Source organism: Copidosoma floridanum, unplaced genomic scaffold (genome assembly GCF_036245765.1).
Source record: "Copidosoma floridanum isolate Cflo_tuat_1 unplaced genomic scaffold, Cflo_Japanese_pri ptg000022l, whole genome shotgun sequence".
Classification (NCBI taxonomy): Eukaryota; Metazoa; Arthropoda; class Insecta; order Hymenoptera; family Encyrtidae; genus Copidosoma; species Copidosoma floridanum.
Window position 1 is genome coordinate 6,887,755 of NW_028321899.1, and position 857,246 is coordinate 7,745,000.

Consider the following 857,246-nt stretch of genomic DNA (forward strand, 5'->3'; position numbering starts at 1 on the left):
ACACATAATGTTTTTTTTTTTACAGTTGAAAAATAATAAAACTTCTTACTATACTTAAATATACTAAAATACTAAAAAGTATGGACAAATGGTTTTCAATACTTATTAAACTTGAAATCATAAAGTATGTATGCCATTACAAATAAATGAGCAAATTCTTGTAATTTTTTTATATTTTTTAAATCCATTATACTAATAAGAAATACAAATGATTGTTAATAATTTTAATAAACTCTGTATTCATGTTACGTACTTTGCAAGAATCAAAATACTTTTTGGAGTTTAATAAAGATTGAAAATACTAAAAAAATAATGTTTAGCAAACTAGTAAGTTTCATAATACAAATTGTACCCTACACCCATTTAAAATAATTTTTAAAACAAAAGTTTCTACAACAGCTTTAAATTCTCTTGCTTATTATGTATAATATACTATCTTTAATACTATTTCAAATTAGCGCTATTAACAATCTATATTTAAAACCTTTGTATTCTCAAAAATTTGTACTAGAGCAAATGAGTATCACAATAGCTTGTCGACGTAAATGTCATTAATTAATAACTTAGGTAACCATCTAAGTATTTGTACACAAAGTTTCAAAAGTATAGAAGTAATCAATGAATACAAGCAATGTATTGAGACCAAATAACTATTGTGAATACTTAGTTATTCACAAGTTAACTGAAGAGATTCACTTACGAATAGTAGTACTTATCCTAACTTTTTTAGATAAATTGTGTTGGAAATGAACCAGTGACTATGCAGCTATTGAGTCGAATAAAATACTAATTGTACTTTGAGTTTCATATTAATTAGATTAAATGGCTTTTTACTTTATGCAATTTTTATTTTTAATAATCCTTATATATATTCAAATATATCAAGTAAAACAAGTACTTGAAATCGTATAAACATTAAGAATCAGTGCTAATTTCAAAAATCTTATTAATTTAAGACGCTGCAACCTAATATGGTTGTTAGTTGATCGTTTTCTTTCTCTTGCACTGTAAAAATAGTTAAGAGCGATTCCATGTCCAGCACTCGTAGACAGCTTGACAGATCAAGTAATTCTAGAGCGAAAGTACCAAAACGTTCAAAATTGCAGTCTGGTAATGTTTTACTTTGGACGAGCTTCCAAAATTTTCATATAGAATAGCAAGTGGCAGCATTGGTGTATTTTGGCTCGTTAAAAGGTTTCTTGTCGTCTTATACAGTCTCATAGGTTTTATACAGTCTTCCGGAATCAAATCGTACAAAAGAGAGAACGTTGGGCTGCCATACTCGTCTAAAAACAAATATTCAATTCCTTTATATCTGTGATCCATAAAGTTCGCCACAAAACTTACTGGTTGTAAAAAATTTTTCATTTCTTTTTCAATTAACAAGTGTATGCTTTCCGACGTAATTGAATCTTGGAAGAGAATCATTAATTCATTTACAGCTTCACTTTAACGTTGTTTAGCACTCATGTTCGTTTGTAATGAATTAATTAACTCGATATACTTGTCGTAGTCTTCGTAGCTTGCATTTAATTTATGTTTTAAATTATCGATAGTTGTCTTGTAGGAGTTGTACAAATAAATCGTTAGTGTTTTTATTATTGTCTTCTCGTTTTCCTGGCAAACAATATCCACTGAAATAACATCGCCAACCACATGTTACTCTGAAGAATTAAGTATTTTATTGTCGCTTTATATTTGACAAAAATTTTTTTGATTGAATCCTTAAAAAATCTTTCCATTTCGGCTTTAACACTAGACCTGTATTGTAATATTACAGAGTTAACGTAAAAATACACATCATTTTTTATGACAAAAGCAACAGCATACAGTTTATCATGCACTTGTGTTGTAAGTGCACCCATAGCATAAGCGGTGTGTAACTTATATTGAGCACCCATGCAATTATTGTAAGTATTTTGCAATACAGATGATTTAAACTAATCTGCAGATGGTAGCTTGTAAGTTGCATCTACTGCTGCAAGAAATTGAGTTACAGCTGAGGTTTGAATGAGAGCCAAATCCAAGTTCAGCCTTGCAAACAAAACGAGTATACCTGAGTCTAGTTTTAAGTGGTGTTTCGGTCGAACTTCCAGTATCTCTTTCGGATTTTTCGGAGCGTCCTAAAAAGTAAAAAATGACTGAAATCTAGAATTACCTTTTTATAAACAGAAGCTTTAGACCAAAGGAATTATTTTATAAAATTTCTACTATATAAATAGTAGAGTGCAGTATTTACTTTTTCATAGACATTGAGTAATTATTCTTTTTACATTAATATACAAAACAATTAATTCGTAAAAAAGGTTATTTTTCCAATTAATCCGTTCGTTATGTTTGATATATTATTTAATTTTTTTTGTGTAAATTGTAAGTAATTTATTTGTCTTGTTGAGCAGCCAATATACGCGAGTCATCTTACCCAAAATGAATTGTTACTGCTAATTCATGGAGCTAGTACTCTTTTATTTACTTGAATATGCATTTTTTGTGTAAGACATTATGAAGTAGTGTTTACATCTAAGCGTAACCACATTGAAAATCAGAAAATTTTTAAAAGTATGCAAAGAAACATTTGCTGATTCGAAACACCAACAGTAATAAAAGTTGCTGTACCACTTCAATTGTGCAAGAGTGACACTACAACTTACACCTCAGTCAGAAACAATTAAAATTTATTAAATAATAGGTTTAATAAAATGTTGTAATACAAACACGTTAGTGTAACACATGACGCTTTTATCTCTACAGCACACTTGCTAATCTATTGCCATTGATTGATAAGGCTTAATTCCTTTTTGTAATATCATGTGCTCTTTATATGAGTCACTTCTTTTAACTTTATAAATGCAAATTGATAGGTAATGGAAATATATTTCTTCAACAAAAATGACATTTTTATCGAACCAATAAATGTTTGCAAGGGGAGGCAAAATCGTTGTCAGAGACCCCATTAATGTATGAGCTTACCTAATCCCTAGATTAACCAGCTGGCCAAGGGTGATTACGTAGTAACAAGCAGGCCCGTGGCATGAAATAAAATTAATTTGTAGGGCCCGCAGCCAATGAAAAACATCATTTAAAATATATACAAAGAAGGTGGCTTGGGCGATTTTTACAGGAATGATAAAAATCTTTGAAATTTCGAAATTACGTAAAGAAAGTGTGCCTTATTCATTTGCGGTAAAAAATACTAGGCTCAATTACTTTACTTTTCAGAAAATCGCCACTAAAAACTCACCAATTTAACACGCAGTCTTATGGGATGTAAGTCCTTAACGACAATAACTCCAGAAGTAAATGACAAACCTTTACAATTAAAAATTGTATTTGTACCTTTTTTATTACAAATCTATGAGAATTGTAAAAATTATGTGTTAACCACTTAAATTTTATGAAAATTAGGAGAAAAGTAAATCATTGTCTGCTTCGCATGCGCAGGTGAAATAATAAATTTTGATTATTCTTTTTATCGGTATTTGATAACTACTTAGGCCAATAAGACTCTTGAATTTGAACGTGATTTAGATATTCAATAATCATGACAATAAACAAAAAATATTTTTCGTAATGTATAAAACCTTCAAATGCCCTTCGCTTCGTACGGCACCAAATGCCCAAGCCTCCTTAAGTATATACGTAAACTTAATTCAACACTAAAATATCACGACTAACAAAGCTATAAACAAAATCAAACCAGATACAAGTATCAAGCTTAAGTAAAAAAATTTTCTGCCTGGGGCTACCATGATCTCAAAGCCCCAAAATTGTATGGATACTTTTACAGTACCTAAAAAAAATAAATAATTGTAACAGATATTAGCAAAATACACAGACAAAACATTGATTTTCTGTAATATGAAATCGTTTTTGACTTGATCTAGCATGATCCAAAATTAATGCATAATACTCTTTAAATGGTATAATATTAGGGCATATTGTTATCAATCGTAAAAAGTTATTAAAAAACTTGTATGTTTCATAGAAATAATATGTGACCATTATTAATTACTATCAAAGTATTTATGTAAAATTTGTAGGTCTCTGGCACCGTATTAAGATGGAAACGTTTTCAACAGAAAATCAATATTTTTTCCTGTTTAATATTGTTTATATTTTTATTATTTATAATATTTTGATGTTTGATTTAGTTTACAGACCCAATAAATATTCTAAATGATAGTTATTTATAGTAGCTGGTTCTGAAAATTGTTATTTTGCAAGTTCACCGGGCTTCTTGTCACCATCTATTCGCCCCTGGCCAGCCCATAATACAGCTGCCAATTAAAGGCTATTATTAATATAATACTACGAATATTTAAATTTCAGAAAGACGCTGTAATAAAACAATAACCCAAGAATACAATGGTAAAAGTTTTCGCTAATGGCTTAAAATATCATGACTCTGTAAGTGCATACAACAGAAGAATTGTTGTCATTATAAAGAAAAAATGAGCATGGGTAATAATTAGTATATTTTGGAGCCCACACGATGTACAGAGGGCTGCTGCAAGACTCAAAAAATTCGTGATCTTGTCTTGTCTTGTCGCGAATATTAAGACAAGAACAAGAAAAACATGCATAAATAGCACACAAGACAATAACAAGAAATGCTACTCAAGAAACTCATATTGTCAAGACGAATTACTCAAGATCTTAATTATATCTTGTTTTTGAATTAGTATCTCCGGCAACGGAAAAAAAAGCTTTCTCTAAGATCAAAAGTTTGCAAAATACCATTGCAAATGACTAATAGCACAGGCTTACGCTCCAGTGGCGTACATAGTTTTCTCTTTGATAGTGAAAAGTGAGGTTTAATTGAAGCATGTGAGACTTAAAGTATAATACATACTCATACATGTAATTTTCTTTTTGTATTTCAAGTAAAAAAAAAGTTGCAATCAATGCGCACAAGTGGTTGAAGTTGACGGGAAAAAGTGCCAGTCGATCACATTATTGTTTAGCTTTTTCGTAATATAAGTGACGAAAATTGATATAAATGTTGAAGTCATAATAAGTAAAAGAATACTACAAGACAAAAAATGTGATCGTTCACGAAAAAAAAAATTGTTTATATTCTTAAATAATTATAAATAAACCTTTCCATTAAAACTTAAGAATTTTTTTTTCTAATTCATTAGACAGTTCAAACGATTTGATTTTATTCAATTGTTATATAGCTTTGAATAACTAAAACTCGTGTTCTTCACTTGCATATGTTAGTAAATCTAGTTCTCTAACTGGCTGATTACATTATATTAAAAATATATAAATTGTAATTCACTAAAGTTTAAATAGTAAAAAATAGTCTCCATTAGTTATTTTTTAGGTTCATACATTCTTCTATGAGTATGAACGCTTGACTGACTAGTGTTAAAATAGTTGTGATTAAAAAAAAAATTTCCATTGTATAATACATCTATTATTAAACACCAAAAAAATTTTCCACACTTTTTGTGTGAAACAAATGGGAAAAATTTAACTTTTCTACTTACGAGGGATTTCTTACATTTGGACGTTTAGTGTGCCCTCAGTATGAAAATAGAGCTCGTACCGAGTGCACATCAAATCAGAGCAAGCACCTTGTGTTCGTGAGATGCACCATCAGATACGAAAATTACCATTTTCACAAAAAGAATAATATGGAAAGCACCCATTTGATATGCTACACAGTTATAAAAAAAAATTATTGAAATTTATATTATTTATTTTACTGTTTTTACATCACAAAAAAATAATTACTATGCTGAAGAAATCGTGATTAATTTGTACCCAGAGGGCAGAAAATCACTTTGCGCCCTAGAGTAGGAAAGTTTAACATTGTTGTGGTGAACATTTATTTTTCTAACAAGGGCCTACCTGACCATCAAAAACGCCAAACGTAGGAGAAATAATATTTCATCTAAATAAAAAATTTTTTTGTCATTACTTAAAAAATTTAGATAGTTGAGGGGTTTTTATACTTAATTTAATCTCATAATTATTCAAATCATCTAAAAATTTAATACAAAACAAAGATCATTGTGATATGAGATATTACAGACATAAGATGTTACAAAAATCATAAGAACCTACGATACGCTTTCCAAATGACATTAAAAATTTTTATAAAAATAAATTTATGTTTAAATTTATTTCAGAAATATTTTATTTATTTATTTATTCAATCAACACCATCTGTTTACCTTATCAAAGCATACTTTTTTTCATCTATGATTATTTAAATTTAAACAATATTAATACTATGGATATTTTAAGGCAAGATCAATATTTCTTGAACAAGATTGTAAAAAAAGACAAGACAATATCAAGATCATATGCACAAGAAAAAAACAAGAACAAGACAAGACTCGATTTAAGACATTTTATCGATGACAATAACGAGATTTTACAAATATCGTATTGCCTTGTCTTATAGCAGCCATAAATGATCTAGTACCTACAATGAATAAGCCCGTTGCGCATAATTATTTGATCGTGGTAACAGGGTGTCCGCTAATGTAACCAAGCATCTATGAATGCAGAGTTATGATGATAAGAATCTGCATTTAATTGGTCACATACTTTGAATACACAGGTAGGTGAAAACTTGTAAGGAAGCAAGTGTTATAGTTTGGTAAAAAATAGATTTAAAGTTATCCACCACTAAGTATGACTACTGCAAAAAAAAAATTTAGTAATTTCAAATAAATGCATTTATTTGAATGATGTTTATTTGAATTGAACAATCCGATTCTCCATTTAAAAAAAAGTTTATTAGAATGAAACAAAGGACTTATTACATGAACGATATATTTTATTCGAAAAAATGTTTATTTGAACTTTAGAAAATATTTAATTACATAAAGAAATATATGAATTATTCACAACAAATAAATCACTTATAAGAATACATCCAAAAAGTTAATTTATTTATTACGGGTAATTTGTTTTGTCTATCGTAGAGAAACATTCATTAAAAATTAACAAATATTTAGTCACACAGACGTCGTAAGATTTGCAGATAAATATTTATTCCAATGTAATAAAAATTTATTTGGAAAACAATAATAATTTAATCAGTTCATTCTAATAAATAAAAGCGTACTCTAATAAACGATTTATTCAATTGCATCAAAATAAAATATTTTTTTGGCTCAAATAAATCACATATAAGAATACAAACAAAAAAATGATTTATTTGTTTCGGGTAATTTGTTTGGTCAGTCGTAAAGAAACATTTATTATAAGTGAATAAATATTTATTCACACGGTGATCTTAAAATTTGCGGATAATAAATATTTATTCCAAGTTAATAAATATTTATTTGCAAGTAATATCATAATTTAATTGATTTATTCAGTTGATTGTAATAAATACAATCGTACTCTATTGAACGATTTATTCAATTGAAACGGAGTAAAATATTTCTTCAGTTCAAATAAATCACTTATAAGAATACATCCAAAAAATTTATTTATTTATTTCGGGTAATTTGTTTTGTCTACCGTAGAGTAACATTTATTAAAAATTAATAAATATTTATTCACACGGACGTCATAAAATTTGCAGATAATAATTATTTATTCCAATGTAATAAAAATTTATTTGGAAAACAATTATAATTTTATCAGTTCATTCTAATAAATCAAAACGTACTCTAATAAACGATTTATTCAATTGCATCAAAATACAATATTTTTTTGTCTCAAACAAATCACTGTTACGTGGGATTCTCGGTGCGGGAATAAATAGAAGCGTGACTTGTTGTTACTTATGCTTTATTAGAATTACTTATCATTGAGGGTAGTTGTGCATGTATTATCGTTTCGCGGACTTCGTCCTTACCCTCTCGCGTCTCTAGCTGATCTCCCTGTCCCTTCTCTCTACCTTTCCTATCACCTCTCTTCTCTATTCCCCTACCTTTCAGGCCCAAGCCAGCAGAGGCGCACGCACGCATAGCTATATGCTATCGTACGTAACACGTCCGAGGCCGCGACGCCGACGTCCTCGGCGGCGATTTTCTTTTCGATGTGTATGTCTGTGTTGTGTTGTTTGTGTTGTATAGCATTTTCCGGTTAGAGGAAAGAGGGTGGTTTGAAGCGCTCTATCCCTATTTCCTCTATTGGTTTAATTCGCTGTATTTTATGTGTATACATTTTTTTGTTGTTGTTTGCACGCTTCCCTTGTACAAAAAATTTATTCTAGAATTCGCTTAGTTACTTATATTATATAATCGCTTAATTACAGTTTCCTTGCTGAATATTTATGTACATATGTACCATACAGGGTTATTAAACAGTTTATTCTCGCATTGGATAAAAATTAATATAATTGTCAGTTTTATATATATATATATATATATATATATATATATATATCACTGGAAAAAAATTCCGTCAATTCAAGTAAACACATTTATTTGAAGTTATTTGAATCAAATAATTATTTATTTGATTTAATTATTGATTCTTTGTTTTAACTAAATGATTATTTAGTAAGATGAATGATTTACTTTTAATAAAATCAAAAAAGTATTTAATTGACACAAAACAATCATTCATGTAAAAACAAATAAATCATTTAGTTCAACCTGTAACTTCGTTATGCAAGTGAAGTAAGTATAATGCAGATAAATAAATGTTTGTTTGATTCAAGTTAGTCATTTATATGAATACAAACAAATCGTTTCGTCCATTCCATAATTTCGTTATGCGGTGAACTAAATGTATTCAAACTAAAGTAGTATTTTGTATAATCGATGAGATCCTCATAATTACGAAATATTTATAAATGAATATTATATTTAGTTTAGAAACAAAGAAATATTTACTCTGAATTGAAAAAATATTTAATAAAACATGATAAATATTTACTACTTCCACATAAACGCATATTAATCTTTAATATACGTTTTTTCGACAAAAATAAACTTTTATTGTGTCTAAACAAATATGTTTATTTTATTCAAATAAAACATGTATTTGAACATATACTAATAAATCATTTATTTGATTAGAAAAAAATTTGTTTGAACGAACGAAATTTTTTTTTCAATGTGGCAACCTTGTATGATGGGGTTTATTGGATTTTTCTGTTAAGGTGGCTCCAGTGGCCTCAATGTTAATATTATAAATAACCCAACCGAGGTTAATAAAATTGAATTATATTCTTTGAATTTCCATCTTTCTATTCGTACAAAAAAAATTAAGGTTGACGATGAAAATTGTAAGAAATCATGCTTACAAAATCGTAGTTTTGAGACGGGTTAGATAGGAAATGCAAGCTTACGCGAAATACAACCTTCTGCTGCACTTATATAAATAACCCGTAAGGTGTAAAAAATATACTATCTTGTATGTGTTATTACGTAGTTTTCGATGACATGAGAAAAGTGTCTTGTTATCGAACAAAATCTTTAAATAATCGGAGACTAAGTATACAGTTGCGAGTGCAAGTCAGCTCTCAGCTGTCTGCATTCTGCAGAGTACATATATATTTAGGTATGACTACAGCTGAGCAATGTTGCCACATTCTTGAACTTAGGAGCGTACCGTAACAGTTCATCAATTAGGGCACCATAAAACTTTTTTGTTTTTTTATATTTACTCACTAAAGTAACAGATAAAATGTAGAATATGGCTTACAACAGTCTCTACGATAATTATATACCATATTTTAAAGAAAATAATGATTAATTTTTAGTCTCCCCATTTTGATACGGCACTAGGCGCTGGAGCCACCTTAAAAATCCACTCCATAGGTGTACAGTTTTACCGGCTTTTTTGGACCTAATACCAAATAAAACTTTTTAAAACGTTTCAAAGGCGTTATTTTAGCAGCCTTTTGAAAATGTCTCTTACTAGGAAGGGCTCCTGCGTGGTTTATTTACTGTTTAAAACAATCAGCTAATAAATCAGCTGATTTCTGATACCAAAACGTCAGCTGATTTTTCAACCGAGCGGAAAAATACGAGTTGCACAAGCGTGAAAAAATACAAGTCCCAAAAAAAAATAGATTTTTTTTCAAAATAACAAATAGAAAAATTTCTTAATTTTTTACTTATTTAATTCCTCTTCAGATGTCTCGAAACGAATATTTGACATAATGCGAATTCCTTTTTTTGTGGTCTTCACATTTATCGCACTTGACGGAGTTGTATTTATTGCGAGTTAAAAACTTTGAAATTTTTCCATTAAAAATTTTCAGAAAATATTAAATGTCACTTAACTCATTATACTTAAAATGTCTTCGAATTCATAGGGTGTAATCCGCAATCGCCGCCAGCAGTTACATATGTAAGACGTGACAACGTTGCGTGGTTGGGGGCGCTACTGTTGATTTACTGGTGATGTGATCCGCAATCCCGCCAGCAGTAAAGCAGATAACGTCGGTCTACTTGCTCTTTTTCGTGACATTTTTGCTGTGATCCCGCGCAATCCCGCTAGCAGTAAAGCTGTTATTTCCATTTTTCTTTTTGGCACTTGAAACTATTTTTTTTGGTCTGCGTGTTTGTTTACGTCTAGCACAATATGCTTTGTTTACAATCAGAAAATGTAACGAAAAAGAGCAAGTAGACCAACGTCGTCTGCTTTACTGCTGGCGGGATTGCGGATCACATTACCAGTAAATCGACAGTAGCGCCCCCAACCATGCAACGTTGTCACGTCTTACATATGTAACTGCTGGCGGCGATTGCGGATTACACCCATAATTGAAATAGAAAAATTTTTTTTTCTATTGGGACTTGCATTTTTTACGAAAAAGAAACCTAGAAATTTTTAAGTTAAAAATTTTTGAATAATTTCAAGTTTTACTAATCTCATTGTACTTGAAACATCCCAAAACACATAATGTAAGTAATGTGGAAGAAACATTGTTTTTTCATCCGGACTTATTTTTATTTTTGCGAAAAAGAAACCTAGAAAATCTTCCAATCAAAATTTTCAAAATACAAGTTTTACTAATCTTATTACACTTAAAATATTTCAAAATGCATAATTTACATAACGGCAAAGAGATTTTTTTTTCTCGAGTCTTGTAATTTTTGCATCATTGGGTCTTGGTATTTTTTGTGCAGGAAAAAACCTATAAATTTGTTCAATCGTTATTTTGAAAAAACCTCTATTTGTATTCGTCTCATTGCTCTCAAAATGTTCCAAAATGCATAGTTAACATGATGAGAATTATCTTTTTATTCATCGGGAATTTTTTCACACTTGTGGGACTCGTATTTTTTCGCACGGTTGAAAAATCAGCTGACGTTGTAGCATCAGAAATCAACTGATTGATCAGCTGATTTTTTCAGCAGCGTTGTCTTAGAACCCTGGTTACTTAGTTATTCTGGTTAGAAACATGTTTAACTGACAACTGTATGTTTGCTCAGCAAACTTGCTTTGTCAAAAATTCACTTATTACATCTGCCCAAGTGTTAGTAGCTATTTTAAAAAATTTTTTTTTTATTTTTCATTTACTTAACACACAAATTCAATGGCATTCTGATAAACAGTGAACATTTATAACACACTGGAAGTTTTATTAAAGTGTAAATTTGATCATGAAGTATATTCATCTATTATATACCTTACTAGATAAGAACATAATACTTTACTTGACCTCTCAAGACTGCATTTATTATTTATACGTGAAAAAATTATGGTGATGAATAGATTTTAAAGTTTATTAGTATAATTTTCATAGTTTATTAGAGTAAATTATCCAAAACATCACACCTGGCTAAGTTGAACTGGCTGCTTTTGTTAATATTTTTTTCAATTTATTTAACATACAACTTTTTCATACAAATAACACACATTGTAGTGTACACGTGCAAATAAAAAACATTCTAGGGTACGTACAATAAGACATTTTAGTGTACGTACAATAGAATATCTGTTATTTGTATGAAAAAAATTGTGTGTCTTAAATAAATTTAAAAAAATTAAAAAAAACTGTAGCAGCTAGCTACATTTGGCTAAGTGTGATGTTTTGGAGAATTTTTTTGGGAGCAGTTATGCTGATGAGTAAGCATCACCAGTCAAGTATAGTAGTTAGCTAAAGTGAGCCTAAGTTTCTGACCAGATTAAATGGTTTGAGGAGAATAAATCTCACAGGAGTTCAGTCACCAAAAACTTTTAAAACTTGAAGCACACTATAAGAGTGGATTTGTAACAGAAAAGTCCAATGAATACTATGAAACAGGGTATCCAGTAGTCATACTTATTTGTGGTGGATGACTTTGAATTTATTTTTTATGAAATAATAAAACTTGCTTACGTCTAAGATATCAACTTTTTCTTTAACCAAAATAAGACCAATTAATTGCAAATTCTTATCATCATATTTTGAATTTAGAGATGCTCATGAGTTAACTTAACTCATGAGTTAACTTAACTCAACTGCAGTTAACCTTAACTGTTGCATATGCACACCAAACACTCTGTTACAAGAAATAAATAATTCTTATAAGCTCGTTCTTCCTTTGGGCCAAATAAATGTACGTAATATTATTTTAGTTATAAACATTTCAAGGAAACTGCACTGCTGAGTAATAAAATTGTTTAGTGATGAAACATGGGAAGGAAAGTAAATATAATTTTGATTCACACATTGATACTATCTGTAACTAGTGAAAATTAATATTAAAATCATTAATAAAACAAGTTTAAAAATACGTGTGAAGACAGATGTTTTTATCAATATGTATAACGTTTGGTATGTACCACCAGTGCATAAACGAAAACATCGGTCTCAACTTAATTGTAATACAGAACAATTTAAAAGTAAAGGGCAAATATATTTTACCAAGCAAACTACGTTCAATTATTGAACTCGTTATTACATGCCATAAACTGAAACTATATCAATACTTTACAATGATTCTATAAAAATACATGATTTTAAAAAATTTTCTTTGAATACTTTTGTATACGAACTAAGCTACTTGTTTCAATATTTTTATTGGTATAAGTGACGTCTTAGATTATACTCACAGTCTTGTTATCGTGAAGCCGATAAATTTTATTTGGTGAACATACATTTTCATCCGCGATGTTCGTCGAAGCCAAGTTTTCTTCGACAAGGCTTGATCGTTTTGGTGTATAGGAAGGTGAAGTTAAATCACATTTTTCATTTGACACATCTACTCCACAAATGCATCTAATTATAAATATAACAGACATGGAAAAAAAAATAAGTTCTGGGATTGACAAATTAAGCAACATTCAATAAAAAATTTTTACACATACTTATGTCTGCTGAGAAATGCTGAAGATGTGTTAAAAAAACATTTCTAACACTTATCACATTTGGCTTTTGCTCTCCCGTTGATTTCGACTCTTTCAAAACCATCCCATTTGCCATGTAATCTGTTCGGCATGACTACCAATTCAAAAAACTTATTAATAAAAAATAACTAAAATCGGATTCGATGATAGGATACAATCATCAGAGGCAATACAGGTGTTTGATCTGACTTCAAAGGCTCAAAATGATTGTGTGTGCAGTATACTGGTGTGAGCTGCTTAAAAATATTTTTATTGAAAAAGTAATAATCAATAATTGATCAATGACTTGCAAATGTAAGCATATATCTGTGTAGAGTGTTCTATTAAAAATAAATGTCATCAAGTAATATGCATACTAAATTGCATATTGCTAATAATCTGTACTTTGATAAATAAAAGAAACTCAGTGGCACCAACAATGACTAATGGTAATGTACATTGCTCTCCTGTTAAGAACTTACTGAGGAAAGGCAAAAGTTCTTATTGTAGCAAAAAAATCATGGGTAGCTTTTCAAAACATGACCCCTAACCTTATTTTACAATAAAATACTTGATTTATGTAGGTGACAATAACCAGTAAAAAAAACACTTACTACGCGTGCAAACATTATTTAAATAAAAGATATAACTACATTTTTGCAGTATTATGCACTAGTTTTGCCAGAAATCATATAAACAAAGTCCTCTATTGACATGTTTGACACACACTCACACTTTAAGGCTTCCTATATAGTATCATGCAAAACATATATTAACACTTACTTTCGCTTATGGTTTGTTTATGGCAGTTGTGATTCATATAAATCACAGTATTTATTTAAAAAACATGTTTTGTCCACAACAACAAGACGACGACAGCGAATGACGAAGTATATCTCAAGTATACATCATGTATACATCAGCCCAAACAAACATCTATACATAGATTTCCGGTGAGGGCGATAGCGCAGGTGGATACTTGTAGTGGAGAATCATCCTCAGAAATCTGAAGAACTTAATAATAGTGAAAGAATAAAGTTATTTCATTATTTAGTCGGCCTTCGCCGTTATGCTCCGTTTTGTAATACTTCATGTGTACGATTGACATTTTTTCTAACGGGAGCGGAACGCGTTACATGTAACGTAACCATAGAGGTATAAGAATAGAGGAGAAAAGGGGGCGTGAAATGCGACAGCAGAATTCGCTACGTAACGGGGCATCTGTCTTTATCTGGCAGTTATGTTATTGGTCGAGTCATACATGAGATTGAATCAACTGTAGGATTCAGGACGAAGAAGTAGCCAATAACGTGGCTTTGGCAACAAGGACAGATGCCCCGTTACACTTAGTTATGCTGTCGCTGCCGCTAATGGGCTAGTATAGCGCTTTTCCCCTCTATTCTTATACCTCTATGAACGTAACTCGTTAAAATGGTAGTGAAATAACTCTTTTCTCTTTCCGCTGTGCCGTTCCGCTGGCAACTTCCACCACGTATGTAATCTCGGCACAGTTTCCGTATAACTCTTTACCAGACTGAAATAGAGATGATAAAATATATTTCGGATTTCAACGAATCATAAAGTTATTTAAGTCTAGTAAAAGTAGCTGCTGGTATACATTTTTAATCGACATTGGGCCTTACCTCTTAGTCTTAGGTCTATCTGCATATCGAACTGAGAATGGGTGGAGGTGGAGGACTTTTCTTTGATGCTTTCGCAATCCGCACATTTTTCATGTGGACGTGTGTGTTCGCAGCCTTAGGCCACGGTTACATGGCTGCGAAAGCGGAACTAGCTAACAAGCCAACGGAACGTTACTGCGTCAGAAAAAAAGGTTCCCCCACCATCGGTTTAGCAAGTAACGCTTTTGTTTCCGTTATAAAAAAAGTTTATCGTGAACATGTACGCGGAACAATACGTTGCGTCAAAGAAACAGCCAATGGTCATGAAGAGTTCAAGTGGGAATAGTTTGATATTGTGTAATTGATAAGAAATTATTAGCAGATGACTGTCAATTTTTGTATACTGACAGCTAACGCTGCTATAAGTGTTAGGGCCCTACAATCCGACAGATGGCGTACTGTAGCTAAGAGAAAATCACCTACAAGTATGTATGTATACGACTAATATGCTACAGATAGACTTGTTGGAGATTTTCTCTTAGCTACAGTACGCCGTCTGTCGGATCGTAAGGCCCTCAGAATTACATGTGAAAGCATAAAAAAAGTATTGTAATTATTATGTCAAATTAATTTTTCGTTGACTTCCGTGGATACGTTACACTGAGTTCCGCATCCATGAGAATAATGCACTTTTTGTCTAACAAAAAGGGAAGCGTTACTTGCTAAACCGATAAAGAGGGAACCTTTTTTCTTCAGACGCAGTGACGTTCCATTGGCTCCTTTTCAGCGTTGGGTTTGGGTTAGGCGGATTCAATATTGGAACTTTTTCCCTAGATCGTATATATAGCTATATGATCTAGGGAGAATGTTCCGTCGAGCAGACAGCACAGCAGTGAAGGGGCAGTGCCAAAGACACGCAAAAATTAAAAATTGTAATATTATAACACAAGTGCCTATCACCCAATGACTCGGGGCGCTAACTGGCCTCTTTATTAAATAATAAAGTATTAATTAATAATACAAGCGCCTATCACCCGATGACCCGGGGCGCTAACTGGTCGCTTTATCAAACAATATATATTATTGATTAACAGCACAAGCACCTATCACTCGATGACCCGGGGCGCTTACTGGTCGCTTTATTAAACGATATGTATATTATGACGGAGTCATTTTTCTCTGACCCTATAGCATTAAGCGCCGAAACGCGTCATAAAGTTGGAATCTATTTTTTAATTACAAGAAGCTAATAAAGGTCCGGGTCTGTGTGTTTCTTGTTCTACGTGAGAGTAATCGGATACCAAGAGTAGCACCAAGGAGAGAAAAAAAGACATAGCGCCGAAGAAAAGCCCAAGAATGTGTAGTTCTAGTATATAAGGGTCTATCTGTGTGATTGCGTATTATAAAACATTTGTGATAACCGTGCCATTGTGCTAATCCAGTATTGCTTCATCGACGAAGATTGTATATATACCTATGTATCCGTATTAAGCGTATGTACTATGACTTGCGTCGCGTTCGAGTGTGTGTGAATGATGTCCTGGCGGTAAGACTGGTAAGAGTCAAAAGTATGTATGTAGATATAGTGCGGTAATGCGTGGGGCTGCACTGATTGGTGGGCCTAACGCGGCACTCTTGTAGTAGCATCCGAGCGAACCAGAGCTTCCAAGTTTTTCGCATTTTCGGTAGGAATCGAGAGAGAATCGAGAGAGAATCGAGAGAGAATCGGGAGAGAGAGAAAGAGAAGAGCGGAATCAGCTTTGCAAGCCAACCGGGAACGACCTTGCGACCGACGACCGAGGAGACGAGAACTATCGCCACCCCCAGCGGTCATCTGAGAGACCAGGTCATCGGCAGGCCCAATAGTTGATTTGACCCAGAATATGGTGAACCCGGAGGTAAGAGTAAAGTAGAGTGTGCGAGCGTGTGTGTATTTACGTGTGTGTCAGGAGATTGGGTAGTGCGGGACGCCCCCAGGAAGCGTGTAATGCGAGAACGTGAGAGTCCGGGGGAAAGTGTGATTGTCACGGATTGTTGCGATAGCGCTGGATTGCGCCAAGATTCGGGCCTAAAAGCCCACGTGTAAAAGTTCGCCAAAGTAAAGTGAAGTGTTCGTATGAATCATTTACCTCGTCTATTGTCGTGCGTGTGTTTTCCCTTCCTTCCGAATTTACAGGTCGCGCCTCCTTTCTCCTTGGGAGAGTAGTCTGATCCCGACGGACTACCGCCGGCGGGACCTCCTCAAGGACGAGTCTCCTGGGTCAAGCAGCGTACTCCATGAGCGTGGGGACAGGGGTTTTTTGCGTTTCAGGATACAGCGGACTTTGGTGAGAGGATCTTTGTAAGTGTCTTTGGACGTTGTTTCGAGACCGCCCTGGCTGTGACACCCTATAGTGTCTCAGGGCGCGAAAGTGCAACGTCACAAAGTGGCGCTCAACGTGGGGCAATTTAGCTGAGAAACGAGAATCAGGGTATAAGTGCGCGAATAGTGTCTCTGTTTATAAATTTTTTTTTTTTTTTTTTTTCCTTAAAATCGCCGTGAGCCGTGAGTAAATGTGTCGTGGGTAGGATAGTCGTTTTCGTGTGTTATTAGTGTCTTCGAGTATTTTATTTCATCTTAGCGAAGTGGCATCACGTTCGTAGTGCATGCGGGGGTATTTCCAGTGTTTACATAACTTTGCCGCGTTGATCGGAATTTTTTTTGGAAACTGCCAAAATTTACCGGTTTTTAGGAGTGTTTGGGTTAAGCGGCGCCGAGTACGAGCGTGAGTCGGTGGAGAGGGGAAAGAGACGTATTGTTGAAGAGTGAGAGAGTGAGACGCGGTTAAGCTTGGGAAAATTAAGCGTGTGCGTGAATCGGACGGACTTTTCGAAAGCACCAAATTTTCAGGTGAATGAGTGAGCGGCTCTTCTTGCGCGTTTTGTTTTTCTTGCGCGTGTGACTTTCGCTTTTCAGGTACTAGTAGCGTTCATCTTGGAGGCCGCTTGCGTTTTTTTTGCGTGCGTGATTTGTTTACAGGAGGAGAACAGGGCCTAACGTGCCTTCTCTTATATATATATATATTTTTAATGTTTTTTTGTATTACCATATAAATAATACTTTACTTATGTTTATTTTCTTTTCCTCTCTTCTTTCTGAGTGTTGCCTTTCTTTAGATTCTTTCGTGTTTTCGTCCGAGAGTTAAGAAGTGCGCGCCGCGTTGTGATAGTGCCGTTGCTGTGATATATATTTCGGGACAAGTGCCTGGTGTCGTGTGGATTTAAATTCGAGGAAGGGAATTGCGTGGATCTTTATTGTTTTTGTCGTGCGTGTAGGTGAATTAGAAATATAGATATAGATCGTTTGGGGAAAATTATTTTTTTTTGTTTTTGTTTGTTGCGTAGTGACAAGTCGGGCGAAGTTAGCGTCAAGCTCGCGCGTCATAAGTTGCGAGGATGAATCGTCCGCGTGCAATGGGGCCAGTGGAACCGCAGTTACATGACGAGATTATGCGCGACGTGGTGCACACCCGCGAGCAGAGAGCTTTTTGGCGGGAAATATTTATGCTCCCACTAGAAGTGGTGTTACCCCAGCTGGACGAGTGGGGACTGAGTTTAGAGGGGGACGAGTTTGCACTGCGAGACAGATTGTTGCGGTATCGAATGCTTGAGCTCGAACCGAACAACAAGCTTATTCCGCGTTACGAGAGTGACTTCGCGCGAGCGGAAAGGGAAGATAGCAACGGGTCCATCGCGGGAGCAGGGGTTGCCAATAATGCACGGATGTTGGGGCCGAGCGTGGAGTAGCAAGAGGTTAGCGCCATGAATATCACCAGCCGATGGGGGCAGAAGAAACCGTAGTGACTAGTAGGGGTGAAATGAGCAATTCCGCCTCCCGAGAGGGTAGCGTTCGGGAATCGGGGATGCGGAGCCATGATGGGAGTGATCGACTGTTGCTAGGAGCGCGGAAAGTAGAGTTATCGTTTAATCGTAACGAGCGAGATTTTAGCGCCCGGGATACGAGTTTTTCGCGCGTCGTGACGTTTCCAACCTCGGATTTCATTCAGCCAACGTGCCCCGTGACCGTACCCACTACCGTGACGATTACGACGATGTATACGTCACCGATCATGGCCGCGTCCGTCACGCTCTATCGACCGATTTTTGCGCTTTAAGGCCAAGCTAATATGCGAATCGTGGGCTCGTTGCCTTCCGGTGACCCCGGGAAAATCGGTCTTGGAGTTTTTGATATGTTTGATCGACTAAGGGAGATGCAGTCAGCGGGGGCAGGGGCGATCAGTAAAGTAACGGGAGGGAATTGTTTGGGGGCCGCTACGGGTGCACGGAGAGACTCCGTGGCCAACTAGCCGGTATCTCACGTGTCGAGCTCGGGTGTGCCGGCTTTATCATTCCCTCCCTTACCACAAAACCACGTCCCAGGACTCCATGCTCCGCTCGACCATGAGCTGGGTGCGCCTGCACCGCACCTGGCGACGACAGAGGAGAGCCGTCAGCTACATTAAACCGCGGCGGAATGGCGTAACCAATCTCCGGGGGAGGCCTCGTTAGGTGAGCATGCATCAAGTGATCAGCACCTCGACGAAACCTATGCGCGAGCGACAGCCGAATTACGAGGGCTCAATTCGCGTGGTGGTGAGTCCGGTAGCGATACTGAGGCCGACCGACTTGAGTGGCAGCGGCTATTGTCGAGGAAGCACCTGACACAACCGAGGGTGCCCGTAGCGACGGCCAAAGATGTCGCGGAACGTGCGTGTGAGAGAGATGACTTCTCTGACCGGTCGAGACAACTCGCGCCATCCGATAGCGAAGGCTGGACGCTTGCCTCTCCTCGACGTCGGAGGACAAGGGTTTTTGCCGCAGATTCAACGGGGACCCGAATTCCTGGCCCTCAAGGCCGACAGTTCGCACCGGGCTTGCACGGGGCCTGCCCATCTCCGGTCACCCATAATCCCGCTGCCACCCTGCGTCGGAGGACTCTGGACCGCAATCCACGAAGGGGGAATCTCCAGCCATCGAGCGTTAGAGATATGCGGGATAGCGATCAAACCAGGAGGAAGCGACAACGCGGGCCTACCAGGCCGGAAGAGATGCATGAGGATCAAAAGGAGGAATGGCACCCCCGAGCCAACGAGCAAGTGTCGAGCAACCAGTCGAGCTCAGGTAGCGAAAGTGAGGCAGAGTTTACCGGGCTGTGGGTCAACGACCGTAATCGGCGACGCGCTAATAGATCGGAACGTGGTCAAGCCGAGAGATCGGCTGAATCATGGGAGAATCGGGCCTCGAAAGCTCTTCAGAGCTGGAAGCTCCAATTCTCAGGGGAGGACAAGGGTGAAGACGCAGAGGATTTTCTTGAACGCTTGGAGGATTGCCGCGTAAGTATGGGCGCCAGCGTAAGTGAGTTTTACCGTGCCGTACCAGTGATTTTGTTCAAACGGGCGAGCCGTCGGTTGAGAGCCGTGAGAAGCGAGGTTGTGACATGGCAACAATGTAAGCGAGCGTTTAAACGGCAATTTATGGGTGAATATGACCAAGAAGATCTGCTAGACGACTTGCAACGCCGGACTCAAGGTAAAGGGTGTAAAGGTGAGCGATTACGTGACGAACGTTCGCTATATCGTGTCACGCTTCTCCAGGCCGCCGTCTCAACGGACGGTCACGGAAACTGTGTACCGCAACCTACTTCCGGAATATCGGAAAGCAATGAGTGGACAGCTCATAATGTCGCTCGACGACATCCAAGAGTGCGGGCGCCGTTGGAAGCGACAACGAGAATTAGACGGGAAATACGCTCCACCTCCACCACCGGAGAAAATGCATGTTCCTGGAGCCGCCTTTATTAGTTCCACGTCAAGGGCCAAGGTAGCGGGGGTTGTTGAGGAAAATCCCGAACAAGTCGCCGCTGCTGCCGTCGAGACGCCGAATAGTAAGGGGGCCAAAAAGAAGGGACCAGTGAAACCGCCTGCGAATTCGGACATTGTCGCGTGTGTGCCCCCCGCGCCTTTGTTGCCGGGACCGAGCTTTCAGTCGCCCGGTGCGGCGATTGTGGAGCAGAGCCCGTATCCGTCGTATGCGGCCGCCGTGCAAGTGACCCAACCGAGCGTCGCGAGAAACAGCGGAGTGCCGGCGTGGACTGGAGGCCAATGGGTATGGCCATCCGTACCCCGACCCGATGTAGGGGGGAACTTGGGGCCGCGACCTACGATCCCGCCTCCACCTGCTCCCGCTGCACAAGCCAACCCGTTCCGCATGCTGGGAGAGAATCCAGCTAGCGATCGTCAGCGCCCTGGGCCGTTTATGGGCGCCTGTTTTACGCGTAGTGGCGTAGGCCACTGCTCGGCACAATGCCCCGAGAGCTTATGTTATGCGTGCCAGCAAAAGGGCTATATGTCGCGCGGGTGCCCTAACCGCCCCCCTCGGGTCGAGGGCGCGGTCGGGGGCATGATGCCGCAGAATGTGTATTGCCAAGTATGCGGCCTTCGAGGTGTGACCTTCAAATCGTGTAGTGTATGCGAGAAATTACGTGAGAGTCTGGGAAACTGGCAACTGGGGGCCAGTAAAGAGCTTGCTCCCTGGACTCCCCAGGGCGGGATGTGAGACGACGGAGACAGCGAAAGAAGCGTGTGAAGCGATGAAGCGAGCCGAAGCGAATGCGAAAAATCGATCGAGTGACGAGAAGCGTAGTGACCTGATGAGCGATAGCGGTAGCGTTAAACTGTTCAAAAAATTCCGGATTAAACAAATAGGGAACGACGCGACGAGTGCCAAGTCCGATTCAGATACGGGGAGCGTGGGTCTGCAGGATGTTCGCGGTTTGTTCATAGGGGATGCTGAGACGCTAGAGACCAATCAAGCAATAGCAACAAGCGAGCGAGTGTCGACAGACAGAGTTTTACTGAGTGAAATTCAAGATAGGCGAGACTTGAGTTGGATTATAGCGCAGGGGAAAATCGTTGGCTGATGCCTCTCGGGGAGGGGAGGGCATCAGTAGAGGAGGATAGGCGAGTGGGAGCGGATGTGAGCGATCAACACTGAGAAAAAAATTCAGTAGCCATCACCGAAAACCCAAGCAGCCTATACTTTAGTAGTCAGGTAAGTATACATAAAGTAGCGTTAACTGTAGAACCTAAGCAATTTCTTCTTGGCAATAATAAGCCCACTTAGCTTGGCATCCAACAGGCGCTGTTTACTTGAGACTCGAGTATTGGTTACTTGAGTTTATATTATTTAGGTTTTATAAAAGAACTGACAAAACAATCAAATAACTATTATTTATTATAATCATTTAGATAAAAATGGTATAAAAAAATGTAAATTATTTTTTACAAAATATGGTTTGGTGATACATAAAAAGATTCATTTATTTTTGTAAGTACACAGGGGTGAATCTGGAGTAACTCACGAACATTTATTTGATCTAGCATATAAAATCATCGATTTCATCGAAAATCTCTTTGTCTATTCCAGCCCATGATAAAAATAGCCGCAAATAACATCCAACCGTTATGAAAACACTATTTTAAGATTTGAGGTTAGACTATACTCACCTTTGAATCTCTCAATGAAATTTATCATCTCCCACTACGTCAGTAGATCTCTATAACAAACTCATCCATCGTAAATCTGGAACTTTTAGAAATTTGAACGTTTCAATTTTCTTTGACGACACACATTATTGCACGTATAATACAAGGCAACGCAAAACAGATATATACACTTGCGTACTAGGAAATGTGTGTTTTCAAACATCTGTATACTTACATACTTATAAATATATTACTTTGCAACATACACAAAAGAACACAGCTACCGTTTGTCTGTCTTAAGACACTTTAGTTATACAATATACGTAAGTATTATTGTGCTTAATCCACAATATATATTCTCGACAAGTCGCTACTCACTATACTGCTTATAGAACATCAGCTGGCCCTACTGTGCATACAAAGCAGACGCTATACTCTTCGGAGACAAGTAACGTCTATACTTAAACTTAAGTAGCTACTACTTGGGTCCTTCGCAGTCATTACCAAACTGCAATAAGCTCTTGTCACCCGACTAAGTTTCGTAGGCTCTACCGAACTTTTTTCTCAGTGAAGAGGTCGAGAGCCAGTGGAAATGGCCCAAGCCGATGTCGTGGGACGCGTTGGATAGTGCGCTACCAAAGAGGTACAAGATTGTAGACGAGATGTTGCAGGAGAGCATCGAGGAGAAGACGACTAAGCCTACGAATGAGGGGTCGCTCCAACTTCTTTTCAACGACGCCTCACCTTCAACAACCGGGTTCCCAAAATTTTTGAGTGATGAGGACCGCGCCAAGTATGCAGGTGGGCTGCATGTGGGGCTTCGCGAAGAAATTGCCGGTGTGAGCGACGACAATCGTAGCTATATCCGCGTATCAATCGGAGGTCAGAGTTACAAGGCTTTATTAGACCCAGGAGCAACCTCCTCACTAATCGGGCCTAAGGTGGCCGAGAAATTCCGCGACGCGTAACGTAAATGGGGGAGTGACCAGCGTATTGGGGGTGCTAAAGGCGCAGATGGACGTCGGAACAAAGGGAGGCGTTTTATATTTGAAAGCGGTGCCAAACATCGATCAGGACGTTCTTCTGGGGATGGACTTCTGTCAGAACTTCGATATCGAGGCTAATTTCGGTAAGCGACTGTGGCGAGCGAGCGAAGGAACATGGGCTTCATTTGTAGGGGGGAGCGACGAACCCGAGAGAGTGATCCACTCGGAGTGTGCCGGTATTATGGAAGTGAATAACGATCAACGTGACCGAGTGAATCGATTAATTGAGCAAGTCTTATCATCGGCCACCGAAACGCCGGGGGTGACTAAGTTAACCGAGCATGTAATTCGTGTTACCGATCGTACACCGATCCGACACCGGTTGAGGCGTATGTCGCCGCGGATGCAGGAGATAGCGACGGAGGAAGTAGAACGGATGTTTAACAAGGGGGTAATCGAAAAATCGTCGAGCGATTATAGTAGCGCGCCGGTGATGATAAGGAAACCAGATGGGACTTACCGATTTTGCATCGAATTTCGCGAATTGAATAAGGTGACAACTCGCGATGCATACCCCCTTGCCGAGTATGGATTCGATTCTGGACTGACTCCGAAGTGCGTGGTATCTATCCAAAATCGACCTAAAACAGGCCTACTTCCAGATACCCATGGAAGCTTCGAGTAGAAAGTATACCGTGTTTTCAATGCCAGGTTAAGGGCTGTGGCATTTTCGACGGATGCCGTTCGGCTTAACTAATGCGCCGATGACGTTTCAGCGGCTCATCGACGCCTTATTTGGGCCGGACTTGCAGCCCAACGTTTTCGGGTATCTAGACGATATAATCGTAGCGACAGACGATTTTGACGAACACTTGCGGTATTTAGAAATCGTTTTGCGTCGAGTAACGGAAGCCGGGTTACAGATCAAATTTGAGAAGTGCAAGTTCTGCTTGTCGCAACTTACCTACCTGGGGTTTATCTTAGATAAGGACGGGTTGCGTCCCGATCCCGAGAAGATTGCGCCGGTATTGAAATATCCCGCCCCTAGGGATGTTAGGCAATTTCGCCGATTTTTAGGGATGGTCGGGTGGTATAGCCAATTTATCGAGCGAGATTCGGAAATAAAAATTCCTCTAGTTAAATTACTGCGTAAAAAGCAAGCGTGGACCTGGGGAGGGGAGCAGCAGGAAGCGTTTAATAAATTAAAGGAAGATTTGACGGATGCGCCAGTATTAGCGCGGCCGGACTTTGCCCAGCCGTTTACCGTGCAGACCGATGCGAGTAACTATGCGATCGGTGCGGTGCTATCCCAAGAGCATGAGGATGGCGAGCATCCAATCGTGTATGTGAGCCATGTGTTAACACCTGTGGAGAAGAATTACAGCTTCACGGAGAAGGAATGTCTCGCGGTAATTTGGGCACTTAAAAAACTGCGACCGTACGTGGAGGGGTATCGGTTCACTGTGATTACCGATCACAGCACCCTGAAGTGGATCAAAGATTTGCGCGAACCAGCGGGGCGATTCGCGAGGTGGGCGTTAGAGATGTCCCAATGGGACTTTGAGATCATGCATCGTAAGGGCGCCATGAACCACGTGCCGGACGCGCTATCTCGATTGTCGGGGGAGAGAAAGAAATTGCTGCGTTTGACGAGATTAGCGACGAGTGGTACGTTAAAATGGCAAATGAACTGGTCGAATATCCGCTCGAATATAAGGACTGGCGCGTAGAGGACGGGAGACTATATCGTCACCGGGTAGATTTGCTGTTAGATTCGATCACGCACCGAGAGGAAAGGTGGCGACTCGTAGTGCCGGATAATTATAAGAAGCGCGTCATGATCGATGCAAACAACGCGCCGTCTAGCGGGCATAGGGGATCGAGAAGACGTATGATCGCGTAGCTCGGGAGTATTACTGGCGGGGAATGTATTATGACGTCAAGAAGTTCGTAAAAGCGTGCGAATTGTGCCAGCAGTTTAAAGTGCCGCAGACAGCCCCGCAAGGGCTAATGGGTAAGTGAATCGTGGAGAGATCGTGGGCCGTCGTGGCCGCTGATCTGATGGAATTTCCACCGAGTAAGAGTGGCCATAAGTACTTGATTGTTTTCCAGGACTTATTCACGCGTGGGATCGAAGTTAAGCCGTTTCGTAAAGCCGATAGTAAAAGCGTAATGCGAGCGTTGGAGGAGCTAATTTTATTTCGATGGGAGATGCCGGAGTATTTCCTGACGGATAATGGCCACGAGTTTAGTAAGAAGTTGATCGCCGAGACAATAAAGGAGTACGGGGTCCAGCATGTTTTCACGCCTTCCTACCATGCCCAAGCCGATCCCGTGGAGCGAACTAATCGGACTTTAAAGCAATTGATAGCAATATTTGTGGGCGCCGATCATCGCAACTGGGACCTGCATGTGCATGAGTTTCGCCACACGGTTAACACTGCGACTCAAGCGACGTTGAAAGTTTCTCCGGCGTTCTTGAACTACGGCAGATCCGAAGCCAGTGAAGATTCTGCGCCGAGAGGTCGAATCTAAAGAAAAAATTGAGCGGATTTCTCCGGATACGTGGGGGGATCGGGTTAAGCGACTAGATACGCTGCGAGACTTAGTAGCTAAACCAGAGATTAGTAGGGAGATTGCTGACTGCCATGCTACGGAGTGTGCCCACTTTTTTCCAGTGGTTCGAGCGCCCCGCCGCGGCCAAGCGGCCGAACCAGGCACATATTTTTTTTTTATTTGCGAAGCACAGTAGGGGTATGAGAAGAGTGGATTCGCGTGGAAATGTCCATTAGGCGCACATTTTGGAGACGCGTGGAAGGGGTATACCGAATGTGCGCCTACGAGGAGAGGAGTGGAAATGTCGGCTATATAGCTGTATATATCTGAACGCACAGCCAAAGCAAGCGACGATACGAGTTTTTCTTTTTTGAGAGTCTTTTGACTCTGCAACCGAGTACTATGTATATATTTAACTGACTTGCTCTCGCTCTGGCTTCAATGTTATCTATAAATCTTATTTACTTAAATCGTGGAACTAAATGCTCATTAATTATGTACACAGAATTTTGATTTCAATACGTTATTTTTTAACTTTCCCGTACTCTTAAAATTCCCAAATCCATTTATGTTTTCAAAAAATTAACCACTAATTTATTAATTTCACACATCCTAACTGCTGTAAACTGTAGGACAAGCTCCGGAGGATATCCATGAACATATGTGACTTCGAAAGAGACACCTTCCTTTCTTCGGATAGCTAAGATGGTTAAGGCTTATGCTCCTTAACAGATTATTTGGCACTTAAGGGTTCAAATCTACTTCATGGTAGATTTTTTTTTTTTTTTTTTTATTCAATGTATCATTTTGTCTTCATTTCTTTTATTTACGTTTCGTTAAAAATATATATTTATATACATATATGTAGTCAACATTTTTTTTCGGATACATCAAAACAAATTAAATTAATATTGTTACTTTGATACAAGGCAATTCTATAATTTTATAATATTAAAATAACTTTTAAGGATTTTAACATAATTTGTGTATTCTAAAACTCCTAAGAAATTGTGAACATCCTATTTACGACAAAAAAAGCCGCCCGTTTACTGCTATTTACTTAATGTTGAAATTTTAATCAGTAATTAAATTTGATGAACACAATACAAAATAGTTTTGTAAATATTTTAAAATTGTTTGCAAATCTTTAATAAGGTGTATTTTTAGACAGCCAGAAGAACAATAATGATTGAAACAGTTTGATGAATAAGTAATAAAATTTATTTGGCAAGATTCTGAGACTAAACATTTTTATAATACCGCAGTATTTTGTTAAAAACAAAAAAAAAATGAATTACCTTTAAGGGTGATGATTGTAATAAACATATTTTTAGGCTGTAGATTATAAAGGAAGTTTAATTATTTATATTGAATGCAGGAAAAGCATCGTAATACTTTTAACAATGATACCATAACACTACAAACAATCGAATAAATACATGCGAATCATTGTGTGTTGCATACGATGTAAAATTAATTGATCGATTGCGATAGTTAAAAGAGCAATTTCAATTGTGAAATTTTAATATTTTGTAAAGTTATTCATCTATAAAAATATATATAGAGCCACCTTCCAAACAGAGGACAAAAAATTTTTGATAACTGTATATGATTTACGCACTGTCAAAAATTTTGGTAACTATTTCTGAAAAATTACAATAACAATTGATTATAGGTAAAAAGATTAATTGTTTACACAGAATACAAATTTTTTTTTTAAACCATACTCTGAGTTACAAGTGGTTGAAACTAGTATGTGTTGAATAAAAAAAGCTTCGTTCAGTCTCTGTAAGACTCTTTAATCTAAAATACGCACTATTTATAAAGACTTAAGAATCTACTTTCATGTTTGTACATATATATGTAGTACGAATTTTGTCAACGCAATAACCACAAGGCATTGATAAGGAATGTAAATATAAGCCCAAAAATATAATAAATGTACCTAGTTAAATATTCACGTATCATTGGATGTAAGTTGAACTTTACTGGTAATGATCATATTTGATATAATCGTAGTAAAAGTACGAGTTTTCTTCTGCCTTCGGCTTTTTTTTTGTCGTAAATAGGATGTTCACAATTTCTTAGGAGTTTTAGAATACACAAATTATGTTAAAATCCTTAAAAGTTATTTTAGTATTATAAAATTATAGAATTGCCTTGTATCAAAGTAACAATATTAATTTAATTTGTTTTGATGTATCCGAAAAAAAATGTTGACTACATATATATAAATATATATTTTTAACGAAACATAAATGAAAGAAATAAAGACAAAATGATACATTGAATAAAAAAAAAAAAGAAAAATCTACCATGAAGTAGATTTGAACCCTTAAGTGCCAAATAATCTGTAAAGGAGCATAAGCCTTAACCATCTTAGCTATCCGAAGAAAGGAAGGTGTCTCTTTCGAAGTTACATATGTTCATGGATATCCTCCGGAGCTTGTCCTACAGTTTACAGCAGTTAGGATGTGTGAAATTAATAAATTAGTGGTTAATTTTTTGAAAACATAAATGGATTTGGGAATTTTAAGAGTACGGGAAAGTTAAAAAATAACGTATTGAAATCAAAATTCTGTGTATATAATTAATGAGCATTTAGTTCCACGATTTAATTAAATAAGATTTATAGATAACATTGAAGCCAGAGCGAGAGCAAGTCAGTTAAATATATACATAGTACTCGGTTGCAGAGTCAAAAGACTCTCAAAAAAGAAAAACTCGTATCGTCGCTTGCTTTGGCTGTGCGTTCAGATATATACAGCTATATAGCCGACATTTCCACTCCTCTCCTCGTAGGCGCACATTCGGTATAACCCTTCCATGCGTCTCCAAAATGTACGCCTAATGGACATTTCCAGGCGAATCCACTCTTCTCATACCCCTACTGTGCTTCGCAAATAAAAAAAATGTGCGCCTGGTTCGGCCGCTTGGCCGCGGCGGGGCGCTCGAACCACTGGAAAAAAGTGGGCACACTCCGTAGCATGGCAGTCTGCAATCTCCCTACTAATCTCTGGCTAAACACATCGAAGACGCAAGAGCAAAACAAGAGAGGCATTATAACCGCGCACGTCGCGATGTGCGTTTTAGAGTGGATATGCAAGTGATGAAGCGTTACTCATTATCAGACTGATGCCGCGAATAAATTCTCAGCAAAACTAGCGCCAAAGTTCGAGGGACCGTACGAGATCGTCGCGGTAAAATCACCGGTTGTGTTTGTCCTTCGCGATGAAAATAAGGAGCGCGTTGCACACGTATTGGACATTAAGCGATATGTACCTCCGCGAGGGAAGCATAGCGCTTAGTGGAAATTTCACAAGTTTTTCTTTGTTGTGTTTGCGCCTATCGTCTTCTCTTTTACTTATCCTTCTCTAGGTGTAATATTGTATATATACCTATGTATCCGTATTAAGCGTATGTACTATGACTTGCGTCGCGTTCGAGTGCGTGTGAATGATGTCCTGGCGGTAAGAGTCAAAAGTATGTATGTAGATATAGTGCGGTAATGCGTGAGGCTGCACTAATTGGTGGGCCTAACGCGGCACTCTTGTAGTAGCATCCGAGCGAACCAGAGCTTCCAAGTTTTTCGCGTTTTCGGTAGGAATCGAGAGAGAATCGAGAGAGAATCGAGAGAGAATCGGGAGAGAGAGAAAGAGAAGAGTGGAATCAGCTTTCCAAGCCAACCGGGAACGACCTTGCGACCGACGACCGAGGAGACGAGAACTATCGCCACCCCCAGCGGTCATCTGAGAGACCAGGTCATCGGCAGGTCCAATAGTTGATTTGACCCAGAATATGGTGAACCCGGAGGTAAGAGTAAAGTAGAGTGTGCGAGCGTGTGTGTATTTACGTGTGTGTCAGGGGATTGGGTAGTGCGGGACGCCCCCAGGAAGCGTGGAATGCGAGAACGTGAGAGTCCGGGGGAAAGTGTGATTGTCACGGATTGTTGCGATAGCGCTGGATTGCGCTAAGATTCGGGCCTAAAAGCCCACGTGTAAAAGTTCGCCAAAGTAAAGTGAAGTGTTCGTATAAATCATTTACCTCGTCTATTGTCGTGCGTGTGTTTTTCCTTCCTTCCGAATTTACAGGTCGCGCCTCCTTTCTCCTTGGGAGAGTAGTCTGATCCCGACGGACTACCGCCGGCGGGACCTCCTCAGGGACGAGTCTCCTGGGCCAAGCAGCGTACACCATGAGCGTGGGGACAGGGGTTTTTCGCGTTTCAGGATACAGCGGACTTTGATGAGAGGATCTTTGTAAGTGTCTTTGGACGTTGTTTCGGGACCGCCCTGGCTGCGACACCCCATAGTGTCTCAGGGCGTGAAAGTGCAACGTCACAATATCATTAATTAATAGCACAACGGTCATCAGGAGATAGGTGCTTGTGCTGTTAATTATTATATTATATTATTTTATAGAAAGGCCAGTAAGCGCCCTGGGTCTTTGGGTGATAAGTGTTTGTGCTATTAATTAATATTTTATTTTATAATAGAGTAGCCAGCTAGCGCCCCGGGACATCGGGTGATAGGTGCTTGTGTTAATAATGAATACTATATTATTTAATAGAGAGGCCAGTTAGCAGTGTCTATTCGCACACGTTCCGTGTATATTCCGTGAAATGGTTCGTGTATAAGTACTCCGTGTAGACAACATCTAGATGGTGTGCCTTTCCGTTATCTTCCATAATCTTTCCGTAAAAATCGTTGTCTACTATACCTCACGTAGTTTCTAGTTGAAACAAAACTCCGTATACTTCCGTGAGGATAAAAAGATGTCCCTATCAATCCGTGAAGGCAATACCAAGTCCGTAACGATCCGTAAGAGAAAAAACAAAGTTCGTAACGATCCGTGAGTACAAAGCCAAGTTCGTAATGGTCCGTGACGACAAAGCCAAGTCCGTAACGGTCCGTAAAGGCCAAACCAAGTCCGTAACGATCCGTGAGTACAAAGCCAAGTTCGTAATGGTCCGTGAGGATAAAACCAAGTCCGTAACGGTCCGTGTGGACAAAACCAAGTCCGTAACGGTCTGTGTGGACAAAGCCAAGGTCGTAAGGGTCCGTGAGTATAAAACTAAGTCCGTAACGGAACGTAGCCGTCCGCCAGTAAGCGCCCTGGGTCACTAGGTGATAGGCGCTTGTGTTATAATATTACAATTTTTAATTTTCACGCGTCTTTGGCAATGCCCCCTCACTGCTGTGCTGTCTGCTCGACGGAACATTCTCCCTAGATCGTATAGCTATATATACGATCTAGGGAAAAAGTTCGCATATTGAATCCGCCTAACCCAACGCTGCTTCACTGCTGTGCTGTCTGCTCGACGGAACATTCTCCATAGATCGTATAGCTATATATACGATCTAGGGAAAAAGTTCCGAAATTGAATCCGCCTAATCCAACGCGCTGCCGCAGCCATGTAACCGCGGCCTAGAACTTTATCAAAAAATGTTTTTTTATGGTTCATATAAACTTGCAATCACCATTGCAATTGAGCTTTAAAAATAATTTTTTTTTGAGCAATCAGTTACAAGTATGCCTAAATTTTGTTGGAATAAGTTTTGTATCCAGCTTCTCTGTCTTTCGTCACCATTCAAGCAAGCGATAGTAAATTACAATACTCATGATTCGAAATAACCATTAACAGAAGTGTTAAAGTAACCGAAAAATAGTGATAAGATGAATAAACGTTATTATTAATAACCTGAATTATAAATAATTTATTGTCTTATTACATCCTGCCTTCTTGTTTTTAATATAACATAATTAAATAAAGTCATATTTTTCTTGTCATTTCTGAAGTTCATTAATTATTTCCATATTATATTAATTACAAAAAAAACTTGTGTTGAGTTTCATATTTGAGTATATTATATATGTACATACATATATACCTAAGTTTTATCATTTACATACGTTCTTGTTTTTCATTCTAAAAATTATTTAATGTGATAAGTTGCAATCAGACTGATGATTGATATTTAGGCAAACAGTTTTGAAATAATCCTACTCTAAACGATGTTAAGTTTTGTGAATATAACATTTATTATCTAAAAAGTAAGTTTACAAATCGTTTTGTGTATTGTAGGAATCACAAAGTTGCCATTGTTGAATGACACTATTGAGTTTACTATTCATACAACTTTTTACTGAAAAAAATCATCTGTGCTGTGTATTAAATTCATTTTACGTATTCAAGTACTATATCATTCTAAAATTCGGTAAAAGTTACTCATTAACAACAGTAAAAATCACACATTACTGAAAGTTGACAAGTTTTTGAATTCATCATTTCATTTACGTTTATTAGTTAATTGAGTGAAGGTCATATGATTTTTCTTTATGAGGAATATATATGTTGGAGAATGCAGCTGCATGGAATTAGAAAATATAAAGTGTCTTTAGTGTTTCTGAATATTTTTATCAGCTTATTATTCTAGTTATTTCTTAAGATTAAATAGTAATTCAACTTCTGTTACTTTTGCTTGAAACAATGCTTCTTACATACTTGAAAACTAACAGTCTTGGATAACTTAATTATAATCAATATCGTAAAGTCAAATCAAAAAATTAAAGGTAACTTTAGTTCACAGCTGAACTGATTGATAACGATGTCCATAACATCAGTCTTTCAAGGTCTATTCAAGTAACTAATAGTTGTGTAAACTAAGAACAGTCTAAAATAATTTTGTTTGATTTATAGATATCAAAATTTTACTGATACAACATAAATTAGAAAAATAGCTAGACTAAAGTTTTATATTCATAGTAATAGTTGGGAATTGTGGGTGTAGGGTAGGTAACCTCTTGCAGTATAAAATTGACAGTTATAATTACACCCATAAGCAGTAGCTTTAATCAATTAAAAGGTAGCTATAAATTATTTTGAGTAATATCTGTAGAATGTAGGTCATAGTAGCTAAAAATTTTGCACAAATTTTAAAGAAAAATTGTTTCTCAATCTCATTTCTTTTGAAGTTATAGCAGCAGTGAAGTATGTTATTATGTAAACGATTACATAAAAACTGCAGGGTTCATAAATTTTTAACCAGAATTCAAAAAGTTTATATTTAAACAAACGTTTTTTTTTGTTATTGTTTGAAAGTACCTAAAGCCCTCAGTTTATAAGTGTTATCATCCACATAATGACAGTACCATGATTGCAGGCTGTCATATCAACAAACCAAATCAGATTTTGACACAATTTTTCTTTCAAACTCGCGCAAAAATTTTAGCTATAAACACGTACTTTTAACAGGTATAATTAATAATTATTTATAGCTATTTTGTGGTTGATTATCGTTTTTTTTTTTTTTTTTTTTTTTTCTATCATCGCCCGTAGGCTCAGACATGGCATTTATTTACACAAGCATAGTGTTAATTAGCCATTGGTACACCTGAGTTATGACTAGATGTTTATATACGTATATAAACATCTGGACCAACTCAGTCACACCTATGATCACGTAGACGAAGCGTCAGAGAAACGCAGTTAATCGACCTTCGAGAATTAGTCCGGGTCGTAATCTGGAATTCGTGGGAGAAATTATTTGGATAGGATTTTTTTGCATGATCTTACGCAAAATGATCACCTAAAAACGAATTTGCATGTTGCCAGGCTTCAAAGTTGTAGGAAAAATGTTTAAACAAAATTTTTTAAACAAATTAAAAATATTGTTTATTTTGCCCTGGAAAAAGTTTTTTTAGCTTTTTTGGACAATTCTAAACAAAAAAGATGTCTTGCAAATTTTCTCTAAAATCGATACTTTTCGAGATATTAATTGTACAAAGTTTAAAAAACCGTGAAAATCGCCACTTTCAAGTATGAAAAACAACAATAAAGATTAAAAATATTGATGTTGCTAAAGTTCTCAAATATTCTTCAAACATCCCTTGACAAAATCCTAAGGTGTTTCCGGATGTTATTTTATTGCAAACCCTTCATTTTTAATTTACAATTAAGCGTGTGCAGGCTTAATTTAAAATAATTTTTTTTATTTAAATACATGTATGTTTATACAGCAACAGTGAGGTTAACCTCATTTTTCATCAATATGAAAGATTGTATAATTATTATTATTCCCACAATTACTGTAGAAGAATAATATACTTACCATTAAAATCAAATATGAGCGCCAGTAAATTCCGTGTACTCCTCGTAAGTGGGAAAGAGACGGAGCATGAGAGCCGCGGCCAGCAGCGGACGACCGTAACGATGCACACGCTTGATTGTAAATTAAAAATGAAGGGTTTGCAATAAAATAACGTCTGGAAACGCCTTAGGATTTTGTCAAGGGATGTTTGAAGAATATTTGAGAACATTGGCAACATCAAAATTTTTAATTTTTATTGTTGTTTTTCATACTTGAAAGTGGCGATTTTCACGGTTTTTTAAACTTTGTACAATTAATATCTCGAAAAGTATTGATTTTAGAGAAAATTTGCAAGACATCTTTTTTGTTTAGAATTGTCCAAAAAAGCTAAAAAATTATTTTCAGGGCAAAATAAACAATATTTTTAATTTGTTTAAAAAATTTTGTTTAAACATTTTTCCTACAACTTTAAAGCCTGGCAACATGCAAATTCGTTTTTAGGTGATCATTTTGCGTAAGATCATGCAAAAAAATCCTATCCAAATAATTTCTCCCACGAATTCCAGATTACGACCCGGACTAAATCAAGAGCACAGGCGAAAGGGCGAGACCTGAATGGTGACCAGACGATCACCCATCCAAGTACTATCCGCGCCAAATGCAGCTTAACCTCGGAGATCGACGAAACTGCAACTCTGCCGTTGTGCCACCGCGACCACTTGTTAATTATAGTTATAAGTATACGGGTCATTCTGCCGTAACTTGCTTAGATCGACATGAAAAATTTTTAAAAAGAAGTTGGTTAAAAAAATTTTTTTTCATGGTATTTCTACTGTACACAACATCAGTAACAAGTATCTAAATCGATGAAACTATAAAATTTGCTGGTCAAAAGTTATACAAAATCTTATAAAAGTCAGTTTACATCGATTTTCAAAAAATTGCAATGGAGTGTACTACTTGGCTACCAACGTTGGAAGCAGCACCACCGTTTTTGCATCTATATGTAGCGAAAAAGGGCCAATTGGACGAAACCCCGAGACATATATCTCGTCTTTTAGCCCAACAGTAATGAAAAAAAAGTTTGGCTGGGATTGATTGCTCTAAAACGAAAAAAACGGCACTTCGAGGAAAGGTAGGGTCGGAATGGATAAGTTCAGAATGGAATTTTTAAAGTTTGTAGTGCTCGTACGACTCATAGACGTATTAAAATCTCTCCTGACAAATCTCACCCGAGATCTCATCTGATTTCTCATGTGATTTCTCACCTGAGATCTCAAGTGAGATCTCATGCCAAATTCTCATCTGAGATATCAGGTGAGGTTTCTGAAAGAAAAGTAAATAAAAAATTTTGTGCAACGATTATAATTTATACATTAATAGAATGATTACCTAAAATATCAACAGTTACAGGAAAAAAGAAAAAAAAAAATTCGGTTAATATGGGACACGAAGTCGGGACCCCAGTTTATCAGGCAAGCATCTTACCGCTTGGCCAGAGTGGATGAGATAATAGTCGGACAAGTTACGTCTATATAAAATGTAAGTACCGTGTGTTATTGTTTTTCTTATTCACAACTGAATCATACAATAATTAATAGATATAATTTTTCCCAATCTTAATTCTGATAGTTAACCAACTAGATAATATTCATGAACATTATTTTCTTCACAAACAATATTTTCTCTCTTTAAAGTTACTCTTGAGGGAACTTTATATCCAAGTAAGGCATAAGTATTAAATAATTTTTATAAATTTTTATTTAAATGTATTAATAAAGAAAAACTACAATATAAAACAGGGGGACTTGATGTGTTGTGAATAAATTGTTTAAAAAAAATCTAAATTGCTTGCGTGTATATTATCTTATTTTGAAAAAACACTTATAAAAGTTGGAAATCCTTAAAGCAGTTCATTTTATTCCAACTTTTCAAACTTATTATACTCCTTGAAGAATTTCAGATGGAGTAATTACTGTAAATTTTTTGATAAAATACATGTGTTTAATTTAGGTGCAATTGTTTATACGAAACTGTAGGTTTTCACTCTTTTATAAGTGTTTTTTCAAAGTAAGATAATATACACGCAAGCAATTTGGATTTTTTGAAAATAGTTTATTTACAACACATCAAGTCCCCCTGTTTTATATTGTAGTTTTTCCTTATTTATACATTTAAAGAAACATTTATATTAATTATTAAAAACTTATGCCTCACTTGGATATAAAGCCCCCTCAATAGTAACTTTAAGAGAGAAAATATTGTTTGTGAAGAAAATAATGTTCCTGAATATTATCTAGATAGTTAACTATTAGAATTAGGATTGAGAAAAATTATATCTATTAATAATTGTATGGTTTAGTTGTGAATAAAAAAAACAATAACACACGGTACTTACACTTTACATAGACGTAAATTGTTGACCCTAGTATCTCCTCCACTCTGGCCAAGCGGTAAGATGCTTGCCTGATAAACTGGAGGCGCGATTTTATGTCCCATATTAGCCGAACTTTTTTTTTTCCCCTATAACTGTTGGTATTTTAGGTAATCATTATATTAATGTATAAATTATAATCATTGCACAACATTTTTTTATTTATTTTTCTTTCAGAAATCTCACCTGATATCTCAGATGAGAATTTGGCATGAGATTTCATCTGAGATCTCGGGTGAGATTTGTCAGGAGGGATGACTTGTCCACCCTTAATTTATTAACTAGCCTCAAATGCACTAAGAAACTGTAGTTTGCGTACCTGCACATGCACACCGAGTGGTTATTCCGTGGGGGTCGGAACGAAATGAAATGTTAGTACGCGCGAAGTACGCAAAAAGAAGAGCTTGACTATTCGAGAGGTAACAACTTCAGGTACTACTGTTGTAAGGACTTATTCATTTTAGTCGTATACTTTAAAAAGTGACTACTGGTTAGCATTTCCAATCCAAAAAGTTACCAGTTTAAACTGATTTTTGTTAAAACAACGGTTATGGTGCAAATATGAGGAAAAAATTTATGCAGTGAAAACTCGCTCGTCTTTGTCGATTTTTGGTGTGACTAAGGTACGAATCTAATTACCAATAGCTAAAGCATATAATGCTTACATGTCCAAGTGGCATATAAGCCTTATTGTTTACCGGTGAAAGCTTTCATGAGTGAAATTGAGTTGCGGACATGGGTCGGAATGGAAAATTTCACTCTAAATGATCGATTATCTCAATACAGGGATCAATATATTGGTATATAGATAATATGTCAAGTAAAGTCAACAACATATAACACAATTTGACGTTTTTAACGTTTTCGATTTTATTACGGCACGTTAGTATGAGTATCGGAGACGATCTCAGCAAGTAACAGCAGAATCACCCATATTTAGGTTATTACAGCTATTGCGCAGCTACGTGCATCAAGTTGGAGGAGAGAGCTGGCGCTGGCTGTGTTTTGAAATCGGAGTTCCATGGAAATGGGGGTGTGGTATCGCCGGTGGTTGCCACGGGTACTATTTGCTTTTAAAAGATTAAACATGCGTTGGGGGTATGAAATGAGGGCAGCACGGAGCCAATAACAGTGTTGGGTGAAGAGGATGCCCGCAGTAAAAATTGCAGTTAGTAACAGGAAAGTTACCATCGCTAACATACCAATCTATAGTGTTAGAGAAGTGAATAGGCCGTGAAAAAGAAGCATTCAAGAGGTTCTCATCGGTGCTCCAAAATGTAACCGGCAAACTTGCGAAAAATTTAAATTGGCTTTATGAAGCAAGATGCAAAACCCCAGATAACTCAACCAAATTTCATACACAACACCTTAATAAATTAATCCCGACATATTTTACCCCATAACCCAACGTGAAAATCAGCAGCCTCATGAGTTTCAATGATTAATAAATTACATTAAACAATAACCCGAGATCCAATCACTACACAAACCAAGGCGCTTACTGGTCGCTTACTTAAATTTAAATAAATGAAATCATAACGCAAGCACCAATCACCACACAACCCGGGGCACTTACTGGACGCTGTAATAATTGATATAATTTATTTAATATTAACGCAAGAGCCAATCACCACACAACCTGGGACGATTCCTGATCACTTTAATTATTTATATTAAATACAAGGATAACACAAGCGCCAATCACCACACAACCTGGGGTGCTTAATGGCCGCTTTATTGATTAATCGAATAAATGTAACATTGCAAGCGCCGATCATCTCACAACCTAGGGTGCTGACTCGTCGCTGTAGAAATTAATAGAATTTATTATTTAACAGCGCAAAAGCCAATTATCACACAACCTGGAGCGCTTACTGGCCGCTTTATTTAATTATAGAATAAATATTACCTTGCAAGCGCCAATCACCACACAACCCGAGGTGCTTACTGGCTGCTTTATTAAGTAATACAATGATATAATACTGTAACCGCCAATCACAGCACAACCTATGGCGCTTACTAGTCGCTGTTGTAATTAATAAAATTAGTTAATTAACAACGCAAGTGCCGATTACCACACAACCCGGGGCGCTTACTAGTCGATGTAATGATTAATAGAATCTATTGATGAACAACACAAGCGCTGATTTCCACACAACCCGGGGCGCTTATTGGTCGCTTCAATTATTTATAATACATAAAATAATAAAGCAAGTGCCAATCCCCACACAACCTGAGGAGCTTACCAGGCCACTTCATTTATTGATAAAATAAATATAGTTACGAAAGTGCAATAACCACGCAACCCAGGGCACTTATTAATCTCTGTATAAATTAATCGAATTTATTGATTAACAACGCAAGAGCCTATTATCACACAACCTAGGGTGCTAACTGCCTGCTTTATTTTATGATAGAATAAATATAACATTGCAAGCGGCTATCACCACCCAACCCGTGGTGCTTACTGGCTGCTTTATTAGTTAATAAAATGAATATAATACCGCAAGTGCCAATCACAACACAATCTGGAGCGCTTACTAGTCGCTGTAGCAATTAATAAAATTAATTGTTTAACAACGCAAGCGCCAATAACCACACAATCCGGTGCGCTTACTAGTCGATGTATTAATAAATAAAATGTATTGATTAACAACGCAAGTGCTGATCACCACTCAACCCTGGCCGCTTTATTTATCAATAAAATAAAAATATAATAACGCAAATGCCGATCACCACACAACCCCTGGAGCTTATAAGCTGCACTACTTATTGATAAAATAAATACAATAACGCAAGCGCCAACCATTACGCAACTCGGGGCGCTTCCTTGTTGCATTAATAATTGATAAAATTCATTAATTAATAATGCATGTGCCAGTGACCACACAACCTGGGGTGCTTACTTGCTGCTTTATTTATTGATAAAAAAAGTAAGTGACCTGAAAGCACCCCAGGTTGTGTAGTAATTGGCGCTTGCGTTGTTATTATAGTTATCATAAGCTAAGAAAGCGACCAGTGAGTGCTCAGAGTTGTAAGGTGATTTGAACTTGCGTTATCATATTTTTTTTATTAATAAAGAAAGTGTCCAGTAAGCGCTCTGGGATGAGTGGTGAATGGTGCAACATTTTATTTGTTATAGATAATTAAAGTTATCAAAAAGCGTCCCAGGTTGTTTAGTGATTGGCTTTAGCGTTAATATTAAAAAAATCATACCAATTATTACAGTGACCAGTAAGCGCCCCTGGTTGTGTGATGATTGGCGCTTGCGTTATTATTTTATTTATTATAAATTAAGGATGCGCCCAGCAAGCACCCTATGTTGTGTGGTGATTGGCGCTTGCGTTACTATATTTATTTTATCAATAAATAAAGTCGCCAGTAAGCATCCTGGGTTGTAAGGCGTTCGGGGCTTGCGTTATTATTCTATTTATTATTTATAATTAACGTGACCAGGCCTCGCCTCGGGATGATCGTCGAAAGGCGCTTGCTTTATCATTTTATTTATTATATATAATTTAATGTGACTATGAAGCGTTCTAGGTTGTTTGGTGATTGGCTTTTGCGTTAATATTGAATAAATTATATCAATTTTTTTGTAAATTTTGTGTTTTAGGTCATATGCAATCGTCTCTCACTTGAATAATTACTTAGGCTTTGCTTCTTTGATTTTTAATTGATTATACTAAGCAACTATTATTATACCCATAAATTATCTTTTAACAATTATTATTCACTGTTATTAGTAATTACGTGATATATTTATTTTATTTAGCAAGCAACCTGTACGTACATATACGGGTCTTTTCGCAGTTGCAGAGGCCTCGTGTTCAACAAAAAATTTACCCTCACACAATAACAATAAGCGTACTAAATCAACTGAAATTTACTGAAATATATAAAAATTTTCCGCGGGTCATTTGAGCAGGTGGACGTCCAAGTAGGTAGGTAAGAGCGGAGAGAAGCTCTCGCACTCTACAGAACCGCTGGCCAAGCGCGGTCGCAAGATTAATGGCGACGATGATGTGCCCACTCGGTGGTAATCGTGGCAAAGCGAAGTCACCGGACTTATGTGTGTGGTGCAATCCGCGGCATGCGGTGAGCCCACGTTCACGAACAATCTACACTCACTCTGCGTACACGACAAAACAGTTATTCACGGATCTAATATTAAGTATTAACCAAAAAATAATTAACGGAACAAACGAGAAAAGGTACTGAACTCACCAAGTGGCATCGGCAGAGGACTGTCGTCAGCTAGAATAGAGAACAGAGTGAACGAGTGCCCGTGGCACTTCCCGAAAATTCGGTAGCTCTCCTGCATTGTCCTTTTCTTTCTCCCCTCGATCCAGAAGCACATCAATTAGCAAGCGATTTGTAATAGACACGCCCGTGCGCGCGTGTCTGGTTTTTTCCGATGTGAACCGAATGGAGTATGCACGATCGAAAGAGACCAGCGTATTAGTGTATCGGATTTGAAACGGAACATAATCCATTGCTGTGATTACATAGGTACACTGGAAAATTTGTACAGCCGAAACGGCAGTGCTGGCCACAGCGATCTTTGTACGGCGCCATCCTGCAGCTATTGCAGGAGAGTCCAGAAGTTGTGGCAGTATGTACACAGCTAATCCCTCAATTCGGTACCACCGCTGAAACCGCTTTACTAACTTGCGTTACTATATTTATTTTATCAATAAACAAAGTCGCCAGTAAGCACCGTGGGTTGTAAGGCGTTTGGAGCTCGCGTTATTATTCTATTTATCATTTATAATTAAAGTGACCAGGAAGCGCCCCGGGATAATCGTCGAAAGGCGCTTGCTTCATCATTTTATTAATTATATATAGAAAGCGTCCCAGGTTGTTTGGTGATTGGCTACAATAACTCCTGCGCTATGTGCACTGCATACGTCTTACACGTTCAATGCAATGCTCTATGCGTATACATTTGATTGCTCAATTCAATCTGTAACATATAATGCGTATACATTTACCCTACAGAACACCAAAGTATTTATATATACAAGAGCATATTTACTTTGTAGCGTTTTTACATCTAACCATGCATGCAATAAAGTTTTGTCTATTATTTTTCATTATATTTAAAAAAAGACTATCGAATGAAATAAAAATGAATGGATGAATGTTAAATATCTAATTATATAAAAACATTAACCGACAGCTGGTGAAAGTACAAATTTTTGATAGGGCCTCTTTCTCTTTTTTATTAAAACTTATTTACACTATATCTGTATACATACTCTTGCTACATAATATTTAATCTAAATAGGTGTAAATGACCCAACTACTGCGCACCGTAATTTTCGACTCTGCTAAATTTCTCATTTTTCCATGTTTTTCGAAGTCAACTGAAGCAGTTTTATTATATCTTTATCTGCAGCATCTTATGGAATTGAAAGTACAAACGTTTTTCAGTTATGTTACTTATTTTTTTTTTAATAAATGTTTTAGTGCTGATATTATGTGTTTGTACTATTGTGCACGGTTATGAAATCAGCACCAACTACTGCGCCCTCATTACCGCCCAGGTATCTTCCATAGATTTTTTATTCCAAAGCCCAGACCCAACTGCTGCGCATGACTACAAAGCTTTGTAGGTTAGATTCGTTTAGAGTTTTTCAGTTAAACAATTATAATTGTCATGATGTTACATATGATTCTGGATTTAACGTTATTAATGTCCAAACGTGTTACAATATCTAAGCACACGAATTTTACAGTTTATTTTTCTTATTTTTTATCACCACCTAGTGCACAGTAATTGGTGACTGCGCAGTAATTGGATCATTTACCCCTATGTACTTCTGTGTTAGCTGTAAGCGCGAGATTGCGGGAGTAAGTGCAGTGGTTTCAGCGGTGGTACTGAATTGACGGATTAGCTGTGTACGTACTGCCGCAACTTCTAGACTCTCCTGCGATAACCGCAGGATGGCGCCGTATGAGTATCGCTGTGGCCAGCACTGCCATTTCGGCAGTGTTTTACTGCCGATATAAATATACAAATTTTTCAGCGTAAAGTCAAAGAAGGAACAATAAAAAAAGAGGACAGATAAATAACGTTTTTTATTTGAATTATTCTTTTTTTCTTTCTGTACTTACGTTCTCAATAAAAAAGAGCTATCCTGACTTATAAATAGTTATTATTATAGAAAAGTAACATTAAATTGTTCATCATTTACGCGTAACTGTGCCGTTTTTTCACATTTCCTACAACACCAGCTGTCGTATTAGTTAGTAATATTACTCTTAAGGAAAACAGGAGACAGTGTTTTGAGATACAACTTCTAACATGCAAAAGGTGTAAAATCGATTTTACAATGTCAAGTTATTACTATTACAGTAGGCTTTTACGTTCAAAAACTTGTGGAAAAACTTTAATTTCTCCAACTCATCGATTATACAACTACTTGAAAAAAAAAAAAGATCACTGCCAATAAATGTAATTAATATGAATACTAAAAATTGTTCTTGTACTATTAGGTCTATTTAAAAAAATCAATTCTATAATTTAAAATAAGTATACTGACAAATATTATGTACGGTGAATCAAATGATATGCGGTATAGAATGGTAGAATTAGCTAGAAATCATATTAACAGTCCAAAAATTCTGACTACATCGAAAAAAAATAGGGTAGTAGTTTTAATGCATGGTTATGTGTTGACACAGAATTAAAAAAGTAGAAATAACAGGAAAACCCCCAAAAAACGGCAATAATGGCTAAAACATGTTTTTCGCGTCTAGAGAGTAGAGTAGAGTGGATTTATTAGGCTAAGGACCAAAGGTCCATAGAAGCCTTAGCATTAAGTACATAAGATGAGTTTAGAGGACGCGCAGGTCCAAGATACAAGATAGTCGCAGATATTAGTACTGAAAGACATATATGTAAAAGTATAATAAACACAAAAAGTTAAATAAGTAAAATATAATAATAAACAAAGAAAGCTAATTTGTTATGAGTTCAGTATATAATCTTTTTCCTTGATTGCACGCAAAAGCCGACTTTTAGATCTAGCGAGCGGGGAGTCAATCCGCAAGTTAGCAGGAAGAGGGTTCCACTCCCTGGCAGCGCCAGTAGTAAACGAGTGTTTGTAAACGTCGAGCTTAGTATGAGCCAGTTGCAGTTCTAGAGCATCGGACTGCCTGAGTCGAGAGGATGTGGGTTTGAAGGTGAAGAGTTCCGCTAGATAACCAGGATACCCAGTTCTAAGGACAAGAGAAAAAGAGAGAATCATATATGAAAAAAAGTGTTTCATAAAAAAGATGTGCAATGTTCAAACAAGCAAAATGAGCTGCATTGTGTACGTCTTAGAGCCATATTGAAGTTTCTAAAATGAACTGCATTGGGTTCAAATCGATTCAGCCGTTTTTTCGTAAATCGCAAAAAATGCCATTTTTAGTCATTTTTTCGAAACTAGACAATATTAATAGCTAAAATTTAGTCACAAGACAGAAATTATAGCCCTAAACAGACACACGAAATTTCAGCTTGATTGGTTGTAAATGTTTCGTGAATCGCATCAAAAATCAAAAAAAGGTCCTCTAGAATAGTGTCCATAAAAAAGTCGTTAGCTAACATAGCTGGGTTTTTGAAATGTATTTTATCGCTTCGTCTGTATTTACCCTACAAATATCTAAAACACTGTTTGTTTTTACCAATTAGGAATAACTTAAAAATTGATGGCCAAAAAAGCCCCTTATTATTATAACCGTGTTCGCTCTAAACCTTTGGAGCATGCGTGCGGTTAGTGGGCGTGGCTTCCAACGGTGGTTAACAGAGCTGCCAATTCCGATGATCCAGGAGCAAAAAGCTGTTTATTGCAATCAATGTTCAAGATACTTCTAATTGGTAAAAACAAACGGCGTTTCAGGTAGATGTAGAGTAAATATAGACGAAGCAAATGTACATATCGACGCCCCGGGCGAAGACTATGCCCTGTTTCGAAGCCTGGACGAAGACTATGCCTTTTTCCGCAGTCCGGATGAAAACTATGCCCTTTTGTCTGTTCCAGACGAAAACTATGCCCTTTTGGAGTCCCGGACAAAGACTATGCCCTTTTCTCGCGCTCAGACGAAAACTATTCCCTTTTCTCGAGTCCGGACGAAAACTATGCCATTTTTTTCTAGTCTGTGTGAAGACTATTACATTTTTTCCGAGTCTGGACGAAGATATTGACTTTATCTGGAGCCTGGATGAAATACAATTCATTTAAGCTCACCTTACATTTGTGTTTGTAATTAGATATTTAGTCAAATATACTTATATAGTGGTTGTTGTTTACATTTATATAAATAATTGTAAATAATAATACACCATTATAAAATAATAATACATCTCAGGAATGTTTTTATAAGCATGGTAATTTGCAATTAATGAGTATGAAAGGCTCTTTTATGTTTTATTTCCAAATTTGTTATTTTTTCTACATTTTTGTTAATTTTAATAAGTAACTAATATAATTATTGTAACTTAAAGTTAAAAAATTAATACAATTTGTACAATTCGTGATGTAATATTATATGATATTCGTAAGAAAATTGAGAAAAAAGTAAACTTTTTTTATTAATTAATGTTTCTAAGACATGCATATTTGGATTACAAAGTATTTTTTAACACATGAATAAATTATCAAGTTTAAATTAATTACAGTTATTGTTATATACAATTTACGGAATCTTTAAAAAAAAAGCTCAAAAACCCCTTTTTTTCAAACACTTATCAAAACTCCAAATACTTACGCCGTTAGACCTGCTAAGAATAATCATTACATGTTGTTTTTTTACAAAGGCATCTGTAGATTCACGTACATGTGAATCTCGATGTGAAGATACAACTTGTATCGATATAAATGTATACACAAGTATCGAGAAATCTGAAAACGTTAAATCGTTTTCAGAAGCTTCGTATTCGTGAGCTTTTTCCAGCGTACTAGTAGCTAGTAGAGGGGTTAGTATAGAATATTGGGGTGTTTTTTAATTTAGTTTTCGTCTGGACGCGAGAAAAAGATATATTTTCAGCCCAGACTCAGAAAAAAGGGCATAGTTTTCGTCCGGACTAGAAAAAAGGGCATAGTTTTCGTCCGGGCTTGAGAAAAGGGCATAGTCTTCGCCCGGGCTCGAATAAAACGGGCATAGTCTTTGTCGGGGACCAAAAAAGGGCATAGTTTTCGTCCGAACTAGAAAAAAGGGCATAGTTTTCGTCCGGGCTTAAGAAAAGGGCATAGTCTTCGCCCGGGCTCGAATAAAACGGGCATAGTCTTCGTCGGGGACCAAAACAGGGCATAGTTTTCGTCCGGACTATGAAAAAGGGTATAGTCTTCGCCTGGGATGTCGAAAAGGCATAGTTTTCGTCCAGGGCCAATTAGGGCATAGTCTTCGCCCGGGGCGTCGATATGTTGGCTAATAACTTTAATATGGCCATTTTTTTAGAAGACCTTTTTTCGGCTTTTGCTGCAGTTCGCGAAAAGTTTAAAATCGATCAAACTAAAGTTTTGGGTGTAAATTGATAAAAATAATACATATTTTACGACAAAATTTGAGCTCCTTCTATTGTAAAGGAAGCTACTTATAAGGTTTCGAAAAAATGACTCAAAATGATGGTTTTTTGCGAATTGTAGAAAAACGTCTCAACAGGTTTGAACCCAAGGACTCATTTCGTTCGTTTTACAAAACACTCTTAGCTTTAATAGTTATTTATGACTTAACTTGTCACTCTATTTCTAATTTTCTAGTAAACCATTACTTTGAATTTTTACATGTGGTTGCAATTATATTTTGAAGTTGCAATCGAGATACCATTTATATTAAGATTTGAGCAGACAATCACACATAACATAAAATACTTTTTGTTTATTTTGATAGTGCCCGCATATATTAGGGAAAGTTTGTATGAGAGTTCGATGAAGTGTCGAGAGAGGGAGTTGGCATCTGCGTGCTGTGGGAATGAGTGTCCGAGGGGCAAGATCCGGTTGTCCGGGTCGATTTGGTAGTCCCACTTCTACCGTTAGCGTATCTTTTCGAGGAACGGAGGTTGAGAGAAAAGTCCTGTTTAATATAACAGAAAGAACTTTTTATTTAGGCGTACAGTGTGGTGTTTACTAAGACACCGGAGATCAATCTAGGTAGAGAGCCAAAACGCAACTGACTTGCGGCGCAGCGCAAGACGCCAGACCGGGACAAGAGAGAGAGGGGATAGCCCCCACACACTCCCCCCCAAGAAACGTAGTTAAATACAAATGAAAATTTCGTAGGTATTTTGACAAAGAACGTAAGCTTAGTGAAATAACATGTTTATGGCACACGTCAAAAAAACAGGCAAATCTGATTTTCGTTGATGGTTGAAAAGCGCCACAAATACGATAAGGAATGTAAGTTTAATACACATTAATAGGAAAAAATATTGCAAATGAACCGCTTAAAAAAATTGGCGTACTTAGAACCAAGACATTCAATAATTGGTATAAAATTAGTTTGTAAGCATCGATTAGCGTCACCGGTTACAGTGTCGGGTACGGAAAGCATAAGGCTTTGTGACTACAGACAGAGATAAGTAGGGAGATTGCCAGTGCCTATGTTAAAGAGTGTGCTGATGTTTCGGCGCCAATCCATCGTGACCAGCAGAGGAACCATGCACACGTTTTCTATTGGCTGGCGGCTTGTAGGCTCGGCTCGCGGGGAGAGGTAAGGGGAGATGAGTGGAGACATGAGAATCTAAATGTGTGCATCGGTGATGGAGAGAGGAGAAGCTAAGCCTACATGTATATGCATACAACAGGCTATAGTTGTACACTGCTCATACGGAAAAGAGCTGCGCGTAATACTTTTCTCGCTTTTCCTCCCTGAAAGAAAGATAAGATTTTTAAATGCAGTTGATCAATCGTTCAACTATAGAAACAATAACATAATTGTCAGGTTATTAACAATTTTTTTTTCATTTTTTAAAAAATGACAAGCTCAACGCAATTAGTATATTATTTGGCTTTATTAATAAACGAGCGCCTTTATCCTAATAATCCAGTGTGCTCAATTGTTCTTCACTTTTATGATAAGTGAAATTATTGAATAATAAATAAAGGCATTCACCACAATGACACAACACGCTCAAATATTTTTTGTACTAAGTAATATCATTTACTAATATACTGAACACCTTTACCCTAACGCCCCATCGCACTGACATCTTTATTTGTTAATTTATATTTTTTCACCATTAATACCTAGCTTAACGGCAATAATACGATAAAGCTTAAATTAAATCTCAAGCTTCGAAACTTTACGATAAACATATGTAACTTTTAGTCTCATTATACCCTAAGCGTTAATGTAAGTTTTAGTCATCCCATTAACCAAGCTTTGTTAGCTCAGATGGCTAGAGCAGGAGGGTTTATTTCAGTTTTGCGGCTCCGGGTTCTAATCTCACTTGAAGCAAATTTTTTTTTTTTTATTACAACATTACTTTCAATGTTCTATACTTTTTTTAATGATTACTCACGTATTTTGTTTTACCAGTGACTGAGAAAATTTTTTTTTTTTTCCAATATTGGTACACAATCCAAGAAAATTTGTTTCCATTCATGGCTAAAAAAATCATTCGACGCATCAAGTAACAGCTTTTTAAGTGCAGTTAATCATTTCAATTTCATATTTTAGTTTGCATTACAACTAATGACGTTAACGAATTCTTGAATTTCTCGAAGGTATTCCAAAAAGTAATTTTAAACTTTTTTTTAAAATTATAAACAAAATACTTTTTTTTTCATCTTTTGTACATTAAAAATGATTGATTAGTATGTCTTAGATAGTCATGTAGAAAAAATTACTTGTTTCATTGCCAAAGAAACAAGACTCTTTTTGTGTTGTCTAAAAAATTTACAAGACATTATTATTATTGTTATTATTATCATTATTATTATTATTAGCCGTAGTAAATTCAAATAATCTAAATGGGATGCAAACGAGATAGGATGCGCTACTGTGTGTGATAGGAGTCATGAATTTAAATTTCTGTAAAAATATTGTTTGCTACACGATATTTATTATTTTTATAATTATGTACATATTTTATGCGTCACTGAGAATTATATTATACTTTTTAATTCGAGTCGTAAAGTAATCGCTTAACGAAATAATTATAGTGCTTTCGGAAAACAACTCAACTTGCAAATCAGTACTTTAAATAATAACAGTTACGAAAGTTCGCAGTATTTATTAATTTGCTGTAGTACTTTATCACTAGTTTTCATTAAAAAATTTGTCTTGAAGTAGTATTTTCAATAAATTCGTCGAGCACTCAACAAATTAAAAACAAAAAAAAAAAAAAAAACGCGCGCATAATGTGGCCACATTTAGTGTGCTGGTCTCCAGCCCGGAAAAACTACAGAGAGAACGTGCATTTTTTCATAATAACCTGTTACAGGTATTACCACAAACAAAGCTGTAGTGACTTTATTTTTTGATAATTACTTCTTCATAAAAAGAAATTAAAAAAAATGTTTTTGGTCACTGTCAAATCAAAATACGTAAGTAATCGTAAAAAAGAAGTGTAAAACATTTAAAGTAGTGTTGTAATGATGAGAAAAAAAAAAATTTGCACCGAGTGAGATAAGAACCCGGAGCCGCAAAACTAAAATTCACCCTCCTGCTCTAGCCATCTGAGCTAACAAAGCTTGGTTAATGGAATGACTAAAACTTACATTAATGCTTAGGGTATAATGCGACTAAAAGTTACATACGTTTATCGCAAAGTTTTGAAGCTTGATATTTAATTTAAGCTTAATCGTATTATTGCCGTTAAGCTAGGTATTAATGGTGAAAAAATATAAATTAACAAATGAAGATGTCAGTGCAATGGGGCGTTCGGATAAAGGTGTTCAGTATATTAGTAAATGATATTACTTAGTACAAAAAATATTTGAGCGTATTGTGTCGTTGTGGTGAATGCCTTTATTAATTATTCAATAATTTCACTTATCATACAAGTGAAGAACAGTTGAGCACACTGGATTATTAGGATAAGGGCGCTCGTTTATTAATAAAGCCAAATAATATACTAATTGCGTTGAGCTTGTCATTTTTTGAAAAATGAAAAAAAAATTGTTAATAACCTGACAATTATGTTATTGTTTTTATAGTTGAACGAATGATCAACTGCATTTAAAAAGCTTATCTTTCTTTCAGGGAGGAATAGCGAGAAAAGTATTACGCGCAGCTCTTTTCCGTATGAGCAGTGTACAACTATAGCTATAGATATATAGCCCGTTGTGTGCATATACATATAGGTTTAGCTTCTTCTCTCTCTATCACCGATGCACACATTTAGATTCTCATGTCTCCCTCACTCATCTCCCCTTACCTCTCCCCGCGAGCCGAGCCTACAAGCCGCCAGCCAATAGAAAACGTGTGCATGGTTCCTCTGCTAACCACGATGGATTGGTGCTCAAATCAGTGCGGAAACATCGGCACACTCTTTAATATAGGCACTGGCAATCTCCCTACTTATCTCTGCTACAGAATAAGTGGCGTGAGTTAACGTTAACAGTTAATACTAACATCACAATCGCAGTATCTTAGGACTAACACGGGCTAAGTTATGATCCTACGTCTGCGTACGTCTATAATGAGACCGAAGAAATTCAGGAAGTTAGCGCCAAGACTTGGGCTAGGAACATCGGCTGTACGAAAACTAGATGGTTTAGCCCCAGCATTGGTATTAGGCAGTAACGAGATTTCCACCCCGGTGTCAAGTAAAAAAATTTTCTCTGTTTTAAGGTCATGGACATGGAAGCGTTTGGTTTTAGAAGAAACCTCACTCGAAGCCTCCACTCGAGAAGGAGAGATTAGTTTTCCGAAGTGGGCGACTTCCAGGAGCAAGTACCCCGGCAGTAATTAGCTTTGTTGCCGTATGTAGCATGTATTGAGCACGGCTTATCACCAGTGCTGGCCTTGGATTGGTCCGAAGGATTCTGGGGATTATTACCCGTCTGATTAGGATTGTGACTGCGGGAATTAGAACGACTGCGGTGACGGTTATTATTGCGCCCTGATTGTTTACCCATTTCCGAAATAAGTTGTTGAACATTGAGTGACAGTCGCTCGATCGCGTTAAGAATCGAGGCGTTCGACGACAGTTCCTGAGTTTTGACAGACGAAATTTGGGAACTGTCGGAAGCCAGGGATTCGACAAATCGATCGGCGGCTGACGCGAGATCGGTGAGCGAGGTTATATTGTGAATCGAGAGGGCCGCGCGGCAACCTGGTGTGAGCTGCTCTAAGAAAATAATTTTGAGAACCTCGTCCCCGCAGCCAGTTTCCAAAGCCCGCATGCGACTAAGTATTAAAGAGGGTTTACCTTCCAACGATACCTGATTACGTAATAGTTGGCGGAGACGCTCCTCCGAAGATCCACCGAAGGTTGACAAAATTCGCGATTTGATTCGTTCGTACAAATCCGTTGGCCTGGGACTTAAGTTAAGTAAATCTAAAACGCACAAGATTGCGTCCGAATCGAGTTTTTAAGCTATGTAATCGGCTTTGGTTGCAGACACTGTGATGCCAGCTTTCCTCAATGAAATTTCTGCAAGTGCGAACCACGCTTGAGGGTTAGAGCTGATAAAATTTGCAATTTTTGGTGCTCGTGCAGCAGCAACCTGTAAAGGGCGTTGACTGCCTCCTTCCGTACCTTGAGAATTATTTTGTAAGTCTACTATTTTGGCATTAGTGGATGCCAGCTCAGCGCGCAGCTGCTCAAGATCTTCCTTGGTGCACATATCTAACAAAATATTATGTCAGCGTGAACAAGAAAACAGTCTAGCTTGCACACGCAGGAGCAGTACGAAAATTTTCTAAAAAAATAACGGACCGACACTGACAAACTAAGTTAATTATGATTTGCAAAAGTTACGAATAGGCAAAAAAGGTAATGTGAATTAATTTTAAATAAAGGACTGTATATGAGCCCGAGAGATCTGGGGATAATTATTTTTGGGACACTCTACCTTGAGGAAGGAACGAAACCGAAAAGGGTGAATCACTTAGCCCTTTGGAAATGATACAGGCTTTATAAAAAGACTGGATTTCACACAGCACTTTTAATTATTAATCAACAAAATATAAAGATTTATTTCCTTCGTAACGATACACTTGATACTATCGAAAAATCGAGAAATATAGATATAGTCTTAATTACTTAAGTTAATTGACGATAAATCGCTCGTTAATGAGACTAAATCGTAAATGGTTACAACGTCGTTTAATTAGCTGAGCAAAAGGATTGAACTTAAGTTTAACAATTCGTAATATTACGACAAAAGAAAAGTTCAATAGTAAAAGAAAGCAACGAGACTGGTAAGTAGAGTACGACCAGCTCGTTGCGAGAGTTGAAGGAGAACTAGATATAGCAGCTCACTACACACGAGACACGCATCTATAGTCGCGCGCCAGCGACTCCTATAACACAAAAAGCTAACTGTACAAGCATACATACCATCTCTTTCTCTCCTGCATTCGCCTACTTATATATAACGTCAAATACATAAGGATGCATACTGATACGTAAGCTATAGTATACTACTTGTTCAGAATACATATATTTTAAGTACATTCAAAATAAATACATTTTAGTATTCAGTGAACTCAAAACTAAACATAATGCATAAACACTCGTGCATCAAAAGATGTTCAAAGAAAAAACGCGACTCGATTCGGAGAACGGAGTGATGAACAAACAATAAAAATAAGAAAGCAACAGAATTCTCAACAAACTTAAAAGCTGTAAACACAAGCGAGAACCACAGGCGATTCCGAGAAATGTACAACGGTTGCCTGACAAGTTCGCGCACGCAACTAAACGCTTGTATGTATATGTATACACCTATATAAACACAGTTTGTAGGTTAGGCGGAAGTTCGCCAAAAAGTTCAAAAAACTTTTTTGAGCTCCTTTGAGCTTTAGCGCGCACGCATACCTGGTGAGAAATGCTGGGATGCGATACAATGGCAGCAGCTGGGCGCACGAACAGCTGATCAGTGCCGAGGTTGATGAAATCGCGCGTGACTCTCGTACGCTGAGCAGCGACAGCTGCGATGATGGCGTCGAGAAGAGATCAGCCCGCACGGACCGTGGACAGAGTTGTGGAGGCTACCTGAACCACACACAAAGACACGAGCAAGAGAAGGGATCAGTGCAACAGGCGGAAAAGCAAGGACGAAAACCTGCCTGCTTTGTTGCTCGGAAGAATAGCCGCCTGAACGACCGTTGTGGCTGCAGTGCTTATGGTTGTGGTGCGTGCGTCTCCTCTCCTTCTTTGAAGTCGACAGGGGTCACCAATGTGGGGATGAGTGCCTGAGGGGCAAGATCCGGTTGTCCGGGTCGATTTGGCAGTCCCACTTCTGCCGTTAGCGTGTCTCTTCGAGGAAGGGAGGTTGAGAGAAAAGTCCTGTTTAATATAACAGAAAGAATTTTTTATTTAGGCGTACAGTGTGGTGTCTACTAAGACACCGGAGATTAATCTAGGCAGAGAGCCAAAACGCAACTGACTTGCGGCGCAGCGCAAGACACCAGACCGGGACGAGAGAGAGAGGGGATAGCCCCCACAGTGTGGAGGAAGAGATGGCAACAGAAAGTTGGCGGGATGACGAATTTTTAAGTCAGGTAATCGCAAGGGCCTTACACGAAGTAAAATAATTCGTACAAATTATGCTTCTAGTTTTGAAATGTTGTTGACATTTGCTTTCTATTTTAGATAGCAAGATTGTTTTTATAACCTTATCTTCTTACCCTTTCAAGTTTAAATAACTTAATAGAATATACAACTGTTATCAACTGCATACGAAGACTATCGATCATTTTATTTTTTTTACAGCTAACATTACTGCCACCTTTAAGGTATATGATCAGAACTCTACTCATAAGTCATAAGATTGTATTAAACTTTTGGATGGTACAGAAGCGTAGAAACGGTCAGCCACCACTGCTAATAGTGTCAACGAGGTAATGTTATGGACAGACGGGGTAGCGCGACAATTGAGGGTAAGCTGTTAATAAAAACTATTCTGACGATATTGTCTCCATACCCAGTCTCCAAGGCATGCGTACGATTCAAAATTAGGGAAGGTTTTCCCTCAAGTGAGACCTGACTATGAAATAGCTGCCGAAGAACCACCATAAGTATGTTAAACTCATTTTTTTAACAATTCACAAAGATCTTTCGGTTGAGGCTGTTAATCAAGTGAGTCGAATGCGCACAAAACTGAATCTCTAAGCTTCTCTGCGATAAAATCAGCTTTTGTAATAGAATTCGTGATTTTCGCATAGTTGGCGGTCTCACCGTAGAGCTCATAGCGTTTAATATTGACCAACTTCTAACTTGGAAGCAAAGCGCCACCAGAATCATTAAACTACTACGTTTCTACTATTGAACGAGGTACAGTCAAATATGGTAGTGAAAGAGTTCAATGGTTATCGTAAGATGAGAGTATCACGAGTTTGAAGTCTGATATTTCTAATTTTTTTAAAGTGTAGTCCTCCAGTCACGGAGTGCCCTAGACACCTGGACCCAAAAAAATTTAAGGCATCTGGAGAAGAATTTGAAAACCTTGTCTGACAGGGCACTTACAGGTACTCTAAAAGTGCTTGGGCTAGCCCAATTCACATGGTTAAAAAAAAGGATGGGTCATGGTTTATTTGTGGCAACTACCGCTGTCTCAATGCTCGCACTATTCTTGATACGTTTCCAATACTTTACTCAGCTCTTCTGCAAGAAAAAAAAAAGTTTTTTCCAAGCTCGACCTATACAAGGCGTATCACAAAACACCTGTTGTACCAACAGATATCATCAAGAGAGCGGTGACAACACCGTTTGGTCTTTTTGAGTATTTGTTTATGCCTTTCGGTCTTTGAAACGCCACATAATCTTTCCAAAGATATGTCAATCAGGCACCCGCCAATCTAGACTTTATCTTTATCTGTTTAGACGACATCTTGGTCTTTTCTAAATTCCAAAAGGAACACATCAAACATCTTTGGATCATTCTTGAACGTCTGGAAACTTTTGGTCTTTGTTTGAACGTTCCCAAATGTGAGTTTGGAAAATCAGATGTTGTTTTTCGTGGTCATCATCACGTCAGCCAAGACGGCTCCAAACCCTGCCTTAAGAAGGTCCACGTCATTTCAAACTATCTCAAGCCTGTAACAGTAGTTCAACTACGGAGCTTTCTGGGTTTAGTTAACTTCTACCGGTGCAGCTTACCTCATGCTGCTTCCGTGCAAGTGCAACTTAAAAAAGAATGATCAGACGGTCATCGACTGGTCTACTGAGGCCGTCCAAGCGTTTGAGAAGACCGAAAGTGATCTAGTCAGTGCTTGCACCCTCGCTTACCTTTCTACGAATTTTCCAATGCTTCTCATCATAGATGCGTAAGACTTCGCTATGGGTGCTTCCCTCGAGCAATTGATCAACGGAGTCTGAAAACCTTCAGGCTTTTTCTCTAAAAAGTTCTTATCCTCATAGCTCAAGTATAGTGCTTACGATCGAGAACTTACGGCCATTTATGAATCGATGAGACACTTCAAGTTCTTTTTAGAAGGCCCACACTTTAAGATCGTCACTGATCACAAACCACTGATTTTCGCTTTCCAGCCAGAAATTGACAAAGCTTTGCCTTGTCAATGTCGTCAACTGTGCTTTATTTCTCATTACTCAATTGACATTAAACACTTACCTGGTTCAATAAATGTTGCGGCAGATGCATTGTCTCAAATAGAGGCAACTACTCTTCCTGCTGACACTCAGCATCTTCCTGGCTTTACCAGCTCTACAGAAGCCGTTACCCGAGTCAACATGGTTTGTTTATCAACAGAAATTTAAATGCCTGAACTCATTCAGCATCAACAAGGTGATGCCATACTGAAATCACTTCTTGTGTCAACTAAATGCTTTCTGAACCGTAAAATCAATCTCATCAGTTCTTTTGAAGGCCACCTAAGTTTAAACTACCTTGCGGACAAATACATTTTTACTACCATTTCCGGAAGCGATTCGTCGACTAAAATACTATGTTAACTAAAGACGGCCACTATTAAACCAAGTCAGTCATTTACTGGCAATCGTCACGAGCGGAGTTGTTCTTTGCAAGGCTGGGAACCTTAGTGACCGATGACCCTACATTGCATTACTCTTCATGTAAGCATTCAACCAGGAATCACCGATCCTCTCCAAGGTCTGCGCTGAGTAAACCTAACAGCTATGAAGGGAAAAAAAACTTGAGCCAACGAGACAGTCTTCAACTGGCAAGCATCACGAATCAATCTCCCTATCTTAGATCACCAAAACAACTGAGTCTGCAAAAAAAGGTGCTTTAGACACCAAAGTCTTTGACGTTATACCAGGAGACGTTGGGAAAAAGCTCTACAACTAGCTCCAAAGCTTCGGACTATGCAATTTTTCTCTTGATCAGTCTGGGGCTTCGATAGCAAGCCAGAGAAGATCACCCTGAAGGGGTGATTATCCAGGAAGTCACAATTGCTGTAAACTTCAGTCAAGGAAGAGTTTATTCAAGAAGCTCACCGGTCTTTTTTAGGGCCATCGGACGTCGAACTACCTCGCCAACAAATATATTAGGACTTTAAAAAGTTGACAAAAAACAGCCTTTAGGGGTCACAAAAGTCTGAAGCATGCAAAAAGTCTTAAGAGGGCGAATTGGAAAAAAATCTTATATTTATCTAATGAATTTAATTTTAGGCGTCAAGAAACTGACGCAGAAAATTTATCAAGATTTGATCAGCAGCGTCTAAATCAACAAATGAGGAATCCATTACGTGAGAGATCAGCTTTTCATTGTACCCTCACAGTAACCTCTTAAATAATTCAGATTTTTAAATGAGTAGAAAATGTAATTGTATTTTTGTGGTGATAAAAAAATGTAGAGATTTAATGCCAGAACTTTGTTGCTCTGGTAATTAGTTTGTGACATAAGGGAAAAAAAAATTTTTTTTCAATATACATTTTTTGGAAGTCTTAAATCTTAACAGCTTCAAAAAATAGCCCTTTTTGTAAATTATACGGGAAAAACTGCAAATCAACGGCCCCTTATGGCCAACGATTATTTTATGGCATAAGGAACGCATGGTACTGTTTAGCATAATTATTTTTTTTTCTTAATTTTTAAAACTTATTATTTGACCAAATAAACTGTATGGATTTCGAACAAATATGTTTTTAATAAGAAGATTTTTTTTCTGAGAAGTGTCAGTAATAGATGTAAAATTTCTAACTAAAAACGTTTCAAATTACATGTTAACACCCTAAAATGTTCTATTTAGTAAGTCTCGGGCGAAGCCGAGACGGGGGTGCCGCTAGTAGTGTTGATATTCACTGATGATACCGTGTGGTGTTTCAGTAGCACGGTTGCTCAATCATTCTGGCAATCGTTGTTTTATTCTCACTGTGGATTCTTAAGAATTATATCGCAGGTATCTGCTTAAGATTTTCTGACTTCGTTTATGAGACTGATGACTCGTATTATTGTCTTGAGCAGAGTTTTTCTTGTATAAATACACATGTATGTACATATACAAAAAATTTTTTTTTTGATGTATATTTTACAGCCATTGTATTTTCTTCTGAGAACTGTGTCCTATAGGCTTTACAATGTTATGTTACTATGCATGAATATGCTGTTGTCCTTGGCATTGTGAAAAGCTGCCTTAGATTTCATTGTGATTTTAATCCCTTCTACAGTGGAGAAGACCTTATCTTAAATGTCTTCCAAATCAAATGTGTGTGAGTACTTCTCTTGTTTAGTTTCATTTTAGTCTCGTTGTGTAAAACGAAACTTCAGAATTTTGCAGTAGTTTTTATTGTCCTCTGATAACTGTTCAATCTGAATCTTATGATCAATTATGTAATCATAGTTTTTTTTTCTCTGTGATCTCCAATAGACGATTCTTAAAGTTGAACTAGGGTCTATCTATTTGGAAGTTTTAATAGTAAGGAATATCAGGAGTGACCATGAATAGAGTAATTGACGAATTATAGCTGAGGCACGTTTGGTAAAAATTTCCAATTGTAGCTGTATTTTTTGGTAATTAATATGTATTTTCTTGTACGTTGGAAGTTGTGCAGCCAAAAAAATTTTTTCATACATGTACTCTTCTCTTCCTTTTTTTTTTTTTTTTTGCTTTTACTCTGTACGTGCGTCCAAGGGCCGCGATAAGGGAAATTTTTTTTTTGTACGAATATTATTATGAATATTTCTTAAAAAAAGGGAGGTGTTGCTTGATTGAATGTCTGTTGGTTACGAAATTATTTGTTATTTTATATTTTCTTACCTCACAATTCGTTGTTCTCTTGTAGTTCGTCCGAGGGCCGCAAAATAAGAAGAGGTTCCTTTCTAATGAGTTCTTGTTGGCGTTATAAGGAGATGTTGTAAGGAGATGTTCCCGGAGAATTTATAAAACGTGTGTACGTTACGTTTATGTGTGCATTTTTCTGTATCCGCCTACATATTTAATTATTTATTCTCAGTGTTTCTGCACGTTCGTTTCTGTCCTTCCAAGGGCCGAAAAAAAACACGTGTTTATTTTGTAGTTTCTTGCTCCTTTACGTTGTCGTTTTCCGCTGGATGTAGGGATTTTAATATACATGCGTTTTGATTTCGTTTACATGTGCTACGCGAATTTTGTTGTCTCTTTGTAATTTTACGTTGTGATTTCTGTAATCTATGCCCGTCATTTCATATGCCCCCTCAAAATGGTCGCTTTACTTCCCTTTGGACGGTTCTTTTAATATGTACACCATTTCCCCTTTGATGAAGAACTTTGTATTCAGTTTCTTGTCGCAATAGTACTTTGATCTATAATTATTTTGCGTCTGTGTTATTGCTGCTAGCGTTCGTAATCGTGTAAGGTCCCCTGTTATTTGTTCTAGTAAGTCTGTGTATGCATGTCCTTTTTCTGGCTGCTTAAAGCTTGACGGAAGTTTTGCACGTTGGCCGAATACGAGCTCGTGTGGGGAGTAGTCTGTGCTCTCGTGCTCTGATGTATTGTATGCCAGTGCATGCAGTGGTAGTACCTCTTCCCATTTTTCAGTTTGGCTAATGTATGCGTTTAAATATTCTGTCAGGACGTGCTGCATACGCTTGATCGCACCGTTGCTTTGCAGGTGGTTAGCTGTACTCCTGATTTTGTCGATTTTAAATAGTTTGATGAATTCTTCCATAGTTCTGTTCATGAAGTGTGTCCCCCTATCCGATAACAATTTCTCTGGGGCTCCGAAGTATGCAATGAATCTGTCCGTTAAGGCTCTCACTGTTTCCTGTGCCGTTGCTTTCTGAACGGAGGCCAGCACTATATATTTGGTTAGCCAATCCTGTATTGATAAAATGTGTGTATTGTTGCGAGCTGATGGTTGGTTTATTGGTCCATAGATGTATATCGATATCTTTTCGATTGGTCTGTTCCGAGTGTCAGTGATCACCATAGCTTGTTTTGTTTTTACTCGCACTAGCTTTTTTGTTTGGCATGGCGAGCAGCCAAGTACGTATTGCCTTACGTTTGGCCTCATATTTTGCCAATAAAAATCTTTCACTATTTTGCTATACGACTCATTAATACCACGGTGTCCTCCTCCTACTGCCGACTTGTGATATTCTTTCATTAACTTATATCTCTGATCTACTGGTGGCACTATCAATGTATTTGTGAATAACATAGCGTTCATTTTTATACCTTTGAAGATTTCCTCAGACTGTTCGACTACGTACGTCCATTAGTTGAATTAAGTATTGCTAAGTCTCTTACCAGTCCTATCGTTTTTAATTTGTTTACCATTACGACTGATCTAAAGGCTATCACGCATATCTTTATGTCGGATTTCAGCGCTGAATCCTCGAAGTGAATTTTCGTGTACATTCGAATAACGCACACTTTCCTTATTTTAGATAGCATGACGTCGCTGACTGCCTTTGTCTCGTTATTCATGACTACCGGGTTTATATAGCCTTGCTCGTATAGGGCGTCGATAGTCTCTGTGCCCAGAATATCGTCTGTTATTGTGAAGAACGCTAGGTTATCGATATACCTAAATGGGTGATCTTCGACTTTTCTCATTTTTTGAAATGGGGTGGGGTCTGTGTTGCCTTGCGGGGCCCATGGAGGTTCGTCGCCTGGCAATCGTGTCCTACATACTCTATAATTTTCCATTGTGCTCGCTTTGTCGAAAATTTGTCTCTCTTCGCCGGAAGTATCGTCGCTTTCTTCTATTAAAGCTTTGTTTAGGCCCCGGTCGATATCCGGTGAGAGAGAGTCTCGTTTGGTGTTAGTGTTCTGTGGTGGTTGAGGTTTAGGTGGGGCATGATGCGCTCTTCATCAGCCTTCTCTCTTTCTTTCTCTCTCTCGCTTTCTTCGTTACTCTCCGTATCTCATGTGCTCTGTTCACCATTCTCTCCATCTTTTTTGTTTACATATTGTTCGTTGCTGTTTCCTTCAAGATTTTCCTCTGTGTTATCTTGAGATTCCTGGTTATCGGGGTCGTCCTCTTGATTTCTATTAGAATTTTTAGGTGAGGCGTTGCTATTAATTTCCTCTACAAGGGCTTGGTAGTGTTGGCTTTCAAGGTGTGTGTGCTTGAATTCTGCGTCTTTCCCCCCCATAAAGTGTTGGTATACTGTCTTACCAGTTGCTTCATACTGTTGTGAGAATATAAAAGTGCATTTCCCGTCGCCGAATTCATGGTTGTTATTGAGTATTGTTTTTGCTTTCTTTGAGTCTTTACATTTACTTATCCATTTTGACTCGCGTAGCGCTTTTCTAAGTTCGTCTGTTGATCCTGCCAACCCGTACAGGAGTATTAGGCAATGAAACAGACAGCTCCCATCTCTAGGGACGTCGATCGTTCTTAGCTGTTTGTAGGGTTCTGCGCATTGGGTCCCTGATATTTGAGTCTCCCCATCTTTCTCGTCCTTCATTACGATCGGTATATCATCGTTTTCCCATACGTCGATTCTTATGCCTTCTTTTCCCCTTATGCATTTCTGTTCAACGTCGATTGAGACCTTTGTTCGAAACGTATTTGTTGATTCATTAAGTATTGATTTTAAATCGGTAATTGGACCTCTGTTTTAATTACAATTTTTTTTTTCGCTGTCAGGTTTTTGTGCATCTGGCGGTCGTTAGCTCGCATGTTTGTTCGGTGCCGTTCGGCTTGGTTCGGTCATTTCCGTCCCTTGCTCGTCTACCTGCTGTCTACCTTTGGCTCTACTCTCCCTCTGCTGGTCCTGTACCCCTCTTTTATATTTCGATCTCTCTTTACCTTCTTTATCTCTGTCAGGTGTTGCTGTCGCTGCCGATTTCTCTATTGCCTCCCTAGCTTTCCACTCTCTCTCTTTTTCTGCTCTCTCCGCAGCCTCGCTATTCCACGCTAGTTAGAATCCCTAATGTTCTGCCAGCTTGGGTTTCCTTTGTGTTGCTACCGGTGAATTGCTATGTGCAATAATAATCTCTTCCGAGTTGTGCGAATGCTCGAAAGTATTAGAAAATTTTGGGATTTTCCTATGAAGTGTATCCAATTGACGTTTACGAGTTCTATGTTGTATTTTTTCTGCGGTACCTTCGTTTATGAATGGTGTGCTCGTTGTTTTTCACTTTTTTTCCACATTTATTTCTTTGCGTATGTACGCTAGTTTGTTGTCTGCTGGTTCTTGCGATAAAATTTTCTCTTTTATGCTTATCGTTGTAAGGTTGTCTTTTTTGTCTTATTTTTCGGTTTTTCCGTCATTTCCTATTCTAATCCTGTATCTTCATCACTGTGACTGCTAGTGCTTGATATGGGCTTGCTTCCTCTAAGTTTTCTAGGCTTTTTTTTAATTACTTTCTCGCCTGACTCCTCTGAGTCAGATGTTTCTATTTTGACTTTCTTATTCTTTCGTATTAGATTTCTCTGTCTCCTTTTTACGCATTTTATATAGTCGTGCCGGTGGCTCGTTTACGTCTTCGTGATTGTCCTTATTCTATTTTTCCGCAAGCTCATACAGCTCCCGGCGTGGTAGTTCTGGGTTGTTCTCCCCTTCTTTTATTATTGGATTACGAGACAGGGCATCCGATGATTTGTTTATTAGTCTAGGTCTGTAAACAACATCAAACTCGTATCCTCGAAGTTCTGCCTTCAACCTTGTAAATCTTAAGTCCAGCTTTTTTGAAAATGCTTGAGCGGTTCGTGGTCTGAACTGGAAAAATATGGCCTAAATTGCTGTTTGGCGTAAACTATCGCCAACAATTCGTTATCGTAGGTCGGGTATCGTTATTCACTGCCTTCCAAGTATCTGGACGCATATTCACAAGGGTGATCTTTATCTATCTCTCCCTGGCTTAAAAATTGCTTCGATGGCGTAGTTGGATGTGTCGGTTGTTACGATGAAGGGTTCGTTTATATCTGGGGCTATCAGTCTGGCTTACTGCACAAAGCGTTTTTAAGTTCTATAAACGCATGTTCTTGGTCTTTTACCCATTTAAATTCGGCTATTTATCTTGTAAGCTTTGAGAGAGGTTGGGCTATTTTTACGTAACCCTTGATGAAGCGTCGATAGTACCCTGATAGCCCAAGAAATTGTTTCATTTTTCTCGGTCGGTTTAGAAAAACTTCTTACTGCTTCAACTTTTTCTGCATTTGATTTGATTTGGCCATTGCCTACAACATGACTGAGCACTTTTGCTTCCTTCCTAAGAAATTGTCATTTTCTCGGTTCTATTTTGAGGTTTGCTTCGGCTAACCGTTTTAAGAGCCTTTTGAATCTTATTCCGTGTTGTTTCAAGTTTTCTGCGAATACCATGATGTCGTCCATATATCGATGGTTGAAAGGAAGAAAATTCTAGCGTGACGTCACTCCGTGTTATTTTAAATGGGGTGACGTCACGCTGGAATTGTCTTCCTCTCAACCATCGATATACCTCTATCTCACGTCTTTGTAGGACCGCTAGTGCTAGTGTTATCACTCGCATGAATGTACTTGGGGAGTCTATGCATCCTATCGGCATTCGTTTATATTGGTAATGTTCGTTTATATCAATAAGATCCTAAGAACGCAGTTCTATGAGCATCCTCTTCGTGAATTCCTACTTGGAAAAACCCGCTCTTCAAATCTACCATGGTTATATATTTTTCAGCTGCTGAATTTTCCAAGATTTCATTCTGGAATGGCATTGGGTAACACGTACCGACCGTTATTTCGTTTAATAGCCGGAAATCTGTTACGATCCTCCAGCGTTTTTCTCCGTTTGGTTCCATATTTTTCGGGACAATCCACATATTTGAATTATATTGGGATGTCAAAGGTTCAATTATTTGTTGTTGTAGTAGTTTGTCTATTTTTATTTGCATTAACTCCTTTAGTTTTATCAAATAACGTACCCTTTTGGCAACGATTGATTTCTCTGTTGATGTTGTTTTTTTATGTTCAAGTAAGTTTGTAGCCTTTAGTGGCTCGCTGTCGAGGCCAAATACGAAAGGATTATACTCTATAACGTTCTGGATGTGGTCTAGTTCCTCCATGTTGCACCCGGATGTATCAACAATTTCCATTATTTTGTTTATTTGAGCCACTATATCTGATTTCTTTTTATCTTCAGAATTTTTAATGTCGCTCTTTACATTGTAGTTATATTTATCGCTACTGGCCCTTTTTTCTTTTATAACCTTATTATCCTCTTTATTTTTATCTGAATTTTCAGTGTTAAAAAGCTCGATTATTGCTTCGTTTAACCCTTCAGCGTCGTCCCCAGCGATGCTGAATGTTTCCACCCCTTGTCTTGTTATACATTTGAAAATATCCTCCTCTGATACTGACACGTCAATTTGTTTGTCTGTTATGTTTATAATTTAACTTTTTATCTTCTCATATACAAATTCCAAATAAGATTCCCTCTTTTATGTTTTTTAGAGGGACCCACGTACGTGGCAGCTATCATCTTTTATACGCGCAAATATTATTTTTCTCGACTTTGCGGGGATTTTAAAATATTCTATTTCTAGTAATGGGATTCTAATGCCTTTTAATTCTAAATAATTTTCTTTGGCACTTATGAGGCCCCAATAATGCCTTCCATCTCTACCGGAAAGGTATCTGGGACTACATGCAGATTTATTATGATACTGTTAAGAAGTATTTTAGTGGTCCCTAACGTGCAGCGTACTCCATGTGTGACGCCAGTTATTAGGACTTTTTCTCTGCTCTCTATATGCGTGTTTGTAGTGAGACAGCATTCTTTTATAATTGATACCTTAGCACCAGTATCCGCGTAAAACTTTGCGCTGTATGATTGCAGTTGATTGCTGCTTAATATTACTGATGGTATTATGCTTCCAGTACTCGTAATATTTACCCTGCAGATAGGTAGGTTCATGTTTTCCTTGGTGTTTTCTCCGTCAGCTAAAGGGCTACTAGTCATGGGTTCTATTTTAACTCTTTTTTCTTCGTAAATATTTTCAGCTGTTCGAGGAGCCTGCTCAGGGCTGTTTCTCCAATGTGTATTTTGTCTGATTCTGTTGGCTCCTCCTCTCCCTTGGCTGCCTCTGTCTCATTCTTAAGCTCTATCTCTCTTTCTATTCTCGGGGCCCTCTCGGCACATGGGGAGCACGACGAGCGTCCAGCGAGTTTAAATGTTTCGTACTATACGTAAATATTTTTCCATCAGGTGCATCATTAATTGTATTCGGAGGTCCTCTGTCGTTACAATTTTCGTCCCTATTATAATTTTTGTTATAGTTATAATTTTCAAAAATTTTCCAAATCTCTCCATTTTTACCTGTCTTATTTTACTGTAAATGTCCCAAAACGCATAGTTTTGATAATGGTAGATAAAAATTCTCTCTCTAGACTTGTATTCTTCCGCACTAATGGGACTTTTCCAGCACACGGAACTTGTTATTTGTGCTGTCAAAAATTTTCCAAATCTCTCCATTTTTACCTGTCTTATTTTACTGTAAATGTCCCAAAACGCATAGTTTTGATGATGGCAAAAAAAAAAATTTCTCTTTTGGACTCGTATTTCTTGGCACTGATGGGACTTCAACTTTTGTCAGCTCACAGAACCTGTAATTTTTGCTAGTAAAAATTTTCCAAATCTTATCTCAATTTTCCTATCTCTTATTCCACCGTGAGAGTCCCAGAACACAGTTTTGATAATGGCAAAAAAAAATTTTTTTCTTCGAGATTTATATTTTTTGAACTGATGGAACTTGAATTTTTTCACACAGTCAAAAATCAGCTGACGATTTGGCATCAGAAATCAGTTGATTTATCATCTGACAAATCAGCTGCCTTTTTTTAGGCCGCTATGTTAGCTAACAACTTTTTTATGGACGTTATTTAGGAGAACCTTTTTTTGATTTCTGCTGTGGTTCGCGAAACGTTTAAAACCGATCAAGCTGAAATTTTGTGTGTATGTTAAGGGCTATAATTTCTATCTTGTGACCAAATTTTAGCCCCGAAATATATGTGGTGCCTGTTTGTTTTTAAAGTTTTGTTATCTAAGATGTACCTAGTCCTGCATTAGCACATTTTCTCAGCAAAATCATACTATTAGAGATACCTTATGCAACTATTGTATCAGTCAATTTAGATGGTTTGTCTGAATTTAGTTTGAAGATTAAATCTTCTTGACCGTCAATGATGATACTAGTAGAATCCTCTGTATATAGGTACATCTGATAAAGTCATTGTTGCAGCTTCTGAAATTTGTTAAAATTTTTCCTTTTCTTAACTGTGTGATGAGTTGCTTTGGAATCAGCATTAAAACTTAATCTAAGTTTGGAGAGCAGGATCAATTTCATGGTTACCTGTCAATATAGTCTTGAATTTTGCACCTTTTTGTTGTTTTACTTGTGCACTTGTGATTGTTAGATTTTTATTTACACGGCCATTACCTCTGAATTGATAATTACTTTTACCTCTGACTCTACCATTACCTCTGGGCAAGTTGGTATTTTTGCCTTTGTTATTATCATTAGCGTTATTAAAATCATACCCATCTCCTTGTTGGGACAACCAATTCCTTTATGGTACTCAAAGTCCTGACAATAGAAACAGTACCAGAGTCCATATGTAAAAAGTGGGCAAAACTTCATTTTATGACCAAATCTGTTGCACTTGTAGCACTTGGTGATAGCGTAAGTTCGGTCCATTGATCTTTAAATTCCAGCAGCCACATTTGCTATGGCTTTTGAATTGATCTCTGAAGAATTTCTCTTCTGTCTGTTATTGTATAATGCATATTTTTATATCTTTTAGGCTTATTTCTGTGTTTGTGGTCTGATGTTAAGCCATGTTAGTGGTACGCAGCTCTGAAAATATGTTTGCTACCGCTTAGTACAGTACCGACCTTTTTTCTGTCTTCTTCAGTTAAAGGTATTTTTGCTCTGACTGAAGAAGCCGTTATATTTGCTTCAGCCATTCTAGAAGTCTTAAGTTTATTTATAATTTCTCTAGGATGCTCCATACTTAGAGTTTTTTGGGATGATATTTTTCTAAGTTATTAATTATCATTTTTCTGGCTAAATTTTTCTTTGTTTTAATTTTAGCTGAGGTATGTGTTCCTTGTAAGTTTTTATTTTCAATGATATCTAAAAGGACATGCACTAGTCTACAACTCTGAGGTAAAGTGATCCAATAATTACGTAATTTTTGTTACATATTTGAGTACGTATCAAAATAAGTCATATCAATACGTATTGGTTTGGAACCTTTCGTTACCTCATTTTATCACGTATTTTGCAGTCATTAAGTATTCCCATGTTAAAATAGTTTTAAAATATAATTATGACGTGTATTAACATGAACATAATAGTGTCATCATCCGTATAGTAACACCAAAACGGGGGGTTCCAGTTTTTTTTCTTGAATTTGAAGAAAGTGGAGTCTTTTTCTTTTTTTAAGTTATCTCAACACTATTGAAATTCAAGAAAAAATACTTGAACCTCCCTGTTTTGGTGTTACTATATGGATGATAAAAGTTATTACGATCATGCTAATGCACGTCGTAATCATATTTTAGAACTATTTTAACATAGAATAACTTTATGACTGCCAAATATGTGATAAAATTAGGTGACGAAAGGTTCCAAACCAACACGTATTTCCACTTCGTATTGATATGATGTATTTTTGATACGTACTTAAATACGCCACAAAACTGTGGAATTATTTTTAATTGAGGATCAAACCCAACATTAAAGGACTTTTTCCAGGTAAGTACTGTTACGGGGTGCTGCCAACGCGGAGTAGCGAGGCGGACTTGACAACCTCGACCGGGCCTGTGTTGCCCGGGTACTCCCGGCGACACCTCCGATAAACTTTATACGCGGGTCTCACTCTCCGAGACACCGCAGGTGACGAGTATCGCATCGACCTTGCACGTCGTCACCTCTCGCGACGACTTTAGTACGACACACGGGAATCGGGCACACACAAAAGGAATCACTCACGACCAAGTTTAAAATAAAAAGATATATTCAATTAACAAATAAAAGATTACACTTCGTATTCGCGGGGGTCAGTGTGGTTCTCGCACGTCGAGCGCGCTTGCTTGACGTGCTCTCGGCGCGAAAACGGGAATCGGGCAGACCTACGCGGGCTAATCTAGGGCCACTGCCCTTTACAATAGACTGCCTGTTGGCAGGTACTTACGCGATGCGGGGAGGTCACTCCTCGTAGATGCCTTGGGTAGGCGGAACTAGGCGCTGTTGGTGTGAGTTCGCAAAGGCCAGTAGGCGTCCCTACTGGCTGCGTGTGGAGGTCAAGGTCGTCAGGCCTGGCCTTGGTTCGACCTTGTCGACGGGTTCAGGAGCCGGGTCATGGCACCAACACTTTCCGTGACATCGACTTAACTCCAAAACTTCACACACCAAAACAACGGAAAAACAAAAAGAGACGGCAAAGAAGGAAAAACTCGCTTCACGCGCGTTCGCTGGCCCAAGCTAATCTGCTCCTCTCTCGGCCCTTTCCCCCGTTCCCCTACTTTTCCTTCCCGCTTTCCCACTTAAGCCCTTTAACGCTTTTTCTCCCTTTCCCTGCTTCCCTACCTGCCCTAGCCTACTAATGTGGCCTAACGGTGGGGCACCGTTACAGTACATACTTTTTCATAAAAAACGGTTTAGAAGTAACTTGACTTGAGTTAATTTGAACGTCTAAGACTATCTAATGAATTATTCAAGTTTTTCAAAACTTCAAAGTTCTCTGGACTATCTTGATTGAGTAATCTTTGATTACGGTTTTTATAATAATAACCGTGCTAAGACCAGAAGTTGTAGTAGATTTATTGATTGTAATATTTCCGCCCATATTAGTACTTCTCTAAAACTTTTAGTTATTAATGGTAGACTGTATAAAAGGCCTGGATTTCTGCAAGTTCCCTAAATATTATTAACTGAGTCTGGGGCTTGTGTCAGGTTTTCAATTTTGGTTGACAGTGAGTTAAGTGCATTGGTCATCGAAGTTGTAGCCTCCACGAATTCCGAGATTATTTCTGTTGTGCTAGACATGGCAGCAGCAGATTTTTCGATTTTGTTAAATAAATCCAACAGCTTATCGACCAACGTATCTCAGGATTCTAGAACCTCTGACTGTTCCTCTCTAATATTGCGAGACTGTGTTATTTCGTTGTCTCGTTTGGTGCTTTTGGTCGGTAGAAAATGTTATGGAGAAGTTTCTGATACTGTGAATAGTAACTCTCTAACATATGATTACAGTCCAATTATCTGAAGAAAAAATGAAAGAAACAATTTTTTTTCTCACCTCTCTCCGTTTGTGGAACAGCTTGAGCATCTGAATTGCTGTACCTATAGGTGGTGTCCTAGTATTTACAGGCTCCGAATTCACAAGTGTGTTACTGTTCTATGTAATGACTGATGCTGTGCACCTTAAAAGAGTTGCACCACATACGAATTTGAATGTACCAAACAAAAGAAAAATTATCCATGCATGCATTTAATGTTTGGCCATGCTCACATACACAGATGGCACTGCCTGTCTGGTCAGAAGTGACACCTAGCTTGAAACCATTCACTTGCTTCCTCCTAACATGCATTACCGCACAGCGTGTAGTTAAAAAAAAGGGGAAAAGAGGTGCACCCGCGAAAAAAATTTCAGGAAGGCTTTGCAGAAAATCAACAGCGACTCTGTGTACTAACGAGGGAGAAACATTAAATAGTACGAGAGTAAGAACTAATAGCACCGTTTGCAAGTTATGTATCGCTCGAACTCATGCACGCGTGTGTGCGTTTCTCTGTACATGGCATTAAGACGGACGCCTTTTAGAGCCATGCCTAGGTACACGAGGTAATTGTAAACGCTTATTCTCTGAACGAAGGTACGTGCTCATCTCGTATACGACATCAAACGTGAGAGTAAAGAAAGTGGCATCTTGCTTTTTGCTAACACATGCGCACACTACCACTTTGACAACAAAATGAAACCAAATACTCTGAAGAAAAAAAGGCATGGATGATCACCATTCTTCTTCTCTGAAGCCTTTTATCATGCGACCACTTTGCCTCCTAGAAGGTGTGCTTAGTCCACAATCTGTTAGATGGTATGAATTAAGAGTAATGACAGCTTGGTTGATAATAACTCTGTGTGTTGGTAGATGGCACCTGTATATGCATAAAGTGGGTTTTGATATCTCAAAGCTTGACATGCTCGACACTTTTAATCATCTCATTTTTTTCTGAAAAAACATGTTCTATAGTATCAAAATGAGTTTCGCAGGTACCCAGGTCAGAGCTGACAGTATTTTGTCTTCAATACTGCTGTTTAATGACGTATGATTACTTCTCATCGTGTTAATAGATATAATTTCTCAACTAGAAAGCTGGAGACAAGAGAACTAAGACAGAGGTTTTACATAGAAATAGTTTCCGATTTAAATTTTTCCTTTATTTCAGCCTATCAGTTTTAATCTATCTACATTTTTTAGCTTATTCTATGTAAATTCTCCGATAAAATCGGAATGTGCGACTGCTATCTTATAAGAGAAGGGCACGCCATTGAGGGCTACCTATTTGGCAATTAAGGTGGCTCATCACCTTTTTGAAAGTCGCGCCATTACACCCATATTTAAATTGATGTACAATATCACTCAATGTATATAGTTAAAATTTCAGAGTATGTTGCCGACCAAAATTGAATGAAAAATACATTTAAAATTCGAAGTTTTAGCAGCGGTCTTATGGGACATTTTGATTTTTTTACCGAAAGTTATAGCTTTTTTAGGCTGAAAGTCGAATCACATGCTACAAAAACTGAGAGCAGGTTGTTTAAATAATCCTCTTTTTAATAAAATTGCGAAAGTTCAAGGTTGCTGAGCGGAAAAAATACATGACGTGTTGAAAGTCTGAAACCGGAGGGTAACCTTAGCAGGTAAACAAGCGGATTCATATCTATAGGTATACATATTGAGCCTGCTACTCAAAATTTTCAGGTGTGATAGTCTAATGTCACACTAATAGATAGTACATAGATAATGAGCCACTTTCAATTGGCTTTCTTATTTCCTTGAATACCCAGACGTGGAGAAGTCCACAGAATCTGAATCAGCTTGCCACTGACGTTTAGTTCGTATAGTAGTGCCTTTCTCCCTAGAATTATGAAAAAAAGCACCTTCAAGGGTACTTAAGAAGGCTCAGCAAATCAGAGAAAATTCTGAAGTTAGTATCAGGACATTGTGCTATAAATTAAAGCACGTATAAAATTGCCAAAACCTCACCAGTAAATATGAAACACGAGTGGTAAATTAAACAAAAAAATTTTCTATTAGACCAGGCTACGAAACCAACTCCGATATTTAGACTTGTCTTTTTTAAATCATTCATAAGTACATCAACACAAAATAAATGGGAACTTAAAAATGTATCAAATACGCCTGGGTTAAAAAAAAATGTATCAAATATTACTGAATTTTTAGATTTGGACGAATCGAAAAACGTGCATTCTATAGACGATACATATTAAAAATGTGTGGAAGAGGATATTATATACACTTGAAGAAGGCTGGCAGTTTCAAAACATTGTAGGATCAGGAACATTAAAAAATTATGGCTACATAGATTAGACAAAGTGAATAAATTTTTGATTGACTCAAGTAGTGGCGTAGTGTGGGTGGAGCGGAGGAAACAGCCCACCCCAAGTGGCAGTCCAAGGTGGAGGTGGCAAAATGTCGCCGGTGAAGCAGGTCGAGCAGAGGTCATGTCTTTCTTGACTGAACGTTTAAAAAGTCGAACAGCAATGACGTAAATTTAGAATTTGCCACTCTGCCTGTCATTCGTCGTTGACGCTCTCGGCTGATTCCCGTAAACTCGTAAACAGTGAATAAGGCCATAAGATTTACATTCTGTTATTGTTGCGCAATTCGCCAAACTAAAACGGAACATTCCAAAATCCTCGTGAAACTAAAAGGGCGTGCTCTAAAATATATTAGTGCGTTATCGCTGGCGGTTGTGCTGCGCACGAGCAGACTTTTGATCACGTATCTGTAGGTATAAAGAATAATTAGTAGTATAGTAGGTAACTGCCTGCGCTGCCAGCGGTCTCGCATATCATATGTTTTGAAACACTCCCTTTCAGTTTCACAAGAGTATCAAAACGTTCTGTTTTAGTTTCGCGACACGCGTGACAATAACATAATGCACCCTAAGATTCGTTAAATTCGGTAATTCGTTAAAACGTTATTCTAGTCTCAGCCAGCTCAAAATTTCTGCCCCCTGCCACATCACAGAAAGTCTTTTCAATTGTATTGTTTATCGTTTAAATAATATGAAATCTTTCAAAACTAAGCATTCAGTACTTCACTCTACCTTTGAACTAGTTTTTGAAAATAAAAAGAGTCAAAGAAAGCGGTATAAAATACCACAAGAAAAACGCTAAGAAACAAGCAGATGAAAGGAAGTCTTAAGGTACGTTACTTAAATATTTCAGTTCTAGTTTTGGTAAAAAAGCCACGTTAACGTTTTTATCAGGATTCAGCAGCAGTGGAAGTAATTCTTATGTAAGTATATAATTCCTCCATCTAGAATCGTGCATGGCCTAGAATTGTCCTCCAAGCATTATTAATAGAAATGCATAACTTATTTCACAGGCAGAAGAAGATATGCCTACCGTCGAAGTTGGAAGTCTTTCTGGTCCCACCACAGCGCAGGGTCAAGACGAAGTCGACTCATCAGAAGTTCCTCAATCATCTAGTCATAAGCCTGCAGAAAAAGTGAGCCTCGATATTGCTAAAGAAGACATGATTGAAATTGAGCCTTTTGCTCCTGCTGAAGCCAAAGATGTAAATCTCGACGATGTAGGTTGCTGGCCTTCCACTATGACCGATAAAGTTAGAATGCTTCTAGTACATCGTGAATCTGACTTAGTACAGCATACGATGTCAAGTTTGCCGATGTTGTTCGCTCAGGAACTTCACCAAAAGGCGGTAGCCAAGAACTAATCAGAGAGTGGTTCTACAAATCATTATTTAACGGTAAAAAACTTCTTCGAACACAGATGGTGTACTCGCCTTTGAAGCAATCCTTGTGTTGTTTCTACTGCAAGGTCGTTGTTGACTGGAAATACAGAATTTGAGAGGACAGGCTTCTAACAACACTGCCACTATGTCAGGGATCCACAATAAAATTCAAGCCCGAATTAAGGCAATGAATCTGAAAGCTACGTTCGTTGCATGCACAAACCACTTACTTAATTTGGCTGATTGAGCTTAAAAATGTTGTGTTTAATTTTATAAATGCGTTGAATAAATTATCATTTACTATTATTCACGTAATAAACAATGTGTATGTACAGATTTAAGTCCATAAATTACTTTTTTCCTTTTCTACAAGTGATTTAAAATGAAAAAACACGAAATAATCGATTAAAGCTCAAGAAAAATTTCGTATTCTTAAAAACTTTATTTGGGAGGCCCAGTATGTATAAGCATAAAAAAAACCGATATTTACTCGTTTGAATCTTTCTACGAAATATATCAAAGGTCGAATAGTTTTCCCTCAATGAAAAAAAAAAAAAAATACGTATTTTAGCAAGTGTAGACAACTTTAAAAAAAAATAATTTCAGTCTCTTCTTATGGACTTATAAGATGAGGCCCTTCAATAACGAGAAATTTTTTGTGTCTTATTGTCAAATACTTGAAAAAACAAAAATTTTAAGGCATGTCTCAATGATGTGCCCCAAATTTATAAAGAATATGAGCACTTTGAAGTTGTAATGAAAAACGAAACTAGTTTTAAAATCATACATTTTTTAATGGCACATCGAGGATTCTATGTGAAACAGGTCAACGTAAGTTGTTAGCAATGTATTTTGTCATGTTCAATTGGAATATAAATTAGACATCATCATATTTTTGTTGTTAAAAATTTTAACTTGATAAGAGGACTCATTTACTCCTCTTTAATTTATAGCCCCAGCGCACTGTGTGACTCAGCTCACTTTTTTGTTTTAAATAATATAATTCAACAAAAAAATGACTGATTACAATGATTTAAAATTCTGCTTGCTGTTGATGTACAATTTAGATGTAGTAGTGTAGATTATGAAGTAGCAAGTAGTGTAAATTATTAAAAAAATGGTCAAAGTAGGAAATAGATTTTCAATAGGTAAAAAAAAATTTCCTTATTTTTTTTTTTTAAATAGTGTGTCTTCCGAATGACTCCTGCCGAACTAGAGTGGTCGATATGGCTCTTAAACATCAGGCTATTGATTTTCGTAAGCATTCAGTCATTAAATTGGGTGCTTCTGTTAGCAAATGTGAGCAAAAAATCTTGCAAAAACGTGAAGCCCATGAGAAACCAATGAACCAAGTTGACAACCATAATATTCCTTAAAAAAGGGGAAGGTCAAACAGTCCTGGTGCCGCAAGTGTAAGACGACTTTCAAAGGTAATTTACCAATAAAGCGCTACGATGGTGTCACAAGAAAAAAAAAAAAAAAGAAATAAAAATAATTCTTTTAATGAGGTAAATGCTTCTTATAGGTTTCAATCAACTCTAGCCAATTATTCGAATGCATCTTTACAAGAATTTTTTGTTAATGATATACCTGTATTGACTCAAGAAAATGTAAATACAAAAGTACAATCAAACGATTCTAATATAAGTAAAAGAATTTTCCGTTTGGAAAAGATAATGATAAACTGTAAGCAAAGAGAGCTGACTTTACTACGCCAAGTAAAAAAATTGAAAAAAAATGAACTCAAAATATCGAAAATTGACAAAAAATTGAAAACAAAAATATTACAGAGCAAAGAAATTGAACAAAACGGAAATGAAAAAAAAATCGAAAAAAAAACTAACCAGGGTAAACCAGCTATTGAGGTGATTCGTCAGTAAACCCAAATGCCTCAAAAACCGGATGAAGTTATGAGAGGTTGTTTTAAAATCCCAATGTACCTACACTCAAAATTCCACACCCGCTCACCATAGAAAATTTGACGTAAGAGCTCCGTAAAAACTATGCTTACAGGCTGGTAGATATACGAATGGTAATTGATTTTTACCAAACCAGATAAATATAAATGTCAAAAACGCTCACGACAGTAAAATAAAAATGACAGATTTATAACTAAAATCACGAGCTTTCTCCTTGTACTTGAAAAATTTTGGGCTTAGCGTGAATTTTACAGAGAGATTTAACGGAGAAGTCGATTGTTTGTTGATTTGCCGTGTGCTCAGCTTAGAAAGTAAGCGACTTTTCACGTATGTAGTTTATATAACATATATAGCATAGCATACGTTAAATTTCTTGAGCATCCACACAACGAGAGCGCAAGGCCTCGATGTGTATGTATAAATTAAGTTGCTACTAGTGTGAACAAACCCACTGGTAAACCACCTTAAGAAAAAATTACTTTACGGAGAAGTACTTGAAAGTCAGCTTTTAAAAATGAAGAAAAAATAAGGTCCGACAGAGAAAAATCACTTTTTTCTCAAACTATCCCTGAAAGAACTATAAAACGATATAGTTGCATAAAAAAAACTTCTGGCCTTGTAAACACGTACTAACAAAGAAAAAGTGCTTCGACATCATAAAATTTTAATAGAAGTAAAAGTAAGAAAATTAGAATTCATTCGGAAGCCTGAAACGTAGTAAACGACTTTTTAGAAAAAACATTGAAAATTCTGCGCCTGAACAAAGTAAAAAAGATTTTATTATTATAGATGGAGTAGATGTACGGAAGAGATATTTACTCGACACATTAGATAATTTGTATTTGAAATTCAAAGCTTAAGATTTGTTCAAAATTTTACATTCTTTAATTAACAAACCATGTCCTCAGAGGATCGTCAGACGTAAAGTGATATAGAGAGAAACATGTATATGTGAAATTCATGTCAACATTGATTTGATGCGACAAAAGTTAGTGAAATTAAACGTATTGTCGACGGCTAGTAAAAAATCCTTTAGAGATTCAGTAAGATGTGACTCAATGTTTAAATCATGGATGTATCGTGAATGCAAAGCTTGTCCAGATAAGTGCGTTAATTTATCAAAAGATACTCAGCCAACATTTTGTTATCAGTGAAGTAGTAATTTCGTTAATCGATTTGGTGCCAAAGATAAAATGTATTACGTCAGGATCACGTCAAAACAGAAGATAAAGTGCAACACGAATGGTTTGATCAAAGAATTAAACTTTTGTACTCCAGACTACTAAAACACATGCATAATACTGGACATCAGTATACATTTATGAAGACTTTACGAAAGACCTTAGTAAGAATTATAATTGTAAATGTTCAGAAGTAATACAGAGTGTACATACTTTGAAGCTTCCGAAAAATAAATTTCTCTGTACGCGGGAGCCTTTTTAGCCTATCTTACAGAAACTTGACATTCAAAGTGATGGCCCATCAACCCAACATAAAAATAAAACAAATTTTTTTTTATTCACTTAACATTGCAAAACTTTGAAAGTCAATCAAGCATCCTGGAATTTTACGACAGCAGGTCATGAAAATAGTTGTGCTGATGGGACGGCTGATACAATCTAATTACTTTGTGATAGAGCATTATCTTTTGGAAGTGATGTTTGAACAGCCAGTAATATAATTTAAGTTGTTTAAGAAAGTAACTCAAAAGTACAAATGTTTCTAAATTTTGAAAATGACATGAAAAATATTGATAAATTATTGGAGAATACTAAATAATATGATACATTCATACTAGAGACTATGCATATATTGTACCAATTTTAAAGAGATAGACTATAGTAGCACCATCTCTAGGTAAATTTTAAATTAGAAAATCAAAAAGTTAGTAACATGATCGAAGAAATAAAAATGTTGGAAATTCAAACTACAACTGAAAATGCTAGTGTAAGCGTAAAATTAAATGCTTTCGCGTCAAAGTTGAAAGGTCACGAAAAAAAAACCAAGAAAAAGCGCTAAGGCTGTGGTAGAATCGGACATTTCAAGAAAAGTTGCCCAAATGTAAACAATGCTGGTTACGACAGTCAAGCACAAAGGGGTGGATGCTAAGGAATTCATGGAAACGGCGTGCATCGAGAAACTTTGAGAAGCAGAGGTAGAGGCTCGACTTGACAAAGAGGCAGAAGCCATGTGTCGCAACAAAAAACGTAACAACAAGGCAATAGCTCGTATGGTACCTTCACAGTAAAGATTGTCGAGTCTACTGCAATGCATATAGTAAAATACAAGGTAAATATATAGAGTGGCTTTTAAATAGCGGTTACACTGATCATGTCATAAATTGCTATGATATTTTTGTAAGGTGCATTAAATTAAAAAATCTTGTGAATGTGAATATAGGATATAGTAGAAGTTTAACAGCGACAAAAGTAGAACAAGTTTCAAGTTATTTTAAAGTTTTCGATAAGTATGTTAAAACTGATGTGTCGAATGTATTTGACGTAAAAAATTTAACAGAAAATTTAATTGGACTTGCTAAAATAATGGACAAAAAGAAAGCAGTTGCTCAAAATGGTACGGCTAAGATTTATAAAAGCTATGCGGCACACTCAGTTACAGCATGTACAGTAGGTAAATTGCATGAAATGCAAAGTAAAATGAAAAATATGAAGATTACTGATAATCCTCTGGAAGCCGAAAATAATGACAATGGGATCGTATTTTAGGGCATATTGTTTTTAAATATATAAACGTATTATATAAAAATAAATTTGTTGAAGGTTCACAAAAAAAAATTAAAAATGATTACATGAAATATGCTGTTTACATAAAAAATAAAATGCACAATTAACCATTTAAGAATAACAAATAAAGGGCAAAAGATACTTTACAAATAGTTTATATCTATTTAAATGACCCACACTATACTATAGGTTTGAATGAGAAAAAATATTTTTCAACGTTTATTGATGATTATAGTAAAATTGCTTGAGGTTATCCAATAAAGTCAAAAGATAAAGTTTATAATTTCTTTGCTTTGTATATCAATAAAGTTAAAAGTTAAACAGAAAAAAAATCATGGCGTATTGATAGTGAAGAGTATATAAACAAAAGAGTAGTTAATTTGGTAATAAAAGAAAGAACAAGTTTAGGTGCATGTCTACCGTATATACATGAGTTAAATGGTACTACTGTAAAAAGTAATAGAAGTATAATAATTTTTTCTAAATGGTTATTAAGTAAAGTTAGAGTAAATAAAACGTTTTGGCTAGAAGGAGTATGCATGACAGCCTATAATTAAGCAACAGGACACTTGCAAATACTGCTAAATTAAAGATCCCTTGTGAAATTTTTTTTTCATATTAATCCTAACGTTGAGCATTTACGAATGTATAAAAGCAGAGTATTTGCACGTGTACTCGAATAGACAAGAAGGTCAAAATGGGATAAGAAAGTAAACGTAGGAATTTTTGGTGCTGATGAAAATGTAGCGTACAAAATTTTGATGAATAACAGAGTTATATTGCTAGTCATGTTAATATCATTAATTAAGATGAAAATTATTGTATTGTTTAAAAGATTATGATGCAGTTTAAAATGAAAACGAAATTTTCCATACTAAGTCTGGTTTACGTAAAGAATTTGAAAATACTAAGTATAAAAATGATAATGATATAAGCGAGAGAACAAATAAATGTAAAAATCAAAATGAGAAGACTGTTAATCAAAGACCAGAAATAAGTGTAAAGCGTCCTAATAAATTTGATGATCGTTATGAGTGCAACACAATTACAATGAATTGTTGCAGTGCGGATAATCCTAAAAATTGCTATGAAGCAATGGAAAGATTTTGATCTAATCATTTGAGAAATATGATTTTTAAAAATTAATTGTTTAAATAAGAATAAGACTTGGATATTGGTAGGTAAACCAAAAGATAAGAAAGCTCAAGTGTAAAATGGGTTCGTTTAAAAGGATGAAAATAAATCCATCTTACATCTAAAACCTTCCTATCTTTTGCCTTATCTACTAATATCTCATAGTATATAGTAAACTAGCTTTGATTTTATTTTTATTTTTTTTTGAGCTAATTTATCCTAGATTTGAAACTTAGACCCCGTTTATAGTAAGCGCAGCAATCAAAAGCAATTGACAGCAAAAGTTGGTAAAGGTTAGAGAAAAGTAGGCAATCAGTATCACTAGCTATTGCTTACGTTTCCTGACTTGAGGTTTATGTTGCTAGCTGTAGTATGTAGTAAGCATACAGAATAGTATCAGCAAGAGATAACATTTGCTAAAAACATGAACTAAGAGCCAGGAAACGTAAGCAACAGCTAGTGGTGCTGATTGCCTACCTTCTATAACTTTTGCTGTCCATTGCTGCTCTGAATATAAATGGGGCCTTATATAATATCTATTAATATCCAAGTCTTATTTTAATATAAACAATCAATTTTTATTTCCCATTACAATCTTCCAGGTAATGAATCGAAAACTTTCCGTAGCTTCATAAAAAGTATTAGGACTTTTCGCACTATAATTATTAACATAAATCATATAATACAGTAAGAATCATCAAATTTATTTGCACGCTTTACATTTTTTTCAGTCTTTTATAGTCACTGCTTTAATTTTAATATTTACATTAATCATCTCTCTTAGTAAGGTCATAGTCGTTTTTATACTCAGCATCTTCAAATTCTTTACTTAAACCAAAAGATTTATTAAAAAATTAATTCTGTTATTTCCAATCATCTTCACTGATATCGAAAGGCTCGATATAACCAATAATTTCCTTGATGGATATGTTTTTTTCAGTTGTCTCGAAACTATCGTCAGTTAATTAACGGCTTTGCGAACGTCTTACAAATTTTTCCGTAGAATATTACACACTAATTTACAATTTTCGCATAGAACAATCTTTTGTATGATCATGGTCAACGCACAGCATGCCTCTTCACCTAACCTTTTTGAACAGTTTTTTGTAATAACATTTGTAACTCCACCTATAAACACACTTGCAAATACATTTGGAATTCCACTTGGAGTTCCATTTTGAATTATGTATGGGGTTTTGGTTTGGAGAAGCCATCAGTAATTCTAAGTGGAATTCAAAGTGGTATTACACAAAACAATTAAATTCAATCTTTTTTATCGGTAAAAAAGTTAAAAAATACAATTTCATGCAGTGTCATGACCTTGTTTAATGTTACCATGCGTATGGTCAAACTCAAACAGAGGGATTTAATTGATTTGAAAGAATATAAAAAAGCAAACTACAAAATGAATTATTCTAGAATTCGAGAAATAATACTTGAACCCCATTGATTTGGTGTTATCATACGCATGATAACAACCACCTAGGTCATAATACTGCATGAAATTGTTTTTTTTTGAAACTTGTTTGCTGACAAAAAAAAATTAAACTAAATTAATACTTGTAATACCACTTGGAAGTGGAATTCCAAATGTATTTACAAGAGTGCTTAAAGGTGGAGTTACAAATGAAATTACACAACTGCTCGAAAGGAAATGCTGTCACTCTTTCCAATTCTCACTTATCACTGTGAACACACACACGCACACACTCACATGTCTATGCATATATAGATATAGTATAGAAAAGGATCAAAAAATAAGTTGATAAAATTAGAGGTAACAAGCGTTGTGGTTCCCACTTTCTGACATTATAAAGGCACATTTATTAGCTTCGTGCAGCAATTTAAAACAACGCCACCTGCAGGGAAAAAGTTATCGATGCTAACTAACAAAAATACACAGAATCTTATGCAAAATGATCTGTTACATGAGTTTTTTTCAACAGTTATGTATACTCAACAACTGACGTAATTTTTTTTGGTGTTAAGTATACTTTTAAGCTGAGAAATATCTATTTAATAGTAACTTAGTAAAAAAATTTTTTCTCTTTTTAAGGTTGTGTTTTGTTAGTCAGTATTGCGATTTTTCTCGAATATCAATTCATTTCGTGAAGTACTTTTGAATCAGCACATTAAAAAGTCAAATTTATTGTGTTCAAACAATACATCCAACCATTGGACGTTGTTTTTAATTAAATATTTATTGTGCTCACTCATACATTATATATATTTTATACTATAAATTTACTTTTTCTTTATAAAATTAAATAAAGAAAGTATTATTTGCTATTAATATGCTGCTTGGGACTGAAAAAACTTATTTTAGTTGCTAAAAAGTGTTTATTATTGTTAAAATAAACACTTGTAATATATTGTTGTCTATTTAATGCTGTGTATTCTTGTTAGTTAGCATCGAAATTTTTTCCCCTGCAGGAGACGTTGTTTTAAATAGCTGCTCAAAGCAAATTCTAAAAAATGTCACAACTTTAATTCTGAGTGTGAATTATGAAATAACGGTGGATGAATTTATAATAGATTTTTTTGTAGGGGATTTTTTTGCAGTTGATTCTCGGGTTGCAGATCTTGCTGCAAGTGACACTTTATAATGGCAACTTTTTATTTCTTATTCATTGGTTGAGGTTGTGGCTGGAGTACAATATTGACATTATGGATTTTTTTATGTGTGACTTTATTCAACTATCAAAAAAACCAGGTGTTGCTCTCGGGACCCCCAGCAGAAGTGAAACTTCCAACTCATATATTATTAAATTTGGTACAACAGAAATTGAGAAAATTAGATCACACCTTATTTAATAGGTCTTTAAGAATCTGATATTAAAATAGTAAAAGTTTTATTATTACGTATTCGAGCACACGCGTGCATAAAACACATACATTTATGTTACATGTGACTCGCGAATTCTAAGTACTTCTATGTTTGCTATGATATGTGTATAAATATATGTACGAATTGTTAGTCATGTAATGCAGAAGGAAACAAAAATTTTCTCCGTAAAGCCCCGAAAACGTGCTTAGGTCCAGTTACGTGGGACAAAAATTCATTTTATTTGAAATTACTATTCGTGCATTTGATATGACATCATAAATGTACAATCAATTCTTGTTTAAATCATTGTGTGATGTCGGTAAACTAAAAATTACCAATAATTTTTCCCCTGTTCATTTCCTAGGAAAGTTGTTTTGAAAGCACTTAAGCAAGGACCAACGTGCAGATGCACGAGTAATTTGCAGATGATTCACCTCTTTTTATCTAAAAAGAGGTGAATCACCTGCAAATTACTCGTACCTGTAGTACAATGATGATTCATGTACATCCGCGCTGGCCTATGCTGACCGAAAATGAAAAACAAAATATTTTTTGACAACCGTAGATGCAAAAGTTTAACTGGGAACAGTTAAACTGAATTATTATAGGCAAGTATAACTTTATATTAACATAAAGTTAAACATTAGGATAGCTTAGAATTAATACATAAAAATAATCGAGAACATTAGTAAAAGCCAGAATCGTCACAAACTACCAGTACACACTACACCAATAGCAAACAACGACATTACATATTAACTATAACAAACCTGGTACACAAAATTAGTAACCTTCAAGGGATTACCCGATTTTTACCATTCAAGTTTGCAAGCTCATGATTTACAGAGTAACACTTTTTGCATCGCATTAATAATTTCATAAACATACTGCAACAGTCTTATTTGTAATCTAGTTGATTGCTAACACTTTTCCCCAAATGTAAAGGAAAAAGGAAAGTAACCCTTCCCCTTTTCTTGACTAGGAGAGAGAGTCCGTACGCCTGCTTCCAATAGGGGTAACAGGGTTTCTGATTCCCTAGGTTACCACGAGACGACTCCCTCTCCAACTACTAGCAGCAGAAGAACATAATGACTAAAATTCTACGTGAATTTCGTATTATTTTTGTAACATTATAAACATTCAAATAACCGGTAAAATAAATTATGTTAACTCACGACAGGCAAAGCACTACTATCCTCATTATTATTCTACCAACTGCTATTCTATTATCATTATTACAATTATTATTATTACTATTATTATAATTATTATTATTATTATTATTATTATTATTATTATTATTATTATAACTACCACCACTAATATTATAATTATAAGTTATTACGGCAGTAGCCACCGTTTTGGCGTTTAAGTAGTAGTATTAATTAATAAATCACCAATCGTTTATTCACCCGAGCATCAATCGAATTGTTAAGCGATTATCACCGCTCTTTTTGCAATGAGTTATGTTGAACAAACGACCGGTGTTTAGCATTAGTAAATATTACTCATATTTTGTCCTAATGTTAAGGTTAATCCTATTGAAATCCTGTCAACTTCGTATGTAAAAAGGAAAGAAAGGGCATGACAAGTGAATCTCCTTTTCTTCTCTTAGCGCAAAGATGAGAGTGAACCGGATGTGGAAAGTGCCAATTTCTGAGTGGCTAAACTAGAGCAGTTCTAGCCAACTGGATTTTCGTTTTTGCTTATATTGTTGTCTATGAGTTGTCTTTTGCTACTATTGTCATTTTTGCAAGATTTTCCCCTGGCAAGTTCTCCTGCGTTGTTATCGAACCAGCTTGTCACCGAAGTCCGCTACTCCTTATAAAAAGGCCCAGAGACTCTCTTAACTACTACCACTCGAACGGTAGACTGAGTAGTAAGAGTCCGCCTCTGCTACCTCCCAGTCTACCACGAGGTAAGGACACAGTTAATTTTTGTTTTTCACCCTTGAACGGTCGACTGAATAGTTAGAGTCCGCCTTTACTATCACTCAGTTCTCCGCGAGCGCGTAGCAAAAAATACTTTACTCACCTTGGCTCGTACTGGTTCGCCGTGTACTTTAGTTATATTTAAATAAAAGTTAGTGTGAAAGTTATAATTTTTTAGTATTCCTTCTTTTCCGTTTTTAATTTTTTTCGTCCGGGTCCATAACTAAGTTGTTTACGCGCGCACCAATATCCGCCACGGTGTTGGTACCTGTTGACCCTTGAAAATTGTTAAATTGTTTTACGTGCATGCCACTTTCCACCACGGTAGTGGTACTATCGGAGCAAGAACTAATAAAATTATAGGGAAAATCAGTACTCGCGACGGTATTAGTACATCCATGTCTGGTCGCGAGGCAAATTATCGTTTACCCCCACGTAACCTCTAGAAACGAAACTTTTTTCTGTAACGGTGCTGGCATCGTCTAGATCGTGGACGAAATACCCTTTGGTACGCCACTCCAGATAAAATCGACTAATTTTAGGCGTACCGCGCGCAAATTAAGTGCATCGGGATATTCCTTGCATAATAGTCGCTTCAAGTTGTGTTAAAACAATCGTAGCCCCTTTGCAAATATCGTGTCGTTAGTTAGAACTACCCCTTTAGCTCCGTGTCCCATTTACGTTCCCAGCGTCTGTCCTGAGTTATTAGTTATTAGGCGAAAGCTTAAACTCGGTGCCGACGTAACAATTGTATCCGAAAAATAAAATTTTTTTTTTTAATTTTGGGTACCATACATGTATAATAATCCACTTTATCTGATTGAGATTAAGAATAACAATATACATATAGCTATTTTTTTGTTTTCAAAGGTAAGATTGTCGTATTATTCATATTTTATACTTCATGCACGTTTTCTTACATTATTGTATACGTATAAACATGTACGTAAAGACCGAGACGTGCAACACGTATATATGTGTATGAAATACATACGTATACTTTGCCTCTTATATAGGTGCAGCTGTTGTTTTTCTCTTCTTTTCTCTTTTCTCCATACCTATACCTTAGCTTGAGCAAGCGCATTGGTTTAGAGTTAATTTAAAATCATACATACTAACATAGCTATGATATATGTATACATGTATAGGTATAGTACCAGTGTGAGGAGAAGGGATCAAGCGGCGTACATGCGAGAGAAAGAAAGATGGAGCAGTAGGCAGGATAGTGGCGCGCGCTGCGAAAGAGAGAGATGGAGCGGTAGGAAGTGTATAACAGAGGAGATTGAGGAGAGGGTTTTGGCCGCAGGGTGCGAAGCTATGTTTTTTTGAAACGCATTTCCCTTGACGTTGCTGTTCACGGCCCAACATAAGAAGTTTCACTTTAAAAATGTATCTCCAAAATACTTTGGATCTCAACGCATCACAAGGCTTCTCAACTTCTGAGAGATTTGCGACTGGTATTTCTTTTTACCACCTTTGGGTCTTAGATGTTATTCAAAGTATCTTGTAGTGCTCTAATGGTAGTTGCTCAAAAATAATGATATATGTATGTGGAGATACAAGCATAGAGTAAATAAAAAGTACTGCTGCCTGCTGTCTGTGTGTGAAAGCGATAGAAGTGATGACAAAGATGGATGCCCGATAGTTTCCTGTCTCTCTTCAGCTTTGCTTAAACTGTTATCATGGAATGCGCATAAAGGTTACAGTAAAGTATGTTATGTTAATCTTTTTTTTTAATGTCAATGGTGCGTTCAACAATATCATTCCTGCTACCATGATCTGGGACCTTATGGATCTGGGAAATTAAACTATAGTGTTCATTAAAAATACAATTTTTGAACGACATGTCATCCCAGTTAACATCCAAAGTATCTGACAATATACAGGATTATCTTATGGATCTCAAAACATTTCATCAAACTTTTTAATACTTGAAAGGATTGAATAATAAGAGAATATAGCTTAACATAACGATACACAATGTAACCAATAGCAAACAGCAGTTTGAATGTACGACTGCATGCTTCAACAGTCATATACACCAATAACCTAATACCTTATAACCCAATAACCTAAGTGCTTCGTCAGAATACCAGGCGTCCGCAAAACTCTATACATACAGTTTTCTCTATAATTGCCCACAGTTGGCGCCACTATACTAGTCCATTTCTCTTATAATGTCATAAACTGATAAGTTTGCTGAATCGCTGAAATTCTGGACGAGGGCACAATGCAATCAAGCAGCAAGCCTGTCTACAACAACAACAAAATATAAATATACTACTTGATCAGATGCAATCACAACATGATAAACAGAACCAAGGTGAGGATTTCCTATCTCTGCTCATACACGTCAATAAAAATGCCTGAACTAGTCACAAAAAGTCCATACTTTATCAAATAAAGGATCCTATGGCGTCACAATAAGGAGTTGTTCACAACCAAATAGCGGTTCGTGAAACAGAATATAACTCACTACTCAAAAGGAAAAATTTTGTGCAAAAAATACTTTAGTGTTTACAGGTTTATCTTAAATTATCTAGAAATTCAAAAGTAGTGTTGAGAAAAATGCAAGATACGAATAATGTGCTTAGTGACAGTGATTTTAAGGAATAGAAATGTGAAGCTTTTATTTTTACGTATGTATAAAAAGAAATGATCAGAGGTATTGATATTAATGTATCTAATGATAAAATTTTAGAAGAAATAAAATTCAGAACTGGTGTCTCTAGTGTACGAGTATACAGGTTGAAAAAGAGGAATAAGAAGGCAAATAAGGAAAATAATGATCCTGAATGAATTTATAGTGGATCAATTGTAAGGAGCTTTGAGAGAAAGGAGCCTAATAAGTATGAAGTATTTATTTTAAGGATTGCCTACGATGTTTAACCATTCGTTGCTTCTGCAAAGGTATGCTATTTTTGCTGTTCCACTGATTGTGTCTCAAAGTGTTGCAAAAATTATCCTAAATGCAATGAGTGTGTTAAATCAAGGCATGTAGGTGCATGTTTATCTGATATTTTGACGAGCTGTGGAGGCAATCATCACGCTCTACACAAAAATTATCTAATACTTGTTAGGGAACATTACATACAAAGAGTCATGGCAGAAATAAATAAATCATTTAAAGATGCAAAAAGAGTAGTTATACGTGAAAGTAGTCATAGTTATGTAAGGAAAGCCCCTATGGCTTTAAAGAAATCATTTTCTCATTTAAGGGATTCTTACAAGACTGGTCCTCCTCAAGATCAAAGCTCTCAATTAATCTCATATGCTAAGACAGTACAAACTGCTAAACAAGGTCAGGTTTAATCCCAACTTATTATTATTTTTCAGCCAAAGAATAGGGCGAGCCCTACAGTGTCCTACAATATATACCATAATAAAAAGTGGAAATTACAAATCCATATCAACACCTAACAGAGATAATACCAGAACAGAAACCTTCATAGAAATCAAAATCTTGTCGTTAATGTTTTCCACAAAAACTCAGGTATACAAAGTTTCATCTAGAAATGCTAGTAGCATTGGACAGGCTTCTTGAAATGTATAGTCAAGCTTCAGGTTTTTACTCCAGGTCTCGCTGATAGCCAAGATGGACGTCGTATGGAGGGATCAGATTAGAAGTCAAATCCGGATAAGGAAAAAGGATATTGATCCAGATCCAGAGGCCCATGCCGCTTATAATCAAGAAGAAGGTTTTAAGGAGAACTTGTCTAAGTAAAGTTCAAATTGAATTATTAATTTTTCTCTCTAAACATATTTATATATTTGTAAGTGTAGGTACTAATCAATGGCTTTGATTAAATTATTAACTTATGAAATTAATGAAGTAAAAGTAATTTGAAAGAATTTATTAAAGCTTGTAATGACGTGAACTTGAAGATTTTTCAGAGGAATTGTAAAAGTGCTAGAAGCAAAACTTTTGATTTAAAGAAATTCACCTCAGAGTGGGATGTCATAGTTCTTATCAAGTCTTGGTAAAACTAGATCAACTTTCCTTTTCAATTGATAGACTTGAAATTGTAAGGTTCGATAGAGTTAACGGAAATAAATCATTCGAAGATGTAAAAATGCTTGGATTTTAGATAAGTCTCTTGATGTGACTTTATCTGATTATCAGAAAACTGTATGGCCAAAATACTGTCATTTGATTTCATTGCATTATAAAGTTTCTTAACTTCTGTGAGATTTGCGGCTGGTAATTTTTTTTTTACCACCTTAGGGTCTCAGATGTTTATCAAGTTATTTTGTAGTCCTCTGATAGTAGTTGCTCAACTAAATAATATATGCATATTGGCTTTATGCAAGTAGTACGTGAGAGTAACAGAAAGAGATCGAAGAGCCCATGGTTGAAGAAAAGTGTCATTTCAGAAGTTTTGCTGACACAATACACGGTCAACAACACAATTTTTAGTGTTTTATTATGTTTGGATTGTCAAACGCAGATGTAATTAGATTTATCATTAGAGGATTTTTCACATTTACTGTGTTGATAATAAGACGAAGTCTGGATTGCAATAGTTAATTGAGAGCAAATGAAAAAACGTGAGTTACATGATCATTTGACTTCAACCGTCATTAACAGTTCCTTACATCATACTTGCGTCACTTTACGAAGTAATTTTGTTCTTCCTGCTTCGACACTACGCAAACAAGAGTATGTTACAAGCTTTTGAGTCGTATTTATTTTGTCATTAGAAATAATCGTGTAATATTTTGCTTCTTAATTTTGTTTTTGACCGTTACGATGTTCCCAGTTACTGCGATTTTCATAGTTTGTATGTTTAGCATTCTTCTGAGTTAGTGAGCTTGTATAATTTGACGTTTACTCTGCATTGAGTTCTGAAAAGTACGCACTCTTTTGGTATCAGATGGCGCTTATACAATTGCTTGAAGCGAATAGAAATATGAGCATAGAGCGAACCGGGGATACTGGTGCGTGCAGTAAAATATAAGCACACAGTGAACGAGGGGTACTGCTGTCTGTCATAGTTTCTTCTTTTAAAAAATGTATGACGGGTTACTGAATTCCTTAAACGTAAGATTAAATCTTCTTAAAGCTTAACATTTCTCTTTTTTAAAAGCAGCTTCAGTGAGGTCCTCAATTCGTTTATGCTCGTGGACTGCTTCTCTTAAAAGATTTAATTGAACATAGAAAAGCCTTCTTTATACGGATAGCTCTTTTACAATTACCATTTCGTACAGTAGGTTATCTTTTGTTAAAAAATTTACTAGTGGAGTTAGCACCATTACTCTTATTTCTTGTATTATTATCATTAAATGATAAATCAATAGAAGATTAAGACATGCCACTGTCACATAATATATGTGGGTTGGACTACCATCACTAAGTGAATAAAATTCCTCCAAATCCGCTTCTCCAAAAATAGGATTAACATTTGGGCAGTTCTGTTTACTATCCCAGACACGGTGGTAAGCATTGAAATCAGCACAAAATAAAATAAATTTACAGCATACATGTTTCATATAAACTGGGAAACTAGAAAAATCTTCAGCTTTTAAATTGTTACTTTTTTTCGGCTGCCCATAGCAGAATATAATAAATAATTTTCCTCTATTTTTACTCATTCAAATAAAATCCAAATCATAAGCAATAAGGCTAAACTAAAATATTGTAAACTTTAAAAATAATTTGATTCTCAATTAAAAAAGGCTGTTCTGCCACTTCCTCTGTTAACTCTATCAAACCTTACAATTTTGAATCCATTAATTAAAAAGGAAGTTGGTCTGGTTTAACAAAAACTTAATAAGAACTATCACATCCCACTCTGAGGCAAATCTCTTTTATTCAAAAGTTTTATTTCTACCACTTTTACAATTCCACTGAAAAATCTGTAAATTAACGTAATTACACATTTAAGTCAATTCTTATAAATTACGTTTACTGAATTAATTTATTAAGTTAATAACACCTATACTTACGAATACACAAACGTATTTAGGGAGAAAAATTAATGATTGAATTTAAACTTTTCTAAGATCACTTCTCCTTACAATTTTTTTCTTGACTATAAGCAGCGTCTGAATATCTGTTTTTCTCATCCAGTTTGACTTTCAATCTGACCTGCTTCTACGACATCCATCTTGGCTTTCAGTGAGACCCGAAGAAAAATCTGAAGCGTGACTATACATTTCTTGAGAAGGATCAGTCTGGTGTGGAGGATTTGGATCCCTCAAATGAGGAAAAGATACATTTGAAGCCATAGAAGCTTATCTTACATAACTATTACTACTTTTACCATTTTTTACAATATTTTGAGACATAATTCGTGGAATAGTAAGAATAGCATACCTTTGCTGAAGTAACAAATAGCCGAACATCATCGGAAATCTTAAAAATAAATACTTTATACTTATTAAGCTTCTTATTTGCTTGCTTGTTTTCTTTTTTAACTTATGTACACTAGAAACACCGATCCTGGATTCTATTTCTTCTAGAGTTCTATTATTGAAGATATTAATATTAACACCTCTGATTATTTTTTTTTATATATAGACGATGCATAGGAATTAAATTTCACATTTCTTTATCTTCAAATTACTGTCACTAAGTCTAGGTTTTTTTTTTACAATTAAAATTTTCTTTCGCACATCACATACATCTAGGTTATGATGCCGAGGCGTACTTTTTCCTTGTACATTTTTTACTTCTTAACAAAACCAATACTTCAAAACAAATTAGATAGTCAGTGCTTTTTAAAAATTTTTATTTTCACGGATGAGTAACTGACAAAATGTTTAATCAATCGAGTTAATCGAGTTTTCATTCGCATCCGAGCCTCAGTACCTTATTTTATACCAACTCATACTGATGTAAGAGTTTTAATTTTAAGTAGATTTTTATTGGCAAAGTAAAAGATACATATAGCCATACACAATACAAGTTTTAAGTAACTTTAAAAATTTTTTTCACATAAATATTAGGAAAAACTGTAAAATAAATTATAAATGAGTAATTTCTAAGGTTTAAAAAGATTTATGCCAGTAATAGAGCGTAGAGTATAGTACATACATTATATATGAATTTTTGTGTGTACGCAGTGTGCTGCCTGCCTACGCGTGCAGTCGTTTAGGTATTTCGCGTTCATATTAACTTACATAAGTTAAATGAGACAATTTTTGTATTAAGTTTTAAAGTCGATATTATTGATAAAAGTGGTCACGTATTTCATAACGGAAAGAGAACCATCATTAACTAATGAGGGGATGTTGTAAGGACTAAATAGTTTTAGCTGATGCAATCCCCTATACAGATTGTCCCGCTGAAGTGAGAAAAAGTCACATCCAAAAAAAATTTCAGCTGCCGTTTTTGAGTTCTTACCGCATTTACAAAGATCTGAGTCTACAATCTTTAATTAATAAAGGGAGCTTTTTAAGGAGCAGTGGTTGCTCCTAATTCTATTAAGACTTGTTATTATCTTACGTGGTAAGTCAACATTATGAAACCAAGGTTTCAAGCGATCTTGGTAGATGTTATTTAAGTAGAAGAAGCCTTTAGCTTTATTGGCTGCAATACTGAGAAGCTTATTTGTATTTTTCTTGTAGCTGACTAAGTTATAAAGTATGAAATAAGTCAGAGTGAGGAATCGTCACATTGTTCAGAGATCCATTTAAAGCAGCTTTACCATATTGGTCTGCTTTTTTGTTGCCAGCAATACTGACTTGAGTGGGTATGCAGTAAATTTTAACCCTGAAATTAAACTTGCTCAAGACACAAATTTTATGCCTAATTCGTGTCACTAATAAAGACTGGTTATTCAAGCCTTGAAATTGTCGTAGCAATTTAGTTATGCTTTGGGAATCTGTAAAGGTACGAAAAATTTTTCTAACAGACGAAGAAAAAGCGGAGCAGTGCCAGTTAATTTTGAAATGCTCTCAGTGCAGACAGTATAGCAAAACATTTTTCCAAGAAAACTGAGGTAATATCAGGGAGCTTTTTAGCAATGGTAACGAGATCACAGTTTGACCAAGTGACGTACCTCACAGAGTTATTTTTAGGGTATTATTAAAGAAGCGTTTGAATAAGTCCATTGAGAAAAGTTGACATTTCGTGGTTTATGTTGTAGATAGGGTGTTCAGCTCTTTTAAAGGTTTAATGAACTGTGTCCAAGACTAAATTCGGATCTACAGCTAAGGTCCTTAAAGGGTACCTGAAGGCTAGATAATGAAATCTGTATTCCAGATATATAAAACTTAACTCAGTTATCATGACACTTATAGGAGTAGAGTATCTGTATCCTAAGGTCATTCTTATTCCCATATTTTGAATTTTTGGAGAATGTCGAAATGGGTACTTCTGCATGGAGAAATAAGAAAACCGCTGAATTCTAAGTTTATCCTTACCAATGAATTAAAAAGCATGATAAGAGTTGAGGGGTTGTTGCCCCACCAAGCTCCTCTGAGACTTCTAATAATTGATGTAAGGTATTTGCATCAGATGTTAGTGTAATTTATAAGTGGGAGCCAAAACAATCTATTGTCTAAGATCATTTCCAGAAGTTCAACTGTCTTGATTGGATCTACATTAGATGTATTGATTTTTATTGATGTATTATTTATTCGGACTTTATTTTTGTTAAATAAAATAAGATTCATCAGGTGCTAAAATAAGATTTATATTATGTAGTGTGTAAAAGAGATAAATGATTTTACTTTTAAAATAAGCACAGCTGGTTGAGCATTTTTGTGTGTGTTGAAAACAACCATATCATCTGCAAACATTACGAATTTCAGAATGTTTGAGGTGAACTTAGAAAGACAGCTAGTGTATATAGAGAAGAGAATAGGACTGCGGCTATAGCCTTGAGGTAGGCCAATTTGAGCCTTAGGTAAGCATGAGTCATTAGTACTTATATTGACAGAAATGAGAGTCCTCTTGTAGATTAAACTATTAAAAAATTGTACATAGTTTTTGGGCAGGCTTAGATCAGCAAGATCTTTTAGAAACAAGTTAGGGATAACACTATCAAATGCGCCTTTAACATCTAGGAAAGCGGCAGCTAGTTTTTATTTTTTGAAAAATGCTTTGATGATGTCATTAGTAAGGATAGTTAGATTGTCTAAGTATGACTTGTTTTTACGAAGCCGAATTGGAAGTTTGTCAGCATTTTGTAGTGTTCGATAAACCAGGAATCTAGAGGAGTCTAAGGCCGACTAATTTTTCAAGGAGCTTAAGAGTACAAAAAGCTAGGGCAATGGGTGTTGGCTTACAAAACCTTGTTTAAGGATGAAAACTATAAGACGTCTGGTCCAGTTGTCTAAGAACAAGCCAGATTGCATTGTGTCATGGAAGATATCCAGAAGTTTGCGCTTAAAGAACTCCAAAAGAGCCTCTAAGATTTGAAAAATCCACCTTGTCAAAACCCAAAGCAGAGCTGTTCTTAGAAGAATTGATTGAATATTGAACTTCCTCAAAGAAGAACGGGAAATCGAAAAATACGTCATGATCGCTTGATAACTCGTGAGAATTGAAATAAAAGATTTCAAATTTTGAATTTTTGGGTTCACAAAGATGGTCCAGACATGTTTTTGCGTAATTGAGAAACTTGCAATTTTCTATGGAAGATGCTGATTTTTGGCATCGGTTTTCCAAGCATTGAATGGTTTTTCAAATCTTGAAAAGGGAAGGAGATGGATCTATAGTTTCAGCAAAGAAGTGGAAATCTTCGTTTTTTGTCTTTTTCAGAAGAAAGGTGGTTTCCGCAGACTTTTTTGTAATAAATGATTGACTTTATCGAGGCTCTATATTAAAGTGTTTTTAATAATTCTTTTCTGTGTTTATCAGCTTCTAAGCAAACGTCATTCCACTAAATCTGTTTCTTTAGCTTTGCGTTGAGTATTGGTTGGGTGAGTGTAGGTATGTCGCAGTTTGCTAAAAAAATATGAGTTTAAGACACATTTATTTATGTAATCAATAAGACATTCGTACCTAATGATAGTTCTGTAATCATTAAAGCTTATGTCGTTGAACTTGTCAGTCAGATCCATTAAGAAATTTTTGAGGCAGCCCTAGTTAATTTGCTTTATTTTATATTTATTTGGTTAGTCTGGTCATTTTCTCAACTGATACATTCAGCTCAATAGAGATAAAAATGTGATCACTACTCCCATGGATGTTCACCCACAAGCCAACTCAGTTAGGGTATGACTGTTTTTGCAAGTTTTGGAGCTGCCCGCTTGGGTAGTAACTGTTTACGTCTCCCACAAGTAGAAATTTAGAAAAGTTAAGTATTCTGTTGGAGACGAGCTTTAGATCTCTTCGTGACAGATCGTTTTTTCCAATTGGGAATCGGTAGCATGCAGCAATGCATAGCTCGTCACCGTTAGTTTGAATACAAATAATACCAACGTCAAGGCTGTCTATACTTAGGTTCCAGTCGTGGACATCAAAAATGATGCCAACATAACAATACCTCCTCTTATCTTGTCAGTGATCCTGTCTCCTGTTTGGTTTCAGCCAAGTTTTGAATATTACTACAATATCGTACTCGTCACTACTATTAATAATATCTAATCTATTTTTAATATTTCTTGCATTTCACTGCAAGATTTTTAATTTATTAGTGAGATTGTATCTCTTCATTGTAGGAGAAATTGTAATAAATATACTGGTTAATTAAATTGATTGAGTTATATATTCTGTAATGTGATGGAGAAAAAAAGTAAAGATATAAATAAGTAAATATATGTATAGACAGTTACAACTAAGCAAGTAATTAAGAATCAAAAAGTAGGGTATTGTTTACGTTTGAAGTACGTGGTGTGTAGCAAGTGGTGACAGTTCTGTAAATAAGAAGGTGTCCAAGCCTTGTGTAATAAGTCTTACGATTCCAGAGAATATTGAGAATGTTGTACTTCTTAACTAGAGTGTTATTTCTAGTTTCTCTAAGCCTGGAAATATTTTCTTTAGTTTTAGCTGGAATTTCTTTCGGTTTTTCTCCAAAAATTAGTTTTCTTGTTTCAGATAGTCACGTGTTATCGTAGGCGATATGAATGTTGACTTTGTAATGCTGTTGTAATAGGTGATATGAATGTTGACTTTTTAATGTTCGTGGACTGAGCAAGACGAGTCAAAATGCTCTTATGTGATTCATGGTAGTTGGAGCATAAGACTTGGTTAGTGCATAGAGAGCCTTCATGTTTTGCCCAGCCACAGTTGATACAGATGGGATTGCCCTTACAGAGAGAGGCAACATGCCCGAATTTAAAGCAGTTGTAGCACTGCGTCAGTCTCTACGTACGGTTCTACTGATACGAGGCAGTTGTAGAATATCACTTCATACGGGAGGACTTGACCTTCAAAGGTCAGTGGGACGGTTTTACTAGGGATCCATTTATTGTTATCGTTAGTGGATAAGAATCTGTTTCTTCACATAATTATCTTTACTTTAATAATGCACACGTCTGACTTGACAGAGCTAATGATATTTTTATCAGCTGAGAAGCGATCCAGAATTATCTTGTTAGCCGCTTCTGGAGTTTTTATATTTGACTTCTATGTTCTGAGGGCCTTTGTTCCTAACTTCTATGAGGCTGGTGTTATTAAATTTGATCTTAGTAAGCCAGGCAGCATAGAAACCTTTATCATTACTGTTATAAAGGTAAGGAGTGTGCTTCTAGTGTACAGTGAATGACTCATTATTTGACTTAAGCTGGCTTTCGGTAGCCTTGCTGTCCATTGATTCAGTAGTAAGAGAGGGCAAATTATCTTTCTTACGGGCTGTAGCTGTGGCCTTGATTTGCTGTTGGATCTTTTGGCCCCTTTTAGTTGCTATTTTTGAAATCTTTTCGTCATGGTGGAAGTCTTGATAAAAATTACTGTTGTAAGCATCCAGACCTTTTTTACAAAAAGGTTGTTGAGTATCCATCTGCTCATTAATGTTAGTCATTGAGATAAGAGACACACACAACCTTTTTTAAAGCATTCGCATATGATCGGGGTTTATGCTACCCACTAAGTGGGAGCTGAGCAGTAAGATTATAAGCATCAGTAAAACGGTTGGTACTGTCAGAACAAAATGAGAGTAGCTCACTCGAGAATATAAGCGTTAGAATATACCTAAAAAGCTTGGCAAAAAAGTGAATTTTTATCACTAATGTAAGAGAAATGGACTAATATGGTGGCGCCAACTATGGGCAACTGCATGTGTAGAGTGTTACGTCGTGACTCTTCGAGGTAAATTTAGCGTGCAAGTATTTGAATACAGCGTGCAGTGCGTGGAGAGTAAATGCGTTTGTGTTCAGCAGTGTCTGCAATGAAGTTAAATTATTAAATGTAATTTATCAGTACCCTTACGAGTAATGGATGATCAGAAGCTGACAGCTCTCTTGCGATGGCTGGTGAGGTAGATTGCGTGTTAAGCAGGTAATATTTTATAAGAAGTGAAAAGCTTAATTTAATAGTTAGCAAAACTTGCTTCATTGGTTCACACATATTATAACAACAATTTAAATAATCAGACAGACGTTTCATAATACAACTCGCTTTAGTTCATACTGGCTACTTGCTTGTTGGTTGGCGGTTTCTCCAGGAAAAAGGACGAGCTCGCAGGGCGCGGTTCGATTTCAACTCCAAATCGGATCGATAAACAGGGGTGGGACGTGTGGTGAGTCAAGGAATGGAGGTAAATTGAATGAATAAATAAAGGTAAATGATTAACATATTCTTGGAAAAGGGAAGCAGCTGCAGGCCTAGGCCAGATGTTGAATTTGGTGGAGATGAAATTAGGGAGCGGAAATTGATCCTTGATGGGTGCGGCCGTTCGATGAGAAACACCAAATCGTATTCGTAACTGTGGGTAGACGTCACTAGACGTGACACGCCCCCTCCAAGTTCTTATCCGCTGGAGGCAATAGTATAAATGGGGAATTCCTTCTACACGAACAACATCCGGTTCATTCAGGTATGGTACATACCAGCCCCATATTACACCAGCAAGTCGAATACATACAGCCCTTAAATACATACAACATACTAGCTCATGTAAATAGTGCATCGGGAGGCATCCCAATATTTAACAGGGACCTCATTAACTTTTCACTGTATAAAGAAATGGTACAGATAGCGAAAACAACAATTTCACGGCCATTTGAAAAATATTTTATAGGAACATTAGGGAATAAATTAAAGGGTGTAGCTGCAGATCAGTTTTGTGCACAGTTTTCACTATTTAATACGGTCTACGCATTTTTTCTAGCACTCTCAAGACGATTTAGGAGCATGAAGAGCGCAAAGATGCTATTAGCAGAGTTAAAAATGTTAACGCAGTAGCCAAGTTAATCCATTTCACAATACTGCAGCCGGGCGCAAAGATTATGTAATAGAATCATTATGACCCATAATTCAAATCCACACCAGGGGGAAATAGAGAAGACAATACTGAAGAAAAATTCAGATAGGGAAGCGGCTAAACAACTTGTGTACGGCTTCAGGGCACCATGGAGTTGGAATGTAGCTGGAGTTAGGCCGGTCACGATAAAGGAAAGGAAGCTATAGAAGCAGCCGCAAGCGTAGACAATGAAATGGGCTGGCGTAACATGGGACAAGAACGGTACAATTGCTATGCAACACAGGAAAGTTATCACAGAGATAAAAGGTACTTGAAAACAGGTGTATTGGTAATCAATGATGCATGAATGGAAAGCACAGACCGAGTACGTAGTGTACACTCTACTAAGGAATGCGAAAAGCTAATAGAGGATGCACTAACTGGAAAATTGCCACACCTCGATAAACAACCCGAGGTACAGTGCGAAGAATTTTCCGAAGGTGGGAACAAGAGAGGAACTGCGTACAATAACTTATTTCATGCTACGCGGCAAAATGGTTCCAATTTCAATGGTAATAATTATCATCAATAACAGCAAAAATATGAGAATGGTAATTACTGGCGCCACAATTACAATAACTATAATAATAAAAACAACTATTATAATAGTAACCATAATAGTAACAATAACTACTGCCCGTACATCAGCTAACTGCCATAAAATAGTTACACAGGTTATTATAATAGGTTGAACGCAGCAAATCAAAATTTTAATAATGGAAACAGATATAATAATGCAAATAGGGGTAATAGTTATAGAGAAAAATACCAATATCAAACGGATTATAATAACCAAGGCAAACAACGAGGAAACGAGGCTACCACGAATTTCAGGAAGGAGTCGCAAGATGCAAGAATTGAGGAGGGAATTTAAATACCAACGATGCTCAATGCGCTTCTCAAACATCAAGTATTCAGCAATAGGCAATAAAGTGATGAACGCACTCAGTGGTAGAAGGGCAGCAGGCACACGTGCACACAACGAAACGTACAAAGGTGCATGGCAGGTAAAGACAGAGGAGCTCAAAAACAGTACACTGAGCCTAACACAGCCTGCAAGAGAACTTATTAGTGAGCCGTGTGAGGTCAATATTCAGATAAAAAATTACTGACTACGAGCGTGTACGTCAATAAAATGACAAGCAAAAATGATTCGCTTCAAAATTTCAAAATAGCCCACGAACGGAAGAGACAGAACGAGGAAATAGTAGATACGAACTCTCTTATAGAACGATAAATATATTTAGAGCAGGTAAGACTACCCCCTGCATATGTATGAAAAGCTCTTGGCTATGAAATGGTAAAGTAAAATTCTATGCCAATACGGGCGCAGAGATATCAGTCGTAAAAGAAGATAGCCTTCTTCCAGATACTTTCGTTGACAAAGGGACCCGAGTTAAGATTATTGAAGTTACGCATAGTGAGTGTAGCACATTAGGTATAGTAGAAATATCACTAAATGGCCTCTTTTGCACATAACATGTGGTCCTACGTGACTTCCCAATGGATGTAGAAGGTATAATTGGTTGGGATATTTTTAAAATGTATAATGGCCGCATTTGCGCTCGGGAAAACTTTTTGCATTTGGGAGGCATGAAGATGAAATTAGAGCCAGAGATGCTCGAAATTCTTGCCAGAACAAGGCAGGTGGTATACGCTCATGTAAAAAAAACGAGCGAAAATGTTAATATTAGTTGGGTTCCTTTGCAGAAAATGGATAAAGAAGGCGAACTAATTGGAAATTTCGTAGCCACACAGAATGAGGGAAAGGTCTATGCAGAGTGCATCAATACAAGATTAGAGTGTGCGGTAGTACAAGAGGCTGAGCCGTTTAGCGGAGGGGACGACGCGAGGGGCTTCAATAAAGCAATGACAATCCTGTTTAAAACAAAAGGAGGAAAAGAAAATTTGAATGAAAATTTAGACAGCGAGTTAAATAAAAATAAAATTGCGAGAGTGGAAAAAATAATGGAAGTCGTGTCTCTGGGTCAGACGGGTATTATCAGTATAAGAGAATGCCAATGGAATGTACGGACTTGTCCAATACATTTTTAAGAGCGATGTCACTCGCTTTGGCAGGCCTACAAGGACACGAAATAAAGGTGTACTTGGATGATATGATGGTGTTTGCCGAACACCTTCAGGAATACGGAAGACGCTTTATTAGACTTTTAAATTGCTTGCCAGAGGCTTACTTGACCATCGAACCTAAGAAATGCCAATTTCTAAAACGGGAAGCGAAAGTGTTAGAGCATATTTTTGGGGATGGGCAAATAAAAACGGACCTAAAGAAGATCGAGGCAGCAAGAAAATACCCGAGATCTATTAATGCAAAAAAATTTAACAGTTTCTTGGATTTGTCGGCTACTACAGACGATTCATCCAGAATTGTGCAAAAATTGTTCAGCCGCTCTCCAAGCTCTTAAAAAAAGGAATAGAGTTTAAATAGGAAGAGCAGCAGGAGCAAGCCTTTACGACACTTGTAGAAGCATTATGTAGTAAGCCGGTACTCGTTTCACCTAATCTTGACAAGCCCTTTATAGTTACTACGAATGTGTCAGATTATGCAATAGGGGCAATATTAAGCCTAGGGGAATTGGGGTAAGATAAACCGTGTGAATATGCTTCACGATTCCTGACGCTACCCGACGTATGATAAGGAACTTTCGGCCCTATGGTTTGCAAAAGAACAGTTTCGGCCGTACTTATTTGGGCACAAATTTACAGTGGTCACAGATCATGAACCACTAAAACATTATCATACGTCAAAAAAGCCCGACATAAGATTTAACAGGCTGGAAGCGGAACTACGAGGCTACGAGTTTGACGAAGTATATCGGCCAGGCATTGCAAACAAAGCACCTGACGCACTCTTTCAAAATCTAGTAATAGAAGAGTGTTAAGGAAAAGGTATGAGTGGATGTGTGCCGTATGATTTTGCTGCTCTCCATTACTTGTATTCATACTACTACACAGATGACAGAACCTGTCTGCATGCGTGAGGCAGGCGCTGCCCATCACTGTATAAGCATACAGCGTGTAAAGAGGAGATAGAGGTGTGCGCGCGACTCTCTGCTGTCGAGGGTCAGATATTGCTCGGATGCTCTGCCGGTCGGTCGTGTGTGTATGTGCACGACTGCACCTAGTTGAACTTGCGTTATGTAGCTGTGTGCTTTGGTGAGTGAAATTGAATAAATTGTAATTGTGCTGTGTACTAACAGAATCTAAATTCACTACCACTATCCTTCATACCATCCCCTGAAGTTTCGGCGGCTGACCTGATACATCTCTCTGCGGTCCTACCGCAACAAAGAGGTAGAAATAAATACTGAGCAGCCACGCCAAGAACTGTATCAGCTAGCCGATAGTGATGGGCCTCCGGCGCGCATTTTTAAAATACGAGTGACCCGTAAACAGTGTATGCAGGGAAATACTAAAAAAGGAGAAATTATTTATTCTTATTCAAAAGATTCAAATAAGAGAATATAGAAGAAAAAACAAAATTTTTTATGGATGGGAAGGAAATGAACGTGATGTGAGAATAGATGGTCAAGCTGATGGAGAAGGAGACTCTAAATCTGAGAGAAAAGTTGAAATCAACAAAAAATCAAGCAAAAAAATAAGGATAATATTGAGAAAATAAGGTCACCCACGAAAGAAAATTATAGTTAGCAATTTAAAACTGGAAACAGATATGGAAGTAATGGATAAAATCATTTTACAGGCGCCCGTACACGATAGATTAGCCTATATACGAAGGGAAGACCGAATGCAACATGGTATACATTCAACAAGCACGCCAGCGATTGAGAAAAATGAGATCGTACCAAAGGGACGGAAAACTCGTAAGCGTCAGTTAGATACACTTACAAGAAAGCTAGCACCGTTCTCTGTTACGGAACGCAATGAGAGCCAATTAAAGGATATTAATGTTGCAAATTACGGAACACTAGTAATAATGAATAGTGATTCAGGAAATTACGGTACGGGACTTCATAGTTAGAGCTGGCAGCGGATACAAGCAAGCTTAGTGCCCGAAGAGGCGAAGAAAGTGAGAGGTAATGAAGAAATGAAGGATACCCTAGAGTTAACGGAAGCAGACGAGGTAGCAGAAGATACCGAGACCTCTGCAAAAAGGGGTTTTCAAAAGCAGAGGCGTCCAAGTATCAGGGAGAGCCGATCAAGCACGAGAGAGATTGAAGGAAGAAGAGAGTGAAGGAGAGCCAGTACAGTACGAGCATACAGCGAATAAGCCACTCACCGACAGTACTAATAAATATAATGAGAGGGTGCAGAGAAAAAAACAATTATGCGAGGGACAGAATGAAATTAAGTGCGACAGGGAAATTGAATGATTAGGTTCAAATACATCAGACGATGAAGCGAAAAAGTGGCGAGAAAAAATTGCGAGTCCGATCGCTACTGCAGAGGATGATCCTATTTCCCAAGAAATGACGGACGGAAAATAAGGTTATATTATGAAAGAACCAGGGTTTCGAAGGGGAGTAAAAATGACGAGTACACCTGCAGCAGTACTGATCGAGGAAAGAAAGCGAAAATAGCGCAAGAGACAGTTGGATACATTAAACAGACAAAAGCCGAATTTTTCGACTACGCTGACAACAATGATCCCTTCGAAGGAAATAGTAATAGCTAATTGTGACACGCCACAATCGTCAAATAGTACAATGACACAAAACGCGGAAGAAGGAGAAGGTAGGTCGGCAAAGCCTTCAGGGAGCACAGAAATAAACTTCGCTCCAACAACGGAGGTGGACAAGGAATCGGATGTATACGATATTTTGGAGGGAAGATCAGACGAACTACGGGTGCAAGTTATGGTCAACGTAAGAAGGCGAGATGTAGAGGGAAGGCCGGAAATGATGATTGACGTGTAGCAGCCCAACGAAAACATACTTCAGAAAAAAACGTCACAGGAGGAAGAGGAAAGAACAGATCCAACGTTGCGTAAAATTGATAAGCGAGTCCAGTTTGAAGAACCGGGGGATCAAACAGTAGAGGAGCCCAACTTACCATCAGACACAAATGCGCTGACAGATAAATGGCGAGAGTATCTTAACGATAATACACAAAGAGAAACGAATGAATACATTCAACTTCATAATGTTCTTTTTAAAGTACCAGGTCTATTTCATAGTCTCATATTTTTATTCAATATTAACCTCTCGATTGACGAGCTGAGAATGATATTGAAAAATTCAGAATACCTGCAAAAGTATGGAGAGCCAGAAGAAACGGAAAATGTACTAAAGTCGCGTACAGGACATGGAAATAAAGAATGTATATAGATACTTTCGCAAGAATCCAAGAAAAACGTGTGTGTACGCCTGAAATTAAACCGGGGAAATTATATTTTTACGCACTGTATTGCAACGGACAAAGAAGAAGTTGGCCTCTAACATTTATAAAGTAACAGCGAAAATGCTCATTACTTGCCCCTTATACAAAATTCTAACATCGAATCAAAAAGTGATTCACATAACAAAAAGCGCACAAGGCCCTCACCTAAGCCACCACCACCACCCGACCCTTAAAGCGACTGTAAGCCATTAACTGATGACAGTACAAAGACAATAGTTATAATAATAATAATAATAATAATAATAAAAATAAAAATAATAATAATAATGATGATAATAACAATAACAACAACAACAATAATAATAATAATAATAATAATAATAATGATAATGAAATTAATAATGATAATAATATTAAAAATGATAATAATATTAATAATGATAATGACAGAAGCAATATGGAATATTAAAATAATAAAGCTAGTATACCAATGCAGTATTGTATAGAAAGACAGGGTACACAGAAACATACGTGTATAAATATATAGGGAAAAGCGTTTTTTCTCATGAATTCGCGTCCCTTAGACGAGCCGCGAGTGAACAACAAATTATGCGAACAGAAAATTTTAAATAACTGATAACTGCGTAACTAATAAATATTATGACAATTAACCCACCCTCTTCTAAAGAAACAATATGGTCAAAATACGTATAAAAAATTTTTTTTTCTTTAATTTTCGTGGCCCCTAGACGCGGAAAAAAAATACATTGACGGAAGCAGAAATGCTTATTTATTTCTTAAGAAAATTTTCTTGAAAAAGAAACTATGTAGTTCACCCCCTTCGCACCCCTTCTCTGTCCAATCAGAAATAAGCCCCTCCTCTCTCCCTCCGCATTTTAAAAATTTTAGGATTCAAGGGGTTGTATTAGCTTGAGCAGCTCTTTTTTAAACAAACGTTACATTAGTAAACTTCCTCGCGAGAGTTTCAATATGGCTTCTATTCAATATTTTAAAGATGCGGCTCATTGCATTTGGCAATCGTATCAACAAATGATCAACAGTGAAGTTCATACATTTCACGTACAGAGACTATTGGGTGTTAGCCTTACAATTCTTAAAGATACTGATTTTTTTATTCAAAGAAATAATTTGACTTTAGAAAAACAAAAACTGCAATCTGTTATGGTTTGACTAAAAAGTCTTATACAGTTACTTTACCATTGTTTGGAAGTAGTAGAGGCAACAAAAATATTTAGGAATGAATCCTAAGTATTTATATCAGACAGTGAGAAAAAAGTGGCAGCGGCAGTCAATGCTTTTAAAAATGAATCAGAATTTTTTATACCAGCGAGTAATCAAAAAGTCGTTCTGAGTCAAGGTATAGCCACAGCAGCAGTAACAATAGCAGCAGCTGTAGTTCCAAATGTTGAGAACGTTAAATCTATAAATCTAGGTGATGTAAATACTGCATTTAAAAATCGTATTACATCGACTTTAATTATAAATTTAAAGCATTTGCATGTAAAAAAATTCTTCAAAGATGCTAAATAAAAATTTATTCAGCAAATTCAACAGTCCCTCAAGATTCATCAAGCACTGAAAGTAAATACAGTGTTATCAGCTAAATATTTAATGATTAATGATAATGTTGAGGATGCTAATTTAAAATATTTTAATACAAAGTCAGAGGCTATTTACCAAACTACTGATCTAAATGAGTGGTTCGAGGTAAATGTGCAACAGCCTATAGAAAAAAATTTAGTCGATTTTCAAGATAAAGAATCTGGGTAGTATCTGCGCTCGATTTCAAATTTAGTTGTAAACATAAATAAAGTAAGTCCTATGCAAGGCAGCTCTTTTATAGACCTACTAGATTACATAAAAAAAGCATGCTTGTGTCAATATAATGAATGCAGATAATTAATGCTTTAAATGGGCTTTTCTGTCAGGAATACACCCAGTAAAAAGAAATTCAAATCGTGTCTCTAATTATGTTTAATATAAAATGGAGTTGAATTTTAATAGTATTGAATTTCCTGTAAGCCCTAGAACAATTTTTTAATTTGAGAAGCAAAATAATATTTCAGTTAATTTATATTGCTTGAAAAAAAAGTAGCACTTATGACGTTTTTCCTAGTCACTTGACAATGAAGAAAAAAGAAAATCACGTCAATCTTTTACTTGTCGAAAATTTTTATCTAGATAGTGAAGAAGAAGATAATACGAATAAAATAATTGACAATGATGATATTGAGTACAAATATTATTACGTATCGATAAAAAATGTATCTCTTCTAGTACGCAAGCAGTTATCAGGACATGAACATTCAGCAAATATGTGTGATCACTGCCTTCACTATTTTGGGTCCAAGGAAAAGAAATAACAGAAATAATAATGAGCACATACTTAAGTTTAAAAATTTTACACACAAGAACCGTGTACCTTTTGTGGTATATGTAGACTTTGAATGCTTATTAGAACCTGTTGAAAGTAATCGAGCATATCAATTTCACAAAGCATTAAGTATTGGTTTTTTTATCAAGTGCTCGTATGACAATATTAAATCAGAATATAAAAGCTATAGACAAAATAAAGAAGACGAAAAGACACCTGTTCAGTGGTTTGTTCGATCCCTTCATTTTTTTGCTCTGAAGCTAGAAGAATCATATTTAAATCCACTAAAAATAATTGATTTAATTCTTGAAGAAAAAACTAAATACGGCAAAGCATTTTTTCATCATATATGAGGAAACCTCCTTCTATTTTTCACTTTTCGAGGGGCAAGAATCAGCCAAATTTTTTATGACGGCACAACTTAAAAATATATTTTTTTTTTCTAGAGACGTTAAATAACAAAATCGTGAACACGCGAATCAGATCTCGGCACACCGTTTTAATTGCATTGAAGATAAAAAATATCGCTAAGAATTGACGCTAAGATTCTTTTCTATCGGTCTAATTGATATTACAATATTCGTACAAACAATAAGTAAAGTATCTACTTTACCATTTTTGAGGTTGCTCCTTCCGTTGGTGCAATCTAAATTCTTTTATCGTCTTATTTTTTACCATATTTGTGTAAACTGAAAAAAAAAATTTTTTTTTATTTTTTTAGCATTGCATTTTCCTAAAACTTATCGTTATTTATCGGTATTATAGTACATAAATAAATTTTCTGGTAGTTTCTTAGGCAGCTAATAAAGTAACTAAGGAAGTTTACGTCACCATTGGTGAATTTTGCAAAGTTTGACGAAAATTAAGAAAGTCTACGTAAATTACTCGTTAAACGACTTTAATAAAAAAACGTATTAAAAGATACTATTTTTGCGTTCAATTTTTGACAATATTTTATACTTCTGTGTTTAATAATATTACAAATTATATGTCATACAAATTTCAGCTAATGAAAATTCATTTCTTATATTCTGATCGTTTATTTCAAATGCATTCTTGTTATTTTATTCGATTATAAAAATAGACTATTCTTAACTCGTGCGATTCTTACTGTATACAAAATTTTTTAGTACTGAGAGGCTAGACAGTATGACTATCAATGCTTAAACTATGTATGTATCATCTCATAAGAAGACATATTGAAGTGGCCGAAAAAATCTGATATTCAAACTGTTTTTTCGATATAGATAAGTACTGTGCGAAATCCAGCAATCAAAAAGAAATCTAAAAAAAATTGTATATTTGTACTGAACGATCAGGATATAAAAAATGTATGACACATTATGTGTAATCTTGTTGAACATAAAAGTATAAAATTTTTTCTAAAATTTAACGCAGAAAAAGGGTTTTTCAATACATTTTTTTATAACATCTATTAATGAGTAATTTACGTAGACTTTCTAATTTTTGTCAAATTTTGCATAATTCACCAATAGTTATGTAAACTTTCTTAGTTTCTTTATTAGCTGCCTTAAAACGTACCCAGAAATCTATTTATGCACTATAATATCGGTAAATAATAATAAGTTTACAGAAAATGCAATGTTAAGAAAAATTAAAAATTTTTTTTTTTTTTTTTACGCAAATTTGGTAAAAAATAAGATGTTAGAAAAATTTGGACTGAACCAACGGAAAGAGCGACGTCGAAAAAAGTGAAGTAGATTTTTTACTTATTGTTTGTACGAATATTGTAATGTCAATTAACCCGATAGAAAAGAATCTTAGCGTCAAATCTTAGCGAAAATATATTTATTTTTTCATCTTAAATGCAAATAAAACAGTGTTCCGGGATGTGAATTATGTGTTCACGATTTTATACTCATTCTTCAACGTCTCTAGAAGGTTAAAAACAATGTTTTTGAGTTGTGCTTTCATAAAAAAATTCGGCTGATTCTTGTCCCTTAAAAAGTGAGAAGTAAAAGAAGATTTCCTCGTACGTGACCAACCCATTAGCTTGAATGATATGAGTTCGAGATCATTGTCATTATACTGTTAAGTAAGTGTAATTTATTATGATAATAATTTTAGCTGGTCATGTATAATTTTTTGTTTTCAGATCTTGTGGTCCTGCCCACAAGTGCAATATTAGTTATCAGGACTCAAGAATGATACCTACAATTTCTCATAACTTGAGTGGTTATCATTCACATTTATTTAAAAAGAAACTAGCCAAATGTTTCCTCGGAAGAGTTCAGCCTTTACGGCAGACAAAAGAAAAATATATATATATATATATCGGTTACAAAATATGTAGAGGATACTGATATTATTCGTCAATTTATTGATTCCCTTAAATTTATGGCCTGGTCTCTTGAAAAATTTTCATGATATTTTGATGAACTAAAAATACAAGAAAAACTATTTTCTAGAGATGATTTGTATACAACAGTGCAGATTAACTTTATTAAAAAAAAGGGGTATATCGGTATGATTATACTTCTTCTCTTGAAAAGCTAAAAGAAAATGAACTTCCATCAAAACAAGATTTTTACTGCAGCTGATATAAAACCCATATAACTGACGAAGATTATGACCATGCTAAAAATATCTAGAATACTTTTAACGTTCATAATCTTGGGCAGTACTCTGATTTATATTTAAAGACTGACGTACTGCTTCTTGCTGAAATATTCGAAAATTTTCGTAGTAATTGTATTGAGACATAATAATTAGACCCAGCTGATTACTATACAACACCTGGCTTATCTTTGAACGCTATGCTAAAACATACAAAGGGGAGTAGTTGATACTTTCGTTAGTTATGATGTATTTCATCATCGTTATAAGTTTATTTTAAATAATAACATTTAAATTATTTGTTAAAATTATCATATTATTTTAATTATAGTTTAAACTAGAACTGACGTAGACAATGTTTTATTCATAGAGCGAGGCATACAAAGTAGAATAAGCCAATGCTGCAATCGATATGCCAAAGCTAATAACCCCTACATGAAAGAAGACTATCAGGCAAATAGGGATGAAAAATATTTTTTGTACTATGATGTTAATAATCTATATGGATGGGCCATAACTCAACCATTATTTTTCGGAGGTTTTAAATACATCGAAAATGTTAACCCATTTGGTACTTTAAATATGGCAGATGATGCTGAAATCGGCTATATACTCGAAGTTGGTCTTGAATATCCTGAAATTTTCCATAATGCTCATAAGAATTTACCGTTCTCTGCTGAGCATATATCACCTCTAGGTTCTAAACAAAAGAAATTAATGACTTTGCTGTACAATAAAAAACGTTATTTGATCCATTATCGTGTACTTTAGCAAGCTGTAAGTCAGGGGCTCTGTATAACAAAAATTCATAGAGCACTACAGTTGAATCAAAGTTAATGGTTGAAAAAATATACAGATTTAAATAGTGAAAAGCGTCAAAATGCGAGAAATGAGTGTGAGAAGATGCTACATAAGTTATTTAACAATGCTGTGTATGTGTATGAATAAACAGAAATAAACGAAAACGCATTGATGTTAAACTTGCCAATAAGTAGAATGGTAGATATGGTGCTTAGGCTCACATTGCACGACTGAATTTTCATAGTTGCGACATATTTGACGCAGATCTTGTAGCTATACAATTGTTGTGCTCTGGTTTATGTATCAAGAAACCGATAAATGTAGGATTGAGAGTATTACATTTGTCAAAAACACTGGTATCTAAATTTCATTATGATTTTATGAGACGTAAAACGAATGATGATTGTTAACTCTTGTACACAGACACTGATAGTTTTCTGTATGAAATAACTAACCGAAATATTTATTTATCATTGAGGAATTCGACATCTCAGACTATCTTTTGGAGAATGAATTTGATATACCACTCGTGAATAAAAAAATTGTTGGTTTAATGAAGGATGAATGTAGTGGGAAAGCCATGTTATAATTCGTAGGATTACGGAGCAAAATGTATGGTATAAAGATACAAGATGAAAATTCAGTGAAAAAAGCCAAAGGCTTGAAAAATTCCGTTGTGAAAGCTACGATAAGTTTTAATGACTTTATTACGTCCTTGTGTGAAAACATTAGTATGACGCATCAGCAAAAAAATATTAGATCACGCCATCATCAGCTTCTTACCGAAAGAGAAATAAAAACTGCGTTAAGTGCGCATGATGACAAACGGTATTTACAATTTGGTCATATAGATATCCTACCGTGGGGTCATTTTAGCATACTGGAGGTGAAAGCAACCAATGAGAGAAAAGGACCGCTAGAGGAGGGATCCAATCAAATAGTTCAGCCAACAATTGTAGAGCGATAGACGACAGACGGATCACATCTGGTAGAAGAGGGGAAAGCCCATTATAAGGAGCTTTCCAAACCAAGCGAGCTCATTTTAGCTGCAAGTAAAAGTTCAAATAGGATTAAACTTAGCAAATGGAAACTGACTTCATCTTCACTATATGTCTCTTCAAGTGAATCCGTGTGTAAAAAATCACGATATATCGAAGGTTAGTAAACAGATGCTTTCGCGAAAAATACTTGCATCATTATCTAAGCTAATCATTTTTTTTTCTTATTAATATATAACAGATAAATCTCACAGCATTGAACAGGATTGCCAGCAATAACTTCCTTCCAACAAGGAAAGTCACTGACATGATTCCAGAGCAGAATTACGTGGTGATTAAGCTTAAAAAAGTGAAAATAAAGTATGGATTGAAGATCGTCACTAAACTGGTGGATGAATTCCAAATTTTTCTACCCAACAAGGTACGTACTGTCTAGTTAGAATATGAAGAGGTTTTTAATGAGTTATTAGAAGCAGTAAATAAGTTTTAATTGTTCGTAACATACAATGGTGATATTTTCTAATGCGTAAGTTTGTAAATATTATGAAAAATAAATAAATATATATTTTACAACTAAAAATGTTTATTTATTAAAAATACATATCTTCTTCTTCTCATAATATTAAACAAAAAATTTCTCTACTTGAGTAATTTTTATTATTTATTTTTAATAATCCAACTGTTATGTTCATAGTCAAACCCCAACCATTTGACAACAACTTGATTTCCACGTCTTCGAAGAACCTTCTGCACGAGGTAAACATCGGGATGCTTTATTTTCTGCAGCTTCTCCTCGTAAAAACCTCCAGAAATAGGTTGATCTTGGTAATCTTTAAGGTAATACGTTGGTAGATTTGTTGCTTCTACTTGTGTAATTATGAATATTTCCGTCGACCAATTTTGCGTATACCCTTTTTCAAGTGCTTGTTTGGTTTTGCTCACTCGTATTTTATCACTCATCTAGAATGTAGGCTTAGACTTACTACTACTTTAACATTTTCTTTTCAACTTCTCTAAAATTTGAGCTTCATTTTGAGCTACAACATATTTTGGTTTCGAACCGATTGTTTGATATTTTTTATTGTTGTAAAATTTAATCGACATTTGTAACAAATTCAGCCATTTATAATTGCCTTGCAAACTAAATTTTTTCCACATAAAATCTTTTTAAGTACGATTAAATTGCTCGCATATTGACGCTTTGAGACTGCTATGCGTTAAGTACAAATTTATTTTATATTTCTGCACGAGATTTTGGAAGTTTGCATTATAGAATTCTATGCTACGATCAGTTAGCATGTTTACGGGCACACGTCCTTTTTTCAATATCAAATGCATTGCTACAGTTACTTCTTCACTAGTTTTTTTTTTTTTTTTTTTGACTGGTACAGCCCATTTGTACTTGGAGAAAACATCTATTACAGTAAGCATATACTGATAACCTTTGTTTTCATGAGCGTAAGGCTGCATCTCTACAAGGTTTGCTTGCCAAGTCTCGTTAAGCCGTGTATGTTGAGTTTTCGGCGAAGATAGTTACGCCTGGCTGCTTTATGGGGTTTCTTAACGATTTGTTCCATGTATTAATCTAGGTATAAGTTTTTTTAATCAGCTTAAATAAACGGAAATTTTTTTTGCAAGTTGTACATAAAAATTCGAAAGCTAAGTATTTCTTTTTCAAGCTTTTTAATTACTTTAATCAAGTAAGCATAATTTACTGCATCTTGTAGCTGTTTTGGTATTCTAACATTGTACAGTCTTTTATTATCTAAGTCAAACTGTCCATCTGTGGTAAGTTTGTATCCAATACTAGGAGGATCTCGGTTACTGCCTTCGGTCCTACCCAATTTTTGACACTTACTTTGATACTAAAACAATAATTACGTGCATCTATGTATATATTCTCCCTAACGATGCTCTTCGATGACTGATATAATTTTACTGTCAATACTGGTTTTTCCTGCTGACTGTTCAGCGATTAATAAGCGTAAACAATTTACTAATTCATTGGGATCATCCCAGTGTGTATAATCTACTTGTTGCATTATTCGAGCACTTTCGCAATGAAGTAGCAACGATTCACCTCTTTAACGAACCGTGAAATCGAACATTGGAGCAATAATTTTAATAAAATTTTTACTATAATGGGTTCTGTTAGAATGAGAGTTTATAAATAGCGCCATCTGTACACGTATATATGTACTATGCATACGCGAGCTCCGATGCTGCCCATCAGGCCAGTTCAGTTGATCGCTAGCCTCTAGCCAGTAAGACCTACTTGTAACAACAACAGCTTGTAAAGATGGTATAACGACAGTTTCATAGAAATAACAATAATTCTGATTTCTCTACAAGGTGTTTAGTGCTTTCCCTTTCTTGTTTAACATCCTGGCCTTTTTCCCGAATCCTGAGAGCCTCGCGCAGTGGACTTAAACGTCAATAGGTTCGTATAGCTCCGTTTTTTTAAACCCTTTTTTTTGAATACTTAAAAGTTCGTTATAATAAACAGTATTTTTCAAAATCCATCTGTGTCAACAAAGATTCATTAAAATGCTTTTTGATAAGATGCTTCATTATTCCAGAAGTCATTGGATAATTTAAATCGTGCATTTTAATATGATTATTTTCAAATTCTATTCGCGAGTTACCAAGTTTGTACAGCTCATTTTCTTTCCGCACTCCATTCTTTAAATCCAATAAATTTTTATGATTCTGATCAAGTATTCATAAGTAAAAATTATTTAATAAATTCTTACTGACTTGAACAGAATTAAGAGATTTATCTTGAATAGTGTCATTTAAATCGGTATCAGCATCATTACTTTTACTAATGGCTGAATCGAATGTTAAATCACCTTCACTGAATTTTTCTCTGTTTTTTTGTTGATTTACTTTATCAACTTTATTACGTTTTTTGTCATTTTTATTAGAAAAATAATTGTGAGACACAGAATTATTACCATTATTTTTGTATTTCTTGTTTCGTCAACAATTTCCACCAGAGGGTCTGTAACTGATTTAAAGATTGTACTAATCACTTTTTCAGCTACATTTTTTGAAAACTTTAACAGTCTATACTTTCCTTTAACTGCCTCTTGTGCCTTCACTAACTGACGTAGAACGTCTTTCTCTTGTTGATACATAATGATGCTCCTATATCTTACAACCGACTGTAATGATTGCGCTGGATATGTCCTAAATGTACAGCAAAATTATCAAAGCCTTTTCTATAGAGGCCAGTATTTATTTGCCTATCATTGTCCTTGTTTTTAACAACGAATCCATATTTATCATCATTCCAGCAATTAGAGCATAAATTTTTAAATTGAATGTAGGACATGTCTGAGTTTACATGATTATTGTACACATGCTTCAAGTTAACTTTATCTTGACAAAATAAAACTAAAAAGTTAACATTATGCCTAGCGAGATGTTTTGGTACTTGAGCCTATGACTGGAAAAGATAGAAGCAGTTCACTTTTTTGTGTCTACCCATGCAGAAAAAGGCCTTTACATTATCTTGTTTTTCACAAGCTATTTCATCAAAAATCATTATAGAATTTGGTAAAGCATCATCGGGTGAAACTACAGTCTCATGGGGTGTCTTGTCACAGTCCCTTGGGTGCATTATTGATCATATTCAAATACGCATAGTAGATCAGGATGGTGGTTTAGTCAACTTTCGTGGAGAAATCATAACTATAAAATTGCACATCCCTCTTTATAATGGGTATCATTTATAATCAAACAAATCATATAGGCAGTTCAATATGCACTCCAGCACTCAGTCAACAACGAGCTCTCAAATCGTTGAGACGTCAAAGAAAAAAGTCCATCAAAGCATTGAGACATTCGAGAAAACAGCTGACTCATCAAAAAATAACTCATCAAAACATACAGTTTATAAAAAGCCTCGGTCTAAAAAAAAAGCCCTAGTGGAAACTAAATTAGATACTTTTTTGTTGCATACAAAATGGACGAGATTCTGAGTATTCAGTCTCCAGTCGCATTTGACAAATCTATTGCGCACAATGAGATTCATGCTTATCAGCCGTTTGCATCATGAACATATGGCAACAGCGATGAAATTCGTATTTCATTTCAACATCAAGACTTGTGTCTTTTACCATCCAGAAGTTCTTTACATGTTTACGGAAGATTAGTCAAAGCAGACGAAAATACGGCAGTAACAAATACTGCATTGATAAACAACGCCATGTGCCACTCATTTGAAGAAACATGAGCTTATACTCACAAGATCAAGAAACGATATAAATGCCGTGTTGCGAGCTTAAGTACAAGCTAATGCTGCTGATTTCGTGGCAGTAGCAACTTGGAAAGACTTTAAAATAGTCATATTATAGCTTGAGTGGCTTATGCCCTATGTGGTAATGTCAAATTCTCATTAAATTCGTTTATTAAATTAACTACAAAAAGATATGCTTATAACTATGAGTTTTTGAACTTATGAATGATATGAGTATCCCATCTTACGAAGCAAATCAAAACATTTTTGGACAGTTAAGACATCTAATCAGTTGAAAAAGCCACGTTATGTTATTTTAGCCTTTCAAACTAACCAAAAAAGTCAGAAAAATGTAAGCGCTAGTATGTTTGATCACTGCAATATAAAAAATGTGAAACTCTATATAATTTCACAATATTATTCCTATGGTGATCTTAATCTTGATATAACGCATTATCAGTATGCATTGCTAAATTATATGTATGCTGATTTTTAAAATTTTTTCCAAGACAAAGATCGTACGCCTTTATCATGCAAACATTACTTTTTTAATCGAATACCTTTAATCGTCCTCGATTGTTCCAAATCAAATGAGTCATTTAAAAATGCTTTAGTACATGTGAGGCTAGAATTTGAGTTGCATAACAATTTGCTTAATAAGACTTTTTTCAATATGTCTCAGAAACTGAGTACAAGCAATTTTGCTACTAATGTTAAGTATCAAAAACTGTCAACTAAAGACGATGATGATAAAAACAATAAATCTTGGCTAAAAAATCTTACCGATAAGTATTAAACTAACAAAGAGTCTTGTCCTGAAAATGAAGGTTATGAAAAGATAAAAAAATTAATATTTTAATAGCAAGAAAATGGAGTATTTTGTGGACATGCAAGGTTTCAAAAAACTAGGTAATGATTATGTACTCAAAGAATCGGCTATTCTTCCGCTCAGTGCTAATGATGCAGATGCACAAATATTTCTTTTCAAATCACTTTTTACCTGGCGAGAATTACCACAAAAGTATAAACATAAAAATTTATACCTTGAACTTTACTACCACGGGCTAACCTGGGACTTAAAAAATTGAGTACACGGAGGTAGGAAATATTTTACGGGAGAATCTTGAGAATGCTGCGAAGATTCTTGTCATTGGAGATCTAAAACAAAAGTGGCTTGAAAGATTTGGCCTTAAAGTCTCTGATATGACAGACTATCCGCCGTTTGAACTACCAAGATTAGTTACTACTTGTGCTCACTAGAAGGGTGTGTACAGATCTATGTGTGCTATTCATAATGTTGAGCGAATTAAATAGTTCTACTTAAATATGGAACGGGTTGATGTTGATGACGACGATGACGATTATCAGAAAGACCTGTGAGAATGTATTTTAAGAACAAGATGTTTTACAAAATTATTTTGTACATTTTTTTCTTTTAGATATACTGATTAAGCAAAATAAAATAAAAATGTTGAACAATTTCTTTTCCTAAGCTCGATAATGTAGGCATGTGACTCTAATGCTTGTTGGTAAATTAGAATTCAATACGTCCAATAGGTATACAAGCGAACGTCGATACACTTTAATCATTGCATCAATAGGCGCATATGTATAGATGGCGGTACTCTTCATACAAGCACTCTCTATTACCATCCATACATGCCCTTTCTCAATATATAAGATATAGAAATAACTTGACAATACAAATCCACATAATTTCTTTTTCAAGAAATTTTCCTTTGGAGAAAATAATTCAGAACGAGAAAAAATCCTCCCCGGGTGCGGATCGAACACACAACCTCCTGTTTACTAGACAGTTGCTCTACCACTTGAGCTACCGAGGAGCTGTGTATTCACTCGCACCGTAAGTTTAGATAAGTTCTCGTTTTCAATTCTTAAGCTGTCTTTCACCTAAGCTCCTCGGTAGCTCAAGTGGTAGAGCAACTGTCTAGTAAACAGGAGGTTGTGTGTTCGATCCGCACCCGGGGAGGATTTTTTCTCGTTCTGAATTATTTTCTCCAAAGGAAAATTTCTTGAAAAAGAAATTATGTGGATTTGTATTGTCAAGTTATTTCTATATCTTATATATTGAGAAAGGGCATGTATGGATGGTAATAGAGAGTGCTTGTATGAAGAGTACCGCCATCTATACATATGCGCCTATTGATGCAATGATTAAAGTGTATCGACGTTCGCTTGTATACCTATTGGACGTATTGAATTCTAATTTACCAACAAGCATTAGAGTCACATGCCTACATTATCGAGCTTAGGTGAAAGACAGCTTAAGAATTGAAAACGAGAACTTATCTAAACTTACGGTGCGAGTGAATACACAGCTCCTCGGTAGCTCAAGTGGTAGAGCAACTGTCTAGTAAACAGGAGGTTGTGTGTTCGATCCGCACCCGGGGAGGATTTTTTCTCGTTCTGAATTATTTTCTCCAAAGGAAAATTTCTTGAAAAAGAAATTATGTGGATTTGTATTGTCAAGTTATTTCTATATCTTATATATTGAGAAAGGGCATGTATGGATGGTAATAGAGAGTGCTTGTATGAAGAGTACCGCCATCTATACATATGCGCCTATTGATGCAATGATTAAAGTGTATCGACGTTCGCTTGTATACCTATTGGACGTATTGAATTCTAATTTACCAACAAGCATTAGAGTCACATGCCTACATTATCGAGCTTAGGTGAAAGACAGCTTAAGAATTGAAAACGAGAACTTATCTAAACTTACGGTGCGAGTGAATACACAGCTCCTCGGTAGCTCAAGTGGTAGAGCAACTGTCTAGTAAACAGGAGGTTGTGTGTTCGATCCGCACCCGGGGAGGATTTTTTCTCGTTCTGAATTATTTTCTCCAAAGGAAAATTTCTTGAAAAAGAAATTATGTGGATTTGTATTGTCAAGTTATTTCTATATCTTATATATTGAGAAAGGGCATGTATGGATGGTAATAGAGAGTGCTTGTATGAAGAGTACCGCCATCTATACATATGCGCCTATTGATGCAATGATTAAAGTGTATCGACGTTCGCTTGTATACCTATTGGACGTATTGAATTCTAATTTCTTTTCCTACCACACCAAATCCCACATTATCATGCAATGCGAACTATTTACAGAAAAATGCATATATCCATCACGTGCTCATGCTGCGCAAGATTTTGCACATCAAAGTTGTGCACGAAAATCCAGTGCTAAAAATTTCTTCTATTAAATTTCTGCCGTTTAAACCTTAAATACTTATTTATTACATTATCATTTGCACTGATCTTTTAATATATAGTTCCACACCTGCAACATTTAGTAAGCTTTTGCAGTTGAAACTTTTAATATTCATTACATTATTATTTGCTCTTACATTTAGACTTGCTATTTCACATCAGAAAATTTTCAAATTCAGTGCGCTCACAGCGCTATGAGCGACAGACGCGAGTACGCGAATGATCAGGCCTCTATAGCAGCGAAGCGGGGGACGTGCTATCACCGCCTGGTGGTCCAAGTACAGTATTGCTTGAATTGCCATAGTTTATCTACTTTTATCAACCATTTTCTGATCACCAGATGACTCACAAACTTCTAAGATTAAACATGGCCTTAAGAGCTCTCAATTTTCTAAAATTTGTTTTGAACACTCGAACATTTCAAGCCATCTAGTTCCCCATAATTTCAGTATCTGATTTTTCTTGACTCCAGCATCTCTCTGAAATTCTTTAAAAATCGTACTTCGTTTGGGGCTATTTAACAAATAACCTGCTATTCTTTGTACAAATAATTTTACTTTTAACGAAATGTGTATAAAACTGTGTTTCACAACAATTACAAATGAATGGCAAATGAAATTTATTAGAATAAACTTAGGGCAAATTTTTTTTTAATTACTTGCAAAAGAATTTAAACGTCCTATTAGTAAGTTAGCATTGTCACTACAATTAACTGACAATATTACTACACGGTATTCCAAATTGTTTCAATTTAATTTTAAAGGACTCAATGATTTTTTCAGCAGAAGCCGAGGTCACATCTAATTTCACGACAGTTAGATGATGACTGATAATTTTATTACTTTCAAAAGCAAAATATTGCAGAGAAAGACAAAATTTTTTAATCTCTACGATCTGTGCTATCATCAATTAATAAAGAAAAAGGAACTTTTTAAAATTTTTCGACGATTTTCATTTTTATTTCACGTGCCGAAACATTGACGATAAGTCCCAAGCATCTTGTACTTTCGAGAGTCATTGATTGCGTAGTTTCCAGATTTAAAGATAACTTTTCTATTAAAGGGAGCAACTCATTGAAAAAATCAATACTGATATCATGCTGAGCCAAAAAAAAAACTTGAAGTCAACTCCGATTGTTGGCAAAGTTCTTTGTTGGACAGTGATTTCACCGTGAGTGGGATAAACGTCAAAATTGTTTTTACATGACATTGTGCATTGTGCATATATATAGTATTGTATAAGCTACTGAGTTTATGACTGGCAGTATATACACGTATACCATACATGTACACGCTTATCTGCAGGATCAGTACTCTAATATTGTGATATTATGTGAAAAATAGTAAATACAAACTGAATTGATTGGAGAAGAATGCTAGAAATTATTCTTTTGGGTTTTTTTGGCCAGTAATGATTGCATCAACTTATAGATTGCTTAGTAGATTATATCGTTCTTTTTACAAATCTGTTTTGAATAAATGTTTTTCTTTTTTTTATACTTAAACATTCAGTTAAATAATAAATTAATAAATACATGTATGATGTGTCCACCTTCGATACAAGGATCATTAGCCTGAAGAAACAAGGGAGAGAAAGAGAGAGCGTGTGTTCACAAAAATTGTCATTTTTTATGGGACTTGGATTTGTTACGAATTGAGTACTAATTAGAAATTTAAAGACGTGATTACCTGCATTTTCAGAAATAATTGTAAATTTTTCAATCATTGTTTATCAAGTGGTTTTTCAATTGACAAATCGATACTATTTTTTTTTCTACAAAGTAATATTCTCGAACAAAATAAAGAAAGTATAGTAACTCATAAAATTCTTTAGCTTCTAAACAATACTTTCGATTATATTTGACAAAAAATGATATATAAGAAAATAAAGGGGGCATTTGAAAATTATTTTCCACCGTCACTGGAATTGAGAAACTGTGAATACGCAAAAGGCAGTTTTTTGTCTTTTAATTTTTTGTTAACCTTAATTTTATAATTTATTCACCTTTTATATTTACTATTTTATAAAAAGTAACGAAAAAATTTCTGTTTGGATTTTAGTTTGTAAAAGTTTACTTGATAAATTGATAATTTTCCGTATACTTCGTGTGATATGTACAAACAAAATTACTCATGAGCATTAGCTTATGGGCTCTACATAATTTTTTATAGTTGTGTATAATACGTACATTAAATTAATAAAAACACTAAAATAAGAAAAAAAAAAAAAAATTGTCACCACCGAGATTCGATAGTCAGCCTATTTCGTCTAGCCAAAGCAAAAGATGTAGTCCACTTGACCATCACCGATGGTACCTGTAGTATACATAAAATCATGTTTAAGTTGTAGGAAAAGGCGGGGCTTAGGTTCAAGTGTAGGTAGGAGGAGCTCCCCAATCGGGCCTCTTGAGTACAGGAGAGAGTAATTGTGTACTGTACATGCAGCTAATTCCCGAAAATCTGGGAGCCTTTTTTGGAAGTTTAAGCTCAGCAGGTTTCTGAAACTAAAGTAAAGTTAATTGTAGTAAAAGTAGAGTCAGAGAAAAATGGAAAATTTCCATGGGAGGAACCTCTCTATGTTTGGGTGTACCTTACTCAATAATACTACTTCGAAGAAATTCTACTAAAAAGAAGTCTCTCTTATTAGTAGTTGTGATAGATCTATCCTCAAGCCCAAGCCTCTGTATCATCTTGATCCGTTGGTTAGTGAGGCACATAAATTGGTTAAAAAACTCTTTGCTGTCATTGGATGAGAAACACCTTTCAATTATACTGTCAGGTAGTCAAATCTCTAAATGGATTGGCAAAGATTGCTGCACTTGCTCTTTAAACAGCGGTTTACACTTAATTCTGGCTACATTGAGACTTCAATACTAGATAAATAGTTAGAGGTAGACAGAAAGCGAAGTCAACAATCTAAAACTACCGCCCGTCTATCCGTTATCGAGCGTCAGATTGCTATTGAAGGAGTAACCAGCCTAGGGAATAGATCAGACCAAATTGACCATTTTGCTATGGCGTTGACTATGTTAATCTAATTTGAGTTAGGATGGTTCCAGATAAAAGACAGATATTATAAAAGGGTTATATTTGCATATTCTTTGCCTTAGCACCAAAGCCGTTCGCTTAAAAGTAATCTTTGAGCTTACGTCTCAGGCTTTCGTCGCTGATTATGGATGTTTTACCAGTCAACCATGCAAGCTAATATGGAGTCATCAAGGTAGTAATTTTGTAAGAGTTGTACAAGAAGATAATTGTAAAGTTGTAAGAGTTGTGCACAAGGAAGTGTCCTAATACCGTGAAGACATCAAAAACGTTTTTCCACAGTGATATGGGGTAGCACTTTAATATACCTGATGCACCTCACTTAAAGGTATTTGGGAGGCAGTAGTTGCGTCAACTAATTGTAAGTATTATATGCGTAGAGTTTGTGAGTGAAGCTACTCTTACTTATAAACAGTAAGTTACGTTAATGTATCAGATTACAGCTTGCCTCAACTCTAGATCTATCGTGCCGTTGACTGATGATCCTGCAGATGTACAATCCCTTACTTCAGCCATTTTCTTTTATTCAGGTAGCATCGGTTATCATGCTAGAGCCTAACTACACGTTGGCGAAGATCCCAGCTTCTCGTCAATGGCAGATCATCTAGCAGATGATGCAGAATTTTTGATATCACTGGTCTCAAGTGTATCTTACAATTTGATAGAGATGTGAGAAGTAAATAATCGAGCAGAAGTCTTCACTGGTAAGCGATCTGGTTTTCATTAATGATAAAAATACGTCACTAGCTCGCCAGCCGCCGGTTTGAGCTCAGTATGTTCAACCTCATGCGCTTAGCGTAGTAAGGTCTGTAGCTTAGCGTAATTTAAAGTAATATACTAATTACAGTCATTAGCAAATTACTAAAAATTCAATAATGTTTAATATGGAACGACATAATATGCCATTGTTTACAGTAAAGATTCTTGTAAAAATGAAAAGCTTATACTTTCTTATAAACTATTGCATCTCACCTAATACATATCGAATACTGTCGAAAAATTTTAATGGTGACCGTATCTTAGAGTGTTCAAAGAATAAAAAAGCTCGAAAATATTTAAAACTGATTAAAAACTACAAAAATTCTTATTTTTAGTGAGTGTCATTTTAAAATTTAGGATTATAGTCGAATGCAATACAGTAAATTTTTTAAATTATTTTCTTCTACCTCATCAAGAACAGTACTAATATTAAATCAGGCAACTTTAGATGGTTGAAGTATTAAAAATTGCCTTTTTCTAAATATTCTCACAGCCTTCCACACATAGAGATACAAGCCATTAAGATAACAAGAGGGTATGGATGCCTGTAAGTAGAAGCAATAAACACATGAACAAAGATGATTACTCGATAGCTCCCTCTCTCTCTCTCTCTCTCTCTAGGCTGCCCTCTCACCTCACTCCTCTCTCATATAAACACTTGCAATATGCTCTATTCTTCAACTAATCAGAGAGCTCTGCAGGAAGCTGTATCTTTATGCTTCCTTGTAGTTATATGACTCTACTTACTACGACTCTACTGAACTATAGATTATTGATGACTATATGTACTACGCTATTTGTTAGTAGCCAGTATTTCTGAGAAAAACACAGTATTGCATGGCTACCCCACATACCAAAACTGAGAAATACTTTTACCGTGTCTTATGTGGTTCTTTTTATCAGCCAAACCACTTTTCTCAATTTATTATTAGTCAACAGTTGAAACGAATATATTTTGTATTTTTCTTTCAGTCATTACGGTAATAGGTTAAAAGCTCTGTGTGACGAAAATTATAAAGAATTTATATCTAATCCCTTTTTTTCGAAAGAATATACATCATTTAGGAATTAGCCCGTCTATGAAATGTCATTATATGTAATGCTATAAGTTACATAATTAAATATATTTTCTGCATTCATCTCAAGAAGAATTTGAGTAAAACTGTTTACAAGTTTCAATTCCGTAAGAATTCTCATTGTTTACCTACTTACTGTGCCACCTTTATTACAAAAATCCTGTGGTAGTCTAAACAACGTTCATTTTAATATTCTATAAAAATAAAATATTATTGTATTAAAAAATTTTGTACTATAACCTATTACTTTGTTACAGTTACAATGATGTCAAGCACGAACACAATGTGAAGTTAACTTTTCAAATTAAAAAAACATACACGCTGTCTATAAAATACGCTTTTTTTTAAATGAGATAAATTTCTTACTTACAATATAAAACGTTCTATAGCAATTTTTTCTTTTACTCCAGTAACTATGTATATGTTTTGCAGCGGTGCAATCACAAGCTGGTGAATTTTAACTTTGCTTGGCTAAAAAAAAAATAGAGAACGTCATGGCTTTCGCAGGTCTAAAAAAGCAACTCAATAAAGCAAATCAGGTAAAGTTTTTATTGCCCTCTAAAAATAAATTAATTTAATTGTATTTTTATAAAATTTTAGCATTCGTATTTTTTTTATGCATACGTGTATCAGAATTGATAAAACAACAAGTTATCTATTTTAATGGATGTTATTATCCTAACACTATTTTTCATCATCCACTATCATAAACAATTCCTAAATTTTTTAACAATGGTATAAAATCTAATTTGAACAAAAGAAAAAAGTCCAAGCCTTAATCACCTACGTGCTTTCAGACAAACTAGTGGAAGAGAAGTGTCATTATGGCAAAAACTTGAAAATACTAGAAAAAAAAGGATGTCTTCGTGTAGCCGAGATATAGACGATTAAAAAAACCGACTTTGGCAACAGCTACTTGTTCATGAAACGTTGTTAAAAACTGCTTAAATTTATTAAAAAAGTTTTCTAACAATAGCTTAGAAACTAGAATTTTTTTTTAAAAACAGTAAACGTATGAAAATGTAGCTTGTAGAAAGACATACAAAATGCTGCCAGAATTCTTAAAATTAGATAATTTGCTTGTCTAAAAAGTCCCAAACCCCCTTAAATAAGGCAACTTTTTCATTGTTAATAACTAATCGCCCTTTTGTTCAAATGTTACCAAATAATGCTTTAACTGTGTGTTTTCTTAGTGGTAATAAACGTGTAAAAATTTTTTTTTTAATCGCCTTTATAGTTTTAGCAGTAAAACAATAGCTTATTCAAAAGTCTACCGGTCCAAAGACTGTCATTTTTTGAACTTATACTTCTACAGGCGCGTTATGCGTGAGGGTGAATCAACGATCTCAGATTTTGACCTTGAGAAAAAGTGTGACGGAAATGGATTTCGCTTGATTCTCCCCCTTCACCTTGTCCCCCGTGACGTACTTCCGGTCACCCTACAGCACCCAACATAATTGTATTACACCACGCCACATAACATCATCTCACCATTCTACAGCACACATTTTTAATTTCACTTATTTTTTTTTTCAACCAATTTCTAAAAAAAAAAAAAAGTATATTTGAACCCTCGACCACCTTCAGATAATTTATTTAATGAAATATATTTTTTAGGTTCATGTTTAAAAAATTTATAAGTATATATTAGCAGAGCTGCTGTCATATTATGTTATGATAAACATTTACTCACTTATCATTATCTTATTACTTTTAAAATAAGTAAATAATTGTTTACACAATTTTTCATATCATTTCAAAATTTTCAAAAATTAAAAAAAACGTTTTTTTTTACTTTACAAATACAAGAATGAATGACTATTTTGTTTTATTACAGTTTTTCCATTAGTAATAAAAGTAATTTTTTGACTTAAGGACGTTCTTCACATAGTTACTGGGGAAAAAGTTCAGAAAAGTGAGAAGAACGTCCCTAATGTGTGCAGTAAAGCTAGCAATGGTTTTTCTCATGTGAATGTACTCACATTTATGTTTTTATGCACACTTCATCCACTTATTCTTAATTCATTTGAAAACCAACTTGTGGGTGTATTTGAAAATTCGATAGGTTAATGTAAAAGTAATCTTTTGTATCTAAAAAATTGGGAGATTCCTATAAGTCAAATAAATGCCATTTAACGTTATTTTTTTATAAGGTTACATGTTAAATATCGATTTTTTTAAATGTAATATATATAACGTAATGACACAGTTAAACGAGGTGTAATTTTTGTAGGTATTTTTTATACTATTTCAATATACGTTTGACGTTTGAGTAATATTTGTCAAAAAAACCTATGTCTGATTAACGTCCTGAAGGGAAATTTACTGGCATGTAATACTACTCTGTTAAAGAAAGCTATACCATAGGATGGTATTCCCTAATTTTCTTTATACAATTACATTTTTGGTTATTAAATATGGACGAGGACTTATTGTGGGATCGTATGTTAGAGATGTGAGCGGAACGTCACAGATGTCATCAGCGTAGGTCGAAGGAAGTTATTCTGAAATCACCGGTAAATTCGATAAAAGCGCACAGTTTTGTACTGTCCAGCCTATATATTATTTTTATTGTATTGCGCCATAATAAATTGTTTATAATCGTCAACTTATTAAATATTAATTAAAATCATACCCAATCAACTCAGATATAATTATTCCCACGATAATTGCACCAGCTTCATACACAGTATTGTTTCATAGAAGATATTTTTATACTCAAAATTATATTGTTTGTTAAATAATTTTATAGAAGTATATCTTCACACTTGGGTATCCAAGCACCCACTGTCCACTGATTTGTAAGCATCTTTGAAACATGATTTAAACAGGATTATGTTTTTTAGCAATCATATTATCAGATTTAATGTGTACCCCATCTGTTTTTACAAGTTCTATTGTTTAAAAATGCCTCTGACGAATGGGTACGTTTAAATATTATAAATTAATTAAATAACTTTCTCCTTCCTCATCGCATAGTTTTGTGACTAGGCTCATCGTTAAGCTACAATTTTTTTAAGAATTGAAAAAAAGTTTCTCCAGCTCACTTGGGAGTAAAAAATTTTTTTCAATTGACGATCGTTCTGTTAAGAAACAATGTTGTTCAACCAAATTTTCACAGCCAACCAATCTTTTATTTATCTAAAAAACGTAAAAGTCATAATGTTAACTTATCAAACCATTTTTGTATATTTGCTTGAAAAATAGCAACGTTTTTTTGCTCAAGATCAATAATTAATGTGTGATGGCGTCATCGGCCGTACCCAGCTGTCTGTTGGTTTCCGTCTCCGGTCCTTGAAATCATTGAAATCACATTGATCGAGAAAAATGCATCCTCTCAGCATTTTCTCGTTGTGGAACGACCATTTTTTCTACTTGGGGTAGCTTGCAAAAATAGTAAGATTGGACTTATTTTTTATTTTTTCCAAAGTAGACCAAGTAATTTATTTAACAACTAAGAATAATAACCATAAAAAAAGAAGTTTCTGAATTGGGCATGTAAAATATGTTTTCTTACGTATTTTTTTATGCTAAATTCGAATCCAAAGTCTGAATGAGGGGTATCGTGGAAAAAATTTAAGTAAATCGCCGTTTAGAGTAGGAAAATTCAGAAAATTAGTCGAAAACACCTTATTCATCATGTTCAAATGCTTAATGTGCAAGGATCATTAATATCTTATTTTTTAGTGTACAAAAGGAACAGACTTTAAGAGTTTCGACCAAACGAGTTGAAAAAAAAAATCAGAATTCTGATGACCACAATGCCCTAGTTGGCTGTAGGCTAATGCCTCAATATATCGTCACCAAGTTTTTTTGTTTATATAAACATATAAACAACTATATAATATACACACACACGCACATGTATTTGTTTCTGCAAAGCATTCTATACCAAGCCTCTGAATCCTCCCACCATCCCACGCAGATTTTTTTTACACCCTCCATCTACATCATCCTGACATCAGACCACACCATTTTTGTCGAATCTTACTGACACTCTTCTAACTTTTATGGACCTCCACACCTTCTCATTGACATACATGTACACATATTATGTTATTAACAAACTACGTTTAGACATAAACTTGAGCTAGTACATACATGTATACATGCAAGTGAATATGATTTTCTTGTAACATACATATTAATAACATTGTACGTATGTGTAAATGTAGTTTTCGTTATTCTGACTTATTTTTTTTTTTTACCAAAATACCCTACCAGCATTTACCGATCTTATTAATTTTTAGATTTAAAATTTTTAATTCAAGGTTTCATATATTTTTTCACATTACTCAGGATGCAAAAAGATGGACTTTATAAATAGAAAAAAATTTTTTTTTTTTTATTTTTAAACTGAGAATAAGATTATTAGTTGATTATTATTGATCTTATTTTAATTAATATTTTAGTATGTAGTTTTTGATGCGCTTATCTATTCTTTTATAGTATTGGTAATGAACTATGTAAGAAATTTTAATTTTTTATTTGTTTCGTATGCTATGGAACTGATGCATGCATGAATATGAACAACATTCAATTATACAACAATACACACTATGGAAGTATTGTTCCGTTTAGAAGGCCCATTGTTATAAGTCAACCTACAGAATCATTGAATTTATTCGATTACTATTGATTATGCTGTTTAATGTATATGTGTTTAAAGGAAAGCTGAAAGAAAAGATAAAAAAAATAGTATTCTCTTTTAGAGGTTAAAAAATTAAGAGTGTATATATAAAGCTTTTAGCAGTAGGTTAATTCGACATCTGTTCACTGATCCCCATAGGAATTTTAGTACAGGGAGAGAATTTTTAACGGTGGAGGGTCTGAACAAAAATTAAGCTAAGTCAAAGTAAGAGAGAAAACAACGGAATTCTACCTTATTTTGTGGGCGAGCATTGGGGGATAACGGGGGTTTGTGGGGGATCGCAGGGGAGGAGAGCTAACGGGGCAGTGTGGGGTTGTAGCAAGATTTGTGTAAAATGCCCTACACAAACAACTATTTAATACAGAAAGATACATATACATCAAGATATTGATATTGATCGAAGATTCATTCACCCAAGTATGGAGTTATACTTCTATCAAATTTTATGGCAGACCATATAATTATGATTATAAAAATACCTTCTATGAAACGATATTGTATACGAAGGTAGTGCAATTATCGTTGGAATGAGCATACCTACATTTATTGGCTATTGTTTTCATAACTATTGTGAAATTTAACAAATAAAGAATTATAAATGTTACATAACGTCACAATACAGTAGAAACAATATATAGACTGGCCAGTACAGGACTGTGCGCTTTCATCGAATTTCCAGATAATTTCAGAACAACTTATTACTACCTACTTTGATTACTTTTTCAACGTCACACTCACATCTGTCACATACGCTCACATACTTATTTTTTGTCCATATTTTTCTTTCAGGACGTTCATCACACAAGGGTTTTTTTGTCAGATATTATTTTAACATTTAATGTATACTTGGAATGGCATGAAAAAGAACCAATAATAATGTGCTGATCGTTTAATCGTACCCTTTTTTTTTATGTCTAATTTTTGAAATTTGTAATCTTACTTGGTAGCTTACAGAAAAATCATTTAAAATTGTATTTATATAATCAGTAGAAATCTCCCAATTTTTTTTTCGTATAAATGATTACTTTTAGAAAAATCTATTGAATTTTCAAATAGATCCACAAGTTGTTTTCTTTTGGTAACACGAAAAAGAAGGGGTCAAGTATGCGTAAAAGCGTGCAAGTACATACATTTCAGAAAAATAATTGCCAGCGTTGCTGCATATATTTGCGCTCCTATCACCTCTCTTAATTATTCCTTTTCTAACTATTTGATGAAAGTCCTTGAGTCAAAAAATCACCTCAATCACAAATAAAAAAATAGTGAAAGAATAAAATGCAATAAAAGTTAATTATTGTATTTGTTACATGACTGATAGCTTAATTGATAAGTTTTCTAAGTTCGGTCATTTTTTGACTGGCAAGCTGAAATTTTACAATAATTCACACTGTTATTATTCTTAATTGTTAGCTTTATTAAATTGTATTGAGAACTTTACATAATAGTTACACAAATATACAACTTCATAAATCTTACTTTTCTTCTAAGTGTTGCCAAGAGACCACACTCCCTCGAGGCTACGACGTGAATGCTTTGCTACCGAATTAGTTTTACCTGACTCTCTTTACTTTCAGCGAACGTGCGCAATAACCTCCAGTCTATTTCTTAGAATACCACATTTATGTGCATAACTTATAATTCAACACGTCCATCCGAGCGCATAGGTAGGCCTCGATTCCGCACGTCGTATTGAAAAACTCTGGTGATTTAAGCTCTCGCCTCGGCCTTTCCTGCTTTTCTTTAGCGCTGTTAACGCCGTTCTTGTCACTCAACTTGCATTCGTCCTTCAATCGTGCATCATAATCGTTGTGCTGAGGCTGCCAAACGCACATTCGCGTAATATGAGCAGTAGTAAAATAATGCCTTCCAATTTTATTTTCTAAACTTACAATTCGATACGTGCCTCTCGTTAGTATCCCAGCTACTACTAACAGCCGCTTTCTTTTAAGTTAAAGTTTTTTTGATTCTCCAGTTGAAATGGCTGCACTATTACAATAACCTAAATCTCCGACCTTTAGTCTTACATTTTGAACCATATTAATGTTATAACGTACACGCATCCGTTCTTGTTTTTCAGCTACATTTTCTTGAATCTTTCGGTAACATTACTTATAATTTGAGTCATATTCTTCCTTATCTGTTGTTAACACGCATAACCACCCTTCGTCATGACTAGGAATATACCCATACGAGGACTCAAAAGGGCTTGTTACGTAGGGAAGATATTGGTAAGGAGGTGCGTCGCGAGAATGACCAACACTTGTTATTTCGAAGACCTTTATTCAAGTTACTCTTGTTTATACAGTTTAGTATTTTATACTCATTCTTCCATTCAATTGTAAGGAACCGTAGTTCTCTTGACATTAATATTTTTGCTTTTCCAATTATTGAGTTTCCTCTCATCGTGTGTCAAGTGTATTGTTTGTGTGTGCGCTTTGCCTTGTATTACAATTATATACAAAATTGCCGTGAGGTGGGCGTTTGCTTAATACTACTTAACATTAAGTGTTGTTTTACAATGTAGTTTCCATTTTAACTTTCGCATGCACTTATTTACCAAAAAAAAACAAAAAAAATCCGTACAAACTTCTCATTATTAGTATTCAAGTGAGAAAAAGAAATCTTCTTGGGTTCGTCCTACGGACTGCGCCCCCTCATACAGTCGAGCGACTCCCGGTGCTCACTTTCGTCTGCTCATTCTTATCATTATTGTTATTGTTAGAGCTACAACTACCTTTTTTATTTTACTTTATTTTATTTTTTTCTTTTTTTACAATAGACCTTAACATAACTCTCTCGCTATTACAAATTTTGTAAGGAGAAAAAAAATTCTTTCTAAGTCTCGTCCTATGGACTGCGCCCCTGATACAGTTGAGCGACTCCCAGCGCTCATTCTCTTTTCCTTATTACTATTATTATTGTCATTATCATTCTTTTAATTATTGTATTTATATTTACAGTAGATAAGCTGTGGCGATTTCGGCCTAGGTGGGCTCGAGTCGCCAGGCGATTTCGGCCCACTCCCTCTCCGCGGCGAGCGGCCCCTCTTTTCGGGTGGAGTGGTCCCTGCTGCAGCCAATGGGCGAGCAGGAGCTGTGGCTTCCTCGCATTCCTTGTGCGTGCGCTGCTTGAGGTTGCGTGCGCCAGCTGCAGTGCTGCTTGAGTTTGCGCGCGCTGTTTAAATTTATGCGCAATGTGCATTAGCGCCTGTAGCGCCGCGTGCGCCAGCTGGTGACGTGCAACGCAGTTTGAGTTTGCGCGCGATGTAATGTGCGTAAGTCGTCTGCAGCGCTGATTTGCGCGCGCTGTTTGAATGTGCAAAACCGTGTGCAGCTTGTGCACGTGGTAGTTATATGCATACAAAACTTTTTTTGTGTTAGCGAGCGCGTTGCATGATAATATGGATGTGGAGTGGTAGGGAAATAATTGTTAAACATTTTTTGTTTTATTTTTAAAATCAGTTTATATTAAATGAAAAATGTACATGATTTACTACACGATTTTGTTAAACATGTTGTTCTTAAAATACATAAAAATTTGGCGGAAAAAATTTATCAGTATTATTTATATTATGTGCTTCGCTTAACCAACCACGTCGTAGCCGGTCATTCATGTAGGCTGTTGCTTTTGTCGTTTAAGGCGTTGATATGCTGCATAATATAAATCGCTGTCTTGCTTTGATGACTTAATTGATATGCTAGTCAGAAACCATTGTTTTAATAAATGTGCTTTATGTAGGTTACAAAATAGTTTTTTCTTTTCAAAATGGTTTTGTCCGTGTGTAAGGCATACTGGAGAAGAGACTTTGTCTTCAAAGTCTTTGAAAGTACGATGCATTTGGGACAAATCGTGAACTTCACGTGTCAGGATTGAACTTATGAACTTAGCTTGATCATTTCCGTAAGTATAAATTCTTTTCAGGTTCTTGGCAATAGTTATTAGATAATACTTTAAGTCATTTAAAGTAACATCACCCTCAAACCATTCAATTCCGTGGACTACTACCGTCTGGTGATTATTATGCTTTTTTATATCAGACGGTAAATCATTAAAATTGCAAGGTGGCTTGATTATCCAATGGCCAACAACGTTTCCTTGCAAGGAAACCACTGAAAATTCTTTCGGTATGAAGTGTTTATCAGCATTATAAAAGCCGTGGATACTAATGATGAAATCCATGATGTGTTTTGAAATTGTGAATATTTAAGTTAAAAATGATTTTTTCTAATATATTTTTTATTTGACAAGGCTCTCGTTTTCACCGTTGCTGTTACTACTTGTGTCACATGGATAAAACTGAGTGAATAATAATATACAACCTGTATTTATAACTTTTCTTTATCAGAGCTAGTGACATCTGCCCACCCAACAGCGCTGCGTAAAATTGCGCAATCTCTCTCCATGAGCAAGTATGAGATGTAGCTTTCCTTCTCTCCGAGTGTCTGAGCCGCTCTTGTGATTACAATCGGTCTGTTAAATAGCTTAGAAGCACAACTTTACTTTTAAAAATTATTTTTACATCTTATTCTCGAATTATAATTTACATATTCTAACAGTTTTTTTTTATTGGCAAACAAATTTTTAATGAGGAAAAACCACTTTATTCATCGAACTAAGCACATTTTTTTGATTTAATTTAAAATATATCCAATCCCTTATTGCAGAAACATTTCTGATAGCACATGAGGAGTTAATGTTAAAGGCATGGTATTTGCATGGCAAATAGGCTTCGTTAAGTTTTGCAAGCGCTGGGCATCCATACTTCTCAACATTAACGACTCTAAAAGTGTAGAAAACATGAATGACTTGCACCTTTATTATATTCTATCATGGGTGCATATATACATACTTGCATGTTAGTATTTCTTCCAGGTATTTTTTTTTCTTCAAGACCCTTGACGAAAACCGTTTCCGCGTCAACAAGTTCAGTTTTAAATATATTAAGCGCTCTTTCATAGGAAATGTTTCCAACATTCCAGCTTATACCATGGAAATTGGTTATCAACCAACGATTTTGTTTCTTGTCCGCATAAGATAAATTTTTCCACGTGAAAGGTGGCTTAAGCACTATTACAACTGCCATGAAATCCCTATTTTTCCCAAGTTCGACATATGAAATTTCTTTAAAAAGAAATTTATTATTTGTAGTCTTAAGACCCTGGATATTTACAATATACTCCATCACTAAAAGAGAAATATACCTTCTTCAGTCGAGGGTATACAAACAAATGAATATAGCAATAAAGTATATTACACTAAATACCCAATAAAGCATCCCGATCCTTTTATGTAAATTGAGCATAACTCTTTACCTCAATACATCTAAAATAGATTTTCACTGTATACATTTTATTGACGTGCGTATTATGCTTTGAAAACTTATGGTTATATGCACTTGGTCATAAAATGCAGGTAGAAAGTTTGTCGGACCTTGGGATATAGTGTGTAATAAATTTTAAGACTCTGTAATCTTTAAAATGCAGTTATGTTTATAATATTTCTTTATTTAAATACGATACATTTTACAATTAATTTACAATATATTTTACAATTTATTTACAATATATTTTACAATTTATTTACAATATATTTTACAATTTATTTACAATATATTTTACAATTTATTTACAATATATTTTACAATTTATTTACAATATTAAAATTTTAACTTGCGACACACTCTTTTTTTTAATCTATTTCATTTTCAACTTCTTCCTCAACCCTTTTTCTTTTTAATAAATTCTTAACTTCAACTATCTCCGGAGATGATTCGATTTTTAGCTGCGGAGAAATGGATATGACCGCAACTTCTGGCGAAGAGGTCAAATCGATAATTTGTGACCCCTGTGCTGACTGGAGTGATGTGCTTAAGTCTAGAGGTACTTTTTGCGGTGTGAAATACTTCCAATTTCTGTTTCAAGAGAGTAAGAACTCTCAGTGTATGAAAGACTTGGAGAGCCCGGTGATTCATCGCCTGAGGAATATGAATCTTCATAATCTGTTGAACAAAATAAAAAAAATTATGTTAAAAAGAAACAAAAGAAAAAATAAGAAGAAGAAACATTTAAAAAGATTAGAGAAAAAAAAATTAAAAGTAATTAAACTCACTTTTTGTCAGCTGTAAAACTACCGATAGATCAAGTGGAGCTGTTTGCTCCGTAATATGCTCTGCTGCTGTTGCTGCTCGAAGAGCATAAAAAGTCTCCGTGTACGATGGTGTTGGAGAGATCTGTGATTCTCGAACTATATCGGTTTCGCCACCTGAGGGACATGAATCCTCATAATCTGTTGAACAAAATAAAAAAATAATGTTCAAAAGAACAAAAAGAAAAAAAGTTAGAGGAAGAAACCTTTAGGAAAACTAGAGAGAGAATAATTAAAAGTAATTAAACTCACCTTCAAATTTAACATTTTCTACATTGACAATGGTGGTTTTAGTTTCTGCCGGCTGTAAGACTACCGACAGATCAAGTGGAGCTGTTTGCTCTGTAATATATTCTGCTGCTGTGGCTGCTCGAAGAGCATCAAAAGTCTCAGTGTATGAAGAAGTTGGTGAGGAGTTTTTTTATCATAAGTTGATGAAAGTATTGAGTCTGCCAAAAAATCGTCGTCTATCAGTTGTTCAGGAAATATTTCATCCAGGATATTAATAACACTAGGTGGTATCTCGTTTAAAAAATTCCAGAACTCCAAATCCTCTTCGAGTTCACTTTCACTTGTCGGATAAACTGGTCGCATTCTAGCCATTGCAATAATAATATCCTACTGTATGGTTCAAAGTGCTATTTCGAAATGATTGAAATCAAAGTGCTACTCTGCTTTTCTTAATTTTAGAGCAACTACTCCGATCCAATAAGAAAACAGCTGCGTCAGAAAAGGATGTAAGTGCAATACCAAAACAGCAGTTAGAAAAAGATACTAGTGCAACACCCGCCTCCGCAGTCCCCTCCATTCAAAAATGTGCAAAGCATGCGAAACTATGTTTTGTACCTATGGTATGCGCAAAAACCCTCTCCCTTGGTCTCACGCATACAGATAATTTTTCGCATGTATGAATTTTTCCTTCTACGATAGGTTTTTCAAATTTTCAAATAGCCAATCAGAAATAACTTACGCCCTCCTTCACCCTTCTACACACATTTTCATGCACTTTCCGGAGGGTTTAAGAACTGCTCTTGACCTTAATTTCAAATCACAGCTAGTGAATCACACAAGGAGCCAGCAACTTGGGGAGTACTCACATGACTAGGAATCATCATCCTTCAACAAAATAAGGTACTTTTGTTTCATAATTTATTTAGCGTTACTTTTTCTCACCCTCATCAGTTTTTTTTTTTTTTTTTTTTTACATCTTATCAATCGCTTTAGCCGCAGAAATGATTGGCAAAAGTTCTATTTTAACTCTCTCCGCAGCAATGATGTTGAGAGTTCTTTAAATTTTTTAAAATTTTTTTCATCAAAATAACACTTTTACCGCAGAAATGATGGTAAAGATCTGTTCTAACTCTCTCCGCAGAAATGATGTTGAGAGTTTTTAATTTCCTTCCTTCCTCTTGATTTAAATTCAAAAATCTTTTATTAAAATAATATAGGTCTTATGAACGTAATGTTTTTTTTCACACCACAAAAATGGTGAAAAAAACATCAACTGGTGACATCAGAAGGTACAACGAATGACTTTTTCGTCTTGCGATACATACTTTCGCAAGGGAGTATGAAGAAGAAGAAGAAGAGCAGGCGATTGTACCCCATGTGGACCTTGCGAGTCATGAGATATCCACGAAGGAGGATCCCTTAGCAGATGCTGTTTATCATGATCAAGATGCTGCTGCTGCTATGAATCATCTTGGAAACGTTGCCCAAGAAGCACTTCCCACATTAGATTTTTTTTTTGAAGAAGAAAAAAGTAAGAAAAAAATTATTATTTTTTACTGAATCTTTATATTTTGTAACATTTTCTTAATAAATATTTTGTTTCTTTTTTCTTAGAAGAAAACACCCTTACAGCGTCTGAAGCTGCATGGGTAGAGAAAGTGTTAGCTGTTGATACGCCCTTAATAGCTTTATCATCGTCGGTTTCGCGGTGGATGGAACAAAACTGGAGTTTTGAAACGGGACAACAACCAATAAAAGAAGAAGGAGAAGAAGGAGGAGAAGAAAACATCTCGCATACACTGAATCAAACAGTGCCGACAGTAGCAACAGTAGCAGCCGATTGGGAGAACATCCCAACAAATATACCAAGTATGACGATGAATATGGTAAAAGAAGAAGAAAAAGATATCCTATGGTACATTGAAAGTTTGAATATTATAACTATAGGAAAAAAAAAAAAAAAGAAAAATTTTCTATTTTTCAGTAAACAACCACCGCTTACACCACAGCATGAAGATTCTTTGCTTGTTGCAGCACGGGTAGTTCCGTTAGACAACGAGCTTCTGACAAACAATCTACAAGAATGGACCGACGAAGATTGGAATATTTTAACCTTGAGGGTGGAGACAGCTCTTCAAAACCAAAAGCCGAGGGTAATCCAACGAGAAATAAAGAAGATGATAAGTGAACGGATGAAAGAAGGTGAAAGAATTTTTAAAAAGGAAACCCGGCTTAAAAAAAAAATTGAAAAAGCTGAAGAAAAAAAGGAGAGGCTATAGAAAAGCTCAAGCAACGGAGTTTAGCTTTAGCCGCAAAAAATAGAGCAAGTTGATAGCGACCTATTAAAGAAAATTATGTAGATGATTTTTGTGAGAAAAAAAAAAAAAAAATGTTACAATACTAAATTCTTCAATTGGCGAATAAAAATCATCAAAGAAAAAGTATTAGTAGTAGTAGTAGTAGTAGTAGTAGTACAAGTAGTAGTAGTAGTAGTAGTAGTAGTAGTAGTAGTAGTAGTAGTTTTTTTTTTTTTTTTTTTTTTTGTGAAGGGAGGGGAAATGCATTGAGGCACACCGCAGGGACAGCGGTAGTGTGGGACTCGGTGGATTTTTTTTATTAGACCACCCATACCCACTAAAACCCCCCCCCATGCCGCGTGGCTTTTGATCCACCCCGGAACCGCGTTAGCATTACTTCAGGGTGGAGCCACCAGGGAGACCATCGCGTCTCACAGCATTAACGGGCTAACTCGCCACCATTTGCTAGAGGTGCTGATGCTCTCGAGTCCTGAAAAGGACTCGGGGTCCCTGAGGACCAGCACCTTGTCTAGCGCTTCATAGCAGGCCGCCCACTCAGCCAGCACCACTACAAGCTTAATGCTTTTCCTTGCTGATAGGTAGAAAGAACCGAGCGCAGCGTGGGTCCACAAAGCCTGTCTTTCAACTCAAGGCCTTTTTGCCTTATTTAATTCCTGCTTGGGCCTTATCCCTGGCCTCTTTCAGGGCTCTTCTGAATAAAAGGCAGCTTCCGCTGCCTGCTTCGTGCTTGTTGTCCGTTGTTGGGCAAAGGAAGCACCGTGCTGGGCCTGTACACTCTTTCTTCCGGTGGTTTGAGCTTCCACACCGAAAGCACAGCTTGGATCTGTTTTCGTTCTCACAGTTGCCCGAGACGTGTCCATATCCCAGGCACTTAAAACATCTTGTTACTTCGATTCTTCTTCGTATTCGGCAGCTTACGAAGCCAACTCGTAACCTGCCTTCCTCTTCTACTTGTCTGGCAGTTGTTTCGTGTACCTTGATTAAAGCCAGCCTCTGTCCTCTGGCATTTGGCTTTAAGAGAGTAACTTCTGGCTCCTGGCTCTTAAGTCCAAAGGTCTTAGCGAAAGCCTTTTTGACCTCGTCTTCCTCAACAATGGCATCCAGGTCTCGGACCTCTAACGTCACTCTTCTGCTGCTTATTTTGACAGTACCTTGTCCGGCTACCGACTTTTCAATTTGCTGTGAGAATGCAGTAGCATTCTCTACACCTTTGGCCTTAATAAGTATGTCTCCGTTTTTTGTAGTGACAACACTTTGGATTGACACGTCAGTCTTATCGGGGTCAAAATTCGCCTTCATCGTCTTCAGCACCGTTGCAAACGTTTGTCCTTTAGCCATCTTCACTACTACTGTTGTTGTGGCGTCTACTTTTTTCTTCTGGCTTGTTTTGTCATTCAGGGGAATTTCTTCTTGTTTGCCACTAACTGTTTTCTTTTTTTTTAAAGACGTAATATGCTGGCGTTTCTCAGGGCTGTCCGATGGGCTCCTGTTTCTTTTGCTACGTTCTATTTGTTTTAGGGCAGTATTCAAGGTCTTCTTCTGAACATGCCGTCGAAAATTATCTCGCCTTTTTTTCCTCCACTGCAGCGATTCAAATGACGACTTCCAAGCGTTTACGTACGTTTCTTCTTCGTAAAGAAAGCCTTTTCTTAGCACCTCTGCCTCTTGGAGGTCTTCTAGCGCGGCTTTTAGCCCATTCTTAACAGCGTTCGCTGTGTTGCCGTACTTATCGTTAATAATTTGTAGCGTCTCTGTTATGTCTTTCGTTGCTGATTGGACTTTATCAGCCAATTGCTGTCGCATAACTCTAAGCTTAGTACCATCTTCTTCAAAAGAGGCAAGCTCCTCCCTTGTCTGGTTGCTGAATACTGACACGTTGCTGTCCTCGGTGTCGTTAGTGCCTATACTCGACAGGCTTCCTCTTCGTCCTTTGTCCGTTAGAAAAGGCCATGGAACATTTAGCAGTCCCTGTTGGCCATGAGACACGTCTTTGTGGCCCCCCCCAGAATCCGTGGGGCCTGCGTCAGTCACCCGGGCTTTCACCGGATCGGAACTGACGGCGGATTCCCTCAGAGAGGTTACCGCCTGGGGTACCTGTTTTACATTGACGTTCTTCATTTTGGCATCTTTTTAGTTTCGTACTGACCCGCGAAGGCCAGAACTACCCTTTTTTTCCTAGAAATAAGCATTTGGAAAGGGTTAAAACCAGGGCAGCAGCCCTCTCTGTTACCAGAGAGAGATGCTACTTGCTCGGGCCGGCCGGGAGTTGCCACTCTCCCTCAGTCCCACCCGCGAAGACTGCCCTGGCGTTGAGTAACAAGTGTAAGAAGGGTGTTTGTGTGTAATGTATGTATTTGTTGGTACACAACGGTCATCCCAGGGAGACGAGCGGCAGGCGTACAGTCCCGAGACCACGCAGACAACCCAACAAAACGGGCTGGCGTAAGGCACTAAGGTGCCGCCATATAGCCTCCTCAGTGGTAGTAAGCCTAGATTAGTCGGCCCTCCACGTCTTTTTTGTTCATGAGGCGTACAGCCATATTAGATGTGGTTACCCAGACTTACGCGGGCCTCATTATCCGGCTTCACCCGTGGCCGGGCCCCCAACGCAAGCTCGGAAAAGGACCCGCCACACGCAACCCAGAACAATCCGTAAGTGTCCCTGTGTTTGTTTAGTAAGAGTGTGTGATGCATGTATCTGAAAAGAATGTTTTAACCGCCGCTTACTTATATACACGACGGGTGCTAGTTTTTGTTGGCCCGCATCAAGCAATGGAGTGCCACCCACGGAAGCAGCGAAAAGCGAAGAACACGGAGCACAAGTAGATCCGGCCCATACATCCACACCGATAGAGGCATGGGGCACTAGTCCCCCGTCCACATCGCCGCAGATACACACGCCAGCGCCACACACGCCCCCCGATCCACGCCCCCGACAACCACCATAGAGAGCCACCCCAGCTGCCCATCGTCACCTCTTATTTCAAGAGGATGCCCCTATCCGCCACCCGGGGAAGCGCCCGGTATGGAGAAACTAGCGAAAACCCCACCCGGGGGTAGTAGTAGTAGTAGAAGTAGTAGTAGTAGTAGTAGTAGTAGTAGTAGTAGTAGTAGTAGTAGTAGTAGTAGTAGTAGTAGTAGTAGTAGTAGTAGTAGTTTTTTTTTTTTTTTTTTTTTTTTTTTTTTTTTTTTTTTTTTTTTGTGGAGGGAGGGGAAATGCATTGAGGCACACCGCAGGGACAGCGGTAGTGTGGGACCCGGTGGATTTTTTTTATTAGACCACCCATACCCACTAAAACCCCCCCCATGCCGCGTGGCTTTTGATCCACCCCGGAACCGCGTTAGCATTACTTCGGGGTGGAGCCACCAGGGAGACCATCGCGTCTCACAGCATTAACGAGCTAACTCGCCACCATTTGCTAGAGGTGCTGATGCTCTCGAGTCCTGAAAAGGACTCGGGGTCCCTGAGGACCGGCACCCTGTCTAGCGCTTTATAGTAGGCCGCCTACTCAGCCAGCACCACTATAAGCTTAAGCTGAAAAGGACTCGGGGTCCCTGAGGACCAGCACCCTGTCTAGCGCTTCATAGTAGGCCGCCTACTCAGCCAGCACCACTATAAGCTTAATGCTTTCTCTTGCTGATAGGTAAAAAGTACCCAGCGCAGCGTGGGTCCACATAAGCCTGTCTTTCCACTGAAGGCCTTTCTGCCTTATTTTGACCCTGCTTGGGCCTTATCCCTGGCCTCTTTCAGGGCTCTTCTAAATAAAGGGCAGCTTCCGCTGCCTGCTTCGTGCTTGTTGTCCGTTGTTGGGCAAAGGAAGCACCGTGCTGGACCTAGGCACTCTTTCTTCTGGTGGTTTGAGCTTCCACACCGGAAGCAAAGCTTGGATCTGTTTTCTTCCCTACAGTTGCCCGAGACGTGTCCATATCCCAAGCATTTAAAACATCTTGTTACTTCGATTCTTCTTCGAATTCGGCAGCTTACAAAGCCAACTCGTAACCTGCCTTCCTTTTCTACTTGTCTGGCAGTTGTTTCGTCCACCTTGATTAAAGCCAGCCTCTGTCCTCTGGCATTTGGCTTTAAGAGAGCAACTTCTAGCTCCTGGCTCTGATGTCCAAAAGTCCTAGCGAAAGCCTCTTTGACCTCATCTTCCTCTACAATGGCATCCAAGTCTCGGACCTCTAATGTCACTTTTCTGTCGCTCATTTTCACGGTACCCTGTCCGGCTACCGACTTTTTAATTTGCTGTGAGAATGCAGTAGCATTCTCTACACCTTTGGCTTTAATAAGTATGTCTCCTTTTTTTGTAGTGACAACACTTTGGACTGCCACTTTAGCCTTATCGGGGTCAAAGTTCGCCTTCATAGTCTTCAGCACCGTTGCAAAGGTCTGCCCTTCAGCCATCTTTACTACTACTGTTGTTGTGGGGTCCACTTTTTTCTTCTGGCTTGTTTTGTCATTCAGGGGAATTTCCTCTTGTTTGCCACTACCTGTCTTCTTTTTCTTCAAAGACATAGTATGCTGGCGTTTTTCAGGGCTGTCCGATGGGCTCCTGTTTCTCTTACTTCGTTCTATTTCCTTTAAGGCAGTGTTCAGGGTTCGTTTCTGTACATGCCGACGGAAATTATCTCGCCTTTTTTCCCTCCACTGCCGGGATTCAAATGACGACTTCCAAGCGTTTATGTACAAATCTTCTTCAGTAAGACAGCGTTCTCTTAGCACCTCTGCCTCTTGAAGATGCTTAAGCGCCGCTTTGAGCCCATTTTTAACAGCGTTCGCTGTGTTGCCGTACTTATCATTAATCAGTTTTAGCGTCTCTGTAATGTCATTCGTTGCTGATTGGACTTTTTCAGCAACTTGCTGTCGCTTTTTTCCGAGCCTAGTGGCACTTTCTTCTAAAGAGGCAAGCTCTTCCTGGGTCTGGTTGCTAAATACCGACACCTTGCTAACCTCGGTGTCGTTAGTGCCTATACTCGACAGGCTTCCTCGTCGTCCTTTGTCTGAAAAGAAAGGCCATGGAACATTTAGCAGTCCCTGTTGGCCATGAGACACGTCTTCGTGGCCCCCCCCAGAATCCGTGGGGCCTGCGTCAGTCACCCGGGCTTTCACCGGATCGGAACTGACGGCGGATTCCCTCAGAGAGGTTACCGCCTGGGGTACCTGTTTTACATCGACGTTTTTCATTTTGGCATCTTTTTAGTTTCGTACTGACCCGCGAAGGCCAGCACTACCCTTTTTTTCCTAAAAATAAGCATTTGGAAAGAGTTAAAACCAGGGCAGCAGCCCTCTCTGTTACCAGAGAGAGATGCTACTTGCTCGGGCCGGCCGGGAGTCGCCACTCTCCCTCAGTCCCACCCGCGGAGACTGCCCTGGCGTTGAGTAACCAGTGTAAGAAGGATGTTCGTGTGTAATGTATGTATTTGTTGGTACACAACGATCATCCCAGCGAGACGAGCGGCAGGCGTACAGTCCCGAGACCACGCAGACAACCCAACAAAACGGGCTGGCGTAAGGCACTAAGGTGCCGCCATATAGCCGCCTCAGTGGTAGTAAGCCTAGATTAGTCGGCCCACCACGTCTTTTTTGTTCATGAGGCGTACAGCCATATCAGATGTGGTTACCCAGACTTACCCGGGCCTCATCATCCGGCTTCACCCGTGGCCGGGCCCCCAACGCAAGCCCGGAAAAGGACCCGCCACACGCAACCCAGAACAATCCGTAAGTGTCCCTGTGTTTGTTTAGTAAGAGTGTGTGATGCATGTATCTGAGAAGAATGTTTTAACCGCCGCTTACTTCTATACACGACGGGTGCTAGTTTTTGTTGGCCCGCATCAAGCAATGGAGTGCCACTCACGGAAGCAGCAAAAAGCGAAGAACAAGGAGCACAAGCAGAGCCGGCCCATACATCCACACCGATGGAGGCATGGGGCACTAGTCCCCCGCCCACACCGCCGCAGATACACACGCCAGCGCCACACACGCCCCCCGATCCACGCCCCCGACCACCACCATAGAGAGCCACCCCAGCTGCCCATCGTCACCTCTTATTTCAAGAGGATGCCCCTATCCGCCACCCGGGGAAGCGCCCGGTATGGAGAAACTAGCGAAAACCCCACCCGGGAGTAGTAGTAGTAGTAGTAAAAGTTTTTTTTTTTTTTTTTTTTTTTTTTGTGGAGGGAGGGGAAATGCATTGAGGCACACCGCAGGGACAGCGGTAGTGTGGGACTCGGTGGATTTTTTTTATTAGAACACCCATACCCACTAAAACCCCCCCCATGCCGCGTGGCTTTTGATCCACCCCGGAACCGCGTTAGCATTACTTCGGGGTGGAGCCACCAGGGAGACCATCGCGTCTCACAGCATTAACGAGCTAACTCGCCACTATTTGCTAGAGGTGCTGATGCTCTCGAGTTCTGAAAAGGACTCGGGGTCCCTGAGGACCAGCACCTTGTCTAGCGCTTTATAGTAGGCCGCCTACTCAGCCAGCACCACTATTAGCTTAATGCTTTCCCTTGCTGATAGGTAAGAAGTACCCAGTGCAGCGTGGGTCCACATAAGCCTGTCTTTTAACTTAAGGCCTTTCTGCCTTATTTTGATCCTGCTTGGGCCTTATCCCTGGCCTCTTTCAGGGCTCTTCTGAATAAAGGGCAGCTTCCGCTGCCTGCTTCGTGCTTGTTGTCCGTTGTTGGGCAAAGGAAGCACCGTGCTGGGCCTGTACACTCTTTCTTCCGGTGGTTTGAGCTTCCACACCGAAAGCACAGCTTGGATCTCTTTTCGTTCTCACAGTTGCCCGAGACGTGTCCATATCCCAGGCATTAGTAACATCTTATTACTTCAATTCTTTTTCGTATTCGGCAGCTTACGAAGCCAACTCGTAACCTGCCTTCCTCTTCTACTTGTCTGGCAGTTGTTTCGTCCACCTTGATTAAAGCCAGCCTCTGTCCTCTGGCATTTGGCTTTAAGAGAGTAACTTCTGGCTCCTGGCTCTTAAGTCCAAAAGTCTTAGCGAAAGCCTTTTTAACCTCGTCTTCCTCAACAATGGCATCCAGGTCTCGGACCTCTAAAGTCACTTTTCTGCTGCTTATTTTGACAGTACCTTGTCCGGCTACCGACTTTTCAATTTGCTGTGAGAATGCAGTAGCATTCTCTACACCTTTGGCCTTAATAAGTATGTCTCCTTTTTTTGTAGTGACAACACTTTAAATTGACACGTCAGTCTTATCGGGGTCAAAATTCGCCTTCATCGTCTTCAGCACCGTTGCAAAGGTTTGTCCTCTAGCCATCTTCACTACTACTGTTGTTGTGGCGTCTACTTTTTTCTTCTGGTTTGTTTTGTCATTCAGGGGAATTTCTTCTTGTTTGCCACTAACTGTTTTCTTTTTTTTCAAAGACATAATATGCTGGCGTTTCTCAGGGCTGTCCGATGGGCTCCTGTTTCTTTTACTACGTTCTATTTGTTTTAGGGCAGTGTTCAAGGTCTTTTTCTGAACATGCCGTCGAAAATTATCTCGCCTTTTTTCCCTCCACTGCAGCGATTCAAATGACGACTTCCAAGCGTTAACGTACGTTTCTTCTTCGTAAAGAAAGCCTTTTCTTAGCACCTCTGCCTCTTGGAGGTGTTCTAGCGCGGCTTTTAGCCCGTTCTTAACAGCGTTCGCTGTGTTGCCGTACTTATCGTTAATTAATTGTAGCGTCTCTGTTATATCTTTCGTTGCTGATTGAACTTTATCAGCCACTTGCTGTCGCTTAACACTTAGCTTAGCACCATCTTCTTCAAAAGAGGCAAGCTCCTCCCTTGTCTGGTTGCTGAATACTGACACGTTGCTGTCCTCGGTGTCGTTAGTGCCTATACTCGACAGGCTTCCTCTTCGTCCTTTGTCCGTTAGAAAAGGCCATGGAACATTTAGCAGTCCCTGTTGGCCATGAGACACGTCTTTGTGGCCCCCCCCAGAATCCGTGGGGCCTGCGTCAGTCACCCGGGCTTTCACCGGATCGGAACTGACGGCGGATTCCCTCAGAGAGGTTACCGCCTGGGGTACCTGTTTTACATTGACGTTCTTCATTTTGGCATCTTTTTAGTTTCGTACTGACCCGCGAAGGCCAGCACTACCCTTTTTTTCCTAGAAATAAGCATTAGGAAAGGGTTAAAACCAGGGCAGCAGCCCTCTCTGTTATCAGAGAGAGATGCTACTTGCTCGGGCCGGCCGGGAGTCGCCACTTTCCCTCAGTCCCACCCGCGGAGACTGCCCTGGCGTTGAGTAACAAGTGTAAGAAGGGTGTTCGTGTGTAATGTATGTATTTGTTGGTACACAACGGTCATCCCAGGGAGACGAGCGGCAGGCGTACAGTCCCGAGACCACGCAGACAACCCAACAAAACGGGCTGGCGTAAGGCACTAAGGTGCCGCCATATAGCCTCCTCAGTGGTAGTAAGCCTAGATTAGTCGGCCCACCACGTCTTTTTTGTTTATGAGGCGTACAGCCATATCAGATGTGGTTACCCAGACTTACCCGGGCCTCATCATCCGGCTTCACCCGTGGCCAGGCCCCCAACGCAAGCCCGGAAAAGGACCCGCCACACGCAACCCCGAACAATCCGTAAGTGTTCCTGTGTTTGTTAAGTAAGAGTGTGTGATGCATGTATCTGAGAAGAATGTTGTAACCGCCGCTTACTTCTATACACGACGGGTGCTAGTTTTTGTTGGCCCGCATCAAGCAATGGAGTGCCACTCACGGAAGCAGCAAAAAGCGAAGAACAAGGAGCACAAGCAGAGCCGGCCCATACATCCACACCGATGGAGGCATGGGGCACTAGTCCCCCGCCCACACCGCCGCAGATACACACGCCAGCGCCACACACGCCCCCCGATCCACGCCCCCGACCACCACCATAGAGAGCCACCCCAGCTGCCCATCGTCACCTCTTATTTCAAGAGGATGCCCCTATCCGCCACCCTGGGAAGCGCCCGGTATGGAGAAACTAGCGAAAACCCCACCCGGGAGTAGTAGTAGTAGTAGTAAAAGTTTTTTTTTTTTTTTTTTTTTTTTTTGTGGAGGGAGGGGAAATGCATTGAGGCACACCGCAGGGACAGCGGTAGTGTGGGACTCGGTGGATTTTTTTTATTAGAACACCCATACCCACTAAAACCCCCCCCATGCCGCGTGGCTTTTGATCCACCCCGGAACCGCGTTAGCATTACTTCGGGGTGGAGCCACCAGGGAGACCATCGCGTCTCACAGCATTAACGAGCTAACTCGCCACTATTTGCTAGAGGTGCTGATGCTCTCGAGTTCTGAAAAGGACTCGGGGTCCCTGAGGACCAGCACCTTGTCTAGCGCTTTATAGTAGGCCGCCTACTCAGCCAGCACCACTATTAGCTTAATGCTTTCCCTTGCTGATAGGTAAGAAGTACCCAATGCAGCGTGGGTCCACATAAGCCTGTCTTTTAACTTAAGGCCTTTCTGCCTTATTTTGATCCTGCTTGGGCCTTATCCCTGGCCTCTTTCAGGGCTCTTCTGAATAAAGGGCAGCTTCCGCTGCCTGCTTCGTGCTTGTTGTCCGTTGTTGGGCAAAGGAAGCACCGTGCTGGGCCTGTACACTCTTTCTTCCGGTGGTTTGAGCTTCCACACCGAAAGCACAGCTTGGATCTCTTTTCGTTCTCACAGTTGCCCGAGACGTGTCCATATCCCAGGCATTAGTAACATCTTATTACTTCAATTCTTTTTCGTATTCGGCAGCTTACGAAGCCAACTCGTAACCTGCCTTCCTCTTCTACTTGTCTGGCAGTTGTTTCGTCCACCTTGATTAAAGCCAGCCTCTGTCCTCTGGCATTTGGCTTTAAGAGAGTAACTTCTGGCTCCTGGCTCTTAAGTCCAAAAGTCTTAGCGAAAGCCTTTTTAACCTCGTCTTCCTCAACAATGGCATCCAGGTCTCGGACCTCTAAAGTCACTTTTCTGCTGCTTATTTTGACAGTACCTTGTCCGGCTACCGACTTTTCAATTTGCTGTGAGAATGCAGTAGCATTCTCTACACCTTTGGCCTTAATAAGTATGTCTCCTTTTTTTGTAGTGACAACACTTTAAATTGACACGTCAGTCTTATCGGGGTCAAAATTCGCCTTTATCGTCTTCAGCACCGTTGCAAAGGTTTGTCCTCTAGCCATCTTCACTACTACTGTTGTTGTGGCGTCTACTTTTTTCTTCTGGTTTGTTTTGTCATTCAGGGGAATTTCTTCTTGTTTGCCACTAACTGTTTTCTTTTTTTTCAAAGACATAATATGCTGGCGTTTCTCAGGGCTGTCCGATGGGCTCCTGTTTCTTTTACTACGTTCTATTTGTTTTAGGGCAGTGTTCAAGGTCTTTTTCTGAACATGCCGTCGAAAATTATCTCGCCTTTTTTCCCTCCACTGCAGCGATTCAAATGACGACTTCCAAGCGTTAACGTACGTTTCTTCTTCGTAAAGAAAGCCTTTTCTTAGCACCTCTGCCTCTTGGAGGTGTTCTAGCGCGGCTTTTAGCCCGTTCTTAACAGCGTTCGCTGTGTTGCCGTACTTATCGTTAATTAATTGTAGCGTCTCTGTTATATCTTTCGTTGCTGATTGAACTTTATCAGCCACTTGCTGTCGCTTAACACTTAGCTTAGCACCATCTTCTTCAAAAGAGGCAAGCTCCTCCCTTGTCTGGTTGCTGAATACTGACACGTTGCTGTCCTCGGTGTCGTTAGTGCCTATACTCGACAGGCTTCCTCTTCGTCCTTTGTCCGTTAGAAAAGGCCATGGAACATTTAGCAGTCCCTGTTGGCCATGAGACACGTCTTTGTGGCCCCCCCCAGAATCCGTGGGGCCTGCGTCAGTCACCCGGGCTTTCACCGGATCGGAACTGACGGCGGATTCCCTCAGAGAGGTTACCGCCTGGGGTACCTGTTTTACATTGACGTTCTTCATTTTGGCATCTTTTTAGTTTCGTACTGACCCGCGAAGGCCAGCACTACCCTTTTTTTCCTAGAAATAAGCATTTGGAAAGGGTTAAAACCAGGGCAGCAGCCCTCTCTGTTATCAGAGAGAGATGCTACTTGCTCGGGCCGGCCGGGAGTCGCCACTCTCCCTCAGTCCCACCCGCGGAGACTGCCCTGGCGTTGAGTAACAAGTGTAAGAAGGGTGTTCGTGTGTAATGTATGTATTTGTTGGTACACAACGGTCATCCCAGGGAGACGAGCGGCAGGCGTACAGTCCCGAGACCACGCAGACAACCCAACAAAACGGGCTGGCGTAAGGCACTAAGGTGCCGCCATATAGCCTCCTCAGTGGTAGTAAGCCTAGATTAGTCGGCCCACCACGTCTTTTTTGTTCATGAGGCGTACAGCCATATCAGATGTGGTTACCCAGACTTACCCGGGCCTCATCATCCGGCTTCACCCGTGGCCAGGCCCCCAACGCAAGCCCGGAAAAGGACCCGCCACACGCAACCCAGAACAATCCGTAAGTGTCCCTGTGTTTGTTTAGTAAGAGTGTGTGATGCATGTATCTGAGAAGAATGTTGTAACCGCCGCTTACTTCTATACACGACGGGTGCTAGTTTTTGTTGGCCCGCATCAAGCAATGGAGTGCCACTCACGGAAGCAGCAAAAAGCGAAGAACAAGGAGCACAAGCAGAGCCGGCCCATACATCCACACCGATGGAGGCATGGGGCACTAGTCCCCCGCCCACACCGCCGCAGATACACACGCCAGCGCCACACACGCCCCCCGATCCACGCCCCCGACCACCACCATAGAGAGCCACCCCAGCTGCCCATCGTCACCTCTTATTTCAAGAGGATGCCCCTATCCGCCACCCGGGGAAGCGCCCGGTATGGAGAAACTAGCGAAAACCCCACCCGGGAGTAGTAGTAGTAGTAGTAGTAGTAGTAGTAGTAGTAGTAGTAGTAGTAGTAGTAGTAGTAGTAGTAGTAGTAGTAGTAGTAGTAGTTTTTTTTTTTTTTTTTTTTTTTTTTTTTTTTTTTTTTTTTTTTTTTTTTTGTGGAGGGAGGGGAAATGCATTGAGGCACACCGCAGGGACAGCGGTAGTGTGGGACTCGGTGGATTTTTTTTATTAGACCACCCATACCCACTAAAACCCCCCCCATGCCGCGTGGCTTTTGATCCACCCCGGAACCGCGTTAGCATTACTTCGGGGTGGAGCCACCAGGGAGACCATCGCGTCTCACAGCATTAACGAGCTAACTCGCCACCATTTGCTAGAGGTGCTGATGCTCTCGAGTCCTGAAAAGGACTCGGGGTCCCTGAGGACCAGCACCTTGTCTAGCGCTTCATAGTAGGCCGCCTACTCAGCCAGCACCACTATTAGCTTAATGCTTTCCCTTGCTGATAGGTAAGAAGTACCCAGTGCAGCGTGGGTCCACATAAGCCTGTCTTTTAACTTAAGGCCTTTCTGCCTTATTTTGATCCTGCTTGGGCCTTATCCCTGGCCTCTTTCAGGGCTCTTCTAAATAAAGGGCAGCTTCCGCTGCCTGCTTCGTGCTTGTTGTCCGTTGTTGGGCAAAGGAAGCACCGTGCTGGACCTAGGCACTCTTTCTTCCGGTGGTTTGAGCTCCCACACCGGAAGCAAAGCTTGGATCTGTTTTCTTCCCTACAGTTGCCCGAGACGTGTCCATATCCCAGGCATTTGTAACATCTTATTACTTCAATTCTTCTTCGTATTCGGCAGCTTACGAAGCCAACTCGTAACCTGCCTTCCTCTTCTACTTGTCTGGCAGTTGTTTCGTCCACCTTGATTAAAGCCAGCCTCTGTCCTCTGGCATTTGGCTTTAAGAGAGTAACTTCTAGCTCCTGGCTCTGATGTCCAAAAGTCCTAGCGAAAGCCTCTTTGACCTCATCTTCCTCTACAATGGCATCCAGGTCTCGGACCTCTAATGTCACTTTTCTGTCGCTTATTTTCACGGTACCCTGTCTGGCTACCGACTTTTCAATTTGCTGTGAGAATGCAGTAGCATTCTCTACACCTTTGGCTTTAATAAGTATGTCTCCTTCTCCTTTTTTTGTAGTGACAACACTTTGGACTGCCACTTTAGCCTTATCGGGGTCAAAGTTCGCCTTCATAGTCTTCAGCACCGTTGCAAAGGTCTGCCCTTCAGCCATCTTTACTACTACTGTTGTTGTGGGGTCCACTTTTGTCTTCTGGCTTGTTTTGTCATTCAGGGGAATTTCCTCTTGTTTGCTACTATCTGTCTTCTTTTTCTTTAAAGACATAGTATGCTGGCGTTTTTCAGGGCTGTCCGATGGGCTCCTGTTTCTCTTACTTCGTTCTATTTCCTTTAAGGCAGTGTTCAGGGTTCGTTTTTGTACATGCCGACGGAAATTATCTCGCCTTTTTTCCCTCCACTGCAGGGATTCAAATGACGACTTCCAAGCGTTCATGTACAAATCTTCTTCAGTAAGACAGCGTTCTCTTAGCACCTCTGCCTCTTGAAGATGCTTAAGCGCCGCTTTGAGCCCATTTTTAACAGCGTTCGCTGTGTTGCCGTACTTATCATTAATCAGTTTTAGCGTCTCTGTAATGTCATTCGTTGCTGATTGGACTTTATCAGCAACTTGCTGTCGCTTTTTTCCGAGCCTAGTGGCACTTTCTTCTAAAGAGGCAAGCTCTTCCTGGGTCTGGTTGCTAAATACCGACACCTTGCTAACCTCGGTGTCGTTAGTGCCTATACTCGACAGGCTTCCTCGTCGTCCTTTGTCTGAAAAGAAAGGCCATGGAACATTTAGCAGTCCCTGTTGGCCATGAGACACGTCTTTGTGGCCCCCCCCAGAATCCGTGGGGCCTGCGTCAGTCACCCGGGCTTTCACCGGATCGGAACTGACGGCGGATTCCCTCAGAGAGGTTACCGCCTGGGGTACCTGTTTAACATCGACGTTTTTCATTTTGGCATCTTTTTAGTTTCGTACTGACCCGCGAAGGCCAGCACTACCCTTTTTTTCCTAAAAATAAGCATTTGGAAAGGGTTAAAACCAGGGCAGCAGCCCTCTCTGTTACCAGAGAGAGATGCTACTTGCTCGGGCCGGCCGGGAGTCGCCACTCTCCCTCAGTCCCACCCGCGGAGACTGCCCTGGCGTTGAGTAACCAGTGTAAGAAGGGTGTTCGTGTGTAATGTATGTATTTGTTGGTACACAACGATCATCCCAGCGAGACGAGTGGCAGGCGTACAGTCCCGAGACCACGCAGACAACCAACAAAACGGGCTGGCGTAAGGCACTAAGGTGCCGCCATATAGCCTCCTCAGTGGTAGTAAGCCTAGATTAGTCGGCCCACCACGTCTTTTTTGTTCATAAGGCGTACAGCCATATCAGATGTGGTTACCCAGACTTACCCGGGCCTCATCATCCGGCTTCACCCGTGGCCAGGCCCCCAACGCAAGCCCGGAAAAGGACCCGCCACACGCAACCCAGAACAATCCGTAAGTGTCCCTGTGTTTGTTTAGTAAGAGTGTGTGATGCATGTATCTGAGAAGAATGTTCTAACCGCCGCTTACTTCTATACACGACGGGTGCTAGTTTTTGTTGGCCCGCATCAAGCAATGAAGTGCCACCCACGGAAGCAGCAAAAAGCGAAGAACAAGGAGCACAAGCAGAGCCGGCCCATACATCCACACCGATGGAGGCATGGGGCACTAGTCCCCCGTCCACACCGCCGCAGATACACACGCCAGCGCCACACACGCCCCCTGATCCACGCCCCCGACCACCACCATAGAGAGCCACCCCAGCTGCCCATCGTCACCTCTTATTTCAAGAGGATGCCCCTATCCGCCACCCGGGGAAGCGCCCGGTATGGAGAAACTAGCGAAAACCCCACCCGGGAGTAGTAGTAGTAGTAGTAGTAGTAGTAGTAGTAGTAGTAGTAGTAGTAGTAGTAGTAGTAGTAGTAGTTTTTTTTTTTTTTTTTTTTTTGTGGAGGGAGGGGAAATGCATTGAGGCACACCGCAGGGACAGCGGTAGTGTGGGACTCGGTGGATTTTTTTTATTAGACCACCCATACCCACTAAAACCCCCCCCATGCCGCGTGGCTTTTGATCCACCCCGGAACCGCGTTAGCATTACTTCGGGGTGGAGCCACCAGGGAGACCATCGCGTCTCACAGCATTAACGAGCTAACTCGCCACCATTTGCTAGAGGTGCTGATGCTCTCGAGTCCTGAAAAGGACTCGGGGTCCCTGAGGACCAGCACCTTGTCTAGCGCTTCATAGTAGGCCGCCTACTCAGCCAGCACCACTATTAGCTTAATGCTTTCCCTTGCTGATAGGTAAGAAGTACCCAGTGCAGCGTGGGTCCACATAAGCCTGTCTTTCAACTTAAGGCCTTTCTGCCTTATTTTGATCCTGCTTGGGCCTTATCCCTGGCCTCTTTCAGGGCTCTTCTAAATAAAGGGCAGCTTCCGCTGCCTGCTTCGTGCTTGTTGTCCGTTGTTGGGCAAAGGAAGCACCGTGCTGGACCTAGGCACTCTTTCTTCCGGTGGTTTGAGCTCCCACACCGGAAGCAAAGCTTGGATCTGTTTTCTTCCCTACAGTTGCCCGAGACGTGTCCATATCCCAGGCATTTGTAACATCTTATTACTTCAATTCTTCTTCGTATTCGGCAGCTTACGAAGCCAACTCGTAACCTGCCTTCCTCTTCTACTTGTCTGGCAGTTGTTTCGTCCACCTTGATTAAAGCCAGCCTCTGTCCTCTGGCATTTGGCTTTAAGAGAGTAACTTCTAGCTCCTGGCTCTGATGTCCAAAAATCCTAGCGAAAGCCTCTTTGACCTCATCTTCCTCTACAATGGCATCCAGGTCTCGGACCTCTAAAGTCACTTTTCTGCTGCTTATTTTGACAGTACCTTGTCCGGCTACCGACTTTTCAATTTGCTGTGAGAATGCAGTAGCATTCTCTACACCTTTGGCCTTAATAAGTATGTCTCTTTTTTTTGTAGTGACAACACTTTGGATTGACACGTCAGTCTTATCGGGGTCAAAATTCGCTTTCATCGTCTTCAGCACCGTTGCAAAGGTTTGTCCTCCAGCCAACTTCACTACTACTGTTGTTGTGGCGTCTACTTTTTTCTTCTGGCTTGTTTTGTCATTCAGAGGAATTTCTTCTTGTTTGCCACTAACTATTGTCTCTTTTTTTGAAGACATAATATGCTGGCGTTTCTCAGGGCTGTCCGATGGGCTTCTGTTTCTTTTACTTCGTTCTATTTGTTTTAGAGCAGTGTTCAAGGTCTTCTTCTGAACATGCCGTCGAAAATTATCTTGCCTTTTTTCCCTCCACTGCAGCGATTCAAATGACGACTTCCAAGCGTTTACGTACGTTTCTTCTTCGTAAAGAAAGCCTTTTCTTAGCACCTCTGCCTCTTGAAGGTGTTCTAGCGCGGCTTTTAGCCCATTCTTAACAGCGTTCGCTGTGTTGCCGTACTTATCGTTAATTAATTGTAGCGTCTCTGTTATATCTTTCGTTGCTGATTGAACTCTATCAGCCCATTGCTGTCGCTCAACTCTAAGCTTAGCACCATCTTCTTCAAAAGAGGCAAGCTCCTCTCTTGTCTGGTTGCTGAATACTGACACGTTGCTGTCCTCGGTGTCGTTAGTGCCTATACTCGACAGGCTTTCTCTTCGTCCTTTGTCCGTTAGAAAAGGCCATGGAACATTTAGCAGTCCCTGTTGGCCATGAGACACGTCTTTGTGGCCCCCCCCAGAATCCGTGGGGCCTGCGTCAGTCACCCGGGCTTTCACCGGATCGGAACTGACGGCGGATTCCCTCAGAGAGGTTACCGCCTGGGGTACCTGTTTTACATTGACGTTCTTCATTTTGGCATCTTTTTAGTTTCGTACTGACCCGCGAAGGCCAGCACTACCCTTTTTTTCCTAGAAATAAGCATTTGGAAAGGGTTAAAACCAGGGCAGCAGCCCTCTCTGTTACCAGAGAGAGATGCTACTTGCTCGGGCCGGCCGGGAGTCGCCACTCTCCCTCAGTCCCACCCGCGGAGACTGCCCTGGCGTTGAGTAACAAGTGTAAGAAGGGTGTTCGTGTGTAATGTATGTATTTGTTGGTGCACAACGGTCATCCCAGGGAGACGAGCGGCAGGCGTACAGTCCCGAGACCACGCAGACAACCCAACAAAACGGGCTGGCGTAAGGCACTAAGGTGCCGCCATATAGCCTCCTCAGTGGTAGTAAGCCTAGATTAGTCGGCCCACCACGTCTTTTTTGTTCATGAGGCGTACAGCCATATCAGATGTGGTTACCCAGACTTACCCGGGCCTCATCATCCGGCTTCACCCGCGGCCGGGCCCCCAACGCAAGCCCGGAAAAGGACCCGCCACACGCAACCCAGAACAATCCGTAAGTGTCCCTGTGTTTGTTTAGTAAGAGTGTGTGATGCATGTATCTGAGAAGAATGTTTTAACCGCCGCTTACTTCTATACACGACGGGTGCTAGTTTTTGTTGGCCTGCATCAAGCAATGGAGTGCCACCCACGGAAGCAGCAAAAAGCAAAGAACAAGGAGCACAAGCAGAGCCGGCCTATACATCCACACCGATGGAGGCATGGGGCACTAGTCCCCCGCCCACACCGCCGCAGATACACACGCCAGCGCCACACACGCCTTCCGATCCACGCCCCCGACCACCACCATAGAGAGCCACCTCAGCTGCCCATCGTCACCTCTTATTTCAAGAGGATGCCCCTATCTGCCACCCGGGGAAGCGCCCGGTATGGAGAAACTAGCAAAAACCCCACCCGGAAGTAGTAGTAGTAGTAGTAGTAGTAGTAGTAGTAGTAGTAGTAGTAGTAGTAGTAGTAGTAGTAGTAGTAGTAGTAGTAGTAGTAGTAGTAGTAGTAGTAGTAGTAGTAGTAGTAGTAGTAGTAGTAGTAGTAGTAGTAGTAGTAGTAGTAGTAGTAGTAGTAGTAGTAGTAGTAGTAGTAGTAGTAGTAGTAGTAGTAGTAGTAGTAGTAGTAGTAGTAGTAGTAGTAGTAGTAGTAGTAGTAGTAGTAGTAGTAGTAGTAGTAGTAGTAGTAGTAGTAGTAGTAGTAGTAGTAGTAGTAGTAGTAGTAGTAGTAGTAGCAGTAGTAGTAGTAGTAGCAGTAGCAGTAGCAGTAGCAGTAGCAGTAGCAGTAGCAGTTTTTTTTTTTTTTTTTTTTTTTTTTTTTGTGGAGGGAGGGGAAATGCATTGAGGCACACCGCAGGGACAGCGGTAGTGTGGGACTCGGTGGATTTTTTTTATTAGACCACCCATACCCACTAAAACCCCCCCCATGCCGCGTGGCTTTTGATCCACCCCGGAACCGCGTTAGCATTACTTCGGGGTGGAGCCACCAGGGAGACCATCGCAGTAGTAGTTGTGACAGTAGTGATAGTATAAATCCTTAAAATTAAGTAAATTTAAATGTAAATTTAAAAAAAAAATAAAAATAAAATAAAATGAACTTATTCTAAAATGTTGTGATGAGTTTTGTATGAACAACTGTGTATCCCTCCCCCTTCCCCCTCTATTTGCCTACTATTTTCTAAAATTTATTTTATATTAAGATTGGAGCTGCTTCAACAGCTTATTTTCATGTTATCTGTGAGCAAGTAAACTTGCAGTTTTTAGTTAGCTATGGCAACAGTTCAATATTTCAAAGATGTGGCTCACCAGCTATGGAAAACATATCAGCAAACTATAAATAGATATGATGCTGCTTATATCCAAATTCAGTTAGATAACAGTCTTACAGTTCTAAAGGATAGTGATTTTTTTTTAGTAAAAAAAAAAAAAAAAAAAAAATGAGTTATCAACTTCCAAATTGCAAAAATTTCAATCAGCGATAGCTTTACTAAAAACTTTAATACAACTACTTTATGATCGCTTAGAAATAGTAGAAGCAGCAAAAATATTTATTAATGAGTCTGAAGTTTTTGTATCAGACAGTGGTCGAGAAGTTGAGGCAGCAGTTACAGCATTTGAAAATGAGCCCAAAGTGTTTGAACCAGAAAATAATATAGAATTTGCGTCATCTAGCAAGTTTGAAAATAACTTCATAAAATACGTTAAAGGTGAAGGTATAGCTGCAGGGGCATCTACATCAGCAGTAATACCGTCAACAACAACACTTCCAGTTGCTGAGAACAATAAAACAGTAAGTCTCGAAGATGTTAATAGTGCTTTCGAAAAACGAATCATGACAGCATTAATTGTTAATTTAAAACATTTAGATTTCAGAATTTTTTAAAAAAATGCAAAGAATCAGTTTTTTAACTGAATCCAACAGTCTCTAAGCAAACATGAAGCACTAAAAGTTAATACAGTGTTGTCATCTGAATATGTTATAGTAAAAGATAACATTAAAAGTGCTGATATAAAATTCTTTAACACAAAGTCACAATCCATTTATCAAACAACTGATTTAGACGATTGGTTTGATAAGAATGTGCAAAAACCAATTGAGCAAAGTATGGATGACTTTGAAGATGCTGGTTCTGGCTGGTTTTTACATTCAATATTAAATTTAGTCATCAACATCAATAAATTGAATCCTATGCGAGGTAGTTCATTTATAGATTTACCAGATTACATTAAAAAAAAAAATGCTTGTGTAAATATTGTTAACCCGGACAATCAATTCTTTAAACGGGCTATTTTCTAAGCATTGCATCCAGTAAATAAAAATGCAAATTGTGTCTCAAATTATAGAAGATACGAAAACGAGTTAAATTTTAATGATATTGAGTTCCTGGTTACCCCTAAAAAGATTTCTCAATTTGAAAAACAAAATAATGTTTCGGTTAATTTATATTTTTTTAAAAAGAAAGTTAATACTTATAATGTTTCTCCTAGTCATTTATCAGGAAACAAAAAAAATCACTTTTTACTTGTTTAAAGTTTTTATATTGATGATGAGGAGAATGATAATACAATCAATATTGAGAACGATTTAAATACCGAGTATAAATATCATTATGTTTGGATTAAAAATTCGTCACTTTTAATACGCAAAACAGTTGTCTGAACATCAACATACCGCAAACATATGTGACCGATACCTTCAATACTTTTGATAAATTGAAAGCCCATGGAGAAGATTGCAAAAATATGAATAGTTGCAAAATTATTCTACCTAAAAAAGAGAAGAATGAGCACATACTTGAATTTAAAAATTTTACATACAAGAACCGAGTACCTTTTGTTGTTTATGCCGACTTTGAATGTTTATTGAAATCTGTTGAAAATAAACGTGCGTATCAACATCATGTAGCATATAGTATTGGATGTTACATCAAATGCAGTTATGATGATAGTCAATCAGAATATAAAAGTCATAGACAAAATGATGTAAATAATGATGAGACACCTGCTAAATGGTTTGTCAATATTCTTTACCTTCTTGCTTGAAAACTGGAAGAATTGTATAAAAATCCGATCAAGATAATTGATTTGACAACAGCAGAAAAGGTCATGTATGATCAAGCTTGTTTATGTCATATATGTAACCAGCCCTTTAGTTTAGTTGATAAAAAAGTACGAGATCATTGTCATCTGACTGGAAAGTACGCATATTCTTATTTTTATTTTACGGTGACAATTATTATTATTTCATACACCAAACAAAAAAATATTTTTTCTATTGCAGGTTTCGAGGTCCTGCGCATAGCAAGTGTAATATTAATTATCATGATCCACGAATGATACCGATGATTTTTCATAACTTGAGCGGTTATGATTCTCATTTGTTTATAAAAGAACTCGCGATTAACTTCCCAGGAAGAGTTCAACTTTTACCTCAGACAAAAGAAAAGTTTATTTCTTTTACAAAATATGTTGAAGGAACTGATATTAATCTACGATTCATAGATACCTTCAAATTTATGCCGTCATCTCTCGACAAACTGTCATCATATTTAGATGAAATGAAAATTATCGAAAGTATATTCTTATTCTTATTAAGTATATTATTCTCAAATAAATTTATTAAAAAGGAAAGGCATATTCCCGTATGATTATGTATCCTCGTTTGAAAAACTAGAGGAAAAAAAGATACCAACAAAACAAGATTTTTATAGTAGCTTATACGAAGCTCATATTACTGATGAAGAGTATGAGCATGCTAAAAGTATCTGGAATACTTTTAACATTCAAACACTTACGCAGTATTCAGATTTATACTTAAAGACTGATGTGCGATTACTTGCCGAAGTTTTTGAAAATTTTCGAAACAATTGTCTCGAAGCATATGAATTAGATCCGGCTCATTATCATACAACACCTGGTTTAACTTGGGATGCCATGTTGAAGTATACAAAGGTTTGAAAATATTTTTTAAATTATAATTCATTATGAAATAATAATAATATTAATGATGATGATTGATTTAAGGTGAAACTTAAATTATTAACTGATGTTGACATGCTTATGTTTATTGAGCGCGGCATACGAGGTGGCATCAGTCAATGTTGTAATCGCTATGCTAAAGCAAATAATGCATACATGGAAGAAGGCAAACGCGATGATATGGATGAAAAATATCTAATGTATTATGATGTCAATAATTTGTATGGTTGGGCCATGATGCAACCATTGCCTTACGCTGGTTTCAAATGGATTGAAAATATTAAGCCAACAGATATTTTGAATGTAAAAGATAATGCTGAAATCGGGTATATACTCGAAGTAGATCTTACTTACCCTGAAACTCTCCATAACGCACACAAGGATTTGCCATTCTGTGCTGAGCACATGACACCTCCAGGATCCAAACAAAAAAAGTTATTGACTACTCTGTACGACAAAAAACGATATGTAATACACTATCGGGCACTCAAGCAAGCTGTGAGTCATGGTCTCCGTATAACAAAAATCTATAGAGCCATACAGTTTCATCAAAGTTCTTGGTTAAAAACATACATTAACTTAAACAGTCAAAAACGTCAAAATGCAAAAAATGACTTTAAGAAGATGTTGTACAAATTATTTAATAATGCAGTGTATGGAAAAACAATGGAAAATGAGCGCAAGCGAATTGATGTTAAGCTTATCAACAAGTGGGCAGGAAGATTTGGGGCGAAAGCATATATTTCACGTCCCAATTTTTATAGTTGTGACATTTGACGAGCAGCTTGTTGCTATATAATTAATGCGCACTGATATTTTTATTAAAAAACCAATATACATAGGATTAAGTGTCTTGAACTGTCCAAAACACTTGTGTATCAATTTGAGTATGATTTTATGAGAAATAAAATTGGGGATCAGTGCAAACTGTTGTATACCGACACTGATAGTCTTATATATGAAATAACGAATAAAAATATCTATAATATGATGCGTGAGAATATCAGAGAATTTGACACGTGGGACTATCCTATCAACAATGACTTTAATATGCCTTGTGGAAACAAAAAAATTGTTGGTCTTATGAAAGATGAATGCAATGGTAATATTATGTTGGAATTTGTAGGATTGCGAAGTAAAATGTATAGCGTGAAAATTCAAAATCAAAAACTATTAAAAAAAGCTAAAGGTGTGAAAAGCTCGATTGTAGGAGCTACGATAACCTTTGAAGATTACATCAAGTGTCTGACTGAAAATTCTAGCATCATCAAGAGCAGAAAATTATAAGATCGCGTCATCATCAACTATTCACTGGAAAAGAAACGAAAATTGCTTTAAGTGCACAAGACGACAAACGATTTTTGCAACCTGGTTTTACCGATACTCTACCATGGGGTCATTATAGCATAGTGGGAGATGAATCATTCAATACGAGGGAAGGATCGATAGAAGGGGTAGCCAATCAGGTAGGACAAGCTGCAAGGACTGTTCCTGTATTAGATCCCTCAAAAATAGACAGAACACTAGCAGATGAGCCTACAGTGGGAGGGTTGGTACCATATAAGAAGTCGTCTCAACCAGGCAAGCTCATTCTACACCCCAGCAGAGGTCCAAGTAAGGTTGAACTCAATCAACAGAAGCTGACATCACCTTTAAGTGAACCACCTCGTAAATAACCTAAATACAGTCAAGGTAACATATTTTTTTTTTTTTTTCATTTTTTTTTTTTTTTTTTCTTTTTCTTATAGTAAATGTTTGTGAATATTTACACAGCATATGTAATGTTTTAATAATTTATGCTAACTTTCATGTTTTTTTTTGTTTGTTAAAGATGGATCTTGCAACACTCAACAAAATCGCTGACAGTGATTTTCTCCCAACGAAAAAACTTTCCAAATTGATTCCTGACCAAAACTACATAGTGTCAAAACTAAGAAAAGCTTATACTAAATTTGGACCCAAGATAGTTGCAGAACTTGACGATGAATTTCAAATTTTTCTGCAGACTAGTATAAGTGCAGCTTTGTTTAAAAACGAAGAATTCGAGGTAAACATCGGGATGCTTTATTTTCTGCAGCTTCTCCTCGTAAAAACCTCCAGAAATAGATTGATCTTGCTAATCTTTAAGGTAATACGTTGGTAGATTTGTTGCTGCTACTTCTGTAATTATGAATATTTCCGTTGACCAATTTTGCGTATACCCTTTATCAAGTCCTTGTTTGGTTTTGCTCACTCGTATTTTATCACTCATCTTGAATGTAGGCTTAGACTTACTACTACTTTAACATTTTCTTTTCAACTTCTCTAAAATTTAAGCTTCATTTTGAGCTACAACATATTTTGGTTTCGAACCGATTGTTTGATATTTTTTATTGTTGTAAAATTTAATCGACATTTGTAACAAATTTAGCCATTTATAATTGCCTTGCAAACTAAATTTTTTCCACATAAAATCTTTTCAAGTACGATTAAATTGCTCGCATATTGACGCTTTGAGACTGCTATGCGTTAAGTACAAATTTATTTTATATTTTTGCACGAGATTTTGGAAGTTTGCATTATAGAATTCTATGCTACGATCAGTTAGCATGTTTACGGGCACACGTCCTTTTTTCAATATCAAATGCATTGCTACAGTTACTTCTTCACCAGTTTTTTTTTTTTTTTTTTTGACTGGTACAGCCCATTTGTACTTGGAGAAAACATCTATTACAGTAAGCATATACTGATAACCTTTGTTTTCATGAGCGTAAGGCTGCATCTCTACAAGGTCTGCTTGCCAAGTCTCGTTTAAGCCGTGTATGTTGAGTTTTCGGCGAAGATAGTTACGCCTGGCTGCTTTATGGGGTTTCTTAACGATTTGTTCCATGTATTAATCTAGGTATAAGTTTTTTAATCAGCTTAAATAAACGGAAATTTTTTTTGCAAGTTGTACATAAAAATTCGAAAGCTAAGTATTTCTTTTTCAAGCTTTTTAATTACTTTAATCAAGTAAGCATAATTTACTGCATCTTGTAGCTGTTTTAGTATTCTTACATTGCACAGTCTTTTATTATCTAAGTCAAACTGTCCATCTGTGGTAAGTTTGTATCCAATACCAGGAGGATCTCGGTTACTACCTTCGGTCCTACCCAATTTTCGACACTTACTTCGATACTAAAACAATAATTACATGCATCTATGTATATATTCTCCCTCACGATGCTCTTCGATGATTGATATAATTTTACTGTCAATACTGGTTTTTCCTGCTGACTGTTCAGCGATTAATAAGTGTAAACAATTTACTAATTCATTGGGATCATCCTAGTGTGTATAATCTACTTGCTGCATTATTCAAGCACTTTCGCAATGAAGTAGCAACGATTCACCTCTTTAACGAACCGTGAAATCGAACATTGGAGCAATAATTTTAATAAAATTTTTACTATAATGGGTTCTGTTAGAATGAGAGTTTATAAATAGCGCCATCTGTACACGTATATATGTACTATGCATACGCGAGCTCCGATACTGCGCATCAGGCCAGTTCAGTTGACCGCTAGCCTCTAACCAGTAAGACCTACTTGTAACAGCAACAGCTTGTAAAGATGGTATAACGACAGTTTCATAGAAATAACAATAATTCTGATTTCTCTACAAGGTGTTTAGTGCTTTCCCTTTCTTGTTTAACATCCTGGCCTTTTTCCCGAATCCTGAGAGCCTCGCGCAGTGGACTTAAACGTGAATAGGTTCGTATAGCTCCGTTTTTTTAAACCCTTTTTTTTGAATACTTAAAAGTTTTTTTCAAATCAAAATTTTTCAAAATCTATCTGTGTCAACAAAGATTCATTAAGACGCTTTTTGATAAGATGCTTCATTATTCCAGAAGTTATTGGATAATTTAAATCGTGCATTTTGATATGATTATTTTTTAATTCTATTCGCGAATCGCCAAGTTTGTACAACTCATTTTCTTTCCGCACTCCATACTTTAAATCTAATCAATCTTTCTGATTTTCATTAAGTATTTGTAAATAAAAATTATTCAATGAATTCTTACTAATTTGCACTGAATCAACTGATCGATTCTGAATAATATTATTTAAGTCAGTATCATCATCACTTTCACTAATGGCAGACTCGAATGCTATATCACTTTCACTAAACTTTTCTCTGTCTTTTGGATGCTTTTCTTTATCAACTTTGTTATCTTTTTCTTCGATTTTATTATAAAAATAATTATGAGTAACAGAATTATTACTATTATTTTTTCGTCTTTTTGTTTCGGCAACAATTTTCATTAGAGGGTCTGTAATTAATTCAAAAGTTTCACTAAGCACTTTTTCAGCCTCATTTTTTCCAAACTTCAATAGTCTGTACTTTTTTCTAACAGCCTCACGTGCTTTCACTAAATGATGTAGAACGTCTTTCTCTTGTTCATACATAATGATAATGATGCTGACGATGATGATGATGATGGTTGAATGTCTTGCGACTGACTGTAATGATTGCACTAGGTATGTCCTAAATGTACAGCAAAATTATTAAAACCTCTTCTGTAGCGACCATTATTCATTTGTTTATCTTTATTTATAACAACAAATCCATGTTTATCATCATTTCAGCAATTAGAGCATAAATTTTTGAATTGAATGTATGGCATGTCGGTGTTTACATGATCATTATACACATGCTTCAAATTAACTTTATCTTGACGGAATAAAACTAAAAAACTAACGTTATCCCTTACAAGATGCTTTGAGACTTGAGCATATGACTGACAAAGATAGAAGCAGTCAACATTTTTGTGTCTCCCCATGCAGAAAAAGGCCTTTACATTGTCTTGTTTTTCACAAGCTATTTCATCAAAAATCATTATAGAATTTGGTAAAGCATTATCGGGTGAAACTACAGTCTCATGTTCGCTGAAAGGTAAGTATTTCACACCCTCTATAGGCTCCAATAAATCTTTTAAAAACTTGTATGTAGGCTGATGCAGCGATTTAGAGTACACATACACATTTTCAAACTCAACACCATTGGGATGCACGATTAAAGCCAATAAGCTATTAGTTTTACCACAATTAGATGGACCGCAAAATACTGCGTGAATACTATCGGGGAGTAGTTCACCATGTTGATTTGAACGCTTTTCTTGTTTTACAATAGCGTCAAAATTCGGAACTTGTAATTTTATGGATTGTTCTTTGAATTCCATGTCTACTCGGTATGAAGGATGAGTGACAACTAATCTTTTAATTGAATAGTATAACGCTTTTATATTTTGAGGTCTTTATTGTTACGAATTCGTCTACTATAAATACATTATTTGTTTTCTCGAACGCTTAGTCATAATTCAACCTCTGAAGACTAATCATCATCATGTATCATCATGATCATGCATCGTAAGAGAGGACGAGGTCTTGTCAATAAAATCATAAATTCTTTACCAGTAGAGCTTCATTTGCCTGGATATCAGTATTGTGAGCCTGGTACTAAGCTTGCTAAGCGTCTTGCTAGAGCAGATCCAGGAGTTAATCCGCTGGACGCCGCGTGTGAAGAGCATCATTATATATATAGCATACGCAAAAAATCGACAAGATTTAAAAGCCAGACGCGAAGCAGATAAAATTTTAGCTGATAAGGCTTGGCAAAGAGTTAAAGCTTCAGATTCAAGTATTGGTGAAAAAGCAGCAGCTACCTTTGTGACTGGCGCTATGAAGCTTAAAAGTAAATTTGGTATGGGGCTAAAGAAGGAGAAGAAGAAGAAGAAGAAACATTGTATTAACAAAAGGAATTATAAAAGCTGAACAATTATAAAAGCTGCTTCACAAGACATAAATACCAATAGCAAAAAAGCTCAAGATGTTATTAGTAGTGCTTTGAAAGGTGCTCGTACTGCTGTTTAAAAATCTGGTGGTAAAAAGCACGTTAAAATTCCCCGCATCTTACGCCTTCCTACTCAAATTGGCTGAGCTCTACCTCTGATACCCTTGTTTGCTGGTTTGTGTGCAACAGGTGCTATAGCCAATGGAATAGCAGGAATTATTAAAAGCATCAATGCTACTAAGTCAGCCAAAAAGAAGCTAGCTGAGAGTCAGAGACATAATCAAACCATGGAAGCTATTGCCCTCGGGAAAGGTCTTTATCTCAGACCTCATAAAACTGGATTAGGAGTTTATTTAAAGCCTTACGTTGAAAAAGGTTTAAAGAAAAAAAAAAAAAACAAAAAAAAAAAAATCAAAAAAAGTTTAAAGCAGTAAAATTACCTGATCGAGCTCTGACCAACATAGATTTGATGAAATATTCTAAAATCTTAAAAATCCCACGTTTTCGTGGAGTATTCATGAGAAACAACTTACCTGCTGATGGCCCGCGGTTTCCTGAAACAGCTATAGTAAATCTTGATGATAAGAATGGACCTGGAACTCACTGGGTAGCTTATCGAGAACGTGGTGTTAATGTTGTATATTTTGACAGTTTTGGAGATCTTCAGCCACCTATCGACTAAATGTTGTATCTAAAAGTTAATAAGGTGAAATATAATCATAAGCGTTATCAAAAATTTAACTCTTACAACTGCGGTCATTTGTGCTTAAAGTTTATTTCAAAACAAATGTAATTTTCTTACATCAAGAGAAACCTCTTAGTTATACTTTGACAATGATGGAAGAAACATTAACATTAAGCCTTTCTGGTACTTCTTCTGTTTTAGAAGCACAGTATTTTCCACCTATGGAATTATCGCCAAAACACAGCTACGTTCTTGGCTTAGTAAAACTTTTGTCATTCAACTGAATTCCAAATATTGATAAAAATTGTAAAAAATTTTACGTTGACAATCAAGTTATTGTATTACTAATCGGTAGTTATGAGATCGAAGATATTAAGTCATTTTTAATTGAAGTATTACAACCTCGCAACATAACTCTTGATATTACGCTAAACAATAATACGCTTCGAAGTGTTATCAAGTGCAGCCATACCATTGACTTTAGACCTAAGGATTCTATAGGTCGTCTATTAGGTTTCACTCAGCAAGTTCTTAACAATAACACCACTCATATTTCAGACTTACCTGTAGCTATTCTCAAGATAAACGCATTAAGAGTTGAATGTAACATTACGAGAGGAGCTTACATAAATAGCAACAAAGTGCACACGATTCATGAATTTTTTCCAGCAGTACCACCAGGATATATAATTATTGAAGTTCCTTCACAAATAATTTATTCACCGATTATTGGACGTTTCATTAATCATATTTAAGTACGTATAGTAGATCAGGACGGTAATTTAGTCAATTTGAGTATCATTTATAATCAAAAAAATCATATAGGGAGCTCAATATGTACTCCAGCACTCAGTCAACGACGAGCTCTCAAACCGTTGAGACGCCAGAAAAAACAGTCCATGAAAGCATCGAGACATCTAAGAAGACAGCCAACACGTCAAAAATTAACTCATCAAAACATTCAGTTTATAAAAAGTCTCGGTTTAAAAATAAGAAACCCTGTTGAAAAATAAGTTGGTTACTTTTTTGTTGTATAAAAAATGTACGAGATTCTAAGTATGCAGTCTCCAGTCGCATTTGATGAATCTATTGCGCACGATGAGATTCATGCTCATCAGCCGTATGCATCTTCAACATATGGTAACAGCGATAAAATTCGAATTTCAATTCAACATCAAGATTTGTGTCTTTTACCATCCAGAAGTTCTTTACATGTTAATGGAAGATTGGTCAAAGCAGATCAAAATACAGCAGTAACAAATACTGCTTTGATAAACAACGCAATCTGCCACTTATTTGAAGAAATAAGATATGAGATAAATGCCATAGAGGTCAACTTGTGCAAAAATGTTGGATTAAGAGCCCTTATGAAAAATTCGGTTCTCACTTCGTCCTGATAAAAAATTTATGATAAATGCCGGTTGGCTTGGTGTTGGAGAAGAAGCTGATGATCTTACTAATGATAATGGCTACTTTGATATCATGCTTCCACTAAATATGATTTTGGATTTTGCTGAAGACTATCGTAAAATAGTTTTTAATGTAAAACATGAGCTTATACTTACGAGAGCAAGAAACGATATAAATGCCGTGTTGCAAACTCCAGTTAATGCTAATGCTGCTGATGCTGCGGCCGTAGAAACTTGGGAAGACTTTAAAATAGTAATATTGAAGCTCAAGTGGCTTATGCCATATGTCGTAATGTCAGATTCTCAAAAAATTCGTTTATTAAATTATCTGCAAAAAGACAAGTTTATACCTATGAGTTTTCGAACTTGGGAATTATATGAGTATCCCCTGTTACCTAGCACATCCAAACATATATGGACAGTTAAATCAATTGAAAAAGCCACGTTACGTTATTTTAGCCTTTCAAACTAACCGTAAAAATCAGAAAAATGTAAGTGCCAGTATGTTTGATCACTGCAACATAAGAAATGTGAAACTCTACTTAAATTCACAATATTATCCTTATGGTGATCTGAATCTTGATATAACGCGTAATCAGTATGCATTGCTATATTATATGTATGCTAATTTTTAAAATTCATACTATGGCAAAGATTGTACACCTTCACTAGGCAAACAGCACTTTCTCAATCAAATACCTTTAATCGTTCTCGATTGTTCGAAACAAAACGAGTCATTAAAAAATGCTCCAGTAGATGTGAGGCTAGAATTTGAGTCGCATACAAATTTTCCTGCCAATACGTCAGCTTATTGCTTAATTTTGCACGACCGGATAGTTCAACACAGTCCAATGAGTGGGGATGTCAAGAAACTTGTGTAGATATAAAGTTGATTCAGGGCTTTGCTAGCATCAGTTTATTTTCAACCATAATGGATAAAGGTCGGAGCAACAGCTGGAGTAAAGAAGAAGCAGAAAACAAACGACGACAAGAAGAGTGGAAAAAATTTATGAGAAGAAACGAGAAGAAAGACATAAAAGTTGGTGAAACAAAATCTGCAGAAAAATCGAAAGATAAAGACTGTAAAATTGTTTGAAAATTAATATGTTTAATAAGCTTTACTTTAATCAATATGTCACATTAACCGTGTAAAAGTAATTTTACAACTAATGTTAAGTATCAAAAAATCTCAACTAAGGATGATGATGATAGAAACAAGAAATCTGGGCTGAAAAACTTCATTCATAAATATTAAACCAACAAAGGATCTTGTCCTAAAAATCAAGGTTACGAAAAAATAAAAAAAGCAATAAAATTAAATACTATAATTGCGAAAGATGGAGTATTTTGTGGACATGCAAGGTTTCAAGAAACCGGGTAATGATTATGTGCTGAAAGAATTGGCTATCCTCCCGCTCAATACTAACGATGCAAAAGCCCAAGTATTTCTTTTTAAAGCACCCTTCAGCTGGCAAAAATTACCTCAAAAGTATAAACATGAAAATTTATACCTTGAACTTTGCTATCATGGACTAACCTGGAACTCGGGAAAAATTGAGTATACAGAGATAGGAAATATTTTACGGGAGAATCTTGAAAATGCTACAAAGATACAGGTCATTGGAGATTTAAAAAAAAAGTGGCTTGAAAGATTTGGCTTTAAGGTCACTGATATGACAGACTATCCACCGTTCGAACTCTCAAGATTGGTTACTACTTGCGTACATCACAACGGAGCCTACAAATCCATGTGTGCTTTTCATAATGTGAAGCGAATGAGAAAATTTTACATTAATATGGAATGGGTTGATGTTGATGATGATGATGACGATGATAATAATAATATAGAGCTATAAGAATGCATTGTATTGTATTTAAGAACAACATGTTTAACAAAATCGTTTTGTAAATCATGTACATTTTTCATTTAATATAAACTGATTTTAAAAATAAAACAAAAAATGTTTAACAATTATTTCCCTACCACTTCACATCCTACATTATCATGCAATGCGCTCGCTAACATAAAAAAAGTTTTGTATGCATATAACTACCACGTGCACAAGCTGCACACGGTTTCGCACATTCAAACAGCGCGCGCAAATCAGCGCTGCAGACGACTTACGCACATTGCATCGCGCGCAAACTCAAACTGCGTTGCACGTCACCAGCTGGTGCACGCGGCGCTACAGGCGCTAACGCACATTGCGCATAAATTTAAACAGCGTGCGCAAACTCAAGCAGCACTGCAGCTGGCGCACGCAACCTCAAGCAGCGCACGCACAAGGAATGCGAGGAAGCCACAGCTCCTGCTCGCCCATTGGCTGCAGCAGGGACCACTCCACCCGAAAAGAGGGACCGCTTGCCGTGGAGAGGGAGTGGGCCGAAATCGCCTGGTGACTCGAGCCCACCTGGGCCGGAATTACCATAGCTTATCTACTAGCTACGATCATTATACATGTACGTATCTTTTTTTTTTTAAACTTAAAATTTTATTCTCGTGTCACGGCCAACGGCAATTCCAGTATTTATCTAGAGGATTGCAGTCGCCTTTCTGCTCCAAGTTTTTGTCAGCACGGTTTGGATTACTGCCTGTTCTCGTGCTTCCTCTTGAGCTCTTTGTTGACCTGTGAATATTCTATAACATATTAGTAGTGGGGCCCCCTGATTGAAAAGGCACTTATACATCAGATAAAGAAATCCTATTCCCACGATTATCAGTCCTGTCATTAGGTAAACGAGTCATTTAAAACTTGTCATTTCTTTTCTTGTCTGTTGACTTTCGGCAAGCCCGTGGGCCTTTTTAATAATCTCTCCTAAAGGTGTCCCATCTTCTAGTGGGTTGGTCCTAAAGTGTCCTTGTTTATTAATTAACTTAAGCTCCCCTTGCTAATAGTGTGTTAACACCATCTGAAATTCCCTTATCTTCTAATGTTCCGTCCAGTTTTTCTAATATTTGGTTGATGTTCATGTTTGCCATCACAAAGTAGGTGGTATTTAGCCTTTCCTCTATATTTGGCGGAGCTGCTTCGTGTTATGACAACACAGCCTGTATTAAGCCATAGAATGCTTGTGCCTTTAAGTGAAATTTTTTTAGGGTTTGAGCCATAGCACCCTATAAACAGTGGCTTCTCTTGTACTGTTGTAAAAGCCCAAAAATTTGGTGCATGGAATCGGGCCCAGTACGTATCTTGCAGTTCAACAATTTTAACTAAACATTATTTTCAATCGCTTATGCTGGACTGTTTTATGAGCCGTACATCGAAAAAAAGATGTTGCCTTAACTCTCTTATCGGTTCCGTATGGTTGGAGATAAATAACTTGCGCAATTTCTTACAGCTGAAGACTTCGCCGTTATTGCCATGTATGTGTTGATTTTCTTATTTATGGCCATGTATTCGTGTTTTGGCCATGTATAGGCATAAGTATTTGAGCTGCTTAGGGCTTCCTGCTTCATTAGTAGGTGTAAAATTCTGTATAAATCGGCTAAGTCTTCTTCTAACAGTGGAGAGCTTATGTGGTATATTACCTGATTGTTCTGCATCAAAATTGTTGATCTAGATATGTCTATTATCTCAAGCGGTCTTATCTAAGATCCTGCTGCCGGAAAAATTAGCTCAGGTCTGGATAGTTTTGCCTGTATTTCGGAGTTATCAAAAATGGCAGACAAAATGAGCGTTGGATGTACTAGTCCTCTTGCCACAAAGAGGACTGTGTTTATTATAGAGTTACAGTCTGCCATGTTATACTTCACGCTTTCATCCAGTGTATTTACAGCTCCAATTGTTGAATTATCTATTTTCTGTAAGTCAATTATATTTTCCGTTTTCTTTATATCTGCTTTTATTTTTTCCACCCAGTCCTCTATAACGCTTACTCTGTTAGACATTACTTCTGTGTGTGTGGCCAGGAGTTTTGCTATGTTACGTGTACTATTTTTATTTGAGTCGAGCGCATCTGTTAGTGCTTTATGATCGTCACTGTTCAACGTTCCGAATAGAAATTTCAGAATCGTTCCCCCCCTGGCATCATTGCTCTTTTACAGCAGTTGTTTATTTTTTGTAGAAGGTTTGTTAACCGCTTGTAGGACTACATTGCTTGCGTTATTTTATCTCCTATTGTTTGTTGTCTAGACTTCTGAGCAGCCTTAGGCAGTAGTTGTACATTTTTTCCACAATTGTGTGCATATTGCTCTTAATTTGGGTCCCAGCGAGAGGTGGAATGATAAGTCTATTTTTTGTACGATTTTCTAATTTGTGCTGGTTGTAGCCAACGGAGAAATCTTTTCCGCGATTTATCCTGAGTTATTTTGTATTTGTGTGATCGACCGTTGTAGCTGCTCTGGTACCTCCAATTGTACCCTGCAATACATGAAGCTGTTAGCTTTACCTTGCACACCCTGGTTCCTGTCTAGGTGCCCGCGCTTTAATCTCTGTGATGAATACTTGTACTAACACTATTTATCCCCCATCGATAGCTATCTATTTCGGTGTATTACCATATGTATCTGATCCTTTCTCTTATATTTCCCCTCTATTTGGTTAGCGTTGAGCTGCGAATATGGCTCTTTCCTTACAAATAAAGTATATAATAATGAATATATCTTTCGATTATGTTGCTTTTCTTCTTGTACAAATATTAGTGCCTATTCATTATTTTTATTCATGTGAGTACTTTTCGTACGTTTTAAAATTTATTATCGTTAACATGTTTTTTTTTGTCATTACTTATTTCACATCGGTTCTACGTGTGCGTATGAGTTGGTTACTGAGTATGTGAATGGTCAGTCATAATATTGTGCACCCTATCTTGCCTACGGGATCATATAACATGTTCGAAAAGACTGTACAGTCAGATTGTTTGACGATCGGTTATCTCACATTTGACTTGTATAGATCTTGGAGGTATGAATGAAAAAAGGAATCATTTTATGACAGTGCATTCCGCATTTACGTTAAGACCTGTATGGTACATTTTTCTATTGTTTTTCATCCTTACATTTTTTGATATTATGTTTTTCTGCTACTTCCTCTCTCTCTTCTCTAACATGATGGGGCTTAGGATAGGGATTATGTGAATATTTCTTGTTTGCTTTTACTCTCATCGCCACGCCATAGACGCATTTGCTGATTTCGTTCGTTGCTCATTCGCTGTTTTTTCCCTCAATAACAAAACTTCTATTTTTTCTCTTTTTTTTTTCCTTTTGGTCTCTAGAAAAAGTGCGCTTTCTAAGGTGTTCGCGCCTTTGTATGAGTTTCCGAAGCTAAGCTTTAACACCGCTTATGTTACAACATGATTTTTCGCACCACAAGAATCTCTGTGCTGTCCTTATGGACGGAATTCTGCAGAAGCATCCCACGTGCACTGTTGCACAATGTCATTGTATAGGTAGTGGCTTTAATGATTACAAGCACTTTTCCTTTTTTTTTAGGCTTACTGAGTGTTGTAGATCTCTATGCCTTCTTTCCAGTATCGACGCCACTGTTTGAATGAGGTTGGGCTGGTAACGTGGTATTGTTGTCCCGGAGGTGTTCCAGGATTTCACGAGGGCTTTTTAGCTGTCCTTCGACGGCCAAGTTCTGAGGAAACACTGCCACACGCTGGGTTGGGTTGATTATCCCTTTTGAGGTGGACGGTCCGACGAACGGGCTGTTCGTTATTTTAGACATGGAAGTGAATTCTATATCTTGTGAAGATTATGTGTGACGTTACAGGTGTTATGGTTATCAGCATATCATGATGGTAGGAGTGGCATTGTTTCTGATGGAGAACGACAGAAGGGAGGAAGAAGAGATGGTTCAATCTCTCATACTTAACGTGGGCTCGTGGGCTTATTAAAAAAATAGATTTATTTTTCCTGCGCTTGCTTTATTTATTTTTCAACATTCCTCTATGCTCCTCGCTACCTAACAATAATCGCTAAAATGCCTTTTTTTAGCAATAATGAAGTCAATGGGATACTAAAAAAAATTGTTATTTGTTCATACTTACTTCCGTTTGTTAATTTCACATTAACTTTTCTTATTGTACTTCTAGCATAAAATTATTTTAATTTACATGTATATATCAGCCTATACGTATATTTTTTTGTTTTTATTTGTTTTCACCATCTATAATCTGTACATTTGGCCTGTGATCTATTCTACACCTATTGAGTACGTTTGAGTACGTCTAATCACTAGAGAGTGCTACACGCGCCCATAATTCACTTTGCTTTTTTTCATTCACGTTATATCAAATCTAATTATTGATTAATGTTATGAATACTTTTTTTATGGGTACCTCCCTTTTTTTTTTTTTTTTTTTGCTAGCTTGCTAATCTGAGTCTAATGTATCTGAATATCTTGTTTGCATCACGTCCAGAGGCCACAAAAAGAACTTTTATCGTAAACCTAATTAATCCTCCTCTTCTGTCATATTTTTGCACTGCGTCCGGGGGCCGCGAAAATTTTAAACGCAGTTAAATGTTTAAGGAGGTTCTTTCGTGTGCCTCACCCTGTTGGCTTTCTCTGCTCGTGCCTTTACCATACACGCTTTTCTGATATTATCTTTGTGGAATACTCTTATTTTGTCATCTCTCTATAGTTTTTTGTTAATACAATCAATACCTGTTATGCGGGCCCTCGTATTGCGAATCATATTAACCCTTTGATGGTTCTTTCAGCACACACACCATTTCTATCTTCAAGAAATATCCTGTATTCAGTTTGCGGTCATAGTAATACTTTGATCGATTTTTCGCCTGAACTTGGTTTATTCCTGCGATAGTTCTCATTTTTGTCAGAGTCTCAACTAGCTCTTTCAAATATTTATTCGAAGTTTTGCCCTTCGGTGTCAGTTTGATACTGGATGGTGTTCTTGCTCTTTGTCCAAAATCGATTTCGTGTGGTAAGTATCCCGTACTCTGGTGGTCAGTTGTGTTGTATGAGTGCATACACATCGGTAAATGTTCGTCCCAGTGGTCATTTTGTTCTACGTAGGTTTTGATGTACTTTGTAAGAGTATGATGCATACGTTCGATGGCGCCGTTTGTTTGTGGGTGGAATGCTGTTCTCACCATTGTGTCTATTTTAAACAACCTTGCGAGTTCGTCCATGCTTTTGTTCATAAAATGAGTGCCTTGGTCGAATAATAAATGTTCCGGTGGCCCCAAATACTCTATAAACTTATCTATTTTCGCTCTTACCGCTTCTTCAGCTGTTGCTCTTTTCACGAGTGCGAGAACGATAATCTTCGTCAGCCAGATTTGCATAGATAGTATGTGCGTGTACTGACTTGTTAAAGGTTTACTTATGGGCCCGTAGAAGTCTATAAAAATTTTTTTGAACGGCCTACTCGGACACGGTGTATCGGTGATGAGCATGGCTTATTTCATTTTAATTCGGACGAGTTTTTTTGTTTGGCACGGTGCGCATCCCAGAATGACTTGTCTGACATCTGGGTGAATGCTTCTCCAGAAGTAGTCTTTGGCGATCTTGTTATGTGTCTTATTTATTCCTCTATGTCCGCCTATTGCCGCCTCGTGGTATTCTCTGATAATTTTAAATCTTTGGTCTGTTAGTGAGATTACTAGGGTATTCGTGTAGAACACCTCTGCTAGTCTAATATATTTGAATATTTCCTCAAAAGTATCGACAAAATATTCCCACTGGGTTAGATTAAGGATCGCTAGGTCCCTCACAATTTCAATCGTTTTTATTTAATTTGCTACTATTACCTCTTTAAGTGCTTTAATACACTTTTTAATGTTCGATATAGGCACCGTTTCTTCAAAATGCTCTTTTGCATACATCTTCTTAGGTTCATTATTTTAGTTTCTCCTACGCTTTTCTCTTCGTTGATCATGTGTATTGAATTAATGTATCCTCTCTCATGCAGTGCGTCTATAACCTCTGTGTTAGGTACTGCCTCTGTTATTGTCATAAACGCTAGATTGTCTAAGTACTTAGATGTATGGCCCTCAATCCTATTTAATTTTTGTAGTAGGGGTATCTTCCCCTTCTGTTGGTACCTATGGTGGCCTTTCTGTTGGTAGGCGAGTTCTGTACACTCTATATTCTTACATTGATGGTGAGTGTATGATTGAGTTGGCTTTGTTTTCGTTTTCTGTTTCGCATAGCGCGTAATTCAACTCGTTGGCTTGCTCTATTTCTTCCTCTACTGTACTTTCGTCGCTGTCGTTATTGCTACTCGATTGTCCATTCTCTCCCAGTTTTTCCGTATGCTTACTTGTGTCCACTGCTCTTTCGGAAGTGCCTTGCTCTTTTTCTAAAGGACTTTCGTTCCCTTTTCCCTGCTTGTCTCTGTCTACTCTTTCGTCTAGCTCGAACTTATGCTGATTCTCCTTACTTTTCTCACTATTGCAATGGTCTTTCAGTGGCTCTGCCCCTGACTCATGTTCCCTATTTATCGCATTGGAGGCCTCTATTAGAGGCGTATAATGTGCATTTTCACCTACACCTTCTAGATGTGAATTGCAAAATTCACCGTATCTCGTAGCAATATAGGGAGTGTAAATATAACTTTCATTGGATGCAATATAACTTTCGCATTTAATGCGAAATACATGCAAATATGTCTCTTAAATTTTTGAGAGAACAGAAAAGTGCAATCGCTGTTACTGTACATTGTTTGTGACTTACAAATTTTTTTTGTTTCTTCCGGCTCTCTGCATTTTTGTAACAAATTAGAGTTGCACAGAATTGTTTGTAACTCTTTGGTAGAGATGTCGCGTTATTATCACCATATAAGACTGGGAAACAAAAAGTTTCCAGGTGGATTGAATGGTAGTTCCGATATTCTTGTCAGGGTGCTACCAGGTTGTGCACATTCGCAAGTTTTCCTTCGCGTTTTGTCCTTTAAATAACCTAGCCACTTATCTTGGGGTGCAACTTCTGAGTGCTCATTGCGTTCGTTTCGTGTCGTGTTCTCATTTTCCTTCCGTAATTTCTATTTTTGTTCTAATATGGCTAGTGTGCTTGTGGTGGTTATCCCTTTTCGAAAGCCTGGCTCTTTCTTAATAAAGCCTAATTTTCCGTCTGCTGTTCCCTGTAAAATTAATTCTCTTTGCTCTGCAACTTCTCGTACTTTCCACTCGTTTCGATCCTTTGGTGCTTGTAGCGGTGGCGAACTCTTTTCGTAGGGCTCCTCTGATTCAGAGTCCGCATCGCCGTTATCTTGACCTTCTGTGCTCATATCTTAACCTTTTTTACTATTTTTTCGTAATACCGTGTTTTTTTTCGTATTATACCATTCGAGTTTTCTGAGTCAATGCCATGGTTTTTTATTTTTTTCGAATTGTCTTGGATTCTCTTCTTACAAGTTACCTGTACTTTAAATATGCGTGCCAGTGGTCCGTTGCTATCGGCTAGTTCTTCATTTTGTTATTCGTCTGCAAGCTGATATAGCTCTTGGCGTGGCCGTTTGAGATTCACTTCCCTCTCTTGTAGTACTGGATTTCAGGATAATGCGTTGGGTGGTCTGTTGTTCACGCCCAGGTGGTTTTTAACTTTGCACTTATACCCTCTCAGTTCTGCTTTAAGTTTGTTAAAACGAATGTCTCGCTTTTCAGATGAATGAAAGTGCTTGAGTGACTCGTGGTCTGTAACCACCATGAACTTGCGTCTGTATAAATATGGTCTAAGCTTTTTTTGCAAATACAATTGCCAATAGTTCCTTGTCGTATATCGGGTAGCGGAGCTCGCTTTCTTTAAGACAGCGAGACGCGTACTCACTAGGTCTACCTTTTCCGATCTCCTTGGCTGAGAATCGCTCCAATTATGTAGTCTGATGCGTCTGTCGTGACGACAAAAGGTTTCTTCCAATCTGGGGCGATGAGTACAGGCCCACTGCACAGTGTGTCCACGAGAGTTTCAAACGTCTGCTCCTCTTGGTCGTCCCATTAAAATGTAGTGCCTGCTTTTAGAAGACTTGATATAGACTGGGAAATTTGTGCATAATTTTTGATGATTTGCCTATAGTAGCCAACGAATCCTAAAAACTGTTTTTCTTTTTTTGCGTTCGTCAGTCGAGGGTAATTTCTGGCCTCTTCAAGTTTCCTTGGGTCATTCATTATCTGTCCGTTGCCCATAATGTGACCTAGCACTTCTGCTCTTCGTTTCAAGATGTGAAATTTCTTAAGTTTAATCATTTGCTGCTGCCAGTCGTTTTAACAGTTTTGTGAATCGTCTTCCATGCTTCTCAAGGTCAGGAGCAAAGATTATTATATCGTCGAGATACACTTCTGTTTCATGGCCTCGTAATCCCACTTGTGGTAGTGCCATAGCCCTTAGAAATGTGTCAGGCGAGTCTTAGCAACCATTGGCTTCCTTCTATATTAGTAGTGCCCATCTGGGCCTGAAAATGCCGTCTTATGTGCATCATCTTCGTGTATTTTAACCCGAAAGAATCCTGATTTTAGGTCCACTACTGTGATGTACCGTGCTGACGCTAGATTCTCTAAGATGTCGCTCTGAAACGGTAGCAGGTAACATGAACCCATTGTCTCCTTGTTTAATAGTCGAAAATCTGTGACTACTCTTACCATTTTTTCGTTGTTTGGCCCTGGTTGTTTTGCCAGTATCCAGGTATCTGAGCTATACGCAGAGGTTAAGGGTTCAGTTATCCCTTGTCCAAGCATTTTCTTTATTTTAATTTTTATTTGATCTCTCATTGCTAGAGGATACCTGAATCTTTTTGCCTCGCGTCGTTTTAATTTGGTGCTTTATTACAAGTGTTTCTTTGAGAGGCTCACCGTTGAGGCCAAATGCATAAGCGTTTGACTCGATTAGATTTCTCACATGTTCTTTTCCTTCATGGTTGCAACCGGCTGTGTCTACGAGTTGCATTATCTTATTTACCCGTTTTTGTTTCGTCAACTCTTCTTCTTTTTTTGTAAATTTTTCTGTTTTTCCCTCATCATCACCTATTTCTTCATTAAATAACCTTATTACTGCTAACTCCAAGCTTCCAACATTGTCCCTTTCAACGTCTTCTGAGTGCTTCCGATAAATTTTTTTGTAATCTAGCAGCTCTACTTTCCGAACAGACACGCATTTTATCTAGTCACTCATTATTATGTATTCTGCGACCATTTTTTTGGTAATATTTCTGGCTATGAAGTTTCTAAATAATATTCCTTTTTGTATCCCTTGAAAGGGTATCCAGAAACATTTTGCATTGTTTCCACTCGTTTTTACTCTTGCATAAATGATTTGTTTCGATCTTGCAGGTATTCTAAAACACTCCGGCTTTAACAGTGGTATGTCTACGTCATTTAATTTAAGCATATTCTCGGTGGCAATTATCTGGACCTGGGACCGCTTCAAAGTATCCCACCCTACAATTCCTTCCGTTTGAATCGGGAAGTCATGGGGGACTTCATGTAATTTGCACTCTAATCCGTGCAACTGGGCCTGTACTGCGCCCAATGTTTCGCGTACTCCGTGAGTCACCCTGATCATAGCTACTCGATACCTACTGTCTATTAGCATGTCTCTGCTAAGAAAATTTTTCTTTATGATCAAAGTATCTGCGCTTGTATCCGCAAAAAAAGTCACCTTTCCGTTCTACATCTGTGTCCCTCTAACTATCTGACCCTTTCACTCTCCACTCTCTGAAAGCTTAAGTTCGTTATTCTCTATATGTGTGTCCAGCGCCCTTATCCGTTTACTTTTTTTGCAGGCCCTTCTACCTTTTCTTGTGCGTTTGTCTCTCGGCTGTGTAGGAGTATCTTTGCACTTTTCTTTGTTATGTTCTACTCTTTCCTGCCTTAAGTCAGTACTTAGGCTGTTGTGGTGCATTTCCGCCCCCACTATTTCTAGCTCCGCCTTCTGCGCCCTCTCTTGAACAATCTCCTGTGCCAGACACCATGTTTTCCATCTCTTTCTCTAGTTCATGTTTGACGTTTGGGAATCACGCCGAACATCTTGCCAGTTTAAAGCTGCAGGTGCATCTCTCCTGTTTTAGAGCCGCATGCGTCGTTTTCTTGCTTTTGTGAGCCCCTATTCTGTGCTGGCCTGTTCTTGACTGGATCTTTATTATAGTCGTCCCTGCTGTCTTAGTTTTTATAGTTGCTTCCACAATGGTTTAATGTTTCTCCATTGTTGTTATTATACTGGTCACTGTAGCCGCGGTTTTGTAGTAATTACTGCCTGTAGGGTTGTAGTTATTATACCTGTTATTGTAATTATTTCTGTCATTGTAGTTGTTATATCTGTTGTTGTAATTTTCATTTCTGTCATTTCCATTGTTGTGATTGTTGTTTTTATTATTGTAGTTGTTATTCCTGTTGTAGTAGTTATTATTCCTGTTGTAAGGGTCCATTGGGCCATTGTTACAGTCCCTGTCTTAATTATTATCATTATAGTTGTGAGGAGTATCATTTCCCGTAATAATAGCTGTTTCTGTTAGTACTGGTGTTATCTACGGGTTGGTTTTGCCCCTCGTGTCACTGTTTCTCCTCTTCCTCCCTGTCTTGCTTACGAGAGCGGCAGTCTCTTGCATAGTGTCCCGGTCTCTGACAATAATTGCAGTTTTCCTATGGTTCCCTTCCGTTAATTCTTGCCATTTTTCTGTCGTTTGTCACCATAAGCAGTTTTCGGCATTCCTCGACTGAGTGCCCGGTTCGGCTGTTGCAGTATTTACGGCGTTTTACGTTTGCTGCTGCTGTTTCTTGTGCCCCATTATTGATTTCTGTGATTTTTTTCCTATACTCGCCAGGCTTACTAGTAACTCATGATCGGTTGTTGCTTTATTATGTGTGGGCAGTGCACTTACTGGTATTGTATGCCGTAAGCTAAGTTTCGCTCTCTATTATCAGCGCTTGTATAATTGTTTTACAGAGGGTCCTTGGGTTTAAGAATGTGATTTTACATCTGTATGTTGGATGCAAGCCATATGCAAATTGCTTTACTGCCTCTGCCTCTGCGCTTTTTTCAGAACCCACGACTGATTCGAAAGTAGGCTTCGATTCGAATCATGCAGTATCGTCAGCCTGTTGTACAATCCTTGAACTCTTCCTTTGTAATCCTGTATTGATTCTTGGTTTTGCTGTCTTATTATCTTCAGCCGTGCCATCAGCGTGTCCGAATTATTTATGCTACCATATCTCCTCTGACATTCCTGAAAAAATTGCTGAACTGTCAAAAATTGAGCCAGTCTGGGCGCGAAACGTTCAGCCGCTTTTCCTCTTAGTCTGCTTGCAAGTGTGCCGAGAAAAAATAATTCGTTTTCTGGGCCCACCCTTTCCGCAGACATCTTTACCATCTTTTTGAATAGTAGCAGGTTGATTGAGTCTCCTTCAAAGAACGGAATGTTGCTTTTCACATAACTGAGCGTGGGCAGTATGTTTAGTTGCGCGTTTTGCGGTCTGCGTGGGTGGTTATGGTTGTTTGTAGCCTGTATGTATTCTATATGTTGTCGTCTGGTAGGTGCTAAATCATCCTATGTTCCTATCTATTCACCTCAGAATGGATTCGATTTGCGTAATTATTATTTGGCGATGGTACTGTTGCTATAAATGTGGCTTCCTTCATTCTGTCAAGTTCATCGCTCATATCTTTTCTTTTATTTTATTCCAGTAGCTGTTAATTATGCGAGTCTCTTATCCCGAGGTTTCCTGGTTTTTGATATTCGTAGCAGTTTGCAACGAAATTCGGCCGTTCTGATCTCTGTAATATTCCATTACGTCAGCGTAAAGTTTGTCCCTTCTATTCGGGCCCCATGTACTTCTGCCGCTCCTATGGTATTTTCCCCGATGACTCGTTCGCTGAAACTGCCAGGTTCTCTGTTTGTGAGACTTATGTTTCCCTGAGTGTCACGAAATTCGGCCTTGGGCTCTGTGCTTATTGGCAGCGAATCTCGAATAATTCCTGTAGCAGCATTACGCCACGTGTCAACTCTTTCTGCCTGTTTTAGCCTAGCTTTCATCGTAGAGATCAGACCCATCACCTTCGCTTTAGTATTTTCGTCTAGGGCGTTTGGTATCTTACACCCTTTCGCTTTTTTTTTGTTTTTTTGCTCTGTTCTTTCTCTGTTAAGCATATTGCTTATCTCAGTTGTGTCGTCGGTTATTTCTTATGCGTTATTCACAACTTTATAGTTAGTACCCCCAGAGAGTGGCATGCTTGCTGTAAGTGTAGATTGGATTCTCCTAAATGTCTTTCTTTACTCACACGACACACTCAGGCCCTATTTGAAAAATTCAGCTCGCCCTGAGTTAGTATATATTTACATGGTATAGTGTGAAGGCGTGGGTTTGTTGTATCGGAAAAGATAATGCTGAGGGTTCCTCTTACCAGCTCTTGATACGTTATATGTTATTCTCAGGTCCTAATATTTGGTCCCTTTCCCCTAGCTGCAGCAGCTTGAGAGAGAACAAACGGGCGAGAGAGTTCTCCTACTTTCCATACTTGATCTAATTCATGCCACTTATCGCCTCCTCAAGACGCTGTTTTCTTTTCCCTTTGGTCTCTGCTGTTTCCTGTTTTCGACTGACTCATTGAATTATTGTGTTATGAGTCACTTATTTTTCTCCCGATTCTAGAATCCTTTTGTAACGTGAATCATTTTTTCAACAAAATTTCACTAATCCAATGCGTTTTAAGTCTATTTCATCGCGTGATTTATGTTTTGCGTTTGAAGAAAAAACACACTAAAAGGGGGAGCAGACGAAATAGTGTATGTATATATCAAAAATAAAAAATCCAACGATCTTTTCTATACCTAATTAGTGCCTCTTCTATTTTGCTTTGAAAGTAAGTGATACAATTAATTTTATTAAATATGTTCTTATGTGCTAGTCGATATGCACACCCGTAGGAATACAATTTCTGGGACCATTTTCCTTGCCTCTTGTTACTTGATCTTGTGATTATCAGAAATTGTTACCCTAGTCCTAGTGCTTTCGCTGCTGTCGCCGCTGCTTGTAAACCGATACTGTTGCCTCTGATTGGATCCTCGGCTGCTTGATTTTAAATCGTCGTATTCTCGCGACACTGCACTATGTGTGCTTCTTGGCGGAATTTTTTTTTGAAACGAGTACAATCAAAGAAAAAAAAAATTCCGACTCTCACCGTACCCCACACTTAGCACCAAAACTGTTACGTAGGGAAGATATTGGTAAGGAGGTGTGTCGCGAGAATGACCAACACTTGTTACTTCGAAGACCTTTCTTCAAGTTATCGTTATTATAGGCAAAGTATCGCGTGTGTTACCCTCGAAAGCTTGTCGTATACTCCCCCGATAGACTTTGCCTTGCTCACGCTTTCCTTTTTTTGGCCCTAGGGCCCCTTGTTACGAGATTTTTTGTAGAGATAAGAAGTGTTCCTTAGCAGCTTTTCCAAAGACGACACAGTGATTTTATTCACAAGAGTTATGTTTTAAAAAATTCTTAACTCGTCCACTATAAAATCTTTGCACTTAATAACCAGTGTTGCTATATACTCGATATGTTGAAGTCTTTTTTCCACGCATACGGCAGCTTGAGTAAGTTCTCAAAAGGTACGGTGTTGCATAGTAATTGTTCAGCTGTGAGTTTTTTCTTCTTCCGCTCACCTTGCTCGTCACTGATTTAAGTCCTTAAGAATATGAACTTGATGCATCCACTTGCAGACATTCCCCTCCACTCATTTTTTCATCATTGAAATAATTATTTATAAAAGCAAAATGATATTTAAGTTAACTCCACACATACACATTCATAATTATTTCTCCTGTTAACTGACATTTTAAAAACTGTAGCGATGGCTCGAAACACTGGCGATGTGTATTGTAGTAAAGTTCCATAACAATTTTTTTTGTGGACATTGTGTTGAGTGAATACGCATAGAGCAATACGTTTGCAGTTAATATGATAGCTTTTCCATTAGGTGTTGTATTTTCTATAAAATGTATAATATCTAATGGAGGTTAAGCGCTATCAAGCGATAAAAAATTATTTTGTTTGTAATTAACTATATTTGTACCACACAGTAAATTAAAATTAAAAATTACTTTACTGACACAATCTTGCAGACAATGTAAAAATGATCTACGTCAGTTGTTATTTAAGATGTAGGGATGACTATTATGCCTATGGAAAAGTAAAATACTTGCGTTTAAAATTTTTACAGATTTTGCACTCTCTTCTCTCAAGTTTTCATATCTAGTGCACTCTTACACTTAAATTTTTTTTTTAATATGTTATTTATAAGAAAAGAGAGTGTACTCTTTATTTCATTATGTATAGAATACTATGAAAAAACTTGTATCGGACTACAGCAGGAGTAATCTCCTCGTCATTATGAGCAACATAGAAGAGGCGTTGCAAGTGTCGCTGTGCAGACCAATGATTGAACCAGACATATCAATAGGTTCAAAATGTATTCCTTTAGAAAGCTATAAAAAATACAATAAAATCTTATTAAACAACTTTTCGTGTGATTAAATTTAAAATTACAAACCGTATAGATACAGTGAATACTTTAGACTGGGTTAAGAACATTTTTCAAGAACTTATAACTTTTATTTTAAAAAATTACTCCTCTAGTAATTATTTTGTAGAGATAGACTTACACTTAGAGGCGTTGACTGAAGGATCGGTGGGTATCTATTACTAACTGATTAATCAAATAAATTTCAAGATATCTGGGGTCCATGCAAAAAATTTAAACAAAGCAACCAAATAATTGACATCACGAAAGCTTTAGTAGTGAAATTTACTTAGTCAAACTCCCGTAAGGATGGAATGTGCAGGAGGATGTATGAAGTAATTTAACTAGAAAAGGAATCTAATGTATTAACAATCAGAATAATCTTTACTCAGCTAGAACAGTTGTATGCGATAAAGGTTCGATAGAAATAGATTTATCGACTGCTTGGGGTAAGAAATTAGTGAAATTAAAAAAAAAAAAGTGAGACAGTTATATTAATGCAAGCATGTAAAATAGATTAAAATAACTTGAATGGGTTTGCTTCCTCTGAATTCTCAAAATCTTAGAGATATTACGAGTGACACGGTAATTGTATTCATACGTTTATATATAAGTCTTTTGGTGATGATGCAGCTCTTTTATACGACGGTGCTGACGATGGAGCAGAATATTGCACATAATTTATAAATATCGTGTATTATCATAACGTGCGGCATGACAATTTGATTAAAAATTTATAAGCTGTGAGATCAATGTATTTTTCCATGACGTATTATAAAAAATACAAACGCTCCGGTAAGCATAGTTATTCATCGGTTTGTACTGCTACAGTGGATCGCTGAATTTTAGTAACCGTGGAAATATGGGAAAAACATCATGTACGAATTGTAGGAGAAGATTTTGCGGAGATCAATGATTTAATATTTATAAGATAACAGGGTAATTTGCACGAACAAAAATTATTGAAGCAAAAAATGTAAAAATATACAAGAGTGTAACGCTCTGTGTAATATGCAACCAATTCCAGAAAAAAAGGAAATAAAAATTTAAAAAAAACTTTCAGTTTTTCTAATAGTGAAATAATACAAGATTGAACTTTACACTGTTCTTATACTACTTACTTACGTATGCCGGTGCTCTGCCTAATTCAAATACTTTGCGATGTACGGATAGAGGTACGGGTAATTTTTTTACAAACCGAACGCCTCTCTGACTGTCGCATTTTTTATTTGGCTGAAAATTTTTTTATGGGTTCTATATCAATAAAAAAATATACCTGTTGGAAGATTTTTTTCTTTTTTTTTTTTTTTTTTTAGAAAGAGAGGGGGTTGAAAATTTAAGAGTTTTCTGATTTTGGCCTTGGAGACTCATTTTCAAATACTTCTAACTCTGGTTATTTTTAAGCTAGAATAAAACTTTTCATTCATTTGGAAGAAAATGAAGTGAATTTTAAGAAAAAAATATTTACAACAAAGTTTATTAACAATTTCATACTGTTAGTAACAGTTTAAATGTTTAAATCAGTTTTTAACCATGGTCTCCAAAATTGAACGATTATTTAATACAACCATCGTATTCAATGTCAAATTTTCTATGAAAAATATGTTTTTAATTAAAAAAAAAATTATTATTACTGAAAGAGATACATTAAATTATGCAGCGTTGCACGGCGTATCGGCACGCGGGCACCTCTGCACGTTTTTCTTTCTGATCCTACATCGTTTTCCTCAATAACATGGTTATCAAACTATTAGTCTATTTTGTATTTTCATTATTCTCAACTTTCTATTTACTGTAAAGACAAAAAATATGAATTAGATGTCAAAAGATTTGTTTGCATTTCTGGATGCTTGCATCATAACACAGTTGCTGTTCATCTTTTTCAAAAACAACTTGTAGTATTTATTCAGACAAATTCAAAAGATATTGATAAATGAATATACTTTTCTTACGGTGCAAGCGTACAATACAAAAACAAAGAAAAACTTTATTAATCTTACTTATTGTGTTGAAGATTTTGGAATATCAACCGAATGGCATTTTTTTTCTACGTCTCATGGAAAGAAACCATGTGATGGAATAGGTGGAACGTTAGAACGACTTGCTGCCAAAGCTAGTCTTCAAAGGATAAATGATCCTATTCAAACATCCCACGAATTGTTCACTTGGGCAATATAAGCTTTGCAAAGAATAACATGTCGATATTAAACTAATAATGAGTACGATAAGGAAGAACAAATATTGTCAGAACGGTTTCAATAAATTTTTACAATAAAAGGCACTTTACTATTCCACTGCTTGATACCGATCTCTCTTCAGATACGAGAAGGAAAAATACTTTTAATTAATGAAAAAACAACAATTGTAAGAATCTTTAAATATACATGAAGATGATTATAAGTCATCTTAAGAAATTAAAAAAAATATGGTACTTCATTACCTAACATGTTATTATTTTGATATCCATTCATGTTATTGAGAAAAACGATGAAGGATCAGAAGGAGATGCATGCAGAGGTGGCTGCGTGCTGATACGAGGTGCCGTGCTACCTAAATTAATGTATCTCTCCTAGTAATAATAATATCTTTATTAATTAACAAACATGTTTCTTTTAGAAAATTCAAAGTAGAAAACGGTGGTTGTATTAAATAATCATTAAATTTTGGGAACCATAATTAAAAATCAATTAAAAAATTTAAATTGTTACTAACAATATGAAATCGCTTATAAATTTTGTTGCTAATATTTTTTCTTAAAATTTACCTTATTATCTTTTAAAGAAAAAAAAAATTTCTAGCTTTAAAAGAACCGGAGTTATGAGTGTTTAAAAATGAGTCTCTAAGGCCAAAGTCACGAAACTCTCGAATTTTCAGCCCCCTCCATCTAAAAAAAAAAATCCTCGAATGAGTTTGATTTTTTTTTAGTATTGAACCCATTAAAAAACTTTCAGCCAAATAAAAAATGTGTCAGTCAGATTTTGCCTTAATCTGTCCGGTTTGTAAAAGAATTATCTGTATACTAAGGTATAATGAGAAATGTACGGGGAAGAAGAAGACAATGGGAATTTATGTTTCCCATTTGCCATGTTAGAAAACTTATTTTTGATGGAAAGAAGTGTTTAAAAAATTTGTTGATTTCGTTGTAAGGTTTAGAGGTAAAACTTTTTTTGTTAATTTACATAGCGCGTAATGCAAAATTGTTTGACGCACGATTTATATTAAATTACTTAGTTGATGCTGACCATAAAATACCTTTCTATGTTATTCTTATCGGTTGACATATTATACGAATGTCTGTAGGGAAAACAACATCTATGGATGGCTCAAACTGTTTTTCTATTCAATTAATGAAACCCCCTAAAATATTTCATTAAGCTGGGAATGTAAGAAAAGATAATTTCTGCACGTATTTACAACAAAAGAAAACTTACAAGAGAGGATATTTTCCCATCGAATTTTATACACCAAATGCAATGAATCATAAAAACTTTATAAATATTTAGAATGGTACTCGGAAGTTACGAGGAAAAAGAATGTAGAGTTTGACTTGAAAAACAAATTTTCAGAATGAGGTTCTTCATGACTGGTTACAATGGGGTATATTCTTCCCGTGTATTTCCTGTTTATAAGGACGGTTCGAAACAAGGAACCATCAGCCAGAAAGTGTAAGAAAAATGCGTGCACTTTTAGAGAGAGGGGAGCACAGAGTAGCAGTGGCGACGCAGAGAGAAAAAGTGCCAGCTAGCGCGCACAGGGACCTATTAGCCAGAAAGCATAAGAAAAATTTTAGGGGGGGCATAGAGTAGTAGTAGTGGCGACAGAAAGAGAGAGAGAGCCTGCCAGCACAGGAACCTACCAGCAACAAAGTGTATAAAAAAAGCGTGTGTGACATCCTATGTCATAAACGCAATATTTATTACTTCGATACACAGAGTTTCGTTTCTAAATTAAAAACAGCAAACACTCAGCGATTTCCAAACATCGAGTGGTACACCTACTTCTGCTATCGCCTGAGATATTACTTACTCCTTTTGAAACGAGCTACTGCGCAAAATTTGAACTACGCGTACAACTTCCAACAATCTTATAAAGCGCTCATCTTACAACGTAAATTCGCAGTAGTACATCCGAGATTGTAAATAATCAACAATTTCAACATTCTTTACTGCGAATGTAAATAAGAAATTTCATAAGCGATTTTGACAGCAACTCATACTTTCTGTAAGATCTGAGAGATAAGCAGTTTTAACGACCAATTACTGTGTAATTATTGCACCACGACTATGCTTGTGTCAATCGAGAGTAATAAGGTTAAGCTTTGGTTAATTGTTCGAATCCCCTACCTGACGTATTCCCCTTACGTGCAAGAGTATAAGAACTCCTTGCACATAACAATATTCGCCTTTCCTCTTTTATTAAGTGCTCCAAAGTAACTATGACGGTTGGAGAGTGAGTTCTATTGTGTCGTTTAAGCAGATGTAAGACTTACAGTATTTAAGCTACGTGTTAGAAACGTGCATTTCAAGCAAATGAAAGACTTACAAGTTATTGCTTGTTAGTTCAGTGACTAAGCTGTGTGAGGAAAGCTTGAGAAATCAGACCACAAACAAATTGTCAAGAATTTATCAAATATGTGCTGATGTGACACACTTACGCCAAGGGTACTATTTTAATAATTTCTAACAAAGACAGTTTCAAATATCAAATGTTTCGTCTAGACTGAGTATTATCGCTTCTACGTTTGTTATGGGTTAGCTTTTTTTGAGTTGCATCATGTTCACTAATTAACTGTACTCAACTAATTAATAACAACTTTTTAAGATACGGGACTACTAAAAATAACAGAGAACAATACAGTGGTTAACCATTGCGGTAGTGCTTTTGCATATTTTTTATTAAAACCACTTAATGAATTAATCGTGGTTTCCACACTTTTGTTAGCAGAAACTGTAATCGATTTATCGCATTATTTTGTTATAATGTAAAAGCATTACTGTAATGGTTTACCACTGTATTGTTATCTTTATGGAAAATTGGTTCCCACAGTAAGAAAAAGTATAAATGAACGTCTTGTGAAATGCAGAGTTTAATTTAAAACTTTACTTGAATCACATAAATCACTGTATATATTTAATACGTTTAATGCATTTCATGTATAATTCATGTAAATGCACATTTTTTGAGATAAAATTTTTTAATATACTTGTATTCAAATCTCTCTTTTTTTACTTCACAAACAAAAAAACTGTGTCTTGAATAAGACTGTGCAATTTTTCACATTGAAATTTTCGAATGGTAAATCTGTTTTACTTATTATCACGATCATTTTTATGGTATTTCTGAGAGGGCTTGTTAAAGTAAAGAGGATAGAAAGAGGCAGAGTAGGACAGGGCTATGATAAACAAAAATTTGCGTACATAATATTCTAACTCAGTTAATCTTATATCTGTATTATTAATTATTTTTTAAGCATATAAGGGGAGATGTTGCTACCTTCAGAATAAAGATATTATAAATGCATGTTGCAACCTATTTTTTACTCAGTATTGGATGATGTGGACAAGTAGTATGAAGAAAAGTGTTCTATAGAAAAGAAGACCCCTCGTTAGCAAGGAGGATGAGGAGGAAAAAAAAACGCTTTTTTCGTCGGTTATAAAATTTACGACCGACCGATTTTCCAGTAACTAGAAGTCTTGCCCAGAGAATAAATATTAGAAAAGAGTGCAGTAGTTTACCATCATGGATTTTGTCATAGATATTGAAAGGTTTTTACGACTCTGACGGGCATTTCATATCAAAAGAAGTCACAGTGGTATTGATGCAAGCAAACAACATCGATCGTTGGTCAATTAAACCACCCTACTTATTTAAAGATTTACCTTACGGTGTAAAAAAACATAATAATCACTGCACGCTCAAAATTCACGGAATAAAGTAATTTGAAGGTGGTATCATTATAAATGACTCAAATTATTGCCTTACTAAAAACCTCAAGAGAATTTACATGTATGGTAGTAATGGAACCGAATTTATGAGTTCAATATTAAAATGTGAGGTGGATGATTTATCGCAAAGCCATACCTCGTTTACAATGCATGAAAATAAAAAAAAAGCTTTACCAACGTATCTAATGCATGCGCAAAAGCATTTCAAAGACAAACAGTTACTTAGTGCACAGCATTATATCATATTTTCATATTATCATATATTATATCATAACGCCTTGCAGAATCTTAAATGCGAAAGTTCACAACCACCATTTTCCAGCTGTCAAGTTGTTGTGAATAGTATTAGTGATAATAAAAAATCATCAATTATTTTTTACCGTACGCTTTAAAAAAACAAATTATTGCAAAAAAAATCGTCTAACTAACATTGTTTTTTTATAGTGGTCTCCCATCTGAAAATATGTTTAAAAAATTCAATGCTTATAAATTTTAGTAATAGTAGCAAATGGGAAAAAATATTTAATTTAAAAAAATGTAATAATATGCACGTCCCGAGGAGATCGAGTTAAATTATTGGTTTTATGCCAATAAAATCATTAATTAATTAAGCTATTTGGGACTTGTATCTTCCAAAATCTGAATAAGGTACTAAAACGACCTCGTAAATAATGAAGGAATACGAGTCGATCATCTGCGTTGTTAGATGCCAAGACGAGTAATATTTTTGCGCTGCTTGTTTGTCCCACTTACCCATAGTAGTAGCTGAAAAAAGGAGAGAGTGATGTTTGATGTGCATGCAAAGTTAAATCAGCTGACACTCACAGATCAAGCCAACCATGTGTAAATTTATATCTATTGTTACGGAACAAGCTTCGGAGATTCTCGTGTAGATGGGTAGCAGGTAATTCCAATTTATTAAATAAATAGGTGAGGAAGTCCAAAATATTGCAGTGAAATGCTCCGGCAACAAGATGGAGCAGGGGCTCGAACCTGTCAACTAAGAATTCGTGAAACTTAACGCTGACCGCTCAGCCACGACCGCCGCCGAGCGCGACTGTATTAATTGCGCTCTTTAATGCACTCTATTGTTTCGTCAGTTGTACGCCGGTGTGCCAATACACGGGCACTGCGCTGGCTTGACTAAGCCAAGGCACTTCCGTGACATCCCCCCAGTTTAATTCGTCATCGTCCCCGGTGACACCTCTTGATACGTCGCCTGCTGAGTATTGTTCTCTCTAAGTTCGGTAACTGCTTTATTAGTCCTTCTTCTAGTATGTCTTGGTATCCCTCTACACGCTACATCATATCTTAGTAGCATCGTTGTACTGTCTTCTCACTTCAGTATCATTTCGTGACGAAGTAGCTTTATAAGTGTATTTGACTAACCATAATACCTAGTTTTCACCGGAGGTAATGCAGATTTCTTCCAAGTTGGTGATGGATGTATTCAGCGCATATCCGAGTAAAATTTGGCGTAAATTACCAACTCAATTGCCTTAGGTAATATCTCAATCCCTCATCCTACTTCTGATACCAAATTACGCTTGTGACGGAGCAAGCTTTAGGCATTCTAGTGTAAATGAGGAGCAGGTAATTTCGGTTTTTTGAAATAAATGGATTCAAAAGTCCAAAGTATTGTAGTGAAATGTTTTGCCGAAAAATGGTTAGAAATCGTCCACAAAGAATTCGTGAAACTTTACGCTGACTACTCAGCCATGACCACCGCCCAGCGAAGCTGTATTAATTACACTCTTAAATGTACTCTATTGGATCGCCAGTTGCACGCCAGTGTGCCAATACATAAGCGCTGGCTTAAATAAACTGAGCCACGTCCATAACACAATATATGTAAGTATACGTGTATGCATAAAAGTTTTAGCTTCACCACCAATGCTCTCGACAGTAGCACCCAAAGAAGGGCGAAGTTCAAATTGGCAATATGGAGCAAGACGTAAAAACCCAGATAACACGACAATATTTCATACATGACAAATGAACAAAAAAAACCCAAGCTATTTGTCCCAATAACCCGGTGAGCCTACTGCTCGTTTTAATATTAGATAAATAAATTAAATAACACAAGCGACAATCGACTTACAACCCAGGGCGCTAACTGGTCGATTTAATAATAAATAAATTAATTTAGTAATACAAGCACCAATCACCAAACAACCCGGGGCACTTACTAATCGCTTTGTTTTAAAAAAATAAATTTAATGACACAAGCCCCTGTCACCACACAATCCAGATCGCATACTAGTCCCTTTATTATTAAATAAATAAATTGAATAAAACAAGCGCCAATGTCCACATGACCTGGGGCACTTACTAGTCGCTTTGTTATTAAATAACTAAATAAATAACACAAGCGCCAATCCCCACACGACCCAGGGCGCTAATTGGTCAATTTATTAAAAAATAAATTAATTTAGTAACACAAGAACTAATCCTCTCATAACCGAAGGCGCTGACTAGTCGCTTTGTTATAAAATAAATTAACGAAATAACACAGGCACCAATCACTACACAGCCCAGGACGCTTACTGGTCGCTTTGTTATTCAATAAATAAATTAAATAACACAAGCGCGTAACCCCACAAGACCCGAGGCGCTTACTGGTCGCTTTGTTAGTTAAAAAATTAAACAACTTAAGCGCAAATCCCTCTACAACCCAGGATGCTTACAGGTCGCTTTATTAATGAATAAATTAAATAACATGAGCGCCGATCTCCACACAACCCAGGGCACTCACGGCTCGCTTTATAAATAGATAAATTTAATAACACAAGCGCCAATTCTTACACAACCCGATACGCTTACTGGTGGCTTTGTTATTAAATAAATTTATTTAGTAACACAAGCTCTAATCCCCACAGGACCTAAGGCGCTACCTGGTCGCTTTGTTATTAAATAAATTAATTGGAGAACACTAGCGCTAATTAACGCGCAGCCTACGGCCCTTGCTGGTCGCTTTGTTACTAAATAAAAAAGTTAAATAACACAAGTGCCTATCCCCACACAACCTAGCGAGCTTACTGGTCGCTTTATTAATAAATAAATTGAAAAACATAAGTGCCGATCCCACACAACCTGGGGCGCTTACGAGTTGCCTTATTAAAAAACAAGTAAAATACTAAAGCACCAATTACCACACAACCTGGATTACTTACTGGTCGCTTTATTATTAAATAAATAAATTAAATTACACCAGCCCGAATCCCTACACGACCGGCATCGCTAACTGGTCTCTTTGCTATTAAATACCTAAAGGAATAACACAAGCACCAATCCCCACACGATCTAGGGCGCTGATTAGTTGATTTATTAATAAATAAATTAATTAGGTTACACGAGCACTAATCCTTACACAACATGAGGTGGTTACTGGTCGCTTTGTTATTGAATAAAATAAATAACAATATCGTCAATCTCCACACAATGTGAGGTGCCTACTAGTCGCTTTGATATTGAATAAATAATGAAAATAACAGAAATGTCAATCGACTCACAAGCCAGTGCGCTAACTGGTCAATTTAATAATAAATAAATTAAATTTTATAAGCACCAATTCCCACTTATTCTGCGGCGCTAACTGGTCGCTTCATTAGATTGACAAATTCAATGAAACAAGCGCCAATCTCTACACAATGGAAAACGCTTACTGCTCGCTTTGTTATACAATAAATAAAAATAAATAACACAAGCCCCTAACCCCACAAGACCTGGGGTTCTTACAGGTAGCTTTATTAATTAATAAATTAAATAACACAAGCGCCAATCCCCACGCAACCCAGGGTGCTTACAGGCTGCTTTATAAATGAATAAATTAAATAACATGAGCGCTGATCTTTACACAACCCAGGGCGCTTACGGGTCGCTGTATTGATAAATAAATTAAATAATACAAGCACCAATCATAACACGACAAAAAGTGCTAACTGGTCGCTTTGTTATTAAATATATTAAATAAATAACACAAGCGCCAAACCTTACACGACCAAGGGTGCTTACTTGTCGCTTTGTTATTTAATAAATAAAATAAATAACACAAGCACTAGTCCCTACACAACTCGGATCGCTTACTGGTCACTTTGTTATTGAATTATTAAATTATATAACACAAGCCCCAATTCCTACACGACCCAGGGCGCTTACTGGTCGCTTTGTTATTAAATAAATTAATTAATTGACACAAGCGCCAATTATCACACAACCCAGAGCTTCGATTGGTCAATTTATTATTAGAAAAATTATCTTAGTATCCTAAGCACCAATTTTCACACAACCCGTGGTGCTTACTGGTCACTTAGTTATTAAATAAATTAATTTGATAACACAATCGTCAATTTCAGCACAACCTGAGACGTTCAAAGGTCCCTTTGTTATTAAATAAATAAATTAGATAACACAAACACCGATTCTCATGATATTCAGGGCGCTTAGTGGTCGCTGAATTGAATAGATAAATTGGATGAAACATGGGCAAATTCCCACACTACCCGGGACGCTTACTGGTCGCTTTGTTATAAAATAAATAAATTAAATAACACAAGTGCCTAATCCCACAAGACCCGGGGCGCTTACCGGTCGATTTATTAATAAATGAATTAATTTAGTAACACAAGCACCAATCCTCACTTAGCCCGAAGCGCTTACTAGTCACTTTGTTATTGAATAGATAAATTTAACAAAACAAGTGCCAATCACCACACAACCCGGATTGCTTACTAGTCACTTCATTATTAAATAATTAAATTAAATAACAAAAGCCTAAATTCCCACACGACCTGGGGTGCTTACTGTTCACTTTGATATTAAATAACTAAATAAATAACACAAGCGCCAATTCTCACACGACCCAGGGCGCTAGTTAGTTGATTTAATCATAAATGAATTAATTAAGTAACGCAAGCACTAATTCTTACACAACCCAGGGCGCTTATTAGTTGCTTTCTTATTAAAAAAATAATTAAACAACACATGTGCCAATCACTACACAGCAGTAGGTAAACTATGGCGGTTCTGGCACCCCTTAAGCTCCCACTTTGAGGTAGTAGTGGGGGTAGAGGCTCTAGCTATAGCTGTGGGTTGAGAAGAGGTGGTGGTGGGGGGAGAGGCTTTTTGGATGGTAGAGGAGAGGCGGTGGTGGCGGTGAGGCCTATCGGGCGGCGGGAGGAGGGGCACGGGTGGTATAGGTAGTAGGGGCGGTGGGTGGTGTGGACTGCTCGGATGGGAACGCTAGGGGAAGGGCGCTTCTTCCGGATGCTGTGACGTGGGATGGTACTGACAGCTCCCTTCCTTTCCGACCGCGAATTAAGCTCCGACGTCATCAGGATGGGTCCGAAAGGTGTAGGTGACAAGCTTAACGTACAGCGCAAGAGGAAGATGATCAAGCATGAACGTGTATTTCTCATCAGTGGATGTAGTGGATCGCGTATCCTGTTTAGCTGTGACTAATGTTGGCTTACTCGACGTAGTACCTTGCCAAGTAATGGAGCTATTATTTCTCATCTATACAAGTCATGCTAGGAAACACGTATGTGTAAGCCGTGGCCGATAACTCTTCGCTTCTCATTTAGGCATATAATGTACCAGCATTACGTTTTCTTCTCAAGAGCGGGCGTATTGAGTGATGCGTGTTGCCAGAGATCATGTATACCATTTCATAACCGAAAGCGTATCCCAACATTGCTTGGCTTACTTCTATTCACCGCAGTACCTTGTCAACGAATAGAGTCAGTTAATACGATAAAGTAGTTTTAATCGGTGCAGTAATAAGGGGGCGTAAAGCGTGAAAGGAAGAAGATCAAGCATGACCGTGTATTTCTTATCAGTGGATGTAGCGGATCGTGTATCCCGTTCTAATCAGTGGATCGCGTATCCTGTTAAGCTGCGACTAACGTTGGCTTACTCAACGCAGTACCTTTTCAAGTAATGGAGCTATTATTTCTTATCTTTACGGATGTGTTAGTCGTGGCCGATGACTTTTGGCTTCTTATTTAGGCGTATTATGTACCAGTGTAATATTATTTCTTAGCAAGAGCGGGTGCAACAAGTCATGCTAGGAAACACGTATGTGTAAGCCGTGGCCGATAACTCTTCGCTTCTCATTTAGGCGTATAATGTACCAGCATTACATTTTCTACTCAAGAGCGGGCGTATCGAGTGATGCGTGTTGCCAGAGAGCATGTATACCATTTCATAACCGAAAGCGTATCCCGACATTGCTTGGCTTTCTTCTCTTCACCGCAGTACCTCGCCAACGAATAGAGTCAGTTAATACGATTAAGTAATTTTAATCAGCGCAGTAATAAGGAGGCGTGAATGAAAAAAATTTACATAGATTCATGAAGTACTAATTTATTGCATAAGTATTGTGTATCAGGTGTACATCTAATTAAAAAATATCGTTTTGTCGTTGCTGCTCTTTCAAAATCCATTTTTCTAAAGCTGTAGCATTCCTTACAGCACCATGAGCTGAATTAAATTGGTGATTCATGCATTTGATATCATCCATTTTAATTTTTTTTAAAGCTGGACATTGCTTAATATCATAAATGTACCTATAAAAATAATTATATTATGCAAATATTTAGTCAATCGTATACATATTCTTCGAGTAATGTACCTATTACATAGCACACGGCGCAACCATTCTATTTTTTTTAAGACCTTTTACGTAAAAAACATCATCTTCTTTAATAATGGTTCGAAAGGTTGTAGCTAGATCCTCGTAGGGAACTTCTCCTGAGCTCCAACGAAGACCGTGGTAAACTCCAACCATCGATTTTTACATTTGTTCTTATAGGTAAGAGCTGTGCCCAAGAATATGGGGGCTTAAAGACAAAAACTGACGGTGTAGCATTTTTTTGTAGAGGTATAATAGCGACCTCTTTAAAAATAAATTCTTTGTGCATGGTTTTAAAGCCTTGAACGTAAACCACGTACTTCGTTTTCTTAACGTTGTGACGATTATTAGTTAACTAACCCCTCTATCGATGTCTCATCTCTTTGTATACAACTGCTAGTCACCGCTAGTTATCACTCGTATCGCTTTCGCAGAGGCCAATCAGTATAAAAGAAAAGTTCAAGCAGCTTGTCATTCATTTGAGTACGTTAACGCGAGCTGTGAGTATAATGGAGCAACTCCGCGAGAATTTTGTTAACACCAACGCCGTGGAGCGTGACGTGATTTTCTGTGAAATAGCGCGAATAGAATATTAACGCTTGCTGCATAGTAATAATATGACCGAGATACGAGAGTTTATTGATAATAGTGAAATAGTGCTTAAAAGTATTTCCAACCATAAGCTGTCTGTAAAATTGTTATCGCCAGTGGAGAATAAGTTGTTGCATTTTGAGTGTCTTTTATCAACGTTTTTAGCAGCATTTTATAAAATTCTAGAAGTGCAAGGGTCAGGGCTCGATGAAAAATTAGACAATCAAGATGATTATAATTTTGTGACATGGAAAGATCTTAATAGTGCTTTTAAAAATCGCATAAGAACGGTTGTTATAACAAATAGTAGACATTTAGATATAATAAAATTCCTTAAGTCTGCGGAAAAAATATTCATTTTAAAAGTGCGAGAAATTCTCGACGAGCAAAATGCTTTAAAAATTAATACAGTATTAGTAGCAGAGTTTTTGACAGTAAAAAATGATACAGAGACTGATGAAGTAAAATATTTTATTACTAAATCTGATTCTATTTTTGATAGGACAGATCTACATGAATGGTTTAAAACGAATGTCCAGAAGCCTATTTCTACGGATATAGAAGAGTTTCAGGAGCGCGATTCTGGATGGACTTTACGCTTAATTTTAAATTTAGTAGTAAATGTAAATAAGTACAATGCAATGAGTGGTAGTTCTCACATAGAACTCACTACTACTATCGAGAAAAAAAAAGCTTGCGTGAATGTACAGGACGCAGATTAGCAATGCTTCAAATGGGCTATTTTGTCAGCTTTACATCCAGTGAATAAAAATGTACAACGAGTGTCAAATTATACTCAATACGAAACCAGTTATAGTTTCGAGGGGATCACCTTTCCAGTGCAGCCTAAGCAAGTTACAAAATTTGAAAAATAAAATAGTGTGTCTATTAACGTGTATTTTTTGGAAAAAAGTAAAAATAGTCATAAAACTTTACCCCTTCACTTAACAGCAGAAAAAAAGGACATATTTATTTGCTTCTTATACAAAATTATTATATTGATACGTATAGTGAGGGAAAATCAAAGAAACAAAAAAACATTGACGAAGAACGTGATGATTTCGTTAATGCTGAGGCAATGGATAAAGATGAGGTAGAAGAAGATGGAGAAGGTTTTTTTATGCCCGATATATTAAAATAAAAATGGAGTTTTACGAGGATTATGTTATTGAGATTAGAGGTTTTCTGGACGTGTCCCGACAGTTTTTACCAAAAGAAGTGGCTGTGGTGTCGCTTATGAAGCCAGCGATCAGTCATTGGATTGTGCGGCCCCCGTGCAATTTTTCCACCTTACCTATGGATGTGCGCCAAAACAACGACTTTCAGTCGAAGCGAGTGCATGGACTTCGCTGGTTCAAGGGTAATTGTTCCATTAGAAAGTTACAGCAACATTTGTACACTGTATCAAAAAATGCACATCAAATTTACGTTTCTAAAGATAATACAGCCATTTATTTGGAATCGACCATAGGGTGTACTGTGATTTACATTCAGCGGTATATGGTGCCATCCTGTCACATTCTTCATATGGGATATTCAACAAAGGACTTAATGTGTGGTACTCATGATGTACAAAAATTCTACGTAGAAAGCAATATTGCGCACTTAGTAAAGCTCATCAAATAAAATTGTGGCTTTGCTCTTTGGTAAAAAGTAGCATTGAACCAGACTCAGAATGTTTTTTAGACGCGCTTAATAGTTACAAGAAGAATATTTCTAAAACGCTTTCTAGTTGGGATACTGTTCATAAAATTAATGCTTATGATACTGATACTAATACTGATAGTGACTCTGAAACTGATACTACTGTTGGTGTCAAAAACGATGACTGTGTGTAGGCAAAAGAAAAAAAAATAAAGTAAGCATAAAATTTAATATCAAAAAATTAAAGTACATCTTGCCGTGTGGTAGTACAAAGAAATGAGCGCCGTCTTATAAGCTGATGTGAATTTGCGTATTGCTTTATTTATCCTGTGACGATAGGTCAGGCAACATGAACAACATGGGTCTGATCTTTAGCAAACCAAAACATGAGAGCCCCAGTATGGAGGAAAAGGAAGAAGATAAAAATTGCCGAAAACCTCTTTTAAAAAAGCACATTGAGGCATCTCAACCAAAAGTGAAGGGAAATTATTATTCTGAAAATATTCGCTCTTATCCAAATAACGATGGATATGATATATTAAAAAAAAAAATCAATAACCATACAATTCTTGTGTATTGTTTTTTTTAACCTACCAAAAATATATGTGTATTAAATTTAAAGTTTTGTTATAATTGAAACCCATTTACATACTATCCTAAAACTCTCAAACTTAAATTCAGAAGCTGGCTGAATTCCTTGGCAAGGTACTGCGTCGAGTAAGCCAACGTTGGTCGCAGCTAAACGGGATACGCGATCCGCTACATCCACTGATAAGAAATACACGGTCATGCTTGATCTTCTTCCTTTCACGTTTCACGCCTCCTTATTACTGCACCGATTAAAACTACTTTATCGTATTAACTGACTCTATTCGTTGACAAGGTACTGCGGTGAATAGAAGTAAGCCAAGCAATGTTGGGATACGCTTTCGGTTATGAAATGGTATACATGTTCTCTGGCAACACGCATCACTCAATACGCCCGCTCTTGAGAAGAAAACGTAATGCTGGTACATTATATGCCTAAATGAGAAGCGAAGAGTTATCGGCCACGGCTTACACATACGTGTTTCCTAGCATGACTTGTTGCACCCGCTCTTGCTAAGAAATAATATTACACTGGTAGATTATACGCCTGAATAAGAAGCGCAAAGTTATCGGCCACGGCTAACACATCCGTATAGATGAGAAATAATAGCTCCATTACTTGGCAAGGTACTACGTCGAGTAAGCCAACATTAGTCGCAGCTAAACAGGATACGCGATCCACTACATCCACTGATGAGAAATACACGTTCATGCTTGATCATCTTCCTCTTGCGCTGTACGTTAAGCTTGTCACCTACACCTTTCGGACCCATCCTGATGACGGTAGAGCTTGATTCGCGGTCGGAAAGGAAGCGAGCTGTCAGAACCATCCAACGTCAAGGCATCTGAAAAAGGCCCCCTTCCCCTGACGTTACCATCCGAGTAGTCCGCACCACCCACCGCCTCTACTACCTATACCACCAATGCCCCTTCTCCCACCACCCGATCAGCCTCTACCCCACCACTGCCTCTCCTCTACCGCCCGATCAGCCTATCCCCCCACTACCACATCTCCTTCATCGCCTCTTCTCCACCCACAGCTATAGCTAGGGCCTCTCCCCCCACCACTACCTCAGGGGGGAAACTGAAGGGGTGCCAGAACCGCCATGGTTTACCTACTTACGGCCCAGGGCCCTTGGTAGTGGCTTTGTTATTAAATAAACAAATTAAATAACACAAGCACCAATATCCACACAATTTGAAACACCTACTGGTCACTTTTTTGTCAAATCAATCATATGAAAAACAAAAGAGCCTATCTCCACACAACCAAAGGCACTTCCTGGTCGCTTTATTAATGAAGAAATTAGATCACAAAAGCCCTAATCCTCTCACAACCCGATGCGCTCCCTTGTCACTTTACTAAATCGATGAACTAAATTACACAAGCGCCAATCACCACACAACCCAAGGCGCTAATTCGTCGATTTATTAATAAATGAAGTAATTTAGTAACACAAGCACCAATCTTCGCACAACCCAGGGCGCTTACTAGTTGCTTTGTTATTAAATAAAAAAAATAACATTATCGCCCATCTCCACACAACATAGGGTGCCTACTGGTCACTTTGTTATTAAATAAATTAATTCCATAACATAAGCACCAATCCCGACTTAACCTGGGACCCTAACTAGTCGCTTTGTTATTGAATGAATAAATTTAATAACACATGCGCCAATCACTACAAACCTAAATTGCTGACTAAACACTTCATTATCAAATAAGTAAATTAAATAACACAAGCCTACATTCCCACACAACATAGGGTGCCTATTGGTCACTTTGTTATTAAATAAATTAATTCCATAACATAAGCACCAATCCCGACTTAACCTGGGACCCTAACTAGTCGCTTTGTTATTGAATGAATAAATTTAATAACACATGCGCCAATCACTACAAACCTAAATTGCTGACTAAACACTTCATTATCAAATAAGTAAATTAAATAACACAAGCCTACATTCCCACACGACCTAGGGCGCTTACTGGTCACTTTGTTGTTGAATAACTGAATAAATATTACAAGCGCAAGTCCCCACACGACTCAGGGTGCTAATTAAACAATTTATTAATCAATTAATTAATTAAGTAACACAAGCACTAATCCTCACATATCCCAGGGCACTTATTAGTCGTTTTGTTATTGTAAAAATAATTAAATAACTTAGGCGTTAATCACTACACAGCCTAGGGCCCTAACTGGTGGCTTTGTTATTAAATAAATAAATCAAATAACACAAGCGCTTATATCGACAAAACCTAGGACGCCTACTGGTCGCTTTTTTGTCAAACAAATAATATAATCAACACAAGTGCCTATCCCCAATTAACCAAGGGCGCTTCCTGGTTGCTTAGTTAATGAATGAATTAAATAACAAAAGCCCTAATCCTCTTACAACCCAAGGCACTCCCTTGTCACTTTAATAAATAAATAAACTAAATTACACCAGCGCCAATCACCACACAACCTACGGCGCTAATTCGTCGATTTATTAATAAATGAAGTAATTTAGTAACACAAGCACCAATCTTCACACAACCCAGGGCGCTTACTGGTTGCTTTGTTATTAAGCAAATAAATTAAATAACATAAGCACCAATTCCCACACAACTTGGTACGCTTACTGGATACTCTGTTATTAACTAAATTAATTAAATAACACAAGCGCCTAACCCTACAAGACCTGGGGCGCTTACTGGTCGCCTTATTAATTAATAAATTGAACAACGCGAGTGCGAATCCTAACATAACCCATAATGCTTACAGGTCGCTTTATCAAAAAATAAATTAAATAACTCAAACGCTGATTACGTCACAACCCTGGGCGCTAACGTATTGCTTTATTGATAAATAAATCAAATAACACAAGCGCCAATCCTTACGCAACCCAGGGTTTTTACTGGTTGCTTCATTAATACGTAAAATAAATAACACAAGCACCAATCCCCACAAAATCCAGGGCGCTTACGGGTCGCTTTATTAATGAATAAATTAAAAAACACGATCGCCAATCCTTACACAACCCGAAACGCTTACTACTTGCTTTGTTACTAAATGGATCAATTTCGTAACACAAGCTCTAATCCCCACTCGACCTGAGGTGCTACCTGGTTGCTTTGTTACTAAATTAATTAATTTAATAACACTAGCGCAAATCAACACGCAGCCCACGGCCCTTGCTGGTCACTTTGTTATTAAATAAGAAAGTTCAATAACTCAAGCGTCTATCCCCACACAATTTAGGGAGCTTACTGGTCACTTTTTTGATAAATAAATTGAAAAACATAAGCGCTGATCTCCATACAACCCGGGTGCTGACTGGTTTCTTTATTTATAAATAAATTAAATAACACAAGCACCAATCTCCACGCGGTCCAGAGCGCTAATTGGTCAATTTATTAATAAATAAATTAACTAAGTCACACAAGTACCAATCTTCATACAACATGAGGTGCTTACTTGTCGCTTTGTTATTGAATAAAATAAATAACAATATTGTCACTTTCTACACAACGTTAGGTGCCTACTAGTCGCTCTGTTATATAATAAATAAATAAAATAACACAAATGACAATTGACGCACAACTCAGGGCACTTACTAGTCAATTTATTAATAAATGAATTAAATGACATAAGCACCAATTCCCACACAACTTGGGGCGCTAACATGTTGTTTCATTAAAAAGACAAATTAAATGAAACAAGCACCAATCCTTACACAATTTGAAATGCTTACTGCTTGCTATGTTCTAAAATAAAAAAATAAATAACACAAGCGCCTACTCCCACAAAACCCGGGGCGCTTACTGGTCAATTTATAAATAAATGAATCAGATAACAAAAGCCCTAATTCTTTCACAACCTGGGACGCTTCCTTGTCACTTTATTAAATAGATAAACTAAATTATACAAACGCCAATCTCCACACAACCAAGGGCACTTACGCTTCATTAATAAATAAATTAAATTACACAAGCGCTAATCATAACATGACCAAGGGTGCTTACTTGTCGCTTTTTTGTCAAATAAATAATATAAATAACACAAGCGCCTATCCCCACACAACCAAGGGCGCTTCCTGGTCGCCTTATTAATTAATAAATTAGATAACAAAAGCCCTAATCCTCTCATAACCTGGGGCGCTCCCTTGTCACTTTATTAAATAGATAAACTTAATTACACAAGCGCCAATCATCACACAACCCACGGTTCTATTTTATTGATTTATCATTCGATAAATTACTTTAGTAACACAAGCGCCAATCTCTACACAAGCCAGAGTGCTTGTTGTCCGATTTATTGATGAATACATTAAATGATATGAGCGCCAATCTCCACACAACCTAGGGCGCTTATGCTTTATTAATAAATATATAAAATAATACAAGCTCCAATCATAATACGACCATAGGTGCTTTCTTGTCGCTTTGTTATTTAATAAATAAAATAAATAACACATGCATGAAACATACCACGACCAAGAGAGCTTACTTGTTGCTTCTTTGTCAAATAAATAATATAAATAACACAAGTGCCTATCCCCACACAACCAAGGGCGCTTCCTGGTCGCCTTATTAATTAATAAATTAGATAACAAAAGCCCTAATCCTCTCATAACCTGGGGCGCTCCCTTGTCACTTTATTAAATAGATAAACTTAATTACACAAGCGCCAATCATCACACAATCCACGGTTCTATTTTATCGATTTATCATTCGATAAATTACTTTAGTAACACAACCGCCAATCTCTACACAAGCCAGAGTGATTGTTGTCCGATTTATTGATGAATACATTAAATGATATGAGCGCCAATCTCCACACAACCTAGGGCGCTTATGCTTTATTAATAAATATATAAAATAATACAAGCTCCAATCATAATACGACCATAGGTGCTTTCTTGTCGCTTTGTTATTTAATAAATAATATAAATAACACATGCATGAAACATACCACGACCAAGAGAGCTTACTTGTTGCTTCTTTGTCAAATAAATAATATAAATAACACAAGTGCCTATCCCCACACAACCAAGGGCGCTTTCTGGTCGCCTTATTAATTAATAAATTAGATAACAAAAGCCCTAATCCTCTCATAACCTGGGGCGCTCCCTTGTCACTTTATTAAATAGATAAACTTAATTACACAAGCGCCAATCACTACAAACCTGGATCGCTTACTAGTCTCTTCATTATTGAATTAATAATAACACAAGCCTAAATTCTCACATGGCCTGGGGCGCTTACTGGTCACTTTGTTATTTAATAACTTAATAAATAACACAAGCGCCAATCCTCACACGACCATGGGCGCTAATCAAACGATTTATTAATAAATAAATTAACTAAGTAACGCAAGCAGTAATCCTCACACAACTCAGGGCGCTTATTAGTCGTTTTGTTTTTAAAAAAAATTAAATAACTTAGGCTTCAATCACTACACAGCCCAGGACCCTAACTGGTCGCTTTGTTATTAAATAAATGAAATAAATAACACAAGCGCTGAACATAACACGATCAAGGGTGCTTACTAGTCGCTTTTTTGTCGAATAAATAATATGAATAACACAAGCACCTATCCCCACACAACCAAGGGTGCCTCCTGGTCGCTTTATTAATAAATAAATAAGATAACAAAAGCCCTAGTCCTCTTACAACCCGGGGCACTTTCTTGTCACTTTATTATAAAAATAAAATAATTATACAAGCGCCATTTACCACACAACTCATGGCGCTAATTTATCGATTTAATAATAAATGCGTCAATTTAGTAACACAATCATCAATCTTCGCACAATCCAGGGTGCTTGCTGGTTGCTTTGTTATTAATGAAATTAAATAACAATATTGCTTCTCTCAACACAACATGGAATGCCTACTGGTCGCTTTTTTATTATATAAATAAATTAAATAACATAAGCACCCCACACAACCGGGGGCGCTAACTGGTTGCTTCTTTAGATAGACAAATTAAATGAAAAAAGTGCCAATTGCTACACAACTCGGGACGCTTACTGGTTGCTTAGTTATTAAATAAATAAATTGAATAACATATGTGCCTAACCCAACAAGGCCTGGAGCGTTTACTGGTCACCTTATTAGTTAATGAATTAAAGAACACAAGCGCTAATCCCCACACAGCCCAGGGTGCTGACAGGTCGCTTTATTCATAAATAAATCAAATTACATAAGCACAGATTCCCACATAACCTATGGCACTATCTGGTCTCTTTATTCGATAGACAAAACGAATGAAACAAGCGCAAATCCTTACTTAACCTGAAAGGATTACTGGTCATTTTGTTATTAAATAAAAAAATGTAATAACACAAGCGCCTAACCCAACAAGATCCGGGGCGCTTACTGGTCGATTTATTAATAAATAAATAAATTTAGTAACACAACTACCAATCCCTACATAACCCGGGGCGCTTACTAGTCGCTTTGTTATTAAATACCTAAATTCAATAACACAAGCACCAATCACCACAAACACGGATCGCTTACTAGTTTTTTGATTTATATATTAAAGTATGACTCCAACGGCAATGCTGTCCAATGGTCTTTATTTATTTATTAAAGCAACAAAAGTTTGGCTGTGCAATGGGTAATCCTCTTAGCCCCATACTTTCTTGATTGGTAATGAATGACTTAGAACTGTATTGTTGAAATAAATTACCCTTCAAACTATAATATTACGTAAAATATGTAGACGACTTACTTTTATGTTCTCTAGAGGATAATATAGATACAATACTACAAACGTTAAACAGTTTTGATCCATATATACAATTTACTTTGGAAAATCCAACACTTAGAATAATAAACTTTTTAGACATTACTATTTACTTAAATTCTGACAAAATCATAACTAACTGGTATAGAAAACTAAGTCATTCAGGACAATATCTTAATTTTGAATTACACAACCCCTTACAACAAAAAATTAGAATATTCAAATAAAACGTCCAATGACAGTTGGTAAATAATTAGAAACAACGTCCAATGGTGGTACTGTCAAATTTTGAATTTATTAAAAAACAAAACGACGTTTCGGCCGTTTGGACAACGTTCCGGCCCTCATCAGGTACAAAAATCTATGAGTAATAAAATTCTTTGCAATACAAATTTAAGTGAAATATAATAAACGCAAATTAAGTTACATGTATAACATACCTCTGACTCTTACGAAAGGGATGTAAAATCGTAATGTAGTCAGAGTTTTAAGCTAAGTTGCTTTTATACCCTGCACATACACAAATGACATGGTACACGCACGTAATACAATCGAATAAGAATCGCAAGCAGTTCCTTGAGACGCACATAAACAGTTCATGTTTTCTTAATACTATGAATGAAAGGGGTCCTCGAATCATGTATATAAAGTTAGTCACCTTTCTTAATTGACATAACGAGAGACCTATAACAATCTTTCAATTTTTCTGTATCTTGTTGTCTGTTAATATTATTATTAAAGTAATGTATATTTAGCATTTCGGAAAAAAGGCGCTTTTTGTAATTTTGTTCTATGTCTAAAATTTTAATATTATCAAAATTAAAATTATGTGTGAATTCAATGCTATGTTGTGATAGTACCGATGTATTCTTTTTTTTCTCGATGTCTCTTTTGTGTTCTGTCATTTTTAACTTTACAGCTCTCGATGTTTGACCAACATAACAGCAGTTGCAATTCGCACATGGTATGTGGTAAACAACATTTTTTTATCGAGTTGCTCAGTTACATCTTTCCCAAGTAAAAAGATCGATTTTAATTTATTGTTTAAACTGTCTATAAGACCAATGTGAAGCTTCTTACAATAATATTTAATATGACTATGCAAGTGGGGAATATACGGTAATGATAAGATTAATTTATAATTATTTTTATTTCTGTTGCTATTGTCAATCATATTCATGTTTTTCAAGGTATTTAATCTTTTATTCACAAATTTGTCAATAAATCTTTGAGGATAGTTGTTAGCTAATAAAAATTTATTAATCAATTTTAAATTATAATTATGAAATTGTGTGTCTGCTAATTTAATAGAAAAGTCTACTAGTGTGTAAATGATACCTATTTTATGTTGTATTGGATGGTGGGAAAGAAAATTCAAGTATCGGCCTGAGTGTGTGGGTTTTTGGTACCAATTAGTTAGTACTGTGTTATTTTTTTGAATAATAATCTTCAAATCTAAGAAACTGATGCTGTTATTATTGTTACATGTCTCAAAAGTGAATTGTAATTCAGGACAATAGCTATTAAAAATGTTTTTGGTATAGTAGATATATTTAGTAGGCACGCATATGAGGATATCATCCACATACCGTACGTACAATGGAACATCAAAACATAACTTATCTAAACATGAAATTTCAAGTAAACGCATTACGAGATCACACATTACTGGACTACAGGGACTGCCCATTGGAGAGCCGAAAACTTGTTTGTAAAATTTTTTGTTAAATTGAAAAAAAGTTGAATTTAAAACCAATGACACTCCTGCGCAAAATTCATTTAAATAAACATTGATCTTATTATTCAAGAATTTCCAAAAATGTTTTATTGCATTTGTGATTAAGGTTTCACTAGTATTAGTGAATAGACTAACTACATCTAGACTAATAAGAGTGTAACCAGGTGGAATGATAACTTCTTTTAATTTATTTTTTAATTCATAGCTATTTTTTATGTGTGATTTTGCCAGCGGAATATTCTTCATCAAAAAATCAGAAAGAAATTTAGAAAAACTATATGTGGGTGAATTCAATGTTGAGACAATGATACGGATAGGAAAGTCTTTTTTGTGTATTTTTATCAGTCCATAGCATTTAGATAAGTCTTTTTTATGAATATCTTTATCAAATTTACTTAATTCATCAAATTCATCAAAAACACCGTATTTATCCCACTTGCTTACAAAATTCTTAGTATCTTTTAGTAATTGGTATAAAGGATTTTTCTCTATTTGTAAATAATATTTATTATCACTTAACAATTCTTCTACTTTATTAATGTAAGTTTCTTTTTCAATGACAACAGTGGCATTACCTTTGTCTGCTTTAGTAATTAAAATGTGTTCATTATTTTTAAGGAAGGCTCGTGTTCGCTTTCAATTGTCTTGGAGAACTCCATCATTTAAAGAAAGACGAGTAGATACATTATGTTTATTGTTATTGATGATGTTAAGAAGTTCCTTTCTAACAGTCTCAAATTCTCCAGAATATTTAAGTGAATGTTCAACATTCTTAAAAAGATGAAAATAATCAGATTTTTTAATATTAGAAACAAAATTAAATTTATCGCCTAATTCTAATATGCTTGATACACAATCTGGCAGCGGTGTATTAGAAAGGTTACATAGCCAGTTTTCTTTTATTTCACTTGTGCCTTCATTGTTGACAATTTCAGGGCACCGAACCGGGCCAGGGTCACTGACACTTGTAGCTGGAAGTGTATCGTATACCCCTTCGTGCTCGGATTCTTCGTGTGACAAAAGGGCATCAAACTTTCTATCCAACTTACAACGATATTCGCGAAAAATGCTATTCAACTTTAATTCATAATAATCAATGAATAAATTTATTACAACAGATTTACAGCCATTACTTAAAATCTTATTTCGTATTAGTTGAATTTTATTTCTTAAATAATTAGTTTTTATGTAAGAGTCCGAAATTTCATTATTCAAAATTGATTTATGTAATTTAGATATAGTTGATTTATGTTTTATGTTCGATCGGAAGTTAAAGAAGGTAATATATTAAAGCTTGTTAGTACTTTGTGTAATATGTTTTGGAAAAACGCCATAAGCCCTACATTTAATTAAAAATTTGCACTTCAACTCACTGCTCTTCAATTCCCTCTGAACACAACTAAGCTTATGAAAAATAAAACTTACATTTCTACCAAAGCGTGTACTTATGGAGTCCAGCACCCTTGAAAGAGATTCGAACTTTCTACTCGTAAGGATATTTAGTAGTTGTTGCAGTCTGGTGTTCTCCATAGTAGCGTAGTGCAGATGCAGATGTAGATTGAAAGGACGTACAGCTTCCACCAGCGTCCAAAAATATTCAAATAAAACGTCCAATGACAGTTGGTAAATAATTAAAAACAACGTCCAATGGTGGTACTGTCAAATTTTGAATTTATTAAAAAACAAAACGACGTTTCGGCCGTTTGGACAACGTCCCGGCCATCATCAGGTACAAAAATCTATGAGTAATAAAATTCTTTGCAATACAAATTTAAGTAAAATATAATAAACGCAAATTAAGTTACATGTATAACATACCTCTGACTCTTACGAAAGGGATGTAAAATCGTAATGTAGTCAGAGTTTCAAGCTAAGTTGCTTTTATACCCTGCACATACACAAATGACATGGTACACGCACGTAATACAATCGAATAAGAATCGCAAGCAGTTCCTTGAGACGCACATAAACAGTTCATGTTTTCTTAATACTATGAATAAAAGGGGTCCTCGAATCATGTATATAAAGTTAGTCACCTTTCTCAATTGACATAACGAGAGACCTACAACAATCTTTCAATTTTTCTGTATCTTGTTGTCTGTTAATATCATTATTAAAGTAATGTATATTTAGCATTTCGGAAAAAAGGCGCTTTTTGTAATTTTGTTCTATGTCTAAAATTTTAATATTATCAAAATTAAAATTATGTGTAAATTCAATGCTATGTTGTGATAGTACCGATGTATTCTTTTTTTTCTCGATGTCTCTTTTGTGTTCTGTCATTCTTAACTTTACAGCTCTCGATGTTTGACCAACATAACAGCAGTTGCAATTCGAACATGGTATGTGGTAAACAACATTTTTTTATCGAGTGGCTCAGTTACATCTTTTCTAAGTGAAAAGATCGATTTTAATTTATTGTTTAAACTGTATATAAGACCAATGTGAAGCTTCTTACAATAATATTTAATATGACTATGCAAGACAACAAGATACAGACAAATTGAAAGATTGTTATAGGTCTCTCGTTATGTCAATTGAGAAAGGTGACTAACTTTATATACATGATTCGAGGACCCCTTTCATTCATAGTATTAAGAAAACATGAACTGTTTATGTGCGTCTCAAGGAACTGCTTGCGATTCTTATTCGATTGTATTACGTGCGTGTACCATGTCATTTGTGTATGTGCAGGGTATAAAAGCAACTTAGCTTGAAACTCTGACTACATTACCATTTTACATCCCTTTCGTAAGAGTCAGAGGTATGTTATACATGTAACTTAATTTGCGTTTATTATATTTTACTTAAATTTGTATTGCAAAGAATTTTATTACTCATAGATTTTTGTACCTGATGAGGGCCGGGACGTTGTCCAAACGGCCGAAACGTCGTTTTGTTTTTTAATAAATTCAAAATTTGACAGTACCACCATTGGACGTTGTTTTTAATTAAAAAATTAGAATAGTTTATAACTTAGTAGATAAAAATATAAAACTGTCTAATAATAAGTTCCATAAAGAAAATTTTGAGATAGTTAAAAAATTATTAAAAGCCAATAACTATCCATTAAAATTTATTGATACATACATTAAAAAAAGACTAAACATATTAAATAAAAAAGATAGTTATAAAAATCATAGTATAACCCCAAATAATGACTATATTGTCTTACCGTTTTCAAAAGACTATGAATATGAGATAAAGAAGATTTCAAAAAAGTACAATATTAACGTCATTTTTAAAAACATTAATAAGATTAACATAAATAATCAATTAGAAAAAGACAAAATAGAACCGCGTTACAAACTAAATATAGTGTATAAAATTAATTGTCTAGATTGTCATCGGTATTATATAGGTTAATCAAGTAGAACTCTGCAAACACGAGTTGGTGAACACATGAGAGATGTTAGGAAAAAAGATGACAGATCTGCATTGTATTACCATGTGAAAGATTCAGGACACAATATAGATTTTGAATATAGTAATGCACAGATTTTAGATGTTGAAAATGTTAGGAGTAGGCGTGAGGTATCAGAAATGATACACATAAGTAGAAATATCTATAACTTGAATAGAGATTTGATACACAAAATTTATTACCAATTTTTTAAGAATTTATCAAAAGTAATTTACACTAGTCGCAGACAACAACATAATAACTAAATAAATTTTATTCAAAGTGCTAATCTCCACACGATTCGGGACGCTTACTTTTCGCTTTGTTATTGAATTAATAAATTAAACAATACAAGCGCCAATCACTACACAGCCCAGGTTCCTTACCTGTGGCTTTGTTATTTAATTAATAAATTTAATAACACAAGCGCCAATATCCACACAACCTGGGATGCCTACTGGTCGCTTTTTTGTCTAATAAATAATGTAAATAACACAAGTACCAAACCCCACACAAGCCAGGGTGCTAATTAGTTGCTTTATCAAATAGATACATTAAATAACACAAGCACCAATCCCCACACAACCCGGGATGCTAACTGGTTGCTTTATCAGATAGACAAATTAAAAAAAACAAGCGCCGATCCTCACACAACCAAGGGCGCTAACTGTTCGGTTCGTTAAAAAAACAAATTAAATAAAACAATCGCGAATCTCCAAACAACCCGGTACGCTTACTGGTCCCTTTGTTATTAAATAAATAAATTAAATAACACAAGTGCCAATTGTAACACGACCAAAGGTGCTAACTATTCGCTTAGTAAATAAATAAATTAAATAATACAAGCACCACTTCCCACGCAAACCGAATCGCATATCAAGCACTTTGTTATTGAATAAATAAATAAATCAACTTAAGCGACAACGACAATCCTCACATTACCTGGGGCACTAACTGGTCGCTTTGTTATTAAATAGATAAATTAAATAACAAAAGCACAAATACCCACACAACTTAAAACTCCTAGTATTTGCTATGTTCTTAAAAAAATAAATTAAATAACGTAAGCGCTTATTACCACACAACTCAGATTTTTATGTGGTCGATTCATTATTGAAAAAACAAACCTAGTATCCTAAGCACGAATCCCCACACAACCCGGTCTGCTTACTGGTCGCTTTGTTATTGAAAAATTAATTTAATAACACAACCGCTAATTCCTACACAACCTAAGACGCTTAATGGTCGCTTTGATATTAAAAAATAAATTAGATAACCAAAGCGCCAATTCTCAAACAACCCAGGGCGCTAACTTGTCTATGAATTAAATAGATAAATGAAATGAACTATGCACAAATTCCCACTTAACCTAGGACGCTAACTGGTCGCTTTGTTATTAAATAAATAAAATAAATAACACAAGTGCCGATCCCCACACAAGCTAGTTCTCTAATTGGTTGATTTATTATGTAATAAATAAATAAAATAACACAATCACTAATTCCCTCACCCTAAGGCACTTACGGGTCACTTCATTAAATAGATAAATTTAATAAAACAAGCGCGAATCCTCCACATTCTGGGGCGCATACTGGTCGCTCAAGTATTTAATAAATGAATTAGATATCACAAGCGCCAATCCCCACGCAAGCCAGGGCGCTTATTGGTTGCTTCATTTAATAAAGAAATGAAACAAAACAAGCGCAAATGTCCGTACAACTTAGAATGCTTACTGCACGCTTTGATATTGAATCAAATAATTTAATAACATAACCGCTAATTTCTACACAACCTGGGACGCATAATGGTCGCTTTGTTATTCAAAAATAAATAAGATAACATAAGCGCCAATTACCACACAACCTTATGCGCTAATTGGTCAATTTATTAATAAATTCATTAATTTAGTAACACAAGCACCAATCTTTGAACAACCGAGAGTGCTTATTTGACAATCTATTAATCAATATATTGATAAAGTAACACAAGCACTAATTCTCACACAACACAGGGCTCTTACTTGTTGCTTTGTTATTAAATAAATGAAATAACAATATTGCCCATTCCTGCACAACCTAAGATGCCTACAGGTCACTTTTTTGTTAAATTAATAAATTAAATTGCATAAGCTTCTATCTTCACACAACCAAGAGCGCTAACTGGTCACTTTGGTAATGAATAAATTAAATAGCGTAAGCCTTAATTCCCTCACAACCTAGGGTGCTTACTTATTACATTTTTTAAAAAATTAACGAAATAACACAAATTCCAATCACCACACAACCTAGGGCGCTAATTGGTTAATTTATCAATAATTTAATCAATTTAGTACCACAAGGACCAATCTCCGCACAACCCAGAAAGCTAATTGGACGATTTATTAATAAATAAATTAATGAAGTAACACAAGCACTAATCCCCACACAACCCGTGGTGCGCACTGGTCACTTAGTTATTTAATGAATTAATTTGATAACACGAACGCCAATTTCTACACAACCTGAGATGTTCAAAGGTTGCTGAGTTATTTAATAAATAAATTAAATAACACACTCGTCAATTTCATAAAGACAAAGGGTGCTTACTGGTCGCTTTGTTGATAAATGAATTAAATAACACAAGCACCAATCCCCACACAACCTAAGAGGCTTACGGGTCGCTTTATTAATAAATAAAATAAATAACACAAGCGCAAATCTCCGTACAACCCGAAATGCTTGCTGGTCGCTTGGCTATTAGATAAATTAATTAAATAACACAAGCGCCAATTCTAGCACATCTCAGAGTGCTAACTTGTCGTTTAGTTATTAAATAAATTGAATAACACAAGCACCAATCCTCAAACAAACAGGATCGCTTATCAAGCGCTTTGTTATTAATTAAATAAATTAAACAACACAAGCCCCAATCTCCGTACAACCCAGTCTGCTTACTGGTCGCTTTGTTATTGGATCAATTAATTAAATACCGAAACCGCTAATTCCTACACAACCTGGGACGCTTAATGGTCGCTTTTTTATTTAAAAATAAATAAGATAACATAAGCGCCAATTACCAAACAACCCAGGGCGCTAACTGGTCACTAAATTAAAATGATAAATTAAATTAACTATGCGCAAATCCCCAGCTAATCCAGGTCGCTCACTGGTCCCTCCATTAAATAGATATATAAAATTAAACAAGCGCAAATCCCCACACAACTCAGGGCGTTTACTGGTTGCTTTATTATATAGATGAATTAAATAAAACAAGCGCATATCCCCACACAACTCAGAGCGCTTACTGGTCGCTTTGGTATTGAATAAATAAATTAGACATCACAAGTGCTGATCCCATCACACCAATGATGCTAACTGGTTGCTCCATTAAATAGATGAATTAAATAAAAAAAGCGCAAATCTCTGTACAACCCACGATGCTTACTGGTCACTTTGTTATTAAATAAATAGATTAAATAACACAAGCTCCAATCCCCATACGAACTGGGGCGCATACTGGTAGCTTTGTCATTAAATAACTAAACTAAATAACACAAGCGCTAATTACAACACAACCTAGGGCGCTTATTGGTCAATATATATATATTGGTATATTTATAGGCTCATTGGTATATATATATAAATAAATTAATTTAGTAACACAAGCACCAATCTTCGCACAACCCAGAGCGCTAATTTGACGATGTATTAATTAATGTATTAATAAAGTCACAAGCACTAATTCTCACACAACACTGGGCGCTTACTTGTTGCTTTGTTATTAAATAAATTAAATAACAATATGGCCGATCGCTACACAACTTGAGACGCCCACTGGCCACTTTTTTGTTAAATTAATAAATTTAATTGCATAAGCTTCTATCTTCACACAACCGAGAGCGCTAACTAGTCACTTTGTTAATGAATAAATTAAATAGCGTAAGCCTAAATTTCCTCACAACTTAGGGCGCTTTTTTGTTACATTATTAAAAAAATTAACCAAATAACACAAAAGCCAATCACCACACAACCTAGAGCGCTAATCGGTTAATTTATTAACAAATGATTTACTTCAGTAACACAAGGACCAATCTCCGCACAACCCAGAGCGCTAATTGGACGATCTATTAATAAATAAAACAGTTAAGTAACACAAGCACTAATCCCCACACAACCGGGGTGCTTACTGGTCGCTTTGTTATTAAATAAATTTATTTGATAACACGAACGCCATTTTCCACACAACCTGAAACGTTTAAAGGTTGCCTCGCTGTTGAATAAATAAATTAAATAACACACTCGTCAATTCCAAAATGACAAAGGGTGCTTACTGGTCTCTTTGTTAAAAAATAAATTGAATAACACAAGCACCAATCCCCACACAACATACGAGGCTTACGGGTCGATTTATTGATGAATAAAATAAATAACACGAACGCCAATCCTTACACAACTCGCAACGCTTACTGGTTTCTTTGTTAATAAATTAATTAATTTAGTAACACAAGCTCTAATCCCCACTGGACCTGATGCGCTACCTGGTCACTTTGTTATTAAATAAATTGATTAAATAACACTAGTGCTAATCAACACGCAGCTTACGGCCCTTGCTGGTCGCTTTGTTATTGAATAAAAAAGTTTAATAACCCAACTACCTATTCTCACACAATCCAGGGAGCTTACTGGTCGATTTATTGATAAATTAATTGAAAAACATAAGCGCTGATTTCCACACAATCTGGGGCACTTTCTGTTTGCTTTAATAATAAATAAATTAAATAACACAAGCACCAATTTTTACACAAATCAGAACGCCAACTGGTCGCTCTGTTATTAAATAAAAAAATTAAATAACACAAGCACCCATCCCCACACGAACTGGATCACTATTTAAGCGCTTTGTTATACAATAAGTAAATTTAACAACTCACGCCCCAATCCCAACATGACCTAAGGTGCTTTCTGGTTGTTTTATTTAATCGATAAATTAAATTGAACAAGCACATATTTCCACACCACTCGAGATGCTTACTGGTCACTTTGTTATCAAATTAACAAATTAAATAACACAAGCGCAAATCTTAACACGATCAAAAATGCTTACTAGTCACTTCGTTATCAAATAAATTAATTGAAATTACAAGCGCCCATCCCCACACAATTCAGGACGCTAACTGGGCGCTTTGGTGTATAATAAATGAATTATATATTACAAGTGCCGATCCCTACACAACCTAGAATGCTTACTGGTTGCTTTATTAAATCGATAAATATAATAAAATAAGCGCAAATCTCCAAACAACTTGAGATACTTACTGGTCCCTTTGTTATTAAGTAAATGAATTTAATAACACAAGCGCCAATTCTAACACATCCAAAAAAGCTAACTGGTCACTTTGTTATTAAATTAATTAGACAATACAAGCCCCAATCCCAACACGGCCTAAGGCGCTTAATAATTGCTTTATTTTATCGATAAATTTAATTAAACAAGCGCATATTTTTACACAACCCGGGATGCTCACTGGTCACTTTATCATTAAAATAATTAATTTAATTACACAACCGCCAATTCCTACACAACCTAAAACGCTTAATGGTCGCTTTGTTATTAAAAATAAATTAGATAACAAAAGCGCCAATTCCCAAACAACCCAGGGAGCTAACTGGTCACTGAATTAAATAGATAAATAAAATAAACTATGGGCAAATCCCCACTCATCCAGCGACGCTAACTGGTCGCTTTGTTATTAAATAAATAAATGAAATAACACAAATGCAAATCCCAACACTTTAAAGGGTGCTTACTGTTGCTTTGTTATTAAATAAATGAAATAAATAACACAAGTGCCGATCCACACACAACCTAGAGCTCCAATTGGTCGATTTATTTTTTAATAAATAAATAAAATAACAAAAAGCACTAATCCTTACACCCTAAGGCACTTACTGGTCACTTTATTAAATAGATGAATTTAATAAAACAAGCGTAAATCCTCCAAATCCTGAGGCGCATACTGGTCGCTTAAGTATTTAATAAATAAATTAGATATCACAAGTGCCAATCCTGACACAATACAGGGCGCTAATTGGTTGCTTTATAAAATGAATAAATTAAATAAAACAAGCGCAAATCTCCGTACAACCCGAAATGCTTACGGGTCACTTTGCAATTACATAAATGAATTAAATAACACAAGCGCCAATTTCAACATGACCAAGGGTGCTAACTTGTCACTTTGTAATTGAATGAATAAATAAAATAACACAAGCACTGATCCCTACACAACCTAGGGTGCTAACTGGTCCCTTTATTAAATAGATAAATTGAATAAAACAAGCGCAAATCCCCACACAACTCAGGGCGTTTACTGGTCGCTTTGGTATTAAATAAATAATTGAGATATCACAAGCGCAACTCCCTACACAACTCAGGGCCTTAACTGTTCGCTTTGGTGTTGACTGAATAAATCAGACATTACAAGTGCCGATTCCAATACAACCAAGGGTGCTAACTGTTTGCTTCATTAAATAGTTAAATTGAATAAAACATGCGCAAATACCTGTACAACACACGATGCTAACTGGTCACTTTGTTTTTAAATAAATAAATAAAATAACACAAGCTCCAATACCCATACGACCAGGGGCACATACTAGTTGCTTTGTCATTAAATAATTAAACTAAATAACACAAGCGCCAATCACCACATGACCTAGGGCGATTATTGGTCAATTTATTAATAAATAAAATTATTTAGTAACATAAGCACCAATCTCCGCACAACTAAGAGCGCTTATTCGACAATCTATTAATTAATTAATTTATAAAGTAACACAAGCACTAATTCCTACACAACACAGGGCGCTGACTTGTCGCTCTGTCATTAAATAAATTAAATAATAATATGGCCGATCCCTACACGACTTATGACGCCCACTGGTCACTTTTTTGTTAAATTAATGAATTAAATTGCATAAGCTTCCATCTTCACACTAAACTAACTGTTTGCTTTGTTAATGAATAAATTAAATAGCGTAAGCCTTAATTCCCTCACAACCTAGGGCGCTTACTTGTTACATTTTTAATAGAATTAACCAAATAACACAAGTGCCAATCACCACACAACTTAAGGCACTAATTGATTTATTTATTAATAAATTAATTAATTTAGTACCACAAGGACCAAACTCCGCACAACCCAGAGCGCTAATTGAACGAAGTATTAATAAATAAGTTGATAAAGTAACACAAGCACTAATCCCCACAGAACCCGAGGTTCTTACTGGTCACTAAGTTATAAAATTAATTAGTTTGATAACACGAACGCCAATTTACATATAACCTGAGATTTTCAAAGGTCGCTTAGTTATTTAATAAATAAATTAAAAAACACACTCGTCAATTTCAAAACGACAAAGGGTGCTTACTGGTCGCTTTGTTGATAAAAAAATTAAATAACACAAGCACCAATCCCCACACAACCCAGGAGGCTTACGGCTTGCTTTATTGAAAAATAAAATAAATAACACAATCGCAAATCTCTATACAATTTGAAATGCTTGCTGGTCACTTTGCTATTACAGAAATAAACTAAATAACACAAGCGCCAATCCTCGAACTGACCGGATCGCTTATCAAGCGCTTTGTTATTAAATAAATAAATTAAACAACACAAGCCCCAATCTTCGTACAACCCAGTCTGCTTACTGGTCGCTTTGTTAGTGAATCAATTATATTAATAACACAACTGCTAATTCCTACACAACCTGGGACGCTTAATGGTCACTTTCTTATTAAAAAATTAATTAGATAACATAAGCGCCAATTACCAAACGACCCAGGGCGCTAACTGGTCACTAAATTAAAAAGATAAATAAAACGAACTATGTGCAACCCACTCAACCCAGGACGCTAACTAGTCCCTTCCTTAAATAGATAAATGGAATAAAACAAGCGCAAATTCCCTCACAACTCAGGGCGTTTAATGGTTGTTTAATTAAATAGATAAATTAAATAAAACAAACGCATATCCCTACACAACGCAGGGCGCATACTGGTCGCTTTGGTATTAAATGAATGAATTAGACATTACAAGTGTCGATCTCAACACAACCAAGGATGCCAACTGGTTGCTTTATTAAATAGATAAATTAAGTAAAAAAAGCGCAAATCCCTGTACTACCCACAATGCTTACTGGTCACTTTGTTAAGAAACAATTAGAATAAATAACACAAGCACCAATTACCACACAACCTAGGGCGCTAATTGGTCAATATATAAATAAATTAATTAATTTAGTAACACAAGCACCAATCTGTAAACAACCCAGAGCGCTAATTCGAAGATCTATTAATTAATATATTATTGAAGTAACACAAGCACTAATTCTCACACAACACAGGGCGCTTACTTGTCGCTTTGTTATTAGATAAACTAAATAATAATATGGCCGATCCCTACACAACCTAAGACGCCCACTGGTCACTTTTATGTTAAATAAATAAATTAAATTGCATAAGCTTTTATCTCTACACAACCGAGAGCGCTAAAAAATCGCTTTGTTGGTTAATAAATTAAATAACAAAAGCCTTAATTTCCTCACAACCTAGGGCGCTTACTTGTTACATTATTAAAAAAATTAACTAAATAACACAAGTACCAATTATAACACAACCTAGAGGGCTTATAGGTTAATTTATTAATAAATAAATTAATTTAGTAACACAAGCACCAATCTTCGCACAACCTAGAGCGCTAATTCAACGATCCATTAATTGATGAATCAATAAACTAACACAAGCACTAATTCCCACAAAACACAGGGCGCTTACTTGTTGCTTCGTTATTACATACATTAAATAACAATATGGTCGATCCCTACACAACCTGAGGCCCCCAATGGTCTTTTTTTTGATAAATTGATAAAAATAAATTGCATAAGCGCCTATCCCAACACAACTAAGAGCGCTAACTGGTTGCTTTGTTAATAAATTAATTAAATAGCAAAAGCCTTAATTCCCTCACAACCTAGGGCGCTTACTTGTTACATTATTAAAAAAATTAACTAAATACAACAAGCGCCAATCACCACACGACCTAGGGCGCTAATTGGTTGATTTATTTATAAGTTAATTAATTTAGTACCACAAGGACCGATCCATTAATTGATGAATTAATAAACTAACACAAACACTAATTCCCACACAACACACCGTGCTTACTTGTTGCTTCGTTATTACATAAATTAAATAACCATAAGGCCGATCCCTACACGACCTAAGGCACCCAATGCCTACTAGTCACTTTGTTATTGAATGAATAAATAAAATAACACAAATGCTAATCGACACACAACCCAGGGCGATAACTGGTTAATTTATTAATAAATAAATTAAATTTTAAAGCACCAATTTTTACATAATCTGGGGCGCTAACTGGTCGCTTCATGAGATAGACAAAATAAATGAATCAAGCTCTAATCCCCACACAATGTGGGACGCTTACTGCTCGCTTTTTCATATAACAAATAAATTAAATAACACAATCGTCTAACTCCACAAGAACTCGGGCGCTTGCAGGTCGCTTTATTAATTAATAAATGAAATAACACAAGCGTCAATCCCCACACAACCCAGGTCGCTTAGGGATTTCTTTATTAATGAATAAATTAAATAACATTAGCGCCTATCTCCACAGAACCAAGGGCACTTACGGGTCGCTTTATTGATAAATAAATTAAATAACACAAGCACCAATCATAACATGACCAAGAGTGCTTACTGGTCCATTTGTTATTAAATGATTAAATTAAATAACACGATCCCCAATCCTCACACGAGCTAGAACGCTTATTGGACACTTTGTTATTAAATAACTCATTAAACTAACACAAGCGCCAATCTCCACACGACCCAAGGCGCCTACTGGTCACTTTTTTGTCAAATAAAGAATATAAATAGAACAAGCGCCTATTCTCACACGACCTGGGGCACTTACTAGTTGCTTTATTAAAAATATAAATTAAATAAAACAAGCGCAAATCCTTACACAACCCAGGATGCTTACTGGTCGCTTTGTTATCAAATAAATAAATTAAACAACACAAGTGCCAATTCCAACACGACCAAGGGTGCTAATTTGTCGCTCCGTTATGAAATAAATAAATCAAATAAAACAAGGGCCGATCCCCACTCAACTCAGGTTGCTAACTGGTTCCTTTATTAAATAAATAAATTGAACAAAACAAGCGCACATCCTCACACCACTGGTTAATTTTGTTTTGAATAAATAAATGAGATATCACAAGCGCTGATTTCTACACAACCCGGGATGCTTACTGGTCGCTTTGTTATTAAATGAATTAAATAACAATATAGCTGATCCCCAAACAACCTGAGACGCCCACTGGTCACTTTTTTGATAAATCAATAAATTAAATTGCATAAGCGCCTATCCCCACACAACCACGAGCGCTTACTGGTCGCTTTGTTATGAAATAAGATAAATAACAATATCGTCAATCTCCACACAACGTTAGGTGCCTACTGGTCGCTTTATTATTAAATAAATATATAAAATAACACAAATGCCAATCGACACAAAACCCAGGGCGCTAACTAATCGATTTATCAATAAATGAATTAAATTACCTAAGCACTAATTCCCACACAACTTGGGGCGCTAACATGTCGCTTCATTAGATAGACGAATTAAATGAAACAAGCATTAATCCCCACACAATATGGGACGCTTACTGCTTGCTTTGTTGTGTAAAAAATAAATTGAATAACATCCCCACAAGACCCAGGGCGCTCACAGGTCGCTTTATTAATTAATAAATTAAAAAACACTAGCGCCAATTCCACAGAACCTGGAGTGCTTACGGGTCAATTTATTAATGGATAAATTAATCAATAGAAGCGCCAATCATAACACGACTAAGGGTGCTTACTGGTCGTTTTGTTATTAAATAAATAAAATAAATAACACATGCAACAATTCCTACACATTCCGGATCGCTTACTGGTCCCTTAGTTATTAAATAAATAAGTCAAATAACACAAGCCCTAATCCTTACACGAGCTAGAAGGCTTACTGGTCACTTTGTTATTTAATAACTTAATCAACTAACTTAAGCGCCAATCCTTACATGACCCAGGGCGCTTACTAGTCGCTTTGTTGTAAAATAAATTAATTCAATGAAACATTCCCCAATCGCTATGATATTAAATAAAAAAGTTAAATCACACAAGCACCAATCCCCACCCAACCCGGATCGCTTACTAGTCGCTTTTTTATTGAATAAATATAGTTAATAACGCAAGCCCTAATTCCCACACGACTTGGGGTGCTCACTAGTTGCTTTATTAAATAGATAAATTAAATAACACAAGTGCAAATCCCACACAACCTGGAACGCTAACTATTCGCTTTGTTATCAAATAAATAAATTAAATAACACAAGCGCTAATCATCACGCAACCCAGAGCTTTGATTCATTAGTTTTTTATGAGATAAATTAACTTAGTAAACTAAGCACCCGTTCCCACACAACCCGTGGTGATTACTGGTCGGTTAGTTATTAAATAAATTAATTTGTTAACACGAACGCCAATTTCTACACATTCTGAGACGATCAAAGGTTGCTTTGTTATTAAACGAATAAATTAGATAATACAAGCACCGATTCCCACGATATTTAGGGAGCTTAGTGGTCGCTTAATGAAATAAATAAATTAAATCAAACATGCTTAAATCCCCACACAACCCGGGACGCTTACTGATTACTTTGTTATTGAATAAATAAATTCAATAACACACTCGTCAATCCTAACACGACCAAGGGCTTCTACTGGTCAGTTTGGTATTAAATAAATAAATTCAATAACCCAAGCACAAATCACCACACAACCCGGATCACTTACTAGTCACTTTATTATTAAATAAAAAATTTAATAACGCAAGCCTATATCTCCCAATGACCTGGGGCGTTTACTGATCACTTTGTAGTTAAATAACTAAATAAATAACACAAGCGCCTTACTTCACAAGATCCAGGGTGCTTACTGGTTGCTTTGTTATTAAATAAATTTATTTAGTAACACAAGCTCTAATCCCCACAGGACCTAAGGCGCTACCTGGTCAATTTGTGATTAAATAAATTAATTCAATAACACTAGCGCTAATCAATACGCAGCCCACGGCCCTTGCTAGTCGCTGTGTAAGTAAATGAAAATGTTGGAAATGAGAGCGACCGACAGTAGGCCCGGCTTTTGTGTACATTGTGTACATTTGTAGTCTCTGTCGGCTTAACGCTCTGTGCGTGTGCGCTTGGTTGACTTGGCGCGCTGCAGGTGTGTGTGTGCGTATTCACGCGGCAAGCTTTGTATACTGTAAGCGCTAGATTATACTTAGCTCTCGTCGAAGAAAGACTCTCTTAATTTACGTTGTCAAACTCTAGCATTTAAAGGTGCATACATCACCTTAAATGCTAGTGTAAATCTTCTGATTAACTCTAGCTATACAGTGGACAAAACTCAGTTGTGCAGTGCAGTGCACTTAGTGCTTTGTTTAAGTTGCTCATTGCATAATTTGCAGACCAGCTCAAATAGTTAATTTCATCGAACTACCAGTGATTATCAACAGCAAGACTCAGTGAAACTCTTGTGTATTTTCACAGACAGTAATTGTGCATTTTTTACAGACAGTGGTTTATAGTTAATCAATATTTCAATCAGTTATACTTTATCAGTGCTTTTATTTTCACATTTATTTCATGTAACTTCCAAACTCTCTTGCGAGCTCAAGGCCAGTGCGTGTTTACAGATTGTGTTATTCAACTTGACTCTTTTCTTTCTACATTCTTCACCTTTATATATTTCAATAGTTCGTTGCTTTAAGACTATAGACAGTATATATTTTCTCTGGTATAAGTTTGACCTTTACAATTGTTGTGAATATTAACTGTGTTTTCTTGGCCTGTGAGTACCATTAAAAGTTGTTATTTTTATGCTGTTTAATTATATTGTGTTTTATTGTGTCTTCCCAATCACCCTATCCGAGCCTAGTGTGTGCTAACGCACACGCCTCGTACAGAAAATGATAAATAACTCAAGCGCCTATCCCTACACAACCCAGGGGGCTTACTGGCCGCTTTATTAATAAATAAATTGAAAAACATAAGCACCAATCTCCACACAACGTGGAGCACTTAATGGTTGCTTTATTAATAAATAAATCAAATAACACAAATGCCAGTCAACACACAACCCAGGGCGCTAACTAGTCATTTTTTAAATAAATAAATTAAATTACATAAGCACTAATTCCCACACAATCTGGGGCCCTAACACGTCGCTCCATTAGATAGACAAATTCAATTAAACAAGCACCAATTCCCACACCAGTTGGGAAACTTACTGCTCGTTTTGTTATATAATAGATAAATTAAATAACACGAGCGTCTAACCCCAAAAGACCCGGGGCGATTACAGGATGCTTTATTAATTAATAAATTATATAACACAAGCGCCACTTCCCACACGATCCGGGCTGCTTACGGGCCGCTTTATTAATGGATAAATTTAATATTATAAGAGCCAATCTCCACACAACCCAGGGTTCTAACGAGTCACTTTACTGATAAAAAAACTAAATATTACAAGTGCCAATCATAACACGACCAAGGGTGCTTTTTAGTCATTTTGTTATTCAATTAATAAAATAAATATCACCAGCACCAAACATAACACGACAAAGGGTGCTTAGTTGTCGCTTTATTATTAAATAAATAAAATAAATAACACAAGCACCAATCCCCATACAATTCAGGACACATACTGTTCGCTTTGTTATATAATAAATAAATTAAATAACACAAGCGCTAATCCCCACACAACCCGAGACGCTTATTAGTCGCTTTGTTATAAAATAAATAAATTAAATAACACAAGCGCTATTCACCACACAACCAGGGGCGCTCACTGTACACTTTATTAATCAATTAGTAAAATAAATATTACGAGCACCACGTATGGGAAACATTGATTTGCTTACTGGCTACTATAACTGTAACAAAGCTTATCATTGAAATATAAGCAATAAGGCTATCACGTAACTGAAGGCACTTATTTGCTTTTTTATACATTTTATTAAAAAATCATTACTAAGTGACGCAAGTGCTAATACCATGTAAATATTACTGCGTTTACTGATATTTATAGCATTAATAATTAAAATAGTAACCAGTAAGCACCCGTGGTTGTGTAGGGATTGGCGCTGGTGTTATTAAATTTGTTTATAAATAAAGTGACCAGTCAGCGCCCCGGGTTGTCTAAGGATTGGCACTTGTGTTATTTAATTCATTTATGAATAAAGTGACCAGTGAGTACGCCGAATTGTAGGGAAATCAGCGCTTGCATTTTTTAATTCATTTAGTATTAAAGCGACCAGTTAGCGCCCCGGGTTGTGTGGGGATTGGCACTTGTGTTATTAAATTTCTCTATTTATTAAAGCGTTTAGTGAGCGCCCAGGGTTTTATAAGGATCGGCGCTTATGTTATCTAACTTGTTTATAAATAAAGTGACTAGAAAGTGCTCTGGGTAGTGTTGAGGTACGCTTGTGTTATTTAATATATTTATTTAACAAAAAACAGGATTTTTACTAGTCGCTTTGTTATTAAATGAATAAATTTAATCACACAAGCTCTAATCCCCACACGACCTGGGGCGATAACTCTTCGCTTTGTCATTGAATAAGTAAATTTAATAACACAAGCGCTAATTCTCACATGACTCAGGGCACTTTCTGGTCGCTTTATGAACGAATAAATTAAGTAAGGCAAGCACCAATCCCCACACAACCCGGGGTGCTTAGCGGTCACTTTAATACCAAATTAGTAAATTAAATTTTATGAGCGCCACGTATAAGACAACTCGAAGCACTAACTGGCCAGTATAAATATAATCAAGCTTTTCATTAATATAAAGCAATAAGGCTACCTAGCAACTGGAGGCACATATTTGCTTTCTTATAAATTTAATCAAAAAATTATAACTTAATGACGCAAGAGCTAATACCATGTAAATATTACTGCTTTGCTGTTATTCATAGCGTAAATAATTTAAAAAGGTACAAGTAAGCGCCCTTTGTGGTGTGGGAATTGGCGCTGGTGTTATTTGATTCATTTTTTGATATAGAGACCAGTAAGCACCCTGGATTGTGTGGGAATTAGCGCTTTTGTTATTTAACTTATCTATTCATCAAGGCAACCAGTAAACACCTCGGGTTGTGTGGGGATCGGTGCTAATATCATTTTATTGATTTATGAATAAAGTAACCAGAAAGCCTCCTGGGAATTGTGGGGATAGGCGCTTTTGTTATTTAATATATTTATTTAACAAAAAATTTTCCAGTAAGCGTCCCGGGTTGTGGGATTATTGGCGCTTGTGTTATTGAATTTATTTATTCAATACCAAAGCGACAGTTAAGGGCACAAGTTGTGTGGAAATTGGTGCTTTGTTATTTGATTAATTTGTTATTAAAGCAACCAGTAATGGCCCTGGGTTGTGTGGGAAATGGCGCTTGTGTTATTTGATTGATGTTTTAATATAGCAACCAGTAAGCGCCCTGGGTTGTGTCAGGATTGGCTCTTGTATTATTCAATTTATTCATTTGATGACAAAGCGACTAGTAAGCGCCTTGGGTTGCGTGAGAATTAGTGCTTGTGTTATTTAATTCATTTATTATTAAAGCGACATATAAGTACCCTAAATTTTGTGGGGATTGGCGCTTCTGTTATAGTTTTTTTTTTTTTTGATGAAAAAGTGACCTGTGAGGTTCCCGGGTTGTGTAACGATCGGCGACTATGGTATATAAATGGTTAAATAATAAAGTGACTAGAAAGTGCCCTGCGTTGTGTTAAGATAGGCGCTTGTGTTATTTAATATATTTATTTAATGAAAAAGGGGGTTCTTACTTGTTACTTTGTTATTAAATAAAAAAATTAAATTACACAAGTGCCAATTCTCACACAACCTGGAACTCTTACTGGTCGCTTTCTTATCAAAAAAATAAAAACTATAACAGAAGCGCCAATCCCCACACAACCCAGGGCACTTACATGTCGCTTTAATGATAAATGAATTAAATAACACAAGCTCAAATTCTCAAATAAATAAATTAAATGACACGAGCGCTGATTTCTACACAATCTAGGATGTTTACTGGTCGCTTTATTGATAAATAAATTTAATAACACAAGCGCCAATCCCCACACAACCTGGGGCGATTACTGTTTGCTTTGTCATTGACTAAGTTAATTAAGTAACACCAGCACCAATCCCTGAACGACTCAGCGCGCTTTCTGGTTGCTTTATGAATAAACAAATCAAGTAAGGTAAGCACTAATCCCCACACAACTTAGGGCGCTTACCGGCCTCTTTAATATCAAATTAGTCTAATAGAATCTACGAGTGCCACGTATAAAACAACTTGAAGCACTTACTGGCCACTGTAAATATAATTAAGCTTTTAATTAATACAAAGCAATAAGACTACCTGGCAACTGGAAGCACTTATTGGCTTTCTTATAAATTTTATTATGAAATCATTACTTACTGACGCAAAAGCTAATACTATGTAAATATTACTGCTTTGCTGTTATTTATATCGTAAATAATTAAAATAGGAACCAGTAAGCGCTTTTTAATGTTTGGGAATTGGCACTGGTGTTATATTTAATTTATTTTTTGATATAGAGACCAGTAAGCACCCTTGATTGTGTGGGAAATGGCACTTGTGTTATTTGATTGATATATTAGTATAGCAACCAGTAAGCACCCTGGGTTGTCTTAGGATTGGTGCTTCGGTTATTCAATTCATTTATTTGATACCAAATTGACAAGTAAGGGCCCTGGTTTGTGTGGGGATTGGCGCTTCTGTTATAGTATTTATTTTTTTTTATAACAAAGTGACCCGTTAGCATCCCGGGTTGTTGGGTGATTTGCGCTTGTGTGATTAAATCTATCTATTCATTAAAACGGCCAGTAATTTCCCCGGGTTGTGTTAGGATCTGCCCCTATGGTATTTAAATGTTTTATTAATAAAGTGACAAGAAAGTGCCCTGGGGTGTGTTGAGATAGGCGCTTATTACTTTATATATTTATTTAACAAAAAAAGGGGTTTTTACTAGTCGCTTTGTTATTAAATGAATAAATTGAATTACACAAGCGCCAATCCTCACACAACCTGATACTTTTACTGGTCGCTTTGTTATAAAATAAATAAATCAAATTACACAAGCACTGATTTCTATACCATCCGCAATGCTGACTGGTCCCTTTATGAGTACATAAATTTAATAACACAATCACCAATCCTCACATGACCCAGGGCGCTTTCTAGTCGCTTTATTAGTTTCTAAATTAAATAACGTGAACACCGATCCCCACACAACCCGGGGCGCTTACTGGTTACTTTAATAATAAATAAATAAACTAACACAAGCGCTAATCTTTACACAACCCGGGGCGCTTACTGGTCGCTTTGGTATTAGATGAATAAATCAAACAACACAAGCGCTCATTTCCACACAACTCGGGCGCTCACTGGTCGCTTAAATAATAAATAAATTAAATAACACAAGCGCCAATCCATACACAACCAGGGGCACTTTCTAGTTGCTATATTAATATATCAATTAGTCAATACAAGCGCAAATCCCCACACAACTCAGGGCTCTAACTGATCGCTTTAGCATTCAGAAAATAAATTTGTTATCACAAGCGTTGATCCCCACACAATCAGGGCGCTAACTGCTTGCTTCATTTAAAAGATAAATTAAACAAAACAAGCACAAATCTCCACACAACCCAGGAAGCTTACTGGTCGCTTTGTTATCAAATAAATAAATTAAATAACACAAGCGCCAATCCCCACACGACCCGGGGCGATAACTGTTTGCTTTGTCATTGAATAAGTAAATTTATTAACACAAGCGCCAATTCCTACTCGACTTAGGGCGCTTTCTAGTCGCTTTATGTATTAATAAATTACGTAAGGCAAGCACCAATCCCCACACAACCCGGGGTGTTTACCGGCCACTTTAATACCAAATTAGTAAAATAAATTCTGCGAGCACCACGTACGAGACAATTTTTATCAAGCTTTTTTATTAAGCTTGACAACAGATTTTATCAAGCTTTTGATTAAAATAAATCAACAAGGCTACCTGGCAACTCGAGGCACTTATTTGCTTTCTTATAAATTTTATCTAAAAATAATTACTCAATGACGCAAAAGCTAATACTAAGTAAATATTACTGCTTTGCTGATATTCATGGCGTTAATAATTGAAATAGGGACCAGTAAGCACCCTTCGTTGTGCGGGAATTGGCGCTGGTGTTATTTAATTCATTTTTTGATATAGAGACCAGTAAGCACCCTAGATTGTGTGGGAATTAGCGCTTGTGTTATTTAACTTATGTATTTATCAGAGCGACTAGTAAGCACCGTGGATTGTGTGAGAATTAGCGCTTTTGTTATAGAACTTTTCTATTCATCAAAGTAACCAGTAAGCACTCCGGGTTTTATGATAATTGTCGCTTGTGTTATTTAATTAAATTATTTAATAACAAAGTAAGATGTAAGCGCCTAAGTTGTGTGGAAATTGGCGCTTGTGTTATTTGAGTAATTTATTATTAAAGCGACCAGTCAGCGCCCTGGATGGTGTGGGAAATGGCACTTGTATTATTTGATTGATATATTAATACAGCAACCAGTAAGCGCCCAGGGTTGTCTCGAAATTGGTGCTCCGGTTATTTAATTCATTTATAAATAAAGCGACCAGTAGGCGCCCTGGATTTTTTAAAAATTAGCACTTGTGTTACTTATTTATTTAATTTTAAAGTGACCAGTCAGCGCTCTGGGTTGTTTGGGAAATGGCACTTGTGTTCTTTAATTGATATATTAATACAGCAACCAGTAAGTGCCCTGGGTTGTTTCGGGATTTGTGCTTCGGTTATTTAATTTATTCATTTGATAACAAAGTGACAAGTGAGCGTCTCAGGTTGCGTGGAGATTGGATCGTTTGTTATTTAATTGATTTATTCAATAACAAAGTGTTTGTTATTCAACTTATCTATTTATTAAAGCAAGAGTTAGCTTCTCAAGGTGTGTGGGGATCGGTGCTTATATTATTTTGTTTATTCATTAATAAAGTGACCGGAGAGCCCCCTGGGAAATGTGGGGATAGGCGCTTGTGTTATGTAATATATTTATTTAACAAAAAAATCTCCAGTAAGCGTCCTGGGTTGTGTGATTATTGGCGCTTGTGTTATTTAATTTATTTATTTAACAACACAGCAACATGTAAGTGCCCAAGTTTTGTGGAAATCGGCGCTTGTGTTATTTGATTGATATATTAATATAGCAACCAGTCAGCGCCCTGGGTTGTGTTGGAATTGGCGCTTTGGTTATTGAATTTATTTATTTTATGACAAAGCGACAAGTTAGCGTCTGAGTTGTGTGGGGATTGGCGCGTTTGTTATTTAATTAATTCTTTTAATAACAAAGCGACTAGTAAAAACCCTGAGTCGTAAAGGGATTGGCACTTGTGTTATTTAATTTTATTATTTGATAACAATGCGACTATTAAGTGCCCTGGATTGTGAGGGGATTAATGCTTCTGTTACAGTTTTCATTTTTTTGATAAGAGAGCGACTCGTAAGCGTCTCGGGGTGTGTGGTAATTTGCGCTTGCGTGATTAAATCTATCTTTTCATTAAAGCGGCCAGTAATTGCCCCGTGTTGTGTAAGGACTGGCCCCTTTGGTATTTAAATGTTTCTTAATAAAGTGACTAGAAAGTTTTCTGAGTTGTGTTGAGATTGGCGCTTATCATTTAATATATTTATTTAACAAAAAAAGGAGTGTTTACTAGTCACTTTGTTATTAAATTAATAAATTGAATTACACAAGCGCCAATTCTCACACAACTTGGGACTCTTACTGGTCGCTTTGTTATTAAGTAAATAAATCAAATTACACAAGTGCTAATTTCTACCCAATCTGGGATGCTTACTGGTCGCTTTATTAATAAATAAATTAAATAACACAAGCACTAATCCTTACACGACCTAGGGCATTTTTTGGTCGCTTTATTAAGACATAAATTAAATAACACAAAAACCGATCCCCACACAACCTAGGGAGCTTACTGGTCACTTTTTTAATATATAAATCGACTAACACAAGCGGTAATCTTTACACAACCCGTGGAGCTGACTGGTCGCTTTGGTATTCGATGAATAAATCAACCTTCACAAGCGCCAATTTCCACACGACCCGAAGCGCTTACTGGTTGCTTTAATAACAAGTAAATTAAACAACACAAGCACTGATTCCCACATAATTCAGGTCGCTTACTGGTCGCTTTATTCATAAATAAATTAAATTCAAAAAGAGCCAATCTTTACACAACCTGGGGTGCCAACTGGTTGCTTTGTAATGAATAAATCAAATGACACACGTGCTAATCCCCACACAACCCGTGGCCCTTACTAGTCACTTTGATATTAAATAAATAAATTAAATAACAGAAGCAACGATTCCCACACAACTTGGGGCGCTTGCTGGTCGCTTTGCTATCAAATAAATAAATTAAATAATACAAGTGCCAATCCTTACATGACTCAGGGTTTCCACTTGTCACTATGTTATCTTACTAATATATAAAGCAGAAGCGCTAAAACCGTTGTAATCGCTAACCGCGAAAACTACTAAACCGATTTTGTTGAAATTTTGCACACTGATTCATGATACTTCCTAGATGGTTTTAGTATAGTTTTTATCTTAAAAAATTTATTAATAATAGCAATAAATGAGCTCAAAGTTTTGCAAAATTATGCCAGCTTTTCACTTTAGTTCAGTAAAATCCGTTAGGTGGCGTCGACATAAAATCGAAGCTACCTGCAACGTAATTAAATAAGTGTGGTTATAAAACGCTGGAGCGTCTTCATAGTGTTGTAGTCGAGTTTCGTCAGTTCACTGAGCTGTGCAGAGAATGCTGATAATAGTCTTGCAGCTGGGTATCCCGGTTACGGACGACACTCTTCTCTAAGGGGGGAGGGACCTACGTGTCCATTCACCCTGAATCTCGACGAGTGCGATCAAAAAAAAAAAATTAATTCCAACCGATACCGTCTCTGCCACAATACCAGGAGACATATCTAGCCAGAGCACAATCTGCTCCAACTCATCAGAGTTGTAAGGGAGTTCCACCATCCCACCTGGTGCAGTTAGAGAATTTGTGACTACAAATGTAAGCAAGGGAAGAAAACAGCTCTGAGCTCTAAGGGGCATGGGCAGCCACAACGGCTACCTTCTTGGTCGTCGCGTCCCCAATGTGCTTACCCACATGTTCCCGTCTAACAATGAGCGGTTGGTTATCCGGGAAATGACCCGAGACGAGATATTCTTTGGTCAGCAGCGTACCTTCCTCCATCACAGTCTCCGTATATCGAGACTCCCAGGGTAAGAATCAAGCAACCGTATCCAGCTCTTCATCATCAGGAATGAGAATAGCCTGGAAGTTTCACCACTGGCGCTTTTTAGGGCCATTATAAGTATTTACGTTCTCTCTTTAACCATCAATTTCATCGGTTCTTTTTAGGATCCACCTAAGTGTAAACTACCTTGCCAACAAATACATTTTTATTACTATTTCCGAAAGCAAATCGTCGACTAAAAGACTATATTAACTAAAGACGGGCACTATTAAACCAAGTCAGCCATTCACTAGCAGACGTCACTTGCGGAGTTGTTCTTCGCAAGGCTGGAAAACCCGGTGACCGACGACCCTATATTACCCTGTCGACTCTGAGCATTCAACCAATAATCACTGATCCTCTCCAAAGTCTGCGTTGGGCAAACCTATAACAGCTATGTAGGAAAAAAAACTTGAGCCAACGGGACAGCCTCCACTGGACAAGTATCACTAACCAATCTCCCTATATAAGATCATCAAAACAACTGAATCTGCAAATAAAAAAGGTGCTTTAGACACTAACGTCTTTGACGTTATACCAGGAGACGTTGGAAAAGAGCACTACAGCTAGCCCCAAAGCTTCGGACTTTGTAATTTTTCTCCCAATCAGTCTGGGTCTTCAACAGTAAGCCAGAGAAGATCACCCTGAGGTATCCAGGTCACAATTGCTGTTAACTGCAGTAAAAAAAGAGTTAACTTAAAAAGCTCACCGGTCTTTCTGAGGGCCATCGGACGTCGAACTACCTTGCCAACAAATATATTAGAACTTAACAAAGTTGACAGAAAACACACTTTAGGAGTCACAAAAATTTTAAACATGCCAAAAGTCGCAAGAGGGTGAATCGGAAATAAAACTTCAAGTGTATCTAATCAATACAATTTTACTTAGGCATCAAGAGACTGACGCAGAAAATTTATCGAGATTGAAACAGCAGCGTCAAAATTGACAACTAAAGAGTCCATTACGTGAGAGATCAGCTTGTCATTGTACCCTCACAGCAATCTCTGAAATCTTTAAAGATTCTTCTTCAGATTTTTTAATGAGTACAAAATGTATTTGTGTTTTTGTGGCAATAAAAATGTAGGGTTTAAGGTCCAGGACTTTGTTGCCCTGGTAATAAAGTTGTGAGATATGAGAAAAAAAATTTTTTTTAATATAAATTTTTTGGGGGTTTAAAATCATAACAGTTATAAAAAATAGCTGTTTTCGTAAATTACACGGAAGAAACTGTAAATCAACGGCTTCTTATGGCCACCGATTATTTTATGGCATAAAGAACGCACGGTACTTTTCAGCATAAAAATTTTTTTGAATTCTTACACCTCATTATTTGACCAAATAAACTATATGGATTCCGAAAAAATATGTTTTTTTTTGTTCTGAGATGTTTCAGAAATATTTGTAAAATTCCTAACTGAAAACGTTTTACATTACATGTCAACACACTACGTTGTTTTATTTAGTAAGTCTCGGGTGAAGCCGAGACGGGGGGCTGCTAGTTGATTAAATAAATCGAATAACACAAGCGTAAATCCTCACACAACCTGAGACTCTTACTGGTCCCTTTGTTATTAAATAAATAAATTAAATTACACAAGTGCCGATTTCTACACAATCTGGGATGCTTACTGGTTGCTTTATTAATAAATAAATTAAATAACACAAGCACCAATTCTCACACAACCTGCTTTGCCTACTGGTCGATTTGTTATTTATTTCATAAATTAAACAAGACAAGTGCAAATCCTTACAAGGCCTGGGGCAGTTTTTCGTCTCTTTGTTATTAAATAAGTAAATTAAAAACACAAGCGCTAATCCCCACATGACCCAGGGTGCTTTCTGGTCGCTTTAATAATAAACAAATTGAATAACACAAGCACCGATCTCCACACAACCTGGGGCGTTTACTGGTCATTTTAATAATAATTAAATTTACTAACACAAGCGCTAATCTATACACATTCTGGGGCACTTATTGGTCGCTTTGGTATTAGATATATAAATCAAATAACACAAGCGCCGATTCCCACACTTTTACGGCGCTTACCGGTCGCTTTAATAATAAATAAAGTAAATAACACAAGCACCAACCCTACAAAACCTAGGGCACTTACTGGTCACTTTATCAATAAAGAAATTAAATAACAGAAGCGATAATTTATACACAACCCAGGGCACTTACTACTCGCTTTGTTATTAAATAAGTGAATTCAACAACACAAGCGCCAATCTATACACAACCCAGGGTGCTTACTGGTCGCTTTTATAATAAATAAAATAAATTACATAAGCGCTGATCCCTACACCTTCAGAGGCGCTGGCTGGTCACTTTACTAGTAAATGAATGAAATAACACAAGTGCCATAAATATTACTGCTTTGCTGTTATTTATAGCGTAAATAATTAAATTAGGGACCAGTAAGCGCTCTTTGTTGTGTGGGGATTGGCGCTGGTGCTATTTAATTTATTTTTTAATAAAGCTACCTTATATTATTCTATTTATTTATTAATAAAGTGACCAAAAAGCGCCCTAGGTTGTGTTGGGATAGGCGCTTGTGTTATTTAATATATTTATCTAACAAAAGAACGACTAGTAAGCGTCCCTGGTTGTGTGATTACTGGCGCTTGTGTTATTTAATTTATTTATTTAATAACTAAGCGACCAGTAAGCACCCGAGTTGTGTGGAAATTGGCGCTTGTGTTAATTAATGTTTTTATTATTAAAGCAACCAGTAAGTGCCCTGGGTTGTGTGGGGATCGGTGCTTGGGTAATTCAATTTATTTATTATTAAAGCGACCAGTAAGAGCCCCGGGTTGCGTGGAGATTGGCACTTCGGTTATTTAATTTATTTATTTGATAACAAATCGACTAGTAAGCGTCACAGATTATGTGGGGATTGGCGCATTTGTTATTGAATTTATTTATTCAATAACAAAGCGACTAGTAAAAACCCTGAGTTGTGAAGGGACTGGCACTTGTGTTATTTAATTTATTTATTCGATAACAAAGTGACCAGTAAGTGCCCTGGGTCGTGTGGGGATTGGCGCTTTTATTATTTAATTTATATATTAGAAGCAACCAGTAAGCGCCTTGGGCTGTATGGGGATTGGCGCTTCTGTTATTTGTTTGATTTATTTATTAACCAAGTGACCAGTAAGCGTCCCCCGTTGTGTGGGGATTGGCGCTTGTGTTATATGATTTATTTATTTAATAACAGAGCAACTAGTAAGCGCTCCAGGTTGTGTGGGGCTTGGCACTAGTGTTATTTTATCTATTTATCAGTGAAGCGACTAGTCAGTGCCCCAGGTTGTCAGGGGATCAGCGATTATGTTATTTAATTTGTTTATTATAAAAGCGACCTGTAAGCGCCCTGGGTTGTGTGGAGATATGCACTTGTGTTATTTAATTTATTGATTTAATAACAAACCAACCAGTAAGGGCCCCGGGTCGTGTATAGATTTGCGCTTGTGTTATTTATTTTATTTATTCATGAAGGGTCCAGTAAGCGCCCTGGGTTGTGTGGAGATTGGTGCTTGTGTTAGTTATTTTATTTATTATGAAAGCGACCAGTAAGCCCCCCGGTTTGTGTGGGAATTGGCGCTTGTGTTATTTAATTAATTTATTAATATAGCAAACAGTAAGCGCTTCGGGTTGTGTGGGGATTGGCGCTTATGTTATTTAATTCATTTGTTTAATAACAAAGCAACCAGTAAGCGTGTTTTGGTGTTATGAAATAAATTTATTTAATAACAATGCGATTATCATGCTCACTGGATTATTGGGTTAAATAGCTTAGGGTTTATTTATTGATTTCATTTCTTATGTACGAAATACTGTCATGTTATCTGATTTTTACTTCTTGCTCTATATAGCTAATTTGAACTTCGCGCTACTTTTGGGTTCCACGGTCAAGAGCACTGTTCGCTACCGTACCATAGAACCACTATCACCTAGTATTTGACGTACAAGCTTTTTGAAATATAGTTAGTACAAAAAATTATATCATTATGTTTACCTGGTGGCAACATTCGTAGACAAGCATAGTTTTGCGGTATTTTATTCTATTATGCAGTGTGGTAGAATGCTTAAAAAATTGAAAACTGTTTGAAAAATGTACGGCAAATTGAATTTCGTGGAGGGTTGCCAAAACTATCAGATTATTAAAGCGATACTGATCTTTAAAAACTCGTTAGCATCGACGATCTGATACGTGAGTACTTACAAGTCAACTCATTCAAGAGATATTAGTCTAAACGCGTCATATATTGACGTATTTTAAAGCCCTCACGAATACGCAAATACAGCACTTAGCGAGACAGATATATCCTGAAGATCTAAAATTTGTGCAAGAGGCCTATCGAGACACAACGGCTAAATTTCGTGAGTTAAGAATTTTGAAAGGAGCAGTGTTTATTTAAATCACGCGCACTTTTCTACAGTAGATAAGATAGCAGCACTACATGGCTCACAAATTACAAGCCTGACTAACTTTCAATGTTTTCTATTAGCGTGCCATTTTCTAACGCGATGGCGTATATGATTGGTCAGCTTTTGCTGTTCGCGTGTTTTTTCATTACCTACCGTTACATGTACTGATAATTTTTAGTTGGCAACTAGCTCTCAACAAGTTAAGCTCGAGTCTGTTTTTTTGGCTGGTAATCAAACAGTTAATATTTAAATTCACCAGTTATTATTTCAAGCTAGTTAATCATCGTATATATCATATCAGTATCAATAACCTACTGTTCAAGTTGATATGTTCAGAGAGTAAGTTTCATACAAAACTGCTCATTTAAAACACGTGTTGGCAGCTAAATATAACATAGCAATCACAGAAAGACTCATAATACAAGTACAGTGGATAAGACTCAAAGTAAACAGTTACATTTTACTTGTGCCTTTGTTAGAACAGTGTGTTAACAATGTGTTTTATTATTCATGAAGTGTGAATTCAGTGAAAGTCTTGCTTGGTGCAACCCTCTTACACAGATACACTCTCCACGAACACACACACACACAATCAAGTGCACACAGACAATTTCACTATTATGTTTGTACTAGTGTGTATAGATGTACAGAGTGTCCATGAACTCAGTAGTGATACTCAGTGACATTTGACATCTTATTAATATCTCATCATATTTTTTAGACACTATAAGTTATACTCCTATAGGCGGGTTATGTGGGAGGGTAAATCAACGATTTTAGAATTTGACCTTCAGAAAAAGTGTGACAGAAGTGGATTTTCCTTTATTCTCCCCCCTTTGCCCTACCCCCCCATGACAAACTTTCGGTCCCTTGTACACCACTGTACACCACACAACGCCACGGCATCATAATTTAGCACATATTTAAAATTTTTTTTTTTTTTTTCTTTTAACCAACCTAACCAATTTAACCGAATAAAACAATTTCCAAACAGATTTAAGCCCTCGATCTCTTGCATTATGACCAACATCCTTATCCACTCTGTTATGAAAGGTCCCCATAATAGAAATTCGATTACTGCATGTTATGGTGTAGTTTGTAACTAGATTTTTTTGTAAATTTTTATGGAATAATTCTTTTGCTTAAGTTATAAATTAAAATAATAAAGAATTTACTTAAATAAATAATTGTTTTTAAAATATTTTTTCAGAAAACTTGGAAATTAGTACATTTTCGCAGAGTACCTTTCCAATATATTAATTAATATTTATTCCTATGTATTTAATTTGTTACTTTTACACTAAATAAATAATTGTTCACGCAGTTTTTTACATTTTTTTTCGAAATTTTCAAAAATTGAAGAAAAATTTTTTTGTGTTGTATAAGTACAATAATTAATTTTTATTGTGTTTCATTTTTTTACAATCTCTTTATTCCTAGTTAATGTGATTTTTTGAATCAAGAACGTTCTTCACATAGTTAGTGGGATGAAAGTTCCGAGAAGTGAGAGGAACGCTAATGTGTGCAGTTTAGCTAGCAATTGTTTTTCTAATGTGGATGTACTCACTTACAAGCTGTGACGCGCACTTCATCCTCTCTTTCTGAATTTATTTTAAAACTAACTTGTGGGTTGATTTCAATATTCGATAGGCTTATCTAAAAGTAATCTTTTGCCCCCAAAGAATTAAGAGATTCCTACAAATTATATAAATGCCAGTTAACGTGATTTTTTCATAAGGTTACATGTTGAGTATCAATTTTTTTAAATGTAACAAATACAAAATACTAGTACAGTCAAACAAGTTGCAATTTTTGTGGGTACTTTTTATGCTATTTAAATATACGTTTGAAGTTTAAATAATATTTGTCAAAAAAACCCATGTGTGATGAGTGTCCTGAAGAGACATTCACTGGCATGTAATACTACCTTATTGAAGAAAGCTATACTACAGAATGGTTTTTCTTGATTTTCTGTATACAATTATATTTTACGCATTTAATATGGACTAGAAATAATATTTGGGATCGTTAATGATGGATGTGAACGTGATGTTACAGATGTAATCAGCGTACAGGTATAGTAGAAAGTTGTTTAGAAGATTTGATGAAATTGCAATCTTATACTGGCCAGCCTATATATCACTTTTATTGTATTGTGCCGTAATATATTTTTATAATCGTCAACTTATTAAATATAAATTGAAATCATACTCAATCAACATTGGTATACTTATTTCTTACGATAATTACACCACCTTCATACACAGTATTGTTTCATAGAAGATATTTTTATACTCAAAATTACATTGTTTGTTATATAGTTTTATTGAAGTACTAGCAGCCCCCCGTCTTGGCTTCGCCCGAGACTTACTAAGTAAATAAAACACCGTAGTGTGTTGACATGTAATGTGAAACGTTTTCAGTTAGAAATTTTACACATATTCCTGACACATCTCAGAACAAAAAAAACATTTTTTTTCGGAATCCACATAGTTTATTTGGTCAAATAATAAAAAGTAAAAATTCAAAAAAATAGTTATGCTGAAAAGTACCGTTGCGTTCTTTATGCCATAAAATAATCGGTGGCCATAAGAAGCCGTTGATTTACAGTTTCTTCCGTGTAATTCACGAAAAGGGCTATATTTTAAAGCTGTTAAGATTTTAAACCCCCAAAAAATGTATATAAAAAAAAAATTTTTTTCTCATATCTCACAACTTTATTACCAGAGCAACAAAGTCCTGGACCTTAAGCCCTACATTTTTATTGCCACAAAAACACAAATACATTTTTTACTTATTTAAAAAACTAAAGTAGGATCTTTAAAGATTTTAGAGATTGCTGTGAGGGTACAATAAAAAGCTGATCTCTCACGTAATGGATTCTTTATTTGTCGATTTTGACGCTGCTGTTCTAATCTCGATAAATTTTCTGCGTCAGTTTCTTGACGCCTAAGTAAAATTGTATTTATTAGATACATTTGAAATTTTTCTTCCAAATCAGCCTCTTGCGACTTTTAGCATGCTTAAAATTTTTGTGACCCCTCAAGGCTGTTTTCTGTCAACTTTGTTAAGTTCTAAAATATTTGTTGGCTAGGTAGTTCGACGTCCGATGGCCCTAAAAAAGACTGGTGAGCTTCTTAAGTTAACTCTTTCTTGACTGCAATTAATAGCAATTGTGACTGCCTGCATACCTCAGGGTGATCTTCTCTAGCCTGCTGTTGAAAACACAGACTGATCAAAAGAAAAATAACTAAGTCCGAAGCTTTGGGGCTAGTTGTAGTGCTCTTTCCCAACGTCTCCCGGTATAACGTTGAAGACGTTGGTGTCTAAAGCCCATTTTTTATTTGCAGATTCAGTTGTTTTGGTGATCTTAGATGGGGAAATTCGTTAGTGATACTTGTCTGGTGGAGGCTGTCCCGTTGGCTCAAGTTTTTTTTCCTTCATAGCTGTCATAGGTTTGCCCAGCGCAGACCTTGAAGAGGATCAGTGATTTCTGGTTGAATGCATAGAGTCAAGAGGGTAATATAGGGTCGTCGGTCACCGGGTTTTCCAGCCTTGCGAAGAACAACTCCGCAGGTGACGTCTGCTAGTAAATGGCTGACTTGGTTTAATAGTGCCCATCTTTAGTTAATATAGTCTTTTAGTCGACGAATCGCTTCCGGAAATGGTAGTAAAAATGTATTTGTTGGCAAGGTAGTTTACACTTAGGTGGCCCTTAAAAAGAACCGATGAAATTGATGGTTAAGTGTTCTCTAAAGGGAACGTAAATACTATACTTATAATGGCCCTAAAAAGCACCAGTGGTCAAACTTCCAGGCTATTCTTTATTATTAATCCTGATGATTAAGTGCTGGCTACGGGTAGCTTGATTCTTACCCTAGGAGTCTCGATGTACGGAGTCTGTGATGGAGGGAGGTACGCTGCTGACCAAAGAATATCTCGTCTTCGGGTCGTTCCCCGGATAACCAACCGCTCATTGTTAGTCGCGAACATGTGGGTAATCGCGTTGGGGACGCGATGACTAAGAAGGTAGCCGTTGTGGCTGCCCGTGCCCCTCAGAGCTGTTTTCCCTGGCTTACATTTGTAACCAAAAATTCTCTGACTGCACCAGGCGGGATGGTGGGACTGCCACACAACTCTGAAGAGTTGGGGCAGATTGTGTTCTGGCTAGATATGTCTCCTGGTATTATACCAGAGACGTCATCGATTGGAATGAATTTTTTTTTTATCGCACTCGTCGAGATTCAGGGTGAATAGAAATCTAGTTCCCTTCCCCCTTACAGAAGAGTGTCGTCCGTAACCGGGATATTCAGCTACAAGATTATCATCAGCATTCTCTATGCAGCTCGTTGAACTGCCGAAGCAAGACTGCGTCACTATCGTGACGCTACGGCGTATTATAACCACACTTATTTAATTCTGTTGCAGATGGCCTCGATTTTATGTCGATGCCACCTAGCGGATTTTACTGAACTAAAGTGAAAAGCTGGCGTTTTTTTGCAAAACTTTGAGCTCATTTATTGCTATTGTTATTAAATTTTTTAGGATAAAAACTATACTAAAACCATCTAGGAAGTATCATGAATCAGTGTGCAAGATTTCAGCAAAATCGGTTTAGTAGTTTTCGCGGTTAGCGATTACAACGGTTTTAGCGACTTTGCTTCATATATTAGTTAGATAACTTTCTACTTGGGTACCCAAGCATCCACTGTCCACTGGTTAATATATATGTTTTAATTAAAGCTTATGATTATTATATTTATATTCTTATGCGTTTGTGTTGTTTGCTCATATCCACCTTATCTGGCATCTCAGAAGTGCACTAACATCAGGACGCATTCATAAAACATCATGGTTATCTTATAATTGATTGCAAGCAAGACAATTTTGATACGTTAAGATTTAAAAGAGACAAAAGTTAAGCAATTGCTTGTGCAATGGTGTTTTAAATATTTTTAAAGGTGTTGTTACTCTGAAAGATGATAAAAAAATTTTTTTTAAGTTTAAAAGCGTTTTAAGACAATTGATAGTAAAAAGTAAAGGTAAAAATTTGTGAAAAGAAGAGAGAAAAGTCATAGTTTCAAGAAGCAACGGTGTTTTACTATTAATATTACAACTTTTTTTAACTAAAATATTATCAAGAATATAGTATAAAATGTACGAATGGAAAGAAGAAAAAAATGATTTTATTCCCAAAAGACTTGCTCTAAGGAATAAAAATAAAAAACACTAGCATGTGCGCAAATCCTGGTCCATGTACCCCTCCAGCTGCAAATAACTTTTTCACTCAACTTGTTTTACAAACCACGTAGACTGTCGGAGATAACTTGAGTCAGTTAGACAACTCGACGGAAAAAGTTCTGAATTCAAATTTGAATAGTAATGAATATGATTAATTGAAGGAAGACTTTCGGGTTTCACACAGATATTTATACTTAATTGGTGAAAAGCGCGAGCCAATAAATATTTCAGAAAATGAGGTTAAAAATATTACTACTACAGATGATTACAGAATGAATGATAAAACATTTGTCGGTACTGTACCTAAAGTGTACCAACAAAAATCTATGTTGCTCTTAAAACATTCAAAAGGATACAAAATAATATTAAGTGGAATGGTACAAGTACACCAATTAATAAAGGTAAAAAAATCCAAGATTTAATTTTTATCTTCTTAATTAATGACTCTACAAGGCAAAGGAATAATACTACATTGGTTAATAGAATAACATTTAGTAGAGTACTTCAAGAGATAAAAACTCCTCAAGAACTCGTTGGAAATACCGCCCTCTTAAAAATCGTGGACTGGAACAGTTAAAATTTGCTGTAGGATGGGACCAGTAGTATGAAGTCGCTTGATGAAGACAAAGAAACGTTTTAAAACGAGAGTTTTTCATCACCTTTGGAAAAAAATGTACTCAATAACAAATCTAATGATAATAAGCATGACAATCATCTCCTTCAAAATAAAGCGGTGATATAAATTGGCTACGCTTATTATCTAATAATAATGAATACAATAGAGAAAAAATATCTAACCCACACCACAAAGCAGCATTTTCTGATGCACGCAATTTTGTAAGAGAGAATAAGAACAAAATCTTTTCTAAGAAAATCAAAGAGTGGCTACAAAAACATGAGGCTTATACTTTACATAAAACTAATCGACGGAAGTTTCCATGACTATTTTACTATGTTAATACTGGAGATGAATTTTGGGAAGCCGATCTCTTTCAACTGACGTCATTAAAAAACTACAACGATTGAGTGTCTTTTAATTCAATTGTAATCGATTTACGAAGCAAGTTTGTATTAGTGCAACCTTTAAAAGTAAAAAACAAACTGATCAAGGGACTAAATTTTTAGGCAGTGAGTTTCAACGCTTCTTTAAAGACAATGCCATAAAATTTCAAGTTGCCAAAAATTCTGATGCTAAAGCTGCTATAGTAGAGCGCGTCATTCAAACGTTCAAAGAGCGTATGTACATATATTTTACTTACAAAAATACGTACCGCTATGTAGACATTTTACAAAATTTTTTGCTGAATACAATATACCCTGCACCTTACAACTAAGTAAGCACCAAGCAGAGTAGCAATATATAATGTACTTATAGCACGACAAAATTGAGTCAACTCGAGACACTCTTAAACAAAACAACGTCACAGTCAAAGTAAAGATAAATATAAAGTATAACATCACGCTCACATCTATCACATACGCTCCCACACTTATTCCTAGTCCATATTTAATACCTAAATAGCTTTCTTCAATAGGGTAGTATTATAGTAGTATACATATTACATGCCAGTGAATGTCCCTTCAGGACGTTCATCACACATAGGTTTTTTTTTAAAGATATTATTCAAACGTCAAACGTATATTGAAATAGTATAAAAAATACCAATAAAAATTGCAGCTTGTTTGACTGTACCATTATTATGTCTATGTTACATTCAAACAAATCAGTATTTAACATGTAACTTTATGAAAAAATCACGTTAAATGGCATTTATACGATTTGTAGGACTTTCCCAATTTTTGAGTACATAAGATTACTTTTACATAAACCTATCAAATTTTTAAAGACACCCAGAAGTTTATTTTATAAATAAATTTAGGAAAAGAGGATGAAGTGTGCGTTAAAACGTGTATGTGAGTACATCCGCATGAGAAAAATAATTGCTAGCTTTACTGCACACATGAGCGTTCCTCTCATTTCTCTGAACTTTTACCCCACTAACTATGTAAAGAGCATCCTTGAGTTAAAAAATCATTTTAACCACAGATGAAAAGATTGTAAGAAAATAAAATACTATAAAAATTAGTTATTGTATTTGTACAGTACAAGTACAGTAAAAAATTTTTTTAAATTTTTGTAAGCTTTGAAAAAATTTGAAAAATTGTATAAACATTTATTTATCGTGAAAGTAACAAATCAATGAAAAAGGAGTAAATACTTATGTATACATTGCAAAGCTGCTCTGTTTAAATACACTAATTCCTAAGTTTTCTGAAAAAACATTTTTTTTTAAATTACTCTAATGAATAAATTATTTATTGACTAAATTCAAAATTAAATCAAATAAATTAATATACATTAATTAAAAATTTACATAAAAAATAAGGTACAAACTACACCATAACATGCAGTAATCGACTTTCTCTTACGGGGACCTTTTATAGCAGAGTGGACAAGGACGTTGGTCATAATGCAAGAGGTCGAGGGCTCACATCTGTTTGGAAATTGTTTTTTTCAGATAAATTGGTTAAGTTGGTTAAAAGAAAAAGAACTGAAATTTAAAATGACATGGGGGGTGGGGCAAAGGGGGGAGAATAAAGCAAAATCTACTTTCGTCGCACTTTTGCTGAAGATCAGAATTTGAAGTCGTTAATTAACCGTTACGCATAACATGCTTACATAAGTATAACTTCAAAAAGTTGATCTAGGGTAGCCAGACGAAAAATTGGTGTGAGTAAGACAAATAAAAAAAATAGCAAGAAGAAGAAACCAAATAAAAAAGTTCAAGAAGTTGCTTGCAAAATAAAGAAAAAAGTGATAAAAAATAAAAAACAAAACCAGTAGATTTTTTGGAGAATCATGCTTTCATTACAAAGTCATAGGGAGCCTTGCCTGAAGAGCAAATTGGATTTATTTTTTGTTCATCTAACGCAGACCAATGGGTGCATTACCAACCTGTTTTATCGTAAAGCAACGATAGTCCCAAAGAATTCGTTATTCATTCTCAAACTGGGGATTCTATCGACTTAGCCCATACAATGGTCAGAGTAAATGTCAAATTGACACCACATGACAAGATGGAGGATACGCTTGTAGCTCCAGTGAATGATTTTTTACACTTAATATTTAACCACGTTGATGTATATTTCGATTAAAACTGGTGACTCCTTCAAATAATGCTTACCCATACAGAGCATACATTGACTCTTTTTTAAATTACAGCTCTGCGGCAAAATCATCGCATTTGTCAACAAATCTGTGGAAAACTGATGTCGCTGGTGAAATGGACGAATTACCCGGCTTAAAAAAAAATGTAGCTCTTACTAAGCGTCAAGAATATTTAAAAGACGGGAAGACCAGAGACTTAATGGATCATTCACAGTGTGACGTATTTAATCAGGATGAATTATTATTAAATGGCGTCAAAGTGCGTTTACGCCTAGTACACTTAAAAGATGTTCTTTGTACCATGAATGCTTCAGCGAAAAATTATTATGTCAGCATTACCGGTGCTACGATTCTTGTTCAGTGAGTGAAATTTAGCCGTATAATTTTGATCGTGCTCGCAAAAACTCTGGCAAACACTACGGCAAGTTGAGAAAAAAAATTTGTAGAGAATTTATGTATGGAAACAGTGTAGGGTAGATAATACATAATATTTGTGCTACAGTTACACATCTCTGTACTGCAGACATCTTTTATAGCTTAATTCTTATCTGAAAACACAAAAAAAAAAAAACAAGAAACTTCTTTTTTTCTTATTACCAAAAGGATACGATAAGGTTTCCGAGATAAACCGTGGCTTTTTAAAATCTATTTCACAGGTCTTATCATCAACACGTGTCACAATATTGTGAGCATCCGTTTTTTATGATAGTATTTCGCGTATTTATGACAATTTTTTATTGTTGTGAGCATTGTTATTAGTATTATTATCGACCATGGTAGATACTGAATTGAAATTTATTTTAAAAGAGTTTTCGTAACTAAAACTAATACCTTGAACTCTACAAGTCTCCTGTAATTTACTGGATAAGGATCGGACGTGGTCACAGTAAAATTTTGATTCCTTCTGAAACAAACTTTTCAATAAAAGGTCCTGACCCATACTCCTCTCATTCATCCCTTACTTCTTTAAAAACGATCCTGTGGGAGATAGATACTCATTAGGATCCCCAGTGCTTACAAATATTATAGATATTACAGACATTTCTACGATATTCCTGCTTATGTAATCTCTGTTTTTCTTATTTTTTTGTAGCTTCAATACCTGTCAATAAATTTTTCGAAAAATTGAACCGCACGAGTCTTCCCTGTTGTAATTATAATAAATACTAATTGTTTCTTGTATTAAAAAATTTCTCCTACATAATACTGGACAAATGCTAGCTATAGTGACGCTTACATCAAAAGGATCCACTTTTCCAACTTAAATAAAGAGTTTTCTGAAGTCCGTAAAAGCTTGACATAGTATTTTTACGTCTTGCGCGCAATAATCAATCAGTTCTTTATTCAAGACCAACTCTATACTCTCTTTCGCTGTAACTTATGAGTACTATTTTAAAAGTTTTTTACGTTCCTTAACATTCAATGCATTTGGTGCGTAAGATTCAATGGGAGGATATGTACTCTTGTAATTTGAGTATTTTGTTGTTGTAAAAAGGTGTGGAGAATATCCTTTTCTTATGTTTCCAGCTAAATTAAATGTTTTACGGAAGTCTGCTAATCGTATAGTTAAATAGTTTGAACTCTCTATAGATGTTGATTTTCCTACAGAAATACATATAACATTTTGATCTGTAAGAATATTATCGGGAGTTATTTTATTATTTTTATCAACTAAATATTCTTATGTCAGTTGTGTATCAAACGATTTGCATTATGCTTATTATAAATAAACAAAGAAACTGTTTTACATATAAACTATTTAACGAAATCAACACATTTTTCTAAACACTCTTCTCTCTTAATAATAAGTTGGTTAACTCCGCAATATGGGCAAAAAAATTTTTATTTTCCTCTTCTTTGTACACCTTCTTGATACATAGATTGCAGCATATTTGAATGACGCAGAGAATCGCTGCAAGTATGTAAATAGTATCAGAACCGTGTAAGGTTTCATCTTGTTTTATTTCAAAATCGTAAAAAATCAAACAATTTTTTTTAGAAATTTTTGTTTCTTTTTTTTCTAGAATCAATTGCATACTACAAAAAGTGTTATACTCGCGAACACTTCAACATTCTTTGCAGTATTTTTTCCCTCATTTGTGTTTACTTTTAGTTTAGTTCATCAGTTTATCACTTAGTTTGAACATTTTAATTTCATCAAATTTATTTCTTATCGCCGTTGTATGATTTTTTGTTCGTGCAAATGACCCTATTCTCTTATGGTTATTATAATATTAATATTTATCAAACTCTTTCCTAGAATCCGTACAGATAAAAATACATTGATCTAACTGCTAATAAGTTTTGAATCAAATTATACTGCTGCAAGTTATCATAATACATGATGTTTATAAATAATGTGCAATATTATGCTCTATCGTTAGCACCATCGTATATTAGAGCTGCATCATCGACAAAAGACTCATATTGAAATTTACAAATACAAATACCGTGCCACTCGTAATATCACTGAAATTTTGAAAATTCAGACGGACCGAGTCCATGCACGTTATTTAAATCTATTTTTCAGGCTTGCATTATTTCAACCATCCCATTTTTTTGTTTTTTTGTTAGTTTTCGTTTTACACAATTTCTTATGCTAAGCAATTGTGAAATCTTTTTCTGTCCAAACCTTATCACATACAAGTGCTCTAGCTAAACATAGATTATGCTGATTATTAATACATACGATCCATTTTTTACTTACATTATTTAATACATCTTCCTGCGCACTTCACGCTTGGGGGAGTTTTACGAATGTAATCTTAACTACTAAGGTTTTTGTGACGTCCATTATTATTTTCTCTGTTAGATTTTTTCGCGTAAATTCCAGGTATCGTCGAAACTTATTTGATTAATAAGTTTGTAATAAATACCCACTGATCCTCCGGTTAACTCGTCCGTGTACAAGTCCATCCCTACAAGACAATTATTAAAGAAGTCATTTTTTAAAATAACAGTTATAAGTTCACTCTTATGTGTTTGCCTTATCCATGAAGTTAGTAATTTTAAATTTTATAGTCCGTTAAGTTGTTTTAAATGATTTCATAAATTGTTTTTTATTGCGTTCGAAAGAGATATATTTTGTACCTCTTAATATGTCCAGTTCATTCTTGGTCTGCACAGTGATGTTTACCATACTTTTTTCATCTTGATACTCGTGATGACTAGGGGGATGCTCCTGTGGTTGTACGAGAGAAGCATTCTCAATACTATCGGCTCTATTTGTAAGATAAAAAATAGTTTTAATTAGAATGTAATGTAAGGCTTTTAAGGAATATAAATATCAAACTTATGAGAGACCTGTGGTGGTGTTACGCGTCATAGTTAATCCTGAAGGACCGGGCATCAGTTCAGATACTTCCTCCAGCTAGCAGTCAGGCTGATTTTCTACGCAATATTTTAAAATAAATATAATTCAAAAATTACAATAAATTATAGAAAAAAGACATGTATGTAAAGCTTTTAATTTTTCTGGAGATATTTTTTTTTCTTGTAAGAAAGTTCTACCCCTGAAGGCCCAAGTATACCATCATCCCAGGAATCCTTTAGCTTTTTCTTGAACGTACCATCAATATTTGGAAGATTCTCAGAATCTTCGAAACATATTCTAGCAACTAAAAAAGTATTTCGTTTAATTTTCATCCTATCATGCAAACTTTTGAAAGTATAAAAAATTTAAAAAACTATAACATATTACTTATCAATTTTATCGTATGCCTGGTGCATATCCTTCAGCATCTTCTTGTTCCTAGTGTTAGGCAGTGGGCACTCTACTACTGCTTGGATGACTATAGGACTACGAGTTAGATATAGAGGGAACAACGCGACTGCTAGCAATTTCCGCCAGGTTAATGACAAAGAGCTCCTGCAATATTCCTATCGATTCATTAACAGAGCATACCGGTAGCACGTCACTAAACCACTTGCGGTTGTACACTTTACACACATCTTCCAACACGATAGTCGCGTATCGTGCACCAGAACGGATGACCTCAAACAAAGCATTAACCATGGATGCTTCTATTTCTCCTTTCTTATTTACACGGTGAAAACTGAGAAAAAACGGTATGGCTAACAAAAATCTAATGCAACGCAACAGCAGAAACATGTTGTTACAGAATTTCAGCTAGTGTAAGTAAAACGCAAACAAATACACAAACTAAGAAAAAATAATGTAGCTAGCAAAAAGCTAATGCAACGCAACAGTAGAAACACACTGTTACAGAATCTAAACAAGCTTAAGTAAATGCAAAAAACATACTGTATTAACTTTTAAGTAAATTAAGAATGGAGAAGACTCTGAACGAGATCTAACACTGAAAGTTATTAGTCATAAGACGTGACTACTAGTGCCGAAGAGTTTTCTTCTTCTTACCTACTTCTATACTTTCCCCCGTTTGGCCAAATTTTTTGCCAATGAATAATAAAAGTTAAAACTATAAACAGTTACATAGATCCACTCTAGTCATAGTCTCGAAAAATCTACAGTTACAGTATGGTAGTTAAATATTGTACCTAAGGGGAAATTGCGCACTTCGTTTGTTGTAACTTGCTCTTCTTCATATTTTAAAAAAGATAAAAATTATTGCAGCTGAGTGACAATTGCACACTTTCGCTGTTGTCACTTACTTTTTTCTACAGCCGTTTGCAGATATTTTTCGGGTGACTAAACGAGAGATGTCTTTCAGATTTAAACATGTTTGACGAGTTTTTTGGCAGTATTTGATATGATAAAATAAAGGGTAAACCATCTCTCTTGATAAATTGTATATTAACAAAAAAATTTGAGTGGGAGAGTACACCAGATATAAAAGTTTTGAAAGGGGAGACTACAAAAGTTATACAAACTTTCAAACGCGAGGGTTTCTTTTTTTTATAGACCCTTTCGTCTTTCCTATCACTTAGATAACGACTGAAATGAATAACTTTCGCAGTGCCTAAAAAGTTTTGTTGGTAAAGTGATTTTTAATTTAAATTAATTGTGTTGTACAAATCTGTAAATAAAATGTTTCGTGTTGAATCAAGACACACGATTTTTTTATCACGTAATAGCGCTCAACATACATCAGATTTTAATAATTTTTTGGGAATTTACAAAGACAATGAAAGTGCCATAATATCCTCTGCAAAGATATTACTGCATTCGTATCTACTTAACAAGATGGCAACAAAAAAGAACTATCATATTTACAGCAAATTTATTGCTTTATGCGCATTCACTCAATAAAACCTTCACAAAAAAAAATCGTCATGGGACTTTACTACAATACACATCGCCAGTATTTCAAGCCTTCGCTACAGTTTTTAAAATGTCAGTTTACAGGACGTGTAATTATAAATGCACATATATGGATCGAGCTTAGAGATTATTTTGTTTTTGTATATGATTACTTTACTGATAAAAACATCAGTCAAATGAAACGCATGCAAGTGGGTGATATCAAGTTAATATTTACATAATCTTATGCAATGTAATCATTATTCTTTGATAAAAATAAAATTAGCGACGAACGAGACCGAAATAAGAAAAAAAAGAAAACGTGTGGTTCAACCATTATTATGCAACCCTGTACCTTTTTAGAACTCACTCAAGTTGTCATAGTGTGAATGAAAGACTTCGCCATACCAAGGTGCAGTAACGTTAATTGGTGCAAGGAATTTGTAATGAGAGAGTTAACTGTTTTATTAGAAAGTATGACTCTAGTAAACAAAATCGGTGTATTTAATTTGGAAAAGCTAAAGATAGAATATTATTCAACTCTACGGAAAATTGTTAATGGAAATCTCTATTCTGCAATTAACAATTTCTTTTTAGAACAAAATTTCGACGTTATATTTTTAGAGTTAACTACGTACTGTTTAGAAATACTTTTAAATGACATACTTTTTGAATTAAATTAAATTAATAATATCGGAGATTATCGAAACATTCTGTTCGACGTTTAATTTAAAAATATTTTATTTTTACGATAGAGTTTAATAATAATAATATTTTGCAAACTGTTTTCTTCATTTTTATATCACCTTCAAGACTAACGAATATTGTTAGGTAGTGTAAGTAATACCACTCCTTTTAACTACGTTTTAGTTTTGTGGATTAAAAGATGTAAGTTAAGAAATAGCTATAGAATGGTTTACTTTTAAAATTCATCTATAAGTTGAATTTTATAGCCTGCATGCTCTTTAAAACATACATATTAAATTGTGTGCTCGTATGTCAGTTTAATTCAAAGATGCGTATTTTTTATACAATACTAGCGGCTCCCTTGTCTTCGGCTTCGCCCGACACTCACTGAATGGAACACCGCAGTGTGTTGATACTTAGTGTAAAACGTTTTTGGTTTAAAACCTTACATCTGTTCACGACACTTCTCAAAGCAAAAATCTTCTTATTAGAAGCTTATTTGTTCGGAATCCGTGCAGTTCATCTTGTGAAATAATAAGCTGTAAAAAGTGAAAAAAATACATACAATTATGCTAAGAAGTATCGTGCGTTCCTTACACCGTAAAATAATTGCTGGTCCTAAAGGGCTGTTAATTTGTATTTTCTCATGTTATAATAAATGAGAAGGACTACTTGTTAGATCTATAAATATTTAAAACTGACAAAAAATGTATCATTGAAAAATTGTTTTTCCAATTTCACAACTTTGTTACCAGAGCAACAAAGTTCTGGAAAATAATTTCTTCATGTTTTATTGCCACAATAAATACAAATACACATTATTCTACCTATTTAACAATCTGGAAGATGAAAACGATTACTGTCAGGGTTATGATAGAAATCTGATCTCTCATGTAATGGATTTTTTATCTGTCGATTTTGATGCTGATGTTTCAATCTCGATAAATGTTCTACGTCAGTTTCGCAAAAAATTTTTAACATTTGGAGTTTTCTTTTTAACTCGTTCTCTTGTGACTATAGGCATCGTTAAAATTTTTGTGAGCCCTAAAAGCTGTTTTTTATCAACTTTGTTAAGTTGTAATGTATTTGTTGACAAGATGCTTTGACATCCAAAAAAAGATTTGGTGAGCTAAACTTTTTCTTGACTGAAATTTCCAGCAAACGTTACTGCCTGGATACCTTAGGGTGATCTTCTTTGGCCTGCTATTGTAGCACTGGACTGATTGGGAGGAAAACTACAACGTCTGAAGCGTTAGAGCTAGTTGCAGAGCTCTTTTCCAATGTCTCCTGATATTAGTCGGCAGACGTTGGTGTCTTAAGCACCTTCTTTTTTGCAGAGCTCAGTCGTATTGGTGATCTAAAATAATGAGATTGCTTCGTGATGCTTGCCCATTGGAGACTGTTGCGTTTGCTAAAGTTCTTTTTCCTTCATAGTTATTAGGTTCACCCAGTGCAGACGTTGGAGAGAATTGGTGATTCCTTGTTCCTCGAACAACTTTGCTGGTGATTTTTGCCAGTGAATGTCTGACTTGGTTTAAGGTGGCTCCAGTGGCCTCAATGTTAAAATTATAAATAACCCAACCGAGGTTAATAAAATTGAATTATATTCTTTGAATTACCATCTTTCGACTCGTATAAAAAAAAATTAAGGTTGACGATGAAAATTGTAAGAAATCATGCTTACAAAATCGTAGTTTTAAGACGGGTTGGATAGGAAATGCAAGCTAACGCGATATACAACGTACTGCTGCACTTATATAAATAACCCGTAAGGTGTAAAAAATATACTATCTTGTATATATTATTACGCAGTATCGATGATATGAGAAAAGTGTCTTGTTATCGAACAAAATCTTCAAATAATCGGAGACTAAGTGTACAGTTGCGAGTGCAAGTCAGCAATCAGCTGTCTGCATTCTGCAGAGTACATATATATAGGTATAACTACAGCTGAGCAATGTTGCCACATTCTTGAACTTAGGAGCGTACCGTAACAGTTCATCAATTAGGGCACCATAAAACTTTTTTGTTTTTTTATATTAACTCACTAAAGTAACAGATAAAATGTAGAATATAGCTTACAACAGTCTCTACGATAATTTTATACCATATTTTAAAGAAAATAATGATTAATTTTTAGTCTCCCCATTTTGATACGGCACTAGGCGCTGGAGCCACCTTAATAGTGGCCGGTTTTATAAAGTTTTTTAGTGGACGAATCGTTGCCGAAGATGGTGGTAAGAATGCATTTGTTGTCAAGGTAGTTTAACGTTAGGTGGCCCTAAAAAGAGCCGATGAGATGGATAGTTAAGTTCGGAACATAAATACATATAATAGCCCTTAAAAGGGCCGGTGGTAATACGTCACCTCGCTTCTTGGTGTTATTTTTGATGATGAAGAGCTGACTGTAGGTAGCTTGACTTACTTTTAGAGTCTCTGCGTGAACCAAAATTGCTAGAACAGATTGTGCTCTGGCTAGACATCTCTTACTTTTTCGCGGGACACGATTAGCGTTTATACCACTTTTGTATTGGTGGCAATAATGGCTTGTTAATCATGGTGATTCAGGATGAAGTTAGACATAAGTCGCTTGTCCATTAGATAAAAGTGTTGTCGGTAGCCGGGATATCTTGCTGCGTGACTCTTAACTCAATGCTTCACGCACTGCCAGTAATTTTCATGATTCTTTTCAGAGGCCGTAAACATCAAAGGAGACACTTGCATGGATGAAAAAGTTTGAGAAAATTGTGAAAAAGAGTGATCACTGATATATTGATAGTAAAAAGGCTTGTTTTTGTAGAAATAGAAAAATCTGGAAAAGAAAAAGAAGCCAAGATGGTAAAGATTACAGTATTTGGAAGTAAAGAATTTTGATATTTTTAAAGTTAAAAAAATGTGACAAGGTGGTAACGAGAGAAAAACAGACAACGGACAAAGAAGAAGAATGGTTAGAAAAAGACTTGAAAGCAATGAATTATGTATGTTGTGCAATCTCAAACGATCAATTTGAATTTACCAAGGACGAAGAAACGGCCACGAGCATAATGAACAACTTTGAAGAGATGTATCTGAGAGAATCTCCTTACACTGCAAATATGTGTAAGGAACAAATTGGAAAGATTAAGATTACAAAATTTTGAAGAATCAAGTATGTTTTTCACGGAGTTGGAAAGACTAATAAATGAGTTGAAAAGTGCAGGTGCAATGATTAGTGAAAAAGAAAAATTAAGTGATACGTTAAAAACTTTGCCAAGTTCATTAAGTTATATTCGTGATCTGATCGATGTTTTGAAAGAATCAGATGAGACAGTAGAATTTGTTAGAAGTAAAATTAAAATGATTGAAATTAAAAAGAGAGAAAAAAGAAGTAACAAAGATACAAGTGTGTTCAAGTTAAAGAGGAAGAAAGACAAAGCATGTTTTAAGTGCGGCAAGATGGGACACTTCTAGGCTTAGTGTACAAGCACAAACATGAGGTAAGATGAAAATTCAGGGAGACCTTGTGTCAGTACACAGCAGCGAGGAGGTGGGCGCTAACAGCAACAACAAAGGGGTGGCGTGCAGCAACAAGGAGGCGTGCATCTGCTGCAACATAATTGGCAGCACCGTGGCGGTGGCGGACGAGGAACTGAAAGAGGAAATGGCGGTGGTTAGCAGCGGCAACAGTGGCGTCAAGACCAGGATCAGCGCAACGAAAATACAGTTTATGGTCATTAAAATAGTTTTTGTACTGAAGTAACAGAAGATTTAATAGAAAATTTGAATGTTAAAGTCGATAATATTTGCGATGATGGTATTGAATGGCTATTAGACAGCGGTTGCTCTGATCATATAGTTTTATAATAAATGTATTGATTCAAAAGTACCGGATAGTCGATTTTTAAAAGCAACAAAAGTAGGAAATATCTTAGTAACTTTTAATGATTTAAATCAAGAAGTAAAATTTAATGATATTTTATACTTTAATGTACTGGATAGAAATTTGATAAGCTATGGTAAAGTTACAAATAATAATAAAGTTATTTTATTAGATATAATAAATTTGGAGATTTAATAGCAGTTGCATATAAGAAAAACTTTATTTATTTTCTAGATAGTTCTGTAATAAGAAAATAATTAAACTTAACAAATAAGTTTAAAAAATCAATGACAGAAGAAAAATGCTTGACAGAAAATTGGGTCACGTTAATTTTAACTATTTAAAAATAATGTGTGATAAAAAATTACTAGATAGATTACCGCAAAATATTGAGTCTGACTGTTTTAAATGTAAAATTTGTATTAAAAATAAGATACATAATTTGCCTTTGAAGGATAATAGAAAAAGGGGAAAGGAAAATTCGGAAATAATATATACTGATTTGAATTGGCCCCATAGTACAATGGTTTACAGTGGAGAAAAATATTTTCTGACTTTTATTGATGATCATAGCAAGACAATTAAAGTTTTTGTAATTAAATCAAAGAGTGACGTTCATAATTTTTTTCATTGGCTTTAACAATACAACGAAAAATATGACTGAAAAAAAGAGTTAAAATATTAGGGTGCAATAATGGTAAAAAATATTTAAATAAAGATGTTTATTAGCTACGTGCACAAGCTGAAAAAGCGATCGCAGCAATATCTGTGCTAATATGTGAAACTAAACGATATGTTTGTCTTCTACTAGCAGACTGCTAAGCATTACTCTCATCAGAAAGTTATGTGTTTATACATCGACAACCATTCTAAGGGTTAAATTTTTAATAAAATTACGATTAGTAGTACATATTTTACTCATGCATGTTCATTAAAAACGCAATGAAATACATCGTATACTGTGTATTTCTTAGAGTTTTTAGGTGGGGCCTAATCCTCTCAGCGTATCGTATGAATGTGTGTACATACTGTGTGAACACGCCGGTATAGGGCTAATGGAGCTCTCTGATTGGTCAGAAGAGGTCTGTGTTACCTACATTGCAAAATAATAAAACGTATCACGTATCACACAGTACACGGACTTGTGTTGAAGTAATACTCAAGCTCTTACAGTGTTTGTAGTACAAATTTTGTCTTTAGTTATTCACATAGGATTGTACCACTTGAGATATTGTATTAATTCGTGATATAATAAACACAGAACCTTTCGAGTATCCATCGAGGTGCTGTGCTCCTATAGGTATCAAGCACACATCGCGAATATTGCCTTCTGCTGTGCCATACCAATAGTTCTCGTTTTTCCCTTGGTGGTACTGCTTAAAATTGTGCACGTAGCGAATAATTTTGCGAGAGAAAAAGAAATTGTCATTGAACCATGCCCACCGTATGTTTATAAGTTAAATGGGACGGCAGAAAAATACAACAGGGATTGTATGAATATGTCACGATGTCTACTAGCACAGGTGCTAATGTACTGAGAATGTATTGGCCCGAAGTAGTTAAAACAGTTGCATATTGAAAAAATAAGATAATTTTGAATTCAGAAGAATAAAACTCCTTATGAGAGAATGTTTGGTGATAAACCTTGTAAAAAATTCAACGTTTGTATGGAAGTAAATTTTTTGTAAGAATACCAGAACAAAAGAGACAATCTAAATAGGATAATAGAGCTGAAATTGGAATTATATTAGATTATGAAAGAAAAGGGTAAAAAGTTTTATTAAATGGTAGGGTGATAGTAGCTAGACATGTTGACGTAGTTAAGGAAGATACTCCAATGGTTAGAAGTAAAATGAACCACAATAAAACTGAACATGCAAACGAATTCGAAAATCGAATTCAAAATGATGATGATAAAAGTAAACAAGGGTCTAAAAATGGACAGAATAAAAATAATCATGAAATTATTGAGTTGAGCCGTTCAAAAAGGAATGTATAAAAACCTGCGAAATATGAAGATAACAATTTTGTTTATAATGGCATTCTATATGTTAACTATGTGAATGCAAAAAGTTAAGTAAGTTTTGATGATGCAATAAATTTGTATGATTTCAAAAGTTGGAAAAATGCAATAAGTAGAGAAATGTCTTGTTCTATTTGAAATAATACTTGGGAGTTAGTTGAAAAACCATTTAATAAGAAAGTTTTAGACTTGAAATAGGTTTATAGAAGAAAATATGATGACATTGATAAAGTAAGATTATTAAAAAGAAGATTTCAACAGATTGAAGTTGTCGAAGATATTTATTCATCAGTTTCTAAAATGCAGACTTTGAAAAATTTATTTGCCTACGGTTGTCGCAATAAATTAATTATTAAACAGATTAATGTAGAAACGTCTTTTTCAAATGGTAAAGGAAAATCTGAGATTTGTGTTAAACAACCTAGAGGTTATGAAGAAAATACTGATAAAGTTTCAGAATTAAATAAGGCTCTATATGATTTCCGAAAAAGTCCAAGACTATGGTATGAATGATTTGATACATATATTAAAGAGTTAGGATTTGTAAGAAGCAAAAATGATAGTTGTCTTTATGTATAAACTAATGAATATGAAACTATTTATTTAATTTTGTTTGTTGATGATTGATTTGTGGTGAAAATAGAACTAACGTTAATTATTAAAGGCTTGTTGGCAAAAAAGTTTTAGATGAAAGATCTAGGAGAGATTAAAACTTATTGAGGTATGAATATTGATTATAATTATGAAAAAAAAGAAATGACACTTGATTAAAAAAAATACATAGTTAGCAAATTAATATAATATTAAAAATTCAAAATTGTAAGCGGTTTTGATGGAACAAAATTTAAATCCAGAACTAGCGCAATAAGCATGTAAAGGGATTGAATTGAGGAAATTAATTAGAGCTTTGTTGTATATAGGTTTAGGGACAAGACGCGATGTTTGTTTTTGTGTTAATTATTTCAGTGGATTCCACAACAGTTATGATAAGCCACATTTTAAATATGCGTTTAAAGTTTGGAAATATTTATTTTTGACAAAGGATTTAATATTACTTTATGAAAGGGATCATAGAGGTGATCATATTGATTGTTATGTTACTGCAGATTGTTGTGTAAAAAATTTAATTGATATCGTAAAAGTTTATTCGAATGAAAATGTCGCAGATATTGTGACAAAGCCATTAGGATGTTACATGTTTGAAAAATTCAAAGAAATGTTAAATGTTATATAATTTTAAGAAGGCGTGATAGAATAAAAGTAAATTTATTTTAATTATAGTTATCGACATCTCTTGTACGGCGTAGATACGACTCGTAGAGACACGACGAGAGCCAGAGTATATATATAGTAAGGAGGTGTTAGGCAGGTGGACTATGGCCGTTGCCAGGTTCGCACGCTCGCGTTGTGTCTTTTTTAGTGTCGTGAGGGTATTTGTAAGAATCGTTATTAATCTTTATTCGTTCTGTTAGATAAACTTATATACTAGTTAATCCGTTCTCTTTATTATGTTTGCTACCTCACCTTACATTTATTTTATCAACGATGCGTATAAGATTTTAGCCATTAATATTTATAAATAACCAGTTGGTGTGTTAAACAGTAAACAAAATTTTTTCAGCTTTTAAATGTTCTAGAGTAACCTTATTTTTTGTAAACTTGTAGAAAAATGCCACCACTTAAAAAAAACAGTTTTGTGACAGTAAATTTATTCGCTCTTGATTTTTAAAACAACGCAGCCCAAAAAAGTCGCAGTGTTGTTGATGCCATTTTGAACGTTAAAGTTAATGCTTTTTGATACGATGATAATATATTGAAAAGATTATGATTTCTGCGTAAAAAAAGCCTGGGATGAACAAAGTTTTGGTGATGGTAGTAGTTTAGTTTATCATTCATCATCACGGACTTTTTTAATAAACCATTAAATTTTCTTAAAAAGTAATGAATATTTTGTAACAAAATTTTTTTGTAAGTTAAGAGTAATAATACATAATGTGCTAAATTTTTAAGACTTTAAAGTTTATTATTTTAAAGTACAAAATTCTTAAATTTTTCGGATATTTTGGCAGTTTTTTGTGATTACTTAAATAAATGATGAATGAAATTCAACTAACTTGGACTCAAATAAACTTCCTATTAAATACTTATAAATTAGCATAGAAACAAACAATCTTTTGTTATCTGCCTGAATTTTCATGTTTTTTTAATAAAAATTGACTTTTACAAAATGTCCTGTTCATGCTACATTATAGATAATTTAGGGTCTTGTTTGTCGCGTCCCCTTGCATGCATGGTTTTCTGTATGGAATTAATTCCATTTTTCATGACGGATCGCCTTTTCCCTGCGGACTACCTGTCCTGTATAGAAGTAAGCGACGGTTACAACGTTCTCCTTACATACAGGCATACCACTTACACTAAACTGATACTGGTACACTTTTAAGCTGTCTCGAGTGTTGAGTGGCTGTCCCCTTCCTTGGTTGACATGGGGAATAAGGCGGTGGGTTAATCTGGACGATGTGATCTGAGCTGTAGTGGGTTACTGCATCTGATATAGCTTCGTTTTTTTTTCTTTAAGTACCTACTACCGAAGTGTATTTATTCTTAGGCTTTATTGTAAACGGGTACAAAATAATATAGCCTTGTTATAGTAAAGCACATTTTACATTACATTGGTTACAATATTTCAGTGTTGTTTACATGTTACATTATTGGTAATACATTATACGTTAGTGGATACAGTTTTCAATTCATTGGTGCGGTGATAATGACACATACACCACTTTAAGAGCGAAGGAGCAACGTGGTAGGCCACTTTGCTTCGAGAAAGTCACCCATCCCTTTCACAAGGAGCATTGCATGGTGGAAGAGCACATGTGAAAATTCACAGAGGTACTGGCTCGGGAGAGTTATACTGGCCAGGAATCAAACCGTGGTCTCCTGCGTGCTCATCCGCAGGCCAGTCAACCGAGCCACTGTGCGCTCATCTGATATAGCTGTACATATCATAAACAAAGAAACGTGATGGGCTAATTAATGTATGCTTACTACTACTCATAAGGCTAGCTTGTACTACTATTATTCATCAGCTAGGAAAAGCATCGAGCACATAAAGGAGCTTCCAAAGAATACACCCTAGAAAGGAGGGTACCACGCAATTTATCATATTTATACTTCTGTTGACACCTTTTGCATAATCAATCGCTTAAGTTTGTTAAAAAAAATAGCCTCAAGAGTAATTGTATCTATAAAAATTTATTGCCTCAAATAAATATTCCACGAAATTAAAAGCTTACCTTTTTAAAAATGAAAAATTCATTTAGTTCTATTGATAATTCTTTCACCTTATATTTTTTTTTAGTTTAATTTTACAAGGGCATCGCTTTGTTTTGTTACAGTATATGACGGAAAAGATGGGTGGTGCAGAAGGTACAAAACTAGATGTGGATTTTATGGATATGGAGAGGGTAAGTTCTCAATAGTATTTTGAATTCTAAGTTCTTGTTAGTCCTTTAGTATCATATTATAAAATTTAAATTAGATTTCTCTACGCTCATTTCTGATCTTTCACTAGTTTTATAAATCTACCGAAGATAGTTCTGAACAAATGTGATTGTTGAGATGAAAATCCTTAGAAAAAAGTGTTATTATGAGTAAGTATTTAATGAAGCTTTAAAAACGAATAATATTATGACTTTTTAAATTTATTTTATAACATTTTAACCAATGGGTGCGCTTACGATTAAGCTATCATATTTACTAAATAGAAATTTTTTTTACAATTTGTTTAGGTAGAAATGTTTTCTGTTTAAAGGACTTTTTTAAAGCTACGGCTTTTAGTGGCATTTAAGAAAATGAGATATTGCTTCCTATACTGTCTCGGCGTACATGCTTTTTACAATAATAATTTTCCTTCAGTACAAGAACACTTAACACGCTCTGGCAATGAAATTTTTATGTCATACTACTGTTATTAAGAATTATTTTTGTTACCAAAAATTTCTTTTTACACATTACAATTTTAGTCACATTATCGGTTACGTTCCTTAAAATGTAAATAACGATGCCAATAGAAACTGATACGTTGCATGGAAACAAATTGTATGGTAAACGAAATAATTTCTACTTAAAATTAAAAGCTTTTATAAAGTTTAACATTAAATAAATTAACTTTGCCTAGTTATCTATCAAAAGTTTTAAGACAATAAGTACAATGTAGTTAGATTAAATTGTTTACTTCAGATTCCAGAGAATATTGTTTATTTATATTATTTTCTGCATTCATGTTCAGGGTTCTGTCAATATTAGCTTTAACTTATTTTAGACTAGTGGCCCACCTGTCTCAGCTTTGCCTGATACTCACTGAATAGAACATCGTACATTTGAGCAATACAAAATTGAGCCTCGTTATTTTTTTAGCTCTTTAATCAGATATTTGTATACTTCAAAATCCGATATATTTATGTTCATGATCGGAGAAACATCGTTTTTAACCGTGAATCTACATTATTTCAAAATTTTACATGAGTACAAGTACCTTATGTTTCCTCTGTATATATTTTTACGCTCTTATGTAGAGTTATCACGTTGTTTTGATAAGTACTCAGATCAAACGTTGCATGTCATAGTGGCAGGTAAACGTAAGCGTTTTATAATACAGAGAAATCTTCAAGTCTCAGAATTAACGTACAGTCACGGTAAGAAAGCATGCACTCAGGGGATGGTGTTGTCAATCAGTAACTGCTTTTCAGCATGAGCTTATGACTTGGCTAATGTGAAATATAATACTACAAGAAAACAGGCCAAAAAATTATAAGTTTATGTAGATGGAGCCTTCTACAGCAGTAAAAATTGGTAAAAAAATTTGTGAAATAAAAGAGCAATACGCATAACTGAACAAATGTTGTTTTTGTTTTATCCGTTATAATTTTTTAAAAATTATTTCTAAAGTCATTTTACATTTACTACAGTTATTTATTTTTTCACCGTTTAATCCAATCATTTACTTTAAAATTCAGTTATTTTTGAAACTTTTGTAACCTAGTCATCAATACTTCATTTTAATTATTTTGAAAATTACTCACTCTTGTTATTCACTTTATATTTTTGTCATTTTTAGAAAGTTTTTGTAATGATTATTTGATGTGCAAAATCTGATCCTGCAAACTTTCCATGGTGTACATCCAGGAACACTATTATTGATGGTCCTACAAATTTTTAGGAACTTCATGAGCTTGAGAAAACTAATTTATGGGTTCAAGATATTTTGAACCCATGAAAAAGCTTACAGTAATGCGAATTTTTCCAATCCCCCCCTGTTCTTTACATTATGGAGTAATTAAGTTAAAAAGTTATGGTGGTGAGGGATAAAATAAAGAGTGAAAGGGTTATGGAGTTGTAGGGTTATGCTGTGAGGGAAGTCATAAGGATCATTTTCGTTGATATAAGGTATTTTTAATTTCTGCAATAACATGCAGTAGTAAAGATGACCTCTTTAAAAAACTTTGAGATGTAGGACAAGAGTGTAATAAGTTTATAAGCTTATGCGGTTTGGTGTTAGGAGGAGTAGGGAATTTAATTTCATGAGCTTAAATCATTCTTAATCTGTGTAACATCTCGCAGTTATGCAGAGTGATCGTCACATAGTCTTTTTCTCAAATAAAGAGTTGTAGAGATATAGGGTTATTGGGTTACGGTGTTAATAGTTGGGTGATTTTGTGTACGTGTTATATAATATTACGGTATTATTTGTCGTAACGTTATTGTTTTAAGTAATTATAGGTTCCAGTGTATCTAGTTCAATTTAACAGACCTAATCAGATGATAATCTGAGATTTTTTAGGAATGAGGTCTTGGCAGAGTTAATCTCACCCCAAATCCCTATTAAGCAACTCTAGAAACATTGTATTAATAGTCACATCCAAGGACTCGAAACCTAATGATGCTTGGGTGGCAGTGGTAATTAGTATTTGAATATAGATAAATATTCTCAATCAATCACAAGTTTGAATATTTTTTTTAAATATGGCATGTAAAAGCTTATTTATTTATCTTAATTTAAAAAATCAACCGTGAGTGGTAAATGCCACTTGAAAGAAATCCTTCGCCAAAACGAAGTTTATTTGGCTTTCTGGTAAACGTTTGCCGTTAGTTTTTATAATTTAAATTACACAACAAGCCAAGTGTGAAATACAATCACACGTATATGAATATAAAATGTAAAAAACTGGGTGTGGTGGCGCTTGAACGGCCTCTTTTGCAGTCACTGCAATGGCGCGTGGTGTGGATAGACTACCTAGTGAAATCAAACTATACCAAACTATACATGTACCTACGGCTGTTACTGTAAGTATTGTGCAGACGGTATGTAATGTGGGAGACAGAAGAAGCTACTGGCCGTGTATAACTGAAGGAAGCAAATTTAAATGAAAAAGGAAATAGAAAAGAAATTTATTTGGAACTACAAATTTTGAGCACTGACAGAAGTCAAGGTTAGTGATATGACAGATTGATCCAAAATTGAACAGAAAATTAGTGCATCAGGAGCTTAAAACAGCAGCTTCTTACTAAAGGCTGAGAGATCTTGCAAACATGAGGATGCAACAAGATAGTAAACTGCCAAAACAAGGGATCTATGGAGATTGGCAAAATATTGTCAAGTATATGAATTGGGATGTATGTATTGGTACAACTTTAATGTGTAAAATTTTCTTACTTCTTATATCCTTTCACTTTTAAAGACAAGTTAGAAAACAGGCATTCTTTTAGGTGTTTTGAAAATTTCAAATTAATTTGAAAAAAAAGTGTTATTTGTACCATTAACAAATATAGTAAGAACTTACATTTTAATTGAACCCATGCAAGATATTAAGCATATAAATGACATAAATACATACGAGACAACAGATAAATTTAAAAGTTTAACATTGAACTTATCCGGTATTAACTTCTAGGTCGGCTCAAACATCATGAGCAATCAAGTCAGTTAAAGGATAGAGAGGAGTAAAACCTAACCAAAAGAACTTTTTTCCTCACAACCGGAAGTACGTGTAATATACTTCACAAACGTCCATTTTAGTAGTAACATAACAGAAAATTTTCATATTAACCAAACCTAAAATTCAGGTTAGCACAAATAAATTGAATGACAAAATTTGTATAAAATACAAAAAATTGCAAAACATAAAATGAAATAATCCAAATAACAGCAGTGCATAAACGAGAGTTGTTGGTCAACTAGGAAAAGGCTGACAAAAAACTTTCAGTAAAACAATAGTACTGCTTTATTAGTATATTATATGCCAGTTAATGTCACTGCAAGATGTTCATCGCACATAGGTTTTTTTGATAGGTATTACTGAAATATGCAATGCACACTCGTACAAGCTTACCTACAGAAAATTGTGGATCGGTAAAATGTACCGTTTTTAACATTAATAGAACGAAAGAATCTTAATCTATTATAACAACTTATAAAATAATCACGTTAAATAGAATTTATAAGGAAAAAGGTGTGTAAAAATTTTCTAATTTTTTTGTATGATTGATAACTATGAGATAAACGTATAAGATTTTTAAGTAAATCAACAAGTTGTTTTTTTATTAAAATAAAAAAACAAGGGGTTGAGTATGCATAAGAGTGTATATATCTTCCTATATAACATAGTTGTTTTTCGGGGATTTAGCCTCTAACCCCCCTCCATCCCCCTCTATCCTTCACCCATCCCCTGCCCATTCCCCTCAAATTATCTTGTAATTGTTTTTTTCTGGCTGTTTCATTAATTTATTACATCCTCCTCCATCCCTCATGCATCCCCCACCCATCCCCCACCCTTCTCCGCAGTTAAAACACTTCTTGGGAGTTTACAACACATTTTTAAGAAGACTTTACATTGTGTGACAGTATATAAGATATATTTTTAAAAAGTCTTTAAATTGTATGACAGTAAAATTTTTTTTAATAATATTCTGTAGTAATAAAGAAAAATAAAGAAATTTATTTCGTAAAATTTATACGTTATAAATTTATAAATTATGATTTCTTATATGTCTTTTTAAATTTTCTAATCTTGAAAATCCTTTTCCACGTTTTGTACAAATTTGTTACATTTCACACTTACTGTGAATTTTTATATGTCTATTTAAATGTGTCGATCTTTTGAATTTTTCATTACAATGTATGCATGTGAATGTTTTTTCTAAATTATGTTCCTTTTGATGCCTGACAAAATTTTGTTTCAAAGCAAATACAATTTTACAAAAATCACAAACGTATAACAATTTTCGATGTGTCTTTTTATGATCCATTAATTTTTCAGGGTTCGAAAATTTTGTTTTGCATACATTGCAGATGAATAAATTTTTCAAACTGAAATATAAGTTTTTATTAAAAGTATTTGAGAAATTGTTTGAGATTCGTAATATATTTTTACCTCAACTGCATTGTGTGGCCTAATATATGTATCAAGTATATGTATTAATTTTTTAATTGATAATATCAATGAATTTAATTTTTTCCCCAATTTTTATTCCATTTGCGAGGAAATATCTGAAAAAAATTTTTAATACATATAAAAAACCGATATACATTTAAAAAACAGATAATTACGTATTTATTTTTTGAATTTCTTATTTTTATAAATATAACTTACAACATTTGCTAATTTACAAATTACGGATAACAACGTATAATATAAAACGTTTGTACGTACATAAAAATTTTTTCGAATTATTGAAATATTTCGGACCAAACGATATTGAAGTTCTTTAGTTATATTACTAAAAGGGATAACAAATCATAGAACATTTTCATTACCATTAGATTTAAATAATATTGAAAGTTTGTTTTAAGTACGAAACTGATCAAAAAAATTACTAAAAGTAAATGTAACTATTGAAGATGAAGCTTCAATGATCTCTAAAAAAGCTTCGAAAATAATGGATAAATGTGTGAAAAATTTATGTAATAATAATTTTTCCATTCAGTGGAAAATAGTTCATTTTAGGAGGCGATTTTAGACATATACTTGCACTAGTAAGGCATGGGTTTGAAAATTCTATAATTTTATTATATTGTTATTATGAAATAAGTGAAACTATACAGTATTAACTTCTATGGAAACAATTAAAAATTTTGAAATTGAAGAATAATATGCGGTGTACAGATACAAAATTTTCATTATTGTTAAAGGACACTAGAAACGGAATCATAAATTTTTTTTAAACTCCTCAGGGATGGAAAACTGATAACTTTTGTAAGTAAATGTATGGGGATGGTAGAAGTAGCTAATTAAAAAGAGTTATTTTGACAACACATAACGAATGCTCGTGTATTTTAAATAATTAAATTTTTAATTTTAATCAAGGAACAGTACATACTTATTACAGTATAGATTATGCACAATATAAAGGTAGTGATCGCACTGAAGATAATATAAACAAAGTTTCCAAAATAAATACTGAATTATATACATCAAGGATAACCCCTTTATGTTTACAATAAAAAAATATACGCTATTGTTATGTTGATAAGAAACTGGAGTATATTTGATGGTTTGTGCAATGGCACTAGACTACGAATAACAAAAATATTAAACTCTAATTTAAAGGCAGAAATAATAACTTGTTAAAATATAGTAAGAGAGATTTCAAACCCAGAATTACTTTAAATACCAGTAAAAATATTGTTACCGTTAATTATACACAGAAAACAGTTTTAATTAGTTCTAGCTTTTTGTACGAAACTCAAAAAATTCGAAGGGTCAAAGTTTCGACAGATTAGGATTTTGCTACAAAAGACCTTTGTTGGGACAACTGTACGTATTGGTATGAGGATGTAAGAATCCTAACAATATATTTATACAAAATGATTCGGAGAAGAAATCAAACATTGAAAATATTGTATAGCAAGAGATTTTTAATCGTTTCACGAATAAATTTTTTTTTTTCAAAGCTTATTCTTTATAATTTTTTATTTTTTCTGTAAAAAATTTAGTTTTGAAATAAACTTAAATTTATTTTAAAAGTTAGACTTAGAACAAGTAAAAACAAAAAAAATTACTCATTTATCATAAAATTTAAGTTCTTACTTAAAAAAAAATAGAAATACTCACACTACAAAACTTTTTACGTATATTATAACTTTGACCTTTATCTTGAAAATCTTAAAGTTTAGCTTAAAATTAATATTACTAAACTAAAGAATAGGATATCTTTTAGTTTCGGATTCGAAATCTTACTATCACAAAAATCGTAATAAATTTTCAATGCAAAATTTATAATAATAAAAATTTCATAATTTTATTTTCTGAGACAAACACAACATTGTTGCTATGAAATTGTTTCTATCTTTGTATAAATAAATTAAGACCTAGTCAATTGTGTAGATCGTGTGATTTTTAATACATACGTATTGTGAATCTTATTTTGAATTAATTTTTGTAATCACATTTACAAAAAAATTATTGCAATTGTAAATTTTAATATTGTATAATAATTTTTGATTTATATTTTCATACATACATGTACATTCTGCTATCACAAAAAAGTCTTTATAATAAATTTTCCATTTACGAATACTTTACCTCTAAGTCTATGTTGTATTGACCGTATGATAAAATATAGTACACGAAACTATATGTTGTATATATATTTGAAATTAAGTAAAAGATTAGTAACATTGTTAAAAGTGGCCGTTGGGGCTGGGCGACTTTGAATAGGGAAGTACGGTTGGAAGAGATCAGAGTCACTCTCGAGTGACTTGAGCCGTCCCTTTAAGTCGAACAACGATGGTAGCACTGCTTCCGATGTTGTTGGCGTTGTGGTTCCGTTTGATTCATCGGAATCCAACTCATCGGAGAGGTGCGGCGATTGAGCGGTAATTCGTAGAGGCCTCAACGAGTTGGTGGCCAGGTTGACTAGTGTGTGTCTAGTTTTTTTTTTATTTTTATTTTTTTTTTTATATTAGTACAATATTACAAGACACCATCTCTCCTACCCTTGCCGGGGTCTCTTGGACTCACCTCGATGATCTTCTCTATGTCGAGAGGTCTCGGGATCTTAAAGTGGGGGTAATACCTGGACTACACTCCGGATGAGCAGCTTGGGAGCCTCCAACACCTCTGGGCTCGTAGCAGGAGAGGGTGTAATAGGTAGAGGCGGCCGTTGGGGAACAAAAGTACTTGGTTTTAAAGGGATGGTCCGTACCCTCTGAGTGGGATCACTTCTAGTGTGACCAGTGGAAGGTTGGGTTATACCTTCGAAAAAATCTTCAGGGAATTTGATAGCCACGTCCCGAGTAGCCTTCCTTGGTCGGAGTTCTATGGAGGTGACTACCGCATATCCTTGAGTGATACAATCGTCTATCTGTTGGCCTGGGGTCAACCGTCTCCACTCCTGAGTTAAAGGGGGCGAGGTCATGAGCACCCAGATCCAAAGATAGGACTTAGGAAAAGGCTCGAGGGAAAAGAAGGTATAGACAAAAGTCTTGTATTGGTACAGAGATATTTATTAAATATCTACTTAACTATCACTGTTTTAAGTCAATTGAGTGGCTTAAGAGGTATGCATTACACGTATTTGCATATCTCGGATCGATCCCAATCAGTCGTCACACAGTCCGTCTTATATACTTTACGTCGCTTTCTTACTTGTGATTTTCGCTAAGGACTAGTCGTCGCCACCTGGCGAGCGATAGGTGGTACTATCAAGTACTGAGTTGGAAGTCAGAGCTGCGTGCGAAATTTCAAAATTCAAATTTATGTAGAAACGATCTTATTTAAGAAAAATGGTTATTTTAACATACAATAGTTAATAAAATAATGCCCCGGATGGTAACAACATCATTAAGAAAAGTAAGACAAACTAAGTAATAGAATTTTACAGAGATAAAGAGATAACTTCTTAGTTGTACTTGATTTGATAACAAGTCCATAATTTCGTAAATTAAGTTAATATAATGCTTGGGGGATTGTCCCGCAGAGGGCGCTGGGGGCAGAGCCCCACTGGTACATATATAGGTGTATAAACATGAGCTAAGTAATTGCCAGCGTTGCTGCACATTTTTACTTCTCTTTTCTCTCTGAAGTTTGACCCTGATGACCATGATGAACGTCGTGGTCGTCAAGTTAAAAAATTACCTGAGTTACGAATAGTAAAACTGCGATAGAATAACAAATAATATTGATCAAGTTATTTATTAATAGAATTTTGTGGGAATAAACCATTGATTAAAAAAAAAGAATAAATGCAAAACTATTTGATAAATTTTTGATAGTTAAAAAAAAAATTAAGAATCTGTTTGGACCAATTTATTTATTTTGATATAAATAAGTGAAATAAAATTAAATAGATGATAATTAAAGTATAGAAAAGCAGCTACTCAAAATATTTTTAACTATGTTTTGAGGAAAAAATTATTTTATTATGTAAAAAAAATTATTTAATCACGTAGATAATTTATAAATTTTTAATGTTTAATCAAACCAAATAAGCTTATAAATAGTGAATATATATTTTAATTTAAATTATAATTACGTTACGAACCATACTATAACAATGAGAAAGGAGTGTCTCATGATCAGGGTTACTTGTATGAAAGTGGAGAAGGTACTTGGTGATTGTGTAGAAGATTGCTGGTTTGATTCTAAATTTTTTTTTTTTTTAGAATTTGGTGTAGATTAGTGAATAAGACTTAAAAATTAAATAAAAATATTAATTAATTTTTTCTTTGCCTTTGCACTTTTATAATGGGGTATGGTGTTGTGTAGAGCTGCAAGATCAGCGGGACTGGGCAAAATGGGAAGATACCATGTAAAATTCAATTCCGTTATACATTTTCTTGAGGTTACCAATCTGCAATCATAGGTTTACTCCATAGCGTAGAACACACCTACACAAGTACAATTTCAAAAATCGTTCCTAGTAACAAGAAGTATACAATTCTTACATGCTAAAGACATCAGCAAAAATGGAATTCATAGGTACAAATTAAATGTGTCATTCACTACAGAATTACAGGGACCTTCATTATTTAAAAAAATTTCTTATATCACCAAACACAACTTATACCATCAACGTAAGCTGATCTTTTACTAACCGTTTCAATGACAAAGGAAAAGCCCAACAATACACAAATTAACATTGAACAAATAGAACAATTAAATAATCAACTACGCATGTTAATTTAATACAGACCACAGGAATATAATAAATAAACTGCAAAAAACTATGCAAAGTTTAAACGAGAGCTGATGAAGTCTGAGATGACCACACAAACAAGAATGCTGGAAAAAAAATAGTCATAAATCATAATTATACCTATATATAGAATTATACAGTGTCGTATCTTAGTATTATTGTTTTTTTTTTTCTTCATCTGAGAATGCCTTGATAAAAGAGGGTACAGGTTTCTTTCCCGTGTATGACTTGCAGTGAGACTAAGAATGCTGGTTTTTCGCTACAATGTTCTTAGCAATATTAACTGAACTGACCTACTAAACTGGCAATACCTATCTTTTGGGACACCTGGCTTTTTCCTTAGTGTCTTGGCCCACGGTAACTATTTTATTTTGTTCTAACCATCTACGTACATAAGCTCTAACCATCACAGCACTTTCGAACCAAACACCCACATACAGTTTTCTTTCATCCACCACACGGAGAAATGTAATTCATAGGCTAACTGACTTAGTATTATATGTAATTATTGACCCATTATTATTATAATTATTGTTATTATTATTATCTCATAATATTAGGTACAGGACATATATTGCTGTCAGCACTGCCTAATATCAATGTCTACAAAATGTAAGAAAGGAAATGTACCTTGGTAATTTAATAATCAAAAACTAAAATTTTAAGGTACTGGTAGAAATGTCCAGTACTGAAGAATGAGAGATAAGAATTCTTTTATCTAAGATAGATTTGCTTGATTGTGAAGCTAAAGAATCATTATAATTACTAAGAAATACTGAGGATGATTCAAATGGCTTTCACCAGGCTATAGTAAATCTAATTATCACAAAAATCTTAAGCAAAAACTCAAGCATTAATTAATAAACTAAAAAGATTGTCAAAAGAATAAATTAAGATGTACATTCACAAATTGGGACCAAAAATGTCATTAAAACAATATGAATAGTCTATATAATCACGCATTAAAAATACTACAGTCCATACATAAAAAAGACTGACAAACCCTAAATTTCTAATCTGACAGCTCATCCAAGCTGCATTAAAAAGTACACAAAGCATATAAGAGGACTAATATAAATCGTTCCTTTCAGCTTCGGCTTTGACAGGGAACTGCTAAGGACTAATTATGGACTTAATATAAAATAACAGTGACACTGGATGAACTAACTGTCAAGAATAGGGCAAGATAACGGACAATATTGAGAATACAAATAAAAATTGACATTGATAAGTTATTACAGCAGAGAAAAATAAAGTTTTCTATATCCCTATGCAATTTAACTACATGGATCGTTTTGCAACACGTAAGGCTGGACGGAAATAAATGCAGGAAAGTACTAAAGACTACTGATTGTTAACCTTGGTATCTAAAACTACTTGACATTTAAAATACTTCTAAACCTTTCAAATTTATTTCTCCCGAATTTTATGGTAACAATATTTGATACATTATTTTCTAAATCAACTTCTACAATATTAATTTCGTGTTTTGTATAACTTACGTTTAAGAAGTGATAATGAGTCTCTATGTACTTTAATTTTTTTGTAAAATTTCCAACCTTTGATATACCTATCGTTTTAGAATTATCTTACATATGTATTAATTGGATCATATACTTTAATCTTAAAATAAAAAAATTAATGTTATACAATCTTAAATTAACTTGCAAATTTAGATCTTCAAACTCAGCTGATGTCAAAGGCTTTTTTTCACTATAGATTTTTAGATTTCCAATAAATTACATTTTTATACATATGTATGACATAACCTATCGTTGATTTTCTATCATTTATATCTTCTGCCTAATTGACATCAAAATAGCAATCTATCCATTTATCATCAGTAAATTCCGATGTAAAAAATCATTTGAAATCTTTTTTAATTACCAATATTTTAAGATTCTCAAAGCATATTTGTAATAAACACTATCACAAGGAGCAGCGTTGGCTCAGTGGTAAGTGTGTTTGTGCCTTATACAACGTCGTTCTAGGGGTGATGGGCTCGGTTTCCGGTGAGTGCAGATTTTTTCAAAAACTGTTATCAACAGAAAAAGTTTCTATGCAGCCCTGTATATTTTGAGGCACGTTTTTCCGTAAAATTTTCCTTCAGAATAATTCTAGAGTTTTTTTCTTGCTCCATGGATCTTTGGGCTTGGGTGAATGTAAAACAGTGTTGAGGCTATAGGTAGGGATTAGTGGGCCAGGAGTGATCCCTGAAAGATGGGTCTTTTCCAGGGATTCTAATTAGCCTGGATCCAATGCTTCGGCAGAGAGCGCTGATCCATGGTATAGCATTGATTTGATATTAATTAAGGGAATGGTAAATGGATGCGGCAATGCACCCCCATACATAGGTAGTAAGGGTGATCTCAGCAACTAGGCCAATAGGCTGTTGCTGTAACCCGAAAAAAAATGAACACTATCATATCAATTTTAAAATCTACTCATATAATTTGTACAGAAGTTAATGTCAAGTCCAGTTCCCAAACTCATACAGAAGAACTCCAATTAAGTTTTTCAACTTAATTTCATCACGTGCTGATTGCGCAGGTACCAGTTTTAAATTTTGTTCTGCAGTAGTCACATACAATTAAGAACTTATAACTTATATCATATTTCTTTATTTATGTTTTAATGTAGTTTTTCTGATAAAGTGTCATTTTTTTAGTACTGGTTTTGAAAGCTATTTTACCAAAGCATGTAAGATCTTGGCTTCTATTGCTGAGTAAATGATTAATTTACAATAAACCTAAGGCAATTCTTTATTATACCAATAGCGATGGCATACGCATGCACACAGCAATGGAGAGCTAAATACTAATCATATGAAGACCCGGAATAGCTGTAAAATGAAAAAAATTTTACGAGCCACACATTACTATTGTAGTACAAAATGATAGTCGTTATACTTGTAATTGCTAGTTTGCAAAAATAAAAAGAGACGTTTACATAGATGACATCATGATATTTGTGGAAAACCTACAGCAATACGAAATAAGATTTAGAACGCTTCAAATGGTTAGCTGATGAAAATGTCAGAATAGCATAGAAAATGAGGTAGTTTCTCCAAAAAAAATAAGAAGTGTTTTAGTGAATAGTAAGTAACGTACAAACCAAATCAAAGATAATTTAATACAATAAAAAACTTTTAACTCTCTCGTTTAGAGCCGTTTGGAGTAGCTGAAGAACAAGAGGATGAGGGGTACAGTGATGCAGGGTCATTACTGACATGAATAAGTTATATTGCAAATGAGACAGAAAAATTTAAAAAATTAACAACAACAAAAACTTTGAAATGTAAAGATCTGATCTACATAGATATAATCAAATTTTAATAAAACAAGGTGCCGAAAGAAGATTATATATGGTGGGGATACACTAACTTATTCTAGTGACGTAGATACAAATTTAAAAGGCTCAAGGCGTATGAAAAACAACACTAAAGAGGATAAAATGATAAGAAAACATAGTAATCCGTGCAAAAATAGAGCTTGTAGCTCAGAAAAAAATAAGAAATAATTACTAGAATCCTTATATAGTTGATATAAGTAAACAGAACTAATTATAACAGGTAACTGTCTGTTTGACTAGCTTATTTATTTTTTAATGACTTGCGAGTAAGATACGCAAGCTTTGTAATAAACTACATTATTAAAGCCAGAAAAACTTGTGTAGTATAACAATACTACTATTTCAACAGGGTTAAAATAAAACCAAGATAAAGACACATACCAGTGAAGTCTAATTACCATGCAAAATTAAATGCTTATGGAAGCTCTAGGATTAAAACAAATAAAAATTTGTCGAAAAAAAGAAAAGGAATTGCAGATGCTGCCTTTAGCAAAAAAATGCCACAGAGTAACATATTCACAATGAAAAAAATATGCTTTCACCCGACTCACTATCACCCCAAGACTCTTTAAGAGACTCTTAGTTACTAACTAATGACAATAGAAAACAGGCCAGTTTAAACAAGATTAAATAAGGCCATGATAATATCAAGATGCGGCTCAAATAAAGTAGACGTGAAAGGAGTATTAAATCTATTTGCTCTCGGAAAATATATAGTGTATAAAAAACATGGATGCTTTATCAAAAACAACTGTGGGTATCAGAAGAAAATTTTGAACCATTACCGTCTCAAAGAATGTACTGCACAAAAAATCACTCTTTTTACTATTTGAATGATATATATATATATATGACCGTTGCTGCAGTAATAGAAAACATATTCGATCGTTTTAAAATAACATATCAAATAATGCTTTCACTTACAATTCTAGAAATCGTTGATAGCTTTATATCGATAGGAGTTAGACGTGGTCTAGCGATCTTCAACTTATCAGTGAACATACTTTAAGAATTATTTTGAGCAAATTTTAAAAGATTTGAAAATTACAGCCACCATTCACCTGAGCGCTCAAGCCATGTCGTCAGTCAATCAAAAGTGTAAAGTAATAAATATACCATGAGTGGGAAGTTTATAAGGATTAAGAAATGAATGACAGCGACAAAATGTTTAAAAAAAATTATTTTAGGGAAGTATCAAGCCAGACACAAGGTAGCTCATACTTGGCTCTACATTATGCCACATGAAAAAGTTAACATGTATTGTAGCAAAACAAGCTATGCTAGAGAAGGTGAGCCACTAAAAAGGCAGTGAGGGACCTAAAAAAATAATAGAATATTTTGAAGTACCAATAAAAATTTCTCATGATTGTCCGCACTTTTCATGAATAAAACTGTATAAAAATTCATGAGAGTATTAAAAAAAAAAACTGGAACTTACATTGAGCCAGTAAGTGAATATCCCATTAAGTTTTAAAGAGCTGGAAAGTGGTCAGACGTACGCGATTCGATTGAAGCAAATTACGATTGCCATTGCGATCGATAACTATCAAGTAAGTGGGTCAATTGACTTTCCGTAGATAAAACCATTTTAACTTTCACATAAATTAACAGTAAACATTTAGGGAGATACAGCAGAGAAGCAGGTCAGACAATGAACCAAGTAGCTGCTCAGAGAATGGATCCCTGCCAAGTTAAGCGTGTGTTAGTATTGGTTATTGACTGAAACTCTTCATGTTTTTACTTAATTATGGGAGATAAACATACATCCCAAACATAGTCAAGTGACTCATAAGGCAGGAGATCATAAATGGTCAGAGAAATCGTCTCTGTGTAAAGGTGAAGTTAAAAACTGAACTCTATATCTTTTAGTAAAAATACGGTTCTTCTTACTCAATGTTGTCTTGAAAAATCTTACTAAGTATATCATTAGTTGAGTCATTATCGTATGTTCAAGGTATAACTATTACATGTTAGGTATTTTGGGTACGATACACAATGCACATGTCTTTTTTTTTCTTCATCCTTAACGGCGTACTAAAAACATAGCTCTAATAACTTACAAAAATCAATAGTCAAGTTGTATAATTTGTTTTCTTATTGGAATATACGTTATAACTACTGAGAGTAAATGGTTTATTAATATGACAATAAAATTTATTATTGAATAAGTTTTACTTTCATCCAGCATTCTAAGCTGCATGAATTGATTAATGTATGTCAACCAAAATTTTGGTGTATTTGTCTTCTTAAGCCTCATTTTGCTTCTCTTCTTGAGCAGTTAGACCGGTATTAAGACAGACTTGATGGACATGAACATATAACACAAAAACGAGTGACATGTATTTATAGATGTACAGATTCTTACTATACCTAATAGCCGCTGTTTACTGTTCTCTGTCTTTTTCCACTACACAGACTTTCCTCCTTACTCCTACCTTAGTACTCAAATCTTCACTGGAGTACGGAAGCGCCTTAGCACCACCTCACCTGCTAGCGCAAAGCTAGCTTCATCAGTTTATATTTTCATAGTTAGAGCTTAACATGTTATGCGAGCATATGTGTACAAGTACATGTATAACATACAGACGAGCAGAATTTATCAATAGTTATTCAAGCAGACTACTCTTAAGGCTGTACATTGTTTCTGAGAGTCTGATAAATATATGCTTTTTTTCTGTATTAATGTAATTAATTTATAGCTCATCATTAATATCTTATACATAGAAATAAATAACCGAAGATCCATGTAAGGAAACTACAGGAGGAACATTTATTTAACATTGTTACTAATGTTACTGTACCACTGTACAAAAAAAAAAGACAATTTTAACAGTTGTCGTTTTACTTGACTTGCTTCAATCCAAATTTGTCTGATAGTAAAAATGGTAAAAATAGTACAAACAATACTATTATTTAAAATTAATTAGTTACGTGTTAGAAAAATGTGGAGTGAGCGCTTTTCTTCGTACTTTATGAAGATTTTCCATTGAACCTACATATTTAGACGTAATTATTAATTTCATTAAAAATTATTTTGTTTGCGTTCAAATTCTAGTAAATAAAAAAAACAAGGTGGCTGAAATGTCATAAATTAAAAAATACTCCTATCTTTCAAGGTTTATCAATTAGACGGATGTGTACTTAATGACTCCTTACGAGAAGTTTACTGCAGAACTCGTAATGCTGCCACATGACCATGCAGAAAATTCTAAATTATTAAGGCGATAAATTTGAATGTAAATATGCGGTCGGTAATTCTTCTGTTGGTACTTGTTTATTTTTAGGATTTGGGTTATTGGGTTAGTAGGATTTGTTTATTTTTAACACAGGTCTCAAGCAAGAGAAGCTCACGAAAGAGCCATTACCAAACTATTACTGTGGGTGAACCATGGGTGAACAAGAAAAAAAAGTTGTTTTACAGGTGGAGGTGGAGTTTTCTTTTGATTCATTATTAACATTGAAATTTGCCGCATTAGTGATTTTGAATTTTTCCGCGCTGGATTAGATTGGTAGCACTGCAAGTTCTGAAGCTAACTTCTCGTAAGGAATCGGAAAATACACTTTTACTATCAATAAACCCTTATGTAATTTAATGTGTATGCATATATATTTTATCTATTGCATCATAAATTAAAAATACTATGAAGAAAAAGACTGTAGAACTATTACTCAAATGTTTTTCGTCTCATGATAATGTAGTTTATTAAAAAAATCAACCTTAAATTTTAATTTAATCCAAGTTCAATTCTTTTTTATGAAAACGTTAAAGATCTGAGTCGGGGAAATTTTTTCATGGCAGTCAATTAACTTCTTCTTTTAGAAATAATCAATGTGTAAAGGTGTATAACTCATAGTGTTAACTATAAATACTTGTTTTTCAGCTTAGGATACAGTTTGAATTAATTTAAGGGTTTCTTGCGATCAAGAGCAATGCTTGATCGAAATAAAATATGGTCTCATGTAACAATCAATAAACTAAAAAAAATTATACAAGTTTTTTTAGTGTTATACTGCAGTTTTAAAAAGTTATTATAAATTTTCCCTCTTTTTCATGATAATGTAAACTGTATTACTCTGAAAATTCAAATAAGGTAGTAGTTAATATACTAGACTTATATTGAATAAAGAAAAATAAATGTGACATCTCATATCATATGCTGGATATTATTTATTTCAAAATACCTAACTGTAATTTAAAACTATAAAAAGCGAATGTTCAGCGATTTTTAAACATCGAGCTGCATATTTGCTTCTGCAATCGAGTGACACACAACTTACTTCTTTTAAAAAGAGCTACTATCGAAAATCTTGATCTACGTTTGCAATCTCCAACAATCTTATAAGCAGTTATTCACTGGTCTCACAACATCAATATGTACTACTACACATAAAAATTGTAACAGTCAGTAATGTCATTATTTATTACTGTGTATGATCTACAACAAATAACGCACACAATATTGACACCAATGTGTACCAAAATGTAAAATCTGAAAGATCAGCGTTCTAAACCATCAATTACTTAATAATTATTGCACCACAATTGTGCTTGCGTCAATCAAGAGTAACTAGGTCAAGATCTTACTGGATGTTTGAGTCCCCAATCAGACGTATCCTCAAGAAATGGAACAGTATAAAACTTTTCGCACGTACCAATATTCGCCTTTTCTCTTTTATCCAGTTGCTCAACAGTAACTATCAGTGTTAGAGAGTGAGTCAGATTGCTTCTTTAAAGTTAACATAACACAATTTGTTAATTAAGCTGCTTATTTTTTTATTTATTTTTTTATTTATTTATTTTTATTTATTTATTTATTTTTTTTATACTGGGTTACCACGACAGCCTACTTGGCCTAGTCACGGGGGCCACCCACTCACCACCTATGTGTGGGGGTAAATTGCCACACCCATCTCTAAACCTTTTCCCTCGCATCCTACCTGAATCCATGGGCACAGTGTAAGTATCTTCAGTGGAACACCTTGCCAGTTAAGCTGACACTCTCTGCACCGATGGTGCATTGGGTCCACTCACCGCTGTGTAGCCTTTCCCCGGAAAAGACTCCATTATTCCAGGACGTCCACTCCTCGCTGGTTAAGCTGGCGCTCTCTGCCGAAGCATCGGATCCAGGCTAATTAGCATCCCCGAAGGAGCCCCGTGTTTTAGGGGCCACTCCTCGCCGGTAAGGCCGGCGATCCCTGTCCAACGCCTGGCATTGGGTCCGCTAATCCCTACCTATAGCCCTAACACTGTTTCGCATTTACCCACGCCCGAAAACCTGTGGGGCAAGGAAGAAACCCTGGAATTACTCTGAAGGAAAATTCCACGGAGAAACTCGCCCCGAAACAGCCAGGGTTACATAGGGACTTTTACCGATGAAAACAGTTTTTGAAAAAATCTGCATTCACCGGGAATTGAACCCACGACCCCTAGAACTGCGTTGTATCAGTAACAAGCACGCTTACCACTGAGCCAACGCTGCTCTAATTAAGCTGCTTATTAAAAGCATGCATTTCAAACAAACGTAAGCTTTGGCTTGCTGACTAAGCTGTGTGAGAAAAGTTCGAGTAAACCAGGCCACTGTAAACTTACCTTAAAAGTGGAATAAAAAAAAAAAAACAAGACAAAGAGGACCGTCCACTTGAGTTCCGATATTTGAAGCAGCAGCCTCATAATAATCATCATTGCCACGAGTACTTTCGTGTTGAATTAGAATTATTGTTGCGGTAAGATCTTGGGACTCCGTGCCCGCAAGCAGCGGCAAATCAACGATGGTAGAAGTAAGTTAAATTGAGAGAAATTGAGACTTGTGAAGACATTGCAAATATGAATTAGAAAATTAATAATTTATATTCTTGTGAAGTCTAATATTATCTGCTACACTAAATTTACTCAATAATTAGATGACACATTACTTAGTTCTGGAATAAATTTTTTTTTTCATGTTCAAATACTTCTAGACTCAAAATTACAATGGATAAAAACAAAATATAAGTTTAGGTTATTTTAATAAATACAAAATAAAAATAATCTGACAACTTACGACAAAGACCTTTACAAAGACGTGTAATCTATTGCCGGGAGATAAAAAAATTGCAATTTAATGTGATGATTTCTCATAAAGAAACAATTGGTCACTGCCCTTCAAAATTTTTTCAGAAAAACGGAAAAATTAGTTCATCTAAATAAGAAGTTAGTTTCATTTATTTACTGAAGAAGTCATAAACAAATTACAATTTTTTTACTAAGTTATTTGCTTTTTTTTCCACTTCTGTTGCTCTTGAAGACATCTTACGATCGCTTTTTTTTTCATTATAAAATTTCCTACAAGAAATTTTTACGCCTACAAAACACTTTTACAAATCCATTATTTATTAATTAAAGTAACGTCCAATGGTGGTACTGTCAAATTTTGTGTTTATTAAAAAACAAAACGACGTTTCGGCCGTTTGAACAATGTCCCGGCCCTCGGCAGGTACAAAAATCAAAAATCTATGAGGAATAAAAATTTCTTACAATACAAATTTTAATAAATACAATAAACGCAAGTTAAGTAAAGTGTATAATATACCTATGACTTACGAAGGGGATGTAAAATCGTAACATAGTCAGAGTTTCAAATTTTGTTGCTTTTATACCCTGCACATATACAAATGACAAAATATACGCACACAATACAATCAAATAAGAATCGCAAGCAGTTCCTTGTGAGACATACGGAAACAGATCATGTTTTCCTAATACCATAAATGAAAGGGGCCCTCAAATCATGTATATCAAGTGAGCCTTCTTTCTTAATTGACTTAACTTGAGACTTGTCACAATTTTTTAATTTTTCCGTATTTTGTTGTCTATTAATATTTTTATTGAAATAATATATATTTAACATTTCGGAAAACAGGCATTTTTTATAATTTTGTTCGGTATCTAAAATTTTTATTTTATCAAACTTGAAGTTGTGTATAAATTTAATGCTATGTTGTGATAGTACATATGTATTCTTTTTTTTTCTCTATGTCACTTTTATGTTCTACCATTCTTAATTTTAAAGCTGTCGATGTTTGACCGACATAACAGCAGTTGCAATTCACACATGGTATGTGTTAAACGACATTATTTTTATCGAGTGGCTTGGTTACATCTTTTCCAAGCGAAAATATCGAATTCAATCTATTGTTTGAACTGTATACAAGACAAATGTGAAGCTTCTTACAAAAATATTCAATAGGACCATGCAAGTGGGAAATATACAGTAATGATAAGACTAGTTTATAATTATTAATTTTTCTATTGCAAATGTCAATAATGTTCATGTTTTTTAAGGTATTTATTCTTTTGTTACAAAATTTATTAATAAATCTTTGAGGATAGTTGGTAGCTAGTAAAAATTTATTGATTAGTTTTAAATTATCGTGATGGAATTGAGTGTCTGCTCAAGTGTCGTTTATCGAGCGTATTTATTTGTCTCTGTCACCATTGCTTATATTCGTAAGGCATCTTCGTTGTATCTTTGCTGGGTTAAGTGTCGTTTATCGAGTGTATTGATTCATCATATTTGTAAGGCATTTTAAAGTATTACAATGGCTGAGAAAGATATGACTAAGAAAGTAAAACGCGCCAACATGATAATTAACTTTTCACAAAATACATTTAAGAAAGCAAGTCTTTCAGAAAAAATGATAGATCATCTTGAATAGCGCGCTTACTTAGTATTGGTCAACATTTGTTGCCGAGCATTATGCTTTGTTGGAATACGAGTTAGAACTTGGTCAACATGATTATTTTGCTCGAGATGCTTACTTTCTTACGGAAAATGCGTATTTGGATACTCGCGCGCAGTTGGTTGTTAAAATTCAGGAATTAAAAGTTAAATCTCCGAATCTTACGACTGATCCAATTAATCTGCAGGAAAATCCCCCGTGTAATGGGTTAGTTCTTCTCTACCGACGCTGTCGTTACCCATGTTCTCCGGTCGACAGGAGGACTGGGAGAGCTTTAAGCAGCGATTTGAGGCTGTGATGAAGTCGCAGACGCGTCTCTCGGGCATGTAAAAATTGCAGCACTTGCTAAATTTGGTGCAAGAAGCAGGTGCACAAAGATTGAAAGGCTTAGCCGTCGTTGAATTCAATTATGAGATCGCGTGGGAGCGCTTGTTGAGACGGTACGATAATCGGTGTCTATGTCTTGCTACGCATTTGGAGAATTTGATGCAGTTACCTGTGGCAAGGGCGCGAAACGTTGAGGATCTTCCGGTAGTCGTTGATCCGGCTGAGGAAACTATTCAAGCATTTAATGATTTAGATTGACCAATCGAATAGTGCAATCATTTTATTGTTCATTGTATAGTTCGTAAACTTGATCTGAGTATAAAAGAGTAGTATAACGTGTCTCAAGAAAATAAGGACAAATTTTCTCAATACAAGGTATGTGATATCGTTTTGGGAGCGCCGAATCAGATCAATGAATCAAACTGAGTCAAATTCGCAAAGTGAGATTTATGCGCGAAATCAATCTAATGTAAAGCCATGTAATATGAGTAAAAATTAATATCGATTCATTGTCGCCAATGTAGCACAGGATGCTTCGAATTTGTCGTGCGTATTTTGCCAAAATAAACATAATTTGTATTTGTGCAAAAAGTTTAGGAAGTTAGATACTGCGTTGCATTTTTAATTTTGTAAGAAGGAACAGATCTATTTGAATTGTCTACGTAAGGGTCACCGTATGGCCAACTGCTCATCGAAGCGCAGTTGTCAGTTCTGCCGTAAGCGCCATCACTCGCTTCTCCATATGCAGCAGTCAGCGAGATCAAAGCAGACTGCTTCAGAGACAGCCACACACCAGGCACAAGCTACTGCATCCGATGGTTCCCATGCTGATAGCCAGGCTACTTCAGAAGGATCAGCTCTCGCCTTTGCAGTGTCCATCGGTAGTCAAGTTCTTCTGCCCACAGCGAGCGTTATAATTCGGAATCGAGCTGGTGAGTTGAGAACAATTCGAGTGCTGATTGATCCTGCCGCAGAGCGTTCTTTTATATCTGAGCACATTACGTCTTGTTTGCTGTTGCCTCACCGCAAGGTATCGATTGCTATATCGGGAGTTGGGTCATCAGTTTGTACTCGTGCTACTCGTGAAGTCACGGCTCTTTTGGCTTCAAAATTCGATACTGACTTTGTTCTTGAGAATCATTTTATTGCTCTTGGCGAGTTGTCTCGAGCGCTTCCTTCTCACATGGTCAAAGTTTCGGATTCTCGATAAATATCAGGTCTCTATTTGGCTAATGAGAGATATTCAGTACCTGGTCGTATTGATGCCATTCTCGGTGCTGACGTTTATGCTGAACTTGTTTGTAAAGGACTTAGACGAGGACCTCTTGTGGCACCAGTGACTCAGCTGACTGTATTTGGATGGATACTGACTGGTTCTGTCTCGGCTCAAACGAGGCAGGCAGTGGCAGTTAGAACTCATCATATTGGAGTGGTCGACAGTTCAGAGGGGCTTTTTTCCAACTTTTGGGAAATAGAGGAGGTTCCTGGTAGACTTACCTTGTCAGTAGAGGATGAGTATTGTGAGGGGTATTTTAAGAGGACTGCTTATCGTTATAGTTCTGGTCGTTTCGTCGTTCGTCTGCCTTTTTGATCTCGGAAACCTCTCTCAAGCTGTAAAGAGATTTCGTTGACTTGTTTGCTTCGTTCCGAAAAACGTCGATCAAAATCTAATGAGCTTGAAGTAGCCTACAATCAGTTTATGACTGATTATCAGGAATTGGGTCACATGAAAGTGACGCCTCAAGTTGAAATTAAGTTAGCGTCATGTTATCTGCCTCATCATGCCGTATTTCGTAATGATACCCCTCGAAAAATAAGAGTAGTTTTTAATGCCTCGCAGAAATGCACAAATCGTCAGGCTGTTAACAGCTTTCTGGACCAAAATTGCAGGTTGACATCTTAGCATTGAAAACACTGCTTCCTAGTCAGTACAGCATTTTCAGTTGCTGATTGTTACTTGCGGCACGGTTCCTACTATGTTTTACATTAAAATTCAACTTGATATTACACCACCTTTACGCAATCTATAACTAAAAAAATGCTATCCGTATGACCCACTGCCGCCCGCCAAGAGAAACCCACCCAGAAAGTTACGCCTTCGCCCGTGCAAATTTAGCTTTAACATCCTAATCGATAGGTAGCTTTACTCACTTAACTACCGGACGTTTGAACTCTGAACCAGCTGTCTTAACCCTCACAACTCTGACTCAATTATCTCGACCAGGAAAGGTCTCAACTACTCGTCCCAAGGGCCGTCGACCAGCAGGCAGCAATTCGTTGGAAAGAACCACCACATTACCTATTTTGAGATTATAACTCTGCTTTAGCCACTTATTACGTTGCTAAAGATGATGGATGACCTTCCTTTGCCAGCGTACCTAGAAAGAATTACGCATTGAGTAACCAAATTCCAGCAATGATAGAGATTCAGACTATCACCAACATCTTTACTAGGCTCCAAGATAGAAAGAGGAGAATATCTAATCAAAAAATGGCCAAAAGTAAGAGCGATACAATCATCACCTACTGAACTCATTGGACATAGAGGGCGGGAATTGAGACAAGTCCTAATTTGAGTAGTTACGATCGCAAGCTCTTCATACGTCATAGTGCTTTGACCTATAACACGCCGATGATGAAACTTAAAAACTTCGAACAGCTGCCTCCCAGACCGAATACACTCGCGAACAAACAAACCGTCGGAAAGTAAATCGGTGGAATGCCGCTCAAAAAGCTTTAGCAATCAAATCAGACAAAACTTCAATATGCACAGCCTTAATCACAATACAAACAAAAATCGTGACGTATCCCTTCACTGACCGTAATGGCAAAAGGTTGAACAGCCTGCAACCTGAAGGCCAGTAATAGTGCCATTTTTTGCTTGACAGATCAAGCAGCCCAACGGACACAAGTCACACAACGATGATAAACATTCTGAATTAATCTAAGTCCACCTATAATCCAACAAAATCGGTTTAGATAACTTCTCATTTCACTAGAGAAACATTGCCATGCATAGTAACGAGATGACAATGCTCTACCATTCTACGAATAAGCGGCTTCTTACTGGAAAGTAACCAGGTGCTTCTCCTCGAAGGACAAGGAAGAATTATAAAGCTGTCCACCTACTCTCATTAAACCATCCAAGTCCAGAAAGGGTGACAGACGCAACAAGCATGAACCTGAGTTCAGAGCACGCTCCTCCAATAAACAGTTGACTTCTCGAGTGAAATGACGCCTCTGAACCTTCCGAACAAATGCAATTTATGCCACTTGCCAAGCCAGAGCTCCCATCGAAAGAAGACTGTCAGCCTGATTAAGAGTTACACAAAATTTCCACCGAAACAACAATGCAACAAGCCTACGTATCGCCGAATAACTAGAAAATCGCCTCAGGACTTCCATCAACTCATTTTTCTGAATCTCAATGGACTCACTAACGACTTCCAAAGCTGCTAAGGCAGCGGCCTCCTGCAATTCTCTGACTGGCTATGCACTCGCACGATGAAGTGTGCCATTCCAAAGCAACGACGGACCATACCACCACAGCTCAGAGGAAGCCAGTTGAAACGGAGTGACGTCTCGCGTGGCAAAATCAGCTGGATTTTTATCTGATGGTACATGATTCCAAGGTACTGACGGAAAACAAGTCAGTATCTCACTAACTCTATTAGCAACAAATACATGCCAACGCGATGGGTGACCCTTGAGCCAATCTACACCACTCGTGAATCAGACCACAACTGGATGGTCGACGGTTTAACCTCTAAGTGCTCAATAAAAAATCTCACCAATCGAACTAAAAGAACGGCTCCACAGAGCTCTAGTCGTGAAAAAGATTTGGTCTTGACCGGAACAACCCTAGACTTAGCCATCAGCAAAGTTGACTTGCCATAACCCTCACACAATAGACTACAGCACAGTATGCTCTCTGAGAAGAATCACAAAAGCCATGCAAACTCCAAGAATTCGAGCCAGGCGCACTCACAAGACAGGTAATCCTGATTTCTCTCAAAGTCACTAATGAATTGCGAAAATTCAACTGCTCGATCTAAGATCTACGATGGCAGGTGCCAAAAATCCCAAAGGATCAAACAAACGAACTGTTTCCGATAAAACCAGTCGTTCTGTGACATGAATCGACGGAGCAGGAAGCTCCAGTACAAAAAAGATTCGTCTTTTCGAGGATGCCTCTTTAAACTTTACGTCGATACAATCTCGTCCTGCTCAACCAAAACCTCACTACTACATACGTCATTAATGCCCTTAAGTTACTCCTGAGCATTTGAAGCCTACTTGTTTAATTCCATCCCAGCACTAACAACCTTACTAACTCGTTGCAACGATGATGAGCCATCTCCAGTGTATCAGCTCCAGAAAAAATGTCATTGAAATAAACCTGTGAACGGAGAATGGCAGCCACCTCAGAATTGTACCTTCCTCAGCTTTCTAGAGTAAAGTGAGAATTGCCGAAAACGGAGCAGAAGCCATGCCGTAAGTAACAGTGAGCAACTGAAAATGCTGTACTGGCTGAGAAGCACTCAAACGCCAAAGAATGTGCTGCTAACTACGGTCCTTAGGATGCACAAGCACCTGCCGAAACATCTTTACAATGTCTATTGTAAACACGTACCTATAAGAACCCAAATGAGTTATCAATGCTGAGATGTCAATTTGCAATTTTGGTCCAGAATGCAGAAGGCTGTTGAGAGCCTGACCATTTGTGCATTTCTACGAGGCATTAAAAACTACTCTTATTTTTCGAGGGGTATCATTACAAAATACGGCATGATGAGGCAGATAACATGACGCTAACTTGATTTCAACTTGGGGCGTCACTTTCATGTGACCCAATTCCTCATAATTAGTCACAAACTGATTGTGGGCTACTTTAAGCTCATTAGATTTTGATCGACGTTTTTCGGAACGAAGCAAACAAGTCAACGAAATTTCTTTACAGCTTGAGAGAGGTTTCCGAGATCAAAAAGGCAGACGAACGACGAAACGACCAGAACTATAACGATAAGCAGTCCTCTTGAAATACCCCTCACAATACTCATCCTCTACTGACAAGGTAAGTCTACCAGGAACCCTCTCTATTTCCCAAAACTTGGAAAGAAGCCCCTCTAAACTGTCGATCACTCCAATATTATAAGCCCTAACTGAACCCTAACTGCCACTGCTTGCCCCGTTTTCAACACCCCCCCATATATTACGAACCCAAATCCGTAACCTTTGCCAGACAAAATTGTCTTCCTTACTGACTAAGCTTACAAACTACTTGAAAATGAAAATCAACAACGTAACGTTATTTACATTAGAATAGTCGGAATTTTATATTCAGAATGGGAAACAGTGAAATATAATCATGAATTCAAGACAGCCATAGATTTAAACAAAATAATGATACGCAAATTTAGAAGGCACTCGAGCTCAATTATCAAATTTTTTCTTCCTAAATCAAAGTTTCAAAATGAGAAAAAAAAAAAAAAATAAAAAAAATGGGTTCGTCATAGGACGTACCGCAAAAGTGAGAACTTTGAAAATAATCATAATATACATGAATTAACAGAGAAAGAGCAAGAACTTGTAGTTTAAACAGTGAGAGGTTGAAAGTTTTTAATTATCGGCACAAAAAAAAAAAACGAACCTGAAAACGAAATAAAATAATTTTTGTATAATCATGTTCACTGATGTGTGTTTCACAAAATGTATAGTACTTATACTGTTGCCATAATGGTCCAGTATTGTGATAAGCACATTAGCATAATGCTTATTGACAATAAAATTGCTTATTAAAATTTCACACACGCGCACACATGTAAGAAGTTATGTTTAGTCAATCTATCTTTTAGTTAGCGACTTTGCGTTCCTTAAATAATTTTTAAAGTTATTTTTTAGCAAACAAATGGAAAATATGGCCTACATATTTGTAAAATTTAATAAATATACTATAATTTTTCCTTGAATTTCGTACCTTAACATTATAAAGCTTTATCTAAAACACTAAAATTTTAGGTAATATCATCTTCTAACTGAACCCCTCTCTCTATTTATGTGCCACGATGTTTCTTTTTTTCCCTTAGGATGCCTACAGAAATCGTTATTTTTGGAGTATTTTGTTTTCTTTTGAAGATATGGCGTATTTTCCCACATTTACAAGTTATAAGGACGTATGACCATAGAAAATTATTTCTGCATTATCATAATTTTCTACTAAACTTAATATAGTTTTTCCTATGGTTTTTTCCTTTCTTTTATGAAGGTACTTCGAAAACATATAAAATTGAGGTGATGTTTTTATAGAATGCAAAGTCTTTTTTTTGTGCACCACGATGATCTTAATACCTTTAGAAAACATGTAAAATTATTTATTTTGTCTCTATCTTGCTTCCATCAAAAAATATGGCGTATTTATAATATTCAAAGATTATGTTATACTATAAAACCCGCTTAATCAGTACAGGCTATTTGCATTGACCAGCCATACATGCAATAATTACACAGGCCTGCAAGGTTTTTTTCTTTGCAGTCCAATAGTCATGTCCTAAGTATTTTTTTGCGCTGAATCCAAATCCGTTGGCCAAATTGCCCTATCACGTCAGGATTTTGAGCAATTTTAACCTAAAAGTGCCAAAAAGCGTGTTTCTTGCCCTTTTGCGCGTTGAATATCTCAAAACTATGGAATGATAGGAAAAATCGGACAACGGGATCGTTTTGAGCATGCCAAAATCTACAGAAAACCATACCGAAAGCGTGAAATTTAAAAAAACTTTTTTTGTAATACTGAAAAGAAAAACTTTTTGGCGTGAAATCGACAATTTTTATTAACACATGATATCATCGTTGCACCTCGTTTTTTAATAATTTAAATCAATAAAATTCATGTAATTGATGTTAATAAAGTCACCCATTATGAGCACATTAGGTTATGCTATAAAAATTCAAAATGGTGGACACAAAACGGCGTTTAATAACATCGGAAAGTGATTGTTTCTGACTGTAAGAAACACAGATATTATTCTTTTGTTAAAGTCATTTTTTAATAGGTGGCACCTCTGGCGAAATATTTGGATGCATTGATTTAAATGGCCCACCGTGTATATACACAATTCATTTTACAATTAGGCGGTATACCACAACAATTGTCATTTTCGTATGGTATTGTCAGATGACATCGCTGCTTTGATCAGAGTGAAAACTTATTTCGACTTATTTTGACTTATTTTATTTTACTGTCTTCTTTCGTAAATGTGTCTTAGCATATGTGTTGTTTAGCTCATGAAGTTGGCTACTAACGACGAAAAAACACAGCCCAATACTTGTTTTGTTACAAACCGGGTTACTGATGGAGTTCACATTACGTATACATCAATATACCACTGAATTTTTATCCATTGAGTAAATCGTGCTATGGTCTTATGAAAAAGACTAAGGGTTGTTAATATAAAATAGAAATGAAAGAAATAAGCGAAAGAGTAATATTGTTAATTGGGAACAGTAAGGCTCCGTTTCGGTGGAAGACTGTGACAGATGGTGAAGAAATGATGAAATTTGATGATTTTAACCAACCAAATCGCTATTATTATTATTATTATTATTATTATTATTATCATTATTATTATTATTATTATTACTATTATTATTATTATTATTATTGCAAATTGATCAGAAAGACGAAATGCATTTCAAGTGACAAGAAACAAATTTCAAAAGAATCGCCATTTTGTGTTCACCATTTTGAATTTTCATAGCATAACTTCGTGTGCTTATAATGGGTGACTTTATCAACATCAATTACATGAATTTCATTGATTTAAATTATTAAAAAACGAGGTGCAACGATGATATCATGTGTTAATAAAAATCATCAATTTCGAGCCAAGAATTTTTTCTTTTTAGTATTACAAAAAAAGTTTTTTCAAATGTCACGCTTTCGATATGGTTTTCTGTAAATTTTGGCATGTTGAAAACGATCTCGTTGTCCGATTTGCCCTATCAGTTTATAGTTTTGAGATATTCAACGCACAAAAGGGCAAAAAACAAGCTTTTTGGCACTTGTAGGTTAGAATTGCTCAAAATCCTGACGTGATAGGGCAATTTGGCCAACGGATTCGGATTCAGTGCGAAAAAATACTAAGGATACGACTATTAAATTGAAAAGAAAAAAAAATAACCCGTTCCTTGCAGGCCTGTGTTATTTGTTAATGTACTGAATTAAAATAATTATATTAACTAGGGTATATAGTATTAATATTAACTACTTTATTTTATACTCATGCGCGTAGGCAAATATAAACACACTTGTACAGTAGAAGTAGAAAGTACACACACACTCATCATACATGCACATTTCCATGGTTCTACCCATAATTCTATTCTGTACACAAGTTACGCACACACACGTACGTGCATGTATACGTGCACACTGCACACAGTAACACACTATGATACGGCAATAGGAGTGTACATAACATCACATGCTGATTATATGTATGCAGCCGAATCCAAAGGAAAATGGTGCAACTTAAGTGCCAGTGACACACACACAGTTGCAGACGCATAAAGAAAGAAAGAAAGAGAAAGTAGAAGTGAGAGAGAGTGAGAGAGGCAGTGGATATACGTGCACGCCAATCTGCCCCTCTTTCTCTTTCCCTTCGCGCTGCTTCCTCTTGAGCGCTGTTCTAACGTATGGACATACGTTCAACGAAATAGGTCCCCAGCCAAGCACGTGCAATAAAGTTCTTGCTTTCAAAAGGCATATATGTATCATATACGCACAGGCAGTACCGCTAAGCGTACAGCAACAAGAGAACATCGTATTCGAGATCAAAAATTCATTAGACGAAAAAATTCGCAAGAAAAAAGACCCCGGGCATGACGGAAAAAGTAGTTGGTGGACCATCTCTCGATTGACTAAACAGCCGGAGATTTTTATCCACCAACTAAATGATTTGTCATAAACCCTTGAATAAGAAGCGTAACAGCTACGACCACACTAAATTGAAATCAAGTTGAAAGCGCGATTCCAAAAGAAAAAGGACATCAGGAAACGCCAGAGAACTCCCTCCAAGCTCAACCACTACGCACCAAAAAAAGACTTAAGAATCGAAAAATAACACTCCTTTGCTACCGGTCACCAATTCAGGACTACTACTTAATTTTATCAATTAAGCAACCAGGGAAATTCGCGTCCCTTATTACGATAGTTAAGACTCATCAAACAAATAAATGAGAATACAATACCAGCACTCAAATAGAAAAACTTACTATTTTTCGACTGTTCAGCAGTGTGAAATGATGCAGCTAGCTCCGTCTGTATTTCTCACGTGGTAGGCAAGATGAACACTCCAGGCCTTTTTGCAGTGAGACCTTGAGTTGTTCTTTGAGAAGCGACTCTTTGAGACTAAACTCCTGAGCCCTTTGCTCCAAGCTTTCTCAAGTGAGTCCCCTCTTCTCGTCAACCACTAAACACTGCCACATGTGATGCGCGTCCATCGCCAAACCAAGGCTTCACGCATTCCCCAAACTAATTCGTCCCCCAACGCTCTCGTGCACATACACACACATAATGCACCCCCTATATGTGTACTTTCAATAGCTATTGGTACTATAGGATCGCAAGCAACAACGACATTTTCAAATAAGCATTCATAAATTGTACAATGCTCATTTCTAATAAATTTTGTAGCGTTAGCTTTCCCTAACATCCAAACTATCATGGTCACAGACATGTTGAAAAAACAGTTAATACCTTGTATAAAATGCCTGAAATAATACTCAGTGAGTTAGAATATGACTTATAGCGTACAGAGGTCGTGCTGGCGCAACAAATGAATATATATGAAGATAACTCTGGAGCGATAAGTATAGCAGAGTTTGGAAATTTTACTAAAAAGTCAAAATACATTGAAACTCATTATCATTTTGTTGATGAAAGTTAAGCGAAACATGACACTGATATTGCAAAAGTTGATTTAACTGGAAATATATCAAGTATTGTTACCAAAGCTTTAGGCAGAAAAAAGTTCGTTAGGTTTAGAATTATGTTGAATATGAAGTAGTTTTGGATACCAAAATTGGAATTGTAACATTAATTTAAGGAAGCGTGTTGAAATATGAGTAAATTTTTATTATGTTACTTTTTGGGGTATTATTTTATTAATTATTAATTATTAAAATAACTACTTTTCATTACACTCAATCGTTTTACATAAATTTAATTTTCAAATGTCGCGCGCAGCTCCTATTTTAAACTTTGTGCTTGATACTACCGCTTACCTCGCTAGATGGCAACCATTAGTTTCTGGTAAACATCGCAAGTAAGAAAGTAGCTAATGCACTCACACATTTTCACATACTCTTTGATGCATACAATCTGGGGAATTTTGTTGAAAAGAGTCGAGTCACTGGTTGTGTGATAGTTATGAACAATTTAATATCAAGAACACACTAGCTCAGTATTTATAGGTTATGTAAGTGATAAATTCCGTAACAGAAATTACCCCAAGGGTACCAAAAAATTTGTTGCAGAGTGGAAAAATAATCGTTGGTAAGGGATTTGCATTGATGTGTCGACGCGACGCCAGAGTACCGTCGCGTAAATTTCCGCAGCATTTATACGCAGCCTTAGGCATAAGATATTACTTTGTATGAATCAGTTTCCTACTCTACTGATCAACAAATATTTTACTTAGTTTTCAATAATCGATTGATTTGGAATATTTACATATCAGAACAAGAATAGACGCACATCATTAAATTCAGAAGGAATTATTATAGCTTAATTCTAGCGAGATGTATTAAAGTATGAAGAAGAAAAGTGAAAAATCAGATCACACCTTATCAACCTAATATCTGATTTTTCCCCTTTCACCTTGAATTCTTAATAAATCTTGCCAAATTTATGCTTGATTTATTTCTTTGAAGCGTCAAGAATGTGCGTCTACTCTTATTTTTTCAATAAAATAGCTAGCTGCCGCATAAATAATGTGATAAGTTTGTACAACCAAAGAAGCCTTATCGATAAAGTAGGAAACCGCAACTATCTCCGGACTGCCCTTAAAAAACTTCATGATTATGAATGATCGTTGGAAATAATATCTCATCAAATTTCCGGACACGTATCAAAAATTCTTTTGTTGCTCTCTGACTGTTTTCCGTTCATGCACCTTTTCCAAATACCCTGCTTATAAGTAATGTTCTTTGTTTTGTTAAGAAGAGTAACACATGAAATTACTGTCGAGAAAAGAACCTCGAGATACTTTATTAAATTCAGGAGGATCTACAACTTATCATACGGTGCGAAAGGCAAAGGTTGCTAAGCCAGAAGAAACGTCAAGCTCATTTCCGTCTGGCATGCTAGGGCCGGTTTCCACTCATACGACAGTCCGAAAAAAGGGACCTTACAATGGATTCTCAGGAAAAGCAGGGTTTATCTTGTTCAGCAACTAAGAAAATCGGGGTACAGACTATACCAACCCCTCTTTTTAACACTTGAGCCGTGGCAGTCCAAATGATCAAAACATTTCTAGACCACTGGGATTAGTACCCACAGTATACATTTAGCTTGCTGACGGGAGTATTAACGTTGTCGAGTTATTCTGGTAACTCCATACAGTCTATCCAGAGCATCCAATCAATGGACACAGAAGTTGAAGATTCTGGTTACGCAACTAAACTGTTTGATATTTAATTGCTTGCTTGTAATTTAGAAATATTTCATGTTCAGCAAATGCGCATTATTTTATAATTTGGGGAAGGGGAGGGTATGGGTGGGCCTCTAAATGAATTTGTCTCAAATCATGCTGCTGCGTGAAAAATTCCGTCGACAATCAATGGCATCTGGGGAGGAGGCATGATTATGTCACCGATTCCTCTATTAATGGGTGATTGGTTGCGTATCATGGTGGAATCGGCAATCACGGTTGCGTGGGTAAGGGATGGGGATAAGAGGCGGATGAGCCGAGATATGCTGCGAGAAAGAGAAAAGGAAGAAAGGCAGCTTTTGATTCAGGGTAATTGAGAAAAGGACTCAAAGGAAATTTGGGTGAGCAAATTCCTTTATGGCTTGAACCAATAACCTCAAACTTTCCCTCGCTGTTCAAAGCTGCCCACCCCAATTGGCCGCTTTTAACAATTATATGTATCTATCTGTTATAAGGCATAAACACTATGAGTGCAACATAATATGTATATGTTTTTTGTATAGCAATACAGTTAGAGAAGACAGAATATGGCCGTTGCCATGCACGCACGCTTTCGTTGGGTCTCTTGGTACTATGAAAGAGTATTTAGTATTCCAATTTAATTCCAGTAATAATTGTTAAATAAGCCTTTTCAAACATAAGAGAGTGTATATTTGTTGATCCACTACTTTGAAGTGAATATATTGAATACCATGATAGTAGACGAAGTTATGTAATTATATACTAACACGTTCAGCCAAAATTTTTGATTTCAACCTTTAGATCACTAGTTCATACCATCCCAAATGTAATGGCTCACTAAAACATAGCGATGCAATACTTGCAAGCTTCTTAAGAATAGAAGCTATAGCCAGACAAAATAACGATAGTCTATTACCTTTTTCCATACATTAGTACACTACATCATTATATACAGCTACGTGATTTACACCATATGAATCAGTACGTAGTAGAAAAGCTCATGCACAAAATCCATGTCCAAGCGAGCACCCAATGCAGTCTCATAATAATTATTTTATTGATTTTAGCCGTTTAAGAGACATAAATAAAAAAAAATTTATGAAAAGTTAAACATGCTAGACCTTAGAATTTTGAAGTTGGTATGATAATTTACGCAACAAAGGAACCTGAGAAAGGGACATAAGATAAATATAGCATTGGAATATTTTAGATCACCAATATAAATAAGTATAATAACAACGTAATACTAATAGTGGTGAGCGCTAGAAAATTATTAAAAGTGCTGTTACGAATACTACTTTCCTAACAAAACTTTCTTTTTTTTAGTACGCTGACAAACTAAAAAGAGATATTTCTTTTACTTCTTTACTTTTGCTATATCTAGCAGTAGATAAAAATGTTTCATTCTATTTATTTAATAGCTAAGTCATTGTCAATAATGAGCTTATTAATTTTACCCCGTGTGATCTTCGTTAAAAATGTATGTTCATCATAAATTTATACTTTTCAAATGATTAGAAATTAAATCCATACTAAGAATTAACCATATCAAGATGCACGGGAGCGCGACGAGATAAGTTTGAGAAATTAGACGGAGCCCTGGTGATCACGCTACTATTTACTTTAGATTTGCATAGTCGAATCTTCAAGTATCGAAAAATAAGTATTTTCAAGTTAGCTGCAAGCTGAGACGAAGCGTGTTCCTAAAATCAAGAAAAGCTACCAGCAGTGTGATATTGGCCACAGATATTTCCTAATTTCATAGTAAATAGCACTCAGTATTTGGAGTTCTCTGTGGCTAAGATAATAGAGCACTTGCTTTCCACCTGGAGGGCTCAGGTTCGAGACTCCACGGCGACACTGTCACGGGGTAACTAGGTTGTGTTTTTACATGAACTAATTATTAGGATATCATATAAGTCGGCAAGTGGTACAATGCTTTATACCATGGCAAGTAGATTTTCAGATAATAGTTAAGTATAAAGATTCCTTAGAAGGGGGGTGGATGACGCTCTCATAGTAAAATCGTCCCATTAATAATCAATAATACCAATAATAAAATATGTATGGTGAATTGAAGTCGTGTATGTATATGTGTGCTTCCTCAGTCATTAAACAAAGACAGACAAGACATGTTGTGGCTGAGGTAAGATACTCACTCAGCGGAAATTTTTAAATATGCATGAAAATATAAATATCTAAAATTCATTAATATCCTGTTATCCTAACCTTTAATTTCGTGAACACCTTAATTTCAGTATCTGGATTGAGATTTGTAATTGATAAATTAATTACCAGCGAAAAAAACTGTAATTATTTGTCAGAGTGCCCTGAACACCAAGCTGTGAACCTAAGCCTTATTTATCTCAGCGATTTGGGTAGGATACAATCATGCATTAATGATTAATTTTTTAAGTAGTAGTAAAATAAGAAATCATTAAATAAAAACAATCGTTCAAGTAAATTGTACATTGCTTTTACGATTTGTCCAACGTTCCGAATAGAAATTTTAAAATAGTCCCCCCCCCCCCTAGGTATCCTTGCTCTTATACGGCTGTTGTTTATTCCCTGTAGCAGGTTTGTCAATCGCTTGTAGGACTGAATTGCTTGCGTTATTTATTCTCCTATTGTTTGTTATCTTAATCTCTGAGCAGCTTTAGGCGCTAGTTGCTCACTTTTGTTTCACAATTGACTGCATACCAATCTTAATTTGGGTCCCAGTGAAAGGTGGAATGATAAGTCTATTTTTTGTACGATTTTCTAATTCGTGCTGGTTGTAGCCAACGGAGAAATCTTTTTTCGAGATTAATTCTAAATTATTTTGTATTTGTGTTATCGACCACTGCAGCTGTTCTGGTACCTTTAATTGTGCCCTGCAATACTTAAAGCTGTTAGCTATACATTGTGCACCCTGGTTCCTTCTACGGGCCCGTGCTTTAGTCTTTGTGGTAAATAATAGTCCTAACACTATTTATTCCCTATCGATAGCTATTTATTTAAGTGTATTCCCGTATGTCCTTTACCCTTTCTCTCGTATTTTCCCTTTATTTGGTCAGCGTTGAGCTGCTAGTGTGCTTCGCTCTTTACTTATAAAATATACAATGAACGTATCTTTTAATTATCTTGCTTTCCTTGTTGTACAAATAGTATTGCCTATTCATTATTTTTATTCATGTAGGGAATTTTCGTATGTTTTAAGATTTTCTATCGCAAATTTATTTCATTTTTATTTTTTTCATCATTACTTGTTTCACATTGACCTTACGTGCGCGTATGAGTTGGTTATTGGATATGTAAATGGTCGGTTATAATATTGTATGCGCCATCTTGCCTGTGGAGTCATATAACACATTTGAGAAGGCTGTATAGTCAGATAGTTTGACGATCGCTTATCTTATATTTGACTTATATGTTGGTAGAGACGAGCTTGGATGAATGAGTAAAAAAGAATCATTTTACGGCAGTGCATTCCGCATTTACGTTTAGATCTGTGCCGTACATTTTTCTAGTATTTTTCATCCTTATATTTTCTGATGCTATGGTTTTTCTGCTACCCCCCCTCTCTCATTTCAAACATGGTGATGTTTAGGATAGTGATTATATGGATATTTCTTGTTTGCTTTTATTCTCAACGCCGTAGACGCATTTGCTGATTTCATTTGCTGCCATTTCACTATTTTCCCCTCAACAAAAAAACTTCTATTTTTTCTTTTTTTTTTCTTTAGGTGTCTGAAGATAATTCGCTTTCTAAGGTGTTCGTGCTATTGTCTGAGTATCCGAAACTAAGCTTCGACGCTCCTCATTCGATAACATGATCTCTTGTGCCAGGAAAATCTCTGTGTGCTGTCCTCATAGACGCAATTCTGCAGCCCGCGTGCTCTATTGCACAATGTCGTTGTGTAAGTAGTGGCTTAAATGATAAAAATCACTCTTTTTTTTTTCATTGAAGCCTACTGGTTGTAGTAGATCTTTATGCCTTCTTTCCAGCACTGATGCCACTGTTTGAATGAGGGTGGGCTGGTAACGTGGTATTGTTGTCCCGGAGATGTTCCAGGATCTCACGAGGGCTTTCCGGCTGTCCTTCGATGGCCAAGTCCTGAGAAAACTCTGCCACACACTAGGTGGGGTTGATTATTCCTCTTGATAGTTAACAGGTGATTCAGGTGCATTATTATTAATTTTCCTTATAACAACGATTAAGTACTGGTCTATGTAGATTTTGCAAAATTATGCTTACTGTGAGGTCGACGATCCTATGAACGGTCTTCACGATATCGTAGATATGGCAGTCGATTCTATATCTCGTGACAATTATGTGTGACGTTTCAGGTGTTGTGGTTATCAGCATATTATGATGGGAGGAGTGGGATTGTTTGTGATGGAGGACGACAGAAGGGAGGAAAAAGAGAATGTTTGGTCTCTTATACTCGACTTGGTCTTGTGGGCTTCTTAAAAAATAAGTTTGTTTTTCCTGCGATTGCTTTATTTATTTTTCATCATTTCTCCATCCTTCTTTCTACCTAACAATAATTGCTGAAATGATTTTTTTCTTAAACAATAATAAAATCAATAGGGTACTAAAAAAAATTTGTTAGTTGTTCATACTCTTTTTCGTTTGCTTATTTCACATGAACTTTTCTTTGTGTACTTATTCTTATGAACAAGTTTGTGGGAGCCTATACGTATATTTTTTTCCTTTTTATTATTTTTTACCATGTAAAGCTTGTACATTTGGCCTGTGAGTTGATTCTATACCTATTAAGTACGTCTCGTCACTAGAAAGTGCCACATGCGCCCTTTATTCACTTAATTTTTTTCCGTTCACGTTATACCACTTTGACTATTGATTAATGTTATTAATGTTTTGTTGATGCGCATCTCCCCATTATAGTTTTTTTTTTTGTGTGAGCTTGTAAATCTGAGTCTGACATATATATATATATATATATATCTAGTTCACCGTACGTCAGGGGGCCGCGAAAATTTTAAGCGCAGTTAAATGTTTGAGGAGGTTTCTTTGTGTGCCTCACTCTGTTTGCATTTTCTGGTGGTGCCTTCACCGTACATGTTTTTTTGATCTTATCTACGTGCCACACTCTTATTTTGTCGCCTCTTTGTGATTTAACGTTTTTGTTTATAGAGTATATAGCTATTATTTCACACAGGCCCTCGTATTGCGAATCATATTAACCTTTCGATGGCTCTTTCAGCATGTAAACTATTTCTCCCTTTAAGAAATATCTTATATTCAGTTTGGTAAGTTTTGTAACAATCTTTGGTCTGTTGGTAAGATTACTAGGGTATTCGTGTAGAACACCGCTGCTAGTCTAATATCTTTGAATATTTCCTCAAAGGTATCGACAAAATATTCCCACTCAATTAGATTAAAGATCGCTAGGTCCCTTACAATTCCAATCGTTTTTATTTAATTTGCTACTATAACCTCTTTAACTGCTTTAATACACTTTTTGATGTTAGATATAAGCACCGTTTCTTCAAAATGCTCTTTCGTATACATCTTTTTTGGTCTATTATTTAAGTTTCTCCTACGCTTTTCTCTTCGTTGATCATGCGTGTTGAATTAATGCATCCTCTCTCATGCAGTGTGTATATAACCTCTGTGTTAGGTACTTCCTCTGTTATTGTCATAAACGCTAGATCGTCTAACTACTTAAATGTATGGCCCTTAATCCTATTCAATTTTTGTGGTAGGGGTATCTTTCCCTTCTGTTGGTACCTATGGTGGCCTTTCTGTTAGTAGGCGAGTGCTGTACACTCTATATTCTCACATTGATAGTGAGTGTATGATTGAGTTGGCTTTGTTTTCGTTTTCTGTTTCGCATAGCACGTAATTCAACTCCTTGGCTTGCTCTATTTCTTCCTCTACTGTACTTTCGTCGCTGTCGTCATTGCTACTCGATTGTCCATTCTCTCTCCGTTTTTCCGTATGCTTTCTTGTGTCCGCTGCTCTTCCGAAAGTATTAGAGGCGTTTAATGTGCATTCTGACCTACACCTTCTAGATGTGAATGGCAAAATTTACCGTATGTCGTAGCAATATAAAAGGTGTAAATATAACTTTCAATGGTTAATGCGAAATACACACAAATGTTTCTCTTAAATTCTTGAGAGAACAGAAAAGTGCAATTGCTGTTACTGTACATTGTCTATGACTCCAAAATTTCTTTTGTTTCTTTCGGCTCTCTGCATTTTTGCAACAAATTAGAGTTGCACAGAATTGTTTGTTACTCTTCGGTTGAGATGTCGAGTTCGTATCACCATATAAGGCTGAGAAACAAACAGTTTCCAGGTGGATCAGATGGTAGTTCTGATATTTTTGTCAGGATGCTACCAGGTTGTGCGCATTTGCAAGTTTTCCTTTTCGTTTTGTCCTTTAAATAATCTAGCTACTTATCTTCGGGTGCAACTTCTAAGTGCCCATTGCATTCGTTTCGTGTCGCGCTCTTATTTTTCGCAGACTGGATAATATTTCCCTCGTCATGGGTGTTTTTATTTACGCCTGCTGACGTGTTTCATGCTGTTTTGCCTGTCGTTCTTATTTTAGTTGGTTCCCACATATCCATCGTTATTCTCAGTCTGCCTTCTACATCTCACTTTTTAATTTCAATTATTACTGAAGCCCGTAACTCATTGGACCTTCCCTCTAATAAAGCATGTATGTTCGGCTGTTCTTGTTTATCTGTTAAAAATTCTTTTGCTTGTTTGATGATTCCATCCTTTCCTTCTGTATAAGTTTCCTGTTCTTCTGTAATTAATATTTCATTTTTACTTGTAGTGTTATGTAATGGTGTGTGACAGTTAGCTATTATTATTTACTCTGATGGGTTCGTTGTCAGTTGTGTAGTTGAAAAATACGGTTTCTGTCTATGCAGAATGTCAAGTTGTCGTTTGCGTGCCTTTCGTAATTTCTATTTTTGTTCTTATATTGCTAGTGTGCTTGTGGTGGTTATACCTTTTTGAAAGTCTGTCTCTTTCTTAATAAAGCCTAATTTTTCGTTTGCTGTTCCCTGTAATATTAATTCTCCTTGCTCTGCAACTTCTCGTACTTTCCACTCGTTTCGATCTTTTGGTGCTTGTAGCGGCGGTGAACTTTTTTTGTAAGGCTTCTCTGATTCAGAGTCTGCATTGCCGTTATCTTGACCTACTTTGCTCATATCTGAACCTTTTCTACTATTTTGACCGTGATACCGTGATTTCTTTCGTATTGTACCGTTCGAGTTTTCTGAGTCGATGCCATGGTTTTTTATTTTTTTCGGATTGCCTTGGATTCTCTCCTTACGAGTTACCTGTATTTTAAATATGGCTGTTCGAGATTCACTTTCCTCTTTTGTAGTACTGGGTTTCAGGATAATGCGTTGGGTGGTCTGTTGTTTACGCCTGGGAGGTATATAACTTTGGACCTATAGGCCCTTGGTTCCAATTTGCGTCGGTTATAATGAATGTCTGGTTTTTTAGATGAATGAAAGTGCTTGAGTGGCTCGTGGTCTGTAACCACCGTAAACTTGCGTCCGTATAAATACGGTCTAAATTACTCTCTTGTAAATACAATTGCTTATGGTTCCGTGTCGTATGTCGGGTAGCGAAATTCGCTTTCTTTAAGACAGCAAGACGCGTACTCGCACAATCTATCTTTTCCGATCTCTCCCTGACTAAGAATCGCTCTGATCTTGTAGTCTGATACGTCTGTCATGACGATTAAAGGTTCTTTCAAGTCTGGGACAATGAGTACAGGCCCACTTCACAGTGTGTCTACGAGATTTTTAAACCCCTGCTCCTCTTAGTCGCCTCATTCAAAGGAAGTGCTTGCTTTTAGGAGACTTAATATAGACTGGGAAATTCGTACATAATTTCTGATTAACCGCCTATAGTAACCATCGAATCTTAAAAAGTGTTTTTCTTTTTTTACGTTCGATGGTCGAGGGTAATTTCTAGCTGCCTTAAGTTTCTTTAGGTCAGTCATTATGTGTTTATTGCCGATAATATTGACCTAGCACTTTTGCTTCTTTTTTTAAAAATTGGCATTTCTTAGGTTTAATAGTCATTATGTCGTTGAGATACACGTCTATTTTATGGCCATGTAATCCCTCGAGTGCTAGTGCGATAGCCCTTACAAATAAATAGGGCGAGTCTTTGCACCCCATTGGCATCCTTTTCTATAGGTAGTGCTCATCTGGGCCCGAAAATGCCGTTTTATGTGCATCATCCTCGTTTATTTCTACTTGAAAGAATCTTGATTTGAGGTCCACTACCGTGATGTACCGTGCTAACGCTAGATTCTGTAATATTTCGCACTAAAATGGTAGTGGTTCATATGAACTCACTGTCACTTTGTTTAGTCGTCGAAAATATGTGACTACTCTCACCCTGTTTTCGTTTTTCGCCTCGGTTGTTTTGCCACTATCCAGTTATTTGAGCTATACGGGAAGGTGAAGGGTTTATTTATCCCTTGTTCAAGCATTTTCTCTATTTCGATTTTTATTTAATCTCCTTTTGCTGAAGAATATTTGAATCTTTTCGCCACGATGAGTTAATTCGAACTTGTTATATAATTCAATGCTCTATCAGGTGTGTTGTCTTGAGAGGCTCACTGCCGAGGCCAAATACATAAGGGTTTGACTTGATCAAATTTCTTACATGCTATTTATATTCATGGTTGCAACCGGCTGTTCCTACGGGTTGCATTATCTTATCTTTTCGTCGTTGTTTCTTTAACTCTTTTTCGTCTTTCGTAAAATTTTCAGTTTTTGCCTTATCATCACCTATTTTTTTATTAAATAACCTTATTACCGCTTTTCCCAAGCAAAGCTTTTGACATTTTTTCCAAATAATATTCCTTCTTTTAACCGTTTGATCTAGCCATTTTTTGCATCATTTCCACTTTTTTTACTCACGCATGAATGATTTGTTATAGTCTTGCAGGTATTCTCAAATACTCTGGCTTTAACAGTGGTATTGCTACATCATTTTTTTCAATCATATGTTCAGCGGCGCTTATCTGGCTCTGGTACCGCTTAAAAGTATCTTACCCTATGACTTCTTCCGCGCAAATTGGGAGGTCATGGGGGACTATATGTAATGTATACTCTAATCCGTGCAACCATGCCTGTACTATGCCCATTGTTTTGCGTGCTTCGTGAGTTACGCCAGTTATAGCTACTCGATATCTTCTGTCTATTAGCATGTCTGTGTTGAGAAAGTTTTCCTTCATAATCGAAATCTCTGTGCCTGTATTTGTATGAAAAGTCGCCTTTTCATTTTTTTTCAACTGTCCCCGTCACTGGACCGATGGTGGCATATGCTCCGTACCCGTGAGTTTTATAGTTATTTTGGAAAGCTGCTCTATTTATTTGTTATACTCTGGAAGCTTAAATTTGACCTCCTCTACACGTGTGTCTGGCGCTTTCATCTGATAACTCTTTTTGCGAGCCCACCTGCCTTTCGTCGTGCATCTGCCCCCCGTTGTGTAGGAGTATCGTCCTACTCTACTTTATTATGTTCTATTCTTCCCTGCCCTAAGTCAGTAATTGGGCTGTTGTAGAGCGTTTTGTTTTCTACTATTTCTAGTTCTGTTTTCTGCGGCCTCTTTCTCGCACATTCTTCTTCACCGTACCCGCTATTATCTGTTTTTTTCTCTAGTTCATGTTCGATGTTTGGGGACCACGCCAAACATCTTGCGAGTTTTAGGCTGTGCGTGCGTCTTTTCTGTTGTCAGGGTTGTTTGCGCCATTATCGTACTGCTGTGAGCCCCTATCCTGTGGTAGCCCATATCTAACTGAATCCCTATTATAGCCGTCCCTGCTGTCTTGATTTTTATAGTTGTTTTCATAACGGTTGAATGTTCACCCGTTATTGTTAAGATACGGGTCACTGTAGCCACGGTTTATGTTATAATTACTGCCTGTGAGATTGTAGTTATTATACCTGTTATTGTTATCTTTCTTGTCATTGTTATTGTTATTTTTATGAGTGTAATTGTTATTTCCACTTTTATAATTATCATTTTACTTATTGTAATTGTTGTTTCTATTGTTGTAATTGTTATTTCTGTTATTGTAGTGGTTATTCCTGTTGTAGTAGTTATTATTCCTGTTATGAGGCTTCTTTGGGCCATTGTTATAGCCCCTGTTATAATTATTATCATCATAGTTGTGAGGATTATCATTTCCGTTCCTGTAATTATAGGCGTTTTTATTGGTATTGGTGTTATCTGCAGGTTAGTTATGCTCCTCGTTTTGCTGTCGCTCCTCTTTCTCCCTGTCTTGCTTACGTAAGTGGCAGTCTTTTGCATAGTGTTACGGTCTCTGACAATAATTGCAGTTTCCCTTTGGTTCTCTACCATTATATCTTAGCGTTTTTCTGTCATTCATCACCACTAGCAGTTTTCGGCATTCTTTTACTGAATGTCCGGTTCGGCCGTTACACTATACACAGCGTTTTACGTTTGCTGACACTGCTTCTTGTGCCTCATTGGTGATTTCTGTTGTTTTTTCCTTTATACTGGATAGATTTACTAGTAGCCTTTATTTGGTTTCTGCTTTATGGTGTGTGGGCAGTACACTTACTGGTATTGCATGCCGTAAACTAAGGTTATTTTCTATTTTCAGCTCTTCTACAGTTGCGTCGCAGAGGGTCCTCGGGATTAAACATGTAATTTTACATTTTTTCGTTGGGTGCAAGCCATATGTATATTGTTTAACCACCTCTGCCTCTTTTTTTCAGAACCTGCTTCTGAATAAGGAGGAGGCTTGGATTCGAATTATGTAGCATCGTCAACCTGTTATAAACTACTTGTACTCTTCCACCGTAGTCCTTTATCGATTCCTGGTTTTGCTGTCTTATTATCTTCAGCTGTGCCATCAGTGTGTTTGAACTATTTATGCCACCATATCTTCTCGAAGTCTGGGCGCGAAATTTTCAGCCGGTTTTTGTTTTAGTCTGCTCACAAGTGTGCTAAGAAAAAATAATTTATTTTCTGGAGCAACCCTTTGCGCAGTCATCCTTACCATCCTTTCGAATAGTGCCAGATTGATTGGGTCTTCATTAAAGAACGGGATGTTGCTTGCCATATGACTGAGCGTGGGCAGTATGTTTAGTTGCGCGTTCTGCGGTATGCGTGGGTGGTTATGGTTGTTAGTAGCCTCCAAGTATTCTGTGTGTTGGGCCCTGGTTGGTGCTGTATCACCCCATTTTCTATCCCTATTCACCTCAGAATCGACTCGATTTGCGTGATTATTATTTGGCGTTGATACTGTTGCTGTAAACGCAACTTCCTTTATTCTTCGAATTTTATCGCTCATGTCTTTTATTTTGTCCAGTAGCTGTTGATTTCGCGAGTTTCTTCTTCCGGAGTTTTCTGGCTCTTTATATTTGTAGGAGTTTGCAACGAAATTCTGCCACTCTGGTCTCTCTGTCATGTTCCATTGTGTCAAGGGTAAGTTTGCCCCTTTTATTTCTGCAGCTCTTATGGTATTTTCCCTGATGACTCTTTTGCTGAAACCTCCCACTTCTTCGTTTGTAAGATCAATATTCCCCCAATTGTCACGAAATTCGTCCTGGGCTCTGTGCTCGTCAGTGGCGAATCTTAAACGATTCATGTAGCAACGTTACGTGACGTGTCCACTCTCTCTGCATGTTTTAGCCTAGCTTTCATCGTGGTGAACAGGCTTATTACTTTTGCTTTAGTATCCTTATCCAGGGTGTCAAGTATTCCACACCTTTTTGTTTCTATTTCTAGTTCCAGCATTTGTTGTCTTGTGTTTGTTTATTCTTCTCTGTTAACTATATTGCCTATGTCAGTTCTGTCGTCATTCATTATTTCCCCGTTATTCACGACGTTGCAGTTAGTTCCCTAGGAGAGTGGCATGTTTTCTGTATATGTAGCTTGGGCCTTGCTTAATGTCTCTCTCTACTTACATGACACACTCGGGCTCTATTTGAAAAATTTAGCTTGACCTGAGTCAGTATATATAGATCTAGTATAGTGTAAATGCGTATGTTTGTTGTATTGGAAAAGAAAATGCATAGGATCCCTCTTACTAGCTCTCACTACGTTATATGTTAGGCTTGGATCCTAATATTTGATCCCTTTCATTTCCACCTAGCTGTGGAGTTTGAGAGAGAACAAGCGAGTGAGAGAGTTTCCCTACTTTTCGTGCTTGATCCGATTTATGACACTTATCCTGTCTCTTAAGACGCTGTTCTCTCTACCCTCTGGTCTCTGCTGTTTCCTGTTCTTGACCGACTTGTTGAATCTTCATGTTTTGACTCACCTATATTATTCCTGGTTCTAGTATTCTTTACCACATTGATCGTCTTTTCAGCAGAAAGATTTACTAGCCCAATACGTCTAAGTCTATTCTTTTGCGTTATTCATTTACGTTTTAGGAAAAAAAAGACATACTAGAAGGGGAAGCGAACGGAATAACAGATCTATGTATGTATACATGTATATGTACATCAGAACTAAATATATATTCTCGCGGCATTGCTCTATGTGTGCTTCTCGGCGAAATTTTTTTTTCAATTGAGTGCAATGTAAGAAAAAAAAATTCCGACTCTTACCAAACCCCACACTTAGCACCAAAACTGTTACGTAGGGAAGATATTGGTAAGGAGGTGCGTCACGAGAATGACCAACACTTGTTATTTCAAAGACCTTTATTGAAGATACCATAAATATAGGCCAGGTAGTGCGTGTGTTTTCTTCGAAGGCTCATCGTGTGCTCCACCGATAGACTCTCTCCTTGCTCACGCTTTTCTTCTCTTGATCCTAAGGCCCCTCGTTATGAGATTTAAGGAGAGGGAGCGTGGAGACTCACTGATACTTCTATACGTTACAATATCTTTTTGTATGAAAATTTAAGTTAGTGACAAATGATATGTAACACGGTGCTCCCAATTATACTCCATGTTAAAAAAAAAGATAAGAAACTTTTCCAAAAAAAAAAAAAAACTTTTAAACCAGTTCTTGTAATGCAAGAAATGTTAAACTCAAATAGTTTTTCTTAGTATAGGAGAACTCATAATGTACCTGACAAAGATACATTCAAAATAAATAATTTAAAGCAAAAAAAATTGGAGTAGATAGTTGTATTGCTGTACCATACACTGAATTCCTTGTATTAAAGAGTAATGTTGAAGAGCACAAAAATTTTACATCACATATGATAAAATTGTGGTTCAGAAAAACATTGTCAAACATTTTCTTTTATATAACATTTTTAAGAATATGGAGGATGACTCGGAGAAGAGAGAATACTGATACTTAGCAAAATCAAAAATTTAAGATGACTATTTTAAAGCACTCCATGAATTTTTGTTGAGTGGCTTAAGAGTATACTTTTTATTTTTATTTCAAGAAAGTGACATAGCTTCCAGGTTAATAAGCCTCAACAAGTTAGTTATTATTGTTTACGACTTTTTTTAAGATGAACAATTACTTGTTTTATAAAAGTATTATAGGTTGCAGTTCTGCAAAATTTATACGATACTATCAGGTTTCCATGAAGGATCATAAGTAACCATAATGTTGTAATATTGAGAGACTTTTGGGGCTTATCTATTTGGTAGACCATTATTTTTTTTATTTCATTGTCTTTTTTTTTCTACCAGGTTACCACGACAGCCTATTGGCCTAGTCGTCGGGACCAGCCACTCAGCACCTATGTGTAGGGGTGTATTGCCACATCTATTTCCAACCCTTTTTACTGATATAATACCTGAATCCATGGGCACAGTGTGAGTATCTCCGGTGGAACACCTTGCCAGTTAAGCTGACACTCTCTGCACCAATAGTGCATCAGATCCACTTGCCACTGTGTAGCCTGTCCCCGGAGAGGACTCTAGATTCGAGGACGTTCACTCCTCGTTGGTTAAGCCGGCGCTCTCTGCTGAAGCATTGGATCTAGGCTTATCAGCATCCCAGGAGAAGCCCCATGTTTTAGGGACCACTCCTCGCCGGTAAGGCCAGCGACCCCGGCCCAACGCCTGGCATCAGATCCGCTAATCCCTACCTATAGCCCTAACACTGCTTCGCATTCACCAAAAACCTGTGGGGCAAGGAAAAAACCCTAAAATTACTCTGAAGGAAAATTCCTCGGAAAAATGTGCCTGGAAACAGCTGAGGTTACATGGACACTTTTCTCGATAAAAAGAGTTTTTGAAAAAATCTGCATTCACCGGGAATCGAGCCCATGACCCCTAGAACCGCGTTGTATCAGTAACAAGCACGCTTACCACTGAGCCAATGCCGCTCCCATGGTAGACCGTTATTATGAATATCTAAGGCTGAATTTATATAGGCAAGAATTAATGGAAGGACTAAAATAATAGTTTGCATATGGAGAAGTTTCGTCTTGTCATTCCTATGCTGATTCCATTGGGTTTTGTACCTACGCAAGACATTTTATGTCACTTATATGCATAAGTAGATACAATTTATAAGATTTCCACCTGTTTATGAATTCTTTAAAATAAGCCACATTGGTAGAGGAATCTGAAGACAAAGAGGGTCATGTCACACAATATTACTATTCTATAGCCCGACATTGTAGAATCAATGTAATGTCGTAATGCAGTGAACAGTAGGCAAGAACATTTAAAAAAAATTGCAAAACAGAGTACATATTGCCATAGGCAGAAATCTACCAACCTTTAACATGTTTTCGTGAACTTAAAAAAAAAATACGTAGAAGCGGAGATAATCATTGATTCTGTTTTAGAGGCTATCTAGTACAGTTGGGTTAAACAATGTGGAAGATCAAGACCCAAAGCCCATAAGAAAGGAATAGCGTATCTTCGCAGGAACGTCTGGATATAATGCATATATAATGCATATGCATAATGGAATAACAATAAAAATAAGCTGTAAATTGTTGAAGTAATTTTGCAAACTTGTTACAGACTGAATTCCATTATCAGTAGATGTTATCCCTATCATCACAGATGATACAAAAGTATGCGTCTAAAAGTAATTATGAAACATTGAAGCCTAACCTTTACTTCTCAATCTCCTGTCAGTTTAGTAAGGATTATGGACACTCTAACAACACTTAACTTTGGCCTCTTCTTAAAAATTAAAAATGCTTAATCCAAATTTAAGAAGTTTGGTGCTTCCAAGATAACGAGAGATCAACCTGTGTCCGGGCTTAAACAAGTTAAAAATGTTTTTGAGCGGGCTAAGGTAATAGATTTTAATAAATCATCCACATAACTTAGATGCCCACTACATCTGTTTTACTAACAAGATGTTTACAAATTGTAAGGATAAGTATAACTCTGTTGTCGGGGAGCTTCAGGATTATTTGTTCAATCTTTCTAGTATAAAAGTTAACTCTCCTGTATCTACGAACACATTACCTGCTCACAACACTTTTAAGAGTTACGTTTCGGTGCCTTCTATAGATCTTCGAGTTTTTAATGGTAAAGTCTGATTACGTTATTTGCCACAAAAAGCATCATACACTGATGCATTTAAGTGACTCTGATAAAACAGTTCAGAAACATAGTGGTTCTACTAAAGGAGCCAACTAAAGTTCTAACCGCTCTCAAGATTCCGTTGTCAAGGGTGGTTCGTGCCTTAATATTGATGTGATCAGTTTTCTCAGTCTTACTAAGACGCCTAAGGTCTCAATAGAACAGGCATGCTTCTTCATGCGTCAGCTCATTTCATCATTATTAATGATTCAATAAGAAAGGGTAAGGCCAGTCAACCAACGCTTCTTCTTCTAAGCTAGGTTGGCTTCTATCTGGTCCTGTTAGTGTGCCATTGATTTTTAAATCAAACAATCCAGTGACGTTGCATGTTTCTGCACAATCAGATCTATTCATAGTTCAGTGTATGTCACTGTTTTATGTCATGGCAAGATCAGTGCACTGATTTGTATTCAGAACAAGAGAGTGATTTGGATCGTGCTGATAAGGAGTTAAGAAAAATATGACAGGCCCAAGGCCAGTCTAGTACTTTTTCTGAAATCTTATTATTGTCAAGGACTTAATGGCTCTTTAATCCTCCGTCTGCACCATAGTTTTGGGGTGTAGGGGAGTCTGCTGTTAAGTCCACTAAGTTCCACCTAAGACACATTAGTGGTAACCAAGTTCTTACCTTTATTGAATTTTTGACTCTCTTCTGCCAAACAGAGTCCTGTCTGCATTACTGACCCTTGTGCTCTGTGACAGAATGTTCCTAATGATATGAACCTTCTCTCTCCTGCTCATTTATTAACATTGAGACCCTCTTACTGTATGCCAGAACTAGACGTTTCTTTGAATAAAATATCTCCCTTGCACCCTTGAAAAATTATTACACCGTTTGAGTAGTTTGAGTACACATGCAAGTAGGATATAGTGTTTTCATTCAGAATGAGTTGATAACACCTGGGACGTATAGCCATAGCTTCTTGGTGAGATATTTAAGATTTAAAAAGACCTAATACTTTTTGTTAGAGTAGTCAGCGTTAAAATAAGTACCTCTTCTCTAGCAAGACTTAGCAGTTTATCAAAATATTTTTTTTATCGAACAATAAGAATGTAAGTAGACAAATAATTTACATTGAAACCTACTACAATTTAATTACCAATGTTGTTGTTAAGGCACAATTATATAAACTGCACTTTATGTTCTACATAGTGACTTATAACCTATACATTTCTCTTTTTATTGATGTTTAAATACTCTTACTTCTGTCCATCAACTTGTGGGTTGTGTATAACATCACTATTTTTAGTTTCAAGTTATGAATATTGTGATTAGAACTTCACGCGTAGAACTGGAATGTAATTGGCACAAAGAGTCCTGCCTGACCATAAGTTACTTAGATCAAGACCTATATTATCTTAATTCCGTATCTACTGTGCAGTCAGTCTGCTCGCTCGCGCGTAAAAGTAAGCAGCGTTGTACTACTCTCACCCCTTTTTTGTATCTTTTACACATACTACTTATAACTATTGGGTTTCCTTTGACGTTGTTATTCAGTACCAATTTTATAACTCATAATCATTATCTAACCTATTTAGCTCTCTACATTATACCCCTGTGATTAAATCACTGTTTTTTGTTAAAAAGAAGACGTTAAGTCTCGGTGAGTGGTACTCATTTATTAAGTTAAGTTTTTGTATCCTCCTGCTCTCGTATTCATTCAGTCCCTGTCAGGCTACTTAACATATTCTTTAAATACAATCCATCGTTTAGCATTAAATAAATATAATTAAATCACTTATTCAACTGACACACAACTTTTATGGTCCATTAAATTATGTAATGTGAACAACGAAGTGACAAATAATAACAAAACGAGCAAAATTTTTTCAGATGAAAAAATAACTTTACAGAATCAAGACTTAAAAGCAATTTAAGCATAAATATGTGTGAAAGAGCCGCAAAATACATAATAACCTAATAAGAGTAATGCACTAAAATAATTTATAAGCAGACTTTCCTTACTTTTGTACACAAGGAAAAGGTACAATTTACTTATTCTACTTACTTTCGTTTTTTTTTTTTACAACGTTTTGCATTAAGGTGCCTTTTTAATAGGAGGTCCTTCTACTGACTTGCTCTGATGTCTTTATCGGTGGCAGATAGCAAGACAGCAACCGAACAGAGACATTATTAGAATGTAATATTGTATGGGAATCAATTATTACGCAGATGCAGGAACTCTTAACTCTTACACCACAAACTATCTATACCACCTAAAAATATTTTACCGTAGAGTAAATCAAGCGCTCAATGGTAGGCAATCAGACGGCAGACACCAACAGATACAACGAGACAGTAAAATTTGGAGACTCATTTGAATATACTAAAGTTTCAAGTAGCGAAGAAAAGTAAATAACAATAATAGAAATGTATTTAAAAAAATAATAATATCTATTAGAAATTTAGTGATCAGTCACTAATGTCACAATAAAATCCATCCACACGAAAACAGTATATGCATTATACTGTTATTTATTAATTGAACTTTGCATAAAATAATTACAAAAACACGAGTAACAATAATGACGTTGATAATAAGATTATCCGTTGGTTATAATATTAACAATAATTTCAATGATAAGTTAAATAATGGTAATACTTTAACCCTCAACATCATTACCAATAAATATAAAATTAAGAATTGTAATAATAGAAGGCTTAGGCGATAGAAATTATTTTTTTTTTGTAACTCGTCATCACCTGAAGGGCTCAGACATGGCCATTTTGATACTATATAATGTAATTAGCCATACTTTGGTTAGTTGACGGTAGGTGAAACAGTAAGTAAATTGGTGGATTTTTTAAAGCTAAAATCCCATTATAAAAAAAAACCTCTTTTTCCATAAAAATTTTTGTCCAGAGTAGGATTAAAATCCCTGCCATCAAAATCTGTAAGCAGACACACTACCGACAAAGCCATCATGTAACTAGAAATGATATTTATAAGTATGATAAGTATAATTTATACACAATGTAAGACCAAACAAACGCAGTTGCTCCAATGTAAGCTTATGTACCTTAAAACAAGCCTTATGTATTCATTGTTAACAGTAAAAAAAATTGTTCTATTATAATCACTTGAATAATCTTCTAATGTATAAATACGAAAAACAGAAAAAACTGTGCATAAAAATAAGTTATCTAATATTAGTAGCACTTAAGAAAATTTAAAAATTCACACAATACGTTGTTAACGTTATTACACGCATACTTCTCTAACGTAAAAGTACAAGCCAAGAAGGAAACCGTCATTGAGGGTAACGACGTTGCAGCTTTAGATGTGTTACATATAATATGCATGACGCATTTGTCACAGTTATAACACTACAAAAACTGCATCATAACAGGTAAGACTATAAAGAGAGGCCTCATGAGGTCAGCTGGGCAGCTACGTAACTGTCAGGAGAAGTTGCAGTTATGTTCTGCAGTTACATGTAAGTTTAGGAATCACGAGCAAAATTAGGCTTGACACGCATATTTGCGCTTTCCTCACTGAAATATAATAAATGAAAGTTGTAATTTAATCAAACATCTTCTATATTATAAACAACTTAAGTCACAGAAAGCTAATACTGGTTATGATTCTTTTATTCTTTCAAATTATACATCTCGAAGCAGCAATAAATGTATAGTTAAATTTGAGTAGTATAAGTACTGACTTTTAAATTTAAGAGTACTAATAAGTAGTTTTATGAATCATCATTCAATAATAACAACAATTGTTATACTTGTTCTTTACTCACATAACCCCACCATATTTTTCAAGGTAGATTCCACGAAAAAATGATAAAAATAAGAGTTAAAGTGGTTTATTCGTAGCTGATTAGTTGTATTTAAGAAATGTTTAATCATTATCTTTTTTCATAAGAATTGAATTATAGTTGAATGTTTTATTTTTGAGAAGGTAAGAGTCTGACTACAATTATATTATTAGTAATAGTGATAAAAGTAATGATAGTAATATAAGTAGAAGTAGCAATAGTGGTGACAGCATTAGTGATTTTAGTTAAGATGCGTATGTTGAGCCTCGAACAATGACATTTTTAAAGAAATTATTTAGAAATTACGAAGATTTCTGAACGATTATGTATTTTACAGAAAACTGATGTAACATTTGAACTTGTTGAAGAGCTACAAATGAAGACTAAAGAATTTTTACAACCAAACCCAACTGCAAGAGCAAAAATGGCTGCCGTTAAAGGAATAAGCAAACTAAGTGGTCAAGCTAAAGCTTCAACATATCCTCAACCAGAGGGTATCTTAGCTGATTGCATGTTACTGTATGGGAAAAAAATGGGAGATGACAGCGTTTTCGGTAATATTTAATGTACATCATACATAATTGATATTAATAATTGTAGTTTGTAGTAATGTTGTAACATAGTATTATTAATTTTACATAATAAAACTATATTTTAATTAGAAAAGTGGCAGACAAAATCCTCTTTTAGTAGGTTCAAAGCATATTTCGTTCGATTATAGATTCTGAAGCACGTAATGTACACTCAGTTGAACTCTGATCTGTCCCGGACCCTATTTCGGAGCTATGGATGAAGTACTGTTCAATAATAGGGTCCAGGACAGAACAAAGTTCCACTGACTGTACATCTACACTGTCAGTGTAATAGAAATTTATGAGTCTTCCTTTGTTTAAGGCTAAAGCAAATCAGCTGATCTTGAAAGCCTTTCATGCTTTGGTCCCATACTAAGCCAATGAAACTGCAACAAAAGTTTTCGAGATTGTTGATGTATAAGCTTATAACTACAACAGCTGAGTCATTGAGATCCTATCTCATGATAAAAAAAGCACTTGTTTGTTTTATATTATTTTGGATAAGAAACTACTTTTTCTTTTATATTTTGAATGACAAATTTCATATGTTATTTTTGTATATTATTTAAATACCGCAATTATTTAAAAAAAAGTAGAATACATTAGAAACTAAATTACTATTTTCCTCAAGAGAAATGACAAGATAAAAATATCATGCTGTCAAATATTTTACTGGGTGCTAATATTCATACAATTTTTTTTTTTTTTTTTTTGTAATCCATTTGTTTTATTTTTTTAGAGCTATTATGATTCAAAGCTTAAGTGTAACGTGGCTAAACTATCGTTGATAAAACTACTAATAATTTTTTCCCATTCCTTCAGAATTGCCCATGTTAATTTAAAAAACATTTAAAGCCGGGAACAACGTGCGTCTGAAAAGAAGTAAGTCATCTGTGAGGTCACTTGTAGCTGCTGTACTAAGACAGAACATGACTCATGAACATGCCAGCTGGTCAATAGATATATGGTCTATAGATAGAGATATATGCTGAATTAATAGCTAATAAAACAGTTTTTTTATCCAAGTTAATGAAATAAGCTTCAGAAACCAGTTAATGCAAAAATTTAGCTGGGAACAGTGATACTGATCAATAAGAATGAACTTTTAAATAATTTAGAACCAAACATGTAGACTAAGTTACAATGAAAATATAGTCAAGTTAAGTAATGAAAAAAAACACCTTCATTTTAACTTCATGAGACCTTTAATAGGCAAGAGCTACATCTGATTGTATTAACTATGGTAAATCCTGCAGAACAATATGATTATCTGGTTTGAACCCTTCATTTTTCAGAGGCACGATTTTCTGAGTTATTTCATTTATTACGCTATTGATTTCGTAAACCATCTGCTATAGCCTTATTATGAAACTTCATTATTTTGCTACTTTTTTAATGCGTAAAGGAGGAGGGGAATATCAAGCCAGCTATTGTTCTTTTCTCATCCTTGCTCAGAGACGTCTAGAGAGAGTCCGTACAGCTACCTCCAACATAGGTGACAGAATTTACTCTCTGATGACTAGCTATGAAAAATGAGTTGACCAAAAGTCTACTAAACATCCTGAGTTATTTTTGCAGCTGCATAATTATTTAAAACTGCCTGTAAATCAAATTATGTAAACAATTGAGACAAGCAGTTGGTTCATCAAAGGCGAAATACTGTTATTATTTTTATTATGAGTATAATCTTTATAATTATTTCTACTATTATTTCTGTTGTTATTGTTGTTATTATTATTACAATAAATTTTATTGCAATTGGAATTATTATTATAATTACTATAATTATTATTATTTATACTTTAAAATGTTGATTATTATAATAATTCTAACAAGTAATATCATTTTTAATAATACTATTATTACTATTATTACTAGGATTATTACTAATATTATTATTATTGTTATTATTATTATTATTATTTTTAGTATCATTGCTTTTATAACTATTACTAAAAATTTTGTTACACCATTAACAATGTGAGTGATGTAATCCAGCCACCAAGGTAGCTGTTAGTTAACCCAATTCATTAAATCTCATTAATGTGTCGTAACGCCTTGATAGCTTATTTAACCAAGCAATTACTGAAAATGTTAACCACTCTTTTTGCAAAAGGTTTTATCAAAAAAGTGAATGGCGCGCAGCCCTAGTAAATATTAGTAAAATTTTATCTCACTGTTGCTATCAAGTTATGATGAAAAATCTGTAAAATCTGAATGTAAAAGGAAAAGGAAGGATATGAGGAAATAAATTACCTTCGCTTCTCTTGACGCATATGGGAGAGCAACCCACCTGAGGAAATGCCAATTTTTGAGTGGCTAAACTAGAGCAGCACTATCCATTTAGATTTTTGGCTACTGTCTTTTACTCAAGCCAGTGCGTGATTCGCTACTCTTAATGAAAGGGCCTCGATGCCCCCCCCCCCAAAATAAAAACAGTTCACAGTCACCCCTCGAATGGTGGACTCGGTAGTTAGAGTCTGACTCTGCTACCTCATGGTTCACCACGAGGCAAGATTATCATTTTTTCTCAAATGGTACTGGTAACCTCTAGATCGTGAATTAAAGTACACTGCGATTTTTACGTAAACACGAGAGTGTACACCACGACTCTAAATAGTAATGGTAACTTCCGATGCGTCGCCAGTGTTTTTGTCTTTTCGTTAACACTAGAGTATGCACTACCGCTTTAAATAGTCATGGCAGCTCTAGGTAGAGAATTGAAATATACCGCATACACTACATAAGCACTAGAGTATGCACCACCACTTTGAATACAGTAGTAGTTTTAGATACAATACACTTGTTTAAATATAATTTTGGTTCCTATGTCGAACGCTGAGGAATGCACTGAAGCTCAAAAAGACAATAGTTACTTCTATGCAACTCCAAACGGTTGAAATCCCTGCTTCTCCGATTAAAAAGTATTTGTGCCCCCTTCGCTCTGATCTGTAAGGGCAGTATAACGGACAAGTCGAGAAACAAAGGAACAATTACTCTTCCACGAGACCTTCATAGTTCCTTAACCCCATGTGTTGTCAATACGCTTCGTCAATAAAGGCAATTTTGGTACTACTTTAAGTTTATTTTTATCATTTTATAACTTCAATTTGTTGTTTAGGAAAAGATCTGGTAATATTAAAATAGGATTCATTTTATTAGAGCGGCACTGTACGTGTTAACTTTCTTTTACCATTAATTAGTTTTTGCAATGTATGAAGTATAGAATAACTCTTACAAACAATTAACAATATGAGCCCTAAGGTGACCAGTTTTTTTTATTAAAAAAAATGTTACCCACGACCCCTATCATAAGGAAAGACTTCTACTTTTGTTATCTTAAAAGACTTTGTTTATTCACACAAACAGTAAGAATTTCACATGCTACTTTTAGATATCTTTACTTTAAGGAAACAACTATTAAATGATTTAATACTTCAGTCTTAAATAAATAAACCAGTGCACAAGTGTGGATTGCTAAAACGAGTGTAGGAAAGATAAATCACTGGCTTTATTTGCTTGTTTGTGGCTGGCGTAGAATCTGATTTATTAAAATCACTTATGGTCGAAAGTTATCAACATCTAGACTTCTTTGAGTCATGAGACCATTATTTTTTTTAAATGCTTTTGAACGTCAAAGGACACGTGGATTCATGCAACTTTTACATTCAGAAGTATAACTACAATAATTAAAGGAGCCTTTCCATGTTTTCAGTCCGAAGAAGAATGCTTTTTAGAAATGCAGAGATTCGTAAATAACTACTTTGTATGATAAAAATCATGTTACACTATCATAACATGAATTAAGTCTTTCTTAAAGAAGTATACAACTAAATTACGTTTCGATCTTTCAAATTCACCCTTATATAAAATAAAGGTACAGCTTAAAAAATCCGCTTACAATTGACCACCAAGTTAAACAATAGTGTAGAAACATGCTTGATCCTACGCTCTAGAGACAGATTTGAACAAATTTTTTTTTTTAAGATAATAAAATTGCAAGAAACTTAAATACCAAATTTTCAATTGAAACAAATTAGTGGCTATAATCATTGTAAATCCAAGATATTTAACTGCAATTGTGCTAAGCTAGAAAAAAAGCTTATAGAAGCAAAAATTTAATAGTAGAGAATTGGGAGGAGCTTATCACTTGATACCAATACGTAAGGTTGAATATGAAAAAACAAAGGTCTTTTGTAGTAAGATCCTCATTCATCAAATCTTTGACTTTGTGGCTTATTGACTGTCATGAAAAAGGTAAAATTAATAAAAACTGTTTTCTGTATATTATAAACGGTGAAGATGAATTGTTGCCGGTATTGAACGTGATTCTTGAAATGAAAACTTTATTACCAGATTTTTTACCAATTATTGTTTCTGCTTCTAAACTGTATTTAAATAATGTTATTGTACGTAGTCTAATGCCATTGCATAATCCATCAAAAATACTCAAGTTTCTTATCAACATAATAATAATAGCATCTACTTTTAAACTATAAAACATGCGGTGACAATCCTTTATGTGTATTATTTAGAATTTCTATAGGAAAATTGATATTTATGTTTCAATTAGTGCAATCACTACCTTTACATTTTGCACAATGTATACTGTAATAAGTATGTCCTTTTCCTTTAATAAAATTCAAAATTTTATAATTTCAAATCTACGAAATCGTTATGAGTTGTTAGAATAACTTTTTTTAGGCAGCTATTTATACGATCTCCATGAATTCACTTACAAACGTCATCAGTTTTCCATCTCTGTGGAATTTCAAAAGACTTTATGGTTCCATTTTCAATGTCCAAAATAAAAATGAAAATTTTAAATCTGTACTTTGCACATTCTTTTTAATTTCATGATTTTGAAGTGTTTCCATAAAAATTAATACTTTATACTTTTACTAATTATAGAACTTTTACACTTATGCTATATCACTGGAAGTATTTGACTAAAATTGCCTCTTAAAATAAATAATTTTCCACCAAATGAAATATTATTATTTCATAAATGTTTTAAAGTCTTATTCACTATTTCCAAATCTTTTTTAGGAATTGCTAAAGCTTTGTCTCGAATGATTACATTTACTTCTCATAAATTTTTTTATTAGTTTTGTATTCTAAAAAAGAACTTTCAATGTTATTTAAATCTACTGTCATAAGAATGTTCATCTGCAAACTTAACATTAAAGTCTTCGCTTAATATTACAGAAACATCTTTTAATGTTTTCACGTAATCTTTTGTCGAGTATTGTAGGAATATTTTTGGTGTTGGTCAATAATTTTGAAATATTTTAAACAATGCTCTGAAAGTTTTGTTACATAATCATATAATTGTTACGGTGGCGCACCATTAGAGTTGCAGCTTCATTAATTGATGAAGCTCAGCAGCGATTAGTACGATGAATACTTATGGTTGACCCTTTGAGGGTCTTGCCGTTTTCTTTTTTCTGTTGATTTTTGGAGGTTGATTAACTATTTCTTTAACACTTCGTTATCGTGATTAGAAAATGTGCAGAAGTTACTCCTGATAATTTTTTGTAGAGACTCATTAAGCACTCAGGCAATACATCAATTATTTGTATGATTTAGTTACCCCTACTCAAACGTATAGCACTATAATATAAAAGAAAAAAACTCTGTTTGCTACGCACATTAACTCTAGCACTCTCTTCTCCATCCTCTCTGCTACTGTTGTATACCTTCACCTTGCTTCCCATCTCATTAACGCCACACTAATGGCTTTTGCTCTCTTCTAACGATCCAGCGCCAGGTAACAGCAGCTAAGCTTCCAGCTTCCAGATTTCTCACTATCTGACAAAGAAGATCCTATATAGATGCAGGAAAATTTTTTTTTTTTTTATAAAAGCGAATATAATACTAATTGATGATTTTGTTTCCTTCGTAAAACCGTCTTATGCGCATAAAAGAGATTTTTCCTTAAAAATTGAGGTGTTATGATTCAATTTATATGAAGATTACTGTTCAATCACGTTCGTAATAGTAACTCAAGAGATGAGATACTTTTGTAATGAACGATATTGCTCACAATTATTGATGAGTGAGTGTTAATCAGATTACTAACTGGTGAAATATGCCAACAAAGAAATACATAATTAAAAGTGTGCTCTGATGTTGTATTAAAAAATCTTTTTTTTCAGAAGGCACCTAATTGTCTGTCAATGCCATTAAAACCATAAATATTTGCACAGAACGTAGTATCTTCGCATACTATATCAGATAAAAAACAAAAATATCATTCTACGATCCATAGACGCAAAGGTATCAGTGATTTTTCTACCTCAAGTAGTTTTCAGCTCGTGAAATCGGATTTCCTATGAGCCACATACAAGAAGCTACTGAGCTGAGTATCAATGCTTTTCACCATCGTTTTCACGAGTTGAGTAAGAATTTCATACCTTTTTACTGGGGTTTTCATTGAAAAGATCCTTTTTATAAGCGTAAATAAGAAATGTCGTAAGATCCAATACAAGCGAATAAATTATTTCTGCTTCTTGAAATCGTACGTCAACTTGCTTGTTTATTTAAAAAACAAACTCAAATTTTTTTCTAATGAAAAAAATCTAGTAAAAGTACTACCTACATTAGTGATGGCATTGAATTTGCTGTTATGTATTTTTTTAAAGCAAATTTTAGTTGAAATTGATTTCCTAGAAAAAAATATCTCACGCTTATTTCTTAAGAAACAAAACGAGCCTTTTTTCGATACCATCAGATCTCTCTCAAAGCAAATAGTTGTACTTTAATGATTAGTTTTTAGGCTATAATTGAATTTTGAAAATTAACTCTTACGTCTTAACACCAAAATATACAACTTAAGGCCTTTGAAAAAACAGATAAACTGACTCTTACATTAGTTTTTATGCTAATGGGCTTCTTTTTTTTGCAGTCTGTTACCAAATTTCCACGTACATAAAATAAGTTGTAAATCTATTGGTATAAGGTATTTTTTAAGGTTTAAGGTAATTTTACCTATCCATTTAATGTCATGTAATGGGGTGTAGAGTTCATTACCGTACGAAAGTTTGTATTCCAAGTAAATACTGCAAATCAAATTAAATTATTCCTTTCATAATATTTTTCTAGTTAAGTTTATACAAAGTTAGATGAAGCAGCATAACTTTTGTCCAACAATAAGTTCGTTTAAAGATTCTATGCTAAAGCACTAAAGTAGTTTATTATTAATAGCTTATTACGTCACAGTGAAAGAACGGCATTCCTTTCAAAATGTGTATTAGCCAAAAGAAGAAGAAGGTTTATATTTTACCTAGAAGTTGATGTCGTACTTTTATACCGCATTGCGTACACGCTTTTTCACCTTGTAGGTACTTTAAGTACCAAAATAAGGTGTAGTACTAATGCATTAGTAGTGATCATTAATCTAAGAAAGAGTTCAGGGACTCTTATTAGTATTTGTAAGATATCTTGTGTCAGCTTGTGTCAATTAATATATTTATGTGGTGTTTTTGACTGATCATACATAATTTAATATGGGTAATAGATGAAATTAGCTAAACTCTATCTAAAAATTGATTCAATTTTTTTTTATAATACATTATGCAAGCATGTTTACAATACTTTTTCGTACATGTATATTTAAAAGTTAGAAAAAAAAATTAAAGAAAAGGAATTCAGTATGTTTCGTTTTTGACCACTTGCTAAACTCTTCTGTACAGCGAATACGCTGTAATAATAATACTAATAAGTAAAATATTACTAAGTAGTAGTAGTGAAATATTACTAATAAGTTGAATACGAATACAACTGATAATGGTTTATCACGCACTTGCTCATTGTGCGTCTGCAAGATTGATACAGTGTGTCAAGATGAGTTATAGAGCAGAAGCATAATATTACCAGATAGCTTGTATCAGCTTACATGAATCAATACATGAATTTAGATTTTTGTTGATTGTTACCTGTAATTTTGTATAAGTTGTTATGTAAAACTACCTGATATCGATACTGATGAGTTCAGCTAGTGGCCAAGAACGAAACAATCTTAACTATTCGTCTCTTATTCTTTTTTTTTAAATAAACAGATTTTAATTCAAGAACACTAAATTAAAAATTGACATGATTTAATACTGTTTTTCTGGCAATAACTTACATTCTTTCTTTGTAACTACTCTCAACACACTGCATCAACTCCGCAGACGTACAATAAGCAAGCTCATGAAGAGCATCCGTCAATTGTGTTTGTCTGTAGCCAAGATCACTAGCGCGCCATACTGATGAGTTCAGCTAGTGGTTAAAAACAAAATGAGTTTAAACTCTTTTCTTAAATTTTTTTTTTCTAATTTAAAAATATATGTGAAGAAAAAGGTTTTGTACAGATGCATGCACTATGTATTACAATAATAAACTATTCAAGCAATTATGAAGTAAAACTTAGGTAGTTTCACTTCATAACTTGTGTTATTTCACAGATCATTATCAAGAGAATGTTAAATTAATGTATAAGTTAACACAATGCTGATACAAGCTTTCTGGCAATTACTTGTATTTTTTTCTTTAGCTTGTCCTAACATAGTGTATTAATCTTGCAGATACATAATCGGGAAGCATTTTTATACATAGTCAATTTTTGATAGCTAATACCAAAATATTACCTGGCATACCCAAATTTTTTTTCGATATTATTGAAAAGCTTATGATTTATTCTTTCAATTCCTAATTTAATACAAAGAGTTAAGGTATATTTTGGAAAATATTGCAATATTTTTTATTAATATTGTATGGCTTTCCTTAAGAGCCCAAGTTAAACATGAATTTTTAAGAGATCTGTTTTGCAAACATTGATTGGCAACACATCTTCCAATTTTTAGAGGTGATTCAGTTCATATTTAAGTATGATTCCTACAAGTTACGTTGATACTTAAGATATTTCAATTTCGTAATGAGCCACCTTAAGTGATTTAATATTAACAAAAAAATGTGCTTACTAATTAGCTTGTATACTTTCTTTTACTCATCCAAATTCAAACGACTGTGCATATAAGATCTTTTCGTTTATTCATTCCATCCAAAACTTTAACCTTCAATCTCAGTACCCTGGTAGAACAACGATTTCAGATATATTTGAATGGTTTCTATTAAGCATACTTTAATAGTAAAGCTCTCATTTGTAGTATTAATGACCATGACGTAACCATTGCTGTTTTAGCTTTGCATTTTATTTTCTTTTAAAGAAAAGTCATCATGCTTTATTTTTACACGTGTAAAATTATACTTGGCATGGTAAGTGTCAACTAAGGTAGAAAATGCGAGGACCGAATCATTCAAGCAAGCAGAGTGCGTCATTTAACATATTACGACAGTCTTATAGTTTATTGCCGTATACGTTTGTAATGGGAAAAAGATTGATCAATAAATTAATGTTTATTTTTACACACCATAATTTAAAAATACTAAAATAAAGTACAAATTTCAATGATGTGTACAGTATTTTTGTATAAAAATAGTTTGATTTGTAACGTATGTCTTTAAAACAGTTGTTATTATACCTTGTTACAGATCATGTTAAAAGATAGATTTGAAACTCAAATATTTCAAAAATGAGTACCAAAACGTCAACCTGAAAAATTGTTACGTTTTATAGAACCCAACTCTGAGGATATGTGACAGATGTCCAAATAAGTAAAATAACGTGAAAAAATCAACTACCAAATGGATACACCTACATTCAAGTTATATTATTCACTATACTGACGATTAAAAATAAAAAAAAGTCCATCAAAAAATTTTTCATACTTTTTTCACGAATGCAACTTTTGCGGAAAATTACTGCAAATTGTAAAATAATTGTTTTTGCATGACTCATCTAATATAGTCAACAACTCACAGTTTCGATTCTACTAACTTCACTAATAAAGAATATTCCAATTGTATACTATTTGCTAGAGCACTAATATTTTTACAAAATTTAAATATTTGAAGATTATTATATTAACTTTGACCTACATCTAATGGTATGTTTCTAGTTTAATAAATTTAATGAACTATAGCGTCTACTAATATTTTCATACGAATTGTCGATGCTCGGATGACTTGCATACGCTCTTAAAAAAACAGAATAAAATTGTGACCCATCATTTTCAGAATGTTACTTTTGTAACGAAATTCTATTTTGGCTCACGCATTTGAGTATGAAAATCATTTACTTATAAGTTTAGTAGACATCAGAAATTCCAGACGATTTCAGAAGGTACGTATTTATCGTATTGAATTGTAAAAATAAATTAACTAATAATTTTTCTTTTCTCCCCATTTCTTTGGAATTTTTTATGTGGATTCGAAAGCATTTAGAGCAAAACTAACGTGCATCTGAAAAGAGGTTAATTACCTGGAAGTTTGCTTGTAGCTGCAGCACAATGGTCAACTATAATTGATGCACATGCGCGCTAGCCTACAATAACCGGAAATAGGTTAATCATATTATTCTATACACAAATAACTGAAAACATTTTTGGAAAAAGCCAAAAAACGCAAAAGCTTAACTAGGAACAGCTGCACTGAAATGGAATATTAAATGCTAGAGTAACTTCAATACATACGGATTAAAATCAAGCGAAAATGATATTAAACGCTAGAATTGTTACACATATTTAAGATGCAGAAAACTCGTACATGCCGCACTAGTAGCAAACAACAGTATTACATAACCGATTAAAGTATTAACTACGAAAACTTAATGGAGCAACTTTATTAACTTTCAAAGGATTATCTGATTTTTACCGTTCATGTTCGCAGGCGCATGGCTTACTGAGTAACCCATTTTTATTGCGTTACCGATTTTATAAACCATATGTAAAAGCCTAATTTTTAATCTAGTTAAATTTTGTTACTTTTTCAAATGTAATGAAAAACGAGAAAGTCATAGCCCTTTCCCTTTTTTCTGACTCAGAGATGTCGAGAGAGAGTCTGTACTCCTGCTTCCAACATGGGTAAAAAAACTTCTGATTCGGCAGGGCACTACGAGCCGATTTCGTCTTTAACAACAAGCAGTGAAAAACATGTTGCCCACAATTCTACCCAAAATTCTAATTTATTTTTGCAACATTCTGATCAGTCAAAACTACTCCTTAACCTTATTACGTTAACTCGTGGCAGGTGAAGTACTTTTGTCCTCGTCATTATTGTTGCCATAATAACTATTATTTTTCTTATTATTCTTATATTACTATTATTATTATTATTATATTATAATTATTATTATGACTATTATTATATTATTATTATTATTATTGTATTATTATTATTGTTATTATTATTACTACTCCTACTACTACTACTACTACTACTACTACTACTACTACTACTACTACTACTACTACTACTACTACTACTACTACAGCTACTACTACTACTACTACTACTACTACTACTACTACTACTAATACTACTACTACTACTACTACAGCTACTACTACTACTACTACTACTACTACTACTACTACTCCCAGCGTGGCGGGAGTTTTGCTAGTTTCTCCATACCGGGCGCTTCCCCAGGTGGCGGATATGGGTACCATCTTAAGATCTGAGGTGACGACGGGCAGTTGGGGCGATTATTTGCGGTGGCGGTGGGGGGCGTGGATGGACAGGCATGGGTGGCGTTGGTGTGTGTGTCTGTATCTTTGTGGTCGTGAGCCTTGTGCTCTCTGTCTTCATTAATGTAGATGCATGGGCTGCTGCTGCTTGTGCTTTTTGCTCTTTGCTTTTTGCTGCCACCGTAGGTGACGCCTTAATGCTTTATGCGAACCAACAAAAACTAGCACTCCGTCGTGTATAGAAGTGAGCGGTGGTTATAACATTCTTCTCAGATACATGCATCACACTCTCACTAAACAAACACAGGTATACTCACTAGTTGTTTCGGTTTGCTTGCAGCGAGGTCTCTCTCTGGCTGGTGTGGGGGGCCTGGCAACGGGTGAAGCCAGACGATGAGAACCGGGTCAGTCTGGGTAACCGCATGTGATGTAGCTACACGCCTCATAAACGAAAAAGACGTGGTGGGCTGACTAATCTAAACTTACTACCACTGAGGAGGCTACGCGGCACTTTTAGTGTCTTGTATACTCTAGCTCGTTTTGTCGGGTTGTCTACTCTGGTTGTGAGATTGTGTGCCTGCTGCTTGTAACGCTATGACACTTTTGTTTTCTTACATAAACACTAACTACACACAATCATTCTTTTAACACTTTCTACACAACGCCAGGGTAATCTCTGTAGGAGAGACTTAGAAAGAGTGGTGACTCCTAGCCGGCCCGAGCAAGTAGCACCTATCTTTGGCTACGAAGTGGGCTGCTGCGCTGGTTTTCATCTTTTCCAGATGTTTATTCTTGGAAAAAAGGGGAGTGTTGCCTTTTACTGGTCAACACGATTTCTAGAAGAGCAAAAAATGAAGAACGTTAATGTTAAACTATTACCCCAGGCAGTAACCTCTTTGAGGAAATCTGCTGGCAGTTCCGATTTGGTGGGGCAAGCCCGAGTGACTGCCCCTGGCCCCATGTATCCTGGGGGGGGGGTACAAAGATGTTTCTTATAGCCAAGAAGGACTGTTAAATGTTCCATGGCCTGTTCTTACAGATACAGGTCAAAGAGGAAGCCTTTCAAGCATAGACAGTAACGTCAGTGAGGGCAGCAATGTGACAGTTCTTAGCAACCAGACCTAACAGGAGCTTACCTGTTTAAAAAACACTGGTGCTGAGCTTAGAGTAAGGCGATGGCAGCAAATTGAGCAAGTTCAATCGACAACGAGAGTGATTCAAGAGACGCTGAAAGCAATTAATGATAAGTATGGAAACACGGCTAACGCTGTCAAAAACGGTCTTGAAGCTGCGCTTAAACACCTTGAAGAAGCACAGGTGATTAGACAAACCTAATGGTTCTAAGAAGAAGTGTTTACAAAAAGTTAGGAGGAGTTCTTTGAATCTCTAAAGTACAGGGAACAAAGGCGAAATAATTTCTGATGGCATATTTAGAAAAGAACCCTGAACACTGCCCTTAAAGAAATAGAATAAGTGAAATGAAGCAGGAGCCCATCAGACAGCTCTGAAAACGCAAACAAGCCATACCTTCCCAGAAAAAGAAAACAGGCATAGGCCAACAAGATGAAAATCTCCTGAACGACAAAAAAGGTCAGAAGAAGAGATCAGATGCGACGACAACGGTATTAGTGAAGATGGCCGAAAGGCAGACCTTTGCTAACGTGCTGAAGTCAATGAAGGCGAACTTTGACCCTGACAAGGCCAATGCCGCAGTCCAAAGTGTTGTCACCATAAGAAAATAAGACATTCTTGTAAAAGTTGAATTTGTAGAGGATGCAATTGCATTCTCACAGCAAATTGAAAAGTCAGTTGCTGGGTAGGGAATAGTCAAACTGAGCACCAAAAGAGTGACACTAGAGGTTCATGACCTGAACGCTTTTGTCGAAAAAGAGAAGGTTAAAGAGGCTTTTGTTAAGACTTTCAAGCTAAATAGCCTGGCGCCTAAAGTAGCTCACTTTAAACCAAATACACGGAGACAGAGGCTCGTGTTGATAACAGTGGATGAAGAAACTTCTAGACAAGCAGAAAGTAAAGGCAGATTAAGAGTCTGCTTTATAAGCTGCCAAGTCTGACGAAGAATTAAAGTAACAAGATGTTACAAATGCCTGGGATATAGACATGTCTCAGGTAGCTGTAAAGAAGAAGATAGGTCCAAGCTTTGCTTCCAGTGTGGAAGCTGCAACCACCGGAAGAAAGAGTGTCTAGGCCCAGCATGGAGGTTCATTTGTCCAACGATGGACAACAAGCATGAAGCCATGATAGGACCGTACTCGCGCACGATCTGCTGGACCAGCTTGCACGTGCCATCCTAAGCCGCAGCGACAGGCTCTCTGTATCTGACACTGGAGGTGGAGACGGTTTCGTGTGGATCAGGTGTGGGAGTGTGTACTATGTGAGTTGCTATATTTCCCCTAACATTCCAATTGGCGTTTTTAGAGGGCGGCTTGCCGAACTCGAGGATGCTGTTCGCGTGTGTGGGGAAAATGGTAACGTGGTCCTGGCCGGCAACTTTAACTCCAAGGCCATCGCTTGGGGGGAGCCGAGAATTGACTCTAGGGGGCGGGTGGTGCTAGAGATGGCCGTAAGGCTAGATTTCATCGTCTAAACTCTGGTAGTTCAGCAACGTTCAGGCGGCCGGGTAACTGGGCACGATCATCGATCTTACGCTGGTATCGTCACAAATGGTGGCATGGGTGTCTGACTGGCAAGTCCTGGAGGACTACACGGCTAGTTATCACCAGTACGTCAGCTTTGTGTTAAACGAGAACTTTGGAGAAAGCTGGCGAGAAGTAATCCGAAGGCGCGTTACCGGGTGGAATGTGGCAAAACTTAATCGAGATTTGCTGCCGGAAGCCATGGTAAGTGCGCCCCCTCCTGTTGATTTGAACAAAATTATAAATACAGCAGAGGTCGAGGCACTCGTGAGTGGCACTATGAGACGGGTCAAGAAATGGTGTGATGCGTGTATGCCCAAAAGGTTTGCCAGAAAGGGTCGATGTTCGTGCTACTAGTGGACCGAAGAAATTGCAAACTTGCGCGGGAAGGTGCAGCACCTACGACGTCTTGCACAGTGACACAAAACTCGCGAAGACGTCGATGTAGCTGTTGCTGCGTACAGGAACGCAAAAAGGGCCTTGGTGGGGTCGATTAAGGTGAGCAAGAACCGATGCTGGCGCGAACCCATCGCTGAAGTGGACAAAGATACCTGGAGCCTCGGCTACCAAATCATGTTAAAAAGACCGTGCGGCTCCTACCTGGTGATGCCGATGGAACCTTCTTTCTTGGAGAGGGTGGTCTCCTACCACTTTCCGGAGCATCCCGATAAGAGGCGGGAGGATATAAGTATAGGCTAAGTGCCACTCTCTTTACCCTTGATGAATTGAGATTGGTGGCATTGAAGATGTTGGGGTGAAAGGCCCCTGGCCTGGACGGGGTGTCGTTCGAAGTCCTTAAGCTGTGAAGAAACCGAACGTTTTGCTAGACATGGTCAATGAGTGCCTGCGCGCTGGACTGTTCAGCGAGCGTTGGAAGATCCAAAGGCTTGTTCTTTTAGACAAGGGCGAACTACCTCCCCCCTGGTCCCATCGTCATTCTAACCCTTAGGTATGTTGGACAATTGTGGAAAAATGCTTGAGAGGCTGATAAGAACTCGCATAAGAAGAGAAATCAGCATCTCGGAAAATCATTATGGGTTCCGAAAGGGGCGTTTGACAGTTATGGCTGTGGCTGAGGTTCTTGAGTTAGTTAAGAAGGCATGAAAACCCTCTCATAAGACGAGGGCGTCTGTGTTTTGGCGACACTTGACGTCAAGAATGCCTTTAACTCGGCAAAATGGTCTGACACAATGAGGGCATTAAGGCACCAGAATGTACCAGTCTACCTGAGAAAGATCCTGGACAGTTATCTTAAGGACCGAGTACTTTGGTACGATACAAAAGATGGACCAAGAGAGAGGTGTCTGACATCGGGGGTCGCGCAGGTATCTGCCCTGGGACCTGACCTCTGGAACCTAGTCTACGGTGAACTTCTGTGCCTTGAAATGCCTCCAGGGGTCTAGCTGACGGGCTTTGCTGATAACATAGCACTGCATGTCATAGCGAGATCCCGAGAGAAGGCCGAGCGCAAAATACGATGGGTGGTCGCGACAAGTTTTCAACAAGTCATTATTTAACAAGTCGCGAGTATTCTAAAAATAACTCCTTTTGGTTTTGGATTAAGCATGAGTTGCGTTAAAATTTTAAATTAAGTATTGGATATGAGGCTATGCTTAAGAGTCTCATCAGCTTCTATAATAATGCACTCATACAGCCAATCGATACACCTGGTTTAAAGTATATTTTTTAAACGCGCTTTAACAGCTTCCTATCCTTATCAGAAACGGATACACTGCCAACGCAGTCTACGTTACGTAAAATTTTGTTGAAAATATTTAGAGATAACAAAGAGAAGAAAAAAAATTTAAGTTGTAACCAAACGTTAGAGCTTTTTTCAGCTTGGGCGCATTTTATCGGTAGACCAATATTTTACCAGATTTAGCATGTTAGTTGTTGCATACCATCCTTAAGTTCGATAAAGAGGTTAGTCTTTGATATCTTGTTATTAATAATAAAAGTTATGTGCCGTTTTGTTTAGCTTGAATCATTTTTAAAAAGTAGAAATTTACCTTTTAATGTTTCGCTCAGCATAGATGTTACAAGAATCAATAACACAATTCTATTTGATCTCCAGACTAATTAACTGATTGGTTTTGTCTTATCACTTGATAAAACAAGCATGCCTATTGTATATTCTTTTGTAGCATCGTTAGTTAAAGACATGAAAGATTTCTTTAGAAACAATGAGATATTGATACCGCTGTACGTATACATGGTGCATCCCCTATGCTTATTTTATAGTTTTTTCACCGTGACTCTAGGGGTTTACCCGTCCCCAATAATACTGATATATAGTGACGTTATAGTTTTAACGCCAGAGTTTGCTGCGTCAAATTCTAACTGCCAGACGATTAAGCAGTAAGGATTGTCGTTATTTATTTATTTTTTTTTTTTTGCTGCAACAGCCTATTGGCTACGTCATCAGGGCCACCCACTCACCACCTCTATGTGAAGGTGTATTTTCGCACCCATTATCTATTACCACTAATGTTGTATCGGGTCTCCCTACCCTATGTAGCCTATGCCAAAGCATCAGATTGAGGCTAATTAGCATCCATGGGTTATTCCCGTATTCCAGAAACTCATTAATATGTACCTAAGTTACGTAACCCAGTCTAGCATTCGTCCCATGTTCGAGCTTGTGGGGCAAGGGAAAATGTGTAACCATACTGAAGGTTGATTTTAGGAAAAAACTTAGCCCAGGACAGCCTGGGTTCTTGCTTTTTTTTATATCCAAAGATAAGATTTAATATTATTTTGAGATGAGACGTTCATCAGAGCTTATTTGATACAGGACCTTCTTTAATATTATTCCGAGATAAGACGGTTTTAGATACGATTTTGAGATAGGATATTCTGTTACTGAACGGACTTATTTATGTGTAGATTATACAAATTGTCTATGTGTTTATCATGTTTTTACATAAGTATATATGTATTCAAATTCCCTTAATTAGGCATGTATCAATAATTTTTTTGATATTTTTTAACAAAAAGTCTTATTTTTTAATACAAAATTCTTTTTCCAATAGAAAGTTTTGCAAAAATCAAAGCATTTTAAAATGTAATTTTCTAACTATCTTCAAATTATAAGTGTTGGAATAACATGAGTAGATCTTAAAATTAACTAAATTTTTCAGCAATGTATTTCTTCCTAAAAATAATCTACAAAATGAGTGATACTGAAGAGAGAGATAGTCCGAATAATTGGAGCAAGATCGAAGATGAGTTAGGAGTAAAAGTTTTACAATACTAGATGAACATTATTAAAGCTCTTTACTTGGAATATTAATAAAGCTCTCAATACGTGAATAAAAATTTAACAATTTAGTTAGAGAAATTTGTCTGCTCCGATATCCATACCTCGTTGAAACTTGAAGAGGCAGATGAAACTATTTTATTTGAATATTACGGTCCGTATTTTAAGTACCATAAAAAGTTCAAATTCGTCGTTGGTGACAAAAATCTGTTTCTAAAACTGAAATATTTTGTTTGTAAGCAGTCCATCAGATTTTGGTACAAGGTTTGAAAAAAAGGAATAAAAGTTTTGAAGTACAAAAATTAACATTCAAGAAAAATAAGGAAGAAAAGAAAGCGAAAATTTTAATTAATAAAATTAAAAAGTAAATTAAAAGACGAGAAGGTAATTAAAAAACTAGAGGGTATGAAAACAGACATATCTGTTGTTAAGAATAACATTCATTGTGAGACAGTTTGTCCTCAGCGTAGCTTGAAATGCAAATTGACAAAACCAAAAACTTTTTGGCATGCTTTTAACTTTAAAAGGCACTACCTTAGTCATGATAAGAGTCTTGAGAAAAAATGGAAAAGTGAAAAAGTTAATGCTGCTTAAAACAACAGGCGCTAAGACAAATAAGAGTCATCACTAAATGCCACTGACTTGGAAAAATCTTACAGCGAAGAAATTCCAGTCAAAACAAATTGTTACTAAGTCTGATGACAAATCAAAGTTAAAAAACGAGTATCTAATGGAAAATCTAACTATAAAAAATGTATCAGGAGAAATTATGAGCTTTACTTAATATTAATTACCTAAAAAAGTCCTTATAGTTTGAATAAGGTCCTTTTATTTTAGAGTTATAATTATTTTTTATACCACCCGTTTCAAGCGCGCAGGGATTTCAAGCCGTTCATCTTCTCATTTTGGGAATAATTCAATCCTATTGAGGTGCACACACCTGTTTCTTGCGCTAGTTTATCCTCTGTGGCTTTCTAATGTGTCTTATCCTATTAGTTCGGTTCTGCTTATCAGTAACTTCACAGTAACAATATGCATTTACAAACGAGGTTACCAAGTATCCTATCTGTTATCCCACGCATTTCTAGTACCTGATTTGTGTTTATTTCTGCTCCCGTGTTCAAACAATTCTTTTTATTATTGAATGATCTGCTTCTATTCATGAGGAATTATGCTGCTCCATCTTTTAAATTATAGCTCCTAAATTTGACAACTGGAGGTAATCTGCATGTTGGTGCAGGATTGATTTTTGCAACCTTAAGTTTTTTGGTCTCTAGCTTCATTTTTACTAGCTACTTGTTATCTAAAAATTGAGCCAAGTAACCTTTAATTCTAAATGCTCATCTTTTAACTCACAATCTTGATTCCTATTCAATCTCTTCATGTTAATCCTATTAATCTTATCATTGTTATCTCCTTCTCATCGTCCCATAATTCTATAGTTCTTTTGAGTCGTCCAAACTTTATATCATGGACCAATTTTTTGCACATTGATGCCATGTGATTTTCAATCCTACAGTAAGGGTCACTTACTTGTGAGTCTTGTGTTAGGGTTTTATCGGTTTTTACTCCTCTTGCGCTACTGTAGCAGCGTTTTCGATAATATCTTTGTATGTGATTGATTTCTCTGCAGCTACAGCATTTACCCATATTTATCGTGATAATATTAGTTAGTTTAAAGTTTTTCTGATGACTTTAATGAGGTAAAATAGTTTGGAGTAGGGTTACAAGCTGTAAGAGGTTTTGGCCCGGTCCTTCATTTGTGACTACGGTCTTATGCATTAAGGTTAATATCACTTTTCAATGCGTGTTTAGTCTTATTTTACACTCCATAACCAGTCTGACAGCTTTTCGGAAGCTTTTCGGTCTCTCGCTTCGTGTCTGCTTGTCTTCGCTGCATGTATAATTTTGCTTACAGTCCTAATATGAAGTGTTAAGAAGCGTCATTTGCAGCAGTATTTTTTAAGTGATATTTAATAGCTGTATTTACGTCTACAGCATCGTCAAAAATAGAAATTTTCTTTATTACAGATAGTTTGTATCCTATGTCTGTAATCCGTAACTAATTTTTTCGGTTTTTGATGTAATGCTTAAATTAAAGATTAAAAACTCTCAGCAGCCCCTGTGTTGTTGTATTGTGCTGCAACATCTGATAGAAAGTGGTCTCAAGCTGCTGTTGGATATTGGGATGGTATTCAACTTATTGTTTAAAGACAGTCAAATACTATTGTAAGTTGTATTGCTTGACAAGAGGAGTTAACTTCGTGCGTTATCGTGTACTCTTCATAATCTTTCTAATCTTGCTATCTCGGCCCTTTGACGCATGGTGCAGGGAGGGGATTGTGTAATAGATATATAGTCTGTTGTAAGTTCGTTCTAGTTCTGCCTAGAGAAGGAGTATTCCGTGGTGATTGTTATTTTTTTTGTTGCATGGAAGAAAGGATTATCGCCCTCTTTTTAGGTTGAGAGGCATTTTTTGTACGTGCACGTATTATAGAACATTTGATTTGGGTCTTATTGGTTTATTGAGAAATCTCATATACGCCGTTTCTCTTATTGCTGTATATGTTCTAACTATCTCGTATGTAATCGGGGTGCTTGTTTCGAATTTCTTACCAGGGTCTCCGTTTTTATCTGTGATTTTCTTACTTTGATACTTTTTACTCTCCCTTCCTACTACTTAATGACTAAATTTCTCTCTTTCCTTGTAGCGAGTACCTGTTTCTTAAAGATTTAATAGGGATAAGGGTGCATCCTATATTTTCGTATACCTTTCGCAAAGCTTCAAGGATTATTTTAAGGGGTACACTACTTTTGTTAATGTTGGGGCTCTGTGCAAAATACGTTACTGGATTTTTTTCATTTTTGATTTTACTCAATTCTTTCTTCTTTATTAAAAAAAAGGTTTGTCTGTCTCATTTTCTACCTTAGTGCCCGACTAATTTTCAATTCTGAATTATGCTCGTGGATATCAACGATTTCGCATCTTGGTTTGTACGGTGGGGTTGAGTTCCGTTCTCCGTTATGTGTTTTACGCAAAGTATTACCTCAGTCCATGAAATGTTGCGAGCTGTGCTCCGTGCAATTTTTCTGCAAGATATACTTAACCTCTGCAACGTCTACCGCTCGTTGTCACCGTTCTAACCATATCTCTTATTTCCTCGTAAGTAAGGAATCAAAACCAGTTCTGGATCAGGTCCAGTCCCTGCGCACCCAGATTGGGCCACCTTACCCGTACAGGTACTAGGCCACCCCCCTGGCCTTGCTCAGAGCCAACCCCACCTATATAGATACTAGGCCACCCCTCCTTTTGAGCATGTGCAGGTTGTGGCTATAAGCACAGTCCCACTTTCTTGCCTGTGCTCGGTCCCGCTTGGCTATAAGGACTTACTGTGTCCGTAGTAGCGCCCATGGCTGGCGTATCAGTATCGTATTTGTCCAGGTGCTCGCCCTGCTCTTATGCTCGTAGCCCCCATGGCTGCCATAAATACCCTGCTCTTGTGCCCATGGCTGCCGGATTAGTGTCCCTCTGCTCGTCCCGATTTTATGCTCATTTGCACCACCGAAATACCCCCCATGTTCATTCGAAACATGCGCTGCTAGTATTCCATTAAAACTATCAAGCACAGTGATAGCTCCAGGGAACGAGAACAGTCATGGACCAGACCCCTCGTAGGTACAACCTCACTCCCTATCTGTTGCCTATGCTTGTAAAGCACCACTTCTGACCAGTACTTTTTACTCTTACCCCTACTCCACCATTTTTCAATACAGAGCAGTCATAAGAGAGCTAGGACGCTCAGTCAGTGATTAGAATCGTAGATGGACACATCTACACTCAGCAGTGTCTAGCAACTGAGCTCTCCATCTCATACTTACTTCCTTTTTTTTATTGTCCCTACTCCCACTGTGCTTTGTAGCCGTAAGGATCCAAGGCAAACCCTCCCACCTATGTGGGTACTGGGCCATCCTTAACTTGCCGTTACGAGGCCACTTCAGACCTGGCACCTATATCTTAATCCATACCATTTGAATGAGCGTATGTTTTAATATGTATTTTTTGCTTCATTTTTAACGAGCGTGTATTTCGAAATGTGATAAAAATTATTTTTATTTTGTTTAGATATTTCGAAAAATAATTTTAAAAATAAAAATATTCGTGCCCTTGATCAGATTTAAAATTTAATCTTCAGAATGATAGTCAGGTACGCTACTGACCGTGCTGTTGGAGAGTTGGAAGGTAGCTGTACTAATACTGATATGTTTGGAAGATGGTATCGCACTATCTCATCGACACAAAGTGTACCACAAAATGTATTAAAGATAACTTGAAGATAATTTTAGGATTATCTGACATTTCCTTAAAGATGTATAAAAATGACTGAAAGATGACTTAAAGATATTTTAAAAGTGCGTTTTGTACTGTTTATACCCATAAAATCATTTTAAGAAATTGCTTTCGTTATGATATTTATTTTGTGGTAAGCTTGATAAGAGCCCCAAGCAAGCTCTTTCATCTGTGAGATACAACCATTGAATCTTACCTTTCTGAGCCAAACGTAGCTAAACACTTTAGTTTACCTGTGGATTGCTAGATAGCGTCAGTAATTTAAATTTACTAAATAGAATGATTAAGCACTAAAAGCAATGGTTACATCTATTTCGTGGACTCAGACAAATCTAGGAGCAACTTTTTTTACAGTCTATCGTTATGATGGACACAGTTGTCTTTGTGCGCCCAATTATGGTAAGGGCAAAAATTGGCCAGTTTTATTTTATCAGTCGGAGGATGGCCCAAATCTAAAATATCGTGAACGTAAAACTTGAATCTCTCTCACCATTGGTTTCTTAGTGATCCTAACATGTGCACTTTTCTTGCATTGTGTAGGTGATCTCAAATAATTGTTTTTATAGGATCCGTGTACAAAAACCCCCAGTGCCAACTTGTGGCTAAATGATGAGTCCGCATGGTTATGGGAATATAATACATGGAGTAGGATGGTTACCTAAAGTCAATAGTTTTTTCTCAAGATCCTTTCTAGAAGCCCGATCATCTAAATTAGAAGCTCTTACTCCTTAACTTTACGATGATATTTTTTTCAACGTAAGATTTTGCTTTATTAAGCTAAAAAAAGACATAAGTTTCTTTGTTGCTCGTATATGTTAGAAATATTGCATGTGCCAGTGATATGTGTGAAAGTGATAGAGAACACTTAGTAGTATGTGCAATACAGCTCACATGTACGAGCAACAAGAATTATGTTTTTTTTTACAACTTACTAGAGAAAGATCTTACGCTGAAAAAAATATCATCGTGAACTAAGGAGTTAGGAATTTTAATTGAGATGATCAAGCTATTAGAAAATATCTTGATTCTAATGAAAAAAGTTATTAACTTTAGGTAACCATTCTACTGCTTGTATTCTCATAACCACGCGGACTCTCCATGAAGCCACAAGTTGGTACTGGTGTCTTTGTGCACGAAGCCAATAGTATTATATATATTATATATATATTATATAATAGTATATTGTACGGAAAATTTCTTATCTCCCATTGTATACCGTAAAAACAGCAATCCAACCATAATTTTCTATTTTGTATTTGTCTGAGAGTCATTGCTATAGAAATGGCTCTTTGACAAAAAATACTATGGGCTTATCATCAGAATAGTGTAGTAGTACAGCTAATTTCTTAAGAACCAAATTGTTGACAAGCTGTTTAAGGCCTTGCACATTAACTATATAATTTATTCATTGCTTATAACTTTCCAACTATCTCATTTTTCGAAAGATTCCTTTCTAATAGAGTATTGTTTTTATTACTATTTGCTGATTTCTATTTTTTCCGCTTAGTCTCCTGACATACCTGTCAATTAACTTTTCACACTCTTTGTATTTTCTACCATACTCTTTTTTTGCTGCACTCTAACCTTGTCCCATGACGCTTAGTATATGAATGATGTTAGCATAGTTATCAGCCTTTATAGCTTAACACCTCACCATTATCATATCAACTATATCATCCGCTTATTACAATCGCTTAGAACATTCATAACACGAAAAGGAAACGATGCCTAATTAGCTCAATACTTTCCTGTTGAATTCTTCAATTAAGATTTTTTCTTATCATTACCCTTGATATAAATTTTGATACTTTACGTTGCCAGTAAATTTGCTTATCGTTGTTTAATGCCTTTAAAAGATAAAACAATTTTTTTCTTTTTTTTTAACAGTTTTTTTTTCCACAGATTTCTTTTGTTCTACCGACTCAGATTTTGGCCAAACTTTTTATTCCACTTTTCTTGTATCTGGGTGTTTTCGTCTTCTTCTTTGCTTTAGCTGCTGCTTTGACCGTTCTTTATAACAGTTAAAAGACGAATGATGTTGGTAGAGCCGTGGCTTTTCATGAGTTTTACTACGATCGTGTAGGATTAAGCAATAGGCTGATAGATTGGAGGAAAATGACTATGGGATTCTAACTCCAAACCCATATCTACTGGAGTATTTTTTAATGAGTCGTTTTGCTTGGAGCAATCAATCGCAATCAAAGGCGCGACGTTCAGAAAATCTCATCTGCTTAGCAAAGGTGTGAGATCTTAACTATAATATGAATTCTGAAAATGAACATACATGTCATACAGTAGTGCATACTAATTGTTCGTCATATTGAGATAGAGATGACCATAGGGATAGCATTAAAATCGATATTTTGAATTGTTTGCGCGAGAAAGTAATGCTGGGATGGCAATTGTCGCGAGTAGAAATCAGGATTAGTGAGTTAATAGGCCTTCACGTTCCTTAAAAACTATGTATAAATTTATTAACAGAAAATTACTTATAAATACTCGCTGTGAGAGAAGCATTCTTAACAGCGGCAGTGAGCTGACTGACTGTTGCGCAGAACAGTTAAATATAAATATCTAAAGCATTTTGGGTCCGTAAGTTAAAATAATACAGTTAAAATAGCTAGCGGTTAAAAAAAGGTAAACATAATCTTAATGCAGGTGAAAGTCTTTGTTTTGATTTTCCACGTAAAGAGATAGTAGACATAAGAAGAGCTTTACTATTGTAAGAGAGAGAATGTTGATGTAAATGTAGCGCAATAAATATAACTCGTAAACTGAACATAAATTACTCTCAGATAGTATTCGAGCCATTTTCTGTGGCCCATCCAACTATGGTAAAACAAACAGTCCACTAGCAGTTATTGTAGATTCCAATGGTCTAAGGTTTGAAAACGTCTATTTTTGCTTAAAAATGCTTAATCAGCCAAAGTACAAGTTTGAAAGAGTTGATAAAGCCCATAGATAACACACAATTTTTCACATTTAGTGAACATAAAGCAGTAGTATTTCTAGATGATGCAGTCCAACTGTGGGCTGATTGAAGAGACAGTTCCAGTAGTCTTTAAAGTCAATTTAAGTCTTTGCAACATCTGTTTTGACATCCTTTGCTGTCTATGTGAGCTTCTTATTTTGCATATGGGTGCAATACATCTGACTTCATAGTCCAATAAAGTCGGTCATAATATTTGCGCAAAACTCGCCCTTCACCAACCCTATGACTTTTTTATCAACCAAGGGTGGATCAAATTAATTATTCGATGGATAACTTGACGTTTTAAATCTATCGATATCTTGCTTCATAACTGCATAAATATTTTGGCTGCAAATGTCATTTATCAAGCTGTCAGTAACGATGAATAACAATTTACACTTGTTGAAACGTTTCTTTATGTATGAATAATGAATTCATTTATGAGTTTCTTTAATAAGTAAAGTACACTCAAACCAACAAATATCTGTTTTCTCACGCTAATTTCTGTACGTGCAAGCTGTAGAGCCAAAAGATTTTTCGCAAAAATAAAATGACTGTAAAAGTTTGGTCTTGATATGTGTGTTTCTGCGCTGTATCGTCCTTCCCACTTATTTATGAGTTCAACATCTACTCGCTTTTGCTCGTTCTCTATAGTCTTATCATACACAGCGTTGATCATGAGTTTGAAGAAGAGCTTTTCAAACTGATTTTTACTCTGCTTCCTCTTCTCCGTGTTGAGGTCAACGTATAGTTTGAGCTATGGACTTTCTCTAAAACGCAAGACCCTATAAACGTTTTTGAGTACTAGTCCAAATGTGAGAACCTGCTTCAGTGTCTTGTAATGTATAACGTAGCGCTCTTCATCATCATAAAAAGTCGTCATGAGTTTCTGCTGCTTGGAGTGAGGTGGAACCATATACTGTGGGCAGAGAGGCAAATCTTTGTGTTCATCATAAATATCTACTGGATACTTCAGATCTATCTCCAATGTGTAGCCATAACGGTCATCACCTTCACAAACATATCCATCATCTGATTTATGAAGAAAGTATGACTCTGTGACGTAGTCGACCCATCGGAAGTCTCCTCTCTGTAATGTCTTTAGCAATTTGCCTCGAAGTTTTTTGCAGAAAATTTACAGTGTACTGAAAGAACTAAACGTTCATGATATCTGATCTATGAATAAATGAAAAAATATATTATAGTAAGGACATTAGGAGAGAGACTGAGAGAGCGAGAGAGGAAGAGAGAGAAGATGGTGGCAGTGGGGAAACCTCCATTCAACCATCGTAATCTCTAATTGATAAGTTTTGTAAAAAAAATCTGTTTACCATATAAAAAATTTTGAGCTTGACCAAGAATAAATGTCGCTTTATCTATAGTTCTGACTCCCAATGTACTTCAATGGTATACCAAATGACTTTCAATGATCAAGTACGATAATGATTGTTAAACAGTGCTATTAGCTCTGCTTACATTGACCTCTTTGTACAGACTGAGCCTCTTTGCGTTTTCCTCCGACTTTTCATGCTTACTACTTATCTTCACTCCTCAAAGTTTTAGTGCAGGGGTGATATACGCAGCCCTGACTCACTTCTGAATCGGATTTATATAGTTAGTGGGTAAGGAGTAGGGATAATAAAAAACGGAAGTAAGTAAGAGTTTAGACTTGTCAATCCATGACTCTGAGCACTGAACCTCCTAGCTAACTTACTACTGCTCAGTGTTAAAAAGTCGTAGAAATAAGAAGTAGGAGGGGGAGAGTGAATATAAGAAGCTGGCTAGCGCTAGAGAGTTCAGTTGTTAACCAGCTAGTCAAGAGATCAGACCTCTTTGATCATGGACCAAGTTGTTGGTATTTAGTGCTTTAGAAGATCTTCTAACATTTTTATTTTTAAGGAGCTTGTTATTTTATCTTTAAAGAAAAATGCATAATCAATAGTTTTAGTCATATACGTCCTTCAGATCATCACTGAAGTGAACTGAACTAGCTTTATTTTTCTCGTTAAGCCAACGCCTTGATAATGATTTTCACCTTACTTAGCAAGTTTTTTTTGCAATACATTAAAAGAAATACATGGCTTGAATACAGAGTCTCGTATATTGCTATCAGACTGATAAAAATTGTGCACACGGACTGAGTGAAATGATTTGTGCCAACATACATGACAGAGTATTTGCAAAAGAATATATAGAGCATCTGAGGTCACACGCATTGCTCTGTTTATCTTTTGGTCAGAAATGCCTTTAAGCTATTTGTCACAGGATGCATTTAGCAGTAGAAGCAAAGAAAATGCGAGAAAGATTAGTTCCATACATTTACTATCAATTTTCAGTTTTGAAGCAATCACATCGTACACTAGAAAACGTCTGTGGAAATTTTAACAATACTCGTGGTCCTTGTCTGAGAGTCCACACACACGTGCACACACACACACACACACGCACACACATATACATCCACAAACATTTATAGAAATTATTAGAAATTTGGAAGTTGAACTTTTTGACGATTTTTTATTTTATAAGAATGGTAGTGACATAAATCTTTATTTATCTGGCAATACTGGTTGCTGCTCGATTTCAGTCAGATTTCGCTGATGCTAGCACGCTGGTAGCGAGAGTTGACGATAAATTTTAGGCATGAACGTTCATTAAGAATCAAAGTTAATCGACGAAGTCCAAGCTAAACGTATACTCTGTAACAAGGACCACAAATACTATAAAAATTCCCACAGACGAGTGGGGTGTTTCAAGAGTGGGGTGTGATCACTTAAAAACTGAAAATTGATAGTAAGTTTATGGAACTTATTTTTTCTTTCATTTTCTTTGCTTCTACTGCTAAGACCGTAATGTGACAAATCGCTAAGGCATATTTCTGACCAAGGGAGAAGATGGATTGTGCCAACCAGGAGAAATTTCTATCCACGGAGAGGGAATACTATGAATGTGGAATTTTTTTTTTGTGTGTATGTAAAATAGAATATTTAAAATTTACAATAATCTTTTATTTTCAAAAAAAATTTCTTAATAGTATAATATGGATCTAAAGACAAAGGAATACATTTTTCGTAACAATCTTGACATCAAACAATCTTCTTTAGCATAACACAGAGCAAGTACATTTTAGAACGTGATAGACAACTGTTTTGTATAAATTGTTTATTCTAAGAAAAAATATAGATTTTTGAAAACTGATATGAGCTTCTAACGTATAAATGTAATATATTTGTCTTTAATAAGAACAACACAACTTGAACCAAGTCTTAAAAGAAAAATCTACATTTGAAATAAAGCTTGGGTATACAAAAAAAATAAAAACTGTTTTACAATTTTAATCGTTATGAAACATATATTTAAGAAAACCGTGTAGTAAATTTTAAAATAAAAAGAACTGTTGGCATCAAATCATTATTAGAGTATATGGCGAAAATCATAAAAACAATTTTGGCTTATTTAGGAAATTAATAGCTGTGATTGAAATACTCGAAAGTTCATTCGAGATTCCGTTGGGTTGTCTCTTTCCAGGTCGACTAAAATATTTGGTAGTAGACACGTACATTTTTCTGTAAGTTTAATAATTTCCACGCATTGCTCTATTATTTTTCAAAAAAGTGCTACTTAGACAAGTTGGCCAAAAATATTGCTCTACGGTTACTCGAGCACGTGAAATTTTTCTGATATAAAATTTAGGTTTTTGAAGAAAATTTTTTCTATGAAAGGGCCTTACAATATCCTAATATCCACTGATCCCTAGATCAGTGGATAAGCCCTGTCTGCTATAAAGAACAAAGGGTATCGTATAGCTGAGCCGGGAAGCTCTTTTTGGTCTAGAATATTCAGTTCTTTGCCAATCAAGTATTTGTAAAGACTCGATGCTTGAAAAGTTTTGTTTTTGAATTGTGATATCATCCGTACCCACCAACATTTACAACGGTGTATCTATAACTTGAGTTGACAACAGCTTGAAGAACAATATAATGTAAGTGCTTGTAATTAAAATACATAGATCTTGAATAAGGAGGTTTTTTTCTACGTATATGGCGCCTATCTTAGGTGCCAATGCAATTCGAAAATTCATACTTCCTGTAAAATCCTTCTGAGATTTTAAGAAAATCAGACGCTGTAATAACACTCACGTGAAGGGGCTGTTTAGTTTTTCAAATTGTTTGCATGTTACAATTTCTATTAAAATTACGATGACAGTTGACAGATCCATCTCAAAGGCAAAAGGTAAGTCTTGATACGTAGAACCAGTAGCTAAAAATCTTTAAAAAAATTTTTCAAAAATTTTAATATTTTTTGTACTTAAAAGTGTATTATGTGTGGTTTTTACATAATGAGGAAAATATAAGAATAATTATAAAATAGCAAAATAATTATAAAAGAACAAAAAAAGCCAAACAAAATTTTTTCAGTAAATATTTGGTACCTAGAGGATTATCTAATCGTCAAAACAAGTCTCTCTTTTTTGCATAGAGGTCTAGTGTGTACCATGCACCACCCCTTAAAAGAGAACTCTGAACTGCAACCAGTATATAGTCAAAAGTCTCTCGATTTATGCACAAAAACTCCATGAATTTTTCAGGGTATTTCTTCAGTTCTATTAAGAGAGTTCAATATCCACTACAAATAGATCTCTCTTTTTTAAAAGAATAAGTTTTCGTGTTCCTTATTTGTTAGAGACATCTTAATCTTAAATCTGCTTGTAAAAAACTGCAGGAAAGTAATCATGATGAAATGTTGGAGAGGTATGAAGAAAGTAACACAAAAAACGTTTTAACCCAGATCCAGCTTTTGATTTGCACGATAAAATTTACCAAGTGTACCTTGATTACTTGATTCTATGATAAAGAATTTTACAAAGTGACATGATTGAATAACGTAAATAAATATTTCTGATCTTGAAAGCTATCGGTTTTTATTAAAAGTTAGTTTTTAACTCACACACACGTACACTTTAAAGTGAAGTGAACGGATTATCAGGGTAAGTTTGTAAACGTCAACAACAATTTCTCTCGTTATTTTGATGAACCATAATGTATCTACAGAGAATAAAATTGTCTGCTGTATTGGCTTATCAACCGCTGCATGGCAACACTTTTTTGAGTTTCATTCAAAAACTGCCATTTGGAAGCCGTATACGCTCGTGGTGCTCGAATTCTCAAATTATTTGTTCAGGACCCTGCTTTATCAATGAAATCATGTATTTAATAATATAAATTAAAGACAAATAAATTTTATACAACAAAAGTACAGAGGCATTCGATAAAAACAAAATATATAAACTAAATAATATACGAGCAACAATTTTAATGACATTTCCAAAAGTTTTAATTAAAATATTTGCTTAAAACTTTGTCAAGCAATTCTTTTTAATTTCGTCTAGTGCCTCTGTACTTTTTTGAAATTTTGTCTTAGTAAAAAGAATTGCATTTTTTTACCTTTAGTTTGGCGATAGGAAGAGTTATGTATGTATGTATATATATATATATATATATATATATATATATATATATACACATACTAGTGGGACTTACGCCCCCCTGCGCGCACTGCGCGCCAACCATCCAACTTTTGAACATTTTATAAGAAATACATTTTTATAATTTTTGTGTACTTATTCTTATTTATTTTTCTCTTTTTCAGTTACACAGTAAAGTAATTGTTGGAAAATTATATCACCACGTTAAATTTTACGGGATTACCAAAAAAATTTTGATCTTTGTGTTTACCCTAAGGAAGTACCAGACACATTTCCTACAGAAGCGATTTTGAATAAGCTTTCGCATTTCATAGATCCAATGGTTTTTCCCCTATTTTTTCCTTCAGGAGATTTAGGGTGGAGTACAGGTTACTTCAAAACTTATTCTAAATCAAACAAGAAACTTTCTATGTTGCAAAATTACGCAAATAGACTGTCCTACAGACCAGATGATGTAAATTTAAGTCCCATATTATACGGAGGAAGGTTAACTCAACATTTTTTTATACATTTATACATTATGATTGAGCATAATCGTTTAAATTATTTGAGATACAATCAATAAAATTTATGACTAGAGTGTTATCAAGGATTATTAGATGCGATAGCTAACAGTGCATCAAATTTATCTAAAAATTTTGAAACAGAGAAAAAAATAGAAAATCTTTATATACTACCTTATACGTATATAGGAAGTCCAAAATACATGCAGAAACATTATCAAGATGCAATGGCTATTATGAGAAAATGCGGTAGACCATACTTTTTTATTACAGTGACATGTAATCCTAAATGTAAAGAATTTAAGCTTTTATTATTTAAATTTCCAAAAAAAACAACACCAAATGATATTTCAACTATTACAGTTCGGTTATTCCACACAAAATTACAATCAATTTTAGATGACATTATTAAAGAAAATCTTTTTGATAAAGTATTAGCATACGTTTACACTATTGAATTTCAAAAAGTGTACAAAAAATTTTCCAAAAACTTTTACAAACCAAACTACATTTGAAAATAACGGTTACCCACAATAAATGAGAAGAAAAAATATGTCTAAAAAACATATTTACAAAAGTCTGAACATAGATAAGACTTATGTTGATAATTCAATGGTTGTTCCATACAATAAATTTTTGTTAACAAAGTATAAATGTCATTTAAACGTTAAATATGGTGCATCAATACAAAGCATAAAATATATTTATAACTACATACAGAAAGGTAGTGACAGAGCATACATTAAAATAGGAAAATCAAACGAACTAAATAAAGAAATAGTAGATGCAATTAGAAGTAACGTAGATGCTCGATATGTAAGTTCAATGGAAGCAGCTTGGAGACTTCAAGAATATCCAATTTGTGGTAAAAGTCATACAGTTGTAAATCTAGCTGTTTATCTTAAAAATAAACAAAAACTCATATTTGAAGAAAATAATATCAAAAATGTAATAAAAAAATTATCAAACATCCCTTACAGCTTAGTTTGAATTAAATAAGGTAAATGATTTCGCAAAATCACTAAAATATGTTAACATTCCAGAACATTATATTTTTGACAATAAACTTAAAATTTGGAAAAAAGAAAAATTATACTGAAAAATATTGCTATAGGTAGATTAAACATAGTATCTCCAGAAGATCATGAACGCTTTTTTTTAAAACTTATTTTAAATAAATTAATAGGGCTACATCGTTTGAAGACGTTCTAAAACATAATGTAATAACATATAAAAATTTCAGGGATACTGCGATTGCAATGGGTTTAATAGAACATGATTCTGAAATCGACAATATTTTTAAAGAAGCCATGACAATTATGTTTCCATACCAGTCAAGACAATTTTTAGCTTGGTTTTTGATTTCAGAAAACATTTAAGGAGATAAAACATGAAATCAATATAAGAAACATTTTACGGAAGACTTTAATAATGATAATAATAATTGTGCTTTTCTACATATTAATCAAATTTTGGTATCGGAAGGTAAATCATGGGAGTATTTTAGTTTACCGACACCAACCATTAGCAACTATATAAATAATTGCAATATTAAGGAAATATCTTTCAGTAAAAAAATATCCGATACAATGTACACAAATTTAAATGAAGATCAAAGAAAAATTTTTAAAACTATTTGTGAACAAGATAAAAAAGTATATTTCATAGATGGTCCTGGTGGATCCGGAAAAACTACTTATATAAGACACTTATTTATTACTTTATTTCTAGAGATAAAAATATTTTGTCAATGGCTTCGACAGGTATTGCATCTGTATAACTATCAAATGGTATGACCAGTCATAGAACTTTTCGTTTACCTCTAGATTTAGATAATATTAAAAGTGTATTTTTAGAATTTATAACTTAAAAAAAAAAATTAAGGGAAGTTGATTTAATTATATGGGACGAGGCTTCTATGATTCAAAAAAAAGCTCTAGAAATCGTTGATAGAACGTTAAGAGACTTGTGTAATACTAAACTTTGCTGTGGTAATAAATTAATAGTATTAGCAGAAGATTTTCGACAAATCTTTCTAGTTATAAGAAACGGTAAGATAACTATTACAATAGAAGAAACTATTGAATCATAATTTTTATGGAACTTCTTCAAAATTTTAAGATTTCAAAATAACATCCGTTCTAGTAATAACGAATTCTCAAAATTATTGTTAAGAATTGAAGAAGGGGACATAAAAATATTTATCATTCCTAAATCCTAGATAATAAAAATAAATCATGAAATTCATCATGGCGTTAAGACAGTTTTGTCTACAGATAGGTAAAGACGGTATGATTACAGTCAGGTTCCCAAAAAGTAGTGTGGGGAGACGGTGGGGGCCATGAAAAAATTTGTGGGGGTCGGTGGGAGGGCCGTGGGGGGTAGGTGGGGGGATGTGAGATGTTTTGAGAAAAAATACTATACAATATTTCCACGTGATTTGGTAAGAATTTGGTAATGGACTTTAACACATTGACAGGGCTGGCAAAATTCAACGTTACAAAATGCTAACAAAAAAAATCAGCCCACCAAAATTTTTATGCTTACAAAGAAACCAAGAGATCCAATAAATTGAAATACAATTGACTGTATTTAAGTTTAGCTGATTATAGTATTGTGCACTAATCTGTAACTATTCGATTAAATATTAAAACATTTATTGTTATTATCTCATGAAGCCATACGTGGTTGTACCCCCTGGCTTGAATGAAGACTTATTCCATACTTCTATACTATACAAATAATTTTTTGTGGGAGGTCGGTTAAGGGGTGGTGGGGGGCCATGGAAAAATGTGTAGGGGTCGGCGGGGGGCTTTGGGGGGGGGTTTGAGAAAAACTACGATATGTTAAAATAAGCAAGAAAATAACAGATTTTTACCTCATTTTGTGGGTGGGTGGTGGTGAAGTGGTGGGGGTTTGTGTGGAATGCCTCACCGTGTTTACTATATAATATAGAAATATATACTCATATAACTCAGTGGGGCATTCCACACTCACCCCCCACTGCCCCCCATCAACCCCCCACAAAATAAGGTAAAAATCCGTTATTATTTTTTTTATTTTGACTTATCGTAGTTTTTCTCAAAACCCCCCACCGCCCCCCACCGACCCCCCACAAAAAAATATTAGTATAGTATAGAAGTATGGAATAAGTCTTTGTTTAAGCCAGGGGGTACAACCACGTATGGCTTCATGGGATGATAACAATGAATGTTTTAATATTTAATCAAATAGTTACAGATTAGTGCACAATACTATAATCAGCTAAACTTAAATACAATCAATTGTATTTCGATTTATTGGATCTCTTGGTTTCTTTGTAAGCATAAAAATTTTGGTGGGCTGATTTTTTTTGTTAGCATTTTGTAACGTCGAATTTTGCCAGCCCTGTCAATGTGTTTAAGTCCATTACCACATTTTAACCAAATCACGTGGAAATATTGTATAGTATTTTTTCTCAAAACATTCCACATTCCCCCACCTACCCCCCACGGCCCTTTCATCGACCCCCACGAAATTTTTCATGGCCCCCACCGTTTCCCCACACTACTTTTGGGGAACCTGACCGTGATCATACCGTCTTTACCTATCTTTAGACAAAATTGTCTTATTGCCATGTTTTGTTTCATCGACAAGAAGGAATTTAAAGTCATATAATTGATTCATAGGAGGTTGTTGCTCAAAACATCATTATTTATACAACTTAGTCCGTTTGAAAACCAATTTATATGGAGTTTACAATATTTTGAAACGAAATAATATATACACATATATTGGTGCGCATAATTATTATATTATCATTACTTATATAGTCTTTTAATACATAATACATAAATTTTACCTACACATAAAAAAATAATAATTAAATCGTGTTATAAATATTTAATACTGCAAGGGGGCACTTCTATTACCTAGCATTTATAATATACGCTTTACATTTACATTTAAATTTTTGTATTTATTATTTTTTCTTGGAATTAAAAATCTATCTAAAAGACAATTTAAGGTTTAACATTTTTTTTAATACATACATATTCTTATTTTATAAAAAATTTCTATTTGAAAATTCAAATTTGAACGCCACGCGCGGGGAATGTGCGCCTAGTACGTTAAGAAAACGCTAGAGCGCGTTCACCCAAAGAAGGGAAAACCCGCTACTCAAAAGAAAACAACGTTAGCATAATAGGCACCAGCGCGCAGTGTAAAGGGGTCCTCTTTTAGCGAGCCTGGGACGCGGAAAATCCGTTGCTCACCCAGACCTGGAACTTTTCCGTGCACCAGTACATTACCGCGACGAGCACAAAAGGAGAGAAAGAGACGAAGTACAAAGGCCGAGAGCTGAAAAGTAAGTTTGTACACCACCTACAGGTAACACTTCCACCAACCGGTTTCTACTTGGACTTTCGGTGCTCAACCGCTTTAAGCGTGGAGACGACGCATCCCCAAGTAGTCAAGGCACTAGAGTTAGCGACCACGTTCTTAGGCGAAGCTCCTAAGTCGACGACTTTAGCAGTGCTTAAGACACCCAAGGGCCCTGAGAACGACCTAACCTTACTTGACTTGGTAGGATAGGTAGTTACCTAACATTAACCTTCCGTGGTTGTACTAAGAATTCGTGCTAGTCTAACTCAACGTGTCTAAGTGGAGGTATTAAGGAGGGAAAATTCAAATTGTCGTTTATGTAAAATTTTCTATTAAACAAAGGCGGATGAATTTTAAGTAAATTCTAAATTATCGAGTATATTATATATTTCCTTTCTTTAATATTAACGTAAATAATCGCGATTACTCAAATAAAATTGAAGATACAATTTCCTTGGAATTATATAATTGAATAAATATTAGATAATTAAGAATAAATTGATTGTACTTATTTAAGCAAACCTTTCCCTCCACGTATGATTGCGAGTTCCTTTTTTATAGTTTAAGATAAAAACTAGACTAATAGCTGTTAAGATATTTATGAAATTGTTTATATAAACTGAGAATATTGTCTGTACCAAAAAAAGGGCAGGAATAAATTAAAAAAGATATAAGATTAGAAAAATATTTAATAAGTTAAAAAAGATATTAAATTATTAAATTAATGAAATTAAGGGAATATTCAGGAGAATTCAATAAAGTAATAATCAAAAAACAATTGCTGTATATTGTGCAGGAATTAATAGATTATTTAACAGATAAATTTTGAAACTTGATAATAATTATTTTAAATATTTTATATAATTGGCAATCCGAGCAATTCCGCTCTTTTACACAGGGCAACGAACCCGCCCTCCGACGTATGAACACTAACGTTTTTTGTGTGTCGGTTCCTAATCTTAGAGTTTCCTCGGTACAGATAATATTCATAGCCGATTGTTACCAGCACCAATTAACTGGCGTTATACTCAAAGAAAGGGAAGTCGTAGATATATTATTATATTTAAAAATTTCTTTCCAAACTATATTTTTAATCTCTAAACTGTTTTCTCTATCGACTTGAACAAAAATTTCATTTTTATTTTTGCATCTTGATAAAGCCACGTATAATTGACCATAAGAAAATGAAGGTTTTTTAAAGTATAATCCCACATTAACAAAACTTTGACCTTGAGACTTATAAATAGTCATAGCAAATGCTACAACTAATGGGAATTGATTTCTATATAAAATAAAAGGTTATGATAAACTATTTCCAGTATTGAATGTAATTCTTAAAATGAAAACTGTATTACCAATTTTTTTTCCCGTTACTATTTCGCCTTCTACGTTGTACTTCAGTAATTTAGTAATTCGCAATCGTGTACCATTACATAATCCGTCTGATATACTCAAATTTAAAATCAACATTACTATTTTGCCTTTTTTTAATTTAAGTTCATGAGGTGGCAAGCCTTCACGAATGTTGTTTAACAATTCTACGGGAAAATTTATATTAATATTATCATCTGATCTATGAACACCTTTAAATGTTGCAGTCTATCGATGCTGTAATAAGTTTTAGCTTTTCCACGTAATTTACTTAAAATCTTATTGTTTAAAAAAAAAGTATATTCATTATGTGAAGTTAGTATCACGTTATTGTCAAAACAGTTGCTGTAATTACCAAAAATTTTGGTACAGACATCATCTGTTATCCAGGATTTAGGAATGTTAAATGTTTCTATGTCCCATTCTCCAATTCTTAACAACAATTTTAAAAATTCGTTATTACTAGAACGAAATATTATCTTGTAATCTTAAAATTTTTAAGGAGTCCCATAAAAATGATGACTCAACAGTTTATTCTATTATTGTAGTTCTATTACCGTTTTTTGTAACTAGAAAATTTGTCGAAAATCTCCATCGAATACTATTAATTTATCACCAAAGCAAAGTTTTCTATTATAACACAAGTCTCTTAACGTTCCATAACGATTTTTAGAGCTTTTTTCGGAATTATAGAAGCCTCGTCCCATATTATTAAATCAACTTCCCTTAATTTTTTCTTTCAGTTTAAAATTCTAAAAATACACTTTTAATATTATTTATGTCTAGAGGTAAACAAAGATTTCTATGACTGGTCATACCTTTTGGTAGTAATACAGATGCAATTCCTCTTTAAGCCATTGACAAAATATTTTTACCTCTAGATATAAAGTTATAAATAAGAGTCTTATATAAGTAGGTTTTTCCGGATCTACCAGGACCATTTGTGAAATTTTCTTTTTCATCTTGTTCACAAATAGTTTTAAAAATTTTTCTTTGATCTTTATTTAAATTTGTGTACATTATATCGAACATTCTTTTACTGAAAGATATTTCCTCAATATTGCAATTATTTATATAGTTGCTAATGGTTGGTATCGGTAAACTAAAAGACTCACATGATTTTCTTCCGATACCAAAATTTGATTAATATCTAGAAAAGCACAATTATTATCATTTTCGAAGTCTTCCGTTAAAAGTTTTTTACATTTATTCCATATTTTATCCCCTTGAATGTTTTCTGAAATTAAAAACCTAGCAAAAAATTGCCTTAACTGGTATGGAAACATAATTGTCATAGCTTCTTTAAAAATATTGTCGATTTTGGAATTATGTTCTATTAAACATATTGCAATTGCAGTATCCCTAAAATTTTTATATGGTATTTCATTACGTTTTTTAACGTCATCAAACGATGTAGCCCCATGCAATTTATGTATTCCTTATATAATATTTTAAAGTTGGGGGGTTGACGTGCAGTGCGCGCAGAGGGGCGTAAGCCCCACTAGTACATATATATATACACTAGTGAGGATTTGCTCCCCTGTGCGCTCCACGCCTCAATCCCCTCTTTTGTTGGGTTCTAAGTCGAATTTTTTTAAAATAAGGTTTGCATTAATATTTTATAAAGCCTCGGGAAATGATTAAATTGATTGTTAGTATGAAGATAACATGTTAAAGTATATTTTACAGAATTCTGAAGACTATGGCATTTTTCGAAAATACTCGAGGATAAATTTTCTACGCTGGGGAATGATTACTGGTCTGCTTCTAAGGAAATATGAATAACAAGCTGCTAATTCCAAATAAAAGTGGTAAAGTTTATGTACACAGAGATGTGCCCTTTACTTTTTGTTAGTAAGCTTTATTATTTTTTCTTGTGGCTCCCTTTTTTAAATGAGCAGTCTATCCTGTATGTGTCAATAGACATTTCTAAGCTCTTATAACTATATATGCCCCCTGCGTGCTTTGCGCACCAACCCCCGTAATTGCAAATTAGATTTACGAAGTATGGAAAAAACCCAAACTATATTAATTGTTACTTAAAATTTATATATGTAACAAATGTATATTGATCATAAATGATTACATGAATTTTCAACAATCACCTTTTATTTTCCCTGACTAATAACAGCTATTTCTATGGGATTAGTAAAACACGATTTTCAAATCGATATGATTTTTGAAGAAGCATGTAACGTTATGCTGCCTTTTCAACTACGAAAATTTTTCGCATGGTTTATTATGTCTGAAAATTTTTTTGGTAATATTATTTGGAACAAATACAAAAAATTATTTATTGAAGATTGTAAAGATAATCAAAATAAAGCTCTTTTACATTTAAACGAAATTTTTGATTCTGAAAATATGTCTTGTAAAGATTTCAGTTTACCAGAACCAACAGAAACGATAAAAAAAAATATTGATACTGACATTAATGAAAGAATATTTTGTAAATATAAATTTCATGAAATGTTTTCACAAGTCAGTCATAATCAACGTCGAATTTTTCAAGAAATAATAAAATTTAAAAAAAAAAATTTTTTTATCGATGGTCCTGGTAGATCTGGAAAAACTTTTCTATACAAAACATTAATTTATTTTTTCATATCCATTGAAAAAAATTCTTTCAATGGCTTGGATAGGTACTGCTTCTTTCCTGCTCCCAAAGGGAAGGACCACTTACAGAATTTTCAGACTTCCTTTAGTTTTAAGCACTATAGAAAGTGCATTCTTCCAGTTTGAGCCAGATAAATAAAAATTACGTAATGTAGAAGTAATTATTTAAGATGAAGCTTCTATGATACCGAAAAAAGTGTTAGAAATCCTTGATGGGACTTTAAAAGATTTATCTAGTAGTAATAAACCTTTTGGAAATAAAATAATAATTTTAGGTGGAGACTTTCGTCAAATCCCCCCAGTAATAAAAAACGGAAGCAAAATTACTGTTGTTTAAGAAACCATAAAATTTTCCAATTTTTGGCCTTTATTCAATATTTTTTATTTAAAAAATAATATACTTTCAATTTATAAAAAATTTTCTTCATTGATACTGGATATTGGAGAAGGCAAAATTTAAACTTGTAGAATTCCTGAGACATGGAAAACAAATGATGTTTGTTCTCAAATTTTTAATAATGTTGATGATTCTTTTATAAGTAAAGCTATATTAACATCTCACAATGAACACACTCATTCTTTGAACAGAAAAGTTTTAAATAATATGGTAGGAACATTAGTAACGTACTATAGTATTGATAAAGCAACTCACAAAGGAGTAGATAAATCAGACAATAACATTTATATTAATTTCCCTACAGAATATTTAAAGAGTATGAAAGAAAGTCTTTTTACACATAAATTAAATTTAAAATTTAACACTATTGTTATATGTAACGAAACTTAAACATATCTAAAGGACTTTGCAAGGGTACAAGATTACGAATTACAAAATTATTTGATACAACATCGAAGCTGAAATAATTACAGGTGAAGAAAAAGGAAATAAAGTCTTTATTCTAAGAATAACACTACAAAGAAACAATTTTCTTTCACTACTATTTTTATTGTACAAAAAACAATTTTCATTTACCTTAGCTTTTCTATGACTATCTATTAATCTGAAGGTCAAAGTTTTGATGCCCTAGGATTATACCTTAGAAAACTATTATTTTCTCATGGGCAATTATATGTTGCATTGTCTAGATGTAGAAACCCAAAAAAAACTTTTATCCAAATAGAATCAGAAAACAAATTTGAAATTAAAAATAATGTTTGAAATAAAATTTTAGAGTGACAAAAAAACTATTCTATAGTTCATTACTATTTTTATACTTTCTTGCAAATTTGCTCTTTCATCAAAAAAGCAAATTTCAGTACCGTCTAGTACCTAGATTTATGTAATCATAAACAATCCGTTTTTTGTAATATGTTTTCAGACACACCATCATGGATGCAAAATTTTATCAGTGTGACAAATGTAACTCAAAATTTTCAAATCAAGAGTGTCTATTATCGCACGAAAAAATTCACAAAAAAAGATTTTTCGTATGTTATCTGTGTAGCATTATAATATTAGACAAGAAAAACTATTTGCGTCACACAAAAGAATGCCAAAAATTAAAAAAAATTTTAAGTGTATTAAATGCGAAAAAAGTTTCGAAAGAATGCATCACTTACAGAGACATTTGAAAAGTCATAAAAAAACGTTCAAAAAAATGTTTGTCAAAATTGTGGAAAACGTTATGTAAAAGCAGAGCACCTAAAAAGAGTATGTAATCAAAATAAACATCGTAAGTAAGATAGTTGTAACAAAATTTTTTTTTATGGTCAAATGAAATTATATGTGAAAATTTGACCACTTGTAACAGTTAATATATAAGGCTTTACGAATATATTTCACATTATATATGGGGAAGCTGGGGGGGTGTTGGGAGGGGAGCTGGGGGGAGGTAGGGGGAGTGAGGGGGAGCTAGCAAAAAAGTAGGATCACTCGAAAAATGCAAGAAAATGAAAGAATAACTACCTTATTTAAGGGGAGCTGGGGGGATGTAGGGGGAGCAAAACTTTGCTCTAACTCTTACGACTATAAAATATAGGAAAATATATAAATACATATACATATATATATATATATATATATATATATATATATATATATATATATATATATATGTATATGTATGTGTGTGTGAATTTATGTATGTATGTATGTGTACATCACTTTTTTTTTTAGCTGCTATACAGCATGATATGTAACAGTGGCATTTCCCGAGAACTGCGTGTAGAGCGATTTTTTCTGACGCGAACCCCGTTGGAATAAATTTTTTAGGGCAAATAGCTTTTAAATAGAAGACGATTGAAAATACGTTCCAAACTACCCTAAATGGGGTTGGAAAGCTATAGCGCGCCCGCATGAACTCGCGACGTTGCCACATTGTTATTGAAGCTTAGTCGGTAAGCAGTAAGAACTATATCCATGTGCGCACGCAAGAGCGTCAGCTACTGCTGGTAACTTGAAAGTTTAATGTAAAAATTTTTACCTTAAGGTAAATATTGTCTGCTCCTTATGTTTTCAGTTGTTTATACACGCGCTTACTGTTTTTCTCACTCTCATGTTGGACAAAAACATCTTTAAATTTTTATTCTTAAGTAATGTTACCTCGAATGAAAGTAAAATACCATATCAGTAGGAATTTTTCCACTCTACACGATAGTATTTTTGCAAAAACAGTCGACCTCTCGGTCAAAAATATTGTTGTTAGGTATATCTTGCCTACGTTCCCGGGTATGTCGTCTGTGCACGATTTAGAACGAGTCCATTCATAAATTGCAATAATCAAGTACCCAGGAAGTACATGGCAAGTGCCCGGGAAGTACCCGCCAAGTACCCGAGGAAGTACCCGCCAAGTGCCAGGGAAGTACCCGCCAAGTACCCGAGGAAGTGCCCGGGAAGTACCCGCCAAGTGCCCACCAAGTACCTGGGAAGTGCTCGCCAAGTCCCCGGGAAGTACCTGCCAAGTACCCGAGAAAGTGCCCGGGAAGTAACCGCCAAGTGCCCTGGAAGTACCCAAGAAGTGCCCGGAAAGTACCCGGGAAGTGCCCAAGAAGTACGCGCCAAATACCCGAGGAAGTACCCGCCAAGTGCCAGGGAAGTACCCACCAAGTACCCGAGGAAGTGCCCGGGAAGTACCCGCCAAGTGCCTGGGTAGTACCCGGCAAGTGCCCGGAAAGTACCCTCCAAGTGACCGCCAAGTACCTGAGAAGTGCCCGGGAAGTACCCGAGAAAGTGCTGGCCAAGTCTCCGGGAAGTACCCGAGGAAGTTCCCGGGAAGTAACCGCCAAGTGTCCGGGAAGTACCCGAGGAAGTGCCCGGGAAGTACCAGCCAAGTGCCCACCAAGTACCTGGGAAGTGCTCGCCAAGTCCCTGGAAAGTGCCTGCCAAGTACCCGAGGAAGTGCCCGGGGAGTAACCGCCAAGTGCCCGGGAAGTACCCGAGGAAGTGCCCGGGAAGTACCCGGGAAGTGCCCAAGAAGTAACCGCCAAGTGCCCGGGAAGTACCCGAGAAAGTGCCCTGGAAGTACCCGAGAAATGCCCGGGAAGTACCTGGGAAGCGCCCAAGAAGTCCCCGCCAAGTGCCCTGGAAGTCCCCGCCAAGTGCCCGGGAAGTAACCAGAAAGTACCCGGGAAGTACCCGCCAAGTGCCCGGGAAGTACCCGCCAAGTACCCGAGAAAGTGCCCGGGAAGTACTTGCCAAGTGCCCGGGAAGTACCCGCCAAGTGCCCGCAAAGTACGTGGGAAGTGCCCGGGAAGTACCCGAGAAAGTGCCCGCCAAGTCCCCGGGAAGTACCCGCCAAGTACCCGGGAAGTACCCGACTGTATTGTACTAGGTGGGGACTTCCGGGGCACTTGGCGGGTACTTCCTGGGCACTTTCTGGGTACTTGGCGGGTACTTCCTCGGGTACTTTCCAGGCACGTGGCGGTTACTTCCCGGGCACTTCCTCGGGTACTTCCCGGGGACTTGGCGAGCACTTTCTCGGGGACTTCCCGGGCACTTCTAAGGTACTTGGCGGTCACTTGGCGGGTACTTCCCGGGCACTTCCTCGGGTACTTAGCGGGTACTTCCCGGGCACTTGCCGGGTACTTCCTGGGTATTTGATTATTGCAATTTATGAATGGACTTGTTCTAAATCGTGTACAGACGACATACCTGGGAACGTAAGCAAGACATACCTAACAACAATATTTTTGACCGAGAGGTCGACTATTTTTGCAAAAATACTATCGTGTAGAAAGGAAAAATTCCTACTGATATGGTATTTTACTTTCATTCGAGGTAACATTACTTAAGTATAAAAATTTAAAGATGTTTTTGTCCATCATGAGAGTGAGAAAGACAGTAAGCGCGTGGATAAACAACTGACAACATAAGGAGCAGACAATATTTACCTTAAGGAAAAAATTTTTACATTAATTTTTCAAGTTACCAGCAGTAGCTGACGCTCTTGCGTGCGCACATGGATATAGTTCTCACTGCTTACCGACTAAGCTTCAATAACAATGTGGCAACGTCGCGAGTTCATGCGGGCGCGCTATAGCTTTCCAACCCCATTTAGGGTAGTTTGGAATGTATTTTCAATCGGCTCCCATTTAAAAGCTATTTGCCCTAAAAAATTAATTCCAACGGGGTTCGCGTCAGAAAAAATCGCTCTACACGCAGTTTTCGGGAAATGCCACCGTTACATATCATGCTGTATATGTAATCACTTACAAACTGGGGTGATATTGATTAAATTTTTTGCGTCCTGCCAAAGATCTGGACAAACTTATATTTTTATATTTTGGATGTTGTAAGACTTGTTCCAGCTGCAAATGACTATGTCCAAATTAAATGTCAGTATATTTAGCACGCAAAAATTAGGTAGTACGGTCCCTGGTAATTTTACGCGCTCCCATTAATCTGGAGACCGAAAAATAAGAAATGTATGGTGAAAGCTTAACTTAGAGATCGCCAGGGCCACACGGTCCTGATTTATATATGTATTAGAGTATCCACGTGAGTGTATGTTCCTGTGTGTAGAGTGATACTGTCGATCGACTCGACGATCCATGTTACCATCTTACTAATGAATAGTATACATAGTATGAGACACTTACGGTACACTAATACATCCTTAAATCAGGACCGAGTGATCCTCTGCAGAAACGAAGTTTTTACTATACATTCCTCATTACTAAGGCTCTTGTTACTAAGTCTAAGCGTAGCCGCCTTTCTTCAACCTCAGCGTGGCGTCAGTCCAGCGTCTGTCTCTCATTGGCCCGGCGTCCATGTGACATCTGCATGGCATGACATCTGCCCAGCGTCTATGCGGTGTCTGTGCCACGTTAGAGCTCGTGTGATGCGTCTGTCCATTGTAGACCTAGCGTTTGCGTGGCGTCAGTCGATCAGACTCACGTCAGCGCACGTCTGTCCAGCGTTTATCTAGCGTAGCCCTGACGTATGTGTGGCGTTGCGCTAACGCCGCGTCATAGCTAGAGCATACGTTAGAGTACCAAGTACCTAGTTCTGCTTTTCCAAGACTGTGAATGTTCTCAGGATTCACTGTACGCTCTGGGTTAAGTGCTTTACTCGGAAAATACCACAATTTCAGTACAACTCTTTCGTTAGAGGCCTAATTCAAGTTTAACTAAGAGCCTCTTCCTCTTCATACACTTATTTTAACTTCTTATCCCAATCTACTGTGCTTGGCATGTTATCGTTTCTATTTGCGTGACCATTCGCGTGCTTCAGTGCATGTTATGAAAGCGAAGCCAAACGTTATTCCAAACTTTTTTTCGTGTAGGTATTCACTTGTACCGTATTAGTGGGTGTGGTAGTATTATAAATGGGAGTCAGTCATTAGAGCTGGGCTCCCATTAATGTATTAGAGTAAAAAGATTTAGAAGCTTAATCTCTTCTTTTTTAGAATGGTCTATTGTAATTGATTCGCTATAGTTTTTTCGTCGTAGTTTGGCACATGCACATATTTTTCTTCGCACTTTTCTGTTAGTGTCTGGAATACTCACCTCTATGAAAGTAGCTATCACAAAGACGGATCCAAACAGCCAATAGCGTATGCGTTAAAGAGAATCTCTGAAAAAGTAATCGATTGATAAATGATAAGGAGACAAGCTCAATTGTATTTGATTTCACCAAGTTTTACGACCTCATATATGGTTGAAAATTAGTTTTGAGAACAAATTATATGGCACTGGAGACGATATTTGGGCCAAAATCCTGCATATCACTGACAGCAGCGAGATGAATCCAACGATAAAATACTTTTAAATGTGATGAAATATTGTACCTTTGGGTAGCTTAATAACACGGCGAACATTCTGGTCGAAAAACAACAGTTCTACACAAAAAAAAAAACGAATTGTCGGTGTAAGGCAACTGCTTGTTTTGAGGAATCAGGGTAGTTGTACCAATGTCACTAAGAAACTATGTGATATGAAAACTTTCTGCCTTACACTTAGAAATTGTAAAAGTTAGTGCTTTGGCACGCTCACACGTCTGATGGCCCAGGCTACATGCAGGCATTAAGAACTTCGTAAAATCTTGCATAATTTGTATGGAAAACCAGAATTTGCCTCCAAACACACCATTTATGCCATGGCAATGGCTGGCTATATTCGGGCCAAAACATTTACATTACAACCCTTAACGTGCAATACGTATAGGCACAATAGAATGTATCGTACGGCTGCTTCTTTATAGTACGAGTATTATGCCAGGCCCTCCATGCTCCTCCACTCTCCCTTAAGTCCCTATAGCGCCTCATTATGTACTACGATTATTTCAAATCTGTACAACATCAAAAGTGAAATGTTATAATGACATTAAGAGACATGTTAGAGCTCACATGTAGAGTACAGATATCTTATTGTGTGCTCAGATAGACATAATAAAGATGAAAATTAATGGCTATCCAACCTTCCAAGGACATGCAAAGGGGAAGTTTTTTACATTTTCGTGAAAATTTAGTGTACAAGTACATGTGACAGTCAATCTTTAACCTGGTTGCATGAATTAAGGTTCGCAATTGAGCTCTTTTACTCTATAGCTAAGGTGTAATATATAGTAAATGTAAGTTTATTCATCATCTAGTGTACTTTATATAATAATGCAATAGAAGTAATAATTAGGCATTTATACATTCAATCAGTTATTTACACAGTATAAACTATTTGATTAACGATACAAAATCCAATGAACTTAGACTTCACAAGAACATTCTAGCTGAATCTACGTTTATAAATTTGTATTGAAGTATTATGAGCGATGAATATACTAGCAATGAACTAAGTTAAGCATTTTAAGTCACACCTAACGTTAGAGCATGGTCGAAAACGCAACTAAAACCTCCTGCAAAGTATGCTTTCAAAGTTTATCGTGGCGTGTAGGATCTTGCATTATTCCATAATACGAAACAAAAGTTTTTAAGAACTAATTACATAATTAGTAGATTGTAAAGGATAGAAATCTCGAGGAATGTCTAAACATGTTAAAGATGATCACATGGCTAATGACCAGCATCTTATTTATACGTACTATGAGATAGTACTAACAAGTAAATAACTGTTGCCCTGTAAGTTACTGTTGCCCTACATAAAATATAGTAAGCTTTTTGGAGCTTACATAAGTTGAGATAGTACTGTCTAAACCGCGATAATCATCTGAGAATTTCATCTTGATGGCAATGTATACGCATATATATGGGTGGTTCTGCTGTAACTTGCTCAGATTGTGTCCGGTACTCGCACTTGTATGCCATAATGAAATCCAAAACTTTAAGAACGCTAAATTGTGTTAAATGTTGTCAACTTCATTTGACATATTGTCCAATACCGATTTATTAATTTTTGTATTGAGATAATCGATCATTTATAGTCAAATTTTCTATTTTAACCCATGTCCACAACTCAATTTCACTTATAAAAACTTTCGCTGGTAAAAAATAAGGCTTATCTACCACTTGGGTGAGTAAGCATTATATACTTTAGCTATTGGGGATAGGATTTGTATCTTAGCTCCACCAAAACTTGACAAAGACGAGTGAGTCTTTACTGCATACATTTTGTCTGCATGTGTACACCATAATAACGGTTTTACCAAAAATCAGTTAAAACTAGTAACTTTTTAGATTAGAAATGCTAACCAATGGTCACTTTTCAAAATGTAGGACTAAAACTCACGAATTCTCATGATAGTGGTACCAAAAATTGTTACGTCTCAAATAGCCAAGCTCTTCTATTTGTGCATTTCTTGTGTACAAACATTTTATTCCATTCTGACCCCCCATGGAATTCAACCACTCAGTGTACGTGTGTAAGTACACAAACTACAGGTTTTTTATTGCATTTGAGGCTAGTAAGTTAAGTATGGGTGGATAAGTCATTGTAATACGTCTATGAGTCATGCAAGCACTATAAACTTAAAAAATTTTATTCCGAATTTTCCACTCCGACCGTACCTCACCTCAAAGTGCCGTTTTTTTTCGTTTTAGAGTAATCAATCTCAGCCAAACTTGTTTTTCATCACTGTTGGGCTAAAACACGTGTCTCAAGGTTTTGTCCAATTGGCCTCTTTTCGCTAATTGAATGCAAAAACGGTGGTGATACTTCCAACGTTGGTAGCCAAGTGGTGCACTTCATTAGGTGGCTGTATCTGGGCTTAAATGACAGTAAAAACATAGTCATAATGATTAAAAACAAATCTCTGAATTTTATGCTCCGAATGAGAAGTTGTAGTAATTTTATAAGAAATACTAAATTTTAGCCAAAATCACATAAGCGATATTTACGCTCTAATTGAAACAGCTGTAACTTTTGAATGGAGGCACAAAATCGAAAAAAATTTTTTTTAATCGATAGGTCTTGACCCCAACTTTCAGTTAAGCTCAATAAGAACACTCGAACTGTTGAAGGAGCTTAGCTACACGTGTTAGAAAGAAACACAAGTATTCAAAAATCGATGAAAACTGACTTTTATAAAATTTCGTATAACTTTTGACTAGTTAATCTTGTAGTTGCATCACTTTAGATATTTGTTACCGATGTTGTGTACAGTAGAAATACCATGAAAAAATTTTTTTTAACCCACTTTTTTTTGAATAATTTTTTAAGTCGATTTGGGCAAGTTACGACAGAATTACCTATATGTACTCTGTTTATAGACATAATACCCGTGCTTAACCTCTCAAATTTATTCATTCAACCGCTAAGTGAAGATCTCACTGGTATCTGATGAATATTTGGAAGTGCCAAAAATATTATGTACGTTTTTAGTTTCTTAATAAATTTTTAGAAACAAATTGGAGATTAATTTTTCGAAGTACAAAATAAACCACCATCTTCTGTAAGATAACGTGTAAAACTGATAAGGCGTAAAATACCTATGATTTTATTCCTATGCTCATTTGGTCCACAATTGTTTACCTTGATTATTTTCGGGGACTTGTTATCTAATATAGTTAAGTCTATTAAAATATTGTACTTCAATCAATATTTGACAGTGCTTCCTTAACAGTAAAAATACTTGAGTCTTATCCATGATACTATACAAATACTTTGAAAATATTCTTTTAAACCAGGGACAAGTAAACACTTCGAGGATGTTTTAACTACTCTTCTTAATTTTACTAATTATTGATAACAATATATGTAGCATACACTTAAATATATTGATGTTAAAACATTTTCATACAGATTTGAATATAAAAATAATCAAAAATAGAAATAGCTACTTGCAGTGATGTTGAGTAGAAATATGTGAAAAAAAAGAAGTCACATGAGAGTACTCCTTCTCTTTGATGAAAAGTGATCAAGTAATCTAACTTAGTAAAACTTTTATAATAGAACTCATAGATTAGTGTTATTCAGTGAGAGGTTGGCATATAATAGTTGTTTTATCTTGTTTACTTTTAGAAAAAACATTCTTTTGAAAACAAGGTCATTATTTCACAAATCCGTGCACTTGCCCAGTTTCTGTACTGTTGTCTTTCACAGGGCTATAGTATCACTGTGTTCACCACTTAGCTGCTACTCTGTTGCCACTGTGAAGGCACTGTATGAACACTATGGCAGCTGTGAATGTACGTTACATCAGTCGTAGCGCCTATAGTGCTGCAGCTCCTCGGCTTTTTTCTAAGACAGGAAAATTATACACTGTGAGTTATTTAAATGAGAAGCCTGTTATGTGTCTCATACGATGAATTCATGGTTTTTCAAAAACTTAAGTTCGATAAGTTGCTCGCTCTTATAACGTTTTTTTTCTGCCTAAAGAATAAAGATTGCTTTTATTCTACAACCAAATTTGACTCTCAAATAAATTATTTTTTGCAAAACTTATCTGCATATAAGTCGAATAAGGCTATACATTTTTGTAAAGTTAAACTGTCAGTATAAACCTAGATGCTATACTGTGTGTAAGTAACCTGCTTATCACAAAAAATCTTATGCAAATACTTGGCAAAAGCGTCTGTACGAAAACAATTGATACAGTCCTTAAGAGAACCCTGTCAACTTAGTACTTATTCCGAACTTAGTACGAATTCAGATAGGTAATAAACTAAAAACAATCTTTGTAGTGACATATAGGAACTTGAATGAAGAAGTTATTTTCATAACGTGAATTGCGTCGGGTATGAGCTTCACGTTTCGATGCATTATGCCGACGAATAAGCAGTAAGTCCTTTAAGCTCTTGAATGTATGTACTTTTTAGGAAATAATTGAGAAATCTTACTTTAATTTACGAAATTATTGTTCCCTAAAATTACATATCTCATTGAAGTACAAGTATGATGCTTGGTTGAATTTATCAGCATCATCCTTTTTGTCCTATTTATTTTTATCCAACATAACCCTACTATCAGAATCACTCTTAAAAAGTTCTTGTACTGCGTAACCGTATTTATTAAATACTGTTCCAGCATTTCAGCACATTTTTTTGTGGTTTATGCAAATATTTTACCGGATGTTATGTCTAAATCTTGAAATTTTTAGGCTACAGTTAAATTCTGGCTACTATAACGCATGACTAGGCTAGTGTGGCCTCATGGTATTGTAAGAGGTGAGTGCCCTCTTATAATATGCACATAGCCTATAGTTTCTGGCATACCGTTTTATCCCAGAATCCATTCCAGGCTAGTCGTGTTAGTCCTTAACGCAACGTAATGTTTCTTCCATCTCATAATGCCCAGTGTGGTAAGAGTCACGAAACTCATAAAGTACAGAGAGCACGATGGCCTGGGGCACATGTACCTTCCAAGGGCAGTCGTCCATTTGACGTTGCTACATCAAATTAAGCTGTCAACAAGCTCCTGATGGGCTAAAAACTGTGTTGCTAGTAGCGTAAGGTTTGCCGACTCTGCAGCTAGGGGTATCTTTTGACTGAGCTCAAGACACTGTGGGTCTTAAAGCTGATTTTTCTGAATTGCGTCAAGCAGAAATAACATCCTGATTATACAAAACACACGTGCAAGCAGTGTTTCTTGAGTATTCGTTAGTGGAAGTGTTGTCCCTACATCGTAAAAGTGAGACGAAGTCAGCCATCTAGTTATTTTGGGCTCTGCCGATGTTTGATGGTAGAATTATATTCTTGAAAAAGACTACACTGTCGCTTTTAGTTGTCCCGAGTCTCCTCGGCAGATCGTGATCAGGTAAGACCTTTGTCGTCAGTTAGTAAGTTGAATGGTTGATCTTCCAGGAAAATACTTTATTTCTTTTTAACCCAGACCACTACTAAGCACTCTGGTTTATTACTGCGATATTTGGCTTTGCATAAATTGAACTCAGCCCTAACATAGCTGACAATGCTGTGCTGCCGATCGAGCCTCATTTGATACTAGACGACCGTTATTCCGCGGGCCCTGGTATTGGTCTGGAGTGCGTACAATTAATTTGGGCGGGGTCAAGTCCATTGTAGAGGCTTAGATGGTTACACTTTAAAATCGCTTATTGCTTCCTGAGCTTTCAGTGCCCATTTATATAGTCATTCCTTGCTAATGAGATCCGTGAGAGGTGCGCTGATTTTCGAGTAGCAAGGTTCAAATTTTCAAAGCCATCCACTTGTCCAGAGAGAGGACTGTAGTTCTATACGAATCTTTGGGATTTGTGTGCTACATAATTTAACAACGTACTCAAGAAGATCTCTGTTTCCGTCGGTGGTAATTTGATGTCCAAGATACATCTATTGTGACACCATGAAGAAGCATTTATTAATAGCCACTGTCAGTCCATGGATTTGTCACCTTATCAAGATGAGGTCTATGTGTCGTAGGTGTTTCTCCTGTATGTGAGAGTATACGATGATATCGCTCAAGTAGACATGGCAAAAGCTTCCAAGATATCCCGTGAGGATCTCTTGACCCATCAGCCACTGAAATGTTCCTGCAGCTCCCTTTAGCCCAAAAGGCATGATTTGCAGTTGATAACAACATCTGTCAAAGGCGGCGTATTGAATTGAGTCAAGAGCCACGGTGATCTGTGAGTAGCCGGTTTTGAGGTTAATCTTGGATAAATAAACTGCAATGCTGATGTCCTTTACAATATAATGTACGTTGGTCACACACTGAGATGTATTTTTGGTGATTAAATTTAGTCAACCATACTCCACACAGAAACGAATCATGCCGTCTTTTTGGGAAGATAAGGCAATAAGAGAGCTGTATGGTGAGAATAATGGCTCCAAGATTTCGTCTGCTAGCATTGCTTGAACATGTACTTGATAACGTTTTTATGTATATCTGAACAAGGATATGGCGCTAGCTGGAAGGGTTTGTGTGGTTTGACTTAAATCTCGTACTGTATCGTGCGAGTTTGACATAATTCTCTAGTTAGTGGAACGAATACCTCAGGGTTCTGCTACATACACTTGACGAGGCTAGTGCTAGAGGTTTCCCAAGGGCCATACTAGACTTGATCTATGTTAAGTGCCACCTGTTGTCCTTCCAACCGTAACCCACTGCTTGTTCCTAAAATAGAACACCTCTTGTAATAAATCCAGGATGGAGTTTGCCGCACACACAGTCATTGAAACGAGTCTTAGAAATGTCATCCCTGTCCTTTTCTAGTTGGACATCCATCGTAAAGAGATCTGTGGCAACATTAGCTGGTCTAAGCTTAAATCAAGATTCGTGCAGCAAGCAACAGCTCATTCCACAAACGATATGGTAGCGCATGTAAAAGAAAAGGGAAGCCGGCCTCTTGAGCCCCCCGCTATTCTCGGTAGTCCCTACCTTTGATGTACGTGCCTCACGTGCCTCATCTATGACCGAATAGTACTAAATATTATTTTTTCGCTTGAACATAATAAATCAGAACTTTCTCCAAATTTTGCCTCATCTTTTCGTGACCTGTCTCGCACCTCTGATGTCCGTGAATACTGGAGAAAGACTCACTTCACAACATTCTGCAAAGATCTGCGTAAGTTTTAAACGTATGGCTCCATAGAACTTGGCGTAAGGATGGATGAATAAGCTCGATGACGGTGGTTACTATTACCTTCTACGTAGTGGAAGCACTGACCCTTTTAAACAGCAGGGAGTGCTTTGAAAGGAACTTAGTAACGGGCTACTTTTCGTTTTGGCGTTTGAAATGTAGCCCCGAATACAATTTTCCCTGTATCGTTGAAATGTCAGAGCATGCCTAAAGTATGTCTCTGAACTGCTGGACGATAAAGGATAGGTACCTGAATGTTTACGACCACTTCTCAGCGTCACTACGTAGCCCCCTTGCTACTGTCAAGATCTTCTAGGTTTTGAGGATGATGTGAGCAGACTTTTGTTGTAAGTAGACTTTACATTGTTAGAGAAAAACCTCTAGGTCCTTGTGTTTTTAAACACTGGAAGTAAGCAGCTCTGGTAGTTGCACTTGGGCCTTTAAGGCTAAAGTTAATGCACTGAAAAAAAATCACAACTGCAAGTAAAGTCATAAAAATTATAAGACAGATAATGAATAACAAAACCATTTTGAAAAATAGTTTGATCAAAATGTCAACGAACCGCTTAAGCTAATACGAACGAAACGAGTACATTGTAGTGTAACTACAATATCCTTCAATCGATAAAATACGAAACAAAATAACGACATGATTTAGCTGCTCATAGTTAACAAGTGCCAAACACAACAAACATAAATCAACAATTTATCTGATTATGCACAATGAGGTAGTACAATTCTCGGGTAGTTCTTTAGTAAAAAAGTAGATGCATAGCTGCTAGGTGCATGTGCAAACGCAAGAGAGTTTCTGTGCAAGTATTCATTTTTAGTACCCGTAAAAAAAAAAGTACAAAATGTGGGTAACCACGCATAACATGAATTTAGAACTTAGTTTTTGTTATTAAAAAGAATTTATAACGGTCCACTATATCCATTTGAAAATATCAATTTACTTCTGTCAGTTTCGTAACGTCGATACTGTCACAGTCTGAAGCGGTACTTGCCATATTTTTAACTAACAGTCATATTATTTGACAATGGAGACAATGTTGTAAGTATATCTTTTTTCGTAAGTATAAATGTTAAATAAGGCTGTAAAACCTTAATTCCAAAAATAATGTTTTATGATAAAAAATACTCATGCTCAATACATATTAAAAGTCATTAACAAATTGCACACATGTTCCTTAAAATTCATGGCAGCTCAATATTATAAAAAAAATTTTTATAAATATAAAAGCTGGCATGAAATCACAATGGGTTACTAGAATATTGTAGCTTGCTTATTAATTTATGCATAAAATAAAGAAAGGCGCTAGCAAGTAAGCGTGTAAGGTTATTGGGACTAAATAGAATGTTGGGTAACTAGTAATTATCATCTCAGAATCTACTTTATTCTGTTATACTGCAGAATCTATAATAATAATATTAAGAAACAAACTTGGTATTGTGGATCATGACTATATTAACATTTCATTTACATTTAATTAATATTTTGCTGTCTTGCTGACATTCTCTTCAAGATTTAAAGTATACAATTATAACAGAATAAAATTAAGTGAAAGTTTAGAAGAAATAAAACAATCAATTTATTATATTTATACATATTTATATACACAATAATACATCATGTAGGTGCCAAGACAACATCTAACATGGACTCTGATGGTGCCTATAATATCATCGCAATTTTGCAACAACTTAACTTGATTCCAATACGAGTCATGTTCTGAAAAATTTAATTGTATGACAGTTTTAAAAAACTTTTTTTCCTAAAAAATCAAACTTACGTTTAAAGACGCTTACTTTTGAAGGTAAAGAAAAGTAAGGATCGGAACACACATTAAATATACGTTGAGGAGAACAGTGGACATTAAAAGAGGCACAATACCTAGGATGTAGAACATTTATCGAGATACTATACCAAGGATCTAGAAGAATTGTAGAATTCAAAATACCTTCAAATGTAAGCATCAAATGTTAGTTTGACTTATTAGAGAAAAAAATTTTTCAAGACTATCATACAATTGAATTTTTAAGAACATGACTTTTATTGAAATCAAGTTAAGTTGTTGCAAAATGTCAACGAGATTATAGGCACCGTCGATGTCCATGTGACGTGTTGTCTTGGCACCTACATGGTATATCATCGTATTTATAAATATGTATAAATATAATAAATTAATTGTTACACTTCTTTTAAACTTTCACTAAATCTTATTCTGTTATAATTGTGGATTTTTCATCCTGAAGAGGCTGTCAGCAGAACAGGGAAGTATTGATTTAATGCAAATAAAATGTTAATAAATAGTCATGATCCACAATACCAAGTTTGTTTCTTGATATTAATTATGAAGAGTAAAGAGCAAGTGAATGGAGTACACAGTTGAGTATGCTTCATTTATAGCTTACATAAATGTTCGAGCAAGAAAATCTGTTGGGTTACTGGGTATGAGCATTTTTAAATCCCATTTATTTACTTCGGAAATAAATGCGCTGGCAATTAAGTGCGTCAGATTTCTGTACCTTAGTTGCTTTGGTTTTGAATGCTTAAAGGTAATAGAAATAGAACAGCAAGTTAATCCTTTGAATTATTGAGATTTTCCTGTTTTGGATTTGTGATCAAGCGTAATTCATACTTATTACCATGTAAGAGCTTCAGAGTATTTGTCTACTAAGAATTTAGTTTTTGGATATAATTTTGTTTAACTGGGTACTAGGTTATGAATTTTAAAAGTATCATAACGAAGTACATAAATTTTTAATCAAGTTGCATAAAAATAGCACAAAGTAAGTGCTTCCAAAACGAGTAATAAACCTAGAATAAAAGTACTTGGGTTGTAAGAAGGAAATAAAGCCTGATTCGAAATTACTTACTTTTATATGTCTTAGTTATGAAATATTTATTTAATATTCTGATAACGAAGTTATGGTTAGTAAATAGTTTTTATTAACAAAGAATCACAACTAAAATATAAAACTTTTTTTGACTCTTGTAGTTTTAGAGATTAACATAAAAAATTTACTAATACTGCTCAATTCACATCTAGTTATTCAAGGTCTCTTTCTTACTTGTATCGTAAAGTTATAGTGTATGAAAAAACTTAGTTTATATTATACTGTAATCATATGATTTTATAAGCCCAAATCTGTACAAAAATTATGACTTTAGTATTGTTCAAAAGAAACAATACAAGAAGCAGTTTGAAAAATTTAGTTAAAGTATTTTTAATCCAAAATATCGTGTTTCAAGGTCAAGCATTAATAGAAATGGGTGAATCTTTAAGGCAGATGGCTGATGTAAAATACTCATTAGATGATAACATTAAACAGAACTTCTTAGAGCCATTACACCATTTACAGACGAAAGACCTGAAAGAAGTAATGGTAAGTTATTTTAGAGAGTAGTACAATATTTATTTGTTTGTATTACATTCAATTTTACCTCCATTGTATATTAAAATGACATAATTAATTTCCGCAATAGCATCATCGTAAGAAATTACAAGGGCGGCGTTTGGACTTTGATTGTAAACGAAGACGACAAGCTAAAGGTAAGAGTAACATACTGTATACCAAAACTGTTTTAAGCCTAATTTATTCCATAATAAACAAAAATCATTACGATAATAGTTTATATTAAAACTTAGTATTTTACAGTATTTAAAAAAGGCATTCTAAGGTCAATGTATCTTGTTGCTCATTTTGGTGATTGAACTCCTTATTTTCTTAATTTTGAATAATTTAATCAGTATAGGATTGTCAGACTAATTTTTTGACATTCTAAGTCTAAGTTTTTGTTTCCATTTTTAGCACAATACTATTTCTTAAGAGTTATGAAAAGTTGTTATTTTTTGTTTAAAAGACGCATCTTGTGGAAAACTAGAGAACCTTGTTTTTCTGCATTCAAACTACAATAGGAGAATATTACAAATTAAAAGCTTGGAGCAAATCATTTGCAAAAAAAACTACAAAAATAGAAGCAAAAACATTACTCCGAAGAAGTAAATGATGCTTCAGGTAATGCCATTCAGATTTATTTAGCTAGAAACTGTGGATCGAAGTAATGGTTTTTTTCTCATTTTAATTCCTACAGTTTTCTTTTCTTTTTAAGTTCTTGTTACGTAGTAACTCTTCGTAATTTTTATCAAAAATATCCTACTTACAAAGCACACAAAAAACTTTATTATTAGAATATGCTTTACTGAAAATCACAAGACAGAATATAATGTACTGTTTTTTTATGATCGCAGCATCACAACGACATCCACTATTGCTTACCTTTCAGCACTCTTATAAACTAGTGGTGTACTGATCTGGCAGTAATACTAATAAACATATTTAAGTGGCATTGGTACACGACTTTTTTGTACCAAGAACAGCGAATTTTATTTGTAAACTGTACATGCACTATTACTATCCCATAAAAAACTAAGTTTTATCAAAAGTAAAAAGTCATGCAAGTTTAAGGTTATGGTGAAATATAATGTATCTAAGAGCTATAAAATCTATTGTTATAATCCAAATTTCGAACATTTTAAAATAAAAGTCCTAAATTAAAGCTCAACATTTATATTTTAAGAAGTACCCTTAAAAAAAATATCATACACAAAAACTAGCATACAAGGCAGAGTTTTTTGTTTACATATTTAATCAATAACACATCAGTCAATCATAAGGTTAAAGTCTTTGCCGTACATGTACGCTTGTAATTTTTACATTTAAGGGTAATTGTTATTAGTATTGAAGTTATTTACTATTAAAATTTTTTTCAAATTAAGTAATATTTTCAATTTTTATTATACCTATTGACTTCACTGCTTCTCACAGCTTTATACTTGCCCATAACCTAAAACTTGCACAATTTTGGGTTGCTTATTAAATGGCAGTTGTTTTGAGAGATTTCCTGACTTATAAGTAAAAAAGTTATGTTTAATTACTAACCTATGTACTTTATGTATGAAAATCTTGAATGTAAATAATCCATTAAAAATTAAAATAAATAGCCAAATGAAAAACAGTATGTATAATACATTAATGAAATACTCTTTCTTCAATTTTTTTTAAAATAATTTTCAAAGTGATGAAGTCTTTACGCAGATCTTAGGTTAGATCTAAGTAGATATTTTTTAGTAGGATATTTATGTCCTAATATAAGTCTCAAAGAACTAAGTACAAGTAATTTTTAAAATATACCAACATTTTGCAATGGAGATAATTTAATTAAAATGATATACATATGTCAACGAACAAACGTATACACGTCAATTAAAAATACTGCCTCTTTCGTCATAATAGTTAGTAAATGTATAAACTGCATGATGACAAATTAGTTTTGATATCATTAATAAATAATTTTTCTTAATATTTTTAACTATCTCTTGCAATCATTAATGTGATAAATAAAAAAATTACATACTAAGATAATATGCTACAATAGTATATTTTTTATTATAGGTGTGTGGCATACAATGTATACCCAGGTTATACGGTTTTCAAATGTTGTTTTCCAGAGTAAGAACGACAAATTTTTGAGCTTAATGCCCAGATTGTAGTCTTAGGCCTGTGGGCAGATTTTTCCGTCCTAGGGGTAAAAATGTATTTTTCCGCCATCGGATGGTTTTGGGAGGCTGGTACTTCCTCGGGTGAAAAAGAAGTTTTCCGGAACTCGTTCGAAAAGTCTCCTTTACGAACCTCGTTACATCCCTCGCCTTCGGCTCGGGCCGCAAACCTCTCGGTTCGCAAACAGAGACTTTTCAAACTCGTAGGAGAACTACTATTTCTTATATGTGGGCGTACTTTCCACCTTTGGGCCTCACTTTACGATGAAGTAATTTGCTACAATTTACTTTACTGCTTTAGGGTGCAAAGTGATCACTGGGACAAAATATGCCTACAAGCTTACAGTACGACTTTGCACCTTCGGAAAAAATGACGTACGTACCTTGAGCCAAAACATACAGATACCCTACCGTTCGGGTGAGATTAATTACTTTGCAGCCATAATATAAAAACTACGAATTTTGAACCTCAGAATCAAATCACATTAACTTGATAAAAAATGTAATAAGTAAATTACTTCTTGTGTTAAAAAAAGTTTTGTTTCTTTTTTTTTCTAAATTTTATTAATTTCTGAATATCGTTGATATTATACTATGATTAGTAGCTAGAAATTCTTATAGATCATAAAAATTATATCCAAAGTAATGCTATATATATATATATATATATATATTTGTAGGAATACTTCCTAATTTTGTAATTTTATATCAAGTAATAATATAGTATATGAGATAAAAATAAATGTAATTTGTACGTTGATGTACGTAGCTATGTCTGTAGGTATGTAACCAACATTTTATAGGACCACCCGAGAGGCTGTCAACATGATCCAAATGATTCTGAATTACGAATTAATTATTTCAAATTGTGAATCATTTTTGAATTATTACTATGAATTTCATAATTAAATTTTATGATGATTTTGTATTAAAGCATCGGTGATTGATAACCAAACTGTTATTTATTTATTTATTATTATTTATTAACAAGACGTGCCTCTAGGCGAGCAAGCATTGGTGATTAGAAGCCCAACAGTTTTTTTGTTGTTATTTATTAATAAATCGTGCCCTTATGCGAGCAAGCATCGGTTATTAGAAACCCATTTGTTTTTTAGTGTTATTAATGAAAAAATACTTTTTTAGGTTAGCAAGTATTGGTGATAATAACTTTGACTGTTTTTTTTTTATTTATTATGAAACTATGCTTTGGGAAAGCAAGTATTGTCAATCAGAAGCCCAAGTGTTTCCTATAATTATTTATTAATAAAATGTATTTTCAGGTGAGCAAACATTAGTAATTAGAAATCCAACAGTATTAAGTATTATAAATAAATAAAATATTCTCGTCAGAGAGGAAGTACCGGCGTTTTGAAATCACATTGTGTTTTATATTTTATTATTAATGAGACGTGCCTTTAGGCAAGCAAAGATCCGTTATTTCAAACCCATCCGTTTTTTCGATTGTTTTTAATAAATAAAATACGCTTACAGGCAAGCAAGCACCAGTGATTAGATATACAACTTTTTTTTAGTGATGTTGATGAATTAAATATGCTCTTAGGTGAGCAAGCATTGGGGACTAAAGATCGCCTAAAATAACATTTTTGAGATAAATTTATTTAAAAAACGGTTGGGTCCTAAATCACTAATGGTAGTTTGCCTAATATTTGATATTATATATTTATAATACTACAAAACTGTTGGATTTCCAATGGCTGATGCTTGCTCGCCTAAAAGCCTATTTCATTTATCGAAAAAACTAGAAAACAGTAGATTTCTTAATCACCGATGCTTGATCTCCTAAAAGCTTATTTTATCATTTAATAAACTTGTTCTGAAAGCAAATTAACAGTCAATGATTGTTAACCAATTTAAATAAATTTGTGAAATAGTTATATATTTACACTTAGATCTTACGAATAATTACAGGAGATCTCCAAAGCACACGCTTTAGGGTAGTAGAATTGTACTCAATAAGGATGTTATTGATAAACTTTTTTATGTATAAAAATACGTTCCTTCATAATAATTAACTGTTTTTTTGCTTTTCGAAACTGCTTACAAATGACATATTTTATTTTTAGATTTCATTCCAAAATCTTTAATTGTTAAATGATTTTTTTTTGTGTGCAATAGTAAAAGTGGGAAAAAAGAAAACAAATTTCAGTGATGCTGGGTTGAGCCTGCTACCTCTAAAACCGTAAGACATAGTTTTCATTATTACGCTGCCTAAGCCTATGCGAGGCATGTCAGTCCGGTACCATGTAGGCAGCTTGTAGGTAGCATACACTTAGTGCAAGGTGAGTATACATATTTATTTACTTAAGAATTCCTTGCCCATGTTTTTAGAAATAATAAGCAATGGATCGATTTATGGATAAAACCTATTAGAAAGACACTAGTCTTGCTTATATATAAAGAAATAAAACCGTTATAATCGCTAATCGCAACAACTACTAAGCCCATTTTGCTGAAATTTTGCACACTGATTCATTGTTATTCCAAGATGGTTTTCGCATAGTTTTTTTCTTAAAAAAGATAATAACAATAGCGTAAAGCAACAAAGTTTTGCTAAAATAAGGTAGCTTTGCACTTTCGTTCAGTAGGATCCGTTAGGTGGCGTCGAGATAAAATTGAAGCCACCCCCAATCAAAGATAATGAAAAGTGGTTCTAAGATGCCTCATCGAGTAGCCGATTGTCGAAGTAGTTCATTGGCAGCTCACCAAGCACAGAGGTGTTAGTCGTGCTGCTGGGCATCCTGGCTACCGATGACACTCTTTTTTCATAGGCTAGCGAAATAAATCGATTTTTACCCCGGATCGCTAAGATAACCGAGTGCCATGAGAAAATAGGCATTTGGATTGTTAACGTCAACGTCTCTGGCGAAACACTAGGAGACGCGTTTAACTAGAGCACAACCTGCTCCATGAATTCAGAGCTTTGTAGCCGTACAAACATCCGGCCTGGTGCCGTCAAAGAATTTTCTATTTTGAATGCAAGCCAGGAAACACAGCCCTGAAGAGTACGAGTAGCCACAACAGCTGCCTTCTTAGTGGTTATCCCGAAGGCATCCTACACGGAAGGTATTCTCCAGGCCCACTTTCCTGACTGATGATTAGTGGTTGGTTATCTGAGGAACGATCTGAAGACAAGATATTCTTTGGTCAGTGGCGTACCTCCCTCTGTCATGGTCTCCGTACATAAAGATTCCGAGGGTAAGAGTCAAGCTACCCGCAACCAGCTCTTCATCATCAAGAATAATGATAAGGAATAGCTAGAAGTTCCACTACTGGCTCTTTGCAGGGCTACTTCAAGTACTAACGTTCCCTACTTAACCATAAATCTCATAGATTCTTTGAAGGGCCACCTAAATTTAAACTACCTTGCCAACAAATATATTTTTACTACCATGTCCGAAAAAAATTTGTCGACTGAAAGACTATGTAAAGCCGGCCCCTATTAAACCAAGTCAGTCATTCACTGGCAGACGTCACGAGCGGATTTGTTCGTCGCAATGTTGGGAAACCAGGAATCACCGATCCCCTCGAAGGTCTGCACTGAAAGAAGCTAACAGCTATGAAGGAAAAATAAACTTGAGCCAACGAGACAGTCTCCAACAGGCAAGCATCACGAACTAGTCTCCCCACCTTAGATCACCTAAACAACTGAGTCTGCAAAAAAAAAGGTGCTTTACAAGCTTTAGATACCAACGTCTTTGACGTTATACCAGAAGACGTGGGAAAAGAGCGCTACAACCAGCTCTAAAGCTTCAAACATTGCAGTTTCCCTCTCGATGAGTGTAGTGCTACAATGACAGGTCACAGAAAATCACTCTGAGGTATACAGGTCATTGCATTTGCGGAGAACTTCAGTCAAGAAAGTGTTTACTTAAGAAGCTTACCAGTCCTTTTTAGGGTGCTTGGACTTCAAACTACCTTGCCAAAGAATATATTACAGCCTAATAAAGTTGAAAAAAACAGCCTTTAGGGCTCACAAAAGTCTTAACTATGCCAAAAGTTGCAAGGAGTCGAATTGAAAGGAAAACTTCAAATGCATCTAATGAATACATTTTTAGGCGTCAAGAAAATTACACTGAACATTTACCGAGATTAAGGCAGCATGAAAATTAATAAATAAAGAATTTATCAAGTGAGAGATCAGCTTTTTACTATAACGCTCATAGTTATCTATTAAATTTTTCAGATTTTTAAGTGGGTAGAATATATATATATATATATATTTTTGTGGCGATAAAAAATGTAGCGATTGAGCTGCAGGACTTTAATGCTGTGGTAATACAGTTGTAAGATAAAAAAAAAAATTTTTTTACTATATGTTTTTTGTGAATCTTAAATCTTTCCAGTTGTTAAATATAACCCTGCTTATAAATTGTACGGGAGAAACTGCAAATGAATGGCCTGTGAAGGCCAGCGATTATTTTATGGCTTAAGGAATGCACGGTACTTTTCAGCATGATTATATTTTTTACACTTTCCACAGCCTTTAACTTAATAAAATAAACTGTATGGATTCCTAACAAATATGTTTTTAATAAGATGATTTTTGTTCTGAGAAGTGTCATCAAAAGATGTAAAACTTTTAACTAAAAACGTTTGACATTACATGTCAACACACTACGGTGTTCCATTAAGTAATTCTCGGGCGAAGCCAAGGTGGAAGGCCGCTAGTAGTTCATAAACAACGTACATGGTAGCTTGTTATTTTTTATTTTACTGTAGTAAATTAAAGATAAATGAAGTTAAAAAATGAGATAATTAATTTTTCTTTACATCCGTACTCTGATTGTTGAAATTCACGCAGTATTTACAGAAGACTCTAAAACAATTCAATAGGTATTCACACGGTAACTAAACGTTGTATGAATTTTGAATCACAGTCAACAAAATAAATCTTTGTGCTTAGGTATGTATGAGCTAATTGATATCACTTACAGTGTTTGTGCACTACTGAATTACATAGTTATTAAATAGTACTGGAAACCAAAGACCGCAATCATTGTATCATGCATTTAACATAACAAGAAATAAATATACTACGTTTTTAAGTTTGATAAACTGATTTTTTTTCGGCCTTATTTATAAAAGATTTTTTTGTCATACGGGATGCAGTTCACAGTTTCTTTATAAATGGAAATTGATGTAAAGGACCCCGCGCAAAGCTTTAGGATATTCTCTCTCGGTTAAATTGGCTGAAAAATTTATTTATTACAGATTAAGTTATCCTGAATAAGATGCTACTATTTTTTTACCAAACAAATGGCTAGTTTTTTAGAAAAAAATTGTTGAGGATGGCGATTTGTCATGAGGTTAGTTTGACAGGTGGTATGAACAATTACAACCTTATAATGTATATATACACACACATATATGTATATTTATTGTTTTTGACTTTTGATCGCCGTTTGCACCTGCTAGAGAAGAGCGCGTGATAAATTCCTAATGAAGCAAGAGTCGACGGAGGGGTTACGCTAAGAGAGGGGTGAATAATCCCATAGCCTTAACGATGTGGTTTGAACGGTCGGATAGGCAGAACTAACTGTGCAATAGACGTTTATTATTTATGCGCTCATCTTCAATCGAATATGCTTGTTAAAACCATTTAAAATATCTTACAATTTCTCACTGTCTTATTCATCATGAAAACTATATTATTATTTTTTTTTCATTTAACTTTGATATGTAATACAATTATTCTTACATGTGATATTTTTCCTATTTTATTTAAGGCACTAATAAAGTTCCTTTCTGTTTCTGCTCTTTTACTGTAGTCTAAAGGTCTAATACAAGCCCAGAACATATTTTTTATTTAATAAGAGTCCCCGAATATTAAGTGCCCATTTTATTGTTCTTAATTGATTTAAAAAAATGTTATTAATAATCCCCTTCTCTGATAAGTTTCTATATATTACTCTTAAATAATTATTGTAGTAAGTACACTTTACTTTTACTTTGTATTATTAGATGAACCTGCACCGCCTCCCACTCCCAACCTCGTAGCTGTCTCTGATAAAAAGCCGTCACCACTGATCCGACCTATTTATCAACAACTGCAGTGTGATAAGCAGTCGTGCTCTTCTTCTTACCTGGGTGGCCGTTACTACAATCCCGCTCTAATGCTATTTACCGTTGGTCCGATCCAAGCCCTAAACTTAGTAGCGGTTGATGTCCTTAAGTTGCAATCCTTCCTATTAAATACTTAGATAAGTTCAATAAATAATAAATGTATAAATAATCGTTATAGTAACGCGTTCTTTCGTTTCCACCAACTCCTATTCCTTGCCTCGCAGCTGGCTTTGATGAGAAGCCATCACCTCTAATCCGACCTATTTGCTAACAACTGCAGGGCCGTTAACGATCGTGCTCTGCCTCTTGTTGAAGTGAAGAACCAGAGTAATACTGTCTTTGATACTCTAATACATTCTTTTAAGCAATTATTTTTGTGACGAACACTAGAATCTGATTAGCATTGAAAACTGTTTGGACTCTTGTTTTTCGAAACAAGTTAAAAGACGAGTATTGAGATCTATTTAAATATCTGTTGCTCCAATGACTGTAAACATTTTTTGGTTAGTTTTTTTTTTCGACTTAAATGAGGAAAAAAATATATTTTTAAATTTACAAAAGATTACACTGGAGAATTTAGCAGAACAAAAAAAAAGTTTTAGCAATACAACACAGCGAAAAAAAAGCATTAGACATTATTTTCAATTTTATTTCGATAAATGGCAGTGAAAAATTTTAATCACACGAAATGAATCATTTTCTATGGGTTTAGAAGGATTTTGATTTTTTAAAACTATACAATAAATAATTTCAGCATTATTTTAAATGCTTACATTAAATTCACATGTTTATTAATTCTGCTATTTACAAAATTCAACCACAAAAACTTAGAATAATAGAGGAAGTGAGATAGTAGTTTACGTCAAAAAATATGCATGTCTCCGAGTTGGTCCATGAACCCGTGGGCTCTTGCCTTCGGTGGGACGGTTCTTGACGTAAGTAAATCTCAAAACTGGTGGGAGAGGGGGTACTGTGCGGCTGACCACGTTCGAGCTGCAGGGCGTGCCATTGCCCACGCTCGACATCACCTATGCCTACAACCATCTGGGTATATACCCACAGGGTACCAGGTCCGACAAACTCCAGTGTCAACAAGATCGGCAACTCTTTGCTCCCCCCTTGGCTGAAGTTGGATGCGGTGGGCACGTTTCTGCTGCCATGCCTTGACTTCGTCATGCAGGGGGTGAGCATCGAGAAGGAATGCTTCACAGCGGCGGACAAGCAGGTCCAAGGGTTCGCCAAGAGCTGGTTGAGCCTCCCTCAGCCAGCGAGCACGGAGTTGGTACACGTACCACCGAAACAGGGCTTCAGTGGGCTGCTCTTGCTCACGGATTTATAGGACCTGCTCACGGTGGCTCATAGTTACATAATCCTGTACGCCAGAAATTCCGCCGTGAGCCAGTTGGTCATGGAACTGTTAAAGTCTGGCTGGAAGTCTGGCTCAAAGTCTGGCAGATAGAATGACCGAATGTATGTCTGGAAGTCTGGCTTAATGTCTGGCTGTAAGTCTGGCTGTATGTCTGGCTGAAAGTCTGGCAGATAAAATGACCAAGTGTATGTCTGGAAGTCTGGCTCAATGTCTGGCAGAAAGTCTGGCTGGAAGTCTGGCTGGATGTCTGGCTGGACGTCTGGCTCTAAGTCTTGTTGAATGTCTGGTAGAGAGTAAGGCTTGAAGTCTGGCTAAATGTCTTTTACGAAGTCTGGCTAAAAGTGTGGCTTTGATTTTTGTCTTATGTCTGGATAAAACTCTCAGATTTTATTAAAAAGACTTGAACATAATGTCAACATTTGTTTAGTAAAGACAAACTATAAATCTACAAAAAAGCCCATAATTGCATTGGGGTTATTCACTCCTCTCTTAGCCTAACCCCTCCGTCGACTCTTGCTTCATTAAGAATTTATCAAGCGCTCTTCTCCAACTGGTGCAAATGGCGATAAAGAGTAAAAAACAATAAATGTACATATATATGTGTGTAAATATACATTATAAGGTTGTAATAGTTCAGGCCGCCTGTCAAACTAATCTCATGACAAATTGCTATCCTCAATAAGTTTTTTTTAAAAAACTAGCCATTTGTTTGAAAAAAAATAGTTGCGTCTTATTCAGGATATTCTAATCTGTAATAAATAAAATTTTCAGCCAATTTAATCGAGAGAAAATATCCTAAGGGTTTGTGCGGGGTTCTTTATTGGTCCATAATTATTGACTTTTGGTCATAAAACAAAGCTTGACTAAACAAAGTCTTCTTGTACTACATAAAAAAAAGTTTTTAGAAGAAAAGTAAAAAGTCGGGCTTCATTACAAAAATTATATTTATTTAGTTTTTTTTTTTTGTGCAACGAAAGTTAAAAAAAAAAAGTGTGAATCTGACGCGAACGTGGTACCTTCGGGACTAAAAAAAATTAATGTACTAACTGTGCTAACGTAGATTTACAGGTCAATTGTTCAGATCTTGCACATGTTTATAGGAGATCTCTTAAGTATAAGCTGTAGAGTTAAATTTTATTCCATTTTAAAATAGTTGTCGAGGTTTTTATCTTGATTTTTATTAAACACTTTTCACAGCAGGTCATTTTAGTGTAATGCTAATATTAAAAAGTGTAATTACTTAATCTTACCTTAATAAACCATAGATATGTCTCCTTTCATTGAAATAGTAATTTGAAACAAAATTTTTGTGAATATTGTACATTAAAATAAAATTTTCTTATGTCATCTTATAAATATGCTTAAGATTCAAGGTTCACATGATATTTAAATTCCTTGTAAATACTTATTAAATTGTTTTTAAATCATGTGTGAATATTTTGTGAATTTTTACAATTAGAGTGTGGATGTAAAAAAAAAATTAATTATATCACTTTTAACCTTTTTTTGTATGAAATTTACAGTAGACTAAGAATTTGGAAGATACCATGTACGTCGTTGATTAAATTCTAGCGTCTTTCTTGTAGGTTTTGTCATTAAATCGACATATAGCTTATTATTTGTAAAAATATGGACAGAGCAATAGCTAGTGATTATACATGACAAAATCCACAAAAAAAAATACGCCGTTTTAGTTCCCAATTTTTATGAAAAAATTGTTTTGCGATACACCCTTATCACTGAACTCATTTTACTTGTGATGTCGTGTACTATGAGAAAATAATTTTGATCACAGGTTTCAGTGACACCCTTTCCTAGTAATTTACACGTTAAAGTAGTATACACATAATGAATATTCCACGTCAACCGGGACCTAAATATCCAAAAATCATAAAGACCTAGAAAATTATTTTTGGGCTGAAATTTATACATATAGATATACATATACTGAATATTTCACATCAACCGGGACCTAAATAACTAAAAATCATCAAGACCTAAAAAATTTTTTTTTGGTTTCAATTTTTGGTCCATCCATATGCTTCAAAATTTGATCTAGCGTTTGGAAAAATTTAAGATGGCAGATTGAATATGGCCACCAACTTGTTAAAAATGAACGAACTTTAAATAAATAAAAATGCAACAATATTCCACGAAGAATTTTAAGTGAAAAATGTCTCTTACAAATTTTTTTAGTAAAATGGCCACTTTTATGAAACAAATTCATGAATTTTTAAAAAATTTCTAGCTTGATGCAATTATAGATTTCAGTCTCATAAAGAAAGAAATTTTTAATTAGCATATGAGACAGACATTTGGAATACTGTGGTAAAAGGAGGTTGCTTGTAATTAATCCAGTACCAGATGTCAAGAAATATAAAATGGCAGATCCAATAATGTGGCCAATTTTTTTAAATAAACGAAATTTGAATGAAAAAAATACCATGATCTTCTGCATGAAATTCTAAGAATAAAATGTCTCTTGCTGCTTTTTACATAAAATCACTGTTTTTGAGACAACAATTTATGAATTATTAAAAATTTTCTTGCTTGATGAAATGTTAGATATTGGTCTTATGTAGGAAGAAATTTAAAATCGGCAAATCAGGCAAGTTTGTGAAATACTCAGGTATTGAAACGTTGCTAGTAACAAAAATAATGTCAGATGTTAAAAAATTTAGAATGTCGGTTCCAATTGTAACATTGGTAAACTAAAAATTACCAATAATTTTTCCCCTGCTCATTCCCTAGGAATGTTGTTTTGAAAGCACTAGAGCAAGGACCAACGTGCATCTAAAAAGAGGTGAATCACCTGCAAGTTACTGATACCTGCAGTACAATGATAATTTATGTACATGCACGCTGGCCTATGCTGACCGGATATGAGAAACAGAATATTTTTCGACAACCACGGATGCAAAAGTTGAACTGGAAACAGTTAAACTGATATACTAAATACAAATATATTTTTAGATTAACATAAAGTTAAACATTAGGATTGCTTAGAATTCATACATATAAATAAGTGAAAATATTATTACAAGCCAGAATCGTCACAAACAACCAGTACATACTAAACCATTAGCACTTAAATACATTACATATTAACTATAACAAACCTGGTACACAACATTAGTAACCTTCAAGAAATTATTCGATTTTTACCATTTAAGTTCGCAAGCTCATGATTTATAGAGTAACCCTTTCTGCATCGCAATAATAATTTCATAAACATACTGTAATAGTCTAATTAGTCATCTAGTTGATTGCTAACACTTTTTCCCAAATGTAAAGGAAAACGGAAAGTAACCCTTCTCCTTTTCGTGACTTGGAGAGAGAGTCCGTACACCTGCCTTTAATAGGGGCAACAGAGTTTCTGATTCCCTAGGGTACCATGAGATGACTTCCTCTCCAACTACTAGCAGCAGAAAAACATTTTGACTAAAATTCTACCATAATTCTGTATTCTTTTTGTAACATTATAAACTCTTAAACTACGGGTAAAACAAATTATGTTAACTCGGGACAGGCACTATTATTCTAACAACTGCCATTCTTATTATCATTAGTACAACCATTATTATTACAATTATTATCATTATTTTTATTATTATTATTATTATGATTACTATTATTATTATTATTATTATTTTTCTTTTTTATTATTATAAATAACACTACTTATATTATAATTTTAAGTTATTACGGCAGTAGCCACCGTTTTGGCGTTAAGTAGTAGTATTAACTAATAAACCACCAATTGTTTGTTCACCCGAGCATCAATAGAATCGTTAAGCAATTGTCACCTCTCTTTTTGCATTGAGTTTAGTTGAACAAACGACCGGCGTTTAGCATTAGTAAATATGAATAATATCCTGTCATAATGTTAAGGTTAAATTATATTAAAATCCTGTCAACTTCGTATGTAAAAGGGAAAGGAAGGGCATGAGCAAGTAAATCTCCTTCTCTTCTCTTAGTGCGAAGAGAAGAGTGAACTGGATGTGGGAAGTGCCAATTTCTGAGTGGCTATAATAGAGCAGTTCTAGCCAATGGGATTTTTGGCTATTGTCATTTTTGCAAGATTTTCCCCTGGCAAGCTCTCCTGCATTGTTATCGAACCTGCGCGTCACCGAGGTCCGCTACTCCTTATAAAAAGGCCCAGAGACTCTCTTAACTTAGACCCCTTGAACGGTCGACTGAATAGTTAGAGTCCGCCTCTGCTATCACTCAGTCCTCTACGAGCGCGTAGCAAAAACCACTTTACTCACCTTGGCTCGTACTGGTTTGCCGTGTACTCCAGTTGTATTTAAATAAAAGTAAGTGTGAAAGTCATAATTTTCTAGTACTTTTTCTTTTTCGTTTGTAATCTTTTTCGGCCAAGTCTATATTTAAAGTTGTTTACGAGTGCACCAATATCCGCCACGATATTGGTAACCAAGTATCCTTGAAAATTATTTAAAGTTGCTTGCACGTGCACCGATTTCCGCCGCGATATGGGTAACCAAGGATCCTTGAAAATTATTTAAAGTTGTTTGCGCGTGCACCAATATCCACCACGGCATTGGTACCCTTGGATTCTTGAAAATTGATAAGTTATTTTTTGTGCATGCCACTATCTGCCACAGTAGTGGTACTATCGGGGCAACAACTAACAAAATTAGAGCGAAAGTCGGTACTCGCAACGGTATTGATACATCCGAGTCCGGTCGCGAAAAACAAAACCCTTTTTCCGTAACGGCGCTGTCATCGTCTAGATTACGGACGAGACACCCTTTAGTACACCGCCCTGGATAAAACCGACTAATTTTAGGCGCACCGTGCGCAAGTTACAAGCATTGGAATATTCCTTGCATACTAATCGCTTCAAGTTGTGTTAAAACAGTCGTAGTCCCTTTGCAAATATCGCGTCGTTAGATAGAACTGTCCCTTTAGCTCCGTGTCCCACTAACATGCCCAGCGTGTGTCCCGAGTTATTAAGCGAAAGCTTAAATTCAAATAGTACGTTGCGCCAACGTAACACATCATAGCGGCCAACTTTGAAAAAAAACTTGAAATTTAAAAAAACAACGTATTCTTTTTCAAACTCTTTTATAATAAGCTTATCTTTTTGATCACAACGAGACCTTATAACTCCACAGCTAAAAACCTGATTAAATCCTTAGTAACTTGAAGTTTTTTTGGTATTTCAGATAAATTCTAATATTATAACAGTAATAAGATCAATGAATGAGGATTTACATGTCGACTTCAAAATAAATTATATCATATGAATTTTATTTTTATGGTTTTGTAAAAACTAACAAACCGAACGTGAAATATTATAGTGTTTGTATTTTTTACCACCAAAAATAATTAAACTTGTAATAGTACACACAAGCTCCCATAAAATACTGTACCATGTTAGTCAAGTAAGACAACAATCAATTATTTTGAGTATTGACTACGATACTCCCATTTTTAATATGTAAAAAATATAAGTAGTATCAAGTCATGCAAAATATTTATTATGTACGAATAATGTTACTATGTTATTATGTCTTGGTTAAAAGAAAAGAGTCAAATAACTTGTAATTTTGATAACCTTTAATGAAACATACTGCTCATTACTTCAGAGGCTGAAGAATACTTCCAAATTTTTAACTTTTTATCAGGAATCAAATCAAGTATTGTAAATACATGTGAGTTCAATATTTATTTCTTTTCGCTGGTTACGGCAGTATATTTCTGTTTTTCCTGTACATTTGTCATGTATAACATAATGGAAACTTTTTAAACTAATTTTTAAGGTTATTGTTAGCAGCATGGATGTGTGGGTATGTGATCGGGCAACAAAATGTACAACACTGTCGATTTTATTATAAAACACGGACACGTTTATTCTCATTATCTTCGGTGTGTGCTATCTTTAGTCTTTACAATGAAGGATGTAATCGTAAGCTGAACTGAAATAAAGCAAGATCAAATCAAAAAGGAAAATACGAAAAACAGGGAGTGCGTATCGACAGACTGACTGACCGCGCGAGAGTGGGTAAACTATAGGTATTAGACGCTGAAGTGCAGCGTCACGTCGTCTCGTCTTCTTGCTATTGCGCATGCGTTAGAATTCAGTTACGAGCGCCAAATATACATCTAACACTCCCTCTTGTTCGTATCTGAATTTAACAAAACAATATAAAATGAAAAAAGGAAAGACATATTGGATTATTAACACTAAGTAATCATATTTAGATGAATAAGTAATCAGCTAAAGATGTGGAACAGGTCGACTTCTTGATCACTCATTGGGGTTGGTTGTGACGAGCTAAAACATACACAGAGAGATACATTAATTGGCAGGTCTACTAACATTAGCTATCTATTATCAATTTATTAATTTTACTATCTCAAGTTCAAGTTTGATTATCATGCTATTTACACTGATTAACATTCAAAATTTCTTTCGTTAGTCTTTCATGCAGTTCAAACGGCAGAGGTTTTGTGAAAATGTCTGCTAGTTGTTCCTTAAATAGAATCCATTTAACGGTTATTTTTCCTCTGGATACACATTCCTTAACGTAGTGAGCATTGATCTTGGAATGTGTCTCAGTCTTTTGCCACCATCTATATCAGCACTTGCTCTGGTGGCTTTGTTGTCACACCAAAGGTCCACAGGCAACAGAATGTATGACAGTATTAAGGTGATTGTGTGTTCCAATTCTATTAGCTCCTGCCTTGCATCACACATCGCCACGTATTCTGCCTCGCAGGTTAAGATTGCAACGTAACTCTGTTTTCTCGTCTTCCAAGCAACTGGATTACAATACAATCTTATGACGAATCCACCTGTCGTAATTGAGCCTTTACAGTCTGCCAAACTCGCATCTGAAAATACTTCCAGCTTATTTTTTCGGCCTCTGTAGGTTAATCCCAGAGTTCTGGTGTGTTACAGATATCGAAGAACTTGTTTTACCATTCTCTAGTCATCAGTTAAGCAGATTTGGTGTCTGCTTAATACATTAACAGAGTGCGAGATGTCTGGTCTGACTGTGTTAGCCAGATACAGCAGGCTTCCAACTGCTTCTCTGTGAGGTACATTTTCTTCAGTTTTAGTTTTTTTCAGTTCTTCAGTTTCTTCCGATTCTTATTTGTCTTTTCTTTGCCGATTCAGGGCTTGATTTGTCACCATTGGTGTTCTTTGTGGTTTTGAGTCAGTAAATTCAAACCTTTCCTGAACTTTCTCGAAGTATGGTGTTTGCGTAAGTAAAATTGAATTTTGTTTTCTATCTCTTTTTACTGTGATAACTAGGAAAGTGCCAACCTCGCTAAGATCTGATATCTCAAAGTCAGTCTGCAGACCAATCTTAATTTCTTTTGGTTTACTTACCAATTTCTTGCTATCATGATATTATCTTCATATGGAATCAAGATAAAATGGCTAACTTTTTCTTTCCATGCGTAAAGGCAAGTTTCACTGATGTGCGTTTGTGATACTAGTTTCAGTGCAGCCACACGAAAACGCTTGTTCCATTCCTTCAAGCTGGTCTTGAGTCTATAAAGGGCTTTTTCTAGATTACATACTCTATTTTTCTTAAGTTAATCTTTGTCAAGCAGACTTTCAGGAAACTCTATATTTATTTCTTCCTTGATTAAAACATTCATGAATGCTGTCTTGACATCCAGCAGACAAGTTTCTAAGTTAAATTTATTAAAAGTTAATATTACCGATCTCACAAGAGCCAACCCAGATACAGGAGCATAAGTCTCTTGCAAGTCGTACTTATTCCTATCTTTAAACCCACAAATCACCAACCTCACTTTAATGTCGTGTCTTTAATGTGTTAAATGTCGTGGTTCCCATCTTCGTCTATCTTCTTTTTTAGGACTCGTCTGGATTCTATGATGTTTGGCTTGCTTCCTTCAACATTCATAGTTGGTCTATCTACAATTTTCCATACTTGATTTTATGCATCGATTCCAATTTTTCATAAATTGCTTTGAAGTTTTTTTGAACAAGCTCTTTATTCTTCTTCGGTTGTCCTAATTTTATTTGGACTCCTTGTTTTCCCTCTTTTTCTAATAATATTTCAAGACTATCTTTACTAAACTTAATGAACCATTCATCTTATTTAATGTCTGTCTTATGATTAATACAGTTTGCTATTTTATCATTTCCCCAGACATTTCTAAATACAAGTCTTTCATGAAATCTTACACCCAGAACCTCATAAAATTTCCATCCTCTGGTCTTAAAAAAATGTAGCCGGTAGTAGTATAGCCAACCAGTACTACTCGTATACCTTGTGCGCTGTATTTGGTTCCAGTGTTCCTATGTATCTTAATAAAGGTCACACGACCAAATCTTATTTGATTTATTTTTATCTTTGAATTAAGGGTAAAATTTCCTAAGGGAGCTGTTATTTTGTTGGACAGGTGTGGTGTGCGATTATATGTATATACTGCAGCACCTAAGGTTAGATCCAACATGTTCTCCCTAAACCTTGAGTCATACATGTAGGTTCACACTTTGTCCTGCAATGTGCGATTGATTCGTTCTGAAACCCCATTGTATTGAAAATTGTCTGGACAGACCAGTTGAGACTCAGATCCCAATCTTTGGAGAATTTTCACTGTTCGACCTCCTGCAAACTTTTTACCTTGGTCAGTTCTGTAATAGCACATCTTTGCATTAAAGTCCAGTAGATTTCGTGCGCTGGTCGCGAATTTGTCCATACAATTTCTTGCTTTACTTTTCACTTTCACAGGGTATGCCATCGTCAATATTAAGTAGTCGTCTGTGTATACTATCATGAATTTGTATCTTTTAAGATGAGTTGTTTCGATGCCCTCTCTCTTCTAGTGTTCAAATGCAATCTTTAAATTTTAGCAATATGACACACCTTGCATAATGCAATGAAGTGATCGAACACAGACTTATTCAAATCTTTATTGTCCAAAAACTTTCTTTTCAATCCTCAAGATATTCCAACGATAAATGCCCGAATCTTGCGTTTCAGAGCATGGCTCTGCTATTTCTTTTAAGTATTTTATACCTTCATATAAAAGGACTTTAAGCCTCTGAAATCTCACCGATCATTAGTTCTTTACTATCATTAATTTTTCTATCTTTAATAGTTTTCTCAAACTCATTTTGTTGAGCAGTATCTAAACAATCGTTTTCAGATCCATTGTTTGGGATTATAGGTCAGCTCTTACTATAATTGGCACTGACTTCCTGAACCATCTCAGCCATTGCCACAGAGGCACATTCTATCATTAAGCAATCTATAATTTCTTTACACTTCTTGTTGTTGCTTGTACTCTGACCATCTTGCACTAGTTCCAATATCCAGTGAAGACTCTGTGGGCATCGGAAATTAACGTCTCGTTAGAGCGTGGGTCAAATATATCTATCTTAAGGTCATCTAAATAGATACATATGCATCTATTAACAAGCTGACAAAGCGACATTAAGTTCTCAGCGAGCATATTGGTGCATATCACTCTATCTAGGACCATTTTGTTTTTGTTATTACTACCTGAAACCCACCTTTCTCCCTCTGCTCTCAAGTTTACGGAGGAATTTTTATTCGCGCATTCAACCAATTTTCTTTCATAAATTTTTGGTTCCCTCCATGCGCGTAGAGAGCAAAGTTTTGGGTCCAACAACAAACATACTACTCGATGCATTAGATTAAAGCAATTCTATAGTACTTTAACCTTCTTTATACTTGACTTAAATATTTATAGGACAAGCCATTCTCGCTTTTAAACAGCGTATTAGATCTGCAATTTTCACATCTAGTACTTTATTGACAATCTTATGGTAAAAGCCATCTCTTTTCTCATCTTCAAGAAAACTCTGAGTTTTACTGACAAGTTCGAAATCTATCAAAATCCATTCAAAATCCATCTTAGTCTATCGAGGAATTCGCAAAATTTAGTATCACTCTGCTTTGCAGGATCAAATCTAACGGTGTGAATTTTGTTGTATATTTGATACGCCTTCATCTGTATATCACTTCTTTTCATATCGTTAATTTTTGCACTATTACCGTAGGATAAGTAACAAAAATACTCTGTTTTCATAATCTAAGGATGATCTTTCTAGTATTAAATTTAAAGTCTGCTCTTTATCTTCAATCAACTTTTGAATCCCCTAAATATCTTTCTTGTAGGCTCCTGGCTTCTTTAGTCAATTGTATCTTTAGATCATTTTTTCTGCCTGCCATTTTCTTATGCAAATTATCCATCTGTTTCTTTAAATTATCTTTTCTATCGTTCAGATCCTTTAACATGCTATCTATAATTTATGTATTAATCGAATCTTTTTATTTATTAACTTATTTATTTTTTTATGTTTGTTATTTTCTATCACTTATTCAGGCTTATTAATCAAAATCAAATCCATCTTTATTTTTTTTTTTTAAATATTTAATGTGCTTTCTTGTTAGAATAATCTTGTATTAATTAAATCTATCTTTCTATTTTGCAAAGCTTTAATTTGCTTTCTTGATGAAATAATCTTGTATCAATCAAGTCCATCTTTCTATTTTTCAGAGCTTTAATTTCATTTCTTAATCAAATAATCTTGTATCAATCAAGTCTATCTTTCTATTTTCAAATCTTTACTATTTTAAGTTGAGGTATCATCAAAACTATCTTTCCATTTTTATATCATTGATTTGCTATTTTGATAAGGTATGAATCAAATTGATTTTTCTATTTCTCAAATCTTTATTCTTGTCTTTAGATGAGGTATCCATCAAATTTATTTCTCTATCTCTCAAATCTTTATTCTTGTCTTTAGACGAGGTAACAATCAATTTTATTTTTCTATCGCTCAAATCTTTATTCTTGTCTTTAGATGAGGTATCAATAAAATTTATTTCTCTATCTTTCAAATCTTTATTCTTGTCTTTAGAGGAGGTATCAATCAAATTTATTTCTCTATCTCTCAAATTTTTATTCTTGTCTTTAGATGAGGTATCAATCAAATTTATTTTTCTATCGCTCAAATCTTTATTCTTATCTTTACATGAGGTATTAATCAAATTTGTTTTTCTATCGCTCAAATCTTTATTCTTGTCTTTAGATGACGTGTCAATCAAATTTACTTTTTTATTTCTTAAATCTTTAATTTGCTATCTTGTTAAAGATTCCCTTTGTTTATGTCTATCTTAAATTTTGTTTGCACGTGACTTATTGTATTTAAATCTTCTATCTTTAATCTATCTAAAGAACCTTTAACTGAAATGTAATGCTTGTGTTAAGGAATAGTGTAAATTATACCTCCACGTTTTTCGATTAAGTTAAACTAATCTCCTGTATCGTAATCGTCACTTATATCTCCTATAATAACTCAGATCAAGTTATGTATATTACTTCCCAGTGACCAAATTAACTCCATTTGTGTCACCGGGAAACATGAGCGAGCACGCACACACGAACTCAATGCAGGCGCACTACTCATGGGACGAGATACATCAGATGACTTAAACATGCAAACGTAACATGTCTATAGTCATACACAATAGCACCACAATTCCAATGCGATTGAGCACAATCATATGCCTGTTATTACGATGTGCTGACGCGCATTACACCAAAATTAGAAATTTTAAATTTCTGCATTTTGGTTTGAGTCGGCATTTACCTCTAGTCTGAGCGTGAAAATCCACGGAGAGGATCGAGGCCACACTGTACGGGGACTTGGAAAAGTAAACAAGTCTATCAAAGATGGCTGCTCTGTATGCGCCATCAGCTACCAAGCCTACTGAAAGGAATACATACGCCCGGTCTGACTGAACGCAAGTCATGGCCGAAAAGAAAGTCCCTCTCCCCGCTTTGAGATGTCCCTCTCAGCAGTAGCTATAGCTGTAGCAGCTAAATGAAAATCCTTGTACCCCAATGCAAGCCTGCCTCACGCGAGGAAAAACACGTGCCGACTCTTGACCTTTGAGAATAACAGAGTACTAGCTTTATAAAACGCTTCACAAATCCTATCTACTGTCATGTTTATCATATATTATTACCACTCTTATACAACTTCGGTTTCGAACCATCGAAAAATAAAACACATTATGTCAACATAACGACCGATAAAGACATCATAAGTATCATTATCATTTCCTTACTTTCTTTCTTCTGTAAATTTTTTACAATCTTTCTCTCCCCGCCAGCTGTCACCTCCCCGATCTGCTCGGTCTCACTAGTGGCTGATGTCAATCTCTACGCCGCCTCGTCAATGGCCTGTAAGAAAAGGGGCGTTAGAAAGCGTGGAGGGCAAATAGAATGCGAGTAAACGCGAAATGGGCTTGATCACAGAGAAAAAAATGGCGGCTAGTAGAGGTCTTGAATACACAACCACACTACATTTTTTACGGCCCATAACTTGTTAGCAGTATGGATCTGTGGGTATGTGATTGGGCAATAAAATGTACAACACTGTCGATTTTATTATAAAACACGGACACGTTTATTCTCATCATCTTCGGTGTATGCTATCTTTAGTCTTTACAATCAAGGATACAATCGTAAGCTGAACTGAAATAAAGCAAGATCAAATCAAAAGGAAAATACGAAAAGCAGGGAGTGCGTATCGACAGACTCACTGACCACGCAAGAGTGGGTAAACTATAGGTATTAGACGCTGAAGTGCAGCGTCACGGTATCTCGTCTTCTTGCTATCGCGCATGCGTTAGAATTTAGTTACGAGTGCCTAATATACATCTAACAGTTATTGTTGGGCGAAAAACGAGACATATATACATATTAGCATTAATTTTACAAGTATGCATCAATTTTTCCAAAAATTTCCACTTTGATTTTATAGAGAAATATTAAAAATACTAAAATTTGAAGTTGTGTCTTTACATAACTAAACACCTTTCTTCTTGTGTGCCATGATGTTTTTGTTAAATTTAGGAAACCTGTTATACTTGTTATTTTTTGCTCCATTTTGCTCCCTTTTAAAGATATGGCGTATTTTTTAATATTTAAAGGTTATAAAATATTTTAAAAACCAGTTTAATCAATACTGGCTATCTGCATTGACCTGCTATACATGCAAAAATTATTTGTTAAAGTATTTTAGTAAAATAATAGTATTAACTAGTTTGTATAGTATTATCATTAACTACTGTGTTTTAAACACATTCGCATAGGGAAACATGTACACACTTGCACAGTAAAAGTAGAAAGTACACACACACAGACTTATCATACATGCACACTTTCATGGTTGCATTCATAATTCTGTGAACAAGTTACACTCACAAACATGTATACGTGCATGTATACATGGTTTACGAGGACACTGTATACAGTAACACACCATGACATGGCAATAGGAAAATGCCTAACACCTCATTTGGCATACTCGTACACGCTTGCTCTCTCTATTAATTTTATTAATTTTAATATTAAGATTTTCCACCAGTTTCCTACTGGTTATGTGATTGTGGTGCCTGAGTTTAGATGGGTTTGAGAGTCGTGTGTATGCATGTCGGTCAAAAAAGTGCTCCCATTTATTTAAATAACATTCGTTTGCAAAAATTCTTGTTGCATTCGATTCGTAAATTAAATCCTTTTAAGTTTGGGGGTTTTTTTTCTTTCTTGAAGAGTGTTTTTTTTTTTTAGCCAGCGACAATAGGGGTGCACGCTTTTTTCTTGCGCCTTCTGGCTGATAGGTCCCGAAGCTGGCTAGCTGGCTGTCTTTTCCTCTCTGTGCTGCCACTACTGCTCTGTCTTTCTTCTCCCTACAATTGCATGATTTTTCCTTACGCTTTTTGGCTGATAGGTCCCTGCGTTGACTGGCTGGCTTCCTCTGTCTCTGTGTTGCCACTGCTTCTCTGAACCCCCCGCCCCCCCTAAAAGTACACACTTTTTTCTTACACTTTCTGGCCGATGGGTCCCTGTTCTCGACCATCCTAATACACAGGAAATATATGGGGAGGGTATATCCCATCGTCACCTGCGATACAGAACTTCGTTCTAAAAAGGAAGTTATTCAACTATTTCTTCCTCTCCCTGCCTTACTTTCTACCTTCCAACGCAATCGTGCAGCCGGATACTAAACCGTAACCAATAACAGATACGTTGGACATCTTAATATATATAAACCATATATTAATATATGCAGATGTATATAAATATATGTATTGCGTTTTTTTTCTCAAGGTGGGGGGATTTTTGTTTGCTCTAGTAGGACACTTACTTATATTATAAAGGAACAGTGATGATTAACCAGGGATGTACTATGCGCACAAAAATAATACAAAATAATTATGAAACAAGTTTACTGTATACATAACTGAAAACATCATATAAAAATATACAGACTTCGAATTGATATACCCATGAAACTTTTAGCTTAATTATAACAAATGCCAGTTATGGAATTTCATTCAAACCCAATTAAAATGGCTACTAATGGAGTATTTACTAAAGACTGGTATTATAACTCACAACTTGCTAATTAACACAAAAGTATCATTTTTTTAAATGAAACCTTAATTAAATGTTAATTTATTACTAATGCTAAAACAATTATTCCTTTTTTGGTATCAATAAACGCATAAATTATAATAGAATAACCATTCTCTCGTGGGTTCCATACTAAATTTAAAAAATTAACATAGTTTAGCATACAAAACAAAAAATTGAAACTCTGGTAAGTTCAGCGAAACATAGAACAGATCTCAACACTAACTTCACTTTTGCTGTACCAAATGCGCAAAAAAAAAGTAAATATACTCGAATGCTCGATCTTTTGATTCAATGTCATGAGTTCCAAGAGGACTCATTCTCTTTGTCTTGACCAGGTGCATCCAAAATGGTCCAAGAAAAACACAAAATTCTCACTCTGAGAAAAGTTGCAGCACGGAAATTAGGATCACGCAAAAATTGAGTTTTTGTAAAAATCACACTTGTACTCCTTCAACTCTCACCTAGCTCTAGATAAAGAAACAGGATTGAGTCAAAAATCAATAGAAGGTGTGTGAAAAAATCTCCTATTTAAGACCTGGTTAATTCAAAAAAATTGACTGGGACGGTAATTACGGGTGATTTCATTTAAAGCCTTAACATAATAGAAATCTCAGTGTATTTTATAAGTCATAAATTTAAAAACTAACTTAAATTGCCCGTAACTGTTTGCTACTTTATTGTTTTGAGCCTAACCAGTGCTTAAATTAAAGGTCGTTACACGCGCTTTTGACTGTTTTGTAGGCCGATACTGTTACTTCATCAAGAACTCAGCACCAATCAAAATAGTGCAATGATTGTTACAAAAAATCGCTTTTTGAATATTGGCAACTCATTTTCTTGACGTACCTTTGCCCAGGGTAAAAAATAAGTTTAAAAATTGTAATCCTTCGAAAGCGCTTGTGATTTGAGTAGCATAATAAATGTAAAGAGAGTAGGTAGCTATTGTTCTAATGATTGTATATAATTCTCTCTCGCGTACCCAATACGTAATATTCTACCTTAGTATCTACCGTCATATGAATGGACTGAGTCAGCACTGTACAAGATAGTGACCGTGCGGGAGGCGTTATCGGATCTACCCAGCATCAAAAGTGTTACCAATAATGATGTTGGTAATTATACCAGAAGACTGGTATCGTACTTTCAACGAAAAATGCCCATATGTGTGCTTTATTACTCACAACTCAAATTTGTTACACCTGCTGAAACTGTTCCCTAATACTACGATAAGTCTTTATAATTAACAGATACGTATTGGCATTAAAGATACCATGCTATTGAACTACACTGTGCAGGGCTTTGAATCACTGATAGAAGCAAGAATTGCTTTCATTTCTACATGAGCCAGGTCTGACTGATGGGATCTAGCAAACATTGTTGTACCTTTAAGGGATAGATAACACACTAAAAAATTGTAGTCTTTGTGTTTGTAAGTAATTAAAATAAGCATATTAATTATTGATAAATTCGATGTATTTTAATGTTTACTTACAAAATTTACAAATACAATTACACAAAAATGCGGAAAAATTTAACGGAAAAATTAAGAGGAATTTTCAATTGTACCGCAAACAAAAATTGCTGTGGCAAGATACAAAAAAACCACGTGAGTGATCTCGGGATCCCTGATAGAAGCGAAGCTGCTTTATATACGTAGTAACGAAATGTTATCCGACATCAATGCTTCCAGTAAAGTGAGCGGACACATTTATGTACATGCCCATATGAATATATTGAATATCCAACAATTTATTGGTAAACATGTAAGTAAAGGTTATGTTCTGAAATAAAATTAATAATGTAATAAGAAGTATAAGACAATATACACGCTACATGCAAAAATTGTAAGTAGGCAATCAGTAGGCTCTACATAAGCTGCCTCTCTACGCCCTACTGATGTCCAACGTGGGCAGCGTTAGGGGGCGTTTGGTAGGCCCTCAGTAGGCTGCCTCAATCGACGTTACCTAACTACCTTCCAATTATAAATATGTATATGTCCACGTAACAATACACATTGTATTATAATTAAACAAAAGTCGTGCTTTATTTAAGCAAATTACATTTAAATTTCTTCATAAACCAATTTTTTTTTAAGTAAATATGTAAATGTAACCTTCAAAACGTTACTCACTGTTGATTACAAATTAACAATATGTGTATACAATTTGTGTGAGTTAACTTTCATGTACTTTTAAAAACTAATCAAGAAAGAAAAACAAATGAACTGCTCACACTGCACTTCACTTTTTTTCATGCGAAAACACATTAACTCAATTAAATGACAGAGGAACTAACAGAGAGGTAAATTACAGTGTACAAACTGTTGCACATGAAAATTTTATAATCTAAGTACGGTTTTTAAATAATTTTCATTGCAATTTCTGAAAGCAATAACAATTGATTTTAAAACTAGTACTTTGAGAAACTTTATTTAGTTGACAAGAAATTTAATGTCGACTGATTTTGTCAGCCTCATGTTTAAAGGATTACTCATTAATAACTTAAATGGGCCTAAATATAAGCACTTTTAACTTTCGTATCTATTTATAACCTTATGCTACAGTTAATACTGCAACTATAGCGGACACAACTGTATATGCAACTCGTAAAGTAGGATAAAGGTAGGTTATGTAGGCTGCCTAATAATTACCTAACACACGCTCCCTGAGGTGCCTACGTGTGCCAAAAGGCTGCTTCAGTATAGGGCCTTACTGCTGACGAAGTAGAGAGGCAACCAACTTTTATTTGTGTTAGGGTGCATGTATAAGTATAAATACAACGTTGTGTACGAGGTCGACTTAAGATCAGAAAGGCCTCTGAGACAGCAAAACTCGACTGCTTCTGAGCTCATATGACCAGCTCCAAATACAGTAGCAGCGCAGCAGCAGCAGCTCAACAGATATATACTTATACACACGTTCCACTGCTCATCCCGAGTCTTTGTACTTATATAACTGCAAGTTTTGTCAAATAATAGTCTTGTTATGTGGGACTAAGTTTCTGAGGTCATCGTCGTCATGGTTGTACACTATTATGTTGAAGAGAAAAACGGTTTTCTTTTGCTGTTGGTTCAATAAACTGCATAATTGTACCCAAAGCTCACATTAAAACTTGTAGTTTCTTCTTCTTTATTAAAGTTTGCATCTATTTTACTATCTTCGCTGTACATATTTAGTCATTACATAAAAGTAATTTTTATTCTGCACATATCTGCAGAATGCTTTGTATTAGTTTTAAATAGGCTCCTCCAACGCCTATTTCCGTGAGACGCAACCACATCGTAATATCTGTTCATCTCCCCGAATTGTGACAGTTTTTTATTCAATTAAGATATTTTTAATTTGTTTTTTTAAGCGATTATCAAAGAATTGTCTTGGTAACAAATGGTTTTTTAGAGTGCTTGACTTCTACATTCAATTAAATAGTTATTTATGCAATCCTATATGCTTGATGTAACTTTCAGATTGTGAGACGTACAGTTGGAAATTGTCGTATGTAAGATGTTGTTATAACAGATAAATTGTTATCTCATTCGTTGCAAATCTTGAGTAAAAGCTATTTTAGATGGATCATTGCCTAATAGTAGACTCGATTCAAATGCTGCAGCATAAAATCCACAACTTTTACTACCACGATCAGGTCGAATATTGATGATATTGATAAACCATCGTAAATGTTTATGCTTATCATAGTAAACTCTTCTCTAATGTCTGGTACAAGTTCCTCCTACAATTTGAATTGCTTGTTGATCCATTATTGGAGTAACAGCATCTCTCTGACTAATGTACTGAACATTTTGTATTGCTATGGAATTGTCATGCTTTTTTTAGTATTTCTAAAAATTAGTCTAGTGATTTATCTCATAACTCGTGGATGTTATACCGTCCAGTATTTCTTGCAACACAAATTCTCTGTAATCTAAATAAGTTTGTATTTGGTATACTTCTCTTTCTGTTCTAACGTTATCGTCTGTGCTTTTTAAGAAGATAACATCATTTTTTTGTAAGTAAAAGTATTTTTCTTTTGGTAATCGAACTTCTTCGTCTTGTTTTAATAAGCTTTGATCATCAGATTCTACTATACCTTGGCGTTAAATGACTTTGTTCTTATTTGTTCCAATGTTGTCTTTACAAATTTTAAATGTTCTCTTTCTTAAGTTTTTTTTTGGCATAAATAGTATATTGTGAATTTCTAATATTCATTTTTCTGTTCTGACGACTGTCAATGGTCTCGAGTAACAAACAATTTAGATAGAATTGGCGCAGTTGATCTTCTATTATCTGATTTCAAAACTCATCATCTCTGCCAATTTTAATTTTTTTCATACTAAATGGAGTATTTATTTCCAATATATAATACTATCTGTGTATTATATGCAATAGTCCTTGACTTTTATAGTAATAATCATGATTTTTATTAATTATTGAAATATCGAACTTAGTGAAAAAATTACGAATGTTTTAGATACTTTTAACTGTGTCTTCTGCTATTAAATGAGCAGCTTCGTACGGTGATATTATTTTCGTAATGCCATTGTCACCAAATGCATCTGAAGATCCGCATAAGTATTGATAGACAGGGTCAATGAACATTTCATACTCGGTAACTGTCTCTTTTAGTTCTGACGTCAGTTCTTCTACTGCTTTCTCTTTTTGAATCATACGATAAGTGATACTTGGATTTTCTTCTGGAATAGTCATCGATTGATACAATACTTCTCTTACTTTATTACTGCAAGATGTTCTGGGGCATCAGTGGTACGTAAAGACGAAATTTATTAAAGTGACCAAATTTTTCTCCAATAGCTTCCAGTGTAAAGATTTTTTTTGTTGAACTGATTCTTGTTGTATTTTTATTTTGTTTGTTTAATTTTCTGACAACTTCTAAAAAACAGGTTTTGGCAGTTTGCTTAGTATTTTTTAGCAAGTGTTTTCTTAATCTCCATGTTCCGATTTTCTATGTTTCTTTAATCTTTTAACTGTCTACGGTGTTCTGAGATTTTCTCAATAGACGAAATGGTATTGTCAGTGAATTTAAATATTTCTGTGATATTTTTCTGTACGTGGTGTTAAATAACTGCAAGAGCTATATTAGTAGTGTACTGACTCTTTTATCCCCAATTTATACTTTTTCTGCCTAATGTAACGTCTATCAATCAATTTAAAGATTCAACATCATCTGTTGTAACATTGTGTAATAGACTGTCGCTATGGGTAGTCAAATCATACAAAGCATTTTTGACTTTCTGATATAAAAGCACTTTTTTTAAATATGGCACAAAACGTTGATTTCATTGCTTTTCACACAATTATTATCAATTACATCGCAGTGTTTGTATTCACCAAGTACGTGACTTACAGTATTCAAAGTTTCAAAATTTAGGGCCCTAACTTTTTCATCTCATGAAGCAAATTTTTCATACTGTCGCAGAACAGCATCTTCGACACTTTTCATAAAGCCATTACTTTTAACCCAATTTTTTTTTACAAAGATACTAAATTTTTTATCTGTTTGGTACCTCTGGGTTGTTTGGTTTCAGCAGCAATTTGGAGTTGTTTACACAAGTTTCTTAACAAATGATTAATACATAAAATTCTTTTTGGAAAAGTCCCATGTTGTGCATATATGTTGCTATCTACAACAGTTTTATAAACGCTTTTGTCACTGTCAGTAATCATGGTCTTATAAATCAGTTAATGCATGTCCACACTGCGTTTTAATCCTTTTTATGTAACGTCTGACTTCATTGTAGCTAAGGAATCATACGAATTCCAATTTCTCTAACATTTATGCTCACTGATTTTTTTTCCAAGTGTTTCTGCTTTGACACGGAACACGCAATATTTATTTCTCACGTCACTAAACAAAACCTGTCCAGTGTACTGTGAGACAATAGTACACATTCCTAAAAGTGAATCATAGCTGCTACCGTACGATTTCTTTAACAAACTTCCTCACTGAGAAAATATTGGGGCATACTCTACCGATGCATGTGCATATAACGTACAAAGTGCCCTTATCGTTATTTCCTCAGTCACTTGTGCAGCAGCTGCACAAGTCAGGGAGACTCGCACTCTAGAGTTTGGTAGCAGTGACCTATTACGGGATAACTGATGCTATAGTTACTGATGTATCAGAATGTCTGTTTTAATGTGCATGTGAGTATATGTGTCAGTCATGACTTAATTACCTCTTATAATTTGTAGTTAAATCATACACTAATATGCAAGTGTTTATGACAGACAGATTTTTATCCAACCTCTATATGTTATGACTTGTGAAATACTTATGACAAATATTTAAAGTTTTTTGTTCTACAAATGTTTCATTCACGTACGTGATAATTGTTAATGGTCTCGTACGCAAAAATTTATCATATTTCCAGTGTAAATCATTTTGTGACGTGACATATTATTGCACCTGCTACGAGGCGTGAATAGCAAAATTTGGCTCAATAGAAGAGAAAGAGCTTATTAAAAAATGTTCGTATACGATCTACTGGGTGTATATATGGCCAATCTCTTTTCTTCATAAATAAGTACGACTTGCCTTATGAATTGCAGCATCGTTATGGTAATAAATTATGTTTTCAAAATACGTACCTGCAAACTGATAGTTTGTCGTTAATTCATCGTTTTTTCAAAGTAAAAAAATCGCTGTAGCTACAAGGATAGCTCTAAGGTAAAATCTGGCACCTTTTTATGCAGTACAAAATAAATTTTTTATTACTTATTAGTCTTAAGCTCAGTTATTAAATTAGTTTCGAGACCAGTTTTCGGATCTGCTTGGATTACAGTTTTTTCATATGCCTGCCCTGATAGTCATGTGAACTGTTATGGCGACCAAGTTGAGGTCTTTGCTGAAAGTTATAACAGTCAGTGAGACAGTAATATTTCACAGACAAGTTGAAAAACAGAATTTTCTGGACTACTCACAACCTCAGAAATCACCGTATAAGCGAGTTTTAAGCATTTGTATGAACATACTCAACTGGATCCTTGTGTAACATAAAACTGGATGCATCTTTTTTTCTAGGACTTTCTTTTGGAAAGCTATATTAAAGCATATTTAAAACATACCAACATTCCTGTTTGACCAATACAGCTAAATAAATAGTTGCTGTATCCAGTTTTCCATCGAAGACCTAAATTTAGTCACTGTGATAGTTTACTGGACTATCAGTGCAGGGACTTGAAAAAATATTAAAATTAAAGATTCGTCTTAACAACAGTTTTATAATAAGTTATGAGGTTAGTTTTAAAACCTGTTTTGGGACAAGTTGTGTACAATATGCTAAAAAATTTAAGTGGCATTAGAATAAAGGGCTTTAAATGTCACATAAGCTTTAGATTTTAGTCTATTTTGATCACAAAGTACAAAATGACGTAAGAGGTAAATACAAAAATGTCACTGTAAGCATAAGAGCTAGAGTCCAATGAGCTTATAGCAACATTAAAAAACTTAACGAAACAGTATGATAGTTACATGCTCACATGTTACGAAATAAACTTAGTAATACAAAGCTTTTTTAAATTGTAACTTTCATAATGAATAAAGCTTGTTAATTTCTGAGTATTGATACCAATAAATAACACAGTGTTTTAAATAAAAATTTTAGCAAAGAGGTTAAAGTTAAATTAATATTTTTCTTGAGCTAATAAACGGTGTCTTTCATTCAATACAGAGTACAGGAAATATTAAGGAGACTATAAAATTAGTAGTTACTGTACCATACCATGCCATATATGCATTACCTGATCAAATTTTCACTCATTCTTGTAAATAACTTATGAAATACTAACTTTCTAATGCACTAGTTGCAATAAAACTTATCAGCATAAAATAAAGTATAAAATTAACACTAAGAGCAGCTTCATGAATTACAACCCCATTAAAAAATATTCCAGTAAAAATAGGACTTATGCTTATTTAATAGAACAATATTTAACTACCCAATAAAAAGTGTGACTATTACACCATACTCTTGGCTAAACGTGCACATCAGGAGACTTGTGCAGCTGCTGCCCAAGTGCAGTACAGCTATCACACTATTCTCATGCGTCTTCTGCTTTAGTATGAATAAGGTAACGGCAGCCCTACCGGCCTACCACTTGTGCTGCGCAAGCCCCAATATGTTCTCAGTGCATTTGTACATACTTGCGTGTGTGGGATCTTATGTTTTGTCACGTGACCCCATTCTGTTGCCAGTCTTCTATCTTCGTTTCCCAATTTTTTCATACATATTAATGTAAGTTGTTCCACTTCGCTGAAAAAAGCATGTTGGTATCGTATAAGAATCTTATCTCTCATACAATGAACTTTTTAGGTAAGCAAGTATTTTTTAAATTTTATAGTAACCGATACGGTTGAGCATCATAGATAATACCAAGATTTATTAATATTTACAAGAGGCTTTTCTGGGGGCTGAGACAATAAAAATGATGTACTGTTTTATATTTTACATTTAAGGAAAAATTTCTTTAACAGTCCATATCATTTTGTTTTATTTTTCATGAAAGTCCACATTTCATCAGAACAATTTTAAGTTTCAGGGTGCTCACTGTAAGCTGTTATCATTTTTTAAAGAAAAAACTAACATCAACAATATCACAAAATAACTCGTCATCAAATGAGTTTTTATCATTGTCATTCGTTACATGTGTGATGTGATGAATACATTTGTTTAACAGCGCAACGTCTGATCTTGTAATGTTAAGATCTACTTTATTACAGTGAAAATAATAATAATTAAAACTATTATTGCTATATTCTTTTACATTGAATGGAAAATACGTATGTAAATCGTCATTGCCAATTTCATTAAATTAAAATTACCACCATATATTATTTCTTTAATCGCCTGTTCTTCCTCCTGAAATTTGGAAGTTACCAAATTCTTATCGCTACTGTTTGTGACAGTTTTCGTGTTATATTGTAGAAATGTAAATCATCAGCTGATGATATTGGAACTCAACCGTCACAACCATTCGAAGATTCTTGCAGGACTAGTATATGGACTAGTGAACTAGTGCATATTATCATGGTTTTCAATATAACCATTTAATTCTAGCATTGCACTATGATTTTCACAATAATGATTTGCAAAGCTAACGCTCGGTGCTTTATCCCCCATGTGTTTGTGCTTCGTAAAAATTCTTGCATTTCGGTGTTTTTTGTTCGTATCCTCATCAGGGTTCATAGAATGCATGATAAGAGAATTACTTGAACACAAATCTGTTGAAATATCAAAACCTTCCGAAGCAGTATCACCGTCTTTCTCACTACGTGACGAAGAGTTCTGCTTTGCAGGCCTGAAAAATAAATGTAAGAAATTAAATTATTGTATTGAGTTTGCAAAATGCTTTAACCTTTAAATAAGGATATAATAAAAAGCGACAAGTTGAATGTTTCAAGTACTTGCTGCAGAATCAAGCTACATGTTAGCAAAAACGTTGTAAACTAAATTATTATGATTGCACTGATAAGATTTTTTTTTCAAACCCTGTTAAATCAAATCAGTTGATATCAGGTATATACGATTTCTACCTGATTAACCTCATCTGAGATCTCACCGGAGATCTCATGTTATACGTCTCATCTAAGATCTCGGGTGAGATTTATTTTAAAAAATATGTTGAATTTTATCGTAAAAAATTATTTTTACTTATTTGGTAAAATTAGAAATGTATTAGAGAAATGTATTATAGTGGGCACATTAATAATAAATAAAACAACAAACCAGGGGGGACAAATGGGTCATGGGACCCACGGTAAGAACGAAGTTCTTTAAGCATGTCATGAGTATAAAAACACAATTTCTCAGGTAACGAGGGGGTCGCCAGACCCGTAGGAAGAACGAAGCTCTATAAACGTTAGTACTGCATTTATGTAGTTCACTAAACAAAAACTTGAAAAACGAATAAAAAAAGATTAAAAAAAATAGTTCAGTACTCACGATGGTTGAACAGTACTGTATTTATGCACGACGTTCTCACGAAGTTTAACCATCGTGAGTACTTAACTATTTTAAAAAATTTTTTATTTTATTCGTTTTTCAAGATTTTGCTTAGTGAACTACATGAATGCAGCACTAACGTTTATAGAGCTTCATTCTTCCTACGGGTCTGGTGACCCCCTTGTTACCTGAGAAATTGTCTTTTTATACTCATGACATGTTTAAAGAACTTCGTTCTTACCGTGGGTCCCATGACCCATTTATCCCCCCTGGTTTGTTGTTTTAATTCCCTTTGTATTTTAATCATTTATTTAATTTTTTGTTCTCATTTCTTGTTTAATTTTATTTCAATTAATTTCCTTTTTTTTTCATTTCTTTTTTTTACATATTTCATTTCTTTTTTTTGCATATTCAATTTCATTACTTTTTTTTTTTCATTCTTTTGTATTTTCTTTATTTCATTTCTTTGTTTATTTTTCTATTTAATCTTATATTTTTCATTTCCTTTTTTTGTTTTTGTCATTTCTCGTTTTTTTTCATATTTCATTGCATTATTTTTTAATAATACATTTTATTTGTTTATATTTCATTTTATTTCAATATTATTTTTTTTATATTTTATTTTTTCATATTTCATTTCTTTCTTTTTGTATTTAATTTCATTACTTTTATATTTTTTTTTATTTTTTTTAGATTTATTATTTAGAAAATAAATATATAATTTATAATGAATTAAATAAATTATCAGTGAATGCATATAAGAATAGAATATTATAGTTACGAACCACACGATAAGTACAAGAAATCGAGTTTCTATAGTCGGCAGCGCTCGTAGCAGAGTGGGTAAGGTACTGGACTAATAAGCAGGAGGTCAAGGGTTCAGATCTCTGAAGTGGAAAGTGTTTTTTTTTTTTTTTTTTTTTCTAAAGAAATGTTAAAGAAAAAATTTCTAAGTTAAAGAAAAATTACTGTAAGAAAGTAAAATTAAAATTTGTTTCAAAATTAATTGCTTGGGAGTGTGAGGGGGAATGGTGGGCAAAGGTGTGCAGAAGAGTAACATGGCATAGTTGGCAGATATACTTATATAGTTGGGGGAGGGGAAGTGTGTAGAGAACAGTAGGTGAGGGGGACGGGGTAAGGAGGAAAAATTGAGAGGAAGAGACTTCGGGTAAACCACTTCCGTTTCAAAAAATCTGTCGGTTTTAAAATTCCAGCCCCCCGAGTACGTGACATAAAGAACTTCGTTCTAAAAAGAAATAAACAAAGACAGAAAAGACTTGAATTTTGAACTCTCAGATCCGTAGGCAAGTATCATATCTAATAGGCCAGAGCGGATAAGAATACTATAGGTCTATAACTTCAGAGTATATACAGTATGAGTGCCGTGTGTTATCTAATTTCAATCGTAACTGGCTCATACAAATACTGACTATAAGTATTATGTCATAGTGTTTACAAATTAAGTATTGTATAATTTTATCATTATATCAAACATAAATACTTATTGGTATATAAGAATATTAGAAATCAATCTAATATTATCGATGAGTAAGTATTAATGCGAGTAATTCAATTTATCGACATTTCCCATCCATAACGAGATTCCCAAGGCAACTCGATTTTCTCAGTTGAAACTACGACTTGTAGAAGAATTGTTATACGTAGCATTTAAAAAACGTGCCACCTTGACCAGGATTTGAACCTGGAACTCTCTTCTTGCCGGGAAAGTGTGTTACTGATTTTGCCATCGAAGTCTCCGTGACTTCTCTTCTCAATTGCTATATTTTATATTCCCGGAAATTTTCCAGTTCATGCCTGCTCATGTAGTATATAAGAATATTAAAAATTAATCTAATTTCATCAATGGGTAAGTATTGATGCGAGTAATTAAATTAAAAATTAGATTAATTTATAATATTCTTTCAAAAATTTTACAGAACCACCCGTGATAGATATTTACAAAAAGAAACAATTAACTTGAAGCACACGTTAAAGAAAAATAAAGAGGTTATCCAAACAATCAACTTACTTTTTTCTTTTTTCTCTCTATCCTTTTTTTTGAGAACTTACGAAAAGAGTTTTTTTTTTTCTTATCAAATCTTCTATCAGTACCTATTAAATAGAGTAATTGGAATCAATAAAGTCGCAATATTTCAAAATGAAGCATGGAATAGCCCCTGTATTTCTTGTATGGCAGAAAGTAAAGGATTATGTGTATACCTTTATGATTATTTGCATTATATGGACTTATTATGCTGTAGTATTGGTTCTGTTTTTTACTATTGCTTCTATATCTTAAAATTTTGTTCTTCTACATGGAGTCTGGAACTTGCCAGATTTCCATAAGCCCATGTGAGTGTGAGAGAGAAATAACAACAAATGTGCTCTCTCTCACACTTACACGGGCTTACGGCCAGTTCAGCGAGTACCATAATCCATGTATACGCAGCCTAAAGTGTGTATATAGTGTAGCACAACCTCATTTGTGTATAAGTGTCGGGCTGGTATGTCCGGCAATGCACTACGTTTCGCATCCGGTTTCGCTCAAGTTTCATTTTTTTACTGACCATCAATACTGTAGTACAACATGAGGGAGTTTTTCAATAGTATCAATTTCAGACAAAGCTGAACGACGAAACCCAAAAGTAGTATTACTTTTAATTAGTTGATTTGCTATAAATTAAAACTAAAAACTTTAAAAATGCCCATCCAACTGTAATAATATGTGATAGATATACACATCATTCTGACTGAGGTTATGTAAGTGGATTAAATTGGTAGAGGTGTTACACGTGCAAAACTAAGCAAGCACTATCCCATTTTTTCAGTTTTAATTAATGAATAATATGAAGCAAAGTAGCAAAGTAACTTCACGCTTAGTGTTCACATAATTTAAGGTCCTTAGAAAGGTGGAAAGCCAGCCACTCATGTGACTGAACAGGCCACAAAGAAAAAGTTTAAATCAAAAGAGAATGATGGTCGGCTGCCCAGCAAGAAAATGTCCAGCTGCAGTAGAAAATAAGTAGAAACAACCACGGGCCAAGCTTCAGAGCATTTATGCTAATGATCCTTACGCAACGCAATTTCCTATAGTAGCTGATTCTTTAAATTGTTTCAACTACTTCCAACAAAATAACACGCTTATGCCACTATACAACGCAATGAAGGCAGGTAATGCATTAGGCTAACAGTGACATACTTATATCCATCTATTCTTTAAATTTTTACCAACTGTAAAAATTGTGTATCATAAAGTCCAAGTCATCTACCTAGCAATAAAGTGATCCGAGAATTAATCCACAGCAGCAAATAAATTTGAAGAGCCGTGCTGGCAGCACATAATGTGCTGAAAACTTATGAGCCGAAGAAGTTACAGGAATCACAAGCACTATTCAACCCTTGCAAGTATATACGCTAATAGCAAGAGCAGACGAACTCCAAGTACGAAGACCAACATGCATATCATCTAATTCAGTACTATGTCTTGAATTAAAATCATCAACTGTACGAGCACCAAGCTGCTTACTATAAAAAATCTTGAGGTCCATCCACAACTGTTATAAGTGGAGAGTATATATATATATATATATATATATATATATATATATATATATATATATATATATATAAAGCTCATGTATGCTGAGGGTTAATAGCTGGTACAGTTTTTTGGTTGTTTAATCTAATGCCCTGACGTCTTAAGCTGTGACCTTGTACTTTTTGGTGTATTTCATTGTAGCTAATGCCAATTAAAGAATGTACGTTTTAGCTATATTAATTTCTCATCTATGAATTATCATAAAACGTAGTAAGCTTGTCAATACAGGTTTTTTTAGTTATCAAATTGATAATAATAATAACATAAGCATAAAAGTAAAGCTGGCTGTAAAGAATAACGAAATCGATTGACTGTTGAAAGTCCTTGCAGAGGTAATATGTGAAATGGTTTTCTAAATAACCACGAAAAAAAAAATAACTCAATCTTCATAACATGTTTGGTTGGAAAAATCCGTGACTAGTGACCAATCTCAGTGGCGCTTTTTACGTCAAGAATCTAGGTATTATAAGAATGATCGTGATTATAATAAAAAGTATAAATTTTTTTTTTTTTTAAACTATGTTTTGAGTCACTGTAAGTACCAAAAAATCTTATATGGGAGCACTAAAGTTATTTGTTGTGCAATGAAATATAAAACCACCTTTAGTAAATTTTTTCGGTGGATTGTACCCGAACAACTTTCATGTCGATCCTTTCAGTGTTGTAAAGTAATTATTTCAAATTTAAGCTCACACTGAAAATAATGTAGCAGAAAGTCACTCGATCAACTATAGTATTTGATGGTCATGATAGCCGGATAGAAAGGTATACTTATTTGTCAATGCTTGATTTTTGTACGAAATAACCACCTCGTACATATGAAACAATCCTCATCGAATACTTCGATTGTTACCTTAGCACGTACTTCATCGGAAATCACATCAGAAACTGTCGTTTTATAACTCTACTTTTAGTGTTATATGCACACAAAATTATGTGAAGTGTAGAGATTAAGAATTGTTCAAAAACTTCTGATCTCTTCTGTCATGTACGTTAAAGGTTTTAAATTTCCTAATTTAATGTAATTATTTAAAAATTTAAATTTCTAGTTTTATCAAATAATTTATGAAACTTCAAATTTATAATTTAAAAGTTTAGACAGGTTTCTTAAAAGCTTTCAATCCTCGGCTGTATAGAAAATTTATTTGGTTTAAATAAAAATATTAAAATAGAAAAAATTCCGGACAACTGTTCAATGAGAATAAAAAAAAAAAAAAAAAAAAAAAAAAAAAATTTGTTGCAAATTATTGTGGTCCAAACATAATTTGATTTGTAAGTGTTAGAAATATTCTATCTGTAGTCATACCCACATGAGTTAACAAGCATTACTTAAACCACCATAGAAATGTTAATCATTGTAGATATTTTTACCCTAACTTAAACAATTCATGCAATATTTTTTCTCAACAATCGTCCAGACAGATGAAACCCATTGTCTTAAAATATTTACTTGATTGTACACATGAACAAATTCCACTGTCAATATGTACGTTTCCTAATCTGGGTACATCTATTATGAACACTGTATACATTATGGACTATCAACGTGTATTTCCTGACTAAAAACTTTTAAAGTTATCATTTAAGTATTTGCTTAAAACTTCGTCAAGTAAAAAATTTAAAATTCGTTTAGTGCCTCTGTATTTTCATTCTACGAAATTTAAGAAAAATGAATGCAGTTGTTTTACTATTATTTTGTCCCTAGGAAGGAGATGTATATATATATATATATATATATATATATATATATATAAATACTAGTGGAACTTACGCCCCCCTGCGCGCACTGCGCGCCAACCCCCCAACTTTTGAATATCTTATGAGAAATACATTTTTACAATTTTTGTGTATTTATTCTTATGTATTCTTAACTTTCTCATTTTTCAAATTTAAAAAACTTACTTAAAATAAATAATATGGGGCTACATCGTTTGAAGACGTTAAAAAACATAATGGAAAAATATTTAAAAATCTCAGGGATACTGCAATTGCAATGGGTTTGATAGAACATGATTCTGAAATCGATAATATTTTTAAAGAAGCCATAACAATTATGTTTCCATACCAGTTAAGACAATTTTTCGCTTGGTTTTTAATTTCAGAAAACATTCAAGGAGATAAAATATAAAATGAATATAAAAAATATTTTACGGACGACTTCGATAATGATAATAATAATTATGCTCTTCTACATATTAATCAAATTTTGGTATCGGAAGGTAAATCATGTGAGTTTTTTAGTTTACCGACACCAACCATTAGCAACTATATAAACAATTGCAATATTGAGGAAATATCTTTCAGTAAAAAAATGTTTGATATAATGTACACAAATTTAAATGAAGATCAAAGAAAAACTTTTAAAACTATTTGTGAACAAGATGAAAAAGTATATTTCATAGATGGTCCTGGTGGATCCGGAAAAACTTCTTATATAAGACACTCATTTATTACTATATTTCTAGAGGTAAAAATATTTTGTCAATGGCTTGGACAGGAATTGCATCTGTATTATTACCAAAAGGTATGACCAGTCATAGAACTTTTCGTTTACCTCTAGACTTAGATAATATTAAAAGTGTATTTTTAGTATTTAAAACTGAAAAAAAAAATTAAGGGAAGTTGATTTAATAATATGGAACGAGGCTTCTATAATTCCGAAAAAAGCTCTAGAAATCGTTGATAGAACGGTGAGAGACTTGTGTAGTACAAAACTTTGCTTTGGTGATAAATTAATAGTATTAGGAGGAGATTTTCGACAAATCCTTCCAGTTATAAAAAACGGTAATAGAACTATAATAATAGAGGAAACTATTAAATCATCATTTTTATGGAACTTCTTCAAAACTTTAAGATTACAAAATAATATCCGTCCTAGTAATAACGAATTTTCGAAATTATTGTTAAGAATTGGAGAAGGGGACATAGAAACATTTAACATTCCTAAATCCTGGATAACAGATGATGTCTGTACCAAAATTTTTGGTAATAACAGCAACTGTTTTGACAATAACGTGATACTAACTTCACATAATGAATATACTTTTTTTTTAAACAATAAGATTTTAAGTAAATTACATGGGAAAGCTAAAACTTATTACAGCATCGATAGACTGCAACATTTAAAGGTGTTGATAAATCAGATGATAATATTTATATAAATTTTTCCGTAGAAATGTTAAACAACATTCGTGAAGGCTTGCCACCTCATAAACTTAAATTAAAAATAGGTACAATAGTAATGTTAATTCGAAATTTGAGTATATCAGACGGATAATGTAACGGTAAACGATTGCGAATTAATAAATTACTGAAGTATAACGTAGAAGGCGAAATAGTAACGGGAGAAAAAATTGGTAATAAAGTTTTCATTTTAAGAATTACATTAAATACTGGAAATACTTCATCATTACCTTTTATTTTATGTAGAAAACAATTCCCATTAGTTGTAGCATTTGCTATGACTATATATAAGTCTCAAGGTCAAAGTTTTAATAATGTGGCATTATACTTGAAAAAACCCGTATTTTCTCATGGTCAATTATACGTGGCTTTATCAAGATGCAATAATAAAAATGGAATTTTTGTTCAAGTCGATAGAGAAAACAGTTTAGAGATTGAAAATATAGTTTGGAAAGAAATTTTGAATATAATAATGTATCTAATATTCATAACATAATTTCACTATTATTTTTTTATGTATAGGTAAAATTTATTAATTAATAATACATATTATGAATGTATATCATGTTCATCTATTGTACCAATTTCAGCATTAATTTAAAACAGAATAGAAATGGACGTAAGTCTTCGTGGTTTAATTAGGCTTTATAAGATGACTTATAAAGTGATGCGAAACTTTCATTGTTTATATTAATGATACTTTAAATTTAACTTAAGTTTATGTACGTAAAAAGAGGAATTGTGTATTAAAGGACTATATAAGTGATGATGATATAATAATCATGCGCACCAATATATGTGTATATATTATTTGGTTTCAAAATATTGTTAACTTCATATAAATTGGTTTTGAAACGTACTTAGCTGTATAAATAATAATGTTTTGCGCAACAACCCCCTATGAATTAATTACATGACCTTAAATTTCTTTTTGACGATGAAATAAATCATGGCGATAAGACAGTTTTGTCTAAAGATAGGTAAAGACGGTATGATCACGGTCAGGTTCCAAAAAAATAGTGTGGGGAGGCAGTAGGGGCCATGAAAAAATTCGTGGGGGTTAGTGGGAGGGCCATAGGGGGTAGGTGGGGGGATGTTGTGAGAAAAATACTATACAATCCTTCCATGTGATTTGGTAGGAATGTGGTAATAGACTTTAACACATTAACAGGGCTGGCAAAATGCAACGTTACAAAATGCTAACAAAAAAAGTCAGCCCACCAAAAACTTTATGCTTACAAAGAAACTAAGGGATCTAGTAAATCGAAATACAGTTGATTGTATTTAAGTTTAGCTGATTATAGTATTGTGCAGTAATCTGTAACTATTTGATCAAATATTAAAACATACATTGTTATTATCCCATGAAGTCATACGTGGTTGAACCCCCTGGCTTAAATAACGACTTATACTATACTTCTATACTATTCATATAATATTTTGTGGTGGGGCGGTGGGGGGCCATGAAAAAATGCGTGGGGGGCTGTGGGGGGTCGGTGGGGGGCTGTGGGGGGTTTTGAGAAAAACTACGATATGTCAAACTAAGCAAGAGAATAACGGATTTTTACCTTATTTTGTGGGGGGGGGCAAATGGGGGCAGAGGGGGGCGGTGGGGGGTTTGTGTGGAATGCTCCACTGAGTTAACTATATAATATAGAAAGATATATATATATTACTATAGTGCAGTGACCGATCATTTAGCGCATTGGCACTTATTTGATTGATTAACTGTCATTCTAAAATGATGATCACGTACTAATCAGTATTATTATTCATTCTTAGAGCGGTTTTTAGCTATATGTTTTAATGTAATTGCATATGTTCCGCAGTATAAATGCAGATACATGAAACACTTGTGTTCTTATTGTGTATACTTTCTCTTTCTTTTCTTTTAATAGTAGTTTACGTTAATCAATACGGTGTTGGCATTGGCAGGTAGTGTTAATCTCCTACTCACGTAGTCCTTGTAACCACTTTGCATTTTCCCAGGGTTTGAACTGTTGAAACCACCCAGTAGCCTGAATAGCCCGTCCAGCAGTCATTCAGTATTTTAGGCATGCCTGTTCCCAGACCGCCAGTGAAATACACTCAGTAGTCTGAGTACACCAGTGTCTTAAGAAGCCTTGTAAGCCAGTGGACTCCAGAAAAATCCTATTAGAGAACATTTTGAAGACCTGGCCCGATGTGGCCTGGTGTATTTTCCCTGAGTCCTGACCAAGTATCTGCGTATAAACACCAGGATTAACTCCTGCACACTTCCCGCTCACGTTGTTGAAACGAAGAAGAACCAGTTAACCGGTTCTCGAAATAAGCAGTTAAGCAGTAAAAAGGAAACAGTGAGACTCGAACGGTCGTCCATTTAAGTAATTTTTCCTCTGCTCTTAAGAGGTAGGTTAAGTGAACTATACATAGTCTGCCCCAGCCTCATCTGCTTGGCAATGGTGTCCAGATCTTAGTAGCTGAGGTTCTCACGCACCAGGTGTATAAAACTGACTCGTTATTTCTGTACCTTCATCCAGTATAACCAGTAGTCATTTCTAAGATCAAAATCAAAGTCTGAGTGTTCCTGAACTGAAACAGTTCGTTTATTTAGCAGCCATAGCTCGTATCAAGCAAACAGCTCTCAGGTTTAATGAAGGGAAAGCCCTGTGCAAGCAGCTGGCCACCAGCAATGCTGCACGCAAGAGTGCGCCTGCCACCAAAGGATTAAACAAGCCCCATTGCTACTGAATTTGTTACTGTAAAAATATAATGGAAATCAAAACAACAATTTTTGTTTTTCAGCTACCTTTAACAGGTAGGTTTAACAGGTGGCAAGTAACACACTCTACATCTCACACAGTGAGAGGTAAGCTATACAAGCTTTCGTACTACAGACAATTCAGTGTGTATATATGTGTCTATATATATATATATATATATATATATATATATATATATATACTTTTAAAATGTATGTTAACATCAAGTTTTTTTCATCATTTAGTGCAGGAGAGATCAAAACGTCCATTTCCAGCTCCCAGCCACCTCTAACATATAGCAAGTACAAAACAGCCATTTTGAGCAGGCAAGTGATACACTGCCAGCAGTAAATTTTAGAAATGGTAGCCCTGAGTGAGATCCGTCGTTATCCAAAGAGCACAGAACTTTTCACTCTCAACCTGCTTTTCCAGCACCTTATTAGTGAGATCGCCCAAAACTTTGGAACAGACTAACACTTCCAGACCTCCACAAGCATTTCTCTTTGAGACGTTGCATGATTTATAAAGAATTTTGAAGTGGTACAAATGTTTTGCAAAAAAGAACTTCAGTCAACGAAGCCATCAGCAATGTCTTAAAATTGTTTCCTGCATTTGGGTAATTCTTTTACAAACCGGACAGATTGAGGCAAAATCCGACCGATACGTTTTTTATTTAGCTGAAAATTTTTTATGGGTTCTACATCGAAAAAAAAATATACCTAATCCAGGATTTTTTTTTTTTCAAGATGGAGGGAGTTAACGATTTGAGAGTTTAGTGATTCTTGCCTTGGAGACTTATTTTGAAGCACTTATAACTCCGGTAGTTTTTGAGCTAAAGTAAATTTTTTTTGATTTCAATGATAATAAAGTAAGTTTTACGAACAATTTATTCACAACAAACTTAATAAATAGTTCCATATTGTTATTAACAATTCAAATGTTTAAACCCTTTTTTAACTATGGTTCCCAAAATTAACTGATGATTCCATACAACTATCGTATTCTACGTCAAACTCTCTATGAAAAACATGTTTCCAATTAATGGAGTAATTATTATTGCTCGGAAAAATACAATAATTTATGTAGTGTGGCACATCGAATCGGTGCGTGTACACCTGCACGCTTCTCCTCCTTACCCTACATCGTTTTTCTGAATAGTATTCATGGTTATCAAAATAATAACATGTTAGTAAATGAGAAAACACATTTATTTTTATTTTTAAACGTGTCTTATAATTAAGCTAATGTCTATTTGAAACTTTTTCGATTGTTGTTTTATCATTTATTGAAATTATTTTTGCTTTCAGTCCCGGTAGAGAGATCGGTATCATACACTGAAACTGTAAAGTAACTTTTACTGCTGAAGTTTTTTGAAAATCCTCTGACAATATTTGTTCTTCCATATCATACTCATTATTAGTTGAAGAACGACATGTTACACTTTGCAAAGCTTCTGTTTCCCGAGTGAATTATTCGTGGGTTGTTCGAATAGGATCATTTATCCTTTAAAGACTAGCTCTGGCAGTAAGTCGTTGGAATGTCCCACCTACTCTATCACATGGTCCCTTGCCACAAGACGTAGGAAAAAATGTGATTCGGCTGATATTCCAAAATCTTCTGCATGATGAGTAAGATTAATAAAAGTATTTTTTTTGTACTGTGCACTTACACCGTCCAAAAAATATAACAATTTATTAACATCTTTCAAATTCGGCTTAATAAAGTCTACAATTTGTTTTTGAAAAAAATGAATTGCAATTGTGTTATCTTGCAAGCATTCAGGAATGCAAACAAAATTTTTAACATTTAGCTTATCTTTTTTGTCTTTATAGTAAATTAAGAATAGGTGTAAAGGTGCTTGATCATTATTTCAGTTGACCCCTTGTATTGAATTTTGTAAAACGTATGCATAATTTTCACTGAAATCACATATAACAATACATTCATTTTTCGTTATTTTTTTTTTCTTTAAGTCCCAGAATTCCATTTGTTTTTTTACCAAAAAAAATGAATTAGCAATTCTTTCAAGCCACTGCTTAAAAGTTATAAAATTCATCTACACTAGATATCAAAGTTTGTAGTGAAGTTCTATCTATTTTCACCCACTGTTTGTATTGCACACTTTCGATGAATTTGTGATCAAAAACTTCGTTGAGATTCTTTAATAATATCATCCATACCGGAGCACTCATCACATAATCCCAAAAAACAATTAGTAGATTAAATATCACACGTCATACGGCCCATACGATCATGATAATTAGTTATTGGTCTTTTGGAGTCAACTGTGATACATTTTTAATTCGCTCTATCTATCATGAGTTTAATATTTTCATGTATCGGACACATACACACACACATGAATTATTGCCACTGGCTCCTGCCAGTACACAATGTTTTGGTCATATCCTAACAAAGTTTGAAAAATACACTTCATTGTCAGACACTCTTTTTTAAGTAGTTTATTTAATTCTTTTAAATAATGTAAAATTAGTCGTTTTTGACTTTCTTTTTGATTGTCTTAGTAATTTTTTTAACTTTCTCCTCAGAATAGCGTTTTGGTTTTAATTTGCGCATTTTAATAGGTGATGATTTCAGGAAACGCAATCCTTTATTCAAATGATCAATACTATAATTTAATAACTTTTTGTTTTCACCTAAAGATCTCGAAGTTCCATCACTACTCAATTGTACATCAGATACTTCCTTAGATGACTCTAGTTCATCTTCCTGATGTAAAGAATAAAACATGAATATGAGAAATTTATTAAAAATTAAGTATGCTTCATAGATTTCATGTCGTATAATTAATACCATCACAAGTTCTTTGTTGTAAAGATCGTGCTTATTGTTTTAGGTATTGTGCTGGTATACAACTTTTTTCGCTCGCACGCGTACACGTGTGTGTCAGCCAAAACAAACAAGATGACTGGTCGCTTTCCTAAAATATACACTTCAATGATAGTTTCGTAACCTATAAATTTAGACATGTAAGTCCAGATGAAACAGCAAATTTCAAGAAGTTTTCACAAAAGTTTTTATCAACTACTGAGCAGAGATCATAAAAACTATTAATTAAAAAAAAAAATTAGTAAACCAATTTTTATAACAGCTTTCAAATAAAACTTCCAACGCTTTCACGAAGAAAAAAAGTCGTAACTCTAACAATGTATTACATGTACTAGGAGTTGCAGGCCACCGAGTCAGCCAAGATGACCAGTATATTTTGAGCACGTGTTGCCATCTGTAGTTTATTCGTGACCAAAGTCCGCCAAATTCAAAAGTAGATCCCAATCATGAAACAACAAAATAGACTAGTAGTTTGATAACCATTAATGTTATTGAGAAAAACGATGTAGGATTAGAAGGACAGGCATGCAGAGGTGGCGCGCGCCTATATAACGTGCCGTGCTACATAAATTAATGTATCTCTCCCAGTAATAATAATTTCTCCATTTATTAAAAACATAGTTTTGTAAAAAAATTTGACGTAGAATACGACGGTTGTATTAAATGATTAGTTAATTTTGGGGACCATAGTTTTAAATAGATTCAAACATTTAATTGATAATACCAATATCAAATTGGTTATAAATTGTGTTTTAAATAAATTGTCTGTAAAACTTACTTTATTATCTTTAAAATCCAAAAAAAATTTACTTTAGCTCAAAAAACACCGGAGTTATGAGTGCTTCAAAATGTGTCTCTGAGGCAAAAATCACGAAACTCGCAAATTTTCAACCACCTGTATCTAAATTAAAAACAAAATCTTTGGTTAAGTTAATTTTTATCTTTTGATATAGAACCAATCATAAAATTTTCAGCAAAATAAAAAATTTGACAGTCATAAAAGTGTTTTGTTTGTAAAAGAATTATCTATTTACACCCTTGCATTTGGCTATAGAAAATGGTGATAAAAGTACGGTTCAACTAGAAAATGTTGCTGATTACAATTGTTCAAGTGGTATTAGAAAGAGTACAATGCATGTGCTAGTTAAAAGCAAATGTTTTTTCTTTGTATGTGGGGGAAAGTAGTGTTCGTGAATGAGATACTGTTTTAATTCAGCAATAATACTAATGTAAATATTGGGTTATCTCAGTTTTACGCCTATTGTACCAGAAGTGCTAACGTCAAAAAAGAAGATCGGTACAAGTTGTCAAAAAGTAATGTAGATATAAATGCTTCTTTTGTTTGCAGCTCTACAGTGTGAACAAATTATACACCGTTGAATTTTACTGCTCACTGCAATCTTAAAGTAGTGATACTGTTTTTGAGCAAGAGAGCAAACTGAAATGACTGATGACGTCAAAGATAAGACTCCACTACATGTATGTCTTGAAACATTCTACCCAGATGCTCTAGCACTGCTTTTAATTAGCCTTTAGCATGGAAAAACAGATACGTTTATATTTTGAATGTCTACAGTAAATTTTCTGTCAATCCAGTTGAAAATGAAAATGTGTTACATTTTCACATTTTTCTCTGGAGCTTATTAGCTTACAATGGATATAACAAAAAAATTATTCATACATGTATACAAATGACTCAGATATTAGTGACAAAATGCCAAGTGATAAATGATTCAGGTCTATTGTATCTCAGTCCATTGCAATACACTATAATATCAGCTGGTTCTAGACTTCTTCACATAGCCCAAGCTATCGAATATAAAGATTTGGTCAGATCACTTTTGGTGTATGGTGCAGACCCTTGGCTTATTGATGCTTAGGATTTTACTCGGTTGCATTGAGCATTTATGATCCTCGCTTTTCCATCTGAAGAAGAGTTTATGTGGTTCCATAACAAACTTCTGGTATCAAATCCCTTAGCTTCTGGTGGATTGTCCATTTTTGAATATTTTGTTACGCTGCATATTTAAAAGCTATCAAAAACCACTTCAAAGTAATATTATGAAACCTATAAGTAGTGGAATAAGAAAGCATTTCAAAAATTTTTATATTTACTTGGGAGACACCCCACTTAACTTAGTGATAAAATACTTATGCATTGACAACTCTGGAAAAATAATCGACTCTCTCGTGTCTAATGGTGTTGATGCAAGCGCCACCAACAAAAGAGCCTTTGTTTTTTTCACGTAGTTCTTCTAAGTGATTTCATGATTTGAATGACATAATAATGTAATGCCCAGCTTTGGAACTTCACAAAGAAGAAAACTGGATTGACATGACTACACGTCACACGGATTTTGAGGGATTGAATATCATCGATGATCTGGTTATTGGAAACCCAGAAAAAATGAGTAGCCAAATCTATTGGTATTCACCAATATGTATTAAAAGTTTCTTGTAGATAATAAAAAATTGTACATTAAGTCTTAAATATATATTTGACTGCTTTGATTTAATTTAAATTAAACTGTTGAGCGAGCATTATTTTTTAGTTCTTAATAAAATAATATTAAATGAAGTTTTAATAGATCAAAAAATATTTTGTAATTTTTTTTGTCATGTATGCCTGAAACTAAGAAAAAAGTGTTTGTTATGTTAACTGAAAAATTATTTAACACTGTTTACATTAACAATTAATCTTTGATTCTTGCTCTATTTAGAAATTAGAAACAGATCAGTGCCAAAGGACTAAATGAGCAGTGCAGATCCAAAATTTTCTTGCCAATTAAAAAGGACTGTTAGTTTTTAGTGTGAGGTGCATGGGAAAGAACTCAAGTTTTGACTTATGGATTAAATGTTGAATATTAAAAGAGAAATGAGCAACAAAGATTATAATGGCGAAAATAATGGAATGAGAAGTAGAAGGGTCCATATAAATCACTGTATGAATGTGTACAGTATTATATACACGTAGAAAATACTGTTTGATTAAAAACGTGACTGCAATAAACATCTAAAAAAGTTTGGCTCAAGAATACCTATTCGTATAAACCCAGGAGCGACTTTCTTCTATACAAACGTATAACAAAAGATTCACAAAAAAGTATGCACAAGACAAAGACATTTCTAAAAAAAGTATGTCTAAAATTAGGATGAACTGTAAGAGGTCAATGAAGGTATCGTTACATGTACTACCCAAATTAACTTGGGATGAAAAATGGCAGTCTTTCTAAGTTTTTAGTCTTTCTTTTTGTGACATTTTATCATTTTTCTTGAGTAACTGTCAGATAAGATGTGAGCATGTCCACGTAATAGAAGTATCCAAAATTGTGACCAGAGCTAATATCTTCTACCAGGAGAAAAATTGATTAATTTGTTAGAAATACATTAATAAAAAATAATAAGTACAATCCGAGCACTGCAGAATGTGTGGATAATCAACTCTGTAATCATCACTACTCTTAACTATTCTCATTTGATCAAGTACAAGTTGGGTCATAAATAAGTAGAGTATTGGGGATTGCAAGAACAGAGGACTTATCAACGACAATAAAATCTTTCCTGCTAATTTTGAATTTATTTTTTTAATTTGACTTCTCTCGCCTAGGTTTACAAAAATAGAATATAAATTTTAATTTAAAGATGTAAGTTTCGATTCAAAAACAACATTTATTTATTCTAGGCTTACATTGTTGTTCAACCATGGAATTGGTTAGGATAGGTAAAACTTGCTATGTATCAGCTGTTGGAGGCACTAATCAGACCAGAAGAAAGATTTGGTAAAATTTAAAATTTATTTAAAACATGTTAAATAAATTGAGTTGCAATAATGACACATGCTTGTAATCAAATGTAATGATGAACCAAGAAGTAAAGACATAATTTGTAAGAAAGAAATTCAAATGTCCATGCTGATCCGCAAAAATGTCTATCATAAAGATATATGCAGGCCTACGACGAAGGCAAACATTAATTAAAAGAAGATAAATATGTTGTTCATTTATAAATTTAAGTATCGCTGGCGAGTGTCTTTGCGTTGCTGCAAGTTTTCCTTTAATTTAACTCACGGATTTCGCTGTGCGAGAAATAGGGGGTCACACTCCCGCAAAGAGTGCGTATTTAATATACTTGTGCAAGTGTGTCTGTTCCCCCTTCCCGCGTATTGTATTAAACATTTGATGAGGCTTGCCGCGAGTAGGTCTGGCTCGGGCAGCACGCTTGCGGCACTCTCCCCGTTCAGACTTTGAGCGGAGTAGACGTACCTACGCAACAGCAATTATACTCGAGCAAGCAGTATAACGCAGCAAAGTCGTTTTTTGGGCTAAAGATGTGCCCAAGCAGCAGCAACACTGCAGAGATTTACTACTCCACGCTGGATTTGTAAATTTTAGTATCTTTTATCTTTTAAAGGCCTAAGCAATAGAGGCAGCATTTAAATAGATAAGAACTGTACGAACGGCTAGCTAATCGTTGTGTCGAGGCAGTGATTTTGTTGAAGCGTTGCCAGTTTTATCTGCACGATAGACTCGCTATTCGTCGTATCGGCAGAGAAATTTAAAGCGTAGACAGCTCGCTTTGTAAAGCTGATCTAGTCTGAAGTTTTAAATATTCTTTGATAGCGTCGCGATTTTCCATTATCTCAGAAATTGTTGTTAATCTATGTCTCTTTGGTAAATATATTCGGTGTTTGTTTAAAGTGAAACCATTTTTGTAAATTCTTTTACTACCCCTCGCAGAAGCTCGAATTTATTCCAGAAAATTAGACAACAAATTTCCACTTCCTTTAATTTGGCAGCAGTCCAAATTCGCCCTGGGTTTTTCCATTCAAGGCTTTCGAATCTTCTCGAGCCTCGAGAAAAGCCCAGCATATATACACACAAATATACAATTTGGTAGCAGAGCGTGGTTTGTCTTGTTTTTCTGGAAAACAAATCTATCGTTGGACGCAGCCGTCATCAAGGCTGCCATGACGTCATCGAGCACGCAATCGTCCAAAACGAATGGATACCATCGGAGGGAGAGAAAGAGAGAGAGGCATTTGGAGCACACAAGGATAGCTATCATCGTCTCCTGTTTGTGAGGATCTTCGCTTCGGTGACCAGGCTTTTATCCTTCTTCGCAACCTTCATAGCCCGAAGTCAAGCTTGATTCTCGCAGGCCTGTATTCTTCGGCGTTTGGACGAGACCAAGTAAAGGGGGAGAGGTGATAGGAATGGTAAGCCTGTGTATACATCGATTTTTTTAAAACAAATCAGCGATTGCTAACGCTACGTTGCTATACTACATAGTATTAAGTACCGTCCTATTCTCTTGAATTAGTCATTATGGAAGAGATTTCAAAATCTCAGCTCAGTGGGTACAAAAATATCGTGAATTTTTTTGTAAATTTAACGGAAAAGGCAGGTGCAGGGGCACAAACTGCAGATCATTTCAATACGCGTTTAGAGTTGCTCGAGAGATATTGGTCAAGGTTTGAGGAACGACACGATGATTTGCTTAAGTTCAAGGATCAATTGAAAAATAGAGAGTATTTTTGCGACGATCTTTATACTTCGGCCGAAGTTGAGTATTCAAGTGCGCGTGCTAGATTACGTGGTAAGCTAGCAGAGCTAAATCCGCAACCCCCTCAACAGAACCCACCAGCTTCACAGCATTTTGTACAAAATTTTAACGCGTCTTCTTCTCGTTTAACACTTCCAAGCATTTCCTTACCCACGTTCTCCGGCAGCTAAGGAGAATGGGAGAGCTTTAAACAGCGATTTTGCTCGCTTATTAAGGATAAAGTTGATATTCCACATGTAGGAAAACTACAACATTTGCTTAACGCAGTGCAAGGCCAAGCGGCGCAACGTTTAAAGGGTCTTGACGTGATTGAAACGGATTTTGATGTAGCGTGGGACAAGCTAGTACGGCGTTATGACAATCCGCAAATTCGGCTCTTTAATACTCTCGAGAACTTGATACAGCTACCGTTAGTCAAAGCTCGCAATGTTCAGGACTTGAATGATATAATAGATCAAGTCGAGGAAGCTGTTCGAGTGCTTCGTGATCTGACTTGCCCCATTGAGCACTATAATAACTGGTTCGTGCATTGCATTATTAGAAAGTTCGATTTAAACTTTCAAGAGGCGTGGGAGGTTTCGCACTACAACTGAAACCTGCGAATTGCGTGGCAAGAATCTCGTTTTTCCAATCGTGTGACAGCCAATAATGCCCAGACTGTTGAGTCAACAGACTTGAAGTCCGGCCCTTCATGCGATCTTTGTAGAAACAATCACTGGCTGCATTATTGTAGTCAGTTTAATGCTAAAACTCCTTCTTAACGTTAATAGTTCTGCTAAAAGGCTAAAGTTTGTCCTAATTGTTTTAAGAAAGGGCATTTCGCTGACAAATGCACCTCAAAGCATCGGTGTTTTACATGCCGGGTAGCGCATCATACTAAGCTTCATCTGGCTAATTTTCAAATTCAGGATTCAAGCAATCGTGGCTTTCCAAAATTGAATAATAATAATGCCACACAGGTCACTGGCGCTGCTGCTACTTCTGCTGATTCGGGCGGTGAAATCGCATCACATAGTGCCTCTGTAAGAGCAACGGTCCTTCTCGCAACAGTCCGCATTATGGTTGCCAATTCAGCTGGTAAATCTCTAGAAGTTTGCGTATTAATCGATCCCTGTGCAGAAAAATATTTCATTTCAAAGCGCACGGTGCATTTTCTCAAGCTTGATTCCGAGAAAACTTCGCTGTCGGTGATCGGTGTCGGAGCAGAGATTTCTTCGAGATGCTATTCTATTGCTCATGGTATCTTAAAGACGAACAAAAAACAAAATTTTGCAATGGGCTCTTCGGCTTTAGTTCTTAATGAGCTTACTAGGTGCTTGCCAAAGCAAAAGCTCACGCGAGGGAATTGGCCGCATCTCGAGGGCCTGGATCTAGCAGATCCAGACTATACTGATCCTGCAAAAATCGATGTAGTTTTAGGGGCTGATGTTTATCCAGCTTTAATTATGGAGGGTTTGGTCAGGGGTCAGGCAGGTACTCCATTGGCTCGGCAATCGGTAATCGGTTGGTTCCTAACTGGAGCTATCGGTTCTGGTAATCCGCAAAGCTCGTCGATTCGCGCGTTTCACACGCACACAGAACCTTCGCTATCTCAACTTGTCTCAAGATTTTGGGAGATAGAAGAAGTTCCTCGTAAGTCCTTGTTGACCGCTGACGAAGAAAAGTGTGAGGAGTTTCTCGCAAACTCGTATTCTCGCAATGAAAATGGTCGTTTTGTACTTCGTCTACCTTCCGTAGGAGACCCAATTTTCTTGGCTCTCGTGATATTGCTGCAGCGTGTCTGGCTCGCTCCGAGTGGCGACTGCAGCACAATTCTCAACTTGCTGAGCGCTACAAGGCTTTCATGTGCGAGTATATTGAGCTGCAGCACATGGAGTCTGTTTCAGTCTCGCAAATCAAAAGCCTAGTTCTTATATGCCTCATCATGCAGTAGTAAAGCCCAACAATATAGAAAAAATCCACGTAGTCTTTAACGCGTCGCAAAAATCTCGCAATAGGATCGCCCTTAATGATTTGCTCTTGCCTGGCCCAAAGTTGCAGACCGATATCGCAAGAGTCTTGACACTTTGGAGGCAATTTAGATATGTGTTTACTACTGACGTTATCCAGATGTTTAGGCAAATACTGGTACATCCCAAAGATGCTGATTGGCAGCAAATTCTATGGCGAGAGGATAGCAATCAGCCGTCGAAGGACTACAGATGCACCATGGTGACGTACGGCACTGCGTCTGCTTCATTTTTAGCTCTTCGCGTGATGAAGCAGCCGGCCATCGATGGAGCTGCCGACTATCCAGATGCTGCTGCAATCCTGCAACATACGCTCTATGTTGATGATCTCTTCGCCAGAGCAGACACGGTTAAAGAGGCGCTGCGTCGACGTGACCAGCTGATCGCTCTGTTAGGGACTCCTGGTATGGGCCTTAGAAAATGGGCAGCAAATGAACCACAGCTGCCATCAGGTTTGATTTCAACATCTACGGATGTGGTGAATGTAAGAGCAGACGAGGTAATATCTACTCTTGGCCTTAAGTGGCTCCCCCAAGAAGATAAATTCATATTTTCGGTCACCGAAACGCACTCACCATGCGAAGTAACAAAACGTTTAATCTTGTCTGATTTTGCTCGTTTGTTTGACCCTCTAGGTTAGCTAGCGCCAATGATTGTCGTTGCCAAAATCATTATGCAAGATTTGTGGATCGATAAGGTGGACTGGGACGCGCCCACAACGCAGTCTCTGCAAGCTCGATGGTTGCAATTCCGAGCCAATCTTTCAGACGTTCCTACGATCCGAATTCCAAGGTGGATAGACATAAAGGAGAATGACGACTGGCAGCTGCATGGATTCGCCAATGCCTCGCAAAGCGCTGCAAGCGCTCTTCGCCAAGTCATCACCCTTTATGGACAGCGTGGTATCAACTTTGGCTACCCAATGCACAAAATGGTCGTTCATTCCACCACATTCCCCTCATTTCGGCGGACTCTGGGAAGCGGTGGTGCGGAGTTTCAAGCACAACTTCCGCAGAGTTATCGGAGATCACTCACTTACCTTTAAGGAGCTGTCGACGTTGGCTGCGAAAATCGAGGCATGCCTTCATTCTAGGCCACTGTGCCCCCTTAGCACAGATCCCAAAAACGCAGTCACTCTCACTCCAGTGCATTTTTTGACGGGCTCATCTTTGCTGTCATCTCCGGAGCCGTACGACGAAGCAACTCAGCCCATTTCACTCAACGACAGGTGGAGGTTGCTGGGCAATCTTAGAGACTCCTTTCGGTCACGTTGGAGAAAGGAGGTCCTACATCTTTTGCAGCGTCGAAATAAATGGTTGGACCCAGAGCCAAACTTGCAAAAGGGGGACGTCGTTTTGTTGACGGACGAGATCTCGCCTTCAACTCAGTGGCGCCTTGGCTTGGTCATCGAAGCACATCTGGGGGCTGACGGGCTTGTGCGAGTTGTTACTGTAAAGACGGCCACATCCACGTTCACTCGTGCAGTAGTGAAGCTTGTGAAACTACTGACTGAGCCAGAGCTTGTCAACTTTTACCACCAACTGCCGATAAAATTCGCTTTGGCTACCGCAAAGAAAAACAAAAATGATTGTAAAAAATCCAAAGAAGTTAGGTAGCTTTCGCGGCTAGTGTAGTTACTTGAATCTTTTGTAATTTTGTTATTTCTCTATTTTTTTTTTTTTTTTTTCTTTCTTATTTACTATAATGTCTTCGTTTGTTTAGCTTTCATGCATTGTAATGCCGCTCAATCTCGATGAGTAGCATAGGGATAGCTTCTAATCCGCACATAGGCTTTCCTGTCCCATTAAATGAAAAGCATTTTCTAACTTCCCTTTTTGATTTATTTTGATTTTTTTTGACGCTTGGGCGATATGTTCATTTATAAATTTAAGTATCGCTGGCAACTGTCTTTGCACTGCTGCTGCAAGTTTTCCTTTAATTTAACTCGCGGATTTTGCTGTACGAGAGGTAGGGGGTCACACTCCCGCAAGGAGTGCGTATTTAATACACTTGTGCGAGTGTGTCTATTCCCCCTTCCCGCGTATTGTAGTAAACATTTGATGAGGCTTGCCGCGAGTAGGTCTGGCTCGGGCAGCACGCTTGTGGCACTCTACTCGTCCAGACTTCGAGCGAAGTAGACGTACCCACGCAACAGCAATTATACTGGAGCAAGCAGTATAACGCAGCGAAGTCGTTTTTCGGGCTAAAGATATGCACAAGCAGCAGAAACACTGCAGAGATTTACTACTCCATGCTGGATTTGTAAATTTTAGTATCTTTTATCTTTTAAAGGCCTAAGCAATAGAGGCAGCATTCAAATATATAAGAACTGCACGAACGGCTAGCTAATCGTTGTGTTGAGGCAGTGATTTTGTTGAAGCGTTGTCAATTTTATCTGCACGATCGACTCGCTATTCGTCGTATTGGCAGACAAATTTAAAGCGTAGACAGCTCGCTTTGTAAAGCTGATCTAGTCTGAAGTTTTGAATATTCTTTGATAGCGTCGCGATTTTCCATTATCTCAGAAATTATTGTTAATCTATGTCTCTTTGGTAAATATATTCGTTGGTTGTTTAAAGTGAAACCATTTTTGTAAATACTTTTATTACCCCTCACAGAAGCTCGAATTTATTCCAAAAAATTAGACAACGAATTTCCACTTTCTTTAATTCGGCAGCAATCCGAATTGGCCCTGGGTTTTTTCATTCAAGGCTTTCGAAGCTTCTCGAGCCTTGAGAAAAGCCCAGCATATATACACACAAATATACATATGTACACACAAGTTACTCAAAACTCAAGCAAAATTTCTACGTGAAAGGAAAAATCTTTTGTTATTTAGAAAAAACCTCTGCATTTAAACTTTATGCTTACATTGCAGGCCAAACTGAAAATGGACGTACAAGTTTGCAAAAGTATTAGAAGAAAAATATTTTTTTACCAGTAATATTTTAAAAACTAGTTATTTTTTCAGCAATTCGTGTGAGCCAAAAAACGTATCAGAGGGTGATGCTTTAGTAAGAGATAAAAAGAAGTATTGCATTATTTTTAATTTTTAATCGTCTTATAAACAGCACAAGATAATCTTTAAAGTTAGTGTCTTAATCTATGTAAATGTATGTGATATATAAATATAAACATGTAATTGCTGACACTGCTGACACGACTGCATTATAACATTGATTCACTGACAGCAAACGAGTAGAGTGCCTTATATCTAACTAGTCCTTTTAAAATAATTCTATTAAGGGCATAAAACAAAGTGTCTCTCACAAGGCATACGAATAGCTCTGTAAAAGGCATCCTTACTTTGAGCTGCATTCTTTGTGCCAGCTAACTTATGGATAAAGAGAAGTGAAAATATCCAATAGAAATTTATTTTAAAAATCATCACTAACACCGATAGTAGCGCCTCTTGCGACAACTTTGTAAAATATGAAATTACTTACCAAAAGTTTGTGAAGTAGCTCACTTTATTCGTGAAGTTTATCAGTATGGTATCCAGACTCGCCATAAAGGACACCTTACATTCCTTACATCATCAGCTAAATGTATTAAGCTGTGAATGTTTAAAACAAGTGACTATTTTTCATGAAATTTTTGGAAACTATTTACAAATGTTTTTAAGTACAAGTCTGCTTGATCTAGGTACTTCACACATTTTGTTTAACATGAAAACTTTCTTCATGCTGTATGGTGCAGTAAGAAATAATCGTACCTATACTGTAGCAGGATATTTTTTAAAACAAAAATTAATCTGTTTATATGAAAAAATCTATGCTTCGTTGCTTTTCATTTTTGAACATCACCTAAAGATCCAGCAGAACGTTAAAGCTCACAGGGAATTCGATCAGATAAGCTTACCATCCACTGTAATATCCTTAGTAAGTCTTCTATGGTCAGTTTACTGTCTTTTGGTGTTATCTAAGGCTCTCTTAGTAATTGTTTTGTTACTTGAAGGCATTCCAAGTGCATAAAATCAAGAACAAAGTGATCAACCATATCCATGTCTTATGTTTTAATGAAAAGTGAAATTTCTCAAAGGTGATGGTCTGAATCTTCGTACATCCTGCATGACGCATTCGTTATTTTGGGGAAATCTACTGGCTTTAATATATCACAAGTTTTTGGTAATTTTTACCTCACACTATACAACGTTTACGAGATAAATAACCAGTATGACCTTTAATACATTTGACAAATAATCTGGTCGGGCAATTAGACACAATATATTGGATATTCATCTTGTAATGTGCGTTGTGAATCTTTAGACCATCTTGCAACAACTTGTGTGATTCTTTAACAAAATATTTAAAACATCTATAAACAAATCATGACCTTTTCTCACTAAAATAAACAGCTACAATAATAGGTTTATATGTAGTTTAATTTTTAAAATAACTTTAAAGAAATATTGGCCAAAATCTTTTGGAATTAAATTCAAAAATAAATAGACAATTGAAATAGAACTGTAAGAGAATTTTTTCGGATGCAAACCATAATTTAACACTATTTTAAACCAATTACTAATATCAAGATAAATGAACTCTGATGTATAATTTTTATCGTTTTAATTAAATTTCAAAATTTTATGTTTAAAATCGTCAGTGATTTCTAATAATGTTGTTGCTGAAATTGGTATTTTTGGGTAAAATTTTTTTAAATGTTTCAACAACTTGTCTTACTAATATATAAAGCAGAAGCGCTAAAACTGTTGTAATCGCTAACCGCGAAAACTACTGAACCGATTTTGCTGAAATTTTGCACACTGATTCATGATACTCCCTAGATGGTTTTAGTTTAGTTTTTATCTTTAAAAATTTAATAACAATAGCAATAAATGAGCTCAAAGTTTCGCAAAAATACGCCAGCTTTTCACTTTAGTTCAGTTAAATCCGCTAGGTGGCGTCGACATAAAATCGAAGCTACCTGCAACATAATTAAATAAGTGTGGTTATAATAGGCCGGAGCGTATTGATTGTGGTATAGTCGAGCTTCGGCAGCTCATCAAGATGTACAGAGAATGCTGGTGATAGTCCTGCAGCTGGGTATTCCGGTTACGGACGACACTCTTCTCTAAAGGGGAAGGGACCTAGGTGTCCCTTCACCTTGAATCTCGACGAGTGCGATAAAAAAAAAAAAAAAATTATTTTCAACCAATGCCGTCTGCCAGAATACCAGGAGACATATCTAGCCAGAGCACAATCTGCACCAACTCTTCAGAGTTGTGTGGCAGTCCCACCATCCCACCTGGTATAGTTAGTAAATTTGTGGCTACAAATGTAAGCAAGGGAAAACAGCTCTGAGGGGCACGGGAAGCCACAACGGCTACCTTCTTGGTCGTCGCGTCCCCAACGCGCTTACCCACATGTTCCCGTCTAAAGATGAGCAGTTGGTTATCCGGGGAATGACCCGAGACGAGATATTCTTTGGTCAGCGGCGTGCCTCCCTTCATCACAGTCTCCGTACTTCAAGACTCCCACGGTAAGAATCAAGCAACCCGTAGCCAGCTCTTCATCATCAGGAATAATAATAAAGAATAGCCTGGAAGTTTTACCACTGGCGCTTTTTAGGGCCATTATTAGTATTTACGTTCCCTACTTAACCATCAATTTCATCGGTTTTTTTTAGGGGCCACCTAAGTGTAAACTACCTTGCCAACAAATACTTTTTTATTGCCATTTCCGGAAGTGATTCGTCGACTGAAAGACTATATTAACTAAAGACGGGCACTATTAAACCAAGTCAGCTATTCACTGGCAGACGTCACCTGCGGAGTTGTTCTTCGCAAGGCTAGAAAACCCGGTGACTGACGACTCTATATTAACCTCTTGACTCTAAGCATTTAACCAGGAATCACTAATCCTCTCCAAGGTCTGCGCTGGGCAAACCTACAACAGCTATGTAGGAAAAAAAAATTGAGCCAACGGGACAGCCTCCACTGGACAAGTATCACTAACCAATTTCCCCATCTAAGATCACCAAAACAACTGAATCTGCAAATAAAAAAGGTGCTTTAGACACCAACGTCTTCAACGTTTTACCGGGAAACGTTGGGAAAGAGCACTACAACTAGCCCCAAAGCTTCGGACTTTGTAATTTTTCTCCCAATCAGTCTGGGTCTTTAACAGTAAGCCAGAGAAGATCACCCTGAGGTATTCAGGCAGTCACAATTGCTGTTAACTGCAGTCAAGAAAGAGTTAACTTAAGAAGCTCACCGGTTTTTTTAGGGCCATCGGACGTCGAACTACTTTGCCAAAAAATGTATTAAAATTAACAAAGTTGACTGAAAATAGCCTTTAGGGGTCATAAAAGTCGTAAGCATGCCAATAGTCGCAAAAGGGTATATTGGAAAGAAAACTTTAAATGTATCTAATGAATACAATTTGAGGCGTCAAGAAACTGACGCAGAAAATTTATCGAATTGAAACAGCAGCGTCAAAATCGACAACTTAAGAGTCCATTACGTGAGAGATCAGCTTTTCATTGTACACTCACAGCAATCTCTGAAATCTTTAGAGATCCTACTTTAGATTTTCAAATTAGTAGAAAATGTATTTTTGTTCTTGTGGCAATAAAAATGTTGGGTTTTAGGTCCAGGACTTTGTTGCTCTGGTAATAAAATTGTGAGATATGAGAAAAAAAAATTTTTTTTCAGTATAAATTTTTTGGGGGTTTAAAATCTTAACAGCTTTGAAAAATAGCCCTTTTTGTGAATTACACAAAAGAAACTGTAAATCAACAACTTTTTATAGCTATCGATTATTTTATGGCATAAAAAACGCACGGTACTTTTCAGCATAATTATTTTTTGAATTTTTACACCTTATTATTTGACCAAATAAACTATATGGATTCCAAAAAAATATGTTTTTAGTAAGAAGATTTTTTTTCTGAGATGTATTGGGAATATGTGTAAAATTTTCTAACTAAAAATGTTTTACATTACATGTCAACACACTACGGTGTTTTATTTAGTAAGTCTCGGGCGAAGCCGTGACGGGGGGCTGCTAGTCTATTTATAAGTGTAGAACCTCACTCTCTGTAGAGTAGGCTGTAGCCAACTGTCTTTATTCTTTTGTTATGTTGAGGTTTTCTTTTTTAGATGCAAATGTATTGCATTGTTGAGAGTTTTTATCTCCAGGATCATGTGTACCACTTAGAACATTTGTTAAAACTTCATCATTCTCATGAAATTTTCTAATTCTTTAGGGAGTAAGAACTTTATTTGCACAGTCTTTATCAGGCTCACGATATATTTTGGAGGATAAATCGTTTCAAAAGACTGTGTTCTTTGGCTCTCTAATTACGTCATTGTATATATTGCTTAGTTTTATTAGCTGTTTTTAACGTAATAAAAATAATTTTATTCATACACTCGTACCAAAATACCTATATAAATAGAATTTCTAAACCATAGCTATAGCATCTGCTATATAGTTTACACACACACGCGCGCGTGCACGCATTCACGCACGCACATACATTGTTACTGACACGATAGCTCAGCGAAAGAGTCACAGTCCCGTCGATAACCGAGATTAAGCAGCATTTGGCATGGTTAGTATTTGGATGAGTGACCGTTCAAGTCCAGCCGCTTCGCCTCTGCTGTTCTTTTCTTGGATTGACTGACTTTTTCACTGTCTCTCCAATATCGTAAACAGGAGATGTGCACAATTGCTCCACACAGAAATTTTTACCCTGTTGTCTATTTCTGCTGCTTAGACACCAGGTCAGAAATAAGGTAGATACACTGAGCTACTCCGGATCAGGTTCTTCCTACGGGAGATTTTCCAAGGTTTTCCTCCTCCACACGGCAATCGTCATAGGCGAGTTTAAAGCCGTTGTTAGGGCCCTGTCCCCTTCAAATCCTATCTCAATTCTTTGGAAATTTCAAGTGCTAAGTGCCCTAAGTAGTGCCTCTAAAAGAGAGCTGGACGTAAAGTTTTATAATATTAAAAAAAATACATATAAACCTTATATGTATATATGTTACCTTTGGTTGGCGTAAGGCTAGGTTATTGAGGATACCTAAAGGGGGCCTTAAACACGATACATTATTTTGCTACAGTAAGTCCTCTTTAGGACACCTACTAGTGCCTCTCGAACAAAGAAGATTGTGCTTGTAAATTGTGAATGTGGAGGTATAAGCACAGCCTCTTCTCTCATAAACACCCTTTCTCCCACAAACTGTGCCTGCAGCGTCTATGACTGCCGTATCCACACGTGTGCTCACCTTGTTCTTGCGCCTATAGTGCCCATCTCTCCCAAGAGCTGATACAGTCATGGACCAATTCCTGCGAGGATAAAAATACACTCCCTCTTTGCTGCCTATGCTTGTAGACCTCCAATTTTCCGACTCCTAATCACCACTCCCAAATCCCCTTACACCATCTTACTATTTTTTAACAAAAAACAATAGTACGATAGCTAGTGCTCCACACAGAAAAAAATTTCGTACTTAAACAGCCTAGGTGGTTGGACTGTTTGAGTTCAACCACATCTTTGAGGTATAACAGTCCTGAGCTCGACTTTATACAAGCAGAGTTTGCACTGTATGCGTTCAATACAGCATTGAACGACGACGCGTCAACTGTTGGCGCCACCTAACTCTGACGATAGGCTCTCTACAGTTCAGTGGTAGCATTGAACGTTCAGAAGCTAAAGAGGGGGAGCACACGAGCTCGAGTCATGGGACCATTTCGGCGCATTGGAAGGGCTCGGCTTCTTTGCATATATATAGGTATACTTTGAGCTTTCAATCTGCTCGAGCCCTTCCAATGTGCCGAAATGGTCCCATGACTCGAGCTCGTGCGCTCCCCCTCTTTGGCTTCAGAACATTCAACGCTACCACTGAACTGTAGAGAGCCTACCGTCATAGTTAGGTGATGCCAACAATTGACGCGTTTCCATTTAATGCTGTATTGAACGCATACAGTGCAATATTCTGCCTGTATATAAAGTCGAGCTCAGGACTGTTATACCTCAAAAATGTGGTTGAACTCAAACAATCACCTAGGCTGTTCAAGTACCAAATTTTTTTCTGTGCAATTCAAAGATGAAAACGTATATCATCAGCAGCGTCTAGCAACTAACTGAGTTCTTCATCTTGTACTTGCTTTCCCTCTGTTTTCTCTTCTCCTTGACATTACTATATAGATCTTATTTATAAGTTGAATCATAGCTGCGTCAAGACTGCTTATACCACGCCCCCACGAACACTTTGAGAACTAGAAATTAGTAATAAGCATTAAAAGTCGGGAAAAAACACAGAAGGACTTAGTCTGTATAAAGAGATGAACTAGAGCAGAACTCTGAGCACTATCCAACGATCATCGTTGTATTTTGAAATTTTTAGTAGTAAAGTGAAAGTCAGAGCTATGTATAGAGCAACATTAATCCCAGCTGGAGATTATCCATATTGACCATCTGTAGTCAGTTTATAGACAACACCTATAAAATCAGGTGGACTTCGGCTATGGCCTTTATTCTTACGTTTAAACGCATCAACGCTCATTTTTCTACTAACGTTAATTTTCGCATGCTTCAGTATATATACACCCAGCTTCACGCAACCCTTCAATAATTGATATTATCTCATTGTCTTGGCTAGGATTCCCTGCACATCTTTTTGCTAAAAGTAATCAAAGACAATCGACTAAATCAGTAGCTAGATCATCTCAGTATATGCATTCTACTTGCTGCTTAATTGTTCTAGTAAGTTTTAAGTGAAGTTACAATGATTTGCCTTTTTTGTGAGCAATAAGATAAGGTATAAGATCTGTATTTTCATTAAATTTATTACTAATGTACATCTTAATGGACCTATTTTTGTAGTTTCTTCGATTCAAAAGTATGTTATATTTTTTTTAATTATCTTTAGTCATGCGAGATGTATCAGGACAATTTTTCACCAGTAGCTCTATTAATCCATCACTTATTGTAAAACTCAACTCGCACAACATAATTTGATCATTTCCAAGATTCAACGATGAATCATCAAGCTTGTATGATCCACCTTTTTTTAGCACTCCACAAAACAAGTCGAAACAATCTTCTCGATTTTCATTAACTCTTTGTGAATACACATTATCAAGATAATGAGGAAGAACGGTAACATTAATTTCATCATTATTCTCACTTTGACTGACAGCAGACCCAAACAGCGTATCGTCATCATCATCATCATCATCATCATCATTATCATCATCATCATCATCATCATCATCATCATCATCATCATCATCATCATCATCATCATCATCATCAGCATCATCATCATCATCATCATCATCATCATCATCATCATCATCATCATCATCATCATCATCATCATCATCATCATCATCATCATCATCATCATCATCATCATCATCATCGTCATTATCATGGTCATCGTCGTCATCATCGTCATCGTCATCATCATGGTCATCGTCGTCATCATCATCATTGTTATCATCCCTGTATTCCATTTTTCTATATATATATGTATATAAATAGCAAAATTGTCAAATCTTTTTTGATATAAACCACTATTAATTTTTCTATCCTTATCAATGACAATGAAGCCATATTCATCATCATTTTGACAGTTCGTGCAAAGATATTTGAACTAAGTATACAATATATTCAAGGTCACGTGAGCACTATACACGTGTTTTAAATTTAACTTATTTTGATGAAAATTATTTAAGTCAAAAATTATAATAGAATTAAGAATGCAAAAAATTGTATGTCATCTATGGGCACCAAAAACCTTTGCTTTGGCTGACCAAGTGAGTTTTAGTAAAAACAGACGTTTCTAAACCTCTGTCCATTTAAATCTACAGTTAGAGCTAGTAGATGGTTTGTCTTACCGTTATTATATGGAATACAGAATTCAGCGCGAATACTATCTGAGAGTCATTCACTATGTCGATTCAAAAGCTTTTCTTGTTTCTTATCAGTGTCAATGTTTTGGACTTGAAATCTTACAGTTTGGTTTTTGAACTGGATGTCGATGATTTACTAACTACTTATGTTGTGATTGAATGCGCAGTGCTTTCATACTCTACAAATTGAACGCTTCCAGACTTCGTATATCAGTAAGGATTGAACCATTAAAGAGTGATGATCAGTCATCGCACTAGAGGACGTGGTCTTCTAACTAGGATTATAAATACTCAACCTGGAGAACTACGCATACCAGGCCATCAGTACTATGTTTCTGGGACTAAACTTGCCAAACGTCTCGCTAAAGGTAATCAAGGAATAAATTCACTAGCCGCAGCACGCAAGGAACACGATGTTGCCTTTTTTTAGAATCGAGAAAACATTGAAACTAGAAATTCAGCAGAAAGAATTTTAGCCAAGAAAACTTGGCAAGAAGTCAAAGCTGAAGACTTTAGTTTTAGGAAAAAAGCAGCTATTTTAGCCATTGCAGGTACAGTAAATAATCTCAAAAGTAAATAAAGTAAGATATAGGTGTTAAAAATAAGAAGAGACTGTGCACTGCTTGGGGGAGTTAAGAAAGCAGGTGGTAAGAAAAATGTGAAAAAACTACGTATCTTACGTCTTTCTGCTTAAACTAGCGGTGCTCTACGTTTAATACCTTAATTTTCTGGCTTGATCACAACCAGTACACCATCTAATGGTGTAGCTTAAATATTAAAGAGTAATAATGCAAGTGAGGCTGATAAACAGCAGATACAAGAAAGCTAAAAACATATTAAAACTAAGGAGGCTATTGCTCTTATAAAAAGTCTCAAACTTTAACCATATAACTAGATTAGAAGTCTTTTTAAACCCCTATGCTAAAAAATGTTGAAGAGAGAAAAAGTTTAATAAAAAGTTACCCAAAAGAATTCTAATGAACATGGATTAAAGTATATCGAAAAGTTGAAAATCCCCGGTTCTCACGGGATATTCACGTGAAATGACTAACCTGTTGATTATCTTCATGATCGTTAAACTGCTTTAATTAATCTTGATGATAAAGATAGTCCTGGAACATACTGGGTGACAGACTAAAAATGTGGTCAGAATGTTCTCTATTTTGACAGTTTCGATGACCTACAACCACCCACCAATAAATGAAATATCAAATTTTTAATTCTCATGATTGTTGTCATTTATGCTTTAAATCTCTCCCAAAAAGTATATAAGGTAATGTCATAGCCCAAAATTATTTGCTTTCGAGCAGTTACGGGAGAAACATTGACACTAAGTTTATCTGAAATTATTTCTGTATTGCAAAACAATATTTTACATTTACTGAGTTATCTTTATGACATAATTACATTTTTGGCTTAAAAGAATTGTTATTATTCAGTTTGATTCCAACAATTGACGAAGGTCATAATAAATTTTACGTGGCTGATCAACTCGTTATTTTTCCAGCAGACAGCTACGAAATTCGAGATGTCGAGTCAATTTTAGTAGATATATAACAGTCTAATAATATGGCTATTGAAATAAAACCTGACAATAGTACATTTCCTTGTGTAATTACTTGTAGTTATAAAATTGATTTTAGATAACATGATTCTAGGGGTCGTCCCTTAGTTTTCACTGAACGTGTTCGTGAAGATATCACTACCCACAGCTCAGATTTACTTGTAACTATTCTCAAAGTTAACACACTCACGAGTAAGTGTAATATCACTACTGGAGCCTATAAACACAGAGAAAAAGTTTATATATTCCAGGAACTTTTCCCAGCTGTACCGCTAAATCATAAGATCGTTGAATTACCATCACAAATTAGCTACTTACCAATTGTTAGACGCATCATCGACTACATACAACTAAGCCTTGTCAATCAGGATGGTAATTTGGTTAGTTTTTGTGAAAAAGTCATTATCGTGAGGGGACTCATAAAACCTTCATCGTAATAGAGATCATATATATATATATATATATATATATATATATATATATATATTTATATACATACGACACTAAGATCAATGATGTTCAACATCCACTTTAGCAGTCAGTCGACAACAAAGAGTCAAACTGTCAGCACATTAGTAAAAAAGAAAACTTACACATCAAAACATTCAGTTTCTAAAAAGCTTAAAAGATGTTCTAAGCATTCAGTTGACTGTTACCTTTGATGAATCCATAGCGGACTGTGACAGTTATGCTCATCAGCCATATGCATTCGGGTCTTGCAGTAATAGCGATGGAATCCGTATATCAATTTAACATTACAACCTTTGTCTGCTTCCATCTCACAGTTTGTTGTATACTTACCAAAAATTAGGTAAAGCAAATGGAAATACAGCAACTATGAATACTAAGCTGTTAAATAATGCCATCTACTATCCACTTAAAGAAATTAGGTATGAGATAAATTCTTTTAGGATAGGCATGTGACTCTAATGCTTGTTGGTAAATTAGAATTCAATACGTCCAACAGGTATACAAGCGAGCGTCGATACGCTTTAATCATTGTATCAATAGGCGCATATGTATAGATGGCTGTACTCTTCATACAAGCACACTCTATTACCATCCATACATGCCCTTTCTCAATATATAAGATATAGAAATTACTTGACAATACAAATCCACATAATTTCTTTTTCAAGAAATTTTCCTTTGGAGAAAATAATTCAGAACGAGAAAAAATCCTCCCAGGGTGTGGATCGAACGCACAACCTCCTGTTTACTAGACAGTTGCTCTACCACTTGAGCTACCGAGGAGCTGTGCATTCACTCGCACCGTAAGTTTAGATAAGTTCTCGTTTTCAATTCTTAAGCTGTCTTTCACCTAAGCTCGATAATGTAGGCATGTGACTCTAATGCTTGTTGGTAAATTAGAATTCAATACGTCCAATAGGTATACAAGCGAACGTCAATACACTTTAATCATTGTATCAATAGGCGCATATGTATAGATGGCGGTACTCTTCATACAAGCACTCTCTATTACCATCCATACATGCCATTTCTCAATATATAAGATATAGAAGTTACTTGACAATACAAATCCACATAATTTCTTTTTCAAGAAATTTTTCTTTGGAGAAAATAATTCAGAATGCACAGCTCCTCGGTAGCTCAAGTGGTAGAGCAACTGTCTAGTAAACAGGAGGTTGTGTGTTCGATCCGCACCCGGGGAGGATTTTTTCTCGTTCTGAATTATTTTCTCCAAAGAAAAATTTCTTGAAAAAGAAATTATGTGGATTTTTATTGTCAAGTAATTTCTATATCTTATATATTGAGAAAGAGCATGTATGGATGGTAATAGAGAGTGCTTGTATGAAGAGTGCCACCATCTATACATATGCGCCTATTGATACAATGATTTAAGTGTATCGACGTTCGCTTGTATACCTATTGGACGTATTAAATTCTTTTAGGATAGATAAGTGTAAGAATGTGGGTCTACAACCCTCATGAAAAATTAGTTGACACTCAGTCCAGATCAAGACGCATTAAGTCAGAATTCAGGTTGCAAGGGAACTCATGCCTGAAGTCTAGCGGAAGGTAGCTATTTTGGTGTCTTGATTCCACTCAGCGTGATTTTTGATTTTGCTAAAGATGATGGTAACATTGTGGTTGATGTAAAACACGATCTCGTACTTACCAGATCTAGAAATGATTCAAATGCAGTTGTTTAAGGTTCTGTTTTTGCTGCTAATGCTAATGAATCACTTTCTTGAGAGGAATTCAAAATAGTAATACTAAAGCTCAAATGGCTCATGCCCTATGTAGTGATGTCAGATTCTCATGAAATTTGTCTCCTTGATTATTAGCAAAAACACAAATTAATATCTGTGAGTCTCCGTACGTGTGAGCTCTATGAATTTCCACTCTTGCCCACAACATTGAAGCACATTTGGACAGTCGAGACTTTCAATCAGTTAGAAAAACCACGTTACTTTATAGTGGCTTTCTACACAAAATAAGTCAATGAAAAATGCTTTAGTAGATGTACCTTTTAAACTTGAATATTACGCTAATTTTACCACCAACACAACAGCCTACTGCTTAATTCTACACAACTGCTTTGTTTAATACAGTCCAATGAGTGGAGATGCTAAGAAACTCATGTAAACTGAGGATAAAGCTATATAAAAGCCATGCGCATGGTTCTCCTAACATCACTTTCGACTGTCATGGAAAAAGGTTAGCAAAGTGAAGAAGTTAATAAATGACGACTTGAAGAGCGGGAAAAATGAGCAGAAAAAAATCAACGACAAAAAGATTAAAATGTGTGAATTATTTAAAAATTAATTTTTCAAAAAACATTGATCAGTATCCAACATAAGCTGAGCATAAGAAAATTAACCAAGTATAAAATGTTAAAAATTTCTATCAAGGATAATAATAAAAAAAATCAACAAAAAATTATTGTTTTCTCAACGTTACGGTTATAGGTAATTATAATCATTTGTCATTTATTATGGGACAAGATTAGATCGCACAGAAGAAGTAGTACGATAGAAAATACAAAAAGTGTGACAAGTTCCTTGACAGGTATGTTAAGTGGGCCAAATAAAAAAAAAATCAGAAGTAATCCATTATGAATGAGAACTGCAACTTTAAAAAATTTCATAGAGAAAATATTTATTTAAAATTCTGATTAACGGGTTACGTAGTTGATAAGCAAGGCTTCAAAAAGCCTGTCAGAAATTTAGTTCTGAAGGAATCAGCTATACTCCAACTTTATTCTGATAGCGGACCTATACTATTTCTTTTTCAAGAGAGTTTTCCATGACAAAGACTCTCAGACAAGTACAGAAGGGAATACCTGGTTGAAGCGCTGTTTTCGCAGTATACCATGAGAGTCAGAAAATTTTCTGTACAACACTATAAGAACAATTCTTCTTGCAAGAATACTTGCACAATACAAAGATAGTGCATGTATTCAGCTAACTGAGAAAACAGTGGTAAGAGAGATTCAAATTCAAGGTTAATAATATTACAGATTTGAGCTATCCTTCAACTTATAAAATAAAACTGACCATTGTTTGTCCTCATTACAATACGGCGTTTAAAGCCAACTGTGCACATCATAAACCTAAACTGTACACCAAGTTTTTTCCATACTTGCTTGAGCCCATGAAATAAGTGTCAATATTTTGTATGTCATTTTTTTTGTACGCCATCCAGCAGTAAATCGGTGAAATAAAGAAGTTCTGTTTGGCTACGCTTGTTTTGGAGAGGTAGGATTCAAAGGTTGTACCTCACAGATAAGAACGTTTGGTTGGGGCTTTTATCAAGCCTGCTACTAAATAAAGATTATGAATGATGTGAAGAATGATTTTAAACTATTTTATAAGTATACACAGCAATTAAGTCAAGTTTTTAAGTTGTCTTGAAGATATTGTCAAGTTATCTTTCAGTCACATTCAAGACACTAACAGATGATGCTAAGGTCATCTTTTTGTGATCTTTAAGACATTAACAAACGACTGCTAGACATATAGATAAAAGTACATACTAACTCTCTGATAGCGTTCCAACAATCTGTAGCGTTCTAGGCTATTACTCTCGAAACCGAGGTTTAAATGTAATAAAGGGCGATACAATTTTTATTTTAAAGTTTATTTTTGTATTCATTACAATGGACTTATAATTAATAATTTTAAAGCTGAAAAAAATTAATTTGAAAAATACAGTATAAAACGCGCGCTTACTTAAATAGGTTCCATCATTATATGTACGTATAAGGGCCCGGTTCAGATCTAAATGAGTCTTCCTTTAACTACGGTGGTCTTGCACTTCCAGGGGCTTGGGTAGCCCAATACCAGCATGGGTGGAGGTAGTCCCGGATCCGTGTGCAAACTATGGCTGTGAGGCATAGTGGGGTATAAAATAAAGGATAACAGAAAGGGAGCAAGTAGAACATGAAGAGCTTAGTCAGTTGCTAGACACTGCTAAGGATAGACGTGTCCGTCTATGACTTCAAGCACTGACTCAGACTCCTAGCTTTCTTACCATTGCTCTTTATTAAGAAGTGTTGAAATGCAGTTGGGGAATTAAGAGTGGTGATCAGGAGTAGAAAAGCTGGAGCTCTATAAACTTAGGCAGCAAAGAGTGGATGTGTTTGTAAACACACAGACTAGTCCATAATTGTACCAGCTCTCGGAAACTACCACTGTGCTTGATAGTATTAATGGGTTACTAGCAGTGCACGTTTTAAAAAGGAGCATGACGGCATTTAAGGTTAGCAAAAACGTGGCAAGAGCACAAGGGCACTCATCACGATACTGTGGGCACAACAGTGGGATGAGAATACCGGTGTTTATGGCAGCCATGGGCGCTTCATGTACAAAAGTGTGGCAAGCACACGGTTATATATGGCAGCCATGGGTACTACGGCCACAGCCTGTTGTCATAGCCACACGGAAACGAGCACAAGTATAAAAGGGGTGGACTTGTGGGAAGAGAGTTGTGCTCCTACCCCTCCATTAACAAGCACATATGCTGAAGAGGGGGATTGAAACAAGGCCAGGAGAGCTCATACATGTATAAGTGGGATAGCCCCATACCTTCATAACCGACCTACCATTTATCACCAGTGAATGTGTAAAGAAATGTGAAATGGTAGCAGCCATGATTCTTAATGTTAAATTGATGTACACCTTAATTCGATTGAATACAAATTTCATCACTATTATTATATATTTATGATACATATGGTTAACGAACAAAAATTTCATAGTGCACCATACATATATCCAACACAAATAAATAAGTGCTTAAAATGTTACTCACGTTATACAAAAAATCCGAATGTTAGATTACACATTTTACTTTGAAGCTGAGAAGTGTAACAAACTGTGTGTTTTCATTTTTTCATTTTTTATGCTTTGGTTGTACATTGAGACATCTCATTCATTTTAAAGCTTACTTTAGACTATACGCTAAAATACATGACAAGCTACTAACATACTTCTTGTGGTCATAAATAATACCTATTTTAATGAAGGTTAAGTATGTATTCTATTCATTTTAACTGAATGTAATGAACGAAAACTATTCGAATTAACACTTTAACTTACTACACGCAGTGGTAAGTGATTGATGACTCTGCCTTATCTATATACACACCTTACTAGCATTACTATCTGTAAAATATTACAACGTCCAAAATGTTCTAGCATTGGGTAAAGTAGTAGAATACTAAAAAACTATGACAAGGTAGCAGGTATCACGTGTAAGATCATACTCACTTTACTGTGATTTGTCAAATACACATCGCTATGTGTGGTGGATGTTTATGTTTTGTAAGAGTAATTCTAGTCCATGGTGAGGATATGGTTCGACCAGTAAAACGTACAATATGTCATGAGTGGTGATGGCTCTTGACTAGACATAGATGACAGAGTAATAGCTACTACTATGGTCCATAGTTTTTCCAGGGCAGGGACAAATCAACTTTATTTTTAGCATAGATCGCCTTTCTGCTAACTTTTCAAAGGTGCTTACGGTTTGTGAGAAATGCACGACTTGCTAAAATAAACTTATTAGTCGTACGATCTGCCACCACACCACTGCACTGGCTTTTCAAAACGCTTGTGATCACGAACAGGAAGAGAACATTCTAGCAACCGGTAAGATGGTCGAGACAGTCTGTATAGTAGTTTTCTACTGAAAAACCTACGGTTTAGTAGCATTTACTTTGATTAAGAACATACCCTGAAATGATTAATTGCATACACATAGCTTTGCATGGTACACATTTACGTTTTAAAATAGTAATTAAGGCAAGTGTATGGCTTAATTAGTAGAACGTACTATGCGTGGCAGTGCCTCTTAACCAAGAATATAAGACATAGTTGTGGCTGCTAATATGGTCTATTATTTTCTTACTGCAGTGGCAAATTAATTCGTGAGCAATACACGAATTGACAAACTAATCTAATTGGTCATATCATTTTCCTCCACGCTGTTGCGTTAGCTTTCCAAAACTACTCGCAATCACGTGTGTGGCGCGTGAATTGTCGGAACGAACTGTTTACATATTATAAAAGTAATTCTGGATCACGGTGAAGATGTGGCTTGATCTGTAAAATGTACTTTGTATCATGCGTGGCTCTTTTTCTTGACTAAGTATAGACGGCAGTATCATAGCTAATGTTATAGTCCTTAATTTTTTGGCTACAGTGGTAAATCAACTTTATTGTTCACGCAAATCGCCTTTGCACTAACTTTCCAAAGACACTTACAGATTCAGAAGCAATGCATGGATAGCCAAAATAAACTGATTAGTTATACAAACCACCACCATGCTGCTGCGCCAGCCCTCCAGAAATGTTTGCACTTACGTGGCTGGCATGCAGATCACTGAAACGAATTGAGTAATCGTGCAATTTGCCTCTTTGTACTAGCACACCGAAAGCCATTGTAGCCTCGCTAATGATACACGGAGATTTTACCACGGATATTCAGCTTTATTATTCGATTACCCTTTTTTTTAATGTCATATTATATTACATCTATATTAATGCTTGGCAAATTTGATAAATGGTACAATAATACAACAAACTGGGAGCAAACGCTCTAGTAATGGCTAAAACAGTAGAGACAGCACGTAGTAGTAGCACAGCAAAAAAACTGCTAGCAGCTATGTCATGATGACAAAAGAATTCCACGTAGTACAAAGTATATCGTCTTATAATTATTATTATTCGTTATTTAAGTGTATGTTACACGATAAATTTATTTGATCATGTATCTTGTTACATACAGTATCAATTTCTTGTTGATTTTGATGTTTGAATTTTCTTTTAACATTGCAGCAAACTTTTACTATTTTTTACATTTTTACTACAGCTTTAATCTACGGCCAATAATATTTTCATAATATTCTAATATAGTGAAATAAATATCTGCCCAAAGATACTTCTCAAAATAAACAAATAATAATTATGGGTCATTGCAAGATCTGGCCACAGCATAGTTGTTGTAAGTGTACTACGTCATACTATTCTGTATTAGTTTTCTTAGCCATATTCTTTGAAAATTTAGGAATGATGGGATATAGCTCTGATAAAAATGATAACGATCTTCGTACACTATCACTTTCATTAACACATTAACCACCAACGGTCAAGTGAATGGATATGCCCGTAAATGGCTTAAATTTTGTAAGAAAGAAAGTTCCCGTACTGTTGGTGGTACACAGGCTACTCATTGTCCACTGACTATGCATATGTATTATGCAGTACTGTTGCGCTAGCTCTCTGAAAATTAGCATACGGATCGCCAAAATGATCTGATTCGTCGGTTGACCAATTGCAGTGTCACTGTGTCTGCTCTCAGGATGCTGGCACTTTGAGCGCGTATTATTTGTACTATTAATTTATTACTTAACTTATTTAGTGTCATGAAACGCTGATCATATCTTGAATATTTTTTTACTTCTTTGTCCTTGTCAAAGTATAAAGTTATAAACCAGTCTCTCTATGTATTTATGGATACAATTGTATTTGATCTCTTGCACCGATAACTTACGAGAAAACTGATATACCTATGCGAAAATACTATTTCCTTTTCCCTCGATGGATACTGTCATGCGTGCACATACCACGAAGCTTCAAGTTTGGGAAAGTATTCTTACTAAGGGTAAAAATTTGTTATTTATTTATATTTGTTGATAATTTCAATAATGTTTGATGTCCCAAATAAAGTTTAAATGTACTGCCTCATTATGATGAATTTCATTTGTTAAGTATTTTTGTTGTATGTATTGTCTTTTTTTAGTTGTAAAGAAAATTTGGCTATGTCCTTCGAATTATTTTCATAATTCTGACTTTTCTAATAAAAGAACATTAAATTTTGAGAAATGTAAAGGAGCTTTTTAAATCACTTTTTCAATTAACATGTAAATATATACATATATACTTAATTTTTAATTCGTATATATATTCAATAGCGTGCAAACTTCCTATTGTATCTACATTTTTAATAGATACAATACTTCTTGTTCATCAAATTGTGTTATCGTCAGTATTATTGGAACTGGCAAACTATAGAACTCAATTAATAAAACTTCAAAACATTGTTAAATTTGGCAATGCCTAAAGCCTAATAAGTCATACTACGTATACAAGAATTTAACGGAGAAAAGAAAACATCTACGATGAAACAGTTACTTCTATTAACAAAATTTTTTATGGAAAAAAAAATTTCTTTTTACTGAAATATTTCAAATTTTAAAGCTGATTTGACAATGTTAAATGATGAATGAAACTTGTTAATGTCAGTCGTACATAGGTTGGTTGCTGTACAATTACTAGCTAAGTCATACAAACTTTTTGTAGCATATGCTAATTGATTACAGTAATACATGCCTTTTTTCCAAACTTTTCTTTAGCCTTTTCTTCGCATATTTCGTCAGTTTTGCATGTTCATTTGCAAAATATTGCTTTTTCTTCACCATAATGTTGACACTAAAGAACAAAATTAAAAAGCATTGTATTGTAGGTGAGCAAATTTTCATTACTTTATTGTATAATAAGAAAACAAATAGCAATAGCAGGAAAATCGTATTAGTTCAAGAATCACTACAGAAAGAATTGAAAAATATGAACACAAACATTAATTTACAAGATAATGTAGGGATTCAGGGTGAGGTATGTGACGCTGAAAAAAGAAAGCAAAGATTAACGTCAAGAATTCGTGTTGTTTGTAAGTGCTTAGAAACTAATACAGTGATAACAGAACGTGAAAGAAAGTAAGGGAGAATAATCCTTTTTTTAACACTTTCAATACTTAAAGAAATATTAACTTTCCTTTTTATTTTGACCAATAGTTTGATATAATAATTCTAATTGATAATACAATAAGCTTCAAACATGTAATAAAAAATTATGCTACTTAGAAAATGGGCAAAAATAATTGTCTCTTATCTTATATAATATTATCAAGTAAGAACAAATTGAAATGTTCTTATCGCACAAACAACGAACTTTGAAGATGATCAAAGACAACGGTTAAAAGGAGTATACAATTGAGCTACTTAATATTCGATTCTCACGATCTTACTAATAAAATCAAAATAAAATGGAATAATTGGTATGATTGGTAAAGAAATAATGTAACTTGTATTTAGCAATTCACACAAAGTTAGATCTTTTGAGATCTTGAAGTCTTGCATTGACTTCTACTCATCCCATGACATAAAGCAGCTATACAAGATATAATATAATGGCTTTATTACAATTTTATGCATGCCACAAATTCTCGCATGATATAAGCAAAGGAAAATGAAAGAGAAAGACCTCGTGCTTTACAAACTATCGCTTTGGATAGTGACTAATTGCCCGTTTGACCGAAACTTCAAACAAAAATTATCAAGTATGACGTAAATAATATTTTCTCATGTGTTAAATCAAGAAAGATATGCGTGGCATAATATAACGAAATTTATGGAAATCCAGAGTTACGAAGAACAACCGTATAATTCAAAAAATTATTGAACAAAGCGAAGCACCATGTAGTTCAGTAAATGTATGTCATTGAGACCACCACAGAGGTTTTACTGTCTTGGTGACAAGGAACTATCTTTTTAAGCAGTCCGTGAGCCAAAATGTTAATATCAAGATGCGACAAGTTTGTATTACTGACGACCCAACCTTGTGCAAGAAAAAAAAGAAAAAGTCGCACTGACTTTATCTCGTGGATTGAAAATTGCGTTACGCGGCAAAAGATTAAGTGCGAGTTCTTTGACCGTCAACCCTCTCACCATAGTTGTCCAAGAAAATCTAAAACTTTCTTGGCTTTTGGACACCTTTCCCCAACCGTGCAATTCCCCCGTCTATATGACTTAATATTTATCGCTTGATTCAGCTGCCCTACGCTTACAAAATACTGCATCTATGTAGTTGTACCTCGCATTGACCGAGGGTTAAGCGTCCAAGTAAGTGAAGGCCTCGGTTAGATCATCTTGGATCTCATCTAGTCGGATATCCACAGTATCGAAAGAGTCTAACTGTTAAAGAGGATATAATTGGAGACTCATGGCATGAGATTAAGATTCATTGTAGTACTGACTGAGTAAAAGCTTCTGAATTGCTCTCAGCCATAATCACAGGCTTGTCGAAAGTGCACTCTTCTCTATAGTCGCTAAAGCTTTCGGCGCTCTTTCTTAATAAGGGCTTCAGTGATCTTGTGCAATGCCCTAATTAAACCCTGTCGTGACCAACATTATTACCCGTTTGTATATAGAATTAGGATGCTATTATGTCTCCCTACATTATATAGTTGTATAGACAAAAGTAAGTCTCAGCCCCCCCCCGCTCCTCCCCGCTGCACGTCAGCACCCCCTTAGCTCCCCCTCGATTCACATAGTTATTAGCTTGTTTTTACGTCATTTTTGATCAAACTATAATTAAGTAAGCTTCCCCCCCGCTCCTCCTTAGTTGCCCCTCAGCTTCCCCTCGCTCTCCCTCCACCCCCCCCCCCCAAAATACTTATTTGTAGAATATTTTACCATCTGAAATGTTAAAAAGTATATGTAATTTAGTACCCAAGTCATACTCCGTTTTTAGGGTCTTCCAAGTCACTGATCATAGGTCCCCCTCTGTCTATTCTCTCCCCTTTACTCACTATATGTCTCTGAAGAACCATTATTTGTTTAACTTGATCGAACTTTTACATTTAGAAACTCTTTCTGGTCCATGTGTAGTTTACCCAATTATAAAATTTTTGATTAACTGAGGACTTTATTTACAAAAAGGCAGAATTTAGGAGCAGATATAAATAAATAGACAAACACAGTTAAGCGTTTAAAACAATAATTTATTCTGTTAATTTAAGGTTGTGACATTTCATGTGTCGTTTTAACCCATCTGTTCTTTCAAAACCCTTTTCAAATTTTTCACATACTTTTTTTTCATGTTTTTTATGAATTAACATATGTTTGTTTAAATGTGACAGTCTTAAAAGTTATATATTTTTGAATTACTAAAAAATTTTTTTCCAAGCAATGTTTTCAATTTCTGATTTATTCTCGGATTCAATTTGAATAAAAATTCTTTTTCGATTTTTACATCTTGATAAAGCAACGTATAAGTATCCGTGAGAGAATGAAGATTTTTAATTATACAATTCTAAGGATCAAAACTCTGTCCTTGTGATTTGTTGATAGTCATAGATACAAACTTTACTTCCTTTTTTTTTACCGTTATTATTTCTGCTCCTATATTATACTCAAATAATTTTGTTATTTTTAATATTGTACCATTACAAAGGCAATCGAAAATACTTTAGTTTTGTATTAACATCACTATAGCATTAATTTTTAAATTTAATTCGTGTGGTAAAAGTTTTTCTCAGATGTTATTTAAAGAATCTATTGGAAAGTTTATGTAAATATTATCGTCTGTTTTACCAACTCCTTTATGAGTAGCATGGTCTGTGCTGTCATAAGTCATTGTTTCTCCTTTCATATAAAATTTTATTGTTCAAAATTAAGTAGATTTATTATGAGACGTTACTATTTCATTATCTATTAAAGAACTATTAACATATTTTTCACATGTGCTTTTTCACCACGCAATGCTCCTCGAGGAGGGTTTAGGCGACCTCCTCGCAGCAAAAATTGCCTAATTTCCCCCTACCCCCCTTCCAGTAATGGGAGGCCTCCCATCCCTCTTCCCTTCCTTCTCCAAAGTGCTAAGTGCCCATAGTAGTGCCCTTATTAAAGGAGCCGGACGTAGAGCACTCTAATATAAAAAAAAAAAAAAAAAAAACTATTAACATTACTTGAAATTCTAGTACACACATTGTTTGTTTTTCATTGTTCAGGTATTTTTAAACAATCAATTTTATTCATTAACCATATCCAATTAAAACGAGAAAAATTTGTTGTCTTTTGATTTAATATTTGTTTTTGAACGTAAGATGTAAAATAATTTTCAAATTTTTGAGTATTTAATAGTCTCTTCTACTATGTTAATTTTAGTACCATATTTATTTACAGGTAGAATTTGACGAAAATCACCTCCTAAAATTATTAATTTGTTTTCAAACGGTGTATTTGTATGAATTTAAATCTAATGGTAATCTAAAAATTCTGTGGCTCGTCGTTCCTTCTGGTAATAAAATCAAGGATATACCTGTCCAAGCCATAGACATAACTTTTTTTTTTTTTGAAATATAATAATATATTAACGTTTTATACAAAAAAGTTTTACCAGAACCACCAGACCGTCAATCAGAAAAATTTTGTTTTCTTAACTGGTAACTTTTTCAAAAATAAGTTTTTGATCATTTTTTAACTTTGAAAACATTTCATCAAATTTTGTTTTGTAAATTTCATTTTGAATTTCGTCGTTAACAGTACTTTCTGATTTGTGTATAGATTGTTCTGGTCGACCACAATCGACACAAGATTTCTCATTCAATTAAAAATTTCATTTAAAAGTAAAAGAGCTGTGTTTTCGTTACCCTTACAATCTTCAACGAAAAATTTTTTTATATTTTAGCCAAATTGCATTTACTTGAAAGTTTTCGGATATCATAAACCATGCAAAAAATTTACGTAATTGTAATGGCAACATCACATTACTAGCTTGCTTGAAAATATTGTCAGCTTGTGAATCATTTTCTACTGATCCCATAGTCATAGCTGTTTCTTTAAATGTATCACAAAGAAAAAGAATAGTATCAAAAATTTTTAAATCGGAAAATGATGTTTCATCTTTAACTTTATTTGGTATTTATTTTAAGAAAAACCTTTATTGATCTTTTAAAGAATTAATATTAACTCTACGTACACTAATATTTTTTTGTAAATTTTTTTATCTTTTCTATTTTTTCATTTTATTGGTGAATACGTAATATTCTGGAATATTAACGTACTTTATAGATTTTGTTTTAATCATCTATTTCGTTTAAAATGAACCATGGTGTCAAAGAAGTTTTTCAATCGTCAATAGATTTCTCTACCTTATTTTCTTAAAAAAAATTTTTTCGTTTATTTTCCACATGAACTGGCAAATGGAATACTGAATGACTTCTACCACAAAGAGAAAATTTTTAAAGTCTCCATGTTGCTTCCATGGGACTTAAGTAACGTCCATCAACGTATTTACTTATTTCATCTTTTATTTAAGGATTTTCCGATTAATTTTCTTTTCCTTATTTACAAAAAGCCCTGTCACTACCTTTGTAAATCTTATTAAAAGGGTATTTAATACTTTAAATAGAAACACAACATTCTAAATTTATGTGACAATCTTCCTAAATTGTTTACTTGTTTTTAGGAGGTTCAGCCTCTAACCCCCCTTCATCCCCCTCTATCCCTCATCTATTACCCACCCATTCCGCTATATACGCTATTTTTTGTGTTTAAAAGAAACTTGAGTATATTCGATGGTTTGTGCAATGGCACTTGACTACGTACAAGAAAAATATTAAAATATAATTCAAAGGCAGAAATAATAACTTGTCAAAAATATAGTAAGAGGAATTTCAGATCCAGGATCACTTTAAATACCAGTAAAAATATTTTTACCGTTAATTATACACAGAAAACAGTTTCTATTAGTTTTAGCTTTTTCCATAAAAATCAATAAATTACAAAGTCAAAGTTTCAACCAATTATGATTTTTCTATGGAAGACCTTTGTTTTCTCTTGGACAGCTGTACGTATTCGTATCAAGATGTAAGAATCCTAAAAGTATATTTATACAATATGTTTCAAAAAATCAATCAAACATTGAAAATATTGTATGGCAAGAGATTTTTGATCGTTAATAAATTAATTATTATTTTGTCGAAGCTTATAGCTTATTTTTTTTTTTGTCTTTCTGTAATAAATTTAGTTTTAAATTAAATTTAAATTCATTTTAAAAATTAGACTTTGAACACGTATGAACAATAAAAAACTATTTATTCATCACGACACTGTATTTTTACGTTCTTACTTGAAAAAAATAGAAATACTCACACAACAATACTTTTTATACATATTTTAACTTTGACCTTCACCTTGAAAATCCTAAAGCTTAATTAAAAATTAATTTTATAATATTAAAGAATAAGACATCCTTAAATTTCGGATTCAAAATTTTACTTTTACAAAAACTGTCGTAACTTTCATACGCAAAAATTTATTATAATAAAAATTTTATAATTTTATTTTCTGAGACAAACACAACATTGTTGCTATGAAACTGTTTCTATCTTTGTATGAACATCTTAAAACTTAGTCAATTTTGTAGACCGTGTGACTTTTAATATGTGAATATGGTGAATTTTATTTTGAATTAATTTTTGTAATTTCGTTTCAAAAAAATTATTGTAATTGTAATTTGTTTTTAATATTGATTAAAAACTATTTTAATTAATATTCTCATACACACATATACATTTTGGTATCACAAAAAAGTCTTTGTAATAAAATTTTCATCTCCGAATACTTTAACTTCAAGTCTCTGTTGTATTGACCACATAATAAAATGTAGTTATACGAAACGATATGTTGTATGTATTATTTAAATTGATTAAAAGATTGGCAACATCATCAAATAAAGTAGAGCAAACTAAGTAAAAGAATTTTACAGAGATAAAGAGATAACTTGTCAGTTGAACTCAATTATACAATAAGTCCATCATTTCGTAAATTTAGTTAATATAATGCTTAGGGGGTTGGTGCACACAGCGCGCAGGGGGCAGAGCTCCATATATATATGAAATTGGACGTGTGACAAAAAAATTTGTTAAAAAAGTCGGTTTTAGTTAATTTATTTATAAAAAAAAGAATCAACAAAATATTGGATTAAGGTATTTCATAGTTTTTCCAGTGTTCTAATTATATTGAATCCAATCAAAGCTCTTCATGCGATCACTCAGACTCTTAATGCGCTAGGCCTTATTTGCGTTGATTTTTTGACACGTACCTCCTTTTGTCTCGGATGTTCATGTTGGCTCCGTAATCATGACTTATCCGTTTGGGTAAAGGCGTTCTTTTGTTTTGGGCGTGGTACTCAGTGAACCTGTAACCCTTGATATAATTGGCACAATAATTGTAAGTGGTAAGCCTGCCTTCTTTTGAACAACGAGAAATCGTTGTTCTCTTTCCAACAGGTTTAACTTGCTTACGGGCTTGCTAATGTCCACGCTGAACGTATTCAAAGGTACGTAAGGGCATCTTAATGACATGTACCAAACCTTTATTAAAAGAAAAAAAGAAAAATAATTGATAAGCTGTTGTATTGGGTGTAAGTCTTTAGAAGCATCCGCGATAGCGTGGTGTAGCTTCTGTCAAGGTTCGTTGAAGTGGAGGTTAATTTAATCATTATTTTCATCATCTCTTGGACGGTCAGTCTGAGCATCAGAATGAACGTTATCTTCCTATTGCTTCGAAAGCTTTTGCATCTTTTGTTGAATCTAACACAATCGTACTGTCAGGGGCACCAGCTTTTAATTCAACTGCTGTTGCTGGTGACAGTTACCCCACATCTATCTCTGAAGAAGGACACAGTTGAGAACAGTAAAACGTACCACCTGAATAAATGATTATGTAAAACGAATGTTTTATAGTTTTACAGGGTACATGTGCTGTTATTTATAATACGAGTAATTTAGTGTGGCCCTCGATAAATAGCCAAAAACTTTGCTGTAATTTCAAACATCTCCGTCAAGAAATTACAATTTTTACGAGCACTTTATCACTAATACTATTTGCTTGTATACTATGAACTGCATTACACCATTTTGTTTGCGTGGTCTCTCTTTTACAGATATTATTCACAATTATGGTTAAGTTTGGCTCATAACTCGATTCCATATTGAAATTCAATGGTAAACCAACACTCCTAAAATCGACTTGGTGCTTCCTTTAAATGGATTCCAATTTGAGTACATATGGTAGTACTATGTGTTTAATTTATTATATCCTAGACAAAAGTAACGTACGTTACCAAGGAGGAATGTTTATTGTTAACAATAGCTTTCAAGAAAACGCCAAGATCCTTCATAACACGTTCTGTTGTAGTACTTTTTGGGGAGCGTACAGATAAAAAAACCGTCTGAATATCATGTTCTGCAAATGTATCAGACCATTTTTCCGAAGTAAATTAAGTACCATGGTCACTCAAAATTATTTTTGGTTTTTCGTAGTCTTAAATATAATGTGATAGAATTTGATTTAATTTGATCGGGTTTGTAGCCTTTTTCAGTGGATATAAGGCAACAAATTCACGGAACATGTCATCCGTTGCCAACACGTATTTAAACCCACTCGAGAAACATGAAAATCAACCGCTCATGGAATTCGTGAGGTCTCTTTGAAAAAACGAATCGGGTCTTAAAACAGTTTGAGGGCGCATACAGCTTAATCTTTTAATAAATTTCGCAGGCTTCAACTTCCGTTACGATTGAATGCCTCATTTTAACACAAATAAATGTCTCATTAACTAAGTAATAATACGTATGGGTACCGACAGGGCCATAGTTTTAAAGAATCTTACATGTTAAAGGAATTAAAAAACTTCTTGTTACGATCATTTTCTAATTAACTCCTATTTTTTTATAAAGAATACCACAGATTAAATCATAATGTTGTGATCTGTATTTGTCATCAAAGATATCCTTGATCTTTTTGATCCTTTCCTCTTGATTTTGTAAATTTCTAGTATTTTTTAATTAATGAATGATGGTGCCAACCGAATGTTTAATCTAAGGAAACATAGCATGCCGCTTAGGTGTCTGAAAGTCCGGTAAGTCTTGGGAAGAAATGGTAACTTTTGTACCCAAAATGGATAATCGAAATTTCCTAAAGGCGAAGGTTATTGCGAATAATTCTTGTTCCGTTGTGAAATAATTGTGTTCCGATCTCTTTAAGGTGCAACTAGCGATATAAGCAACCCTTTCACGTTCAAATTTATCATTTTGATAAGGGATTGCGCCCCAGTTTTCGAAGTATCAGCGTAAATCACGAATGGAATATCCTGTGCGGATGAGCTACAATAGAATCTGTATCGACAAGATTTTCTTAGTGGTTTAAACCTAGGTCCTGTTCTGGATTCAAATTAACTAATGCCACTAAATACCATTTTTAAGAAGAAGAACGAAACTTTCGGGCAACTTAATGAAGAAATTAACAAGACCTCCAAGGAGCTTGTTGTTGTTTATTATTAGTTGGGGGTGTTAAATTTTTAATACAAGATACGTTCTTGGGATCTATTTGAAAATCCTCTCGGTTAACGATATGACCCAAATTTTTTATTTCTTCTTTACAAACATTATTTTTTGTGAATTAAATAGTTTTGCCCGCCTTAGTCAATAGGTGAAATAATTGATGTAAGTGGGATAAATGCTCATCGAAATTGCTTGACACACAAACCAAGTCATCCACAAAGATAGTCTTAGGTTACAACGCCTCCTAGTTTTTCGAAGATCCTGTTTCAGAATAGATACATTGAGTGTTAATCTCTTGTATACAGTTACGCTTACACTAATTTTCGACTACGGGATGTGTAGAATTTACTTGGGAATTGACGTACATATTTTGTCAATGTTAATTGTTTGTTTCATTGTAATTATCTAGAGAATTAGCATAATTATGGTTACAATTGTTGTTCCCATTACGGTACTTATTATCGTTGCGGAACATGAAACGATTCTACCAAGAGGCATACCATCAAGTCAAAAATGAAGGGTCATGAGAAAAAAGATTAGAATGTTGTAGTGCCTCATTTTCTAGAGAGATTTTGAATCCCTCTAACATTTCAAGTGAATCCAGCAGCTCGATCAAATCGGTAACGGTATGTGTATGGCGGATGAATATCGTCTGCTTTGCAGAGTTATCAAAGTGTTGAGAAAAATCTCTGACGATTTCATACTCTGTGGGTGGATGGGGTAATTGTTGTACCTTATTATAAAGTCGAAGAAAGTATTTACTCCACGATAAATTATGCTTTGCCGTATAGTACTCGAATGCAACCTCAGATTTTATAAGGTCTTGTACGTCTTTACTTAAATATTTCCCATAAAATTTTGTGCGAAATTACTCAAAGTTATTAACGTGTCTTAAGATAAAAAATCACCAGTCTGACGTGGATCCGTTTAAAGATTGTTCAATTATGTTCTTTCAAATAATGAGGATGAATTTACATACCTCTGATATAATTTTGCAAATCATATATATACTGTGAGGATTGATTATAAGATGACGCGTTGACTGTGATCAAACAACGTCAGCGTATTTAAGGTTTTACGCAATCATCAATTATACTGGAAAGCTTACGTTCATGCTAGTTATCGTTATCAGTATTTCTGACTACTCAAAGTGGTTGAAAAATTTAATAATGTTTGATAAATAGTGTATTGAGTCCTCGAAAATCTGGTGTGTCTGCAAGCATCTCTTGCCATGAGCAATTCAGTATATAGTCTGTTACTATTCAAAATGAAATTCTGTCTATACGCACCCTCGTGAGCAACATATTAAGCAATGAAAGTAGGCTCTTATCAAGTTCACTATTTAGTTAGGTGAATATTGCATAAAAATACTTGGTTTTGAAAAAGTAAATACAAAATATTATTACACAAAAAAATAAATGTTGAGCATGCTTAAAAATGAACATTTAACTAACGGAGGGATTTGTTATCACTGTCAACATAAGAAATGTATGGTATTATTAAGAGCATTCAGTATATCATCTAAAATTTCTACTTTACCGACTTTTCTATAATAAGAAATTGTTGTTAATAACTAATTATACAACTATTTAAACCCAAAATGATGAGAACAGCTCCCAAGCTGGTACTTTCAGGATTCAATCAAGCCCAAATTCCATGGAACCCGTTGCGAATTGAGAGAAAAAAGTTACATTTCAGATTGTGCACACTGACCCACTCTTTTATAATCACGAAATGTAACTTTTTTCTCTAAGTTCGCAACAAATTGTATTTAATTTAGGCTTGATTGTTTCTGCAAAGCACTAGCTTAGGGGCGCTTTTCATCGTTTTTGGTTTAAATAGTTAAATAATTAGTTATTAACAATAGTTTCTTATTATAGGGAAGTCAATAAGGTAAAAATTTTAGATAATATACGGAATGCCCTTAAATAGTGTTGTCTTTTATAGCTAAAGTAATTAAAAATATGTATTTAAAATTAGAGTAATTAAACAAGACTATGCAAAAGTTCTTACAGCCCTTATAATTAAAGTGAGTAACAATTTTATAGAATACATTTTTTGATCTCTGACAGAAATTTCAATGCAGTCAATCAATGCCCAAACGTTTTTAAAAATTTTAAAACATGATGGTATGTTCCGTAAGAAGGTTCTGACAAAAAATAAAAAATGTAAGGCAGCAACACTGAACAAAATTATCTTATTTTCAAGAACATTTTATGTGCACATGGATTTTATTTATACTATCACCAGACGGGTTTTCGAGAAAGAAATCATTTTATTTTATAATAAGCATAGGCTTTTATGGTGATCATTAGTTTAATCTCATTAAATTTAACTGTTTTAAAGGTACTTTTAAGGATTTTGTTTATTCGCTTATTCTTTTTTAATAAGCTTACTTTTAACTTCAAGATATTGATGAACTACTTTTTTAAAGTTTTGATTTTCTTAAATGGTAGCTTAAATACAATATTTCTGACCACTATAAGAGCCTACATTTAATAGTTAAATTAAATTAGTTTATTTTTTAAAATATGTTAGGAAAAAATTTTGAAAAAGTATACATGTTTATGAAAAGAACCTAGTATGTCACGTACATTTAATGATTATTCGGAGTATTGACATATTCTTTTCTGTAACAAAATATTAACCTTATTTAAATATTACAGCAATTGTAATTTATTTTTAAAATAATGTTTAAAACCTTAGCAATACCTTTACTTGTGTTTAAACACCACCCATGAGCACATAAATTAAGTAAATATGTTAATATGATAAAAGTAGATGATTTTTGTAATTACCTTGTTTATTTTCCATTAATATTTAAAATGTAGTATTTTAGTTGTTTTCGATGTTAATTTATATTTAACTAGTAAGTACTTTGTTCTTGGTGCATTTATCTTTTTCTCTATTTTTATAATCATCCAAGTATCTAAAATTCGAATTAGTTACATGTATTTTCATGACATGATGAAATTTAATGTGTACTTTTAAGTTATACACTATTGTTAAATAACAGATACCCTAAGAGCTTTGCTCTATGAACATGCCTCATGGTTTTGATACACCTAAAAGAGCCCTAATGAATAATGGAGACAATATTTTTTTTGTTCTACTTTAAAATATAAGATAACTTGTTTGACCCACCGTGTGTGGGGATTCGATTAAGAGACGACTGTTGTGGCTTTGCAAAAAACTCGACGTACACAAGCACTTTCTTAAGTGAGTAGCAATCTTTTTCCACGCCATTGCGTCAAAAATTTGTATACACTACACGTGCGACAAGTTATGCAACTGAAGGACGCGTGTTTTCACACACTTGCTGGTTCTCGTGGGCAAACTGACTGTTCCACGTGTGTCCATCGCATTTCCCTTGGACTAGAATCAAAATATACTATTATATTATCATTCACACATGGTAAATAAAATTTTAAGTTGATCCATCCCTTTTCCTTCTCAAGAAATACCTACAATCTTTTATTGCACCCTTTGCTGTACACGTGTTAAAAAATAATTATTTGATTACACATAACACATCATGAAAAATTTTTTTTATTATATTACTTACCTTGACTAAAAAAGTTGTTAACGTAGGCCATTTTTAGTAAAACGTTTAAATAATAAGAAATTATTGAGCTTGAGTTGATCAGTGGTCAATAGACAAGCCTCCATGTTGAAGAAACTTGAGGTGTCGTGGGTTTAAAAAATATTCCGATGCTTTTCGACCTTTCTTTGTTGGATGAGTAATAGCTGAGGGTAAGAGATGTTTTGGTTTCTTTAATAAAAGAATTAAGAAGCAATCATTTCGATAAAAATACTAATGTACAGTTTGCTGACAAATACCTAGAAGAGATAATTGAGACAAGCGTCATTACTACTACGACTGACTCGGAGCACTTATCAAATCAACTACTACAGAAACTATTAGAAAAAAAAAACTAACCCGAATAACAAAACTTAGAAAAACCTGTTTCCCATCAAATTTTTCAGTCGTAAATTCTACGGCTGAAAAATTTGATGGGAAAAATTCGAACGCTGATCAATCGATAACTTCATTCAAAAAAGAGTGTAAACGACTTAAGATTATTACAAATGAGAAAAATAGACGTTTTAAGGTCATAGATATGTTGAAATAGATTGGTACAGTCAAATTAGAATGGGAAAATTGCGAGGAGAATTTTCGTAACACATTTGTTAGTAAAGGCTAGGCCCCAATAAAATATGCAATGTAGTTGAAATGAAACAGGTTCATTACTTGAATACTTAAAAAAAAAAGAATCTTTTACTGCAAGTAGATAAAATCATTGACAGTAGAATATTTATATACCAAAAAGCTACAGGCCAGCCAAATTATGTATCTGATAAAACAGATAGAGAAAAACCAGTAAAAAGAAAATCATATGGACGTGGGAGAACTAGAACATCTATTGAGAAAAAATAGTAGGTTGTGAAGAGGTGTTGCGAGTGTTTCATGTTATTCTTGGAATAAGAACTTTGTGTTTAGTTTTTTCTCCAGTTATTTGTATATCATTATTATTAACGACTTATTTGAAATGTATCAGCATCCTCCAATGAATTTATATATTAAAAGTTATCAGTGATCCTTTGGGGGCGAGATATAACGAATAAATAAATACAATGTGTATTCATGTCTTCTTAAGCTGGCTTATTGTTGCAACGTTTCGCTGACCATTTATATCAGCTTTACCATGCTAAAATTTTGAAACACAATAAGACATTTAATAAAACACATACACAAAACAATAAAATTTTTGAGATACAAATTATATATCTGAGCCAAGATCGTTCCTTTACTCGACACAATTTGGATTATAATGAATGCACACTGAGCGTGCATACCAATAATCTTAATGAAGTTAGCATCAAAGCTGTTCGAAAGACGTCCACATACTTACAAGTTTTCAAGGATATAGTCATACAGTTAACCAAAAATTAATTACAAAAATTTACAGCTATTCTAATGCCAGATAAAATCAACAAAAAATCAACCAATGACTGAATATTTTGACACAAAACCGCTGTTTACTGAGAACTATTATATTGTATTTGTTCAGAGTAACTATGACTTAACTAACTATAATTAAGTTACTTTAAAGAACTGATATTTCTGAAGGGCGTTCTAAAATGTAATTAAAAGTGAATGTACTAGACCATACTATGTAACGTGTACTGCTATGTACAATCGCTGTTGTTATGTAAAATATAGTATAAGGCGTATTGGTTATGCAAGTAGATTTTTAATGTTATTTTATTATACAATATGAAAAAATTAACATGTGCTCTGTAATAATTTTTTTTTTCCTTAATCACTAACTTTTGTCAGTTATCACCATGTTTGGAATCTAAGAAAGAAATACGTTTTCTATGTAAAAAAAGTTTGTAATAAGATTTTTTCATAATTTAACTAGTTGTTAATTCTTTAAAATTAACTAAATGATCTTAGATAGTACACTCTTTACTTTGAATTCATAAATAGTGCTTTATCTCTTTACTCCTAACTGCAGGTAGCATACAAAATCTTGTTTTTTAACAGTACACATTGTCTCTCTCATAAAAAATAAAAAATACCAAAATTGTCACAACAAAGCCTTAAAAAAAGGATTTAAATACTAGACAAAAGTCTTATAGTTAGTTTTACTTCTATTGCATAACTTTTTTTATCCAAGGACTTTTATTATTTCATAAAATTAACTAAAAGCATATTCATTGTACAGTATCATGTATGTTTTTTTAGAAACAATAACGTGCTCAATCTAAATTTCAGATGATGAAGTCCGCCAAGCAGAAGAGAAATTTGCTGAAAGTCTTCACCTTGCACAAATGGGAATGTTTAATTTATTAGAAAACGATGTAAGTCAAACCGTGCATAATACTATTGAAAACTAGTCTGCATTAAAGTAGCAGTACCATTTTTTGTTCTTTGTATTAAAATTTTGATAATGAAAAAATCATTTTAGATTGAACAAGTAGCTCAACTAGCAACATTTAGTGAAGCCTTATTGGACTATCATCAGCAGTCTACAGAAATTCTTAAGGAACTTTGTGATAAGTTGATCGAAAAGTACGTAATCACAAGTATTTTACATATCATCTATCTATAGACAGAATAAATTGATGTTATTATGTTAAGGAACGGTTACATTTACGATTATAGTGTCAAAGATTATAGTGGCTGGTAAAATTGTGGCAACAAGATAATTAGAATAATACCGCTGCAAAAAGTTTAAAAAAATTTTTTTATATTGGGTACTTAAAAAAGTCGAGGCACAATACGGCATTTTCAATATTCTAATTAGGTACAATTTCTGTTGCACTTTTAAAAAAATTTGTCTTTAAATAGAAAATCGTTAGTAAGTTCCTTAATGATTTTTATTACTTAAAAATAATATTTGTTAATAATATAAAATTGCCTCACTTAATGTGTATCTACTTGTATATATATATATATATATATATATATATATATATATATATATATTATTGCATCAGTCCGATCTTAAGACATTTCCATTAAATTATAATTCAACTCATCTGTCTTTTTTTTTTGGAGGTTAATGTGATGAAAAAAATCTGCATTTGGTTTTTTGGAATTTTTTATCTACTCTTAGGAACTTAATAAAACAAGTTTTTCCAATTATCTTTAAAACGTAGAATCGTTTTTTTACATCTGTATGTAATATCGTATACACACCAAAACAGCAGATTTTTTTTCGCACTCAAACTTTTTTTATTGTTCTAGTCAAATGCATCAACTGTTGTCTGTCGAAGGGTCCTTTTATTGTATAGCCACTTCTTAACAGCAGATCGTATGTTATTCATTTCGGATCCTATTAAATTCACATAATGTCAATTGCACAAATATTTAACTTCGTAGTCAGTTCAGCTGATTAGCTGGGCTTATCATAACTTTTTAGTATTTAAAATTATCTTACAAGATTTCGTTTTGAGAGACAGTAACTATGCGATTAAAGATGGTATCGTTTATGTCTGGCAGTGCATATCATACTACTACTCTCCATCCTTTTCTAACGATCCACTAGATTTTAAACCATTAATAATTATTTTCTCGCAAGCGCCCGAGTTTTATGTTGGTTACTGTGTAAGGGCGTTTCAGATAAGCTCGGATATCCCCACTGATATAGGTATCTAAGGCAGGGAGCACGTCATCAGCCTCACTGATAAGTTCTGGCGTGTTCTCGGGACCAAATACTGAGTAATATTTTCTCTTTCTTTGTGGCATCACTAGATTGCCACACAGACTGTACAAGCAGTGTCATCTATCGAACAACGCTTAATCTACATAGTTTGAGATGTCTTCTATCGTCTACAATTGGTTCAATGACGATCACTTTACTAAACACTGTCAGCTGCTTTATATTGGCACGCATGTTTACACCGCTTGTCGATGTTACAAAAATGGAACAGCGTGGTGCGATCAAATTTTGTTATAAACTTAGTAAGACGGCTAAAGAAACCTTCGAAATGTTAAAAATTGCGTACGTGGATGACTGCTTGAGCAGAAGTAAGATGTTTGAGTCTTTGAATACTCAAGGTTTGAAAGTGGACGTAAATCCTTGGAAGATGATTCTCATAGCAGCTGACCCTCAACATGTCGTACCAAAGAAAACATTCCTCGTGTACGAGGTGTCCTGGAAAAACATCGAAGAATTAGTGTGAATGAAATTGCATACAAGTTAGATATTTCCATTGGATGTGTGTACTCGATATTGACCAAAGATTAAGGCATGTGAAAGGTGTGCGCTAAATTCATTCCACATTCGTTAACGTTTGAATATGGCTAATATGGATGCAAATGCAAATTTTCTTTCGAGTATCATTACTGATAATAATACGTGGTGCTTTCAATATGAATCGACGACCAAGTAACAGTCCGCTGAATGGTGGTAACCTAAGGAAGAACGTCCATCAAATGTACGTGCCACTATACTTCTTTTCCTTAGGAATACAGATGCTGATGTATTTTAAAAATACTTTTATTTTAAAAAAGATTTGCAGTGACCAGGACTCTAACGTCCGTCCTTTCAATTCCAAATCAGGCTCTGTAACCACTAGATCACGGTATGTTATGTCTGCTCTAGTATGGATAAAGTACATGTGAGAACGTGTACAGTTTGATACACACAAAAAAAGTAAAAATCAAAGGGTTTCCTGAAGACCACGGTGTTATCAACCAACAGTTAATGAATTCAAAATTAATTGTCTGCACGTACTAATTTTTAACGATTGCAAATGTGTTTATGTTTTCCAAGATAATTACATTAGTATAACCTCAAATTTTGAAACTCTGTTCGGCGTGTATACCTATAGACATCGTACGAAATTACTTTTGAGCATAGTTATTTTTACTAGACTGAATAGCAATGCAGTGGAATAAGAAATTTTACTATATCACACATCAAACTTTACTTTAGAATCCAAGACATTTTTAAATGATTAAAACAAACTTACTCTGCTGTATAGCAAAAATCACACTCTCACAATTTCTACCATGTTAGACATAGTATTTTTTTTACTACGTTGTGTATAATTTTTGTAGGGCTGCTACATAATAATAATAATAGTAATAATAATAATAATAATAATAATTACCCAGAAGAAGCTAGAGCTAGCAGCCGAATCGCTTAAAAACGGGAAAGCTTCCGGACCTGATGGTATACCGGCAGAAGTCATTAAGACAGTGGTGGCAAAAAACCCACAGCTGCTTTTAAACTTATACAATGCATGTTTGCGGAAGGGGTTGTTCCCAATCCCCTGGAAAAACGCACGGCTGGTACTGATTGATAAAGGCAAGGGGGAGCCTAACTCTCTGTCATCTTCCAGGCCGTTATGCATGCTGGATACGCCTGGAAAGTTATAGGAAAAGCTACTTAAGGCCCGTCTTCTACAGGCCATACAAAACGTGGGAGACTTATCTGACAGGCAGTAAGGATTCAGAAAAGGAAGGTCTACCATAGGGGCAGTAGAAAAAAAGTAAAAGCAGTTTAGAACACTCGAGACATATGCCATGAAGCGAGACCCCTTGTTCTTCTGGTGACCTTGGATGTGAAGAACGCTTTTAACTCAGCAAGATGAAAGGACATGCTTCACGCTCTGAAATACACGTTCAGAACACCAGACTATCTCTTGGGAGTATTAAGAGATTATCTCAAGGACCACTTCTTGACCTATATGACAACAGAAGGCGAAACAAAGAAGAAAATCACTGCAGGGACATTCCAGGGTTCCATACTTGGACCCAATCTCTGGAACGTATCATACGACGGACTACTCCGCCAGGAAATGCTAGAGGAGACGTTCTTGGTAGGATACGCGGACGATGCTGCTGTAGTGATCGTCGAACGCACGATGGAACTTATCCAGATACGATTTAACCAGGTTATGCGGAGAGTGGCTCTATGGATGGAGAACCATGGACTCGAAGTTGCAGCAGGGAAGACGGAGATGGTACTATTGACGAGAAAAGAGATAGATACCATCATCCCCCTTAAGGTACAAGAAGAAGAAGTTATGATGAAGGATGCTGTAAAATACTTAGGGGTGACGCTGGACAGAAAGCTCACGTTTTGAAGCCACCTTAGACAAGCAGTGGACAGAGAGGCGACAAGAGTAGCGGCATTAAGCCGAATCATGACGAACGTTAGAGGTCCAAAGCCTGCAAAACGCTGGCTCCTTATATTTACGGCCCAGTCTATTATTTTGTACGGGGTCGAGATATGGGGAGTTGAGATGAACGTCAAAAAAAAGAGAGTGAAAATTGGCCAAGTTCAAAGGATGGGAGCCTTGAGGATAGCCTGCGCCTATCGCACAGTCTCAGAGTCTGCGATAATGGTGATAGCGGGCGTAATCCCCATCGACCTCCTTGCAAGGGAAAGACGATTGAAGCACTGTATGGAGCAGGACCTTGGAAGAATGGAGGCCCGGGAAATCACCTGGGAACGCTGGCAACATAGATGGCAAGAGGAATCTAGAGGTAGATAGACGGCACGCCTGATAAAAGATGTCAAGGAATGGACAGAGCGGAAACATGGGGAAGTAAATTACTACCTTACCCAATTTCTCTCAAATCACGGGTATTTCCGCTCGTACCTCAACAAGGTATTTTTCACAAAGTATGGTGTGTCGTAATAAATTTGTGCTTTATGCACACTACTACTTTCTTCTAAAATAAAGTCTATAAATTCCTGTGTTACGATAGGCATATTATCTGATATTTCACTGAAGGTGTGTAAATGACAATTGACGCAACTCGTCGTAAACTTCAAGAATTACTTGGACCCGTAAATCTTGATATTTTGCAAGTTACTGTCAAGAGTCGTAAAGTATTTTTTAATGTCGGAAAAATCAATCTAAACTTGCTCCAACTAGAAACTGTGAAAAAAATCCCTTCGAAATTTACGCCTAATAGACGAACCATAGATTCCTAACCATTTTCCAGCGAGTTTTCGTATTTAAGCCCAACGATTATTTTTTTACCAAATGATTTGTTCAATCTGTGAAGTTGCAAATAATCTAAGGTAGGGATGACTGTTCATGCTGCTTTGAGGTGGACAAATCTAAAGCTTCTCTATCCAAGACTCTCTTTTTTACAGGCTTCATTTTCTCCTTATTACAATGTATTAACTGTTGGATGATCAATCAGAGACTGATAGCTGCTTTTTGTTGCAGCACACATGTATGCTACTCATTATTCGAAAGAGTGGAGCAATTAAAGACGCTTGGAGGTAGGAAATCACGTTTAAGATTGTCGACACTACAACACTAAACATTTTGTATGGTATCACTTGAAAAACAACTATGAACGCTAAAGTAAAATAATGCTGACTGTGACTTTTTTTCGAAGCATTTAGAGGTAGGTTTATAAAATGCTGACACTTTTATATCTTAGATCTTATAATAGTCCGTAGCTACATTTTTTGGAATGCACAGACTACAAATTATAAGCACAAAATTACAATGATACATCACAAGCGCTTAGAGTTAATTTTTATACAAAGGACATTTTACTATATCTACTTTGTAAGCATTTGATTGGATATCCCCTGATACCCATACATAGTTAATATTTTTTTGTTATATTTTAACTAACCAAAAAATCTAACAGTTTCGTCGTTTTTTGTCAAATCACCGGAAATATTGTCAAGAAATTTCGTGAAATCTTATCCATGACAGGTATGTTGTAAAAAAAAAAAACCACGTGAGGGGTCTTGAAACCCCTATTTCTCATATACATGCCAAAGGACATACAGATACGTATGTTTCGAATATCTAACAATTTATTGGCAAACATGTAAGAAATAATTATGTTCTAAAATAAAATGAATAATCTCAAAATAATACACACACATTTGTCTAAAACAATACACACGGTACACGCAAAAAAATGTAAGTCGGTAATAATTTACCTTTCTTCCTGCTAGGAACTCGAACACTGGCTTCAAATACTGGCAACTCTACTTTAATTATTAATTCAGATGACTGAAAATCCTTCTTTCCATTGAGCTTATATTTATTTATTCGATAATGACTTAAACTTTTTCTAGTAACTTTTATATCGATTTGTTTTATATTGGTTGTATACCAAAAACAGAGACAAGACGGAACGTCTGATCACTCTTCTAATTTTCGTTATTAGTGTCTGCACTCGATGAGCAGTAGCGGGCTACTAACTAAAACGCCGCGCAAACAAATGCACCTTGTACAAAGTTTTAGTTAAAACTTCTTTGTCTTACTTGCTATGGGGCCGGTTTTTGCTGACTTCATGTGTTTAGGCTTCGTAGCTCGCTTCAGATGTCACTTGACATTCTTGAGAGCCACGAAGTACACATTAAGCTTTGTTAGGTGACGGCTTTAGTTAAGTACAACTCTTCTAAAAGTCTTAAAACTTTATCATAGAGAGAATAAATATAATATGAAATAGATTAAAAATAGGAAATTCATTGATGCAAGTCGTCACCTAACAGTCACTGTTGATTACAAATTAACAATATGTGTATATGATTTGTGTGAGTCAACTCTAAAGTACTTTTAAGTGAGAATCAAGTAATAAAAACAAATGAATTGCTCACACTGCACTCCACTTCTTATCGTATAAAAACATATTTACTCAATTGAATGACAGATGAACTTGAACCAATACCAGACAGCTGAATTACAGTGTACAAACTGTTGCATATGAAAATTTTCTAACCTAAGTACAGTTTGTGAACAGTTTTTATAGCAATTTTTTAAAGCAATAACAAGCGATTCTAAAACTGGTACTTTAAGAAACTTTGTTTAGTTGACAATAAATTTGATGTCGTCTGATTTTGTCAGTCTCATGTTTATAAAAGTATTGACTAATGATTTCAATTGGACCAAATATAAACACTTTGAACTTGTGGATCTACACATAATTTTATGTTACAATTAATACTGCAACTATAACTGATATAACTATGTATACAGTTCGTAAGGTAAAATAAAGGTAGGTTATGTAGACTGCCTCATAAGTACCTCACGCACGTCCTCTGCTGTGCCTACGATTGCCAGGCTTACTAAGTAGGATCTCATAAACTCGAGAGACAACCAATGTTTATTTCTGCTCAGGTGTACGTGTATTAGTATATACTATTTTTTGTCTGAGAACCCAAAATCAAGTGGCAAAGGTGTTATTTTGAGGTTAGAAGGCAGAAAAAGTATATCACGATGTTGTACGTATACGAAGTTGGAAAAAGATCCAAGAGGCCTTTAAGACGGTGATGTTCGACCACTTCCAAGAAGGTACAACCAACTCCAAATACAGTTGCAGCGCAGCAGCAGCAGCTTAACAGATATATATGTATACGCAGGTCCCGCTGTTGCGGAAACTGAGTGGAGTGGGGAAAGCATGTTGAACTGTCTATGTTTCCCAGTTCACTTCCGGCCCCAGAACAGCGTAAAAGAAGCTTCAGTTCAAAAATTTTAAAGCACACATTTGAGGATAGGCTTTGAAGCTATTTATCATTCGAAGGCAGTTATTCACAACTTTTTCGTAAGTGATGAGCGTGATCCTGTATTTACGGTTGTGCATTATAGCTATTAAAATGAAAGCCATTACCTTGTTTATCAGTATATGTAGCAACTCGATGAGTACCTGGATTTGTATAGTTGTCGGTGTTTATGACAAGCGTTGCCGGTTTCGTCCTCATCCGTGGGATCTGATCTGTCAGGTATACACCCACAGTGTGTGAGGGAATCCATAAGAGGTTTTGAAGTAATTTGCAAACTGTCCATGGCTCATTTTTGTCGTTTTTTAAAATTTCTTGTCAGAATTGTTTTTTTTTTTTTTTTTTTTTTTATATATTATAGTGCTTTACGTCCGGCTCCTATGAAGGGCACTACACAGGGCACTTAGCACTTGGGAGAAGGAAGGGAAGAGGGATAGGAAGCCTCACATTACTGGGAGGGGGGTAGGGGGAGATTAGGCAATTTTACTGCGAGGAGGTTGCCTAAACCCTCCTCGAGGAGCATTGCGTGGTGAAAAAGCACTTGTGAAAATACACAGAGGTACTTGCCCGAAAAAGTCGCTCTGGCCGGGAATTGTCAGAATTGTGTTCACTAAGCCAAGACTTTAATTTGTAAACATAATTCAAAGCACATCGATATTTTCGATAATCTAGCTTGAATGCTTGATGTATGCAATACTTCTAATCTGATAAGGCGTTTAAAGGGAGACAGTCGATTGCGTATTCCAAATTTGTTACTTCAAAATTCGTAATTTAGTGCAAGCCATACCCCTTTTAAGAACCTGTGATGTTAATTTTGTGTATATTTCTTCTTATATCATTCAACATTTTAAAAATTTCTTTCAAAGGTGGTTTTTTCTCTTTGTAATAAAGGCCGTGATAATGTTGGGACAACCGAATATTTTGCCATTGCGACTTTTTATTTGATTTAAGTAAGTTATAAGGGAATGTTTCTACCCAATGTGCGGGAAAGTCATTGGTCAAAGCAACGATAACGATTTCTCCTGGTACCTTCACATCTTTTGATACCCTTAAAATACTCAATGTCTACTACGAGGTCCATTTCGTTGTATGGCTGGTTAAGCATACTAGCAGAAACTAAACCGAGAGACGATTGACATGTTTAAGCAGTAAGTGTATGTACATGAACGTAGTGGTGACATTTACCCACAAAAGTTGACCATTATTTGACGTACCGAATCGATTTTGAGAGTATTCTCGTACTCGACTTACACTATACAGTTAACAGTCGAAGTTAGAGCCTCGGCAAATCTAACGTTGGCAAATCTTATGCTACCGTGTTTAATCAGGGTCTAAGAGAAACATTCGTTGGCTGATGAATCTGATGTTTAGCTGAAAGCAATAAGGCAGTAACTGTTGGGATAAGACTCACAATCGATGTGATGTCCTTCGAAACTTGAATGCCATCAATGTATAAACAAAGAAAATTAATATCGAAATGATGAAAACTAACTGGAATCACAGTGCGATCACCATTATTAGCTTAATTTTTTATAAAACCGACGATTATTTGCTTAGGTAACGGGGCCAAAATGATATTATCCAAAGTTTCTTTATGAATACCACTGTGTATCATTATAGCTTCCACTTCAATATGCATAAGCGGATTTTTCACCTTGGTCTTTGATAGAGCTTTGGTATGGGCTTGTAAAATAGATTGGCTTATTGCAAAGCGTCTCACTAAAATATTTGTTTCTTTGATGCGAATGAAAACCCAGCTTGAAGTGTCTGTAAAACAAAAGGCATCGCGAGATCTTACTAATCGCATTCTCACCACAACGCTATTGATAAGTAATTTTTTCTAATTACATAAATTGCAATGAAAATGACCAATCAGAACAAACGATCTTTTTGTGGGTAGTTAGGTACGTCACTTGACAAACCCCACATTGGTATTTAACACATCGTCTATCTTTCTCGACGTATCGTCGCATCATGGAGCACTAGTTAAGTGTGATAGTTTTTCCGCAGGTTCATAACTAATTAAAGTTTCCCACCACGCTTTATAAGCTTACGCATTATTAATAGGTGATACAAGTTTCTGATTGAACAATACCTCGACTTAATTGAACAACGAATGCATAAAATTATTTGTTGGCCACACTTTTGTGATTTTGGATGCTATGTCAGCATTCAGTTCTTTACTTTCATTGACGGCCAACTTGACACAAATACTGAGCATCGTTTCGGTAAGATCAATGGATCTGTCACCATTACCTGATACGACAAATTCCGTTAATTATCCGTGAGCAATGATATCGGATTGTATTAAATCCAGTGCGATCCCTTGATGACTGTTTTAGCCGGTGAAGTATCAAATAGAAGAAGCTTAGACTTTAAACTTTCGCATAAGTGACTGTGTAAATAAGCCATTTTTTTTTAAATTTAAATTTTAAAAATAATTATTGCTTTTCTCTTTTTCCTCTTCTCTCTTTTATTATTGCTCTCTTTTTCTTCTTTTTATCTCGTTTGCGCTCTTTCTCAATCTTTTTCTTTTCACTTTTATGACGTTTACGCCTTGGCTACACAGTTCTGCGAAACAATTGCAACTGAAACGGCTCGTCAAGTTGGACAACTTTGTATTCCAAACCTTCCATAAGTTTATCCAATTTTTCTTTGGCATTTTCCTTTAACGTATTACCAAATTTCTGCACGTGGATGCAAAATGCATCTTTAACAGGTATATTCCTAGTAGTGTCGTCAGACATACCTGCCCGAACAGCTTCTTTGACAACAACTTTAGCACCTCGTTTAATGAGTGATAAGACTCATCAAAATACTCTGGCAAAAAACGATCCAATACCTGCGTGTTTTCCTTTACAGGGAATTGCGGTCAGACTTTTATCTACACCACCATTTTATGCGATAAAGTCCTCGTAGAGAGTCATAATTTTCAATTGACTCGTTTAAAGTGAAGCATTACCATCAGCGTCCCAAAGTCGAACGGTAAAAGTCCACTAATGAGGTCCTTTATATAGATTTCTATATTGTGAAATGAGTTAAGTAACAATTGTCTACACATAGGAGGAGCGAAAATTTTAATCTTGATACAGTTGTACGTGTAACCTTTAAGCTCCTACGACAAAAGACGCAACAATCTCGATTGAACGTCTGCTACGGTGTATGGTTTACAGATGTCACTGTCAATCAAGAGCATAGACAGTAAATCCTTATCGAAATTTGCTGGATGCATAGGTCGAATTTAGTTATTTTCCAAGAAAAGACATATTGCACTCTTAAAGTCCAAGATCTTACGTAATTCTTTGGATAATAGTCAGTGGTACGTGTGTTTACTGCACTCTGATTTGGAACAGACTTACTTAGCCACTACATAATCACCTCTTTTTTAACTAAAAACCACGTAATATTGCGTTCTATTAAAACTATTGACTTTTTGTATCATTTCTTTGAGATTTGGGTACAGACCAGGGCGTATACAATAATCTACGTTAATCACAAGACGTTTTCTATATTTATGATTGTGTTGCCATGATATGCGTTCTACGTCATATTTTTATTCGCTATCTTTACTATATGTTGAAATGCAATACTTGTGCTTTTGACAAATTCTGTTCAGGAGGTTCTAATCTACAACATATCAAAATTAGAGCCAGATTTCCTAAGACTTGAAATACTATGGGTATCTGTGGGGTTCTTTGCTTTTCCCACGTAATCAAAGTTACTCACGTTATAGCTTCTTCTAGAAAAATGATCTCTTATAGGTCTGTGTTAATTATAGGCATCTTGACTCTCTAGCCAACTTATGACATTTGATCACAAAAAATTTATTTTTTACAGCACTTGCAAGTTTGTTACCATCCGCATATGCAGTTGGTCATACCGCTTTGTAGCAAGGGTTTTGCGAAGTATCGTTCGTTATTCTATTTCTTCTTTTTTTTTGAAACTTAGATCTCATGCCTTTCTTGATACGCGAAGAAACTTCTTCAACACAATCGCAAAAGAGCAAATTTAGCCAAAGCCCTATCAGCTTTCAGACGTTTGCATTACTTCTCCGTAACGTAGGCAAGACCGTGCTGACAAAATGCTTCCTCTAAGAGGCTTATACCCGTATTACCGTGCTTAATGCGCTTTGCTATCTTTGTTCCAGGACCGCAAAATTTGTATCCAAGTCCGTTAACTAAAGCTTTAAGAGCACAGTTTCTTCACTCTTCCTTGAGTTTCACTTATGTAACTTCGCTTTGGTCTTTTTTTTGCTCAGTCAACGCCATGTTCGTACTTTTTTCGTTGGAGGTGCAACTTTTTTTTTTTCTTTTTTGTTTTTCTGTTAAGCCGTTGATTAGGTACATTTTTCATCCAAAAAACTCCTACTATTAGACGTAGATTTTAAAGTCTTGTTTGGCGATCTTTGTTTATCGCCGTCATCGTCGATGGCAATCAGTGATTCTAATTATTTTTGTCCCTTAAGGCATCGCTTATCAGATCGACAATATTCAACTGTAGTACACGAACGCCACCTATGATAATGGAATGTTCATTGCTTTATTCAAAGTTACCAGTAGCGCGTAATCATCATACGGTAACTGCAACTTTTTGACAAACCTTTTTTGAACGCTTTCAATAACCTCGGCATCTTGTCTTTACTCCTGTATATATTTCTCTTTGTTCTTGTTGACATCATCGTCAGAGGGATCGTTATCCTGTGATGCCTTAGTGTTTACCGTGATCGTGTCAGCATGTCTTTTTCTTTCACTATCTGATTCCGTATGAATACCGTTGAAGAGTTTATTGATATTTTTTCCACTTTTTTGCTCATCGCTGTATGGTTAATTTAAGATGTCGTTCATTTCTACGTTCTGTCGAATTTTCAAAAAACGTTGGCGTGTCAACGCTAGCGATTTTCGTGCGACGCAGTAAGCAGAACGTTTCCTTTGAGAGTGTTCAATGCGTACTTGCAAATATACTTGATAAGCATTATATCGGCTTTGCACAACAGGGCCCTCTGTTGTTCGGTGTCGAAATAATATAGAGCTCTCAAGAAAGTGACCTGTTTTCGATGAAACAAGTAACGTGACTTTGATGCCATAACAACGATATGATTGCAACTTGGCTCGCCGTCTTACTTGCTTTCATCTTTTTTTGATCCACATATACGTAGAGATACTCGTCATCTGGAAAAATATAAGCTTAAAATCGTTAATTGTGTGATTTATTTTGCCTAAGATCCAAGAAAAGGTAACTAAACAGTTGTGAAGTATCATTCCAAAACGTTTCTGGCCAAAAATAAGAATTTTCCGAACACACTCGTCTCTAAAGATTGTGTGTTTGTGCGCGATCTCGTGAATTTATAATGATGTTAATCTATGTCAAGCTTAGCGATATATCGCGCTAGCGCTGACCTTGATAAATTAACTTTAATAAAAGAAAGATTACGCTTAAATTATCATAATGACCGCCTTTAGTAAGTAAGTCAACGATGCTGCCACTACTGAATGATTTGCGCATCAAATCGTCAATAATAACTAGTTTTGGTCTATGGTCACCCCCCAATTACTATTTTGTGGTAGTCTCCCATGAAACTCAATATCACTCCCAAGATCTGGGTAACCAGACAGCCACTCACCGTAACAAAATATGACCCAATTGAAATGAGTATTACTCATACGGTCAATGTAATGAAAAACTCGTCTGAAAAATAAAGTCTTGCTGCAACCAGTAGGCCTACTCAGTGTGCACGTCCATGGATGTTGCTATCGAGTATCCATACTATTAAACCGAACTCTGTCAAAAGGCTGAGTAACCGGGTCTGGAGCTACTACATATTGCTCGCGAGACCATGAGCGCTTTTGAAAAGCTAGCGCAAAGGCGGATTCCATGACCAATCAGCTTGCTTCGTCACGTAGACCTCCAATCTAGCTCTTTTCGCCAGCACCACTGCCACTGATAAGACTTAGAGCTAAGATAGCCTTCTGAATAATCTTTCCAGAAAATTTTGAAAATACAGTTACTCGTATAACTACTATTGAGACAGTTTCATTTTTCAAAGTGAAAAAATGTGCTGTTGTAAAATTTGTTGTGTTTTTTTTGGATATATTTTATCAAACAATTAAATATAAATACCTATTTCGATGTTTGTGCTGACCGCAATTATAAACCATCTGCCGTTACGATTTCAATACTGTGCTCACAGATAGTAATTACATACATTTATGTAACTAAAATCACAAAGCATTCTCGCTTGAAATTCCCTACTTTAAATGAGTAATGTATAAAAAAGGCTGTTGTTCTTCTTTCATTTATTTCAAGTTTGTATAATGTTTTCTTTTATAGTAATTTTAACCAACAAGACGCCTGATGGAGGTGGTAACAGCCACCAAAACGTTACGTATAGTTAATTATCAAAAACTATTGACTTGTATTATTGACTACCATTGCAGAATTACACTTATACAAGTGATCACAACAACATTATGTGTATCATTTTTTTTCGGGTCATAGAAAAAAATTTTGAAAAAAATGTTTTTTATTTTTTGTGTCATATGATTTTTTTAAAAATTGAATTCGACTATCATCATCATGATTCTTTGGCGGGGTTGCTATAATATTCGATTTACTTATTTTTGGACCCATCTTATCAGTTAGTTGTTGAAGCGTTCACCGATAAAAGAGTAATAATCGAACTAAAGGCCACGGTCGTACTCTAAGCCAGTGTCCATTTCCTCTTCCTCTACCGCATGATTAAATCCTACCGAATGCTTTTTACCGTAAATTAATTGAGTCATCGTAATAAAAAAGCATTCGTAGACTCACTGCTCTCTTCCATATACCGTATTACATGAGAAAAGACAGAGAAGGAGTAGTAACCTCAGTCATATGTTTATAACCGTATGGGTAACTCGTGAGTCTATAATCGTTTGAGGGTGTGCTGGTAAACAGAAAAACGGATCGTGCGGTTGGGCGACTCGTTTTGACGATATGCGCACCACCCACGTGATTGCGAGCACTTTAAAAAAAATCTAGCGCAACGACGTGGCAACATAACTATCGCAAGAGCTATCGCAAAGACGATCCATGCGAAAAATGAAATTGATTTTTTACTGTAGTGAGAAACTGTGGGCCACAGAAACAGCCATGATTGTCGTCTATATCGAGTCAAGAGGTTGAGTTCTTACACAAGGTAGCTGCTACGGTGCTGTAGTTTTATCGGTGTGCTATGACATCATTGCAGCTAGAAGTCAATTGCAACACTTCCAAGAATGTGTTGACATAAGGTAATCCAATATTACAACTATTCGTCCATGGTCAGATCTTTGTACACTGCCCGTGAGATCACCATCGTTTTGGGCAACCTAAGTTGTGTACAGAGAAGTGACTTGGTCAATTAGTCGATTCGCTTTGGTGATCTACCTGCCACTCACATGATCGTGAGCGTTTTTAAAAAGAGATAGCGCAAAGGCGTGATGGCGTGTCATACGACTAATCAGTGTACTTTGGCAGATTGTGTATTGGTTGCAAATTCGTGAGTGGCTTCGCGGAATCAGTGCTAAGACAATCCGTGCAAAGAGAAAAGAGCTTATTAGCCACTACAACGAGAAACTACGGCACATAACATCAGCCAGGACTCTGTCATCGGTGTCTGATCGAGAGGTAGTACCGCACATGTCATATTGTGTGTTCTGCTAGTGACGTCATATACTCTCCATGGACTAGAATCACTCTTACAAAACGTTAACATATTACACATTTGGCCGCGGTCAAGTCTTCGCGCATTACTCGCGAGCCTATAATCTTTTTGGAGTATGGTAGAATACAGAAAAGCGGATCGAGCTATCGAGTGATTCGTTTCGGTGGTACACGCGCCACCCACGTTATCACCAGCACTTTCGAAAAAAGCTATCGTAACGGCGAGGTAGCGGATCGTAAAATCATTTAATACATTTTTGTAATTAATGTATCGCTCACTAGTCCATGACAGTCTTTGGAGAGCTTGCGCAAATACGATCCGCGTGAGAAATACTGTAGCAAAAAACTGTAGGCCACAGAAATAACCATGACTGTCATCTGTATCGACTTGGGCAGCAGAGTCTTACACGTGGTAGCTGTTATGGAACCATAATTTTATGGGTGTGCTACTACTACATGCTGCATCCACCATTTTACCCATTAGTAGAACGTTAGCTCCCTGTTTGTGGTAGTCTCGTACCGTTGAAAAAATTTTCCAAGCATTGTAATACATGACATGTAATATTACACTGAAAAAAATTAGGTAATTGAATAATGAAGCTGAACGTTGACAGTAACTTAAGTTCGTAAACAAAATTTATTAACATAATTTTTCAAGAACACACTTTTTCTAAAGTAAATGTAATATTACACTGTAAAAGAAATTTGCAAAAATTGTAAAATCCAGAAACTGTTCCTCCTTTTCATTATTATTGCAGCTACAAGTCAATCGTAATACTTTCAAAAATCTGCTGATGTGAGCCAATCCAATATTACAACTAAACGTCCGTGCTCAAGTCTCTGCACACTACTCGTTAGATCACGATCGTTTTGGGTAAGCTAAGTAGTATACAGAGAAGTGGCTCGTACGCTTGACCAGTTTCTTTTGGCAATCTACAAGCCAATTACTTGACCGCAATCATTTTTGAAAAGACCTAGCACAACGGTGTGGTGGTGTTTCATACAACTAATCAGTATACTTTTGCACCCCCTGCATTTCTCAAAAATTTGTGAGTGGCATTGGAGAGTCAGCGCTAAGACAATTCTTCCGAAAAATAAAGTTAATTAGATTTAAAATTAATTAGGCTCATCAAAGAATAAGACACTCAAAATTGCTAGGACGAAAGTTTGAAAAGTAAAAATTTTGAGAAAATTTATTCAAATTGCTGAAAAGTCTATGGTTTAAAGTAAATGCGATCACAAAGTTGTAAATTCGGCTTCAAAGGGGGCTTGAGACGCTGTAAAAAAAAACTGGTGGTAAAAAAATATCATAACCCCTCGTGTACTACCTATACCTCTAAGAATTAGTGGTTTTTTACCTTTTGTTATCCCTGCGTTCGCAGATCTAAGCGCAATAGCTGCTTTTGCTTATGAAGCAAGTCGTATATATAAAGCAATTGATGAAGCCAAACAAGCTAAAAAATAGCTCGAAGAAAGTGTGAGGCATTATGAATTGTATTGAATTTTATATCTGGAAGTTAGACGTGTTATATTCTAGGTACAATTACGAACGAAATCGAGAGTTTAATACATATAACTGTAGTCACCTATATCACAGATTTTTATCTAAGTTTCTTAACCGCAAAGCTATATAAGCAATAAATGTACGTCAAGTTATAATTTGTTTAATAACCGTCATGGCGGAAACATTCACTTTGAGTTTGACTGGTACATCATCTATTCTCGAAGCACAATATCTCCCTCCAATTGAACTTTCACCGCATGGAAATTATGATCTTGGATGAGTAGAACTACTTACATTAAATAATATACCTAACATTCACGAGGGTAATAGTAAACTTTACGTGGGTGATGAGATAATTACTATACCAACAGATAGTTACAAAATCGAAGACATAGAAACTTACCTTATAAATGAACTAACATAAAAAAAATATCATCATAAGTTTAAAGCCAAACAATAATGCGCCTCGCAGCTTAATTAAGTGCAGTCATCCCATTAATTTTCGACCGCATGACTCATTGGGGTTAGTTTAGGCTTAACAAAACGTGTACTTAGATCAGATGTGACTCATGAGCCAGTTCAATCTGTAGCGATGCTTCAAATAAATGCACTTCGAGTTGAATGCAACATAATCACTGAAGCATACATAAATCAACAACAAGATTAAACGATTCATGAATTTTTCCCTGCAGTTCCACCAGGCTATAAAATTATTAAAGTTTCATCACAGATAATTAACTTATCTGTTTTCTCCGTTATTAATCTTCTTCTTTCTTCTCTTATGCCCTTTTGTCTTCTAAGGGAGTGGTTGTCACAGACCTGTTCCATGCGGGGAGGTTAGTTTTTAGTCGGTAGGCACACTAGGCATCAAAAAAATAAAAAAAATAAAAATACTTATCTGTTGCAGTTAAGACTATAGATTATCTTTAAGTGCGTATTTTTTATCAGGATGGAAGTTTAGTGAATTTTCAGGGAGGAATAATAACAATAAGACTTCAAATTCACACAAAACAATCAAATTAAGTATGGGTATTATTAATAATGTGCAAAACATTGATAGAGTGTATAGGAGCAAGCTTACATGAAGAAAGTCACTCAGTTATTAATGGACAAGCAAAGTTTTAACACATTAAAACGCCCAGTTCCTAAAAGGCGTAGGTTTTAAGGTAATCGTTGGCTAAAATATATCTGCATATTTTCGTGCTACTTTGAAAATGGAAGAAATTCTAAACATTCAGTCAAGTGTCGCATTTGATGAGTCATTTGCACACTATAAAATTCAGGCTCATCAGCCATACATTCCATCGGCATTTGATAATGGTGATAAAATTCGTATTTTAATTCAAGATCAAGATTTATGCCTGCTACCTTTGCACAGTGCTCTTCATATTTGTGGGAGGCTCCCATTGACCAATGATACTGTAGCTACGCGAACTGCATTAGTTAATCATGCTATTCGTCATTTGTTTCAAGAAATATACTATAAACTTAATGGTATTGGAATAGATAAGTGCAAGAATGTTGGCATAATAGTATTGACAAAGGAATGGATGTCACACTATCCCACTCAAAGTTCCATGCTTGAAAACGTGGGCTGGTTAGATATTGCAGATACAAGCAAGCTATTTAAATGATGCAGGTTATTTGAACGTTTCCATACCTTTAAACACGATACTCGGCTTTGCTAAAGACTATCGTAAAGTTATTGATAATTTACAGCATGAATTAATTCTCACAAGATCGGAAAATGACTTAAATGCAGTCACACAAACAGCTGCTGATGATGCTTGCGAGGTTTTTAAAATTTTTTTGATTCGTATAGAGTGCCTCAAGCCTTATGTCAATGCGTCAGATAAGCAAAAAATTCACCTGCTTGATGTTACTGCAAAAGACCGACTTATTTCTATGAGTTTTCGTAATTAGGAGCTGTATGAGTACCCTTTTATTCTGTCAACTCAAAACAAGTTTAGGCTGTCAAAACATCAAATCAGCTTGAAAAACCGCGCTCCGTCAATTTAAGGTTTTAAACAAACCATAAAGGCCAAAAAGCGATAAATGCTAGCCACTTTGATTAGTGTGATATGAGTAATGTTGAATTATTCCTCAACTCACAGCATTGTCCCTACCGTAATCTCAATCTCAATATTGACAAGAATCAGCTTGCATTATACTATAGTATGTATACAAATTGTCAAAATTCATACTATGGTAAAGAAGTAGAACTCATGCTCGGTAAAAAAGAATTTATTACACACATGTCTCTTCTCGTTATTGAGTGCTCAAAACAAAATGAAGCTTTGAAAAGCGCGCCAGTTGATGTGCGCTTAAAATTTAAGTTAAAAGATAATTTCCCACCCGATACAGCTGCCTGTTGTCTAATTTCACACGATCGTATAGTATAGTTGGATACAATCCTGTGAGTAAAGACATGAAAAAACTTGTTCAGACTTGTATGGAGATTAAAACACTTTAGCATCAGTCATTTAAGTGAGTCTTTATCATGATGAAGTACGTAGTAGACATGTAGGGCTTCAAGAAGCCTGGTAATGTTTGTGTGTTGAAAAAGTTGGCAATTTTTTTGCGTAATAAAAATGTTGAGCCATGTAGTTTTCTCTTTAAGCTACCATTTTCTCAGCATAAATTAAGTAATCAGAACAAACGATTGAATTTATGGCTTGAGCTCCACTATCATGGACAAGATTGACAACCAGATGATATAAGCTACCTTCGAAATTGGCAATGTGCTTCGAGAGAATCTTCAAGATGCTTCAAATATTTTTGTAATCGGTGAGATATAGAAAATATGGTTCAAGCAATTTAACTTTCAGGTTACTCATATGTCAGACTATCCACCATTTGTGCTACTATCTTCGGCATACGCAGGACCACATCATAATGGTTCGTACAAATATGTGTGTGCTATTCAAAATGTTAAGAGATTGAAAAAATAGCATTTTCAAATGGAATGAGAAGATCTTACTAGCTATGATAAAGAGAAGTTTTAAATAGTGGTTGCTCAACATATTTTCCTGAGTTCTTCGCTATGTGGAAAAGTGGTAAGAGTGACAGCAAAGAGGAGAAGTAGCCTCTAGTCAATAGTGAACATAAGGAGAAGAAAACCAAATCACTGTTCTAATTTTTGAAAAATCACAATCGATAGATACTTATGAAATAAAAAATCTTTTTCTGGAAATAAAGATCATAAGAGGGTAAAGTAGTTTTTAACATCATTAATTTCATCATAGATATCCAAAGTTTTCCGGTACAGATAAAAAGTACGTACGAATCAAAGTTGCACTGGTATTATTACAAGGAAGCATTTTTGGTCATTGAATAATCAAGCCACCTTGCGCTTACAATAAATTATTGTACAATGTAAAACTATATAATAATCATCAGATACGAAAAGTGCATGGCGATGGTGACATTATAATACATAATTCTTAATATCATCATGCTACTCTTGCTTAAAATCGCAAAAAAATTTATGTGCGTGGTAATGGTGAAGCCAAGTACATTAGCTCACTTTTAGCACGTCAAGTTTATTATTTGTCAACAATTTGTCCTTCTTTAGAAGGAATCGAGAATTACTTTGTACCCATATCCATTACACATGTTTGACAGCATTTCAAAAACAACCAGATATTTTGTGCAATACATAAAGCATACTTACTAAAAGAATGGTTTATAAAAACTTTATCTTTAAAAAGTTTGACGTAGGGGTAAAGAGTACAGTTGTTGACCCCCCGACAGTGATTGACCGCCACATGCATTTTTAAATGGAGCCTTTATATATAGATATACAAATTATACAGGGGTCAATCACTACCTTAAGGTGTCAATAACTGTACTGTTTACCCCTATGATAGTGATAAGTGTTATAGTGTATGCAAACATTATACGTTAAAAAAAGTCCAGACTGAATTACAGGTAGAGATGTCATCGATTGCGAAGCAAAATGTGAGGAATAATTTATAAAATTTTTACTTGTACTAGTTACGATAAGATTATCATCAATGTATATTATAAACTAACACATTATGTTTTCATTTGTATTACCTATACGTAACCTTTTCTTATTACTGCTCAATCAAAAAATTGCTAAAAAAAATAAAGTTAATTTAGAAGTTAAAGTATAAGAATTAAAAATTCAATTCCTTAACAGATTAATATTATTAATCATTTCATACCAATGAGATGCTTAACCAACTAAGCTGTTGAAGACACGTATATTACAGAGCACGAATAAAATCTATGTTCTGCAACAACATCATGCGTATATGCAGTTTTTTTTGAACGCTTAGCTATGTTGCTGTCTGTATAATAATTTTAATTCACAGATATACTAATCCAATCTCGTGGAAAAAGTCATGTGCTTGTTCGTGCATGCGTACGCTCGCCCGTAGTGCACGCGTACGCTCACGCGTGGTGCATGCGTACGATTGCGCGTGGGCATGAGAGGTCAAGCATTCATACATACATACACACACATACATAGAGCGCTTAAACCCTTGTCTAATAGCAGGAGAGGGGAAGAAAGAGCACTATGCGGAGTAAGAGATACATACATAACGCATCGACAGCATCTTACAGCACAAGGCTCCAGCACTGACGCAGTATTGCACTATCCCCACTACCATGCTGAAAGTGTTAGAAAGAGAGAGAATGAGAGAATGAAAAAAAAATAGTGATAACACATGTATGTATATGTATTGATACATGTATATATCACTCTCGTACCCCATGTAATAGCTCGTCTTACAGTAATTCCTTTCCCCTGGCGCAGTATCGCAATATCTCCACCAGTACCCTTTGCCACTACCATGCTGGCCGTAAAAGAGTGACAACGCACTTACCTTTTTCAAGGGGAGCTAACTCAAATACAATTTGATGAAAAATGACGTAAGAACAAGCAAATAATTATGTGAATCAAGGGGAAGTTTAGGGGGAACTAGGGAATAACGGGGGAGCCGGGGGAACTGAGACTCACTTTCGTCAATACAACTATATAATATAGAGAGATGAATATACTAGTGGGGTTCTACCCCCTGCGCACTCTGCACGCCAACCCCCCCGCATTATATTAACTAAATCTACGAAATAATGGACTTGTTATATAATCGAGTACAACTAACAAGTTATCTCTTTATCTCTGTAAACTTTTTTTACTTAATTTGTTCTACTTTTCTTGATAATGTTGCCGATCCTTTACTTAATTTAAATAATACATACAACATGTAGTTTTGTATAACTATATTTTATTGTATGGTCAATACAACATAGACTTAGGGTTGAAGTATTCGGAGATGGAAATTTTATTATAAAGACTTTTTTGCGATAGCAGAATGCACATGTGTGTATGAAAATATAAATCAAAATATTCTTGAATCAATATTAAAAATTGTAATTACAATAATTTTTTTGTCAATGAGATTACAAAAATTAATGCAAAATAAGGTTCTCAATATTCATGTATTGAAAATCAGATGGTCCTTTAAAAAAAATGGTTATCCCGAGTTTCAAAAAAAAGATAATACAAGTAATAAACATATTTATAAAATCAAAAATAGTAACATAAGTACTCCTGTTAATAATTCAATGGTTGTTCCTTATAATAAATACTTATTAAATAAATGTAATCGTCACATAAATGTAGAAAGTTGTGCTTCTATTCAAAGTATTAAATACCCTTTAAATAACAATTACAAAGGTAGTAATAGGGCTTTTTGTAAATTAAAAAGAGAAAAAAAATCTGAAAATCCTGGAATTAAAGATAAAATAAGTTAATACGTTGATAAACGTCTTATGTAAGCAGCATGGAGACTTTAAAAATTTCCTCTTTGTGTTACAAGTTATTCAGTATTCCATTAACTAGTTCATTTAGAAAATTAGCAGAAAATAATTTTTGAAAAAAATAAGGTAGAGAAATCTATTTACGAATATAACTTCTTTGACATTATGGTTCGATTTAAACAAAATAGATGATTTTGCATAATATATAAAATACGTTATATTCCAGAATATAACATGTTCGACAATAAACTAAAAAAATAGAAAATATGAAAAAATTTACAAAAAAATATTACCATACGTAGCATAAATATTGTTTCTTCAAAAGACCAAGAGAGGTTCTACTTAAAATAAATACTAAACAAAGTTAAAAGTAAAACGTTATGTTCCGATTTGAAAATTTTTGATAGTATTCTTTGTAAAACATTTAATGAAACAGCTATTACTATGAGATAAGTAGAAAATTATTTACAAGCTGACAATATTTTCGAAGAAGCAAGTAATGTGATGTTACCATTTTAATTTCGTAAATTTTTTGCATAGTTCATTACATCCTAAAACTTTCAAGGAAATACAATTTGGCAAAAATATAAAAAATTTTTCGTTGAAGATTGTAAAGGTAACGAAAACACAGCTCTTTTACATTTAAAAAAAATTTTTAATTCTAATGAGAAATCTTGTGTAGATTTAGGTTAACCAGAACGATCCAGACCCAAATCAGAAAGTACTGTTAACGACGAAATTAAAAGTGGAATGCACAAAACAAAATTTGATGAAATTTTTTTAAAGTTAAAAAAAGATCAAAAACTTATTTTTTTTTAAAGTTACCACACTGGAAAAAAAGTGGGCAGGCAGCGCCACCAAAAGTAGTTATAGCGGCTCCCCTATACTATTAGTGGCTCCACGTGACTACTCTAGGTGTGTGGCAGGACTACACTGGGCGCGCCGCGCGCCCACAACGCCTGGAGTACTGGCTTCCGACAATGTCGATTGGCGGTAGTACAAGATAGTGGTATGCCCGCACGTCGAATTATTCGTGCTAAAAATATAGTATACGTGAATTATCGAGTAACAGATTTTGTACTTTTTTTTTTCAATGAAGTGGATGAGTCTGTTAAGTCTGAGCGCTTAAAACTTTAAATGTTTATTAATCAATAAATCTACTGTGAAATAATTAATCAACATTGGTTTCAAATTATAGAACAATTTATAATTTTAATGTTAGTTGTAAATTACTGGCAGATAAATTTTTAATTTAAATTTTCAGCTACTAATTGATGCAAAAAAACATATACATCACGTGTAAGACGTGTATTTTTCAGAACTATTGTGTACTTGGAGTAAAAATAATAAATTACAAACTGTTAACTTACGTACAACGAATGAAAAATATACTTTTATTTATGAATTATTTAACGAGTAATATATGTCTTACATGTGATGTATAATTTTTTTTTCATTAATTAGTAGCTCAAAATTTTAATTAAAAATTAATCTACCAGTAATTTACAACTTAAATTAAAATTGTGAATTGCTCTATAATTTGAAACCAATGTTGATCAATTATTTTACAGTAAATTTATTGATTAATAAATATTTATTGTTTTAAGCGTTCAGACTTTACAGACTCATCCACTTCATTGAACAAAAAACGTACGAAATCTGTTACTCGATAATTCACGTATACTATATTTTTAGCACAAATAATTCGACGTGCAGGCATACCACTATCTTGTGCTACCGCCAATCGACATTGTCGGAAGCCAGCACTCCAGGCGTTGTGGGCAGTGTAGTCCTGCCACGCACCTAGAGTAGTCATGTGGAGCCACCAATAGTATAGACTTTTTTTTAAACTTTTAGATTACTTTTAGATTTAAATTTAATTGAAAGTCCTTTTTTAGAATTAGAATCCGATAAAAAAAAAAATTACGCAAAGTTGATGTCATAATTTGGGATGAAGCTTTTATGATACAAAAAAAACCTTAGTAATAGTTGAGAGAACTTTACAAGATTTGTGTCATGCAAACACACCGTTGGAAAACAAATTTATTATTTTAGGAGGTATTTTCGTCGAATTCTACCTGTAGTTAAATATGGTAATAAAATTAACATAATATAAGAGACTGTTAAATACTGAATAATTTGGAAATCGTTTCACATCTTACATTTGAAAACAAATATTAGATCAATAGACAGCAAATTTCCGTCGTTCTTGTTGGATATTGGTAATAGAAAAATTGATTGTATAAAAATACCTGAATAACGGAAAACCAACAGTGTGTTTAAGAATTTTGAGTAATGTTTGTAGTTCTTAAAATAAATAATATAATATTAACGTCACATAAGGAATACACTCATTTTTTGAACAATAAAATTTTATAGAAAAGGAGAAACAATGACTTATGACAGCATAGATCATGCTATTCATAAAGGAGTTGGTAAAACAGACGATAATATTAACATAAACTTTCCAATTTAGTTTTTAAATAACATCAGAGAAGGACTTTTACCACACGAATTGAATTTAAAAATTAATGCTTTAGTAATGTTAATACTAAACTTGAGCATTTCCGATGGCCCTTGTAATAGTACAAGGCTAGAAATAATAAAATTATTTAAATATAGCATAGAAGCTAAAATAATTACAGGTGACAAGAAAATGTAAGGTTTTTGTCTCAAAAATAAAATTAATTACAAGAAGTTCATCATCACTTTCTTCTATTTTATACAGAAAACAATTTGCCTTTGTGTTGGTTTTTTGATGACTATTAACAAATCTTGAGGTCAAAGTTTCGATATTTTAGAAAACCTGTATTTTCTCATGGACAGCTATATGTTGCCCTTTCGAGATGTAAAAATTTAAGTAACATTTTCATTTTTATCAAAGCTGAAAATAAATTTGAAATACTAAATATTTGTTTGCAATGTATGAGAAACAAAATTTTCGAGCCCTGAAAAATTAATAGATCATAAAAAGTCACATCGAAAATTGTTATAGATTTGTGATTTTAGTTAAATTGTATTTACTTTGAAACAAAATGGTGGTAGGCATCAGAAGAAACATAATTTAGAAAAAATATTCACATGCATACATTGTAATAAAAAATTCAAAAGATCTGGTGTGAGAGGCTAAATCCCCTAAAATTAACTATATAAAATAGGAAGATATATGTATGACTCATTAGATTGCTTCGCACACCTACATTCCAACTTTTAAAGATTAAGATAGAACAGCTCGTTCTGTAGAAACTTAGAATATAATTAATAAATGAAATGATTATTGTTATTCCATCGTAGAGAATAATTACTATAGAAATATCATAAACCATAGAGATTATTTTTATTTGATGTCAGAAACTGGTACGTATGTAACAAGTATTAAAATCAAAAGTTTTACAAAAATTTAAGAATAGAATGTTATGAAGGATTATTAACTGCAATAGCTAACAGTGCATCAGATTTATCTAAAAATTTAAAAATATGGGAAAAAAGTATTGAATCTTTATATACTACCTTCTACGTATATAGAAAGTTTGAGATACATCCAAGATCATTATCAAAATGCAGTGGCTATTATGAGAAAATGCCGTACACCAGACTTATTTATTACAGTTACATGTCATTCTTAATAAAAAGAAAAGCTTGTATTATCTAAATTTCCAAAAATATAACACCAAATGATATTTTAAACATTATAGTTTGGTTATTCCACACCAAGTAACAATCAATTTAAGATGATATTATTATAAAAAAACTTTTGGGTAAAGTATAAGCATTCTTTTACACTATTAAACATTAAAAACATTTTTTATCACATGCACCCTTAATAATAACATTACATCCTAATCAGAAAATCATGACACCTGAAAAAATTAGTAAATTTATTTCGGCTAAAATTCCTCCAAAAAATATAACACTCACAAAATTAGTGATTAAACACATGCTTCTGTTCCTCATACAGATTAAAGTCCATGTATTTTTACAACAAAGATACAAAAAATTTTCCAAAAACTTTTACAAACAATACTACGTTCAAAAATAACGGTTACCCATAATATATAAGTAAAAATAATATGCTGAAAAACATATTTACAAAAGTCTCAATAAAGATAAGACTGATGTTAATAATTTAAAGGTTGTTCCATATAATAAATTTTTCCTAATGAAGTATAAATATCATTTAAACGTTAAATATTGTGCATCAACCCAGAGCATAAAATGTATTTATAACTACATACATTAAGGTAAGGACAGAGCATACATTTGAATAGAAAAATAAAATGAACTAAATAAAGAAATACTAAATGAAATTAGTAGTTACGTAGATGCAAAATATGTAAGTTTGATAAAAGAAGCTTGGAGACTTCAAGAATATCCAATTTCTGGTAGGAGTCATACAGTTGTAAATCTAGCTGTTCATCTTGAAAATGAACTAACTCTCATATTTAAAGAAAATAACATTAGAAGCGTAATAAAAAATTATCAAACACCTCTCATAGCTTGGTTTGAAGGAAATAAAATAGGTAATTTTGCAAAATCATCAAGCTATGTCAACATTTCAGAACATTATATTTTTGACAATAAACTTAAAATTTGGAAAAAAAGGAAAATTATAATGAAAAATATTGCTATAGGTAGATTGAACATACCTCCAAAAGATCATGAGCGCTTTTTTAAAAAACTTATTTGAAATAAATTAAATGGGCTATATCATTTGAAAGCGTTAAAAAACATACTTAAGTATCATAAAAATTTCACGGATACTGCAACTGCAATGGGTTTAATTAAACATGATTCCGAAATTGATGATATTTTTAAAGAAGCAATAAAAATTATGTTTTCATACCAGTTAAGACAATGTTTTGCTTGTTTTTTAATTTCAGAAAACATTCAAGGAGATATAATATGGAATGTATATAAAAGATATTTTACGGAAAACTTTGATGATGATAATGATAATAGTACTCTTCTGCATATAAATCAAATTTTAGTATCAAAATATAAATCATGGGAGTCTTTTAGTTTACCAACACCAACCATTAGCAACTATATATAAAATTGTAATATTAAAGAAATATCTTTCAGTAAAAAAATGATTCAGAAAAATGATATATGTTTTGTGGAAAAATACTCTTTATTGATAGTGGAACGTACACAGGCTGCGAGGCAGCAAATAAACACATTAACGTCGCGTCGTAGTCTCCTTTGTTCTCCTCTTCTCTCTTCTTCTTCTTGTTGAGCAAGTGGCGGCTCACACGTCTTGCTTGGCGGTCGGCTCGAGCACGATTGATGGTAGCGCGCAGCACCGAGCGCCTTGGCAGAGAGAGCGATCGGGTCGCGGGGGGGGGGGACTCGGCAGGACACGACCACGCAGCCAGCGCCCTCGCGGCCGAAAAACTCACATACCGCCTACCTTGCTCCCGGAGCGACAATCAAACGCCGCCCGCCAAAGGAGTCTGGGCATCAGATGAAACAGTCGACGACGGCGGCGTCTCAGCGAGATCTGGGACCGGAAGCAATGCAAGCTTGGCGACGGGCCGCAGGTACTCCCCGGTGGCTGTTTTCAGAGTGGCCGCACAGACGAGACCATCGGGTCCTGTATGAACGTGGGTGATGCGGCCAAGAGGCCAGCGCCCATCCGTCCGAAGTAGAGTTGAGTCGAGAAGAACCACGGTGTCGCCCACGGCGAAGTTCCGGCGAGGGGTACGCCACTTCGGTCGCTGCTGGAGTGTGTTCAGGTACTCTCGACTCCAGCGAGACCAAAACTGAGTTCGAATCTCCCTGACGAGGTCCCAATGAGCGAGAGTGTCCAGCCTTTCCGATGGGGGCCCAGCCTGGATGACGGCATCAAGAGGGGCGCCGATGAGGAAATGGCCCGGAGTGAGCCTCCCCATGAGTCTCCCAAGTCGTTGGAGAGAGGAGTGAGCGGTCTACTGTTCAAGACCATCTCGATGCCAATGAGAACAGTCGAAAACTCCTCGTAGGTCAGGTGCCGAGAGCCCATGACGCGTCGGAGGTGGCCCTTGACCGACTTGACACCCGACTCCCAAAGACCACCAAAAAGAGGCGCCCCAGGCGGGATGAACTGCCACGAAACACCTTGATTGGCAAGCGTTCCAGCAACAAGCGCCCAGTCAATCTCCGCGTCCTGAAGAGCTTCGCGCAGCTCGAGGTCGGCCCGTCAGAAGCAAGTGGCGTTATCACTCCACAGCTCGGCCGGGCGTCCACGGCGACCGGAGAAACGGGTGAGAGCGCCGAGAAAAGAGGCCGTTGAGAGATTGCCAACGAGCTCGAGGTGCAACGCCTTCGTCGTCAAGCACACAAAGACCGCAATATATCCCTTGGTGGTCCGGACGCCTCGTCCGCGCGAAGCGAGCACGTGGAAAGGGCCCGCGTAATCAACCCCAGTGCGACCGAAGGCTCGACAAGGAGTGACCCGGGAGGCTGGTAGAGGGGCCATAAGCTGGGTGGATGCCCGCGCTTGCAGCCAGGCGCAGACGATGCAACGGCGCAGGTGGGCCTTGATTCGTGTCCTGCCACCGATAATCCATGCCTGCTGGTGCACATATGCGCTAGTAAGCCGGAAGCCACCGTGGAGGGCTCTGGAGTGCGCCCGGGCGATGATGAGTCGAGCCAGAGGAGAGGAACCGGGGACAATTGGCGGATGCTTCTCCTCATAGGTCAGCGACGAATGTGCGAGCCGCCCGCCGACGCGCAAGATCCCATCGGCATCCAAGAACGGAGAGAGGGCCGTGAGCGGGCTTGTTTTTGGTAACTGCTCACCCCTTTGCAGTCGAATAACCTCCGCCTCAAATGCTAGAGCTTGACTCAGACGGACACAAGCCAGGAAAGCGGCGTGGAGCTCGGTCGGCGTTGGTGGCGAGAGCACGGGAAGAGCGGGCTCGCGATGGAGACGGCGCCGAATCCACCGCCGCACACGAACGAGCAATTGCGTTAGGACGTGGAGACTGGAGAATTGCTCAAGCAGGTCGAAGCTGGACGGTTGAATGGTGCAGCAACTGATGAGAGCCGGCGCTGGTCGGGATACGGGCTCCGGGGGCCATAACCCGATGTCACGAACCAGCCAGGAGGGCCCGTGCCACCACAAAGGCTGATGGTGGAGACCTGACATGTCGGCGCTCCGAGTGGCCAGATCCGCCGGATTTGACGACGTCGGGACGTGCCGCCAGATGCTCGGAGAAAATATTTCTTGAAGCTGGGCTACGTAGTTGTCGACGAGCACATTATTGGTCGGCTGGGAGGAACGGAGCCACTGCAGAATAATCTGAGAGTCGCTCCAGGCGTGGCAGCGATCATCGGGGACACCCAGCTCATCCGCGGTTGATCGGAGCCGCTTTGCACCGAGTAGAGCGGCTCTGAGCTCAAGGCGAGGAATCGTCATCCGTGCGACAGGCCCGGAGACTGGCCTGAGTGAGTGGATGGGGGCAAGCTTTGAGCGAGCCATAAGGATGTAGCAGGAAGCCGGCTCGCCCGGGCGCTCCAACCGCGAGTACACTACGGCGGCCATCGCCCGCTGGCTGGCGTCAGCGAACAAGTGCAGATGAAGGTCGGACGCTGGCGAGACACCGATCCATCGGGGAAGAGAGAAGCCGGAGATGACTTGGAGCTCAGCCACAAAGTCCATCCAGCGCCGGACCATGGACGATGGTACTGTTTTGTCCCAGTCGAGGTGAGCCCGCCAAAGATCCTGCAGCAGCAATTTCGCGTTCAAAGTGATTGGCGCAAGCCAACCACATGGGTCGAAGATGCTTGCAAGCGCCGCAAGCATGGTCCTCTTCGTAGTCTGGCATTGCACGACGACCGGAGTCAGGCGAAGGCGATCGACCGGGGGATCCCAACCAACGCCCAGCTCGCTAACAAGGCCCTTAGCGCCGAGCTGATCCCAGGCAGGGCGCAAGCGAACATCGGGCGGAAGATCCTCGAGCAGCTCTGGTGTGCTCGCGACCCACTTCCGGAGCGGAAAACCGCCAGCTTGCATGAGGCCGATCAACTGATCACTGAGGTGTCGCGCAGTGTCGAGACTATCGGCTCCAGAGAGAATGTCATCGACGTAGCGGTCGTGCATAACAACGGGCACCGCATCGGGCCAACGGGAGTCCTCGTCCTCGCACAGCTGCTGGATGGTGCGTAGGGAAAGATACGGAGAGCACGACGCGCCGTATGTGACAGTGAGCAACTGGTAGTGCATGGGCGGCTCTCGAGGGTCCGCGCTCCAAACGATCCGCTGCAAGTCGACGTCTCGGTCATCGATCCAGATCTGGCGGAACATCATTTGAACGTCGCTGCAGAAGGCGATACGATGTCGGCGCCAGTGCAGTAACACGTGAGGTAAGGCCGTTTGAAGTCGGGGCCCGGCGTGGAGGACATCGTTTAGACTGCAGCCGCTCGAAGTTGGATGTGAAGCGTTAAAGACAACGCGCAGCTTTCGGCCCTGGTCACTATGCTGCCATATGCCATGATGCTGGATGTAATGAGTGGGGTGGGACGACCCGGCCAACTGAGCGCTAGTGAGAGGCCTCATGTGACCCAAAGCGAGATAATCGGCCATAAACTTGGTGTATTCGACGGCCATCTCGGGGGCTCTCTGTAGCTGGCGCTGCAGCGCAGTCAACGAAAGGCCAGGGCGCTCTGACAACTATCGTCGAGAAGCTGCAAGCCCCCTTGCTTTAGAGGCAGGCGCACGACGTAGCGCCCGTCCTCAGCCCGGCCATGATCAGCGAAGCTGCGTTCACATTCGACGTCGTCGGGGGCCTGCCGGTGGGCCTGTGGAACGTCCTCGAGTTCCCAGAAGCGCTGCAGCAGGGATGCCAGCTCAAGATGCCAAGGAGGAGGCGAGTCGGCCTGAGATGTTAGACAGACGTTCGGTGAGGCGTGCGGCATCTCTAGGCCGGCGGCCTGCCCAATAAAGACCCAACCAAAGACAGTGGCCTGAGCTACGAGGTCGTCACGCTGAATCTGGCCAGGCTCCAGCAAGCGATGGTAGACGTCCACACCGAGGAGGAGGTCGATCACGTGTGGCGTGTCGAATTTGGAGTCCGCCAGCGGCTCGAGGTTGAGCCAGCGCCGAGCGACAGCGGGGTGCAGGGGCGCGCGTGGGGAAACAATCCCGAGCCGCGGGAGGCAGAGAGCCATCAGCGTGGTCGGCGGCTCGCTCTCCCTGAGGTGAAGCCGAAGTCGAGCACGAGCCCTCGAGTGGACGCCCAGGTCGCCGCCGACGCCCGAAATGTTGAACTCGGCGAGTTCCATCGGAGCGTTGAATTGACGAGCGAGGCTGGCGGAAGCAATGGTGACCTCGGAGCACGAATCCAGGAGGGCCCGGACCGTCACAGTTCGGCCAAGAGGCCCGCTCAGGCGGACAAGCGCGGTCGGCAACACTGCCAGTCAGGACCGCGACGCCTCATCGGATGGCGGACCGGCAGTGGGCACGGCCGCTGGATCCGCTTTCGGAAGCTTCGGTGGCGTGGGTTCAACAGCGGGCTCTGACCCGCGGCGCCAGCTGCTGTCATGCAGAGAACTGTGGTGTGGCTCGCGGCAGTGCTGACAGACCGAGCGTGAGGGACAAGCCTTTACAGCATGGCCGGACCGAAGACAGTTGAAGCACAGTCTCGCCTGGTAAACCAGATCCCTCCGAGCGCGCGGCTCAAGACCGTGAAACTGTGCGCAGTGGCCCAGGTAGTGAGACCCCTGGCAAGCCGGGCAGGCCGACACCGTGCCACCCGTCGCAAGAGTACGATAGGTACGGCCGGCCGAGGCAGGGACCGCCGGACGCGCACCAGGCACGGCGGACTGGCGTGCAGGATGGGAGGCCTCCACGGAGCTCAGAGCCCGGCATCGCCGACGCAGGAAGCCGGCCAGGGTGTCGAAGGTTGCCAGGGTGCGCCCGGCGTCCGAATTTGCGACCTCGAGTCGCTCAAGCTCGTCCTCCCACGCTCGCCGCGTCGAGGAGTCCATCCCCGTCAGTGCACAGGAAACGAGCCAGTCGTCCCACTCCGCCACCGGACGGCCCAGAGTGCGCAGCTGATCTCGATGGCGGCCCAACGTGTCCAACAGACCCTGCAAACCTCGAGCCGACTCCTCTCGCAACGGTTTAATGCTGCGAAGCGCCGTGATGTGGTCGTGTACGAGAATGCGGCGGTGCTCGAACCGTGCCTCCAACAGGGCCCAAGCGGTCTCGTAGTTCGCGTCAGCGATCTGAATGGCCTCGAGCGTCGTTTTGGCGTCCCCCTGGACGAGTGATTTCAAGTAGAAGAGCCGTTCGACGTTCGTGAGATGGCTGTCCTCGTGGATGAGGGCGCGAAAGAGGTCTCGGAAGCTTTCCCAGTCCTCTCACTTGCCGGAAAAGTTGGGAATGCTGATCCGGGGCAGGCGAGGGCCACGAGCAGGCCCTGAGCTCGGTGAAGGAGCAGGATTACCGTCGGTGGGCAGCGGGAGGGGCGCCATTGACAGCCTCGCGTCGTAGAGGCGCGCCCTTGCGGTGATGTAGCTGGCCTCCACTCGCGGGTACAATCGATCCAGTAGGCCCCGCTTCTCCGGCGGCGGGCCGTCCAGCAACCTCACGTGGTTCGACTGGAAATCATGCCAGTAGCCCTGGAGAAGCTCTAGCCTCACGTCCACAAGCCCCAGGCTCCAGGCTTCGATCCGGTCCACGTCGAGCGCGAACTGCGTGACAACGTCTGCGAGGGCGCTCTGGGAGCCGTACAGGCTCGTCCAGCCGTTGTCTGACATTACGTTAAGAAGCTGGTCGTCCTGTCCTGCTGCGTCTCCGCTGGTCGTCGGTCGCCTCACTTCAACGGGATCTGGCTCGAAGGACCAATGTTTTGTGGAAAAATACTCTTTATTGATAGTGGAACGTACACAGGCTGCGAGGCAGCAAATAAACACATTAACGTCGCGTCGTAGTCTCCTTTGTTCTCCTCTTCTCTCTTCTTCTTCTTGTTGAGCGAGTGGCAGCTCACACGTCTTGCTTGGCGGTCGGCTCGAGCACGATTGATGGTAGCGCGCAGCACCAAGCGCCTTGGCGGAGAGAGCGATCGGGGCGCGGGGGGGAGGACTCGGCAGGACACGACCGCGCAGCCAGCGCCCTCGCGGCCAAAAAACTCACAATATAATTACGTTTTTCCAGATCCTCCAGGACCATGTATGAAATATACTTTTTTATCTTGTTTACAAATAGTTTAAAAATTTTTTTTTTTATTCAATTTAAATTTATATACGTTATATCATACATGATCCTGGAGGATCTGGAAAAACGTATTTATATAAGACACTCATTCATTACTTTCTTTCTAGAGGTAAAAATATTTTGTCAGTGGCTTGGGCAGAAATTTCATCTGTATTACTACCAAAAGGTATGACCAGTCATTGAATTTTCCGTTTACTTCTAGACTTAGATAATATTAAGAGTGTATTTTGAGAATTTAAAACTATAAAAAAAAAAATTAGGGAAAGCTGACTTAATTATATGGGACGAGGCTTCTATGATTCTGAAAAAAGCTCTAGAAATCGTTGATAGTACGTTGAGAGACATGTGCAATGCAAAACTTCGCTTTGGTAATGAATTAATAGTATAAGGAGGAGATTTTCGAGAAATCCTTCCAGTTATAAAAGACGGTAATAGAACTATGAAAATACAAGAAACTATTAAATCATTATTTTCATGACATTGTTTCAAAGTTTCATGATAACAAAATAATATTTGTTGTAGTGATAAAGAATATTCTAAATTATTGATAAGAATTCGAGAAGGCGCCATACAAACATTTAAGATTCCTAAATTCTGGATAACATATGTTGTTTGTACCAAAATATTTGGTAATTACAGCAACTGTTTTGGTAATAATGTAATACTAACTTCACATAGTAAATATACTTTTTTTTCAAACAATGAGATTTCAAGTAAATTAAATAAAGAAAATAAAATTTATTACAGCATCGATACTACAACCTATAAGGGTGTTGATAAATCAGATGATAATATTTATATAAATTTTCCTATAGAAATGTTAAACAATATTCGTAAGGGCTTGCCACCTCATGAGCTTAAATTAAAAAAACGTATTATAGTAATGTTAATTTAAAATTTGAGTGCATTAGACCGATTATGTGACGGTATACGATTGCGAATTACTAAATTGTTGAAGTATAACGTAGAAGGCGAAATAGTAATGGGAGAAAAAATTGGTACTAAAGTTCTTATTCCAAGAATTACATTTAATACTGGAAATTCTTAATCATTACCTTTTATGTTCTATAGAAAAAAATTTCCATTAGTTGTAGCATTTGCTATGACTATAAACAAGTCTCAAACTCAAAGTTTTAATAATGTGGGATTATACTTGAAAAAACCTTTATTTTCTCATGGTTAATTGTACGTGGCTTAATCGAGATGCAAAAATAAGAATAGAATTTTTGTTCAAATCGATAAAAAAAAAACATTTTAGATATTGAATATATAGTTAAGAAAGAAACTTTTGATTATAAGTAATAATGTATCCAACAATAACAACATGATTAAAATATTTGTATAAGCATGGACAGATTTCAAAACTCAATGATACATCCCATGGACGTATATTGTGTTCCATTTCATTATTATTATATTAAAACAGAATAGGAATAGACCTAAGTCTTTGTGGTTTGATAGGGCTTTATAAGTTCACTCATAAAATAAGTCATCTTAACGCAAATCTCCCACGGTTTGTATTAATGATAAATTAAATTTAATCTAAATTTATGTATGTATTAGTGTTATAAACTTATATACAAAATAACATAATACATACACATAAAAATTTTACACATGGTTTATCATGAATGCCACCAAAAAAAAAAGGTTTACGCACCAAGAATTTCATACTTACAAATAAATTGAAATATAATTAATATAAATTGGTTTCTGGTCGTACTTAATCTTATAAATGAAATGGTTATGAATTATTCGTATGTATAAATTCCATCTATCTGTCCTCTGGGTGGTGTGGAAAAATAGATGAAAAAAAAAAAATTATTGTAAGAAAAAAAACATGTTCTCATTACTTACATTATAATTATTATTGAAATAACATGTTTATTCTTTACAAATGAGCATTTTTACAGTACAAAAATATGTATGACACATTATTTTTATGATGTATTTGATTATATTTTTATTGAAAGACTTTGAGTAAAACATAAATAAATAAATAATATTTTAATTCTCAAGATAAATAGTTTTATATGGGAGATCGTGCTTGGAATGCCCCACACAGTTAACTATGTAATGTAACAGTAAGTTTATAATTTATGATATAATAATGATAACGCTTTACACAAGGACCCCCTATGAATCAATTATGACTTTAAATTTCTTTTTAACGATGAGATAAATTATGGTGATAAGACAATTTTGTTTTAAAGTAATTTCATAGTAAAGCAGATTAAAAATAACAGATAAATCTAGGTACGAAACGTACACGTTTGTATACACATCAAGGTCCGAGAAAGACGGTATGATACCAGTCAGGCTTCCTAAAAGTAGTATAGTGGGTGGTGGGGGCGGGGTCACGAAAAAATGTGTGGGGACTATGGGAGATTTTGGGGAAAACGGCAATGTGTCAAAATAAGGGGAAAAAACGAGTTTTTACCTTATTTTGTGGGAGGATGTGTAGTGAATGGAGGTCAGTGGGGGGCTGTGATGGGTTGTGAGGAATGCCTTACCAAGATTAGTAAATAATATATATATATATATATATATATATATATATATATATATATATATATATATATATATATATATATATATATATATAACACTCGGACCCCGTCTAATAGCTCGTCTTGTAGTACCCTCTTCCCGCTGGCATAGTATCGCACTATCCCCACCATTCTCTGGTTTTCTCTACTCTAAATGATGCCTCATTGCATTACCACACATTTCGAATTTTATTTATATATTTTCAATCATGTCAAGAAAAAAACAAAAAAAAAAAAACCAGTTTCCCAAGAGATTTAAATCTTCGATAATGATAATGATAATTGTGCTCTTTTACATATCAATCAAATTTTAGTATCGGAAGGTTAATCATGTGAGTCTTTTAGTTTACCAACACGAACCATTAGGAACTATATACTAAATTGCAATATTGAGGAAATATCTTTCAGTAAATAAATGTTTGATGTAATGTACATGAATTCAAATTAGAATAAAAAAAAAAAATTTTTTACACTATTTTTTACCAAGATAAAAAAGTAGTAACAGTCCTAAAGAATCCGAAAAAACTGACGTATACAAAACACTCATTTATTACTTCCTTACTAGAGGTAAACATATTTTGTCAATGGCTTAAACAGTAATTGCATCTGTATAACTCTGTATAAATACAATAAATAATTTTTATTGTGTTTTATTCTTTTACAACTTTTTCATTTGTGATTAAAGTGATTTTTTTACTTCAGGACGTTTTTCACAAAGTTAGTGGGGGAACGGTTCAGAGACGAGAGAGGAACGCTAATGTGTGCAGTGAAGCTATCAACTATTTTTCTCATGTGCATGTATTTACAAACAGGCTTTTACGTACACTGTACTCCCTTTTTCTAAATTTATTTAAAAATTAACTTGTAAGTCTATTGGAAAATTTGTTAGGTTTATCTAAAATTAATGTTCTGTACCCGAAAAATTAGGAGATACCTACAAATCATATGAATATAATTAAACGTAATTTTTTTGTTAGGTGACATGTTGGATATCGACTTTTAAAAATATAACATACATAAACTAATGGTACAGTCAAACATAATGCAATTTTTGTGAGTATTTCTTATTTTATCTTTGTACAGGTTTGACGTTTGAATGATATCTGTCAAAAAAACCTATGTGTGATGAACGTCCTGAAGGGACATTCATTGGCATGTAATACTACCACATTGAAGAAAGCTATACTACATGATGGTTTTTCTAAATTTTTTATACACATTTAAATTCTGGATATTAAATATTGACTTGGAACAAGTATAGAATCGTGTGTGATAGATGTGAGCGTGATGTTACAGATGTCATCAGCGTGGGTAGTAGGAAGTTGTTCTGATTCACAGGAAGATTCCATGAAAGCGCAGTCTTGTACTGGCAGCCCATTTATTATTTTTATTGTATTGTTCCATAATACATGACATATAATCGTTAACTTATTAAATAATAATTGAAATCATACCCAACTAACGTATGTATACTCATTCCCATGGTAATTGCACCACCTTCGTTTACAACATTGTTTCATACAAGGTATTTTTATACTCAAAATTACATTGTTTGTTATATAATTCTATAGAAGTGTTACTTCATATTTGGGTACCTAAGCACTTACTGTCCACTGCTTTCTATATAAAAACTGAGCAGCAACCATTATTGAATTAAAAAAACAACTAGAATTCTTATTGAAGCTTATACTTTAGATAGGTATCAAAGAGCTTAGTATGCTAGATTTATGACAAACTATTGTTCTCCTTATCTAACTAGTGGTGTAAGAGTACTTTTATGGGAGTATTAAACAATTGTTTATAATTGTTTATTTTGCAGTTTAAAAGTGAAAATTTTTTAATATTTCAAGAATTAAAAGGCAGTCTTTAAAATTTTTCATGCAAAGTTATAAAAAAATTAGGATGTTGAAATCAACCTAGTTATAGGAAGCTTTCTAATAATTTTATAATAAGAATCAAAAAATCTAAGATTCTTGAACCTTCCTGCCAAAAAAATTAAAAGTACTTTGTACTTAAATCTAGTTACAAATTCATTCTGCATTTGTTACCACAAATGACTAAGTGACGCGTATAATTAAATTAGGTACCGACAACGTATTAAAAAAAAGCAAAAGATTACTTATTTTAATGTAATAGTTGTACTGTCTATTATGTTTATTAAACTGGTCGTAAAGCAGAAACTAAATTAAAAAAATTTTTGAAAACATAACATTAAAAAATAAAAGATGTGTTACATTAGAAAACTGTGAATCATTTTGATTGATGTAAATATTTTAGACTTTTAACTATTACATTTAAATCAACATTTTAGATCTTTTCGAACAATTATTAGGCTAATTAGACTATTTTTACTGCAAAGTTGCATTGACTGGTGTGCCGATCTCTTCAGGCTTTTTTAAACTTATAAATACATTAACAATGATTATCATATGGACTGTATTGTATTGTATTATACATAGCAATGAAATCAAAGAAAGTTTGGACGATTTCGTGAAACGTAGTTAACCTTGACAGAGTGCATGTATGCTCGTAATATATATTTTTAATTTTTATAACTTACATCAAATCACCTCTTATCATAAGCATTATCGAATGAATTTGGGTACTATCTAGTCATGAAGTGTGCAGTACGAGTGACAATCACAGGATACATGAACTGTCGTTAAGTTCTTTACTTTTTTAACTATTTTCATCAATATACTAAATCTTCAAGGTATAAAGTTGTGTGGGAGCTTTTATAGCTGTGCATAGGTCAGAATAACGGTATCAAAACGTTTTTTCGTTGCAAGTGGATAAATCCCTAAACAACTTTATTAATTTTAATTAAGTAGTGAAAAATAGTGCCTTCATATGCGTGACAACCATAATGATGAGAGTTTTTGTAAATTTATAAACTTTCCTTGCCTTAGTATGTTGTTCTTCTGTATGGTAAATTTTAATGATTTTCTTTGTTTTCTTTTTTTAAACTTTCTAAATTTTCACGTTTATCAGTGTGTCATGGAAAGGTATACACGAGATCGTTATAATAGCACTTTGTTTTGATCCATAGTCTGCTGAAACAAGATAAACTTAGCAATGAGTATTTTAAAATTCAATCTACTTATGAGTATTAACGAAGTTGGTAAGGATAACTATTCCGTGGCTTTGAATGGCTGATTTAAATCAATAAATCCAATATTAAATTGATTTTATATCACTCCCTAAAAAAAAGGTGACAAACTAAATAATTAATACTTCTGTATGTTCAAAGACTCAATAAGATCTTACAATCTGATTTTTTCTCGAGTCATGTTAGGCCTGCTGCACTTGGATTGGATCACCATAAACATGAGGAATTTGACTTTATTTTCGTTGTGTTCGTGCAAAAATTAACAATAACAGGGAAAAGGTAGCGTTTTGTAAGTGAACATCTATATTTGGATTAAAAAATAGATTTTTTTTGTTTTTTAGTGTGCCATCGATAGCACCTCACATTAACCTTTTCTTTAACAAATATTCGTTAATTAACTTCGAAATTTATTGAGCTTGTTACGAAGTGATAAATTATATTTTTATTTTTCTATAGTATATTTATTGCAAGAGGACGGTAACGACGACAACACATGAAATATTCTAAATCATATTTAACTAACTTACTTTGCTAGAAATGAGCAATGATTTTACTTTTTAAGCAACCGAACTATCTTAAATAATAAACTGAACATCATCTTCCTCGTTATTAGTTACGGTAAACATCAGTAATTTTTCGTTTATTTCTGTACCACTTAGATTCTGCTAAATGAGCTGCAAGTAAGTTATTGATTTAAAATAAACGGATTTAAAAGAACAAGTCAGAAGATTTCCACTTGGAAAAAAGGACTCCAACTCACACATTCTTAAAAGTAAGAATCGTTGTGTCAATTGTATTGTCTTGTTAGTTACACGACTTAATTTTTGCTGTTATTATCTTAATTCTTATTAAAGTTTTGTAAATGCTCAAGTTATCTACCTATGTTAAAAATAAATGAGCCTGAAAAAATGAAAAGTTGAATACACATATTTTATAATAGATTTAAATTTATGATAAGTATAAATAATATCTAATACCAAACATGAGGCATCTTGCCACAGCAATGGTTACCAATTTACTCCTCTATAAATACGCATCGTTTTCAAGTATACATCAATCACGCGAATTGAAAGCTACTACTCATACACTCACTCTTATCACACATGTACATGGTCCAGAGCTTTAGCGTCATGCGTCAAGGACTTTATTACGCTTCTTTGTTTCTTAGAATTTCAACAAGTTACATTTTTGAATTTTTTATAACGTAACCAGTTAATGATCTTCTATTAACTTCATCCCTTGCCCAGTCTGCACCAAGAAAATGAGTCAAGATATCTACGTCGACATTTTTTTCATACGTTAACTCCATATCTTTTGTTAAATACAAATACTTTGAAATTTTTACCACATAGTTGTTATAAGTTTGATTTAAACAACTTTAAAACCTACTTCAAAAGCTTATGCTATAACTGATGTCTGGTCTTAATCCTGAGCTTATGTATAGAGGTGCTCCAATCAAATTTCTATAATTGTTAAATTAAATGCCGACTGCGTGAGCTCATATTTTAAGTTTTACTCTATTGGAGTTTCATACAATTTTGCATTTATTATACAATCCTTTCTGCTAAAGATTTCTACATATCTTTCCTGATCTAATGTCATTATACCACTTTTGCGATTATGATCAACGCTTTTACCAAGATATGTATTAACTTCACCTGTGTCTTATATCTTAAATTTATTTCATAATACCTTTCAAGTTTTGTTAATTTTATTTACATTTTTACTGCATACCAATAAATCTTCTACAAAAATAGTTACATAAACTGAGTTATATTCATCGTGTAAATAATACAAACAATAATCATTCCCGTTTCCGTTACGTGAAGTATGGCCTCAAGATTCTCACAAAATAACTGTTAGGAGTTGAGATCGAGTATTTTATTAATATCCAAAACAAGAGAAGAAATGCGTTGTGCTCAAACGTTCAAGGTCAAGGACCTACTCCACATTATCGACCAACTCTCTTACTTGTTATTCCCTGACTGTCCTCAACTAGCTATCAGCTCATATCTTCTTAGCTTCCCTGCTCTTCTATCCTTTAGGGCCCAAGTAGGAAGGGTGCACGGATACATCGCTGTATGCTATCAAATGGAACACGTCTGAAGCAGTGACGTCACTATCCTTGAGGGTGATCATTTTTACCTTCCTGATAACGTCATGCATATATCATGCTGTTCATGTTGTGTTTGTGAGATCCATTTAGAAAAAAAAATTGTTTTTAATTTTCTTAGCTCTACTCTTTACATAATTAATTTTTTCTTACTTTTACATACATAAGGACATTATATAATTAATAACAAAACACGCTCTTTTTTTTATTTATCTTGTGTTGGTCCTACCATACGTAGTTTTTCGCTTATTATTTGCTTCTTTATTACATATTTTTTAAAATAAAAATAACGTCCAATGGTGGTACTATCAAATTTTGTGTCTATTAAAAAACAAAACTTCTTGTCGGCCTTTTGAACAATGTTCTGGCTCTTATCAGGTATAAAAATCTCTGACTCTTAAAAAAGGGATGTAAAATCGTAATGTAGTCAGAGTTTCAAGTTTAGTTGCTTTTATACCCTGCACATACACAAATGACATAGTATACGCACATAATACAATCAAATAAGAATCGCAAGCAGTTTCTTGTGAGACACACGTAAACAGATCATGTTTTCCTGATACTATAAATAAAAGGGGCCCTAAAATCATGTACATCAAGTGAGTCTCCCTCCTTAATTAACTTAACGAGAGATTTATAACAATTTTTCAATTTTTCTGTACCTTGTTGTCTATTAATATTATATTGAAATAATGTAAACTTATTATTTCGGAAAAAGGTGCTTTTCGTAATTTTTTTTTGTGTCTAAGATTTTCATTTCATCAAAATTTAAGTTGTGTGAAAATTCAACGCTCTGTTGCGCTAGTAGTGGCTCGATGGCATCTTTTCCGAGTGAAAAGATGGAATTCAATGTATTGTTTAAACTGTTTAGAAGACCAATGTGAAGCTTCTTACAAAAATATTTAGTAGGACCGTGCAAGTGGGGAATGTACGGTTATGATAAGATAGTTTCTATCGTTATTTTTACATCTGCATCTACACTGTTCTGCTATGGACAACACAAGATTGCAACAACTACTAAACATCCTTACCAGTAGAAAGTTTGAATCGCTTTCAAGGCTGCCTGACTCCATACGTGCATGGTTCAGTAGAAATGTAAATTTTAGTTTTTATAAGCTTAGTTGTGTGCAGAAGGAATTAAAGAGCGGTGAATTAAAGTGCACATTTTTAATTCAATGTAGGACTTATGACTTTTTTCTAAGACATATCACACAATGTACTAATAAACTTAAATATGTTACCTTTTTTAGTTTTTGATCAAACATAAAACATAAATAAGTTATATCTCAATTACATAAATTAATTTAAAATAATAAAATTTTTTGACTCGTACACAAAAACTAACGAAAAAAAAAAAAATAAAATAAAATAAACTAAGAAAAAAGTATTAAGTCATGGCTGTGAATCTTACATGATAAATTGAATTATTGGTTATTACGAATTAGAATTAAATAGCATTTTTCGCAAATATCTTTGTAAGTTAGATAAAAAGTTCGATACCCTTTTCTCACATGAAGAATTTGAGCGTAAAGGTGTATACGATACACTTCCAGTTTCTAGTATCAGTGACCCTGGCCCTGCTCAGTGCCCTGCATTTGTCAACAATGAAGGCATAACCTTTCTAACACACCGCTACCGGGTTGTGTCTTAAGCATATTAGTATTAGGTGATAAATTTAATTTTGTTTCCAATGTTCATAAATGTGATTATTTTCATTTTTTTTTAAATATTGAACATCCATTAAAAATATTCTAGAGAATTTGAGACTGTTAGAAAAATACCACTTACTGTTATTGGTAACTATAGACATAATGTATTTACTCGTCTTTCTTTAAGTGATGGAATTTTCCAAGATAATTTAAAGCGAACAAGATTCTTTCTTAAAAATAATGAACACATTTTAATTACTAAAGCAGACAAAGGAGATAATACTGTTGTCATTGACAAAGATAGTTACATTAATGAAGTAGAAGAATTATTAAGTGATGATAAATATTATTGATAGCTAGAAAATAGTCCTTTCAAGCAAGTAATTAAAGATACAAAAAGTTTTGTAAGTAAGTGGGATTAACACGGTATTTTTGATAAATTAAATAAGTTTGATAAAGACATTCATAAAGAAAACTTATTTAAATGCTACGGACTAATAAAAATACAAAAAAAGACTTTACTATCCGTATCATTGTCTCAACACTGAATTCACCTACTTATAGTTTTTCAAAATCTCTTTCTGATTTTTTGACTAACAATATTCAGCTGGTGAAAAAATCACACGTAAGAAATAGTTGTGGGTTAAAAAATAAATTAAAAGATATTATCATTTTACCTGGTTACACATTAGTCTAGATGTAGTTTGTTTATTTACTAGTACCAGTGGAGCCTTAATCATAAATGCAATAAAACATTGTTGGACATTCTTGAATTATAAAATCAATGATTTTCTCAATGAATTTTGTACAGGTGTATCTTTAATTTTGAATTCAACTTTTTCACATTTCAACAATAAATTTTATAAACAAGTTTTTGGCTCTCTAACGGGCAGTCCCTGTAGTCCAGCACTGTGTGATCTTGTAATGCGTTTGCTTGAAATTTCATGCTTAGAGAAGTTATGTTTTGATGTTCCACTGTATATGTAGTATGTGGATGATATTCTCATATGTGTGCCTACTAAATATATTAACTACAATACAAACATTTTTAATGGCTATTGTCCGGAATTACAATTCACTGTTGAGACATGCAATAACAGCAGCATTAGTTTCTTGGATTTAAAAATTATTATTCAACAAAATAACACAGTATTAACTAATTGGTACCAAAAACCCACACATTCAGGCTGATACTTGGACTTTTTCTCCCACCATCCAGTACAACATAAAAATTTTTTTTATCATTAAAACCTACTGATTAAACATTCTCTTCTGCGATATTAATGTGTGTAATTATGATTTCAATATAAATGAGTACTCTATAACCAAAATTTTTATATCCCAATAATATTTCTCTAGCTGTCTGTATATCACATTTAGTATTTTGTTTAACCTCCAGCACTCTTACAAATATATTACTTTTATACAATTTTATACTTTTTAGTTTGGCTTAACCCCCATCATAACTTCGTATAGAGTGCTTCTCTCAAAAGTATCTGGTAATGTTCTGTTATTCAAGTAAACTGCCGTTTCTACTACTTCTGGCCAAAATTTTTTATCTAGTCTCGCGTCAGATAACAAACACTTCTCTGTATCCACTATTGATCGAGTGCATCTTTCTTTATTATAACACCTTTACGCTTTGCAAACTCATAAATACTTTTGTTTAGGAATTTTTCCCCATTATTACATTTTAACATTTTCACTCTTCTCATCATCCAGTTTTCTCATTTATTCATATAATCTCTTAAGCAATCGTAAGTCTCATTTTTACACTTTATTATTTATGCTTTTCAGAAATTTTACTATTATCGTCATTAATAACTGAAAAAATTATTCTCCATAGTCTCCATAGTTTAAAATTTCTTTGAACTTATATCTCTCAAGTTTTTAAGATTCAAATACAAAACTATTTACAATCATAAAAGAACATGGATAGACTGAGAGTGCTTGAAACAAGCTCTTGGATGACTATTGCTAAGAGGGTCATGTAAGTCTATATGTAAGATTTTAAATATATCATTGGCTCTACGTCCATCATGATAAAATTTAATATCATACATTCTATTCTGAATACAAGTGCCTCATCATTAAAAATCATTCTTTATATAAGTAGGCAGATCTTCAACTAATTTTTCTCTCCATAGAATGTTTGGATAAACAAAATTAACGTAGCCCAGAGTTCTTGATATTTTTTTTAAATTATACTACAGGTTACACCATAAGCCTGTTTATCTTCTTCTACGCTGAAAATCTTGTATATGTCACTCCTTTATATGCTGTTTTAAACAATTTGTTTTTTTCATTAAATATTTTTGCAGTGTTTTATTTCCAATAATAATTTTATTATTATTTTTTGCTATTTCACCAACACTCATTACATTAATATCCATTTTTTTAACATAGTAAAGAAAAAATAGTAAATAGACTTCTTCTTTTACTTTATGATTTAGTTTGAACGATAGATTTACATGACCTATTTTTGTACTTTTAAAAACTTAACTTATTGCCTATTTTAACATTTACTAAATTTTGTAGGTTTATACATTCAGAAAAATAATATAATCAAGTTATTAATAATACGATTAGTACAACCACTATCCGTAATTCATCAAATTATATTACTACAATTATCTCTTCGCAATCGGCAATATTTTGTTTCTTATCAATACTTACATTGTTGTTCAAAATTATACAGTATAAGTGTTTGTTAGTACTTTGGTTTTTGCTATCGCTTTTACCATAATGAGTACTGTTATCTTGATAGTGTTGTTGTTGCCGACGTTAATTATGCCACTGTTGACATCTACCAAGACCACGCTGCGCTCTGCCATAGTCTCTGTTGTTGTTGTGATAGTTTTGCTGTTGTTGGTTGCCGAACTGACCTCGTCGGCCTCGTCACTGTTAATTACTTCTTTTTTTGTTTACATTTAAAACACCTGTTCACTATACTCTTGATGTTTTTGTCGTTCATAATAGTTGTTATTAAAACATTCATTTTCAAAATGTCCTGATTTATCACATTTACACCAGTTTTTCCTTTTTTTTACCCTGTAAATACACTAAAATCTTCTCTTTTATTTAAATTTGTTTTTGTATGTTTGTTCTTTCTCTAATTTTTGTTGACTTTGTTTTTAACACATTTAACTGTTTGTTTTTCTTCTTTCAAAATGTCTATTGAATCACGAATATCTTCTGGCGTGGCAGTTATGTTTTTCGTAAATAATTTCTTTTTTTTTTATTAACCGTTTTTCTAGCATTTTTTAATTTATTTCTTATCTTTTTAGACTTACAAAAAAATCACTTGATTTTTCGAAGTCTTTTAATTTGATTTTATCTAGTTTTTTCCTCACACATACTTGCAGTGCTGCTGATTCTCTTAAGTATAAATTATTTAATTCTTGAAATAATTTCACACGAGCTTGCTTCCACATGTATTTATTGAAATTAATATATAGTAATTACACTACATATGTAATTGATCACTTTCGAATCTTTTTCTTTCTAAGCTGATTATGTTTCTTGATTTCTTGTTTCGTGTTTATTTATATCTTCACAAATTCCAAACCCTAATTACATTGATATTCTCTCTTTCCACAAACTATAATAACTAACATACAATTCATTATTACATGCTTTTAAGAGACATGTAAGAAAAAAAAAATAAGAAGAAAGCAAGCAACTCAAACCACAGACTGCGACCGTATTAAAAAAAAATGAGCCAGGAAAAATTAAAAGTTAAAAACATATGCTTCACAATAGATTCAAATTTGTTATAAGTTTAATAAATATTTAATACCAAACATGAGGTATCTGGCCTTAATAATAGTCGTCTATTTACTCCCCTAAACATACGTATTATTTTCGAATATATATCAATTACATGACTCAAGAGCTCTAACGTATACACTTACTCTTATGACACATAAACATGGTCTAGCGCTCTAAAGCCCTAAATCACTAGTGCCGTGCGCGTTATTTCAAAATCAACATATATTCTAACAACACATTATAAATAAATCAAACAAAATTGATTAAACAAAAGCCAAAAATAGAGAGAAAATTGTGTGCACGTATTGTTGCTTCAGGCAAGCGGCAAAAGCAACATTGTTCTGGCAAAGATACAATACTTGTAGTCTATGGCTATCAACATGTAATTAGTACAGGCTTATAAAACTAACAAAACTAGCGGGTTTTTCAGCAAACGTCATTTCTATACCGACAGCATGCTAACAGTTGTATGCTATAAGCGTAGTTCCTATGTCAGGAGAAGTATGGTTTTGCATTTTTCTTTTTAATACTGAGCTTATAAAATATTACATGCTTTAAACCAGAAAAAAAACGTAATTCAAACCTAGAACAACTTATGGACCGATGTTCTTACAACGACATTCGGTAATTTGATACAAAATAATTAGAATACAGATCATGATCACCTTAAGAGCTTCTTAAGTTATATGGAGCAGGTAATAAAGCCTAAGTCTTCCTCATTTCCTTTTCTTATTTATTCTGTTTCGCCTGAAAAAATATCTTTAATGTGATAAGAAGACCACCTTAGCCATTATGCTTTTACATAATTGCTTGTATGCACTGTAAACAGGTTTGTTAGTAAGCTTACGAATAATCGAATAATCAAACTCTTTTAAAATTAAGGGTACTCATTAAAGTAGAATCGAATTGTTACAAATTAAAAGTTAAATTTTATTGAAGATTCTATTTCCACAAAAATAATGACTTTCGTCCAAACGGTTAATTATTATAAATCATTGGTTCTGGCATTTTAAAACGATTTTTTTTATATGCTTTAAAATTAAAAAAGTAGTTGTAAGCGTCACTTTTGTATGTATTAAATCACTATGAGAAACTAGCAGTTCCATATTGGCTTAGTTTGAAATTTACCGAGTAAAATGACTTAGTGTGTTTATTCGTGATGTAAAATATTGTCAGTCCATCATATATTTAAATAATGTGTTTATTCTTAACATTCGTCAAAATAAAAAGTTATTATAAAATAAATTTATGTTTAGAATCCATGAAGTTTTGATCTAACAACCAGGTGTGAGTCTGGGGACCACGGACAGAAGTGGAACTTCCAACTCGAATGTTTTTCAACTTGGTATAACAGAAACTAGAAAAACTAAAGTACACCTAATTTTGACAGGTCTTAAAGAATCTAATACTAAAATATTGAGAATTTTAAAATATTTACGTTATCGAGCACGTGCGTTCGTATAAGCCTTAGTTACGTGATGTTTTTTTTCGTTTTTAACAATATCTACAGCAGCTCTTATGACTTAGTCAGAACTTTGTTGAAGATGTACAACTTTAACCAAAAGATGAAGGTTGTGGGATAAGCATGTGTAAAAATAAGTATCTTTTTATTTATCTTTTAGAACAAATCAAGCAGCAACCATTTTTTTTGTTGTCCGTACAAACGTCCAACACTTTTTTGCTACCAAAAATCTTAATGACACAAAAAATTTAGTGCGCTATGTAAGTTGTTTACGTATATATAAACATGTTAAAGATCAAATAAGACGGGAGAACAATTACTACTATATTTTTTTTAAGACCTTGAAGAGATCATTTTTCGTCAGGCATTATTTACCAAATAGTACTTTAACTTATGTATACACAGAGCAACTGCAGTGCACTATTGTGTGAATGGGAGAGGGAGAGGGAGACAGAGGGAGAGAGAGAGAGAGAGAGATAGACAAACGTATCCTCTGTGTTACAGTTAGCTTTGACTGGTACGTAGATAATATCTATAAATATAAACACGCCTGCATTGGCTCGCTCGCTCGTTTCACGGGTTGATTCCCCATATAAGGCGTGCTTGAAGAAGTTTCATTTTAATAAGCAGTAAAAAGTAAAAAAAATAAAGTGATGCTGAAAAGTACCTTGCGTTCCTTACGCGATAAAAAGGTTGTAAAGGCTGTTAATTTGTTAACGCACTTTCTGTTGAGGAAGACGATTGGGAAGAGTCCAGACAAGTAATAACGCGTAGTAGATTTAAATAATCCTTGTTCTGGATCCATCAAAAAAAGCTTTATTTACGTAAGGTTTTTTTTTCGTTTTTTACAATATTAACAGCAGTTCTTCTGACGTAGTCATAGCTTTGTTAAAGATGTATATCTTTAACCAGAACATGAAGGTTGTGGGCTAAGCATGCGTAAAAATAAGTATCTTTTTATTTATCTTTCAAAACAAATCAAGTACCAACCATTTTTTTTTGTCCGTAAAAACGTCCAGTACTTTTTTGCTACCAACAATCTTAATGACACAAGAAGTTTAGTTCACTATGTAATCAGACACGTATTGATTTCATTCGCTCTCAAGTGACAAAAAAATAGGCTCTGGTGTTGACAAGATAAAACTATTTTTGCCTTTATTTTTTATGCTTAGCCATCCATCACGATGAGGATTAACTACAAAACCTTCGCTAACTTTCTGGTAAACTATATTTTCTACTTTATTACACTATGGTCTTCCTTTCTTTTAGTACAACTCTGACTAGTTGGCTGTAGTTAAAAGACGGCTAAGAATTTTACCTGTAGAAACCAATATGCAATTAATATGAGTAGTTATATGTTAGAAGACGGGTTCGTTGCCCAGTGTTAAAAAGCGAAGTCACATGGGTTTCTAATTTTATAAAAAAAAACGTCTTAAAGTAACTTTTACCTTAATTTTAATTAACAGTTAAACAATCGATAAGTTCCAGCAATATATACAGCAATTATTTTTGATTATTGCTTTATTGATTTTTTCTTTGGTAATTCCTTCTTATTCTGAGTAAATTCATTTATGTCTCTTTGGGCAAAGATAAAATTCTTATACGTTAAAACTTTCTTTTATTTTGTACAAATTAATTTCTTATTAACCTCTAAACTCAGCAACAGATAAGACAATAAAAATTTTTGATTAATTAGATTGTAGACTAAGCAATAAAATTAGCTCATAATTAAATTCTGGAATAAACTCAAAATAATATTAGGACTCACAATCACCTGTAGAGAGGTAGGTTTAAATAAATAAGTGTAATAAATGCTTGCACTTTTTATAATTGCTTTCTTTTTGAAATTTATTCATTTTAATTGTAATAAAAATATTAGGTTTTCAATTAGGCCTTTTACTTATATTGATTTTAATAATTACGGCCATCTTTAAATGAACGAACAAAAAATTTCTATTTTGTTTTAAAGAATGTGAATAACTTTAAAACAAATTAAACTCCACGCTTAAATAGAGAACAAATTATATTTTTAACTTTAAGCTTAGCCAAACTGTATTTCAAAGGAATTTACATTTTCCCGCACAAATTCTCTTCTACGTACACTTAGTTAGACTAGGGGCCATTTTTAGTACAGCCACGAAGTTTTAGTCCTGGGCTCTATGCCTCAGAAATTAGAAGGGAGATTGCCAGCGCCTACGGTAGAGAGTGTGTCGCTTTTTTTCCACTGATTTGAGCGCCCCGTCGTGGCAGACCAGTCGAACTATACGCACGTTTACAGCAGCGGAGGGGAAGACAAAAATGTGCGTACGATAGGTACCTAGTAGAAGGGGAAGGAATATGTGCGTACACATGGGTATAACTATATACGTTTTGGCTGCCTCCTGCCTGAGTTCTCGAGTCGAGTCCCTCGGCTCTCGGCTATCGCTGCAGCTCTCGCATGTACGTATATACCTATATATGTTTCCGATGCGCTGTATTCCCTCAAAAAAGATTTTGTTATGAATGTTGGACAGTTAAGTATGTTATTATGTCCGGTAATATATTACTCATTAAATAGTTAAGTATTAAAAATATTTGTACAGCTAAATGTCGCTTCATACTAAGTTTTTCTCGTTTAAAGTGACAAATCGAGTAATGATCACGTGAGTCCCGATATTTAATGTAAGTTCTCGGAACTTTTCAATAAAATTATTATTTTTACAACTCGCATAATGTATGTTATTATAGGTACACTAAAAAAAAAATTTTACATGATATATAAATACGACGTACCGTAACGTTGAAAATTATTAATTCTTTATAAAATATTTGCTTATTAAAATTTTTTCAATTAAATAAGAGCTCTTTGCTTTTATCTTGAAGTTTATTAAGCAATAAAAGACTTTTCTAGAATTAAAATGTCATTCTTCGATAGATGTAACATTTTTAATAAGAATAAGTATTTATAAAAATGTTCAGAAAAGTATTAGTTCTGCTTTAAAGTAGTTATATTTTAACTCAATTACCAATAGAGAAAAAAACTTCAACTCAAACCTTGGAGCTTTACTATAAACGTATGTCACTTTATGCACCCATGAGACCAATGTGCTAGTAGTCGAGGCAGCTAAGTACTATGCCATGTCTCTCTACTTTAATCACTCCCAGGTTCAAATCTCCGGCGAGGTAAGTTTTTTTTTTACATTTGATTTTTTTTCCCCCTTTTATTTCGATATTACTTAGCGTAAAATTTTTTAATAATTCTATTTTATTTTCATGTTTACGTTGCGTAACGAATACTCTAAGTTTATTCATTCGTGGACGGATTTTTTAAAATTTAAAGTATTTTTTGTAACAATATTATGCTAATGACGAAGCACATGTTTATTAACATTTCATCCTCGTTTAGATGGCTATGCAACTATTATTAGTATATTCAAAAGGTACTCAAATAACTCAAGTTATTTCACGCTGGATTAACAGTGCTATTATTAACACTTTAAAAGAGGATCACACCTTTTATAACCTAATTAACATTTATTTAAAATGTAGCTAAATAATTATAAGACTATTAAGAATCAGAGAAATTAAGCTAAACTTTTTTAATCAACAAATTGATAAAGTTGGATGTCGCAGCACAAGCTTTCGTCAAGAGCAGTGTTTCTCTGCTTTCCTTTTTCGAGAAACAATACGTAAATAAGACTAACACATAAACCAAAGATTACCTGCGACTCCTGTTATTTTTAACAGAATTTTATTGTAAACATTTTCATGGCCATTTCTGCTCACGCAGCTTGCATATCAAATACATGAATTTATTATGTATTTGTTCAATAATATATAATTGGTCAATAATATTTTCCCCTACGTACATATATTTATGAAAAGAAACAGAATCGTTTGCAACTGCGCAACGACAATTTTATTACCCAACCCCTTAAACATTTATGAATCAGCATAAAAACTTTAGCTTTTAAAAAAATACCTTTTATTCTTCGTTACTCCAACGTCAGCCAAGTTTTACTTTCACTTGAGCCTTGAAGCTTTGTTATTAACAGATGTTACATTTAATCACTACGTGGTCAGAGTTTCGGTAGCCTAGTTGGTTACGCCACTGAGCGAATTTTTTGCCTCGACAGTATTGGGGTTCAATTCCCACTCAAGGCATAACAACTGATTTTCTTTCGAAATTTTTTTATAATACAAGTATGTAATTTTTTGGACCATAGTATTTATTTACGTTTCATATATATGATCCGTTATAAATAATTACTTGTTCATTACATCTTTCATCAACTTACAAATATGCAAATGTTAAGTATGAGATTTATTTAAATATGGTATTTAATAGATGAAAATCGTTTTTACTGAGCGATTTTTGTAAGCAGATAACAATATATTGCATTGCAAGACAAATTTATTAAAATGTATACTCTGTAAGAATTAGTACAGCCGTTTCCGCCTAACGATACAGCTTTTGTTTTCGTCACAGGCACGTCGAGGCGTTGTTGTTTTGATTGTCTCTACGCGAGGCAGCGCTTTTAGCACGCTTCAAGCACGCGACATTCGTTGATACACGTCTGCTATTGATGCATCGTGTTTGTACACCGTAAATCTTTTATTGCTTTCAATAATTTCGAACTAGTATTGCGTGCAGTAAATACTTTTTAGTATTGTTACTTCATATATTAGCTTGCTTTTTTGAGTTTCTGTTCACTCGTTGGCATGTAAACAACGCAACGATGGTAAATGACAACGTATATTCACGGTGTTAATACATAAACTGTCATAATGGACCACACAACGGACACTCTCTGCGGCGATTTCCTGCAGATGAATTAAGACCAACTGAATGGACCACTAACTCAGGTATCTAAGTATCTAGTTACTTACTTTGCTTAAAATCTTGGAAGTTTTTTTTTTGTTTCCGCCGTACAATTATGATGAATAATTGTGTATTGGCATTTGATTACTATATTTTAGTATTGTGTGAATTTGAAAATGTATTATGTATTATTATTCTCTACTAGCAGCCCCCCGTCTTAGCTTCGCCCGAGATTTACTAAATAAAACACCGTAGTGTGTTGACATGTAATGTAAAACATTTTTAGTTAGAAAATTTTACACATATTCCCGATACATCTAAAAACAAAAATCTTCTTATTGAAAACATATTTTTTCGGAATCCATATAGTTTATTTGGTCAAATAATAAGGTGTAAAAATTAAAAAAAATATTTATGCTGAAAAGTACCGTGCGTTCTTTATGCCATAAAATAATCGATGGCTATAAAAAGTTGTTGATTTACAGTTTCTTCTGTGTAATTCACGGAAACGGCTATTTTTTAAAGCTGTTAAGATTTTAAACCTCCAAAAAATTTATATTGAAAAAACATTTTTTTTCTCATATCTCACAATTTTATTACCAGAGCAACAAAGTCCTGGACCTAAAACCCAACATTTTTACTGCCACAAAAACAGAAATACATTTTCTTCTTATTTAAAAATCTGAAGTAGGATCTTTAAAGATTTCACAGATTGCTGTGAGGGTACAATGAAAAGCTGATCTCTCACGTAATGGATTCTTTATTTGTCGATTTTGACGCTGCTGTTCCAATCTCGATAAATTTTCTGCGTCAGTTTCTTGACGCCTAAGTAAAATTGTATTCATTAGATACATTTGAAGTTTTCTTTCCAATATACCCTTTTGTGACTATTGGCATGCTTACGACTTTTATGACCCCTAAAGGCTATTTTCAGTCAACTTTGTTAATTTTAATACATTTGTTGGCTAAGTAGTTCGACGTCCGATGGCCCTAAAAAAAACCGGTGAGCTTCTTAAGTTAACTCTTTCTTGACTGCAGTTAACAGCAATTGTGACTGCCTGAATACCTCAGGGTGATCTTCTCTGGCTTACTGTTAAAGACCCAGACTGATTGGGAGAAAAATTACAAAGTCCGAAGCTTTGGGGCTAGTTGTAGTGCTCTTTCCCAACGTTTCCCGGTAAAACGTTGAAGACGTTGGTGTCTAAAGCACCTTTTTTATTTGCAGATTCAGTTGTTTTGGTGATCTTAGATGGGGAAATTGGTTAGTGATACTTGTCCAGTGGAGGCTGTCCCGTTGGCTCAAGTTTTTTTTCCTACATAGCTGTTGTAGGTTTGCCCAGCGCAGACCTTGGAGAGGATCAGTGATTCCTGGTTGAATGCTTAGAGTCGAGAGGGTAATATAGAGTCGTCGGTCACCGGGTTTTCCAGCCTTGCGAAGAACAACTCCGCAGGTGACGTCTGCCAGTGAATAGCTGACTTGGTTTAATAGTACCCGTCTTAAGTTAATATAGTCTTTTAGTCGACAAATCGCTTCCGGAAATGGTAATAAAAATGTATTTGTTGGCAAGGTAGTTTACACTTAGGTGGCCCCTAAACAGAACCGATGAAATTGATGGTTAAGTAGCGAACGTAAATACTTATAATGGCCCTAAAAAGCGCCAGTGGTGAAACTTCCAGGCTATTCTTTATTATTATTTCTGATGATGAAGAGCTGGCTACGGGTTGCTTGATTCTTACCCTGGGAGTCTCGATGTACGGAGACTGTGATGGAGGGAGGTACACCGCTGACCAAAGAATATCTCGTCTCGGGTCGTTCCCCGGATAACCAACTACTCATCTTTAGACGGGAACATGTGGTTAAGTGCGTTGGGGATGCGACGACCAAGAAGGTAGCCGTTGTGGCTTTCCGTGCCCCTCAGAGTTGTTTTCCCTTGCTTACATTTGTAACCACAAATTCTCTAACTACACCAGGTGGGATGGTGGGACTGCCTCACAACTCTGAAGAGTTGGTGCAGATTGTGCTCTGGCTAGATATGTCTCCTGGTATTCTGGCAGAGACGGCATCAGTTGGAATTAATTTTTTTATTTTTGATCGCACTCGTCGAGATTCAGGGTGAAGGTACACCTAGGTCCCTTCCCCTTTAGAGAAGAGTGTCGTCCGTAACCGGAATACCCAGCTGCAGGACTATCACCAGCATTCTCTGTACAGCTTGTTGAGCTGCCGAAGCTCGACTATTCCACTATTGATACGCTCTTGCCTATTATAACCACACTTATTTAATTATGTTGCAGGTAGCTTCGATTTTTTTTCAACGCCACCTAGTGGATTTTACTGAACTAAAGTGAAAAGCTGGCGTATTTTTGCAAAACTTTGAGCTCATTTATTGCTATTGTTATTAAATTTTTTAAGATAAAAACTATTCTAAAACCATCTAGAAAGTATCATGAGTCAGTGTGCAAAATTTCAGCAAAATCGGTTCAGTAGTTTTCGCGGTTAGCGATTACAACGGTTTTAGCGACTTTGCTTTATATATTAGTAAGATAAGGCGTGATAAGTTTTTTTCGGGATTTACATAAAAATGAGCGTTGCCCGTAAGCTGAAAAACTAAAGCTTGGCTGCTGCCTCTCCTCTTACCTCTCTCTCCACTACATAAATATATGGTCTAATCTGACCACAAGCTCTATTCCTCTTACTCTCATAGCATATTATGCAAATACCTGTTTTTTATTTTTATTTCGTTATTTTTACCGAGGCCTAAAAAAAATAAAAGACCTTATCGATAGGATATTTTCTGCTTTAAAAGTTTCATTGTTTTTAAAATATTAGCGTAACAATTTTTTAACGCTATGTGACGACAACAGACTCAGTTTTCAAAATTTTTAATATTTTTGCCGTAATCAGCGATGTTGATTACGTCTCACAAAAATACCCCCAACGGTAGAAATTTTGAGAGTCAGCAACTTACATTTCCTTGTCTACTAAGCTACGACCAGGTCCTGGCCAGGGTGTATGTATATGAGTCATTATACTGAATTAATCATGAACAAAATCACTGGGGATTGTCTTGGATAATGTACTATTGAATAATTTTTCCTCAGCTTCACAATGACACTATTTATTTTTGCGTGCGTCTTCTCTGAGACGCCGAAAAATGCATTTTTTCGAAAACATTTACCAACTATCAAGCTTCGGTGAGCTTTTATTATTATTCCCTTAATTTTCTGTACTGCTGCGTCAGTTTTAGCCCATTACCAGTATTGATCATCAATATACAAGAGACGTAATCGCTCAAAATTATATTTTTAATCCTTTTTGCAGATTGATTATACTCACATCATAATATAATTAGTATTTATGGTGTTCAAAGGATTGGATGTCAATAAATCGTTGTAGTCATATACATTTAAGGTGACTTAGGTATAGCATTACAATCAGACTTGGGCAAAGTCATATGTATTATTTGAAAAAAAAAAGATACTATATTATTTGGAAAAAAATAACTGTTTTAGTAATTAAATATAATTTTTTTTCAAAATAAAATAACAACTACTTGAAATTTTAATTACAGTATTTAAAATTGTTTTAACAAATACTGATGCTGTTTTAATTAAAATATTTCAAATACATTAAACAAAATATAAAAAATCTAAATATTTTATTTAAAATACATTTCAAATAAAATGTTTCAAATATAAAAAACTTGAAATACAATTATATGTGGTCAGTAGATTTGAAATAATGTATTTGAAATACAAATGGATTTGATGAAAGTATTTAAATGTATTTAATGAAATACATATAGATTCTAAATAATTCACTACAAATACAATTGTATTTAAAATTTTTTATTTGAAATACTTTATCAATTAAGTGTACTTCAAATATTTAAATAAAATACTTGACTACATACATTTGTATTTGATAAAGTCATTGAAATAAATGCATCAATTACAAAGTATAATTTTTCAACGTGTTTGAATTAAAAACAGAGTTGTCCACGACAAATTGCGTTACCATGAAATTCAAAGTTTAGATATTTTGTCTTATTCTGTGGCCGTACCTAAACGTAAAATATTATGATTCAAAGCAAAATCAACACTTTCATATTATGTCGATTAGTATTACCCAAATTAACCATATAAAATTTTTAAAAAAGAACCTCAGGAGAATTCATAGCAAGATATATTTTGTGTGCGTGTGCGGTGTGTAGTTTTTCTGTTCTCGTCATACTCACAATCATTGCATCTAAGATTAGCTCTTAAGTAATTATGAAAACACATACATGTACATCCACACATTAATTTTGTGTTTTAAGTCATGAGGATAAATATTTATAATTTTTTAATTTTGTATTAAATTTTTGTTTTGAAACCATCATAGAGCATTTTTAAGCCGAAAATTAGATAGTGCTACTTCTAGTACTGGAGCATTTGTGTTCTGTAAAAAAAATTCTGGTACCTGGTGAGACATCAATCAATTAAAAAATCTTTATCAGCCTCAGCGCTTGTACATACATACATTAGTGAAATTATATAGGGAGCCACTACGCATTTGTCAGGAGAATGTGTTGTAAGTGGGGAAATCATTCGGGAACAACCCATACTGGAGCGATCCCGCAACGCTTTGATTTCACACATTTATAATTGAAATACAATATTTAAATACATTTTGTAAGACAATGTATTTTGTACAATTTATTGAAAATAAAGTATTTGAACTCCTTTCTATTCAAATATTGTATTTAATATTTATTGTAGTTAAATACAAATTTATTTAAAATACAAACGTATCTGATGTTTTTATTTGAAATAAAATACTGTAAATACTATATTATAAATAAAAATAATATATTCTTTCCAACAATTTTTAATGATTGAAATATTTTATTTGAAATAAAATATTTATTCAAGTATTTTGTTTGAATTACTATTTTAAATGTTATTATAAATAGAGTATTTAGTTAAGATATTTTATTGAAATAAAGTTATTAAATTTTTGGGTAACTTGAATTAAAGCTGAAATAAAGTATTTCAGAGTATTTCAACTCTGTCAAATACTGACCATCTCTGATTACAATAATAAAAAAAATAGCTTACAAATTTGACATTGATCATATAATCAGTGGTTTTATTTACGATTAATTAATTTTGCAACTAAGAATCTCGCACAGTGTCGTGGCATTTACATAGTGGAGAGGGCGCTTCGGGTCGGCTCGGGCGTCATTGGTGCGCTCGGCTTGTAGCAGGCGGCGGCGGCAATTGATCTTTTGTTTACGGCAAAGGGGTTGATGAAATCAATCAGGAAAAAAATTTTCTCTTATTAAGTTTACATTCAAAAAGGGCGTGGGCATGGTCTGAAGTCAAAATAATAAGTAGGGTGGCCGTTACAGCGAAAAATTGAAAATACCGTATCTCGGCTCCTATTGGTCCCACAGAAATATTTTTGTTTAAATTCATTTAAAAATAAAAGCAACAATGTGCAGTTGGTTGCAAAACTCTAATATCAAAATTGACGAAAATAAGTGCCATAACAATAAGTTTATTTAATAACTTTTTTGTTTCTTATCTTAAAAATCTAAAATTTAAAAATATTGAAGGTATTATCTAAACCTATCGATTTCATTATGTTTCATCACGATATTTTTAGCAAGACAAATATTATAAGCAATTAAAATTTCAAATAAACAATTTTGCAATAGATTGTCAATTGCAAATTTTGCACTCGGACTTGCTGCATATTTTTTAGTATACCAAAGACTACAATATACTCGATTTTCTTTCAACTCCGAACAAGAGACGTTCTGTTTTTTAATACTTCAACTTTTTGGGCAGTCTTGGTCGTTTTCCTTAGTAGATTTTAATGCGATTGGCCCCACAGTAACTTATCTCATATTATTAGCTTATACAATATCCAGTTAACTTCTAAGGTTACCACTTCATAAACTCTTTTTAGCCACAGGCACGTCAAATTTTTGTTGCAAAAGCACCTTGAATTAGTAGGATGTGATTATTTTTTATTTTTATTTATTTTTTTTTTTTAATATTCCCACACAGAAAAAATATACAGGCTACAATTACTGTAAATTAAAAATAGGTGACAAAATCAATCATTGGGCAGCATTATCCAAGTGGTCAGCCGGAATATGTAATGGACATTTTAACGATGCTGATTTTGTGAAAAATTATCAAGGCCAAACAATACGCTTGCTACGAAATTCAACTCCCATTCACTGGCAGGCACCTGAAGCGAAAATCGTGTATGAAAATTACATGACACAACATCGAATCGAACGGGAGCGACAGTCACAGGAGAAACCATCATGCGAACAAACTGAAAACCAACATCAAGAATCAACCTTTACAGCAGTTAATGTGCCTACAGCATCCATGAACGATGCTGCTGCCACATTGAAGATTATTGATGTGCCTGTTGATTCTAGCGTTGATGTTATGGTTTGTGGACAAAATGATGTGGAATATAGTGACAATGTGTTATCTGAAGAGATCTCGAGTGTGACGAAACAAGCGAGTGATGTCATGTATCCTTCTGGAAAACAGATTTTTTTTAATTTTGGAGAAGTTGAAGTTGATGAACATTACTTAAGCTTTGAAAGAGTTGAACAACAAAGTAAAATCGTAAATTCCAGTAATGGCATAAACGCTAGTCATATTCTAGACACCAAAAAAGGACTAAATAATAGTAAAACTTCCTCAAGTTTAAAATCAAAGTCAGTTTTATGTAAAGCCCGACAAATGATTATTAATCTTAGGAAAAGAGTAGTAGATTTAGAAGTAGATAAAGCCAAAAATCATAGAGAAATAAAAACGTTAAAACAGCGAGTTCAACGGAAAAATCTGACTATTAAAAACCTGATTCAAATGGAAGTTCGCTCTATTGATGATATTATAGAAGGCAAAGGTCTTTCTAAAACTGCTGCTACTTTGGTAAGGATGCAATTCAAACGGGAAAACAGCGAATACAACGAAGATGAAAAAAACTTATGTAAAATAATATATTTTCATTCTGCGTCTTGCTATAGTCGGTTGCGAGATTTAAAAGTAAGATTAGCAGGGGAATCAACGGTCAGAGGGTGGGTTGCTGAGTACAATGTTTTACCGGGTTTGAATGATGTAGTTCTGCACTCGATTGAAAAAAAATTGATGTCATTACCACCAGAAGAACGCGTGTGTGCTTTGAAGTTTGATGAAATGTCGATTAAATCAAGTGAAGAATATTTGAAAGCGCAAGATCTTATTGAAGGTTTTTCAGATATGGGTGAAAATCGCAGGGGAGACAAATTAGCTCGTCATGCTTTGTTACTGTGTTTAGATAGTATAAATGCTAAAAATCCTTGGCGCCAGTTGCTTTCTTTTGGTTTTAATGAGCACGGTGCAACGCCTGAAGAGCTTTTTGAAATCATCAGAGAAACCCTAAGTGCGTTATTTAAAATTGGAGCAAATGTAAAAGTAATCGTTTGTGATCAAGGTCCAAACAATCAGACACTTATGTGGAAAGTGTTTAACGTAACTATTAAGGAACCTAATTTTTTTCTGGAAAATCGCAAAATTTAAGTAGTCTTTGATTGGCCTCATCTTATAAAACGATTGCTTGTCCAATTAAGATCCCACAGATACATTTACGTCGATAACAACGTTATAATGAATTTTTCTGACATAGTGAAGACTTGGGAACTTGACTCGAACAGTAGCATTTCAAATGTATTAGGTTATTTAAGTCAAAGTCACTTCACACCTAATAATTTTGAAGTTATGAATGTTAAAATAGCGATGCAACTTTTAAGCCGTCAAGTGGCAGCTGCGGTTCATGCAGCTTCGCAAGACTCTCATGGATTGGTATCTGATACTGCGGCAAATACTGTTAAATTTGTCGAGAAATTAGATGCTGTCATTGACGCTTGTAATGGTTATTCTTTAAGAACTGTAGATGAACAAAAACGCCCTCTTTCAAAACAAAATCCAGAGATCCTTGAGCTGTTGAATGAATTTACTGAATGGTCTGAGAAATGGTACACTGTAGTAATAACTAGAAGTTGTAAGGGTAAGCGATTTATTAAAAATTCGAGACCACCTTGTTTTAAAGGATTGCCTCAAACGGTAAGAGCTTTAGTTTCATTGTATAAAGATTTAAGCGAAGAATTCCTAGATTTTGAGTTGACGACAGGTCTTTGCAATCAAGACAGCGTTGAGCATACTCACTTGCGGTTCCGAGGGAGGTGTGGTTTTAATAATAATCCTACTTGTCGAATGTACCGTTTAAGTTTTGGACGCGTTTTGTCAACAGATGCTATTGGAGCCAGCAAACGAGGTAACGTCACGATCAATGAAGCACACTCCCTAATAAGCTCGAGTGAGAATTCTCTGGTTAAAGATATAACAGTTTCTAGTGGTTCAAAAGAAATTTCTCAAAATTCAAAGACTGATGAAGTAGTTATTCAAGAGAATGAAGAAAGTTTAGTTTTGCCTGAATACAATCATTCTGAAATTAAAGAAATTAATGAGCTTTTAAACATGGCTGAAATGATGCAATCATTTGTACTAATCAATTGTACAGAAATGCCTGATTTTGAAGCCAAACAACTATTATGAACATAATTCAATTGCTTTTCTGAGTGGTTACGTGTGCAAAGCATCGTTGATGAAAAATAAGTGTTGTGATTGCGAAAGAATGATGTCGAAACCAGTGACAGAAAACTTATGTAATACTGAAATGTATTTAGAAAAAAAAACGTATCCCCATTCAGATCCAAATTTACCAACAATTACTTATTTAACTAGACCCAGTGATTACTTTGTCAAAATTATTAGTTGTCAATCACATGCTTTTAACGATCATCGTGCAAGTGTTTGGCATCAAAGAAAACTGTTACTATCTTTGACTGAAATTATTGAAAAATTTACAAATGACGTATTTCCTGAATGGTTTGATAAAAAACATAAATGTTACGAACACAGAGTTTTTGCTTTACAGAAATTGTTATTAGTTAAAATTTAAAGAAAAACGAGCGATTATAATCATGGTAGACGAAATGAACAAAACAATACTTATGCTACTAAAAGTAGGAAATTAAAAATTGTTCTAAATAGTTAAAAAATTCTATAAGTATCTGTAGCTTTCTACACACACACACACACACACACACACACACACACACACACCCACACAAGCGCGCACACATGTGTATATATATATACACACACAAACACAATTTTTTTAATATCATGAGAACTTTTCAAGACTGATAAGTAGTTAAGTACTAATTTTTTAATTGTGTTTGACGTGTAACACTAATTTTCCTTTAAAAAAAACAAGTTTGTATAGCTAACAAAGTAAATATTAAAATGGCTTTACTGCGTACTACTTTGCTAAATTTGGATTATAGCTTTGTACTGTTAACTTTTCAATCCATCTCTAGTATTTGCATGATTATTTTGGAAATCTCCAGAAAAGTACGCAGTTATCTTCAAATCATTTAGATTCTGTTTTTTTGTTTTCTAAAAGGCTAGTGCGTACATTAGTTCACGTAAACAATAATTATAGCCTCATAATTTACAAAAAACTATTGATTTAATAGACAGAGGTGTGTAAAATTTTTTTAAAAATCTACAATTAGTGTTCAAGTACGTCTCAGAAACATCTACCCAACGTTTCATACTCAAGTATTAAGTACACAAGATTGTACAGATGATTTATCCAAAGTACGTTGGACCAGTGTGCCGAGATCGTGCTGAGAACTCGCGCACACTTGTGCGTAGCCGGCCTCCGATTGGCCGAGCGACTGCGCGTCGTTTGAACGTCCAAAACTCAAAGACACAGCGCTCAAAGCCCAAACACATGAAACCCGAATGCCTAATCCCCAACGACCCAGTGCGCTTACTTGGCCGCACTTTTATTTTATTTATTGGTAAGGAAAATCTCAAGCGGCTAATCCCCGACGACCCAGTGCGCTTACTTGGCCGCACTTTTATTTTATTTATTGGTAAGGAAAATCTCAAGCGGCTAATCCCCAACGACCCAGTGCGCTTACTTGGCCGCACTATCATTTTATTTATTAATAAGAAAAATCTCATGCGGCTAATCCCCGACGACTCAGTGCGCTTACTTGGCCGCACTATCATTTTATTTATTATTAAGAAAAATCTCAAGCGGCTAATCCCCAACGACCCAGTGCGCTTACTTGGCCGCACTATCATTTTATTTATTAATAAGAAAAATCTCATGCGGCTAATCTCCAACGACCCAGTGCGCTTACTTGGCCGCACTATCATTTTATTTATTAATAAGAAAAATCTCATGCGGCTAATCCCCAACGACCCAGTGCGCTTACTTGGCCGCACTATCATTTTATTTATTAATAAGAAAAATCTCATGCAGCTAATCCCCAACGACCCAGTGCGCTTACTTGGCCGCACTATCATTTTATTTATTGATAAGAAAAATCTCATGCGGCTAATCCCCAACGACCCAGTGCGCTTACTTGGCCGCACTATCATTTTATTTATTGGTAAGGAAAATCTCAAGCGGCTAATCCCCAACGACCCAGTGCGCTTACTTGGCCGCACTTTTATTTTATTTATTAATAAGAACAATCTCAAGCGGCTAATCCCCGACGACCCAGTGCGCTTACTTGGCCGCACTATCATTTTATTTATTCATAAGAACAATCTCAAGCGGCTAATCCCCAACGACCCAGTGCGCTTACTTGGCCGCACTATCATTTTATTTATTCATAAGAAAAATCTCATGCGGCTAATCCCCAACGACCCAGTGCGCTTACTTGGCCGCACTATCATTTTATTTATTAATAAGAAAAATCTCATGCGGCTAATCCCCAACGACCCAGTGCGCTTACTTGGCCGCACTATCATTTTATTTATTGGTAAGGAAAATCTCAAGCGGCTAATCCCCAACGACCCAGTGCGCTTACTTGGCCGCACTTTTATTTTATTTATTAATAAGAACAATCTCAAGCGGCTAATCCCCGACGACCCAGTGCGCTTACTTGGCCGCACTATCATTTTATTTATTCATAAGAACAATCTCAAGCGGCTAATCCCCAACGACCCAGTGCGCTTACTTGGCCGCACTATCATTTTATTTATTCATAAGAAAAATCTCATGCGGCTAATCCCCAACGACCCAGTGCGCTTACTTGGCCGCACTATCATTTTATTTATTAATAAGAAAAATCTCATGCGGCTAATCCCCAACGACCCAGTGCGCTTACTTGGCCGCACTATCATTTTATTTATTGGTAAGGAAAATCTCAAGCGGCTAATCCCCAACGACCCAGTGCGCTTACTTGGCCGCACTTTTATTTTATTTATTAATAAGAACAATCTCAAGCGGCTAATCCCCGACGACCCAGTGCGCTTACTTGGCCGCACTATCATTTTATTTATTGGTAAGGAAAATCTCAAGCGGCTAATCCCCAACGACCCAGTGCGCTTACTTGGCCGCACTTTTTTTTTATTTATTAATAAGAACAATCTCAAGAAGAAAAATAATTATTAAAAATCTTTAAAGACCTCTATTTTTAAAATCTTTTCTTTTAAAATCATCCTTTATACTTTGAGTTATTGTATTTCGCGCCGAAACAAACGAATTCGCGATGCACGTGCAAAAGCATGCTCGCGCTCGTGTCAACTGTCAACACACGTCAAAGCGTCGCAAACAGCTATCTATATATCTCTCTTTGGCCTGGATGTCTTCGTAAAGCAACTGCTTCTTCCAACTTCATGCGGATTTATAAGGTATTTTATTAATTTTTGTGTAAAAGTGTGTCAAAAACATACACATACGTGCGTGGTGTGAGTAGAAGTTGTACTGTGTTTCGTAAATAATTGTAGCAACATCTGTAGATTCTGCTTTTACGTGAATTTGTGTAACCTTTGTATTTTAGTTGTGACAGTCTTTGCACTTAACTTTACTTTTTTGTTGTTGTTAGCAGAAAGTCTATCATCATGAATATGTTGATGATTTTATTTTTTTCTTTTTTCACATTAGCTCTTGTTATCGCGATTTTTTTTAGTTCTTTTGTTTCTAACCTTGATGACATCACTAACAACAACAAGCGACTGAAGAAAAGCGCAACTGAAACACCGAAAAAAAGACGGTCGGCTATTTTGTTCCAGGAAGACTGGTTACGCGATCCGATATTAAAAGATTGGCTTGTAAAGCACGCGACCGATAAGCAAAAGGCTTACTGTAAAGCTTGTCAAAAAGATTTAAAGTTTTTTAGCAAAAGTGACTTGATTGCTCATAGCACAACTTTTACCCACGTCGATAATTTAAACGCCGCGATCGATTCAGGTACCATTGTAACAGTTGTTAATGAAGGACTATCTTTTCAAGATATAATTCATGCCTTGGAAATGCGCGTATCGATGTTTATTGCGCAAAACCCCGTCAGTGTTCGAATAGTAAACAATTTAATTCCTTTTATTAAAAATCTTGTCGAGGATTTTCAAGCCGTGAAAAATATTCGTATGAAAGAAGATAAATGTGCAAAAGTCATTAATAACGTTTTGTATAAAAATGAGTTTGAAAATTTAACAAGTATTTTAAATAATTCTTATTTCTCGGTTCTTATTGACGAAAGCACCGACATTAGTAATAAAAAATTGCTTTGTGTTTGTGTACAATATTTTTCACCGCAAAAAAATTCGGTTGTCCAACAACTTTTGCAAATTATTGAAATCGACGCTCAGAAAGGTAGTGCACAAGAGTTGTTTCGCGTGTTTAAAAAATTCCTTGACGATAATTCAATAAACATTAAAAATATAGTTGCTCTTTCGTGCGATAACGCTAGTGTAATGGTCGGCAAACATAACAGTTTTCAAAAATATCTTCGGGATTATGTTCCTAATTTAATTGTCCGGAATTGTATATGTCACTCGGCCGCGATCGTGGCAAAAAATTGTTGTAGTATGCTTCCTAAAGAAATAGAAGAACTTGCTCGCTCAGTGTACTCTTATTTATCCTCTAGTCCAAAACGCACCGCGGAATTGTCGGAAAATTTAGAATACTTGAATTTGCCTGATAACAAAGCGCTCAAATTTTCGGGAACGCGATGGCTCGAAGCTTTTAAATGTTATGATCGTCTTCTTTCTATGTGGCCAGCTTTAATTGCTTTTTTTTTTAATAGAAGTTTTTGAAAAAACATGCCTGTCGCGTGAAAAAAATGGGCCTGAATCGAACGCGGAAAAAATTTTAAATTTACTGCAAAATAATACTGTGAAAGCCTACGTAAGTTTTTTACATTTCAACCTAAATTTCTTTAACTCTTTTAATGCAGCCTTTCAATCGAAGGCTTATAAAACACACCAGATTAATGAATCCATCAAAAGATTATTAATGCAACTTGCAACAAATTTCATAAATGTAAACGTAAAAGAAGATATCTTTTTACCAAATTTTGATGTAATGGAAAATCTGATGTCCTTGGAAAAAATCTATACAGGACCCTTATGCTCGGAAATAGAAGAAAAATTAACAAAAGAGGAAGTCGAAAATTTACGGAGTAATTGCAAAAAATTTTACATTCGCGGTTTTCATGAGATCAAAAAGCGTTTTCTTCAAAACGACGATATTTTCAAACATTTAGATTTTCTTAATCCACAAGTAGTGTTAAATGAAACGAAACGACAACGATATCCAAATTTAAATATTATTTTAAAGTATTTTCCATTTTTAGATGCCGAAACTGTTGCTAATGAGTGGCAAGATATTCATACAAAGTTTAACGAGCAGGAAAAAAATTTATTAATGAATTTTGATACGGATACTTTTTGGAGTAAAATCATAAACTTAAAGAATCAGGCAAACGAATGTCTTTATCCCGCGTTAACATCTTTAGTTAAATTAATTTTCGCTATACCTCACTCAAACGCCGAACCTGAGCGAACTTTTTCTGCTGTAAATGAAATTAAGGATGACAAAAGTAATCAAACTAGTATCCCTTTACTTAATGCGCGATGCTTTTTAAAATCGTACGGAAAGGCGTATAATATTAATTGCGAAAACTTAGTATTAACGGAAAACCATTTTAATAAATTCAACAGTGCTAATATGTACTCCAAGTAAATTTTCGACTAACTTAGCTATATATTTTGTTTCAATAAATTCTGATTTGATACTAGAAACAGTATTCTTGCAGTAAGTTTAAGTGGTTTAGGGCTTAGAGATCTTTTTAATTAGAAAATTAATACTAGATCTTAAACTTTACTGACTAAGGATAAGAGTATTATTACCAAATTAAAGTAACATTACCAAAGAATTAGAAATAAGACGGATAAGTCAAAAAAAGGTCTCTTGGCGAAGGAAGTCCACAGTTGAAACTAATGCGTGAGTAAACTAAATTAAATTTTTTTTCAAACTAAAAATATGACATGTTAAAAATTCTCAAAAAATGTCAAAACATTATTATTCTTTAGACACTTTGGCAAAAAACACAATGGTTTCAATAAAAATTCCAACGCGCCATAGACAGTACCTCTTCGGTGGTGTGGAAACCTGTCTAATAATGAAGAAAATTAAATAAGTAGCAACCAAAAAGAAACATAAGCAAAAATAAGAACAGTTCTAAAATTATGTTATAATTATATAAGGCTTTTTATATTTAGTTATTATAATTGTTTAGTTCATTATATAAATAAGTGTATTTACTTAATAAATAAAAGCTAACACAATCGAGCAATTCAAATTTCTTAGGATAAGCCCCTGAAACGATCAATAATTAATAAATAACTAATACTGTGGCAAGGAAAGCACTTCAAATTACTTAACAGTAAAATACGCTCTCGAAATATAACATACTTCGCAAATAAATGAAAGCGCACACAAGCGAGCGCTTCAATTTACTTAGGCTGAGTAAGTAAATAAAAGTGCGGCCAAGTAAGCGCACTGGGTCGTTGGGGATTAGCCGCTTAAGATTGTTCTTATGAATAAATAAAATGATAGTGCGGCCAAGTAAGCGCACTAGGTCGTTGGGGATTAGCCGCATGAGATTTTTCTTATTAATAAATAAAATGATAGTGCGGCCAAGTAAGCGCACTGGGTCGTTAGGGATTAGCCGCTTGAGATTTTTCTTATTAATAAATAAAATGATAGTGCGGCCAAGTAAGCGCACTGGGTCGTTGGGGATTAGCCGCATGAGATTTTTCTTATTAATAAATAAAATGATAGTGCGGCCAAGTAAACGCACTGGGTCATTGGGGATTAGCCGCTTGAGATTTTCCTTACCAATAAATAAAATAAAAGTGCGGCAAAATAAGCGCACTGGGTCGTCGAGGATTAGCCGCTTGAGATTTTCCTTACCAATAAATAAAATAAAAGTGCGGCCAAGTAAGCGCACTGGGTCGTTGGGGATTAGCCGCTTGAGATTGTTCTTATCAATAAATAAAATGATAGTGCGGCCAAGTAAGCGCACTGGGTCGTTGGGGATTAGCCGCTTGAGATTGTTCTTATGAATAAATAAAATGATAGTGCGGCCAAGTAAGCGCACTGGGTCGTTGGGGATTAGCCGCATGAGATTTTTCTTATTAATAAATAAAATGATAGTGCGGCCAAGTAAGCGCACTGGGTCGTTGGGGATTAGCCGCTTGAGATTGTTCTTATGAATAAATAAAATGATAGTGCGGCCAAGTAAGCGCACTGGGTCGTTGGGGATTAGCCGCATGAGATTTTTCTTATTAATAAATAAAATGATAGTGCGGCCAAGTAAGCGCACTGGGTCGTTGGGGATTAGCCGCATGAGATATTTCTTATTAATAAATAAAATGATAGTGCGGCCAAGTAAGCGCACTGGGTCGTTGGGGATTAGCCGCATGAGATTTTTCTTATTAATAAATAAAATGATAGTGCGGCCAAGTAAGCGCACTGGGTCGTTGGGGATTAGCCGCTTGAAATTGTTCTTATGAATAAATAAAATGATAGTGCGGCCAAGTAAGCGCACTGGGTCGTTGGGAATTAGCCGCTTGAGATTGTTCTTATGAATAAATAAAATGATAGTGCGGCCAAGTAAGCGCACTGGGTCGTTGGGGATTAGCCGCATGAGATTTTTCTTATTAATAAATAAAATGATAGTGCGGCAAAGTAAGCGCACTGGGTCGTTGGGGATTAGCCGCATGAGATTTTTCTTATTAATGAATAAAATGATAGTGCGGCCAAGTAAGCGCACTGGGTCGTTGGGGATTAGCCGCTTGAGATTTTCCTTACCAATAAATAAAATAAAAGTGCGGCCAAGTAAGCGCACTGGGTCGTCGGGGATTAGCCGCTTGAGATTTTCCTTACCAATAAATACAATAAAAGTGCGGCCAAGTAAGCGCACTGGGTCGTTGGGGATTAGCCGCTTAAGATTGTTCTTATCAATAAATAAAATGATAGTGCGGCCAAGTAAGCGCACTGGGTCGTTGGGGATTAGCCGCTTGAGATTGTTCTTATGAATAAATAAAATGATAGTGCGGCCAAGTAAGCCCACTGGGTCGTTGGGGATTAGCCGCATGAGATTTTTCTTATTAATAAATAAAATGATAGTGCGGCCAAGTAAGCGCACTGGGTCGTTGGGGATTAGCCGCTTAAGATTGTTCTTATGAATAAATAAAATGATAGTGCGGCCAAGTAAGCGCACTAGGTCGTTGGGGATTAGCCGCATGAGATTTTTCTTATTAATAAATAAAATGATAGTGTGGCCAAGTAAGCGCACTGGGTCGTTAGGGATTAGCCGCTTGAGATTTTTCTTATTAATAAATAAAATGATAGTGCGGCCAAGTAAGCGCACTGGGTCGTTGGGGATTAGCCGCTTGAGATTTTCCTTACCAATAAATAAAATAAAAGTGCGGCCAAGTAAGCGCACTGGGTCGTTGGGGATTAGCCGCTTGAGATTGTTCTTATCAATAAATAAAATGATAGTAAGGCCAAGTAAGCGCACTGGGTCGTTAGGGATTAGCCGCTTGAGATTTTCCTTACCAATAAATAAAATAAAAGTGCGGCCAAGTAAGCGCACTGGGTCGTTGGGGATTAGCCGCTTGAGATTGTTCTTATCAATAAATAAAATGATAGTGCGGCCAAGTAAGCGCACTGGGTCGTTGGGGATTAGCCGCTTGAGATTGTTCTTATGAATAAATAAAATGATAGTGCGGCCAAGTAAGCGCACTAGGTCGTTGGGGATTAGCCGCATGAGATTTTTCTTAATAATAAATAAAATGATAGTTCGGCCAAGTAAGCGCACTGGGTCGTTGGGGATTAGCCGCTTGAGATTTTGCTTACCAATAAATAAAATAAAAGTGCGGCCAAGTAAGCGCACTGGGTCGTTGGGAATTAGCCCCTTGAGATTGTTCTTATGAATAAATAAAATGATAGTGCGGCCAAGTAAGCGCACTGGGTCGTTGGGAATTAGCCGCTTGAGATTGTTCTTATTAATAAATAAAATGATAGTGCGGCTAAGTAAGCGCACTGAGTCGTTGGGGATTAGCTGCTTGAGATTGTTCTTATCAATAAATAAAATGATAGTGCGGCCAAGTAAGCGCACTGAGTCGTTGGGGATTAGCCCCTTGAGATTGTTCTTATGAATAAATAAAATGATAGTGCGGCCAAGTAAGCGCACTGGGTCGTTGGGAATTAGCCGCTTGAGATTGTTCTTATGAATAAATAAAATGATAGTGCGGCCAAGTAAGCGCACTGGGTCGTTGGGGATTAGCCGCATGAGATTTTTCTTATTAATAAATAAAATGATAGTGCGGCCAAGTAAGCGCACTGGGTCGTTGGGGATTAGCCACTTGAGATTTTGCTTACCAATAAATAAAATGATAGTGCGGCCAAGTAAGCGCACTGGGTCGTTGGGGATTAGCCACTTGAGATTTTCCTTACCAATAAATAAAATAAAAGTGCGGCCAAGTAAGCGCACTGGGTCGTTGGGGATTAGCCGCTTGAGATTGTTCTTATCAATAAATAAAATGATAGTAAGGCCAAGTAAGCGCACTGGGTCGTTGGGGATTAGCCCCTTGAGATTGTTCTTATGAATAAATAAAATGATAGTGCGGCCAAGTAAGCGCACTGGGTCGTTGGGAATTAGCCGCTTGAGATTGTTCTTATGAATAAATTAAATGATAGTGCGGCCAAGTAAGCGCACTGGGTCGTTGGGAATTAGCCGCTTGAGATTGTTCTTATGAATAAATAAAATGATAGTGCGGCCAAGTAAGCGCACTGGGTCGTTGGAAATTAGCCGCATGAGATTTTTCTTATTAATAAATAAAATGATAGTGCGGCCAAGTAAGCGCACTGGGTCATTGGGGATTAGCCGCTTGAGATTGTTCTTATCAATAAATAAAATGATAGTGCGGCCAAGTAAGCGCACTGGGTCGTTGGGGATTAGCCGCTTGAGATTGTTCTTATGAATAAATAAAATGATAGTGCGGCCAAGTAAGCGCACTGGGTCGTTGGGGATTAGCCGCATGAGATTTTTCTTATTAATAAATAAAATAATAGTGCGGCCAAGTAAGCGCACTCGGTCGTTGGGGATTAGCCGCTTGAGATTGTTCTTATGAATAAATAAAATGATAGTGCGGCCAAGTAAGCGCACTGGGTCGTTGGGGATTAGCCGAATGAGATTTTTCTTATTAATAAATAAAATGATAGTGCGGCCAAGTAAGCGCACTGGGTCGTTGGGGATTAGCCGCATGAGATTTTTCTTATTAATAAATAAAATGATAGTGCGGCCAAGTAAGCGCACTGGGTCGTTGGGGATTAGCCGCATGAGATTTTTCTTATTAATAAATAAAATAATAGTGCGGCCAAGTAAGCGCACTGGGTCGTTGGGGATTAGCCGCTTGAAATTGTTCTTATGAATAAATAAAATGATAGTGCGGCCAAGTAAGCGCACTGGGTCGTTGGGAATTAGCCGCTTGAGATTGTTCTTATGAATAAATAAAATGATAGTGCGGCCAAGTAAGCGCACTGGGTCGTTGGGGATTAGCCGCATGAGATTTTTCTTATTAATAAATAAAATGATAGTGCGGCTAAGTAAGCGCACTGAGTCGTTGGGGATTAGCTGCTTGAGATTGTTCTTATCAATAAATAAAATGATAGTTCGGCCAAGTAAGCGCACTGGGACGTTGGGGATTAGCCGCTTGAGATTTTGCTTACCAATAATTAAAATAAAAGTGCGGCCAAGTAAGCGCACTGGGTCGTTGGGAATTAGCCCCTTGAGATTGTTCTTATGAATAAATAAAATGATAGTGCGGCCAAGTAAGCGCACTGAGTCGTTGGGGATTAGCCCCTTGAGATTGTTCTTATGAATAAATAAAATGATAGTGCGGCCAAGTAAGCGCACTGGGTCGTTGGGAATTAGCCGCTTGAGATTGTTCTTATTAATAAATAAAATGATAGTGCGGCTAAGTAAGCGCACTGAGTCGTTGGGGATTAGCTGCTTGAGATTGTTCTTATCAATAAATAAAATGATAGTGCGGCCAAGTAAGCGCACTGAGTCGTTGGGGATTAGCCCCTTGAGATTGTTCTTATGAATAAATAAAATGATAGTGCGGCCAAGTAAGCGCACTGGGTCGTTGGGAATTAGCCGCTTGAGATTGTTCTTATGAATAAATAAAATGATAGTGCGGCCAAGTAAGCGCACTGGGTCGTTGGGGATTAGCCGCATGAGATTTTTCTTATTAATAAATAAAATGATAGTGCGGCCAAGTAAGCGCACTGGGTCGTTGGGGATTAGCCACTTGAGATTTTGCTTACCAATAAATAAAATGATAGTTCGGCCAAGTAAGCGCACTGGGTCGTTGGGGATTAGCCGCTTGAGATTTTGCTTACCAATAAATAAAATAAAAGTGCGGCCAAGTAAGCGCACTGGGTCGTTGGGAATTAGCCCCTTGAGATTGTTCTTATGAATAAATAAAATGATAGTGCGGCCAAGTAAGCGCACTGGGTCGTTGGGAATTAGCCGCTTGAGATTGTTCTTATTAATAAATAAAATGATAGTGCGGCTAAGTAAGCGCACTGAGTCGTTGGGGATTAGCTGCTTGAGATTGTTCTTATCAATAAATAAAATGATAGTGCGGCCAAGTAAGCGCACTGAGTCGTTGGGGATTAGCCCCTTGAGATTGTTCTTATGAATAAATAAAATGATAGTGCGGCCAAGTAAGCGCACTGGGTCGTTGGGAATTAGCCGCTTGAGATTGTTCTTATGAATAAATAAAATGATAGTGCGGCCAAGTAAGCGCACTGGGTCGTTGGGGATTAGCCGCATGAGATTTTTCTTATTAATAAATAAAATGATAGTGCGGCCAAGTAAGCGCACTGGGTCGTTGGGGATTAGCCGCTTGAGATTGTTCTTATCAATAAATAAAATGATAGTGCGGCCAAGTAAGCGCACTGGGTCGTTGGGGATTAGCCGCTTGAGATTGTTCTTATGAATAAATAAAATGATAGTGCGGCCAAGTAAGCGCACTGGGTCGTTGGGGATTAGCCGCATGAGATTTTTCTTATTAATAAATAAAATAATAGTGCGGCCAAGTAAGCGCACTGGGTCGTTGGGGATTAGCCGCTTGAGATTGTTCTTATGAATAAATAAAATGATAGTGCGGCCAAGTAAGCGCACTGGGTCGTTGGGGATTAGCCGCATGAGATTTTTCTTATTAATAAATAAAATGATAGTGCGGCCAAGTAAGCGCACTGGGTCGTTGGGGATTAGCCGCATGAGATTTTTCTTATTAATAAATAAAATGATAGTGCGGCCAAGTAAGCGCACTGGGTCGTTGGGGATTAGCCGCATGAGATTTTTCTTATTAATAAATAAAATGATAGTGCGGCCAAGTAAGCGCACTGGGTCGTTGGGGATTAGCCGCTTGAAATTGTTCTTATGAATAAATAAAATGATAGTGCGGCCAAGTAAGCGCACTGGGTCGTTGGGAATTAGCCGCTTGAGATTGTTCTTATGAATAAATAAAATGATAGTGCGGCCAAGTAAGCGCACTGGGTCGTTGGGGATTAGCCGCATGAGATTTTTCTTATTAATAAATAAAATGATAGTGCGGCAAAGTAAGCGCACTGGGTCGTTGGGGATTAGCCGCATGAGATTTTTCTTATTAATAAATAAAATGATAGTGCGGCCAAGTAAGCGCACTGGGTCGTTGGGGATTAGCCGCTTGAGATTTTCCTTACCAATAAATAAAATAAAAGTGCGGCCAAGTAAGCGCACTGGGTCGTCGGGGATTAGCCGCTTGAGATTTTCCTTACCAATAAATACAATAAAAGTGCGGCCAAGTAAGCGCACTGGGTCGTTGGGGATTAGCCGCTTGAGATTGTTCTTATCAATAAATAAAATGATAGTGCGGCCAAGTAAGCGCACTGGGTCGTTGGGGATTAGCCGCTTGAGATTGTTCTTATGAATAAATAAAATGATAGTGCGGCCAAGTAAGCCCACTGGGTCGTTGGGGATTAGCCGCATGAGATTTTTCTTATTAATAAATAAAATGATAGTGCGGCCCAGTAAGCGCACTGGGTCGTTGGGGATTAGCCGCTTAAGATTGTTCTTATGAATAAATAAAATGATAGTGCGGCCAAGTAAGCGCACTAGGTCGTTGGGGATTAGCCGCATGAGATTTTTCTTATTAATAAATAAAATGATAGTGTGGCCAAGTAAGCGCACTGGGTCGTTAGGGATTAGCCGCTTGAGATTTTTTTTATTAATAAATAAAATGATAGTGCGGCCAAGTAAGCGCACTGGGTCGTTGGGGATTAGCCGCTTGAGATTTTCCTTACCAATAAATAAAATAAAAGTGCGGCCAAGTAAGCGCACTGGGTCGTTGGGGATTAGCCGCTTGAGATTGTTCTTATCAATAAATATAATGATAGTAAGGCCAAGTAAGCGCACTGGGTCGTTAGGGATTAGCCGCTTGAGATTTTCCTTACCAATAAATAAAATAAAAGTGCGGCCAAGTAAGCGCACTGGGTCGTTGGGGATTAGCCGCTTGAGATTGTTCTTATCAATAAATAAAATGATAGTGCGGCCAAGTAAGCGCACTGGGTCGTTGGGGATTAGCCGCTTGAGATTGTTCTTATGAATAAATAAAATGATAGTGCGGCCAAGTAAGCGCACTAGGTCGTTGGGGATTAGCCGCATGAGATTTTTCTTAATAATAAATAAAATGATAGTTCGGCCAAGTAAGCGCACTGGGTCGTTGGGGATTAGCCGCTTGAGATTTTGCTTACCAATAAATAATATAAAAGTGCGGCCAAGTAAGCGCACTGGGTCGTTGGGAATTAGCCCCTTGAGATTGTTCTTATGAATAAATAAAATGATAGTGCGGCCAAGTAAGCGCACTGGGTCGTTGGGAATTAGCCGCTTGAGATTGTTCTTATTAATAAATAAAATGATAGTGCGGCTAAGTAAGCGCACTGAGTCGTTGGGGATTAGCTGCTTGAGATTGTTCTTATCAATAAATAAAATGATAGTGCGGCCAAGTAAGCGCACTGAGTCGTTGGGGATTAGCCCCTTGAGATTGTTTTTATGAATAAATAAAATGATAGTGCGGCCAAGTAAGCGCACTGGGTCGTTGGGAATTAGCCGCTTGAGATTGTTCTTATGAATAAATAAAATGATAGTGCGGCCAAGTAAGCGCACTGGGTCGTTGGGGATTAGCCGCATGAGATTTTTCTTATTAATAAATAAAATGATAGTGCGGCCAAGTAAGCGCACTGGGTCGTTGGGGATTAGCCACTTGAGATTTTGCTTACCAATAAATAAAATGATAGTACGGCCAAGTAAGCGCACTGGGTCGTTGGGGATTAGCCACTTGAGATTTTCCTTACCAATAAATAAAATAAAAGTGCGGCCAAGTAAGCGCACTGGGTCGTTGGGGATTAGCCGCTTGAGATTGTTCTTATTAATAAATAAAATGATAGTAAGGCCAAGTAAGCGCACTGGGTCGTTGGGGATTAGCCCCTTGAGATTGTTCTTATGAATAAATAAAATGATAGTGCGGCCAAGTAAGCGCACTGGGTCGTTGGGAATTAGCCGCTTGAGATTGTTCTTATGAATAAATAAAATGATAGTGCAGCTAAGTAAGCGCACTAGGTCGTTGGGGATTAGCCGCATGAGATTTTTCTTAATAATAAATAAAATGATAGTTCGGCCAAGTAAGCGCACTGGGTCGTTGGGGATTAGCCGCTTGAGATTTTGCTTACCAATAAATAAAATAAAAGTGCGGCCAAGTAAGCGCACTGGGTCGTTGGGAATTAGCCACTTGAGATTTTCCTTACCAATAAATAAAATAAAAGTGCGGCCAAGTAAGCGCACTGGGTCGTTGGGGATTAGCCGCTTGAGATTGTTCTTATCAATAAATAAAATGATAGTAAGGCCAAGTAAGCGCACTGGGTCGTTGGGGATTAGCCCCTTGAGATTGTTCTTATGAATAAATAAAATGATAGTGCGGCCAAGTAAGCGCACTGGGTCGTTGGGAATTAGCCGCTTGAGATTGTTCTTATGAATAAATAAAATGATAGTGCGGCCAAGTAAGCGCACTGGGTCGTTGGGAATTAGCCGCTTGAGATTGTTCTTATGAATAAATAAAATAATAGTGCGGCCAAGTAAGCGCTCTGGGTCGTTTAGGATTAGCCGCATGAGATTTTTCTTATTAATAAATAAAATAATAGTGCGGCCAAGTAAGCGCACTGGGTCGTTAAGGATTAGCCGCTTGAGATTGTTCTTATGAATAAATAAAATATTAGTGCGGCCAAGTAAGCGCACTGGGTCGTTGGGGATTAGCCGCATGAGATTTTTCTTATTAATAAATAAAATGATAGTGCGGCCAAGTAAGCGCACTGGGTCGTTGGGGATTAGCCGCTTGAGATTGTTCTTATGAATAAATAAAATGATAGTGCGGCCAAGTAAGCGCACTGGGTCGTTGGGGATTAGCCGCATGAGATTTTTCTTATTAATAAATAAAATGATAGTGCGGCCAAGTAAGCGCACTGGGTCGTTGGGGATTAGCCGCATGAGATTTTTCTTATTAATAAATAAAATGATAGTGCGGCCAAGTAAGCGCACTGGGTCGTTGGAGATTAGCCACTTGAGATTTTGCTTACCAATAAATAAAATGATAGTGCGGCCAAGTAAGCGCACTGGGTCGTTGGGGATTAGCCGCATGAGATTTTTCTTATTAATAAATAAAATGATAGTGCGGCCAAGTAAGCGCACTGGGTCGTTGGAGATTAGCCACTTGAGATTTTGCTTACCAATAAATAAAATGATAGTGCGGCCAAGTAAGCGCACTGGGTCGTTGGGGATTAGCCACTTGAGATTTTCCTTACCAATAAATAAAATAAAAGTGCGGCCAAGTAAGCGCACTGGGTCGTTGGGGATTAGCCGCTTGAGATTGTTCTTATCAATAAATAAAATGATAGTAAGGCCAAGTAAGCGCACTGGGTCGTTGGGGATTAGCCGCTTGAGATTTTCCTTACCAATAAATAAAATAAAAGTGCGGCCAAGTAAGCGCACTGGGTCGTTGTAGATTAGCCGCTTGAGATTGTTCTTATCAATAAATAAAATGATAGTGCGGCCAAGTAAGCGCACTGGGTCGTTGGGGATTAGCCGCTTGAGATTGTTCTTATGAATAAATAAAATGATAGTGCGGCCAAGTAAGCGCACTGGGTCGTTGGGGATTAGCCGCATGAGATTTTTCTTAATAATAAATAAAATGATAGTTCGGCCAAGTAAGCGCACTGGGTCGTTGGGGATTAGCCGCTTGAGATTTTGCTTACCAATAAATAAAATAAAAGTGCGGCCAAGTAAGCGCACTGGGTCGTTGGGGATTAGCCGCTTGAGATTTTCCTTACCAATAAATAAAATAAAAGTGCGGCCAAGTAAGCGCACTGGGTCGTTGGGGATTAGCCGCATGAGATTTTTCTTATTAATAAATAAAATGATAGTGCGGCCAAGTAAGCGCACTGGGTCGTTGGGGATTAGCCGCTTGAGATTTTCCTTACCAGTAAATAAAATAAAAGTGCGGCCAAGTAAGCGCACTGGGTCGTCGGGGATTAGCCGCTTGAGATTTTCCTTACCAATAAATACAATAAAAGTGCGGCCAAGTAAGCGCACTGGGTCGTTGGGGATTAGCCGCTTGAGATTGTTCTTATCAATAAATAAAATGATAGTGCGGGCAAGTAAGCGCACTGGGTCGTTGGGGATTAGCCGCTTGAGATTGTTCTTATGAATAAATAAAATGATAGTGCGGCCAAGTAAGCCCACTGGGTCGTTGGGGATTAGCCGCATGAGATTTTTCTTATTAATAAATAAAATGATAGTGCGGCCAAGTAAGCGCACTGGGTCGTTGGGGATTAGCCGCTTAAGATTGTTCTTATGAATAAATAAAATGATAGTGCGGCCAAGTAAGCGCACTAGGTCGTTGGGGATTAGCCGCATGAGATTTTTCTTATTAATAAATGAAATGATAGTGTGGCCAAGTAAGCGCACTGGGTCGTTAGGGATTAGCCGCTTGAGATTTTTCTTATTAATAAATAAAATGATAGTGCGGCCAAGTAAGCGCACTGGGTCGTTGGGGATTAGCCGCTTGAGATTTTCCTTACCAATAAATAAAATAAAAGTGCGGCCAAGTAAGCGCACTGGGTCGTTGGGGATTAGCCGCTTGAGATTGTTCTTATCAATAAATAAAATGATAGTAAGGCCAAGTAAGCAAACTGGGTCGTTAGGGATTAGCCGCTTGAGATTTTTCTTACCAATAAATAAAATAAAAGTGCGGCCAAGTAAGCGCACTGGGTCGTTGGGGATTAGCCGCTTGAGATTGTTCTTATCAATAAATAAAATGATAGTGCGGCCAAGTAAGCGCACTGGGTCGTTGGGGATTAGCCGCTTGAGATTGTTCTTATGAATAAATAAAATGATAGTGCGGCCAAGTAAGCGCACTAGGTCGTTGGGGATTAGCCGCATGAGATTTTTCTTAATAATAAATAAAATGATAGTTCGGCCAAGTAAGCGCACTGGGTCGTTGGGGATTAGCCGCTTGAGATTTTGCTTACCAATAAATAAAATAAAAGTGCGGCCAAGTAAGCGCACTGGGTCGTTGGGAATTAGCCCCTTGAGATTGTTCTTATGAATAAATAAAATGATAGTGCGGCCAAGTAAGCGCACTGGGTCGTTGGGAATTAGCCGCTTGAGATTGTTCTTATTAATAAATAAAATGATAGTGCGGCTAAGTAAGCGCACTGAGTCGTTGGGGATTAGCTGCTTGAGATTGTTCTTATCAATAAATAAAATGATAGTGCGGCCAAGTAAGCGCACTGAGTCGTTGGGGATTAGCCCCTTGAGATTGTTCTTATGAATAAATAAAATGATAGTGCGGCCAAGTAAGCGCACTGGGTCGTTGGGAATTAGCCGCTTGAGATTGTTCTTATGAATAAATAAAATGATAGTGCGGCCAAGTAAGCGCACTGGGTCGTTGGGGATTAGCCGCATGAGATTTTTTTTATTAATAAATAAAATGATAGTGCGGCCAAGTAAGCGCACTGGGTCGTTGGGGATTAGCCACTTGAGATTTTGCTTACCAATAAATAAAATGATAGTGCGGCCAAGTAAGCGCACTGGGTCGTTGGGGATTAGCCACTTGAGATTTTCCTTACCAATAAATAAAATAAAAGTGCGGCCAAGTAAGCGCACTGGGTCGTTGGGGATTAGCCGCTTGAGATTGTTCTTATTAATAAATAAAATGATAGTAAGGCCAAGTAAGCGCACTGGGTCGTTGGGGATTAGCCCCTTGAGATTGTTCTTATGAATAAATAAAATGATAGTGCGGCCAAGTAAGCGCACTGGGTCGTTGGGAATTAGCCGCTTGAGATTGTTCTTATGAATAAATAAAATGATAGTGCGGCTAAGTGAGCGCACTAGGTCGTTGGGGATTAGCCGCATGAGATTTTTTTTAATAATAAATAAAATGATAGTTCGGCCAAGTAAGCGCACTGGGTCGTTGGGGATTAGCCGCTTGAGATTTTGCTTACCAATAAATAAAATAAAAGTGCGGCCAAGTAAGCGCACTGGGTCGTTGGGAATTAGCCACTTGAGATTTTCCTTACCAATAAATAAAATAAAAGTGCGGCCAAGTAAGCGCACTGGGTCGTTGGGGATTAGCCGCTTGAGATTGTTCTTATCAATAAATAAAATGATAGTAAGGCCAAGTAAGCGCACTGGGTCGTTGGGGATTAGCCCCTTGAGATTGTTCTTATGAATAAATAAAATGATAGTGCGGCCAAGTAAGCGCACTGGGTCGTTGGGAATTAGCCGCTTGAGATTGTTCTTATGAATAAATAAAATGATAGTGCGGCCAAGTAAGCGCACTGGGTCGTTGGGAATTAGCCGCTTGAGATTGTTCTTATGAATAAATAAAATGATAGTGCGGCCAAGTAAGCGCTCTGGGTCGTTTAGGATTAGCCGCATGAGATTTTTTTTATTAATAAATAAAATAATAGTGCGGCCAAGTAAGCGCACTGGGTCGTTAAGGATTAGCCGCTTGAGATTGTTCTTATGAATAAATAAAATATTAGTGCGGCCAAGTAAGCGCACTGGGTCGTTGGGGATTAGCCGCATGAGATTTTTCTTATTAATAAATAAAATGATAGTGCGGCCAAGTAAGCGCACTGGGTCGTTGGGGATTAGCCGCTTGAGATTGTTCTTATGAATAAATAAAATGATAGTGCGGCCAAGTAAGCGCACTGGGTCGTTGGGGATTAGCCGCATGAGATTTTTCTTATTAATAAATAAAATGATAGTGCGGCCAAGTAAGCGCACTGGGTCGTTGGGGATTAGCCGCATGAGATTTTTCTTATTAATAAATAAAATGATAGTGCGGCCAAGTAAGCGCACTGGGTCGTTGGGGATTAGCCACTTGAGATTTTGCTTACCAATAAATAAAATGATAGTGCGGCCAAGTAAGCGCACTGGGTCGTTGGGGATTAGCCACTTGAGATTTTCCTTACCAATAAATAAAATAAAAGTGCGGCCAAGTAAGCGCACTGGGTCGTTGGGGATTAGCAACTTGAGATTGTTCTTATCAATAAATAAAATGATAGTAAGGCCGAGTAAGCGCACTGGGTCGTTGGGGATTAGCCGCTTGAGATTTTCCTTACCAATAAATAAAATAAAAGTGCGGCCAAGTAAGCGCACTGGGTCGTTGGGGATTAGCCGCTTGAGATTGTTCTTATCAATAAATAAAATGATAGTGCGGCCAAGTAAGCGCACTGGGTCGTTGGGGATTAGCCGCTTGAGATTGTTCTTATGAATAAATAAAATGATAGTGCGGCCAAGTAAGCGCACTGGGTCGTTGGGGATTAGCCGCATGAGATTTTTCTTAATAATAAATAAAATGATAGTTCGGCCAAGTAAGCGCACTGGGTCGTTGGGGATTAGCCGCTTGAGATTTTGCTTACCAATAAATAAAATAAAAGTGCGGCCAAGTAAGCGCACTGGGTCGTTGGGGATTAGCCGCTTGAGATTTTCCTTACCAATAAATAAAATAAAAGTGCGGCCAAGTAAGCGCACTGGGTCGTTGGGAATTAGCCCCTTGAGATTGTTCTTATGAATAAATAAAATGATAGTGCGGCCAAGTAAGCGCACTGGGTCGTTGGGAATTAGCCGCTTGAGATTGTTCTTATCAATAAATAAAATGATAGTGCGGCCAAGTAAGCGCACTGAGTCGTTAGGGATTAGCCGCTTGAGATTGTTCTTATCAATAAATAAAATGATAGTGCGGCCAAGTAAGCGCACTGAGTCGTTGGGGATTAGCTTCTTGAGATTGTTCTTATGAATAAATAAAATGATAGTGCGGCCAAGTAAGCGAACTGGGTCGTTGGGAATTAGCCGCTTGAGATTGTTCTTATGAATAAATAAAATGATAGTGCGGCCAAGTAAGCGCACTGGGTCGTTGGGGATTAGCCGCATGAGATTTTTCTTATTAATAAATAAAATGATAGTGCGGCCAAGTAAGCGCACTGGGTCGTTGGGGATTAGCCACTTGAGATTTTGCTTACCAATAAATAAAATGATAGTGCGGCCAAGTAAGCGCACTGGGTCGTTGGGGATTAGCCACTTGAGATTTTCCTTACCAATAAATAAAATAAAAGTGCGGCCAAGTAAGCGCACTGGGTCGTTGGGGATTAGCCGCTTGAGATTGTTCTTATCAATAAATAAAATGATAGTAAGGCCAAGTAAGCGCACTGGGTCGTTGGGGATTAGCCGCTTGAGATTTTCCTTACCAATAAATAAAATAAAAGTGCGGCCAAGTAAGCGCACTGGGTCGTTGGGGATTAGCCGCTTGAGATTGTTCTTATCAATAAATAAAATGATAGTGCGGCCAAGTAAGCGCACTGGGTCGTTGGGGATTAGCCGCTTGAGATTGTTCTTATGAATAAATAAAATGATAGTGCGGCCAAGTAAGCGCACTGGGTCGTTGGGGATTAGCCGCATGAGATTTTTCTTAATAATAAATAAAATGATAGTGCGGCCAAGTAAGCGCACTGGGTCGTTGGGGATTAGCCACTTGAGATTTTGCTTACCAATAAATAAAATGATAGTGCGGCCAAGTAAGCGCACTGGGTCGTTGGGGATTAGCCACTTGAGATTTTCCTTACCAATAAATAAAATAAAAGTGCGGCCAAGTAAGCGCACTGGGTTGTTGGGGATTAGCCGCTTGAGATTGTTCTTATCAATAAATAAAATGATAGTAAGGCCAAGTAAGCGCACTGGGTCGTTGGGGATTAGCCGCTTGAGATTTTCCTTACCAATAAATAAAATAAAAGTGCGGCCAAGTAAGCGCACTGGGTCGTTGGGGATTAGCCGCTTGAGATTGTTCTTATCAATAAATAAAATGATAGTGCGGCCAAGTAAGCGCACTGGGTCGTTGGGGATTAGCCGCTTGAGATTGTTCTTATGAATAAATAAAATGATAGTGCGGCCAAGTAAGCGCACTGGGTCGTTGGGGATTAGCCGCATGAGATTTTTCTTATTAATAAATAAAATGATAGTGCGGCTAAGTAAGCGCACTGGGTCGTTGGGGATTAGCCGCAGGAGATTTTTCTTATTAATAAATAAAATGATAGTGCGGCCAAGTAAGCGCACTGGGTCGTTGGGGATTAGCCGCATGAGATTTTTCTTATCAATAAATAAAATGATAGTGCGGCCAAGTAAGCGCACTGGGTCGTTGGGGATTAGCCACTTGAGATTTTCCTTACCAATAAATAAAATAAAAGTGCGGCCAAGTAAGCGCACTGGGTCGTTGGGGATTAGCCGCTTGAGATTTTTCTTATTAATAAATAAAATGATAGTGCGGCCAAGTAAGCGCACTGGGTCGTTGGGGATTAGCCGCATGAGATTTTTCTTATCAATAAATAAAATGATAGTGCGGCCAAGTAAGCGCACTGGGTCGTTGGGGATTAGCCGCTTGAGATTTTCCTTACCAATAAATAAAATAAAAGTGCGGCCAAGTAAGCGCACTGGGTCGTCGGGGATTAGCCGCTTGAGATTTTCCTTACCAATAAATAAAATAATAGTGCGGCCAAGTAAGCGCACTGGGTCGTTGGGGATTAGCCGCTTGAGATTGTTCTTATTAATAAATAAAATGGTAGTGCAGCCAAGTAAGCGCACTGGGTCGTTGGGGATTAGCCGCATGAGATTTTTCTTATTAATAAATAAAATGATAGTGCGGCCAAGTAAGCGCACTGGGTCGTTGGGGATTAGCCGCTTGAGATTTTCCTTACCAATAAATAAAATGATAGTGCGGCCAAGTAAGCGCACTGGGTCGTTGGGGATTAGCCGCTTGAGATTGTTCTTACCAATAAATAAAATAAAAGTGCGGCCAAGTAAGCGCACTGGGTCGTTAGGGATTAGCCGCATGAGATTTTTCTTATTAATAAATAAAATGATAGTGCGGCCAAGTAAGCGCACTGGGTCGTCGGGGATTAGCCGCTTGAGATTTTCCTTACCAATAAATAAAATAAAAGTGCGGCCAAGTAAGCGCACTGGGTCGTTGGGGATTAGCCGCTTGAGATTGTTCTTATCAATAAATAAAATGATAGTAAGGCCAAGTAAGCGCACTGGGTCGTTGGGGATTAGCCGCTTGAGATTTTCCTTACCAATAAATAAAATAAAAGTGCGGCCAAGTAAGCGCACTGGGTCGTTGGGGATTAGCCGCTTGAGATTGTTCTTATCAATAAATAAAATGATAGTGCGGCCAAGTAAGCGCACTGGGTCGTTGGGGATTAGCCGCTTGAGATTGTTCTTATGAATAAATAAAATGATAGTGCGGCCAAGTAAGCGCACTTGGTCGTTGGGGATTAGCTGCATGAGATTTTTCTTATTAATAAATAAAATGATAGTGCGGCTAAGTAAGCGCACTGGGTCGTTGGGGATTAGCCGCTTGAGATTTTGCTTACCAATAAATAAAATAAAAGTGCGGCCAAGTAAGCGCACTGGGTCGTTGGGGATTAGCCGCTTGAGATTTTCCTTACCAATAAATAAAATAAAAGTGCGGCCAAGTAAGCGCACTGGGTCGTTGGGGATTAGCCGCTTGAGATTGTTCTTATCAATAAATAAAATGATAGTGCGGCCAAGTAAGCGCACTGGGTCGTTGGGGATTAGCCGCTTGAGATTGTTCTTATGAATAAATAAAATGATAGTGCGGCCAAGTAAGCGCACTGGGTCGTTAAGGATTAGCCGCTTGAGATTGTTCTTATGAATAAATAAAATGATAGTGCGGCCAAGTAAGCGCACTGGGTCGTTGGGGATTAGCCGCATGAGATTTTTCTTATTAATAAATAAAATGATAGTGCGGCCAAGTAAGCGCACTTGGTCGTTGGGGATTAGCTGCATGAGATTTTTCTTATTAATAAATAAAATGATAGTGCGGCTAAGTAAGCGCACTGGGTCGTTGGGGATTAGCCGCATGAGATTTTTCTTATTAATAAATAAAATGATAGTGCGGCCAAGTAAGCGCACTGGGTCGTTGGGGATTAGCCGCATGAGATTTTTCTTATCAATAAATAAAATAATAGTTCGGCCAAGTAAGCGCACTGGGTCGTTGGGGATTAGCCACTTGAGATTTTCCTTACCAATAAATAAAATAAAAGTGCGGCCAAGTAAGCGCACTGGGTCGTCGGGGATTAGCCGCTTGAGATTTTCCTTACCAATAATTAAAATAAAAGTGCGGCCAAGTAAGCGCACTGGGTCGTTGGGGATTAGCCGCTTGAGATTGTTCTTATCAATAAATGAAATGATAGTGCGGCCAAGTAAGCGCACTGGGTCGTTGGGGATTAGCCGCTTGAGATTGTTCTTATTAATAAATAAAATGGTAGTGCGGCCAAGTAAGCGCACTGGGTCGTTGGGGATTAGCCGCATGAGATTTTTCTTATTAATAAATAAAATGATAGTGCGGCCAAGTAAGCGCACTGGGTCGTTGGGGATTAGCCGCTTGAGATTTTCCTTACCAATAAATAAAATGATAGTGCGGCCAAGTAAGCGCACTGGGTCGTTGGGGATTAGCCGCTTGAGATTGTTCTTACCAATAAATAAAATAAAAGTGCGGCCAAGTAAGCGCACTAGGTCGTTGGGGATTAGCCGCATGAGATTTTTCTTATTAATAAATAAAATGATAGTGCGGCCAAGTAAGCGCACTGGGTCGTCGGGGATTAGCCGCTTGAGATTTTCCTTACCAATAAATAAAATAAAAGTGCGGCCAAGTAAGCGCACTGGGTCGTTGGGGATTAGCCGCTTGAGATTGTTCTTATCAATAAATAAAATGATAGTAAGGCCAAGTAAGCGCACTGGGTCGTTGGGGATTAGCCGCTTGAGATTTTCCTTACCAATAAATAAAATAAAAGTGCGGCCAAGTAAGCGCACTGGGTCGTTGGGGATTAGCCGCTTGAGATTGTTCTTATGAATAAATAAAATGATAGTGCGGCCAAGTAAGCGCACTGGGTCGTTGGGGATTAGCCGCATGAGATTTTTCTTATTAATAAATAAAATGATAGTGCGGCCAAGTAAGCGCACTGGGTCGTTGGGGATTAGCCGCTTGAGATTGTTCTTATGAATAAATAAAATGATAGTGCGGCCAAGTAAGCGCACTGGGTCGTTGGGGATTAGCCGCATGAGATTTTGCTTACCAATAAATAAAATAAAAGTGCGGCCAAGTAAGCGCACTGGGTCGTCGGGGATTAGCCGCTTGAGATTTTCCTTACCAATAAATAAAATAAAAGTGCGGCCAAGTAAGCGCACTGGGTCGTTGGGGATTAGCCGCTTGAGATTGTTCTTATCAATAAATAAAATGATAGTAAGGCCAAGTAAGCGCACTGGGTCGTTGGGGATTAGCCGCTTGAGATTTTCCTTACCAATAAATAAAATAATAGTGCGGCCAAGTAAGCGCACTGGGTCGTTAAGGATTAGCCGCTTGAGATTGTTCTTATGAATAAATAAAATGATAGTGCGGCCAAGTAAGCGCACTGGGTCGTTGGGGATTAGCCGCATGAGATTTTTCTTATTAATAAATAAAATGATAGTGCGGCCAAGTAAGCGCACTGGGTCGTTGGGGATTAGCCGCTTGAGATTGTTCTTATGAATAAATAAAATGATAGTGCGGCCAAGTAAGCGCACTGGGTCGTTGGGGATTAGCCGCATGAGATTTTTCTTATTAATAAATAAAATGATAGTGCGGCCAAGTAAGCGCACTGGGTCGTTGGGGATTAGCCGCTTGAGATTTTCCTTACCAATAAATAAAATGATAGTGCGGCCAAGTAAGCGCACTGGGTCGTTGGGGATTAGCCGCTTGAGATTGTTCTTACCAATAAATAAAATAAAAGTGCGGCCAAGTAAGCGCACTAGGTCGTTGGGGATTAGCCGCATGAGATTTTTCTTATTAATAAATAAAATGATAGTGCGGCCAAGTAAGCGCACTGGGTCGTCGGGGATTAGCCGCTTGAGATTTTCCTTACCAATAAATAAAATAAAAGTGCGGCCAAGTAAGCGCACTGGGTCGTTGGGGATTAGCCGCTTGAGATTGTTCTTATCAATAAATAAAATGATAGTAAGGCCAAGTAAGCGCACTGGGTCGTTGGGGATTAGCCGCTTGAGATTTTCCTTACCAATAAATAAAATAAAAGTGCGGCCAAGTAAGCGCACTGGGTCGTTGGGGATTAGCCGCTTGAGATTGTTCTTATCAATAAATAAAATGATAGTGCGGCCAAGTAAGCGCACTGGGTCGTTGGGGATTAGCCGCTTGAGATTGTTCTTATGAATAAATAAAATGATAGTGCGGCCAAGTAAGCGCACTGGGTCGTTGGGGATTAGCCGCATGAGATTTTTCTTAATAATAAATAAAATGATAGTTCGGCCAAGTAAGCGCACTGGGTCGTTGGGGATTAGCCGCTTGAGATTTTGCTTACCAATAAATAAAATAAAAGTGCGGCCAAGTAAGCGCACTGGGTCGTTGGGGATTAGCCGCTTGAGATTTTCCTTACCAATAAATAAAATAAAAGTGCGGCCAAGTAAGCGCACTGGGTCGTTGGGGATTAGCCGCTTGAGATTGTTCTTATCAATAAATAAAATGATAGTGCGGCCAAGTAAGCGCACTGGGTCGTTGGGGATTAGCCGCTTGAGATTGTTCTTATGAATAAATAAAATGATAGTGCGGCCAAGTAAGCGCACTGGGTCGTTAAGGATTAGCCGCTTGAGATTGTTCTTATGAATAAATAAAATGATAGTGCGGCCAAGTAAGCGCACTGGGTCGTTGGGGATTAGCCGCATGAGATTTTTCTTATTAATAAATAAAATGATAGTGCGGCCAAGTAAGCGCACTTGGTCGTTGGGGATTAGCTGCATGAGATTTTTCTTATTAATAAATAAAATGATAGTGCGGCTAAGTAAGCGCACTGGGTCGTTGGGGATTAGCCGCATGAGATTTTTCTTATTAATAAATAAAATGATAGTGCGGCCAAGTAAGCGCACTGGGTCGTTGGGGATTAGCCGCATGAGATTTTTCTTATCAATAAATAAAATAATAGTTCGGCCAAGTAAGCGCACTGGGTCGTTGGGGATTAGCCACTTGAGATTTTCCTTACCAATAAATAAAATAAAAGTGCGGCCAAGTAAGCGCACTGGGTCGTCGGGGATTAGCCGCTTGAGATTTTCCTTACCAATAAATAAAATAAAAGTGCGGCCAAGTAAGCGCACTGGGTCGTTGGGGATTAGCCGCTTGAGATTGTTCTTATCAATAAATGAAATGATAGTGCGGCCAAGTAAGCGCACTGGGTCGTTAAGGATTAGCCGCTTGAGATTGTTCTTATGAATAAATAAAATGATAGTGCGGCCAAGTAAGCGCACTGTGTCGTTTGGGATTAGCCGCATGAGATTTTTCTTATTAATAAATAAAATAATAGTGCGGCCAAGTAAGCGCACTGGGTCGTTAAGGATTAGCCGCTTGAGATTGTTCTTATGAATAAATAAAATGATAGTGCGGCCAAGTAAGCGCACTGGGTCGTTGGGGATTAGCCGCATGAGATTTTTCTTATTAATAAATAAAATGATAGTGCGGCCAAGTAAGCGCACTGGGTCGTTGGGGATTAGCCGCTTGAGATTTTTCTTATTAATAAATAAAATAATAGTGCGGCCAAGTAAGCGCACTGGGTCGTTAAGGATTAGCCGCTTGAGATTGTTCTTATGAATAAATAAAATGATAGTGCGGCCAAGTAAGCGCACTGGGTCGTTGGGGATTAGCCGCATGAGATTTTTCTTATTAATAAATAAAATGATAGTGCGGCCAAGTAAGCGCACTGGGTCGTTGGGGATTAGCCGCTTGAGATTGTTCTTATGAATAAATAAAATGATAGTGCGGCCAAGTAAGCGCACTGGGTCGTTGGGGATTAGCCGCATGAAATTTTTCTTATTAATAAATAAAATGATAGTGCGGCCAAGTAAGCGCACTGGGTCGTTGGGGATTAGCCGCTTGAGATTTTGCTTACCAATAAATAAAATAAAAGTGCGGCCAAGTAAGCGCACTGGGTCGTCGGGGATTAGCCGCTTGAGATTTTCCTTACCAATAAATAAAATAAAAGTGCGGCCAAGTAAGCGCACTGGGTCGTTGGGGATTAGCCGCCTGAGATTGTTCTTATCAATAAATAAAATGATAGTACGGCCAAGTAAGCGCACTTGGTCGTTGGGGATTAGCCGCATGAGATTTTTCTTATTAATAAATAAAATGATAGTGCGGCCAAGTAAGCGCACTGGGTCGTTGGGGATTAGCCGCTTGAGATTTTTCTTATTAATAAATAAAATAATAGTGCGGCCAAGTAAGCGCACTGGGTCGTTAAGGATTAGCCGCTTGAGATTGTTCTTATGAATAAATAAAATGATAGTGCGGCCAAGTAAGCGCACTGGGTCGTTGGGGATTAGCCGCATGAGATTTTTCTTATTAATAAATAAAATGATAGTGCGGCCAAGTAAGCGCACTGGGTCGTTGGGGATTAGCCGCTTGAGATTGTTCTTATGAATAAATAAAATGATAGTGCGGCCAAGTAAGCGCACTGGGTCGTTGGGGATTAGCCGCATGAAATTTTTCTTATTAATAAATAAAATGATAGTGCGGCCAAGTAAGCGCACTGGGTCGTTGGGGATTAGCCGCTTGAGATTTTGCTTACCAATAAATAAAATAAAAGTGCGGCCAAGTAAGCGCACTGGGTCGTCGGGGATTAGCCGCTTGAGATTTTCCTTACCAATAAATAAAATAAAAGTGCGGCCAAGTAAGCGCACTGGGTCGTTGGGGATTAGCCGCCTGAGATTGTTCTTATCAATAAATAAAATGATAGTACGGCCAAGTAAGCGCACTTGGTCGTTGGGGATTAGCCGCTTGAGATTTTCCTTACCAATAAATAAAATAAAAGTGCGGCCATGTAAGCGCACTGGGTCGTTAAGGATTAGCCGCTTGAGATTGTTCTTATGAATAAATAAAATGATAGTGCGGCCAAGTAAGCGCACTGGGTCGTTGGGGATTAGCCGCATGAGATTTTTCTTATTAATAAATAAAATGATAGTGCGGCCAAGTAAGCGCACTGGGTCGTCGGGGATTAGACGCTTGAGATTTTCCTTACCAATAAATAAAATAAAAGTGCGGCCAAGTAAGCGCACTGGGTCGTTAAGGATTAGCCGCTTGAGATTGTTCTTATGAATAAATAAAATGATAGTGCGGCCAAGTAAGCGCACTGGGTCGTTGGGGATTAGCCGCTTGAGATTTTGCTTACCAATAAATAAAATAAAAGTGCGGCCAAGTAAGCGCACTGGGTCGTCGGGGATTAGCCGCTTGAGATTTTCCTTACCAATAAATAAAATAAAAGTGCGGCCAAGTAAGCGCACTGGGTCGTTGGGGATTAGCCGCTTGAGATTTTGCTTACCAATAAATAAAATAAAAGTGCGGCCAAGTAAGCGCACTGGGTCGTCGGGGATTAGCCGCTTGAGATTTTCCTTACCAATAAATAAAATAAAAGTGCGGCCAAGTAAGCGCACTGGGTCGTTGGGGATTAGCCGCTTGAGATTTTGCTTACCAATAAATAAAATAAAAGTGCGGCCAAGTAAGCGCACTGGGTCGTCGGGGATTAGCCGCTTGAGATTTTCCTTACCAATAAATAAAATAAAAGTGCGGCCAAGTAAGCGCACTGGGTCGTTGGGGATTAGCCGCTTGAGATTGTTCTTATCAATAAATAAAATGATAGTGCGGCCAAGTAAGCGCACTGGGTCGTTGGGGATTAGCCGCTTGAGATTGTTCTTATGAATAAATAAAATGATAGTGCGGCCAAGTAAGCGCACTGGGTCGTTAAGGATTAGCCGCTTGAGATTGTTCTTATGAATAAATAAAATGATAGTGCGGCCAAGTAAGCGCACTGGGTCGTTGGGGATTAGCCGCATGAGATTTTTCTTATTAATAAATAAAATGATAGTGCGGCCAAGTAAGCGCACTTGGTCGTTGGGGATTAGCTGCATGAGATTTTTCTTATTAATAAATAAAATGATAGTGCGGCTAAGTAAGCGCACTGGGTCGTTGGGGATTAGCCGCATGAGATTTTTCTTATTAATAAATAAAATGATAGTGCGGCCAAGTAAGCGCACTGGGTCGTTGGGGATTAGCCGCATGAGATTTTTCTTATCAATAAATAAAATAATAGTTCGGCCAAGTAAGCGCACTGGGTCGTTGGGGATTAGCCACTTGAGATTTTCCTTACCAATAAATAAAATAAAAGTGCGGCCAAGTAAGCGCACTGGGTCGTCGGGGATTAGCCGCTTGAGATTTTCCTTACCAATAAATAAAATAAAAGTGCGGCCAAGTAAGCGCACTGGGTCGTTGGGGATTAGCCGCTTGAGATTGTTCTCATCAATAAATGAAATGATAGTGCGGCCAAGTAAGCGCACTGGGTCGTTAAGGATTAGCCGCTTGAGATTGTTCTTATGAATAAATAAAATGATAGTGCGGCCAAGTAAGCGCACTGGGTCGTTTGGGATTAGCCGCATGAGATTTTTCTTATTAATAAATAAAATAATAGTGCGGCCAAGTAAGCGCACTGGGTCGTTAAGGATTAGCCGCTTGAGATTGTTCTTATGAATAAATAAAATGATAGTGCGGCCAAGTAAGCGCACTGGGTCGTTGGGGATTAGCCGCATGAGATTTTTCTTATTAATAAATAAAATGATAGTGCGGCCAAGTAAGCGCACTGGGTCGTTGGGGATTAGCCGCTTGAGATTTTTCTTATTAATAAATAAAATAATAGTGCGGCCAAGTAAGCGCACTGGGTCGTTAAGGATTAGCCGCTTGAGATTGTTCTTATGAATAAATAAAATGATAGTGCGGCCAAGTAAGCGCACTGGGTCGTTGGGGATTAGCCGCATGAGATTTTTCTTATTAATAAATAAAATGATAGTGCGGCCAAGTAAGCGCACTGGGTCGTTGGGGATTAGCCGCTTGAGATTGTTCTTATGAATAAATAAAATGATAGTGCGGCCAAGTAAGCGCACTGGGTCGTTGGGGATTAGCCGCATGAAATTTTTCTTATTAATAAATAAAATGATAGTGCGGCCAAGTAAGCGCACTGGGTCGTTGGGGATTAGCCGCTTGAGATTTTGCTTACCAATAAATAAAATAAAAGTGCGGCCAAGTAAGCGCACTGGGTCGTCGGGGATTAGCCGCTTGAGATTTTCCTTACCAATAAATAAAATAAAAGTGCGGCCAAGTAAGCGCACTGGGTCGTTGGGGATTAGCCGCCTGAGATTGTTCTTATCAATAAATAAAATGATAGTACGGCCAAGTAAGCGCACTTGGTCGTTGGGGATTAGCCGCTTGAGATTTTCCTTACCAATAAATAAAATAAAAGTGCGGCCATGTAAGCGCACTGGGTCGTTAAGGATTAGCCGCTTGAGATTGTTCTTATGAATAAATAAAATGATAGTGCGGCCAAGTAAGCGCACTGGGTCGTTGGGGATTAGCCGCATGAGATTTTTCTTATTAATAAATAAAATGATAGTGCGGCCAAGTAAGCGCACTGGGTCGTCGGGGATTAGACGCTTGAGATTTTCCTTACCAATAAATAAAATAAAAGTGCGGCCAAGTAAGCGCACTGGGTCGTTAAGGATTAGCCGCTTGAGATTGTTCTTATGAATAAATAAAATGATAGTGCGGCCAAGTAAGCGCACTGGGTCGTTGGGGATTAGCCGCTTGAGATTTTGCTTACCAATAAATAAAATAAAAGTGCGGCCAAGTAAGCGCACTGGGTCGTCGGGGATTAGCCGCTTGAGATTTTCCTTACCAATAAATAAAATAAAAGTGCGGCCAAGTAAGCGCACTGGGTCGTTGGGGATTAGCCGCTTGAGATTGTTCTTATCAATAAATAAAATGATAGTGCGGCCAAGTAAGCGCACTGGGTCGTTGGGGATTAGCCGCTTGAGATTGTTCTTATTAATAAATAAAATGGTAGTGCGGCCAAGTAAGCGCACTGGGTCGTTGGGGATTAGCCGCATGAGATTTTTCTTATTAATAAATAAAATGATAGTGCGGCCAAGTAAGCGCACTGGGTCGTTGGGGATTAGCCGCTTGAGATTTTCCTTACCAATAAATAAAATGATAGTGCGGCCAAGTAAGCGCACTGGGTCGTTGGGGATTAGCCGCTTGAGATTGTTCTTATGAATAAATAAAATGATAGTGCGGCCAAGTAAGCGCACTGGGTCGTTGGGGATTAGCCGCATGAGATTTTTCTTATTAATAAATAAAATGATAGTGCGGCCAAGTAAGCGCACTGGGTCGTCGGGGATTAGCCGCTTGAGATTTTCCTTACCAATAAATAAAATAAAAGTGCGGCCAAGTAAGCGCACTGGGTCGTTGGGGATTAGCCGCTTGAGATTGTTCTTATCAATAAATAAAATGATAGTAAGGCCAAGTAAGCGCACTGGGTCGTTGGGGATTAGCCGCTTGAGATTTTCCTTACCAATAAATAAAATAAAAGTGCGGCCAAGTAAGCGCACTGGGTCGTTGGGGATTAGCCGCTTGAGATTGTTCTTATCAATAAATAAAATGATAGTGCGGCCAAGTAAGCGCACTGGGTCGTTGGGGATTAGCCACTTGAGATTGTTCTTATGAATAAATAAAATGATAGTGCGGCCAAGTAAGCGCACTGGGTCGTTGGGGATTAGCCGCATGAGATTTTTCTTAATAATAAATAAAATGATAGTTCGGCCAAGTAAGCGCACTGGGTCGTTGGGGATTAGCCGCTTGAGATTTTGCTTACCAATAAATAAAATAAAAGTGCGGCCAAGTAAGCGCACTGGGTCGTTGGGGATTAGCCGCTTGAGATTTTCCTTACCAATAAATAAAATAAAAGTGCGGCCAAGTAAGCGCACTGGGTCGTTGGGGATTAGCCGCTTGAGATTGTTCTTATCAATAAATAAAATGATAGTAAGGCCAAGTAAGCGCACTGGGTCGTTGGGGATTAGCCGCTTGAGATTGTTCTTATGAATAAATAAAATGATAGTGCGGCCAAGTAAGCGCACTGGGTCGTTAAGGATTAGCCGCTTGAGATTGTTCTTATGAATAAATAAAATGATAGTGCGGCCAAGTAAGCGCACTGGGTCGTTGGGGATTAGCCGCATGAGATTTTTCTTATTAATAAATAAAATGATAGTGCGGCCGAGTAAGCGCACTTGGTCGTTGGGGATTAGCTGCATGAGATTTTTCTTATTAATAAATAAAATGATAGTGCGGCTAAGTAAGCGCACTGGGTCGTTGGGGATTAGCCGCATGAGATTTTTCTTATTAATAAATAAAATGATAGTGCGGCCAAGTAAGCGCACTGGGTCGTTGGGGATTAGCCGCATGAGATTTTTCTTATCAATAAATAAAATAATAGTTCGGCCAAGTAAGCGCACTGGGTCGTCGGGGATTAGCCACTTGAGATTTTCCTTACCAATAAATAAAATAAAAGTGCGGCCAAGTAAGCGCACTGGGTCGTCGGGGATTAGCCGCTTGAGATTTTCCTTACCAATAAATAAAATAAAAGTGCGGCCAAGTAAGCGCACTGGGTCGTTGGGGATTAGCCGCTTGAGATTGTTCTTATCAATAAATGAAATGATAGTGCGGCCAAGTAAGCGCACTGGGTCGTTAAGGATTAGCCGCTTGAGATTGTTCTTATGAATAAATAAAATGATAGTGCGGCCAAGTAAGCGCACTGGGTCGTTTGGGATTAGCCGCATGAGATTTTTCTTATTAATAAATAAAATAATAGTGCGGCCAAGTAAGCGCACTGGGTCGTTAAGGATTAGCCGCTTGAGATTGTTCTTATGAATAAATAAAATGATAGTGCGGCCAAGTAAGCGCACTGGGTCGTTGGGGATTAGCCGCATGAGATTTTTCTTATTAATAAATAAAATGATAGTGCGGCCAAGTAAGCGCACTGGGTCGTTGGGGATTAGCCGCTTGAGATTGTTCTTATGAATAAATAAAATGATAGTGCGGCCAAGTAAGCGCACTGGGTCGTTGGGGATTAGCCGCATGAAATTTTTCTTATTAATAAATAAAATGATAGTGCGGCCAAGTAAGCGCACTGGGTCGTTGGGGATTAGCCGCTTGAGATTTTGCTTACCAATAAATAAAATAAAAGTGCGGCCAAGTAAGCGCACTGGGTCGTCGGGGATTAGCCGCTTGAGATTTTTCTTACCAATAAATAAAATAAAAGTGCGGCCAAGTAAGCGCACTGGGTCGTTGGGGATTAGCCGCCTGAGATTGTTCTTATCAATAAATAAAATGATAGTACGGCCAAGTAAGCGCACTTGGTCGTTGGGGATTAGCCGCTTGAGATTTTCCTTACCAATAAATAAAATAAAAGTGCGGCCATGTAAGCGCACTGGGTCGTTAAGGATTAGCCGCTTGAGATTGTTCTTATGAATAAATAAAATGATAGTGCGGCCAAGTAAGCGCACTGGGTCGTTGGGGATTAGCCGCATGAGATTTTTCTTATTAATAAATAAAATGATAGTGCGGCCAAGTAAGCGCACTGGGTCGTCGGGGATTAGCCGCTTGAGATTTTCCTTACCAATAAATAAAATAAAAGTGCGGCCAAGTAAGCGCACTGGGTCGTTAAGGATTAGCCGCTTGAGATTGTTCTTATGAATAAATAAAATGATAGTGCGGCCAAGTAAGCGCACTGGGTCGTTGGGGATTAGCCGCTTGAGATTTTGCTTACCAATAAATAAAATAAAAGTGCGGCCAAGTAAGCGCACTGGGTCGTCGGGGATTAGCCGCTTGAGATTTTCCTTACCAATAAATAAAATAAAAGTGCGGCCAAGTAAGCGCACTGGGTCGTTGGGGATTAGCCGCTTGAGATTGTTCTTATCAATAAATAAAATGATAGTGCGGCCAAGTAAGCGCACTGGGTCGTTGGGGATTAGCCGCTTGAGATTGTTCTTATGAATAAATAAAATGATAGTGCGGCCAAGTAAGCGCACTGGGTCGTTGGGGATTAGCCGCATGAGATTTTTCTTATTAATAAATAAAATGATAGTGCGGCCAAGTAAGCGCACTGGGTCGTTGGGGATTAGCCGCATGAGATTTTTCTTATTAATAAATAAAATGATAGTGCGGCTAAGTAAGCGCACTGGGTCGTTGGGGATTAGCCGCATGAGATTTTTCTTATTAATAAATAAAATGATAGTGCGGCCAAGTAAGCGCACTGGGTCGTTGGGGATTAGCCGCATGAGATTTTTCTTATCAATAAATAAAATAATAGTGCGGCCAAGTAAGCGCACTGGGTCGTTGGGGATTAGCCACTTGAGATTTTCCTTACCAATAAATAAAATAAAAGTGCGGCCAAGTAAGCGCACTGGGTCGTCGGGGATTAGCCACTTGAGATTTTCCTTACCAATAAATGAAATAAAAGTGCGGCCAAGTAAGCGCACTGGGTCGTTGGGGATTAGCCGCTTAAGATTGTTCTTATCAATAAATAAAATGATAGTGCGGCCAAGTAAGCGCACTGAGTCGTTGGGGATTAGCCCCTTGAGATTGTTCTTATGAATAAATAAAATGATAGTGCGGCCAAGTAAGCGCACTGGGTCGTTTGGGATTAGCCGCATGAGATTTTTCTTATTAATAAATAAAATAATAGTGCGGCCAAGTAAGCGCACTGGGTCGTTAAGGATTAGCCGCTTGAGATTGTTCTTATGAATAAATAAAATGATAGTGCGGCCAAGTAAGCGCACTGGGTCGTTGGGGATTAGCCGCATGAGATTTTTCTTATTAATAAATAAAATGATAGTGCGGCCAAGTAAGCGCACTGGGTCGTTGGGGATTAGTCGCTTGAGATTGTTCTTATGAATAAATAAAATGATAGTGCGGCCAAGTTAGCGCACTGGGTCGTTGGGGATTAGCCGCATGAGATTTTTCTTATTAATAAATAAAATGATAGTGCGGCCAAGTAAGCGCACTGGGTCGTTGGGGATTAGCCGCTTGAGATTTTGCTTACCAATAAATAAAATAAAAGTGCGGCCAAGTAAGCGCACTGGGTAGTCGGGGATTAGCCGCTTGAGATTTTCCCTACCAATAAATAAAATAAAAGTGCGGCCAAGTAAGCGCACTGGGTCGTTGGGGATTAGCCGCTTCAGATTGTTCTTATCAATAAATAAAATGATTGTGCGGCCAAGTAAGCGCACTGGGTCGTTGGGGATTAGCCGCTTGAGATTGTTCTTATGAATAAATAAAATGATAGTGCGGCCAAGTAAGCGCACTGGGTCGTTGGGGATTAGCCGCATGAGATTTTTCTTAATAATAAATAAAATGATAGTTCGGCCAAGTAAGCGCACTGGGTCGTTGGGGATTAGCCGCTTGAGATTTTGCTTACCAATAAATAAAATAAAAGTGCGGCCAAGTAAGCGCACTGGGTCGTCGGGGATTAGCCGCTTGAGATTTTCCTTACCAATAAATAAAATAAAAGTGCGGCCAAGTAAGCGCACTGGGTCGTTGGGGATTAGCCGCTTGAGATTGTTCTTATCAATAAATAAAATGATAGTGCGGCCAAGTAAGCGCACTGGGTCGTTGGGGATTAGCCGCTTGAGATTGTTCTTATGAATAAATAAAATGATAGTGCGGCCAAGTAAGCGCACTGGGTCGTTAAGGATTAGCCGCTTGAGATTGTTCTTATGAATAAATAAAATGATAGTGCGGCCAAGTAAGCGCACTGGGTCGTTGGGGATTAGCCGCATGAGATTTTTCTTATTAATAAATAAAATGATAGTGCGGCCAAGTAAGCGCACTGGGTCGTTAAGGATTAGCCGCTTGAGATTGTTCTTATGAATAAATAAACGATAGTGCGGCTAAGTAAGCGCACTGGGTCGTTAAGGATTAGCCGCTTGAGATTGTTCTTATGAATAAATAAAATGATAGTGCGGTCAAGTAAGCGCACTGGGTCGTTGGGGATTAGCCGCTTGAGATTTTTCTTAATAATAAATAAAATGATAGTGCGGCCAAGTAAGCGCACTGGGTCGTTGGGGATTAGCCGCATGAGATTTTTCTTATCAATAAATAAAATGATAGTGCGGCTAAGTAAGCGCACTGGGTTGTTGGGGATTAGCCGCTTGAGATTTTTCTTATTAATAAATAAAATGATAGTGCGGCCAAGTAAGCGCACTGGGTCGTTGGGGATTAGCCGCATGAGATTTTTATTATCAATAAATAAAATGATAGTGCGGCCAAGTAAGCGCACTGGGTCGTTGGGGATTAGCCGCTTGAGATTTTCCTTACCAATAAATAAAATAAAAGTGCGGCCAAGTAAGCGCACTGGGTCGTCGGGGATTAGCCGCTTGAGATTTTCCTTACCAATAAATAAAATAATAGTGCGGCCAAGTAATCGCACTGGGTCGTTGGGGATTAGCCGCTTGAGATTGTTCTTATTAATAAATAAAATGGTAGTGCGGCCAAGTAAGCGCACTGGGTCGTTGGGGATTAGCCGCATGAGATTTTTTTTATTAATAAATAAAATGATAGTGCGGCCAAGTAAGCGCACTGGGTCGTTGGGGATTAGCCGCATGAGATTTTCCTTACCAATAAATAAAATAATAGTGCGGCCAAGTAATCGCACTGGGTCGTTGGGGATTAGCCGCTTGAGATTGTTCTTATTAATAAATAAAATGGTAGTGCGGCCAAGTAAGCGCACTGGGTCGTTGGGGATTAGCCGCATGAGATTTTTCTTATTAATAAATAAAATGATAGTGCGGCCAAGTAAGCGCACTGGGTCGTTGGGGATTAGCCGCTTGAGATTTTCCTTACCAATAAATAAAATGATAGTGCGGCCAATTAAGCGCACTGGGTCGTTGGGGATTAGCCGCTTGAGATTGTTCTTATGAATAAATAAAATGATAGTGCGGCCAAGTAAGCGCACTGGGTCGTTGGGGATTAGCCGCATGAGATTTTTCTTATTAATAAATAAAATGATAGTGCGGCCAAGTAAGCGCACTGGGTCGTCGGGGATTAGCCGCTTGAGATTTTCCTTACCAATAAATAAAATAATAGTGCGGCCAAGTAATCGCACTGGGTCGTTGGGGATTAGCCGCTTGAGATTGTTCTTATTAATAAATAAAATGGTAGTGCGGCCAAGTAAGCGCACTGGGTCGTTGGGGATTAGCCGCATGAGATTTTTTTTATTAATAAATAAAATGATAGTGCGGCCAAGTAAGCGCACTGGGTCGTTGGGGATTAGCCGCATGAGATTTTCCTTACCAATAAATAAAATAATAGTGCGGCCAAGTAATCGCACTGGGTCGTTGGGGATTAGCCGCTTGAGATTGTTCTTATTAATAAATAAAATGGTAGTGCGGCCAAGTAAGCGCACTGGGTCGTTGGGGATTAGCCGCATGAGATTTTTCTTATTAATAAATAAAATGATAGTGCGGCCAAGTAAGCGCACTGGGTCGTTGGGGATTAGCCGCTTGAGATTTTCCTTACCAATAAATAAAATGATAGTGCGGCCAATTAAGCGCACTGGGTCGTTGGGGATTAGCCGCTTGAGATTGTTCTTATGAATAAATAAAATGATAGTGCGGCCAAGTAAGCGCACTGGGTCGTTGGGGATTAGCCGCATGAGATTTTTCTTATTAATAAATAAAATGATAGTGCGGCCAAGTAAGCGCACTGGGTCGTTGGGGATTAGCCGCATGAGATTTTTCTTATCAATAAATAAAATAATAGTGCGGCCAAGTAATCGCACTGGGTCGTTAGGGATTAGCCGCTTGAGATTGTTCTTATTAATAAATAAAATGGTAGTGCGGCCAAGTAAGCGCACTGGGTCGTTGGGGATTAGCCGCATGAGATTTTTCTTATTAATAAATAAAATGATAGTGCGGCCAAGTAAGCGCACTGGGTCGTTGGGGATTAGCCGCTTGAGATTTTCCTTACCAATAAATAAAATGATAGTGCGGCCAAGTAAGCGCACTGGGTCGTTGGGGATTAGCCGCTTGAGATTGTTCTTATGAATAAATAAAATGATAGTGCGGCCAAGTAAGCGCACTGGGTCGTTGGGGATTAGCCGCTTGAGTTTGTTCTTATTAATAAATAAAATAAAAGTGCGGCCAAGTAAGCGCACTGGGTCGTTGGGGATTAGGCATTTGGGTTTTATGTGTTCGGGCTTTGAGCGCTGTGTCTTTGAGTTCTGGACGTTTAAACGACGCGCAGTCGCTCGGCCAATCGGAGGCCGGCTGCGCACAAGTGTGCGCGAGTTCTCAGCACGATCTCGGCACACTGCGTTGGACCTCAGCGTGGCTTTCTTCTGTTATTTTTAAATATTATTTCTGACTATTAAAATAGTTCGATGACCTTCAAGTATCAAGGCTTCGTTGTATTCAAAATTAAATGAATTCTTGTATTATAAATTTAGAATCTAGCTTCCAGATACTTTTTAGTATTTATATATATAACAAAAAAATAAAACTATTTACTATGTGTCTTTCTTTATTATATTAATTTTAATACACTTTTTTTAACTATCTACGAAGGAAAAACATAGAGCCGTACTTTTTAGAAGTGATATAAAAGCTAGTTTTATTACAAATAGAACTATGCCTTAGGACTCTAAGGTTATCGAATTATGTTATTAATTAGTAGTGATCTTGACAAGAAACAACTGGAAGCCACCGTGTAGTGTAACGTACGGTGTCTTTGTATTTCATCTAAGAACTTATTATAAAATATTGTATTATGACATTTCGCATAAGCCTTATTGAAAAGTAAATCAAAAACATTGTCAATCAGTCGTCAAGCATATTAATTTGAATTAATAATAATTTGGTATTCAAATTACAATTTTTTTTCAATGGAAACAGAGTTTTGTATTCATTAAAAAACTAATTGTAACTTCCTAAATAGCAAATTGTCATTGATTTAAACAATTGTGCTCGACGATTCATTTAAAACGTTTATGAAATACCCTTCAAGAAGGAGCATACAAAATTTCATACTAAAATATTCAGTAAAATGGTGCTAAAGGCCATGCACAGATAAAGTACGTTACACTACATTGTGAATTTAAGCTGTTACTTCTTAACATAGATACTAGTGACTAAAACAATTCGATGATATGTGTCTCCTGAAGCATTTTTCTGTTTGTAATTTAACAATCTTTCATAGTATTTCTTAGAAGTAGGGTTCCATGTTTCGACTTCGTAGATTGTTAAACAAGAGTACAAAAATTGATAGTGTACTAAAATCGCACGTTAAATAGTGCTTCTGTATCCTTTTCTTACGTGCATACTGAACATTAACTTGAAGCTACGTTAAAATTTATGATACATGAGCTCATTGAATTTTGAATGCAACAAACTCTTGGGATTTAAAGGTCATCGAACTATTTCATGAGTCATAAATAATATTTAAAAATAACAGCTGAAAGCCTCGTTGAGGTCTAACGTACTTTAGATAAATCATCTATACAACCTTTTGTATTTAATACTTGAGTTCTAAACGTTGGATAGATATTTCTGAGACCTACTTGAAGACTACTACACTAAATTATAGATTTTCAAAAAAAATTTCCACCCCTCTGTCTATTGAATCAATACAGCTTTTTGTAAATTTTAAGGCTATAATTATTGTATACATGAAGTAATGTACGTACCGGCTTTTTATAGGAAAAAAAACAAAAAAAAAACAGAATCTCAATGACTTAAAGATTACTGCATACTATTCTGGTAATTTCAAAAATAATCATGCAAAAACTAGCGAGATGGATTTAAAAGTTAACAACGCAAAGCTATCTCAACTTAATACAAATCAACCGCAGAGGGCACGATAAAAAACTGATCATTTCCAATTAAGTATTGTCGTTCATAAATCCTATGATTGTAAATAAATGTATAGAGACTTATCAATTAGTTATTGTAATATAAACGTTTGTAAAATATTAGGTTCTAGCGCTAATGCCGAAAAAGTATTTTATTATAATTCATATCATAAATTTGGATAAAATCATCGTGGTCGCATATTATAAACACTTGAGTTGCATCGACTATCATCTAATTTATTTATGTATTTATTATATTCTATTACACTGGCGAGTAAATGTCAGGTAATTTGGCAAAAGAAAATAGTAAATATTGCAAAATAGTATTATAATCGCATGTTCATTCAACATTATTAATTATTTATGACTCTGAATCGAACGTTCCAGGAACAAAATTAGAAAATTGGAAAAACTACTTTTAAAGCAGCCAAACCTCTTATGAATACCTTAAAACAGCGTTGGTTGGTTGCATGCCAATGATATAACATAAGTCGCAAAACATGATGAGTATCTATTATTTTGGCTAATAGTATCTATTATTTTCAGTGGGACCATCGTTCTTGATATTTATAATGATAAACACCTAAAGTTAAAACTCTATTATTTTCGAGCACCGCGTATAATAAAAAATTTGTAAAAAATCACCGGCTCCGTCGGTTTTTCGAACTATATTTGTTTTATTAATTGGTTTTATAATAATTAACAATGTCTGCAATACACTGTGGAGTATTTTTAATTAAATAGAATTAGTGCCTACTTGAGTAAATGTAATTTTTTAAAAACGTTAGTATTCAAATTGCAGATTGTGGTTGAAACTTCATCATGTTTTGCGACGTATTTTATATCGTACGCAACCAACCAACGCTGTTTTAAGGTGTTAAATAAAAGATTTTGCTGCTTTATAAGTAGTTTTTCAGATTTTCTAATTTTATTCCTGAAATATTTCAAACTCAGGAGTCATCCTACAGCTGTACATATGTATGCGGGATTTGTAATTGTGTTAAGTACTAGCGTAGTTACAGTATGGCTACCGGCGAGGTGTTCCACGATTTTTACTTCAAACATTTATTTAGAAAGAAAAAGAACTACTTACTTTTATAAGTAGTATTCTGGCGCGTGGTAAATAAATAAATTTATATTTGTTATTTGTACATAGGTTTGAAGTAAGAAAAAAAAAAAAAAAACACAACGCACCGAGCAAGTTGTTTCAAAAAGAAAAAAGTCCCATTAGATAAGAATTTTCAAAAGTAAAATTATGTTAACGAACGTTATTATGTATTAGTTATCTTTTGTGTGATCTTCTATACAGGGCGTTCTGATTTTGAGCCCGGAAAACTATACCACGAGATAAAGCTCATCAAAAGCTCTCGAAAAGCTTTTTACAAAATTTGGATTCGATGGATAATTAACGAGATATTGTTGATTTAATAATCGATCAATTCCTCCAATCACAGAGCACTTAGCCTCAGGAGGCGGGGCCTAAGCATTGTGGAGGGGCGACTACGCACAGCTAAACTCTTTTACGGAGAAGGTGGTAATAGGTATGCCAGGAGACAAGGTTACCGACTGCAGAGATTTGATCAGTTACCGTACCAGCGCAAAATTCAAATAGCAAGGCCGAAGTATTTTAACCGGAGATCTGATTTTTGAGAAATGATTACGCACGTCCACTACGCTTATTCAGTGCATATTTTTTTCTCAGTAAATTTCACAGAGGAACAATTCAATTCAAATTTTTTTGAACATGCATCGCCTGATAAAAAAACCAGAATGTGAGAGGGTCTCATGCGTTGAGCTCGAATACTCAGTAAAACTCTTAATCTTTTAACGTTGAACTACTTGGAGATAAAATTTTAATTTTTTGTATGCTGTAGAAGAAGCTCATTTCACGCATTAACTTGGTCAAATTTTTTTATTTCATCAAACTTTTTAGTCTGATTTGCGAAAATAAAAAAAATAAAAAAATAATAAATGAAATTACGATTAAGCAAGACATGTGCGTTCATGGGGCACACCTCTCTAACGTGTAAGATGTTACTAAAAAAGGATCAGTATTTAATCCATACGAAGCTTTATCGTCTGAGAAATAACAGCTACATCTAGAAACTAGAGAAAATCTCACGCTTTCAGCGCGATGGCTCAGCGCGAATCAGAATGCTTATTTTTCCATCTACGTGTCGATAGGTCTTGAACCTTTTGGTCCCTGGAGTACAACATGACTATTAGAAAAAAGGCAAGAAAATTCCGCACATCGAGCTAGTTCATTTATCAAAAATCTTCTAAATCTAGAGCTTACATTATCTAATTTCAAAACATAACTATTCTTATGCCCTCCAACATCATAAGCACTAAAAGTTCAAGTAGGCGGAAAGGTCCAACATGGTGAGAGTAATTGACTAGCAGAAGCCACAATTTTTATTTTTGTTTCCTTTTTTTTTTTTTTTGTCTATGGAAAAAAATTTACAAAATTTTGAAACTACTTTAAGATAAAAAAAGTGTAAAAAAAGAAGAAGCCCATTTCACACTTTTAGTTGGTCAAATTTTATGCATTTTGTCAAACTTTATCGTCTAAAAAAGGATTAGTATTTATTCCATACAAAGCTCTATCGATAAAATATCTCTTTCTGCCAGTAAGTATTGGCGACTAAAAATCCAACTGTTTATTAGTAGATTCATCAATAAAATAATCTTACAAGCAAGTAAGCATTGGCATTAAAAAATCAAATAGGTATTCAGTAGATTTATCAATAATATATGCCTTTAGGCAGATAAGCATCGACGATAAGAAAAAACCCAACAGATTTTGAATGATTTTTTAAATAAAATAATCTCTTTGACGAGTAACCATCGGCGATTAGAATCCTAACAGTTCTTGAGTACATTTATCAATAAAATAATGTCTTAGGCAAGTAAGCATCGGTAAATAGAAACTCAACAATTTACTAGTGAATTTATTATTTAAATAACTTTTTAAGCAAATAAGCATTGGTGAATAGAATACTAACTATTTTTTACTGGATTTATTAAAAAAATAATCTTTTGGGCGAGTAAGCACGTTTGATTATTGGAACCCAACAGGTTTTCAGTAGATTTGTCAGTAATATCTGCCTTCAGGCGAGTAAGCATCAGTGATGGAAACCCAACAGATTTTGGGTGATTTTATTGATAAAATAATCTCTTTGACGAGTAACCATCGGCGATTAGAATCCTAAGAGATTTTTCGTGGATTTATTAATAAAATAATGCCTTAGGCAAGTAAGCATCGGTAAATAGAAACTCAACAATTTATTAGTGGATTTATTATTACAATAATTTTTTAGCGAGTAAGCATCGGTGATACGAAACCCAACAGATTTTGAGTGATTATATTAATAAAATAATCTCTTTGGCGAGTAAGCATCGGCGATTAAAATCCTAGTAGTTTTTAGTGGATTTATCAATAAAATAATCTTTTAAGCAATTGAGCATCAGGGATAAGAAACTTAATGGGTTTCCAGTGGATTTATTAACAATATCTGCCTTTGGGCGAGTAAGCGGTAGTGATACGGAGCCCAACATATTTTTTATGAATTTATTAGTGAAATAAGCTTTTACGCCAGTGAGCATCGGTGAAAAGAAATCATACAGTTTTTTAGTATATTTATTCATAAATCTTCAAAGAGATTAATTATGTAAATAAATTTCCTAAAAACCAGTTAGGTTTCTAATCCCCAAAGCCTACTCACCTCAAAGATTATTTTTTAATTTAATTCCCAAATAAACAGTTGACGTTCTAATTGCTTATGCCTACTCGCCTGAAAGATTAAAAAAAAAAAAAATTACCAAATAAACAGTTGGGTTTCTAATCGCCGATGCTTACTCGTTCGAAAGATTATTTTATTTATAAATCCAATGAAAATCACTTGGGTTTCTAATCGCCGATGCTTACTCGGTTAAATAATTAATTTAATAATAAAACCTGCAGTGAAAAACAGTCAATGTTCTAATCGGCGATGCTAACTCTTTTAAAAGATTATTTTATTAATAAATCCAGTGAAAAAAAGTTGGGTATTTAATCGCCCATACTTACTCGGTTAAAAGATTATTTTATTAAAAAGTCCAGTGAAAAATGGTTGGGTTTCTAATCACCAATTCCTACTCGCCTCAAGAATTATATTTTAATTTAATTCCCAAATAAACAGTTGACGTTCCAATCGCCAATGCCTACTCGCCTGAAAGATTTAAAAAAAATAAATTCCCAAATAAACAGTTGGGCTTCTAATCGCCGATGCTTACTCGTTTAAAAGATTATTTTATTAATAAATCCAGTGAAAAAAAGTTGGGTTTTTAATCGCCAATACTTACTCGGTTAAAAGATTATTTTATTAATAAATCCAGTGAAAAATGGTTGGGTTTCCAATCACCGATGCCTACTAGCCTCAAAAATTATTTTTTTATTTAATTCTCAAATAAACAGTTGGGCTTCTAATCGCGGATGCTTACTCACCTTAAAGATTATTTTAATATCTCATTTCCAAAAAAACAGTTGGGGTTGAATCACCGCTGCTTACTCACCAAGGCAGACATTGTTATTAAATATACTGATAAACTATTGGGTTTCTCATCGCCGATGCTTGATTGCTTAAAAGGTTATTTAATTAAATTAATTTTTTTTGTGATTTAAGATTTGAATCCTAATTTATTGAATCTAAATAATTAAATCCAAACGAAATTTTTCAAATAGTCATGTTGTACTCCAGGGACCAAAAGGTTCAAGACCTATCGACACGTAGATGAAAAAATAAGCATTCTGATTCGCGCTGAGCCATCGCGCTGAAAGCGTGAGATTTTCTCTAGTTTCTAGATGTAGCTGTTATTTCTCAGACGATAAAGCTTCGTATAGATTAAATACTGATCCTTTTTTAGTAACATCTTACACGTTAGAGAGGTGTGCCCCATGAACGCACATGTCTTGCTTAATCGTAATTTCATTTATTATTTTTTTATTTTTTTTATTTTCGCAAATCAGACTAAAAAGTTTGATGAAATAAAAAAATTTGACCAAGTTAATGCGTGAAATGAGCTTCTTCTACAGTATACAAAAAATTAAAATTTTATCTCCAAGTAGTTCAACGTTAAAAGATTAAGAGTTTTACTGAGTATTCGAGCTCAACGCATGAGACCCTCTCACATTCTGGTTTTTTTATCAGGCGATGCATGTTCAAAAAAATTTGAATTGAATTGTTCCTCTGTGAAATTTACTGAGAAAAAAATATGCACTGAATAAGCGTAGTGGACGTGCGTAATCATTTCTCAAAAATCAGATCTCCGGTTAAAATACTTCGGCCTTGCTATTTGAATTTTGCGCTGGTACGGTAACTGATCAAATCTCTGCAGTCAGTAACCTTGTCTCCTGGCATACCTATTACCACCTTCTCTGTAAAAGAGTTTAGCTGTGCGTAGTCGCCCCTCCACAATGCTTAGGCCCCGCCTCCTGAGGCTAAGTGCTCTGTGATTGGAGGAATTGATCGATTATCAAATCAACAATATCTCGTTAATTATCCATCGAATCCAAATTTCGTAAAAAGCTTTTCGAGAGCTTTTGATGAGCTTTATCTCGTGGTATAGTTTTCCGGGCTTAAAATCAGAACGCCCTGTATAAAAATAATATAATAAGTATCACTTCTTCAAACAACGCTTAATACCAGTACCTCCTGGGGGGTGTCGAAATCTGTTAAAAAAAAAAAAAAATTTATAAAACTAGTCTTTTGCCAAAATATTGTTTTCAACCACTATGCTTACAATAATCTTTATCAGCGGATGAACTTACATATAATTAACAAAAAAGTGTAATCTTTTAGTTCCAAGTGTCAGTTAAACACAGTAAAAAATTGATACGGTCAATAATGTTTTAATGCATAACTTTAACTGTAATTTGGTTCTTTACGTTGTTTATATTAATTGATATATTATGTATTATTTTATGCCTCTTTTTACAAAAATAAATCTCATACTTAACATTTTCATATTTGTAAGTTGATGAAAAATGTGATGAACAAGTAAGTATTTATTACGGATCGCATATATTAAACGTAAATAAACACTATAGTCCAAAAAATTACATACTTGTATGATAAAAAAATTTCGAAAGAAAAAAAAAGTTGTTATGCCTGAAGTGGGAATTGAACCCCAAGATTGTCGAGGCAAAAAATTCGCTCAGCGGCGTAACCAACTAGGCTACCGAAACTCTGACCACGTAGTGATTAAATGTAACATATGTTAAAAACAAAGCTTTAAGGCTTAAGTGAAAGTAAAACTTGGCTGACGTTGGAGTAACGAAGAATAAAAGGTATTTTTTTAAAAGCTAAAGTTTTTATGCTGATTCATAAATGTTTAAGGGGTTGGGTAATAAAATTGTCGTTGCGCAGTTGCAAACGATTCTGTTTCTTTTCATAAGTATATGTACGTAGGGGAAAATATTATTGACCAATTATATATTATTAAACAAATACATAATAAATTCATGTATTTGATATGCAAGCTGCGTGAGCAGAAATGGCCATGAAAATGTTTACAATAAAATTCTGTTAAAAATAACAGGAAACGCAGGTAATCTTTGGTGTATGTGTTAGTCTTATTTACGTATTGTTTTTCGAAAAAGAAAAGCAGAGAAACACTGGTCTTGACAAAAGCTTGTGCTGCGACATCCCACTTTATCAATTTGTTGATTAAAAAAGTTTCGCTTAATTCCTCTGATTCCTAATAGTCTTATAATTATTTAGCTACATTTTAAATACTGTTCATTAGGTTATAAAAGGTATGATCCTCTTTTAAAGTGTTAATAATAGCACTTTGTCAATCCAGCGTGAAATAACTTGAGTGATTTGAGTAACTTTTGAATATACCAATAATAGTTGCATAGCCATCTGAACGAGGATGAAATGTTAATAAGCATGTGCCTCGTTATAAGCATAATATTGTTACAAAAAATACTTTAAATTTAAAAAAATTCCTCCACGAATGAATAAACTAAAAGTATTCGTTACGCAACGTAAACATAAAAATAAAATAGAATTATTAAAGAATTTTACACTAAGTTATATCAAAATAAAAGAGGGAAAAAAAACCAGATGTAAAAAAAAACAACACATTGGTCTCATAGGTGCATAAAGTGACATACGTTTATAATGAAGCTCCAAGGTTTGAGTTGAAGTATTTTTCTCTATTGGTAATTGAGTTAAAATATAACTACTTTAAAGCAGAACTAATACTTTTCTGAACATTTTAATAAATACTTATTCTTATTGAAAATGTTACATCTATCGAAGAACGACATTTTAATTTTAGAAAAGTCTTTTATTGCTTAATAAACGTTAAGATAAAAGCAAAGAGCTTGTCTTTAATTGAAAAAATTTTAATAAGCAAATATTTATTAAAGAATTAATAATTTCCAACGCTACGGTACGTCTTATTTATATCTTATGTAAAATTATTTTTTTAGTGTACCTATAATAACATACATTATGCGAGTTGTAAAAATAATAATTTTATTGAGAAGTTCCGAGAACTTACATTAAATACCGGGACTCACGTAATCATTACTCGATTTGTTACTTTAAACGAGAAAAAACTTAGTATTAAGCGACATTTAGCTGTACAAATATTTTTAATACTTACCTATTTAATGAGTAATATATTACCGGACATAATAACGTACTTAACTGTCCAACATTCATAACAAAATCTTTTTTGAGGGAATACAGCGCATCGGAAACATATATAGGTATATACGTACATGCGAGAGCTGCAGCGATAGCCGAGAGCCGAGGGACTCGACTCGAGAACTCAGGCAGGAGGCAGCCAAAACGTATATAGTTATACCCATGTGTACGCACATATTCCTTCCCCTTCTACTAGGTACCTATCGTACGCACATTTTTGTCTTCCCCTCCGCTGCTGTAAACGTGCGTATAGTTCGACTGGTCTGCCACGACGGGGCGCTCAAATCAGTGGAAAAAAAGTGACACACTCTCTATTATAGGCGCTGGCAATCTCCCTTCTAATCTCTGCTATGCCTATCCTAAAGGAGCCACGTAGGGCTGAACCGTATTCGTGGGCCTTGAGTGTCTGCAGCAAAGCTTTAACAATCTACCCAGGTACTTCACCCAAGAAGCGCTGTTGCTATCTCTAGTATCTCTACTACGTGGTCACTCTCTCTCTCTCAGTTTGTGCTCGTCACGGTTAGTATTGTCGCACGGAAGAGTTCTAGATCTGGGTAGGCAGTGTATCTCTGCGTCCCAGGTTGGCTGGAGCAGGAACATGTTTCCTCGCACGTCAGCGTCTTTTATAGCCAACTTGCAGATAGTACGCCTCCGTTATCTGCGCTTTCTTACTGAACCCTATTGATTATACATATTTGCTAATAATTCTTGCACGTATCTTATTGAGCTTTAAGTGCGTACTTGATAGCGTACATAATATGCTTTGCACCGACTCTTTAAACTTTAACATGTCGAATTTAATTACTTTTATTAATTATTTTAAGAAAAAATAAAACAAATATTAGGATATAAATAGAAATAAAAACTGTATATTATAAATTTTTAGGTGATAAAAAATTCCCCCTTGTCACACGCAGAATTTGGAAAGGAATTCTATAACTGGTAATGCCATAGTAGTTGGAACCATGGTCTTAACTTGTGAAAGAAATCTTGTCAATACTTATTTTCTTTACAATTTGCAAGCTATTTACTCTAGCTTAAAATAAAAATCATTTTTATTCAGAAAAATTTACTTTTTTTTAAAAAAGACAAAGTAAAATACTTAGATTGTTACTATTTTCTCAGTTACAATCAAAAATTTCGTTTATTACTTTTATCCAGAGCTAGATAAAAGACATTTTCTTTGGCCCCTTTACTTGCTGCTTTTTAGTTTAATAATGATTATTTTTTATTCGGACACTTTTTGCAATCTTTAACTACATGCTCTTGGATTTTTGTCATATTTTCAGCGTAATGTTACGTGGAAAAAAGACTGGTAAAGAGCTGCATCACGAGAATGATTAATACTTAGTTCATCAAAGACCTTTATTCCAGATACCACATTTATAAGGCAAAGACTTGCATGTATTTCCGTTTAAGGCTTGTCGTGTCCTCCTTAATGATCACCTAGTCCCTTGCTTTGGTAACGCTCGACTCCCTTGATAGCGCTTGACTGCCCTGATTTTGGGCTTGTTGGCCCTTATATGCCCTTGTTCCTCTTCTTTAAGTGCCCTCTGCTAGAATAGCCTCTTTATTACCAGAGAAAGTCAGTAAGATATACCCAGCATATCGTACGTAATATGTCTGAGGCCACGACGTCGCCGCCCTCGATGACGCTGGCTTTTTGACTTATACGGTGTTGAACCTGTAGACTTGTTCGACAGTGTGCGTGTGTCTGCTGTGTTGTATTCTGTTACGCGTGTTTTTTATGTAGATAAGTATTTTACACTCATTCTTCCATTTAAGTGTAAGAAACCGCTGTTCTCTTTACATTAATATTTCTGCTCTTTCAATCATTCAGTTTCCTCTTATCGTGTGCTAAGTGTATAATAATATTGATTGTGTATGCGCTTCGCCCTATTTTACAATTGTATACGAAATAACCGTGAGGTGGGAATCTGCTTAAGACTTCTTTCATTAGGTGTTGTTTCACACACAAAATAATAAATTTACATTACGTTATTTTACATAGAGCTTCTATTTTATAATTGTATAAACGCATAATTATCCTTTGTTTAGTGCATTAAAAAAATTTTATACAAATTTTTCACCATCAGTATTGAAGGGAAAAGAAAATTCTTTTTTCTCTTTGTCCTACAGACTGCACCCCCCCCCTCCTATACAATCAGGCGACTCCCAGCACTTATTTTTGTCTACTTATTAATAATGTTATTGTTACGGTCATCCTCATTATTATTATTATTATTATTAAAACTGAAATTTTCCAAGTATTGTGATCAACGATAGGGTTTTTTTTACAATAAAACTCAACTGAACTTCCTCGCTATTACATATTTCGAAATAAAAATTCTTTATAAGTCTCGCCCTACGGACTGAACCCCCTGATACAGTCAAGTGGCTTCCGACGCTAATTCTTGTTGTCTTATTATTATTATTATTTTTGTTGTTGTTATTATTCTTGTAATACTACCACTAGCATTTTATTTATATAATTATTATACTACCTTTTTTGTTATTACATTATTATTATCATCAGTAGAGTAATATTTTTATTTTACCTCCATTTTACTTATTACTTCCTATTCCTTAGTTGTATTTATTATTTTCTAAGTGGTAAGAATCGCTTTGTTATGTTATGTGTTCTTCGCGGACTTTCACTCCTTGAAGCATGTTTTCGCGATGATTACCGGGATGTTAATTAGGTGTCTTGATGTCCTCCTCTGCATTTCAATGGATGTTGGCTGAGGCGCTGAGGGATTCGTTGCCATAGTCCCGTGTCCTTCCGTGTCGCTTCTACATTGTCTACCTGCAAACATTCTAGCCATATTTAGTATTAAGAGGCCCCCCCCATTTTAAGGAATCTGAACAACCCTGCCGCCATGCTCAGTGCAATCTCTGCCTTTATCCATGCGTATTCTTCCTAATCGGATAATTTTCCCTGTGTTTGCAAGAGTTCGTGCTTACGTTGGACTATGTCCATTAGCCTTGTGCCTGTTTTTAAGTTTTCTTCAGCCCCGTGCTCTTTGTTGCCGAGTTCCTGTAATCGATCTCTTTTTATTATTGTGTTCATAATCTCCTGTAATTTACACCCTGTATAATAATATTCCCTTCTTTCAAGTTTAAGTATTTAAATTTGACTATTTTGTTCTTGCCCTTCTCTGATCCAGGGCTTAATCTTGTTTCTGACGCTTGAGCCGTGCAATCTTCCGATAAATTTATTACCCCTGCGTCTACAACTTCTAATATTTTATGCTCTGTATGCCCGCATTGCACGTGTATTTTCTCCTCCTTCGTAGTGCTAAAAATATTTAAGCTATATTTAAAGATGAAGGGTTAAATAATCTCTTGTTCGAGTATCTTCTTTATTTCAATTTTCATTTGGACCCTTATCGCTGGTGGATATCTGAATCTTTTTTATGTCGTTTGTTGAACATGTCGTTCTGCTCTCAGTTGCTTCTATGATGACTTGAGGGTCAGTGCCTAAGCAGCTGGTTTCGGTAGAACGAATGAAAACTCCAAAAAGTAAGGTGTTAGTTTAAGCAACGTTTCATTGGTCTTAACGCCAACCTCATCAGGCTTACTTTATCAATAAAGAAAATCCAAATAAAAAAAAATAATTTTTGTACATTACATTGTAGGGCCACTGTTTATAAATAATAATAAGAGATAGTCACGTCTATATCGTTAAGACGATCGTTACAGACTGTTGGTCACCTTAAACGAATAACGCATGTGTCGAACATGTACGTATTTCTATATATACATGTAAAAAATAAATATACGTTTCTTGCGAATATAGATGACGTGTGTACATATTCAAAAGAGATCACTAATAAGAACTTTATATATGTTATTAAGCAATAAGGTATCTTCTTTTTCATTTACTGCTTGTTTAGTCGAGTGTATGTGTAGCATCTGTGATATTAATTTTTTTTGTCTATTTGGTTCATGATCTAGAATTTTGGTTTAAGAGAAATTAAAGTTATGATAGAATTCTTATGTGTGAAGCGACAACAAGTTTATCTTTCTTTGTACTTTTGTGTTCGTTCAGGCGTTTTTTCAATGCTCTTTTTGTCTCACCTACGTATGATGCAGAGCAAGAATCGCAAGAGAAATGATACACGACATTGGTTTGATCGAGTTTATCAACTGTATCCTTTCAAGAATGATAACACTGTCCAATTTATTTTAGTTTTTCTAAAGTTTTTGAACAAAATTTAAAAAATAACGGGTTGTAAGGGATAGAAATTTTTGTTTTAGCACTTAGATTTTCATTTAGTAAAAAGTTATAATCAGTACTCACATACAGTAAGGCAAAGAACGATTGAGGGCCACTAGTAAACCTGGCGAGAAAAAGAGAAACAACGACGGAAATAACAAATAAGGCAAAAAAAGCAGCAACAAACGAAAAATGCTGTATATACTGCAACGGCCCAACTAAGCATTTAGTCGAGGAATACCGGAAACTATTAGCAGTGATAAATGTCAGGAAGGCTTTAAGGTATGATGGAATAGAACTCAAGAAAAATTGCACTCATTGTCAAAAGCTGGGACACCATGTGAAAGATTGCTGCTCACGCAAGCAAAACAAGGAGGAAGAGAAGAGACGGCAAAGCGAGGAGTATAACTAACCCATAAATAATACCCACAATAACAAAAATGCCAATTATTGTGGGGCAGAAACGATAATTTTCATAACTATGATTACAATAATTATTCAAGGGAACATAACAATGGCCCAACGGAGCCTTATAACAGAAGTAACAATTATAATGTTAGGTATATTATATACAACCCCAGATGTAATACTTATTACGGCAAACATGACAGTGGAGATTCGTACAATAACAACAAAAAAAGCATATTTAGCCGTTATGACAATCGCTATAAGAATCAAAATAGCAGGGATGGCTATAATAGGGATTTAGTTAGGATCGGGCCACCACAGAATAGGGGCCCACAGCAGCAAGGACACGATGGATATGCCCCCAACACCCACCCGCAGCTTTAAACTCGTAAGATCTTCGGTGTAGTCCCCAAACGTTAAACATGAATTTGAGAGAGAGAGAGAGAGAGAGAGAGAGAGAGAGATGGAGAGAAGCATGTCTAGCGAGTGAGAATGTGGAAGAGGAGGCTGTAGAAGGCGGAGCAGAAAATCGTGGAGGCAGAAACGCACATTCACAGCCCGAGTACTTACGTAGTGCAGGAAAAAAACAGAACGTCTTACTGCAGAAAGCGAAGACGCTTCTACACAACGGGGGGGGGGGGGAGGGGGCCGACGCACGACAAAAGGCAGGAAGGCCCGCAAAAAAAGTTCTCGGATAAAGGCGCCAGACACGCTTGTAGAGAAGGTCGAACAAAAGCTTCTAAAGTGTGACAAAGAAGTAAAGCAGCTTTCCAAAATAACTATAAGACTCGTGGGAACAGAGCATATGCCACCATCGCGCCAGTTATGGGGACTACAGTTAAAAAATGGAAAGGCGACTTTTCATGCAAATACAGGCACAGAGATTTTGATTATGAAAGAAAATTTTTTGTGCACAGACATGCTAATAGACAGTAGTTATTAAGTAGCTATTATCGGCGTGACTCACGGAGCATGCAAAGCATTGGGCACAGTACAGTTTCAGTTGCACGATTGCAACTATAAAGAAAAAAAACATGTGAGAAGACTCAAATCCTTACGTATTTGGCCTTGATGGGGAACCTCTCAAGGCAACACACCTGTTAGAACATTAAATTATTACGACGTCAGATTAACCCATCGTGGCAAAAAGATTCAGATGACTTGAGGGTCAGTGCCTAAGCACACGATCAGTTATTTTGGGAGTACGAATGAAAACTCCAAAATATCAGGTGTTAGTTTGAGCAACGGTTGGAACAAGACCAACGAACCGTTGCTCAAACTAACACTTGATTTTTTATTATGATTATATTAATAACCCTTAATATCCGATAAATCCTTCCACAGGAAAAATATTCTCATTGCTAAAGTAATTTCACGCGATAATGACTATATTGAACTTTTTATACAAAAATACATCAAGAAGACTTCATCAAATAAAAAATACTAATAATGATAAAATTTAACTTTTTTGCAACCGGTGTGGTGACACACGAGTACAAGCTTGACTGGCCAAGCCAAGCCATGTCCATAACAATAGTATATAATTCTCTTAATGCTGTTAATACTTAATGAGCGCACTAAATAAAGTAACTTAAGACCAGCAGAGGAATCCTTTTGTATAAGTATCACAATGTTTTACATTAAACAAGTGCTTTTCACCACAGAACTGAATACACTAAATGCCTTTGATTTTAGTGAATAGTATTCTATAATGATTTACAAATACATTAAGTCACGTAACATCAAATGCTAGAAGCCAAAAATTGTCAGTGTATTCTGACGGACATTGAAATACAAGTGCCTTCCACCTTACAGCAAAGGCTCTTAGTTGAAATAAACAGTAATATTTATCAATTAACGACTCGCTTCCAGCGAATAACTCCAAATTCTAGAACACATCCATTGATTTATGAATCATTTTACCATCAAACAACCAAGCAGCTTTGACCACATAACTTAGCACGCTAAGGTCCCTCATGTTGATGTGGTAAACAAAAATAATGATTAACTAACAAGTAAATCTAAATCAATAAACTCTGAATACCAGAAAAAGTTGATTATTAAAAAAAAAAATCAATAATAAATGAACGAGCCCCTTAAACCACGTTACGTTGCACGCTAAAAGCCTTCGGTGTTAGTTGACAATGATATAAATGAATAGATAAGCGACTTTTATTACATTAATATAAATATAAGAGGCCCTTTACTTTAACTAATACCACTGTCAAATCATTAACAAAAAATACTCTATTGAAATAACTACGGATCCAGCAGACCTTTTGTAGTCGAAGAAATTTTATTCCTGGCACACAAATAATCATGTTTAACCAAATAACTAAGTACGATGCAGGTATCTTTTTAAATTGAATTCATTGATATTAATAAGAAAGTCATCCTTTTTTAATAAGTTAAATTATTGAGGACATTTGCACAAAATGCTAGGATGTGCGCAACAAATGGACTGCCAACAAAGATTTAATAGAAAACGAAGACTTCTACACAGAAATAAAATTTGTGTTAAAAACGTGCACGTACCTAGAATAGGAAGTCTAAGTAAGTACAGAACCCATAAAGTTTAACTATCTGTGTACCACCTAGCTCAAAACGCTGCACTTATATAGTTTAACGCAGTGGTAAACTGTATGAGTCCATGAAACGTGTATTCTACGAGTCCAATGGATTAAATTATTCGAATGCAACCTAAAGTTTTTGGCTTCATCCATACGTACTTAGATCATTCAAAGAAAACTGGAATATTTCAATGGACAGAATGGACAAACAATTTAAATGGCTTAATTGACAAAATTTTTTTTGTATTGTCCATTATCAAAATACCTTTCAAGGTCTTGCTAGATCTGGACGAGAAAAATTTTTACAATGACTTTCTTTATTTATTTTTAAAAAACCGAAGTTCTATGGGTTGGTATAAGAACCCATTATTATGAAGGTAACAGCACTGTCAATAAAATAACGACTTTTTCTTTGGATTTATGTTGTTCACTTACTTTTAACATTCATATAATTCATTATCCAAGTAAGCAATCCAATATAAAACAAAGATACAAAGCGTTAAAGGATACCGTTACGGGTTCTTAGCAAAAATCGAGCTCTTTGGACCATTATAAATTCGTTAAAAAATCAATACTGTGACTTAACAAAAAAAACTTTGTCTTTGAACTCAAATCATATGTAAAATATATATATTTTAACCCATTACCTACCGAGTTGATAATTAAACGATTAAAAAAGATACCCGAAATTCTTTTGCATTACAGGCTACGAGAAAAAAAAATTGTTACGGACTCTTATAAATACGTCGGAAGACCAAGATTGCAACGAACAAAATCAAAATTAATCTTCACCACTACACTAACGTCATATGCACAACAGCTATGTTTTAACCTACCATCTTCTGAGTCAATTGCCTAACGCTTTGGAAAGTTACATGACATTTTCTAGCATTATGGGCTCTTAGTTCTTATTGTAAAGAGACACAATCTTTAAATTCGCATACCTATAGCACTGACTCATTGTTATCTAATCCTTACAGTATGGTAGAATTAGTTTTTCGTCCCAGAAAATTCTGACAAGCTTAAAAAAAATAGGGTAGTACTTATAGGGTAGGCTGGTCAATATATAATAACAAATTAAAACATGATTTAACAAGTAGAAATGTCAGCAAGAGCCCTTAAAGAAATGGCAAAAAGGGCAAAAACATGTTTGTCGCGTCTAGAAGAAAGCTATAGAATCGTACATCAAAAAGTATTGCATGAAAAGGATGTGCAATTTTAAGGTGGCTCTTCACTATAAATCCCACAAGAAGAGTAAGCATACTGCAACACAGCTTTTCATTGGCTGTGGAGGTTCTTGACTAAAAATGGATAGGTACCTATAGTCCCTTCAAAAATAGTTTAGTCACATCTACACCGTTGACCTATATCGTACAATACAGTGACCCGAGCAGACGTATGTATACAAATCTGACAACATAACCCTTGTATTTAAATAATAATAAGCTGACGATAAGTACCTAATAATAAGCCACGAGTGACCAAAGACAAAAAAACTTTAGAAAAAATATAAAAGTTATTTATTAGTGACGAGTAAATACAACCGTGTCCTCACTTTATCGTGATATATTCTATTAATTTTATCTATTAGTCAAAAAAGTACATAAGTCAGCCCCGCACTAAATTATTTTCTTAGTTCAGCGTCTCATTTATTTTTATTATAATTACGATTCCCCACAACTCCTATTCATTTTACGTACAACTTTCTGACCAATTCAAACTACGCGGACTACCGCTCTTCGGTGTAGCAGACGCCCCACACTTTTCATCTGTTCCGTGACTTGCACAGTTATCTACTATTTTCACAAAATATCCTATAAAACCCATGGTAATGTCCAAGTACCTGAATGTCGTTGGAAATATTCTGATTTCTTTTATCTGCTACATAGTTTTCTATTAAGAACTACAGTATCTTTGCTGAGATATCATACAACCTGCGCCACCAATTTGACGACCCTCCATAAGAGGCTATGTTACAGAGTCTGTTTTCCAGTTAGTTTTTTTCAACAATTTTGGTGGTGACGAGGTCTAAAATTTTGGGAAAAGACTCCTTGCACCTTCAAGAATCATCCTTTAAAATATCATTTAATACTCCAGTGTTTTGATTTAGTGAGGAGCCACCTTAAGACGAACCAAATGAGTCGGGTTGAGTTCAGATCGGTTCAGCCAGTTTCTTGCAAATCGCAAAAAACTGCCATTTTGAGCCATTTTTGGGGAATTTAACAACTTTTATTCTATACAATATTTAAAGCTGAAATCTTAACACAAGACAGATATTATAGCCTTCATCATACACACAAAATTTCATTTTAATCGGTTTCAAACTTTTCACGAACCACAGAAAAAACTAAAAAAAGGTCCTCTTGAAAAATGGCCATAAAAGTTGTTAGCCAAAATAGGTACATTTTCAACACGCCGTTTGTTGAGACCTTGATTATGAGCCATTTTTTGTGGATCGAAAGACCTCGATTTAAACTCATGACTCACAAGTCGTGCTGTGCACTCGTGCGAGTGCGTGTGTACGTCGAGATCTTTAGAGCCACACTACATGGCTTATAATCTCGTTCCCCACGCACAATGTGTCAAAAAGTTGTATACACCACATGTGTGAGAGGTTAGGTGATTGATACATGCGTGTCAGTTCGCACACTCGCTAGCGCTAGCGTCAATCACCTTCCTCGCGCACTAGTATCGTAATGTACTGTTTTTAAATGTATTTCACTTCGTCTATATTCACTTTACAACTACCTAAATTGTCATTCGTTTTTACCAATTAAAAGTATCTTAAAAATTGATTGCAAAAAAAGTGCGTTTCGTTTTGAACGTGCTTGAGGAAAACATAAATGCGGAAAGTGGGCAAGGCCTCCAGCAGCGGCTAGTCGAGCCACTGATTCCACAGACCAGAGAGCACAGAGCCGTTTTTTGCTATTAATTTTTAAGATACTTTTAATTAGTTAAAACAAATAGTTTAAGGTTGTTGCAAAGTAATTATAGACGAAGCTAAACACCTTTGAAAAATATACCTACGTTGGGTATAAAAATTTTTGTGGCTATTTTTTCGAGAGGACGTTTTTTCGATTTTTGCTACGGTTTCAGAAAAGTTTGAAACCTATTAAGCTAAAATTTTATGTGTATGATAAGAGTTACGATATCCTTCTTGTATTTTAATTTTAGCTCTAAACATTGTATAGAATGCGAGTTATTGAATTTCGAAAAAATGGCTTAAAATAGCAGTTTTCTATTATTTGCAAAAAAATGGCTTAACTAATTTGAACTTAACAAGGCTAATTTGGTTTGTCTTATAATTGCATATCTTTTTTAAACAACTTTTCTTTTTTTACAATTCTTCAGTACTATTCTTGACGCGAAAAACATATTTTGGCCATTTTTGACATTTTTTAAGGCTCTTGCTGACATTTCTACATATTTAATTCTGTTTCAATTAGTTATCATACATTAAAACTACTACCGTATTTTTTTTTGAGCTAGTCAAAATTTTAGTGATATTGTTTTCATTTTTAGCTACCTCTACCTCATACTAGTATGATCATTAAGTACATCATTTAAAATTTCTAAGACGCTAACTTCTCTATTATAAGGAATTATTCTTAATAACTATACATCTATCTGTACGAATCTGAGACTATGAAAAGAGCCCATGAGCTGGTACTTTAAGGATTAAATCAAACCCACATTCAATGAAATTTATTGAAAATTGAGAGAGAAAAGTTACATTTTAGATTGTGCACACTGACATACTCTTGTATTATCATGGAATTAAACTTTTTTTTTTGTTAAAAAAAAATTAAATTAAATTTAGGCTTGATTGGTTCTTTGAAGTACCAGCTAAAGGGCTGTTTTCATTATTTTTAGTTTAACAAGTTGTATAATTAGTTATTATCAATGATTTCTTATTATAGGAAAGTCAGTAAAGTAGAAATTTCAGATGATGAACTGAATTCCTTAAGTAATCTGGAAGATGGAATTTCAAAGGACTATGTTAATTAGCCCTGGAAATGTTGCGCACCCTTAATCATCTAAAATATTTACTTGTATTGTTAACTACCATTAGAGTTATGTGTATAAAAGTGACTTTTTTATTATTTTTTAATGAAAATGAGTAAACAATAGACTATCTTGAGTCTACAAACTTTAACTTAATCCTAATATCAAGCAGTCTTTTACCATTTCATCTTTTAGATTAGTTAAACAATAGATAACAACACACAGAAAGATTCTGCAACATCAACGTAATATAGCAAAGTACATCTTCAATATTGATAAACCCCACCTGCATGACCTTCCATATGTAAAGTCAGTAGAATAAGACGCCTGGTAAAAGTGACAAAAACCCGCTAAAAATTTGTGCATCTTTGATTGTCTAAATGTGATTGTATTGACTTTTATTACACAGGAGCATAAAAGACAGGTCAGGGTACTTTTATCAAATCTAGCTCACTCTATGTTTTTCAGATTATTTAAATCAAATTAGGTGTCAGAATTACCCCAACATATCGAGGTATTGTAAAATCTAATAATAATATCATAAAAAATCAAATAATATAAGCTGTTCAACAAAATTCTATGAATTCATGCAACCCATGACCTATCTAACCCAGGACTTTTGGCAGACTAGCCTTAATACAACACTCAGCTGGCTAGACTAGACTTAATACACACTAAAATGGCTTTCTAAATCATTAAAGCTCATATAAGTTATCCTCAAACCTACAAAAAATCCAGTAAATTAAGATTTTACACAAAATCTCCGTAACTTTTGCCCTTATTAATACAATAACCAAACATCACTTACAGAGTTGAAATGAACATAAGGTCACAACCATAGGATCCCTTTCTAACACACTTAAGCTCAAATAACTTAACCCCAACTCGCCCAAAAATGTAATAATGTAAGTTTTTTAACAAAATTCTGTCAATTTATGCAACCCATCGCCCCTATAAATTAAGGTTTCCAGTCGACAAGCCTTAATGCAGAAGCTGACAACTCACTTATTGCTTACGAAACCCGCAAAGCGCTTACAACCTCACCTCAAAACACACACTGACCTGACACACCTAAGCTCAAATAACTTAATTTAAATTTCCCCAAAAATATAACAACATAAGTTTTTTGACAAAATTCTGTAAATTTATGTAATCCATGGCCCCTATAACAAAAGCCTTTTAGCAGGTAAGCCCTAATACAAGAACGGACAACATACAAATTGCTAACGAAATCATTAAATCACACACAACCTAATCTTAAATTCCTACAAATCCAGTAACTTGAGCTTTTTTGCAAAAATTCTGAAACTTATGTACCCATTGGGGCTTTACTTTCAGATTTTATTAACAAAGCAGCTTTAATCATAAGCTTACAATCATAGAATCACTTTCTAATACACCAAAGCTCAAGTAACTTAACCTCAAAGCCTAAAAAATTAAATAACATTTTTTTACATAGTTCTGTGAACTTATGCAACACATAACCTCCATAACAAAAGATTTTCAGCAGACTAGATAAAAAAAAACATTTGGCAATACAGAAATTGCTTTCTGAACCACCAAAGCTCGCATAACTTGGTCTCGAACCTACAAAAATTGAGTAAATTAAACTTTTACACGAAATCTTAGTAACTTTTGCCCTCATTAATACAATATTTAAGCATTACTCACTGAGTACCTATAAGCATAATTTATTAACCATATAACTACTTTCTGTCACACCTAAGCTCAAATCACCTAATCTCGATTCCCCAAAATGTAATAACGTAAGTTTTCTAACAGAATCCTGTAAATTTATGCAACCCATGGCCCCTATTACAAAAGATTATTAGCAGACAAGCCTTAATACAGAAGCCAACAATACACAAATTGTTATCGAATCATTAAAGTTTATACAACTGAACCTCAAGTCCAGAAAAATCCAGTATCAAGACTTTTACATGAAATAAGAGAAACGTTTGCCTTTATGAGTACTTTAACTGAAGATAACTTACAGAGTAGCTTCAAACATAAGGTTACAACCGTAGAATTACTTTCTCACAAACCTAATCTCAAATCCTTTAAAATCTAGTAACTTAAGCTTTTTTACGAAATTCTATAAGCTTATGCGTCTAATAGTGTTATAACTTCAGATTTTTAACAAAATAGCTTCAATTGTAAGCTTTTAGTTGTAGGATGACTTTCTTATACACGAAAGCTCAAGTAACTTACCCTTAAACCCTTAAAAGTTAAATAACGTAAATTTTTTTTACAACATTCTGTGAACTTATGCAACACATGTCCGCCATAACAAAATATTTTTAAGCAGACGAGCCTTGATACAGAAGCCAACAACACAGAAATCTCTTTCTGACATATTTAAGCTTGCACAACTTTACCTCAAACCGTCATCAATCCAGCAACCTAAGCTTTTTACGAAATTCTGTACACTTATGTACCTATTTATCCTATTACTCAAAATCTTCAGCAGAGTAGCTTTAAACATTAGCCAACAACCTTAGAAACGCTGTTGGAACTACGAAATCTCGAATAACTTAACCTCTTATCTTAAATACCCGAACCCGTGAGCTTTTTTTATTGAAGTCTGTAAACTTATACACCCAACAGCCTTATCTAATATTAACCTAGATTCCACGCAAAGTACAGGTGTTTAAGTTCATCCTTATTATACACAGGAAAACCGTGAGCTTAAATTAACCCTTTCTGACTAGACCGTTACAGCGGAGTTTCATGTAAATAGGCACTGTATTAACATCCATAGCTTGTACATCGAGGACAGGAGAACATATAAGGTCTTACATATAGACTGTAGGTGCATGTAAAAATATACACTGTAATATACAATGAACAAATGATAAATATTGATGGTGTGTACTTACATTTGTGTTGCCTCATAAACTTTAATCTATACTTCTTAGACTCTCACCTTAAATATTTTCCTAGAAACTTAAGAGACCTTAGCAAAGAATAAGAAGAACGATTTCATCAAAATCTTAAAAATTTTGAGAGTTGATATAAAGTAGTAATATATTGATAAAAATTATGTACATACATTTTTAATATTATTTGTCTTTTATTCCAATTAACATTTTATCTGTTACTAAAAGTATATCACCTCTTTCTTCGTTAGTCATTTTACTTTGACGTTTAGACTAAATAATCTACGTTATAGTTACAGAATAACAGAGACGTATTTATTTAGAATCTTTTGATCATAAAAAAATAATAATGTTATATTATATAAAAAACGCATTAAATTGTTCAAGGGCCAATTAAATGAAATTGTGCAATTTGTAAACAGTAAAACGTACATTGACTTTTGACATATTTTTCGTTGCTTAAACACTTTTTAGTTTCAATTTATGATCCAAACTAGTTTGTTAAAAATCTTGAGCTGTAGGACCAATGGGTACATAAGTATATAGGATTTCGTAAAAAAGCTTAGGTCACTGGATTTTAAGGAATCTAAGGTTAGGTTATGTGAGCTTTGATGATTCAGTAAGCAATTTGTGTGTCGTCTGATTATGTATCAATGCTTGTCTGCTAAAATATTTTATGGTAGGGGCCATGGGTTGCATAATTTTACAGAATGTGGTCGAAAAACTTACGTTAGTAGATTTTTAGGGAAATTGAGGTTAGATTATTTGAGCTGTGGTGTATTAGAAAGTCATTTCATAGTTTATATCTTATGTTTAAAGCTACTTTATTTGTGATCTGTGGTTATAGTAGTGATAAGGCGAAAAGGTTCCAAAATTTCTTGAAAAAGCTTCAGTTCTGAGTTTTTGGAGATTTGAGCTTAGGTTGTGCGAGCTTTGATGGTTCAGAAAGTGATTTTTGTATTGCTGGCTTATGTATTAAGGCTATTCTGCTGAAAATCCATGCATAGGGAAGCAATGGGTTGCATGAATTTATAGAAATTTGCCGAAAATCTTACATTATTCAATTGCTTGAGGTTTCGAGATAAGTCACAAAATTTGGCCATGCTGGGGTTATTCTGATTCCAAATTTCCATCTTAGGCACTTGATAAACACAAAATAAGCTGGGTTTGATAAGAGTACCCCGATTTTTTTTTCGTGGTCTTGTGTTATTGATTACCACTTCAATATTATGCAAGTGATTTTTATATTATTATTATATGATGCAACTATTTTTCCAGAACTTTTGATCAATATGTTTGCCGTTAGTGATTAGTTTTATAATTTTTTTTCGCTAGTTTTATAGGTATTCTACAACAAAATATTTGTGCCATGATATAAACTATACAGATGTAAGATCTGAAAGGCATTGAAGATAAATAACTACTGTTTTTCGTCATTTTATGTCTTCCTTGCCCTCTAGTGTAAACATTTTGAGTGCTTCATGACAGCCCATTTCATATACTGAATATGTATCATTATGAAATACACAGTTTTATTCTAAGATTATAAAAAGTGAGTGCTAAGCGATCTTTAAACATCGAGCTGTTTATTAGCTTTTACAATAGCGTGATGTATAACTAACTTCGTTCGAAACAAGCTATCGTCACAAACTGGAGTTATGCATGCATCTCCAAACAGTATTATAAAGTGCTTATACAACAACATTCATTTGCCCTACTATAACAAAGAATAAGAATAATCAACAACTTTAACTTAATTTACTGTGCATATCTATGAAAAACATCGTACAAAATTTCGTCAGCAACTTGTACGTACTGTAAAATTCGAGAGATCAGCAGTTTTAACTATCAGTCATAGCATATTTATTACGTCACGACTGCTTATGTATGCGCTGCGATTGTTTATTCAGTCCCTACCCCACCTGATGCTTCCTTGTTAAATGCAAGAATATAAAAACTCCTTGCAAGTACCAATATTCGCTTTTTCTGTTTTATCAAGTGCTCTGAAGTAACTATAAAGGTTAAAAGTGGTTTCTGTTGCATCTTTAAACAAAATAGTGGAATTAATTCGTTTATTAAGCTGCGTGTAAGTAGCATACATTTCAAAAAAATGTAAGACTTAGTTCTGTGACTTAGTTCAAGCAAACTAGGCCACTGTAGACTCGCCTAAAAAGTAAATCAAACAGAAACAAAGAAGAACGGATCGTCGACTTTAGTTCCGTCGTACCCATCCATGAGTACTCTGGTGTAGGACTAAAATCATCGCTGTGATCAACCTTGTAAGATCTTGGGACTGCGTGCTTGCATTCAGTGGCTCACCAACGATCATCCAAGTCAGTTAAGCTAAGAATCCTACAAATCGTTACAACACTGAAAATGTGAGCTTGAAACTTTATAATTTAAATTATGCGTAGAAATTAATTATTTCTGGATTTACTTAATGTAGTGAATTATTAGATAAGATTAAAAATAAAATCAACGATTTAGAACAAAAGTATACTGTTGGTTAGAGTAAATAAGGCCTTTAGGATAACGAATGATTCCTGACAAACAAAAATTAAATTTATTTGTTTATAGAACAAATTCACGAGTTTTGTTCTTTACTTAGAACTTTAGACATAACGTGGCATGTAGGGAATTAAGCTTTTCGTTTACTTCAAGTATGCTTTAACCAAATCTGAATTCTTAATTTTTTTTGTATCTCTTTATTAAACTTTTCATTTTTTTCAATATTATTTTCTTTACTATTTTGAAAATTTCTTTATAATAGATCATATAATGGAGCATACAAGAAAAGTAGCTGATGTTGCTACAAAGGTACATTTACTGGAACAATATCATAAGATAAGGAAAGCCAAAAAGTCGCTTGAATTCCTTAAGTTATCACGTGAGGTAGCTATTATTAATACAGGTTTACGTATTCATGAAGCTGCCCTGCATAAACCCATATATAGTGGCCAAAATACACTATTCAGAAATTTCTTGCAATATATAGAAAACGGTAGATCTCTTGTCTCTAACACCACAGAATCCATGTTTAAAAAACAGTCATTTAATTTTTGATTCTATTTTTTATGAACCATTTGAAACCATACTTTCTTCCTCAAAGCCTCACGCTTCATACATTACTGACATTAATAATTCTCAAATAAGACAGGCGGAAACTGTTAGCAATTTTTACAAAACCATCTCCAAACTTATTGTGTAAGGTGATAGAGCTGAAAAAATAGAAGCCACTTCCAATAATATTCCTGAAAATCAACAGCCTAAGTTAAAATTATATCTAGAAACGGCTGGCCATAAAGCATTTATGCAAGGCCCACTTCATGGATTGAAGGCTAATATAATGTCGAACGTACCAAAAACTTTTGCTGACGCTTTATGTAGCTTAAGAAGTCGAAGATGCTGGGAAGATATTATACCCCAATATTTACGCTATCATGGACCATCAAAATCCACATATGTACCTTGCTCATCACTGACACCCTACAGCAAGGCAATATGTATCAGTACACCAACAAAACAGTCCAGAATATTTCTCAAACTTTTAGCCCAATCAAGATAATACGCAGCAAGTTGAATGTAATAGTTCCAACACGTACAATCGCGATAATACATGTTATTATTATAATCCTAATAACCCAAAAATTTTCCTTACTACGTTTAATTCAAATGGAAAAATAGTATCAAGCAGCTCTTCAATATCGAAAAAATGACTTCACTGATTCACCTGTAAAATTGTTGCAAAGAGCGAACGGAACACAATTTCATCAATCTTTTAATGACTCGTGAAAAAATAATTAAAGTTTATTCCCTATACAGCTAATACATTACCAAAATTAATTTTTAGCCTATTTCAAGTGCCTCTTTAACACAAGCTTACTGTGGTGTGTATTTGACAACTATTTTACTTCTTTAATGGGAAATCATCCTTGCATTTGTAAAAACTTTCAGACACCACGATAATTGTGAAACAATACTAGCTTTTACTCGAGGTCGGATGTATAAAGCAAAGTTACTAAAACCGTTGTAATCGCTAACCGCAAAAACTACTGAACCAATTTTGCTGAAATTTTGCATACTAATTCTTGATAATTTCTAGATGGTTTTCGCATAGTTTTTTTTTTTTTGATAGTTAATAACAATAGTGATAAACAAGCTCGAAACTTTGCTAAAATTAGCAAGCTTTGCGTTTTAGTTCAGTAGGAAGCGCTAAGTAGCGTCGAGATAAAATTGAAGCCACCCACATTTAAAGATAGTGAAGAGTAGTTATAAGATGCCTCATCAAATTGCCGATTGTCGTAATCGGTCATCGGCAGTACACCAAGCACAGAGTTATTAGTTGGACTACTGGGCATCCTGGCTACTGATGACACTCTTCTTTCGTGGTCAAGCGAAATAAATCGGTTTGTACCCTGGATCGCCAAGATAACAACGGTAAAATAGGCGCTTAGAACGTCAACGTTTGCGGCGGAACACCAGGAGACGTATCTAGCCAGAGCACAACCTACTTCAACACTTCAGAGCTTCGTGGCCGTTCAACCATCCAGCCTGATGCTGTCAGAGAATTTTCTACTTCAAATGCAAGCCAGGAAAGATAGCTTTGAAAAGTACGGGCAGCCACAACGGCTTCCTTCTGAGTGGTCTTTTCGATGGCGAACCTTACAGAGATGGTATTCTTCAGGCCCACTCTTCCAACTAACGATGAGCAGTTGATTATCCGGGGAACGACCCGAAGACGAGATATTTTTTGGTCAGCGGCGTATCTCCCTCCATCATGGTCTCCATACACAGAGATTTCGAGAGCAAAAGTCAAGCTACCCGCAATCAGCTCTTTATCGTCAAGAATAATGATAAGGAATAGCTGGAAGTTCCACCAAGTATTAACGTTCCCTACTTAACCATCAATCTCATCGGTACTTTTAAGGGCCACCTAAATTTAAAACTGCCTTGCCTAAAAAAACGTTTTTACTACTATTTCCGAAAACGATTCGTCGACTAAAAGATTATGTAAGGCCAGCCACTATTAAACGAAGTCAGTCATTCACTGGCAGACGTCACGAGCGGAGTTGTTCGTTGCAAGGCTGCGAAACCAGAAATCACCGATCCTCTCCAAGGTCTGCACTAGAAGAACCTAACAGCTATGAAGGAAAAATAAACTCCACTCTCTAACAAGCAAGCATCACGAACCAATTTCTCCACCTTAGATCACCAAAACAGCTGAGTCTATAAAAAAATAAGGTGCTTTACAAGCTTAAGATACCAACGTCTTTGATGTTATAACCAGAAGACTTTAAAAAAAAGCTCTACAACCAGCTCTAAAGCTTGAAACATTACAGTTTTTCTCCCAATCAGTGTGGTGCTACGATAACAGGCCAGAAAAGATCACCCTAAGGTATACAGGCAATTACGTTTGCTGGAAACTTCAATCAAGAAAGAGTTTATTTAACAAGCTCACAAGTCCTTTTTAGGGTCATCAGAAGTCGAACTACCTTGCCAACAAATATATTACAACCTAATAAAGTTAAAAGAATCGGCTTCAGGGCTCACAAAAGTCTTAACAATGCCAAAAGTTGCAAGAAGTCGAATCGGAAGGAAAACTTCAAATGCATCTAATGAATAAAATTTTCGGCGTTAAGAAAATGACGCTGAACATTCATCGAGATTAAAGCAGCATCAAAATCGATAAGTAAAGAATTTGTTGAGTGAGAAATCAGTTTTTCATTAAAACCCTTATAGTAATCTGTTGAATCTTCTTGATTTTAAAAAAGGTTAGAATATGTATTTGTATGTTTGTGGCGATAAAAAATGTGGAGATTAAGCTCCAGGACTTTCATGCTGTAGTAATATAGTTGTAAAATAAGAGAAAAATGTTTTTTTTAATTATATATGTTTTGTGAGTCTTAAATCTTTACAGCTTAAAAAAATAGTCCTAATCATAGATTATACGGAAGAAATTGCAAATCAACGACCTACGATTGATTTATGACTGAAGAATTGCACGGTACTTTTTGGCATGATTTTCTTTCTACTTCTTACAGCTCTTTACTTGATGCAATAAACTGTATAAATTTCAAACAAATATCTTTCGATAAAAAGATTTTTGTTTTGAAAAGTGTCAGAAATAAATGTAAAATTTTTGACTGAAATTGTTTCACGTCACATGTCAACACACTACGTCGTTCCATTTAGTGATTCTATGGCGAAGCCGTGACGCGGTGACGGGGGGCTGTTAGTTCTTTCAATAATCAACAAAATTTCAGACCAAAGTGTGCTCGTCACCCAGACGTAGCTTTGAGCAAGGACCTCAATCAGCGTCCACTGACGAACCAATTTGTGCAATAGCCTGAGTGTCCATTCCAAGAAATATTGGCAATGTGCTGACAGTTGGGCTGAAAATCTCACAACTAAATAAGAGCGAAGACACATTTATCGTGGATACAAGAGCTGATGTCCATGTAAATAATATTTTCATTACTACTGGATGTTATGAATATGGACACAACAGTTTCCCTTATTGGGTTAGTTTTAATCAGCTTAGTCCCTTGGAATTACATTTTCCGAATTACTTTAGAATTGATTAACACACATACACACTTGGCAAACTAGACTTGTTAATGTAAGCTATATCATCAATGTCGACAAACACCATCTACATAACTTTTTTTTTATACAGTCTGAAAAATAAGACACCTGTTAAAGGTGATAAATAGCCACCGAAACGTTGCGTATCTCTTACTATCTAAAAAAATGATTTGTATTATTGACTACCGTCTTATAGTTATAGTATCATCACTTGATAGAATACTGTTATTCTCCAAAGATAGAGGTAAAAAAGTTCTAATTTTGACTCCGTTCACGTAGAATGCCCTATATTATGACCACCAGTATATATCACTACATAAGAAATTTACACTTTTCCTTAGAATTTCTTAAAATGAGGATTGAATTAAAAGAAGGTAGAGACTATCCTTCGCGCTGCAGTCTATGAATCTACTACTAGTATGCCTTGAGGCAAACACTAATAAGTTGGACTATTTAAGTAAAACCTTTTGAACTCTTGGCTTCAGCCATATGTATACATATAAACGTCTCGAGTGTCTCAACTTTGCAGTGATCCTCAGAACATGGGCCGAGTTTGAACTCATTGTTTCTTTACTAATAGTAAATAGTGGTTAGTTTTAGTCTCTGTTAAATTAATAATCAGCAGTGTAAAGTTACTTTTTCTATTATTTTATCAAGAATAATAAATAAAATAAAAATTATGACTTGTACTAATAAAAAAGTGGAAGTGCTTTATTTTCGTACTTACACTCTTCTATAGCATCTAATGTATTACTTTATTTTAAGCATTTGTACCTAGTTACCTGTAAATGTATATAAAATATAGACTAAGCTGCAGAACTATTGCTTACTAATACATAACTTCTTGATACATAAGACTTGCTACTTCGCTACATGGTATCTGTGTATGTATACAATGTATATAATAAAAAAATTTTTTATAACACACTCATTTTCCAAATGTCTAAATCTTTATTTTTACTTTATGCATATTTTTAGACGTTGATATGTATACATATCTGTCGTTCTGCTGGAAACGGCATATTTTGCGTCCTTATCAATGACAACGTCCTTCAAGAAAATGTCACTTCGGAAACTTTTTTAAATATAAGAAGGGATATTAACCGCTGAAGTAACAACAGAATTTAGATCTTGGAAAAGTGATCCTTTTGTTTTAGATGCAACAAAAGTACTAAACTGGTGTTACAGGGTCGTGTGTCACTCGTAAGTTCTCCAGTTTGACGACACTCGAGATCAAAGCATGGAGTTTTTAATTTTTTATCTACATAAGCCTTAGTAAGTTATTAACGTTTACAACATTTTGACGTATAAAGATAGTCTAAACAAACTGTATCCAAGACATACGTAAGCTTAGAGTTGCGTGACTAAAATCTTGTAAAATTAACATTTTAACAAAAAATGCTCTGACAACTACACGCAATTAAATTTGGACATTGCAATAAAAGTGTGTTGTATTCTGCAAATGTTAAAAATATTGCAGAAATTTTTTGAATTTTTTCATTTTTGTAAGCTAGTGCCATAGGCTTGTGAATTCAAAGGTGTGTCTCTCTAAAACAAAAACTTAGATCCCGTAATGCTATGAAACGTCATGTAACTTTTTGAAGCGTTAGGCAATTGACTCAGAAGATGGGAGGTTAAAATATAACTGTTATGCATATGACGTAAGTTCAGTGGCAAAATCACGTATGCAAAGTATCTACCAGCAGCTTTGGCAGCAAGATGAAGCAGGCCCAGCCACTTACATACAAACCAATGTACACAAGCCAACGTACGTTACTGATAACGGCGTTTTTGTTTCCTGCTATAACCAGCAAGCTACCCAACGACTTAATGGCAGCAGCTTTCGACCTGGTGCTTCACCTGTTTTCAAGTTTCGTAAGGTATGCGTGCGTAAAGTGAAGTTATTTATAGGAACTTTTATCAAAATTTTAATCTCTGCGATTTTGCGTCCAATCTATAAGTGTATATGTATGTGAGCATTTTTTGGCACCAATGCCATAAGCTCTTACGTTTTCTAAAAATTAGCACGCTATAGCACTAACGAACAACGTATTTTTGGTTTCAAGTTTTTTTTGATACGCGACATACATTAACCAATTTCGAGAGTCATTAACGTGATTAATAACAATCTTAATTTTTGCGTTTTCCTAGTAATTATAACACGTTTATATACTTATAAATTTTATAAGTAATTATTCACTGCGTGTAAAAAAAATTTTGTTTACTATTAGTAATTAATAATAGACACAATGAGTACCACCAAGATGCAATTAACCGAGCTTCGCGCTGCTTTATCAGCTGCCATGGTAAAAACCGAAGAGTTACAAAATCAGTCTCAGGCCTTGGCAAGTGCCCAAATAGGGACCCATGTTGCAGGAGAACGTGCACCTTAAATTTCGATTTTTGTTCGTTCTAACTCTGTCACGTGGTTCACACAGGCGGAAATTATTTTAGGAAATTCCGGGATCATTGTGTCAGCCACTAAGGCAGATTACATAGCAGAAAAACTTGACTCAGATGGCGTTCCTAGACCAACCGACTTGTATAAACAAGTAAAAAAGCGAATTTTAGACGCTTTTGACGGCACATCGGAGAAGTGGCTCCATCAGTTACTGCAAAATCAGGTTTCATCAGAGGGCAAACCCTCGTTAATTCTTCATCTTATGCGAGCCTTGGATACTGAATGCGGGGAAGAAGTTTTCAAAATGGTTTTTTTAGAACAGTTGTCACCCGGCTGTCGTGTGGCTCTGGCGATACACAACATATCCTCTCTAACACAGCTAGCTGAAGCTGCTGACAGGTATGTTAGTTTGTCAGCTCATGACGACCCTCATATTTCAGCCTTGACACCCAAAGCCCCCGCTGGCAACCCTCAGATTTCGGGAATGAGCGACCCAATTTTTACATATTTTGAAAAGCTTTCTAACCATATGGATTTACTCACTGATTAGCTAGATCAAATCATAGGTAAAAATTCCTTGCCTCGCCGAAACCGTTCACGCTCGCACAAAAGGAGCTCGAATGGTCCTCGGGATGAAAATGATAAAAATCAAGTTTCCCAGCAGGGCAAACTATGTTATCCGTACGCTAGATACGGTGCTAAAGCCTACAAGTGTAGAGGAAATTGCTCATGGAAGTCGCCCCAGGGAAACTAAAGAATCCTCCTCGTTTGGAAGCTTCGAGTGAGGAGATGAAGAAATCTCAGCACTACCACACTCGTGACGTAACTTCCAGGTTGACTTTCTTAGTTGATACGGGTGCAGAGATTTCTCTTTTACCCAATCTAGATCTTAAAGCCAAATCTGTCGATTTCAAACTTTTCGTGCTAAATAACTCGATGATTAAAACCTACGGCAAAGAAGATTTAGTTTTGAACCTCTGTCTCAAACGTAAATTCCCATGAAAATTTCACAGCACTGACATCCCTAGTCCTATCTTAGAAGCGGATATCTTGCACTTTTTCGGTTTGATTGTGGACGTGTCTCGACGCTGGTTGATTGACCCCCATTCTAATACGTTTTCCATCGGTTATTTTGAATTTTTGGACTCACTTGAAATCAGTCTTTTCAGCCCTGACTCTAATTTTTCTAAAATTATCGCTGATTTCCCTGAAGTCATGGGAGAAAAGCCTACCCTGCTGGTGACAGACAGAGATGTTTTTTATCACATCGAAACTAATGGCCCCCCGATCATGGAGAGCATCAGACGCCTCGATCCCGAGAAATACAAGGTAGTGCAAAAAGAGTTTAAGGATCTTGTTAGCCAGAAAATATGTAGGTATTCAAAAAGCCCCTGGGCAAGTCCGATGCACATGGTCCGAAAAAGAGACGGTTCTTGGCGTATATGTGGCAATTACCGCCATTTGAGCACCTGCACAGTTCCAGATCAATATCCTGTCCCTTACTTGCAAGATTACGCTTTTCGCTTGCAAGATAAAAACATTTCTTCCAAAATCGATATTTACAAGGCGTATTATCAGATCCCAGTGTCCCCCACCGATGTTTTCAAAACTGCAGTTACGACGCCGTTCCGCCTTTTTGAGTACGTGTTCATGCCTTTTGGACTTCCCAATGCAGCTCAGTTTTTTCAGCGGTGTATTAACAACAGTGCTTTGAATGAATTACATTTTGTTTTTATTTATCTCGACGATATATTGGTTTTCTCTTCCTCCACCGAGGAACATGAGAGGCACCTACGGAGCATTTTTAGGCGCTTCAAACACTTTGGTCTTCAGATTAATACCGTTAAGTGTGAATTTGGTAGAATAGAGTTGGTTTTTCTTGGTCACCTGATTGATCAAAATGGCTCCAAGCCTTGTCAAGAAAAGGTTCGGGCCATTGCTGACTACCCAAAACCAGCGACAGTTGCTCAACTGCGTAGGTTTTTGGGGCTCGTTAACTTTTACCAGCGTAGCCTCCCCAAGGACGCTTTTGTACAAGCTCCTCTCTTCATTTACACACAAAACTCTAAAAAAAATGACAAAAGAGCCATTGATTGGTCACCAGAAGCTGTTTAGGCCTTTGAAAAGACCAAAAGCGATCTGGTTAATGCTTGTCAGTTGATTCATCCCTCTCAGAATGCTCAAACTCGATTAGTGACAAACGCGTCAGATTTCGCTATGGGTGCTGCTCTCGAAAAACTCTTCGATGGTGATTAAAAACACCTTGCTTTCTTTTCGTATGAATGTAGCTCAGCGCAGAAAAATTCTCGTGCCTATGATGAAGAGTTAACAGCTGTTTTCGAGTCTATCAAGTATTTCAGGTACTTTTTAGAAGGTAAACATTTCACTGCGGCTACAGACCATAAAGCCTTGGTTTATGCTTTTAGGCAAAAAGCTGACAAAGCTTCGCTCCACCAGCAGCGTCAGCTAGGTTTATCTCTCAATTTACTACTCAAATTAAACATCTGCCGGGATTAGATACTGTAGCCGCTGGCACCCTCTCTAGAATCGAACTTATTCATCTTCCTCTAGAACTCGAGATGCCTGATCTCGTGCAATATCAGCATCACGATGATGAGCTGAAACAATTCCTGGATTTATCTGATCATTCGCTAAATCTCAAAAGCGTCGAACTCAGCCGTAATCACAGTCACCTATACTGTGATTTGACAGGCAAAATCCTCCGTCCATATGTACCTAAAACGTTGCGAAAACGAGTTTTTGACCTTATCCACTCGTCTTCCCATTCAGGCTCTAAGGTTACTGATTAGCTACTCAAACAGAGATATGTCTGGCCTGACATGCATAGAGACTTCAAGGAATGGTGCAAAGGTTGCCTAGACTGTCAACAGACAAAGGTTTTACACCATGTGAAAAACGAGCCCAGCCAACTCGTAGCACCCAATGATAGGTTTCGTCATGTTAATATGGACATTGTAGGTTCTCTTAAATCCTACGAAGGTTTTACCTATTTGCTCACCATCATCGATCGTTTTTCTTGTTGAGCTCAGGCTATAATCTCCCAAGTATAGAAGCTTTACCGTGCTTCGAGCATTCTAGGACCACTGGATGGCTCGTTACGGTGCTCCGAGATTTTTGACTCCAGACCAAGGATCATAGTTTGAGTCAAAAATTTTTAATGCTTAGCTGTTATTCATTGGATGCTAAAGAAAAAAAACAGTAGCCCTTAATCCAGCGGCTAACGGTCTAATCGAACGCTGGCATCGCAGTTTTAAAGCTGCCCTAATGTGCCATGACAACCCTTATTGGGTAAAGATGCTTTCAACAGTCCTTCTAGGCTTTTGAACTGAAGTCCAAAGTGACACTAAAGGCTCACCAGCTGAGTTCTTATATGGAACCACTCTTCGCATTCCTGGTGAGTTTTTCATCCCAGATGACTCCGTCACAAATCCTTAAACATTCATAGAGGACTATCGTGAACACATGCGAGAGCTGAAACCAGTTTCAGTAGCATACCAACGTAAGCCTAGAACTTTCTTTTTTAAGGATCTACGTACATACTCTCATGTCTTTCGTTGTAATCCAGAAGCCAAAACGCTCGAACGACCGTACTCAGGCCCACACAAGATGATCGAACGAATCTGATCTCAATTATAAAATCGATATTAAAGGATGTCCTAAAGTCGCTTCTACCGAGCAGCTTAAGCCCGCTCATTTTGTCCCAAAAGATCTTGAGACCCCCGTTCTCGATTTGACAGCTCCTTGCATTCATCCTCCAAGGCCCATACCGATTTTAAAAAGCAGATACTTTGACGTTGGACCCTCGGTCTACATAACCCCAAAAAATGTATGGGTTGTGTACTAACTCGGACTTCCTGTTCTAAGTACGTGTATCTTTTTAACACGAGTTTTTTTTCCGTGTAAGAAGCCTTCGTTTCCTATTTAATCTTAGTTGGCAATCCATATGTTGCGCACACCCAAGCATTTTGTGTAAATGTCCTTAAATATCTAAATTATTAGAAGAAAATGTCTTTGTTGTTAAAATGAATGGATTTATTTAAGCCAAAATACCTGCATTGCACTTAGTTATTTAGAAGTAGCACTCATAATATGCTTATTAATAAACGAGCAATAAAGTTTTTTAGATAACAAATATCCTTTTAAAAATATAGTCGTTTGAATAGAAGTGTTTGTTTCTTAATAAGCTGTGGTATTTCTTAAAGTAACCGCCCTCTTGCATTTGTACTTATGTAAGAAAAGTTGCTGGTTTATTTATTCATATCATTATTAACTAACACCAAAGGCCTTTCGCGTGCAAAGTTACGTTTCTCAAGATTCTTATTCATTGATTTCATAAAAATAATAATGATAGCATACCACAATCATTAAGAACTTTAGGATTTAGTATAATTTTAAATATGCACTGAAACGTTCCAGTAGAACCTTGATCCTTTACTTACAATACCATATAATATGATTAAAAATAGAGTGTTTAAAAATAGATAAAATTTTTCTTATTAGTAGTTATTCTTTACTTCAACTGTCTTATTTTTCAGGAAAAATGAAGCAGCAAATCGCCCTAAATTAGAGTTCATTCCAAAAACGTTGGCTGATTTAACAATGGACATGTTAACAGCTGTAGATTCCATGAATGGTAAGCAGAAAATAGAACCTAACTAATTAATAACTTTTGTTCATTATACGTATTGGCAGATATTGTTAGTACATACTAAAAAAATTAGGAGTCATGGCACTCCAACCTGCCAAATGTCTAGTCTCATACGCCACTATACGTGACCACTATTCGCACGCTAGCAAAAACTCATTACTTGAGGGGTGCTGCTTTTAGAGTAAGAATATCAATTTAGGAAAAAACAGTTTAAGGACTTTTAATGAAGTTATACGTCTTTTTATACATCTTATGGTTTTGTTGCAAAATGGTTCCAAGCATATCTATTCCTAATTTTGAACGAAAAATTAATAAACAGTTGCTTTTGTTACTAAAAGTACTCCACATAATTTGTATTAAAAATTTGTATAAAAATGTTGGATGTTGAACTTTACAGTAACGACCTTCTTGTTTAGAATGCACCAAAGTTTTTGTGTGGTTTTAATAAATTCTGTATATTTTATGAACCAACAATTATAAAAAATATATGACGTAGGTGAAAAAAGTACAGTGTATAGGCACTCCACAACATGCTGCCAGGCTGGTACGTAGAAGTCTACTCGCTTTCATTTAATTTAAGGATTAATTTAAAACATCTTCCTACGTGCATAAGTCTTCACATATCACTTGTATCTATTTCATACGCTGATATATTTATTTTTACAACTAGTCGTGTGTGTTTTGAACGAAGTGTTTTATCATGATATTATATTGTTACGTCAAGGTATAAAACTTTTTTTCTTTTTTCTAATATATTTAGTTTTTTTTAGTTTCAATTATTCCATAATTCCTTTTATGATATAGACTTATCTCAAAACAGTCTAAGGTTTAACAGATTTCTCTTATCGGCTTTTCACAACTGATTTTCTTCATCTTCGTCCGCTATTTTACAATTTGACTCAAAGTTTCCTCTAGGCCATCCCCCCCATTGCGAACTCTGGTTGTGATATGCTTCTAGCACACGTACAGCCTAATCTATCTTAAGATCGTATGATGCAACCGTTATTTTCTTTGTATTAAAATAAACCTTTCTCTTAAAACTTTTATCTAAATGATACAGCTGTAGCAAAGAGACTTTATAAATCAAAAAAATTATTTTTCCTTTGATTAAATCATTGTCGTCTTCAATAGAACCTTTTAACATAATTTTTATCAACCAAATTGACATAAGCTACTGCATGCCTTACTGTTTTTCTAATACAGATCTCGTACATTGCAGTTGTATAATTTTTATACAGATAAAGAAAGAGAAATTGTTTGTATTAAATAAACTATATCACTAGCAATTTATAATTCAATTCTAAGAATTACAACTATTGTACTCATTATTATATGTAATATTTTACTGATGTGTGCCACTTGTCACTAAATATATTGTAACGTGGGAACACGCTATACACACTTTTTCCTTAAGCCACCTTTCCTTTAAACTTTGACACGCGTGGTCACACATAAATAATTTATAGAACCCGAAAACCTTATCCCTAAGCAGCAAAATTTTTCATGGTTAACGTTCAATTAACAATGTTGTCCTTTTACCTGCATACAAGCAGCCATCTTTCCTGAACGTCATAATTTCAAGTCTCACAAAAACCACTACGGAGTACTACTATCGGCTCATTGGCACCTCACTCAAACAGAAAGACCCATCAGCACCCGAACTGACTAGAATACCTTTTTCTCTTCGAATTTATCCTACTCATCACCTTTACAACGATACACACACACGGACGCAAAGATCTTGAGATAGCAGTTGGGTAGTGCAATCCAAAGCATCCAAGGCAACCGAGGCATTCGAATCCATCGTCCCACATCACCCGTAGTTCGGGTTATTGTCAGCATGGATATTATATATACAGCCTAATTACATCAAAAATTTTTTTGAAAGAGGACTAATTATACATAATTTATTAACTCATTTCAATCTGAGTAATCAATAGTTAACTTTCTTATAAAAAGTAGTAGTTCAAACAAAATTTGGCACATAAATATTAAAACATCTTTAGTGTTATTAACAAAGTTTTTTAGCAAAAACGATGATAAAAGAATTAAAAAAGCTTAATAACAACATGTGTAGTTTTTATTTTTAAATAAAAATTTACACACACACACACACACCCACGTTTGTTGTAAAATCATGTTTTTTATAAGTATGTTATACACACGTGTGTGTGTGTGTGTGTGTGTGTGTGTGTGTGTGTGTGTGTGTAACATACGTATAAAAAACATGATTTTACAACAAACATTATTTAAACACAAACTATTTTACGAATCTTTACTTTTCCAAAGTTGTAAGATCAATCAAAAATGTTTTGGTTTTTTAATTTATTTACTGAGAATCTATATTAGTTCTAAAAAAACTACTTTTTTAGAAAATACGGAGTCCAACAAAACATGTGATCTAATTTTTCTGCTATTCTATGTATTGGCTACTACAACTACACCTTGAATTGGAACTTATTAACCTGAGCATAATGCCAAGTTACCAATTGAGCAAGTCTGAAAGCGATTTCAGGCATGGCAAATTTATGTGATATGTTTTATATGATTTAATATCACATTCCTGAATCATGATGTTAGCGAAAAAACGTTTTACATAAATTATGTATTTTGCCAAATTAAACTTCAATACTTTATTGAATATAGGTATGAAAAAAAAGAAGCACTTTTGTCAAATGAAGACTAATAATGAATTTACCTTTGCCAAACTCTGTGTTTTCTTAAAAATAAGTTGTTTTATAATTGATATGGATTCTCAGTAAATGAATTCAGAAAAATTAAACACTTTTCATTGATTTCATAACTTCAGAAGAGTAACAATTGGTCAAGTAGTTAAGGTATGAATAAAAGTTTTTAATGTAGAATCATGTTTCTTTTGTAAGTATGGTATTGTATGTATACATGTATGTATGTAATTTATTATTTAAAAGCGACAAAACTAAGTGTGATGTTAAATTACTTTCAGTCTTCTATCATATTTTTGATAACAATTTTTTTTAATAACACTCAAAGTTTTTTTATAATCATACATTACATTATTTTTGAATTTCTCACTTGAATAGTAGCTAATAATTTCACTTCTTCATGAATCCAAAATTTGGTGTTAACATATAATAGAGAAAATACTTAAATTAAATATTTAAAGTACTGATGAGGGCCAAAACAGTGTACAACTGGCAAAAATGTTGTTTTGTTTTTTTAATAAATACAAAATATGATAGTTCTACCATTGGACGTTGTTTTCAATCAGTTACCAACTATCATTGGACGTATTTTTTAATAATTTTTGGACGCTTGTGGAAGCTGCACGTCCTTTTATTTCTACATCTGCATTGCACCGTTATGGATAACACAACATTGCAACTGCTAACTATCCATCCTGGAGAAAGTTTGAATCTCTTTTTGAGGTTCTTAACTGCATGCAGTCATTTAAGTAGAAATGTTAGTTCTGTTTTTTATAAGCTTAGCTGTGTTCAGAAGGAACTAGAAAGCAGAGGATTAAAGTACAAATTTTTGATATGAATGTAGAACTTATGGCACTTTTCCGAGACATATCCTATAAAGTACTAACAAACTTAAATATATTACCTTTTTTTGCTCCCGATCGAGCATTAAACATAAATTATTCATAACTAAATTACATAAGTTAATTTTAAATAATAGAATCTCGGACTCTAACTCAAAAACCAATTCTTTAAGAAATGAAATTACATCAATCACGAATAAAATGATAAGCAAAGGCTGTGAATCTTATATAATACATTTATTTATTGATTATTACGAATTAAAGTTGAATAACACTTTTCGCAAATATTGTTATAAGTTAGATAGTAAGTTTGATGCCATTTTCTGACATGAAGTATTCGAGCACGAAGGTTTACGCGATACACTTTTAGCTTCAAATATCAGTGACTTAAAGACATAAGTAAAATAAAAGAAAACTGGCTATGGAACCTTTCTGATACACTGCTACTGGATTGTATCACAAGTATATTAGACTGTTAATAAATGTGATTATTTTCATCTTTTTAAGAATGTTGAACATTCACTTAAATATTCGGGAGAATTTGCGACTGTTAAAAAAGAACTACTTAAGAGTATTAGAAACAACAGACGTAATATATCTTTTCGTCTTTTTTTAAATGTTTGAGTTCTCCAAGATAGTTAAAAGCGAACACGAGCTTTTCTTAAAAATAATAAAGACATTTTAGTTATTAAAGCAGAGAAAGATAATGTCACCATTGTCATTGACAAAGAAATTTTCATTAATAGAGAAGAGGAAGTATGAAGTGATAAAATATCATATGCAGTTAGAAAATAATCCTTTAAGGTAATAAATTGAAGATACCAAAAGTTTTGTAAGCAAGTGGAATCAATACGGTATTTTAAATGAAGTGCATAAGTTTGATAAGGGTTATCACAAAAAAGACTTATCTAAGTGCTACTGACTGATAAAAATACACAAAAAAGCCTTTTCCATCCGTATCATTGTTTCAACATTGAATTAACCTACTTATAGTTTTCCTAAATTTCCTTTTGATTTTTTGATTAATAATATTCTGTTCACCCACTTATTACGTTGCTGTTCATGCACTCATTAAATTGCTTCTTTACTAGCTATTGTCCTGAATTACAATTCACTGCTGAGACATGTTATAACAACAAAATTAGTTTTCTAGATTTAGAAATTATTATTCAAGAAAATAATAATACAGTTCTAATCAATGCAGGAGCTGGATTGAATAACTTGATTTGCGCAAATGAAATTTCTAAATCTTTTTATTTTTAACTAAAAATTCATGCATTTAACAAAGAAACTGCAAATACAAAAAAGTTGCGTTTTTCGATTCTCTATAAGCTACTTTTTTTCTAAAACGATTTGTTAAGTTTTATAATTTGTTTCATGACAGAAATTTTTAGGGCCTCCGAGAGCAGATCAAGTTATTGAATCTGACTCCTCAATTGGTACCAAAAATTCACACACTCTGGCCAATGCCTAAATTTTCTTTCTAATACAACATAAAATAGGTATCATCACACACTTGTAGACTTTTTCATCAAATTAGCAGACACTCAATTTTACAACGATAATTTAAAATTGATTTATAAATTCTTACTAGCTGACAACTATCCTCAAAAATTTATTGACACACTTGTAAAAAAAAGAATAAATACCTTTAAAAACCTAAATATAATTGACAATCGCAATAGAAATGATAATAACTATAAGCTCATTTTATCGTTACCGTATTTCCTCCACTTACACAGTCATATTAAATATTATTGTAAAAAGCTTCACATTGGTCTTGCATACAGTTTAAATAATAAGTTGAACTCGATTTTTTCTGTTGGAAAGGATACAACTAAACCACTTGATAAAAAAAGCGTTGTTCATACCATGTACAAATCACTGCTATAACGTCGATCAAACATTGAGAGCTCTAAAATTAAGTATGGCAGAACACAAAAGAGGCATGAGGAAAAATAGGGTAGATCTTTACTATCACAACACAGCATTGAATTTATACATAACTTTAATTTTGATGAAATACATATTCAAGACATAAAACAAAATTACAGAAAATGCTTTTTTCGGGAATGTTAAATATACATTACTTTAATAATAATAATACTAATACAAAAAGATACAGAGGAATTTAAAAATTATTATAAGTATCTCGTTAAGTTAATTAGAAAAGAGGATTAACTTGATGTTTATGATTTGTGGAGCCTCTTCTGTTTATAATATTAGGAACACATGTACTGTTTATGTGTTTCTCACAAGAAACTTCCTGTGATTTTTATTTAATTGTATTGCGTTCGTGTATTATGTCATTTGTGTATAAGCAGAGTAAAAAAGCTGCTTAACTTGAAACTCTGACTACACAACGATCTTACATCCCTTTCGTAAGAGTCTGTATTTATATGAAAATAAAATGTGTAAAAAAGAAACTACAAGATTAGAATTGTTATGTATAGAAAAAAAAAAAATATAAATGTATAAATATATAAAAAATATATAAAATATAAAAAAAAAAACTAAAACCTCGCTTTTGAAACAGTGCTTAGAGATAATAAACACCCAGTTAAATTTAATAATTATATTTACAGAAAAATTTGATAAAATAAAGATCTCAGACATGGAACAAAATTACAGAAAATGCTTCTTTTGGAAATATTAAATATATATTACTTAGATAATAAAAATATTCATACACAAAGATACAGAGAAATTGAAAAATTGTTATAAGTATCTTGGTAAGTCAATTAGAAAGAAGGATCAATTTGATGTACATAATTTGTGGAGCCTCTTCCATTTATGACAGTAGAAACACATGTACTGTTTATGGAGGGTGTGGACCTCCGTTAAGCAGAGTGGACGGATTTTCTTGGTGCTCCTGTCCTTCCCGAAATTTAAATCCTGCTGTAGCCTCTTGGCTAAGTCCATATTATTGGAGAGCCTCTCACGGAGTCAAGTAGCCCTACGTCATTCTAGCCAAACAGTTTGAGACCCCTGGAATTCGGTAAAGTCACATTTATTTTAAAAGCCCTAATCTAACCTTAATTGTGCACACGAGCACACTGCCGTGGAGTGTTGTGTCCTACTGCCTCGTCATTTAGAAGTCGTGGTATATCGTCATGATTTGTGTGGACAATCGTGTTCACTGCTCCCTTGACATCACACGAGACCTATTTGCTCGTCCCAAAGTGCTAGGAACAACTTTTCTTGGGTGTCACGTGGTGGGCAGCTAAAATTCACAGATTTACTGACTACAGCTGGCCACAACCTTATCGATGGCCACTGATGTCACAACACCACTTAAACAACTGGCTAGACTTTTAAATTTATCGGCCCAGTAACTAACTCTGTCCATCACGGGATCTGCTATTTCAATACGTTATGCTGCGGCAGCTCACCACTTAAAGACCGACGTTATCGAAGGACGTTAGTTTTCGTACCAGCTCTTTTAAGTGACGGCACTGGAGAACACGTACTAAATTTTCTGGCTCTCTGGAACAATGGCACCGTGGAATGACAACTTATGCACCCGATTCTACTGAGCGATGGCACCGTGGAACATGGATTATACTTTTCCAGTTCGAGAGAGCAATGACAACGAAGAAAGAGAACTTATATATCCAGCTCTTTTGAGCGACGGCACCGTAAGACAAAAGCTTATGTACTAATAAATTCTAAGCATCGGCATTGAGGGTTACGAATTGTGTCCTCGTGTTTTCTAAGCGGTAGCATAGAGGAACATAAACCTTATTCTCAATTGTCCAAGTGACAGCACAGTGTTTTGGAGTCCATACTTATGCCCGAAGACAGTCAACAGCACCATGTTTATGTTTCTCAACGGTCCAGGAGTAGACTCTGTTGTAAGGACATACTCAGCAACATCACCTAAGCAAAATACTAAAACAGCATATCAACAGACAAATAGATGGATCTGTCTTCTTCATTTTTTTGAACCTGCAAGGTTTCCCGAACTTGATGAAATTTCCATCAGACGAATTGACTCATTTAAATAGCTGCGCATTTTCCGGAGTATCTGAGACCTAGCTTTCGGACAGCCTGCCAGACACAGTTCATTTACTACCCAATTTTACGGTCTACAACCACTCAGCGTTAAAAAGCAAAGTATTGGGCAGAGCAAGTGGAGACCTCTGTGTTTTTGTAAACAAAAATCTGGTAAAAGCGCTAACCATTTGCGAATCAAACGATCTTTTCATTGCACTGACTAGCTTTCTCAGGCATCATAAAATCTTATTTGTAAGCATCTTCATCAAACCCAAGCACCGAGACAACTTTGAGCATAATCTTGATATCTTGGTTAACTTTTTTAAAGTTTAATTGAATCGCTTTAACGGCATTATATTGCTGGGAGCCGAGTTAAATTCTCGTGTAGGTTGTCTCAATGTGGCAGAGAAAGAGTTGATAGAGGACTCAAATTTATACAGCTTAAGTAAAGCAATGAACGGGGTAATAAATAACTAAGGTAGAACTTTGGTACAAGAATTATAAAATCCAGGCTTTACAGCACGCAACGAAATAAACACGTCAGACGCCATGGGAAGTTTCACGTTCTTTGGAACTAGTGGCTGTAGTACGATTGATTTTATCTGGACCAACTTTATAGGCATATTTTAGCTTCAGGACTTTGATATCCCGAACATAGGTCACTTCAAATATCTACCTGTAAGAGCCTAACTTCAAAGCAAACTTGAAAACCACCCCTACAAGCTCACAAGTACTAGCGTCAAACTCAAACTGGTATCAGACAACCTCAAACAAAACGAATACTGCAAGAAGATAACTGAAATAGCTTTAAATTTATTTAATTTATTTAGAAAATTCTAAAGAAAAAGAATCATAAAATAAAATAAGGTACATTATGTAAGATTTAAAAAAAACGTATTTATAGATACTTTAGTATGAAAGAAAGATTCCCAACAACAAAAATCATGACTTGCCAGGCATTGTTCAAAAACATAACCAATTACAGTTGTACAGATTTAAGTTTGTCAAGTGCAAGAGGAGGTGCGCGGTAAAGGTGGTACATCTGCGTGAGTCGGGGGGAATCCCCATTCTCTGCCTCTCTGAATGATATTACCAATTCACTTTAACTGAAATTATAATATTCAAGTTACAATCTAACTCTCTATTCAAGCATCACACAAGACAGTTTAATTACACTCTGTCTAATGTAATTGAGTACTTGGTTTTTTACTTTTGTTATTGACCTCTTACTAGAGATTTAATGATTGCTGCAGGTCAAAAATTATTATTTTAAATTTGATCAAGTTTTGAAATAAAAGAAAGCAAGACTTTGTTTGAAATGAGATAATTTCAATAAATCTGATAACTCTATGTTCAGACTTGCTGAAGCTCCCAGTACAGAATTTTGTAGTTTCTCCAATTTAAATAGTTGCGTATTAGCAATTTTTTTGGAGTCACAACTCGGTCATTTTCCATCTTATACTCAGCTGTAGAGAAAATTTTTTTTTCCTAAGTATACATCTATACTACTTTTATCGTTTTATTTTTGTACTTATTACTATATCTTTTCTAAAAGTAATAGAATTTATTATAAGATGTAGTGTTAACTAAAAAATAACTTAGTAACAATGAAAAACTGTAAATTTAAACAAAATTTCCCATACGTGACTATTCAGGTTAAAGGCAATTTTTACCAAAAACTCTTGGAGGTGTTAACATCGACTGACCAGGTGTGTTCAAATCTCTCTCTCATGTATTCTCTGTTATAGGTAATCTTGCCATTGATATTAAGGGTGACTGTAGCTGGATTTTACATTGAAAAGTTGAATGGAACTTGCTAACATTAGTCATTAAATCATTAGGTAGAAAATTAAGCTACCCCGCAAAACGGAAATGAACTTCATTTGTGTGGATCTATAGTTCACTTAGAATTAAAAGTAAACCTAAGATGTGGCTTAGGACTTAGATTAAAAAATCACGATGACCACAACGTCCAGAGTACTCCAGAAATTCAGAACAATGCATTTTGACACCTGCCAAAGCCCAGAGTTAAACATACAAAGTTGTTGGTGATCTTGCTTTTTTATCTTAAGAGTAGGTTACATTTAAGATCAACTTTTACTCTGCATTTATTATTAGATCACCAGTAATAAACTGATTTACTTTTTTCGGTTATAGATTTATTTTACACTTTAGGATTAAAGGAAACTTGCAAAACTCAGTTTTAAAAAATTATGATTTATTTTAAGTTATTTAATAATTTTTAAATATGTATTACAATACTTTTTGTTTTCTTTCTCATAGTGTGTATTAAGCCTTATAAAAAAAAATTGTATAAAATAGTTTGAAACAATTCACAAGAAATATATGATAGAAAAAATGGCGTGCATCACATGTAACATACCGTAGAAATGTAAACTTCTAACATAATCGAAATATGTATGAATTAATAAATACAGTAAGATTTTGTGTATGAAAAAGTAAGGAATAAGAAGTTATGGATGTTTATAAACATATTTATTGATGTGTGTTCTAAAAAGTGTGAAGTTCTTATACTGTGTCCACGAAAGTCCAATATTGTGCAAAGTGCACTAAAATTATGCTCATTCAAAAAAAACTCCTAATTAAAATTTTACATACGTAAGCTCATATGAAAATTGTTAATTTTGGTTTATCCCTCTATTATCCTGATAGCACATTTGCATTTTAAAAATAGTTTTTAAGGTTATGTATGAGCAAAAATGGAATATATATTCCTTACATTTGTAGTAACTTAACAAATATGCTACAGGTTTTTCTCAAATTTTTAACCGTAATATCTTAGAGAAATATCCAAAATATAAAAATCTTAGATTATGTTTTCTCATGACAGAGTACCCCTCTATTCGTGCACTGCGATGTTCTTTTCGTTAGGATACCCGTTTAAATCGTTATTTGCGTCCTTTACAAGAAATGACGTCTTTTCTATAAGTTGGAGGTTACGTCAAATTATAAAAGCCTATCAAATCAATATCAGCTGTCTGCATTGATTTTCTATGAATGCAAATTTCTCTTGGGAATTTACTTAATTAAAATAATAAAATTAACTAGTCTATGTGTGTATTATATACGCACATGTGCGCTCATGTACACAGTAGAAACTGTAGAGGCTACAGAATTATAGAAATATACTGTACACACATACATATATACTTCTACACACAAGTTAAACACATATCTTTACGTGTATGCGTGAATACGTGGAAACAATACGTACTCGGCAATATGCATACATTGAGAGCAAACTACAAAGCGTCCTAGTTCTAATAGTTGATTTCAGTCTGTCTTGTTCTTTTTTTGAGTGTTGTGTCTGCTACCGATGACTCTCTGCATGCATATATAAAAATACTCATTCACTGGTGGCTAATCTTGGAGTCAGAAAGTTTTAGCCAGTCGGGAAAAAGTATTGGAGAATCTTGAAAATAAGTATATAACTACAACGTATCTCTAGATAACGATACAAAAAAACTTTTCTTGTCGGGATATCTTTTGAAGTCATTGTTTTACGCTAATAAGGCCTAATAATTGAAAAAGATCAACGTTACAGCGATCTTGAATATTTTTATCAAATTTAAAAACTTGAAGACCCTAATTTAGACGTAGGAAATACCACGGTCACATGCGTTGTCTGCATAAACTTGCACGTAGTGTGATCGCTCTACATGATAACATTCTCTGCAACACTTAAACAAGATAAATTCTTACAGCCAGAGCAAAACATGTGTATGTTTAAAAAAATTATTAACTGTGGTATCTTTAACTTTCCTAGCTAGTTTTACACTACTTTTTAGCTAACAGTTGACGTAAACTAAAAGAAAACCAAGTATAATTCAACTGTTTCAGTAAAATTCATCAAAAATTGATTTGCGAGAAAATACTTGTATTTTCTTACTTAGTTTTCTGGTACAAATAATTTTTACAGTTTCTTGTATTTCTTACGTCTTTTCAGAGAATTTATGTTTTATGCAATTAAAACTACCACTGATTACTATAAAAAACAAATACTTTAAATACTTTAGTTTAAACACTTAATAAACTTTTCCTCAAACCAGTCAGGGTATTTGCAGTTTGCTATACGCAACACAAACAATATAAAACCAGCCTGGCGAGAAATTTGAAATAGATTTTTTAATCTTAGAAAATATCAACACGTTTTACTAAGTCATAAAATATTAGCCCTAATAATTAAAATTTTTGTTTATCATCTTACTTTATAAATTCTCAATTACATTTTGTAGAGTTTTTGAGTTACTTAAACAGTTTAATTAAGATAGTAATGTTATTGTTCCATCATGTAAAGTTAAGAAGAACCCTATAACATTTCGACAAATTTAAAAAAATTTAACCATTGATCTTATAACTATGACCTTTTATTCTATAAGGAGATTCCTAGTAAGTGGTTGGCAATTGAAAACTTGAACGGATCTTATTCGCTTCGAGAACACCACCAGACCAGAGCCCAATACACAATAAATATTTATGACTTTATGTTGGAAAGTGGGCTCGTTGCCTAGCTTACACAAGCGAGCTTGCTTCTATGGCCAATTTTATAAGATTCAATCAAAATAGACTAACATAATATACGTATACACATATAAAAGTTACTTTTGTTAGTGTATATAAATATATATATATATATACACATATATACATACACACTCACAAAAGTAACTTTTTTGAAAGTTTTCATTTTTTGTTGAATAATCTACTAATTTCTGCAATACCAACAATGATAGTTTTAGATAAATACATCATTGATTTTCAAACAAATTAAATATGACTTTTTCTTTTGAATGCAATTGCATTAAGATTTACTTTTTCTTCTATCGTTATTAAACTAAAGGTTCTTACGTTCTGTTAGAGAGAGATGAGATTTGTATTTAATAAAAATAAAAGTTTTGAATAGACAAATTTTCTTAACTCAATACACAATAAGTACTAGACAGAAATTTTTAATAATTCAAAATTAAAACTCTAAATACACTTATTGTTAAACTCTTAGTAAAATTGAAAACTCAAAATAACCTATAGAAGAATAGTTACAAATACACAAGCAATCTTAAAAATTATAGTGATACTTTTTTTCTAGGTTCATTTAATTTATGCTCGTTCTTACAGTAAGAAAATTTTTTATTTGATCACTATATGAATAACTCATAACTGTTAGAATTATTATCTTAATTATTAAATAGCCAGTAATTTTTTTAGTACATTGAAGTACTCAATAAACTAAAGACAGTTTGAAATAAAGTCACGAATACGAAAAAAAGTTTTTGATTGAAACTCCTTATTTTCCATACTAACTGCTTTTACTTTAATGGCCTTTGTGCCCTGTTACACTTATAGTGTATACATCATCAAAAGCTTATTAGGACTTAGGTTCATAGTTAACACAGGTTCGGTCGTCTCCCTACGGTCCAGGTCGCATATCAAGACCAATTTACAGCATCGGCCCCTTATACTATCTGCAGTCTACGCATCGGCCATCGCCACCTATGGCAAGCACAACTTGCAGTTCAACCTACGTCTGCGCTGGACCTTCAACTGGGTCTTCACGGTAGCAGATGTCGAGCCCCAATCCTGGGTGCAGACTTTGTTTGCTCACTCTAACTTGATTGTGAACCTGCGCAAGAGACAACTGGTCGATGCAACTACTGGACCATCAGCTATTAGCAGTTACTGGATGAGTTTCTGGACATCATTCTGGCCAATGGCTTGGCAGTGGAGCTGCTGAATCTGCCAGTGTTTCACCAAATTAACACTACTGATCTCCGAGTATTCAACCAATCACGACATCTCAGTCGTCCTCGTCTCAAAGCAGCCAAGAAGAACTTCAACCGCCTACTGGACTTGGCCATCATCAGACCATTATCCAGCCAACAGGCAAGTCCGCTTTATCTTATACCAAAGAAGAATGGTAGCTGGCAAGTGACGAGTGACTACAAACGTCTCAACGCTTACACCACTCCTGATCCCTATCCACTACCCAACGTTGAGGACCTGCTCCGGGAAGCCAAGAGCAACGTTCTTTCTGTTGTAGATCTCAAAAAAGCTTTCTACAAAATCCGTATAGCAGACGACGACATCCTGAAGACAGCTGTAACTACGCTCTCTGGGTTGTACAAATTTACTCGGTCTTCGATAAGTCAACCTCATATAGCACAATCTCTTCAACGTACCATTAGTCGTCTCCTTTAAGGCCTGCCTTTCGCAAGAGGCTACCTGTATGATATCCTTATCGTTTCTGACAACTACGAACAACATCTTATACATCAGCAACAGCTGTTTAAGGTTCTCTGGGTGGCCAAGCTGCGCATATGCCCGGACAAGTGTGTGCTAGGATCACATCAAGTAATCTACTTGGGATACTTGGCTTATGTGGACGGTTTCAAGCCCTCGCTGTATAAGATTCTGACAACACCAACTTCCTTCGCCCGGAGAACTCCATAGAGCATCGTTGCTTTTTCGGACTTTTCAACTAGGACTCTAGCACCTCTTAACAATTTGTTAAAAAAATTACCCCCTAAAAAAGAAAAAGGCCAATTTCACGTGAACTACGCAAGCAGATATCACTTTAACATTAAACAAATTCGTGATCGATGATGCTACGATATTTTCCTTTCTTTGCGCTGATGCTTCGTTGGCTCGGCGCACTGACGCATCTGACACCTTTGTCGGACGGCTTTAGAACAGCAGGAAGAAAGTGGTAACTGTAAGCCCCTAGCCTTCTTTTCGAAAAAACTTACTAGCACCAAGAAACGGTACAGTATCTACGACTGCGAGCTCCTTGCTATCTACTCAGCCATCAAGGACTTCCAGCGTATCCTGGAGAGTATGGCCTTCACGGTCTATACAGACCATAATCACGGTCTATAAGCCCCTCATCTACATAGCCAAACAACCATCTGACAAGGCTTCGCCTAGGCAATCCTACTACATGGACTTTATCTTTCAACACAACGCCAACCTTGTTTACATAAAGGGAGAATACAACCCAGTAACTGATGCGCTCTTCCAGATTTTAACTATCTCTATGCCTATGGAGCTGAACAGCAGAAACCGTCGTCAACATCTTAATCATTCACTAAGAGCTGCAGCACCTGGAAGAAAACACCAGCTTAGTCCTTCAGAGTTTACCCATCAATAGACACGACATCTTCTGATACCTTTCCACACCAATGGTAAGGCCCTATTTTTCTGCCACACTGCACTAGCCTTCGAGATTCTTCACAATGTCTCCCGTTCTTCTTGGGAGAAAGAGTTGTCACTGGCCTGGTTATGGTCAACGTAGTCGTAGTCGAGGTAGCAGTCGCGCAAGAGGTAGCAGCCACTACTGGAAGGTATTCTCCTGCCATGCCACGCCAGTCAAGCGGCCCTCTCATACCTGCCAGTCTTAGTCCTGGTATTGCCATGTAGCGCCCAACAATATCTACTAAGTCTAACCTTCACCGAAGTACAGAGACTCAGTGGACCAGCTGATTCAGCTCAGTCGCACGGCTCAGGTATGTCTGGGTACAGAGTCTCAGGGATCTGCGATTCCTCAGCGAAATCGACCTGGCTCACGTATGTCCTATAAGTGCAACTGTCTGTGCGAGTGCACTCCCTCTCGCTAATTACAACACATAAAAATAGAAAAAAATAAAACTGCAATAATATAATATATCGCACTGACTCGTCCCTTAACCAACCTGCACAAGTACCCAGCTACTAACACGCACAGTCCTTCGCGCAACACAACCTACCACCAACACTTGCACTAACACTCTCTACACTTGTAAGAAAAAAGCTTATGAAGTACTGCGTGTCTCCCTACAAGGGATGCCATTTTGTAACACTGCTTCTTGACCTGAAACAAAAAGAGGCGCTGACGCAGCATTAGCAAATCTTAATCACGTTCGTCACTGTTGTCCCTCTCACCTCTTGGGTTTCTGCTCCTGAAAAAAGGGGATTGGTGCGGGAGTTCTTCCGTTCTACGGGGAGAAATAATAATTAGCGCACAAACAAATACCTCTCACTATTTCATTTATTTAAAACACTTAACACGAATACACAGTCTCTCTCTTGACAATACACGACACAACGCTTCACTTCGTCCTCTGGACGGCGCTGCAGCGACTCTGCCTCGCACTAAGCGAGCCGTGAGTGCACGTCCACGACGTCCAGCTCGTCCTGGACCAGGAGGGGCTCCTGCTCGTCCTAGACCCACACTACTATGCACACACTCACACTCCGTCCCCGAACTCACACACTACTATACTCGCTCTCTCTCTCTCTCTCTCTCTCTCTCTCTCTGTCAACTCTTCTATCTACCCTTACACACGATGAAACACGTCGACAATGGTGGCACTCCCAAGCATGCACCTCGCGGTCTCTCGTACACCTTGTTTCGTCAACCCAAACGCTACTTACACTCTCTCGCACTCTCTCGCACTGTCTACACTACACACTCTTTCTCTCTCTTTAGCCTCACCTCCTGGTCAAACATCCGTGAGTCCAACCTGGCATGATGTCGTCCAGTGTCCTTGAACGAGACGTTCGTCCTACGGCTTCACTCTTTCTCTTCTCTTTCTTACCCTCTTCTTCTTCTCTCAGAGGCCGTAGTCCTTGACCTGGAGACCTCGTCGTCCTGGGAGAACACAGCAGCTTCTAGACTCGCACGCACACTCCTCTCTCTTCTCTCAGCACTCTACGCACCTTCTCGAAAACTCTCTCAACTCTCTCTCTCTACTCTCGCCACGAAACCCCGCAAAATCACCGAAGCTCTCACTGCTTGCGCTTTAGCGTGCAGCTCGAGGCTCTACTCCAGACTGACTTACCATCTCTTGCTCGAGCAATGGCCGCCACCGCTGCTGCTCAGGGCTCCCGAAAGTGGCACCCGAAGTAGCGCAAAATTCAAATGGGCTATATGGAGCAAAACGCAAAAACCCACATTACTCAACAGAATCATCTAACATGATAAATGAATAAACCCCAAGCTATTAAACCTAAAAACCCAATGCTAAATAACCCAGTAACACGGAACGCCTACTAGCCTTTTTTAAATTTAATGCTTTAAATAATAACAAAAGCGCCAATCACCACACAACCCGGGGCGCTTACTAGCCACTTTGTTAATTAATATAATAAATGAAATAACGCAAGCGCCAATCCCCACACAACCCGCAGTGCTCACTGGCCGCTTTGTTTATTAATTAAATAAATAAAATAACACAAGCGCCAATCACCACACAACCCAAGGCGCTTACTGGCCGCTTTGTTTATTAATATAATAAATAAAATAACACAAGCGCCAATCACCACACAACCCAGGGCGCTTACTGGCCGCTTTGTTTATTAATTAAATAAATAAAATAACAAAAGCGCCAATCACCACACAACCCGGGGCGCTTACTGACCGCTTCGTTTATTAATTAAATAAATAAAACAACACAAGCACTGATTACCACACAACCCGGGTCGCTTACTGACCGCTTCGTTTATTAATTTAATAAATAAAACAACACAAGCACCGATCACCACACCACCCGGGGCGCTTACTGGCCGCTTTGTTTATTAATTAAATAAATGAAATAACAAAAGCGCCAATCACCACACAACCCGGGGCGCTAACTGGCCACTTTGCTTATTAGTTGAATAAATAAAATAACACAAGCGCCAATCACCACACAACCCAGGGTGCTTACTGGCCACTTTATTTATTAATTGAATAAATAAAATAACAAAAGCGCCAATCACCACAAAACCCGGGGCGCTTACTGGCCACTTTGTTAATTAATATGATAAATAGAATAATGCAAGCGCCAATCCACACACAACCCGGGGCGCTTACTGACCGATTTGTTTATTGATTAAATAAATAAAATAACACAACAATTGATAACTTTGAATTCATTATATTATTAAACAAAGTGGCCAGTAAGCGCCCCGGGTTGTTTGGTGATTGGCGCTTTTGTTATTTTATTTATTATAATAATTAACGAAGTGGCCAGTAAGCGCCCCAAGTTGTGTGGTAATCGGTGCGTGTGTTGTTTTATTTATTTAATTAATAAACGAAGCGGTCAGTAAGCGCCCCGGGTTGTGTGGTTATTGGCGCTTGTGTTATTTTATTTATTATAATAATTAACAAAGTGGCCAGTAAGCGCCCCGGGTTGTGTGGTGATCAGTGCTTGTGTTGTTTTATTTATTTAATTAATAAACGAAGCAGTCAGGAAGCGCCCCGGGTTGTGTGGTAATCGGTGCTTGTGTTGTTTTATTTATTTAATTAATAAACGAAGCGGTCAGTAAGCGCCCCGGGTTGTGTGGTGATTGGCGCTTTTGTTATTTCATTTATTATAATAATTAACAAAGTGGCCAATAAGCGCCCCGGGTTGTGTGGTGATCGGTGCTTGTGTTGTTTTATTTATTAAATTAATAAACGAAGCGGTCAGTAAGCGACCCGGGTTGTGTGGTAATCAGTGCTTGTGTTGTTTTATTTATTTAATTAATAAACGAAGCGGTCAGTAAGCGCCCCGGGTTGTGTGGTGATTGGCGCTTTTGTTATTTTATTTATTATAATAATTAACAAAGTGGCCAGTAAGCAACCCGGGTTGTGTGGTAATCGGTGCTTGTGTTGTTTTATTTATTTAATTAATAAACGAAGCGGTCAGTAAGCGCCCCGGGTTGTGTGGTGATTGGCGCTTTTGTTATTTTATTTATTATAATAATTAACAAAGTGGCCAGTAAGCGCCCTGGGTTGTGTGGTGATCGGTGCTTGCGTTGTTTTATTTATTTAATTAATAAACGAAGCAGTCAGTAAGCGCCCCGGGTTGTGTGGTAATCGGTGCTTGTGTTGTTTTATTTATTTAATTAATAAACGAAGCGGTCAGTAAGCGCCCCGGTTGTGTGGTGATCGGTGCTTGTGTTGTTTTATTTATTTAATTAATAAACGAAGCGGTCAGTAAGCTTCCCGGGTTGTGTGGTAATCGGTGCTTGTGTTGTTTTATTTATTTAATTAATAAATGAAGCGGTTAGTGAGCGCCCCGGGTTGTGTGGTGATCGGTGCTTGTGTTGTTTTATTTATTATAATAATTAACAAAGTGGCCAGTAAGCGCCCTGGGTTGTGTGGTGATCGGTGCTTGCGTTGTTTTATTTATTTAATTAATAAACGAAGCAGTCAGTAAGCGCCCCGGGTTGTGTGGTAATCGGTGCTTGTGTTGTTTTATTTATTTAATTAATAAACGAAGCGGTCAGTAAGCGCCCCGGGTTGTGTGGTGATTGGCGGTTTTGTTATTTTATTTATTATAATAATTAACAAAGTGGCCAGTAAGCGCCCCGGGTTGTGTGGTGATCGGTGCTTGTGTTGTTTTATTTATTTAATTAATAAACGAAGCGGTCAGTAAGCGCCCCGGGTTGTGTGGTGATTGGCGCTTTTGTTATTTTATTTATTATAATAATTAACAAAGTGGCCAGTAAGCGCCCCGGGTTGTGTGGTGATCGGTGCTTGCATTGTTTTATTTATTTAATTAATAAACGAAGCGGTCAGTAAGCGCACCGGGTTGTGTGGTGATTGGCGCTTTTGTTATTTTATTTATTTAATTAATAAACGAAGCGGTCAGTAAGCGACCCGGGTTGTGTGGTAATCGGTGCTTGTGTTGTTTTATTTATTTAATTAATAAACGAAGCGGTCAGTAAGCGCCTCGGGTTGTGTGGTGATTGGCGCTTTTGTTATTTTATTTATTATAATAATTAACAAAGTGGCCAGTAAGCGCCCCGGGTTGTGTGGTGATCGGTGCTTGTGTTGTTTTATTTATTTAATTAATAAACAAAGCGGTCAGTTAGCGCCCCAGGTTATGTTGTGATTGGCGCTTGTGTTCTTTTATTTATTATAATAATTAACAAAGTGGCCAGTAAGCGCCCCGGGTTGTGTGGTGATCGGTGCTTGTGTTGTTTTATTTATTTAATTAATAAATAAAGCGGTCAGTAAGCGCTCCGGGTTGTGTGGTGATTGGCGCTTGTGTTATTTTATTTATTCATTTAATTAACAAAGTGGCTAGTAAGCGCCCCGGGTTGTGTGGTGATTGGCACTCGTGTTATTTTATTTATTCAATTAATTAACAAAGTGGCCAGTAAGCGCCCTGGGTTGTGTCGTGATTGGCGTTTGTGTTATTTTATTTATCATATTAATTAACAAAGCGGCCAGTAAGCGCCCCGGGTTGTGTGGTGATTAGCGCTTGTGTAATTTCATTTATTATATTAATTAACAAAGTGGCTAGTAAGCGCCCCGGGTTGTGTGGTGATCAGTGCTTGTGTTGTTTTATTTATTTAATTAATAAATAAAGCGGTCAGTAAGCGCCCCGGGTTGTGTGGTGATTGGCGTTTTTGTTATTTTATTTATTATAATAATTAACAAAGTGGCCAGTGAGCGCCCCGGGTTGTGTGGTGATCGGTGCTTGTGTTGTTTTATTTATTTAATTAATAAACGAAGCGGTCAGTTAGCGCCCCGGGTTGTGTGGTGATTGGCGCTTTTGTTATTTTATTTATTATAATAATTAACAAAGTGGCCAGTAAGCGCCCCGGGTTGTGTGGTGATCGGTGCTTGTGTTGTTTTATTTATTCAATCAATAAACGAAGCGGTCAGTAAGCTTCCCGGGTTGTGTGGTAATCGGTGCTTTTGTTGTTTTATTTATTTAATTAATAAACGAAGCGGTCAGTAAGCGCCCCGGGTTGTGTGGTGATCGGTGCTTGTGTTGTTTTATTTATTTAATTAATAAACGAATTGGTCAGTAAGCGCCCCGGGTTGTGTGGTAATTGGCACTTGTGTTATTTTATTTATTATAATAATTAACAAAGTGGCCAGTAAGCGCCCCGGGTTGTGTGGTGATCGGTGCTTGCGTTGTTTTATTTATTTAATTAATAAACGAAGCAGTCAGTAAGCGTCCCGGGTTGTGTGGTAATCGGTGCTTGTGTTGTTTTATTTATTTAATTAATAAACGAAGCGGTCAGTAAGCGCCCCGGGTTGTGTGGTGATTGGCGCTTTTGTTATTTTATTTATTATAATAATTAACAAAGTGGCCAGTAAGCGCCCCGGGTTGTGTGGTGATCGGTGCTTGTGTTGTTTTATTTATTTAATTAATAAACGAAGCGGTCAGTTAGCGCCCCAGGTTATGTTGTGATTGGCGCTTGTGTTCTTTTATTTATTATAATAATTAACAAAGTGGCCAGTAAGCGCCCCGGGTTGTGTGGTGATCGGTGCTTGTGTTGTTTTATTTATTTAATTAATAAATAAAGCGGTCAGTAAGCGCCCCGGGTTGTGTGGTGATTGGCACTTGTGTTATTTTATTTATTCAATTAATTAACAAAGTGGCCAGTAAACGCCCTGGGTTGTGTGGTGATTGGCGTTTATGTTATTTTATTTATCATATTAATTAACAAAGCGGCCAGTAAGCGCCCCGGGTTGTGTGGTGATTGGCACTTGTGTTATTTTATTTATTCAATTAATTAACAAAGTGGCCAGTAAATGCCCCGGGTTGTGTGGTGATTGGCGCTTGTGTTATTTTATTTATCATATCAATTAACAAAGCGGCCAGTAAGCGCCCCGGGTTGTGTGGTGATCGGTGCTTGTGTTGTTTTATTTATTTAATTAATAAACGAAGCGGTCAGTTAGCGCCCCGGGTTGTGTGGTGATTGGCGCTTTTGTTATTTTATTTATTATAATAATTAACAAAGTGGCCAGTAAGCGCCCCGGGTTGTGTGGTGATCGGTGCTTGTGTTGTTTTATTTATTTAATTAATAAACGAAGCGGTCAGTAAGCTTCCCGGGTTGTGTGGTAATCGGTGCTTGTGTTGTTTTATTTATTTAATTAATAAACGAAGCGGTCAGTAAGCGCCCCGGGTTGTGTGGTGATCGGTGCGTGTGTTGTTTTATTTATTTAATTAATAAACGAAGCGGTCAGTAAGCGCCCCGGGTTGTGTGGTTATTGGCGCTTGTGTTATTTTATTTATTATAATAATTAACAAAGTGGCCAGTAAGCGCCCCGGGTTGTGTGGTGATCAGTGCTTGTGTTGTTTTATTTATTTAATTAATAAACGAAGCAGTCAGGAAGCGCCCCGGGTTGTGTGGTAATCGGTGCTTGTGTTGTTTTATTTATTTAATTAATAAACGAAGCGGTCAGTAAGCGCCCCGGGTTGTGTGGTGATTGGCGCTTTTGTTATTTCATTTATTATAATAATTAACAAAGTGGCCAATAAGCGCCCCGGGTTGTGTGGTGATCGGTGCTTGTGTTGTTTTATTTATTAAATTAATAAACGAAGCGGTCAGTAAGCGACCCGGGTTGTGTGGTAATCAGTGCTTGTGTTGTTTTATTTATTTAATTAATAAACGAAGCGGTCAGTAAGCGCCCCGGGTTGTGTGGTGATTGGCGCTTTTGTTATTTTATTTATTATAATAATTAACAAAGTGGCCAGTAAGCAACCCGAGTTGTGTGGTAATCGGTGCTTGTGTTGTTTAATTTATTTAATTAATAAACGAAGCGGTCAGTAAGCGCCCCGGGTTGTGTGGTGATTGGCGCTTTTGTTATTTTATTTATTATAATAATTAACAAAGTGGCCAGTAAGCGCCCTGGGTTGTGTGGTGATCGGTGCTTGCGTTGTTTTATTTATTTAATTAATAAACGAAGCAGTCAGTAAGCGCCCCGGGTTGTGTGGTAATCGGTGCTTGTGTTGTTTTATTTATTTAATTAATAAACGAAGCGGTCAGTAAGCGCCCCGGTTGTGTGGTGATCGGTGCTTGTGTTGTTTTATTTATTTAATTAATAAACGAAGCGGTCAGTAAGCTTCCCGGGTTGTGTGGTAATCGGTGCTTGTGTTGTTTTATTTATTTAATTAATAAATGAAGCGGTTAGTGAGCGCCCCGGGTTGTGTGGTGATCGGTGCTTGTGTTGTTTTATTTATTATAATAATTAACAAAGTGGCCAGTAAGCGCCCTGGGTTGTGTGGTGATCGGTGCTTGCGTTGTTTTATTTATTTAATTAATAAACGAAGCAGTCAGTAAGCGCCCCGGGTTGTGTGGTAATCGGTGCTTGTGTTGTTTTATTTATTTAATTAATAAACGAAGCGGTCAGTAAGCGCCCCGGGTTGTGTGGTGATTGGCGGTTTTGTTATTTTATTTATTATAATAATTAACAAAGTGGCCAGTAAGCGCCCCGGGTTGTGTGGTGATCGGTGCTTGTGTTGTTTTATTTATTTAATTAATAAACGAAGCGGTCAGTAAGCGCCCCGGGTTGTGTGGTGATTGGCGCTTTTGTTATTTTATTTATTATAATAATTAACAAAGTGGCCAGTAAGCGCCCCGGGTTGTGTGGTGATCGGTGCTTGTGTTGTTTTATTTATTTAATTAATAAACGAAGCGGTCAGTAAGCGCACCGGGTTGTGTGGTGATTGGCGCTTTTGTTATTTTATTTATTTAATTAATAAACGAAGCGGTCAGTAAGCGACCCGGGTTGTGTGGTAATCGGTGCTTGTGTTGTTTTATTTATTTAATTAATAAACGAAGCGGTCAGTAAGCGCCTCGGGTTGTGTGGTGATTGGCGCTTTTGTTATTTTATTTATTATAATAATTAACAAAGTGGCCAGTAAGCGCCCCGGGTTGTGTGGTGATCGGTGCTTGTGTTGTTTTATTTATTTAATTAATAAACGAAGCGGTCAGTTAGCGCCCCAGGTTATGTTGTGATTGGCGCTTGTGTTCTTTTATTTATTATAATAATTAACAAAGTGGCCAGTAAGCGCCCCGGGTTGTGTGGTGATCGGTGCTTGTGTTGTTTTATTTATTTAATTAATAAATAAAGCGGTCAGTAAGCGCTCCGGGTTGTGTGGTGATTGGCGCTTGTGTTATTTTATTTATTCATTTAATTAACAAAGTGGCTAGTAAGCGCCCCGGGTTGTGTGGTGATTGGCACTCGTGTTATTTTATTTATTCAATTAATTAACAAAGTGGCCAGTAAGCGCCCTGGGTTGTGTCGTGATTGGCGCTTGTGTTATTTTATTTATCATATTAATTAACAAAGCGGCCAGTAAGCGCCCCGGGTTGTGTGGTGATTAGCGCTTGTGTAATTTCATTTATTATATTAATTAACAAAGTGGCTAGTAAGCGCCCCGGGTTGTGTGGTGATCAGTGCTTGTGTTGTTTTATTTATTTAATTAATAAATAAAGCGGTCAGTAAGCGCCCCGGGTTGTGTGGTGATTGGCGTTTTTGTTATTTTATTTATTATAATAATTAACAAAGTGGCCAGTGAGCGCCCCGGGTTGTGTGGTGATCGGTGCTTGTGTTGTTTTATTTATTTAATTAATAAACGAAGCGGTCAGTTAGCGCCCCGGGTTGTGTGGTGATTGGCGCTTTTGTTATTTTATTTATTATAATAATTAACAAAGTGGCCAGTAAGCGCCCCGGGTTGTGTGGTGATCGGTGCTTGTGTTGTTTTATTTATTCAATCAATAAACGAAGCGGTCAGTAAGCTTCCCGGGTTGTGTGGTAATCGGTGCTTTTGTTGTTTTATTTATTTAATTAATAAACGAAGCGGTCAGTAAGCGCCCCGGGTTGTGTGGTGATCGGTGCTTGTGTTGTTTTATTTATTTAATTAATAAACGAATTGGTCAGTAAGCGCCCCGGGTTGTGTGGTAATTGGCACTTGTGTTATTTTATTTATTATAATAATTAACAAAGTGGCCAGTAAGCGCCCCGGGTTGTGTGGTGATCGGTGCTTGCGTTGTTTTATTTATTTAATTAATAAACGAAGCAGTCAGTAAGCGTCCCGGGTTGTGTGGTAATCGGTGCTTGTGTTGTTTTATTTATTTAATTAATAAACGAAGCGGTCAGTAAGCGCCCCGGGTTGTGTGGTGATTGGCGCTTTTGTTATTTTATTTATTATAATAATTAACAAAGTGGCCAGTAAGCGCCCCGGGTTGTGTGGTGATCGGTGCTTGTGTTGTTTTATTTATTTAATTAATAAACGAAGCGGTCAGTTAGCGCCCCAGGTTATGTTGTGATTGGCGCTTGTGTTCTTTTATTTATTATAATAATTAACAAAGTGGCCAGTAAGCGCCCCGGGTTGTGTGGTGATCGGTGCTTGTGTTGTTTTATTTATTTAATTAATAAATAAAGCGGTCAGTAAGCGCCCCGGGTTGTGTGGTGATTGGCACTTGTGTTATTTTATTTATTCAATTAATTAACAAAGTGGCCAGTAAACGCCCTGGGTTGTGTGGTGATTGGCGTTTATGTTATTTTATTTATCATATTAATTAACAAAGCGGCCAGTAAGCGCCCCGGGTTGTGTGGTGATTGGCACTTGTGTTATTTTATTTATTCAATTAATTAACAAAGTGGCCAGTAAATGCCCCGGGTTGTGTGGTGATTGGCGCTTGTGTTATTTTATTTATCATATCAATTAACAAAGCAGCCAGTAAGCGCCCCGGGTTGTGTGGTGATCGGTGCTTGTGTTGTTTTATTTATTTAATTAATAAACGAAGCGGTCAGTTAGCGCCCCGGGTTGTGTGGTGATTGGCGCTTTTGTTATTTTATTTATTATAATAATTAACAAAGTGGCCAGTAAGCGCCCCGGGTTGTGTGGTGATCGGTGCTTGTGTTGTTTTATTTATTTAATTAATAAACGAAGCGGTCAGTAAGCTTCCCGGGTTGTGTGGTAATCGGTGCTTGTGTTGTTTTATTTATTTAATTAATAAACGAAGCGGTCAGTAAGCGCCCCGGGTTGTGTGGTGATCGGTGCTTGTGTTGTTTTATTTATTTAATAAATAAACGAAGCGGTCAGTAAGCGCCCCGGGTTGTGTGGTAATTGGCGCTTGTGTTATTTTATTTATTATAATAATTAACAAAGTGGCCAGTAAGCGCCCCGGGTTGTGTGGTGATCGGTGCTTGCGTTGTTTTATTTATTTAATTAATAAACGAAGCAGTCAGTAAGCGCCCCGGGTTGTGTGGTGATTGGCGCTTTTGTTATTTTATTTATTATAATAATTAACAAAGTGGCCAGTAAGCGCCCCGGGTTGTGTGGTGATCGGTGCTTGTGTTGTTTTATTTATTTAATTAATAAACGAAGCGGTCAGTTAGCGCCCCAGGTTATGTTGTGATTGGCGCTTGTGTTCTTTTATTTATTATAATAATTAACAAAGTGGCCAGTAAGCGCCCCGGGTTGTGTGGTGATCGGTGCTTGTGTTGTTTTATTTATTTAATTAATAAATAAAGCGGTCAGTAAGCGCCCCGGGTTGTGTGGTGATTGGCACTTGTGTTATTTTATTTATTCATTTAATTAACAAAGTGGCTAGTAAGCGCCCCGGGTTGTGTGGTGATTGGCACTTGTGTTATTTTATTTATTCAATTAATTAACAAAGTGGCCAGTAAACGCCCTGGGTTGTGTGGTGATTGGCGTTTATGTTATTTTATTTATCATATTAATTAACAAAGCGGCAAGTAAGCGCCCCGGGTTGTGTGGTGATTGGCACTTGTGTTATTTTATTTATTCAATTAATTAACAAAGTGGCCAGTAAATGCCCCGGGTTGTGTGGTGATTGGCGCTTGTGTTATTTTATTTATCATATCAATTAACAAAGCGGCCAGTAAGCGCCCCGGGTTGTGTGGTGATTGGCGCTTGTGTTATTTTATTTATCATATTAATTAACAAAGCGGCCAGTAAGCGCCCCGGGTTGTGTGGTGATTGGCGCTTTTGTTATTTCATTTATCATATTATTTAACAAAGTGGCCAGTAAGTGCCCCGGGTTGTGTGGTGATTGGCGCTTTTGTTATTATTTAAAGCATTAAATTTAAAAGTGGCTAGTAGGCGTTCCGTGTTACTGGGTTATTTAGCATTGGGTTTTTGGGTTTAATAGCTTGGGGTTTATTCATTTATCATGTTAGATAATTTTGTTGAATTATGTGGGTTTTCGCGTTTTGCTCCGTATAGCTCATTTGAATTTCGCGCTACTTTGGGTGTCACTTTCGGGAGCCCTGCTGCTGCTTCCACGTATCTCCTCTCGCAGTCACTCTCGACATAGCAGCTGCTATGTGCCCGGTAGTCGCATTCATGTTTTCTTGTCCTTTCTTGCTGGCGCTGCTACGTCTCTGCGGCTCAACTGTTTGTCTGTTGACGTCTTCTTCACCTCCTCTCAGCGTATATACAGCTTTCGAAAACAGACAAATTTGGAGAAGCTTCGACTTTCTGCTCTTTTGTATACACGTTGCTTCAGCGAGAGCATTTCAGAACATGGAGGAAATTTGGCCTCGTTACAAGTTTGATCTTAATAATACTTAGGTGAGTCGTCATTTCACGCTTAGTACACTACTTCTAGCCTCCTCAGCTTAGAATGGTTTTCCGCATAATCTCATATAGCTCATGTACTTCTAGGGTAAGTAAATTTGCAGGAGACTTAAACCCAAGGAAATCATTTCTATGGTTACGCGATTAATTAAGAATTCCCTCTTTCAGTTTACTTTCTAGTTTTAGTCCGCTTCTGATGTTTTGTTTGATAGTAAAATTTTTCATCGGTTGCTTGTAAATTTATTATTTCTTTCAACTGTTCAAGTGATATATTGTTTCATTTTCTCTTCAATATTGTTGATACATTAAAATCTTTAGTATAGTCTTAATGTATTTATACTTATGAATGTATTTATTGTATTTATTAACTATATTGACAATGTCAACCGTTATACAATGTTCTCTGTATGACTCTGTATCTACTGACAACACTTTTTTTCAATAGACAAGCGACTCAAGTTAAATTTCATCCTGATCCACAATGATAAACAAGTGCGACGAATGAACAGCGTTCTGGATGCCAACGTCTCCAGCGTAATATCAGGAAGCATCTCCAGGCCCACTTTCCTGACCAACGGTGAACGGTTAGTTATCCAGGGAATAATCTGAAGGCAAGATAGTCTTCAGCCAGGGTGAATTTGTCTTCAGCACGATCTTTATACGCAGAGACTCCAAGGGTAGGAGTCAAGCCACTTGCAGCTGAGTCTCCATTGTCGAGAATAATTAGGAATGACTGGAAGTATCACCACTGGCCTTTGTCAAGGCCATTATAAGTATTTACGTTCCCTTACTACCCATCAATCTCATTGGTTTTATTTTGGGCCATGTAACGTTAAATAACCTTGTCAACAAATAAATTTTCCCACGACACATGATTTCCGGACAATGTTAAAATAAGTCAGCCACTGTTAAAACCCCTTGCCTCAAAGTTAGTTATAATTCTTTTTATTTTTCCAACAATATATATATATATATATACATATATATATATATATATATGTATGTATATACATATTTTCCCTTGGGGTTGTTTCGAAAAAAGATGCAGAATAAAAAATAAAACAGGACTTTTTTTTTGTTCTTTCTTTTATTTTTTCGTGCGTAGTCTAAATACAGCTTATATAATCAAGCTTACATCACTCTATCAATGATACAAGAAAAAAAAATAATAATGTGTGACTACGGGGACAAAATAGACAACACAGGAGATTGTTTAAGCAATACGTTCTTTATGACACAGGAAGATTCAGATACAATGATGGTTATGCTTGAACATGACCCCGAATCTGATGCACTCTGGGAAAAGATGGATGAGAAAAACTAAATCCTTACGCTTAGGATATTTAAAAATATAAAACCAAAAACTTTTTTAAAGAAGAATGTTAATACAAAATCAGTACATGCAACAAATGATACAGCAGAAATAGAGGTGTTGGAAACTGGACCAGAAAAATTAGAATCAAAGGAGAAAGCGATTGAAGAAATAATAGTGAGAGACAGAAGAAATGGTCAAGTAAATATAGAAGGGCCATACAAAACAAGTTGGCAGGAAAAGTATACCAAAGGCTAGAACAAGAACATACAAGTGTTAAAAAACCTTCTGTCCAATTCTGCGACTAGTCACCTCTGCATCCAAATCACAAAAATTATAACTATTATATATCAAACAATTGGACGGATAGTCTAAGGTTTGGACACGAAGAAAATCAGCATAACAACATGTGCCCGAACAGAAAATACCTTGTCTCTTCGTTTGACCTACTAACAAAGCAACTAGTAGGTCATCAGACAGAGTTTTTGCAGAGGATACGGGGTCACATACGGGATGACGCTCAGCATCCAACTATGCAGTTTTCTCCTAAAACTAGGCAGCAAGCAGATGCACTGTTGGCTTTAGGCGCTAATTTTAGTATATTAGGCTACCTAAACAATGCAGTAAGTGGCATATCACTGTATAATTGAGACCCTATGCAGTTTCCCTTATTGAAACAAATAATTAAAATGGTATAATCAATGATACCAGCCCAATACAAAAAATGTTTTATAGGACTTTTGGGAAGTAAATTGCGAGGCATAGTGGACGATTAGTTCCGCACGTGATTGTTATTATTTAACTTCGTTGACGAGATTCTGTTGGCTCTCTCGTGGAGGTTCGATAACATGGGAGTAATAGAGACACTTTCAGTGGAGCTCAAGACTGTCATGCAATGGGACAACAAACAAATCATGGAGTATTGCGGGCAAGTTCAGCGGTTGCACAACGGGCTTATGATGGTAGATGAGGTGAATTCATACTTGACGCAGGTCTCGAAAGAAGCGTCAAAAAAGAAATCAGACAGTGAAGCAGTGAGACTGTTTTTATATGGCTTAAAGCTTCCGTATAGCTGGAACATCGCAGGGTTCCAGCCAAAGACGTTGGAGAAGGCTATTAAGGCAGCCGTCGCTGTTGATATAATGAATTAAGTCTTGGCTGGTCAATGATAGAACAAAAGAGAAAATTCAGGGCAAATAACACCGGGAGACAGTATCATGCCATACATGCCATAGTGGGCCTTATCGGTAGTGACGCGTCCGTTGGAAGGTCAGATACGAAAGAATGATGCAGATGATGTAAAATATTGTTAGCATTGCCGAGAAACTGGCACACATTCTACTAGCAGTTGTGAAAAATTGAGGTGGGATGCTGAAAAAAAAATAATAAGAAATCCTAACTTTAACAATGAACTAACAAAAAGAATAAAAGCAGAAGAATGGTATTATAGGAAAGCGGCATACAATGATTATTACCGTCGGTATGAAAACGAGAGAAATTTTGATAGACAACAAAAAAAATATGGTAAAGTCCATTATAATGAAGGTAATCACTACGAGGAAAGAAAATATAATAACAACAATAATAAGATTATAAAGTAAGACGTCCAAGGATAGTTGATTATTAATTTAAAACAACATTTAATGGTGGTACTGTAAAATTTTCAATTTATTAAAAAACGAAACGACGCTTTGGCCATTTGGACAATGTCCTCGCCTTCATCAGGTACAAAATCTAGAAGTGATAAAAAATTCTTTACAGTAAAAATTTTTGTTAATACAATAAACGCAAGTTAAGTGAAGTGTATAACATACCTCTGACTCTTACGAAATGGATGTAAAATCGTTATGTAGTCAAAGGTTTAAGTTTAGTTGCTTTTATACCTTTGACATACACAAAAGATAAAAAAAATAAACGAAAAAAAATTAAATAAGATTATTTATAATAGAAATCATTATGATAACAGAAGAGAATGATCCTAATAGATATGACCACAGGAAAGATGATTATTAAGACAGGCGAAATAACTAGTACTGCAACGAAGATAATCGCAGGGATGATTACAGGGGAAAAAGTTTCAACAAACAAAATATTTAAGACCTACAAATTCAAAGAAAAGTAAGCAATTTCTTATATTCGTTGGGCATAACAGGAGATTTATTAATGGTAATGCAAAAATTGCCCAACTCCTGTCTAAACCTTCAAAAAAAGGTACATAGTTTAAATGGAAACAACAGCATAAACAGGCTATTAAAACGGTCGTAGACGCATTTTGCAGGAAACCTGTACTCAAAGCCCCTGACCCAGAGTTAACATTTGTGGTAACAACAAATACATCGGACAATGCTATAGGGGCAAATTAGGTCAGTGAGAAATAGGGAAAGATAACCCGTGCGAGTATGCCTCTAGATGCTTGAAGCGCAGCGAATTTCGATACCCTACGTATGATAAAGAATTTCTCGCAATAGTATACACAAAAGACCAGTTTCAACTCTATCTATTTGGCAAAAAATTAACGGTGGTTACGGACCACCAGCCTCTTAAACATTTTCACTCATCAAAGAAACCAGATATGAGATTTAACAGGCTTAAAGCTGAATTAAAAGGCTATGAGTTTGATGTTGTTTGTTGACCAGAAATAATTAATAAGGCACCAAACGCACTGTCCTGAAGTCCGATTATAGAGGATAAAGAACAAAACCCTGAACTTCCACGATGAAAATTAAATTAACATGCCTAAGAGCAGGAGAGAGATGGTTATGGTGACATAAATGCGCCACCTGCATGAATATTTAAGGTATGGACAAGAAAAAAGAGAAAAATATTAGGAAAGGCTCAGAAATAGCATATAGAAACATCTGATGTAGACAAGTCCAACAAAAGAGTAGAAAGGAAGAAGCGACGCAAGATAAGTAATTCATGTTAGTTAACAGCCAGTGAGCACAGCGATGCTGATTCAGTGGAGGCGAGTAAAACTAGGAAGAATAGAAGAGCGGAGCCACGTAAGAAACAGGAGAAAAGAGGCCAGCTGCGTAAGCAAATTGTGCAGATTACAGAAGTGAATCAGGGGAAAAATATCCAAATGGGATCTTTCATCAATGATAGAGAAAAAATCTTATCGCCAGGTCTGACCGATAATAAATTAGCCTACATGTGCAAAGAAGAAAATATGTAAAAACGAGTGGGAATAACAAGCACACCTTATTTAGAACTAGTCATTTAACTAAAAAATACAACGCAAGAATCGTAAAAGGCAACTAGATATGTAGTGTAAATACCCGCTGAATTTTTTTAGTAACACCGCAAGTAGAAAGTGTGTCAAAAGAAATTATCATAGAAAACTTTGACTTACCGGTGGCCTTCAGCCGAAATTCTTAGCCAGCAAAACATTGGAGATTTCAACTAGTAGGAGCTAGCCTAGCAAACAAGGAAGGTAAAAAAGAGGCAAAAATAGTACACAGAGATAAAATAGAGGTAAATGGAGTTATCAGTGGGCACAGGCAGGTCTGGTTGCAGAGTTGATCGAAAAGAGAGAAAAAATCCTGAACTTCATAGATACACCAAAGAAGATGAGTTTGGATGCCGATATACCAAGCGAAAATAAGAATAAAAGAGAAAAGGGGAATGACCAATAGGTTCAAGCTCACGTGTAAAGTGTGCTCCAAGCAAGTAATAAGCAACAACCAAAAATACCTAATACCGTTGAGGGGAGACCAACGCCGAATGAAAGTGCACAGAGCAGACCGTCTAGTAATAGTGTAAGCAAAAAACAAATAAATAACGACGGGGTACACAGACAAAAAAAAGTCCAGGAAAAGGCAAGAGATTGAACAAAAAGGTCAGAGCATTATTTGATTATTTAATAGATAACTTCTAAGCAAAAGTTAGACTAGATGGTAAGTACTGAGACTTGAAAGGTTAGCCGGGCATCAGAATAAATGCTTGGGAATCAGATACTACCACTGATCAACCTCTGAGCGATCTGATGGAAAGTACGGATAATGGTACAAACATACCTCGACGGCCTTTGAGTTGAGTTGAGTTGAGTGTTTATTATCGACAAAGGACTCAAGGTCCTACAGCGTTGGGGCAAGATTTAGCTGCCAAAACATGACTTAGCTTATGTGCGAGCTGTAGTCTTGCAAATAATATTTTACAAATTTTTTGAAGCTTTATATAAATAATGTAAAATAAAAATAGGAAAAAAATGTAACAAAAATAAATATAAAAAAGTAGGATAGCAAAAAAGCAAAAAACGCACCTCACTCTTGTCCGAGCCTATCCCTGACTACCCCTGCATAAAAACTAACGCAAGAAAGTGGTTATGAAGCCAGCCACGAAGGCTGAATAAATTGTATCCTGATCGTAAATCAGGCGGTAGCTTATTTCAAATACGCGGAATGGCAACATGAAACGCACTCTGGTAGCATAAAGTAGATGTGCAGGCTATTCTCAGGTCAAACTCTGAGCAACGACGAGCACCATATGTGTCATAGGATCTAAACACTAATCGAGGTACAAAGGTTGACCACGCTTAAGCATCGAAACAAGCAAGCAAGTAGGTAAACTCTGCGTTCATGGTAAGAGAGGATCGCTAGAGACCTATATACAGGAGTAATATGATCCAAACGGGCAACATCGGTGGCAAATCACAGGCACGCATTCTTACTGCGAGCAAGTTTCGTGCACAACAAACCGGACATATCCAATGCAATTTCAAAACGATACTTAAACAACGGGAAGATCAGTGTGCTGACCAGCATCAAGCGAATCGAACGTGGTAAGCAGTCTCAGAACCCTCGAAGACGTGAGAAGCCCACTTAGCTCCTACGTGAAGTCTCAATCGCAAAGGGTCCTCAAGACAAAGTGCTATGAAAAGTATCCCCAAGTAGCTTTAAGAATTCTCCAAGCATGCTCCAATGCATACTTACATAACGTAGCAGCGTCGTCCGCTGCAAGCCACGCAACATACGCATTAGACACACGAGTAATAGCATCGCAATATGCACTCACAGCATCGAAAATTGCCTGTCACCTAGCTATCTTCTCGTCGTTATAAGCACTAATAAGCTTATTGCAATGCTCCCTTATCTCCTCTAGGAGCTGAGCCACATCTCCGCTCGTGAGCAACATGGAGTCCTTGCCCAGAGAGGTCTTTGGGGTGAAGTGGGGCTCAGAGACCTCGTCACTCCCATCGTCCCCATCATCACTTGGCATCACCAGTAGCTCTCAGCTGTCAAAACACTGCAACAGACAACACGAGCGGAGAATACTAACTTTAGTACACGCATGGCTCAGCAATCAGTAAGCATTCGCTGGTAAGACAGGAAGGCCACCAATCGATGACCAGCCCCCGACCTAGCAGAAGCAGACACTGAACTCCAGCAGCTACTTGCAGGTATAGCATGACAGCAGAAAAACGTGATACACCGGGCACCAGGAGGCCAGATATACCAAGATAGCAGGGTGTAAGGCCCACCCAAGATCTGGCAGAGGCTTACCTACAAAAAGAACTTTAACCGGAGGTGTAAGGGAAATGTAGAAGCAGATAAGCCAGGAGCCTAATAACAACATGACTTTACTGCTACGTACCGCAAAAGACAGAGCCCTGGAAGGAGATAATGGGCCCCAGAGATAGAGATGGATATATTAGCGAGGAAGATACTCCGTGCAGGTTACCATGGATAAGTAAAAACGCATTAGGAAATAAAAGAACAATAAAAGATGTCATGAGCGATTATACCGATAAAAGTAATAATAGTGAGAATAAAACAGGAGGTCAAAATATAACCAAACTTTGTTTTAAACAAAACAAACTGTAGAACTGTAGAAATATCAGGTAACTGCTTATTCGACTCCCTTATTTTTTCCTGTGACTTACAGTTGACAGAATGCAAACTTCGTGATATTCTACAGCGTTTGAAGGTGACAAATGTGTGTTTTGACCCGGAGAAAGTAGAAAAAATCCTGTGATCCGATACAGAATATGATTATGATAACTGCATATTTATGTGTATACAACGGTTCAGGAAGAATGTGTGTATACATGTACAGGACACTAAGAATGGAATAAAGTGTGAAATGTTCGAAAGTCTTACGATAAACGACAATAAGGAGTAAATACACTTGCATCTTGTTAATAACCACTTCAGGCCACTCGTTACCCTAAACAAACAAAGCAAGTAGAAACAAAACGCAGTGGAAAAAGGATCGCTGGTCAGCGACGAATCAGACGCTGATATGAATTGAAAAAATGAGGTAAACGAGCCAACGGGGGAAAAAGAGAAAGGGGTTAAAACGGAGCATAATGAAAATGACTCTATGAATTAGAGTGTTCATGATGATAGGGACACGCCCCCACCCAATCTACCACTATCCTCTGACACTTTAGGTAGCTCAGACTTACTAAATAATAAGAGTGAAGAGACGAACGGCTGAAACAACGGCAGATTGTGATTGAAAAGTGAACCAGAAAATGCAAGCCCTAAAGAAATAGTATTGTCGAACCTCCCACAGCCAAGTAGTGTACCGAATACGATTACCACATATAAACCACCATGGCTACTGCGAAAGGACGCAGTTATGAAGCCTTTTTATGGAATGCATCAGGCAAAAAAACACCCGTTCCATGATTTAGTTAATCTATTATTCGCGACGATAACAGTAAACGTGCCCGATACAGAAACGATAGATGCCCTTAATGACCGTGGGTACATAGACCCTATAGCCTTAAATAATAAGGAAAAAATGTATATAAAGTCGCATTTTGAAGACACCTCTCTAAAATTGGATATTAAGAAATGCATTACGCCACTCAAGGCATTCGTAATAATTAATAAAATAAAATCGATAGGCATGATACGTGACTAGGCAATTCTCAACATGAACCAATGGAGCAACTTCGTGGAGCGATTTGACAAAATTTTTAAGAACCTCAACGTCACAGTGACTTTTTATATGAACATCTTGTATGTACTACAAGTAGATCAAAGATATAAGGTTATTAAGGAGTACCACGAATCAACAATCAGGGGTCATAAGGGAACGAACAAAATCTACAATAAGATAGCGAGGAACTATTATTGGAGAAACATCAGAGCCAACGTAAGGCAATTTATAATTGGATGCAGTTCATGTGAGACTAAGAAACTAGTGCACGTAAAAACAAAGCAAGCTACGCTCGTTACAGACTTGCCTAACAGAACGTTTAAGAAAATCTCGATTGACTATTACGGTCTTATTAATAAGTCTTGGGAACGTGGCATTTCACCCTCAGAGCAATGGGGCAATTAAATGCATGCCTAACGTCTCAACAGAATACTCGAAAGCTTACGTTAGTGAGACTAAAAATATGACAAATTACTGCCGTTGTATATACGCCCGCTTGCAATACGTCGGAGCACAAGAGCACAGGCTACACACCTTATGAGCTTAAATTCGGCCAGCAGGAAAAACTCCCGTCAAGCCTCAAGAGGCCAGAGGCAAGCCAAACATACACAGAGTTACTACGACAAATAACGGGGATGCTCGCGCAATCACGAACATTGGCAGCAATGACCCAAACACAGAACTAATACTAATCATAATACGACTATGACAGGACGTTAATTGCAAATTTTTATATGGAAGGTGCAATGGTATATGTACTAAAGGAACCGTCTAAAGAGCAATTTGATGAGCAGTACGAGGGACCGTACGAGATAGTCGGCATCGATTACAGAAACCATAATGTGAAATTACAAAGAAACAAAGAAATGCAAATTTTACATGTGGATAAGATAAAAAAAGCTTGTGTACTGAAAGCCCCATGTTGAAGGACAGCAAAATTATAACAGGAGTGAGGAAAAAAAGGTCAAAGGGACCAAGAGGCATCGGGACCAACTGAGACAAACTTGCTGTCTACCTCGACAGTTACTTATGGATAATGGTATTATAAACGAATAGGGGGTAGAAACAGCCGTGAAAGTAAACACTTCTTCTTCCGGAAACTATTTCTTTTTCACGGCCCTTGGACGTGCCACGAAAATTCATTAAATGTAGGCATACAAAAACAAAATGATAACAAAACGGAGATAACTTACTTTTGAAATTGGCACAATAGGGGAGTTGAAGTAAAGAGAAAAACATATAAGAATAATAGTAATTACAATAATAACAATAATTCCAGGGAATAAATAAAGATACATCGTAATAAGGTGATATTTTATTTTTATTTCCTTTGATATACTTTACGAAAGCGATAAGAAGTGCGTAAGGCTCTATCTAACGAGCGTTAGAAACCATGTTAACATAATAAGCACCTAAATACATGCTTCAAACGCATACGTGAGACGTAACTTTTTACGTGTATAGGTATGGACGTATTTGTATAAAAAAGACAAAGGGCCCTTTTTTTGAAGGTTGCATATTTGTAACGTTCGGAGGAGCATGAAGAAACGGAAAATAAGATGAAAAGGGGTATCTACAAAATTTTTTACCGAGGACCACGAGCTTGCGAGCAGTGACAGGACTTTCTTTCCCCCTCTTCCCCTCTCCTTCTTCCGTCCGTCGTCAGGAGCTATCCCACCCCCGTGAGGGTCACTTCTGGACAATAATAGCGATCGTAGACGACGCACACAGTCGTTATGGGACAATACTGGATCGGCGCTTACGTCTTTGGCAACGAACAGACCGTCCATGGGATCGTCCACCTACACCATTTTTTTTTAACAAAAAACATATAGCTGACATCTATTAGAAGAAGTAAAACGACTGACAACGTACCTGAACTATTGGTCGGCTGTCAAGGAGATAGGTGGCTGCATCGAGCTGTAGGTCAGCCACCACCACCATAATGGCTTGGTGGCAACCACACCTGATGACAACGAGGTATGAAGCTCTGGATTCAAGAATCTGGCAGTACTTCCTCAACACTTGGCCATCAAATGACATGCGAGGCATTTTGTCATGATCTTTAAACATAATGAGGAACGGTTTCCCTGAAGGGCACCGAACCTCGCAGGTTCCGACACCACTACAATAAAGGTATTGCCGTAAGGGAAGGAGGGTCACGTTGCAATGCCACCTTGGTTCACATAGGGGCATTGGTACGCCCAAATAGGCTTACGGGTCTCTAATGAGCCACGTACCCAACTAAAACAAATAAATTTTTTACACTTTAAGACTACAATATTCAATAATTTAATAACCTTACCGAAATATGTGGAACATAATGGATGGCTGCGAGGGTTGTCGAAGCCTTGACCACAATAACGGTTGCAGGAGAGGGTCGCCCGTTGGTAGGCACCTGCCAGCATACATATAGATGGGTAACCTGCAACAGAGAGGAACCAGGATAATACAAAAATAAAATAAAAAAAAGGAAGAAAACAAAAATTAAAAAAACGGAAAATCCTTGTAGGGCAAGTCATGAGAAAATGAAGCGTGCTAATAAGCATTAAACTAGGGAGGACCGTGAAGAAACTGGTAGAATGTCTGATAATCTTAGCCAAATTAAAGGGCACGTACTGGACACGTCTTCATGCGAAGAATCAACATGCGTTCAGTTTCACGGGAAAGAAAAAAATACACGTAGAATGCGATCGCACCGAGCACAAAACATTTAAAGTAATGAAGGTAGGAGTTATATACCTAGCGAAAGATTGCACAGCCTAAACATCAGAGACAAGATTCTACCTGAGTTAAAAGAAGGGCAGGAATCAGATAGTCAAGTTTGAGGGTTTGAATCTGAACTTAAAAGAAATAATGCAGAAGAAAGAAGGGGTACAAGGAGTTAAGATGTCGGAGCAAATAAAAACAGTAGTAGAGAGGGATGGATTACAGTAGCTTGGTAAACAGAAGCATGGTTCTGGAGATAGGTTAACGACAGGCATAAAGCTAACAGACATACTGCAACTATACATGAAACAGTACAAATGGAAGAGAAACTTTCTGACTGGAAGCCGTATGCGTGGTTAGTGTTGAAGATAGCATTGGGGGTGGCTGCAGGATTGGTCTGTATTTTAAAATCAAAGGCCCCAATGATACTGAATCTGTTTAGAGTGTTTGCCGGAAGAAGAAACAGGATTAACATTACGCTACGAGAGATGAGAATACAAGGAACCCTATGGCCCTGCAACCGATACTAATCCAAGTAGGAGGCGAGCAGCAACAGGGCGATTAATCGATGAACAGGAACAAATAATTATCATGAGAAATAGACATACGTTAGCTAAGTTAAACATAGGACCTTAATACCTTAGCATTAACAAACAAAATAAATGAATAAAAAAAAAAAAGAATAAATAACTAAAACAGTCAGCAGAAGCATAAAAAAGAGCGGTATAAATACGTTTTGTTTGTTAGGTGATGTGTTACGTAAATTAACACTTAAGGAATCATACGTATGTAATAGTTATGATAAAATAAGAAAGATTTTTTTCATGTTATTTAAAGTACGTTGCGTGAAATGTAATGAATACAGTATAAAACAAAAAAAGAAGGAAAGTAAAAAACGAATGTACAAAACAGCTAAATTAAAATGAAACTAAAAGAAAAAAAAAAATTATACTACTAAACTTAAATATGTATGAAATGATTTAAAAAAAAAGAAAAAACAACATATAAGTGAATATTTAGCTAGAATAAAAATAAAAGTGATAATCGAATAACTACCAATAAAAGTTAAGACCCACAAGAGGATATTTATAAAGTCTTTACGTAAGAGGGAAGAGCGCAAATACGAACAATGTATGTAATAACATACTACAAACTTACGAGAAACTAATCAGAACCTGTAAAAAAGAAATAAACAGAGATGTACATAACGACACCTCTTTAATTTTTTTTGTAATTAGTATACATTACAACACACATTACATGATACAGAAACTAATTAAACACTAATACTCGAACTGGAAAAGAAAAGAACGCCGTCAAGGACGACGACGTAGTGGCGTCGGACGTTTAACGTACAGTATAAAACATACTGCGTGGGATGGGCCTTGACTATTAGGAAAAGGAAGGAGGACGAGTAGGGAGGAAAAGAGCACAAAAAGCCCACAACAGTGGCCGCAGGGATCTAGAACCCAGGGACTAGAAGGCGGTAGTCACGATAAGATACTCAGGACCACCAAGGGCCTTCTCTCGAGGAATAGTAATAAAGTGATTAACTAATTTTCACTGCCATTTTGTTATTAAGCACCCCAAGTCTTCGGAATTCCACGTAACACTTAAAGTCTAAACTTAAAGTACACTAATTCTTAAACTTAAAGTAAAATTAGGACTTGCAATTTCCTGTGAAATAGTAGTTTCAAATACATGAGCAAGCCTCAAAGTTATAGTGATTTTTTTCTGTCAGGTTTATTCAATTTATCCTCGTTCTCACAGTAAGAAAACTTTATATTGGATCACTATATTAGTAACTTATATTTATTAGGATTATTCTTTTACTTATTAAATAGCTACTTTCTCATTTTTGAGATTAGATTGAAAATTTATTTATTTGTCTAGAGAAAAACAAAAATTTTAATACATAGTCTATCTTGTACCTTATGTTAGAATTAAATATTATAGTTATATATATACAAGTAGGCCGAATTCATAAGTTTACAACGCTGAAACAAGTCAATGGTAAAAGAAAATATAAATCATACAAATTTATAATTAACAGTGATATTACAAATAACTTTGCACAAATCAACATCTTGTAAACCCTAGATAATTTATTAGCTTTTCTATTGTCACGCAGTGTAGGTAATAGCCCACATTACAAGGAACGACCACACGTACCTTTTTTCTTATTTACTATTTCTCTTTCAGTAAATGTTTATAAAATGTAATTATAACTGAAAATGAAGTATGTTAAAGGCAACGTACATTGTAGATTTCGCGGTCGTTTAGCTAAAAACATTGATGATAAAAAAAATAATGCAGTTAACGAACTTTATAAGAATTAATAAAAATTGCATAAAAACTGCATAAAAATTGCAGAACAGTTACAGGACAATTACAGGTCACCCATTTACTTGTACATTCTGTAAATACATTTACACAGGTTAAAAACGCAGAGGTGGTGTAAACAGAACGATACAAATATATGTTAATACATTTTAATACATTTGCAATGTTTCGTATACACCACCTCTGCGTTTTTAACCTGTGTGAATGTATATGTATATCTATACATATCTGAATTTTCCTCTTATCCAAAAAAACAGATCGATTGCATGATCAGTTCAGGCAAGCCAAGTGCATTTACACCGGCCGCTGGAGCCCTGCAAGGCTGGGGAGTTCGTAGATTCCGAAGGCAAGAGAGTTTTAAAAATGGGCACCCTGCATATGAAATGATCTCCGTCTACTCGCGGTCCACGTGTAGGGCACCTACGACGTATCTGACACAGGCGTTCTGTAGCGTTTGTAATCGTCTCCTCTGCTTCTGTGAGGCGTTGAAGCATACAACCGAGCAATAACCTAAAGACGGTTAAAGCAGCCCTAAAGCAAGCCACTTGCATCGAACCTTCATCACGTACCACTGGAAGAAGCATAAATTGTAGAGAACTAGATTTAGCTTTCTGGTCATGGTGGTAACCTGGGGTCGCCACGTCATCTTGGAGTTACGAACGACCCTAAGACTCGTTACGGTATTGAAGTCGGGACGAAGACACCTCCCCCTCCAGATCAACGCGGGGAAAACCCCTAGCACACAGCTTTTTGATGATTCTATTCGAGCCAAACAAAATGGCCTATGTTTTCCTGGCGTTGAGCTGGAGAAAAGCACCCTCCACCCACTAGGCGGCCACTCTCGTGGCCCACTTCATCACTGCCACTCCATACCCCAGTGCATCTTTGGGCATATCGTAATAAATTCAGAGGTTGTCCGCATACAAAATGTGCTTAACCCCCAGTGAAAAGGAAGCATCGCGTTAGTCATTAGTTTAAAGGCAATACAACACCGTTTGTGCCAAATCAGGGAGAGTCACTGTTGACATGAGTCTTAATGCACTGTCAGTTAAATATGAGCCGGTCCACAAGAGTACGCTTATAAAAAATGCCTGCCGTCACAGCCTCTCTATACGTCGAGAGGGTGAGACAGTCTCGAATGCCCTACTAAAGTCAAATAATAGTAGTAATGTCACTTGCCTCTCGTCGATGTTAAAACATATATCATCAGTAAGCTTCAGGAGGTCAGTGTGCATCGAATTGTGTCGAAGCTATTTAGTACCATTAAAAAACTTAAGTAACTGAATACAGTTTGAAGTTAAGGCATGAACACTAAAATAAATCTTTGATTCAAACTTTGAATTTTCCATACAAGCTATGAATAATTTAATGAGGAGGATGAGATGATTTTCAAATTTCTCACACTCAAACTCGTTCCTATTGATACCTAGTTAGACAAGAGCGATACATAAGCTTAGCCACAGAGTCGTGGTAATAGGCTCTGTACGTCTGACAAGGAGGTCACGTAGGGTTTAATCGTTTTTAAGGCTTTTTGTATGTCTCGAGCACTATTTAAGTGATTAATACAAGAGTTTCGTACATAGAACATTGTTACTATCCCTAATTCCTAAAATACTTGGAGGTACTTTTTCACCAAGCTGAAAGCAGTCAAGCTCTGGAGTTCCAAGTAGATACTTACACTTATGCTTACTTTACTTTTACTTTCATTGTTTTTATGCCCTATGTATTGTCCTCTTAGCATATAAGAGTAACGGTTTTACCCGTGTACACGAGAGAGTCAAGGCTTAGGTAGGCAGCGGATTTTTGCGTGTTAGGCTCGTTGGAGAAGAATAATTTTTCTTGCTCGTTGTCATTTATTAGGCAATGTGCAGATGATTCGCCACCATAATTTTAATTTAGGTTTAAGTTAGTTCTTTAATGGTTATAATATACAGTGTCAAAAATAACTAAATCGTACAAAGGTATGCATAATTGGATTGATTTAAAAACAAATTTAATTTTATCATTACAAAAGTTTAAAAAAAATTTCATGGGCTTGATACACGTATGCTAACTGACTTTTACGTGTGCTCGCTACAAATAAGAATATTTAAGTGTGCATGGCATACATTAAAATGGTAAATAACATCTTTTGCATTTTAAAAATATAAGGACTGGTTTCAGACTCGAGGACCCACCCTACACATATGCCAATGCTTGTCTATTATATTTATTTCTTGCAAACTTCATCCAGACTAAATGGCGTATGTCATTTAATGGTTTGTGTATTGTTATTTTATTTTATTTTTCTGCAACTTTAAAATTAAACTACACACGCTCGTCAAGCTATCATGATTTTGCTTGTAACAATTTTTTCAAAACTCATTAATTAATCTTCATTTTTAATGGCATACGTGATTTGATTGCTCAATAAAGTCTGTCATGAGCTGCTGGTCTATCACCTGTGATATATCTCATCGATGTAGAACCTTAAGTATATTGTAGGTTTCAGTAAGCTCAATTATGTCTTTCTCGCTTTCTCTCTCTCTTCTTCAGCATTATACGCACCATCTAAAAACTGCAATTTTTTTTTATTACCTGACACTCATAAAACAATAGGAATAATCCAAAATTCTTGTCATTCGTACTTAGGCATCTAGCTTGAGACTAACTTCAGAAGCAAATTCTCACTTTATCGATGGCTGCCACTGCTGCTTCTGCCGTGTATCTCCTCTCACGGTCACTCCTGATGCAGCTTCTGCTATCAAAGTGATCTCGTACTTATTTTGTGGTCCTTTTTTGTTTCAGCTACTGTATCTATGCTGCCTATTGGCTGTGCATAAGCGTCGTCTTCTCCTTCTATTAGCGTGTATAGTAGCTCCCGAAAAACAAACTAATTCAAAGAAATACATAAGTTATGCTCTATGTGTAGAGACCATTTTTGCATTGTTACATAGCTTAGTCAAATTACTTGTTGAACGTTCAAAACTTACAACTGTTATTTTTTTTATGATAAGGGGTGCTTCGTACATTTTGTAATTAAAGTACGACAAATGCTTGTATTGGGACCTCGTCCTAGCAGATTATAGAGTAGGGGAAACCGCTCCTCTTCTGCGTAAGAGCGTTCGCTTGCTGCCACACTGATAGTCAGTTAGCCTACTCCTATTCTGTGAGACACCTCGACCAAAGTACCACACTAAATACCAGCCTTGAATAAATGTAACATTACTTTGTTACACGAAGTGTAACCAGTTATTTCTGGTAATTCTTTTCATACTTCTCCTGAGGATGTTGGACTCGTAGCAGTATTGGAGCTGGTCCGCCAAACAGATACTTAGACATGGACCTCTCGGTCCACTTAACTTTATACTTGCCATCACTTTGTCGGATAGAAGCTTCACATGGAAGTTTTTCTTCATTTTATAGAATTAAATAAATTTTGTACAACAATCTATTTCAATAAACATAAAAATTTATTAGTTCTGTCTTGTGTACATTACTTGATTTTTTTTTATTTGAAAGCTATTTATTTACGCCAAGTTCCAAGAGTCAGCATACTTCATTTCTTGGTGTATTGAGAATCTCATGATTATTCCGACTTTGTCATTATTAATCTTTTCCTTTGCATCTGTTTTCACTTTATTAACCCAATTCAATAAAGAACGTTTTATTCTGCTTAAGCATGCAATACTTTTATAAGTCTTAATCAAACTTACACTTCTCTATGAGCTAAGAATATTATGTTCTGATTAAAATGTTTAACTATACAAAAAAAAATATTTCACTCTTTATTTTTCTATGATTCTTAAACTAAAAAGTAATGGATGATGAACATGGAAAGAGAGAGTTACTTCAATTTCGTAGATGTCTTTCAATTTTTTATAAGAAATATCGTTGATACTTTGCCGAATATCACATAAAAAAAAATGTACATAAAACTAGGCTGAACTGAAGAGGAAAACAAGTTAATCCAATGTTTGTTCTTAAATTGTATTAAAATTTAAGTAAAAAGTCAAAAATGAAAACTGAACTTTAAGGTTACAAATATAAAATTACAAATCTCAAATTTTACCTATTTGCTTCCTAACTTCATAAAATTCACGTAAAATTTACAAAAAAATAGTAGTACGTGACTATACTAGATTTTCTGAAAATAAATAGAAACAAAGTAACTTACAAATACGTAGAAACTAGTTCATATTAGAACATTGCTTCACGCAGAAAACAGTTACAGGAATTTTTACCGTAAAAGCAACAGTAATTCTGTGATAATTTGTCATTACGTAAATTTTGACCATAGATGTTTATGAATGTTTACCGTAGTTTACAGTCATTTATATGGTAACTGTGAAATTTATCCAAAACTCTTTATAATTTTTATTGCACGGCAACGGTAAAATTTCCCCTGAAAGTGCGTATAGCTATAGGCTGCAGGGTCACGTGGGCTGGAGGGAAGGGCTGACTAGATGTCAGCTGACTAGTGGGCTATATAACCTGTATGAGAGAATGAGATAGGAGTAACATCTGTACTACCGAAATCAACGCATAGATGAAAGTACGGGTATCTTTTATGAATGGCTATAAGCGAAGGAGTACTGCATCATGTGTCCAACAGTTCGTTAAGTACCAATTCTATTAATGCAAATATCCACACAGGTCTACAATTTGTAAGTTCGTCCGCGCCTTAGCAGACAACTGATCAGGTGCTCGGCCTTCCCCTCCAGCTAACGTGACCCTGCAGCCTATAGCTATATATGCTTTTTCAGGGGAAATTTTACTGTGCCGTACTGTAAGAATTATAGTGAATTTCAAATAAATTAAACAGTTACCATAAAAATTACTATAAACTACGGTAAACATTTATAAACATCTATGGTAAAAATTTACGTAATAATAAATTATCACAGGATTACCGTTGCTTTTACGGTAAAAATTCCTGTGATACTTTTCTGCTTGTATAACTTTTGATCTTATAACTTGTGTTTATTGTATCATGGTCAAACATCTTAAGGATTAGTTTATTTTTCATAACATTGAGCTCAGTAACAGACAACTTTTAAGTCTCACTTTTGCCAGAAGTCCTGAGATGCACGCTATAGCTTTTTCTCTTATTATTCAAATACATTCTTTAAAGTGAAAGTTAAAACATTTTTTAAATTTGTAACTGCTTCATACCGCGTGATTTAACATTTTACAATTGAATACCTGAATCTTTATGGGCTTTTTGACGGGGTATGACTAAGGTCTTTCTTATTTTAAAAATTTATAGAATTATTCATAGGTTATAAAGTTTTTCTGAGTTTATGTTTCACCACATATTTCTTATTTTGTCTTTTCTATTACAATTGTGCAATATAAGAGAAATATCTCCAGTGTCGTGGTTTTAAAGTTTACGCCTATGAATCTCAAGAGCCAAAAACATTATGAAAGGCATAAGTCTTAATAAATAAAGTTTAGTATAACTGTAAAAAATAAATGAAAATGTAGTCTATGTTCCTATTTATTTGTATATCGAATGATGGCTGCATTTGTTCAAAACCCTTGGATCTTCTATGAAAAAATACAACTTATATGGGTTACTTAATAAACTTAATAACATGCATTTATATCTATATACTTTTACTATGGTATTGATTAAGGATATCTGCATCGCCTACTAGGTATCACAACTGAGACTAATGATAATTCAGTTGGTCGTTGACTTTACAGACAGCTAAGTAATTTATAAGTGGTATTTTTTTTTTGCAATTTCACGTTTTGATAAAGTTCAGAAAGTAAGCAATAAGTGACTGCCTAATTCAGTACACAAATTTTTTCCTTATATGTAACTACGTTCAACCCTGATCTTTTACTTGTGTACTATTAATTATTTTTACTAAAATTTCTTCTTATCTGCATTATTTTTGGAGCACACGTTAGCTCAATTGCCTAGGTTGTGGGTTGATACGTGGGAAACTGTGGTTTGATTCCCGGATAGTGCATCTTTTTCAAGCAATTACCTCAGTAAATTTTCACATGTGCTTTTTCACTACGTAACACTCTTTGTGAAGGGGATGGGTGACCTTTACACAGCAAAACTTTTTTTTCCCCCTCCGTCCGTCTATCCCTGCCAGTAATGGGTAGCTTCCCAACCATTTTCCTTCCTTCTCTCAAGTGCTCAGTGCCCAGAGTAGTGCTCTTTATAGGAGCTGAACGTAAAGTACTATAATATAGAGAGAAAAAAAATCTGTATTTTTTACTGATACGAGAATCTAATGAATAGAAATGTATTATGACTGTGCCATTTTTTTTTATAGGATCAAGTCGTGCAGGATCTCCTACATCTGATGAAAAGCCAACCCAGCTAGTTTTATTTACAGCAGCAAACTTATCACATTCAGCAGATGGTAAATAATTTATTATTCAGTTTTTCTAGAACAAACTAAATTATGTTAGTGTTTAAGTAAAAACACTGGTGCAGTCAGATTTAGATTTAATGATCCCTTAAGAGTTTGACAGTATGCAACTTCTAATGATAAGCATCAATTGTTTTTAAGTATCTTGATCATGGATATTATATGTAATGTTACTTATTTTCTCTTAAATGTCAACTAATGATATGCCAACAGTATATTTGTGTGTTGCTGTACGAAGTTGATCTCTCACTATGAACAGTGCCTCATCCTTAGCATTATTTAAAAAAATGGCAAAATCCAAGTTGCAATTATCTCCATAAATATAAGTGTTAAAAAGCTTACAGTAAGTAGCAAACTTTAGCGATCATTTTTCGCTATTTTCTTGTAAAAAAGTATCAAGATCTATGACAACATATTGTTACATATTCTTAGATACATTTACATTGTTATTGTTAAATTAAATAATAGAGTGAAGTTATGTTTCTTAGCAGTTTTAACAATTAATTAAGCATATTTAAATTAACTGTTACTACTATTTCTTATACTACTACTGTAAACTCTTGATGTACACAGTGGATCACAAGCTAATCGCTTTACCAGATGAGGTGATATGTAGCTTACTTGTTTGCCATTTATTAAACTAAACTTAGTAAGAATTACCCACCTTCATAAGATGATAGAGATATAGGCTTCAAGTAATCATGAGTCTGAATTCTGCAATGGATGCAAAGAAACAGATAGATGCCTGATAGTTTCCGCTTTTCTTTTAAATACTACAATATTGAATCAAAGACACACTTATCCTATTATAATTAATTACAACAAAGCTAAAAAAAATTGTAGAGAAATAATAGACATTCACCTCTGTCCTTGCTTCTATCGCTTCCACTTATAAGAAGCAATACTCCTTGCTCACTCTAAACTGATGTCTCTGTAGATTAAATTGTATTGTCTTAGTTATAAGCTTTCAGAAAAGAAAAATTTTATAATATACAATTAAAAATAAAACTATATTCTACAAGTAATATATGTAAAGTTTTTTATAAGATCGTGTTGATGTCCATTTTTGACAAGTGATCTCACAAGTATTTCCGAGATCATACTACTCTATTGCACGATAAAAGTGCATCTTAACTCTTACTATATATTTTAAGTAGTACTTTACAACAGCCGTTAGTATGTTAATTAGAAGAATGTTGTGAGAAAACCAAATAAATAAAAAATTTCAACGAAAAAATTTAGACATCACCTAAGAACTTGTGGGGTGCCACTGGTTCTTCTCTAAATCTGTTGTACAGGTGACGTTGTACGAAGCGCTTGCTGTAGCTCTTATGACGTGAAAAATTGTTTCGAAAAGCATCGTTAAAAGCGATGTAATTACTAGGCTAGCTACGGATATCAAGGCCAAGCTATAGGACTTTGACAGGCTCTATGCCCTTGCAACCAATGACCATTATCATATGTACGTATCAACGAAAAATGTTATTATTACATGGGACAACTTATGATTGGACTAAATGTACATAGTTTCATCCAGTAGGAATTTTTTTCTTTTTAATGTCACCCTTAAGGGTGAGAGTACTAAAACAAAATGTGTATCCAATCTACTTTCCAACAAATCATTTTACATGTCAGAGACTGACAGTTAACAACCATCATTTTTCTTTGATGTTGTTAAACATTACGACATTCGAATATCGGGAATAAAAAACGAAGGATATTCTAACTTAGTGGGCATTTTATATATCTGCCTATACTATAAAGTTTTTTGTGTGAGGTATCCACACAAATTCCCTACAACCCCTTACAGACACCTCCCATAGCTCTCTTACATACCACGCAGAATTTTTTTGTCCCACCACAGCCCTCACTCTATTTTTTGTAATTTTATTGATACTTTACTTTCCTCCATAAATTCTAACACATATGCACACACATACATGTATACTAGGGTGGTTGATGAAAATTAAATTTTTTCAGGTGCTCAAAAAAAATTTTTCTTTTGACGAAAAACTACGGGGAAAGTTTTCTTTTAAAAAAAAAAAATAAAAAATAACGCGTGCCGCCAGCCAATTAAAGTTTATTTTTTGATAAAATTGCAGTTTTTTACAATATATTCTGACGATTCAAATTATAATCAAAAATGATAAAAATGTGCTTGTGGGATATTAAGTTCTCTACATAATAGTATCTTTCAATTTTTAATGAAGTTAATATTATATATTTTATTTTTCATAATTTAGAAAAAATAAATTTTTTAGTCTTTAACATGATGATTGAAAAGTGGTTATAAATTTATTTATGAGATAACTTGAATCAATATTAACTTTATCAAAAATCAAAAGACACTATTATGTAAAGAATTGAATATCCTACAAGCACGTTTTCATCATTTTTGATTAAAATTCGAATCTTCAGAATGGATTGAAAACAACTGCAATTTTATCGAAAAATAAGCTTTAATTGGCCGATGGCACGTGTTATTTTTTTGAAAATTTTCCCCGTAATTTTTCGTTAAAAGGAAAGTTTTTTTGGGTCCCTGAAAAATTCTAATTTTCAACGACCACCCTAATGTATACACATTATTTTCTTTTTAAATTTATTTTATTAGCAAATTACAAGGACACACAAGCCTAAAAAATTATCAAATGCAGACATCTCTACATGTTAGTGGACATTATTTACTGGTAACATATATATTTTTTAAAGTAGTAAATGTACGCAAACGTCACTCCCGTTATTCTGACTTATATTCTTTTTATCAAAAAACCCCATCACCCTCAACTGACCCGAAACATATCTAAATATTTACTTTTAAATACACATTTTCATGTATCTTTTCATACCACCTTAGACGTAAATAGACATTATACTTACAAATAACTAATTAATAATTCTTTTATGTAACTAAAAGTTAGATTATAAACAAATGTACATTAACTTTTTTTTAATTCATACGTAAGTTTAAAGTTTCTAGTACGCTAAACTTTTTTGGGTAGTATTAGTTATAAAGTATGGGAAAACTTAAATAAAAATTTTTATTTAGTTTGTTTGACTTGGTATTAATACACACATGAATTTAGACAACACTTTTATAATAATAGTAACCATGGAAGCATTGCCCAATTAAAGAGACTAATTGTCATGAGTCTACTTACAGAATTAGTCAATTAATTTTATTAGTATTGATGGTGCTGCTAGATGTATAAACGTTTATAAGAAAGTTTTGTAAGTGCTTATATTTCAAGTAAAATATGGTAAAATAAATATGGTTTTCTTTTTTTATAGGTTAAAAAATTAAAAATGTGTATACAAAGCCCAGAGTACTATGTTAATTTAAGGGGGCTCCTTCGCGAAAGTCCCCAAACAGAGATATATTATTTCTTGTAAATAAAAGTCTACTGAATTTAATAGTGGTCTAAATTATATTTCGAATGGGTCAAAATTTTGAGAAATCCGAGCTCAAAGTTGTAACTATTAGCACGTGTTCCTATGGGGCAGCGTGAAAAACAATTTGTTTTCGTTTATAATAAACCTAAATTAAAAGTCCCAGCAGACTGAATATATACGTTTTGTAGATAAAGTCTTCCTCTGTAATATGCTGTATTAAAAATTGTGGATAAAGGACCATTTTAGCGAGATATTTGTGATGGAAATAAATAAATAGTGTCCGGGAGGTCAGGAGGTCACGTGGGTAGCAGACGTACTTGTTCACGACATATATATACCATATACCTATATATTACATTGCTATACTACACCAACACAGGTGGTCTGGTCTGGTCGTCTGGTGGTGTACCCTCGTATGCACTAGACTGGTCAAAACAATAATTAATTTTTCGTACAAAGTTAAACTGCACACATAAATATCATTTTTCCCACTTCATACGTTATTAAAAATATCATAATGATTTTCAGACACATTTGTTTATTGAAAAACTAAACTTTATTTTTTGTTTGTCTTTGACCTCAGCAGTAGTCGTAGGAGCCCCCTTAAAAGCTGATCGATAATCCCAATGGGAAGTTCATCAAGGAAGGGATAACTTTTTGTACCAAGTATATCAGTTAATGTGAGAGGAAAATGGTACTGAAGAATGCTCCTTATACTTTTATGCAAGGAGCATCAGGATCTGAAAAAGTTTTGACAAGGCAAAAATGATGCTATTTTACCTTTAAACTAGCCTTTAGTGCTTAACTCCCACCATCACCACTTTATGTAAGATAACTGACGTATCCACTTATTGGACTATATTCAGTAATGCGATCGTATTAAATTAGGCAAGAAACTACTGTGTTGGTAGAAGAGTTTCCATGAAATGATAATTCTAAACTTTTATCTACTGGACCAACTTTTCCCTGACTTATTACTTCTGCTAAGTTGCTACTTATTACGCTCAGAGCAATTAATGACGACTAAAGGCACGTGATATAAATATTGATATTGGCTAAATAAAAATAAAGGATCCTTACCGTAATAAGAACTTACAAAATTGGCCCACATTTCAAACTCCAAGTCATATTAATTTTTTCTTACATCAAGATTACCATAACGGTAGTAAATTTAAATAGAGTTTTATACGTCTTTCGTTGCAATGATCAAACTGGCTAACATGAACACCTTTCTAATTTTTTAAGATTTGTCTAGAGTACTAAAATAACATAGGACAGCTTTTTTAACTAACTGGATGTCTTGACTGTCCGTATATGCTTTTACTACAGTAAGTATTAGTGAGTACTCGTATTCATAGTTTAAAAACTCAAAGTCGTTAATTATTTTTTGCAAGGCTACAGCAAAAATATATTCGTGGACTGCACTTATATCAGTTTGAGATCTTATAACTAAAAGCTTACATCTTACATTTACAACTATTTTGTGGTAGTCTTCAGCAAAATTCCAAATCATACTCAGAAAAATCAATTACCATACTTCTGGTCCCCTAAACACTACGCCACTACATCACACAACGTACATTTAAAATTTCATTTAATTTTCTTTTAACCAAGTCTAAGAAGAAAAAAAAAAGAACCAAGCATAAGGGGTCTATAGACCCCCTGGTCGGAACGAAGTTCCATTCGCTTATTTGTAAACATTAGCTATATATACTAATAATGTGTAGGATATAATGCCCAGGTAATAAAATAAAAACTTAATGATATAATACATTCATCATTTATATAATGAATAACAATAACTGACAGAAACGTTAAAAAAAAAGAAAATAACACATTATTAATAGTAAATCAACTAAGTAAATTAGTAGTTTAAGTAAATATTAGGTTCGAATTTAATAATCAATTTTTTTGGTTTTTGCACATGTCCTACGAAATAAAAATTAAATAAAAACATAAATTTTGACTGTGTCAACACAACAGCACAGTTATTCTTGTAAACTAACAATTAAGTTTGTAATAACACTTTGAAGCATCACTTTGAAAAATTAATTAACAAAAACAAATAATTATTCTTTAACTTTAAAAATAGCTGCAACGTTATATCTAATTTTTCTCACGGTTACTTTCAAATTGACATGGTAGTACGTTTTTCTACACCGATCAAAAGTTTTTGAAGTTATACTTTTATAGGCGCGTTTTGCGCGAAGGTAAATCAACGATTTCAGATTTTGATCTTGCAAAAAGTGTGATGGAAGTGGATTTTGCTTGATTCTGTCCCTTCGGCTCGTCCACCATAACGTACTTCTGGTTTCCTCTACACCACATGGCGCCACATAACATCACCACCCCACACATTTTGAATTTTAACCCAATTCATTAAAAAAAAAAAGAAAAAACAAACAGTTTCTAAAGAGATTTGAGCCCCTAATTACCTACAAGCCAACTGAGGACCTTATCTACTCTGCTACGAACAGTCCCAATATAGAACTCGATTTCCGCATCTTATGGTGTAGTTCATAACTCATTTATTTGTAAATTATTATTTAACGTATTCATATGGTTTGATCATAGATTCAATAAATAAATAATTTACTTAATAGAATAATTTTTTTTAAATGTTTTTTCAGAAAACTTCAAAATAAGTACATTCTTGCCAATTATCTTTTCAATGTATTGATAAATATTTACTCCTATATACTTAATTTGTTACTTTTACAGTGAAGAAATAATCGTTTACGCAATTTTTCATATTTTTTCAAAAATTTCAAAAGTTAACAGAGATTTTGTTTTTATTCTATAAATATAATAATTAATTTTTTTTGTGTTTGATTCTTTAACAATTTTTTCATTTGTGGTTTAAGTGATTTTTTTACTGTGTGCCGTAAAGCTAACAATTGTTTTTCTCATGTGAATGTACTTACATACATGCTTCCACGCACACCTCATTCCCTCTTTCTGAATTTATTTAAAATTAAACTTGTGGGTCTATTTGAAAATTCGATAGGTTTATCTAAAAGTAATCTTTTGTATCTAAAAAATTGGGAGATTCCTACGAATTATATAAATGCCATTTAACGTGATTTATTCATGAGGTTACGTGTTAAATATTAATTTTTTGAAATGTAACATATATAAAATACTGGTATAGTCAAATGAGCTGTAATTCTAATTGATATTTTTTATACTATTCCAATATGCGTTTGACGTTTAAATAGTATCTGTCAAAAAAACCTATTTGAGATGAACGTCCTGATAGGACATTCACTGGCATGTAATACTACCCTATTGAAGAAAGCTACACTACAAGATGGTTCTTCTTAATTTTATACGTACAATTGTATTTTGGGTATTAAATATGGACTAGAAATAAGTGTAGAATCGTATGGGACAGGTGTGAGCGTTATGTTACAGATGTAATTAGCATATGGATGGTAGGAAGTTGTTTTGAAACCATTGGTGGATTCGATGAAAGCGCAGTCTTGTACTGGCCAGCCTATGTATCATTTTTATTGTATTTTGTCGTAACATTTCTTTATAATCATCAACTCAATAAATATTAATTGAAATTATACCCAATCAACGTAGGTATACTCATTTTAACGATAATTGTACTACCTTCGTACACAATATTGTTTCATACAACGTATTTTTATACTCAAAATTATATTGTTTGCTATATAATTCTATAGAAGTAATATTACATCCTTGGGTACCCAAGCATTCACTGTTCCTTGGTTTGATTAAAAAATTTTTTTTTTAACCTTTGTGACCATTCGTATGTTATAGTGAATAATAATAAATTTACAAAGATGTCTTTTTAGCAGAAAACTTAATTACAAAAGATTGGCAGTCGTAAAATCACTCTTTAAGCAATAGAAACAGAGGTAAAAGTAAAAATCTAAATAAAAAAATTGGAAATGAATCGTAAATTTTTTAATGAATAAAAAAGTCAACTCCTAATTTAGATAAAACTATTTTTCATGTGTTTTTGGGGGAATCCTGTAGGAAAATGACCAATGTTTTCTTTACTGAAAAACATGAGATTGAATCATTTTTTTTTAGACAATAAACTAAGCAGCCACTTTTACAGCTAGTAAAATTGGTGCAATAGCGCGGGGTGTGGGAAGCAGGAAGAGACTAATACGTTATCTGTCGACTAACGCTATACGTATATACTTACAGTGGCCATTTCGTTGACTTTCTTTACAGTAGTCGAGGCCCTTACCCACTCTGCTATGAGCAGTCTTAGCGCAGCGTAAGAAATTTGATATCCAAACGTTATCGTGTAATTTGCTAGTCATTTTTAATGTACGTTTTTTTTTATGGAAGCTTATTTATTAGGTTTTATTATAAGTTACATTAATAAACAACTAATTTAATAACTAATTTTTTTTTTAGTCAAATGTTTTTTCAAAAAACTAATAAAAATACCGTATTTTAGTAGAGCAGCTATGCTATGTATTGATTAATATCCATCTACTTATCATTTTTTTGTTACTTTTACAATAAAAAAATAACTTCTTACACAATTTTTTCATATTTTTTTCAAAATTTTTAAAAAATTATAAAAATTTTCCTTGTACCTTACAAGTAAAATAATTTATGTTTATTGTGTTATATTTTTTCACAATTTTTCCATTCATGATTGGAGGGATTTTTGACATAATGACATTCTTCACATAGTTACCGGGGAATTAGTTCCGAGAAGTGAGAGGAATGTGTGCAGCAAAGCTGGCAATTGTTTTTCTCTTGTGGATGTACTAACATGTATCCTTTTACGCGTACTTAATCCACTCTTTCTAAATTTATTGAACAACGAACTTGTGGATCTATTTGGAAATTTGATAAGCTTATCCGAATGGTAGTTCTTGTCGGGTAACTGTCATCGTTTCTGGGCCTATTTTGGTTGCCGACGGACCTGCGAAGCAGGCCCGAGGAACGAAATGTTGCCATGGAGAAATAGCGCTTATGTAACAAATTCTAATTTTTCTATCAAGAGCTCACCAGCCTCTCAAAGACGCCTGAGGTAGGAAAAGTCATCTTTTATACCAAAAAATTAGGAAAATTTTACAGATTATGTAAATGTCATTTTACGTAATTTTTTCATAAGGTTACATAATTAATTGCAATTCTTAAAAATAAAACATATAAAAAGGGTACAGTTGAAAAATCTGCAATTTATTTTGGGAAAATTCTTTTACTATTTTAAATAGGTGTTTGATTCAAATAATCCCTGTCTACAGAAACTATGTGTGATGAAAGTCTTGAAGGGACATTCACTGGAATGTAATGCAACTCTATTTAAGAAAGTGGTACAGCAGGATGATTCTTCTTAATTTTTTAAATACATTAATATTTCAGGTATTAATTACTGGCTTGGAATAAGTAAGTAAGAGTATGTAAACATGTGAGCATAACATTATAGATGCAATCAGCGTAGGCAGTAGGAAGTTGTTTTAAAATCTTCAAACAATTCCATGAAAGCTGTTATCTTGTACTGGCCAGGTACATATTATTTTTATGGTATTGTGCCATAATACACTGTTTATTATTATTCAGCTATAGAATATTAAAATATCAATTAAAACCACACCAAACTGAAGTAGGTATACTTATAACAATGATAGTTGCATCACCTTCGTACATAATATTGTTTCATAGAAGGTGTTCTTATACTTAAAATTATATTGCTCGCTTTTAATTTTATAGAAGTATAACTCCGTTTTTAGGTACCCAAAAACCTACTATCCACTAGTTTCCTATTTAAATAGATGGCAAATGACCTATACAAATATACTGCTTGTTCCCGTTGTATTACTATCTGTTTTAACTGGCCTTCCATAGATTTGTAAAACACAGTTACATGGAAGTAGGCATAGGTTTAAATGTTGTATCGATGTACACATTTTACGGATGTGCACGACTAATGAGCCTGAATCTTATAGCACACAACGAAGTCATCAAAGATGACTAGGGACTGGATACTAAGAATAACTTACATGGTTCATGTAATAAAACAAAAATTTGCAATTTTGTTCTTGCAAGGGCTTTTGTTTTTTATCTTAGACTTTTTGGAGGTTGTATACTTTGATACGTCAGGTGTTGACTCTTTCACTATTTCCTCCGTTTACGTATCGACGTTTTAGATGCATATTGTTGACTGAGGAATAAAGTACATGTTACACTGCTCATTATTATGCCACTTAATATGATCGCCATTACTGTAAGAGTTTTATATGTTTACTTCCGTTACAACTTGTTTTTTTAAAAATTTACTAAATTACCGTCAGCTATACGTCGTTCTATATAGTCAATAGTTCGTCCTATGATAAGTAACGAAATTATTTGTAAAGAAGCTTTAATAGTCCTATACTCTGGTAGGACATCTAGAAAAAAATTCGTGAAGGTGCGGAACTTTTCGCTGCTCATAAGCAATCCACTAATTGCGGTAGGAAAATAATTGATAGATATTTTCTGTTCTTTTTTATATAATTAGTTTATATTACATTTAAAAGTGTACATTTACAGAGCTAGACGCACAAAACACGTACGATTTACTAAATGATTTTGTTCAACATCCAATTACTCAAATACAATATAATACAATATATTCTTACAGCTTTATATTATTATTATCATTAACATTACCATCATCAACATTTACATCAAAGTAAAACTTTGTCATTAGCTTCACATTCTGATTAGCACTCATAGATTTGTATGCTTCATTGTGATAGGCACAAGTAGTAACTTATATAGGAAATTTAAACAGTAAACAGTCTATCTTATGAGTGACTTGAAAGCCAAATTTTTCAAGACACTTTTTTTCAAATCTCCAATAATGTATATCTTCATAGCATTTTAACGATATTTCATTAAACATTTCCTATCTTCGTATACTTAATTTTTTCTGACTTCCAGGTTCATCCATGGCATCCAAGTTTAAGGTTTAAATTTTTATGTTTTTACTTTTGTGATATTTATAGTTAGGTAAAGGGTGGTTATGATAGTCAATTTACAGGATTAAAGCCTTTCTTGGTTGAATACTTATCGACGAGATTTTTTAGCCAAGATTTCTTGTTTTTATGATCATTATCTTTGGTTGTGATTTTTGTTTAACCTTTATGTCTTTTTTCTCGTTTATTTTCATACATTTTTCCCAGTCTTTTTGTCGTCATTAATTCTTTACTTCTTTTTTACTCCAGCCGTTACCCTGGCCCTTATTTATCCTGGTTACAAACGAACTCATGCTAGCAGAGAAATAAATCAACTTGAAAGATCTTTTCACAAGTTTCTTCAACGACACGGTCATGCAAAATTATTCAATCAGCTGACATATTGACAGAAAACTTAGTATGGTAATTTAATTTTAGCCTCACATCTCTGAAGTATAGTTCAATAACTTGACTCAATTGAGGAATAACTTAACTTGAAAAAAAATAGTTACACGTTGTATCAGCATTTAGATTACCATAAGGATAACAGAGAAAATTTAAATATAGTTTTACACTTGTTATACTGCAGTGATTAAACATACTAGCGTTTACATCTTTCTGATGTTTATGGTTTGTTTAAAAGGCTGAAATAACGTTACGTGGTTTTCCCAACTAATTAGACGTTTTAACTATCTATGACAACAAACTTTTAAGCGCTTGATCATATATGTTTGCCCATTGAACTTTTTAAAATCAAAAAATAATTGAATAATTATGACAACAATAATCATAGGAAATTCAATGTTCCTCATTAATATAAAAAAGTTGTTTGTATCTCAAAAAACTAGCTCCTAACCAACCGTCTGCCAGTGTGCTTCTTTACTATCTTGCTCCGTAGCTTCTTTCTTTTATCAAACTATCGGAATTTTTGAAAAAGGAAAATTTATATCCCCGACCAGCTCTTATTTGACTGGCTGTGGCACGGTTATCAGCGTCGTGCTATAGTAGCCTGTAAGATCAGAGAACCAAGCGTAATCTGAAGCAGGTGAACGTATTACAAAATAATAAGTAGATTGTAACATTTTCTTCCTCTCTACAAAATTTTAATTTTGAACCTCTTGAAATTTAACTAGCTCTAGTTTTAAGCCTATAGAAATTTAACTCGTTTTCTTGTTGGACGCTTTATTATGCCATTCGCAGTTCTAACTTGTGCTACACTAACATGTTCATCTAAACTAGAGAAACTCTGAATTATAAGTCCCTTCCTTCATTGATTTTGCTTGGTATCTTTATCGGTGATATACTAGACACACCTGCTTAAGAGTATTTTTTTGCCATGCCACCTCGACGTTGGTAACAATAAGGAAAGGTACTCATGAAGCTACCCCTTTCAAAAAACATTAGTGATGTATTCACTAATCTTCCACTATTTACGAATGCAGAAAACTAAAGAGTTATTCTAATTATAACGAACCTCTCCGAATAAGGTAGTTAATTAAAAATAATTTGGTATCAGTGCTTCGTTGTCACGTGGGTCTAATAAAATGTGAGTCAATGGTGAAGAATTAACTGAATGCTCGATTTCTGCAAAAGTTGTTAAAAGTGTTTCCTTCTGTCAAGCCTGCTAGTTTAGTGATTGTTAAATAATTATGACTATTGTTAAACCCTGCTTTCTATTTAGAACTGAGGTTTGTGGACAGCAAACTCACGTTTCTTTATAGACTGTGAGACCAACAGACAGTCTAACTATTTATTTGTTAATAAAAAAGAAAAAAAGAAAGTTTTATAAATTATGTGGGTTAACATACTTTTCTTTCTTCTAGCAGCTTTGGGTAAGTTGGGTTAGTAGTTTAAATAGTTTTTACCTCCATTACCTTATTTTTGCATTGATGTATTTTGAAGTACTCGTATAAAAAGACAAAGAAAAGAAAAAAACAGTAAGTCTCTCTTTAGAAAGTTACTTGAGTAATTAAGTACTGCACTCAATGAGTGGCCGTAGGCTACTAACTCAAATGCTGTGCAAACAACTACATATTGTGCAAAGATTAAGGCAAAATTTCTTTGCCATACATGCTGTCGGCTCGGCACCTGCTGGTTTCATGTGTTTAGGCTTAGTGTCTCACTTCGCTTGTCACTTAACACTTTCAAGAGCCATGAAGTATACAGTCAGCTTTGTTAGGGGATGACTTTCGTGAAGAATGACTCTTTCAAGAGTCTTAAAATTTAAATGTTGAAAAAGAGAAAAAATGATTTTTTTCGTGTAATTCTTCACTTTACGGCTTCTCTTTTTCAAAAATGTCGCCGTACTCGGTGGACATTTACGTTAAAGCAATCTGAGTTAAGGTGAGAAGTGTATCATAGTAAATCAAATATTTCAAAAATTTTCAAACAGGTTCCACTGTCAATCTTTTTTTTTTAAAACTATTCTAGTCTTATTTGTCAACATTTATTGAAAATAATCCTAAATACACATATAAGTATGATGGCAAAAAACATACTATAATAATTATATAAGTTTTTTGTAGCGTTAAAGAATAACAGTAAAGAAAATATCATGATGTTATGTAACAAACTAAGGTATAATTAATCTATGATATTATGAAATTTACTTGGAATAGTGCAAAAGAAAAAAATAATAGGGTAAATTATGATTAATTCTATGTTTTGTCTTTTCACGTTCTCAGGTTGTTAAGGTTTTCTGATGTTCTTTATTTTTTTGTTGTCTTATGGGTAATCCATTTAATACTTTGAGATTTGTTAAGACACTTGTTTCAAGACATGATCTGTAGTGCCAATCGTATTTCTCCATGTTGATAGTATCTTTGCATGTAGGGCAAGTTTTTTGCATATTTTTTGTGCTTTGTCTAGAAGGCTATGCGCTTTAATATCTACCTTTAATACTAAATTTTCACATAAAAGACGTATTATCATTTACAATTTGCCACGACTGTCATTTTTCGAATATTAAACTCCGTTAATTTTGAGTGTCAGGGGCTCGTATATTAGGCTCGTCATTACAATACGTAGGGAAGACTATGTACATAGTCTTTTTGTCATTCTGTTTGTTATCTTATAAATAGTATCTGATGTCGTTCAACAGGCTGAACGTCATCATAAGCCTTGTCTATTGTTTTGGTGTCATTATTACCGTCAGTTTTGTCACTAATTCATGGAAAAGGACATTAAACTTTGGAATTAATTGCATTTATATTTTTTTCGTTCTCCGTATTTGTGTTAGTATTCGGATTCTCTGATTTTTCTATCTTAAAATATTTTGGCTACTAAGTTATGCAATGTACTATCATGCGTTGTATATCTTCCATCAGATCAGCATTTTCATGTGCTATATGAACGTTGATAACAAGTTTCAGTTTTCATTATTAGGTTTAAAAATACATATTCTTTAAGTAAAATTTTTGTAATCAGAATTTAAAAATATAATTGACACTGCAAGACTTTTTTATTATTTATCGCTTGTAATGTTGGCACTATTCTCAGTTGCTCTGCCACTTTATCGGTCTCTGGTGGTAAACTGAAGATCGCCCCGTGATACAAGTCACCTATACCACTGAGTTCCTTTTTTATGAGCTAGACTACTTCAAAGCTTTAAAAAATTTTCCTTAGGAATAGTCGGCTGTAACTTTTCTGCAAGAATATGCTAAGTCAGTATCTGTCAGTCATTACTTCGACGATTTTCGGGTTTTGTAAGAGTAATTAATGACCAATTTATGTGCTTGAGTGATAAGTGTGTATGTATCTGCTCAATATCTAATATCATTCTGTTAAAATTTTTTCTATACTAGCTGAACATTAAACAGAAGTCATGCTTAGGTTTATGCATAGAAATACATAGGTTTTTATTCCTTTGATTTTAATTTTGAATTGAATCTACTACGTATATAACTTGAGCCCTTGTCATGAGTTTGTATAATTAAAGTAATTGCAAGAAAACAAATTCTTTAAATAACTATAAACATGGATCTGTTACATGAAGAATTTCTCATTTTTTTTCTTTTGCTCTTGATGATGGTAATTGCACTTACTATGAATTCATTCAATATTTCTTCATAAAGCTGTAAATTAAATTTTATAATTAAGTGATGCATTCTCTTGAAAAAAAATGTAGCTTTTTAATGGTTAGGGCTTTATTATTAGACTCATTTTCATCTACTGCTGATTGTCTCTCGTAAATCAGTAATTTTGTCGAATGTTGGCCTTGTTTTTGAGATTTGTATACAATACTGTCTTGTACATGTAAAGACATGTCTTTGATACGTTATAACCTCAACCTGTTGATAACAAAGGAGTTAGTTAATTTCGAGCTCATTTTGTATTTTGAGCTTCTTTTAATGGTTTAGCGTATATCGTGCAATATTTAAGTTCATCGCCGCTCTGCAATGCTTAAATAGTATTTTCTGGATTCATATATTTGATATGCCCTTAGAATAATCTTCCTCGTTGATCTCTAACATTATAAAAATATTCTAGGGTTCTACATCCAGAGAAATAGTTAAAGAAATCTCTTTCTTTTTTCTTTTCTTCTATATTCCATGGTATAAGACACATAGTTTTTTTTTTATCAATATTTCATACGTCATTTTTATTAATTTTTTGTGATGTTGATAAAGAAATCTTTTTTGCTTGCTGAATAGAGGATATTATCTTAAAAATTGAGAGTGTTCTGTATTCCTTTTTCTTGGGTTTCTCCCTACTGTGTTTCATCAGACTCTATAATGTATGAGTCGCTTGCATAAAGGTGGTTATAGTTTAATGTATACAATTATTAAAATTTTGGAGTTTTCTTGATGCTTTCTTTGTTCTCTGATTGCTTAATAACTTTATGTTAAGAATAATCTACGATGAACTTTCTTGTTATTGTTATTTAATTGTTGATGTTCATCATGAAGCCGGAGAAAAAATATAATGAAATTACTATTGATTTATAAGTATATTTCTAACTTATAAGGTGTATGGCGTAGTATTAAGCTGCTTATCTTTATGATGTTAAGTTTTAAATGATTCAGATATTTTTGATTTTTCCTTAACTTTGACGTAAAGTTCAGTGCGTTCGTAATGTTTTTGTTCTTGTTTTTACAGTTATTCAGGATTCTGTGTTCACTGGACTGAGGGTGCGTTTTATAAATTTCTTATAGCTTACGTTTCAGAGTCTTCTTAGAACAACTTTTTGCTTATGTTAATAAATATTGCTATTATACTTATAATAATAACAGCTTTAATAACATTACATACTAAAATAAAAAGAAAACATTTTTTTCTTTAGTTTGCGGTTTTGTGTTCTATCTATTTTGTATATTATATTTTGTACCTTTAATTTTTTATCTTCCAATGCTTGTTTATGAAAAAAAATTCTTAAATCAATTTTATAGCGTCAGGGAAGGCATGAGTGTCCTAACAGGACTCACGTTATTCCATAACGTTTAAGCTCACTTCCACCTAACAGGCATATTGTATCTGAGTGGTGATCTTATAACCACTAGTGAAGGGGGTTAAAGTGGTACAGTCAGCCTCAAAAGTTAGTTTCGATTGGAAATTAGTGAACATTAATATTATTCTTGATGAATTGTACAAGTTATTCCATATCATACAGTAGAAGATTCAGTTAAGGCCTTTAATTAAAGTATTTCTTGAACTGTGACAGCAGGCTTTCTCAAACTAAGATGTATTATTTAAATTGTCCTTGACAATAACATACTAGTTTTTTAAGTGATTTTCCAAGTTGTTCGTAAAAAAGTGAGTTTTGACGATGACCTTTTCATGAGAGCTAGTGTATGAGATCCTAAGTTAGCTAACTTTTTTCATAAAAACTATAACGCTATGGTTTCTGAAAATTTGATATGTTGTTAACATAATAAAAGCAAGTCATTATAATTTTTTTGAGACTGTCGTAAGCAAATTGTTTTTCACTCTTATCCCCTTACCAATATTTTTTGTGTTTTTTCCGTACACACATCATTTCACTTAAAAAGAGGCTACGACTGTTTCACCCCACTAGAACCGACTGCTGTGCAGTATTCCGATGCACTTGCTCGTGGCTCGTCTTAGGTGTTTGGTTGACTTTACCTAAACCGGTGTACCGGAGGATATCCCGTCCACAGTATAGATGATACCGGCACCGTTATGAAAAGAAGTATCGTTTCTATAGGTTATGTGAGGGTCAATGATTTTTGCATTCATCCAACTAGTTTTGCTTCGATGTAACCACTACCATGGCAGATAATGGTGTGCACGTAAACAAACTTAACAATTTCCGCTGATCCACGGGTACCAGTACCATGGTGAGAAATACTGTGCACGTTAAATGAGCTTAGTAATACCCAATTATCCACAGGTACTATTAACGTGGCGGATAATGGTGTGCACGTGAAACAAACTTAGTAATTCCCGATGGTCCATGGATACCAATACCGTGGTGGATAATGGTGTGCGCGTAAAACAAACTTAGTAATAGACCCGGCTGAAAAAGAGTAAAAACGGCAAAAGAGAGAATACGAAAAATTTGTTATATAAACTTTAACACTAACTTTTATTTAAATATAAAACAGAAGTGCACAGCGAACCAGTACAAGCCGAGGCGACTGAAGTACTTGAAACGTTTTGCACTCGTGGAAGACTAAGTGATAGTAGAGGTGGACTCTAACTATTTAGTCAACCGTTCGAGGGTAAAAAACAAAATTTACTGTCTTTTCCGGGGCCTCCAGGCCTTTTTATGAGGAGTAGTGGACCTTGGTCACACGCTGGTTTGATAATAACGCAGGGGAGATTGCCGGGGGAGAATCTTGCAAAAATGGCAATAGCCGAAAATCTAATTGCCTAGAACTACTCTAGTTGAGCCACTTAGAAATTGGCACTTCCCACATCTGGCTCACTCTTCTCTTTGCAATAAGAGAAGAGAAGATATTCACTTACTCATGCCCCTCCTTTGCCTTTTACATAAAAACTCGACAGGATTTCAATATGACTTAACATTAACATTAAGACGGAATATTATTAATATTTCCTAGTGCTTAACACCAGTTGTTAACTCAACTGAAATCATTACAAACACTTGCAAAAAGAGTGGTGAAAATTGCTTAACAATCAAATTATTACTTAGGTGAATCAGTGATGGGTGTATTACGATTTATTGATGAATGCTACTTCTTAAACGCCAAAACGTTGGCTACAGCCGTAATAACTTACAATTATAATATTAATGGTGGTAGTTATGATAATAATAGCAGTAATAAGAATAATTATACCAATAATAATAATAGTGATACTAATAATAATAATTATAACAATAACAATAGTAATACTAACAAAAATAATAATTATAACAGTAATAAAAATAATAATAATAATAATAATATTTAAAGTAATAATAATGAAAAGAGCAGTTGTTAGAATAATAATAAGAATAAAAGTGCTTTGCCTGTCGCAAGTTAACAAAATGAGGTTTACCAGTGGTTTTAAATGTTTATAATGTTGCACAAATTATGCAAAATTTGAGTAGAATTTTAATTAACATGTTTCAATGCTGCTAGTCGTTGGAGAGGGAGTTGTTTGGTCATACCCTAGGGAATCAGAAACTCCGTTACCCCTATCGGAGGCAGACGTACAGACTCTCCCTCTCTCTCTTGACATCTCTGAGTCAAAAAAAGGGGAAGGGTTAACTTCCCGTTTTCCTTAACATTTGGAAAAAAATGTTAGCAATTAACTAGATTACAAATTAGACTATTGCAGTAAGTTCAAGTAATCATTAATGCGATGCAAAAAAGGTTACTCGGTAAATCATGAGCTTGTGAAATTGAATGGTAATAATTGGGTAATCCCTTGAAAGTTAATAATATTGTTGTTGGTGAACCAGCTTGTTATAGTTAATATGTAATGTAGTTTGTTGCTAGTGGTGTAGTGTGTACTAGTTATTTGTGATAGCTTTTTCTAACAGTTTCATTTATTCATATGTATTAATTTTAAGCTATCCTAATATTTAACTTTACGTTGTTTGATCCTAGTCCAAAAGTATATTTGTCTTAAATTTTTTAGTTTAACTGTTGCCAGTTAAACTTTTGCATCTACAGTTGTCCAAAAATATTTAGTTTTTCATTTCCGGTCAGCATTGGCCAGCGTGCATGTACATGAATCCTCATTGTACTGCAGATATAAGTAACTTGCAGGTGATTCACCTCTTTTTAGATGCACGTTGGTCTTTGCTAAAGAGCTTCCAAAACAACATTTCTAGGGAATGAGCAGAGAAAAAAAAAATTGTTTGTAATTTTAGTTCACTAACATAACACTCCCCTCCTAAAACTGGTAAAAAGGCTTTTGTAAAAAAAAGGTCTGGGAACAATTTGCTGAGTGTAAATAACTTATTTACCTAGTTTACAGTATGATAAATTTTATTTACGTACTGTGGTTAGTATTTTCTCATTTACCTATGTTTATTGATTGGTCCCACATTTGCTCAGGGTGGCCTTAAAGTACGGACAAAACAATGGGGGACCCTGTGGTGAGGGAAAAACAGTAATGGAAACTTTTACTAGAACCTATACTATAATTAGGGTTAGCAACGCTTATACACGTCATCGTAAAAAAACTTAATTTTTGTGTATAAATGGGGCTGGGCCTCCTCTATCACTCCCCTCCTTCAATTGGTACTAGGGCTTTTTGGTAAAGTCGTGGAAGTAGTTCGCTGAGTACCTGTTTTAGAAAAAGCGGTACATTGGGTTGTGCACTACTTTTCCGTGGGTTATTATGAAATAGCGTAAAGTGGGCCCTCTTTGAAGTTGGGGTCTTGGGTTTGGGAAGTAATTAGATTCTTTTTCTGCATGTATTCTGGTACGTGAATTTCGTACTGCATTTCAGCTTCTTCTTACGGTTTGCGGCTTCTATTTCTCCGGTGATTTGGATGATCTTGTCTCACGAAAACCAACAATTTAGTAAGTGTATTTCAAACTGCGCCTAGCATACGTACTGACCACTCGTAAGTTTGGTGTAATAGGTAGCTTTTTATCAGTCCTTTTGCTATAGTTTTAATTATGTGGATAATTAGATAGATAGCTACAAATTCTGCGCTAGCATTGCCAAAAGCGGTCATTTTTTCCCATACACGTTACCAGGCATTGTCAGCTAGTTCCTCCAGTGATGCTTCGTTGAGGACCCTGAAAATGGAGCTTCGATGGTCGATTTCTGGTTGCCCGTGCATATCTCGTGCGATATCATTAAGAAGCGCTGGCTACTCTATTGATAACATTGTTTGATCTTTTAGTCTTTCAATATCACTGGAAGTGTATATGCCGCTCGTTGCCAGGTTTGATGGTTTGGCATATTTCCAAGTGGTCTTTGTCATCGGCTTTAAAGCTTTGGTGGTCTTCATTTCTGTTAGCATTTCCAATACTTGATACCATCTGCTGTTTATCTTGTTTAGTTGAGGGAGTATAGGATTTTTCTTTCGCCAGAGTCACTTCGACGAATATACATCCGATGATACGAATAGCTTTCCCAGTGACGGTAGCCATGTAGCCAGGCCCTTTTATAATGGTGTAGGTGAACTGGTCAGGGAATGTATTAGCTATGGCGAGTCAAACTTGTGATCTGACATATCTCTCAGCATAAACGAATTTCGAGTTCATGTACGCGAAGAGATCCATATTTTCGGTGTTTCCAGATCCCTTAGCTACAAAAGTCTGCCCCTTTCACGTCTCAAAGATAAGGAGCTTAGGGTGTTTGGTCTGAATTACGCTGTACCCGCAGATTTGGTCCATCTTTTTCTTTGCTAAAGCGAACGTTGTATCCTCTGATTCAAAAAAGTAGATAACTTCTACTTGTGGATCATTAGGGTCTTCGGTACGATCAGCTAGTCCTTCAAAGAAAACGTCGTATATCTCAAAGTTGCAGTTAGTTTGAGGAAGGACGATCCAGTAGGTACTATTCCCGTCTTAATCTGTATATTGGCCTGTACTTAAAGAGCAGCATGTACCAGAATTCAATATAATTATATCTTTAAGCAAGTGGACTCGAGCATGATACTCCTGAACCTTCACTTGAAGCGTGCCTTGTACTGTTACGTCGCTCCAAGAGCCGTAGCGATCTGCATAATAGGCTCCCTTGCAATCTCTATCAGACGTAAGTGATCCTGCAAAGGTGGCGGAAGGACTAGTAGTATTAATAATCCTGACTCCTTGCAGGACTAGCAGGTTCTTCCTGTATAGCCCTGAGTAGTATATTTTCATGCACTTATCTCGGTATATCTCATCAATAAAGTTTGCATCTCCATTATTCACTGCAGAGCTTTGAGAATGCATACCACAGTGACGAATGGAATGTTGAATTACCACTTTACATTGTATGACATGCGTCTGCACACAATGGTTTACTTGTGACAGCTGCATATAACGCTTCGTGTACATCAGGATATCACAAGGATCGACTTCTAGCAATTGTAAGGTGGTAACGTTCACAGTTTGTGCTCCACATTCGTATCCCACTAATTCCGATAGTACTAATTATAAGTAGGTAGGCGATCCTCTTCTCTCAGTGGCGTGGACGATGGTAGTCTGCCTTATATTCCAAATACGACTTCATAAGAAGTGTGCTTTGTAGATTTTTGTATACAAGTATTTTAATTAGGGACGGCCAACTCTACCCATTAGTCCCAATCGTTGTCGCTATCAGCACATTGCTTGAGAAATTCACCAAGTGCGTGATGCGACCTTTCCAGAGATCCATTGGACTGCGGGTGAAAGGCTGTAAGTCTTTACCTTTTTAATTTTGAAGCGTTTAGTAACTTTTTGCATCAGATTACTCAGGAAATTCTTCCCCTGATCTGTGAGAATAACATTAGGTGCTTCGTTTCACGAAGGCATCGGCAATTGTTGCTAAAGTGGCGTCTTTTAACGTTACTGCTAGCAAAACTTGAAAAGTTAGTCCTGCATTGTCAGTATATATTCGTTTCCGTTTTTGATTTTGGGTAACCGGCCAACAATGTCCAGAGCTACTTTATCGAATACATTTCCAGGTGTACCAGTTATTAGCATAGGTTGTTCGTCTTTACCCGTACTAATTTCCTTAGTTGACATTCTAAGCACTGTTGGATACGTCTTTGAAAGTCGTGTTTTAGTTTTTCCCAGTAATATTCCTGCCGTATACGTCCCAATGTCTTGGACACACCTCGGTGGCCTCCGATAGGAAACTTGTGGGCTTCGTAAAATATTCTGTCTCTATCATTGTTGTGAGCATATACTAAGACATTTTTACAAATCATAACCTTAACATCGCTGTCTGAGAATTTGTCCTTCAACAAGTTGATCACTACCGACCAATCCAAATTGCATATGGTCTGGCTCTTAGCTGTACTGACCGTGCTTATATGTGTTTCAATCAGTTTTGTCTTAAGCATTTCCTATAGCGTCTTTAATTTGTTTTTAATTATTCTCCTCCCTCTTCCATAAGGCAGAGCGTGATTTGATACTTCTTGTTAGTCATTTTTCTTATACTGATGCTTCCTAACTCTGTGAGACGAAGTGCGGCTATTTTATTGCCTTTAATGAGCCTTCGAGAGCCTTTGTCGAGAGGTTTACCAGCTGTGTCTGAAAAGTACACCACATTATCATGTCGACATTCCAATAGTTTTTTTGTTTCAACGAAACGGCAAGGTTGTGAGCTAATGCCTGGTTTCTAATTCATGTCAATATTCTTGTTCTGCAAGAATGTTTCATTGCTGTTGAGTAAGGGATCATTGACTTTATTTTCTGACTGAAATTCATCGCTACATGAAGTATCACTCAAGTTGGGCTGGGAAAGGGGTGGGACCTTTTTGCTAACATAACTGGCAAATGGTTAGAGATTCGCAATCAGCGTCAATATAATCATTAGATTGGTATAATCAACAGCATAGGGCCTAGTGCCATTTTTCTGATTGTAAATTCACCCTTACCTGGCCTTTTAATGCTTGCCTCAGTTGTAGTGCCTTTTCTATCTTAATGACTCTTTTAATTAGGTCGTGCAGGGTTTCATTGTCTAGAGTATTTGATTTGACTTTGATTTCTGGGTTAGGTCCGTTTTTGAAACACTCTATCGCCCCAGACTGTAATGACGTGACGTATATGGCTAAAACTACTCCATCACTCTTTAGCCTTTTTGCTTTCAGTATTTGCTGTTATAAATTACATATTCTGTTGGCGTAGTTAAGCACTGTTTCTTCGAGTTTTTAGAACTCATTACCCATCTCACCAAGGAGTTGATGTATTGTTTTGGTGGAAGCGTAAATAGCCTTCATATGGTTTTTTAATTCTTCGATGTTTTCGTAGATTATTCTCCTTACGGCAATTTGTGCTTGTTCTATTAATTCAAATCTAATCAGTTTCATAAGATTGGCTTCATCGGCCACGTTTACCTTGTTCTTTGCTTCATCGCAGCTTTCTAAAAACATACTTAACGGTATGTTGTTGCTGCTAAACTCTGGGACTATCTGAAGGGCGTTTTTTAAAGTGATCGCTTACGCCATTGTTACTGGCTCGTTTGCAGACGGGTTGCGCTGAAATAAATTTTCTGTACCGTCTTGATTTAGGTTGCCGGCTCTGGGGGTAGGGGGATTAGGTTAGTGTAGTTCGGTTAGTTTGTCCTGCCGATTTGTGCTTTCACGAGTGCTATTTATTGTATTCTCAGTACCGGCTGTAGCCGTATCCTCGGGATCGGTGAGATTGTTCAAGGGTGGCTCGTCGTCAGAAGGGTGATTCGCCAGATTCGCTGGTTCGTTCTCAGCACTGTCTCCTTGATCTTTTTCAGTTTTTATTGGTGTCCTTGAAGGTTCCGTTTCGAGATAAAGAAGGGTTGAGTAATTCTAATTGTACGCAGGGTGGGCTTAGCCTTGTAAGGCTGCGTGCCTGTCGATTTCCTCTCTTAACTTGCTGTTACACTGAGCCTGTTGGCGAGTAATGCGCCTATCGCTAATGGGGTACATAAAATGTAATATCTAATCACACAAGCTCAGGTTTACAAACAGTGAAGTTAATTTATCTATGTTAACATTATTTTTAATGCAGAGGCTCTGGATGACTGGGTGGAAGGTAGCGATGTAAGTTTGAAGGTTACGGAATTGCTCGCACAGTGATGCGAATGCTGCCCCGTGGTCTTCGTCGAACAGCTCTAAAACATTAAGTCTGTCGTTAACTCTAGAGAATGTTACGATGTGTTGACGTAATGTAGCTAAATTGTGCCACGTTATGGTTTCGACTTGCTCTATGTGTATTTCCACCTGATGGATGTCATTTACTTTGAGCATGGTTATGACTGGAACATTCGAGAGTGTTTCTGCTTAGTTTGCCAACGCAGTTTCAGGGCCTTAATACATTATCTGGCTATTTTAAAAGAATACTGTTCTTTGACACCGATAACATAGCATTTATGTAGTTGTTTTTCGTATTCTTATCGAGTCCACGAAGAGGGGCTCAGCAGTATTACTTCTGATACGTTAGGTATGAACTGGTAAATTTGTTCTCAGTTGAGGTAGCAACCATGAGATTTTACAAAGGTAAGTTGGCTAGGGAAGGGTTACATAAACTCTAAGCTATATGCTGCGGCTCTCAACTTTCTTCCAAAAACCTTGGGGATGGCGTTGAAAGTTACCGGAGCGATGCAACTGCAATTAAGTTCGAAGTACCGTATCGTTTGGCCACGAAAATTAATAATTTCTTTATTTTATTAGACCCCATATGCCAAAAGTATACCTTAGTACTGTCATATTGTATCTTCAGTGCTCTTGAGATTCGACTGGCTGATGCAAAGTGTAAATTTATTACTGCCTTTTCGAACTTGCTAAGTTTTGAGGGGCCACGTTTTGGCATGGCGAATACTTGAGCTCTTACAAATAGCGTTTAATGTTTTATTCAAGGGTAAAACAACTTATTATTCAAAATTTGTTATTGTTTATTTATTTTTTATCGATATACATATATCTGGTATCATTTATTCGTTATATTTCAAGTAGTCAATAACCCCTAGTCTGATCTATAGGGGTCGCCATTATCACTGAAATCCCATAACGCGTTTATTAGTTTTCGTTCTCGTTGAAACAATGCCCATATTTCTCCCCTAAAGATTTTTAGGCGGTCATGTATTTCCGCCCTTGCTGCTGTAATTGGCTGAACCGAGGCTGCTGTTCCTGTCGACAGTTCCAGGTGAATTCCAGAATTCTGAGGAGCTGCTGCTTCTGGTGGCGCAGATACCTGCTCTGCTGCTGCAAGTATGGTACAAACTTCTAAGACCTTCTTCTGGCTTCTTTTTCGCCTTTAATTTTGTTTTATTTGCCAGAGTTCTTGCTGACCTCTTTCTGTTAAGATCACGGACTTGATGCTTCGCTTTTTCACTAATAAAAAAAGTTTACGTGCTTGGGTTTATTTACTTTTAAATTATTCATCGATAGTTTACTTATTTATTATAATTATTATTATTAAATTTAGTATTTATTAATTAAAATAACGTCCAGTAGTAAAAATGTCAAATTTTGTATTTATTGAAAAACAAAACGAAGTTTCGGCCGTTTGGACAATATCCTGGCCCCAATCAGGTACACAAATCTATGAGTGATAAAAAAAAAAAAAAAAAACCTTTACAATACAAATTTTGATAAATACAATAAACGCAAATTTAGTAAAATGTATACTAAGCCTCTGACTCTTACGAAGGGGATGTGAGATCGTAATGTAGCCAGAGTTTAAAGTTTCGCTGCTTTTATACCCTGCACATACACAAATGACACAATATACGCACACAATACAATTAAATTAGAATCACAAGCTTCCTTGTGAGACATACGTAAACAGTTCATGTTTTCCTAATACCATAAATAATGGGGACCCTAACATCATGTACATCAAGTTAGAGTCCCTTCTTAATTGATTTAACGAGAGACTTGCAACAATTTTTCAATTTTTCTGTATCTTGTTGTCTATTAATATTATCAATAAAATAATGTATATTTAACATTTCGAAAAAGAGGTGCTTTTTATAATTTTGTTCTGGGTCTAAAATTTTTATTTTAACAAAATTAAAGTTGTGTATAAATTCAATGCTATATTGTGATAGTGAGAATGTATCCTCTTTTTTCTCTATGTCTCTTTTATGTTCTGCCATTCTTAGTTTTAAAGCTCTCGATGTTTGACCGACATAACAGTAGTTGCAATTCACATGTGGTATGTGGTAAACGACGTTATTTTTATCAAGTGGCTGGGTTACATCTTTTTCAAATGAAAAGATGAAATTCAATTGATTGTTTAAACGGTATACAAGATTTATGTGAAACTTCTTACAAAAATATTTAATAGGACCGGGCAAGTTGGGAATGTATGGTAGTAATAAGATTAGCTTATAATTATTGTTTTTTTTGCAAATGTCAATAATTTGCATGTTTTTTAAGGTATTTAATCTTTTGTTTGAAAATTTGTCAATAAAATTTATCCAGCCTTTTTTTTTTTATGAGAGACTTGAAACAACTTTTCAATTTTTCTGTGCCCTAGATGTTGTTAGTTTATTCACTAATTCTTGTGAAGCCTTTATTATGAATGCAATAAGCCATTTTTAAAGGTTCTTTTAAAAAAATTTTCGACGAAAATCAATTTTTATATCAATGAATTTTGCACAGGTGTATCTTTAATTTTCAATTTAACTTTTTACCATTTCAACAACAAATTTTATAAACAAGTTTTTGGCTCTGCAATGGGCAGTCTCTGTGGTCAAGTACTGTGTGATCATGTAATGCGTTTGCTAGAAATTTCATGCTAAGAGAAGTTATGTTTTGATGTTCCACTGTATGTGCGGTATGTGGATGATATTTTTGATTAACTATTCTAAAAATATTTTTAAAGGCTATTGTCTGGAACTATAATTATCTGTTGAGACATGCAACAACAACAGTATTAGTTTCTTCGATTTAAAAGTTATTATTCAACAAAATAACACAGTGCTAACGTATTGAACAGTGGGAGAGAAAATTCAAGTATCGGCCTGAATGTGTGGATTTTTAGTACCAATTAGTTAGCATCAAATAGGTATTATTCACACTTTAGTAGACTTTTCTATTGAATTAGCAGACACTTAATTTTATAACGATAATCCAACATTAATCAGTTAATTTTTACTAGCTAATACCTATCATCAAAAATTTATTGATAAGCTTTTAAACATAAGATTAAATGCCTTAAAAAACATGAAAATTATCGACATTTGCAATAAAAACAATAATAATTATAAACTAATCTTATCACAACCATACATTCCCAACTTGCACGGTCCTATTAAATATTTTTGTAAGAAGCTTTACATAAATCTTGTATACCGTTTAAACAATCAATTGAATTTCATCTTTTCATTTGAAAAAGATGTAACCCAGCCACTTGATAAAAATAACGTCGTTTACCACATACCACATGTGAATTGCAACTACTGTTATGTCGGTCAAACATCGAGAGCTTTAAAACTAAGAATGGCAGAACATAAAAGAGACATAGAAAAAAAAGAGGATACATTCTTACTATCACAATATAGCATTGAATTTATACACAACTTTAATTTTGATAAAATAAAAATTTTAGAACCAGAACAAAATTATAAAAAGCACCTCTTTTTCGAAATGTTAAATATACATTATTTCATTGATAATATTAATAGACAACAAGATACAGAAAAATTGAAAAATTGTTGCAAGTCTCTCGTTAAATCAATTAAGAAGGGACTCTAACTTGATGTACATGATGTTAGGGTCCCCATCATTTATGGTATTAGGAAAACATGAACTGTTTACGTATGTCTCACAAGGAAGCTTGTGATTCTTATTTAATTGTATTGTGTGCGTATATTGTGTCATTTGTGTATGTGCAGGGTATAAAAGCAGCGAAACTTTAAACTCTGGCTACATTACGATTTCACATCCCCTTCGTAAGAGTCAGAGGCTTAGTATACATTTTACTAAATTTGCGTTTATTGTATTTATCAAAATTTGTATTGTAAAGGTTTTTTTTTTTTTTTTTTTTATCACTCATAGATTTTTGTACCTGATTGGGGCCAGGATATTGTCCAAACGGCCGAAACGTCGTTTTGTTTTTCAATAAATACAAAATTTGACATTTCCACTAGTGAACGATACTTTAATCATTTACCAACTGTCATTGGACGTCTTATATTTTCATTATTATTATCATATTATTATTATTCTTACAATCAATATTATTATTTTTATTATTATCATTATTTTTATAATTATTATTATTATTCTTATTATATTATTATTATTATTATTATTATTATTATCATATATTTTCTGTAACAGTGGGAGCGTCAGGGTTGTACGAGGTGCTGATGGAGGCAGCAGTAGAGTTGTGCTTTGTTGATTTTATTACTACCTGGGTGGATGGTAAAATATTACCGATGACGCGGGGTTTTATTGGAAACTTCCTGGCAGCTGTCAACACTGGTTTGGCTCTGCGGTGAGATGGAGCTAACTGCTCTGGTGCTGTGTTTCAGTTAATTTTTTTTACCATGGAGGCAAATCATCCTCTATTAACTTGCAGAGGTAATTCTGGTAGTCCAGTTAAGCCCTACGCTCCTTGTTTACCACGTTTCGCCGAACTTAGCGGTAGTATTTTCTTAACTTTTTTCTGCTGGTTTTGGATGTGGTTTCAGAGATCCGCTTGGGCGCAACCTTCCTCTGACTACCGAAATCTACAGGGAGAGAACTAAAATAAAGGTTTGAGGCTTTATTTTCAACCTTATGGGCACAGAAGAAAGTAAAATCGTTGGCTACTTTGTTCAGTTTCTTGGAGTAGAGATCACGAGTTCCTTGAGGGCTGGGTCAAGGCGCTCTACCAGGGCTCTTTGGTAACTCGTAAGCTCATTGACAAGAGTAACAGCTTCATCCCGGATAACTACCACGGTGGGTCTGGGTCATCTGTAAGATTTGTTATCGGATGTTTGTTGGTGACTACCACTGGCCTTTTTGCGGGTCGGACCGTCTAGATAGGTCGTTCGAGGGTACTCTGACGGTTCAACCTATTCCAAATAGCCTCTAATTTCTTACGTTTTCGCACCCTCCTAGCACTATGCCCTGCCACTAGAAAGAAAAATTTGTATAATACGACTCCGTGTACCAAGAATGGTGAAATAATGCATACTATTGTAAAGAGCTGCTGGGCTTGATAGCTGCCCGTTCAGTCAACTCTTAACAAAATAATGTGATTCAGAGGCACTATGAGGCGCTCCAACGCACATATTTTGTTCGAGTGTCCTGGATACGGTTCTGTGTACCGAGAATGAAAAAATAATAAGACAGTAACATGAAAGGATTAGATACTATCCCGTTACCTATGTAACACAACAAGACCAGTGATGTCCCTCCAGAGCCTCCAAAATTTTATGTTACGTTGGCGTGACGTACTATTCGAGTTTAAGCTTTCGCTTAATAACTTAGGACACACGTTAATCACGTAAATGGGACACGGGAATAATTTGACTAGCGACCTAACTCGGATGTACTAACACTGTCGTAAGTACTGATCTTCGCTTTAATCCGATTAGTTGTTGCTCCAATGGTACCACTACCCTGGCAGATAATAGTGTGCGCGTAAAAAAAACTCAGTCATTTCCGGTGATCCACGGGTACCAATACTATGGTGGATAATGGTATGCACGTGAAACAAACTTAGTAGTTCCCAATAATCTACGGGTACCAATACCGTGGTGGATACTGATGTGCGCATAAAACAAACTAAGTAATTGTCGTTGATCTATGCGTACCAAAACCATAGCGAATAATGGTTTGTGCGTAAAACAAACTAAGTAATGGACCTGGCTGAAAAAGAATTAAAACGAAAAAAGAGGAAGCACAAAAAATTTTTTATATAAACTTTAACGCTTACTATTATTTAAATATAAAACAGAAGTACATGGTGAACCAGTGCAAGCCAAGGTGTGCAAAGAATTTAAAATGTTTCACACTCGTGGAAGACTCAGTGATAGTAGAATCGGTCTCTAACTATTTAATTGACCGTTTCAGGGTGCTAAATAAAATTGACGGCCTGTTTTGGGGTCTTCAGGGTTTTTTATAAGGAGTAGTGGACCTTGATCACGCGCTGGTTCGATAACAACGCAGGAAACTTGCCAGGGGGAAACCTCGCAAAAAATGACAATAGCCAAAAATCCAATTACCTAGAACTACTCTAGTTTAGCCACTTAGAAATTGGCACTTCCCACATCTGATATACTCTCCTCTTTGCTCTAAGAGGAGAGAAGAAGATTTACTTATTCATGCCCTTCCTTTCCGTTTTTTATACAAATTTGACAGAAGTTTAATATGACTTAACATTAATATTAAGACAGAATTTTATTAATATTAACTAATACTAAACACTGGTAGTACGTTCAACTGAACTTGCAGCAAGAAAAGTGGTAAAAATCGCTTTGCAATTTAATTAATGCTTGAGTTAATAAACAATTGATGTATAACTATCAGTTAATTGTTACAATTACTTAAACGGCAAAATGGTGGCTACTACCGTAATAACTTATAATTGTAATGTAAGTGCTCATAGTTAAAATATTAATAATATTAAGAATAATGATTGTAAAAATAAAAGTAATAATAATAACAATAATTATTATTATTATTATTATGATAATAATAATAATAAGAATTATAATAATAATAAAAATAAAAATAATAATAACTAAATTCATAATAATAAAAATAGCAGTTGTTAGAACAATGATAAGAATAATAGTGCTTTGCCTGTCGCAAGTTAACATAATTAGGATTACCGGTAGTTTTTATTGTTTATAATGTTGCAAAAATATTGCAGAATTCCAGTAGAATTTTAGTCAACATGTTTTTATGCTGCTAGTCGTTGGAGAGGGAGTCGTCTTGAGGGGTACCCTAGAAAATCAGAAACTCCGCTACCCATATTGGAGGCAGGCGTACGGACTCTATCTTTCTCTCAACATCTCTGAGTCAAAAAAGAGGGAAGGGTAAACTTCCCATTTTCCTTAAGATTTGGGAAAAAATGTTAGCAATTAACTAGATTACAGATATGACTATTGCAGTATGTTTAAGAAATCATTAATGCGATGCAAAAGAGGTTACTCAGTAAATCATGAGCTTGTGAAATTGAATGGTAAAAACCGGGTAATCCCTTGAAAGTTAATAATGTTGTTAGTGAACAGGCTTGTTATAGTTACTATGTCATGTAGTTTGTTGCTAGTGGTGTAGTGTATACTGGTTGTTTGTGATGGCTTTTGCTAATAATTTCGCTTATTTGTATGTATTAATTCTAAGCTTTCCTTATATTTAACTTTATGTTTTTTGATCCTTATCTAAAACTATATTTGCCTATATTATTGCTATTTAACTGTTGCTAGTTAAACTTTTGCATCTACAGTTATTCAAAAATATTTACTTTTTCATTTCTGGTCAGCATTGGCCAGCGTGCATGTACATGAATCCTTATTGTACTGCAGGTATGAGTAACTTGCAGGTGATTCACCTCTTTTTAGATGCACGTTGGTCTTTGCTAAAGAGCTTTCAAAACAACATTTTTAGGGAATGAGCAAGGAAAAAAGAATTTGTTTGTCATTTTAGTCTACCAACATAACACGTAAACGACCCTTACCTTTCACTCTTTTTCGTTAATTCATTTTATAAAAATCAGTAATGCTTCATCTATTTTTATAAGGTGTTTAAAATAACCATGAATTATCAGCTGGTAAGTGTATCGTTTGACTTTTGATTTTTAGTGCGAATATCATTTTACAGTGTATGAACACTTCTGCTTCATGTCGTAATAGCATAAGAATTTCACATACGGTTATAGAATGAGGTTCTTTTAATAGTTCTATAGATGAGCATATATAACTGTGGAATATCATATCACATTAATTGAACGTAACTTTGTTTGATTGTCAATCCGAATTATGGTCAGCCGTGACTGCTAACCAAGAGTACGATGGTTTTATGTTGGCAGATTTATTTTGTTCAGGTTGAGGTATCATGACTGGATGAAGTTTACTAGGAATATAGGGGTTCAATATAAAAATGACAAATGTAATATAACCATGGTTATATTATTCTGATGCTGAATATCTAATTTGCTTAGAGTATTTACTTTTCCAGTATAAAGACTCTTTATTGGTGCTACAATATGTAGGTTTTCTGCTTGGTTCTTCATACTCTGGGCTACAGTTTTTAATAGCTTTAGAGCTAATGAGTTTGGATGCGCTTGACCTATTTGTATATAATGTTAGATGTCAAATAAAAACTTTACGGAACGAAGAAAATGATCTAAGGTAGCATTAGTTCTTGTAAGGTAAGTTGCTAAACGTATCAGATGTCTTTCGAGAGTAAAATCTTGTCCAAAAATCAATTTCTCAGCATTTTATTTTTGAATGTACTCATGGTATTTCGTAGTTTAAAATTTTTTTTTAATGCAGCTGCAAAAGATGGCTACATTGTTTATAAAATTTATTACATTTCTTTTGATTGACAGGGAATTCATTGATACAGTGTTCATAATTTTGATATTGCCTTATGTGACTAAGCCAAACAGTCTTTTAGGAATCTGTCAATAATTCCAAAAGGTGTCAATCTTTTCGTTATTCTGCTAGGAGATGAAATAATGTTATCTCTTGCATGCGTTTCCACAGTATTTATTATGTATAATACTGTTGGCTTATGATTTCTCAGATATATCATCTTTAAATTCAAAAGATCCAGTTCCATATAATTGGTACTACTAGTATAACCAAATCATGCAATACAATATTAAAAGATTATGTTTAATCCTTGAGTTGGTGTGTGTTTCAATGTGAATTGACTATTACCAAGCTATACCACTATCTACCAATCGTCTCTTTTAATTATTGTTGTATCGGTTTCTTCATAGTATATCCCAGGGCTCATTTTTAGAGGTTCTATAATATAGTTACTATGATTGGAATAGTTAAAATGTGTAAAATCTTCAAGCACTATCTTAGTTTAAAATTATCTGTGCATTTTCGTTTGCTTGAACCATTATTTTTTTCAAGGGTACATTATTTTCTTTTTAAATCGTTTTTAGTTTTAAGGGCTTATTATACTAGCAATCAAATTGATAACAACGCACTATCATTTTTATTCATAAATAATCTCCTGGATTAACGTTTAAGGGCGTTTTTTCAGTCATATCTTACTTGTGCGAGTATTATTATTTAAATTTGTTTATTGATGCAAATTGCATTTTTTAAAGTCGCTTCATAAGATCTCGTAATTAAAGTGTATACGTTTGTAACATTTGGTTTTTAGGTATCTCCAAAGCCAGTCTTGCTACATTCCTAAATACATTTTCATAATATTCCATTCATGTGATTCGTTCGTTTAGGGATGGTATGCTTATATAGTTAAATAATTAGTTTTTAGGGTTCTTATAAGTTGTTGTACACACTGCACAGTCAAATATGACAAGGAAAAATGATTTCTCATGCCTGGCCAATAATACTGTTCTTTCATTTTTCTATAAGTTTATAGTGGCCTAGCCAGGATTGCGGTACAGGGGGGGTCAAAGATATATATATATATACACGCGCGCGCGCGCGCACATGCAGACACACACGCGCACACAACCCGTTAACCCATGTATAAAGCTAGGAGCCTAAGACCCCATAACCTAATAACGAATAACCTAACTGACAATGACCTCTAAGTATTTTAAATCAAAAGACCATGCATTAATTTTATTAAACAAACATTAATTTTATTTTCATAATTCATCTAAATTTAAGTAAACGTAAAATTAAGTAAGTAAGTAATATAATAGTTATTTCTTCCCTTTTGTATCCCTGATTTGTTTTAACATTGCGATTCTTCTAGGTGTAGCAAAAAACTGCTGCATAACATCTTCACTTTTGACTACAGTATCTTGATGTATGTTTAGAGCTGTTAGCTCATTCAGTCGATTTTCAGACATAACAGATCTCAATTACGTTTTCAATCTTTGAAAGTTTGAAAGCGATCTTTCATTAGTACATATTTTTATGGGCAATGCGGCCATAATTATTGATATCTGGTGTGTGTTTGGATAAGCTTCTGAAAAGTCAAGTGCTTCAAGAGAATTACTTATTCCAAGAGATGCAGTTTGCCGTTGCCAGCAACGTACTTGATTTACCCAGATATACTCTGAATCGTCGGGCAAAATTGTAGCGTAACTCTTGAACAATTTTAAACAAGACTCTTGATCGAAATCTTTATTTATGTCCCCGTTACTGAATTTAGAAAACAAACATTTAAAATTTTTTAATGTATGGCGATGTTTTAAAAATCTTTCATTTAAATGTGACATAAACAAATCTAGGTATGGAATATAAGTGCTTACGCAATTGTGGTCTTCAACTGATTCGGTTTATATATTACAACGCTTAGTTTGACGGGCAGTGACTTGAGGTTTGCCAACTTCAATATTATTTGTTTCACAATTTTTTTTACACACTCGAAAATTTTTCGGAAGGTGCTTTCTGCGTTTGTTCTCTTGCATCGCAGTTCTTCTTCTGCACATGAAGCTAGTTGTACCACCACGGCTAAATCTTGATTCTCAGATTGTAGAGTGCGGCTAAGAGTGAGTGCGACAGTATTTATTTACCAAGCAACGTAAACAGCAACTTGAAACTGGATATTTCTTATTGCTAACAGTAACGAATATGCAGAGCTTTTCGCATCAGCATCTTTCCACGTTTCCGTTATAGTTTCTAAAGCGTGAATAACTGCTGGTTTAAGTCTAACAAAAGTATCCAACTCTTAGTGCTGTGCAACCCATTTGGTTTGGCATAATCGCTTGAGTTTCATTGATTAAATAACACACAATATTTACAGAATCAGCCGTTTAGTCTTGCAGAATACGATAACCAAAGATATTCAAGCAACCAACTTCTTTGAAACTTAAAACTCTTTTTTTTCATAAGAATGGCGGAAATTGGAATGATTCATCAGGAACCCAAATCATATCTCTCAGACCAGGAATCAGTTTTAAAGTATTACTTCTATTTACATATACGCTAATGTCATGTAAATACGTAAGTGCTGATTGATCTAACCGAAATGGGAGCTGGAAGGTACTTGTGTTGTTTACAGACGAAGTGGTTGCAGGTTTCGAATCACTCTGCGAAAAAGTAAGTTTTGCTCAACATTGTATGTGCAACATACATATACACGGAGAAAAAATAATGATAATTATTGTGAAACAAAGATTATTTTAGCTGGGATGCCAGAGGACACACATGATATCGTTTTGCATTAGTAGCATGAACACATACATGCAAGAGATCGAGGTTTGTAAACAAAGTAGTAACAACAGTATTTACGTTGCCGCTGTTTGTAGGTTAAGCTTCGGCAGACTTTTATTCTATCGAGTGTTCTGTAGTGTAGGTAGAAGTGACCGTTGCTTCACGATTAAAATTATATACAGGTCAAAACAAATTTTTTGAAAATCCCGTTTGCCTACAAGAAAAATCGAACAATACCTACCAATTCTAAAGCTTGTAGCTCACTTTCTTGACTTTCAGATATTTCAGCGATGCTAGACTCGTCAATACGACGTTTTTTGAAAAACTTACGAATATCCATATTGGTTGTATATTGCTCACAAAATATTATGCAATCGTTTTACGAAACACTTCGAAACCTACACGTATGATGACAAGCGTATATCTAAAGGTATGAATATATTTAGGGCACCTGACATCAGAAGGTTTAAATTGTATGTTCCTCCAACCAGACTCTAGAAATGAACTAAAATGTAGTGATTTTGAGGAGCGGGAAATTTAAAAATACTTATATATCTATTTATTAGTAGGCTCTTCGCCGTATGGGTTAACGTGGTTTTAGGCTCCTGATCTATTGGGTTACGAGGTTTAACTACTTGGGCTTATGTTGATGAGCCAATGGGGGGGTTTGGACCTCCTGGACCCCTTCCCGTGGCTACGCCACTGAGTTTAGTTAATTTTGATATGTCCGTTAACAAGGCTGTCACATAGCGTTTGTATTCTTTTATAACGTTCTTGAATTTAAAAAAAATTAATCTTACCATGTTAGACAGTATTTTGTATACGTGTTTCAGCCAATATTTTTAATAACATTTGTATCATTAATCTAGGTTTTAATTTGCCTGTAAGGTCTCTTCTTCTTGAAATTCAGAAAGTTTTAAGATTTTGTCTTAATAATATTTTTCTGAGCGATTTGAAAGAATTTAATTGTTTATGAGCCGTGCTCTATTAACAGTCTTATAATTGTCAAACTATTGCTACTACCTTTAAGATTTACGAACATTTTTCTGTATTGTTGTATGGATGGATTTGTTGGAAAGGGTATAAGTCTGATAGTAGCAAGAAATCAGATACAGTTCTTTGATTCATTGATTTAAATTCATTGCAGTCTGTTTGTTTGTTATTGTTTTTATTGAAGTTATTCTGGGTTTCTCCTGTTATTTGTTTCAATTCTGGTTCTCTATATCGATTTCGTTGGTATACTAAAACTAAATAGTGTATTTCTTTAATACGTGGGGTTAATGATAATTTTCCACTTATCGTATATTTTCTCACAATTTTATCTTCATCAAACAGAGGTTTAAAATCTGTTGTAAATCTTAACGTATTTGCAATTATTTTATCTAATACAGAATTATTAAAATTATCAGGGTTTTTAGTGTCCATTTCAGTTGACATGTATTGAATTTTGAGATTCAGCATAACCTTATAAGAAAATCTAGTTATTGATAGAAGGTCTGTATCAGCTTGATTAGGTAAATCGTCATTGTAAGTCTTGTTTGATCATTTTTAAAGACGTCGATTAAATATCTTCGTAAGCTTTTGTACTTCTTAAAAAGTTAAATTATCAATGTCATCTGTCGTGTTTTCAAGTTACTTTTCAAAAACATCGTCATTTAAATATTTACTAAGTGAAACAGTGGTAAAGAAGATTTCAGTATTTGTTGCATCCAAGTCTAAATAAGTTTTAGTATTTGAGTCTACTTTCGTTCCAGTCGGATCTCGTTGTATTCCTCTTCGGCTAGTGCCATACGCTAGTGGGTGTATATTTTCCTCTAAAGATTTTCCAGTATGACTAGGGTCATTTTCTGAAAACACACTTGTCCTTAATAATTTTCCGAGGTTAATTATTCCTCTGACTAGTATTTAAAAAGGTGCATCAAGGTGCACTTCTTCCTTATCTGATCTATTTGGTTTTATTTTGGTGACTTTTTTATACGTATCACTAGTGTGTGATGTTGGAGCTGTTGATTTCAAGGAATGCACTGTTCATGAGCTAGAATCTTTTAATGTATTTTTACTAACATTTCTTAATGTACTCGGTCGAGATGCTGATTATGTCTGTGGTTGTGAAAATGTATTCGTTCAAGTCCCTTAAGCAATCTTACTATGGTCTAATTTTAGCCATTTCTGGTTTGTTTTTAAATCAAGGGTCTATCGAGGGCCTCTGGCTAATTCAAGTATATTTATTCCTGGTTTGGTCATACTTCTAGGTTTTGTTACTTCGACTGTCTCCTTCAAGGTTGTTGGCAGTGCTTCAGGTTTGACAGTCGTTAAATAAGATGTTTTTACTATTCCTTTTCTCTGACTTTGTAATTCTATTTTCTTCTCTTCCTCATTTTTTTTTCGACCCATCATCATAACTCTGAATAATAGTAATCTATTATTTATACTGTTTTTCGCTTACAGAAATGGTCCTACTGGATTTCTAGAGAATGCATTAGCATTGGTATTAAGTTTTTTATTGCTCGTATTTGAAAGTGTAATTATGATTTGTGAATTGAACACCCAGTGCATTAAACGCTGTCCTGGGTCTTTTCTCATATGCATCCAATTTAATGGCTCATGATCAACTTCAATAGAAAATTCATTTCCTAATAAGTACAAATGTAAGCTTCTGTTGTTAACTTTAATGATTTACTCAAATTGAGAAATTGTAAAATAGTACCTTGACGTAAAGGGGCTTTTAGTTTCTAAAAACTCTTTCCTTGTACTTCGGTCCATTAAAATTTTTCTCCTTTTTTTATTAAATGTGATAACGGCTCAGCTATTTTTGAGAAATCTTTAACGTAACGTCTGTCATATCCTACTAAATCTAAGAATTGTCTAATATTTTTTCTATTTTTTAGTTGGGGAAATCCTGTTATGGCTTGTATTTTTTTAGGGTCTGGTTTAATTTCTCGTCGACTTACTATATGCCCAACAAATATTACTTCTTTTTGCAAAAGTTCAACCTGATCTGGCTGAAGTACCATATTCGTTGATCTTAACAGGTCGAAAAGTAACCTAACTTTATGGTCATGATCTATTAGATCTTTTGCATGAATAATAATATCAGCTTGATGCACTTACATTTCTACATTTTATAAACCTTTTTATATGAGATCCATAAGTCGGTGGAATGTGGCAGGTGCGTTTTACAAGCCTTCGGGCATTCGTCTGTGTTGGTTATGTATATAGGATGTTGTGAATAATGTCTTATTCTTATCATGTTTAGTCATAGGAATTTGTTGAAATCCACTTGCTAAATCTAAAACTGAAAAATATACGCTTCCTCCCAACTGGTCCATATTATCTGTGATACGAGGCAATGGATATGCATCACCAATGGTTTTTTTTTATTAAGTTCTCGGAAATCAATTACTACCCTCTATCTTTGATTTCTATGGCTGTCAGGTTTTTTAGGAACGATCCAGAGAGGATGATGTATGATGATGACGATGGCTTAATTATTTCATCGTTAACTTTTTGTGCTACGTTTTCTCCTAAGACTTCTCTGTGCGCTGGTGAGTGATGATATTGTTTAGTGTTAATAGGGATGTCATCTTTCGTCAGGATTTCATGAACCACGATATGAGTACAAGATAAAGGGTCTTCTGCTAGCAAGAAGATTTCTGGGAACTTGGAAATCAGTTGATAAATTCTGTCTTGGTCTTCCAGGCTCACTTGACTAGTATGCACAAGTCGTTTAAAGTCTCTCATTCTCTTTGGTGTTTTTGATCATTGGTCTCTCATATTTGCAATTAGTATGAATATTTAATTCAGGTGCAATGTATTCGAAAAGTGGACTTTTTTTGGATCCATTCCAATCGTAACATCATCTTTATTCATGCTTATTGACATAATATTAACATAACACATATTGTCCGTTCTCATTTCTCACTGTTAGAGTAGAAGTAAACTTATATTGGTTGTAGTTAGTGACATCTACTATATGGCGTCTACTATTACTCGTACGGGATACGGTGGGAAAAAGAGAGTATGTATAATAAGGTGATATTCGGCAGACTGGCTATGGCCGTTGCTTGTTACACATGATCGCGTCAGGGCTCTCCCAATATCGTAAGGGTAACTTGAAAATTAATATTAATGTTTATTTTTTATGTTGAATAAAGTTATTTATTAGCTAATCTTTTCTCTTCAATGTGGTTGTTACCTTACCATACTGTTATTTTCTTAATATGGTGGCTGATTCTATGGTTCCAGTGTCATTTGATTCTGATTTTAATTTTCATGGTTCTCTTTAAAGGCCGTAAACTTTAATAATGAAATAAACGTTAATGGATGAAATCTGAAGGCTTAGAACAAGTGGTTACCCAACAGAAAAAAGTTGAAGCCAATTGTGTAATAGTATAATCACTGATATATTGATCGTGAAAATGTTTTTTCTTGAAGAAATAGAAGAATCTTAAAAAGAAAAAGAAGCCAAAATGTTGGACGATTTAAAAGTACTCGTTATTAATGCTAACGGTTACAGTATTTAGGAAAAAAGGATTTTCATATTCTTGAAGTAAAAAAATGTGACGAGGTAGTGAGCATAGACAACGGACAAAGGAGAAGTATGGCCAAAGAAAGACTTGGAAGCACCTTATCATGGACATTATTCAATCTTGACTGATCCGTTTGAATTAATTCAGGACAAAGAAACGGCCATAAGCATAATGGAAAAGTTCGATAAATTTATTTAAAAGTATCTACTTCACTACAAATGTGTGTGAGGTATAGATTGAAGGAATTGAAAAAAATTAAAAATTTTGAGAATCAAGTGTGTCTTTCACGGAGTTAGAACAACTAACACGTGAGTTAAAAAGTGCAGTTGTAGCAGTCAGTGGATAAGAAAAAAGAAGTTACATGTTAAGAACTTTGCTAAGTTCAATAAACTATACAGGCAATATGACCGACATTTTGAAAGAATTAAACCAGACAGTAGATTTCGTTACAAGTAAAATGAAGATGATTAAAGTTAAAGAGAGAAAAGAAAGAAGTTACGTAGACACAAGTGTGTTTAAGTCAGAGAGAAAAAAGAATAAAGCATGTTTAAAGTGCAGCAAGATGAGATACTTCCAGGTTCAGTGTACAAGCATGCTCATGAGGCAAGGTGGAAATTTGAGGAAACCTTGTGGTGGTGCACAGCAACGAGAAGGTGGGCGCCAACAGCAATAACAAAAAGGTGGTGTGCTGATGCAAGGAGGTGCACGCCAACAGCATCAGAACTGGTAGCACCGTGTTGGTACCGGTCAAGGAGCCAGGAGAGGATTTGCTGACTATTTTTAGTGCGGCGGCTGGCAGCAGCAACAGTGATGAGGAGCCAGGGCAGGATTAGTACAACGAAAATATAGGTCATTGTCAGTAAAACAGTGTTTGGACTGAAGTAATAAAAGATTCAAAAAAAATTTTGAATATTGAGGTAAATAACACCACTTTTATGAATTACAAATAATAATAAGTTGTTTCAAAAGATGACACTTCCAAAATTCATAATCAACTTAGAGATCTAATTGGAGTTGCAGATAAAAATAATAATACTTATTGTTTTAATAGTTCACTTATAAGAAAAGAATTAAGTATGAGAAATATGTTTAAAAAAAAATGACAGAAAAAGAAAAGTTTCATAGAAAATTGTGCAATGTTTATTTCAATTATTTTAGAACAATGTGTGATAAAAAATTAAAAGGCAAATTATCAGAAAACATTGAGTCTGACTATTTAAAATGTTTAATTTATATTAAAAATAAAATGCATCATTTGCCTTTTAAGGATAATAGAAAAAGGGCAGAGAAGATTTTGGAAGTTATTCATACTGATTTGAATGGACCACGCAGTGTTACACCGTGACCACAACGGGTTATAATGGAAATGAATATTTTTGGCTCTTATGAGTGTTTATAGCATGATAATTTTAGTTTTTGTAATTAAATCAAAGAACGACATTTATGATTGTTGTATTGATATTATTAATACAACAGAAAACATTGCTAGAAAAACATTTAAAATATTAAGATGTGACAATGGTTTATAATATTTTAATCAAGATGTTAATAGTTTTGTTGCAAAAAGTGACAGCATGTCACGCGTGAATCAACAAACCCTGCCAACCCAGAGTTTGCACTAAAAAAGATATTTTTCTCAGTTCTAGTTTCACAAAATTTGTGAACTTTTTCTGGGCTTTCAAATTGTCAATATTGTCTTTCTGTTGTTCTGAAAGTGGTTTTTGTTTAGGCCATTCCTGTGGCTCTTCTCTCAAAAAATCTGGCCCGTTAAAGGACGAAGATTGTTCTCTTTTATCAGAGCATTTTCTCCCATTAGCAAAATCTGCCGCAATCATTTTCGTTGAAACCCATCCCCATATTGCATCAGCTGTCAATTCATGTATTTCTCTCAGTCTGTGAGCTGTAAACAATTGCCTCTTTTGTGGTTCAGTTTGTAACCAACGTAAGAGGGTTAAAAAATCTGACCACAAAAACTCAAAAACTGCTTTTCACAATTAGTTTCCAGCTCTTTAACTACTGTATTTATTAGACGAGCAACTAACAATCCGGCTTGCAACTCCAGACGAGGAATCGATAGTAGTTTGACTGGCGCGACCCTTGATTTGGCCATGACTAACGCAACATGCGCTGGTGCGAGACTTACGTTGACACGAATTCATACAGCCGCTGCGTATGCCAAACGACTCGCATCACAGAAAGCGTGTAGTTGAAATTAATAAAATGCTAAAGCCTTGGACGTAAGGCATCAGGGAGTTCTCAACATGTTTAACTCTGGCAGACTTTGTACCTATTGCATCCACTCCACGTATTCTTCGTCTCTCAAAGCTTCATCCTATCCAATTTTACTCCTCCATACATAAGGGACAAATGAGACTTAACGGATCGTACACTGACATTATTATTTTAAGAAATTCATGCTTACTTAGTTTACTATTTCCGTGAAATAATTTATCTGGAATATTCTTTAAGCCTACGTTAAATCCAATTATGTCGCTGTCTGTGTCCCAGTATAACCCGAAAGCTCGTTCTATCGCTTTATCACAGAGTTGCAATTTTTAATTTTTATCTATTTCTTTGTCTTTAATGACATTCTTAATTGCTTGTGGATCGTTGCTTGCCCAACCATGCATGTAAAAATTTTCGTACGTATTTTTTTCTATCATGTCCTTTATGAAAGTTTGCATCTCGTTAACAGTTGATGTACTGGCTAAAAAATCGTCCACATACGAATTTTCCACCACGCGCAGTGCTGCGTCAGGTTTATTTTTTATAAACATGGATGCATTTGTGTCTTTGATTGGATCCACGCCATAAAAAACTCTGCGATCCCCGATCTTCGAGGCGTACACCTACACGCAGGAAAATATTTCTTACATAAGCCTTACATGCAATAGTGTGTTGAGAAAAACGTGTCAAAAAACCGGGTAAAGATTGTAATAAATCGGAACCTGTATCTAACTGATTATTTAGACTTGTTCCTGCAGTTTTTGCTGCCACGTTGAAAACCAAGCGTACTTTTCCAGGCTTAACATTTGTCAAGCGAAAATGTGGCAGATACCAAATTCTGCATCGTTACGTGTCATCCTCCACATGTATGGCGTACTTATTATCAATAAGACGATTTATTGCTTTATAATACAATTTAGCAAACTAGGGGTTCCTATCAAGTTTTTTCTCAAGTGTAAGTAGTATTTTTGAAGCTGTGGCATGACTCTCGACACACGCAGGCTCATTACTTTTCCAAAGTAATCCAGTTTTCCAACCATTGCCCTTAGGTCTACTAGTATCCTGTAAAATTTTTAACGCACAAGCTTGTGAAGCATTCGTACGATTCATTTCTTCGACACCAAAATCTTTCAAACTAAAACAAGCGTGCATGAGATTATCGAGCTCCTCCATATGACATTTAATACATGGGGTCTCCGTATCTAAGGCCTCGCATTCGCGTTGTACACGAGTTAAATACATCTTCGTTCGACATTACTGACCATGCCGTGCACTACCCAACCCAATGGAGTTAATGATACAGCCGTGCTTCAACTGTCAAACTCTCTATATTCTATTAGGCGTAAAAGTTTATAGTTATCTTGACCAATTAATATTTTTGGCTGCACCTTTACATAAGGTTCAATGAATACACTTTGTGATTTAGCAATAGTACGTACTAATTCACGAGATACAGTCTGAGTTGGAAACTCAAATCCCGTTCCTGCGATCGCATTATCAATTCGGTGTTTAATCTCGTCACCACTCAATTCAAAACTCAATTTTTCTCCGTACGCGTTATTTATTCTACCCAGACCATGTATTCTAACAATATTAAAGTTTATACTTTATCCGCATACACCGAATTTTTTTTGCAAAATCTGCATCGATCAACGTGACGATCAAGCCATCATTTAAAAATGCATAGGTTTTTATCGAGCATTTAGGGCCAAACACTTGAACGGGCAAAACTTTGAGTAACTCATACGTGTTATCTAGTCAGTGGGTACGAACAATTGCAGCCTGTTCAGGCAACTCCTTTTGGGACAGACTAGTTTTGCTTCACGTGACAGCTTGGGAATTATTTTTACGTCTGCTCTTTCCACGATTTGAGATGTGCAGTAACTTATAATGAGGTTTATTACAATGGGCGCAATTTGTTGCCGAGCACGATGATTGTAAATAACCACGATCAAGGTAGTTGAAACGTAAACGAAGTTTTTTAATAATAATCCAGTGACGTTTCAGTGATTTGCGTTTAAAAACATCACATGCCGATGGTTTGTGATGATCGCGTTGACATACGACACACGTTTTTGTTTCATAGCCTGTCGCGTCACTCGCGTCCTGCTCAGCCGTATTGATTATTGGATTTGTTACAAATACACGTTGTTATTTTGCTGGAAGCATTTGTTTTTTTTGAAAGAGCTGTTGATTAATCTTGACGAGGTCGATATTGAAAATACCTCCAGCTACTGCGAGCTCTGCTTCGCGGTACAGAAAATTGGAGAGTTCTTCTAACTCCATTTAATTAGCAGATGCTTGCAGTATATCTGTTATGTATATATATATATATATAACGCAAAGCTGTTGGTATTACATTGCCTATGCTCTGCACTAACTCGGTACTGTAAAAATAACCTATAAAATCAATGAAACGTAAGGCAGAGACCAAATTCGCTAATTTTAACGCAAAATGCGTAGGGCTCATTTCACCCTAATCTAAAGGTAGTAAATCTTTAATATCGGCGATAAGTTTACCTGCTAACACTTGTTTGTAGCCGTAATGTAGCTCGAGCATTTTCATAATTGTCATTGCATCTTGACCAATTGCTAATAAACTTCTCACAGTTTGCCGTGATTCTCCTTGTAAGACCACGAACAAACGCGTAATGTTTTTGTTGTTACTATACGCACCGCTTGTGGAAGAAGTTTCAAACGCGTTTTTAAAATGTCGCCACTCGAGTGGATTTCCAGAAAATACGGGTAATATCTTAGCTAAAGTAAACCGATTTAACAAATGAGAATTGTTTTTGCTACTCGATTTATCGCGTACAGCTAACAAAGTCGTTTCAAGAACATTCGCAAGTCTTTTAGATGGATCGTTCGCTGTTTCAGAAGACGTGGTTGTCAAGCGAATGTCTGAAACGATTTTCGAGTATTCACCTAAGTTTTCATCAGGCGTTGATGACTGCGTGCGTTTCTGCGCTAAATCGTTGCAGGTACTGTGATTCATACAAGAAGTGCTGCGTAATAAGTTGCAAGATGGTGGTGGCATCATGTCTTGATCTCGTCCTTCCTCCAAAGAACTTTCGTTCCAACAGCCATTTTCATTTCTTCCAGTTATCTGGTCTTTCCAAATCTCGAAGTTATCTTCCTTATCAGTATCGACTAGTGACGTATGGATCCAAGACTTCCAGTCATGGCTGCTCTTTGCTTCCTCCTCATTTCCTTTTCTTTTAGTTAACCTCGTATTAATCACGTAGTTCTTGTTTTCTCCTTTGTTTTTTACCGGCGGAATGTTCCTGAGTTTCGGCACCAATCGTAAAAGAGAAAAGTGATTAAGAGAAAAATAAAGGATTAATCAAAGGATTTTACTTACAAAATTTTGTTAGCAAAAAGACTGGGGGGAAGCCATAGCTTACCTTTTTCTTACGCACCAGAACATCGATTGACTCTTGCACTCGCAACCAGATCCTAACTTCAGTCCGAAAGCCGGCACTTTTTAACAGTTGCGAATCGCAAGTTTAATACACACATTCATTCAAAATTGTACACAACGTTCTTACCAAGAGATTCTCCATAAGGAAAGAAGGTATGCAGCAAAGCAGGACTTGTTGTCTCTTTGGCTGATAATAACGGGCGTAGTCTTATAACTATCTACGGTGGAGCTACATTACACCAAGCTTGCGCCCACGAGGTCAAAAACTTCCCCTCAGCTGATGTCCACGATCTTTCAAGCAACCTCTTGATAAGAAAGAGACACCCACCTCCCTCTGCATTATCTCACTGCTTCCTCTCTCTTTGGAGCTTTGTTCCCTCTCTCCTTCGTGATTACGCCGAATAAACATTACATACATTCATAACAATTACGTTCGTCACAGAAGTGTTGAGTTAAGACATTTTACGAGAAATGTAAGAAATCTGCAGAATATGAAGATAAAAATGATTTTTATAATGGTACCGCACATGTTAACTGTGTAAATGCGGAAAGAGCAGTAAGTTTTAATGACACAATAAATTCGTACAATTTTAAAAACTGAAAAAGTGCAGTGGACAGAAAGACTTCTTGTTTATTTGAAGTAATACTAGGGAGTAAGTTAAAAAACTGATTAATAAAAAAGTTTTAGGCTTGAAACGGGCTTATACAAAAAAAGATCATGATGTTGATATTACAAGACTAGTTGTAAGGGGATTTTAACAGAATAAAATTTCTGAAGATATATATATACACTAGCGGCTATAATGTAGACTTTAAAAATTTTATTGACATTCTGTCGTTAAAATAAATTAATTACTGAACAGACCAATGTGGGAGACATCTTTTTTAAATGGTAAAGTAAAGTCTGAGATTTACGTCAAATAACCTACAGGATATGCAGAAAACGGCGAGAAAGCTTTGAAATAAAATAAGACTTTGTATGCTGTCAGAAGAAGTTTCAGACAATGGTATGTAGTTTTGGCATATATTACGTAGTTGTCTATATGTATCAACTTATAATGAAAATTAAACTATTTAATTAATTTTGTTGGTTAATTACTTATTCATAAGTAGAAAAGATGAAGTTAAGGTTAATTATATTAAAAGATTGTTGCCCAAAAGATTCAAAATAAGAGATCTAGGAGAAATTAAAACATATAAAGGTGAAAATATTCATTACGATTACGAAAAATGAAAGATGACACTTGATTTAAAACAGTATACTGAAACATTAGCAAACAAGTATAATATTAAAAATCTAAAACTGTATGCGATTTCGATGGAACAAAATGTAAAACTAGAGCCAGCACAATCAGCATGTGAAGAGATTTAATTCAGAAACATTATTGGAGCTTTGCTGTATATAAGTTCAGAGAAAGACCTAAAATTAATTTTTGTGTGAATGATTTAAGTAGATTCCACAATAGCTATAATAAGACACATATTCAATATGTAATAAGAATTTCAAAATACTTATTTATGACAGTAGATTTCAAATCGGTTTATAAGAAGAATAAAAAAAGTTATATTATTGATTGTCATTTTAATGCTAATTAAGTGGGTGATGTAGTTGATAGGAAATCAACGACAGGTTATATTAAGATGGTAATGTAGTTTTCTGGAAGTTGAGAAAACAAAACAATGTTACTAAATCATCAACTGAGGCTGAGCATGTTGCGTTATCTGGAAGTCTTAGTGAACTGAAAGCATCTAAGATCATTTTAAGTTATTTCAATATTGAGTTTAAAAAAACGTATTAAAATTGATAAAAAATATAGTAGTGCTATAAGTTCTGCGAAGTATAGTAATTTTACAAAAATTTTAGATAAATTAAAAAATATTTTTTTGTAAATAAGAGTTGTGTAAAAAATTTGATGCATAAAGTAAAAGTTGATTCGAATCAGAATGTCACACATATTCTGTCAAAGTCGCGAAGACGTAATAAGTTTAAGAAATTCAGAGAAATGTTATGTTCGATATAAATGTAAGGAGGTGTGTTAGAGTATACGAAAATTTATATTGGTTGTAGTGAGTAACATCTACTGTATACTCTTAAGTTATAAAAGTAAAAATTAGAGGTAAAAATAGAAATATCTCGAAACTACTATTATAAAAATAGGGAAATTACGAAATTACTATTTCATAATAGTAGTTTTCAAAATTTCCTCTTTTGAAAAGAGTAAAAAGCCGAAATCCCTATTTTCATAAGAGGAAGCTTGGATTTCCTAGTTTGAAAATTTTAAAAACGTAGAATTACTTTTTTTTAAATAGGAAAAAACCAAAATCCCTATTTTTAAAAGAGAAAACTTGGATTTCCTTGTTTGAAAATGGTAAAAACCTCAAGTTATTCTTTTCAAAATACGAAAAACCGAAAATCCCTATTTTTAAGAGTGGAAATTTAGATTTCCTCTTTTGAAAGTTGTTAAAATCTCAAATAACTCTTTTTAAAATAGGAATACGTCGAAACATAATATTTACAGGCAAAAAAGATGTAAGGTAATGGATCGATATTTCTATAAATAATTTTTCTTGATCGACATTTTTTGGTCTAAAGAAAGAACCGATTATAACACTTGAAAAAAAAATGTATATTACAAGTGTCCAAACATTCAGACACAAAGTTTTAACTTTCGACCGATATTTAGACAGACAGAGTACTTGACTTACTAACAGCTCATAGTACTTGTAGTATCTTTTGACGGTAATTTACCTTAATGTTAGTAAATACTATGAGCAGTGCAAGAAGCTGCTGTACCTACGTAAAAAGTAGGTGTTAATTTAAAATCTTTACAGAATGAATTAAATTCAACTCAAGAAGTCTTGTTATATTGTCCTAAAATCGTTACCTACTATGCGATTCTCCAGTATGTTTTCACAAATAACATTTTTAATTTTAACGATTTAGACAATGATAATTCCATTTGCGAAAAATGTTTTTTCAGTGAAACTTGGTTCACGTAAAAAAGTAACTGATGTCAGAGAGCCTACTCTTGTAACTGACGGGATTCGACACTTTACGTAAATTTACATCAGTGATTGGCGCTTCAGCTGAGTTCCGATTCCCGTACAATAAGACTTTTGTCACAAATATGATGAATGGTTCATTTTGTTCGTTACTCTGAATAACTTTTATACATGTATGATTCACTTTTATTTAACAAAGAATACAGTATTTCATTGCTGTATGCATACCTTCATGTTACCCGTTAAAAAAAAAGGATTTTGGCTATTCCTCTTTTGAAAATGAAAAATTCACGTTTCCACTATTTTCAGAAAAGAGAATTTAGGCTCCCTCTTTTGAGAAGAAATATTTTGGCATTTTTAGAACGAAGTTCTTTATGTCGCGTTACTCGGGGGGCTGGAATTTTAAAACCGACAGATTTTTTTTTTTGGAAACGAAAGTGGTTTCACCCAAAGTCTCTTCCTTTCAAGTTTCCCCCCTTACCCCGTTCCCCTCACCTACTGTTCTCCATACACTTCCCCTCTCCCCACTATATATGTATATCTGCCAACCGTGCCGTGTTACTCTTCTGCACACCCTTACCCACCATTCCCTTTTCACACTCCCAACCAATTAATTTTCAAACCAATTACAATTTTATTTTCCCACAATAACTTTTATTTCACTTTGAATTTTTTTCTTTTACAATTCTAAAAAAAAAAAAAAAAAAAAAACACTTTCCAATAAAGAGATTTGAACCCTCGACCTCTTGCATGTGAGTCCAGTACCTTACCCACTCTGCTACGAGCGCTGCCGACTATGGAAACTCGGTTTCTTGTACTTATGGTGTGGTTCGTAACTATAACATTCCATTTTTAAATGTATTCACTGATAATACATTCAATTATGTATTTGTTTTATAAATTGTGTATTTTTTTTCTAAATAATACATCTAAGAAAAAAAAAAAAAAAAAAAAAAAAAAAAAAAAAAAAAAAAAAAATTTTAATTAGCATAAATATGGTTATGTAGATTAAACATAATAAGGCGCGTTATTACGCATTAAATATTTGTATTTTATGCATTTATTGCATAAAATACCGACCGATTTTTATTAAACCTGAGGTTTTTTTTGGCATTACAGTAATGCTACTAATTACTGTTATAAATATAATTATTTTATAAACAAATAAATTATTTAAATAAAGGAAATACAAAAGAATAAAAAAAAAGTAATGAAATTAAATATGAAAAAAAAGGAATGATTTATGAAAAAAAAAGGGAATGAAAAAAAAAGATTAAATATGAAAATAAGAAAGAAATTAAATAAAGGAAATACAAAAAAATGAAAAAAAATGTAATTAAATGAAATATGAAAAAAAATAAAACAAGAAATAAAGAAAAAAATGAAAAAAAAATGTAATAAAATAAAATATGAAAAAAAAAAACAAGAAATATAAAAAAATAAAACAAGAAATAAAGAAAAAAAAAATAAAAAAAAAAAAAAAAAACCAAACCAGGGGGGATAAATGGGTCATGGGACCCACGGTAAGAACGAAGTTCTTTAAACGTGAGATGAGTATGGACACAATTTCTTAGGTAACAAGGGGGTCGCCAGACCCACAGGAAGAACGAAGCTCTGTAAACGTTAGTACTGCATTCATGTTGTTTACTAAAACAAAAACTTGAAAAACGAATAAAAAAAAAAAAAAAAATATTTTACTACTCACGATGGTTGAACTTCGTGAGAACGTCGTGCATAAATACAGTACTCACGAAGTTCAACCATCGTGAGTAGTAAAATATTTTTTTTTTTTTTTTTATTCGTTTTTCAAGTTTTTGTTTTAGTAAACAACATGAATGCAGTACTAACGTTTACAGAGCTTCGTTCTTCCTGTGGGTCTGGCGACCCCCTTGTTACCTAAGAAATTGTGTCCATACTCATCTCACGTTTAAAGAACTTCGTTCTTACCGTGGGTCCCATGACCCATTTATCCCCCCTGGTTTGGTTTTTTTTTTTTTTTTTTTTATTTTTTTTTTCTTTATTTTTTCTCTTTTAATAGGAGTAATTCTACGTTTCACTTGTTTCAAAAGAGGAATTCTAAGTTCCCTGTTTTTAAAATAGGGATTTTGGCTTCTTCTTATTTTGAAAAGAGTAATTTTACTTTGTAACCATTTTCAGAAGAGGAAATTTCAGTTTTCTCTTTAAAAAATAGGGATTTTGATTTTTTCCTATTTTGAAAAGACTAACTTTACGTTCATACTCTTTTTCTGCAAGACGTATTATAAAGGAAATGGAATTTATTACGTTATTAACTAATATTATACCCCACAAAAATACGATAATGTAGCTTGTCACTCTTTACAAGAGTTTCAACTTAACAGACCGCCATTTGTGATAGAAAAATCGATAGAGATAACGTAAATAATTATAGGTTCTCCTTGTATAGTTATATTCCTATGAAAGTACCTTTCAACAAAACAAAATGGTTAGGTAAGTTTGACGTGTTGAGTTAACATCCTGTAAAAAATTCCTAAAACCATTATACAGAGGCAGTAAATAGTGTTCTTCATGAATATGTAGTCTTAAAAAGTTCTCAAATTAGAAGATTAGAATGGTAAAGATTTTTTTTAACAACAAACATTTTGTATGATGCTCAAAATAGAATACTTTTTAATAATCGTCTCTCTAACAATATCAAACTACGTAGTATTGACTTTTGCCCTCACATTTTCATACACTTTTAACATAGCAAGACATTAATTTTTTTGATTTCACGTTTGTATGAAGTACCAGTCAAAAGTTTATACAAATGGTTCATAAATTTACCGACCAAAATAAATTTTCTTAAAAAATACATTTTGAGGATCCTTCTCTATGCTGCTTTCGTCTACTTTTTTTTCACTAAACTATTTTATCGTATAATTCTCTGCAATTTTTTCTTTAAGCTAACTCCATAAATTAAATCTCTCCTTGTAACAAAATTTTTGGATGAAATACTTCGTAATTATATGCATCAAAAACACCAAATGTGTCAATTATTAGACTAGCTGTCATCCTTAGATCTTTTTTATGCATAGATCGAATCCAAAAATTTAAAATTACAGTTATCAAATATTTAAGTAATTCTTATAAAAAATAATTATTTTTTATCAAAATATGTATGAAAACCATAAAAGCGATGTTCAAGTTAATTAAGGTAGTCTATCACCCACAGGCCTATATATAATGCATCATATGTTAGTGTATTCAAAGTACGCATAACACTTAAATGTAGAAAAGGATTATGATAACGTTATGCTAAGATATGGCAACAGTGTCGATCAGCTCGTCATACGTCATAAATTTGCTGTACACACACACACTTGTACATGGCTATATATACATGCAGCTGCTCTGTTGCCAAACATTTTAAATATTCACGTATGCAGCAGACAAGTTACATGACAATTCTTGAATGAATCACTACTTTGCATTTATGCTGGTGACCCAACAGTTTTAAGATTGTATAAAATGATAGGAATTGTAAATTTTTTAACAGTGTGTTTCTCAGACTTTTCTTAGTTACTTAAGTAGCTCTTTTTGCTTGTATTCGAAAAGTTCTGTTGTAACCTGTAGTGAAATTTTAAACTTGCAACTTTATGATCTCAAAAATTAATGTGATAAGAATATTTTTTTATAATTTATTTCAAAAAAAAAAAAATTTAATTTATAACCTACATTTTTTTCAAGTAAACCAAAGTTAAAAAGTGGTGGGTGATGGACTACCTTAAAAATTTAGTTTTATTGAATGATTTCTTATTTAACTACTACTTGAAAAATTTATAAGTAATATATAATCGTTAACCATCTAAATCACTGAGTTTAATAAAAATTAAGTTGACAGCTTGTTATTCAGGGTACTACTGAGAATCATTAGAGTTTTCTATGTTATCGATTAGATTATGTTGATACTATTACAGCTGTATTAGATGATTATTGTATGTAGCTATTTTATGAAGCAATACATACATTCTTTTTTTTATAGTATAGTGTTCTACATCCAGCTCCTTTAATAAGGTCACTAGTATGGGCACTTAGCACTTGGAAAAGGGACAAGGAAAGGGATGGGAGGGCCTCTCATTAAAGGAGGGGGGTAGGGGGAAATTAGGCAATCATGCTGCGAGAAAGTCGCCCTAAACCCTCCTCAAGAAGCATTGCGTGGTGAAAAAGCACATGTAAAAAATCATAGAGGTACTGGCCCAAAAAAGTCGCACTGGCCGGGAATTTAACCACGGTCTTCCACTTGCCAATCCACGACCTAGCCAACTGAGCCACCACACGCTCGAGCAATACATACATTAGTAAATTTCTAAACTGTCCTTAACTCATGGCACATGGTTCAAAATACTAAAAAATAAGATTGTGTTTTAATCGTCTGTCACTCATTTTCTTCCTGCAGCTTTAAATCATGTCACAAAATGTATAATTTTTAAAGTACGTAAATGTTAATTCTATCTAGATCGTCTGTTATTTATTCTCCATAACTTACATTTATCGTCAAAAATTGAACTCTTTCCACAGCTAATGTGTATTTACCAATGGTTATTACCATTATCCGAGTAATGACTAAACACTGTTACTAAAAAATTATTTGATTCATTGCTAATTAAATTGATTATTATAAATTTCACTGGAGGTATTGAAATTAAGGCGCTTACGTTTAATGCTTACAAAGTTTAGGGTAAGGAAATTGATGCATTCGAGATACTTAAATTTTCATGCATCGTTTAAAATTTTCCGCCAAGTGAGAATCCTACCATAGCAATGTCTCATCTTGTCTGGCAGTTTTTCCTGTTGCATATATTTTTTTTTTAATGTGTTGTGAATGCCTCAAGATTTTTGAAGTCTTGGCCACTTCCGGCTATACGTGTGGCCCCTTGAAAATTTTGTTAAAGTGCCCTTTTGTATAAATCTTTTCGATCATCTTTGACCCAACTTTTTTTATTTCTAACGTCTTTAACATAGTCGTTGAGTGGAATTCTATTCCTACCAAATATAGGAATACATTTAATTTCATGTTGAAACGAGAAGTAGGCGTTAAGGGACTATATCAGCACTTTAGCTACCGTATCAGTTTTGTTAGGATCTGACGAATCATATTTTATTTTGTTTTTTGCTTTAATCTGTGCTTTTATTGCTAGTACAGAGATTTTACGACCTCTAGTTTTGTCGTTATCAAGTTTCCTACAAAATAGATATTTTTAAAAATTCATTATTCATTGTTCATTTTTTTTACTAGGTTACTGCGACAGTCTGTTTGCCTAGTCACTGGGGCCACTTACTCACTAGCTATGTGTTTATTGCCGCACCCATTTAGCAATCTTCTAACTAGTACCATATCTATCATATCATGGGTACACTAGTAGTATCTCTGGTGATACACCTTTTCAGTCATGCTGGCAATCTCGGCACCAACGGTGCATTGGATCCACTCACTACTGTGTAGCCTTTTTCCGGAGAAGAGTCAGTATATCAAGACGTCCACTCCTCGTTGATTAAGCTGGTGCTCTCTGCCAAAGCATTGCATCCAGGCTAATTAGCATTCCCGAAGAAGCTCCATTTTCAGGGAAATATACCAGGTTTCTCTTATACTGCAGTTTTTGAGTTGATAATGATGTTGTAGTAGTCTTCTTCAATCGAATGGTTCCTGGCCTCAACTCAAACTTTCAATTCAAGGCGTAACAGCTTGTGGGCAGCCTACAGACGCACTGGTAAAAATAACATTACTCGTTGTTCAAGGCAAATATTCTTATGATCATGAGTGGCTCTCTGGCTATAGGGATGTTAGGGAGCTCTGGGGTTCCTTGGATAAGTTTAGCGTGCATGGTGGAGTGGGTAATATGTATAAGTCCAGGATGGATGCCAATGCGTTGCCGGTGATCCTAATACCGTGACATCTTTGCACGTAACACTGCTTCCCCTGGTAGATTGTTTGAGTGACAGATATTATTCCTGACGTGTAACTTTAGAGAACGTAGTGGATGCTGTCAATAGCATCAAGATAAAATTTTCTCAACCTGGAGGTGCATACTATGTTTTGTATCAGTGCTGCTTTTTATATTTGACTTTACAATTAGAAGCATCGTTCTTTCACTATGGACTTAAAAATTTGCTTAGGGATTCTCTTTCTCTCTGACCTCCATTGTCGATAAATCTTAGCGGGAGCTCAAGTAGGCTTCACATACTGCTCAACTGATGTTCCTAGTCTGTTGGTGCTCAGTCTGCTACTTTTTTCTGATAGCATTGGCTACATAACCTGCAAGTTACTGTATTACATGGTGCTGCTTGTGGACTCTAGCAACTGCCTGAACATTTTGTACTGTGTGCCCTCTGAATGTCTAATGGCCCTGAGTTGCTGTCAACCAGCTAACCCACATATGCTGAGTTTGCTGATCATCTATGCATGGATGAATTGTGTCGGTGTCAACTTGATTTAGAGCCTTATCGATTGTTAACTGGTGGTGTCGTTTGCTGCAGTGTTTTGACAATTTGCTGTGGCTGGTGATGCTGAGAAATGACTTATGATGACAATGATGTGAGTGACAATAGCCCTAACTAAAATTCTACTTCACCTACTTTTGTAGTCTCAGATATTGTCCTACTAACGACTGGAGACATAGCTCAGCTTGAGCGAAAAATAAGTTATTATAACGCTAAGCTTTTTTATACTCATAGTAATGAATAGGTGTCTGCTGACCAGCGAGTGGTTTATAACAATGTGGGCGAATTCTGAAATGCTATTATGCAAGAGTCAAATGCTTATATGGCACGACTTCCAGTAAGCGACGCTTTGATGACATGTAAATCTGCGTTAGAGCACATTTGCCGTACTGTATTGCAGACAGCCACTAAAGATTCAATATGTAAGGGAAACCTCCTCGCCAGTAAAGCTGGCGGTCCCTGCCTGGCACCTGGCATCAGGTTCCTAACTATAGCCCTAGCGCAGTTTTGCATTCACTCAGGCCCGAAGACCTGTTGGGCAAAAAAAATGCTGGAGTTATTCTGAAGGGCAATTCCACGAAAAAACCCGCCTCAAAACAGCCAAGGTTACAATAGACTTTTTTTGGTGAAAGTAGTATCATAGAAATCTGCACTTACCAGAAATTGAAACCACGCGCCACGGCCCTTAGAACGGCGTTGCATAGGTACCAAATAAGCTCACCACTGAGTTCCTCCTTTTATTTATTGCCTATAACAAAGTGCGAAAAGAAATTTTATGTATTAAAAAACTTTTGATCTGCGTAGAAAAAAACTATCATTTCAATTCGAAATAAACCGTATAAGAACATAGGTACAACTTTGCATAGTAAAAAGCTATTTGTTAAATCAAAATATAATTATTAGTTTTTTGGCTAATTTTTTTTTTTTAAGTAAAACTTTTAATTGTTATGACAAATTTAACTATCGGTTTAAAAGAAAAATTGTGCTATTGCGTTAACACGGTCAGAATCCATTTTAATTTTTTCTTAGATCTTGTAAGACAGGTGCCAAGACCAAACTAAGTTTATCACTGCTATGTTTTGCTAACTGTTACTTAATTGCAAAGAAAATTAAAATAAAATCAAAGCCCCCTCACCCTGCCCCACGTTTTCGTGCAGAGGTGTATGCTGATAAAGAAATGAAGAAGCCCCATGCCCAGCAAGTATGTTAAAAGCTTTTCCCCACCCCAGGCTGCCCTGCACCAACCCGTGCTACCCCGTGCCACCCCGCAAAGATGTATAATGAAAAAGAGATATAAATGCTCTATAGTAGGCAGGTATGTTTAGAATGCCTATAACACTTGGAAATCAAAATCAAAAGTCCGGTAAGCCTGTTGGAAATACCAGACACCTGATAGGCTTATTAGACTTGTAATAAATTGGTTTAGTAAATCTGTTGAAAAACCCCAAGTTATAGCCATTAAACTCGTATCTAATATTTCAGCCTAGGTATAAGTGCCGAAGTGGCTGTTAGCAGCAAGTGTTTTAAAATTAAATATTTTAGAAACAAAAAAAATTTTTTCTTTAAATTAAGCATTAATCGCTTTTTATATTTGGCAATCTTACTTTCTAATCTTATTGCGTTATAACATTACTGCTCTCAAACACTGCTCATCATTTGTTGAACTGATAAATATGTCATAAATAACTAGAACTATGCAATTGTTCAAATTCAAAAATTGTAAGAGTGTGATGTATTTAAATAATAGTTTTACTATGGTTAACCATTTTTTTACAGGCACGAACGAGTTCAGCTCTCTTTCAAAACAAAGAATTTTATAATAAATTGATAGATGCTGTAAATAAATTCAGACTGTTTCTAGTGGAGAACGAAAAATATGTCACATTTTCTTATTCGTAAAGTGAAAAAGTTAGAAATAAAAGCATTTTGCTTACAATTTTCAGTATTGATTTAATGCATAGTTTGTAAATTAGTAAAACTATAATTCAAATACATCACACTCTTATAATTTTGGATTTTGAGTTTTGGACTTTGAATTATTAAATTAAATTATTAGATCTCTGTCTGATGACTATATATATTTATACCATATTTATATTTCTTGAAGCTTTTCAACAAATTTACTTACCCAATCAGTTACAGGTCTAATAAGCCTATTAGACGCCTGACATTTCCAACGGGCTTACCGGACTTCTTATTCCCAAGTATTATAGGCATCCTTAGCATGCCTACCGCCTATAGGACATTCATATCTTTTTTTCATTATATACTTTTGCGAGATAGCACGGTGTGGTACGGGGCAGTGTGGGATATGGGACGGCGTTTTACATACCTGCCTCGTATGGGGTATCTACATCTCTTTATCAGCATACGTTTCTGCAGGGCAACACGTGGCAGGGTGGGGAGGCTTTGATTGAAAAAAAATTTTTTTTTGCAATCATGTAGATATAATCAAGAGCAAAAGGAAGGTACGAAGGTTTATGTTCGGGCTCAAAATCAAGAGTGGACAAAAGTCTAGAAACGAAAAAAGAAAAAAGCGGAAAAACGAACCTTCTGAAGGCATTGGACGGCCTGCTTATGTCATCGAGGAAGGATGTTGGAAGCTTAGCCTGAGGAGATCTTAGTCAGGCCATCGGGGACAATAAGTATACCAGGATCCTGGCCCTGATAAAAAGGGTCGACACGGTCAGGCTTGGGGCTGGCGTGTCTATCAGGAAGACGAGAATAGGAGGTGCTTTCGTTGAACTGAAAAACACTGCGCTTGAGCATCGTAATGTGTCTGCTGAGGTGCTAAATAATTTCCTTGGCAGACGCTTGCAGTGTTAGGACTCTCGCCCCACACCTGACCTGGGAGATTAGGGACGTTGATCTTGCGGTAACACAGCAGGATGTTAAAGCAGCGCTATGGGCTGCTTCAGTAAAGAAGAGATCTCTGATGTAGTTGTGCGACTTTGCTCTGCCATTGTGAAGGGAAATCGTATGGCTCACGTCGAGACACCAATGATGGTGGCTCTGATTCTTGATAACAGTAATCACATAAGGCTGGTTTGGGTAAACTGCAGGATGTGGCCCAAATCCATGCCTGAACGCTGCTTCAGGTATCTGAGCTTCGGCTCATTTGGGAGATAGTGGGGCAGGCCTGATGGGATCGAAGCGTGCTGAAGAATTGGGTAAAGGGCTACGTAACACGTAGCTACTCTAAAAAAAAAATCCACGGTACTTTTTTATTATTACTATATTTTTCGAAACTTTCATACAGCTTATCACTGATTCGACCAAAACTGAATGGATTCCAAACAAAATTCTTTTTAATTATAATTACGTGTCCATACGCCACGCTAGTATAGTGAGTGAATCTCAGGTATACCCAAGACAGTAGGCTGCTAGTTTTATTATAACTATTTGTATGCTAACATTGTAATATTCAGAACTTTTCATTCTATGACGTTAACAAATACTAATTCAGAATTATTTTTTCAAATGTATGGCAGTTATGCATCATATTTTGTTTTCTTGTCTTTAAATACTATAGTTATTTTTAGTAAAGCTTTCATGACTTGACTTAAGTCTGCACAATAAGCGTATCTAAGTGACCGTCAAGTTCGACACAAACTTTTTATTACAGGGTGTTATAGAGTATCTAAGATAAAGGAATGATACTTACTAATTTAAATGATCTTGAACGATGTATCTAAGGACTTAAATAACTTATTTTTATGGTCTGAGTTCAATAGGTTATGTACGATGCTGTCGTAACTTACTGTCAAAAGGAATAAAGAACTGATCCTATGAGCCGAAGAAGTAAACAAGACTTAATAAAAAAACGAAGCTTTAGAAGCTGCATTTCATTACGATTAGTAAAAAACAACAAAACAGTTAACAACTTACTAAGCTTAGAATTTAAAAATAAGGTCAATTTTTGGAAAGACTTCTTAAAGCGTACCGTTAATTATCAGTACGAGTAGCATAATAATAGACAACAGTGATAGCAGAGAGCACCTTTGAGAAGTTGTAATACATAACCATGAAACAAGTATGTTACAGTTGTTTTTTATTACTTCTAAAAATATCGATAGTGATTAGGTTTAAAATAAGACGACTCTTTAGTCGTATACACTATTATCAAACATATGTGTACGGTTTTTTAGAAGAAACACTAAAAACACACACAATGACCACGAACAATATTTATCAGAGAACAATTTGCAGTATCAATAAAATCTGAAAAAAGATGACATATTCCACTTGAACTAAACTAATAACAGTAGAAGAATAAAATCTGTGTTCATATTTTTAGTAAGAGCTATAGACAGCATTACCACCAGAAAAAAGACTACAGTATCGTGAAGCAGGGAACACTAATTGTACTCTGAAAAAGTATTCGAGCATAGTAAAATGATAAATGATATGTTATCAACGTTCATAAACCTATGCAACACGAAAATAAACGAATGTGTTTGGTAAACGTATTTATAATTTAGGTATGAATGCACACATTATTCATCATTTTATTATTCCCAATCCATAATATACAAACACTTACGCACTAAGAAAGAAGATAAGTGCTAAGAGAACCATGTACGCCCATAACAAAGTGGCAGTTCTGACAACAGTGTACATCCTCTCAAAACAATTACGATATAACTCACACTGTGCACTTTAGGACCACAATTGGTGCTATGGACGAACATAATGACATCGTTGAAGACTGTGCGCACAGAACGCTAGCAGGATGATAATGATGATGATGGCGACGATGATGACGAAAGCACATACAACACAACAGCTGTGCTAATGCCAATACTTGCAGACTCAATACAACTACAACGTGGACACTGCATTTATCTCCCTGTACAGATCCGCAGCTGGAACTAACAATAAAAACATTGAATAGAGTAAGCATAGCAGATCACTGCAGTTCATAGGACTACCGCTGCTGCTACGGATAAGAATGACGATAACATTGACTTAAGCCCACCCAACAGAGTAGTAGTAGACAGCCATAGTAGATAATGCTAAACTTAACAGGAACATGATAACACCTGTTTGCTGCTCAGTAATACGTGCCTGTCAGCCATGATGAGTTGCATACGCAAATGTATGCAGACACTGCTGCATGCTGACCACAGCAGCAGCAGTGTTGAAAAGCATGTTGCTACATAGTTTTAAATGTGCCAAATTTAATGTTACCATCCTTAAGATAAACTGATAACGTCAAACGCTTGCATATACTACAATAGGAGGGACTCTAAACCTTATAAGGATTTTAAATTAGTGGAGATTTTCACTTGGTAAGTTAAAATCCCACTAAGTTAGAAACTCCATAGTTTACCTAGTGACGTTGTTTTTTATGCCACTTAATTAATATTTCAATTTTAACTTGACACAATTCTTTAAAAAAACTCATTTCAAGCTTCGCACAAATAAATATTTCTTCGTTTAAAATTTGCTTTGATCCATAAATGACCTTGTGATGTATATTTTAGCTGGTGGCTTTAAATATTTATAATGTTAAGTTTTCAGAAATGATAATGTATGAGTTATATTATTATTTGCACTTGTACAAGCTCAAAATCATAAGATAGACTTATAGTCTATAATACAATAGTCTATTTTTATATTTCTGATACGTTTATTAACAGTATACAAGTGACGAATTTCAAGTTGTGTTAATTACTTACTGATATTTCCACATCACATTTCCTAAACCTACTCTCTGTAATATTTTGTCAAATTTGCTATGTTACGTATACCTATTTCTTTACAATTATTATTTCTATTATCGGCTAGTGTAAACGCATTTGTTATTTTACGCAATAGTTTTTATAGCTCTTGAAGTAAATTAGAGATTTTCGCGCCAGTTTATCCTGTGCATTTAACAAACGTTTTTATCTTAATACTTCCAAATCTTGCGGTTCAAGATTCATTATGGGTATTCTATAATATTTTTTTCCTCTTATAAGATTTTTGTTAATGTTCTCACAAATCAAATAATTTTGTTGTCCATGCAGTCTGTATCAAAAACTTTATTATTTTTTTATCGTATCTTTTATTGGTTGTGCTGTAAATTTTATGGGGGGTGAAACTTGTACGAAAATAAACTGTCTAAATTGAAAAGGGTTGAAATTAAGACCTCATGATTGGCTTATTTTGTTTATTTTTCGTACAAAACATGCAACTTATCTTTCTCATCACCAATTTTCTGACGTTCAAGTTTAGCTACGTAATTAAGATATACTCGGATGTCCTCACTCTCCAGCTTGATCTATTTAGTAGCAAGATACTCCACTCTCTGACACAGATCCTCAGCTACTGATAACTTTACAACGTTTTCTACCATTCCCCTACACAAATAGTTTTTTAAAAATAATGTACCATATTATACAGTTTAGGATGTCCTATTTTATTATGGGTGGTGACTAAGAGCTCGTTTTTTTTAGTTTATACAGGCTCTGAGTGCTATAACCGATACAAAATAATACCCCTTTATAAATTTGACAATTTTCAGCTAATTTTCTACCATTATTTTAAAGTGCACTAATATTATTTTAAAAGTAGGCAACACGTTGTTATCGTTTGTGCAAATTGTTAAAAATGTGCTTAAAACTCTCTTGATCGTCGTTAATCCCTTAGTTAAAGAGTTGACCTTCCATACATTCAAAATATTTACTGACAAACTTTAAGTTTTGTATGTGTAAGTTTATGTTTAACAACAATAAACTTAACAGTGTAAGTCAAAACAGAGGCACTTGATCTCTACAATCATTGACTTCCATAGTCCAATAATTGGTTAAACTCATTCTTTTTTCATGGTAAGGTGTAAGAAAACATTATGCATTGAATTTGAGTGACCACTTTTAGTCGCTCAGTTTTTATTCAAGGGTGTTTCTAAGTTTAAGGGTATGTATCTAATTAGCTCAAATAGTTCCATCATTTGGTGGGAGGTGATTAGGTAATTATTAAACGAACCCCTGGCACTTCTTGTTTGCTATCGTTCAGAACATTAATGGTTTCTGCGTGACTCTCAGACGGTTCAAGTGACAACCACAGCAAGCTACTAAGCCTAAGCACATGAAATCAGCAAGTACGAGCCTAATAGTATGTAGGATGAAGAAGTTTTGACTTAAGCTTCACGCAAGGTGCATTTCATTTCACGGCGTTTTATTTAGTAGCTTTTTCCCGCTTATCAAGTGTGGTTCTTCATTCTTAGTTCAATTTTTTAATCTAAATTGGTATAAATGTTTGATAAATTCATTGTAATTGATTGTTAAACTAAATAAAAAGAACAAGCATACCTGCTAGTGTAGAATACTTTATTAGTTAAAACCAAATGAAATTAGTAATATTGAAAGCAGCAGTCCTAAAAAATTGTATAGAATTCATCCTGCAGAAAAAAAGATACATTCACACATATGGGTAATTCTGCCGTAACTTACGTAGATAGTGTCCGGTAATCGTACTCGTATGCCATAATAAAATCCAAAATGTGTTAAATGTTGTCAAATTTACTTGATGTATTGTATTATACCGATGTATTAATCCCTTCATTGAGATAATCGATCATTTAGAGTCGAACTTTCCATTCCAACCCACGTCCGCAAATCAATTTCACTCATAAGTACTTTCACCAGTAAAAACTAAGGATTATCTGACCCTTGTGTGTGTAATCATTACATACTTTAGCTGTTGTAAATAGGATTTGTACCTTAGCCCCACCAAAAATGAGCAAAGAAGAGTAAGTTTTCACTGCATACATTTCATCCGCATATTTGCACCATAATAACGGTTTTAACAAAAATCAGTTCAAACTAGTAACTTTTCAGATTAGAAATGCTACCCAATGGTCACTTTTTAAAGTATAGGACTAAAATTAACAAATGTTTACGACAATAGTACCAGATGTTGTTACCTTTCAAATAGTCAAGTTCTTCTATTTGCGTATTTCGTGCGTACAAACATTTTATTCCACCCCCCCCCCCATGGAACTACCACTCGGTGTACGTGTGCAGGTACGCAAACTACAGTTTTTTCTTGCATTTAAGGATAGTGAATTAAGTGTAGATGGACAAGTCTTTGTAATACATCTATGAGTCATTCGAGCTTCATAAACTCTGAAAATTTCATTCCGAACTTTTCCATTCCGACCCAACCTCACCTAAAAGTGCCGTTTTCGTTTTAGAGCAATCAATTCCAGACAAATTTTTTTTATCACTGTTGGGCTAAAAAACGAGACACGTGTCTCGGAGTTTCGTCCAATTGGCCCTTTTTCGCTACATAAATGCAAAAACGGTGGTGCTCCTTCCAACGTTGGTAGCCAAGTGCTGCAATCTATGAGGTGGATTTATCTGGGCTTAAATAAAAGCAAAAACATAGTCGTGATTATTAAAACACATATCTTTGAGTTTTAGTCCCCGAATAAATAGTTATAGTGATTTTATGAAAAATACTAAATTTTAGCCAAAATTACATTATTATCGATATTTACGCTCTAATTGAAACAGCTGTAACTTCGGTATGGAGGCACAAAATCGAACAAAACTTTTTTTAATTGATAGATCTTGAATGTAGCTTTTATTTAAGTCCAGTAAGAATACTCAAACTGATGAAGGAGCTTAGCTACACTTGTGAGAAAGCGATACAATTTTTTAGAAATCGATGAAAACTGACTTTTATAAAATTTCGTATAACTTTTGAATAGTTAATCTTGTAGTTGCATTGCTTCAGATATTTGTTACTGATATTGTGTACAGTAAAAATACCATGAAAAAATTCTTTTTTAACCAACTTTTTTTTGAATAATTCTTCAAGTCGATCTAAGCAAGTTACGACAGAATTACCCATATATTTCACAAAGCCTAACATATTTTTACCCCACTTTACAAACAATTAGTTGGACAGTCTGCTAGTCCTGCAGCCCGTCAGAGAGCATGAGACCCAAATCCATGAACATACAGTTCTTACCGGATGATAATGTTAAATAGTTACGATTAATTATTTAACAAAAATTAGTAGCACAGCGTGGTTTAGTCTCTAGTCTTTCGTTTGCTTACTATATGCTTTCTAAGTGCTATTTTTCAAGAAACAATGAACACTATTCAAAGAAGCATGTTTATAAATGCCATGTTATACGTCATATAGTGCAGTGAAAAAAAAGGGAAAACTAAGATAATATTGTGTATTGAATAATAGTAGAAATATAAAAATTAGTAGTCTCTCATAATATACACACAGATACATACTAACGAGACAAAACAAATACACTATTTCTATCCTAAACCTGCTAACCAGCGTGGTTAATCCCTTCAGTCCTGCTATAAAAAAGCGGACATTCTATACCCAAGATCTGCTAACCAGAGCGGTCTTTCTATTGCTATCCTGGATCCACTAACCAAAGTGGCTTATCCCGATGAGTCCCACTGAAATAGTGGACACTCTTTATCTTAGATATATTACTTAAGGCGATCTACCAAAACAAAGAATACATATACACAATCATATCGCAATTTATATTGTTAGTTGTAGAAGAAGAAATCTTAAAGACGAAGTAAAGATTTAATACAATACAATAACTTTACTGAGATACACACAATTGATCAATTTATTTCCATAAAACGATATTTAATGATCTCCCTGACACATGATTTTACAAGTAATAAAAAAAATAAGAAAAGTAGTGAGGAATTGTTTGTGCAGCAGTTGAAATTACAATGCAAACATTCTGAAGTTGGGTACGCCTGGGTACCTGGCTAAGATATCTTATGTGATTTACTGATGCTTCATTAATGAAGAATAAGTCTGTAAGTACCCTTGGTTACCTGGTGATTGGTGCTAATGTTTTCATTTGTCTTCTTCTTGGTTTTGTGAGTGGTCAGTTAGCACCTCGGGTTGCTAAGTGATTATTGGCTCTTATATTATTTATTATTTTTCAATTAAACTAGTATAGTAGCCAATATGAGCTCCAAGTTACTTAGTATTAAAGTTATTTATTCTTATTTGCATTATTAAGGGCTAGTACGTGCCTCAATTTACCTGATAAGTTAAGAATGTGGTATTCGTAAATTCTTCAACGAGTAATAAAGTAGCCAGTGAAAACACCTTATATTATGAGGGTAAAGATGCTTAGACTTTTATTAATCAACTTAATATAAAACGATTAGGTTATTTGGTTACTGGATTCCAGTTCTTAATTTACAGAGTTATTAGGTTGAATAGTGTTAACTCAAGTCGGTATTTTAGTTTTAATATTTCTGAGTTGCTTGTCGATAGTATACTATTACACGCAATTAACTAAAATTTTAAAAATTGATCACGATGGTAGAGCCATGACACAACATACTTGTTTACTCATATAATTTATTTTGAAGTAATAGTCATCTTCAATTATTATAACATAGATTGAAAACTTTCATTGTGCGTGTTAAAAAACAACCGTGATTAACTTAAATTGTCAATTTTAAGAATGTACAGAAAATTATATAGGCTGTGAAAGTAACAGAGTACTTTTGTTCCAACGATTAAGTGTTTCTTTGTAATTTCATACCCAACGATACCGGTGACTATCGGTAACTTGAGTTTTATTTCTGTTACGTCTGTTATTCGGATAAAGTATGAATTTTTTCTCGATGTAAAGATGATGGATGCAGTTTAGTACACCATTTTTTAATTAATATTTGTTCTTGTTTTATTTATGTACAGACCAGAAAGTCTTTATCTTATTTTTTCAAAAAGTGTACTGTGCAAGCATCCCGAACTGTTAAAGTATAGTTCCAGGTAGTTGTTGAATGTTTATCCTATAAAGGACACAAAGGATTACAAAAAAAATTTATTCATTTCAGAAAAAGACTAACTAGAAAGAGCTGTTACATATCATTCATTTAGATATCAAAAGTAACGTCTTACAGATTGGTTGCAAGATGCAACCGCTGTGCAAATCCCTAAATTACTTTTACGCGTAATCGAGCTTATACATTTAACATGTATGGGCAATCCAATGTAAAAATACGCACAATCACAACCAAAATTAGTAAATAAACAGCATAGCACGAATCACTGTAGAAAATAAAGAACGTCTACATCAAACTTAATATTACCCATCTAATTTCTTCGTAATTTCACGGAATCTCAACATAAAAATCTACAAACCTCGGTCATTAGGGAATGTCGCAAGGTGAGCCTTTTTCCATTGCTCCAGGAAATTAAAAGTGCGAAATAGGTCACGAAAAGATAAAGCAGGACTTACAAACAAGTTTTTTAATTATTAAATACAAATAATATATAATAATATATAATAAAAATAGTAACGATATGTGGTTTAATCGTAAGCAAGCATTGTCCTGTCGTTGTCAACAGTAAAACGCGTTGTGTATCGAGGCAGTGCTCACCACCTAATGATGGGCAATGAAAAAGAGAGCAGGTGGGTCAAGAGGTTGGCTTACCTCTTCACGTGTGCGTGCTAACACAGCTCTAGTAGGATGTTGCTTTCGGCGCTAAGCTTGACTGGAGCTTCTTCCAGCTGGTGTCACCACAGGTCTCCCCACTGTCAAGTCCTTTTCGTATGAAGATATTCGCGTTGCGTCCGCACATTCCAAGTGTCAAAATTCCAAAACAGGTGACGTGCTCCATTGGGGAAAACATGCACCTCTTATGAAGGCACAACATACGTGTACCACAACCAGACACTACCTCACAACTGAGCTTAATGGCCTGAGTTGAGTCCCTTTTCCAATGTGTAAGAACTTACTTTTTCATATGTCTACACTTTGCGCACCCTATTTATGACAAGACGAAATACATGCTGCAAAAATACCTAATGTAAGAAATTAATTTTTGATGACACGTCATAAATAGTATATCTTACATAAATAAGACGCTTATCCCTGGTGTATGCCGTAATCTTGTCTTGACTAGAGAAGAGTAAGGAATGTTTAAAATTATCTGTTGACTGGTTGTTGACAATTGCAGCTACCTCAAGATGATTAAGCTTGACAGCAATTGTCTGCAGGTCTACAGTCTGTTGTTGGATCGTGCTAGTAATGTTTATTACCAGTATCCTTGTAAGGCGCCGATTGCTAGTTCTCTAGACAGTTCAGTCTTGTTTACTCGTGGGACTGTCTCCTTTGCGTAAAGTGGTACTAAGTGCTTACTCTCATTAAAATGGAATATACGTGGTTTCAGATTAGGTGTCTTTCATCTAATAGCGCCAATAGACTTGATGGCTCGTGAGCTAGACTCTGTAGCAGCAGCAAATTTCTTTGAGATGGCCCCACATTAAGCGCCAAGTTATGAAAAGATATCTGTTGAGGAAAAGAATGTTGAGAGTTTTAGATGACTGACATGAGACTTCAGCCTTCTTTGAGGATGTGAAATCAGCAGAAAGATGAAAGAACTGTGCCTTTAAGTAAAGACGTGGTATGGCAGACACCTTGAGTGAAATTGAAGTCATCAGTAAAGCTGGTTAGAGACTGGGCTATAATACGTAGTGGGCTGCTATATTGACTGCTGTATGTCTATAATTATAGAGCAAGTAAAGACCAAGCGATCGTGAATATGCGAGCAATCTGAGGGGTTGATTTTCAGCAGTCATACAGTAACTTTTGTACAGTAGAACCTACTTTATTACTTGTGGTTAATGATCACTACCCTGCAGGTCGCAGAATATGTACAGGTTATACCACCAGCCGTGGGGTTTAAAAGATGGACTAGGAGCAAGATTTGAAAACAAATTTATATAAACAATAGTAACAATTAATAAGTAATAATTTTTATAATTAATACAGGGTAAAATTATAACCCAGCTGGTAACACAAGTATTCAAATATTAAATATCGTAATGTTTTTCATCTAAGACATTATTATTCTTCATTTGAATTTTCATTTAACTTCGTGTATTTACTATAAGGATAATTCCAGGCAATTTTCAATAATTTGGTTCATTAGCTACGTCCATACTCACTTCATCGACACCTGAGATAAATAATTTTAGGTTTATGATGTATTATAAGCTGATGTATAATTAATAAACTCTTCGATTTACATTTTTTTTTAATTTTTGCATAAACAGTAAAAGCAGAAAGTTGCCCATAGTTAGAGAGAATTTGAAAATAAAAGTCTTATAAGAACGAAAAATAATGTGCTTCGATTTATTTTACCTAATTTAAAACAAAATAACTTTATTATGTAATTTTTTTTTTTTTTTAAATAAAGTGTAATAGCAGTAAAAAATATATTTTTGGAAGAAATAAATTATGATAAAAGTCTCCATGATCTTATTCTTCTTTTAGGAAGTCCATTGCCATCTCCATGCAAATCACCAGCTAGAACACCTATGCAATCTCAACAGCAGCCATACTGTAGGGCATTGTATGATTTTGAACCAGAAAACTCAGGTGAACTTGCATTCAAGGTGGGTGACGACTTTTATTCTCGTAATCAACCAACAATAATTAAATTTTAAAGAATTTGAGCATTGTAGAAAATTATTATTTCTAATGTCTTATCAGTAAATATGATAAACCTTTTGTGTGTTAATATTATCGATATTCCCAACTTATTATTTAAGTTATGAACAATAACTTTACTATCCTAGACCTGAATCACTGAGTTACTTATTTCGATTATTTGTAATATTTCTCTGTTGAAAAAATTAATTTCTGAGCATACATTTATTGATCGAAGCTAACATGTTAAGAATTTTTTGAATTTGTGATAACTAAGAAGTTATAAAAAAATACTAATTCTTATGGCAAGTAGTATAATAAAAACTATACGATTTTAATGCAATAATGAAAATGTTTCAAGATTTTACGACATTTTTACAATTAAACTGTTATTTTTAATAAACATATCAAGTTAAAAGACTTTCTAAAGAGTAATTTGAAAATTTTTTTAGAACGAAGTTCTTTATGTCGCGTTACTCGGGGTGCTGGAATTTTAAAACCGACAGATTTTTTTTTTTTAACGAAAGTGGTTTACCCGGAGTCTCTTCCTCTTGAGTTTCCCCCCTTACCCCGCCCCCCTCACCTACTGTTCTCTATACACTTCCCCTCTCCCCACTATATATGTATATCTGCCAACCGTGCCGTATTACTCTTCTGCACACCTTTATCCACCATTCCCCCTCACACTTCTAAGCAATTAATTTTTAAACAAATTTTAATTTTATTTTCCCACAATAATTTTTTTTTGACTTTCAATTTTTTTCTTTTACAATTCTAAAAGAAAAGAAAAAAAAAAAAAAAAACAATTTCCAATAAAGAGATTTGAACCCTCGACCTCCTGCATGTGAGTCCAGTACGTTACCCACTCTGCTACGAGCGCTGCCGTCTATAGAAACTCGGTTTCTTGTACTTATCGTCTGGTTTGTAACTATAATATTCCATTTTTATATACATTCACTGATAATACATTCAATTTATGATAAATTATTTATTTATTTTCTAAATTATACATCTAAAAAAAATAAAAATAAAATAAGCATGTAGAATAGAGTTGAAGAACGTATCAATGGTTTTTAAAGGCGCTTATTTTGAATTCGACAAACAAATTATGTTGCAATATCACATAATTACATAAACAAAGTAATTCATTAAATCAATCATAAATGAATTATGTAAGATCATTATATAAATATATTTCGGGTTTCATATCATTTTAATGGTTTTTACGGGCACATATTTTGAATTCGATAAACAAATAATGGCACAATGTCATTGATTAATTTTATAAAAATAAAACAAAAATTGTATCAATGGGCTATAAAATCGCAAAAAAATTAGTGAAAAAAAAATTTTCAAAAAAAATTAATAAAATGAAATATGAAAATAAAATTAAATAAAATTACAAAAGACATGAATAAATACAATGGAATGCGAAAAAATGAAATAAAAAAGGGAATGAAAAAAAAAGGTCAAGTATTAAAATAAAAAAAAAAGAATTAAATAAAGGAAATACAAAAAAGTTTTAAAAAAAATAATAAAATAAAGTATGAAAAAAAATAAAACAAGAAATGAAAAAAATAAAATACAACAAAAAACAAAGAAAAAAATAAAACAATAAATTAAAAAAAAAAAACAAAAAAACAAATAAAAAAATTATAAAGGGAATTAAAACAACAAACCAGGGGGTATTAATGGGTCATGGGACCCACGGTAAGAACAAAGTTCTTTAAACATGAGATGAGTATTGATACCATTTCTCAGGTAACAAGGGGGTCGCCAGACCCACAGGAAGAACGAAGCTCTGTAAACGTTAGGACTGCATTCATGTTGTTTACTAAAACAAAAACTTGAAAAACAAATAAAAAAAAAATAAAAAATAGTTTACTACTCACGATGGTTGAACTTCATGAGTACTGTATTTATGCACGACGTTCTCACGAAGTTCAACCATCGTGAGTAGTAAACTATTTTTTTTTTTTTTTTTATTCGTTTTTCAAGTTTTTGTTCTAGTAAACAACATGAATGCAGTCCTAACGTTTACAGAGCTTCGTTCTTCCTTTGGGTCTGGCGACCCCCTTGTTACCTGAGAAATGGTGTCTATACTCATCTCATGTTTAAAGAACTTCGTTCTTACCGTGGGTCCCATGACCCATTAATACCCCCTGGTTTGTTGTTTTAATTTCCTTAATAATTTTTTCATTTGTTTTTTTTTTTTTTTTTTTCTAATTTCTTGTTTTATTTTTTTCTTTGTTTCTTGTTTTATTTTTTTTTTTTTATTTCTTGCTTTTTTTTTCATAATTCATTTTATTACTTTTTTTTTCATTTTTTTGTATTTCCTTTATTTCATTTTTTTTTTTTTAATCAAAGTTTAATCTCTAAAACTTCTTCAACTACAACTTTAAAGTATTTTTTTTTGTGATATACTGGTAAAGGACTTTGTAAGTGTCCAACAAGGCTTCAAAGTTAATATTATGTACCAGCCGCAACCTACACTAATGGATGAAAAATAAAAATTTGTCTTGGTAAGGTGCTATTCATGTGAAAATTGGAATTTATTTTCTACACGAAAAAAGACGCCAATGAAATGGAAATTTTCGTACAAAAGCAATACCTACCACGATTTTCCCAATTTTTTTGTTTACAATAATCTATAGTTGCGGTAGCTTTCAGATTTAGTAAACAGTAAAATGACCTTTTGTTTGTGAAAATTTTAAAACCGTACTACTCATCTATTGCTAATCATGTCTATGGATACCTTATCTATAATCTTAGACAAGTATTTTTTTATAAGATAAGCGTCAGATTTTGATAAAAGATATTTCATTATCATCTTTTCACTTAGTCTTCATTATACTTGCCATAACTTTGGTTTCTATTACAAATTATTGTCAGAAAAGCGATTGGTAAAGCTATGGTAGGTATTTTTCTTGTATAGTGGTGTCCATTTTTTTCAAAGTCGATTTCAGGGTAGTGAAAAATTTTGAATATTGTCAAAAATTACACTTTACAGTAACAAGTTTTTGATTTCCATCTATTAATTCAGGTTAAGGCTTGTTTATATTATTGATCACATCCCAATACGCAGATACATCATCGCATGCAGTCAATAAAAACTCTAAAAGTATTTTTTTCCCAAAAACTAATCGAAAAGAACACTTATTTGCCTCTCTGAGAAAACGTGAATGTCTGCTTTTATTTGAATCTTTAGTAATTTTTTTTTTTTAGAGTCAACATATTACTATATTTAATTACGAAAAACATAATAAAAATCTTTAATTTTAAGGTACGAAAATTAAGTGTGAGCTTAAACAGTTTATTTTAGTTATATTATTATCATTTGAATTTATAAAAAATAACTGCAACATTAGTAAAATTAGGAAAAAAAAATTGCTGAAAACTAGACGTAAACTAGATCCATTGGAATCGAAAACCAAGTATCTTGCTGACTTGATCAAAGAGAATAATATACTTGGCTTACAATTTATATCTATATTAAGTACATGTCACACGTACCTATTTTTTTTTTTTAACTTTAACTTTAACTACTCTAACTGAGTTTAAAAACTTTTGTCTTTTGAAAATAATGTTTCTTGTTTACATCTTACTCTGAAGTGTATAATTTACACTATTTTTTTTTTAATTTAGTTTGATTCAATTAAATATTTTGAAGCAACAGTTTGTTAGCAAATCATTAAATAAATACACACAAGTAAATCAAATTATTTATATTAACATGATAGTTCCTAATAATTAACAGAAAAAAGTACACAGTACTTATACTGTGTCTGGAGGCTATATAACTATAACTCTAGAGTAATACAGTAGAATATTCAAAGAAAACTAAAAAAAAGTACTTTATTGATTGTTCAGAAGAATTCTCTTCCACTTTTTTTCAACAATGTAAATTTATAAGGTAAATACACATAAATACGATGAAAAATTCAAGTTTTTTAGAAATATATTAAAAATACTGTAGAATCCTATTGTAAGAGTTGTTATTTGTATAATATTACCTCTCAAGGTTCTTTCACCGCTGAATAATCCTATTTTAAGTTTTTTTTATCATCAATTTTGAAGATAATTTCTTTATAACAAAAACAGGCATAAGGACTTATAGAATATCTTGAACAAATTTTCGTCAGTTTTTCGTTGATAATTAATTATAAGTTCATATGTAAGTTTTTTTATAGAAATTATAACAGTTCTTATAAATAATTTTTAGCTATCATAGTAAGCTATTCAAGTGCACTTACCTTAAAAAAAAAGATTATTTTGACGGAAATGCACTTTTTTCTACCATCAAACGTAGAGTTAAGTGTCAAATAACATTAATGATAGTACAGTTTACGAATAATGCCTCATAACATAAGAATTCTATAAGTATTCTTTTTACTCAAAAGCTTACTATCACTTTTATTCAACAGCATTAGGCAAGATGACTTAAAAAATACTAAAAAAAATTTTTATTTATCTTTACAAGAATTCTTTTCGGCTTCTGTTTAAGTAATACGAGAATTTTCAAAGATTTTTTTGTATACAAACATGTGCGTACTTTTAAAGAGCTCATTTATACCAAAAATTTGCGTATAGAGATACCACTTCTTCAATACTAACAAAAACTTTCACCATAATAAAATATGACGAAAATACTTTAGATGTGCACGAGGTTTCTTTAGTTTTCTTTATTTCTGTAAGAGTAGTGGCTGTTAATATTTTTTGACTACCTGTGGGCCTAAGAGTAGATAAACTAGGCCGATACCAGCATGAGTCCAACTCCTGCTTACGTGGGTGACCGTTAGCGGACGGCCGCTACTCTACACGAAGCGCTAGGGGTTGTGCACAGCTTCGTTCTCTCTAGTGAGCTTGTAAGAGAGAACGTTGTTTTGTATGTATGGATGAGAGTCTCAATCATACGTTCATATCTGTGAAGTATGACGAATAAGAGTTACTTTTATAAGGTAATATGTGTACACGTATAGCATTGAGTGGTGGTAAAAAAGCACATGTGAAAATTCACAGAGGTACTTGCCCGAAAAGTCGCAATGGCTAGAAATCGAACCCACGGTCTCCCGTGTGCCGTCCCACAAACCCACAATCTCGCCGACCGAGCCATGACGTGCTCTAATACACGTGTACACATCTACGTGCTCATAAACACATTATGAACGATGAGCAGACGTATCTATTTTTTCTATTTTTTAAATTAGAGATAAGAGAGTTAAAGATGTAGGGCCTAACTATACGCTTTTATCAATTAGGTACAATTAATAAATTTTTTACTTTTCCAAAAGATGATATTATATGTATATAGATTTTCTATACAATTGATAAATAATATAAGGAGTGGATTTTTTTCGGAAAATAGTAAATCTCAAGACATTTATGTTCTTATATCTTAAAATTTTTGTTCCAAACTAAACTTTAAAAATCATGTTTACGCAATATGAGTTATAATATTCATAAATCATCTATACATAATTCCTAAATTCATTATACATTATTTAAAAACTGATTTGTGTATAAATATCCTCCCATTCCGTATGTTAGTAGAACTTTTTATGCGTTTGAAATTATGAAAAGAGCACATGGATTTTTGAGCACCATTATGATGAGGGCAAGTGGTAACCTGTCTTGGGAGCTCAAACGGAGGATAATCTGTCATATTAGTCACTTTAACTCTAAATCTTTTGAGCCATTTTTGTTTTAGTTCTTCATTTACAAAAATTTTGGCAGCATTTTTAAGGTTCTCGCGTAAAATATGTCCGATTTCAGTATATTCTGTTCTGCCTGAATTCCACGCTTGTTCATGATAGCTAAGTTTAAGATATAAGTTTTGATCTTAATACTTCTGTGATAATTTACGTCAAGCAAAAAGTGATTTAAAAAGATATATTTGTGCTTCAGCGTGGTCCAGATGAAGCGAAAGAATAGCTAATTTCTTAAGCACGTAATCATTGCCAGGCTTCTGAAAGCCTTGCATGTCTACCACATATTGCATTTTATCCGTTTTGCATGTAAAAACCTTAAATTGTTGTTTAAATCTTTCATCACTTTTACGTTTCGGAAATGATGATTTATTAGTCAAAAACTTTTTTGTTAGATCTTTCATCCAAGACTTTTTATATCTGTCATTATTATTCTTGGTTGAGATTTTTCAATATTCAATATCAGTAGAGAATTTGCTAATGGTAGGCTTATGAGACATGCTAATCAATAAATATCTTTTTCAGCAAGTTGATTTTTTTACTCCAAAGGATCTTAGAACATTTATAATCCTTCGATTTTTGCCTGTATTCTTTTTCTTTTTATTCTTCAGCATCTCTATTCTCAAATTTCTTCCATTCTGCTTGTTTTTCTTCTCTCTTTTTCTTCTCTCGTCCAACTTCTCTGATCTTTCTTCATGGTGGTTAGCAGATAAATGATGTTTATAGTGTTATGCATTGGATTTAATAGCCTCCCATAATTTTTTTGACACCCCTATTTATTGGACAGTACTGTACGATACGATGGTGTCAAATTAGGTAGTAAGCAAATATATTAGTAGAAAAGTTGTCTTGAGATTCCAATTCTAATCGTACATCTGTGGGAGCATTCCTTAATAACTTGTTTTGTTTAAAAGCAGTCAAGGACAATCGAAGGTACAGCATGTTGCAATTAATGTTTGCTCAACAACGGTGCACGATCTTTACCATAGTATGAATTCTGAAAGTTTGCATACATGTCATATAACAATGCAAAATGATTGTTCATAATATGGATATTAACATCTCTATAAGGATAATATTGTTAATTTAAATACGGTTTTACATTTTCTCTATTGCAATGATTAAACTGGCTAGCATTTACACCTCTCTGATTCTAACAAGTTGCCTGAAAGGCTAAATAAATAAAACTTTTCAATATATGACTCAAAATGTTTAAATCAATCGGTTTGCAAAAGTATTATTTGCTTTTCAAAATTTCAATTGTTCATAGAAGAGGATTAGATAAAAATAGACCTATTACGTAACATAATAGTCATGAATTAAATCAAATTGTTGCTCCAATGTTCGGTAATGTTTCAAGTAAAACATAAAGATCATTATTTTTACAATACAAGATCGCTCGAAAAGATCGAGCTGAAAGATCGGCAGGAAATCCATGTCATTACAATATAAGAATATCCATTATTGAAGAGATGTGGGAAGCAGGGTATAAATATTAACGTGAGCAGTCATTTGTTTTAGTATCACAATGAATTTTGATGTATTTCGTTGTAAACTAGGTAGGAGTAAAGGCAGTAGTCTAGGTCTGCCTGGTATCAAATACGAAGTTAGTGCAGATGGACAGTATGACTTAAATATTAAGAGATTGTGCAGTATTGTCACACTGAAACAATATCAAAGCACTATAAATCGTGCTTACTGAACTGAAAAAGTTAAAAGAATTGAAAAAGAAAGCGACAGTTGCATGACTTACTTTCTTTGACGGATGGGATAGGTTGTTTCGATCCTTCGGCACGACACGCCTTTATTTATTATAAGGGAATGAATATATGGTTCAGGTCGGGAACATCAGGTGCATGACAGAAATACAAATTGATTGCAAAATAATCTTAAAATATATTTAAATTTATGTCTCGTATACAACGATATAAGGAATGTAGTCTAATACAGTAGTAAAGCTCTTAGCTTATAGAAAACAAAACTCCATAATTAAATTTTGTTAAAACTCAATTACACTGCAACTTAATTAAAAATGAAGTAAACTTTGGTATTATAGTTTGGATTTCATACTTAAATATATAAGCATCATTTCTACAAATAAAACTTGTTGAATTAGTGGTTTAAATTGTAATTTTTAGCACTCTTTTCGTTTTAACTATACTGAGCGCGTAAAATAATAACTCTAAATAATACGGGTGAATATATTCTAACGCATGATCTATTTGATCAATAGCCTCTGTGCGCTGACTAATAACGATTTGACAATGAAATCGAACCCCTTACCAGCTATACTCTATTTGACTCATCAATCACTTAGGCATCATACTTATAACACATAAAAAGAAAAGGAACGTAATTGTTAGTGCATCACAGAATCAACGAAGTGTGTCAGCTAGATGTCATGGTATGACAATCGAGAAAGCAACATAAGAAAGGAACCTCAATAAAAGATAGGCAGATCAGTTAGCAAAGAAATACGAGTACGTTTACGAAGCCACCACGAAGGACTGACTGCTTTAGTGACGAGAAATTATCATAGAGATAACTAACGAACTCGTTTCATTTGCTAATCAGACGGCCCCTTCTACTTACGAACACCAGAAAAAGGAGACCAAGCAGAGGCAAGGGGCTTGGAACCAGAAAAACCTTGTTGACTGAGGAAATCAAAAAAAGGAGCAAAAGTTCGTGGAGGACACTTAGCCATCCAAATTTATGGGATATGATTTGAGAGGAACTTTTTCTTTAAATGCATCTACTGCGTTTGCTCTCTAGCCCCTGCCTGATTCTTCCTTTTTCTTCGACATGCTGCCAAGACCCCTACTTGTTTTCAGGCACCTTCGCGCTTCCTCGCCCCAGGTCATGGCCCTATGCGTCTAGCTCCTCCACAGTATTCGAATTTTTTTGTACAATTTGAAAAAAAATTTTCTAGTGATTCAAGCTGATTCGACAACAATAAATCTAGACAGTTGACACATGGAACGAGTTGTTGTGGAGCTCCACAAGGCAGCAAAACGTAAGTATCGTCGTCGGAAATTTGACGGGCGTGGCTTAGATAAGACTTGGTAAGCAGGCCTTGTTGAGATGCAAGCTTATGCTAGTAAAAACAAAGGTTGTAGGTACATACTTACTGTTAAAGATATTTTTTCCAAGTATGTATGGGCTGTATTAACACAGAAAAAACTGGTACATTAGTGCCAGCAGCAATGCAGTCTTTGTTAAAGGACGGAGTGATACCACTAAACTTGCAAATGGACGACGACAAAGAATTCTATAATTTCAAGTTTCAAGATATAATGCAAAAAAAAAAAAAAACTTATACTCAACTTACAGCAGTCTTAAAGCAATATATTTAGACTAACTCTTGGTAATTTGGAGCATGACTGTTTGAATAAAATATTCATTCAAATATTCATGCTCCAAAATACCAAGATTAAGTCTAAATATATTAGTTGATGACAAAGGAGCAAGCAAAGAGAGTTTGCAGACATTTACAATCTTAAAGCTTTTATATGCGAACGATTCAACCGTACTTTAGAAGACCTAACGTGGAAGCAATTTAGCTTACAAGGCAATTACAAGTGATCTTATATTTTAAAAACTTTAGTTAAATTATGTAATAATAGAAACCATTTAACAATTTGTATGGTACTGAAAGATGTTACTGCTGAACACCAGATTCAAGTCCTGTTAAAATTAAAAAAAAATTGGGAACTTTGCAACAAACCAAAACCAAAATTTAACGTTGGTGATAAAAAACGCGTAAGCAAGATAAAACAAGCATTTGGAAAAGGTTATACTCCCAATTGGTCAATAGAATTATTTAAAATCACTTATGTAGTAGAAAGAAATCTGACGTACCGTCTCAAAGACTATCGAGATCAACCTATCTCCAGAGGACTTATCGAATCAGGACTGCAGTAATCAGAAAATCCTGATATTTACCTAGTAGAAAAAGTTCTTCGAAAACTTGGACAGCGGTTTTTGTCAAGTGGTTCGTTTTCAACAACACTCACAATAGTTGAATTGATAAGAGTAAATTGTAAAAAAAGTATTCCAATTTTGTATAATAAAGAAATAATTGCTAATGTAATGAATCAATTGAGTATTGAAACCAGTTGACAGTGCATGCTTAGATACCCAAGTAAAAAGTTATACTTCTATTTAATTATATGGTACATAATATTATAATACGTATGAGTTTACCTTCTGTAAAACGATATTGTATACAAAGGTGGTGCAATTGTCGTTGGAATTAGTATACCTACGTTAGTTAGGTGTGGCTTCAGTGAATATCTTGATACTAAATAAGTAAACAGTTATAAACAATGTATTATGGCACAGTACGATGCAAACAGTATGTAGGCTGGCCAGAACAATACTGATCGCTTTCATCAAATCTTCTAATAATTTAAAAACAACTCCCTGCTGCCTACGCTGATTACATCTTTAACGTCAGACTTAGTTCTGGCACATACGCTCGCACACTTATTTTTACACCATATTTAATATCCAAAATACAATTTTATCTCAAAAATTAGGACAAACCATTCTGTAGTACCGCTGTCTTCAGTAGCATAGTAGTACACGCCAGTGAATATCCCTTCTGGACATTCATTATACATAAGTTTTTTTAACAGATACTATTCAAACATCAAACGTATACATAGAAAAGCGTAAAAAATACCCGGAAAAAGTTGCAGATCGCTTAACTGTACCCTTTTTGACATGGTTAATTAAAAAACATTGCAGTTTAACATGTAACCTTATAAAAAATTACTTAAAATCACATTTATAATATCTGTAGAAATCTCGTCATTTTTGTTTGTACGAAATATTATTTTTAAATAAACCTTATTTATTTGTAAATAGATCTATATTTCCTTTTTTCTAATAATACAAGAAGGAAAAGGTCAATTATGCGTTATAAGTTCATTAGTATGAGGAAAATAATTTCCAGCGTTGCTGCATATACTTGCTCTCCCTCCACGTCTCTTAACTTCAAGCTTAACTTTACCCCTGCTAACTATGTGATAAAGATCCTTAAGCCAAAAAATTACTTCTATCACAAAAAAAACTTGTAAAAGAATAAAACTCGATAAAACCTAATTATTGTACTTATGCAGTACTAAAAGTTTTTCTTCTAATTTTTGAAAATTTTGATAAATGTTAGAAAATTTCATGAAGAATGACTTACTTATTTCAATAGTAAGAAATTGATGCTAAGTCAATAAATGTTAACTAAAACATGAGGAAGCTGCTTTGCTAAAGTCAAGTGAGTATAAGAAAAAGTGGAAATAATTAATAAAAGACAATTTTTCATCAAACGTTCATAAATTGATAACTTAAACTATAAGAAAAAAAATTTCAGTTAGAAAAAGCATTTTAGCAATTAAAGTAAAATGTGTCAAGTCAAAATATAAAAAATATTTCCGCAACGAAAAGTTTTTGAGAAAAATAGTTTTAATTAAATGATTATGAGAAAAAAGAGAAATAATTTTATTACAAAAAGTTTTTCAGAAAGATGGTTTTAGTAGAGCGAGTATAAAAAAAGTAAAAACAATTTTACTACGTACAGTTTTTTAGACAAACAGTTTTAGTCAAGCATGTATGAGAAAAAGTGGAAATAATTCACACAAGACTGTCTGCATCAAACATTTGTAGATAGAATATGTTGATATTCCTTTCCTTCTTGGAAAATTGATCTCCTTATCTTCTCTTTCCTTTTTTCAGATTTGTTAGTTTAAAATGCTGTTGAAGGAGTAAGCAAATTTATTCTGCCACTTGAAGAAAATCAAGTGCATGACTACCTTGCGTATGTATACATGTATGTATTAGGTGAGAGTATTTTAGATGAGAAGCGCAATTTCTTCTGCTTATGCATTTTGCACAAGGATGGTCCAATGAATGCAAAACGCAGTTTTTCTCTACTCGTGAATTTTTACGTGGACAATGCTGTTTACATTTAAAGAAGAGTGATGGATACAGTTATAATTATATTCTTTTCTACTACAATTTCACCCTTTTTATGGAATTCTGCTCAATGACGGTCCGATAGTCGCAGAACGCTGTTGCCCCTTCTCATAAATTTATACATAAATAATGATATTTGCATATAAAGAAGAGAGATAGTAGCGTTTATAGTTTTATCTTTTTCTAATACTATAACATTTCGGCGTAACTGTCCGTTTGCCTATGTATACGGGGTGCCAGTCCCTCAAAAATTCTAATATTCATATATTTCCATGGATTCACGCTGAAGACCTCTTATGCTGATTGAGGCGTGCTGGATTCGGCTTGTGCTGGTATTGGTTAGTTTATCCATCTCTAAGTTCTTGATATATATTTATTACTGCCCTCATCACAGCTTGATGGTATAATATAAGTAGACAGTGAAAATCACTAGTACAAAGTATACACGTAAATGCATACCAGTGTATATCACTTCAGTTATGCAAGTTTATGGTTAGGGTCCAACATAAAGATCTACAACGTACTGAAGTCGACAGGTATTATGCAAATCCTACATACTACTTAATTTTAAAACACTAATAGGTACTTCACCTTGACACCAATAAAAATAAACTCTGAATTAAAAAACCATAGACTTATTGAGAGTGTTACGAAAAGTTTGTTAGCTTTGATCCTTACAGCTAGAAGTTTAAGCTACAAAACGAGCTGCATAAATTAAAAATATCCCACCAAATAATCTAATACATAAAACAGCAAAAACTGCTACTTCAGTTTATGACGAAGTTTTTATTATTTATGTCAGTAAAAGTGGTGTAAAAGTTGGCAATGCAAAGAATGCGAAAAAACAATTAATTGATACAGTCAGAGGCATGAAATTTTCTAATACCAAGGGAGTCGAAAAACATTTAGAGAAATGTCTCTCTCTTTCTCTCTCTCTCTCTCTCGTTTACGATTAAATGTTTAGTTCGTCAGTTAATAAACCATTAGTTGGAATAAAACAAAAGACAACTAAGGAAATATTTGTGATAGTAAGAAAAAAAATTTTGTTTACTAAATCATTCATTCATTCAATTATTCATTTTACTTAATCGCGATATAAAATTTTAGAATTTTACTTAAACTGATACAGCATTGTGTGCAGGCATTCCGTGAAACGACTTTCTTTAAATTTTTTTAATGATACATTCCCTCAAAATTTTTTGAGATTTTTTCAAACAGAAGTACTTGTAAAAGTTGTACAAAAAATAAATGTAACTGTGACGATATATTTGATGATATTGACAAAGATGTTTCATTAGATAATAATGACATTAAATAAAATGTTATGGTAACAAACATAAAATCTCTTTTAAAAAATATTCGAAAACCAGAAAGTTTAGACAGTAAAGTAAACAGATTCTGCGTATTGGCTAAAAACAATTCCTGACGCCAGCTATTGATGCAGTCACGAGGTAAAATAGTACATTTAATATGCTGGAACGTGCTATAAATCTAAAGATAGCTCCAAATTCTTTATACATGAATTGAGAAGTTAGGACTATTTCATTTGACTGAAACTGAGTGGTTACAGTTCGAAAAAATTATGAATGTGCAACCGTTTGTTGAACAAGTGTCGTCTTGAATATGTAGTAAAAGTACGGGGCCTTGCTGTCAGTTGTAATAGCAGTTTATATACTTTAGAACAAATTAGATAAGTTAATCATGGACTTTAGACGAGAATAAGGACTTAGATGACAGAGGATGAAATAACTTTTCCGCAATCATACAACGTACATCAATTGATTGTAATTATTTAACTACACGTTAAATACTGGTTTTACCAACATCCTAAAGTTATAAAGTCAGTTATGGCCAATTAAGAGAGATATTACAGTTTTATGAATTCCTTCCTTATAACTTCACTCTGTATTACGTTTTATAACGTTTGTGCGATTATTAAAAGAAGTAGCTCCATCTGTTCACATGCTTCGTAACAATCATTAGGTCGAATTCTTATTTGTGTAAAAAAAATGATATTGCTTTGTACTTCGTCTCAAAGGAAACCCAAAACCAGGCTATCTTCTTGGTACAGTCACTTTCAGTGCTAAAATGGTAATGACGACGAGTTTGATATTTAATTATAGTGATCTTTTTCTAAATCAAGATGATGCCCAGTATACTCCAGTCAATCACTGCACCTTTCAAATATTAACGAGCAAGATAGATTATCAAGCCGTCTGTTCAGAATACGGAAGGTTACGAAAAACTTACGTACTTTGGGGGAGAGAAAAATTGATACTGCTGATATTCTCTTTCTTAGCATAACTTAATTATTCATCCTAGTAAGAGGCTAACAATTATTTAAAACCACCTGGTTATGTAACTTTTTGTTACATTTGTCAAATGTAATAAGCAATCCTCTTTTTACTAACATTATTTGCTGTCCAACTTCACAATTAGAAAAGTCTTACCAGAACGATACATAAGTATTAAAATGATATTTTAAAATAAACTTTGAAACCAGCATTTTAACTTCTTTTTAATATAAATGTGAGTATAAGATTAAGGCACAGAGCTCCAATTCTTCATAAAATTTGAAGAGCGCTTGACTAAACTATTTCAAAACTGTCGAATAAAATTAATTGTTCTTAAACTTTGTTAGACGATGCAAACTGCTATAAATCAAAACAATCAACTAGGAAACAAACAACTTAAGTTATTTCACGTCAAGTCAGAAGTACTTAAAAAAAAAAACACTTTCTTCTGCATCGTTTATAGACAATTAAATTGGGCAACATGCAGATATTTAAACTATGTATAATAATTATTATTTTACTCGTTTTTTTTTAAGCATGACATAGTGCGTAAGACTGTTATCAAATAAAACATTTAAGTTCCCTGAAGATTGTTCACAAAAAATAATAATTTTTTATTAACTCTGTTACTATATTTGAAATGATTGTTATTCTAGAATTTCGAAAAAAAATTTTTACGTTCGATCTTAATAAAAAGTAACAAAACAATTTTTATCATGACTGAAGGCAAATTGAAAGTATTTGTCATACGCAAAATAACTGTTTTATAAAAATAATGATAATTGAATACATTTTTAGGAAATTAGGCGTTGTTGATGATTAACCCATCTGTTTGTTAGTTTTGTGTAATCATAAAATTATTTTTTAGGCAAGTTAGAAATGGCAATACGTGGCTTAACTGTTTTTCAATTTTGTATCATAAGTAAATAAATTATTAGGCTAGTGAACCTCTAAAATGCGTCACTTAACTGTTCTTTCATTTATATTATAATTAAATAAATTTTCAGTTGGGTGAGCATAGGGGATAACCAGCTCAACTGCTCTATTATTTTGTATAATGATTATAGTAAGTCTTAGACAAGCAAATTCCATCAATAAATAACTAAACTGTTGATTGATGTTGCATAACTAGTTAGTTAATTTATAGCCAAGTTAGCGCTAACAGTATTAAGCCAAATTATTGGTAAGTTTTCTTTGAATCCTAGTCAAGAAAGCACTGGATCTCTAGCGTAACTGCTTCTTTATGTTGTTTAATCATTGAAACTCTTTTTTTAGCAATTAAGTTCCAGTGATGCGTTCTAGTGATGCGTAGCAAAATATTTTGTAAGTAAATTTGTGACAGTGGTGCGTAGCCTAACTATTTTTTCAGATGTTTCTCCGTTTGTACAAAAATTAGTTTAATAGTTGATAAAAAAGCCAGCAATTAGTTACCAAATTTTTGTTCTATTTAAGTATTATGAGTAAGTTAATTATTAGGCTGCCAAGCACCTGTAATACCTATTAAAACAGCAATGCCTCTTTGAAGTACTATTTACGTTCTCTTAATCGTTAAATTAATTCTTGAGCAAGAAAGTGCAAGCAATGGGTAACCAAACATTTGTTTTACTTTGTACAACGAGTATATAATTTTTTCAGTGAGTAAGTGCCAGTAGTGACTAACATACCTGTTTATTAGAATAATATGTTATTTAAATTTATTGTTGGGTAAGCAAGTACCATCAATAACTAACCAAACTGTTGCTTGATTTTTTTATTACTAGTTAACAAGATTTTATCCTATAGGAAGCACTGATCATGCTTCTTCTTACTGATTATTAGTCTTATTAATAATAATGAAATTAATTCCTTTAAGAGTTGGGGCTTGCGATGCGTGACAAAATTTTTTTCTCATTTATATAAGAATTTAAATATTTTATAAGCAAGCTGGCCATAGAAAATGAAACTGTATTTCAATTCTACATTATAAGTACTTAAATGATTTGCCAAATTATCGTCAGCAAATAATTAGCCAAGTCATTTTTAAGTTTTGTTCAACAATTGAATTAATTTTTGGGTGATAAGTAAACGCTGACCATGATAAGCCAAACTGCTTATAAATATTACAGACTAATCTAACATATTCTTTAACAAGTAAGAGCTGGTAAAGCGTACTTAAGTGTTTTTTGCTTGTCGTCACTGTGTGCAGTAATGTAAAATAGCGCCACCTGCACGGCAACAAGGAGTTTATGCCATAGAGATATAAGAATAAAGTGAAAATGTCGTATACCAGCCCGTAAGTGGAAGCGATAGCATGATTGAGAGAGATAGCTGTGTAACAGGATTCTGTCCTTGTATGTCAGAGACACGTGATAGGCTGGACTTGCCTTCCTCTCAAACCTTTAATATCAAACTCGTAGTATACCTATGTATGTCTGTTGTGTAGTTGTTACATTAACTTGATGACATGGTGTAAATAAAACCATCCATTTGCAGCTCCTTGCTTTTTGTCATCGTTATTTTTACTATGGTTGTGGTTTGAATTGTTGATGACGAGTATGAGAGAAGACGTCATCCATAATGACGAAAAATTGCATTATTTGTAACACGAAAGCAGTACCAGAATGTAATGTCAGCTTCTACGTGTGAGTATAAGCATCGGCTAACCTGCAAACTGAAAAATAAATTTTGTAACTCATAATATAATTTAACCTATATTTTTTATGTTCATTAGTTTTCCTGAGGATGAATATAATAGATAACAATAGATTAAAGCTTTGAAACTTGAGCACGCGCAATGTACCTTAAAAACTGCTGTTGTTTGAGGTAATCACTTCAACAACCAATGCTACGAATTATTCAGGAATAAAATATGTCCGGAGGCTAGCAAACACTAAAGATTAGCAACTGAACTAATTTTTTAGTGTAAGTTATTTATGATAGGGGCTTTTAGCTGACCAAGCATGGGTTATCAGAGGTCCAACTGTTTTTTAGTGCCATATAAAAATGAAATGTACCCTAATACAAGCAAACACCATTGATTAGCAAGTTAACTGTTTTATTTGTATGACTAATTAATAAAGAATACCCTAAGCTGACCAAGCATTAGCGATTAGCAAGTTATCTATTTTTTTAGAATTGCTTGTTAATAAACTATGCTCTTAGGCAAGCAAGAATCTGTAGGTAGCAACCAAACTATTTTTGGCCTGGTAAATGAATGAAATACATCCTTAGGAAGTATTCAGATATGGAAATTTCATGATAAATTCTTTATTGTAAAAAAAGTGTATATATCTGTATAAAAGTGTTAATTAAAGTATGTATCAATCAATATTAAATATTATAATTAGATAGCACCAATATAGTATTTGGCACAGGACATAAAATCGTGAAATTTTTATTACTAAATAATTTGAGTTTAAAAATATACAACAATTTTTTTAATGATAAAATTTTAAGTACAAAATAACAAGCTGTCCTGTTCTTCAATTTTGTAAAATTAATTTTTTACAAAAATTCAAGATTAAAAAAAAAAGAGTCAAAGGTATAATACAAATGAAAAGTTTTGTAATGTAAGAAATACTTTTTTTTTTCAATGTAAGAACTTGAAAATACAGTGTCTTGATAAATAACTACTTTCTTTTGTGTTTTCACTAGTTAAAAGTCTAATTTTTATTATGCGTTTTACATATTTCTAGCACTCTACTTTTTCAAGAAAAAAAAAGGCCTGTTTCAGCCCATATAATGGTTTTCGCAACTTTCACATAAGACTATCACTGTTACGGTCACTTTTTATTCTTACACCATGCGGGATGCTCACATACACATCCTCTTCCAGCTTCCCTTAAGAAACGCAGTTTTTAGGTCAAGCTGTTGGATTTTCAGATTCTTGTAGTTGGTGCAGGCCAGCATGCCACACAAGATGTCGTACCTGACCACAGGTGAGAAGGTCTCATCGTAGTTGATCTCATCCTGCTGGAAGCTCTGAGAACAGAGCCTGGCCTTGAATTGAGTGGTTTGGCCTCTCTTGGCTTCTTGTCGTTTGAAAACCTAGGAGCTCCAAATCGATGGTAGCCTTCCACCTATCTTAGTCTAGTCCAGCGATAGCTTCCTCGTAGGTGGCAGTTTTTTGTATTCAACGAAGTTAAGTTGAAAACGTGTAGGCTCCATCAAAGTGTCACGATTTTTCAACTAGCGCACGTTCGATTCGTCGTTTGATACCTGCTGCTGAGCTTCTGGTAGCTCCTCTGCCTCCATACCTTCATCGACCCCCTCGATCAGCTGATCGCACGCCTCAAGCTGATCTGGGACATAATCGCGCGTGGGCAGTCCATTTTCCTCCTCCTCCTTCTCGCATGCATCATCGTCCCCACACGGACTTATCGGAACCAGCACTTTGCCCTCCAGAGCATCGGCCGTCTAGGCCTCGTCACCTTTGACATTTCTCGACATCAAGATTTTACTAACAGCTGGATTGAAAAGACAATAATTATTGTACCCCACCAAGAAGTTTCTCTTAGCTGTAGCATCAAGCTTTTTTTTAAACTACTTGAGAAGGTGAGCGTCGGCAACTGCTCCAAAAACTCGCAGGTGACACCACTCTGGCTTTCTCTCGTTCCACTTTTCGTACGGCGTAACGGCCGGTGTCCTGCTTACGGCGCTGCGGCGGCGGCGGTTCGATTTAAGAGATACATAGCCATACTAATGGCTTCTGACCACAGTTTCTATGGGAACCGACTCAAAATCAGCATTGTCATAGCACTTCTAATAACGGTTTGGTTTTCGCACTTTGACCTGCCGTTCTGCTGAGGGGTGTACGGCGATGAAGTCTCGTGCTGTATCCCATGGGCAGCCTGGCATTGACGAACATGTGAATTGCAGTACTCAAGTCCGTTGTCAGTTTTTAGCACCTTCATCACTCGATGAAAATAATTCGATATTAGACGATCGAACTTCTTAAGTCTGTCCACAGCATCTCATTTGTGACGTAGAAAGTAGACATGCCTGTATCCACTAGATTCGTCCTTAAATATGAGAAAATAACGTGAGCCTCCAACTGACTCACATGATATCGGACCACAAAGGTCTGAGTGAGAATATTCACCTGGCTGACACTTTTTCAGTAGGATTTTTCGCCAAACGGTCTAGTATGCGACTTGCCCATCTGGCATGGCTCGCAGACAGGGTCATTTCCACCACTAATGCACACACCACTTACAGCACCAACTCTAATCATTTCATGTAGTCCATTTTTATTGACGTGGCCCACGTGTTCGTGCCACAGCTATGCGTCACCAGTCACCGAGTTTGCCTCCAGGGAGACCACTGCTTGCCAATTTTGTTCGTCCGTTTGAGTCCTAGTGCTCGTATTTTTTTTTTTTTTTATCATCGATCTCGACACGATTACAACTAAAGGACATCTACATTCCTCTGTTGTTACAAACACCTGTATAGAAAATCAATTTATCTTAAGTTTTGTCACGTATAACATCTCAGTTACAAAATTTTGTTCCCAGCGGCCATTCACATATCTTGTCACGTATAGAATGTCTACTCCAGCCATTTTCCACTTTTTGTCTTTACCCAGGACGACCACTCCACCATCATTAGACGGTTTAAAGTCATGAAGCAGCTAACGTCGAAAAATCATATACCTCGATGCACCACTGTTTGTCAACCACACATCGGATGTTTCAATATTCGTGAATTCCCGCACGATATGGTCCGGTACGTTAGACATCGGTATTGTGACAGCCAAACACGCTAGCTCCTTTGTGGCGAATTTTCTTAATCTCATTTATGTGAGTCACCGGCTGCCTTTAAGTGTCCTTTTTTCTTATAACAGTCACGCACGATGTGTTCGGATTTCATATAGTAGTAACGTAGTAGCTTCTTCGAGCTTTCATGATTGCCTTTTTGCTTCTGATCATTAGTCTTGATTAAACTACGTTCTCCTTACTGCACGATGGATTTGTTTTGATTTAAATACTTGGCCGCGAACATAGTACCGGCTTCGACTTCTTGTTGGCTTAGCCACGTCTCCTTCTTGATAAAGCACTCGTGAAGATTAGTCATAATTTGTTTTGATACATCAACACTCTTCCAAAACGTGATAAAGCTGTTGAACTTAATCGGCAGTGCTCCAAGAATATTTTATATCTTTTTCAGCTTGGTTATTTCAGCACTGAGGTCGTTCAATGCGCGTGCCATATTTTCTGAACGAGTAAGAAATCTTACCACAGGCTCACATGCGTCCATGCAACATCCATGATATTTTGGCAATAACGTGGCTTTGTTAGTGGCTGATCTTTTCTCGTAGAATAAAATCATTTTATCTTTAATCTCATGCGTCGTGTCGTACATTAAGCAATTTTCTAACTGGTCAGGCGTCATTGCTCTCATCAATTTACAAATGCCTTCTGCATCGTCAGCCACCCATTTTTACAGCTCTTCTTCCTCAGTGGGCTTCTCTTTCTCTCATGTAACCACCTCGAGGATGCGGCTTGCCCTCAGCACCGCCTAAACTTTTAATTTCAAGGCTTGAAAATTTGTACTATCGAGCCTTGTGATGAAATTATAGTTGTTGCTTCCTTCGGCCATTTTGATCACGCTACAACACACCACACACTTACAGTATTAAAGTTCAGATGCACAGTCAAGTTTAAAAGTTTTCCACACGAACTCCTGGGCCCAAAACCTATTGAGGATAATGGATTTATACAGACTTACACAAAAACAGCAGAGCAGTGGTTATAGAAAAATGGTTAAGATTTATTTCATTATTACTGCAGATAAAAGTATGTGCACATACAATCTAATAACAAACACATGTCAATAACAATAAAATACGTGATAAACGCGTCTGATCGTAGACAAAACATCCGTTGCAAGGCAAGCCTCAACCACTACTACAATATAGGTAGGGTGAAGAAAAACAGTATCCGTACACACTCACACCCACTTATACACCCTCTCTTTCTCCTGCACATTCACTCACACACACACAGACGTCGTATGAGAACATACTCAACACTTTGTATTTGATATTGTTGCCTTGTATTTAGAGTAAAAGTAAATATCTCAGCTTAATAAGTTAATAATAAGACAAAAAGTAAATTTTTTGTAAATAGCTTAGGTAAGTTTACTATTAAAAGCTTTATTGTTATTCAAATCAAGTTAAGATTATAGTTAGGTTAATCCTAAGAAAAGCTTGAATCGTACGTAGAAAAGTTTTTGGAATCTAAGACAAAAATCAAAATATTCTCTAACTTCCTACTATTTAGTTCATTAATCGTAGATATTAAATTGGTAATTCATGTATTGAATAGAGCTCTCTAAAATTCATTTAAGTTGAAACAAGAACATGGCTACTCGTTAAATAGTTTAGGTTAAAAAGGTAGATAGGAAATAATAAGCTAGCCGTTGAGTTTTAATCACTTTAAAGATATGATTATATTATGATTAATTTGGTTTTGTATTATTATAACTAATAAATATAATATATTCAATGTTATACTTGTCTGCATAATACCTAGGCTATTATTTGTGTTGCTAAGTATACATATATTTTATTATACTGAGATATAACGTAAGGCATAATAAATTGAGACATTAATCGAGTGACGGTGGGGAGCGCAACGAGGTAAGTTTGAGAAAACAGACGAAGCCTTGGCAACCGCATTACTATTTACTTCAGGTCTGCATAATTGAATTTTCAAATATTAAATAATAAGCATTTTGGCTATATGCCTGATGTATTTCGACCTTATTTTGTCCCTTTAATCTTACTCCACAGCTTAACCGCAAAATATAGATCAGGAAATCGTTATAATAACGAAAATGAGGCATGCGTACATTAAAATGCTCAAAGCAAGATTTTTTTAGGCTCAGTGTTCGAAAAATGGTCTTATGCTTAAGTTAGCCGCAAGCCAAATTTTTCAAGTGTATAATTGGGATAGGCCTGTTTTTAAAATCAATCAGAGCTGCTAACAGTGGGATATCGGCGGCAGGTACTTTCTAATGTCACAGTAAATAACATTCAGTGTTGAAAGTTCTCAGTGGCTAAGATGGCAGAGAGCTTGGTTTCCACCTAGAAGGCTTGGGTTTGAGACCAGTATATCATGTAAGTAGTCAACCAGTGTAATACTTTTCACTATGGCAAAGCAGATTTGCTGATAATATTTAGAACAACGATGCCTCATAAGACAAATCGTGTCGATGACTCTTCAATAGTAAAATCGTCCCATAAATGATCAATAATACAAATAATGAGGTATATATGGCAAATCAAAGTCAGTATACGTATGTATGTATCTACCCAACCATTTAAATAACGACAGAAACTCAGCAGAAAATTTCAAGTATCAACGAAAATGTAAATATCTAGAACACATCAATATCCTATTATCATAACCCTAAGTTTTGTCTGCCTTTAACGTTAACACCTTGATTCCAGTATACAAATAAGGGTTGATCACGAACAAATTAACTATCACTCAAAAATTGTATGATTTTTCCCCTTTAAGACACGTTCTGGTGCTTACGGCTGAGAAAGAAAAAAATGACTTCGTCATACTTTTCAAGGCTACAGATTTATAAGAATGAATACTTCGTATTGCCAGTGCATGAGGGTTTTAGAAATTTCTTATAAGGTATGAACTCAACACATTAAACCTCCTTAATATGTTAGTGATGTTGAAAGCTATTTTTATTTAGATTTTCTTATATTATGTTATGTTATAAATGGTCCTGTACCAATTTTGATTATAACATGCATATCATAAAATTACTTATAACATTTGTGAATTTGTATGCATTTTGCCAGAACACACTTTACTGGGCTCCTCTTAGCCTCATAAATATTATTTAATAAGAAAAAGTTGAGAGTTGGATTATCATTAAGCATAGTAAGTGAATTCTGTTGTCCAAATGTGATGAGTTGCTAACGGTTTTGTCAAAATTCAATGAGTAAGCATAATTTTATGTCGAAACGAAGCAACTTGAGCTCATTTTTGTCCAAACCTGATGATTTTCCTAAAATAATATGAATTTTTTAATAGGGGACTGTAATAAAAGTAAACTATTTTTTTACAACTAGCTCTTATAACAGATGCTTTGTACTTCAAAAGTTATTGATAATTTTATACTTCTGTACAAGCTGTTTCCTAATAAAGCGTCGTTCCTGGGTTACAATTCACGCGTTTTTTAATCCACCAACAGCTGCTCTTTGCACTCATTTTTGTCTAGCAGCCCACTACTCCTGTGGTTCTCACCAGTCCAGTGTGGTACTGGATCGTAGTCTGGGCACACACACGTATAGCCATCTCTTTCTCTCTCTATTTTTTTCTCTTTCTCTCTGTTTATCTCTCTATCTCTCTCTTTTCCTCTCTTAATCTCTCTCTCTAATTTTTAGTCGCATGCGGAAAATTTTATTTCAGGAGCGTTGACATTCAACAAAAAGAGGATACACTATTACTGCTCACAATGCAGGCCTCTTATTATTAGCACCTGCTGTTGTCTGCCTCTGCTTTTGAGTTGTCACCACTTCTACTAGTCACTTCGTGAGTCTTCTTATCATTGGCGTGTGCTGCTGCCTACTTCAGCAGGCCTCTGAGCTCGTACCGTGGCTGCTGTTTCTTGTTCTGCAGATTTAAAAACCTCAACGTTATAACGAATACTTAGTCGTGTTTACAGGGCTTGTAAAATTATACACTTTAAAGTTTGTAATATTAAATCCTTGTCATTTATACATCTCTCATTTTAATATATATCTACTAACTAGACCTTAGTGCCAGCATTTGTAAAATTAAAAAAATAACCATTGTTGAGTATCATTGTTAAATTTGTTAGCTTTTGTCTGTATTAAATTTAGAAATTCATACGACCATTAGAATGTAAGCGAATGTTGATACATCTAAATCATTGTATTAAGAGGTGCATATGCATAGATGGTGGCACTTTCAATACAAGCACTCTCCATCCTCCATACATGCCGTTTTTTCAATTTCCAATATACTTAAGACTTATAATACTAAACCACATATTTTTTTTTTCAAGAAAATTTTCCTAAGAAATAAATAAGAATGAGAAAAATATCCTCCCCGGGTGCGGATCGAGCACACAACCTCCTGTTCAATAGACAGTTGATCTACCACTTGAGCTACCGAGGAGCTGTACATTCACTCGCACCGTAAGTTTAGACAAGTTTCTCACTCTCAATATTTAGAGCTGTCTTTCACCTAAGCTCGATAAAGTAGTTATGTGACTCTCATGCTTGTCGGTAAATTAGAAATTCATATTACCAATAGTATTCAAGCGAATGTTGATACATCTGAATCATTGAATCAAGAGGTGCATTTGCACAGATGGTGGCACTTTCTATACAAATACTCTATATCCTCCATACATGCCCTTTTATTTAATTTAGCTACGGTACGTGGTTCTAGTTTCTCCATTTAATATTGAGCTCTGAAATAAAGAATTGCTTTATGTCAATCAATACCCTTTATGGAGAATAAGTAAAACTGTGAAACAGAAATAAGAATTCCTTTTTAAATTTTAAGAAACTAAGTCAGGCAAAAATGACACAGGGAGAAGCTAACTCTAGGCTTTAATAAGTAAGTGAAACCATCAAGCATGTCAGTTCTACTTTTGATGAAGAGATGGCTATAAAACCTTTCCCACATTTTATGATTATTTCAAGGTTGAGTTCTATGAAGTAAGGCATCTTACCTTTTATTTAAGTTAGGGGGATTTCGATGATTCTTTAGTATCTCCTAATGATCTTAAGAACTCTAGCCTCGTACCACTGATAAATATTAATAGAGGTTTGTTCAATGGCTTTTTGTACCTATAATAGACTTATCATCCTTAAAAAGTGATTTTGCTAGTTCCGAGAGTTTTTGAAATGTTTATAGCTCGTAGAAAGCAAAAAATTGTAGCTATTACAATATATCATCATATAAGGGTGCATCGAAAGGGTGTGGCTTCAGACCTCTTATAAATATACCCTTATCTAGAGAGTGCTTTTGAGTATCTGTATGGTACTCAAACTAATGTTTTTTCTGTCCACTGCAAAGGGCAATTGGTGAATCGGTATCAGGTAGAGAGTATTGTTATCTGGGAATACATATTTATCTCATTGGAATCAAATACGCATAGGTTTCTGACGTAGGCGGTATCGCGGCATCAAGGGTATTCTGAGGTCGTAAGTCAGGAATTTAAAAAGACTAGGCAGTTTTTCTTAAGCGCCCCAAAAAAAAAGTTTGGAGATCGCTACTTAATTTGAGAAAGTTCCTCAGAGTCCAAGAGAGAAGTTGCGAAGATATAGTAGAGTTACTGTCAGTCAATTATTAAATTATTTATGAATAACTTATTGCACTAACTTTCATACATTAATAGTGCAGAGTATCGCGAAATCTTAATTAACATATATATCACTGAGTCCGTATATTTCACAGCACAATAATTGGCTCATGACACGTTTAGATCTTGGGAAAAAACCGCTGGAGGGCTGCTGGTCTTTATTCTCACAGCGAATATTCATATGTGCCAGGAAATGACTTTTCTTTGTACATATTGAGATTCATTATAAAACATTTTACAAAATCGAAGTACATATACAATCGTACTAGATTTGAAAGCGGGCGACGCATTGTCATGAAATCCGTACTGCCTCGTTTGTCTGCTAGTGTGTGTGGACATGACCAGGTGTGTCTCTCTAGTAGTGTGCAGCTACAGCATATGTGCTACTCGCGAGGCCAAGCCCGTGCTCATGCACTGCACACACCTACATTTAGTTATATGTTACATCAGTTTGGACAAGAAACGCGCGCTTAGCGCAGACTGTTGATATGCTGAATCTTGAGCCGAGTTGTGCTTTGCGGCCAACTCGTGCGGCACTCGCTTCGTCATAGTGATTGCGTGTGGAGCTCTGTAGCAAATATCTGATTCTAAAATACCTCAAAGGTTAAACCTCTTGAAACATCTCTCTGGTAAATTCGCTTGCCTTGACCGGCTATTATCTCTTCTTAGTGGATTTACCACCTTAATGAAATCATTCGCAAGTGCATTCGGTGAAACCATTTGTTTGTTATTTCCAATGCATTAAGTTTTACGTTGGTCATGCGTTTGCTCAAATTACTGTGATTCTCATGCGTGCGTGATTATTCGTATGTTTCATTATGTTTATTCAGTTTTGTAGTTCTTAATAAAAAGGATTTTTTTGGCTTCGTGTCTTTTTTCCGTTCAAATTCTGTGTTGTTATTTATAGATTAGTACCTAGTATAGGGTTAAATGTAATTATTTGCATGCAATTGAATTCAGTGCTTCACAATAAATTAAAATAAATTAAACCCCTTTTTTATACGGCGGCTAAGTCACCTACGATAAGGGCACCGGATTCAACAGTACTTGTTATAAGTGTCAGCAGTCTGATCGTAAGTTCTGAATTCAGACTATAGTCAAGTTCTTAATACAAGCATTCTTCTAAAAATTTGCTTAAAATTTTCTATGTAGCAACATATTATTGTCTACTCGTAGCGTAAATGGCAATATTGCTAGGAATTTTAGCCATCGATCAAAATAAGCCTGACTAAGTAAAGTCGTCAGTAAATATTATTTCAGACTTGCCTTTATTAGCATAGTGATGTGTTAGAATAGTGATTGACATACTAATATATACTTGTATTTTGAGAATTTTGTGCGGACTTTTATATGTGTTTAACCTCGTCATTTTGAATAAAGTTACCGTTACTTACGTGATTACTGAAGCTTATACTTTCAAGTACTGAGATAAATCCAGTGTGAATCAACAATAAATTCTGTTGATAATTTAAGTCGTTGCAGGCCTAATACAAACATCTTGAATGATTAACTTTCCTTTTCGCTTGATAATCTAATTTTTGCTAACTACCGTACTGCTATTCTTGTATTTTTTTTTATCCCGAACGTCCTGATCTAACTGACGATCACCTTATTCATATTAAATTAAACAATTTTTGGGCAAATAATGTTGAGGTGCTTGGGCACATCTTCATACTTACAATATTCTCATTAAGAACGGTAGCTTGTATTGGTATTATTGCTAGGACGTGTGAGATAGCCATGTGTTGCGTCTTAGGATTTCCTAATGTTGCGTTTACCAATATTTATGACGGTGGTGACTGTGGATAGTATAATATCAGAGACCGTAAGATGGCCAGATGATTCGTATTTACCACCTAATTTGTGAGCTGATACAGGCGTTTAATGCAAGGGAGTGAAAAAGATTTTTAAGAATGTTTTATAAGTAACTTCTGATTTGCATTCTAATGATCAAATAGACAAATGCAACACTGACTCCAATAGCCTGGATCTTATGAACATGGCCTATAGCTTACATATATCTCAACGTAAACTTTTTATAGGTTTAATTCCTTTTCCAACGCGTAATGAGCACTACTCCCAATTGAAGGTGTGCGCAATGGTTTGGCTAATATCTTGGCTTCAAATGGAAGATACGTACAAAATTTAGGAAATATGTGCCAGAGGCTGATAAACTTAGTTTACGGTTGAAAAAAATATCGAAAATACTACAATTATTATTATGAATGCGTGGGAGGAGTCTTGACGCTTGCAACGTGATTAGCAGGCCTGATTAGATGCATTTGAAAGGAACAATAGAAATATGTCCCAAAACGTCCGATACAATATACTTATAGAGAACTCACATGAGATTTTACAACGTCTTCCTTTGAGGAACTGCCACATGATCACCGCAATTATTAAGTTTTTTCATCTATTAAAATGTCAATTGAGTTTTGCACGCTGACCAGCTGTGATGATTTGTTGACAAAGGTCAGTATGCCCAAGAAAACTTAAATTTTCCATGAAAATGAATTTCCTCAGAATTTCCTGAGATCGATATTCACATTAGTGGCATGCAGGTCACGGCGCGGCGTTGGCTAATACTAGGAGTTTGGTTACATGTATTTATAAACATCTGTTTAAAGAATATCCAGAAAAATTCCAACGATGTATGTATGTCACTCCCAACAGTCAGTATCTAAGCCGTAGGAATTGTAGGGAAGAAAGTAACGCAGACTAAATGGCAGTTCCATAGATCTGTAAAAATCAATGGTGTATGAATTACTTTAGATTTTGATATGATACCCCAACTTGTTTAAGTGTGCATCTGGAGTTCATAGTCAAGAAATTACAAATCTTACTGTAGACTTAAAAAAAGGAATAGTGGAGCTTATGGATGCTCATAGCACTCGTAAAGTAATATAAAAAAATTCAATTATTCGAAAATGTAAAATAGTTAAGTCAAGGACCATTGATTGGATTGAGTCAAGACACGATGATCGTCCTTATTATCACAATAGTGACTTTCTGAGTACAGAGATAATTGAAAAACTTATGAATTTCAAAGAGCTATCAATTAACGAAAAAAGTTCATTGAAACGCCTTGTTAAGAAATCTCGAGTGATTTTTAGTAATAAATCTGGGTGTTTTAAAAACTACGATGATACTATTGTCGTCATCAATAACGAGACATTTTTTAATAAAAGTTGCCCTGTACCCATGCATCTGCGATAGGGTTGACAATGAGATTCAGCAGATACTAAATTTAGGTATCATTGAAACATTTGTCAGTCTTTTTATCAGCTCTTTACGGCCAATGATCAAGATAAAATAGGCAAAAGCTCTGTTTGGATGCGCAAGAAATAAGTTAAAATAAGTTAATAGTCACGATAGGTTTCTGGATTATGACGATTTTTTTCAACGATGCCAGAATGTTGGAGTCATGTTTAACTTAAATCTTACGGCGAAATTTTTAACTGGTCCCACTTGAGCTTAATTCTTGTTGATGTACTGCGTTTTTGCACCAAGGTTGTATGTATAATCAGAGTCACATTTTTTACCTGATTTTCAATTCACGAGTCACCATTAGTTCTCAAAAGCTGATTTTATGTAGACAGAAAATTTGATTCTTTTGTCATTTTATCACGAAGGATGTCATTGCCACTGACCCAGACAAGGTTGCTATAATTTTTAATTTCCTGCCACTCACAAATCTTAAGAAAATACATGCTTTTTATGGTCTGATTAATTTACGTTTCAAATACTCCGTCAAATTAACTAATACAATGAAACCTTTAAAATCTTTATGACACACTAGAGGAAAATAGTATTAAATTTAGGACAATCTGAGATCTTTTACAAAATCAAAGAGATTCTTTAAAATAACTTTTTGCGATCTAAAAATAAAACTCCTGTTTACTTTATGTACGGGTAATAGTTTAAATAGTTTGATTACTATTTTATGCCAAGAGGATAAAAACCAACAGGAATGTGTGATTGAACATTGATTGATAGTGGGAGCAAAGTCAACTATTGAACAACGGAGCTTGAATTCCTGGCAATACTCTTGGTGCTAAAAAGTATTGATCTTAATTAGTAGTGGTTAAAGTTATTGTGAAAACTTCTCCCTGAAGGTTATTAAATTTGTTTTTCTGTCTAAGTTTATATGGATGGTTAGAAAAAAAAATTTTCACTACATAGTATAACAACATTAAAATTATACATATCAAAGGTTCTAAAAATCAAGTGAGAGATGCTCTCAGTCTACAAAATTGGGGGCTGACAGAATTAATCCCATTATTATTTATTCACTTTGAGCGAAAAAATTCACGCTCGTCACTTTGATTAGTATAATCAGTGAAATACAATAATTTGATCCACAGCTTAAAGAACTCAGTAAAAATTAAGCTTGAACCAAGGAGATTATAAAATTATCGAGTGGGTCTTACATTGACTATCTCCAATAGAAAATCGAGCCGTAGTTCCAAAAATTCGATAAGGGGTTTGCGTTGAGAAGTACATGGATTATATAGGTAAATTATATGTAGGATTAAAAAATGTTTTTCAGTAATTGGAGAAGCATTTAATCGTAAAGCATTAAGAAAATTAATTTGTTAATGATGAGTTTCATGGGTGCCAAGTTTGTTAGAAAACTAAAGTATAAACGCTATTGCGTGGTTGTAAAATGCGACCAATTATTTTAGATGAACCAAATAACCTCCTTTGGTTCATTTTTATGGACTTTTTCTGGTATACCATGGTGAAGTTTGCTGTATTTTAGTACTGGTAGATTTTTCAGCAAATTCGCTCTGTTGTATAACATTAAAAAAGCTACTACTGCTATGACTTTTATCAAAAGTTTCCATCACTTAATTTTTTCATTCAAAAAACCAAGTTGAATTCAAAGTGTTACCTGTAATCACAAAGTGATTATAGGCCCAATTGAATTCAAGGGCATGGGTCACACGATTAAAAGTGGAAGGTATCCAACTCACAGAGAAACTATGTGGAACGTGTTATCAAAGAGTTGTAGAAAATTTTTCGAGCGCTTATTTAAACTTAACACACAAGCTGGAAGTGTCTTATGTCGATCATTCAATGTATTATGAATAATGCGTATAGTAAAACGACATCGTGTACACTTTTGGAACTGCCCCTTAATCAACGGCTTACACTATTGTGAGAAAACAACGATCCTGGTTTGCGCTCTTCTTCAATTAAGTATCAACGCTAAATTGTTTTTGCTGCTGAGAATATTCGTAGAGTTGGCATTACTCAAAAGTAAAGGTTTAATCAGGGCCAGAGCTTGTAAAAGTATATACTTGGTACTAAGGTTTTTGCTCAAAGATTATAATTAATCGATTGCGGAAGCGAATGTCACAATAAAGTTTTTATAATTATACAAGGGCCCTCATCTAATTGTAATAGTCATTCAAGACGTGACGTATAAACTTGCAGACAAACACGGATGAGATTCAAAGTTTTTTTTATGGGTTATCAATCCAACCATTCTGTGAGGAAAACCCATAGACCACACTGGCGCTGCTGACAACGTCTGAAATGAAAGATTAAACGCATTATTAATGTATTAGTGCATAGGTTGATTATCATTTTTGTCGCATGATTTGGAAATGTGTTATTTATTCCGGGTATCTCCTTTAGTCACATAATTATGTGCGATAAAATTTTGTTATGATAGACACGAAAAGTGGTATCACTCCGCTCTTACGACGTACAGAACACACATACCACAGAGTTGCCAGCATGATTTAGCTGGCGCAACAGAGGCGAGCATGGCACATTACCACATAAACTGTCTAGTTGATATAATAAGAGAAAATACTTTATCTTCGTACTATATAAAGCAAAATCCAAGAAATCATTGTGATCGTTAACCGTAAAAACGATTAGAGCGACTTTGATAAAATTTTTCATACTTATTCTTGACACCTCCGAGATGGTTTATACATGGTGTTGTTTTCTTAAAAATTAATAATAAAATTAATAAGTAATCTCTCAGTTTCTTAATAAAAACGCTGATTTTGCTTTTTTAATTAGTAAGATGCAGTAGGTGGCGTCCAAGTAATATTGAAGCAATCAAATTCAGTGGGTGTGGTTATAATAATTCTGAACACGATGTCAAATTCTATTGTTGTTCACTGTCAGTGTGTCGAAAATGGAGCTTTTAGTCATGCAGCTGAATATAACACTCTAAAGGTTTGGAATGAGCTAACTACCTACGTTCATTCCTAACCTTGGCCGTGAAGATGACCCAGTGAATTCAAAAAAGGTGTCGTAAGCGCTAACGTCCGTAGCATGATATCATGTACCTTTTGCTTAAACAGCAAGTTAAGAAGTTAAAAAGAACAATTTTAAAGGGCTTGGGTAGTTATATCTGCTGAAAATTTGTTAGGTTCCTACTGAAAGTATCACCACTAGCCGTGTTGAAAGCCATCATAAATCTTTACGTATACTTAACCACCACTAACCTTATTAGTCCTTCTGAAGGTCTATCTAGTGCTTAATTATCTCACTGATTAATGATTTTTTATTACTGTTTCCAAAAAATAACAAGCTGACTGTAACAACGATTTGCCCACTAATTAACCATAAAAAGCCCGCCACTTTTAAACCAAGTCTGCCGCTCACTAGCAGACGTTACGAGGGAAGCTCTTTCTAGTCGATACTGAGTACCCCAGCCATTGACGATCCTGAGTTATCGTTTTAACTCTAAGCATTTAACCGGGTATCACGAACCTCTTGTGAAGCATGCGTTCAATGACTATAATAGTAAGGCCATAAATAAGAAACAGTCTTGAGCCAACAGAACAGTCTTTAACAGTCAAGAGACACGAACAAATAAATACCCTGGATCACCAAAATGACTGAGCTCTATGATAAGAAAAAAGATGCTAACGTACTGGGTATAACATCAGGACACATTGCAAAAGGGCACTGCAGCTAGCACCAATGCTTCAGAGCATTGTAGGTTTCTTTGGGATTAGTGTGATGCTTTAACAGTAGGCCACAAAAGACCGGCCCCAAGGTAAGTGTCAATATAGTTGCGAAATTTGAAATTAGGAACATTTTACATTATGTATCAACATGCTCAGTTTCTCTACGCAATGAGTCTTGGGTAAAGCTTAGGCCGCGTTCACAGAGGTAAAAGTTGTTGACATTGGTATATATAAATGCTTGATCAACTGACGATAACTACAGAAGAATCAGTGACAAGCCCCGCTAAGCCTAGTGTGTGCCCGTGATGTTCTTACATGTACAGAATAATTATAGGTGAGAAGTAAGAGCAAAAGAAAAAGAGGGAAAGAGCGGAACAAAGAGATAGTACATAAGGTAGCGACATAAAAGGTGCCATTAACCATGATGTGTTTATCTTTATGATTCATATACCTCTGTATTATATGCTCAGTTGCAGTTTTCCATAAGCACAAGTGCTACTTTGAACTCAAAAGTATGTCATACATGTACATACATATACATAAACCTATACCTAACTTACTGAGGCATAAAATTATTTCTGTAGGCATAACTTGTATTAAAATCAGATGCGTATACAACTTTATGGCTACTTAATCGTGTATTCCTTGAGATGATAGAAATTCTACATTGCAGCGTTAGTAATCGAGCAGTCGGTGACTTGAGTTTGTGTTGTGACAGCTGCTATCATGTAATTGACGATCGCGTCTGTAATTTTAAAACAGCTTGGCTGTTTTGTTGGTCCTTGTGTTTCTAGTGGTCATGGTCAAATTACAGTAAGCAATTTAGCGTGTTAAGCGTACGACTACCGCCAAAAGTCAATGGGTAAGGTCCCTGTAAGGTGACAAAAGTTGGAACCTTACATAGGTGCAATCGACTATTCTACGTCTCTGGAGCGAAAGAGACAGAGCTAATGGCGGTTAATACCCCGAATAGCAGAGGTTAAATCAGGAATGTATGGTGTAAAGCTTTATCCAGAGGTTGCTAGGACAGGCCAGTCCCGGTTTATGGATGTACCGGTGTATCCACGAGTCTCCTTGCACGTGCGCGCGCGCGCGTATGTGTGCCATAGAGATATAATAAATAGAGCAGGGAAGTGAGACTGAGGCATGTCAACTGGAGCAGAGAGAGAAAAAAGGTTTCGGCACCTGTCTATCTCTCTCTAATTATGCTCTGATTGGTTGAGACTCACATCATGTATTTGAATCTCTGTAATTTAGCCAATCAAGGCGGAGTTAAGAGAGAGATTGACAGGTACCGCAATCTTTTCTCTCATTCTGCTCCAGTGGACAGTGCTACTTACACGAGACCCTATACCTTCTCTCACTATATCTCTATTGTGTGTGTGCGTGTGGTCTACGTGTGATTGTCCATTCGTTTAGTCTGTTGTTTGTCAGTGCTATAAGTTTGTAACTATATGTATATGATGTGTACACTCATGTATAAACACGATCGTAAAGCTTACACTGATAATTGCTAAAATGTTACGGAAATGTTACAAACATCCTCCACTGTGTTTCCGCATAGATTAAATGACCATTAATTTAATACTCTATTGCGTCTATCGAAGTACTCAATTCAGCCCCAGCAGAATAGCTCCTCTTTTGAAATCGATTAAATTTGTTTGTGCCCCAATTATTCATCTTCAAGCAGTTTAAATCGGCTCAGCTAGTTTTGGACTAAGAAGCCAAAAAATACTTGTGCACAATTCTACTAGCGATTCCACAACTTACTGAAAATAATGCATTTCCAGCTTTATTTTGGCGAATAAGCTATGCTTGTAGTCTATGGCCCTTAGTATGCTGCAAGTACAGGAACGACGTTTGTAGTAAAATCCACTTGTGGCACTGGTTTCATGCCCTTAAACTAATTTTAATATTTTATGGTGATTGCCATAGACTATAATTGTAAAGTTTCTTTGTCAGAACGACGCTGTGCACTTCTCTCCAACCACGGTGTAAGATTTGCAAGTGGTCCCATGTACGCATAATTTTTGTGAAATATTTGTGCTGTTTCATTCAAGTTTTAGCAGATGGCGAATAAGAGTCGAATACTGGATATAGTTATATTACTTGCGATAGCAGATACCACCATATATAGTTTTACTACTACGTCGTCTCGGTGTTCGTTTCCTATGCGACACCTAGTGCGAGAAAGTGGAAGTGACACATAATGCTCACAAAAATTTACTGTAGGCAATGGATCCACCTGTATATCTTACACCAGAAATGGTTTTCAGTCCTTGTGTTTTGGTCCCGAGCACTTGCCAGCGCCACCCCCGGGGCAAACTAGAAGCAATTAATCAGACTCGCCAATGGTGGTGAAAACCAACGCTATCTTACACCGTGCCTCCAACTTAGTTATTGTCTTCTGCTACTGTATATTCAATTTTATTATTGATCATTGATAAAATTTAAATATTCAATTGTATTGGCTGCATGGGCTGTTATTATGATTTATATATCGTTAATACGTGCAAGTAAACGTACTAATATTACAAGCAAAGTTTCTTGAAGTTTCCAGCACTCTCTGAAAATGTCAAACATAGGTTATAATAATCCTTACAATAATACTTTACATGTATTATAAGTACTCAATTAATTTTATTGTTAATAATAATACGTTGACTAACATGTATTTATAACTTACAGTTGATTCTAAGAATATGCCCACGCAGCCAATGAAACTGCTTGAAATATTACTAATCAATAGTAACATAACATGTGAAGTAGCACAAGACAAGAACTAAGTCGCAGAAATTCGCATGATTGTTCCGTATTCCGCTGCGCAATTACAGAACTGCATTCCAGCAAAGACATTATTTGTATTCGTCTGTATTACCATCCAGATCTGAGCCAGACCTAACGAAACTGAAAGAGGCTAGAGCAGACCAAATCTATTGGACTATATTTTTTATGTCACGTATTTTGTTTCATGCTCCAAGTTAGTCAACAACTCTCTAGAACGCAAAAGTCATTTAAAAGATTGCGCGGCGCATTGCTTAACATGCCAGAGTAAAATACCTCCCTGATGGTTTTCTTACGTACTTGAGCGCACTCGAGTGCACTCGAGGAGTCACGAACACATACGTTGCCCCTCCACTACACGCAAGCAGCCTCGTGCACGTTTGTGCAGTTGCTGTCACTAAACTCACTACCGGCGCAGTAATACGTGAATTTCGACTGATCGCACATAACCTCGCTTGACTTTGGCTGCCCACGGAAACTTTCATTTGCTTTGTTTTGACCGCGTGTAAACTCACGTTATTGCAACAGTTTTTGCGTGGGCCGGCGTAGTAGTGATAATACTAATTTAATATTGACTAATCATTGTAGTATGTGAAATACCATTGAAGATAGTAGCAAATTTTATTTTTTAATCATCTAACCTTTGAAAACTTTTTGTTATATCTAAAAATAGTAATCTACATTATTAAAATTAATTAATTTGATAGTAAATACGTGCCACTACTACACACCCACATCTTGATTTCTCCATTTAGTTGGCATAGAAATTTTTTAACTATTTTCTCAACATTTTTAAATCATATCATTTCATAACATATTACTTGAATTTAAAACATTGATTACCTTAAGCTTGAATTGAGTAGGTTGAAAAATTTTAATTTTGTAGATTTTATTCATGAAAATTTATGATTCAAACATTTTAACTTACTGAATTACTGGATCTTTAAAAACTTGCCAGGCAAAGATTGAGTTTATTATTCAAAATACATTGGTTTTTATAATTTTGAGTTTTTTAAAGATTTTCAAGCTCAGAATTATGTTATTTTATACAAAAAAAAAATGGTTTTTGGATCTTTGATGGCTTCGAAGGCCAGGATTCAATTTCTTAATTGAAAAATATGTATTTCTGGATCATTGATGGTTTCGAAGGCCAGGAATTAGTTTATTTTGTCAGAAAATATAAATTTTTGGATCTTTGATGGCTCCTTCGATCAAAAAACTATATCCTGGCCTTCGATGCAATTAAAAATCAAAAATTAATATATTATAATCATATAAGTGACTTCTTGCCTTCGAAGCTATGAGAGATCTAAAAATTTCCATTTTTGATGGCTTCAAAGGTCAGGATTTACTTTCTTGATTAAATAATATTGATTTTTGGATCTTTAATGGCTTCGAAGGCTAGAAGTTACTTATATGATTATAATATACTAGCAGTCTTCCGTCTCGGCTTCGCCCGAGACATACTAAATAGAACACCGTAGTGTGATGACATGTAATGTGAAACGTTTTAAGTTAGAAATTTTACACATATTCCTGACACGTCTCAGAACAAAAATCTTCTTTTCAAAATTATATTTTTTCGAAATCTATTTAGTTTATTTGGTCAAATAATAAGGTGTAAAAATTTAAAACAATAATTATGCCGAAAAGTACCGTGCGTTCTTTATGCCATTAAATAATTGGTGGCCATAAGGAGCCGTTGATTTACAGTTTCTTCCGTGTAGTTCATGCAAAGGGCTAGTTTTTAAAACTGTTAAGATTTTCAACTCCCAAAAAGTTTATATTAAAAAAATTTTTCTTCTTTTATCTCACAACTTTATTACTAGAGCAACAAAGTCCTGGACCTAAAACCATACATTTTTTATTGCCACAAGAACACAAATACATTTTCTACTTATTTGAAAATCTGAAGTAGGATCTTTAAAGATTTTAGAGATTGCTGTGAGGGTACAATAAAAAGCTGATCTCTCACGTAATGGATTCTTTATTTGTCGATTTTGACGCTGCTGTTCCAATCTCGATAAATTTTCTGCGTCAGTTTCTTGACGCCTAAGTAAAATTGTATTTATTAGATACATTTGAAGTTTTTTTTCCAATCCACCCTCTTGTGACTTTTGGTATGCTTAAAATTTTTGTGACCCCTAAAGGCTGTTTTCTGTCAACTTTATTAAGTTTTGATATATTTGTTGGCAAGGTAGTTCGACGTCCGATGGCCCTAAAAAAGACCGGTGAGCTTCTTAAGTCAACTCTATCTTGACTGCAGTTAACAGCAAGTGTGACTGCCTGGATACCTAAGGGTGATCTTCTCTGGCCTGTTGTTGAAGATCCAGACTGATCAGGTGAAAAATTACAAAGTCCAAAGCTTTGGAGCTAGTTTTAGTGCTCTTTTCCGACGTCTTACGGTATAACGTCAAAGACGTTGGTGTCTAAAGCACCTTTTTTATTTGCAGATTTAGTTGTTTTGGTGATCTAAGATGGGGAGATTGGTTAGTGATACTTGTCCAGTGAAGGCTGTCTCGTTGGCTCAAGTTTTTTTTTCTTCATAGCTGTTATAGGTTTGCCCAGCGCAAATCTTGGAGAGTATCAGTGATTCCTGGTTGAATGCTTAGAGTCGAAAGGGTAATATAGACTCGTCGGTCACCGGGTTTTCCAGCCTTGCGAAGAACAACTCCGCAGGTGACGTCTGCCATTGAATGACTGACTTGGTTTAATAGTGCCTGTTTTTAGTTAATATAGTCTTTTAGTTGACGAATCGCTTCCGAAAATGGTAGTAAAAATGTATTTCTTGGCAACGTAGTTTACACTTAGGTGGCCCCTAAAAAGAACCGATAAAATTGATGGTTAAGTAGGGAACGTAAATACTTATAATGGCCCTAAAAAGCGCCAGTGGTGAAACTTCCAGGCTATTTTTTATTATTATTTCTGATAATGAAGAGCTGGCTACGGGTAGCTTGATTCTTACCCTGGGAGTCTTTATGTACGGAGACTGTGATGGAGGGAGGTACGCTGCTGTTCAAGGATATATCGTCTTTGGGTCGTTCCCCGGATAACCAACCGCTCATCGTTAGATGGGAACATGTGGGTAAGCGCGTTGGGGACGCGATGACTAAGAAAGTAGCCGTTGTGGCTGCCCGTGCTCCTCAGAGCTGTTTTCCCTGGCTTACATTTGTAGCCAAAAATTCTCTGACTGTACCAGGCAGGATGGTGGGACTGCTACACATCTCTGAAGAGTTAGTGCAGATAGTGCTCTGGCTTGATATGTCTCCTGGTATTTTGCCAGAGACGTCATCGGTTGGAATGACTTTTTTTTCGATTGCACTCGTCAAGATTCAGGGTGAATGGAAACTTAGGTCCCTTCCCCCTTACAGGAGAGTGTCGTCCGTAACCGGGATATCCAGCTGCAGGACTATAATCACTGTTGTCTATACAGCTCTTTAAACTGCCTTAGCACGACTGCATTAGTTACTGAGACGCTCTGGCCTATTATAACCACACTTATTTAATTCTGTTGCAGGTAGCCTTAATTTTATGTCGACGTGACCTAGCGAATTTTACTGAACTAAAGTGAAAAGCTGGCGTATTTTTGCAAAATTTTAAGCTCATTTGTTGCTATTGTTATTTAATTTTTTAAGATAAGAACTATACTAAAACCATATAGGAAGTATCATAAATCAGCGTGCAAAATTTCAGCAAAATCGGTTCAATAGTTTTAGCGGTTAGCGATTACAACGGTTTTACCGAATTTGCTTTATATGTTAATAAGATTCATTTTTGATTTTTAATTGCTTCGAAGGCCAGGATATAGTTTTTTGATCGAAGAAGCCATCAAAGATCCAAAAATTTATATTTTCTGACAAAAAAAACAAATTCCTGGCCTTCGAAACCATCAATGATCCAGAAATTCATATTTTTCAATTAAGAAATTGAATCCTGGCCTTCGAAGCCATCAAAGATCTAAAAACCATTTTTTTTTGTATAAAATAACATAATTCTAAGCTTGAAAGTCTTTAAAAAACTCAAAATTCTAAAAACCAATGTATTTTGAATAATAAACTCAATCTTTGCCTGGCAAGTTTTTAAAGATCCAGTAATCCAGTAAGTTAAAATTTTTGAATCACAAATTTTTATGAATAAAATCTACAAAATTAAAATTAGTCAACCTGCTCAATTTAAGCTTAAGGTAATCAATGTTTTAAATCCAAGTAATATGTTATAAAATGATATGATTTAAAAGAGTTGAGAAAATAGTTAAAAAATTTCTATGCCAACTAAATGAAGGAATTAAGATGTGGGTGTGTAGTAGTGGCACGTATTTACTATCAAATTAATTTATTTTAATAATGTAGATTACTATTTTTAGATATAACAAAAAGTTTTTAAAGGTTAGATGATTAAAAAATAAAATTTGCTACTATCTTCAATGGTATTTCACATACTACAATGATTAGTCAATATTAAATTATATTATCACTACTACGCCGGCCCACGCAAAAACTGTTGCAATAACGTGAGTTTACACGCGGTCAAAACAAAGCAAATGAAAGTTTCCGCGGGCAGCCAAAGTCAAGCGAGGTTACGTGCGATCAGTCGAAATTCACGTATTACTGCGCCGGTAGTGAGTTTAGTAACAGCAACTGCACAAATGTGCACGAGGCTGCTTGCGTGTAGTGGAGGGGCAACGTATGTGTTCGTGACTCCTCGAGTGCACTCGAGTGCGCTTAAGTACGTGAGAAAACCATCAAGGAGGTATTTTACTCTGGCATGTTAAGCAATGCGCCGCGCAATCTTTTAAATGACTTTTACGTTCTAGAGAGTTGTTGACTAACTTGGAGCATGAAATATAATACGTGACATAAAAAATATAGCCCAATAGATTTGGTCTGCTCTAGCCTCTTTCAGTTTCGTTCGGTCTGGCTCAGATCTGGATGGTAATACCGACGAATACAAATAATGTCTTTGCTGGAATGCAGTTCTGTAATTGCGCAGCGGAATACGGAACAATCATGCGAATTTCTGCGACTTAGTTCTTGTCTTGTGCTACTTCACATGTTATGTTACTATTGATTAGTAATATTTCAAGCAGTTTCATTGGCTGCGTGGGCATATTCTTAGAATCAACTGTAAGTTATAAGTACATGTTAGTCAACGTATTAATATTAACAATAAAATTAATTGAGTACTTATAATACATGTAAAGTATTATTGTAAGGATTATTATAACCTATGTTTGACATTTTCAGAGAGTGCTGGAAACTTCAAGAAACTTTGCTTGTAATATTAGTACCTTTACTTGCACGTATTAACGATATATAAATCATAATAACAGCCCATGCAGCCAATACAATTGCATATTTAAATTTTATCAATGATCAATAATAAAATTAAATATTCAGTAGCAGAAGACAATAACTAAGTTGAAGGCACGGTGTAAGATAGCGTTGGTTTTCACCACCATTGGCATGTCTGATTAATTGCTTCTAGTTGGCCCCGGAGGTGGCACTGGCAAGTGCTCGGGACCAAAACACAAAGACTGAAAACCAACGCTGGTGTAAGATATACAGGTGAATCCATTGCCTATATTGCCTACAGTAAATTTTTGTAAGCATTATGTGTCACTTCCACTTTCTCGCACTAGGTGTCGCATAGGAAACGAACACCGAGCAGACGTAGAAGTGAAACTATATATGGTGGTACCTGCTATCGCAAGTAATATAACTATATACAATATTCGACTCTTATTCGCCATCTGCTAAAACTTAAATGAAACAGCACAAACATTTCACAAAAATTATGCGTACATGGGACCAATTGCATATCTTACACCGTGGTTGGAGAGAAGTGCACAGCGTTGTTCTGACAAAGGAACTTTACAATTATAGTCTATGGCAATCACCATGAAATATTGGAATTAGTTTAAGGGCATGAAACCAGCACCACAAGCGGATTTAACTACAAACGTCGTTCCTATACTTGCAGCATACTAAGGGCCATAGACTACAAACATAGTTGATTCGCCAGAATAAAGCTGGAAATGCATTATTTTCAGTACGTTGTGGAATCGCTAGTAGAATTGTGCACAAGTATTTTTTGGCTTTTTAGTCCAAAACTAGCTGAGCCGATTCAAACTGCTTAAAGATAAATAATTGTGGCAAAAACAAATTTAATCGATTTCAAAAGAGGAGCTATTCTGCTAGAGGCTGAATTGAGTATTTCGATAGTCGCAATAGAGTTTTAAATTAATGGTCATTCAACCTATGTGGGAACACAGTGGGGGACGTTTGTAACATTTCCGTAACCTTTTAACAATTATCCGTGTAAGCTTTACGATCGTGTTTATACATGAGTGTATACATCATATACATATAGTTACAAACTTATAGCACTGACAAACTACAGACTAAACGAATGGACAATCACACGTAGACCACACGCGCACACACCATAGAGATATAATAAGAGAAGGTATAGGGTCTCATGTGAGCAGCACTGTCCACTGGAGCAAAATAAGTGAAACGATTGTGGTACCTGTCAATCTCTCTCTAAACTCTGCCCTGATTGGCTACATTACAGAGATTTAAATACATGATGTGAGTCTCAACCAATCAGAGCATAATGAGAGAGCGATAGACAGGTACCAAAACCTTTTTTCTCTCTTGGCTTCAGTGGACATGCCTCAGTCTCGCTTTCCTGCTCTATTTATTATATCTCTATGGCACACATACGCGCGCGCTCGCACGTGCAAGGAGACTCGCGGATACACCGGTACATCTATAAACCGGGACTGGCCTGTCCTGGCACCCTCTGGATGAAGCTTAACACCATACATTCCTGATTTAACCTCTGCTATTCGGCGTATTAACCGCCATTAGCTCTGTCTCTTTCACTCCAGAGACTTAGAATAGTCGATTGCACCTATGTAAGGTTCCAACTTTTGCCACCTTACAGGGACCTTACACATTGACTTTTGGCGGTAGTCGTACGCTTAACACGCTGAATTGCTTACTGTTATTCGACCACGACCACTAGAAACACTAGGACCACCAAAACAGCCAAGCTGTTTCAAAATTACAGACGCGATCGTCAATTACATGATAGCAGCTGTCACAAGACAAACTCAAGTCACCGACTGCTTGATTACTAACGCTGCTATGTAGAATTCCTATTATCTAAAGGAATACACGATTGAGTAGTCATAAAGTTGTATACGCATCTGATTTTAATACAAGGTATGCCTACAGAAATAATTTCATGCCTTACTAAGTTAGGTATAGGTTTATGTATATGTATGTACATGTATGACATACTTTTGAGTTTAAAGTAGCACTTGTGCTTATAGCAAAGTGCAACTGAGCATATAATACAGAGGTATATGAATCATAAAGATAAACACGTCATGGTCAATGGCACCTTTTATGTCACTACCTTATGCACTATCTCTTTGTTCCGCTCTTTCCCTCATTTTCTTTTGCTCTTACTTCTCACCTATAATTATTCTGTACATGTGAAAACATCACGGGCACACACTAGGCTTAGCGGGGCTTGTCACTGATTCTTCTGTAGCTATCCTCAGTTGATCAAGCATTTATATATACCAATGTCGACAACTTTTACCTCTGTAAATGCGGCCTAAGCTTTACCCAAGACTCATTGCGTAGAGAAACTAAGCATGTTGATACATAATGTAAAATGTTTCTAATTTTAAATTTTGCATCTATATTGACACTTACCTTAGGGCCGGTCTTTTGTAGCCTACTGTCAAAGCATCAGACTAATCCCAAAAAAACCTACAATGCTCTGAAGCATTGTTGCTAGCTGCAGTGCCCTTTTGCAATGTGTCCTGATGTTATGCCCAGTACGTTAGCATCTTTTTTCTTATCATAGAGCTCAGTCATTTTGGTGATCCAAGGTATTTATTTGTTTGTGTCTCTTGACTGTTGAAGACTGTTCTGTTGGCTCAAGACTGTTTCTTATTTATGGCCTTACTATTATAGTCATTGAACGCATGCTTCACAAGAGGTTCGTAATACCCGGTTAAATACTTAGAGTTAAAAGGATAACTCAGGATCGTCAATGACTGGGGTACTCAGTATCGGCTAGAAAGAGCTTCCCTCGTAACGTCTGCTAGTGAGCGGCAGACTTGGTTCAAAAGTGGCGGGCTTTTTATGGTTAATTAGTGGGCGAATCGTTGTTACAGTCAGCTTGTTATTTTTTGGAAACAGTAATAAAAAATTATTAATCAGTGAGATAATTAAGCACTAGATAGACCTTCAGAAGGACTAATAAGGTTAGTGGTGGTTAAGTATACGTAAAGATTTATGATGGCTCTCAACACGGCTAGTGGTGATACTTTCAGTAGGAACCTAACAAATTTTCAGCAGATATAACTACCCAAGCCCTTTGAAATTGTTCTTTTTAACTTCTTAACTTGCTGTTTAAGCAAAAGGTACATGATATGCTACGGACGTTAACGCTTACGACACCTTTTTTGAATTCACTGGGTCATCTTCACGGTCAAGGTTAAGAATGAACGTAGGTTGCCAGCTCATTCCAAACCTTTAGAGTGTTATATTCAGCTGCATGACTAAAAGCTCCATTTTCGACACACTGACAGTGAACAACAATAGAATTTGACATCGTGTTTAGAATTATTATAACCACACCCACTGAATTTGATTGCTTCAATATTACTTGGACGCCACCTACTGCATCTTACTAATTGAAAAAGCAAAATCAGCGTTTTTATTAAGAAACTGGGAGATTACTTATTAATTTTATTATTAATTTTTAAGAAAACAAAACCATGTATAAACCATCTCGGAGGTGTCAAGAATAAGTATGAAAAATTTTATCAAAGTCGCTCTAATCGTTTTCACGGTTAACGATCACAATGATTTCTTGGATTTTGCTTTATATAGTACGAAGATAAAGTATTTTCTTTTATTATATCAACTAGACAGTTTATGTGGTAATGTGCCATGCTCGCCTCTGTTGCGCCAGCTAAATCATGCTGGCAACTCTGTGGTATGTGTGTTCTGTACGTCGTAAGAGCGGAGTGATACCACTTTTCGTGTCTATCATAACAAAATTTTATCGCACATAATTATGTGACTAAAGGAGATACCCGGAATAAATAACACATTTCCAAATCATGCGACAAAAATGATAATCAACCTATGCACTAATACATTAATAATGCGTTTAATCTTTCATTTCAGACGTTGTCAGCAGCGCCAGTGTGGTCTATGGGTTTTCCTCACAGAATGGTTGGATTGATAACCCATAAAAAAAACTTTGAATCTCATCCGTGTTTGTCTGCAAGTTTATACGTCACGTCTTGAATGACTATTACAATTAGATGAGGGCCCTTGTATAATTATAAAAACTTTATTGTGACATTCGCTTCCGCAATCGATTAATTATAATCTTTGAGCAAAAACCTTAGTACCAAGTATATACTTTTACAAGCTCTGGCCCTGATTAAACCTTTACTTTTGAGTAATGCCAACTCTACGAATATTCTCAGCAGCAAAAACAATTTAGCGTTGATACTTAATTGAAGAAGAGCGCAAACCAGGATCGTTGTTTTCTCACAATAGTGTAAGCCGTTGATTAAGGGGCAGTTCCAAAAGTGTACACGATGTCGTTTTACTATACGCATTATTCATAATACATTGAATGATCGACATAAGACACTTCCAGCTTGTGTGTTAAGTTTAAATAAGCGCTCGAAAAATTTTCTACAACTCTTTGATAACACGTTCCACATAGTTTCTCTGTGAGTTGGATACCTTCCACTTTTAATCGTGTGACCCATGCCCTTGAATTCAATTGGGCCTATAATCACTTTGTGATTACAGGTAACACTTTGAATTCAACTTGGTTTTTTGAATGAAAAAATTAAGTGATGGAAACTTTTGATAAAAGTCATAGCAGTAGTAGCTTTTTTAATGTTATACAACAGAGCGAATTTGCTGAAAAATCTACCAGTACTAAAATACAGCAAACTTCACCATGGTATACCAGAAAAAGTCCATAAAAATGAACCAAAGGAGGTTATTTGGTTCATCTAAAATAATTGGTCGCATTTTACAACCACGCAATAGCGTTTATACTTTAGTTTTCTAACAAACTTGGCACCCATGAAACTCATCATTAACAAATTAATTTTCTTAATGCTTTACGATTAAATGCTTCTCCAATTACTGAAAAACATTTTTTAATCCTACATATAATTTACCTATATAATCCATGTACTTCTCAACGCAAACCCCTTATCGAATTTTTGGAACTACGGCTCGATTTTCTATTGGAGATAGTCAATGTAAGACCCACTCGATAATTTTATAATCTCCTTGGTTCAAGCTTAATTTTTACTGAGTTCTTTAAGCTGTGGATCAAATTATTGTATTTCACTGATTATACTAATCAAAGTGACGAGCGTAAATTTTTTCGCTCAAAGTGAATAAATAATAATGGGATTAATTCTGTCAGCCCCCAATTTTGTAGACTGAGAGCATCTCTCACTTGATTTTTAGAACCTTTGATATGTATAATTTTAATGTTGTTATACTATGTAGTGAAAATCTTTTTTTCTAACCATCCATATAAACTTAGACAGAAAAACAAATTTAATAACCTTCAGGGAGAAGTTTTCACAATAACTTTAACCACTACTAATTAAGATCAATACTTTTTAGCACCAAGAGTATTGCCAGGAATTCAAGCTCCGTTGTTCAATAGTTGACTTTGCTCCCATCGATGTTCAATCACACATTCCTGTTGGTTTTTATCCTCTTGGCATAAAATAGTAATCAAACTATTTAAACTATTACCCGTACATAAAGTAAACAGGAGTTTTATTTTTAGATCGCAAAAAGTTATTTTAAAGAATCTCTTTGATTTCGTAAAAGATCTCAGATTGTCCTAAATTTAATACTATTTTCCTCTAGTGTGTCATAAAGATTTTAAAGGTTTCATTGTATTAGTTAATTTGACGGAGTATTTGAAACGTAATTTAATCAGACCATGAAAAGCATGTATTTTCTTAAGATTTGTGAGTGGCAGGAAATTAAAAATTATAGCAACCTTGTCTGGGTCAGTGGTAATGACATCCTTTGTGATAAAATGACAAAAGAATCAAATTTTCTGTCTACATAAAATCAGCTTTTGAGAACTAACGGTGACTCGTGAATTGAAAATCAGGTAAAAAATGTGACTCTGATTATACATACAACGTTGGGGCAAAAACGCAGTACATCAACAAGAATTAAGCTCAAGTGGGACCAGTTAAAAATTTCGCCGTAAGATTTAAGTTAAACATGACTCCAACATTCTGGCATCGTTGAAAAAAATCGTCAAAATCCAAAAACCCATCGTGACTATTAACTTATTTTAACTTATTTCTTGCGCATCCAAACAGAGCTTTTGCCTATTTTATCTTGATCATTGGCCGTAAAGAGCTGATAAAAAGACTGACACATGTTTTAATGATACCTAAATTTAGTATCTGCTGAATCTCATTGTCAACCCTATCGCAGATGCATGGGTACAGGGCAACTTTTATTAAAAAATGTCTCGTTATTGATGACGACAATAGTATCATCGTAGTTTTTAAAACACCCAGATTTATTACTAAAAATCACTTGAGATTTCTTAACAAGGCGTTTCAATGAACTTTTTTCGTTAATTGATAGCTCTTCGAAATTCATAAGTTTTTCAATTATCTCTGTACTCAGAAAGTCACCATTGTGAAAATAAGGATGATCATCGTGTCTTGACTCAATCTAATCAATGGTCCTTGACTTCACTATTTTACATTTTCGAATAATTGAATTTTTTCATCTTATTTTACGAGTGCTATGAGCATCCACAAGCTCCACTATTCCTTTTTTTAAGTCTACAGTAAGATTTGTGATTTCTTGACTATGAACCCCAGATGCACACTTAAACAAGTTGGGGTATCATATCAAATTCTAAAGTAATTAATACACCATTGATTTTTACAGATCTATGGAACTGCAATTTAGTCTGCGTTACTTTCTTCCCTACAATTCCTACGGCTCAGATACTGACTGTTGGGAATGACATCTTTGCTCGTCAATCTTTGCCTTGCAAGTTTTTAAAATCCAGTAATCCAGTAAGTTAAAATTTTTGAATCACAAATTTTCATGAATAAAATCTACAAAATTAAAATTTTTCAACCTGCTCAATTTAAGCTGAAGGTAATCAATGTTTCAAATCCAAGTAATATGTTATGAAATGATGTGATTTAAAAATGTTGAGAAAATAGTTAAAAAATTTCTATGCCAACTAAATGGAGAAATTAAGATGTGAGTGTGTAGTAGTGGCACGTATTTACTATTAAATTAATTTATTTTAATAATGTAGATTACTATTTTTAGATATAACAAACAGTTTTTAAGGGTTAGATAATTAAAAAATAAAATTTGCTACTATCTTCAATGGTATTTTACATACTACAATGATTAGTTAATATTAAATTAGTATTATCACTACTACGCCGGCCCACGCAAGAACTGTTGCAATAACGGAAGTTTACACGCGGTCAAAACAAAGCAAATGAAAGTTTCCACGGGCAGCCAAAGTCAAGCAAGGTTACGTGTGATCAGTCGAAATTCACGTATTACCGCGCCGGTAGTGAGTTTAGCGACAGCAACCATAGAGGTATAAGAATAGAGGAGAAAAGGGGGCGTGATATGCGACAGCAGAATTCGCTACGTAACGGGGCATCTGTCCTTGTCTGGCAGTTATGTCATTGGTCGAGTCATACATGAGAATATGAGATTGAATCAACTGTAGGACTCAGGACGAAGAAGTAGCCAATAACGTGGCTTTGGCAACAAGGACAGATGCCCCGTTACACTTAGTTATGCTGTCGCTGCCGCTAATGGGCTAGTATAGCGCTTTTTCCCTCTATTCATATACCTCTATGACAGCAACTGCACAAACGTGCACAAGGCTGCTTGTGTGTAGTGGACGGGCAACGTATGTGTTCGTGACTACTCGAGTGCACTCGAGTGCGCTCAAGTACGTAAGAAAACCATCAAGGAGGTATTTTACTCTGACATGTTAAGCAATGCGCCGCGCAATCTTTTAAGTGACTTTTTCGTTCTAGAGAGTTGTTGACTAACTTGGAGCATGAAATATAAAACATGACATAAAGAATATAGTCCAATAGATTTGGTCTGCTCTAGCCTCTTTCAGTTTCGTTAGGTCTGGCTCAGATCTGGATGGTAATACCGACGAATACAAATAATGTCTTTGCTGGAATGCAGTTCTGTAATTGCGCAGCGGAATACGGAACAATCATGTGACTTTCTGCGACTTAGTTCTTGTCTTGTGCTACTTCACATGTTATGTTACTATTGATTAGTAATATTTCAAGCAGTTTCATTGGCTGCGTGGGCATATTCTTAGAATCAACTGTAAATTATAAATACATGATAGTCAACGTATTAATATTAACAATAAAATTAATTGAGTACTTTTAATACATGTAAAGTATAATTGTAAGGATTATTAAAACCTATGTTTAACATTTTTAGAGAGTGCTGGAAACTTCAAGAAACTTCGCTTGTAATATTAGTACGTTTACTTGCACGTATAAACGATATATAAAATATAATAACAGCCCATGCAGCCAATACAATTGCATATTTAAATTTCATCAATGATCAATAATAAAATTAAATATACAGTAGCAGACGACAATAACTAAGTTGGAGGCTAGGTGTAAGATAGCGTTGGTTTTCACCACCATTGGTGAGTCTGATTGATTGCTTCTAGTTGGCCCCGGGGGTAGCGCTGGCAAGTGCTCGGGACCAAAACACAAGGACTGAAAACCAACGCTGGTGTAAGATATACAGGTGAATCCATTGCCTATATTGCCTACAGTAAATTTTTGTGAGCATTATGTGTCACTTTCACTTTCTTGCACTAGGTGTCGCATAGGAAACGAACACCGAGCAGACGTAGTAGTGAAACTATATATGGTGGTATCTGCTATCGCAAGTAATATAACTATCTACAGTATTCGACTCTTATTCGCCATCTGCTAAAACTTGAATGGAACAGCACAAATATTTCACAAAAATTATGCGTACATGGGACCACTTGCATATCTTACACCGTAGTTGGAGAGAAGTGCACAGCGTTGTTCTGACAGAGGAACTTTACAATTATAGTCTATGGCAATCACCATGAAATATTGAAATTAGTTTAAGGGCATGAAACCAGCGCCACAAGCGGATTTTACTACAAACGTCGTTCCTGTACTTGCAGTATACTAAGGGCCATAGACTACGAGCATAGTTGATTCGCCAGAATAAAGCTGGAAATGCATTATTTTTAGTAAGTTGTGGAATTGCTAGTAGAATTGTGCACAAGTATTTTTTGGCTTTTTAGTCCAAAACTAGCTGAGCCGATTCAAACTGCTTGAAGATAAATAATTGGGGCACAAACAAATTTAATCGATTTTAAAAGAGGTGCTATTCTGCTGAGGCTGAATTCAGTACTTCGATAGACGCAATAGAGTTTTAAATTAATGGTCATTCAACCTATGTGGTAACACAGTGGGGGACGTTTGTAACATTTCCGTAACATTTTAGCAATTATCCGTGTAGGCTTTACGATCGTGTTTATACATGAGTGTATACATCATATACATATAGTTACAAACTTATAGCACTGACAAACGACAGACTAAACGAATGGACAATCACACGAAGACCACACGCGCACACACCATACAGATATAATAAGAGAAGGTATAGGGTCTCATGTGAGTAGCACTGTCCACTGGAGCAGAATGAGAGAAAAGATTGCGGTACCTGTCAATCTCTCTCTAAACTCTGCCCTGATTGGCTACATTACAGAGATTCAAATACATGATGTGAGTCTCAACCAATCAGAGCATAATTAGAGAGAGATAGACAGGTACCAAAACCTTTTTTCTCTCTCTGCTCCAGTGGACATGCCTCAGTCTCGCTTCCCTGCTCTTTTAATTACATCTCTATGGCACACATACGCGCGCGCGCGCACGTGCAAGGAGACTTGCGGATACACCGGTACATCCATAAACCGGGACTGGCCTGTCCTGGCACCCTCTGGATGAAGCTTAACACCATACATTCCTGATTTAACCTCTGCTATTCGGCGTATTAACCGCCATTAGCTCTGTCTCTTTCACTCCAGAGACTTAGAATAGTCGATTGCACCTATGTAAGGTTCCAACTTTTGCCACCTTACAGGGACCTTACCCATTGACTTTTGGCGGTAGTCGTACGCTTAACACGCTAAATTGCTTACTGTTATTTGACCACGACCACTAGAAACACTAGGACCACCAAAACAGCCAAGCTGTTTCAAAATTACAGACGCGATCGTCAATTACATGATAGCAGCTGTCACAAGACAAACTCAAGTCACCGACTTCTCGATTACTAACGCTGCTATGTAGAATTCCTATCATCTGAAGGAATACACGATTAAGTAGCTATAAAGTTGTGTACGCATTTGATTTTAATACAAGGTATGCCTACAGGAATAATTTCATGCCTTAGTAAGTTAGGTATAGGTTTATGTACATGTATGTACATGTATGACATACTTTTGAGTTCAAAGTAGCACTTGTGCTTATGGCAAACTGCAACTGAGCATATAATACAGAGGTATATGGATCATAAAGATAAACACGCCATGGTCAATGGCACCTTATTTGTCGCTACCTTATGCACTAGATCTCTGTTCCGCTCTTTACCTCTTTTTCTTTTGCTCTTACTTCTCACCTATAATTATTCTGTACATGTGAAAACATCACGGGCACACACTAGGCTTAGCGGGGCTTGTCACTGATTCTTCTGTAGCTATCGTCAGTTGATCAAGCATTTATATATACTAATGTCGACAACTTTTACCACTGTGAACGCGGCCTTAGACAGAAATGGGGGCTGCTAGCAATTTATATAATTAACTTTCCAATTTGGACGTTGCTACCTAGACCCACGAGCAGAGTGAACTGGGCGAATCTATCGCTATCACATATGCGTCTAATGATGGAAAGTATGTTGCAGTGTATTGTAAAGAGGTAAAAATTACTTCATGACTTCTGTTTAGTATTTTCTAAGATATTCAATATATCTTCGTTTTTACTTTAAAATTTGTTTGTGCAGGATGAGTAAAATGTGGGACACAAGGGAGGCAACAAATTTGCATGGCCTTCAAGCCGTAAGGAGAGAAACTATCTTTATCTATTACTCGCGAGATAGAAGGGTTAAAAAATCGATGCATTGGTTGACATCAGTAACAAGAATTGGCAAAAAATATTAGGCAAAAGTTGTAATTCTTCTGCCTCAGCTCAACGAAAAGGATTTATTCCATCAATAATCTATTTTATGAAACTGTTTCTACGCAAAATTGTAATTAAGCTCATAAATACTCGTTTTACTACGCCCTCAAAAATTTAAGGAGCTACTAAAGTTATATAAAAAAAATCATATTCATTAAGAAGTAAAAGATGCTATAATAACTTGAAAAAACAGTCTGATAAAAAATTAATATAAGTAAACCGTATACACAAAAATTTTGTTAAGTTTAAGTCAGATAAAAGGGATACATTGTAGTTTCTTAAACCAAAAGTATAATAATTTTTTTAAGTGAATATTTCTTAACGGCGTTGGGCAATTTCTTAGAATGATTAAAAAATGTTAAACTCGCGTCACTTTACATGATGCTGATCAGAAATTTGTAAGATTAAGGGAGAGTAGACCACCAGCGTAGGAGAGAAGTAATATTCCCCTCTCCACTGCATGGCGAAAATGTACAGCCTGTTTCTGTCTATGAGAAACCTGTGTAAAGGCCCCATCTATCTTCGTCTAGCCAAACCACATAATCAGCTGTTATACACACTCCTCAAAAGAGACATATAGCATCTAGTGGGAGGTCACGGGGTTTAGCTAGTTAAATACACATGCGGCACTTACTTAGAGGCATTCTCTCTCTGCTCTGATTACGGCGTGGCTGCTCTCTCGTACACTCTATTCTCATATATCTATAGGAGCGTGTGTGTTTGTACTACAGTCTATGACGAGTGCCATAAGTGCATCTACACTTAAAAAAATCAAGCAAATATCATGTACAGGGTGTTTCATGTGTAACTGTGTACTTATACTGATTTTCGGTTGAAACTATGCATGTTAGATACAGACTCTTGAGAGAAATTCTGCATGAATTATTATCTCGGCTTTTTTAATAATATTGCGAAGTTTATAATTTTATTTTTGGAGTGAAAATATCCTGTGGCGTGTTGGGCACTTATGAATGACTAATATACTGTCAACTCACGATACTAACGAAAGAAGACAAAAAAAAACTTTTTTTTAAATTAATGCTATAAACTTGAGAAAAATTACAGTATAACTAAACGTACAGATAAGCAAATGTTTATATATATATTGCTAATAAATTTATGAACATCAACAAGCAAAATTAAAGAGAATAAAATTAGATTGAAACTTGGTTTATTAATGCCAAGAATAAAATATTCAAATAGTAAAAGGAAAGGGTAGATAAAGAGGTCTTGGCACGTTAGTGATTAACTATATCAATCCTGCATAGGAAAAGGACTTTGTTCCAAACGTGACATGTTCATGCTTTTTTTTTATTATTATATGGAACTATCATTCTGGCTCCCTATGGCTTTAACGCGTTAGTAGAGTGGACAGTACTCTTATGACCATGAGAGTACTGTTCACCCTACTAACGCATTGAAAGTATTTCCTACAAAAATTATTTCCTTATCATTCAAAAATACCTTCGTTATTGTAAGAGTTTTTACTTCAGTTGGCACTCCCAAAGGTCTTTATTCTCTAATAACCATGTCAGTAATACCATTGTTAATTACTTTTTAAATGTGTTTCTTATAAGACTTTTAACATACGAGGTGTGTTCAAAAAGTAACGAGAATTTTTAAACTTCTCGGGTTTGGAGAGTCCACCTGTAAAATTTTTTTTTTTTTAAGTTGGTACACATGCCCCTGAAGTACGATAAAATTTTTGCAATATTCATTGCTTACTTTTTAAGAGGCAGCCGCTAACGTTAGACGTGTTTTTCGAGCTTGGCGATTTTCATTTGTGAAAAAAAATGGATCAAAGAATTTGTATTCAATTTTGCGTAAAAAATGAAATAAATTGTAGTAAAGTTTGTAAAATGTTAACAAAGGCATATGGTAAGACTGCTATGAGTAAAGCAAAGATTTACGAGTGGTATAAGTGTTCCAAGATGGCCGCCAAAACGTTGAAGATGACGAACGACCCAGACGCCCAAGCACATCAACAACCGATGAAAACGTGAAAAAAGTGGCATAGTGTATCATGAATTCTTGTCACAAGGTCAAACAATCAATGAGGAGTACTACCTAAAAGTTCAACGCCGTTTGCGTGAAGCGATCCGAAAAAAACGCCCGGATTTGTGGCAAAATAGTTCATGGCTTTTGCACCACGATAATGCACCTGCTCAGACTTCATTGCTTGTTCGTGAATTTTTGTCCAAAAACAAAACTGTAATGATGCCTCAGCCTCCATATTTGCCAGATATGGCTCCATGTGACTTTTTTCTATTTCCAAAAATAAAGAGAAAATTCAAAGGCCACCGTTTTACAAGCATAGATGACATTAAAAGCGAATCGCTGAAAGAGCTGAAAGCTATTACAAAGGTCAAGTTTCAAAAGTGCTTCGAGGATTGGAAAAAGCATATATTCATGGATAAATAAATATTTTTTTCATAAAACAAAAATTCTCGTTATTTTTTTAACACACCTTGATTAAAGTCATCTTAAAAATAATGAATATTTTTAACATTTTAGTAAATGGTTTAAGGTTTTAAGGTTTTAAGGTCTTGGGTCCTATTTTTTCATGCAACACAAATTTGAAATAGTTCACTACGACCTACCTTTCTTCTAGTATAACCCTGACTAGTGCGTGGTAGTTAAGGAATGGCTAAGAATTGTATTTGTGCTGGGGAGCCTGCAAGATTAGGAACCAACACACAATCAGTATCAGTAATTATATGTTGGAAGGCAGGTTCGTTGCACAGTGTAAAAGAGCAAAATTGCTTGAGTTGCCAATTCCATAAAAAAAAACATGTTCAAGTAGCTTTTATCTATGTTTAAATTGAGTGCTCAATAATCCATGAATCCCTGTAATATATACAGCGATTATTTTTGATTATTGGTATATTGATTTTTCCTTTGGTAATTTTGTCTTATTCTAAGTAAATTTATTTCTGCCTCTCTGGGCACAGATAAAATTCTTATACGTTTAAACTTACTTTTATTTTCACATAACTCAATTTCTTCTCTACTTGTGAACTCGGCAATAGATAAAAAAAGTTCCCAATTAATTAGATAATAAAATAAATAACAAAATCACTTATAAATAAATTCTGAAATAAACTTTAAGTAATATTAGGACTCGCAATTACCTATGGAGAGGTAGGTTTGAATAAATAAGTACAATTAATCATTCTCTTTCTAAGATTTATTTCCTTTTATTTTAATAAGAAAATTATGTTTTCAATCGCTAGGTTTTTACTTTTATTTATTTTAATAATTATCGCAATTTCAATTTAACTACCGAAAAGTTACTATTGTATTTCAAAGGCTGCAAATCCAAAATAAGTTAAATTTCGCGCTTGAATACAAAATGGATTAAGTTTTAATTTTTGGTGTTGCCGAAATGTATTTTTAAAGATTTTTAAATTTTCTTGTACAAATTCTCTTTCGCGTTGGAGGATCTACCGAAAGTAGTACAGCCTCGGAGTGTTAGTCCTGGGCTCTATTTCTGTTCTGAAAGAGTCACGTAGGGTTAGGTCGTCCTCGGGGCCTTGGGTATCTAAAGCAAAGCTCTAGTAATCCATCCAAATATTTCACCCAAGAAGCACCGTCGCTATCCTTAGTATCTCAACTACGTGGTCGCTTTCTCTCTCAGCTCGTGCTCGTCGTGGTTAGTACCGGTGCACAGGAGAGTTCCAGGTCTGGATATGCAGCGCATTTCTACGTCCCATGTTCGCTGCAAGAGGTCACCGTTTCCGTGCACGTCAGCGCCTTTTATAGCTGACTTGCAGACAATTCGCGGCCGTAATCTACATTATCTCTCTGCGCACTATCGATTATACATATTTGCTGATAATCCTTGAGCATATCTTATCTAGCTTCTTGCGCGTACTTGACAGTGCACATTATATGCTTCATGCTGACTCTTTAAAATTTAACTTGGCAAATTTTATATTTTTTCATTAATTATTTAAGAAAAAGGAAAACAAATAATAGGAATAAAAATTGTACATGATAAATTTCTAGGTGATAAAGAATGCCACCTTGCATCACGTACTTAGTAGTCAGTTTGAAATAGTACTATAAGAGTATAGAAAGGACTTCACCTTTTTGTCTATTACAGTTTTATTTCATTTTATTTCTTTTTTTTTATTATTTTTTTTTTTTCACTGGGTTACAGCGACAGCCTACTTGCCTAGTCGCTGGGATCTCCCTCTTACCACCTATGTGTGGGGGTGTATTTCCAAACTTATTTCCAACCCTTTTACTGATATCATACCTAATCGGTTGACACAGTGGAAGTATCTTTGTGAATCACTTCGCCAGTTAAACTGACACTCTCTGCACCACTGGTGCATCGGGTCCACTTACTACTATGTAGCCATTACCCGGAGAGGACTCCATATTTCAGGACGTCCACTCCTCACCGGTTAAGCTGGCGCTCTCTGCCAAAACATTGGATCCAGGCTAATTAGCATTCCCAGAGAAGCCCCATGTTTAGGGACCACTCTTCACCAGTAAGGCTGGCGATCCCTGCCTGGCGCATCGGATCCGCTAACCCCTACCTATAGCTCTAACACTGTTTCACATTCGCCCCAGCCCGAAGACTTGTGGCACAAGAAAAAGACTCTGAAATTACTCACAAGGAAAATTCGACGGAAAAACCGGCCCGATAACAGCCGAGGTTACATAGGAACTTTTTCCTGATAAAAACAGTTTTTGAAAATATCTGTATTTACCTGGAATCGAACCCATGGCCCCTAGAACAGCATTGTATTAGTAACAAGCATGCTTGCCACTGAGCCAACACTGATTTTTCATTACAATTATATTTATTTTTATTCAAAACTATATAAGTAGATAGTTTCTGCACATCAAATTTATCGTTGTAACTATGATATTAATTAAATTATCTTACCCTTAAAAATGTAATCATTGTATTTTCGAGAAATAAACAAGACGTTTTTTTTAGGAAAATGATTCTATCGTTTTACATCAAAAAATAGATGATAATTGGTTTGAAGGAAGTGTTAATGGGCGAACAGGATATTTTCCTATGTCATACGTACAAGTTGTTATACCTTTGCCATGATGTTGAACGATTCCTGCTAAAGTATCGCTTTTTTGATAAATTTTCTGTAATTAATAAAAAATTGTTTAACTGTTAAGTGTTTGCATCTGATTATTTGTATTTCCTAATCCTTGTGTTAAGCATGTTGTTCATTATTAATTACATTTTATGTGGTGCTTGTATACAAATTCATACTGTTTTAAGTATAATTAAGGAGTTCCGTAGTAAATAAAGTTCTGAATTGCATATTTGCTAAACATAATAATTTCTTGTATTACATGTAATTTTATCACTTATATACCGATTCTATTGATAGAAGGAAAAAATTAGATATAATTTTCTTACGAGGAATTACGACAGCCCATTGGCTTATTTTCCTGGGCTACCCACTCACCACGTTTGTGTGGGGGTATATTACGGCACCAATTTACTAATTTCGTAACTGATATCGTACCTATTATACCATGGTTACAGTTGGAATATCTCTGGTGGAATATCTTGCACGTTAAGCTGGAATTCTCTGCACCAGTGATACATCGGGTCCACTCACCACTGTGTAGCTTTTCTTTGGAGAAGACTCCGTATTTCAGGACATCTACCCCTGGACAGTGAAGCACGTGCTATCTGTCCAAGCATTGGACCTAGGCTAATTAGCATCCCCGGAGAAGCCCCATATTTCAAGGACCACCTCTCACTGGTAAGGCCAGCGATCCCTGCCTGGCGTCTGGCATCAGATCCGCTATCCTTACCTATAGCCCTAACACTATTTTGCATTGACCCAGGTCTAAAGACCTGTGGGCAAGAAAAAAATCCTGAAATCACTGTGAACGAAAAGTTTACAAAAAGACCCACCGCAAAACAGCCAAGGTTTTATAGGAACTCTTTTTGGCGAAGAAAGTTTTTCAAAAAATCCTGAGTGCTAACTCACTTTTCTTCACAAAAAAAAGATTTTGAGAAAAATTAAATTGCACTATAAAAAGAGCAGACCAAAATTTGTCGATATGTATTGTTAATTAATTTTTTAGCTGTCTCCCAGCTATGATGAGTGAGTTGAACACACTTGTTTAGGCAAAAAAATTCCGCATGTGCAAGGTGGCCCGCTTTGAGTAGACAAGCCCATTTATATTGTAGTTTTGTATAAAAATTAACTGTTATTTAAAAAATTGGTTTATTTTAATCTGTCTTAGATAGTACTATCTGACCACTTTCAAAAATGTAAAAATATCCCTTGTAATTTATTTTATTGACCTCTAACTTTGGTATTCCATGCTTAGTACTTTAGTATTCCGTACATTATACTTATAAAAGTATATCAAGACTTATTTATTTAAGGGAGTTTTCTTGGCAAGAGAGAGGAAGACCGATCTTAGAGAAAGAAAGAGAACATCAAACTTTTTATGAGTAAGAAGTGTGGCAACGTTACGCTTGTGAAATAGACAAGCAATTGGAGCGGACATCGGCTGTCGTATAGGTAAACAAACCAAACGTTGCGATTTATCATGCGAATTGTTTCCTGTATGTATATGTGAGCATATTTTAATTAGTATAAGAACTAGTTCATATAAATATTTTCTATATGCCCTCCAAAGTAGTGTCATTTTTCGTTTTTAATTTTCAAATATCGTGCTTAACGTATTCATGTCCTGTATTTATTTATTATTGTGACATATGGCCTCAGAAATACCAACCTAACGCAACGTTGCCACATTTTCGTAAGTGAGAAAAATATGGACTGCTATCGCATCAAATATTTTGCAGTATCAATAAATAATAGTTTATGAAGTTCTGAACCGCTCTAAAAAAGACACAAACGTTCTTGAGCGATTAATAAAAAATATGTTTCAGTTATTTTAAAATTGGATCTTTAAAAGTACCGTAAGAAATAAAAATGTATGAGGTTCAGTACGATTTCATGAATTTCTATAAGAGCACGTGTTAAAAGATACGTTCACATCTCAGCTCACAGGTTCTGAATCGGTCAACAATTTTACTAGTCGTTTTGTATGATATTAAATGATATATTTGTAGAGGTTCATCTAAATCTGATTTTTCTTATTTTGGGAGGAAACTTAAGTTCCTTAAGTGAGTACTTTCATCCCAACATGACTTACTAAAATAAAAAGATACTTAGTCTAATGGCATTCATATAGTTGAAGAAAATTAAGAGATTGCTACTCTTTGTTCAAGCCCTTAAAAAAAAAAAAAAATGATCGTAAACTAAAGAAATTATGTAAATTTCTTACTTTAACAACTATTCAAGACAGATGCTATAGAATATTATTGACAATAATAAGCTCCTTGAGTTAAAATGAAAAAAGCGCCTTTGTTATGGCCACTCAATAAAAGAACAAAAGAAAAGAGATAAATGTACTTTTCTCAAAATGTGAAGAATGCCTTATATTAAGTTGCTTCAGGTTTATCTTCTTACGCTATTAATAATTTTCCTTTAGCTACTCCTTGTAGAAAAAAGGAAGCATCTAGATAACTTTTCTTTAAAACGTACATTGTATTAAACATAACAGTAGAACAAAACAGAAAAACTTAAATTTTACACTCAGCTCAAAGAAGTTGTCCTGTAACACAATGTCAGTTATATAATTTTATTAAGTCAGCTCAAGATTTTCTGAAAGAATAGACAAGAAAAACAGACTCAGTTATCACTGGTATAAAACCTTAAAGGCATTTTTTTATATGTGTACCTCAAAAAAACTTACAGCAATTGGGTCATACAAGAGTTCTAGTTGCTCAAACAATTTTAAAAGAAATGATTTGTGTAATAAAAACTACATTTTTTGAAGAAGAAGTTGTTTAATTCATATCATTTTCATGACCAGAAAAGGATTCTCACCGTAAGAGAATTAATGTTAACGTAGCTTCTAAGTACGAATAAATTTGACTTAAATAAGAACAGAAGATTTCCACATGCTTCAGGGTGAAATATATATATATAACTCAGTTTTTTAAGGATACAATACTTGTATTCTTCAGTTTTTTCCTGACTAAATATTTCAAGTTCCTAAGTTTGCAGTTAAACACGGTAAAGATGCAAGTAGAAAAGCACGTTAAATACAAATTTAACTGCATCAAGATATCAACAGTAGGCTGACAAATCGATTCTAGCGCTACAATATTTGAGTTCTTTTATTGGATATGTGTGATATTTGTATTTAGGGCCAGGTACTCCATTAAATATTTAATTAAAGATGGCACTATAAGTATGCCTAAAACTTATGCTATTGATTTTTCTTTTATTTAATTTTTTTTACAGATTATCAAGATTGTTAAAGGATGTATAAAGACAGTAAGAGGTAGACTTGTTGTAATGAACACGTTAGTTTGGTTTCATTATAAATTAAAAATGTGGCGATAATTGTGTCTTATGGATTTTGATGCTTAGGCTTAAGACGGATGCTGATCCAAGTTAACCTACGTACATCAACTTTTTCTTTAGTTGTATACAATGTTTGTCAGCACATCGTTACAATAGACAAAATATGCGTTAGATAGCAATACTATAAATATGCTGTCAGGAGAATTTGAAGAATCTGACGATAGCATAGGCAAGCTTTAGAAGGTATTCATGATCCAGTGGATAAACACAGCTCTACTTTTTATTAGGGACGAGGAGATGGTAGATTTCGGTAACGTCCCCATATCACATCTGTTGTTTTACAAATATGTCAAATGGCATGGAAATCATGCTACTGTGGCAGATAGGTTTGGACAAGGTGCGTTCACATGCTGAAGTAATTTGCCGTATCTTATGCATCCATGGGTGATGCATGGGTTGTGCACTGCTTGCCTAGAAATTAAAACTTGGCTTAGGTTATTTCAAGAGATAATTCAAGCCAGGTTTAAGACATGAAAGATATTTTTAATCTGATAAAAAACGTAGTATGCAATTCGTATTGTTCCTAAACATGAGCAGCACATTTCATCTTATAGTTCTTTAAATTGCTAGATAGAAATAATTAAGTTCAGGAAGATAGTAAATTGAATGAAGAATTAAGTGGTAGAAAAAAAAGGTTTATGGAAAGAACACAAGACTTGCAAAAGGACACAACACTCGCAAATAAAAATTCAAAGGTAGAATTGAGGAAAAGAATTATCAAAAACAAACAATAGATTCGACCAACACTTTCAATTTTTCAGGGAGGACTATCAAGGATTGTGAGGCTCCAAACCATTGACTACAGCAAAATAGAATACGTTTTCTGTTCCTGGCTTTCGTTTAAATTCTTGAATCAGACAGATCAAATTTAGTCAGTGCAGAAAATGTCGTTAAAGGCTTTTGTGCAAAACAAGACCCACAGCCATTCATTTAAGCAGAAAAAATGGTTGCATCTACACTTACGTCCAAAAATCGAAAGATACTTTTCGATTTGGTTCTATGTGTAAGTGATAATTTGTATGTCAAACATGGTACAAAAATGTTTTTTTAAAGCTTCTATTATTATTTTATAGCTTTATTATTAAGTTTGTGAAAGACAAAAGTACTAGTAGATTCAATTATTTCTTCACAAAATAATCAAAGATAGAGCTCTTACTGCAATAAATTCAGTCAGAATGACAAATAAAGATCAAGTACTGAATCTGAACTAAAGTAGATAATCCTTAGAATGTAATAACAGAGTGTACTGTATTATTAATTTTACAGTGATGCTGCAAGAGATCAAAGAAATTTAAAAAGTAACATTACAGCAAATTCTCATCAAATACAAAGCAAACTCCACTCTATCAGGCTCGATCCAAAAAAATTAACCTGCAACTAAGTTTTTGTAACAGTTTGACAAACTAGTAAACATTCTAGAGTAGTTAGTACATCACAAGTATTTCTAGAAAAAAAGTGTTTTTATTACGTGATTATTAATGGAGCCCCAGGCGTAAGAATCGTAGACATTAATAATAACGAAGGAAGTATACCGTATGTATATTAACATCAATATATTTTGATGCAGGAGGCAGTGGAATTACTCCCCAGATCAGTTAGTAGTGCTGCAACGAGCTATTATGGGGTAGGCAATGATGCATATATAACTACATTCACAGCTACTGCTAGCAAGCTGTGCTATTAATGTGATGACAGAGGTCACACTTTCAAGGACTATCTGAGGAAGAGAAAGAACCTTCGTAAGTGTTACATTTGCAATCGGCCAATGTGAGGTTTTAAGGCACTTATTAAAATATGTTGGAGTGGTACAAGCAAATGTAATAATAATAGTTGTAATTTTTAATTGCACAAGGATGATGATAGCATTAACAATTAAAATAGTGAGAGTAGAAAGTATAAAAGAGATAATGATAAAAATACTAAAAATAAGCAAAAAAAAAAAACTGTATGAAGGAAACCAGTCTAAAAGTAAATACGATACTAAAAATGACAATTATAGCGCAGTTCGTAGTTTTCATACATGTAGCAGTATGTCAAAAATTAAGTTCAAAGCTTAGCTCTTTAAATGCGCGAAGCATAATTTGTTTGGTAGTTGCTGTAAAAGAACTTCCAAGTTCATAGCATACTCAGGTGCTACTAAAGATTTCTTATAATTTAAATTAAAACATAGAGATTTAAAAAATCACGTTGGAAAATTGTTTATATGAAGTACCAACAAGTCCATCAAAGACTGAAAAGAAGAGGTAGAAGTATATGTTTCAAGTAGTAACAATAAAAGAGAGATATATTTAAATAGAATCATCTACTCTAAGGCACTGACAGGTGACTGGCTTTCACTTTGACTCTTTGCTGACAGTTGCTTAACAACGAATAATATACAAAAAATAGTAGAACTTACATACAGTGAGCAAAATGTAGATAGTAAAAATTGTCTAACAAACAATGCTGGTTCTAAAAGGCAATAATAGCTGTTAAGGTGAACAGCAACAAAAATTAAAAATAATAAGTAAGCTGATACTCTTAATAAACAAAATATACCTGCAATTTTAACCAACTTGCCTCATGATACTTACCTACAAAGTACATAGCAAAAGATGTTTACAAAAACTTTGAAAAATAAAAAAATAAATGGCAGAAAAAATTTCCTGCCTTATGGTATTATAAGATCCAAGAATTCCTTTTCAGTAAAATTTAAAATATGTAGGCAAATCAACAAAGCGATGCTTTATTATGTAGGATTTAGGTATGCATTAGCAAAATGTTACCAGGCGCTGAAGAAAAACCTTAAAATGAGCAAAACGTAGCTGTTTTTGATAGGTTAATTACACAATGTTAAATTTGCTAGATTTCAAAAGTAAAAATCATCGGTTTTATCATCAACAACACCATGAACACCATCATTATTATCATAATTTTAATCAATATTATTATTATTATCATCTTCAACATCATCACCATCATCATCATTATCATCATCATCAACATTACTATAGATATCCTCATAATCATCATCAACATCATCATCAACATCATCATAATCATCATCAATAAAATCATTCTCGTCGTAATCATTATCAATTTTATCACTAACATCATCTTTATCATCAATATTGTCATTATCATCATCATTATTATCATCATTATAATCATCATCAACATCATCATTATTATCATCATCATTGTAATCGTTCTCATTATCATCATAATCAATATTATCTCTATCATTATCATTATTTCATCATTATTATCATCATCATCATTATTATCATCGTAATCATCATCATCATCGTCAACATCGTCGTCATTATCATCATAATCATTATTATCATCATCATCATCACTAGAATCATCATCATCATAATCATCATCAACATCATCATCATCGTCAGCATCATCAACGTCATCATGACCACCATAATCATCATTACCATTATTATCATCATTATTACCAGCATCATCATTATCATCATCGTCAACCTCATTTTCATCAATGCCATCATCATTATCACCACCATTGTCATCATAGTCATTAACATTCTCATTATCAACATCATCGTAATCGTAACAAACATCATTATTATCACTGGCATCATCATCATCACCATTATCATTATCATAATTAAAATAATTAATATCATTCTTATCATCATCATTATTATCATCATCGTAATTATCACAATTATCATTTTCATCATCGGCATCATCATCATTATCATCATTATCATCATCGCCATCCTCATCATCATCATTATCACCATCATCCTAATTATCACAATCATCTTCTCTAACATCGGCATCATCATAATTACTAATATCATTATAAAAATTTGAATCAATAACATCATTAAACTTACTTTTATTAGCATCATTATCATTCTCTTCATTAATATTTTTTTTACTAACAACATTACTTTTATTATTATTATTATTATTTTTATAAATTCATAATCCTCTAGATCATAAATATTATTTTTACCAACATTATTGTCATCACCATCATCATTATCATTCTCATCATCATCATTATAATTATCATCATCATCATCATCATCATCAACATCCTCATAATCATTATTACAATAATCTTCATAATAATTATTATTATTTTCATTTTCACCATTACTGTAGCCATCAAAATTATTACATTCATCATAATTATTATAATCAACATTTTTATTATCATAATTATAAGTATTATTCTCCTTACCATCATCATCATTATCCTCACCGTCATTATGATCATCCTCATTACAATCATCAATATCATCGTTATTATGATCATTATCCTCATTGCAATTATCACAATCATCATTTTCATCGTCGGTACTATCATAATAACAATCATTGTTATCATAGTTATAATTATTATTATTATCAGCATCATTATTATCGTTATCATCATTATTATCACCATCATTATTATTATTACTACCATACTCATTATTATCCTTTTATTGTCATTAAAATTATTATTATTATTAACATTATTATTAACATCATGATCATTAACATCATAACTATTGTACTTATCATCAAAATTATCATTATTACTACGATCATTACTATCATAATCATCTTATTTCTCGTCATCCTTATAAGGATGATCATAATCAATATTATCATCTTCAACATCATCATTATAATAATTATCCTCATCATCATCATCATTATTATCATCTTCAACACCATTATTATTATAGTCATCCTCATCATAATCATCATTATTATTTTTCCTTTTATCAACATTATCGATATTATCGAAATCACCATTATCATTATCATAATTCCATTTTTATTATCATTTTCTTTACCATCGTTATCATCATTGTCAACAAAACGATCCTCATCATTATAATTTTTTTTATGATTGTTATAAACACTATCATCAGCTTTATTATTGTAATCATTATCATAATTATTATTATCATTATTAATAACTTTATCATCATTATTATCATTTTTATCATCACCATTACTATAATTGTCATCATTATCATTAACAATCCTATGGTCATTGTCATCATTATCATCATTATTTATGCCAAAATTTTGATATCATCTATATTACAATTATTGTCATCTTTATCAAAATTATCATAATCATTATTCATGTCATTATCAACATTTATATCATCATTATTATTAGTATCGTAATTTGTATCAATATCAATATCATCGACATCAAGATTAAAATTATTGTTATTATCACTATAAGCTTTAGCATCATTATAAGCAGCATTATAATTATACCTATTATTATAATCATTATCATTTTCTTTATTATCATCATCTTTATCATTATCATTGTCATCATTATCAACGTCATCAATATATTCATCATCACCATCATCTTTATTATCATTATAATCATCATGATTATCATAATAATCATCATTAATATAATCATAATATTGATCATGATCATAATTACAATCATCATCATGATAATTATTGTTTCATTTATTTTATCATTATTGGAGCCATCACAATAATCACATTCATCATAATGATTATTCTCATCACTATAATTATAAGGATTAGCATAAGCATTATTATTTTCACTACTTTGAGTATTATTATTATAATAATCATCATTATTTTTATTATTATTACCATCATCATTATTATCATCATCCTTATTATAATCAATACTATTATTATTATTATTATTAGTATTATTACCATTAGAATTATCCTTATTATAGAAGACATTAATATAATTCATATAATCATTATTATAAGTATCACCATTATCATCATCATTATCGCCATTACTTTTATTATTCTAATTATTTGCATATTCAATGTTATCATCTTTATTATTATTATTTTTGTTATACTTATGATCATTAAAAACCTAATCGTCATTATCGATCTTGTCTTTACCATTTTTATCAATATTATCATCAATATTATCATTATTATTATGATCATCGCGATAAGCATAATTATAATCGATATTTTCGTTCTTATCATTATCATTATAATGATAACCGTAAATATTATTACTATGTTTATCATTAACACCTTTATCATAATCAGCATTTATAGCATCAGCATTATTATTATTATTAACAATATAATTATTATTATCATTTGTCTCTTACTATGTTTTTTACCGTTATTATTATTATTATCATTCAAATTATCATTATCTTGATCATTATTATTATCGTCATTACGTTACTAAATATATTAGAATAATTATCGAGTTATTATTATTATAATTATTATCATTATAATGATCATTATCTTATTCATAATCATGACCATTTGCATCAGCATAATGTTTATTATTAGAATTATAGATATTATTCTCATTATTGTACTTAGAAGAATTATCATTATAATCATTATCATAATAATAATTATTATTATAATCATCATTATAATTTGTTCATTATTGTTTATTATAAGATGTTTATAATATGTTTATTATTACAATTATAGTTATTATTCTCATTATTATTCTTATAATAATTATCATTATAATCATTATTATAATAATTATTATTATTATATTCATCATTATCATTATCATCATTATCATCATCATCATTATTATTATCATTTCCATAAACTTATAATCCTCTAGATCATGAATATTATAATTACCAACATTATTGTCATCACCATCATTATCATCATCATTATCATTATTAATACCATCATCAAAATCATCGTCAATATTATTAATCTTATAAGTATCTTTATCATCATCATTATTATTGTTATTATTATCATCTCCATAATTTATGTCACTTACATTATTATCATCATCACTATCATAAGTATCATCATTATCATCACCATCATTAACATTCTCTTTATCGTTAATACAAATATCTTCATAATAATCATTATTATTCTTATTTTCATTATTATTGTAGTCATCAGAATAATTACATTTATCATAATCATCATAATCCACATTTTCATTATCATAATTATAATCATCGTTCTCCTTACCATCATCATCAATATAATTACCGTCATCATGATCATCCTTATTCCAATCATCATTATCATCGTTATTATGATCATCATCAATATCGCAATAATTACAATCATAATTTTTATCGTCGGTACTGTCATAATTACAATAATTATTAACATAGTTATAATTATAATTATTATCAGCATCATTATGATCGTTATTATCATTATCATCACCATCATTATTATCATTACTACTATACTCATTATTATCCTTTTATCATTATAATCATTATTATTATTATCATTATTATTAACATCATCATCATCATCAGCATCATAATTATTGCACTCATCATCAGAATTATTATTATTACTACCATCATTACCATCATAGTCACCTTATTTCTCGTCATCCTTATAAGGATGAGTCTGATTATCATTATCATCTTTAACATCATCTTCATCATAATCATCCTCATCATTATTATTATTATTATCTTTAACATCATTAATATCATAGTCATCCTCATCATTATCATTATTATTATTTTTCCTTTTATCAACATTATCAATATTATAATTATTATCATAATTATTATTATAATAGTAATTATCACCATCATCATTTTTATTATCAACATCATCAAAATCACCATTATCATTATTATAATTTTATCTTTATTATCATTTCCATTACCATCGTTATCATCATTGTCAACATGATGATCCTCATCATTATAATTTTTTTTATCATTGTTATAAACACTATCATCAGCTTCATTGTTGTAATTATTATCATAATCATTATTATCATTATTAATAACTTTATCATCAACATTATCATTATCATTATCACCATTACTATAATTGTCATCATTATCATTAACAATCCTATGGTCATTGTCATTATCATCATTATTATTTATGCCAAAATTTTGTTATCATCTATATAACAATCCTTGTCATCTTTATCAAAATTATCATAATCATTATTCACGTCATTATCAACATTTATATCATCATTATTATTAGTATCGTAATTTGTATCAATATTAATATCATTGACATCAAGATCAAAATTATTATTATTATCACTATAAGCTTCAGCATCGTTATGAGCAGCATTATGATTATAACTATCATTATAATCTCCATTATTTTCCTTATTATCATCATCTTCATCATTATCATTGTCATCATTATCAACGTCATCAATATATTCATCATCACCATCATCTGTATCATCATTATAATTATCATGATTATCATCATAATCATCATTAATATAGTCATTATATATTTATCATGATCATAATTACAATCATCTTCATAATAATTATTATTACATTTATTTTAATCATTATTGTAGCCATCATAATCATGACATTTATCATAATTATTATTTTTATCACGATAATTATGAGGATTAGCATAAGCATTATGATATTCACTACTTTAAGTATTATTCTTATAATAATCATCACTTTTTCCATTATTATCACTATCATCATTATTATCATCTTCTTTATCACCATCAATACTATTATCATTATTATTATCAGTATTATTACCATTATAATTATTATTTTTATCATCGTCATCAATATAATTTATATGATCATCATTATAAGTATCATTATTACCATTATCATTATTGCCACCCCTTTTATTATTTTTATTATTAGCATTTGAAACGGTATTATCTTCATTATTATTATTTTTTTCATAATTATGATTATCATTCTAATCGTCAATAATTATCTTTTTTTTACTATCTTTAACGATATTGTTATTATTATCTTCATTATTATTATGATTATCGCAATAAGCATAATTATAATCATCAGTTTTATTCTCATCATTATCATTATCATAAGTATTGTAAATATTACTACTATGTTTGTCATAAACATCTTTATCATTATCATTATTTATGGCATTAGCATCATTATTATTACTCTCAATATTATTATTATTATCATCGTTATCATTTGTCTTTTGCTATGTTTTTTATCGTTATTATTATTATTATGATTCAAATTATTATTATTTTTATCATTATTATTACCTTAATCACGTTACTATATATATAAGAATAATTATCAAATAACCATTATTATCATTATTATCATTATTATTATCATTATCTTTTTCATAATTATTATCATTTGCATCAGCATAATGTTTATTGTTATGATTATAGTTATTATAGTCATTATTGTACTTATTATAATTATCATCATAATCATTATTATAATAATATTTATTATTATAATCATTATTATCATTATCATCATTATCAATATTATAACGATTATTGTTATAATTATCGTCATTATTATTATTATTGTCATCATCACCATCATCATTATTATTATGATTTTTATTAATTTATAATCCTCTAGATCATCAGTATTATTATCACCAACATTATTGTCATCACCTTTATCATCATCATCATCATTATCATTATTATTATCATCATCATCATCATCGTCAATATTATTAGTCTCATAAGTATCTTTATCATTATTATTATTATCGTCATTATCATCATTATCATCATCAACATCCTTATTATCGTTATTACAATAATTTTTATAATAAACATAATTTTTTTTTGTTTTACTATTATTGTAGCTATAAGAATTATTACATTTATCATAATAATCATAATTAACATTTTCATTATCATAATTATAATCATCATTCTTCTTACCATTATCATCATTATCATCACGGTCATCATGATTATCCTCATTCCAATCATCATTATCATCGTTATTATGATTATTATCATCATCGCGATTATCACAATCATTATTTTCATTGTCAATACTATCATAATTACAATTATTATTATCAAAGTTATATTTATTATCATTATCATCATTATCATTATCATTATCATTATTATCATTATCATCACCATCATTCTAATTATTACTACTTTACTCATTAATATTTTTTTATCATCATTATAATCATTATTATTAATATCATTATTATAAACATCATCATCATCATAATTATTGTACTTATCATCAGAATCATTATTATTACTATTATTATTACTATTATACTCATCTTATTTCTTGTCATCCTTATGAGGATGATTATGATTATCTTTATTATCTTCAACATCATCATTATCATAATCACCTTATCATTATTATCATCAATATCATCTTTAACATCATTATTATCATAGTCATCCTCATCATCATCATCATTATTTTTTTTATTTTATGAACATTATCAATATTATCATCATTATCATAATTATTATCATAATAGTTACTATCACAATCATCATTTTATAATCAACATCATCGAAATCAACATTATTATTATCATAATTTTATCTTTATTATCATTTTCATCATCATTGTCATCATCATTGTCAACATAATGATTCTCATCATTATAATTTTTTTTATCATTGTTATAGACACAATCATCATCTTTATAATTTTAATCATTATCATAATCATTCTTATCATCATTATTTACTTTATTATCATTATTATCATTATCACCATTACTATAATTGTTATCATTATCATTAACAATCCTATGGTCATTGTCATCGTCATCATCATCATTATTTATGTCAAAATTTTGTAATTATCTATATTACAGTCATTGTCATCTGTTTAAAAATCATTATAATCATTATTCACGTCATGATTAACATTTATATCATTATTATTATTAGTATCGTAATTTGTATCAATATCAATATCATCGACATCAAGATCAAAATTATTATTATTGTCATTATTAGCTTTAGCATCATTATGAGCAACTGTATTATTTTTACTATCATCATTGTCATCATCGATTTCTTTATTATCATTATCTTTATCATCATTATTGTCATTATTATCAACGTCATCAATATGATCATCATCACCATCATCTTTATTATCATTATAATTATCATAATTATCATCATAATAATCATCAATATAATCATCATATTTATCATGATCATAATTACAAACATTTTCATAATAATTTATTATATTTATTTTTATCATTATTGGAGCCATCACAATCATCACATTAATCATAATCATTATTACTATCACTATAATAAAAGGATTAGCATAAGCATAATTATTTTCACTACTTTAAGTATTATTATTATAATCGTCATCAGCATTTTCATTATTATAACTATCATTATTATTTTTATTATCTTTATAATAATCAATACTATCATAATTATTATTATCAGTATTATAACTGTTAGAATTATCATTATTATCATCGTCATCAATATAATTCTTATGATCAACTTTATAAGTATTACCAATATCATCATCATTATCGCTATCACTTATATTATTTTTATTATTAGCATATTTAATGTCATAATCTTTATTATTATTTTTTTTTTATAATTATGATCATTGAAAACCTAATTGTCATTATTAAACTTGTCTTTACCATTTTTATCAATATAATTATCAATATCATCATAATTACTATGATCATCATAATAAGCATAATTATAATTATTATTTTTATTTTTATCATTATTAGTATCATGATTACCGTGAATATTATTACAATGTTTATCATTAACATCTTTATTATAATCATCATCTATAGCTTCAGCATTAATATTATCATTATTAATATGATTATTATTATCATTTGTCTCTTACTATATTTTTTATCGTTATTATTATAAGTATGTTTTAAATTATCATTATTATTATTATTATTACTATCGTCATCACGTTACTATATATATTATAATAATTATTGAGTCATCATCATAATCATTATTTTCACTATCATTATCATTATCTTTTTTATAATCATCATCATTTGCATCAGCATAATGTTTATTATAATAATTATAGTTATTACTGTTATTATTATACTTATCACAATTATTATCATAATAATTATCATACTAATAGTTATTATTATAATTAATATTATCATTTTCATCATTTTTATAAATATTTTAACGATTATTATTATAATCATTGTTATAATTATTATTATTGTCATTATTATCATCATTTGTATTATTATTATTTTCACTTTTATTATTATTATCATTGAAATCATTAATATCCTTATCACTACCATCATTTTTATTCTCATCATTATTATTATTATTATCGTCTTCTGTATTAATATCATTATTAACATCATTATCTTTATCAGATTCTATATAATTAGCACCAGCATAATTATCATCACTATTTTAACTATTATTATCATCATTATTGTAATAATTATTATCACTATTATCATTATTATCATTATCATAATCATTATTTTTATTATTATTATAATCATCGTTGACATAGTTTTTAATATTTTTATTATTATTATTATTATGATTATAATTAGAAAGATGAGCATCAGTGAAATTATTATAAATAAAATTGTTTGTATTATTATTGGTTTTATTATTATTGTTATTATTTGCCTTATTGATATCATCAAGATCATTATGATTATAATCATTATTATCATAATTATCATTATTATCATTGTCATTTTCATCATCATTAACATTGTAATCGACATTGTCGCTATTTTTAATATTAAAAGAAGCGTAATTTATATGAATGTTACCTTTATAACTATTTTTATTATAATTATTATTATTATTATTATAATCTTTATTTTTTACAATTTTAACATAATTATTATTATAAATATTATAATTCTTATCATCATCCTTTCTTTATTTTTATCTATATCATAATAATTATTATTATCAAAATAATTATCATTAATATCTTTCTCTATATTACGTTTCTCATGATGATTATTATAATCATTTTAATAATCAGCATCAGCATTCTAATTTTTATCATAATTATAATTATCATTATTATATTTATCATAATTATTATTATAATTATAATCATCATGATAGTTATTATTATGATCATTATTATCATCATCATCATCCTTATAATCATTATTATAACAGTTATAATAATTGATTTGCTAGTATATATCAGCGCCCTCCGGTGAATTTGGAAATTCAAACTGATCAGTGATCCGTTGGGGGCGAAATGTAAGAAAATAAATAAATACAAGTAAAGCGTTCATCATTATCCTCATTATTATTAACATTATTCTTATTATCATTATTATATTAATTATTATAATTATCATTAAACTCATCATTATCATAATTCCTACTATCATTATTATTTTCATCATTAATATTATTATTATTGTCATCTTTATTATTATTTTTATCATTATTATTATCATCGTCATAATAATCAACCTCATTATCAATATCATTACTATTATTATTATGATTATCATAACTATAATTATTTTAATTAATATCGTTATAATAAGTATCAGCATGATTATTATGACCTATAATTGTCATCATTATTATTATTATTACTATCATAATTATTATCATCGTTATCATCATCATTATCATCATCATTAATATTATTATCATCATCATCATCATTTTTATTACTTTTATTTTTATCATTATTCTTATAATTATTAACATTATTGTTACTATCATAACTGTCATCATTTATATTATTATTATTATTTTCGTCATTATCATTATTATTTTCACTATCGTCAGCATCTTTCTTATCAACATCATCATTATGACAATTATAGTCATTAATATCATTATCATCAGCATTGTAAATATAATTATTATTATTATTATCGTCATCATCATTATCATCATTATCATCATCATCATCATTGTTCTTAATATTATTCCGATAATAATCGTCATTTTTTCTATCTCATTATTATTTAATTATTATCATTATTATTTTCTTTATTATTATTATAATCATTATGATTATTAGTAGAATCAGATTTATTATTAGTATTATTATTATTCTTTTTATTATTATCATTATTATTGTTATTGTATTAGAAATATCATTATTTTGACCATTATCAAAATTATTAGTATAATCTGTATCATCATTATTATCTCCACAATGATAATTGCTTTTATCATAAAGATTATCTTCATTATCATTATTTTTATTATCATCATTATTATTATCATCATTACTATCATCATCATCATCATTATCATCATTATCATTATTATTATGATTGTTTTTGACATTGCCGCTATTTTTATTATCATACGAAGCATACAGATTATAAATATTATTTAATCATTATTTTTATTATTATTATCATCATTGTTTAAATTAACATCTTCATTATTATCATTATTGTAATTATAACCTTTTTATAACATACTTATCATTATCGTATTTGTCATGGTCATTATAATTATTATTATTATTATTATAATTATTATTATTGTCATCGTTATTATCATCATAATTATTATTATTATTATTATAACCATTATTATTATTATTATTATTATAATCATTTCTATCATTATTTCTATGATCATTATAATTTTTTATATTATTCTTTTTACTATCATCATTATCTTGATTATTATCAACATTATTATCATTATCATCATTATTATCATCATTATCATCATCATTAACATTTTCAACATAATTATCAGTATTATCTTTGTTATTATTATTATTATAATTATTATTATTATTTTTATTATAACTATTTATATTATCAGAATTTTTATCAGAATTATCGTCGTTATTATTATTATAATCACCATTATTTTTGGTATTTTAACTATCAGTATAATTATTACTACCATTATCATTATTTTTCATAATGCTTGTCATTATTATCATCCAGCATTAGTATTACAACTATGATCATCATAGTTATCATTTATTTAATCATCATTAATGTCATTATTATCATTATTATGCACATAATTGTCATTTTCACCTTTGTCATTATCATTATTATTACATTTTTTATTATCAATATCATTAATATTATTAACATGATTATGATTATCATCGTTTGTATCATTACTATAATCATTATTATTAACATCCTCATTATTATAACGATCATTATTTTAATTTTTTTAATCATCATGATTAGCATGAGCATACTTATGATAGTTATCATTATTATTTTTATCATCACTATTATCATTATTTCTATCATTATTATATATTTTATCACTATTATCATAATTATTATCACTATCATCATTATCATTATTATCTTTATTATTATTATTATTATTATCATCATCATTATTATTCTCCTTATATAGCTATTACTGTCATAGTTATAAAATTATCATTATCATTACTACTATCATCATCATTATTGTTGTTATTATCATCATAAATATCTTTATTATTATAATTATCATTATAATTATCTTTATAATTATTATCTTGATATTAATTGTGATCATGATTATAATGATGATTATAATGATGATAATAACGATAATGATCATGATGATGACATCAATGACAATGAAAATTATAATGTCGATGATGATGATGATGACAATAATAACGATGTTAATCATGATGATGACTATAGTGACCACGATAGTAAAATTGATGACGTTGATGATTATAATGATGATAATAATTATGATAACTATGGCAATAATAATAATAATGATGATGACGATGATAATGACGAGGGTAAAAATAATAATGACGATAATATTGATGCGGACGATGATAATGATGATATTGATCATAATGTTGGTGATGATGATAATAATAATGATAATAATGATGATTAAGGTAATAAAGATAAAGAGAATGATGATGATAACAATGATATTTGTGATGATGATGACGATGATGATGATAATGTTGAGAATGATGATGACGAGAATGATGATGACGATAATGATGATAATGATGATGATAATGATGATGATGATGATGAACATTAAGAAGATATTAGTTATAATGATGTTATTGATACTGATAATGATTATGAAGACGATTATAATAAGTATGAAAATAATGTACTTATTGTTTAGGGTAATTATGTGGATGATAATGATGATGATGATGATTAACATAATTGTTGAGATAATAATAATATACAATTCAATTATAAACAAAATAATAATGTTGAAGTTGACGATAATATTGATATTAATGATAGTAACAACTGTCATAATAATAATGACGATAATAATGATAGCATTGAGAATGATATTTTTGATTATGATGATGATAATGAAGACCATGATTATCATAATGATGACGATTATGATGATGATAATAATGATATTGATAATGGTATTGATTATTATGAAGGCAATAATTATGATGATGATGATGAAGGCAATAATATTGATAATAATAATGATGATGAAGATAAAGTTCTTTATAAATGTTAGCCATGTATTGTTTTTAACCAACATCGTGTATGGAAAGCAAGTTTACGAAGTCTTGCTTACTGACTATAATCTGCCCTAAGAACTAGGTGCGGCTAGGTGTAGATGTGTCTTTTTTTTGCATTGGTAATATTATGGACTGTTTTCTGTACACATTACTAACAGTATTAAAATTTTAAAAAGTCTTTATTTTTATAGTCACAGTAAAGAGAAACAGGCAAAGAATTTTCTTTCGTTCAAGATGTCACGGGTATTAAAGCTAGAGATAGCTGACATCAATACTCACAAAAATTATTTATTATTATGTACAGCCACATATGCAAGGTCACATATTTCTAGTATGTGAATTAAACAGTTTGAATTGTATGAAAGGTTCTTATTTATTAAAGTCAAGCAATCTGCTAACAATTTTGAAGTGGTTATTATGAATTTATTTAAAAAATTGTTTAAAAAAATATAGTATTGTTATTTCTTTAAATCTAGTAGAGAATATAAGGATAACATTGTTTTGTTGTGTAGGGATAGTTGCAATAATAATAATAATAAAAATGTTGAAGAAGTCGATAATAGTAAGAAGAATTGGATTTATAACTTAACTAATTTACATATTTCACTAGAAGTTCTTTTTATACTAAGCTTGGGAAGAAAATACAATTGGACTGGAAACCACAATAATATTAATAACAATAAAACATTTTTAGAGTTTCTTAAAAGCTTAAATAGACAACTGGGTACACATGCAGACGATAGTAATAAACTCAAATTTAATATTTTTAACATTAAAAAAAATAAGTTTAAGGAAAAAGGTGTGAATCCAATAGACATATACATTTAAAATAATTTAAAAAAGTGTCTTCAGTTTTTTAAGCGCATCAGAACATAATGATAATCAGGGCAGACAAGGGTGATGCTTTTGTAATTTTGTATAGGGAGGATTACATTAAAAAGTAGAGGACAGTTTAAACGACAGAAATATTTATGAAAAAATATTGAGCAATCCTTTAAGTGACGTGGTTCGTAGATTGGATAAATTAAGTAATACTCTTAACTCTAGAGATCTTATTGGTGACAACAAAAAATTGTTTTTCAAGTATGAAATATAACTTTATACTGGCTAAATGTTATGGTCTAGATAAGGTACACAAGCTTAAAAACCCGATGCGATTGATTGTATCCTCGGTCGGTTCACCTTCTTACTTTATTTCTAAATGGATCACACATTTAACAAAAAAAAATTTACCACATTCTGATTATAATATTAAAAGCAGTTCTAAATTTGTTAAGGAGATTACTAATTTTAGAGTTCCAGATGGCTATAGTTTTGTTAGTTTTGATGTAGTTTTCCTAATTATTAACGTACATTTTCAAGCAAAAAACAAGCAATTGGAAAAAGATGGAACATGTTAACATTAAAAATTAATTTGTATCTTAATGAGCTTTAAAATATTATTTAATTCATACTGAATAACAACTACTTTGTGTTTAATAATTAGTTTTATAGACAAAAATTCAGCTCCACGATGGGTTCGCCGTGTAGCCCAATCTTAGCCGATATTATGATGCAGGACGTGATTAAGAATTTGGTTGCAGTTTCTAATATACCTATCAAGTATTTTAAAATTAACGCTGATGATGCAATAACATGTATACCTACTGACAAAATTGATGATTAACTTAATATCTTAAATTCATTTGATGAACACATAAAATTTAGTATAGAAAAACAAACATTTAATTCACTTAACTTTTTAAATACAACTTTAATTTGGGATAATACAGGAAATGTTATTACTAATTGGTATCAGAAAGACACCCATCCTAATATCTACTTGAATTATTTGTCTCATTCGCCTGCATCACAGAAGACTGGTGTTATTTTTTCCTTAGTGGACCGAGCAATTAAACTTGCTAATTCCTCCTTCCACAGAAAAAATTTAAAGAAATTATTAGCCATTTACCAGGCAAATAATTACCCAAGAGCTTTTATAGAAAAACATATAAAATCACGGTTGAAAAAATTAAAGTACCAATCTGTGAACTGTCAAAGAATAGAGTATCACACGTCAACTAAAGAATTTGTAGTATTGCCCTACGTAAGAAATGTTGATCTAGTTATTAAAAAATATCTAAATAAAATCAATCTTGCACTTATTTTCAAGTCTATTAATAAATTGAAAGTATTAAATAATCTGGGCAAAGATAAAATTAACAACCTTAAAGGACTTTTCACTGTATACTCTTTCAAACGTCAAGATTGGGATAAAATTTACGTTGGCCAAACTAAAAGAATACCCAACATTCAAATTCATAAACATTTAAGAAATTGCAAAAATTAAAAAAATCCTCGGCTGTGTATGTGCATATAAGGGACAGTAGACACACCTTCGATTTTAACTTGGTACGGGTGTTGGATCAAGAATCTTCTCTTCACAAAAGGTTAGTTTCAAAAATGGTTTATAGTACAAAATTTGATACCGTCCATACAATTACAGATACAAATAAATTAAGTACTGTTTTCAAGTATTTTATAAAACATTGTTTAAAGGTAAAAGAATAGATCTCGATCAAGCACTTGTCCGATTTACTTTGTAATATTGCGTACCTTAAACAGTACTATTGTGCTGTATTACTTCAAGATACTTGTGTTATCACCCCTTGTTACACACTTGCATTAAAACTTAGCTCTACCTGTAAGCCTTGATATTGCCTACTCATTACTTACGAGCAACAAAAGATGTAACTAATACCAATTGACTTTGCTGGGTAATATTTTTGTCAACGTCTAATTTGCAGATGTAATAATTTATTTAATTTTATAAAAACTATGTTTATAAGAACAAAAATTTTATAATTACTTAAGCTGTTGTGATTCTTAGAATTTAATTTTATAGGGCTGAATTGAGAGGCTTTGAAAGGACTACCAAAGTGTAGTCGTAACGTTGTTACGACACAATAAAATTTAAACAGCATTGCCAGTAAAGTTGTTTATTGTCGTTGTACATTCCTCGCTAATCTTTAAATTCTTTTGGTGTTTATTATTATCATCTTAAACATCATAATTATGTTTATAATTAGTTCCATCATAATAATCAGTATCTTATCAATCAAGTTTATCATAATCATATCAATAACATCATTACTATAATCATCATAATCACCACCATCATCATGTACATAACCTTTATCATAAGAACCATCGTCTAGATAAGAGTTATTACGATCACTATCATTATTATTACTATTATCCTCATTGTAATCATTACCATTGTTATCATCATCGGCAAAATTATTATCATCATCACAATTATTACTACCATTATCGATATTATCGTCATCATCTCTATTACCATCATTATGACCATCAACATCATCATTATCATCATCATCATCATTATCATCGTCATCATATATCTATTACTAACACCTTCTTTATAAAAATTATAATCATCCTCATTAGTATTATAATTATCATTATTATTAGTATAATAATTATCGTCATTTTTATAATGATCTTAAATCAATGCATCATCATCAATGCAATCATTTTTTCATCGTTATTATTATCATCAATATCATAATCAAAATCACCACCACCATCATCTACATTGAAAGTATTATTATAATTATCATTGACATCATCATCATCATAAACAATGCCATTATTAATATCATCTTTATCATCATTATCATACTCATCATCATCATTATAACAATCGTCATCCTCATGATTACTATCATCATCATTATCTCCATCATCATCATTATTATTGTCAACATCAAGACCATCATTATTATCATTCTCAGCATCAGCATTTTTATTGCTATTATTATTATTATCATTATCATCTACATAATAATTATCATCCTTTTCATGATAATCATCATCGTTGTCGATATTATAATTATGATCATTATAATTGTTATTACCATCATCACAATCATCAGTAAGATCGTCATTATTCTTATCACGTATATTACTATAATCATGATCATTATCATCATTATCATCAACATCAAAAAACTATTCCTATCATCTTTATTATTATAATTATCATTATCATTGTTATTATCATCATCATCATAGTTATCATCATCATTATTATTGATATCCACATTTATTACCTTCTCGCCATTCTCGTAATTATTATCATGATCATTATTATCATCGTGTTAATTATCATCATTATCATTGTTATAATCATCATTGTCATAATTATATACAACATAATCATTGTAAATATTATCATTATCATCATCATCATCGGCACATCATTTTAATAAATATTGTTATCATTATCCTTATAAGGATCATTACCAGTATTATTATAATTCTCTTTATCATTATCACTAACATCATTATTATCATTGACCTATCATCATTATCGTAATGATCATCATCATCATTATTATAATTGTTGTCTTTGTTATCATTACCATTGTCATTGTTATTATCGTCAATATTATCATTGTTATCGTCATTATTACCGTCACAATCATCATGATAATTATCATAAATATTATTATTATTAACTTTATAATTATGTTGATCAATGTTATCATCATTATCATTAACTTCATCATCATAATAACAACAATATTTATTTCTATCAACGTTTGGTGGACTATTATCATCTTCAGTACCAATTTTGTGTGTGACGTCATCTTCAATATCATTATTACTGATATCCTTTATGTCAGCATCATTATCATCTGTATAATAAATATAATTATAATTATAACCATTATAATCATCGAAATGACACTCATCATTATGATTATTATTCTCATTACTATAATCAAAATAATGACTTTTATTTTTGTCATCATTGTTCTTATTATCGTATTCACTATCGTCGTTATTATTATTACAATTGTCATTATTGTTAGCACCATCATCATTATCATCATTATTTTTAATTTTCTGTTTATTGTTATTTTTGATAACACCATGTTAAAGAAAATTATTATTATCATTATCATTATCGTTTTTATTGTCATCGGTAGCGTCATTATCATCATCATCATTTATGTAATTATCTTTATCGTCATTATTTTCATCTATATGACGATAAACATTATCATTATTATTCTCATCATTATTTTCAACAGCATCATCATTATCATTATTATCATCACTATTTTATGTTTTGACATAATCACCTTAATTAACGTTATTATAATTATCATTATAATCATCGTCATCATCATAATCGTGACTAACTTTATGATCATAAGCAACATTATAAATATCATAATTATCTATATTCTTGTCATATGTATCTTCCACTTTTTAATTATCAGTGTCACCTTCATTAACAAAATCATCTACATCATCATAATCAACAATATCATTATTATCATCATCATCATCATAATCATAGTCACATAACTATTACTACCATTCTCATAATCAAAATCATCATTTTCATCATTATGATCATCCTCATCATTATCATCATTATTATCACCATTATCTTAATCATTATTATAATCATCATTATTATTTTTTTCTTAATCGTCATTTAAATCAAAACTTTCATTTATATCATTATTATAATTATCATCATCATCATTACAATCACAGTCATCGTTATCATTATCATCAATATTTTCATCATAATAAATATTATCATCATTATCAGTATCATTATGAGCATCACAAACTTTATCATAGTGAGAGGAAAAATCAATATAAATATTATCTTCATTATTGATATCACCATAACTTTTATCTAACCATCATTATAGTTATCATCATCATCGTCATCATCTTCATCACATCATTATTATCATCAACAACATTAGCCTGGTCATTATTTCTATCATCATCAACAAAACAACATAATTATTATAAATTATATCATCATTAACAGTCATCAGTATGTAAATGATTATTTTTATCAAAATCATTATAATGTTTATCATTATGATTATCATTATCATCATCATTATTATTATTAAAATCACTATCATGATAATCACAAATATCATCTACATTATAATTATAATCATTACTATCATCTTCATCACTATCTACATGTATGACGTCATTATCAGTAGCATCATTGTCTTCATCATCGTCAGCATAATTATTGTATAGTATCATTGTTTTCATTATCATCATTATCATCCAAAATTATCATCATTAACATTAAATAACTGTTACTATCATATTAAACATTAAAATGAGCATACTTATCTTTATTATCATTATAATGATCATTATTATCATTATTGATAACCGCATCATTATCATAACCATCATGACTATCATCATGATAATCATCATCATATCTTTCATATAATCATTAACGTTATGAATATTATCAACATAATCATTGTAAACATTATCATTAGCATTATTATCATCATTATCATCATAGTCATTATGATCATCATTATCATCATCATCATTATTGTTATTATACTCATCATTGACGTTATCAATTAACTCGTCTTTACTAACTTTCTAAATATTAACATTATTATTATAACTATCATCATCCTTATGATCTACATAATTATGAACGTAAACATTATAATTATTAATAATAAAATTACCAAAATTGTCATTATTATCATCATTATACTTATCGTCATCATTATCTCAATCATTATCAACAGTATCTATACAATCTTTAATAAAATCATCGTTATCCTCATAATCATCTACCTCATCGTTATAATTATTATTATTAAAATAATCATAATTACCATTATTGTCATTATCGTCATCCTTATTATCGTCATTACTATTATCATTGTCACTATCATCATTTTCATCGTTATTATTATTATTATTATTGTCATCATCATCATTATTGTCATCATCATCTTCATCATATTCATCTTTATAAATTTATTATCGCCATCGTTATCACGATCTTGATTATCTTTATCATCGTCGTATTCAACATTATCAATGTCATCATCATCATCATAATCATCATCATCATCCTAGTAAATAAAAAATGCATAAACATAATCCTCAATTAAATCGTTAATATCATCATAATTATCCACCTCATTAAAGTGATTAATATTATTAAAATAACTATTATAATCACTGTTATCATCTTCGTCATTATTATCATTGTCATTATTATTATCATTATAATCATCATCATCATCATTATCATCATTATCATCATTATCATCACCATAACTGTAATTATTATCATAATCAGAAACATTATCATCAACCTTATTAAAATGATTATCATCATCGTCATCATTTTCATCTTCGTGATTGTCATCATCATTATCATCATGACAAATATTATCATTATTACTCAACAACAATATTTACATTATCTTTACTATCTTCGTGTTCAATTACATCATTATTATCATAAACATCGTCATCATCATCATCATCAACATAATCATCATCACAATTATAATCATCAACATTTATATTATTATCGTTATTATTATCATTATAATCATCATGATTATAATCATCATTATCTTAATTATCAGCGTCAGAATCAGCACTATTCTCATTTAGATTATCATAATCATCGTTATGATTATCATCATAATGTTCATGATCATCATTACCATCATCATCATTGTCATAATATTCATTATCATCATTATCATTATGATAATTATTATTATTACTCTTATTATAACATTTGTCATCCTAAAAATAATAACTATTATCTACATAATAATAATAAGTATCCTTATCATTATTGTTACTCGTATACTGATCATTATCATTATTAACATTATTATTATTATCATTATCACCATTATGACTCACAACATCATCAGCATCATCGTCATTATCATTTCTTTGTATTTTTTTTACTATAATCATCACTAACATTATTATCTTTACTATCATAAACATCTTCTGTATTACTATTATCATTATAATTATGAGGATTATGATTATTATCATTATCACCATCATATTCGTAATTATCATCAACATCATCATCATCATCAGAATCATCTTTATTACCATCATCTTCATCGTTAATATTATTATTTTGATCATCACTAACATTATTATCTATATAATTGTTATGATTATCATTATCAGCATTATTACTATGTTTATGATTATCATCATTATTGTCACCATCATGATAATTATCATCATTGTCATTATCATCATCATCTTTATCCTCATCATCATCATCATGGCCTTTATAATTGTCATAATCTTCATCATCATCGCCATTATAATCATCATCATTATTATCATCATCACTATAATCATTATCATCATCATAAACATTGTCATCCACCTCATTATTAAGAGTATCATTATCATTATTATAGTCATTTTAATTATTATCATTATTATCATCATTACAATTATTATCATTATCACCAACATCTTAATTTACATCATCTTTCCTATCTTTGTTATAATTATCATCATTATTATCAAAAACATCATCATAATCATAACTATAATCTTCAACAATGTTTTGAGTATCAATATGATATAATTATCGTTATCATCATTATAATCGTCACTAACATTATCATTATAATCATCACTAACATTATCATCTCGATTATCATAACTGTCTTCTTGATTTTCATTATTTTAATGATTATTTTGATAAAGATTATTTTTATCATTATCACTACCATATTTATAATTATTTTCACCATCATCATCATTATTAGCATAATTATCATCATTATCACCATTATGACTATCATTATAATTATCACTAACAATTATATCGACATCATCGTTATATTTATTATAATCATTATTATTACCATGCTGATAATTATCATCATAATTATTATTATTAAAATAATCATCATCATCGTCATTATCATTTTTTTCATCCTTATCTACATTATCATCGTCATGATCATAATCATCAATATCATCATTTTCATAATTCTCATCATCATCATCATAATTATTACAATAATCATCTTTTTCATTATCGTTATTTTTTATTGTCTTTATCATCATCATCGGTGTAATAATCATTAGAATATTTATTGTTATCATAATTATGATTGTCATCATTCTTTATCATAATTGATTAAATTTGAATCATTATCATCAGGATGATAATTATTATCATCATCATTATCATCATAGTAATTTTTATTATCATTGAAACATTCACTATCATTGGCATGAAAACATCTCATCAGTATGTTTATCAATATTATTATTGTCATTACCATCATTATCATCATAATAATTAATGTCATAACTATTATAATGACTTCTATTATCTTTACAATATTCACTATCGTCTACATAATAATTTATAGTATCTTGATCATTACTTTTACTGGTATCCTAATTGTTATTTACATTTAAATCTTTAATATTATCATTATCATTATTATTGTCATAATAATCATAACTTACATTATTATTTTCATTATTATGACCAGATGGTCATGATGACCATTATCCATGGATAAGGATGGAGATCCATAATTACCTTTATCATTATAATTATAATAATTAAAATTATTTTTATCTAAACCATTATCAATATTATTAACAATATAATAATCATTATCGTCATCATCGTTATAATTTAATTGTTACTAACATTATTATCTAGATCATCTTTACTCTCATTACAATTATCAATTTTATTGTAATTAATATGATAATGATAATAACTATTATCATCACTACCATGTTAATGCGCATCTTCACCATCATTATAATTATTACCGCTATCGAGACTATTAGTATTATCATCATTATTATTATCTTTATTATCATGATCATCGATATAATCTTCCTCAACATCATAATTTTTGTCATTATCATTATTAACATTATAATAGTTATCGATAAATATACAATCATCCTAAAATTCCTTATTTTTATACAAATAACTATCATCTTTATAATAATTATGATCATTTCTATGATTATTGTCACTATCGTCTTAATTATTATTATCATAATTATTATTTTTATCATCATAATCATCACCATCATCATCATCATTATTTTTTTTAATATCTGTAATATAATTATCTACATCATCATTACCATCTTCATGATTATCATCATCATAATTATTATTATTATCATTACTATTAAAATAATCATCATTATCACTATTGACGTAATAATCTTCGACTTAATAAGTATCATCTTAATTTTCATCATTATTATCTCTAACTTTATCACCAGCATTCTTAAGGCCATCAATTTGATTATTATTATTACTGTCATACTTATCAATTTCATTATTTTTAAAATTATCACTCTTATTTTCATCATCATGATTATCATCAACATTATCATTCATATAATTGTTATTATCATAATTAATAAAAGTATTGTAATTGTCATTATGATCATCATTATAATCAACATGATCATTATTATCTTTATCGTCTTTATCTTCATCTTCATCAGCATTATCATGGTCATCATCATTATTATTATTATTATCATTATCATTATTATAATTTTCATTATTATTACCATCATAATAATTATAATCATTAATATCAAATAACTATTTCTACCATATTAGACATTGAAATTAGCTAACTTATCATTATTATCATCAAAATTATCATGATTATCATTATTGATAACCGCATCATTTTTATTATTGTTATGATTATTATCATGTTCATTATTATCATCATTATCATCATTATCATCACCATCACTATATTTATTATCATAATCAGAAACATTATCATCAACCTTATTAAAATGATTATCATTATCGCCATCATTTTTATCTTCGTGATTATTATCATCATTATCATCATGACAAATATTATCATTATTACTTATCAACAATATTTACATTATCTTTACTATCTTCGTGTTCAATAACTTCATTATTATCATAAACATCGTCATGATCATCATCATCAACATAATCATCATCACAATTATAATCATCAACATTTATATTATTATCATTATTATTATCATTATAATCAATATGATTATAATCATCATTATCTTAATTATCAACGTCAGAATCAGCGCTATTCTCATTTAGATTATCATAATCATCGTAATGATTATCATCATAATGTTCATGATCATCATTCCTATCATCATCATTGTCACTATATTTATTATCATCATTATCATTATGATAATTATTATTATTACTCCTATTTCAACATTCGTCATCCTTAAAATAATAACTATTATCTACATAATAATAAGAAGTATCCTTATCATTATTGTTACTCGTATACTGATTATTATCATTATTAACATTATAATTATTATCATTATTACCATTATGACTCACATCATCATCAGCATTATCGTCATTATCATTTCTCTGTATTTTTTTCACTATAATTATCACTAACATTATTATCTTCACTATCATTAACATCTTCTGTATTACTATTATCATTAAAATTATTAAGATTATGATTATTATAATTATTATCACCATCATATTCGTAATTATCATCAACATCATCATCATCATCAGAATCATCTTTATTACCATGATCATCATCGTTAATATTATTATTTTAATCATCACTGACATTATTATCTATATTATCGTTATGATTATCATCATCAGCATTATTACAATGTTTATGATTATCATCATTATTGTCACTATCATGATAATTATCATCATTGTCATTTTCATCATCATTTTTATCCTCATCATCATTATCATGGCCTTTATAATTGTCATAATCTTCATCATCATCGCCATTATAATCAACATCATTTTTATAATCATCACCATAATCATTATCATCATTATTAACATTGTCATCCACCTCATTATTATGAGTATCATCATCGTTATTATAATCATTTTTATTATTATCACTATTATCATCATTACAATTGTTATCATTATCACTAACATCTTAATTTACATCATCTTCACTATCTTCGTTATAATTTTCATCATTATTATCAGAAACATCATTATAATCATTATTATAATCTTCAACAATGTTTTAAGTATCAATATGATATAATTATCGTTATCATCATTATAATCGTAACTAACATTATCATTATAATCATCACTAACATTATCATCTCGATTATCATAACTGTCTTCTTGATTTTCATTATTATAATGATTATTATGAAAAAGATAATTTTTTTCATTATCACCACCATATTTAAAATTATTTTCACCATTATCATTATTATTAGCATAATTATCATCATTATCACCTTTATGACTATCATTATAATTATCACTAACGATTATATCGACATCATCGTTATATTTATTATTATCATGATTATTACCATTCTAATGATTATCATCATAATTATTATTATTATAATAATCATCATTATCGTCATCATCATTTTCTTCATCCTTATCTACATTATCATCGTCATGATCATAATCATTAATATCATCATCTTCATCATTCTCATCATCATCATCATTATTATTACAATAATCATCTTTTTCATTATCGTTATTTTTTTATTGTCTTTATCATTATCATCGGTATAATAATCATTAGATTATTTATTGTTATAATAATTATGATTGTCATCATTCTTTATCATGATTGATTAAATTTGTATCATTATCATCAGGATGATAATTATTATCATCATCATTATCATCATAGTATTTTTTATTATCATTGAAACATTTACTATCATTGGCATGAAAACATCTAATCAGTATCTTTATCGATATTATTATTGTCATTACCATCATTATTATTATAATAATTAATGTCATTACTATTATCATGACTTCTATTATCTTTACAATAATCACTATCGTCTACATAATAATTTATAGTATCTTGATCATTACTTTAACTGGTATCCTAATTGTTATCTACATTAAAATCATAAATATTATCATTATCATTATTATTGTCATAATAATTATAACTTACATTATTATTTTCATTATTATGACCAGATGGTCATAATGACCATGATTCATAGATAAGGATGGAGATCTATAATTATCATTATCATTATAATTACAATGATTATCATTATTTTTATGTAAACCATTATCAATATTATTAACAATACAATTATCATCATCGTCATCGTCATTATAATTTAATTGTTAATAAAATTATCATCTAGATCATCTTTACTCTCTTTACAATTATCAATTTTATCGTAATTAATATGATAATGATGATTACTATCATCATCACTACCATGTTGATGCGTATCTTCACCATCATTATAATTATTTCCGCTATCGAGACTATTAGTATTATCATCATCATTTTTATCTTTATTATTATGATCATCGATATAATCTTTATCATCATCATAATTTTTGTCATTATCATTATTAACATTATAATAATTATCAATAAAAATACCATCATCCTAATATTCCTTATCTTTATACAAATAACTATCATCTTCATGATAATTATGATCATTTCCATCATTATTGTCACTATTGTCCTAATTATTATAATTATAATTATTATTTTTATCATCATGATCATCACCATCAATATCATCATTATTTTTTTAATTATCTGTAACATAATTATCTACATCATCATTACCATCTTCATGATTATCATCATCATGATTATTATTATCATTATTACAATCAAAATAATCATCATTATCACTATTAATGTAACAATCTTCGACTTAATAATTATCATCCTAATTTTCATTATTATTATGTCTAACTTTGTCACCAGCATCCTTAAAGCCATCAATTCGATTATTATTACTACTGTCATACTTATCAATTTCATCATTATTAAAATTATCACTCTTATTTTCATCATCATGATTATCATCAACATAATCATTCATATATTTGGTATTATCATAATTAAAAAAGTATTGTCATTGTCATTATGATCATTATTATAATCAACATGATCATTATTATCTTTATCGTCTTTATCTTCATCTTCATCAGTATTATCATGGTCATCATCATTATCATTATTATTATCATCATCATTATTATAATTTTCATTATTATTACTATCATAACAATTATAATTATTAATATCAAATAACTATTCCTACTATATAAGACATTAAAATTAGCTAACTTATTATTATTATTATCATAATTATCATTATTATCATTATTGATAACCACATCATTTTTATTATTATTATGATTATCATCATGACCATTATTATCATCATTATCATTATTATCATCACCATCACTTTAATTATTATCATAATCAGAAAAATTATCATCAACCTTATTAAAATGATTATCATTATCGTCATCATTTACATCTTCGTGATTATCATCATCATTATCATCATGACAAATATTATCATTATTACTTAATAACAATATTGACATTATCTTTACTATCTTCGTGTTTAATTACATCATTATTATCATAAACATCGTCATCATCATCATCATCAACATAATCATCATCACAATTATAATCATCAACATTTATATTATTATCGTTATTATTATCATTATAATCATCATGATTATAATCATCATTATCTTAATTATCAGCGTCAGAATCAGCGCTATTCTCTTTTAGATTATCATAATCATCGTAATGATTATCATCATAATGTTCATGATCAACATTACCATCATCATCATTGTCATTATATTCATTATCATCATTATCATTATAATAATTATTATTATTACTCATATTATAACATTCGTCATCCTTAAAATAATAACTATTATTTACATAATAATAATAAGTATCCTTATCATTATTGTTACTCGTATACTGATCATTATCATCATTGACATTATAATTATTATCATTATTACCATTATGACTCAGATCATCATCAGCATCATCGTCATTATCATATCTCTGTATTTTTTTACTATATTTATCACTAACATTATTATCTTTACTATCATAAACATCTTCTGTATTACTTTTATCATTATAATTATTAAGATTATGATTATTATTATCATTATCACCATCATATTCGTAATTATCATCAACATCATGATCATCATCAGAATCATCTTTACTACCATCATCATTATCGTTAATATTATTATTTTAATCATCACTGACATTACTATCTATATTATCGTTATAATTATCATTATTAGTATTATTACTATGTTTATGATTATCATCATTATTGTCACTATCATGATAATTATCATCATTGTCATCATCATCATCGACTTTATCCTCATCATCATCATCATGGCCTTTATAATTGTCATAATCTTTATCATCATCGCCATTATAATCATCATCATTATTATCATCATCACTTTAATCATTATCATCATCATTAACATTGTCATCCACCTCATTATTTTGAGTATCATCATCGTTATTATAGTCATTTTTATTATTATCATTATTATCATCATTACAATTGTTATCATTATCACCAACAACTTAATTTACATCATCTTTACTATCTCCGTTATAATTATCATCATTGTTATCGAAAACATCATCATAATCATTATTATAATCTTCAACAATGTTTTTAGTATCAATATGATAAAATTATCGTTATCATCATTATAATCGTCACTAACATTATCATTATAATCATCACTAACATCATCATATCGATTATCATAACTGTCTTCTTGATTTTCATTATTATAATAATTATTATGATAAAGATTATTTTTATCATTATCACCACCATATTTATAATTATTTTCACCATTATCATCATTATTATCATAATTATCATTATTATCACCATTATGACTATCATTATAATTATCACTAATGATTATATCGACATCATCGTTATATTTATTATTATCATTATTATTACCATGCTAATGATTATCATCATAATTATTATTATAAAAATAATCTTTTTTTTCATTATCGTTATTTTTTATTGTCTTTATCATTATCATCGGTATAATAATCATTAGAATATTTATTGTCATCATAATTATGATTGTCATCATTCTGTATCATGATTGATTAAATTCGTATCATTATCATCAGGATAATAATTATTATCATCATCATTTTCATCATAGTAATTTTTATTATCATTGAAACATTCACTATCATTGGCATGAAAACATCTAATCAGTATCTTTATCGATATTATTATTGTCATTACCATCATTATCATTATAATAATTAATGTCATTACTATTATCATGACTTCTATTATCTTTACAATAATCACTATCGTCTACATAATAATTGATAGTATTTTGATCATTACTTTTACTGGTATTTTAATTGTTATCTACATTGAAATCTTAAATATTATCAGTATCATAATTATTGTCATAATAATCATAACTTACATTATTATTTTTATTATTATGACCAGATGGTCATAATGATCATTATCCATGGATAAGGATGGAGATCCATAATTACCATTATCATTATAATTATCATGATTATCATTATTTTTATCTAAACCATTATCAATATTATTAACAATATAATTATCATCATCGTCATCGTCATTATAATTCAATTGTTACTAACATTATCATCTAGATCATCTTTACTCTCTTTACAATTATCAATTTTATCGTAATTATTATGATAATGATAATTACTATCATCATCACTACCATGTTGATGCGTATCTTCACCATCATTATAATTATTTCTGCTTTTGAGACTATTAATATTATCATTATTATTATTATCTTTATTATAATGATCATCGATATAATCTTCATCAACATCATAATTTTTTTCATTATCATTATTAACATTATAATAATTATCAATTAAAATACCATAATCCTAAAATTCCTTATCCTTATACAAATAACTATCATCTTCCTGATAATTATTATCATTTTCATCATTATTGTCACTATCGTCTTAATTATTATTATCATAATTAATATTTTTATCATCATGATCATCACCATCATCATCATCATTATTTTTTTAATTATCTGTTATATAATTATCTACATTATTATTACCATCTTCATGATTATCATCATCATAATTATTATTATTATCATTACCATCAAAATAATCATCATTATCACTATTGATGTAATAATCTTCGACTTAATAATTATCATCTTAATTTTCATCATTATTATCTCTAACTTTATCACCAGCATTCTTAAAGCCAATAATTCGATTATTATTATTACCGTCATACTTATCAATTTTATCATTATTAAAATTATCACTCTTATATTAATCATTATGATTATCATCAACATAATCATTCATATAATTGGTATTATCATAATTAATGAAAGTATTGTCATTGTCATTATGATCATCATTATAATCAACATGATCATGATCATCTTTATCGTCTTTATCTTCATCTTCATCAGTATTATCATGGTCATCATCATTATTATTATTATTATTATCATCATGATTATAATTTTTATTATTATTACCATCATAATAATTATAATCATTAATATTAAATAACTATTTCTACCATATAAGACATTAAAATTAGCTAACTTATCATTATTATCATCATAATTATCATTATTATCATTATTGATAACCGCATCATTTTTATTATTATCATGATTATCATCATGATCATTATTATCATCATGATAATCATCATCATATCATTATTACAATTATTATCGTTATTAATATCATTAGCATTATCATCATCATTATCATTATATTCATTTTGATCATCATTATAATCATTATCATTATTGTTTTTGTAATCATCACTAACATTATCAACTACATCATCTTTACTATTTTTCTAAATATTAACATTATTATTATCATAATTATCATCATCCTTATCATCAACATAATTATCAACGTAAATATAATAATTATTATTTATAAGAATTATCGACATTGTCATTATTATCATCATTATAATCATCGTCATTATCATCCTCCTCATTACCAACAACATCTACACAATCTCTAATATAATTATCGTTATCCTCATAATCATTTACCCCATTTTAATGATTATTATTATCATCATCATCATTACTATTATCAATGTCATTATCATCATCATCATCGTCATTATCATTACCATTGTCATCATCATTATTATTGTCGTCATCATCATCATGTTCATCCTTATATCATTATTATCATCATCGTTATCATGATCTTAACTATCATCATCATCATCGTCATCATCATTATCATTGTTATAATCATCATTATCATTATCCTAATTTAAAAAAAAAAAATCAGCACAATCCCCAAATTAATCATTATTATCATCATAATCATCTACCTCATTATAGTAAATATTATTATTAAAATAATTATCACAATTATTATCATCATCTTCGTTATTATTATCTTCGTCATTATTATTATCGTTGTTGTTATTAGCATAATTATTATTATTATCATTATGATTATTATCATCATCATTATTATCATTTCAATCTTTACTTACATTATTATTTACATCATCTTTACCATCTTCATGATTATTATCATCATAATTATTATTATAATTATCAATATTTAAATAATTAGCATTATCACTATTTATGTAATAATCCTCGACTTTTTAACTATCATTTTAATTTTTATTATTATTATTTTTATCTTAATTACCAGCATCTTCAAAATCATTGATTTAATTATTATTATCATCGTCATGATCATCAATTTTATCATTACTATAATTATCTCTTTTATTGTTATCATCATCATAATCAACATCATCATTATCATCCTTATCGTCATTATCTTTATCTTCATCATTATTATCATTGTCATCATCATCGTCATTATCGACAGCATCATTATTATAATCATCATTGTCATTATCATCATTATTATTATAATAATTATCGATAAAATCACCATTATCATTACAAACTTAATCTATTGATACTAACTATTGTCTGCATAATGAGTTTGATAATTACCATCATTATTATAACTATTATACTAATTGTTTTTATCATTATTATTACACTCATCTTTATCATCATCATTATCATTATCATCATTATAATAATAATTATTATTATTAATATAGTTATTATCCTTGTCATGATGATACGTCATTATCATCATTAAAATTAATATTTTTATTATTATCAACATCATCATTATTATCGTCGTTATCATCATCATCGTTATCACTATCATCATCAATATAGTCATAAACATATTAGTCATCATCATCATTAATATAATTATCAATATTGCTATTTTTATTCTCATGATAATTATTATTATCATCATCTTCGTTATCATTATCAGCATTACCAGTTCCCTCATTTAGGTCGTAATTATTGCTATTGCCATCATCATTATCAACATTTTTATTGTTATCATAATCATCTTTATCATTATTTTTATTTTTATCGTCATCATCACTATCGTTGGCATTATCATCATAATTATGATCATTATAATCATTATTATTATCATTATCATTCTCATTATCATTATCATCATTAATATTATTATTATAATAATAAACATAAGTAACATTTTTACTGACATCATCATTATGATTATTATTATAGTTATTGATACCATATTTCTGATTATTATTATCATTGACTTTGTTAATACAGCCATCATAAGTATTATCATTATCATAATTTTCATCATTATTATTTGAACAAACATGTACATTATTGAACAAATTATTTTGTTCATAAATGTTTCTGTCATTATTATAATTATTAATAAAATGATCATCATTACGATCATCATGGTTATGATAATAACTATTATTATTAAAATAATCATTATTATAATTATCACTATTCATGTAAATAATCACTGTCGCCATTATTATCATCATCATCCTTATTATTGTCATTATTATCATTATTATTATCATCATCATCATCATTATTATTATTAAAATTATTATTATCATTATCATCACTAGCATTATTTTCTGCATCGTCTTTTCTATTTTTCTAATTATTAACATCATTATCATTATAATCATTATCATTATTATCATCAATATAACTATTAACATAACTATTATAATCATTATAAATAAGATTATTGTCATTATTATCTTAATCATCATCATCATTGACATTCTAATGATAATCATCATCATCTTTATCTTTATGATCGTTGTCATCGTCATTATTATTATCATCATCATCATCATCACTATAATTATTTTTATCATTACTGACATTATCATCTACCTTACCTTTATGATTATCATCATCGTCATCATTTTCATCTCTATAATAATCATCATCAACATCATTATCTACGTTATCTTTACTACGTCTTCGTGATTATTAACATTATTAGGATTACATTCTCCATAGGTATTATGTTTATCAACATTAGACTCATCAATATTATTCTGACTATTATCATTTTCTGTTCAATTGACAATCATAATGAAAATTATCGTCATAATAATCGTCATCACCAACATCATCATCTACATCATTATGACTATCTTTTTAATTATTACGATCATCATCATTATCATTCTAGTTATTACTATCAACATTATCATTAACGTAATCGTTAATATAATTATCATCATCATCAAGAAACTACCGTCATTGTAACCATTGTTATTTTTAAAATCAGTATCACCATGTTATTAATTATCATCATCAGCATTACCACAATCCTTAATTCAAATTTTATCAACATCATAATAATCCTCATTATCATTGTTATCATTATTATCATGACCAACATAACCATCTACCTTATCATAATTATTACCATTATCGTCATAATCATCATCATTATTATAATCGTCATCGTCATCGTCATCATCGTCATCATTATCATCATCATCATCATCATCATTATCATCATTATAAGTATCACTATCACCATCATCGGTTTTATTATCATCATCATTATCTTTATCCTTATCGTTATTATCAGTGTCATTAACATTATTAGTACAATCAAAATTATCATAATTTATATTGTCATTGTGTATTAATATTGTTAATATTATAATCATTATTATTGATAACAGGATTATTATTCATATGATAATGATCAAAATCATCATTATCATTATCATTATTATCATCATTATTACAATTTTTATCGTCATCACTAACATCATTATATACCATATTTTTTTATTAATCATTATCATGATCATCACCGACATAATTGGAATCACCATTAGCGCGAAAATTATATTATAATAACAATAATTATTATGATTATTATCATGATTATCATCATCATTATCATCATTATCATCATCAATTTCATCATCTTTGTCATCATGATAATCGATATAATTATCTTTATTACTATCTGTATTTTTATTGTCCTCATTATTATTGTTAGCATTATTATTATGAAAATAATCTGTATGATCAAAGTTATAATTGTCAATTTTTTTCATTATTATTAATTAAATTAGTACCATTATTATCATAATAATTATAATTATCGTTATCACTACTACGTTTATGAATTTAATCATCATCGGCACTTTAATTATAATCATCGTCATCATCATCATTGATATAATCATCATCATCAATATAATCATTTAAATCATAATAAACATTATTATCATCATTATTATCGTAATCATCATTATTATTATCATTATGATTGTCATTTTCATCATTATCAACTTAATGATCATCAATATTATGACCATTAGCATCACAAACATCATCGTAATAATAATCACAATCCTCTATATGATAACTATGATAATCACACTTATGTATATCACAATTATCCTGATAATTATTATCATCATTTTCACTATTATCATTTTCATTATTATCGTTATTATCATCATCATCATTATCATCATTATTATCATTATGATCATCACCATAATCATTATCATGATTATTATTATCATCATCATTACTTTTTTTATGATCATCATTATCATCATAATCATAATTATTGTCTACATAATCATTGTCAGCATTATTATCTTCATTATTAATATTACTATTATAATGATCACTGTCATTATTACCATTATTGCCATTATTATTATTATCATTATTATTATCATCGTCATTATCATCATTATTATCATCAAGATTATCATATTTATAATCATCATTTTTTTTTATATTATTATCATACTCATCATCATCATTATTGTCATTATCATTAATATAATTATCATTATAATTATCATCAGCATTATTTATATCATTATTATTAGAGTTATATAATTATTATTATGATTATCTTTTCGATCGTCATTATTATCATCGTCATGTTTATCATCAACATTATCGTTATCATTTTGATACTTGTTATTATTATCGTCATGATCAATTTATCATTTTTATTCACATTGTTATCAATAAAATTAATATTGTTGTCATTATTAGCGATACAATTACTATTATCACCGTCACCACTATCATTGTCATTATTGCTATCGCCATTACTATCATCATAATTACAATTATTATCAAAATCAATATTATTATTAATATCATTATAATAATCATTATTATTATCGTCATCATAATTCTTATCATTTATAACACAATCATTATTATTATTATTATGTATATTATTATTATCATTCTTATTATAATTATAATCATCATTATTAAAAGTATCTACATCATCATAATAATTATCACTGTTAACATTATTACTGTCATTGTAAATATCTTGATTATTCCCCTTATCATCACTATCATCTTGATTATCATTATTATCATCATCATCATTATAATCATCATTACCATTATTATCGTTATAATAATAATTTACAGTTTCATCTACATCACCATCATAGTAATTATTATTATCACTATTACTTTCTAAATGGCTATCATTATTCTAATCACTATAAATATTTGAATTATTATTATAATCGTTATGATTATGATCATGATCACGAAAATGATGATGATCATAATGACAACAATAATAATATTAATAATGAAATAATGTTAATGATAATGAAACTGATGATAATGATAATAATAATAATGATGCTAATGATAATAATGAAAAAAATAATAATAATAATATTAATTATAATAATAATAATAATGATAATAACAATATTAATTATAATAATAATAATGATAAAATTGTTGATGACCTTAAAGAAAATGATAATAATAATAATAATAATAAGGATTATGATGATGAGAATAATAATCATAATGATAATAATAATGATGATGATGATAATGATGATGATGATGATAATAATGATAATGATGATAATAATAATCATTATAGTAATAATGATTTTAATAATTATAATAATAAGGTTAATAATGATTATAACAGATTCATTAATAAAAATACTGATTTTGGAAAAGATTAAGATGATAATGATGATAATAATGTTAACGGTAATAATGATAATTATAATGATGAATATGACAAGAATGATGACAATTACAATCAAAATAAAAATAATGATAATTGTTATTATAATTATTATAATATTGACTATCATAATAATTCTAATAATAATTATAATAATGTTAATGATGTTAATAATGATGATGATGATGATAAGAATAATGATGTAGATAATAATAATAATGATGTTTATAATAATAATAATGATGATGATGATGATAATGATGATGTTGATGTTGAAAATAATAATAATTATGATGATAATAATAATAGTAATAATGATGGTAATGATTTTAATAATAATCGTGATAATAATAATGTTAAAAATAATAATTTTAATGATAATGATAATGATAATAACGATAATTATAATAATCAAAATAATGATAGTTATGATAATGACAATAATAATAATAAAAATAAGTGTGACGATAAAGATGTTCATGATGATGATAATGATAAAAAAGATAGTAACAATGATGTAAGTGATAATAATAATGATCATACCAGTGGGTCTTAAAATCCTAAGTATAATAATAATAATAATAATAATAATGTAAATAATTTTTAAGATGATGATTATAATGATGATAATTAAAATATTAATACTAATAATGATAATGGTCATAAGGATTAAAATGATAATGACAAGAAAAATGCTGATGATGACAATAGTAAAAAAAGAAATGATGATAATGATAACGATAATAATCGTAATGATGATAATTATGATAATGATAATTATAATAATGATAATAAAGATAGTTATAATGTTAATAGTTATTTTTATTTTAGTCATGTAATATTAATAATGATAATAGTAATTAAAATCATTATTGTAATAATAATAATAATGTTAAGGTTGATAATAAGGATGATAATATTAATAATTAAAAAAAAAATAATGATAATAATGATAATGGTAATCATAAAATTTTTAATGACGATAAGAATAATAATGATAGTAATAATAATCATTTAAATATTCATAATAATTTTAATGATAATTATAATAATAATGACAATAATAAAAGTGATTATAGTTAATATAAAAATAATGGTAATAATAATAATGATAATTATGACAATGATAATGATGAATACTTTGATAGTGAGAATAATGATTATGATAATAATAATGACAATAATTATAATAATGTTGATAATGCTAATAATATTACTTATAATAATAATAATATAGATAAAAATAATAATAATTATAATGATGATAATAATTATAAAAATAATGATAATAATAATGATAATGATAATGATGATATTAATGATACTAATAATAATAATGATAATGATAATGATAATGATAATAGTAGCTATTATGCTAGTGATTATAATAATAATGACAATAATAGTGATTGAATTCATGAAGATAATGAGAATAATTAATATAATGATGATGATAATAATGATGATGATAATCATGATAATTAAATTAATGATTAAGAAGATGATGATCAGAATAATAATTAAAATTATTATGACGATAAAGGTGATAATGTTAATAAGGATAATAATCATGAGAATAAAGATAGTACTACTTGTGATGTTAGAAATAATAATAAAAATGATACTAATAGTGATGATAAATATGTTGATGACAAAAATGATGATGATAATGATGATGATGATAATGATGTTGAAGATAATAATTACAACGATGATAATTACAATTATGTTAATAATAATAATAATGGTTATAACGATATTAGTGATATTAATGATGACGACAATAAAAGTAATTATATTTATAATGATAATAAGAATAATGATAATAAAAAAGATGATGATGATGATAATGATGATTATAATCATTATAATTAAATTAATAATTAAAAAGATAATAATCATCATAATAATAAAAATTAGAATGACGATAAAGATAAAGATAATGATAAGGATAATAATAACAAAGAAAACAAAAATAGTAATTGTAATTTTAAAAATAGTAATAATAATAATGATACTAATGGTAATAAAAATGATAATGATGACAATGATAATGATAATAATGATGCTGATAATAATGATAATTATAATAATTAAAATAATGATAGTGATGATAATAATAATAATGATAATAAAAATGAGTGTGATAATAAAGATGATGATAATAAAAATAATGATAATTTAAATGATAATAATCATAATAAAAATGATAATAATTTCAATAATGACGATTATGATAATCATAATAAAGATTATAATGATAATGATGATAATAATGATAAAAATATTAATGATAAGAATGATAACGATGATAAAGATAGTAACAATAATGTAAGTAATGGTTATAATGATCACAATGGTGGGCTTTAAAATCATAAGAATAATAATCATAAAAAAGTTAATAATTTCGATAATAATGATGATAATCATGATAAATAAAATAATAGTACTAAAAATAAAAATGATCATAAGGATTAAAATGATAACGACGACAAAAATGCTGATGATGACAATGGTTATAATAAAAATGATGATAATAATAACGATATTAATTGTGATGATGATAATTAAAATAATGATAGTTATAATTATGATGATAAAGATGATTATAATGTTAATAGTAATAACAATGTTAGTGATGTTATGAAAATAATAATAATACTGATTAAAATTATAATGATAATAATAATAATAATAATGTTAAGGGTAATGATAATGATGTAAATCACAATAATTAAAAAAAAAATTATGGTAATAATGATACTAATAATTATAAAATATATAAAAATGATAAGATTTATAATGATAATAGTAATAATCATTGAAATAATACTAATAATTATAATAATTATTGTGATAATTATAATAATAATAATAGTGTAAATAATAATAATGTAAGAAATGGTAATAATAATGATAGTGATATTGACAATAATAATGATGATTACTTTAAAAGTGAGAATAATAATTATGATGATGATAATGATGATATTTATAATAATGTAGATAATGATGATACCGATAATAATAATAATACCGATAATCATAATAATGATAATGATGATAATAATAATAGTAGCTATAATGCTAGTGATTATGATAATAATGACAATAATAGTGATAAAATACATAATGATGATAAGAATAATTAAAATAATGACAATAATGATGATGATTATAATAATCATGATAATTCAACTGATGATAAAGAAGATAATAATCAAAATAATAATAAAAATTGTAATGACGATAAAGGTGATGATGACAATAAGGATAGTAATTATTTTAATTGAGATAATACTAATTGTAATGTTATAAATAACAATTATAATGATACTTATGGTTATAAAATTTATGTTGATAACAATAATAATGATAATAATGGTGATGATGATTATGACGATAATTATGATAGTTCAAATAATGATTGTGATTATAATATCACTAATGATGATAAAAATAAGTGTGACGATAAAGATTATAGTGAACATAATAATGAAAATTTAAATAATAAAAATAATTATGATTATTATAATAATAATGATAATAATGACAATAATAATAATAATAATGAAGATAATAACGATGATGGAAATAATGATAATGATGATGATGACAATAATAGTGAGAAATATCCTAATGATAACAATGATAATGATAGTAAAGATGATAATGATGTAAACAATGATGATGATAATGATGATAACGATACTAAAGATGGTTATTATGATGTAAGTAATGATAATAATGATAATAATAGTGGTGATCAGAATTATGAGTATCATAATCATAATAATGTTAATGATTTAAATGATAATAATAATAATCATAATAATAAGAATAATAATACTGATGATAATTATGGTGATGGAGATAACAATGATAATGTCGACAAGGATATGATAATGATAATGGTAGTGATAAGAATAATAATAATAATGATAATAATAATTATGATAATGATTATAAAAGTAATTAAGATGATAACAATGATAATAATAAAAATGATGATCATGATGACAATGGTAATAATAATGATGATAATTTTGATGATGATGAAAATAATAATGAGAAAAATGACAAAATTAATAAGAAAGATAATGACATTAATTGTGATAATATTGATAGTAATTATAATCATCATAATAATTTTCAATATGACTAAGATTATGATGATAATGATAATGATAATAATAATTAATATGATGTAAATATTGATGATAATTATAATAATGATAATAATAAGAATAATGATAATGAGAATAATATTCATGATGATAATAATAATAATGATGCTGACGATGATGATAATATAAATAATAATAATAATCATGATAAAAATGACAATAGTTATAATAATGACGATTTAAATGATGATGATAAAGAATATAATCGTAATAATGATAATAATAATGATTATGATTAGGATAGTGGTGTTTAAAATCATAAGTATAATAATCATAATAATAGTAATGATTTTAATGATTATGATGATAATCATGATAGTTAAAATAATAATTCTGATAATGATAATGGTCACAAGGATAAAAATGATAATGATGATAAAGATGCTAATAAGGACTATAGTAATGATAGAAGTGATAATAATAATAACGATAATGATCGTGATGATAATGATTATAATAACGATAATTATACTAATGATAATTAAGATGATTATAATGGTCATAGTTATTTTGATGTTAGTGATGTTATAATAATAATAATAAAAGAAATTATAATTATTATAATAATAATTATAATAATAATAATAAGGTTGATGATAATGATGATAATCATGATAATTAAGAAAATAATAATGGTAATAATGATAATGATAATCATAAAATATATAATAACGATAAGAATAATAATAATGATAGTAATAATCATTGAAATAATAATAATAATTATAATAATAATTACGAAAGTAATAATAATAATGGTAATAATAATAATGATGATAAAAATAATGGTAATAATAATGATAATGATTATGACAATGATAATGACGATTACTTTGATAGTGAGAATAATAATTATGATAATAATAATGACGATATTTATGATAATGTTAATAATAATGATGACCTCAATAACAAAAATAATAATATAAATAGTAATAATGATAATTATAATGATGATAATGATAATTAAAACAAGAATGACAATAATGATGATAATGATGATTATAATAATAATGATACACATAAAGATAATAATGATGATAATAATAATGATAATGGTAGCTATGATGCTAGTGATTATAATAATGATGACGAAAATAGTGATAAATTTGATGATGATAATGAGAAAAATAAAAATAATGATAATATTAATGATGACTATGATAATCATAATGATTAAACTAATAATAAAAAAGATGATGATTAAAATAATAATGAAAATTATCATTAGCATTATTAACTTTATGAATTTAATTGTCATCATTATTTTTCTAAGAATCACCATATCAATCATGTACATCATTATTTTTATCCCCATTATTATTATTATAATCATCATTAACGTTATAATCTTTATGATCATTATCATTATCGCCATGATTATCATTATTATTATTATAATCATAATCATTTATATTATTTAAATTATTATTATCATGTATATCATCATCTTTATCGTTACACTAATTTTTATCATTATTATTATCATCATCATCACTATTATTGTTTTAACTATCATGTTTATCCTCATAATTATCTTTATCATTATTATTATTATTATTGTAATGAACATAATTTTCTCTACCACAAGTATCATTATTATTATTATTATTTATATTATTACAATTAGTATTATCTTCATCCTTATAATTATTATCCTCATTGTCATCATCACCTTTATCGTCATTATAATGTTAATTATAAATATTGTGATGATTATGATAATAATGATGATGATGGTTATTATGATGATAGTGATAATGATGAAGATGACGATAACAGTAATTTAATTTAGGATGATATCGATAATAATAATAATTAATATTATTATACTAAATAATAATAATTATTATAATAATGATTATGACAATCATGACAATTAAAATAATGATAAGAAAGATAATTACAATGATAATGTTAATCACTAGTGTGTCGATTAAGATGATTATGATAATAAAAATAATTTAAATAATTATTATGATTATGTAGATCATAATGATAATGGTAAATATGACAATCATAATCATGATGATGAAGATAAAAATGATGATGATGATCATAACGATAATAATGATATTTACAATATCCATAAGAATTTAAATGTTGGTAATAACAATGCTAATAAAAAAAAAAATAATAACTTCACCTATATTGATGATATAGTAATTAAATTAAAAAAAATGATGATTATTATGATAATGTTATTCATAATAATGATAATGATAATGATAGAAATAATAAAAATAAAAATAATAATAATAATGGTGATACAAATTATAATAATAGTGATAATGATAATAATATATATGAAAATAATACTTATCTTGGTGTTAATAATAGTAAAAATTATTAAAATATTAATTATGATAATGTCTATAGTAATAATGATAATGATAATGATAAAAATGATAATAAGAATGATAATAATAATAATGATAATGAATATGATTATGATAATAGTGAAAATAATTATTATAATAATAATGATGATAATAATGATTACTAAAGTAAAACTTATTTTGATGTTGATATCAGTTGAAATTATTAGGATTTGAATTTTAATATTGTATATGTTAATGATGATAATGATAATGATAAAAATAATGATAATAATAATGATAAAAATAATAATTAAGTTAATAAGGACGATAATAATTATGTTTAAGAGTGCTGAAAATCATGATGCATGATGATGACAATGATGATAATGATGATGATGATAAGGATATCAATGATAATGGTGAAGGTGATGTTGATGTCGATGATGCACATTATGATGATAATCATGATAGTAGTAATAATCATTATAATATAACTTATAATGACGTGATGTTTATGATCATGATAATAATAATAATGATGATAACGATGATAATAATGATAATGATAATGGTGATTATAATAATAATAAATATGACGATAATAGTAATAATGATAATAATACTCACGATAATTATCATAATGCCGACAATAATAATTATAATAAAAATGATGATGATCATAAGGTTTATGATTATGATAAAAATAATGCTGATAATGATGATAATAGTGATGATTGAGATGATGATAATAATAATTAGTATGATAACAATGATATTATAAATAACAAAGATGATAAACAGGTTAATTAGGACTATAATAATTATGTTAACAAGTTATGAAAATCATGATGATGATGGTTATATAATATTGATGATGATAATAATGATAATAATAACAATAATATAGAAAATGGCTCATAAGATAATAACGATAATGAATATAATGAAGAAAGATCAAAATAATGATGATGATGATAATAATAATGATGATAATGGTAAAAATAATGTTAATGTCGATGATGCTTCTGATGATGATAACCAGGATAGTAATGTTTATTATTGTAACAGTACTATTAATTACGATAGTTATTATAATAAAAATGACAGTAATAATAATAATAATTAAGATGATGATCAAGTTAATGAGAACGGTGATAATTCTGTTACAATAATAAAAATTATGATAATGACGATAATTACAACAATAATGATGAAAATAACAATAATATGGATAATAATAAACATTTTGTTTAAGTTGATAATGACAACAATAATTATGTTTAAAAGTGATTAAAATTATAATTATGATAATACTGATAATGATGATGATGATAATGATAATGCAGATAATAAAAATAATGAAGGTATAAGTATAGTCCTTATTATTATTTTCAACATCATTCTTATAAATAATGTTGGAAATGATAATAAGGATGATAATGATAATAATAATGATAAAAATAATAATGATAATTAAAAAATATAATAATCAAGTTTATGTACGATAATACTAACGTTTATGACTGATATAAATAATGACAATGATAGTGATAATGTAAATAAAGATGATTATGGCAAATATGATGTTAATGTTAATTATCCTTATGATTATAATAATCATGTTAGTAAAGATGATGAATAAAAAAAAACTAATGATGACGATAGTAATAATAATATTGATGATAATAATAACGAAGATGATAATGATAATAATTATGATGATGATGATGATGATGATAACGATAATGACGATGATGATGATTATGATGATGACGATAATGATAATAATAACGACGATGATAATAATGGTAATGATGATAATGATGATAACGATGACAATAATGATAATAAAATTAATAATGATGATAATAACGATAATAATAATGATGATAATTTTCATAATGATGATAATGATAATGATAATGGTAAAATGATGATGATGATGATGATGGTGTTAATAATGACGATGATGATGATAATGATGATGATGATAATACTGAGGAAGCTAATGGTCATAAAGATGATAATAATGATAATAATGATGATGATAATGATAATAATATTGATGATTATGATAATAATGATGATTATATTGATGAAAGAAATGATTATCAAGTTTATGATGACGATAATACTTGTGTTAAAGAGTGCTAATAATCATGACAATGATAGTAATAATGTTAATAAAGATGCTTACTTAAAAAATAATGTTAATGTCGATTATGCTTATAATTATAATAATTACGTTAGTGAAAATGATAAATTAAATAAAACCAATAATGTCGATAATGATACTAATAATGATGATGATAATAATGATAATGATGACGATGATGATAATAATGATGAAATTGATAATAATGATGATAATAATAATGGAAAAGAGAATAATCAAGTTGATGATAACGAACCTAATTATAATAAAGGGTGCTGATAATCATAATGATTATAATAATAATAATGATTATGGTTGCATTAGAAAAGATATTGACGATGATGATAATTATAATGATAATGATAATACTAATGATGATAATGATGATAATTATGATAATGATCAAATTGTTAATGACAATGTTAATTATGTTAAAAAGTGATAAAAATAATAATAATAATAATAATGATCATAATATAAAAGAAAGTAAAGATAATAAAGAGGTCTATCATGCTCATGATAATAATAATCATAAAAAAAGAGATAATCATCATAAAAGAATTCATGATGACAATAGTAATAATGATGATAATAATGAAGATGATGATAATAATGATGATGTTGATAGTTATGATAGCAATATTAACATTTATAATAATGATGATTATATTAAAAAAGACAATGTTAATGGTAATAATAAGAATAATAATGATCATAATAATGATGGTATTAATGATGATAATGATAATGATAATGATGATGATTATAATGTAAATGATGTTAATAATAATAATGATAATGCCAATAATGATAATATGGATGATGATAATGATAATGATAATGAATATGATTATGATGATAGTGAAAATAATTATTATAATAATAATAATAATAATAATGATAATAATAATAATAATAATAATAATAATGATAACTAAAGTAAAACTTATTTTGGTGTTGATATCAGTTGAAATTATGAGGATTTGAATTATAATATTGTATATGTTAATGATGATAATGATAATGATAAAAATAATAATTATAATAATAATGATAAAAATGATATTTAAGTTAATGAGGACGATAATAATTATGTTTAAGAGTGCTGAAAATCATGATGATGATGATGACAATGATGATAATGATGATGATGATGAGGATATCAATGATAATGGTAAAGGTTATGTTGATGTCGATGATGCACATTATGATGATTATTATAATAGTAATAATAATTATTATAATATTACTCATAATGACGTGATGTTTATGATTATGATGATGATAATAATGATGATAACGATAATAATAATGAGAATGATAATGGTGATTATAATAATAATAATGATGACGTTAATAGTAATGATTATAATGATACTAAAGATAATTATAATAATGTCGACAATGATAATTATGATAATACTGATGATAATCATAAAGTTTATGATTATGATAATAATAATGCTGATATTATTGATGATAATAATGATTAAGATGATGATAATAATAATTATTATGATAACAATGATAATATAAATAATAAAAATGATAATTAGGTTGATAAAGACTATAATAATTATGTTGACAAGTGATAAAAATCATGATGATGATAATTATGCAATAATGATGATGATAATAATAATGATAATAACAATAATAAAGAAATTGGCTTATAAGATGGTGACAATAATAATTATAATAAAGAGAGATCAATATAATGATGATGATGATAATAACAATGATGATAATGGTAAAAATAATGATAATGTCGATAATGCTTCTGATGATGATAACCAGGATAGTAATGTTTATTATTGTAACAGTACTATTGATTACGATGGTTATTATAATAATAATGACGGTGATAAAAATAATTACTAAGATGATGATCAAGTTAATAAGAACGGTGATAATTCTGTTACAATGATAAAAATTATGATAATGACGATAATAACAACAATGATGATGAAAATAATAATAATAAGGATAATGAGCAACATATTGTTTAAGTTAATGATGACAACGATAATTATGTTACAGAGTAAATAAAATTATGATTATAATAATACTGATAATGATGATGATAATGATAATGCAGATAATATAAATGATAATAGTATAAGTATCGTCCTTATTATCATTTCCAACATCATTTTTATAAATGATGTTAGAAATGATGATAAGGATAATAATGATGATAATAATAATAAAAATAATAATGATTATTAAAAAATATAATAATCAAGATTATGTACGATAATACTTACGTTTATGACTGATATAAATAATGACAATGATAGTGATGATATAAATAAAAATGATTATGGCAAATATGATGTTAATGTTGATAATCCTTATGATTATGATAAACATGTTAGTAAAGATAATGAATAAAAAAAAACTAATGATGACGATAGAAATAATGATATTGATGATAATAATAACAATGATGATAATGATAACAATTATGATGATGATGATGATGATGATGATAACAATAATAACGATGATGATGAATATAATGATGACGATGATGATAATAATCACGACGATGATAATAATAGTAATGATGATAATGATGATAACGATGACGATAATGATGATAATAATAATAATGAAAATAATAACGATAATAATAATGATGATAATATTAATGATGATGATAATGATAATGATGATGATAAAATTGATGATGATAATGTTGTTAATAATGACGATGATGATGATAATGACGATGATAATGAGGAACATTAGTTCATGAGGATAATAATAATGATAATAATAATGATGATAATGACAATAATGATGATGATTATAATAATAATGATGATGATATTGATGAAAGAAATGATTATCAAGTTTATGATGACGATGATACTTGTGTTAAAGAGTGCTAATAATTATAACAATGATAGTAATAATGTTAATGAAGGTGCTTACTTAAAAAATAATGTTAACGTCGATTATGCTTATAATTATAATAATTACGTTAGTGAAGATGATGAATTAAATAAAACCAATAACGTCGATAATGATTATGAAAATGATGACGAAGATGATAATGATGATGATGATGATAATAATGGAAAAGAGAATAATCAAGTTGATGATAACGAACCTAATTATGAAAAAGGGTATTGGTAATCAGAATGATCATAATAATAATAATGGTTATGGTTGCTTTAGGAAAGAAATTGATTATGATGATAATTATAATGATAATGATCATACTAATGAGGATAATGATGATAACTATGATAATGATTAAATTGTTGATGACAATGTTAATTATGTTAAAAAGTAATAAAAATAATGATAATAAAAATGATTATAATATAAAAGATGGTGAAGATAATGTATAGGTCTATTATGCTCATGATAATAATAATCATAATAAAAGAGATGATCATCATGAAAGAACTCATGATGACAATAATAATAATAATAATAATAATGAAGATGATGATGATAATGATGATGATAATGATGATGATGATGATAATAATGATAATAATAAAGATAATGGTCAAGTTGATGATGACAAGAAAAATAATAATAAGGTGTTATGACAATATGATGATTTTAATGATCCTATTATTGATGATGGTATAGATAATGTTAATGTTAATATTGCTTATAATAATAATAAAAATTATTGTTATGATAATTATTATAACAGAACTTATCATGATTATAATAATAATGATAATGATAATGACGATGATATTTAAAATAAAGTTGATAATAATGACAACGATAGCAATAATGATGATGTTAATTATAAATAAGATGACTATCAAGTTTATGATGACAAATATACTTATGGTAAGGAATGATAATAATTATGAGGATAATAGTGATGATGTAAATAAAGAGAATAAGGGCAAAAATGATGATAATGTCAATAATCCTTATGATCGTAATAATCATGTTAGTAGAGATAATAAATAAACAAATTTTAAGATGACGATATCTATAACATCGATGATGACAATGATGACAATAATGATAATGATAATGATGATAATGATAATGATGATGATGATGATGATGATAAAGATAATAATGATGATAATGATGATCATGATGATAAAGACTATGATGATAAGGATAATAAAGATAATGAAGATGTAAAAGATAATGATGATAATGATGATGATGATAATAATGATGATGAAGATAATGGAGGTGATGATAATGATGATAATAATAATAAAAATGATGATAATGATGGTAATGACGATGATGATGATGATGATGATGATGATAATGAAAAAGATAATAATAATGATGATAATGATCATGATGATAAAGATTATGATGATAACGATAACAAAGATGATGAAGATGAAAAAAATAATAATGATAATGATGATAATAATAATAATAATGATGATAATGAAGATGATGATTATGATAATGAAAATGATAACAATGATGATAATGATAATGATTATGATTACGATAATAAGAAAAAAAAATGATGATGCCAATACTTATTATGATAAAGAGTGGTAAAAACCATAATGATGATGATTGAAATAATAAGAATTATAGTTGCTTTGGCGATGATATTGAAGATAATAATAATTAAAATAATATTTATTATACTGATAATAATAAAAATAATAATAATGTTAATGATCAAGTTGTAAATGACGATGTTAATTATGTTAAAAAGTGATAAGATTTATGATAATGATAATACTTAAAATATTGGTGATAGTAAAACTAATGGGAATGTTAATTATGCTTATAATAATAATAATTATAATTGTAAAGATGATCATTATAACAAAACTTATGGTGACGATAATAATATCGATGATAAAGATGACGAAAATATAATAATAATGATAATGATAATAATAATGAAAAAGAAAATAATCAAGTTAATGATGACAATACCAATTATAATAGAGGGTGCTGAAAATATTAATGATAATGATAATAATGATAATAATTTTAGTTACTTTGGCAATAATATTGACGATGATAATAATTATAATAATAATGATGATACTAATAATTATAATAAAAATAATTAAAATAATAATCAAGTTGTTGATGACAATGTTAATTATGTTGAATAGTTGTGAAAATGATGATAATACTAATGATTATAATATTGAAGATGTTGAAGATAATGTAAATGTCAATTATGCTTAAGATTAAAGTAATCATAATAAAAAAAAAATCATTATAAAAGACCTCATGATGACAATAATAATAATAATGATGATGATAACGATAATAATAATATTGATAGTAATAATGATGACGATAATGATAATGATAATGATGATGATTATGATGATGATGATGATGATAATATTGATAGAAGTAATGATTATCAAGTTTATGATGACGATAATACTTGTGTTAAAGAGTGCTAACAATCATGATGATGATAGTTATAATAAAAATAAAGATGCTTATATTAAAAATGATGTTAATGTCGATTATTCTTCTAATTATAATAATAACGTTAGTAAAAATGATAAATAAAATAAAACAAGTAAAGTCAATAATGATAATGATAATAATGATAATAATGATGGCGATATTTATAATAATGATGATGATGAAAATAATGATAATGATAATAACAATTGAAAAGAGAAAAATCAAGTTGATGATAACGAACCTTATTATAATAAAGGGTGCTAAAAATCATAATGATAATAATAATAATAATAATGGTTGCTTTGGCAAAGATATTGAGGATGATGATAATTATCATAATAATGATCATACTAATGATGATAATAATGATAATTTTTTTTTTGATCAAATTGTTGATGATGTTTAAAAAGTGATAAAAATGATGATTATAATAATGATAATAATATGAAAGATGGTAAATATAATGTAGAGGATAATTATGCTCATGATCATAATAATCATAGTAAAAAAGATGGTCATTATAAAAGACTTCATGATGACAATAATAATAATAATAATGATGATAATAATAATGATAATAATAATAATAATAATGATCATAATAATGATGATTAAAATGATGACGATGATTATAGTGATGATAATAATGATGATAATGATGATAATAAAAATAATAATGATAATAATAATGATTATAATTGCTTTGGCGATGATAATAACGATGATGATAATTATAAAAAAAATGATCATACTGATAATGGTGATAATAATAATAATAAAAATAATGATTAAGTTGATAATAACAATGTAAATTATGTTTAAAAGTAATGAAAACTTTAATAATACTTTAAATCATAATATTTAAGATGTTAAAGAAAAAGTTGATGTCGATTATGCTTAAGATAATAATAATCATAATAAAAAAAAAATCATTATAAAAGACCTCATGATGACAAAAATAATAATGATGATGATAATGATAATCATAATAATAACGATACTAATAATGATGATAATGATAATAATAATGATGAAAATGATAATAATGATAATAATGATTATGATGATAATAATGATCATTATAATGATTATGATAATGATGAAGATAATGATGATAATGATAGTGATAATAAAAAATATAATAATCAAGATAATGTACGATAATACTTACGATTATGACTGATAATAATAATGACGAAGATAGTAATAATGTAAATAAAGATAGTAATGGCGAATATAATAATAATGTAGATAATACTCATGATCATAATAATCATGTTAGTAAAGATGATGAATAATATAAAACTAATGATGACGAAAGTATTATCAATAATAATAATAATAACGATGATGAAGATGATAATGATGATGATAATGATGATAATAATGATAATGATAATGATGGTAATAATGATGATGACGATGATAATAGTGATGATAATGATAATGATAATGAAGAAAATTAAAATAATAATGATAATAATAATGATTATAATTGCTTTGGCGATGATAATAACGATGATAATAATTATTATAATAATGATTATACTGATAATGGTAATAATAATAATTAAAATAATGATTAAGTTGTTAATAACAATGTTAATTATATTGAAAAGTGATAAAATTTTTGATAATACTTTCAATCATAATATTAACGATGTTAAAGATAGTGTTAATGTCAATTATGCTGAAGATAATAGTCATCGTAATGAAAAAAAAGATTATTATAAAAATAATAATTATGATGATGATAATGATGATGATCATGTTGATGATGATGATAATACTGATAATGATAATGATAATGATGATGATGATGATGAGGATGATGATGATAATGATAATAACGATGATGATGATGATGATGATAATAATGAGAATGATGATGATGATGATAATAAAGATGATAATGTTGAAGATAATGATGATGATGATGATGATGATGATGATGATGATAATAATAATCATGATGATGATGATGATGATGATGATAATAATGATAAAAATAATGATGATGATAGTGATAATGATGATGAAGATGATGACAATAATAACGATGAAGATGATTATGATAACGATGATAATAATAATGATAATAATGATAAAAATGATGACGATGATGATGATGATGATGATGATAATAATAATCATGATGATGATAATGATAATGATGATGATGATAGTAATAATGCAAAAGATGATAATAAATTTAATGTACGATAATACTTACGCTTATGACTAAGAATAATAATGACAGTGAAAGTAATAATGTAGATAAAGATAATAATGGCGAATATAATGTTAATGTAAATAATACTCATGATTATAATAATTGTGTTAGTTAGGATGATAAATAAAATAGAACTAATGATGACGATAGTAAGATTGATAATAATAATAATAATAATAATGATGATAATGATAATGATGATAATGATGTTAATCATAATGATGATAATAATAATGACGATAATGATGATAATAACGACGATAATGATAATGATAATAATAATGATAATAAAAATAATCATGATAATAATGATGATAATAATGATGATAACAATATTAAAAAAGATTATAATCGAGTTTATAAAGTCGATAAAACTTGTGTTTAGAAGTGATAATAATCATGACGATAAAAGTAATAATGAAGATAAAGGTGCTTATAGAAAAAATGATGTTAATGTCAATAATGCTTATAATTATAATAAACATGTGAGTAAAAATAATTAATAAAATGATACTATTAATAACGATAATAATTAAGATGAAAATAATAATAATGAGGTTGATGATAATGCTGATAATGAGAAAAATAATTATAATAATAATAATAACGACGATGATAATAATGATGATGATCATGTTGATGATAATGATAATACTGAAAATGATGATGATAATGATGATGATGATGATGATGATGATGATGATGATGATAATAATGATAATAACGATGATGATAATGATGATGATAATAATAAGAATGACGATTATGATGATAATGAATATGACGATGATAATAATAATAACGACAATGATGATAATAATAATAATAATAATGATGATTACAATGATGATGATAACCACGATGATAATAATAATAATATTAATGATAATGATAATGATAATAAAAATAATGATGATGATGATTATAATGATGATAATAATGATGATAATAATGATGATAACAATATTAAGAAAGATTACAATCTAGTTTATAAAGTTAACAAAACTTGTGTTAAGGAGTGATAATAATCATGACGATTAAAGTAATAATGTATATAAAGGTGCTTATAGAAAAAATAATGTTAATGTCGATAATGCTTATAATTATAATGAACATGTAAGTAAAGATAATCAATGAAATGATACCATTAATAACGAAAATAATTATAATGATAATGATGATAATGAGGTTGATGATGATGCTGATAATAAGAAAAATAATTATAATAATAATAATGACGACGATGATAATATTGATGATAATCATGTTGATGATGATGATAATACTGATAATGATGATTATAATGATGATGATTATGATAATGATGATGATGATAATGATAATAACAATGATGATGATGATGATGATGATGAGAATGATGATGATAATGATAATAAAGATGATAATGTAAAAGATAATAATGATGATAATGATTATGACGATAATAATAATAATAACGATGATGATGATAATAGTCATCATAATAATGATGATGATGATGATAATAATTATAATAATAACGATGACGGTAATAATGATAATGATGATGATGATAATAATAATGATGATGATGATAATAATGATGATGATGATGATGATGATGATAATAATGATGATGATGATAATGATAATGATAAAGATGATAATGATGATGATGATGATAATAAAGATGATAATGATGACGATAATGATAATGATAATAATAATGATAATCATGATAATGATGATGGTAATGATGATAATACTAAAAATGTGTATAATGAATATTATACTCATAATGATAATAATAATAATTAAGATTTTAATTGAGTTGTTAATGACAATGTAAGTTATGTTCGAAAGTGATAAAATTGATAATGGTTATAATGATCATAATATTGAAGATGGTAATAATAATGTTAATGTCAATTATGCTCATGATTATGATATTTATAATAGTTAAGATAATTATTATAAAAGAACTTATGACAATAATAATTATAATAATAATAATATTGATGATAATAATGATGATAATAATGATGATAATGATGATGATGATGATAACAATAATAATTCTAATGTTAATAATGATTATGATGATGATAATAATGATGATAGGAACGATAATGATTATAAAAACAATAATGACGATTATGATGATAATAAATATGACGATAATAATGATTATAACGACAATGATAATAATAATAAAAATAATAATGATGATGATAATAATAATAATAATAATGATAATAATAATGATGATACCAATATTAAAAAAGATTATAATCGAGTTTATAAAGTCGATAAAACTTGTGTTAAGGAGTGATAATAATCATAACGATAAAAGTAATAATGTCGATAAAGGTGCTTATAGGAAAAATAATTTTAATGTCGATAATGCTTATAATTATAATAAACATGTTAGTAAAGATAATCAATAAAATGATACCATTAATAACGATAATAATAAAAATGATAATGATAATAATGAGGTTGATAATGATGCTGATAATAAGAAACATAATGATAATAATAATGACGACGATGATAATAATGATGATGATCATGTTGATGATGATAATAATACTGATAATGATGATGATAATGATGACTATAATGATGATGATGATGATAATGATGATAATAACGATGATGATGATGATGATGATGATAATAAGAATGATGATGATAATGATAATAAAGATGATGATCATAATGAAAAAGATAATAATCTAGTTTATGATGACAATAATACTTCTTATAAAAAAGAATTATAATCATGACGATAATAGTTATGATGTAAAAAAAGATACTAACGATAAAATTCATGTTTATTTTAATAATGCTTATGATTATTTTAATTATGTAAGTAAAGATAATCATTAAAATAGTACTATTAATGACGATAATAATAATGATGAAGATGACGAAAATAATGTTGATGATTATGATGATGATGATAATAATGATGATAATAATAATGATGATAAGGATGATAATGCTGATGTTGATAATAATGATGACGATAATAATGATAATAATATTAATGATGATAAGGATGATGAAAATGATGATGATGATAATAATGATGATGATGAAGATGATGATGATAATGAGAATGATGATGATAATGAGAATGATGATGATAATGATAATGATAAAGATGATGATGATAATAATGATGATGATAAAGATTATAATCATGATGATAATAATAATAATGATGTTGATAATGTTGATGATAATAATGATGATGATGATGATAATGATGATGATAATGATGATTATAAAAATAATAATGATGATAATGATAATGATGATGATGATGATGATAATTACGACGATAATGATAATGATTAATATAATAATGATGAGGATGATGATGATGATGATGATAATAACGATGACGGTAATGATGATAATAACGATAATGATGATGATGATGATGTGGATGATGATAATAATAATGATGACGATAATGATTATGATAATATTAATGATGATAATGATGATAAAGATGATTTTGATGATAATGATAATGATGATAATAATTATGATAATATTAATGATGATAATGATAATAATGATGAGTATGATGTAAATCATAATAATAATAATAATGATGATAATAATATCGATTATGATGATGATGATGATGATGTTGATAATAATGATAACGATGATATTTATATTGATAATGATGATTATAATAATAATAATAATTAAGAATATAATGATAATAGTAATAATAATAATAATAATAATGATAATGATGATGATAATAATTATTATGAGAATATTAATAATTTTAATGATGATAATGATGATTATCATGATAATGATAATGATGATGATGATGATTATAATAATATTAATGATGATAATGATAATAATGATAATTATAATGTCAATCATAATAATAATATCAATGTTGATAATAATGATGATTATGATAATAATAATAATGATAAAAATAATAATGATAATGTTATTAATTATTATGATGATGATTATGATGATGATGATAATGATAATGATGATGATTATGTTGATGATGATAATGATGATGATAATGATAATGATAATAATAATGATGATAATTACAATGAAAAAAATGATAATCAAGTTTATGATGTTAAAAATCTTTGTGTTAAAGAGTGATAATAATCATTACAATGACAGTAACGAAGTAAATAAAGACGCTTATAGTAATAATAATGTTAATGTCGATTATGCTTACGATTATTATAATCATGTGAGTAAAGATAATCAATAAAGTAGAACTTATAATGACGATAATAATAATAATGATGATAATGATAATGATGACGCTGATTATGATAATAATGATGATGATAATGATGATGGTGATGATGGTGATAATAATGATGATGATGGTGATATTGATGATGATGATGATAATGATGATAATGATGATGGTGATGATAATGGTAATGATGATAATTATAATAATAATGATAATGATAATGATGATAAAGATAATGATTATGATAATAATATTAATGAAAATGATCATTATGTTGGTAATAGTAAAGATATTGTGAATGTTTATTATGCTCATAAGAATAATAATGATAATAGTAGAAATAATTATTGTAAAAGAACTAATGGCTACGATTATGATAATGATAATGATGATTTTGATGATAATAATGATGATGATGATGATGATAATGATGATGATGATAATTATAATACTTTAAATAATGATAATGATCATGAAAAAAATAAGAATTAAGTTTATAAAGACGATAATACTTGTGTTAAGAGTGTTAGTAATTATGACGATAATAGAAATAATGTAAATAAAGAAAATAATGGTAAGGATGTTGTTAATGTCAGTCATGCTTATGATTATGATAATCATGTTAGTAAAGATAACCAATAAAATAGTACTAATAATGACGATAATGATAATGATGATGATGATAATGATGATGATGATAATGATAATGATGATAATGATGAAGATGATGATGATAATGATGAAGATGAGGATGATGACGATAATGATGATGATGATGATGATAATGATGATGATGATAATGATAATGATGATAATAATGATAATGATGATGATGATAATGATAATGATGATAATAATAATTAAAAAAAATGATAATTAATTTTGTAATGACGAAAAGACTTATGTTAAAGAATGATAAGAATTATGACAATGATAGTAATAATGTAAAGTAAACAAATAATGGTGAAAATTGGTGTTTATGTCGGAAATGTTTGTTTATGATAATCATGTTAGTGAAGATAATAAATAAAATAGTACCTATGATGACGATAATGATAATAATGAAGATGATAATGATGATAATGATCATTATGTGAATAATAAAAATACTAATGATGATGATGATGATGATGATGATGATGATGATGATGATGATGATGATAATGATGATGATGACGATGATAATGATGTAGATGATGATAATGATGATGATGATGATGATGATACTGATGATATTAATGATGAGAATAATGATGTTGATAATGATAATGATGATAATAATAAAAAAGACGATAATCAAGTTAAAAATGACTATAATACTTATGTTAGAAAGGGATTATAATCCTGACGATAAAAGTGCTGTTGTAAGTTATGATGATTATTATAAAAATGATGTTTATTTCGATGATCATCATGGTTATAATAATCATCTCAGTCAAGATAACTAATAAAATAGTACTAATGATGACGACAATAATAATGGTAATGCTATTTATGATAATTAAGATAAAGATGATAATGATAATGATAATAACGATAATGATGATGATGATGATGAGGATGATGATAATAATAATGATATCGATAATAATTATGATAATATTAATGATGATGATGATAATAAAGATGATTATGATGATAATGATAATGATGATGATAATGATAATAATAAAGATGATGATGATGATGATAGTAAAGATAATAATGATAATGATAATGCAAAAGAGAATAATCAAGTTGAAAATAACGATACTGATTATAATAGAAAGTGGTAAAAATTATAATGATGATAATGACGATAACAACAAATCTAGCCTTGGCGATGATACTGACGATAATGATTATTTTAATAATGGTGATAATACTGATAATAATAAGAATTAATAAAAACGATAATAATCAAGTTTTTAATAACAATGTTTAGTATGTTAGAAAGTGATGGATATTATGATGATAGTAATCATCACAAGATCGATGATGGTAGAGATAATAATAATGTTAATTATGCTTATGATAATAATAAATATAATTGTAAAGATAATCACAATACATAACCAATGGCTATAATTATGATATTAATGATGATGATGATGATGATAAAAATGATAATGATGATAATGAAGATGATAATGATAATGATAATGATGATAATGACAATGAAAACAATAATATACAGTTTATGATGACAATAATTTTCATCTTAAAGAGTGATAGTAATTATGACCCTGATGGTCATAATGTATATAAAAATAATAATGGTAAAGATGATGTTTATGTCAATAGGGTTTATGATTGTCATAATCATGTTCGTAAAGATAATTAATAAAAAAGTACTAATAATAACGATAATGATAATGATAATGATAATGATTTTGATAATGATGTCGACAATGATGATGCTGATGATAATTATAATGATGATGATGTTGATGATGTAGTTTATGATGATGATGCTAATAATAATAACAATGATGGTGATGATGATGATAATGATAATAATAATTACAATGATGATGATGATGATGATGATAATAATGATAATAATAATGATGATGATGATAGTTATGATGATGATAATGATAATAATGAAAATAACGATAATGATAATGATGACAAAGATAATAATAATAATAATAAAAAAGAAAATTCACTTTATAATGACGATGATTTTTATGTTCAAGAGTAATAATAATTATGACGATGATGGTTATGATGTAAGTAAAGCAGCTTAACGTAAAAATGGTGTTAATTTTGATAATGCTTATGATTTTAATAATTATGTAAGTAAAGATAATCAATGGAATAGTACTATTAATGACGGCAATAATAATAATGATAATTATGCTAATGATGATAATAATGATGATAATAATGATGATGATAATGATAATAATGTTGATGATCATGATGATGATGATAAAGATAATTATGATAATAATGACGATAGTGATAATGGTTATGATGAGGATAATGATAATAATAAAAATAACGATGATGATGATGGTTATGATGAGGATAATGATAATAATAAAAATAACGATGATGATGAGGGATATGATGATGATAATGATAATAATTAAAATAACGATGATGATGATAACGTTGATGATAATGATTATGGTGATGTGGACAATGGTGATGCTTATGATGATAATAATGATTATGATGAGGTTAATTATAATATTTATGATGATGATAATAATAACAACGATGATGATGTTGAATATAGTAATGATAATGATAATAATGATAATGATAACAATGATGATGATAATGATAATGATGATGATGATGATGATGATAATAATGATAATGAAAATGATGATGATAATGATGCCATAATGATACCATTAATAATAATAATAGCGATAAATAAAGACGATGATAGTAATTATGATAATGATAATGATAATGATAATTATGATAATAATAATAATAGTGATTTTAATGTAAATAATAATAATTATAATGATGACGATGATGATAATAATGTTTATAATAATGATGATGATAATGATAGTTATGATGATGATGACGATAATGATAATGATAATGATGATGTTTATGATAATAATGATGATGATAATGATAATAACGATGATTGAGATCGTTATGATGAGGATAATGATAATAATAAAAATAACGATGATGATGTTGATGATGATGACGATGACGATAATAATAACGACAAAAATGATAATCAAGTTTATAAACGAGATAATACTTATGATATAGAGTGATAATACTTATGACGATGAGACTAAAGAAGTAAGTAACGATGGTTATGGTAAAGATAATGTTAATTTTAATGATGCTTATAATCATAATCATCATGTAAATAAAGATGATCAATAAGAAAGTACCAATGATGACGATAATTATAATGATGATGATGATTATAATAATTATAAGAATGATTCTCATGTCGATGATAATAATAATAATATTGATAATAATAATAATATTAATAAAGATGATGATGATGATGATGGTAAAGATAATGATGATAATGATAATGCAGAAGAGAATAATAAAGTTAAAAATAACGATACTGATTATAATAAACAGTCGTAAAAATTATAATGATGATAATGATGATAACAACAAATATGGTTGCCTTGGCGATGAATTTAACGATAATGATTATTATAATAATAATGATAATACTGATAATTATGATAATTGATAAAAACGATAATAATCAGGTTGTTAATAACAATGTTTAGTAAGTTAGAAAGTGATGGAAATTATGATGATGGTAATCATTATAAGATCGATGATTGTAGAGATAATAATAATGTCAATTATGCTTATGATAATAATAATTATAATAGTGAAGATAATCATAATACATAACCAATGGCTATACTTATGATATTAATGATGATGATGATGATGATAAAAATGATAATGATGATAATGAAGATGATGATGTTAATAATAATGATGATAATGACTATGAAAACAATAATATACAGTTAATGATGACGATAATTTTCATCTTTAAGAGTGATAATAATCATGACACTGATGTACATAACGTATATAAAGACAATAATGGTGAAGATGATGTTTATGTCGATAGAGCTTATGAGTGTGATAATCATGTTAGTAAAGACAATCAATAAAAAAGTACTATTGATGACGATAATGATAATGATGATGATAATGATTATGATGATGATAATTATGATGATGATGATGATGAAAATGAAGATGATAATGATAATGATTATGATGATGATGTCGACAATGATGATGCTTATGATAATTAAAATAATGATGATGTTGATGATGAAGTTTATGATGATGATGATGATGATAATAATAATAACAATGATGGTGAAGATAATGATGATTATAATAATAATATTAATGATGATAATGAGTATGATGATAATAATAATAATGATGATGATGATGATGATGATGATAGTGATAGAAATAATAAAAAAGATGATTATTAAGTTGATAATGACGATAATACTTATGTTAAAAAGTGATAATACGCCTGACGATAATAATTATGATGTAAGTAAAAATGCTGATGGTTAAATTGATGTTAATTATAATAATGCTTATGATTATTATAATCATGAAAGTAAAGATGATCGATAAACTAGTACCATTTATGACGATTACAATAAGAATGATGATGATAATAATGAGGTTGATGATGATGCTGATGATGATAATAATGATGATGATAATGATGATGATGATTATGATGATGATGATGATAATAAAGATGAAGATGATAATGATTATGATGATAATGTCGACAATAATGATGCTGATAATGATGATAATAATTATGATGATGATGATAATGATGATAATGATGATTATGATAAAATTGATGATAATAATAATAATGATAATGATAATGAGAATGATTATGATCATAATGAAAATGATGATGATGATGATAATGATGATGATCGTGATGATGATGATAAAGATAATAATAATAAAGACGATAATAATGATGGTTATGATAAGGATAATGATAATAATAAAAATAACGATAATGATAATGGTTATGATGAAGATAATGATAATAATAAAAATAACGATGATGATGAGGGTTATGATGATGATGATCATAATAATAAAAATAACGATGATAATGATAAAGATGATAATAATGATGATGATAATGATGATGATGAAGATGATAATAATTAACAAGAAAATAATCAAGTTATTAATGACGATACTTATTACAATAAAGTGGTAAAAATCATGATAATGATAGTAATAATAAAGAAAATAATAAGAATATTGATAACGATGATGATGAAGATGAAGATGATGATGATAATGATGATATTGATGACGATGATGATGATGAAAATGATGATGATAATGATGATGATGATCATGACATGATGATAACACTGATAATAATAATAGTAATGATAAAGACGATGATGATAATCAAGATAATGATAATGATGATAATTATTATAATAATGATAATAATAATGATTATAATGTAAAAGATGATAATTATAAGATGATGATAATGATAATGTTTATAATGATGATGATGATGATAGTTGTAGTGATAATAATGATAATAATAATGATAATGATGATAATGATAATGATGATAATGATAAGAAAAAAGATAACAATCAAGTTGTTGATGACGATGTTGAGTATGTTAGTAAGTGATGGAAATTATGATAATGGTAATCATCATAAGATCTATGATGGTAGGGATAATAATAATGTTAATTATGCTTATGAAAATAACAATTTTAATAGTAAAGATAATCATAATACATAACCAATGGCTACGATAAAGATTAAAATGATGATGATGATGATGATGATAATAAAAATGATAATGATGATGATAAAGATGATGATGATGATGATGATGATGATGATGATGATGATGATGATGATGATGATGATGATTATGATATCGACAATAATAATGCTGATGATAATTATAATGATGATAATGTTGATGATGTAGTTTATGATGATGATCATGATAATGATGATAATAACGATGATGGTGATGATAATAATAATTATTATGATAATAACAATGTCGAAGATAATGATGATGATGATAATAATAATAATAACGATGATGGTGATAATGATAATGATAATAAAGATAATAACAATAATAATGATGATGATCTTGATAATGATAATGATTATAAAGATAATAACAATAATAATAATGATAATCTTGATGATAATAATAAACAAAAAAATGATCAAGTTGATAATGACGATACTAATTATAATATAGTTGAGAAAATCATAATAATAATGATGATAATAAAGATAATGATGATGATGATGATAATGATAATGATGATGATGATGATGATGATGATAATTATGATAATGATAATGATGATGATAATGGTTATGATTAAAATAATAATAATAATAAAAATAACCATAATGATTATAGTTATGATGAGGATAATGATAATAATAAAATAACGATGATAATAAGGGTTATGATGATGATAATTATAATAATAAAAATAACGATGATATTGATAATAATTATGATAATGATAATGATGATGATGATGATGATAATAATAAACAAAAAAATAATCAAGTTAATGATGACGATACTTATTATAATAAAGTAGTAAAAACCATAGATGATAAAAATTAAGATGATAATGATAATGATTATGATGATGATGTCGACAATGATAATTCTGATGATAATTTTAATGATAATGATGTTGATGATGTAGTTTATGATGATGATGATAATGATAATAATAATAACAATGATGGTGATGATAATGATGATGATAATAATAATAACAATGATGATGATGATGATGACGATAATAATGAACATGAAAATAATTAAATTAATAATGACGAAACATATTGTGATATTGTGGTGAAAATCATCATAATAATAATGATGATAAAGATAATGATAATGATGATGATAATGATGATGATGATGATGATGATAATAATTATAATGATGATGAAGATGATGATAATGATGATGATGATGATGATGATAGTAAAGATAATAATGATAATGATAATGCAAAAGAGAATAATCAAGTTGAAAATAACGATACTGATTATAATAGAAAGTGGTAAAAATTATAATGATGATAATGACGATAACAACAAATCTAGCCTTGGCGATGATACTGACGATAATGATTATTTTAATAATGGTGATAATACTGATAATAATAAGAATTAATAAAAACGATAATAATCAAGTTTTTAATAACAATGTTTAGTATGTTAGAAAGTGATGGATATTATGATGATAGTAATCATCACAAGATCGATGATGGTAGAGATAATAATAATGTTAATTATGCTTATGATAATAATAAATATAATTGTAAAGATAATCACAATACATAACCAATGGCTATAATTATGATATTAATGATGATGATGATGATGATAAAAATGATAATGATGATAATGAAGATGATAATGATAATGATAATAATGATAATGACAATGAAAACAATAATATACAGTTTATGATGACAATAATTTTCATCTTAAAGAGTGATAGTAATTATGACCCTGATGGTCATAATGTATATAAAAATAATAATGGTAAAGATGATGTTTATGTCAATAGGGTTTATGATTGTCATAATCATGTTCGTAAAGATAATTAATAAAAAAGTACTAATAATAACGATAATGATAATGATAATGATAATGATTTTGATAATGATGTCGACAATGATGATGCTGATGATAATTATAATGATGATGATGTTGATGATGTAGTTTATGATGATGATGCTAATAATAATAACAATGATGGTGATGATGATGATAATGATAATAATAATTACAATGATGATGATGATGATGATGATAATAATGATAATAATAATGATGATGATGATAGTTATGATGATGATAATGATAATAATGAAAATAACGATAATGATAATGATGACAAAGATAATAATAATAATAATAAAAAAGAAAATTCACTTTATAATGACGATGATTTTTATGTTCAAGAGTAATAATAATTATGACGATGATGGTTATGATGTAAGTAAAGCAGCTTAACGTAAAAATGGTGTTAATTTTGATAATGCTTATGATTTTAATAATTATGTAAGTAAAGATAATCAATGGAAAAGTACTATTAATGACGGCAATAATAATAGTGATAATTATGCTAATGATGATAATAATGATGATAATAATGATGATGATAATGATAATAATGTTGATGATCATGATGATGATGATAAAGATAATTATGATAATAATGACGATAGTGATAATGGTTATGATGAGGATAATGATAATAATAAAAATAACGATGATGATGATGGTTATGATGAGGATAATGATAAACAAGAAAATAATCAAGTTAATGATGACGATACTTATTATAATAAAGTAGTAAAAACCATAGATGATAAAAATTAAGATGATAATGATAATGATTATGATGATGATGTCGACAATGATAATTCTGATGATAATTTTAATGATAATGATGTTGATGATGTAGTTTATGATGATGATGATAATGATAATAATAATAACAATGATGGTGATGATAATGATGATGATAATAATAATAACAATGATGATGATGATGATGACGATAATAATGAACATGAAAATAATTAAATTAATAATGACGAAACATATTGTGATATTGTGGTGAAAATCATCATAATAATAATGATGATAAAGATAATGATAATGATGATGATAATGATGATGATGATGATGATGATAATAATTATAATGATGATGAAGATGATGATAATGATGATGATGATGATGATGATAGTAAAGATAATAATGATAATGATAATGCAAAAGAGAATAATCAAGTTGAAAATAACGATACTGATTATAATAGAAAGTGGTAAAAATTATAATGATGATAATGACGATAACAACAAATCTAGCCTTGGCGATGATACTGACGATAATGATTATTTTAATAATGGTGATAATACTGATAATAATAAGAATTAATAAAAACGATAATAATCAAGTTTTTAATAACAATGTTTAGTATGTTAGAAAGTGATGGATATTATGATGATAGTAATCATCACAAGATCGATGATGGTAGAGATAATAATAATGTTAATTATGCTTATGATAATAATAAATATAATTGTAAAGATAATCACAATACATAACCAATGGCTATAATTATGATATTAATGATGATGATGATGATGATAAAAATGATAATGATGATAATGAAGATGATAATGATAATGATAATAATGATAATGACAATGAAAACAATAATATACAGTTTATGATGACAATAATTTTCATCTTAAAGAGTGATAGTAATTATGACCCTGATGGTCATAATGTATATAAAAATAATAATGGTAAAGATGATGTTTATGTCAATAGGGTTTATGATTGTCATAATCATGTTCGTAAAGATAATTAATAAAAAAGTACTAATAATAACGATAATGATAATGATAATGATAATGATTTTGATAATGATGTCGACAATGATGATGCTGATGATAATTATAATGATGATGATGTTGATGATGTAGTTTATGATGATGATGCTAATAATAATAACAATGATGGTGATGATGATGATAATGATAATAATAATTACAATGATGATGATGATGATGATGATAATAATGATAATAATAATGATGATGATGATAGTTATGATGATGATAATGATAATAATGAAAATAACGATAATGATAATGATGACAAAGATAATAATAATAATAATAAAAAAAAAAATTCACTTTATAATGACGATGATTTTTATGTTCAAGAGTAATAATAATTATGACGATGATGGTTATGATGTAAGTAAAGCAGCTTAACGTAAAAATGGTGTTAATTTTGATAATGCTTATGATTTTAATAATTATGTAAGTAAAGATAATCAATGGAATAGTACTATTAATGACGGCAATAATAATAATGATAATTATGCTAATGATGATAATAATGATGATAATAATGATGATGATAATGATAATAATGTTGATGATCATGATGATGATGATAAAGATAATTATGATAATAATGACGATAGTGATAATGGTTATGATGAGGATAATGATAATAATAAAAATAACGATGATGATGATGGTTATGATGAGGATAATGATAATAATAAAAATAACGATGATGATGAGGGATATGATGATGATAATGATAATAATTAAAATAACGATGATGATGATAACGTTGATGATAATGATTATGGTGATGTGGACAATGGTGATGCTTATGATGATAATAATGATTATGATGAGGTTAATTATAATATTTATGATGATGATAATAATAACAACGATGATGATGTTGAATATAGTAATGATAATGATAATAATGATAATGATAACAATGATGATGATAATGATAATGATGATGATGATGATGATGATAATAATGATAATGAAAATGATGATGATAATGATGCCATAATGATACCATTAATAATAATAATAGCGATAAATAAAGACGATGATAGTAATTATGATAATGATAATGATAATGATAATTATGATAATAATAATAATAGTGATTTTAATGTAAATAATAATAATTATAATGATGATGATGATGATAATAATGTTTATAATAATGATGATGATAATGATAGTTATGATGATGATGACGATAATGATAATGATAATGATGATGTTTATGATAATAATGATGATGATAATGATAATAACGATGATTGAGATCGTTATGATGAGGATAATGATAATAATAAAAATAACGATGATGATGTTGATGATGATGACGATGACGATAATAATAACGACAAAAATGATAATCAAGTTTATAAACGAGATAATACTTATGATATAGAGTGATAATACTTATGACGATGAGACTAAAGAAGTAAGTAACGATGGTTATGGTAAAGATAATGTTAATTTTAATGATGCTTATAATCATAATCATCATGTAAATAAAGATGATCAATAAGAAAGTACCAATGATGACGATAATTATAATGATGATGATGATTATAATAATTATAAGAATGATTCTCATGTCGATGATAATAATAATAATATTGATAATAATAATAATATTAATAAAGATGATGATGATGATGATGGTAAAGATAATGATGATAATGATAATGCAGAAGAGAATAATAAAGTTAAAAATAACGATACTGATTATAATAAACAGTCGTAAAAATTATAATGATGATAATGATGATAACAACAAATATGGTTGCCTTGGCGATGAATTTAACGATAATGATTATTATAATAATAATGATAATACTGATAATTATGATAATTGATAAAAACGATAATAATCAGGTTGTTAATAACAATGTTTAGTAAGTTAGAAAGTGATGGAAATTATGATGATGGTAATCATTATAAGATCGATGATTGTAGAGATAATAATAATGTCAATTATGCTTATGATAATAATAATTATAATAGTGAAGATAATCATAATACATAACCAATGGCTATACTTATGATATTAATGATGATGATGATGATGATAAAAATGATAATGATGATAATGAAGATGATGATGTTAATAATAATGATGATAATGACTATGAAAACAATAATATACAGTTAATGATGACGATAATTTTCATCTTTAAGAGTGATAATAATCATGACACTGATGTACATAACGTATATAAAGACAATAATGGTGAAGATGATGTTTATGTCGATAGAGCTTATGAGTGTGATAATCATGTTAGTAAAGACAATCAATAAAAAAGTACTATTGATGACGATAATGATAATGATGATGATAATGATTATGATGATGATGATAATTATGATGATGATGATGATGAAAATGAAGATGATAATGATAATGATTATGATGATGATGTCGACAATGATGATGCTTATGATAATTAAAATAATGATGATGTTGATGATGTAGTTTATGATGATGATGATGATGATAATAATAATAACAATGATGGTGAAGATAATGATGATTATAATAATAATATTAATGATGATAATGAGTATGATGATAATAATAATAATGATGATGATGATGATGATGATGATAGTGATAGAAATAATAAAAAAGATGATTATTAAGTTGATAATGACGATAATACTTATGTTAAAAAGTGATAATACGCCTGACGATAATAATTATGATGTAAGTAAAAATGCTAATGGTTAAATTGATGTTAATTATAATAATGCTTATGATTATTATAATCATGAAAGTAAAGATGATCGATAAACTAGTACCATTTATGACGATTACAATAAGAATGATGATGATAATAATGAGGTTGATGATGATGCTGATGATGATAATAATGATGATGATAATGATGATGATGATTATGATGATGATGATGATAATAAAGATGAAGATGATAATGATTATGATGATAATGTCGACAATAATGATGCTGATAATGATGATAATAATTATGATGATGATGATAATGATGATAATGATGAATATGATAAAATTGATGATAATAATAATAATGATAATAAAAATGAGAATGATTATGATCATAATGAAAATGATGATGATGATGATAATGATGATGATCGTGATGATGATGATAGAGATAATAATAATAAAGACGATAATAATGATGGTTATGATAAGGATAATGATAATAATAAAAATAACGATAATGATGATGGTTATGATGAAGATAATGATAATAATAAAAATAACGATGATGATGAGGGTTATGATGATGATGATCATAATAATAAAAATAACGATGATAATGATAAAGATGATAATAATGATGATGATAATGATGATGATGAAGATGATAATAATTAACAAGAAAATAATCAAGTTATTAATGACGATACTTATTACAATAAAGTGGTAAAAATCATGATAATGATAGTAATAATAAAGAAAATAATAAGAATATTGATAACGATGATGATGAAGATGAATATGATGATGATAATGATGATATTGATGACGATGATGATTATGAAAATGATGATGATAATGATGATGATGATCATGACATGATGATAACACTGATAATAATAATAGTAATGATAAAGACGATGATGATAATCAAGATAATGATAATGATGATAATTATTATAATAATGATAATAATAATGATTATAATGTAAAAGATGATAATTATAAGATGATGATAATGATAATGTTTATAATGATGATGATGATGATAGTTGTAGTGATAATAATGATAATAATAATGATAATGATGATAATGATAATGATGATAATGATAAGAAAAAAGATAACAATCAAGTTGTTGATGACGATGTTGAGTATGTTAGTAAGTGATGGAAATTATGATAATGGTAATCATCATAAGATCTATGATGGTAGGGATAATAATAATGTTAATTATGCTTATGAAAATAACAATTTTAATAGTAAAGATAATCATAATACATAACCAATGGCTACGATAAAGATTATAATGATGATGATGATGATGATGATAATAAAAATGATAATGATGATGATAAAGATGATGATGATGATGATGATGATGATGATGATGATAATGATGATGATGATGATGATGATGATTATGATGTCGACAATAATAATGCTGATGATAATTATAATGATGATAATGTTGATGATGTAGTTTATGATGATGATCATGATAATGATGATAATAACGATGATGGTGATGATAATAATAATTATTATGATAATAACAATGATGAAGATAATGATGATGATGATAATAATAATAATAACGATGATGGTGATGATGATAATGATAATAAAGATAATAACAATAATAATGATGATGATCTTGATAATGATAATGATTATAAAGATAATAACAATAATAATAATGATAATCTTGATGATAATAATAAACAAAAAAATGATCAAGTTGATAATGACGATACTAATTATAATATAGTTGAGAAAATCATAATAATAATGATGATAATAAAGATAATGATGATGATGATGATAATGATAATGATGATGATGATGATGATGATGATAATTATGATAATGATAATGATGATGATGATGGTTATGATTAAAATAATAATAATAATAAAAATAACCATAATGATTATAGTTATGATGAGGATAATGATAATAATAAAATAACGATGATAATAAGGGTTATGATGATGATAATTATAATAATAAAAATAACGATGATATTGATAATAATTATGATAATGATAATGATGATGATGATGATGATAATAATAAACAAGAAAATAATCAAGTTAATGATGACGATACTTATTATAATAAAGTAGTAAAAACCATAGATGATAAAAATTAAGATGATAATGATAATGATTATGATGATGATGTCGACAATGATAATTCTGATGATAATTTTAATGATAATGATGTTGATGATGTAGTTTATGATGATGATGATAATGATAATAATAATAACAATGATGGTGATGATAATGATGATGATAATAATAATAACAATGATGATGATGATGATAACGATAATAATGAACATGAAAATAATTAAATTAATAATGACGAAACATATTGTGATATTGTGGTGAAAATCATCATAATAATAATGATGATAAAGATAATGATAATGATGATGATAATGATGATGATGATGATGATGATAATAATTATAATGATGATGAAGATGATGATAATGATGATGATGATGATGATGATGATGATAATAGTGATAATGGTGATGATGATGATAATGATAATGATCATGATGTCGACAATGAAAATGCTGATAATAATTATAATGATAATAATGTTGATGATGTAGATTATAATGATGATGATGATAAAAATGATAATAACGATGATGGTGATGATAATAATAATTATAATGATAATAACAATGATGAAGATAATGATTATGATGATAATAATAATAAGCAAGAGAACAATCAAGTTAATCATTACAATACTAATTTTGATATAGTGGTAAAAATCATAATAATAATAATTATAATAATAATTATGATAAAGATAATAACAATGATGACGATGATGATAATAATAATAATAATCAAGAAAATGATTAAGGTAATAATGACGATACTAAATATGATATAGTGGTAAAAATTATAATAATTATGATAATAATAAAGATAATGATAATAATGATGATGATAATGATGATGTTGATAATGATGATAATAATAATAATGATAAAAATGATAATGATAATGATGATGATGATAATGATGATGTTGATGATGATGATAATAATAATAATGATAAAAATGATAATGATTATAATGATGATAATGATAATTACACTGATATATATAATGATAATGATAATGATGTTAATGATGATGATAATAATAATGATGATAATAATGATAATGATAATGATGATGATGGTAATGATGATGAGGATAAAAATTCTATCAATACTCAAAAGTATGATAATAATAATGATTATGATAATGATGATCATGATGATAATTATGAGAAAAAAAAATTATCAATCCAAAAAAGACGATACTAATTATAATTAAAAGTAGTTAGAATTACATTGAAGATGATAATGATGATAATAATAATGATAATGATGATTATAATGATAATAATGATAATGATAATAATAATAATATTGTTAATAATTATCATAATGATCATAATGATTATGATGATGATAATGAAAATAATGAGAATGATGATGATGATTATGATAATGACGACATTAATAATACTTATGATAATAATGACAATTAAAACAATGATATACAGTTTATAATGATAATAATTTTTATGTTAAGAAGATATAATAATAATGACTATGATAGTGATGATGTAAGTAAAGATGTTTATTATAAAGATGATGTTTATTTTGATGATGCTTTTGATTATCATAACTATGTAAGTAAAAAAAATCAATAAAACAGTACTAACAATGACGATAATAATAATGATGACATTGATGATAATGATAATTTTGATGATAATGATAATGATGATAATAATAATGAAAGAGATAATAATGATGATAATAATGATGATAATAATGATCATAATAATAAATATGATAATGATAATAAAGATGATAATCATTATAATGATGATACTATTAATAATAATGATGTTAATGATGTAAATGATAATAATTATAGTCACGATAATAATAATAATTTTCAGAAATATAATAAGTATAATGATCATGACAATAATGATTAAGATAATAATGATGACAATGATTATGATAATAATAATGATTATAAAGATAATAGTGACGATAATGATGTAAATGAAGATAATGATGATAATAATGATGATGATAATATTAAACAAGATAATAATCAAGTTAATAATATAGATACTAATTATAATATAGTGGTAGAAATTATAAAAATAATGACGATAATAAAGATAATGATGATGATAATAATGATAATAATGATGATGATAATTATGATGCTGATAATAATGATTAAGATAAAAATAATAATAAAGATTATGGTAATAAGAATAATAATGATAACAATGATAATGATAATAATGATCATAATAATGATTATGAAGAAATGATGATAATTATCATAACGATAATAGTGATGATGTAAATAAAGATAATAATAATAAAGATAATGTTTATGTCGGTAATCCTTATGATTATGATTATCATGTTAGTAAAGATAATTAATTAAATAGTACCTATGATGACGATAATAATAATGATGATATAATAATTATGATCAAAATTATGATAATAATAATGATGATGATGATGATGATGATGATGATGATAATGACAATGATGATGATAATGATAAAAATGGTGATGATGCTAATCATAATAAAAAAAATTGATAATAATGATAATGATGATGATGATATAGATGATGAAAATGATAATAATGATACAGATAATAATAATAATAATATTAATAATGATGATGATGATAATGATAATGATGATGATGTCGACAATGATGATGCTAATGATTATAATAATAATCATGATAATAATAATGATAATAACGATGATTATAATAAAAATAATGATAATGATAATGATGATAGTAATAAAAATAATGATGTTCATAATAAACATGATGATGATGATAATATTAATAATGATAATGATAATAATAATAATGTTTAAGATGTGATGATGATGATGAGGTTTATAATGTGATGATAATGATGAAGACAATAACGAGAACGATGATAATGACGATAATGATAACAAAAATAATGTTAAAGATAATAATAATGATAATAATAATAATAATAATAATAATGATGATAATAATGCTGATAATGATAATTATAATAAAAATAATAATAATAAATATAATTATAATAATGATCTTGTTATAAATTATGATAATAATATTGATGATGATGATGATAATGATTATGATGATGATGACAATGATGATGATAATAATGATAATAATAATTATGATAATAATAATAATAATGATGATGATAATTATGATGCTGATAATGATAATTATAATAACAATATTGGTGATTATAATAATAATGATGATCGTGACGTAAATTACTATAAAAAGATTGATGATCATGATGATGATTAAAATAAGAATAATAATGATAATGATAATAATGATAAAGATAATAATGATAATAAAGATAATAATAATAAGGATGATGATGATAACGATGATAATGATAATATTGATAATAATGATAATTATCAAGAAATGATGATAATTATCATGACGATAATAGTGATAATGTGAATGAAGATAATAATGTTAAGGATAATCTTTATGTCGATAATGCTTACGATTATGATTATCATGTTAGTAAAGATAATCATATAAATAGTACTTATGATGACGATTATGATAATGATGATGATGATGATGATGATGATAATGATGATGATGATAATAATGATAATAATGGTTATGATTATGATGATAGTAATGATAATAATAATGATAATAATAATGATAATAATAATCATTATAGAAATAATAATAATAATAATAATAATAATGATTATGATGATGGTGATAATAATAATAATAATGATAATAATAATGATGATAATAAAGATAACAATGATGATAATGACGATGATGATCATAAGAATGAGAATCATGATGATGATGATGATAATAATGATGATGATGATGATGATAATTCTGATGATAATGATGATGTTAATAATGATAATGATAATAATGAGGAAAATGATGATGATTATGATAATGACGACAATTATAATACTTATGATAATAATGACAATTAAAACAATGATATACAGTTTATAATGATAATAATTTTAATGTTAAAAAGATATAATAATAATGACTATGATAGTGATGATGTAAGTAAAGATGTTTATAATAAAGATGATGTTTATTTTGATGATGCTTTTGATTATCATAATTATGTTAGTAAAAATGATAAATAAACTAGTACTACCAATGACGATAATAATAATGATGACATTGATGATAATGATAATGTTGATGATTATGATAATGATGATAATAATAATGAGAAAGATAATAATGATGGTAATGATAATAATAATTATGATAATAATAATAAATATGATAATAATAATAAAGATGATAATCATCATGATGATGATACTATTGATAATAATGATGTTAATGATGTAAATGATAATAATAATAATCACGATAATAATAATGATTCTTAAAATTATGATAAGGATAATGATCTTGACAATAATAATTAAGATAATAATGATGATAATAATGATGATTATAGAAATGATGATGAAGATAATAGTGACGATAATGATGATAATGAAGATAATGATGATAATGATAATGATGATAATATTAAACAAGATAATAATTAAGTTAATAATAGAGATACTAATTATAATATAGTGGTGAAAATTATAAAAATAGTGACGATAATAAAGATAATGATGATGATGATAATGATAATGATGATGATGATAATGATGATGATATTGATAATGATAATGATGAAGATAATGATGATGATAATGATGATGATGGTGATAACACTGATAATGACAATGAAAACAATGATATACAGTTTATGATGATAATTTTCATTTTAAAGAGTGATATCAATTATGACGATGATAGTGATAAGGTTTATGAAGATAATAATAGTAAAGATGATGTTTATGTCGATAGGGCTCATGATTGTTATAATCATGTGACTGAAGATAATTAATACAATAGTACTAATTATAACGATAATGAAAATAATGATAATGATGATGATGATAATGATGAAAATAAGAATAACGATGATGATGATAATGATGAAAATGATGATAATAATAATCAAAAGATATTATTCCTGTTTATGTTAACAATAATACTTATGTTGAAGAGTGATAATAATTATGACAATGATAGGTATAATGTAAGTAAAGATGCTAATGGAAAAAAAGATGTTGATTTCGATAATGCTTATGATTAGAATATTTATGTAAGTAAAGATGAGCAATAAAATGATACCATTATAAACAATAATAATAATAATGAAAAAAATGATAATGGGTTTGATGATGATGCTGATAATGATAATAATAATGATAATAATAATGATGATGATAATAATGATGATGATGATCATGATAATAATAATAACGATGATGATGATAATGTTGATGATGATGATATTGATAATAATGATAATGATGATTATGCTAATGATTATAATAATAATAATTATAATAATGATGATGATAATGATGATGATGATAATCATAATTATGATAATGATAATACAGATAATGATGATGATGATGATGATGATGATGATGATGATGATGATGATAATAATGATAATGATCATGATGATGATAATGATAATACTGATAATGATGATGATGATGATGATGATGATGATGATAATGATGATGATGATGATGATGATGATGATGATGATAATGATAATAATGATGATGATGATGATAATGATTATGATGATGATCATGATGATGATAATGATAATACTGATAATGATGATGATGATGATGATGATAATAATAATGATGATGATGATGATGATAAAGATAAGAATAATGATGATAATGATAATTATGATGATGATGTTAAATAGCGATGATGATGATGATGATTATGATGATGATGATGATGATGATAATGATGATGCTGAAAATGATAAAGATAATTATGATGATAATGACTATATTAATGATACGAATGATAATTATGATAATACTGATGATGATAATAATAACAACGATGATGATGATAATGATGAAAATGATAATAATAAAAATCAAAAGATATTAATCCAGTTTATGTTAACAGTAATACTTATGTTAAAAAGTGATAATAATTATGACGATAATAGTTATAATGTAAGTAAAGATGCTAATGAAAAAAAAGATGTTGATTTTGATAATGCTTATGATTAGAAAATTTATGTAAGTAAAGATGATCAATAAAATGATACCATTAATAGCGATAATAATAATAATGATAATGATGGTAATGAGTTTGATGATGATGCTGATAATGATAATAATAATGATAATAATAATGATGATAATGATAATGATAATGATGATCATGATAATGATAATAACGATGATGATGATGATGTTGATGATGATAATAATGATAATGATAATAAAGATGATGTTCATAACGTAAAAAATAATAATCCAGTTTATGATGACGATAAAACTTATGTTAAAAAGTAATAATAATAATGACAATGATAGGTATAATGTAAGTAAAGATGCTAATCGTAAAAATGATGTTAATTTAAATGATGCTTGTGATTATATTAATTATGTAAGTATAGATGATCATCAAAATAGTCCTATTTATGACGATAAAAATAATGATGATGATAATAATAATAATGTTGTTGATTATGCTGATGATTTTAATAATGATGATTATAATAATAATGATGATAATGATGGTAATGATAATAATCATAATGATGATAATGATAATACAGATAATGATGATGATGATGATAATGATGATGATGATGATGATGATGATAATAATGATAATGATCATGATCATGATAATGATAATACTGATAATGATGATGATGATGATGATGATGATGATGATGATGATGATAATACCGATAATGATGATGATGATAATGATGATGATAATAATAATGATGATGATGATGATGATAAAAAAAAAATAATGATGTTAATGATAATTATGATGATGATGTTAAATAGCGATGATAATGATAATGATTATGATGATGATGATGATGATGATGATAATGATGATGCTGAAAATGATAAAGATAATTATGATGATAATGACTATAATAATGATACGAATAATAATAATAATAATAATGATTATGATGATGGTGATAATAATAATAATAATGATAATAATAATGATGATAATAAAGATAACAATGATGATAATGACGATGATGATCATAAGAATGAGAATCATGATGATGATGATGATAATAATGATGATGATGATGATGATAATTCTGATGATAATGATGATGTTAATAATGATAATGATAATAATGAGGAAAATGATGATGATTATGATAATGACGACAATTATAATACTTATGATAATAATGACAATTAAAACAATGATATACAGTTTATAATGATAATAATTTTAATGTTAAAAAGATATAATAATAATGACTATGATAGTGATGATGTAAGTAAAGATGTTTATAATAAAGATGATGTTTATTTTGATGATGCTTTTGATTATCATAATTATGTTAGTAAAAATGATAAATAAACTAGTACTACCAATGACGATAATAATAATGATGACATTGATGATAATGATAATGTTGATGATTATGATAATGATGATAATAATAATGAGAAAGATAATAATGATGGTAATGATAATAATAATTATGATAATAATAATAAATATGATAATAATAATAAAGATGATAATCATCATGATGATGATACTATTGATAATAATGATGTTAATGATGTAAATGATAATAATAATAATCACGATAATAATAATGATTCTTAAAATTATGATAAGGATAATGATCTTGACAATAATAATTAAGATAATAATGATGATAATAATGATGATTATAGAAATGATGATGAAGATAATAGTGACGATAATGATGATAATGAAGATAATGATGATAATGATAATGATGATAATATTAAACAAGATAATAATTAAGTTAATAATAGAGATACTAATTATAATATAGTGGTGAAAATTATAAAAATAGTGACGATAATAAAGATAATGATGATGATGATAATGATAATGATGATGATGATAATGATGATGATATTGATAATGATAATGATGAAGATAATGATGATGATAATGATGATGATGGTGATAACACTGATAATGACAATGAAAACAATGATATACAGTTTATGATGATAATTTTCATTTTAAAGAGTGATATCAATTATGACGATGATAGTGATAAGGTTTATGAAGATAATAATAGTAAAGATGATGTTTATGTCGATAGGGCTCATGATTGTTATAATCATGTGACTGAAGATAATTAATACAATAGTACTAATTATAACGATAATGAAAATAATGATAATGATGATGATGATAATGATGAAAATAAGAATAACGATGATGATGATAATGATGAAAATGATGATAATAATAATCAAAAGATATTATTCCTGTTTATGTTAACAATAATACTTATGTTGAAGAGTGATAATAATTATGACAATGATAGGTATAATGTAAGTAAAGATGCTAATGGAAAAAAAGATGTTGATTTCGATAATGCTTATGATTAGAATATTTATGTAAGTAAAGATGAGCAATAAAATGATACCATTATAAACAATAATAATAATAATGAAAAAAATGATAATGGGTTTGATGATGATGCTGATAATGATAATAATAATGATAATAATAATGATGATGATAATAATGATGATGATGATCATGATAATAATAATAACGATGATGATGATAATGTTGATGATGATGATATTGATAATAATGATAATGATGATTATGCTAATGATTATAATAATAATAATTATAATAATGATGATGATAATGATGATGATGATAATCATAATTATGATAATGATAATACAGATAATGATGATGATGATGATGATGATGATGATGATGATGATGATGATAATAATGATAATGATCATGATGATGATAATGATAATACTGATAATGATGATGATGATGATGATGATGATGATGATAATGATGATGATGATGATGATGATGATGATGATGATAATGATAATAATGATGATGATGATGATAATGATTATGATGATGATCATGATGATGATAATGATAATACTGATAATGATGATGATGATGATGATGATAATAATAATGATGATGATGATGATGATAAAGATAAGAATAATGATGATAATGATAATTATGATGATGATGTTAAATAGCGATGATGATGATGATGATTATGATGATGATGATGATGATGATAATGATGATGCTGAAAATGATAAAGATAATTATGATGATAATGACTATATTAATGATACGAATGATAATTATGATAATACTGATGATGATAATAATAACAACGATGATGATGATAATGATGAAAATGATAATAATAAAAATCAAAAGATATTAATCCAGTTTATGTTAACAGTAATACTTATGTTAAAAAGTGATAATAATTATGACGATAATAGTTATAATGTAAGTAAAGATGCTAATGAAAAAAAAGATGTTGATTTTGATAATGCTTATGATTAGAAAATTTATGTAAGTAAAGATGATCAATAAAATGATACCATTAATAGCGATAATAATAATAATGATAATGATGGTAATGAGTTTGATGATGATGCTGATAATGATAATAATAATGATAATAATAATGATGATAATGATAATGATAATGATGATCATGATAATGATAATAACGATGATGATGATGATGTTGATGATGATAATAATGATAATGATAATAAAGATGATGTTCATAACGTAAAAAATAATAATCCAGTTTATGATGACGATAAAACTTATGTTGAAAAGTAATAATAATAATGACAATGATAGGTATAATGTAAGTAAAGATGCTAATCGTAAAAATGATGTTAATTTAAATGATGCTTGTGATTATATTAATTATGTAAGTATAGATGATCATCAAAATAGTCCTATTTATGACGATAAAAATAATGATGATGATAATAATAATAATGTTGTTGATTATGCTGATGATTTTAATAATGATGATTATAATAATAATGATGATAATGATGGTAATGATAATAATCATAATGATGATAATGATAATACAGATAATGATGATGATGATGATAATGATGATGATGATGATGATGATGATAATAATGATAATGATCATGATCATGATAATGATAATACTGATAATGATGATGATGATGATGATGATGATGATGATGATGATGATAATACCGATAATGATGATGATGATAATGATGATGATAATAATAATGATGATGATGATGATGATAAAAAAAAAATAATGATGTTAATGATAATTATGATGATGATGTTAAATAGCGATGATAATGATAATGATTATGATGATGATGATGATGATGATAATGATGATGCTGAAAATGATAAAGATAATTATGATGATAATGACTATAATAATGATACGAATAATAATTATAATAATAATGATGATGATAATAATAACAACGATGATGATGATAATGATGAAAATGATAATAATAAAAATCAAAAGATATTATTCCAGTTTATGTTAACAATAATACTTATGTTAAAGAGTAATAAGAATTATAACGATAATAGTTATAATGTAAGGAAAGATGCAAATGAAAAAAAAGATGTTGATTTTGATAAGGCTTATGATTAGAATATTTATGTAAGTAAAGATAATCAATAAATTGATACTATTATTAACGATAATAATAATAATGATAATGATGATAATGAGTTTAATGATATGCTGATAATAATAATAATAATGATAATAATAATGATGATAATAATAATGATGATGATGATCATAATGATGATAATGATGATACTGATAATGATGAAGATGATGATAATGTTGATGATGATGATATGGATGATGGTGATAATAATAATAAAGATAAGAATAATGATGATAATTATAATTATAATGATAATGTTAAATAACGACGATGATGATGATGATGATGATAATGATGATAATGATGATGATTATAATGAAAATGATAATGATGATGATAATGATCATAACGATGATGATAATGATAATGATGATAATGATAATAATAATGATAAAGATGATGATGATGATGACAAAGATAAGAATAATGATAATAATAATAATTATGATGATAATGTTAAATAACGATAATGATAATGATGATAATGATGATGATGATAATGATGATGATGATGATGACAATGATAATGATGATGATGATCATGATGATGATAATGATGATACTGATAATGATGATGATGATGATGATGATAATGATGATGATAATAATGATGATAATGATAATGATGATGAGCATGATGATAATGAGAATGATGATGATGATCATAATAATGATAATGATAATACTGATAATGATGAAGATGATGATAATGATGATGATGATGATAATGATGATGATGATGATGATGATAAATATAATGATGATGATGATAATAAAGATAAGAATAATGATGATAATAATAATTACGATGTTAATGTCAAATAACGATGATGATGATGATGATGATGATGATGATGATGATAATGATGATGATAATAGGGAAAATGATAATAATGATAATAATGATAACAACGATGATGATGCTGATAATGATAATGATGATAATGATAATGATAAAGATGATGATGATAATGACAAAGATAAGAATAATGATGATAATGTTAAATAACGATGATGATGATGATGATGATGATAATGATGATGATGATAATGATGATGATGATGATGATAATGATAATAATGATGATGATCATGATGATGATGATAATAATAATGATGATAATGATGATAAAGATAAAAATAATGATGATAATAATAATTATGATGATAATGTTAAATAACGATGATGATAATGATGATGATGATGATGATAATGATGATAATGATAATGATAGTAATAGAAATGATAATGATGATGATAATGATAATAACGATGATGATGATGATAATGATGATAATGATGATGATGCTGATAATAATAAAGATAATTATGGTGATAATGACTATAATGATGATACGAATAGTAATTATGATAATAATGATAATGATAATGATAACAACGATAATGATGATGATGATGATAATGATTATAAGAATGGTGATGATAATGATGATAAGGATGATGATAATGATAATGATGATGATGATCATGTTGATAATAATGATAATACTGATAATAATAATGATGATGATAATAATAATAACGATGATGATGATGATGATGATGATGATGATGATAATGATGATAATGATAAAAATGATAATGATGATAATGATAATGATGATAATGATGATGATGATGATGATAATTATGTTAATGATAATGATAATACTAATTATGATAACGATGTCGATAATGATAATAACGATGATGATAATGATGATGATGATGATAGTAATGATGATGATAATGATAAAGATAATGATGATGATAATGATGATAATAATTATGATGATGATGATGATGATAATGATAATAACGATGATGATGATGATGATGATGATAATGATGATGATGATAATGATGATGATAAAAATAAAAATAACGATGATAATTATGATGATAATATTAATAATGATTATGTTGTTAATGATTATGCTGTTAATAATGATAATAATTATAATGACGATAATAATAATGATAATAATGATGATAATGATAATACTGATAATAATGATTATGATTATGATGATGATGATGAATAAAACGATAATAATGTTGATAATGACGATGATGACGATAAGAATTATGATCATGATCGTGATGATGATGATGATGTTGATGATGATGATGATGATAATGATGATGATAATGAAGATGATAATGATAATAATAATAATAATATTCATAATGAAAAAGCTTATAATCTAGTTTATGATAACGATAACACTTATGTTAAGAAGTGATAATAATCGAGACTATGATAGTTATGATGTAAGTAAAGATGGTAATGGTACAAATAATGTTGCCTTGGATGATGCTTATGATTAAAATAATCATGTAAGTAGAGATAATTAATAAAATAGTACTATTAATGACGATAATAATAATAATGATAATGATATAAATATTTTTAATGATTATGCTGATGATGATAAAAATAATAATAATAATAATCATAATATTTATGATAATGATGATGATGATCATGATGATGATGATGATGATGGTGATGATAATGATAATGATAATGATAATGATAATAATAATAATGATGATAAAAATGATGATAATACTGATAATGATGATAAAGATGATGATGATGATGATGATAAAGATAAGAATAATGATACTAATTATAATTATGATGATAATGTTTAATAACGTTGATGATAATGATGATAATGATGATGATGATAATAATGATAATGATAATGATAATGATAATAATAATAATGATGATAATAATGATGATGATACTGATAATGATGATAAAGATGATGATGATCATGATGATAAAGATAAGAATAATGATACTAATTATAATTATAATGATAATGTTAAATAACGTTGATGATGATGATGATAATGATGATGTTGATAATAATGATGATGATGATGATAATAATAATGATGATGATGATCATGATGATGATAATGATAATACTGATAATGATGATGATGATGATGATGATAATAATGATGATGATAAAGATGATGATGATAAAGATAATAATAATGATGATAATGATAATTATAAGGATAATGTTAAATAACGATGATGATGATGATGATGATAATGATAATAATGATGACGATGATAATAATGATGATGCTGATAATGATAAAGATAATTATGATGATAATGACTATAATGATGATACGAATAATAATTATGATAATAATAATGATGATAATAATAACAACGATGATGATGATAATGATGAAAATGATAATAATAAAAATTAAAAGATATTAATCCAGTTTATGTTAACAGTAATACTTATGTTAAAGAGTGATAATAATTATGACGATGATAGTTATAATGTAAGTAAAGATGCTAATGAAAAAAAAGATGTTGATTTTGATAATGCTTATGATAAAAATATTTATGTAAGTAAAGATGATCAATAAATTGATACTATTAATAACGATAATAATAATAATGATAATGATGATAATGAGTTTGATGATATGCTGATAATAATAATAATAATGATAATAATAATGATGATAATAATAATGATGATGATGATCATGATGATGATAATAACGATGATGATGATAATGTTGATGATGATGATAATAATAATGATAATAAAGATGATGTTCATAATGTAAAAAATAATAATCCAGTTTATGATGACGATAAAACTTATGTTATAAAGTAATAGAAATTATGACAATAATAGTTATAATGTAAGTAAAGATGCTAAACGTTAAAAAGATATTAATTTGAATGATGCTTATGATTATAATAATTATGTAAGTATAGATAATCATCTAAATAGTACTATTAATGACAATAAAAATAATAATGATAATAATAATAATAATGTTGATGATTATGCTGATGATTTAAATAATGATAATTATAATAATGATGATGATAATGATGGTGATGATGATGATCATAATGATGATAATGATAATACTGATAATGATGAAGATCATGATAATGTTGATGATGATGATAATGATGATGGTGATGATAATGATAAAGATAAGAATAATGATGATAATTATAATTATGATGATAATGTTAAATAACGACGATGATGATGATGATGATGATAATGATGATAATGATGATGATTATAATGAAAATGATGATGATGATGATAATGATCATAACTATGATGATGATGATAGTGATGATAATAATAATAATAATGATAAAAATGATGATGATGATGACAAAGATAAAAATAATGATAATAATAATAATTATGATGATAATGTTAAATAACGATAATGATAATGATGATAATGATGATGATGATAATGATGATGATGATGATGACAATGATAATGATGATGATGATCATGATGATGATAATGATGATACTGATAATGATAATGATGATGATGATGATGATAATGATGATGATAATAATGATAATAATGATAATGATGATGAGCATGATGATAATGAGAATGATGATAATGATCATAATAATGATAATAATAATACTGATAATGATGAAGATGATGATAATGATGATGATGATGATAATGATGATGATGATGATGATGATGATAATGATAATGATGATGATGATGATAATGATGATAATAATAGGGAAAATGATAATGATGATAATAATGATAACAACGATGATGATGATGATAATGATAATGATGATAATGATGATGATGATAATGATGATGATGATGATGACAATGATAATGATGATGATGATCATGATGATGATAATGATGATACTGATAATGATGATGATGATGATGATGATGATAATGATGATGATAATAATGATAATAATGATAATGATGATGAGCATGATGATAATGAGAATGATGATAATGATCATAATAATGATAATAATAATACTGATAATGATGAAGATGATGATAATGATGATGATGATGATAATGATGATGATGATGATGATCATGATAATGATAATAACGATGATGATGATGATGTTGATGATGATAATAATGATAATGATAATAAAGATGATGTTCATAACGTAAAAAATAATAATCCAGTTTATGATGACGATAAAACTTATGTTGAAAAGTAATAATAATAATGACAATGATAGGTATAATGTAAGTAAAGATGCTAATCGTAAAAATGATGTTAATTTAAATGATGCTTGTGATTATATTAATTATGTAAGTATAGATGATCATCAAAATAGTCCTATTTATGACGATAAAAATAATGATGATGATAATAATAATAATGTTGTTGATTATGCTGATGATTTTAATAATGATGATTATAATAATAATGATGATAATGATGGTAATGATAATAATCATAATGATGATAATGATAATACAGATAATGATGATGATGATGTTAATGATAATTATGATGATGATGTTAAATAGCGATGATAATGATAATGATTATGATGATGATGATGATGATGATAATGATGATGCTGAAAATGATAAAGATAATTATGATGATAATGACTATAATAATGATACGAATAATAATTATGATAATAATGATGATGATAATAATAACAACGATGATGATGATAATGATGAAAATGATAATAATAAAAATCAAAAGATATTATTCCAGTTTATGTTAACAATAATACTTATGTTAAAGAGTAATAAGAATTATAACGATAATAGTTATAATGTAAGGAAAGATGCAAATGAAAAAAAAGATGTTGATTTTGATAAGGCTTATGATTAGAATATTTATGTAAGTAAAGATAATCAATAAATTGATACTATTATTAACGATAATAATAATAATGATAATGATGATAATGAGTTTAATGATATGCTGATAATAATAATAATAATGATAATAATAATGATGATAATAATAATGATGATGATGATCATAATGATGATAATGATGATACTGATAATGATGAAGATGATGATAATGTTGATGATGATGATATGGATGATGGTGATAATAATAATAAAGATAAGAATAATGATGATAATTATAATTATAATGATAATGTTAAATAACGACGATGATGATGATGATGATGATAATGATGATAATGATGATGATTATAATGAAAATGATAATGATGATGATAATGATCATAACGATGATGATAATGATAATGATGATAATGATAATAATAATGATAAAGATGATGATGATGATGACAAAGATAAGAATAATGATAATAATAATAATTATGATGATAATGTTAAATAACGATAATGATAATGATGATAATGATGATG

General features: G+C 34.1%; 2 protein-coding genes and 1 long non-coding RNA gene across 3 annotated transcripts; 2 read left to right on the forward strand and 1 right to left on the reverse strand.

Moving 5' to 3' along the window:
* Nucleotides 1-931: 931 nt before the first annotated feature.
* LOC149374079 (uncharacterized) lies at nucleotides 932-14,765 on the reverse strand. The gene is made up of 4 exons (XR_016293207.1): nucleotides 14,029-14,765; nucleotides 13,228-13,360; nucleotides 12,973-13,138; nucleotides 932-2,123 (listed from the first exon to the last, which is right to left on the reverse strand). It is a non-coding gene; the product is annotated as an uncharacterized LOC149374079 (long non-coding RNA).
* Nucleotides 14,766-23,404: 8,639 nt separating this feature from the next.
* Nucleotides 23,405-24,061, forward strand: LOC149374080 (uncharacterized). Its single transcript, XM_089594994.1, has one exon. The coding sequence runs from the start codon at nucleotides 23,405-23,407 to the stop codon at nucleotides 24,059-24,061; it is 657 nt and encodes a 218-aa protein (XP_089451120.1).
* Nucleotides 24,062-31,534: 7,473 nt separating this feature from the next.
* EndoA (SH3 domain containing GRB2 like, endophilin-A) lies at nucleotides 31,535-762,382 on the forward strand. The gene is made up of 12 exons (XM_089594978.1): nucleotides 31,535-31,983; nucleotides 120,744-120,850; nucleotides 256,144-256,212; nucleotides 308,604-308,820; nucleotides 364,591-364,724; nucleotides 364,825-364,891; nucleotides 454,585-454,670; nucleotides 454,778-454,881; nucleotides 591,626-591,723; nucleotides 638,104-638,193; nucleotides 705,740-705,861; nucleotides 762,250-762,382. Exons 2-12 carry the CDS (start codon nucleotides 120,806-120,808, stop codon nucleotides 762,367-762,369), a joined length of 1,152 nt encoding a protein of 383 aa, XP_089451104.1. The 5' UTR covers nucleotides 31,535-31,983; nucleotides 120,744-120,805; the 3' UTR covers nucleotides 762,370-762,382.
* Nucleotides 762,383-857,246: the final 94,864 nt, after the last annotated feature.

Excerpts from the sequence above, each read along its gene's own strand:
- LOC149374080 (XM_089594994.1), top strand. The coding sequence starts at position 23,405 with ATGGACGTCGGAACAAAGGGAGGCGTTTTATATTTGAAAGCGGTGCCA.
- EndoA (XM_089594978.1), top strand. The coding sequence starts at position 120,806 with ATGGCTTTCGCAGGTCTAAAAAAGCAACTCAATAAAGCAAATCAG. Across the intron at positions 120,851-256,143 it reads AACTCAATAAAGCAAATCAG|TATATGACGGAAAAGATGGG; the intron begins GTAAAGTTTTTA and ends GTTTTGTTACAG. Across the intron at positions 705,862-762,249 it reads CAGGTGAACTTGCATTCAAG|GAAAATGATTCTATCGTTTT; the intron begins GTGGGTGACGAC and ends CGTTTTTTTTAG.